General features: G+C 42.7%; 16 protein-coding genes, 1 long non-coding RNA gene and 3 pseudogenes across 28 annotated transcripts; 9 read left to right on the forward strand and 11 right to left on the reverse strand.

Moving 5' to 3' along the window:
- Positions 1 to 36,201: 36,201 nt before the first annotated feature.
- Positions 36,202 to 43,889, reverse strand: LOC121485732 (transmembrane and coiled-coil domain-containing protein 5B-like). The gene is made up of 11 exons (XM_041746453.1): positions 43,851 to 43,889; positions 42,952 to 43,101; positions 42,503 to 42,620; positions 42,134 to 42,184; positions 41,558 to 41,626; positions 40,190 to 40,246; positions 39,639 to 39,698; positions 39,014 to 39,078; positions 38,352 to 38,427; positions 38,067 to 38,110; positions 36,202 to 36,544 (listed from the first exon to the last, which is right to left on the reverse strand). The coding sequence occupies exons 1-11, from the start codon at positions 43,883 to 43,885 to the stop codon at positions 36,346 to 36,348; spliced, it is 924 nt and encodes a 307-aa protein (XP_041602387.1). The 5' UTR covers positions 43,886 to 43,889; the 3' UTR covers positions 36,202 to 36,345.
- Positions 43,890 to 92,497: 48,608 nt separating this feature from the next.
- Positions 92,498 to 102,990, reverse strand: LOC121484402. 2 transcript variants are annotated; one of them, XR_005986020.1, is made up of 4 exons: positions 102,171 to 102,990; positions 101,811 to 101,989; positions 97,754 to 97,837; positions 92,498 to 92,949 (listed from the first exon to the last, which is right to left on the reverse strand). It is a non-coding gene; the product is annotated as an uncharacterized LOC121484402 (long non-coding RNA). The 2 variants fall into 2 exon arrangements; XR_005986021.1 differs by lacking the exon at positions 92,498 to 92,949 and adding an exon at positions 96,122 to 96,166 and having other exon boundaries at positions 101,811 to 102,990.
- A 148-nt stretch (positions 102,991 to 103,138) lies between these two features.
- Positions 103,139 to 611,796, forward strand: RYR3 (ryanodine receptor 3). 4 transcript variants are annotated; one of them, XM_041743628.1, is made up of 103 exons: positions 103,139 to 103,230; positions 264,046 to 264,165; positions 298,102 to 298,209; positions 326,063 to 326,137; positions 328,410 to 328,488; positions 332,498 to 332,610; positions 333,524 to 333,623; positions 336,275 to 336,368; positions 341,190 to 341,264; positions 344,074 to 344,230; positions 355,062 to 355,235; positions 359,028 to 359,149; positions 369,562 to 369,730; positions 371,073 to 371,208; positions 373,235 to 373,330; positions 375,087 to 375,205; positions 382,542 to 382,675; positions 384,528 to 384,769; positions 392,757 to 392,949; positions 404,089 to 404,305; positions 409,374 to 409,478; positions 411,005 to 411,108; positions 411,371 to 411,454; positions 413,312 to 413,471; positions 414,814 to 414,961; positions 415,816 to 416,021; positions 416,588 to 416,762; positions 424,356 to 424,564; positions 426,094 to 426,266; positions 427,248 to 427,284; positions 428,756 to 428,919; positions 431,528 to 431,693; positions 438,168 to 438,254; positions 438,668 to 438,894; positions 440,514 to 441,309; positions 443,739 to 443,951; positions 449,125 to 449,227; positions 450,524 to 450,661; positions 467,318 to 467,591; positions 469,155 to 469,269; positions 470,903 to 471,032; positions 472,171 to 472,274; positions 476,150 to 476,285; positions 484,269 to 484,449; positions 485,635 to 485,740; positions 488,188 to 488,308; positions 493,568 to 493,737; positions 496,096 to 496,316; positions 499,050 to 499,140; positions 500,779 to 500,919; positions 502,443 to 502,606; positions 504,818 to 504,896; positions 508,519 to 508,608; positions 509,871 to 510,017; positions 510,225 to 510,287; positions 511,446 to 511,521; positions 511,651 to 511,774; positions 514,436 to 514,593; positions 515,326 to 515,393; positions 516,339 to 516,460; positions 520,217 to 520,266; positions 520,673 to 520,733; positions 522,652 to 522,890; positions 530,624 to 530,705; positions 539,092 to 539,222; positions 545,342 to 545,662; positions 548,011 to 548,251; positions 555,037 to 555,124; positions 555,225 to 555,317; positions 562,906 to 563,076; positions 563,329 to 563,388; positions 565,014 to 565,145; positions 565,664 to 565,776; positions 567,544 to 567,643; positions 569,989 to 570,095; positions 570,945 to 570,996; positions 571,950 to 572,006; positions 572,922 to 573,021; positions 573,181 to 573,260; positions 574,705 to 574,781; positions 577,401 to 577,474; positions 577,720 to 577,737; positions 578,173 to 578,253; positions 578,727 to 578,815; positions 579,770 to 579,898; positions 582,914 to 583,018; positions 584,887 to 584,968; positions 585,643 to 586,973; positions 589,215 to 589,273; positions 590,362 to 590,533; positions 591,581 to 591,667; positions 593,340 to 593,540; positions 596,941 to 597,071; positions 601,627 to 601,669; positions 602,143 to 602,270; positions 602,678 to 602,738; positions 603,044 to 603,190; positions 606,198 to 606,332; positions 607,136 to 607,292; positions 608,154 to 608,218; positions 608,536 to 608,636; positions 610,651 to 610,702; positions 611,608 to 611,796. In XM_041743628.1, exons 1-103 carry the CDS (start codon positions 103,180 to 103,182, stop codon positions 611,701 to 611,703), a joined length of 14,649 nt encoding a protein of 4,882 aa, XP_041599562.1. In that variant the 5' UTR covers positions 103,139 to 103,179; the 3' UTR covers positions 611,704 to 611,796. The 4 variants fall into 4 exon arrangements, with proteins under 4 accessions (XP_041599562.1, XP_041599565.1, XP_041599564.1 ...); XM_041743631.1 differs by lacking the exon at positions 567,544 to 567,643 and adding an exon at positions 568,255 to 568,351 and having other exon boundaries at positions 443,751 to 443,951; positions 514,478 to 514,593; XM_041743630.1 differs by lacking the exon at positions 591,581 to 591,667.
- Positions 611,797 to 612,671: 875 nt separating this feature from the next.
- AVEN (apoptosis and caspase activation inhibitor) lies at positions 612,672 to 781,568 on the reverse strand. The gene is made up of 6 exons (XM_041743633.1): positions 781,028 to 781,568; positions 745,817 to 745,994; positions 619,758 to 619,828; positions 617,046 to 617,141; positions 613,942 to 614,266; positions 612,672 to 613,137 (listed from the first exon to the last, which is right to left on the reverse strand). The coding sequence occupies exons 1-6, from the start codon at positions 781,535 to 781,537 to the stop codon at positions 613,022 to 613,024; spliced, it is 1,296 nt and encodes a 431-aa protein (XP_041599567.1). The 5' UTR covers positions 781,538 to 781,568; the 3' UTR covers positions 612,672 to 613,021.
- Positions 701,562 to 704,778, reverse strand: LOC121484401 (annotated as a pseudogene).
- Positions 761,117 to 764,500, forward strand: LOC121484399 (glomulin-like). Its single transcript, XM_041743632.1, is given in 4 exon segments — positions 761,117 to 761,797; positions 761,800 to 762,000; positions 762,003 to 762,128; positions 762,131 to 764,500. Coding segments are annotated over 4 exon segments (1,788 nt in total). The 5' UTR covers positions 761,117 to 761,283; the 3' UTR covers positions 763,078 to 764,500.
- An 11,970-nt stretch (positions 781,569 to 793,538) lies between the features above and the next one.
- Positions 793,539 to 795,526, forward strand: CHRM5 (cholinergic receptor muscarinic 5). Its single transcript, XM_041733204.1, has one exon. It carries the CDS (start codon positions 793,589 to 793,591, stop codon positions 795,185 to 795,187), a length of 1,599 nt encoding a protein of 532 aa, XP_041589138.1. The 5' UTR covers positions 793,539 to 793,588; the 3' UTR covers positions 795,188 to 795,526.
- A 23,237-nt stretch (positions 795,527 to 818,763) lies between these two features.
- Positions 818,764 to 833,141, reverse strand: EMC7 (ER membrane protein complex subunit 7). The gene is made up of 5 exons (XM_041745395.1): positions 832,827 to 833,141; positions 828,452 to 828,571; positions 822,784 to 822,922; positions 821,471 to 821,551; positions 818,764 to 819,229 (listed from the first exon to the last, which is right to left on the reverse strand). Exons 1-5 carry the CDS (start codon positions 833,057 to 833,059, stop codon positions 819,077 to 819,079), a joined length of 726 nt encoding a protein of 241 aa, XP_041601329.1. The 5' UTR covers positions 833,060 to 833,141; the 3' UTR covers positions 818,764 to 819,076.
- A 9,767-nt stretch (positions 833,142 to 842,908) lies between these two features.
- LOC121477549 (basic proline-rich protein-like) lies at positions 842,909 to 847,103 on the reverse strand. Its single transcript, XM_041731968.1, has 2 exons — positions 846,924 to 847,103; positions 842,909 to 845,359 (listed from the first exon to the last, which is right to left on the reverse strand). Exons 1-2 carry the CDS (start codon positions 847,101 to 847,103, stop codon positions 842,909 to 842,911), a joined length of 2,631 nt encoding a protein of 876 aa, XP_041587902.1.
- Positions 847,104 to 859,204: 12,101 nt separating this feature from the next.
- On the reverse strand, positions 859,205 to 914,869 carry KATNBL1 (katanin regulatory subunit B1 like 1). 4 transcript variants are annotated; one of them, XM_041744265.1, is made up of 11 exons: positions 898,587 to 898,714; positions 893,062 to 893,280; positions 872,320 to 872,450; positions 871,351 to 871,391; positions 869,271 to 869,550; positions 867,675 to 867,793; positions 866,504 to 866,554; positions 866,330 to 866,419; positions 865,893 to 865,982; positions 864,326 to 864,419; positions 859,205 to 862,765 (listed from the first exon to the last, which is right to left on the reverse strand). In XM_041744265.1, the coding sequence occupies exons 3-11, from the start codon at positions 872,434 to 872,436 to the stop codon at positions 862,733 to 862,735; spliced, it is 915 nt and encodes a 304-aa protein (XP_041600199.1). In that variant the 5' UTR covers positions 872,437 to 872,450; positions 893,062 to 893,280; positions 898,587 to 898,714; the 3' UTR covers positions 859,205 to 862,732. The 4 variants fall into 4 exon arrangements, with proteins under 4 accessions (XP_041600199.1, XP_041600198.1, XP_041600196.1 ...); XM_041744264.1 differs by lacking the exon at positions 893,062 to 893,280 and adding an exon at positions 882,854 to 882,909 and having other exon boundaries at positions 898,587 to 898,651; XM_041744262.1 differs by lacking the exons at positions 893,062 to 893,280; positions 898,587 to 898,714 and adding an exon at positions 914,739 to 914,869.
- A 213-nt stretch (positions 914,870 to 915,082) lies between these two features.
- On the forward strand, positions 915,083 to 920,129 carry EMC4 (ER membrane protein complex subunit 4). 2 transcript variants are annotated; one of them, XM_041744267.1, is made up of 5 exons: positions 915,083 to 915,224; positions 915,510 to 915,624; positions 918,933 to 919,086; positions 919,369 to 919,529; positions 919,750 to 920,129. In XM_041744267.1, the coding sequence occupies exons 1-5, from the start codon at positions 915,139 to 915,141 to the stop codon at positions 919,783 to 919,785; spliced, it is 552 nt and encodes a 183-aa protein (XP_041600201.1). In that variant the 5' UTR covers positions 915,083 to 915,138; the 3' UTR covers positions 919,786 to 920,129. The 2 variants fall into 2 exon arrangements, with proteins under 2 accessions (XP_041600201.1, XP_041600202.1); XM_041744268.1 differs by lacking the exon at positions 919,369 to 919,529.
- Positions 919,962 to 1,009,299, reverse strand: SLC12A6 (solute carrier family 12 member 6). Of its 4 annotated transcripts, XM_041744261.1 has the most exons (26): positions 992,287 to 992,410; positions 990,721 to 990,754; positions 967,678 to 967,722; positions 951,020 to 951,117; positions 948,965 to 949,096; positions 946,802 to 946,948; positions 945,444 to 945,498; positions 944,130 to 944,260; positions 942,738 to 942,979; positions 940,114 to 940,328; positions 939,170 to 939,328; positions 938,898 to 938,996; positions 938,633 to 938,690; positions 934,821 to 934,995; positions 934,413 to 934,531; positions 932,875 to 932,973; positions 930,886 to 931,005; positions 929,991 to 930,095; positions 929,425 to 929,593; positions 927,190 to 927,385; positions 926,423 to 926,592; positions 925,580 to 925,711; positions 924,904 to 925,011; positions 924,505 to 924,689; positions 923,983 to 924,116; positions 919,962 to 923,084 (listed from the first exon to the last, which is right to left on the reverse strand). In XM_041744261.1, exons 1-26 carry the CDS (start codon positions 992,293 to 992,295, stop codon positions 922,993 to 922,995), a joined length of 3,228 nt encoding a protein of 1,075 aa, XP_041600195.1. In that variant the 5' UTR covers positions 992,296 to 992,410; the 3' UTR covers positions 919,962 to 922,992. The 4 variants fall into 4 exon arrangements, with proteins under 4 accessions (XP_041600195.1, XP_041600192.1, XP_041600194.1 ...); XM_041744258.1 differs by lacking the exons at positions 990,721 to 990,754; positions 992,287 to 992,410 and adding an exon at positions 1,009,026 to 1,009,299; XM_041744260.1 differs by lacking the exon at positions 990,721 to 990,754 and having other exon boundaries at positions 992,287 to 992,761.
- Positions 946,974 to 947,822, reverse strand: LOC121484706 (annotated as a pseudogene).
- A 6,120-nt stretch (positions 1,009,300 to 1,015,419) lies between the features above and the next one.
- On the reverse strand, positions 1,015,420 to 1,016,192 carry NOP10 (NOP10 ribonucleoprotein). The gene is made up of 2 exons (XM_041735422.1): positions 1,016,057 to 1,016,192; positions 1,015,420 to 1,015,777 (listed from the first exon to the last, which is right to left on the reverse strand). Exons 1-2 carry the CDS (start codon positions 1,016,108 to 1,016,110, stop codon positions 1,015,637 to 1,015,639), a joined length of 195 nt encoding a protein of 64 aa, XP_041591356.1. The 5' UTR covers positions 1,016,111 to 1,016,192; the 3' UTR covers positions 1,015,420 to 1,015,636.
- A 2,413-nt stretch (positions 1,016,193 to 1,018,605) lies between these two features.
- On the forward strand, positions 1,018,606 to 1,028,165 carry NUTM1 (NUT midline carcinoma family member 1). The gene is given in 8 exon segments (XM_041731981.1): positions 1,018,606 to 1,018,636; positions 1,020,266 to 1,020,953; positions 1,023,246 to 1,023,374; positions 1,024,407 to 1,024,546; positions 1,025,018 to 1,025,289; positions 1,025,543 to 1,025,659; positions 1,026,012 to 1,026,179; positions 1,026,181 to 1,028,165. Coding segments are annotated over 8 exon segments (3,207 nt in total). The 5' UTR covers positions 1,018,606 to 1,018,620; the 3' UTR covers positions 1,027,858 to 1,028,165.
- A 381-nt stretch (positions 1,028,166 to 1,028,546) lies between these two features.
- On the reverse strand, positions 1,028,547 to 1,036,535 carry LPCAT4 (lysophosphatidylcholine acyltransferase 4). The gene is made up of 14 exons (XM_041744029.1): positions 1,035,625 to 1,036,535; positions 1,034,561 to 1,034,703; positions 1,034,017 to 1,034,237; positions 1,033,545 to 1,033,657; positions 1,033,377 to 1,033,437; positions 1,033,041 to 1,033,099; positions 1,032,817 to 1,032,851; positions 1,032,165 to 1,032,219; positions 1,031,967 to 1,032,049; positions 1,031,593 to 1,031,718; positions 1,031,143 to 1,031,275; positions 1,029,909 to 1,030,007; positions 1,029,371 to 1,029,527; positions 1,028,547 to 1,029,136 (listed from the first exon to the last, which is right to left on the reverse strand). Exons 1-14 carry the CDS (start codon positions 1,035,727 to 1,035,729, stop codon positions 1,028,982 to 1,028,984), a joined length of 1,545 nt encoding a protein of 514 aa, XP_041599963.1. The 5' UTR covers positions 1,035,730 to 1,036,535; the 3' UTR covers positions 1,028,547 to 1,028,981.
- A 47,934-nt stretch (positions 1,036,536 to 1,084,469) lies between these two features.
- LOC121477565 (olfactory receptor 4F15-like) lies at positions 1,084,470 to 1,085,411 on the forward strand. The gene has a single exon (XM_041731990.1). It carries the CDS (start codon positions 1,084,470 to 1,084,472, stop codon positions 1,085,409 to 1,085,411), a length of 942 nt encoding a protein of 313 aa, XP_041587924.1.
- A 19,313-nt stretch (positions 1,085,412 to 1,104,724) lies between these two features.
- Positions 1,104,725 to 1,105,723, forward strand: LOC121477572 (olfactory receptor 4F3/4F16/4F29-like). Its single transcript, XM_041732003.1, has one exon. It carries the CDS (start codon positions 1,104,752 to 1,104,754, stop codon positions 1,105,721 to 1,105,723), a length of 972 nt encoding a protein of 323 aa, XP_041587937.1. The 5' UTR covers positions 1,104,725 to 1,104,751.
- Positions 1,105,724 to 1,125,681: 19,958 nt separating this feature from the next.
- LOC121485434 (olfactory receptor 4F15-like) lies at positions 1,125,682 to 1,126,620 on the forward strand. The gene is given in 1 exon segment (XM_041745730.1): positions 1,125,682 to 1,126,620. A coding segment is annotated over 1 exon segment (939 nt).
- A 17,077-nt stretch (positions 1,126,621 to 1,143,697) lies between these two features.
- On the forward strand, positions 1,143,698 to 1,144,632 carry LOC121485354 (annotated as a pseudogene).
- Positions 1,144,633 to 1,153,433: the final 8,801 nt, after the last annotated feature.

Genomic DNA, 1,153,433 nt, shown 5'->3' on the forward strand with positions numbered 1-1,153,433 from the left:
CCAAGTAAGAGTCTACTGGGATGAACTGCCTCCAAACCTTCCATGAGAGGATTTGAGGTCTTGATGATACGGTGATTTGGTCTGTGATTTGAGTGGCATTTCCATCTGTTCCAAGTAGGCAGCCAAGAAAGGGCATTGCCTTTAATCTGCTCCCTGATAAGTGCAAATTTTATCCATTCATTACTTAGAAGAGAAATCTACCCTGAGTAGATACTAGCTTCAAATAATAAATAACCATGGGAAAAATAGGAAGATATTTTTACGTGATTTTTTCCCTCAGTTTTTTTTTTTTTTCTAGAAATAAGAACCCTGGGTACTTATGGGTACTTATGCTTATGGGCTTATGGGTACTCTGATTTATCCCTACTTATAATATTACCCAAAATACTGGTAGGCACTTTATATGTAGTTATTCAATATGCACATTTACCTTGTGTATATTCCACCTTATTGGTTAGAAAACAGAGGCGCAGAGAGGTCAAGTAGTTGTCCCAGAGTCACATAATTAAGAGCAGAGTCAATACTCGGTCAATACTTCTGTTTAAAGCCCATCATCATCAATTAAAAGAATAACAAGAAGCAATAACACAACTCTTTAAGTTTTGGTTTTCACCTGAGGAACTATCCTAGAGGGATCTGGTTTCCCAGGATACTGACTTCAAAAGCACTTCTAAGAGTGAAGCATTGCTTCTGCAACGTGTTAGGAGCAACTGCAAGTCAGTTTTGCTCATTCAGGGGAGTTGTGATTTGATATTGATGGAAGTAAATAAATTTTTCCAGGACATGAGTCTTGACTAGTTTTTAATTGGTATAGGAATCTTTTAAAGTAAACCAACAAAATAAAATCCTGGCCATAAGAGCTTAGTCCTAGAGAAAGAAAAAAGGATAATAACCCAAAATAGCTCTCTGAAGAGATTGATAAATCCTATTCTGACCTTTATTCAAACCTGGAAATATGTACTCATTCCAGGGGAGGGAGGGAGGAACATGTAGGAGATGGTTTAAAGGGGAAGGAGAAGAAGAAAAGTATTTTCTCAAAGAGGTTATTAATAAGGGCAAAATATAAATAAGCTAAAGGTTGCAGACCAACACAAAGGTGTACACTAACAGGTTAATGGTATAGGCATTTAGCATTGCATGTGCTCTGCATTTAATAAATACTTACTAAGGGCCTAATATATGCTGGTTGCTGTATTAGACTCTGAGGATGTTCATTTCAATAAAATCCATTTCCTGGCCTCGATGAAGCATAGCTAGTTGAGGATACAATTTTGGATCAGGCTTGAAGAGATCGTGTTATAAACATAATTGCTAGTTTTCACAGCTACCCAGCATGGTCTGTATTATCCCCATTTCACAGATGAGGAAACTGAGACTAGAAAGAATACTAACTCACTTAGTTTACACAGATAGGTAAAAATCTTAGTCCCAAATCCTTGTAACTCAGAAGCCCCTGTTTTTGCAGTACACCAGGCTGCTTCCCTACAGGAAGAAGCTATTATCTCTTGTAATCTAAACAGAAATGCATCCGTCTCTAAAATATATAATGCGATGCCTGTGAATTTCAAAATACTGCATTCAGTCCATTTGCTTATCAAAGTACCCTACTTTTTAAATGGAACCAAGAAAATATAAAAGACAGTTCCTGGCATCGACTGTGGTTTACCTTTTCACCCTCCCACTGCCTTGCATATATGTAAGTGATTTGCTTTGGTTAATTGAATCTCTGTCCTTCCCTGAGGTGGGTAATTTCAATGTGTGACCTAGAAAATCAGAGGATGTATTTTAAGTGAAGCAGACAAACCAGGCACAGAAGAAGAAGAAGAAGAAAAACAGAAACATTTGGTAGTTCCATTTGGAAGGACTCCAATCCAGGCAGGAAAAAGAAATAGAATGTGGCAGGTGGCATCGTCTGTGGCAGCAGAGTCCCACCTTCCCATTATATGACCAGTCAGAAGTGAGGAATTTCTTTTACCCAAGAGCTGACGCCAGGAAACAGCATTCTGTAGAACCCATGTGTGGATGTCAGGGAGACATCGGTTGGAGTTAAAATGGGGACTGGAGCCTCAAAGTAAATTCTGGGAGTGTGGAGGGAACACAGATAGGAGGAGCACCCCAGTGAGCATTCCCCGGAGAATGGACTTTGCTCTCCTACAGAGAAGGACAATACCCTGCCAGGATGTGACAGCATAACAAATAATTCTAGAAAGGGCCCAACATTTCATCACACTAGTTACATTGTCCCCAGCCCAACTGTGTTATCTGTCATGGGCACAGGATGACAATGCTGTCCCAGAACGCCTGCCACAGGGCCACTACTATTAATGTTCTTTCTTCCTACTGAGCTAAATGTATACACGCAGCATTTCTCCAGGGTAGATGTTATATTTATTTCAACCCCAAAACAGCCAATCTATGGGAGAGAAACACTGTCCATAGGAGGCAATTCAACATGAAACCAATGATCACATCCCTCTGAAATGTAGGACACTGGGAGCAAGCCTAATCTCCAAGATGTTTCCACCTCATTTGCCCTCAGCTGTGTAATCAGCTTTTCATCTCAATGCCAGATAAATGCAACTTGCCTGCTGCCACATTTGTCCTAATATAGATTCTAGTCTATCAATCAATAGCTCAAATTTCACCCACAAATTTCTTGAAAATACTTAATGGTGAAATTCTGATCTCTGCAGCATATCCAGGGATCTGAGACACAGAAAAACCGGGCTTTGTGCTGTGACTTTGTCACTTATGTGGGCTTACAGCCTGAGAAAAGATAAATCAGGCAGTGGAACATTCAGAAATTAAATAACAGTAGAAAATATTCAAGCCACCAGAGTGACACTTCTTCAGATTGAGGGGGCTCAGGCTCTTCTGATGCACGTCCTTATTTGTTTATTCTCCAACTCGCTCCAAGAAGGTTTTGAAATGACAGATTTTCCTTGTAACATTGCTATGTGTAGGTGAACGTTGTGGAGGCTGGTAAAATGTTTGCAGACTGACAAGATTTTTTTTTAACTTGCCTACAGAAGTATTAAAAATATCTTAAATGCCACCCGAAGCGCCATATGGAGGAATTACTCTCTCTCAGCTACAACCATACCTGCACTTATATTGTCAGTTTATAGGAAGAAAACAAGTACTGGAGTCTCTTGCTGAAACCTTTCAATCATTCATTAATTCTCTGAAGAGGCTTAGGTTTGACTCAACAGGCAAAGTCACAATGACTACAGTACTTGTGAATGTAGGGGAATGGAGCAGTGATGTGTGAGGGTTTCACGCCAAGAGATAGCAACTCAGACGCTACAGCAGAATTCGCACTCAGAAAAATCCCACTGTCTTGTGATTAGCAGGCAAAGCAGGCTCCGTCTGAAACTTTGTCAAAAGGATCCTTTTTCTGAGTCATGAAGGCCACCAGGCTATAACCCCTGAGGGCAGGAAGGAGATGATTAGCAGGAGTCCAACACCTGCTTTGTGGCCAATGACCTAAAGGTGATCTGTAGGGAAGAGTTACCCTGAGGCAGTTTGAGACAGTGCAGCCTAATGATGACCAAGGGCATAAACTGGCCTTGGAAGGCAGCAGTCAGAAGAAGCAGTGCCAAGGGCAGCGGCCTCTGCAGAGAACAGCTGTAGCCTCAAAGGAAAGGAAAAGCTTTTTTTTCTTTTTTATGATTTTATTATAAGGGCATCACATGATCATTGTAAAATGAAAAAGACAAGGAGGCACGGAGGAGAAAATGAAAATCGACTATAATCTCCCATTCATTTATTTAATCAGCAAGTATTTCTTGAGCCTCTTCTAAACACCAGGCTTCTTCTTAGGCAGTGGAGATGGAAAAGAGAACACAAACCTGCCCTCTTGGAGCTTATAGTGCACAAAGGGAGACAGATGAATAAAATAATCGCACAGAGGAGAATATCATGATTTATGAGGCTGACTGCTACGTGGAAAGGAAAACGGAGTATAAGGGAACCTGTCCAGACTGAGGGGCTGGACGCAGAGGAGTAGTGGTCCAAGACTTCCTGATGAAGTGACCCTTAAACTGAGAGCTGAGAGATGAGCAGGAATTGATTAATCAGAAGAGGGATGAAGAAAGACCAAATTAATGAGTCAGAAAAAATGACATTGCATGAGTTCCCTGACAGATGGTAACATGGGGTACAGTGAAGAAACAGGAGGAACCAGCATGACTGGACTCCAAGCTGGAAGGAGAGTGTGGAACAGGAGACTGGAGAGGCAGGCAGGAGGGCCAGATTGCACAGAGCATTGGTGACCGCCATACGAATATTTCATTTACGTATACGTGTGCATAGATGTGTATATATATGTGCAACATGTGTATACGTGAGTTGTGTGTGTACACACATGTGTAAGTGCATAGATTAATAGTCATTACCATCAAACCACCACGTTTCCCTCCAGAAAGTATGTACCGTTTTGTACGCTTGCACTAAATGTCAATGTCACTTCATATTCAACCACATTCATTATTTTTTTTTAAACTTCAGCGTTTGATTAGCAAAAAAGTATATTTTTTAAGTTTTCATTTAACAGCAAACACGTATTTTTCACTTGCTTCACAGAAAGCAGGACCATCTTCTCGATGAAATAAGTACAATACTGTTAATGTCACCCCAGGTACCGACTATTCCCTTGTTCCTCATCCTCAAGCTATGGCATTAGCTTGAGGCAAAATGGCAAAATGTGACAGCAATCCCTCAAATTTGTGTGAGCCATTGGTCTTGGTTTAAATTAATGCATGAGATTAATGCATGAGATGAATTTCCTCCTGGCCAATCACATAGAACAGCCCCAAGGGACAGATAGAAGTCAGCCAAGACTTGTTGAGAAGAGAGAAAAGAGTCAGGTCTGGGCTTGATGGGAAATGAGCCAGTTTGAAGGCGGGAAGGAATAGTGGGATCCAAAGCAAGCACCTCACAAGGAGGCTTCATGCCAAGACAAAAGGGATGACCAGTGGGAGAGTGGGGGGCAGCAGAGAGGAACATCAGAACCCAGGTTGGACAGCTTTACCATGCAGCCTCGGGAGGGCTGTGTTCATTTGCATGCATCGTCTACAAAAACTCACTGGTCTCCCTTTTGTCCTCAAGCCCTCCTGCACAAACAGATCTTGACCTCAGAATATCAGGACGATGACAGGGTGTGTGAGGGCTGCAAGATCATGTGCATAAGTCACATGTGGCATAGACCGCATCCCTCGAGATTGAAATTTGCATCTCCGGGGAGGCCTGAGAAGGGGTGGGAATGGGGCAGGGAAGTCTACCCATTTCCACCCACTGACACACCAGGATCTTGACAGCAACAGTCAAGGCAGAGTGCAGGGAGCTCAACGCAGCAACACCAGAATAGTTTCACGTGCGAACTTTGTGAAACCAATGAATCAAGAAAGATCGAAAGCGCACCACTCCTTGAATTTTACATACCTTTTAAGATATAATTGTGCTGTAAACTACAAATACAATAACGTGTGTTGCCCAGTAAATTTCCAGTTCCAGCTAACCAAAGAGGCTGGGGCAGCTAAAATACAGTCTCTCTTCTGGGCGATGCTGGATTCCTCTTGTTTTGTCTGGCCTTTGTCCCCTAAATGAGCTCCTTTGGGTCTCAGTTCTATATTTAATGGCATATCCAAGTCCAGCTTCGTGGGTATGGAACCTGGGCAGTTACTTCAGGCCCTAAGGGTAGAAGATCCCACATTTTGTTTAATGTTCTCCTGTCACTGTCTTGAAATTCTTAGTAACTTTTATTTTTTTATTATTTTTTAAAGGTTTTATTTATTTATTCATGAGATACACAAAGATAGAGGCAGAAACACAGGCAGAGGGACAAGCAGGCTCCCTGCAGGGAGCCTGATGTAGGACTCGATCCCAGGACCCCAGGATCATGTCCTGAGCCAAAGGCAGACACTCAACCACTGAGCCATCCAGGCGTCCCTCTTAGTAACTTTTAAACAAGAACTTGATTCTCATTTTGCACTGGGTCCCACAAATCTTGTAGCTTATCCTATTCATATCCTGTTCACAAGACTCTCATTTCCAATATTGAAATGTTTTAGGGACACCTGGGTGGCTCAGTGAGTTCAGCATCTGCCTTCAGCTCAGGTCATGGTCTCAGGGTCTTGTGATTGAGCCCCACATCAGGCTCTCTGCCCAGTGGGGGACCTACTTCTCCCTCTGCCTGCCACCCCCCTGCTTGTGCTCTCTCTCTCTCTCTCTCTCTCTCTCTCTCTCCCTCCCTCTTTTTCACTCTGTCAAATATATATATATATATGTATATATATATATATTTCTTTTATATATAAAGAAATGTTTTAGAGATTTCACAGTATAATATTGTTTTGGTCAGGAGAATATGTTCGAAACAAGACAGACCAGAGTTCACACCACTTAGTTCTGACACTTCCTGACAGTGTGGTTTTTGAGATACAGAATCTCTCTAAATTTCAGTTTCTTCATCTGTGCCCACTTCTGAGTTTGATTTTTTCTGGTTTTTAAAAATTTAAATGTGGCAAAGTACTTAGTACTCTGTTGGGCACAATGCATGAAGATACATACCATCAGTATGTGATTATACCGTACACATTGACTTTTATTGAATGTCTTTGGCTATTTAAGTGAAGACTTTGCTTCTTCTCTCCAATAGAATCAGCAAAATATTTGCCACTAATTACCATAGTAACAGCTAGACTGTATGGTCCTTCAGAATGCCATCTATCTGTCTCTGACTCCATACGCTACACATGTCATCTGGTCAGTGATTGCTGAGTTAGTTCGCATTGTCTTCTTCTCATACAACCTTCTGCATCCTCTTTTGTGGTCGAGGGAGGGTTGGTGGTAGTTCTTATTCTGCAACTTTAGGCAGAAAGAGTAACTCCCAGATCTGGATCTGGATCTGGATAAAAAAAGTGGACTCTAAACTCCCAAATCACCCCTCACCACCTTCACGCACACCCCATGACAGTTTCCATGTAGCATTATCAAGCATTGGCCCTACCCGTAGCAGTGAGGCAGCATTACTTGTCACCACTCCATACCCCTGAACATATAAGATCAGACATAGAAGCTTCATTTGAAAAACACACATGGGTGTGTGCATGCATGCATACACACAAGTAAATGGACAAATGTTGATCAAACTAGAGACAAAAATGAACAGCCAGTGCCTTAGAGGCAAGAAGTACACTGATGTCTGCAACTCACACTGAAATGCATAGAAATTAAGATGGACTGGTAGATGGCAGAGGGACAGATAGATGGATAAATATGTGATAAAGCAAATAAGCTAAATGTTTCCTGTGGAAACTGGCTGGTGAGTATATGAGTATTTGTTGTGTAATTCTTTTCTATACATTTAAAAAATTTTATAAAATGTTGTCGAGGGAAATCTAGTCTGCTGAAAATCAGGAAATGCAATAAAATCCAGATTTTTGTCTCTCTAGAAATCTGAATTCTGGCAAAGGTGAATGTACATGCCAACAAGTGGTTGGGGCTAGATAGCAGCAGCCTTTGGAGGAGTATGAGTCCACTAGGTCTCCACATCCTTATTGTCTCCTGTTGTATTTCCCTATGTGATCCTTGAGTCACTCATTTAGGTTTCCTGCCTGACTCTCACAGACATTTGAGTTGCAACCCCTGTTGTGAATATGTGTGTCAGTGGACTGATTATGGAATGATTCGCTCTCAAAAAGCATTCTTCCCAAATTCCTTATCTGGGGTAATTTTTACATGAGGTTTTTAAGGTTTTTCTTCAGCAGATCTATAAATCTCCTATAATTATATGTACATGAAAAATATTTTGCCTGTGTCACCTTGTTCATTATCCTGGAAAGATAGCCGACAGCTTTTTTTTTTTCCTTAAGTAGGCTCCACACCCAGTATGGAGCCCAATATGGGGCTTGAACTCACAACCCTGAGATCGAGATCTGAGCTGAGCTAAGAGTCAGATGCTTAACCTATTAGCCACCCAGGCACTCCACTCATGGCTTTTTATTATGTTCTCAAAGAGGTCAATGACTCAATTAAGAACAACATAAGTTAAGGAGCAATACTAACCTATTTTAAATTATTCAAATTTTTAAAATTCCATATAACCAATCAGGTACACTGTTAGCTTGGGACCCATGTTATCCTGAAAGATAAGATACCTGTGTACCTCTCCCTGAACCAGAACCACTCAGGGATCTGTGTGTGTAAGGGCAAGTAAGTAAGTAAGTGAATGTGTCACTGAAGATGAGGGACCAGCACAGAGTTCCCAAATGCTCTCAGCGTGAAAGTTTACTTCATGTGTGTACATAAGGGCTGGTGATCTCCTGGAAGCTCTGCATCTTATATGTACAGAACTCCAATAGAACAAAGTGATTTGGTGAATTATATCTCGGATGCTACAGGTTTCAACACTGTCTCCCTCTCCACTTAAGTCCTGTCTCTAAGAATGGCCAATAGTATCTTGCTTCTCTCCAACACTTGACCCCAGGATTTGTAGAGATAGTGACAGTTTATTATTCTAAGGCAGTGCTTGCTCACTTATCTTTCCTTCCCTTCAAGACTGTGAGAAGAGATATTGGTTGAATACAGTTAACCTTTCATCTTTATAGGCAATAATTTTCCACCAGTTTGTCTGACTATTCCACAATTCTGAGTGAACACAAACACGAGTTAGAAATGGATTTAACTCAGGGCACCTGGGTGACTCAGTTGGTTAAGTGGCTGCCTTTGGCTCAGGTCATGATCTCAGGGTTCTGGGATGGAGCCCCGCATTGGGCTCCCTGCTCAGCAGAGAGTCGGCTGCTCCCTCTCCCTCTGCTGCTCCCCCTGCTTGTGCTCACTTTCTCTCTCTCGTTCTCTTGCTCTGTGTCAAATAAATAAAATAAAATGTTAAAAAAAAAGAAATGGATTTAATTCAACAAATATGTGCTGTGAGCCTACCATGTTTCATGCAATGGTCTAGTCTCTGGGGCTAAGCAAATATGACTCAGTCCCTACATTCAAGGAACATTTTTTATGGACACTATTGACTCAGAACCCAGAAAAGCCTTTAAGATTGTTTTAGAAACCAAGATTTTTTCCTGGGAGTTCTCATACATATTAGGAAAACATAATTGGGATTATGCCTTTCAGAACTCTTCTTAATCTCTTTTCTCCAAGGTTGACCACACTGATTTTGATGTCCGGAATATCCCTCTCAGTCAACAAGGTGTTCAGGCAGCTGTGATAATTAGTTTCTCCGACCCTGGGCTTGGTGAGTGTGGGTATGTGGGGAAGGCAAGGCACTGAACAAGGGCCCTGTCCAGGGGCAAAGCAAACATCAGAGCCAAGCAGAGGTCTCCTAGGGGCAGCAGTCAAAGGTCCTGGGCACGAAGGTAGAAAGTGGTAAGGAATCAACAGCAGGATGTAAAGAAGAGGTACCTGGATGGAGGGCTAAGTAGAAATCTAGAGAGATTCTGTTAGGTCCTTCAGAAGCTTCTCATAGGGAAGAGGGAACTCTTAGGATTTTTGGCACATTTACATTAGATCTCTTATAGAGACAATTCTCTATTGACCCCTCAGTCAATCAGTAATATTTGCCATCTCTTTATTTCTGAGGTATGAGTGCTTTAACATTAATTATATCATTAATCTTCATCAACTCTTTAAAACTCAGAGAGAGAAATCTGAGATAAGGCCACAAAACTAAGAGAAGAGCAGAGGTCTTTCATTCTAAGATCAGGGCTCGATCCACCATATGCCACAGCTACCTTCAAACAAGTACTAACATGTTGGGCCAAGGTTCTTTGGATTTTTGTTTTCAGTGTTAACCCTGCTTCTTAGGGGCCAGAATACACATTAAAGTCCTTCCAGATTGCTCTCTTCTGGATTGTGCATACTGCTTTAGTGACTCAATTTCACCTCAGATAACCCACTTCACTCAACAGACACCACTCCTACTTACTAGATTTTTGGATGGATTTCACAACAGGCCTTCCTCAGGACAAGCTGTTCGGTTAAGTTTTTCTCATTTAACACAAAAGCACCTAATGCCTAGATACTGGAACCATGTAAGGTGTGAGGATGCTCCTAGCCAGAAAGAAGACAATGCTAACTACTAAGCTGGAACGTATGATTCTTTGTGGAAAAGGGAAAACAGAAGCAAGAGCAAGGCACACCTAATGGGAATCTGATTCTCCTGCCCATCAACACTTGTTACAGAGCAGGGCACTGCCACTTTGAAGCCAGCAGGTGGCTTCCCTTTCCATTGCACCTAGAGTGTGTTCCTGTGATCTCCACAAGCCAGCTGTTTTGTTAAATATGATCATTAACAAAAATGATGTGGCACCATCTCTATTATGCCTCAAAGGATTAAAACAAAACAAGTTGACCCCTGGAGTGGAATTAAGACTAAGGTGACCAGACGTCTCTGCTAGTCATGATTTATTATCTTCACTGGTCTCCTCGTCTGGCACCTGTGTTGGCAGGGAGACTTTTTGGCTCCTGGCCAGGGAGCACATGAATAACCCTATCTCTTTTTTTTAAGATTTTATTTATTTATTCATGAGAGACCCAGAGAGAGAGGCAGAGACACAGGCAGAGGGAGAAGCAGACTCCATAAGGGGAGCCCCATGTGGGACTTGATCCCGGGACTCCACGGTCACGGCCTGAGCTGAAGGCAGATGATCAACTGCTGAGCCACCCAGATGCCCCTTGAATAACCTTATCTTAAACAATTCTAGAATATGAGAGGAAGAGAAAAGATTAATTCGTAAGAAAATAGTCTTCACCCTTTCCTTAGGGACTTGAATAACATTGGTTTAAGAAAGCTTTCTGCAATTCGTTTATCCTGATGAGTTAAACTATATAGAACAAGGATAGAAACCTAAGACACTCCCTTGATATAAAAATATTTACATCCAAGAAAACAGGAGAGATGGATAGGAAGCTCCTTGTTTTGTTTCTTTTTTTTTTTTTTCAATAATTTCCCTCACTAAGCTAACTGGTTTCTCATATGCAAATTAAAGAGATTTAGCTAATGTAAAAAAGAGTTCTTAAAATCTTGAAACAAATGGCATTTACATAATGTTAGTAGCAGGCTGAAATTTCCTAAAATTAAACCTCTTTTATATGTATATAGATATGAAAGCCCACCATTGAACTTTTACCAGTAGGCAGAAGTTTTTATTTTAATTTTTAAAATTTGGGTGTTTTTTTTTAAGATTTTATTTTTAAATAATCTCCACATCCAACCTGGGGCTCTCACTCATATTCCCAAGACCTAGAGTTCATGTGCTCTATTGACTGAGCCAGCCAGGCACCCCCAAAAGATTTCATTTTGACAGTTAGGATCACTCCATCTTCCTCTCCCTTTATCCTCATAATAATGTCTAAGGAAAGATGCTGCATTTTTGAACTCTCAGGAACCTGGGATCTGCCTAGAGATAAACATGGTAAAGGCAAACCTCTAGCCCTAAGGCCTAGGGCCTTTGACCACACCAACAATCTGTGTCCCAGCGAGGTAGCAAACCCAGTTGAAATATAAGTCAGGTGTCCCATATCCTTCACAAACAAGATCCTGGAGATGGCCCCAAATGGCTAATCTGAAATAAAATCACTTAGGCCAGAGTGAGAAACTTAAGTCAACAGTTGTGCCACAATTTGACTCAACTGAGTGGAGCTAGGCTCAATTCTGTGTTGTTTTTGTGCTTAGTTTTCTTTTCTTGAAAAATGGCCTTTCAATTGTAGTTAAAAAGAAAGACCCTGAGTGACTTCAGATCAGTAATTATGGATTATACTAAGGCATAGACCCTGAACATTTGTTTAAGATGGAGGGAGCATTAGGGACAGGCAATCTTATGATGTCAACAAAAGCATTTCAACCACTACCCTCCAGAACCAATATTCTCATCCAGAGAGCCTGAGAAAATGGCCCCTCAATTAAGATTAATATCAGAGCACATAAAGGATAATGGCTTCATTGAATATTTAATTCTATGGAAACTCCTCTCTGGTTGAGAACACGTTCTCAACCTCATAAAGATGTTGACATTATAGAGTAAAAGATAAGAAAAAGTACAGATTAGACCAATTTATAAAAGCAGAGTGGAGAGGATCCCTATCATATTGTGAAGTTGGAGAGGAATCCAAGAAAAAGGAGCTGGTAGTTGGCTTTAAAAGTGTTGTGTTTTTATAAGGCCTTTAAATAAGATCATAAATCATAAAAGAGCTTATTTTTAGTTGTCTGGGGAAGTCATTTTGTCCATTCCCTTGACTTTGGAATCATTATGGAAAGTTTTTTTCCAGTTTTATATATCCAGTTGTCTCCCTTTGAAAATACGTGAGGATTTACCTTCTTAACCACATTTGTAGTTCTTTTTCTGCTCCTCACACTTACTCATTGTGTTTTCATAAATGTGGCTATATTTTGGTTTACTTGAGCCATTTCATCCTGTGTTCTACTGTCAGCAAGCCCTCTTGCTCAGTTATAGACCCCCAGAATTAAAACCAGGAGTAGAAAAGACTGCTTAACTCATGCTCTTAAACCCATTGTGCTCATGTCTTACTATCTTGAGGCCTTGACAAAGATGTTTTGCAAAGACGAGAACATTCCCACCCCCAGACCAGAAAAGCAAGAGAATGCCTAGAGGACCACATCCCATATATCCCCTTCCCTGCCCATGATCATGAGCTGAACACATACCAACCCCCGACCTGTGATCACACACTTCCTGTCTACTCACTAGCACATACCTCTTGAACCACTCCTGTAACACTCTGGATGTCTATCTTGCTAGTGGAGAAGTCAGTTATTAAAGCTTGAGCATGCCACCTCCCCCATCTGCTGGCACTGGAAATAAATTTCTCCCTTTCTCTTTTCCAAACCCTCATCTGTTGAGTTATTGGCTTCTCTTGCAATGAGTTTACCTGAGTTTGATTAGCAACAGTGTTGGCACACCCAGTCAGGAACTACGCTCTTGATTTTTCCAGCCCCCTCGGGGTTTCTGTGATGGAGTAGTTGGCCTTGGCAGTGCCAGGACACAACCGCTCATTTCCTGAGCTAGCAGCCATGATAGATCATTTGGTAACACTACTTTCATATTTCATACTTATGCAGCATTTAAAAGAATATAACAAATTTATTCAAAGACTTCTAGTTCCTATTTTCTTTGCATCTTATCTATAAATAAGTCAAACGTTCTAGAATTTTCATTTTGCTGGAGCTTAATATTCAGTCTCTTATTGCTAGTGAGATATCTATGTCCCTTACTCTAGATCTTTGACTCCTCCATTTACCTTCCTGGAATTTTAACTAGGATTCAACTAAATCATGCATGAATCATGATCATCCAGTTGTGGCTAACATTTGTTGAGAACCCACTATCTACCATACACTATACTTGTTGGAAGAGACAATCTTCAAGGCAGTCAGCTCTGTACATGCCTGTGTGTTTTTGCTAAGAATATAAGGCTCTGACCCCTTCTTTAACCAGGCCATTTCAGAGTTGTGTTAGTAGCAAGTAACCTTGAGATGTGAGGCCAGTGTCCCCCTGGACAAAAAGCAAGCTTGCTTCTGCTTGCAAGAAAGTGATAAATCCCCAAACTTAGTGTTTCTCTCTTGTAATTCAACCTAATCTGTGTGCAAGGTTTATCACAGGCCTTGTGTTGCCCCCATGAGACGGGGGACATAGAAAACCAGTGCAAATGAGCATGGGGCTCTGTCAACTGCTTTAACTGTGAGTCCTAACGTTCTTTATTTCTGGCTCAGGAGTCCTTGTCTTTTGCCAGCATCCTGTGGCTAACTAGTAGAGTAAAATTAGAGACCAGCCTGCAGAGTCCTTACAAAGTTTAGTATGTTGACTATCACATTTAATCCTCACAAAATCCCAATGAAATCTCTATCTCCCACTTTTCTGATTATCACATTGTCCTTTATCACTAAGTCTGGATCCCACTGTCAGTTCTCTTGTCAGTACCTCTACTCCTTATGCTTTCTCTGCAACCACCAGGTAAAAGCCACAAAGCCAAACCAATCCCAGTTAACCTTCTCTACACCTATGCTGTTGAGAGCATTCCCTTCATCTGTAGTTAGTGAGATTCGCAACCCACAGCCTCAGCTGAGCCCTCTATGACCTCTCTTTGCTTCTCCCTTGTAGCTTCACCTCCCATTTGCTTCAGAGGCCAAACTTCACTCTTTCCTCAAACTGTCTCCTCTATCTTCTTGACTTTAGTGTCCTATTTCACAGAAAGCATAGAATTTCCAGGAAGGTAGCTCCATCAGCTCCCCTACACACAGACCGTTAATAGTGTGTTTATGAACATGTTACCCAAGACCTCTTCCGTTAAAAACCCAAACTATTCAATTAAAATGTGTCCCCCAACCCATGCCTGTGATGGTCTCTGTTCATCCACTAGCAGTCCAATTATGCTTGAATTCCCTTCAGCCATAAACATTCTTGAGTGTCTAGCCAGTAAACAAAAACCTTTCCTTAGGACTCCTCCAGGATGCTGCACACCTGAAACCAATGTAACATTGTGTGTCAGCTATACTTCAATTAAAATAAAAAGACTCCTCTAGGATCTCTTCCTCTATTTATCTCCTTTCCACAGCCAACATTACTCTTCCCCACCTCCACTCCTCCTCTGGGCTTCCCATCCACTGTATCACAGCAATTAGGAAGATCTCCTAACTTCCCCGTCCAGTGGATCACTTTCTTCTCCACACAACTGAGTCAGAGACAAAAGCTTACCAGAACCAGGGAAGAGCAGGTCTGGTTAGTTCTGTCCTGGTTAAGGGACAGCCTAGTGCAGGTAACCTCTCAGGGAGTAGCCATGAGAATCAATACACTGTTCTCACTTTTCTCTCTCCTCACCTGGTACAGGTACTCCACGTTGGTTGGTCCTACTTAAAAACAGGGGAAATGCAAAAATGTTAAGTTTTTGTTTCATCGAGTTTCCTATAACATCAACAATTACCTAAATGTGACAGAGTAATCAGTCCCCATGTCACTGGCACTCTTTTGCATTCAGGGAGTGGGTGTGGGAGATTGCAGCAGAGTCAGGGAAGACCTGACTCTACTGGTGCAGTTCCTACAAGCCACCCTCCAGAGCAGGTAGGAATGGGTGATGGTTGCCTGAGAGGACAGTACAACCAGGCACAGCACACTATCTGAGATGATCTTCACGGTAGTTTTTCAAATCTTCAGTAAACAACCTAAATTCTTGTCTTGAGGACAAGAGAAGGTGGCATATATGCCAATCAAAACATGGCACAGAACCTAAAATTACAATGAAATAAATAGCTTTAGATTTCTTCCATGAACACAGGCAAAAGCACCACTTAAATTTTAAGATGCTTTCAAACCATGCAATAGCAGTGTTATTCTTAAATGATCATAAGATACCAAGGCTAACTCTGGTAGGAGTTTACATTTGAAGAGGCTAGTGAATTAATAGATTACTTATAATAAATGACTATCAAATGGGATTTGTTGGATAGTTTGCTATGAAGAATAGAGAAAGATCTTCTTTTTGGCTTGAGATTAACTTACTTGAGTCATTTGGGAATACTTTGAGATAGTTTCATTGTGTGCTTGTGTATCCTTGGGTAGTGTATTGATAGCATTGAAATCACCATTTTAATTTTCTTAAAAACTTAGATATTTATCTTAAAGTGTAAGAATAAAATATTCCTTGGCTCCATGACTTCCCTTGGCTGTACTCTGATTTCATCATTTGGCAACCCCTTTGCCCATTTGGTGTCTGCCAAGGACAGACACCAAATGTAGGAGTAGAAAGGACCTTGAGATTACTGAGTTTGACCCCAAGATTTTACAGATGAAGCTAAGATCCAGAGATGCCACAAGAATCACACAAGGCCAAGCAGCAGCTATTAAGAAAGGTTAAGCAAGAATTCAAGTTCCAGTAATAATAATAACGTTGCTGTCATTACTATGTCTCCAACTTTGCATGGGGCCACTCAAAATGTACAGCAAATCTTCCCTTAAATGCTGATGCATTGCCCAGAGGCTCATTCAGCTGGAAGCATTGTAGAGAGGCGGCCTCATTCATGTCTAGTTTTGTATAAGTGCATAACTTAAACTTAGGAAACTTAGGTGACTGCCATGGAAATTTATTTTATGTAATGCTGTGATTGTGTTATATCTGGAGGTCATTTTAAATCTCTCTGCAGATATTCAAGGAGATTTCTAAGAATTACAATTTATCAACTAAGTGAATTACATTCTTATTTCTAAAAGAGGGACACTTACTGGACTTTAAAAACATCAGATTAGGATCACTAAAAATACATCTACTTCCAAAATAAACACGTATTCACCCAGATTTTAGTGACACCCCCACCCTCCGACTAAGAGAGAAGGAACTAGCTCTGTATTAATAATGTCGGTTTTCCCATTTAGACTATTTGGAGAAAAATGATAGAAAAAAATCGTGTGTCCAAGTCCTCCAAGAAGCAGACACTAAGATGTGATTAAACATGCAAAAATGATATGTGATGTGTCTATGAGAGAAAATGGGTAGGGAGCCAGAAAAGTCTGGGAGAACAATCAGACTATGATGCCAGTTTGACCATAAAAATAAAGGAAAAGGGGAAGGAAAGTTGGGTGAAGGGATCTAAGACTGCCAGGCAGCCCAAGATAGGTTCTTCAAGGACATCCAGAGTCCTGCAACCAAGCTTGGCCATCAAAATAGTCCTGTCTCCAGGAATAGATTTGCCTTAGTATCCCTCTTATGTGCAGGGAAGGGGGATAGAGTATGGAAATCCCTTCAGAGCTTGACTCCTTGATTTATTAAGTTCCCTTAACTAAGTCCTTTGAGGCACGTTCTCAAGGCCTCCACAAATTTCTCCTCCTTTGACTTTATAGTATCTCAGGAAGTGTTAGCTCTTGGTTCCAGTCATTTTACTGGCTTTCTCCTATAGATACGTCATGAATAGAAGAATATGAATTCTAATTCCATAATTTCCACTGAACCTTCTGGAATTAAGTTTTTCCACATATAATGTTGAGTTTCCTCACTGGTCTATTTTTTTTTTAATTACTATAAAACACAATTGAAAGAACTTTGTAGAAAAATGTGTAAGAATGGATGGTGTTAGAGAAATTGTCACACTTATATTTTTGTGTATTTGGTGAGTTAAAAGGGAGTATTAAGATAATATTGTCCTTCATGTCTTGAGAGCTGGGCCCGGCCTGGTATTTGCTCACAGCCTCAAACTCTAGGAGCAGAGAATCCTGGGAATGGTTAGAAAGAACACTGTCTGTACTTGTGGAACACCTCACACGTCCATACATCTGCCCACTGTTCCCAAGTGTTAATTCCAGTTCTCTTTGTAATAGAAGCCTTGTCAAAAGGATGTTAGAGCCTCTTATCTAGACTCCTGCCATTCTTGTGCCATACTCCTCTGTTCTAGGATGGTCTTTCCCCCATATTGGAGCACTCACCACTAATTGCAGGATATGTGCATGCTCGTATGCAGTCAGTCATGTTTAAATTTGAAATCTAGAATCCTCATCTGTATTTAGACAGTTACTTTCTTTCAGTTGTTCTCTGTTAGATGCCTGTTGCCAATTTTTTTTGTCACTAGGGAAATGTGTTGCAAATGGATATAAGCCAATTTAGTCATGCAAACTCTCTTAGGTTCTTTTTAGCATCAGCAACAACAAAAATAGTAGTCACAAAATGTTGGAGGTGGCCATGGATTAGCGATCCTCAATGGCTAGAAACAAAACAAATTTGGAATCAGCTCTTGAGTTCCATGCATAAAAGTTTCAGCCTTCATACCTCATTGGATTCTTATACTCCTCGTTCACATGTGAATAGGGAGTAGATTAAAAATATTTTAGCCATTGTACAAAATGTCATGCCCTTAATTTCACCGGTAAGAGCCAGCTTCCTAACTTTCAAACATATTAACTAGCCATTAATTTTGTAGATAAAACTCATTTTGAAATTCATTTTATTACCCAAGCTTCTGATATTGATTAATAGGTAAGAGAAGTGCATTAAATTGTTGCCTTTAGAGCATAGGCTTTCTGATTCAAGGCTCCCTGACTCTCAAGGCCAGTTGCATTTCTGTTTGGAATTCGGGCTAAATAAAGCTGGGCTTACAGCTTAACCTAATCTATACAGGCACATAATATCACACTCCCTGTGCTGAAGTAGCTCAAGGACATTTACAAACACTATAATCAGATGGTTTCTCTTTCTCTTTATGGGCTTCTAGGGCTCTTCTTTCTGTCAGCACCTCTGCCTGCTGCAGGGATGTGAGTTGGCCCTTAATATAATCCAGCTGTTGACAATAAATGCCTCTCCTCCCTGGCCACCCCATCTCCCCCATCTTTCTCTTCCTCCCAGGACCACTCTAAGCAAAGCCAGGGATTTCCACCTCAAGGCCTTTGCCCCTTGCTCTTCTCTCTTCTCAGAGTGCTTTTCCTTTGGCTCCTTGACTGACTAGCCATGTCTCATCCTTCAGTTCTCAATTCGAATGTCACCCCCACAGAGCAACCTTCCCAGTGTAGCCCATCTAATTCAGTGGACCCTTCTTTCCTGTTACTTTTTATGACATCACCCAGAGTTTTTCCTATGTATCACCTTTAATACCTGTTTTGTTGTTGTTGTCTTGTTAATAGTTTGTTGTTCTGTTTCTTATTCATTGTCTTGTTTTATTTTAGATATCAGGCACTGCCTTGTTTACCACTATTTCCTTGGTAACTAGAGTAGTCCTTGCACAGAGTAGATGTTCATTAAACATTTACTGCAAGAACATATGTGGCCTCACCACTGGTCAAGGGAGATGGACTGTCTGATCCTTCTCAGGTAACACTATTAAACACTTCGGCTTACTGGGACCAGAGTTCTTCTATTTATTCATTGCATGTCACAAAGGCATCTTTGGGGTCTTCAAAAAAACAACTATTCCTTTGCATATTACCAGATCCTTCAATCTTCAGTCCTAATACCATCCCTTCCCTGCTTGCCTGTGAGTAGGATTGCCCAACCTAGTATGCTGTGGCTTGTGCAGGTCTTGCTCCAATCAGTAGGTTTTTGTGTCAGTTACAGACTCTGAGCTCATCCTTTTTGCCAGCTCTGTGAAAATGGATCATGGCTCCTCAAATATTTTTCCTTTGCCAGTTGGCCAAGTGTTAAGTTTTGTTGAGAGGACACTGGAGAGACATTTCAGGAGGAAAGGATTTAGCATCCTGGTTCCTGTTTGCCATGCACAGATTCACTAGACCTGACTAACCTTGTAGAATGTCTGTTTATCCAAGGCTGTAGACAGGAGGCACTGGGTAACTATTATAGTAGAATAGCACTGATTTCCTAGTCTTAAACCCCTCTCACAAGAATTCAGTACCCAATAGGACTGTCTTGTCAGGGTGACCTTGTACCAAATTATTTGCTGACAAAGTTTTTTTAACTCAACAAAATCTACTGATGGCAGTAGATTTGCTGACAAAGTTTTTTTAACTCAACAAAATCTACTGATGTGGCAGGGAATTGTGTGCTCCTGGTTCTTCTAAAAATCTCTCTATTTGTAAATAGCTCTAAGAAGCACAATTCATTAAAAGGAATCTATTAAAAGCCCCTATGCCATAAGTCTTCCAGTAGACACTACACAAGAAAATAAGATAAATCAGAGCTAAAGCTCTTCATCAAAAGTAGAACAATTATAAGTAGCATAAAAAATTATAAGTAGCAAAAAAAAAAAAAAAGAAAAAAAAATTATAAGTAGCATAGCAAGTACAAAGTGAAATATTGCATCTGTGAACAGACGAATGGATAAGCAAAATGTGGTATAAACTTATGAAATATTATTCATCCTTAAAAAGGAATAAATGAACCTGAAGATGTTATGCTAATAAAATAAGCCAGATGCAAAAGGACATGTATAATTCCACTTACATGAAGTATCTAGAGTAGTCAAATTCATAGAGACAAAAAGTAGAATGATGGTTGTCAGAGGCCAAGGGGAGGAGAGGGTGGGGAAATTATTTGTTTAATGAGTACAGAGTTTCAGTTGGGGAAGATGAAAGAGTCCTGGAGATGAATAGGGTTGACAGTTGCACAACAGTGAATGTACTTAATGCCACTGAATTATATACTTAAAAATGGTTAAAATAGTAAACTTTATGTTATATACATTTTACTGCAATAAAAAATTCAAAAATGACATCTTCCAAAGTGAATACCTAAATAAGCATCTTGCCCTGACCCCTTCTACTTACAACACACACATATCCCACCCTGCCTGAATCTTATAGATTTTGTACACATCATCCTTTCTGCTTTGAAAAAAAGCACAAAATAGCTCCATAACTCCAGAACTGTGTTATTTTACTTAATAGGTAGATTACCCACATGCTTTAAGGCAGTGTTGTCCAATAGCAATAGAATGTGAGTCACATATGTAATTTTAAATCTTTAGAAACCACATTAAAAAGAAAGCAAAACTAACTTAATACTGTATTATTTAATCCAATGAACCAAAATATTATCACTCAATGTGTAATCAATATCGAAAATTCCTAGAGAGATACTTAACTTTCTTTCATTGGCATTTTACACCTATTTCCCACCTCCTTTTGGCCTAAGCATGTGTGGCTAGTGGCTGTTGTACTGGACAGTGAAGCTTTAAGAGCTCCAAAGAGGATTTTTTAAAAAATAAAATGTGTTTTAAAAAATAATATCAGGAAGGGAGACAGAACATAAAGACTCCTAACTCGGGGAAACGAACTAGGGGTGGTGGAAGGGGAGGAGGGCGGGTGTTGGAGGGGAATGGGTGACGGGCACTGAGGTGGACACTTGACGGGATGAGCACTGGGTGTTTTTCTGTATGTTGGTAAATTAAACACCAATAAAAGTTAATAAAAAAAATAATAAAAAAATAAATAAATAAAAATAAAACAACAACAAAAAATAATAATAATAAAATAAAATGTGTTTTAAAAAATTTAACACTTGATTTTTCCACAAAGCAATGTAGGAGTCATCACATGGAAGACTGTATTTCATTTAATTAGATTGTGATTTTTTTTTTAATTAGAACTAGAAATGGTGTGTTGATGACACATAGTTTAACTTTTTCCCCCCTAGTGGCACTTAATATACTGGCATCTAATAATCAGTAAATTTTAGATTCTTTTTTTTTTTAAGATTTATTTATTTATTTTCAGGGGAGTAAGTGAGGGGCAGAGGGAGAGGGAGACTCTTAGGCAGACTCTGGGCTGAGTATGGAACCCCAGCTCAGGGCTAGATCTCACGATCCTGAAATCATGACTTGTGCCAAAACCAAGGGTCAGAGTTAACTAAATACTCAGGTACCTCATGACATTTTAGATGCTAAGAAATACCAGTCTTAACCCTCAGGTCCTTTGGTTCTTTCTCCATAAAAGGAGCAATAAAAGGCTTAAAGAACAGCATTGTTGCAAAGATTAAGTAAGATGATGTCTGTAAAATATTTAGCAGCTTTTAGAGGCTACATACATTTCTTGGCTCATGACCCTCTTCCATCTTCCATTGCTTTGACCTCTGCTTCTGTCTATGTATCTCCTCCAGCTGGCTCTCTTTCTTTCCTCCTTCACTTGTAAAAACCCGTGCAATTACACTGGGCCCACTCAGAAAATACAGGGTAATCTCTCCATCTCAAGATCCTTAATCACATCTGCAGCCTCCTATGAGGTACATAGTTACAGGTTCCAGAGATTAGGATATGGATATTTTGGTGGAGCTATTATTCTTCCTCCCACATCTGGAAAGGGGCAAGTTGCTCTTTTATCCTGATCTCTATACTCTTTCCATAGAATACAAAGGACCCAACATGTAAAGAGGCTTTTTTTTTTTTTTTTAAATCAAGGGAAGGGAGGTGAGAGCAAATGTAAACCCAAAGATTGGGAAATTTGCCAAAACAGCTATAAATATGAAGAAGGAACCATCAGAATAGATGTTTCTTCATATTGAAGTGAACTCCCTTTTTACATAAAAATGTCCCTGCCTCTTCTCACTTATTTTTCCAATTTGGAAATAAGCTCTTCTTACCACTCTCTTATCTTTGCATAAGGAGTCTGGAGGTTACTCTAAACACTTTTAAAACAGCAGTTCTCAACCTTGGCTGTATATTGGAATCACCTGCAATGGAGAGTTGGCGGGAACAGGGGCTTTTCAAAAATATCAATGCCCCTAAATGAAATCAAGCTGGGGTTGGGGCCCAGGCGCCAAGATCCTTAAATATCCCCAGGTGATTCTAATGTATTACTAAGGTTGAGATTCACTGGTGTAAGGAAATGACTGACTTCTTCCTCAGGCCCAACAAATGTTCTTTTTCTTGTTCTTTCCTTTACTAAATAATGTTTCACTTTGGTTTGTATATTTCTGGGAATCAGTGGCCTTGAAGTTAAAAGAATTTAGGAAGTTACTCCTAGGAGGGTGGTGGAGGAAGTCATTGAGAGGACATGACCACGGGATGACCTGTGAGCACTGGGCAATTGGTGGCTCCTCACCCCCTGCCCTGTCCTTGAAATGTGTTTTCCATCCACTTTCCCTACACTAGAAGCTGCATCAAGGCCATAGATTTGAGAGAGCCATGTGTTGTTGAGATCATCTGGATGGTATACTTCACAGAACCTAGTTAAGGTCTTTGCATAAACTTTTAAGATTCTGGCCAGCAGCTGCAGAGATCTATTCATTTTGCAGCCACTCAAGACAAGCATCATACCTAAGTTCCTTGCTTATTAAACCTGACACCTACCCATCTGGAGTGGCCTGCCTCTTTCTTTGCCTTTGCCTTGTATGGAGGCCAGTAGGCAAACCAGTAGAGGGCCCTCAGGATTATCTGGTATGTTTTTCTCCCTCCAATCCCATCAGTATCTAATCCATTGGAGACGCAAGTTTATTGAATCCATTTTGAGTTTTTCTTGCATACCAAATGTAAGTGAACAATTAATAATGTCTCTTGAACAGTTAGTAATCAAGTAAGCTGCTGTTAAAATTTCCTCTGCTGGGAGAATTTTCTTTCAAAATTCAAAGATTGATATAACTCTGTCCTATTCCTGGGCAGTTTAGTCTATTTAAAAGCCTGGGGGAGTTTTTGGGTTATCATTCTTCACCTCCTCTCAGTTAGGAAGCTCTTCCTCCTCCATCTTCGTGCATTGAAATCCTATCTCTATGTCAATGTTTATATCAAACGTCACCTCCCCCATTAGCTCTTTCCCGTTCTTGATGTAATCTTTCTTTCTTTTTCTTTTTGAGCTTCCTTGGCACTCTGTAACCCCTTCTTTGTACTTCATTCTTTTTTTTTTTTTTGTACTTCATTCTTTTTAGCATTACAGTTACTGAGTATTTTCTTTTTTTTCCTTGCTAATAGGTTATACACTCTTTCAAGGTTGGAATTACATGATAACATAAACAATTCCATTGTGTCTGTTTTCCCCAGCACAGTAGTGCAGATAGGAGGGACATTAAAATTTGGTGAACTGAAATTTTTTCTTGTAAGGTTGGTCAGTGGTGATCTTCTTAGTTGGCAAATCGTTGTGCCAAAGATGGGTTTCCCATTCCCAGGAAGTCACTGGCATTTCAGGCTCTAGGCTAACGTTGACTCATCAGTTTCCTACACCAGAGATACACCATGCCTAGAGAGGCAGGTGGAGCTTTCAGCTCCTGATCTCAGATGTACCTCTCATCTGAGACTGCAATGCTGATATGGTTTTGCTTAGAGTGCAAATATAGATCCAGGTCAAACAGGCCTGGAAGGTAGAAAATCTACTAAACACCTATATTTGCAGCGGGAAGATTCTAGCAAAAGGATGGATCCATAGCCAGGAAATCCATCCTCTTTCCCATCAGACCCTCTTGGACGTTCCCCTTCTGTCACACTGCCCTTTGCTTCACTGCCCTATTTGATCCACCCCATCTCACCAGCCCTAAATTGTCATTCTCCTCATAACTACCAAAAATCACTGTTTTTTCATTTTTCTGTGACTTAGCTCAGTGGGACTGAGAAATTCAGGACTCCCCCTCCCCCCCCCCACCCAGGATCTCTCTCTTTTATTTTTTTGAAGATTTTATTTATTTATTCATGAGAGACATACACATACAGAGGCAGAGACATAGGCAGAGGGAGAGGAAGGCTCCCTGTGGGAAGCCTGATGTGGGAATCTATTTCAGGATCACTACCTGAGCCAAGATAGATGCTTAACCACTGAGCAACCCAGATGCCCCAAAATTCAGCACCTAAAAAGCTTCCAGTTAGACCCAGGCTTCACCAACCTGCCAACAAACCTCCCAGAAGAAAAATAAATCCCCCCTAAAAACTACAGAACACTTCTGAAAGAAATTGAGGAAGACACAAAGACATGGAAAAAAATATTCCATGCTCATGGATTGGAAGAATTAATATTGTGAAAATGTCCATGCTACTCAGGGCAATTTACACATCTAATGCAATCCCTATCAAAATACCATAGACTTTCTTCAAAGAGTTGGAACGAATCATCTAAAGATTTGTGTGGAATCAGAAAAAAACCCATATAGCCAAGGGAATATTAAAAAAGAAAACCATAGCTGGGGGCATCACAATGCCAGATTTCAGGTTGTACTACAAAGCAAGACAGTGTGGTACCGGTCCAAAAACAAGACAGTGTGGTACAGGTGCAAAAACAGACACATAGATCAATGCACAGACTGCTGGCAAAGGGTGGACAGTTCCACACCAGGGCAGCTTTGCCAGCTGAGAGCCGCAAGGAGAGCAGCAGGGAAGCCTTCCAACTGCTCAAGCAAGTGGAGGAAGTAGCGCCGGCCCATTCATGGTCTCTGCCACAGAGACAGCAGATTTGAGCTTGGGGACTGTGAAGCCTTTCAGGATTCAAACTCACTGAACTCCCAGAGCAGCCAACTGATGTTGTTCTTTCCAGCTGGCACCCACAGATAGGTAGTGATGACCATGGCATCAAGGCAAGGGTTTCAAGATATGGAGTGTGGGAAAAAGATCCACCACGAACATTTCTTTATTTTTATTTTTTTTTTATTTTTATAAATTAATTTTTATTGGTTCAATTTACCAATATACAGAAAAACACCCAGTGCTCATCCCGTCAAGTGTCCGCCTCAGTGCCCGTCACCAATTCCCCCCCACCACCCGCCCTCCTCCCCTTCCACCACCCCTAGTTCATTTCCCAGAGTTAGGAGTCTTTATGTTCTGTCTCCCTTTCTGATATTTCCCACACATTTCTTCTCCCTTCCCTTATATTCCCTTTCACTATTATTTATATTCCCCAAATGAATGAGAACATACACTGTTTGTCCTTCTCTGATTTACTTACTTCACTCAGCATAATTCCCTCCAGGTCCATCCACATTGAAGCAAATGGTGGGTATTTGTCGTTTCTAATGGCTGAGGAATATTCCATTGTGTACATAAACCACATCTTCTTTATCCATCATCTTTCGATGGACACCGAGGCTCCTTCCACAGTTTGGCTATTGTGGACATTGCTGCTACAAACATCAGGGTGCAGGTGTCCCGGCGTTTCATTGCATCTGGATCTTTGGGGTAAATCCCCAGCAGTGCAATTGCTAGGTCATAGGGCAGGTGTATTTTTAACTCTTTGAGGAACCTCCACACAGTTTTCCAGAGTGGCTGCACCAGTTCACATTCCCACCAACAGTGCAGGAGGGTTCCCTTTTCTCCGCATCCTCTCCAACATTTGTGGTTTCCTGCCTTGTTAATTTTCCCCATTCTCACTAGTGTGAGGTGGGATCTCATTGTGGTTTTGATTTGTATTTCCCTGATGGCAAGTGATGCAGAGCATTTCCTCATGTGTGTTGGCCATGTCTATGTCTTCCTCTGTGAGATTCCTGTTCATGTCTTTTGCCCAATTCATGATTGGATTGTTTGTTTCTTTGGTGTTGAGTTTACTAAGTTCTTTATAGATCTGGGAAACTAGCCCTTTATCTGATAGGTCATTTGCAAATATCTTCTCCCATCTGTAGGTTGTCTTTTAGTTTTGTTGACTGTATCCTTTGCTGTGCAAAAGCTTCTTATCTTGATGAAGTCCCAATAGTTCATTTTTGCTTTTGTTTCTTTTGCCTTTGTGGATGTATCTTGCAAGAAGTTACTGTGGCCAAGTTCAAAAAGGGTGTTGCCTGTGTTCTCCTCTAGGATTTTGATGGAATCTTGTCTCACATTTAAATCTCTCATCCATTTTGAGTTTATCTTTGTGTCTGGTGCAAGAGAGTGGTCCAGTTTCATTCTTCTGCATGTGGATGTCCAATTTTCCCAGCACCATTTATTGAAGAGACTGTCTTTCTTCCAATGGATAGTCTTTCCTCCTTTATCGAATATTAGATGACCGTACATTTCAGGGTCTACTTCCGGGTCCTCTATTCTGTTCCATTGATCTATGTGTCTGTTTTTGTGCCAGTACCACACTGTCTTGATGACCACAGCTTTGTAGTACAACCTGAAATCTGGCATTGTGATGCCCCCAGCTATGGTTTTCTTTTTAAAATTCCCCTGGCTATTCGGGGTCTTTTCTGATTCCACACAAATCTTAAAATAATTTGTTCTAACTCTCTGAAGAAAGTCCATGGTATTTTGATAGGGATTGCATTAAACGTGTAAATTGCCCTGGGTAACATTGACATTTTCACAATATTAATTCTGCCAATCCATGAGCATGGAATATTTTTCCCTTTGTGACTTCCTCAATTTCTTTCAGAAGTGTTCTATAGTTTTTAGGGAATAGATCCTTTACCTCTTTGGTTAGGTTTATTCCTAGGTATCTTATGATTTTGGGTGCAATTGTAAATGGGATTGACTCCTTAATTTCTCTTTCTTCAGTCTCATTGTTAGTGTATAGAAATGCCATTGATTTCTGGGCATTAATTTTGTATCCTGCTACACTACCAAATTGCTGTATGAGTTCTAGCAATCTTGGGGTGGAGGCTTTTGGGTTTTCTATGTAGAGTATCATGTCATCGGTGAAGAGGGAGAGTTTGACTTCTTCTTTGCCAATTTGAATGCCTTTAATGTCTTTTTGTTGCCTGATTGCTGAGGCGAGGACTTCCAGTACTATGTTGAATAGCAGTGGTGAGAGTGGACATCCCTGTCTTGTTCCTGATCTTAGGGGAAAGGCTCCCAGTGCTTCCCCATTGAGAATGATATTTGCTGTGGGCTTTTCGTAGATGGCTTTTAAGATGTCGAGGAAAGTTCCCTCTATCCCAACACTCTGAAGGGTTTTGATCAGGAATGGATGCTGTATTTTGTCAAATGCTTTCTCTGCATCTAATGAGAGGATCATATGCTTCTTGGTTTTTCTCTTGCTGATATGATGAATCACATTGATGGTTTTACGAGTGTTGAACCAGCCTTGTGTCCCAGGGATAAATCCTACTTGGTCATGGTGAATAATTTTCTTAATGTGTTGTTGGATCCTATTGGCTAGTATCTTGTTGAGAATTTTTGCATCCGTGTTCATCAGGGATATTGGTCTGTAATTCTCCTTTTTGGTGGGGTCTTTGTCTGGTTTCGGAATTAAGGTGATGCTGGCCTCATAGAACGAATGTGGAAGTATTCCATCTCTTTCTATCTTTCCAAATAGCTTTAGTAGAATAGGTATGGTTTCTTCTTTAAACGTTTGATAGAATTCCCCTGGGAAGCCATCTGGCCCTGGACTCTTGTGTCTTGGGAGGTTTTTGGTGACTGCTTCAATTTCCTCCCTGGTTATTGGCCTGTTCAGGTTTTCTATTTCTTCCTGTTCCAGTTTTGGTAGTTTGTGGCTTTCCAGGCATGCGTCCATTTCTTCTAGATTGCCTAATTTATTGGCGTAGAGCTGTTCATAATATGTTTTTTAAATCGTTTGTATTTCCTTGGTGTTGGTAGTGATCTCTCCTTTCTCATTCATGATTTTATTAATTTGAGTCTTCTCTCTCTTCTTTTTAATAAGGTTGGCTAATGGTTTATCTATCTTATTAATTCTTTCAAAGAACCAACTCCTGGTTCTGTTGATCTGTTCCACAGTTCTTTTGGTCTCGATTTCATTTAGTTCTGCTCGAATTTTAATTAACTGTCTTCTTCTGCTGGGGGTGGGGTCTATTTGCTGCTTTTTCTCTAGTTCCTTTATGTGTAAGGTTAGCTTTTGTATTTGAGTTCTTTCCAGTTTTTGAATGGATGCTTGTATTGCGATGTATTTCCCCCTCAGGACTGCTTTTGCTGCATCCCAAAGATTTTGAATGGTTGTATCTTCATTCTCATTAGTTTCCATGAATCTTTTTAATTCTTCCTTAATTTCCTGGTTGACATTTTCATCTTTTAGCAGGATGGTCCTTAACCTCCATGTGTTTGTGGTCCTTCCAAACTTCTTGTTGTGATTATGTTCTAATTTCAAGGCATTATGGTCTGAGAATATACAGGGGACTATCCCGATCTTTTGGTATCGGTTCAGACCCGATTTGTGACCCAGTATGTGGTCTATTCTGGAGAAAGTTCCATGTGCACTTGAGAAGAATGTGTATTCAGTTGAGTTTGGATGTAAAGGTCTGTAGATATCTGTGAAATCCATCTGGTCCAGTGTATCATTTAAAGCTCTCGTTTCTTTGGAGATGTTGTGCTTAGAAGACTTATCGAGGGTAGAAAGAGCTAGATTGAAGTCACCAAGTATAAGTGTATTATTATCAAAGTATTTCTTCAGTTTGGTTATTAATTGGTTTAAATATTTGGCAGCTCCCACATTTGGGGCATATATATTGAGGATTGTTAAGTCCTTTTGTTGGATAGATCCTTTGAGTATGAGATAGTGTCCCTCTTCATCTCTCACTATAGTCTTCGGGGTAAATTTTAATTTATCTGATATGAGGATGGCTACCCCTGCTTTCTTTTGAGGACCATTTGAATGGTAAATGGTTCTCCAACCTTTTATTTTCAGGTTGTTGGTGTCCTTCTGTCTAAAATGAGTCTCTTGTAGACAGCAAATAGATGGGTCCTGCTTTTTTATCCAGTCTGAAACCCTGCGCCTTTTGATGGGGTCATTAAGCCCGTTCACATTCAGAGTTACTATTGACAGATATGAGTTTAGTGTCACCATGATATCTATTCAGTCCTTGTTTTTGTGGATTGTTCCACTGAACTTCTTCTTAAAGGGGGATTTTAAGAGTCCCCCTTAAAATTTCTTGCAGAGCTGGTTTGGAGGTCGCATATTCTTTCAGTTCCTGCCTGTCTTGGAAGCTCTTTATCTCTCCTTCCATTTTGAATGAGAGCCTTGCTGGATAAAGTATTTTGGGTTGCATGTTCTTCTCATTTAGGACCCTGAATATATCCTGCCAGCCCTTTCTGGCCTGCCAGGTCTCTGTGGAGAGGTCTGCTATTACCTTAATATTCCTCCCCATAAAAGTCAGGGACATTTTTTCTCTTGCCCCAGGTGATCTCTCTATTTCCTGGACCTGAATGCCCGTTTCCCTTCCCAGATTCGGAAAGTTTTCAGCTAGGATTTGTTCAAATACATATTCTGGCCCTCTGTCCCTTTCGGTGCCCTCAGGAACCCCAATTAAACGTAGGTTTTTCTTCCTCAGGCTGTCATTTATTTCCCTTAATCTAGCCTCATGGTCTTTTAATTGTCTCTTTTTTCCTCAGTTTCCCTCTTTGCCATCAACTTGTCTTCTATGTCACTCACTCATTCTTCCACCTCATTAACCCTCGTCGTTAGGACTTCTAGCTTGGATTGCATCTCATTTAATTGATTTTTAATTTCTGCCTCATTGGATCTAAATTCTGCAGTCATGAAGTCTCTTGAGTCCTTTATGGTTCTTTCTAGAGCCACCAGTAGCTGTATAATAGTGCTTCTGAATTGGCTTTCTGACATTGAATTGTAATCCAGATTTTGTAACTCTGTGGGAGAGAGGACTGTTTCTGATTCTTTTTTTTGATGTGAGGTTTTCCTTCTAGTCATTTTGCTCAGTGCAGAGTGGCCAAATCAAGTTGTATTGGGAAAAGGAGAAAAGGAGAGAGAAGGAAAGAAAAGAGAAAAAGAAAAAAGAGAAAGAAGAAGAAAAGGGAAAAAAGAGTAGAAAAAGAGAAAGAAAAAGAAAGAAAGGAGAAAAAAAGGGGGGTGTGGTGGGGAAGCAATCAGAAATCAAAAAGAAATAAAGGAAAAAAACACAAAACAGAACAAGAAAAAACAAAAAACTACGGGGGAGTATCTTCCGATTCTGTATACTTTAAGTCCCTTGACCTCCCCTGGAACTGGTCCGTCCAGCTGGTCTTCTGGGGGAGGGGCCTGCTGTGCTGATTCTCAGGTGTTAGCACTTGGGGGAGCTGCTCTGCCCCTGCCTGGTGCAGGGCTCAGTGGGGGTTGTTCACCCCGTGAGGCCCCGGGAGGAAGCCACAGTGGCGGGCCCAGCTCTGCAGCCCTGGAGTCAGCTCCCGCAGTAGCTCCGGGGCTCTCTGTCTGCAGGGCCTGGAGGCTCCGGGGCGGGGCCGCTGATCTGCTCAGCTCGGGGCAGGAGCGTCCTCGCTGTCCTGGGCCCTCCCGGCCTCTGCCTGTCCCGGGGGGAGGCCGGATCCTGGGCTGTGTCCCAGCACCCTGTGCTCCGGGGCCTGCGCCCTTGGATTCGTGCTCCCGCCCCGCAGCCCCCTCCGCGGAGCCGCCGCCCGAGCCCCCCGGAGCTGCTCCGGGTCCCGCCGTGCGCGCTGCAGCCCTTAGGGAGCTCGGCGCATCTCCCGGGGCGCAGGTGCCTGTTAGTGTCCCCAGGAGCCTGCGGGCATCCCCGCCCTCCTGGGTCCTGCTCCAACTCCCTGCGAGCCCCTTTCCGCGGGGAAGGTTGGTGCAGCTCCTGCTCCTCCGGGACGGGGCTCTCCTGTCCTGGGGACACTCTCCCCGGCCTCAGCCCGGCTCCTCGAGGGGCCCCTCCCCCTTGGAGGCCTTTTGTGTCTTTATTTCTTTTTCCCCGTCTTCCTACCTTGATAGAAGCGCGGACTCTTCTCACTGTAGCATTCCAGCTGTTCTCTCTTTAAATCTCAGGCCGAATTCGTAGATTTTCAGGATGATTTGAAGGTTATCTAGGTAATTTGGTGGGGACAGGTGATTTGGGGACCCCACTCTCCGCCGTCTTGCCCCTCCTCCCCCACCACGAACATTTCAACTGGGCTTTGTAAAAGAGCAACCTGCAGGGGACAATGGCACCCCTGGGATGGGTTGGATTCCCCCTGAGTCCAATTTTGTAATACTAACAGCTGTTACATGAGAGTGACATGGCTATGTGTGAGAACTAAAGCTTTTATATGGGCTCCTCAAGAGCCACTCCAGGCAAAGCTGCTGTTGTTGGAGTCATCATTCTAATAATTACTTCAGGTTCCCTATTATGTCCTCAATTCAACACTCTCACCCACCTGCAGGTGACAGTGGCTTTAATATTTCTTTCAGCACCCCCCCCCCATAAAATCCAATTCTCCCATCCTGTATTCATACTAAGGTATGAATGGCCCATAATACCTTAATAAAGCATTACTCAAGGCATTTTTAAATTTTAATCATTTAACTAGAGATATAATTGAGCTCCAAAGTAAAATTTAACACAGTGACTAGAATGATAGATATTGGGTCTCTATAGTAACTTTAAACAAATCATAGAGGAGAGAGGAAAATAAGTAACTGATTATAATGATGGATTCAATAGTTCTGCTAACTAGCAGGCTAGTATTGGATCTGGAGATGATTACAAGGGTCTTTATTACATCTGAGACATGAAAGACAAATGTCCTGGGCGAGTTAAGACATGGCCGGTGAGCCCTGTTTCTGCCCTTTGCTAACTGGATAATCCCAGGCAATTCACTAAACTATGAAATGGAGACCATATGGAAGTATCTAGCACAGTGTCTGCAATACAATAGATAATCAATAAATGTGCTATTGATAGTTCTAGGCCCCAATTAAGCCAGCATTTATACTTCAGAGAAGTTTTGGAGTTACCTGTAACTTTGATGTTGAGTTTGGAATCTACTACAAAATCAAGAGTCATTGAGAGCCTAGTTTATTGCTTATTTCTTGAACTATTCCCCCTTTCTTCTCCTCTGCCTTCCAGTACATTGATTGAGCAGTGCCTAGCACATAGTAGGAGCTCAATTAATGTTTGTTGAACTAAGCCTTTACACCAGACTTCCTTACTCATTCTTAAGAAATACTGTTTTTTTCTCAAGATATAAGAATTACAGGAGCATCACCCACCCAGACTCTTGACAAGGAGAAGTGATGGAAGTACTTCCAGTTTGCAGACGGTTCTTCTGGGAAGCAGGAGAGGCCAGGAAAGGGTTAAGATTGATCCCTGGGAGGGTTGAAGCCTGACAAGCTTGGAGGTTACTGAGGGCTGAGAGCTGTTTCTCACTCACACAGAGACTTGAGTGGAGGAATTCATAGAATCAAAGAAATATAAGTATGAATGATCTTAGAAAGCACCCAGAAATCGACCTCAGACCCAGGAAGGATGTGTGGCTTGTATAAAACCAGACAAGTAACAAAAAAGCCGGGTCCAGGGTCCAAGGCTTGACACCTTATTCAGTGATTTTTCTCAAGACAACACTGGAGTTGGTTAAAAAAAAAAAAATGCATTTTTAAAAAAATTTTTTAAAAATTTTTATTATTATTATTTTTTTAAGAGAGCGTTTCCAAAACTCTGTTTGGAACAGGAGAAATGAAATACATCACTCCTTAGGGCGTGGGGTATAATGTTAACTGATAAGGGTCCTATTTCACATCAGCCTTCTCTATCAAGGAAATTGATCTTTTGCATGACAAAAAGGATAGTCTGAGTTTTAAGATAGGTGAGAAGATATAAGGAGAGTACCTAATCCATTTAATTGAATTCAAGCCTCCAGACCGGAAGAAATTCCATTTCAAAATACTAAAAGAACTTGAGGCTGTTTTAACAGGCTCCTGAGGGAGAGAGTGATTAGCCACCTTAAAGGAAGGGTTAACCAGCTGCCTGGGGTTAACAATTATTACAAGGCCAGAGGCAATTTCACACCCAAGCCTCCCTGTCCAGCAGTTTGTACTCTACCAGGTGACTCTGGCATCTAAACAGACTAGTTTAATCCTTCATACAATCAAGGTTTTGAATGATTGCAATGAAGCAACCAAACCAACAAAATGAAATTTAATAGAGCACATGGTAGATCCTGCATTTAGTATTATCTTTTAATCTGCACAAATACAAAGCAGAGGAGATGTACAGTAAAAATAATTCATGTTCAAAAGGTCAAGGATCTTGACTGAAGGGCGCCTTGGTCAGGCGACTGAATCTTTGTTTTTTTTTTTTTCAAGCGACTGAATCTTGGTATTGGCTCAGGTCATGATCTCTGGGTCATGGGATGGAGCCCCAGGTCAGGTTCCCAAAGCTCATCAGAGTCTACTTAAGATGCTCTTTCTCTATCCTTCTGTCTCCCCCTAACCCCCATGCTCTCTCTCTCTCAAAATAAATCAGTCTTTTTGAAAAAAAGGATCGTGGTTGACTCCAAGTATATGTCTTTGATACAGCTGCCAAAGTGGCTAAAGAACTCTTGGGAAGCATTAATTGTTCAGAATAAAGGAGACTTAACTCTGGGAAATGAACTAAGGGTGGTGGAAGGGGAGGTGGGCGGGGGGTGGGAGTGACTGGGTGGCGGGCACTGTGGTGGGCACTTGACGGGATGAGCACTGGGTGTTATTCTGTATGTTGACAAATTGAACACCAATAAAAAATAAATTTATTTAAAAAAAAAGAATAAAGGAGACTTGAACTACTGTACTTTGTCAATCAGAACTCATCTGCAGTATCCTGTTCAATTCAGTAGGTGTCCAGGGAAAGGTAAAGAAGATAATATAATTCTAGAAGCCATGTCATATGACAACTTGAAGGACTGACAAATATTCATTTGGAGAACAGAAGACTGTTCAGTTTTAGTGACTTAAATATGACAGAAGCCGTTATTTTACTGTGTGGCTTTATAAGACAGAACTAAGATTAATTACTAGATAAAGGCAAACTTTTATGTCATATAAGGGAATAGAAACTCATATTGGTTGAATACCCACCATGTGCCTTTTGCTGTGTTGAGTGCTTTGTATTATTTTGTTCAAATCTTTCAGAAATGGATGGATTTTTGGGGGGTGGTAAGATTCCCGTTGCTGGCAGTCAGATGTCCAGCTCAGCACTGCTCATGTATGGCAGCAGTGACCTCTCTTCTGCTTCTCAGACTCGGAAATACCATCCAGGCCCCTCTGGAGTCAGTGTCCTGCTTAAAAGCAGACTCTCTGGGTGGCAGAAAAGACCATTTGTGCTTTTGCAACGTAGATTTCCAGGATAGCGTCAAGGTTCCAAGTCCCCACTGGATTGCTGACTGCAAGTATTGGGCTACTATGTCCTTATTTTCCTAAGCTCCTATTTCTTAGCCAGTCTTCAATGTTGGGTTGCTCCCACGTCTACCTAAGATGTGTCTGTGGGAAGGGTTGGGCACTAGAGGAGAACCTGGAAGTTCCATAAACTTCTGAGGTTTGCATGTCTGGAGATGGCACAAAAAGTAATACTCTGGATATAGGTTTCTTGGCCAATTGCAGCCATTTTCTTCACATATACCTATAGTCTTAGAATCACTCCAATGCTGAAACCCTTCAGCCTAAGGAATGCTTCTGGCCAGTGAACAGTATCAGCCAAGATCCTGGCAGAACCAGAATTCAACTTGGAGGATTCCACTGAAGAGTTTAGTGAGGGGACCATCATAAAGGTGTATGATCATGGGATCAGCAGAACTTCACATGCACCAGGCACATTCCAATGTCGAGGCCGTGTACCTGCTATCTCCCCATCAGCTACACCACCACCTCTCTGACCCCCCAAAGCTCTCCATCATCCATGTGGCTTCCTCATCTCATTCAGGTCTTGGCTATAACACTACCTTCTCAAATGAGCCTTGTAGCTGCCGCTCCTCATCCCCTTCCTTCTCCCCAACCTAACTTTTTATAGCATCTAATATCATCTGATATTTCTCTATTTTAATAATTCATTATTTACCTCTATTCACTAGAATGTGGGCAGAGAGTTTTGTGTGTTTTGTTCATTGCTATAATCCCAGTGCCTGAAACAGTAACTACCCGGTCCAAGAAAGAGTCTCAATAAGCATATGTTGAATTGATGAATACTAATTGTACTTATTAGAGCTCACAGAGGGAATCACCCAAGAGGGCACCTGATCCATCCTTTGCTTCAGCTGGCTGATCACACTCCTGCCCTTTTAGGGGAGGCCGGCTGTAGTGAAAGAGCTTTTATATTGCCACGAGAGGGTGCTGTGGATCAGTTTTTCATTTTTTTTTTTTTGGAGTCCTGAGACCCTTAACCCTCTCCTCCCTGAACCCCCAAAGAAAAGGTAGGACAGGGTTGTGTCTACAGCCAAAGCAAACATACAGTGTGTCTCTGCCATGAAATGCAGTTAAAACCTGTTAAAATCTGTGTCAAGAATGGTGTTGAAAGGACAGAAGGTCATCAGAAAGCAAGAGTCTGAGGAATGTACAGGTGGGAGGAGACGCCAAAAGTACAAGGAGCATTTGCAAGAAGACAAGTAGAGCAGTCTCAGGTCCTGCAGGATATCGGAGGAGACAATATGGGAGCGATGGCATTTGAATTAGGATTTGAATGATAGATCGGTGCAAAATTGTGTTCTGCTGATTTTACACACTACATTTTACTTGTCATTTCAATTTTAGGGTAATTTTCTTGTCAGTTGAGAATGAGTAACCATCAGTGTACATGAGAAAAAAACAACAGGTCAGCTTTTCAGGACATCTCACCCCCATAATACATAGTGAAATATAAAAATAAAGGAGCTTTAGGAAGGACATGTGTTGTTAAAATATTTAATGAAAGCAAGTCTTATACCCACCTCATGATTCCTCAGTTGAACAGCCTTTGTGCCCACCCCAGAGGAAGTGGAGAATGTTACAAATGAAGAGATAATTTTTTTTCCCTCTACTGTGTTTTCAGTATGGAGCAGAGAGTAGAAGTATTGGGAAGGTTTTCTTTTCTTTTCTTTTTTTTTTTTTTTTTAGGTTTTCTTTTCTTAAAACAGGTGGAAACTGGGAATGTCTAATGAGGGCCCAGGACTCACAGACCAAATTCACAGACCAACACAGTGAACTCTGGTCAAACATATTCTTTATTTAAAAGAGAGCCACTCCAAAGGGAAAAGCAAGGGAAGAGAATGAAATGAAGAGGTCAGATGTCCAAGTCAAGGCTCCCACTTCCTTCTTGGTCCATCCGGGACTCAGGGCTATAGCCATGTCCCCCCTTTCTCCGCTGGGTACAGCGTGGAGCCCCTCACGTCACTTTAGCCTAATGGGGTAGAACTTCTTCTACCTCTAGAGTGAGGAAGGGAAATAAGACCTCCCTCAGCCTCTTCAAGGTGTCCCTGCTCATTGCCATGGGTAGGGCATCCACAAGAAGGTCTGGATTTATGTACTGCAGGTGGAAAAGTATATAGCCCAGCAGCCTAACGAAGATCATGACCATGAAGACAAGACACCTGAAATGTCTGCAAAGAGACATTCTTGGTTAGCCTAGGGGAGAGAGAACAGCCCAGGACCCAGCTTTGGGGGTGACACTCACACTCATAAATAACTGAATTGCTTTCTTCAGGGCAAAACTGATGGAGAATAAAGACACAAAGGATGAGGGGAGGGGATAGGGAATAACAGAAAAAGATCCATGGAGTGGTTAGAAACTGCATATGGCTTTCCTGACATGTAAGCCCTCTGGCAGAATAGATGTCTCCATAGAAAAAGTTGGAGGTGCAAAAGGAGATTTTCCAGGTAATACTTATGTGGCAGGCCTTTTGGAGGTTGCCAGAAAATGTTCAGGACTATGAGTCTATGAGTCTCATGACCAGTAGCCTTCCTCGGGTTTATTGTAGGAAGCCATTCTAGAATTTGAAATAAGATTGGGACATTTCTGACATTAATGTCCAGGCAAAAATCATTAGGATATGTTTTTTCTAAACATCAAGTGTCAAAAGAGACCAAGTTAAACAATAAAAGATGTGCGTGCATGTGTGTGTGCGCGTGTTTTCTTGTGTGCCCCAAGAAAATTTCACACTGAAATCTCGTCTAAGGCCTTCAGTCTTCAACTATATTAAAATGTCATAAATTGAAGCTCTTCATTAAAGGGCCACATGGAGCATTTCAGAGTTAGTCTGCTTGTTTCACAGAGTTCAGGTGATTTTTGTTTTCTAAAATTTTACAGCTGGGCAGCCTTGGTGGCGCCTCGGTTTAGCGCCACCTGCAGCCTGGGGTGTGATCCTGGAGACCCTAAATCGAGTCCCACGTCAGGCTTCCTGTATGGAGTCTGCTTCTCCCTCTGCCTGTGTCTCTGCCCCCCTCTCTCTCTCTGTCTCTATGAATAAATAAAATCTTAAAAAAGAATAAAATAAAATAAATAAAATAAAATAAAATAAAATAATAAAATAAAATAAAATTTTACAGCCACCTGGGTGACTTAGTTGGTTAAGCATCTGTCTTCAGCTCAGGTCATGATCCCAGGGTCCTGGGATGGAGCCCCAAGTCCCCAAGTTAGGCTCCCTGCTCAGCAGGAAGCCTGCTTCTCCCTCTCCCTCTGCCCCCCTTCCCCTCTACCCCTCTGTGCTTTTCTCTTTCTTTTTCTCAAATAAATAAATAAAATATTTTTTAAAAATTTACAGCCTATAGTAAAAGAACTGAAAGAATGAGTGCACCCTGAACTGTCTTTCCAACAAAGAGTATAGCAGAGATTACCAGGTTCAGGATCTGAAAAATAGAAAGGAGCACACCAAGAACCATAAAAATGGAAATGCAAAGTAAAATGCAACCTGCAGCCTTCATCTTGAACAAATAGCTATTTTTTCCAGCCACCAAGTTCTGCTTAACTCTGATGCTGGGGAAAGAAGGAAAAATCTGGGGCTGCCTGATAGTTTCTTGTTGGTGGGTATATTTATCCTTATTCCTTATGTCCTTACCAAGTCACTCACTTTTATAGAGCAAATGTAGCCTAGACCAGATAAAAGCCAAGATTCTACCACTTACCTGTACCAAAAGATTCTCTTCTGTTTCTTAATGATGGTCTTCTCCTATGAGAAGCAAGAAAAGCCACAGATGTGCCTGTCCATGCGGTCACAGAGAGACAGTGTAGCAGGGTGGCTAAGAGCCACTGGGGTAGCTGCCATACGGTATGGAACAAGGCACTGATCTTCATTATGTCCTAACTCTAGGTTTATTAAGAAAAGGGAGGGGAATGCAAGGAGCAGAAAGAGAAAAGCCAGGGGAGGGATGGATGAAAGAAAACTCAAACGTGGGACAAGGAAAACTTACCATGTTGCTTTGGATGGTCTCTACCAGAATTGAACCAGGTTTCACTATTTGGGAAGAGTTGTTCTGGGCTTTGAATCTGGGTGAAAAAGATCAGATCCAAGAAATATATAACTCATCTGAGGAGCTGATGAAAGGTGCTTTTCTAAGCCATGCAACATCTATGATTTATATCCTGGATTTTTTATAACACTCAGTGTTTAACAATCAAAACTTATAATGGCTCAACATACAGAGAAACTAGCAAAGTGTGGTCCATTCTTAAGGGAAAAGACAATCAATGAAGAATAACCTGACATAACCCTGATGTTGGGCTGAAACTGCAGAAAGTCTTACAAATATATAGTCACTTGACTTATAAAACAAGGCACCACTGAAAATGCATGTTCTCTTAAATAAATGGTGCTTGGTCAATTGGCTCTACACAGAAAAATCATTATCTTGATCTCTACCTCACACAATAGAAGAAAAACAAATTCCAGATGAATGCAAATCTAAGTGTAAAAGGTAAAATAATAAAAAAAATTAGGGTAAAGCATAGGAAAATAATTTTATGACCTAAAGTCTAAGAAAATAAAGCTGGTCTGAGAAGCTTTGTCCCCTTCCAAGATGTCCCGGGAACTATCACTGCAGTCCCATTGGGGACATCATTTTTCCAAACTTACACTTCTTTTTCAAGAAGCAGCACCTCTTTTTCCTTTTCCATCTGCCTCAGAATTTCCTGGTATTTCTTCCCATGGAAAAAAAAATTGTTAGAATGAAGAATTTCCCCATATTTCATTTCAATGTCATTGATGATTCTCCTAAAGTTATCCCTAATAGTCTAAATGGTGCATGCATGAGTGTGCACACATGAGTAGGGAAATGTTCTAATAAAAATTGAGAGATACTGGGACTAGGTGAATATATATGAAAAGAAAAAAAAAAAAGAGTTCCTTCTTTGAATTCTGCTTGTATTCAAATCCCAGCTCTGATGCTTACAATTGTGTTCCCAGAGCACATTACCTAACTCCCCCAAACCCCAGTGTCCTTGATTATAACAATAACATCCCCATAGTTTTATTGGACAAATTAATGGAGAAAAATACTGTATGTTGAGAGCTTAAAAACAATGTATGTGCCAGTGCCTGGCACAAAGTAAATCCTTAACATATGTCTGTTTTGTTGTTTTTGCTGTTGTACAAAAGGCATTTTGCCCAGTGGCAGATTTTAGCCTAATGAGAAACCAAAGAACCCCTGGCTTTGGAGAAATTCCACCTCTGCTCTGACTTGCACCCGTAGGCAGCATACCTTTATGTAGTGGGCCTGGTCCTCACAGAGCTGATGCAAAGATTGGTAGTCACTCTCTATCTAGAAAGAAAAGAAAATTAACAAATCTCATCAGAACCAAGCCTAGGCTGCTCCTGGGGACCCTAACTGGTGCATTGGACATTTCACTGATAACCTAGCAACTTCTTACTTTAAAGGCAAACAAGCACATCACAGAGCAGTGATCTAATCACTCATGGACATGGTATAATTTTGAGCAAAACAAAAATTCTTGGCTCAGGTTGTCGTATGCCTGTCAGGGGAAACAGCAGGAGAGGTATCAGTGCACTTAGGCTTGGGATTCAATGATAGTATTTTGAATAGTAGAGATAAAAGGGTGTTTAAGAAATGGTGAAACCACTATTTCTAATATAAGTTTTCTTTCCCTTCACCTGCATGTGAATCAAAAATTCATCCACCAGATTCTTGCTCCTCCCCATCCTGTGCCCCAAGCTGTCCTGTTTCTAAGACCTTTGGGGTTCTCTGCCATTTATATACTGGACAGACCTTCCATGAGGAGAAACTGCCTCTACCTTGAACAGCTCCTTCTCTTGCTTTGTGCAGGATTCTGTTGACTTTTGTAGTCTCACCTGGAAGACAGCCGAAGGTGAATAGCATTGTCTTGTGGAAAGCAAATGGGTAGTGATCACCCTCTTTCCAGACCAGCAAAGAAACATGATACAAATAGCTACCCTATATTGAGGGATTGAAGACACATTGTAATAATCTGGGGTGGGTATTATCATTAGCTCTATTTGTTAGATGAGAAGACAAAGGCAAGAAGTTAAGTGCTTAACTTTGAAAGTCACACAGTGGCAGAGCTGACCTTTGTGCCCTGGTCATCTGACTGCCCAGTCTCTGGGCCTTACCATCCTCCTTCCTCTAGCCCAACTGACCAAAGCTCATGGGCCTCTTTCTCCCTCTTATATTCCATAAGGTGTACTCACACACCTTCTGAATCACAGAGCAAAAAAGAAATCTCATGCCTCCCTTTCAGAGAAAAAAAAAAAAAGGAATAATAGGGCTCTGGCATGGTAGGCTCAGCCAAATTGCCACATTCACCATGTAAATCTGCAGAAAAGTTCCCAACAGGGTATCTGTCTGTCCTCTGTTGGGCATCTAGTTCATTCATTCATTTATTCATGCATTCATTCAGCAAATATTGAGTATCTACTATATGCCAAGCACTGTTTTTAGGCACTGGAGAAATAGGAGTGAACATAGATTAAAAACTCTTGCCCTCATTGGGCTTACCTTCTAATAGAAGAAAAAAAAAATAAACTAAATTTCAAAAATAAACTTTTTGGGGGGAATCCCTGGGTGGCTCAGTGGTTTAGTGCCTGCCTTCGGCCCAGGGCATGATCCTGGAATCCCGGGATTGAGTCCCGCATCAGGCTCCCTGCATGGAGCCTGCTTCTCCCTCTGCCGGTGTCTCTGCCTCTCTCTCTGTGTCTTACATGAATAAATAAAATCTTTAAAAAAACAAAACTTTTTTGGCCCATAAGGCATGGGTTGGAAAATGAGATAAGATTACTGACATATCTCTGTATAATTATGGAAGTTAGTATTCTCATCTTACTTGAATATCTGTATTGGGTGTCATTCAGACCCTAAGCTTCTTGGCAGGCCCTCATGTGCTTCAGCACGTGTGTTCTAGTGACTGATGGGTGTTGAGGTCTCTGGAGCAATCCCCTCAACTTTGATGGCATTGAAGTTACCTCTGCAGTTATGTGACTGATCATGTCCTGACTGTCACATGGGCCATGAGGTAAAAGACACTGGCTCATTCTGATAAGCACACAGACATACCTAGCTTGGGAGAGTCCTTTGAAAGCAGTTCCTCCCCAGACCTAGACTTGACACATCCCCCAGAAAATCTCAAGGTTTGCTTTTCTGCTCACCTTCAGTTCTGCCAACATCTGCTTTAGGGTTTCTTTATCAAGGCCATCATTCTTACGTCTCCTTGAAATCTGAAATACCACCCCCAAAAACATGAACTGAGTGGGGCCACACAGACATAAAAAGCTGGGCTAGACTTTGGGGTCTCAGGGCTATGGAATGATGATTAATTAACCTAGATCCCAGATAGAGTGTCTCCTTCTTGCTTATGGGAGCCGCCTAAATCCAGGGTGGCTGGTTAGACCTTTTTTGTTCCCATAGGCCATGAAAACAACTATACAAGGAGCAAGGAGGAAGAGGGGGAAGAGACAAGAGGGCAGAACAATTGGGGGAGGGAGGGAAAAGTCTTTTCTCCTATAGTCCCTTAGTTCTCTTATCAAATCTGTAATGCCAGGGAACAAGTCGGGGTGTTAATCAGAGTTTGTCCTAAGAAATTGAGTAGGCAGCAGAGGATAGGGAGCACACACATTTAGCTGGTTGCTCCTTCTTGGGTCTTTCTGACTAGAGAGTTCAGGGGTTCATACTATTCTGTCAAGATTCCTAAGAAGTGAACCTCTTTCAAGGGTGGCCCTCTTTACCTTCTTCTGAAGCTCCACCACATTCCTGCTTAGAATCTTGTTACTTTTTTCCTGTGGAAAGGAAGAGGTAAAGGGGATAAACTGCTCTGCTTTTGTACTTTCCCCCTCCCTGGGTCTCTAAAATATGGTCTGGGGATAATGTATGGAGGGGGGGAGAGGAGTGGGGAGTACACTCTGGCCCCACACAGAGGACCTGGGAAGAGAGCCCAGGCCTAGGAAACCCCATGCCAAACGCTTCATTCTCAGAGCTTTCTCCTCTGATTTCTCCAGACATAGCAATGATCATGGATGATAATCCCCTGAGGAAGAGAGCAGCAGCTGACTGCAAGCCAAATGCATCACATGGTCCTTTTCTAGACACCTTCTTACCAGCTTTGCTGTCTCTGATTCCAGGTTCCTCAAGATTTCCTCCTTCTCAGATGTGATATGGTTCAACTCCTCCCTCTCATTGGCTCGTCCTAGTGACAGGGCAATCTCTCCTTCCAGACTGCAAAATACAGACACCTAGATGTGGATCGGTCATAAGGAAGCTGCCAGGAACCCAGTTTAGAAAGCCAAGGTCTCAGGGAGCCAGATCGACTCTCAAACACAGTGGCAAATACAACATCAGCCTAATGTGGGAATTTAATGCAAAATCGATACATAAAGCTTCTGGGGACATCACAGGTCATGCTTCAGTATTTAACACACCAAGATTAAAAAAAAAACACACACACCAAGATTTATCAACAAAAAAAGGAAACCTTCCTCCCACCTTCTCTTTATTTTAAAGACCATTCAGTTGAGAAGCCCTTTCCTCTCCAGCTGCAAAGCCTGACCTTTGAATAGCTTCTTCTTTCTCTTGAATTTTTCTGAGAAGAGTTTGATTTGCATCATCCAGTCTTTGCAGGTCCTTTTCAAGGTCTGAGTTCAGGTAGTCAAGATTTTGTTTGGTGACTTCTAATTTCGGTATTTCCATCATCCCCTGTCTATAGGAAAATCATCTTTCTTACTAAATTCAGGACAGGAAAACAGAGGAGCCCTAAGATTTCCCCTGGTAATCTCATTCATCCTCCCATCTTCTGCTATTACTCTAAGTAGCCCTATGTTGTAATTTTCCATGAGAAATTGATTTCTACAGTGTTTTGCATAGAATAAATTCCTGGAGTCAAGTCACATTTTAATTTTAAATTTTATAAGTGAAAAAAAAATAAATAAATAAATTTTATAAGTGGAACCCATTAAAACACAAACACTTTACAAAGCAGAAGAATATTTTTCATATGAATAATTATGCTCCAACTTACTTATTTTTTAAACTTTTATATGGAACGTGCAGAATCCAAGTTATACCTTTAAAGCATTTAAAGATCTGTGAGGGTGAAGGGATTTCTTCAATTCCCTTTTGTTACAGTCTCCTGAGGAATTTATGCTGCATATTTTCTATCCCAGTCAAGTAGGCACACAGGCCAGGTAGGGGGCAGGGGTGGAAGTGGATCTTTTCTCCAAATAAGATTGACTTGCTTTTTGAGGCATTAGCGGTTTCTGAAAAAACCCCACCATTATTAATATGAAGAGGTCCAAAGATCTGAAACTACAGTCTTTTCTCCCCTTGAAGGCTGCTGGGCCTGAGGAGATAATGTTCTACATAATGGAGTTTCTCTTCCTTGCTGGATTGGGGCACATCCTTCCCATAGCAGCTCCTCTACTGAACTTTTTTATCATCCTCATTACTTACGCATCATCCAGTGGGTCCGGTCCAACTATGTCCATTGTAGGTCTCCTAAAATGTCAACACACATTTATTATGGAAACGTAGCCCCTAATGTCTAACCTAGTAACATTGCCCTACATTGACCAGGCAAGACAGAGCCAAGAAGAAACACATGCCTCCTGAACCCTCCTGCTTTTTAGGACCAATTGCAATGTTTTACTAAATTCCAGTAACCCAGATTGTGTTTTAACTTAAAATTGTGTGTGTGAGTGAATCCCACTGGAGTTCAGAGATCTTTTTGTTTTCACATTTTGGCTACCTTTCCCTTTCCTGGCCTGCATATTTCTGGTCACAGGTAAAGCGCTAGGGGTGCTCAAACTGATGTCTATTAGCAAATGCACTCAGAGTTTACTTCTTACCCAGATCTCCAGGGAAACTTAGGGAAAAAAATTGTGAAGAGCCAGAGGGTGCCATAAAGCCACCAGCCTGGTTTCTAGGTCTATTGCCATCCAAGTTCTAAGAAGCCCTGGATGTTACAGGCTGAGTTGATTCTGAAATAGCAGCAAAAAACAACAGGGTGGGCAGCAGGATACATCTACCAGCAGGGACTCCCAGAGATGGTGTCTCCTAACCACTGCCCCAATACTAAATAAAGTTCAGGATGGAAACCAACCCAAGAAAAGTAGAGTTCCAAACGACCCTCTCCTTTCATGTTCCATTTTCTATTCTTTTTCCTCTGAAGCTTTTTGGCTTTAATTCTCTCTTTAATTCCTTCTCTCACCTTCTTCCCTTTTCATTACTCCCCTGCATTTTTCTCTTTTTCCTACTCTTTTTACACACAAGGCATGCCAGCCTTTGATGATGCCCTCGAACTCACCCTTCTCTTCCCAACTGAGATTTCTTCAGTTCCCACTGAGATTTCCAACTGATTGTCAGAACGTCCAGAAAAGGTATCTCCTTGCTGATTGAGTTCTCCACATATCACCAAACCTGTCCTCTCCAGTGGGGTGGGGCAGCATGTCATAGTGGGTAGAGGTGAGGAGGTGGCAACAATTCCACGTCACCCTTGTAGGCAGCATGGGAGCAGAGTTCAGAGCTTCAGGGTAGTTTAAACCTCTTCCTACACAGCAATGACATCTATACAACTCATTTTTTTTTAAGATTTTATTTTTTTACTCATTAGAGACACACAGAGAGAGAGAGAGGCAGAGACACAGGCAGAAGCTTCCTGAGGAGAGCTTGATGTGGGACTTGATCTCTGAACCCCAGGATCATGCCCTGAGATGAAAGCAGAGCTCAACCACTGAGCCATCCAGACATCCCTATACAACACATTTCTTGACACAGCATAAATCCCTTCTGAAATGGCAGTCAGCTCTGTGGAACCCATTTCTTTATTTCCCCAAAGACTGAGGCCTGGTGGCAGCTGAGATCACTCTGGTTTCTCTTCCTTCTTTGACTACTTGTGATATGTGTGCAGGCTGCTGCACCCAAATCCAAATTATGCATTTCTCTTGAAGGCATCCAAGAGCCATGAAGTAGGAATGTCTAAGAGCAGGCTAGGAGGAATCAGGGATGTCTTATCTATGAGCCAAACAAGCCCTCACTTTCACCAAGTTGGATTCTTGGGGCTACAAAACAAGCTCCTTTATTTTACTTGAACCAGCATTGTCAAGACACTGGGAAGGAAAGGTCTGATGTTTTAAAGATGGAGCATATAGAAGTGCAACAGGAAGAAGGAAAGAGGAGTGGTAGGTCCAGAAACCTGATTCTACCGCCTTCTTCAAAAGTCCTCCTATTCTGAGGCCTTAAGTTACTGGAGCACTAGATGGGACTTCATATGCCAGTGGCCCTCTGCTAAGCAGTTCTAGATTCTCTGAGAAGATGAGGCAGTATACAGACCTGGAGAGATACCAGTGAAGGTGTGTACTTGGAGCTCAGATCTGTCCATTGCTGTCCCTTATATTCAATGCACTCTCCCAAGGGATATATATAGCCTTTCCCAGCAGAATTGTCCTAATCTCAAGTCCCTGGCAAGGTCTTACGGAACATGCCACTGTCTCTCCAAGAAAATATCTCTCCCACACAATAATATCTGTCAAAATATCCATCCTTCTTAGCTCAGTGCAAATACTGCTGCTTCTACACCTTCCCAGATAACATGCCTGCAATCCCAGGAGAATGAATCCCTCCAACCTCTGTTGTCCTTTTTTGGTATTTTATGTTGTTTTTTGGAATGTGCACACATTGGTTTTTACTCCACAATTGGGCTATTAACCCCTTGAGAGAGTGTGTTTTAATGGAAGCCATTTGGATTTCCTTCCCCAGTTCTGCACCATTTACACAGAATTCAATGGGCATGGTGCCCCCTGGAGTTGTTCAAGAAGGGGGTGGCTTTTGGGGTGGCCTGGGTGGCTCAGCGGTTTAGCACTGCCTTTAGCCCGGGGCCTGATCCTGGAGACCCGGGATTGAGTCCCACATCAGGCTCCCTCTGCCTGTGTCTCTGCCTCTGTGTGTGTGTGTGTGTGTGTGTGTGTGTGTGTGTGTGTTTGTGATTAATAAATAAATAATTTATTTATTTATTATTTTTAAAGAAGGGGGTGGCTTTGAAGATGGAGAGTGGAAATAGGCTGGGTAGGGACAGATAGCATCTGAGTGTCCTTCCATCCTGGCACTTCATACTTGTTACCTTGGGAAAGTTACTTAATCTCTCTGAGCTCAGGTCTTCTGACCTATGAGATGAGCATTATTCTTACTTCACAAAGTCATGGTAGAGATTTAATGAAATTATATATGCAAAGCTCTTAACACAGCGTGTAGCACACAGAAGCACTTAATTCTCATCCATTCTCAAACATAGTACATGCTCCACTCTTCTGTCTTATATTACTCTTTTTTTCCCCTTAAGGATTTTATTTATTTATTCTTGAGAGACAGACAAAGAGAGAGAGAGAGAGAGAGAGAGAGAGAGAGAGAGAGAGAGAGGCAGAGACACAGGCAGAGGGAGAAAGAGGAAGAAGCAGGCTCCATGCAGGGAGCCCGACGTGGGACTTGATCCTGGATCTCCAGGATCAGGCCCTGGGCTGAAGGCAGTGCTAAACCACTGAGCCACCCAGGCTGCCCCTTATATTACCTTTTGCACTAGCATTATGCTGAATGTTTTTAGAATAAGTGAATGAACAAATGACTCTTTCCACTGCTTTTATCTAGAACTGGTATTATCCTCCCTTTCCTTCTTACACTTGAGAGGCTCTCACCCCAATTAGTACACTGTCATTAGCAGTACAGTGCACCATAGCAGAATTCTCAGCAGAGGACCACGACCCCCATGGGGTTATCAGGGATGCAATCTGAAAGCTCCCCCAAATGTCCCAGAGCAGGAGTTACCTCTGCTTGAGTATCACTGATGAAGAACGTATTCTCTATGCCAAGCTGCCTCTCTCTTTTCCTTAAAGACACTGCACAAATTCACCCTTTCCATGAACTCTTTCACGATGAACTCTTCTTAGCTTATTGCCCCAAGTAGACAATGTATACTTTGGAAATTATCATGTTTTCCTCTTTGCTTTGACACTAGGAAGCCAAGCCACCACCACAAAACCCCAATTTTTGTGACTGTGCTGGACACTGTGGCCTCTGTATCTTTCCCTTAGTCCTATTTTCCTATTCATTTTTCATGTGGTTCTGATTTTTAACTTGTTTTCCACTATTCTATATTAAATATATAGTTCCATATGATACAGACATAGGTAAATGTAAACATGGACATAGTTAGTTAGAGGTATAAATAATAGCAAATAGATAAAGACCTGGGAGGGGGGTAGTGTGTTTGGGTGTCATTGGGTAAAAACATTGGCTATAGAATCAGACCAAACTGACATTGAATAAGCTGCTCCACCACTTCTCAGATGTGAAGTCTTGGACAAGTTATTCTATCCCTTAGACTTAGACTCTAGGTTTCTAGTTAGTAAAGTGTATTTGGGTCATCGTATAGCATATAAGATACTTTGAAAGTGTGAGTTCCCATAGATAAAAACTTTTTTCTTCCTCACCCCTAAATACAAACTCTTAAGAGTATGAACCATGTGTTCTTTTTCCGTGGTTTATCTGCATACAATATATAACCTGTGGATGTGAAGCGCTCATGTGAATACATACTGAAATACTTTCTTTCTTAATACAGTTCCATTTATGTTATCCTAGCAGATAGGAAGAATAATAACATGTGTATTAAGGCAACAAAGGTTTTTTGACACCTCTGTTTTTAAAATAAGTCTAAACATAATAGCTAATTGGATTTCCTATGGCCCTCCTTACACCTAGCACTTAGACTTGTGATGACTCACTTGGGAGCTCTAAGCTTCAACAGCTTAGGAAAACAAAGATTTGATGGCTCCTATTTACTGTTTTGAGTTCTGATTTTTATTCTCAACAGCTTAGTTTTATTGAGAACAGCTCCTGTTTTGTTCCAGTACATGAGACTATAGAGGAAGCCTGTGCTAATTTGCATGGCTACATAATTCAGTTTTAACCTTTTTGTTAGAAATCCCACAAGTCAGAAGGGTTTGTGTCATTACGCTATTTTAGTTCTCTACAAATATCACATCATGGCAAGACAATTGTTGCACTGTCAGGAATTAACTCTGTTTTCTAATTAAGAAGAATTAGTTTTCAATCAGTGGATTTTATACCCAGAAGAAGATAAAAAATTTGATTTAGTATGTGTTTTAAGACCTTATATTCCTTGCTTTCCATACAAATATGTAAAAAAAAAAAATCTTTTGAGATTTAGAAGAGATCTACTTATTTTGCATTTTGTTTAACTTTTCATAACATTAAGTCTAAGTTGTCAATCAAAACTAATAGAATATGATGGGATGAGCACTGGGTGTTATTCTGTATGTTGGTAAATTGAACACCAATAAAAAATAAATTTATTATAAAAATACTAATAGAATAAAATAAAAATTCCCTATATCATCAGAGGGAGTTGTTTAGAAGGTTAACAGTGGAATTGTACAGTTGTTTTTTTTTTTTTGGAATTGTACAGTTGTTAATCAAAGTTTGTAATACCAAGATGGAAATAATAATGAATGGGATCCTCATCAAAAAAGAAAAATATCCGTCTAATCAATTCATCATGATAAAATAACTTTTCTCATGATACTCTTAATATCTAGGAGGGATCTACCTCCTAAGAATTCTGGATTATTTTTAGGACACTAGGTCATTCAAGATAAACATAATGACGACAACAGATTCCTGAAAACTCTAAAATCTGGTTTCTACTCTGTAATGCAACCTATAATAGAGTGTATTGAAAATTTTGCTGGTGTTATGCCTTTCAAAAATAATTTTGAATACAAAATTTTGCTATACAAAAATAATTTATGTATAAGCAATGATGTTATACACTGGTAGTGGGACGTAAATTGGCATAATAACCATGGAAAGCAATTTAGAGAAAACATTCACTCTGGCTAAACCACTTTTGGAAAACCGTAAATGGCAAAGTAAAACATGCACCTATTCTACTAGCCAGCAATTTCACTATACGACATACTCTAAAAAAAAATTCTTGCACATAAACCCTGGGAGAGAATGTACAATAATTTTTACACAGCACTGTCAGTAATAGCAAAGCACAGAAAACAACCCAAATCTACCTGTACATCAACAGTAGAGAAATAAGTTGTGATATCTAGCAGAAGAAATAATTTACTATTATTCTCAGTAACATGGTTAGATCCCCTAAACATAATACTGACCAAAAGAGGCAGAATGTATGCATTCTAAGTTGAGATATAAAAAGTTCAAGGTAGATTAAATGGAACAATATATTTTAGAGTTTGTATGTAGGGAATCGATCAGGAAGAAGAGGAGCAAGGGAATAGTTTTCACAAAATTCCCGATAGAATATTCTGGAGGAGAAAGGGACAAGATCAGGAGAGGATACAGGAGACTTTTGTGGTTTATTTTGCTTTCTGGCCTGAGTATGTGAGTGTTGGTTAATTGTGATTCCTTAAATGTTCCACATGTGTTTTTACACTATGCTTCTGCTCTACCTGACAATCAAACATGCAGAGGAAAGGCAGCTGGGTTTGGGTTCTTGATGTCCAAGATTCCAATACCTCCGGAGGCTGTTCAGGATGTAGAATTCACAGTTGACAGCTGAAAGAAAGAGGAATAGCCCTTCCACAAAAGGCAATCCTCAAACAGACATTTTTCCCTTCAGCCCAAATCTAATGCAGGCCTATTGACACAATCACTGGGTTTGACAAAGTGGGAGGGGAGTGGCAGGCATGGCTTTAAGTGGAAGGAGGAAGGGGCCCATTTCTAGTGTAGGGGACTTGGTTCTGAGGCTCAGAATCTGCAAACTGCCAGTGAGGGAGCTTATATGGGTCATGGACATGTTAGGTCAGACCCACAGGGGTTTATGATTTTTTAGTTGCCAGCAACTGTAAAACAGGAGATTTTCTGTGAAAATCTTGAATATCAGTTCCTCATAAAAGATCAAATGTGATAGCATTGGATCCATGTTTGGACCGAATTCACTCTCCAGCTCAGCACTGTGCCCATCAAGTCCTGTTGGCTTACAGTCAGGTTGCCCATTAAATCAACCCAGCTCTGGAGGTCATGCGACACCTGCCTGTGGGTTGTCACGTGCCCTGCAGCCACAGTGAAGGCCTCTGGGGGCAGTGGTGGGGGCGGGGACCTAGAAGGGAGGGGCTGGGCTCGCGAGGCCTGGCTGCCCCTCAGGGTCACAGCCATCTGGACCCTGAGGATGTCAGTAGGGTGAGGACCAACCGCTGACACTTCTCTCCCGCTTTCTCTGGATGACAGAAGCTCAGGATCCTGGTATAACATAGGGGAGCCTGGAATGCGAGGGGAGAAAGCCACAGAAATCAGTTGATACTGGGCATCTCCTTGCTCTTGAAAAGGTGAGCTCAGAAACAGATTTGACTTGATTAAGAAAAGGAAATGTCTTTTTTTGTGTTTTGATTCTAGTGAAAACATTCATTCCTGCCTTTTTTTCTTTTTTCTTTTTTTTCTTTTTTTTCTTTTTTTAAAATTTAAATTCAATGGCCAACATATAGTACATCATTAGTTTCAGATGTAGTTTTCAGTAATTCATCAGTGGCGTATAACACACAGTGTTCATCACATCTGTGCCCTCCTTAAGGCCTGTCACCCAGTTACCCCATCTCCTCACCTTTTATGTGGTGTTTCACAGCTATTGACTTCGATGGGAATGAAAAAAAAAATTATATAAATATGTCCAGCCTCTTTCTCTTCTCCCATTCAAAACAGTGACTCTTGCATTTGCTAATTCTTTTTCTCACTCTTCCTCACTTTCCCTTTCTTTCCCCATACTAGCCCCTGCGCTTGCAGTTTCCAGGGCAGAATCAGAAATGGGCCAAGAAACAGCTCAAAGGACAGGGCAGCGGGGCCGGCGGGGGTGGGAGTGGTGTGAGAGAAAGTAAACCAAACTGAGCTTCTTAAAAAACATCTGGGAGAGAGGAGAAGAGGAAAAATGGCTGAGGGGTTGGGAAGGAGGCCAGGAAGCATCAAACGGGTGAGTCAGTTCAGCCAGGGAGGGACCTGGGTAAGCCAGAACATTGTGGAGAAGAGAAAGGCCAAGGGTAACCAGTGGCAGGGGTTGCTTGTCATCGAATAAGTAGTATGCCTGTCATATTTAAAATGTTTAATATTTATGACATGATGAGATTGGAGTTACTATTGGGTAGTTATGGGGGCAGGGGGTACTGTTTGAAATCTTCTTTGAACCAGACGCTAGTCCTTAGAGGGAAAAGCACAACAAGGATCTAGGACTCCGGGTTACCCTGTAGTGGGAACTCTAGAGTGAAGGGGGAACTTCAGTTAGGAGGGAGAGGCTTGTCTAGGTTTAGACTTGGGCAAATGAAGGAGCAGATGGCAATGGAATTGACAAGACTTGGGCAAAAGTCTGAATCCAAAAGGGGTCCGCAAGGATGCTCATTTCTGTACGTGGGTAGGGGTGAGAGGCTCTCCTGGTTGGGAAAGCACTCAGATGAGTGCAGGGAAATGGCTCATGGTGTTGCTGCCAAGATCACTGAAAAGTCCTCACTATTTTAGAGAGGTTATTTGATGAAATATTTTCCATTTATTTGCCTAACCTGATCATGCCTCACTGCCGATTGGTGGGGATTTATTTATTTGTGATAAAAACAAGTGTTGATTTTTATGATTGCCATAATGTTGATCAAGCCACTCTAAGTATTGGAATTCAAATATATTCAAATTAAACTCATTTAAATTCAATGCATATTTGCATAATGTCTATTGTTTCTATAGCATTTGAATTTTGCCATTGTGCCAACAGTGTTCTTTGTAGCATTTTTCCTGGATCCAGGATCTCATCCAGGATTGCACACTGCATTTAACTGTGATAGTCCTACATGAAACAATTTTGCCATCTTTTGTCTTTTATGACATCAGCATTCTGAAAAGTATAAGCCAGTTGTTGCATAGAATGTTCCTCACAGTAGATGATATATACTCTACATATAATCTTAAAGCTAAGAAAGATACAGAGAGAGAATCTTAGTGCTCAAGGGACCTGTGAAATTATTCCCACAATGCTTAATTATAAAATAAACTAGTCTACAAGCTAACTTAAAATTAATGTTAAAAGAGATTTTTCAGACATTACATTTTCATTAGGCAGTTGGTACGTACAAAATGGTTTGGTGGAGGACATCTGGGTGGCTCAGCGGTTTAGTGCCTGCCTTTGGCCCAGGGCATGATCCTGGAGTCCCTAGACCGAGTCCCACATCGGGCTCTCTACATGGAGCCTGCTTCTCCCTCTGCCTATGTCTCTCTCTCTCTCTCTCTCTCCCTCATGAATAAATAAATAAAATATTTTATATATAAAAAAAGAGTGGTTGGGTGGGTGCTGAAGTATATTCAAAAGTTTCCATGAAAGAATCAGGAGCCTGAAGGCTGGTACAATGTGGATAGAGAGAACACAGGATGTCAAGTACCTTATGAACAGGATACCTCTCAGGGGAAAATTATATTTTCCAAAGATGACCATAATAGTAGCTCTTTCTGGGATCTGGCCACACCTTTATCAAGTGAGGAGTCCAAGTGTCCTCTTCCTTGAATTTGGCTGAACTTGTTACTCTTTCTATAAATGGAAGCAGTGAAGGTGACACTGAGTGGTTTCCTACACTAGGATAGGAAAAGCCACAAAGTTCTGCCTAGTTCCTTGGAATTCAGCCACCATGCTTTGAGGAAGCCCAAGCAGCCCATGGAAAGAAATCAGTGTTGACTCAGGCCCCTATGCCTGACTGAGCTCCTTAGCAATAGCCATTACCAACTTTCTGGCTATATGAGCAAGAAATCTTGAAGGTAAGTCCTATCCCCAAATGGAACAGCCCTAGTTAGCACTACAGAAAACAAAATAGCTTCTCCCACTGGGCCCAGCCCAAGTTGTAGGTTTGTGTGGAAAAAATACATGTACATATGTAACTGTTTGAAGCATCTAAGTTTGAGGCGTAGTTTGTGGTTACATAGCTGTTGATAATCAGAATACTGTCTATCAGTTGCCCCGTGAGGAAGAAGCAAGAAACTAGGAGTGAGGGGCTCAGAATCCTTTTAGATAAAAAAACCAAAACAGTGTTGAAGTTCATAGATACTACAACTGAAAGGACCCAATCAGAAGAAGCTAAATGGAAGTCTCTTTACATGTGCTGGATGAACTTCATAAGCCAGAAAGAGCAGTCACACTTTCTAGCTTTAAAAAGGTTCTAGCATTAAAAAGTTCATTGTAGGCTCCAAGTATGACTCCAAAAATTGCTGGATCATCCCTCAACTTCCTGTACTCCATCCTAGTCCTTCCCAGGGAGGACCATATCCCATCTTTGTCCTGCTTCTCTGCTTTATAGTAATAGTCTTCCCAACTACTCCCTGCCTCACCCTGAGGGCTTAACTTGAGGTAATTGAAACAGGGACCTTTGAAAAGTGAAATGCTGCAGGAGCTTCAACAGTATTGACCCAAAGTCAACAAAGGCATTCATAGCCATTGTACTTAAGACCAACCCCACTCCGCAAGAGCCACTGCACCAAGAAACTATATCCTGAGTCTATCTCAGGAAAATAAGAGTTACTGTATGATAAAGACTTCCCAAACTAGGGTTAGGATTTTCTCCCATAGGTTGATAGCAGTCCCTTGACAGCCATAGAAAGAACCTTCAATCTTGTCTAAAATTTGCTAGCAACTCTTTTCTCAAGTACATATAGGGTGTAGTTGGAAGACTTAATTGCAACTGATAAACTGTAATTAGGGTTTTATGCTTTCCCTAGAGTTTAGGTCCAACAGCTACAGAATCTTATTAGAAATTTAATTAATGTATTTATATTACATTTTTATTCACTAGGGGGGAAACCAGAACAGTGATGAAAGGATTTTTATAGGAATGGAAAAAAGTTAGGTAAATTACCATTTTTTAAGCTTCATTACAATGGAAAAATACTTTTAACGCAATCTTGTTCAGTTGAATGAGTAAAAATTCTTCTCTGGGGCAGCCCAGGTGGCTCAGTGGATTAGCGCCGCCTTCAGCCCACGGCCTGATCCTGGAGTCCCAGGTTCGAGTCCCATGTCCGGCTCCTTGCATGGAGCCTGCTTCTCCCTCTGCCTGTGTCTCTGTCTGTCTCTCTCTCTCTCTCTCTCTGTGTGTGTGTGTGTGTGTCTCTCGTGAATAAATAAATAAAATCTTAAAAAAAAATTATTCTCTTCATTTTTTTCTAAAATTGCCTTTCTTCTTCCTAGGTTTAAAACAAATTAAGACTCAAAAAGATATCCCAGCTTCCAGTGAAATCAGTCATCATGGATTGGGAAATATAATCTCAATTATAAAGGCAAATGGAACAAGGATTATCATGGCCAAGAGACAACATTAATGTCTGGTTACTTAAAGGAGGAAAAAATATCTCACAAATTTTGTCCATTCTATTATAATAGACATTATTATACTAAAATCTATCTCCATCAATCTACTAAAATGACTAAAATTCCACAAATAAGGATTCATTAGTTTTCAGTAAGCCTTTTTTGCATTTAAGATCAATCTGTTAAAATATTATTATTTCTGGAGAGAGTACTATATCACTTATGATCAGTTATTAAAGCTTTATCTTAGAGTTTTTGAAATAAAGAATTGTTGCCTTGGAAAGCTGTAACAAATGTCCTGGGTGAAGGATGATGGCAGCACAGATATATTTTGATGTGAAAAGGAGTTTAATAGTTTTTCAGGGAAGCTGGTATTTATGGGATGAAATAGATACATAGTTGAAGTTGAAGTGCAATCTTCCATTATTTTCCAGGGTAGACCTTCATCTTTGGTAATAGAAGCAGGGTAAACCAGATTATAATTTTGTAATAATTAGTGAGCTTAACATAACGAAAGTTCACCCCTTCCACATCTTCCCGCTCTATCTGAAAGTCTGCCTATACTTCTTTTTCTGGCAAACATCTAGTCTTATCTCAAGGTTTAGCTTCTCTGTAAAGCTTTCTACAGAGTAATCAATTACCCCATCTTCAGTCTTATAGCATTTTGTATATACCTCCTTATAAATGTATAACCCCTAATAGTACATGAGCTCCTAGAATTTTGACAGTGCCTAAACAGAAGAGTGTCTAAAGGTTAAGAGTAAAAGAATCATTGCAACTGTAATTTCTGTGCAATGGGAGAATTATTTTCCTATTCAAATGCAACCCATATGTTATTTTTCCTACAGGGGCTTCAGGAACATTCAGAATAGAGACAGATAGAAAGCATCAGCAATATGCAAATCGAGAAATTATTCCTAGTTAATGAGTATATGTTGGCAAGCATTTTTGCTAAACTTAACAAAGCAAATCTAAGAAATAAAATTGATGGGGACCCTGTTATATAACATCTGACCTATGCATTTGCAAATCAAAAGACAGAATCTCTGAAATTGGCAAACAAGTGCCTTGATACAAGGAAGTAGCTGGTTAAGGCTGACTAGCATGGAGCAAGAATAGCTCTCAATAGAATCAGAGTGAGGAAAAAAAAGAGTCCAGAGCTAAAGAGGAATAATTTACTAATTTTTAGTAAGGATAGATTGAAAATTAATCCCCAAACACCATGAAAAGCATTTTAACTTTATCTCTTTACTAATCAACTATTAAACCATACTTAAATGAATGGTAAACTATTGTTCTTGTTAATCAGTATAAGTTCAGGCAGTTTCAATCTTTATTTTTACAAAATTAATATTACAGAAAAGTAGAAATAGGGGTGCCCGGGTGACTCAGTAAGCATCCAACTCTTGATTTGGGTTCAGACCCTAATCTCAGGGTTGTGAGATGGATCAAGCTCCCTGCTGGGTGTGGAGCCTGCTTAAGATTTTCTCTCCTTCTCTTCACCCCTATCCCTTCTCTAAAAGAAATAATAATAACCTCTCAAGTATTATCATATGGCTTAATGGTTGAAAGAAAAAATCTGTAAGGAAAAATGTTTGCCTGGTGGACTTGTTCTGAACACCAGAATATTGATTATCTTTGCAATTTTAAATAGGTGGAATTGACTTAGATAGCAACCTGAGCCAAAGGCAGATGCTCAACCACTGGAGCCACCCAGGTGCCCCCTTTTTTTGCCTTTTCTTTTGCTTGTGTCCTTCCATCAGTATATGAACCAAACAATTGATGTGAGTGCTGTCTTTTTTTTTTTTTAATAGTGACTTTAAGAGAGATGGATCTAAATGGTGTGAGCTAAATTCTGAAATACTATTTCCTTACTTCCAATTTATGTTGAAATCCAGAAAATAGATGGTAATGAAGAGAAAGGACATGGATTTTCAGTTCATGCAAAAGAGCATTCTTCTGCGGAGGTACAGCAGGTCAGGTTGGCATACCTTATTTATAAAAATTAAAATTCTGTATATCTAGACCAAGGTGAGCCATAAAAAACCTTTTTCAAACCAAATTCAGATTGATTTGGGTCGACATCTCAAAACTAGAACCTAAATGGGGGCACTTAGTCTCAGATTTTAGTTAGACTGCTTTTAGCTGTGAAGTACTACTATCTTTCTTCATGTATCCTTCCCAAACCAGAAAAGCATATATTTCCTTTTCTGATAAAGACATATGCCAAAGTCATAAGTCCTACTTGAAAGGGGGAAGATGGTGGAAAAATTATTTTAATTAATGCTTGGCAGATATGCATGGTTACACGTATTTTTTATTAAAGTATTTGGAACTAGACTGAGTGTTCACAATCGGTAGTTGTCACCATTTGTATTGACACATTAAGATAAGACTGTAACTTTGGGATCAAGGAAAAGTAATGAATAGAGACAGAAAAGAAAATACTTTTATTAATTGGTAAATTGTGTTGTACACAGAAACCTCCTCAAATTCGAGTCTGAGAGGTGGTTCATGCAAACCTGATCGCCAAAATGCTAAATACTTCAGTTCTCTTCGCCTTGATTAAAATAGCTTCTTTCATTTTTTTTCAAAAGGTCCCAGTCTCTATGTCCATATTTGTCATTTTTATGCAATGCTTTTGGGCAGTGATGCCAATTAATTAAACATCTCTTGAGGTAGAACCAGAAGTATTGCTACCATGTGGGAAGGGCCCAGAATTGGCCCGTTAGGTGTAGATGGAAATCTTACCTCCTGCCACACCATCCGACCAGCAGAGAGAGGGTTGGGTCAGATTTTAATTATACCACTGTGTTACTTTAGACTCTTTTTATTACATGGAATGAAGGCTTCACTACTGAGTTAGGAAGACTAAGGCAAATCATAAGGATACACAGAAATCAACCCTTAAAGTTCTTTGGAATCCGAGAGGAGTCTCTCGGGACACGCCCCTTGCTTTTACTCAGCTGGTGAGGGCTACCTCTCTCCAGGTGTGGCATTACCCGGCATACCTATTTCATCAGACCATCATTGTATGAGGGAGACTAGTTCTACCAGTCTGCATAGGGCTCTTGTGAGGATTAATGAATTAATGAAAGCACTTAGAGCAGGATTGCACAGCTTTCATCTATCCATTCTTCCTCTCTCCTCAGTGTGCTTTCCTTTCTTTTTTTTTATTTTTTTTATTTTTTTTTTTGTGCTTTCCTTTCTATAAACCTCCCACACTTCCTGCCATCCTCACTCTCAGCTGGGGACTCGCTTCATCGTTTACTGTGAATCCAAAAGCAATCAGGAGAGAATATCCATGCACTCCTACCACCACCTCAACTCAGTTGCCAGCATCTGTGCCTCCCTTCCTGGTACCGAGGACCTCTGTGTGTGCCTTCCGCTCTCTCCTACACAAGAGTACCACACTGGGATCGTTCCTCATCCTTTTCCTGGATCATCATTGCTCTAATGCATCATGCCCATCGGCATACAAACTGTAATGCCTCCTACCATGAAAAAAGTGAAAAGGCCCTCTCTGGACTCCACATCCCCCTCCTCCAGCTACTACTCCATTTATCTTTTTCCCTTTAGAGCAAGACTTGAGAAAGGATAGTCTATTTTGTTTTCAGTTCCTCTTCTCCCTTGCTATCTTGAAACCATTCCCATTAAGCTTCTATCCCCCCCCACCCCGCCAGCTCTCCACCCAAGCTGCTGTCAACAGTTGTCTCAGTGCCAAACCCTCCCCCGTTGCCTAGGTGCAGGATTGGGCACAGCTGACCCCTCCCTCCTCCTTCACCCTGGCATCCCGCTCCTGGGCCTGCTTTGCCCCCATGGGTTCTCATGATCAGTTTCAAGAGCAGGCTTTCCTTCACTTCCCAGATCTCTAAGTAGTGGAGTGACTCAGGGGTGGCCTTTTTCCTGCTCTCCCTCCTTTCTCCTTAGGTGAGCACCTTCCATCTTAGACACTGGCACTTCTCAAATGTACGCGGGCAGGCCTGTTCTCTCCATGTTTGTATCCAGTAGACAGCTCAGACTTCATATATCCAAACTGAACTCCCAATCTTCCTCCATTACCTGCCTCTCCCACAGTCTTCCTTGCCACAGGAAATGGTGACTTTATTCAGAATATGTCTCTCTTTTATTTCCCACCACCAGAGGCTTCCCATTTACAGTCATTATAGTGGCCTATAAAAAAGGGCCCAGCACAACTGGCCCATCCCTCTACCCGCTATACTCTGATGTCATCTCCTCCACCCTCCTTCTTACTCCAGCACACTGATCCAGCCATTGTGGCTGCTCAGGGCCTTGGCACTTGCTACTTGCTCTGCCCAGAATGGTCCCCTCCACAAAGATATCCAGAGACCTCACTCCCTGACCTTCCTGTGGGACTTATTCAAATGACACCTTCAGCCAAGAGGACTTCCTGGCCATAGTATGTAAAATCCTACTCTCCTCTAGGCTGGCCCCCTTTCCTACCTTGATAATTTTCCATAGTATGTATCACCATTTAGAGACTAGTAATTTTACTTGTTTAAAAAAATTGTTTGTCTCCACATAAGAATGAAAGTGTCATAAGAGCAAGTATTTTGCTTGTTCACTTTTATGTCTCCAGTGTGTAGAAAAGTGCTCGGAGCAAAGTAGGCACTCAAATATTCCAACAGTGATTGATATAGGTAAATGATCCATAAGTACCAGCAGCCATTATCACCTTGCTCTCAACTGACCAGCTCTGCTACCCTGAGCAGGGGGGCAGCTCATGATGAAATTTCCCTTACAAGAGAACATGGGCTAATAAGCAAACTCACAGAGTGTTTGCCACTGTGATCTTGTAGAGCACACTTTGGGCTGCTCAAACTGCTGTTGTCCTATTTAGCATGTCTAAATTCCTTCCCAAGAAAGTGCTCAACCGAGTGCTCTGCTTTCCTTCTCCGTCCTGTCCCCAGTTCCTTCCCTGGAGCGGGACCTATGCCTGGTTGAGGAGGGGAGGAGGGCCGATGTGCTCAGAAAAGATAAGAACAATTGATGACATGGGACAATCTATAAGAATCCCCTGGATAGAAGTTTTAATTTTATGTCTTTTGCTTGCATGAGTTTTCTTTTTTTTTTTTAATATTTTATTTATTTATTCATGAGAGACACAGAAAGAGAGAGAGAGGGAGAGAGGCAGAGACATAGGCAGAGGGAGAAGCAGGCTCCATGCAGGGAGCCTGATGTGGGACTTGATCTCGGGTCTCCAGGATCACACCCTGGGCTGAAGGCGGCACTAAACCGCGGAGCCACCCGGGCTGCCCTGCATGAATTTTCTATATGAAGCAAATAGAAGGAAAAAGGTTGAAATTCTTTTATATAAATGAGAAAGAAAAGTTAGATTCTTACATTAGCAGTGTGTCTCCAAAATGTGCAGTGTAGGAAGTGCCCTCTTCCCGCAGGAGTGGGACCTGCTGACCTGGGGGCAGCTATGTCCCCAGAGAGGGGCTGAGATGAATCCATCAACATCAGTGGGCATTAGGTTTACTCGATCAGTTCCACTTGCTGTAATGCCATGATTACCAAGCAATATTCTGATGATAATTTCAGCGCCCCAGGAAAACTGCCCATAGGGAGAGGGTGCTCTCACCAAACATGAGCATCCATCTTCCTGATACTTACATTTTCTTCATTAAAAATTAATATATTAGCTTTCCGGATTTGGTTTTGAAGATGATGAAATTTTTTTCAGATCTTAGCAGAGAATGACCTACCCTTAAAGTCATCCCATTCAGAAATCCTATTTCAGACTGGCTACTGTGTTTGTCCTCATGTGTCCTTGGGGTTCCTGTGTCCCACCTGGTAGTGAGAACTGGATCTAAATTTCGTTTACCAACTGAAACCAATTACTGGGGTTCCTGTAGAAAATCAAATATTTTGTTGAAAGTATGGCAGGAAATAGAAGGAAGTCTCCATTGAAAGAAGCCAGCATGCCTTGTAATGACAGTGAAGTAACTAAATCTCACTTCGGTGGATGGCTGCATGTTAAACATTTATTCCATGCCTGAAGCTGCAAATTTTAATCTTCTGCTGGGAGAGTGAATGATATGATTTATGCCTGGCAATGCCTCTACAACTGCATTTGTATAAAACCCTTTTGAGGAGCTTATTTAAATTGGAATCCCAGTTCGTACTCTGAGACTCTGTATTTTGAGTATCCACAGAGAAGGGTCGTAAGGGGACCTTGCTTGGTTCTCTGCCCTGCCCCTTGCTCTGCTCTCCTCAGTACATTTCTGCTCTTTTTACCATGTGATCCCTGGCCTGTTTGTCCTGCAGCTTCCCCCAAACTCCAAGAGGCTGTACCTGTTACGTCTTCTTCAGCACTAAGATCAGGCTACCAACGTGGGCCCAGACTTACTCCTCAGAGCCCATGGTTTGTGCTCATCCCAGCTCTCCTCTGAGACCCCTGCCAGAATGAGAATAATGGTTGGGAGCCATTGAAAAAGGCACCTATATTTGCTTTCAGAGTCTAAGAAAGAAATAATGGCCTGAGAATCTGCATTTTAAGATAAGAACCCCAGGAGGTTATGATACAGTGTTTTAGGAGACAGAGGGGAGGTCTTTGGATCATATTCTTAGGAACATTTTTAAAGGTAGTGTGAGCAGGGCTGCCTGAGTGGCTCAATCAGTTAAGCATCTGACTCCTGATTTTGGCTCAGGTCATGATGTTGGGGTGGTGGAATTGACCCCTGTGTCTATAGTGCTCATGCTCAGCGACAAGTCTCCTCAAGATCCTCTTCCTCTCCCTTTGTCCCTCCACCCATTGCTCATGTGTGTGCACATGCTCCCTCTCTCTCAAATAAATAAATAAATCTTTAAAAAAATCAAATTTAAAAATTAAAGAAAGGATAGACTACAACAAAAAAGAATAGATCAGAGTACATCACAGGAAATTCAATGTTTTTCTTATTAAGGGTTGCAGTTACAAAATAAAAAGGAAAGACCCTGGTTTAAAACATAGACTCAGAGGGTCACCTGGGTGGCTCAGTGGTTGAGTGTCTGCCTTTGGCTCAGGGCATGATAAATAAATAAATAAAAGATAGACTCAGAAATCAGCATGGACATTCATCATCAAATTCTGATTTTTGCCTTCCAAACTTAAAAAGTAGATAGTCCTTCCCTTTCTTATCACCATGCGCTCTCTTGGGTATCTCAAATTCAGTGTGTGGCTATGCTGATTTTGATTTTGGGTCTCTCCCGTTGCAATGCCCCAACAAACATGCCCTTCTTTATTTTCTAGGTTTAATTTGATATTTAATTAGACAAGGTTACAGACACACATACCCCATGCTCATTTAAATAATATTTATTCATAGGTTATCTTGTAGCATTTTTAATTTAATTCATTAATGTGACAGTGGAGAGAAATAAAAATCCGTGGGACTACCTTTAACTAACTGTTCATTAAATTCTTCAGGAAGGATTTATAGGTGATCAAAAGGCCTGGATAACCTGCATTTCTTATCTTGGCAATGTTGTGCAGAGGAGGAGAGAGAATGGGCAGTGTACTCTGTCTCACTAAGTAGCTAGTATGATGACCTCTCACCCCTGCGTGTCCCCATTCATTCCCTACTATTGAGTGTGGCGATTAAATGTATATATAAATTATATGTTATATAATAATACTACATATACAATGACATAATTTTATCTAGACACATAGGTACAATTGACTTATTGTTTTTTGTTTTAAATCCAATACTTCTGGGCCTCCTGCCTTTAAGCAACCTTGAGGCTCATTGTACCACACAAGGAAAAGATTAATACTGCAAAAAATAATAAAATAAGCCATTTGAACTTCAAATCTGGGGTTTTTTTGCTTAAGTAATTTAGTAAGTTTGAAAATATTAAAAGCAAAGGTTTATGGAGATAGAGAAGGGATCTCTAAGTTCCACAGTGCCCTTCTTTGACCGATCAATGGCTGGTGGTCTCCATCTTAGATGGGGAAAACCTGTCAGATAAGACAGAGAAGTGACCAGCCTGAATGTTTCAACACCTTCTTCAGGTTTGGGAAAGGAAAAAAAGGAGTCAAGTCCAGAGGCATTTTCTTCTCCTCTGGAGCCCCAAGCCTTGAGCAAGTGGGAGTGTGAGAATATTGTTCAGTACTGAGGCATCCTCAATCCTGTGGCTTAGGATTGCTTCCCAGGGAGAAGCCTGGAAGAGGCTTCTGGCTTCTTGGGGAGCCGTGCCCCACTGCTTGGCTCTATACCCACCAGGCAGCAGAGCAGGGGGGCAGAGCAAGCTGAGTATAGTCAGGTAAGCATGAGACAGTGTCCAGGGCTCCCCACTGGCCCCACCATGCCTACAGAGGTGCCCACAGGCCCTGCTGAAGGGAGGGGAGGTGATGGAAGGACCAGGGCACCAGCAGGATGAAGAGATCCCAAGTGAGGGGTCTTCATGAAAGGCCTGGGACCACAGACTCCAGGAATGGATGCCAGGACATGACTTGAGAGGGCCGTATGGGATGGGCCGTCCCACGGTGATTATCAGGTAGTGGTGCAGACCGACAAACCATGCCATAGGAGAAACTAGCAAGCCCCCAGAGGACATCTACTGCAGGAACCCAGTAAGATGCCTCACACACCTCTTAGGAGGGAGGAGAGGTGTAGAAAATCACCCTGGAAGGCTGAGAATTCACTGAGAGAGACTGAGTCATCTGAAATGCATGATCTATGCCAGCCATGCCAAGAAACTGAACTTTGGATAATCTGCTTAAGGGATGCCTGGGTGGCTCAGTGGTTGAGTGTCTGCCTTCTGCTCAGGGTGTGATCCAGGAGTCCTGGGATCAAGCCGCACATCGGACTCCCCGAGGGGAGCCTGCTTCTCTCTCTGCGTCTCTGCCTCTCTCTCTCTGTGTCTTTCATGAATAAATAAATAAAATCTTAAAAATAAATCTGATTGCTTAACTGAAAGGAGATTGTTTAAACCCTGAGAGACAGAAACTTTAATTAGCAAGTTAATTAACAAGTGTCTCTGGTACCCTGTGAGGGTTAAGGCTTATCAAAAATTAAGCACATCTTCTTTATACACATGAGTATATAGTTTGTATGATTTGTAACCCTGCTACATTAGCTGAATAAACACACCTGAAATCCCAAGGAAAGTTCTTTCTTTCAGTTTTGTTCTGTTTGCAAACTATGCCTAGTCAGGGAACAAAAGACCGGGTGGACCCAATCTACCTAAGTCTCACCCCCTTCCCCATCCATGAGCTCAGGCATTACTGTCCTCCCCCATACAGTTATGCCCTATGAACATACCCCTCACCCCTCACCCCTCAGTGAATCACTCTTCTGCACCTTCTTTTTTTTCCTAACTTCTTAGGAAGATACAATAAGGAAATGTACCATCTTCAACAACTAGAATTCCAGAGGCTTCAGTCTTGTCTCAGTGGTTCAACAACTAGGGCCCTTGGTTCATCCTGTCTCTTTGGTCTGTTATCATTACTGTTGTCTTAATTCTCAGACTGGTAAAGAAGGCTGAGGCAGCCCCACGAGTGACATGCCAGACATAACAATGTCCTGAGGAAGTGAGACAATTTCTCCCTGTGTTTTCCCGAAAGCCTCCAGCAGACTCTCTCAAGTTGCATTCCCAGAATTTGGTCACCAGGCTACTCCTAGCCAAATGCCGGCAATGGTGACAGAATTACAAAGATAAACTACCTCCAATAAAATTGTTGCTTTGGAATAAACAGCAAATACTCACTACCCCTCTCTCATTCTTTCTGGCTCCAGCAATGGATGATTAGTTTCTTCCTATCCCTTGTTATCTTGGATGTATTCTTGGGGGAGGGTTCCCTTAACCTCTTCTGAAACTTTCCAGCTCTTAGCATCATACCACTGGACCCACTGAAGCTTCTAGTGCTGAGTAGAGAGAGGGAGGAACATTTGGTTCTAAGGGTAGGGCAGGGGAGGAACTCCACTGAGATCAGACCCCAGGCTGCTTGACATGTTTCTTATGGTTCTTTCAATATCATAGTCTTTTAAAAATAAAGAAAAAGGCATCTCGCTGTGTGGGAGCTATTCTTCCACTTAACTTTTGAAGCTTATTGAGCCAAAAGAGTGTCTGACTCCTTGTCTGGATTCATATCACAAAGCTGTCTCCTCTTAACTTCCCCTGGCCTGGCCCAATTTAGCTTCAGGTTTTGATTTCTCCTTACCAGTTTGACGGATGCTGTTGATTTCGCTGTTAAATATTTACCAGGGTAGAAAATGCCAAGGCTCAAACTATGGAAAGAACCTTGGCGTCCTTTGACAGATGAAAGGATAAAGAAGATGTGGTCTTAATTCTCAGACTGGTAAACAATGGAATACACAATGGAATATTCCTCAGCCATTAGAAACGACGAATACCCACCATTTGCTTCAACGTGGACAGAACTGGAGGGTATTATGCTGAGTGAAGTAAGTCAATTGGAGAAGGACAAACATCATATGGCTTCACTCATACAGGGAATATAAGAAACAGTTCAGAGGATCATAGGGGACAGGAGGGAAAACACAATGGAAGGTAATCAGAGATGGGGACAAACCATGACAGACTCTTAACTATGGGAAAGAACTGAGGGTCACGGGACAGGGGGTGGGTGGGAGGACGGGGTAACTGGGTGACAGGCATTAAGGAGGGCCTGTGATATGATGAGCACTGGGTGTGATACATAACTGATGAATTATTGAACTCTACATCTGAAATTAACAGTGCACTATATGTTGACTAATTGAATTTAAATAAAAAAAAAAAAGCCAAGGCTTAAACAATGGGCAAGAAAGAAGTGGGGCTCTGTGCAAGTGAGGACTACAGAGCTTAGCTCAGCTCAGGGAAGAGGAGACCCTGCAATCAGTGCAATTCCTAAATGACAGGCTGGGGTGGGGGGCTTGCCGGAGTCCTCATTGGTGGTTGAACCCCAGGAATCTGGAATAGAATAGAATCTGGAAATGACTTGCATTTTATTTGCAAAGAGTACAGTTCACTTTATAGCCACAAATCTCCAATATGGTCATCAATGGTCAACTATCATTTTAATTCCAGTGACACAGGTACAAAATATTCGCCCTATGAGAAGGTACATGTATTAATGTAATGACCAAAGAAAATTTTCACAAAGAACTGTCTTTTCCAGCCAATAATGTAAAACCTGTACTTTACTGAAAAAATTTTAAAATACAGAGACACACCAAGAATAAAATAGCAGTAATGTCAGTGCCACCAGTGCTAATAATTCAATGTGTAAAATTTCCCTAAATACATACCTACTCCCCCACAAAACATACTTGTGTGTTATGTGCATTGAGAACACACTACATACTGTTTTATAAATAAATTGTTTTTCACTTAAAAGTATATCATGAGCTTTTCCCATTTCATTAAGTATTTCTCTAAACATGTACTTTTTTTTACCTCAATAACTCTCAGATGAACACATTATGTTGGGGGAGAACTGCAGGGAGCACTGAAGGGACTATCGGAGACCCTCTTGGTCACCTCACTTGCTTACAGATGAGGATATGTGACCCTGGGCAGATTCTACGATGTGGGTTAAGTACACACAGCAATTAGTGAGAAAAAAAAAAAAAAAACAGACTAGAGCCTAGACTCGTAGGCTTCTAGTTTCCATTCTAACAGACTGTTAGGCCCAACACCTCTCAGCTTCTCAAATTTTCTGACCTTTTATACAAAATTGGAACCACTTACCTGCAGTCAGCAATGGTTGTAGGCCATTTTGTTTGCCCAAAAAATTTGTCCTGTGATTGGGGGTCTGAAAGAGGATCCCTCTTCACAAGCTTTTCTTTGTAGGAGGCTTTTTTTGGCCCAGGTTTGTTTCCTAGTCCCTCTGGGGGTCGCTGTGACTCCTGTGTGCATACAGGCCCCTTTTTGCCAGGCTGCATGCACTGTCTTCATCCCTCTTTCTCCCCCAGGCCTGTCCTGCCATCCACCAGCTAGATGGGAAGTACCACCACATATGCAAATCGCCCTCCTGTGACCGGGAACATGAGTGAGAAAGACACTGTCGGAGAGCCCAAGATGGAGTCTGCGGCCTGAAGCCTTGACCTCACCTTTAAGGGCTGCCAACCACCTGACTTAAGGTAGCTCATTGTTCTTGCTGTCAGAATAACACATGATATTTTTATTTGGTTATTGTGGTCATAATGCAGATTCCCTGCTACAGATAGCTACCTGTGGGAGCATTGGTCATTTAACAAATACGTACGCCAGGCACAAAGAAACCAGTGGTGCACAAGACAGACAGCACGTCCCTTCCTGGAGCTCGAGCCAGTGATTGAGGATGGCTGTGTCTAAATCGTCATAAAGGCCCTGCATGACAGAAATGGGTGGAGGCTGCTGTGACAGCATCGAGGCTTGGGGGGAGACGCTAAAACCAAACTGGGGAAGAGGAGGCAGTGAGGGAGAGCCGCCCAGAGGATAGTTTCTAGGCTGAGATTGGAAGGACTAGAAGGAGTTGGCCAAAGAGGAAAGCATAGGTTGAAGGTGTAGGGGAACTAGGACAGTGGAAAACACTACATGTACAAACTCATGAAAGTTGATAATAAGGGGCGCCCAGGGGGCTCAGGGGATGAGTGTCTGCCTTTGACTCAGGACGTGACCCCGGGGTCCTGGAATCAAGTCCTGCATCCAGCTCCCTGCAGGGAGCCTGCTTCTCTCTCTGCCTGTGTCTTGGCCTCTATCTCTGTGTCTCTCATGAATGAATACATAAATCTTAAAAAAAAAGAAAGAAAGAAAGTTGATAATAAGCCCAAGTTTCCTGTGCTTAATGAAACCACAGAGTACTGCTTTCATGTTTGCAAATGTTTACAGCAGCCCACTGCTGTCCCCACCCTTTTACACCCTGATGGGAAACATGGAGTTCTTGTCACGTAGCAGGCATTCAACTGAACAGAATTTCACTTTTGATATGTTTTGCTGATGACATTCCTAAGAAGTTTGGCTGTACGTCAACAATTAGACACCACTAATTTGAGAGCTTTTTTAAATCGAGGTCTATTTGACAAGTTAGTTTCAGGTGTACAACATACGGTTTCAATATTTGTACATATCATGAAATGGTCATCACAATGCATCTAGTTAACATCCATCACCGCATAATTTTTTAATTAATTACTTTTAAGATCTTTTTAGCAACTTTCAAATATAAAACATAGTATTATTAACTATAGTCACCGTGCTGAGCATTAAACCTCTATGACTTATTTTATAATTGGAAGTTTATATCTTTTACTGTCTTCACCCATCTCTTCCACCCCACCACCCACCACAGGCGAGCATCAGTCTCTTCTCTGTGTCTGTGAGCTATGGTGTTTGTCTGTCTTTCTCCCTCTCTTTTCTTCTTTTAAGATTTTACTTATTTATTTTAGAGAGGGAGTGTGAGCAGGGGGTGGGGGAATGGGGTAGAGGGAAAGAATCTCAAGCAGACTTCCTGTTGAGCCCAGAGCCCAGTGCAGGGCTCAATCTCATGACCCTGAGATCATGACCTGAGCTGAAATCAAGAGTCAGATGCTTAACCGAATGAGCCACCCAGGTGCTGCTCTTTCTTTCTTTCTTTCTTTCTTTCTTTCTTTCTTTCTTTCTTTCTTTCTTTCTTTCTTTCTCTCTTTCTCTCTCTCTCTCTCTCTCTCTCTCTCTTTCTTTCTTTCTTTCTTTTTCTTAAAGATTTTAAGTAATCTCTACACCCAGTGTAGGGTCTGAACTCACAACCCCAAGATTAAGAGTCACAGGCTTGGGGCACCTGGGTGGCTCAGTCAGTTAATTGTCTGCCTTTGGCTCAGGTTGTGATCCCAGGGTCCTAGGATGGAATCCTGCATCTGGCTCCCTGCTCAGCAGGGAATCTACTTTTCCCTCTTTCTCTGCCTGTCACACCCCCTGTGCTCTCTCCTTCTCTCTCTTTCTGTCAAATAAATAAATAAAATCTTAAAAAAAAAAAAAGCCCCAGTCTCCACCAACTGAGCCAGCCAGATGCCTCTGTTTTTGTTTCCTTTTAATTTCACATATAAGTGAGATCATATGATATTTGCCTTTCTCTGATTTTTTAGCATAATGCTCTTGAGGTCCAGCCATTTTGCTACAAGTGGCAATATTTCCTTTTTTATGACTGAATAATTCCATTGTGTGTGTATATATATATATATATATATACACACACACACCACATTTTTATCCATTCATGCTTTGATGGACATGTAGGCTGTTCTTTTTCTTGGCTATTGTAAACAATGCTGCAATAACTATGGGGGTGCATCTATCTTTTTAGGTAACTGCTATTGTTTTATTCATATAAATATCCAGAAGTGGCATTGTAGTTCTATTTTTAATTTTCCAAGGAAACTCCATACTATTTTCAATAGTGGCTGAACCAATTTACATCCTCACCAATAGTGCACAAGGGTTCTCTTTTCTCCTCATACTCATTAACACTTGTTATCTCTAATCTTTTTTATACTAGCCATTCTAATGGGGGTAAGGTGATATCTTGTGGTTTTGATCTGCATTTTCTGGATGATTAGTGATGTTGAGCACCTGTTTGTTTATCTGTGGGAGCCTTTTTTCATAAAACAATCCTATTCAGGGGATCCCTGGGTGGCACAGCGGTTTAGCGCCTGCCTTTGGCCCAGGGCGTGATCCTGGAGACCCGGGATCGAATCCCACATCGGGCTCCCGGTGCATGGAGCCTGCTTCTCCCTCTGCCTATGTCTCTGCCTCTCTCTCTCTCTCTCTCTGTGTGACTATCATAAATAAATAAATAATTTTAAAAAAGATTATAAAAAAAATCCTATTCAGGAGGCACTGGGTTGGCTCAGTTAAGCATCCGGTCTTAGTTAAGCATTGGTCTCGGCTCAGGTCATGATCTTGCAGTCATGGGATCGAGCCCCACACCAGGCTCTATGCTCAGCATGGAGTCAGCTTCAGATTCTCTTTCCCTCTCCCTCTTGCTCACTCTCTCTCATGAATAAATGAAATATTTTTAAGAAACCAGTTATATTCAGATAGATAACTGCAGATTTAAAAGAAAATTCCAGCAATTACTTTGACCTACTATAATACTAAAATGTCCCCTGCCTACAGGGATACCTGCCACCATGCTTTTTGTTTTTTCTTATATCTTCTTTAATAGGCTTTTGTCTCCTCTCTCCCATCAACATGTCAGCTGTTCCTTCTCACTGTTGGTGTGTCTGCTTTCAGCACTCCCTTTTGCCTCCCTCCAATCAGGCGTGTTCTTGCAAACTATATATCCATATTTGTTGAAAGCACATGCAATATAAAAGCATACAGTTTTTGAATGAGGAACTGTCTCCTGAATAATGGATTTCTACTCTTGGGCATGAACTATGGGAACATTTATGATTTTCACTATTCCACATCATATTTCATTCCTTTTCAGTTGTGTTATAAAGAAGACAGCTTTATAAATAACTGGGTTTTACATAGTAAGAAACTTTGTGTTCTGAATACAGCCCACCTTGTGTCTGTTTCTTATTCTGTGGGCCTATAAACACCAGTAGGGATGCAAATACCAGGGTATAGCTACTATGGGTCAGAGTTATAGGTAGGGTGCCCAGGATCCATATGATCCATGGAGGAAAGGTAGTTTATAGGGGTAGACCAGAGAGACCAGAAAAGCCAGAGTTCAATTCAGAAGGAGGTTTCATAAGACACAACAGGTGAGTGAAAAGCTGCAAACCAAACAGACAAGTGCTTGGTGATTTGTCTCTTTTTGTTGTGGTTACGCTATGTAACAAACAACCCCAAAACACAGTCGTTATAACAATAAAGCTGTATTTCTCTATCATGTCTCTTGGGCCAACTGTGGCTCTGCTTGGTTTGGCTGGGCTTGGTTGGGTTTGTCAAGACTCAGGTCCAGGGTTTGGGTCCACATGGAACAAGCTGAAAGAGCAGCCATTATCTAAGACATGTGGTTCTGGCAGAGGACAAGAGGACAAGAAGAGAAATAGACATGTGCGATGCCTGTGCTTAGATCTACACATGCCTTTTCCTCTGCGTGGCCCCGTCCAGAGTCAGTGAGTGGGGAAGTCCACTTGGCAAACAAGTGTGGAAAGGACGAATTATAAACAAATAATACTTTCTACCATAATAGTTGATAAGAGAAGAAACTTCTTGGGAAAAGCAAAGGGGATGAATGCTTAAAATTTCAGGATATGAAAATATAGACAAGAGGGCACCAGGAAGCTCTGGTCACATGTGTGGCTGGATAATGACACAGAGCTGAACAGGACTCCAGGCTTAATGAGAAGGCCGGGAGTCAGAGTGGGTAAGGCAACCCAGCCTGGAGCATGCACTCTTCCAAAAGCCAGTCTCACCACTATGGTGAGATTTTTAGCTTTGCTTGCTTTTTACCTTTAATCATTCAGCATTCTCTTGTCTTCGTTGGGGACCAATGCAATTCTTTTCTGGCTGGTTGCACAAATAAAAATTTACCAGCTTGGCCACAATTAAACTTAATTAGGTACTTCGATGACGACAAAAAATGTTCACCTGACCCATTATGTGTTCAACAATTCAAGTCTCAGTCCCTGCTTCTCCATGTATGCTTCCTTCCTGAAATTATAGTCTTTCTTTTGAAATCTCATAGGTAATTCTCTACCATGACCATTAAGCAAACATTTCCAGCTGTGAACATGATCCCATTCTCTTTGGCACTTTGACTTGAAAACTCCAAATAGTCTGAGCTCCTATATCATACCTACTGAGTTGTCAAATATAGGAGCCTTTATCTATAGAATGCCTCTCGCTTCCTTCTCCTGTCTATTCGTGTCCTCACCTGGCATTTATCACCTCTTACCTGTGTAATTGCACTAGCCCCTTGAGAGTCTCCTAAGCAATGATAACACTATATATACTCCATCACTACATTATGAGTTTTATTTTTTCTTTTAACGTTTATTTTGACATAATTTTAGATCTTTAGAAAAGTTGCAGGAGAAGAAACAGGCAAGATGGCGGAAGAGCAGGGTCCCCAGGTCACCTGTCCTCAACAAATTACCTAGAAAACCTTCCAATCATCCTGAAAATCTACGAATTCGGCCTGAGATTTAAAGAGAGACCAGCTGGAACACTACAGGGAGAAGAGTTCGCGCTTCTATCAAGGTAGGAAGACGGGAAAAAAGAAATAAAGACACAGAAGGCCTCCAAGGGGGAGGGGCCCCGCGAGGAGCCGGGCTGAGGCCGGGGCGAGTGTCCCCAGGACAGGAGAGCCCCGTCCCGGAGGGGCAGGAGCTGCACCAACCTTCCCCGCGGAAAGGGGCTCCCCGGGAATTGGAGCAGGATCCCCAGAAAGGCGGGGACGCCCTCGGGCTCCCGGGGACACTAACAGAGGAACTGCGCCCCGGAGAGTGCGCCGAGCTCCCTAAGGGCTGCAGCGCTCGGCGGGACCCGGAGCAGCTCGGAGGGGCTCGGGCGGCGGCTCCGCGGAGGGGGCTGCGGGGCTCCGGGAACAGCTCGGAGGGGCTCGGGCGGCGGCTCCGCGGAGGGGGCTGCGGGGCTCCGGGAGCAGCTCGGCGGCGGCGGCTCGGGCGGAGGAAGAAGCTCCGCAGAGGGGGCAGCGCGGCTCCGGGAACAGCTTGGAGGGGCTCGGGCGGCGGCTCCGCGGAGGGGGCTGCGGGGCTCCGGGAGCAGCTCGGCGGCGGCGGCTCGGGCGGAGGAAGAAGCTCCGCAGAGGGGGCAGCGCGGCTCCGGGAACAGCTCGGAGGGGCTCGGGCGGCGGCTCCGCGGAGGGGGCTGCGGGGCTCCGGGAACAGCTCAGCGGCGGCAGCTCGGGCGGAGGAAGAAGCTCCGCGCGGAGAGGGCGGCGCGGCTCCGGGAACAGCTCGGAGGGGCTCGGGCGGCGGCTCCGCGGAGGGGGCTGCGGGGCGGGAGCGCGAATCCAACAGCGCAGGCTCCGGAGCACAGGGCGCCGGGACACAGCCCAGGATCCGGCCTCCCCCGGGACAGGCAGAGGCCGGGAGGGCCCAGGACAGCAAGGACGCTCCTGCCTGGAACTGAGCAGATCAGCGGCCCCGCCCGGGAGCCCCCAGGCCCTGCAGACGGAGAGCCCCGGAGCTACTGCGGGAGCTGACTCCAGGGTCCCAGAGCTGCCCCCGCCACTGTGGCTTCCTCCCGGGGCCTCACGGGGTGAACAACCCCCACTGAGCCCTGCACCAGGCAGGGGCAGAGCAGCTCCCCCAAGTGCTAACACCTGAGAATCAGCACAGCAGGCCCCTCCCCCAGAAGACCAGCGACACGGACCAGTTCCAAGGGAAGTCAAGGGACTTAAAGTACACAGAATCGGAAGATACTCCCCCCGTGGTTTTTTTTGTTTGTTTGTTTTGTTTTGTTTTGTGCTTTTTTTTTCTTTCTTTCTTCTTGATTTCTGATTGCTTCCCCCACCCCACCCCACCCTTTTTTTTTTCTTTTTTCTCCTTTCTTTCTTTTTCTTTCTTTTTCTTCTCTCCCCCCCCTTTTTTTTCTTCTTTCTCTTTTTTCTTTTTCTCTTTTCTTTCCTTCTCTCTCTTTTTCTCCTTTTCCCAATACAACTTGTTTTTGGCCACTCTGCACTGAGCAAAATGACTAGAAGGAAAACCTCACCTCAAAAAAAAGAATCAGAAACAGCCCACTCTCCCACAGAGTTACAAAATATGGATTACAATTCAATGTCAGAAAGCCAATTCAGAAGCACTATTTTACAGCTACTGGTGGCTCTAGAAAAAACCATAAAGGACTCAAGAGACTTCATGACTGCAGAATTTAGATCCAATCAGGCAGAAATTAAAAATCAATTAAATGAGATGCAATCCAAGCTAGAAGTCCTAACGACGAGGGTTAACGAGGTGGAAGAACGAGTGAGTGACATAGAAGACAAGTTGATGGCAAAGAGGGAAACTGAGGAAAAAAGAGACAAGCAATTAAAAGATCATGAGGATAGATTAAGGGAAATAAATGACAGCCTGAGGAAGAAAAACCTACGTTTAATTGGGGTTCCTGAGGGCGCCGAAAGGGACAGAGGGCCAGAATATGTATTTGAACAAATCCTAGCTGAAAACTTTCCTAATCTGGGAAGGGAAACAGGCATTCAGATCCAGGAAATAGAGAGATCCCCCCCTAAAATCAACAAAAACCGTTCGACACCTCGACATTTAATAGTGAAGCTTGCAAATTGCAAAGATAAGGAGAAGATCCTTAAAGCAGCAAGAGAAAAAAGTCCCTGACTTTTATGGGGAGGAATATTAGGGTAACAGCAGACCTCTCCACAGAGACCTGGCAGGCCAGAAAGGGCTGGCAGGATACATTCAGGGTCCTAAATGAAAAGAACATGCAACCAAGAATACTTTATCCAGCAAGGCTTTCATTCAAAATGGAAGGAGAGATAAAGAGCTTCCAAGACAGGCAGGAACTGAAAGAATACGTGACCTCCAAACCAGCTCTGCAAGAAATTTTAAGGGGGACTCTTAAAATTCCCCTTTAAGAAGAAGTTCAGTGGAACAATCCACAAAAACAAGGACTGAATAGATATGATGACACTAAACTCCTATCTATCAATAGTAACTCTGAATGTGAACGGGCTTAATGACCCCATCAAAAGGCGCAGGGTTTCAGACTGGATAAAAAAGCAGGACCCATCTATTTGCTGTCTACAAGAGACTCATTTTAGACAGAAGGACACCTACAACCTGAAAATAAAAGGTTGGAGAACCATTTACCATTCAAATGGTCCTCAAAAGAAAGCAGGGGTTGCCATCCTTATATCAGATAAATTAAAATTTACCCCAAAGACTATAGTGAGAGATGAAGAGGGACACTATCTCATACTCAAAGGATCTATCCAACAAGAGGACTTAACAATCCTCAATATATATGCCCCGAATGTGGGAGCTGCCAAATATTTAAACCAATTAATAGCCAAACTCAAGAAATACCTTGATAATAATACACTTATACTTGGTGACTTCAATCTAGCTCTTTCTACCCTGGATAGGTCTTCTAAGCACAACATCTCCAAAGAAATGAGAGCTTTAAATGATACACTGGACCAGATGGATTTCACAGATATCTACAGAACTTTACATCCAAACTCAACTGAAAACACATTCTTCTCAAGTGCACATGGAACTTTCTCCAGAATAGACCACATACTGGGTCACAAATCGGGTCTGAACCGATACCAAAAGATCGGGATAGTCCCTTGTATATTCTCAGACCATAATGCCTTGAAATTAGAACTTAATCACAACAAGAAGTATGGAAGGACCACAAACACATGGAGGTTAAGGACCATCCTGCTAAAAGATGAAAAGGTCAACCAGGAAATTAAGGAAGAATTAAAAAGATTCATGGAAACTAATGAGAATGAAGATACAACCATTCAAAATCTTTGGGATGCAGCAAAAGCAGTCCTGAGGGGGAAATACATCGCAATACAAGCATCCATTCAAAAACTGGAAAGATCTCAAATTCAAAAGCTCACCTTACACATAAAGGAACTAGAGAAAAAGCAACAAAGAGACCCCACCCCCAGCAGAAGAAGACAGTTAATTAAAATTCGAGCAGAACTCAGTGATATCGAGACCAAAAGAACTGTGGAACAGATCAACAGAACCAGGAGTTGGTTCTTTGAAAGAATTAATAAGATAGATAAACCATTAGCCAACCTTATTAAAAAGAAGAGAGAGAAGACTCAAATTAATAAAATCATGAATGAGAAAGGAGAGATGACTACCAACACCAAGGAAATACAAACGATTTTAAAAACATATTATGAACAGCTGTACGCCAATAAATTAGGAAATCTAGAAGAAATGGACGCATTCCTGGAAAGCCACAAACTACCAAAACTGGAGCAGGAAGAAATAGAAAACCTGAACAGGCCAATAACCAGGGAGGAAATTGAAGCAGTCATCAAAAACCTCCCAAGACACAAGAGTCCAGGGCCAGATGGCTTCCCAGGGGAATTCTATCAAACGTTTAAAGAAGAAATCATACCTATTCTACTAAAGCTGTTTGGAAAGATAGAAAGAGATGGAGTACTTCCAAATTCGTTCTATGAGGCCAGCATCACCTTAATTCCGAAACCAGACAAAGACCCCACCAAAAAGGAGAATTACAGACCAATATCCCTGATGAACATGGATGCAAAAATTCTCAACAAGATACTAGCCAATAGGATCCAACAACACATTAAGAAAATTATTCACCATGACCAAGTAGGATTTATCCCTGGGACACAAGGCTGGTTCAACACTCGTAAAACCATCAATGTGATTCATCATATCAGCAAGAGAAAAACCAAGAACCATATGATCCTCTCATTAGATGCAGAGAAAGCATTTGACAAAATACAGCATCCATTCCTGATCAAAACCCTTCAGAGTGTTGGGATAGAGGGAACTTTCCTCGACATCTTAAAAGCCATTTACGAAAAGCCCACAGCAAATATCATTCTCAATGGGGAAGCACTGGGAGCCTTTCCCCTAAGATCAGGAACAAGACAGGGATGTCCACTCTCACCACTGCTGTTCAATATCGTTCTGGAAGTCCTCGCCTCAGCAATCAGACAACAAAAAGACATTAAAGGCATTCAAATTGGCAAAGAAGAAGTCAAACTCTCCCTCTTCGCCGATGACATGATACTCTACATAGAAAACCCAAAAGACTCCACCCCAATATTGCTAGAACTCATACAGCAATTTGGTAGCGTGGCAGGATACAAAATCAATGCCCAGAAATCAATGGCATTTCTATACACTAACAATGAGACTGAAGAAAGAGAAATTAAGGAGTCAATCCCATTTACAATTGCACCCAAAAGCATAAGATACCTAGGAATAAACCTAACCAAAGAGGTAAAAGATCTATACCCTAAAAACTATAGAACACTTCTGAAAGAAATTGAGGAAGACACAAAGAGATGGAAAAATATTCCATGCTCATGGATTGGCAGAATTAATATTGTAAAAATGTCAATGTTACCCAGGGCAATTTATACGTTTAATGCAATCCCTATCAAAATACCATGGACTTTCTTCAGAGAGTTAGAATAAATTATTTTAAGATTTGTGTGGAATCAGAAAAGACCCCGAATAGCCAGGGGAATTTTAAAAAAGAAAACCATAGCTGGGGGCATCACAATGCCAGATTTCAGGTTGTACTACAAAGCTGTGGTCATCAAGACAGTGTGGTACTGGCACAAAAACAGACACATAGATCAATGGAACAGAATAGAGAACCCAGAAGTGGACCCTGAAATGTACGGTCATCTAATATTCGATAAAGGAGGAAAGACTATCCATTGGAAGAAAGACAGTCTCTTCAATAAAGGGTGCTGGGAAAATTGGACATCCACATGCAGAAGAATGAAACTGGACCACTCTCTTTCACCATACACAAAGATAAACTCAAAATGGATGAAAGATCTAAATGTGAGACAAGATTCCATCAAAATCCTAGAGGAGAACACAGGCAACACCCTTTTTGAACTTGGCCACAGTAACTTCTTGCAAGATACATCCACAAAGGCAAAAGAAACAAAAGCAAAAATGAACTATTGGGACTTCATCAAGATAAGAAGCTTTTGCACAGCAAAGGATACAGTCAACAAAACTAAAAGACAACCTACAGAATGGGAGAAGAGATTTGCAAATGACATATCAGATAAAGGGCTAGTTTCCAAAATCTATAAAGAACTTATTAAACTCAACACCAAAGAAACAAACAATCCAATCATGAAATGGGCAAAAGACATGAAGAGAAATCTCACAGAGGAAGACATGGACATGGCCAACATGCACATGAGAAAATGCTCTGCATCACTGGCCATCAGGGAAATACAAATCAAAACCACAATGAGATACCACCTCACACCAGTGAGAATGGGGAAAATTAACAAGGCAGGAAACCACAAATGTTGGAGAGGATGCGGAGAAAAGGGATCCCTCTTACACTGTTGGTGGGAATGTGAACTGGTGCAGCCACTCTGGAAAACTGTGTGGAGGTTCCTCAAAGAGTTAAAAATAGACCTGCCCTACGACCCAGCAATTGCACTGTTGGGGATTTACCCCAAAGATTCAGATGCAATGAAACGTCGGGACACCTGCACCCCGATGTTTCTATCAGCAATGGCCACAATAGCCAAACTGTGGAAGGAGCCTCGGTGTCCATCGAAAGATGATGGATAAAGAAGATGTGGTTTATGTATACAATGGAATATTACTCAGCAATTAGAAACGACAAATACCCACCATTTGCTTCAACGTGGATGGAACTGGAGGGTATTATGCTGAGTGAAATAAGTCAATCAGAGAAGGACAAACAGTGTATGTTCTCATTCATTTGGGGAATATGAATAATGGTGAAAGGGAATATAAAGGAAGGGAGAAGAAATGTTGGGAAATATTAGGAAGGGAGACAGAACATAAAGACTCCTAACTCGGGGAAACGAACTAGGGGTGGTGGAAGGGGAGGAGGGCGGGTGTTGGAGGGGAATGGGTGACGGGCACTGAGGTGGACACTTGACGGGATGAGCACTGGGTGTTTTTCTGTATGTTGGTAAATTGAACACCAATAAAAATTAATTAAAAAAAAAGAAAAAAAAAAAGAAAAGTTGCAGGAAAAGTACAATAAATTTCAGAATAACTTTCACCTGGATTCCCCAAATACTAACATCTAATCACATTTTCTGTTTCATTCTCTCTATATTAATAGATTGGAACATACATACATACCTGCACACTATATGTATATGCAGTGGTATATACATTATGTACACGGACATGTACGCGTGTATATATCTATATGTCTGAAGCATTTTACAGTTCAGATATATTTCCTTTTACTTCTAGATGCTTCAGTGTTCATTTTCCCAGAAGAAGTACATTCTCAAACATAATCATGATACAATTATCAAAAACTGGAATTACAGGGCAGCCCGGGTGGCTCAGCGGTTTAGCGCCGCCTTCAGCCCAGGGCATGATCCTGCTGCATCGGGCTCCCTGCATGGAGCCTGCCTCTCCCTCTGCCTGTGTCTCTGCCTCTCTCTGTCTCTGTGTCTCTCATGAATAAATAAATAAAATCTTAAAAAAAAACTGGAATTACAGTGACACAATATTATCTTCTAATGTACGGACCTTATTCAGATTTTCGCTAATAATCCTAATATGCCCCTAGAGCCAAAAACAAAACAAAACAAAACCCCAAATCACCTGTTGCAGTCCGTTGTGATGTTTATTTAGTTTGCTTTGGAATAATTTATCTGTTGATCTTTCATGGCAGTAATACTTTAAAGCATGCAGGCCAAGTTATTTTATAGAGTACCCCTCACTAGAAGTTTGACGCTTTCTCACTATTAACGTCACTCTTAAAAAAAAAAAAATCACTCTTTTTAGAGCTCCACTGTAGTCGGAAAATATCTTTAGTTACTACCCATTACATCCCCAGCAATTTCATAGTATTTGGCTTCAAAAGATCTGACTCTTTCTCTCTCCAATCTATCTTTTTATACCCCAGCCAGACTGGGCTACATAGTCCAACATCATCTCCCACTGTTCTTAAAATGTTCCTTCATACTGGATCATTCTCTCCATCCCTATCCCGCCAGCTGATAACGTACCCTTCATTTTTTTCAAGGACGAATGCATATGTCACCTGAAACTGTCTATATTTTCTCCCCAGTCATGGAGCCACTCTCTCCCTTTATTGGACTCCACTTGGCTCTGTTTGGAGTTTTATGTTATCCTCAGCAAAATTAGGATGGATTACGAAACACAAGTCTATGAGCACTTAGATGAGAAAAAAATGGAAAGGAAGCAGCAGTCACTGGAAGTCAGCTTCCCACAATGAGGGCAAGCTATATCAGCATAATCTCATTCCTTTTTGTGATAAGGTTGTAAGACTGAAGACTCGAGGGAAAAATAGAGGCATTCCCAACTGAGCAAGGCATGTGACCAAATTTTATAGTGTGAACTAGGTGTAGAAATATGAGCTGCTTATTACTATCGACATGCAGATTCCTGGTCTCTGGAGCTCTCCTCTCCCTAAATATTGGGCCATTGATCCCCCAACAGCAGGTTCGGCTTTACTCAGAGGCTATCAGGGGATCTAGTCTGAATCATACTTGTGGCCTGTCCAGCTCTATATCTGCTACATTTCTAGTCTGCTTTCTTCCTTCTGAAACCAAGTCCCTATGAAGCATCCGTATTCTGGTTACTAGGTCCAGTTCTTACTGGCTTTCTATGCTCTTACTGGCTTTCTATACTCTTTTCTATGCTCTTGTATTACATTCTTGGTCCTTTATTTAACCCTGGGACCATGTATTGATCTTACTGTATCTTTCCCTGGGAATTCAAGTCCTGCTCATGAGCACTAGCAGCTGGCGTTTCACCAGATCATAGATTATTTTCCTGCTGATAAATGTCCCCCTAGATTTCCAAATATCTGTCCTATTGCTCTGCCCCACTCATCTTTTGGAATAAGACCATTACATTATGTAATTCTCATTTTCTGCCATTCCCACTTGATTACTTGCTTATTATCTGTTGCCATAATTTCCAGATACTGGCTGCTACCTGTTGGACTGGGTCCCCACCAGCATTGACATGTGGATTTGATTTCTGATGCCAAGTCTTCCCTGTGGTGGGTGTGCTTTTATATCTGGATCCTTTCCAAGTTATCCTAACCTGCCATTCCCGCCCATAAATAGTCATCCTAGCTCTCATTACTGTAGAGTGTTAGCTAATTAAACAACCATATGTGTGGGCTGTTGATTGCTGGATCAATGTCAATTTGGCAAGAGACCTCAAGAGAATACTGAAGGGCTTTGGACTTGGTGTTACACTACCCAACCTTTTATTTTTTCTCAATCAAGGACTAGGAAGAAGGGAGAGAAAGAATGTTCATCAAATTTTCCAATGATCTGTAGCCTGGGGAAACACTGAATACAAACCTTTGATACTTTAAAAATATTCTAAGATTAAGAGGGCAAAACAGGGCAGCCGGTGGCTCAGCAGATTAGCGCCGCCTTCAGCCCAGAGTATGATCCTGGAGACCCGGGATCGAGTCCCCCGTCGGGCTCCCTGCATGGAGCCTGCTTCTCCCTCTGCTTTGTGTCTCTGCCTCTCTTTCTCTCTGTGTCTCTCACGAATAAATAAATAAAATCTTTAAAAAAAAATTAAAAAGAGGGCAAAACAAATAATAAAAATATTAAAAATTGATAAATGTAAAGACCTTAATTTAGGTACTAACCATAATTTCTCAAGTACAGGAAAGGAAAAATCTGACTTACAGTGATCTATATTTGACAGCAGCACAGAACTACAAGTAGCTCCTTTTTATATGAGCTTCTTCTCATCCTCTGTGCCTTCACTTGACTTTTTTCTTGCATCTTAGAAAGTCCTTCCCCATTCCTTCCACCTGCTCAACTCCTCTGCATCCTATGAGGCAAGTGCCTCTCCCAGAGCTCTTGCTCCTCTTCAGTGGCCTTATGTGGTCTCCATCATCATACTAACCACATCATACTAACCTTTATCTATCTCCCAAAGAAGGCTGTGAGAACTCTGAGATATAGACATAGGTCTTCTTCATCTTTTGTAGCTAGCATGATGCATCATGAATGTTGAGTAAATGAAGATGCTAGAAAAGACTTTGTCCTATTAACAATTTCCTTTTCTTTTGGGGGCTCACCCCTGGAAGACCTAAAATTGCTTTGAGTTATCTTTCTGGATTCCACCTCTGAAATCTGCTTTTTTTATCCTCTGTTCCTTATTGAAGCCATTTCACTATGGATGTTGATTTTTTTCTTAACTTCCTTCTTAGATGTTAAATTTCTAAATTCCCCTTGTGTTCTGGCCTGCCCTCATCCAGGAATCTCTTTTTGATTTTCTCCTCAGACCCAGAACAGGAGCCAACCCTGTTTATTCCTCTGTTCACATGCCCAGATTCCCTCTAAAGACTCTGCAAGTGCAAGAAACATTTCCCTAACTAGCCCTCCCATCTCCCTCTCTTCCCACCACCACAGACCGTACTTCCCCTGGCTAGGGGAAGGCCAGATGCTTCCCCTAGGGAAGGCTCTGGCTAGGATGATGGCCAGAGCAGGAAGATCTAGAGCTTCAGTTGACTTCAAGTATAATGTAAGCCTTCAGTGTGCCATAGATGCCACAAAAGCTCATACTTTTGTATAATTCATTAGAAGTATAACAAATATCATGAGATAAAGTGGCCTTCTTCCACTCCTGAGATCCAGTTTGGGCATTACATATAAGAACAATATAAATACAATCCAAAGAGGGCAAACCAGAATGCAGAGAGATTTTCAGTCCCTCTCTAGAAAAACTGACAACCTAGGGGAAGATGTTTGTAATATATATATTACAATATATAATTGTTGTAATATAATACAATATATAATTGTTGTAATATAATACAATATATATTTGTTGTAATATAATATATTACAAACATCTTCCCCTAGGTGTATATATATATATATATATATATATATATACATATATATATAATGTAAATACACATTGTAAGGATCTTAATATTCTTTATATATTATAGTATATATATATATACACCAAAGTAAATACAGTACAATATATATACTAAGTATTAAGAGAAAACCTTGGATACTAAATATTCTATTGAATATTTATATACTATTGAGAGAAGTTGGGCTGCATAATTTTCAAGATCTCTTTACTTTCTGAAATTCTAATCCCATGAATTCCCAAGCACCTATTTCAGCCTATTTTCTATATTTATAAATGTAGTTGTCTGATTGGCCCTACTATATTGGAAACTACTTGCATACAAGGATATTATATATCTTTTTTTTAAAGATTTTATGTATTTATTCATGAGAGACACAGACAGAGGGAGAAGCAGGCTCCATGCAGGGAGCCCGACTTGGGACTCTATCCCGGGGCCTCCAGGATCACACCCTGGGCTGAAGGCGGAGCCAAACCGCTAAGCCACCCGGGCTGCCTCTATTATATATCTTATTCACCTTTGCTACCCTTATGCAATACATACATAATGTACAGATTTGCTCAATAAATATCTGATGAACAAATGAATAGATAGATGGATGGATGGATGAATTAATCAAAAACCATGATGACTCTTTAAGGACTTTTTCTGTAATCTTGAGAAATCCTTTGATTTTTTTTCCCACCTAATTAATAAAATGGACATTAACAATCCTACCAGTTTGCACTGCTAGAGGAAATAGCTAATGTATGAATTTTAAGACACTGGAAACAAAAATGTTAGGCAAAAACACAGTAAGAGTACTCCATCGATAATCTTTGTGCCTGTCTCAAATCTTATTAAAATTTGACTTTTCCTCCAAATTATAGAGGTTTATAGTAGACATTTAAGGTTCAGATGCATTTTTGTCATAGAGATTAATTTTTTTCACTATGCCATATACTTTTTAAGAAATCTTTATAGGGCCATTAAACCTTTTTTTGTGGCATGGGTCAGAATATATTAACTGAATAATATAGCTTTGGTTATATTACCTAAATTCAGTGAGATAAATGAAAAATACATACTTCATTAATTATCAATGACAATAGAAGCAGCATAAACATATACTTACTAAGGGTCAAAGCAAGAGGTCGTTCAATTTTTTAAGATTGATATAAATTTGTGGCTGCCATGGACATCTGTTGAGTTATTTGCCTCTCCCCCATCCTATTCACCCTATTCACAGCTCCAATTATATAGACCTGTCCTGTGTGAGTCCCGACCAAAGCTGGATTCATCACAGCCTCTTCCTCCAAAATTTGAGCTTGAAGATTAACTGTCAGGCTTTCTCATCACTATGCCCATAACATGTCAACCTCAATGCTTACTTCTGCCATATTTTCCAGTGTCTTCTACACAACCAGAGGAAAATTTCCTTGTGCATGCACTATTTTTATAATTGTCTTTATAATGTGTATGTACATATTATTGGGTCTGTGCTGAATACAGTTTCCTGGAGAGAATTAATATTGAGTTAATTTGGTTAATATTTGGGTTGCAGGTGATAGTGGAAGTAGTTTAAGAAAAATAATAGGAAATTTGTTTTTAAGACTACTGGAGGAGGGCAGCCCCGGTGGCGCAGCGGTTTAGCGCTGCTTGCAGCCCAAGGTGTGATCCTGGAGACCTGGGATCGAGTCCCACCTCAGGTTCTCTGCATGGAGCCTGCTTCTCCCTCTGCCTGTGTCTCTGCATCTTCCTCTCTTTGTGTCTCTCATGAATAAAAAAAAAAAAAAAAAAAAAAAGACTACTGACTACTGGAGGAAATCTAAAAACACACAGCTAGATAATGATAGTATCAAGATTAGAATCATGTTTGATGATTAATCTTGTTGCTTGGACAATTATTGAAATTCAGTTATTAATTTTTTCTTATCTCTCAGATATTTTCAATGGTTGTTGGCCCTTTTTTTCCCTTTTTCGGTTTGAGTAGGTTTATGAAGGTTGTCATGGCTGAGAATGTATCTTTATAAATCAGAATGTGTTATTTGCCATCAACAGGGAAAGCTTATTTAGCAGATATTTGATTAAACTCAGTAACCCAGCATCCCTACTAAAGACACCTCTTTTGATACAATAGGGCAAATAGTCCTTAAGTTCTTCAAGGTCCCAAACTGCTTTCTGAACTCTTCATGAGAAATTAAACAGGAACTATAATTAGGTGTTTGTGGGTTTTTTTGTTCTGTAAAAGTTGTGAGTTTGTGCTTGCTCTCTATGTGAAAGTGCTGAATACCAGAGCACTAAACCCCATTCAAGAGGTAATGGAGGAGACCCGGGCTTTATGAAAAGCTAGTTTAGCTCTGTGCCACCAGAGGACGCCCTAACCTAATTGTGTAGAGGTGTGAATTAGAATCTGGAGTGAGTTCCAAACTGTTGAGAGCATATACTTAGAAAAAGAACATATACTTAGAAAATTAAAACAAGCGTTCCCACAATCTACTACTTTTTCCTGTTCATAATTCCTTGTTTCTAAAAATCCTATTTCATTCATAATGGATGAAACTTTCATTTGTAACTTGAAGTTATTATTTCTCGCCTTGGTTATTCTTAATCTCTGCTCTTGCCTCACTGCTCTTTGAGGTAATAATGGAAGTGCTTCTTTAGGCCAAAAGATTATGGAGAAAATGACGCACCACAGTATTTGGCACTCTAGCTTGAAATGGAAAGGTGGCCCAGTGCCACTCCTAATAACAGGGCCACTCATCTTTTAAAGACTTACTGAGAAAAAGAAATAAATAAATAAAGACTTACTGAGATGGGCGCCTGGCTGGTTCGGTCAGTAGTAAAGCATGCGACTCTTGATCTCAGGGTTGTGAGTTAAGCCCCATGTTGGGCACAGATCTTACTTAAAAAACAAAACTAAACAAAGATTCGCTGAGGCATGAGTTCCACTAGCTTCCCTATTTTCCTCCCACGATTATTACAGCAAGAGTTCTCATGGTGTTACCCAAATTCCTAGCAGGCAAGCAGAAATCCATTTCCTCCTCCTCTGTCTGCTAGTAACGGACATACCCTGTTAAACAAAAAAGTTCTGTTTTACTCTTTCCTTGGCCTTTCACTCTCCCGGTGAAATCATCTGCATTTTTTTTTTTTAAATTCTTGCAGACCTTACATGGCATTGCCACTTTCAACTTTTCTACTTTTTTGGCACTATCTTCTAGAATGAGTGGATCGGTCCATGTCATTTTCAGCACCCCCTTGTCTCAACTGACTGCATTAGTTCAGCTCTTGTGGTGCTAAGCACATCACTGGTGAGGTGGCAGGTGTTTTCTTGTTTACCTTGGTTTTAATTCAAGCACATGCCAGAGCCAGCCATTCGGTCTAAATTCATACTGCTCTCTATCCCTCTGCGGCACATGAAAGCAGTCCCCGGGCCTTCTTCAGACAAACAGCCTATCACTGCCCGAAATAAGCCCCTTGATTCTCAGATGCAGCCACTGGACAAGTCACAGTCCTCTTCCTGCTGAAAGATCTTTTTGGGGCCTGCGACTGACACAGCCCCCCTTGCGGGGGCGAGATGGGGGAGCCTTTAAAGTGAGGTGGCTCCTGTCCTCACTCAGAGCACATCGCTCACAGTATTCATTCCTAATAATATCTTATGAAGACAATCTTTCCTGGGAAGCACATCAGGCGGCTGCTCCAATCCATGTGATGGGCTTCCGAGCCATGTGTCACACTGCAAATATGTACGCATTAAGGGCTATGTTTTCCTGGCTCCAGCCCCGAAAAACCAACTCTACCCCAAGACTTAGTCAGCAGCCTAAGGACCTGAGGCAAGCAGACATGCTGCCCGCTCAACCTCATGAACTTCTATACACTAACTTCTTGCTCCAGCAAGACAAGCCCTGCTCGAACACAGATAGGACTGGCTGGCGTGAAGGGGATTGTTGCAAACTCACACACAGCAGCTCCAAGTGGAAGCCCATTTTCTTTAGTAAATGAGTGGTTGTCCTCCCCTTCCTCCTTTTCCTCCACCTTTGGGCTTTTGCTGAGAATGGCAAAGAAGCAAGACAAGATCTGTTTTTTTCCTTTCGCATTCTCAGCAAGGACTGTGGGAAACAATAGGTCTCCCTAGCGCTTAGCATATTAAATATTAACTACCAAATAAAAACAGAAAGTCCATTTCCCAGCCCTGCTACTCTGCCTAACACAAAGAAATATTAGATGACAATAGTAGTACTTAACATTTTTTCCAGTCTTTCGCTGTGCCAGGCACTCATGCTAAGAACTTGCTGTGCCTTACTTACATCATTTAATTTTCACCGCCATCATTTCAGGTCATATTACTATTATTCTCATTATGCAGATAGGGAAATTGGGACTAATAGAGTATAAGAATTTTTTCTCCAGGTCTCACAGCCTGTAAGGTAAGCTTTGACTCAGCACTTGTAACCATACTCTAATCTGGACTTAAAAACTCTACTTGAATAGAGCATGTGTATCAGTCATATATCATGGGTTTTGGTTTTTCTTAGATTTTATTTATTTATTCATAAGAGACACATAGAGAGAGAGGAAGCAGGGGGAGAAACAGGCTCCTCTCACAGGGATCCCGACGTGGGACTCGATCCCCAGACTCCAGGATCACACCCTGAGCTGAAGTCAGACACTCAACCACTGAGCCACCCAGGTGTTGCTACATCATGGTTTCTGTATCACCAGTCACTAACTGATCGTTCATCTAAGATCCCACGCCATAAAATTGCTCTCATGTCCTGCCTGTTTCTCTAACCAAAGGAAAATCAGAACCTCCTGGATGTGGTGACTCCATAGGCAAATAAGAAAAGGCTCCAGTCTCCAGGCTGAGGAAGGGGATCTCCCAAACTGGCTTGGATTTTAGCCCTTGAGATTGACATTATGCTTCTTGAGCTGTATGGCAGATATCTCCTTATTCTAAATTAATACTTTTGTATTAATTGAATTGAAGATTAATAAAAATCAGTCCTTGTATTTTATTTTATTTTATTTATTTTTTTAGGACAAAATGTTTTCAGAGTTTATTGTAAATAAAGCATTTGCTTTTCTTTTTTTTTAAAATAAATTTATTTTTTATTGGTGTTCAATTTGTCAACATACAGAATAACACCCAGTGCTCATCCAGGCAAGTGCCCACCTCAGTGCCCGCCTCCCAGTCACCCCCACCCCCCGCCCACCTCCCCTTCCACCACCCCTAGTTTGTTTCCCAGAGTTAGGAGTCTTTCATGTTCTGTCTCCCTTCCTGATATTTCCCACTTATTTTTTTCTCCTTTCCCGTTTAGTCCTTGTATTTTAGAGTGTGAATTGTGTGCTCACGTTTCTGCTGGGCTTTTTAGAAGATAATAAATATGAAACATGGCCTCTGATGTGGATTTGGTGACTAGCAACTGGGACAGACTCAAAATTCCATGTTACTCTAAATTGCTCCCAACTCATGGGGCCAACCAGTCACCCCTAGAGACACATGCTTCCTGGTCCAGCAGAAACATGATCAATGATCTTTAGCTTTTTAGTTTTAGGATTCTGTACACTTATAAAAATTATTGAAGACACAAAGAGCTTTTTTAAAAAAATGTAGATTAGGGATGCCTGGGTGGCTCAGTGGTTGAGTGCCTGCCTTCGGCTTAAGGTGTGATCCTCAGTCCCACATCGGGCTCCCCTCTAGGAGCCTACTCCTGCCTCTGCCTGTGTCTCTGCCTTTCTCTGTGTGTCTCTTATGAATAAGTAAATAAAATCTTAAAAAAATAAAAAATAAGAATTAGATAATATCTAATGATATTTATCATATTAGAAATTAAAACAAAAATTTTAGAATAGTTATGTATTAAATTTATTGTTATTTTGAAATAACAAGAATACCCTCATTGCATGTAACGTATTTTATTTAAAAAAAACTGCATTTCTCACAAAATTAGTGAGAAAAATGGCACTATTCTACATTTTTTCCAATCTCTTTAATGGATGACTTAGTAAAAGAGAACATGATTCTTGTATCTGCTTCGTCATCTATAGTCTTTTGTAATACGTTGTTTTGATTGAATGATATAAAGAAAATACAACCTTGCACAGATTAGTAGCTGGAAAAGGAGGACCTAGCAGACCCTCTGAAAGTGTTTTATGAACCTCTGGGGGTCCTCAGATCACACTTTGAGATTGGTGATCTTTGCAGAGTTTGGGCATAGGCAGCTTGCATGGCTTAGTGTTAGTTTAAGACCATATATTGGTAAAGATACAGAAATGTAGTATTTATCCAGAAATATAACTTGGGTGGCCAATTAGGCTGCTACCCAAATAGTAGGATTTAATCAACAAGAGGTGCTCTTGTCCCAGAATATTTCCCTTTCACTGACCCTTTGCGAACCTGATCATTCATTAGTCTTATCTCTGGGTTAAGACATTCAATGTACACCTGAAACTAATATAACACTGTATATCAACTATACTGGAATTAAAATAAGATTTTTAAAAAATGAATAAAGCAAAAAAAAAAGATATTGGACGCTCTTATTTAAATCTAAATTCATCCATTATCTTTTAAATAAACCTATATTAAGTGGCATAATGTGCAAGACTCAGAGCTAGGAACATAAATGTAAATAAAACAGAATAATAGAATAATTTGCTAGGAAATAGTTCTCTAAGAGAATGGAAAACATGACAAGTGAGTTTTGATGGAACAGACAAGAGTGGCTGAAAAAATCTGAAGAATATATCATCAAGGACTAATTTAGGCCAAAGTGGTATGGCATAACATGAGGGGCATCCATAGTTCTCATCTAGAAAAAAAATAGTAGCTCTGAAAATTCATTTCTTTGAGTTATTCAATTCTTTTATGCCTCCCTCTTCCAACTGCTATAAAGACCACTATCAGAACTATTGGACATTCCTACTTGTATCGTTCAGAATCCCACCCAAGAAACAGAATCAGTAGGCTCTATATTTCTTTACATACCTAGATTTAGATCTAAATTTATACACACACATACACACACATATATTTATATGTATTTATTGAAAGAAATTGATTTATGCAGTTGTGAGGGCTAGGCAAGTCCTAAATCTGTAAGGCACACTGTAAGGACAAGAAAGCTGGGAACTCTCAGACAAAAGCTAATGCTGTAGTCCACAGGCAAAATTTCTTCTTCTGCTAGGAAATCTGTTTTAATGGATTGCATCAGTCCTGCACAGATTATCTAGGATAATTCCTTTATATAAAGTTAACTGATTGCAGATCTCAATCACATGTACAAAATGCCTTCACAATGACAATACCTGGATTAGTGTTTGATTAGATAACTGAGCACAGTCACCTAGCCAACCTGGCGTATAAACTGACCAGCATGTTCCCCACCATCAGCACCAGAGAACGAATTTGCTTGATGGACCTCTTTCATCCTAAAAACTTTTTATAACCCTAAATTTAAAAACAACCTGGAGACTAAGAAGAATCCCGGATAAAGAAAAGTACAGAGCAATAAGAAGATAGGAAGAGAAAGCTGGTCAGGTGAGAGGGGAGTGGAGGGTCTACACAGAGGGTGAAAGTAGAGAAATTGTCACAGAGACATTCAAAATTATAGAGGGTAAGATAAAGGACAAGAAAAGAGCGGAAGAGGGAAGAGTGACTTCCTGAGGTAAACTGCTCTCATCGACAAATTTAAAGTAGGAATTAAAAAAGATAATCATTATTCACAACTCTCATTTTTCTCACACTTATAGACTATGGTGTAGCTCTGAGAGTCTTCCAGGGAGGGAAATATAACTCTAGATGCTCAAGTCACTTGAAACCAACTAACTCTACATCCTAGCTAGAGCTGGCCTCTGGGCTAGAACTTACCCCAGCCCTACACTCTTATACTCTTTTTTTTTTTTTTAATTGTCTTTTTTTTTTAATAATAAATTTATTTTTTATTAGTGTTCATTTGCCAACATACAGAATAACACCCAGTGCTCATCCCGTCAAGTGTCCCCCTCAGTGCCCATCACCCACTCACCCCCACGCCCCACAGACCTCCCCTTCCACCACCCCTAGTTCGTTTCCCAGAGTCAGGAGTCTTTATGTTCTGTCTCCCTTTCTGATATTTCCTACCCATTTCTTCTCCCTTCCCTTCTATTCCCTTTCACTATTGTTTATATTCCCCAAATGAATGAGAACATACACTGTTTCTCCTTCTCCGATTGACTTATTTCACTCAGCATAATCCCCTCCAGTTCCATCCACGTTGAAGCAAATGGTGGGTATTTGTCGTTTCTAATGGCTGAGGAATATTCCATTGTATACATAAACCACATCTTCTTTATCCATCATCTTTCGATGGACACCGAGGCTCCTTCCACAGTTTGGCTACTGTGGACATTGCTGATAGAAACATCGGGGTGCAGGTGTCCCGACGTTTCATTGCATCTGTATCTTTGGGGTAAATCCCCAGCAGTGCAATTGCTGGGTCGTAGGGCAGGTCTATTTTTAACTCTTTGAGGAACCTCCACACAGTTTTCCAGAGTGGCTGCACCAGTTCACATTCCCACCCACAGTGCAGGAGGGTTCCCCTTTCTCCGCATCCTCTCCAACATTTGTTGTTTCCTGCCTTGTTAATTTTCCCCATTCTCACTGGTGTGAGGTGGGATCTCATTGTGGTTTTGATTTGTATTTCCCTGATGGCCAGTGATGCAGAGCATTTTCTCATGTGCATGCTGGCCATGTCCATGTCTTCCTCTGTGAGATTTCTCTTCATGTCTTTTGCCCATTTCATGATGGGATTCTTTATTTCTTTGGTGTTGAGTTTAATAAGTTCTTTACAGATCTGGGAAACTAGCCCTTTATCTGATATGTCATTTGCAAATCTCTTCTCCCATTCTGTAGGTTGTCTTTTAGTTTTGTTGGCTGTATCCTTTGCTGTGCAAAAGCTTCTTATCTTGATGAAGTCCCAATAGTTCATTTTTGCTTTTATTCTTTTGCCTTCGTGGATGTATCTTGCAAGAAGTTACTGTGGCTGAGTTCTTATACTCTTTGTTGAGATAGATCTGGTCCTTCTGAATTTAACCAGGGGAAAAATGTGTGACCCTTCTTTTCTCTTGGTCAAGGCCTTGGGCTCTGTATCAGGCTGTGTGGGAGGCATCCTTTAAGATGGACCCCAAGGATCCTGCCCTCTGCATTCACAGCTTCTGTATTATGCACTCTTCAGTGTGGATTGGCTCAGTGAATCACTTCTAAAGAATAGAATATGGTAGTGATGGGTTGTCCCTTCTGCAATTAGTGATTTCCATTTTGGCAGCATTTTTGATGTCTTTCTCTCTTCTTGTTTACTTGCTCTAATGAAGCAAGCTATCATGTTGTAAGCTTCCCTGTGAAGAAGCCCATGTGCAAGGAACTGGAGCAGCTTCTGTCCAATAGTCAGAGAGGAGCAGAAGCCTCAGTCTGACAACCCACAAAGAACTGAATCCTGTCAATAAACATGTGAGAGATGTTGGAAATAGATCCTTCCCTCGTATGAGCGGCCTTGCTTACATGTTGAATGCAGCCTGTGAGAGATCTGGAAGTCAGAAGACCCAGCTAAGCCAACTTCAGATTCCTGATCTGAATCTGAACTGTGCGATAATATTGTTTTAAGTCACTAAGTTTTGGGGGTAATTTGTTACCCTACCCTATCTACAGTAGTAGATAACTAATATAGACTGCCTGAATTTAAATCCTACCATTTATTTACTATGTGACCTTGGGCAAATAACTTGAATTTTATGCCTCAGCTAACTGATTTGTAAAATATAGACAATAATCTGCAGAGGACTACTCGAAGATTAAATGATTTAATCTTACGAGCACTTAACAGTGCCTAGCACACAGTGAATGCACAGGAAATGTTAGCCTGCTGCTGCTATTGCTACTCTTACTGTCATCATCATCATTAAAAGTTTAGGGAAGAAAAAAAAAAGTTTTGTTTTGTTTTGTTGAAAAAAAAAAGTTTAGAGAAGGATCACTGTGTATATTCTTCTAGAGGAACATGCAGTGTCACCAGCAGGCAATTAAGACTAATTGCTGTCCCTCCGGGAGTTGGCCTTAAATTTTCAACGTTAACTTCCCAAGCTCCTGCTGGCTTCAAGCAGTTCTAAATTTGGAGCGGCAGGGGATCCCTGGGTGGCTCAGTAGTTTAGTACCTGCCTTCAGCCCAGGGCGTTATCCTGGAGAGCCAGGATCAAGTCCCGCATGGGGCTCCCTGCATGGAGCCTGCTTCTCCCTCTGTCTGTATCTCTGCCCCCCCCCCTCTCTGTGTGTGTGTGTGTGTGTGTGTGTCTCGTGAATAAATAAATAAAATCTTTAAAAAAATAAATAAATAAAACAAAATAAATTTGGAGTGGCATGTCCAAAGACACAGGTGGTCCCAGAGAGCCTAGTGCCTCGCTGAGCCCAGAATATCCTAAAAGATTTCTTAAGTATTAGGGAAATATCTTCCACAACCTTCTTCTCATACTTTATTCCTTTCATCATGATGTGATTTTACCTAAGGATCTTCAGCACCTGGTCATGGAGTCACTGCTGAAAAATGGAAAACACCTCTGGCTTCAGGGATTGGTGAGCCATCACTTACAAAGAATCCTGAGCAAAGGCTGCATCTGCTGTGATCTACTCCAGAATCTTGAAGAACCTTTTGCTCTCGGCACACTGTGGGGATGGGAGAAGCGGGGAGTCTGCAAAAGGAAAGACCAAAATTAAAGGTCAGTATTGATCATCTCCCTTTTTTGATATGTAAATGAAAGATAACATTTTACCCTCTCTGCCTTTCTAAGCTGTCTTGTTGGGAATGAATGAATGAATGAACAAATGAGTGAGTGAGTGAATCTTTAACACATCTGATATAGTGAAGGGAAGCTTCAAGTAATGAGTAGGATTTTTTTTTTAAAGATTTATTTATTTATTTTATGATAGACATAGTGAGAGAGAGAGAGGCAGAGACACAGGAGGAGGGAGAAGCAGGCTCCATGCCTGGAGCCCGATGCGGGACTCGATCCCAGGACTCCAGGATAGCGCCCTGGGCCAAAGGCAGGCGCCAAACCACTGAGCCACCCAGGGATCCCCGAGTAGTCTTTTTGTTTGTTTGTTTGTTTTAATTTTTATTTATTTTATTTTTTTAAATTTTTTCCCCCCGAGTAGTTTTGATTAAAAAACAACAGCAGCAACTGCCAAAAGGTAACAGATGGAATGATAAGTGCTGAACAAGCCTTGCAATTTTGCAGAAACAGGGTTGAACTCAGATCTCAAGGAATTCTTCCACTCTAGAGATCCAAGAATGCCATAAATGTACCATCTGTTGACCAAGGTAAGAAAGCTGACACTCAAATGAATTTCAATCTCTTTCCTTTCGTCCCATCTCAATTTGTTTCCCATAAGCTTGCAGCAGCTGCTGGGATAGATGTAGCCTTAGAAGGAGTCCCCATAGCTGTGTTGACGCTAAGGGAGACTAAACATCCTCTAACTATATGGGCTTTGGATCAATCTGCAAGATCTAATTTAATTATCCCATATTTAAAGTAATTAAGAGATCTTTTTCTTTGCGTGCTTGAACTGCAGGCATCAAAGCATAGTGATTTGGTCTGGCTTTTGAAATCAGATACACTGAGGTGCCACCCCAAGTTTAGTGGTGGGACTTTAGGGAGATTCCTTAACCATTACCTCTCAATCTCCTCCTCTATAAGATGGCAACCTAAATGCCTACCTCACAGAGTTGTTAATCACTATTATTATGGTATTGGTGACAATGTTTAAAATGGAAGGTAAAAATAAATAAATAAATAAATAAATAAATAAATAAATAAATAAAACGGAAGGTCAGTGGCGTAGTTGAGATAGAGAGATTGAAAGCTGTACCTGCCTGGGAGTTGTGGTTTGGGGACAAGGGCCTCACCACTAGCAAAAAGCACTTTGCAATTGCAGGATAATTGAGGGATTGTGTTAAGCAGTGATCCCAGTTCCCAGGCCTTCAATATTGACAGCCAGGATCTAGATCAGGGGAACTCTTGGACTCAATCAGTGTATTGCTACTTCCTGGAAATTTTACCATCCCTGTGTTCTTCTCATTGAAAACTAATCATCCTATAGGATCCTATAGGCTTAGTTTAATCCTAATTAATCCAATCAATGGAGCTTATTCTGATTGCTCCAGCCAATTGCAATCTCACCTCTCCAGATAATTTCTGCCCCAATTCACTGGACACTTGGTAAGTCCTAACTGTACTGCTTACCTTACTGTATTATGCTTATAGTTTGTCTCTAAAACAAAGTTGCAGTTCCTCTAGGATAGAAGGGGAGTTTTACCTTCTTTTAATCATTCCCAGTAGTAAGTAGGCCATGAGCGGTGACCCACAAACTACTCTGTGGATCTCTGAGATTCCATAGAGTCGATTTAGGTACGTCACCTGGGATGAGGAAAATTGGGCTCCCAGTGCCAAATCCTGGGCCCCAAACCCCCTCTCCCTCCCATCAGCTTTAGCCAGAAGAGCCCTGGGCTTTCATAGGTTTTGCCTTTGGACTTCAGTGATGATGATGAAGATAGAATATTTACTGAGCATAGACAGTCCTCCAAACTCCTTGGGCCCTACCATTGTAGGGTACTTGCCAGCCCAGTTTCCAACTGCCTGACAGCTCTCTGGCAGCTGGAGCAAGTGGAAATAACCAGAGGAGTCACATGCCTGATAGCAGTTTTCAACCACTGACTGACTAGAGATAGTATGTAAATTCCTGTGAATGCCCCAGCTTCCTTAGCCTTCTGGGGGGTGACTCCAAGGTGGGTGTTCCTCAGGGACTCCCAGAGTTCCCTGATGAGATTAGGCTCCACATTCTCACAGTGACTGGCTTGATGACTTAACCCTTGCTGACTTGCTTCCCCTTCCCTGTGTCACTTCAGCATTACAATTATTTTCTGGGATCATCTTCCAAATCCTTGTTTTAGGGTCTGCTTCTGGGGAAACCAGACAGTAGTAACTGAGCTTCTGTTCATTACCAATCATTATTCTAAAAGCTTTACAGATATTGACTATTTCAATTCTCCTGCTCCCAATTAACTTTTTTTCATTTTGTTTTCATCTTTCATATAAGGAAATTGAGGCAAAGAAAGGTTAATTGTATTACCTGAGCTTACAAAGTTAATATGTGTTGGGGGCAGGACTGGAAGCATAGATTTCCCTGATGAAGAAACTGAAATTTATTGATCCAAGTAGATATGTTGCCATTGGATAAGAATCACAGTTGCCTTCCTTGGCAAAGCTCATTTTCTCTCATTGACTCCTGAATCCTGCCTTTGCTTTTAAATGTTCTAAGTGTGGATAGCTTAGAGGTGAATAGTGGAGATATTACTTGTTGCTTACCTGCCAGACTCAGTTTGGAGGCCAGAGCAGGGTGTGCAATAGGGAAAAGTGTGTGTCCTCATGTTTTGATAGAGTGGCACTCATTGTTTCTGCTAGTTCCCTTGCCAGTGTCTGGTTCCAGGGATTGTTCCTCCATGGATGTGTGGAAGCTGAGAAAATTAAGGCCATTCCACCTTAAGTTCAGCGTTAGCACAAGTACAGCCATCCCAGGCCCCTGTGAATAAGAGCTGAACTTTACCTTACTTCAGTTACAGGAAAAAAACAGCTTGCAGCTTAACGCCCTAGAAAGCCCCATATTAGAATGCGAACAGAGCTTAATGCTCTTGAAAGCCCCATATCAGAATGTAAACAGAACTTGAGAAATTCCTCCCCCCCTTCTGGAGATCCCCTAGACCAGCCCATAAAACTAAGCTGGAACCCACCTCGGGGTCCAAGTCCCTGCTCGGCTGTGTCGGGTGTACTTGGATCCAAGCTCGAGCTTGTAAATAAACCCTCGTGTGTTTGCATTGGTGTCGGCTCCTTGGTGGTTTCTCGGATACGTAATCTTGGGCACAACAGGATGGTGGTACCCATAACAGAAAGAGAGAGACAGACAGACAGACAGACATTGGGAAGAAGAAGAAGAAGAAGCCAGTCAGTGTGGAGAAGTGGGCTTAGTAGAGAAGGTCCTCAACACACTGTTTAAATGTATAATAAATGTGTCGTTAGGAATCTTTATGAGTGATCTCAATTTTAACTTTCTGGGTTGGTTTGTTGTTATTGGTTTTAAAGACTAGTGATAATCCCTCAGGGAACAAGTAAGTTCTTCAGCTTATCACTAGAGAATCTCCTTCCATGTATTGTTGTAAATAATTCGACCATAGCACTTAACATCACAACTTTATAAAAGACAGCATAGTTGTATTTGATGATTAAGAAGACACTCCAGGATCTTGCTGTACCTCTGGGCCATTACCCTGAATTCCATTACGAAGAAAATAAATACTAGACGAGGAGCCAGGAGTTCTGGGCTCTGGTCCCAGCTTTCATTAATTTAGTTCACCTCAGAGAGCCTCAGTTTCCTCATCTTAAAGTGAGGAGGTTCACTTTATTGGTAATTCCCAAACCAGTGCTGATCTCTGATGATGTTTTCATTTCCTTTGCAGTGAAGGAAGGAGGGAGGGAGGGGAGAGAGAAAGACAGAGAGAGAGAAATGATGGAGTGACTTATTTAAAGTTGAATTTGTTTATTTTTAATTCTAAGACTTGTCCTTCTCAGGGGCTCCTGGGTGGCTCAGCAGTTAAGCGTCCAACCCTGGATTTCAGCTCATGTCACGATCTCAGTGTTGTGAGCCTGAGCCCCTTGTCATTGAGCTCTGCACTTGGGTGGCCTGTCTGCAGGAGATTTTCTCCCCCTCTTCCTCTGTATCAGCCACCTCCAAAAGACTTCTCCTTTTTTACTGTTATGTTAAAATGGCCTTTCTTTAATAAAACAATGGTCATAGGCATTAGCAGTTGGATTTTTAACATGCTTAAACAGCAACGTAAAAAACTGGCAACCTCCTGGTACTGCTGAAAATTTTCTCTAGGTTTTACTGGCCCAAGGACTCACTGGACTTGAATGCTTATGTCCTCTTTAAATTCTAGATTGAACATGGTGTGTAGAGTTTAAAACATCTGACTTTTATTTGGATCTCAGATGAAAGTAACAGGTCACCCAGCAGCACTGCTCTTAATAGAGTCTGGGAGCGTCCAGTCGTACTTGTCAGCCACTGTGATATGTTGCCTAGGTACTTCAAAAGTAGAACTCATGTGCCAGGACCCTGGAGCTCTGAATGCCAACAGAAAATTGTGCATCCTTGCCATGTCATGAGAAAGATGCTGTGCTTTAATTCTTTGAATCACTTTAAAGGACATTTCACCAGGTCAGAGATGCTGGAAATTAGATCTGCTCCAAAGAGCCTGTAGAGATAAACTGAACCCAGGGTTGGTCATAGAAACATACTCTAGAACCAGAAGAAAGAGTATTCATCTATATTTTTACCTACTGCAATGTGGGTCTCACCCTGGCACCTGAAGTAAATGACACTCCATTCATTAATTAAGATTCAATAAATGAATCTCCATTCATTTCCTTCCCACTGTACACCCACCTATTTCGGCAGCAACTATTAAAACGGTAGTGGGTCAGAGCAAATTGTTGCTGGCAGCAGCTTCAATAAATCTGTGCCACTGAACTGCAGGAGAAATTAAAATGCAGAAATTAGAATCAAAGGCATTGAGTTTAGTGTAAGTGAGACTTATCTGATTAAGCATAGTTTCATAAAGCACTAGATCTCAATTTCATAATGCCCTAGGGAAAACCTGAGGCAGGTAGGCACCGACAACGATTTACCTTCCAGAAGAAGGCATGCATTTCAATATGCCATAGCAACAGAATACATTTCTTATTAAAGAAGCAGACATGATACAGCTCAGAATAAAGCTCCCTGGGAAACAAACACCAAAAAGTGGTATTGGTGTTAATGGTGTTCCATTAACTTGCAATGCATGAGACAGGCCTAGAATGTTTTGCTTATTGGGGCAGGAAATTGTTCCCTAAAATGAGAGGAACTGTGTCTTTTTTGACGGGTGGGGGAGGAAAGGCCTCAGGAAAAGTCAAATGAGCAAGGAACTTTTAGAGAAGCAGGAATTGTTGGCAGACCTGAGGAGCAGGCTTTGGAGACCAATACCCTGGAGGGGGAGGGAAGGGGACCCATCTTCAGGAGCTACCTCAGGACTTTATGCTGAGCCCTTTTACAAGACACTCTGCTAAGCATTTTCTAATCACTAAATCATTTAATTCTTAAAATAACTTGGTGAAGTAGGTATTTTCACCCCCCCATTTTTCAGAAGATGAAATTGGCTCTGAGAGTTGAAAACACTTGCTCAGGGGCATGTAATCCCTAAATTGTAGAGTCTTATCCAGGACCCAGATCCTCAGCTTATTTTATGTCAAAGTCTATGCGATACAATGGCCAGAGGACTAGCTGAAGTAACGTTAAACAGAGTTGACCTGGAGGTAAATGCAAATGAAGTATTTCAGGAGAGGATCTGCCTCCCAAGCTTCTGCAGGTGTGCCCACCTTGCCTCCACCTCCACGACAACTCAGAAGCTGCCCCCTCTTTGGGCAGTTTTGTTTCAGGATGCTTTCACCAGCATGGCTTATTCACTTTGACCTTATTATGTAATCTTCCAATCTTTAGGTGCCAGGGGAAAAAAGGGACATCTCTGTGTGTCTGGCTGCAGGAAGCGTCCATAACTGTGGATCCTTGCTGTGTTAAGCAGATGAAATGTCGTTGACTTTCATAAAAGCTCAAACAGATAACTTCAGGAAAAAAAAAAAATGTTTTCCTGCACCCGTGCCCTCCCTAATGAAGAAAGGATTTTGAGCCAAGGCTTTTTTGGTGTGGCTTCCATTTCTCTGGACCAGAGAAATACATCAATTTAGTAGTTTACTGCAAAGATCTTGGGAACTAATGACTAATCATTTCTTCACATTAAAAAAAAAAAAAAAAGACTTCTGTAAGTGGGTATGCCATCCTTCCTATTAGCACCAAATCAAAAGCAGGTGTCCTTTTAGGAATTATTTCTGTTCGTGAGCTTAACTGGTGACAATACCTTCTCGCCCTATCGCCAGTAACAGTTTTACAATGTAAACACTTGAAGGAAAGGTACAGAAAGGTGGGTTTTTACCTTTGCTCATGGAAAAATAAATGAATCTTCAGTCGCTATATGGATAGTACTTCTGGATATGGTAATGCGTAAAAAAAAAAAAAAAAAAGATGGCAGCTAGTGGGATCAGCTCCCTCACCTGGACAGTCCTTCCATCTTTGCTTTTTATACTTCCCTTAAGTGGAGCCCAGGTCAATGCAGACCAAAGCCATGAAAGCAATTAGCTGAAGAAATGTATTTTCAGCAAATAGATGCCTGCTGTCCTCAGGAGGTAAGGCCAAAATGGATACTGAAGACAGATTCAATGTTGTGTACAGTTTAACATATCACCAACAATATGGGCGAAGGTTATCTCCACATCTGTGGTCTCTAAGCGTGGTAGATCTCAGTGAGTCCCCCTGGCTTGGGCCTGCATTCTCTATGGCTAAACCCACCAAGAGTTGAGGCTCTTGGCCAGAGCGAAGGGGCCAGGGTCTTGGGTCACCAAACAGAGTGAAGCCAACTAGCCCTCCTGGAACTGAATCCACAACCCTGGCCTCATTAACACCACATGGATGATTGGCCACTAGGAGAAAGCAGAGCCAATGACATGCTGAATTAGGTGACCATGGCCACATTAGTATTTTAAAGCTGTATCAGTCTTGCTGGTAAAGGACATATAAGAAGCCCTGTTATGTGAGAAAATCCTCAGGACCAAATACTCCATTTGAGAATCTGCCTGGGTGGGGGTGGGGGTGTGTGGAGATAGAATTTTATTTCAATAATCAGCCTTCAGATTTTGTCAAGCCTTTGACAAATTATATATGTAAAAGGTAAGGACATGCTGAAAAGATAAAAATGAAGAACTTCTAGTTTGGCCCCATAGGCATACGGTTGTTATTATGTGCTTCTAGCTATTGTTGATATTTGCTGCATAGCACCCCGACATTTAAATGCTGCTGGTCGGCAGGGCTGGCTTTGAACAACTCCAGCATCCTCTAAGTATGTTATTGCTCTGTGGGCACCTCACTGAAGGTGATGGTGGATGGCTACTAATGGCTGATGGCTTTCTCTATCAGAGAAAGGATTTAAAACCTGGGAGGCTTGTTTTGTTTTTCCTATTAGACTATAGTAGCTGCTATACCCTCTAAAACCTAGGTCCAAGTCCTTGGCCGTCTACAAAGAATACTGGGTTTAGGGAGAGACTTAATTTAAAATGCAGGATAGAGGAGCAAACCCAGTATGTGGAGGACGTAGATAGGGTGGTGGAGAGGGGCATATGAATCGGACCTGCTGTCCTAGAAGCAAAGTAATGTAGTGTAAAAAGTACTGAAATGCATTAGTCTTGGAGTCAGGCAATCCAGTTTGGGTTGCTAGCTCTCCCACTAACCAGGTATATAAATTTAGGCAAGTAATTCGATCTTAGTTTATTCTGTCCTAGACTTGTTGGGAGAACTAATAACAAAACTAATAACAGATTTGTTTCAAATGGAAACAAATCTTTTCTTCTAAAATCCGAAGCACAAAAAAAAAAAAAAAGTCATTAATCTAACTCAGGTAGTGTCTAAAATCTACCTACCTACCTACCTACCTACCTTCCTACCTTACTTGTCCTACTTTCCTTTCTTCCCACTCTTTCAGCTATCCCTGAGGTCAAGGACTTTGGCTGACATAGTCCATCTTCTATCTGTTGACCTGGACGAATTGAACTCTAAAGTGGTGAAATAATTTGAGCACCTAAATACAGCATCATTATTGATGAATTTTGGGGACATTTTAGAGAATGAAGGAGGATTTCACATAGAAGTGAATGTCTACATTTCTCCCTACTTTAAGGTGAAAACATAACTATAGGCTGAGCTGCAGAATAAAGCCTAGACTGGGTAATTAAAAAGCCCACGTTTGAGCACACTAAAGAGATGCAAGGATCACCAGGAACCCAAGTAGATCCAAGTATAATGGTGTCATATGCTCCCTTTCCACCTCCTTTTCATGGTGGAGTTATTTGACTGATAAAACAAATAGTATCCTACTTCGTGGACTTTGATTTCAGGAAAGTACGCGAAAAAGTCTTTTGTAGTCTCCTCAAGAACAAGAAATTTGGGCTGCAAAAGACTATACTTAGGAAGGTTCTTTACCTATTAAATAATCATAAACAAAAGTATAAAATTAACCCAAGAAGGGGCCCAGGGGTAAGCCACATCATAGTTTAGTGATAACTAACACTTTGGATGGCATAATATAGATCCAAAAATATCTAATATTTTTAAAAGGTGGTCCTTAAGTACTTAGACATGACAAAAATGGCAAAGACTTGACTTTAGTGGTTCACGTTGGAGAGAAGAAAAAAAAAAAACAACCCTAGAAATTCTAGTTAAATGTAAAAGTAATAGGTACCACTGCTTCAAAGCCAGTCCATTCTTAGGCAGCATACACAGACTGTCCAAAACCAGGGAGGACTGCACTGCAATTTGGGAGGAATAAGACAAACTGGAATGCTAATAACAAAGCCGTTACCTTTAGTGATAAAGGCTCTGAAAACCATGCAACAGGTAATGGTGAGGGCAAGAGGATCTTTAACCAGAAGGAAGGAAGCATGTGTGGTGGTCACGTGAGTGTGGTGGGTGCCGTCCGATATGCAAAGTCCGCAGCATGCAGATGAGGTTCGGAGGAGGCAGCAGGGCCAAGGTGCAGCTCTAGAGAAAGCAGTTTGGGTACAATACAAGAAAAACATAATTTTTCTTAACGTCTCTGACGTCTGGTAGAAAACGTGGGACTAGAACTCAAGAAAGGTCTGGTCTTTCGGGCAGAACCAAGAGCGAGCCCACCCACAAAGCAGCTATACAGTTGGGTGGGGTCTCGGGTGTCCTCCGTTACCGTCAGCTCAGGACCGTCCCCCGTGCGTCCTCTGGGTTCCTCTTCGTCATGGGTCTACAGGTCTTCCTGGTGCCCCGTTCTTTGAATCCTCCTCTTGCCCTGGCCCTGAGCTTCCTGGCCAGCAGACAGAAGGTGGCACCCTGCACCCTCAGCTGTAGCAGGGACCAAGCCTACAGCTCTGAGCCCCGGAAAGCCACCCGAGGCTGGGTGGGGTGTGGGCAGCCCGAGGACCTGGGAGGGCCCCACTGTGTCTCCTCCGCTACCCCTTTTAGGGTCCGCGGGCCGCAGCCTCAGGTTTCGGTGATGGGTCGGCAGAGACGGGGCCGCCTTCTGATGGTCCCGACGCCTCCGGGCCTCTGCCTTCGGGCGGCCCCGGGAGCCCCAGAAGCCGCCTGAGCGGCGGGGAGCGCTTCCTCCGTCGGGCAGCGGTGGACCGCCGCGGGGTCAGGGGATGCGCGGGTGGGCTTGAGGCGGGGGCGCGCTCTCGAGGAGGAAGGGGCCGCGCGGGGAGTCGCAGCCGCGCTGCGCGCAGTCGGTCGCCCCCTCTCCGTCCGCGCCTCGGAGCCCCGCGCGCCCCTGCCCGCCCCTCGGTGCCGGCCCAACCGGGGACCCGGGCGCGCCGGGCGCTGCGTCCGCAGCCGGCACGTGGGCGCAGGGCAGGGCGCAGGGGCCGAGCGGGCGGGGGGCACCGTGTCGCCGCCGCAGAGCGCGGGGGCTGGGGCCGCGGGGGGGGCCCCACCGCACCCTCCCCGGGCTCGGCGCCTGGCGCTGCACTTGCCGGGGCGCGAGGCGAGGGGAGAGGCGGGGGGCGGGGGGCGGGCGGCGCCGGCGCTCTGCAGTGCGGGGGCGGGTAGCCCAGCTCCCGGGCGGCCCGGGCGGCTGGCGCTGCTGAGGCTGAGCCGGAGGAGGGGGGAGGGAGGAGGAGCCGCCGGGAGGACGCGGCGAGAGCGCGGAGCGGCGGCCGGGGAGCGGGGGCGCCGGGCGCTGGGGCAGCGCCGCCTCGGAAGCCATGGCCGAAGGGGCAGAAGGAGGCGAGGACGAGATCCAGTTCCTGCGGACTGTGAGTCTCCGCGGCGCGGGGAGGCGGGGGAGGCGGGGGCGGGCGGGGGCGCAGCGCCCAGCGGGGTCCCCGAGGCCGGGTCGGGCCGTCGGGGCTGCGAGCGGACGGACCCTCCTCCTGCCCGCGCCCAGGCCCCCCCGGCCACCCCGGCCACCCGGCCACCGGGCCACCCCGGCCACCCCGGCCACCCCGGCCACCCGGCCACCGGGCCACCCCGGCCACCCCGGCCACCCCGGCCACCCGGCCACCGGGCCACCCCGGCCACCCCGGCCACCCCGGCCACCCCGGCCACCCGGCCACCGGGCCACCCCGGCCACCCCGGCCACCCGGCCACCCCGGCCACCCCGGCCCCCCGGCCCCCCCGGCCCCCCTCGACCCCCCCGGCCCCCCCGACCCCCCCAGCCACCCCCGGCCACCCCGACCACCCCGGCCACCCGGCCACCGGGCCACCCCGGCCACCCCGGCCACCCCGGCCACCCGGCCACCGGGCCACCCCGGCCACCCCGGCCACCCGGCCACCGGGCCACCCCGGCCACCCCGGCCACCCCGACCCCCCCAGCCACCCCCGGCCACCCCGACCACCCCAGCCACCCCCGGCCACCCCGACCCCCCCAGCCACCCCCGGCCACCCCGACCACCCCAGCCACCCCGACCACCCCCGGCCACCCGGCCCCCCTGGCTCCCCAGGCAACTTGCTACTTGCCCAGAAGCCTTCGGCGCCCAAACTTGCAGCCGCGGTTTGCTCGCGGCGGCCCCGACCCGCGGGATCCCAGGGGGAGGCTCCCGCCCCGGAGTCGGGCGCTCTCACCCCGGCCCCCGCCGCGCCCGCCGCCCCCGGGGTGCACCTGCCCAGGGGCATCGGGAAAGAACCCGCCGGGCAGGGGCGGCGTGCGGAGCCCAGGGCGGGAAGCGGCCCCGGATGCCGCGGGACACAGTCCGCCCGCGCGCCCCCCGAGCCCGAGCCCCGCGCCCCGCGCCCCGCGCCCCGAGCCCCGAGCGCCTGCCCGGAGCCCGCAGGACGGGGAAACCCCGGTCGGCGGCCTCGCGTCCCGCAGGTCCCTTCCTGGCACGGGAGGGCGCTGCTCCGCCCCAGGTTCCAGGGGACGTGGGGGGGTGCGCTGTAGCCACATCAGCTTTGCCCCCCCGGAGCTCGCGCGAAGTCCTTCGAGGCGGGGCGGAGGGCGTCCTGGAGGTGGGGGCATCGGGGGCGTCCCCGCGCCAGCCCCCGCCAGGTGACCTTGAGCAGTCGCACCACCCGCCCTTCCTAGCCTCAGTTTCCTCTCGTGTGAAATGGAGACGTTTCAGGCTGATAAGGATTAAATGAGATAGCGGATGTCACCGCGTTTTGTGAGCTGTGAGCTGCTCCGTGAGTGTTGGGTCGTTGTATACGCGCGGTCTAGCGCCCCGGGATTATGAGATTCGGGCCCCTCTGCCCCGCTCTGAGCTCCCCCTGTGCCCCGTCCCCTCCCCGTCTCCCAGACCCTTCACTTTCTCTTCCAGACATGGTTCCGCTGCCAGGGCTGGGGCTTGGGTCTCATTTAGGACATACAGAGGATCCCGGTGCCCTTCCGATATAATCCTCTGATATTCCAGAGTTATCTGTGCCTTCACTCTGGACCCAGACTCCCTCCCCATTTCTCACTCTGCACTCGCGTCCGTCTGGCCTCACACCTGCCACTCCTCATGCCCTCAGGCTGGAGAGCTGCTCATCCTCCCAAAGCCCTGTGCAATCCCTAAGCTCTCCTTCCAACAGGTGTCCTTGCCGTTGGAAGGAAGGGTGGCCCCTCAGGTGCTCTCTGCCTTGCGCCCTTCTCAATCAGTTGTCCCTTCTGCTTATAAGTAATGATCTCCCGAGCATCACCGACTGAAGAAATCAGTCAATTCTGAGAGGTTGGGTCGGTGTGAACTAGATGATTCAGAGGGTTGAGGGGAAAGCCTGGCGGTTTTCTTGAGAGCCACCACCCCTTGTGTTTCTCTTGGCTTCTGTGGTCACCTTCCCCGGCTCTTCCTCTTCCATCAGGCAGTGTCCGTGTTTTTGGTATCCTTGTAACCGAGGCTTAATGCACAGCAGTGGTTCTTAAATGCTCTATGTCATGGGTGTCCCATCCCAGAGATTAGAGTAGTTGGGCTTTCCTTCAAAGCCCATCCATGGCCCCCTGCAGGCTTCAAGGACCCAGGCTAGGGACCTCTGTTGCAGAGGTACTGCATATCAGCTATGGCTTCCAGGGACTTGGGGGCAATTATTATTGCTCCTAGTAATCACCTGGAATGTGTCCTAGGCGGGTTCTTTAGTAACTTGGCGAACATCTTCATCTGTGGTTTTATTGGGGAGACAATAGGTGGTGAAACGGAGGCACAGGAAATCAAGTCACTTGGCTGTAGTTGCCCAGCAAGTTGCTGATGATTGTCATTACGTAACGTTGACTTAAACGCCCATGGTGGCCCGGTGTGAAGCACTTTGCCACAGGCTGTGGTCCTCGCGATACACTGTCATGGGCACTGCTGCTTTCTGACCCATGACGCTATCTGTCGATATCCAGGAATTAGGCACAATTATTTCTGCAAACCCAGTCACCATAAATTTTGATTTGCACAGAATTTTGACTTTATCTTGCTGCTTTTAGGGGAAGTTAGGAATCACAGGGCTGTGCTCAGAGTGGGTTTTCTCACCTTTGAAAATGCCTGGATTTGAGAAGCTTTTGCACTTTGAACTCCCCCCCCCCCCCCCCCGCCCCACCTTAGGGCCTCTTGCTTCTCCAGAACAATATCTTTTAAAGCATTTTGGCCACATGTCAGTCATATAATGCCTCCTCACCTTCACATTTGTCCTGGACTGGAAGGTGGTTGATATTTAATGATGGAAAAGAACTTTATCTTTGCAACTGAGAACTTTAACAGATTGCCATTCTAGACAATAGAGGCTTTTAAACCTACTTAAAAAACAACAACAACAACAACAACAAAAAAAAAACTGACCAAAGAATAACATTGCATTGAGGATCCTTGTCAAGCTGTTGGTGGTTACAGTATCCTGTTTATTATGATAGTAACAAAAATAAAAGGAGCTGGAACTATCTGTGACACAAAATGGGCCAGGCTTGCTGCAGTAATCACAATAGGTGTGTGTCCCTGGGCTTCAGACACTTGCCGGGAGGTGGGTCATGTTGGGTGCGTCCTCCCATATGTTTGAAGCCCATTCTCTCCTCAGTGGGGGTCGTCCCCACCCAAGGGGTTCGGAAGCGCAGGTGCATGGTGTCAACAAAATGCCCTTGTACCCCAGACCTTCAAATGGCTGCAAGACTACATATCCTCTCTGGCCTTCTCCAGTCACTGGCAGTCATTTAAGTCAATGAGAGAGAGAGAGAGAGAGAGAGAGAGAGAGAGAGAGTCAGCCAGAGAGCCTAAGAATTTTCTTTAAGCAGGAAAATCTTCCCTCCCACTGCTGCTGGCAGTGGCATCATCCTGCCTTCCGAGTGATCCTGCTGACGTCATCAGTGACACTGACGTGGCTCTGAAGCTGCTCAGAAGCAGATACACCTGCCAGCCACTCATCTGGAAGCAAGAAGTTACAGTGACAGGAGTGATAGTGACCCCCTTGCCAGCCGGTCGGAGCAGCTGGCACCCGTTAGGCTCTGCGAGGGCAGGGGAGTGGCTGTCTTCTCCGCTTCCCCACCCCTGACTTCTTTCTCCGGAGCTAGGGGATCCACTGAAAAAGCAAAGGAAGGAAGAAAGACCTCCAAACCTCAGCTCATCATTTGACAAAAAAAATACCACAGCCTTATCCTTGCTAGCCCCCTCTCCACCATAAAGTTAACTGTGACAACTCAGAGTGAGGTAGTGGCTCGTTTCTGTTGGTTTTAATTAAAGGTTGCTCACAGGTGCCTAATCCAGCCATCCATGTGGAAAGTTGTCCTCCGTGTAAACTTGGCACTCTGGGGGGACAAGCGGAGATGCTTGGGCTGAGGACCAACACTGCTCCCCTGGGCCCGGTTCCTCCCTGCAGGGTGACCGGGACAAATCCCCGAAGCTGTGCTGTGGCCCTCCTGTGAGCCCACACGCCTCCAGAGCACGTTGTCCCAGGGTGAGGGGACAGCGAACCTGCACTTGGCGGTTCATAGATCCCCGCCGGCTCTCCCCTCCGCAGACCCCACTCACATACTAACAGCCGCAGGAAGCCACCGGCTTGCTTTGCGTCGCTTTTCCCCACAGAGGAGGTAGACTGAGTGATTTAGGCCTTCAAGCAGAGCGTCTCAGGGGGACAGGGGCAGTCCTGGGAGGGGCGCGAGAGTGCAGACCCAGATACGCAGGCCCCTGTCGGCGCTGAGCTGTGCCCTCCCGCTGAGCTAGGGTCGATGTTTAAAATCATGGAATGTGCCAGCACGCTGGGCTCGTGTCACCTGCCAACTTCTCCGTGTCCTCTCCCGTGACTCTGGAGTACTGATCTCAGTAAGGAACTGTCACAGAAGAGCGGGACACTCAGCAGCCCTCCTTCCTGGGGAAATTCTGTGGGGGCCTGTGCAAAGGAAGCCAAGTGCTTCTCCCAGAGAAATGAGCTTGGGTCAGAGGGGCCGCATCCGCGTGAGGGGCTGGCCCCGGGCTCTTGAGGCCCTGACTGCCGCGGAGGGGGGTGTCCTGAGGGAGTTGAGGCTACTGAGCTCCAGGATCACAAGGCGATAGTGACTGGAACGTAGAATACTTGGAACACGCTGTGGCCCCGTGTAAGGGGAGTGAGACCAAGAACAGGTGTGCAGGTGGGGAAGGTGGACGTCTGAGGTCTGTGCATATCTTGTCTTCGGCTGACTTGACCATTAAGCAGGATGAGGACCCTTCCGTGAGATACAGTTTTAAACAATTCTTCATGCCTTTCCCCGTATTGATTTAAAGGAAAAACAGATTTATATCCCAGGCTCCTTAGGATTGATGTGAGGAGAAGAATATTGAAAAAGGGTGGGAGGAGTTTATCTGGAGAGCAAAAGACTCCGGTAGTTACTTTCAGAGGATTTGTACTACCATAGATCTTATTATGTCTCTCTGTGTTTATTTGCCTCTTCTGCTTGCTTGGTGATCCTTTGTTTCGCTCCTTCCCGGGAAGGATTTTTTTTTATTTCATAATGTTGGGTTTTCCTTTACTATGTAAAGAATTTTGAGTGTAGAAGCCACTGACTCCATCATTTTCTAATTGGCTTGAAATCCTTTTGAATGATTCTTACCAATGTCAGGTATAGGCTGGGAAGGTCCTGTGAAACCAGTATGTAAGCTCATTTTCCACGATCCCTCATCCATATAAACCCTTCTATATTAGCTTGGTCTTTAAGCTACCCTTGATACAAGAGTTATCCAGTAGGAGTGAAATGTAATAAAAAAATTTTAAAAAAAAAAAATTCAACTCAGACGCAGGAATTCTTCATTTCAGCCCTGGCTCACTGTGACCTTGAATGAGTCATTTAAGAAAATTGAGGTTTCATTTCCCCCACTGTATGAAGGTGGAATCTGCTTTCATGGCTCCACAGAAGTGTAATGAGAGACAGCAGTAACTCCAGCAGTACCCCGAATGGGAGACAAGGGTGTGTTTGGTAGGGTAGTATCACTGTTTCCCTTGTGTGGGATGTCAGCCCTACTAGTGATCCAGCTCTTGTTGCTCCCTGCCCAGGGTTCTTACACTGTCTCTGGTGTCGGTCCAGTCCCAGTGTTGGGAAATTACTTGACTAAAGCGAACACCAATGCATCTCAAGTTACTCAACTAAAAAACTTGACTGAGAAGGCAAGTTGCTGGGTGTAAGAGCCTTCAAAGGGCCAGGCGGACCCCAGGATTGCAGCCACCAAATAGAATAGAGACTTTTCATCTCCTCAGAAGATTAGCAGGGCTACTGTATCCCATAGGACCCCCTTTACTTCCTGAATCCCATGTCTCTTGCTTTTCCAGCTACCCCCCTGTTTCTTCCCTCCCACTGCCTCTAGGAGCCCATTCTTCCTTTCCCTCCAGGGCATTGGGACCAGCTTTGCAATAAAGCCAGCTCTGCTTTTCCTCCCAGGGATTTTGCTACCTCGGTCTGCATCTGTCTGGGGACTCAGGGCTTTTGCAGAGTTCCTTTGAGTCGCACCTGGATGAAGCAGATGCTTTTGTGGTGGGAAGGCAGCCAATGCTGAGGCTGCAGGCACCGCTTCTCCCCAGAGGCTGCGTCGGGTCTTCTGGGCTTCGGGCTGGTGTCCCCGCAGCCATCCTCTTGTTCAGAAGCCACTGGGGTATTTTCGGGACAAAGACATTTCCAGCCACCGCAGTTTCCTTTGCTTTGGTGTGTTTTGCCATCATAGCACCTCTTTCAGGTCAGAGAGAGGGAGGAAGAAGTGCCAGCGCCCTGGTCCTGATCCTGCTACTGGGAGGAGCCTTGGGAGGTGCCAGGATTATTTTTCCCCCTCCTTCTGTCCTTTCTGATTCCTGATTGTTAGAAAACAAAGTTCAGATGGGCTCTGAGCCCGATGGTGCAGTATTCAAGAATAAAAGCTGTGCCGTCTCTCTCCTCACCCAGGCTTCTTGCCCCATCTAGCCCAGAGCACGTTGCTGACCTACGGGAGCACAGCGGGCTGTTGTCCCTTTAGGTGGGACACAGCCCTGTGGGAAGGAGGTGGTGAGACACAAGCCCTCCCCGTTTCTTCCTTTCCCCTCTACCTCATTTGGGCAGTGAATGCCCTTGCTGAACTCAGGTCTCCCCCTGCCCCACACAGGCTTGCCTACTTGAGGAGGCTGAGACCTCCTTTACTGGATTTGACACCCAAGAAGAAGGAAAGCAAACATTTTATCTTAAAATCAGACTACAGAGAGCTTCAGAAATTTCACTCCACATGGAACCATCCCCTCTGGGGTGACAGCTGCTTGCTGCTGCTTTACTTCAGGAGTGCAAAAGAGGCAGGACAGGATACAGAACTGCTGCTGCCTGTGCAGAAGCTCGCGGGCCATCAAAGGCTTTTCCACTGAGTTCAGTTTGTGTGCGGTTTTATGCTACAGGAGCCAACCGGTGTGAGGAGCGAGGTGGCACAGCTTTGAACCAAGTGTAAGAGTGAAAATCTGGCTTGGTTGTGGGTGTACAGAAAGCCATTTTTCTTATTCTGCCTTTGAAATAAGGCATAGACTTAAGAACTTCCCTCTATCAAAATGCGGAAATGCCACATTGTTAGCTCAGTGGGTACCCACTAATGATGATCTTCGGCTGAGCAGAGCCGGTTCCTGAAGGAATAGGAATTGGACTGGTGAAGGATGAGAGCATTTGGGAACATTGCGGAGAGCGCCAAGCCTGAGTGATCATGCCCGGGATCTTGGGAAACCCTGAGCAGCAGGGGGAGCATCGGGGCACAGAAGTTGCGTTCTCTCATCTCGGTCTACTTAAGACCTTTGATTAGGGGAGAGGAAGCCTTGAACTATGTGGGAGAAAGTGGCCAACCTCATTTCAAGCATTGGAAGGAGTACTGTTTGCAGCCAGGACTCAGTGCTGATACATACTCTGTTTTACATGGTTCAGAATCAGGAACAACAGTTAGTATAAGAAAGTCTCAGATTTTGATAACCTAGGGTAACTCTGTGCCAGAGTAAGAGCTAAGGTGCTGCCTTCCTGAAGTAGAAAAGTGTTCAAGTGACAAAAGTCCATTATTGGTTATCATGTTTATTGATAGGTTGCTCATCATTATCACAAGCAAATGCCCCAGCATTCCTGATACCAGCATAGAGCAGTTTCTACTGAAACCAACAAAAAAAAGGGCAGGGGGGCGTGGGAGAATGCCAGGGAGAGCTGCCTGTCTCCCACCAGAGCAAATAGGAGAGGCTCTTACTGGAAGGTACATGCTTCTCAGCAGACCAGTGGTGGGGCCTCGCATTTACTCTCTGATAATTTCACAGTTGAGTTCTCTAATGGGCCTGAGCAGAGAGAGCAAGTCAGTGGGACTACAGGAAGAAATGGAAAGTTCTCCATCAGTGGCACATAAATGTCCACGCTGTAAGAGGTATTGATTGGGACTGGCTGCACTCTATGCCATGGACCAGATCCAGACTGTAAATCATCCTAGAGCAGTACAAGAGATCCAGGGGGCCACAACTCTACGTTAAACCAAAAGCTGAATCCAAAAGGTCAAGTCAAAAACAGGGCAGCCACTCCTGGATCAGTGTGGACCCCTCACAAGCCCTTCCATCTGTCCATGATCATCATCATCGGTCATCAGGACACATAGCTGTTGTTCTGAACTATAGCAGTGATCTACCCCCAAGTCAACCCCTCTTCTATCTAGACCTGCCAGAAAAGGGGAGTCCAAGAGTGAACCATAGTGATATCTTGAACAGATCTCATTTCTTTCCAAACAGGATTTTGAAATGAAAAAAGATAGCAGAGAACATACGAGCCAAGTAGGTAAACTCAGAGCTAAAGCACTTGCTCTATTTGGTGGGATTTCTATCATCAGGTATCTTTAGGATTGTCTGCCCTTCCCTGGGCTTTAATTATTTGTGCATTTATAGAAACGTAGTAATAATGACGATATCTCAGGGATGCTTTGAAAATAGGAGTGAAGGGACTCCAGGTGTGCTCCAGGAGAATTAGGTTTGTATACATGGAGGGAGTAGCTTGGAATAAAAGTTGTTTCGTTGCCCAATTACATAAAGAGGTTCCTGTCAACCTAAAGCATGAGCCATAGATTCTAAACTCCAGAAATACAGGGGCTTTAAATTCAGTCTTCTCTGAATCTCCAGGCACCAGAGGGCTCACAAACTTGAACACTTTGGTGGCCAGGCAGGTAACTAGATGTGTGAATTGGGCTTTATCCGCATAGAAAGGTGGGCCTGATATACACATTCAAATAAAAAATCCTTAAACACTTCCAGCCAAGCAAAACACCTTTGCAGCAGGACAGTGAGCTGCCTGCCAGTTTCCAGCCATGGATGAACCCTCACTTTTTAAGTGCATAAGCTGCTTAGAATGCATGAATATTTTTACGAGAAGGATTAGGCTCATAATATACATCAAGGTCCTTGGATGAAAATGTCAACATAAAAGACAGTGTATCATTTATCACAGTGTATGAGAGACAGATTGGCAGGCAGACAAATTAACAGGCTTAATAAATGAGGGACTTGATCATCAAAATGAATTCAGATTGTACTAGCCTTTAAAAACCCTTTCAAATTGTCATACAGCTACAGATATCATTAAACTGAAATAAGCAGGGTGTCCATTCAGCATCTGTTGACCAACTACTCTATCACTGGCCCTGATCAAGTGACTGGCGGTTACACAGATGAGTAAGACATTTTAACATTCAGTGCTTCCAAGGGCTGATGGTCAAGAGGGGGCTCAGTCTTGTTTTGAGGTGGCAAGGTTATCAGTCATGTCAGATGAATTTGTAACATTTAATTTGGCTTTTCCAAACCTCCATGGTACAAAAAGTAATTATTTGATTTATTTATGGATTGATTTGGGAGAGAAAGAGTGAATGAGTGGGCAGGTGGGTGGGGAGGGCCAGAGGGAGAGGGAGAAGCAGGCTCCCCAGTGAACAGGGAGCCCAAGGTGGGGCTCCATCCCAGGACTCCAGGATCATTATCCAAGCCAAGGGTAGACACCTAACTGACCGAGCCACCCAGGCGCCGCAAAAAAAGTAGTTCTTACTAGGATACGTGACCTTGGGGCAGTTTCTTCACTTCTGTGCCTATTTCCTCATGTGTTAAATCTGAGTGATAATAGTGTCTGCCTTAGATGGTTATAGTGAGGATTCAGCATCTGTGTCAGGTGCTTGGAAGAGTGCCCGACATATAGTAAGTCCTCAATAAATATTAGCTACTAATGCCATTTCAATAAATAGCATAAACATGGACGTTAGGCACACTAGGTACGCTAAATGTCATTGCATATTTATTTTCTCATTGAAAAGTACAAAAGGACAATGCCCTGTGATTATTCCATGTTCTTGATTCCTGGCATTCTTCTTAACTATGATGTGACCAGGCCTTGTGATTGGAAATGAACCTGGAATGGTCATGGCCTCGGGAGCACAGATAGATGGGTCAGTTCTTAAGCGTCTCCTTGGTAAAGCCTCTTGATTCAAATACTCACTGACTTTTCCCCTAGCAATTTTTAATTACCTGTGTCAATGGATGAGCAATGCAATTCGGAGAATCCTAAACACAGACAAGTGTCCTTGGTTTGGGGAGAGTTCTCTTTCAACCTATGTTTTAAATATAGAAGTGTGCCTTTCTGGGAATGCACTGTATTTTCAGCAACACAAGGTCATCCTACTGTAAGGATCTGGCTACGTACTCTCTTGATTCCTATTCGTGACTAAGGATGCAAGGCGTGCACCTAAAGTAAAGCTTGGTTCTTGTTACATGGTTTAGTGACCTTTCCTCTGGGGGTCCTGTTATGGGCAGTGGTTCAAGCCTCTGATTCTTACCCTACCTCTCAATCCAATGTTATTCCCATCTTTCTCCTCTCTTCTTTCCATGGAATTAAATTGGATACTGTTGGCTACGTAATCTGTATTGACAATTGTCCTGTCCCTGGATGAGAGTAGCTGTTTACTTAGTTAAAATACTGCGCTCCTTGCCCAGTGACAGGTGTATAGGAAGTCGAGGCACATGGGCTAACTAATGGCGCCTTGGTTTTGATAGGTTATTATCACCCTAGTTTGGCTCTTTATTTTCACTCAGAAAGCAGGTCCTAACAACAGAAAGCTTAATTGGGCTAAGAAGTTGGGAAATTTAACTAAAAGAATTAAAGCAAGATTCCCCCAAATAATAGAGAATGGTTGGGCTTTTGATTTCCTTAAAGTAAGGAGGTGATTTCTCTTGGTGTTTAACTTGGTGTTTCAGTAGCAATACATTTCACTTTTTAAGTTGTGAATGAAAACTAAACTATATGAATGATCTGTTTCATATACTCCAGCCTCAGTTTTTTAATCTGTAGCATGGTAAAAATCATAACAAATTCTCAGGGAGGGGTCAGGATGAAATGACCAGACTCCAAGATTCCCAAGAGCGAGGCCATATTCTATCACTATTAGCTGCCTCTTTTCCCTGACATCTGAAAATGTGTGGTTCTTGAGGGTGTCTTCAGAAAGCGTACTTTCTAAAGTATAAAATGCTGCAAGATGTACACATGCATATTAGAAGCTGGGCAGCAGTGAAGTCTGATTACATATGCAGAGAGCTCATCATTATAATCAAATAAATTTAAGATTGAAGTTATTCTTATTCTTTTTTTTTTTTTAATTTATTATTTATTATTTATTTATTTATGATAGTCACAGAGAGAGAGAGAGGCAGAGACACAGGCGGAGGGAGAAGCAGGCTCCATGCACCGGGAGCCCGATGTGGGACTCGATCCTGGGTCTCCAGGATCGCGCCCTGGGCCAAAGGCAGGCGCCAAACCGCTGCGCCACCCAGGGATCCCGTTATTCTTATTCTTGTACATAAATATTATTTCACTGGTTCCTAATTAGACGTAATTGTACAAATCACAGAAATGACTATAATCAGTATAAATTTTGCCTAGCCAAACCAATCTTTTTTTAAAAAAAAGTGAAAAATTAAAAAACAATTGAATAGCATTGTTCTCTCTTCTTATTGGCCTTGAACTTGATGGTTTCTCTGGTACCATGTGCCATTTCCAGATCACTGTTACTACCATTGCCATCAGCATCAACCCCGTTATCACCTGGAGTGTCTGCTAAGAGAGTGGTTAAGAGCTCAGAATAAGACCATGGTGTGAATTCTAGATTTGTCATTTCTAAGCTATGAGACCCTGACAGTTTCTTCACCTCTAAAATAGAGGTATTAATAGCTTCTTATGTGGCTGTTGAAATAATTAATTACGGTGATGTTTGTAGAACTGTAGTAAGCACAATACCTACTTCATACTGTGTGCATTTTCTCTTCTGTGCAAAATTCTGTGATATGACGTAATACATATTTTAAGGTCAGTCTTACTGCCCAGTGGCCGGGGCCTCCCTCTGCCGGGGTCCTAGCATCCATGTTCAGCCTGTGCTTCTGCAAGCTACCTGGGATCCTGCAGCAGCTGCTCTTTCATGATACGGGAACCGTTTTGGAGGTAGAAGATGTACTTAAAACTGCTTATTTACTACAATTTCTAACTCAATTAATTGGGGGGAAACATCTAAATAGCTCTTCCACTTGCTTTTTAGAAGCCTTAGCCAAATGAAAACCTGTGGGTGTGCATGTGTTTGTGCTTGATTTTCTGAACACATGAAGGTTGCAGTCCCAAGTTGTGTTCTTAGCGAAAGGCAGGAGCCTGTGCCTGATTCCCAGCTGTTTGGTAGATGATGACAAATATGTTGGCTGAGCCTCAGGGTTTGCTCTGGTCTCCGGCTGTGCTAAGTTCACATCACTTATGTTCATGACGAGGCCTTTAGAATACACGTAGGAAGGCACTCATCTCACAAAGCAAGAGAGGCTCCCAGATCTAGTCTAAGCTCCTGAAATCAAATGAAAATTCAAAAGCAGATTTATTTGGGTTTTGGAGTAAAAGAGATTTAGGATTAATGTCTCTCTAGCCCATAGGTTAAGTATAATATGTCATTGGGGAGAATATGATCCCTTTGTTCCAGACATCTCTCTCATGTGTGATAAGGTACATGGAACTCATGGCATCCAGGATACTGCTTTAGATTAAGACATTATCTCCAAGGCAGGGGGTGGGGAAGGGGATTTAGATGTTGCTACACCTGCTCCTGGATGATCAGATTATCAAGGAATAAGACCTTGATCTGGGAGTACAGCATTTGAGGTTGAAAGATAAGGAATGGTCACTAGGGCATTGTCAAGTTCAGTTCTACAACAGGTTACTTTGAATCCCCTAAAGAAATAGGGGAGAGGGAGGATACATTAAAAAAAAGAAGGCGGAAAAAAAAAAAAAAGAAGGCGGGGCAGCCTCCTTGGCGCAGGGGTTTAGTGCGGCCTGCAGCCCGGGGTGTGATCCTAGAGACCCTGGATCGAGTCCCACGTCAGGCTCTCTGCGTGGAGCCTGCTTCTGCCTCTGCCTGTGTCTCTGCCTCTCTCTCTCTCTCTCTCCCCCCGTGTCTCTATGAATAAATAAATAAAATATTTTTGAAAAAAAGAAGGCGGTACATATGGGGTGCCTGGGTGGCTCAGTCGTTTAAGTGCTTGACTCTTGATTTTGGCCCAGGTCATGATCTCAGGGTTGAGATTGAGCCCACATCAGGCTCCTGTGCTGTGTGTGGAGTCTCTTGGGATTCTGTTTCTCCCTCTACCCCTCTTCCCACCCTCCACCTACCACTTGTGTTTTCTCTAAAAATAAAAGATAGAAATAAGGAGCAAAGAGGCCAAGCATTACTAATTTTGTAAGTTTTACCCCAGTCTTATTTTGTAGATGCCAATATCTTAGATGGAACTCAATATTTTCCATTAGTAGAGGAGAGATTCTAATGATTGGTGACACTGACCCAACAACATCATGGAATCATCCAGGCTGGGGGTATGGGGACTGACGTCTCAGTTTCTGACTTCAGTCGCTTGTATGGAGTCAGCTTGTAAAAACCAAGAAGTGAGGATGGCTCTGCCTGACTCTCAGGACTAAACATACACATGGGACGTTTCCAGGTCCTTATGGAAAGAGAAAGCAGATATGGGACAATTTCATACCAGTGAAGCGCATGTGTGTTCTGTATGTCATTGATGCCAGTTTGAAGACTATTGATATTTTTGTGGTTTTTGTGTTTCTAGATGTTTGTAAAGGGATGTTTATTTGAGAAACAAAAGGTTATTTTGATGTTGGTCTTAGAAAAGATTTTTGTGTGCTTTTAAAATTTTTAATCTGTACCGGATACAAGCTAATAACTACAAGCATGTGCCCCTTTATTTCCATGAGATTCTTGAGTGCTATCAACAGCACATACAAGCCTCTTCTACTGGCATGTGAATATGAAGATTTAGAACAAAACTGGGCCATTATTAATATCTACAGATAAAAGGAAGACATTTTATTACTAGCTCAAATTTCTGGATTATTCAAGATTGATTTTTGTTTTGCATTATACTTTACCACTTTCATGTTGCTCGGCTTGTTTTTACTTTTAGATTTTTCCTATTTCTTCATAGCCCTAATTCCTCCTTTAGAACCTCCTTTTGAACCTTATTTGGAGATTTCCTTCTGTAGGTCCTGAATAGGACTGTAATGAAGTTCCTCTTTCTTTCTTGTATATGTCTGTTGAGGATGATTTTTTGTGGTGTTTTTCAGTGTCTGAAACCTGAGCTAAATTAGGGCTAATGCCCTTCTAAAAGAATAATGGGATATTTATAGCTAGCTAAAGACCCATGACAATCATCTTTTAATTTTTGTGTTGGGAAATTGAGATCCTATGTGTTATCCATTCATTCCTTTATCCACTGGGCATTGTTGAGCACTTAACTGTGAAAGACACATGCTAGGGACCGAAGGACATTTAAAGGTGAGCAAAATACACAATTCTATTCTCAAGGATCTTCAAGCGTAGCAGGGGAATTTGACATCTAGAGAATTGACAAGTGGAGTATGACAAAGAATGTGTTAAATAAAGGTAAAAGTTACACACTTTTGAAGGGATAGTTAATTTTGACTAGTCAAGGAAAATTTGAAAATGGGGAGCACTTGAACTGGATGGATTCTATAAGGTGTTGGTAGATGGAAAATGGAGTTAAAAGTGCGTTTCAGATACAAGGATCATCATGAAGTAAAACCTAGGGTGTGAGAATCTGAGATGTTCTCAAGGAACTATAATGACTGGAGCATACGGGTTACATGGGACAGACTATTGGGAGCTGAGAGTGGAAAACTATCTTGGGAGCAAATCAGATGATCTGGCCTTTTTTTCTTTCAATAATAGAGAACTAGCTAACATAAATACAATTCATTCTAAAAATTTCCAAAGGCGATGCTTATGTTAATTTAGTATAACAAGGTTTTGGTAGAGTAGAATATATAGATACAGATTATGTAAAGGTGCTTTTTATATTGTTTTTTTTTTCAATTCACAGTTATATATCTGATGCTGTAGAATCTTGTTGGCCCTTTGAGAGGACAAACATGATCACTTGAGCAACTACATTTGTCCAGACTGGACTCCAGACGGGGAACTGGCCTTGCTCCGGAATGGAAGTCCGAAGGGTGTCATATTGCACCTAAATGCTTCTTCATGGAGAAACACTCTGTAGCTACAAAAGGTGATTGACTTTGGCTCAGTACAAGTGGCTTTACGTGGCAGAAGAAGCAGTATAGGTACTTCCAGAACGTCTACAAAACAGAAACTAATAAGCACTGAAGGGTTGTAGCTGAATTAAAGGCTTTATGGAGCACTGGCTGTTAAGTCTCAGTGGTGTCCCTCCTACCTCAGACTGTTGAACCTTGGTCCCTGCAGCCCTGCCAGAGGCAGGGTGGGACACAGGAGCCCTGTCAAGGTCAGTGGTAGAGTATATTCTACAGACCTTACTACCCTGGCTTTTGCCCTTTTATGACTGACCAGTTTGTCACATCTAATACTAAGAAAAGTAGAAGATCAGAATTGAAATCAATACATTCAGATTATTTATTTAGAATTTTAGTGAGGAATAAAAGTTTAGTGAGGAATATGACTGCTGAATAATTGATAATTATTGTTGCCTGGACTAAATAATCAGGCACTTGATCATATTGTACAAACTTTATGGTTTCTTAGGATTCTAATCAGTGCTCATTCATGAACACAGTGGCTCAGTGATTTCTTGAGTGAGTGATTTTTTTTTTATTGTTTCTGCAAGTCCTCATTACTTAGACTAGTTATTCAGCATACCCAAATGACATGTTCTTACCTAGTTACTTAGAACGAGGGACTTCATATTCACAAATTTCAAGTTCCATTCTGAATTAGACAGTTGAACATCTAATGGGACTGATTCTTTTTCCATAAAGCTTAAAAGGTGTAATATGATTAAGTCAGAGATTTTGGGATTTTGTTGCTGTTTCTGGTGTATGCCCGATGGGCAGCATAGCACAGCCTATGGCATGTGCTGAATAAACATTTATAGAACAACCTAATAAAGCAAAATGAATAAAATGGGAGGAAATATAAGTTTGTTTGAAATCTGATACCTCGTGTTTTAACTAAACTCTACTTCTAGTGTCCACCTCTATAGTATCATTGGATTCCCCTATGTGGGGTATCATCAGAGCTCTGCCCATAAACACCCTTATCTTTCTAGAGTGCTTCATCTGTCTCTTTTTGAACTTACTATTGTTCACTTGTAAATATGTTTAGTGAAGAGGGCCATCCATCATTTACTCTTTCTGCCACCTGGTCCTCAGTTATCCCTTCTTGGAAACCTTCCTTCAGGTCTCAGGTCCTATGCTCCACTTTCAGAGGAGCCCTCTCGCTCACTAATCTACATGGGGTCATTAAAGTGAATGCCCCAGGTAACACTCTCTTTGTTTCCATCAAGGGCTTTCTTATAGTTTTGGGGACATTGCATATATGCTGTGATGGGTACACATAGCATGTTTTAGTTAAAACTGAGCTTTCCTAGATGTTATAGAGGTGTAATTGCTGTCTTGTACTTTGGCTCATGGATCTATTGTTGCCATTCCAGTGTATGAATCACTTCACAGCTTTTTATTTTATTTTATTTTATTATTTTATTTTATTTTTTAAAGATTTATTTATTCATAAGAGACAGAGAGAGAGAGAGAGAGAGAGAGAGAGAGAGAGAGAGGCAGAGACACAGGCAGAGAGAAAAGCAGGCTCCATTCCGGGAGCCCGATGTGGGACTCGATCCCTGGACTCCAGGATCACGCCCTGGGCCAAAGGCAGGTGCTAAACCACTGAGCCACCCAGGCGTCCCTTCACAGCTTTTTAATAACCCCAAATCTGGCATCCATTCAATTACATGTAGGGGCGCCTGGGTGGCTTAGTCAGTTAAGTGTCTGCCTTCGGCTCAGGTCTGGTCTCAGGGTCCGGGATCGAGCCCCGCATTGGATTCCCTGCTCAGTGGGGAGCCTGCTTCTCTCTCTTCTCCCTACTTGTGTTCTTCTCTCTCCCTCTCTCTCCTCTCTCTCAAATAAATAAAATAAAAATCTTTAAAGAAAAAAAACCTCTGAATACATCTAAGCCTGTTAGACTACTTTCTTTCCCTCTTCCTTCTCAGGCCTCCCTATTCTCTTTTCCTTCATCCCTTGCTCACTAATTTTACATTTTTTTCCTCTCTCTCTCCCTCGTTTTCAGCTTCTCCCTCTCCTTATTTCTAGCATTCTCTTTTTCTGGTCTTTTCTCTGGAATTATCTGGAATAATCATGTAGGCCAGCAGGGCTCCAGTGAAAGGTAACACAAGTTTAGGGCCATAGAAATTGTTCCTTGCATTGGCTTTTTGTAGTTGCCACCAAATCTGGTCAAGCAGTTCAGGGACCGTCTCCTGCCTCCTCTTCTTCACCATACCCATTCCCTCTTCCTGACTTAGAGACTTCTAGAGGATGTGTCAAGCTCATAGGATGGTGAATTTTTTTTCTCTCTGGGTAAGAGTGATTATGTAGATCTAGGCTAGATTTCCATGAGTGGGTCAGCATCAAATATTTAACTTCATCCTCTAAGAAACTAAAATTTTCATGTCCCCAGGGAAGTCACTTACTGAGGGACATGAGTGATGCTAATAAAAGTTCTAAGAGATTTATATAAAAACTAGAAAGTTAGTCTTCAAATTTACCAGGAGAATATACTTGGTTCAAACCATTATGTATGTAGGGTTTTAAAACTCATTAAGCTGCTTGATGAGTGAAGAATTGATGGTGACAAAAGGAAATTGATGTTTCTGAAAAGACATTTGCATCAGGCTCTTTTGTTTTAGTGTGTGGAGAAGTATTCCACTTTGGTGCATTTTGGTCAGAAGTGGAACTTGTATTGTGTATAAGAAGCTGGAGCCACACTAGTAAATGCTTACTCTCAATATTCTCAATATTCCTTAACATCAAAATTACATTACAATATGATCTGTTTTTACAACTTGACAAATGGTAGTTTATTTTTGGTAAATCTTCTGCCCATTAGATCGGTTCTTTCTTTTTTTTTTTTTTTTTTTTTTTTGAGTTGTATGGATTCTTTACATATTTTAGATATTAGCCCTTTATCAGATATGTGATTTACAAATATTTTCTCTCCTTCTGTAGGTTGCCTTTCCATTTTGTTGATGAGTTCCTTTGCTGTGTGGGAGCATTTTAATTTGATGTAATCCTGCTTGTTTACTTTTGCTTTTATTGTTTTTACTTTTGTGTCAGATTCAGAAAATCATTGCCAAGACTTATGTAAAGTAGCTTACTGTGTATGTTTTCTTCTATGAGATATATGGCTTAAGGTATTATGTTCAAGTTGTTAAACCATTTCGAGTTATTTTTTTTGTATATAGTATAAGAAAGGGGTCCAATTTCATTCTTTTGCATGTGGTTGTCCAGTTTTTCCAACACCATTTGTTGAAGACTGCCCTTTCCCCATTATATACTCTTGGCTTCTTTGTCCTAAATTAACTGAATATCTATATCTATCTATCTATCTATCTATCTATCTATCTATCTATCGTACTATAATTTATTTATTTTTATTTTTTTTAATTTATGATAGTCACAGAGAGAGAGAGAGAGGCAGAGACACAGGCAGAGGGAGAAGCAGGCTCCAAGCACCGGGAGCCCGACGTGGGACTCGATCCCGGGTCTCCAGGATCGCGCCCTGGGCCAAAGGCAGGCGCCAAACCGCTGCGCCACCCAGGGATCCCCCGTACTATAATTTATATATTTATAGTACTATAGTTTGAAATATTTGTACATTATACTTTGTACTATAGTTTGCAATCAGAAAGCATGATGCCTCCAGTTTTGTTCCTCTTTCTCAAGATTGCTTTGGCTGTTCAGGATCTTTTCTGGCACCATTGTGTTTTAATATGTCTCCTTGGGTTTTGGCTTTATTTTGGGTAGAGGAGGGTATGTTTGAGGATTTAATGCATTCAGATCTTCTCATTCAGAGAAGAGTTGAGATAACTTATTTTAAAGGTTGTCCAAGGTTTTCAGCCTCTTTATCCTACTGCATTTTTTTTTAATACATTGGAGTTAACTTTTTTCCTAGCTAGATATACTTTGGAAACTTTGGAGGAATAATCTTTTAAGATTGATTCATTCTCTTTCAAATAGTAACTTTAAAATGTTCTTGAAACTAATGGAACATTATGTATCAACTATACTCAATAAAATAAAATATTTACTGAAAACAAAGGTTTTATTTATTTATTCATGAGACACACACACACACACACACACAGAGAGAGAGAGAGAGAGGCAGAGACACAGGCAGAGGGAGAAGCAGGCTCCATGCAGGAAGCCTGACGTGGGACTTGATCCTGGGTCTCCAGGATCAGGCCCTGGGCTGAAGGTGGCGCTAAACCACCGAGCCACCGGGGCTGCCCCAAAATATTCTTGATACCTGGGATCTTTGGGTACATTCACAGTGTTAAGGCAAAATAACCTGTCCTTAAATTCATTCCACCTATTATCTTATAGCTGTTTCAGTTTGCTGATGTTCTTATAAAGTACATCACTAGCTAATTCCACAATTAGGAAGATGTACTGAAGCATAGTCTGGTTTAATTAAGTAATTTTTGGTAACAAATTAGAAATAGATTCTTAACTAGAAAATAAAGTAGACTCTTAATAATTTAACTATTTGGTGGCAAATTAGAAAACAGACCCTTAGTTCCCTTGATTCACCTAGTGATGATAATACTTCTAGCAATTTTTTGGTATGACAAAAAATATACGCAGACAATATATATTTATACATGAAATATAATAATTATGTAATTTTAAAATAAATGCTTACTAAAATAATTCTGTTGTGACAAAAAATATATGCAGTATATATTTATATGTTAAGTGCTAAAAACAAGATATCCAGCGAAATGATCTTCCAGGAGTGAAGACTAAATAAAAACCTTTACAGACAAAACAAATCTAAGAAAGTTTGCCACCAATAGGACTTAACTAATGTATAGCCATACATTAAAAAGAATAAAAATGATTCCAGAAGGAGGGTCTGAGGAAAAGGAGGAAATGGTAAGAAAAACAAACTAAAACTAAAACTAAAATGGTAAACAACTCTCTATTAAAGAGTAACATTAAGTTTTGTAGTTAAAAGTTGATATATGACCAAAATTTTGAACAATAGTAGCATATAAATCAGGAAGGAGGTAATTGAGGATAAAGAAATTATCCTTTTATTATTTTAGGATGGTAAAGGTATTCATTTTAGACTTTCAGTTAAATATGCAAGTTAAAATTTCTAATTTAGAAATTAGCCAGTAAATAAAGGAAAGAAAAACCTCTGTAAAACAAGAAGAAAATGTAGTGGGGGATATCAATCAATCTAAAAGAAGACAAAATCAGGAATATAAAATCAGATGCTCAAAGTAATCCAGATATAGTGATGATTACAATAGATTAAGTGGACTTACCATCCAGTAAAAGTCAAAGATTCTAAGTGGATACCTAAACAAAAACTCAAATATATACAGTTTACAAGATATGCACTTTGGACATAGAAAAAGTTTAAAAATATTATTGGAAATGAATAGGGACACAGCTTATCTTCATATGAGACATTAGCTCACTTGGTAGTCATGAAAGGTTTAATTGGCATATATCTGAAAAGATAAAGCAAAAATGGTCAGTCTACAGGAGAAACTGATAAATCTACCCTTTAGTGGAAAACGTTAACACTATTCTCAATAATTCATTGATTAAGCAATTAGTAAGGATCTAAAAAATTTGAAAGATACAAGTAATGAGATACTACATCCAACAACTACAGAACACATAATATTTTCAAGCACATTAAAAAATTTAAAAAGTGATCCTATAACTAGCTAGGAAGAAAAATTTCTAAAAATTCTAGAAAATCAGTATCATACAAATCTGCTCCCTTATCACAGAACAATTTAGATTGGAAATCAGTTGCCAAAAAACATGGTTTGAAGTTTAAGGAACACACATTCTAAATGATCCACGAATCAAGGAAATCATACCAGATATGAGAAAACACTAAGGTCAGAAGAGTTAGAAAAATATAATAGCAAGATTCATGTGATATAACTCAAGCAATACTTAGAGAAAAATTTCTAGCCTTAAAGTAGAGATTCACAAACTTACTTTCTTTTTTTTAAATTGGAGTTCAATTTGCCAACATATAGCATAACGCCCAGTGCTCATCCCGCCAAGTGTCCCCCTCAGTGCCCGTCACCCAGCCACCCCAACCCCCCGTCCCACCTCCCTTTCCACTACCCCTTGTTCGTTTCCCAGAGTTAGGTGTCTCTCATGACAAACTTTCTCCATAAAGGAACAGATAGTAAAATACCACGATTTACCATCACAACACTGGTGTAATGATTCAGCTTTGCTCTTGTAGCACAAAAGCAGCCATGGACAATATGAAAATGAATGGGTGCCACTGTGCCCTAATAAAACTTTATTTACTAAACCAGTCAGTGGGCCAGTTTTGGCTCACCACTCTTAGTTTGCTGACCTCTGCCTTAATGACCCATATTAGAAAAAGAGGATGGTTGGAATAAATGGCTAATCATCTGACTTAATAACTACAAAACAAAAAAAGCAGAATAAACCTAGCAAAAGGAAGAGGAAGGAAATGGTAAAGACAAGAGCAGAAATAAATTAAAAGAAAGATTCTGTAAAACAATGCCAAAATCTGTTTATTTTAAAGGACTGCTTTAGGGGCACCTGGGTGGCTCAGTCTGTTAAGCATCTGCCTTTTGCTCAGGTCATGATCGCGGGGTCCTGGGATGGAGCCCCACATCAGGCTCCCTGCTCAGCAGGGAACCTGCTTCTCCCTCTCCCTCTGCCCCTCTCTCATATTCTCTCTCTCTCAAATAAATAAATCTTTAAAAAAAAATAAGAGACTGCTTTAGTCCAGGTGCTCTGGAAAGCAGCACTTTAAGTAAAGACTAAGGTCTTTTTTACTTGGGAGGTACAAGCCCAGCACCATGAGAGTGAGATAAAAAGGGTAGCAAAGCCTCAGTGAACTGTCAGAGAGCACAGCGTGGTGCCTGTCAGCACATGCATTCAGCAGTCTTCCAAGTTTGACAGAGGAGGGATGATGCAGCATAAGTGGGCCATGTGCCAGAGCCAGAGGGAGAACCTGGTCAAGAGAATTTAAGAATGCACATAAAGTGTGTCACACAGACTAATAAGGCTTCTCAAAATCTGGAAAGCCTGTTGTAAAAAAGAAGAGAAGACGTGGGTAAACAATATGAAGAATATCACTGTTCAATCTGATGCAGTGGAGATTTAAAAGATAAGATATTATGAACCACTTTGTGCAGATAATTTTGAAAACTCAGGTGCTAGGTCAAATTCTTAACAGTATAAATTATCAAAATTGATTCAAGAAAATTGGATTGCTTCTGTAAACTATTAAATGAAAGGAATTGGTATATTAAAAAAAATATTTTGGGGCACCTGGGTGGCTCAGTTGGGTAAGTGTCAGCTCTTGGTTTTGGCTCAGATCATGACCTCATGGGTCTTGAGATGAGTCCCCTGTTGGGCTCCACATTTAGCAGGGAGTCTGCTGGAAGATTCTCTCCCTCTGCCCCTACCCCCTACTCGCATTTGCTCTCCCTCTCTTTCTAAAATAAATAAATCTTAAAAACATACGTTTCTTCCAAAAACCCAGGGTTTGGGTAATTTCTGTAGGCAAATTCTACAACTACAGAAAATCAAACAACTGAATATTCTAATCTTGCAAAGCCTTTAAAAAGAGCATAAAGAGAAGAAACACTCGCAAATTAATATATGAGGCCAGTGCAACCTTTCGCTCAGAATCCATCGAAGAGTATTTAAGAAAGGAAAGTGACCAGGTTTGCTTTTCGATATAGATGCACAACCTTAAAATATCAGGCTGAATTCATCAGTACACAAAAAAGTCAATACATCATGACTGTCCATCGGTACAGCTACTTTGGAGAACAAGCGGGCATTGCCCGTTAGCATGGGGCAGCAGAAGGTACACAGAGCCTGGGGGGCAGTACCTCCCCTAGGCACAGCCTCTAAACTCATGCATGAGACTTGGGGGTTCAAGCATGGTCCTGATACTGAGCAACTGGAAACAACCCACTGACAATAGAATGGAAGAAGTGTGCTTACCCTGTAGATTCATGTGCATCTATAGATAGCCGTGGAACGACTTAGCCAGTTACCTGCAACAGTGTGGGCAAATGCTGTGAACATAAGGTGAAAAACAACAAGTCCTTGAAAACTACAACATTTGGTTTCCCTCAATAACAAGCAAAACTAAACAATATATTATCTACGGTTACACACTATAAAGGACAGCAAAGGATTGGAAATCCTGCAGGGTAAGGATGGCTGCTGCCCTGGGCAGATGGAGGAGGGCAGGTCGGGGGAGAGGGCTCCCTTCCTAAGATTAACGATATTCTGTTTCAGGGGCGCCTGGGTGGCTCTGTCCATTGAGCGGCCAACCCTTGCTTTCACTCAGGTCCTGATCTCGGGGTCCTGGGCTAGAGTCCCGCATCACCCTGCTGCATGCTCCGCAGGGGGTCGGCCTCACCTTTCTCTCTCCCTCTCCCTGCCCCTCCTCCCACTCTCTCTCTCTCTCATAAATACATCTTTTAAAAAATATTCATTTCTATATTGGTAGGGGGAAGGTGAGGGTTATCATCATCTTCAATGACATTTCACACACACACACACACACACACACACACATACACACACAGATGAAAATAGGCATTTTCTAGAAGGCATTAGGATTTCTGCATGCTGGGATCCAGAGAGGGGAAGGAGCAGGCTAGTTCTCCAGAACTAGAGGGGCGTGCTGCTGGTCAGTCCGTAGAGCTGCTGGGGTGTGGCCAAGGGCCAGGCTGGAAGGGCAGGTAAACTGAGGAAGAGCCTCAGCTGACATTTATGTTTTGAAGGGGAGATTTATGACCATGCTTTGGAGTGGATATCGTGCGAGTCAGGCCAGTGACCAGAGGACCACTTGCCGGCCTGCAGGGTTAGTGCAGCTGAGAGACAATGACTTTGCCACGAAAGTACTGGCAGCAAGGTAGAGAAGAGACAGAGGACTTGGGGGTGACCTCGGGGGCACAAGGGACAAGACTGGCTTCTGCCTGATGGATGTGGGAGATCAGGGAACAAGAGAAAGTCAAAAGGCACCTCCGGGATTTCAGGACACATAATCCGAGGAATAAGAGTGTCATTACCTGAGCCACGAGCCCCAGAGGAGAGTTTTTGTGCCTCATGGAGAAGAGAGAAGAAGGTGACAAGTTGAGCCTGACATGTGTATAAGGCCCTTTTTTTTCTGGAGTTGGCCTGTCCAAAGGGTGTTTAGTCACTGCCCTTCCTAGACACCCACCCCAGTACCATCTCCTGCTTCTTCTGGAAGGACAAACAGCACTTAACCCTGTGTTACTCTGTCTTCCTTAGCATCTGCCAAGGTAGCAGCCCCTTTGAACCGTATCATGAAGGGCCACAGCTCCCATGTGACCACAGCAAAAATGTCACGCAGGTTGCAGCCCCGGAGAACTTACGTCCTGGGCAGTGTCCGTGCATGATGTCTAGGGCTCGAGCTGACGGGACGGCCTCCTAGAGATTCGCTTGTTTCCTTCGGTATTGGAGGCTTGTTTCAGAATTCCAAAATCACTTAATTAAGATAAAATATTCCTGTCCTGAGAATCACAAGATGTGTACTGGTGTGCCAGAGCTGTGAAATACCACGGGCTGGGTAGCTTAGAGAGCAGATATTTATTTCTCACGGTTCTGGAGACGAGAAGGCTAAGAGCAGGGTGTTACCTGCTTTGATTTCTGTGACGCCTCTCTCCTTGGTTTGCAGGTGGCCATCGTCTTGCTGTGTCCTCACATACCAACTTTTGTGAGCATACATTGCTGGTGTGTCTTCCTCTTCTTAGAAGGATGCTAGTCCTGTTGGGCTAGGGTCCCACCCTTATGATCTTATTTAAACTTAATGATCTTTTTAAGGCTCTGTCTCCAAACACAGTCACGTTGGGAGGAATTTATGAATTTGAAGGGAGGAAATAACTTAGCCCATGACCCTGAGTTCTAATCATGGATGAGAGATATGAGTGTAGGTGAGTGGCTTTTCCAGCACTCCTGCCTGTAGTTGTTTACTGAAAATGAAGCTGTAAGGACAAGAACAACGGTCTGCAAAAACTCACCTCTGTGGGTTTTTGAAGCAGATGCTGAGTCCCATCCTCAGACTTTCTGATTCAGAGGACTGGGGTGAGTGAGACTTGGCATTCAGACAGGTTTCTAGGTGCTGCCACTGGTGTGGGGACCACACTTTGCGAACCATTGGAAAAGCATGATGTGTTCAGTCTTTTTAGCATTTACATTCCATGGTGGTTCTGTGATACCACCTTACAGCCTCCCTCAACTGGAGGTCCTTGTCTGAACCACACAGCCTGGAAATTGATGTGGGTGGCTGTTTACTCAACCCTAAGCGTGATACATCAGTAGCACCAATCTAGATGCATAGGAGGGAATTCATTTAGCACATGGAGGGGATGTCTGTAGTCATTAAAGCTCACTTCTCTCATGAAACCCCTGTTGAAAAGACTGATATTCGAAGCCCAAGCATGCTGAAAGGACTCCAGTGATGAACTACACTTCCTCAATGTGGTATCCACAGTCCGTAGGGGGGCAAAAACCCTATCATACCTGCCACTGCTTTCTGTCCAAAAAGGATTTAAAAAAATCAAAAGACATTAGAACTCTTAAAAAAAAAAAAAGATGAATTCTTTGAGAGAGAGCATATGTGTGAGCATGGGGAGGTGGGAAGGGCGGGGGAGGGTGAGTGGAGCAAAGGGAGAGAGGGAGAGAGTCCCAAGCTGAATGTGTGCTAAGCCCAGAGCCCGGCGAGGGGCTCCATCTCAAGATCTTGAGATCCACAACCTGAGCTGAAACCAAGACTCAGATACTTAACCAACTGAGCCACCCAGGTGCCCCTAGAGCTCTTAACTACAGGGAACAAACTGAAGGTCATCAGGGAGGAGGTGGGAGGGAGGATGGGTGACATAGATGATGGGGATTAAGAAGGACACTGTGATGAGCACCGGGTCTTGTATGGAAGTGTTGGATTATCAGGGATCCCTGGGTGGCGCAGTGGTTTGGCGCCTGCCTTTGGCCCAGGGCGCGATCCTGGAGACCCGGGATCAAATCCCACATCGGGCTCCCGGTGCATGGAGCCTGCTTCTCCCTCTGCCTGTGTCTCTGCCTCTCTCTCTCTCTCTCTCTCTCTCTGTGACTATCATAAATAAATAAAAATTTTTAAAAAATAAAAAAAAGGAAGTGTTGGATTATCATATTCTACATCTGAAACTAATTACACTGTATGTTAACTACCTGAAATTTAAAATCTAAAAAAAAAAAAAAAGACTTTAGAGCTCAAAGAGATTGTAAGTCATTTCTAGAGCAGAGTCATACTTTTTCAGATGAGGAAACTGAGGTCCCAGGATGACCTATCCAAAGCCACACAACAAATTAGTGGCAGGGCTGGAAGCAGAATTTAGGTCTAAAGACTCCCCTGGCCAGTGCAGGTGCTCCATACCTGTTTAGCATGATAAACAATCGATTCAGCAGAAGAAGCCAGAGAATCAGCATGGGAGCGAAGGGCAGGATTGCTCGCTTGCCAGTGGAGCAGTGGGTCCTGCCCCGCAGCTGCTGGGGGTGGATTACTTCAGCAGTTAGGAAGGTCAGCATATGCTACATAAGTGGTCCTGCCAAGAGCCCCCCCCCCCCCCCCCCCCCGATTTCAGGCCCTTGCTGCCTGCAAGTTTCTCTAGTTTGAGGTTTAGAAAATTAACAGTTTGTTGCACAACCTGAAAACTCAGTTTTTCTGAGTTGGGGGAAAAATACAAAATTATGAATGTTGCGCTTATAAAGGAAATTCTTTTGCCTGTTTTAAGTTGAGACACGTTCATTCCTTCCAGCTGAATGAGGGCTTAGCATCCATTTCTTATACTAAGATCTCAGCCCTCAAGGCAACTCACCTTCACATATCTGATGAGTTGAGAGCCACTGACTAAAGATTGAAAACCTAACAGGTGGAATTTCCATAACCTGCAGTAGTTTAACAAGTCACTTCTAAGGAGAGCAGGTCTCTAGTTTCACGCACACCGTATCACCGGTGATCTTATTTACTGGAGTTAAAGCCAATTTATATCACTCGGTTTCCTCTTTCAGAGCATTCCTTTGCTGGAATTCAAAATCAGAAGCAAAGGTGTTTGTCTTCAGAATTGTATGATTTTTATTTTATTTTTTTTTTACATATTTTTTCCAGCCGCCTGAGTTTATGCCTCAGATTTCTGGTTCACCTTGCTATTGTAATCACGCTGGAAATTTCATGACCATGTTCTGGGACTTAACCTCCAAATCATTTCTAAAGGAAACAGGCATTTCTTGTTGATATTAACTCACAGCCCAGAGGTTCTGTTCAAACTCTGTTTTCTAGGCCCCTCCTCGCAGGTAATATTGGAGGACAAATTGCTGTCTGTGACAGGATACCTAGGTACAGTCTGTCATCTTATGGGATTCTGAAGGGGGAGAAGTAAATATAAGGCTTTGAACAAAACAGAGTGGATCGTTTTTAATGGCTGCAATTAATTAAGATAGACATGAACATCTACAACAATGCTCTTTTTGATCATTGAAATGGGAATTGGAATCAGGGAGCTTGGCTTTCTTATCTTCTCACCACCAAAAAGCAGCCACGAGCTAATCTATGGAGCTGTTTTTGCTAGGAGTACAGTAGGAGTACCTGCAGCATCCTCACGGTTTAAATAAAGAGGATCTGTTTCCACAGGCCCCCTGAGAGTTATGGGTTCCTTAAAAGCATGGGGGTGGCTCTTTGCACCTCCCCAAGCTCCCAGCTTCCCTCACCTGCCCTTTGCTGTCAGATGCAAAACTGTCAGATGCAAAATAAAAAACCTTTATCCTTATTCATTTTCTCTTTTACAGCCTAACAAACACCCCTGCTTTGTGTTTCTCTTTGTACCATCTCCTTTATGGTACCTCCAGCTGAATCACACAGGAGGATTTATTTTGGGTGTTTTGTCACTATTTTGTGCTTCCCTCAACCCCTCATTTGACTTTCCAGATGCTCTGGCTTCACCATCTTTTGAATTTTCCAGTCCTTTCCATCTTCAGAGTGATTTGTGATCGTGCTTGCCTATTTTTCACTGTCTCAGAGAAAGAGATTGTTCCCATCCAGGCGGAAAGCATTTCTTTTCCTACAGTATTATTTCCTATCTGCACATCTTGATATTTTTAAAATAGTTTGCCATGCATTCTTATACTCAGAATTGTTTGATTCCATTTTTCAGATGCAGTAAGTTAAGAAGAAAGTGGGAGGTGATCCTTTCCAGGAATGGAAGCAGGCTTTTGCTTCAGTCTCTGATTCTGTGGCCCAGTTACAGACAGCTTGACTACTTAGTGATTTAGAAAGATGTCTTGGGCATTGGCATTTTTCCTCTGTAGTAGTCATTTTTTTTTAAAAGATTTACTTATTTATTGAGCAGAGAGAGAGAGCATGAGAGGAGGGACATAGAGAGAAGGAGAGAAGCAGACCACTGAATGTGGAGCCTGATGTGGGGCTTGATCCCATGACCCCGAGATCATGATCTGATTTGAAATCAAGAGTCGGATCCTCAACTGACTGAGCCACCCAGGTATCCCTGTGCTAGGAATTCTTGATCTCTCCAGCTTTGGAGCAGTGATTAGTAGAATGGAGAAAGGTTAAGATCTCCAAAGACGGCAGCTTCTAGCAATCTTATTTGAAGATCCAGAAAATTCTCTCCCAGAGGAGAAGTCTTGAAATGCTGTTGCAAGCTTAAGTTCGAAAATGTACATTCACTTGCTGCAGTTTTTGTTTTTGCTGTTTGCCAAGCAGTATTATTACAGAGTAATGAGGAGCTACCTGTCTGTGTGAGTCAGGGAATGAAAACTCTTTGCTCTCACTGAAGATGAGGCTTCCATCCATCATGTAACCCTGCACTGAGAAAGGAAACTCCCTGTTGACTTCACTGAACAGCTCATACCTATGACCAAATTCTGCCTATTGGTTGGACAGACGTGTTTTGGTAACATTGACTTATGTAACTAAGAAATGACTTATGTCATTTCTTCCCAGAAAATATTTCTCAGTATTGACTACTTGACAGTTTAAGGCTAAAATTAGGAAAATAGACCCAACCATCATTGTATCCACACAGGCAAGTGTATCCCAATAAAGCTTTCAGTTCATTTGCTTGTTTTATGTATTCTTAGCAGACAAAATAGTTTTTTTTTTCCAAAAGAGGTTTTGGAATCAGCCAGTTCATACAGGAAAATAAATGTGTTTATTTTCTCAGGAAGAGTGTTTTTTCTTTTCTAGGTGGTTCTTAAGACTACTGCCTTCAAAGTGTTTCTTAAATATTTTCACTTGGCTCTAACTTTGAAGAGTGGTTCTGGGTGAAAAAACCCTCTTTTTTTTTTTAAAGATTTATTTATTTGAGAGAGAAAGAGCAAGCAGGGGAGGAGGGGCCAAGGGAGCAGGAGAGAGAGTCTCAAGCAGACACCTCACTGAGTGCAGAACCCGCAAACGGGCTCTGTCTCATGACCCTGAGATCATGACCTGAGCCTGAGCCGAAATCAAGACTTGGATGCTTAACTTGGACTGAGCCACCCAGGTGCCTCTGGGTGAAGAAAACTCTGGATGAATATAAAAATATAAACATTTTGAAGATGGTTTCTTTTGGGTTAAAAGATCTACTTTCAGTTCATTCTATTTTTAGTGGCATTATTAAATCTGTAGCCACTAGAAAGCTGAAGTGGGGAGGAAGGACATATGACTTGATATATAAAATAAGAGACCAAAATATCAGAGTCCTATTTACTAAGTATAATTGAAAAGCCCTGGGCTTAGGCACAAATACTCATACTGGATGGGAGAAGTCTTGCTGCTGTAGCTGATTTTCAGAATTTTATTGCTGCAATCTACCATCCTGTTCCTCCCCACATTTTGCTGGTAGGAAAGAGGAGTTCAAAGATGTAAAATGATTCTCCCAAATTTGCACAGCTAGTAAATATCCCAGCCAGAAACAGGACTCATGTTTCTTGGTTTTGAATCCATTGCTTTTTTAAAGGTCAGTATGAAGCAACTGTGTGATGTAATGGCCAAAATGTGTGATGCCAATTCAGGTAAAAGGAGAATAAAGCAGATTGTTGTAACCTACCTATTAGGGATGCCTGGGTGGCTCAGCAGTTGAGTGTCTGCCTCAGCTCAGGGCATGACCCCAGGGTCCTGGGATCAAGTCCCACATCGGGCTCCCTGCATGGAGCCTGCTTCTCCCTCTGCCTGTGTCTCTGCCTCTCTCTCAATGTCTTTCATGAGTAAATTAATAAAATCTTTAAAAAAACAAAATAAAAACCTATCTAATAACGACAATCAATTCAATTCACACATTCAATGAATATTAATTGAGTAGCCACCATATGACATGCATTGTTGTTAGGCACAGCATTAAAATGGCTAGTTTGGAAATTCATTGAGTGGCTATTTTTTAAGTGGCATTTAGAATTTCTTTTGGACATGTCAAAAAACTGAAGACTATGATGGTTGTCATGAGGTGGTGTGGTCTCTGTGTCCAATCAGGCCCTGCATCACCAGTGAGGGGTGGGGGGTTGGATTCAGTAGAGCATGAATGGAGGGTTGAGTGAGATGCCTCTAAGGTTCGTTACAGCTCAGAAGTCCTATGGTTCTTGGAAAAGTAAATGTTTTCATGACACTGTTAGATATGGATTGAGCACAGGGGAAGGTAGTGTGTAACCTAAGTCAATCATGGGGCTAAAGAGAGAGTCTCGGACTTCATTTTCTGTTGTGCATGGGCCCAGGCTGGGCCCTGGAAACACTCGAAGGGAGAGGGAACACAGCTCAGCCCTGTACTGTCAGCATCTCATTGCCTCAAGCTGCATGATATTCAAGAGGAAATATACAGACTTTTTAATATCAAATTTTTTTAAAATTACAAAATTAATATACTCTGTTTATAAAAGTCTAAACATTATTAAAAAAAATCTACACATGAGAGTAAAAATCCTTTATCATACCAGCCCTCTATAGAGCAATTTGGAGTGCATTTCTCCAGAGTTTCCTCTGAATATGTTTACATATGACATTTCTTAATAAAAATCAAATTATGCTATAGTTCGCAACTTTTTAAACTTAGATATTTTTCTATGTTAGTATATTTATTTTAAAAAGGCTATATATTGGGCAGCCTGGGTGGCTCAGCGGTTTAGCACCGCCTTCAGCCTGGGGTGTGGTCCTGGAGACCCGGGATCGAGTCCCACGTCAGGCTCCCTGCATGGAACCTGCTTCTCCCTCTCCCTGTGTCTCTGCCTCTCTCTCTCTCTCTCTCTGTCTCTCATGAATAAATAAATAAAATCTTTTTTAAAAAAGGCTATATAGCATTCTATTGAAAGAGTATATCATAATTTTAAACCATTACTTTTTTTTCTATTTCTAAAGCAATGCTATACCTATCCCTAAAAGATACTGACCTTTCTGTTAAGATGAAGGTGCCAGGTGATTCTTGGAATATGAGATAAAAAACTGATGGTGTGTGCGTGTGCGTGTGCGTGTGTGCGTGTGTGTATGTGTTAGGATGAGAGAGACGTCACTGATGGAGAATTGGTCATAAAACATATTGAAAAAAGAGAGATTAGGGGCATCTGCATGACTCAGTAGGTTGAACGTCCAACTGTTGATTTTGGCTGAGGTCACAATCTCAGGGTCCTGGGATCAAGCCCCATGTCGGGCTCCATCATGCTCAATGGGGAGTCAGCTCCAGATTCTCTCTCCCCCTCTCCCTCTGCTCCCCCCCACCAGCGCTTTTTTCTCCCACCAACGCTTACACACACACACACACACTTTCTCAAATAAATAAACTCTTTTAAAAAAGGGAGAGTATAATTTCTCTTAAGACAACATTATGACATTCTGTTGTTCATATGTATTGACTTCAGTGGTTTCAAAGCACTGCTAGTGAAATGAAGGACAAATATCCTCTTCTCATGATTTACCTGAATCTTCATATGAAACTTGCAGCAAAAGTGTGGCAGTAACCTATGGACCATAAGACCAAGAACCCCAGAACCATTTGCAGGGGAGTCTAGTGTTTTATACTTGGCTTCACCTCTCAATTTGAACAGCTTGTAATCAGGGAAATATTTCAAATATCTATAGCCACACATAAAAATCGACTTGCTTTTAACTGCTTTGAGGTCCAGAACTCTTCACAATGCCTTGTTTGGGGTCACATATTGCTGTAATTAGAAATCCTGTTGACATCAGAAAAACTGGTTAAGTGAGGTTCTCCTATGACCTTCTCTTTGTAGGACAGAAAGAGCAAGAGGCAGCCGACATAATTGTGTTGCTTTATTTGTAAAGGCGCTGAAAAATAACACATCAGAACATACATTAGTGTTGTTGCTTTTTTATTAGTAAGCTTTATTTTTTAGAAGAGTTTTAGAATTACAAAACAAATTGAGCATATAGTCCAGGGTTCCCATATTGACTCCCTCTCCTGGCCACAGTTTTCCCTCTTATTAACATCTTACATTAGTGGGGCCCATTTGTTACAGTTAATAAACTGATATTGGCACATTATTAACCAATGTCCATAGTTGATTCACATTTTCTTGGTTGTAAACTGATATCCTCTTTCTGTGCCAGGGTTCCTTCTAGGGTCCCACATTAAATGTGGTTGTTATGCCTCCTTAGGCTACATGAGGCTGTGACAGTTTCTCAGACTTACTTGTTTTTTTATGACTTTGACAACTTTGAAGAGTACTCATCAGCTTTGCTATAGAATGTCCTTCTGTTGGAATTTGGCTGATGTTTTTCTCATGATAAGGCTGGGGTTCTGGGTTCTGGGGAGGAAAATCCCAGAGGCAAAGTAACATTTTCATCACATTATATCCAAGGTAGATACTATCAATGTGATTTATGACTCTTGGTACTGACCTTGATTAGCTGGCTGATGGAATGTTTATCAGGTTTTTCCACAATAAACTTGCTTTCTACCTCCACCCTACCCCCACTTTCCACACTGTCCTCTTTGGAGGGAAGCCACTACGCACAGCCTACACTGTGTTGGGGGAGGGGGGATTATGTCCTACCTCCTTGAGGGTCGAATAGCTACATAAATTATTTGGAAGTCTTCTGCATGAGAGACTTGTCTCTTCTCCCTACTTATTAATTTATTCATTTATTTAAGACAGTATGGAATCATGGATATTTATACTTTGGATTATAATCTAATATTGCCTCATTTTGTTGCTCATATTGTTCCAGCTTTGGCCACTGGGGGCTCTTTCAGTTGGCTCCTGTATCCCTTTGACATGCTTTTCTAGCACCTCCTTATTTCATGGCACTAGCAGGTATCCCAAACTCATCTTGTATATTCCTTGCCCTAGTCCTGAAATCAGCCATTTCTCCTTTTATTAGAGCATGGTCTTAGAAACCAAGATCTAGGTGGTGGTTTTTTGCTACTGGCATTTTGCTTATTTCAGGTCCTTTTTACTGACAGAGCAAAAAAAACATACGTGTGTATACTAACCTTTGAATGTTCATAAATCTATATTCCATATCTAGCAACCTATGTTTATATTAAGTTAAACATGAGTCTTATTGATGTCTCCAAATCCATTACCACTTGGGTCTTTCTAGGGTCTCCCCCTTGCTTTTCTGTACATTTCACTCCCACAGTGAGAAACCACCACCCATTGACTTAATGGTTCAGTTCCAGGCTACGTCCAGTCTTCAGTCCAGTATATTGTAGAATTGGAACTGTTAACTCATACCTTAAGTAACTGAATCAACCTAATGTGGGCAACGATCAAGTGGAGCACAGTGTTATGTGCAGTTCATTTTGGCTTTAGTCTGACAGACTTCATTCATTTTCAAGTTATACAATTGAGCATCTTTTTCTCACTCCCTTCAGTGAGGTTGTTTCATACATTTTGTAGGACAGTTATATTCTCTTGTCATTGTTGTCAGTCTTTCTTGATGTTTTCTGATCTCCTAAATGATTTTTTTTAAGGTGTGTGCACTAAGGTTCACTTTTGGGGTTGTGAATTTCGGTGGGTTTTGACAGATGCATAGTGTCATATGGCCGCCATAATAGTACCATACAGCATAGGTTCATCACACTAAAAATGTCCTGTGCTTTTTCCTCTTCTCCTCCCTCTGAACTGCCGCCAGTCACTGATCTTCTTACTATGTCTATAGTTTTTCCTTTTCCAGAATGTTATATGGTTAGAATCACAAGGTAGATAGCATTTTCATACTGGCTTCTCTCACATAGTGGTATGCACCTAATATTCTTTGATTGCTTGTTTCTTTTTTCACTGAAGAATAGTCCATTGGATGGATAAATCAGTTTGTTTATCCACTCAGCTATTGAAGGACGTCTTGGTTGCTTCCAGTTTTGGCACTTATGACTAACATTGCTCTAAGTAATATTCATGTGCAGGGTTTTGTGTAGACATTAAGTTTCGACTCTATTGGGTAAATAACTAAGAGTGTGAATACTGGATTATATGGTAAGACAATGTTTACTTTGTAGGAAGCTGCCAGACTGTCTTCCAAAGTGGCCATACCATTTTGCATTCCCAGCAGCAATGAATGAGAATTCCTGTGTCTTAGCATCCATGCCAGCATTTGGTGTCTCAGTTTTCTGGACTTAGCCATCCTGATAGGTGTATGGTGACATCTCATTATTGTTTTGATTTGCAATTCTTAAAGACAAATGATGTTGGGCATCTTTTCATATGCTTTTTGCCATCTGTATATCTTCTTTGGATGACTGTTCAGATTTTTAATCCATATTTAATAGGGCTATTCTTTTATTATTGAGTTTTTAGAGTTCTTTTCATATTTTGGATATGGTCTTTTACCAGATGTGTATTTTGCAAATATTTTCTCCCATCCTGTGGCTTGTATTTTCATCTTAATGGTGTCTTTTATGTGTTGTTAATTTTATCACCATTTTCTTTACTCTCAATGAGTAGCTTCAGGGTTGAAGCCTTCTGGTGGTAGACAAGATCAGTTGTTCTGATACAGCCAATAATTTTTTTCCCCTTCCTACTTTGCTAACTGTTGGTCTAGATTCTCACTGCTGGGCACCACACTTTGGAGCCTCCCCTTGTTGACTTAACTAGATTGAAGCAGTGGGGAGGTAGGTGCATAAAATCCTTGGAGATTTGGGGCTTAGTTCTGGCTCTTCTTATTACAAGTGGTGTGGTTTTAAGAAGGTAGTGCTACTGTGTTCCTCTGTGCCTGTTACTTTGGCTCTGATACTCTTTAATAATGCATGGAATATTATTCATAAGCAAAAGCTTTAGCTTCAAACTATTTGATTACTCTCACTGAGTTCAAAGTTGGCTACTATAATTAGCTTTTAAAGCGGAAGCCTTTTCCCAATTCTGTTCACTCATGGTGGTGATTTAGAGAGTCAATGGGAAAGCAGTAACTGGACTTTTTCTAGAAAAAATATATAAGCAATTCCAGATGTCTTAACATCAGGAATTTGTGGGCCTGTTTGCTATTCTCTTAGTATATCATATTTTCTGTACTTGAAATTGAAATTTGAAATCTTCCCTAGACCTAACATGAGCTCTTCTTTTGAAAGCGCTTTCCCCAAAATGGAGAATCTATTATACAAGGTCTTCTTCTGATGTTTGTTATATCAAGTGGAAGGATTTAGAACAGCAAAATCCAGAGTTGTTTCACCTTCTTCACTCCCCTAAGCTATATGAATGTATTTTTTATTTAGTTTGAATTTCAGTGAGAACAGCCTAAGTTAGCTGTGGGGAAATAGTAACGTAGAACCAAGTCTGATTTTTGCCTTGGTAAGATATTTACGTTATTCTGTTTGCCAAGGGAAACGACGGAAAGATTTTAAGGATGATATTGATGTAATTTGATCCTTTTTTTGAAAAGATTATTCTTCATGGTGTGTACAGAAGAGATTTTAGGGGGAGAAGAGTGGAAACAGGGAAATGTTATTGGGGAGTTATTGATAGGCAATGCTAGAAAATAGCTTGAACAAGGTGATAGCAGTGGAGTTGGAGAGAAGGCATCAGATTTGAAGCATATTTGGGAGGTAGAGCTAAGTGGACATGCTGGTAGATTGAATCTGATTGGGACGATAAGACAAGGAACCACACTGGTGTGCCCAAGACTGTCTCTATTTTAGAATGGGTCAGGCTGGCAGGAGATTTCCCACTCTTTAAAGTCAGGGATTGGATCCACATATCATGAAGGTTCTTCTTAGCTCTAAAGTTCAATATTGCTGTGATTGTGTGCTGTGGAGCAATTTCCCCTCAATTAATGGAAGATCTAATGGCAATCTTGGTGTTTTTTACTACCAGGACCAGAGCAGGCACCTCAGAAGAAGGCATCCTCTAAAAGAATAAGACATCTCCTTCTTATAATGTCTATGTGGAGATTTCTTTCCCAGTCGGGGAGATTTTTAGCGCCTATAAAATAAATAATTTTCTGACTATAGCCTTGGGAAATGGAAAACTGTAACTCCTCCTTTTGAAATGCCTTTGAAGAGTAGGATACCCATTCATCGGCAGGCCTCCCAGAGTCCAAGGAATCGTTAATATGACCTCCTGAGGTCACTTTTATGACTCTGGCAAACGATTTGATTTCTATAACAAAAGGAGTTGGCAAATGTAAAACTTAATGAATGTTTATTATCATTACCCAAGATAAATATTTAAAATCCAGTTTTCTCAGATACAGGTGGCATCAAGAAGAATGTCTCTGAGATGCATTTGACCTTGCAGCTGTTAAATTCAGCCTCTCTGCAGCACCTGCCAAGCAAGCATGTGCAAAGGAACCATGTAGTAAGACGCCCATTTGTTAACATTACTATCCACTCAGTTCTAATTCTCTCTTTGGAATCAGGTGTGCCCCTCCCCACTTCTGGTATAGCATTGCCTCCTATTTGCTTTTCTTTCTGCAAACTGCACACATTAAGTGCAAACATTTTGACTAATGCCACATATAAAGCCTTGAACCTACCCATGGGGAAATATCAAGAGTCTTTTCAAATCCTGTAAATGAGAGCATTTTTACAGAAAAGAAAACCTGCTAAGTGTCAAGTATCACTTCATAATGCAGCTCTTGACTTATTATTCAAGAATGCCAGGCCTTTCATCTGCTTTGCAAACCGCTCTGGAATTGATGCAATCAGCTTTCTGTGCATGGCAGGAAATTGTGATACAGAGGGGTGAGGAGGGGTGTAGGGAGTAGTTTCCCTCTAACTCTCACACATGCTCTATAAAATAAGGAAATCTTTCTTCTAGGGAGTTGTTTTATGAAGGCTTCTCTGGCAGCATACCCTTTCCTGTGGTCCCTAAGTTCCTTGACAACTCACAAGTATAGTAAGTAGGACTTCGTTGTCCAGCCTATGCCAGAACCACTCCTCAACAGCATTCACCCTGCACCCCGACAGCCATGATCGTGCGATTTGCTGCTTTGGGCAGGCTTGTTATCCTTATATCTTCCACATGAAGCATGACGTTGGGGAAGATTGTGTTTTCAATATTTAATTGTGAAAGTTACTAACTAGCAACCATTTAATGGCAAGAAGAATAAAGCTCATGCTTATAATAATAGCTAATATTTGTTTAACATCACACAGGATCTCCCTGAGCAGCTTCCTACCGGTTCTGGGAGGTATATATTATTATACCTATTGAATAGATGAGGAAACTGAGATTCAGAAACTTCAAGGTGTTTGTTCAGAACTTGAAGGTGAGCAGGCTCACACTGCTGATAAGCATTGCTACTGCAGTGGGTGTCATAGGACAATTAAAGTAATGATGTTTATGTTCAGGCTTCTCTTCTGGCGTATTTCCTCATGGGATTGTAAGAACTAACCTTTAATGCAGTTAGGGAACATCCAGAGGCCTCTCAGGCTGGTCGTGCTCCCCCTGCAGCTGGCCCCAGGCAGACTCTTATCACCAGAGCTGTCAGGAGGAGGTGGCCGCCTCCCACCCCTGGTCTTCTGGTCTGAGCAGCGCTGACGCCAGTGATAGTCCTCTGAATGCGGAGGAGGAGAGCTTGCTATCTCCCAGCGCCTGCACTGTCCAGGTTCCTGCTACGTCACTTAGCTCAGCTATTGTACTTTCTCTCCATTTTTTTCTTTAAAATCCTTCATTTATTCAGAAATGGTTACTAAGTTTCTACTCCATGCAGGACCCTATTGTAGGTACCATGAAGAAAACAAGAGTAAGACCTTCAGGTAGGATATTCAGATGAAGGTGCCCAGCAGGTGGATAACAGAGTTGTATTGGAATTGGGGAGATAGATAAGGACAAGTTTAGATTTCTGAGTCATGCATTTAATGAGCTCCGATGAAGTTAAGTGAAGCAACACAGTTTATGGGAAAGAGCCTGGAGTTTGAAGGGAGAAGGTCTGCTGTTTTAGATTCTCATTTCTGCCTCCTACATAAGATGCTTGGCCTCTGGCAATCGATATAACCTCAGCTAAACCCAAGATCCTTTATCTCTTAAAGCAGAATAACTATCTTCCTACTTCACAGTATTGTCACGAGGATAGCAGTGAAGTATTCTGACATGCTTCTTAATGTGCTATCAAAATCTCAGTTGTTATTACTGTTACCCTTCTTTTAATTTTTTTTTATTATTTATTTATGATAGTCATACAGAGAGAGAGAGAGAGAGGCAGAGACATAGGCAGAGGGAGAAGCAGGCTCCATGCACCGGGAGCCAGACGTGGGATTCGATCCCGGGTCTCCAGGATCGCGCCCTGGGCCAAAGGCAGGCGCCAAACCACTGCGCCACCCAGGGATCCCCTACTGTTACCCTTCTAAACAAGGGAGAGAAACAAAAGTAGGTGGAGGTAGATCTGTGTGGAATTGACCCCCGGGCTACTGGCTGCCACTTTGGAGATAGGCTTAGAAGTTTGCATTGGAATTTGTGGATCTTTACTATGGACAAATGCAGTGACACCGATGCAAGAAACAAATGATAGTTCCAAACATCTCAAAATTGGGGCAACTGGGTGGCTCACTCAGTTAAATGTCTGATACTCGATTTCAGTTCAGGTAATGATCTTAGGGTGATGGGATCCAGCCCTCCATTGGACTCAGCACTCAGTGGGGCGTCTGCTTGAGATTCTCTTTCTCTCCCTCAGCCCCTCTTCCCATCTCTCCCTCTCTCAAATAAATAAACAAATCTTTTTTTTTAAAGAACATATCAAAATAAGTAAAGTTATATATAAATAAAGGTTAAGTTGCTTACTCTGAATCGTGTCTTTTTCCTCAGTAAAATGGAAATGATCGTATACACATCATATTTTTATTCTGAGGATTAGATGAGATTTAAAAAATATACACCAAGCTCCTCACCATAGTTTTTGCCACAGAATAACATGTAAGAAGGTGGTCCAATGACTACTGAGAAACAGCCTAGTATGGCTACTCAAGTTTTCTGTCCTCTTCCCTCTCTTCTGTAGGTAGATGGTTTATTCTAATAGTAGTGGGCACACAGCATCCAGTACATGGTAGGGGTTATTAACAGTAAGTTGTATAATGAGTTAGTAGTGGAGTTGAAGCCATAGAAGCTAAATATTTAGACAAATGAGACCAAGTGGGAATATTCTATCTGCTTTTTTCCCCCATTAGTCAGGACCAGTTGTCTAGACTGATGAGATGTGAGGGCCTGCTTCTCAGTGTTCAGATATTCAGCAGAGCTGGAGACAAAAGCTAGAAAAGACACATGGACCTGGAATTGCCATAGCTGAACTATTTATAGGTAATTCTGAGAAGTGGAAGCAAAAATCAGGTGAATTTACTACCCCATCTTATGTGGGGAAAAGAAGACATCAATTTATTTCATTCACTTGAAAAAAATATAGACCTACCTTAGGGATATTATAGGTTCTGTTCAAGACAACCATGTAAAGCAAATATTGCCATAAAGTGCATATTGCAATAAAATGAGTCAAATAAATGTTTTGGTTTTCTGGTGCATATAAAAGTTATATTTATACTATAGTCTATTAAGTGTCAAATAGCATTTTTTTTTAAATCTTTTTTTTTTTTAATTTTTATTTATTTATGATAGTCACACACAGAGAGAGAGAGAGAGAGAGAGAGAGAGAGGCAGAGACACAGGCAGAGGGAGAAGCAGGCTCCATGCGCCGGGAGCCTGATGTGGGATTCGATCCTGGGTCTCCAGGATCGCGCCCTGGGCCAAAGACAAGCGCCAAACCGCTGCGCCACCCAGGGATCCCAAGTGTCGAATAGCATTATGTCTAAAATAATAATGTAAGTTAATTAAAAATAATTTATTGCTAAAAAATGCTAACCATCACTTGTGCTTTCAGTAGGTCATGATCTTTTTTGCTGGTGACAGGTCTTGCGTTGATGTTGACGGCTGTTGAGGGATCAGGGTGATGGTTGCTGAAGTTTGGGGTGGCTGTGGCAATTTCTTACAGTAAGAATAAAATTTGCCCCAGTGACTCTTCCTTTCATGAAGGATTTCTCTCTAGCATGCAGTGCTGTTTGGTAACATTTTACCCATAGTACAACTTCTTCCAAAATTGGATTCCACCCTCCCAAACCCTGCTGCTGTTTTATCATCTAAATCCTTCATTGTCATTTCAGTGATTTTCACAGCATCTTCACCAGGAGTAGATTCCATCTCAAGAAATCACCTCCTTTGCTCATCTATAAGAAGCACCTCTTTATCCATTCAAGTTCTATTATGAGATTGCAGCAATTCACTCATGTCTTAAGGCTCTACTTCTAATTACAGGTCTCTCGCTATTTCCACCTCATCTCCAGTTGCTTTTTTCACTGAAATCTTGAACCCCTGAAAGTCCCCCATGAGGGTTGGAATCGACTTCTTCCAAACTGCTGTTAATCTTAGTATTTGATCTCTTCCCATGGATCACTGTGTTCTTAATAGGATCTAGGATGGTGAACTTTCCAGAAGGTTTTCAACCTTCTTTGCCCAGATGCATCAGAGGACTCTATGACAGCTATAGACTTATGAAATGTATTTGTTAAATAACAACACTTGAAGTTGAAATTACATCCCGATCCAGGGCTGTAGAATGGATGTTGGTGTCACAGGCATGAAAACAACATTCATCTCATTGCACATCACCATCAGAGCTCTTGGGTGAGTAGATGCATTGTCAACGAGCAGTAACATTTTGAAAGGGGTTTTTGTTTCTGGGCAGAAGATCTCAACTATGGGTTTAAAATATTCAGTAAACCATGCTGTAAACAGATGTGTTATCATCCAGGCTTTGTTGTTCCATTTACAGAGCACAGGGAGAGTAGATTTAGCATAATTTTTAAGAGTCCTAGGATTTTCAGAATAGTCAATGAACATTGGCTTGAACTTGAAGTCACCAGCTGCATTAGCCCCTAACAAGAAAATCTGTCCTTTGAAGCTTTGAAGCCAGGCATTGACTTCTCCTCTCTAGTTATGAGAGTCCTCAATAACATCTTCTTTTTGTTGTTTGGTGTAGACATCCTCACAATTTTAGCTGGCTCTTCTGGATAACTTGCAGCAGCTTCTCCATCAGCACTTGCTGCTCCATCTTGCACTTTTGCGTTATGGAGATGCTTTCTTTCCTGAAACCTCATAAGCCAATCTCTGCTGGCTTCAAGATTTCCTTCTATAGTTTCCTCACCCCCCTCCCAACCTTCACAGAATTGAGGAGAGTGAGGGCCTTTCCCTGGATTAGGCTTTGGCTGAAGGGAATGGCTTGATCTGCTATCCAGACCACTAAAACTCTCCTCATATCAGTGGTGTTTTGCCTTCTTATCATTTCTGAGTTCACTGGAGGAACACTTATAATTTCCTTTAAGAACTTTTCCTTCGCTTTCACAGCTTGGCTAACTGTTTGGCACAAGAGGCCTCACTTTTTGCCTGTCTTGGCTTTCGACATGCCTTCCTCACCAAGATTAATCATTTCTAGCTTTAGATTTAAAGTGAGAGAGATGTGACTTTGTTTTCACTTGACTATTTAGAGGCCATTGTAGGGTTATTAATTGTCTGAATTTCAGTATTGTTGTCTCAGGAAGTAGGGAGGCCCAAAGAGAGGACGAGAGGTAAAGGAAGGCCAGTCGATGGAGAGCTAAGTTTGTAGTCTTATGTGGGCATGGTTTGTGGTGTCCAGAACAATTATAGTAGTAACATCAAAGATCATTGATCACAGATCACCTTAATAAATGTAATAATGACAAAATTTAGAATACTATGAGAATCACCAAAATGTGACAGAGACACAAAGTGAGCAAATGCTGTTGGAAAAGTGGTATTGATAGACTTGCTTGACACAGAGTTGACACAAACCTTCAATTTGGCGGAAAAAAAAATCCCACAATATCTGCAAAATTCAGTAAAGTGAAGCACAAGAAAACAAGGTATGCCTGCATAACCAAAATTAATATTGAATTTACAGGCTCATAGATTCATTTACTTGAGTGAGCATCATAGTTAGGTTGTCAAACAACCAAAGCTGTTAACTCCAAAACAATAATTAGAATGATAGATTGTTAGAAGTCACAGTTCATCAAAAATAACTTATAAAATCTGTTGTTGTAAGTTTATATCACGAGTCTTGTGTTGTAGTCATTATTAAAGAAGCACTAGGATCTTTCAGGGGAGCTTACTATTAAACAAATCTGAGAATTTTTTTTTTGTTCAATCTGGTAATCGATGATTTCTGAAATTTAAACGTATGCAATAGGCTGCTGGACTTAAACGGAATAAATGATTAAAAACTCAGTAATCTGTAAACCTAATCTGCTTTTGTTTTTGTTTTGACAGGGAGAGGAGGGGTGGGAGGAATCTAGCTCTACCTAACCCATCCAGATTTCTAAACTTGCTGCATTTTTGCCTTTTATGTTATTTTATAATGTCTCCTTAAAAACGAGCACTAATCTTATAAGTATGCCAGAAAATTTAGAATTCATTTATGAGTATTTTAACAAGTAATCTCTCCTTTCACTAACTTTTCATTACTATTTTAAAACAAACATGTAGTGTTCTCCACATCCCTACTCCCACCTGTCACCAGTGGACCAGATCATGTTTTGGGTCACTGAGATGAGAAGTATCCACACAAATGGCAAACTTGTGTGGGACCAGAGGGGAAACTTCCCTAGAGAGAGGGCCGTGTCCATGCCCTTTCAATGCCAGTGCAGCCAGTGCCTGATATTTGAGACTGCCAGGGGCAAAAGACTGTGTGGCTGCCATCTCCCTTAGCAACAGCATCGGGAGACTCTTTGCCTCTGAATACTTCCTTTTTTGCTGGCAGATTAAAGTAATGGAAAGAGGATGGAGTCCAGTTGGGTTAGATCCTGGCTGAATGACTATCAGCGATTTAGGAATCTGCTCCGGGCTCTGCTTTCTTCCTTGGTACAATGCAGGTGATAATGCCAACCACATGGACGTGTCCAGCTTAACCACAGTGGGTGGAGCTAGCAGGCCCCCAGAAGGTGCACAGTGGGGTGCAGGGCCCTCCAGGGGCTGTGGTGCTGCTCCCCACCCGTGATCTCCGTCTCTAGCAGTGGCAGGAGGACAGGCCCCGAGTTTCTCCCAGGGCCAACTCTCTCTGCCTCTATTTGGTTTCTTTCAAATTTGACAGTGTGTGTAGCTGACCCGTGAAGCTGGGGCTTCAGACAGGGTTGGAGCGCATCGAAGTCAGTCCCTTCCCCACAAATAAGACTGTTCGTTGTGCTAATGTGAAGAAAGGCTGCAGAGGCGGGCGCCGGGCTCCCTCCAGCCTGGAAAGGAGCTGAAGCCCTTCATGCCTGCCCCCCCCCCCCCCCCCCCAGGAATCTGCACGAGACATTTTACTTAGTCTCTGTCCTGACTGCTGAGGCAAGGGCAGAGGACTGTGGGGAAGAAAGGACTTGTTTTACCTCGATAAGTCTTGCATCTGTCACAGCCCCCAGCCCCTTAGCAGTGATTAAACTTGTGAAGAGGAGACGCACTTACATCCCTTTGGCCAGGGAAAGGAAGCGCTTGCTCCTCCCAGGGGAGGGAGGACCCGGGCCCCTGCCCTGCCGGGCCCTGGCGCCTTCTGAGCACATCCCACTCCCCTTAGCGTGCTCCAAGTGCTGTTTATGCTCCAAGCACAACAACTTCGATGCTCAGGACCTGGCCGTGTTTTCAGGTACTTGCAGCGTACAAGGGGCTCCTCGTGTTTCCTCAGAGCCTCCTCTCCCCAGATCTGCCCTGGTCGCCTTCTTCCGCCCGCGCCACCACGACCTCGGCCGGGTCGCAGCTCCCTCCCGCTTCCATAGGGCAGTGCCCCAGTCCTGGTGAGCCCCTGCGTGGGACGCTCTGTCACGTCCGGGCTCTTCTGCACACAGCAACCAGCTTGACGCTTTTATTTATTTGACTTATTTTATTTATTTGGCTTTCTGTTTATTTATTTTTTTATTTTTAAGATGTTACTCATTTATCCACGAGAGACACACACAGAGAGGCAGAGACACAGGCAGAGGGAGAAGCAGGCTCCCTGCAGGGATCCCGATGCAGGACTCGATCCCAGGACCCCGGGATCGTGGGATCACGCCCTGAGCCGAAGGCAGATGCTCAACCACTGAGCCACCCAGGCGTCCCTACTTAACTTTTTAAAAGATTCATTTATTTATTTCAGTAAGGGAGCACACACAAGCCAGTGAGCGAGCACACACGGGGCTGGGGCAAAGGGAGAGGGGGAGAGAGAGAAACCCAGGCAGACTCCCCGCTGAGCATGCTGGACGCAGGGCTTCATCCCAAGACCCCGAGATCACACCTGAGCGGAAACCAAGAGTCGTACACTTGTCGGACTGCCACCCAGGTGCCCCCAGCTTGGTGCTTTTAAAACATGAGTCAGGTCATATCAAATTATTTTCCTTTCAAAGAAGATGAACTAACAACAGCAAACAAAAGCATCCACTCACTCTCCAGCACACCTTACTCTGAATTCCTGGCACAGTCTCCACAGCCCCTATGGGAGCAGGTCTTCAGTCTTCCCCTCTCAACCTTGCTCACCTGGCTTCAGCCAAAGAACCTCCCCAGACACAGCTCTCAACCATCTCAACACAGCTCTGCCTCAGGGCCTTTGCACTTCTCCTGTTCAGGTACTTGGGATGCTCTTCCCCAGATGTCCCTCCGCCCCCGCTCCCTTTTTTCCTCTTCCTCCTCCTTCTCTCCTTCTCTGTCTCTATCTCATGTCACTGAAGTCTCTGCTCAAATGTCTCTTCAGAGAGACTTTCTCTGACCCTATATCTAGAACAGCATCTCTGTCCCTCTCTATCCCTTTACCCGCCTTTATTTTGCTCATGATGTACATGACAGCGAAGGGAATCTATTTTTATTGAGTAAGTGTCTTCTCTCTTTGGAAAGTGAGCTCAGTGAGGGCAGAGACTTTGTTTTGTTCTTTATTGTATCTCAGCCGCTACAACGGGGTCTGGCACATGGCAGTGCTAGAGGTGAATGAGTTTCACCGAGAGGTTAGTCAAATACAATAAAGAGTACCCGCTTAGGGTCACCTGGGTGGCTCAGTGGGTTAAGCATCTGCCTGTGGCTCAGGTCATGATCTCAGGGTCCGGGGGTCGAGCCCCAAGTTGGGCTCCCTGCTCAGCAAGGAGCCTGCTTCTCCCTCTACCTCTGCCCCTGCTCATGCTCGTGCTCTCTCTCTCTCTCTCTCTCTCTCTCTCTCTCTCTGTGCCTCTCAGAGAAATAAATAAATAAATATCTTTTTTAAAAAGTGCCCATTTAAATGGACAATTTGATGAATTTTGACAGATGTATAAATGTGAATGATATAAATGTAAAACATAGGTTCACCTATGCTCTTGTGTGAACCAGTGGTTTGTTCCTTTTTATTATTGAGTAGTACTGCGTTATATGGAGGTGCCATAGTTCATCAGCTCACCTGATGAGGGATGTACGTGGGCTGTGGACAGTCATCGGCTCTGATGAATAAAGCTGTTTCGAACACTGACATACGAGTCTTCTTGAGGATATACATTTTCACTTCCCTCCTGTAAATATCTAGGAGTGGTTTCACACATATTTGAATGAATTTTACAAATGGGAATTGGAACCTTAGAGGAGACACATGACCTCCCTAAGAATGCACAGTCAGTAAGTGGTAAAGCTGGGGTTTGCACATGTTTGGTTCAACTCCTGAGTTTTGAGTCTATCCTTGAAGGTTTCTATTGACCAAGGTAGCTAAGGAGTCTCATCTATGCCTCAGTGTGGCCAGCTCTCTGCTCTTGGAGACAGAACAGCAGAATAGATGGGGTCGAGCAGGGCTGGAACCCACTTTCCCCCTTGATTCCCTTCTCTCTTTCCTTCCTGCTTCTTTCCCCAGTTTCTCCTCTGAGCACAGGGCAATAGTAACTGTATTGAGGGAAAAGCTGCTGCAGAGCACCTGTTCTGATTGGAGGACATGACATGCTCCCTGTTGGTTGGAGGCTTCTTAGCCCACATTGCTCATGAACTTGGTTGCAGGTTGTCAGTTTGGGCCGGTGCAGCTTTGTTACTGTACCTTCCATGTGTGTGGTGAGAAACAGACACTAGATCTCAGTTCTCCTATTTGGTAAAGAAGCCTTTTTTTTCCTCACTGGGACTCTCCACCGAGTGCTTGCTAATAAACATGGAACATAGAAATACTAGAGAGGCTAGAATCTCTCAGCAAGCTACAGCCTAATTGGAAGGGGGATGAGCAAATACACACTAATAAAGTTTTTGCAAAAACATTGCAGGAATGAAACTACCTGCCCACACATGGCTCCCCCCATTCTGGTGGTGTGGGACTTACTTGGTGGTATCAATAGGCTAGACTTCAGAGAAGAGAGTGAGGAAGAATAAATATTAGGAATGTTCAGCATTACACCTTCTGAAGAAGAGTGGAGCCAGAATGGGGAAAGGTAACCCCCTCCCCCCCCAAAAAAAAACCCCTGCAAAGATGCTGGTGCTCTGGCCTCAGGCAGCAGCATAAATGTAAAATGCCAGTAAATGTAAAATGTAACATGCAGCATGAAAGACTTGCTTCACTGTGAAGTCGGCATTTCTCTAGCCTTTGAGGAACTCCTTTGTTTTTGTTTTTCCCTTCTGGGGGAGGAGTGGGTTGGCCAATATATGAGCCTGTGGTCCCCAGTTCCTAATACATGTGCAATAATCATGTGGTATATTAAAAACACAGATTTCTAAAGCATACCCCCAGTGATTTGGAGCCCGTCAGTCTGAGATGGGGCCCAGGAATCTGTGTTTTAGCATTTCCCAGATGATTGAAGCTTAGAAAGCATGAGGATGCTTAAGCCAGCATCCTCTTGTGAGCAGTGTTCAGTGGGAGCCATGGAGGAAACTAAGTGACTGGGAGCCAGCTGAGGCCCTTTGGTTCTCTGTGTGGAGCCACCTGGCCATTGGCTGTCTCTTCACAGCCAGGCCTGACCTTCTCTGGACCATCTTCATGGCACTCCAAGGGAGGTGAACCCAAGAGGTTAATGTTGTGTTACTTATAGCCAATTACTCCTGCCTTTTGAAGTGTGTCGCCTTTCATTTTTTGTACTGAATGCTCCAGAACTCTTAGAAATTTATAAGAAGTCCTTTTGGCTTGTGTTATAGGATTTATTCTTTGGTACTTTTGTCTCACGGTGTTCCAAAACGAACAGCTTGGTGTTTCCCTTCTCTTCTACATCGTAGGGTTGTTGGAGGGATTAAATGAGATAATGCCTGTAAAGCATTGCAAACAGGGCCTGGCACACATAACTGCTTAAGAAATGTTAGTTGTCGTCATCATTATTACTATCATCATCATTTTCTCAGTATAAGCCTGCACATTTGTATAAATGCATACATATGTCTCAATCCTGTGTTCAAATCCATATGGTTCCCAGTGTTCATCTTAATGGAGTCTAACTCTTAGCCTGGCAGCCAAGGCTGACCTCAGCCTTCCCAGTCTATCTTAGTTCTCTCTTTCACCCATATAGTGTTTTAACTGAGTTGAATTTCTCAGCATTCCTCCCATGCTTCTTCATGTGTCTTCTTACATGAAACATCACACACCATGACCATCCTGTAGTGTCCAAGACCAGACACTAAAATCATCCCCTCCCCTTGAATTCCCCCAGCATTTCTGGTCAGTATTAATATTTTCTTCCTGTGAAATATCAGGTTGTTACCTATATAGTTTATCTCACTTCCCTTGTGCCACCTACACTTTCTACCTTGTGACAGAATCAGAGGATAAAGGCCATGGCTTTAGGACAAGGCATTAATTGGCTACTTCTTTATGTCCTCACCCTGTCTTAACGGCCCCTCCCCAACACAATGATCCACATATGGTGGCCTCTCTGGGCACATTGGCTGAATGAATGAGTAAAAATATATTGAGCATTGCAAGGGTGCAGCGTTTATCATTCAGCCTGAGGCAGCAGGGAGAAAGTGAGCAGCTAATAGAGCAACTGTTGTCCTTGTTCGCCTCTTCATCTGCTGCAGACAGGCTAGCTTAGCCAGGGTGGCCCCTGCTCCCAGATTTCTCTTATTCCCTCTCCCTTATTCCAATTAAAATGTCTGGGTTCTCTCTTAGATTGTTGGTTTGCTAACATTTGATAACTAATTACTGTGAGTGTGCTAAAGGTTGATAATAGCTCGAGACCGCTCTCTTGCATTTTAAGGGAATTACTGAATATATCACTTTTTGTCAATTTGCATTTTCTAAATCATGAGATGTTAGCTTAAAAATTACTATTACATGTTGAGTCTAAGAAACTCTTGCTAAAAGAGGGGTTATTACACTTAAAAGCTCTGCACTGTGCTGTCCAGTTTGGTAGTTCAATAGCTGCATGTGGCTGTCGCAATTTAGGAATGAAAGTTCCTAAATAACTAATTTAAATTTAAAATCTAATACTGGATCCAGTCATTGGGAAAAATTCTAAAGTGTGTTTGGAACAACTCAGATATAAGAATCTTACTTTTTCAACTGTAAATTTTATGAAATCTAAATACACATCATGTATTTCTGATGAAAATGTAGCATCTGAATTGAAGTGTGTGGGAACTGTACACCAGATTTCAAATAACTAGTATAAAAAATGTGTAATATCTCACAGTAACTTCTTATATTGATTGTATGCTGAAATGATACTATTTTGGACATATTTGGTTAGATAAAATGCTATTGAAATTAATTTCACCTGTCCCTTTCTACCATTTTTATTATGGCTACTAGAAAATTTACATGTGTGGTTCCTGTTATGTTTTGGTTGGACACTGCAGGACTAAACCCCGTCTCTCAGTGGTGAATTGAGGCTACTCAGTATAAACCTGTTCCCTCTCCTTATTCTCTGTATTTCATACAGCAAAGGGGATGTATGATTACCTGAAAACAGTGATTAAGCAAAATTAATGCCTTCTGAGCATAAGTCATAAGCACATCTTTGCAGGATCTCTGCTTTTCCCATCTGTATCTATCGTTCCTCTAAATCCTCATTTTAACCAGTCATAAGCATATCTTTGCAGGATCTCTGCTTTTCCCATCTGTATCGTTCTTCTAAATCCTCATTTTAACCGGATCCTGATTTTTGTTAGTGACTTCTGAAACCACAGGCATAAGACTAGGTAGGAGAAATAGCAAGATAGCATAGCCTTGGAAGGCTTCAAATATTGCGGCTTGTATAGACAGACTCATTCGTTTGAAAAACAGAGTGCCAAACAAAGTGTTGATGTGCTTTGCCATAAAATTCATCTCTGAGATATAGAAGAAGTCACGAGGTAGACAGAATTCTATCCAATAAGGAAGACCCGGATTGATGAGCTGGACAAGAATGCCTACTAGAAGAAGGTGGTTCTATTCTTAGAGTTCATTAGAACAAAATTAAAGAAGCCTAGGCACAGGGACCCTAGACTTGAGCAAGGCAGGCTACAGAAAGGTCAGAAAAAGTCGGGGCACCTGGGTGGCTCACAGCTGGTTAGGCTATACTGCCTTTGGCTCCGGTCATGATCCAGGGGTCCTGGGATGGAGCCTCACATCAGGCCCCTTGCTTAGTGGGGAGCCTCCTTCTCCTCCCTCTGCTCTTCCCTTTGCTCATACTTTCTCTCTCACTCATAAATAGATACAATTTTTTAAAAAAGTAAGGTTGATTTGTGAAAATTAGAAAAAGTTATCAGTGATAATTAGGAGCCAGTTGATGTTTTCCCAAAATAAGCCATCTCAGAGAAATTGATTTTTCTTATTTTTTAAATATTTGGGTAGTATTTTACATATATACCTACAGTTCTTGAGGCATTTACTGAGGTCACATATGAAAGTGTTGGCAAGAAGACTGGGAGATATAAAATGAATGATACCAGAATTGTGTTTATAGCTAATGCCCATAAATAAAGGACATGAATCCAGTAGTGCAAACAATGAATGAATGAATTAGGAAAAGTTTGATCATTGAATTAGGTAAAGTTTTAGAAAGCACACTTTTCAACTTGTAGATATCCTGAAACTTGCAGGAGTAGCTAATATATTGGATGGCAAAACCAAAACAAACCAAACCAAACAAACAAAAAAACCTTGACAGCTGGAAGTAATGGTCCTCATCTGGGAAGACATATTTAAATAGGAACTAATGTGGGGTCTTGCACTTAGTTTCAACAGCCTTAAGAGAACCAGCAGCAGTAGGACATGTGAGCAAGACTTAGGGGTTTTAAGTTGACCGTGAGCTCAGTATGAGTCAACATCATGGTGTGTCTGATGAAGAGCCAATGTGAACTTTGGCTCCACTGAGATAGACACAAAGGCAGGGGTTTCTAGGAAAATGACTGATGTTGAACAGCTTTGAATACTGTGAGCTATAAGAAACCATGGGACCCAGGGGAGCCTGGAGCCTCGTGACACATAGTAGATGGCGTGAAAGACTCAAATATGGGAGAAATTGGCTACATCAGAGAGTTGCTGTACATGGCCCAGATGGAGAACACTAGGACCAGCTGGTAGAAAAGGAGGGGATGGATTTGAGTCCCAAGAAAGGAAGCATTTTTCTCAAAGATTTTATTTGAGAGAGAGAGAGTACGTGTGCCCCCAAGAGTGGGGTGGGCGGAGGGGCAGAGGGAAAGGAAGAAGCAGGCTGTCCACTGAGCAGGGGGCTCAGTGTGGGCCTAGATTAGGGATCCCAGGACGAAGACCTGAGCTGAGAAGGCAGATGCTTAACTGACTGAGCCACCCTGGTGCCCCAGGAAGCATTTTTCTAACAGCTAAGACGGACTATCATAGGAGGAAACAAGCCACCTATCTCTGGAGGGATGCAAGGGGTTCTGGATGACAATGGCTGTTTCTGACATCAGAAAAGTCCGTCTAGCACTGGGATTGTAACATTTATTCTTTCATGCATTTAAATGCTACTGACAGCATTACAGATGACTTCAGAGCTGTGAAAAATAAGTAACAAACATGATTGTTATTTTTGTAAGCAAATTATTTTCAGCACCCAGAGGCTATAATACCTCCTCGTGGTGATGATCGTCATCATATTGCAAAAACATGCAGTTTGTTACCAGATGTTAAATTCTGTCACATTGCATTTCTGAATAAAGTTCAGAAAGTAGAAAGAAAATGAATAACCATGAAAGAACCTTGTCTTTATCCCCTTTGAATTCTCCCTTTTCTGATTGTCTTCCTTTTTTTTCCCCTTTGTACCTCCCAGTCCCTGCCCTTTTTTCCCCCTGGATAATTTTCTTTTGACTCTGTTGTCGCTTTCAGACCTTTTAGACACAGCTGATTTAATGTTTTAAAATTTATTTATTTTGACTTCAAAGGTTACATTTTTTTTTTTAAGTGTAAGGTGTGCAACATGATTTTGATACACACGTATACTGCAAAACAACTACCACAATAAGGTCAATGAACACCTCCATTTCCTCACATAATTGCCATTTCTTTGTGTGCGTGGTGATAACATTTAAGATCTACTCTGGAGGCACCTGGGTGGCTCCATGGTTGAGCGTCTGCCTTTGGCTCAGGGCATGATCCTGGGGTCCTGGGATCAAGTCCCACATTGGGCTCGCTGCAGGGAGCTTGCTTCTCCCTCTGCTTGTGTCTCTGCCTCTCCTGGGTGTCTCTCATGAGTAAATAAATAAAACCTTTAAAAAAAGATCTACTTTGTTAACAGCTTTTGAGTATATAATACAGTATTGTTAACCACAGTATGTGCTGCACATTAGATCCCCAGAACCTACTCATCTTACAGCTGGAGGTTTATACTCTTTGGCCCAAATCTCCCCATTTTCCCCACCTCCTAGCCCTTGGTAGCCACTATTCTATCTATTTGTATAAGTTTTGCTTTTTTGGATTCCACATATTAGTGAATTTCATATATTTGTACATATACACCACATTTTGTTTTATCCATTTGTCCATTGGTTGCCATTTAGGTTGTTACCATGTCTTGGCTCTAGTGAAAAATGCTGCCGTGAACATGGGGTTGCAGATATCTCTTTGAGATGGATACTTGGGCTGCTTCCATAGTTTGGCTATTGTAAATAATGCTGCTATAAACATAGGGATGCATATATCCCTTCAAATTAGTGTTTTTGTATTTTGGGGGTAAATACCCCATAGTGCAAATCCTGGATTATAGGGTGGTTCTATCTTTAACTTTTTAAATAAGATGTATTTATTTGAGAGAGAGAGAGAGCAAGTAAGCATGCACATTAATGGGGTTGGAGGGGCAGAGGGAAAGAGAATCTCAAGCAGACTCCTTGCTGAGCCTGGAGCCCAACACGGGGCTCCGTCTCACAATCCTGAGATTATGACCCAGGATTATGACCTGATTATGACCTGAGCCAAAACCAAGAGTTGGATGCTCAACTGACCGAGCCACCCAGGTGCCCCTATCTATAAGTTCTTGAGGAACCTCCATACTGTTTTCCACAGTGGCTGCACCAGTTTGCATTCTCATCATCAAGGCAAGAGGATTTCCCTTCTCCACATCCTCACCAACACTTGTTGTTTCTTGTCTTTTTGGTAATAGCCATTCTGACAGATGGGAGGTGATATCTCATCGTGGTTTTGATTTGTATTTCCTTGATGTTGAGTGATGTTAAGTACCTTTTCATGTTCCTGTTGGTTGTGTGTTTGTCTTTGGAAAAATGCCTATTCAAATTAAAAAAAATATCCATTTTTAACCATATTATTATTATTACTTTGCTATTGAATTGAATGAATTTCTTATATATTTTGGATATTAACTTATTAACAGGCCGACGACTTATGAATATTTTCTCCAGTCCATAGGTTTCCTTTTGTTGATTGTGTCATTTGCTGTACAGAAGCTTTTTAGTTTGATGTCATCCCATTTGTTGATTTTTACTTTTGTTGCTTGTGTTTTTGGTCTCATATCCAAAGATTATTGCCAAGACCAATATCAAGGAAACTTTTCCCTATGTTTTCCTCTAGTAGTTTTATAGTTTTGAGCCTTACATTTAAATCTTTAATCCATTTCAAGTTAATTCTTATTAGTGGTATAAAATAGGGGCCCAATTTCATTCTTTTGCCTGGTGCTGGGAAAACTGGATATTTAGTTTTGCATTCTTTTTCACACTTTTGTCCATGTATTGAAGAGACTATCCTTTCTCCTACTGAGTGTTGCAGGTCCTTTTCCAAATACTAGTTGATTGTATATGCATGGTTTTTTCTTTTTTTTTTTAATTTTTTAAAATTTTTATTTATTTATGATAGTCACACACACACACAGAGAGAGAGAGAGAGAGAGAGAGAGAGAGAGGGAGGCAGAGACACAGGCAGAGGGAGAAGCAGGCTCCATGCACCGGGAGCCTGATGTGGGATTCGATCCCGGGTCTCCAGGATTGCGCCCTGGGCCAAAGGCAGGCTCTAAACTGCTGCGCCACCCAGGGATCCCATGCATGGTTTCTTCACCTGTGATCTTGATTATATTCCATTGGTCTATACGTCAGTTCTTATACTGGTGCTATACTATTTTGATTACTATAACTTTGTAGTATAATTTGAAATCAAGAATTGTGTTGCCTCCAGATCTGTTCTTTCTCAGTATTGTTTTAGCTATTCAGGTCTTTTGTGGCTCTATATGAATTTTGGGATTGCTTTGATGTGAGAAATGCCATTAAAGTTTTGGTAGGGATTGCATTGAATCTATAGATGGCTTTCGGCTATGGATATTTTAACAATATTAATTCTTCTGATCCACAAACACAGATATCTTTTCATTTACCTGTGTCTTTGTGAATGCCTTTCATCATCGTCTTATAATTTTCAGTGTACAGCTCTTTCACCTCCTTGGTTAAATTTATTCCTAGGAACTTTATTATTTTTGATGGTGTTGTGATGGGGCCGTTTTCTTTATCTCTTTTTCAGATAGCTCGTTGTTAGTGTATAGTAATGCACATGACTTTTGCATATTGATTTTGTATCCTACAACTCTACTGAATTCAATGATTAGTTCTAACAGTTTTTTGGTAGAGTCTTTATGATTTGGTTTATATAAAATCGTATCATCTGCAGAGACAGTTTTACTTCTTCCTTTCCAACTCAAATGACTTGCATTTCTTTTTCTTGTCTAATTGCTCTGGATAGGACTTCTAATACTATGTTGAATACAAGTGATGAAAACGGGCATTCTTGTCTTGTTCCTGATCTCAGCAGGAAAGCTTTCAAACTGTTACCAATTGAGTTTGATGTTAGCTGTGGATTTATGATATATGGCCTTTATTATGTTGGGGTACATTCTTTTATATCCAATTTTTGGAGACTTTTAATCATGAAAGGATGTTGAATTTTATCAAGTGCTTTTTTGGCATCTATTGAGATAATAATGTTTTTATTTTTTATTCCATTAATGTGGTATGTCACATTATGGATTTATGTATGTTGAATTTTCCTTGCATCCTAGGGATAAATACCATTTGATTATGGCATATGATCCTTTTAATGTATTATTAAATTTGAGTTTGTATTTTGCTGAAAATTTTTATATCTATATTCATCCAGGATATTGGCCTATAGTTTTCTTGCTCTTATCTGGCTTTAATATCAGTATAATGCTAGCCTTGTAAAATGAGTTTGGGACTGCTCTACCTCTTTAATTTTTTTAAGAGTTTGCTGGAGTCCTTGTGTAGGCAGGTCTGGTGTCTGGGCCAGCAGGTAGGGCCTGGTGCTTAGGTCCATGGGGTCAAGCCTGGAGACTGTGATCACTGGGGTGTGGCTGGCATTTGAGTTTCTGAGGATAAGCCTGGGACCTGAATCTGCGTAGGCAGACCTGAATCCTGAGGGTCTAGAGTCTGGTTATATACTGGGCAGGCCAGGAGTCTGGTTTCCTAGGAGCTCCCCTGGAGGTTGGGTCTGTGGGACTAGTCTGGTACTAGAGCAGATGGGGAGACTGAGTCCATGGAATCTGCCTGGAGTCTATCTCTATGGGGGATGTCTGGCAGTGGCCTTGGGCTATAGTGGTCAGTCTGGCACTGGGCCCATTTGGAAGCCCAGGTGCCCACCTGGAGCCTGGGTTTGCAGGAGCTGATTGGGAACCTGGAGCCTTAGGAGCCACCCATGAGATCAGGCCAGTGCTGGATGTATGGGGGCCTAGGTTCAAGGAATATACTAGGAACCATTTTGGGTCTCAAGAGTCAGCTTGTCAGTGGGGTGGGCCAGGGCTGGGGTCTGCAGTGAAATCAGGAACCTATTTCACTCTTCCTCCATAGAGAAGGTGATCCTCTCAGAGGTGGGCTTCCCAGACGTGGAAGGAAGGGTGTTGGGTGTAATGTGGCTATCTTTTCCTGCCTTGCTCAGTGTATTCTTTCTTATTTCTATGCTTCATCCAAGTGCTGGAAGTCTTCACCTGGAATCCTTAGATCTTGTGAAGGTAATTTTGTGCTTGGATAATTGCTCAAATTAATGTTTCAGGGATGGGAAAGACATTAGAAATGCCTATGCCAACATTTTTCTGATATTACCTTGGTTGACTTCATTTAAATGGTGGGCAAGTCTGAATTACTAAAAATTCTGAACAGGACATTCTATAGCAAACACAGGTCTTACAGTCATAAGAACAGGTATGCAGAATAACCCTGTGGTGAGAAGAAAGAGAAAATGAGGCCTAGAATCCTACATAGGCTCTGGCTGCATGAGGACCATCTCTAATGAGCACAATTATTGGTTTGGTACTAAGGTTATCAGTAAAGGGATTTGCTCTTAACTTGGAGCTCTTTAGCTCCAAGTTAAACAATGCCTGCATACACTGTGATTTTATTTTATTATTTTATTTTATTTTATTTTATTTTATTTTATTTTATGATTTTATTTATTAATTTGAGAGAGAGGGGGAGCTAGCATAAGCAGGGGGAGGAGGAGAGGGAAGAGCAGAGGGAGAGGGAGACAAGCAGGTCTCTGTTGAGCAGAGAGCCTAACGTGAAGCTCCATCCCAGGACCCCTGAGATTGTGACCAGAGCCAAAGTCAGATGCTTACCTAACTGAGCCACTAGGAGCCCCACACTGTGATTTTAAAACAAAACAGCCCTTTTCTCGTATGTGAGTACAATATTATAAATCTCTGACTGCTTCTGTGTCCCTGACACTGTACCCAGTAATGCTGTTGGCGTATCCCAGGACAACATAGTCCCCTCAGGTCCTAGACTCTGTTATGTTGCAGAAGCCCAGGGATCACCAGTCCAGCCTCACCATTTTGCAGATGTGAAAGTCGAGGCTGCCAGATGCCTGGCTTACATAGCTGCGTACTTCTCTGCAGTGAGTGATCTTCAGCATCAGAAGCTCTCCCTCACTTTGCTTATTTTCCATAATGGACGTGGACATATTGTTACATCATGCAATTTGTGCTGGCGTAGGTGGCAAAGGGGACGGATGCTTTGCTCTGTGCCAGATAAGACTTTATATGCACAAATTGCATGATGTCATTTAATCCTTAAACTGAGCTCTAGTTATATTCACATTTTGTGATTCCGCCAGTAAATTGCAGAAGAAACCCCTTGACCTTTGCTCACGCTGCCTAATCGTCCCCTTTGGAGATTTGGCCTTGCTACCATTTCACAAAGGTAAATCACAAAAAGATGTGGGGACTCTGCATAAAGAACCAACTTCTACTGCATTTGAATCACCTCAGCTCATCCAAATATATAAGTCGGTCTAGATTCTGGGTCACAGGCTGGTTCTACAGCTTGAGAATGGGAACTCCTTGCTGCAAACTCTCCCTCCTGTCTTTTCTCCCAGGCTGCTCTGCACCTTCTAGCCCAGCGCCAGAACCTGTCCCCCATAGCCAGCACCTGTCCCCCCAGTGCCAGCACCTGTCCTCCCCATGCCAGTGCCTCTGCTCCCAGTGCCAGCACCTGTGCTTCCAGCATCAGTGCCCTGTCCCCCCAGCGCCAGCACCTGCCCCCCTAGCACCAGCACCTGTCCCCTTCAGTGCCAGCTCCTGTCCTCCCCATGCCAGCACCTGTCCCCCCAGCACCAGCACATGTCCTCCTGGGGCCAGCACCTGTCCCCTTCAGCGCCAGCACCCATGCTTCCAGCATCAGTGGCCCCTGTCCTCCCTGTGCCAGCACCTGTCCCCCTAGCGCCAGCAGCCCCTGTTCTCCCAGGGAGCATCCTTGTGCCCTCGGTGGCCCCTATGGCTGCTCCGTGCAGCCCACATCCGCTGCCTGCTTGGCTTCTGGGTTTTTTCCAGGGCCATCTAGCTGGGACTATAGGAAGTGGGGACATGACTCCATGTGCCTCCTGAGCCCAGGTCAGGGCTGTCCAACTCAGAGATCACATTCAATATTAAATGGCTGCACCATCCCAGAGGTACAGTGCTCCGGGGATACGTGCTCCATTGTGGCCATGGTGATATCTCGGCCCCCGCGTGGACAGCAGCCACGGGACGCCTCCATCCGGCGGTGGGTCTGGTGCCTGGAGACCTGACACACAGGCCTCATGGCCCAGACTCGCAGCAAGGTCCAGAAGGAGGACTCGCAGCATGCAGTCTGAAAGGGTGCGGGGTCCTGAAAGCCTCGCCTTCCTCGGCCCACCTGCTTCTAGTCATCTCCGGGACATTTCCCCACGGCTTTAGCTGGGGGCCTGACTGAGCTCTTGCTCTCCACCAGCGAGGTTGGAAGGGCCCTTCATGGGGCAGCCACTTTCTGTCGAGGCTTCCCAGGTGTTGCTCTGTGCCGATGGTACTTTACACATTGTGATGGTAAAATCATTTAATCTTTAAAATAATTCTGTAATCCCCAGCTTGCACAGAAGGAACTGGACCAGTGAAAACATTCAGCCACTTGTCAAAGGACGTGGCCAACCCAGGCAGGCTGGCCGCAGAACCAAGTCCTAACCCCTGTGCCTGCTGTCCCAGGATAAGACTTTGTCACCTCCTCCTCCCCAGCATACCCCTGACATTCTAGGTGAACCCAGCTACTCTCGTCCATTAGTCCTCCTGGCACTCCTTTACCTGGGGCTAGCATCCAGTTCTTGCCCTTGGATACCCTTCATTCTCTCCCCGTTTGTTAAAATCTACTCACCATCCGTGGCTGAGCTTACGTGCTGCCGCACCCTTCTTCCTCCAGCTGTCATACTCTTCCTACCGCTGTGCTCAGGAGCACTTTTCTCATAGAGTCCTACGTGTTACCTTCATGGCCAGCATCACTTCATGATCCCTTATCTGCCGGCTTGCCTGCCTGTCTATCATCTATCCATCTCTCCATTGATCATCTATTGATTATCTTTCCACCTGTCGTCGTCGTCATCATCATCATCATCATCCTCATCTCTCTGTGTTGCTTAGGTCTCTCTCTCTGCCCCAGTCTGTAAAGGTGTGGGGTGGAGGGAGGCATCCTGTTTCTTTTTCCTGTCACTGGATCCTCAACACCCATAAGACAGCTTGGACTCAAGTATTTGGTTTTTTTTAATAAATGAGTGAATCAATGGATAGATGTTTGCACCTTTCCCTTGGTAGCTGTCACATTCCGCCATTTGTGGTAGCTCTTTGTGAAGCGTTTCTCTGCCAGACTTGATCATAACCCCACTGGGGTCTAAGGCTTAGAGTATGGACAGTATCATCTTCATGCCGCACCCACCCCACACCTCATAACGTGCCTCACACGTAGACAGTGGGCGTGAATGCAGGTTGGTTCCTTTGAGCCGAAGGGGCCGCCGGGCACTTTCAGCCATCACGCTGCCATGTATTTGAATATTTCAAACAGTGCCTGAAAATGCATCTTTTTCCCCCTTGTCAGAACCTTGGTACCATGGCAACCAAATTGGTTTGACTTGGAGTGTGTCTTAGGAGCTGACAGCTTTTCCTTCTACCTGCTGCTATAAAAACCACACACGGAGACACTTTCCAAAAATGGCTATTGTTCCCATCTGAGCAGATTTCAGCGGGTAGACCCTTGCACTCTACACCCCGCGACATGGCTTCCAACTGGTCTCTCCACCTCCATCTCTCTCCTCTGAAGCCTGTAATTGTGATGTCAGAAAACTGACAGTGATCACTCCCTCAGTGCTCTCGTTGGCTCAGAATGCCGAAGTCCAGAACCGTCGTGGCAGATGTGCTGGGAAAAGCAGCTGGCAAACCAGGCTGCTTGCAGACAGGACACAGCCAGCCGTCAAGAGTGGGCTCTGTTCTTGGCCGTGGTGCTCATCTGTCACTCAGGTGATCACCATTATGGCCTAGAGGCAAAAATAAACTTATTGGAGTTGTTGTGGGTGCCCAGTTTTCCATTTTCCAGCGGGACATTTTATGGGAATTGCCGTACCAGGATGTTGGCAGCATTGGCACAAGACAAGCAAGGCTGTGAGCCAGGAGGGAGAAAGTCAAGTAAAGTGAGTCAAATAAAGTGTCCAGAGGAGCCAGAGGGAAATCTGGAACCGGGGCAACCTTAGAAAGGCGGGGGAGGCTGACCACAGACCATGGAAATGGAGATAACTCATAACGAGATTAGGAGCTGGGAGAGAGAGCACTTTGCCACGCTGTCTACCAGCTGCATCCTCAGGAAAGGCCCCAGAATACAAGTGCTGAAAGGCAGGGGTTTGGTTTGGTTTTGTCTCCTATTTGGTCCCTAGCTCCAAGAACAGTTCCTGACATGTGGAAGGGCACTCAGTAAATATTTGATCAATGAACAAATGAATCCAGAAGTTATCTTTTATTTGTTTGTTATGTTTTATTTAATATTATTTTGTGACTTTTTTTTGTTTTGTTTTGTTTTGTTTTTTTTGTTTGTTTGTTTTTTTTTTTGTGACTTATTTTGGCCCAAATGATCACACATACTCTCCCATGTGTGACAGGACCTCGGGACACATAGAGCTGGGGGCTAGCTAGTTGTCATCTAGCAGGAGGACTCTTTTTTTTTTTTTTTTCTGAGAACCAGTGACTGATTCAATCAGGGCAGCACAAAGCCAGAAACACAGCAAGTCCTGATGCCTCAGGGGCTGTGACCAGCACCACCTGGATTCTAGAGGGCCGCCAGTGAGTCTGCCACCTGCAGAGAGGTGGGGAGCTGGCAGGGGGCCAGTGAGTTGAGCCAGCACGATGGCTGGCTCTCTGCAGCCCTCCTGAGCAGCAGCAGCTTGATTATTGGGCATTTCTGCCACAAAGCTGACACCCGGAGGGCTGTAGCGGAAGCTAGCTCACCCTAGCCAACCAGATGTCGGCCTTCCCAAATTTGCTCTGCCAAGGACAGCTGACACCTGTTGATGTACTCTGTGCGCCAGGCTCTGTGTTCACTGCTCCACTCAAGTGGGTCCATGCGGTCTTCACGGTGATGCAGTGAAGAGGCCTTGTTGCCATCCCCGGTCTGAAGACATCACTGCTCGCCCATGAAGCTTGGTTGGCTCTCTACTGTCCACAGTTGGAACAGCTCGAAGGTCCTCCCTTACCTTCGATGGTTGTGTCTGCTGCCGCTCCCTAGACGCTGGCAGATCCAGGAGGTACCTCGAATGCATCCTTTCATTCTCTTCTCTTTATCACTAGGCCTACGCTAGCCGCCCCCCCCCCCGCCCCAGCAAGGCCCTCTCCTTTTGGTCTCTTCTCGTGATTTAAAGCTCTGCTGTTTCAACTCCTCACTGACCTTCTTGACCATTCCAGTCCATGTTAAATTGTGCCTTCTTCACGATCATAAGAAGTTTAACTTAGCACCTTGGGGACCCGTGCATTAGTCACTGTCTCTGTGTTTATATTGGCACGCAACCTGGATTATGCATCCTTTGCGGGAGGAACACTGTCTTGGTCTGCTCGGGCAGCCATAACAGAATGCCACAAATTGAGTGGCTTTAAAGATAGATGTTTCGGGGATCCCTGGGTGGCGCAGTGGTTTGGCGCCTGCCTTTAGCCCAGGGCGCGATCCTGGAGACCTGGGATCGAATCCCACATCGGGCTCCTGGTGCATGGAGCCTGCTTCTCCCTCTGCCTGTGTCTCTGCCTCTCTCTCTCTCTCTGTGACTATCATAAATAAATAAAAATTAAAAAAAAAATAAAGATAGATGTTTCTTTCTCACAGTTCTGGAGTCTAAAAGTCGGAGATCAGGGTGCCAGCACGGTTGGTTTCCAGTGAGAGCCCTCCTTCTGGCTCGCAGACAGCCATCTTATGGCTGTGTCCTCACATGATGGCAGAGGATGGGGAGACAAGGGAGAAAGAGACAGAGCTCTTGGTGTCTCTGCTCATAAGGGCTCACACCCCATCATGAGAGCCCCACCCTCACAACTACATCTAAACCTACTTGTCCCTCCAAAGTCCCCCCTCTTAATACCATCACACAGGGCGTTTAGGACTTCAGCATGAATTTGGGGGGGTGCATCGCTGTCAAGAGCAGGCCCTACCTCTCACTTCTCATGTGTCTCTCTGCCCTCACTCCCACCGGGAAGTGAACGATGCCCCATTCACAGCAGTCAGTTTCCCCACAGTGGTGGATTTGTGCTGATTAGGTAGGTCCTCTCCATCCTGGTCTCTCTTGACTTCACCAGTAAGCATCTGCAGGTGGCTGACCAAGAAGAATCCTGTTCCCCCACTTCTGTCTTGGGACACATCTCTGTGTGGTGTCCTTTATCTCTGCTGGTTTCGCTTCCTTTTTCTATAATCTCTGTGTAAAAGCCAGAGGAGATCCAGAGCACATGACGTGTTTATTCCTGGTCCACTTACCAGATGATAGACTTTCAGCAAGTGATTGACCCTCTTTGAACTTCATTTCTATGTCTGGAAAATGTACTTTGTGTCCATGTCGTAAGGTGCTGCAAAGGCCAACTGAAATGCAGCAAAGGGTCTGGTGTAGGAAATGACCCACCTTTTTTTTTTTTTTTAAGGAAAAATAACAGCATTGGTGGCACACCACTGAGCGGAGTCTCAATATTCATTTCTAGGCATTTGTCAGATGCAGGTGCAACAGCTGCTCCATGTTTTGTTTTGTTTTGGACCAGGATGAGTTTCCAGGAGCCAACTCGCTTTTTATAGTCTTACGTGTTTTAAGTTACATGGAATCTTATTAAAAGGCATCATGATGCTCCGTTCTGCTGCAGACCCACGACAGTTAAATTGCATGCCCTTGAATAGTTGCAAAATGATTAAACGGAGGGCTGCCAGAGGCGGTGGATGTGGGTTAGAGAAAGGCAGGGCACTGATTTGTCTCTTGGCTCCGTGAAGGGGTGGTTGGGCTCGGGATTGGCACAGAGATTGGGGCGGAAGGGAGGAGACTGTTCTCCCGGACAGCACAGCCCACCCCGGGAGCGTGGGGCGCTACTTCCACAGCAGAGGGCCCTCACTCAGAGCAGGGTGCATCCTGATGGGCCCCAACAGCTTAATTTATAAGCATCTTAAATGGTTTGTGGGGCTGAAAACAATATATCCTTTAAAAGTAGCTAAGTGTTCTGACATAACCACCTTTAGGGTACAATACGCATCTCAGGGGGACTGAGCAAACAGCAAGGGATTTGGTGTTCCCTGCTTCCGACTCACAGCACCAGTGGATTAAGACCTGACACGTGCCCCTTCCCCAACAGCTGCCAGTATTTATGGTATTTTGTAAAAGTCCAAGGCAGATCAAATAGAAGTTAAAAGCATTTTTAAAAATATGACGATACAGGAAAAGACAGAAACTACAAAACGTAATTAAAATTTACAGATAATTCAAGAAAAGAAATCTTCTTTTAAATTGATGGCTTAAACCACCTTCCTCACAATTCCTTGAATCAGAGATTTTGTCAGAAGACAAACTTGGCTGGTATAATCTGTTATCTTTATATTTTCTATGTTAAGTCTCCAGTGGAGCGGCTGATCAATAGTGAAGTGTTGAAAAGAGAGGCAGCTAGAGGGAAAAAGATAAATTAAAAGAAAATAAAAGGGGCAAAAAAAAAAAAAAAAGTTGATTTCGGATCCTGGATCCTCAGTATCTGAATAACTGGGTATCAGCCGTGGTTACCTGCACAGCTGACGTGTAACTAGCTCTGAGCTCACCTCCCCCTCTCCATATTTGCATATGTCATGTCTATATTATATCACACGCAGCCACATCCATCCTTTATCAGTCATGGTCAATGCCATCTGTCTTCTTTGCTTTGAGCAGCTCCTAATAAAGAGAAACGGGAAACGTGTACATGTAACGGCATCAAGGAAGATTTCTCAACACACCCAGATCAAACACGCCCCTTTGGGGTAGTTGGAAGATGTATCTGACAGCCTGAATTGAATTTCACTGGGATTAAAAAAAAAAAAATCAACAGCAACTCTGTGCTCTGGATGGTAATGAAATGGAAATGGTATAATTGAGAGCACGTGAAGTATATTGCACTAAGCAGTCAATGAAGAGAAATGTAATTGTGATAGCATGTGTTTGGGGCATTTTGGAAGTCTCCCAGAGCCCTCCAGAACGTTCAGCAGCTGCAGTGTGTGTTCCATGAACATGACCCGAGGTGGGCTTTACCCAGCCTCAATCCGAGCTTGCAGTTTGGTGCCACTTGTTTCTAAATAAAACAAAAACAAAAACAAAAAAACCAACCTTTTTATTTTTAAAAACTATCTTGAATATTTATTATAATTATCACATTAAAAGCACAGCATTTTTTCTTTTTTTGGTTCAAGGAAGAATATTTGATTAAATATGTGTCAAAAGCAAATAGTGCCTTGTGGAGAGGATCCAGCCTTTGGAATTGGAGTTGGATTTTGCTCCTAGGTTTTTCGCTTCTTGGCTCTATGAATACGGATAAGTTACAAAATTTCTGTTTTCTCATCTGTAACATGTGGACAATACGTACCTTTAAGGGATCGTTCTGCTGTTAAGTGAGATGATGTATATGCTATGGACTGAATATATGTGTTCACACAGGATTCCTATGCCCAAACTTCCAGTATGGGTGGTATTAGGAGGTGGAGCCTTTGGGAGGCGATTAGGTCAGGAGGGCCGGGCCACTGCAAATGGAATTGGTGCCCTTATAAAAGATTGCGGGGCGCGGTGCCGCAGCTTCCCTGTTCCTCCGGTCCTGTGAAGTTACAGCGGGAAGAGGGCTGTCTGACCCAGGACGTGACCCTTAGCCGGGCGCCAGACCTGTCAGCATCTTCATCTTGGACTTCCCAGCCCCCAGAGCTGTGACAGGCAGCTTCTAATTGCTTATTAGCCCCCGGCTGACGTTACTCTGTCGTAGCATCCGAGCAGACTAAGCATTGAGAACACTGCTAGACCCACAGGAGGCACTTAGGAAAGGGCAATTATCGGCATCGCTGTCCTTGGTGCTATGACGTCCTCCTGGTCTGCGGGTGGGAGGGAGGTGGATTCCACAGTTGGCAAAATAGTGAGATGGAGAGTATATGACGAAGTGAGCTCTCAAAGAACCTTGAACCTCCCTAAAGGAGGGAAATTCAGCCAGACAAAATGCAGGAGAGCATGGAGGGAGAGGAGCTGAGTTCCGGGGCAAGCCAGATAGGAAAGTTTCAAGGCTTGAGACTTGCGCACCAGAGTTGTGTTAAGACCCACTCTCTAGGGCAGCCCGGGTGGCCCAGCGGTTTAGCTCTGCCTTCAGCCCAGGGTGTGATCCTGGAGGCGTGGAGTCGAGTCCCATGTCAGGCTCCCTGCATGGAGCCTGCTTCTCCCTCTGCCTGTGTCTCTGCCTCTCTCTCTCTCTCTCCTCTCTCTATATTCTCATGAATAAATTTTTTAAAAAAATAATAAAATCTTAAAAAAAAAACACTCTCTAAATCCACTGTGGTGGGACTGGCCACGATGCAGAGCCCTGCACACGTGTTGGCATGAGAGAGCAAGCTCTCTCTCACATGCAAGACCAGTGTTCTTTTTCGTTGAAATAGTCTTCATAAAGTGAAACGCATGGAGCTTTGGTGTATAGTTTGATGCATTTTGATAATTGCACTTACCGGTGTAATGACCCAGTCCCAGTAGGCCATAAAACACTTCTATCAACCCAGAAAATACACTTGTGTCATTTTGGGGGAGATTCCCCCTCCCCACCCCAGAGAGGACAACTTTCTAATTTCTAATACCAGTATTTTACCAGATCTCGTGTTTCATACAAATAAAATCCTACCACATGTACTTCTCCTTTGGCTTAACCTGATGTTTTTAAGATCATTTATGGCATTGGGTATATCAGTAATTTGTTGCTTTTAATCGCCGGGTAGTATTCTTTGTATGATTCCCAATTTGTTCATTCTCTGGCCGTCTGGGTTTCTGTTTTGGGGCTGTCACGAATATGTCTACTGCATTTGTGACTCAGTCTTTTTGGGAGCGTGTATTTCATTTCCCGTGGGATAACCCTTCAGAGGTGCCCCAAATGGAGGGAAAGGGGCCGGTCATCACATCCCTAGTCCCTGGGTAACAGCTGCCTCTGGGGGCAGAATGTAACTGTGAGGCCGATCTTTTTCACTGAGGGGAAACATCTGGGGAGAGACTCAGCTGTGAGCCATAATAGTCAGCATCTGTGGTTGGAGGAATGGAGGTCGTGGTCTAACGTAGGGAACCTGGGTGGCGTACCACAGCACTCACTGTCCCTATCAATTCTCCCCTACTCCAGTGTCCTGTTTTCTGCTAGAAGTTTTGTGGTTCTTTTATATTTATGTCTGATTCATCTCAGATTTATTTTTGTATATAGAGTGAGTTAGGACTTGAAGTTCTTTTCGTGCTCTCTCTTTTTTAAACATATAAGCAGTTCTAGCAGCATTTGTTGAAAAGACTTTCCCTACTGAATATCTTAGTGCCTTTGTTGAAAATCAATTGACCACATATGTGCAGGTCTATTTTTGGACTCTATTCTGCTTCATTGATCTATTTATCTTTACATGAGGCAGTGTTTTGAAAGAAATCTGGCAGAAACAGCATTACCGTTTTTGATCAAGAAGGTAATTTGGTTGCCTGGGGAAGCAAGGAAAGCAGCATGGTGCATGCAGGCTCATTTAGGCAGATGTTGACAATCAAGGGCCCTAGTAATTAAACCCTAATGTGAATTGCATGGTATGTGCTCAGAATTGGTGGGGCAATGCCATAGGTAAAAACTAATCTTGAAACCTTGGTAGCTTAATCCCATAAAAGTTTTTCTCCCTCATGTTACCACCTGGTGTGAATTGAGTGGGGCTTCTGAGCAGCTCTTCTCTAAGCAAAGACTGGGACACCTGAGTTGCTTCCGTCCTAACCACTATGCTGTCTGGAACTTACACCTTCCAAGGCTCCATGGACAGGGAAGAGAAAGCTGGGAGGATTGCACAGGGCGCTTAAGTGAGCCTAGATGTGCTCACATCATTTCCATGCCTAATGGTCCACACCTCATCACATGACCCAACCTAATTGCGAGGAAGGCTGAGAAATGTAGTGTTAGGTCCACATAGACCTTTTCCCCGCCCCAGGTGAACCTGGCCAGTGAAGACATGGGGCTGGTAGAGTTTGATAATTGTCATTGTGGGAGGCGTTGTAGCGGAGCTGCTAAATGCATGCTCTAGAGCTAGATTCCTCTAGGTGCCAGCCCATCCCCACCTCTTCCTACATGAGTGACCTTGAGCATGTCACATGCACTACTGGACACCTCAGGTTCTTTATCTGTGAAATGTGATGGACAATAATACTTAAGGGGTTGCCATGAGAATTTGAAGACTTAGTATACGCATAGCCTAGCATATCGTATGCATATAGCTTAGCATAGTGCTTGGTATAGCATAAGCATTTAATAAATTGTGGTTATTATCATGTACATTCCTAGAGGCCTGTAGGCATTACCTGGAAGGGTTTGGATCCGGAACCAGTCTAGCTCAGCTTCTTCACACTTCGTTCAGTACTTTGCTCCACCAATCCTAGGAACTCTTGGAAGGACCAGAATATCAGGACTGCAACAGCTCTGTGCCCCCTCTGCTGATCTCTGAGCCTCACACTGCTTTATACTCATAAGTGTTATTTCCTGAGGGAAATGTCAAGTAGTCAGAGGCCATACACAGAATTTTTAAAGGATTTCTAGTTTCAAGTCTTGTAGCTATTTTGAGATTTTCCTCTTCATCTTTGACAGAGGCTAATGTGGTTGGTGATCGCTGGATTGCAGTGACAGCTGAGGAAACCCGTTGTGTAAATGAGAAGCAAATGAGGAGGGAAGACCTAATGTTTCTTTATGGAATAAACTAGAAAGGTGTTTTGTAACTATTTGTTTGGCTTGCCATCGGTTAGTATTAGAAAGTAGACTGAAAATATTTTAATTACATCTAATCCAAGTGAAAATCTCGTCCTGGTTGCTATAAAGGTTCTTTATTCTTCCAAGTCACTGTGGATAAACTGCCCCCCTAGATGTCCATCTCTCCACACCTATGTAAGTTGGAGATGGTAAGAGACAGCAAATTCTAAGTTTTCTGGTCAGGAGAATAATGAGAACAAGCATTCCTGCTACTGCTTGGTAATCGCATAAAACTAGAGAAATGCCTGCCCATGTCCTTGTAAAACATGATGGTTTTCAAGAATTTGAAAGATTGCTTCTATAATATTCTGAAATGAAAATGGAAGTGACACTTGACTGTTCATGACTAGTCATGTGCCTATTCCTTATTACAGCCTGGAAGGAATGGAATTGAAGGGCCGTGCTGGGGATATTGGACAGAATGACACTAAAATCTGGTGTGATGTTTATTTTTAAAAAGACTTGTTATTTGGATAGCAAAGTCCACTTGACTTTGACTTGAACTGTCCTACTGTCCTAGACTTCATCACTTCAGTTTGCTATTCACCCAATGGAATTTATAAATCAAGAAGACTGGGATCGAAGTGGTGGTCATTGAATTCTGCTCTGATTTACATATTGGTGACTTCTGCCCCTAAAAACCTTATGCAAGGGGCTCCCAGCACCCCAGGCAGTCTTGGTCAGAGTGTATGCTCTTGTAGGCAAGAGACAAAACTTGAGATGGGGGTACTTGAGTGCCTATCACTTGCTCCAGGGAAATCCTCATGGGATTCTATTTTTAAGGCATTTTCTGGCAGGGAACATTTATCTTTGACTTCTAAAGTTCTTTTAGTCATGGGAAGGCTGAGTTAGAGAAGGCTGAGGGATTAACTACTAGGGTAATAAGCACTCTAGAATTTTCTGGGGAGAGGGCTAAAAAATAGCAAATTCCACATGTTGTACATATTATCAGAATGCTGGGAGACAACTCCTGTTACTTGGCCTTCATTCATTTTACACGAAGGGCCAGCCACATTCGTATGCATTGTCAAGCCATACCCTGTGTAGTGTTTCACAGCTGGTACGGGCTGCATGGTATCCCTCTGGCAAACATTCCTTTGGAGCCTCTGAAGTAGCACATGTATACTCAAGCCCAGTCTTAGAGAGTTCCAAAATTGTCTTTAGCCTAAAGCTCTCTCCAGTTCTGTTGATCTTAGCTTCAGGTCGATGAACTTTATAGCCAGCTACTCACTAGGGCCAGTATTTAGGAAGAAGTGGTTTATTCGTAGTTTATCAAATCTGTGCTTTCACCATGATTTTGAATCTTAGGATTTATGTCTGAGCCTCCTCACTTTATAAGGATCAATTATCTCCTAAATTGTTTCCAGCCTTCAGTTTCTTTCTTCAGCCTTCAGTTTATCAGACCAACTTTCTAAAACCTTGTGAATCTTGGAAGTGTTTCCTGTACATGGATCAACCTAGGTTCTCTACTGCCCAGTTGGAGTCCAGCTTCCTCCGCTACCACGGGCAGTGAGTGGCTCTGCCAACATTTCCAATGCTTTCCTATTAATCTTAAATATTGGAGATACCAGTGATCTGAGAGATGCCCAAGGCCCATGTGTTATGGATCTAGGAGGCAGATGTATAATAGTGATGTGATTTGGTCAGTGTTACACTGGCAATTAGCACCCAGAACCCCTGGAATAGAACCTCCATGAAGTCAGATTTTTGTTTACTATTTTGTCACCAGTGCCTAGGACAGCCTGAGATTCAATAAATATTGATTGAACTAATTTATGAAGGAACCAGGCCTAGACCACCAGTCACCATAATCTCTGTCCAGCCCTCCATACTTCTCCCTCTGCTCCTCTGCCAACCTCAGCCACCCCAGCCGAATTGTCCTCCAGATGTTTGCTGATAGCATTCTTTCTGCTCTGACTGTTCTTTTGGTGTCATTCCTTCTTCAAGGCTCAGTGCAGTCCTACCATTCCTCAAAATCCTTCTTGACAGCCCCAGACCTCAGCTTCTCTTGGCCAGTTGGCCTCCTGGAGTATCTGCAGTGTTCACAGATCACTTAACCCAGACTGCTGTGTGTTGATGTTTGTCTCCCATGAGCACATTCTACTGCTTGCACACTTTAGCACCCTCTGTCCTGCAGAAGCTCTTTTAATTGGCAAGCATGACCATGCCTGGGAATGTCCTTCTCCATGATTTTCATTCAGGCTCTTATATGGGCCTCCCCTCATTTTCTTTTCACAGCTCTATCATTTTGCTTTGTTATAGGCCTATCTTCACCCATCTCCTGTCTTGAGTGCGGGGACAGTGGTAGGTATAATGATTATTTTCAGAATGCATGGAGAATGATATAGCACAGGAATCCAATGAGTTCAGAAGGAGAAGGAGGGGCATCAAAATTAAAGAATAAAATTTGAGTACCTTTAAAAGATTGGTGGGAGTTGGCCAGGCAAAGTAGGGCAGAGAGGACATTAAGGCAGATATAACTTAGCAGGATAGTGTTTTTGTAAACTACAAGTAGCTTGGTATGGCCAGAAGGAAGACTGCATATGGGGAAGTGGAGAAGATGAAGCAAAGTATGTAGGCAGCAGCCAATTTCCAAGGAACTTGTCTGCTGAAGTGTTTGAACTTGTTTTTGCATTCATTGCAATTTTGTTTGAGAGTAAAAGACTAAAACACAATATAGATCTTGCAGAAAGGTGCTAATTAAATTATGGTTTATACTTTCAACTGAATACCATGCAAAAGAAGTAGGTCTATATATGTTTACAGGATATAATCTTCAACATAAGTTGAAAACTGTAAAATTAGATCTGCGTGCGTGTGTGTGTGTGTGTGTGTGTATACACATGCGCACACAGACAAAAGTTTTGTGATACATAAGAAACTATTAGTAGGAAGTCTCAGGGTCTAGGATGAGTGAAAAACTAATACTTCATTGTATATTCTTTGGTAATATTTAAAAATTTAAGTTTGCATCTGTATCACCTTGACTTAAAAAAAAAAATCTTACTTAAAACATGAGCGGATCGTTAAACCTAGAACCACTTGCCACCCCTGAAAGGTTTTCAGTAAGGAGGTGATGTGATCACTTATCAAAAAAGATCATAGAACCATAGTGGGAAAAGGAGATGAAAAAAGTACCTGATGGGGGCAGAGGGATCAAATGGTGGTTGGAAAATACTGCAGCAATCTCGGGAGAAGTGATGCGGATGCAGCAATGGGGTCAAGATCAAGTGAGATGGAAAAGTAAAATATGAGCATGTCAGAGACTCTAGGACATGCATATGAAGAGCAGGGAGGAGGAGTGTAGCTGGGCTGCCAGATTTGTATTGTAGAAACTGGCTGTCTGGTGTTGCTGTCACTCACGAGGGAACCTAGGAAGAGGACCAAAAAAAGGATACAATTTTGAGATCTGTCACAGTTTTGAGATATGTCACATTTGAAGTACTTCTGTTAGGCAACTAGGAGGACCTTGTCTTTGACTAGGAGGACCGATGGTCCTTTTGGAGTCTTCTAAAGATTGCCCTCTGGATTTCACACCCAATAACATGGGTTAACATGCAGCATTTTCATGGATCCGACCGTGTCTAAGTATTGCCTTTCAAACTCTGTGGATCTACCTAAGCCTCTAGTTGTGTGACCACATAGCAGGAAAACCAAAGCAGCTTTTGCACGGTGCCCGTGTTTGGAGAAGTTTTAGCTCCTAGGTCTTAAAGCTGGGGTGCCCTTGACAATTTTGCCATTGTCCATGTGTGAGAGAGAGTTTTCAGACCCAGACTGAAGAATGATGGCTTGGCTGCTTATATTCTTTTTTAAACCTCAGAATGCTCATTAACCTTGATCATCTGCCCTTCTAGGGTAAAGCGAGGGAAGGGGCCATTAGTATACTAGATAATGCAGCCTGGGGAATCAGAGTGGGTTTTGTCTGAAATATGTGAATAAGTTCTTTGATCATTTGTATTTAAGGTTTGTGGACACAAATTAAGAACTTTGCTTTTGTCATTTTGACTAATGATTTTCTAAAGATTGACTGGAGGAGTGTGTAATTTCCAGTAAGCATTTAAAGGATAAGGGGAACTATGGAAGAAATAGTAAAACATGACTGGAATACATTAGCCTTGATGTTTTCCTTCCACACTTAGATGATCCCCACAGAAAGGAGAAAGCTATACTGTTTCTTGAGAAATCTGATGTAAAAACTAGCTGCTCAGCTGTTTTCTTATTTCCCTTCCTTTTCCTCTGTGTTAAGGGTTTTTTATTTTCTGGATCTGTACAACACTTGCCATTTTACTCGCAGAAGTGAGCTACTACATGATTAGTTAATAAGTGTTTATTGATTACTTCTGGGCCTCTTGGCAGAATTGACTTAGAGCCAGGTGCTATCCCTTTGTGCTCAATGGTAATTTTTGTTGTTGTTGTTTCCTTGAAGATGGAGGAATATGTTCTCCTTGCTAACAACAGCGACAGTGGAAATATATATATATATATATATTTTATTCCTATAAATGCCAGCACACTTAGGCTTGGCTGCTTGTTTTTAGCTGACGGATGAGCACTAGGATCTAAGTCATTTTGTTCTGTAGCTGCCTCTACTACTGCTTTTGCATATACAGGGAGGAGACCTTGATGTGAAAAAGTGCTGACCTGTTTTCCTACATCCAAAAACAAAACCACAGAATGAGTTTAAAATTTGAATGGCAAAGCGAAATACTTCTGTCATCACTTATTTGGGGGTAGAAATGACTTGCCTTTGCATGAAGAATTTTCAGGAAATGTGGTGACAGGGCACCTGAGTGGCACAGTCAGTTAAGCATCCAACTCTTGCTTTCAGCTCAGATCTCTGATGGTGAGATTGAGCCCTACAATGAATGGGGCTCTGTGCTGGGAGTGCAGCTAGCTTAAGCTTCTCTCCCTCTGCCCTTCCTCTTCTCTTAAAAAAAAAAAAAGTGACACCAATGTTCTGTTTTCTTTAAAAATGTCTACTTTTGTAAAACAAAGCAATGCATTTCTTTAGGAAAAGAAAATTTATGGATTTAAGACTGAAATCCTTAGAAGAATCTTTTTACCTTCTGTTAATTTTTCTAAGTTGGTAGCATTTCATTTTATTCATATAGCCTAAAATTCTTTCCCTTGCTACACCACCCCACTTTGCTCTATATCTTTCTAGAAGGTATGAATGAAGAATCTGAATACGTAGGTTCTGAGCAGTTGCTGCGACTCCTTGGCTTTTCATTCCTTGATGTCTCCATTCTCTCATAATTACAACCATTTCTGAATACAGAACGCCTTGTAAGGTGCCCATTCTCTTGGAGAGAATGTTTTTATGAATGCACAAGACTAATATTATATGCCAAATTGATAATATTGCCAGGCACTGGTATACTCCAGTCTAATTGGAGCCCTACTAGCATGGGCTGAAATACTAGTTACTAGAAAGATGATGGGCTGGGTGGATCCCCATGCTTCTGCTGCAGTTCCCTGTCAGGTTTTTGCTGTTGTTAATATCTCCTAATCATCTTAAACAGTACAGCCCAGTAGTATTAGGTATATTCCTGGAGCTGTACAACCATATCCAGAAAGTTTTCATCATGCACAACTGAAACTCTACACCCATTAAACAAAAATCCTCATTTCTTCCTCCCCTCAGCCTCTGGCAATTAGCATTCTACTTTGTTTCTATGAATTCAATTCTTCTACTTATATAAGTAGAAGCCTTATATAAGGCTAAGACAATAGTATATGTCTTTGTGATTAGCTTATTTCACTTGAGTAATGCATCAACATTCATTCATGTTGTAGCATGTGTCAGAATCTTCCTTTAAGATCAAATAATCAGGCAGCCCAGGTGGCTCAGCAGCCCACATTGGGCTCCCTGCATGGAGCCTGCTTCTCCCTCTGCCAGTGTCTCTGCCTCTCTCTCTCTCTCTCTGCGTCTCTCATTAATAAACAAAATCTTTCAAAAATAAATAAATAATCGAATAATCTATTTTGTGTGTATATATGTATATATTATATGTATTATACATATTGTTATTGTGAATACTGCTGCTATGAACATGAATGTACAGATAACTCTTCAAGACCCTCCTTTCGTTCTTTTGGGTATATATCCAGAAATAGAATAGTTGGACCACAAGATAACTAATTTTTGAGGAATCGCATACTGTTTTTCATGGCAGTTGCACCATTTTACATTCCTACCAGTAGTTCAGAAGCATTTCAGTTTCTCTGTATTTTTGCTCATACTTGCCATTTTCTATTTGTTTGTTGATAGTAGCCATGCTGAAAGATACGAAGTAACTAAGCTTCTTGGGTTAATTCTTAAATGAGTAAACAAGGATCGCCAGATATTTGAAGAAAGTCTAAGGAAAAAAAGATGAGTAGAGAGGAAAAATGGCTGCACAGAAAACAAAAATAAGTCCAAGAACAAGAGTAGGTGTGTTTTTTTTTTTTTTAAGATTTTATTTATTTATTCATGAGGATACACAGAGAGGAGAGAAAGAGAGGCAGAGACACAAGCAGGCTCCATGCAGGGAGCCTGACATGGGACTCGATCCTGGGTCCCCAGGATCATGCCCCGGGCTGTAGGCAGCACTAAACCGCTGAGCCACCGGGGCTGCCCGGTGTGTTTGTTTTTTAAATGATTCTCAGAACCATGTCAATAGATGGTGCATCCATAAAACAAGATGCTTTAAAAAAGAAACTACAAAACATTTAAAATGACTTGAAACTAAGGAAAAAATACTTAAAGTGTTGAAAATAATGGTGAGGTGATTTCTTACAAAGTAGAACAAAGGAATACAGTAATGAAAAATGAGAGAAAGAGAAGTCCTAGAGGATAAATCCAGAATAATCAAAAAGAACAGAGAGAAGAGAAAAAGACCAAATATTTTAAGAAAATTTCCTAAAATTGGAGGGCCGGATAAAAGGACTCACTAAAAGTCCAGCACAAATGAATAAAACATGATTATAGAGAAAATAACACTGTTCGAGAATTCTGAATACCTGGAATAGAGGGAAGTTTTTACGAGCCTCTTAAGGAAGAAAACAACAAAACATAAAAGCAGGCCACCCACAAAGGAACAAGAATCCTAGCAACAAGAGATGTTAATACTTTAATAGAGTAAAATTTCAAGGTTTTGAGTGAAAACTATTTTCAATTTAGATTTCTCTGTTCAACAAAACTATCAGGCAAGTGTAAATGTAGAATGCAGATCTTTTCAGATATATTTAAACAGGAAGAAAAATAGAATTTAGGAAATATTAACTTCAACCCAAGGGTGTAATAGACTCCTGGGATGGCACTTAGGTTGTACTGACTGGGAGCAATTAGTCCTTATTGGAGTAGGAGAAAATACTGCTTTAGGGAGGGAGGTATCTGCGTAGGGATAATTAGAGGAAAGATTCCACAGATAGGACTTCTTTAGATTCTTTAGACAAAAAAAGAGTGTGATACAGGAAAACATTGTAAGAAAACAGAGACAACTAGAAAAAAAGCCATACAGAAATATAATCACACTGTATCATTTCACTGAGAGTGAAGAGTATTTATGGAGTCATCATTACATGATTTTTTTAACTTTTAGAATTATAGACAAAGCATGGAGGACAGTAGTAGCTACAGAACCTCATGTGAAAGGTATCAATCTGACACAGAAGAGCATACATATGAACAACAGAAGTTCAGAATCTGAAGTTGGGGAGGATAAAGGTACTAGAACTCTTCATTCTTAGAGTAGGAATACTTAAAGTATCGTCTGTAGTAGATGCACAAGAAGTGGAGAGACAAGTAAGGTGTCTAATTACAAAGAGAAAAGAATAAAGAATCTAAAGTACTTGGGGCACCTGGGTGGCTCAGTGGGTGAAGAGTCTGCCTTTGGCTTAGGTCATGATTCCTGGGTCTTGGAATTGGCACAGGCGCCTGCTTCTCCCTCTCCTTCTGCCCCTTGCCCCTGTTTGTGCTCTCTCTCTGTCTCTCTCAAAAAGGTGAATAAAACCTTTTAAGGAAAATCCAAAAATACTTAATTATTTATTAAGTATTTTAAGTATATTTTATCTATTGATAATATCTAAAACTAATGAGAACCAATGTGTTATTTAGCAAAGTGGAGATAATCAGAAAAATTTAAAACAAACATTTAAATAAAAGTGGGTGCTATTGAGGAATAAAAACAGCTGGGATATGGTAAGGCAGAGGGCTGTATCATTTCATTATAACTCCTTGACTATTTGATTTTAAACAATCTGCATAGATGAGGTTTAAAATTAATAGTTTTTAATAGACCTATTAAAACTACCCTGATGTAGCAAATAATTGAATGAAATAATGACATCTATAGGGAAACATGAAAAATATGTCATATGTTGAAAAACCTATGGAACAATAGGATTATAACTTGATAAAATATACATAGAGTCTAAACAGTGATATACAGGTAAAATATTTTGTGTGACATTGTGAATGATTCTTTTTGTAAAATTTTATTTACATTGATTTTTTTCAAAGATATGGTTTGGTATTTATGGGTTATTCTATGCAGCTGTTTTACCTTTCAGGAATATTTATGAAAATGTAATGTGACAGTGAATTATAGGAGAAAACAGCATCCTATAAATATGAGGCTAAGAAAGGTCACTTTCTCTATGAAAGAGTTACAATGAAGAGAGCCATTTATTTAGGATTTGCTGATCAGTTTCCAGTTTCTCTCATATCGGATATGTAAATTATTGCTGAAAACACAGTTTGTGGTAAATGGATTTTTATGTCACTGGATGAATTAGCTTCATTGCTGGAAATCTGTACTCCAAGCAGAGGCTGTTAGGAGACCAAAGAGATCTTAGTTTCTAATGTGCTTTTCCAAGGAAACCATCATTAAGTATAGCTGATATGTATTGTCTGTTGGAGACTTAACAGAAGTTTTTTGGTGGGCCTGTCTTCCAGCTGGACTAGACTGGCTTCGGTCTGCAGTTACGGCTCAAGTTTATCTGAGCTACTTAACACTGACTTTTCCAAACCATTCAAGGGATCAAGGGTCTACAGAAGAGAATTCCCATAAAACTTCCTACTAGGCTGCTTATCTTTGTTGATCTCATGATAGTGAAAATAAAAGAGAATTTAGTCTGTTCATCTTCACAACTTCTCATATCCAGGGAGGTGGTAGGTGTTAAGAAAAGAATTAAATAGCAGACCCCAGGCCTTCTTTAGAAGAATCAACTTGCAAGCCTGGCCTGTGGCTGGCACTTGGAATTGGCACTTGTCCCATTCTCTAAGAGGTAAGGGTGGTCCTAGACTGTTTGCAATAACAATGCAATTATACTGAGCACTTGCTTGCTTTGGGGAATGTACAGGTGTGGTATGTGCTAGGCAGTGGTGCCCATGTGACCTACCCCAGTAAAAACCTTAGGTACTGAATCTCTCTTGGGATGCCTGGGAAGCAACACTGCATGTGTTGTGACTCTTAGTTACTGGAGAAAGGAGCACACTCACATGTGTCCCCTCTGCAGAGGAAGAAGCATGAGGAGGCCCGACATCGATTTCTCTGCATCTTTCTCCTTTATGATCCAACTGTGTATTCTTACTATGTGGCTGTAGTAAATCCTGGAGCAGAGTACAGCTCTATGCTGAGTCCCTTGAATCCTTCTAGTGCATCTCCCAGTATGGGGTGAGGGTGTGGGTGATCTTTCCAACCAGTGAATCAGTAGGAACTAGATTAATTACACCCCTCTTCTCTCATCTCTCCTTAACCACCTGTGTCTCTTCCCCACCACAAGATCGAAGATTTAAGAGTAGTTCTCAAACACAGAACTCTCCTAAGAAAGTACTAGGAGTCCAATCATTCTGAACTGGTATGTCTCCACTGAGGGTTCCCTTTTCATGCAGCAAACTAATTTGACTTTCAAATAATGTTAAGATTTCCTGTTGCTAGCTGCAGCTCAAAAGTAACCAAATTTTTGAGGGCTGGACCAAACAGATAGAATTGATGATTTGTTAGAGGAGTTAAATAAGAGTGTGGTGGGTTTTTTGTTTGTTTTTGTTTTTTTGTTTTGTTTTGTTTTTTTTAAACTCCCAAGTGAAATTAAATAGTTCTTTCAGTTTCCTGGAGCCCCTTGTCCAGTTGGTTTACAAGGGATTGCAAGAGGGAGCCAGGCTCCCTGACAGGGCTCCAGCCACGTTTATTCTCTCTCTGTAGTGCTTTTTAAACCTCAAGGCTTTTATAAATGCTGTTGCTGCTGCCTGGGACGTTGTTGCACCCACTCTTTACTTAGCTCACTCTTACCCTTTAGCCTTTGGCTAAAAGTTGCTCCCTAAGGAAACTCTTCTCCCGGACGTAGATCTCATTCTGCACTCTGATTGTGTTCTGTATGTTGTCTTCATAGCATCCATCAATTAAATTCTAACTTGTTTGATGTTCGTCTCCTCTGTTAGACTATAAATTCAATGAGGAAGGGGATGGTGTCTGCCTTGTTAACTGTTGCAGCTCTAGAACCTAGCACAGGGCCAGGCTCGGGGGGGATAAAAAAGAAAAAAAAAAAAAAAAAGCCCAAACCCCAACGCCTCTCTGTTGAATAAAGAAATGAAGACACTCCATCTTGGCGCAACGGTGAACCTTTTTGGTCTCATTGCACCTGTCACTGTCTTAGGTTGGACTGCCCCATGAGTATATCTTGAGATATGGTCAGGATGCAAGTCCTTTCTTTGGACAGTGATCTCAGGAAGTGTTGGCAGGGGGTGGGGAAACCAGCCAAAATGGGAAGGAAGTTAACCCAGGGAGGGTGCATAGCAGGTCGCCCCTGGGTAACTGGGACTCCATCCTGCATAGGGGCTTGGATACCACCTAGAACGGGACTTGGCATCCCTGTTCTGAGAGGTGAGGAATTGGATATTTATCCACTAAATTCCCTCGTCTTGTTTGAGGGCTACTCCCTGACACTTCAGATCTTTTCCATTTAAGGCCCATGGGGTGGGGTGGAGTGTGGGTCCTGTAGCTTGAGAAGCTTCTTAGGCAAAGAGCAGGAGGTATTTGTAGCAGCAAGACCTTGGCCTCTACTGGAATGGTGTCGTGGGGACGTGAGTGGGCCGCCAGCAGCATCTGCTAGCATCAGAAACCTGACCGGATGAAATGCTGTAAATTGCATAGGTATGTAGTTGTGGCGGTAGCAAAACTTGTGTCTAGAGCAGGGAAACCGAAAACAGGTTCTTGGGAGGCCCCTGGGCGAGTGGCTGGGACCCCTTCACCTCTGTCACCAGGAACCAGCTCTGACTGAGGGGGGATGCTGAGGGCATTTGTCTGTGTGTTGTCTTGTAATTGCTTAAATGGCATCAGGTAAGGATTCTGCTGGGCGGATACTAGCAGGTGGAATCCAGTACCTTCCCTGACCTAAGCGAGGAACTGCAACACTCCAGGAATGAAAGAAAACTGGAGTATTGCATCCTAATTGGTACTTATTTTCAGAAGTTTAGCATCGATGTCAAGTGAGGTTTTTCCATACCCGCCAACCTTCCCCTCAGTGTGGGTTTTATTTCCGTGGCAGTGTTGTTCTAGAGACCACAGGAACCATGATGGGAACCTGCATAACGCACGTCCAAATGCAGCATCCTTTAAGCTATTTCTTGGCAGAAGGGAACACAAATTGAAAACAGGGAGTAAAGAGGAAGAGTCTGTTGCATATAGGGAGGAGAGCAGTCATGTATTCCTAGAACCTAGTCCTGTGTCCATTCAAACCCATTACGGTTGGGGGACAGGATGGGAAATTAACAGGGGGGTTGAGCGGTAGGACTCAGGATTAGGAGTTCTCCATTATATTTTAGGGGTGGCACGTTCCCAGTTTGGCCATGCTCAGGGCCTCCGTTGGCTGCTGCTGCTGGATGATAAGCTTGAATTCCAAACCAGGCAAACTCAGTCTTGGATCCTCGGACCTCACAGAGTGGCTTTTCCCGTTGGCTTTCCTGACCTATCCCAGGGAAGGAAAACGAGCAGCTGTAGGGCAAGGGTTGTGTGGCAGACATGATGTTAGGAGTTGGGCAGAGTACCTCCTAGATGATAGATGTTGCAATCCCCTTTGCAGGTGAGGAAACTGAGACCCAAAGAAATGAAGCACTTTTCTTGAATCCAGCCAGATACTGAGTGACAGGGTCAGACCTCTGTCTGGTTCTGAAATCTGTCTTTGCGCTGCTTCCTATGGCACAGGTTACCTCTACTTTGCTGTGACCTTAGGAGATCAGCGGAGGTATTGTTACCCTCATTTTCTACCTTGGGGAATGTGGACAACCACACAGTGACCACTGCATGGCAGCATCCACTTCCTGGAGCAAGGTAGCCCTCTGTGGGAGCAGGGTGCTGGCCCTGCGATGGGCTGAGGAGGTGGACAAGGAAGAAGGGCATTACAGGGTGCAGGCTTTTCTGTTATTGGGAGGTTGCTGGCCTGGGGTTGGCTTTTTTGAGGTCCCCAGTCTTGCCAGCCCAACATTCTGATCTTTTTAATTTGTTATAATGGAGCCACAATTCAGATCTGGCTGCTTCCTGCTGATATAGGGGCGTCGTGGGGCATGTCAGAGGTGGGCAGGTGAACTTAGGGGTGTAAAGGAGGTTGGTTGACTGACGCCTGAGACATTTCGCGAATTCGTTCCTGGATGAATCAGAGAATGCAAGGGGCTCCCATTAATAGTATGCCAGTAATTAGGAGTGGGCTTAGAAAGGGGAGGAGCCATGTGGTTAGTGGGGTCTGCCACCATTGGGATGTAGTTGGGCCACCGGGGTGATACCGGTTTTGGAAGAGACTCACGAACTTTGGCGAGGGTGTGGAGATTGGTCTCGACTACACCTGTTTCACTGATGTAGTAGCAGCATTCTTCATTGAGGAACATGCAAGTTTATCCTTTTTTGGCTGTAAGAAAGTCCAAAGCACGTTGGTTCTGAAGAGCCACCTGGGCCACCAAGGCTATTTGGCATTGTAGGGAAGCCAGAGACTCTGCTAAGGCCTCAATGGCCATTTGAAACCTCTCAGATAGGTCCCTGGTGGAATCTACAGACTGAATTAAGGCCCCCGTACCCAACCCTGTGGCCACCAGGGTTGAGGCCAGGGAGACTAGTGGGAGAAAGATTACCCTTTTTTGTTTTTTCTGGGGGAGGGCCAGTAAGGAGGGCTATTTCTGCCTGACTATAGATAGTTAATCGTGGAACTTGGGAGACAGGCAGACAAAGGAGGGAGGCAGAGGTATTAAGAGATTTAGATCGGGTGCCACTGCACCAAAAGAAAGAGCCGATTAGGGGAGTGATGAGAGGTAACATTTGACAGGGTGGCGTTGCAGAGGCAAGAGGTAGGGGTGGAATAACAGAAAGGGAATTGGTGGTTGAGAGGGTGGGTGAATAAGGGAATGTCATGGAGAGAGGGAGAAGGTCCAGAGGTGTGGGTGTGAGGGTGGTGCAGTTAAATGGATTACAGAGGAGGACGGCCACCAGGAGGGCTTTGCCCAAGGCGGCACAGGTAAAGCAGTGGGGCAGATTGCCCACGCCAGAAAGGCTGGCGAGGGAAGTGCTTTGTTGGATACGTTTTATCCAGGAGAAGGAGTTTTGGTCGCGAGTTGGATTAGCCTGTAGTAGGTGGGTTTGGAGAAGTTATTCCTGTGCATGTATGGTGTGAGTTTGGTTACTTAGGGTGGTTTGGAGAAGTTTGTTAAAACCTTAGAAAGTTTTAAAGCCACCTAAATAGGATTAAAGACCTGATAAAGGCAAAACATAGAAACTGGTTTTTCTGGGCAGGCAAAGAGAAAACAACTCTATAGATTTTCTTATCAAGTGCAGAGACCAACAAATCTTAGAAGACTTTTGAACAGAAGGTAGACTTTCAGTCTTATACTCTTGTACTTTAAAATCCATTCACTTCGATCTTAGTCTATCCTGACCAAACCTAAAATTCCTTTCCAAGGATTTCCCTTCACAGACCTTCTGCACCTTCCTTTGCATTCAGAATTTGTCCCAAGCCATTTTTTCCCCAGTCTCATTCAGGGCAAAATTGCTTTCTTTTACCTTGAACAAAAATATATTCCCATTCCTTATATTTTTCTTACACATCTCCTGCTTTTCTGCATACAGTTGCTTCCTTTATTGCCATCAGTCTTAATTATATTTAGCAGACTTTTTCACTCTTAGAAACCTTAGTCTCCAGTGAAAACTAAGGAGTAACCGATAAGTACAAAGCATGTTCACCAACAGATTCGAAGATCCTTAGTTCCTTTGCAATCAGAAGTCAAAAGCACAAACTGATGTCCATTAATCAATGTTTCAGCACTTTATCCTGTTTGGAAAAGACCTGGATGTCCAATGAATTTAATCCCATTTATCATCCAAGCATAACTTTAAGCTTTCAGGTTACCAAAGACTTTGAAAGGTATCTTCACAATTACCTATGAAAACTTGGAAACAGACAACTATCATTTTAGCCATTTTTTTTAACTAACAAATTGCAAAGAGATAACAGAGCTTATATGACCTTCAGTAAACCTCAACAGAATAAAAGTTTCAGGCTTAGTAGTGATAATTTTCAAGACCTATCTTAGTTAAACTAACAAATTTAGTACCTACTATGTCCCACCTGGATAGTCAATCAGTTTGTTCCCCAGTGTCCATTTTTACCTGAGACACTGGTGGAGGAATCTGGAGTGGGCAGTGTTAAGTAATTGGTGGTCTTCTTGCTCCTGGATGGTGAGGGGAGAAGGAGCCGCTGTGCCTGAGGCACCAGACGATGGCCTAGAAGCCAGCTATGCAGGCCCTACTCAGGGCGCAGCAGAAACAGGAGGAGGGGGAGGGAGAGGGGGAGGCGGAAGAGGGGAGGTGCTGCCAGAGGCAGAGAAAGATCTCCTGGTTCTAGAGCTCATCAGCTCCGACAGAGGAGCAGAGGCCATGTTTTCCCGCCACCAAGGGGGAAAGAGAGTAGGTCGCCCCCGTGTCCAACAGGAAAGAGATGGACTTACCGGCAACCTGGAGCAGGACCCTGGGCTCGGCCTGGGTGAGGGGGTGTCCAAGTCTGGGCCCCATCAGTCATCGTCCAATCCGAGTAGTTGGAAGGCTGGACGTGCCAGCTCAGGGTTTCCTCTGTGTGGAGGTGCTGAGCATCCTCCGAGACCTGGGCAGTCAGATTTCCAGTGGCCCAGCATTCGACACTGAGGGCATGGCCACGTTGGCTCCTTGGGATTGGGACACTGATGGGCCCAGCGTCCCTCGGTTCAGCATTTGAAGCAAGCCCCAAGCAGGGTACGGTTGGTTCCTCCTTTCTGTGGGCTCCCAGAGCCTGCCGGCTGCAGGGCTGCCACCAAGGCTTGGGTCTGGAGTTGGACCTTCGCTGGAGTCTAGCCTGCCTCTTAAGTTCAGCCACTTCCTCTCGGTGTGAAAGACCTTAAATGCCGTTTCCACCAGAGAATGGGAGTTTGAGGGCCCTCCTTGGCCTTGTTTTTTACGGATATGGGCCGGGGGGGGGGGGGGGGGGGGTGGACGACTGAGAGATGAAATGGGTCACCAAGACAGTAGCCCTGGCCGGTGAGGCAGGCTCCAGGTGAGTGTACTGGATGACACCCTCAGTGAGCCTATTAAGGAAAACTGCAGGGTTTTCATCTGGGTTCTGAATGATTTCCCCGAGTTTGTCATAGTTCACGGCCCTGTGAGAGGCTGCCCACACGCCAACGATGAGACAGTGACCATGCGGTCACGGTGCTGGTGGCCCTCCTGGCCAGCCTGATAATCCCATCCGGGATCCACGGTGGGAACTGCCTGAGCACCAACCGCAGAGCGGCATCGGCCTTATGGACCCGGTCAGCATGTTCTCGGGCAGCAGCCTGAATACGCTCCCTCTCCTCCAGTGTAAGGGTTGTGGTCTGGACAACATGCAAATCATGCCAAGTCAAGTCATATGCCTGGGCCAAATATTGGAATTCCTTGATATATTTTCCCAGGTTAGCAGAGTAAGAGCCCAGCCGCTTAATTTGGGAAAGGTCCTGGAGCGAGAAAGGAGCGTGGACCCGAACGATCCCTTCAGCTTCCCACCTCTTACAGGGGGCAGACCAGGTCAGGGGAGGAGGAGACCTTGTGGGATCTGGTGCACATGGAGATTAGGGGGGAGGTGGGGGGTGAAGGTTGAAGAAATGGGTAAAGAGGTGTGTGGTTGGGAGGCAGGAGGAGAAGGAGAGGGGGCAGGGGGTTCCAGATAGGGAGCAGGGAGGGCTGGCATCCCCAAGTAGGTGGACAGGCCAAGGTCTCAGGAGACTCCAAGGGAGGGGAAGGGGGAAAGGATTTGGGGGCTTTTGGAGCTGAGGGAATAGGTGGGAGGAGGGAGGGAGGGTGGGAGGGAGCGCCGCCCACGCCAAAAGGACCTGAGTGGTAGAGCATTGGGAGCAGAGGTGTGGAGGCCAAGAAAAATTAAGGCCATCCCACCTAAAGTTTAGCATTAGCACAAGTACAGCCATCTTAGGCCCCTGTGAATAAGAGATGAACTTTACGGGAAAAACTGCAGAATGTCCTCAATGTCCTTGGCAGAGAATCCCATAACAGAAAGACAACAGAGCCCACCCAGTCGTAGAAAGTCCCATATTAGAATGAGAACAGAGCTCAATGCCCTTGAAAGCCCCATATCAGAATGTAAACAGAACTTGAGAAATTCCTCCCCCCTTCTGAAAATCCCCTAGACCAGACCATAAAAAACCCAGCTGTAACCCACTTCGGGGTCCAGGTTCCTGCTCTGCTGTGTTGGGTCTACTTGGACCCAAGCTTGAGCTTGCACTTGCATCGGTGTCAGCTCCTTGGTGGTTTCTCAGATTCGCAATCTTGGGCACAACATAGGGCGGTGCGAGAGCAGAGGTCCAAGAAAGCCTGCACGTCTGGGACTTTGGTCCACTTGCCCTTGTGTCTAGAGATTGTCCAGGTCTGTGAGAATTTGGTAGTCAAAAGTACCATCAGGGGGCCACTGAGACTGATTGTCTAGGCAATATTAGGGCCAGGCCACCATACAGTAATGAATGAGGTGGTGCCTTTTCAGGTCCTGGGCAAGGCCCAGAGTTTTGAAATTGGCCAGTAGACAACCCAGTGGAGTTTCAGGGTCCAGTTTGGATTGGGTAGTTCCCATGATTCCCGCCGGGTAACCCAGAGGCTGAAAACAGGTGTCCCGTTTGCAGCTCAGGGTCACAGACAGAAACGGAGGTCACTGTGAGGATGAGGGTGTCTCCTGATCCCCAAGGACCAGCGGAGAGCCACCCGGTGGCTCGGTGGAGGTGCCCTGGCGCGGCCGCAGCTTCAGGCAGGACCGCCCGGATGGAGGCAGGGAATCAGGGGAGCTTCCCCGGGGTTTCCAGGTACTGGGTTCAGTTGAGGTCCTGGTGATGAGAGGAGAGAAGCTCCGCACCAGCGTGGGGCCTCCATCTCTCCCGGGTTTCAGCACCAAATGTCAGGTTTATTCCAATTGGTAGTGAAATGGATCAGAGAGGCCAGGCAAAAGTTGGTCGAAACAGGCTTTTAATGGGACATGAGGTTCTGCAGCCTGCAGGGGAGGGAGAGGGGGAAGTCGCACCCAGGCAAACTGCAGGGGGCGGGGTCTATAAAGTTCTCAGCGGGGAAGATGGGGGCAGGGCGGCATTCTGATTAGGGCAAGGGTTACAGGTCTTGTAAACTAAGTTAGGGTAGGAGGGAAAGGTGTTAGTGGGAAGATGGGGGAGGGGCAGCAAGGTGGTGTTATTGGGAGGTTGCTGGCCTGGGATCGCCGCTTTGAGGTCCCTAGGCTCGCCAGCCCAAAACTTAGAAGAATCTGAGATTTCATCAAGCCTATCAGTATTGAAAGACTCAGATATTCATTTCTTGTGTGTGTATGTATATATATTCATATACTAGGGATGTTAATATTTAATATTTATCAGGCATATATGTTTACTGGATAAGATCTGTTGACAGAGTATTAATTCATCTCTGATTGCTCAAAACATCTGACATGCAACAATAGTAAAAATGTCAGCATTTCTCAGTATAGTCTTCAGAGTTAGCTTCATGGCTTTCAGCATCTGTCCTAGAGTTTAGATTTGCTTATTTTCACAAACTCAAATATTTTACTAATGTAAAGATACTGACTCCAAGTTTAAAAAATGAAAAAGCATCATCACAAAGTCATTCAATTGGCAGCCTACGCACAGTTCTATTTTTTATTTTATTTTTTAAAAGATTTTTTTTTTATTCATGAGAGATAGAGAGAGGCAGAGATACAGGCAGAGGAAAAAGTAGGCTTCATGCAGGGAGCCCGACATGGGACTCCATCCGGGGTCTCCGGGATCATGCCCTGGGCTGAAGGTGGTGCTAGACCGCTGAGCCACTGGGGCTACACCTACGCACAGTTTTAAAGTAAATACCAACATAAATAGTTAAGACATGCTAAAAAGCTCTTTCATTAGTTACTGGGTTTCAAACCTCTTTATAGAGTCCCGGTTCAGAGACAGTCTTTTAGATTCCTCATGTCCAAATCAGCCATCCTGGCCAGTCATTCATTTCTATACTGCTGCACAATTAAAGACATAATCAAAGATAAAGCACCAGAGTAAAAGGCCACTAAATAACTCTGTCTCTTGTCATTAATGGTGGACATGGTCACTCATGGCATGGATGCAGCTGAGGCCAGCACTGCCCACCCATATCCATCTGTGGTAGGCTCACTGACTGCCCGCATCTCTGCAGCTGACACCATGGTCAACCTAATTAGTCTCAGCCCTATCAGGCATATGATTTTATAACAACAAACAGCACCAAGTCCTATCAAATTTGTGTTTTGTCATGTCTTGATATCTCATCAGTGAGTCTTCTGAGTAGTAATATGTACTTCTGTTTAACATATAAAGTTCAGGCTAGCATTAACAAAGACAACAGCCTGTCTGTATTTCAACATAAATTAGGCACTAAGGTAGACATCTGGATTAAGCTGATGAATACAAGAGGTTTCCCCAAGGCAGACTGTAAAGCTACATGACAAGTATGATAAACACCATGCAGCTGGTTAACACTTTTCGCGTATTTGATACAACTGGCTTGTGAAAGCCTCCCATGTACCTTCAATATTTTGGGAATGAAAATCAAATTAGGAACTAAATTCCATTTTCATTTACTAATCATACCATTTCAGGGGTGCTATTCATTGCCCTTACTCATCTATAAAATACAAACTGAAATAGTCTCCTTGTTCTATTAGGATAACACTTGTGAATCAATCAACCACCAAGTATGAATTTATTAGTGTCTTATTATTTCTTTCCTGATATTCTGTACAGAAGTATCTATGATCAAGGAAATATTTTTGAAATTTGACATTTAAACTAATTTCTATTCCCCTTTTCTGAAACCAATTTCTCCTTAAATATCTTTAACTGTTTATGCAGGCTATTTTTATACATATTTTGCTCCTCCATCCATTTCTTTATAATAATCATGGGGAAGAACTTGTTCTTTCTCTATCAGGATATACTTGGGCCTTGCCTTATTTTAAAAGGGTATTGTTAAAGTTAATATTCTCTTAGAAAATTTGGAAAACACAAAGGACAGAAAAAATAAAATAGATCACTAGATGCCTCCACCCAGAGATAATCACTGTTAACATTCTGGTAGATAAACTTTAAATTATTTGGACAGATTTGAGAAAGGGGAAGAGAAATCACAATAATTAGCAACAAGGTATATCAAGTATAATATTTGTCATCCATGTAATAAATTGTCAGAGTGGGACACAAATTGTAAGATGTACCCTCACGTCAAAATGTTAAACAATAGAAAATAGATCTTAAAAGAAATAAGTTTTAGGAGTTTCCTCCATAGCTTAAAATAAAGTCTTGTTCCACTTTGAAAAAAAAAAAAACTATCTTATTTTCCATGTGGCAACACACTGAATATAACTTTTATAACCCATTTTCTCAAATATTGTGAACATTGCTCCATGTAAAAAATATTACAGGTTAGAAATTCTAGTATTTCCAGAATTTCTACAGCATCATTTTCATGGCTATATAATATTCAGCTGGGTGGTGGACAAAGCTGAATACAATCTTTGAAAGGCCTGTTGCAGATGATTTAAATTCATATAAAATATTTAGTGCGCTTGTGAAATCGGACACCTGAGACAAACCAGAAAATTATACTCAGTATAACCAGAGATATTATTGAAAGTTAAAAATTTTTGAATGAACCTGAGCAGTTGAAAGTGCTCTCTAAATGTAATATACTTTCCAAAGTGTCCATCAGTAGATCTATATCAATATAGAACCAACAGTTATTTCAGGGTGACCGGTTGACAGTGAGTTTTGAAGGTAGCTGCTGGACTTGCAAATCACTTATTCAGAATATATCTGCCCAGCCTGCCCACCTCTAGGTGATAATGAGTGTCCCCAACAGCTCAGAGATCAGAAGGAAGGAAGGGGGTACTAAAAATTCAGGAAGGTCCATAGAGCATTTTTCTCCTTTAGGTCATAGCTTTAATAGACTGAATTAGGAGTTATAGGGAAGAGGGGAAGAGAGTGATGGTTAACTTAGCAGTACCTATCCTCGCTGGCGGCCATTACTTACTATGGAAGCAATTTTCATTTAAGATGAAGAAAGTCAAGCACTTTCCCTTACCTTGTGTGTGCACAGCTCCCCAGGAAGGGAGTCTCCATGAAGGAAGTTCAGATCAGTGACAGAACTCAGCCCTCCTCAGCTGTCACAGGCCTCAGAACCTCCCCTGCTTCCCCCCAGCACATGAGCGTGAGAGTGTCCGGCCCAATTAGTTACCTTCATTGCTGGGGGGAGCTGGAGAGGAAAGGAAATTACAAAAGGGCAACCCCTAGGGTATGAGGGAGGAAGGATTTTATCTCTGCCTTGGGAGGGAGGGACAGTTGCTCATTGATCTATTACCCAAATCAGGACATTTTCAAGAGTGAAAAGGTGGACTATGAAGAATCACAAGACAGTAGCATAAACTAGATGGGTCTTGGTTTAGACAGTTACCATAGCATTAGGACCTGCATTTATGTGTGTTTGAGTCTCACAAATGCAACTCTGAGCAGAAGAATTCAGACACAAAAGAATACCCAATCCCATTTGAATAAAACTCAAAAACATGTAAAACTCATTCATAGGGTTACAAGGTAGGTTAGGGTTTTCCTCAGAAAACCTAAGGATGGTGTAAGAAGGGGAGGGCAGGGGAATAAGAGGGACCTCAGGGATTCTGTTAATATTCAATTTCTTGACCTGGGGGGCATATAGACTTTGGTAGTTCATTGAGCTGCACTGTTATCAAATGTGCACTTTGTCTGTCCTACCTGAATTTTAGAAGTTTAAAAGGAAACCCTAGGATCTGTGTGTGTGTTTACATGCACATATACCTACCTCTACAGCGACAGCCGTAATAGCCACAGATGCAGCTTTCTTTTGGGTTTACTTGGGGTCTGCAGCTAGGTGACCTCTCTCCTTGCCTGTGGGGCTAGGAAGGGACAGGTAAAGCAGCTCTGGCCCACAAAGCAATTCAGGCTATCCTTATGAACACAGGGAAAGAGAGCTTGGTTCTGGATCAACAAATTTATTGAGGTGTAACAATGCAGATCTTTTTTTTTTTTAATTTTTTATTTATTTATGATAGTCACAGAGAGAGAGAGAGAGAGAGAGAGAGAGAGAGAGAGAGGCAGAGACACAGGCGGAGGGAGAAGCAGGCTCCATGCACCGGGAGCCTGATGTGGGATTCGATCCCGGGTCTCCAGGATCGCGCCCTGGGCCAAAGGCAGGCGCCAAACCGTTGCGCCACCCAGGGATCCCTCAACAATGCAGATCTTAAGAGCACTGTAAATGTCCTCAAATTGACCAATGAGCAAATACGAATGGGGTCACGTATGTCTTGCCCAGCGTGGCTCTATTTCTCAGGTAAAGAAAGCAACTTGGAAAGACAAGGTCCCTTATCAAAGGTGACACCCGGGATCTGGCGCCAGGTGTAATGGGTTGCTCGTAAGCCTGTGCTCTTTACCATGAGGTCTCATGATTCTAGACTCACACCTAATGCTGCAGTTTGGGGAAGCTAAAAATTCCACCTGGAGAATGGAGAAATGTCAGCAAAACCTGAGAAGTCTGTTCTTGGCACACGGTGGGCAGGTGACAGTCCCCATTGACTCCAGGTACCCTGGTCACCAGAGACACCCATACCCTCCCGTGTGAGTGAGCACCCTTTGGGGCCGGGCCTCACTGTCCTTGAAGCCAGATATGAGAGTCAAGTCTGTACCACCGCCTCAGCCCAGGGTCCCTGCTCACAACGCTCTGTGGTTTCTTTTTTTCTTTTTAAAATATTTTATTTAAAAGAGAGAGAGAGAGAGAGAGAGAGAGAGAAGCAGGCTCCATGCAGGGAGCCTGACATAGGACTTGATCCCGGGTCTCCAGGATCACAGCCCGGGCTGAAGATGGTGCTAAACCAATGAGCCACCAGGGCTGCCCCACTCTGTGGTTTCTGCATTTTCCCAGGTCTGATGCCACCACTGCCGTTGCTGCTTCACTTCCTTTAGAGCAATCCAAGCCCCGCCTGCCTGGATGACAACAGCACAGGGCAGATCCCTCCCCCCAAAATCATTTGCACAGAGAGATCTTGTGTTTTACACAAAGTGAAACTACTACAGATGCATTTATCATTTGAAGCCCTCCTACTAGGACACCACATTTTAGTACTATCAAGTTTTCAGGGGCCTAATTGTTAACCCTTTTGACTCTGATCCCCAATTTTCTGACTGTGCAGTTCCCAAACACCATTCACAGAGTTCACAAGATACAACAGAATTACAAGTTCTTCTCACTGCTACTACACCGAGGTACAGTATGCTTGATACTCATAACCATTGTGCATGAATGACAGGTTCTATTAAAAAAAAAAAAGCTAACAACTTTGCTTCGACCTTTACTAGATGATTTCTACATCTCTGAAGAAGAATCTTTTCAAAAAGGGTACTTCCTCAGTAGTTTTTGTACACACTGTATTTGTCTCACATTTAAAGCTATGCTTTGAGGGATGTTCTTTTAAACCTACTTTGTTGACAGTTTTTATTATGGATGGATATTATACTTTGTCAAATGCTTTCTCTGCATTTATCAAGATGATCATATGGTGGTTCTTTTCCTTTTTCTTATTGATGTGATGCAAAGCATTGATTGATTTGCCAATGATGAACCACCTTTGCATCCCTGGAATAAATCCACTTATCATGGTGAAGGATTTTCATGTATTACTGGAATTTAGTTTGCAGATTTTTTTTTTTTTTTTGAGGATTTTTACAACTATGTTCATTAGAGAGATTGACCTGTGAAGGTGCCTCTCTAAGGGTCCATTCCTATGGGATGAGTTATCTATTAGCGAAAGGCAAAAACCTCCCTAGGACTAGACCCGGGTCATCTGTGAGCTCCCTGATAACAGTGAGCCCCAGTATTGGGGCTAGATCCCTCCTACATGCTCATGTAGAGAACTGAGTGGCAGAGAGGTAAAAGTGGGGGTTGGGGCTCTCCAAAGGTACAGGAAGAAGAGATGTGAGAGAGCTCAGAAGTGGTAGCCCCACACCCTATGTGACCCACAGAAGTTTATATCTGTCTCAGAGTTTTAAAAATGAGTTCGTAGTCAACAAATATGAAATCCTAAGATTTCACATAGTATCCTGTATTTACAGTTTCTCTTGAAACCCTTTGGAGTTCTCAACAACCACTGTTTGGAGCAGGGTAGCCTGTGTTACCTGCAGGTGGGTCACCTGTCCTCCAGTTTACAATGGTCCCCAGCAATCCCAGTCTCTTACATGGGCCTGTCTCACTCCTGCACCATCCTGACCTAGAGGAGAGGAGTTGAGGGCTTGGCTTGCAGAGATTGTAACAATGTGCCACCACTTCAGAGAGCAGGTGAAATGACGCCGAGGTGGGCAGAGGCCAGAGGAAGGCCCTAGAGATGAAACCCCAACTGTCCCCGCTGAGCAGGGCTGGGCTGGGCCGGGCCACTTAGAACATGCTGGAAGGGGCTCCACCCCTCACCCACCTGGCTGTTTTCTGACTTCCAATCTGGGGGAGTGCAGTCCCTGGAAGGCCCACGCAGGCCACTTTATGGGAGGTGTGCTGCTCTGGGCCAGAGTAAGTCTAGCTTCCAGAATTGTTCAAGGAGATCAGCAACAGAGTAGGAGAGGGCTTCAGACAACACCTGTGTCCCCTCGGGGGCCGTGCAAAGTCAAATCCTCAGCATCTGAGGCCCTGGCTGAAGACAGAAGCAGACAGAATCTCCGTTTCTGTCACTCAGGCCAGACATCCACAGGGGACAGGCCCAGCGGGGCAGCTACAAACTTCCCCCCACCCCCCAACCCGCCCCATACGCACCAGGCCGCAGCGGGCAGCACCTTCCGGGTGGACCACAGCCATGTGGGCTCCGCATGGGGCAGCCCAGGGGGACCCCGAAGATCTCTGGCAAACGCGGTGGCCCAGCGGCAGAGGTAGGGCTTAGCAGAGCGCGGCCTGGGTCATGGGCCACCTGCCAGTCGCAGCGCCACAGCCACCACCTCCGTGCCACGGCTGCTGCAAAAATAGCTTCCCTGCATTAGAAGCACCTCCCCACAGTCCGCCCACTGCTTGAGAAGGGGCTCCAGCCAGATCCTCGGGTTTGTGGCAAATATGGAAAGTCACACCTGAATATGGGCACAGCTATGAAAGTAAATGCTGATTTCTCACAATTGGAACTTGAAGCCATCTGCTTTGTGCATTTGAGCAAAATTTGTTTCCCCTCTAAGAAGTACCTTGATACCACAATCCTTGGAGAACACACATCTTCTAGTCCAGTGGTTCTCAAACTCTGGGGAGCGTGTAAAATCCCGATGCCAAAGCACACCCCATACTGTACCAGTGATACCAATATGGAGACCCAGACAATAGTAATTTTTTAGATACCTCCTGACTAGTGGCACACCACATACCAGTCTGGCTCAACTTCCCTTTCAAATTCCAAAATTATTTCCATTAATCTCCCAGTACTGGCTTTCAAAATCAATTTCTCTCCCTCTTGTTCTTGTCCTAACTGGTTGCTATGTTATTTGGAAATTAGCTTGACTTGGAAAAAACAATCTCAGAAGCACATCTCTGGTTGGTAGAAGCCCCAGAGATTCAAAGATGAGCTTCTCTATACAGCATCACTTCAGAATCAAATTAGTTTGTGGCATCAGCCAAGGATCTCATGCAATGAAGAAAAGAATTCTTCCAATAAAAATCACAGTTCTCTTCACAGGATAACACCCCAAAGAGACACTACAGAGAAAAATCAGCTCCGCAGCCAAAGTGACAACTTGTGACTCAACACAATGGGGGGTGGGGGGAACGACAAGGTATCTCCCATCCCCCATCCTGCCTGAGGCCTAACAACAAAGGCTCTATACCCTGGACCCGCCACATTGCACGGCAGGGTGAAAGGTAAAACGAGTTGTTTCTTACCATCAGACCCAGAGGACCATGTGTTCTGACGTTTGGATTCTCCTAGGTCTTTCCTGGGCTTCGTGGAAAACATCTCTGGCAACGCCCCTTCCCCATCTTCCCACCAACGCCTTGCTGCCTGCCCTACCCTAACTTGGTTCACAAGACCTGTAACCCTTGCCCTAATCGGAATGCCGCCCTGCCCCCATCTTCCGGGCTCGGAACTCTTTATAGACCCCCCTGTGGTTTGCCTGGGTCCCTGGCCCTTGACTTCCCAGGGCTCTCCCTCCCCTGCAGGCCGCAGAACCTCATGTCCCATTAAAAGCCCGTTTCGACCAACTTTTGCCTGGCCTCTCTGATCCATTTCACTACCGGATTAAACCTGACACTAAGTCAAATTGTAAATTTCACTGTAGAATAGTGATTCTGTGACAAAACTCTCAGTGAACACTGTATGATGCTTTGATCTAAATTAATGGTCTTTTAGAAAACATAAAAATCCTTTTTCTTAATGAAGTAAATAGTTATAATTATTAGCTTTGAAGCTAATGGGATACAAAATTTTATTCCAGTATTTGCGTATCCATGACATACACCGCTTAACTTAAATTGTTTAAGTGGAAACTATCTGTGCATAATCAAGTCCATTGTTTCTCTAATTTCTTCAAAATATCTTTACCTTTCATTGGATTTGGCTAAGTTTGTTCTTTAAATAAATTTTGGGTGGTTTCCAAATTTAAAGCCACGAGAGAGACTCTTAGGCAGCCATAATTTTAGAGGAGTTGTAAAAAATAAAAGCAATTGCCAAACAGCATATGGAATATCTTGTCAACTCCGAGATAAACAGTTGTTTTGATGGATATTTCTCCTTTATTATAGCAGACCACATGTTCCCTTTTTTTTTAACAAGTGTTTTTGCCTTTCCATTTCAGGGGTGATGTGGTAGTAAAATAATGGTTAGCTTGCAACTGGAGTGGTGCCTTTTATTAGTAAAATTATGACAGAATGTAAAACCAGAGTATTGCTTGCACTATTGCTCTTCGGATATTCCGTTGACTATAAATGATGAAACATTGGTGATCTTTAAAGGGAAAAATCTTACTGAACATTTCCGTGCTCTTTTAGTCTTCACAACAGTTCTAAATGGTAAATAGTTATCTTTTCTTAACCAACTTAAAAAAAAAAATGGGCCTCAAGCTGCAAAGTAAATTGGCCAAGGTCACACAGATGGGGGTGGCTGTTATCTGAAACTGTAAGTGTATCTGGTCTCAAAGCTCCGGTTCCTTGGCTACACCCTTCTCTTCAACCAGCTGGTTATTCATGGCACAGCTATTGTCATTGAAATAGTTAATTAACACAATCAACATACCAACAAAATGCAAACCTACTTATGATTTAAATGAAGAATGACTATTTCCTACTGTTAACTTTTAAATGCCAGAAATAGAAAACACTAGGCTTCAGTCACTGTTAAAAGTCACAAGTCAAATCATCGGAAAAACAAAAGCATTAACTACTGTAACAGAAGTCTTAATGCAAATGGAAAATAATTAAAAGTTCATAATAAATCCATAACCGATGTATAAACGAGACTGAGACTAGTTTGATTTTTGAAAGCTGTAGACTTTTTTTCTAGATAGAGTATGTATCTTTCATCTGTACATAAAATCTTTGTTTAAAACCTAGTTTTCTATGGGTTTGTTTTGGTGTTTTTTGGGTATATAAGAGACATCAAGTATCCTGGGAGCTCTCTCCTAGGAAAACTTGGAAACACAATGAAAGGAGCATGAATTTTTAAGTCAAGTGACCGGAGTTTAAGCCCTGGGTCTGCCACCAGCTAGCTTTGTGATCTTGGGCAAGCGGCAACCTTTCCACATGCCTGGTTGTCTCATTTGGAAGACAAGAACAGGAATACTTCTAGGCTGCTTTGGAAGCCCCAGTGAGATTGTTTTTATGGATATATTGTGAATATATAGTGTTCTCTGAATCAGTCGTTTTCCTTTTGCATGTTTGACCAAAAAACAAACAAACAAAAAAACCAAAAAAAATCAAACCTTTTGGTTATATGGGTGGGTATTTTTAGGCTGGAAGGTAGCTCAGCAATCTGAGCAAGCAGCTATAGCTGGTTTTCATTCTTTAAGGCCATGGTCCTGGCATCGGAGACAGAGACTCTAAAACATTCTCCTGATACACTAAGTATGTGCTTTGGTTTAACTGGGTAATATGTGACCTTATAAACTGTCTTGTCTCCACTCTCTAGGGATGTTCCCTAGGCCTTTTTGCTGAGTTATTTGGCTAAGATTGTAGACCAAAGAGAAGATTCTAGGACCATGGGAGGTTTATCTTGGTTTTCACCATAGAAATAGATAGGGTGGAGCAAATCTGGAGAAACATGCAATCTCTGCTGTGCAGGTATAATTTAGCATGTATAATATGTCAAATAGTTTCTGTGGTAGAAAGTATAGTGGTCAGTTCATTCTATAGACTGATGCTTCCCTTTCTAAGTGTGTAAGGCCTATAAGTAGTAATGATGTATATTCATGATGTTCATTCAGTTGCAAGCACCAGAAATCCAACTCCTATAGGCTTGCGAAGAGGGAAACTTATTTGCTTAAGTAACTGAATAGTCCAGTTGACAGAATTGCCTTTAGTCCCAGTTGACCTGAGGATTTAGCTGATGTTATCAGGACTGTGCTTTCCTTGGTTGGCTGTGCTTTCCTCTGCTGCATAGTTAGGTAGGCTCTTTCTTTGGGGGCAAAGAGGCCCACAAGTGACTCTCGGCCCGGCCCGCAGCATCTTTACCACTGCATATCCTAGAGAAAAGAATGTGTCTCCCACTTCTCTAGTATTCATATTCTGAATACCAACTCTTTTGGCCTTGCTTAGGTCATGTGCCCACCCTTGAGCTAAGCAGTGTACGTAGAAGGATGTGTCATTCTGGCAGTCCAGCCTAAGTTACTAGCTCACCTCTGTGACTGGAAAGGCGATCCAATGAGAATAGGACATTGGGATGGAAAAAACATCAGTGACTCACCAGAGCACATTCTGTGTTTTGTCATGGATACATGGAAATAGTAATCCCATTGGATGCCAAAGAAATGCTTTCTTATTACTACCTTCTTTGACTGGATAGGCGATAGGGGAGGAATGAGTTTCAAAGAGTGGATCAGTTGGTGACAGGCCATCTCCCCTTGTCTAGACTATGGGACCTTGGGATGTTCCAGCTCCTTCTCAGGAATCCTCTGTTTTCCTCACCTCTAGCGTCACCCGGCTTCCATAAAATCTCTGTGATCTGTTCATATCAGCCTGACCGTGAAAGTGTTGAGCAAATGCAATTTAATTGCCTCTCAAGAATATTGACACTGGAGATTTTTTTCAAAGATAGGCTTTTAAGAGTCAAGGAATAAAAAATTACCATGAAAATAACGGACAGAGGTTTTCTCTATGGGGGTCAGGCAGCCCTGCTCTGGAAATCCTCAAAATAACACAGTGTAGGAAGCCACCTCATATGCTGCACACTATAGTCTCCAGCTCTGAGTTCTAAAGAATCAATTTGAACACAGCTGAAAGAAAGCTCACTGTCAGAGGAAGGCACTCCAGTTCCAATGGGCCAGTCCATTGATGACTTCAACAAATGTTTACTGACTTCCAACAATGTATCCAGTTCAAGTCTAGGTTCCGAGGTTACATCAATGGACAAAGCAAAGTTCTTGCCCTACTGAATATTCTAGGACAAGAGAGAGAGTGATAATAAATAAGCCAGTGAATAGGTCAGAAGAGAAATGGAATAGAGAAGTGTGAATGGGCTGCCTATGAGGTAAAGACAAGCCTCAGTGGACAAAGAGCTGATAGAAGAGAGAGAGTGAGCCACAGAAATACCTACAGAGAGATTTCAAGGCAGAAGGAACAAGATGGACATGGTCCTGAGCTGGGTCGTGCTGGGTATGACAGGAACAGCAGATTTGGTAGTGGGCCTTAGAGGCCACCCTGGGGACCTTGGCTTGTCCTCTGTGGGAGATGGGAAGACCCTGGAGAGGTACATGCCGTTTCACCCGGTGTGAAAAACTTGAGTGCAGTAGCTTTGTGTCATTAGATGGAGTTGGGTAGGACTCACGTAGCTTCATGGTAGCTAGAGAAACCTTTATCCGTGGCAGTGGGAGAGAGTGAGTAAAATACAAATGCTGGAGTCCATCGAAAGCAGGAGCTTAACGTCTGGAGAAAGACCTGTACTCCTCATGTGGCCACTGGACTTCAGACTAATCCTGCAGTTTACATGATCCCCATCCGAGCAGTGCCTGCAGGCTGTGTATTCTTTCCCTTCTCCTTTCACTCACAAGAGTCAAATCTGGTAGCATTATTCTGTGTAGCGTTGCCTGGGAGTAGAATTGTCAGATTTAGAAAAGGGAAAAAAGAGGAGGGGAAATCAATCCTTTTGAATTTCAAATAGAAACCAAATAGTTTTTAAGTCTACCCCAGATGCTGTATACCGTCCTATATTCTATCTGGCAAACCTGCTAAGCAGAACATAAACTTTAATCTTTCACATATGAACCTCAGTTGAAGCTTCTGTAGAATGAAGAATGGATCTTTCAGATTTATATTCACCTGCTCAGAGTTATCTATGCCTGGAACAGTGCTCCTCGGAAGTTGAACAGAAATCCACTCCCTGCATGTATATCCAGATGGGGGGTTAAAAAACAAAACAAAACCAACCAACCTGAACATCACTTTTTCATCATGCAACTGTGGTTCACTTTTTGATGACTAACCAGTGGCCTTTCTGTCTGCCAGCACTGACAAGTGGAGAATTCCCAGTTATCCAGTTGACCTGGCCAGTGCCCCCAGGTACCTGCATTCTACTTAGAAATACAGGGCAGGCCTTCCTGGTCAGGACACACAGCTGCTTCCCCTCCGTGGGCAGCCCTCTCTTTTCTGGCACTCTGTTCTATGAACTATGCCTCCATGGTCTTTCCAGGCTCCCTCTGTGTCTTTCCTGCCACTCCCCCACACACCACTGCTGCAGGCAGAAACCTGGGGCAGCTGTGTGGCTCACCTTCCTTCGTTAACAGTCATCCTTCGTCTTGAAAACCTTTGTTTCATACACAGTATTCTGTCTGTTGTTACTATTTCATATGGAAGGGTAAATCTGTTTTTTTCTTTCATCCTGGCCAGAGGTGAGTGGACAAGAGACAGTATCCTAGGAGTTTCTTGCTCCTGGAATTTTAGCTATGGCTGAAAACTAGTTGAATTAAGAGCTGCTTCGGGGAGGGAGTCAAGAATTCATCTTATAGATTGAAAAAGCTTAGATTGGAGGATTATAACCTCAGAGACTGCTGAAAGAAGCAGGGCCCAATGATCCTGGGATTCAGATCATGTCCCTGCTGCTTAGTCCAAAGTAGGTATAAACCCCCAAAATGAAGAGGTCAGGTTAAAAGAGATTCTCTTTCCTCTTTTTTTTTTTTTTCCTTGTTTGACTTTTTCATTTGTTTGACTCTGAACATGGAAAAATTGTACATCCCACTGCATAAACATGATATGGGGCTCTGTGTACAGTGGTAAATGACATGAGAGGGACTGGCTCCTATAATGCAGTCACCTGGAAAATGTGCATTATGGACCCGATTACTCAGATATTTGGGCCTGACCTGCCAGGTCATCAGACTTGGTGGCATTATGGCTCCTCATGTAGTTTTAAATAACTGGATGTGATGCTTTGCTTCTTCAGAACACTTGAGAGGCTCAATGCTTCCTGGTTTGGAATTATCTGAGATGAACTGAAATTAATTATTCACCACATATCAAAATGTTGAAAATTATGTTACAAGTTTAGACAAACTTTTTGTCACTAAAGTTCATCCTCCTTATTCAAACACAAGACCAGCCATCCATAATGGGTTCAAGAGGGAAAGCTTGTCAGATGAAGAAAGCCAAGTACTCAGAAAGCAATGAGCAGTCTGTGTACTCGGCTGCCTTATTTTTCATCTAATTGTCAGAGAGAATTGAAATTGAGATGTAAACATCTCACAGAGAAGTTCTCCACTGTGAATTCAACTTCAGAGTGAGGAGTGGGCATGGGCACTACACAGCGTGGCAGTGGGTGGAGGCCCAGCGGGATACCATTGCCACTGTCTGTCCCTGGCTTACAAGCTGGTTCCCTGCCGGTGCCTCACTTCTCAACGCCCTGTGCCAGTTTTTTTCTTGCTTTGGCTGTTAGAAAGTCTGCTTCTCTGGGCTGAAATGGCCTAGCTGAGCCCCTGAGAAAAGTTTGGAGTTAAGCAAACTAAGCTTAATATACTGTCATTGTGCCTACATACTGCTCAGCCGTCACCTTAGCATCTTTGAGGTATTAAGTGATGCAGGCAAATGTGCTTCATGCCTTTAAGAATTTAAAGCAGATGTTTGTAATTACAAGTATCCAAGCATATCCAAGCAAACAAATCTGTACATTCTATTCAAATGTACATGGAGAAGTTGATGCGACCACATGGGGACATGAGCAGGAATAATAGAGAAAATATTGGTCTACGTAGGATGATACATGCAGGATCATTCCCTGGGCATGCTGTGTCTTCAAAATTATTATTTTCTAGTTATTTACCAATTGGGCAGACCTGCCAAAATCCAAATCACATCAACTTTACCTCAAGAGTTGGTTTGCCCCACACACAGATCATGAGGGCATCAGTGGTCTTGTGCTTTCTGAGAGGCTGTGTCTTCATTAGAAAAGTCCTGATTTTGTGTGGGTCTCTTCCCTTTGGTTATATGGCAAGGATTTTTCCATCGCCTTGGCAATAGGCATTGAGAAATAGGGAGAGAACTATCAGAGGCTTTGCAAATGTCTGATCTGTCCTATCTTTGGCCTGTTTTCTGTAGTAGTCAGTTCCACGAAGACATTTTAGGGCCAAATTAACCCCTGAGAAAGAATTTGTCACAGTTGTCTGTCAAGAAATCTCATATTACTGTGAATGTTATATCAAATTTATGTTTCCTATGTGTCAGCTACACCTGCTGTTGCCATTCACTGGGCTCCTTAGTGGATAGTCTCTGAGTTACTTAGAATAGCCACTTAGGCAGATAGATTATAAATATGATCATTGACATGAAATAGACTCCGTTCCTTTTCAGACATAGTTATGGGCTGGTAGTAGCTTCAGTGAAGGAATAAAGCTTTTCCATTTAGCAGCCCCTTTGGCTGAGGTTGGGAAAGCCATGGGTTATTCTGAGCACTGACTTGCTGATGACCTCTTCTAAGTGCCAGAGGTATATTCCCAAGTTGGATCTGGTCTTTGATGCTTCTCCTTCAAGGGGACTGAGCCGACAGCAGAACCCTTGGCTATTTTTAAGGCTTTGGGAGAGGGAGCAGGTGATAGTATGTGGATTTTCATCAAATTACTTTATTATTACCAGTAAGATCATTTGCAGCCACCCCAACCAGCTGTCCATGTTTGTTGGCAGAGGTTTCCCTGCCCTCCAGAGAAAGGAGAAGAAAGCCTTCAAGGCCTATCCCAAGAGGATAGGACTCATGGCTTTTCCTGCACTCCGGGGGTTGCATGGGTTTGGTAGTGTCTCTGAAAGCTGAGCAGTGTGGCTAAATCCAGCTCCTGCTCCACAGATGCATTTTCAGAACTGTCCTCCGGCTTGCCTGTTTCACACCCTCCCACTTTGGCAGCTTCCTGTTTGCAAACAGATTTGCTTGTTAAATGGAGAAAACCAAGTTTGTATGCATTTGTGTCAGGAAAAGGAGGAGGAAAGCCAGTCTTCCTGGAGGAAGGCAGCTGGGGTTGTCTTGATCAGGAGAACAGGATTCTGTTCAAGAAAAGAAGATTCCATAGGCTGGTTTCTCCATCTTTTAATTGCTGTGCTCTTTTGAGGATGGGAATGGTGTGCCCATCTCTGGGCCTGAAAGACAAATATACCAACGTGATAATTCTGATTTTTCAATAGCAGAAAAATTTCACATTCAATTTTTCAATATATGTATATATATGTATGTAAGTATGTCTATATGTGTGTGTGTGTGTGTGTGTGTATTTTGTAGGAAAAAGTGAGGCATTCTCACAACCTCTTGAATGCTGGCATTTGTACTTTAGGAGGGGTCTGGCTTTGTGCCCTTTAAGAAAAATAAGGTACCTTGCATTTCCCAGGAAACTTGGCTAAAACACATTTGGATTGTCTAATATCTCCTCTCACTGATTTAGATGATTCTCAAAAGATTTATGTCTTTGGCAAGAGTTCATCATGTTTTAGCAACCTTCCCCAAGGATGAACATTGGATACTATAGCAGGTGTGATTTCCAAAAGGACATGAAAGAACTTTGAAACCGGAGGAGAGAACTGTTAATTCTTGGTGGAGGAGCTACGCTATTTGATAGATGAGCTAGTCTTCTATTAAAAATAATTCTCACAATGCAGTATGTTAAGTGCTGTAATAGAGAAGCTTACAGATGCTTTAGGAGCACAAAAGATGCAAAGGCAGGGATGACTATTTAAGCCAGGGAGTGGAGAAGGCATTTGGACTGGACTTTGAAGGAAAAGTAGAGATAGAGCAGGTGGAGAAAATGGAAGACCATATTCAAGTATTGAGAAAAGCATAAAGGAAGACAGCAAGACACAAAAGAGCTGGACAATGTGGGCTCTAGCTAGAGTTGAATGTGGCCAGAGGTGGGAGCAAGAACAGAAAGATTATTCTGGAAAGATAGTTGGGGGAATCTGGACTTCATCCTATAGGATATGGCCTATAGAATAAGCTAGCCTATAGGGGATACTTCATGAAAGAGTTTTGAACAGATGATGATGTCAGATTTCTGTTTTAAAACAACTGGCTCTGGAGACAGTATAATTTGCCCAGAAATGGAAAGGCTAAAACTCCAGGAAAATCAGGATGAGGCTATTGTCAAACGATATGAGAGCCTTAACTTCCAACACTGGGAGTTAGTGGTAAGACAAGGTGCCACATTCACCAAGTATCTAGATGGTATAGAAAACAGAATTGAAGTTGAGTTGCTTTGGGGAATTGGGGCAATCTGCTTGCATGGTGAGGGCAGAAGCCCGAATGCTATGAATTAGGGAGTGAATGAAAGTAAAGAAGAGGCAGCTATAAGGATAGAGGGCTATTTATTTCCAGTGGCTTGAAAGTACAGGAAAAGACAGAAAGTTGAGTAGCCTTTCTGGTAGGAGGACATGGGGGTGGGGCACAGCCATCCTGCTGTGTGTGTTTCATAGTGAGGAAGCTTAAGCTGATGGTGAGGAGGAGGGGAGGACCAAGTAGAAAGAGAGCAAGGAGAGAGAATAAGAGCAAGGAGGTAATTAGTAGGGGAGGGTTCCTGAGGAGACACGGGGGTGGGCTTGGGACCGCCATAGCTGGGTGAAGAAAAGAAGTAAAATTTGAAAAAGCCACTGTGGAAAGATTGAGGTTGCCAAAATCTTCTTTTCTATCTCTTGGTAACAGAGGCACAGCAGACTTTAAATTCTTCAACTTGCAAGACGCATGTTAGAGGTGTCTGTCATGTTTCCACTGGCCATCAACTTTCCTAGAGTGGACGGTGAATCCATTTCAAGTAGGAAAGTTGGTTTGGGCCATTGGAGGTGGGCTCTGTGCCACAGAGCAATCAGCTGGATGTTGGAATCTGCCATCTGTAATTATGAATATTGAGCTCCTATACTTCACATTTTTTAAAAATCAATGTGCTTTCCTTTGGACTTTGGTTTGAAAATATTTAAGGAAATTAAAGTATTCTGATGGTGAAGCACTCTGTCAAACTTAATGGACATAGTACCTTTACCTAAGAGTGAATGGTACATAGTACCATTCAACAGGTAAAATGCACTGTCTGGCTTGATTTTCTTGATTTCTGAAAGTTAGGCGTTAGAACTGGTTATTGCTAAGACTCCTTTTAATTTTAGAATTGTGGTGGTGTGATTCTAAGTTGAATTGGTGTCCACTTGATCAACAAGATGTGAGACAAGGAAAAAGTGAAACAGTGTGACCTCCTTGGTGAAGAAGCTGGTGTCGACAGACTACATATGTAGAAAGTCCCCGTGTCACTACTAGGCATCTGCAGCACAAGGACGTTTTGCCTGCATAAACAGTGATATTTTAGCTCAGAATATATGCCAAGCACACTTGAGAACTTTCGTATTTTGCAGCTGAAGTACAACACAGCTGGCCTCCTAAATGATTGAAAGTCTTCCTCTCCACCAGCAAAATCAAAACTAAAGGACTGTTATGGTGCCTGTAAGAGAACGGAGAAGCAACCTATAATTATGAATTTATCAGACAATAGGTGACTTTCCACAGCAATCCTTAATGTATTACCCTAATCACACTTTCTCCTTTGGAGAATCCAGCCCTATTTTCAGGAATTTGAGTAGCATGGAGGATGGAAGAGGAGAAATGGATGTGTTGCTCATCTGTCGAGGCTGAAGTAAAAAAAAAATGTAATGGGTTTCCTCCTTACCTGCATCTGAGCAACCAAGAGATAGAAGAATTAGAGAGTCAGGGAGATGGGTGTTCAGCAGGTGACCAGGGCATCTCAAGCTCAGGGCCATGTGCATATGTCCCCACAGAGCTTCATTCATTCCTCTGTGTAACGGTACTTATATTGGTGTTTAGGTTGGGTTCATACTTTTCTATTGACCTAAAATAACAAGGCAGATCTGCTGGATTTATTGTGGGTCATTCTTTTCAGAGTCATGGTACCTTCACATCTCTTCTTATTGCAACATAATAAGGTGGGCCTATTGTTCTCCTTTGGCTCATAAGGAAGATAAAACACAAGTCCATTTCAGTAAAGGAAGTCAGGGTTGGGTGGAGTGCTAGGATCCAGGACTCTAAATGTACATACAGGATGTTCCTGTCCTTTAGGAAGAAAAAAGATTAAATTTAAAAAATCAAACTGATGTTTGAGCCATTTGCCTAGTTTTTTAACCTACCTTATAAGAAAGGAATCTGTTTGCTTCTGATAAGGCCCCATGATGAAGTATGCCCAGTGCTCACCATTGGCAAAATGGAATCCCACCATCTTAAGGCCTGTATGTTGCAAATGGTAAGCTGTCATTCTAGGGGCATTTTTAAGCACCTGTATTTTTCCAGCCGGAAGGCTGGAGATGGTTGATATCAGTTGAACAACATGGTGAATGACAGGTATGGCCCCTGTCACCACAGCTTGCTGTTGAGTGGGTGACAGGAGAAAGTAAAGGGAAGATTCAAATTATAAGAGAAATGTTATGATCACAGCTGTATGAGATGTCATGGAACAAAAGGGGAGCCACTAATTTCCTCTTGTGCGTCGGGCATAGGGCTTGGTTAGAATCGTCTTGAAAAGACACCTTGGGGTGCCTGGGTGGCTCCGTGGTTGACCATCTGCCTTCGGCACAGGCCGTGATCCTGGGGTTCTGGAATGGAGTCCCACGTCGGGCCCCCCCACAGGGAGCCTGTTTCTCCCTCTGCCTGTGTCTCTGCCTCTCTGTGTGTGTGTCTCATGAATAAATAAATTAAATCTTAAGAAAAGATGGCCCTCAATGGGTTAGCCAGGGCAAAAAAGGCCAACGGGTTGGGGAGGTGGAGAGGGGGCCCCACAGGTGCTGTTTGTTCTGTGCATAGGCCTGGCAGTAAGCAAGATCCTGGCGAACTGGAGGAGGAAACGTGTGAAAGCCGATGTTTGAGTGAGCATGGTTCCCGGGGAGGCCAGGGCAAGGCAGAGGCCCGGGAGGGCCAGGCCGTGTCAGGCACGTGGAAGGGCTCATGCCACTGGGGGTCTCTGAGCTGTTCTCCATCCATCACTGTGGGTCTAACAATAGGATGAAAGGAGTTGAAACAAGAGGCAGGGAGACCAACTTGGAGCTGGTTTGCATTCCAGACTAAAACTCAGGGCCTGGCCTCGGAGAATGGCAATAGGGGTGGAAGTAATCTGGAAACCTGGATGTTTTTGGAAAGTGTTAGCGGAGCTTGGTCACGAGTGGGATGTGGAGAAGGAGGCAAAGGAAGGGAGGCTTCTAGGATGATGTCTGAGTTTCTGTGCTGAGAGACAGGTAGGTAAGTATGAGAGGACACTAGAGAAGGCCGCCTTGAGAGGTGACAAGAGACGACACACTTCAAGTTCTCTGTACGAAATTAACAGAGAGGCTGAGGGGCCAGGTGATCTGGGGATCAAAAGCCCGAGGTGCAGAAGATCTAGGCCAGAGATGACGGTCAGAGCCTTCTGCTGAGGAAGCCAAGCCTTTGAATTGAGGGCTGAGGTTCCCCGGCCACACAGGGCAGTGGAGCCAGTGGAGGACCTAGGGGACGAGGAAGGCGAGAGGGGGCAGGGCACACAGGGGAAACTGACGAGGAGCTTCAGGACTGGTCACCTGGAACAATTGCATCAGATCCCACTCCTGTGAAATGGCCAGCGTAGGCCCAAGGACAGGAGACCAGGCAGTGGCCGCCGGGGGGCCGGGGAGAAGTGGCTGCTGATGGCGCGGCGTGTCCCTCATTTGAGTCTGATGAAGCTGTTGTGAAACTAGATGGTGGTAACCGTGGCAGTTTCTGTGAACATACTGAGGACTGCAGAGTTGTCTACTTCCCAAAGTGGCTGGTATGGCATGGAAATTACAGCTCAGTAAAGCTGCCCTGTTAAGAGGGGAAAAAAAGTCTGTAAATGCAGCCCCGTAACTGCAGGAAGGCCAGGCCAGGCGGTGCCGTAGATGGGCATGGGCCCGAGAAACACCTCGGTGTTGGACCCGTGCAGGGGCAGCCGGTGCCTGCAACTGGGTGCTGCCGATTCAGGACCTTAAAAACAGACTTACGCAAGAAGGACTTCTCATTTTGAAGCCAGGAGGCCGTGAGAAGTGTCTTCCTTGGTACAAGAAGCACAAAGCGGCCAAACAGTGGAAGATCTTAGAGGCCTGCGGAGGCTTTGAAGTCCCGTCACTTTTCATACTGAGCTTGAGAGAATCGTGTTACCTTTATTTTTTATTTAACTACAGAATAAACAAGAACCCATTCTGGCAAAAATGGCAATTTAAAACCTTTTAAGTCAAAAGACGTTTGTTTTTTCCCATTGCTTCTGTGGGCTTGGCCTCAGCCTGAAGGCCCTCTGGGACACTGCTAAGTCACACATTCATTTTTTTGTTTTGTTTTTGTTTTCCAAGTTGCCAGAGCTCTCTGGGGAGCTAACAAGGATAAGTTAAAAATGGAAAGGACCCAGGAAAAATACAGTCCAGCCGGTAGTGAGAGCAGGTACCCAGGCAGCAGATTTGGGAGAACCAGGCTCATGAATCAATCTTAGTAAAGTATAAGCTTCTGGCCCTTATGTTTGTAAGGATTGGTTCTTAGTAGTACTTTTTTTTTTTTGAGGGACCAACTTTGTAAATATAAAGGGCTTGTACACATGTATTAGAACAGGGGACAGAGGCTCGGAAGAATGACGAGCAATCCCGGTCTCACTCATGGGAGTAAGGTGGGGAGCCCGAGTTGAAACCGAGGGCTTGAGACCTCCCGTAGGCCTCACCATCTTGTGTTTCTGAAGAGTCCAGCCTTCGGGTGTGAGTGATGGGCAGCATCTGAGTGAGGACTTACAAGCTGGACTCACTGAGAGCGTACAGGAACCTTACGACCAGCCAAGCCACGTCCTTCTGAAATGAGCATGTTAAAAGCCTCTTTGAGGTTGGATGAAATGTGGTGTGACCTTTATGTAAACTTCTCAGTGAGGCCGCTGGGGACCTGGTCCTGGCAGAGCCCAGCTCATTTCTTCTTGGAATGCCTCTGAAGACCAGCAAGGTGCCTGCTGTGGTGTCAGGTCATACCTTCGTGGGAGAAGACCGAGAATGCCAGTCCTTTCCACATGCTTGGCAGAGGCCTAGGCTGTCTTAATGAAGCCATAGCCTAGGCTCCACCTTGGCTTATTGATAATAAGATGCTCCAAGGTAGCAGAAGGGTGAGATTTTGATATTCATGCCAAATTCTCTGTTCTTCAGTGGGTCCAGCATTTCTGGGAAGCATAGTCTTGTTAACAGGACTAGAGTAGCACAGGGAGGTAGAAATTCACCAAATACATCTTGAGTAGTGATTCCTATCTAATCAGGTCCAGGGCTAGTAAGTAGACTCCAATGTACAAGTGGTCAAAAGTTTACTTTAAAGCTAGCTGCTAAGGATATGGAATGAGTTTTCCAAAAGAAATAATGATATAAATGGAAATCGTAGATAATAAAAATTGAATAGGTCTGGAATTGGCTAACTGATGAACAGGGGAAATCTAGGGAATATGCCAACCAGACAGCCTCTTGGAGGGGAGGCAGGAAGGAGGTGACTGGGAAGAGGTCTTACTTCATATAACCCCCATTCCAGCCATAAGGAGGTAAGTCTGGACAGTATCATTCCTAATGTTGGAATTCAGTCCTAAAGGGCCAAATGCTCCCTTTTAATTATGCTCATGTGGGGCTGTTGAGGCCCTAATTATGCTGAACAAACTCCTGGGAGTTTATTAATCAGTATCAGTTTGCAAGCTTTTTTTTTTTTTTCTTAAGAAACCTATCTTTCTGGTGACAGGAAATACCCCATATTTATATCATATCCGTTGATTAGGTAGAGCTTTAGAGTAACCCAATTATCACATCTATTTGGAAGCAGAACACAAAATGTAGTAGATTGAGCACCCGGTAGCTCAGTAGGTTGTGTCTGCCTTTGGCTCAGGTCATGATCCTGGGGTCCTGGGATGGAGCCCTGCAATAGGTTCCCTGCTCAGTGGGGAGTTTGCTTCTCTCTCTGCCCCTACCCCTGATTGTGATCTTTCTCTCTCTCTCTCTCTCTCTCAAATAAAATCTTTAAAAATTTTTGTATTTTAAAGGAGTTATTTAGTCACATAAAATGTGGGAGGTCTTCTGCTTGGAAACAGGCATATTTAGTGACAAAAGTAATCAGATTACCCCCTTGAGGTTAGTAGTGTTAGATGGTTACTAACATTATTTTTCACTTTTAGATTTTGTTTCTCTTCATTGTAATGCAACTTTAGTGCATATTTATAATAAGACAATTCTATTTCACTGGAGCACATTTTCAATAAATTGATTTTCAGTTACTTTCTCAGAAAATTTCCTCAGGTTCCAAGTGGTGTGGATTTTTGATAGTCCCTCAGGTGTGGGTAGTCCTTTCCTGCTCTCCTGGCTTTGATTGTTTTATGTTTTACATAATACATGATATTCATGCTGAAATTTGGCATCCACTGAAGGACTCTGGAGAAGATCCAATGGGTGACTGCACCTTAGAGTTTGGGAGATCAGAGTCTTTACTCCCAAAGTGCTGAGCTGTCTTGCCCATTTATTAAGACACCACTTATGGAATACCAGTCTCTGTTGAGAACAACAAAATGGCATATTTCTGTCTTCAACAGAACAATCATCTGGAGTATAGGAAAGCAAATAAGTAATTAGAATATTATAATTGCCATTGCAGAGAATTTGCTAAGTAATGAACCATGGGTAAAGGACCTTAGAAGTCTGGGGGCGGCTTCATGGAACTGAAATTTGTTGAGAGATTGATTAGACATTTGCTAGATGATGAAAGGTAGATTGGAGGAGTGAGCCCTTTCTAAGCACATGGAGCATGGGAAAACAGGAATGAGAATGTCTTGGGGCTGAAGAAGAAAGTTCTAGAAAGCATCAAGAATGTGGGAGATGAGCTTGACTTGGACAGATAAGTAGGAGCCAGATCAGGAAAGACCTTGTATCCTCTGTAAAATAATTTGAATACTAGCCTGTAGGTGGTAGGAAGCCACTGAATTATTTTGAATAGCACACTTTGGAGGCTTCTAGTTCTAGGTTCATTTGTATATATTATCATTCTTACCTAGGATGGGAGTTTTGACATAGATCTATAGATAAGAAAGGTTGCATTTATTCCCTCTGGCAATAGTTAAGGCAGCGCTGTACATTGGTGCCACCTTCACCCAACCCCCACCTTTGGGGGTAAATTGTTTATTGTGGTTTTATATATGTGTGTATGTATATAAATCATAGAATTTACCATTTTAACCATTTTTAAGTATACAATTCTGTGGATTAAGTGACTTTCCAATGTTGTATAACCATTCCCACTTTCTATTTTCAAAATTCTTTTGCTATCTCAAATAGAAATTCTATAACCATTAAGCAAAAACTTTCCCCCTTCCACATCCTCTAGTAAACCACTTCCTGTGTCTATGAATTTGCCTTTTATAGATATCTCACACCAGTGAAATTGAACAGTCTTTGTCCTATTGTGTATGGCTGATTTCTTTTTCCTTTTTTTTTGTTTTTTAAGATTTTATTTGTGAGAGCACAAGCTGGGTGGAGGGGCAGGGGTAGAGGGAGGAGCAGACTCCTTTCTGAGCAGATGGATGAATGGATGGATGGATGGATGGATGGATAGATGGATGTGGGACTCAATCCCAGGATTTTGGGGTCATGACCTGAGCTGAAGACAGATGCTTAACCTACTGAGCCCCCCAGGCAGCCCTGTGTGTGGCTAATTTCTCCTAGCAGAATTCGTCCAAGCTTGCTGAAGCACGTATCAGTGTTGTGTGGTAGCACGTATCAGAACTTTATTCCTTTTTATAACTGAGTGGTACTCTGTTGTGTGCACTTACTGTGTCACATCCACCCATTTATCTACTGATAGACCCTTGGCCTGTGTCTACCTTTTGGCTATCGTGAATAGTGAAGTGAACACTGGCCTTATTTGTTTGAATCTCTGCTTTCAGTTCTTCTGATTATATACCTAGGAGTGGAATTATTGGGTCATGTGATAATCCTCTGTTTAACATTTTGAGGAACACAAACTCGTTTTATGAGACCAACATCGCACCTTAATTCCAAAACCAGACAAAGACCCCACCAAAAAGGAGAATTATAGACAAATATACCAGATGAACACAGATGCAAAAATTCTCACAAAATATTAGCCAACAGGATCCAACAGTACATTAAAAAGATTATTTATCATGACCAAGTGGGATTTATCCCCGGGATGCAAGGTTGGTTCAACACTCGTAAAGCAATCAACGTGATAGATCATATCAACAAGAGAAAAATCAAGAACCATATGAACCATATGATCCTCTCAATAGATGCAGAGAAAGCATTTGACAAAATACAGCATCCATTCCTGATCAAAACTCTTCAGAGTGTAGGGATAGAGGGAACATTCCTCAGCATCTAAAAGCCATCTACGAAAAGCCCACAGCAAATATCATTCTCCATGGGGAAACACTGGGAGCCTTTCCCCTAAGATCAGGAACATGACAGGGATGTCCACTTTATTCAACATAGTACTAGAAGTGCTATTCTCAGCAATCAGGCAACAAAAGGAAATAAAATCCATTCAAATTGGCAAAGAAGTCAAACTCTCCCTCTTTGCAGATGACATGATACTGTACATAGAAAACCTAAAAGACTCCACCCCAAGATTGCTAGAACTCATACAGGAACTCAGCAGTGTGGCAGGATACAAAATCAATGCCCGGAAATCAGTGGCATTTCTATACATGAACAAGGAGACTGAAGAAAGAAATTAAGGAGTCAATCCCATTTACAATTGCACCCAAAAGCATAAGATACCTAGGAATAAACTTAAGCAAAGAGGTAAAGGATCTATACCCTAAAAACTACAGAACACTTCTGAAAGAAACTGAGGAAGACACAAAGAGATGGAAAGATATCCTATGCTCATGGATTGGAATAATTAATATGTGAAAATGTCTATGGTACTCAGGGCAATTTACACATTTAATGCAATCCCTATCAAAATACCATGGACTTTCTTCAGAGAGTTGGAACAAATCATCTTAAGATTTTTGTGGAACTAGAAAAGATCCCGAATAGCCAGGGGAATATTGAAAAAGAAAACCAGAGCCGGGGGCATCACAATGTTGGATTTCAGGTTGTACTACAAAGCTGTGGTCATCAAGACAGTGTGGTACAGGCACAAAAACAGACACATAGATCAATGGAACAGAATAGAGAACCCAAAAGTGGACCCTGAAATGTATGGTCAACTAATATTCGATAAAGGAGGAAAGGCTATCCATTGGAGGAAAGACAGTCTCTTCAATAAATGGTGCTGGGAAAATTGGACATCCACATGCAGAAGAATGAAACCGGACCACTCTCTTTCACCATACACAAAGATAAACTCAAAATGGTTGAGAGATCTAAATATGAGACAAGAGTCCATCAAAATCATAGAAGAGAACACAGGCAACACCCTTTTTGAATTTGGCCACAGCAACTTCTTGTAAGATAAATCTATGATGGCAAGGGAAACAAAAGCAAAAGTGAATTATTGGGACTTAATCCAGATAAGAAGCTTTTGCACAGCAAAGGATACAGTCAACAAAGCTAAAAGACAACCTACAGAATGGGAGAAGATATTTGCAAATGACCTATCAGATAAAGGGCTAGTATCCAAGATCTATAAAGAACTTATTAAGTTCAACAGCCAAGAAACAAACAATCCAATCCTGAAATGGACAAAAGACATGAACAGAAATTTCACAGAGGAAGACATAGACATGCCAACAGGCACATGAGAAAATGCTCTGCATCACTTTCCATCAGGGAAATACAGATCAAAGCCACAATGAGATCCCACCTCACACCAGTGGGAATGGTGAAAATTAAAAAGACAGGAAACAACAAATGTTGGAGAGGATGTGGAGAAAGGGGAACCCTCCTACACTGTTGGTGGGAATGTGAACTGGTGCAGCCACTCTGGAAAACTGTGTGGAGGTTCCTCAGAGAGTTAAAAATAGACCTGCCCTATGACCCGACAATTGCACTGCTGGGAATTTACCCCAAAGATACAGATGTAGTGAAAGACTGAGACACCTGCACCCCGATGTTTATCAGCAGTGTCCACAATAGTGAAACTGTGGAAGGGGCCTCGGTGTCCATTGACAGATGAATGAATAAAGAAGATGTGGTTTATGTATACAATGGAATATTCCTCAGCCATTAGAAATGACAAATACCCACCATTTGCTTCAACGTGGATAGAACTGGAGGGTGTTATGCTGAGTGAAGTAAGCCAATCCGAGAAGGATAGACATTATATGGTCTCATTCATTTGGGGACTATAAAAAATAGTGAAAGGGAATAAAGGGGAAAGGAGAGAAAATGAGTAGGAAATATCAGTGAGGGAGACAACATGAGAGACTCCTGACTCTGGGAAACAAACAAGGGGTAGTAGAAGGGGAGGTGGGTGGGGGGATGGGATGACTGGGTGACGGGCCCTGAGGGGGGCATTTGGTGGGATGAGCATGGGTGTTATGCTATATGTTGGCAAATCGAACTCCAATAAAAAAAAATACAAAAAAAAAAAAAGACATTTTGAGGAATGACCAAAATATTTTTTGATGTAGTGGCTGTGTGTTCTCAGTGGCCATACTTGTGCCCTAGTTTCTTCATGTTCTTGCTAACACTTATTTTCCTTTTGTTGTTGTTGGTTTATTATTCTGGCCATCCTCGTGGGTGTGAAGTAGAATCATATGGTGGTTTTATGCACACTGCTTTTGGGATATTCAGAGGTGTTTTCTAGAGCATAATACGAAACATTGAAGACCCTTTTGCTCATGAAGCTGCTTGAAGAAAGAATTTGGTTTTGCCGTAGAAAATGATGTTTGATTGTAGATTTGTATTTCCACATTGTCTTTTTGTTTTTCTTTGTTCCACGTTGTCTTGTAGTTGGAGCATTCCTTCTAATTTTTTAAAGTAAGCAAATCCTTGGCTCTGCAGTACTGTTTAATGCATTCAGAATCCATTTACCGGAAGTACAGTTCCTATCTCATTGCAGCACGCTAGGCAAGTCCCGCTTTCCTTGCCCTGGTTCAGACCCTCCCTGTCTCTGGGGTAGGTGAGGACAGTAGCTGTGATCTCTTCTCCTTCCACTTCTCAGAGCACACACATCGAGATCAGACCCTGTTCTGAGTCCCAGCGTGCCACTGGGTGTAGCTGTGACATCTCAGACAAGTCATGTCATCTCACTAAATGCTGTGTCCATATCCATGAAATAGTGCATCCCTGACTGGCTTGTTGTAAGATGATGTGTGTCGGGCCCTTAGTACATTGTGTGGTGCATAGAGCATACTCAGTGCTTGTTAGCTTGGGCTCCTGTTACTCAGCTTACAGGCTTACCTTTCTTAAAACTGGATTATGGAAGTCTGCTGCTTGAACTACTTTGGACTTTTTAACTTTATCGAAACAAAGTTCAATGGTTTGGCAGTCCCTACAAAGCCCTGTACAGTGTAGGTTACTAGCTTTATCTGCTGCCTCACCCCTTTTCCTTGGCTTACCTGAGCCACCAGCCAGTATGGACCAGACACATTCATGTGACCGGCTTCATGCCTGTTCCTTCCCTCTGCCTGATTGAGCCTCCTATAAGGACCTTGTCCATGACTTCTAAGCCTATAGGAAGATCCCTTTCCTATGAAGCCCTGCCTCGCATTCCCGGCTGGGTCATGGTCCCTCAACTCTGTTACAGTGATTGTCACAAGAGTGACAATCTGTTGGTCTCCTTCTTCTTATTTATCTCATTAGCACATCCTGTTTATATCATGCATGCTGTGGGGGCTCAATTAAGATGTGAACAGGGAATTTCTTTACCTACATAAGTCATCTACAGAAACCAGCCCTGCTTGACATGGTTGGTCAGGATCGTGGGTAGAATTTCTGCATCTTAAAACTTCCCTTTCTTTTCATGTTGTCATATAGTCTTCAAAAAAGACTCCTTAAAGGTGAATCACCGGTGATTCTTATTTGCTGCTATTGGTCTTGACATGTTTTATTTATTCAACAACTCTATTGAATTTCCAGTTTCTGTAAGTCACTTAATAGTCCCTGCAAGGGAGATTGAGAATTGCCTAAGATGTTTCTGTTAATGAGGCTTCTCAAGATAAATGTTCTTGCTTATCCTGTGGCTTTGAGGAATGTAAACTCCAGGAGAAGGAATTGTGGTCTCTATCCTGGAAAGGCCTTGGGAATTGTGATTCTTCATAGCATCACTTTATTTCCAAAATAACTCCTCCCTGGTTGACAGATGGGGCCACTTGTAGTCCTGAGTCAGCTCCTGAATTTCTGGTGAAATCTGAAACTAGAGAGACAAGAGAAGTTCTGCTGCTTGCAAAGAAATCAAGAGGAAGACACAATAGGAAGCAGTTCAGAAGTAAACCCTCCACAAAATAACCCTTTGCTGTCTACAGTCTACAAAGAATTTTCGGACTCTGGTCTGAAGTTCTACTAAGTTGAGACATACAGTGTTTTCATTTTTTATCTTTAAAGAAAGCGTGTTGATATGTTCCTTCATTGTTTATAACCTGCCTCCCCATCTCTCTGATTATATGATGACAGCCACAAATTCAGTAGCATTCTTATGAAAGGGGGAAGAAGTGTGAGTCAGGAGAAAAGTTCAAGTTGAAAGCTTAGGCTAAGCATTATTTTTAAAATTAGACATAAAACTTTGTTCTGAGCTTTGTGAGAGTTAAGGCCAAAGAAGATAATAAAGTAATGGGAACTGAATGAACAGTTGGGAATACTATGATTTCAAACCTTTGAAACTTCTTGGTTGAAAATTTCTTTGTTTTTATGAAAATGTGGCAATTGCAGGTATCCACTGTAAAGCTTAAATGTTTCAGGTTTGCTTTGAGGTTAGAGATGATGTTGGATCCAGCCTTGGAAGTGAGGATGAGCTTTTGTTCCTGAGTTTGAAAGCTAGCAGGCTCCAAGCACTATTTCATGTTTTTTAGTCATTAAAAATGTTGCCCCTGGAGGTGGCACCTTGCCATCCTCTCAGTGCTAAGGGTGCAATTTTTGTACTACATGCAGCTTTGTAGGTACAAAAACTACACAAGAGTTGCGGGGTTTATTAAATATTTTTACATGCACCTAATTACATTCAACCCTCCCAATAAGCCTCTGCTGTCTCTTTATCATCCATGATAAACAAGGATAAAACTGAGACTCCTAGAAATTGAGTAAATTAGCTGAGTGGTGGCAGAACCAGGATTGGAAACCAAGTCCTGGGATTCTCAAGTATCATTTTTTTTTTTTAACTCAGTCATGTTCAACAATTATTTGCTGGGTTCCATGGCTAGATAGTGCCTCTGATGGATGCAGGAGTCCAGAGGAGAATATGCAGCAAATTTCTGAACTGAGTGTGTTAAGTATATGATTATGAGTCAATAGGTATTCATTATAAGAGTACAGTAGTATCAAAACTTGATATTCTACTTTTTCTCAGATTTAGCCCAAATTTTATCTCATTTGATAGAGCTGATGTTGTAAAATATTTCTGATTAGGGATTTTAAAAGATTCAACTGTGATGATTAGTAGTTAGCAATAGAGAACTCTACTCATAACTACAATCTTGTGTTTGACTGTTTTCTTCTGTGTGTATTTATGACTCGTATTCTTTCTTCCTTGAAAAATACATTTTGGGGCAATGACTTAAAAATGTTTATTTTCTGAAACTGGGTATTGCATGGCAGTGGGTCGCTGAAAGTTTATTCATGGCTCTCTGAAATGGATACTTAGCCATCTAATGCAGAGCTCCCTTCACAGCCCCAAATGGGACCAGCCAGCAATCTAGGGCATCACAATAAAAGCCAGAGGTGGGAAGGGAGCAGGTCCAGATTCACTAATCTAAAACATGAAGCTGGAGTCTGACATTAAAGAAATCTCATGGCTGCATATCCCTTCCCCTCGTTCTGCTTAGACAGTCATTCTGAGTAGGAACTCTGATCCAAAGGAAGCAGCAAAGGGCAGGTCTCAAGTAGACGAGAACTCTGTCTTGGTGAAAACTTTCCGAAGTCCCCTGTCCTTCCAGCCAGAGATATCTCTTCCACACCTCCTCCACCTTGTCTGCCTCAACCATCAGGCATAATTACTTGCCACCTATTGTCCATTAACTTTGTACAGCTAGCTCCTTGAGGGAAAGGCTCATGTCTTTGATTTGCGGTAGTAGAAGGCCATCCTGATACTTGTGAATAACCTGGGATTTCTAGGTAAGCCTATTATTGTTCATCATACAGGTAGAATCACGGTATATTTCCTTCTTTCCCCATATCTATCTCCATCTCTTGGTGGCCTTAGAGTGAATAAGTTGATTGCATAACAGATGATATTTAGCCTGTGAGCACTTGGGGGCTATCTCTGGTTTAACAAGCTCTGCTCCAAGAAAGATCTTACTTTCTTTCCCTTAGTTTCCTTTAGGAAAATTGTGTTTGTGTGTGTAGATATTTAGATATGTACTTTGAAGATTTTAATCATCCTTTCCTCAATATCTTGGATAAACAAAATCTTCTGTTGAATAAGCAACAAAAATGGAATATCTCAAATCTACGTGTCTAGTCTTCCTACATCCATTTTACGGCAAAATAGAATGCCCACATGGAAGCAAAATCTTTATCTAAATTTATGCAGGGGTTTTTCATTCCCCTCTTTGAGAGAAAAATGAGCAGGAAAACTTCAGATCTGTTCCATTTCTAAGCTCATTGGGTTTCTTATTTTCTAGCATTCACCCAATCAGACCAAATTAAGTCAATTTTTTTCTGTGACTTGCTTTTTTAAAGCATGAGTGATAATGAGTTGTAGTTTAAAGGCAAAAGCCTAATAAAAATGTCAAGAGTCTAATTTGATTTTGTAGTATACCATGTTAGGTCTTTCACTGAAGTTTTTTTTTAATTGAAATATAATCAACATATATTACTTTCAGGTATAACATGAGTATGTGTATACTGTGTAAATCTAGTTAATATCCATTGCCACACATAGTTACAAATTTTTTCTCTTATAACTTTTAAGAATTACTTCCAGCAACTTTCAATTAATACAGTACAGTATCATCTAGAGTGCTGTACATCACATCCCATGACTTTTTTTTTAACTGTACGTTTGTACCTTTTGACCACCTTTACTCATTTTGCCCACACTCCTACAACATCAATCTGTTCTTCTTTATCTGAGTAGTTTCTTTTTAAAGATGCCACATATAAGTGAGATCATACAGTATTTTTCTCTCTGACTTATTTCAATTAGCATAATGCCCTAAAAGTCTATGCATATTGTTGCAACTGGCAAGATTTCCTTTTTTTAAGGCTAAGTAGTATTCCATGGCATATACAGCACCTTTTCTTTATTCATCCATTGATGCTTAGGTTGCTTCCATGTCTTGGCTGTTAAAAATAATACTGTAGTGAACTTGGGGGTGCAGATATATTCTCAAATTAGTGTATTTGTTGCCTTTGGATAAATATCCAGAATAAGGAATAGCTGGATCATATGGCGGTTCTAGTTTTAAGTTTTTGAGGAACATCCGTACTGCTTTCTATAGTGACTGCACCAATTTACATTCCCACCAACAGGGCACAAGGTTTCTCTTTCCTCAACATCCTCACCAACACTTTTTATCTTTTGTCTTTTTGATAATAGCCATTTTAACAGGTGTGAGGCACTATCTCATTGTGGTTTTGATTTGCATTTCCTGGATGATGAATGATGTTGAGCACCTTTTCATGAGCCAGTTGACTATATGTCATGTTTGGAAAAACGTCTATGTAGGTCCTCTGCCCATTTTATCACTTGGCTTATTTGGGGGTTTTGCTATTGAGTTGTCTGAGTTTTTTAATATATTTTGTATGTTGAACCCCTTCTTCAATATATGATTTGCAAATATTTTCTCCCATTCAGTAGTTGATCTTTTCATTTTGTTAATGGTGTCTTTGCTGTGCAGAAGTGTTTTAGTTTAATATAGTTCCTCTTATGTGTGTGTTTTTTTTTTTTTAATTCTGTTTTTGCTTTCGTTAGATCCAAAAAATCACCAAGATAGATGACAAGAAGCTTAGCTCTTGGGGTACCTGGATGGCTCAGTTGGTTAAGCATCTGACTATTCATTTTGGCTCAGGCTGTGATCTCAGGGTTGTGGCATTGAGCCCCATATCAGGCTCCACGCTCAGTGGGGAGTCTACTTGTCCCTTTCCCTCTGTTCCTCCCTGGCTTATGCGCTTGCTTGCTCTCTCTGTCAAATAAATTAAAAATTTTTTATTTTTAAATTATTTATAAAAAAGATTTTATTTATTTATTCATGAGAAACACACAGAGAGAGAGAGAGAGAGAGAAAGAGGCAGAGACACGGGCAGAGGGAGAAGTAGGCTCCATGGAGGGAGCCCGATGTGGGCCTTGATCTTTCTCCAGGATCACACCCTGGGCTGAAGACAGGCACTAAACTGCTGAGCCACCCAGGCTGTCCCACAAAAAAAATTTTTTTGAAGAAACTTAACACCTATGTTTTCTTCTAGGAGTTTGATTTCACGTCTTACATGCAAGTCTTTAATTAATTTTAGGTTGGTTTTTGTGTATGGTATGAGATGTCTAATTTCATACATTTGCATATGGATGACCACTTTTCCTAGCACCATTTATTGAAGAGACTGTCCCTTCCCCCATTGTATATTCTTGGCTTTTTAGCCATAAATTAATTGAGCGTGTATGCATGAGTTTATTTCTGGACTCTCTATTCTTCTCCACTGATCTTTTTTAATGCCCATACCCTGCTGATTACTATAGCTTTGTAATGTAGTTTGAAGTCAGGGAACATGGTACCTCTGGTTTTGTTCTTCTTTCTCAGGATTGCTCTAGCTATTCAAGGTCTTTTGCACTTCTGTATAAATTTTAAGATTATTTCTCTCAGGAAAATGGCTGTTCCGAGCCTTTTTGTTCCCTCTGGAAAGCTCCCTGTCACTTAAGATTCTCAGTCCTGAGCTTTGCAGCAGTCCTTCAGTTAAGTCGGATTTTCAGGTGACTATGGAAGTAGTTTTGCGATAGTCAACTATCTCACCTGGCAATTTTTCACCATGCAAACCACTTATGTATTACTAGATGTGAAGCTCTTTGTGGTCCTGATAATTCTGCTTCACTAGTTTTTCAGTGTCTAGCTTATATCAAGTGAGAATAGAAAAATCAATAGAATCCCAACTCTTTGGCTTAAATTAATCTGGTTTTATAACCTGGGAAATAATGCCCATTGTGTTTGCTGCATCAAATTAGTTTATTAATCAGCCCTTTCATTTGGTTTGTCCATTGCCCCAAACCCATATTGACGTTTTTCTTCATTAATCTTGGACATATGCAAACATCGTGGAAGAAGAGGAACTGGGACCTTCTAAGTCCTTGCTATCTGCTGTATAGATAGGAGTTTCATGTTTTATATACTCAGGTATGTGTGTTCTGTTAGTGTGTACTGAGCCTGGAACTACCCTCTGGGATTGGACCCAGGAGGCACCCCCCCCAACACATAGGGTGCTCATCTTGCTGTTTTCCAGAGGACATCCATTGTTATAGAAGAGCATCCTTGTGCGTGTGTGTGTTTTTTTAAAGATATAAGTATCAAAGATCAAGCATGTCCTCTCAAACCCTTTATTCCATTATTAGTTAATGAACATGCATTTGAAGTTATCTAAAGCTATTTTTATCATTTATCATTTCACTTAATATATACAAGTGCCCAAAACTTGTCAGGTACAGTGTGCTGGACATAAAAGATGTAAAAGAAGTGATGGTACTCTTAAAGAGTTTGAGGACATCAGGAAAGACTGGTATGCAGTGTTTTAAGTATATATAAGTATATTAAGTATAAGAAATATATGTAGTGGTTTAAGTACGAGCAGAGGTAAAAAAGATAAAAAGTTATTTTTATATATTCTGTAACATCTTTTGGAATAATTTTCAGATGATTATATAAAAATCCTCATATTTTAAAATGAATATGTGTGAAAAGCAGCAAACTTCGTTGCTGAGTACGTTTAAGGCTTTTGATGTATGTTGGTTTCCCCTTTCTTCTCTCAGGCTTTCAGATGTCTCATTCACACCACTGGAGAAATTGATATATTTCATCACATTTCTTTTGAAATCTCATCCTCCAGAAGGGCAAACTCTTGTATTTTATTGTGGACAGAACCTCATCCCCTTAATCACTATACTTAATCTTTGTGAATCTTCTCCAGATGGATTATATTTAACTGCACATAATGTACTAAATGCAGAAGCACCCTTGTTGTCCAAAATCATTGAATAATACTTTGTGCCTTTTCTGATGACAGTTGACATCTTATTGGCCTTTTTTCTAGGCAATGGCATACTGGGTCAGTGTCTTTAAAAACACTGTGTTGTCATCAAGTCCTCTTTTCTAAGCTGTGCTCGAGAAGCAGCTCATCAGACAGCTGGTAGAATATGAATCATTTCTTCAGTAGAAATATTGTCTTGTGCTTGCCAGTGGTGATATTCACGCTTGTTTGTTGTCTGCCAGCCACAGCTTCAGAAGATTGTTCTGCAAATCACCTCCAGTGTATTGGTAGTTGTGGTGCTTATAGCTCATTGTAGCTGTAGGAGCTTTGTGTCATCTGCACATTTAAAGATGTCAAAGTATACCTCAAAAGGTGTTAGGACTCAGTTGAATCAATGTATTCCTCCCCATATTTCCATGTTTCTGATAACAGAAGAGCATTGACCAATTTCATGGCAAGGTTTATGAGGATAGAATTTGATGTGGAACCTTGGCAATTTTACAAAACATTTTATTCATAAAAAAATACATAGTACCTATCCTGTAAGGTACAAAAATGAAACACAATAAACATATGTATTTACTCTTCACCCAAAGCAACAAGACATTATCAGTAACTGTGTGTCCCTCCCTAATTGTATTTCTCTCCCTTCTCCCTAGTGTTAACTTCTGACCAAAATACTATCCTTCTCTTGCTTCTCTTTAGAGTTTGCTACATATATCTCTAAATACTAAAAAGTATTTCTTTTTTAAAAGTTATATGTAAATGGTATCATATTGTATAAATTCCTCTGGAATTTTTTTTTGTTAACATTCATTTATGTTGATATATATAATATGTGTGTGTATATATATATATATTCATGTGAGTTTCATTTATGTTTATATATGTGTGTATGTACATATATGTGCCAGTTAATTTTTCAGCTGTTCTTTGGTATTCCAATGCATACTTTTATCACAATGCATTCTGTCAGTGGAGAGTTTTGGGTTGTTCACTCATGTTAAGCTGTACTACCATAAACATTCTTATACATGGGTGAGAATTTCTACAAGTTTTATACTTAGAAGTGAGATTGATGGGTCAGATGAGCTGTGTGCATCTTCATCCATATCCTATAATGCCATTTGTATTTTAGAGGGGTGCTTATACCAGTTTACATATGCACCATCAGTGTCTAAATCTCCTTGTTCTATGTCCTTGCTATACTGATTTTTTTAGATATTTTCTGCAAATATGATATGGTAAAATTGTGTGGCATTGTGCCCTTAATGTTTATTACCATTGAAGTTGGGCATCTTTTTCATATATGTATATGTATGTGTGTGTATGTATGTATATGTGTGTGTATATATATGTATACATATATGAAAAGGATGCCCAACTTCATATATATATATGTGTGTGTGTGTATATATATATAATCAGACATCTGTGTTCCATTTTCTTTGAGATGCCTGCTCATGGATTTTTCCTATTTTTATACTGGGTTACTTTGTTTTTAAATAATTTGTAAGATTTCTTAGAGTGTATTATCGTTGTTAAGCTGTTAGTTATGTTACAAGGATCTCCCATTTTTTTTGGCTTACATTTTTATTTTATCTTTTAATGAAACTGTATTTTTAAAATTTTAATGTAATCTTATGTATTAACCTTTTAAGATGTATGATTTTTTGTTTTTTATGTAAGTGATCCTTATCTACATGGTGGTATCTACATTAAGGGATTCCAGTTACAGAATGAATAAGTCACAGGAATAGAAGCACAGCATAAAGGATATACAGTCAATGGTATTGTAATAGCATTATACGATGACAGATGGAAGCTACAATTGGGATGTGCATAGCATAACGTATAAACTTGTTGGATCACTGTGTTGTATATCTGAAACTAATAGAACATTGTATGTCAACTATACTCAAAATTTTTTTTGAACTTTAATAAAATATTTAATTCACTGGAATTTCTGTTGAGTTGTGAAGTGAGGAATCTAGTTTTATTGTTTGTTCATGTGGCTTACCATGTGGCTTGGCATCACTGATGGATTGACTTTAATTATTTTTTTGAAGTTTGATCTGCCAACATATAGTATAACATCCAGTGCTCATCCCATCAAGTGCCCTTCTCAGTTCCCAGTTGATTAACTCACACATAAATACAATCTTGATATTGACAGAGGTCAAAGTTTTATCTGACTATAAGGCATAAAGTATGTTACTACAGTGACCTGTTAAATGGGGTTTACTTATCTCATCTAGTAAGCGGTCTGGGGAAAGAGTAGCTCTGGCTGGCACCGCAGTTCAAAAGCATCATCAAGGGCATGGACTGCTTTTACATTACAACTCTGCCTTCCTTAACATTTTCCTTGTGGTTACAAGAGGGCTGCTGCACCTCCAGGCATTTATATCTATGTTCAAGTCAGGAAGAATAGGGGAAACTGTAAAGGGCACAGACATGATCTTTGCAATTCATTCCCTTTTAATTTTTAGGAAGAGAAATTTTCTCTGGTGACTTATGCCTAAATCTTACTGTATAAAACTGTTAACATATGCCACCCTTAGCTAAAAGGAGGTGAAGGCTTAGAGTGTTTGAGTAGCCTCCACTGCAGATGAAAGCTAGAGGAAACGGGGCTGAAATAAGCATTGAGTAAGCCAGTTAACAGTATCTGCTGCAGTGGTCTGTTCCTGAACGATCCTTTCCCATGGGTCTAGATGCTATTCTTGGACCCAGCACTTTTTAGAACTTATTAGAACTTCAATAAGAAGTTAGAAAAATATCATTTTTCTGTGATAGGGCAAGTCTTCCTCCCTTAATTCCTATTATTCTTCTTGCAAATGTCTTAGCCATTTTTCTTTTATCTTCCCAAAGTAATTTTTTGAATTATCAAGTTAAACACATACATGCTTATTTTTATTGTATTGTGCTGGATTTATAGATTAATTTGAGGATATTGACTTTTTTAGTCTTTTTTTAAAATCTTTTATTATGGTCCATTTATTAAGGTCATCTTTAATGTCTGTAAAGGTTAGGATTTTCTCCTGCAATTGATAGATTTAAAAACATAAAGAATGGAATCAATAGCACATTGCCTTTTATGTCAGATAAATATACACCCATGCACATGAAACTGTAGCCTACATTTTACAAGGACTCCTACAGACAAAAGGATAGAAATCAGCCACATGAGAGGTTCTTTCTGTGGGTGCTGTAGAATTGAAGTTGGAATGCAAGTGAATAGGCCAAGTGTTGATTTATTATGGGTTGAGAGGTGAAACTCAAAGTTCAAAACTTAAAAAAAAAAGATCCCTTAATCTTTGGTTATTATCTTTCCTTTTATGCCTCTACCACTTGCTATTCTATTTTCTTTTATTTATTTAAATATTATTTTTCAGACTTTCTTTTGTTATCCTGTACAGCTGGGTTATAGAAATGTTTTACTTTTTTGGATGTTCATCTTAGAACTAGCTACCTTGTGAAGCTCTTAGTATTTTTCTTGTTTTTGGATTCATGTATTTCTGTGCAAGGAGTTATATAGACTGCAAGTAATGACAATTTTTTAGAAGTTTTAATTTAAATTCCAGTTAACATACAGCACAATACTAGTTTCAGGTGTATGATACAGTGATTCATCACTTATATATGACACCCGGTGCTCATCACAACAAGTGCCCTCCTTAATCCCCATCAGCTATTTTACCCATCCCCACCTCCCACCTCCTCCCTGGTGACTATCAACTTGTTCTTTGTAGTTAAGAGTCTGTTTCTTGGCTTGCCTCTCTCTCTGTCTCTCTCTCTCTTTTTCCAGGAGCAACCAGACTTTTCACCGGCTTGTTCTTGTGGTGGTAACAATGATTTTTCAAGTCTCTTGCCCTTGTGTGGCAGTGGCAGCACAGCTGACTGGTTTCTGTCATTATTGAGCACTTTTTGCTCAGCCAGCCACATCTTCAGGGTCACTTCAGTGATGAGGATCTGCCACCATTTTAAGCAGGCTGTGAACAAAGCTGAGTGCTATGGATTAAATTTATAGCACTCTTCACCAAATTTATGTATTGCAATCCTGTTACAGTTAGGGTTTAAAATACGTAGAGGAAATTGCACACCATTTTATTCTGCTTGCCATATTGTTCATTCCAGCTTCCTGACCATCCATTCCAGCAACATTAATGAATGTCATTTTGACCAAAAACCCATTTGTAGGGATCGTCTTTGTATAAAAGATAATATTTTAGCTGATATTTCTGTAGCACTTAAAAATTTCTAGGAATTATCCTGAGTACTTTAAATATATCAGATGATTTAATCTGCACAACAACCTGATGAGTAGGTGATATTACTTATCCACATTTCTTAGGTGACTTAACTGAAGCGAAGGGAGATAAGCAATTATCCCATGTTCACATAAGTGAATACAAAATGGAAACTCAAACTCACATGTTTTAGTTCCTGTGCCCATGTTCTCAACCAACTCTTGAGCAAATCAACTCTCTGATATATTATCAAAACTCTGTAATTATAGAATTAAACTTATAAAATGCTCTTGCTATAGAAGTTCATTGTTTAAAGACTTCTGCTTTTACACAGCATATCCAAAGAAACAAGAGCTTTAAATAACACACTGGACTAGATGAATTTCACAAATGTTTACAGAACTTTACATCCAAACGCAACTGAATACACATTCTCCTCAAGTGCACATGGAACTTTCTCCTGAATAGACCACATACTGGGTCACAAATCAGGTCTCAACTGATACCAAAAGATTGGTTGGGATTGTCCCCTGTATATTTTCAGACCATAATGCTTTGAAACTAGAACTAAATCACAAGAAGAAATTTGGAAGAAATTCAAACAGGCGGAGGTTAAAGATCATCCTGCTAAAAGATGAAAGGGTCAACCAGGAAATTAGAGAAGAATTAAAAAGATTCACGGAAACTAATGAAAATGAAGATACAAATGAAGACAGAAAGTATTCCATATGGAATACTTCCATCTCTTTTGGAAGAGTTTGGAACAATTTGGAATGATGGAATACTTCCAAACTCATTCTATGAGGCCAGCATCACCTTAATTCTAAAACCAAAGACCCCACCAAAAAGGAGAATTATAGACCAATATACCTGATGAACACAGATGCAAATATTCTCAACAAGATACTAGCCAACAGGATCCAACAATACATTAAGAAAATTATTCATCATGACCAAGTGGGATTTATCCCCGGGATGCAAGGTTGGTTCAACACTCGTAAAGCAATCAACGTGATAGATCATATCAACAAGAGAAAAATCAAGAACCATATGATCCTCTCAAGAGATGCAGAGAAAGCATTTGACAAAATACAGCATCCATTCCTGATCAAAACTCTTCAGAGTGTAGGGATAGAGGGAACATTCCTCAGCATCTTAAAAGCCATCTACGAAAAGCCCACAGCAAATATCATTCTCCATGGGGAAACACTGGGAGCCTTTCTCCTAAGATCAAGAACATGACAGGGATGTCCACTTCTATTCAACATAGTACTAGAAGTGCTATTCTCAGCATTCAGGCAACAAAAAGAAATGAAAGCCATTCAAATCGGCAAAGAAGAAGTCAAACTCTCCCTCTTTGCAGATGACATGATACTGTACATAGAAAACCCAAAAGACTCCACCCCAAGATTGCTAGAACTCATACAGCAATTCGGCAGTGTGGCAGGATACAAAATCAATGCCCGGAAATCAGTGGCATTTCTATACACGAACAAGGAGACTGAAGAAAGAAATTAAGGAGTCAATCCCATTTACAATTGCACCCAAAAGCATAAGATACCTAGGAATAAACTTAAGCAAAGAGGTAAAGGATCTATACCCTAAAAACTACAGAACACTTCTGAAAGAAATTGAGGAAGACACAAAGAGATGGAAAGATATCCTATGCTCATGGATTGGAATAATTAATATGTGAAAATGTCTATGGTACTCAGGGCAATTTACACATTTAATGCAATCCCTATCAAAATACCATGGACTTTCTTCAGAGAGTTGGAACAAATCATCTTAAGATTTTTGTGGAACTAGAAAAGATCCCGAATAGCCAGGGGAATATTGAAAAAGAAAACCAGAGCTGGGGGCATCACAATGCCGGATTTCAGGTTGTACTACAAAGCTGTGGTCATCAAGACAGTGTGGTACTGGCACAAAAACAGACACACAGATCCATGGAACAGAATAGAGAACCCAGAAATGGGCCCTCAGCTCTATGATCAACTAATATTCGACGAAGCAGGAAAGACTATTTACTGGAAAAAGGACAGTCTCTTCAATAAATGGTGCTGGGAAAATTGGACAGCCATGTGCAGAAGAATGAAACTAGACCATTCTCTTACACCATACACAAAGATACACTCAAAATGAATGAAAGATCTAAATGTGAGACAAAAATACATCAAAATCCGAGAGGAGAACACAGGCAACACCCTTTTTGAACCTGGCCACAGCAACTTCTTGCAAGATACATCTCTGAAGGCAAGGGAAAGAAACAAAAGGAAAAATGAACTATTGGGACTTGGTCCAGATAAAAAGCTTCTGCACTGCTAAAGAAACAGTCAACAAAACTAAAAGACAACCTACAGAATGGGAGAAGATATTTGCAAATGACATATCAGATAAAGGGCCGAGTATCCAAAATCTATAAAGAACTTATTAAGCTCAACACCCAAGAGACAAACAATCCAATCATGAAATGAGCAAAAGACATGAAGAGAAATCTCACAGAGGAAGACATGGACGTGGCCAACAAGCACATGAGAAAATGCTCTGCATCACTTACTGTCAGGGAAATACAAATAAAAGCCACAATGAGATCCTACCTCACACCAGTGGGAATGGTGAAAATTAAAAAGACTGGAAACAACAGATGTTGGAGAGGATGTGGAGAAATCCTCTTGCACTGTTGGTGGGAATGTGAACTGGTGCAGCCACTCTGGAAAACTGTGTGGAGATTCCCCAGAGAGTTAAAAATAGACCTGCCCTACGACCCAGCAATTGCACTGCTGGGGATTTACCCCAAAGATACAGATGCAGTGAAAGACTGAGACACCTGCACCCCAATGTTTATAGCAACAATGTCCACAATAGCGAAACTGTGGAAGGAGCCTTGGTGTCCACTGACAGATGGATGGATAAAGATGTGGTCCATATATAGAATGGAATACTACTCAGCCATTAGAAACAACAAATACCCATCATTTGCTTCGATGTGGATGGAACTGCAGGGTATTATGCTGAGTGAAATAAGTCAGTCAGAGAAAGACAAATATTATATGGTCTCATTCATTTGGAGAATATAAAAAATAGTGAAAGGGAATAAAGGGGACAGGAGAGAAAATGAGTAGGAAATATCAGTGAAGGAGAGACTCATGAGAGTCTCATGAGAGACTCCTAACTCTGGGAAACAAACAAGGGGTAGTGGAAAGGGAGTTGGTCATGGGGATGGGGTGACTGGGTGACGGGCCCTGAGGGGGGCACTTGAGGGATGAGCAAGGGTGATATCCTATTTGTTGGCAAATTGAACTCCAATTTAAAAAAAAAAAAGACTTCTGCTTTTAATTGAATGCTCTGCTTTTTACCTTTGGGTTTTTAATTCTGCTTTATTTCTGCAGGATATTTCCTAAGGATATTTCCTATCCTTAGGACCTGAATGCTCTGAACATGCAATACCTATTCTAGATCCTTACATGGACACCACACTTGATTACACATGGCCTCTTGCTAGAGACTAAATTACCATTTCCTTGAGAGTTGGAGAGAACAGAAGAAAAGAGACATTAATTATACAGGAATGAAGTAGTTTTCAGACCTATCACTGGAATATTCAAATTAATTTTTAGTTCACTTCTTGGATTATATATAGGAATTTCAAAATTTCATTGTTTTCTCCCACTCTGTTGGGTCATAGGTTCCTGATAGTAGGATGGAACCAGAAAGAGGTTAAAGCCAGAAGCCAGGTTAGTGTTAGTGAAGCTCACTCAGTGTGTCGTAACCAAATGGAAAGTTTAAGAATTTTCAACTTGGTATTTCATGTCCTTTATGTTTATACTTGGAAGTGGACCATAGAGTAAGCAATATAATAGGTTACCTTAGTTTTTTTTTTTTAATCAAAGAGAAGAAAATGTAGCTGAAAGATGTTTGTTGAAAGCAATATTCAGCCAAGCAGTTGGTATTTTCCGCCATGAATTACATTGTTTCATGTCCTTTCAATTTTATTTTCTCTGGGACCAATTTAGCAGTTTTCATGCAACTCACCTTTGAACATTTGTGTTCAATTTTGGGAGTTTATTTTGCTTAAAATATTTAAATGTATTTAATACGTTCTTCTAAAACATTTTTTTACATTTCAAAGAAGAATTAGATTTGAGGATTTCAGTGTGAAACGGTTTTCTGTGATGCTTCTGGGCGAACTAAATAGGGAAGTGAGTTTGCAAAGAAAATACATTTAGTAATAGCAATGCTGGTAAGAAAGACAATTAGCACCGTAGGTTACAACCACCTGGCTCTATCAGCAGATTGCACATGGCTTGGAAATGTCATAATTTCCTTCTTTTCCTCAAGCAAGTAAATTTTAGACAGAAGTTTTAACATAGCAATACTCCATTTATCTGGAGGTCACATATCCAGTATCTGTGGATATTTAAAATACAACAGTTGGTCATCTAATAATAAGCAAAGGCCTTTGAACAGCCAAAATAGAGGTCACAAAGCCAAAACACTAAGTTCGTATATTAATTCATTGAAAAAGCCATAATCAAAGTGTATTTGTTGTTTAGTCAAAATTGGCCTGATTCTTTTGGTAAGTAGACTTTCCGGACCACAGCACATTAGAAGGTGGGAGAGAGAAGAGAATTACAAACTGTGTAAATAAAAGCAAAATGTTGGACAGCCCGGGTGGCCCAGTGGTTTAGCCCCGCCTTCAGCCCAGGGCCTGATCCTGGAGACCCAGGATTGAGTCCCACGTCAGCCTCCCTGCCTGGAGCCTGCTTCTCCCTCTGCCTCTGTGTCTTTCATGAATAAATAAATAAAATCTTTTTTTTTTTTTTTAATTAATTTTTATTTATTTATTATAGTCACACAGAGAGAGAGAGAGAGAGGCAGAGACATAGGCAGAGGGAGAAGCAGGCTCCATGCACCGGGAGCCCGACGTGGGATTCGATCCCGGGTCTCCAGGATCGCGCCCCGGGCCAAAGGCAGGCGCCAAACCGCTGCGCCACCCAGGGATCCCAATAAATAAAATCTTTAAAAAAAAGTTTTGTTTTTAAAAGCAAAATATTCCCAGTGGATAGCCACAAAATGAACCAGACCCTGGAAGTTAGAAAAATTCAAAGGGTGATGTCCCTGAGCTGTTAAAATAGGCCACCAGACACATTAAGGGCACAAGAAAATGATTTAACTTGATTACGATGAGCCTACGTTATTAACAGCCAAATTATGTTCAGTATAGGCTGCCTAATAAAGCAAAAGTTTATAATTCATTTAAAAAGATACCAACCCATTTCTTTCCTGAGAAATTAAAGACCAGCTCGTGATGATGTGGCAATATCACATCAGCAGTGTGGCTTACCTACCATGGAAAGAAGGTGTTGGTGTTGGTGTTGTTCAGGGGAGTCATTGTCTGCTGTCGGGTCCGTTATTGTTTGTTTGTTTTTTTAATATTTTATTTATTCATGAGAGAGAGAGAGAGAGAGAGTCAGAGACACAGGCAGAGAGAAGCAGGCCCCACTCAGGGAGCCCAACTTGGGACTCCATCGGGGTCTCCAGGATCAGGCCCTTGGCCGAAGGCGGTGCTCAATCGCTGAGCCACCCCGGCTGCCCAGGTCCCTTATTGTTTAAGACCCAGGCTCTGGCATTGATGGAGCAGACATGACACAAACATGCCCAAGTTGCTCATTCGTTCAGGAACCCCCTGGATGTGCCTCATCCATCTGCACCCAGCAGCGGGATGCTCTTTGTTATATTTTCTTTTTTCTTTTTTTTTTTGTTTTTTTGTTATATTTTCTTAAGATTACTTTTCTTCTGCCTTCGTGCGGCTCCTGCGATCGTCTTTGGTGATTCCAGCCGCCGTGTCACGGTTCAGCCCCCGACGCCTGCGGGTCTGTCCCCTTCTAACCCGGGGCTGGTTCCTGGCAGGGAGGCCGCAGGTTGCAGGGGAGGGGGCATTGCCAGAGCCACCCCCCTGCCTGAAAGGAACCTCGAGGGGTTTGTGGTCACCAGTTTTTGAAACTGAGTTTTTAGCCTGGAGAACCAAGTTGAGACAATAATCAAATTGGGGGGGGGGGGGGTTGCTCTGTTTTGTGGGCTGCTACCAGGTCTGCGCTCCACGCTGAGAGCAGGAGGCTGTTGCAGACTCGGTGTCCACGCGAGTTACTGGGCCTGGGAGCGGAAGCTCCTGCAGTCGGAAGCTTTAGCAGCGGCTCGGGTGAAGCTGACCTGCACCTTCACTTCTTTGTGAAAGTCGGATTTTTAAGAGTTTCTTTCATGCACTGCCATTTCAGAGCCCTCAGGAAGAGGCCTCCTTGGGCGAAGTGCAGTGTTAGCCCGGTCCTGGCTGCGAGGTCGCTCGAGGGGCTCCTGATGGTGGAGGGTGAGGAGGCGGGAGCCCTGCGCGGAGCCCCCTGGCGACAGGGCAGCCCCAGCAGAGGGCACGGCCAGGGGCACCGGCCCGGGGGCTCCGGAACACCTAGACGGGCTGAGGGAGGGCTGGGGGGGGGCGTTGGCAGCGCGGGGGTGGGCCACGCGGGGGCTGCAGGAGGGCCCGGGGAGCTGGGGGAGGCGGGGGGGGGCTGCTGCGGGGGGGCGGGGAGCTGGGGGGGCAGGGGGGCTGCTGCGGGGGGGGCGGGGGTGGGGAGCACTGCAGGAGGGCCCGGGGAGCTGGGGGGGCGGGGGGGCTGCTGAGGGCGGGGGGGGGGGGGGAGCGCCGCAGGAGGGCCGGGGGAGCTGGGGGGGGCAGGGGGGCTGCTGCGGGGGGGTGGGGGGGCTGCTGCCGGGGGGCGGGGGGGAGCGCCGCAGGAGGCCGGGGAGCTGGGGGGGCGGGGGGGGCTGCTGAGGGCGGGGGGGGCCTGCTGCGGGGGGGGGGAGCGCCGCAGGAGGCCGCGGAGCTGGGGGGGCGGGGGGCCTGCTGCGGGGGGGCGGGGGGAGCGCCGCAGGAGGGCCGGGGGAGCTGGGGGGGGCAGGGGGGCTGCTGCGGGGGGGTGGGGGGGCTGCTGCCGGGGGGCGGGGGGGAGCGCCGCAGGAGGCCGGGGAGCTGGGGGGGCGGGGGGGCTGCTGAGGGCGGGGGGGGCTGCTGCGGGGGGGGGGGGAGCGCCGCAGGAGGCCGCGGAGCTGGGGGGGGCCTGACCCTTTCATCATGAAAGTGACCGAAGGCCGGTCCGAGTGGGTCACAAGGAGAGGCCCGCGGTCGAGGTAGAGGTGAGGTGATGCGGCGCTCGGCATTTGGTTTATCCTGTGGACGCTGAGAGCATCCGGCAGCGGAGGGGGCTGGTGTGCAGGTGTCGAAGAGAGTCCGCTTGGGGACGGAGCGGTCCGCGGGGCTGCGGAGCAGGGGGGGGGGGCGCAGCGGACAGTGCGGCTGCGGGGCCGGTGCCGTGCGGAAGTGGCCGTGATAGGAGCGGCTGGGGGGAGGGTGGAACCACCAATGAGTCTTGGGTAAGGGGGACTAAGAGTCCACTAACGGTGAGCACCAAGTAACGGGGAGGTGTGGGATGCTTAATTTTTCATTTTGTACTGGGATATTGGATTTGTACATTTTATAGCCAAAGAAAGTTGGTGTAATTTTTGTGCTTCACAAATAACAGGAGAAAGTGTTTTGAGTTACATGATGAGGATGAGCCTCGAGCTTCTGAAGGTTCTGGACCCCTGAGACACCTCACTTGGGAAGTGCTGTAGACTTCTCTTAAGCTGGTACATGGACTCTGAGGAGTGGCTTCAGTGTCGTCCAGAGTAGAGTTCTGAAGATGAGCCAATTTTTTAATTAGTCCCATCCCTGATTATTTCCTGAGTGAGAACTTTCCAGAATGGGAACTAAGAATCTCTTTTTCCATGATCTGGAGGGGGAAAAAAATGCCTTTAATTTCTTTTGGCCTCACTTCTACTTTCCTGACTTTCTTGTTCAAATTAGTGTTCTAATGAGGACCAGGCAAAAGAGATTAGGGTTGAAGATTTTTTTACGTTGAAGAAAACTCTGGCATTTCTCTCCCAGCTATTGAAGCTTTATGATAAGCAACATCACTTGATATGGATGAAAATTGGTGTTTGTTACAGCAGCCCTAGCAAAACTAACACTAAGGACTCGGACCAAGTGGCTTAAAGTTATCTTCCCGTGGTTTGGAGGCTGAGAGTCTGAGATCAAAATGTCAGGAGGGGTGGTTTCTTCTGCAGTCTCTCTCCTTGACTTGTAGATGATGGCCTTCATCTAGCGCTTATCTGCGCCCTAATCTCCTCTTCTTCTAAGGACACCATCATATTAGACTGGGGCCAACCTAAGGATTGTATTCCACTGATCACTTTGAGGGTTCTGTCTCAAAATACAGTCACATTCTACGGTACTGGGAGCCAGGACTTCAACATGTGAATTTGGGGGGACACAATCAAGCTCACAGAATATTTCAATCTTACTAAAATCCCTTCCCCCCTATAAGACTCATTCTAACGTAGAAGCTTCCAGCCTTTCTTTTATTACCTTAGTAGTGTTAACTATTGTTGACTCCCCTCTACCACCATGCCCTCCCCTCCCCTGCACGGGTGCACACATCTCCTGGTGCATCCCCATGTCTTGCCCTCCCTCTAATCACCTCCCACACAACATCAGAGGGATCTGACACCCAGAGATCCGTTATTTTTCTATTTGACATCCTTCCGTGGTTTTCTATTTTCTAGAAGATCAAATCTAAACTCCTTGGAATGGTCTTTTAGGTTCTAACCCCCACTTACTTTTCCGTATTCCTCCCAGATTTGCCTCCTAAGTGTCAATCCTGAAGCATCAATCCTCCTCAAAGGCGTCAGACTCTGCACATGCCTCTGCGCCAGGAGCACTCTCCCTTCCCTCACACGCTTTGAGAAAACAAGTTGTGCGGTGCCTTCACGGCTGGGCTTAGCTGTCTTTTCTTCTCTGTCTGTGACCAACTTAGTCCTTTACAAATGCTTTAATGCACCTTATTGTACCTCCTACCTTGCACCACAGTTCTTTACTTCCATCCCTCATCTGACTAGATTGAGGGAAATGAGGTCAAGAACTGGGTTCAACTTGATACCACTGTGTTCAGCCCAGCATGTGGTAAGTGCTTAACAAGATGAAATATGTGTAGGTATCGATATTAGCTTGGAGACCGCTTACATTTCACATAGCGTCAATAAAGGTAATCTGTTCATTGCTTGGCACTTGGTATTCATTACTTTAAATTCCCATATTCTCATTAGCTTCCCACAGAGAACCCCCGGGCTTCATCCAAGCAGTAGCCATTAGTGTGACTAGGTGATGATGATGGAAACAGGTACAAATGCAGAACAACTGGAACTGAACATCCTGCCATAGGTCAGATGTACTCTGCCTATTTACAGAGGGCTTTCCTCTGAGCAATTTTGGGCTCTCAGACTCTTCAAGAGGTCAGAGTTATATTTTGCAGAGCTCCCTGGTCAGTGCAGACAATCTATATGTGTCCCTTCATGGATAAGATATTCTCGTAGGACACTAGGGTGGTTGAGCATCTGCTTTCAGCTCAGGCCATGATTCCGGGGTCCCAGGATCAAGTTCCACATCAGTCTCCCCCCAAGGAGCCTGCTGCTCCCTCTATGTCTCTGCTACTCTCTGTGTCTCTCTCATGAATAAATAAATTAAAATCTTAAAATATATTCTTATAAAGCTGCATTGTATAGTAAGTATGGCATCTATTTAAATTTAAATTAACTAAAATAAAATTTAAAAATTGAATTCCTCAGGCTAACCACATTTCAAGTACTCAATAGCCACACGCAGCTTCAGTATTGCTCTAAAGCTTAGATCACAACTTCCTGTTGGTTATTACTTCAGTAGATAACAATTATTACAAGTCCCACTTAGTATGCTCTCACCATGAGGTATACCCTCTGTAAAATCCTCACTTTATGTGGAAGCAGAGGCTCAGTGAATTCAGTTATCGGCCCTACATCCCCAAATTAGAAAGAATCAAAGGTGAGATAATAAATATATGTATATTTAGAAATGGCTAATTTAATTGATAGAAAATGCTCTGCACATAGTTTCAACTTGGGTATCTTCAATGGAAAAGCTGGTGCTGTGAGGAGGTGATATCGCCTACTCTGGTGGTTTCAGGCTCCCGCTGCCCATTTTCTCTTGGTTCCCAGTGCCTGGAGGTGGTGGAGTCTTCCACTGAGGGATTCCTTGACTCTGGGCAGCTCAGCTCCTCTCCCAGAAGCAGCTGCTAACCATGGGAGAATGTGGAGACTGTTTTCTATCCTGACATCTGTCTCAGAGGGAAAGATTTGAATTTCATGATTGCGTTTTGTTCTTCCTCCTTGTCCAGACTGAGTCGTGTTTAATGGGGACTAAGAACAGGTAAGACTCTGTTGCAGACCCTTCCCTCTGAGGTAACCTGATAGACTGTTGAAAAGATGTGCTGGTTGGGCAAGAAAAGAACCTTGAAAGACTTAAGGCCAATTTTTAATTCATATTTTTATGTGACTTATAAAACATCCTGACCAGGGGAGGCTATTGTAGACTTTCTGGAGAAATAGATGAATATTTTTGAAGAAGGAAACAAAGAAAAAAGCGTAGCAAGTGAGACTCGAAGGTGGCTGAACGCTAATGAAATAGGTATTTACATAAAATACCAGCCCTGGAAAGTGTTTCCATAGACCATTGTCTGTCCCCAAAGTAATGAGGGATCTCTTCCTGCTAGAGCAAAGGTGACGTTTACCCAGAGATCAGTTTTTTTTTTTTTTTAAATTCTTACTGTATTCAGTGTAGTTGGGCTCCTAAAGAAGAACAAAGAAGGGAAAGGAACCAAGGTCTTGGGAAGCTGATTCTAGGCTTCATTAGTTGATACAGGTGATAGAACTTTTTTCCTAGAACCAGAGCCTGACACCACATGGCTTTCTCCTGGTTGCCCATCCAGTTGATTGCCCGTGGCCGCCTGGAGTTTAGGGAGAGATTACAGTGAAGGATGCGCCAGACCTTCCAGAGGCCAAGTGAGGGAAGTGGTGGCGCAGATGTCAGGTAATTGTGACCCTAGGGCCTGATGAGAATGTGCTGAAGAGCGTTCTGGTGCTCAGAACTCCTGATTCGGAGTAATGAGTTATCTGTGGATGTATAATAAAGTACCCCGAACTTCATGGTTTCAAACCTTTATGATCTTTCAGTTTCTGTGGGTCAAGAATCTGGATGTAGCTTAGCTGAGTCCTCCGGTTTGGGGATCTCTCACAGGCTGAATCAAGGGGTCACTAGGGGCTGTAGTCATTTCAGGGTTGGACGGGGGGAGGATCTACTTCCAAGCTGACTCACCTGGCTATCAGCTGCCTCTGGTCCTTGCTGGCTCTTGGCCACAGAGAGCTGTGCCTGACTGCATGGATCCCCCTGTGGAGCAGCTGGCAGCCCCCCAAAAGAGCAAGAGAGGGTGCATAACATGGAAGGCCCAGGCTTTTTGTAACCTAGTCTTGGAAGTGACATCACACTGTTTTTTGCTGTATTCTTTTTTAAAAAAATTTATTTTAGAGAGAGTGAGAGAGAGTGCAAGCACAAGTGGGGGTAGGGACCAAAGGAAAGGGAGAGCCCAACTGTGGGCTTGACCTGATCTGAAAGCAAGTCAGACACTTAACTGACTGAGCCACCCAGGTGCCCCTGTTTTTTTATTGTATTCTTCTCATGAAAAGGAAGCCACCAGGCCTAGCCACTATCGGGAACAGGTGGGGGTCATACAAGGGTGTGGATCACTAGAAGCCATTGAGGATGTGGTCTGTAGCATATTGTAGCATGAAGGAGGAAGGAAAGAAGGTTATTGAATGTGTTGCAGAAGCGCATTTGTTTTCTTGGTAATATATTTTAAAATGTAGCAGTGCTATGTATAGTCCACATGTGTAAAAATAACTCCAGTGCCGTAATGAAACCTGGAAGAACTCTGACAGTTCCTGATGTTTCATCAGATTGCGTTTTGTGGGAACGCTGAGAGCATCGAAGTTTTGACCATGTGTGTAGGAGTAGGTCCGTGACTCTGGAGCACAGATCTCTTTGCTCCAAAGACCAGGTGGCCGTGCTGGTATGAAAGGTCAGCAGTCAGCCAGAGGGAAGCGTAAAGACGACAAAGTCCTGGGAGGAGAGAGACGAAAGGCAATTTCGGAGATGGAGCAGATTCTGGATGAGGCGGGAGACCATACAAAGGGAAGTTTAATCCTATTTTGAATTTTTGCTTTTGGGCAGCTCTGCCCACCCGTACTCAAGAGTAAACTATCCCCATTAGTGTTTTTCCTCCCCTCTGTCCACTTTGGTGCCCAAAACGTTGAGCCCCAGCAAGAGGATGAGGCTGCAGTGATGAGCCAGTTCTGTGGACACCTTAGCAGGAACAGTCTTCAAATAGAAGAATGCCGGGGGTGTCACTGGCCCTGCCTCCCTCCCAAGTAGAGGTTAGTGAATTCAGGTGTCCGATGAAGAATCTGAGAGTCTGAGGTGACCTCTGTATAAGGAACACATCCTGCTGAATTCGTTCTTAAGCCTTTTGGCCGTACTTGATTTGGAAAAACGAGAGCCTGATCGTGAGTTTATAATGCACGATTGATTCCTCGGGGTGGGTCAGGGGCACAGACTGGACGCCACCAAGCCCGAGCTGTGTTCGCTGTGGCTGTGCAGGCAACCAAGGCACTCTGCCTCCTGCTCTCATCTCAGGCTGCCCCATGTCACATGTTTGTGCCGAGCAGTGGACAGAGCCCAGAGTGCTGGGGACGAACCTTTTGGAGCAGACGGACATTGTCTAGTACTAGATGTGCGCTCGGGCTCCCTGGTCTTTGTTTGAACACAGTGTCCACTTACGAACTGTGTATGTAGCCTTTATTCAGGCTGCTGAGCCTGCAGGATCCTTTCTTGCAGAAGCACGCAGTCGTGGCTCCCTGATTTTCCCATCAAGCAGGCTGTGGGCATGCCCAGTTTGCATGCATGTGTAGATGCCAGGAAGGAAAAGGACCCCAGAACACGTGGTCTGAACCCCAGGAAACAGCGATGTTCTGTGTCTCCTCCAGTTGCTTCTTACCACTCCAAGGTAGGAAGCCTACTTAGTGACTTTCCAGCTTGCAAGTTCCGGTGCCTGGTCCCATTCCCTCTGGGGTTTACAAGTGATCTTCAAAAGAAGCCGAAATAGGATGCCCTGTGGCCCTCACTGGAGACATATTGAGGTAACTGAAACAACCCAGCACTGGCAGAGGCAAAGCGAAGATGAGGTGACCCTTCCCTCAATCCATTCCAGCAGACCTGACTCCTCATTTTGTCTCTACCACTGCTGCATGGCTATGGGTAAACAACCTATGCTGTGAGCCTTATTACTTTCCCATCTGTGATATGCATAGGAGTTTATTGTCAGTATGGAATGAAGCGCCGAGCATACAGCTGGTACATAATAGGTAATCAGTAAGTGGGAGTGTATTTTGCTTTCCCCAGCGGATAGTAATGGCTGGCAGTCAGTCCTGCACCCTATTCTCCTCTCTCTCCCTCCCCACTCCCATATACCTTTCAGAGTACTTTCCATTTGCCTAGTAGAGGCTCAAGTATATAAACTGAATGGAAGAGAGTGCCTATTGGCTGCATAGCTCTGTCACAAATTGTCACGATGGAGGTGCCTATGTGGCTCAGTTAGGCATCTGACTCTTGATTTTGGCTCAGATCATGATCTTGGGGTCTTGGGATTGAGCCCCACATCAGGCACTGTGCTCAGTGTAGAGTCTGCTTGAGATTCTCTCCCCGCCCCCACTCCGCCCCTCCTGTACTCACTTGCTTGCTCTCTCTAAATTAAAACCTTTAAAATAAAAAAAGTTGTTAGGAAAGAGGAACCCAAATTAAAAAATGAAAATACTAGAGAAAAATGCACTGTGCATTGGATTAGTTGAGGTGGACAAGTAGGTTACATTAACTCCAGGATTATTAATGCGTCTGCAGCATCTGCAGTGGCCTGCCAGAATTTGGCCGGTTGGAAGAGAGTCCAGAAGGTCTAGAAGCCAGAGGCCAAGTCTAGAGAGGATCTTGGCAGTGACACAGCAAGGCTGGTAGGGCTCCATGCAAATGGGGAGGCTAAGAAACAAAGGTTGAGTTTGGGGGTCATCAGTATTTGTTATGATCGTACTGTTGCATGGTTTATAGAATGCATCGGCTTGCATGATTGTCACTTCTCACAGTAATTTCGAACTTGGACTTTGTTAACTTCATTGCGTAAATAAGGCTCATAAAAGTAAGGATTTTATGCAAAGCCATGCCACCAGCAAGGAATCTAATCGGTACTCAGACTGGGACTTTGGAATTTCCTTTTGGTGCTGCTCCTGTGAAATTGTCATCACAGACTTCATCAAGTTGTCCAGGTCACTGGAGGTCAGAGTGATGGACAAGAAAGGGCCTCTTTATCCCAGCAACCAGCTAGAACTTGAGAGAGGGCAGGACTTCGTGGGCCAGTACCTGTTGATTCACCTATTTCCTGGTGGGTGTTAGAACTGGTTTCAAAGAATGGAAAAAATCCAGCCTTTATGTGGAGTAAGTAGGCAAGCTTGCTTGTGCGGTATGGGTTGGGGTAGAAGGTCAGTGGTGCATGTTGTTTCCTGTGGTTTGGGCCAGTCTTCATGCGCACCCAGAGTGCTGACTGTTTCTTTGAAGGACAGAAACAAAAGACATTCTTCTTTCGACCAACACCTTCCAAAGTAGGACTGGTAGTGTGGGTTTGGGTTAGTAATCTTTGGGGATTTTATATTGTTTGGGTTTAAAGTAGTGTCTTGTTTTGTCAAAAAAGCAACTGACACCTCCCTACTCCTCACCGAGTCAGCTCATCTTCTCTTTCTAAATCATGTTCTAACTTTGGAGACACCAGTGATAAAACTAATTCTATTGTGATAAGCAGACATAGGCACCTGAATGTTGATTATTCTTTGTTTTTAAAATTATATTTTAATTCAGTTTGCCAACATATAACACCCAGTGCTCATCTGATCATGTGCCCTCCTTTAATGCCTGTCACCCAGCTACCTCATCCCCCCACCCATCTCCCCTTCTGAAACCCTTTTGTTTCCCAGAGTTAGGAATGTTTCATGGTTTGTCCTCCTCTCTAATTCTTCCCCTCTTCATAAATGTTGTTGGGAAAATTGAACAGCCACATGCAGATTGAAACTGGACCATTCTCTTATACCATACATGAGGTTGATTATTCTCAAAGGGTTTCTTAAATAAAATAATGGTATTTTGTTAAGAATTATGGTTATCTAGTGAATGTAATTGCAAGTACTATTTCAGAGGTTTTATATTTACTAACTCATTTAACCTCAAGCAATGCATAAAGAAATTATTACTATTCCCATTTCACAAGCAAAAAAAAAAAAAATCGAGGCAAAAAGTGAATAAAATTTGTCAAAGACCACATATCTAGATTCATACACAAGATTCCAACCCAGCCCATCTAATTTTAGGGCTTTGGTACTCATTACCACTCTGCTGTAATGGATTTATATGAAAATTGAAATAGCAGAATCAATCAATGCCCAAGACAGACTTTAAAAAAGTCTTAATGCTTTAACCATAATTACATAAGAACCCACAGCAATAGGTTAGTGCCAATAGAGGTTTTATCTCTCCAGATGTGTAACTTAGATAAAATGTCCATTGTAGCAAAGCCAATAGTACTCTCACTCTTTCCTCTTCCCCTTCTTCGAAGACTCCAGTGAGATTTGCTGCTATTGGGATTTTCTTCTTAGGGGCAGTGACTTGAATTGTGGGTTATAGTTTCAAACAGAATATAGTAAAGCAACAAGTTCTTTTTCTAAGCTCTAAATAAACTAAGACTTTTAATAAAACATCCATTCGTTGACTTGAACAGATTTGAGAAGGTTAAGTGTCCTCTTAAAGCAAGATTTGCAGAAGAACAAGCCTTTAATTACTATCTAGAAGGCTTTTAGGCATTCTTTCTTTTAAAATTTTTTTAAAGATTTATTTATTTATGATAGACATAGAGAGAGAGGCAGAGACAAAAGAGGGAGAAGCAGGTTCCATGCCGGGAGCTTGACGTGGGACTCGATCTCGGGACTCCAGGATCGCGCCCTGGGCCAAAGGCAGGCACCAAACCGCTGAGCCACCCAGGGATCCCCCGCTTTTAGGCATTCTTTATCCATTTATCTCTGATCCTTGTCCAGATGTGGCTGATTCCATGAACTCTTTCCAGCTTTACTAGTGGTTACCTTAGCCATTTGGGGGCTTTTATACATTGCTCCTCTAGGCCAATCTCACCATGAGAAGTCTGACATTGCATGTGGTAGAAAGAAAGAACATCTGCTTCCATGATTACCTGAGTGAGAAAGATCTCTATAGCTATTGTCCATAAAGTGGGACATAGGACAACTTTGTAGGTTTTATGCAAAAAGGACCAACTAGTATAGTATAAAGTGTGGCAATTTAGCTTCCCTAAAAAATGTGTGTCTGTATGCAGATGTTTACTATGCCATTATGCCACAGACCCTGTTGTACTTGGAAAATGAGCAGGTGCCATTGCCTTGTCTTTGTATTTCTACAATAGTCAACACACAGGGTTTAGTTCATGACCTTTTTAATGGGAAGAAAAAGAAATGAAGATGTTGTTTCTGAAGGATGTATTAGCCTCAGAGGGGCAAACATGGTGAACTTATAAACAAAAGAACCCACATTGCCCAGTGAATGAGAAGAATCAGTTGGAGAAGAACAATGAGTTCCTTTCCACTAGATCCCTTTTGAGGGAAGGGACCTAATTCATTTTGCATTAGGAGTTTCTGGGTTCTTGTCAGGCTGAGACCTGGGGTTGAATTTGTCAAATGCCCAAAATCTAAGCAGGCATAATGGGAATTTGACTTAAGGCCAGCCAGAGGACATCTCCCTGGTCTGTTCCTTCTTTCTGAGGTGTGGGGGGAGGTCATTTGACAAAGTTCTATGAAGATTTTGGAGTACTGAAAAACATAGATTTGTATCAAGGAGCTTCCAGTAAAGAGAAGACTTGAACAATAAGAAACAAGAAGTTAGACTGTTGCTGAGAACCCTCAAATTATCCAGAGAAGGCAGTAGAAGCACTTCCTTATAAGAAATTAAGGGGTGCCTGGTGGCTCAGTTGGTTAAGCATCTGCCTTGGGCTCAGATCATGATCTCAGGGTCCTGGGATGGAGCCCCACTAAGGAGGGACCTTGCTTCTCCCTCTCCTCTGTCCCCAATCATGTTTGTTTTCTCTCTCTCTCTCTCTCTCTCTCTCTCTTAAATCTTTAAAAAAAAAAAAAAAACTTAAAAGACTTTAAGCCAGCCCGTTACTTCATGTAAAGTTGGCCCTCCCTCTTTCCTCCTGCTTTCTCACCCATTGGCCTGGCCTAACAAATAAAAGCTAGAAAACTGAGTACACTGCTGTTAACATGCTGAGTTTAACTTAAGACCCTGTGCCAGCTGAGCTCAGCCATCCACTCGTGAGGCACTGACTGGGCCCCTCCTTTGTTTCAGGGCTTTGTTCTAGGCAAATGAATCAGACAGAATCTAGGCAGATGAATCAGACATAGTCATCATCCTTGGGAATCTTATAACCAGCTGGGGGAAGCAGACAAAACTACATTTAGGGTACAAGCTAATAAATGCAGTACTGGAAGTAGGCACGGAGTACCCTGGGAGCACAGTGGGGCTGGGGGGAGTTTTGCAGATGACATGTATGATAAGTCTTAGAAAATGAGGAGCGTTATACAGACAGGCTCTGTAGGCCAAGTGAAGGTTCAGGGGTGAGCAGAAAGCACGGCCTCTCAGCAGGTAGCTCCAACGCTCCGGTGATGGTTTATGGGGAAAGAGGGACAGAGGCTGTGGAGAATAGGGCAGGAGCCAGATAAGGAGGGTGGGAAGACAGGACTTCAGTTGGGAGCCTGGTGCCTTAGAAGCTAAAAGAGATCATTTCCAGAAGAATGAAGAGATTTATAGTATCCATTGCCACACAGATTTAAAAAATCAAGGTCAGAAAATGTTCTTCAGATATGACAAGTAGGAGGTTTCTGGTGACCTAAAGTGAAAGCAGTTGGCTGCAGGAGCAGAGAAAATGTCACATGTCATCGATAAAACGTAGGAGCCCTTGTCACACTGTCATAGGGACAGACCCCAAGAATCCTGGATATTGGTTGTAGAGAAAAGTAATAGACAAAGCTATTTACCTTGGTAAGGAGCAGCAGAAATGCTTTACTGCTTATTTATTTGCACATAATGCCATGCTAAACAGAGTAGAGATGGGATCCCTGGGTGGCGCAGCGGTTTGGCGCCTGCCTTTGGCCCAGGGCGCGATCCTGGAGACCCGGGATCGAATCCCACATCGGGCTCCCGGTGCATGGAGCCTGCTTCTCCCTCTGCCTGTGTCTCTGCCTCTCTCTCTCTCTCTCTCTCTCTCTCTCTCTGTGTGACTATCATAAATAAAAAAAATAATTAAAATAAAAATAAACAGAGTAGAGGGAAAATTAAACACAGTTTATGCATTCATGGAGCTCAGGCTCTTTAGTGCACAAGTGTTGGGTAAATTGACCAAAAATAATCTTTTTTTAAATGGCTATTTCCATAGAGTGTGTTCTTACAGATTTCTAATCACAAGACACTTTCAACAGCCCAGAGAAGACGGTCCTGTATCGTGTTTGTAAAGAAGCTGTGCACCAATCTTGATAATTGATGGTTGTGGTTAACCCTCGTGAGTTCTTTCTACGAGTTCATGTCAGTCTCTTCTGCTGTATTTTTGGGCTAGTTAGTCTCATTCTGACCGCAGTGGCTAACAGATGGTTGACATCTTGCATTATCAGTCCTCATATTCACAGGTGAATAATACATTTCCTTTCTGCTCGGAACTCCCCAGGCTCCACAAGTCCGATAAGGCCTAAAGAATTGACCATACACAATATAATCCTCGTTAATGGGCAGACTGTTGGTAGACAGAGCAGGCAAGCATGCGGCAGAGGAAGTTTTTAATCAGAAATAGAAGTATGCAAAATAGTATTACATCTTTTAATTGGTTTTCATGGTATGTTTTTGGTGCTTTACATGTGAATTTCTACTCTGATAAGGATGGAGGCTTGAATGTCTGTCTTGATGTTTGTGTGGAAGAATTCCCAAGAGGTTTGGATTCAGTGACTCCTGAAATGCTTTCTCTTTAAATTTCCTGGGATCCCATGTCGATCATTTCTCCTTCACTTATCTTGGTTTAGAGGTATATTTGCAAAGGAGAAGCTGAAATGGCAGTGCAGAAAGATTGAGATCATGAACACTTGATTAGAATTTTATTGGTAGAGATGGATGCTGCTTTTGGCTTTGGCTGGTATGATCTGCTCTGTATGGGGTTTTTTTTTGGGGGGGGAGGGGTTTGTTTTTGTTATTTGTTTGTTTTAGAGAACATGTGCTTGAGTGGGGTGGGAGGGTGCAGAGGGAGAGAATTCTAAGTAGACGGCACACCTAGCATGGAGCCCAGTGTGGGGCATCATGTCATGACTCTGAAATCATGACCTGTGTAGAATCAAGAGTCAGATGCTTAACCAGTTGAGCCGCCCACGCACCTCTGCTCTGTACTGTTTTAGCCAAGGCTGACTCAACTCATCAGAGCCACACCTGTTGCACCTGTAGAATAAAATGGAGGCCTTTCTGTCCCCTTGATCTGCTTTATATGAAAGGAATGGATATCGATGCTTCATTCTGACCTGACTCAGGGCTTACACTCTAAAGTGATAAAAGGAACACTCTCAATCCCTGAAATGATAAATGTTGCGTGGTAACTCCGACTTTGCTTGTGTTCAACACATGGAGAGCTACATACAGGTGAGCTATGATTTCAGAATTTTATTTGGAATATATTTACTTGAAAGTCACGTGAATTATTTAACACTGTGGGACACCAGCCATATATATTCCCCCACATTTTGGAAAGAAGATTAAAATTGCTTTCCCTATTTGCAAGTAGAAAAAAAAATGTGCCATAAGTAAAGTCAGGTGGATATGTATTAACTTTGGGATGTGGTTTAGATATTCTGACTCCTGCCGCTGAGATGGAAATGTGCTATTGTAGCGAGGGAGAGACTTGGATTTTCCACCAAGAGCTTCCACTCCACAACTACCAACAGTTCCCTTATACATTTTGAGACCTCTTATTCTTGGATGTAAAGCACTTCAGTTTCCTTAGGGAATATGAAAAGTGTTACGCATTTAAAATAGTTTTACATGCTTTCCTCTGAAGTTACCAGAAAGTCATTCACTCTTGTCATGAGAAGGGTTTGGGAGTGGGCTGGGGAAAGGAAAGGAAGGACCCACAAGTATTATAACACAGTACCAGGGTGCCTGGGTGGCTCAGTCCATTGAGTGTCTGCCTTTAGCTCAGGTCTTGATCCTGGGGTCCTTGGATGGAGCCCCCATTGTCGGGCTCCCTGCTCAGTGGGGAGTCTGCTTCTCCCTCTGCCCCTCTACCCTGCTTGTGCTCTTGCTCTCTCTCTTGCTCACTCTTAAATTCTTTAAAAAAAAACAAAAACAAAAAAACACAAAACCAACATAGTGCCATGTACATTGAGAACATTCAATAACCACTTGCTAGTTGGTTGGCTAGTTTTCCAGTTTAAACTTTTCAAATTCCTTAGTTTGGAGAAGTGAGATATTAGTTTTTCTTGGTGATTCTTTTGTGGCTGACAGATTGTCATCTTAGTCCTGTACTCCAAGGAGGAAATCCCATGAGGCAGTACTACAATTGCCTAGTGAAAAAAGAAATCCTGACATGTTCTAGAGGAACACACCCACGGGGCAGGGGGAGGGGTGCAGATGGTAGCCTTTGGTGAGTGGAGGGTTTTGAACCGACAGTGACCTAGCCTTTGGATCCTTGATTAAAAGAGAGAACCCCAACACCTGATCTTTCCCTCACTTACTCCCCTTCTGTCATTTCCCAAACTCATTTGTTTCTTTCTGTGAGTCCATGCCTGTGTCAGAGTATCTGGCAGCCTCCTGTGACACTCCCACGCTCTAGCCCCACTACCTGGAGTCTGTGGAGGAGTCTTCCACCCTCAGCATGCATCAGTCACAAGGAGAGACCTTCAGTACTTGGACCCAGTGCCTTCCTTAGGCATTCCCAGCATTTGGAATGGGACTCAGGCATCAGTAGCCCTTAAAAAGGGCTCCAGGTGATTCTCAACATCGCTTGTGGTTGAGCCCCACTGCTTTACAGCAGAGTCCAATTTGTTTTCCTGCAGACTCCTCAAAATGAGAGAAATCCAGGAAAAAACATGACATTAAAATGAGTTATTTCCTTCTTTTCTTTCTCACCAAGTGAAGCAGAACTTTGTGGCTTGGAGATGTGGGGCTTCCTTTTGCCCTGGGGTGATCTAAGACCAATTTCCCACAGTCTTGTAGATGTGGACATCTGGGTGGTCCTCGTGGTGGGGGATGGACTTGAGGCTTGGACAGGGCAAGGCCAAGAGACCAAACCTAGGAATGTCTCACTTTGGAGGCTGCAGAACAGGGCTTCATAGGTAGCAGAGACCTGCACCCCTGCCCATTTACTCCTACCCAGGAGACCGTAGGGTGATGAGGGCCAAGATACAAGACCTGAAACACCAAGACTTTGGGGACCACTATCTCTGTGGCTAAGGAGGGTAAAAAGTAGTGGCTACTTGCCATCAAATAGACCACACAGGCTTGGATAGTGAGTGTATTGGCAGCAGTCTTCACGGGCTGAAAACCAGCTGCTTTATTCCAGATTTTATGGTCAATATAAATCTCCTCTGATAATTATGCAGACCTGAGAAGGATAAAAGTTCTTTAAACAGGACCGAGATTGAAAATTATTGAGAGTAGGGATTCAGAGCCAGACGTTACTGTATTTAGTGGAGGGAAAAAGCCAATATGGAATTTTTTTTTTTCATCTGAGGGATATGGAGTAAATTCTAGTCTCTGTAACAGAAGGAGTCAAGCAATTAGTCTCAAATAATTTGAGTAACTCCATCTTGTATGCTTCTGATTTTATTGGGTTTTCATTAGATTTTGGTTTGGCCAAGAACTCTGAGGACTTTTGCTGCAGGACGACACTGCCTTTTTAAAACTGTTCACAGGATGACTTGTGAATTTTTATGGCTGGGCTTAGGAGCATCAAGCAGTGTGGTGGTGGTGGTTGGGGGTGGGTGGGGATGGGAGTTAAAGCATGGTGGACAGAGAGAGTGGCCTTGGGACTTGACATTGTGTTTTGACTTGACGTGAGATCCAGAAAGAATTGGTTGTTTGTATTTTATTTAAGAAAGATGAACCTACCCCTCCAACTAAAGCCCTCCAGCCGCAATATCCAGCCCTGTTAAGGTGAGAAATTGAGAAAAGCAGCATCAGTCAGTGGGAGTGGTATCAATTATTATTATTTTTTTAGATTTTTTAACTTATTTATTCATGAGAGACACAGAGAGAGAGAGAGGCAGAGACACAGGCAGAGGGAGAAGCAGGCCCCATGCCGGGAGCCCGACGTGGGACTCGATCCCGGGTCTCCAGGATCAGGCCCTGGGCTGAAGGCGGCGCTAAACTGCTGAGCCACCCGGGCCGCCTGATATCAATTATGAAGCTACTGAAACGATTTCTTCACCAGAAGAGCCTTGGTACAGTGGGAAGGGCTTGGGTTTTGGAGACCTGCAGAACTGGTTTTAAATGTCCACTTACTAGTTTGATGCCTTTTTGTATTCTAGGGCCTAGCAGTGCATGGTGTGTGTAATAGGCCATAACAGTGAATACTTTATAAATGAATGAATAACGGATGAACAAGAGGAATAGCCACCCAACTCTGAGCAGTCACTTAACGTACCTGAGCCTTAGCCTCCGTGCCTTTACCCATAAAGTGGGCATACTGATGACTAGAGATTTTTGAGGCTTGTATGAAATGTGAAGTGCTGAAACCAGTGCCTCGTGGAGCCCCCTGATACTTGAGCTATGCCCTCTGGCACACGCATTCCCTGGGTGCTGTATTCTCACAAATTCAGAGTAGGATGAGCCTTGCCGAATTGAAATCCTCAAGTATGGGAAATTACTGCACATGATAACCGACTTTGAACCTCAACTGAATACTGAGTCCCAGGGAGAATTCCTGTTCAGAGACCCGGTTTTGCTTGGTTTTCATGGGTCCTCTGGCTCTTCGTGAGCTGTGTCTCAGGATCCCTAACAGTCTGGTTGTTGTTGTTTTTTCTTTTAATTGAAGCATAATTAGCATACAGTGTTATATGAGTTTCAGGGGTACCACATGATTCAACACGTCTATAATGCCCAGTGCTCCCCAGTATTACAGTATTATTGCCCATATTCTCTGTGCTCTACCTTTCATCCTCATGACTTGTAAGTGGGAGTTCATGCCTCTTGGATCTCCTTTATTTCACCCAGAGCCTCCCGTCCCACCTGCCCTCGGACAAGCACCAATTTGTTCTCTGTATTTAAAAGTCTGGCTTTTTGTTCGTTTCACTGTTCACTTGCAGTTTTTTAGATTTTACATATAAGTAAAATGATACAGTATTTGTCTTTCTCTGACTTATTTCACTTAATGTAATACCCTCTAGGTCCATCCATATTGTTTCACATGGCTGAATAATATTCTTTGCGTGTGTGTGTGTGTGTGTGTGTGTGTGTATCACATCTTTATTTCTCTGTCAGTGGGCACTTGGTGGCTTGAATATCTTGGCTACTATAAATAATGCTATTTTTATAAAAATATTATAAACCTAGGGGTACATATATTTTTCAAGTTCATGTTTTTTATTTCCTTGGGTAAATACCCAGTAGTGGAGTTACTGGATCACATGATATTCTATTTTTAATTTTTTGAGGAGCCTCCATTCTGTTTTCCACAGTAGCTGCACCCATTTACATTCCCATCAACAATGCATGAGGATTCTTTTTTTTCTCCACATTTTCACCAACACTTGTTATTTGTCTTTTTCATTCTAGCCATTCTGACAGGTCTAAGGTAATCTCTCATTGTGGTTTTGATTTGCATTTGCCTCATGATGAGTGATGTAGAGCACCTTTTCATGTTGGCCATCTGGATGTCTTTGTAAAACATCTGTTCAGGTTATCTGCCTATTTTTATTTTTATTTTTTTAATAATAAATTTATTTTTTTTGGTGTTCAATATGCCAACATACAGAATAACACCCAGTGCTCATCCCGTCAAGTACCCCCCTCAGTGCCCGTCACCCACTCACCCCCACCCCCCGCCCTCCTCCCCTTCCACCACCCCTAGTTCTTTTCCCGGAGTTAGGAGTCTTCATGTTCTGTCTCCCTTTCTGATTGCCTGTTTTTAATTGGACTATTTGTGTTTTTGGTGTTGATTGTATAAGTTCTTAAGTATCTTGAATGTTAACCTTTTAACAGATATATTATTTGCAAATATCTTCTCTCACTCAGTAGGTTGCCTTTTTATTTTGTTGATGGATTTCTTTGCTGTACAAAAGCTTTTTGTTTTGTGGTAGTCCCAATAGTTAATTTTTGCTATTGTTTCCCTTGCCTGAAGAGACATATCTAGAAAAACGTTGCTAAGGCTGATATTAAAGAAATTACTGCCTATGTTTTCTACCAGTTTTATGGTTTCAGATCTCACATTTAAGCCTTTAATCCACTTTGCATTTATTTTTGTATATGACATAAGAAATGGTCTAGTTTCATTCTTTTTTTAAAATTTTATTTATTCATGAGAGACAGAGAGAAAGAGAGGCAGAGACACAGGCAGAGGGCGAAGCAGGCTCCATGCGGGGAGCCCAACGTGGGACTCAACCCTGGGTCTCTGGGATCATGCACTGAACTGAAAGCGGCGCCAAACTGCTAGAGCCATCCAGGGATCCCTCTAGTTTTCATTCTTTTGCACACAGCTATCCAGTTTTCCTAGAATCATTTATGGAAAAGACTGCTTTTCCCCGTTCTGTATTCTCTCCTTTTTTGATGTAGATTAATTGACCATATAAGTGTACGTATATTTCTGATGGTATCTGGTTTTGATTCCTGACCGCCAGGTACTCCTTGGTCTACAGCTTTTTTTTTTTTTTAAGATTTTATTTACTTATTTGAGAGAGAGAGTGAGAGCACACACGCGCATGTCTGTGGGTGCACGAACTGGGGGAAGGGCAAAGGGAGAGGAGATCCCAGACAGACTCTGTGCTAAGTGCAGAACCAGATGCCTGGCTCAATCTAACCACCCTGAGGTCATGACCCCAGCCAAAACCAAGACTCAGACACCCAACCAGCTGAGCCACCCAGGCACCCTGGTCTACAGCTTTTTACTCAGATTTGACACAACATTTTGATCCACTATTTGTCCTGACCATTATTTTCATTCAACAAATTTGTGACATGTATGCTCCATATGGTAGGTATTAGGGATATAACACAAACAAGATGAGCAGGATGAAATTCTTGCCTTTTAGCAGAAAAGTTCTGCTAAGAGGGGATTTAGATAAGAAATCCAGGAGTTACAATGCAAAAAAGTAAAGTTTCTTTTTTTTTTTTTAATTTTCATTTTAGTTTTAATTTTTTTAAATTTTTTTTTTAAAGTAAAGTTTCTGATTGAAACATACATAGGCGCTAATCCTAGGACTGATGAAGTGTCAGGGAGGAAAGAGAAGTAACCCAAACATCCCTGGGTTCCTGACTCTGTCTCCCTCAGATTCTTCTGGTCCTAGATTACATCCTATCTAAACTACTGTCACCCCAAACCCATTTGAGTCAATGTATACATACTACAGGATAGTCATCCACTTGGAATTCCAGTAGGGCAGATGTGTGGCCTGTCTTGTTTATCAGTGTACCACAGGCCATGAAAGAGTCTGGCACATCAGTGGGCACACAAATAATTCTTGAATGAATGTATGACTTAATTCTGCATAGAGCTAGAAGAAATTGATGGGTGTGTCCTTCCTTTCTCTCTCTCTGTTTCTTTCCTTCTTTCTTTTTCTTCCTTTTTTAAAGCTAATCCTGGATAGTTCATTGGGCATAATGCACCATTAGATTTTGAAAGCCCTTATTTTGCTTTTAAGTGACCTATTTTCAAAGACCTATCTATCTAAATGTCAGCCCAAAAATTTCATTACAAGCTATTAACTTCATCAAGCATACTTTCTGAAAAAGACACAGTGTTCCCTAGCTATTAGATTTTGTATGGAAATTGCTAGATGCTTTGTTGTTGCTTTTGGATTTTACAACATCTGTCAGTAAATTGGATTATTTATGCACACACTCGAGTATTTGGTTGTGTCCTTCATGTTGGATCTTATAGGTTTGTTTACTTTCTCTACAAATCTTAAAGGGGAAGATTCCAGAAAGTACTCTGTCTGAGGTACCGTGTTATGCCAGTAGAAAGGATCTCAATACTTAGTTTAATCCCATGATACAAAAGCAGATGGTACTGTGGCCCACTCTCCTCATTGGCGGTCCTATACAAGATCTGCCTACAAGTGGATGGGCTGTCATGGGTAAATTGCAAGGCCCAGGGAAGGTGTTACATACACCTCAGTTTAGAAACCAAAGGTCCAAGAATCAATGATAAAAGCAAAGGAAATTGACTTGAAAACAAAGAATGGATCTAATAGCATAAAACTATGGTCATCATTGCACAATTCATCATGGTCTCAGTTGTGGTGAGGTAGAATCTGAATTGGATGCTCTTTGTCCAGTTCTCAGGTCATGGTGCTTAGACTGCATCAAGATGGAGACACAGAGCAAACCCATCAGCATTTATAAGGTGAACATGGGACGTTGAAGTGTCCTGGTCAGATCCCCTTTTTAAAATCAGGTTCAGATCCGTGTTTGGATCCTGAGACCTAAATTTTCCTGCCATAGCTGTATTATTGACCCCTGCTATCCCTCTAGGTTAGACATTGAACACCACAATTTTCTTTAGTTTTCCAGCTTTTTCCCATTCGTCCTTCACCCTGGCTGATGTGCCTAAAGAAGAAAGAAACCAAGGGAGTACATGTATGCACCAGGGTATGGTCCCTCACCTGGTACATTCTCATTGGGTGAGAGAGTATTTGAAATACCAACACTACAAAATAAGATTTTATAGAAGACCTTCCTGTGGAGCTAGAAATTCCCTTGGTAGCAACTAGGTCATTATTTTTCTATCCTATGAGAATAGGAAGAATTAATTGACATTATTTCTGGAAGAACATGTCACAGGTCACTGCATTCTTCCATGTCTAAGAGCAGCAGGATCTGAGAGGGAGTTAAATGCATTTCTAAAGCCTAGTGTCTGCTTGTCCCTCTAACCAGTGTAGGGAAAGGCTTTCCACCATGCCCTCTTCTCTGCAAGTTCCAAATGGACCAAGCCATGGCTGACGCTGAATAGTTTTTATATTCTGAAGAGGATAGCAGAATATACACCTTCCAGTTGCTGGAGCAGCAGGAGCCCTGGAGGCTACAGGGACTTCTCTTTGCTGGTCAGTCGCCAATAAACAGCTGAGTCGGAGGACCGTTTTGTCACTTCCCATAAAGCAATAGAAGAGTGTAATGAATTCATAAGTTTTTGTGGGCACTGTACCTAATAGGAAATAACATAACTAGTCATTCAGTGACCTACCGTGTGCCAGGTACTGTTTCAGGCATTGGAGGTGCAGCATTGAGAAAACCCGTGTCCAGGAGAGTTATGTTGTAACAAAGGAAGAGACACCTAAGAAATATATATTCTTAGGTGACAAGTGCTAATTGGAAAAGAAAGCCGGTTAAGCAAGGTGGGAATGAAGTGGTGGTCATATATTGGGTAACAGGGAAAGGTCCCTCCACTGTGGGACACAGAGCTGCTGGTAGGGAGCTGTCAGGCATTTGGAAGAAGAACATTCTAGGCAAAGGGAACAGCAAGCACAAGGGGTGGAAGGGAGGGTCACACTTGAAAATTGGTACTCACAGAGAGGAGGCCAGCACGGCTGAAATGGGGCAAGCAAAAGGGTGATAGAAGAGAGGTTGTTGGGAGGTGGGGGCAAGTTTAGGACCTTACAGGCCACAGAATTCTGCCTCTTTCCTGGGGCAAGAGAGCCACTGGGGCATTTTGAAGAGTGGGATGACCTATCTCAGGTCTTAAAACCCTTTGGGGAGAGAGAAGAGGTAGAAAGAAGAGGTATGAGTGGGAAACAGATAGTGGTGACTGCAGTCATCATGCTAGGAGATGATGCCTGAGCCTGGCAGCAACAGTGATGAGGGTGCATGGTAGGCCAGCTGGTTGCATTCTGAAAGGGCAGGATGGGTAGGATGTGTTGCTGGTGTGGATGTGAGGTGAGAGAAAGAAAGGAATCAATAAGACTGCAGTATTTATTTTATTTTATTATTTATATTTTTTATATTTTTGTCTAAGATCCTAAAGAGTTTGCCATGTCTTGAGACAGAGAAGACTCTGTGCAGATTCTCAGGGGAGGCAATTAAGAGTTGGATTTTGGAGACACTAAGGAACTGGAGATAACAGCTGGGGTTCAGAAGAGAAGCCTAAGCCGGTGATACAAACATGGGAGCCACTCATGTACATGTGGTTTTTATTTTTCTTTTATTTTTACTCTTTTTTTAAAAAATATTTTATTTATTTGAGAGACCCCCACGAGGACGTGCACATGTGAATGCATGAGTAGGGGAAGGGGCAAGGAGAGAGGGAGCGCAGACCACCACCATCCGCCACATGTGGTTTTTAGAGCCACGAAAGCAAATAATATGAGGAAAGGAGTACTGGTAAAGAAAACTCAAAGGGACAGTCTGGGAGCGTTACAAGGGAGCAGCAGAGAGGAGAAGAGGAAGGTATGCCTGCCAAGGATGCTGAGAAGGATCTGCCAGTAAATAGAGGGGAAAACTAAAAGAAAGTCTACCCTATGAGCCAAACAATGAAAGTTTTTAAAGAAGGGAGGAATGATAAACTATATCAACCTTCTGTCTCAGGATCCTGAAATTTCCATTTTACTGCATTTTGCAACCATCCATATAGTAAGGAATGAGAGACAAGAACCATCCCCAATTTTTGAGAGATTGGAAAAACAGTGAGGAGTTCCTAAGGTGTAATGTTACTACATCAAAAACACAACAGCAAGAGGAAAAACCCTAGAAAAGTGGTCTCTAGGGACACAGTATAACATCAGCTTCTGCAAATTGGACATTGAACTAGCTAGCCTCCTCCCTCAGTCCATAATCTTTAACTTCCAGAATTTTTAAATGGGATTAAAAACTTTGGTACGTCTCATGGAGCTATTGTGGAAGCAGGGTATCATAGTTCCTTCTATATAATACCCACCATTTCTATGTTGGCATTCCAGACCCTACAAGTAAGAAAATGCAGAAGGTTTTTACATGCAATTTTTATGCATAAGCGTTTTTGTTGATGTTATCAGTTGTTTTCAAAGTATATGATTTGTTCACTAAACTCCCAAATATTTGTGCTTTTCTGTGCCAGGCACAATGCAGAACACTGAGGATTCATAGGGAGATGAGAGGCTCTTGCCTCCAAGGAGCTTAGAATCTAAGGAAGAGCAGGTAGTCAGAATGATTGCTATTTGCAGACACCGCCAGCACCATTAATTCTTGTGAAATAATTGAGAGATGGTCTTGTCTTCTGAAGAGCTCACTTATTTTTCATTTAGAAGATGCTTTGGGGTAAAGTCGGACAATGAGCTATCACCCAGGTCTGCATGTCGTAAGCAAAGAGCTCTAACTGTATCTGTTTCCTAACATAGTTATGTCTGATGTTCACGATGAGTGGCTGGACACATCTTCCTCCTGAAAGCGATAAATGGTTGTGGATTTCCCTCTGCAATAATTCATGCACTTAAATGTGGGCCATGAGATCCGCTGGACTGCATTCTGTCCCACACGCTCCCTGCTCACGAGCTTCTTGGTATCTGTGATGTGCAGACCTAACTATAGAGCTGTCATCAGATTCCCAGTGATCTACCTTAAATAGGACTGTCGGACATCTTGTTTTTGTCCCAAAGAGTCTTTTGCAAATGACCCAGGGAGAAGAGGGAGAGCCAGGGTGCCCCCAGCCATCACCACAGAATTCCAAACTTGGTTGTTATCACACGGGTCTGAAGCCAGGGTAGGAGACAGAAGCAGTACGGTTAGAATGGGCAAGCTCCATTCATTTTCAAGTTCAAGGTTCTTCAGCTGGAGGGGTCCAGAAAAAACTTTGTCAGAGATGACCTGTGATGACTTAAATCTAAGCAGAGAGAGCCAAAGGCTGTCCTTGCTCAGGGACAATCACTCAACACCACCACAAGCTGAATCTTTGACAGGAATAGCGGGTCCTTTTGAACCGCATAGCTTAGATGGATGCTGACATACGATATACCTTGGATTTTAATCCTTTCTCCCCCTCTGTTACAAGTTTGTGGGTGATGTACACACCTTCCAGTGTTACAGTCATTGGGCACAGAAAATTTTTGTTTTATTTGATTTTCACTCCTCTGGTTGTTCTCTCTGGCATTTTGTTGTGTGATTTGGTCACTTTCCGGTATCGTATGGCCATGTGAGGGGGCTGGGAGTTATCTATTTTTATTAGCACTATCACCACAGGTCTTAAAGTCAGGGAGATGTGAGTTCAGACCTCTTACTAAAGTCAGTCTCTTGGGAGACTGTCGGGTGTCATGGTGAATAGGACACGCTCCTGATTCAGATAGTTCTAAGGTTCAAGGTCAGAATCTATTATTTACATGCTGTGTGGTGCTAGGCAAATTAATTAACCTCTGCACTTCAACCTCTGTATCTACAGATAGAAAGGATGTTAGCATCTATCTACCTTATAGGACGGTCGTGAGACAAGAACTGAGATGCTGTGACATGGTGGCACATAATAACTGTTCATTAAATACTTCTTTATTAAAACTGTCTGATTCCTCTGCTAGCCTCATTCTTAAAATGATTGTGTTGTTAACGTTAAACAACCTAAGGGGAAATCTCATAGTGTGTCTGGTATGGAATGAATAGTTGATATCAGTAATAATGAAGTGACAACAAAAACTTCTGAAATGGACGTCAGAGCCTCATTATTATTGCTCATTCTCCACTTTTTTATGTCAACATCTGTTCTGAGATTATTCAGTTCTGACTCATCAGTGAAAAGTGACCTTTTCTGCAGTAATTAATGTCACATGGGTGAGAGTAGACAAATCTCTTCTTAAAATCTGATTCCAGGGATCCCTGGGTGGCGCAGCAGTTAGGCGCCTGCCTTTGGCCCAGGGCACGATCCTGGAGACCCGGGATCGAATCCCACGTCGGGCTCCCGGTGCATGGAGCCTGCTTCTCCCGTCCGGCTCCCGGTGCATGGAGCCTGCTTCTCCCTCTGCCTATGTCTCTGCCTCTCTCTCTCTCTCTCTCTCTCTGTGTGTGACTATCATAAATAAAAAAAAAAAAATTAAAAAAAAAATTTAAAAAAAAAAATCTGATTCCATCGCAATCAGTCAGCGTGCTCTTACCAAACACATTCTGTTCCCAGCTTGGATGGGGAAGCAGTTTTCTGCACTGAGTTTATAATTAACTAGGAATTGTAAGGTAAAAAAACACATGCATTCAATAAATTTTAACTGTATATTTTGTATATTGTATATGGTATATATTGTGCACAAGGCACGATGCTAATGAATATCCTGATAGGTATAAACATGAACCAGATGTGGATCCTGCCTTCAAGGGGTGCAAAACAAGCTGAGAGGGCTGGGAGAGAATGTGGACACAGACAGCCTCACCACCATGAGACTGTAGGCAAGTTAATGAACTGCGCTGTGTGGGAGCTCCTCACTTGTCAAGTGCAGGTGACAATAGTACCTACACTGTCATGTTGGGGTGAAGCTTAGGGTTATTATAAGGCACAGTGCTCGTCATGAGATTAGTAAATGTTAGCCATTTCAAAATATATAGTTGGGATAAGGCATGCATGTAAATAAACATAATGCCAAAGTGTGGTGATATTGCTATGGAAATTTGGATAGAAGAGAGATTACGTAGAATCCATAAAGGAATGTGGTATTTGAGCTAAGCTTGGAAGGATAATACATGCACATAGAAAAAGGTAAAATCAGGGTGGCTTTAGAATCAGTATGAGTAAGAGTGTGAAGGTAGACAAGACGAAGGAGTTATTACAGGGAAGTTAGAGTTACAGGGAAGAAGTTAAGGTAAAAGGTCAGAGAGTGAAGGTCTTCGTATGCTGGTTCAAGGACTTTGTCCATGTGGACAGTGGAGAGAGGCCATTATGGGTTTTCAACAGAAAAATGGTAAGGTCAGAGGTGTGCTCTGGTAATAGACCTCAGGAAGAATGTTCTGAGTGTCATAATAGTTTGTCTTGGTCTCTAGACCTCCAGTCTATCCTTTTTCTGGTCTGCCATAGGACGGGTGGGAGAGAAGACTCAGAGACAGGATATGTTGATGTCTGGGCCTGGGCTGCCAAGAGATTGGATGTGTCATTAACACACATGAACATAAAAGGATAAGTAGACTGAAAAGTGCCTTTGGGTACACTGGGACACGCTGGTCTGTGGTGCCTATGGATAAAGTCAAGAATAAGTTGGGGTTGGGAACCTTACAGTGCTACCAGGTTGGAAGTACAGATGGTCCAACAACTCCTCTGCATAAAACTAGAAACCTGAAGAATGGATGAGATTGCTAAAGGGAGATGACAAAGGACCACTTTTGGGTGACCTCTTAGATGTAGGGAGAGCGGGAGAAATTGAACATGGAAAGGATCCATCGGAAAGGCAGGAACAAGGAGAACAGAGAGTTGAATAAAGGGACAGAAGAGTTTCAAGAAGGAGTGTTTTAGGGAGGCTGGACGAAAGACTTATCTGGGAGATGGGAAGGCAATAGGAATGGAGGAGAAGTGAGGCTGGAGGCAGAGGGAAGAACTCACTTCCAGAGGAATGGGCAGAGACCTTTTGACATATTTCTGTAGAAATCAGGAAATGTTTATGTGATCTTTGGTATTATTTCCTGGGAACCTAAGACCTGTGTACCCTTCATCCTTAAGGGCAGAGACTAGGTCTAAAAAGTCTTTCCATTACTGATTATGATGCTCTCTGACCTAGCACTTTGTCTTTTGTCTTATAGCTGGGGGGAGGTGGTGATTTGATGTTGACTGAGTCAGATCTGCTGAGTCCTACAAAAAGGGGAAAGTTCCTATGGTCTTATTCCAGTGAAAGCAGAGTTAAAAGAAGCTGAAAATGTACTATTGAAAAAAAAATCCCATAAATTGATGGAACAAAACTCCAGAGTTGTGTTACTTTCTCTATCAAAAAATCCTTTTCCCTTCCAGGAAGAGGCGGCCGGCGCCCTCTGGGAACTGGAAGTCCTGGTGAAGGAGAGTGGGAACATGGAATGTAAGAGAATGAGAAAGCAAGAGAGAGAAGACTGGGTTCACAGAGCAAGATAGTCTGGTTCCAGATTTAGAACAGGGATTGTTCTAGGTTTTGACAAGGAATGTTCACCAGCATGTGTTACTAAAACTGTGTAGTAATTAGGTCAAGGTGTTTGTTTTGAAGAGACTGTCCACATGAACCTTGAAGTTAGTTGAGATGAAGCTCAAGTGGCAAGAAGGAAGCCAGATCTTGGCTTACATGACCTGGTGTGCTCTGTGGTATCTGTCCTGGCAGGATGCTTTGTCATTGGATGGTGGTCAACAAATGTGTACTGGATTCGCACAAAAATGGTCAGGTTTTCTGATTGTCATTAAGAGTCAGATAAATGGTGGGAGAACTGAGTAGGATGTGGGTACATTGCCCAGGAAGATGTGGAGATTGACAATCACGTACCTCAAGGTAGAGGAATTTGGTACATGAGCAGAAAAGTGATTATCCAAATTTGGCATTGAGGATTGGGGGAGAGTGCTGGAGCTCCTGGGGAGGAGGATTGCAAGATGTGGAAGAATTTGCAGCCTCCAATCCCAGGGAGCTCCTTAGAAATGGCACTTCCTGAAAATAGTCAGATTCGATTTAAAGCAAAGGGACAAAGAAGAGAGGTAACGGGAAGAGAACATGCATCAGTCAAGAAATGAGTGACCTAGGGAGGGCCAGTGACTGGAGGTGCTTGTGTTCTGGGTCAAACCAAGTGAGAGGCCTAAGGAGATGGTTGACTTGTGGTTCTGAATGGAGCTTTGGTGCAAAGGTTACAGTGTCACGTGCTCCAGGGCTCGAGATGTTGGTCTGTTGAAGGTGTGCGGGGGGCGGTTGGTGCTGTCTAGAGTGAAGACAGGTCCAGGCTGCCACTCCAGATGTTGTCTGCAGCCAGGTCAGCACTGGGCATACGGTGCCAGACAGCACCGGAAAAAAGAGGAAAGCATTTGAAGAACAGGAAACTTGCCTCAGAGTCCTACACCCATTTGCGTGTCACCCAGAGCGTGGGCCTCAGAGAGTTTGTGCTGGGCTGTCCTTCAGCCACGGCAGGTTCCTTGATCGCATTAGCTGTTGGGCAGCCTAGGTTATGAAGGTGCGAGTTACAGGACAAGGAGGCAGCCAGTGCAAGGTCAAGCCAAGGTGGTTTGGGTACCTTGGAGTGGAACGGGCATGGGAAATGGGATCATGGAGAGAGGGGTCTTCAACTCAAACTGAGGAGAAAATTTTGTGAACCTTCACCCACTCATGAAAAGTCTGGCCCATAACACACTCCTGTGATTTCCAAATACCTGTTTTTTTGCTGGTGAATCGTGCATAGGTGGGGGATACCTAAGTATTTCTCAGTAGGGGGTCCTCTTGACAATTTGGACAGAAAAATTATGTTTCGAAGACTGTCTCTTTTGGCACAGAGCATTTAACTCCCATGACCCATTGCAATTCATGTAGTACCCCTGAGTCATTTGGCCAACCTAAGAGTACTCCCTTGTTGCCTGTGCCCTCCAGGAGGATGTGGTCACCTCTGGGCACCAGAGAATCTGGGGCAGATGCCACCTGGGGGGAAGTTTCATTCTCTCCAGAGATTTCATGGAACCCACATTTCGAGACTAGGGCTATTCTGGAGTTTTATTCTGTCTCAACTCAAATGAAGACCATGAATTCGGACTTCACTATACGCAGAGGCTTTTGAATTTATTACCGACTTGATTTTAATAATGAATGGTGACATTTCCGTGCCAGTGAAAGCGTGGGTTTTTTTTTTCCCCCTCAGTCATCTTTTCATGGGCCTGTGATTTGGAGTCTTCTCATGTTTTCTTATACCCTGACCAATCTCGGGGTACCAGCAGACATCCTTTTTAAGGCTCTCTTACTATTGAATCTTGTTTACCTTCCCATCACGGGGAGGATGTTATTTTTTCCATATGCCTAGACACATGGCAGCCCCCTTTCAGGAAAAAACATTTGTTTCATCTTCCGGTCCAATACCCTGGGATGCACATAGCCCCAGGAGACGTGGAGCTGAGACACGGGAACAAGGGAACAGTTGCTCAGGAAGAAGCCCCACCTGGCTCTCCTCTCCTCACTCCTTTGACTCAGCCACACCTGTAGGTAGACCTGCTGGATGCCCCAAGCCCAAGGTGAAAGTTAACCTGGTGAGGAGTGGGGGACATAGACGGGGGAGAGCGGGTCTGGGGTAGAGGGCCTGGTGAGGGGAGTGCTGTCCTCTGAGCCTCAGGCAGCGGTGAGCAGGAGGTGAGCATTGGTCAGTACTGGTTGGCCTCGTCTCTGGACCATTAATGAGAGGAATGCTGCTCAGCCAGGGTCTCTGAAATTTCCGGGGGCTTTGCTTCTCATGACCACAGGGGAGAGGATCCCCTCCTGGCGCATTCAGGGCGGCTTCTCCGTCCAGCCTGAGTCTTCCAGGCTCCTTCTCAGCCTGTCTTCCACACCTTTCCAGGACCCATTTCCCACACTCTCCCCAGCTTCCTTCTGTAGCCCCTGGCAAACGTGTCACCCACTATATCCGCCCCCACCCCCCACAAGTGGCTCTTGCCTCCCCCGGGCCTCACCTGAGGTGGCCTCTCCCTCCAGGCCCCGGTCGCCTGGTCTCTGCTGGCGGGTCTGTTCCTGCAGCTGCAGCTCGCTGTGCCCCTCGCGTCCCTGCACATCGCTTGGATTTCCCTTCTTGTCTGCTCACCTCTTGACACGGTGTGCCCACCTGGCTTGTGTGTGCGGCCCGCACCTCCGACACCAGGCCCGGGCCAGCTGCCTGGGTCTGTGGCCCACAGGCGCCTCGCACCTCAGCCTGCCCCCCCGACCCCGGGGTTCCCAGCTCCACCCTGGGGCACCCGGGTGCTCCGCGGGAAGCAGCAGGCTGCCGTCCCCTGTGTGCCCCTCGGGGTAGCAGCACGGTGCCTAGGCCCTGGTTCCAAAGAGCCGCTGGCGCTCACGCATGTGTGTTCTGCCGCAGGAAGATGAGGTGGTTCTCCAGTGCATCGCAAACGTCCACAAGGAGCAACGCAAGTTCTGCCTGGCGGCCGAGGGGCTTGGCAACCGCCTGTGCTTCTTGGAACCCACGTCAGAAGCCAAGGTGAGCCCTGCCCGCCCTCTGCACTCGCCTCCCACAGCTGTCAGGGGAAGGGGGGGCGGGGAAGGTGAGGGCCAAGACGTTAAGGAGGACAGGTTTGCTGTTCAGAGTGGAAACTGTGACTCCGCAGCCTGGGAGCCCGGGGGGCCCCTGCAGCTGGGACCCAGCTCCGTGGAGACCTGGCGGTGCCCGGTTGGCCTGTGTCACCAGGGCTGCCTCCAAGTCACTGTCAGCCCTTCCAGGAGAGGTCTTTCTCCTGTTCCCAGAACACCTTTTTATGTTAATTCCTAGAGGTCCGAATGCATGTTCTTTACTCTCAGCCTCAGTGCAGGGACCAGCAGGTGCTCGCCCCAGGTACCCAGGCACGCTGCCCTTCCCCTTCCTGCTCACTGTGACCTGGGGGCAGGAAGCAGCGGCTGCTCTGGCCCCCACCTGCCTGGCGACATCTAATGTCCTGTCTCTTCAGCTAAGCTTTCCAATCATCTGTGCTTTTCATGATGCGTATGTCAAGGGGCTCCGTGTGCTTCACACGACCGCAGCACTTTGCAGTCCTGGCCAGACCTTTACATCACTCAGGGTCCTGCAGAGAAACAGAGCCAGTGGCACCTCTCCCTCTGTCTCAATACATGGATAGATGGGTAGGGGGATAGATGCATATGGATTGAAGATACTTCTGCTGGCAAGGCTGGAGTCTGCACTCAGATCAACAGGTTAAAAACTCAGGCAGAGGTTAATGTTGTCTTGAGGCAGAATATTTTTTCTTCAGGAAACCTCAGTTTGTTTGTTTGTTTAAAGGCCTTCGACAGATGAGGTGAGGCCCACCCACATTACCGAGGGTCACCTCTACTTGAAGTCAACTGATTATAGATGTTAATCACCTCTATCAAATACCTTCACGTCGAAACCTGGATGGGTTTCTGATTAAATAACAGAGGACTGTAGTCTAGCAGTGTTGATGTAACACTGACCATCCCACCCTCCAAACTCAGTTGTCTCACAGAACCCTTTTTCTTTAAGGCAGAACACGGTCACTGTGTTTTCTAGTAGGCCCCCCTGATGGACATGTAGTTTCTCCACAGGAACCTGCACAACACAGACACGTGCGTATTATGACCAGATCCTAGAACACCACGTGTGCCCCGTAATGGCCATATCCACCAGAAGCCCCTGTCCTCTCCATTTCTTTTTTGGCCTCCCATGAAAGTCACTGATCCCTGAGTACAAGTGTCCATCTGTGACATGTATGGCCAGTGCCAGTAGGACAAATCCCATTAAAATAAGTGACAAGGACAGTGGCACCTGGGTGGCTCAGTCGGTTAAGCATCCAACTCTTGGTTTCAGCTCAGGTTATGATCGCAGGGTCCTGAAATCAAGCCGCACATTGGGCTCTGAGCTCAGCAGGGACTCCTCTTGAGATATTCTCTCTCTCTCTCTCTCTCTCTCTTACTCTCACTCTGCCTCCCTCTCTCTTTCTCATAATAAATAAATAGCCCTTAAAGAAATAAATGGCAAAGAGAAAAGGAAGATTTTTTTTTTTCTCTTTTTAAAGGTCTTAGACTTGATTTCCCTGGGTTCTTTTTCATTTGCTGTTGCCCTAGCTAGCCATTTTGCTTTTCATTCCCAGCAGTCTGGGATGATAGGAAGATCACTAGGTTAAACGTCAAGAAGTTAATTCTCAACCACAAGCTACTCATGTGACTATGAGCAAATCATTCAAACTTGTTTTTGGTTTTCTTATCTGCCAGATGAGGTATGGCCTCGTGCAGTGGAAAGAGCATTGACTTAAACTGGGAACAGTGGTACCATTTTCTGGTCCTCCACTGAGTGGGTCATGGGGCAGTGGCTTAGGGCACCAACTCTGGAGCAGACTGTCAGAGTTGGAATCCTGTCTCTTACCACTCTCCAGCAAAGCCAGGATCTTGGCCAAGGTACTCCACCCTTCTCAGCTTAGTTTCCTCATCTGCTTAATGGGAATTTAATAGTAACTACCCGAAAAGGTTGTTATTAGGATTAAATGAGTTAATACTTATGTGAAGTGCCTCGCACATTGTAAACTCCGTATAACCACTGAGTACTATGATTTCATCTTATCTAAACCAGATGAAAAACTACTATATATCCTAACCTGAGAATACTTTTTGTATCAATACCCCATGAATAAAAATAACCCATACCACACTTAAATGCATCTGAGGATGAGAAAATATCCTTCCTAACACTCACTTGACTAAGTGTTCTTATTTTTTTAAGAGAGAGAAAGAAACAGATTGACAGAGTGAGCAGGGTGGGGGAAGGGGCAGAGGGAAAGAGAGAGAGAATCCTAAGCAGACTCCCCGCTGAGCACAGAGCCTGATGCAGGGCTCGATCTCACGACCCTGAGATCACAACCTGAGCCAAAATCAAGTTGAATGCTTAACCACCTGAGTCCCCCAGGCATCCCTAAGTGTTCTTACTTTAATTTTTCATTTTAAATTTACAACGAAGTAATAAGACTGAAAAAGGATGTAATAGATCATAATTTTATCATCTTGTCACAACTGTTTTCATTTCTTTTCAATTCAGTCTTTGCCCACATGCACCTGTATGTTTTCAAAGTTGTACTCAGAGTGGATATATAGGCATTCTGCTGGGCTTTTTTCTTTGACATTTTAGCCAGTTCCATCATGCTATGTTGTCTTCATGGTTATTAAGAACAAACAAACAAAAAACCATGTGGTTTTGCTAGTTTACTTTTGCTTCTTAGAGTAAATGTCCAGGAGAAAAATGACTGGTATGAAGAGGATGATCAGTATTCAGCTGCTTTCCCCAAAGGATATACCAGTTGTCACAGTTGACACGCCCACTCTCTGTTACATGAGCATGTGTCTCGTTTATATATAGTATGAGGAAATGGCACCATGAGTGCTTCTCAAAAATAAGTAAATAAATAAAAATTAAAAGAAAGAAAGAAACAGCCAAATTCATGGGAATGATAGAAAGTTCTCAAAACCTCCCATCACCATTCCAGGGACCCACCTGTTAGCCTCCATTTGCTGAGGCTTCAGTCTCTCGTGCTGCCAGCTACAACTATGCACACACTGATTCTGGCCTGTCCCCTCCCTTGCCACTGAATATTTCCCCTCATTCCCTGCCATCAAATTTCATAAGCACCTGTGCCGTTCTTAGGTTCTTGGCGGCCAGCATAAGTCGTGCAATGAAATAAGACAGCGTGTTATTTCATTAACTGGAGGCACACGCCTCCAACAGCACTCTTGGCACTGGCCGCAAAGCCACCCGTGATCTTGGTGTTCCTAGTCAAGGGTATTTCAAGCTAATTGAGACTCAGAGATATAGAACTGAGATAAAGTCTGGGGAAAAGACTGAGAAAGAAGAGATGAGATGAGGTTCTCAAAAGATATTCCTACTGTACAGGCCCTCAGAAAGGGAGGTCACATGGAAGCAGGGAGTGAGAAGGTGGGAGAACGAGAAGCAAAGGTATGCCAACGCTTGCTGTCGACACGGAGACTGTGTGATGCTCTGCAGGGCTCTCGTGACTTCCTGTGGGCCGTGGCCCGCTCTCCTTTGAAGGTCTTCTGTAACTGCAGATGTCAGCAGATAGAAGCATTGTTGTTTCTTAGCTTCCCTTTCAACAATGCACAGACCCAGAATTTTTTTTTATGTACATTTTTTTTTTTTTAAGATTTTATCCATTTATTTATGAGAGTGGGAGAGAGACAGAGACACAGGCAGAGGGAGAAGCAGGATCCATGCAGGGAGCCTGAAGTGGGACTCGATCCAGGGTCTCCAGGATCATGCCCTGGGCTGAAGGTGGCGCTAAACCACTGAGCCACCTGGGCTGCCCCAGACCCAGAAATTAAAAAGTGTCTTGTTTTATAAGAAAGACTTCAGAACTACAACCAGAGACCAGGAAGCATGGAAAGGAAATGCTGCCTTATTTTATCAATAATAGCAAATACTCTCCAGTTCCATCCACGTTGAAGCAAATGGTGGGTATTTGTCGTTTCTAATGGCTGAGGGTATTATGCTGAGTGAAATAAGTCAATCGGAGAAGGACAAACAGTGTATGTTCTCATTCATTTGGGGAATATAAATAATAGTGAAAGGGAATATAAAGGAAGGGAAAAGAAATGTTGGGAAATATCAGGAAGGGAGACAGAACATAAAGACTCCTAACTCGGGGAAACGAACTAGGGGTGGTGGAAGGGGAGGAGGGCGGGGGGTGGAGGGGAATGGGTGACGGGCACGGAGGGGGGCACTTGACGGGATGAGCACTGGGTGTTTTTCTGTATGTTGGTAAATTGAACACCAATAAAAATTAATTTAAAAAAATAATAGCAAATACTTTTTTTTTTTTTTTTATCGTTTTTCAGTGGAAGTCTTGTTCCCAGGAATTTACTGCTTTTCCCCTGGCCCATATTATCTCATCTACTTTGTATCTTTGTATTTACGGTACTAGCTGGGGAAGGGGATGCAGACGGTTCTTAACTTGGTTTAACATACTATCGAAACTCCTGAGACTCTCTTAGACTGCTTGGGACTAGGCTGCACAGCAGGACAGGAACCACTGCTTGCCCACTGGGAAGGGTCAGGTACACCTGTGGGAATCCTTGCTTCTGAGTCCCCCAACCCAGATGACAGACAGCTCAGATGCAAAGGGGAGAGGTCCACACTGGGTGGGTATGAAAGTTAACATGACTTATAAGCCTCATGTACCTCGGGAGCCAGAGTTTCTTGTAACAACCCCACAGGCATAGCTTTTTGGGGGCCCTCTAAGGGAAACCTCCCCCCAGCTCTAAGAGTCTCATACTTGGGCAATTACAGAGATATGGCTTCCAACATGAGGTATCCGTGTCTTACCAGTGTAGACTCAGGGGGCCAGTCAGGGATTGTCTTCACTGTAAGCAGTGTTCCCTAGTAACGTGATTCGCGTGTCAGTTTTGCCAGCCTGTCCTAAGAACAAGACTAGACAGTTAACAGAAGGTCCCGTTCTTGTGCAGAAGGAGAAAAGGATTTCGTAAGCATCGTCCCACAGAAATCATTGTTGATGGTAGTCATGTAACTACTGTGGCCTCATCTGATGTGTCTGGAACCAACCCCAGCACCTTTCCAAATCCTCACTTTCTCCATCCTTAATGATAGATCATCAGAAAGTAAGAAGAGGGGTCTGGATGGGAACTTCTTGAAGATCAGTTTTAACAGACCAAGGCTGGTTTGTTGCACTGAGCTTAATGAGGGAAAAACAGAAGTTAGTGAAGTGAAACGACTTACCTTTGAGCCCTCTGAAAGCCAGCGGCATGTCTGAGATCTCCGTTCCCCTGTTGGGGAATGCTTACTGATTGTGATGTGTTCAAAAGGAAAAATTCAAATTCAAGTCCCATTTCCAAACTGAAAATCTCTAGGGGAAATTGTAGTCCTGTTGTCTTCCACCTCCTCTTTGGAAAATGACAGGTAGTCTACTGTGGTTTCTGAGAAGTTGGGTGGGCTCTAAAGTCCCAGGACTAAACATCTGTGATTATGTAGATGGCATAAATCAAGAGAGAATTTTAGGCTAAAAATAACTTACTTTCTATTATTTTTATTATCGTTAGTTCAGAATAGATTTACTGTTTACTTCTAAAAACGTAAGCCTGTGCAAATCTGCAGAGAAAAGAGGCTCAGCCTGAGGTCGGATGCTTTTCTTTGAACTTCTGATTGATATTTTAGAGTGTAGCATTCCCTATGAACTCACGATCTTAGGAAATGCCAACCTACTATAAAACTTATTTTAAAAAAAACTCCCTTGAAAGAGAGAATGATATGTGGAAAATGTGAGCCCTTTTGTATGCTTGTTTTAATTTATGAGGCATCCTGTGCTACATGCCATGTTCCAGTGGTGGGTGCTTATATGCTCTCATCTAATTTTTATAGCCCTATGGAGCAAATGTTGATCTCATTTGTGGGGAAGAGGATGCAAGAGTTTAGACGAAATTAAGTAAATTCCTGAAGATGATTCACTCCAAACGTGAATAATTCCATAGTACTCAATAATAAAGAGTATCATGGATCCAACTTAAGGATAAAGAAGCCATATTTCTCCATGTGTTTAGATTTTAAGATTACCTGGGCAGATCTCCATACCCCCTCCCACAACCTTCCTGCATCTGCCCTCTGAATGCCTGACATTCCAAAGTTAGAAATATGTATTTTGCTTACATCAAATAGAAACTATTAAAATGCAAATGTTCTGAGAGAGCACATGAAGAAGCAATGTTCAATTTTTATAGCTAATTTTTTTTTAGTATAAATGACATAATCAAGCACTTTCTTGAAACTAAGTCTATACAGAGGAATAAGGCAGATTACTAAGTGCCTCTCTGTATTAGGATATAAGGCATAGAGATTCTGTGAACGTGAGATCAAACATCTACTGCATTGTGTAGTAGGAGAGTTAACCTGTCTTGACACCTCCCCTCCACCAGTCTGTGAGCCCTGAAGTAAAAACGCGGTTGGGAAACATGGCAGTGGACCATGGGGCAAGACTGTGAGCTGGCGATTCAAGATCCATTGCCTAATAGCCGTCTGACCATGGTTCTAATGACTCTCCCTCCTTCTGCCTCAGTTTCCTTGACTTGAAAACTGTGTCCATCTTATGGATTATTATGAAGATTCAGTTACATGGGTCCCTAATTATAAAGTACTTATAACAGTACCTGACACACCCCAAAGTGCTTTTTAAGCAGTAGCTTTTGTGCTCCCAAGTATGGAGTTAGACGCACATTAGGTCCTCAGGAACCACTGCTTGATAAGTTACCCACATGCTAAATTAGTGATATTAGTTAAATATTTTAATCAGTTAAATATTTTATTTTTAAAATTTTAATTCTAGTATAGTTAACACATAGTGTTGTATTAGTTTGAGGCGCACAATATAGTGAGTCAACAACTCCTTGCCCATCATAAGTGTACTCTTATTCCCCTCCACCTATTTCGTGCATCCCCCACCTACCTCCCCTCTGGTGACCATCAATTTGTTCTCTAGAGTTAAGAGTCTGGCTTTTTGGTTTGTTTCTTTTCTTTTGTTTCTCACATCCCACATATGAGTGAACTTATTTTGCTTAGCATCATACTCGCTAGCTCTGTCCATGCCACTGTAAATGGTAAGATTTCATTCTTTCTTATGGCTGAGTAATATTCCTTTGTGGATATACACCACATTTTCTTTATCTGTTTATCTATTGATGGATACTTGGATTGCTTCCATGATACAGTTATAGTAAATAATGCTGCAATAAATATAGGTTTGCATATATCTTTTCAAATTAGTGTTTTCAATTTTTTGAGGAGCCTCCATACTCCTCCCCAGTGGCTGCACCAATTTACATGCCTACCATCAGCAGTGCGTGTAAGTGTTCCTATTTCTCCACATCCTCACCAACACTTGTTTCTTTGTTTTTTATTTTAGTCACTCTGAGAGGTGTGATGTGATATCTCATTATGGTTTTGATTTACAGTTCCCTGATGGTGGGTGATGTTGAGCATCCTTTCCTGTGTCTCTTGGCCATCTGGATGTTTTTGGAGGAATGTCTGTGTCTTCTACCCATTTTATTTTTTAGTAGGCTCCATGCTTGGTGTGGAGACCAACACAGGACTTGAACCCATGACCCTGAGATCAAGAGTCAGGATGCTTAACTGACTGAGCCATCCAGGTGCCCCTCTTCTGCCCATTTTTAAATTGGATTATTGGGGGTTTTTTTGTTTGTTTGTTTGTTTCTTGGTTTTTTTTGGTGTTCAGTTGTGGAAGTTCTTTATTTTTAGATGCCAGCCTTTTATCAGATATGTCATTTGCAACTATCTTCTCCCATTCGGTAGTTGTCTTTTAAGTTTTGTTGATTATTTCCTTTGTGTGCAGAAGCTTGTTATTTTGATTTAGTTCCAATTGTTTGTTTTTGCTTTTGTTTCTCTTGCCACAGGAGGCATCTCTAGAAAAATGTTTCAATGGCCAATGTCAGAGAAGTTATTGCCTATGTTCTCTTTTAGGATTTTTATGGTTTCAGGTCTCCCATTTAGGTCTTTAATCCATTTTAAGTTTCTTTTTGTGTATAGTGTGAAAATATATTTTTTAAAGGCCTGGATTTGAGCATCAGCGGGACAGTTATGACCTTTAAAGTAAGATACTAACAAGAATCAGAGTAAGTTAGATGAAAAGGATTAAGAAATGAGTGAATAGTTTTAAAAAAATGAGCCAATCAGTGGGTTGTACATCTTTATTATTATTGATTTCTAATTTAATTCTGATATAACCAAAACCGTGCTCTGCAGATTTCAATTCTTGGCAATTTATTGAAACTGTTTTCTTGCCTAACATGTGGTCTATCTTGCTTAATATTCCATGTGTTCTACTTTTAAAAAGTGGGTCTTTTTAAGTTGTTGGATAGTGTTTTATGAATGTTAAGATGGTTGGTTGTGGTGTTCAAATCTTCTCTTCTTACTGAGTTGTATTTATATCAGTTGTTGAGATAGTGGTATTTTTTTTTAAAGATTTTATTTATTTATTCATGAGAGACACGGAGAGAGAGGGAGAAGCAGGCTCCCTGTGGGGAACCCAATGTTGGACTTAATCCCGGGACCTCTGGGATCATGACCTGAGCCAAAGGCAGATGCTCAACCACTGAGCCCCCCCAGGTGCCTGCCCCTTGTGGAAATAGAGGTATTAAAAACTTTAAGGATAAAAAACAAACAAACAAACAAACAAACAAAAAAAACTTTAAGGATTTGTCTATATCTCCTTTTAGTACTCAGTTTTGTTTCATGTATTTTAAAGCTCTCTCTCTCTCTTTTTTTTTTTAAAGATTTTATTTATTTATTTATTTGAGAGATACAGAGATAGAGCATGAGTGGGAAGGAGAGGGAGAAGCAGGTTCCCCATGGAGCAGGGAACCTGATGCAGGGCTTAATCCTAGGACCCTGGGATCATGACCTGAGCTGAATGCAGATGCCCAACCGACTGAGCCACCCAGGCGCCCCTAAAGCTCTCTCCTTAGGTGTGTGTATGTTTATAGATATAGATGCTTTTTATATATAGATCTCTATGTAGCTATATATACATATGATTTTTATTTTCTTGATGAATTAATCTTTTCTCATTACCGAATGCTCCTTGATCTTACTGTATACTTTGATGTTAACACAGCCGTAAATTTTCTGTGCTTACTATCTTGTGGTATATCTTTTCCTTTTTGTTGTCAACTTGTTTATCCTTATGTCTTTATATTTAAGGCATGTCCTTCATGCCTCCTCCCGCTTTTTACAATGTCTGCTGTTTTATTGGAGTATTAAGTCTATTTAACTTTACTGTAATAATTGGTACTGTTAAGTTTTAGTCTACCATCTTACTATTTGTTTTTTTGTTTATTTCCTCTGGTTTCTATTCTCCCATTTATCCTTTTATGCCTTTTTGGGGGTAAATCAAGTATGTTTTAGTATTTTGTTTTGTCTCCTCTGTTGGCTTTTTAGCTCTACTTCTGTGTATTGTTTCTTAGTCATTACTTTTAGTGATTACAGTATAAATACCTAATTTCTCAGAGTCTCTCTTGAGTAGTATGATACCACTTTCTTTTTATCCTTTGTGCTATTATTGTCACATGTTTTATTTTTACAAGTTACATAATATGCAATACTTTTTTTTTCTTTCAAAGAGTCCGTTGTCTCTTAAGGAAATTAAGAAAAGGAAAAAATCCTCTTTTATAATATTCATGTATATACCATTTCCAGTGCTCTGTATTCTGTCCTCTAGATCCAAACTCCCGTCTGGTAGCATTTTCCTTAAGCCTGAAGAATGTCCTTCAGCATTTCTTGTAGTGCAGGTGCACTGATGACAAACACTCCAGCTTTTGTTTCACTGACCATGTCTTTATTTTTCCCTATTTTTGAAGGATATAAAATCCTTGTTTTTTTCCCCTATATAATTTTAAATATGGCACTTTACCATCTTTTGGTCTCCTCTTTTTAAAATGAAAAGTGAGCTATCATTCTTATGATTCCTCTGTATGTAATAAGTCTTTTTTTGCTGGCAGGTATTAAGAATTTTCTTTATCTTTGATTTTAAGCATGTTGAATTCATAAGTACTGTAAGACATCCAAGAAGAAATCTTGATAGACATCTGAATACATAAAACAGAAGTTCAGAAGAGAAGTTGGGATTAATCTCTTCAAAGATTCAGGACATTTTGTTTTTCAGTTTGAACGATGACATTTGAGGGTGGTTTTCTTTACATCTGTCTTGCCTCGGTTTTGCTGGGCTTCACGAATCTTTTGATGGTTGTTGTTTTATTTGTTTTTAACCAAGTTTGGAAACTTGAGAGCCGTTACTTCTTAATATATTTTTTTCGCCACATTTGCTCTTTCTGGAATTCCATTTACTTATATATTAAACTGTTGGATGTTGTTCCATAGGTCACTAAAATGGCTTACTTTTTTCTTCTACTATTTTTCTCTCTGTGCTTCAATTTGAATAATTCCTGCTGGCTTGCTTTTATGTTAGCTGATACTTTTTACTATTTTTTTTATGGTGAAAAAATTTTTATTTAGATTTATAGCCGGCTGGACTCAGTTTAGATGATCCCAATTTTGTTGGCAACATCCAAAGCATCATAGTCAGGAGCCAAACATATGCTTTCTTCTCTCCATCAGGCCTGATCAAGGTGTTGACCTTGGCCACATCAATGTCATAGAGCTTCTTCACAGCCTGTTTGATCTGGAGCTTGTTGGCCTTGACATCCACAATGAACACAAGTGTGTTGTTGTCTTCTATTTTCTTCATGGCTTACTCAGTAGTTAGGGGGAACTTGATGATGGTATAGTGACCAAGCTTGTTTCACCTGGGGGTGTTCTTTCAAGGATATTTGGGCTGCCTTCGGAGACACAGGGTCTTGGGTCGTCGGAATGTAGGTGACGTGCAGATCTTTTTTTTTGTGACTGTGCACGCCTTTCAGCACCGCTTTCTTAGCTTTCAAAGCCTTTGCTTCGGCATCGGCTTTGGGAGGGGCAGGGGCTTCTTTCTTTGCCTTTGGCGCCATCTTTGAGAAAGGGCAATACTTTTTACTTAATATAAATGTGCCATTAACTCCCTCCAGTGAATTTTTTCCAGCTATGTATTTTTAAATTCAGACATTTCCATTAGTTCATTTTTCTGAGGTTTTACATAGTAACCTTGAAGTCTCTTTTGACATTATTCCTCTCTTTTTCTATAAATTTATTAACAGAATTATAATAGTTCTTTTAAATACTTTACTGTTAATGCCAGTATCTGGATTGTCTGTGGGTTTACCACTAACTGAGCTTTCTCTTGATTTTGAGTCACATTTTCCTATTTCTTTTGATATCTAGTAATTGTATACTAAAGATCGTAAGTGGTATTTTGTAGTTCTCATTTATTATCTTCCCCTGAAGAGTTTTGCATTTGATTCTAGCAGGCAGTTAAATTATTGGTAGACCTTCTTGATTTTATGGAAGCTTAGTCTATTTTGGTTTTGATTTTATTCCTAGACTATAGTCCTTGGTCTTCTGAGTTTTAATGAAAATCCTAAGTGTTTCCTTCTAATAGCAAGAGTTGAACACCAAATTCTGACACTCTAAAATTGGGTACCTGCTGAAATCTTCACCCATTTTTAGTGGTCTAGCTGTCGCCCTCCCTTAGATACTTGAAATAACTGCCCTGCACGGTTCAGTTGTCCAAAACATTTGAGGGACATTTGTGTACTAATTTTTGGGTTTTCATCTGTGGTGGTTCTGTTCTTCCCAGAGTGCTCCTTTCCAATATCCTGATATTCTGACAGCTCAGAGTCAGATCTCTGGTTTCTCCATCAGGCCTGATCAAGGTGTTGACCTTGGCCACATCAATGTCAATATGTCAATAGTAGCTTTTTTTCTGAGGCTTATCCTCTATGAACCCCATGAACAGGGGAAGTACCCTCAAGGGAAAATTTAATTGAATATAGATATCACTTATTGGACTTCTCATCTTTCAGGAGTCCTGTTCCTTCCAGCTTTAGGTTGTTCTCCAGTGCCTTCAAACAGTTGTTTTTTTAAAATTTTTGTTAAGAATTTATAATAGTTATTGTCAAGAGAGTTATTCTGGTCTAAGCTTCTCCGTTTTTACCTGAATCAGAACTTCATCAGTGAGTGTTTACTACTCTCTGAAGCAGTTGAATGTTAAAAGGAAGAAGAGGGGCACCTGGGTGGTTCAGTCAGTTAAGCCTCCAACTATTGATTTTGGCTCAGGTCATGGTCTCAGGGTTGTGAGATTGAGCCCTGTGTCAGGCTCTGCACTGGGTGTGGAGTCTGCTTACGATTCTCTCTCTCCCTCTCCTCCCCCCCCCCCCCGCCAAAAAATAAGGAAAAAGAGAAAATAGTGTTTTTTTTAAAAGGTTTTATTTTTATTTATTCATGAGAGACACAGAGCGAGAGAGAGAGAGGCAGAGACACAGGCAGAGGGAGAAGCAGGCTCCATGCAGGGAGCCCAACATGAGACTCGATCCCGGGTCTCCAGGATCACGCCCTGGGCTGTAGGCGGCAGCGCTAAACCACTGCGCCACCGGGGTTGCCCAAAAAATAGTGTTAAAGCAGAATCTAGGTTATAGTGGTGTGTCCACAGTGAGAAACACAAGCATGTTTCCAGGCAAAGAAGGAGGAGGCTCTAGAGAAGGAGAGATTGAGGTTGCAAAGAGTGGAGAACTAAGAGATGGCACTATTATTGAGGGGACTAAACTGAGTGCAGCTTTGGCATATGCAAAAGAAAAGAGAGAAGATGAGGGGATTTTGAAGTAGCAAGGATAGGAGTTGAATGTGAACAGGGGTTTGTTGTCAGAGGAGAACATGAACTTGTGCAAGCTATATGGATTCCTCATATTAAAGGAGGAAGTGTAGATTGCAATTGAATTGAAATCAGGTATGGCTAACAGTGCATAGGATGGCTAAAGAATGAAGGTAGGAGGGGATCCCTGGGTGGCTCAGTGGTTTAGTGCCTGCCTTCGGCCCAGGGCGTGATCCTGGAGTCTCGGGATGGAGTCCCATGTGGGGCTCCCTGCATGGAGCCTGCTTCTCTCTCTCTGCCTGTGTCTCTGCCTCTCTCTCTCTCCCTCTCTCTCTCTCTCTCTCTCTCTGTCTCTCATGAATAAATAAATAAAAATTTTTTAAAAATACTTTCTTAAAAAAAAAAAAAAGAATAAAGGTAGGAATCATCAAGTGTGACTCCAGATGTATAGGCTTCTGCTGCCCATAAAGGGCATTTTATCAGTGAAAGGAATTTATTTGGAAAGGAGTAAGTTAGGACAGAGGGTGGTGGTGGAGCTTATGCACTGAGGTTTTGACATGTGGAATTCAAAAGGCCAGTAAGAGACCCAAGAAAAAAATTGATAGGCATCTGGACATATGGATTAGGAGTTCAGAAGAGAGGTTAAGAAATATTGGCTTATCAGCGGTTTAGCGCTTGCCTTCAGCCCAGGGCATGACCCTGGAGACCTGGGATCGAGTCCCACGTCGGGCTCTCTGCATGGAGCCTGCTTCTCCCTCTGCCTGTGTCTCTGCCTCTCTCCCTCTGTGACTCTCATGAATAAATAAAATCTTTTAAAAAAAGAAAAGAAATATTGGCTTAAGGCTAGTAAACCCAGCTATGAGATTGAGTGGCAAATAATGGGTTAAGATACGAGAAGGCCTGGAAACTTTCAATATTTTAAAATGAGTGGAGGAAGAGTGGCATTACAGAGAATGAGAAGGAGCATCCTGAGAGCGCAAGGAAACACAGGCATGTGTGGTGTCATAGAAAGCAAAGGCAGAGGTCAAGAAAGGGGCATAATCACTAAGGTAGAATGCCACTTGGAGGTAATAAAAGGTGGAATGTGTCCATGAGATGTACTGACTTGGAGGCAGCAGCAATCTTGGTGAGAGTTCTTCTCAATGAGGGGATGGGGTAGAAGCCAATTTATTTATTTTTTCAGAAGCCAATTTAGAGGAAGTGAAGAGTAAGTTGCAAAGGCAACCCATGCAGATCCTCTCTAAAAGAGAGAGAGCGATGGCTGGAGAAGGTTTGGAGGATGGAGGGACTTCTGTACTGGGAAAGACATAAGCGTGTTTAAGAGCTTATGGGAAGGTGCTGGAGGAGGAGGACAAGGAGAAAAGAGGAGATGCAGCAGAGGGAATGGATGGGTTAGTGTGAAAATCGCTGGTATAATGGAAAGGGCTGGTGTTAAGAACAGACGAGGAACTGACTTTCAAGGAAAGGAGGAACTTCTATGCCCTTGAATAGGAAGGAGGATGGCAAGGATGAGAGTAGATGGGTAGGTTCTGTCCATTTGGAGAGAGAAGAGTATAAGATTGCTAAGCAGAGTGTGCGCCCAGCATTGAGGGCTACTTGAGGTTGGTGATCATGAATTTTTAGTGCTGTCAATTTTCTGACTGTGTCCCCTTCAGTCCCAGCACAGGCATGAAGACAGTAGATGGTTAATTCAGCCAGGGTCAAAACATTGTTGGTGAGTGTGATCAGTGACAGAGGGGCAAGAGAGTCTGGGACCCTGGCCAATGAAATCTTAGAATTTAAGTTGAATGATAGCAAGGAGAAATAAGTGATAAAAACAGCAATGAGAGCAGGTGAGTGTGTAAGCAAGCAAGCTGGAAGATGAGTGGATGGTGAGACGGTGGGCTGTGTCAGAGGTTTCAGGGTGCAGTGGTTTGGTTGAAGACATGATTTTAGCCTATGACCATGAGAGAGGGTGGCTGAGCTGGAGTACAGACGATCATTGGTAAGGAGGAAGCAAAGTGCGTGAGACGTTGTAATAGGTGATGGACATTCACAGAATGCATTGACTTCCTATGGCTGCTGTAGCAAACAACCACACAATAAGTGGCTTAAGATAATGGAGCTTATTCCCTTATAGTTCTGGAGGCTAGAATCTGAACTCAAGGTTTTGGCAGTGTTATGCTACCTTAGAAAGCCCTGTAGGGGGATCCCTCCTTGCCCATTCCAGTATCTGGTGGCCCCATGTGTCCTGTGGTTTATAACGGTGTAACCCTAATTTCTGCCTTCATCTTCACATGGTGTTTTCCTCTCATTATAAGGACATTAGTCACATTGGATTTGATGACATCTTCTAAGGTCCTATTTCCAAATATGGCCATATTCACAAGCGCTGGGTGTTAGGTCTTCATATATTCTGGGAGGGCACAGTTCAACATAAATAACATTGTGAATGTTGGAGTCCCCAGCAGTAGGAATAAAAAGGAGCTGGAGATTTCAGTGAAGGGCAGGTCCAGGAAATACACAAATAGTAATGAGGGAGGGAGTGGAGGATGATGTTACCAGGAGTAGGCAACTTAAAGAAGAGGAGCTAACTTGTAGAAGAGTGATGATCTGGAGATGATCCTGGTGGGACAAGGATATAGAACCCACCTCCTGAACTTCAGCAACATGAGGTGTGAGAGAATGAGCAGCCTATAGTTGGGAGGTCCCCTCGGGAAGCAAGGTCCTTGGGGAGGAGCTAGGTCTGCCCAGCTGGTCTTCAGTGAGAAGGCAGAGGGTGAATGATAGAATATGTTGATCATGGCATAGGTGTTCTAGAAGGGGCAAGAGGCCAAGTGAGGAGATGGGAAGGTGAGAGCATTAAGGAAATGACCCTACAGAAGAGGAAAAATCATACGGCAGAGAATTTACATAGCAGCAGTTGTCCAAGAAAACAAAGGTAACAGCCTTTGTAGGCTTAGCCTGCATCTTCTAGAGGATGGTGGCCATGCGGTGGCACGAGGACACGAAGGCCAGTCATTCTGTTAGACAAGACATTCCTTTTCTATTCGCTGCCACAGCACCCGTTTGCATGTTGAGTGTTTGCTGCCCATGTGTGCAGACGAACAGAAGTGGCTGGGAGTATTCTGGATAGGTGTGCCTGCATGGTGAGCTGGCCCTCTGGGGCCCTGGGGCTGGGCAGGCTGTCTGCATCGAGCAGGTGCTCTGTAGCAGGTCATCGTTCAGGTTGGGCTGGGCGCTGTTATCACTTTGTGCAGGGAGGAGAGGAAAGATCCTAGCGGCCTACATGTGAATTCACCAGCTCCGAGGGGTAGAGTACGATTCCAGCCATGCTTAGGTTCTGAAAAACACAGCTCCAGTTCTTTTCCATTAACAGCGAAACTATTTTCCTTCAGGAAGTTTTATTCTTATTTCTCCATCCACACTGAGCCTCACACTCTGCTGTTTCTGATTGTCGGGAGAGGAGAATGTAAACAGCCAAATAGCATAAAGATCAAGTTTAACATATGTCAGGTTTGCTTTTTTTTTTTTTTTTTTTTTTAAGATTTTATTTGGGAGAGAAAGAGAGTATGAGTGGGGAGAGGGAAAGGCAGAGGGAGAGGGAGGAGCAGGCTCCCCACTGAGCAGGGAGCCCGATGTGGGGTTCGATCCCAGGACCTGGAGATCACAATCTGAGCTGAAGGCAGATACTCAACCGCTGAGCCACCCAGGTGTCCCTCCATATGTCAGGATTTTTGATGCATTTGTCATTTGCTGGATCTAAGAACCTTGTTTGTTTGTTTGTTTTTATTCTTTAAAATATTTTATTTATTTATTCATGAGAGACACAGAGAGAGAGAGAGAGAGAGAGAGAGAGGCGGAGACACAGGCAGAGGGAGAAGCAGGCTCCATGCAGGGAACCCGACGTGGGACTTGATCCCGGGTCTCCAGGATCGCGCCCTGGGCCAAAGGTGGCGCTAAACCGCTGAGCCACCCGGGCTGCCCAAGAACCTAGTTTAAAGAAAAAAAAAAGGTTCAATCTTTTAACCCTGAGATCTTTCCTCATCTATATTGTCCGCCTTCCTGCTTGAGTTATTAATACTTTAGTGATGACTTATCTGCTTGAGGCAATACCAGTCCCCTCCTTTTATTTAAAGACAGTCTGTACCTTAATGGTGGGAATCTTCACAAAGAATTTATTCAGTGTGTAAAGTGGCACCATGGCTCTGCTGTTCATTTGTCATTTACTTGTTCACAGCAGACAAATGGCCCCAGGTGAATTATGAGTAGGTCGTATTCATACCCGGGCTCCTCTGCAGTATTTAGTACTTTGGTCTTCAGACCTAATAGCTGCTATTTTGGTTCTGATTAGCAGTATTTTTTTTCTTCCTCCATCAACTCCTGAACTTACTAATTGTATCACAAAGACTTGCCATTTTATTCCCCTGTGTTTACCTTCTTTTTCATTTGTGGCTTTTAATGGGAGAAACGTGAGGGTTGCATTTGCGTTAAAATTTGAATCTTGGGCAGCCCGGGTGGCTCAGTGGTTTAGCTCCACCTTCAGCCCAGAGTGTGATCCTGGAGTCCCGGGGTCGAGTCCCATGTCAGGCTCCCTGCAAGGCACCTGCTTCTCCCTCTGCCTGTGTCTGTGCCCCTCTCTGTGTCTCATGAATAAATAAATAAAATCTTTTTAAAAAATTGAATCCTAAGGACACAAGCCATGTCCTATGCATCTTTTTTATTACTCATGGGTATCTTAAAACCGGGGGATGAACTTAAGTCATTATTATGGCCTTCTGTATAATCTTTTGAGGTTGTGTGCATATTCATAATTCACAGATCAAACCATTTCTAAAGAACACAGGACAGTGACTTGAGAGAACTGGGTTTGTTCTCCCTCTGGCTTGTTGTAAAATGTTACACAAGATAACCCCTTGGGTCTGATGGTGACTGTCCTATGAGGAGAGTTTGGTAAAGGAACTGTTTCTAATGGTTTTAGAGGTTAAGATTTCCAGATGTTTAAGTAGACAACTTCTCCTTTTCAAGCAGTTCATTCAATAGTTTTATTCCTTAAAGTTTTTTTGTGTTTTTTTTGTTTTGTTTTGTTTTTTAAGATTTAGTTATTTGGGGCAGCCCAGGTGGCTCAGCGGTTTAGCACCGCCTTCAGCCCAAGGCCTGATCCTGGAGACCCGGGATCAAGTCCCACGTCGGGCTCCCTGCATGGGGCCTGCTTCTCCCTCTGCCTGTGTCTCTGCCACACTCTCTCTCTTTCTCTTTGTCTCTCATAAATAAATACATAAATAAAATCTTTTAAAAAAAAGATTTATTTATTTGATGGGGGTGGGGGCATGCATGAGTGGCAGGAGGAGTACAGGGAGAGATTCTCCAAGCCTGGAGCCCAGTGTGGAGGGTCCATCTCACAACTCATGAGGTCATGACCTGAGCCGAAACCAAGAGTCAGAGGCTTAACCTATGGAGCCATCCAGGCGCCCCTAAAGTTTCATTCTTTTTTATAGTGACCTAAACAAACTACATGCACTCAAAAATTTAATGAATCCTTTGTAAACAGTATTTTCTTTTCCATTTCCTGACATGCAGCAAATAGGTGCTTTTAAATAATTCCAACACATTAGAGGATTAATTTGTTATTGTTCACAGACATTGTATTTCAGGGAACAAAGAGTTCCTAATGCTATCATCCCAGAATTTAGCTGCTTTCTCTCTTAGGCCATTTGCAAATAGTTTTCCTCCCATTTCGCTTAAACTCAACTGAGCCTTATCCAAAGCCTTTGGAAGATGCAAACAGCTGGTACAAGACTGCTGTTTGTGTAAGCCTCTCTCAAACAGTTGTTTCTTAGCTGTGGAGGGGTTGACAGAATTAAAAACCCCTTCACCTAATGATCCATGGCTTATTGGAGCACTTTCATCAAGGACTTTTGCCTCAAGTCCTTGAGCACTTCACTATATGTCCCAAGATATTTCTACTACAGAACAGAACAGATTGTCATCTTTTTGGGCATGGTTCAGGCACACTGCTGCCTCAGGGCACAGAGGGTGAAATAGTTGATCTCCCATCCACCTCTTCCATCCCAGAAGCAGTCCCTTGAGACTTGAAATTTTAATTGTTACCATGATAAGCTTCGGTATCTGAGTTGAGACCATTTCACTTCTTTTACTTAAAGAGGAGGAGAGTTTTTAGAAACTAAGGCATGCTCTGAGACCGAGTCAACAAAGAAGCCATAGTGTTCTCATTCAGCAGAAGCTCTAGTAAACAGCTAGAGAGAATACTCTTGGTGGGAAATGAAGCCAAGAAAGAGGACTTTTGGGCATTCATGAGAAAGTTTCCAGAGCCTCCTCTGATCACCATTCAAGTTGAAACCTAAATGCTGTGCTTTTGCTCATTACCCGGTTTCCCAAGTGAAGTTATGTTAAGAATGTTTTATCTTTAAAGATGGTAAGCCTGGGGGGCTGAGTCAGTTAAGCATCGGCCTTCGGCTCCAGTCATGATCCCGGGGTCCTGGGATGGAGCCCTGCAGCTATGCCTTGTTCTGCGGGGAGTCTGCTTCTCCCTCCCTGCCTCTCCCTCTACTGGTGTGCTTGCACCAGTGCGCTCTATCTCCCCCACCCCCCTCCTTCTCTCTCAAATAAATAAATAAAATCTTAAAAAAAAAAAAGTCTGACTAACATGTAGGGGTTTTGGCACAGAGCTTGTCTGGAAGGGCAGTCAGTGCTTCTCAAACTCGAGCAAGCATATTCTTCCTTCCCCAGCCTTGTATTGGGTGGGGTCAGGAATCTTTTTTTTTTTTTTTTTTTAACTTCTGTATGATTCTTGTGCAAGTGGTCCTCGGACCACACTTTCAGAAATTGTTGCGGGGCTGAATTCGCAGTCATCAGCCCTTGACACCTGTTCCCTCGTTTGCCTACATGATGGTACAGTATCTAGCCTGCTGAGGTACACAGACGTCCTCGTGCAATGGAGCAAAGCTATGCCCTTGGCTTCATTCGCATCCCCTTCACACTTACCTGCAGCCTGCCACGGAGCATCCCAATTGCTAGAGTAACAAACCATCTTGCTTCTTTCACAAGATGGACAAGTTTAGTAGGACGCCAAACACGGCTTCCGTCTCCATCTTATTCACGGTGAGCATTGGGACGAATGCCCCTGGGGAGCAAGCGGGTAATTTGGAGCATTTGTCTCCGTAGGATCTTGGCAGGCTTTGCTTAGGTCACCATGAGCAAGGACTCGGCTTTTTGGGGTGTGCCATCACGCCGTCGGTTTCTATCACTGTGCTCATCTGCTCGCTGGCGGCTCAGGCGGGTAAGCATCTGGCTCTGCATTTCTGCTCAGGTCGTGAGATCCAGTCCTGAGCCTGGCTCCACCCTGGGCTGGAGCCTCCTTAAGGCTCTCTCTCTCTCCCTTAACCTCTGCCCCTCCCTGCTCTAAAAAAACCCATTCCATCCTGGAGGTGACTCCTGGTTGTCCAGGAGGGGAGGGACAGGAAATGCCACGGTCTGTCCTGCAGCATCTGTCTGCCAGCCTCAGTAGCTGGGGTCAGCTTCCCCGCAGGGCTGAGACACAGGGAACGCTAGTGGTGGCCCAGGCATGTGAACTTGGGTGGTTGGGCAGAGGTGCTATTCGACGTAGGTTTCCTGGCCAGCTTCACAGGATGCTGAGCGATGGCTTGGGTTCAGGTAGGAAGAGACTAAGTCTCCTCATGGTTTCCTTATGTTGATCGGGAGCTGGTTTATGCCCTGAATGAAAGGGATCTGTGATCTCCATGAAGGAAGCTTTGGAGAGAATGGAATATAACTGCTCTTCGCAGATGACTGTCCAACTCCTTACTTAGAATGTTTCCTGGTGAGGATGACATTATTGAAGCTCTAACCTGAGGAGGTCATATGCCTCTCCGCTCCCACTCCAGGGAAGCAGTGATGATTATTATCCCTGTGACTTATTCCATAACTAGACGGCTGCATCGCCCACTCTCCTTTCTGTCTGTCCCTCGACACCCACCCCCGTCCCCTGCTCTGGAAACCAGTAGTTCATTCTCTGTATTTATGGGTCTAGTTTTTTGTTCATTTGGTTTTAGATTCAACATATAAGTGAAATCATATGGTTTTTGTCTTTCTCTGCCTTATTTCTCTTAGTGTAATACCTTTAGGTCCATCCATGCTGCAAATGGCAAGATCTCACTCTTTTTTTTATGGCTGAGTAATGGGGGGTGTGTGTGTGTGTGTGTGTGTGTGTGTGTTACATCTTTATCCACTCATCTATAGATGACACTTGGGTTGCTTGCATATCTTAACTATTGTAAATAAGCTACAACAAACATAGGCACCTGTATCTTTTCAAATTAGTGTATTTGTTTTCTTTGGGTAAATACCCGGTAGTGGAATTGCTAGATCATATGGTAGTTCTGCTTTTAATTTTTTCAGGAACCTCCATATTATTTTCCATGGTAGCTGTACCAGTTTATATTCCCACCCACAGTGTGTTAGAATCCCTTGTTCTCCACATCCTCACCAACACTTGTCAGAAAAGCCAGATTCAAAAAGATAACACGTTTAAGGTGACACCTCATTGTGGTTTTCGATTTGGATTTCCCGTAATGTTGACCATTGTTTCGTGAGTCTTCTGGCCATCTGTCTGTCGTCTTTGGAAAAAATTTCTATTCACATTTTCTGCCAGTTTTTTAATCATACTTTTTTTCTTTGATGTTGAGTTGTAAACTCTTTGTGTGTATTTTGGATATTAACCCTTTACTGGATATATCATTTGCAGATATATTCTCCCATTCAAGAGGTTCCCTTTGTGTTTTGTTGTTTCTTTGCTGTGCAAGAGCTTTTTATTTTGGTATAGTTCCCAGAGTTTTTAATTCTGTTTTTTCAAACAGTGCTTATTGTAAGCGATTTTAACTCCTGCAGCTGCTGACTGATGATGCTGACTCCCTGATGTATGTACATGTTTTAAAAGATCCGTGGTGAGCACTACCTGCCCCCTTGCAAATAGGGGCACATCAGACTGATCCTTGCATATAGTACTAATCTTTGTAAATCTAAGCATCTAGCGGTAGTAGTTTAGCTCAGACACTATGAGACAGTTTGAATGGATGGGGTCTAGTTCTTTATAAAGGTATGAAAATGCTTTTTCCATATTGGCGAGGGATATTTATGACTGTTATTTACCATCACAAGGGCTTTTTTATAACTGCAAATCTTATGAACATTTGTCCATATAGTCCTGCCAAAATATTTTTTCAATCTAGAACTTAGTTTACAGCGATAGGCTTATTTCTATCAAAGCGAAAACTTCATGTGTGGGCAAAAATAAAAACTGCATTTCCACACTGGAATTTGGATTCAATCTGGGAGTGGGAAGGAGGCATTGGGGAATGAAAAATTCAAACCATTTGGAAGCCAAGCTGTTGTCTTCTTCGTCACCATGAGCTCTGCGCCCACCTGAGATCCTGAGCCCTCCAGCGTGGCGGAGCTGGTGCTGCAGTGAAGGCAGGACCCTGAAGACATGAGTGATGCTGATGAGCGGTGTATCATGGAGAACAGCACTGCCTCTGAGCACCCAACATCTCTCTCCTGTCTGTCAGCCTGCAGTGCCAGCCCGGCATTTGTTCTGCTCTCGGTGGTGCCTCATAAGGCTCTCCTCAACCATCCCCTTCCTGTGCTGTGATGAAATAGCCACAAGACACACATTCTGTCCTGCTGCTGCTGACTGCCTCTGCCTTGGTGACAGAGAGCAGCCTCCCCAGGGTTTCTAGATTCTTTAATGCCCAGATCACCACTCAAAAGGGAGGAGCGAACGAGTGAACTAGAAGGGATACATGGGCAGTCCGATGCTGGTCCATGTTCTTCCACCAACACTAAGGCAAATCAAGCTTGAGACTAACATGCACATTAGGTTGAGACTAGACTGCTATCAACCCCCTTGCTTCGGCTTTTACCTCATCCCTTGGTATTTCTTTTTTATTTTTTTTATTTTTTTTTTATTTATTTATGATAATCACACACAGAGAGAGAGAGAGAGAGAGAGGCAGAGACACAGGCAGAGGGAGAAGCAGGCTCCACGCACCAGGAGCCCGACGTGGGATTCGATCCCGGGTCTCCAGGATCTCGCCCTGGGCCAAAGGCAGGCGCCAAACTGCTGTGCCACCCAGGGATCCCATCCCTTGGGATTTCTGCCTCTTGCACCTTGTTCTACCTCCATCACCCTGTGCCCTGTGCCCCTCCTCTGGCTGACATCTGCGCCCCTGCCACCTCCATGGAATGTGGGACATGCATCCTGCTTCCACCACCTTGCTCCCCTGCTGCCTGCCCTCTTTCCTGAGCGCTGCTCTTTCTAATCCACAAGCTCTTCAGAGTAATAGCTGCAGCTTTTCCTTGGTCACTCCCATTGGAAACTAGGGATTTTAGGATCTCGTTACTTACCCGCAGGATTTACTGTGTTATCTCTGCCACTCGTGAAGCTAGGGTTTAATTCATGGCCATCATTTTTAAGGACCATATAAAAGAGTCATTGTTTTGGTTATCTCAGCTCTGAAATACCAGGTATATTTTGCTGCTCCACTACTCGGTGCGTGTTTTTTTTGTTGTTGTTGTTGTTCGCTTGTTTGTTTGTTTTTTACAGATGCATGGGTTGCAAGTTTTCACCTTTTGGCACCTTTCTTACATAACATGCTGACCATGCTGGGCAGAGGGGAAACTTGGCTTTATCAAGAATCAAACCAGCCATCCAGCCTGGCACTCATGCTTCCTCCCAGCAGGCAGTTTTACAAGCCAGCTGCCCAGCGTTTTGTCTCTGATTCTCTGGCTGTCCCTTTTTCCTTATTTTAAAGAACACCAGTTTCACAGTACTCATTTTTGCCAAGCTCTTGGTAATACTCTTCCTCACTGTGCCAGAAACACTGATGCTAGGCAGAAAATAGGTGTCCAGGACGCCTGGATGTTACTTTTTGGTTCGGGCCATTTCAGGCAAGATTCTAAAAACAATAGTCCTATGGATTTCAAACCATTGGGTTATTCACCTGAAAGAGAATTTTATATTTTGATGAATTGAACTCTTTACGGAAGGATCTAGAGTGAGAATTGGCTACTCACCAGGATCCTGAATTTACTTGTTTGGTCTGATTGTTCTGCAATGTCTCTCAAATTAGGGTCAGACACCTCCTGCTTCAGAGTCACCTGGGATATTCTTTTAAAGGACCCACCTGGAGCCAGGGTCCCAGGAATCTGAAATGACAGCAGGCTTACCCAGGGGATTCTTGGGCCCATCATATTTCTCCATTAATTCTTCCAGATGGAGCTTTTTTTGTGTTAGCTCTTGCGAGAAATCTGAGGATCATCAAAAAGATAATTGACATTATAGGTATTGCTCTCACTTGAATTAATAAACTTTCTCCCTAGGAGAGGCTAGACTGTGATGGGTCTGCTGGTCAGTTAAACAGCCAATATCTGGGTATTTCACAGATGGGGAACAGTGATTTTGGGTGTTTTTAGTCCTTCCTCACTTTTAATTGACATTTCTCAACGAGACTTTTGTCAAAGGCAAGGACTTTTGTCTTGCAATTTAGATTTCCTGCTTCTAGGTGCCAGGGGCACCTTCCTTGCATAGAAAATTTCATTGACACTGTTGATGATGGCTTGGTCAGTTGAGCATCCAGCTCTTGGTTTCAGCTCAGATCATGGTCTCAGGATCTGGGATCAAGCCTCACGTTGGGCTTTGTGCTCAGCAGGGGTCCCTGGCTCACTCATTCTTTCTTTGCCCCTCCCCCCACTTGTGCAGTCTCTCTCTCTCTCTCTCTAAAATAAAATTAATTAATCAAAAACCCAAAAATGTTTTAGCAAGTGTTCTTAAGTAAATATTTAGATTCCTAGTAGAAGGTTCCTTTTTTTAAAAAAATATCAATACCTTTTTATAACTTGATAAACTTCCTCCTTTTCCTTGAATGTGGTCAACTTATTCCATGCCTTTCCTTGCTCTTGTCTTATAGTAAACTGCGGAACAGCATAGCATCAGGTGCTGCCATTGCTTGCCCATGGCTGTGAATGCTTCTGCTTAGTAAGTCTCCTTGGGCTGCAGCAGTGACTTTCCACAGCTTTCAGTTCTTCCTGGGCAAATCCCTCATCCCTGCAGCAAAGATGCACCTAGGGACACCTGGGTGGCTCAGTCAGTTAAGCGTCCAAATCTTGATTTTGACTCAGGTCATGATCTCAGCGTCCTAAGATTGAGCTTCCCACTGGACATGGAGCTGCTTGAAATTCTCCCTCTGCCCTCCACCCCTACTCACACATACCTACAGACCGGTGGATGCTGAGAGTTGTCACATTCCTATAATTGACTCCTCAGGCATCTATCAGAAGGGACCTTCTTCACTTCTTTTCAGAGGTAACTACCTCTTCCGCCTCTTCATCCTAAAAAGAATGTTTTCCAGCCATATGTTTAGATTTTGTGAGGGGCACCAGGTTGGCTCAGTCAGAAGAGCATATGACTCTTGATCTCGGGGTTGTAAGTCTGAGCCCCATGCTGGGTATAGAGATAACTTAAACAAAACTTTAAAATATGTGTGTACCTCACCACTTTCATATAATGGCTTTTGTTGGCAAAAATGTAAGCAAAAATTGGAACTCAACTATAATGAATAGTATCTGTATATATTTTCAGAAAGATTCTCCATCCTTTATCATAGCATAATATCAAAACATAAAAAAAAATTAAGCAAGTTTTGGGGTGCCTGGGTGGCTCAGTCAGCTAAGCATCTGCCTTGAGCTCAGGTCATGATCCCAGAGTCCTGGGATCAAGTTATGCATCCTGCTCCCTCTTAGTGGGGGAATCTGCTTCTGCCTTTGCCACTCCCCTCCATTTGTGCTCTCTCTGACTCTCTGTCTCTCAGATAAAATCTTTAAAAACATCGTTTTTATACATTTTAAAATTTTGTTTCACGATAACTTCTCTTAAATACAGATAGGAAAAGTCTCTTTTCTCAAAATTTTTACAATCTGGGTGTGTACATTCTTAAAATCTACACATGTATACCCTTGGTGGAAACCTGTCCCATCATGCCCAGAGTTGAATACTTTTTGGAAGAGAGCACTTATATGGTAAGTCAGTCTCAGATTTTAGGACTGCATATGATTTTGCCTGCCAGGAACCTCTGGATTCTGATTATCTCACTTAACTGAAGTTGTAGTCTTTGCATTCTCAGTGGCCATTCCAAAATAGAGAACTTTCTCTGAGTCAAGAATCTAATATGAAGCCCTTAACTTTTTATTAAAGTGTAAGAGTTTAGAGGAGACAGCCTAGTGGTTAGAATTCTGCAAGCTTGGTATAGGGACAGGACCTTCTCTTCAGGAGAACTGACACATGAACAGTCAGAATATTAAGTTTGAAATTCAGGATCTAAGTGCCATTTCCAGTATGCGATTGTGGGAAAGCTTTTTCAGCCTTTGGGTCTGTTTTCTTATCTGTAAAATGGCTATCATATCATTCCTAAGGGTTGGGGTTAAATGGGAGTATTTATAAATAATTCAGCACAATACCTGGTAAAATTATAGAGATAAGCAAATATATTTAAGATGTATTTGGGGGTTCTATTCTTGTTTCTCCATTTTGTAAGTTTCTCCATTATGTAAGTTTTACCAAATTCTTTTGTATCTCAGTTGATTTGCCTTGGAAAGGGTTGTAGAATCATCTTCTGTTTTTACAGAAATCCGGAAACTAGGCAACATCTTCAGATTTAAACATTCACTATATAATTTTATTCATTATAATCCATCAAAAACTTAGAGGTGACAAAGATAGGCTTAAAAAGTACTTAACTGTGTAAATACTTAAAACCTGGCTAGGACAAGAGGTGGGTATTAGTTTAGTTAATGACTTGTTCTGCCTTTGAAGTATAAACACAATGCAAATAATTATGTATTCTTAATAAGAGAAGAAATCCACACATGAACTAAAGTCTACTGTAGATGGATGAGATCATATCTGTGGAGTGCTTAAATCACCTGAATTTCAAGCTACACATGCCATCTCTGGCCATCCTGATGCTCTCTCATGGAGGATTGGTCTTATCCAATGCTACTCAGATATGCCAACTGGAATTTCTTATGGAGGAGAAATTAGGTTTCTGTGCCAGAAGACTTGGGAAGCCTTCTCATCTATGGTCTTTGAGTTAGGATTATATCAAGCCATCATAGGGTAATGGTTATCAATCTTTTTTTTAGGTGGTGTGGTGAAATGGAACAAATGGTGCATATAGAAGCCAGGCCCCTGGGGACTGAGTCCATCTTTGCCTGTTAGCACATGGAGTGCTCCTGGAGAAATAGACTCTCATTGTGTACACAGTTTGAAATCTAGAGCCATGAGATTAAACACCAGCCATATTTTATTCATGGACTGGACTATCTCAGGCAGCATAAATAGAGCATGAAGGGAGCAATTGAGATACTGTCCTCATTAATAAAATTCGGAAGGTTTGAGGCTTCTGAATAGAGATGTCCTATTGTCAAGGGGCTTGTCAAGGACCTCGACTTTGCCCCAAGTTTTGCTTCTGTCTTGTGGTTCTCCTGTTTGATTACCCTTATTACCATCCCACTGGCCATACTGAGGCACCTTGCTTTAATGTTTTGGCTCACTTGTAGACCAAAATTCTTTCCTGAAATTACGTAATCCAACCCAAAAAAATGCCAGAGCTTCAAAAATATTTTTTGTTAGACACTAAGGGATAACACAAGAAAAATTAAAATGGAAGTTCAAATATATTCCAACATTCTAGCTTAAAGTTTTTTATTCTTGTGCAGTTGATGTGCTTACTCTTCCTGTCTCTATTTACACGGAAGCCCAGAAGAAAGAAACACCTGACCAAGTTCCTTATTTCTTACCTTCAGTTCTGTCATTGGTTGGATGCTTCTGGAACATCTGCCCAAGAACATCCCACTGGCTACGCTGGCTCTTAATAATGTAGATCAAAGAATGTGAGATTCACTTCTCCCAGCAACCTCAGCTCTGCCTACTTAGTTTTGGCCTCTGTTCTCACAGTCACTGCTGCTCCCCAGATGACTGACACTAGAAATGACCTCACCTTGCAGGTTAGGCTCTGCAGCCTACCCATTTCAGTAGGGCTGAGTCCATGTAAATCCATCAGCACATAAGTATGATACAGTGTCAATCACATGCATCCAGCTGCTCAGTCCTGGGACTGGAATGGGAAGTGTAGATAGAAAAATTAGTAAACGGGATTTGCTCTCTACTTTCTCCTTCCTTTGCTTACTCCCATACTGATTGATGACACTTGCAAGCGCTTGACCTTCTTCTTTGAGGAGTTGGGTGAAAAAGCAAAGGAATGTCAGGACAGAGGTTCTATGAAGCTCATAACTTAAAAATGCTACTTCAACTAATGGAATTTTAAACAGAAGGGAAGAAGACATGATAAAATGGAAAGAAGAACTCCCCCCATCTTGTTCATTCATTAAACAAAAATTTGAGTTGTTTTTATGTGCCAGGAACTTCTTATTTACATAAATCTTTTTAAAGCCCACCTCCAACCTGGGCTGGGCTTTTTCCTAATCACAACATTGCTGAGAGGGCTCTGTGTCCTACAGGGCATGTAACTCAGACCCCTCAACTTAGCATTGAAAATTCTATTTTGCACTGTTTTATAAAGTCTCCTGTACAGGAAATGTCTCTTCAGGTAGGTTAAAAATTCCTTAAAGGACAGAAACCATAACCTTATTTTTCTTTTGTCCCCACACAGCAGCTAGTGCAGTACTGACTGTGTATTGCTGTGCTCTCTAAATCCTGGCTGACTTCTTAATGGACTTGGGAAAGGAAAGTGAGGTTAATTGGGCTAATTATGGAGACTGGGTCTCCAGGAATACTCCTATTATGAAGAAGAATATGTGTCACCTTCTCAGATTCCCACTCTTTTCTCAGTTAAGCCTGCCTCTGCTGACATCTGTGGGGATACCCATACAGTCACAGAGACCTCCACTCTCCCATCATTATTCTGTTGGCCCAAATGGGAGGCTCTAGTAAACAATTTGCCAAGCATAACTACAATCTCTATGGTCCTTCTGATATTTGGTATGACTATTCTTCTTGAAACCCAGCCTTTTGTACTCTTTCCCATCCTGTAGAAACGCCAGCCATCTTCTCCTCCATCTACATCCAACTAATTGCCAGGTCTTACCTCTCCTACCTTCTCAAGATTTTTCAAATTCATTCTCTTATCTCCACCTTTAGCACCATTTCTTTAATTCATGCTATTGTCACCTCATAACCAGTACATGGCAACAACCTGCTAGTTTGTTTCTCTGCTTTGATCTAACTTCCTTCAGAGTGGGCCTGCCATGATCTTTCGAAGATGCAAATTTTATTAGATTAATTCCTGCATAACTTCCTTTAGTGACATTCTATTGCTCTGAAGATAAAGTCAAAACTCCTTGACAAGGGGACTCAAGACTCTCTCTGTCTGATGCCTACTTTTTCCTCAGCCTTGCTTCTCAACTCCCTTTGCTTGCTTCCCTTCTGCTCTCTTCACCATCTCCCTCCTCTGTCTCCCCTCCCCATCCTTCTACCCAGCGAGGTTCAGTTCTGTGTGCTTTCTCACTTTCTTATTCACCCTGGGCCTTTTGAAATATATTTTGGAGGGGATCCCTGGGTGGCTCAGCAGTTTAGTGCCTGCCTTTGGCTCAGGGCACGATCCTGGAGTCCTGGGATCGAGTCCCGCTTCGGGCTCCCGGCATAGAGCCTGTTTCTCCCTCCTCCTGTGTCTCTGCCTCTTTTTTTCTCTCTATCATAAATAAATAAATAAATATTTTTTTAAAAAAGAAATATATTTTGGAAATTGCCTGTTTGCTTTCCTGACACTCTACTTGACCATCCAACCTTAAAGGGTGGGGAATTTGCCTTATCCTTATGCACAGTAAGAATTTCAAAAATACTAGATCTATATAAATGAACATATAAGTTATTTATTGATGTTTTTATTCCACTGCTCTTTGATGGATAATATCTGATATTTGTTTCTATGTATCAGACCCTATCTTAAGGTCTTTAAACATAAAAACCGTCTACTCTGAGAAATAGATGATATCGTATCTCTATTTTACAGATAAGGAAACTGAGACAGAGGACACTAAGTTACCTGCTTATCCTCATTCAACTAATAACCCATTCAACTCATTCAACCTCATTGAACAGATATAGGACCTCAGGCAGTCCTATGCTAGAGTATTCACACTTAATATACCCTCTATTGCTTTTAATTCAAAGTTACTGATACACAGAGTCCTGGCTGTGTGAGAACCAGATAGATTAATGAAGTGGAAGGAGACCCATTTCAATGAGAGAAAAGGGGCCTTTTGAATCATAAGAGGGTTGAAGAAGGGCCCAGCCAGGCAGGTGAGTGCTCAGTACAATTTATTTGCATTCACAGTCACCATCACCACATACTCTCAGATATTCTAGAACACAGAGTCCACTCAGAAAGACTTGAGTTGAGTACTTGTTGTTCTTTGTACTGGGGATACCAAAAGTAGAATGACACAGATTTTTCAAGATACCCACAATCTAGTGAGACAGACTGCACTGCATGAAGAATTAGATAACCAGAACAGAGTGTGGGAAACAGTGTAGTAGAAAGATGACAGCCCCCCCCCACCCCCTGCTTGTAACTGACTCCCGTTTTCTTCCCCCAAAAGCTTCGCTAATACAAGCTAGCACAGTGCTGAGTGCATATTGCAAGGTGCTAGGTGGAAAAATGCTATGTGAATGTGATAACAAGAGTAGCAGATTCCCACCATCTTGCTTTTGGTAAACCTCAGAAAAAGGCAGTGAGGAAAATGTTACATAGATTTACGAAACATGTAGAGTCCACAGGCCTTCCCTTCTATTACTTTCACCTAGTTCTGGGCTTTCTCAGGGCCCTGGAATCTCAAGGTTTTCTGTAGGACATTTGGGAATGTAGTGCTTCTCTAGGCAGAGGACGGGGCCGGGGAGAGAGATGAAGAGCTATTTCAGAACAGATGTCAACAGAGCCCTTCTCTCTGTGCTGAGAATCTGTAAACATGTGGCATGCCTGCCAGGCAGAGTGACTGAGGCACAGGCTCCAGAGCCCAGAGACAATGAGCTGACCTCCTGGGGGACTCTCACGCTGCAAGCAAATTAGCTTTGATGGACAAGTGGCCTTTGCTCATTCTTGAAGAACATGGAGGTGGGTGGGAGCTCAGGCTGGTGTGAAGTTTAATTAAGGATGGCAGCTGGTGTAGTGGGTCAGCTGGCTCTGTGTGTGCTCTGTACTCCATTTATGTCACAAGTTACTACTTGTGTTTTGTTTCTTTCCAGATACTCCTGTTGCCCTGTCTTCTCCCTTGCCACTGCTACATGTCCTTCTGTGTGCTGTTCCACTGGTGGACCTCACCCCTAAGCACAGGCTCTAGGCAGGGACTGCACTCTAGAGGTGGAAAAATTCAGCTGCAAGGAGACTGTGTAGAATAGTACAGGTCTAGTGCTCTCCTTCGTGATGCTTTCTCCCTGTGCCCACTATCTCCCACTCAGATGTGCCCATTTGCACCAGTAATTAAGTCATGACCACCATGGGACTTTTAGTATCTGGAGGGAAAAGAATAATATAACTGGAGCATATCTAGTGTCTGTATTATGGGTAGGTCCTACATCAGGATGGATGATGGCAGTGCTGGCGGAGGAGCGTTCCTGTCTCCTGTCCAAGTAAACCAAACATGGGGAAAAAAGAAAAGTGATGTAGAATCACACAGTCTCATGCCAGGACAGGATCTCTAGCACTTAGGCCTGTGAATACTTATGTCTAAAGGAGAATGGACTAAGCAGGGATCTTGTAAAAGTGGGTGTGGATGTTGAAATCACTCAGTTGATTAGCAAAAAGTACCCTTTAGAGTACCAACTCTAATTGTAGACATTCCTGAATGGAAAATCTCCAAATCACTTGCTTTAATAAAGTGGAAGAGGAAGAAACACTCAAACCCTGACTCTTGCTTCCTATTCTGTTGACATGAGATCCAGGTAGACTAAAAAGTGGTGGGAAAGAACCTCTGTAAAAGTTTCTGCAATGGCATCGTTTTTGGGGAAACAGAGTTAGAAGACATATGTTTATGGCATAAGGCCTTTAGGGAAATGTATTATCATATTGTGTGCTACTTATAATGATGCCATGTGTACTCTAGAAACATTTTCTGGATGTGACACTCTGCCCTGCATTAACATCTGTTTGCTCACTCACATCCCATATAAATGAGGTAATTACCTACAGCAAGAACAGACTTTGAAAACAAAGCAAGAAATATATATATAAAAAAAACTGTTGTCTCTTGATTATAGTTTCTCCTGTAGTCATTTTCATAAAAAGAACTGGGCAATTGTGTGTCATACTAGAATTCTAGGAAGACTTTTTTTGGGGATTTCGGACTATGGTCACCCTGAGTAGAAACATACGTAGTAGAAGAGTCCTCAAAATTGAAGTGGCCTATAGGCTTACCCTTTCTTGGCTTGAGGATCTGAAAACTTTAATAAAGGGAAATAGTAGGTCCAGCAAGTAGAACATCATTTTATTTGAGGGCATTGAGGTTAGGGGAGAATGAAGAATGTAAAAAACACTTGAAAATTAAAGGAACTGAAAGATTACCAATTTATTATCTTAGCAATGAAAATGTTGAAGTCAGTGATTATCTGTGCCTTAGCAGGCTTGCTTTAGCTTTTATTTTTTAAAAATATTTTATTTATTGAGAGGCAGAGAGGTAGAGAGCACAAGTGGGGAGAGAAGCAGAGGGAAATAGAGAAGTAGATTCCCTGCTAGGCAGGGAGGCCGATGCGGGGCTCAATCCCAGGACCCTGGGATCATGACGTGAGGTGAAGGGAGATGCTTAACTGAATAAGCCACCCCATATCCCTTTCTTTAGCTTTTTAAATTGGAGCTCTATGGAAACAGCTTTACCTGTCTCAGAGTATCAGACATAGCTGTTGGTGACTTCTGGATCTCATTCCTCATTCCTGTTATTCTCCTGGTATCTGTGTGCTCCAGTATCCTGTAGGAAACAGAGGCTTAGTATGCAAGGGAAACTATTCCCAAGGGAAATAGTGTGTCATGAAACTAGACTATAATGTCCTATGGAGCAATGATGTTGTGTGTCACTATCAAACACTGTGTTTTATATAAACGTAATACTTAAATATTTGCAGGTTGAAAATATTCTAGTTGTGAAAAATATCTTTATTATTTCCATCAGTGGCAGGAACGGTATAAGTTGAGTGGGACTTTGGAGACTGTCTGCCTGGATTTGAATCCAACTCTGACAAATAGAAGCCATGACCTTAGGCAGATGGCCTAACTTCTCTATGCCTTAGTTTTGCTGGCTGTAAACTGGAATGTTAATAATTCCTATCTTACAGGGTGGCCGTGAGGTTTAAGGGAGTTAATATGGTCGAAGCACTTAGAACAGTGCTTGGCACAGAGAATGTACTCAGTGAGCAGTAGCTATTACTGGCCAGTATGGAGCAAAGGCTGTCTTTAACTGTTGTTGAGAAATGTGCCAGAACGACCATGAATATGATGTCACCTGAGCACATAGTAGAGTGATTGTCCTAGGGGTCATCAATTCCTATAGTTCTGGACATTCCTTTGTTAAGATCTATCTTTGTGTAGCTCTAAATTCTCTCTGTCACCCCTTTTTATGCTGCAGTATCCAGGTTTTTCTTAACAAGTAAATAGACGCCCTGTCATGGTCACTATTGTCCAGAGCTGCATTGTGGTCTGTCCGTTGCCCTCTTACAAATTATTGTGGATGAGGTCCCAGTGTCTTTCTTCCTTTGGTGCTGCTTAGGCATTAGTGTGGATCAGTGTACCTTTCCCTTCTTCAACACGGCTGTTTGTGTGCACTTCCCCTCTATATACCACAAGCCACACTTAGGTTGCTCCTGACACCTTGGTCACTGTGTCCTTGCAAATTAGGGATTTTCTTCTTTGCATCCTTTAGAATCCAGCTTGAAACCCATCCTACCTTGAATAAGGAGAAATCTACCTTCTACATTCCTGCTCATTCATCCATCCACCTATCACTGACTCATAGGCTCTTTTCCCTTGAGGTTGTTCTTGTTTGGTCCCCAACTGGTGTGAGCAGGTATCCTCATTCTGGTTTTATTTCCACAGTACGTTCCTCCAGATCTCTGTGTCTGCAATTTTGTGCTGGAACAGTCCCTCTCTGTGAGAGCCCTGCAGGAGATGCTTGCCAACACAGGTGAAAATGGTGGCGAAGGGGTAAGTACCTGATTCACATCCCTGGTGGGTATTGGGACGCAGCACAGCCTGGAAGTGCATGCTTCATTTCATCCCTCCAGTTCCAAACCAGGAAACCTTCAGATCCTTGAGCTGATCCACCTAGAGATACTAAATCTTTCTGTGTTTAATTCTTATTGTTGAGCAGCCTTAATTCTGAGTCCGTTGATTAGTCAGCTTCCACCAGAAAATGGAAGAGATCACCATTGATGCTGCATGAGCAGGGCATAGGACATTGAATCTACTCCCCCTTCCCTAACCTGTAACTCACCAGGAAATGTGAGGAGGGTGTTGAGAGGGAGGATGCCAGTTAGGCAGTTATTTTTCTTGGAAAAAATTCATCGGAGATTTATGACTGCCCGCAATGAAGTACAACTAGGTTATTAGCAGTTTGGTGAGGATTTCTGGTAGAATTCAGTCTTTGACTCCCAGGGCTCCATGATTTCACTCATGATGAGAAAATATAGAGTGGTCTTGAGTTTCTATTGTTAGTAGAACGGTCCTAAGTATTAAACTGAGGGGTTATGCTCCATACCTCTCATGTCAGAATGGCTTTAATCATAGACTTTGGACTTATTTTGACTCTTTCTTTCCCAAATGACCTACATCTATTTATATCCATGTATTATCAGCTATTTTAATTCTGTGACCTGAATATCTCAAATCCAAATCTCTGTCTCTATCCCCCCTTAGATATTGCTCTAGATGGCTAGACTCCGTCTTCTATATTATAGCAGGAGCTTAACTGCTTTGTTTTCTCCTATACTTATCCACCCTCACCACCATTTTTTTAATTCTATTCTATTATTATGTTTTTTCCAAAATACAGATCTAATCATTATACTTACCTGTTTTAAAACCCTTTGTCTTCCCATTACCTTGAGAAAAATTCCAAATTCCTAAGCTAGACATAAAACCCTTCAGGATTTGTGAGCCCAGTCACTCACCACGTTCCCCCAGGCACTCCGTGTCCCAGCCATTCCGAATTCTTTTCACCTCCTCAAATATGACAGTGCTCTCTTGCCTCTGATCACGTGTGTCAGCTCTTCCCTCCATTTAGAACAGCTTCCCTCTTCCCTCTCTTCCCCTGTGTAATGGGAACTTCCCTCTACTGCTCATTCAAGGAGCCAGTTTCAGTAGTGGATCCACTGAGAAGTCTTTGTTGAGCCCACAAGTCTGGGATAGGTGCCCCTGCAGAGCAACAGTCAGTAAATAGTTCTCCTCTTTCTGTGCTGTAATTGCAAGTCTGATTTCCTGCATCTAATACTGGGGAGTAAACTGCATGTAGGTAGAACAATTTGTAGTACGTAGCACAATTTATTCTCACTTGACTCGAATGAACTCATAAATAATAAAGAAATGTTTCAGGGATCCCTGGATGGCTCAGCGGTTTAGCACCTGCCTTGGACCTGGGACATGATCCTGGAGTCCTGGGATCGAGTCCTGCATCGGGCTCCCTGTGTGTAGCCTACTTCTCCCTCTGCTTCTCTTTCTCTGTGTCTCTCATGAATAAATAAAATAAAATAAAATAAAATAAAATAAAATAAAATAAAATAAAATAAATGTTTCATTTATGGTAGAAGAGATGATGACCAAGGACTCAAGGGAACCAGTACATGTAGTTCATCTTCCAGCTCGTAGTGTGAATTATCTCTTGGGCCCATTGTATTCTCACCTATATAATTAGAATGTTTCATTAGTTTTCTAGGGTCCTTAACACCAGTGTTTGTAATTCTTTGCTCTTTTGGTTTAAAATAATATGCTTTTGTCAGCCACCTCAGAATAGCTTTGTTTTGTACTGGAGAGCGTTAACACAGGTGAGTCTTTGTTTTTTGCATGTTCACTGAAGTCTGTGTCACTTCCCCCTTGCAATGACCTCAGTACCAACGCTTTCCTCTATAGGCATATATCTTTCAGCTCAGTGGAACAAATCTATTTTTAATTCCTGATTCTTTTTCCAAAATCAGCAACTCCTCATATATAGACCTATTTGGTGAGGGGGAGCTGATTGATTTGGAATATTAGCACTTTCAGTTTCAAACAAGATCAGCTAGACTCTGCCAACTTATGGACCAATGACAGAAATTGGGAAGATTAGAGAGAAGCAATGTTAACTGGAGAATTATCCCTTAGGCAGTCTCTTATCCTGTTTTGTTCGAAAAGTGTATTTAAAAGGGCTTCTTTTTCATTAAGCTTGTATGTTTCAATAAGTTCTGTACATGACAAAGTAAATTCAGAAATTCTGGTTATAATTCTCGCTTTTCTTAATTGCCATGCACTTAAATGATAGTCTTAACTTGGTTTGTCTTAAAGAATAAATAGCAATTAATTTTCCAAAAATAATGTAGATATCAACTTGATAAGAATGAATACTTAATTTTGGAACATACAAATAAGACCTACCTTAAATACCAGCCCTGTTGTAGAATTTTACTCAATATAATTATATATTTCAGGGGCCATCTTTAATTTGCCCTATTTAAAAACCAGTATGTTAAATCTTTCTGGGTGATTCATTCTTTTTAAAAACTTGAGTCCACAATAAAGGATCCATGACATTTTTATTAAATATTCATTGGATAACAATAATCACCAGGTTGGGTCAGACTCTGAAATTTCCCATATATGTTGTGTTGACTTTTTGTGCTATTTTACCAGACAAAGAGAACATAATAGTTCTCATCTTGACACATTTGCTATCATCATCATCATCATCATCATCATCATCATCATCTTCATCACCACCACCATCATCATCATTATCATCATTGACCAGCCATCTTAGAGTTAGAAGGAAGGGACTTGGAAGGAGAGCTGGAATACTGATAGGAAAGGGAACTCTTTTGAAATTGTTAAGACGTTATTTGTTGCTAGTTGTATGAACTAGTCACCTGGCTAACAGCCTCAGCTACGTAACCCTCTTGGAATGCTCCCACAATTCCATCCGGGCTCTGGATCTTTATTATGAGAAATAATATTTTAATATAACCTCTTAAGTCTGATTGTTTTACTTTCTTGAAGTGATTTCTGTGCACATTTACCATTAGTACTTAATTTGATTTTAGACGATATTCAGCAGGGAAGAAAAAAGGGGGGTGGGGAGGAAGTGAGTTAACATGACAGACTATAATGATTCTCTGGGAAGCCTGGGGATGTTTGAGTGGGATGATGTTTCCTTTCTTTGCCAGTCCATTCTGTTTGGAAATAGGCATTTACTGCTTTTAAATAGATATTACTTTCACTAATGATTATGACTGCCACCAAATGGGATGCTTTGAAGAGTGTAATTTTTCCTTCTAGCCATAAATTGGTCCTCGTGTGGTGTGTCTGTACACTGCTGTGCAGCAACTGAACATGTTTAAAAATGACTTTGGTTGTTTGTTTATTCATTTGATCATGTGCAGAAGTATTTTTGCAAGGGTTTACAATTCTACAGCACTTCCCCTTGCCAAAAAAGAAAACAAAGGTGTCCAGCTTTGTTTAACAACAAGAGTTTCTTATTGAATCATCCTCAGCTATAGCGAGTAGCCTTTCAGCTCTATGTTGAAAAGGAGAAAAAATGAGGCAGAGAACATGCGGTGCCCCCCACAGTCCACCCTAGCTGAATTCATCTTTGGGTCAACTTGACTCTGATTAAATCCTGTCTGATTTTATTCTGGAGAAAATCACCAAGAGATAGATATTTGACATTGTGGCCAACTAAATGGCCGGAGTTGGAAGTAAAACCCCTGCATACAAATATTAAAATATTTTCACATTTTTGTTTGATCAGGCCTACAATATGTGAAATACCCAGCCACTTTCAGCAGGACATGGCACTAAACGAGATGTCGCCATTGCCCTCTGAGCCCTCAGTCCCACCGTCCCTTAGAAAAGACTTTGATAGAGAGCAAGCAGCCTTGGTAGTGAAAAGAGCTGTCTTTAGAGCCAGATGTGTTTTCCCTCCAGGCTATGTGTATCAAGTGACCTTTGGGGCAAATTATTTTTCCTTTCTGTACCCTACTTTCCAGATCTTAAAAATGCAACCTACCTCATAGTATTGGGTGAAAATTCAATGATTGCAATCTTTACAAGTGCACAAAATATATACTGGTTCCTCTTCATCTCTACCCTACTCCCTCCTTTCACATTCAGATACCTCACAGGAAGAAGGCCACACTACATGACCGGGTGCACAGAACTCCACAGAACAAGTGGGTTTTGACGTGAATGGACATAATGTTTCTAAAAGTGAAAGGCCTTGATTAACACAATTACCAGCTGCACTCCTCCTGATAAGGGCTCTGGTTTTCTCTAAAACTTGACTTAATCATTGTTAGACTTCTACCACTTTAAAAAAAAAAAAAAGACCCCCCCACACAAACATAAAATGCATTAATGTTATTGCCATATTAATGTTATACTTTAGATAAGACAAAACACATAACATCATGAATGCATAAAATCATGCTTCGCTTTAGGTGCTGTGTTTAGTCTAGAATGCTCATACACAATTAGCCTTTTAACCTTGACTGGGAAGTGTGACCTGGAAAGATAATACTTCTATAAGGACTTTTCTCACAGGTATCCTCACTGAGATGTAGTTCTTTAATTTCCCATAATGCTTATGTGATAGTCCTAGTAACCCTAAAAGGAGCATCAGGTTGCTTTCATTTGCCCTGTCTATCGAGTGGGACTACTACACAACACAGCTGCTAGAGAAGTGTACAAATGTGGTATACACGGTTGACATGTCTGAGTGATGAGCCTGTGCCTTCTGAGAATCTAGGGGTTGTCTCCTGGCACTGTGTGACCTTATAACGGGCAGTGACACTTAATCTTACATTACACTGTCTTTGTGTAAAAGTCGTTAAAGTACATGTTATGAGATACTTACCTTGTGGTCAAGTTTAGGACGTTCATCCATTTTACAAAGTCACAGAAAGATAACATCATTTAAAAAGAATCCGTGAAAGATAAACATCTACCCTGAGACTGTTAGGTAATGAACGAATCAAAACAGGTGCTGATGAGGAGAGTTAGAAGCCCCTCAACTAAAGTTTGAACTTTAACTGTGCCCAGACTTAGAGATCTTGTATGAATTCATCTAGAATGAAGAACACCAAGAGGATTCTTGCCTCTTGGTAAGGAATCCTTGACCCTGGGTTCCCACCATTTCTATATTGTAGAAGGGATATCCCATCATCCAGATTTAGCCTCTCAATCTGGGGTTTTTGCCTTTCTTTAATAGTTGCCAGAAAAGAACCAGAATGAGAATTGATTTTGGTATCTGTATGGAAAGGGAACAAGACTGATGGAGGAACTATGTACACAGTTCTAAATAAGCGTCATCCCGATTGACATTTTTTTAAAGACTACATTTTTTTTAAGATTTTATTTATTCATGAGAGGTAGAGACACAGGCAGAGGGAGAAGCAGGCTCCCTTCAGGGACCCCAATGCAGGACTCGATCTCAGATCCCGGGATCACACTCGGAGCCGAAGGCAGACGCCCAACTGCTGAGCCACTCAGGCGTTCCAAGATTACATTTAAGAGAAATTATTTAATAAATAAAATCTAGCACTAAGCATTAATTACACCTTTAGAAGGGTGCATAAGATTTCTTTTGGAGAAAACTACAAAGTCCCTTCTGCAGGTATTATGATCTGAGTCCCAGGACCTGCCTGTATGTGCCCTTTATAAAGCCAGAGCAGGCAGGATACATCAAAATGGCCCCATTAGGCATTCAAATCTGAACTTTCTTTGCACTAATCTGTAAAAGCCACTGTCTCAGGCTCCCTGAGCCCCTCTTCAGTGCCCACACCTGGGAGCCCACTGCCGCCACAGTTCGAGTGCCTGTGAGGTGGCTCATCCTGGGGACGTTCCTCCCCCTGCCTACTGCCTAACTAGAGTAGGATGCCATGGCACTAATTTCTACTTAACTTGCCCCTGCTTTTTCTTTTGAAGTGGAGAAAAATAACTTTCTGATTTGGGATTCTTCCCTTTCTATTTTAACTTACAGCTGGTTGTCCATCCCTGCTACAAAAATAATATTTTTGTATTTAAAAAATAATTAAACCTATTTGATGAAATAGTTCTTACATGTGAAAAAAAAAAGCTTGGGGAAAGTTATATGTCAAAAACTACTCTTTAAAAATTTGTCCTGTGTATGGAACTGGAGGGTATTATGCTGAGTGCAGTAAGTCAATCGGAGAAGGACAAACAGTGTATGTTCTCATTCATTTGGGGAATATAAATAATAGTGAAAGGGAATAGAAGGGAAGGGAGAAGAAATGTTGGGAAATATCAGAAAGGGAGACAGAACATAAAGACTCCTAACTCTGGGAAACGAACTAGGGGTGGTGGAAGGGGAGGAGGGCGGGGGGTGGGGGTGAATGGGTGATGGGCACTGAGGGGGGCACTTGACGGGATGAGCACTGGGTGTTATTCTGTATGTTGGTAAATTGAGCACCAATAAAAAATAAATTTATTATTAAAAAAATAAAAAATAAAAATAAACAAAAATCTGTGTTAGAGTTCACTCAGGGTGGAGGTAGCCTGTTGGAGGGATGAACCTGAGAGACAGGTGGTTTAGGTACAGTACTGGCGTCGCCTACTGGGAATTCGATTGTGCCAAATCTCCGAATTCCTCTGGGCTTTCGTCTCACCCTCTCTGAATACTGACAGCACTTAGATGCAAAAGAGCTTTCTCTCCTCTGTGAAGGTCCCCGTGCACCAAGTGAAAAAGGAAAAGCATTGCTTCCTTACTTCCTCTGGTGTGTCCGGTTGACTGTAGCCTATCACTGATTAGCCGTGGAAACAGTAGCCTGTTTGTGTTGCCGCTGTTCCTGAGACCCTGGCTCCCATGATTTTAGGTAGAGTCGAATCGATGTGTTATTCTCTTTCTACCTTGGTGCGGACCCAGAATTTTCCAAACTCTTAGATGGCAACCCTAAAGTATGAAGTGATGGAGGGAATTATGCTGAGTGAAATAAGTCACTCAGCATAATAATGTTTTAATAATTATAATAATTATAATTTTTTTGAGACCTGAATCCTCTACAAATTTTCCTGTGGAAGAATATGGGAGGTATTCTGTACCTTTGACAGAACTTCTTTCTTCGAAGAGCCAGACATCATTTTCAGAAATTATTATTTACTTTTTTAATTAATTAATTTTATTTAAAATTTAATAAATTTAAATTTAATAAAATTAAATTTTTTAAAAAATTTAATTTTCAGAAATTAAATAATAATTTCTGAAAGGCCTCCAAACTAAGGTTTTTAATATATTTTTTTCACAGACCAAATTATCATTAAACATATATCCTCTTTCTTCCTCCTTTCTTTTCCCCTTTTTACAGTTCTCTCACATTATGCCATAATTTTAGGATTTTATGCTAATATAATAGATTTTTATGTTTCTCTGATAAGCTGATACTTATGAAAATGTATCCAAAATAACTCATAAAAACCTATCCAATTAAAATATGCCATCTGGAAGACCTTAGCTCATGGTAAGAAAGTACCTCTTTGGCTTAAAAAAATCAAAATGATTGTTTGTAATATTTCTAAGAAAAAGGAAATTCCAAATTTGCCTGACATGGGTACTGACCATTTTCTTTGGGTGGATTTTCTTATATAAATGTAATTATGAAAAAGTCCTGTGCACTTAGACTATAGCATGCTGCTTGCTGTTTCTTGATGACATCAGCACTATACTGGGGGAAAACAAGTAAAAGCAAACTTCTACATCTAATACCACTGCTAACATCCAGCTGGAATCACCACATACTCACCAGGTGGGAAATCAACCCCCCACCCCTTTATTCTCCTGGGTTGTGTTTTGGTTTGGTTTTGGTTTTTTTCCCCCTATAGCAAGCATCCAAAGATTCCTCAAGTTACTTGAAAGCTTTTGGCAAGACCTGCATCCACTAAAATATCCATTTACTGTCTTGTTTTTGATTTTGCTAGCTCAGTGACCTATCGGAATGGGTATGTTATTCACTTTTTTAATATATATGTACTTTGCATGGACAACTGACTTTAGCTTATTTGTAATGAACTGGGCTTCTCATGTGTGAGTGTTGAGGGCAACTTCCATCCTTTGTGCCTCCCCAATTAAAAACACAGCCCTGCACCACACACTTCAAATCTCATGGAATTAGACGTGGCTGCACACTTCAAATTTCATTGCCAGGCGGCTTGTTAAACTGCTGCTCCGCAATTAGAGAATGGCTTGCCTGTGGAGTAATTTTTCCCCCTTTAAGATATTGAAAGTGGTCTTTTGAGTCTTTTTTTTATTCTGCATGTGGTCCAGATGGCCTGTGGCCGTAGGTTTGAACTTGGTCAAATGACACAAGTGTGCAGCCTTGCCTTCATGCCAGCTCGCTGCTCAGTGCCTCCACCCTCTCCTAGTGCCATCATGCGATTCCAGCTCTCCCGTAGGGCTGGAATTCATCATACAAATGAAGAAAGCTAGTTAGTCTTCCTTCCTCATCCAACATCCCCAAAACAAACCAGCAGAAAAATGAAATGTTCCTTTCAACGATTGAGAATAACCCCTATTAAGGTTAACTAGCTTTTTACATTTCTGCATACCCCACTAGAAGCATTTTCCAGTGAAAGAACCCATAAGATGAATTTTTAAAGCTCCTGATGATCCAGTCCTCCTCCCCCTTCCTGAATATAGAGCTTCAGCTTCAGTGGAATTGCCTTTTCTTTGGAGGAACTTTTCTCATTCTGAGTTGAGGGGGGAGGGGTTCGTTTAAAGTGGATATGGCTTTGCGATTCTGGTGTTTTACAAATGTGATAACATTTAGCCTTGCTAATGTTACACAAACCCTGGAGTTCTTTCCTTTCTTTTGCTCTCTCTTGACCTTTAGCACTCTGTTAGTCTAGTCTTGTCCTAATGACCTCCATCATTTTAGAAAGCTTGAGCTTCTTCCCTATGGCTGGGCTAAAAGCGGTTCCTTGTGCTGTGTTTTGTTTTTTACATTTTAATTGCAAAAAAAAAAAAAAAAAAACAATCATTTTTGCTAAAGTTTCTTAGAGAAATGAGAGGGATTGGGGCATCTAAGCTTTCTCTTGCCCATGCTGTGTTCAGTAAATAGTTGCATTTTTAGGGGTGGGGGTGTATTGGTGAGAGTTTTGCTGAATTTCTAAAAAGTAACTGTTTAGTTGGGGGGCACAGGGGCAGAGATGGGTTGTAAAAATGAATTTTGGCAGAATTTTTGGGAATGTGTTGTAATTCTAAATTATAAGATATTTGAATTTAGTGGACTTTTGTGTTAAAAACTCTTGCTTACCTTTGAAAATGAAGCACATTTGGAATTCAAGAAATCCTGGGAGAATAGAAACCTTTCAGTTTATTTATTAGGATTTTCCTTTGATCACATAATTTACTTCTTAACAGCTACCAGTGTTTAAATTATATATTTGTAGGGAGAACTGAATGACCTAGAAAAAAACTCCAACTTCTTTCCATCTCATGAAAGTACCTGTGTGGATATTCTGGTGAACAACAATTAACTTAGTACCAAGAAATCCTGATCTCAACTGGCATTTCAGTCCTCCGTGGAGTAAAAACCCTGTGGCTAGCACCCCAACCCCATGATCACTACTGTTTGGTTTTAGAACGGAAGAACCTGGACTTTTGACCAAGTGGGAAAGAAAGTAAGAAAGAATAAGAACAAGAAGATTAAGGGGAGGGGCCCTTGGGGTAAGAGACCTCATGCTCTGCAAAGGGGACTGGAATAGCATAACGATTCTGTTTTTAACTGTACTCCCTGTGCCTGTCCTTAGGCTGGTGCTGAGTGGGAGAGAGGGAGGGGCGGGCGTGTTGCTCTGGTGGGAGAGGGTATAGCACCTGCTGGAGGCCATGCTGGGATTTCCCACCTGTGTGTGCCACTCTGGCCCACGGTGTGTCCATCTGTCAGCAAAATGTGGCCTCTGACCTACATTAGCGGCTCTTAGACATCTTCAGACACTATCCCGGGACCCGTGTCTGCAGTAGGAATCAGGATTTGAGAGTAACCAGGAAATTAATTACAATGTAGGAATTGTTTCATTCAACTAACTTCATGAATGGAAAGATTTACCTTTTAAATTTTTTCCTTAAAAGATTTGAGAGAACAAGTGCACCTGTGTGTACGTGAGCAGGGGCAGAGGCAGGGGGTGAGAGAGAATCCCAAGCAGACTCCCTGCTGAGCACAGTCCTTGGGGGGCTCAGTCTCTCCACCGGTTGAGACTTGAGACCTGAACTGAAACCAAGAGTCAGACCCTCAGCCAACTGAACCCCCAGGTGCCTCTACCTTTTTAAAAATTTTCTATGTTTATATCTTTTTGATAGTTTTTATAGCTAATGGTTATCCAGTTGGTTTATTTATTGGCTTGTTTATTTATTCATGGAAATTATAGTGATAGTTTATAGTGATATAGGTGACATAGGTGATAGTGATATAGGTGACAGCTTTCTTCTTTTTATTTAAAAAAAAAAATGCCCTTACTGGGCAAAACATAAAATTAGCAACCATGTTGATTATCACTTGGCTCCTGGTGTCGCAACTGCAGCAGCTTTGGACTTTGCAGCCCATAAAGCCAATTCTTACAGAACTCCCTGTTCTAAGAGTTCACCCAGCACTGAACATATGTTTTCACTTAAAGCTGTTGCTTTATAGACGTTTGATTGTGATGAACCCCAGAGAGTTGGCACCCTTGTTGGTTGCCATTCCTCACCTCATCCTTGGTGGGTTACTCCAGGTCTTACCTGTGTCACCAGGGGGAGGCATTCAGTGTTTCTGGGCACCAACCATGCATCCTTTGTCATCATCGAGAGAAAAGGGGAGGAGGCAGGTTAGTAGAAAGGTCCTGGTCCCACGTCCTTAATGGCAGGCACTCAAGGCTGGGCTCTCTGCCCCCATTCCTCTGTTGCTCGTCTGCCTTTGTGAGGTGGAAGGTGGGAGGCAGGGGAGGAAGGTGGTGTCCTACACAGTGAACTAAGAGCTGTTCCCATGTCACTGTGGCCTGTGCCAGACATGTTTTTGCTGAAGAACAGCCTTCGGGGATGGGCTTGGGGAGGTGCCAACTCTTCCGTGTTCCCCCCAAGTCCTGCTCTCCGGGTAGGACCAGTGGGACCCCTGAGGGAAATTCATGGCAAAGATTATTCCTGAAAATACCCGTGCTCATGTCTTTGGTGAGATATGAGAAAGGTAAGTTGAATGTAATACTTAAAAAAAAAAAAAAAAACCTGGAAAATAACTATTTTATCTACACATTAAGTTGATGGTTCTTACGGATTTCCAGAACTATTGCTGGAGTATGGAAGTCTTCAAATGTCTCCTCAGTGGGTGCAGGTAACGGAACCACAATTGCTGAGGCACCTTGAGTCAGCCAAGCAGAGATTTGTGGCACTGACCCTCCCCAAGCTGATGTGGCACTCCCTGTGTGCAGCTCAAGTACAGCTACAGAGGAGACAGGAACAGGCGTTCTGCCCCTGTTAGTCTACAGACCTGGCTCCCCATGAGAGGACCCTGGCTACTTGGGGTAGCCTGCCCTCATGGGGTTTTCCCATGCCAGTTGTTTGCAAACCCATATCCAATTTTAGGATTTATGCATATTTTGGAAATAACGACCTGACGTGGTATAATATCTCAAACTCCTATTCTTTTCCCTCAGCCTTGAAGTGGATCCAATAGCAAGTTTCTAGAGATTTCCAATAATAGGGACAAGGGAGGGTGAATATTTGACAAGGTGCATTTCAGTATCTCTTGCTCTGCTCAGGGTTGTCAATTTTGTGGTGGTGTTGATGGCCTGTTCTACTCCCACACCCCACCCAGGCCTCCCCACCGCCCACCGCCCAGGGTGGTACAGAGGGCCTGGGGGCAAGTCTAAATAGCAGACACCACAATTCTCTGACCTCAAGCAGTTGAACTGGGTTACCAGGAGGATGAACAACTGCAGTTTCCCTGCCTCATATTCCTTCCTGGCAGCCACTTGGACGTGTAAGCAATAGTGATATAAAAATCCATGATTTATTAGCTGTGCTGTCATTCAGTGAGAGAGACGGTAGGACGGCAGTATTCCCGAGGCCTCTCAGAATGTAGTCTCAGATTGACCTATTTATATGGAGCTCTACTTCCTAGTCTTTTTTTTTTTCTTATTTATTCATGAGAGACACACAGAGAGGCAGAGAACACAGGCAGAGGGACAAGCAGGCTCCCTGCGGGGAGCCCAATGCAGGACTCAATTCCAGGACCCCAGGATCACACACTGAGCCAAAGGCAGACGCTCAACCCCTCAACCCCCAGGCGTCCCTCTGCTTCCTAGTCTTATAAACTCAGTCTTTACCTAGAGCACAGATCTCCCCCAAACTCCTTGCTGCATCTTTCCCCAGGTGGAGCTACCTAGGACATGGTTGCTTCACCTCTAACATTCTTTGCTTCATTTGCTGCTTTTTATTAGATTGAGCTGTTCCCACGGCAACCAGGAGCAGTTAAGTTCCTCTGTTGAATTCTGATCCTGACAGGTCCAGTTCCAACTAATCTTGTTTCACCTCATTTTTGTGCTCACAGAAATGCAAAAAAACTCCTCAGATCTGCCAGTCCTTTTCCCCCATTTGTCTGTCTGTCCCTAAGCACTCGTTAACTTGTATACTTTTAATGGTATTTATTTATTAACTTCATTTTAATTTTGTTAATGGACCTTGGTATCTTTCTTTCTTGTGGATAACAGACATCATGTGACATTTACCCACCTTTGCATTTGTCTTTCCCACCGTATCCCTCGTATAAGAGGAATCTCTTTGTATCTTTCCTTTTTTGTTTATTTTCCCCTATAGTAACCTACTAAAATATTCCAACAGAAGAAAAACAGTTTAATTTCTTGCATGAAACCATGTTAAGAAGCTACAGCCTCTTCTGAAGAGTGATGTCACAACTGCTTATCGCGAGAAGTGTGCCAAAACAGTCAGGACACTTCCATGTTTGACATTTACCCATGTTTTATCCAGTAATAGCTACTTTGATTTATCTTCAGGTTCTAGCACAGAACACGGGTATGTCTAGCCCCAGATGATGCTGTTTTTAAGAAACATGCCTGTGTTTAGCCCTCTAAACCAAAAGACTTCCGTATCTGTAAGATCTACTCGAAATGCACTCAGTTGATCTGGGAAGGGAGTCTTGGGCTGAATGCACCTTTTCCTCTCACATCCCAGTGGGTTCCAGTGCAGGGGCAGGCTGAGACAACACCCTACTTGCAATGCCCCCCAAGCTCCTCGAAGCTAGGGCCACCTGGCTTCAGAAAATCTAGCCCATGAGACCTTGCCCACCTTTCTGTCCCAGATGGAACCCCTACAGTGTTTTCAGACTGGATTTTTTTTTTAAAGGTAATCCCCATGGTAGTTCATCAGTAAGGGATCAGTAAGGGATTTCTGTTAACAAATCAGTGGCAAGAGCCAAACACATAGCCAGAGTCCTCCCGCCTCCTAAACAGCCTCTATTCTGTGTCCTTGTTTTACAATCTAGTGATTGAGGAATGACCTCAATATAGGATGATCATCATTTGAACTGAGATGACGTGAAAATGATTGGAAACCTAACCGTACATTACAGTGACCTTTCCCACCCTGTGTCACCCCATTCCTTGCTTTAGCATTATCTTAGTAAGCTCATGTCTCTGTCCACCGACCCTGCATATTCCAAAACATAGTCACCATTTTCTCTCTGATGCCCAGATGCCTTCTCTCGGGCAAAGGGAGTGGTGATAGCCTTCTGAAAATCACTGCTGATGTCTTTGAGAGCATCCTTGCCTCAGTGTGGCAACAAGGCTGCTCAGACCCATCTTAATTCTTCTGTCACAAATGTGAACTCTGGTTCCATTTCATGGAGAATAAGTCAGAGACCAAACTCTCACATTAGGGATGCATATTCCATGCATATTGTGGAGGAGATATCAGCAAGATACCAAAGGCGGGATTACTTCAAGCACTTTAGTGATACTTTATTTTTATGAAGAACCTAAAGATAACAATGACTTACCTAATTCCAGTTTCAGTTTTTCAGTTTTTCCTGCCTTATGTGAGCCCTTATTAAACTTTTTCTTTTCTCTTTGAGGTAATGGATTTCCCATGGTCTGTAGCTATATTGTACCATGCCATGCTTTTTCCATTTATTCAAAAATCACTTTTGAAGTACCTACGGTATGTCATTTCCATTTTCTGGTTACAGGCACCATTTTCTAGCATGTTAAGGAAGCTCTTCCTTGATTCTTCAAGTTGCATAAGCGGTTACAGATGAATATTGATTAGCAAGTAGTAGTAGGTTACCAGGAAAGTTTATAGCTGCCTTGGCTAAAGGCAGTCCATTTGTCCCTCTGACCTTCCCTCTTGCTTGGGACTGACTTTCTTAGATAACCTGTTGGCTTTTTCTGGCTTCTGAGGGGGTGGGGAATCATTAATCAGCAGCAGTCTCTCCCAAAGTAATAAGGAAAGCAGCTACGATGTGTTTGTTTGTTTGTTTTTTAAGTTCTGTTGAGATAAATTGACATTGACATACAGCACTGTGTGAGTTTAAGGTACGCAGCATGATGACTTGATGTATATATACGGTATCATTATTACTACAGTGAGTTTAGTTAATATCTGCCATCTCATAGAGTTACAAAAAAATTTTTTGGCTTTGTGTTGAGAACTTTTAGGATTTACTCTCTTAGATACTTTCAAGTGTACCATACAGCAGCGTTACCTAGAGTCATGATGCTGTATGTGACATCCTCAGATTTATCACGTAACTGAAAGTCTGTCCCATTGCCCACCTTTACCTAATTACCACTTCTGATAACCACAGATCTGATCTCTTTTTCTATGAGTTTGCCTCTTTTTAGATTCTATATAAAGTGATACTATACAGTTTTGTCTTTGTCTAATTGCCCTCCCTTGAGGTCCATCTATGTTGTCACAAATGGCAGGATTTCCTTCTTTTCGTGACTGAATAGTAAACACCACAACTCCTTTTTTTTTAAGGTTTTATTTATTTATTCATAGAGATGCAGAAAGAGAGAGAGGCAGAGACACAGGCAGAGGGAGAAGCAGGCTCCATGCAGGGAGCCTGACGTGGGCCTCGATCCCAGGTCTCCAGGATCAGGCCCTGGGCTGCAGGCGGCGCTAAACCGCTGCGCCACCGGGGCTGCCCAACACCACAACTCCTTGATCCATTCATCTGTCAATGACACTTCGGTTGCTTTCATGTCTAGACTATTGTAAATAATGTTGTGGTGAATATGCGGGTGCAGATATTTCTTCAACATAGTAATTTCATTTATTTTGGTTAGATACCTAGACGTGGCATTGCTGAATCATGCAATGGTTTTATTTTGAATTTTTTGAGGAACTTCCACAGTGGGTGTACCAACTTACATTCCTACCCATAGTACACAAGTGTTTCCTTTTCTCCATACCCTCGCCAGCATTTGTTATTCCTTGGAGTTTGTCTGTGGGGTGTGTTTGGTGGGGGGAGTGGGCGGGGGGGATGATAGACATTCTGACAGGTGTGAGGTGACATCTTATTGTGGTTTTAATTTGCATTTTCCTGATTAGCGATGTCAAACACCTTTTCATCTATCTGTTGGCCATTTTCATGTTGTCTTTGGAAAGATGCCTAATTGGGTCCTTTGCTTATTTTTTTTTTCTTTGCTTATTTTTTAATTAGATTATTTAAGGTGTTTTTGCTATTGAGTTGTCTGAGTTCTTTATACGTTTTGGATATTAATTCCTTGTCAGTTACATGATTTATTAATATTTTCTCCATTCTATAGGTTACCTTTTTACTTTGTTGTTGATTGTGTCTTCTGCTGTGCAAATTTTTAGTTTGATGTAGTCCCGCTTGCTTATTTTTTATTTTGCTGCTTGGGCTTTAGGTGTCATATCAAAAAAAATCCACCGACAGGACCTATGGCAAAGAGTTTCCCTTATGTTTTCTTCTATGAGTTTTATGGTTTCAGGTTTTACATTTAAGTCTTTAATCCATTTTGAGTTTATTTTAGTGAGTGTTGTAAGACAGAGGTCCAGTTTTGTTCTTTTACATTTAAATATCTACTTTTTCCAACATCCTTTATTGAACAGACTGTGTTTTCTCCATCAAGTATGCTTGGCTCCTTGACAAGTATTAGCTGAGTGTGTATGTGTGGGTTTATTTCTGAGCTTTCGATTCTGTTCCTTTGGCCTATGTATATCTGTTTTTATGCCAGTACTGTACTGTTTTGATTACTTTGTCTTTATAATAAACCTTAAAATCATGAAGTGTTGTGCCCACTGCTTTGTTCTCTACCAGCATTGCTTTAGCTATATAGGGTCTTTGTGGTTCCATATAAATTTTAGGTGTTTTTTTTCCTACTTCTGTGAATAATGCATTGGAATCTTGATAGGGATTGCATTGACTCTATAGATGACTTCAGGCTGTAGAGACATTTTCACCATATTCTTCCAGTCCATGAACACAGGATACCTTTACATCTGTCTGTATCATCTTTGATTTCTTGTGTCAATGTCTTATACTTCTCAGTGTAAAGAACTTTCTACCTCCTTGGTTAAATTTATTCCTATTTTTATTATTTTTGGTACTATTGTACCAAAATGAGACCTTTTTCTTTATTTTTCAGACAATTCATTGTTTGTAATATTATTTTCAGCACCAAGTCACCACATTACATTGATGCTAACTACCAACCCCACTGGGAAATGATTGATTGGTTTTCCTCCAGCTATCGAAGGAGGCAAATGTCAGCCCAACTGAAGTTTAGTTTTATTTTTTTTGGTTCAGATTGTGAACCATATTCCATGTTTCTGAGCTGCTCCCCTTGTCCTCTCACAGATCACTGTTGCTAATTTTAATATCTCTCCTTTCCCTTGCCCAACAAAGCTGCTCTTGCAGCTCAAGGAAAGTTGGGTTTTTACTGCCATTCTTAGTAGGTTATCCTTCCAGTGTCAGTGTGATGAATTTACTCCCTGGACAATGGGGAGAAAAACAGATCTGATGGTTCTTGCTCTGTTTCCTGGCTTCCATTCACAGATCAACAGAGAAGAACTCTTTTTAAAAAACAAACAAAAAAACACTTTTATTTTTCTCTTCGACAGAGAGCTAATTGATGGCTAGGATACTTAGACCTAAGCTAGATCTCTGCAAGGTGGGATTTTGGAAGCCATGTAGATAGCGCTGCTCCAGTGTTGAATGATTCAGAGCATCTCTCATACATACCAACCTTGCAGACATGGAAAAGTAAAAAATCACAAATCATAAAAATTTTAAATTGTAAAATCATAAATTGTGAACATTGTCAATAAGAATGCAAAATGTTGAAGTGTACCCTTTGGGTCAGGGGACCCATAAAGCACAGAAGCCAGAGTGAAAACAGAGCAGAGGGGTGACTGACTAGGGGGAAGAATGACCCAGCAGTAAGAGAAGAAAAGTAAAAGACCTTCCTACTCACCTGTTCTGTTCTTTGCCTTAAACTCTGTTTTTTCCCAGGTCTGGTGGAGTCCAGGCTAGTGGGGATGAAAGGCTAGAATATGGATGAGGAAGTTCAGGGAGAGTGGCACTGATCTTTGCAACATGGTGAAGAGAGGTGGTCTAGGGGTGGCCAGTGGTGGGACTCACCACACATATGTTGCAGTGGGGGTTTTTGTCTTTCCACCTATCACAGAGTTGGCAACAATACTCAGAGACAGAGAAGCACAGAAAGTCAGTTTTTAGTTTGACCAAAGCTATCAAGGACAAGGGGGAGCAACCATATTTGTTCTTTGCTTTAATGGGGTTCTGGAGAAATGCTAAAAAGAAAATCAGTCACAGACCCAGAAGGACAGTTCTGAGAACAGAGAAGTACTCACTGACTGTAAATATCCCATAAATTACTTAGATGAAGGCTCCACTGTGGCTGAGGAGTCCCAGAGGGGTGATTATCAAGACTGGCTGTACATCAAAGCCACCTGAGAGCACAGCCCCCTGCACTCATTCTCATTCTCAAATGAGAATCTTAAGGAATGGCCCAGCCTTTTTGTGCTATTGGGGTTTTGTTTGTTTCACTTGCTATGTTTTCATTTTTAATGTTTTACTGGTGATTCTAATAGGTGGGTTGAAGATTATTTGTCTGGAATCAGTCCATAAGATTTTAAAAGGTTTGTGCTCTTGTTCTCAGAGCAGAACAGATTGAAGGTATTAGGGGCACCTGTCTTCCTATCCTTACACAGGCCATATACACACGGAACTCTTAGGAATCAGCTTCTCCACCCAAGACCACTTCATTTGCTTCAAGGAAAGTGTGTGTGTGTGTGTGTGTGTGTGTGTGTGTGTGTGTGTGTGTTTTGCTCAGATATATGGCCCTGGGCATATTGTATGGATATAGAGAGAACAGGATGAATTGATCTCTGTCCAGCAAGACCATAATTGGGGCTGGTACAAGAAATGAAAAGACATCCAGGAGAGAGAAAAAAAAATAGGTTAAGGAGTACAGGAGAAAGAAAGGAAGGAGGATCAAAGATCAAAATAGAATTGATTTCATTTTCAGCCTCTTAGCCCACATGGGTAAAAGTGTTTGCACACAGTAGGACTCAATGGCGGTTTTATGATACAAAAACTTACTCCTATTTTATTATCCATAAAATGAACAGTTTTTTTTTTTCTTAGAGAAATAGATTAGATATCAAGGTAATCTAACCTTTCAGATGTTAAACGCTTGGTAGAAAATATTCAGGGTACGTTAGCTGGGATGAAAGGCCATGATTGGGCAGAGAGCTTAGTCTTGACCCTGTGTGGCCATGGGTCCTCCGTTTCATCAGAGGTCAGAGGAGTGATGAGCGTGGGTGGTTCCAATAAACACCAGAGCAGGGAGTGGAAAACAAATCTGACAGTTGGGGTTCTTTTATGTAAAGAATGAAGTTGACAATGTCAGATTCTTGGAAGTCTGTTAGTCTTCTATGGGACAAAGGGGGAAATATGAGTTCAAAGGAAAAAAGATAGTTGCTTCACCTCTTTCCAAAGTATACTTGCTATCAGTCTAAATGTCATTACTACCCTGACAAATATCTCCTGTCAATTTGTTCTCTTAAAAGATACCATAAAAAGAAACATGTGTTAGAGCTGCCATTCTGGCTGTCAGGTTTCCCTGGGAAATCTATGTTCAAAGAAAAGCACAGATGTATCTAGAATGACCCTCTGCTGAATTTGGAGGCATCCCAACAGCCAGTTCTTTCCCCTCCATGGAGAATGCTTATCCTCCTGTTTCAGACACATGTGTTTGTGAAATCCTGGCCCTGGTGGGAACCTCACAAAGCAATTGGATTTTTTCCCCAAACTGCATGGATTGGAGAGAGGGGAGAGGAAATGATTGTACACGTCTACATAGATTCTCATGGATCAAAAACTTATTTTTAGAGACTTGAAAGGAGAGATTGCTCAGTTGTCTTCAGCTGGCTGTTCAGAGTTTAAGTCTGCACCAGACAAGTACTCTTTTTTTCATGGGTTTCAGTGTTCACAGGAAAGAAGAAATTTTGGGTCACCACAGAAGCTTCTCTGCAATCCCCAGCTCATCTGAGCCATCTTTCGGATTTTATTTACTAAAATCCATGTGAGATTTGGGCCACATCAGTGTAGGAGGGGCTTTTTCCTGGAACAGCATACCTCCCTGCTGTGCAGCTTCTAGCTATAGATGATGCTCATGACCCAGAACTTAGTTTCTCAAATCAGGCTGTGGCCTTTCATCTTTTTGTACCAAAATACTTCCACGTGGCTGGGAAAGTTATGACCTGAACAAAAATGAGATTGCCAGAGGCTTCCCACCCAGGACAAATAATTCGAGGTGCTTTTAAGAGGGCAGGTTGGCTGAATGGAATGAATTCTAGACTGTGGGAATGGTAAATTCAGCATTGGTGGTAGGTGTTGGGGATGGAGTGCTGGTTTTGATTATCCTCCCTACTTAAAAAATGAAATAATGGAGAATAGCCTGTTTTTAGGCATAGCTCTTGGAGGGTTCTGTTCTTCAGGCCTGTGATGTGAGATGAAGAGAGGGGAAAACACTGAGAGTATGGGAGATGGGGTTCCCTAGAGTCCCACCTCCCTGCTTACCTTGCTGCAAGAGCACTTAGCAGAAGAGCAGTGACTGCCACAGCTTTCAGCCAGCCGTTTCTCTTGGGGGTCCTGTTGCACCTCACAGCTTCTGACACGCGGGCCTGTTTTTCAAAGGCAACTGAGGAGACTGCCACGGTCACTGAACTTGGGAAAGTGGGGCTGTCAGAGGGTACCCTCTTCCTCCTCTTTCCTAAACTTCATTAAAACTCTATTTCATTATTTCCATTTTTAACAATATCCCAAGAGGCCCCCAAACAATCCCAAGAATTTGGCTTCCTTTCAAGTACATTTAAGTTGAAGGATTGCACTGCCCTGGTTGAGTTGCCCTAGACTCACTTGATCAGGGGATTCTGCCCTGAACATGTGGCTTTCTGTAGCCACTGGTCTGGGCTCCCTATGTATTTTAGATCCATATTAACCATCCCAATCCAAATGGAAAATCAATGTGTCAAATTAAAAGAAATGGTCCCTTGTGCTTCTGTAGAGTTTTTGTATGCCAAGAGGGAGAAGCCCAGGAAAAGCTAGATTTGGCAGTTACCCAGCAGAGAGTACAAAGTATCTGATCCACAATAGGCGGTCAAGAAAAGTGTTTGGTGGCCTTCATGGGCTCTTCAGGATGTCACACATAGTAAGGGAATTTAGATGACTAGAAAAACCAAGTGTCTAGGAACAAGGATGGGATCTAAGGTGAAGGATCCTCAAAGTGCAGTCGGAAGAACCAGCATGTTGAGGATTCAAGGAGGAGTGAGTTTCTATGGCAAGAGATTTTCTTCCTCTGGAGTCTGGAGCTGGGCCCGAGGGAACTAGGAGGGGATTAGAGGGTCTTGGAAAAAGGTTGACTCCCTGGGTTTCCATTTAATACTTGCCATCAGGAAAGAGCTAGACCCTGGATCAATGCCAAAAGGAAGGCATGCTGCTGTGCTTTGCCATCAGCCCTTCAGGCAGGGAAAGGCATTTACTGAGGAATCTGGCAAGCCAATGATACCCTTAAGCAGTGCAGTTTTAACGAATATACAAAACACTTTTAGGGCACCCCACTTCTCCAAACACATGCAACAGCGATTGCCCCCAACACACATGAATTTTTTTTATTTAAACTATGTGATAGTAGTGTTAAAATTTTGGAAAAGTCTCCAATGCTTCTGCAACCAACTAAATGGCTATTTCATTTTTATACATTTCCTTACCGTTCTTGCATATACCTAACAGCTGAAGGCATCTTGCGTTCTGGTCTCCTCAGTTGTCGTCTTTAATGGCTGCAGGATACAACATCCTCAGAAAGCCCATGATGTACTAGATAACAGTTTTCTGTTGGATATTTAGGCCCTTGCCAGATGTTTCATTTGCCTTCGTTCTAATGCTCTTATCACAACAGTGTGTGTACTTTTTTGCTTTTCTTGAACTAGTTCTGGAAGTGGAACGACTTATAGCACAGGTCATGGACCTCTCTATGGCTTCTTTATACGTTACCACATTGCCATGTCAGGAGGCTGTACTCGGTGTCACCTTGGACAGGATCACACCAGCTAAATTGCAGCTCTGGCACCATTGTTTTTTTCCCTTTTTTTTTTTTCCCACAAATTTGGTCGATGTAAATGTTGTATAAGAATTGCTTTAGTTGTCATTCCTTTCATTACTAGAAGAGATAAAATCCCATCCATGTGTTTTAATCTTATTCCTGATAGGAATCATTTATTCATATCCTTTGCCTCTTTCTTTATTTGAGGCTTTAGTATTTTTCTTACATCTGGACAAGATGTTTACCCATGTGTCACAGTGACACAAAGTATTCTGCAAGTCATTAAATGTTGTTTCCAGGGTTCTGAAGTTGGGTGATCTTGGTACAATCTTATCTGTTTTTTGTGTTCTTTGAGTGCATCTGTTACTTCAAAGCACAGATAAGTAGTAGGTCTGTAAAAGAATGTGGACCATTCTATTACATATCAGTTGTTCTAGAATTTAATTTTAAAATGAAATATTTAATTCTGTTATCCATCCAGAATCTTTTATATTTCCTGTGGATCTTCCTCAATGCTTTTATAGCAATTTTGTTAGCTTCCAAAATACCCTATTGGAATATTCATTTAAACTGTGTTAAATCTGTAAGCTAAATTTAGAATAATAGGCATTTACAAATATTGGTATTCTTATTCTGTAACGAAGTATACCTTTCTATTCCACCAAATCAAATTATATTTTATAGAATAAAGGCTTGTGGTTTCATTCTGAGGGTTTGACTCATCTAAGTCAATTCCTAAAACTTGAATTTTTTTTAACAGTCATGAATAGAATCTTTGGGTATGCTTTCTAACTAAAAATATTGAGTTACCTGCTTTTGTTCATACTGTTGGGTGTTACTGGGTTTTGTTTGTTTGTTTGTTGCACTTACATGGCATCATTATTGGTTGTCACTTGTATTGAAGGAAATGCAGTTGTCCTAGGCAATATAAAGGGCCTCTCCCATGCTCAGGGAATATTGCTCTGTGACCTTCTAGAAAGGCTTTCTTTTTTTTTCTTTGATAGGACAGAAGTGTGGTAGGGAAGGAAAGGGAAATGAAAGTAAGCACAGCCACATCCAATAAGTGATTTCATGCTCTTCACGCTGTCCCCAGAAGGGGGCCCCTGAAGCCTTTCGTGGGTTATGTTACCTCCACCAAAGAGCCCTCCCCGAGTCTGGGACCCCCCAAAGAGGAACTGGGGTTCCAGGTTATAAAGGAAGGTAGCTTAGAGATCTCATGGTCTTGAAATTCCTACGTGTGACTGGGGAAAAGCCCCGTTACCCAGTGTTGGTTGCCATCTCAGGTTTACCTCCCTGGGCGGCACTGTCTTCTGGTAACTAACCATCAAATGGAAAGTCCGTGGTGGAATTAACTTTAACGTTACAGGCAAGATGATCAAATTAAGCTAGAGGAACATTTTTTCCTCTGGACATGGCATCAGGGTGCTTTTGCCAGCCTAGCTGTGCCTACCCTGTCCTGGGAGGTGGCACCAAACAAGGTCCTCCTGCTCCTGATGACAGTGGAGGTCACTTGTGGCGACACAGGACTGCCATCCCGAAGAGGCCGCGCCGTCCTGGGGCCTGGGGTCCCCTATCACCGGGACCGCGCAGTGCTCTGTATAGCAGATCACATCTTTCCCGGCGTATTATTCCACTATTGAAGTCAAATTGCGCAAAGAGTTAGTAGAACGTGTAGTTTGACCCGGGCTCAAATCCGAGCTCACTGCCTACAAGCCGGTGATGGGGAAGTTTCTCTTTTTTCCATCCGTAGAAGGGAAACAAAAGAACCACTTTGTGTGATTATTATTTATCCATTCGGGAAAGATGCGCACGGGTGCCTCCTCCTTGCCAGGCACCGATAAAGGTGGTGCTGACATGGCAGGGGACACCACGGACTCCTGGAGCTTACATCCTTGGGAGTGGCAGAGGATGGGTACGTATCAAAAATAACATGGATTCACATCAGCTAATAACAAATATCTCAAGAAATGATACAGCAGCAAATTGTGATGGAGCAAGGGTGGTTTTTCTTTTAGAAGGGGTGATCAGAGAATGCTCCTCTAATGAGATTTGGGAGCTCGGAACTGAATGCTGGGCAGAGGTCTTGAGGGTGCAGGAGGAAGAGCATTCTGGGTGGGGGAGCCTGTGTGTCAAAGCCCTGTGGCAGGAGGGAGCCTTGCAGCCTGAATTAGAGGGAGGCCTGGGAGGCCGAACAGAGGTGGGGTGGGGGAGCGCACCGGTGGTAGGTGACACCTGCCGAGGGAAGGGCACCCAACCCAGGACAGTGGGGCCCAGCAGCCGGGTCCGGTGGCCATCCCCAGGTGGGGGCTTGCTCTAGGAAAGAACAGTTTTAAAGTCTTGAAAAAGCTGTCTGGAATAAAAAAAAGACCATATGAAGGAGACCACGTGTATCCCAGAAACCCTAAAATACTGTCTGGCCTCTCGCAGAGAGAGATTGCCGGGTCCTGAAGCCGGGTCTCAGAGGCCACGGTGAGGGCCTTGCCAAGCCTGGTGACAGCGGGGCAAGCCCAACTAGAAAGCCCTTCCGTGTGGCTGGTCGCTGTGACAGGGTGGCTACAGCTGCCATGCGGGTCCCACCACAATAGGGCGTGGGGAGCGGGGACGCCACCGGCGGCAGGGGGCCACTGAACCCCTGGGGGAAGGATGTATTCCAGAGATGGCACAGAGGTGCTCCGGCTCGACTGTGGGGCATGATGGAGGGACAGGGAGGGAAGGACGACACCAAGGTTTGTGATCCATGTTCCCATGTTGTCATGGAAACTGAAAGAACCATTAGTTCTGTGCCGAGGGTTTGACGCCTCTAGCTCTTCCACATTGTGCAGTCAGGGTCACCTGCCAAACGTATGTTAAAAGGCACTTCTTTAAAAAAGAACCTGCTTTAGGGACCCCGGGGGGTTCTGTGGTTGAGTGTCTGCCTTCAGCTCAGGCGATGACCCCGGCCGGGATCCTGGGATCGAGTCCCGCATCAGGCTCCCTGCATGGAGCCTGCTTCTCCCCCTGCCTGTGTCTCTGCCTCTCTCTGTCTCTCTCATAAATAAATAAAATCTGAAAGAAAAGAACCTGCTTCAGTAAGGAAAATCAAACCAACCAAACCTACAGCAGGGTCCCGTTCACTGGGAGCAGCCCGTTGTGCCCCTTTGTAACCAGACTGCCCTGCGCTTGTGCCCTGACTTTTCCCCAGACATTCCCTCCCATTTCATCCGCCCTCAGCGCTAGTTGTGAAAACTCAGTGGAAAAAAAAAAAAAGAAAGAAAAGAAAAGAAAACTCTGCGAGTCCCCATGTGCACTTCGTGCTCTCCAGCTCCAGGCCTTTGCTCCTGTGGGCTCCTCTCTCCTACCATCATTGGTCCTCAGCCCTCCCACCTGTCAGGATAACAACCTTATCCATAAAGCCGTTCCTCAACACTTTCCTGGCCTATCCCAATGCTCTTTGTCTTTACCTCTTTTAACAGGAAGATGGTCTCCTATTTGTAGCAAGGTTGTTGTTGTTTTATACATAAGTCTTTGTAGACCAGACTACCAGGGGGGAGACACAGCATATGGTTAGATCCCGACTGTGCACTTGGAGCCTGTGTGACTTTGTGCACATTATGTGACGTCTTTGAGCCTCCACGTGCATTGCTGTTAAACGGAGAGAACTACTGTAGATGCGTCACAGCACTAACCGCAAGTATAAAACGAGATCGTTCGCATATAGCACTTTGCCTAGTTTTGTGCCTACTGTATGCTCGGTGCTCACTGAATCTCGGCTGTAGCAATTCACCTTCCTCTAGGAGCAGAGGAGGTAGCTCTCTGTCCTGCTGCCCTGCTTACTTTGTACACTGGTTTTGTACACAGTAGGTGAATGAATACAATACAGAAACGACAGAGAGATGAGCTCGAGATCTGGAGTTAACTGGAAGTCTGCTTCCCCTCCTCCCGCCCAACCTCCACATCCCTCTTTGGACTTCAAATTCCTCACATTATAAATGGAGGGAATCATTCCCACTTAGTAGAGCCATGAGGATGAGTTGTAAAGTCACATAAAGCACCTCTGTGTGGTATGTGCCCAGAAGAGCTCCCCAGGATGGTGATCACCAAAGCTTCTGCAGAGAAAGCTCCTTACTCTTCCAGGCACTGGTGTCGCATCATCCCTGAGGCAGTGGCTCTCGAGGTGTCATCGCTGGGCCAGCAACACTGGAGTCCTGTGCCCTGGAGTTTGACAGAAATGCCAGTTCCCAGGCTCCTCCTGAGCCCAGTGAAGCAAGTGCTACAGAGCCAGGTCCAGGGCTTTTGCTCTAGCCCGCGGGTGTGCCACCAGCACAGAGGCACTGCCCTAGAGGAGGGAAGAGGCAGGATGTGAAGCCTCTCGGGTTCTACAGGGTTCTGCACCCCGCTGTCCCATTCAGTCCCAGTGGGGCATCTGCACGTAGCCTCTCTACTTTTCTGTCGGCACCATGACAAAGGACATGAGAGCCAGGAGACGGTTGCAGCGGTGCCAGAGGAGAGGAGGGGCACGAGCTCTCCTGTGCCACCTTGTGTGGCCGGCAACGCTTGACTCCTTTTAAGATTACTCGCTGCGGTGATGGGCACAAAGGCGAGGGTGTGACCCATGGTTCACGCTGGGACAGATGAGACGCAGGCCTGGTCTGGGAGTACACACCCGCACCTAGGCTGTCGTGCACTGCCAGTTAACTTAGGATATCACAGATGTGCAGGGAAAATAATCAGACTGACGCTGTAAAAGTCACTCGGTCTGGCTAATTTTAACGTAGCTGTTGACATGTTTGTAAATACAGCAACTGAAGTTAGATCGAATGATTTCAAGAAATGCAGAAAGGGGACAAAGAACATTTAACTCCTGCACCCTATGGGAGTCTCAGGAGCTCTTGAATATCTCCGTCACTGGGAGGAAAGTACAGCCACATTGATGAGCGGTTATCAGCTTTTTAAAAAACACGACACCAAGTCTATCACTTTTCCTTTCTTTAGGCTCCTGGTATGACGTGAAAAAATGATCTCTTTGACAAGGCAATTTTTTTAATCTAAATAGAGTTGAAATAAAATTACCCTAGGCCTTGTTATTCAGGCCTGTGCCTTCTCTCCACACCGGCTTTCCCCTTCGTCGCTCATTGTTCCGAGGGACAGAGGGCGGGTGGGCAGGTGCAGGAGGGAAGCAGCACCTCAAGCCAGCCCCTGGGGCCGCTGGTCTGCAGATTGAAATAAAATGAGGTACCTAACAGGTGCCCTTGGCGTATAGAGGGAATTGTGAGAATTTCTATGATTGATTTTCTTCTCAGACTTTGGATGCTTTTTGTGCGTATTTAGGGATGGAGGCTCCTGTGCTTAAATATTTTTTTTTCCTAAGAGGGGTGTGCGATCAATACCGTGTGACCGTCTCTGAGGGAAGGGTGGCAGGATAGAAAGAGATTCAGGTAGAAATTGAAAAAGTTGATGCCAAAAAATGCTGGGATTTCTGGTAGATCTCAGTTTTTCCGTGTTACTAACTGAGGGGCACCCACAGTAGGTAACCGCTTCATACTGTGCGCTGTTCGGTTCAGATGGTGACAGTGTGCAGCTAAGGGAGAGGAGCAGATACGGTGGCTTTCTGTCGGGCTGCCCCTTGTCCTGCGCCGCTCCTCCTGCGTGGGCCTGCCACCCGGTGAACAGCCAGGTGGGGCTGCTGAGGAGGCAGCGGAGGTGCCGGGAGGGGCCTCAACACCGGGTCGGGTCTGCAGGGGCCTCACCGGTTGCCCTTTGAGAGTCCTGGGTTTCTGAGCTGGAAGGTGAAACCCGGGTAGGTGGGAGCCGTGTAAGGGATGGGGCAGGAGGCCGAGCATCTTGAGGGAACAGACTGTGACTGCGTGCCCCCACCCCCAAGCTGCTTCCTGTCACTAGGCTAGAGTCATGTCACATTTGTTTCTCTCTCTCACTCTGAACGCTTCTGAGAAGTTTCAAAGGAAGGTAAGCGGTACCTCCTCTGGCAGAAGAGCTCAGGGTCCCGCTGACCAGCCAGGGCTGTCCCAGACCAAGTGTGGCCCCACACACCCACCCCGAGGACGCTGCATGGCTGGAGTCACGAGTCTCCCCACGCCCCTAGGCTGGCCACTCGCTTCTCGAAGGAATTTTCTGGGAGCTTTGCAGTGGGTCATTCCCTCGTAGCCTGTCCTCCCTAGTGCCTGCCCCCCTTGCTGTCAGAGGGGCCACGCGTGCCCGGCTGACAGCGTGCCCGTCCCTCCCGCAGGCGGCCCAAGGCGGGGGCCACCGGACGCTGCTGTACGGCCACGCGGTTCTGCTGCGACACTCCTTCAGTGGCATGGTAAGCCCCTGGGGTCTGCTTCCGCCCTGAGGAGGGGCGCGGAGGGGGCAGGAAGCTCGGGAAGCCAGCAGGTGGCCAGGTTACCGTAAGGACGGGAATCACTTGGAATGGGAACCATCAGAGTACATGGGCTTCCCATTGCTTTCTCATGGTTGCATCTTGTACTTGCTTAACGTCTGACCGTCTTCCTCTCCACCCGTGTCCCTTTTTTTTAATTTAACTAAGCCTGAGCCTACTGAGGACAGTGCCTTGACATCCTAGATGCTCAACAGATACTTGTTGAATCAATGAAGAAATAAACCATGAAATAACTGATTTCCTGAGCATACAAGGATAACCAGGATAGGGGAGAAAAAAAATCAAACAAGATTTTTGTGGAATTTCAACTCTTTTACTAGCTATAGGAAATGGGATGGCATCCACTGCTGTGAGGCCTGGGATATAACTAGAAGGTATCCTGTTAATCCAGAGGCAGTAGGAAGACCAGGGCAGTCACAGAAAGCTCATCAGGCTTAAGTAATTAGGGCTCTAGAACCAAAATGGGGATAACCCAATGCAAGTTGAGGGAAATTGTTCAAGTTTTAGGCCAGTACAATTTGTGAAAATACAGATGCTGTAGATCTTTGGCAGGATGTAGTAAGGAGAATATCGTGATCCCAATCAAGCCTAAGACGTGCCAGCTCTCATCATGTTTGCTCCTGTCCCTGCATCTGTCATCGTCACTTGCTCTCAGTGTGAGGAAGGCTTGTGGTCTTTGTCTGGCCCTAGTGGAAAATGTTACATTAATTCAAGACTTCATTTTCACACGTTTACACCTGCAGTATGCTGCAAAGTTCATCTCGAAGCTTGAACTGTCACGTTTGCAACTGGAGCAGCAGCTTCCTCTTAAATAATTTATTTATTGCAGCTTTTTTTTTCCCCCTTAGAACTGGTAAGAAGTTGACCTTTTCAGCCTGAACATTCATCTGTTGTAGTCTTTCATGGCAAAGGACACAGAACAAAAGTGACCAAATGGAAGGTTACTGGAGCAGGAGATAGGGGCATTTAGAAAGTGGGAAACTTTGTATCCTGATGTCTAGAATTGAGAAGTGATTGTGTATTTTTCAGAACCCCGTGCTTATCCATGGAGTAAATCAACCCTTAATACTTCTCTTCTCCTATCTAAATAGACCTAAACGAAACTTCAAACGGCACACTTACACATTTGAAAACTCAGGCTAACAGCATGGTAGAGAGCTGAAGGATTATGTTATTTAATATTAGATTTACTGTCCCCCATCTCCCAAAAATCCAACTCATGCTTAACATAAACTCTATACTAGGTAGTTCTTTCTAGGAGCAGCTCTGAGACTGAAGCTGGTGAAATATGACTTTGGACAATGCAATGGTTTTCCATTTTCCTGTTGCAGAGAAGTAAAAGTAGAATTCAGAAAGTACATTCTAAGTGCTGATCTACCAGCCAGTCGAATTCCAAAACCAGCCATTGTGCCTGTCAGTAAAGGAGGCAAGGAACAGGCCATGGGTTTTTTCCTCCCCCCATTATAAATTATTTTAAATATCATTGTTAAGTTTTACACGCACATGTATGTTTTTTTTTTACGCACATGTATTTTTATAATTAGGGGGCAAAAAAAAAAAAAGCCTAGACACTGAGAAGTTCCGAAGCTCATAGGAAGTTTGGAAAACAAAATAAATAGAAGTGAGGGAAGTCATCATGGTCCTTCCCACTGTCCAAAGACAACTTCAGTTATCAGTTTGGTGTAATTCCTTTTAGCCCAGTGGCCAGGCATTTAAATTTTCATACCTATTACCTGTGCAAATGTGCTATGTTGTGTATGTTCCATGCTGTGACACACTCTTGATAAACTCTTAATGGCAACATATTTCATAAAATGAAATGCCAACATTTATCAGCCTTTCCATTATTATTGGTTGTATATATTCCATTTATCTTGTCTCCAATTTAAAAGTCCCTTGGTATCTTTGAACTAAAGCATATTATTAAATATGCTAAGATACTAATTTCAAACTTATTTTTGTAGCATATAGTCCTAGAAGCTAAATCCCTGGGTCATCAGATAAGAACATCTTTGAGATTTTAAATATACTATAAAGGTATATTTCAAAGGTGTCATATACCACTAAATACAATGAATAAGTCCTTTATTCAATAGCTCAGTGTTGGAATTGACAACTGGAAACCAACTAGTGATGAGGTGCCAGGACCTCATGGAAGCGTGTGACTTCACTAGCATCTGTTTTTGTTTCACAGTATCTAACTTGTTTGACCACATCAAGATCCCAGACAGATAAACTTGCCTTTGATGTAGGTCTACGGGAACATGCTACAGGTAAGTCCACATACCCAGTTCTCCTGCTCACGGGGGTCTCGGCGAAGGGCTTAAGGATACTGAGTATGTTCTTCATTTGGGATTCCAAGCCAACCAACCAGTGAGGTCAAGAGAGAGGTCTAGTAAAATTTAGGAGAATAAGAAACAATGTGTGATAGAGACGTAGGAACTATGAGTGAAGGAGAACATAATGCTTTCACTGCAGTCATATACTTCGGGAAATGTTGGCTTTATTGCATTTTATTTTGAGTTCAGTCAAAAATATTGACAGTTAGGAGGTGGATCCTAAGAAAGATGGTGACCGGGATGATACAGGTTCTCCCTGGAAACCAGAAACGAAGAACAGAGACCAATATAACTACATATACTTAAGTTACGATACCAAAGGAAGGTCTGACTTGCTGTGGTCACTGCATAGACCCATGGAGCAATGAATAGAAGTTGAAAGGAGGCATAGTTCCCCTCAATGAAGAAAACCACTTTGTAATATCTGCAGTTATCCAACAGAGTAACAGCTGGTCTTGGGGTGTTGGGTGCTCTCTGTGGCTGGGACTATTCATAGGTAATCTGACCATCCAGCAAGAGCAATGTATATGGAATTTGTGCTCCATTTACAGGTTAAGCTACATGTCAATCAAGATTCTTGGTTGCAAATGGCAGAAACTAATTCAGGTTCACTCAAGCAGAATGAGAATTTACTGGGAGACCGTTGGGTAGAACCTGCTTTAAAGTAGAAACCCCGGGGCAGCCCAGATGACTCAGTGGTATAGCGCCGCCTTCAGCCCAGGGTGTGATCCTGGAGACCCGGGATTGAGTCTCACGGGAGGCTCCTTGCATGGAGCCAGCTTCTCCCTCTGCCTTTGTTTCTGTCTCTCTCTCTGTGTCTCTCATGAATAAATAAATAAAATCTTTAAAAAAAAATAGTAAAGTAGAAACCCAAGGCTTGGAAAATGGACAGTAACAAATAGAGTCCAGAGAAGAGAAAACATCCTAGGTCACACTACAGGAAGAGTCTAAATTGAGTACGGTCTTTAATATCATGACATTTCCCCCAAATAGGAGGGGAGATGCCATTGTTGGCTAGTCAAAGGACAAAAGTCCATGCCATTGTCACAAAACTGTGTCAGTTCATAAGGGAATGATCCAAATTGATTTTCCAGATATCTAGAGGAAAAAAATGAAGAGTTTAAACCATGTGCACCTGCCATCTCGGTATTACACACAGGGGTGTCTGAGAATTCCCAAGGAAAACCTCTATCTCTCCACTTCTCATTTTTGTACAGAGTAGGAAAGTGGGCCTGCCTCGGCCCATTGTATTTTTTCCCTTAAAATAAGATTATATTTGCATTTGAAATGAGGTTGCTTTGCTTTTAGCTAAAGTGTTATTCTTAAAATATAATTTCCTTTAAGGTGTTGTCAACTTTTGCTAACAATTACAAAATGTGTAAAGAGGCACAGTCACTGATTATAAGTTGGCCTCTAAATATAAACCAGCTGTCAGTCTTAGAGCATGTAACCAGAAAAGTCCTGTCTGTCCATTCTTTTTACATTGATAAAATGACTTTAGACTTTTTGAGAAAAGGGAAAAAAAATTGTTTGCTTTATTTTCTAGGACTCCATCATTGATTCATTCCAAAATGTCCTGTTGAACTGAAACTCTACCCTGATCAGATTCATTCATATTAGCTGTTCTATCAGTGTCTTCTTCTAGAAACATCCATCATTATCCAGGAAATTTCCTTTGCCTCTCTCCTAGATTCCACGTTTCCTGGATCTCATGTTTTTCTCTCTTGTTGGTTTACCACATCACTTTGGTGGAGCCCATTATCCAGTAGCTTGTACAGAAAAGATCCATGGAAGGTAGATTGTCATCTAAAAGTCCTTAATTCCAGCTTCCCAAGTAATTCATATATTCTACATTGGAAATATGTTTCTTCCTCCACATCATGAAGGCTTTCCTTTCTTCTAGCTTATGGCCTGGCTCTTGAGACCTCTACATTCAGATTCCTTATCTTTTGTGTATGGCCTGTTTATATTTCTCAGAGCTACTTAGATCTTCTCTTTTGCCCTTTTGTCTGAAACTCCACAGTGATACATCTGGGCATGGATCCTCTTTGTTCCAAGTCTCCCGAAAATGGACCCTGGTGTGGGTCTTTCTTCACTGCGCTGGGGAATCTGTGGGCCTTTTCCATCTGAATGCTTGTCTTCCAGCTTTGGGAAAAGTTCAATACTATTTCTTTGCTAATTCCTGACTTTGTTTTCTTGGTTCATGCTTTCTGGAAATCCTCTAGATTGGTTTTCTAATTTTCTCTTCACTCCTATTTTTAATCCATTTCTATTCATTCTTTCGGGGAGACTTTTTTTCAACTTGATCCTATAACCCTTTTGTTTCTTTCTCTCTCTTTCAGAATCAAAGAATTTTTCTCCCAAGGGATCATTCATGGAACTTTCATTGCTACTTTATGAATGTAATTTTTTCTTACCTCTCTGAGATTATTAAATATATGACTTTTAAAAAGTTTTCTTTGGCTCTCCATAATCTTTGCTTTCTCCAACTCTCTTTCCCCACTGTTATGTTCTTGCCATTCAAGTTAGTGACTTGGCTCAGATGTTGGGCGATCCTTGGTTGCCATTCATGTTTAGATCAAGGCAGTAGAAGCTGACCAGACACCCTGACTGTGTGTGACTGTGGCTTGCCATCTGTTCAGCCTTACTTTTGGCTAAACTGGCATGGACTAGGCATCTCACTGGAGATGCCAACACAGCAGTAGGTTTTATCTTGGGTAGCTTGGCTTCCCTAAAGAGGAAACCTTAAATTTGAGGGGAGGGGAGATTTGGCAACCCAGCTAGTGTGTGAGGAATGGAGGCAGAGGGGAATGGAGCTGGGGTTTTCCTAATCAGGGCATAGAACTCTAATGATTCTCTATTTTTAGCAATACTTTTCACTTTCTTGTTTGACAGCACTTGGTATTACAAAACCAGAACTCGGGATCCCTGGGTGGCGCAGCGGTTTGGCGCCTTCCTTTGGCCCAGGGCGCGATCCTGGAGACCCAGGATCGAATCCCACGTCGGGCTCCTGGTGCATGGAGCCTGCTTCTCCCTCTGCCTGTGTCTCTGCCTCTCTCTCTCTCTCTCTCTGTGACTATCATAAATAAAATAAAATAAAATTCTTAAAAAAAAAAAAAAAAAAAAGAAGAAGAAAACCAGAACTTTGATGGTTGGTCATTCCGTCGATTTAACTCCTAATCTTCTGGAGGGTAGTAGAGGAGGAGGACTCAGCTGGCTGTGCAGGGTACAGAAAAAGGATACCAGGAGATAAAAGTTCCTAAATAGCTTCTAGTCAATTCTATTTTCAACCCCATCTTCCGCTGCTACCTTTATAAGTAACTTACATCTAGTTCCAGAGACTTTCTGGGAAAGATGTAGAGGGATGGCTTTATTTCTTGAGATCAACTTTTCCTCCATTTTCTTACTTTTGTAAAGAATTGGGTTTTAGCTTTCTCTTCACTAAAAGCATCTATCTGCTTTCCTTTTTCCAAATTGTCCATTCTCTTCTTTGGTATCAACTTTTTACCTGCCGTCCTAGTCTTTGTAGATTTAGGCCTTTTGAAAATCTCTGATTTTTTAGTAGAATCACTCTTGATTTAGTAGTTTCATGGAAAGCATGGCAGAGATAAAAGTGTGTAAGTAGTCAGTAGACCAGTGAAGTCAATTCTTAAAGATTTCTAGTACCTATGAAGAATGCATGTTTCTATATGTATTAAAAATACTCAAAGGCTTCGATAGTTTCTGGCCTCCAATACTCTCTCCCAAACATTCTTTCTGTCACTCGAGAAAACAAAAGTGATAGACATAGTCAAGTGGCTATGGGGCTAGAGATTGAAGCCTGGAGCAGTATATGTGTGTGCAAATGCTCTTAAGGGATTGTTACCAGAAGAAAGGAGAACAGGGACAGAATTAGGGGCTGGATTCCATGAAACAATGACTAATTCAAGGAGCATTTATGTAGGAGAAGCCTGTTGGTGGACCATACATCCCGCTTCCAAACAGAGATCCGAGGGAGAGAAAGTTCGAATTGGTGATGACCTCATCCTTGTCAGCGTGTCCTCTGAAAGATACCTTGTAAGTACCTCCTAACAGTCATCTTTTCATTTTCAGAATATTTTCTTTTAGGAGCTAATGGCCAAAGTGAACTGAGCTACAATAGGTTGGGTGGGATAAGAATCCTTTGCACAGTATACTGGAGAGGTAGGTGGTTAGTTCTCTCCCCTGCCCATGTTATCATGGGGCTGGAATTTAACTGTTAGTTGTCCTTTCAGATTAAGGCATTGTGCTCAGCAACCCCGATAAAGTGCCACAGGCACTTCCTGGCACTTCCTAAGAAAACCAGTTATACATTAGCTACCTTTAACCACAAATCTCTCACATGGCTTTCAGCTCTTATCCAGTAAAGAACAAGCCAAAAAGAACGGGGTAGAGGAAAATAAGCTTATGTTGGAAAAATGGAGAATTTAAAATGTTTTGGTGAGTGGGATATCACAAGGGTTGAAAGGTGCAGGTGAGATTTTGCACCTGGGGATTGGGTGCTGGGTGTCACTGACATCAAACCCTCAGGTGTCCAAATATCAGAGGAGCATCAGAGATAAGATAAGCTTTCAATCTTCTCAGCACCAATCCTGTGGGCAGATTTCACTTTGCCTAGGCCAAAAGTTGGGAGTCATTTTTGCCATTTGTGAATTCCCTTCTCCTAACAAGATGAGACATTTTGTGACTTCCTGTTGAATTCGGAATCCAGCTAAGGGGATGAAGTCAACACTTGTCTGCCACTTCTGTAGCTGAAACGTCCTCTCCCTGAATAAAGTGTCCCACTTTGAAGCTGCTTCTAGATGGGGTAGAGCAGCCTCCCACAGGCTATGTGGAAAGAGTCTGAGGACAGTGAGACTCTTTAATTCAATCCTTGAGATTCTAGGTGAGCTGCTTCTGTCAGGACTGGCCTGGTGATTTAAAGCATGTCTCATTTCTGTTTCTGCTGCAGCATCTCTCAGTATCAAATGGGAACATACAAGTGGACGCCTCTTTTATGCAAACACTCTGGAATGTACACCCTACGTGCTCAGGAAGTAGCATTGAAGAAGGTGTGCTCTTTTACATGCATTCAGCCCTCAGCCTTCCAGTCTGTCTTGAGCTGTATATATTGACATTTTCTGCTGCTTCCCAGCTCCTGCCTAATGTCTTGCTACACAGCTAGCATTATTTTAGTTCACCAGAATGTCATTCTCTGATGTGGGGGTGGCTTATTTTCTGCCCTGATTTCTGATTATGTGGGGGTGTTCCTGACAATACCTTTTAATCCTTTAGAGCCCACCATTGCTTTAGTGCTATATGCATGCAGGATTTGGATAGACACTCCCTCTCCCACTGACTTCTCATTTTCATTTATGATTACTCATTATAAGTGTATAGGCCTCAGCAACTTCAGCCTTACAGGAGCTTATTTTTCAAGAGGTTGATGCTGTTGCTATTTCTCCCCAGTGCATCTCTCTGTACAGGTGGAAGAAGGACTCTCTCCATGTGTTTACCTGTATTTATGGAGGGCCATTTAATAATAAAATTTTCTCAGTATTTTATTTTTCCCATAGAAATAAGATCATCAAAGTTTGTTCAACATATCCTATTTCTTGAAGCCAGGCAGAGTCAATGCACCTTTCAAGTTATAGAACAAATACACTGGCCTTACCTTACTCATGGGTAAAGTCACAGCCGAGCAGAATAATCAAATGCCATTGACCAATAGGTTAATCATATTATATTCTAGCACTTTACAGCAAGATCAGAATTTTTAAAAATACGTATACCAGGGCTTTAACCAGATTTTTAATCCTGAGCCCACTCATTTCAAACTAGGAAAGACATTCTACAAGATGTTTGAAAATAGAGGGAAAACGAAAGGTGTCAAGGCACTGCCCCAGTTTCAGAAGGCATCAGAACAAAGCTGAATAGTCAAGACATGACAGATTTTTAACTCTTTCAGCAACTTGTGGAAGTCTTTTAAAAGGCAGGCTATGTTTAGCCCTCTTCTTTTACATGAAAATTAATCCATCACCTTGAGTCTGTTGTCATTCCCTTTCTATCAGGAATCAAGAAGCTCTGGGTTTCAATCTTCCCCAAGGAAGGTTTGAATGAATCTTCTCCATGTTAAATTTTTTATTTTCACGGTAGGAATAAAATTATTTCTCAGTTTCAACAGATGACTTGTGGAGATTAATTTAGAAGTGTTTGCAAATCATGTCAAAAAGGTTCTTATCGAAGTGGTGAGTGCCTGGGTAGCTCATCACTGGAGTCATCTGGCCGGGCAGAAACTGCCCTCTCAGCATCCTCTGGTGAGACGCCCACTTCAGCCATGAGAGCATAAGTGATCCTCATCATGACCCTTCTTCCCTGAATATTGCCCTGATAGAGTTCAATTAGGAAGAGCTGTGATATACCAGCACTTGGCGGTTTTCTCTGTGTGAATAGAAGAATATTGATTGGAAAAGGCTGAGGACTGCAAACGGTGGATCCAAGTGGGGGCATGGCCTCATCAACCTGAGATGACAGTTTAATCAAGAGCATGATCATGGAAGGTTTTAATTTTTCTAAATAAATTGCCTGTTAAGAAATCCCCTACAGTATATCCTGAATTATTTTAAAGCAAAAAAAAGGATATACAACTGGAACTATTAGTAAGGTAGAGGAAAATTGGGAAAAGATTTCTGAATATTTGAGGGGAGTTTAAGAAGAACTTATCTCACTGGGTTTCAAAAAAAAAAATGAACTCGGAATATCACACTGTCCTTGTACAAGATGCACTGATAAACAACCCTTTCTCCTCGGGCATGATTTCTCATTCTTACTGTTAATTCAACATCCAGAATAGTCCTGATGCAGGCATGAGCATCTTAAGTCCATATGTCTCCTGAGAACAGACTAGTCTAGAGAATTTTTTACTCAAAGTGATAACAAATTCCATTTGTTTGTATAAGGTAAACCTCAGACTGGTGTCCCTCTCCTAGTATGTTCTTTGAATTAAGGCTCAGAACTTATTTGAAGACTAAACGGGTTTTCATGTCCTTGAAGCTCCTTGTTTCCCATACACCTCAGAACTCCATGGCTGTTGAGATTCCTTATGCTGAAAGCTAAGTGCTTCTTGATAGTGGCTCATTCACTGTGGGATTGTGCAATGACCTTTCGCCTCCCTTCAGTGGTGTGGGATGAGCATCCAGGTTTGATCTGTGTCTGTTACCTGCATTCAAAAGCTAACTTCTCCTAAGACAGCTCTTAATAACAGTTTGCTGTCCTTCCCAGTATCCTCTTTCTTCATTGTGACTGCAATTTGGTTGGGATTTTGTCACAAAATGTATCCATCAAGACTGTGAGAACCTATCTAAGAATTTCATGCTGGATGTATTTTCATCCCAAGCAACTGGAAAATCCTTATCTTCCTCACAGTAGCCATGTCATTTTCCTTTTAATAATAGAAGTTGATACTATTTTCACCCTACGTTTTGATTTTGGATTTGCCATCTCTGAAATCCTATTTAGCTTTCTATGTTAGAATTGTTTTGACTTTCTTATGTTTTCTTCCTGAGGCTAGAATTGGTGGAATCTGTCATTTTCCAAATGCTTCATTCTTGGTGTTTTCCATAACTGACTCAGACCTGCACGAATTTATTTACCCTTTTTAAACATGGTGTTCTCATCACTAAGTTTCCCATAAATTCATAGTAGAATATAATTCTCTCACTAGGATACCTACTTGGTGGGCACGTGGTACGTCTCTTCCATGGTCATGATGAGTGTTTGACGATACCATCTACAGACCAGAATGATTCCCAGCACAGGTAAGCCAATAGCTTCCTCCTTTCCTCCTCTTCCTAGACGTCTTGGGTGACTCAGACTAAGAGTTTGCATTTGGCTGTGGCCACAGATAAATTCTGTAAACATAGGTCAATGGATGGACCTCCCTCCAGCCACAGGATCAGTTTGTCAAACATGAGTGGCAGCGCCCAGGAGCTTGCTGGCAGGAATACTTGAATAGCACGTTGCTTCTTGGGCAAGCAGTTCTGTAATGCTCGCTGGTACCTTTGTTTTCCTTGACTGCTCCTCTGCCTAAGGCATTTCTGGTAGCATTTACTGTAGATTGAAGCACCCATTCTGTGATAAAGATCAGGTTAGGCTCCTCATCCTAGTGAGTTTGTACACTTACACAGATTATTCACCAGACTCTTCAAAGGCAGATCCCTCTTCTTCCCCTCTTACATGATAAGTCATTTAGGTGGAGTTTGGTGATTTCGTTTTGTTTATTACTAGATAGGATTGGAGAAACCAAGTATCAGTAATCCAAGGAGCTGGGCTTAGCAGGGACAGTGCCAAGGGCAACATTTAGAGGATACTTCTGAGGGTCATGCTTTCTGTGGCCCTCTGCTTGACTCCTCAATGAGTGCTTTTCAAAAATTCAAAACCAGAAGATGGAAGATTCTAATCCAGATCTTAAACTCATATTGAAGGGTCCCTTGGTAGTCTGTTTATCATCAAAGGAGCAGAGCATAAAAAGCTTGGCCCCTGTGGCAAATAGAAATGTGACAAATAGTTTTTAAAAAATTGGATTCCAATTAGGCTGAATTTGTGACAGCGACGGGTGTGATCTCCCAGATGTAATACATTCTTTGTTTTTGTGTATTGCCTAGGGGAACCTTGTTAACTGCATGTCCTTCACTTCATTAGAAACATGGGATCACATCCTCACAACTAAGCATCAAGGTCAGGCTCCTGGCACAGGTCACATGCTGGCTGCTTTCAGATGGCAGCCTAGGAGCCATGTGGCTGACTCTCCACTCAGGCAGGGCCTGGTCCTTATCTGATAAACTAAAAGGACCCTAAGGAGCAGAGCACTGTGCTTGAACGTGTTAATGTGCATCTTAGACACCAGGCATTGGTACTATGTATCCCTCTTGTTCTGAGTCTCTTCCTACTTGTTTTGTCCTCTGAATATCTCTCCATGGGAGCCAGATGTGACCTAGGGCAGCACAGATCTGTGGCAAGTGCCTGATTAATTAACTCAGTGCCTCTCTGGCACTGGTCCAGTTCACTGACAGCTAACTCTGAAGTAGGGCATTAGGCTGACTTGGTTTCCCTTGAATTAAGGATTCCCCACCCTAAATAATGTCATGTGATCCTATTCAATTGTGATTTTTCTTTTCCTTTTCTTTTAAACAGCAAAATTATGCAATAGGCCACATAATGTCTCTTTAATATCTTATTGTGCATTAAGGGGAAGATTTGCAGGGAAAGACCTGAAGTTCTGTGAGCTTTGCACTGTGAGTAGCACTCTAAGATGGAATACGTTTGAACACACCAGTTCTTTCTTCCCATTCCAGTTCTTCTTTAAAGGGCAGGAATTTGGGGAAAAAATGCAATGATAATCTTGTGTATGATCGCTGAACTGCCTGCTCCGCACATCCACCTCCTTCCCCCACTCCCCCATGCACACCTGTCATTAAACTTAGAACCAAATTAGACACATCCTGGGCAGAAACTCTGCTTGAAGAAGCTTGTCATTTGGTGGTCATTCCTGTTGAATACTCGAACAAGAGCCTGAGTAAGAGGAAAGACTTCACAAATATTTGAAAGGAGGTGCTAGAGAGAAACAGATGGAGAGGAATTCCCCCAAATGAGCACCCTAAAGCAGGCATGCATGCCATCATTGAAATAAGACAAAGGTGACCTTCCCTTGGTGGAGGATTCCGCAGGATCTCATTTCTATTTTAGGGGAAAAAATTCACAGATAAAAGGGCCTCATTCCTTTCCTTTATAAGGAAGCATAAAGGAGTTGAGACTTTGTAAGAAGCATGAAGGGGTGAGTAAGCAGCTATTCATTATACTGGAAGCTGAATTTTTTTTTTACATCAGCTGGTCTCTCAATCAAAAGAGGATGCTTTGGCATTGGCCATCTAGGTGAGGTGAGTGATAAGCCTCCTCATTGTCTTGGGTCATCAGGTAAATCCTCAGAACTGGCCATTGTGGCCAGGAATACTGCAATCTGGGGGAACACAGAAGAATAGGAAATCAAGAACACCCTAAAAGATGTTAGCAGCCCTTAAGACATGCAGGTGATACCATAGGGAGGGGGCTGACTTTCCAGAGGAAATCATTCCTTATTCCTTCTAAAGCCTAAAATCCAGGCTGAGTAGAGAGGTCGACAGTCCCAGCGTGCAAACCTGAAAGCAGCAATCTAGCATCCTGAGCTCTGGTCTTTGGCTCTCCCTCTGGCTTTGTCAAGCACCCTAGGGTACATCACTTAACCTCTCGCAGCCACAGCTAAGCTGTCAGCCCAGCTTTCAAAGCACCTCAGTTCACCACCCACTCTACTCCTCTCCTCGGATAATTGTTTTTAGAGAACGGGAACAGGTTGTTTCAACCTCTGTAACCCTATAGGATTTAATGGAGCAAGCTGCCCACATTTCCCAGGTGGGAGGGACCAACCTGTGAGAATTCCCCAGATGTCAGAGGGAGAGAGTTCTGCAGTCCTGTGACCTAGGGTGAGCTGTTCACCCTCTTCACCTGAGAGGCCCTTCCGGTTCTCACTGAGTAAGAAGTGTGAGTGAAAACTTCAGCCAGGTTGAGTGACTAGGAGGTCAGCGCCATGTCATTACGGTTTGAGATCTGGCACAGAGACGCCTGGGCACTTAGAGCTCTCAAGTCACACAGGGTTTCTTTCTCCACATGTATTGCTTATTTCCTGGTCACACATACATTTGAGAAAGGTTTAGAAAGTGTTCTATGATCCCCATCACCCAGGGGTGGCCACTATTAACGTAACGTTTCATTGTGTTTCTGTGCCAGGTGATATGTTTTTCTATGCATGATATAAACAACTGAATTTAAACACAATGTGGACAAATTCACACTACACAGTATTTTTTTTTAACATCTGCGAACATGTCTGTGCACATCAAAAAACACAGGAACTTCTCACAACCATTCTGTGACCTAAGTGCTGAAATTAGGCTAATTTTACAGATGACAAAGCCAAGTATAGAAATATGAAGGTTCTTGACAAGGTCACACAGCTAACAGACTCAGGTTCAGGTCTGCTTGACTCCCAAGCTGGTTTTTAACCAACTCATGATTATGGTACTTCTTCAGATAAAAAATAAGAATTACCTATTTTCTCCTCACCTCTATTGGTTACCTGAGGTAGAGAAGATCAAGCTTCCTCCTGAGGCTAGAGTGACTCAGTTGTGGTAAACACTAGTCTTCTGTAGTAGGAGTCTAAGTGAGTGAAATCAGTGAAATTAACTGCAGTTGAGTAATCAGTCTTGCTCTAAGGTCACAAGATTCTTACAAAGAGTCTGGATTCCATATACCGGGTAACGTGGGACCTCTCTTCATGAGATATACTCTTCAAGAAGGATCATTCACATATATAGGTAGGTCACGGGGCGCCTGGGTGGCTCAGTGGTTGAGTGTCTGCCTTCGGCTCAGGGTGTGATCCTGGGCTCCTGGGATTGAGTCCCACAACAGGCTCCTCACAGGGAGCCTGCTTTTCCCTCTGTCTGTGTTTCTGCCTCTCTCTGTGTGTCTCATGAATAAATAAATAAAATCTTTTTTAAAATTATATATATATATGTATATATAAGTATATGCATGTATATAGCTAGACCAGTCCCTATCATATGGATTGAAAAAAGAGTTTACTAAACATCAGATAAACATCAGGCAAACCTGAATCAAAGGACATATTACAGAATACCTGACCACTAGTCCTCAAAATTGTCAGTCATGGAAAACAAGGGACGTCTAAGAACAGACCAGACCAAACCAGGGAAGCAGGACAGCCAAATGCATTGTGGTATTCCTGGATTGGATCCTGGAAGAAAAAGAAAAATACTAATGGAAAAATTGCTGAAATCCAAGTAAAGCCTTGAATTTAGCTGGCAGTGACATACCAGTGCTGGCTTCTTAGTTTTGATAAGTGTGTCATGTACGTCTTCTGTGTGGCATAAGAACATTAGGGGATACCAAGGGAAAGTATGTGGCTCTTTGTACTGCCTTTGACTCTTCTTTGTAAACCTAAAATTATTCAAAAATAAACATTTTATTTAAAAATGCATGAAAAAATTATCCTTCATGCGGGAACGGAGACAACAGTGATAGTTATGACTGTTACAGCAGCGGAGCATGAAGCTTTATTCCAAACTTCCTGGAATATGGAAATGAACTCATACTGTACTGCATGCATGTTTTAAAAGTACAGATACTTTTAAAAAAATACATATACATTTTTAAGAGATGTAAAACTCCTTGAAGGAGCTTAACCTAACAGAATTGGAGCATCTGCTCTGATGGTAGGGGATTAGGCTGTTTTGATTCGCGGTGTGGAAATGGAAATCATCCTTTTTGTTCTACCTCTGATGGTCCATGAGTGCCCGTGATCTGTATGTGGTGAGCATTTCCCTCCCCATTAGTGCCTTTTCTTCCTCCTCAAGACTGAGCCTGGGAGTGGGAGACTGCACATCTCTTCGATTCCTGCTCTCTGTTTTGCTGACTCCGTGAGGGTTTAGAAAAGCAGCAAGGCCCCAACAGCCTCTGCGGGGAGCTGTGCCTCCCTAGTGCTGATCAGTGTGGTGCTCAGAGGAGTTAATCTCCAACTCTGCTTACAGGAGGATATTCTATGAAGCTGGGGGAGCTGGGACACGAGCCAGATCCCTGTGGAGAGTGGAACCCCTTCGGATAAGGTAATGGAGGGCCAGGGTGCTGCTCCTTCTAAGATCATCTTATTATCCTATACTGTCCACTTCCTTAAATATTTCACTTATTCTACATCACCTGGCAAACTCTCAAAAGTTCCATGGCCCAGAGGTAAGTGCCGGAATTTTCTTGACTTTCTTTTTAAACAACAGCAACGCACACAAGTGTGCACACGTGCGCACGTACACACACACACACACACGGGTGGGGTGGGGTATCTTTGAGACTTCTCTTTTGATTCTGAAACTGGAAGGCTTTCCTGCCCCGAACCCAGCCCCCAGCTCCTGGCTCCTTTGTGGTGGCCGGTCTGTAAGAGGCGAGCTTGGCCACATCTGCTGGAAGCCATCAAGCTGCTTCTCCCATTTGTGTTCTTAAACAGATTCTCTGAAACCAGCTAATGTCCCTTTTCTCGGTAGTTTTGTTGACTCCAGTGGAATGTTAGCTTTAAATGACAGACTAGTGGGTGTAATGACTCCCCGGTAGAGAATATTAAAGCCTCACTGGAAAGGTAGCTATGAGGGAAACCTTATTTACTGGACTAGTCAGGAGTCATAGTGCATCCGGGTGGAGGGAACAGGAGGCTGAGCTGTGTGCGTGAGTGAAAACACGTGATCTCCAAACATCAGACTACAAGGGGGCATCCAGTAAGCTCTGGGTCATCATTTTTCTGAGAGGGATTGCACATCAGGCTAGAGCTAAGCTAACCCCTTGGGATAGCGGAGGAGGACCGGCTGTTCGCTTTTCCTTCTCTGCCCTTCCTGTCAGCTCTCGCCTCAGTCTCTCTCTCTGAACATATGTTCACAGTAAATGTCTCTCTGGTGAGGGTGTATGTATGCCCCCAAGGTGGTCCTCAAGATAGCCTATCATAGATCAGAAGAAAACGCTAGAACTTGCACACACACATAGATGCATTTACATTTTCTGCTGACAAACTCTTTGGAAATGACTGGTTTAAAGAGTAGGGGTATTAAGGAGCACCTACTTGGTACCTGGGCTGGAGCATCTCTGTTCTCTTTCCAGCCCTGTTAAAATGCTTGCCCTGTCATCCTCTTGTTCTCAGGATGTTAAGCCTTGCTTAATGGACTTTTTTAAAAAGTCAAATTGGTATGTATATATAATTCCAGTTATGGTTGCTTATTTCCCCAGAGACCTAGCCATGAGATTTTTTTCTAACTTAAAATACAATGAGTTACAAATTATTCAGTAGATAATTTCTCCCTTAACTCTTACTGTAACTTGTGTTGAATACCAACATTAAGATGTAGGACCATCAAAAGGTCGCCGCTCAACATGAGGTCTCCATTATCTAAATCATCTTGTGTTGCTTTACATTCTTTCCACAGAATGTATCACACTCTAATACAAAAATACACAGACACACACACACATGCACACAAGCTTCTTTATTATCTGCCTCTCCCTGCCATGTGTAAGTTGCATAAATATTTCTACCATTTCCTTTGAAGATAGGCTTCTTTGTGGTAGTAAAATGTTTGAGTTGAGATAGCACATTAGGGATGGCTTTGCTTTTCCAGAAACGAGTTTCCCTTGGAAGGTATTCTTTTTGGGTTTTTGTTTTGTTTTGTTGTCTTTTAATATCAAGAAACTTCAGTGGAGTGAAGGAAAAATTGGAAGCTTGGGACTTCTGGTTACATTAAATCGCTGACTTATCCCAGGATAATCTTCCTTACTGGTGTTTGGTTTTTTTTTCCTTTTATTTTTATTGGAGTATAAATCACATACAGTGTTATATTAGCTTCAGGTGTATAATATGATTCAACAAGTCTATACATTATTCAGTATTCATTAAGATAAATGTACACTTAATTTCCTTTATTTTACCCATCCCCCATCCACCTCCTCTCTACCAACCACCTGTTGTTCTCTGCATTTAAGAGTCTATTTTTTTTTTTTTTGTCTTTTTTGTTCATTTGTTTTGCTTCTTAAATTTCACGTATGAGGGCAGCCTGGGTGGCTCAGCAATTTAACGCCACCTTCAGCCCAGGGCCTGATCCTGGAGACCCAGATCGAGTCTCACATCAGGTTCCCTGCATGGAGCCTGCTTCTCCCTCTGCCTGTCTCTGCCTCTCTCTCTCTCTTTCTCTGTGTCTCTCATTGATAAATAAATAAAATCTTAAAAAGATTTAAATTTCACATATGAAATCATAAGGTATTTGTTTTTCTCTGACTTATTTCATTTAACAGTATACCCCCTAGATCCATCCATGGCAAGATCTCATTCTTTCTTTTTGATAGCTAAATAGTAGCCTGGTGTGTGTGTGTGTGTGTGTGTGTGTGTGTGTGTGTGTGTGTGTGTAGGTCAGAATACCTACACCCATATCTTTTTAATCCATTCATCTGTGGTTGGATGCTTAGGTGCTTTCATATCTTGGCTGTTGTAGATAATGCAGTAAACTTAGAGGTGCATTTATCTCTTTGACTTGGTATTTTTATATTCTTTGGGTAAATGCCCAGTAGTAGTATTTACTGGATCATAGGATAGTTCTGTTTTTAGTTTTTTGTGGAACCTCCATACTGTTTTCTATAGTGGCCGCACCAGTTTGCATTCCCACCCACAGGGCATGAGGGTGCCTCCTTGTTGATGTTAAGAGAAGCCACAAGAGAAGTACCATGCTGAGTTGTCAGGAGACCTGAAATCCTAGAGCAAGCCAGGAGGCTAGTATCTTGTCCCTTAGGGAAAAACCACAGAGGGATTATCAGTCTGCTGGCATACAGAAGAAAGCCCAGGATAAACATTGAAGTAGACTGAGTTTCTTGTCTGTTTTCTCTGGACAGTTGGAGTGGCAGTAACATCAGATGGGGCCAGGCTTTCCGACTCCGGCATCTCACAACAGGCCACTACCTGGCCTTGACAGAGGACCAAGGCCTTATACTGCAGGACCGGGCAAAGTCGGACACCAAGTCCACAGCCTTCTCTTTCCGGGCTTCCAAGGTAAGGTGTGAGGAAGTGAACTTTGACCTCATTTAAAAAATGAAAGAAATGTGTGGGAAATATCAGGAAGGGAGACAGAACATAAAGACTCCTAACTCTGGGAAACGAACTAGGGGTGGTGGAAGGGGAGGAGGGCGGGGGGCGGGGGGGAATGGGTGACGGGCACTGAGGGGGGCACTTGACAGGATGAGCACTGGGTGTTGTTCTGTATGTTGGTAAATTGAACACCAATAAAAATTAATTTATTAAAAAATAAAAAATGAAAGCTCTGAAACCACCAGGCAAAACTGTGCCTCAGGGAAAGTGGGACTACAAGAGATGGAATTGGAAATTAGACCTTATGATAAACACTTTCTTCTTCTTCTATCTTTTGAATCAAGTGTATAGGGGAATGTGTACCTTGGATGAAGGTTTAAATCATAAGAGAGGGCCTTTAAAGAAGAGTGGGAAGCCCCAAAAAACAAAAGGATCCCAGACATGGGCACTGTTGTTCAGAGGTTAATAAAAGATGATGTTCTTGTTTAATATATTCTAAGGTGTTTTTAACACTTGTAAGCATATGCTTCAGTCCTATAAGACAACAAAAACGTGGAGGCATGAGTTCAGTGCTACAATGTGTTTGAATCAAGGAAGCGGTTTCTTCCAGAAAAATGCAGAGAAGGCAAAATTCTGAACATAACCTCATCTTGCAGTTATTTATATTATACAAAGTCGCCGGTACCGTCCTCATCTATTCCCTAGGTTGTCTTTTCTCTCCACTTCTCTTAGCTCTCACCCATCCATTCCCAGCCTTGGCTAAAAGCGGGCCATGCAGTAGTTTGGTTAAACCACAAACATGTAGCTTTGCTTTTTGATGTATATATAGACAACTGGTAGGGGTTTTGTTTTTGTTTTTGTTTTTTTAAGATTTTATTTATTTGACAGAAAACAAGAGCACAAGCAGGAGGAGTGGCAGGGAGAGGAGGAGAAGCCAACTCCTCGCTGAGCAGGGAACCCAGTACAAGACACAATCCCAGGACCCTGGGATCATGATCTGAGCCAAAGGCAAATGCTTATCAGGCTGAGCCACCCAGGCACCCTAGACAACTTTTTTTTTTTTTTAAGACTCCTATGTTTAATGTCCAGTCAGGCTTTAAAAACTCTGCATAGGGGATCCCTGGGTGGCACAGCGGTTTAGCGCCTGCCTTTGGCCCAGGGCGCGATCCTGGAGACCCGGGATCGAATCCCACGTCAGGCTCCCGGTGCATGGAGCCTGCTTCTCCCTCTGCCTGTGTCTCTGCCTCTCTCTCTCTCCCTCTCTCTGTGACTATCATAAGTAAATAAAAAAATTAAAATAAAAAATAAAATAAAATAAAATAAAAACTCTGCAATCTGCAACTCAGAGCACATATACCCTCAAAGGCCTATTGCTTATCTCCCCAAGTCCCCTCATTTCTATGCACATGGAGGCAAGCAGCTGAGGGCTGAGAGTCATCGAGGTACCATGGGGACAGCCAGCATAGCAGAGCTGGTTGTAAAAGTCACCCATGAGTCACATTGTCCTATGCACTTGGCAATGTTGTTACATTTCATCGGAGTCACTATGTTAGAGGATTTAAATAACTCCCAGTGCAGCAGTATTCAGCCCAGCTCTGTTCATTTCAACATGGAAGGAACTGAAATTAAAATGACCTAGGCTCCATGGCAGGCCAAGATATGGCTGTGTTCACCCAGGAAATCAGGGCTTCCTTATGATATGGTGTGGGTGGAGCATCTGGCACCTTAGATTGCGAAGCTGCACAAACGTATGGAGAAAGTATGGAGCAAGAATGTATGGAGAATACATCACTCTGCCATATGTAATCCAAAGAGCTCTTGGGAGAAGAATGCTAGGAATGCCTTGATCACTCTGGGGCTCCAGGTATATATGTTTACCTTGCTGGTGCAGGCTCTCCTCCTAAAGGGCACACCCCAGGATGCTAGCCCTTACTGGGGAGCAGTGAGGTTTCCCAGCAGAAAGAGACTTTGGGCTCTATTTTTCGACAGTGTGTGGGCATTGAGTCATCCTGCTAGCTCTTGCCTATTACAGGTGTTACATGATGGAGCAGATGGCAGACAGTCGCCTGAGATACCGTTTCAGGATCTGGGTGGTGGGTGGTGGCAGGGGTTGGGGGGACTCAGCAGGAAGGCTGAGGGAGGAGATCCTGTGTCCTTTGTGCCTTTGTTCCTAGGGTTAATGGGGGTGTTCACCTGATTCTCTCTGAATGTTGGAGCATCTAGAAAACAGAGAGACTTTCTGGTGAAGCACTTCTGGGGCTCGTGTGATCAGGGAAGCACTGGGTTAGCTAGGCTGTGGGTCATTTGGCACCAGTGGGCTTCCTGCTCTGTGTTCCTGTCTGGCTGCGTTAGTCTGGGACTGCCATGGTCCTAAGTGTGGGGCCAAGCAGCCGCAGGTGCGTATTAATATCATTAGCAGGCTGCCCTTATGAGGAGGTGGCAGGTACCATGTAAATCTTATACACACAAACAGGGACAGGGGTGTGACGGAGCCTTCAGGGGAGGTGGGTGGCACTAATGCACTACAGTCATTGGTCTAGCCTGGCTCGGATGGAATCAAACCAAGTTCTTTGAGCAAGTATGTGAGGCATGTAGCTAGTAAGCAGAATTGTCTTGGTCGATCTTTATCCCTCTCCTTCAGCAGGGCAATCCAAGTCCAACTGGAGGTCTGGGATGTATAGTTGCCTCTGAACTATAGCATCACACCTTATTTCTTTAGTCTTGGGATGGTTTCTGGGTCACCTAAATCTGGCCTTGACTCCCATCTACTCTCTGTGAAACCTTGAATACAGTCCTTAATCTGGTTGCCCCTCATTTGAAATCTGTCATAAGAGGCGAAGATCTGACCTCTGCCTTTCTTTCCATCCTATCTATGTCACTTGGTCACAGTTGCCTTGAGCTCTGGCTTACTAAATATTTATCAGCCCTTGAACATGTTCTTTTTTTTTTTTTTTCCTCATTGCTAAACCTATACGTAGGACGCCTTTTACCCTTCCTATACATCTCCACTCATGAACTCCTTTTCGTCCCTCCAGACAACTGTCAGATGCCCTTTATGGGAGGAGGGCTCCTCCATGGTCCTCCAAGAGGCCCCTGTTCATGCTTCCGTAATAGCCATCACTCACTGGACTGGGAGCCCCTAGATAGCAAGGACCACACAGGCCCCCCCTTGTTGTACCCCAGCACCTGGCACAGTATGTAACATGTGATAAGTATGGAAATTGCTCAAGAGACACATGAATGTGGTCACACATTAAAATAACCTCAAATCCATTTCATTTTAACCCCCATCATTTTCAGAGAAGTATCCTGTCACCATTGTGTAATCATTTTGGATCCTAATACCCTCCCTATCAACATTCAAGGAGATGGATTCATTATTTTGAACATCTAAGTCAAATATATATGAACCTGATTTCACATCATTTTCTCATTGTCTTGACACTGCAAGGCCATTCACCAAGAGTTGTCAGATAACGTGATTTAGTATTGCCATGCCAGAGTTAATATTATCTGTTTAGATGTCATGTCTCCACATCACTTCAGAGTGCTGGATTCCCTTCAGGGAAGAGTGAATTAGTAATGTTATATCAAGCCTTAGCACATGTAGCCATTTATTTTATAGCTATTTTTAATGACTATACCATAAGTCTTCAATGGTTGAGATAGGATCTCAAAGTTTGCTTATTTTGCATAAGGATGTAGGGCTACCATTGTTCCCAATTAGAGGAAATTTTTCCTCAGTGTATAAAAACATGACATTCAATTGAGTCAGCAATTGTCAAATATCTAGTATGTGCTAAACACTGTGTTCTTGGCCAAACATGACTTCCCTGTCTTTTAAAAACTGTGCACTGCTCTCACTGCTGTGCACGGAAGGCATCTTTGTAGACTGGCCTCATGTGCCCTTTAATCTTAGCAGCTGGAATCAAGATGGCAGCAGGGCTCGTGGGACATCCCTTAGGAAAACGTTGACTCTGTGCTTGCTTGCTCTGCTTCTTCACTGAGTTCTCAGCTGGGGATGGAGAAGGGTACAGAGGAAATACGGAAAAGGGAAAGGAGAAAACATTTACCTTGAGATTCAAACATCTAGAGACAACAGTTGTATTTCATTTCAGATAAACCATATTTTTCATTGTTTTATCTTCCAAATTTTTATTTAAATTCTAGTTGGTTAATGTATAGTGTAATACTGGTTTCACAAGCAGAATTTAGTGATTCATCACTTACATATAACATCCGGTGCTCATCATAACAAATGCTTCCTTAATACCCATCAGCCATCTAATGCATCCCCCACCCACCCCCCTCCATCAACCCTGTTTGTTCTCTGTTGTTAAGGCAAATCATAGATTTGCCTCCCCCCCTCCTTTTCTTTTTTTGCCCTTCCCACACATTCATCTGTTTTGTCCTAAATGCCACATGTGAGTGAAATTATATGGTATTTGTCTTTCTCTAATTTATTCCACTTGGCACAACACTCTCTAGCTCCACCCACATCACTGCAAATGGCAAGATTTCATTCTTTTTGCTGGCTGAGCAATAATCCACTGTATATTTATACCACCTCTTTTTTACCCATTCATCAGTCAATGGACACCTGGACTCTTGCTATGTTTGGCTATTGTTGATAATGCTGCTATAAACATTGGGGTGCAGGTGCCCCTTTGAGTCTGTATGTTTGTGTCCTTTGTGTAAATACCTAGTAGTACAATTACTGGACCCTAGGGTAGTACTATTTTTTAACTTTCTGAGGAACCTCTGTACTGTTTTCCGAAGTGGTTATACCAATTTACATTCCCTCCAACAGTGTAAGAGGTTTCCCCTTATTCCACAGCCTCATCAACCCCTGTTATTTCCTGTGTTATTAATTTTAGCTATTCTGACAGTCTACACAGTATTTTAAAATTTTAAATCAATTATTCTAAAGTCTTTATTGTTCAAAGTGGACCAAACAGAGAAGTAGTCAAGGATAACCCTGGGCTTTGAAGTAGAAGAAACCTGAGTGAGAACCCTGGCCCTGCTATTTACTTTAATGTCTCTTTTTTCTAAAAAATGGGAGTGAAGAAGTATGTGTTAAAGAGCTGTTGTGAGGATTCAGTGAGACCAGAGATGATGCCCTGGGAGCGTGTCTCCTTATCCATGAAACGGCAGTCGCGCTTCCTCCCTTAGACGGATGCTGTAGGGATTGAAGGAGAAAGATGGAGGAAAGAGCCCACTGGAGAAGCGTGCCTTCCCTAATGCAGATGAGTCTGGTCCCCCAGCACAGCATGAGCAGCCGAAAGCTTTCCTGTCTCCCCACCCCTCCAGGATCCTAGAAATGTCCTGCAGTGTGTGATTTCTTTAAGACCATTCTAAGACCTCATATTCTAGATTAGAAATTTAGAAAAGGACTATATTTGTGGAGAAGTGAACCCAGTGGTTATTTCTTAAGGGTTCTCCAGAGACACCTAGGAAGGGGCAGACTAACCAGGGCTTTCTTGATGGCTTATCAGCATCCATGAATGGGTCTTACCTTCCCATGTCTAACTTTCCCCTGAAACATTTTTGGGTTCTTAAGTCTGTTGGAAAGGTACTTTGTTGTTCTCTGTGAACACGGGCAGTTTCAGTGTGTCAAATAACAAATTTCAGTCTAATTAATAAATGTTAATTAGGAGACCCTCCATTCCAGATATGCTAGATGCTGAAGTCATAGCTTAAAAATCACCTGCCTCTAGCCTTGCTTCTTCTCAATCTGTAATTCACAGTGCTGCTGGAACAATTCTGAGATGCAACCCTATGTCATCCCCCTGCTTTTAATATTCTCAGTGGCTTGCCAACACTAGCTTTTCCCAAGAGGTGTTCCAAAAAATAATTTTATGAAATTTTTTTAAAGAAATTTGGCTGTACTCACTGCATTATGCAGAGTTCTACAGGTTTTTTTTTTCTGTTGTTTGCTTTTTATTGTAGGACTCCCAACAACCTATATTATATAAGCCCTAAGGTTCCCTTTGACTCCAGAAGAAGACAAAGAACTTGTTCAGTCTTCTTGTCCCAGAGAAAGTATGTTAATATTGCAAATTTGAAAAACATATGTATAGTACAAAGTACAGAGTCCTTGTTGTTCAAGTCCCTTCCCAGACCTGAACCACTCTCCTTGCGACACTACACCCATCTTATTAGAATGCAGTCCTCTTTCTTCTTTCCCACTTCTGACTCCTAGCCAAGCTCACGTCAAGTGTCAGTCTTATATAAAATCATCCCTAACTCTTAGGCACAATGAATTCTCTCTCCCCCAAACTCCTGTTGCACCTTGAATATAGACCCTGCTATCACTATTGCTTTGTATGTAGAACTTCTAAATTTTTTATGAGCCCAGAGCCATTTTTTTCATAGACTAATGACATGTTTTCAACCTTTCAACCTCTTCTTCAGATAGCCTTTAAACAACTGAAACATTAGTACAATTAATGTTTAACTGTGCTAATGATGACCAGTCAAAACATTATGTTCAAATGACAGTCTTTGGAACTATCCCTGAATTTGGATTCTGTTCCACTATTTAGTTACAGAACTTTGAGCAAATTACTCAAATCTGCAAGCCTCAGGTTTGTCATCTATAGAGTAAGAGAAATGAAAATAAACCATTAAAAGGTTTAGAGAAAATGTTCTTAAAGTGTCATGCATAATACATATCACTTTGTGGGTCCTTGGTAAATTCATTGATGGTGTTGCTATTATAGAGTACTTAGCAAAATACTTTGCTCTAAGTAGGCACTAGACAAACACTAGTTGTAGTTCCCTTCCTTGTCCTAGAAATCGTAAATCATTCTGGAGAGCAGCAACTTAATCATCTAAAACAAATATTTATTTGACACTTATGATGTGGTCATGACCATCTCCTAAGTTTTCCGCGGAGACAGGAGATGATGATGATGATTACCCTTCAATACCAAGTATACTATTCCTTTTTAGAATTGGCTCATCATCTAACATAGGAAGGGTTGATGGAAATAAACAAATTGATGCCCACAGACCAACAAAACAAAAGCAAATTATTTGCAACCTATTTTAAGCAAAGACAAGCAAATCCCAGTCTTACCCTTGGAGAATATTCAATCTGGTAGGGGACAAGAAGCATGCCAGCAAAGGAATCATATCACAAAGGATGGTAAAGAGCCTTGAGAGAGGAGAAGGAAAGTGCCACAAGATCAGAGAAAATGCAGAGCTGGGTCTGGGAAGGGTTTGATGGATGAAATGTAAAGATGCAGAGAAGAAATAGGGGATTTCCAAGTAGAATGTGTAATATCGGTAAAGGCCCGGAGGAAGGGAACCTTGATATATCAAAGGAACATAGTCCAATTTTGTTAAAGCACATGGTATATATGAATTTTAGAAATGAAAAATGTGTCTTTTGTGAATTGGGGAGTTAATAGAAGGGAGTCATTGGATTAGCCCTATCATTTAGGAAGAGTCCATTTCTAGTGGAGTACGTGCATATGGTGCCATATACACTTGAACACAGGGAGGGAAGCATTTATGCATGCTCAAGTCAGAAGCTTACCAACCTGCTATCAGCTGAATCAGGCTTCTCCATATGGTCCACTCTCATTTCCTTAGTAGATCCTTGGTGGTGTTTAAGTTTGGGTTGAGTTGGCTTTAGTGTCGGTTTGTCTCCATGTCTTAATTTCTCCTAGTGTTGCTCCTGTTTTTCTCTTTAATTAGAAGTGCCACTGCAGGGCAGCCCAGGTGGCTCAGCGGTTTAGCACTGCCTTCAGCCCAGGGCCTGATCCTGGAGACCCGGGATCAAGTCAGGCTCCCTGCATGGAGCCTGCTTCTCTCTCTGCCGCTCTCTTGCTCGCTCTCTCAATCTCTCTCTCTGTCTCTCATTAATAAATAAATAAAATCGGGATCCCTGGGTGGCGCAGCGGTTTGGCGCCTGCCTTTGGCCCGGGGCGCGATCCTGGAGACCCGGGATCGAATCCCATATCGGGCTCCCGGTGCATGGAGCCTGCTTCTTCCTCCGCCTGTGTCTCTGCCTCTCTCTCTCTCTCTGTGACTAACATAAATAAATAAAAAAAAATAATAATAAAAATAAAAAATAAAATAAAATAAAATAAAATAAATAAATAAATAAATAAAATCTTTAAAAAAAAAAAAGTGCCACTGCAGTGACCAACATAGAATTTTGGGGGTGCATGCTGTTTTGTAAAAGCAAAGACATCAAGAAACGCCCCATTCTATAAACAGTAATGATCCATTGATTTCAGGCACTAGAAAAATAGATCCTAGTATTTCTCTTGTTTTAGCAAAGTCATATTTAAATAAACAAAATTGAGAAAATGAAGTGAATATAGTCATTGACAATTTGGGAACATGCACTATTTTACTGTGAGCTCTTGGCAATCAGTGTAATTATTCATATTTAACAGTTGTAATGTGTATTCTTATGCTGCATTGTTAGTGGTTTAGAGAACAGGCTGGAGAGGAGAACTTTGGCATATATTAAGTCCTGTTACCAGCTTAAGTGTCTTCAGAACTAAGGATATTTTTGAAATGAACACTTGTGAATTGTTTTTGAGAAATGAATGCATTCTTGACCACCTGCCTATAAAGAAGTCCCAATATATAAAATTCTATTTCCCATTGGCTTTTGTCTTAAAATCAAAGATAAGTTCCTTTAGAAATGTTCATTTTGAGAAATATCATATTTAAAAATCCAGTCAGTGTTTCAACACACATTTAAAATAAGAATTTTCGGATCCCTTGGTGGCTCAGCGGTTTAGCACCTGCCTTTGGCCCAGGGCATGATCCTGGAGTCCCAGGATCGAGTCCCACATCGGGCTCCCGGCATGGGGCCTGCTTCTCTCTCTGCCTGTCTCTGCTTCTCTCAATCTCTCCATGTCTATCATGAATATATAAATAAATAAATCTTTAAAAATAAATAAATAAATAAGAATTTTCTTGTAAAGTATTAACATTGCTCAAGATGATCCTGTTAATGTGCACAAAATAATTAACTTTGCTATTTTGAAGGTTTGGGGAAAAGAAATCAGAACTGAAATGAAAAATATATTTGAGGGACGCCTGGGTAGCTCAGTGGTTGAGCATCTGCCTTTGGCTCAGGGCATGTTCCTGGAGTCCCAAGATTGAGTCCCACATCAGGCTTCCCGCATGGAGCCTGCTTCTCCCTCTGCTTGTGTCTCTGCCTCTTTCTGTGTCTTTCATAAATAAATAAATAAAATCTTTTTTAAAAAAAGAAAAATATATTTGAAAGAGAAAATTACATATATATACATATGTACATATGTACATATGTACAAAGAAACTTATCTTTGATTTTAAGACATATGCACATATATGTGTGTGTGTATATATATATATATATATATATATATATATATACATACATATGTTTATTACTTGATTGAAAGGCCCTGGATTCTCTGAATCAGGAAACCAAAAGTAATTGAAATCTGGCCATGCCCTTGATTCTTTTGTAGTGTGGCAAAAGGAGAATGTCCTTAAATGAACACATTTATGGTCTGATGTGTTAAGTACTCAGTGAAGGAATGAGTGTGCTGGGGAAGTACAGCAGGAGAGATTACTCTGCCCTCACAGAGGAGGTGGCCTCTGAACTGGGTGTTGAAGGTTGAGTAGGAGTTTAGAGCAGTGTGGAAGAACATGGTCTCTAGAGCTGGACTTCCTGGTTAAAATCTTAGCTCTTTCACTAGTTCTTAAGCGACCTCAGGCAAATTTCTCATCTCTCTATATCTTCATTTTTCCTCTGAAAAACTGGGATAGTATTTCAGCTAGACACAAAGCTGTTATGAAAAGTTGACACATGTAAAGAACTTAGAACGCTGCCTTGCCCATGGTAAGAGTTCAGTACGTGTGCTGCTGTTGCTCTATCATCAGGAGAGTAAAATGGTCAAAAGCAGAGGAAACAGCATGCTACATTTTTTATTCTGTAAAAAATTCAAAATGCTGCATAGCTAATAGCACTTACAATGAGCAACTTAATGCAAGATGTAGAGAAGAAATGGAAGTGGAGTAAAAGGATTCAGAGGCCCTGATTAATGAGGAGGGGACAGGGTTACTGTGCACCCCAGGTTGGCTTCCTGACTCACTCTGTGCCAGGCACCTCAGCCTCTCCCCAGGTGGACACCCCACACGCACAGTAACTCCTTTTTCCATCCTGGAAGAAAGGTGTAGCGAAACAGTAGCCATTGAAGAATGAAAACCACTGATTTCAGCACACACCTGAGGAGGCCGTGAAAGAAAGGTACACTGATTACCCCATCACATCTGTGGGACAGTGACCCTTACCTGATCCATGGGTTGGCTTTTTCTGCCGATTCCTGTAAAAGGCATTTATATGATGTTAACAGACACATTTTTAGCCTTGAGTCAGAGAATTTATATCAGATAAGCTTTAAAATTACAGAAGATACAACTTGAGAAATAAGGTAATTGCCCAGTAAAGTGTTGATTATTTTTAAGGGGCCTAAGTGAGGATGAGGAAAATAGAAAATATAATGGATACATATCAGAATTAAAAAGAAATCCTACCAGCTGCCTCCCTTCCCCATGGATTTAAGCAATTATTAAAGTGGCTGAACCTTGGAATCCATTGACTTTACAGTTGACAGCAGATAAGGGAAACAAGTCTTTCTGAAATCCTGGTTTGGACGGGCACATCATGAAGATTTTGGTAATGGGCTCTGTGGCTTACAAATTCTGCATAGGTGATTTGTTGTGTATATTGCATTTCTATTTAATCAGACATGCCTGTGTTTCATTTTCTGTGAAATAGGAAATCAAGGAGAAATTGGATTCCAGTCACAAACGAGATATAGAAGGCATGGGTGTTCCAGAAATCAAGTATGGAGATTCCATCTGCTTTGTCCAGCATATGGCCAGTGGTCTGTGGGTGACCTACAAAGCACAAGATGCCAAGAACCCCCGCCTTGGACCTCTGAAGAGAAAGGTGGGAGTCAGAAAGTGTGCCCAGAATTGTTTTATACTGAACTAGAAGCAACTAGGCAAGGAAAGAGATTATGAGAACCAGGCGAACATGATGTAGATTTACTTCTTACTATTTTTGCTATTCTGAAGAATTACTCTGTGACAGATTGTACTGCCTAATTAGTTGTTTTGACCCAGTATTCAGTACAAAAAAAAAAGTTAAATACATGGCAAATCTGTGAGGAGGGGGTAGCGTTCAACACACTTTAAAATGTGAAGTGGCATACCGTTGGATTATTCACACCATTGCCTCTTTATTTAAGTGGATAATCGAGTTACTGTGTGATTTTCATAATACAGAGACTAAATAGAATTGCTACAGAGAAAATGCAGATTGCATGACAAGCCCACAGGAACCAACATGCAGAAAGAGGAGATACCGTGCATTGATGCTATATCTACAGAGAGTATACTCCGAGTTGAGGTCCATCACAGGTGGCTGCAGTGAGAAACTGGCTTGGATACACACAATGTCTTTTCACCAGAAAGTTGCTGTAATAGAGTTTCTTTTGGCAGGAATCAGAAAATAGATGCCAGGGGAATGGTTTTTCTTGGAAAAACTCTACCAGTATGGTAGTCAAGGCAGCCTAGAATGGGGTTCTAGAAGCCATTGTACACTGTAGCTTGGTTTATCAGCCTACTATGAAAGTGATGGAAAGTACTAGTAAGAAAGGTACTAGTACTAGATGGAAAGTATTAGTAAGAATGGATGTTGGGAGCAAACAATAAGGCAATGTCTTACTTTTGTATAAAGTAAAACATACCAGGAAAGTATCCAGAAATGGGAAACTAAAATTGTGAAGAGTAGAGAGAAAATAAATAACAAGCTACACTGACTAGATTAGATGAACCCAATCCTTTCCTCTATAAGCAATAATCAAAACTGGATAAAATGCCAAACAAACAAACAAACAAAAACATTGAAGACTTCGACAACCAGGGCATCATTGACAAGGTCATTTTAGTGTGTCTCCTCCCATCCAGAGTTAGAGCCAAGATCCACAAATTTCACCTCTTTAAATGTCATTATTACCTTCATAACTATGAAAAACTATGACACTCTGGATGATATTATTGTACTCTACAGAGGATTTAATTTTCTTTTGATATGCCAGTAGGATAGATGGGTTTGGGGCCTCTATCTTCAGGTTGCCCTTATTTCCAGGAGTAATTCATACTCCTGGAGTAGAGCCCCTTTGGGATTTAATCCCATCTTTGGGATTTAACTGAAAGCCTATTAAATTTTCAAGTGCTGTTTCAACCTGAGGGACCTTAAACCCTAACCTTGGCCTCCCTAGGACTTTCATGCTCTTGACATTGCTGCATTGCTCTTCTCCACCAGAGAAGCATTGTAGGCTTTCTGTTTGCTATCCTGGCTTCACAGCCCACTCGCGGTCAGCTTAAGGGGAAACTGCATAGAATTTCTGGTTCATGTTTCTACAGTTTCCTCTGCTCAAGAACCTAAGCCCCATTAGTCCCGGAAACGCTGGCTGACCTTATCTCTCATCTGTCTCTCCAGCCGAATGAAGCAAACACAAAACTTTATTCCTTGGTGCTGTAACTCAGTAAATATGCTCAGGGGCAAGTGGAGACCAAGGTGTGGCTCATGTAGTACACTCACATTCTAGCTGGGATCTTTACCATTCCTGTCCTGGGTGCCCTGGTTGTTTAAGCCTTCACATGCTTTTGGTTTTGGTGTGTTTGTTTTTTGGTATTTTATCCAGTTTTGATCATTGTTTATAGATGAAGGGATTGGGTTTATCTAATGTAGTCAGTGTAGCTTGTTATTTATTTTCTCTCTACTCTTCATAATTGTAGTTTCCCATTTCCCTGCCTTTCTCTTCCAGGACCATAGTCTGTATATTCATTTAACAACTGCAATGTACGTGTGAATTTGGAAGGTCCTTTTGGAAACCCTAAATGATGTCATGATGTCCGGCCCCTGACAGGGCTGCCCTGCTCTATTTTGTGAGGAGCAGGTTAAGTTTCTTTCTAAAAATAAACAGGATTTTCAAATCTATATTAAGGATTTTATAAAACAAAACAGGAACCTAGAAAAACCAATGGAAAATAAACACTGTGAAAAACCTAATGGTAGCTCACTTTAAAGGAAGCGTCTTCTTTCCCATTCCCATCTTGGGGTTCTGCTGTTTTCTCTTGAATTATGGAAATCCTCCAAAAGAAAAAGAAGTGGGCTGCAGTGATCAATAGGGCACATAATAACAGTGTTCTTACAGCTGCATTCCCCCCATTTGTCATTACTTTCGTGTTTGGCTGACCAGTTTGAATATGTTATCTGAACAAGCAAAATGTAAGGATTTTGGTCTTTAGGGACCCAAACACTGGGACTGAGGCCAAAGTAAACCTAGTGGCAATGTTCAGTGCACCGTTGTTAAACAGTTGCTGAGAAGTTCTGACACAATGGTTCTGAAACAGCTGGTGAATCCAATACGAGGAGTGTCCTTGGCTAACACTTAAGCTACAACATGCAGATGGGGTACAAGGCCTTTTGTCAAAACTGAATATAAACTTTTGCAAGCCAGTATTCTACTTCCTTTATGAATTCATTATATTAGGACACAATTTCAGAAGAATAAGTAGTAAGAGATTTTTATGTGGAAAGGAAAAGAAGTTTCTTCGAGCTAAAATCCAGAAAGACCAGAAACCCCTTTTCTAAACTTATTTGCTGGAGCTACATGTTTTATGTCATTGATGCCCACCTAACACCCCAGGACCTACAGATGGTCTCTCTTCACTTAACTCACCTCAAGAGAGAATCATATCAGGAACTTGAATAGGGATTTAACTCTGACTTAAACTAGATTCAAGCCATCCCAGTTAATATCCACATGCACTTGACCCTTTCAAGGGAAAAAAAAAAAAAAAAACTGACCTCCGTATCCAAAGCAGCTAGCCCTACTGAAAAATTGTATCTTGATGTCAGTTTGTGATCAGTATGCATTCTTAGCTTTTAAATGACTGATTTGAGATCAGTAATATACTACCCTTTAATAACACACTCACTGAGGAGCTCCTAGATTCTGGGAAACATGGTACGTAATTTATATGTAAATCATTTAATCCTCGAAACGAACCTACAATTCCATTTGATGGTGAAGGTGAAGCAAAGAGAAGTTAAGAAACTTGCTTGAGATCACACAGCTGGGAAGTCACAGAGTAGGACTAGAACTCACATCAACTACTACCGGTGCCTTCCAAGGCCCTCCTTAGCTTCCATAAGAAGTAAATTACTACATTGAGCTGCTTCCTCAGTTCTACGGTCGACAGTAGCTGTCCTTTAGGAGAGGAATCCACGCCTGATCCCAGTGGAGGGTTTTTCTTTAACTTGCTTTTTCCCCCTCAATTTATCTCTAGAGGTAAAAGGCTCTAAACAAAGTGACTTTTCCCATTTCCAAGGGTAAAGTTTTGCATTCATTTCAAGAGAAAAATCTGTTATGTGTTTTTACCTTTTCAAATTGGCCATCCAAGCCTAAGGAATTTACTGTAACTCATACCACGGAGGCACATAAAATTTTACCTTCATCAAAGCACTGTGTCTCAGGAATGATTCATATGTCAGTAGTAAGGAGTATGGGCGAAATAACTTTGTTAATGTCCCATTTTCAAGCAGACGCAGGGAAACCCAGTTGGGGAGAAGGAATACAAGGGATGAGGGAAATACTGCAAGAAATGTTGATTGTCCAGCTGTGGAGTAACGTGTAACTGGGCCTGGTGTCCTTTGCTCTGTGGGTAGGTCATTCTCCATCAGGAAGGCCACATGGATGATGGGTTAACACTGCAGAGATGCCAACGTGAGGAGTCCCAGGCTGCTCGGATCATCCGGAACACGACAGCCTTATTCAGCCAGTTTGTAAGGTACAGAGCCTCCTTCCCTTTATCTGTTAGTTTCTACTCTGCAGCCATCCAATACCACCTACCCGCCCCCTTTTAATACCGTAAGTTTTCAGGAAATTATGAAAAACCGGCAAAGAGTCTTACCACAGAGGAGCTTGAGACTGAATCTTATTTCTCAGTAAATGACCTCCTACCAGCTTCACCGTTTGCCCAACAAGTGCTGAAGCCCCATTGGGGTTCAGTTTGATGTCATCAAATACCCAAGATCTCCTCCCAAAAATTAAGTGAACAGTGCCTGAAGCACTTTAAGTCCCCTTTGTACTAGTATGTGAAGAGGGGAGAACTGGATCTATACCCTTTGTGCTATTTTGTGCTCTTTAGAAAAGCTTTCTACATCATTCAGAATGGTTGCTATGGTTTTGATCCAAGTGGATTTGTGTTAAAAGCCTTGGATGACCCACCTATGGCTGGGACTTAAATGGGAAAAGTAACTGAACTGCCTGCTTGGATCATAATCCCCTCAATGCCTAAATAATGCTGCCAAAGCAGAACCTGGTGGATTGTGATCACCAATTACCATGAGAGATGGATTCTGTTGTAAACAGTGCAGTGTTCCAAGCCATCCTTCTTTTGTAGGAAAATATCTCTAAAGCCAGGGGGCTTAAACTGTGTGTGTGAATTTGCATGAAATGAGAAACGTTTTTTAGACCTTTACTTTTCCTGTTGGAATACTGTGATCTAAGCAATGTGTTAGTTAGGGTATAGGCTAAGTTGCTGTTGCAGTTCCAGATACATTTATTTCTCTTCTTAGTAAAAGTATAGGGTAGGCAAGGTCAGGCTGCTGAGGCTCAGGTTCCTTCTATCTTGCTGCTCTGAGATCTACAGTTTCTTAAAGGGTATCTGTGGGCCAGCACAGCAGCATCACCTGGGAACCTGTTAAAAATGCACATCCTCAGGCTTCACCTCAGACCTAATCAGACATCTGGGAAGTAAGACTGCAGGAAATTGTGTTTTGATAGGTGCTCCAGTTGATACTGAAGCATGTGAAAATTGACAAACCATTGTCCTGGAATAGAGGTCTTACCTTGGGCCATATGTTAGACTCATCTGGAGAGCTTTCAACACCCTGATGCCTAAATGGCATCTCATACCAATCGCATTAGAATTTCTGTGGTCGGGGAGGTGCCTGGGTGGCTCAGTTGGTTAAGCATCCACTCTTGATTTCAGCTCAGGTCATGATCCTCAGGGTTGTGAGACTGGAGCTCAATGTGGAGTCTGCTTGAGATTCTTTCCCTCTGCACTCCCACCCCTGCTCTCACTCAGGCATGCTCTCTCTCTCTCTCTCTTTCAAATAAATAAACCTTTAAAGAAAAAAAGCTTTAAAAAAGAGATCTCTAGAATCCCTGTGGTAGGATTCAAACATCAGGTTTTAATTAAACTTCCCCAGGGGATTCTAATATTCAACTCACTGACACCACTGTATGTTTTCTTCATCTATATAATCAAAAGTAGCTTGTACTAGCACCATTTCTCAGGTCTTTACTGGAAAAACAAACAAAAAAATGGTGGGTAGGGGGGTGGGTTGATACAGGGAAGAAATAGGAAGTGATAGAAGGCAAGCAATTTTTTTTAAAGATATGACCTAGAAGTAGGTCACTTGTTCTTGTACTCTACTAGCTACAACCAATCACATGACCACACCTAGCTGCAGAGAGATTGAGAGCTATAACCTCTGATTGGGATGCTGTGTTCCCAGTACCACTGAGGGCGTCCCATTACCAAAACAGAGAAAGGAAAGTAGACAATGAGGTATTACTACCACAGAATGGAACCAAGGCCTGTGAGTCAGCCATTCCACTGGCTTCTTGTGATCCCTAAACAAAGTACTTCCTCCTTTCTATGTCACATGATGTCCAGACCTGCTCCCCTTCTTCAGAGAAAGGATATTAGAATAAATAACTTCGTATATGAAGAAAAGATAGCTATGTGCAAACATGAATTTTTCATGAAGTCTGGACTATTGCCAGAACCATTACCCTAGAGGTTGGATAGCTTTATTTATTTGCCTCTCAGTTCTCTAGAACCTTGCCCATGTGTCTTACTTAAAAGTCAGTGGTCCCTGCTTCATACATATACAAAAATTAATTCAAAGTGGATCAAAGACCTCATTGTAAGACCTAAAACTACAAAAACCAGGAGAAGCAAACATAGGCTTATATTTTTATGATGTTGGCTTAGACAATGGTCTCTTCAATATGACACCAAAAACAGAAGCAACAAAAAGCATATAAACTGGACTTGATCGGGCAGCCTGGGTGGCTCAGCATTTTAGCGCCACCTTCAGCCCAGAGCGTGATCTTGGAGACCTGGGATCAAGTGCCATGTCAGGCTCCCTGCATGGAGCCTGCTTCTACCTCTGCCTGCGTCTCTGCCCCTCTCTGTGTCTCTCATGAATAAATAAATAAAATCTTTTAATAAACAAACTGGACTACATAAAAATTAAAAACTTTTTTTTTGCCACAAAGGCACCATCAAGAAAGTAAAAAAAAAAAAAACTACATAATGGGAAAGAATATTTCAGGTCATATATCTGATAAGGGACTTGTATCTAGAATAAAGAGTTCTTACAACTCAACCTTAAAAAGACATATGGACCAATTTACAAAATGGGCAAAGATCTGAATAGACATTTCTCCAAAGATACTCAAATAGCCAATAAGCATATGAAAAGATGGTCAATGCCATCAGCCATGAGGAAAATGCAAATCTAAACTACAGTGAGGGAACACTGTACTCCCACTAGGATGGCTATAATTAAAAAGACTTAATAAGTGTGAGACAGGATGTGAAGAAATTGGAACCCTCATACACTGTTGGTGGGAATGTAAAATGTTGCAGCCATTTTGGAATACCACCTGGAAATTCCTCAAAAAGTCAAACATAGTGTTACCATATGACCCAACAGTTTCACTCCTAGGTTATATACCTAAAAGATATGAATCAGGTCTACTCAAAAACTTGTGTACAAATGTTCAAAATGGCATTCTTCATAATAGCCAAAAATTGGTAACAACCTGAATGACCAGCTGATGATTACTAAAATGTGCCATATTCAAACAATGGAGTATTACTTGTCCATAAAAAGGAATGAAGTACTGATATGTGCCGTTTATGGTAGGATTCTACTTATATTAAATATCCGGAATAAGTTGTTCTATAGAGACAATATGTAGATCAGTGGTTGCCTAGAGCTACAGTGGTTGTAGTGGGCAGGGGGAGTGACTGCTAATGGGTATGCGGTTTTGATGGAAGCTGACGAAAAAGTTCTAAAATTAATTGAGGCGATGGTTACAAAACTATGAATATACTCAAAACCATTAAGCCACTGAATCGTACCCTTTAAATAGATGATTGTGTAATATGTGAATTATATTTTAATAAAGCTATTACTTTAGAAAGTCAGTGGGAGTTACATACCTGACAGTAGGAAAATCATTTTTAAACAGCTTTATTGGGTTATAATTTACATATCGTAGAATTCTTCCTTTTTAAGTGTGGAACTCAGTGAATTTTAATAAGTTTACCGAGCTGTGCAACCATCACCATAATTCACTTTTAAAACATTTCTGTCACCCAAAAAGATTCCTTATGCCTATGGCAGTATATATTAGTTTCCACCCCCAGCCTTAGGCAACCAATCATCTGGCGTTGGTCCTGATTTAATACATTTATAAGTTAATTTATACAATATATTGCCTTTTGATCCTGTCCTTTTCCCTTTGCATAACATTTTTGAGGTTCATCCCCCATGTAATGGGGTTCTGTTCCTTTTTATTGCAGAAGAGTGTGTGTATGAGTATCTCATGTACACATGCACATATGTATATATATATAATTGTATATGTGTGTGTGTGTGTGTGCACATGTGCTTATAGAGAGAGATCTGTCTAGAGAGAGAGATAAGTATAGATACACCTCACATTCTGTTTGTCACTAGAGGAACCACGGGCTTTTTCTATTTTTGCTTTTTATCGGTATTGGTTCCGTAATATTTGTGTAAAAATCTTTGGATATGTATTTTTCCATTTGTCTTGGATAAATACCAGGAAGTGGGATTGCAAAGTCATATGTAATTTGTTTAACATTTTTATATTTTTATGATAAAATATACAAAGCATAGCATTTACCATTTTAACCCTTTTTAAGTGTACTATTTAGTGATGTTAACTAAATTCAGATTTGCCACTACCCATCTCCAGAAATTTTGCATCATTTCAAACAGAAATTCCATACCAATATGGAATTTAACCATAACTCCTCATTCTTCTCCACCTCCACCCCAGCCCCTGATAAATATTATTCAACCTTTCTATGAATTTGACTAATTTAACTGGAATCATATAAAATTTGTCTTTTTGGGCCCTGCTTAGTTCACTTAACAAGGTCTTCAAGGTGCATTGCTAATTTAAAAAAAAAAAAACAAGGTCTTCAAGGCTCACTTATATTGTAGCATGTGTCATAATTTCATTTCTTTCTAAGGTTGAGTAACCTTACAGTGTATATAAATACCACATTTTGTTTATCCACTCATCCACCACTGGACATTTAGGTATGCTTAATTTTATAAGAAACTGAAAACCTGCTTTCCAAAGAAGATATGCCATTTTGCATTCCACTCAGAAATACATAAAGCTCTAATTTCTCCACATCCCTATTGTCTGACTTTTGATTGTAGACACACTAGTGGTTATGAAGTGGTATGCTGTTATGGTTTGAATTTGCATTTCCAAAATGACTAATGATTTTGAACATCTTTTCATGTGCTTATTAGCTATTCATATATCTTCTTTAGTCAAATGTAATCAAGGCTTTTGCCTGGTTGGGTTTTTTTGTTGTTGTTGTTGTTTTTAGTTGGATGGTTTGTCTTCACACTGAAGTTTAACAGTTCTTTGTATCTTCTGGTTGCAAGTTTTTTATTGATTCATGATTTACAGATATTTTCTCTAAGTTCATGGCTCTTCTCATTTCCTTAATGATGTATTTTGAAGCACAGAAGTTTTCATTTTGGTGAAGTCTAATTTAATATAACTTTTGTTTCTGGATTGTGCCTTCGAGTGTCCTAAGAACTCTTGCCCAACACAGAGTCACCCAGACTTTCTCCTGTGTTTCTTCTGAAAGTTGTAGAATTCAAACTCTTGCATTGGGTCTGTGATCCATGTTGAATCAATTTTTGGATATGGTCTAATAATTGAATTGTTTTTTAATGGATCATATAGATACCTCACTGTTCCAGCACGATTTGTGGGAAGGCTGTCCTTTTCCCCATCACATTGCCCTGACACCTCTGTCAAAAGTCAAGTGACCATAAATTTAAGGGTTTATTTCTGGACCCTCAATTCTATTCCACCGGCTTATCTACCTGTCATTATACCAAACAACACTGTCCTGATGAACATAACTTTGTAACTATTGTTATCAGGTAGAGTGAATCCTCTAGTTTTGTACTTTTTCTCAATTATTTTGGCTTTTCTGGGTCCTTTGAATTCCCATATAAATTTTAGGGTGAATTTGTCAATTTTTACAAAACAGCCTGCTAGGATATTGATAGAGAATGCATGAACCTTTAGATCAATTTAGGGGGAGAACTTTTATCTTATTATACTGAATCTTCTAATTCATGAATATGTAATATCTCTGCATTTATTTACTCTTTTTGAATTCCTTTCAGCAAGATATTACAGTTTCAGGGTTTAAGTCTTAGGCTTCTTCTGTAAAATCGATTCCTAAGTATTTTTGATGCCACTACAAATGGAATTGTTTTCTTAATTTCTTTTCAGATTGTTCACTGCATACATAATGCTGAAGGAATAGAAATTGAGCTTTTTAAATATCAATCATGCATCCTGTGATTTAACCAAAAATTTTTATTCTAGTGGATTGTTGTTGTTGGTTTTTTTTTTTTTTTTTGGTGTAGATTCTTTATGTACGTACAGGATCATATCATCTGTGAATAAACAAAGTTTTATTTTTTTACCTTTCCAATATGGATGCCCTTTCTTCTCTGCCCCCCTCAGTGATTTCAGTGGCTAGAACATTCACTATAATGAGAAATCAAAGTGGAAAGAACAGACACTCTTACCTTGTTCCTGATCTTAGTGGGAAAATATTCCTTCTTGGGTTATAAAAATGATGTTCACTCTAGGTTTTTTATAGTTGCCCTTTATTGGGTTGAGTAAGAGGTTTCTTTTATCTTGAATGTGCTAGATTTTGGCAAATTCTTTTTCTTTGTCTATTGAGATCATCATATGATTTTGCCCTTTATTGACACAGTTACATTAGAAGACATTACATTAACTGAGAAATAGGGTGTTTAATCTCTCACCATTAGGTTGAATTACCTGTTTCTTCTTCAGTTCTCTCAACTTTTGTTTAATTTATTTTTGGTGTCTGTTGTTGGGTGGCTTTATGTTCCTAATAAATATATCTTCCTGATAAACCGACTATTTTATAATTAGAAAATGTTTCCCTTTTTTCCCTATGAACATTTTTTTATCTTCAAGTCTATTGTGTAGAGCCACTCCAGAGGTCTCACATGGCAGATTATGGTTACTGTTGGCATGGTATAAGTTCTTCACTCCTTTTATTTACAACCTGTTTGTGTCCTTGGATCTATACAGTATTTCCTATAGAGAGCATACATTGAATCTTTTATTCTAAAGAAGATTCTGATAGTCTCCTCCTTTTATTGGTGCATGTAATCCATTTATGGATAATGTAATTATTTGAATTGTTGGATTTATGTCTGCCATGTTGCTATCTGATTTTTATATATCTCATGTTTTTTGTTTCTTCCTCTTTTATTGCCTTATTTCTTGTTAGATATTTTCTAGTCTACCATTTTAATTCCTTTGCTGAGATATTTGGTTGGGTTTTTTTTTTTCACTACTTTTTTGAGTTATATTCTTAGTGGTTGCTCTGGGAAACTCGGTATGTATTTAACTTGTGACTCTACCTCAAATTAATACTAACTTAACAAGTAAAGCAATTTTGCTCTGATATTCTATTCTCACCTTCCTCCTTCTGATAATATTGCTGTGTATATTATATCCTCCTTTGTTAAAATCCCGGCAATACAGTTTTACAATTATTTTCTTTTCCATTTGGGTTTTTAAAATATAATCACAAAAGAGAAATGAATATATTTATACCATATTTTATATTTACCTACATAATTACCAGTATTCTTCATTCCTACATGTGGATTCTAGTTATATCTGGCATCATTTTCTGTCAGCCCAAAGGACTTCCCTTAGTATTTCTTGTCAGGCATACCTGCTTGCCTTATAAGTATTTCTTACAAGTGTTTATCCTGGATTTTGCTTTCTGCTTGCACAAAACCTCACATTCAGCCAGAGATGAGTGGATAATTAGATTCCTCTCCAGTCCTTCCTGAACATGTGTGTGGCCTAACTTATGGTCTGCCCCACCTTATTAAAATTTCTTTGTTCTAAAGCTGGAGGAAGGCATGAGAACAGCCTTTAGGCTGAAACACCATGGACTCCTACTGTTTTTACCAAGGCTCATTACAAAAAAAATTTTTTGAAAAAAATTATTTCTCAGTTTATTGTATGCCTTTGGTCAGTTTCCAGAGTCCTAAAACAATTGTTCTTGATGGTTTTGCCCAATTCTATCATTATTTTGTGGGAGAGAGGGTTTCCTGAGCTCCTTACTCAGCTGTTCAGGATGTTCCCCCATCAGTGAGGGAGTTCTTGATTCTCCAAGCCACAAGTTGTTTTAGAAGAAAGGAGGACTATTGAAAAATAAACCCGTGCAGCATGGATATGGGCTGCAAAATCCATAGTAGAAGTTTACAAGAGCTGGGAAGTGAAGGCTAAAAGAAAAATAATTTATAAGTAGATTCTCATCTCCTATCTTTCTTGAGGAGCCAACAGAACATGCTGTGTACAATGGAAACCAGAAGGAGGGGGTTGGCCTTCTGGGAAAGCAAATTAAAGTTAAATGAATAGGGAAGGAAAAAGAAAGAACAATGAAGAAGAAAGGTTAAAGTCTGCTTGTGCTGACTCATTGTCCTCTGGTCAGTTGCTGGGAGCTGTCCAATAGGACACGTGAACGATGTGGGAGGTGAGGGAGTCTGAGAAATCCTGCTGACGAGTAGATACTCTCCAGCTGTCTTGAGTTTAACCTTAGGACGGAAACAATGCATAAATAATTGTGTTATGGAATTAGTATGGTAAATATTCAGAATCCCCTGAGATCTTACTGGAACTAAATAAAAGAAGTCCTTGCAAAGATCTGAGAACATAGTGGGGCAGTGGCTGAAGGTAGGGAATGAGAAAAGGCTGAGATGAGCTGGGTACCATTGTAGTTAGTTTTGAATCGAGACACCATCTTGTTCCTATCTTGGGTACATCTGGGTCTCTTCCTCAAGAGGAGACTGAGAGCATCATCGAGCCATTCAGAGGTCATGTCTGTTTCTCCACTGTCCCCATTGCCAGGCTGGTGGGCGGAATGTGTTCTGTTTGAGGAAAGGAAGGATCTGCCTTAGTCCAGTGGACCCACAGAACAAAATGAGACCTAGAAGGGCCCTGGCAATAATATATTGTACCTTTCCTATTTCCTAGGTGGAAAATTAAGCACATGTGGCTTAGAGGTACTCCAAATAACACGGGTTCATGGCAATGATTATAACTTGAATTTGCAACCTCCTGCATGGTTGCCCTTTCAAACTACAAAAATGCTAACAAACCTCTTTTATCTTTTCATCTTTTTTTTTAATCACACAAACACTCTTAACTGGTGTCATTGTTTCTAAAAAAACTCAAAATGTTAAAAGTTGAGGCAGAGGGGACTCTGTAATTAGATCAGACTTAGGGAAACTGTATTCTTTTTTTTTTTTTTTTTTTTTTTTCACTTGAATCTAGAATCAGGAAGTCATTCTTGCCTGGGTTTTGTATTTCCAAACCTTCCCCTCATGTTCTCACAGCATTCTCTTTCCCAGTCTTTGTATCCTATAATATCTTGGATAGTCATTGGTGAGCATTTCTAGAGCATGGACCAGAACATTTCCTCCGTAGGCCAGAGCACATACTGGTGAGAAGGAGCTCCTTGCCTGGAGTCCACTGGTGTTCTGTCCTCATTGCATGGACTTGGCATTCTTGCAGACAAAATTGGAATTGTCACTTCATAACATGAGTGTTCTTAAGACTTGTTAAGCCTTTGCTTTAGGCCTAGATAAGTCTTTTCTTAGCATGTATCCAGATTAATATATAACCAAATACACTATAAACACAGAGGAGAATTCCTTAGAAATTGACCCAAGGAAAAACCCTCACATTATTTATACATTCAACCAATTCTTAGCCCCCTGGGCCAGCGATGCAGATTCACAGGGGCTGGGTCCATTTACCCCTTTCCTCCTCTTAGTTTTTGCTCCCCAGAAGGCTCACCAGCATATTCATCAAGGGGATGGGAAAATGAAGGCTTGTTTTGCCATCTGTGGAGGTTTGTGATGTCTCTATTGATAGGATTTAATTACAAGACTTTTTGAAAAATTATGCCCAAGTCAGAGGAACAGAAACACACATTGAGGATAGAAGGACCACAACATAGAGAGCAAGAGAGATAGAGGGGGATGTGAAAGCAGAGAGGAAGAGAAATGGGGAAGATTGCTGAGACAGAGGAGGAAGGGCACACAGGACGTCAGGAGGAGACATTTACAAATGCGGAAGAGGGAGCTGGGGTGTACACGCACACACAGAAAACCTTTAAGAGAAAAACACATGCAAAGGCATGAAAAACATGGGAGATAGAGAAAGAAAGGAAGAGAGAAGATGGAAATACAGGGGGAGGGAGAGACCCTGGGCTAGAAACCCATCCAACCTGATGTTTAACCTATTCCAAGAGGCACCTGTGAAAGTTTGAGAGAATATGAGTTAGTTAATTTTTTTTAAGATTTTATTTATTTATTCATGAGAGACACAGAGAAAGAGAGGCAGAGACATAGGCAGAGGGGGAAGCAGGCTCCCTGTGGGGAGCCCAATGTGGGACTTGATCCCAGGACCCCAGGGTCACGCCTTGAGCCAAAGGTAGATGCTCCCCCACTGAGCCACCCAAGTGTCTCATGTTAATAAGTTTATTATTTTAAAAAGTGCTCTTATTTAAAAAATGAAAAAGTACAGCAGACAGCCAGGGGTCATTTCTCTTTGTGAAATGTCTTTAAAATCGAATCCAACATTTCTTTCTGTGGCTCTGTTGGCTGGCAGACATCAGTGTGTGGTCAGTCACTCAACGAGTGCTGCGGGAAGCAGTGACTGTGCCCAGTGTGGGGCAGGTAGGAACCTGGATCTGGTGGGTGCTTGTCGGGGTCCCTGCCAAAGGCCCAGGTCTGATCCGTGTCTGTCTTGTGTTTTCAGTGGAAACAATCGCACAGCTGCCCCCATCGCTCTGCCCATAGAAGAGGTCCTGCAGACCTTACAGGACTTGATTGCCTACTTTCAGCCCCCAGAGGAGGAGATGCAGCATGAAGACAAGCAGAACAAGCTCCGCTCACTCAAGAACAGACAGAACCTTTTTAAGGAAGAAGTAAGTCTAAAATATCAAAAATTGAGATTCTCTCTGTGAGAGGATCAATAGATAAATTCCCAGAGCTAAAATATCCCTATGATTACAAGTCAGCTTTGTCTCCTGCATGTGCATATTTACAAAAGAACAAGGAAGAAAGGAAGCTGGGAAGGAAAGGATTATTTGGAAGCTGAGCATCCTTGTCCAGCACATGTGGTCCCACTACCAGGATACACCGGCACTCTAACCAAACTGCATTTGAAAGCATCACTGCCGCGGTGCGCCTGGAGGTCCCAAATCTATTTGCAGTGAATCTCAACAATTAAAGCATGGCTTTGGCTGCAATTCCCAAATTTTACAAGATGTTAGAACTACCTGGGAAACCTGTTTGAAAAATATAAATGCTCAGGTTCTGCCATATCAGAAATCACTAAAGACCTTAGTTTTGAAAGATAACAAATAAAGCCAGGTCTTGCTTAAAACCTGAGCATCTGCATCACTAGAGGTGAAATCTGAATGCAAGGAAGAACTAACCTGGGACTCTGGAGGCCTGGGCTTAAGTTCTGGCTCTATCTCTGGCTCGGTGTGATCTTAGAAACGTCACATGCCTTCTTTGAACTCAGACATGAATTGGCAGCAACAGGCCATGGTCACAGTCCTGCAGTGTCCCCATTCCTGGGACAGGGCTTGTCCCATGGGCGTTTCCCAAGTTAGTGGCATGTGGACCTGTCCCTGCTCCATCTCCCGACCATGCAGACTGACTCTGGGGACATTATGCCTGGAAGGCTACTGAAACTACATCCCCTTAAGAACAGCTAGACACAGATGTTTTCTCTGGGAGGCATAGTATTGTAATTCAGAAGAAAAGCAGTTAAGACCCACTTTGGTTTTACTGCCTTTAAATCCTACCCTTTTGACAGGGGAGAGGGAGGGCACAGGCATGGTTGTCTTGTGCATCCGAATGAAATGTCTTGAACTAACTTGAGATTTAACAGTAAAATAGGGACTGTATCAAGGGCAGTTTCTGGGTGAGTCAGAATCCTGTCACCCCAGACCCAGAGGAAGCTTTTGTGAGACTCATTCATGCTCCCTCTTCCGATAACGTCCTTCGAGTGAGTCAGACACATGGGGGCACACCCACTATCCCACCCCGCATTCAATGGATGCTCCTTAATGTCTCTGGGGCATAAGAATGTATATTTGTTTTGAAGAAGAAAAGCAAAACCCAAACTGGCACTGGGAAGGTCTGTTTGCACATTAGCGTGATCAGCTTTAAAAAGTGACTGACGGAGAGGGGAAAGGATAAAAGGATCCTGCTTTCTTCTTCGGGAGCTCTCACTTTTTCCCCAACTCTCCTTCACAGGGAATGTTGGCCCTTGTGTTAAACTGCATCGATCGCTTGAATATCTATAACAGCGTGGCACACTTTGCGGGGATTGCAAGGGAGGAGAGTGGCACGGCTTGGAAAGAGATCCTGAACCTTCTGTACAAACTGCTGGGTAAGTGCACACGCAGCCTCTCCCTAGGAAGACTTCCAAGGGGGTGGGGGTCTCAACAGGATGGCTGATGGTCATCCAGCCTCCCTCCTTGGAAGGCTTTTGTTGACCTTTTCGGTCTCACGCAGCCACTTATTCTGTTAGCCGGCAGCTCATTATGCTTTCCACACTTCAGGCAAGAAGGCAGTGGCAAGTGGACGCAGGTGGTGATCCATTTTGCTAAAACTACCCATAAAACCCTCAACAGTCACTTACTCTCTCTGAGCCTCGTTCCCTCTTCTTTAAAACAAGGGCACAAGACTAGAATGTGTTCGCAGTGCCATCCATGTTTAGGCTGGGACACCTGCCCGTGAAGGTGGTCACTGTTTTCAGCTCTGCGACTTTCACTGACCACTTATTGGGTGGTCGTGATTCCTACTGGAGTGGCCTGCTCGTTATTTCATTTTGGTGGGGGGTGGGGAGATAAAGGCAGGGAGTCAGGAAGGTCCGGCACCCAGCCTTTCTTCTCACAATGCAGAGTGGGGGGTGATGTCTCAGGGCCTGCGGTAACCAGCACCACCACACTGGCCCCCACCACCAAGCTGTGGGTGGAAGGCCTCAGAAGGTGGTGTTGGCCTGTGTGAAAATGTGGCCACTGGTGGTTGCCCAGATGTGTTGTTGAAACAGCATTTTGGGGTTTTGCTCTGAAATATATGTCCCATTAGAGCAACTCCATAGAAAGTTGAGTGGGCCAGATAGGAGCCAGGGATGGCAGATTGGATCCATTCTCGATGTCAGGGGTCATGTGGATTGCACCCTTCTGTATGACCTTGTAAAATCCCTTTCAATTCTAATACTTTTTAATGGTAGGACTCAAAGTCAGCAGGAATTTTTACAATAGTTGTCAATAGTTACTGAGCTTTTTGTGCCAAACAGTGGAAAATCTCCTTTTGATCCGCAGAAGAACACTTTGAGGTATAGATGCTGCTACCCATGTAGTCATAAATCAGAAGGAACTGATGCTCAGAAATGTCATAACCTACCTAAGGCCACACATGTAGTAAATGCTGGAACTGTAGTGTGAGGCCCATGGATCCCCTGCACCCTGTGCTTAACCTTTTTGCTGCAGCTGACCTGGAAATCGGATGGAATTCCACCTTCCTCTAAAGTCCTTTTCCTATCCAGATATCTTTCAAGCATCCATAAAAACCATCTTTGAAAACCAGCAGCATGACAAGAAGCTTGGGGCCACTTTACAAGGATTTGTTGCAGAGGCCGGGCCTGTGGAGGAAAGGTTGCTTATTCGAGCTCGGTGAAAACCTGAGAGCATATTCCATCCCTCCCTTAGCAATGTCGTCTCCCAGTGGGTCTCAAACAGGAGCAGGCATCAGAATCATCAGGAGGGCTGGTTAAAACAGCAATGCTGGGTCCCATCCCCACAGTTTCTGATTCTGGGACAAGGCCAGAGAATTTGCATTTCTAACAAGCTCTCGGGTGACACATTCCAGTCCTGGAACCACACTTTGGGAACCATTGTCATCTGCTGATATGTGTTAGGTATTTTAGAGGTTCACATTTCCTTATTATCTGCCTGTGAGTTGAACCAAACTTTCCAGCCGTTTCCACTGGGATGCATCCCTTAAGCCCTGAAAAATAGCAAATCTCTATGAGGTTTGAGAAAACAGTGTAAAGAATGGAATTCTTAAACCAGTAACCAGAGATTTTCTTGCCTATCGCTATGTGAAATAGTTTTGAGTTTGTGTCCCTATTGTCTCTTTCGCCTACTTCATAGAGGCAGGGCATCTGCTGCCCTGTTACCATCACGTAGGCAGCTGTTTGGTACATGGTTTCTTTGGACTATTTGAGTGAATGGTAGATTTTTACTCTTCCAGATTTAGAAATGATGGTATCAAAGGGCTTGGAAGGGGAAGGTTGTTACACTCAGTTCCTTTTAGTTGCGAAACAGGCACAGTATGTGACAGCTTCCCAAGGTCTTACGCCCATCCTCATGTCCTGTAACCTACATGTTCAATCGTGTCCTTCTTTGCAGCTGCTCTCATTCGTGGAAACAGAAACAACTGCGCCCAGTTCTCTAATAACCTTGATTGGCTCATCAGCAAATTGGACAGACTAGAATCTTCCTCAGGTAAGCATTGACCGGAAACAACTGCAGAAGGTAAAGGGTTTTTTTCTTTCTATTAAAGAAGGGAAGGAGGGAAGAAGGGAGGAAAGAAGTAGTTGAATCTTCGAATAATTCTTTTTTCCATGGAGTTGTAAACAACCCTCAAATAATGACCCCAACAAGAAGAGGTCCTGAATCTTCCTGGCACCACTATGGCTTTTTTTTTTTTAACAACGCTAACCCAGACTTCGATGATTTCCTTTTCTGTTTCCCTTTTTACTTTTGTGTGTTCATCCCCATGCCCTGGGTCCTCTAATTACTTCCCCCCACCCAGGATCCTGGCCTCCTACCTGCTCTCTGTACTCTTTTTCTCTGGGTTTCTAAATTCTCTCTGGACATGCTTCTCCTGACTGTTTTCGTTAGAAGCAGAATGAAGGGTGACCATTGGATAGGAGGATGTGCTGGTCCTCCTGCCCCACCTCAGTCACCCTTGACATCATATCTATAACCCTTCTTGATGACTCACAGGGAATTTGAGCCAGACAGTGATTATCACAGGTAAGTGGCTGCAGGGAGGCTCAGCAGTTGTCTTCCTCAGAGATGAGTGAGCGTGACAGATACAGGCTCCTCTCTGGGATGCTTGAAAGGTTTGATGCTTTTTTCATTGTGTAGAGATGGCTGGAGCTTGGACAGGCGGACCAAAGGAAGGCTCTCTGGAGGACCATCCACCTATACATGTGTCTTCCCAAGCCTCTGCTTTCTTCAGGCCTGTGGGCCAGATTACAACTCCTAGTAATATATAAAAGCCTCAAGAAACACAGAATCAAGGAGAATTTTCTCGATAAAACCAATAAAGATATTGGCCAACTGCCTCCCTTCTATTTGCATCATAGTGTGTTATCCTTTAGGTGCCGGCTACAGGGGCACCAGCTAGTTTTTCTTAAGCCTTCACTTAATACAGAAAACCATGCAGCATGCTGAGAGAAGGGGCAAAGACCGTCTTTATTTAGTGAGTGTATAGTTTGCCTGATACACAAATGCATCTAAAATGGGAATAATCTCTGGGATCGTTCCTAGAAAAATTCTTATTCGAGGAACATTCCAAATATTTTCTAAATTTCTCAAAGACCGTTAGAATTTATAGTAAACTGGGCATCTACTTTTTCCTGTATTTTTAAATTAAGTATTGCTTGCCCTGACAAAATTAAGAATTCCATTTTATAGCTGCTTCTCTATACTTTTTTCTTTTTTTAATTGAAGTATAACTGACGTACAGTATTGTATTAGTTTCAGGTGTACAACATAGCAAGTCAACAATTCCAGACATTCTTCTGTGCTCATCAAGAGAGGTGTACCTCCCCATCCCCTCATCCCCCACCAACCTCCCCATTCGCATCCCCCCTCTTTTTTTCTTTGTTTTGTTTCTTCCATTCCACAGAGGAGTGAAATCATATGGTGTTTGTCTTTCTCTGAATTATTTCATTTGCTGTGTATCTATATTTTGACATCAAAAAATCCATGTCTGTCCAGGAAGGCAGGAGGTGTGGTCAGTGCTAATAAAACTCCCCTCTATGTTACAGACGAGTTAGGCCCAGAGGCTCCTAAAGTCTACCAGAGATGGCTGCAGTCTCTCTTCTGGCCAGAAATATTTAATAGATTCAAAGAATTGATAATATTCTGTCCCGTCAGGATGGTCTTTTCACTCATAACTTAGGTTTCTAAATTATGGTCAGTTCTGCAGGTTATTTCATAGCAGGTGATTTTTGTGACACTCATGCAGGTATTTTGGAAGTTTTGCACTGCATCTTGATTGAAAGCCCAGAAGCCTTAAATCTGATAGCAGAGGGCCACATCAAGTCCATCATCTCCCTGTTGGATAAGCATGGGCGGAATCACAAGGTGGGTGTCAGAAGAACCCAAACAGTCATGGGCTTGACCTGGCTTTTCCCTCCCTACTGCTTCATAACCGGTGTGTGTTGCTGAGACCATGTGGGCTGGTTGCTTTCTTGGCTTTGATCTGAGAGGGTAGAAAAAATCTTTGGGAAACTGAGGCTCTGAAAGACCCTAAGCCAGACTGTCACGCTGGGTCTTGTGTGTTTTCTATTTCCTCCAGCTTCCCAACCCAGCTCATTGTCTTCAGCCTTCAGCATGTAGCTGCCAGGAGGGGTCAAGGCCCAGGGAAATGACGGGGGAGCGTGGAGGGTAGTGGGCACTGGGCTGGGGTCTGGCCGAGGCCAATGGCAGGACTGGCTTCCACCCTCGTGTCCAGGAACTCAGTAGTGAACCACTAATATCAAGCAGTATAAAGAAGATACACAAATACCAGATAAAAATAGCATAGAAACCTTGGCAACTGGCCTGTTATTAAATGAAATCAGATTTACCCTGAGAGAAACCAAGTGAAATAAGTGACTCTGCATGAGCAAGCACGAGGCCTGACACTGCCAGTCCTTTTCTTTGACCCCAAACAGCTATGTGATGTGGGGCCTCAGTTATGTTGTCTGCACAATGGAGATAACGCCACTTCACTTACTAAGGCAGAAAGCGCTATCGATTTTTTGAGGCACCTTAGAGTTCTGCATCTCTAATTTTGTGGAATTCTGTGTCTAAGACAGAACAATCGGTGGGGAAAGTCTATTAAAGTACGGTTTTTCCTGACCCTTCAGCATGTGCCTGGCAGATGGGGGGCTACTGCACTGAATGATCAGTGAAAAGGGGGGTACTCTAAGGCTGAGGGGAGTGTGTTTCAAGAGCAGATGAAGTGAGGGGCAGCAGCTGTGCTTGCACAGAGTGGAGAAGGGTCCAGCTGGTCAATGGCCCTGTCACTGGGGGGCACTGCTCACTTGAGACACATCTCGGTGGGTCCAGGAGAACAAGCCTCTGCAGCGTTGCTTAGGTGTGTCTTCCTTAGGAAGCAGAAGAGCCATAGTCCTTAGCATCTGCGAAGTTGCTTGGCAAGGAATGGAAAGAAATATATGCAGGGCCTGTGACTGCTTTCCCAAAGGTGGTGAATCGAAAGGCGTGGGGCTCGGCGGCAGGCCAGCATGAGCACCAACGTGTTCTCTCCTGCCTGCGAAGATCAGTAAGAGTAACTGATAAGCACCCAAGTGCCCCGGGGTCTGAGCCATGAGCTACGTGCAGATGTCGGGGGAGCTCTCTGACCGCAGAAAAGCTGCTCTTGTCTCATCTCCTGGGTCTGCTTTATGATCATACCACAGATCACGCTGGGTGGGTGACCAGCTTTGTCGTGGCTTCTTTCAGCCAGAAGCTCACTCGGTGGCAAGCTGGTTGCTGCTCTGCCCCTTCCAGAGCTGGGAAATCTGAGGCTGACTGAGCCAGGGACTTTGTGACAAGTCAGTACCTGGTCTGACACGTTACCTGGGTGGACGAGCAGAGCAGTCTTTAGTCTGCCAGAGCCAGGCCCTGTCTGAGAGATTCTGGCAACGTTGTGAAAGTTCAGGCGAGATGCTCTCCATGCACAAACGCCTTCTCACGGGACGCCTGGATGGCTCAGCCGTGGAGCGTCCGCCTCCAGCTCAGGTTGTGACCCCGGGATCCCGGAATCAAGTCCCGCATCAGGCTCCCTGCAGAAAGCCTGCTCCTCCCTCTGCCTGCGTTTCTGCCTTTCTCTCTGTGTCTTATGAATAAATAAATAAAACCTTTAGAAAAATAAATTTAAAAATAAAAATAAGAGTCTCCTCAAGGATGTATCCCTTTTCTGCCTTTTGATAGATTTTTGGATGAAGGTTGTCTTGCCATGAATTCAGGCCTTCCCTTAGAAGTTACCCGAGTGGGTAACTTTTCTTTTCGAAGAGAGATCCGTGTCACCTCATCACCAAGGGCTATTTGTGGTCGTTTTGTAAACAAGGTGAAGGCCACGCTTCTGTTGTAATGTTTTCTCTCCCAGCGTAGTGTTCTGCTATCCTGGCCGCTCCTTTTTGTCAGTCCTGGGTTTTTGAGTGTCTCTGATCTGTTCACTTAGCTTTCCATGGAGACGATGCCTGAGAATAGATAGAATTTTAGACCCACCAGGCACCTCACGGCTCTTCATACAGTGGCAGCAATAATGATGACAATGACAAGAGCTAACATTTATTTTGCATTTGACAGATGCCAGGTACCATCCTTCATGTTGACCTGCATGTTCCTTCGTTCTCTGTATGACCCCCTGAGGTAGCATTGTTATTTCCACCCGACGGGGCCAGAGGCAGATCTGGCACATGGGCCCTGTGACGTGAAGCCATTTGCCAGAGGCCACACCGCTAATTCATGACAGATTAGGACCAGACTTTGGTGGGTCTCCTACTCACCAAAGTTAAATGTTCTTTCCAGTGTTTCTCAGAACTGCGGTTGGTGAATATGTTCTTTGGGATCCACATGTTCTGTGAGAATATTTTTAATTGTGTGTTCTTATTCTCATAGTTCTCTAAATACAGAAGTGTGCCATGAAGAATTCATAATTAGAAGGCATTTTTATACCAGTCAGTGTTTCTGAGACTGGAGTGTGAAGGCCCCTATGGGTCCAATCCAGGGTCTTTGGGGTCGTGACATTTTTCTTTTCAAAAAGTTTGTACATCTCGTGGGTTTGAGGAACCCCTTTTTGCATAATTTCAACTCCAATCACAGATTGGGAACAAGGAGTGTATATAGTAGTGGCCATTACTGTGCATTCTCTTCACTAAGATTTTTCCCTTCTTATATGTCTGTCCCTGCCACGGAAAGCACTGCCACTCATCTAAAGCATGATCAAATTAAGGTCAGAAAGGTTGACGGAGGGACACCTGGGTGGCTTCGTGGTTAAGGGTCTGCCTTTGGCTCAGGGCGTGACCCCGGGGTCCTGGAATGGAGCCCCACATCGGACTGCTTCTCCCTCTGTCTAGGTCTCTGCCTCTCTCTGCGTGTCTCTCATGAATAAATAAGTAAAATCTTTTTAAAAGAGAAAGAACAGGGGATCCCTGGGTGGCGCAGCGGTTTGGCGCCTGCCTTTGGCCCAGGGCGTGATCCTGGAGACCCGGGATCGAATCCCACATCGGGCTCCTGGTGCATGGAGCCTGCTTCTCCCTCTGCCTGTGTCTCTGCCTCTCTCTCTCCCTCTGTGACTATCATAAATAAATAAAAATTTTAAAAAAAAAAAGGGAAAGAACACAACCTCTGGAGTGAAACGGACAGGAATGGGTACGCCGGCAACATGCCATCCCCTCAGTGTACCCTGCCCCTCAACCTCTTAATGACTTTGTCTTGCCCATTCCTCCCCATCTCCTCACTTCTTAGTTTTTGAGGACCCATCAAAATTCTGTCTGCCCTTCAATACTTTGTTCAAATGCCACTCCTTCCATTAAGCTTTTTCTTTCTGATTCTAGTTGAACATGGTCTCCTCATTGCAAATCTTACACACGTAGCACACCTTTCCTCAGTGGTTCTGCTCCGCCTTTCACTACTGCTGTGCTTACGCACAGATCTCCCTCGCAGATTCTGGGCGAGATTCAGGGCGAGGACCAACTCATATTCCCCACAATGCCAAGCTCATATGTTACACATGGCAGGCATTTCATACAGGGCTGTGGAAGGTGAATAAAAGGAATGGATAAAAGGAAGGAACATGAATAAAGGAAGGAACCCGGAATCCGTTCCCATCTCACCTTGGCTGGAAGCTCACCCATGTGTACAGGCCTTGTCCTATCCAACAGATGGCTTATTGATGGTAAGAAACACACTATATTAGTAGCAATAATTTTTATTGTTTGGTAAAAAGAACGATTGTTGGACATTGTAAGTTACCTTCTAATTCTCCCACAGAGGAGGCATCTCATAATAAAAATAAAATGTGCCCTTTTTACTTGCTCCCAAAACTCTCTCACTTCAGATCTCATCAGTGTTGTCACAGATAAACTTTTTTTATTCTTGTAAGGATTTGGAGCCACCTGTGAGAAAACTATATGGTAAAATAGTAACATCATTGGTCCTGAGAAAGTATAAATCAGAATTGAAGGTTTAGCCTGAGTTGGGGTGAGGATAGAACATAGGTAGGCAAACCATCAACCTCTTCACAATTGCTAAATCATCTCTGAGCTCCCAGGCAGCCAAGGCAATACAGAGGTGTTTCCAGCCACCTAGTGCACATTGACAGCAAGAAAAAAACCTGTTCCTCAGGGGCTCCAGAATCCTCACTTTTCAAATATGGGACTTGATTTTTTAAAAATCACGAAGTACAGTTAGTGTTTTTACAGCATTTACATACAGTAAGTGAATTTTAGCAGGGAGCTGTTTTTATAGATAAAAAAGCTGAAGGGCAAAATGCAATAGCCAGGTGATGTTTCCATGGATATACAATAGGTATTTCTTTTTAAGGGAAAATTCCCACATAAGCCTGTGTTTAGGGTAGAGCCTAGCAGAGACGAAAAAAACTGAGAGGCTCTTGAATGAACTGTGGTGTCAGTAATGAAAATGATCACAACCAGAAGCAAGTGGCCTCCACAAGGTGAACCTAGGAAATCCTGAAGTTGAGCCAGCGTATAAATTAGAGAAGTCTGACTCCTAGACCAACAACCCCAAATTCTCATAGGGAAGATTTATTTTTGCTCACACCACAGCCCCAGACCCATCCGTGGGAGGGCTCCAGTCTACACGGTTGTTCAGGAGATATGGGTTCCTTCCGTGGAGTGGCTCTAGCATCCTCTAGAGCAGAGCTTAGGGGATGGCAATGTGCTTGCCCACTGTGTTCAAGTGAAAGCCCTCGTTGGTGAGTCTGCCAGGGGTGGGGTGCAGGGGGCACTCCTAGGTGATGCTGGGGCTTCGGATCACACCTGTAGTAAGGAGACCCAGAGCTTTGTAATCTCTCCATGGGGCTCTACGTCCAGCTAGAAAGGGTGTGAGTACAAGAAAGACCAGGCTTAAAAGCGGGATAGGTCATGTCCCCTCACTCTCCAGTGCCCACAACTCAGTCACATGAGCCCACATAGCTGCAGAGGAGGCTAGGAAATGTAGTCCCTGTGGGCTCAGGACTAGAAGGAAATGGCGCTTGGTAGCTGCAAGCAGGACCTGCTGCAGCTGGCCCCCTGTCCCAGAGGTCGCTAAGGTTTCCCCCCACTCCCAGCAGAGGTACAGATGATCTCTAGACTCGATGCTTGTGCATCCCCTGTGGTCGACTCGCCTTGTCTACGCTTCCTCCATCTTTAGGGGAACCCATTTAAAGTTTACTAGAAAAAGAAGTTTGACCCACCCCCCCCTTTTACCCTAAGAAATGCCTTCCACAACGAAGCCCAAACAATGTCAGCCCTGTTGCTTTATGGCATCGTTTATTTATAGGTGAGACAGTGTTTGGCTGGTGCTTCTCACAGAGCCATTTTTCCCCTTGCTGTTCAGTGGTGTGGGGATGAAGCTTTGCTCTCCGCCCGGTGTGCCAGCCAGGCTCCCACAGCCTTCACTCCAAGGCAGGATGGATGAAAATATGTGATAGGCTGGATGATAAGTATTTAATTTCCTGGCCATCTGTGGCTCTTTTCTTAGAATGAGAAATTATCCTCCGGATTTCCAGTTCCATGGTCAATATGTTTTGCTGAGTGGCAGCGTGAGAGTTCTCCGTTAAATCGCCTTTGGGATTCTTTCCTGATTGTCCCACAAATGCGCTTCGTATATATCTGGAACAGAACTGACATCCAGGGAGTCAGGTCGAAAATTGGTTTGTAGTAATTACAGATACTAATGCCAACAACCTGAGGCCATCCAACCTCACTAAGCGCTGAGTCTTCGTGGCCAGTTTGAAAGACTGGCATGCAACAGCCAAGACCGAGCCTGTCCCGTTCCTCCCCGTAGTAGGAAGAGCGGTGCCCAGCCCAGCACAGTTTGCTCTGTCGGTACAGGAACACTGACTCGATGCAAGAGGATGCAGCACAAGGAGACGGGGTGGGCACAAGGCCAGGGGCTCTTCCCATTGCTGACATAGCTGGAAAACAGGCACAGAAGTGGCTTGGTAGCTGGTCTCTCACACACAGGGGCCACTTGGGCTCTCACAGGTCTGTCCTCACTCTAGGAGGGAGAAGTGGAACAGGTGGAAGGCGACTGAATACCGGTTTGCTGGAATAGAAGGGTATCTTGGTGAATTTTAATGACAACACAGCAGGAGACCCTAGAACTGAAATTTGCCCTGCTAAGCTCTCTCCTGATCCACGTGAGGTTCCCAAGCTGCTACATGACCTCGGCCAAAGGGGAACCTGAGTACTATTACAGAACAGACGTGCAACTGAGGAAATTTTACAAGTCTAATTGACTTTATTAATTGATTCACAAATTGGGCAGCATCCCTTCTAGTAGTAGAGGGGAGGTCCCAGGGGCCACAGAAAAGGAAAGGTTTATAAAGGCAGAGAGGGAGTGGGTGGGAAAGGGTGATGGGCACTGAGGGGGCCACTTGACGGGATGAGCACTGGGTATTATACTACATGTTGGCAAATCAAACTCCAATGGAAAAAAATGTATATATATAAAAGGAAAAGGGAATTATTAGCAAAGAATCCATTGTCTTAGGGAAGGTCCCCCCACTAAGAGAAACAGGAGGGCTCTGGCAGTGAATGTCCTGGTGCTGAGCAGACCTCCATGTTGACTAGTTAGAGCTACATTCATTAGGTTAGGTATTAAGTCTTGGCTTCTGACGGGACCTTAACCTAAGGGACGCCTTTGGGTTCTGTGGTTTTCTTTCCAACAGTGCCTTTTGTCCTTTCATGAAAAGCCGTATGAGCACGCCAACTGGTCTTAGCGCAGAGGACTCCCAAGGCTGGATGGGAGCGCAGACTTAGGCTTGAAGCCAGTGAAGGACCTTCTAGCACTTGCCCCCACTGATGCACATCTCCAAGAGGCTGTCATGCCAGGATTTCATACAGATGCCTTGCCTCAGCCTGGTCCCTGGGATATACAGCCTGTCTTTGGAGCTCGTACTCCCACCTGTTTTAGCAGAACAAGGATCATAGATGACATGCGTGGTTTGGAGGAAAGGGGCTAAGATGAAGGCAGAGAGGCTGGAAGGAATCCAGCTTCATTTTTCTAAGGCCCGGCAGGCTTCAGCATGGCTCACGGGTGCCTGGTTGGGGAGGCACGGCAGCCTTCACTCAGAATGGGTTCTGCCACTTGTCCCCAGGTGCCCTACTTCCCAAGGCCTGCTTGCTCTATGTGCCTTGGCAGTCAGGTCCTGCCCACTGTGCCCTCCTGGTGGTCCTAAGGTTTGGTGGGCTGTATCCTGCTGCAGGTTCTGGATGTGCTGTGCTCCCTCTGTCTCTGCAATGGGGTCGCAGTCAGAGCCAACCAGAATCTGATTTGTGACAACTTGCTGCCCCGGAGAAACCTGCTCCTGCAGACACGGCTGATTAATGATGTGACAAGGTAAGGCCCCAACCATCATTCTGAAACGCCAATCTTCTTTCCAGACAGGAAAGGAAGAAGGCCGATCTGACCTCCAGTGCTGCCCACCCATCATGTCTGTGGTGAAGTCAGCACATGAGAGGAGACTGGACAAACATGTACTTTTTAAGGGCCTTGTACTCCAACCCCTTCCACAGTTTGAAGGATTTGACCTGAAGGGTCTGCCATGTTTCATGTTACACCTTAATATGGATCTTATACCTTCTTTATAACATAGTCATTTTTATTTTAACATATCACCTATTTTTTTCTTAAAATCTTTTAATAGAATGGATGTCCCATGTTGATGGCGTGATTTCTCAAATCCTCTGGCTTGTGGCCATTTTCCTGAGAGTTTCCTGTGAAGGCCAGGCTGGAGAGCACGGGCTCACGGAGTCCTAGCCTGCTGGGAGTCATGTGAGCTCACTGAACTCGCATCAGGCAGGCCTGAGGTTCTTTAGCAATTTCCTACCTGGGCCTGTTCCCTAATCTACAAGGTGAGGAAAGAACTTCTCTGAAGTGTAGGGTAGACCTGAGCCATCCACACGGACTTCCTTTTGGTACCAGTCTGGTTTTCCCTTGCCCACCCAAAAGGGGTCACAGCCTTCACAGTGGACATCTGAGAATAGCATTCCAACCAGAAAAACTCTAAATGGTTTGTCCCGAGCTTTGAACCCTTGTGCTCGATACATTAAATCCTCCAGCCCTTAACAAAGTTGGCGAAGGGGGACTTCTGTTCCCCTCTCCCTTTTTTTTTTGCCATCTTAAGTCGAATTTTATTTTTTTCAGCTCTATTTATTGAGGTATAATTGACAAAATTGTAGGATATTTAAAGTGTAAAATATGATGATTTAACATATATGTATATATTATAATACATATTCACAATATATATATATATATATACACATTGTGAAAGGATCTGCCCCATAAGTTCATTAACACATCCTTCACCTCACATATTTACCTTTTTTGTGTACATAAGAGCATTTAAGTTCTACTCTCTTGGCAAATTTCAATTATGCAATAGTGTTATCAACTATAGTTACCATGTTATACAGTTGGTCCTCAGACCTTATGCATCTTATAGCTGAAAGTCTGTACTTTCTTACTAACCTCTCTTTATCCCACCCCCTCCTCAACCCTCAACAACCACTTTACTACTCTCTGTTTCTGGGAGTTTAATTTTTTTTTTTTTTTAATTTCACATGAAAGTAGTTCCATGCAGCATTTGTCGTTCTCTGGTTCCTTCCTTCCTTCCTTCCTTCCTTCCCTCCTTCCTTCCTTCCTTCCTTCCTTCCTTCCTTCCTTCCTTCTCTCTCTCTCTCTCTTTTTCCCTCTCTTCCTCCCTTTCTATTTTGTCTCCCTTATTTCTAACAGTGATTTCTTAATGCTTTCAAGAGGTCATTCCTAGTAATGCTTAGGTGACAGAGTTGCCGGTGTGAGAATAGGGATGCTTGGACCAACTCCCCAGAGATGGAACTTGAGTTATTTGTTCTACTTATAGAATGAAACAAGGGTCTGTAGTTACACAGCTCTGTGACATTTTCAGTGTCTTTTACCTATGCTTGACACTCAGCAAATGTTGGTTGCCTTGAATGGGATAAGGAGACATTCTTTATATTTTTAAATAGAATTAATGTCCTGACACCTCCCAGTGAGAACTTGATCAAGTGTTAGAGGCTCTAAGCTTTTTCTACTTTAGAATACAAAAACCATAAACTTTCTCTTGCCTTCAACTGACAGTGCATCCTGTGATCCTGTTCAACTTGCTCTTGGGTTTTCTCAGTGCTTGGGAGTCTGTAGATGCCACCTGTGTCATGTTTAATTTCAGCATTCGGCCCAACATCTTCCTGGGAGTTGCTGAGGGCTCTGCGCAGTACAAGAAGTGGTACTTCGAGCTAATCATCGACCAGGTGGACCCTTTCCTAACAGCTGAGCCCACACACCTGCGGGTGGGCTGGGCCTCTTCCTCAGGCTATGCTCCGTACCCTGGCGGAGGAGAAGGGTGGGGAGGCAATGGTGTTGGCGATGACCTGTACTCCTATGGCTTTGATGGACTTCACCTTTGGTCAGGTGAGTACCTTGCCAAGGCTTCGGCCCCTTTCCTCTTACTGAGGATGATCAAGGTTTGATTGTTCAAGCTGCCATGATCATTTTCTGTTGAAATGATACAGACGCAAGAGTCTCAACTAGTGATATAGGTGGGAAGAGCATCAGACCTGAAAGGAGACTGTCCTGCTTTTAAACCATGACTCTGGTACTTCCAGCTGGGGGATCTAGTGTGGAGCATCTAACGGTTCTCAAGCTCAGTGTCTACAATCATTATTGCATGGATTCAGGACTATATAGTCAAACAGGGAAAGAGACTCAACATTTATTTACTGGGCAGTGAGCTGCATACCTTTTGCACATTATTTTTCCTCATTTGTACGATGATCCCTTAATGTAGATAATACTGATCTCATATTACGTATGTGGAAACAGCACAAGATATTTAAGTGATGTATTCAACGTCACATTGAGAGGGACCTAGATCTGACTATACAAGTCCATCATCATGTCATTGCAGCATGTTGCTTCTTGATACGCTTTATAAAATGTCTGGACCTGTGCCCCACGTGTTGTAAATGCCACTTAAAAACAATTCAAAGCTTCATTTTTAAAAATACACTAATGCTTTTTCCCTATGCATGTCCATGGCCTATGCCTGGAGGAATGGCTTAGCTTCTGCCTGGATGAAAATGGAGGGACTAAGTTGTAGGCTTTCACTCAGAACCAGAGCCCTACCTGTTCTGTTGTCCACAGAGTGTCATATCTGTATCTTTTGCAAAACTGCAGTTGGAGTCATCGTGTCCCTTATAGAAATCCCTTATGTAAGCATGCCTCTTACATAAGAAACCATGCATATATTCTTCCCCAAACCCAGTATGAGGAAAAAATTTGTCTCTACTACACAAACCTATATATTTCCTTTTGTAACTAAGAAGTAGATAACCCATCACATTTTCCTTCATCCCTCAGCTTTCAGGTGAAAACCATCAGCTTGGGTTCTGATTCTGTTTCTTGCAGTTGGTCTATATTTTCAGTTGCTCCATATTGGTTATTTAGAAGGTTTTTTTTTTTGTGTGCTGTTGTACATTCAGTAAAAACATTTTAAAACTTTTGGGAATGGTGTCAACTTATTTATTTATATATTTATTTATCCTGGATCATTTGCGGGAAGAAGAAAAAAATCTCTGTCCATGTTTTGTATGTCCCGGGGGACAGCATGGTGCAGACAAAAGCAGATACAAAATGGTAGGATGATGGGTTAGAGTGAAGTAAAAGCTTTGTCTTGTTGATCTCTTATCCTCCCAACTTACCCTTTCTTGGTTCCATCTTTGTGGGGAATGGAGCCCTTCTTGGTGCATGGAGTCACTGTGTCTGGCTGTATGGTAGTGGTAGTAGACTGTAGTGTAGGTTATCAGCAGATGTGCGAAGGTTCTCAGAGTCTTTGGGGAAGTGATTTGAAAAGAAAGAGTTCTGGGATGCCTGGGTGGCTCAGCGGTTGAGCATCTGTCTTCAGCTCAGGTCATGATCCTGGGGTCCTGGGATCAAGTCCCACATTGGGCTCCTTGTGAGGAGCCTGCTTCTCCCTCTTTGTCTCTGCTTCTCTCTGTGTCTTTCATGAATAAATAAATAAAATCTTAAAAAAAAAAAAACAAAAAGAAAAGAGTTCTTAGGCTTACACACATCTACATCTTCTGAGTTTGGTAGGGTCGAATCTGTGAGGGAGTGAGTGGGATTGAGAAAAATCATTCCCCTGCTGCCTGCTGAGTGTTGCTCATCTCCTGCCATCTTGTCACCATAACCCAAGCTACAATCCCAAGCTACACTTGAAGAGAACTCTGCCTGGGGATTGGTTAAGGAAATATGAAGGACACCTAGACTATGGGATGGAGCAGATTGGACCTTGTTTTAAAGAGAAACCATTCTCAAAGGAAAAATTTTACTCAGTCCTTCCTAGATTTTGTAGCACTGCATGGGACACCTAGTGGATCCCTTCATGAAATTTTGCATAATGAATACATCAGTGAGTCAGAAGACAGAGAACCCAGTGCATCCAGAGAAGATTACTGTTTGCATTTAAAATCTGAATATCCATCTAGTTGTGTATCATTCCAGGAGTGGGCAGCACTCCTATCATCCCTCTTGTCTCTCCAGAAGACCAGGAAGCCAGAGGTGCTGAGCCCATACCAGTCATCACAAGCAGTAGCCCTTCTAATTGGTGATAGGGGAAACGGGTTGGTGTTCAGTGCTTCAGATGCTGCTAGTGGCTCTCTGAACACTACCTGCACTTAGTAATATAACGCCGTATGAGTGCGTTCAAAGAACTTCAGCTCCTCTGTCCTCAGTGTCTGATGAGATGTGGAGAAACCATGTCTGCAAGACTTACACCTCTAGTGATCATTAAAGCACAAAGCTTCCTGGGGTCCGGCATCATTCTGAATTCCCCAGCCCACCCATGGGGAGCATCTATTTGGTAGGAGGCACTGCAGGTAAATATGCCAACATGTGCTTCAGCTGAAGAAATAAGGTCTCTGCTAATGACTCCCACCAGGACAGCATTGAATTTCAGACTATCTCATGAAAGGATAATTGTGGGATGAAGAAATGAAATGGTGCTTTGGTGTCCTGCAGGAGGGAGTGGAGAGTGACGAGGGAGATTTACTGGGAACTCATCATGACAGTTTCTCTCCTTTTCCTTAAGATGTAAATGCCTAGGGCCGTTGACTTTAAACTTATCTGTATGTGGAAATTAAACTACTGCCTTGAACCGATCTTTAACGTACTTCTAAAAGTGCAATAGATATTGTCATCCTTGGAGGGAATTATGGTGCTACTATCACTTTGTCACTGGAAAGAGTCAAGAAGAAACAGCCAGCATGGCTTTGGAGCTGTGCCTGGGTTTGAACTCCCCGTTCTTCTGTTTCCTGACTTTTGACATTGAGCAAATTACTTAACCTCCAGAGACTTGGCTTCTTCAAATAAAATGAAGAGGAGGGCAGCCCTGGTAATGCAGCAGTTTAGCGCCACCTACAGCCTGGGGTGTGATCCTGGAGACCCGGGATCGAGTCCCGCGTCGAGCTCCCTGCATGGAGCCTGCTTCTCCCTCTGCCTGTGTCTCTGCCTCTCTCTCTCTCTCTCTCTCTCTCTCTCTCTCTGTCTCTATGAATAAATAGATAAAAAATCTTAAAATAAAATGAAGAGGATACAGGCTCTTATGAAATTTAAATGAGGTGGGACACGTGGGTGGCTCAGTCGGTTAAGAGTCCAACTCTCGATTTTGGCTCAGGTCACGATCTAAGGGTTGTGAGATGGAGCCCTGTATCAGGTTCGTGCAGAGCCTGCTTGAGACCCTCTCTCCCCTCTTCCTGTCCTCCTCCCCCCACTGGCACTCTCGTTCTCTGTCTCTAAAATAAAATAAATTTTTAAAATAAAGTATTTTCTTAAAAAATGTCTAAATGAATAAATGAAGGAAGGAACATGAAGTTCTAGGCATGTGTTAGATACCCAGTAAATATAAAGTCCCATCCCTTATTGTCTATGGACCCCCCTGTAATCATAAAAACAATAGCCAGAGTTGTGTGTCCCTCCCTGGAGACCATGAGAGCAGCCCCATCCTAAGGGAACACCAGAGGCCAATGCCAAATGGGAAATGAAGTTTCAAGCAACATCCTAGGATTATAAATGAGCTTTTCTCTGTGTAAGGTAAAGGCCATCTTAATAGGTCTTTAGCCACTGAAGCCCATGAAGTCACTTTCAAGCATCAGCTGTAGAAATAACCCCCTTCTCAATCCTGCTAGCCCACCCTCCAGGCTCCTTAATCTGCTCGGCTGCTAGGAGGTTCCTTTCAGAGGACTGGCCCTTTCTTGTCCTGACATTGCTTTCCCTCTCCTGACAGAGCCTTCAAGTAGCCTCTCAGGACTGCCAGTGGGATGAACTCAGCCCCTCAGCAGCATCTAGTATGTTCCTGGGTAGGGAGGGCAGTTTCACAGGAGGAAACTGAGAGCCACCTTTCCCTTTAATAATTCTCTTCCTTGCAGGATTGGAATAAGCAGAGGAATTTCCCATCCCAAGTGATAAGTGCTGCAGGAAATGAATGGAGTAAAATTGCATTTCTTGATTTATTATGACTTCTGACTTTTTAAAATTTTACATCATTTAGCTCCCCAGTCGAATTTGTTTGAGAGGGTCTTTGACTGTCTTCCTGCTGAAACAAGTCCCGGGGTTCATCTGTCAAGACACAGGCCACCATGACTCAGACCTTTCCAGCCCTGGTGCTATATGGCGAGGAGCCCGAGTGGCTGTGGAACACCAGCATTTTTACGTGTTTGGTGTTTAGATCCTCCCTCCTTCCAAATGCCTAAGTGTTTGTGTTTTACATTAGAGTGCCAAACTCTGCAGTGCCTGGGGCAGTGGAAATGCTGACCATTAGTGTTTCCATTTGCCTACATTACTCATCAGAAGAGGCTAAATCCTGAAGTAATATATCCTTGGGTTAATTTGAAGATGTGCAGCATACGATAAAGTGGGTTTTTCCTTTATCTTCAAATGCTGGAATGGAATGGCCTTTCCGAGCTTCCTGGGACCTCTAGGTAGGCCCCGGCTTCTGAGTGAGGGGCAGGTTCTTCAGACAGGGAGAGGCCGCAGGACTCCCCAGCTGCTTCAGTGGGTGGTCACTAGGATTACGGAATTCTTCTGTCTTGAAAAGTAGTTGAGAAGGCTTACGCTCTACCACTACTTTGCGTCCCTTCCTCAGAAGGTCAGCCGCATTAAACATATTGGAAAGTGATTATTTTGGGGCACTGTCTTCAATAAAGGGACTTACTGATTTTAATAACTCAGTACTGCGACTTTTCTTCTTATTATTTTTTTAAAAAGATTTATTTATTTATTCATGAGGCCGGGGAGAGAGACAGAGACACAGGCAGAGGGAGAAGCAGGCTCCCTATGGGGAGCCCAATGTGGGACTTGATCCCAGAACCCTGGGATCACAACCTGAGCCGAAGGCAAACACTCAACCGCTGAGCCACCCAGGGGCCCCCATGCATATGTTTTAAAAATAGGTTCAAACCCTGATTTTGCTTTTTGTGTTGATGATTTTACTGTTGTAGCAGCATCTTCTACTTGGTCCCCATTCTCTTAGAATAAAGCAGTTTCGGAAAAGGCAGTGACGTTTACCACAAGGATATGAGTGTTTAGTTGTGGTGGTGGTTTTCCACCAAAAAAGGATACCAGACAGGAGAAATCCTCCTAGCTGCCATTCCTCGGGAAGGCACTTGGCAACGATGGCATATTAAAGGCTAAATAAAGCTTGGAAGCCAGCTCCTGATGACATCAAAGCCCTGCTATAGATGAAGAGGATCCCTCCTGAAAGCTGCTCTGAACCTTTACTGGCCCAGGCTCAGGCCAGCACAGACGCCAACAGCGCAGTCTGAGTGGGTGGGAAGGGAGGGCGCTAGCATGGAAATTCAACGCTGTCAGTTTGTCCCAGTTTATATGAGACCCAGGACAGTAAAGGCCTCCTGATTTGTATTTTTATCCAGCAAAGATCTGAATACCTTTAACATTAGTTGACCAACTGAGCATTTCACTTACTTCGTGGTTTTCTCAAATTTGCAGAAATTCTTGGATGTTTTTCAAACGACTACAGTGATAACATGCAAAAGTTAAACTAAAGGAAAAAGAAGCATTCAAAGCAGGAAAGATTGTTTTTTTTTTAATTTTTTTTATTTATTTATGATAGTCACAGAGAGAGAGAGAGAGGCAGAGACACAGGCAGAGGGAGAAGCAGGCTCCATGCACCGGGAGCCCGACGTGGGATTCGATCCCGGGTCTCCAGGATCGCGCCCTGGGCCAAAGGCAGGCGCCAAACCGCTGCGCCACCCAGGGATCCCGAAAGATTGGTTTTTAATGGGAAAATAGGAAATACTGAGAATGAGGCCAATGTAGCAAGATTTGTTGAGTTTTATTTAGTGTCCTCCATTAAGGAAGAAAAGATGTGTGGGGGATACCTACACTCTGAAAAAGGAACCACAAGTACTCAGACTCCTCAAATAGAGAAGCTGGAAAGGAGTCCAACCTATGTGCTCTTCAAGTTTGGCTTAGATTCCTTTGTTTTAAACTGACTTGTTCCTCATTCTCAGGAATGAAGCAAGATATGAAGTTACAAAAGCCAAGTCCAAGGCCGTCCCAGGCCAGCGTGCATTGCATACATCATTATGTGTCACTGCACCAGTGTGGTGCAAAGAGTCCAAGTTGTGTGTTAGGTGCAGCTTTGTTTCCCCTACTGCATCTCCTCCTCAGGCCCCCACCAGTCCCGACCTTCCTACGGTATCAAACCCTGGCCGTTCGGTGGGTTATGTCATACATTCCCTTTGTGTAAACCATTCCTTCCATCTGGAATACTGTTATTTATCTAGTGGACCTTTGATCCTTTCAATCTTGTCCCATGCTCCTAGGCCAACTTGGCAAACCTTCTTCTATCTTAGAAAACATTATCTTGTGAACATCTTTGTTCCAAAAATTACATGGAATTGTAATTCTTTTTTTTTTTTTAATGTTTATTTCCCCCACTAGATTATGGATCTCTTGGGGACAGGAACTGGATCTTCTGTCCTTGATACCCTACTCCACACACAGTATCTGGCACCATGTAGAGTCTCATTAATGTTTGCTGAAAAGTGGGAAGAAATATGAGATGGTTTTGTCACTTGGCTACAACAACCAGAAAGGGATACCTAATATTTTTATTTAGGAGAGTATAGTAGTTTCACTAGTTTAATATCACCTCTTGGTTTAGAATGTACCACTAGAATAGCAGTAACCCCTGGAAACATTAAATGATTCTAAGCTGAGATTAGAGATATCATATAGCATAGTTATGTACACGAAATTTGTAAACAACTCACGTACCCATCATAAGAGGGTTTTTAATGACCTTATGGCATATTATGAAGCCATTAACATGCAGTTTCTAATTAATATTCCATTATATAATCAGATATATGTGATGGGATAAGTAGAAAAAAATGGTCACAAAACCCTGCAATATCCTAGTTTGGATGAAAAGTGTATATGTGTATATGAAAGTAGAAGCATTTTTTTATTGAGTTACATTGTTTCCTTATTTATATTTTTAATTTTTCTGTATGTATGATGAACATTTGTAATGGAGATGTATTAATTCTGTAGTTAAAAAAATAAGATTTTTATAAATTTTTTTTGCCTAAAACTCCATTTTAATTCCTCCCTTCTGCTTCTCCACTGCCCTCTTGCCAATAGAATCATAAACTTGGTAGGGGGATGTGTGAGGGACTTAACAATTGTTTACTTTCAGAACTTCCAGAATGAGATGCTATGACACAGAAATACTGAGGGGTGATCTTCTCATGACTCTAAGGTCAGGAAGTGACAGATCATCTTATGAAAGAGATATGCAGTAACCAGCAACAAAACCCACCCACACAGTATATAGTGGACCAAGATTTTCCCTGCTCGTATGAACTATTAGAATTCTTTAAAACAAGCAAGCAAACTATGCTGCACAGTTTAACGGCTGGATGACCTTGCTTTTACTCGCTTTGATGGCTCCTGCATCCAGTGTCAAAGTGGCCCTATCTCTAAGAGGAGATAGAAGACAGCATGGTCATAGACATGGTCATAGACAGTGCACGCACACGCATACCCCAGGACCCACACCCAAGAAAGTGATTTGTCCATTATTTCAGACACCAGGCCAGATTCTGAGCACATGTTGAGGAGGTTGAATTCATGTTTGTTCTCATTGCTGGCAGCTTTAGGGTGTCCTCTGAGACTCCTCTTGTCTCGGGCTGCCTACTCACAAGCTCCAGAAGTCATTTCTCCTTGCTCACGTCACGGGGAAAGCCAAGTTGTGTTTCCAACGCAATAGCATATGTAGACCTCCTGTGTGCCATGATACCTCCCCACCTCCCCTAGGGGGCCTACGAGCACCTTCTTCAGAGTCCCAAATGCCTTCTTGTTCTTTGCTCACCAGGCCGCATACCCAGAGCCGTAGCGTCCATCAACCAGCACCTCCTGAGATCAGATGACGTGGTGAGCTGTTGCCTTGACCTCGGAGTGCCCAGCATCTCTTTCCGCATCAACGGGCAACCTGTGCAGGGGATGTTTGAGAACTTCAACACAGATGGGCTCTTCTTCCCTGTGGTGAGCTTCTCTGCAGGTGTCAAGTAAGTGATGGCTGTGATTTCATGAAGAGTAGCTGTTAGCCCACCTCCCCACCTCTCCTGTGAGCTGGGAAGCATGGTACTGTCTCTCAGGACTTCCATGCCATGAGCAACTTCCCTGCATACTCCCCTCCCCAAATAATAGTGAAAGCAGGAGAGCAATCCAGAGTCACTAACTCAATAGATACTTGTTGAATACATACCTACTGCCAAGGGTTTATCATGTACTCATATAGTAAGATAAGATCTATGTGGAACCTTGCTTTAATAATTATTTAAAAATTAAATGCTCAGTATTAAAAATTTGAAAGATACAGTTATAAATAAGACAATATTATCCATGATTCCAACATTTAACTCTAATGTCTGCTGATACTTTGGTGTATTTTCAAGCCTTTTATTCTACACAAATATGGGGCTTTTTTAATGGACATCACACTGAATATGAAGTTTTATGTCTTGATTATTTTTCATTTAATGATACATTAATGAGCCTTTTCCTGAGTCATTAAGTATCCTCTTAAAACAATTTTTATAGCCATATAATATCCTTTTATCTGGATGTCCCATAATATAGACATTACTTTGTTGTTAGACTTTCATGCTGATTCCATTTTTATCTTTATGGACATCCTTGAGCATAACTCTGTCTGCATTTCTGTTAAGATCCTCCTAAAAGTAGGTCAAAAGTTATTAAAATCTACACTTATAATCACATAGCCAAGTAGATTTTCAGGAAGATTGTATGGAACAGTTCAGAAATCATGATCAACAATTCTGAAATCTCAAAAGCTCTGAAACAGTAAGTTTCTTTATAACTCATTTCACTACAGACTCTGACCTGAATTCATTTTGTGGTAAAACTGTCATCAACAGAAATGAGGCTGCTGCTAGTCTTTCATTTATTCCATTTCTTATGAATAATTACATATTTAATTGTAGAAATACTACTGTGTTCAATTATGGGATATAGCCCCTCACTTGGCTGGAGGTTCTATTTAATACATACTATGTATACTTTCTTTTTTAAAATCTAAAGAACTATGAAGTCTGAAACACAACTCCTAGATTTTCAGGTAAAGGATTTGTGCCTGTAATATAACTTAAAGCAATGAATGGGAATACCCAACCAATTGGATGTTCATTAACTTTTGTTATTGGTTATTTTTAATCTTTGCCAATTTGAGAAAATTATAACTTAAGTTTTCATTTTCTATTTATTTGATTACCAGTGTCATTAAGCATTTTTCATGCTTATTATTCTCACATATTATCTCAGCCCAATATTTTTATTTTGTGTTCTCTGCCTTTTTGGTATTAATTTTGGGGGCTTTTTTTATGTTAAGACTATTTAAGGTACTGCTTATTGGTTTCAAATATTTTTCCCAGTTTGTGATTTACACTTTCACACTTAGTTTTATTTTTCTCTTGTTTTTATGTCTTTCCCTTTTACAAAAATAATGCAAGTCAAGGATATACCAAGAACCCAAAATTGTACCACCCAGAGATAATTGTATTACCTTTTTATTTATCCATATCAATATTTTTACATTAGATTGGATTTATACTATACAAGCTATTTTTCTCCATACTATTGCTAACTATTGTGTTCATTGCTCTGCCCCTTCCCTTGTACCAGTTAGATGCTATATTAATTATTTTCATCTGACTATATGTTTTAATGTCTATAAGACAAGACCCCATTATAAGTCTTCTTCTCCAAGATTTCCATAGTCATTTTCATTTCCTGTTAAGTGATCCTAGTTAACGGAGTGGGAAATTAGAGTCAACACAGTTAGAATCACATTGTTTGGGTGACAAACCGCCTGGGTGGCTCAGTGGTTGAGCATCTGTCTACCTTTGGCTCAGGTCATGATCTCGGGGTCCTGGGTTCGAGTCCTGCATGGGACTCCCGACAGGGAGCCTGCTTCTTTGCCCCTCTCTCTGTGTTTCTCATGAATAAATAACATTTAAAAAGAAAATAAGAATCACACTAGTTTCTAGGGAAGCCATTGGAAAAGGCCATGAGAGAAAGGGTGTAGAGAACAGATACCTGGTGCTCGGGCCATAAAGAAACCATCTCAGAGCTCTGAGCATCTCAGGGATGGATTTCCCAAGTGACAGCACCATGATAGGCCTCAACACATCAGGAAGACTGATAAACCAAGACATGTTCATCTATCTTCCAACAGAGGAATTATCCTTTGGAAATGATATTCAGCCTTTGGCATTTGACACAAATAGGCAAATATACATAGTATAAGCTAATGTATATTTGCAAACATACAGAGTAACACAGTGTACAGATGCATGTACATATTTATAAACCTATTCATGTAGATGGATTCAATATATTTAAATTAAATATTACCATTGTTTGAGATTCTTGTAACAAAGGGAAGACCACCATAGCAAAACCTTACTAGGGCTGCAAATCTACTCATCACTGTTTCAAGCCAGAGAGTCTTGTATCAGCCCCAGGGACTGTATTCTAGATTGCAAGTTCTTTGCCCGTGTTCCTCTCTGTTGAGGATATTCCCATTAGAATTTCATTCCAATTCTCCCATTTTAAGTGTTACATCCTTAAAAGGCATGTTGAAAACAAAGAGCATCATTGAAAGAGACTCTGTAAGTACAAAGAGGAGTGATTGAAACAGAGACCCTCTTATAGTTGGGGGGAACCAGCATATGCCCCATTGTGCCTCTTCCCCACTTGATTCCCAAGGAGGAAAGAGAATGAGTAGAAACTGAAATATGAGTCAATACGATGTAATAGCATTTGGGTCATCCACCTGTTGGCTCAGTACCTTCTTTGGAGAAACAAGGTCACTCTGAGCAATCCATTCCCAGGACCCTGCTTCCCTGCTTAGCTAATGGCCTTAGTCACCCAGCATCACTGCCCTTCCCTTCTTTGTTGTTTTTGACCATATCCCACTCACTGGGTCCCACGTCTTTTCAAAGCAGGTACACCTGCTTCTTAAGCATCTCATCTGAGAGAAGTGCTTGGCTAGAAGTCTTATCTCTGGAGAAAAGGATTTTTTTTATCCTGCTGCCTAATGGACTTTTCTGAGTCCATACAACAATCTTGTATGTGGTATAATGATTTTTTAAGTTTGTGAATTTATTTATTTTTTTGTGAGGACTTATTGAAATCTCTTGGCAAAGAACTGCAGTTAGCAGGTGAAGAAATAGGCAACTCAGATGCATCCATGTGCAGAAGATGCTTCTAGCATCTCTTGTCCAGGTCAGCAGAGCGTGCAGCCTTCTCATTGCACAGGAAAAAGAGAAGCAAAGTTCCAAGATAAGAAAAAGTAGTTGTCTAACCCATTTATAAGGCACAAATGGTGGGAGAATTTAGAAACTGAAGAGTCCAGATGTGTTGACTTGGAAAGTTTATACCTTAGCTATGAGAGATTCTGGCTTAGAGCACCTGAACAAGTGGTAAGCTAAAAAAAAATGATGCCAGGGGGCTTGGTGTCTCTCAAGCCTCCTATCAGGAAAATGTCACCTCTGGCATGTTCCTGTCTTTGCTTCTCAGAACATGGCATGATCTGAGGAGAGATGGAATTGAGTGCACATTTGGGAAACACATTTATCCAAGTCCTTCACCTCGGTCATTCTCAGTGCTGGTCTCGTGTTGGAGAGTGGCCAATTAATTTATTTTTATTTGTGAGCAAATGGGATCAATATTGCCAATAATTACTCTTACATCAACTGGTACACTCTAATCTGGTGCTGAAACCCAGAAGTTTCCCTCTATACTACTTGAGTTCAGCTGTACAGAAAGCTAGAGAGAGAAACTAGGATATTAACTCCAAGTTAATTAAAGTATCTTATTGAAAATAAATGTTTAATAACACAGTTGATCAGGTGACCAAGTCCTCTGATCGTTGGTCCTGTGCCAAGATCCACTGTGAGTGGTTAAGGTAAGGAAGGCAGAGCAGAAATGCTGAGGCCCTGAGCTCCCAGGTAGTTCAGTTGGTTAAGCATCCCTGCTCTTGATTTCCCCTCAGATCACTATTTCAGGGTCCTGAGATTGAGCTCCACATGGGGCTCCATGCTCAGCAGGGAGTCTGAGAGTCTCTCTCTCTCTACCCATCCCCCACCACTCATGCTGCTTGTAAGTGAGCGCTCTCTCTCTCTCTCTCTCTCAAAAAAAAAAGTGCTGAGGCCCTCTTAAAGCAGTGCTATACATTAAGGATTATACTGTTCCCAAAAATGTAAATTTGAAAGCTTAAAAGAACAAAACTTTATTTTTTCATATACAAAATAATAATAATACAATCAAAAATAAATGTTTGTTTTCACCCCATATAGTAGAATACCTGCCTAATTCTATAGCGTCTCTCCTAGCAAGGTGCAAGGTTATGCCTGTGTAGGAAGAGAGTCTTCTCCCATCATACAAGCATTCAGCATTGTTTCCCATATTTATTTTCAACTTCCATGTGGCTTTTAAACTACATTTCTCTTTTACAGCCCCATTTCCTCCTATTGAATGGTCTTTGCTGAGGTCAAAGTCTTGAATTTGTGACCCCAAGATTATTTTTATCACCACAAACTATGTTGTTAATAATCCCCGATTAAGGTGTCCCTGCCAGGACTCATGGAAGAGCAAAAATCTTTTTCAATTAGATTTACCCACAGTGAAGTCAAAGGAAATGTGAGTAATTACTAACCAAATCCACAAATCAATATGTACTCTCTCTTCCATTATGAATGTGCCTCCTTAGTGTTCTTTTTAGTGTGGTTTGTTTGTGGATACTCTTCATGCAGTAGGCCCTCAATGTAACAGCACTGGTTATAGAACGGAATCTGGGATGAGGCATGTCTGCTTTGGAGACACCCAAAAGGTTGAGTTACTTAAATGCCAGCAAGCCCTTATTAAAAGGTATTCTCACCCTGTGAGATGGCATCATGGCACGAACCACATGGAGACCATTACACAGAAGACACAGTATATGGTGAATTTGGGGTGATCCTTTTCATTTTGCAGAAAATTGATGAGCTAATTGCTGTAGTAGAATATATTTTATAGCTATAGTTAAACTCCCCATGGATCTATTTAATTGTCCCACATAACTCTTTTACCAGCCCTTTCTAATTTATAAGAACAACAATATCCAATTTGTGGTTGCTGTTTGTTTTCTGTTGGTTTCCCCCAGACTTGGCTAAAATTCAGGTAACCAAGGGCTTCGCTATTTCCAGCTTACTGTGGTCAATGCTGTGGAAATTATTGCTGAGATAAATATACCTCTGTGGAGAATATGGTGAGCACTGGCTGGATTGCCCTGGGCTTTCATCAGTCACTGGCCAGGAAGAAATAGAGTTGTGGGACTGCATCGCTCAGCTTGTCCTCCCATCTTAGTAATAGGGACTGAAGATGCAATTATGAATCATGACTTATGAGTTGAATTCAGGTCAGCCAAAACGTTTTCATTCTTTCTCCTCTTAACCACAGCCTGTACCCTCTTCTTCTCTGGAACACCTTCCCCACTCTCTGAGAGAGAGATTCACTAGCAGATGAGAGGAAAGGAGATGTCCAGTAAGACAGACTCAAGTCATGTCACACGTTTGCTAGGAAGCTATGGATAAGGAAACTGAGTCATCCTCCTTGAGCATGAAAAAGCCTTGTCTTGATTTTTACTATATTTTTATTTCAGGGGTCAGTCTTTCAAATCCAGGGACTTGCACTAGGAAGTCTCATCTCTTCTGCCATTGGCAAGCCACAATGCCTGAATCTCAAGGGACTAAAATGAAAATGCTAGCAGGGATGTTTCAGTACCCTTTGCTCTGTTTTCAAAATCAGCCAAGAGGGATCCCTGGGTGGCGCAGCGGTTTGGCGCCTGCCTTTGGCCCAGGGCGTGATCCTGGAGACCCGGGATCGAGTCCCACATCGGGCTCCCGGTGCATGGAGCCTGCTTCTCCCTCTGCCTGTGTCTCTGCCTCTCTCTCTCTCTCTCTGTGACTATAAGTAAATAAAAATTAAAAAAAAAATTTTAAAAAAAAATCAGCCAAGAATATAAAAAATTCCTGCACATATCCCCAAACTTCACTACTCCCAGGAGACGATTACTGGAACTATTGCTCATCTCTGAGGTGGAGGGATCTGAGGCCTAAGGACAGTCACTTATTGTAATCACTTTAAGAAGAAAAAAAAAAAAAAAAAACCCTTGGAGAGCTGATGGAATGTCTTGAGTTATAGGAAGAACTCCCAAAGATAGGGAACAGGTACTTCAGTGGAAGAGATTAAATTGATTAATGAAATTGATTTTATTTTATTTTTATTTTTTTGTATATTTTTATTGGAGTTCGATTTGCCAACATATAGCATAATACCCAGTGCTCATCCTGTCAAGTGCCACCTGAAATTGATTTTAAAATCCATTAATGTAGAGAAAAATGCAAGGCTCAAGAAGAACTAATTTTTAAAAAAAATATATTTTATTTATTTATTCATGAGAGACACAGAGAGAGAGAGAGAAGCAGAGACACAGGCAGAGGGAGAAGCAGGCTCCATGCAGGGAGCCCGACGTGGGATTCGATCCTGGGTCTCCAGGATCACGCCCTGGGCTGAAGACGGTGCTAAACTGCTGGGCCATCGGGGCTGCCCAAGAAGAACTAATTTTAATGAACTCAATTCTTCAATTATCTTTTTATTTTAAGTTTAATATTTTCTGTAAGGCCGGGAGATTCTGTGGAACCTGAGGAACAGGAAAGAATGCACCTGGAGAAGAGAGATTTACATTCTAATTGAAATTTCTCAAGAGTAGGGCAAAAGATTTAAATGATAAACATGAAGTGCCAAGTACCAGCTTTATTGCAAGGAGACTAGGTATCTGTAACTCTGTTGTTTCTCTCGCTGCCCCTTCAAATTCACACTCCGGACAAGTCCTCAGGCCAGCTCTGTAGCCTTTATGACTCCTTGTAAGAATGACAACCATCTTGTTGGTAACGTAAAAGTGCCACTTATTTGGCTATAAAAAACTCAGATTTGTATGCAGTTGATGTGAGACCTTCACATCAAGGTGTGAGGCCTCCCCCACTTTGGCCTGCAGTCCCAGGTCCTGCTCTCCCTGGTCAGCCAGCTCCGCTCAGGCCCCCTGGGAGTCCTGATACTGGCAGCATGCCATTGTATCAGGACATGTGGCAGTTATACGGTTGCTGCCACCTTTCCCTTGTCATTTCCTCAGAGCCTTAGGCCGGGAGCATCTCACCACTGTTCTTTCCGCGCAGGCTTGGCCACTTGTGCTGGCTACCCCCATCTGGCTCACCTCAGGGCCTCCTCTGTATTGCCCTGCCTTGCGCACGGGCCTCCCACTCCCCGCAGTCCCTAGGTTTCTGATCTCTGCTCAGTCAGTTGCCTTTCTGGCCATAATTCCTTTCGAGATGGCTGACAGCTGCTTCATTTGTGGCATCTGTCTGGCCTTCCAGGAACAGAGTCCTTGACCCTGTCCTGAGCAGAAGGGTAGCTCTTTGTCTTGAGGTCCTTGTCCCTCCATCTCCTTCTCTGTTGCTGTCACCAGGCAGACATGTCCCCCACTAAGTTCCAGGGGATGTTTGCAAGCTTCTGAGTAGTGCTTAAGCACTCATCGTTTGACTTCAGATAGGAGACTACTCCCTTCCCTTTCTCCCTGATAGTTCTCTCCAAATGCCTTCTTTTCCTTTCTTACTGAGGTGGAGGTATGTGATGGGCTACGGCCACGCTGGCATCATAATTTTTGATGGACCCTCATAGTAGATCCAGCATCTTCAGGATGTGCAAATATTGGCATCCTCTGGCTTATCTGCTTGTGAGACCTCTGCTAAAACTCTAAGACAGAGGTGGGCTCCCAGTTTATCATCTTCAAATAATTAAAATGAATTTCAGATGTTCCTTTTGATTATTCCCTTAAAGCCTATATTTTATCACTAGTTACTTCCTTTGACTTGGTCAGTCTGGATCTCCTGGAGAGAGTTGTTAGGAGGACCACCAATATTAGTGGTGGTTTGTTGGAGCCCTTCCCAGAAACTCTGGGCAGTGAAAAGAAGGAGTAATAGATGGTAGCTGTGCCTGGCACCAGCTCTTGTCCAGTTCTACCTGCTGGGGGACAGCTTCTGTCTGGCAGGTCTTCTGCTCACTGAGGCCTAGTGCAATGATATTTGGAGACCAATGCTTCAGTGAGCAGTAAACACTGATTTCTAGCTATGTAAATTTTTCATTTTACAGTTTTTGTGGCCATTGGAGGAGTTGAGATGAAGATTTATAACCAAATTATCGTTCTCTTTTTAATAACTGAATATGAAAACAGAAATCATGGTTTTCCTTATGTGCTGTGTGGAATTCCAGCTTTCTTGATTTGCTCTCTATCCAGAAGATGACAGCAGATTTTAAAATGTAAGGGAAATTTTAAGACTGAACAGAACTGGCAAGACACCTCATGAATAATTAAGCCCAGCTAGAAGACCTCATCGGAAATCATTTACCTGTTCTTGGAACCTCTACACTCGTGAGTAACAAAGAATACGCTCGCCGTACAAGCTCCTGGGCATTCAGCTCCTCACAGAATGGATGCTTAAGGAGAAGAGAGGAAAAACAAAAACAACCATCCCACACTCTTCTTTTGCTCAAAAAGCTCTAGTTCTGTCCCACGGTTACAACGTTCAGTAACACAATCTGCTGCGCTGCAGCTGAATCGGGAAGTTCTCAACCAATAATTTCAAGGCTTAGTCATTATTTCCTGAAGGTTCACTAAATTAGTAACATCGAAGGCTAATGACTCAACTTTGTTTTAATGTCATTGTTCATATTCTTAAAACACATAGGCCATGCCCCCTTACATAACATTTGATGTAGGAACATTCACAAGGGACTCTTGAGGTTCTAATTCTATGTCATTGTTTAGTACTTTAGAATGGGAAGTGGGAGGTTCTGTATGATTTCTATAATTTTAAAACAGCATTTGGTAGGATGCTGTTTGGATAAAAGATTTGTTTGTATTGAGAAGGAAAAAAAAAAGAACTTAATGTCTCCCACTTAGAGTTTTATTTTTCCAGTTTCATAATTAGGCTACTTCCACAATCAGTTATTCCGCCAACACGGTGATGCTCTTGTGAGGCTGTCCTAGCAGAACGTTCCAGTAGAGGGAAGTGAGGCTGGTGGAGGAGAGTGTTACTGTGAGAGCTTTGCCAGGTCCTACCCCTCCTCCCTGTGCCTCAGCCCCCTGTGTGTGCACATCCACCACCCTAGCCCACCCCACCCCATCAGCAGTTCCTAACTATCCTTGTGAAACTAAACTGAGATCCAGTGACTACTTCCCACCATGTCCATCCTCACATGGGTTTAACCTATCCCTACCTCCCACTGGGACTAGTTTGGTGTCCGGGACCTCCAGATACCTGCTCATTGGGCTGCCCCTCTGTCAACATGGACCAGCTAGAAGAGTCCTGTATCTCTTCTCCTTTAGATCTTTCAGAGGCTTCCGACCTGGAATACGATCTCATCATCTTGCCATGGCTCACAGACTCTGCCTGACCTAGCACTGCGCCCTCCTACTTCCTGTTCTGTCCCTCAGGCTCTCCACCCAAACTCTGTCCTGCCTCCGGGCCTTGGCACATGTTCCTCTCCCAGATTTTAAACTCCTTAGCTCTTCTCTATCCCACAGGGTTGATGCGGGTCTCCTCAGAGAGGCCTTCCTGGACTCCAGTCAAGGAGCCACCCTCTTTCCTGAGTTAGTTCACATCACCACCTTTAGTCCTTCCTCGGTATCTCCTAATCAGTAATCATGACTGTTTCTCTGGTTGGATGCCTGCTGTGTGACACCAGGGACGCTGGAGGCCTTGTTGCTGAGTCTCCAGGGCAGAGAAGAGCACTAGCACGTCCTATGCATTCAGTAACTCATTGCTAAGCAGAGGGAGGGGGAGGGCATGAGTGCTGAGCACGTTTGCTCCGTTTAGGTATTGATTTTTTCCTGCGTGAAATTAGTGTTGACCCTACAGGGCTACATATCTTTTCCTGTAAACTGTGGTCCTATTTCCTCACCAAATTAATGTGGTTGCAGTTGATTTGCAAAAGCTCTATTCCTTGTTACAAACCTAGGAGAATACGAAGTATCATTTGGAAGTGGTTCACTTTGGTTCTGTCCTCCTTGCAAGGGGAGGTTTGAGGTGTAACCATGACCCTAACCTAACCCACAGAGATGAGGCTAAAATTGAGCCAGGATGCTTAATTAACATATTGGAAGGCTTCAGTGTACTGGAAGGCAGTGGCTGACATCACTATGCTCCCCTGAGTGCCTTGCCCCCATCCTGGGAGGTCTCTCCAGACACTGCAGGAGGGGACCAGAGGGTCAGGCCTGGATGCCAGCAGAGGGTGGTGCCCCTGAGAAAGGCACTGGTACCACATCGAGCAAACGTGTGGTGCCCATTTTGCTTCCTAAGCTATTGCCATCTGCTGATGCTTCTCCAGAGTCGCCCCCCATAGGGCTGCCTCCGGGAACTGCAGCCTCTGCACTGTATAGCTTCAAATAATATCACCCGGCATGTATATCATTGGTGTTTAAGATTCTGGTATTACTTCATCTTTTGCCTGCTTCTGAAAGTTAGGGATAGGAAGAAATTTTTCCTATTTCCCCCAGATAGTTATGCTATGTTTTCTTTAATTGATGTGTGAGTAATGTCCCTCAGGTAAAAAGACTTGAAATCCTCATGCTAAAAAAAAAAAAAAAAAAAAAAAAAAAAAAATCCTCATGCTGTAATTTCAACATGATCTTTTCAGAGAATAATATCATTATCATCATCATCATCATCATTAGTTACTCTTTTCAGTGCTCTAGTTATAATATCTGCAATGATGATTTGTCTACTAGAATAAGGAAAAATATGATTTTTAAAGTCTAGTGATATTCATGTATAAATTAATTTTTAAGAATTTAGCTGACATGGTTCAACTGAAGATCACACACGGATAGTTCTTTCCACTGCTTTATTTCACACTTTCGAATGTTTGCTGTACTGTATCCAAATTCAGATGGTGGGAATCTGCACTTCCCACCAAAATAACGTGGGGGTGGGATGGGGGGCTTATCTTGAATGTTCACTTTCTTGAACTGGGATTTCTTTTTTTTTTTTTAACCTTTCTCCTCCTGGTCTCTCCAAATGCCACAGAGTGCGTTTCCTGATGGGTGGACGTCATGGCGAATTTAAGTTCCTGCCTCCATCTGGCTACGCCCCTTGCTATGAAGCCTTACTTCCGAAAGAAAAGATGAGACTGGAGCCTGTCAAAGAATATAAACGTGACGCTGAAGGAGTTAGAGATCTGCTGGGTACCACCCAGTCCCTCTCTCAAGCCTCTTTCATCCCATGTCCCATAGACACCAGTCAGGTAGGTTCAAGCTGCCAACAGGTAAACCACATAGAAGAAGCATTAGGGCTAAATCCTTCTCTCTGTGTGGTCTTGGAGCCATTCCTATTGTATACTGTGTATCATGTAGTTGTCATGTAGTGTGAACAACTGTGTTCCTTGTGTTTCCACCATGTACTTAGATTGAGGTCTTTAAGGATTTCTCAATCAGAGAACATGTTGATCACTTGCTATATGCAAGGTTCTATGAAGTGCAGGCACAAATATGCAATATTCTCTGTGAATTCACAACCAAGTTGAAGAGGTAAAAGCAAATGTATTATTTTTTAAGTCTGAATGTAATATATGCAAAGTGAACTGTAGCACAAATAAGTGCTAGAGGCACCTGCTAGGCTAGAATAGTTCTAGAAGTCTAGTTAGAGAGGATAGAATCCAACCAGGGCTTTTAATAAGCTTAAATGGGGAGAGGCATCCAGGGTTAAGTAATAGGAATGGAGTCAGTAAGGGTCTAGGAGTAGGGACAGGTGGATAACCACCCTGTGATCCAGCAATCTCACTACTAGGCATTTGCCCAAAGAATACAAAAATACTAATTCAAAGAGAGAGATGTAGCATGTCTCTTTCTAACAGCATTATCTACAGTAGCTGAATTATGGAAACAGCCCAAGTGTCCATTGGTTGATGGATAAGAAAGAGGGTGTGTGTGTGTGTGTGTGTGTGTGTGTGTGTGTGTGTGTGTGTAATGGAATATTACTCAGCAATAAAAAGAATGAAACCTTGCCATTTGCAACAACATAGATGGAGTATTATGCTAGAGTATTATGCTAAGCAAAGTAAGAGAATGACAAATATCATATGATCTCATTCATATGTAGAATTTAAGAAACAAATTAGCAAAGGGGAAAAAAGAGAGGCAAACCAAGAAGCAGACTCTTAACTCTAGAGAACAAATGGGTGGTCACCAAAGGGGAGGTGGATAGGGGGTGGGGGAGATAGGTAATGGGGATGAAGAGTACACCTGCCATGACCAGCACCACACATAAAATTGCTGAGTCCCTATATGTACACCTGTAATTAATATTACACTGTATGTTAACTATACTGGAATTTAAATAAAAACTTTTTAAAAAGTAGATATGATGATAATAAATACTCTGATGTGGCTAGATGCTTGGAGGAGGGAGAGCATGTAGGTGAAGAGATGGAAATAAAACTAAAAGAAACGGGATTGTATATAGGAGGAAAGTGCTGATAAATGGACATTTCTTTCCCTTCCCAGGGTCTCTGTTTTGAGAGCGATACCCTCACATGCTTATGACAGGGGTGTAAATAGCAGCTTTCAGTATTTCCTCCACACCAGTGCTCCTCAAGTCACTATTCTAAATGTTAGAGAAAATCAGTGACAAAGGGCCTTGTCTCTGAGGCACGTCGAGTTAATAGTTTGTAGGAATATAGCTCTTTTGACCTGTAGAAGGTCTCCAGCATGTTACTGCCCCGTGATAGTCATGTGACCCTATTGCATTCAGTTCTGCGAGCATATTGCTGAATTTGCTTCCTACCTCCTGCAGCGAATTATCGTGAATTCGCTTAGAATGGAAAAGCAGCATTGCCCTGCCTGCTTCACAGACCCTGGTGCAGCACCTTGAAAGAAGTTGGCATTAAGAAGGTTGATAGGAAACTAGGGAGGCATTGTTGAGCCAGAGACAATCCTGGGAATCAGATCCTCTGGTTCATGTGTATCCTAGACAGGAAGCTCGAGGGCCAAAAAACTAAACCAGTTTCCACATGGACGCAAGGCCACAAAGTGCCGAAGTCGGGGGAAAGCATGAGCCTGATACCTACTCCTCTGTACCATCCCTCACTAATCAGAAGTGAGGGTTAGGATAGGCCTTCTAGAAGTGGGCCTCAAGAAAATGAGGGGAACTTTTGATGAGGGAGGGAAGGAAGGCTTGACCAAAGAGTGGGAAGAGCACCTAAACCTGCAGAACTGAAGACTGGAAAATCCAAGATCGCAGAGAAATCAACAAGCCAGAAAAACCTTTGAGGTCTGGACCCAAAGTCGAATCTGTGGTGGACCCTGGAACTAGGGAGCTGTCCCCAGGGAATTGAATGATAGGGAAGTTCTTGTTGGAAAGGTGCAGCTTATTTTGGATGATGCCTTCTAATTTTTTAGTGTCTACCATTCTCTGAAATTATTGTCAGAGGAGAAGTTAAATATGTACAGAGTCAATTCCATCCTCCCCCAAGCACAGTAACCAGTTTGCAGATGAAGTATTGCTGGCTGGATCCAGCAATACGTAGGCACTTCCCGTTCTCAGGGCTTGAAGGACCCCAGCCCCTAGCTACGCACTGGGAAGGAGGAGCCCAGCCCCAGATACCCCACAGCAGTTAGCAAGCCAGTGTACTCTGCCCTAGGCAGTCACTGATTGAGGTCACTGAAATTATGGTTAGGGGCTCTTCATGGAGGACTCCTTAGCATATTTTCTCCTTTTAGTGAAGCATGTGGTTCCTCCTACATGCAAATCCTCTAATTTGTGATCACTTAAGAAGCACTTAGTTTAAAAATTACCTTGGTTGGGGCACCTGGGTGGTTCGGTGAGTTAAGTGCTGCCTTCAGCTCAGGTCATGGTCACAGGGTCCTGCGATCGAGGACCCATCAGGCTCCCTGCTCAGCAGGGAGTGTGCTTCTTCCTCTGGCTCTCCCTGTCATGCTCACTTGCAGGCACACTCTCTCCCGTGCTCTCGCTCTCTCTCAAATCTTTAAAAAAAATTATCTTTACCAATAAAACCCAGATACAGTTATAATTTGTTTGCTAATAATTTTCCCATTTTGCTCTTTACTGAAACGTCATGCCACTTACTAACTTTGACTCTTGAGTGATTAGATTAAGTTGATTTTTTTAATGTCCTTAATTGAAGGGCAGATAGTGATTATAACACATAGTTTAAATACGTTGCTGTTTTTCTCCGTGATCTCCTTATATACCTCACTGAACCTCACTGACTTGATATGCCTTTTTTTCTTTTCTCTTTTTTGAAAAAAAAAAAAAAGTCTCCGGGAGCTACCCCCTTCAAAAAAAAAAAAAATTCAGGATTTCTGTATTAGTGGAAGCACTAATAACCTTTGTAATAGAGTGAGAAATACAGGGACCAGGCAGATGATGCAGAAATGAAGTAGGTCAAGTGCACAGGCCCTCCAGCTGAGAGTTGCTAGGCAAAAGTGTGGATCCGGTGTTAGTGATCTTCCAAGGAATCAAAACAAACTAGAAATCTAGATTTTCTATATAGAATCTCCCATTTCCTAAAAGTTGTCAATGAATAAACATGAGAATAGTTATTATTGTTATTATTGCAGTAGCAGTAGTAGTAAATTTTTTTAAAATAGGATTAAGGAAAGGAGGAGCAACTTGGGCCCCCACGGTGTGACCTCTATGGGAGAGATACCAGCAGAGTGTCCGGGAAACACAGAGAAACTGTCCCTGAAGGTAATTGGGGAAGATTTCTCTTAGGAAAGTTGAACTAAATTTGAGCTGAATTTAGAAAGATGGATATTGAAGGTGTTTGGATTAAAACCAGAGCTGGACAGCAGTGAAAGCAGTAAGAGCAGATTTCACTTAGGAGCTAAGTAAACAGGGGAAGAAGAACTCCTGCATAGAGCCGGGCTCAGTTCTGAAGACAACAAGAACAAGTAGGGATTTAGAGCCCAGGAGAGCAAGTTGGGGAGGTGAGGGGAGTCACTGAAAGGGAAATTATGAAGAGAAGTGTTTGGGGTTGGGATGGATTCTTGCTAAATTGACCTCACAGGATTCTATCTGAAGGCAGGACAGAGTGATCTGATATCACCTGGGGGATCATGGGGGTGGAGGAAATTTGATCAGACACAGAGGTAGGCAGAGGAGTGATCAGATATCAAGGGTGGTGGATTCTCACCAAACTGATTTAGCAGGATCTTTTCTACAACTGGGGTCTTGGGAACAAGGCCCAAGGATAGAACCTAGCTGAAAAAGGGCTAAGAAGTTCTCATCTAGAGCCTGGTCTAGGAGACCATCCTTGTCATCTGCTCTATGGTATAGAGGGGTGTGTGTGTGTGTGTGTGTGTGTGTGTGTGTATTATGTGTATTGGGGGATTAGTAAGGGTGAAGTTGCAAGCGCAAAGACACAGAACTGTGACAAGTGTGATCTTTTGTGAGAATTTCAAGAAGGTTGGAAAGGATGTGTTTGGGAGGACCATGGTGGAAGAACTGAAGGAGGACACTATATACTTGGTTAACATCTAGTTTTGTGTCTTAGGAGTTCAAGAGACACTTGGAAACACCCAGGAGAGTCCTTTGATGTGATTTTATTGTAGACTCATCACTCTGGGCACAGTGTGGAGAGTAGATTGGTAGGGAGTTGAGACCAACTGTGAGGCTCTTGCCGTGAACCAAGGAGAAGATAATGAGGTTGAGTGATTAGTAGAGGAGGCCCTTCAGAAAGATGCTTCAAAAATCAACATGATCAATTCTGTGATTGATTTGATGGTAGTGGATGGTGGAAGGGCAAGTAATGCCAAGAAGGAAGATACCAGGTTGACTTCAGGCTTGAAGCAACGGTGGGCCGTTCAATAAAAAGTAAAAGTAAAAACAGGAAGAGAAAAGTTTCTGAAGGAAAGAAATGAATTCAGTTTTGAATAGCATGTTGGGTATATTTTGGTGAGAAAATCCTGCAGGCAGTTGGAATTGTAGGTCTGAATATAAGGAGAGACCGTGGCTGGTGAGATCTCCCAAGGAGAGAGCATGGACGGAGGGTAGGTCCAGGGAAGCATTCACATGTGAAGAACACACAGCACAAGTATCTACACAGGAGCCTGAGGAGAGATGGGCAAAGAGGAAGCCCAGAGAGGAAGGAGTTTCTGGAAGCATCTGGGTCAAACTGGATGGATTGGCACCGGATAGCCCTTCCTGGAGAGAAGGAACCCCTGGAAGCAGCCCCTCCTGGGGGACGTGTAGTGAATTCAACCGTGGCACCTTATCCATAGAGGTTTTTAGGATAGATTTCAATACAATAATTCTTGTGCTGCTGATTTCATACTTGTTCCTTTTCCTTTTAGGTGGTTTTGCCACCTCACCTAGAAAAGATCCGAGACAGACTGGCTGAAAACATCCACGAGCTTTGGGGAATGAATAAAATAGAGCTTGGCTGGACTTTTGGCAAGGTTTGTGTTCCAGTGGCCAGGCTGGGACAGAGGGTTGAATGGGTTACCTGGCAGGGTTCTTGAAAGACTCCAGTGAGTGAGGGAACCACATGAGCCCACACTCTCTCCTCCTTACTGCCTCCTGGATAGCTATTCCTCCAAGCCTTGCTCAGTGGTCTAAGTGTGGTCAAGGGTGCTGCGGAGGCACCTCCCCTCTCATTTGGTTTGTGAGATGGTTTCCTTTATTCGGGGAAGATAGAGCACAGTGGCTCCTCAGCACCTCCTTCAGACGCTCACTTCTCCTTTCCCCTTCAGGAAGAGCTGTCCTCTCCACATGAGAGGCAAAAAGAGGCTGATTCATTGTTTTGAATCAGAATTTGTTTGAAACAGTTTTCAGATGATCACTAAGATTAATAGACACTCCGAGGAGGTTACAGAATCTCTTGCACTAGAAAGGATGTAAATTGACTTTGTTCTGTGATTTGTATAAAGTCACATCTGAAAGCACAAGGATAGGCGAGTTGCAGAGCTTCCTGTGACCCTGACACCCTCAAATTATGCACATTCCAGCTTAGTTACTGAAAGAGCCCCTGCACTCTAACACTTTCTATATTGATAGAGCTACCCTAAAAGATTCGCCTTCTATGTGACCGCCTCTATGCCTTCATGATGCCATAGACCTCTCCTTTGGGGAACTACTCACAACTGCAATATAGCATTTATTATTATGATTATTTTATTACTGGTCTCTACCCCATTCTTTATGGGCCTGGGACTGCCCCAGCTCACTGTTGAACTCCTCATGCCTGAATCAATAATGACCACAGAGCAGACACTTGACAAATGTTTGTTGAGTGAATGCATTAATTAATTAACGTCTGGATGTGTACGGTCCAACACATGACAATAGTCATGAGCCACAAGAGACTACTGAGCACTAGAAATGTAACTAGTCTGAACTGAAATGTGCTGCAATTATACAATACACTGGATCTTGAAGACCTGCTATGCAAAACTAATATAGAATGTCTCAAATTATTTCTTATACTAATGGCTTGTTAAAATGAAAATGTTTCATATATGGGTTAAATGAAATGCATTAAAATGAATTGCACCTGTTTTTTGTTTGTTTGTTTGTTTGTTTGCTTGCTTCTCGTGTGGCTACTAGAAAATTTGAAATTACAAATTGTGGTCTTTGGACACATTCCATAGTACCTTTATGTCCTGAAGAATGCTACCCTACAGTAGCATTGTGGTTTCATGAATTTGGGACAGGCAGGCACATGGCTACCATGTGGAAAGTTCTCTGCGAGAGTATGTTCTGAATGCAGACACTTGAGTAGAAACGAATCCACAGAGCACAAATCACTGGCAACTTGGGGTCTGTGTGTATCTTTTACTAGAGGGGTGATCCTCTGTTTGCCTATCAGCAAATAACTGTCTTTGTTGTGCCTGATACAGATTGCCTGGGCCATGTTTCAACGTGTGTGCTTTCAGTTGCCAGTTGCCAAAACTTAAATTATATTTGTCCTTATGTTGTCACCTAGATACGGGATGACAATAAAAGACAACACCCCTGTCTTGTGGAGTTTTCAAAGCTGCCTGAAACTGAGAAGAATTATAACCTACAAATGTCAACTGAAACCTTAAAGTGAGTGTTTAATTGAAGTGAATGTGGAATAAACACTGAGTGGGTGATTTAATTCCTTAGAACTATACTGCAAAGGTATGTCTCTTGCCTTGAAAACATGATGCATTCTGATAAATGAGCGGGGGTGGTGATTATTCATGCCACAGAAGGATTTAGCAGAGTAACACGTCCACCATTGTTACTTATCAACTCAGATACAGGTTAGGGTCTTTGCTGTCCTGTATCAAGTTGACCTTTGTCCTCTCCCTCTGTCACATTGCAGAACCCTCCTGGCCCTTGGGTGCCACATCGCTCATGTTAATCCAGCTGCTGAGGAGGACCTCAAGAAGGTCAAATTGCCCAAAAAGTAAGTGATTTTTTTTTTCAAGATTTATTTATTTAATCATGAGAACAGAGAGAGAGAGAGAGAGAGATACAGGCAGAGGGAGAAGCAGGCTCCATGCAGGGAGCCCAACGTGGGACTCGATCCTAGGTCTCCAGGATCACACCCTGGGCTGAAGGCAGTAGTAAACCGCTGAGCCACCCGGGCTACCCCAAGTGATTTTTTTAATGATCGAAGATTTTCATGCTTCAGTCTGAGTTTTTTTTGAACTGGGACGATAGGAGGCCCCTGCACAAAGGCAGGTGATGGTCCCAGATACTTGCTAGCCGCAGTCGAGGATGGTCCTTCCAGTTAAATCCCACACAGAGGGCTGCTGAAGTACAAGTGTCTCCAGGCTTTCCCTCTTTTTGCTCCTTCAGCTAGGACCTGTGCTACTATTGTTAGCTCTAAGCCAGGAGACGTAGCACTCAGATGGGTACACAGCCTTTGGTCTATAAGAATAGCAGTTGCCATAGGAGCATGAAAAATGGTCAGTAGCCATAGCAAAGATTTACTCCTCCGGCGTTGGGCCAGCCTGGTAAGTCCTCTGTGGAGATGGTTGTCTCATCCTAATCCTGCCTGCATCCTATTCTCCCTGTCACCGTACGTTCGTGGAGAGGCACATGTTCTCACACACTCAGGTGCACACTCACGGCGCATCAACTGGCTCGCTCACTTGCTGACCCCCCCACGCACCAACCTTGGGTACACACGCATTCACATACAGGCATGGCAATTACTTACGAGCCAAGGCAGTGCCAGCTTTAATCAAATGCTTATCTTCCTCTTCTTCCCTGTTAAACTCCCAAGCTGCCAAGTGCCACTCTCAGAGGCAACTCCAGATGCTGAGAGCGGCACGTCCAAGAAGTAGCAGGTAGGGGGGCAAACTGCTGACCAGGCTGCTGGGGTCAGTGCTCAGCAGTCAACATATGTTGTTGCCCACGTGGGGGCTGTTGGGGATGCCCAAGATCCGACATCCCAAGAAGATGGATGATACGCAGTGTTTAATGCCTGCAGCAGACCCTGCATCTTATGCTGCTTGGCAGTTCCTGTGTAGTGAGAGCCCTGGTCTACAAGCCATCATGTTCAGGTTCTGGCTCTCATCTGGGCACTCCTTGGCCCTGGGTCCATGGGTGCCTCCAGGTACACATTCCCACATAGCTATGATCGGCTACTTGCCTGAGAGCCACTCCACAGTGTGGTCCTCTCCATTCATGCAGTGTATCTATCCGGGCTCATACTCAGCTTTGTCCCATCTTCACATTATCTGTCAAATTATCTACCCAATTACAGACACTTGAGGCTGTGGCTCCCGAGCTGAACAGGTGAAGGTCACCTCAAGCTCACAGATTCTCTGACGTGGTGGTGATTTTCTTTCTTAGCACCCAAAGTAAAGGTTTAACTTTCTGAGACTGAATGCTCATTCTCTACTGACTTACAAGAAACCATTTGGCTCAAGGTCCTGTCCTTGCCATGCTGCTGGTTGGAATCTTTTCTGTTTTTTGTTTTTGTTTTTGTTATTTTCTTTTCTGTTTTTGAAGTGAGTTGGAGGAGCTGTACGTAATTCCACAGCACCCAAATGTGCCCCTCGTTTGTCAGGCACACAAATAGTTTTCTTAGAAATAAAGCTGGACGGCACTGACCATCCACTTTGTCCAACAGTCAAGAGGTGGACTAGGGGTTTCATCTAAGGACTTGAAAGAGAGCTGAGCTATCCATTCTGCCAGGAAGTAGAACCTGAGATGGTAGCCTTATTTTTTATGGTATTCTTACCATGTGCTAAGATCTGGAATGTGAGAGTCGTAGAGATCTGTTCAAAAATATATATATTTTTACTTATAGCTATATGATGTCCAACGGCTATAAACCAGCCCCTTTGGACTTGTCTGATGTGAAGCTGTTACCGCCTCAAGAAATTTTAGTAGATAAGCTTGCAGAAAACGCACATAACGTTTGGGCCAAGGACAGAATAAAGCAAGGATGGACCTATGGCATCCAACAGGTAAGAAGTACTGGATCAAGCCTGCTGGAAAAGCTAGGAGATGTGGTAATCCATCAAAATGCCATTTTGCATTTTGCTTTGGTGGGTATTTGATTGGAAGGTGGAAGCTGCCCTTGCACTCTATCCCTCATGCTTCAGCGCACTCGTTATTTATAGAATCTGGGGATTGCATGGAATTTGTAATGGTCACATTGACATTAACTCTAGGCATAATTCCAATTTTGCAGAAGTGGATTGGCTTACCTTTCCTTTGTTAGTTGGTTCACTGGCAATCATGTTTCCTTGTGTGTGCCCACTGGCTGCATCTTTCCTTGTTCCCTGTCTTGCTGTTTGCATTCCAGAGAGCTAAGCTTTCATGCCACTCTCCAAGGCCAGGGGAAGTCTTCTACAAATCAACATTATAGTTCAGCAGTGTTTCTGGGATGGTCCCAGGTACCTACCACTAAAGATGAAAAGGAGAGGGACAAACCAGCCTTCCAGGAAGCCTGTACCCCTTACTTTAGCCCATTGGGCCAGGATTCCTGGGCAGTTCTTGGCTTGCACAGGAGACAGCCAAGACCAGGGTTCAGCAAGGAATTAGGTGGAGTCTAGAACCAACCCATCTCTCCTCAAAATATTTCCTCATCTCCTTAAGTGCCTGGGGAAGTTCAGGGATAGTTGTGTGTACCCGTGTTTGTTCATGCCTGAGCCTCTAACTCTGCCCATGTCTGGAAACCAAGAAGACCACAACTATGGAAACCATGGTGGGAAGGGGGATTCAGAACAGCATGTCAGGCATATTCCTTGATGATGACTCACCACTGAGGTCATCACCATTATTTTCTTACTCCTCCCCAGGGAACTGAGGAGGACTCTAATACAAGTGAGTACCTACTACAATGAAATGGACTCACTGTGGCTCTGCCACCTTTCCTGATGTGAACACAGATGTTTCTCTACATTGTTTCTCTGTTAAGAGGCTGTTGTGAGGTGACTGTAACAATTGAAATCATGGCATGAGCTTCCACAGGGGAATAGTTACGTAAATCCTCATCTGCCTTGCCTTGGGAATAGAGGTTTCTAACCAATTTCATGACACTTCACTTTATTCACAGGCTGGCATTATTAAAATGTGTTTTTTAATGCTAGCTTTGAACATTAGCAAAAACTCTCCATTTGTATTCATTTAATCCTGAAGAGGAGTTGTAAATGAGTATATTGCTAAATATCAAGACGCTGGGGGAAGAGCTGGTAGGCTGCTATGAGGAAGCCAGGATTGTAGCTGGGAATATGTAAGTGGGACAAGCCTTTTGTAAAGATGAAATGTATTTTCTCAGAACCTCTTTTCTCTGGTTTCACATAGGATTTGAAGAACAAAAGAAATCCCCGGCTGGTGCCATATGCATTACTGGATGAGCGTACCAAGAAGTCCAACAGGGACAGCCTTCGTGAAGCTGTTCGCACGTTTATTGGTTATGGCTATAACATTGAGCCATCTGACCAAGAACTAGGTAATGAGTTGAGATTGTTTATTCTGGTCCCAGTTGACTAAATCAGTCCTCTTCTGCAGAAATGCTGACTGAATAAATCTGACATGTACTATTAGAAATGATATTGGTACCAAAGACCACTAAAGTAAATGGTGTATTTTAACAAGTGAGGGGAGGAGGGAGGAGAACCATGTTTAAACTCTATGATAAGTTTCTGTGGTGAGCACTTCTGTGCCCCCGTCACATGAGGAATAAGTGATCCTCTGGCATAACTGAGCTTTTTGGGATATTTGGTCATAAATCCAAGTTACCTCTTCTTTATCAAACATGTGAATATCAGCTTACTTTGGGGCCAGGGTGTCTTATCTCTAAATTTAGTTCTAGCACTGATGAAAAAATCACCAGCCCATAATTGATGAACATGTCATTGTTATCCCATACCCAAGGAGAAATATAGGCAAATTAGGTCAGTATTACAAGTGATTTAAGAGGATAGATTTGGCATAAGACAGACCCGGGTTCAAATCCCTACTCCAGTTTACTGGCTCTGTGACCTTGAACAAGTAAACCTTTCTGAGTCTTAATTTTTTCATCTGTAAAGACAGTATCACTGACCTCATAGGGTTGTTACTAGATATAGTAGTTTCTAAAGGATCTACTGCAAAGTAATCGCTCAGTGAATGTTAGCTTATATTCTGATTATGATATGGGGATAATGGTGATTCTTATATTATGAATAAAATACCATGTTGGGTAGTGAGAGGACTTTGTCAGTCTTTGTTGTGAAATCCTTTTGAGGAATGCTGCCTAATTATTAAAGGCCTGTGTTCTCTATTTACTTCCTGCACCCTCTGTTCTTTTCCTTTTCACAACAGCTGACCCAGCTGTGGAGAAAGTCAGCATAGACAAGATTCGATTTTTCCGGGTAGAGCGGTCTTATGCAGTAAGATCTGGAAAGTGGTATTTTGAGTTTGAGGTGGTGACAGGAGGAGACATGCGCGTTGGCTGGGCCAGGCCAGGCTGTCGGCCTGACATTGAGCTGGGGGCCGATGACCAAGCCTTTGTGTTTGAAGGCAGCAGGGTAAGTCTGGATAGTGTCCACATGTCCTCAGTCCATGTTTCCCTTCTCCAGACATTTCCCTGAAATTGGAAGTACTAAATGTCTGGATCGCTAGCTTCAAAGTGAGTCGCCACCACCATTGCTAATTTAAATCATTGAGTGGTCATTGCTAGTGATTATTGCTTTGTTCTTTGCTCTGATAAAGGGAGGGCTATGTGTCCCCATCCTTTATATAAGCTCCATATCTACCCATTGCCTCCACTCCAGAGGAGGTTCACAGAACAGACTGTAGCCAGTTTGTAAGGAAATCTTACCACTTTGTTCCAGAGGGAGTTTGCTTACTGTTATAGCTGACTAGGTGTTAGGAGACTCTGGCTACTTTTTCTGATGAGCCTCTGTAAATCGGTTTCATTTATTTGTAAGATAGATCATTCCTTCCTGTGAATTGTCCCTGCTAGAGAGATGAGTACCTTGTAGAAATCAGGTACCAGTACCAGTTAGGAGAAATTCCTCATGCAGTCATTTATTCAACTGCATGGGGATTTTAGGACCTCTAGTTATCTAAGCTCTGGGGCCTTGTTTCCTAGGGCCAGCGTTGGCATCAAGGCAGTGGGTATTTTGGACGTACATGGCAGCCAGGAGATGTGGTTGGATGTATGATTAACCTGGATGATGCTTCAATGATCTTCACACTGAATGGGGAGCTGCTGATCACCAACAAAGGCTCTGAACTTGCCTTCGCTGATTATGAGATTGAGAATGGTAAATCTGCCACCTTCCCCACCCTCATTCCAGCTCTATGAGTTGAGGGAAAACCCAAGGAGAGCTGGGTGTATTCATCTACCTCCTTATTTAGGATGAACCATCTTTTGCATATTTGAAGCCCTGATGGTGAAGACTAGCCCATGTACTATCATTTTTGAAAAGTCAAGACAAATAATGGTGATGGTTGGTATGTGCAGCATAAATATAAGTTCTGAACTTCCAGATAGATTAAGAAGCTCTCCTCTGATTCCCTTAGGCTGTGCCTTGGTGTATTACAGTTTCCCAGTATTACAGAAGAAATGCTAATTGTATCCGGACTTACACCCCTGGGAGAATAGAAAAGTCAGTGAATTAAAGAATTATCCTTTTATTCTCATTTGAAATGTCAGTTTGCATGTTTGTGTAATTGAACTTGATGCTTTGATGAAAACCATTGAAACACAAAATTTCGACTTAGCTGTTCCCTTGAATGAAATATAATTTATTTTGAAATTCAAACATGCTATGAAACCCAAGTACAGTTGTACTCATTAAAGGTCCTGAATAGACAGACGGCAGTCAAGGCAGTGCCTTCAGCTACACAAAGGAGCAGTCAGCGCTTCTCATTTCCTGTATGCGTAACTACGTTATGTCCAAACATGGTTGGCCGCATATAGGAGAAGGAGCACTGGCCTGTGAGTCAGCTGACTCGCTCCTGATAAGCTTTGTGGCTCCTAGACAGCCTTGGCTTGACCTCTCTGGGCTTCACTTCCTTCATCTATACCAGATAATTGGAAGACAGACCATATAAGTTCAATGGCAATGACTTAATACCCACTGTATGTACACCCCTATTTTGATGCTGTGTCATTCTCTTTTTAATTATAGATGATGATGAGGTGAAGTAGTTAAGAAGGCAAGAGGCTGCTCTGGGTCAGGTGACCTGGGCTTTCCCCTAGCTACTGCCCTCTCCATCTGTGACATCTTGGGTTGACCTTATTTAACATCTTCTCCCCCTCTGTAAATGAGGAGGGCTCCTGTTAGCTCTAGATTTCTGAAACCCTGTAAGATGAAACTACTTTCACCTATAAAGATAAACCTACATAGCAAGAGCAGCAGAAATATGTGTAACTGTGTGTATAATAACATGAATATTCTTTATTTAGAGAGTTTTTTACTTTATAATAATGACTTTCATGCTTTTTATGGACACCTACTATCTGTACCTGAACATATTTGAAGAGAACTTTAAAGGTTTTTCAAAGACCCACACGTATGAGAAATAGAAAGGTTGCAAGTCAACATCTTTTCCTAGAAAGACAAGATGACTAAAGCCAGATGGGGTAATATTTGAATGCCTTCTGTAAAGGTTTAAAATCAAGGATTTAAAGAATTAATCCTTGTTGCGGACACCTGTGGGAAACATGTTGCCAGCAGAATGACTTCTATGCCGTCAGAGGCAAAGCAGAGGAAATGTGTATGTAGGTAGGAGGATACTGTAGCAAAGCCACCTAACACTGCTCTTAGGAAACTGTCATCTGCTGAGTACCCACCACATGCATTGTTCCTCTCTTGAGGCCAGGAGGAAAAGGAAGAACTAGAAGATTTAGGCTCATCCCCAAGGAAAGTAGCTCCCTAAGGTAAAAAGAGTCCGAAGATCGGGGACCTTCTCCTGGCTCTACCGTCTATGAACCAGGGGGGGTTACAGGAGGTTACTTATCTCTGAGGTAAGGAAGCGATAAGAATCCTGTCTGTTGTGCAGAATTATGAGAACTTGGTAAAGTCCAAAGCCTTGCTACTCAAAGTGTGGTCCACTTGTGAGAAATGCAGGATCTCAGGCCCCCATGCTAGACCTAGTGAGCCCCAAACTGCTGACACCACTCCAGTAGTCTGCATGCACATTAAAACATGAGAAGCAGTGGTTCGAAGTATATATTAATGCAAACAACAGCAGTGGTCAGGGGGTCATCGTCTTGCTTTAAAATACAAGAAATACTTTTTCTTGTTTTAAAATACATAACCCATAAATATGCAAAGATAACTCCAAACACAAAGGAGCAGGTTAGAAGTGACAAATGACGAATACAGAATGGAAAGTTTGGCTTGGAACTGAATGTGAAAGAGAGAATCTGAGAGGTCCATCTCTAAGGAGCAAGGTATTCCCATCTAGAGATCTAACTGCAGTAATAATTATAGTATATGAGTAGTATGAGTAATAGTGTGGAATTGGGGAAATGCAGGAAAGGGCAGAAGAGTTTGGAAGACTTTTGTATGGAATTTATGGAAGACAAAGCTGTTAAGATTAGAGAAGGTGCAGGTGACAGCCTCGAATACCAGGACTCAGTCTTTTCCTTCAAGAAATTTGTGTTGTCTAACTTGGGCCAGGCACCCTTGGACTTCACTCCCCAAGGCATGGGTTTGAGCAGAGGAACACTATCAAGAAGAGGGATGTTTTACAATAACCCTGCTTTTCGAGGATCATCTGTGTTGTAATGAAAGAAATGCCCCCTAGACCTTTTGTGTGCAGGGATGCTGTCTGACCTTCACAATAACAAAGTGTATTATTAGTGAGCTGTTTTATAATAGAATTGTTCCATATTTCATTAAATATTATGCTGTAATATTGTGTTGCACTTTAATAATACAGAGACGAGGTAGTTGGAAGTCCCTTTCAGGTCTCTGGTGGATCAGGAGTCTGTAGAAGGACACTTGAGAGGAAGTAGGCATATGCCACTCTTTGATGACAACAGTCTTGTAGCATCTCTCTGCTCTCTGCTCTCTCATAGTGTCTCTCTGGTAGAAAGAGGAAACAGTCTTTGCCTTGAGCTGTTATGAGAAAGCATCTGTTGAAAATAGAGCATTTTGTATGTGGTAGCCCCCCAGAAAACAGAATCTCCTATGTGCGTTTCTTCTGGTTGCCAGCATGCCTTGATTAGGATCATTGCCCTAGTAGGAGTTGTGCTGATTGGAAGTTTCTAGTCCTTTGAGGGAAGGAGTGGGGACAGGCATTCCAACTCATGGCTGTTTTCTTCTGAGTTATTTATATTGTTATCTCTATCCTCTTCTTTTTTAAAAAAAAGATTTTTTTTTAATTTTTATTTATTTATGATAGTCACACAGAGAGCGAGAGAGAGGCAGAGACACAGGCAGAGGGAGAAGCAGGCTCCATGCACCGGGAGCCTGACGTGGGTTTCAATCCTGGGTCTCCAGGATCGCGCCCTGGGCCAAAGGCAGGCGCCAAACCGCTGCGCCACCCAGGGATCCCTAAAAAAAGATTTTATTTATTTATTCATGAGAGACACAGAGAGAGAGAGAGAGAGAGAGAGAGGCGGAGGGAGAAGCAGGCTCCATGCAGGGAGTCCGATGTGGGACTTGTTCCCGGGATTCCAGGATCATGCGCTGGGCCGAAGGCAGGCGTTAAAACCGCTGAGCCACCCAGGGATCCCATCTCTATCCTCTTCTGCATCGTAGTTGATAGACTCTTACCTGCCTCATCAGGAGTGTTCTAATCCTTGTTCCTTCCTCTGATCCCTGGCTGGGACCCTTACAGCTCTCAGTGTTGTCACCTAATAGCATCTGGAAGCTCAGAGGCTTCCCTGGTGAAACGTTTGCTACTATTCTTCCCTTTCCTTCTACTTTATCAGAAGATAAAATTCTGAACATCCTGTTAGACTTCCTACGTGATGTCTGAGCAAGCCTTTCCTGCCTGTGTCCCGTGCCAGGTCTCTGCCAGGCACTCCTCTGAGACACACACTGCTCCACTGCAGCTTTGGGGTCTGCAGGGACGACCTCGCAGCTCGTCCCCCCAGTGGCTTGTCAGGATTGAACAGATCCCCAGCTCTGCTGGCAGCTCTTCTGTAGGTGGCAGGAGATCGTACCTGGGGAAGGTGTCACTGCCATCTGCGTGCAAACCACACTGCAGCCGCCCCGGGGTCCCCTGGCTCTCCCTCCAGGTGAGTGTGATGGTTCAGAAAGTGGCTAGAGCAGGGGAACGTAGCCCCTCATTTCCCATGTTTGCTGTAAGGCTTGAGACAACCTCCATGCTGTCCCTAAATTCTATCTCCCTGAGGCTTAGCGAGAAAGGAGAGCAAATGGGGAGCACACGTGCTACTGGGGTGAGACTCTCAGAAATGCCTGGGAAATGTCCTGGCTGCTCATCTAAACACTGCTCTCCAAGACCTCAGTTTTTCCTTTACTGGTAGTGAGCTGCTCTCGTGTCTTTCCGCAGCTTGAAAGGGATTAACAAAAGGTCCATGGTTTAGATTTTCTTGGGAACCAAGTTGTTTTTTTTTTTCCCCCCAAGCTCCCAAATTATTAAAGATGCCCCCCGGACTATCCCTCTTCCTAACCACAGAACTAGTAAGGGGGCCTTGTGATAGAAAAGTTAACAGAACCTGGAGTCTTCTGTAGGATTTAAATGCCTGTGTTCTTGTCAGTGCTCTCCTGGAACAAGAACTCTGTGCGCATCTTGGTTCAAGATAAGGTCATCTGTAAACTTTCTTTTCACACCTCTTTGAAAATGTCAGCATATTGAGGCTCCTGGGTGGCGCTGTCAGTTGAGTATCCAACTCTTGGTTTTAGTTCAGGTTGTGATCTCAGGGTTGTGGGGTTGAGCCCCATGTCAAGCTCCATGCTCAGCACGGAGTCCACTGGGGATTCTCTCTCATTCTTCCTCTGCCCCTCCTACTTGTGTGTGCGCTCGCTCTCTCTCTCTCTCTCTCTCTTTCAAATCAAGAAATGGATTAAAAAAAAAAAAAGCACATTGCATCTATTAGGCTGCATAGAGGGAGGGGCATTTCTTTCCCCTTTATTTTTTGGCCTCTTCTCCAGTGTCCTTTGAAGCTAGGGGCTAAGTTGTGTTATGAGAGCCACTGCTCATGCTAATACCACATGGCCTTACCAAATGGGTCTTCTTATCCAGATTTACTTCAGGAGGGCATGTGGCCACTTGAGAGGTAGCCCTTTTCATCTGAGGGGCCTTCAGCACTTCAAGGTTGTGGGTCTCCAGCTGCTTTATCTGGAGGCAACTGGTCAATGACATAACACTTAGGAAAAGTGAAGAAAAAGTCACAGGAAAAGTCGTATAGATAAGACTGAGTTCCCATTGCTTGCTCTGGACCACCTCCCTGGCAGCCTTCTGCATGCACTGGCTCTGCATGCTTACCAGGCGACAGGCCTGGAGCCAGCTCTCCAGGCTGCTAAGGCTCCATTTCCTGTACTCTAAAATGGGCCCAGTGGGTAACTCTGCACAGCTTGAAGCCCAGTGCCCAACACCTAGAAAGTACCCGATACCTATTAGCTGTTGTGGTTTCATCATCGGTGTCCCCCTTTCCCCATCAGGCAGAGTCAGAACATTACATGAGATGTTAATGCTGCAAGAAAGAAAGATCATCACGAGAGCCTCTCAGCCAGGTGGTGGGAGCTGATTCGGTGTACCCAGGTACCAAGTGTTCTTCCCTGGGGGAAAGCACTGGCACCTCATGAGGATTTATCTTTGCTCCTGGTGCTCTCCTGGTTCTCTCTTTTCTGATCCAGGCCTTTACAGAGGCTGTCCCAGATGTGCCCACTCGGTCCCAGGAGATGTCCCAAGTCTCTCCCCTGCTGCTGTCACGTCCACGACGACTGTGGCCACGCCTTCTCTCAGACTCTGTTCGGCTGCCCCAGTAGAGACAGCCACTGTCGTGCAGGGATGGCACAGGACCCGGTAACACGTCCAGTCCCCTGCCCTGGGACATGACTGCTGTTTAAATTATCCCCTGGAACATTCAGCCCTTCTCTTGCACAATGACTGGCAGCTGGTCTACGAGTCACAGTGTGTAGGGTCTTGTCCCCTCTTGTTACGTGCCCTTCTCATGACTTTGGTCAGGTCCATTAGCTCCTCAAGTCTTTAGTTCTGTCCTCAGTAAAGTGCCGTCTCCTTTGCTGGTAGCTTAGGAATGAGGAGGATCTGAGGTCCCTCAGAAAAAAGGCTTCCCGCCAACATGACCAGCCTTCCTCTGCGTGTGCCTCAGAGCACTGCTGGGTCTGTGACCAGGAAGTCACTCATGTGACTCAAGTCATTCAGAGGTCCTCCCCTCGGCCTCTTCCCCCCCGGGCTTCCCTAGTGTGTGTGCACCCCACCTCCCCAGCCGATAGAGAAGAAGAGAGGGGACACCAGCTTTCCTAAGACGGCCTTTCTCTGCTCACATCAGGGCGAGGCTGCTTTGTGATCATGGCCTCAAGGTAAGACTAGATGGTGGCAGTTCTCTGGGCTGTGTTAGCCCCGTTAGCAGAGACCAAATGTGCCCTCGGGAGCGGTGGTATTTCACAGCAGGGCTTTCACACCTCACTGACTCCCTGTTTGTAGAAGCTCCTCAGGATCAGGATGCTTTTCTTCCTTCACATCTTCCCCAGTGCAGGATGGAGCCCTTTGTCCCAAGGGGGACCCAAGAAATGTCGCTAAGAAGCAATGCTCATTCCACACACAACCCGACTTCCAGGGGTCCCCCTTAGGGATCTAACCTGTCCCGCCTGCCTTCCTGACGGCCAGGCTACCAGTGTGCAATCCGTCCTCTGCATCCCTGGGCGCAGACTCTGTATAAACATCACCCTCATTCTGCTAACATTGCATTAAAGCTCTCGCATTTGAAATGATCACAGATGGCATCAAGTAGGGTCCTGAGTGAGTGGGACTCGATCCCGGGACTCCAGGATCATACTCTGGACTGAAGGTGGCACTAAACCACAGAGCCACCGGCACTGCCCCAACACCAGTTTTCTTTGTGGGGGCTCCTCAGCCCCTGGCCTCAGTGCTCCTGCACCCTCCTGTGATAATTAGTGCTCTCCTAGCCCTGCGGATCTGTGGGTTTATGATTATGATTTACAAATATCCCACAAACAAGAACAGCAAACGATTGGAACCTTGGCTCTGGAATATTCTGCGTGGCAGTTCTCTAATATGATAAGATGCAGGCAGAAGCTTGGAAAGAGATTGTAATTGTAGGAGGGGAGGGAGAAACATCCCTGAAGCTCCTACAGGGAGACCTAGCCTCCTGCTTGGATGGGGAGCAAACAGCAGGCTCAGGGCACAGCCACTTGTAAACAGTATTTTGTAAACCAGCAGCATCAGTGTTAGCCTCTAAACCCTCCCAGGTTCCCACTCAAAAGGGAGAGAACCTCTCATTTCACTGGGGCAGATGCTGAGACATGAGGCTGTTTTGTTTGTGCCAAGTCCTTCTTTAGGCTTCTTGGGTTGTTTTGTTCTTGGCAGTGTTTAAAATTTCCCAGGGCCGAATGTCAATTTTCACAAAAGCGTAGACAAGGACTTTTATTTATCCACTTACTGGTCTTTTCCAGCTGACATTTCTTTACACCTCTAATGAATAAGCTTGGTTGGATGATCGTTTCTCTCCCAAATCATCTCCAACCAAAGTCAGTTATGCTCCCTGTGCACCATGGCAGCCAGAGTCCCTTTGACCTCCTGTTGGGTCTGTGCTCCAGGAGGAAAGATAAGGGCTGGTGTCCGGCCTTTCCTCCTAGACTCAGAGCCGTTGGGAAGCAAAGGCCTGACTTCCTCACAGCTCCCAGGGATGGTCCTGTGGGCTGAGGCAGGCTCTCTTGCACACTCCTCAGGCTTTGTGCCCATCTGCTCCCTGGGACTGTCTCAGATCGGCCGCATGAATCTCGGGATGGATGCCAGCACCTTCAAGTTTTATACCATGTGTGGCCTTCAAGAGGGCTTTGAGCCTTTTGCTGTCAACATGAACCGCGATGTCGCAATGTGGTTCAGCAAGCGCCTGCCGACGTTTGTCAACGTGCCAAAGGATCATCCACATATAGAGGTAACATTACACGTCGTGAGTGGCCCTGGCAGAGCAGGTGACCAAGCCATTAAGCTCCTGCTAATGCTCCTGTCTACAGGCAGCTGCTTACCTAGCCAGGCCCTGGCTGCCTCCCCGCCGCCTCTTCTCTTCGCTGGCCCTCAGGGCTGTAATCCTGGGGCAGCTCGGTGGCACCTTGCAGACAGCACTCACTTTGCAGACGGGTCCCCAAGCCCTTGGGCCACTCTTTCCTCCAGGTGTCCCTGTATTGCTGTGGCCATATGAGTACAGTATCCAAAGGCCTTAAGCATTTTTCTGAGAAAGTTCAGTACCTATAGTCCAGATGATATGCCCCAGATGTAGGTCCATGCTCCCAACATGAAGTCTTTTAGGTCCTATTTATTTGTGCTGAGCTACTTCCAGCATTTTAAGGTGGCACGTAGTAGTTATGGTACCCTCACTCTGTAGGAAGGGGCCAGGAGGGGCCAGAGATAGCAGGAGCCTGATGTGGGTGCTGGCTCCATGTCTCCTGGCCCCCATGGAAAGCCACCATGGCTCTATCATGCGGGGTACGAGGGGTGAGGGGATAATGGGAAGTCAAACCAGCTCCACTGAGGCATGAGATGCTGTGGTTGCTCCCACCTGACTATAACTTCCCTTCGCTCCCCATCCACTGCAGATCCAGCAAGCATCACCTCCTAATCCTCCCCTTTTCCCTACAGTCTTAAGTACTAGAGACCTTTATTTCTGTGACTGTTACCTGATCGTCACTTGGGAAGGCTGGCTCATAAACTTTTAGAGGTGACAAACCCCTCTGACAGACCAGTGGACTCTGGAGACCCTGTTGGAAAGATACACAAACCACACGAAAATATGCAAGCGTGCTTAGACATGCCAGGATAGGAGCTGCGGCGCTTAGACCCCAAGAAAGCTATCATTGTTTTGAGCCTTAGTTTACTCCCTCTGCACCCTCCCCTCCCCTAAGCACACACACATTTTGAAGACCCAGTTTTGCTCTTTCCTCCTCCAAGCCCGTCCCTTGCAGCGCTGTGCCCTGGCCCTGGGAACTTCCCACTGTCTCAAGGTGCCTCAGCACCTAGGCCGCGCTTGGGGTGCGGCTGGGAGATGCACAGGTGGGAGGTGACCCCTCCCGGGGAGCTGCGATGTTTCTCCTGGAGCTTTGGGCTTTCTACTGTCTTTCTCCTTACGTCGTCCCCTGCCCACCGGCAAGGGAAATCTCTGGAAACGTTTTCTTCTTTAGCCCCTTGACCTGAAAGTCGCCCTCGGCGGATGGCACCCTAGCCCGCTCCCCAGCCGCTCCGGCGGTTCTCGCACTTGGTCTGCCAGGAAAGCCACTGGGCGCGTTCTGAAACCTGTAGTTTGCATAGCCAGAGGCAACTGTGCTACTTGGAACAGAACAGGCGTGCAGAACAGTAGTGGTGAGCGCAGGTGACAAGGTTTGGGGCTCGCAGAAGCGCTGACGAAGACCGGCCCGAGGCAGGTGGGCCGGGCGGCCGCAGGCGCGTGGCTGAGGACCTGTGCTGTTCCAGGTGGTGAGGGTGGACGGCACCGTGGACAGCCCCCCGTGCCTCAAGGTGACCCACAGGACGTTCGGCGCGCAGAGCGGCGGCGCCCGCATGGTCTACTGCCGCCTGAGCATGCCCGTCGAGTGCCGCCCGTCCCCCGGCCACGGCCCCTGTCTGGACGGCGACGCCCTCAGGAGGTGAGCGCCCGGCCTCCCCGCCCAGCGGTCATTGCATGTGTGACAACCGCCCCCGCCCCGCCGCCTCCACTCTGGCTGCGCCACACCACGGCCCGAGCTCGGGAGGGCAGTGCGTGTCTGCACGAGCCCATGCACGCTCGGCAGTGCTCGTGCAATGCGACCTCAGGCCCGTCACACCACAGGTCACACGTCTGGTGGCAACGCCTCTGCTCTTGTCGAGCCCACCGGGTCCTCGCCTCCTTACAGTCTCCGGGGCCTCCGCTCTGGAGCCCAAGGAAGACGAGTGCCTGAGAGGGCACAACTGTCGTTGCCTTTGTGGGAAAGTAAAAGCCTCCGGGACACACGCTGCCTCCTGTGCGGCTGTGGCCAGGTCCAGGTCGGCAGAGGCGCGCCTGCTGACTGCTGGGACCTCTTCCTGGCAAGGAACGTGTTCTTTGGGGTCGTCTTCCCTTTGACGTGTCTTTCTGGTCGCGGGCGCGCGTCTGCCCACTGGGGCTGTGTCGGCTGGGCCTCCCCTGACCCCGCACTCGGGGCAGCGTTAAACCGCCGCAGCTGCAGGAAAGACTAGGACGGCGCTTTCTTTTTCTTTTTGGATGTTGGATTTGCCAACACACGGTATGACACTCAGTGCTCATCCGTCCAGAGCCCCCTCAGGGCCCGTCCCCCACCACCCACCTCCCCTTCCCCAGGGAAAGGGCGGTGCACTCGGGGCTCTGCCGCTCAGCCTCCCCTACCACCCCCACCCCAAGCTCTGGCCCACTGTCCGGGCTGACAGGGTGGGAAGTCACAGCCTTGGCTTCGGTAGCAGGTTACACATGCCCAGGCCCCAAGGCCAGCTGGGACCACTCAGGTACGGGAAAGTCTTGCAAGCTTGCTTTCCCCATTGAAGGGAGAGCAATAGCCTGTCAGAGCTGTGAGATTCTCTATACAGCTGAGTGACTAAAGGTGGATGCTCTTCCTCCCCCCCCGCCCCCACTCCAGGAAACAGATGCAAGAGATACTCTCTCCTACAACAACGGTAAGTAAACGTGTTTTAATTATTTGATTCTCTGTTGTGCCTGATAATACGCCCCTTACAGCAGAGATCTGTCTAGAGATCCCGTGCAATTGCCAGTTACCCTACCCCCTAATATCCACCTTGATGCTTCCAGAATGCATCTCTGACATTTCTCAAATGGGAGAAGAAAGACAGTTACTTAGCACACAGCAGAGGCTCCACTTGAAGCTCCCGATTGGGCATCACTGTGCACTTGTGCCCCTTGGCCCCAGGGACCAGCACTACCTTCCTGTTTGAAATGAGCGTGTTGGGGGGCAGGGGGCTCTTTCATTTCATCCTTTTGTTTGTTCTTTTATATAAACTTCTGTGAATCAACTCTCCCATCTCTCCAAGCTGCGCTAGGAATAATGTCGAAAGCAATCAAGTGAAAAGCAGGAGCAGGGAACAGTCCAGATGATGGAAGCTGATTTTGGTCCCTTTTCTAAAGTGATACAATAGTCAGAAAGCAACACTCGCTAATGCCTGTCTTTGCCGCGTCCTGACCCAAAAAAAAAAAAAAAATTGTCTTTGGAAGAAATGCATGTCACCCCTTCTGTAAAGTTATCCTGCCATGACAGGTTACCCGTCATCAGGGATGAGACTGTGGCTGCAGCACGTCACGCGTGTACTACGTGCAGGGCAGGGCGCTAGGAGCCTGGTGTCCCCTCGCCCACACCATCCCCACGGCCACCCCATGAGGCAGACAATGCCACGCACCGTGAAGCACAGGACAAGTGAGGTGCCCCAGGTCACACAATTAATAGATGCCGGTGGCAAGATTCCAGCCCCAGTCTAGCCAGCGGACCCTTTTATCTGCTCATCAACAAGATACAACAGGCTAGCAGGAAGGGACTTCGTCACCAACAGATGTGCTCAGTTTCATAAGGAGGATGAGGAAGCTGCCCCTTAGCCCAGCGTCTCAGCTCTTGGCACAGGTAGTGGTGGCGCAACCACCACGGTTCTCAGCAGTGTCTGGCCTCCAGCCTGATGGCCACACGAAGCACCTCTGGCCGTAATAGGGGCTTTTTCTTTCTCAGCATCTTTTTCAAGACTTTCAGAACAGCAGCAACAAGTACTTTGCACCGCCCTATAGAAGTGGGAGGTGTCGCAGGGTCGTCAGCGATTCTGTCTCCCAGGGCTTGGGCTCGGGCTCTGTGCCAGCCGTTCTGGACGGCAGCCCCCTGATTTCATGGGCAGCACCTCTGGGCCAAGGGTGGTAGATAAAGTGCTCAATTGTCTCAGTTCCAAAACACCAAGAAAAGGGAAACACAGGGAAGCCTGATGCTCTGGTCAGCCCATCCTAAGTCTGGAGTGCGGTGCAGTTCAGCTCTAGAGCAACATGTGCTTTTTTTTTTTTTTTAAGAAAAGAGGGCCCTGCGGGCCTTGCATTGGGGTCTGTCAGACCTGCCCCCCAACTGGGGGCCACTCACCCCACCCCATGCTCTCTCCCCAGCAGTGCTACTATGCAATCCGCATCTTTGCTGGACAGGACCCCTCCTGCGTCTGGGTCGGTTGGGTCACTCCAGACTATCACTTACACAGTGAGAAGTTTGACCTGAATAAGAACTGTACAGTGACTGTGACTCTAGGGGATGAGCGAGGCCGAGTGCATGAAAGGTAAGGGGGCTCCCAAGGGATGGGGCTGGCCGTCAGACTCCTCTCTCCCACCACCCAACTGTCATCGTTCCCCTTCTGCCCAACACCCTGAAAGAAGGAAACACCTCAATGTCTATGAGGAAGGAGATGGGAAGCACGGGCCTCAAATCCTCTGCCAGACAGGGAGTACTGTGGCAGATGTGGCATTAGTGAGGATAGAGGGCGGTTTCATCACAAGTATACGACCTGACGTGGGAATGGGAGCCACAGATGGACACTTAGGAGTGTGTGCTCCCTCACAGACTCCTCTCTGTGAGTGCCGTGTAAGCCCCGATCTCCACAACATCTAAACAAGACAGAGAAAAATCCCTAGGTGCTTGAAAGAAGCCAATTCAGAAGACATAAAAAGATGCACCACATCGTGTAGTAACCGATCAACTCAGAGCTCCTCATGCTAAGGATGTGAAGTGTCTGAAAGCATTAAGGAACATAAGATACAGCAAATGCCTGAATAAAGACCACAGATAGAAATTAGGGATCTTTGAGAAAGCACGTTTTAGGTACACGCATGCCTTCCCACTGTCCACTGAGTCTGGGAGTATCGGGGTTGGGGATTGCCACCAGACAAAGAGTCTCTGGCCAGCAGTGCCCCAGAGGTGACCAGGGACACCATGCCTTGAGTCCACCCAAGTGGGATTTTATTAATAGAGTCTTTCCTCAAATGGACATGTCTGGAGGTGTAGTAAATTGTTTCTCAAGCCGATCTTTAGCCCTACGAAGCCAGGAATGTTTTGTAGCCAGTGTTCTTTAGGTGCTACTAGCTCACCAAAGACTGGTGGCCAGAGAGGTCACATATAATCGCCGTGTCTTGCAGGACCACTGTGGGGCAGGTGATTAACAGCCAACTCTGGAAGCAAACTGCCTGGGTTTTAGACTGGGTTCCAGAACTTAACAGAGGTGTGACTTTGGACCACTTAGCCTTCCTGGGCTTCAGTTTACTCATCTATAAAATGAGGATGATAGTTCCAGGTTCATAGAATGATATTAAGATTAAATGAGATAATACCTAGAAAAATGCCTACAACAATGCCTTGACCCCTTACTCTCATGACCACTACTGGATGTGGATCATGTTACAGAACCCAGAAGATATGCTGTAAACAATATCCAGTGTCTTTTTGGCTTGGGAAGGAAAGCATGTGAAAGTGGTCAAAAGACTTTGCTCTTCAGCCAGAAGAGCAGAAGGCAGACATGTCCATCCCAGCTTGGTTTATTGCTCGAGTTTGCTGGCTGTGCCACACCAGACAGATTACTTGATTTACCTGCGCCTCAGTGACCACATTTATTTTGAAAGCTGACATGTTAGCACTAGAACAAGGCCCAGTAGACAGTAGGCACTTCAGTAATTCTTAGTTCCCATCTTGCATAATAAGGAATAAGTATGGAATCAATTTTCAGATGTTTTGAGGCATTTCAAACTTGGGCCCTTTAAAATATGACCAAAGTGTGACATGTCACATTCCCACAGCTTCAGTACATTAGTAGTTGAATCCTACAGTGGGCATCAATGTACTTAGCAGTCTCATCACTGAAAGGCGCTAATAGCATGGCTACTGTTGAGCCTTTATGGAAATCCTGCCCTGGCTATCACTCTTTGGGGGCCAGTTTGCACGGGCCTGGCCCGAGGGGCATTCACACTGAGAAACCAGCCAACTGGTGCCCCAAAGGGAGAGGAAGAGGAAGGGAACAAATGCTTATAAAGGAAATTTTTGGTCTCAAGGGGGAAATTATATACTTCTAGAGCTTGAAGGAACCTTGGAGAATTCTAATCAAACCTTTAACTTTCCAAGGTCATCCTGACCTCAGGATGTTGAAAGGAGCTGCATTAAAGCATCAGCTATAGAGTCACTGTCTTGTGTAGCCTGAGAAAAAGCACATTGATGGTACTCCAGAAAACTGGTTCCTCAAGCAGCGTGCACCAGGACTGAGCTGAAGAGGAGACCAGATTGTCCGTCTCTCGCCCACAGTCATGGTGACGGGCTCTGAGAATCACGTCTGCCACTGTACCACCTCTCCAAAGCCCACCCAGGATTTTAAATCTTTCATTTGAGGAGACAGGCTTTCGAGCCTTCATGGCTTTTTGGCTATTAGTCTTGGCTTTCAAATATAGATGCCTGTGAACGTGCCATCCCAAGGAATGTGGGCCTGGGTTCTCAAGTGTGTTACACCTCTTCCTTCACACCGCAGATCTTTGTTTCTGCCGTCTACACCAAATCCCCATATAAATCTGCCTCTGGTGGCCACCCTCTCTATTCCCGTCTCTGAGATGGGAGTCCCACCATCCCCATGATCTCTTTCAAAAAGGTGCATTGACATTGATCCAGGAAACCATTACCAAAACAGTATGTTCTTTGGACCAAAGTATCCTGATACATTGCCACATCTCTGAATTGAGTGATCATGCCTGAGAAAATTGGGTTGAAGCTGCATGAATTTATTTAAGGAAAAAGGTTATTGGGGGCCGACTGGAAGGCTTCCTTGGAAGATTTCTGGGGCATTTCATTCCTGGCCCTTAATGGCACACTGTCCCAGTCCAGATTCTGTGCCTCTTCCTCTCTTTGGCTTCTAGTGTAAAGCGCAGCAACTGCTACATGGTCTGGGGTGGGGATATTGTGGCCACTTCCCAAAGATCAAGTCGGAGCAACGTGGACCTGGAGATCGGCTGCCTTGTGGATCTGGCGATGGGCATGTTGTCTTTCTCCGCCAATGGGAGAGAACTTGGCACCTGCTACCAGGTAAGGGGTGGCTCTGGGTCTCAGACAGCAACATCCCCAGCTTGCGTGTCTATGGCTCTGCTCCTCCTCCTCTGCATTCAGCATCCTTACCATAGCGTGTGGGGTTGATGAGCCACAGCGTTTGCAAGCAATCCGGGAAGAGAAATAAGAACAAAATAAGAACAAAATGACTTCATTTTTTACAGAGGGAAAAATAGGAGAAACTATCATTATTTATTGGTTGACTAGATACCCTGGCCATCTTTCCAGAAGATAAGAAGGCTTTTCTTTGGTGATGGTCTCTGAAAGGTTCTCCATTTATTCAATGAACATTTCTCATGTGGCTTTTATGTTACCTGCGCTATACAAGATGCAAAGTCTAAAACGTAAGCAGAGATACTCCTTGCTTTAAGAAACTTAGAAGCTCAAAGCATAGACTCGTAAAAAATGACTAATTTACCAGGCTGTATTCCTTTTGCAAAAAGGTGATTCTCTTATGTATTCCTTGCAGGATCCTTTAAAAACACATTCATATAAATGATGTGTTTCTCTATTTTATTGACTATGAACTCTGATAAAACTACTCAGGAAATCTATCAACTGCACACCTGTATGTTTCCCCATCATTAACCACAAGCAGCTTTATCTCTTTTAAGTAGGATTTTCATCCTTGATGGCTAGGTAAACTTGGGAAATGCTGTTTATTATATCCTCTTTCACATTGGCAATAAACATTAGTACAGGGCAACTTTAAAAAATACTTTAGAAAGAAACCCAAACATTTCTAACCAAGCATTTCTCATATTGCTTAGCCAAGGTAAGTTTTTGTTTGTTTGTTTATTTGTTTGTTTTTAACAATAGTAGTTTTCAGTAAGTCTGGAGTTGGACAAAGCATATCTGGAAAAGGCTGAAATAAGGAATTGAATTTCTTTTTTAAAAATTGTATGTATTTATTCATGAGAGATACAGAGAGAGGCAGAGATGCAGGTGGAGGGAGAAGCGGGCTCCCTGCGAGGAAGCCCGATGTGGAACTTGATCCCAGAACCCTGGGGTCATGCCCTGAGCCAAAGGCATCAGACACTCAATCACTGAGCCACCCAGGTGTCCCAGGAATTAAATTTGTAGATTAAGCTTTCTTGATACTCCATGGGTAGAATAGAGGGTATGGAGAGTGTCATCTGGGTTCAGAGAAGGAGCTTACCTCCATCAAGCTCGGTCAGGGAAATGGTCCTTACAGAGAGACCTTGATTTAGAAGCAAAACAGGAATTCCTCCATCTGAGCAAGGAAGGGAGTATACTAAAGTTGAAGGGGTGGTATGGGAGACATCCTCATGGCGACAGGGAAGCATCGGGTATATTTGCCCATGGTGGGGCAGCCTAATAGGGGCCTCTTCAGTTAGTGGTGAGAAATTCATGCGGAAAGATGGGGAGATAGTGATGGGAATTGAAGAGTTCTTGAAGGTTTCTGACCAGGACAGTGACATGCAGTGTTTAAGGAAGCCCAGCTAACTACAGCAGATAAAGAAACATCCCACTACTGTGGAAATGGATTAAAAGAAAGAAAAAAAAAACAGATCCTACACTCAGCCCCTCATTGCAGCCTCTTGGTAGCTGTTTGGCCTGTGGTTGGAGAGGCGGCATCTAGAAGGGGGAGGTAAAGCAGCCACTCCAAATCTGAATTGTTCGGTGCCTGAGAACAGATGGAGCAGACCCCTCCTGGGGCCCGGGGTCATTGTGGTAGCATGCAGGCAGCCGCCGCCTCTCCAGCACCTCCCATAGCACATACCAGTCTGTGTGCCTCCCCATTGTCTCAAGGGGACAGTGGGAGCATCGCTGACACCCCCCAGCAGGCTGGCCCAGCAGCTAGGGCCCAACTGGCTGTTCTCAGAAAGAGGCCTTTGCAAAACCAGGCTTGGGGGCAGAAAGTCAAGTATTATTCTTCTGGTGCTTTCTCATAATTCCACCACCACCCCCCGTACCCCAAGCCCCTAAGGAAAAAAAAAAAATATATATATATATATATATTCCTGCCGTCCTTCAGAATCCATTAGCTTTTTTCCATTAACTCCTGGAATGAGTTTGACTGAAGGGCTCTCCCAGAGCTACACAGAGCTACAAAGCACCTAATAACTCTGAAGGCTGGCTGGCGTCGGAGGTCCCCACGAAAACAAATAAATAAGCCAGGCTTGGCCTTGGCAGCTGCAGAGACTTGCCTGCACCAGGGAAGAGCTTGTGCCATGGAGGAGACAGGCCCCCTGCTCCGGCCTGTGCGTCCTGAGAGGCACCCCCTGCTCCGGCCTCTGTGCTCTGAGAGACCTCCCCCCTCTGGCCTGCATGTCCTGCCATCTCTGTCGGTGGCCCCAGGCCCTGCACCCCCCAACCGGGATGCCTGGTGGAGAATGGGATGGTGCCAGGTCCCTACAGGGATCCTTGGGAGGCCCACTCCCGCCCCCACAGCCGGCAGCGCGTCCAGTGCCCTGGCAGCAGGATGATTGTCATTCTGCAGCTGTGGCCATTTTCATTTTTTAATTATCTCCAGAGGAGTCAGGGCAGCAATACTTCCACACTGGCTTGCTGCTCAGGAAGGACCAGGAACCAAAATAATGAGAGGAGGACTGGCTCAGACAGCGTTCCTAGACAACATTCCCACCCCCCCGCCCCCATTGCGAAACGCCACCCTGCATTTGGAAAGCCCTTTCCTGTCGCAATGTCATCATGCGAGAAACGAGAAAGAAAATGTGTGTTCAAGAGCCGCCCCCCGGTGACTGCCACCCTGACCACACTGCTCCAAGAACAGAGCCAGCTACAATACTCAGATTTCCCAGGGGTTGAGCCTGCGATTCAGGCCAGTCCCTATGCCCTGACCTTCACACATGACCAGAAATAGAACGCCCATTGCTGCAGGAACCAAAGAGCTCAGCCAGTGAGAAGAGGTACGTCACATAGGAAAGGAAAAGAGCCCAGGTGCTGCCTGGCGCCTCAGACCCAGGCTTGCTGCTCACAGACGCCTGGAGGCTCCCTACTCTGAACGGCTGCTCCTTGAGCGCAGAGGAGGCTGGGTCTCCTGTCTGTCGCTGTCGCTGGGCCTGGACCGGGACCCGGCACCCAGGAGGTGCTCACTACCTTTTTGTTGTCCAACTGACCAACACGGCTGGGAACCTGCTCTTTTAGTTTTTTGCTTCTTAACATGGTGCCCGTAAAATTAGCAGCTAAAAACCAAGACTTTTGGGGCACCCGAGTGGCTCAGTGGTTGACTGTCTGCCTGCGGCTCAGGGTGTGATCCCCAGGTCCTGGGATCAAGTCCTGCATCAGGCTCCCCGTAGGGACTCAGGCACACTCTGCCTGTGTCTCTCATGAATAAATACATAAAATCTTTTTTAAAAAACGAAAACATAAAACCCAAAACGTTATTTCCCAGTCCTGTAGGTTTGGGTTCTCTCTCTGCTCACGTGCTCACAAGACCAGAATCAAGGCGTCAGCTGGGCCCAGCTGCCTGTCTCTGGAGGCTCTGGGGGGAATGTGCCCCAGGCTCCTTCAGGTTGCTGTCAGGACCCAGTGGGGTGGTAGGCTGAGGTTTGAGGTCTGTTCTTCCTTGCCAGTCTTTTTCCTTACCTCTCTGCTCCCCAAGGTGCCCACATTCCTTCTTAGGGCCCCTTCCATCTTCAAAGCCAACAAGAGCATGTCCTATTCTTCTCATGCTTCAGTCTCTCCCACTTTGCCTTCTGGCCCTAAGAAGAGAAAACCTCGCTTTTTAAGGGTTCGTGTGATTAGATTAGGGCCTCAAGGATAATCTCTCTGTTTTAAGATCAGAAAGGTCCTGTCTCTGTTTTGAGGTCACCTTACTTACATCTGCAGAATCCCTTTGCCATGTAATGTACACAGTCACAAGAGTAACCCCACGGGTGAGGAAGGCCACCTAGGATTCTGCTCTCCCAGTTGCCATTTTTATCCCCATATACACCCATGTTCTTCACAAGAAGAAAACTTGTGTTTTCTTCTTTCTTGAGTGGTTGAAGATAAATCTCCATTATTCATCATGATGGGAGCATACTCTGCACGGTAGACATGAACCTATTCCAGGCATCTGGAATGCTTTGAAAGCTCCTCCTCTTGGGAGTGGAGTTTGAGGAAGGCTCTGGCATTTGGCTGAGTGGTTTATGAAGTTTGCAGGGACCATTCCTGAAAGATCTGAAAACATAACCACGTTCTTCAGCCTATTATAGGTCCCAGTACTAGTGTGACTCCGTTCAGCATAGAAAACCTTTGGGCCTCATGCATTTATCTGTCCCTGCGGGCTCAGATTCATGGGCTTCTTGCTGGTACACATGAAGTCTCTCAGCCACCAGACCTCTCTTCACTGAAGGTCAAAGTGATTTGAGTGTGGCAAGTTGTTCTAGATTGTTCTAGATGTCAGACGTCAGATATCTGAGAAATCTGGGGGCCAGCCCAGGGATGTATCTGATCAAAATTTCCCATTTGTGTCTTTCTCCGCTGCAAACTCAGGACCTGGCACAAAGCAGATATATAATAGGTAGCAAATATTTGTTAAATGTCCTTTACAAAGCTTATTTCAGACATCGCCAGGCAGTTCTAGCAGTTCCATCCCCACATTTTGGCTTTACGGGCATTTATCCCTTCACATGGTCCATGGATACCTGAAGCATTAGGCATAAACCACATGTTTACACTTAGTTTGTGAGCCCCTGCAGTGTACCAGGAGGGATCCCTGGGTACTGGGTGCAAGTCCAGTCTAACCAGTCTGACCTGTTTCATCATGAGCAAGTGATAGCACAGACCATGTAGTCTTGTAAGTCACTTACAGCCATAAAGATGGGTGTTTTTATAAATCTTATGTCTAAATACATTGAAGAAATTCATTATTAAAAGGAGGCCTGTAACCAAATGTTATGACAAAAAGAAAACCTCTGTATTCATTTTCTGTTACTGTATAATGAATTGCTGTGGATGTAGTGACTCAAAACAGCATACGTTCTTTTCCAGAGCTCAAGGTCCTTTTTCTGAGCTCATGTCGTCACTGGCAGAATTCAGTTGCTTACATTTGTAGGTTGGAGGCTCCATTTCTTGATGGCTGTAACCAGGGGCATTCTTAGTCCCATGAGATCCCCTGAAGTTTCCCTCTCATGGCCTTTCACAGGCTGTTAGAACAGGTCACTTCCTTCTCCAAAGCAAAGCGGAGAACTTTCTCTGTTGCGTCTCGACTGAGACGCAATCTTAAGTAATGTAGCCAAACCAAGGGAGTAACAATCCTACCCTTTTGCCATATTCTATTTGCTAGAAACAAGACACAGGTTCTAGGGGAGGGAACTGTACAAGAGAATGACTCACTGAGAGCCGACTTAGGGTATATCCATGATGCTCACCATCCCCCAACTCCAAGAGAATTGCAAGAACTTCCTAATGTCCAAATTTACTTAAAGGCAAAGGACTTTGGTAAAATTAAAATCCCTTTTCTTCTTACATGGTCTTTCTAATCTGATTAAAAACCCTGTATCAAAGTGGGCAAGTGGTAAGTGGAGTCCCTGCTGTCATTAATAAATCCACACTTCATCTAAGTGGCAGCTAGAAGACAGACAGTGAATCCCACGCTGTTTAATGTAAGAACTGGAATCAGAAAGAGTGAGAAGGGGGTGGTGAGAAGTCCAGAGGAACCAAGTGAAAATAGGTTTTAAGAAAAGGAAACAGACACCAGAAGTAGCCTCTTTATGTTATTCCAGGGAAGCACCTGCTGATCAGTTCTCAACTGGGGGTGTTTTTCTATGGACATTTGGCAATCTTCAGAGACTTTTCTAGTTGTCATGACTATGGTGGGGGTAGAGAGTACTACTGACATCTTCTGGGGAGAGGCCAGGGATGCTGCTAGATATCCTACAATACACAGGACAGCCCCTACAAAAAAAGAGTTACACAACCATAAATGTCAGTGATGGTAAGGTTGAGAAGGCCTGCTGTAATATGCCCATTGGGCTTGCCGGGTCAACATCCCTGTGCCTTCAGAAATAATATTGAAGCCCTTGCACCACCCTCAGTGATCACCTTCTGTGGGCAGGAGTGATGAATGATGGCATTCCCTCTGAGCCAGTTGTCTCCACACTCTATGAAGAGCCAGGCCATCACGTTGTTCCCTGACCAATAGCGGCCACCACCTTTGGTGGCACATTAGTAGGTCCCCATGTGTGACAAACACCCTGAGTGCTGGAGGGAATTGTTAGCTGCAGTTACCAGAGAAAATGAAAGAACATGAGATTATTCAAGCCCAAGTAGGGGGAAAGAGAGAGTGAATGAGGCAGAGGGCAGTGACAGTCACTACCAAGAGGCACCAAATCTCAGAATTTCTGAGCAGTGGAAAGGATGCGCCAGCTAGGTGTTCTCTTTCAGCTAAGGTTAGAATGAGGGTGTTGATTCAAACAACCAACGACTTAACCATCTGTGGTTTTATAATTCTGAGCAAACCTCTCCATTTGTCTTGGTTTCCAGGTGGAGCCCAATACCAAAGTGTTTCCAGCAGTCTTCCTGCAGCCCACGAGCACCTCCTTGTTTCAGTTTGAACTTGGGAAGCTGAAGGTATTGATCTGCCCCTTTGTCCAATGGCTATGATAAAAGAAGGCAACATTGACCACTAGGGGAAAAACCTGAGGCCTCAGAAAACAAGGGACACCCTCCCCATACACCGCCCACTGATCTCCCCCCACCACCACCCCAGCTCCCAAACTTACCTATGAAATTCATATGACAGAAGGTAGGTTCTCGTTTTCCTTTCTCCCACTTCTACTGGGTGCTGAAGGAAGTAATCACTGCTAATAGAACCCACTCTGCAAGGTCTTAGGCCAGTAAAGCTTCAAAGGCTCAGGATTCATTTGTCTCCTTAGTTTATGCTAACCTTACTGCTCATCATGGGCCGAGTTGCATTCCCTAGCAACCGAGCACCTCCTGAGTGCACATGTGTTTCCTCCTCGATGCCTTTCCACCTGCTCCAGAACGCGATGCCCCTGTCGGCGGCCATATTTAAGAGTGAAGAGAAGAACCCAGTTCCACAGTGTCCCCCTCGGCTGGACGTCCAAACCATCCAGCCCGTGCTCTGGAGCCGCATGCCCAGCAGCTTCCTGAAGGTGGAGACAGAGCGGGTGAGCGAGCGCCATGGCTGGGTGGTGCAGTGCCTGGAGCCCCTGCAGATGATGGCGCTCCACATCCCAGAGGAGAACAGGTAGTGGAGGGGGGCCCACAGTGGAGGGGGCAGGCCTGGCAGGAGCAAGGAAAGGGAAAGAGCAGCATCCTCATTGGCCGAAGGCCCTGCTCAGTCCACTGACTTTTCAAAACCTCAGTGTCTTTCCTTTCTTCAACTTCCATTATTCACTGAGAAATCACAGGATAGGGATGCCTGATGGCTCATTGGTTGAGGGTCTGCCTTCGGCTCAGGTCGTGATCCCAGGGTCCTGGCAGGTCCTCACGGGGAGTCTGCTTCTCCCTCTGCCTGTATCTCTGCCCCTCTGTGTGTGTCTCTCATGAATAAATAAATAAAATCTCTTTAAAAAGAAAGAATTCGCAGGATATTCTCCCCAATATGCCTGCCCCAGGGCCTTCCCTGTAGCTCCAAGTGCCTGCTGTCAAGATCATTTCCATCCCTTTAATTAAAAACTCCAGTGTGATCCTGAAACATATGTTCTTATTGACAAGAATGGGGAAAATGAAGCAGGCCTAGCTTGCTTAGAGGACAAGAATGGGCTCCTGAGCAGCTCCTGTTAAGACGTACTCTTGGATTGTAGCCTAGGTTCGATCTCAGCACTCTCTCTCTCTGACCTTGTGGTCTTGGGTAAATTGCTCATGTAACTTACTTCGACTTCCTTCTGATATAAATAAAATAACCACCCAAAGGGTTGCATGGAGAAACAAGTGACATTGTGTTGGTAGAATCTAGTAGACTTTCTGTATGTCTTAAGAATTAAATAATTTTATTGTTAACATATTATCACCCCTCGATCTGTTGGAGTAAAAACAAAGTAATGGGGAGTGGAAGGCTATGACACCTCTCCAGCTCCCCTTTAGGTATTCAACTGGGTCACGGACAGTGGTGGGACAAAGTAGTGGGGGGGTGGGGAGCGGGGCAGGAGCCAGAAAAAATAGGAGTCCAGCCAAGTAAGCCAATTGCAGAGGATCCTCAGATCCATGATGAGGAGCAAGGCAAGCAGGAAGCAGAGTGCGCCCTGGGCCCCCACAGATGAGGGAGGAGCACGCAGACTTCTCATAGGCTAGTGAAGTGAGGAAGGAGCAAGTGAATTGATTATGCTGCTTGAATTCAGGGTGGAAAGTGTTGTTTGCTCTGGACAAGAGTGCAGGTGTGTTTGTTTTCAGGGGAGGGAAAGCCTGGATGAAGGTAGATTGGAAATGATGCAGATTGACAAGGGGCTTTGGCTTCCTCTTCTGACCTACATCTCTTGCCTCAGAAAGCAGAAGACCTCCTAACACCGACAGTTGAGAGGACCAAGTCACTTCTCTGACGTACCTCAGTGTTTTCCAGTCCCCTTCCAGTTGGGAGGTTTTCCTTAATAGGGAGGACTTTCATATTTGGGAAACCATGTCTTCAAGTCTTTGACACTTTTGAGATTTTAGCAGGTAGAGCAGGAAGATTATCAGGAACTGGGATATGGACCAGGAATGAGAGAGGAATCACCTGTGAGGGCAAGCTGGGGTAGAGACCCTTCCATCTCTCTACCCCATGTGCCCTCACAGACGGGTACCATCCCCGGGGATTCAGAGAAAAGCGCTGCGCTGAACCGTGCCGTGTTCCCCTTCCCGTGCAGTGGTTGACTGCTTGTGTGCCCACAGGTGTGTGGATGTCCTAGAGCTCTGCGAGCAGGAGGACCTGATGCACTTCCATTACCACACGCTGCGCCTCTACAGTGCCGTGTGCGCCCTGGGAAACAGCCGAGTGGCCTACGCCCTGTGTGGCCACGTGGACCTGTCCCAGCTCTTCTATGCCATAGACAACAAGTACCTCCCCGGCCTCCTCCGCTCTGGTTTCTATGACCTGCTCATCAGCATCCACCTGGCCCATGCTAAGGAGAGGAAGCTAATGATGAAGAATGAGTACATCATTCCCATCACCAGCACCACCAGGAAAATCCGCCTGTACCCAGATGAGTCCAAGAGGCACGGGCTACCCGGAGTGGGCCTCAGAACATGCCTCAAGCCAGGATTCAGGTTCTCCACCCCTTGCTTTGTTGTGACTGGCGAGGAGCACCAGAAGCAGAGCCCTGAGATCCCCTTGGAGATTCTCAAGACAAAGGCACTGAGCATGCTGACGGAGGCAGTGCAGCACAGCGGGGCTCATATCCGGGACCCCGTCGGCGGGTCTGTAGAGTTCCAATTTGTGCCTGTGCTGAAACTCGTCGGGACCCTGCTGGTCATGGGGGTGTTTGATGATGATGACGTCCGGCAGATCCTCCTCCTGATTGATTCCTCTGTGTTTGGGGAGCATGGTGGAGAGACAGAGGATGGCACAGAGAAGGAAGAGGTGACCCAGGTGGAGGAGAAGGCAGTGGAGGCTGGGGAAAAGGCCAGCAAGGAGGCTCCGGTCAAGGGCTTGTTGCAGACCCAACTGCCAGAGTCCGTCAAGCTTCAGGTAACTCAGGGCAGCAAAGTTCCTGCCCTTGAGAAGACCTGGGGAGGGTTACAGTGCAGCCTGCAGGTAAGACTAGGATTCAGCGCACAATCTAAATCGGGACTAGAGCAGAGACTCAGAGAGACAGTGTTTGCTGGTCGTGCGAATTTCTGACATGCAATGTACTCCCCAGGTCAAACAAAAAATACCCTTACTAATAAGGCATGTGCTTTATTTTATTTTTTTTTAAGATTTATGTATTTGAGGGAGAGTAAGCTAGCATTGGGGAGGAAGGGCAAAGGGAAAGGGAGTAAGAAACCCAAGTAGACTCCATGTTGAGTGTGGAGCCTGACTCAGGGTCAGTCCAAGGACTCTGAGATCACAACCTGAACCAAAACCAAGAGTCAGACGCTCAACTGACTGTGCCACCCAGGTGTCCCAAGGCATGTACTTTAGAAATGTTTGTATGGAACTAGCTATGGATTGGCCCTGATCTTATGTCTTTCCCTTTGGGACTGAATGGCTCCTTTCTGAGACTCCATCTGGAGAGGAGGGAGGAGCCGTGGGCTCTGGAACAGACCAGAGGAACTGGCTCATAGGGTGGCCACACTCCTCACCTGCTCTCATTCATTGCCAGGTTCTGATTACCAAGCCTTTGTAGACCTGTTGCACTGGCATTCAAATCAATGGCTCTCTGAGCTGAGGAGAAGACTCATGCTAACTTAGAGCTGCCCCCTTGCCATCACCTAGGAAACCTCAGCATTTCCTAAGCGTAGTCTTATCAGATGTAAGCTAGCATCAGTGATGAATAGAAGATGATAACTTTTGTCTTCTGGGCACTGAGAAAAGAGAGATGAAAGTGAACAGAGCAGAACTGTCTGTTCCACAGAGTCAGCCTGGCTCAGGCATCCCTCAGCCACTTACTAGCTGTATAAGCTTGCCAAGTCAATAACTTACCAAGGCCTTAGCTTTATAGTTTATAAAATCTGGATGATAGTATAATACAACATAGTACTCAAACTTATCATCATAAAATGACGATATTTATCATAAAATAAAATGTATTATAATAAAGTAATCTTCAAATGAAGCTCTCATAGCCAATGTGATGGGATTGGTAGGCAGCCAGTTAATCAAAATGTTGCATGTAGAGGAGAAACAACACATTTTACATATATACCTTCAACAGTTTTATTAACATGTATAAATGTGCTCTTCTGATGTGGACCCAAGACCTTTTATTTAATGTGAGTCCCTGACCAGCATGTAGATGCCTCTCTTTTGTGTAAATGATACTTGTCATGCACAGTTTGACGTGCATGATGGCCAGTTTGGGGGCCCAAGTTTGGTCTGTGGATTTAGAGGTTATTGGAAAGCAACCTGAGCATAGAATACTTCTATATTTTAATGATTTCCTCCCAAAATTTTGTAGTTGTCTTACACCCAACTTTTAGTATTTTTTATAAAAATGATGCCTTGGGGTGCCTGGGTGACACTAGGTAATCAGTTAAGCATCACACTTTTGGTTTCAGCTCAGGTCATGACCTCAGGGTCATGAGATTGAGCCCCACATTGGGTACCATATTCAGCATGGAGTCTGCTTGAGATTCTCTCTCCCTCTGCCTCTGCTCCTCCCCCCATACACTCTCTGTCTCTTTATCTAAAATAAATAAGTAAATATTTTTTAAAAATTTGCCTTTTACAGATGTTTCCTAGTCATCCAGCTTGGTTTTCCTATTTCATGGCACACATTACTTGTAATTAAATGTTATAACTAGAACCACAAGCGTGATGGGCATATGCTCTGGGTCCTGGTTCACCTGGCAGAGTGGAGATGGGTTAATAGAACTTCTGCTTTAATAAAAATATCAGGAACACAGAGGATTAAAGAAGAAAGTATGGAAAGTGCCTGGTACAGAGTCTGGCAAATAGTCCACACTAAGTTATGGCTGTTGTCTTTCCTTATCAGTAGAAGTTCAAATAGTGTTAAGATTAGTAATAGTAGATAGTCTAAAAGAACGAATGACAGAAAGTGCCAACAAAGAAAAAGAAAGAAAGATGGGGAGGGGAACAGAAGTCTTTAGTTCCCTTCATCCAGAGCCAGAAGATGTCTGGAAGGACCCAGAGCTCACCTGTGCAATTCAGTTGTGGTTTCTACCTGGAGGGTAGAGCCATTGAAGAACTCTCTTAGAAATTCTGCTCTCCCTCTCTACAGGCAGGTTTAGTCTGTCTTTGGGGAGCTCATTTTCCTGTTGTCCTCCTGACCTGCAGATAAAGAGTTGGTGTCTGGATTCAGGCAGACTTGGATTCAAGTGATGGCTCTATGGTTACTGTGGACACTGGGCAAGTCACTTAGAATGCCTGAATCTCAGTGCTACCCTCTGTAAAATGGGGATGCTAGCTGCTTCACCAGTGTGTACAAAGTATTGTCAAATTAACATAAACACAAGCTTCTGTTGCAGATGTGTGAGCTCCTCAGCTACCTCTGCGACTGTGAGCTACAGCATCGAGTGGAAGCCATTGTGGCGTTCGGCGACATTTACGTCTCCAAACTCCAGGCAAATCAGAAGTTCCGCTACAATGAGCTCATGCAGGCCTTGAACATGTCTGCAGCCCTGACTGCCCGGAAGACCAGGGAGTTCCGCTCACCCCCACAGGAGCAGGTAAGAAGCTTTTCTTGAGCCTCCTTGCCATTCCTCTGGAAGAACCTCAACCTCACAGAGCAGGGCACATGCAACCTCCATATGCCTGCAGGGGCTGTGAGAGCTGTGGGTGATTTTTTTTTTTTTTAATTTTTTTTTTTTTTTTTTTTTTTTTTTTTTATGATAGTCACAGAGAGAGAGAGAGAGAGGCAGAGACACAGGCGGAGGGAGAAGCAGGCTCCATGCACCGGGAGCCTGATGTGGGATTCGATCCCGGGTCTCCAGGATCGCGCCCTGGGCCAAAGGCAGGCGCCAAACCGCTGTGCCACCCAGGGATCCCCAGAGCTGTGGGTGATTAAATGACCCAGCACAAGGCCAGGAGACAGGCCTGGTCTTATACTAGTGGCAACAGGAGCATCTGCCAGTTATCTTAGATGGGGATAAAAATCCATCCAAAAGTTCACATGGGCATTGCTTCCTCCCCTCCCTTCCTCACTTTTACCTGTTCCCTATCACTGAGCCAGAGACCAGCTCACTGTCAGGATCCAGCGTTCACACCAACGAGGAGCTACCATTAGAAGAATGTCTGTCCAGTCTTTGCAGAGCTCACTACTTTCTAACAGAGATCCACAGAGCACAGTCAACATTTCCCAATTTCTGAGAATACATGAACAGTCTCTCTCATCTGAGTGTTCTACATTCCTTGCCTCAGGATCAAGACCCTCATAAAGCTGCCCAGCCCCCAGAAGCTAGGAGAACAGGCCTGGGCAAGTGAAGTCCCTTCTGTGAGGTCTTGTCATTCCTTGCAGAACCCGACCCTGCAGTCAGCCTTGCCTAGATGGGAAGGCCACTTGGAGAAGACTGAGAATCCTGGTGAGTGACTTGCAGATGAGAGCAGGAGTAGTTTGTGTTTGCCCTACAGCTCAGCTGTTCACGTATATCCTGTGGGCTGTGTGGCACCAGCTCCCTAAATAGTCAAAACACAAGAGCTTTCAGTGAAGAAATACGTTTTCAGCATCTGAAACCAGATCTTTGGATCTTACCTATATTTAATAAGCAGCCTATCCAAAAATTGTTATCAGTATAATTACCACCATTTGATATTAATGATACAGCTTGGTCCAATTACTTTCCTAAGCTGTTTTTTAGAACATAGATATTTATATTGGCTTAAAAATGAACTGCATATTTTGGCTTTTAAAAAATTCACTTGAATGATCCTGGCCTTGAAAAGAGTAGGCAAAGCTTATCATCTCTTTGCTGGAGGCAAAATGCGAAAACCCTTTCAAGTCAAGGGAGGAGGTAATTCGCACCAAGATGAGGGAAGTGCACTGAGCCTGAATTACTCCGCAAGGTTTACAAATGTCAGGCTGCTTTTAGACTGGCAACAGGTGTGAACATTTCCCATTTCATTGGGCAAATGCTGACTCATTTTTGTGAATAACAGGATAGGAGACCGATGTGGTGCCTGGCTCCTGCTCTGGCTCCCCCATCGCTTGCTATGTGGTCTTGGGCAACTGCCTTTCTGCGTTTCAGTGTTTCCAGCTGCAGCATGAGGATGTCTTCATCTCCTTGTCTCCCTTCTTGTGAGGATCCCGTGAGATAATGCATTTAGGTTGCTCAGCAGGATACCTGACGTATAGTAAACATTCTGTATGTGCTATGATCAGCTTCAGCGTTAGAGGTATTTGCATTTGCCTCTTGCCATGTTCTTTGACCTTTTGCCAGCAACTCACTTCTTCCAGTGGGTAGTTTATGTATGTCTCCCAAAGTATCTGCTTAACCCCCCAGCTAGGACTGCATTGTCCATCTAACACTGTCCTCACAGACAGTTTATAATCCTGGCTCCTGGAAGGGCCACACTGGCTCCCACCTCTCTTTTTCCCCACTACCTCTTTGCCTTCTCTTCTGCTGTCCCCAGGGCCTTCCATCACTTCCTCCTTTAGTCTTCCCAGTAACCCAGTGGGTAATCATTTCAGACTTGTGTCAGACGTCTGTAATTTGAAAGATTCTTCACTCACTGTGTAAAACCAGGGGTTCTTGAGCAGACCTCAGAATTACCAGAAAGACTTAATAAAACAGATTTCTGACTCCCCTGCTCTGGGGCTTCTAATTCAGTAGCTCTAGTGAGAGGCCCAAGAATTTACATTTTTAGCAAGTTTCTAGGTGATATTGATGCTGCTGGTCTAGGAATGAAATGAAAGAAGGGACACTCATTGCTATCAAATTCAGCTGTCCCACCAACCACCCCTCTCAGTATTCATTTCTAGAAGAAACCTACCAGTCAAGCTTTCTAAATAATTCAGAATTGAATGTCAACAAAGGAGAATTTAGATCAACTTCAGGAGATCCAGTGCAAAATCACTTGGAAGATTGGATTGGTAAGAATTAGAATTTCAAAATACTGATATGATTCTCTCATCCTTCTGTAATCTTTGAGGAAAAAATAAAGGTTTTCAGCCTATATCTATGTAGCATAGAGAGATGAAAAAGACATATACTTGGGGGATGTTACCAAGTACAAAAGTAGGCAAAATTAAGATCAGTCCAGTGGTTGTTGGCAAATCAGCCAGGCATAGTCAGTAAACCTTTGACTTTAAAAAGGTCCTCATTAAAGGGTATGCCCTGTGCAGCAGAAAATTGAGCTCACTCCCCGTTTGGTTTTCTGCCCTACAGGCTGGCGGGCCACTGCTTCCTAAGTGTTCCAAGGAAAGATCTTTCAGCAGAGAAATTAATTTTCTGACCCTGAAGCTAGATCTTCAGATCTCGTTTTAATTCAATAGACAACCTATCAATATATGTTGATATAGTTACCATATTTTAACAATCACAAAAAGTACTTCTCTAAACTGTTTTATGAATATTATTTTATTAACAACCATACTTCTCCCTACTGCCAAAAAGCTGTTTGTGGTAGAAGCTTTAAAGAAGGAATAAGGATCTTCCTAATAACATTAAATATTGTTTTTTGTGGCAAAGAAAAGAGATTGTAAAGTTTTTAACCTAGAAATCCTAAACAAAAGGGGAAACGCCTTTGCCTAGTGTTTGGGTTACCCTACGTGAGGCAGCAAAATGGACAACATCACATCTAGCTATCGTGTCAGTCTCTCTAGATAGTCACTGACTTGGGGTTGTAGGTCTTTGGGAAGAATTGAGACATCCCTGAATCTGAGCAGGAAGTGAATGACTTCATTTGCACCAACTTGTCATTGATCTCTGATAGCATTTCTTTAATTATTGATTTAGGCAGCAAAGCAAATACCTGACTTTTCCAGCAACAGAAATTGCCTGTTGTTTTTTTTTTTTTTTTCATATCGGTTGAAAAACCAATATAGTGGTTGTCCTACATTGAAATATCAATTTACATTCATCACTACTTCCAGATGACAGTAGATATGAGACCTGCTACTAGATCTTTTTGTCTAATGAGTTAAGTACATTTGTTACTGTGTCACAGGTTTCTTTTTTATGGTCTTGATAACTAGATTTCAGTATAATTGTTTCTCTAAGTAATATGCTGCATTTTATGATACATATTCAAAATACAAATCTGAGAAGTAATCAAGGTGTTTCAATAGACTGTCAGAGTCATCCAAGGCATAAAACAGTTAGGAATCCCTAAGATGGTTTAACTACATGTTAAAACCTATATGTGAATTTAAAAAATCCTGTAAATAAAGTTAAAAGTTCACTAAAATCCAGGAAATATATTTGGAGTATATGCTCCCAAGAGTGAATAGTGTAAGGATGTGCAAAATACCTGTGAATTTTTAAGAAGAAAATTACTCAACAGAAAAATGGAGGAAGAATATGAATACGAAATTTATAAAATAAGATTGCCTGGGTGGCTCTGTTGCTTAAGTGTCTCACTCTTGATCTCAGCACAGGTCATGATTTCACAATTGTGACTTCAAGCTCCATGTTGGGCTCCATACTGGGCATGGAGCCTTCCTAAAATAAAAAATAAATAAAAAATAAAGAAAGAAAGAAAAGAAAGAAAAATGGCCCTTAAGTGTGGAAAAACAAAATTCAACCTCACCAATTAAATGCAAATTAAAGCAACAGGGATATGACATTTTTCATCCATTAAATTGGAAAATATTTGAAAATGTGTTAACTTTCATTACTGTAATGGAGATGGCAAAGTAATACACACTCTTGTATAAAGTTGGTAATGCAGATTGTTGTAAGCTTTCTGGAGGGTGATTTGGCAAGTCATTTCAAAAGCCATTAAAATGTGCAAACCTTTTGATCTAGTCATTTCTGTTCTAGGAGTTTATCCTTAAAAAATGATAAGAGATGTGAAAAAAAATTATGCAAAAGGAAATTCAAACAAACTTTATAAGGACAAAAAATGGAAACAATTGGAATATATCTTAACAGATCATTAATTTTACATCCACTTTTTCATTAGTTGCTATTCATCCGTATGATGAAATGCAATGTACCTATTAAAAACCAGTAAAATAAGAAAATGCTCAAGATAAATTGTTAAGTGGAAAAACAGAAATGTTTAGAGTATGCTCTCCATCTGCATACATAAAGACAGGGAGATATTAGATAAATATGGTTATCTTTGTGTGGTGGGATCAAAGTAAATTTTCTTTGGGTATTTCCAAATTTTGTACAATTAATAAATTACCATTATAATCAGAAAAAGGAGGAAAGCTGCTTTTAAATGTTGGCCATCTTTTTTTTTTTTTTTTTTTAAAGATTTTATTTACTCTTGAGAGACAAGAGAGAAGCCGAGACACCGGCAGAGGGAGAAGCCTGATGCAGGGCTCAATCCCAAGACCCCGGGATCACGGCCCGAGCCAAAGGCAGACACTCAAGCACTGAGCCACCCAGGCATCCCAAATGTTGGCCTTTATAAAAGAATTTGAGTTGAATAAAATTTGCAAAGAATGTTAAGTGTCTAAGCAGGATCTGAGTTGGTTTTTTTTTTTTAAAGACTTTATTTATTTATCTGAGAGAGAGACATAGACTGCATGAGCCAGAGGAAGGGGTAGAGGGGAGGGGCAGAGGGAGAGGGACAAGCAGGCTCCCCACTGAGCAGGGAGCCCAACTAGGGTTTCGATCCCAGAACCCTGATCTGAAGGCAGACACAACCAACTGAGCCACCCAGGCATGCCAGATCGGAGTTCTTTTCACCAACACTGAGAACCAACTACCTATTCTTCTTTGTCCCTCAAAGATCAACATGCTTCTTAACTTTCAACTGGGAGAGAATTGCCCCTGCCCAGAGGAGATCCGGGAGGAGCTATATGACTTCCATGAGGACCTTCTCATTCACTGTGGTGAGCTTCTGTGATGAGAGCTTTATCAAAGACAAGTCTGTTCCTGATTCCCTCATTAGCAGCTAGTGGGGGTTGGGAAGAAAGTTTTCTATTTAAAAGTGCAGTTGACCCTTGAACAACATGGGTTTGAGCTACAGGGGTCCACTTAAGATGTGGAATTCTGTTTCCATAGATAGAGTATAGCACCATACATTGTTTTTCTCCTCCTTATGATTTCCTTAATAACATTTTCTTTTCTCCAGCTTGCTTGATTATAAGAATACTGTACATATAAAATACATATAATTTTTTTAAAGATTTTACTTATTTGAGAGCTAGAGAGAGGGAGAGAGAGAAACCATGAGCAGGGGTGGGGAGGGGCAGAAGGAAAGGGAGCAGCAGACGCCCCACTGAGCAGAGAGCCCAATGAATACATATGACATTTAAAAATACGTATTAGTTGACTATATATTGTCACCAGTAAGGCTTCCCATCAAGAGCATGATATTTACAGTTAAGTTTTGGAGGGTCAGGGTTATATGTGAATTTTCCACTGTGCGAGTGGGTAGCACCCCAACCTTTGCATTGTTCAAGGGTTAACTGTACAATACTAATTGCTCAAGAAATGATTCTGCCCAAACTACTTGGATCAGAGAAGCTGTAGGAAATAATTCTAGTGTAATCATATGATGGAAACTTTCTCCAAAAAATAAATAAAAATAAAAATAAAAAAAGAAACTTCCTCCAAGAAGAAATTTTGTGAGATAGAAGAAAGTGAACGAGTTTTCTATAGAAGGAAAATAACAAATGCTTCTGTAAACCTCACCCACTTTGCTTAGACAGGTGGACTCTGCTCCCAGCTGAACCAAGATTCTGATTCCCTTTGCTTCATAGATTGTACAGTGATATAAATCTAGTAACTTATGCCCTGAAGAATTCTAAGCCAGCAGTCCCTACTCTGATGCATAGCTGCTGATTTTAAATGGTTCTCAGCATTTGTGTTGCTTGTGTAAGGATGGATTGGTCTTTTCACTTGAAATGACTCAATATTAAGTCTTTCTTCCTAGGTACTCTAGAACCCTTTTGGGACATGGGTTAGAAAAAGTTAAGTGTGGAGTTTGAAATTACTCCATGTCCTTGCATACCAGAAATCATCTTTAAAAAAAAAAAAACTAGTAGATACATAATTATGGGGAGCTGCCTATAGTATTTTTAGAAGGTTCCAGAAGGGTGGGAAGCATAGACTTTATGTTCTTTCAATCATATGGTGGTGTCATGTACTGTTTGAGGTTTTTGCTCTGTTCTGTGACTTGCTAGGAGTTCCACTGGAGGAGGAGGAAGAAGAGGAGGAGGACACCTCCTGGACTGGGAAACTCCGTGCCTTGGTGTATAAAATCAAAGGCCCTCCCAAGCCTGAGAAGAAACAGCCGATAGAAGAGGAGGAGAGATACCCTAGTAAGTGGCCATGCCTTTCAATCACAGTGCTCTTCTATGACCTGATGAAGGCAACTGGCTCTCTGACAGATACTTGGAAATGGACTCTCTAAGCTTCCAAGGAGGCATCTGGGTGTTCTTTCAGAATTGATGGTGGTGGTTGTGTATTTGGGGCTATGCTTCTCTGATTTAAGGAACCTACTTTCAGAGTCTTCTGAAACCTGAGGGATCTATTACTTTGGGTCTGCTCTTGTCCGTCTCGCTAAAAATGCCTATAAGCATATTTCTGTTCTTTAAGATTTCCACTGTCTTCTTCCTTTAGCCATTGTCATTTTTGTCACCTCTGCTTGTGGTTCCTTAGCGTTGCAAATTGCCTCAGTGAGAAAATAAAATGATGACACAGGGGAGTAAAGGAAATAAGACATGGGTTTTGAAGGGTCATTTTTGGGATTGGCTATGATTTTCCTAACAGCATCCTAGAGGACTTAGACCTTCAATTTTTCAACAACACCAAACCTTGTCCAAATTCATTTCTCTAAGCCTTATAGTAGACATGACTCCTCTCATTGTTAAAAAAGATCATAATTTGTTCTGTAGGGCAGTTTACTGCCTACAAACTATTAACATTTCAAGACAAGTGTGTGTGTATTATATATAGTCAGTAGGCTCTTTAGTACCAAATTTTGCAAATATTTCATTTGTCTAAAGAAGGAACTTCCGAGGTTTAACACAGATGCCTTTTATCTTGTTTCCTATTCCTATCCATTTTAGAACATGCTTTCAAATCATAGAATAGGGCAATAGACTGTCAAGCTATGATTGGTTTGTCTGAAAACACTACTTTGGGGTTCACACATCTTACTGCCCTTTATATTGACCTTCCTTCCATCTTTGTCAGAATATCTCTGAAGGGAAAGAATCCTCACCATTTCTAGCACAAGTTATGAAGCCTCTGGAAAAGTGTGGTGTGGGTACGTGGCAGCAGTTGCACTGGCAACTCTTGATCAGGCTATCCATCACCACGGAAAGGGTAGGTCTTTGATGAGAATGTGCCAGCAGGATTCTTAGGGCAAAAAAAGTGAGTTTAGATTCCCTTTGTGGTCATTGCCAAAGCAGAACTAAAAATAGCCTGAGCTGACCCATATTACCTGCTGAGAGTCTATTTTGAAAGTGGATGCTTCTTCCTAACATAATATGTTATGATACAGTCCCACAAGGTGACCCTTTCATGGTAGGTAAATGGAGTCAGGTGAAATCACTTGGCTGTGCAAAGTCTCTGTAACTCTAAGAATGGCATCCAGGCTCCAAAGGTTGCAGTCTTCAGCACTACTACTTCAGGCCTCAGGAAGAAGGACCATGTTCTGTTCTGATAGAATATGTACAAACAAGGCTGCTTAAGTATGAGACTCTGTGTCTCCACCTCGTGCTGCTTCTCTCCCAGAAGGAGAATTATGAGACGTTCAAGCTTTGTGTTATTGGTGTCCTATCTGGATTTCCAGAAACAGAAATGAAGGTGGTGAAGTATGTCTGGTTGTCAGCAAATGGATTCCCTGGCTAAATGTTCCAGACACATAAAGCCCCTCCCTCAGGGCTGACAAATGAAGAGAAACTCTTCGGAATGGTTTCACTCCATACTCCCCAAATTGCTTTTAGCCAATGGGATGGAAGCCATGTTTCTGAATACTTAGCCAGTTGCAATATAAGGCTAAAATATTTTAAAACATTAGTAGCTTTGTCCATGTGATTATTTACCTAATTTTTCTTCCCTTATGTGAGGTAAAATATTAAAAGTGCAGATAATAACATGGGATAGTGAATTGACATCTTCCCAAATACTTCACATGCATCAGTTTGCTACTGGTGGGTTTTTTTCACTCCTCTACTGTATAGTTGATGAAAATAGGACTCTGAAGAATTAAAGGATACTTGCTCATTTATTCTTTCTACCACTACCTGGTTCCAGAAGAATTTCCAGGTGACTGAATGTCACTAGCCCAAGGTAACCAGGATGATTAAGGCTGTGGCTTGTTGCACATTTTCTGACTCTGGTTCCATGTTCTTTCCATTGTCCAGGAAAGCCCCTGACCTAGCTATTACACACAGAATGGCTTTTTAAAAGCATCATCTTTTTAATCAGTCTTAGTCCACCTGTGAGGTAGCTCACAACTGTGACTCGCTGTTACATGTAGGAAATCTAAATGCAACAGAAGTCAAAGTTCTAACCTGCCAGAGTCGACCAAGCCAGAGATCTGCACTCAGAGTTTTCAGGGTAGGTGGGACAGTTGGTGTTGACCAGATGATCTGCAGGAAAATGTCAGCTTTTCTAGGTAAAAGGAATCCACCAGTGTCCCAAACCTCACGAGAATCCTGTTAGCTGGCCCAGAGTTACAGGGATCTGCCTAAACTAATGCTAAGCCATACTGTCAAAAACTGTTACAATCCCATCAAAACATCGTATGGTAATGGAGAGGTAAAGAAGATCCAACAGTAGCAGCCCGCGGTACTACGTCACGTTTTTTTGGCATATCCCAATCCAGCAAATTCCTAAGAAAGCTTATTGCCTGTTAGTTCTAAGCCAAGGCTTCTCATACACTGCAGTTTAAGCACGGTTTCTAAAAAAAATAATAATAATTTTTTTTAAAAAAGCACAGTTTCTGTGAATGTAAATCTGTGGCCACTAAGTTATTCCCCCAGAAGAGATGAACCAGCTATTTCTGCTAAATTCTGAAATTAACCAAATGAAGATCACCTGTCACTTCGCAGATCAAAGTTGGTGCCTTCCTGACCCCTGTCACTCAGCGAACACTCTCCCCACGGAGGTTTTTCCATCATCCTCTCCCTGCAAAGAAAGCTGCCACTTGTGTCTGCTCTTGTCCCATCACCAAAAATCTCTCCCACCTAAATGCTGCAGCTTTTTGAGTGCTAAGGAGGGGAAAGGTCTACTGGTCACCAGAGAAATAAGTCTAGAGCCCAACACAAATACTTACACACAAAATGAGGCAACTTGGTGGTAGGTCCACCTCTGGCACTCAGGCAATATTTGTAAGCCTCTTCAGATTCTCTCCAAACAGCCTCTCCCCATGATGCACGTGCACAGACACCTCCTCCACGAAGCCTTCCCTTCAACCTCTTCCTCTGTCTTTCTACCCCTGCCATTTCATGGCATTTCTAAAGGGCACGTATGACTTTACATGGAGTATCTGTGTCTCTGTTTTCTTTGCTAGGTCTTTGTGCTTGGACCATATCTTCCCTGTTTCCATATCTAACTCATTGCCACAAATCTTTCCGACCTCCAGTGTAGGTTAGTCTCGAGAGGCTCATAAAGCTGAAGAAAATGAGGATCTTATAAAGAATGGAGGAGATAGGTATGAACAGGTAACTAATATAATCATGAGTTTGGATATGCTGCAATAAAGGTACAGGTAAAATACAGTAGGCAACCAGAGGAGGAGTTGGGCAGGTGTCCATAAAGAAAGTAGATAAGCAGGTAAAATAAGAAGAGAAAGACATTTTTGATGAGAAGAGCTGCTTTGGCAAAGCCCCCCCCCCCCAATCAGAAAAGTTTAGGTCATATGCCAGGAGTGGCAACCAGATGACATGGGTTGGGGAAGAATCGAGGGGTAGGGTCGTGGTAGGATAGAGTGGCTTGGAAATCCAGTCATTAAATATATTCAGTCTTAGAGGGACATGCCAGTCGCCACCATGTATTTTATACTACTTGGCCTTACAGTTGCAGGGTGGGAGGGGTTAACATTTACCTGGTACCCTGTGGGTCCTGAGCACTTCTGTATTACCTCAGGTAATCCTCGCAATATGCAGTACATAAAGTACTTGATTTTATTCCTCTTTTATAGTTGAAGAAACTGAAGTAAAGACAGATTAACTTTATAGGGTCACATGGTAGTGGCATAAGCAGTCAGACCTTTGTCCTCCTGAGTCTAGTCACCATCCCTACTAGTTATATAATATCTTGGCTCACCCGCCTGCCAGCCAGTGGCTGTGAAAGGTTCTTGAGGACTGAATCATTCATTCACTCAATACTAGTGAGATAGTTATGAGCATAGGGCTCTAGACTTAGGCCACTTGGTCTTAAATTCTTTCTCTACCACCTATTATCTGTGAGATTGAGCATGTGACAACTTCTCTGTACCGCAGTTTTCTCATCTGTAAAACAGGCATAGCGCTCATACCTCACTTGGCTGACATGAGGATTAAAATTAGTTAAAAATTTGAAGTGCTTCTAAAGTGTGCCTGGCACAGAGTATGCAGTTTTTTTTGGCTTTTAGAATGTTTGCTAATCACCTGATGTATCTCAGGCACTGTATTAGGCACCAGTCAGATCTGCCTTAGCCAGACAGCAATCCAGAGGATTGCCATGCAAGAGTGGGGATGTGGAGGCCCACTGGGATGTCACTGCAACACTCCAGATGAGCACTTCCAAGGACTCAAATAAGTCTGGGGTAGAGGCAGGATCATGGCCCCAAGGGTGTGCACGTCCTAATCCCTGGAAACTATGAATAGGTTAAGTGGCAAAGGAAAATTTAAGGTGCAGGTGCGATTAAGGTTGTTCATGAGCTGGCCTTCGAATAGGGAGGTGTGGATTACTGGCCTAGAGGTGAACTACGCACCACGCACTGTGCCAGGTGCTTAATGTCACTTCATCTGATTCTGTCCTCCCTGCTGGCTACTAGGCCCAGCGCCAGCCAGGTTCCCACTTTGCCGCCCAGCAACCGAGAAAGAAGCAAAATGGTTTGGATGAGGTTCCCCATAGGAAGCTGGGAGGAGGCCCAGCCCGGGGTTGTGCTCTGCAGGTGGGGCCAGGTTCCTTCAGGGCGCCCAGCAGGCCAGGGCCTGGGGTGGGGGCCGATGGGAGGAGGGCACACATAGGGGCGGAAAAGAAATCCCTTCCCAGCTGGATGAAGACCGGCCCGGCCTGCTCCCGGCCATGGGCCCGCGCCTAACCCCCAACCACCACCGCCCTCGGCCCTCCCCGCCCTGTACCGCTCATGCATCGAGTTGCGGGGACGCTGGTGGTTGGTGGTGCCTGCGGCCAGGCCCGCGGAGACAGGGTGGAGAGATGCGCGTTGGCCACCGGCTCGCGCCGCCTTCCCGGAGACCTGGTGGGGCTGGCACGGATGGTGGCCGCGCATTCCGGGCTCCTGGCCTCCTGCCTAGACTGTGGAGCACCTGCCCCGAGCGAGGCACCGGCCGGGGCGGCAGAGGACTTGGGCTGGGCCCTCCTTACCCCCGTGGCGGTCGTGCACATTGATGCCACACGCGGGCCGTGGAGCGCGAGGCGGGACGCGGGCAGCTCCTGGTGCACAGCGGCTGCTGCAGTCGTGGCGGGCGGTAGGAGGGCCTGGAGGGTGACCCGACCCCCCACCGAGCCCCGCCAGCAACGCCGGTGAAAGGCACCAGGGTACGCGTCCAAAACTAACTGTGGAGCTGGGACAAGTAGACACGGGGCTGCAGCGGGGTAGCCCTGGGAGCCCAGGACAGGCCTGTACCACGGCCACCCCCGACCGGGGCAGCAGTGCCACCTGATGGGGCCCTATGACAGCGGGCAAACAGAGCAGCCTCAAGAACAGGGCTCCAGACTGTGGCGACAGACTGTTCCTTTCGGGTTTCCCGAGAGCCTAGTGATCTGGGCCTTCAGGACCCCAGTAACATCCTCGTTCCCCTAAAAGGAAGAACAAGTGGTGCCTCCTGCACCCTGCAGCCAGGCACCAGGAAAGCAAAAAGAAATTAGCCTGAGGAACTTTCCAAATCTCCTGAGTCAGTGGGTTTACCTTCCTCCCTGACCTCCACTGATCAAGAGCAGGCATCATGGCCACTTGGTGGAGCCAACCATACTGTTGGCCCAGAGGATGCTCTAAGACCCAGTGCAGAGAGTGGAAGACCTTCCTGTTAACTCTCACCACTAAATCAAGAGGCAGCTATTGTGCCATCTGACCCCAACAGGGGAAGGGTCCCTTATCTGTCAGCAATCAGGACAGTCATCAAAAAAGCCATCAAGTCACCCCTGCCCATCTCTCCCACGTGAATGTTGAGTGGTGTGGGGTGATATCTCGACAGTGGCCCCTCACTGTGGTCAGCGACCACTAGATTTTAAGATTTTGTTTCAAAAATCTGATTTTTCAAGATTTTCTTTGATCTCCAGTTTTACTATTAGTAAAAGCAACCTGGGTAGTAGCAATCTGGGTGGATAGGGCTAATGGGCATTACAAGGTGGGGGGGGGGGTTCATGGCGCTCACTACTTTAACCTGGTGGAGCCTAGATGTTCATTTGCCAACTGAATAAATTGGTACAACCCTTTCCAGAGCTCCACAGGTCGGGTAGATACGGAATTCTCGAGTGTTAGGCCATCGCATCTTGGTAGAAGTGGATAGAGACCCAGAGAGGGAAAGCAACTTGGCCAAGGTCACACAACGGAAACAAAGCAGTCAGCACTCTTGTCACCCCATTGTCCTTACGTTCATCTCCTTCAACATGAATTTTATTTTGCTAACTTGATTTTATTAGTGGGAAAAAAAATCAAGACTCTGGAAATGTAGAATAATTTTCCTAGCTCAGGGCCAGCTAGAAAAAAGAGCCAAAGCTTCGTGATTTTCAGGGTTTATTTCTGAATCTGCTTTATTGTTTAAGACAGCATCCACACAGTATAATATAAATTTAAAGCATTAATAAGGATAACTTTTTCAGGATTTTGTGAAGTGAAAGAAAGTAAGCAACTCTCAGCTGGAAAAGTAGATGAGTTTAGATTCCAGCAGATAAGGTTTGGGTCCCAACTCTACCATTTACTGATTATGATGTTAGGCCAGTTTCTTAACCTCCACATGTTTCAGTTTCCTGATCTATAAAAGGGTATAATGATATTCCTACCCATGGGGGCAGGGAGTCTAAGGATTCAATAAAATAGTGCTCAGTTTAATATTCCAGTACCTAGAAGTTTGTATACCTTCCAGCTTCTAAAATGAATATACAAAGTATAGGTCAGAAGAACTTTATCTCCACCTTTATCATTTCAGATGCTTTCAGGAAAAAAGAACAGAAAATCCAACTCAGATAGAGTGAGCCAATAAAAGACTTCACTGACGAGCATACCTGGCAGTTAGAGATGGAGCCAGCCACTGGGTTGAGCTGATCCCACAGCTGTGCTCAGTGTCCCCAGTCATCCACATTCTAGCTTTGCCTTCAGGCTGATGGCAGGATGGTGGCTGCAGTTCTAGGCCTCACATCTACATGCTACAGTGTCCAAGGGAAAAGTTCTCCTGCCCTGGTATTCAAGACAAGGATCCTGAGATCACCTTTGATTGAAGAACTCGGTCATAGGCCAACTCATGAATTGTTGAGGATGACCTAGAAAATAAACTGTGCTGGTTGACTTATATCAGCAGAGCCGACCTGCGAAGTGGGGTTGGGTCGGTTTTCATGGGCCATAAGACACAGGCAGATATCGATACAAAATCAGTTCTGTTAGGAAGGAGGAAACAGCCAATGGATTTTTTTTAAGCCAATGGATTCTTGATATGCAGTTAGGAATGTTCCTCATGCCCTGATGGCTATCATCTTTAGCTCCCATTACTCGATGGTTACTGTTGAAATGCCAGCAGTTCTAGCTCTCTATGTCCAGAAGGAAGTACAGGCCAAAAAGCTGTGTTATGGGAACTAGCAAACAGGCTCTCTGCACTCTGGGTACACTATCCAAGGGTCCACAGCAGTTGTGCAAGTGGCGCTTCCCGCATTTAACATTGTTCTGGTTTTGACACAAGCTCTGGGCCAGATCCGACCAGACATCAGAGTGTCAGCAGCCCTGTCACTCCAGTTGCCTCAACAAAAACTTAGAACTGGACGTCTTGGAGGATCTGTGAACTCTCCCATAGCAGCTTGCTAGCAGGGCCTCTCCAGTTTCACCCGCAGCGTCGAGTATCCTAAACTGGGGCTCTTCTACCTGTGACAGCATATTAGTTTTCTGTCGATGCTGCAACAAATTACCATAAACTTAGTGCCTTCAAACAATACAAATCGATTATCCCCCAGCTCTGGAGGTCACAAGTCTAAAATGGGTTTAGTAGTCTCGCCTTCCTTCTGGAGGCTCTAGGGGAGAACCCGTTTCTTGCATTTGCCAGGTTCCAAAGGCCTCCTGCATTCTGTGACTAGTAGCTCCTTCCAGGAATGGTACCGGTCCCACCTCTGCTTCTGTCAACACATCTCCTTCTCAGACTCTGACCTTCCTACTTCCCTCTTAGAAGAAGCCTTAGGATTATCTTGAGCTCATCTGGATAATTCAGGATAATCCTCCCATCTCAAGATCCTTAATTTAATCATAAAGGCAGAGTGCCTTTTGCTATATAAGGTAACATGTTCACAGGTTCTAAAAATTGGGAGGAGGAGAAGGGGGGTCATTATTCAGCCCACCACAGGGAGGAAGAAAGCAGAGGTCAAAACAACCGATTCTTTATACTTGGAAATGATCAACCATTTGTTAATGCCTCCAGAGCATTGACAGCCTACGACAAGCTGACTTTTTAATCACCTAGAATTTAAAAATAAGCGTACATAATTCAGATGCACATAATTATTTTTCTTTTCCCATTGTAAGTCTGAGCATTATAAATTGCTTTCTAAGTTTAACCTAAGTACAGTGCAGTTTTGTTTGCTCCGCTTGTCAGTGTAATTGAAAGACTTTTTTCTTCCAAAACTGACCCAAATATAGGAGCACGCTCACAGAACTTTAACACCAGCATTGGTTGGGAATCTGTAAGCTTCAGGGACTTGGTTTGCCAGTGGCCAACATTCGCTCTTTGGTATTAACTTGTATTTTGGTGCACGATGGCCACTTGGACTGTAATCTAAATGTAGGGATGAAAAGGAAAAATTCTTTCCAGACCTCAGCAGCCTAAAACTGTAAACCCGCACCATGAGAAGAGATGGCTTTTTTCTTATTTCGGTCACCACTGCAAAGCTGGTAATTTGACCATTTGGAAAAGAGTTTTACCAAGTATAGGGGGTCACTTTGGAGAACTTTCTTGTAAGAGTCACAGAACGTAGGCTTGGGGTCTGAGGATCAGTAGCAGGTTACAAAATGACAAGTGAAAGGAAGTAAATAACTCAACAATGAACAATACCTGAGCCCACAAACCCATGTACTAAGGCTAACTGTAAGGACACTTCCAGCCCTCTCTTCTCATCTGTGATGTCTGGCTACTCCAGAAATCAAGCAGTGAAGTAGCTATTTTTCTTTTACAGTAGCTTTCAGGGATCATGTTTCCTTACACAAGACAGTACCTTAAAAATACTTCCTTTCTGAGTTAGCCTAAACAATGACTTAAAATGCAGTTTCTAGATCATGCGTTTGATATATTGCCTAAATGTGACTATCCCTAATTACACTAATTGCAAAAGTGCAGCAAGTTCGAACGTTAATAATAATTTCTTAAATGAAGCCATTTGTAATTATCAAGGGAACCACGTGTACATGACTGGCTTCACTAAGACATTGTGTTCTTTGATTCCTTTTTCATCAGAAAACAAATGCTTGATCACACATCTTTTTTGCTTTTTGAAACAAAACACTATAGTGTGGGTGCCTTGGGTGGCTCAGCTATTGAGCCTCAAGGCGTGACCCCGGGGTCTTGGGATGGATCCCACATCGGGCTCCCTGCATGGAGCCTGCCTCTCCCTCTGCCTGTGTCTCTGCCTCTCTCTGTGTGTCTCTCATGAATAAATAAATAAAATCTTAAAAAAACACAAACCAACACTACAGCTTTTTAAAAACCTCACAAGCTACACCATCTAGTGCACCTGACAGGATCTTCTTGAAACAGGCAAATCAGTGGATGGAAATCCTAGAACTGTGGCAAGGACTGAAAACAAGCTTATCATGTGTGGTGGGGGATATGAGTGGGGTTATTAGACACGTGTGCGTGTATGTGTGTGGGGGTCACAGGGAGTAAAACAAGGCCATATATTACAGCCAACTATAGAGTTAACCTCCCCACCCCACCCTGACCTTTCTCCTGGAGTCTTTCTCCCTCCAGAGTCATGTTTCTTATGCACAGTGAAGTGTCTTTTTTGGTCATTAAAGGGCAACATTTCCAAAGAGGAACTTAGAAAAGCAGCAGAACTGAAATCAGTATTTAGCTGTAACTGCTCTTAATAGATGTGTGGTTATGAAAGAGGTTCAAATGTATCTCAAGAATTGACTCCCTTTGCTGTTTGAAAATCCTACCAAATTTGTCAGCATTCCACCAGTGATACCAGAGAAATGTAAAAGTATTTACTACTACAGGGACTGCCTGTGTGAATCAGCTCTTGAAAGAATATGGCCTTCCAAGCAGCCAGTAACAAAGAAAGGTGTCTCTCCCATCAGGTCATCTCATCCATCCCCAGGAGGGCCCCTCTTAACTTCATGAGACAGCTGCTTTTTCCCTGCTTCTTTCGTCTCTGTACAATATGGACCTCTTCAAGAAATATCAAGAGCTTTAGATGGAGGACCCATTGGGAAAATATGTAAGGCTAGAAGATCTGATCATTTGTCTAATTTCTTTTGAATTTCTGTATTACTAGAGAAGTTGTACCTTCTTATGAATTATTTCCTAAATATCTTGGATAGCACGGTTTTACCAGCTATCTTACATTTGCCTTCTCATTAAATGCCTCACGGGTGTGTATTTCGCTTCCCCAGCTAAGCTACGACAGATAATCTTTGTGTCTTGAAATAGCTTCACAACGACTACTGACCTCAGCGTTAACCATTCGATTAGTTAGCTCAGTTCAGGGTGGACAGGACTGGAGCTAACTCAGCTACTCAGATGAGGATAGTAGGAACTTATGAATGACATTTGTCCAGGGGCCTGGATACATGGTGACTGCAAAACAAAGCCTCCTGTAGGCAACAGCCCTGGTTTCCAGCATTAATCAGAGTAGCATCACTGCTGAAGGATCAGCTACCGTGGGACAAAGAATTTAGTGCCTCCCTCTCTGTGCCCACTTCTCTGTGTGCCCAATTTCACTGGCTGCAAGCAGGCCCAACAAAGCCATTCAGCCTAGGGGTGAAAGCCACCTGCCCCCCTCTTTGCTCTGAAGGTGACTGAGCTTATACCCAAATTGATATAAAGAGGAAAGCACCTAGAGCCCTCTAGTGTGGCAGGGAGTCCCCCTGGGTGATGAGGGAACAGTGGCTGGGGTCCTTCCTGGCAGCCAGGATCCATTTTCAAAATAATGCTTCTTTAATCCTCATTTTATTTCTCAGTGTAAGATGTCTTACTCATCTTACACTCTCGCTTTTAGTCTACCTTCCATTCAAAACACACACAGACAGGTTCCTAAGCTGTAGCCTTCCAAGCTCAGATGTCCACGACCTGATTGGAATCACACAGCCCCATGGAACAGGGTTCCATCTTAGGGGGAGGGAAAGCTTTGCTTCCTGGTCATGGCCATCACCTCAGCCTTTATACCCTTTTGTATAAATCAGCGCTTCTCAGACCTTTTGGTCTCAAGACCCCTTTTGCCCTCTTAAAAATAATCAAAGACCTCCAAAAACTTTAGCTTATGTGGAATATATCAATATTACTGAATTGGAATTTAAAACTGAGAAATTTTCAAAATATTGAATTCATTTAAAAATAACAAACCCCATTACATGTTATATGAATGATATACTTCTCCTTCTGTGAGAAGTGACTAAATTTTTCAAAACAAAGCAAAAATAATGAGATGAGTGACATTGTTTTTGCATTTTTATGAATTTCAAAAGCCTGACTTAATAGAAAGTAGCTGGGTTCTTCTAAAAAATAGGAAGGAAACTGGTCTCAAAGAGATACATAGTTGGAAAGGGGAAGAGTGTTTTTATAACCTCTTCAGGTAATTATGCTTTTTCTTCTTTGATACTATATCAAAACTCAACCAGTAGTAGGTTTTCAAAAGTTCATTGCCAGGTAGTATCTGAAACCACATTAAGAAATTTTTGTACCTGGTTATATAAAAACTCATTGGTCTGTCTTCCATTTGTTTTTTTTTGTTTTTTTTTTGTTTTTTTTTAATTTTTTTTAAAGAGCTTCCCAGTGGTTCTAGCATGCAACAAGGCTAAGAACTGATTTAAAAGCTGCTACCTTTATTTTTTTTTTTAATTTGTATTTATCTACGATAGTCACAGAGAGATAGAGAGAGAGGCAGAGACACAGGCAGAGGGAGAAGCAGGCTCCATGCACCGGGAGCCCGACGTGGGATTCGATCCCGGATCTCCAGGATCGCGCCCTGGGCCAAAGGCAGGCGCCAAACCGCTGCGCCACCCAGGGATCCCTCTGTCTTCCATTTGAATGGGTCTTTTAAAAAAATTTTTATTGGAGTTTGATTTGCCAGCATACAGTATAACACCCAGTGCTCATCCCGTCAAGTCCCCCCTCAGTGCCCATCACCCAGTTACCCCAATCCCTCACCCACCTCCCCTGCCACTACCCTTGTTTGTTTCCCAGAGTCAGGAGTCTCTCATGGTTTGTCTGCCTCTCTGATTTTTCCCACTCAGTTCCCCTCCTTTCCCTTATAATCCCTTTCACTATTTTATTCCCCATATGAGCGAAACCATGTGATGATTGTCCTTCAACTGACTTACTTCATTCACTCAGCATAATACCCTCCAGTTCCATCCACGTCAAACCAAATGGTGGGTATTCGTCATTTCTAGTGGGTGAGTAATATTCCATTGTATACATAAACCACATCTTTATCCATTCATCTTTGATGGACACCGAGGCTCCTTCCACAGTTTGGCTATTGTGGACGTTGCTGCTATGAACATCGGGGTGCAGGTGTCCCGGCGTTTCACTGCATCTGTATCTTTAGGGTAAATCCCCAGCCATGCCTCCCTCTCTGTGCCCAGCAATTGCTGGGTCGTAGGGTGGCTCTATTTTTAACTCTTTGAGGAACCTCCACACAGTTTTCCAGTGTGGCTGTACCAGTTCCCATTCCCACTAACAGTACAACAGTGTTCCCCTTTCTTGAATGTTCTTGTAACATAAGGCTTTGGTCATTGGGAAAGTGTTGTCTCACCAATTAATGCAGCACTTCCAAATGTTGACATATTTCATTGTAAAATATTTTAGAAATCGCACTTGTTAACATCAACAATTTAATCAGAAAGTCTTTAAGTACTGGGAAGCTGTCAAACTCACTGTGGCCGATAAACATTTTCTAAAATTCTAATTTTTCACTTGAAAGCTCAAGTTATATTACTGGCAACAGATACTATCCGTTGTTTTCCTTGAAGTGAAGAGCTTGCTTCTTTCATTTATAAGAACACGTCTGTCATTCACCCAAGTCTGATGAAGCAGCCTGGCTTGTCTGTGTTCTTTTAACTAAAAATAGCATCCATGAAATGAGCAGCCAGTGTAGCACACGACTCCAGCCAGCATTTCTCACAAAATCCTCTGTCCTCCCCCTTGCAGCAGAAGTGTTGTAGGCATGCTTCCCTCTTTATCCCATGTAAGATTAGAAAGAGGCATACTCAAGAGTTTATTATTAATAAAATTAATAATTTTTATATTTCATGTGGGACATTCTTATGTGAAACTGGGCACCTTGGGGATACGGTGGTAACGTTTGGTGTTTTGTTCTACTACCTAATTCACTCTGAGGCACCGCCAGTTTCACCCACATTGCGTCTGCACCATCAGGCCAGCTGTTGACACAGTGAAAAAGGCAAAGAACAACTTAGGATTATTATGGAGACATGTCTGGCCTCGCAAACCACCTAAAGGACCTGGGATCCCTAAGGGTCTGGGAACCACACTTTTACAACTCCTGGTATAGATAGTAGAGTAGTTAACCTTTTTAAGCTCATAATATGTGCCAGACGTGGTTCTATGCATTAATTATTTTAATCCTCAGCTGTACAGGTATATGGAGAGCCTACCACATTCCAGAAAACATATTATTTTTTAAACCTCTGGACCCTGGTAAATTTATGCCACCCTGCTGCTGTTTCGTGGGGGCTAATTAAAATTTGAGGAATTTTCAAAAGCATTGCTGCCACGGGTGTGAAGCACCGTTTTCTCAGTCTCAGGGTGTCCAGAGCATGAGAAATTCATTGATTCAGCCTAGGTTTGCTGGGTGGGTGCTAGGTCTAAGTGTATGTCAGGCCACAAAATACACTGTGCTTTCAGAGCTCTTGGGAATATTTCCTCCCCTGCCATCTCTCCCCAGTCTTCTTTCTTTCCACAGTTATTCTCTCTCTCAGTTTCTGGACCTCCATCTCGAATTTTGAGACCCTGTCCTATGAGAAAGGCCTTACATGCCATCCCTTCCACAGAATGACCTCTTTCCATCTATAACACCACCCTGACTCTTGCTTTCTTTGTCAGGGTCTTAGGGCCATGTTTTCTTTTTACCTGAGCTTCCACTTGATGACCCACACGTAATTGTTTATCCCGTTCCCTCACACTTACTGGAAGGCTGGCCTGGACAGAGAACTCTGGTGCTTCCTGCTCCCCTTTCTCAGGGAAGGAAAGGGCTGTCTCCTTTCACATGTGCCTTCTCAAGACGTGTTTTGCTGTGAGTGTTCCCTTCTCTATAAATGCTGATTTGGATTATGATGTCAGTGTGTGGCTGAGAGCTCGCCCAAATCCTGAACTAATCTGAAAGCCAGGTCAAGGGAAAACTAATATTTAGGTGGTTTCCTTATGTCTCTGTAAACTCCCTGTTGGTGAGAGGATGGTCCTTGAGCTGGCTGACAGTTCTGGTTGTTTCTTGTCATCTGTTGCAGGAACTGTGATGTGTTATTATCTTGGCAGAGAACTTGGTTGTTAGTGGAGAAAACCATCGTTCTTTCAGGTCATGACATAGGCCTCAGGGGATTGTACGTATAGGACTAGAAAACTTAACAGTGGGTCTGGGAGTGTCTGTTGTATGGTTTTGTCATGCCTCATTCCTCACTGTGCCTGTGAACTGGGAGAAATAGGAGCTCTTACACTTTGTCAGTGAGGAAACAGGTTCCTGACAGGAGCCCAGCCCGGCCCAACAATAACAGATTTTGCCCCAAAGGATGGAGACACTACGTAACCTAACAGTCAGCAATCCCTGCTTGGCGAGGTCTCTTAGGAACATCTTCTGACATTGCCTCTCCCTTCTCTGGGGACCCTTTTGTAAGTTTTGCAGCCTCCCCCCCCCACCACCAATCTGAACCTATGGCACCCACAGGGTTGATAGACCCAGCAGTAAGTCACATTCATCTTTTCCTTCCAGATCTCCTTGAAGCTTTGGTAACCAAGTTCTATTTTCATATCCTTGTGATGAGCCAAGAGTGTATGTAGAGCAGAAATCTGCCACATATGACATGGAGCTAGAGAACTAGACTACTGGGGTTGGCACCGGCTACCAGACGCATCCATCTGTGCCTAGTCCCCATCTCTTCACTGATGCCCTGAGTGACCGTCATTGTCCTCTAAGCTTGGCCTTTATCACCAGGTCTGGATTAAGGATCTTGGGTCTACCATACCTTGTGGGAGTGTGATAGGCAGAGGCCAGACTTGGAGGCAGTTGTGATTTACAAGCAGCATTCTCACGCCTACAGTGGCATTTTCTGGAAGTGTGTATTTGAGAGACATGGGGAGGGGTGAGCAGCACCCTCCCAGCCATTCTAGTGAGCCCGCTTTCACCTGTCCTCCACCTGAGACCTGCCTCCCCCTCCTGACCGTCCTCCCACACCAATGCCGGTCGGCACTTTACAGAAGCCACTTGCTCCAAACTCCAAAGGTCCCGTAGCTGATTGCACCCCACTTCGGTGACCTCTCCTCTACAGTGTGGCCAGTAGTATTTCTGTGCACCCAACATAAGCCCCGATCGCATCTGAATTCAAAACCATCCTGGCTTTTCTGCTGATGCTTGTGAAAGTGGTCATGATGCAGTGTTAGCTGACCCCTGCCAAAGATCAGGGCAACACAGTTCAGTGGGGATGATGTCCAGCAGTCCCAGTGCAGAGTCTGCAGAGTCTGCAGACCTAATAGAACGTTCTCCGTCCACGTCACTCCGTCTCCTAACATAGTTTTATGTGTATGTCAACCAAAATATCTCCTAGAATTCCTGAGTCAGTGGCATGGCTTATCCAGTTCGTGGTACGTGGTATATATAAAGCACTTGGGGAACAGTATCCGTGGTAGAGAAAATCCAGTGCTTACTATCAACTTGACTCTAGAGGGCCAGTGACCAGTGCCACCTTCTCATGCCTTTGCCCCCACCCTGACCCCAAATAATTACTACCTACTCTGTCCCGTGGCGCTTGCGCATTTTAGTATTGATTATACTGTGTTATCAAATATAGACAAAATTGTTTTATAAAATCAAGTGAAAATGTAAAGAACTGGTTTGTGAGCAGCCTGAAGACAAGGACAGGTGTCTTACTCGGTCTTCTATCTCCAGTATCGGTTCAAATGTCGTTTAGTCAAAATAAACTATTTTGTACCCTCAGTTCAAGACTGTGATATTCTTCCCTTGCAGTGTGGCCCACATCTATGTGCTGTGATGATGTTTCACTTTTCTGCATGCCATATTCCACCCTCAGGAAAAGAATGCTTTACCCCTGACCACTGATGTTGTGTCATTTTCAAGTGGGGTGGCTGAGGCACACAGCTCTTCCTGAGCCTTGCCAGCCACAGTACTGGTCCTCCCTGTTGTCCTTCCAGCAACCTTGAAGGAGCTCATCTCACAGACCATGATCCGCTGGGCCCAAGAGGACCAGATCCAGGATGCGGAGTTGGTCCGGATGATGTTCACCCTCCTGCAGAGGCAGTACGACAGCATTGGGGAGCTGCTGCAAGCCCTGCGGAAGACCTATACCATCAGTCAGGCCTCCGTGAGCGATACCATCAATCTGCTGGCTGCCCTGGGCCAGATCCGCTGCCTCCTCAGTGTCAGGATGGGCAAGGAAGAGGAGCTGCTCATGATCAATGGGCTGGGGTAGGTCATTCTCAGTTCCTTGCAAGTCCCTCAGAAGAGCTTCAGGCAGGAAAACTGGTTTACCTTGTTATGTAGATGTTCCAGAATCCAATCATATGAAATCCCTGTGTGCTGCCAGCCTGATTTCACTCCTCAGGGGGTAAGTTCTTGGTGGATCAGTCACCTTTGATAACCTGTGAGACTGGACTGCAGGCTACGGGGCTGAAGGGACATTGCCAGAAGTGGTAGAAAGGAGTCTTAGAGAAAAGCAGTTATTTGGTCCATATCTGAAGAAAATAGCCCCAGGAAGGCAATGAAAAAAAATTCGGAGGAAGGGACCATGTGTTCAACTCAACAAGAAGAGAAATGTTTTGAGCTTTTGACCGGAATTCTTCTGAGACTTCCCTCTGAGAAACTGTCAGCTGATCCCTCCCTTTGCTCGAGACTCACCCGGAGAGTCATTTTTGTCAGTTCTGAAAGGCACCTTTCCCCGTGACAACAGTGCACAGCTCTCCCTGAGAAGCTGTGCTATCAAAAAGCTAGCATCCTAGACATCAGAAAGATTCCCTTTAATTAGATGGTGTATTCCATTTTGTGGGTGAGAAAACCAAAGCCCAAAGACGTGAGCTGACCACCCCACAGTGTTACCTGATTACAGGCGAGAACTGGGACTGTGACCTTGCTGCTCCATGTTCCATCCCACCACCCTGGAGCACCACCTGAGCAAGGCCCAGAAGAGGGACTTGGAGGAGCCTTGGGCTGGGGCGGGGGGGATGCACCCATTCCTCAAATTCATTTCCAAGGAAGAATCATGCACTGGAAATGAAGAGACTTTTATGGGAAAAGAAAACTGCAGAATTAGCTTCTCCCCCAGCCTTTGCAGTAGACACAGCAGCAATAAAATCTTGTGGTATCTCCTCTTAATAGTTGCCACCACCCAGGGAAGAGGGTACAGGCAGAGTAACCACCTGTGAGGGCTTACACAGCCACGTCACATGCTGCTTTTGCATTTTAATTTGCCTGCAGCTTTATTATGTGTGAATTTATGTTGAATGATTTCAGAATATAATTTTTTATATTTCATTGTTAATTGCACTGGTTTCTTGAGGACTGCTGTCCCAAAATATCACAGGTACCTAATATACAATTGCCTTTAAGAAAAGGATACAGCCCTATCATTAGGAAAACTGAAGTAGAGAATTAGCTATAAGAACTAGAAATGGGAAAAAAAAAAATAGAAGACCCTGAGTACATGGAGGAAGAGAAGTCCAGTAATTTGGGCTGTCTCAAAACTACTATAAACAAAAAGACAAAGGGACAACTGTGCAATGTGTCATTAGAAGGAAATGTCTCAAAGAAAGAAAGAACTTCATAGAAATAAAAGAGCGTAAAATACTCCTATCGTCTGTAAAAAGGCGCTCCGCATATATCCCGAATGACCTAGTGCCTTCTTAGAACCTTTCAGGCTGTCACGTTTGCATTCCTTAACCCTGATGTGTCTGTGCATTTGTGTGTCCTCGCCCCTGAAGCTCCACAGCACTCATCTAAGCAAGCACTAAAGTCTGTGTCTGATCCTTACCGTAGAGACATTATGAACAATAAGGTGTTTTACCAGCACCCCAACCTCATGAGAGTCCTTGGCATGCACGAGACGGTGATGGAGGTGATGGTGAACGTGTTGGGTGCAGAGAAGTCCCAGGTAATGCTCCAAGGAGAACCTAGCCCTCAGGAACCAGGAACTTGGCCCCTGGGCAGGGGCATGTGAGGGCTTGCGACAGCCACATGGCTGGCATCCGTTGCCTCAGTTCTCCTTCCCAGGGAGAGGGAGGGATGCCCATAAAGCCAGGAAACAGCCAAGGGACGGGACAGTGCTGCTGAATGGAATCCAGCCAGCATAAGAGCTCTGGTTCCTGAAGCTTAGAGCTTTTCCCACTCGTTCCACCAGGGCTGTTCACCTGCTAGGTTTACTTCCCATACCCTTCGGCCCCGCGCCTTCCAAGATGGAATTCCTCCGGGTTGCACTGAGCAGCCTGGTATATTTTGTGCTGGGTCAGGAAAACACTGCTCAAGGGGGGAGCAGGATCTTAATAATGATGCTGGCAGTGTTCCCTCAGGAGTCCGTGTGTTTCCTCTGCACGCACCAAGCTCCCAAGGATATTGGCTTTCCTTGCCAGACCCCCGTAACAAGCCCACTATCAGGGGATCTCCCTGGGCACTTATCCTAACTTGTGTGAGGTCCTCCTCAGAGTTAGGGCCTGAGGCAGGAGATAAGAAGATGTTTTCCAGTTTTGGAAAGCCCAGAGTACCAGTGTCCTAGGAATGAAGGATTTGCAAAGTGGTTCCACCAGTACTGACAGGTGGATGGAACAGAAGCCAAGCTCACATTCCTTCTCACTTGCTTCCTTTATGTCCCTGGAGACAGTGGTCTCTCTGCAGAAGAGCCCTGAGCAAATGTCTGCGTGCCTCAGCAAGCAGGTAGTGTGTGGCTTTCAGAGCCTTACTTTCGAGAGCACCCCAGCCCCATAATTCTAAAGGGGAAATCCAGGGCTTTCTAGGATCCAGAGCAAGGTTAACACAGACACCATTTATTGAGTGTCGTTGGATCAAAATTAAGACGTGGCCAGGCTCTAGAGATGCTGATTACTTTGTTAAGGAGAGAAGCCAAGTGCAATCAGCAGTAAGGTGGCATCTCAGTGCTAAATACTATGAATCGGGTTACAAGTGCTACAGGAGCCCCCTGGAGGGCAGCCATCAAGAACGGAGGTAATCAGGGGAGAAAACACAAGTAACTGGGGGAAGGCTCGACCATGTGAGAGGGCAGTGCGCAGCAGGCTTCCACAGCTCTAGGGGCCTGCCTTTACCCAGAGGGCTCCAGTTTGATATGAGACTGGGCATCATTTGTCTCGACCACTCATCTCCCTTTCTGAACTTTCTCATCAGAGTTTACCACTCTGATGAGTGTCCACTCCCTTCCCAGATGAAAGCAGTGTTCTGATGGAGGGTCATGCAATTTCATGTGACATCCGAGGCTGTCTGGGACTCTTGCTTGACCTCTTTTTTGTTTGGAAGAGAGATCTTCCAGGAACTATGATTAGCTCTCAATATTTTTGGAAGCCTCTTCTCAGGTGTCCACTCTCTGTCTTGGAATAAGTGAATAAGTCTTAGAAAACACTGGAAGTAAGGAGAAAGTTCATTTTCCAAACTCTTCAGAGCTTACACCAGTATGGACAGGTAGAAGTCAATTGACTGTACACCCTAAGACTTTAAAGTCAGACTTTTCAGAAAGGATTTGATAGATTCTTTTCGTTGACAATTCCTCCTTCTTCCTACAGATTGCTTTTCCAAAAATGGTTGCTAGCTGCTGCCGCTTCCTTTGCTATTTCTGCCGAATCAGCCGGCAAAATCAGAAGGCCATGTTTGAGCATCTAAGTTACCTGCTGGAGAATAGCAGTGTTGGCTTAGGTATGTCATGTTATCCCTTCCACAGTTGGGCTTGGAGATGACGCTCCCTCTGCTGACCACTTAGGAGGTAAAGGTAAAGAAACTACATACCTGCTAAGGTATTTTTAAATATAAGAAGAAATTTGCCTGATCTAAAAATAAATGAAATAACCATGTGATGTCTCTGCCGTCCAGCCTAAATGGTGATGTTGCTACCAACCAGAATTGATGACAGATTTGTGTTGGCATAGTCACCAGTTTTACCCTGTCTTCCTTGGATCCAGTGGCTCATGGCTTAGGAAATCCTGCCTGAGATTGTCGATGTAGTCAGGGGACACAACTTCCCCACCCCAGCCCACTCTGCTGACTGGAGAGCTAATGAGGCCGAGGTTGGAGATCCAACCCCCTTCTTGGCAGGCTGGCTTGTGGGCTGCACACCTGTCCCATCAGCTGACCAGCCAGTGCTCTCCTAGGCTGCAAGATGGGTTGGCCAAGAGCAACTGTGGACAAACAGTGTAAATCCATCAGCACCACCAGAAAAGCAACACAGCGCATATGCCTTACTCACTGTCCTGGATGAAAACCAAATAAGTTTGTGAAATTCACTCAAACACACGTACACACACATGAAATCTGAAATCTCAGGGTGTTCTGATGCATCCTCAGACTCCCAACCTCTTGGAAAGAAGTTTTTCTGAATTCAAGCCTAAGAACTAAACAAAGGGAAATCAAAGACAACATTGGTGACCTGGTGTAGCTATATGAGCTACTGATGTCCGAGGCTATCTTTAAATTCTAGGCGGTGACCCTAGAAATGGCCAAGTCATTTGAGCTTAGTTGGCCAAGTGACATCACTACCTTTTCAGCGATCACTGAAGTGGGGCCCCCAAGAAGCACCATGTTACAAAAGTACTTGAAAATACATGGTCCCGGCTAATTCTGTCAACTGACATTGTAACTTAGTCCATATTCACAATCAGTAATGAGTGTGGGGAAAAGCATAACAGTTAGAGCCTGTCTTAAGCTGGGCTGGTGGTCCCCTCAGAACAGTGACGGGACCCAGGCTTACTGTGTTTGCTGCCCTCTGTGGGCTGTGAGTGGGCACTGCAACCCCAGCGCGGCACTAAACGTGTGCCCCCATCCTTCCTTCCTTCCTCAGCATCCCCTTCAATGAGAGGATCTACCCCACTGGATGTGGCAGCTTCCTCTGTGATGGACAACAACGAGTTAGCGCTGGGCTTGGAGGAACCAGATCTTGAGAAGGTAACTGGCCCTGGGGAGGCAATGCACTTACTCTGTCTTACCTGTAGCACAGCCAAGCCAAGGGAAGGCAGACCAGAGACTGGGTCCCCACCAGAACTTCTTCAATGCTCCATGAAAATGTGGTAACAAGTGAGCAAATGGCAACGGTAGTACTTAGGATCAGAGCATCTCCTATGGGCAGGGGGAGCCAAATTCATAGTCATGGATATCTGGATATCTGTGTTCCTTATACATGGAGGCCCAGCCTCCTTGGTCTACAGAGTACACTACCAGAGACCTGTGGATCCTAACAAAGTTCTATGTCATCAAATTTTTAAGTTCAGATACTAAAGAAAGAAACACAACAGAAAACCGTGTAATCAGTACATGAATGAAGAAGGCCCACACATCCAATGCGTGTACAAATAAGGCAGAACTGAGCCACTCCACCTGGAGATTTTGAAACATGCTCCCATTGGTGGTGATGATTAGAGGCTGATCCACCTGCATCTTTCCCCATTCATTTTGGGGCTGCGTTCTTGGCTGGGTGGCTGCCAGAATTGACCATGCACTCCCTCAGTATGAAGAAGACTGAGGTGGTAAAGGCTAGGGGGAGAGTTAAGGGGTCACCCACGGAACAGTGGGCCTGGAGGTGCATGTGAGAGGAGCCACTCACCCTGACCAGGGGGCCAGGAAGGTCACCCAGTAGAGTGATGAACTGAGGGAAGAGTAGAAGCCAAGCAGCCACAGCACTGAGAAGAGTGTGCCAGGAACATTTGAGGTTCAATGAGGAGAGCATGGTGTGCTTGAGAAGTGGGAAAGTGGCTGTGATGGATCATGGGGTACTTGAGTGGGGAGCACCTGGCGAGTGAGGAGGGATGGTAAGGAATTGGGCTTGATACTTGATGCTACCATACTTAATATACCGTCCAATGATAGAAGTTCGTACTCCTACATGATCGGTGTGGGCCCAGTTGCACTGTGAATTCACTCATGTGACCATGACCCTCAGAACATGCCTTTTTTGTTACTGCTCCGTTACGGGAGGGGAAACTGAGGCACAGAAAGGTTAGCTGATGTGCTCAGTGCCATGGGGTTGGTAAGCATCAGAGCCAGGATCCAACAGAGTCTGGCTCCAGAGGCCATGCTCTTACCTGTTCTATTTTAGGACCTCTCTGTAGAGCCAAGAGCAATGGAAACCATCAGAGGGTTTTCTTTTTTTTTTTTTTTTTTTTTTTTTTTTTTTTTTTTTTTTTAAATTTTTATTTATTTATGATAGGCACACAGTGAGAGAGAGAGAAGCAGAGACACAGGCAGAGGGAGAAGCAGGCTCCATGCACCGGGAGCCCGACGTGGGATTCGATCCCGGGTCTCCAGGATCGCGCCCTGGGCCAAAGGCAGGCGCTAAACCGCTGCGCCACCCAGGGATCCCCCATCAGAGGGTTTTAAGCAGAAAAGCAAAACAACATGACTTGTATTTTAGAAAATACATCCTGCTTTCAACAAGAAGAACTGGTTGGATCAGAAGCAAGACCCACCCCTTCCCAATAACACCCAGACTCAAATGTCCTGCCACCCAGCAGTACACTGTGTGATACTTTCCCACAAATGCTGTGGACGCTCTCAGTCTGCTTCTAGTGAGATGGACTTCAGCCAAACTCTGCTCCGCATACATTGAACTGCAATTAGGGAGTCAGTATTCGGGGGCGCCTGGGTGGCTCAGTCACATAAATGTCTGACTCTTGATTTCAGCTCAGGTCATGGTCCTCAGGGTCATGAGATCCAGCCCTGTTATCAGGCCCTGCGTTGAGTGTGGAGCCTGCTTAAGATTCTCTCTCCCTCCCTCTACCCCCACCCCCTGCCACTCACACACACATGCCCTCTCTCAAACAAACAACTCAGTGTTTAGTTGGTGAGATACCTGATGCCTGTATTTTTAAAAAGTGGCTAATGGTTCTCTTATAACAAGATAGTGCCACCTGGTTCAGTACCCAGTGCCCATCCTCAGCTGCAGTTCAGCTTTTGAAATGACCATGTTTGACAAAGACTCTAAGCCTCCTTTGGAAGATGCAAGATAGGATCATGAGAGGCAGGGAGGCTGGATAAAGGGGAGAAATGGGGACTTAGGGAGATCTGTAAAGGGGCAGGATGAGGTCTGCAGCCCCATTCTCAGGTGGTTCCAGTGGCTCAGCACAGTGTTATAGACTTGTCAGCCCTGTGTCAGGAAATCACCCACGTGTGGTTCCTATGAGAAGAAGGGAAAGGACAGGTAAATGTTGCAGTTCTTCCTTTCCATTGATCACAACAGAAATTAGGTCCCTTATGATTGAACAACCACCACCCTCCACACACACATACAGGCGGGTGCTTATTTCAGGGGCCAGTGAAATGTCCTGCACCTGTAAGCTTGAAAATACTGCCTGATTCCTGCCTTTATTGCTGTTTTCTTAACATTTTAAGGGCTAAATCAAGTCTGAGCTCCAAGCAGAATAGTATCCTTCCTGGTTTAGGAAGGAAAAGGTGCAATCATTGTTTTTCATGAGTTATGACTTAGATTCATTATTCTCACAAAATGGCTTCAGGTATTTGACATCAGCAAATACATGATGCACTTGAAAACCATTTTTTCACCATCTGCTATGTGCCAGGCTCTGGGATTCAAAAATGAAAGATACTGTTCCAGACTCTGGGAATTCTGCAGCACAGTGGACTCTTCCCTTCTTGTACACATAAAATATCAAAGGCTAACTCAGAATAACAACTGCATTTCAAGCCAGGATCTCATTTCCAGGCTTTTTTTAGCTGACACCTTCTAAAAAGTAGGCAAGTTCTAAACTATTCTACAAGATCACAGGGCTGAGATTTGGTGACCTGGAAACAAACAGAACACTACCAATCCCATCCCCTTGACTGGCTATGGCCTCTCACTCACTATCCCAAATTAACATCTTGGCTTTTGACTTGAAACAATGATTGTTAATATGGAACTTAGGTAGCAATCCCTGATTTGTCAAATGCCCACTTGAGTCAACTAGTGACTGAATATTTTGGTCTTGAAATACCATGGCCAAATAAACATGGCCCACCTGGACCATTATCTCCCCAGATGCTCCCTAGTTAGGCCTGTGTTTTTTGTTTTTTTTTTTAAGATTTATTCATTAACTTTTAGAGAGCATGCAGATGAGTATGCACATGAGTTGGGGGAAGGGCAGAGGGAAGGAGAAAATCCCAAGCAGACTCCCCACTGAGCAAGGAGCCCAATACGGGGCTCGATCTCATGATCCTGAGATCATGACCTGAACTGAAATCAAGAGTCGGACGCTTAACTTACTGAGCCACTGAGGTACCCCATTGAGGCAGTGTTTATTTTTATTTTTTTTAAGAGTTTTATTTATCCATTCATGAGAGGCACAGAGAGAGAGAGGCAGAGACACAGGCAGAGGGAGAAGCAGGCTCCATGCAGGGAGCCCAACCTGGAACTCGATCCTGGGTCTCCAGGATCACGCCCTGAGCTGAAGGCAGCGCTAAACCGCTGGGCCACTGGGGCTGCCCTGAGGCTGTGTTTTTTTTTGTTTTGTTTTGTTTTTGTTTTTTTTTTTTTGAGGCTGTGTTTAAAAGGCAGTTCCCTCTTGCCAGAACTGGAAAAACCAAGGAACTTATTTCTCATGGAGTATTCCTACATATCAGTAATAATCAGTCCTGTTGGTTACTTCAAAACAATAAACTGAAAGTTCTGGTTTCAGACCTGCTGAATTATTAACTTCAAAGTTTGGTGCTCTTTCTGGCTTCTAGGAGAATGAAAGCCCTTCTGTTCTCAAATTTTTATAAGCTTTGCAGCTATCTTGTTAAAAAAAGAAAAAAAACGTAGACACTTACTTTTGTACTGTTGTTGGCAGGTGGTAACCTACTTGGCAGGCTGTGGCCTGCAGAGCTGTCCCATGCTTCTAGCCAAAGGATACCCTGATGTCGGCTGGAACCCCATTGAAGGGGAACGTTACCTGTCCTTCCTGAGGTTTGCCGTCTTTGTGAACAGTGAGTCCCAAATTTTTCATGCCTTTCAGATCTAAGATAGCATACTCCTGGGTACATGTGAGGAAAGAGAGGGCCTTTGCATTTCTTCCTGTCTATAGGTGGCAGCTGGCAAAACAGTCTCAGGAAGAATCAGGCCAGAGAAGGATCAAGAATAGCATCCAGTGGACAGAGTACTGAGCTCTAGTTCCAGATCCAGCAAGAAAATCAAGGCAGAGCCTGGGGCTTTTCACTGCTTTGTACCTCTTATCTCAGTAAAAGAAGGGATTATTGATATCTTCATCTCACATATTTCACAAAGCTAAATTCAGATGTGCCTTCAGATCTTTAGAGTGTTGGATGGATGGATACATGCATGCATAAAATTAAGAATAACTAGATAACTAGACAAGGTAACTAAACTCCCAGGAGAGAAGTATTTCTGTGACAACTCTAAATACTATTTTTCTTACTATGAATTACTTCCCATTTGTAATGGATTCCAAGTCTACAAAAATTCTTTAGTTGCCCAAGTATAATACATAGAATATTGTGTAAAATTAAGTGGTCTGCTTTCTTGGAAATGTATCCTGGGTCCCAAGATTTTGTTCCCATGCTCATTCACTTATATTCACATGAGCATTATGATCCTTCTCCCTTCTCCCAGATTGGAGTTCCAGGCAGAGTAATCCAGCTTGGCTACTTAAATGATTGCAAAAAGATATGCAACTCATGAGCAGTCATGCCAAATGTTCCAAGTGTAAGAGTTTATCTCAAAGTATGTTGCCACAATGTGGTCATTGTATTCCTGTGTACTCTTCTTGTCTCACTTCATCCCTGTCCCACCTGCTTAGTTTCCTCTACTGAAATATACTCTACTCTTAATATTGGAATGATTTCCATCATCCTGGTTTTCCCTCCTTTTCTCCCTGGGTCTTATCCCGCCTGGTCTTATCCTTGATTACCTATCTCCTGCAGCACTCACTGTGTACCCTTCAGTGTCCCTATTTGTCTGTCACCAAGCATTGCTGAATTCCATTTTCTTTGAGGCCAGTGTCAGCATACCCTCTAAAAATCTGCTCCACATTCTATCCAAATGACTGCATGTCCAGAATTAATTGAGAGTCATTGTGGTAATAGGGAAATTTCTAAATGGTTTTTGAGGATTCATAAATCTCCCCTAAATTATCTAAGTAGACTATATGATACAAACCAAATCAAGCCAGGACTAACTTCTTCATTCATCTTGGCCACCTCCATAATATCAAGAGCTTTATGAGTCATTTCAGTGGGGCTGTCTATATAGGTTATGAAGGCTAAGGAATCCACTAACTATGCCCCCATCGAAATTGCCCAAATTCCAATACTTGCTTATGCTGGTTACATATGACCATACTGAACTAAACTCTAGACCAAAATGTGTAGTCCGATCCCTTTGCTTTTAGGTTGTTTTGTGCCTTTTTCACATACTCTCTATTGTGCAATTTCATAAAGCAACAAACTAGCAAATTAGCCCATCAGTAGGAAAATATGTACATTTTAATGTATTTAAAGATTTGTAAGAGAGAGAGCATGACTGAGGCGGGGGTGGGGGGGTGGCACAGAGGGAAAGAGAATCTCAAGTGGACTGTGTGCTAAACAAAGAGCCTGATGCAGGGCTCAGAGATTCCAGGACCCTGAGATCATGACCTGAACCAAAGCCAAGAGTTGGATGCTCAACCAGCTGCATCACCCAAGCACCCCAGTATACATTAAAATGTATATTGTGTCTCTGTAATACAAAGGCCACATTTGGTTTTGGCAAAAGACAAATAGCTTCTGCTTCCCCAAAACTTATCATCTAGTAAGGGCAGTAGACATGAACAGACGTCACTATAATAAGTAGAGTAAGGAGGGGACAGAATGTTGTAGGATTCCTGAGGGGAAACTCATATCCCATTGAGAATTTCAGAATAGCCCTCATGGGGGAGGTGATATTAGAAATGAGCTACAAATGGTCACATTTTCAGGTGCATAGATGCTGGAAAGGTGATCCAGCTGGAGAGCCCCTGGAGCAGTTGCCTCAATACTAAATCATGCTGTGCTCAGGAAATAGAGTGATCTGTTGGTCTGGAGGATAGACAGACGGATAACAGTGGCAAAAGGTGAGGTTTAAAGGGTAGGTAGGCAGCTATACCAGAGAGAACCTAAATGCTAGGCTGAAAAGTTTTCATGTCTAAAAGATGATTAAAAGGGACTTCCCAGCCAATCTTGGGGCCTCTACTCAGCAGTGAAAGATAAAGGTGTTCTAGGTTATCATGGTAGGTGGTCAGAGTGGTCATGATGGGTAATGGTAGGTGGTGGCAGGTGGCAATAATGGATGATGGTGGGGTGGTGATAGTGGGTAGTGGTTAGTGATGATATCGATGAGGGGATAGGATGATTGAGTAGTGGTCATAGCAGGTTTAGGGGTGACTGAGGGTGGGTAGTGGTTAGTGATGAGAGGTGCAGTGATAGTTGTGGGTAGTGATGAGTGATGATGGGGTGGTCATAGTGGGTGATGATGAGATGTGATGGGTGATGGATTGTCATAGTGGGATGTAGAGTGACTGTGGTGGGTGGTAGTGAGTAAGGATGGTGGCGGTGATGATAGCAACTAACACATATTGAGCACTTACTATGTGCCAGGCACTATTCAAAGCACCTTTGGACATATTAACTCACATAATATAAAAATCCAATGAGATAGGTCAGTTACCCTCCTCAATTTACAGAGAAAGACCCAGTTGCATAGAGGGACTAAGTACCTTTCCCAGAATCACACAGCTAGTAGGATGTAAAGCCAGGATTTGAACTGGAGTAGTTTGGCCCCACAGGCCAAACATTACTCACACCATCGTGCAGTATTGTCTTGGTAGTAGTCTTTCTAATGAATGAACAAAAAGAAACAGCATTTTCCTTTTAGCTGTTCAAAAATTGCAGGATTACTATCTGGTGTGAATGTTTTAAAAAAAAAAAATTTAAAGCCAAATCAAAAGCTCTTGCTAAAAAATAATAGAATAGGAAAATTCTTTCTAACATTATTTTACTAATCTCTCTTAATGTTTGTATTAAATCTTTTTAAACAAGATTTGTCTTTAAAAGAACTTCTTAGGGATCCCTGGGTGGCGCAGCGGTTTGGCGCCTGCCTTTGGCCCAGGGCGCGATCCTGAAGACCCGGGATCGAATCCCATGTCGGGCTCCCGGTGCATGGAGCCTGCTTCTCCCTCTGCCTGTGTCTCTGCCTCTCTCTCTCTCTCTCTCTGTGTGTGACTATCATAAATAAATAAAAATTAAAAAAAAATAAAAATAAAAAATAAAAGAACTTCTTAAAGTATATAATTTTCTCCACTTTTTTTTAGCTTGCTCAGAAGCCTTGGGTTGTTTTACTCTGGGAGTAATGAAGCTGAGAAGCTTCTATTTACCCAGCAGTTGTAAACTTTATAACCAGTCTAACACAGATGTGTCTGGATGTCTGATTAATCGCTTCCTAATATAGATTCCAAGAAGGAAGATTTCTTACCAATTCACAAGAAAAAGGGAAAAGTTATTCCCTGCTTCCTTTGAGTCCTCGGAGTATTTTAGTGATATCTTCCCCAGGCTATAAACTTAGTTGTGAGGAACACAATATTCCTAGCTTTGCTGAATCTGTTTTCCTAGGCAGATGTGCCATCAGTGGCCATAACTTGGGTATCCATTATGAGACATGCAAAGTGTATATGACAGACTGTGGGATGCCATAAGAGACATGCTCTAAAAGCCCTGAAGTCATAAATCAAAGCAGGAAACAGAGGAAACCTAAGTGGAATTATGAAACACATACATGTAATTGCTAAAAACTCTATAACCTACCACACCTATCTACATGGTGACACACATGACTACTGGCATGCCAAACATGACAGTGCTTATCAGAACCCAGTAGAGGGGATCCCTGGGTGGCGCAGCGGTTTAGCGCCTGCCTTTGGCCCAGGGCGCGATCCTGGAGATCCGGGATCGAATCCCACGTCGGGCTCCCGGGGCATGGAGCCTGCTTCTCCCTCTGCCTGTGTCTCTGCGTCTCTCTCTCTCTCTGTGTGACTATCATAAATAAATAAAAATTAAAAAAAAAAAAAAAGAACCCAGTAGAGTGAACCTAAGTATACCTCCGGAAAAAGGTAAATGTTGAATAATGTCTTGAAGAAACTAATGGACACCGTTGAACAGAGTAGTGTGGTAAAAACATACTGATTGGCCCTTGATCTAGGGGACATGAATCTTTTTAGGATATATTAATTTGATCTCAGTAAAGCAAGAAAAAAATTCTAGGGTCAAAAGCACAAAGTAGCACAGTACCTTTTAAGGGTACAGTAGGTATAGATACTTAAAAGAATCAGAAAAGAGTCAAAGGATGTAATAGCCACTCTTAAGAGTGATATTAGTACTGAAGACTAAGGATGGTTAGGATTAAAATGTCTGAGACATTGTTCTTATTCTCAAATTTATAATATAGCTACAAAGATCCAGCAAACTTTTGAAAAATTGACCAACAGTAAAAGATTTAAATAAGTTTAAGACAGTTATAAACAACATCACAATGTTGTACTCAGGAGACACTTCAGGCAGTCTTGGTGAGAGAAGATGGAATATGAAGTATAATTGAATTATGGCTAGTGGGGCTTAAGTACCTAATGTCTGAGCTACACCTTCTCACCAATTATAAGGCTTGGGAAATATCTTCTACCCCACCTTTCTCATTCTTCCAGTGGACCTTCTTAAATCTCTAAGCCTAAGAAGGAGAAGGGAATTGGTCATTGGGGTCAGGATGGGCTTATAATGACAAAGACAAGGAAATGTGACACCATCTGTAAAAACTCAAACTAAAACTATAAAATCCCAGAGATAGTCAAAACAACACAAGTAATAGAAAACAGATGATTCAAATAAAGAAGCCAGTGGTGAATGAATGCTCAAAGCACCAAAGTGAAGAAGTCTGACTGGGCTGAAAAGCTATGTGACCCTGTTATTTTCATGCCAGGTAAACTCTTCAGCATTTCTCCTCCACCAATGCCTGTGGGATCTCAGCAGTGGTCATGGTTGAGCATTTTGGCATGGAGCCCAAATGTGCTGAATCCATACATACGTGGATTCTTTATCAATCATTTTAATGATAACAATGGTAAATGAAGCTTGGTACTACATACTATTGTGGATTTTAACTGAAATAAGAAAGCAGGGCAAAAGCTGTTTCATCATTATTCCCACAAGGTGACAGTATTATGGTCCTGATACTCATCACAAATTGATTTTCATCAACTCAGTAAGAAGTCTCCTATTTACCAGGTGGGTTCTATTCTATCAGAGCATACCTCAAATCTGACTTCAGCTGGTGAAGATCATGGCTGACCCACAAGTGTTTCCATCCTGAGAACTGAAAGAATCACAGTACGATATTTAAATAAGCTTGAATATTAAGATTGGAGGGTTTTGTCCATTTTTTACACTTAAAATTTCCAAGTTTTAGCTTCAAGCCTTAAGTCTTAGAGGCCAACAACATTTGAAAGTAGTGAACTGTGAATTATATCTGTGGCTAAGATTATTTGCTCTCAAACATGGTGATTCTCTTGGTGCTTTTTAAATCAAGTATAAATGCTAGGTTTGACTAGTGGTTGACTAATAGGACAGCATGGCCCTAGGGCTTAGCATCATCATTTTATCTTCTACAAATTGCATAACATTACTCAACCTCTCTTCGGTTTCTCTCCTTCATTGATTCTTTCCACCATATCACCGCTGTGATCATTTTACCCTTTTAGCATCTCCTGAGAATTTTCTTCATGTGGATTCTGGTTTAATAAAAACAAATTCTGTTCTATATATTAGATGAAACTTGGAGAAGAGCTTCTTTATAAAAATTTTAGCCTTTTAAAGGATTGAGCAAACAGTGAATGCAAGCCAACGGGCTGTTTGAATTCAGTGGAATGAAAACTTTTCTGAATCTAGTTACACAGTTCTAAAACTTACATGATGTATATTTATAATCTTGAATTTTCTCTGCAATGCAGGCATTTGGGTGATAAAAAAGATATCAGCAGGCCAAGCTCTAGGCCAGCTACAGCTATGATGTAGGGCAGGCTCTCCAGAGCTGTGAGTCACATCAAGTGTGTTCAGGGGTGAGTTCACGTAAGAGCTGAGTACAAGCTAATTTCAAGCACTGGAACAGCAGGCCCAGCCCCTCTGATTCTCTGGACATGATGGGAGAAACTTCTGCATGTGGGAGTAGACTAATAGCCTCACTCTAAAAAACTACAAGATGCCTGAGTATCTCAATAGGGCAAGCAAGACCCAGGGAGATTGAGCAGCGTGCATGATTACGTAGTGATTTCCTAAAAAGCTAGAGAAGCCAGGGTTTCTGGGTTTCCATTCCATGCTCTAATCACAGCACGTTGAAGTTTATTCATAAAAGTTTTCATTAAACAGAGCTTAACTCCTGTGATAGTATTAAAATATCTTTTTAAAAATATCTATTAAAAGAATATAAATTCTTTTGTGCATCTCCCTCCAAACGATGGAGCCTGACTTGTCTTCCTTTGAGTGTGAGCTGGACTCAGTGAGTCACTTCTAATGACTAGGATATAGCAGAAGTGAAAGTGTGCAACGAGGTTGTAAAAGGCATTGTAGCTTCCACCTGATTCTCTCGGATCATTTGCTCTGTGGGAAGCCAGCTGGCATGTTGTGAGGATACTCCAGCAGCCCCATGGAGAGGTCACATGGTGAGGAACAGAAGCCTCCTGCCAACAGCTTGTGTGTGTGCACGCGCGTGCACGCACGCACAGACGCACATGGCCATGCCCAGTCAAGCCTCCATAGGACTGCAGTGCTGGCCAACATTTTGACTGCATCTTCATGGGAGGTCCCCGGCCACGGAACACCTCGCCTAGTCACTCCCAAATTCCTGGTCTACAGAAACCACAAGATAACAAATAGCTATTGTTTTAGCCTACTAATATATTAAATCATTTGATGTAAGAATAACAAATTAATGCAGCAATGTATCAAGATGCAGCCTCTTTTATAGAGCTCAACCCTCCAAGAATATCTGATCTTGTAGAAAAAAAAAATTTTATCGACTTTTACCCAGTACACAAGATCAAAAAAGTCTTTTCTCAGAGTCTTAGCCCAGGGATAAATTCTCAACACAAAGTAAGATTTCATCTGAGACAGAAAATGTTTCATGAAGTTGTTTGAACAAGCTGTAAAACCGCTTTCAGCGACAAGTGTTCTCCGAGAGGTACTGGCTACCCCTCCCTAACGGTTCCAGTTCCACTGCTTAATCACAGCTTCAGGAAATGAGCCATGTCTTCATGGTCCGTGTTCTTCCAAAGAGAAGTACCAGCAGAATACTATTCCCCAACCTTCAGCTTTCCAGAGAGATACTTCAGAATAACCAAGTAGATTATCTGGATAATTTCAGAAATGCCCTGATGTACGTCCACACAAACTTGGTTGTTCTGAGGTACCCTTAAGACTCTGAGAAGGCCATTCAGGGGCTAACATGTCATTTCCTCGGGTGCTTATTGAGGCACATCAGCTTGGATTACCATTTTACCCATTGTCAGGGAAGGAAGAAGATATGCTTTAGCAGCCCCTCATGGAGTTAATAAAGATGTCAAGTTCTTTGTCCCCTAAGTCACTTGTGACTGAATCAGTAATCTGTGGAAGACTCAGTAGTGAATTTCTTGCTTTCTGAGGATCTAAATGTAGTGAGATAATCACAGCACAAAATCCTAAACTTCAAAGTAGGATTCTGTCCTAATAATGGTTCATCTTATACTTCAAAAAAGCAGATCTGGACCTAATTTATCTAAGGTTACCTTTCTCTCTACCAGTATCACCTCCTAATTTTATGAATGACTGATAAGCTCAACCCAATACTCTTTCCCCAACCTCATCAGCTAGAAATAAACTGTTGTCTTTTCCAATGAAAGGAAATAATGCCCTTTTCCTTAGGTGAAAGTGTGGAAGAAAATGCTAGCGTCGTGGTCAAGCTGCTCATCAGACGCCCAGAGTGCTTCGGGCCAGCCCTGCGAGGTGAAGGAGGAAACGGCCTATTGGCAGCTATGCAGGGCGCCATTAAGATCTCTGAGAACCCGGCTCTCGACCTCCCCTCTCAGGGATACAAGAGAGAAGTGTAAGTGCTTGGAATTGTCTTGTGGCATTAACATAGTTGGTGAGCTTACAAAGAGCGTCAGTACCTGGATTATGAAGGAGGTGTCAACAACATCCCCCACCCATCCCCCTGTGGGGAAAATACAGGTTCTTTATAGTTAACACATTTTAAATCACTTGGTCAAGCACATTGCCATCTTGACTCTCTCAATAAACCCAGTGATCAGGATCACCTTCACCCCCTTGTATTTCTCCTATTTCCCTCCTATTCCAAAAGGCAGATCAAGACATCTGCAAGGTTTTCAGCTGCCACCCCACCTCCCTTACAGCATCACTATGGGAGGCTGGACCAACCAAGGTTACGGCCATGGTCTCACTCCAGCCCATTCCTATTAGGATTTAAACCTCAGTGCCTCGTCTCTTACCTCACTTTTAAAAAGAGATAGTGCCTTCCACTTTCCCTTCTGAAAGAGTTTTGATTTGATTCCTTAGGTTAAAAAGAAAGAGCTGCAGAGTAATGTGAAAAATCACAGCATCAACTACCCCAGTATTGAAAGGCTCAGGATGTACTTGGTAAATTGGTAGATTGTCTTGTCCTTGTACAATGTGACCAGCTCCCTTTCCTTTATTGTGGCCTCTAGATTAGACCCCAGAATCTAGAGAATGGGAACAACCCAACAGGGGTAATTCCCTAGCCAGTTGGGGTTATTTTGTCTATTTGTTCTGGAAGGTGATCTGGTAAAACTAGAAAGAACCCAAAACACAAGCTGCCCTACCTTCCTCATGTAGCATGAGGAAAAACCAAGGCTGGGGTCCTATAGCTTGTTCACAATGGAACCAAGCATGGACTGACCCTCTCTGAGTCCTCATCCAATATGCTTTCCATGGACATTCAAGAAGGAGAATAGAATGAGTGGTTGGTAGGAGCTTCGGGGATTACTGTGCCACTCCATAGGTACGTATGGTCCACAAGATCAGCTCATGTCAGTACTTGGTCCTTATAATTCAGGGCACCCTATGAATTCCACGGACAAATACTTGGGTCCTTGAACTTACCACCTTGTTGGTAGAGAAGGCGTCCAGGGTGAAGGTTGCGTGATGCTCAGGATGAGCAGAGGGTTTCTGAGTCAAGCAGCTCGTGTCTGCTAACGTGGCCACACCTGCCATGCTTCCTCACACCTCCCCCATGTTGGTTCTCTCTCCACAGCATGGAGGACAGTGAGGATGAAGAGATCGTGCACATGGGCAACGCAATTATGTCCTTTTATTCAGCTCTTATAGATCTGCTGGGTCGTTGTGCTCCTGAAATGCATGTGAGTTCCCAGAGGGCAGGTTCGAGGGGCTTGAGTGAGGAGCCCTGGAGACCTCCTGAATGGAATTTCTTCTTCAGTCTCTGGCATTGGCTCACACACATCTCTCTCACGTCCTTTCCACTAACCTCAAAAGTCATTTCCATTTCTCGTAGTTGATTCTGCCACCTTCTAAAGGAAAGACTCCCGGGCAAGTACCTGTGTTGTGGGGTTCCTCAGTGGCGCTATTTGGGCACATCACCCACATAGTATGTTTCAGAAACCTCTAAAAACTAGGTTTCTGTATCCCTCGATAGGGTTAGAATGAACAGCTTGATTCTTGACTCTGGTCAGTGGGATACTCCACATGGAAAATCCTCTTTTCTCAGTGCCCTCGGTGTGAGGCACCAGGAAGGTGGTCTCTTCTGTGGTTCACGTTTGATTATTTCCCGGAGAGAAACTTTGTGGGCATCTGGAAAAAGAGGTCTCTGTTTTTATGAGACACCTTCTCAAGCTTCCAGGTTTGACCTCAAAAGTTGTGTTTTTCACCTCTGCTCAGGACAGGGAGAGAGTGACCTTATTGCACGGAAGGACTCACATCATAAGTGAGGGAGGACGTGATTTTTTTTTATGCCAAAATAGAAAAGATTAAAACATTTTTCATGTAAAAATGTACTTGATCATTCTGTAAAAGAGTTGTTTGGTTTGCTCACTTGAGGCTCTGCTGCCCGCCTGCCTTCTCCCCTCTGCTCTTCTCACTGCATCTGGACTAGTCCAGGGTCTCCCCCAAAAGTGCTTGCAGCATAGATCGGGTTGATATAAGCAGTGGTATCTGGTGTTGATGAGACTGTGCATTTGGTCATGGACAAGTTCATGGTGGATATGTCATATTTTTTAAAATACTAACAAAAGATAGAACCTGCTAAAATAGCAGCTTTCAAACTTTTTGATGAAAAATTATTTTATCTATAATAAAAGCTATTTTATCATAGAATAACTTCCATTGAAACCTAACATACAAAATTTATCCTAACTGCAGACACTGCACTCTAATACCTGCTATTCCATACTAATCTACTTCATGCTTTTTAATGCAAATCACAACCCACTAATTTGATTTTACACCCACTAATCAGTCACAACCTATAGGATAGGATACTGCGCTAAAGCATCCACTCTTACCTTTCTTCCAGTATGTCATGGGCTTGCCTAAAGCACCATCTAGCCCATTTGCAAATCCATGTCCAAGTGTTTAAGGAGACTATTCCAACATGGAAGAATCTAGGTTAAAAGTACTGTGGACTAAATCTTGATAAGGGAGCCTGACGAGAATTTTTAACTGAAGACTCTGGTTCCTAGTATGTGATAAACCAGCCTTATCCACATAGGCCCACCCCTCCATTTCTATGCCTTTAAATAAATAAAGGAAGCCTGAAAGGGAGTGAGAGAAATACTAGGGTGTTCTGCAGTCTTGGGGCAGAATGGGGCAGGTGGCAGCTCCCCGTCCACCTGTCATTACTTCAGAAGCAAGCTACACAGTTGGCTTGTTCTCAGGAAGACACCAACCATCATGGGAGAGCTAAGCCCTCAGAGCCCCATCTAAGAATGAGTTCCTGTCTGCCTGCTCCTCTGCTTTAACACTTTCTCAAGCACCCGTCCTTTGGGCCCCTACTCTGTAAGTGGTGGTGGGAGGGTAGATGCCACCATCACTGACGGCCTCCCCTTTAACCACAGGAATGAGAGGTGACACACGGGGTGAGCGCACAGGCATTTCCCCCTGCAGCCTCTGAGAGCCATATCCCAGCATACCATCCAGCTGACCAGGGCACATTCTATCCTGAATCCATGACGGTTCAGTTCTCGGCTGAGAGCCCATGTCCAGAAGCATGCACGCCACCCCCACTTCAGGAGGATGTAACCTGTACACACCAGTTGGCCTATTCATGTGTACCTCAGGTTATCCACCTTAGGATAACTCCACTGAGATGCTCACATCCTCTATGACATTCTCTAAATTCCTCTTGTCCGCCCACAGCCCCAACATTAATCAGACTTTTAGGAAACAAAATTCATCAGCCACTTCTATATTTCACTGAATTTCAAAGTCTAGATGTCACAGCATCAACACTTCTGCTATGGCTACTGAGGGCTCCTATAGCCCAGTGATGCTCGCAGTCCCCAGCAGCCCCCACATGTACCACAGAGACTTGCACCATCACCACATGGCTGTTGTGATTACACAAAGGAATCAAGTGACCTCCTTGGTCAGTTATTCCTTCAGTAGTACCTCTTCTAGAAAATCAAGAGAACACTCCCTTCTCTCCCCCATGCCCACAAGTGTTGGTGGCAGTTAGGGAAGTATAGAAGCATACCCACACCTTAAGGACGCTTTCCCTGCCAGACATTTGGAGGTGGGGTGGGGAGGGGGTGTGGGAACCTCCTTAATCTCATTCTCCAACCCTGCATTGCAGCTTATCCAGACGGGAAAGGGGGAAGCCATCCGGATCAGGTCAATCCTGCGCTCCCTGGTCCCCACCGAGGACCTGGTTGGGATCATCAGCATCCCCTTAAAGCTGCCCTGTCTGAACAAAGGTAAGAGAAGCAGCTGAAGTCTGAGTCCTGCTGGTCTCCTAGGGGGCCACTTGCTCAGGGTCAGGATTGTCTGCCACTGTGGTAGGTGGTCTGTCCTTCCAGGCTCCTACTTTCAGGGCGTTGGGAGGGTCTGGCTCTTTTTCTGGCCGTGAAGAGTTCTTCTCCTGGCTCCAGCTGGCTGCTCTCTCCTCTGTTCCCCTGTATCCAAGACTCCTGGACCCTCCACCAGGCAGATACAGCCATTCTAAAGCTCACAGTCCTCTGAGCACCCTAACTCTCTGGAATGAGGCTGCTGGAATGGGGCAAATGAAAGTTCTCATCTCAATCCTCCTCCTCCTTTGCCTCAGTGTCCCCAGATTATGCAGCCAGGTGTGGCAGCGGATGGACAAGGTCTGCTTAGGATGGACAAGGCCTGCTTAAGTTCCCTTCTGCCAGAGTCCCATGGACCTCATGGCCATGGATATGAAGAGTTTTCTCCCTGTGCCAGTTGGATGATTGATTTGGCATCATTCAGTGTTAGCTTTGCAAAATGTATACTTTCCCAAAAGCATTCAGTTTCTCCAGTTCCCTCCACCTGCTATCCAGGTAGTTTCTTCCTGGAAGATGGAGGAATTAAAAAGATAACATGACTCGGACTATTTTAGTGTTTCCCAAACTGGCATTCGAAGGAACACTTTTGTAGAAAATACTAATTGATGTGTATGTGCTAAGAAATTTGGAGTCAAATAAGTTTGAGAAATGCTTTGGAGTGTATCACATTTTTTCCAGCTTTATTGAGATACAACTGGCATATAACATTATGTGAGTTTAAGGTGCACAATGTGATGATTTCATGCATATATACAGACTACAAATGTTTACTGCAATAAATTTAATCAACACATCCTTGGCCTTATGTAATTACCTTTTTTGTATACATATAAGTGAGACCATACAGTATTTGTCTTCCTCTGACTTATGTCACTTAGCATAATGTTCTCGAGGTCCATCCATATAATTGCAAATGGCAAGATTACCTTCCCTCTTATGGCTAAATAATATTCCTCTGTGTGTGAGAATGTGCGTATGTGTTCATTCACATTGTCTTTATCCATTCGTCCATCAGCAGACATTCAGATTGTGTCCATGTCTTAGCTATTGTGAACAATGCCACAGTGAACATATGAATGTGGGTGTCTCTTTGAGATGGTGATCTCATTTCCTTGGGGGTATATACCCAGAAGAATTGCTGGATCATATGGCAGTTCTAGTTCTTATTTTTGGGGGGGCGTCTTCATACTGTTTTCCCTAGCACCTGCACCAATTTATGTTCCCACCAGCAGTGGATTCCCTTTTCTCCACATCTTTGCCAGTATCTGCTATTCCTTGTCTTTTTGATAGTAGCCATTCTGACAGGTGTGAGGTGGTGTGTCATTGTAGTTTTGATTTGCATCTCCCTGATGAGGAGTGGTGTTGAGCATCTTTTCATGTGTCTGTTGGCTGTCTGGTTGTCTTCTTTGGGGAAACATCTGGCTGTCTTCTGCTAATTTTTAATTGGATTATTTGGGGTCTTTTGCTTTTGAGTTGTATTAGTTCCTTATATATTTTGGATTTAGCTCCTTGGCATATACATGGTTTGCAGATATTTTTTCCCATTCTATAGGTTTGGGGATGACCTGTTAGCTTCATGAACTTAAATGTCAGAGATCTCTTTGGTTTTGAAAAGTTCTTAACAATAGTTTAAAAAGCTTTCTACTTCTTCTCCCTCTCTTCTCCTTGTGGGACTCCAGTGATATGTAGATTGTTTCTCTTAATGGTGTACCATTAATTCCGTAGGCTTTCTTCATCCATTTTCATTCTTTTTTTTCTTTTTGTTCCTCTTGCCTGGATAATGTCAAATGATCTTTCTTTAAGCTCAATGATCCTTCTGCTCAGTCCAGTGGTGTGCTCTAAACAATGAATTCTTTCATTCAGTCATTGTATTCTTCAGCTGCAAAACTTGTGTTTGTTTTTTATGTTTCCTACCTCATTTTCTTGTATTTTCCTGATTTCGTTTCATTGTTTTCCTGTGTTTTCTTGTAGCTCCCTGAGCATCTGGAGAATAATTATTTTGAATTCTTTGTCAGGTAATTCGTGTATCTCCATTTCTTTGGCATCAATTACTAGGTTACTGTGTACCTTTTGTGGTATCTTGTTTCCCTTCTCTTTTGTATACCTATAGCCTCACAGAGATACGCACTGGAAGAAGCAGTCACATCTTCCATACTTAATGGACTGATTTTGGTAAGGAAAGACCTTCACCTGCAGGTGAGGGCATGTTGGAGTGTGCTGTGACCCCAGGTCTAGTGGGACAGGACACTAAGTACAGGGGTGTGTGTGTTGGCTTTGGGTCTGGGGGTGAGGGGACATGATGTCTTGGCAGCTCAGGCCACTGGGGTCCACCACTTTGATAATTATGTGGTCCTTGGCAAGTACTACTGGGAATCACCAGTAGCAAGGACTGTTGGGGTCCTCAGTTATAAGTCCACATTCTAGCCACTAGGAATGAGGTCAGCCAGTGCTGATAGCTTGAGCTTGTGGTGTATACACACTCCACTGGAGGGACCAGCTGCAGGTGCCTGTAGTGGCATAGGCCCATTACAGACACAAATAGAGTAGCCAGAGCCAGGATCAGCAGCAAGTATCAGGGTGAACTGTATGGGCACACTAGCACTTACACAGACCCTGGCTATTGATGTGTATACCCGTGGCTGCAGGGTCTCACCATGAGTGTCCAGCAGTGGAAGCCAGTGACAAGATTCAGGCCAATGGGATGCAAGTTCATAGTTGTAGGTACTAGCTGCAAATGAGCCCAGCAGTGCAGGCCACTGACCGGAGCAAGGCCAGAGTTGGGCCTACAAGCAGCGGGGTCCCACATGTCGGCGTGCACCCCCATAGCTTGCAGGATGTCACTACGGGAGTGCGCATGGCAATAAAGGCCAGTGATGGAAGTCTTCCCAAGGGCACACACATTGATGGGCATCAGCTGTAAGGGTCTAGGCTGGCACCCTACACTCACACAGCTGCAGAGCCCAGGACTGCCTGCCAGTGCAGATCCTGGGTTCTGGCAAGGAGGGAATGGGGAGTGGAAAGTGACCCAGGTGGCTGGGCATTTGCAAACACAAAACCTGGGCAGTCTGCCAGGGCTTCACAGTGGCTGTGCTGGATGTTAGTGTCTTACATGGCGAGAGCTGCTGGGGTCCCCTGCAGGGTAGGTCACTAAGAACCAGGGGGGTTCCCACTGCATGGTTGATACTGGCAGCTCTTGCCCTTCTTTCTTGTTCTGAGACATCTCCACTTCACTCGTTCCTAGGTGGGGTGAGACTGAAGGATGTCCTGTATGTAGTGCCCCAAAAGGCTAGAGGAGGTGACTATTCAGCCATTCCCCTTTCCTTGTGAAGAGAACTCTTTCTAGCTGAGTTGCTCCTTCTTGGCACTGAACAGTGCCAGTCTGGGATGATGCCAGCAAAATGTGTCCTTATATTCTAATGCAGCTCTTCTGAGTTTTTTCTCTACTGTGTTGTTCAAGTTTTTCATGTAGACTCCTGACCGCTCCCAGTGGTGTTTTTGTTCCTGGATAGCTGTCTAATTGTTGATCTTTATGGCAGGCAAAGACTGGGGTCTCTTGCTCCTTGATCTTGGTGACATCCGTCTCGAAGCACTTTTATTATGAAGAACATTAAGATTATGGAGTCTTTGAAAAAACATGATTGTTTAAAGATTTTATTTATTTATTTGAGAAAGAGAGCACAAGCAGGGGGAGTAGCAGAGGGAGAAGCAGACTCCCCACTGAACAGGGAGCCCCTACATGGGGCTCCATCCCAGGATCCTGGGATCATGATCTGAGCCAAAGGCAGATGCTCAACTGACTGAGCCACCCAGGCACCTCCAAAAACATGATAAAATAAATGTTGTACTTAGTATTTCCCAAACTTTTTGAACACAAAACACTAGTATCCTATAAAAGTAATGTTCCTCAGGGGGTGGGGGTGCCTAGGTGGCTTAGTTGGTTGCATGTCAGACTCTTGATTTCAGCCCAGGTCTTGATTTCAGGCTTGTGAGTTCAAGCTCTGAAGTAGGACCTACTTAAGTGAATGAATGAGTGAATAAAATTAAAAAGTTTTTTTTTTTTTTTTTTTTAAGTAACGTTCCTCAGAACACAAGAGTGTGGATGAGAGATTAATTCAGTCTCCACCATTCAGATCTACCTTCCCCTGGTGCCCAGTAAAGGAGAGGCAGGCAGCGTCTTGGGAGGGTCCCTTCCCTCCTGGTGCTGCCAGCGCCCTGCACTGAACCCCGGGCTGAACAAGGCTCTCAGCTGGATGGCACTAAACTTTTGCGGCTCTCAGGGTAACTTATGAAGTTCAGTATGTAAATGTGCCCTGACTTAGCTTGATCACGTAGGGGCTCTTTTTCCTAGTTTTTGATGTGAACAAAACATTAGGAAGAAGACTGTTTTTCTTTTGTATCCTCTTTTAAACTCCTGTCCTTATTCTCCAAGTCAAGGAGTTTTTATTTTCTTCATGGTGTTCCTCACTTAATCTTTGAACTTTTTTATCAAAATAAGGTTAGAATTGCTGGATGATCTGTTCTCAATTTCACCTAATCAGATAATAGTTTCCAAATACTAAGGAGGATATTTCATCAGTTTTGTGCTATTTACGATGTCATGGCTACAGAAAAGACACATTCTCGTATTTAATCTATCTTACATTTTCTCCCTTCCTTTCTTGTGTCTTCAAGCAACAAAGCAAAAACTCAAGCCTCAAGTTCCTGGTATTCGCCCATTTCTGTGGTGCAAGTCCTCTCAAGGACTTCTGGTCCTGTGGTCCATTTCAGGATATCAATATGTGTCACTAAGACGTGGGTTTGGAAAAAGAACACACATAGCACACCATCATATTGTATTTCCAACATGCAAGTAAAATAGATGTGAATAACTCTGAGTATAGTTTATATTAAGATCATTAGGAGGTGATTAGTTTTGAATACTTGTCACCTTTCTATGTATAATTTGATTGTAAATTTTAGTTCTTACAAAACTATTGTATATCTAATAACTGACTCAAAAAAATTCCTGAAATGTAAACAACCAGCTTTTCCAAGCCAGTATCAGCTGGCCCCAGCACAATGTTGTATTCCTATTGCTTATCGGGAGAACAAGGCATAGACATGCTCCATGTTGCCTTTGAGTCTGCGGAGATAGAAGAGGGGATGTGACGTTCTCTGTGTGTCTTTCAGATGGGTCCATCAGCGAGCCGGATATGGCAGCCAACTTCTGCCCTGACCACAAGGCTCCCATGGTGCTGTTCTTGGATCGTGTTTATGGCATTAAGGATCAGACTTTTCTGCTCCACTTGCTAGAGGTTGGATTTTTACCCGACTTAAGAGCTTCTGCCTCTCTAGATACAGTAAGTGGCTAAAATAGAAAAAAATAGTTTTCCCATCATGGTACAATAGTAACATTGGATTTCAAAGTGAATATTTCCTATCTACTTACTGATTACATGTTAGCAGGCTGTTTTAAAGGGTGAAAGAACAGAAGCATCAGGAAATGGAAGATCTTAGTTTGTGCTGGAGACTTAAATGTAGGTAAACTTCACTTCAAATATTCAATCCAGGTTCCACTGTTGCAAGTTTCTCAAACTTGGTACCATCTCTTGTGGGGGTGCATCCTGTGCATTTAAGATATTTAGCACCATCCTTGGCCTCTACCCATCAGATACCAGTAGAATCACCTATGAAACCAATTCTAGATATCATCAAATGTCCCCTAGGGGACAAAATCTTCCTCAGTTGAGAACCAGGGCTTATTGCTTATGAAAAGGCTAGCTGGAAGCCTTATAGGCTGGAAATACTCTCCCCACTCTCCTTCCTTAAAGGTTCTTGCACTGGCTATCAGGAAAGATAGTGTCAAGTCAAGCAATTTGGTGTATTGGGCATGACAAGGTCAAGACCAGAGACCAATGGCAAACCCAAGTTCAAAAGTCAAGGGTGAAGTAGAGTAATACGGCATCAATAGACATCAAGACAGGAGGCCTCAGGAGTTATAAAGTTTAGGTACATGATGTCCCAAGTTAGGAACAGTGCACCAGGAGTCCTGGGTTCAAGGAGAAAAGAACAATTCGATTAGACTAAGTCTAAAGACGTCTTGCCAGTGTAGGGCTGCTTTCAGCCAGGTGAAGCAGGTCTTCTTGATCAATCTCAAAGTCTCTCAAAGGCTCCACCTAGTGTCCAACAGAGATAGAAGTCTGAGCTCAGGGACAGGTGGTCAGCTAGCCAGCACCCTTAACCAGGATGAGTTCTATTTGAATGAGTTACTCACAAAATGTATGGGATCACCCAGCAATGGGAAACAGTGCAACCCCCAATCTGAATGGGAGCCCTGTTCCTATCTGTGGCATGGTGATAAGAAATGGCTTATCCATGAAAGTGTTAGGAACATATGGTCCTTTTGGATAATGAAAATAATGTTTCCACAGCTACTTTTGCTTTGAATTTTTCTGTAAATTCCTTGATTTAAAAAATCGTAATTATTTTTAACTTGTGGGACACTCACAAGGTTCCTGATCAGAGCTTTTTTATATATAGATAGATCAAATAAACAGCAAATGCTATTCTACCATTTGGTGTTCAAATTACATGCTTCCCTAAGCACCATCTGCAGCAAAAGAAGTTAAACATTCATTCCTCAGTCTATGCATTTTCATGCATGCTCTTTTGAAAACTTTTAAACCACTGGAATGAAAGCTCTGTCCTTCCCGCATTGTAACAACTTTGTCAAAATGATAAATGTGAAAGATTTGCTCTTTGTTTGATTGCTGAATCTTCTCGAAGACAAACTGTTGATAATTCAGAAATGTGTACGGTTCAAGACAGTTTATCACATCGTATGTTACAGAAAATGTGTTACAGATCTAACAGCTGTGATAATCATACGGTGTAATGAGATTTTATCTTTGTGGATCTCAAGGTTTCTTTTGAAGTTCTTCGCTTTTCCAAGATGGTAGCTAAGAATACTTTATGTGTCACTGAAGGGGCCTTGCTTATATCTCGCCTGGCTAAATGAATGAGAAAGAACACTGTGAGTGGCAATTACGGCAGAGTTTTAGAGCAGGTCCTAAGTTTCTATCACGTACCGTTTTCCCATGCAAAGTTAGTTTCCCTTTAGTGACTTCCACCCTCATGCTATCTATCAGACCATGAATGGTTCACATTGCTCATAAATTAAGTGATGGGGTCAGAACTCCACTTTCCATCTGTAAACCTATCACAAAACCTGTGGTTGGATGGCTTGCTTAGCCAATAAGCACTTCCTAATCTCAAAACCACAGGAGGACAACTTGTGAGTCTCCCCAAGGTGAGAAAAGAGAGCTCAAACAGAATAATAATACAGTGGCTTTGGCAGCTGGGCTTTGCAAACATGAAGAATGTGGGGTTGGATGGGTCATCAGCTGGTTTCAGTAGGTTTTAGGATCCCTCTTTGAGGCAAACAGATGGCTCTGCATCATTTGGAAGGAGTTGGGGCCAGCCCGCCTTTGCTTTCTTTCTGTTTTTTTTTTTTTCTTTTAACCAGACTTTTTATTTTCTCATTTAAAATGCACAAGAGAAGTAGGTCCACTGACAAGGTAGAAAGTGTTCACTCAGTTGCCTTGAAACCCTGTCGTGTGTGAGCTTTCCCACCTGCTAGATGGGAGCTCCGTACCCAGGGTAAGCTCTGCTCTGTCTTTCCCAGGGGGGTTAACTGGTGTTTCGACCCCCTTTCATAGGTTTCCCTAAGCACCACGGAGGCTGCGCTTGCACTCAATAGGTATTTGTGTTCTGCTGTGCTCCCGCTCCTCACAAGATGCGCCCCGCTCTTTGCCGGAACAGAACACTACACTTCTTTGATCGATTCTACACTACAGACAATATATAGGCTTTCCAAGGGACGGTCCCTCACCAAAGCTCAGAGGGACACCATAGAAGAATGTTTGCTTGCTATTTGCAAGTGAGTACTCCCCACCTGTGTTTTTCACCTCCATGTATGCTTCCCTGTCAGCTGCATTTAATTGTGTGATTGAAAAACTGGTAAATCCGGTCTGAGGAAGCTTCCAGGCCTTAGCCATACAGCAGCCCTTTCTCAGTCATCTCCTCTTAGGATATGCTGGGTCCCCCTCCTCCCATTGCCACAAGCTTTCTGATCACCTCCTCCTTGAGTTCATCTCTCACTTATGGAGAAATGGGGGACACACAGCTCAGGCTCTTGCCCTGAGGGTTCCTGGAACAAAAGATGAGACTGTCTTTCAGGCAAGTAGTCAGTGTTCAGATTAAGAACTAATGTTTTGATTCCCAAGATAGAGCCAGAAGCAAGTTCTTCCTCTACTAAATAAGTGGATCTTTACACAGAGGCCAGCTCTGAGAGTATGAATCAAAGCAGCCCACCCCTAAGCCTCAAAGACCTGGGACAAAGGTAAGAAGGAATCTCCAGTCCCAGTGGGGAGTTAAGGGCAGTAGTTCTCACCACTGTGGAGAGGTATCAGAGCAACCCAGGACAAAGTCATCCCAAGAAACTTGGATGTCATCCTAAGAAACATCCCTTAGGAAACTACGTTAAGTCTGACAGGGTCAAAGGAAGAAGGGCTCTTCCCATAGCATATCTCAGCAGCATGGTCCAGACCCTGATCTGCTGTCCAAAGAGTGTTTTCCATCAGAATCCCATAAGGAGCTACAAAATAAATACCCCAGTGTCCAGGCCATCCCTCAAGCGCCCAAAATCAAACCTTTAGTGAGGAGACCCAGGCCTCTCACTTGAAGCTCTGCAGGTGCCTCTTTAATGCAGCCAAAGTTGAGCACCACTGCCCTAGAATGTCCTGGAGATAGGACCAGCAGGCATCCCCTGTAGCAGCCAGCTGGATGTGGTCCTGATTCTTGTTGAATGAGTTGTCTCCCAATCACATGAGAGAGGGCTATGTATTGGAGGGCTAGGGCTACCTGGAAAAAAAAAGCAAGCAATAATTATAATTAATAATTGATTTTATGTTATAATTACAAGATTGAGAGACAAGGCCATTTACTTGCTATACGCTTCACTTTTTACCCCAAGGCTTTTTATCACAAGACTGGCTCTTGGAAAAGTTGTCAGATGAGTTCTGTTGTCCATCTCCATTCACATCTGTCCTCCTCGTAGGCACCTCCAAGGCTTTCTTTCCTAGCATTCCAGCATTTAATATCAGAGCCATTAACCTGGCCTCCACGGCCCCTTACCCATGTGTGGATGGATTTGGGGGGTTTTGCTAAACTACGTGTATATGTACAGGTAGTCTTCTGGGCAGAGAATTTGGAGGTGCCACTGGGTGTTTTAAAAGGCCTGGCAATGCACAACTAAAAACAATCAATGTTGCTTATCTCTCCTTTCTCTCTCTCAGAATTTACTTGCATCAACTACCAAGGCTATGGCCTCTTTGATAATTTGATAAATTGTTCTCCAATTAGTTACTGCATTTGCCAGTTAAAGGAGTTTTTTTGAGGAGAGAACCTTAACCTAAAGAAATTATTTCAGTAGTGAGGATTTTAGAATTTTCAGAAGGCCTTAAATTCCCTTCCAATTACACCAGTAGGTGGCCTCAGATTCCACCTATGTACTGGTCAACTCCAGCCTCATCATTTGCAAAGTTCAAGGGACAGTTAACCCTTAGAGACAGTTGTAAAATCAACTGTCCCTTCTTTCTATTATATTCTTTGCACCTAATCATTGACTGTATTTTGAGTGTGCATAGGCCCTATAACACCTTGTCATTTGGTAATGAGGCTTTACCTTAGGTGTCTCAATTCGTTAGCCACACATTCCTCTCTTTCTATATTTTAACTTATACAGTCGACCCTTGAATAACACAGGTTTGAAATGTGCGGGTCCACTTGTACATGAATTTTTTTCAATAATTACAGTACTATAAATGTATTTTCTTTATGATTTTTGTTAACATTTTCTTGAGCTTTTATTGTAAGAACACAGTATATAGTAACACAAAATATATGTTAATCAGTTGTTTATGTTATTGGTAAGGCTTCCAGTCAATAGTGGGCTATTAGTAAAGTCTTGAAAGGAGTCAAGAGTCATGTGCATTTTTTTTTTAAGTTTTGTTTATTTGAGAGCAAGAGTGTGGAGGGAAGGGCATAGGAAGAGAGGGAATCTCAAGCAAATTCCCACTGAGTTCGGAGTCCGAAAGGGGGCTTGATCTCACAACCCTGAGATTATGACCTGAGCCAGAATCAAGAGTCGGACGCTTAGCCAACTGAGCCACCTAGGTGACCCTAAAAGTTATACATGGATTTTGACTGGGTAGGAGAGGGATCAGCACCCCTAACTCCCCTGTTGTTCAAGAGTCAACTGTACTCACTTTTTTTTTTTTAAAGATTTTACTCATTTATTTGACCAAGCACAAGCAGGGGTATGTCAGGCAGAGGGAGAAGCAGGCTCCCCACTGAGCAGAGAGCCTGACACAGGGCTTGATCCCAGGACCCTGGGATCATGACCGAGCCGAAGGCAGACACTCAACTAACTGAGGCACCCAGGGGCCCCCATACTCACTGTGATTACCCAAGATCTTATTTTAGGAGCTAAGTGTTTGGTGGCTTAGCTCCAGTATATGGTTATGGATGAGTGTTTCTTTCTTCATTCTTTCTTCCTTCAGTATTTTCTTTCTTACTGTTTAACTCTCTGTGTTTTTATTTCACACTGCAGTCACTTGAGGCCTTCCATGTTACAGCAACTCTTGCGACGTCTGGTTTTTGATGTGCCGCAGCTCAACGAATACTGCAAAATGCCTCTTAAGGTGAACCTCCTTGCTGTTACAGAAATACTGTCCCCAGCACAGAAACTTGCCTGGCAAAATGTGAGGTCTTCACAACTGGGGGAATAAAATACACATTAAATGGGCTTTACTTTTGTAAGCTGAGGGCTAACAGGATACAACCCACCATATCAAACCCCTTCTTGAGTCTAGGTTGCAGAGAGTAGATCATTAACTCCTCCAATTTTCTTTAATTGCTTCCCACTGACTACATGTTATTTAGCAGAAGTTAATGAGGGGGACTTGAATTTTGCACTTTCATGCCTTAATTGGGTTTTCAGAATGTTTTCAATCTCCAAAAACTGTGAAGGCCTTTGATTATTCATTCAAATACAGAACCTAAATTGTCCTTTTACTATTCTGTACTGTTTTGTGCCTTCTTTTTCTCTCATCACAGACTCTCTGTTTTGTTTTTTTGCTCTTGTCTCTATTGTCCTTTATCAATGGAAAGTACAGCCACAGAGCTATTTGCAGTCTCCTTCATGATTTTCTCATAAATTACAAAAATTTTATCACTAGCAAAGGGAGCATCTGGGCCTGGGTGGGAGGGCACACAGTCAACTGCTCCCCCACCCCACCCAGGAACAATGATTTTTATCTTTTACCTATAAGGTACCTGTCGTATTTGCATATTCGTTGTGTCGGAAATGGCCAGCCACACCTGAAAATTCTGTGTGGCGATGTAACAGAACTTTTCCTTCTTTTCAGAAATAGTCTAAGAAGGATCCCAAGATGCACTTTACTGGAATAAATAGAATTCCCAGAATCCTTTAGTTCAGTCCTCCATCTCCATGCCCTGGAGAAAACAGCTTGCATGTTGTCAGAGACTCCACTTCCCTCCAAGGGTTTGTTCTCTCTAATCTTAATCCCAATAAGTATTCTAGCTGAAAACCATGACTTTCACAGTTCAGCTTGGCATGCTTCTTCAGCAGGCCTGTACGGTCAGCTGGATTCTGGGTCCTGAGGAAAAAGCATCAATAGTACTCAGTAAACTCACTTTTAGGTCTTAGGCTCTTAGGATTTTTCTCAGAGCGGATCCCAGCGGCTGGGATGGGAACGTGGGCGTGGTACGTCTGCCCTCTACTGGCCGCATGCCAAACGGTTGTAATGTGGCTGGGCTACCAGGAAGAAGGCTGGAGAGAAAAGCAGGGAAGGCCATGAGCAGTAATCACTGTAGAGAAAACCTTCAGACCCACAACATGCCCCCCATCACTCCCACATCAGCATCACTCAGCATCTTCTAGATTCATAAACAAATAGCTCAGAAGGAGTTCTTCCCACCTCCGAGTGCCCAGAATGTCGCACAGCAAGGACTGTCAGAGGGTAGTATTTTCTCAGTTGAGATAGAAGCAGTCCTTCTCCATTTCCCGACTGCTGGGAGCACACTACAAGGCCCTGGAATTAACCAGGCGGATTCAGCTCGGGCTAAAACTTTCTAGGCAGGCAAGCAGGCCATTCCCAGTGGTGCCCAGGGGCCTCTCCGTAGGTCACCCAGCTGTTCTAGCTGCTGGTTTCACTCTCATGTGGGCTGTCTGCTGTTTTGCTCTCCCCTACGTGTTGCGGATGCCTGTGGATCTTCTCTACCCCACTCACTGGTGCAATCTGGCTCCAACCTCCCAGCTTCTGATGAATCACTATGAACAGTGCTGGAAGTACTACTGCCTGCCTTCAGGATGGGGGAGCTATGGTCTAGCTGTGGAAGAAGAACTGCACCTGACCGAGAAGCTCTTCTGGGGGATTTTTGACTCTCTCTCCCATAAGGTAATGACAGTACCTCCTGAACAAAGAGGGAAGACCTTAATAACCAGTGAATGAATAATCAATGCCTATGAATAATAACAGCTATTAGCCTTTGCCACATGCTAGGGGAGTGCCAGTTACTTCACAAGCATATTACACCAACCATAGCCCCAAGGCTCTAAAATAAGAACGATGCTGTCATTTCACAGGTGAGGAAAAGCCTCAACAGCTGGATAACCTGCCAGATTCACAAAGCTAACACATGGGGAAAAAACTTAGTAAATCATAAAAATATTTCTGAATTTCGGTCTCGATGACTTACCTGTACCCCCAGTCCTTTCCTCCTGACCCTGTGTGGCCCCTGTTAGCCAGCCTTTACCAAGTTGAGATGTAGAGGAGAAACTCCCAACTGCTGCTCTGACGTTGAGATGGGGGGTCTTCGGAAGACCACTTGCCATCCTGAGGAAGGTTCTTTGCAGCCACTCACTCGAGGAGGAGGTTGGTAAAAGCTGAAGGCCTCTGAACCACAAGCCTCTATCCAGGCTGACTCAAGTACAGTTCAAATCTCTACACTTGCCTCCACTCCCCTTAACACAGTTTATTTAGATTTCTGAGGTCGTCAACTTTAAAGGTAGGAAATTAATAGATCTGGTCTTACTGAAGTCTGAAGCCTGTGTAGAGCTCCAGTTGGTGTTCGCCTGCACTTAAATCATCTTGATTCAAGTGCTCCTTTGTTCTGGTGTGAGTAGATCAAAAGCTGTTCCTAACCCCATGTTATTTAACTGAAATCTCTTCTGGGCCCCATTCAAGAAAGAACGGTTATGATATTGAGCCGTCTGCTGATGGTAAGACCAGACCAGCTAGTGAGGGGGCTGGCAGGGCCGCTCCTGCCCGACCCACTGACATGGTGAGTCAGTTTCTATCACCATCTATGGCGGGCAAGTTTAGAGACCACTGTAACCCTCAGATAGTCTTGCAATGTGATGGGATGAGCACTGGGTGTTACACTATATGTTGGCAAATTGAACTTCAATAAAAACAAAAACAAGAAAGTCTTGCAATGAACTGTTTGGAAGAGGATGATCTAAACTTTGATTTAAAGTTTTTCAGTTGAGGGGTAGCCTGGGTGGCTCCATCGTTTAGCACTACCTTCAGCCTGGGGTGTGATCCTGGGGACCCGGCATCGAGTCCCATGTCAGGCTCCCTGCATGGAGCCTGCTTCTCCCTCTGCCTGTGTCTCTGCCTCTCTCTCTCTCTCTGTTTCTCATGAATAAATAAATAAAATCTTAAAAAAAAGAGAGAGAGAGAGAGAGATTTTTCAACTCAGAGCAAATGGTGACTTGAGGGCTTTACAGGTTGTCATTTCATCCTCTAAGGATCACTCAATTTCCACCAGAAAGTATAAGGATTTTCATGTTCCACATTTGGGTTAACTTGGACAAATGCAAGCATGTGATTTTTTCTGCCTAATCAGGTGAATGTTTCTGCATGGGTAGCCCTGGTTCTGACCTCTGTACTAACATGGCCTTTGTCTTTCCTCACAGAAGTATGACCCAGACCTTTTCCGAATGGCCCTTCCTTGTCTCAGTGCTATCGCCGGGGCCCTGCCACCGGATTACTTAGATACCAGAATCTCGGCCATGTTGGAGAAACAGATCTCAGTGGATGCAGATGGCAACTTTGACCCCAAACCCATCAACACCACAAAGTGAGTCCAGAATCATCTCTAAGCTGGTCCTGTGTTTTGCCCAGTGGCCAGTGTTTCTCTTTCAGAAGGTGGCAAGAAATGTACACTTGCCTTCCTTTCCTCCTTCCAACACTGCTGATTGTTTCCCTTGACACTACAAGTCACGCCAGGCTGCATTTTGTCCTCAACTTCTGAAAGTTTAGTTCATCTATATCTGATTATATACTGTATTATTAAATTCTGTGCTTTTTTTGGGGGGGGGGGAGTTGGTTTATTTATTACAAGAGATAAATGCTCTCCACAAGTAAATGTTGCCTGAGGCATTGCAAGAACTGCCCTGATAAATGATGCAATTAATTTATTAATGAGTTTTTTGACAAAATCTTCATTCTTTGTGAATTAGACCTCTATAGTTCTAATAGCATCATACATCAGAACAACTCTATAAATAACACTCAGCTGAACTCCAGTAAGACCACAGGGTGTGATGACACAACGGTATGGGGTCCTTCTCTGAAAGACTGGACCCACTCTTTGCCATGCTGGAATTTTGCTGGAATTTTGGAATATCTTTATAATAGTGTCTGTTACTTCCTCTTCCTGGTTCTCCAACATTCCACCCTGGTGATGATTAGGCTCCAGATAAAATATTGAGCAACATAGGCTCAATTTTGTCTTGTGGTGGTTCTTACCTAGTTATGATGATGTGTTGTGGGTCATATAGCCTTCATCTCTAGGTACATTTTACATGAAGAACTCTAAAATGCTGTAGACTGGGCAGCCCCAGTGGTGCAGCGGCTTAGCACCGCCTACAGCCCAGGGCATGGCCCTGGAGACCCTGGATCGATCCCACTTCAGGCTGTCTGCATGGAGCCTGCTTCTCCCTCTGCCTGTGTCTCTGCCTCTGTGTGTGTGTGTGTGTGTCTCTATGAATAAATAAATAAAATCTTTAAAAAATAAATAAATAAAATAAAATGCTGTAGACTGAGCAGTGCAAGCAAGGCCTCATGTAGGAGCCCTCGGACTTGAGTTTTGTGGCAGTAGTTCTCATAGGAGACGCATAGCTTGAGCCATTCCTAGGGGCTGTCAGCTTTGATAATGTATAAAATTTATCTTTGGGGAAATTAAGTACACGCTCCATTAGATGGAGCCTTGAGCTTAGTGGATAACAGGAAACAGAATGGAACCAACTGTAAAGAAGAGGTAAGGGGCATGGTAAACCACCAAGCCAGGGCCCGAGAGAAGGCAGGTATGGACTTTGGAGAACCTCACCCTGTGAAAATGTAAATGTGCTGAAGGTCGACAGAAGTTGCCTTCATCAGCGCTCTGAGACACTATATACTAGCCATTGCTTGCTGCTGATGGGTACGGCTCCATGCTGTTTTGAGAATCCTGATTTCTTTACTTATACCTCTGGCATCAGTCTGGTTCCTCGCGTAATATGAGTTACGAGAGCTATGAGCAGCAAAGTACCTTCTTGCAAGGATACAGGCTTATTATCAAAACCTAGTGTGAAGCTGACAACCCAGTCCTCAGGAAGGTCACAAGGCCGAGTGACCAAATGAGTAGCCCTCGGGTAGTATCCGCATGGGATGAGTCTGTTCACTACCTTAGTCCCAAACACCCCAAGACTCCAATCCCACGGAGAGTGAGTGTGATTGGCCCGGTCAGATGCCCATTCTTGGTGCTTGTTCCCATAAGACTATGGCATGTGAAACTTGTTCCTCAAAGTAAAATGGAAGCGCTTTGGCCACCTGAGGGGACAGAGGCTGCCAGGCTAACAGAAACAGTGTCTGCCCTCCTAACCACATCTGTTATTTAAGCAGGAGTCCCTGCATCCAGAAAGGTAAATGACCACCACTCTTTGGTAACGTGTGGTCCTCTCTCTGCCCATTTCCAGCATTTGCAGATTGGAGCGGTAAGGGGACAGGCAGTGTCCTTGCATAAAGGAATTCTCACTGTGTCACCCAAACAGGTCTGGCCCAGGAGCCAGGGGCACCTGGAGCAGCTGGAGAGGAGTCACCTGTGCAGCAGAGGCTCTTGCAGTGACATTCTCTGATTGGACAGGGCATGTGTCTGTGAGCCAGCATGGACACGCCGCACCTCTGTGCAGGAAGGTCACTGTCAGGCATCTGACTCCTGACTGCTGATTGCTAGTTCTGGCCATCTCTCAGGACATCCAGCTCAAGCACTCGGGGAGGTTGTAATGTTTCTTTTTTTCTCATTTCACAGTTTCTCGTTGCCTGAAAAATGGGAATACATCGTCACCAAGTATGCTGAGCATTCACATGATAAATGGGCCTGTGACAAGGTAGGGATTATCATCCAACTGACAATTGTCAGGGGGGGAAAAAAACCAACCCAACAGCATTAAAGGGTCCAATCCTAGAAATCTGCCTGATTCGTCTAAGTGACAGACCAGCTGTGCCAAGAGCATTCATTATTTCTGAGCAGCAATTTCCCAGGGTTGGTGGAGGTCAGAGAGATAGGCGGCAGCAATGGTTGGTGCTGCTTTTTGTATTTCTCAAGAAGATGATTGATTCTGGGAGTGTTAACTCCTTTCTAAACATTGCATTTTCGGGAGTTTGCACGAAGCACATGCTTGCGTGGTTTTGACGTAAAGAGATAATGCGGGGCAGGAGGCTTTCATTTAATTCTTTCTTTGAATGTAGCCTTGGAAAGGGGGAAATAAAACTAAAAGCCTTGCCCTTGCATTTTGCCAGCAAACCGAATTTTATCCCAGCGAGGGTACACGTCTTCCTATGGCAGGCAGCAGAACTTCCAGACACTCCCTTATTAATAAGCCTGTCCATCTGGTGTTTAAAATTCCTCACCACATGAGGTCAGACTGCTTAATGAGTTTAATTGCTCTGTCAGCCCTTTAATGCTGGCAGGCAAAGTAGGAGGAATGTGCCAGAGACATCCAGGATTCCTGTGGGCAGCTGGTTAAGGATGGGGCCCATTGCTCAGCTGCAGCCTATGCCATGTAGCAGTGAACCCCACCCCCCACCCCCACCCTGCAAAGCCTCAGAAAACCACCTCCAAGCAACAGGCCCTGGAGAGGGGACACCTTGACCACTGGCTCAGCCTCTGTATTGATCTGGGATCTGCTTTTATTTTTTGATCAATGTCTCTTTGGGACTGCTGATAACCACAATCCTCACAACTGTAGAGTGGGCTCATACCTAGAGCAAGGGTTGGCAGACTTTTTCTATAAAGGGCCAGATAGTAAACACTTTTGGCCTTGTGGGCTAGGCAGTCTCTATTGCAACCACTTGTCTCTGCTGTTGCAACACAAAAGTAGCCAGAGGTGACACATAAATGTAAGAGTGTGCCAGTGTTCTGATAAAACCGTATTTATAAAGCACGGTTGGATGGACTCATTAAAGGGCTCTAGTTTGCTGACCCTTGCTCTAGAAGAAACAATATGCACGAAGGCCATTTGGCCAGCCTCTGACTTAGGGGAAGGGGACACATCCATGAATGGAGCAAGATCCAGTCTCTCACTAAGCCCTATGGATTTTACCTCCTTAGTCCATCTTGAATTGGTGTAGGTCTCTCTGTCTATGTCATGGTTTCAGTCCCAGCTGCAGTCATCCCTCACCCGGATGATGGTGATAACATCCTGACTGGTCTGCCCAAGTGCATTTTGTCTGTTCTGTTCTTTACGCTGCTGGCAAGTGCTGGTTTCAGTAAGCAGAATGAGTCACATTCTACCGCTGTTTGCCAGACCAGCCCTTCTCCTTGTTACAACGCTTTCATAGCTTCTAACCATTTTTAATACAAAGGCCAAAATCCTAAACATGGCCCGACAGCAGATACTACCTCCTCTGGCCTCTGCTGCTGTCTCCAACCTCATCTCTCCCTCTGCCTCTGCCCTCCAGCCATAACCCCTTCTTTTAGTGTCTCTGTCTCTCTGTCTCTCTCTTTCTCTTTGTCTCTGTCACTCACACACATACACACACACACTCTACATGAGCCTGAAACCTTTCTTACTCTGAGTCAGGTCCCCATCTGCATCTACACACATGCAAACACCAGTCTCCAATAATTCATCCTTTAAATATCCATCCCAGTGTGAATTCCTAGGACACCTCTTTCCCAGATGTCTCAGACACAGGCCTTCTTAGCATCTTGCTCTTTTCCTTCTTAGTATTTTATAGCAGTTTTATATATTTATAATAATTACATGATGATACTAGTTAACTATACCTTTCCTCCTGTGGTATTTGGTTAATCTCTCTCTCCTCCACTAAACTTTAAGCTTCACATTTGTAAGAAAACATGCTTGCTCACCATTGCCTAGTGGGCATTGATTATCTAACAAAGGAAAACATATTTTCCCCTGCCCACAAAAAGTTCACAGTCTTGTGGGGTGAACAAAATAAGCCTGCCATTATACAGGCTGTTCAATGCTGCAGTGGGTTAGAGTACGTAACCCATGAGATAAGTCCTTGAATCAATAGTACGGGTCCAGGAATGCTTGCTTGAGTTGGTACCATCTATACTATGTGATAAGGGATGGATAGTTGTTCAGGTCCAGGTCTGTGGGAGCAGCAGATGTGAGCAGAGAAGTAAAGAGAGAGTCTGGTGGCTCTGGAGAACCATAGTTCAATATGGTGGGATCACAGAGTGGAGCAGAGGGAGAAGGGTGAGAAATGAGTCTAGAAAGGCCAGCAAGATCCCACTCTAGCTTTAGAGGCCACAAAGAGTTTGGGTTTTACCATGATGACAGCTGGGAGTCAGAAAATCTCAAAGCTGTAGAGTACCCTGATCTGGTCGATTTTATAAATATCACCTGACAGTGGCCTAGAAAATGGAGTCCATGGAGAGATGGTATGACTCGATGCAGGGAGACCCCATGGGAGCATTTGCAGTAATCTAGGTGAGAGCCAATGGTGGCCTGAACTAAAACCCTGGCAGGAAAGCTAGGGAGAGGTAGACAAATGAGCAGGTCTGGGGAGCTGAACACAGGTGAGAGGGTGCAGAGAAGGGGCTGTCGAGGAAGACTCCCACACATCTGGCATGGAAAGTGAGCATGAGCCAATACTGCTGGCTGAAATGCAGGGAACCCAGGAAGAGGGACCCCTTAGAGGAGTAAAATGCCAGGCTCTGCTTCAGGCATGTGAGGACATACCTGTGGACACCCAAATAGAGCCTAAATAAATTTGGAAATTAGGAAAGAGATCTGGGCTGGAATATGGACTTGAGTTCAGTCTACCTATGGACTGTGGGCCTGGGTTACATATACCAGGGAGGATGTGCCCTAAAAAGGTACAGAAGCTTGAGAAACAGACACATTAACAAGTGGGCAGAGGCAGAGATTGAGAAAGATCAGCCCGGAGTCTTTGGGCTGTGAGGTTATGGCAATCAGGCTCATACCTACTTCTGTATCTACAGTGCCTGGGACAGAGAGATGCCTACTGTAGTAGGCATTCAATCGATGTTTGGTGAATGAATTTTGAAATTCTTTAGCTTCCATGACTGTAGGAGTTGTGCACTGCTACAATTCTGCTCTAGGGTTGGTGGGCACACAGTGCAAATCAAGTCAGCCCACTCCAGGCAGTGGGAAGCAAGACCAGTCCTCATGTGCCTTCGGCCTTAACTTCTGTCCCTGCCTGTGGACATGACACACTGGCCTGAGAAGCATTGTTCTCAGGTCTTTTGAAACCTCCTTCCGTCTGAAACACAAGCGAGTAAGCAGCGAGGACAGCAGCTGGAACAAGAAGAAATAAGGGAGCAGAGTTCAAAATTCAGAGGGCAAAGAGCTTGATGGCCTGAAAGGATCAATTAGACATTTTGTAGGGGGTAGTTTTCAAGCTCTGCCACATCTCATTATTCCACTTGTTCAGTGACAACAGAAGCTGGGATTTGGGTCATAGAGTGGGGCTCTTTGGATGCCAAGGATATTTGAACTGAGAACATTTCCACAGAGTCAGAATGGATGGAAGTATGGAATTTCCCTGGATGAAAACGTGAAGACCCATCCACTCATAAGGCCTTTTAAGACATTAACAGAAAAGGTAAGAAACTTACCTCTGGTAACACTGAGTGGCCATGCTGATTTTCCTTCCTTAGGAATTATATCAGATGGTCATGGGAGCTCAGGGCTCAGCTCATCCTCAGGTTTAAGTAAACTCTTCAGGAGTTTAAGTAAAGAGAGTTAAGAGTTACTTAAGAGTTACTTAAGAGTTAAGTAAACTCTGCAGGAGCCCAGGGTCCTGCAAGAGCCCCAGGACCAGTTTCCAAGAGCCTAGCTTCATGTTCTGCTCTTGGCTCTGAGAACCCACTGGATGGAAAAGCAATGTTCAGCATTTGGATGCTGAGCCAAAATACATTCATAGTTCACTTGCAACAGGACCAGGAAGGGGTTTTGCTGGACTGTTGACAGGGGGAACCTGGGGTTGGGGGAACATTGAATTCCTAGAGAAAATTCAGATAGAGGGATCCCTGGGTGGCGCAGTGGTTTGGCGCCTGCCTTTGGCCCAGGGCGCGATCCTGGAGACCCGGGATCGAATCCCACATCAGGCTCCCGGTGCATGGAGCCTGCTTCTCCCTCCGCCTGTGTCTCTGCCTCTCTCTCTCTCTGTGACTATCATAAATAAAAAAAAAATTAAAAAAAAAAAAAAAAAAAAAAAGAAAATTCAGATAGAAATGGCCTCCAGTCTCAACAAAGGGAATAGATAGAGAGGAGGGTGCCTAGGGAAATACGGACAGGTCTTTTGGAGTTGTTGTTATTATTATCATTATTATTATTATTATTATTATGAAATTTGGTTCAGCTTAACTCCAAATTCCTATTTTGGAATCAATAAGAGTTCTTTTAAGCTGTGGCTTTGTGTCGTATGTAAAGGACAGCATGCATATCACTGGATGTATGTTGCCCATCTGTAAAGTTGTGCGTAGCTCAAGAGAATTCTAAATCTAAGAAGTTGTACTTTCAAAGCTGAGGGGAGAATTTTGTGCCAATCATTTATACAAGTCCCATCTTAGCTAATAGAACGTGAGGGGTCATTCTCCTATTCTTTCTCCTCTTTATCCACAAACTGGATAATGTCTGGTACATTCCCTCCAAAGGCAGGAGACCGTGGGGTCTTGTACTTGAAAACATCAAAAAGACTGACCTGTTTCAGGTGAGATGATGCAGAGGGCATCTTGACCTTGTGAGAGGAAGCTGGAGTCAGCTGCACCCCTGTGCTCTGTGAGGGCCAACTCCACAGGGAGTCAGGACAGTTGGAGTAGGGGGCATGCTCTGCACATGTCTTCTGCTCGGATTTTCTTCTAGGAGAAGGAGATTTACCGCTGGCCTGCCAGAGAGTCTCTGAAAACCATGCTGGCTGTGGGCTGGTCTGTGGAGAGGACCAAAGAGGGAGAGGCCCTGGCTCAACAGCGGGAAAATGAGAAACTTCGGAGTGTGTCCCAGGCTAGCCAGGTATGACCACATGCCTGAGGACAATACTGGGCCGGTCAGAGTCCCCAGAGAACCTAGGAAAGCTCTCTCTGGGGCGTCAGGGGTGAGGACCACCAACGGTGAACCCTGAGGATCTGTCAAGGGTACACCTCTGGCCCCCAAGGTCAGGACACCCATAAAAGCAAGGAAGGTAGTGGCAAACCCACTGACTCTGTCTTGCTTTCCTAGGGCAACAGCTACAGCCCTGCCCCCCTGGATCTCTCCAACGTGGTGCTTTCCAGAGAGCTCCAGGTAAGTGTTGCTATTTCCACAACAGCATATCTTGCTTCCTTAACTCCCCTAAGTGCAGGGGCCTATTACCCTCCAAAGAGGTTTTGTTTTGTTTTGTTTTTTAAAGGGGTTGAGGAATGGGGAGAAGAATGCCTAAAACATATCACCACTGAAAGATCAGAATTGAAGGAAGTCACACTAGGCAGGAGCCCCAGGGCAAGTCTCAGAAGAATAAACCAGTTTTTTAGGAAGGCCGGGCTTTCCACATGTTCCGGGGACGTCATAACAGGTGACGCCTCAATAAAAGGAGGAGAAAACAGCAAATGACTCTGTCAACACACAGAATTAACAACTAGGAGAAAACTAATAAGGGCTAGGAGGAAACCTGAGGCAAGGTCTCTGGGTAGGGAGGGGTACTTCCCTTATCCCAGGCATGTGGTGCCCGCCAGCACATAAGGATGCTTGTGGGGCCCACCGTGGGTTCACTCGGGTGCCCCATGATGGTGCAGAATTTAGGGGCACAGAACCCAGAGGATGAAGTGTGAAGCTAGAGGCTACTTCCTACCACCACCAACCCCCACCCCCAAGCCCCTCCCATGCTCATCCATGGCCAGTTACTCCTCTGTCCATCAGACCAACCCTTTGGACCTTAGAGAAGGTTTCTTTCCAACACCCACCTTTCATTCCAGGTCGCTGCTTTATGCCCTTATAAAAGATTAACTCTAAGTGAGGAATCTTATTTGCAGTCATTTTCTCCAAAGTGTGATTATTCTTTAGTTTACTAAGCTAGAGGCCTTTGGGGCTCCTAGATCTTTGCTGGACTCCCACTTCCATCCCCCTGTCTCAGGCCAGGGATAAAATACTGAACTCCTTTGACAAACTAAGTGCCACCAGAACGTGGTCTCAAATGGAAATGCGTGTTTATCATAAATGCCTCAAACTACCAGGATCATATGTTACAAGGGAAGGACAGAATTGGAAATTGTTTTCTGTGTGCATGGGACACTATAAAACTAACAAGGTGCATAAGCACAGACTAATTAATGACGGGAGATGCTCAACGATGTGCCCTTCGCATCGGATGGTGCCTGGTTCCCGAGGCTGCCTGAAACAGCCCAGCAGAGGGGAACCACTCTTCTTTGCTTGTTGTCTGACTGTTGTCTCCTTGGTGGGACCCAGGGGATGGTGGAAGTCGTGGCTGAAAACTATCACAACATCTGGGCCAAGAAGAAGAAGCTGGAACTGGAGAGCAAAGGTGAGCCAGGTTCATGTACTCCCCCTGCAGAAGGAGAGCTGGGGGCGTGGAGGGAGGGGGCAGGTATGTTTTCCAGGGGTGCCAAGGAAAGGCCAGATGTGCTGTCCTCTGTCCCTCTGCTGACTCCAGGTGGCGGCAGTCACCCTCTGTTGGTGCCATATGACACCTTGACAGCCAAGGAGAAGTTCAGGGACCGGGAGAAGGCACAGGACCTGTTTAAATTCCTCCAAGTGAACGGCATCTTGGTTTCTAGGTAAGTCCTCTTCCCTGCGATGTTAGAGGACAGGGGAGGGTTTATGGGCGGGACCTCTCCCTCTCCAGGTGTGTATCGACCTGCCTGCAAAATGGAGGAGTGGGAGGATAGTGGCTAGGATTTTGAAATAAGAAGACTTTTACTTGGGAGCATGACACTGTCTTTTTCGACCCAAACAGGACCAGTCAATATCAGTTTTTAAAAACCAGTGATAGTAAAGAGTCATGGCAGATTATACACACACACACCTTAAATATTTCGTTTTAAATTGAAACATATAACCACGCATTCATTCACAAATCTTGGGCTGTAAGCCCCAAGACATTGTCTTCATATGTTGTTTTAGTGAGTGCAGTTGTAGACCATATCCATAGAGCGGCCTCAAAGCTTGGGGGCTCGGGCTTCTTTACAGCACATGCAGAACCATGGGGTGCAGGATTCTTCTAGATGTTTCCCCAGCTTCCTCTCCTGTCTTTTACATACCTCGTACCTGATTGAGAAGCTTCGTATTTGGAAACGCGAGCTCAGGCCTCTGTAACACATGCAACTGAGCTCCTCTTCTCACTTTAATTGTTGTTTTATAGGATGTGTAATCCAAGCACACAGTAGCAATAGTACACGTAACTGACATGAATAGTTTTTGAAGAAAGAACTGATTTTTTTGAAGGCACAATTCCACCGAGGAGATGCAATACGTCAAGATTTCCTGAGACTTTTTTTTTTTTATCTCAAACTTGTTGGTCAGAATTATCTAAATGAGTGTTGTTGTATTGTCTTAGCTGCTTACGTCTTACACGTAGAGCCTGTTTTCTCACTGGCACCGTATGGTGGGTGGTGGGGTGTGCTCTGTGGTTCATGCTCGAAGAGTGAAAAACAAGCAGTGTTCTTATTCTGATATAGCCGTTCCTCCTAAAAGAAATGTTTGCTGAGCCAGCTGCTGTTTCTTCTTTTAGTTTCCTACAGAATTTTGCCATTGAATTGGCAAAAATAAATAAATAAATAAATAAATAATAAAAACCTATACAAATATTTCTATTGTAAATAAATAAATAAATAAATAATAAAAACCTATACAAATATTTCTATTGTAGCTCATATGAAAAAATCACAAGCTTATTTGCCATATTGTCGAGCAGGAAAGGTCAGACAGCAGGAGACCGCCTCTGGGGAAGCATTTGAGAAATATTCCCTCCGTCGCTTTAATCCTGTCCTTGGCACCCAGAGGAACGTGTACTGTGATTTGCTGATAAGTAACTTGCTCCCAGAAATGAAAATTCTTCTTTACCATGACTAAAAAGGAAATCAAAGAAATAAGGGGAGACAGGGAAAAGATCGTTGAGTTCAGCAAACATATCCTGTGACACGTTTGCCGTGTGCCAGGCCCAGTGGAGGGCACTTGGGCATGCAGATGGGGGCGGGGGGTGAGAGCCCCATCAGCAAGGACACCTTGTGCCCACTGCCCAGGCCTCCCACCTCTCTACCCTCCACCCCCATCTCCCTGGTGCTGGAGCCAGAATCCTTGATCCTCTTTTTCCCCCAACCCACATCTGACAGTCCTTCAGGAAGTCCTGGTGGCTCTACCTTTTAAAGATACTCAGAATCTGGCCGCTCTTACCCATTCCATGCCATCACCATCACTCCTGAGCCAGCCTCTGAGCTGGCTTCCCTGCTTCAACCTACCCCCCACCCCCTCACCATGGTCAGTTTGAGACCTAAAGTAATTATTTTATAATGTAAGTCATCTCCCTGTTCAGAACTTCCAAGAGCTTCCCATCTCAGAGCAAAAGCAAAATTCCAAGGATGGCCCATGGGGCCCTCGTGCTTTTCTGACTGCCCATTCACTTCCATCCCTACCACGCCAGCATCTGCCATATCCCTTCAACTCAGCATGCATGCTCCTGCCTCAGGACCTTTGCACCGCCACTCCATGTGCCTGAAAAATCCTTTCCCCAGAGGTCCATGTGGCTCACCTCCTCACCTCCTTCAGGCCTTTACTCCAATGTTCCCTCCCAGCGAAACCAGCACGGATTGCTTGCCCCCCCTCCTTTAGGCACTCTTAGGCCTTTTATACTGCTTTGATTTTTTCTTTTTTTTCACAAAGCTAAGTAGCTGCTAGCATTCCACATAATTTATGCTTTGTTTTATGTATTATCTGTGTCTATTTACAGCTAGTGTATGTGTTCCATAGACGCAGAGATTTTGTTTGCCTCTCTGATTTATCTCCAGCTCGAAATTGTTTGAATGAATTGTTTGAGATAAAAAGATTTTGAGGGATCCCTGGGTGGCGCAGCGGTTTGGTGCCTGCCTTTGGCCCAGGGCGCGGTCTTGGAGACCCGGGATCGAATCCCACATCGGGCTCCCGGTGCATGGAGCCTGCTTCTCCCTCTGCTTCTCCCTCTGCTTCTCCCTCTGCCTCTCTCTCTCTCACTCTCTCTCTCTCTCTCTGTGTGACTATCATAAATAAATAAAAATCTTTAAAAAAGGTATTTTGAGAAATCCTTTCAGACATTATTCTAGCACAGGTGTTATGTGCTCACAAAGGCAGGTTCCACGTGTGAGGGGTATCAGTCAGATGGCAAACCAGGTCACTAAACCCGAATAACCATTAACATTTGGAAAGTAAAATCAACACAGAATTGCTGATGCTCCAACGTCACATAGTCACCTCTGTTTCTTCCTGGGATTTACCCATTTCCAACCTAGAGGTATGAAGGATATGGAGCTGGATGCCTCCTCCATGGAAAAGAGGTTTGCCTATAAATTTTTGAAGAAGATCCTGAAATATGTTGATTCCGCCCAAGAGTTTATTGCCCATTTGGGTAAGTATCACTGTGACATATCCCCCCAGATGTGTGCTTCCCTTAACATTCCGTATTCTCAGAAAGAATGTGGTATTCCTCTATCAGGGGATGATGCTTTCCTACTCTCGCTGTTAGTGATTCATTTAGATGTCGTATGGTTTCTGGGGGGGAAGTGGTGGCTGTGATTTTGTCCCCCTCTTTAAAAAAAAATCTGTTTCATCCTTGGTTTCAGGGTTCATTTTTCATCCAACTCATCCTATGTTAACTTTTCCATTGTTTTGCTTTGTGTCTGTGGGCATATGACTCAACCTCTCTGAAGCTGCTTTCTCATCAGTAAAATGGAGGAAAGGACAGTGAAATAGCTGAGAGAATTGACAGGAAAGACAACTAACTAGCACAGTCATGAAGTCCTTTGTAAAAATAGAAGATACTCTATAAAATCAAATGGCCTTTCCATGGCCCTTGGGAGAGTCACTCTGTTTCTAAAATGCTGGGATGGGGATCCCTGGGTGGCGCAGCGGTTTGGCACCTGCCTTTGGCCCAGGGCGCGATCCTGGAGACCCGGGATCGAATCCCACGTCGGGCTCCCGGTGCATGGAGCCTGCTTCTCCCTCTGCCTGTGTCTCTGTCTCTCTCTCTCTCTCTCTCTGACTATCATAAATAAATAAAAAATAAAATAAAATGCTGGGACTGTTTTTGTTTTTGTTTCCTTTAACTGTGGCCAACTCTGTGTTACTTTTATCTCGGTAGAAGCCATTGTCAGCAGTGGGAAAACTGAAAAGTCTCCCCATGACCAGGAGATCAAATTCTTTGCCAAAGTAAGTGATTCCCTGCATTTAACCAAGTTATTTTCTTCTTAGAATCTGTACAGTGTAGGGTCCAGGTTAAGCTCATCTCACGAAGATATCCAAAGCTCCAGTGGCTTCGATGAGGTGGGCATGTGTCTCTCTGTTTTGAGGCAGTCCAGAGGCGGGTAGGTGGACTGAGGAGGCAGGCAGGCCGTTTGCTCCACACCATCCCCCAGGGACTCAGGTACTTGTTCTCCTGGCACTTCACCATCTCCTGAAGCGTGATGCGTGTCGGTGCAGTCCAGATGGGCTCACCTGTACCACACCAATGGGAAAGGGGAGAAGAGGAAAGGAGGACAAGCCTCTTCTCTCTTAAAATTCTATCCCAGTGGCTAAAACTCCATCATTTGGCTGTACCTCACTGCCAGGCAGTCTGGGTAATGTGTTCTCTTGCTGGGCAACTCCCTGCCCAGCTAAAAGTACAGGTTTCTACTGCTAAGAGAAAGAAGGAAGGAAGGAACCTGAGTACCTGAGCGGGCTCTGCCATAGAACCCTGCTCACAGGACTGAATGCACGTGAGGCCTTGGGGTAATTGTGCCTGAGAAGCAGGACAGAATGCTCAAATCTGGTAGTGCTAGGCCAGGCCCAGGTGTTCCTGCTAGGGGCAGTGCCCAAAAGGCCGTGCCTGAATACAGGTGTACCACCGACTCTCCTGAGGATGCTGACTCAGCCATACACATACTTCTCGGGCCTCTCCATCAGGAGCCTCTCCAGTTCCATATCCCCAAGGCCTCTGGTTTGAGATGTACAAGAGGAAAATGTGTTGGAAACTTGCAATTCACCAGGTAGAACTTCCTAAAAATCTCAGGACCTATATTCAGGGACGTTTTGCTCCCTGAAAATGAACTTTTTCAAAAGAATCAAAGGAGGGGCTTTGGTTAGCTTCCTAGAAGTTAATTTATGGTGGATTTCCAGGTTCTCCTCCCACTCGTTGACCAGTACTTCACCAATCACCGCCTCTACTTCCTGTCATCCCCTCTGAAGCCCCTTAGCAGCAGCGGCTATGCCTCTCATAAGGAGAAAGAAATGGTGGCCAGGTGAGTCAACACAAGAGAAGGTCAGGGTGGCAATGTGCTTTATATAAAACCCCAGGATCCTGGAAACGGGATGGTGAGTCTTCCGGAGAAATGAACTGTGGCCTGATGGCTGGTCACACAGAGGTCTTGGCTGTCATCTTGCCTTTGAAAGTAATTATATTCATACTCATCTGTGTATTATTTTGGCAACCAAGAGAAGCGCACTGTTTGGAGGGATCACTAGGGCTCGGAAAAAAACTTGTATACTTGGATCAACTTTTATCCTGAAATAACATTTAGAAAAAGGCAAAGTCAATCCCAAAGGTTGGACAGGCAAACACACAACGTTGAGAGAAGCAGATTAATGCTGTTTTTAATCCCATTCTTATCGGGCTTTTTTAAGTTTAAATTTGTTTAAAAGAATCTGATCTTACGAGTCCTATTGTGGATGATCGGATACTCAATATCCAGAGCAACACAATTCAATTTAAACTCCTAATAGGAAGAAAAGTGTTGGTCAGAAGCACCAACCTGTGTTCTCATCACAGTGGGTATAGCATGTGGACGCCTCACGAGAGAGGAAAGTAAGGAGTATGCTTTATGATCAGGCTAGAAGATGGAGCTCACTATGCCTCCAGTCTTGTCTGTATTTGATTTACAATGACAGGGAAAGTCAGACTCTTTTTTGGTTTTGTTTGTTTGTTTGTTTTGAGTTAGGCTTGTAGATAACAAAGAGTTAAGAACTATAGTGGAAGCAATCAGCTCTTCCTCTAACAGCCAGTGGTGGCAGACGGCGCACGGCCTAGGGCATGCAGCATGCGGTGTGCTTTGCAAAGGCCCACCCACTGCGTACCACCAGCCTCGTGAGGACAGTCAGCCTTAACACCTAACTAATGTTTCTTAAGCACAAAGCCAAGCAGTGAGCTGCTTTTCCTCCTGACACAAGTGCACAAGAACCTTACACATCGTTGCTAAACACCACAGTGCTCTAGGGACTGCCTGTGTATTCTCTCCATTTTGCAGATGAGAACACTGAGGTTTGGCCGGGTTCATGCCAGTGCCTAACGTGACCCAGGTAGTACATTCGGGCGAGAGCGAAAGTCCCCTCTATCACATGGAGTGCCATTTTTTCCTGCGGTCATAACTTAATCTCGTTAAGAGAAGGAAGGAGGAACATATGCTATCAAAATGAGATACAATTAGCATCAGTCACCAAAGATTTCCTAGACATTTTTTCAGGATGCACTGATCTGTAAGAAGTTTGGGAAATGAGGGGCAAAGTGAGATATTCAGATAATCCGAAGGAGGGCAAGTGTGTCTGTCTTCTTCATCTATTTTTGTTAGCTTGTTAATTCATGGAAATGTAACATTTGTTCAGCCAGGCGCCGTTTGTCAGGGCAGGGATACAACCTGGATCTCATCAGCCTTGCAGATTAGCTTTCAGATCCGCTGGGGTGCTCACTGCCCTCCCAAAGAGGCAGTAGTGTCGGCACCAAATGTGTTCACACTTCCAGACCCTCTCACCTGCACCCTTCCCCCTCTGCCCTGCCTCTTCTGCATCTGGGGCCATTCACCAGCGCCACCACACTCTCCCCTGTGGTCCCTTTAATTTCTCACTTGCAGATTCCGAGACAGGGAAACACCTGGAAACTCTGGCCTCTCAATGCTGGGCTAAGGACAGTGCTTCTACTTAAATTATGGACCCCATGGAGGACAAGAAAGGGCCTTTTAAAACTTCAGGTGCTGGGATCCCTGGGTGGCGCAGTGGTTTGGCGCCTGCCTTTGGCCCAGGGCGCGATCCTGGAGACCCGGGATCGAATCCCACGTCGGGCTCCCGGTGCACGGAGCCTGCTTCTCCCTCTGCCTGTGTCTTTGCCTCTCTCTCTCTCTCTGTGACTATCATAAATAAATTTTAAAAAAAATAAAAAAAAATAAAACTTCAGGTGCTGGCCTTGGCCCACCTGTGCAATTGCTTCTGACAGTGAGCAGAGCCAGTTAGTATTAGTATCCAATAGCTCAAGCCATCTGCTTTAGTCAGGAAAACGTTGCTTTGTATTTATCCAGAGCAGGTGTCCACTTGGAAGCATTTCACCAGAAATATCTGCATTGATCAGCCCCTGATTCTAAAAACTAAGGATCTTGTGATTACTGTCTACTTAGAGATGAGAAAACCAACACCAAGAGCAGCTAAGTGGCTTCACCACAATAGCCCAGCTCGTCACAGCAGAGCCAGGGGCTCACGTCCCTCTAGGCTGTCTCTCTCCCCCAAGTCCATGATTTTTTTTTTTTAATCAAATACATAAGGTCTTTAAAAAGTGGACACAATGGGAAGAACAAAAAAAGCAATCCCTATTTCATTTCACACTAGCTGGCTGTCAAATCTCTGTTAAACTTATTCCAAGTTCTCTGAAGCTCTAGGCCAAGGTTTCCAGCTTATTCCCACTGCAGAAATAAACTACTACCCACAGGGGACTTTAGCTACAGGATTGTCCGGTAGACAGCTCAGACTTGGGGCGTTAATTGAAAACCACATTAAGGTGAGCAAGTTTAGTGGTTTGGTTTTGGTTTTTTTTAAGTTTTTACTTAAATTCCAGTCAGTTAATGTACTGCAGTATTATATGAATTTTAGGTGACAGTATCATGATTCAAAACTTCAGTATATAACGGTTGAGCAGGTTTTCATCTCTGCCAACACTCAGGGTATATTTCTTCTCCATTTGTGATGTTGCCGAAAAGACTTCTGCTCCGTGGGAGTCAGGAAGCCCATGACAGGCTACAAGTGAGAGCTTGGGAGGGACTTCAGCTCAGTCTCACCTTGGGAAGCCCTTGCCCCATAGCAAGTGTTTCTAGTCTAGCCCCCTTGGTGTTCTCCCAGGAAGGACTGTTTCTGGAAGGGGTTGCAAAGTTCTTGCCTACCTAGGCCCGTGTCAAATAGTGTCAAGGTTCTGAGCAGCCTCCTCCAAAGAACCAATGGCAGGACAGGTCAAGTTGCAGCCGTAGTGAGTAAGGGTCCAACAGTGGCATGTTCCAGAACATTGTTTATAAACTGCATAAGGCTCTCTACTGGACACCATGAAAGCAGAATGTTAAGATACAGCTGGACTTCCAAGGGGCTCCAGGGTGGACAAGATGGGTGAAAGCTTGGGGTAGGGTCAAAAAGCACAAAAGCATGGTAGATGGGCTTCCCTAGCTTCCAGGGAGGGGCATAGCCAAGACAGCAACTCAGGCCCACAGACTGGTAGGAAATGACAGAGAAAAGCAGTTTCCCTAAATGTTTTGTTCCACACAGTGTCCCCTATCCCTGTTAATTTTCTTCTGTTCCCACCTGCCTGCCCGTCCCCCACCTAAAGCCTCACACCGCCACGGAAGGCTGCAAAGGGGTTTGCAGTCCATTCCAACAGTGGAAAAGAGCATTCCTGTCCAAATCCTCATTGATTCCCAAATGTCATCTGGCAGGATGTTTCTGCACATCGTACTCTATAGCAGGCGATGGGTGGTGATAACCTGGTCACTGCAAAGTGCCATAGTTGCAGAAGGATTCTTTTCTGTGAGGACGGGGCTGCCTCCAAGGTGCCCTCATGATTCTCCAACAAGACAGTGGGAAGCACACGTTATCATAGTGTGGTCCAGAGGAGTCTTTGAGAGGAACACAGTGCATTTTCCTAAAGGTCCATTCTGTGCTCTCTGTTTTAAAGCAGGGGTGGGCAGGGGGCAGGAGGGGACAAATCAGCCCTCAGATTTCTGAGCCCTTCCTACTCCCTTTCTTTTCTGGTGCAGCCTCTTCTGCAAACTCGCTGCTCTTGTTCGACACAGGATCTCCCTCTTTGGTAAGTGAAGAGAGGTATTGCTGAAAGCCTCACTCCTCCCTGTTACTCTCCTTTACTTGCATTTTGCCTTTATGTCTGGTGCCTGCAGCCAACCTGAGCCTTAGGATGGAGGTGTCACCTAAATTTGCCATAGAAAATTGGTCTGAAAGTATGATAAATGACCTCTCTACCCCCTTAACAACTCAAATTTTCCACACCAATGAATGCTTGAAGCTCTGCCTCTAACATCCATCAAATGGCAGATGTGTCAGGCCAGAGATAAATGCATTGTCCTGGCACATAGGTCTGGCACTTTGTGTGTTGGTGGTTAATTATACCAGGCTGCAGTTTGTGCATATTGAGAAGATTGAATTTAAAGGATAGACTGAATGGTCTGAAGAGTCACCAGTGGTATTTTTGGTTCTAGGGAGCGATTCTACAACAATGGTGAGCTGTCTTCACATCTTAGCTCAGACACTTGACACAAGGTAAGTCTGCCCCGTTTTTTTCCAGTAGCTTCTCGAGACTCCCTTTCTGACCCTCTGTTCTCACTTACCGTACAGAAAAGATGTGTCACTGCTCTGTAGTAGCTGGGGAAGGAGGGGAGGCAAGGAGGAGATGAATCTTAGCCTGACATTAGCACTCTCCGTCTCTCAGTTCACATGATGGAGGGCCACTGTCATGGCATGTACTGCACACTAAAAGCTGAGCATTTGATCAATTCTTGTCTTCTCTTCCTAAGAAATTCGTCTTTTGCAAGATAAAATAGGTAATATAGCATAGTACCCCTTTGTACCTTATTGCCCAAAAAAAAAAAAAGAGCTGCCCGATGGGTGGCGAGGCCGTGAGCATCCTGGGAGAGGGGAACCGTAACCCTCTGAATCCAAAGCAGCCAAGGATGGGAGATGCAGGGACATGTGATAAAAAGATCAGAGACAAAGACACATTTGAACCCACAACCTGAGGGTCTTGCAGGAAAGACAGCTGAAAGGGAAAGAAGTCTTAACACATGCATGTGTAAGTTCTGGAAATACAAACATAAATGATCTCATGAGAAAGAGCGGTAGTGGCAAGGACAGACAGGGAGCTTTCTTTAACACACTCATCAAGTAGAGCCCCTCGTAAAAGCTGGGAGGAGGACACACTTCCCAAAACGGTATGCAGGAGACAGAGACCAACTAGAGTGGCCACAAGATGGAAATCTACTACAAACTAAGAATGGTCACCAAAAAAATGTGGATAATTAAAGGGAACTGTAGGGGTCTAAACCCCTAGAACAAGAACCAAATACGGTGAATATTAGGACAGCACAAATCCGTAGGATCAGGCCACAGGACCCCAGGAGCCTCAAATCCCTTGCAGCTGGGATGAGGAATCTTTATTCCCAGAAGCACATGAGCTGCCTTGGGAGAGAGTTCCTTGTTTTTTTTTGTTTGTTTGTTTGTTTGTTTTTTTAATGCAGTTCAGCATGTTTGATCATCGTTCCTGATGAAACCCAAGACTAGAAAGTTACAAAGATAGCTCATGACTCCTCACAGGCTAGGAGCAAGCCTCACTGACTTCATGTCTTTGTTTTTATTTTTCTGGTTGGTTGGATAATTATCCTGAAAATGCTGTAGATAAAAAGCATCTGTCCTCGAAGCAAGCCTGTCATGATCTTGTGATTAAGATGTCGAAATATGGAGAATGATAGTTGACTTTGTAAGCTTTGTTCCAAATCTAAGTTTTAGAAACTAGTTTTGAGGGAAGGCCTCAGACACCCAGAGCCAATCTCCATTCCCACAAGCCCGTTTCTAGAGGTCTTAGTTCCTCTCCCCGCCCCCACCCTCCCACCCCCAGCAGTGGTTCTAATGACGCTGTTTTTAAGGGGACTTTCTGTCTCTCCTCCCGTCCCTTCTCCAAGCTAGGGCATGACTGCAAGCCAATAGAAATCTAAGCCTCAGTTAACTTCTTTGCTCTAAGAGGTCCTGTGTCATGGGAGAGCTAGTATTTCTAGCTACTCCTTATGAAAGTAGCTCATCCCATAGTGAACTCTAAGGAAAGCACCTCTCCTTCATTTTAATTAGGTGTTTAAGAGGAAGGTGGCCCCTGTGTTGAGGGACACTGTATTGAGAACAGATGATTCAAGCCAGGCTTCATTCTAAACCGTCCTTTACATTTCCTGAATAACTGAGCGCCATTTCCCTCCAGCAGAGAACACCATCCTGTTGTTAGCCCCTTTGGGACCATGAGATCTGGGTGGCTCCTTGGCTGCTAACTGTTCTCTCCCCCTCTCCTGACCCCATGTCATCAGTTGAATGGAGTGTCAAATGTCTGCTGAGGTTAAACAGCAAGTCACCAGTTTCAAGCAGGGGTTGGCCAGAGGTTTGGATTATGCTTCTGGTTTTAAACATGGTGTGCTTACAGGACTGTCATGAAGTCAGGCTCAGAGCTGGTGAAGGCTGGGTTACGAGCATTCTTTGAAAATGCTGCAGAAGACTTAGAGAAGACTTCAGAAAATCTGAAGCTCGGGAAGTTTACCCATTCCAGAACACAGATTAAAGGCGTGTCTCAAAATATTAACTATACCACGGTGGCTCTGCTCCCCATCCTGACATCCATCTTCGAGCATGTTGCTCAGCATCAGTTCGGGGTGGATTTACTCTGTGAGTCCTATTACTGTCTATCTTGGATTTATGTGTGCCTGGCCCCAGATAAGAGGTGTGTGACTCATTCATTTGAGTTGACCTTGAAAGTAGAACAGAGAGATAATTATTCCATACTACTTTCTCCTTAGGTTTGAAGTAATGAATGAAGTAATAAATATGTAGAGGAGCAGAAATCCTCCAATTTGAGTATATAATATTTCATCTTTTCCCGCTACTATTCAGGACTAGAATTTTCCACCCACTGGCTTAGCTGTCAGCCATTGTGTTTCCACTTAATTTGAAAAGGTTATCTGACTAATCCAGCAGGGGATATAGGTTCGCTCCCAGGGTTTTTCAATACCAATTTTCCTGTTAAGAAGCCCTAATTTATTCATTGGATACCAGGAGCAAAGGGAAGCTGCTAACATTTCATTATCTGACCCTTCAGAAAAAGACCACAGTCAGTTGGTTTCATTTCGGTTTGGTTTAGTACCACATATAGCACCTAATGCAAATATTCCACCACCCAGCTCGGTTTCACACTTTAAATGTTGGCATGATTTGATTCAATTTCACCAATTGTCGATAGCTGAGGCATGACTTCTATGTCCCTGAACAATTGAAAATCAGTTATTTCCACAGAGGAGGGCAGAGGGATGGGGGAACATCCAAACTCATTATTTCATGTCATGGAAAGAATACTCTTCCCTTGTTGAAAAATTAAAGATTAAATTATTCTCATTGTGCGAAATTAGTCCCTGCCTTACTATGAGTCCCAGACATTGAAGGACCATGTAGCCTATGGATTAAATTCTGTGATTTCCTAAGTGGAACGTGCCCTTCCTTCAGGAAACATGGCAAAATCATGATACAATTGAATTGTGTTTTGTTTTTTGTTGTTTTGTTTTGTTTTTTCCTTGCCACATTTTGCATTTCTTTTTTTTTTAATTAATTTTTATTGGTGTTCAATTTACCAACATACAGAAAAACACCCAGTGCTCATCCCGTCAAGTGTCCACCTCAGTGCCCGTCACCCATTCCCCTCCAACACCCGCCCTCCTCCCCTTCCACCACCCCTAGTTCGTTTCCCAGAGTTCGGAGTCTTTATGTTCTGTCTCCCTTCCTGATATTTCCCAACATTTCTTTTCCCTTCCTTTATATTCCCTTTCACTATTATTCATATTCCCCAAATGAATGAGAACATACACTGTTTGTCCTTCTCCGGTTGACTTACTTCACTCAGCATAATACCCTCCAGTTCCATCCACGTTGAAGCAAATGGTGGGTATTTGTCGTTCCTAATGGCTGAGGAATATTCCATTGTATACATAAACCACATCTTCTTTATCCATTCATCTTTCGATGGACACCGAGGCTCCTTCCACAGTTTGGCTATTGTGGACATTGCTGCTAGAAACATCGGGGTGCAGGTGTCCCGGCGTTTCATTGCATCTGAATCTTTGGGGTAAATCCCCAGCAGTGCAATTGCTGGGTCGTAGGGCAGGTCTATTGTTAACTCTTTGAGGAACCTCCACACAGTTTTCCAGAGTGGCTGCACCAGTTCACATTCCCACCAACAGTGCAAGAGGGTTCCCTTTTCTCCGCATCCTCTCCAACATTTGTTGTTTCCTGCCTTGTTAATTTTCCCCATTCTCACTGGTGTGAGGTGGTATCTCATTGTGGTTTTGATTTGTATTTCCCTGATGGCAAGTGATGCAGAGCATTTTCTCATGTGCATGTTGGCCATGTCCATGTCTTCCTCTGTGAGATTTCTCTTCATGTCTTTTGCCCATTTCATGATTGGATTGTTTGTTTCTTTGGTGTTGAGTTTAATAAGTTCTTTATAGATTTTGGAAACTAGCCCTTTATCTGATATGTCATTTGCAAATCTCTTCTCCCATTCTGTAGGTTGTCTTTTAGTTTTGTTGACTGTATCCTTTGCTGTGCAAAAGCTTCTTATCTTGATGAAGTCCCAATAGTTCATTTTTGCTTTTGTTTCTTTTGCCTTTGTGGATGTATCTTGCAAGAAGTTACTGTGGCCGAGTTCAAAGAGGGTGTTGCCTGTGTTCTCTTCTATGATTTTGATGGACTCTTGTCTCACATTTAGATCTCTCATCCATTTTGAGTTTATCTTTGTGTATGGTGAAAGAGAGTGGTCCAGTTTCATTCTTCTGCATGTGGATGTCCAATTTTCCCAGCACCATTTATTGAAGAGACTGTCTTTCTTCCAGTGGATAGTCTTTCCTCCTTTATCAAATATTAGATGACCGTACATTTCAGGGTCCACTTCTGGGTTCTCTATTCTGTTCCATTGATCTATGTGTCTGTTTTTGTGCCAGTACCACACTGTCTTGATGACCACAGCTCTGTAGTACAACCTGAAATCTGGCATTGTGATGCCCCCAGCTATGGTTTTCTTTTTTAAAATTCCCCTGGCTATTCGGGGTCTTTTCTGATTCCACACAAATCTTAAAATAATTTGTTCTAACTCTCTGAAGAAAGTCCATGGTATTTTGATAGGGATTGCATTAAACGTATAAATTGCCCTGGGTAACATTGACATTTTTACAATATTAATTCTGCCAATCCATGAGCATGGAATATTTTTCCATCTCTTTGTGTCTTCCTCAATTTCTTTCAGAAGTGGTCTATAGTTTTTAGGATATAGATCTTTTACCTCTTTCGTTAGGTTTATTCCTAGGTATCTTATGCTTTTGGGTGCAATTGTAAATGGGATTGACTCCTTAATTTCTCTTTCTTCAGTCTCACTGTTAGTGTATAGAAATGCCATTGATTTCTGGGCATTGATTTTATATCCTGCCACGCTACCAAATTGCTGTATGAGTTCTAGCAATCTTGGGGTGGAGGCTTTTGGGTTTTCTATGTAGAGTATCATGTCATCGGCGAAGAGGGAGAGTTTGACTTCTTCTTTGCCAATTTGAATGCCTTTAATGTCTTTTTGTTGTCTGATTGCCGAGGGGAGGACTTCCAGAACTATGTTGAACAGCAGTGGTGAGAGTGGACATCCCTGTCTTGTTCCTGATCTTAGGGGAAAGGCTCCCAGTGCTTCCCCATTGAGAATGATATTTGCTGTGGGCTTTTCGTAAATGGCCTTTAAGATGTCAAGGAAAGTTCCCTCTATCCCAACACTCTGAGGGGTTTTGATCAGGAATGGATGCTGTATTTTGTCAAATGCTTTCTCCGCATCTAATGAGAGGATCATATGGTTCTTGGTTTTTCTCTTGCTGATATGATGAATCACATTGATTGTTTTACGAGTGTTGAACCAGCCTTGTGTCCCGGGGATAAATCCTACTTGGTCATGGTGAATAATTTTCTTAATGTGTTGTTGGATCCTATTGGCTAGTATCTTGTTGAGAATTTTTGCATCCGTGTTCATCAGGGATATTGGTCTGTAATTCTCCTTTTTGGTGGGGTCTTTGTCTGGTTTCGGAATTAAGGTGATGCTGGCCTCATAGAACGAATTTGGAAGTACTCCATCTCTTTCTATCTTTCCAAACAGCTTTAGTAGAATAGGTATGATTTCTTCTTTAAACGTTTGATAGAATTCCCCTGGGAAGCCATCTGGCCCTGGACTCTTGTGTCTTGGGAGGTTTTTGATGACTGCTTCAATTTCCTCCCTGGTTATTGGCCTGTTCAGGTTTTCTGTTTCTTCCTGCTCCAGTTTTGGTAGTTTGTGGCTTTCCAGGAATGCATCCATTTCTTCTAGATTTCCTAATTTATTGGCGTACAGCTGTTCATAATATGTTTTTAAAATCGTTTGTATTTCCTTGGTGTTGGTAGTGATCTCTCCTTTCTCATTCATGATTTTATTAATTTGAGTCTTCTCTCTCTTCTTTTTAATAAGGTTCGCTAATGGTTTATCTATCTTATTAATTCTTTCAAAGAACCAACTCCTGGTTCTGTTGATCTGTTCCACAGTTCTTTTGGTCTCGATATCATTTAGTTCTGCTCGAATTTTAATTAACTGTCTTCTTCTGCTGGGGGTGGGGTCCATTTGTTGCTTTTTCTCTAGTTCCTTTATGTGTAAGGTGAGCTTTTGAATTTGAGTTCTTTCCAGTTTTTGAATGGATGCTTGTATTGCGATGTATTTCCCCCTCAGGACTGCTTTTGCTGCGTCCCAAAGATTTTGAACGGTTGTATCTTCATTCTCATTAGTTTCCATGAATCTTCTCAATTCTTCCTTAATTTCCTGGTTGACCTTTTCATCTTTTAGCAGGATGGTCCTTAACCTCCATGTGTTTGTGGTCCTTCCAAACTTCTTGTTGTGATTAAGTTCTAATTTCAAGGCATTATGGTCTGAGAATATACAGGGGACTATCCCGATCTTTTGGTATCGGTTCAGACCCGATTTGTGACCCAGTATGTGGTCTATTCTGGAGAAAGTTCCATGTGCACTTGAGAAGAATGTGTATTCAGTTGAGTTTGGATGTAAAGTTCTGTAGATATCTGTGAAATCCATCTGGTCCAGTGTATCATTTAAAGCTCTCGTTTCTTTGGATATGTTGTGCTTAGAAGACCTATCTAGTATAGAAAGAGCTAGATTGAAGTCACCAAGTATAATTTGTATTATTATCAAAGTATTTCTTCAGTTTGGTTATTAATTGGTTTAAATATTTGGCAGCTCCCACATTCGGGGCATATATATTGAGGATTGTTAAGTCCTCTTGTTGGATAGATCCTTTGAGTATGAGATAGTGTCCCTCTTCATCTCTCACTATAGTCTTCAGGGTAAATTTTAATTTATCTGATATAAGGATGGCAACCCCTGCTTTCTTTTGAGGACCATTTGAATGGTAAATGGTTCTCCAACCTTTTATTTTCAGGTTGTAGGTGTCCTTCTGTCTAAAATGAGTCTCTTGTAGACAGCAAATAGATGGGTCCTGCTTTTTTATCCAGTCTGAAACCCTGCGCCTTTTGATGGGGTCATTAAGCCCGTTCACGTTCAGAGTTACTATTGATAGATAGGAGTTTAGTGTCATCATATCTATTCAGTCCTTGTTTGTGGATTGTTCCACTGAACTTCTTCTTAAAGGGGAATTTTAAGAGTCCCCCTTAAAATTTCTTGCAGAGCTGGTTTGGAGGTTACATATTCTTTCAGTTCCTGCCTGTCTTGGAAGCTCTTTATCTCTCCTTCCATTTTGAATGAGAGCCTTGCTGGATATAGTATTCTTGGTTGCATGTTCTTTTCATTTAGGACCCTGAGTATATCCTGCCAGCCCTTTCTGGCCTGCCAGGTCTCTGTGGAGAGGTCTGCTGTTACCCTAATATTCCTCCCCATAAAAGTCAGGGACTTTTTTTCTCTTGCTGCTTTAAGGATCTTCTCCTTATCTTTGGAATTTGCAAGCTTCACTATTAAATGTTGAGGTGTTGAACGGTTTTTGTTGATTTTAGGGGGGGATCTCTCTATTTCCTGGATCTGAATGCCTGTTTCCCTTCCCAGATTAGGAAAGTTTTCAGCTAGGATTTGTTCAAATACATATTCTGGCCCTCTGGCCCTTTCGGCGCCCTCGGGAACCCCAATTAAACGTAGGTTTTTCTTCCTCAGGCTGTCATTTATTTCCCTTAACCTATCCTCATGATCTTTTAATTGCTTGTCTCTTTTTTCCTCAGTTTCCCTCTTTGCCATCAACTTGTCTTCTATGTCACTCACTCGTTCTTCCACCTCGTCAAGCCTCGTCGTTAGGACTTCTAGCTTGGATTGCATCTCATTTAATTGATTTTTAATTTCTGCCTGATTGGATCTAAATTCTGCAGTCATGAAGTCTCTTGAGTCCTTTATGGTTTTTTTCTAGAGCCACCAGTAGCTGTAAAATAGTGCTTCTGAATTGGCTTTCTGACATTGAATTGTAATCCAGATTTTGTAACTCTGTGGGAGAGAGGGCTGTTTCTGATTCTTTTGTTTGAGGTGAGGTTTTCCTTCTAGTCATTTTGCTCAGTGCGGAGTGGCCAAAAACAAGTTGTATTGGGAAAAGGAGAAAAAGAGAGAGAAGGAAAGAAAAGAGAAAAAGAAAAAAGAGAAAGAAGAAAAAAAAGGGGAAAAAGAGAAGAAAAAGAAAAAGAAAGAAAGGAGAAAAAAAGGGGGGGTGGGGTGGGGGAAGCAATCAGAAATCAAGAAGGAAGAAAAAAAAAGCACAAAACGAAACAAAAAAACAAAAACAAAAAAACAAAACAAAAATAAAACACGGGGGAGTATCTTCCGATTCTGTATACTTTAAGTCCCTTGACTTCCCCTGGAACTGGTCCGTCTCCTTGGTCTTCTGGGGGAGGGGCCTGCTGTGCTGATTCTCAGGTGTTAGCACTTGGGGGAGCTGCTCTGCCCCTGCCTGGTGCAGGGCTCCGTGGGGGTTGTTCACCCCGTGAGGCCCCGGGAGGAAGCCACAGTGGCGGGGGCAGCTCTGGGACCCTGGAGTCAGCTCCCGCAGTAGCTCCGGGGCTCTCCGTCTGCAGGGCCTGGGGGCTCCGGGGCGGGGCCGCTGATCTGCTCAGTTCCAGGCAGGAGCGTCCTCGCTGTCCTGGGCCCTCCCGGCCTCTGCCTGTCCCGGGGGAGGCCGGATCCTGGGCTGTGTCCCGGCGCCCTGTGCTCCGGGGCCTGCGCTGTTGGATTCGCGCTCCCGCCCCGCAGCCCCCTCCGCGGAGCCGCCGCCCGAGCCTCTCCGAGCTGTTCCCGGAGCCGCGCCGCCCCCTCCGCGGAGCCGCCCCGAGCCCCTCCGAGCTGCTCCGGGTCCCGCCGAGCGCTGCAGCCCTTAGGGAGCTCGGCGCACTCTCCGGGGCGCAGTTCCTCTGTTACTGTCCCAGGGAGCCCGAGGGCATCCCCGCCTTTCTGGGGATCCTGCTCCAATTCCCCGGGAGGCCTTTCCGCGGGGAAGGTCGGTGCAGCTCCTGCTCCTCCGGGACGGGGCTCTCCTGTCCTGGGGACACTCGCCCCGGCCTCAGCCCGGCTCCTCGGGGGCCCCTCCCCCTTGGAGGCCTTTTGTTCCTTTATTTCTTTTTTCCCGTCTTCCTACCTTGATAGAAGCGCGAACTCTTCTCACTGTAGTGTTCCAGCTGATCTCTCTTTAAATCTCAGGCCGAATTCGTAGATTTTCAGGATGATTGGAAGGTTTTCTAGGTAATTTGTTGAGGACAGGTGACTTGGGGACCCTGCTCTTCCGCCGTCTTGCCCCTCCCCCTGAATTGTGTTTTGAAAAACGTCCATCAGAGCACTTGGGACAGGTGGACCTGAGAAATTTTGGTCTATCTCTAAAGAGGTAGGAACATTCTACATACCTTCCTAGGAAATTCACAAAAGACTCATTCAAATTTCAGATTACTTACATTCTTCCTTTTAAAGGAAGGAAATATTACTATTACTATGCAAAAAATTGAACTGCAATGTCTCCCTCTTTAGGAAAAAAAAAATCCCATATGCATCTCATAGGTCAAATGATTTCTTTCTCTGAGAAGCAATGCGATTCACATCAACAACCTGCAGAGGCACGAGATGGCTCCATGGAGGGTGTTCTCCTGGCAGTGGGTTCTCCCCCAGTTGGGTGACTAGCATCTGCGTAGAAAGGAACTGTATGGTGTGTTGGGGGGCAGGGGCCAGGACGGGGTGCACATGCATGCACTGCCTTTAGCTCTTGGATGATGCCAGCATAATCTTTCTGTCGGTAGACCCTTGCCTTGTGCCAGAGGTGAAAAGTTGGGATTGAAGCATGGTAATAACTGCTCTGTTTTGTTCTTTTCAGTAGGTGATGTGCAAATTTCATGCTACCACATACTGTGCAGCCTCTACTCCCTTGGGACTGGAAAGAATATCTATGTTGAAAGGTAACTAGTGGACAAAAGAGGCTTACACATTCAAGGCTTGGAAAAATATTACTTACAATCTTTTTTTCTTTTAAGTTTTTATTTATTTATTCGTGAGAGATACAGAGAGAGAGAGGCAGAGACACAGGCAGAGGGAGAAGCAGGCTCCAGGCAGGGAGCCCAACATGGGACTCCATCCGGGTCTCCAGGATCACGCCCTGGGCTGAAGGCAGCGCTAAACTGCTGAGCCACCTGGGCTGCCCACAGTCTTTAAATACTTAACAATATCTTTTCAATACAGCAAAATCAAAGTGCTCACTGAAATGTGATGGTGATTTTTGAGCCTAAGTCATTAAATGTTTATGGCAAATCAGGAAATGTAGTGAAGCTGTTGAGATTTATGGGTTTCTATGGAGATACGTAAAAAAAAAAAAAATAGCACAGGCCCAAATTGGTGATACTTGAGTCAGGCCAAGTCACCAAAATGGGCTTAATACCTAACCTAATTGCAGTTTTGTTTTAGATTTTATCTATTTATTTGAGAGAGAGAGAGAGAGAGACAGAGAAAGAGCCCATAAGCAGGGGGGGAGGGGCAGAAGGAGAGGGAAAAGCAGACTCCCTGCAGGGGAGGGAGCCCTACATGGGGCTAGATCCCAGGACCATGATCCCAGGATCATGACCTGAGCCAAAGGCAGATGCTTAACCCAGGTGACCCCTAACTGTAGTTTCAACCTCCTGCAGAAATTAGATCTTAACCCACAATTCAGGAGTTTCCTAATAGGTACCAGTGAGGTAGGTGGTCTGTCACAAGGGCTCTCCCCATCCCCTAAAAGAAGAGGAGTCATCTGCATGATAAGAACCACTCATCTTCCCACTGTAGGAAAGCTACCCAGCCTGGAACAATCTTTGTTTTTTTTTTTTTTCCCCTTGGCTTATAACTTTGTTGCCCCACTCTTCTTCCTCTAAAAACTTTCCATTTTGTACCACTTCCTCCAGGCACCATGCTACTTCCTAGATAAGATGTTGCCAGATTCATAAATCTTCCATGAGATCTTAGAAGGAGACAATGAGATCTTCAGGCTTACTCAATTGAATTTTGTTTTTTAACAGATAGCTGGTAAATGTATGTGACTGGAGAAACAATACCACATAGCCAAGCTAAATCACGTGCTAGTGACCAAAAACCACTGAAGAAATGTCTGTTTCTTCATAGTCACAGCTTTCAGAGCTCCTGTGGTTAAAGCTTGCAGAAAAGCTCGGGGGACATAAGGCTGTTACTTGAGTGTTTAATGAGTTTCTATGTGATACAAACCTGGACATTTACCCTTCTCAATTGTCAGATTAGCTGTAGTTTTAAACAAGTGCATGGGATCCCTGGGTGGCGCAGCGGTTTAGCACCTGCCTTTGGCCCAGGGCGGGATCCTGGAGACCCGGGATCGAATCCCACATCGGGCTCTCGGTGCATGGAGCCTGCTTCTCCCTCTGCCTATGTCTCTGTCTCTCTCTGTCTCTGTGTGTGTGTGTGTCTCTGTGTGTGTGTGACTATCATAAATAATAAATAAAAATTAAAAAAAAAACTTTATATATAAACAAGTGCACATTTTGGTAGCAGAAATCCTGTTCAGAAATCTTAAATCTGAACAAGCTGATCCAGTTCCCAAGGGAAACGACTGTTAACTATTTGGAGTATGTCATTCCAGATGTTTTTTCTGCACCTCTACGTCCATACACATGTGAGAGCATAATATCCATATTGCTTTGCAACTTTGTCCTGTTGGGTGAAGCTAAAAATGGAATTTCTTTATCATTCAACTCCCATTTTTAAATGTATTATTTAGTTAAAATAATCATTTTCTTTCTACCTTAAAAAGGAAAGCAAATTTGGTGCACTTCTATTCTTAGCTATTTCCTATCCTTTCTACCTTTCCTTTTCTGCTATGTAATTTCTTTTTTTTTTTTAAGATTTTATTTATTCATGAGAGACAGAGAGAGAGAGGCAGAGACACAGGCAGAGGGAGAAGCAGGCTCCATGCAGGGAGCATGACATGGGACTCGATCCTGGGTCCCCAGGATCAGGCCGTGGGCCAAAGGCTAAACCTCTGAGCCACCTGGGCTGCCCTGCTATGTAATTTCTTATAACAGGGGTACCTGGGTGGCTCAGTCAGTTAAGCATCCAACTCTTGATTTCGACTCAGGTTGTGATCTCAGGGTGGTAAGATTGAGTCCTGCATTGGGCTCTGCACTGGGTGTGGAGCCTGCTAAAGATTCTCTCTCCCTCTCCCTCTGCCCTTCCTCCCAGCTCCCCCTACTCCCACTCACACATACTCATGCATGTGTGCACATGTGCACACACTCTTTCTCTAAAAAAATAATAGTAATAATAATTTCTTATAACATTTATATTCTATTCTAGGACAAATATTCCCAAGTTGTTTACCTTAGTTTATATTTTAATGACTCATCAAATAGCCAATCCTTTTGTTTGTTTGTTTGTTTGTTTTTTAAAGATTTTATGTATTTATTCATGAGAGACAGAGAGGGAGAGGCAGAGACACAGACAGAGGGAGAAGCAGGCTCCCTGCAGGGAGCCCAACATGGGACTCCATCCGGGTCTCCAGGGCCACACCCTGGGCCGAAGGCGGCACTAAACTGCTGAGCCACCTGGGCTGCCCCTAGCCAATCCTTTTGAACCATGACTTTCTCATTCCTAATTTTTTGTTTCAATTTGTCTCTTGGCTGGCCAGACTTATCATCAAATACCTGTTTCTTTACCTCTTGACTCTATGAACAATTTCTGTAGTATAAACTCCTTGGGTCATATTTTTCCCCCCTCAGAAGCATATACTCTTTGGTTCTTTGTGTCCTGACAGTGTGCCCTGGGCCAGGTGATTTACTGACTTACACATGACTTTGCAGTGAGAGGGGAGAAGCTGGCTGTTCATTGGATTCTTTCTTCGGTCTTGAAGCTCATTAAGTTCCTATAATATGTTCCAAGATGTGCTTATTCTATGTCAGTCCCCTCGGCTTCTCAGAACTTAGTATGTCCCCTCACAGTTCAGAATTGAGTCTCCCATTATTTACAAATCTTTCTCCGTATTATGTGACTGTTGGGGTTTTTTCCGTAGCTGTTATTCAGGGAGAGATTGTATTTGCTGGCTTTTCCTTGATCTTCCACACTTCTCATTTTCTCCCAAGTAACTTTTAGCTAGGTGCTCTCTCCTGTTTGGTGTTTGTAAGGGATTTCTCAAACTCTCTCCATGTTCTTGACTCTTTTTATTTTCTGTGAATGTATAGAAAAGAATTTTTCTGTATTTTTTCTGGATAATTCTTCCTCTGTACCATGTTTCCCAGCTGTTTCTAGGTCATTAGCTACATTGCTAGTTCTCAAGAATGGAAAGGAGCATCTGTGCACATGTGTGTGCATGTGTGTGTGTTTGTGTGTGTGTGTGTGTGTGTGTGTGTGTGTGTGTGTGTGTGTTGAAGGAGTGTATGGGGAAGGAACATCATCCAGCTTCAAATCTGACAAACTGGCTCAGGACCTTTTCTACCCACAGTGCCTTTAGCTCTAGGGTACATCTACCTCTAGCCTTTTGTACCTCCCCCCAAAAAAGAAAGCAAGTGGCCCAGGTGAGAGGTAACAGGCAAAATTTTTAGTGCATCCCAAAGACCTATACAAAGGCTTTTGTATAGTCATTTAAAGTAGGTTTATTCCATCTGGTAGAAGACGGGTCAGCAGCTACCGGACAGGTTTCCTCTCACTTTCTCTTCCAGTGGCTTCTCCAGGCTTGGAGTCCAGGTCACAGGAATGGCAGGTGGCATGTATCCTTCTTCCCTACTCTGTCCTGCCTGTCTCTCTGCAAGGTGAACCTGATCCTTCATCCCCAGCAGGTCCCTCAGGGCCTGCTTCCTACCCTTCATCCTCATTGTTTCAAACCGAAGTTCATATTCTGGGCTCCTCATAGTCCCCATGTTTACTTCCAGAGATTTCTACACTCTGCTGTTAGTCCAGAAAGTATGTTTTGGTTTCAGCGTTCCCACTTGGGATCCATACTTTGTGGCTTGACATTACCACACATTTTCCAATTTCAGCACGGATCCAAATGTCTTCCCAATTTTTTTTTCCCACTTCTTGTGCACTTTACAGAAGAAACTTCAGTCAAACACACCATTTGTCTACCACCTTTTGCTAAAGTTTCCTTGGCTAATGAATGCCTGCAGTGTTGCAAGGGAACCACTAAATATTTGGTTTCCAGCTACAGCTTGAGTGTGCATTGTGGATGAGTGAGGTTCCAGACACCTCAGTGAGAGTGTTGACTGTAAGGAGAAAGGGGCATTGAAACAGAATAGAGACATTTCTTTTAGAATATGTTGAATTGAGACAACACTGAGGTTACTGACAAGGAGAGTTTTCAACAAATTCTCAGCAAAGGGTCAAGGCTCTTATACATTTAATCATAGAGACTACTTGCCTTCTTTAATGTAGAAATACTTTAATCACAGAGCGTGTGAGAGGGGTTAACGGTCAAGAAACGAAACCTGGAAATTGATTTAAGCATCAAACCTTCATTTTATTTCAAATGAAAACTGTGTTTTTCCCTTTTACACTTTTGAGATATTTATTCCTTCCTGTCCTGCCTCCTTTGACCAGTTGTTTCTGACCAAACACTGCACACCTTCCCTAAACCTCTGAAGTGAGTCTTGCTGCTCTAGAGCCATGGCATACCTTTCTGCCCCTCTGGGGCATATTATTTCCTCTCCTCAGCATCCTTTGGAATATACACGAAGGAACTCTCAAAATTGCAAAGCACCAGGTATGTGCAAGGCATGATTCTTATTACTGTAATGACTTTCACTCTGCCTGGATCCCTAACAGTAGACATTTGAGAAGACATTTGAGAAGCTGGGTCTCGATCCATGGAAATAAAATCAAGAGATGGACAATCTCTGCAACTTACCAAGTTAGAAAATAACAGAAATTGAAACACAAATTGCTCTCTCTTCAATCTGTCACCATTGACCAAGTTTTACTATGTGAGAACTACTCTACTAGGCAGTGAGAACTGAAGGGGAGAGAGAAAGCGAGTGCCACATCCAGTGAACAAACTCTTCCAGTAGAGCTTCGGTTGCTCAGGAGCTGTTTCAGTAGTCCTCGTTCTGCTTGGTCCATACGTGCACTGCCACCTTGGGGAGCGCTAAGGACCAGAGAGGCATTCTAACAGCAGGCCTTTGCTCAGTCCCTCTTGGGGCAGGGGGTGGGGGGCCAAGGTCATGAGCAGACTTCTGGCCTTTACTTTTACAGAACTTTTCACAGCTAAACCAGGAGAACTGTTGTTTCTCCCTATTGGCTACATGACTAATTAGCATTGCTGTGAGCCCTAGGCTAGAAAATGCCCTGTTGGGAGCTTGTTGAGACTCAGAGTTGCCAGTAATTAACGTCAGAGAGCACAGGGAATGCATATCCCCAAGGCAACACAACACTGGAAAACTGTCTTTTGCCCCACGGGTTGTTGCTTTTGTATCAGAGTAATTTTCTAGAAATTCACTTTTGTGAGATCAGGACTTTAATTTGATGAGAGAAAGAAAAGAGAAGTCTGGGTCCAGTTATCAGCCAGACAACTCAGAACCAGCTGTTTCCAAGATTCATCTTGCTGGGCCAAGTAGAGTTTGCACTCAGATTCAACATTCCCCCCTTGTCATCCTGGTTTTCGCCCAGACTTTCTTTCATCCATGCTCTTCCTGTGGTATTTCTTTCACCTTCATGGCTTATCTCCTTCCCTTTTCCTCCTGGAAAGGCAAGACTGAGGAAATAGAGTATTTCTCCCCCGGGCCACTGTGCTTGGTAGAAAAAGTGAGGCTTGCTCAGAGGTGAAGCCATGTTGCAGAAGGTCCCCAAAGAGAAGCCCAGGTCTCACTCCCTTGCCTTCCCACAGAGATACAGCCTGAGGCTGGGGCGGGGCAACATGACGACACAGGACACAGAGGACCTGTTCTGTCTGAGGGCCACAGCCCTGCCTCCAAAGCAGACCTGGATGGGGGGCTCTCACAGTCACACCTCCAGCGAAAGGATAAAGCTGTGTCATCACCCGAGAAGTGATTGCCTGGCTGAGGACATTCTTGCTTACTGGAGGCAGATTTTAAAGTTATCTGCTCACACACTTCACAGCAAGGCGAGCTGTCAGCTAGTCTCGTAAAAGCTGAGCCTAAGAAGATAGAAGATAAGGATTAAAACCACATGTATTCATTTTCCTTTAAATTAATCAAAAAGTGACTTTTTTCATAAGTCTGGTAACATGATGGAAGATGGGGTGGAGGGAGCAGATTCCAAGACAGCTTTCTACTCACCCATCCTGTGCCTCCACCCTCCTCCCTCTGTCCAGCAGATTCCTCTTGCCTCTCAGCCATTCTTAGACCCTCAGGCCTGCCCCTTGCAGGTTCTGCTGCTACCCAGCCAGCCAGCCATGACAAGTTATCTTTTTCAGGGCCAACTAAGATCACATTTTTAAGCCAATTCAAGTGTGCCTCTTTCTCTGCTATAATGAAGTTGCAAGTTGATCCTAATCCTTATAGTTAGACCATAAATATATATTATTTTATCACATTGCTAAAGGGTTCTAAGGAGGAAGGATTTTTGCTATCTAGAAGAAGAAGGCTAATGTTCAGACAATGTGGCTTACTCCTAGGTGGGCAGTGGCTCTCCTAGCCACCCTCCACCCCATAGTAAACGCTTGTCATACACATCCAGAGGCCCTACACTTTTGGCATTCTGGCTTCTTAGAGCTGTTGGAGTTGTTGGCTGTTATCACAGTGAAGGGCAACTAACACAGCCTTCAGTTCAGGTATTGGTGGGAGTTGAAGGGAACCCTGAGGGCTAATTGCCTCTCTATTCCCACAGAACTACCGTAGGGCTATAAGCATTTGCTCCTGACTCCAAGTGCATCCTCTCTCTAGCTGGCAGTTTGCCCCATGATGGATCTATAACATCCCCCACAATGTAGCCTGACACCCTCAGTTCCCAGGGATTCTGCAATGGGCTTCACAGACACAGCATCAGCACTTATTCTGATTGGCCAGACACAAGGGAAGACTAACGAGATATGTTTGAACGCTGTAAGCCCCATCCACTTCTTACTTATAGACCTATCATCTGCACTAATTACATTTGTACCACAGTCTAACAGAGGACGCATAGTACTCAGTTAAAGAAATTTTGGAAACTGACCTCACCTGTGTGACTCACAAACTAGGTATGTGGTCTGACGGTGACTGAATGCCGGGAGTTTACCAAAAAAAAAAAAAAAAAAAAAAAAAAAATCTATGATGGAAAAACAGATGGCTCTGGTATCTTGTTTATCAGAAAGCAACAGATGTCAGCACCCATATAGGACCCTTCAAGCCAGTGCTGTCACGAGCAGAAAGGGTCTGCTGAGCTAACCAGTACAAGTCCAAGACTAAGCCCAGGTCCAGGAGGGGGAGGACTATCTCTGTATCAGCTCTGCTTTGACCAACCAGTGGCTGGTTCCCATTACTTACGTTTGCTGACTTGGTCGGTAGGCAAGAAAGCACAAGGTCTTTCAGTTGGAAAACTAGAAAACCGAACAAGGAATCCTAAACATTTTGTTCTTGCTTGGTTGCTCATTTCACAAAAAGACTTGAGACTCAGCTTTATACATGATGGACACTCAAATATTTGTGTAGAATATTTGGGAGAAGTAACAGGTCTTTCTTCTAAATTGAGCAATGTGAAGCCTGTTGTTTCTTTTGCAAGGCAGGTCTTTTATTTTATGTCTTATTGGTACTTTTGGCCCATTATCTACCATTCCCACTGGCAGACAACAGCTCCATCCAAAGCAGGGAATACACACAGATTTCAAAACATTTTGAGAACAGAGAGAGGATCAAATTCAATTTGGATGACAGCAAAATATGCTTTCAGAAATGCTGGGAGAGAAGAACAAAGCTACATAGTGTATTACTGTATTGCCATAACCAGGATCCAAGGACACCTGGGTGGCTCAGCAGTTAAGCCACTGCCTTTGGCTCAGGGCATGATCCTGGAGGCCCGGGATTGAGTCCCACATCAGGCTCCCTGCATGGAGCCTGCTTCTCCCTCTGCCTGTGTCTCTGCCTCTCTGGGTCTCTCATGAATTTAAATAAATAAAATCTTAAAAAAAAAAAAAAAACAGGATCCAGGTGGTAAGACCATTGAATGAACACCTTTCATCAGTGTCCAGAGAAAGATGGGGGAGAGAGAAGTGCTTGTAATCTTGCTGAGCCCAGGATCCAGGGATGTCCAGTGGAGTAATCTGAGGGGAGATGGCCTGAGACATCTTGGGGAAGGGGCCTGGCCCACCATCCATGGGGCCAGGTTGTGGTAGCACCACTTCTAAATGGACTTCTTTGTTTCCAGGCAACGTCCTGCCCTTGGAGAATGTCTGGCCTCCCTGGCAGCTGCCATACCAGTAGCATTCCTGGAACCCACCCTTAACCGCTACAATCCACTCTCAGTCTTCAACACCAGAACCCCCAGGGAGAGGTCTAGTAAGTATCTTCCCTCAGAGGTCATCAACCCGTGTGTTGAGAAGAGAGCAGCCAGGAAGGAAAGACACCCAGGCAGGGAACAGCAGCCTCGAAGGACTTTTGGTTTATGTAGTCTCAGAGGGGCCAGGAGATCAAAGCTAGGATCCATGTTGCATGTCTCCATTTTACTGGAAAAGGGGACATGGGCAGGTACCTTGTTATCACTGGACTTTGGCTTCCTCTTCTGTACAGTGATACAGTATGGTTGACTTCTAAATCCCTTCCCTCCTAAAGCCTTAGGCTCTCTAGTCTGCCCTGGATCTCAAGCCCCCTTCTGTGCCTGGGCACATGACTGCTTTATTAGTTCCTCTCTAGAGTGTCGTCAGAAGGGGCACAAGGGCACTGGTAACCTAATTATACTTTCCAAGTCCAGGGAGAGGCTGTTTTTCCAAGGATGATGACCACATGCTATCATTGTAGAAAATAAAGTATATAAAAACACCAGAAGGGACTGAAATTATAGAAGAAAGAGAAGTTAACAAGAGGGTTGACACACTAAGTTCTAGAACTATGGCTATGGCTATGGCCCTAATCTGGTCTGCTGTCTGTTTTGGGAGTGTTTTATTAGAACATGGTCTCACCTACTCCTTTACATGTTGTCTGTGGCTACATTAGCACTGCATAGGGGAGGGAAAATAATTTGCTCTCTGCTCTTAATTGTTCTTGGCTGAGACCCCTCCCCCATAAAACAGATTAACAGGAGAAAAAAATTGTAATTATATACACATGAGTACTTATAAGAGCCCCACAAAGATAGGAGACTCAAAATGCAGCCCACGGATTGAGGCTCATAGACAGACCATTTAAAGCTAAGGAAAGGGATAGGGGTCTGGGGATTCAAAAGGAGAAGGCAATTCACGGACAGGTGAGAAGCAGAAACACTTGGTAAACGCTCGCCCTGTCCTGCGGATGAATCTCTCAGATGAAAAAGTGATCTCCCATAAATAGCTCACTTCCTGGTACAGGCCCCCTTTCTAATGTAAATTTCCTTTATAAAATTTAGACTTCTCTTCCACAAGGGTAACTTATTTGTTTTCAGAGCTTCTCCCATGTTTGTAGGTTCTTAAAAACAATCAGCCCAAAATAATCCTTATGCTAAAGAGGCATATCTTTTTAACTGGCACATTCTGCTTCAACTCAACTGCAGGGGCAGAGTTGATTCATGGTAGCAAAGACCATCTGGCCTGCAGTGTCTATTTACTATCTGGCCCTTTATAGAAAAAAGTTTTCTAGAGTACTCTAGAACTGGAATCCAAGGCAGGTTATACATCTGCTCCAAGGGAAATGGAAGGGAGAGTCCTCCTTTAGGGAGGAATTGTGATCCTACCGGAGGTCAATGCAATATAGAGCAGAGGAATTTGAATAAAGCTTGGACTCCAGTTAGAAAAAATTACTGTGACTTGATGGAACATCAAAAAACTACCACACTATCAGCCTAATCAATATTAAAGAAGAAAAAACCATAATAAACTATTTCAAATCAGGACCTATCTTATTCAGAACCAATACTTTCTGAAAATAACAATGGACAGTCACAGTAGATGACTAGACTGTGTGGCAGTTCCATTCAGTTCAAGCCCCCTTTTCAAACTGCTGTGAGATCCTGAGAGAGTTCTAAGAGCTAGAACTCTGTTCTATCACGTTCTTTTGTCATCCTCTTCTTTTCAGGTAAGAATGCAGAGTGCTAAGCCACAGCTTTATACCCACTTGCTTCTCGTTGCTTCAGATAAAGAAGTGCATCACCCCCAGAAATGATGACCAGAACAATTTAGACAAGGACACTTAGCAAAGTTCTGGTCCTGAGCTAGGATAAATACAGTGGAGACTAGTGTCAGAGTTAGTCAAGAGAGAGACATTGCCCAGATGCTGCAGCCTGCCAAAGTCTCATGTGACTTCTCGAGATTAATGTCCCACCCCGTCAGCCTCACATCACCCTTTCTTCCCTTTCTTGGACTAGCAGAAATATGTCTCTAACCTTGTTTGTCTCCACCCTTTCCTGATACTGAATGAGTCATATCTTGCAGCTAACATGGGAGCTGAGCAACTGAGCAGGCTCTGGTTTAGAAAGGGCTGTGACATCTGTAGCCATATGCCAGCCCAGATGTTGCTCCGCAGCTCCAAAGGGACATGGACTCAGTCATGACAGTGCTAGATATTTATCCATTTGTTCTGCTCCAACTGTGATTCAGGAAACCCTGTATCTCTGTTTGACCATTATGTAGAGCTTGGGTAAGTGGGCCTCCTCTGCCCTTGAGTTCATAGACGTATAGTAGCAGGCAAAATGAGAACTTGACAAAGATGAGGGAAACCATGGATAAGTTTTGAGAAGGAAGGGAATTACTCTGTCCTATTGTTCTTCTCAAGGGCTATTGGAAATATATTCCTTCTTATTTTATATACATTACCTTTATTTAACAAGACATACCGATAAATGAAAAATAAATATCAACCATTGCATATTCCACAGGAAAGAAAAGAGAGAAAGATGTGATTTAGAGATGACAGTTTTTCATCCATCAGTGGCACACTGTGGGGTGTGCCCAGTCCCCTGAGCCCACATTTGTCATTATTCAGTTAATCAGCAGAGGGAATGCTGACCATGTGTGTGACTCTTGAAAAGTAGAGTGTACATGAATATATGTTCTGAGATAATCGGGTTTGCCTGGAGCTAGAGAATGATGGATGGCTTAATGGACTCCAAGAAGGGTAGACTTCATTCATTATACAAAGTGAGTGGCCTCAGGGACCAAGGTGGGGGAGGGATATATAGGGTGACAAATGATGTGAGCCTTCAATTTAGAAGAATAATATGAGCTGATATATCAAGGTTTCAGGCAATTAGACATCTCTATTAATTGACAGTTCATGTTTTGCCAGCAGTTACCCATATTAATGACTCTTCTGTCCTGTAAGACCCTGGAGCATTTTCTGATTCATCCAGAAACTAAGATATGCCTAGAAAAGGCTTAATATAGGTATCTTCCAGGTATTCAAAATTAGATAAACCTTTGGTTATGTGTGTCAGTGGTCTGTTAATCAGATTATTAAACAAGATACCCTGGTCACCAGCCAGGCTGGTCCAGAGAAAGCAGAAGGTCCGCTTCCCATGTCAGTGGCCTGCCTACACAAAGAGGTAGTACTCCCTGATGCTGCCTTCTTGGGGAAGGGCAGCTTGGTGAAGAAAATCTGACTTTAGAATCTTACTCGGTGGTTCTCAAACTCTAGCGTACATCAGCATCATGTGGAAGGCTTATCAAGACAGATTGCTGAGTCTACCCCTAGAATTTCTAACTCAGTAGACCTGGGTTCAGAAGGTCCGAACGAGTTTCCAGGTGATGTTGCCACTGCTGGTGGGAGAACCCCACTTTGGGAACCACTAATGTAGAAGATGAAAAGACTGTGTATTCTAATGATAACTCCAACAGCCTTGGGTCTGATTCTAACAGGACCTAGCCGAGGCTATGTTTCATGTACATAACTCAGCAACATTCATTCTGTGGATTTATTATGTGGCATTTGAAGTATGAAACACCATCTGAATCACAAATGTTTCCTTCACTCAAAGACCAATTACATATAAATAACTTTTAAAGGTCATCATAATGATTCCAGTGCAGCACCCTCAAGCAGCTCTTTTCTTAGGGGGAATAAATGTCCATGGTGATGTATTGTAAACACACACACACACACACCTGAGTGCTTTATCGATAATTTTACAGCAAACAGTTGTAAACTTAAGTTGTATCCATGGCAGTTGCCACTGTTCTATGTGCAGAGTTTCAAGATAGAAGGCTTGACTTATCTGTCTTTAACTTCTTGTATGTATAAAATGGTTTTGTTTGGGAGGGTCCTGCAGACCCCCATGTTGATGTCACCCCTGATGGTTGCTCTGCTGCAGGATCCAGGCCAGACATTCTCTGCACATAACCAACATTGGCAGTAAACCATGTCGATGTGTAATTCCCTTCCCGTGTAAATCACAAGAGTTTCACATTCTTTGGCTTTCATGCTACTAACCCTTTTGAATTGTCTGGATTTTTTTTTAAAGATTTATTTCTTTATTTAGGAGAGAGAACATGAGCACAGGTGCGGGGAGAGGCAGAGGGAGGGAAAGAGGGAGATTCTCAAGCACACTGCCACTGAACACAGAGCCTGATGTGGAGCCTGGTCCCAGGACCCTGAGATCATGACCTGAGCCAAAATCAAGAGTCAAAGGCTTAATGGACTGAGCCATCCAGGCACCCCTTAAATTGTCTGGATTCTAAAGGATATTGGCCCCCTTGTGACTTTCAAGGAAGAGAGCTCTTTAGCCACAGTGATAGCAGCAGAAAGTCATCGTTAGGCAAAGAGCGTTCCGGCCACATGGGGCCTGCTCCGTAGCAGGGAGGCCCCTACATACCCATTGCATGCTGCTTGTTTCAGCTGCACGTTCATTGTCTCCGAGACAGCCAGCATTGCCCTGCATCTCTGCTCCAGGAAGTACAATAAAAGAAGAAATCAGAACGGTTCCTTCCAACTGACCGATATTCCTACAGGCTGCAGAACTGGCTGTGACCTCTCTGAGTCATTCCTATGTACCTAAAATCTAGAGAAGGGAGACTTCCAGCCAGCAGTAATCCCAATGGCAAAGGGCCTGCAGGTATAACTCCATTCACAGAAGATATAATTTTATTTGAAGGCCTCTTTGTCCTTTGAAATTTGTGAGAACTTGGCATTTTTCTCCAAATATCAAAAACAAATCTCAAGTCATCTAGTGGAACTGACATTCCAGAAAAGTGTTCCACCTTATCCTGTGGCTTCTCAGATTCCCTAGGCCCCTGTGGTGCTTGCTGCCTTGGCCCTGGTGTGGGAGGTTTAGCCTGCAGGTGGAATCCACATGTGATCCATGTCCCGGAACCAGGTGGACCCGACCCAGGCAGGTGGGTTGGTGGTTAAAGGAGACAGAGCTTTGGGCTGGTGCCTCTTTCAGAGCCTTGTTATCTTCTTACCTACCAGGCCCCTCAGGCTGCTTCTAGTGTCTCCTGTCTTGTCTTGTCCTTCCACTTCACTAGAACAGGACGTATAACCACTGATGTTGCCGTTTGTGATGCTGATATCCGACAGCCTTCCCTGGTTTCATGTTGACCTCTGTCTGTCTGTTGCTGCATCGTCCTGTCTGTCTGTATTCAGTGAAGCGACCACAGTCTTCAGTGCGAGGAAGAGAAGGGGCTTACTCTTCCTTGCACAGAAGCCTTCATAAACAAAGAGGTTTATGTGAGTGACAGGAGGCCTTGGCACAGGTCACCTTATTAGGAACTTCGGTTGTAAATGCAGAAATTAACACAAATACAGGTGTGTGTCCCCCCCACCACCACCAAATTTCAACCAGATGGAAAGGCATGTTGTCTCTGGTCCAGCTGAAGGAATATTTGCTGAGAGGGGTTCCTTTTCCTTTCTAAACAGTACTGAGATCCAGGTAGCTGAACTAACCACAGATTAGTTGCTTTTCTCCATGTAGTGTTGCCTTTTCTGCCAAGCGTCCAGTAAGGCAGAGAGGGGGAAGCCAGAGACTGGCTTCACCTGGCTTCACCTAAGAGAAGTCTTAGGAGGGGATCCCTGGGTGGCGCAGCGGTTTGGCGCCTGCCTTTGGCCCAGGGCGCGATCCTGGAGACCCGGGATTGAATCCCACATCAGGCTCCAGGTGCATGGAGCCTGCTTCTCCCTCTGCCTGTATCTCTGCCTCTCTCTCTCTCTCTCTCTCTCTCTCTCTGTGACTATCATAAATAAAAAAAAAAAAAAAAAAAGAGAAGTCTTAGGAGATGTCCCTCAGCTGTCTCTGTTATGCTCCTTTTACCTTATGTTGAAGTATTTTTAACCTGAGTATGGCTTCAGGAAGCCAACCCAACCTTTGGAAGCTGTCATCTTTACACAAACACCTGGATGACAGAAGCTGCCCCACATTGAGTGCTCTCTCATCTAAGGCTCGAGGATGGTTACTTAAGGTCGGAAGAGCACAGGAAGGTGGGGACAGACAGAGGAAGTTCCATTATTTGTGCCTGTGAATTACTGTCCCTCTATTCTTCCTGCACCTTCTTGGTCAGTTCTGGGGATGCCGGACACCGTGGAAGAGATGTGCCCCGACCTCCCTCAGCTGGAAGGCCTGATGAAGGAAATCAGCGACCTGGCCGAGTCAGGGGCCCGATACACGGAGATGCCCCACGTCATCGAGGTGATCTTGCCCATGCTCTGCAACTACCTGTCCTACTGGTGGGAGCGGGGGCCTGAGCACCTGCCTCCCAGCACAGGGCCCTGGTGCACCAAGGTCACCTCTGAACACCTCAGTGTCATCCTGGGAAACATTCTAAAAATCATCAACAACAATCTGGGCATCGATGAGGCATCCTGGATGAAGCGCATTGCAGGTACCACAAATGCCTCTTCTCCCCGGCCCCCCAACCCCAGGACCAGGATACCTGCATTCTATTAACTAGTCTCCCTTCCCCTTTCTGGTAGTTCCCAGTAAAAAGCTATTCCCCTGGAGAGCTTCCTGGAGTAAATGCTCCTGTGGCTCCCCAAATAATCCAGGTCCCTCAAATCTCCAGGAAGCCCTTCTCCATACACTCTGCCTGACTTGGATCTTCATGGCTTTATTTGCTTTTGGCACTTAAGAGTCCCATTTGATTTTTAAAAATCTCATTTGCTCTTACAGTGATAGCTGTATTTTCCCAGTAAGTGCTCCTGTGTGTTTGGTACATATATAAATCTCACTCCCATGTGGGCTGTACTGGAAGTTGCTAGCGTTTGTATTTCATGTTATGCTTTCTAAGACACTCCCAAATTTAGGTTCACAACAGCATCACTTTGGGTTTTGGGGATTTTGTTTCTATATTCCTCTAGAACTCCTTGCATGCAGTTGGCTCTTAATGAATTTTGTTACCCTATTTTTCTATTCCTGAAGCAACCTCAAAAAAAGGGAAAGGCTTGGAAAATTAATAACCAGATTTCCCACAGTCGGGAAACTGTGAATATTTAGTGTCTCCTGTGTCAAAGCAGAGTTTGAGGAGACAGAAGCCAAGGCAAAGTCCTTGCTTTTGACCAACCAGCAGCGTGGCGGCTCCACAGTAGCAGTTTCACCCACGTCACTTCCTGGACCAGAAAACACAGTGGCTGGGCCAAAGGGAGCTAGTAGCCCAACCCTAGATATTTATCTTCCTAGATAAATGAGGAGGTATCCCTTGGCAAGACCAGGGAGAAGAGTTTCTGCCCTCTTCCCGTCTCTGAAATGAACTGAGATCAGAATTATAAATATTCTAGGTGCTCATAGCTACTCAATAGTGAAGACCTCATGAGCATACGAGTAAATAAAGTTGATGTTCCCTTTTTACCTATTTAGCCCAAGAATATTGCCAACCCCAAGGCCATTTGTTGAGAAGCTCAACTTGTAATTCATAAGGGATTCTAGGAAGGAAGGAGGTGGAAGGATGGGCTCCCTCAGCTCTGGAGAGATGCAGAGAGGACAACTGCCAGGAAAACTGGCAAGCCAACTCACTCTGTTACTCCCCAGGGGTCTCCAGATCTCGGGGACCACTTCATTGCCAGTGCCAAAACAAGTGATTTTAAGTTGTAAGCCTTGGCACAGGCTTACTCACCCACATCTGGAATAGCCATTCTTATTCTGAGTCCAGAGCAGAGGTACAACTTGGGGCAGGGTGGGTGGGAGTGGTGAACTCTCCTAGCCTGAGTTGTGGCTTCTGGGTTCATGCATCTCAGCAGGAAGCTGCCTTCACTTCCTCCCTTTACAACAGTCTTTGCTGTGAAAGTGAAAAAAATAAGGCAGTGGGATTTAAAAGAAAAAGTGCCAGAATATAGGCTATTTCCAACTGGAATGCCCCAAGCTAAAAAGACTTTGAAATGCACAAAACATACATGGCTTGTATTGGCAGTGGTAATGGCTCTTGCTAATTTTATTTAACTTAATTGTTTTATAATTACTCTGATTCTGATATTTATTATCAAGCAGACCAAGAGGATATTCCATTAAAGAACAGAGTGAGATGTGTAGGTTTTACCTTTCTCTTTAGGAGGGCCAGAATCACAGCCCCAGATTCCACTGATGGCTTGTGTCTGCTCTTTGACTTCTGGTGACCACCTCAGCCTCTGTCTCAGCTCATGATAACCAGTGACAGTTTATCTGTCTTCCACAGGGCCCCAGGCAGTGAGTTGGCAGTTCTCAAGTACTGGGGGCTGAGAACTGTGGTTGGGTTCATGTATTATTTTTATTTTTATTTTTTGGAGGGGGGGGTGTCATGTATTTTTAACAACAGATTTTTCTATAAAATAACCAGAAAGCATAGTACTGAGTACCTATTCTTGGCTCAGCATAGTGCTGGTTATTAGGGGGGGAAAGGCTCTATCCCAGGAATTTATAATCTAGCTGGTGAGCCCACACTAGGATGAACATACTAAAACTGTGTGGTGAGGAGCTAAGAGTGTGGCCAATGCCAGGCATGCATGAGGAGTTCTAGGGTGACAGGGGCTCCCTATGGCCTGGACCAGCAGAATGGGAGTAGAGACCTTCTCCGTGGCTCCCTGCCCTCACTGTGTCTTTGTGAGAGGGAAGCGCCTAGCGGACAGCGAAAGAAGGGAATAGGGTGATGGCTGTCCTGAGTCAGTGGGTTGTTGCAGCCTCACCTTTCAGGATCACTTCTTTCCTTTGATCAATTGTCCTAGTGTGTGAAATGAGGTGGAGGCTTTTTGTTTGCAAACGCAGTGTACGCCCAGCCAATCATCAGCAAAGCACGGCCAGACCTGCTGAAGAGCCACTTCATCCCAACTCTGGAGAAGCTGAAGAAAAAGGCTGTCAAGACTGTGCAGGAGGAGGAGCAGCTGAAAGCCGACACCAAAGGAGACACTCAAGAGGCGGAGCTCCTCATCTTGGACGAGTTTGCAGTCCTCTGCAGAGACCTCTATGCCTTCTACCCCATGCTGATTCGCTACGTGGACAACAACAGGTATGGGGGTGGGGGTGGGCAGCCTTCCATAGGATGAAAAGTTGGTGTTGGGTTGTGTTACAGGCGAGAGAGTGAGGTCATAGCTGCCACCACAAGCCACCCCTGCCCGTCCAAAAAAGAATCCCCCACGTAGCACCTCCGGAAAGTGCTTTCCTTGGACAGTGATTCTATTTGGCCCATGACGTGGCGGCTCCATCCATCAACACATGCTACCGGAGGTCAGAGGGAGTGGGTCAGGCAGGGGCAGCAGTGACCTACTTCTTCCCCTCTCCACAAAGTTCTGTCACATATTCATTCAGCAGCTATTACTGTGTGTCAGGCACTGTTCCAGGCATTGGCGGGGAGGGAGGGAGGGAGGCATGAAAAAACAAAGATGTCTGGTCTAAAAATCTTGTTGTGGCAGGGAAGTGGGGCACACGGACAGTAAACCAAATAAGAACTTAAATACCTACTGCTCTACTTTCAATTATGCTTTTTGCATAATTGATGTAAGTCAATTATGCAAAGCAGGGTGAAGAGAATGAGGAATGCCAGGGTGGGGTGGGGTCGCAGCTTTAAACAGAATGTTAGCTAAGAAGGCAGTAGTTGAGCAGAGACCTGGAAGAGGTGAAGTGGGGAATCATGCAGGTCTGGGAAGAGGTTTATTCCCAGGAAGAAGGACCGTGTGGAGTCAGCCCTGAGGAAGGAGTGGGTTGGGGTGCTCAGGGGATTATAAGAAGGCCGGTGTGGCTAGAGGAGAATGGGGAGGCAGCAGAATGGTGGGAGATGTCAAGAAAGCAACATGGGGCCGAGTGAGCCATGTGAAGACTCTGGCTTTTATTCTGAGTGAGATGAGAAGTTAGTGGAGGCTTTGAGCTACTCTGTGATGTGATCCAAGTTGCTTTTTGAATGCTGTGGTGAGGCATGGAGGCAAATAAGGGGTGAGGAGACCAGCTGGAGGGTTCACAATGATCCCATCAAGAGGTGATGGGGATCCCTAGAGACAGAGCCAACGGGAGATTTCCAGGGTCTCGGGGGAGGAAGGATGAGGAAGCACCTGCTAAATGGGCCTGGGGTTTCCTTTTGGAGTCATGAACATATTTGGAAACTAGACAGCGATAGCGACTGCCTGGCCTGGTGAATGGACTAAGTGTCACTAACAGCAAATTTTATATGTGTTTTATCACAATAAAAAAGAAAAAGAGTTGGATGGCTGAGGCCAGGGTAGTAGCAAAGAAGAGAAGATGCCAGGTGCTGGGTCTGTTTTTAAGGTAGAGCCTTTAGGACTTCCTGATTGGGAATGAGAGAAGAGAAAAGGGTCCAGGGTGATTCTGAGTAAATGGAAGGATGAAGTCTCCAGCAACTGAGTTGGGGGAAGATTGTGGGTGCACACGTTTTTTAGGGGAAGATCTGGAAATCTCTTTTGGACATGTTAAGCTTGGGTTGCCTATTCAATATAAAAATGAGAATGTTGAGTGGGTAGTTGGAATATGTGAGTCCAGAGTTCGGGAGAAGGAGTTTGGAGTCAGTAGCATGCTGGAGAACCATGAGACTGGATGAGAGAAAGGATTGAGAAGAGAGAGGAGTCCAAGAACAAAACACCAAGCCCTTGTGCTCACCAGCATCAAGAGGTCAGACAGAAGACGAGGAACCAGGGGATGAGGCTGAGAGGGAGCGAGCAGTGAGACAGGAGGGAAAGTGACAGAATGTTGTGTCCTGGGTGCCCACTTCACAAGGCATAGCCAGGAAGAAAGAATGATGAAAAGGTTATCAGTGATCTCGAGGAGAACAGTTTCAATGGAACAATGAGAAAAGGCAGCCTCTTTGCAATGAGTTGGAAGAGAAAGGGAGAAAAAGGCCTGGATACAGCATGCAGACCACATGTTCAAGGAGTTTTACCACAAAGGGAAACAGAGAAATAGGATGCTAACCAGAGGCAGAAGTAGGGTCAAGAGAAGAGTCTTTAGGATGGGAGACATGTCGGCTTGTTTCTTTGTTAATGGGAATGACCTAGTTAGAGAAGGGGAGATTTACCATATAAGAGTGAGGGAGATAATTTCTAAAGCAATGTTCTCCGAGCAGGCAAAGGGTCAGCACTAGATAGTTTATCAACAACAAGGAGGAGGGAAGGGAGTCTGGGTCCTGAAGCTGGTAGACACTCACATACACACACACACATACACACACGCACACACACACACACACACACACAATGTCTAGGGATCTGGGGGAGTCCTTTTCTGGTTGCTTCCATTTTCTCACTGATGTAGGAAGCAAGATAATCAGCTGAGAAAGAGGATGGGGAGAAGGTGCTTGGAGGTTTGAGGAGTAAAGAGAAGCTATGGGGCAGTAGCCAGGGGGAGGGGGAAAGGAGGTGGGCTGAGTGGTGATGGGCAGCATTAGGGGCTGCCCTTGAGATCCATGGTCATGGATCCAAAGTGAAACTCATCACCAAGTTGTCTTCTTCTCTAGCCAGTTCACCCCCAGGTCCATGCTCAAAGTAGAGAAAGAGTTGGATTATACCAAAGTTGGGGTTTTGTAAAGTGAGTATGACAAAGAAAAATAGGTGAGGAAGTTGAGGGCGTGTGTAAGAGGATAATTATAAAGACTGACCACAGAATTTAAGCTGGTTGTTGAGGAAGGTGAGGACATGGGGGGCTAACATCTATGAATAGGCAGGGGAAGAGGATTGTTGGTCCTAGTGGGGAGCAAGGACCAAATAGGTATTTTTATTATACCATACCCTCTTCAACTTTAAAGGCCTAATGTATAAAGTGGAAAAAGTTTAAAATAGTAGACCTAAGGATCCAGGAATATTTGGGGCAGTATTGCTAACTTTTGAGTAGTAGGCCATTCTGTCATGGACAGGAAATAGGTCTGGATACTCCCATTTTTGCGTTTATTTTGTAAGGCAAATTGTGCTTACTATTTAAAATAATCAACTACTTTCATTATTTAGTATTTGAAAATAAATACCTTATAGTAGGTAATATCTCTTTCCTGTCTAGGAGACTTTACCCTCTCAAAAGAAACCCTGCTTTAAGGATCATTGTTTGCGTCATTTCCAATAACGTAATTATATTAGCAGTTAGAGAGGGGATTTGTCAGGGTTTGAGGTGAAAACAAAAATGAAAGCAGAGTAAGGTTGCTCCTAGAATAGCTCTTTAATTGCATTTGTCACTATTGACGGTCAAGACTCAAGATAGAATGTGTTCTACTTATACAGTGCTTGACAATTGCTAAAAATGGCAATGTCGGAGAGTCTTTGAGATCATCATTAATTCATTCATCCCCTTTTCAACCTGCTCTTCCTTGAACACCAGAGAATGTCATGGCCACCCAAGCCCAACCTAGTAATACTTCCATCTTATGTGTATGCCTTTACCTTCTTTGGGTACTTTCTTCACCAAAAGAATTGCTGGCTTGGAACTATGGGACTGTAAAGTTGGCAAGAAAAATAGTGGTCACTTTACTTACCTGAAACTGGGTGAGTAAACACCGCTTCCTTGCTCCTGGCAGTGCATTTCTGCCTCTTGTTACCCACCACGCTTGCCAACAGCAGCTGCAGACTCGCCATGAGCGCCTCCCATTCTAGCCTCAGACAGTCCTAACAGTCCTGAGCTCGGATGGGTGGCTTCTGTCCATCAGCTCTGACTTTGCTTTTAGATCCTCACAAAACTATCCCGATCTCTCCTTGGCAGCTCTTTAATTATTGAAGAGAGTCATCTTGTCCTGTCCTCCTCCCTGTTCTTCCACGTCCTGTTAACCCTTTGTACCCCCTTCAGCCCAGTCATGGCACTGTTTCAGGTTCCTTTGCCCTCTGGAACACTGTTCTGAACAGAAGCTTCAATTGGTCCATTTTCAGCCCAGCATTGACCCAGAATGAGTAAGAAATCCAGGGATAGTGTGGTCAGAGCTGGGCAGGTCAGCTGTCCATCTTCTCATGCAGGAGGTAGGTCAGCACAGGTTAAATGGATCTCTCCGCATGAGACAACAGCTTTTCAGCCTCCTTCCTGACAGCCAGGAACACTCAGGTTACAGAAATGAACAGCTTTAAATGGGATGATCTGGGGTGCAAACCCATCTCTCGGGCTGCCGAAGGGAATCGGAGCACATGCTCTGCAGTGACTGCCGCGGGCTGTGTCCTCTGCGAGAAGCTTGGAACAGGTTGAGATAAGCTCTTAACTCTAACTCAGACAACCTGACCATTAAGGTAGGAATCTGGCTTTCCTTTCTTTCAAAGCCTGATAACTGGCTTTCCTTTCTTTGAAAACCTGATAACTTGTCATTTTAAAAATGAAAGCTAACTCTCTACTCTTGCAGTCATCCAGGATTTTGTTTGTGCATTTCTTGTTTTCTGCTAATATGCTCAGTGATTTCATCCACTAGCGTTGCTTCAGCCATCCACCTCCCTGCAGATCATTATCTCTACACCCAATCTTCTTGCCCACCTTATGTTCTACCAAAGCCTTGCCTTTTCCGACTGCCTTTTGGCATCATACAGTCTTGGTGATAAAAGAGACCCAAATATCCTCCCAAAGGATCAAGTGGCTGGATACTGAGAGAGATCTGGGTTCTGGGAGTCGGAGAGCAGGCAGGAGACGAGCCCAGCTGCATCATGGGGGCAGAAAAGATATGGGCAAATAGGAGAGGTGAGGTCAGGATCTTCTGTTCACCTGCAAATATCAGAGAGGTGCGAGTTTGTGTGCCTGGGGAAATATGGGATGAGGTATCCTTCATCCATACCTACCACTCTGAACCTGAAGAAAGAACCTCACTAGAAATAAGAGGCGAAAATATGCCTCCTAGAAGAAAAAGGGTATTGAAAACAAAATTCATTCACTGAACTCTGCGTTCCTGTGGAAGGCAAAGGGATCAGAATCTCCTTCCATCTTCTGTGAGGAAATGTTCACCTCGCTTGTTGTTTTCAGAGCTCCTGCTGCTCACACACCCTGTGACTGTACTTTTCCTTGGCTGGAGAGGTGACCCCTCACCTCTTCCCACTCAGGGCACAGTGCAAACTTACAAAGCTCACTTAAACCAAAATACTGAGGAATGAATAGCTGGCAGTTCTGACAAAACTTGATACTTGATCCTGAAAAATCAACATGAATGGAATAAGAAAGCATTGCCAATCTCAAGCCTCAAGTTTGGATTGCATTTGGCTGCTAATAATGGATACCTGATCATAGTGGCTTAAAGAAACTAGAAGATAAATCTCACAAAGTCCAAAGATACCCAATCCAGAGCCAGTGCGATTGCTCCTCATTAAAGAGCCTCATTCCTCTGTCTTTCCCTTCTAAACACTGGCTTCTGTCCTTGAAGTTACCTAATGGTACTGTGTGCCAATTATAGTCTGAGCCATCATATTTTAATTCTGGGCAGGAGGTATGAAAGCAACAGGGGGAAGGCAAAGGGCATCTTCTGCTATCTGATCCCCTTTTAGAGAGCCTTTCCAGAGGGTCCATCCAACAACTTCACTTCCATCTCATTGATCAGAACTTAGTTACATGGTTATCCCTCAAGGGAGGCTGGGTCATGTGGTCTGCAGCAGACATAATGCACCCTGGATAAAATGGACTTTTGTTCCTAAGGAAGAAGAGGAGGATGAGTATGGGGTAGACAACCTGCAGCATCTGCCATGTAAAGGAGAGGCTAGTTGAGGTAGAACACAAGAAAGATAAGCATGTCTGTGAGGCTAGAACTCAAGGCATAAGGAATGGAGGAGACAAGAGAGGGGTCCAAAGGTGGCCTTGGCCTTATGAGTCTTCCCCTTTCCTCCTTAGCCTGGTGCTCTCCACGAATGAGCAGAAGGTGCAGGTTGCCCAGGACAATTCAGTGTGGTGTCCCAAGGCTTATGGAACTGGCTTTTGATAGCTGTTACCCTGCATGCACCAAGGGACGATGGATTTTTCAGACCATTCATGAGAACTAAAGTTTTCTTTAACCTGAGAATGAAAGATGATTTAACTTCTACTGTGTTACTTTACACAGATATTTGAAAATGGCACCTTGCCTAGCCCTTTCAAAATATAGTTTGATCCAATATGTAAGATACTTAGAGGCAAGACTACTTTTAGGAAATGACTGAATTCTACTGCAATTTAGCCTCCTTGCTGCCACTGTGAAGTTCTTAACCTGGTATAGTTTTTAATTTAAAAAAAAGAAAGAAAAGTGAGTCATGCTATTTATAGGGAATTTCTAAACCATTTCAGAGGGCATAAGAAATGTTTGGTCTCTGCCCATACACTTAGAACAATGGTGAAAAATGTATTGTCTTCCAAATTTCATTCATAAAACTGGCTTTGAGAGGAAAAGATGTGAGGTCTGAACTGTTTTTAGAGTGCTCCATATTTCAGAAGCTACAATGACAACTGTCTTGACAAGTGTCAGTGACAAGATTAGATGTCATACTAACAGAGGCTTTTCTAGTCTTGCTAACCTCATGGCTTAGAGAAGGCCTGTCCCAAAACAGAATGTATAACCACAATCACCTCATCTGTTTAAAAAATTAAAAAACAGAAACAACCTTTGACAAATTTGAAATGTTGTTTGCTAAAATCTGTTGCGAAGATAATCCTTGAACCCTCTGGTAAAATGGAAAATGAGTATTGTAGGTCCTTCAAAAATATCTACAATTACACACCTACAAGCACATAAGGAGTATTCTATCTGAATATTACCTTCGTGTGAGAATGTAGTTTTATCTGGATAAGTGTGCATACCCAATGTTGGCTTAATTTTTAGTGTGACTATTTTAATCATTACTGAATTTTATATGCATATTCATTTACTTTTCACCTTAGATCTAACTGGCTCAAAAGTCCCAATGCTGATTCTGACCAGCTCTTCCGCATGGTAGCTGAGGTCTTCATCCTGTGGTGCAAATCTCACGTAAGGAATATGTGGGCCCTGGATTTAGAGATGGCTGTGAAAGGTACAGACCTCCAAAAACATTCTTGTAATGTTGGCTTTTTTATATCCCCCCACTTAGAACTTCAAGAGGGAAGAGCAAAATTTTGTGATTCAGAATGAAATTAATAATTTGGCATTTTTAACTGGAGACAGCAAAAGCAAGATGTCAAAAGTAAGTCCATTGAAATCATTTCCACAGACTCTTCGATCTAGACCTAAATTATGTATCTTGGATGGATGAAGGGATTAGCTCCATACTGCATTTAGGTCAAACCACGAAAACCAACAGTCTCTACTATTGTTTCTTTGAGAATGAGCCAGAAGAAACTGCTCTCAAATAAGCATGGTCATCACATTTTCTGAATAAATAGCTGTTTGTCTGTCAAAAAGTTTAAGTTTCAAGACTTGCCTAAGGCATTCGAGAGGTCCCCCAAACCAAAACTGCTGTTAGTTTGAAAATAAAACTACTTCTGGTACAGTGAAGCTGCAAAACTACACACACCTAGAGCCACCTTTTGATTAGCTATGAGGAAATTACCTTGCTTTGAAGACTTCGCTAGCACATGTTCTTACAGTAAGCTTGTTTTCCTCCTATCTGGACCATCCAGTAGCTATTTGATTTCAGTTGTGCTGACCTCTTAATGCCTCTATTTTCCATGTGGGTTGCATTCAGAAACCCAAACGTCTGTCATTCCCGCAGGAAATGTTTAAAAGAGGACATAGGGGATCCCTGGGTGACTCAGCGGTTTAGCGCCTGCCTTTGGCCCAGGGCGCGATCCTGGAGTCCTGGGATCAAGTCCCGCGTCGGGCTCCCGGCATGGAGCCTGCTTCTCTCTCTCTCTCTCTCTCTCTCTCTCTCTCTCTCTCTCTCTGTCTATCATGAATAGATAAATAAATAAATACATCTTTTAAGTAAATAAATAAATAAGGACATAACAGATATCTGTCTGTTATGTCTGTCCCTGTAAGAAGAGTAACTTACAGGGAGGGGCGTAGCAGGAATACAGGAGGGGGCCCTGGCCTCCCAGCTCCTCTTGAGTCAGCTCTGCACAGGGCAGCTTTGCTGTTTGGAGTGTAAAGAATTCTCAGATACACTTCAGCAGGTGCCCATAAATACATACAAGACTGACTTAAATGTGATGTTTTATTACCAGCTGTTATGGCTTACTCTTGACTCTGTTTCCATGAGAAGTGTGCCTCAGTGAGAGTTGACTCCATATGTCGTCAAGTATAAGTGATATAATGCCTGAGATGTACGTCTCTCTCATTGCTGGCACAGTGCTGCCTTTGAGGAACATGAAGGTGGAGTGTGCATGGGGACCCCTCAGGAGTGAAAGTCAGTTCTGGAAAGATGATAGTCAATGGTTGGTAGCAAAACCTTTAGAGCATCTTTCCAAATAACCATTTGAGATGAAGACCTATGTACGTGAAACTGCAGACAAGGAGCTGGTATAACAACCAAAAATGAAAACTTCACCACATGTGCGTATGTGCGTAGCTCTAGTTAGCTGCCACCACCCTGAACTTTCCACCCCTTCTGTCTTTTAGCTATGTTCACACTAACCCTTCTTCCAGCATCCAAAAGTTGACTCTTAGTTGAGAATCTTATATACACTGCTTAATAAAGTTTGACATATAAAATTGTGCACATACAAAGGAAAGCGATCAGAAGTATATATTCGTATTCAAGAGTAGTCTTTGCTGCAGAGGAACCTAACTTAAAGTGGATCCCTTTGTGCTTTAGGTAATTTTATTTGATTTTCCAAAATTTATTTTGCATTTAACTTCTGGCAAACAATCTGCTGCTCACGTGAGATATACAAAGACAAGATCTTTCAGACTCCTGATCCTTGGATATTTATCTTAAGTATCCCTCCGAAGGGTCTTCTTACAGCTATTGTTGGCTCTTTTTTGGCTCCATCCACCTACAGAAATTCAATAAATCCCAGAGAGATTTCCTGCTGCCTTCACCTTGGGGTGGAGCCCCTGGCTCTGGGCTGAACCAGCTAGCATCCATTGTTACTGTCAGCGGATGGCAGCAAAGCAATGGAAATGACTCTGACATAAGGAGTTGGATCCCTGGTGAGCAGAAATGGCAAAGACATCTCAGTGCCCTGGTGATGAGTGGCTACTTAGGGTCCTTAGGTTTACACTTGGAAAGAGATGAGGTGACGGAGGATGACATTTCAAAACTAACCTACTAACAAACTAACTGGAAATTCTGTTCGTTCGCATTGCTGAGTGAGGAAAAGGGTATGTTTGTCCGAGGATGGTCATATTCAGAATCTATGCATCTTCCCTGTTGGTAAGGTTTGTCTGCAGGAGAAAACACTTTTGTTTCATTCCCAGTGACCTTCTGTCCTAGTTTTTCCTAAGTTACATGGAAAAGGGTCAATCCTACAGTCTTGAGAATGTGAGGACGGGCCCCAGATGTTAAATGATATTTGCCTTGCTCCTCAGAGTAACAGGTATTCATTCCCATTGATCCTGTGGCCTCAGTTGAGATACAAAGTATAGTAGTAAGTAGGACTAGAGACTGAAAGGAAGCTATATCCTACCCTTGCCCCAGCCATTGAGTGAAGATATAGCCATCCATCATTCATTTAACTCCTCCAAGCCCCAATTTACCAATCTGTACAATGGGCTTGAGCTTACTACCTGACTCCTCCCAGCTCTACTCGGATGCTATGTTTAAAAGTCAGTTTTGAGGGACACCTGGGCAGCTCAGCAGTTGAGCATCTGCCTTTGGCCCAGGGCGTGATCCTTGGGATCCGGGATCAAGTCCCACATCAGGCTCCTTGCAGGGAGTCTGCTTCTCCCTCAGCCTGTGTCACTGCCTCTCTTTCTCTCTCTGTCTCTCATGAATAAATAAATAAAATCTTTTTCAAAATAATAATAAATAAATTAATAAATTAAATAAATAAATAAGTCAGTTTCGAACTACATCTCTAGGATAGAGATAAATGCAGCACATTCTTTCAGATGGAGGCCCCTTTACCTTGCCTCCAGTACGTAGCAACTCATAGCTCTCTCTGGTATGTTATAGAGGTAGAGCTACATATGAGACAATGGAGAGGAGGTATCCTTACCCTCAGTTGAGTCCTCATCACCTTTTCCTCCCTAAAATTAGATGCTCTCTCTACTGCCTAATCAGGATGGTCACTTGTGCTTGCTTTTATCTCCACTCTTACCTGGACTCTGTTGTTGTATAAATGAAGTTGGCCTCAGTGCATATGGCAGTAGCTGCAGAGACCTGTGTACTGGAATGCTGCATGCCTATACACACTGCACACGCCATTGCAGATGGAGAGGGAGGCAGAAACAAAATAATACAGTGGGCCACGCTATTTATACTTGATGAACTGAAGACCAGTTCACAGATGCGTTATTTTTCTGGCAATGAAAGCAGGTATTTTTGGAGAGTTCATTGTATATTTTCTTTATATAACACCAGTTTGCAAATATATGTCAAGCTAAATTGTAACTAAGCTGAGCAAGTTTTTTTTTGTTTTCTTTTGTTTTTAAACTTGTTTTGTTTTCTGGAAAAAATGTCAGCAGCTTCCTCAGAAGGGAATGGTAAGTTAGAACGTGTTTAGCCCAAGAAATGCCAGTCTCTTAACCAAGATTATGAGTAAAAATAGAGTTGTAAGGCAGGAGGTATCAGAGCTCCTTGTTGTTGAAAGCCTCTCCACCCTGTGAGTGTGATTTCAGTGTATTGGAAAAGGAGAAGGAAGATTTTCGAGGCTGAGATTTTCAAGGGTACTCAGACCTACATGTGGGAGTTCGCTTCTTACACCCATCTCCCCTGTTGCTCACTCTCCTCTCTCATCCCCTCTACCACTCATCTTTGTCACTCTGTTTATATTCCTCTTGCTCTGGCACTTGTGCAGTTCCCATACTGTCCCCTCCTCCCTACCTTTCCCCTTCTCCATCTCTCTTCATGTCTCTATCTCCCTCTCTCCCCCTTCCCCTCCCACTCTTCCCTTCTCTATCCTTCCCTCCTGCACCCTTCCCTCCTTTGCTTTCTTTCTGTTGCTTTCTCATTCTCAGACTGGCTTCTGGAAATTCACCTTTCTCCCTAATCTAATGTTGGGTTTACTTGTCTTCACCTCACTTACCCTTTTAGTGGGGATAAGAACTTCAGTGGTGCAGGTTTGTCTGCTTTTAGAAGCCTCTCCCTGTGCTGTCTCAATGCAACACACCATCCACCATGTGTCCTTAAATTTCCTTTCCCACAAGAGTCTATGCTTTGTCCTTACATTCACACATAAAATCATCTGTTTGATCATAAACTACTGTTGATAATGTGTAGGGAAATGGAAAGATTTTGATGGTCTAGGAATTAATAAACTTCTCTTTGGAAAGTATAAAATTTAAAAGTAAAAAGAAAATACTTCCAGCATTGTGAGTATTAGAGAAATCCAAGGAGTTAACCCATCTTAGCAATACGTGAAGAAAAGAAAAGAATGGAACCTCTAGCATGAAAGAGGCTGTGACCTAAGATTTATTTAAAGATCACAGCACCAGAGGGAAAGATGCTCCATGCTTTGGGCAGTGGGCCAATCCTGAATTACCCTGGATATTCCTAGGGTACTTCTTTTTAGCAAATCTCTTTTTAGTGGAAGCGCACATTGCCCCTTAGCTCCGTTCTTCCTTCTCTTTTCACAACCACAGATCTGCTGGAGGTGATAATGTGGTGGGTGGAAGGAGGAAAGAAAGTTGGGGTCTTTGGTTACATGACAGATTGTCTACAGCCCACCCAGGTGAAAAGAGGGAGGTGGGAAGGGGAAAGGCTCTAGATGTAAAGGGTTGGTGTGTGCAGCCAAACCTGAAGCCCACCTGGGTCTGAGCAGCGCATTCTCAGGGAGGCCAGTCTTGCCTTGGGGGCGGAGGTGTATTGTTTGGTTTGGGCGTAAGTCCTTTTGGCCAAATTAACTTCCATCCTAACCTCTTACTCACTCTTCATGCCATGCTCAACTGGCTTCCAGAACTGTTGAATTTCTGTTGTGGTGGCTGAGAAATGGGATCTAAGAAGCTATGACTAACATGTGCTACCTTGTGCCTTGGACCTCTGCTTTTACTGACTCTTCTTGTTTCTTTTCTTTTGTCTTCCCACACAGGCCATGCAAGTAAAGGTACAGGTCAAATGCATGACGTGTCTTTTCTGTCCTAGTATTAGAGGTGCCAGGCTCTGGCCACCCTCTGCACTGTGCTCACCATGGGGGTGGTACAGAACGGATTTTCCCACCTGGAGGTCCCCCTCAGGCCTGCTCCAGGGAAGACACCTGCCCGTCAAAGAGTGAATGTAGGCCTACCCACCCTTGGAATGGGGAAGCCGGGGAAGCCAGCCAAGCCTCACCCTAACTGAGGTCTCCTTGCTATCTCTGCTCCCTTCCCCAGCTGCCCACTCTGCAGCCAGCACACTGACAGAGATAGGGATGCCGACAGGGCCTGAGAGCCCAGGAGGCTCACTTCTTCCTCTGCTGTACCACGTAGGGTCAGGATCCTATGTGGGTCCATGGTCCCAGTCCTTTTACACTGTGTATCTCTGCCTCTTGTGCAAGATTCCCATGATTCAAAGAGTTTTCCAAGGATTAACCTTCAGAATTTGAAATCAGGTGACCATGTGTTTTTGCAAAAAAATAAAAACCATGCATATGGTGGAATAAACCCTAGGACAGCTTTCCAGTGACCCATACAGACTATAAGTTGGAAGTATTTCTCTGAATTCATTAATGTGGTGTGCTACCCTAAGTTATGTGGCAGAGAAAGGGAGATGTGCAGGAACCAGATCACATGCAGCTCTCAGTTAGAAGAGGGAAATGAAGCCATGGCCATGTCAGCTTGGTTCTGGATGTTGACTGACCCAGATGCTTACCTGCTGTGTGACCTTGGGAAAACCACCTATCTTCCCTGGGCATCATGTTCTCACTTATATAACAGCCTTAGTTTTGTATCAAGAGTTAACTGGGAGGATTAGAAGTGCTTTATTTAAGTGGTAGGTACATCAGAGTCACATTACATAGGCAGCATTTATAATAAGAACATGAGATTGGCCAAATAAAATAGAATGAGCAAGAAATTATTTGAATTCTGTATCAGATCTACAGAGTTACATTTTACTATTTACTTGATACCATTCACCTTTTACATTTTTATGTACAGGGCACGTCAGAGTTTATGTACACAAAATGGGGTTCTAGCCTTTATGGATGATTCTCAAGGGTAATGTGGACCAAAAAGGAGTTTTACTTTAGGCACAACCTTTTTAATTTTATGCCTGATGGTGGAATACGTAAGGAACGTCGCAAGCAACTCAGTAAATGAGAGAACTCTCCAGGGTGTCCAAGGGAAGCAGCTTCCACTTTCCACTGTGTTCTAGGACACAGGAATCTGCCTTCTGTAAGCCTCATTTCCTAACCCCTGCACATGTTCCTCACGGCCCCTCCCACTGCTGGACTGGCCTGGCCTGCTATTTTGGAGCACTGGGCACAAGGTTCCCCACAACCAGCCTGGGGTTTACCAGCCTGGAGCTCCACTGTGGTGGCTGTGATGTCACCCCCTGAAGGCACAGTTGCCACAAGCTGGATAAAAGAAATCACATCCATTTTAAGAGTGTCCATTAATGATTCCGAACCTCTTTCACACTTTAGAAGTCAAGTCATTTAAAGAGATAGGTCCAAGGCGGTGTTAATCCCCGCCCTCCTCTCCTCCCAGAAAACCAGGGCCTCAGAAGAGGGGTTCTGTCCCTGGTCTTACACGACCACTCCAGGAGTGGCATCTGGCCTCCTTCACTCCCAGGGCCCAGTGTCCTCGTCCCCATAAACCAACCACAGCACCACCCCCTTGTTCCTGCAAACACTCCGCAAGCACCTCACAAAGCAGAGCTCCGCGGAGCCCCATTTCTCTCCCTCACAGTCCCCACCTTGGTTCCGTGCTCCTGGCATCTAGCTGGGGCCCCGGAGGGCAGCGTGCTCCTCAGAGCTGACTCCACACCAACCTGGCCAACCCAGGGCCTGTCCCTGAGGGCCCACCCTCGGGGCTGTGGCCGGGACCCTGAGAGTTCTCGGGTGGGTGGCTCAGTCCAGTGCCTCGAAGCCCCTCAGAAGCCTGCTGCTCCACCGGGGGGCCTCACTGGGTGGAGGTCCCTGGGGGGGGGGGGGCTCCGCGGAGGGCAGGCATGCCCTCACAGACTTGGAGAGTTCTGCTTTCCGCAGCGTTCCCACCACTTTCTCCAACCAGGTACCAAAGTGGACCCCTTCTGGGTCTTCCCTTTCCCTGTAGGGTGTTCGCTGCCTGGAGGTGGAGGTTGGGGGGCTGCGGTGCTCCAAAACCCCGGCTTCCGCCCTGACCCCAGAGCCGCGGTCCTGCCCTACATGCTCCTGCACCTGTTCGCTGACACCTCGGCATCAGGATTCCCCAGTCTTTCCTGGGGCCCTTTTACCAGTTATCACATCATTCTTTTTGTAAAACAACAGCACCACCAGTTTATCTGTTCATTCGGCCCACAACAAGGCAGCCAAGACTGTAGGTGTTGGTACGGTGGGCGCTGGCACGGTCCTGCGGGTGTGCGCACAAGGGCAGGGTGTGGTCCAGCAGGTCCGTGGGGCGGCCCCGGGGTCCCTCACACAGTGGGTGCACTGTGCTGGCAGATGTGGCAGGCCTGGCCCTGAGGGCCTGGGAGGCAGGCCGCCTGCAAGGGGACGCAGGTCCCGTCGGAATCCCTGAGCCCCTCTGTTTGCCCCTGCCTGCTCCCCCAGTCTGGAGGCCAGGACCAGGAACGGAGGAAGACCAAGCGGAGGGGAGACTTGTATTCCATCCAGACCTCTCTCATCGTGGCCGCGCTCAAGAAGATGCTGCCCATTGGTTTGAATATGTGCACGCCGGGCGATCAGGAGCTGATCTCCCTTGCCAAGGCCCGCTACGGCGCTGTGAGTCCCGGGTCCTATGGCAGTGGTGGGGTGCTCCAGCCGCAGGGTCAACTGGGGGAAACACAGCCTCCTCTCCTCGTCTCTAGAGCTGCCTGGAGAGCATGTACCCCTTGTACATGTGTGTAATTTTTCTTTTGTTCTTATAATGAAGATCCCAGAGAAACTGCCAAGCACTGTCCACCCTTCCCCCGGCCCTGCAGTACATTTCCCCCAGGGATCTCTAGGAATAATATTTAGCATCTCTTTCCATAGAGGGACACAGATGAAGAGGTAAAGGAACATCTGCGGAACAACTTGCACCTGCAGGAAAAGGTGAGGTGGTGGGAGGAGAGCTCGAGAAGGCGTCCGTTGGGCTGTAGGGTGCCACCCCTCTGATTAGTTTACTGATGCTCTCTTTAATATGTTCTAAAAACTGGCTCCAAATACAGGTGTTTAGTTGGTAGGATTAGTTCTCTGCCTTTAATCTTTGCTTTTGTTTGGGGGGCATGGGTGGAGGGGGGGAGAGTTTTTGCCCTTAATTTTTTTTCTTTCCTTTACTGTGACAAAGAGGGTGCAAAGGCATTTAATGAGGTGTTGCCTTCCTACCTACCACTGTGTGAACATCCAGCCCCTGCAGGGGGTTACATTAGGTCTCAAATTGACTTACTGTGAACCTTGTTAAATAAGGAAATGGACACCTGGGGGAATTTTAGCACATCCTGACAAAGTAGCTCTGTGGAGTTGGTATAAACCAAAAACAAACAAACTTTGATTTTAAAGGCTATTTGAGATTCTTTTTTCCAGGCCTGTGAATCTGAACAACCCTTTTCCTCAAATATATTATGCCCTAGATGGAAGATTAAGCTGACACAAACCACCACTTCTTTCCATCCCAAACATATGGAGATAGCAGAGAAAATATACTACAAAAAAGGCAGTAAAAAGAAATCCCAAGTGCCAGAATAAAGAAGACACTCTAAATCACAGGAATGAGAAGAAGTTGACACAATTGGGAAAACTCGTTGAGCTTTCTAAACCAGATATGTTTCTTAGAGGCTGAGGTTTTTAATAACCTTAAAGGAAAAGGAGTGTGGGACCTAACTATCCATGCTCTGCACAGATGTAAAGCAAAAAACTAACATAAAATTAGCCTTAAACCAATAAAACCTATAAATCCCCTGCAGAGACAACCATAAAACCACTTGGAGACTCTCTACCTCTTAGAATATGGGCTGACATACCAATAAATAAAACTCCTCTTGAAGCCAAAGTCATGCTTACAGGGGAAAAAAAAAAAAGCATGAAAGAAAATCTACCACCATTAGAGAGTCAGAAAATGCAACAAAGGGAAGAATCTAAGCCTAAGAAAGTGCAGAAGGAAATTAAAAAAATAAGTGTGATTTAAATACTTAAAGAGCTAAGCATAGCAATAGTATCCATAAAGCAAGACTTGGACTTTTTTTTTAAGTGTTCTCTGTTCCCAATGTGGGGCTCAAACTTACAACCCCAAGATCAAGAGTTGCATACTCCACCAACTGAGCCCAGCAGGTGCCTCTGGATAGTGTTTTTAAAAAAGAGAGTGAATATGGAATTGATCAAGAGCCATATAGTGATTACAAAAATTAAAAGAATTAATCAAAATTAAAAGTCAATTTGTAGACTAAAAAAATAAGCTAGGTACAGCTGAAAAGAGAATCTATGAATTGGAAGATCACTTTCAGGAAGTTAGAATGAGGTACAGTGAGAAAGGGATGGACGTATGACAAGAGTTAAGAGATGCGGACTAGAATGAGAATTTTCTATATAGATCTATAATGTTTCACTGAAGGTAATAGAGAAAACAAGAAAGAAGCAGTGAAACAAGAGTCTCAATTCCTCTGAAACCACATGAGGACCAAAGGCTTTTTAAGTTAAAGGAGAACAGGGATTGCTCACCTTGTGTGTACTTTATTTTTCAGTCTGATGACCCAGCAGTAAAGTGGCAGCTGAACCTCTACAAAGATGTTTTAAAGAGTGAAGAACCGTTCAATCCAGAAAAGACTGTAGAACGTGTACAGAGAATTTCAGCAGCTGTCTTCCACCTGGAGCAGGTAAGGAGCATCTACCCTGAGGACCGAGGAAACAAGACCATGCTGGCAAATATAAAGTCTCTCTCCACACTCAGCTCTTAGTTAGGAGTGTTCTCATAAGACTCCAAAAAAGGGGAAAAAAACCCCAAAAAGGAAAAACAACCATCCAAGCTCACTCCCAGATGTCATCTTCATGCCTCATATAGCAGACTCCTCAATTCTTTCCCCTCCGAGGTTTTTTGTTCTGTTTTGTTTTGATTTTTTTTTTTGTTACAAATTTTTGCTTTTAGATCAGATGACCCCATTCAAATCCCCTACCAGTTGTAAAACTGCTCTTAAGTAATAAACGTCCAAAAGCAGTTGGGAGAAGGAAGAAAACCTCAGACCTCCACAGGCCAAATCATTTGCTGCTGGGACATTTTGCTGACTATAGTTGAGAAATCGAAATTCTTCCAGGGTTGAGATGTCTGGCCTGCAGGCGACTACCTCCTGCCACCCAGTTAGCCTAGTGTGCACCTACCTGTGTGATTTCTGTTCAGGTGGAACAGCCTTTGAGATCCAAGAAGGCGGTCTGGCACAAACTGTTGTCAAAGCAGCGGAAACGGGCAGTGGTGGCCTGTTTCAGGATGGCCCCTCTCTATAACCTGCCCAGGCAAGTATTCTGTCCTTTTCTTCTGGCATGGGAGCCAGTGATGGGAATTGAGGTATCCTCCCAGAGCTGTGCTAGCATGGACACTCATGATCTGAGGGGTAGAAACCAGAGTCCTCCATACATGGTGCCATCACAGTCTGCATATAGTATAATGGCCTGCCAAGGCAGTCCAGGTAAGCAAAAAACTAAAAATGGCTATGATTCCCTAGTGAGCCCTGCCTGCTTTAGCTCATTATCTTACACCCTCAAGTAGGCTCAGTAAGCATATGGAAGCTCTTAGTTTTACAGAGGTGGGGTCCTTTGTGAGGATATAGAGGAACCCTGGAGAAAGAGCTTTCTAAAATGCTTTACCCCAAATGGTATTTCTATGATGAGATACTTGAATGGCCCCCAAATAACTAGGTGTCCTCAGCAGGTCAGGAAGTGTAACTCGAGAATCCTTGAGCACAGTGTATTTACATTCAAGATGAAGAAAGGGCCCTGGCTAGAGATGTCCTAAGAGGCCAGTGATGGGCACATTGCCTTATCTGCATGGTTAGTCTACACTCTGCAGTCAGAAATATGCGAAGGCTTTTCTGGAATGTGCTGTATTAAAATAGGGCAGAGTATCCCTGCAGATTGGGCAAATGTTGACCACTGAGACTTGCCTCAGTGTCACTGGTGATGTGGCAGCTCTCCTGTCCTCAGGTTGATTGCAGGGTCTGCAAGATTGGGCCTGAGATCAGTAAAGAGAACTGCAAATTGAGTATCAGTCTCTGCTTTCTCAACTTGCAAATCAGCATGAACCATCCTCACCTGGTCAGGAAAATTAAACTGAGTCGGAAAAGTATCTTGAGAATCCTACGTACAGAAATGTTTCCTTGGAATACCAGATAAAAGACTTGCCTCTGCGTGACACTGGCTTCATCAGATTGTGCTTCGTGGCCACCGTTTGTCCAGAGTGCCTTTCACCCTGTGCTGGGCCAGCTGGCCAATGGAGCTTTCCCCATAGGGTCTTTGAGGAGAGTAGAGAATCACGGCCTGGGAGACACATACCTGCTTCTACAGGCTTCTTGAGAAAACAGGAGAGTGTCTTTGGAAGAGGATGAGGTACCATAAAATCAAGTGAATTCAAGAATAAAAAGCCAAAAAATGAAGACAAACAGTCATCATGGCTCTGGAGACCACTGACGTCCTGGCAACCAAGTAGAGTTCACAACCCCGTAGAGAAAGCAGAAGTACACAGGATTTTTATCTGTTTCCTGGAGTGGTGACACTCCAAAAAGAATTTCCTTTCTTTTTGGGTAGAGATTCAGGCCTGATGTGCTAATCAAAACTCCAGAAGGGCTCAGCCCTGAGCACATCTCCATAGCCAACAGGGCAAAAATTGCATCTCGCCAAAGAAGCTTTTTTTTTTTTTTTTTCCCTAAATTTGTTCAAAACACTAGGACCACCCTCTCCTATTTTGGTTATTCCTTCAGCAGTTCTGCCCCTGGATAGGCAACAGTAAGCTCAGGGATTCATCATGTGTTTGATGAAGTGCGGCCTGCCCCATCCCTAGGTTTTCCCCTAGTATAGAGGAGCACAGGTAGAGTTTCTAACAACAATAATAAAAGCTAAGAAGCTGATGGTAAAAATCACTCCTTTCTCCATCTTGTCATAATTGAAACTGCATGGAGTTGTCCATTTAATATGCCCTTTAATAGGGCTAGAGGGGTTTATTTGATTATGTGGGAACTATTTCTCTGATGTTAGTTTTTAAAAGACAACCTGTGTGCTTTTCTCCAGACACAAAATTAATAATTTCTTCCTGAGCACCTTTCAACGGGTTTGGCTGGAAAAGGTTAATGAAAAAACTCAGTATGACAGGCTAATACCCATTTTAATGGTAATGTAACCTGTGGAGAGATCTGCTCATTTTCTGCACACTCCTCCCTTCTTGACCATGATTTAACATTACCATAAAAACACAAATTTGTACAATTTTTAAAAAGTACTCTGATTGGTCAGAATTGGAAGAAGGATGGCAATGGTTGGGCTCTACCAGAAACCGTAGCCAGGTCTGGATAATTCTGGTGTTGACCTGCATCATCCTTTTCTCTCTTTCCTGCCTCACCACGATCCTCACATTTGGTAATAAATTAATTGCTACTCAGTGTCATCTTCCCAGGAGTTAGTCCTGGCTTATCGAGACTGAGTGGCTCTTGGCAGCTAGTCAGTGTTCCCAGGTAGGAAACCAGAATCCATGAGGCTCACGGGAGTTATGGGCCAGCACACCTGAGTGTCACCTCCCTAAGGGAGAGCCGGGCACCAACTGGCAAGTTAGAGGGTTCTGGTTTCCTTGAAACAAAAGTCTCTGGTGTACTGCTGGCTCCTCTGACCAATCAGAGGACAAGAATTGTACAAAAGTCTGTCCTGCTTACTAACTGTTAACCACCCAGACTAAAGCAAGGTGTCCCCACGGGACCTGTTGACCTCACTCTCAACCCTTCCGCTCAGGCACCGCTCCATTAACCTCTTCCTCCATGGCTATCAGAGATTTTGGATAGAAACAGAGGAGTATTCCTTTGAAGAGAAACTAGTACAGGATTTGGCTGTAAGTACTGACTCAGCTGGAAGCAGGCGTGGGTGTGAGTGAAACTGACTTTTGTGTTCGTGTGTGTGTGTGTGTGTGTGTGTGTGTGTGTGTTACAACAGGTAAACATTCACAAAGAACTGGGCACATCAATTTGGAAAGAACTAACTGTAGAAGTTACCCGTAGGAGGCAGAGGATGAATTTCCCCTGGAGGTGCTAGTACTGTTATCATCCTCCTCATCATCATTAACAACTAATATTTCCTGGGATGCGCAGCCATGCAATGGAAGGTCACGCTAAGTTAAGTTCTGAGCACCGTCGGTTGCAGGAGGCGCCCGCTCCCCCACCCCAGCCGTAGCCAAGACTCTGCATTTCCAGTCAGTAGCTCTGCTTTAGGGAAGGCGTGTCTGAGTCCCCTTCCCGTACCCCACGTTTCTGGATCTGGCCCTTCAGAAATTCATCATGCCCGGTCTCTAACAGGCTTCATGCTCTGAAACCACGTAAGACGACACGCAGGGGAGAAAAGCTTGTTGCAGAAGCACCGCAGAGCCTCACTGTGGTGCAGACAGAAAATAAGCCCTCTTCTCCTTTGGCCAAGCCACGGTTTTGTTTGTTGTTTTGTTTCTTTAATCCTACGTACCTCTCCCGTTTATTTTTTCTCTTATCCCTTACTCTCTCTGATACTCTTGCTCTGTGTTTCTCAGGCTTTCTCCTGTTTCTCTTTCCATCTCCCTCTGTTTCTTTTCCTTCTCCCCTCTTTTTTGCTTTTGACCTTTTATTCCTTACATTTGTCTTTGTTCTTTCCCTACACTCCCATCAGTGAGAGTGACAGTTCCTTGGTTTGCCCAGTTTCTTGATTAGTGTGAAGTTGACAGCATCCTTTCGGCCTCCACTTCTGAACCATTCACGCAGCCTATGTAGTTCTCACCAATTTCCTAAGCATGGTACAGCCTGCAGGCTCCGGCGCTGCTGGAGACTCACGTCTACCTCTTGCATCAGGTGCTATTTCCTTTTCTATAAAAGGAGATTGGGAAGAGACTTAATAATAAGAGGAGACACTGCAAGGCTTGCCGCTCCAGGATGGCATCTCTCAGGAACAATAAGGTTTCTAGAATCAACAGTGAGGTTAAGAAAGAAATGTCTAGCTGGGTTGAGTCTAGAATAGCGTCAGGTCTCAAATGGCCCCAGTGCTCTATCACCCTTCCCCCGTTCCCCGCCCCCCCCCCCCCCCCCCCGTCCGCCCCATATTTCCAGCCCAGCTCTCCAAGAGAAATTTCAGGTGCGGCTGAGAGATCCAGCCTCCCGGGGGGTCTCCAGGGCTTCCCTCCTGAACTCAGGTGCCCAGGACTTGCATGAGAGTTCTGCTGACGGGGGTCTGCAGCTCCTCCCCTGTGGCCAGGCTGTTGCTTTTCCTTCATCTCGTTTGAACCTAAAATGGCAATGATTCTCTGATTGGCTGAAAACAATATATATTTATGTCCCAAACCTTGCATCCTTGGGGCTTCTTGTCCTGAAATAAACACATGACATAGTGGTTTCTCTTTGTGCTTTTATCTGATGCACCCTGTACCTTGCGCTTTACCTTCTTTGTTCGCATGCGTTTTTGTGGCATGTGCTGCTATCCATGCCTAAAACCTGTCTGCCTTAATTTGTGTAGAAATCCCCCAAGGAGGAAGAGGAGGAGGAGGAGGAGACAGAAAAGCAACCAGACCCACTTCATCAGATTATTCTCCATTTTAGCCGCAATGCTCTCACGGAGAGGAGGTCAGCACCACCGGAGCTCCCTGCTTCTGCTCTGCACCAGGCACAGCTCTGCCAGCCCCACACCACTGACTCACAGATGGCAGTGCCCAGAAAGGGGAGGCCAGATTTGAGCAGCCTCCTTGCTGTCCTATCACTGGCCATCAAGAAACATCTAGGGAAAATATATAAGCCACAGTCCCCTCATCATCATGCCAGACACGGAGGCTGAAGATGATTAGCCTGAAACTGTAGCCTTCGTCTCTGAATTCTGTCAGCCAGCACTGAGTCACATTTTGGGGCCGTTTCTAAGAATCAGCGCAGGAGAAGGGTTTTAGTTTTGTTTTGTTTTGTTTTAGGATTTTATTTATTTATTTATGAGAAACACAGAGACAGATAGGGAGAAACAGGCTCCCTGCAGGAGCCTGACATGGAACTCGATTCTGGGACCCAGGATCACGCCCTGAGCTGAAGGCAGGCGCTCAACCACTGAGCCACCCTGGCATCCCTGGGAGAAGGGGTTTTCTTTCTTTCTTTTTTTCTTTTTTTTTTCTATATATTTTTTATTGGAGGTCGATATGCCAACATATAGCATAACACCCAGTGCTCAGCCTGTCAAGTGCCCCCGTCAGTGCCCGTCACCCAGTCACCCCATCCCCCCCACCTCCCTTTCCACCACCCCTTGTTCCTTTCCCAGAGTCAGGAGTCTCTCATGTTCTGTCACCCTCACTGATATTTCCCACTCATTTTTCTCTTGAGAAAGCGTTTTCTAATGAACTCATTAGTGCATATAACTTAAGATCTCTATGGCTCTTAGTCTTTTCTGCTGGGTCCAAAAAGTAGCCTGCTAAATATGTACTCCATTCTTTCCAGCAAATTGGAAGACGACCCCTTGTACACATCCTATTCCAGCATGATGGCCAAGGTACACCTGAGTTTCTGCCTGTTGTCTCAGTATTCCTGCCTTCACCTTTACCTCCGCAGACACATGGAAATGGTTGTTTTGAGCAGCAGCCCACAGGACTCGGTCAGAACATGGGCTCCAGGCACTGCACAGTTCGCGTGCCACGGGGGTGACATTAGCAAAAGCCATTCTACCATCCTCGTAAGGAAACCTTAAAGCTTTGCAGGAACAGTGGGTCCAGTGGCTTGTTCACATGGGAGTTCCAGGCCAACCACATGGAGTCCAGGCATACACACTATCCTTGCATTTTCAGCCCACACTGAGAGTGCCTCCAAAAGTTCAAACGTGTCTGTAGGTGAAGGAAGTTCAGTACGTTTGGAAACAGGCTTTAGCAACTGGAATGAGATTCAGTGCTCTAGTAGAGAGAGGCAGAGGCCATTCCTCCTACATGACAGGGAAGGACGGCCGCCTCTGGAATGCTGAGTGGTAGGGACACTGCTCCTTCTCAAATGGGAACCCTTCATGGAAGGCAGAGAAGGGAAGATGTTGGGGTACAGGGGCACCTGTTCCTTTACATGCGGTACCTAGGGTTACATCCTAGGTATCTCCAGTCTTCTTGCCGAATGCCTGGTTTTTGCTTAGAAAGGGACAGCTCCCTGTACTCCTAGCTCCATTTATACCAGAACTCTACTAGGTTAGAAGAGTTCAGCTCTGTGGTTAAACCAGATAGGTTCCTGTTGACTGTATGAGCTCGGTGCTCCCATCTCTCATCTCTGAACACCTTAGTAACTGCAAAGAACACGTTTTGAGTAGAATGTTGCCCTGCAGTGGTCACAGTATTCTTGGTTTCACCAAGGACTGAGGTCCCAACATGCCTGTCAGTTACATGCTGTCCCCTGCCTTTGCACAGCAGGACAGCCTTGTCTATTAGACTCACATTCATTTGTCTCTTTTCCCTGCTCCATGGAATCTAGAGTTGTCAGAGCGGGGAGGATGAAGAAGAGGAGGAAGACAAGGAGAAAACATTTGAAGTAAGTTTTTACTAAGATTGAAGATAGGGCCATGCTCCAAAGCCAAAGACGACCAGCATGCCTTCAGAAGTGGGTGCTGACATTGACCATGTGGCTCACCTGCCACATGTATGTGGTGGCAAATACACAAGGCCGCATGCACGAAGCACACCCATTAGATGTGGCTCTACTGCCTGTTTTCCAGCCTAATGAAAGGTATCAGGAAGCCATTCAGTCAGCAAACCCCCCTCATGGGTTTGGGCTTCTGGGAAATTTTGCTCTATTACCCAATGTAGTAACAGAGACCAGAGAAGGACAAATTCAAACATCCAGAGATGAAAACTCAAAGCAATGGAGACACCAGGATGGTTTTTGCACTACTGTTCTGTAAACGTCAGGGACACTGAATCTCCCAAGATAAAGCCATATGAGTTTACTTGTACGCTCTTCATGGACGAAGTATACAACAATAAAAGTAAATTAACATAATTACAGTTCTGGAAGGCCTTAACTTTCTAGTATTCCATATCTTGTAGAGTCTCTGTTAATGGTGATCTGAGCATTCTAAATAAGTGGTTGTTTCCTACGTTCAGGCAGATAGGCTTTAGTTGACTCCCAGCAAGCGGAATGACGGAACATTGAAAACAAACACTTAAACCTAGGATCACTTCCTATAATTATGATATTACCGGGAAATGAGCTATGTTTCCTACCAGTGCACAAAAGTGGAAACTTCAACATCAAAACATGAGTGAATTGTGGATGGACACTTTTGGAAAGCAGAGGTAGTGTCTGGAAATAAACTTCAGAAATCTTCTTTATCCAAAATTACATGTGTTGCCTTCCTTAGACAAGTAAAGATTCTCTCAGCTTACCTTAGCAGGGCAAATTACCTGAAAAGAAACAAATCTTTCCCTACTTGATTTTTTTTTCCAGGAGAAAGAAATGGAAAAGCAGAAAACTCTCTATCAACAAGCACGGCTGCATGAGCGTGGAGCTGCAGAGATGGTCCTTCAGATGATAAGTGCCAGCAAAGGTGATTCCAAGATTTTGTGGATAGGCCCCTAGGCCCCTGTCGCTGCCACAGATAACATGCTGTGACATGAAGTCATTATTAAAGAGTCCTGATAAAGCCCCGTAGACGCGATTTACCCTCTGTTTCCTTGGTGACTCAATCGACTCTTCACCGTGGCAGGTGAGATGAGCCCCATGGTGGTTGAGACTCTGAAGCTGGGGATCGCCATTCTGAATGGGGGCAACGCTGGTGTACAACAGGTACTGGGGACTCGTAGTGGGTGGTGCAGACTTCTCAGGGTATTGCCATTTCGACAGCCTTCATGTTTCAGGGAAGAGGTATCAGATCTGCTACAGAGAGGGCCACTCAGCATCACCTTTGCTGGTGTTTGTCCTCTGTGGCCAGTTATATCAGAATAGCTGGGAACATAGATAAATCCAGAGCTAAGAGCTGACAGATAAATGTGTGCTTGGTAAAGAGGGTTTACCCAGGGTTCAAAGCAAAAAAACACTTAAGTTTTTCATCATCAGAGATTTTTTGGACAGTTTCTAAGCCTTAGATTTGTATTTTAATCATTTCACATGTTAGCTGCCTCGCCATGAGCAAGGACCCCGTTGGTTAATGAAGTGCCTAACCCCACACATCTGTTGTGTGTTCATTCATTTGCTTATTCGTTCGGTCATAGTTTTATGATTGCTGACTATCCACTAAGGTCAGGCTCTGTTCTGGGATGGAGGGTGTAGCAGTGAATTCTGTAGCTCAAAACCCCCGCCACCATGCATTCAGTGAGACGACACACAGCAGCATAGTGTGGGGCTCCGGGAACATGGAATCCATTCAGCAGTCTGAATCTAAACTGGCTGCAAGATGCAGGAATATTCTAGTGTTTCCAGGGCACTCCAGGCTCTGGCTGAAAACATCTGTGTGTACAGGAAAGTGACATTTCAAAGATTCTTGGCATTTGTGAGGATTATATCACAGAGCCTGTGAGAATCTCCAAATTTATAACTATCATTATCACATATCATTTGTCCCAGCCTTTAATTCATCCCAAACAAATTTCTTACAAAAGAACTACCATTTTCTGAGACACCTTTCACTTTCTGTTCCCTACCATCACCACCAGGTCCTTGTAGGACCTTTTTTTTTTTTTTTATTTAACTTTTTTATGATGTCAGACAAAGTCCCTGCCTTCTCAGTAACAAAGAACAGAGAAAACAAAGTCTGATTATGAAAGATACTCTCTGCTAAGCTTGTGACTGGCTGAGCTCCTTGTTCCAGTGCACCAAACTCAGCACCAGTTCTTCAGACTGGACTTCAGCACCATTTTACTAGATCTGTGTCCTGGTGCTTGGTTCCAAATGGAAGAAACTTCAAACAGTAAATCTATGAATGTCAATGATCTACTGTACTACCCTAGAAGAAATACCAGTGGCCCTCTATAAAATAAAATATCCCAAAAAATACATAAATAAAATAGAATATCCACCTGAGGAGATTCTGGTTCCAGAAGAGGGTGGGGCTCAGGCACACGGAAGGTTTAAATCCACAGGTGATTCTAATGCATATCCAAGTTTACAGACCACCACCCTGGATATGAATCCATGTGACTAGGACTTGACATGTCTCCATTAAAATTGGGAGGGTCAGTGCTTATGGCATAATTTACATTGATTTTCCTTTTAAAATGTGTCTCCCTTATAGAAAATGCTAGATTACCTAAAGGAGAAAAAGGATGCTGGATTCTTTCAAAGCCTGTCTGGTCTTATGCAGTCTTGCAGGTAAATATGGGAAAACCACCTATAGGATTTTTTTTTCCTCTTTAGAAGAAAGTGGAATGGGGCGGAAGGGGGGTACTACAAAATAAGCTTATCATTCGTGGAATTGTTGAGGAAGGACTTACCTGCTTTAGAAAGCTAAGAGGATGGGTATGATGGTATTACCTCCTTTTTTTGGCATGTTGTTTTCCTTAGAGCTGAGCTCCTAAAATATATGCTCATAAAAGTCAAACCAGAAAAGAATGGAAAGAAGAAGACTACCTCACTATGACTCGAGGCCATGTTTTCATTAGACCCATTAGACACTTTGTTAATTGTTATCCTTAACAGTTCTTTGGGCCAAAATAAGTATTTGGTTGGTACAGATTTTGACACATCCATTTCAACAGAAGTGCATCCTAACATGGGAACATTTTCTCATAGCCTGAAAAACAAAACATTAAACTTTCCACTTTTATTATCATGTGTGCAAGCCTCCGCTCATGGCTAACCCCCTGACAGATGAACAGTCCATAACCAGAAGTTGTAAGGTTACCATACTCACTCATTTTGGAAACAAGCCAGCAATCTAAGTGTCAGCTTATTCTCTAAGATTCATATGTATTTTGAATAGTCGGTAACTTGTTCTGAAAGAAATCGAAGTTATAATTATCTAGCTAATTTGCCTCTAATATTCTTAAAAATAGGGCATTAGGTTTTCCACTTAAAAATTTGCAGGATAGACATACTTTGTTTTGATGGACTTCATAATTTTGCTAACCTTATTTGATGGAGTAATATTGTATGTACCCCAGGGTTACCAGGAGCGTATTTGAGCTGCAATAGAATCCCTTACTCTGGGCTCCGTTCTCCCCCCAACAACAACAATTTGTTTATTACCTCTCTCAGGAAAAGAAAATGTAATATTGCTAGGCCTGACTCACAGAGGGTAAAATAGTCCATTTGGACTCAGAATGGCAAAACTCAAGTCAGTTCACTTCCATATTGCCCATGAAATTCTCAATTAAATTTCTGAGTGTTCCCTTAATCTGTAATACTTCATATTACTAAACTCATTTATAATGATGGCTTAGAGGGACGGGTGACATACCTTTAGAGGCCAAGTGAGAACTAACAAGTTTTAAGATATTTTAAGGATTTTTGTTGATTATGAAAATAACACAGATTTGTAAACTATTGAAACATTAGAGAAATAAAAACATCTGAAATGAGTGCTTTGGGATGGAGTAAGGGTCAGAAATGTCTGTTCCACAGATAGTCTCCTGAATCAGAACTGCTGCTTTGAAGCAGCTCTGTCCAAATGTCCTGTACCTCTGCTGTCTTCCCTTGGCAGCAAAGTTAGAATAGAAGAATGGTTTTGAGTTATTGAGAGAACCTTTTTACAGCAGGATCTGGGGAAAACCAACAGTATGGCAATAGGAATTTTCGCTGTTTTCTCTTTAAACTTTTTTTTTTAAGACTTTCTTTATTCATGAAAGACACAGAGAGGGAGAGGCAGAGACATAGGCAGAGGGAGAAGCAGACTCCTCACAGGGAGCCCAATGGTGGGACTCGATCCCAGGACCCTGGGATCACGACATGACCCGAAGGCAGACGCTCAACCACTGAGCCCCCCCAGGTGTCCCTCTCTTTAGAATTTAAATTGCAGAAAATATGTGGCTCCCTAATAGGAAAAAGAAATGCTGTTTTTTTCCATAACGTCTTTCCAATCCAATGGTCATTCCCTTTGCCCAGTGGTAAAGGGAATACAGAGTTTCACGGAATCTTAATGGATTCAGCCATAAGCTGCCCTAACAGCTGCATTTTTGTGAGACTTTATGTCATGTTCTATGAAGCCTTTGAGATTGGAGAAAGTGCGTCTGTTAGAGAAATAGAATGGGCCCCAACTGGAAATAATAGGCTTATCCATTTTCCTCATTATCAAGCTCTCTGGTTGTACCAGGGGCTCCTGGCTAAGTAGGATTTGGTGGTGGCCGTGACTGGAAAATTTGGAGGAAGTGGGGAGCAAATAAAAGAAGGCTAACTTGTTACAGATTCAGAAATACCTAGGGACGCCATTGCCTCCAGAAGGCTTAATCATAGCTCCTGTGGGCTTCTGAGTGACACAGGAATTCTAAAAGGATGTGGCCCTTTGAAATCTGAAATTTGTAGCCCTTTCCATCAGTATTCATGTAAACAGTAAAAACTATAATTCCTTCTAAGTCGCAGAGAAAATAGGTTAAAAAAAAAGGTGGGAGGTGGAAATTAGTGCAGTTTAAACTTTCTTTTGGGAAATCTTCAAAACAGATTATTCCTTCTTTATTTGGGAGATCTTTCTAAATCACCGTGCAGAAGAAAGGACTCAAGTTCGACAAACAAGGACAGTCTTAAGTTTTTCTGAGCCCTCCGCGTGCATGCCTGCGAGCTCTAGCAGCCTTGGACAGCACTCCTGACACAAATGCAGGGAACTACTAGACTTTCAACCGCCCTATACAGGAGTTTCATTATACGTGAAACTCTGTATGTGTATGTGTATTATAACGCAAGGACAAGATATTCTCAGTCAGTAGGTACAGTGACATTAGAAATCCATTGTCTTGGCATGCGTAGGCCTGAACCTTGTTTTCTCTGGTCTCTTGCAAGTGTCCTTGATTTGAATGCCTTTGAGAGGCAGAATAAAGCTGAAGGCCTGGGGATGGTTACTGAGGAAGGAACACGTAAGTCACTAACACATGTGAAGGCTGTTCTCTTCCTGATTACCATAATTAACTATTCCTGGTTAGAGCCCCTGCTCGGTGCCTCTTAATTTGCAGGGACTTGCTCGATTTCAGCAAAACAGTCCCATTAGTAGCTTTGATACAGGCTGGATGTGTTCACCATGTCAGCCTTGACTAAAAACAGTTTATTGTGGTTTTTATGGGTTTTCTTACTTTGCATTCTTCTGTTTTTCTCTTATCACCAGTCATTGTTCGAGAGCGTGGTAAGTTTGAGTTTCTGACCCGAGTTGTCTACTATGTGTGTGTGAGTGAGTCCTAAAGGACTTATTTAATTGCCGCCGCACAGGCACATTTTTTAGGCTTGGAAGTTGCATGTGAAGCTTAACTCAGCAGTTTGATGCCTAATTAAAGAAATGCCTTCTCTCTGTAAAGCATGGATTATGGACCATGAGCCACTACTGCCATTAGCCAAGCTGTTTTCCTTACAAATGCATCCGGGGGCTCGATATTTTAGCTTTGTTGGTCATTATGTTCTGTAGCCTCAGTTTCAGGCCAATCAGCTTTTTCCTCACTCACTGAAAGTTCCCTTTCCGAACAGTTCTGACAATAAGCCCTTTGTCATTTTTATAGTCGTTTGCCTTGGAAAGTGTTCTGGGTTGAGAAGCCAAACAAATGCTCACCAATATTCTGTTTTCAAGGTGAAAAAGTACTCCAGAATGATGAGTTTACACGAGACCTCTTTAGATTCCTGCAGTTACTTTGTGAAGGACATAACAGTGGTAAGTGGAACAGATTGATTTTTCAAAGGAAAACAACATTCAGGTGCCAAATTATGATTCAGCTCAGGATGCCACATTTAATTCAACCAGCTGCTAACTCAAAGACAACAGTTAATCTATTCCTCAATAAAAAAAAAATTTTTTTTAACTCTATGGAAAAAGAACTTGAACTTCAGGGCTGATGTTATTTAGTGCCACCCAGGCTAAGTTGCTGCAAGAATCTTCAGATGGTGAATGTAAATACCCACCCCTTTCTGTCAAGTCCCTCGGGGCTCATTAAGTCCACTTTCTGGCATCACCAGGATGAGCGGGCTCAGGGCAGAGCTCTGTCCTACAGGACCTGCCAGGACCCAAACAGGGTGCTCTTGTAAGGCTTTTCATGTAGTAGATCTCTCCTGAGTTTAGCCAAGAGGGCTTGCCCAGCTCCCTAGGCATGATAAGAACAGGCTTTGACTCAGCCCTGGTGTTCTTAGACTTTCAGAACTTCCTACGGACTCAGATGGGCAATACCACCACTGTAAACGTCATCATCAGTACCGTGGACTACCTCCTACGTCTACAGGTCAGTGGGTCTCAGACGATGGCATGGCTTACGTACATTTCCAGAAGCTATAGACAGTTGCAAGGGATCAAGGGAGGCCCAGAATGCAGTCGAGCCCCAATAAGAAAGGTGTTATAATCTATGTCCACACACTTATGGGAAGTCAAATGCCTAAAGATGTGTATTTGAAGACTGAAATGGGGGAGTGGTTAAATATCAAATCATCTAGTATAAAATGCTGGTTTACCTCAGTTTTGCCAATGAAAACCTCCCGTCAGTGCCCAAGAGCTATGATACATGAATGAAAACAGATTTTTCACCAGGAAAAAGTCCAGAAGGTGGTAGGAGCAAAATGAGTCTACAAGTTCTTAGTACTTGAGAAGCCTCTCAGTTTAACTGTTGGAAGGAAAATCCAAATGATACCAGGAAAATCTACACAAAACATAAAAAAAAGATACTCTCTTCTCTCTGCTAACTGTTCATCCGGGTTCTGCCACTTACCAGTTATAACCTGGACCAAATCTATTTAACCTCCCTGTGTTCTGATTCCCTCATCTGTAGAATGGATAGTGCCTCATAGGGTGGTAGTAAAGATGCAGAGATTTAACATATGAGTAAGAACGCCACCGGGCCTCTGACAGTGTGAGGTAGCTGTTGTGTTGCTACTCTGATGCCAATTATTTGGATGAGTAGCAGTATTACCTTTAGTATATATTTTTCATTGTGAATAAGTTGTCCTGCATCATAGTCACCCATGTCCAGCTGAACACCATCCTCTCTCCTATCGTTCCTTCTTAAAGAAGCATATCCACTTAAAGATGGTAAGGATTAGAGATCTCTGTGCTTTATCCTATGTTTCTGTCATAACAAAGAGGTCATAGACATGTAGGATTCTCTTGTACTCTTCCTGAACATTGGGTTTAGCTTCACTGACTGAAGTTTAAGAAATACTAAACTCTCCTTGTTTGTTCTTAGGAATCCATCAGTGATTTCTACTGGTATTATTCAGGGAAGGACGTCATTGATGAATCTGGACAGCACAATTTTTCCAAAGCTCTGGCAGTCACGAAGCAGATTTTCAATTCTCTTACAGAATACATCCAGGTATGTGCTACAGAGTAGAAGCTTGAAAACAGAACATTTTTAACATTCCCATATTATATATCACCCTAGAATATTTGGACACGTAAATATGAATTGTACATCCAGCCCTAGCACTAACAATATTTATCTACAAATAGGAATCAAGCGTATTAAGAGTACTACACACTATGAGAAGCTGTAGTTTATGGTCCTGTAACCAATTCATAGCATTGTCACACTCTATTTGCATTTATCTAGCTACATTTTCCTTTCCCTTCTAGATTGAAAGTTTTTTGTGGGCAGAATTTCAGTCTTAAAATTCTTCCATTTCTAGCACTTGCAATATATCATAGGTATTCAGTATGCATGGGGAGTAGAGTGGAGAAATAATTGATAGAATGAAGGAATAAAAGGATAAATGATGTTATCTTGAGTCTCAAGATCAGGAATTTATAAGATCCTATAATTTGTCAGAAATTAACTCTATGGAAAAGGTAACTTGAGCAGCACATAAACTATTTCCAGTTGAATATTTAGATCTTATGGCATTCTTTCTCAGTTTACAATAGTCTCTGGTCATTGCCTAAGGTGCTCTAATGATTGTGAAAAGGAATAGAGCATGTACTCAGGCATAATTTGCTATGAAATCAGTAGCCCTATCACAGTCCTCTGGGGTATAGCATGAGATTTTTAAAAACCGTCTAATGAGCCAACTGGCACACTGCAATCATATTTACTTATTAAACACAAAACTAAGACTATCAACTTGAAAGGAAGACTTTAAGGGAGAGAACAATCCTTGTTTTACTGGATCCTAAGAACATAGAGAACCATAGAAACAGGTGACTAATCTGAAGTGTCACAGAATGTGAAATACCTGTGAAGGTCATTGAACAGATTTGACAAGCATTTGATTTGTGCCCTGTGGAAGCCATCCTAATCTTCAGAATTTCCCTTGGAACACTTAACCCAAAAGTAAAAAAAAGCAGCTTATTTTTGGTAAATGTGAGTTTCTTGCAAAAACTGGCTTTGTTCTAAAAAGGATCTAGAGGATTCCAGGGATCAGACACCAAATGTACATGAACAGTGATTTTTTTAAAATATTTATTTATTTGAGAAAGAGCACAAGCAGGGGTGGGGGCAGAGGCAGAGGGAGAAGCAGACTCCCTGCTGAGCAGGGAGCCGCAACATGTGGCTCAATCCTGGGACCCTGAGATCATGACCTGAGCCGAAGGCAGATGCTAACTGACTGAGCCACCCAGGCACCCCTCAAACAGTGATTTTTTAAACAAGCATACATGGTTTAGGGAGGCAGGTAATACTTCTCATGATGCCTGCTTCCCTGGGAATTTTGCCAAGCCTTTCCTAGAACTTGAGATGGTATCCAGGTTCTTTTGGAAATTTCGTATTGAAGGGTGATTTGGAGATGAGTTAAAGGGTAGAAACAAATAAAAGGAAAAGCTAAAAACAGAATGTGACAGGAATCTAACGGTATAAAAAATATACAAAACAGTCTCACCTAAGGGGTGGGGAATAAAGTGCTGACCTCAGAAATCTTGGGAATGAATATAGACGGTGAGACCAAAGGCAAAAGGAACTGTGCATAAGCACTTCAATTGCTAAAGTTTTTCCCATGGGGATACATGTTACTGAGTCTGCAACTGTTCTACACATATAATGGACATGAGCAGTTACTAATGGCAGGAGCCAGGTTTCTCACTGTTGAATGGTTACAGACAAGCAAGAGGTAGCTAGATAGTCCAGGTAGAAACACATGCATTAGAAACACATTAGAATTAGGATAAGAACTAGGATACATCAGGACGCTAAACTCATGTTTGACTTGATATTGATGCAGATACTCACATATGGAAACATTTCTAGATATGTTGTATACACATGGGTCAGTATAACACACACATATCCACTGCTGTGTCAGCTGAGAGTGCCTAAAAGTAGTGATATCACAGTAGCAACAAGCACAGCTAGTACCAGATCTTGGTTTCTAATACCATTTTCCAATGAGAGAACAGGGCTTCTTAGAGAAAGGACTGGTCCTAGTGCTGGGGCAGGAAATACAAAAGGATGATCCTGGAGAACCCTATAGTGCAAGGAAATGCAGGCAGAGGGGAGGAGCGTGCAGGGAGGGAAAGATAATGGGCATATGTCCAAGGGACACAGGGGCCAACTGAAAGAGCCCCCTGGGGGCCAAAACTGGAAAAAATTGAGTGACAAAATAGAGTAGTGATGGATTATAACCCAAAGCATAAAATGAATATATGGATTCCATATTAATGTAAATAAATGATTAAACATATAAGAAAGAATAGACAAATCTCCCATGTAGAAGAATTCCAAATGATTTCTTTTTTTAAAATGTTGATTCAATGTGTAAAAATAGGAAAAGTTATTAACATGGAAAATGAAAATTGGTAATGAAGTCATTACCCTCTATGTTTGGCTTTCTGAAAAGATATAGATGATATTAAACGTACAGTTGAGGTTAATGATAAGAAAATCCCAAGGTAGTTGAACATTAGGAATATTCACTTTTTTTGCTTGATGAGATACCCATGTGATCATAGCATTTCATGTGTAGTTTCACCCGAAAACACTAGGGCCTGTTTTTCATACTGTGGAAGCCTAGAGTTCCTTGGAACCCTTCTTAGACCAAGGTGGAGGTGAGAGTGGGCAGGAGTGCCCTTCTGTCCTGCTGAACCAGAGCATTTGACTCTCAAAGAATGTTCTTCACTGTGGTATTTTATTTAAAGAATGTATTCTGAAGCTAAAAGAATATCTCTGAAAAATCACTGCACTGCCAAATTCTGGTGGTCCTTCCTAGTTAAAGTTTCCTACGATGGCGGGGGGTGGGGGACAAGAAGTAATACCCTGGGAAAATAGTGAGCCACAAAATAATAGGTGACTTTCGGAAGGAGCTATCTGCTAATATAAGCAAGTGTCCTGTATGCTTACAAGGGCAAGATTCAGAGCAGCTTATGAGGTTTCAGTAAAATAAGGATGCCCTCCTCTCCACAGGGCCCTTGCATTGGGAACCAACAAAGCCTGGCTCACAGCAGGCTGTGGGACGCGGTGGTCGGCTTCCTCCATGTATTTGCTAACATGCAGATGAAACTCTCTCAGGTACTGTGGCCCTTCCCTGCTGTGTCATTGGTGTGAACTGCTAAATCACTGCCCCTCCCTTGGTACTCCCCCCGTATGGATGTGGCTGCTTGATCAAATGGCCGGAAAAGTAATGCAGATTAGGTCTCACTTTTAAACCTGGAGGCCTCAAGGGGCGATAGAAATGAATACCTGCAGGGGTGTCCCAGGCAGGCTTTTGCATGGATGCAGCTTCCTTCCTTGTGTCCCACCAACCTCCCCTTTACATAATTGCCTCAACATTTGCTTTTTATGATGCTAGATCCTTTTTGCTTCCTTGTCACTGTTTTGTCAATTTATGACAATCTATCAGCCCCTTCTGGGTCTGTCACATGTCTGCATGTCTCTGTAACTCCTATATCCCTCCTCTCTCACCTTGGCTTCCCCTCCCTCCCTATCTCTGCCTTTCCTTCTCACTCCCCATCTCTCTGGCAAGATGAATCAGAATCACTCAGAACATTTATTATGAACACATAAATGGAGTGGATGTAGTTGTCGATTGCCTCTCTCCATGGCAACACATGAGGGAGAACTCTCAGGATGTGTTTCAGGCTGATTAGAGTAACATTTACAGCATTAATTTAAGTGATGTGTATCTAAAATGTTCAAGGCTGTCACATCTGCCTCCTCTCTTCTGGAATGTGCTATTTAACCCTTTCATTTTTCCCCTTTTGACTCTGGCCTTATGGGAGGAGAGAGTTCCTGGGAGCACTGCTAATCTGCAGTCCTGTGTCAGCCCAGCCTAGGGCAGTGTGGTGTAGAGAGGCTCTGGAGACAGGAGCCTGGCTCTGCTGCCTCTTCGCTGGTAACTTTCAGGGAGTCCCTTCCCCTTCCTGGTTTTTGGTTCCACTGTCTGTGAACTATGGGGAATTAGAGTAAATGATCTGAGGTCTCTTCTAGCTCTTCTATCCTACACTTCTGTGATGTTCTTTATATAGCTAGGACCCACACCAAAGGGGGGCGATCCCTCTGAAAGTTGAGAGACTCGACAAAGAACCGTATTTGTGAGAGGGGAAACTGTACACGAAGTGTGACCCAGAATGCATTTTGTAATCTCACTCTCACATTGCCCGCCTCAGATCTTCCAAGGATTGTTTTCCTTCTGTAGAGTTGAAAACAGAGAGCTAATTTGGCAATGCTGAAATGAAAATCATCCAGAGGAGTAGCCTCAATTATATGTCATTTTAAGGGACCAGTGGCACCCAGATCACCACCAACTAGAATCAGGAGACTAAATTAACCCAAAAAGAAAGGAGAACCCGCTTCGAGATTGTAGCCTTGACATCTTAATTGGGTTGCAGCACTATTCCCCCAAAAGCTCACCTAGTAATTCTCCAGTATAAAAAACAACATGAACTAAGAGAAATACCTAACGGCTCTTTGGTGGATTGGGTCGTTCAGTAGTTTTGGACAACAAGTGATACATCTGCCACATTGTACTAATAAAAGAGAAACTAAAGGAGCTCTGTTAGGGGATCCCTGGGTGGCGCAGCGGTTTGGCGCCTGCCTTTGACCCAGGGCGCGATCCTGGAGACCCGGGATCGAATCCCATGTCGGGCTCCCGGTGCATGGAGCCTGCTTCTCCCTCTGCCTGTGTCTCTGCCTCTCTCTCTCTTTCTCTGACTATCATAAATAAATAAAAAATTAAAAAATAAGTAAATAAAGGAGCTCTGTTAGATGAGCCCTGCTGCAGTGAGCCCCCCTGATGCTACCAACAGCGGATAAGACATCCACATTCACAATGCACATAGCCTTCACCTCATCTTTCCAGAGCAGGCTCTTCTTGCTCACTGCCCTATACTTTGCTGAGGGATCAGATAGCTCAGGGGTATCTCCTGTTTCTGTTCTAGGATTCCAGTCAGATCGAGCTGCTGAAGGAACTCTTGGATCTCCTTCAGGACATGGTGGTGATGCTTCTGTCCCTCCTGGAAGGTTGGGCTGTTTGGTATAACTAGGCATTCACACAACTGTAATTGGTCTGAGCACTAACCATACTAATCATGCAGATTATCCTTCTGGCAGGTTGTTGATGCCATATGACATTGGTTAGAAAGCCAAATTTTCAGAAGCAAAAAATGAGTGAGGGGCACATGGTCTGATGGACAAAGCCTGAAACCAACTCATTTTATATTAATAGGAAAGCCAGAATGAACTGGGGAAAACCTCCAAGCTTTGCTCTTCCCTATCCTCTCCCTCTCCCCACTGCTTTTCAGTACATCTGGCTGCCAGTGTGTATGCCAGCCATCCAGTTGGGCACCCTCCTAGGTCTAAGGGGATAAGAGGGGCACCACTTATCCCTATGTGCCCCCAATAATCTGATAATAAAACCAATTCCCAGGCCCCAGTCCAGATAAGAGGCACTGGTGTGGCCATCTCCTTCTTCTCTTTGTTCCTTTCCCCCTTGGCTCCTAGTGGTGTAGTCTTTGGCTCCTAGTGGTGTAGTCTTTATGGCTTGCTGTTCCCTCCTACCCATTTCCAAACCATCACGGTCAGGAAAGAGCCGACTGATTGGGCACACAAGTTTTCTAAAAATAGCTACCTGACCAGTTACATGATGAATTGGGTTTATTTATATATTTGTATGTCTTTTTTAACCTGCCTCACAGGGAATGTGGTAAATGGAACTATTGGCAAGCAGATGGTTGACACACTGGTAGAATCATCTACCAATGTAGAAATGATCTTGAAATTCTTTGACATGTTCTTGAAACTTAAAGACCTAACCAGCTCAGACACCTTCAAAGAATATGACCCAGATGGTAAAGGGATTATCTCCAAAAAAGAGTTCCAGAAGGCCATGGAAGGGCAAAAACAGTACACACAGTCAGAGATTGACTTTCTCCTTTCATGTGCAGAAGCTGATGAGAATGATATGTTTAATTACATTGATTTTGTAGACCGGTTCCATGAGCCGGCCAAGGACATAGGGTTTAATGTGGCAGTGTTACTGACGAATCTCTCCGAACATATGCCAAATGATTCTCGCCTGAAGTGTCTGTTGGACCCAGCAGAAAGTGTACTAAATTACTTTGAACCCTACCTGGGGCGTATTGAGATCATGGGAGGGGCCAAGAAGATTGAGCGCGTTTATTTTGAAATCAGTGAATCCAGTCGAACCCAATGGGAGAAGCCCCAAGTGAAGGAATCTAAGCGGCAGTTCATCTTTGATGTGGTCAATGAAGGTGGAGAGCAAGAAAAGATGGAACTGTTTGTGAACTTCTGTGAGGATACCATTTTTGAAATGCAGTTAGCATCTCAGATCTCTGAATCTGACTCAGCTGACAGACCCGAAGAAGAGGAGGAAGAAGATGAAGATTCATCTTATATGTTAGAAATCGAGGGTGAGGAGGAGGACAGCAAGTCTCTCGAGTCTGCCTCTGCATTTGCCATGGCCTGTGCCTCAGTGAAGAGAAATGTTGCCAACTTTCTGAAGAAGGCAACCCTGAAGAACCTCCGGAAGCAGTACAGGAAGGTGAAAAAGATGACTGTGAAGGAGCTGGTGAAGGTGTTTTTCTCTTTCTTCTGGATGTTGTTTCTGGAGCTGTTCCGGTTGTTCTTCGCCATATTGGGAGGAATCTTTCAGATCCTCTGGAACACAGTGTTTGGAGGGGGCCTAGTGGAAGGGGCAAAGAACATCAGAGTGACCAAGATCCTGGGTGACATGCCTGACCCAACCCAATTTGGTATCCATGATGATGCCATGGATTCTGAGAGGGCAGAGGTGACCGAGCCAGGTATTACACCTGAATTGATTCACTTCGTGAAGGCTGAAAAGGGAGACGCAGACGTCATGTCAGATCTCTTTGGATTCCACCCAAAGAAAGAAGGTGGCTTAAAGCATGGGCCCGAAGTGGGTTTGGGTGACCTCTCTGAGATTATTGGCAAGGATGAGCCACCTACACTAGAGAGTACTGTACAGAAGAAAAGAAAAGCACAGGTAAGCATGAGTGGTTTCTGTCCTCTTTCCTTTATGCCCAGAAATAGATCTGTAGTCGTTTCTGACCCCAGTTCCCTAGGAGCCAACATCATGTTAGGTACCAGCTCTTCTATATTCTGATCTTAGGATTCCAGCTTTGCTGTGTCTGGGAAGAGTGACACTCAGATGGTTGTCTCAGGGTCTAATTGTTGAGTGGTCTTCAGTTTACATTGTAGAGGTCAAACCTGATGGTCTTCCACAGCCTCAGTAGAAGGTTGGTTCTCATGGGATGCAGGTTCATCCAGTGAATGGGAAGCATCAGAAACCAAGCAGAGGTTTCCTACACCATCCAAATTAGAGTGTTCCTATAAAACCTTTTGTAAGCTGAAATGTCATAAAGCAAAGAAGTAAAAATCCTTTTCGGATGCCTTTCAGGTAGCACAAACAGGTACTGATGAATGTCTCTCATAAAAGTCAAGTGGCATAAAACAAACTTTCAGATAGTGGGAGACCTTTCTTTTGAGATGATACTTCTGCAGTGTCCCAAATGGTCCAGATGATATCATAGGATTTAGCACAGCCTCATGCTTGGAACATTTTCATTCTTAAGATACACCCACTCTCCAACTGGCCTTTGAGTCAGTTGACTAGATTAAGGGAATAATAGTAATTCAGAACCCCTTGGTCATGGAAAGTTCTGGGTGTTCCATTGCAGCATCCAACTCACAGCATCATCCTAGGATTAAAAAGAATGTGGAGAGGGATCCCTGGGTGGCGCAGCGGTTTGGCACCTGCCTTTGGCCCAGGGTGTGATCCTGGAGACCTGGGATCGAATCCCACATCGGGCTCCCGGTGCATGGAGCCTGCTTCTCCCTCTGCCTATGTCTCTGCCTCTCTCTCTCTCTCTCTCTCTCTCTCTGTGAATATCATAAATAAAAAAAATAAAAAGAAATAAAAAATTTTAAAAAAATAAAAAAATAAAAAGAATGTGGAGAGAAGTGTGAAGGCTTCAGAGCCCAAAGACTAATTTTATTCATTTCATTAATATTTAGTGAAGATTATTAATACATGCTTCCCACTGTTTGGGACTCTGAGAAGACAGTGGTGAGAAGTGCATTGTCCCTGTAATTTAGTGGGGGAAAAAATACATATTGCAGAAGTCAGTGCAAGCATGAAGAATGTTAGGAAGGAAGAATGCCAGGTAAAGAAAATATATAGGAGAGAACTCTCACCTGATTTTGGAGAGTCAGGGATGGAAGCATCAGAACTCTAGGACTCCTTGCAATATGAATTTATGTACTCTGTTTTGCTCCCTGATGTAGCCCCAGGTCCCAGACAGAGTTTGATACATGATAGGGACTCATTCAAGGCCTTTTACATATCAGGCTGTGCTCTATCTATGGGAATACACTGGTTAACAAGAGAGAAAACATTTTTGCTTTAATAGATCTTAACTTCTAGTGGAAGAAGACAACAAATCAATAAGATGATTACCATCTGTGACCCATGCTGAAAGAAATGAACAAGGTCATGTGTTACAAAGAGAATACAGACCCTACTATGGGATAGGATGGTTAGGAGACCTCTGAAAAGGTGTCATCTGACCCAAGTCCTAAAGGATGGCAGGGACAAGAAAGACCAGGGCAGTCATATTCCAGAGAGAGGAGTGGCTTGTGCAAAGATCTTGGTGCAGGGAAGGATTTGGAATGTGCTAGAAAAGAAAATGAGGTCTGGGTATTTGGGTATAGGAGGTAATGAGACGAGAATGGAGAGAAAGGCCATGATCACCTAGACCTTATAGACCTCACTGAGGAACTTGAATTTTATTCTAAGTGCAATGATCATCCATCAGAGCGATGCGGGGTAGTGCTTAAGAGTATTGAAGACAAGGCAGGAATTCTGTGTGATGGAAGCAGGTTCTAGATTGGACCTAGTGTGTCTGTGTCCCATCTCTCTCTGACCCAGTGGGGCAGTAGGACCAGTGCCGTGGGGTCCTAGCACAAGTCTTCTCTTGGAGTTGAATAATAGCAGGGAAACTGAGTTTTTAAGTTTGAAACCTTTGTGCTGGCATTTCTCCAGAGTAGCTTGATCTGTTGTGGGACACTTACATCCCATGATCCTGAGGAAAGCAGAGGCATCCTGAAGGGAGAAAGCCATGGGGACATGTGACCAAGGACATGAAAATGGCCAATGCTATATGTGGCTCATGACCATGATCTCTTTAACTTGAGGAAAACTTAACTGATTGTTATTTTTGTCCAGGCAGCAGAGATGAAAGCAGCACATGATGCAGAAGGAAAAGTGGAACCCGAGAAAATGGAGTAAGTTCTTGGTAGCTTCAACTCCCTGCAGTGCTACGGGAGATAGTTCTTGATAGCATCTACTATTCTATTGCTGTGGTAAATAGAAATTTGGGGTTCTGTTAACACAAACAGATATTATGCGAGTCCCAGAAACACTTCTTTCTGCCCCAGCTATACAGTAAACACATTCTATTAATCACAGTAACTTTGTCATTGCACTAGTAGATCAGAATATCACTGTCTGGCCAAACAAATTTTTTTTAAGGTTTTATTTATTTATTCATGAGAGACACAGAGTGAGAGAGGCAGAGACACAGGCAGAGGGAGAAGCAGGCTCCTCACAGGGAGCCCAATGTGGGAGTTGATCCCAGAACCCCGGGATCACGCCCTGAGCCAAAGGCAGGTGCTCAACCGCTGAGCCACCCAGGAGCCCCTGGCCAAACGAATTCTTGAACACGGTTGGCAACTTCATACAATGGTAGTGGTAGTGATATCTAATGTATCGGATACATATGACATGCCAGGGTCTGTGCTAAGGTCTTTTTTTTTTCCCTCGAGAAAGTGTGTGCAAGTGGAGGGGGAGGGGAAGTAGGAGAGGGAGAGGAAAAGAATCTCAAGCAGACTCCCCACTGAGCTTGGAGCATGACATGGGGCTCCATCATATGACCCTGAGATCATGACCTGAGCTGAAATCAAGAGTTGGATGCTTAACCGACTGAGCCACTCAGGAGGCCCAGTGTGCCAGGATCTTTTATATAGTATCCCACTCGATTCCTAGCACAAGCTTAGAAGAATAGGTAGTACTACTAATTCCAACAGTCTTAAAAAGTAAAGGGCAACTTTTCCAAAGGGAAAAAAGTTGCTCAGCTACATATCAGAAGAGGATTACAAACTTATTTACAACTGACACCTCCCTGTGACTGTGGCTCATCAAAGTGGCATCGCTCATTAAATCCCAAGGTGACATCAAGGCACTGTGGGGAAATGCAGACTTGAAGTTCCCACCCTCGAGGAATAATTACAAGATTTCTTTTTAATCTAGTCTCCTTATCGGGGCCAGGCCTCCAGCTGCCCTTCTACACTGAATGGGTTTCTCATTTCTACAGCCTAGAAGATGGGGAGAAGGAGGATATGGCCAAAGAGGAAGAACAGGCCGAGGCCCCGTGGGCAGAAGTGACAAAGAAGAAGAAGCCACGGCGGGGCCAGAAAGTCGAGAAGCCTGAAGCCTTCATGGCTAATTTCTTCAAAGGGCTGGAAGTCTATCAGACCAAGTTACTGGTGAGCACTCCAGCCTTGGCCCCACTCCTGACGGAGACCTCAGACCATGGCCACATTCTGTTTCATTGCTGATCTTCTTTCTCTCCTCTTCTTCTTCACCTGTCTGTTCCTTATGTGTTGGAGGAAAAGGAAAAGAGAGTAACCTGGGGAAGGCCAAGCACTCCTACCCTGCTACCCAGCCCTGCATGTGCTCTCTGCAGGGCAGGAGGGTGCAGATAACCCATTCTAGCTGGTCCTTTATGGGTGTCATGTGCATACTTGGCCAATCATAGTCCAAAGGTGGAAGTAATTGGATCATTTGGGATACAAAAAGAATATGCTTGTGTTAGGTTCTCTTATTACTCCTCAGAAGTTTTGTTATCCCACATGCATCCTACCAGAGCTTGTGATGTCCTTCCTCTGACATACTGCCCACTGAGAACAGTTGCTTATGGCCAGGAGGACACCTTCCCCAACACCATTGGTGAGAGCCCCCTCCACAGACAGCTTGAGAGTTTTCCCCAAGCAGCTACCATTTCAGTCCTCAAGGGCTGGTTTATCTGGAGAAGGTGGCAGTGAGGATGCTCCCCCCGAGAGGGCGGAGGCAGAGGCTCCGTGACTCACAAGGGACAAGACTCTAAGCCAAAGACTGGCCACCTCCAGTGTGGGAGCTACAGGGCTTTTCTGGGGGCCTCAAGTACTCATAATTTCCAAATAGACTACATTCTCTGTGGAACACACACACACACACACACACACACACACACACACACACACACGAGCCCCTTCACAACAGCATTTGAATCCTCTGCTGGTGACATGTTTAGGCATTTTGTTCCCTGAGGGGTAACTCAGAGCAAGGTTCCTTTGAGCATCATTCTCAGCAATTCTTTTTTAAATCAACATCTCACATCTCAGTTCCACCCGAAATAAGTCCAGATTCTCTTAGAAGAGTGGCTACCAAGAGTAGGGATACATTTCTAACTAGAAAAGGTCTTTGGTTTGAGGAAAGGAAGGTCTCTTTCCCTTCCAAAACTATTCTACTTGTGCCTGTCCTTTCCTTTTCAGCATTACCTGGCCAGGAATTTCTACAACCTGAGGTTCCTCGCTCTGTTTGTCGCCTTCGCTATCAACTTCATTCTGCTCTTTTACAAGGTGATACCACATTCAGGAGCTATTTGCTAAATATCTATATACTTTTTTAAAAAAAATCATAATAGAAATTACGCTGTTAACTGGAGCGAAAACTCTAATATCTAAGGAGGTTTCTAAGACATTGGCTTCTATAAGGATACGGTCGTTAGCAGCGTGAAGAACGGAGACACTGCTGGCCAGGGAAGCCAGTGAGGGCACTACTTCCATAGTTCCGGCTTTCTCATGATTACTGCATAAACTCGCCAAATATGTGTTGGGTCATTGGGCACTCTGGTATATTTCAAAATGAATAAGAAGTATAGTTCTTTCCTTAAAGGATAAGTCAACAGAAAGTCATGGTCATTGGCCTAGATGTTAGAGCCGTTATGGAGGAAGAATTAATAGTAGCTAGGTTTTGGAAGTGAGACAAGAAGGACTAATCAGGATAATTAAAGACTTTGAACATTGGTAAGTGAGTCTCATAGATTGTGGGCACCAAATAAAGGTTAGTGGAATGAATTAATGAATGATAGGTCCCGGATTCTCGACATAGTCTTTAACTGGCTATTCTAACTTTTGCCTCTTTCCCTTTCTATCTAAAAGCACCAATCTGAAAAATAAAAATAAAAAAAACGAAAACAGGAAGGTTCAGTTTCACATTGCCATATCCGGTGAAAATCAAAGTTAGATTTTCCTTTTTTCTTCAGATTTATCTTATAATATTATTTTTAGGGTTGTACATAAATTTCCGTCACCTTTACAAACAGCGCAGGCGGCGCTTTGGACAAAAAAAGAAAAAGATCCACTGAAAAGAGAGATTTAGATGATTTCTTGCCAGTTTGAGCCTAATCTATAATTCTTACAGTTTTACCTTCTTGTACTGATGTAAAAGTTTTTTTAAAGTTAAATGATTAAATTCTCAGTGAGGCTATATATATATTATCCTTTTCTCCAGTAACATTCCTGAATATCTGTATTATCTTAGTGTAATACTTGCATGACATGGATTCCTGATACCTGAAAAAAAAAAAAAAAGATTGGGTTTTAACCCCCAATCTAGTTTTTATAGAACATGCTTTTACCTACACCCACCTGCCACTGGGTTGAACTAGTAATGGCTTTCTGTTGTCTGTAGACGAAAAATGGAAGTCTGGCATGGAAAAATGGGTATGGCAAAGCTTGATTTTTAGCTTATGGTTGACGTGGCTGCAGACAGTCATAGAGGTGAAGAGAGCCAGCAGGAATGGGGCTGCAGGAGGAAAGCCTCACAGGTGTAGATTTGGAGGCCATCTGTGTAGGAATGGCAGTTCAGGTGTCTAAGAGGGAATGGAAAATGACAAGTGTGTGTGTGTGCATGTGCACATGTGCATGTTTGTGTCCCAGCCTCCTCCCAGGGCACAGGTGATTTCAGAAATCACCTCCTGTGGCATAGGGATTACAGTGTATGTAGTACAGCTTTCCTAACGTTGACATTTTTTGCTTTGTTTCAAGAGGCCATCTCTGTGTCTTAAAATTTTGTTTGTAGTTATTAGAGATACTGCAGATTCCTAGTAATAAGTTATGTAAACCTCGCTCACTCAGCACGTACTGCTGCATCACTACTATGGGTGCAACATATGCTAGAAATCTAAAAAATAGGAGAGAGCCCAGTGGCAGAGACTCCTTTTATAAGACAGCGTGTGTCTTGGGCCAGGTCACTGAAGAACCTCTAGAAGAAGAGACAGAGGACATTGCAAATCTGTGGAATTCCTTTAATGATGATGAAGAAGAAGAAGCGATGGTGTTCTTTGTTCTGCAGGAGAGCACTGGGTATATGGCACCGACGTTGCGGGCCTTGGCCGTTATCCACACCATCATCTCTTTGGTCTGTGTGGTGGGCTATTACTGCCTGAAGGTGAGTTGCTGGCCACTCGGAATCTGGTATCACTCCTCAGGGAATTCTGAGCCCAGCCAGGCCATTGTTCTCCGGAACGTTTTGCCCACAGACTGAAGTTCATGGAATGGTGGCATTGCCATCACCGGGGAGCAGGTTAGAACTGCAGAATCTTGCCACATCCTGAGCCTTTTAAACCAAAATCTACAACTCTGCATGCCTCCCAGGTGATCTGTATTCACACTAGTTTGAGCAGCCTCACTCTGGGAGTCCCTTTTCAGGCACTTCCTGTTGCGGTTCATAGGATTAACAATCGCCAGGCTAAGTCACACATAGAGCTAGTGATGAGAACTGCTTCTGATCTTTGAACTTCGGTTGGAATTTTTATTAAAATGCTTTTCTGGCAGCCTGGGTGGCTCAGCAGCTTAGCGCCGCCTTCAGCCCAGGGCATGATCCTGGAGACCTGGGATGGAGGCTCACATCAGACTCCCTGCATGGGGCCTGCTTCTCCCTCTGCCTGGGTCTCTACCTCTCTCTGTGTGTCTCTCATGAATAAATAAAATCTTTTTTAAAAAATGCTTTTCACCTTCCAAAATTTATTAGGTTTCACCTATTCAGGATATTAGAAGAAAACTTACTGGTGAATTGCTCCTTCAGTTATCTCGTGCTGTATAACAAACTGCCCCTAAAACTTAGTGGCTTACAATAAGAGTCATTTTGTCTCTCTGGTCCCATGGGTTGACTGGGCACATTTGAGCAGTTCCTCTGCTCCATGTGAAGGCAGCTGTGTCAGCAGCTGTCTGCTCGCTGGGCTGCCTTATCCACGATGGCACACCCTTATGCCTGGCACATTGACAAGGGAAGAGCTGGAAGGCTGGGCTCAGCTGGGGCGTCTGGGCCTCTTTCTCCAAGGGGCAGGGCATCCCTCTTTCCACGGGCCTCTCCATGTGTTCTCACCAGCAAGGGAGCTGGACTTCTTGTTTATGATGGTGGCCTGGGGGCTCCAAGAGGAGGACAGAAGTGGAAGCTGCTAGCCCTTCTTAAGGCTTAGGCCTAGAACTGGCACAGTGTCATTTTTACTGCCTTTTATGGGTGGCAGAAAGTTACAGGGTCAGCTCAGATTCATTGCACAGGAGGTGAGGGGGAGCCACACAGGGAATGAATACCAGCAGACATGGTTCACTGGGGCCATCTTCAGACACCACTATGGTTATATGAACCTTTGTTTATTCCTGTGAGTCGTTCTATTCTATTTTTGGTGTTCTAAGTCCAGTTCTGTTGCTGCTATACCACATCTTTTTCCTCATTACATTTTTTTTCTTAAGTGGGAAGTCTCCTTGGCCATAGATCAAACCATCTTCTCCCTGGGAAGAGTCCAAAACATATATTCCTATCCTTCTAGTCCTCACTACCCCCAGTGAACTATAATATCATGGAGGAAATCCAGCTATCCCCCTGGGGAGACCGCGTGCCCTAACCCACACCAAAGACTCCTTTGTCATAATGAAAGCACAGATTCTGGAGCCAGGCTGCCTGGGCGGGACTCAGTTTTACCACTAACCTCACCATTCCTCTGATTCCTCGTCTGTAAAAATGAGCATTATAGTAATACTACCAACTCCTGAAAGTGTTTGAGGCTGTTAAATTAACAGATAAAAGGACTCAGAACACCAAACATAGTAACCATGAGAGCGTGTTACTGGTTTACTGTATGGTTTAGCATCCCAGGGCTCAGCTTATTAGATATGATGCAGGTATACTAGGGACCTAGAGAAAACAAAAGGTAAACACTACCTAGGGAATAAAGATGTGCTGATCCTACTTACAAGGGTTTGCAAACCCTTAGAAGACTGAAGGGGCGTGCTTCAAGTTCCAGAGATGAGTACTGCCCTAAACCTTGGTATTCTTGTTATTATTCAGAGTTATTCAGAGTTATTCAGAGTTATTATTCAGAGTTATTATTCAGAGAAGACAGCACACGTTAGTCCGTGTAGCTTTACCTTTGCCTTCCCTCCCACATCATCCATCATCTAGCAGCCATCATTGATTCTTCACAGTGTGCAAATGCCTATTAATAGCCTTTGCCACCTTCCTGTCCTTAGTCTTTTATCTCCTTGGTGGTGTTTTGTCACTTTAAAGAAGAAAAAGGGCACTGGGTGTTACATGCAACTGATTAATTATTGAACACTACACCTGAAACTAATGACGTACTGTATGTTGGCTAATTGAATTCGAATTTAAAAAAAAAAAAAAAAAGGACAAGAAGTAACTCTTTACAAATCGTGATCTAAATTTTGTCTCTTTTTTTCTTGGAAATAAGGAAATAGTGTGGGGCTTATGGATATCAAAAGCTTTGAGAAAGAGTTATTGGAAGGAATCATCTGGAGACCAAGGCCTGAGGGATGTTGCCAAGTAACCAGTAGCTTTTCAGCCGAATGACAGGCTCCAGCTCTGTCCGTATTAGGCTTTCCTGGCCAGAGGAGCCTTGGCTACTATTCATTCCCAGGGATTTCGGTAGTTGCCTTTGACCTCACTAACTCTGTCCCTTACTTGAAGTATATGTGATGATGGTTGGAGCAAGTAGATACTTACCCCTCCTTTTCTGTGTACTTTTTTGGTGGTAGGTCCTCATAGCCATGACACCATCTCTAGCCTAGAATGACAGTTAAAACTGTAAGAGAATGGGGAGTGATAGTCAGGAACCAGTAAGTGGTCATTCTCCAGAAGAAAAGTTCAATACCAGAAGACTATACAGAGCCTAGTGAACCCTCTCCTCCTAGCAAGCAAACCACGTTTCACCAACCAAGCATCAATACCATGAGATGGAGATGACTGTAGCCACTGAAGGGGGCTGGAACATGCCATGGTATTCGTGTGGCTGACCAATCCATTCTAGAATAATTCATTTTCTTTCTAAGTCTTGGATCAACTCTGGCCTAAGAGTCCTAGGGGACCTAACTCATTTGGCCTAGGTACTGGTCTAAATATGGCCTTCTTTCCAGGATGGGTCAAGGAGTCCAGTTTGTATTATATCAGCTATTTAATCCAAAGCTTGAAGGTGGCCCAAATGAAACCAGATTTTTGGAGGGAGGCGAATTAGCCAAAGGAGTAAGAAGAGATTTGACTTTAGATCCACAACTAGGAACCCTAAGAATCCTACTACAAAGAGATTACTGCCCCAGGGGCACTTGGCTGGCTCAGTCGGAGATGTGACTCTTGATCTCCGCGTCTTCAGTTCAAGCTCTGGGTTAGGTATAGAGATTATTTTTTAAAATAATTATAAGTATATGATATAATAAAAACATAAAAAGAGAGAGATTACTACCCTGAAGTTGGAAATGCTCATTGGTGGGGAATGCTTGGGAGAGGGTGCCGTAATCAGAAAACCTTCTCTGAGTAACTAGTGTCTTCCCACTCCTAGGTCCCTCTGGTGGTGTTCAAAAGGGAAAAAGAAATTGCCAGGAAGCTGGAGTTCGATGGCCTGTACATCACTGAACAGCCATCTGAAGATGACATCAAGGGGCAGTGGGACCGCCTGGTAATCAACACACCGTAAGTGTCCCCTCACCTCCATCCCAAAAAGGAAAAAGAAGAGTCTATGCCATAAATAGAATGACATGTTCTTAACCAGCCTTGCAGGCTGATTAGTATAAACCTTTTTTTGGTTTCTAGGACTTATTTTCTCTGCTGCCTTCCTAGTGAAATAGCCTGTTGCCCCTCAAACACTTGTGTGTATCTCTGTGCATATAATGGGGGATCAAGGATATTGTCAGGGAGTGCTGAGCATATGGAATTAAGACCAGATGGCCCAGTACAGTATGACTTCGTTTTCCATGTTCGAGCCATACACAATGTTTCCCTTGCCCGGGGGTTCTGAGATCATCTGATCATCTTCTCTAGAGCTCCCATACGGCACAGCAGTTTGATGACCTCTGAAGTCTTCTCCAACAAGTACCCTGGTTGGTAATAGACTCCTTCCACTATCACTTGGTAGGCAGTTCAAATAGGGCCATCTGGGTGTGGGTGCTACCACCTGTGGTGCTAAGCCTACTTTGTTGGTAGCATGTGTATGATCAGGACCATGGTGGGAAAGAGCACTGATGCAATGGCCAGAGGTGGGACACCAGGTCAGCTCCATTGCTTAGTTGCCTGTGAAAGGGGCAAAGTAATGCAGCCCTTTGAGCCTCGATTTCCTCTTCATTAATAGATGCATGAGAATACTGTCAGGTAGTGAAATGGAATAGAGAGGCCAAGCAAAAGTTGGTCAAAACAGGCTTTTAATGGGACGCACTCTTGGGCAAGGTTCCACAGCCCGCAGGGGAGGGAGGGAGTGGAGAAGTCACCAGCTGTCACGCCCTGGGAAACCGTGGGGGGGTTTATAAAGAATTTTTGGCGAGAAGATGGGGGTAGGGCGGCATCCCAATTAGGGTAAGGGTCTGTAACTAAGGGCAAGGTCTTGTAAGCTAAGTTAGGGTAGGGTGGCAAGGTGGCATGGCGGGAAGATGGGGGTGGGGTGGCAAGGCGGCGTTATTGGGAGGTTGCTGGCCTGCGGTCGGCCGTTTTGAGGTCCCCAGTCTCTCCAGCCCAACAAATACCACCTCCCAAAGTCTGGGAGATCAATGAGTGTGTGCAGTGCCTGGCACAGGGTAGACATCAAGCAGTTCGTCATTCCCTTCTCTACTTGTTCACAAAATGGCCATCACCATTAGCGAAGGCAACGTCAGTGTGTTCACAACTGGGAAAATGAGAGTTTTGAGATAAATTAATATGCTGAAAGAGGAGAGATACAGGGCTGCATATGTAAACAGAGATGACTGTGTTGAAACTCTTAGTTGTGCCAATTAAAATGTGCACATCTGCAAATAACAATCCTGACCCCTGGGGGAAGAAAATTGCTTTTATTTTTTTTAAGATGTTTATTTATTTATTCATAACAGACACACAGAGAGAGGCAGAGACCCAGGCAGAGGGAGAAGCAGGCTCCATGCAGGGAGCCCGATGTGGGACTCGGTCCCGGGACTCCAGGATCACACACCGCTGAGTGACCGGGGCTGCCCAAGAAAATTGCTCTTTATTCAAAGACAGGCAGACTGAGGGAGGCAGCTCTATAAAGGCACAACTGGGGTCTTTAAAATAGTTTCTAGAAAGGGAATTCTCTGCTCTTAGTGGAAAAAAGAAAAAGGGGAGTATGCAAATCAAAAGCCTGTCCCTCTGCAGGTCCTTGCCAATCCACACAAATAAGGAAAACTAAAGTTGTTTCTGACCCTTTGTCATCACATCGCAGAAATTTTGGATACCATTAAATAATGCAATTCTTTGGCTAGCTTTCTACAATTATCAGTAATACTCATGTCTGTGAAAGAGGATATATGCCCTAAAAGTCCCAGTAAAAAGGCGGTTTAGTTGCTAAAAATCTAAGTATCTAAGGAGTTAATGAGAAGTACACTAAAACATTCCAATGAGGATAGTTGCTATTTTTTTTTTGAAGTGGCTTAAATGTCCATGAACACAGACGTGCATAAATAGCTGTTTTAAAATTATTACATGGGTGAATCTTTTTTTCCCCACAATCATGGCATCATAGTACATGTAGTGCTTTGCAGTAACCTACTTTTTACAGTTAACTATCAAAGAGAGCTATCTTTTTTATTTTATTTTTATATTGTTAAACACACATGTTAAGGAAATATAAAATGTGTATTTTAAAGTAGTTCATAATAATGAACTACACAGTTTTACAAATGGAATAGTTACTCATAGCTTTCAAGTCCTGGACATCCTCCCTGATCGTGATGTTCCCAAGCCCCACTTAACTATTCTCCTGGCTTTGGCAATATTCAGCCTTTCCTTAGTATAGTTTAACACTCAGGCATGTTCCCCAGAAGCATTCTTTCATGTTGACTGTTTTTGAACTTTATGTAAATGGAATTATGCTATGTGCGTTAATTATACGGTCATACTTTTGTTCAACACTGCATCTGGAACCTGCCCATGTTGGATGTGTATGGCCATAGTTGGATCATCTTCAAAACTGCAGCATATTTTCCATTATATAAGTATTTATCATGTACATATCATGTTGTTACCCATTTTCCTGACGATGGATATTTCAACTGTTTCTAGTTTCTGGCTCTTTCAAACAGTGGGACAATGAACACTTTTATACCTGATGTTCCAATAAGAGAGTTTCTCTAGAGTAGAGACCAGGAAAGGAATTTGCTGAATAGTAGGATACGCAAATGTTTGTCTTGATTTACATTCCAACCATCACTGTATGAGAGTTCCTGCTTCCCTGCCTCTTGTCAAACTTGTTAAGATACTGAGATGATTTTGCTAATTCCGTAGATGTGTAGTAGCATCACACTGTGCACCTCCTTCATTTCTAAAGAGGTTGAGCATCTTGTATTATTTTTTGACCACATACACAGGTAATGTTTATGCATTTCCCTTCTGGAGGTTCTGTTGTCTACCTCATGGTCTAAGGAATATTACCAAGTAAAATTATGTTTTCTACCTTCAAGGAGCTCCCATCCGTAGTCAGGGGACAAGGTTAAGATCGTCTGTGAAATGGTCTTGCTTGCAGCCTTCAGTCAGTGGCCCTGAGGCATCACTTACAGAATTTTCTACTTAGGACAAAGTGTGACCAAGGCTGAGCTGTATGTTATGGACCATCTGTATAAAGGATTTAAGAGAAAGGAGATTTTAATGTGGATAGAAGAAGCCAGGATTGTTGGTTTTTTTTTTTTTTAATTTGCTTTGTTTGGGTTCTAAAACTAATACCTGTAGAAAAATGTACAAAGAAGAAATTCAAACTAATCCTTTCTATGCCTCCAGATAAAATCTATTACCAGTTTACTCTGTAAACTCAGCATTTGTTTTTGCTTTTAAGTGGCATTTGGATGATTGAAACAAAGAAATTGCTTTACCTTCCCCCCCTACACTGTCCCCACAGGAAAAAAAGAAAAGCTTGTCTGTTGGGGGAGAGGTGGCATTTGCTGAGGGTTATTCTTCGGAGAGGTCCATGAGCAGAGGGAGGTCCTCCCTTCCTTATCCCCAGAGTGGGTGATCTTTGTAGAATAGGAGACTGTTGTGTACCAGAGCCAAGAATGGACACAAGGGAAACAGAACTGAGAATGCGCACACCAAGGGCCAGTCTAGACAATCTAGACTCACAAGGAACTCTCCCAGGAAAGGTCAATCACTGTGAAATGGAGAGAGAGAGAGAGAGAGCAAGCACGCAAGGTGGGGAGGGACAGAGGGGGAGAAAGAACCTCAAGCAGGCCCCACACCTAGCACAGAGCCCACTTGGTGCTCCATCTCATGACCCTGAGGACATGACCTGAGCCAAAATCAAAAGTCATATGCCGAACTGACTGAGCCACCAGGTGCCCCAGGAGAAAAACATCGTAAATGATTTTTGCCAAGCTACCTGGAAGTGACAGTTCCTCCCTGGGCCTTAACAATCACAAACTATTTGCAGTGGAGCTGATGGAAGTTACCAGGCGTAGGAAAGAAATTCCCCTGAAGGACTGGGGACAGGATAGTAAAGGGAGCCGCCTCCAGAAGATGGAAGGATCTAATTCCCTGAGAAGAGCAGACCCCACAGGAGCTACTTGGGGATGGAGAATAGAGGGGAAGAGCACTCTGGTTTTTCTGGAGAAAAACTCCACAGACACGAACCAAAAACATCATCAAGTGAGGGACCTTGTCTACACTTCCCACCACTATATCACTGTCACCTACCCCAGGCACTCAGTGAACGAAGCTTGAATGCATGTGTTTTCCCACAGGGTTTTGTTCTAGTTATGCTGGGATCAAGGAACATGTATGCACCTGTTTCTGTCTAGCCTGCCCTCACAGTTCCTGGCTCTTTACCATAATCTTGAGGTCAAAGATGCAGGGTGGCTCTCCAGGTGTTTCAGACGTCACCACAGAGAGGCAGAATCACAGATGAGTTAGACGTGCGGTGCCTCTGAGCTTCAATCAGTCTGAATTCTGAATGAGCAGGACAAAGCCCAAAGAGATCCTGGATTCCGACACAGATCGCACAGCTTCTTGATGTGTCAGCCTTGATGTTAAGAACTCCCCTTTTTATTTTCCTTTTCAGATCTTTCCCTAATAACTACTGGGACAAGTTTGTCAAGAGAAAGGTATGCCTTGTCAGTGGAAGGCAGGGGGTGTTTGCCATGGCCACCAAAGAAATGTCGTGTGTTTTTTCTTTTTTTTTTTAAGTTCTACATATACAAACACAAATATGTTTGCTGTTGCTTTTATGATGGTATCTTGAAAAGAGTAAGTCACAGAAGGGCTCCTGTATGAACGTATGTAGGTTTTGGCTCCTTCCTGTACTCATCTGCCCTAAACAGCTTAACACAATCACGGCTTTGTACGTCCTGGTTTTCTTCTCCCCTCCAAAAGATACCAGCTTGAGAAGTGGTTTTCACTTTGTCTCTTCCACTTCTGTTTTCTCCCAGGGCTTATTTTTTTTTTTTCCTCTTTATTTTCCTGTTGCATTTTGAATCATGTGTTCATCAACCCCTTGAAAAAGCCCAGAGCATTAACAAAGCTCTGGAGACCGTGCTGTGGTGCGCGGCCCGAGCTCACCCTGTCATCCTCTCTCCAGGTGATCAACAAGTATGGAGATCTCTACGGAGCAGAACGCATTGCGGAACTCCTAGGTTTGGACAAAAATGCCCTTGATTTCAGCCCAGTCGAAGAGAGCAAAGCAGAGGCGGCCTCTCTGGTGTCATGGTACAGAGCTTAGGAGTTCAAACCCAAAGTCTGCCCAAGTGGATCCTTTGCTTTCCAGCCCTCTTCGGTGTGCCAGAGCGGAGAACTACAGCACGCCTGTGCACTCTCAGGCCCTGGTGTGGCTCCGGTGTTTTTCTAGGTTCTAACATATTGGGAGACCACCTCAAAGCAATGTAAAGACCTACCAGCTTTCAGGCCTGTTAGAGCAGAAAGACCAAGACTAATTAAAATTTCAGGGTGTGTGATTCTGCCATTCTCGGTCCCACGGGGAACACATACAACTTGATAAAGCTCAGAGCTGTGTTCAGCTTATTAAACCTGAGAGAAAACACTTAACTTTTCCCCTTATTAAACACTTACCTAAAGTCTGACATTTATAAGCTTTAAAATTATTTGCTCCCCTTTAGGCTGAGCTCCATTGACATGAAGTACCATATCTGGAAACTGGGAGTTGTTTTCACCGACAACGTGAGTATGGCTGCGGGAGATACAAGGTTCTGTGCCACGGGGTCGGGGAGGTCATCGGCTGCCATAGGGCAACAATGTAGGGAGGGTGCCAAGAGGACTCCATGCTCACTTATCAGAGACGGGAGGCCTTCGCGGCACGGGGGGACCAGTTAGTGTACTGTGGATGGGCTTTCACGTGGCAACCCTTAGACCAGTCATGGCACCTTAGCACGTCCGTATCCAGGCCACAACCGGTTTCATGGGCCCATCACAAGGCACAAAGGCCTGAAAGGTTGTTCAACTGCCTCTGCTTCCTTTCTCCACAGTCGTTTCTCTACCTTGCCTGGTACACAACCATGTCAGTCCTGGGCCACTACAACAACTTCTTTTTTGCTGCGCATCTGCTGGACATCGCAATGGGCTTCAAGACGCTGAGGACTATTCTGTCATCTGTAACTCACAACGGCAAACAGGTACTGGGGTTTCCACTGGGCAGAAGAGGACAGGCCTAGATGTGGATAGGAGGAAAAAGCCAACGGGGAGGACCCTAGTATGTGGTGGGAAGGTGTACGTCATGGCGTATAGTACACCTTTCTTGGCCAAATGTGAAAATATTGACTGTCACTGCAAAATTGCAGCCCTCACTTAAGAGATGTAGGACCTTGTTTTGGAAACACTGAACATTTAGATCAATCAGGAGAAAGGGGAAGGGAAGGAGGTGATGGACATAACAGGGTCACTCTGGAGACCTTTTCAGGTTTACCCTTCCCTCCATGAATCTGATCTGTTCCCTGGAGGCTGGTAACTAGGCTCCCCAAGGCCTTCTGATACATGCTTCTACGTGACGTAGACATATATATACACACATACTCACCTACACACGTACGTGTCTGTCAATATAGATGTGGCTATTTCCAGCCTCATCAATATCCAGTCTGTTTTCTACGTTGTTATCAGGGTCAATCCCTTGATTAAAAATCCTCAAATGGCTCCTTTTGTCAACAAACTCAAACTCCTTAGCATTTCATTCCTCATTAAGTGCAACTTCATAAATGAGACAGTGGGAACCACTCCTAGAACCAGAGAGTAGCATGATGGCTCCCAGGTCATGGGGCCCAGGGGTCGTGTTAGAGCACAAACTTTCAGTTATAAGACAAATAAATTCTGAGCATCTAATGTAAAGCATGGTGCTTGTAAAAGTACTGTATCATATACTTGAAGTTTGCTAAGACAGTAGATCTGAAGCGTTTCCACACACGCACTTACACACGGTAGTTGTAACTGTGTGAGGTGACAGATATGTTAATTAACCTGATTGTGGTACCCTTTATATATAGTGGGTGGTATTGTCATAGCATTGTATGGTGACAGACGGTAGCCACACGTCCGTGGAGCACGGCACGATGTACAGAGAGGCCACATCACTGTGCTGTACACCTGAAACTGGCATAAGATTGTCAAGTATACTCACAAAAATTCCTAAAAGATCAAAGGTGCTAGATCATCAGGTATGAGGATCATCTCTTTCTTCTAGGTTTTTGGTAATGGCAATAGTCAATGTTTCTTGTTTTGGTTGGTGATAAAAGGAATGGAGAAAAGCTAGAGATGAAGCTTGGCTGCCACACACAAGTTGCTAAAGTTTGGGGAGGCAGTAACAGAATCTGTGATCTAGATGTTTGCCTCGAGTGTTGAATGCTTCCCTTTAGGTCCTTATAGGTTCCTGGGAGAAAGGCCATTGTGTGTTTTTACATGTGCACTGTGGGAAGTTTGACCCTATAAAAGCAACATTTCCCCCAGGGTGATCTGTGCAACACCAGGGCTACCATACGTTCTCGTAGAATTATTTCCTTCCCCTTTACTCAGATGTTGAAACGGGTTTTTATTGATGTGGCTTGATGGCGTCACACAAAACTGTACCTGAAATGGAAACTTTAGACCATGAATTTCCTATATGAGCTTGCTGAAATCTAGAAAAAATACATGCCCGGCTCATGCCAGGTACTGTGATGGGCTCACAACTACCTCATGAGGTAGCTGTCATGCTCCCTTGACAGATAAGAGAACTGAAGCTCAGAGAGGCCAAGTGTCTCACCCAAGACACAGCCACTAAGTGGAAGGACTAGCCCATTTCTTCTTTGGTGCAAAGCCCAGGTTCTTTCTGTTTCTAAAACCAACTGCATTCTGTGCGGTCCGCTGTCCGAGGTTTGGTAAGTTGCTATTCATCATTCAGAGAAGCCTTTTTGTTTTTTTTAAGATTTTATTTATTTACTCATGAGAGGCAGAGAGAGAGAGACAGAGACAGACAGAGAGAGAGAGGCAGAGACACAGGCAGAGGGCAAAGCAGGCTCCATGCAGGGAGCCCGACGTGGGACTCGATCCCGAGTCTCCAGGATCACGCTCTGGGCTGAAGGCAGCACTAAACTGCTGAGCCACCCGGGCTGCCCCAGAGAAGCCTTTGAATACGTTTCTGGTGGTATTTATCTTCATCCTCATGCCTCTGCCCCTTTTGTGTGGCACCTTGACAGTGGAGAGCAAAAGGTCTCTTCATTCTGACTGTGATCTCGGAAGCCCCGGCTCACCCCCAGTCCCTCCTACGGACCAGATAAGTAGGTCCCACGGGGCCCTCATTCATAGTACTTCCTAGAACCGGGAAGCGAGCATGCCCTGTGACCCTGCAAAGGTTCTTAGGCAGGCTTCTTAATCATGAAAAATGTCGCTTTGCTAAACCATCTTAGATGATTCCTACGGCAACTTCAAAGCTGTGACAATCATCCACTCGTGGTTCTTTATGAAAACGTGTAAGGGGCCCCCTCCGTCCAAAGCAGCTTTGAACTCTTTAGAAGCAGCATTAGAGTAGAAGCCATATCGTGAAGCTTCCACTCTCTGCTGTCCCGGCCAAAAAAGCAAGAGACCCTTCCTCTTGCCAGCACTGTCACTGTGCAGTCCTAAATCTCTCCTTAGGTTGCTGAGGCCCAATCTCCTATCCCAGCACATGTCTGCTAGGGCCACCACCCAGAATGGCAGGCTGCTAGCTTTGTCTCCTCTCGGTTCTGCAGGCCAGGGGTCTAGGACCAAGGTGGGGGTAGACTTCGTTTCCTAGGAAGCCCCCTCTTGCTTTGTCACTTGCTCTCCCATCAGTGCCTGCGGCTCTTGGTGTCTGTGTGCGTCCCAATCCCTCTCAGAAGGACTCCACCTAGGCTGGAGAGGGGGCAGTTCTGTCATTGCAGTTTACCTCTTTAAAGGCCTGATTTCCAGATTCGCTCACATTCTGGGATGCTGGAGGCTATGAATTTGGGGGGATAGAGAATTTAGCCCACCCCCATCCCCCTTCTCCCCCTAGCCCCGTGATGTCGGAGGACAGCCTTTGCTGCCACCCCTTCCTCTGTCCCCTTCCCACCACACCTTTCTTGTTCACTTGGGGTCTCCCGAGAAGCTCTCGGGGTGGACCCACCTCCTCCCCCTTCTCCCTCCTGCTGCCAGCTGGTCCTGACCGTGGGTCTCCTGGCTGTGGTGGTCTACCTCTACACCGTGGTGGCCTTCAACTTCTTTCGCAAGTTCTACAACAAGAGTGAAGATGACGATGAGCCCGACATGAAGTGTGACGACATGATGACGGTGAGAGCCCGCCGCCAGCACAGACCAGACATTAGAGTGGAAGTGCCCAGGCAGACGGACGAATAGATGGACGAGAGGAGGAGCAGGGGGCTGTAGGTGTCCTGGGCCTAGCAGGTCTTGGCCACCTCCACAGGTGTCCAGGATGCTGCTACCTTGGCCTGGATGTCAGTGGACCTGCACCGAAGTTGCTTGGGAGTCCAGCTTCAGTTCTGTGTCTCGGAGAGTTGGGCTGGGTCCCAGGGATCAGGGGCTCCATGTGTTCCAACCAGCCCCGGGGGGGTTCTCGCAAAAAGACCACTATGGTCGGGGAGGGGGGGACCACCGCTAGAAGGGGGGCACCCACACCTCAAGATGTTCATGGTGACGGGCTGCAGGGACCTGGTCCATGGTCAGCTCTCCAGGCAGTAAGAACAGGTGGAGGCGCCCCCGCAGGCCCCACATGTGTCGCCTTGCTGCCCCAGCCTCCCACGTCACGCCTGTGCCCGCTGTAGGGCCAGCACCCCCCTAGGTCCCCCCCCGCCCCAGCCAGGCCCTCAACCTCCTGGGAGGCACCAGCGGCCTCGGGGCAGTTGGACTTCTGCACCCCCCAGGCATCCCCCTGCGGGCCTCAAATGGTTCACCCCTTTCCTCTCCCTTTAATGAGGGAAGAATATCTGCCATAGGCCAAGTCTGACAAGGCCCTGGCCTGCCATGGGGGGCGTGGGGGACGTCAGGAGCCACAGGGCTGAAAGGTCTGCTGACTGGCAGGCTAAAGACAACACCCTGCGACTTTCCCCAAAACTGCCACTCTTGCCGTTCCCCAGTGTTACCTGTTCCACATGTACGTGGGAGTGCGCGCCGGGGGCGGCATCGGAGACGAAATTGAAGACCCCGCCGGAGACCCCTACGAGATGTACCGCATTGTCTTCGACATCACGTTCTTCTTCTTCGTCATCGTCATCCTGCTGGCCATCATCCAAGGTGGGCTGCCGCTCGTGAGAAGGACGAGCAGAGCGGACGCCTGGTTCTCTGGCCTGGGCCTGGGCCTGGGCCTCTGAGTGGAGGTCCCCGCGCGTCGGACTCGCTTATTCAACAGAAACTTACGGAGCATCCGCCGCACGAGCGTGGGCCACACGAGCCACACCTGGGAACCCGCCCCGGGACCTTGTGAATCCGAGTGGGGGTGCAGCCCAGCTGCCGTCCCCCCACTTGGGGTGCTCCTGCCCTTACTTTCTCCCAGGCCCCATGGCCACGAAGGAGCGGAGAGCAGTGGCGGGACAGGGCCAGCGTCCTCCGGGGGAGGGTGCGGGCATCGTAGCCCCGAGGTGGTCAGGAATGAAGAACGGCCATGAACTGAGTTTGAGTCGTGCCACTACCCGTGCTCAGTCCTGCAGAGCGCGTCAGGGGTGCAGTGGGATAGAGGCAGCAGAGCAAGGACACGGAGACACGAGGACAGCAGCAGACGGGGGATCTGCACACCAGGACCTGCCTGCGCTAGGGTGGTCCTCGGAGACGGGGCGGACGAGAGACTGACCGCACAGGCATCCTCGGCCCCATCGGGGCCCGTGGGCTGCCAGCAGCACTGAGCCACGGGCTGCGTGGGGGCGACCAGGTGGTCAGGGTGGGTGGGCGGGCCAGTGTAGACCGCCGCATGGAGGCCGAGTGAGGGGAGCACAGACGCGGCCCAGCACGTGCCCCTCGAGACTTGCTCTGACTGTGCTTTACAGGTGGAGCCTGACGGTCACTTTCTTGCCAGCACCGCAGCCCTGCTGCTGAGCCTCTGCCCGAGCCAGCCCGCAGCTCCCTGAGGTGCTTTACCTGTCTCTGTATTTAAAATACCAGGTCTCATCATTGACGCCTTTGGAGAGCTGAGAGACCAGCAGGAACAAGTGCGGGAGGACATGGAGGTAACGCTGGGCTGGCCCCAACGTGCGTGTCTTGCGGCCATGGGTCTAGAACCCTGGGGCCTGCTACCACCTGCTGCTGCCTGGGCCCGGGCCCCCACCTGTCCACGGCTCGGGGTGGGTGGCTGCTCCCCCGCACCCACCCCCACTCGGCTCGGCCGGCAGGGGCTCCGTGGCACTGGGGGGATGACTAACGCCAGAGCACTGGAGACCGAGTCCGCATGGTGGGCCGCCCCGCCCCCTCGGGAGACTGCGCCCCCCCCCCCCCCCCGCCAGGTCGCACCTGCTGACGCTCCTGCTGCCTCTCCCCTTCGCCGTAGACTAAGTGCTTCATCTGCGGGATTGGCAACGACTACTTTGACACGACTCCTCATGGCTTCGAGACACACACCGTACAGGAGCACAACTTGGCCAACTATCTGTGAGTGCTCGCTCCACAGGGGCCGGGCCGGGACAGAATGAACGAAAGGGCGATGCCCCCTGCGCACCTCCAGGCCCCATTTCCGCCTCTTTCCCCAAGTAGAGTTGAGTGGGGACACCTCGAGGGCGTCCCGGGAGCTTTCCAGGCCCCTAGCAAAGGACAGCCTCCGCCGGGGACGGCCCCAAGCCTCCCTCTCCTTCTCTACTGAACTTTCCCCATCACCGCTCCAGTGTTGGTTTTTAACCCTCACCCGAGAACAAAGCCTACAGCCCCACTTTCACTCCCAGCTACTGCCCCGCTACTTTGTGCCCTTCCAGTGAAGCTCAGTGTCTGGGCTCACAGTCCTCCGTCTTTCTCTTCCTGGTCCCCTGAACCCATTCCAGACAGGCCCTGCCCCGCTCCCACCGCCCCCACATTTGCTCCTGTCACAGTGGTCAGTGACCTGCATGGTGCTGGATCCCGTGGTTCACCTGCAGGCCTCACCCTGCCTGTCCTCTCCTGGGAACATGCAAGTGCCAGGAGGGCTGGGTAGTGGGGATGTGGGTGTTTCATGCTGCTCTCTCCTAGCACTTAGCATAGTGCTTGGCCCCCAGAAGGTGCTAATAAGTATTTTGCTTGTTCTGAATAAAGCTTTCCCTCAGGAATAAGATTTTCAGAGCCTATTATGTGCCATGGACTGCGTATGAAGCTCGTAACTGAAATAGAGACTACCTGGCAATTCAGATTCTCTACGTGATCATTTTCAAGAAAAGAAAAGCTCCCCTCTGGGTCTGCACTTTATTGTTTAGGAAAAACTGATCTTTAGGATGGAACAGGCTTAGCCTTTGGGAAAGGTGTTGTTGCAAAGACCTAGCTCTTTGCTAGAATAGGAGTTTAAGAAAAACAAAAACAAAAAACCTTTACCCTTCCTCAAGTCACGAGGATTCATCATTGTTAATTCTCATGAAGAGAATTTTCATGTTCACGGAGGTGATCAGGATGGATGTCCTTCTATGAAGGGTGAGCACTTGGCCACTCATCAGGACCTTGGAGCAGAGAAACGTGACAGGGTGCTGTAATGCTGTCCCCCTTCTACATCCGCCCATCGCACTAGATATTATGGTCGTCTTCTGGCTCTGTGTACCCTCGCAGCCTGCTTGAGGAGAGAGGACCCATCTCATTCATGTCTGAAACCCCCTAAAAATGGTGCTTTGTCAAATAAATATGCTAGGAGATAATGTCCTCCGTGCCTGAGTCTCAAGGGAAAAAGGAGGACGGAACCAAATCTGTTTACAGCCTCTGAAGCTATACATCTAAGGGGACTCAGCGAATCTGAAGTCTGGGGCTCGGGTTCTCTCCACCCTCAGTCTCACAGTCCAATCTTTGAGGGCACAAGACTGGCTCTTTGGGAGGATCTCTGAGGTCATGCAGTGTGAGCTGATAGACCAGCCCAGGCCCCAAGGAACCTGGGTACACCAGATGGACAGACTCAAACCTTAGCTCCCCCATGGTCAGAACGTGTGAACTGCACTGGCATTTGTCAGATGGCCATGATACAAACCAAACTCTATTTCTGAAGAGAACTTAATGAGGTTAAATACTTTCTACCTTTTTTCATGATATATCTTTGAGACACACAATTTCAGTTCTACATTTACCTATTATTAATCATACAGTAAGAGTTTTGGTGACCATTTTAGTGTTTTAAAAAAAAAATCCTAGAGAAAGAACATGCAAGCTGGGGTGGGGGTGGGGGTGGGGAGAGGGAATGTTAAGCAGTGCAGAGCCCCACACGGGGCTCGATCCCGTAACCCTGAGTTCATGACTGGAGCCCAAATTGAGTCAGACACTCAACTGACTGAGCCACCCAGGTGCCCCTGTTAAGGATTTTTTAGAAAGGAAGCCAAAATGCTTCCTCCAAAGGGCTCTTAGCTCAAGGTTTAGGAATGGTAAAAAGAACCTCTCCTCACAAAAAGACTAACCAAAGTATTATTGTCTTTGTCTCACTTACTATACCTTTCTCCCCTTGTTTCAGGTTCTTCCTGATGTATCTGATTAATAAAGATGAAACGGAACACACGGGGCAGGTGAGGAACCAAGTGGCTTAAGAATCATACACCTGCATTAAGAGTCTCCCTTTCAGAAGTCTTGAGACTCAGCAGAGCATAGGGTGTCTGTGATAGACACGTGACTTCATTAGTCTCCAACGTACATTTTCCCCTACATTATTCCACCATCTCTTTGTGACTTACTTAAGAAGCCAATGTCCTAAGGCAACTCCAATCTGTTCCTAAAGACTTTCTGGTTATCCTTCCCAACTAACACTGACATTTTCTAAACCCCTGTGGTTACTGCTTCAGAGTAGAAGAGCTGGAGGTGGGGAGAACATTACAGAGAAAAAGACAAGGAGAAGCTGAGTGGGTGCCTCTAACAGAGAGTAAGATGGTGTGAGGACAGCCTGAGAAAGAGAACCACCACACACGTGGGTGACCCAGACTGTGGCAGTGTGGGTAATGAGTGAAAGTATATGTCAAGAGGGATTCTGTGACTAAGTATGAGAAACAAATGCCAACATAAGAGAACAAAGGGAAGAAAAGGTAGGTTATCAAATATTCAAACATCCTCAGATTTGTAGGAAAACTTCACAGCTTGGACACTGTAGAGGCAACTGGTTCTAGATTTCCCTTCAGTTCTCCTCCAGGCATCTGGCCAAGCTAGCACTCACGGCACTCATTGTCCCCTTCTTGTGCCACCGTCTGCCTTCTAACAATTACAGATGACACAGACTCAGCCCATTGCTGGATCATTGCACTGTGTTCAGTGTTTTGAGTTTTGGCGGGACGGGGGAGGGGGAGGGGAGAGGAACAGAGCCAGCAAGAGGTACAAGTTGGGCCCCATCACCATTCTCCTGGGAGATCTTGCAGAGGAAAACCACCTGGGTTTGAGCTGACTGTGGTCTAAAAAGAAATGCCCTTTGTTCCCATTATTTCAGGAATCTTATGTCTGGAAGATGTACCAAGAAAGGTGTTGGGATTTCTTCCCAGCTGGTGACTGCTTTCGGAAACAGTATGAAGATCAGCTTGGATAAATTGGAATGAAAGAACTCTACGATTCTGGACAGTCAGCTTCCAGTGAAATAAATCTTTTATAGTTGTGCAAAATATTTGAAATGTGAAATATCCTAAATGCCTCCCTTACGAGAAAGTGTTTGTTACAAATATGTGATATTTTGGAATTGATTTGGCTTTTTGTGCCTAATGGACCTAGCCCTGGGGGAGGTGACCTCTCAAACTGTTAAAAGATGGCAAAGAATCAAGGAAACTGTGGTTGAGAATACCTTCAAGTTTTTCAGTTGTAATGGCACTAGTTTGTTGCCACGGTGTCCTTGAGGAAAGGGCCACAAGGATGAAATCTTCAACGCACAATACCTGAAATTTTACCCACTTGAACGTCACCTGACAGAATCACTAGTGACTCCTGGTCTGAACTACAACTAATCATTTTAACTGCAGTCAATTATTTCCCAAGGTACGTGCTAGTGAATGTATTCAGAATCAGCTTGAAAAACTTTAAGCAGTTAAAGAACTAGAAAAACCAACCAACCCTTTGTTGACACTGAAATATCAAGTGCCTTAAAATCTCTTTAGATCTAGCTATGCAAATTTTTTGTTTATGTTCCGGACGGACAGTTCCATTCATTAGTTGTGTTGAACTTCCGTCTTTATGAAACTGCACTTGAAGGTTATTCATATATTGTTTTTCAGTAACAGCTTGTCAACTGCTGTTATTAGAAGTACTGTACTGAAAAATCAGAAAAATTTCAATCTTATGCCAACCTGAGTACTGCTTTATGGTCCCCTTGTAAGTAGTGGAGCTGCTGTGTTTAGGTGAACTCCTTACATCAAAGGAAGTGCCCACTGCAATAAAGTAATACACACCAATCCATAGCGTCGGCCTCTTGTAATGTACCTCCCCTGGATGATTCTACAGCCATCCTGGAATTGCCGGGAAAAGGGTCACAAGACCAAGAGCCTAAATCTCCAAGAAAGAAAGCAATTCCGTAGACCAGCGTTGGTTTATTTGGGCCAAATGCATGCCTTGTTTCTTGTTTCTAGTCTAGCAGCGGCACTGCTCAGCTGTAAACACTGCAAGGAAGGAGGCTGCCCTCAAGCAATCTAGCGGATCACTAAGCCAGAGAACAAATGCCACAAGTCTCTTAAATGTATAGTTTTGGATGTTGTGGAATGTAGAGGTAGGCCCTCGCTGCGCCAAATGTGGTGGGACACATGGGCCTGGAGCATGCTCAGAACCAGCTGTTCTGGAAGGACAGCCTTGGGCCCACCCTGACTGGACAAGGCAACCAAAATCTGCTTCAGGCACTTTTTTCCCCATTTTTCTTTTCTACGTTATGAAATCATACTGTCCAACCAGTCTTCAAGCTCTTCCTCAGTAACGGGTTTTGATGTACTTGGTTGCTCAGATTGCACATTCTTTTTGTCTGTCACAGATGGTTCTGCGGGACCTGGGGAAATGGAAGCCAAGTTAACAATTTCATGTCAGTCGCTTACTGGGGGCCCAGGCTGCCCTGGGGGGAGGGGGCGTTCCCGGACAGAACGCACGCAGCCCTAGTTAGTGCTTTGCTTACAATAAGGGGGAACGTTCTAGCATTGCTCCTACTCCTTTAGCAGGTAGGATAATATCTGAACAGATTAATAAATGGGGTAGAGACCTGCTCTTCTGTTCATGCTCAAGGTGACTTTCATAGTTCACTGGTCTTCTAAAAAGACCCAACAGCTCAGTTTTCTGTTTACTCCTGTAGCAATCCGGGGAAGTCTTTAAAGGCTCTCACAAATGCAGTATGCGGGTGGAGCAGGCACCCTCGGCCTCCCCCTGGAGGGGCCGCTTGCTCATAGAACACACACAAAGGAGGAAGTGCTCTTTTGTCCAAAAATAAGATGGAAATAGCAAGTCTGGAGAGTTGGGTAACAGTCCTGTTGAGACAGTTGATTGAAAAGTCTGCTGCTGCACAGCCGAAGGCTACCAGGGTCTTAATGCCTTTTTAGGCACACACTCCAGCTGCAGCCTGGGCTTACTATTGCAGTCAGGCAGGTGGAGGCTCTGGAAGCCTGGCAGACGGAGCGAGAGTAATGTTGTCAGAAAGGTCGGCTAGGGGAAGTGGGGATGTGAGCGTAGAAACAGATGTCAGTGGACACCACCAGATCCGTGTCAGACACTGATGCAGACATGTGTGGGCACAATGCAGGTGGGGCTGTTTGCACAAAAACAAGAAGATGGATGGGAGGGGCGGGTAAACCAGAAGCCATACCTTTTCCTTCCTGGGCCACGTCTCCGTCTCTCTCAGATTCTAACCCAGGCGTCAGGTCTGGTAGGATGCTCTCCCCCTCTCTTACAGGTGCGTCTAGACTAAGCAGCAGATCTAATTCTTCCTCCAAGTGGTCTGCTGCCGACGGCAGTGGGGCAGTGGGTTTCTGGGGACCCCCCGAGGGGGCAGGACAGCAGGTGGCAGGTTTCAGCTCTGAGATGGACCCCTTTCCGCCAGGACCCAAGGGCCCTTTTAACTGCATCCCCAGTCCCTTGGCTTCGTCATTCCTCTTTGGTTTCATCTGAGGAAGTTCTAAAGGAAGGGCGGTCTGAAAGAGAACCATGATGATGGAGTTAAGAACCTGAGTCTCACCATGGGGATTCCTGGGGGGGGCTCAGTGGTTTAGCACCTGCCTTGGGCTCAGGTTGTGACCCCAGGGTCCTGGAACTGAGTCCCACATCAGGCTCCCCGCAGGAAGCCTGCTTCTCCCTCTGCCTGTGTCTCTGCCCCTCTCTGTGTCTCTCATGAATAAATAAAACCTTAAAAAAACAAAACAAAACAAAACAAAAAAACAGTCTCGCCATAGCTGCTTAGGCAGAAACAAAAGCGAAGGAAGCCAAACATTGTGGGATAAGACATTCAACTCAAACAGGAAGTTCACAAAGGGCCCCCCCAGCTCAGCCCTGCCCACGCGGGGGAGGTGGGGACCCCAGGGGCCGCAGCAGGGCTGTGCCCACAAGGGGCAGCGCCGGGGCTCAGAGTTCCCGCTCTAACCCTGTGGAGTGGCAGCAGCAGGGTCTCCTTGGATGTCTGCGGATGCCCAGCGTGCGAGGAGTCACACCCGTTAAGAGGCCCCAAGGCGCAGCAGCAAACCCCATCTGTTCCCCGTCCAGAAACGTACGAGTGGTGATGGTGAAGGACGGGCTGGTCAACAATGACTAGGTAACATTTGAATAAAAAATGCCAGACACAAACACCACACACACAACTTGATTAGTTTTGCCTGGTTTGGGACTTTGTATAGCTGTAACCTTCACTAGGGGGTCTGGATGCTGGTCTCCGGGGGAGGGACGGGGCGGCTTCTGGAGTGCGGCCGGTATTCTGAGCCTCCAGCTGGAGGCTGAGTCCATGGTCACAATTCTTCTGCATGCACTTCCTGTCATGGTTTAACAAAAGCTGCCCCCCAGGTGACTGCAGGGTCTGGCAGAGGCTGAGCAGGTCGGCTGTGGAGGGAGGCCTGGGGTGACCAGCACGGGGGGGGGGGGGAGCCCAGCCACCCCGTTGGAGGGCACTGTCCCCGTATCTACACACTGACACATCCTGAGCACATCCAGTGTGCTGATGACTTTTAGAACAGGATGGCTTCGCACATCAGTTTGCATCCGTCGCTGCCCGTGTGCAACACGAAGCTGGCATGTGCCAAGGACCACATCCTACTCCTGGAGTCATTCTGTTGTCCTGGACCTAGGGTCTGGCATTGTTTTTAACTCCCAGGTGATGCTAACGTGCAAACACCATTTGGAATAACTGCTCTATATCATGGGAGGAAGCAGGAGGTTCAAAACTATTTAAGCCAAGTTTCCAAAGTTACTGAAATTAATTGACACCACTATCTTGAGGCCTGCCCCGACAGGAGCCCCTCGCGGTCACAGGCTCACAGTACTTCCTTTGCTCCCCGAGAGGCCCCTCCTCTCGGTGTTTCCTGGTGTCTTATGCTAACACTTCCCCACTCTGCGGGCCCCCCTGCACCTGGCAGGACCTGGAATCTCTGGACACCTGGCGGGGAAAGCAGCACTCTCCCAACCACTAAGAAACACCCTCTCCCCCAAGCCCCCCGGACATCTCTAAAGCTCCGTGGCGATTCCATCAGAGGCAAATGCCACCCCGTCTACTTCTGTGCCTTCCCTTAACTGTCCCCCAGTGCTGAATTCCACTTGCTGCCCTAAACTGGGGGCCAGTTAGTGCCATGGACATGACAGGTTGGGGGGCAACCAATTCATGCATCTGCTCAACTTTCACACCACATTCAGCTGCAGAACAAAGGGCAACCATTGGAGTCACTGGGACTCAGTTTACATGCAAGACTGCTCAGGGTTTCACTTTTTAAAAAACAATGTAGTTGAGCCACAGTTGCATTTTGGAGTTCCTGTAGTACAACCCACTGTGCCTCTTCCTCTCTCAGCTCACCAATCAGTTGCTATCTTACACCAGCATCTTCCAAATTTATGCTTCCAGCCATTAATTCTGAACCTACAGCCAACTACTGTTTCCCACTGATACCCAGAGGCACACACCCAATAATGTGCAGGCCTCGCCCTTCCTGACACGACCCCGTCGCTGAGCTGCACAGGCTGGAAAGCCGAGGACAAGTCTCACTTGCTCGCTCCCCATTCCTAGCACTTACCAAGCCTCACAGACTTCCCTTCTGAAGCACCTCCCAGCAAAGGCCAGTCCTCTGCCCTCTCCAGCCTCCTTGCCCGCGGCCCCCTATGCCCCGGGCCTCCGCAGCCTCCTGCTTTCCCTCCCTGCCCTCACCCCGTGATGCAGATCATCACTCACCACAGTGTCAGGACACTGGGCCGGGGCACTCCAAATCCCACCCCCATGTGTTTACCCTCGGGATCTCAGACAACCTCACCCTTGGTCCGGAATGCCCTTCCTAGCCCCCGGCTTTCTAGCCCCGCCTCGTCGTCGTATGTGCTGACGGCACACGACACTGGTCCTTCATGGACTGAGCGTGGCTGGATGACCTCATCAGTATAGTTCCCAACAGATGAAGCCCCATGGGATCGGGACCCACACCTGTGGGATCCATGCTGGATGTAAGCCTGGCACATAAATTTTTGAGTAAAATACCAGCCAGACTTTATAGTTTTCATTCAATTCCATTACATTTGATCCTTCAAAATGTTTCAAATGTAAAATGTAAAAACAAAAGAACGGAAAACTCTAAAAATTATTTCATTCTCCCTTAAAACTTTGAAAATGCGACCTTGACACAAGAGCCTCAGCCTTATGAAAGGAGAAGCTGACTATGAGACATCCTGCAGGGTGACGTCCTTCACTCCTGTGTCCCTGCAGCTGGCAGACACTGTCGGGGTTTTTACCTGGACCAACTCGGCAGCAACATTGAGCCGGAGAGAGAGAGGCAGTTCTTGAAGGGCTCGGACCAGTGACTCGCAGTCCACATAAAACGCTGAATTCTATTAATGAAAAATCATATAAATATATCAGGTGATGATTACAAAGGGCCTGTTGGGGATAAAAGAGCAGATGACGACAGCAGTGAACACAGCATCCCCTGAAAGTGAGTCACAGATCACACGTGACAGGGCTGCCTTTTCTACCATCCCTGCATCAGGATCAGCAAATCCCAAGCCACGTTCTGGAGCCAGAGGTCACACTGAGAGCAGGAACAGGGCAGTCCTCACCCCACACCAACATAGCACAGCAGCCTAGAAACTAAGGATGCTTCTGGAATGACTGGCAGATTGAGAGAAAAAGAAGCATTTCATGGAATCTACGTGATTCCAGAGTGATCACTCCAGAGGGCGGCCTTGGAGTGGAGGGGAGAGCCGGGGACGCAGTGTGGCGGGGCTCTGGGCAGAGCCGCCGGGCCTGTGGGACTCTGGGCACAGCCGCCAGACTGGGACTACACCTCTACCCCCCAGACAGCACAGCACAGCACACCCCGCCCATGGGCTGCTGGCTTCCCTGGATCCCTCTCCTCGTTCGTGGAAGTCGAGGCCTGCCCCCACGATGACCTCCCAAGTTGACAGTATCTGAGGGAACGTTCCAGGTTATTTCGAGGCTTAAGGACAGACCAGTGGCTGCCTTCCAGCGCGCCGGCCACCCAAGAGAAAGAACAAGCCAAGAGTTGCTTATAATGGCTTCACATTAGAGGGAAGCACCACTGAGCACCCGTCTACACAGGCCCCACAGGCCCCACTAGAAACACAGCTTATTGTAAAATCACTGGCTTTGAGTACGAAGGAAAGCTGGGGGTCACCTGGTCGGGTCTGGGTTCTGCCACAGGAACATTGGGAACATCTCGGGGAGACCGGCCCGCAATGAGTGCAGGCAGTGACCCAGAGGAGGGAACCCACGGTCCGCCCCAGCAGGGCAGGAGGGCAGAGGGAAGCAGTGTGGCTTCCAGCAGCCTTTCTGAAATGTTCCCCAGTGTGGCCAGACGCAGTGTGGACAGCACCTGAGGGGGCCCCCAACCCTGGAACAAAGGAACTCACTTCTCAAAAAGCGCAGTGTACTCAAGGAGCAGGGCAGAGGGCGGCAGAGCCCTGCAGGGAGCGAGACGTTCAGCACACATGGCCTCTCTTACCCGGCACGCCATGCCTTGGGGCTGTGACCAGACTGGCATGGCTGTGTCTGCATTTTCAAGTTTGTAGAAACTCTCAACCTGGTAGAAGGGGTGATCCTGAATGCTTAACCTATGGGTGCGTCACCGCATGACATCCTAGAATCATGCCTCCCCACCGCCTGGGTAACCACGCACACACGGTGAGGACCTGGTCTCTGCCTTGCCTGCGCACCATTCACCTGCGCCGCCCCCCAACTCCCCAGACAGAAGGACCCTGGGGTGTGCTGGGGTCTGGCTGCAAGTGTCCAACTTCCTCTGCCCTCTTTTGCGTCATGTGCAAGGTACATGCTCCACAACTAAAGGCAGGTGTATGCACAAGGATACAGGGAACAGCCAGCCTGTGCCTCTGAGCCATGTCCTGAATGATGGACATCTGGCTGTATCTGCTTCTGGAATGAGTGTTGTCGTGTCGTGTGCCCCCCCACCCCCCCACCCACCCCCCCTGTCTCTAACTCCTGCCCCATCATCCAAGGCCCAGCAGACACTGTGTGGCCTCCAAGCTGCCATCAAGTCTCGTCAAACCACCAGGTGGAGTTGCCGGGGTCCTGGAGCCTAGAACCTGACATCAAATGCCACTTTGGAAGAAGACTCCTTCGCTCAGGACCAGTCTTTCCCCTAAACAGCTAAAGCAGAAAGTCTAACATATAAAATGCGCTGAGGTGAAAAGCTTCTAATAGTCAAGTGTGAATTTTAAAGTAGGCTTAATTGGAATAATAACCACAATTCACTTTTTGGCTAGGTCATAAAATAACTGGGAGGTTCCTTTTTGCCTGGAGAGTCTCGTCCCCATATGCACCTGGCCAACCCTGGTGGTCTCTCACAGCTGGAGCATGCACCCTCACTGTACTGATGCCTTCTCTCCTACATGCTCTGAGGCCAGCAGCAGGAAGCCAGCCGTGGTGGTTAGAACAAAGCCCCACCACCCTTGTCTTGAGGTCAACGTGCACAGAACCTTGGCCAATGTGCACAGAACCTAGTCTGGGTACTGAAAATCTGTCCCCTCTGTCCAGGAACCTTATTACTTGCTAGATTCTAAGTCTCAGTGTCCATGTAAAGACACACTAATTGGTTAGAAAAGAACCTGCTAGCAAGTCCACTTTGCAGCTAAAGAAAAAGATGGCCTTCGATCAGATCATTATACTTTCCAAAATTCTTGTCATCTTTTTCTTTCTCAAGTAAGCAAAAACAGAACCTCGTGAGGAGGTAGGTGGGTCATGAACCAGTTTTGATGGGGAATTGATGAATTTAGTTTGGGATGTGTCCTGCCCACACATCAACTCAAAATATTCAAAGTCAACTTACCTTCTCTCTGCCCCATTAATGGCCTTGCCAACTCACCGGGCCACCAAGCTAGGAAGCTTAGCACCACTGCACACCTTTCTTCTACCATAAAGGTCTTCAGCCTTGAGAAGAGCCAATCCACATTCAAGACAAACCATCTTACCTGTTTTGGACCTGACACTTCACCATCCCACTCTTTCTCTTCAACAAACCGGAACTGTGAGAATGAGTCCCCTAGGGATAGAAAAAATAATAATATTTTATGCTGAAGCCAAAGGAAAACACTCTGTTCTCTAAATTTCCCCTTTGGAATAAAAGTGCCATTTCTGAAGAGCTAACTGTCCTGAATTCAGGGATGGCATTCAACAGAGGTTCCTGGCTTCCCCTGCCGTACACAGCAATCTGGGCATGATGGGCACCTGAAAATACTGTTGGAACCTGAATTCACAGTTTCACACCATTCTCAGTAAGCCACCATCTACGTGCTTCTGGGGAGAGAACTAAACCAGCCTGCAGACATGGCCATCGACTCATATTTAGCACATTTTCATCTCATCTGCTTAATGTATGCAAGGAAACGGATATTTATGATTTGGGGAGTGGGCACAGCTTAAAAGGCAGAAGAGAACTGAAGGAAAGCAGTTCTAGGCTGACCCACAATATGACAGACTGAAACTATCTCTCTCTTTTAAAAGATTTATTTCTTCATGAGAGACACACACAGAGAGGCAGAGACACAGGCAGAGGGAGAAGCAGGCTCCCTGTGGGTAACTCGATGTGGGACCAATCCTGGGACTCTAGGATCATGCCCTGAGCTGAAGGCAGATGCTCAACCCCTGAGCCACCCAGGGGCCCCTTAAACTATCTCTTTGAGGTGAGATTATCAACCTTATCTATCACCCCAAAAGTCACCTGGTTAGAATGTCAAGTGAAAAATAAAACTCCAAGAATGGGCATGAGATTAGTTCATGTGAATTGTGGTGCACTCAGCTCTTGGAATAAAGGAAAACCAAAAAACAAGATCAGCATAAACAAAGCATGAAGGATGATTCTGGATAGTAAGCTTTGACACAGACTTATTTTGTAAATGCATACTTATTTGGTTATTTGTCTGAAGAACACCTAAATTTATAAATGAAGGATTATTTCTCATTTCTCTGCCTAGCTTCAGGATCACCAAAATGTGGTCCCAATAACCCATTTACTTCCTACTTCTTCAGACTTTCTGCTTGAGTCAGCCTATCACATTCCAGAAATACTTCCTATTCCATCCTAGCCTCTTTCTGTTTTAATCCTTCCCTTTTGACCGGAAGACCCACACACAGCTACCCATTCATATTGTATTTAGACTCCAAGATTCAGGTTCAGGGCCACTTCCTCCTTTGTGATACCTCTCAGGTGGTTTAACCATAGAATCCATTCTTCTAAATTAAAAGAGGGAAAAAGAAGTGAAGAATTCACAATTAAAGAGACAAAGATAAAATAAGAATCTGTACCACCCCCTTGTTTCCAAAACACAGGGATCACAATATGAACATTTAACAAGATCAAATTCAAGGCAAAAAGAACCAGAACACTATCAGCAGAAGAGGTAAAGTTAATACTTAGTCATTGGCGAATAAATTTGATCCCTCAAAAATTATGACATAAAGGATCTGAATAATATAATTAACAAGGTCTTATGTGTGACTACAGATATATAAGTATAAACATGTGTGTATTTATTGTGATTATATCTGTGTATTTTCTTTATAAATATCTGTGCAACATTAGTTTTTAAAAAGAGCTAAAAAAAAAAAAACTATAAAAGGCCACAAAAAAACTCAGTAAATCCTAAAATGTAGCAGTCATACAAACCATATTTGCTGGTGATAAACATTCATAGCACATAAAAGCAAAGGATTAATTGCTCTTACATACAAAGAGCTTCTACAAATCAACAATGAAAATAAAACCACCAATAAAAGGAGGAAAAGGAGTGAAAATAAGAAATACCATCCTCATATGTATATACATATGAAATAAATAATATATGAGTAAATTAAAAATCAATCTGGTAGATTTTTAAAACTTGGCCAAATACCTGAATGCCTTATTCAGTGTTATTTTTGGCATTCCTGAATTTTTTTTAAGTAGGCTCCATGCCCAGTGTTGAGCCCAATATGGGGCTTGAACTCACAACACTGAAAACAAGACCTGAGTTGAGATCAGGAGTTGGACGTTTAACCTACTGAGCCACCTAAGCACCCCTATGGCATTCCTGAACTTATACATTATAAAGGATGCTATGACTGCAGAGATTACTATAATATATAATCAGCACATGATAACAGTAACACAAACAAGGCATGCTACATGTACTTATGTTTAATATTTGAATATTCACTTTCAAATACAGATTAGATTCCAACAATGGCTAAATAGCTTGTTGCAAACCAATCCTCTTGCTGAGAACAACTTATGAACACTAGGCAAGAAGAGCTACCAAAGGAGAACATGAGTGAGAACAGTCCCAGAAAGAAGCTAAGGAGGTAATAAATCTAACATTTAGATTTGCTTTTCTCTTTGAAACACTTGTTCCTTCCCAAAGGTAGCATCAAGAAACTGAAGATCTGAGCATACAGTAACCACCTACAAGGCTGTGAAGATACCGAGAGCTTTCGCTAGCTTTATGGCTAGGGTGGACAAAAGTCACTGTTCAGGGCCCATGGATGAGGACGAGTTTTGGAAAGTCCAGGCTCTCAGACGGGATCCCTCATGACTACATCTTAGAGGTGGGGACAAGGAACAAGCCAGTCCTCACACTGAGGCAGAGCTATAAGTCCCAACCTCTGATTCTGTCTACGAGAAGCCAAAGTAAATCCTTTTTGGAGGAAAATAACATTATTTATAGCCTAAAGTTATCTCTACTATTTTTTATAACCGGTGTCCAAAATTCATTAAAAATCATCAGGCTTGGTGGGGATCCCTGGGTGGCGCAGAGGTTTGGCGCCTGCCTTTGGCCCAGGGCGCGATCCTGGGGACCCGGGATCGAGTCCCACATCGGGCTCCCGGTGCATGGAGCCTGCTTCTCCCTCTGCCTGTGTCTCTGCCTCTCTCTCTCTCTCTCTCTCTCTCTCTCTCTCTCTCGCTGTGACTATCATAAATAAATAAATAAATAAATAAATAAATAAATAAATAAATAAATAAATAAAAATTTAAAAAAAATTATTTAAAAAAAAATCATCAGGCTTGGGCAGTCCGGGTGGGTTAGTGGTTTAGCGCCGCCTTCAGCCCAGGGTGTGATTCTGGAGACCCGGGATTGAGTCTCACGTCAGGCTCCCTGCATGGAGCCTGCTTCTCCCTCTGCCTGTGTCTCTGCTTCTCTTTCTGTGTCTCTCATGAATAAATTAAATCTTTAAAAAAAAATCATCAGGCTTATCAGGAGAAGAGACCAAAGTAACAGAAAACTATGAGAGAGGGGAGCTGGGGGAAAGCCTAGAAAAAGACCCACAGAGGTTAAGATTTTAGAGTTACCAGATATGGCTTTTGTAATTGAGCAATGTAAAAATTTCAATAATAGGAAAATCTCTAAAATCACAATGACATCCACAAAGTCATCTTTGATTCAGACAAAATACACACATAAAACATACAAAGCAGAAAACGGTTGCAAAAAAATGGTATACCAAAAACATGCTTTGCTTAAAATTGAACATCAAAGCACATTTTTAAAATTCTAATAAATAAATCATATAGAAGCCAACTTTGAAAAATAAGCTTGTTAACATTTTAGACTATTAAAGAATGCCAACATCTCTAATCCTGTCACTGAAGATGAAGAGCATTCACACTTGTCCAAATGATGAAGCCTAGCATCAAGAGTGCTTCTGGAAAACATGTTACCAAAGTTCTTCTTTCCAAAATAACACGCACAATAACAACGGTGCTCCTCCTCTGTCCTGTGCATCACACGCTTGAACACCCAGACCTCCTTTCAATACAACAGCACAGTCCATTAGCAATGCATTCAACCCTGCTCCTGCTTTATTCTCTTGCTGAAAGAGTTCCTCGTTTCTCACAGTAGCATGGTGCATCCACAAGAAGTACAGAATGGAAACCAGAGACCTGTGACAGCTAACTGGCTGACAATGGACCAAACATGGTGAAGGATTTCTTAGGGGTCACAAGCTTTTAAAGATTGGGTCACATTCACCTGCTGTGTTCAGAAAGTAATTATGGCACAGTGGATAGAACAGAACTAGAAAGTATACAAGGAGTACTGTACTCTCTTCCTTCTTCTTCTTCTTCTGCCAAAGACTAATTTCATGAGTTACAAGAGGTTGTGGAACTGCCTTGTATATTTACACAATATCTGCCAACAAGACGGAGGAAGAGCCAGTTCCTGTTACACGGGCTGTGTGGAAAACAGCAGCCACCAAAATCCCGTAATATTCTACTTTGCAGGGCAGTCCCGGTGGCGCAGCGGTTTAGCGCCGCCTGCAGCCCGGGGTGTGATCCTGGAGACCTGGGATTGAGTCCCACATCGGGCTTCCTGCATGGAACCTGCTTCTCCCTCTGCCTCTCTCTTGCGCTCTCTCTGAATGAATAAGTAAATAAATCTAAAAAAAAAATTTAAAAAAAATTCTACTTTGCAGATAAGAATACCAAAGTAGCAGGCCTGCTAAATCCAATGACTGCTATTAAGAATGTAATTATTCACTGGAATTTGCTAAATAAGGGGAGAGGGGCAAATTTAAACAAAACTGCTATATTTTGAGAGTTCACGTTTTTCTTACATATAAAGTCTCATATCATTCTATTCCAGAAACAATGCTGAAGTTGGTGTGCGTGAATGATGAAAGTCATGATACAAGTGATACTGAAACATTGTTACATCTTAAAAGTCGACATTATTGCCACAATTTTAGAGTCAAAATTAAAGATAGAATTTTTTTCAATCCTCTAATTGTGTGAAGCAGCAAAAACATTAAAAGTTAGATATATGTGTTGGCAGCAATCTTAAGAATGCTTCTGAAAATATTTAGAAAGGATGTTTCAAGCAGTGCACAATGCTTCAATTTCTTGGATTCCGTTAGTGAAATTCATGATCATCACACAAATCTCCAAGGCCAGTGGTTAATGAGGAGAGAAGTCTTCACCTAGTCTATAACCTAGTTATTATTGGAAAGGACAAGGTAAATTGCCAAGGGACAACATTACTATCAGCAGTACTGTACTCTGTGTAGTATAATATAGCAACTGCAGGATCAATCTAACAGCAGTCAGTGGGGTAAAAGGAGAATCTATATATTGTCAAAATTAAATCTACTACAGATTTTTATTAAAAAATTTCAAGTTTTGTTGAAATTTCACAGTTTTTTGGTATTCCAGACATCCATTCTATGAACTGATACTTAGCTTTAGTTTCAAGCTACATATGACTTAAGAGATGACCATTTGGCCAAAATGTGTATTTGGCATGCCTCCAATATTCAATTAGTGACATTCTAGAAGGAATTTTAAAAGTAAGGCAGCTTATGTAAATACAGCATGGTGACTGTAGTAAATAATACTGTATTGCATAATTGAAAGTTGCTAAGCGTAGCTCTTCTATCATAACAGATGTTAAGTATACGTGTGGTGATCATTTTACAATATATACAAATATTGGATCATTATGTCATAAACCTGAAACTAATATAGTGTTATATGTCAATTATACCTCAATTAAAAAAAATAAGGTAGCTTTATTATCTATACTGACATGGAAAAGATTATCTCAACCGTTACGTGTTGAAAAAATCAAGTTTTAGTGCAGTGTAAATAAGATATATATATGTGTATATGTGCATACACATATATACACTTACTATATACACATATATGTGTGTATATATCACACATATACTGTATATATAGTATAGTATACTTTATAGTATATATATAGCATATATATATAGCATTGTATATATAGTATAGTATATAGTATGTATACTATATACACACACATATATGTGTGTATATATCACAAGGATACTAATATATGCAAAGATATAAACTGAGACAATTATATATCTATTTTAAGAATGATCCTTTCTCAGAGGGTGGGATTGAAGGAGACTTCCTTTCTGCATAATATATTTTCTAGTTGAGTTTTCCTTTATAAACAAGTGCATATTACTTTTGGAGCCTAGCCAGAAAGAAGTAAGGAAAGCTAGGAAAAAAGCTGAAATTTCCTGAAGGCAAGGACCTTCTCATAGTGCATTTAAGGCAAAACATGCACAGATCTCATAGGCTGGAACCATAGATATCATTCATTCTAACCCTCACTTGATAGAACAGTAGAGAACCTCAGGTCTAGAGAGGCTCAGTGACCTGACCAAGGCCACGTGGCCAGTTAATGGCTAGACACCAAGACCTCTTGACACCTACCATTTATTATTATACCTATAACTAATAAAGTTATTTCCACTAGGCTTCTTGGCTATCTAGTTCCCTTGAACAAAATATTTATGACATCTGATATACTAATATTTGGCACACTGACATATTTGAAAATAGGGAAACCCAAACTCAAAAATAAAGAATTCTTCATTTTAGGAATTAATTCAGGGGTTCCTTTAAATAACTACAATATGGCTTCTAAAAATAAAACTATGTTTTGTAGAACTCTAAGTACTCTGTTAATGATGGTGTTGGAGAAATAAAGGTGATATATCAAGTCCATCACTGTATTTAAATACCCAGGATTCTCACTCTGCCTAACTTCTCAAATTAGTGTAATGCAGGTCTTAGAATCAATGATGAAGTGGACACTACACTTGTTAGAATTCTACAGCACCAATATGCTTTCAAAAAACTTACCATCTAGTCCTTGATAACAAAGCTTTGAATTATCAGCTTACCCTTTCAGCCCACCAGCAGAAAAAAAAGAAAGTACTTAATAAAATCATAAAGCTCTCCAATGGAAGTTTCAGGTGGAATTACAAGGAACAACCGTTATGTGGGCAAAGAGAATCTGCTAAGACTTCCAGTTTCGACAACACACATCAGGTGTACATAAAGAGCGAGTGTGAAAGATAGAAGATGTGCCCAAGCCTAATAACACCCCTTGTAGTAATTCTGTAGTGGCAATTCCCTTAACTGACATCTGTCCTAGGTATCCGGAGTTTTTTCTCATAAAATTGGCCCAGACATCTGTGGTGCATCCTTTCAGAAACCAACTCTAGAAAGCAAGAGGAATGAATCGCTGGTTCTGGATGAATACTTCATGTTGAGCTCCATTTTCCTGGCTCTCCTTTATTTGCCCCACAGCCTTTACAATATGCCCTCAAACCAGGATACATGTCTCTGCAAACCACAGATGAACTTCACAGGCTGACAAGTTCACAAATCTTCACAGAAAGAGAATATGTCTCAATAGTCACCATGATGGCTACTATAAAAAATGAAATGTACCTTTTTTCTCTCTGAGTTTCTCTATCCTCATCTATGAGAGAGGACATATTTGGAAGTTAAGGTGGATCCTAGGTCCACAGAGTGACTCAGCTCAAACCAAAGATGACCTATATAGTTCAGCTCTATATAGGACATAAAAAAATCTTTGCTACCCAATTTCTAGCTCCCATGGATGAACATTTCTACATGTAGACATCAAGCACTTCGACATTTACCCTAAGACAAAGCAACAGCTAACACTTTGTCTTTGTCAGGAAGATTATCCAAGCCACTAAAGTGATTAATAAAAAATTAGGTTGAGCCAAAAGAATGAGAAGAAAAATCTCTCCTGCTCAACAGTGACCTATAATTAGCTTTCTCACCAGATGTGGGGCCCCAAAAGCCCCTGAGCATCAAATATCCACATTGAGCACTACATAATAAGATGTGCCTATCTCTCCAATGCCCCTAATAAGTGGCTTCCCCATCTGCATGGGTTATGTTGAAGGAAAAGCCAAATACACTCGAGTATCATAAGAGGGTTCTAAGCTTTATGAGAGAAGGATGATGCTGACATTCTGGAATTTAGAATATAGCTGTCCCACCCCACCCCACCCCCAAAAAATAGGTGAGTATTCTGTGTTAACCCTGTACTATTGTGGACAATCTAGTAAAACTTCTCAGGTCAATTATTTTCTGAATCAAGGCCAACAGCAAATCCTGGCACAGAATTCCAAGATGAGAGTAAATGATTACATGTGGCAGAATAAAGAAGAGAAGGACCAATCCTCAAATGGTCAATGGAATCATGAGATGTTAGAACTGACCTGTAGTAAAATAGCGTATCCATTACGATTCGGTCTGGCTGTAACAAAGACCTGAGAATTTATGTCTTAAGCAATATCAGAAGTTATATTTTGTCAACTAAATGAAGTCGAGACTTAGACAATCAAAGGCTGGTATGGTGGCCCAGGCTCCTTCCAGGTCATTGCTCTGCAATTCCTATCAAGGCCCTTCTTGTCATGCTCCAAGATGATGACCAGAGCTCCTGCGATCCCATCAAAATTCCAGACAGCAAAATGGAAGAAGACTTGAAGGGGCAAAAAGCATGCATCATCTGTCTGGTATGTTTTCCCAGAAACTACCACAGGACTTTCCATTTATTTCTCTTTGGGTCATAAGAGTATCTTATTATCAAGCTACAAGGAATGCAGGATAATTAATTTCTTCCCAGGTGGCCATGTGTCCAGTTAAGAATCGGGGGTTTGGGGATCCCTGGGTGGCGCAGCGGTTTGGCGCCTGCCTTTGGCCCAGGGCACGATCCTGGAGACCCGGGATCGAATCCCACATCAGGCTCCCGATGTATGGAGCCTGCTTCTCCCTCTCCGCCTGTGTCTCTGCCCCTCTCTCTCTCTCTCTCTGTGACGATCATAAATAAATTAAAAAAAAAAAAAAAGAATCGGGGGTTTGAAAGGAAATAGAATAAATGAATGGGGTGGGGAAGCAAGTATTGATGCTTGAATAACATGGTTTTGAACTGCGCAGATTCACTCATATGCAAATTTTTTTGATAAATACAACACCATAAACGTATTTTCTCTTATGATTTTCTTAACATTTTTTTCTCTAGTTTACTGTATAGTAAGTAATGTATATCATACATTTAACATACTAAATATGTATTAATCAATAGTTAATGTCATCAGTAAGGTTTCCAGTCAACAGTAGCCTATTAGTAGTTAAATTTGGGAGGAAATCAAAAGTTACACAGGAATCTTCAACTGCATGGGGGGCTGGCACCCCTAACCCTGTGTTGTCCCAAAAGTCAACTATACTCTCTCTGAGAAATTACCAGAAGGTCCTACTCAAGGGTAGTTAGTAAGGGCAAGTTTCTAATGTAGTGTTTGTGCTCACTTTAATGTGAGTTGTCTTCAATCGTTTTTAATGAAATACATGTACCTCCAAACTTCTCAAATTATAGTTAAAATTAACTTTAGAAAAAAAAAAAAGAAAATACATGCCTTTCAACTTTTTTCTCCTGTTCTGAGAGGAGGTAATGTTAGATAAATTTCTAGTTTCCAGCATAATGCAAGAACTTTTCACCAAAATAAATACAAGACATACATATTGTTTACTACCTTTCTCAGGGAAAATGGGAATATGTGAAGTTAAACAACAATAACTTTAGGAGTAACCATTAATTTAGTAATTTTTTCATTGTTTCATATATTTTTCAGCCCAATTATGTGCCAAACACTATTGGGTGCTAATAATATAAATAGATAAGACACACTCGCTGCTGTCCTTGCTCTTGAATTCTGAGCTAAACAAATCAAGAAGGGGCTACAAGATAGAGAAAAACATAAAATTTAAAGTAAATGTTTTTTTTTTAAGATTTTATTTATTTATTCATGAAAGACACAGAGAGAGGCAGAGACATAGGCAGAGAGAAGCAGGCTCCATGCAGGGAGCCCCATGTGGGACTCGATCCTGGGTCTCCAAGATCATGCCCTGGGCCAAAGGCAGGCGCCAAACAGCTGAGCCACCCACGTGTCCCATAAAGGAAATTTAAATTCCTTCCCCAAATCTTTAGAAGAGTTTGCACTCTCCCTTTCTTGTTTTACACATATAAACACATAATGTTATGCTCATGGTGTTGATTTACTTTAAAAAGATTCAGTACTTATCTGTACTTTATTTACAGCCTGACACCCAAAAGTTGGTGCAAACCATCACACAAAGTTTCCAGGTCAATTACCTGAAGTAGACTGTCCTCTAAGACATCAACAATCTTACAATGACACACAATTCACTTCCAGAGGGAACAGATGAGGAAGGAAAGCTAGACCAATGCCAAACTATCATTATCTACAAAAATAGCCTCACATCTGTAGAATGATGCTCAGATTCAACACACACACACACACGCACACATACACCCCAGTATAGCAATACAGAAAAATGCACAATCCCACTAGGACAGTGATACTTTCCCTTCCAAAGATCACTTTGAAACTTGGTGATGTAGTCTCACAACAGAGTCAAACTTTGCCTAATTTCATGGTCTGTCTTCCACTGTTCTTTATTATTTCATTTTCTTGTCTACACTAAGTACTTTTTTGAACGTCAATCTACTCTAATTATTACTTATGTCTCTCAAACAGTATGTTCTACCTTAATCTGCCCAATTTTTCTTTTTGCAATTAAAAGTTCTCCACAAGGTTAATGTTAAATAACTAAGTCTCCAAACACTGTAATCCCCTGATGAAACAGATGGTTCAAAGCATACCTTCCAGAGGATACTGTGGGGGTTGCTGGGGAAAATGTCTGAACAACTTTCTATCAAGAATACAAAATTGCTTTCACATTTTTTTTTTACCTGCTGAATGTATGCCAGAGTCTCATAAATTAAGAAGTCTTACCTGTTGCTTTATCTTTGACTTGTCTCATTACCTTACTATACTCTGTTCATTGAAACCATTTCTCTGATACTAATTGGGGTCTTTTATAAAATCCAGACTCACACCTTTAACCGCTGACAGCAATTTTTCCAGCTTCTACTCTCGTTTGTAAGATTCTATATGGCCTCTTTTTAAAATCACATAAGGATTTTCCTAATAGAATTCATTTCTCATAAACACAATAGTCTCTATAAAAATCTCCAACTGAGCAGCTCTTAATAACCACTAATAATACCTAGGCTAAAGAGAAGAAATCTTGAGCCAACTACTTTGAGGTCAACTCAGAACCTGTGAAAGTTAGTTTTAGCTTCTCCTTCCTCTTGGTTTTCTTTTTTAAATTTTCTTAATTCTGGTTTTGAGGAATCCCTGGACTGAGTTTGGTAGGGCAGCATGAGAAGCAACACGAGCAGAAGCCTCCAGATAGAAGGAAGTTTGGCCATTCAAGGAGCAGAAGGAATGCCAGTATGGTTGACGTGTAGTGAACAGTAAAGAGGGAAGATGTGACCAAAGAAAAGTTGGGTCACATTCTTCACGTGACAACATTTTCAACCAGTTTCACTTCTCAACACTGTATTCCACAATAATAACCAGGCTTAGCAAAACTCAGTCCTACTCATCTGTTAAACACATTTTGCATGAGTATACAAACACGTACTAACTCTCAGGTGACGGATATCCTTAACTTTTTACAGATTAAATGAGACAACACAAAACAGTAAAACAAAAATTTTTTAATAGCAGGGCCAAATTGTCACCTTCAAAACACAGAATGGAAGATACAAAAGTTCTCTTTGTTTGCATAGGGTAACAGCTCATTTTAATTAACACTGCCATGACTATATGCCATCTCTCTAAGCCACGCTTGAGGACCTAGAACCCAAACATGAAATTAAGGAATTTGGGAAGCCATCTTGACTGGTAATAAGCTCAGGAGAAAATTTTGTAGGAACTCTATGAAATGGATGGGCATGGACAAATCTCCATTCCTACAAACGTGCCACTTCTAATTAAGACCAGGAGTTGCTAATCTGAAGAGTGACAGAACTCCAAATAGTCAGTGATAGGAGAAGAAATATGGTGAAACAGAATAAAACTGAGGAGAAGTACACACGTCACCTAATAACATGGTAGATCCCTGTCACCTGTTCCAGGTTAGCAGGGAGGAGGTGCTCAGCCCTTGGCTCCCTGTTCTGACTCAGTTGCCCATAGATTCTGACCCTGGCATCTGGCATTGGCTACTGAACCCTGTCTCCTAGACTTTGGCTATTTAAGACCACAGTTATTTTGAACAGAAGCTTTCTGGAAGCAGTCCCTAAATATGAACCTTGGCCTAGGTTTTGATCACATTTATTCCCAACATTCCCAGGCCAGCCATTTTATTTTGGTATCCATTTCACAGTTATTTTTTCACATAGATGTTAGCATTTATTTTATTTTTTTAAAGATTTACTTGAGAGAGAGAGAAAGAGAGAGAATGTACATGAGCAGGGGAGAGGGGCAGAAAGAAACGGAGAGAATCTCAAGCAGACTCCACACCGAACACAGAGTCCAATTGCAGGGCTTGATCCCAGGACCCTGAGAGACGCCTAACTGACTTAGGGACCCAGGTGCCCCCGTTAGTATTTATTTTGAAGATAGTTTAGGAGTATTCAACACTTAAATGCAGCATAGTGAAGCAGAAATATGCAAACAGCATGTTCAGAAGGCTTAGTATTTGCTATTACTGAACACATTTTGATGGGCACTTTTTGGATCCTAGAATTATTTATATAAATGATACATAGGCTTTTATTGGAAAGTCACAAGTTGCCTTGTATTTGGTAGATCTGTTTAAGGCTGTCAGTAGTGAGGATGTTGATTCTCATTATTTACAGCTGTCTTACAGTATACTTGGCTTTCTTAAAGTTTCCATTCTACAACTAGAAGACAGAGTGCTGAGTTAAAAAAAAAATATCTGGGGGCGCCTGGGTGTCTCAGTTGGTTAAACGTCTGCCTTTGGCTCAGGTCACTATCCAGGGGTCCTGGGATCGAGTCCCAAGTCAGGCTCCCTGCTCAGTGGGGAGTCTACTCCCTCTCCCTCTATCTCTGCTCCCCACTGGTCCCCTGCTGTTGCCCTTTCTCTCACACTCTCTCAAATAAATAAAATCTTTTTTAAAAATCTGATATACAAAAACTTCAAAATTTTAAGACAAAATAACTTAATAAATTGAATAACTTATGGATAATACCAAAGGATTCATGAGTTCAAATACAGGTATTCCTCACTTTCCAAAGTTCATACTATGCCACTTCACATTTTCAAAAGACCTAGGCTAGTATGGTAACAGTTTTTTTTTCCCCCTGCAAAGGCAAAAATCCCCTTCTGATTTCTTTCAGTTAGTAAAAACAGGTACTAATATAGGTCATTCGGAAAAGTGAAATGGCAAAAAAAAAAAAAAAGAAGAAGAAGAAGAAGAAAAGAAAGAAAGGAAGGAAGGAAGGAAGGAAGGAAGGAAGGAAGGAAGGAAGGAAGAAAGAAAGAAAGAAAGAAAGAAAGAAAGAAAGAAAGAAAGAAAGAAAGAAAGAAAGAAAGAAAAAAGAAAGAAAGAAAGAAAGAAAGAAAGAAAGAAAGAAAGAAAGAAAGAAAGAAAGAAAGAAAGAAGAAGAAAGAAAAGTGAAATGGCATAAAGCAAAACTTTAAGCACTTCAAGCCATTTTGGCTTATGAGAGCTTTCATTGGAACACTACATTTTCGGATAGCAGGGGAAACCTGTACTGGAATCCTTTGACATACTTAAAATGTGATTGAATTTCCAAAAGCTTTACTTAAGACTTTTCAGAATCCATTGTTAAATGGTAGGAACATCAATCAATTATCTATAAAGAAACACCTGTTGTTTGGATGCTAACTCTCAAATATTTTCAGTTTGATGATAATTTGTGTTGTATAGTCCAAACAGTTTGCTTTTCATGTGTATTATCAAAGGTAGCAACAGTTTTTCAATGTTTCAAAGCTCAAAGTAGAATTTGTATAAGTGAACTATCAGAGGATTATCTCTAAATCACTGGTATCTCTCTCATGTTTTAGAAGGAGAATAAGTGTAATAAACATTGAGTTTGTTTTTGCTTTCTTAAAGGAAGAATTAATCATCTTCTACATCTTCTTACTACAACTGTATGAGAAACTTTGGCTAAGCAGAGTAACAGTGGAATCTGCTTACCAAATTCCATTTGACAAGTTTTAGCAATCATTTTGACATAATTAATCAGCTTTGCTCCATTTCATGTTTACTGTGTTTCCAGGAGATGCCATCGGGCAGAATTCAAGAAGTTAAGGGCATAAGTTATTTTAAGCACTCATCTGGAGCTTTCCTGGTATTAGCCAGACAACATGCCTTGTTTTTTTTGTATTTACCTCTGAAGTATAAGGTCTCTTGTTAACAATAACAACGACATTACCAAATGTCAAATGGCAGTACTTAAATAATAAATTAATACTATCGGGGATCCCTGGGTGGCTCAGCGGTTTGGCGCCTGCCTTTGGCCCAGGGCACGATCCTGGAGTCCAGGGATCGAGTCCCACATCGGGCTCCCGGCATGGAGCCTGCTTCTTCCTCCTCCTGTGTCTCTACCTTTCTCTCTCTCTCTCTGTGTCTATCATACATAAATAAATAAATAAATCTTTAAAAAAATAAATTAATACTACCAAATATGCAGATATTTAAATACCTCCATAAAATGGTTGGGTTTCTCTAGTGGCATGGGGTGAGAAAGCAGCAAGGAGATTGGTTTTATAGTTGGTGTATTCAAATCATGATCCAAATAAATTCCCCACAATGTCTCTTAAATATCTTTGGCATTTATAATTTATTTGTTGAGGAAACCAGATCATTTGACCTGTCAGGGTTTTGGGGTTTTTGTTTGTTTTGTTTTGTTTTTGTTTTACTTCTTGGAGTTTACTGATTTGTACACTCATGTTATCTAATCTATTCTTTTATTCCTTATATTTCCTATAACTGGTAGTTAGAACTAGAGGCTTAATCAGATTGAAATTCAGGTTTTTGGAAGGATGCTTTTAACATCAGAAAAATAATTACAATTTATCTTTTTAATTTAAGATTTTATTTATTTATTTGAGAGAGAGCAGAATGATGGGGGAGAGGGGGCAGAGGGAGAAGCAGAATCCCCACCAAGCAGGGGGCCTGATGTGGGGGTTGATTCCAGGACTCAGGATCATGCCAAAGGCAGATGCTTAACTGACTGAGCCACCCAGATGCCCCAGGAAATTAATTGAAATTTAAAAGGACAGAATCCAATTTTGGATAAAGGTATAATGTCAGCTTTTCAGGTTAGCTGAACAGAAGGAAGTATCCCAGACCTCTTTTTGCCTGAAATTTTTAGGAAATTAGATTCTAAAATTGCTCATCAATAACATCACTTAGTAGTAAAATTAAACAAGTCATAGCAGAGGAAAGTTTTTAAAAAGTTATTGATAATGGACAACTGTATTGTCGTCAATGACATCATATAAAATCCAAGATGTTAATCAGCAAATTTTATTCAGATGAGAACAGGTTAGACCATAATCAACCAAGGAAATGCTCGTATACTTGTATACAGTTTTTTTTATTTGGTTTTTTTTTTTTTTTTACAGATTTTATTAATTTGAGAGAGAGAGAACGTGAGCACAAGCAGAGGGAGGGGCAGGAGAGGGAGAACCAGACTCCCTGCTGAACAGGGAGCCTGATGCAGGACTCTGATCCCAGGACCTCAGGATCATCATCTGAGCCAAAGGCAGACACTGAACCAACTGAGCCACCCAGCTGCCCCTACTTGTATCCAGTTTTGAACCCATTTTGTTTTCTGAGGAAAAAAGGTAGTAGCAAGTAAAAGAATAGAGTCACTCTCCCTACCACTTTGCCATCTCTGTGATTCTGAGATGGAATACAAAGAGAAGCAGATCATGCCCAAGATTAACCCAGAACTCTGTTCTAGGAAAATTCAAAAAGTAGTGCAAAATTAGAGATTTCTGAAGGGAGAATTATAACACTCTGGGCTGGTTGCTTTGCAGGGCTTTATGGAATGACTCTCGTCCCTGCAGAGTTCACACACTGAAGGAAAAGAAAGGGTTCATTCATGCATCTACCACAGTGGATCTCCCACCCCAATACATACACCACCCCAAAGTCTATAGGTTTGGTCCTTTCATTAATTTTCTTTGCTGATTATGGCAAATGGACAGGCTTCTTTTGTCTCATTAGTGCAGGGCTTCCAACACTAAGGGAAGGGAATCTAACCCCTTTCTGCTGCCCCACAGGCCTATCAATGTCCAATGAACTATACTTATGTTCTCAAGTTAAATTTTAGTAAATGATACATATTAGACTATGTATATATCTGTAACTATCATTGTGAGAATATAATATTGCTAAAATGGTCTTTATGTCAGAATTGTAATTGAATTGTAAAGCCCTATTTTGTTATAAAATAAAATTTCAATTTGTATCACCCCTTTTCAGAGATGTTAAGATTTTCTCTTTTCTAGTGGTGAATGAGAAAAAAAAAAATAGCTATTTGAAATGTCAGTGTTTCCAAGCTATACTTAAAGCTGCTCAGATGTAATAAATGCTGGCACTGTTTTCCTTTGGTTTCTTTTGGGAGAGGTCCATCCTGCCGCCAAATGAGAAGTAGATTTTTTTTTAAACAGTTATATGTGACATTTAAAAGCTGATAATCCTATTTATAGATGGTAGTTTTTCAAGGTCTCTAGAGAAATCTTGGATTATATAGTTTACATATTTTTTGAAACTTTAAAATTTTTTTCATAATTTGTTTAATACATGATTAACATTTCCCATTCCGTGGTTTGGTTGCTGGGCCTGTGACCTCCTAATGGCATTACAGACCATAAAAGACTGGCTTCACAGTGCAACACACTTCAGCAATGAATGAATAATCATAAACTACATCAAATTATATACTAGCCACCTACATAAAGAAAAAAAAATCACACTGGAATGGACACCAGAATAAAATGGCAGAGATCAGCATCGTGCAGAGAGTCATTAATGTAAAGGGAGAGATCTTACATTTAGACTTCCTAAAGTTCTCAGAGCAGCTCCACTAATCAAGGACTATGAACCACAATGTGTGTGTGTGGCATGAAAGGCCAGAGGACTTTAAACAAGTAAGATCCAAGATGACTTCTTGGCTCTGACCCAAAGCCCAGAGCTCACTCTCTACTGGTCCTGCCACCCAGTGCCCAGGTGGGACTCCACAGAGGTCAGAGTAGACGGACAGCCTGGGAAAGGGCTGTCATCAATACTGCTAGACCAAGTGACTGGTTATATTTAAAAAAAAAAAAAATTGGGATCCCTGGGTGGCGCAGTGGTTTGGCGCCCGCCTTTGGCCCAGGGCGCGATCCTGGAGACCCGGGATCGAATCCCACATTGGGCTCCCGGTGCATGGAGCCTGCTTCTCCCTCTGCCTGTGTCTCTGCCTCTCTCTCTCTCTCTCTGTGACTACCATAAATAAATAAAAGTTAAAAAAAATTATAAAAAATAAAAAAATAAAAAAATAAATTTATCTGGGTCAAGAATGTTAGATTCAATGATCATATAACCCTGGTGACAAAGGCTGCCAACCCTGGTGACAAAGTGTATACAGGTAACTAGACATCATGGCTATAAAAGGAAACTCATCAACCATACTTTTGAGACTTCAAGATACATTTCTTATTTTATAAAGTTCTAATGAAACAGCAAAGGATTACCTGACAGATTTCAAGGACACTATTCTGTGTCAGTGAATACTCAATGGCACTTTCAAAGGTGAACAATGGTTTTTCTCAAATATGATTGAGGGTGCCAGGGAAAAATTCAGATGAGCCTGAAGGATGCCATGTCAGATCCTCAGACCTAACTTTCAGAGACAGAGAGAGACAGAGAGAGAGAGAGAGAGAGGGAGGAAAGAAGTGGCCACTGCAACAAAACTGGGGGTTTTAATTCAGGAGATTTATTTTGGTAAATCAAAGTATTTCACACTGTGCTTGTATAGCCTGATTAAATGATCAGGCTTTGATGTCAGACTGAGTTTGAATCCTGGTCCCACTATTTAGTGGCTGTTGGTCTTTAAGAAAGTGGCTTGAACTCTCTAGGCCTCCACTTCCTTTCTGTCAAAAGGGGAGAATAAGAGTTACTGGCTTCTCAGGGTTATGAGGGGTAAACAAGCTGTGCACATGAATTGCTTTAACATAGCCACTGGCAAGTAGCAAATGCTTAGTGATATTTATTGTAAATCTAATCACCGAACGGTAAGTAGAAACTATGATGCTACTCCATCCTAAGATGTTCTGTGCCCCCAAAAGACAAGTCATGCCAAGGCTCTCCCAAAAATGTCACTTAATTCATCTAGAACTCAAACTAAGCTCCTGTACCAATTTTGGAAAAATATCATAGCAAAGAAAAAAAAAAAAAAACTTGTGCCATAGGACCACAAGAGTTAAATGAAACTGAAAGGGTGACTGCTAAATAATTGTGATTGTTTGAAAGCTCACATTTGCTTTCTACTGTAATACATTTTTACTGTGATCTTGAATGACTGAACAAAAAGCTTAAGGTTAGAAATCCTACCTGATTAATTAATTGCTTTTAAAAACCAATCATCTATTGCCAATCATCAAGTGTTGAGCCTAAATTAGAGGGACTATGAAAAGAACTGACATTATTCTAAATGCCTTCAAAGTACAGAGTTTGATATTAAACAAAAACAACCTCATTATAAATTGTTCTTTTACCGTGATAAAAACAAATACTAAATATTAAATTTATTTATTAAAAATAATTCTATACCACATATCCCTACATAATTTATCATCATCACAAAAAATTATTTGGATTAAGAAGGAAAATACTAATTTCAAAATTCACCCATCAATGTATCAGATTGGTTCCAATGACCAAATCAACCTCATGGTCACCTTGTTCATCTGCATAAGTCACTAATATTAATATAACCAAATATGCTTCACAATTGTGTTTTTTTTTTTTTAATGGTGCCTAATCATTTGGCTCAGATTTGCAGGAGGGAAAATCCACATAGTATAAGGTAACTAAATCTGAATCTAGTTTCCTTCTTACTTAGATAATAATTGAATTGATACATAAGAAAACTAAAATATGGGCACCTAGGTGGTTCAGTGGTTGAGCGACTGCCTTCGGCTCAGGGTGTGATCCCAGGGTCTGGGATGGAGTCCCACATGGGGCTCCCTGCAGGGAGCCTACTTCTCCCTGTGCCTGTGTCTCTACCTCTCCCTCTGTGTGTCCCTCCTGAATAAATAAATAAAATCTTTTTTTTTAATAAGAAAACTAAAATATCTTCTGAAATAACATCTAATCCTCCTTTAATAGGAAAGCATTTTTTAATTATCTCTGTTCATTTCCAAGCTACCACTTTCTAAGTAATAATATCAAGAAATTTAAATCAGCTAAGGGAATCTACCTGAAAAACTATAGAAATTCAGTAGAAGATTGATTACAAGATAAATGGGAGAAAAGATTAATAACGTTTCCCACATACTATCAATAAACAACTAGCTAATGGTGGGGCAAAAGTAAAAGAACACCTACAAATGTCAAGACCTATATGAAGAAAATTCTAAAGCTGTAAAGAAGGATTCTTGTTTATCCATTTAACAAAAACATACTAAGAACCAGACTGTATTAAGTGTCTAAAGTATAATAGAGGATAGTGGTGCCCTCGAGTTCACAGTTACATAAATAAGCAATTATAGAACATACAATGATGGACATAATGTCTTAAGGGAACATAGTGTATATGTGTTTGAGGGGTCGGGGATTATTAATTTAGGCTGGACACTGTCAGGTGAAGGTTCCTAGACAAGGTGATGCCTCACCGGAAAGATGACAAAGAGCTGGCCAGGCAAAAAGCCAGGAGATTGTAATTCAAGGCAGAGCCAAAATCAAAAAGTGAGAAAATGCTGGTATTATGGGTACCTGCATGCAGTTTCATGTTACTAGAGCACAGAATTTGAGGGTGGAGTCATGAAAGAAAGAAAAGGTATAAATGGAAAAATAACAGTCCTGGATGAAATCTTACAACTATAGAGATGTCAATTCTCTTTTAAATATTTATATTCAAAGCAATTCTAATCAAAATCCCAATTGTGGGTAAAGGGAGAATTTGTTAACTATTCTCTTATTTCATCTGCAAGAATAAATGCTTAAGAACAAGACTTTGCTGAAATTTTTTAAATAGCAAGAAAGAATGAATCTCACGAACCAAATCAAAATACTAGACTCTGAGGTTACAGTCATTAAATAGTACGGTCCTGACAGAGGAATAGGAAGATAGAGTACAACGATTTGTTGTTCTCATCATAAATGTCAGCTCCATTGCATACAAAGTTATATTAATGGAAATGTACACTGGAAAAGTCTTTTTAAAAAAAATAGGGCAGTACCTATCAAAACTGACTAAAATAAATCAATGAATGTATGCGAGCATTATTTATAAAAATGAAAAACCAGAATCATCCTAAATATCCATTAGAATAGCTGAATAACTCACAGCATATTCCTAACATAGCACCGCACAGCCATTAAAAAGAATGAGACAGGCCTGCATAACTAACACAGAAGAACGTTTGTGATGCATTGATGAGCCAAAAGAGCAAGCTAGGCAACACCGTTGCGCCAGGGGTCCCCAAGACAACTTTCAGATTCAGTAATTTGCAAGAAGGACCTCATAGGACCTAACATATTGTGGCCATGATTTATTACAGCAAAAGAGCATGAATCAAAATGACTAGGGAAAAGGTAGCAGCAAGTCCAGAAGTACAAGTTCCCCAAGGGTCCTCTCCCAATGGAGTGCCACAAGATATGCTTAATTCCTCCAGCAATGAGATTTGACAATGCATGTAAAATATTGCCTACCACGGAAGGTTCATTACAGACTGGGAACCAGGGGATCCCTGGGTGGCTCAGTGGTTTGGTGCCTGCCTTGGCCCAGGGCGCGATCCTGGAGTCCCGGGATAGAGTCCCAGGTTGGGCTCCCGGCATGGAGCCTGCTTCTCCCTCTGCCTGTGTCTCTGCCTCTCTCTCTCTCTCTGTCTATCATAAATAAATAAATAAATCTTTAAAAAAAAAAAAGAAAAAAGACTGGGAACCAGAGTTCTTACCAGGGACTGATCACATAAGCACTCTACCTAGCCTGTTCCAAAATACCAGATACACAAAAGCAGGGCAGGTGTCCAACATAAACTATATTGTCCATAAAACAATCTAGATATGGTGAGTCACTCCAACCAGCTCTGGGAATGATGAGAATCCTCCCAAGAATCCTCTGAGTTCCCAGACACCAGCCAAGAACCAACCTTGCAAGCAGGCCTTTCTTTGGATAAACAGTCTCAAGCCTGCTGTGACCATGAAGGGTAAAAACAAGCCATATAATGGGAAGATCTATTTAAAGTTGGGACAACTAGGTTCTAGCTTCATCTTAGATAACTCCAATTTCTCAGCTGTCAAACTCATTCTTTCTCTCATACACTGGCTCAACATTCATTGATCACCTCATAGAATCCCAGATGTGAGTTATACAGTGGTGAATAAAGCAAAATCCCTGCTCTCTTGGAGCTTGCATTTTATACACACAAGATAAATACGTAATGTGTCACGTGGCGGTAAGTGCTGTGAAGAACAAAGCATGATGAGAAGAGCTGGGTCTGGGAAGGAAGGGGAGGCATGATTGGCATTTATTATAGAGTGGTCAGGGAGGCCTCTCTGATGGGTGACATTCTGCAGGGGTCAGAAAGGAGCAAAGGAGGGACCTTGCAGATTCCCAGAGGAAAAGCATCCCAAAAGGAGGAGAAAACATACGAAGGCCATGAGAGGACACTTCTTCACACACCTGAACAACAGCAGAGTAGCTAAAACCATGGAGATTTACCTTTTTTCACAGGATTGTTTGAGGACCTAAAAACAATGTGTAAATGTACTTTAAAAGCCACTCTGGCATTTTTATTAAATACCATCTCAGAGAATTTATTATCTATAGAAAATACTTTTGGAGTTCTTTTTTCCTATTCTGGTAACTCAAGTAAGATGTAATTTTTTTTTTTTTTTTTTTTGATTTATTGAGAGAAAGAGAGCATGGTGGGGGAGGGGCAGAGGGAGAGAAAAACGCAAGCAGGCTCCACACTGAGCCTGGAGCCAGACACAGGGCTCGATCCCTTGACCATGGCCCTGAGATCATCACCTGAGCCAAAACCAACAGTAAGACACTCAACTGCCTGTGCCACCCAGGCACCCCAAGACACACTCTTACAGATATTCAAGAGATCCTTTTATATGTACTTGAAAATACACCTTTCGGTGAATAATTAGTGACTGTTTTATATTTCAAACATTTTCCAGATTTCTAAATAAAAATATCAAGAGTATATTTTATGAACAAAACTATAAAAATGGGCATCTTTTGACTGTTGCCCTACAAAGACTTCAGATAATATGTAAGCTCCCACTATCCAAATAATGATAGCCTTTTAATCTAAGTATAATGAAACCATTTGTAACTAATACCAAGATCATTTCTGTTAGTATCCAGATTCCTGACTTGTATAGCCCTCTCCATTTTTAGCTTATGAAGTCTGTTTTGTTGTTTTTATACACATTGTGATATGAGCTGAAAGCTCTAAAATAGTATTAGGCTCACTAAGAAGGTCATGTTGTCCCTCAGATTTGCTCTGTCACATACCAATCAATGTAAATGTTAAATCATCTGTCTCTACCTGTTCCTCATACCCAAAGGGTATGAATGAATTTCTGCATGGAAAAAAAAAATCAGCATCCAGCATGTTTTCTGATCCCATTACATTTTCTTGACTTTTATTTTCAAAAAACACTAAAGTATTATTCTACAGAGCTATGATTTAAATGGACAAATGATATGCAGAGTAATTTGAATTTTACAAGTTTTCTATTTTGCTTTCCTGTCAAAGTTAAAGCAAATATGTGCACACTGTGGTTTTAATCTTTGGGTCATGTCCTTTGAGGCTGACAAAGCAGCTATGGTTCCTTTTCTCCCCACACTCGTGTATAGAGAATCTGGCATACGATTTGGCCAGGGGTGGCGGGGTGGGGGGGAGGGCTGGTCACAAAGCCTGGTTTTGAAAGTGGTGCACAAATGTGTTCTCCTCATAGTGTGGTGGCATGGCAATGTGGCTACTGACTCAGTGTTTGACGCAGAAAACCACTCTGCCACAGGTATCAGCCCAAGTTCCCTTCGCGGTGCGCCACACTGATCCCACTCTGGTGCTGGTAAGGCATCACTGACAGCACCTAGGTTCTTGTTCCTTGATACTGCAAGTTTTTCCTACTTCTTGAGAGGGGAAGAAAGGGGGGAATAGAAATTATTTGTTCAGCAGTTTTCCTGAGGCACACAGTAATCTGACCTTTGTGGGGGATCCATGCCACCTTGCTCCACAGAAAGCCAAAATCATTTCTGAATTTCACAGACAACTTCACTAAAGTGATTATCTCAAGTGTACATGTCGGAGCCAGTTCTTTTCACCATCACATATCTTCTGGGACGAGCGCAGTGTCTGGCACACAGTAGGCAGGAAATTTGTGTTTGCTGTATGGATAATGCGTAAGTCTATGCATTCAAGAATGAATAAGCAAATGAGCAAATACATAAATCAGAGAATAAACCAGAAAACAAATGTAAGTGGTCCAGAGGGGGTAGAAGATAGATAAAAGCATTAAACGTGTTATTTTCATGAAGCTTGCCAAGAACATAGGGCAGAAACAAAATTCAGAATGGCATGTGCCCTCAGAACTTCATAGTCAATCACAGACCTTAACTAAGAACAGGTTAGGAGAAGACACAGAGACCACAAATTGGAATTTCTCTTACACTGCCCTCAAAACTGGAGAAAAATGAAAAGAAACTTTCTCAAACAGATCTCAAAATGGAGAGATCTCAAAATGACAATATTCTAACAATTAGCACCATCCAAGGCAAGTACATGGTGCAAGTTTATGAGCTGATGAGCTACAAACATGATTACTGAAAGGGAAAAAACTCCAACAGCAACTACTTTTTGACAAGAGCACCAAGAACACACAATGGAGAAAGGATAGTCCCTTCGGAAAAGGATGTTGAGAAAATTGGGCAACCAGGTGCAAAAAAAAAAAAAAGGAAGGAAGGAAAAGAGAAACTGGAAGCTTAACTTACACCACTCACAAAAATTAACTTGAAAATGAGTCAAAGACTTAAATGTAAGACCAGAAACCATACAACTGCTAGAAGAAAACAAAGGAGAGGGGACACCTCGGTGGCTCAGAGGTTGAGCATCTATCTGCCTTGGGCTCAGGTTGTGATCCCAGGGTCCTGGGATCAAATCCCACATCAAGCTCCCCACAGGGAGTCTGCTTCCCCCTCTGCCTAGGTCTCTGTCTCTCACATGAATAAATAAATAAAATCTTTAAAAAAAATAAAAAAGAAAAGAAGGGGTTAATATCTAAAACTTATTTTTTAAAAACCCATACAACTCAATAGCTAAAAAGTAAATAATTCCATTTAAAATGCACAAAGAACACGCGCATACGCATCTTTCCAAAGAACATAGGCAAATAGCCGTCAGGCATACAAAAATGTTCAACATAGCTCATCATCAGGGAATGCAAATCAAAATCACTGTGAGATAGCACCTCACACCCATCAGCATGACTACTAGCACAAGAGATAACAGTGATGGTGAGAAAGTAAAGAGAAGGCTTATCCACTGTTGGTAAGAGTATAAAGTGGTTGGGCCCACTATGGAAAACAGTATGGTGGTTCCTCAGAAAATTAAAAATAGAACTACCATTTGATCTAGCAATCCCATCCCTAGATATGTAGCCAAATGAAATGAAATCAGGATTTTTTTTTTTAAAATCAGGATTTTTAAAGACACATCTGCATACCCACGTGCACTACATACAGCTTTATTCACAAGTCAAGATCCAGAAACAACCAGAAGGTCCTTAAATGGATGAATGTATAAGGATGTGGTATGCGATGGAATAGTGAGCCATACAAAAGAAGGAAATCCTGCTATTTGCAACCATATGGATGAACCGGGAAGGGCATTATGCTAAGTGAAATAAGCCAGACAGAGAAATACAAATACTTTGCAATCTCATTTACATGTAGAGTTTAAAACAGCAACCTCACAGAAGCAGAAAGTAGAATGGGTTCAGGGTCTGGGGAAAGGGAGAAATGAGGAGATGAAGGTTAAAAGATACAAACTCTCAATATACAAATGTACAGCACACAGCTATAGTGAACAACACGGCACTGTACCTAGAAGGCAGGCATTATGTGAGGTGAGGGGAATTGGCACTGTCATGTGGTTGTTCCCTGGAGATACTAGAGTTCATCTCAGTTTCCAGACATGGGCACTTAGCTCCTCATTGTGCTCATTGAACAATGCTCAGAACACGGGAAATGAGTGCATATTTAGATAAAACAAAATATTCCCACAGACTACCAATAAGATAAAACTTTGAGGCCATTAGAAAAAACTGTAAGACAATTGTGAGAAGTTGAGCTTTGGCTAAATATTTCATATCAAGAAATTACTGTTACTACTTTTTTTTAGGTGTGATAATGGTGTTGTGTTTATTTTCCTTTAATGGGGGAGGCTTGCGTTCTGAATATGGTTCCCCACCTCCAACACCCATATGTTGAAACCCTACCTTCCTTCCACAAGACTATATTTGGAAAGAGGACCCTTTAGGGAGATAATTATGATTAAATGAGGTCATAAGGGTGGGGTCCTAATAAGACTGGTGAGCCTATGAGAAGAGGAGGGGACGGCCGCCCTGGCTGGCCCAGTCTGCGGAGCAGGTGACTCCTGATCGCACCCCATGGTGGGGGCAGAGGAAGAGGAAGAGACACCAGGGGAGCAAGAAAGGAAAGGCTGGGTGAGGACACAGTGAGAAGGCCAGCAGCTACCTGCAAGTCCCAAAGATCTCACCAGAAACCAACCTTACCAGCATCTTGACCTTGGACTTTGAGCCTCCAGAACTATGAGAAAATAAATTTTTTTGTATACTTGAAAGTTTCCAGGAACAGATCTAAAGTGTTCTCACAACAAACCAATCATCCCACAATGCATAGGCGTATCAAATCCTTGCATTGTATACTTTAAATTTTTTTTTTTTTTTATGATAGTCACAGAGAGAGAGAGAGGCAGAGTCATAGGCAGAGGGAGAAGCAGGCTCCATGCACCGGGAGCCCAACGTGGGATTCGATCCTGGGTCTCCAGGATCGCGCCCTGGGCCAAAGGCAGGCGCCAAACCGCTGCGCCACCCAGGGATCCCGCATTGTATACTTTAAATCTATACATTGGTCAATTATTTCTCCATCACCTTGGAAAAAATAATACAAAATGAAAAGGGAAGGAGTCCTAAAAGGTTTACTAGAAAACAGAGCTTTAAAATACTTGTCTTGTTATGAGTAAGCAAGTTTTAGAAATCAAGCCCTGGGGGAAATTTAATATACTGGGAGAGATTCATACAAGGTAGCCTTGCCTGTATTAGAAAGCAGTATTTCCCTGAAAATTTTCTGCGTTTTAACTATTTTTTTTCAACACATAAGGACTTAATAGAAACTCTTTAGAAACTTACTTCTGTTCTTTTGTTGCTTTATCTTTCCTGAATAAAAACTGTGGTCATTACTACCAGGAAAACCAAAGTGGCCTGAGAGGTGTCAGAATAGCAAGAAGCAGGGAGCACCCCCCTTTCCTTCCTTTGCTCAAGCAGCACCTCTGAGCAGTCCCTTCTGGCTCACCCAACTGTGCGATTCATCAATGAAGCAGCTGGAAGAGGGCATGATCACAGTGTTCCATCAGTGATAGTGAGTTCCCTTCTCAAGGTTTGTCAAACAGAAAAGAGTGGGAAGAAGGAACAACCCTGATGCCAAGAATTTTAAATAGCTCCTTGCCAGCTCCTAAAAATGGGGAGCTGGGAAGGAGCAGCTGATCCCATCAGAGCTCCAGAAGGAGCCCCCTCTGGAGAGTGTGCTCAGAGAACATTCAGGCTCTGACAGCCTTCCTCAAGATCTCACTTCTCTTTTGTGGTAAGAGTTTCTACTCAGGAAAGACTGCAGGCAAGCAACCGAACTGCTTTGCTTCCACGGAAAACCTAACTCGAAGTGAAAGGACACAAACAGTAGGAGGGATGAGGTTTATCTCCCATAAGAAAGAAAGAGGGATCTGTCAAACACATATTCCATCCCACCGCTAATTCTTCAAGGTTCACGCTTCAGCACAATGCTAAGGTTTTTGGCATTTTTAATTCTTGACATATATGGTTGGAAGCTGGAATTACTGGGCCTGAGGACAAAATATACTTCGATACAATTTCTCTATGTTGCTCTACTGATCTGCGAAATGCAATCTGAAGTCCACTTACAGGGTGTTCAGCGCCTACTATTATGCTAGACTAGAAGCTGGAGATACAGAGGGTTAAGCACAGTCCTTGCTCTCTTGGTATTTATAGTCTACTGCTTATGTCTACTCAAGGGGAAAACACTTTTTTTTTAAGATTTTATTTATTTATTCATGAGAGACACAGAAAGAGAGAGAGAGAGAGGCAGAGACAGAGGCAGAGGCAGAGGGAGAAGCAGGCTCCATGCAGGGAGCCCGATGTGGGACTCGATCGTAGGTCTCCAGGATCACACCCCTGGACGGAAGGTGGCACCAAACCTCTGAGCCACCTGGGCTGCCCTCAAGGGGAAAACATTTAAATTAATGCATTTATTTCCCAAAAGCTCTATCAGCAACTGTTGTACTTACGTTCACAATTACAAGGAGTATATATATGTTTCTTATTAAGCATATCTATTAAGTATACGAGGTATAAGTTTTCTTGCTTATTAAAACAGCATAATGGTGTTTAATCTATGTTCACTTGATTTTAAAACTATCCATTTTTCCACATAATTTTTCCTGATATTTCCTTAGATGCTAGTTGCTATGTCCAAGCTATGTGATTACAACGTGGTATCTGGGAACTAAACTCCAGGCCATATTTTGGATGCCCCAGCTCTATAGCATAGAAAGACCTAAGAATGTTCTTGTCTTGAAAGCATTTTTACTTCTAACTTTCCTCAAGGGCTAAGTGTCACTGCTCTTCACATCCACACTCAGGCTTTTGGATTCAATCTCTGGTGGGCATCTTCTCTGAATTCATACTTTCTCTGCGTTGGTTGTGTGGCAATACCTTTTATCTTATTAATCAGACATGGGTTTTACTAGATTTGTTGTCTTTGAACCTTAACCTACTGGCTTTCCGTTGTTCTTGTTCCTCTCTGGATCATATTTTCTACCTCACAGTCATCTCTTACACATATACATTGTTGTCAATCCATATCGATGATTCCCTGGAATAGGACACCACTATCTCTTAACTGAATTACTGGAGTGCCGCTGTGGCGGTAGTACCGCTGGTTTACTTAACTCCAAAAATTGACTTCTCAGGTCCCCAGCAACTCCACCAGGCAAGGAGAACAGTCTGTTTCTATGTTATACTTTAATTAATTAAAAATACAAATTTGATCCTGTCAGCTCTCATCTAAACTTCTCCTCATTCGCCCTACATTTATATTAGATGAAGTTTAACATTGATTTCCAGCCAAGATGGAGTAGCAGGAACCCAACTGCTCCTCCCCCTGGAGCAACCAAAATATCTGGTAGCAGGTGGGGGGAGGAACTAGGCAGTCTGGCAGACTCCCCGAAATGGAACAAGGAACTCAGAATCCAGGGAAATAAGGGAAATAAAGTCTTCAGGAGAGAATTCCAGGGAGGAGGGTGCTTCGGAGAGAGAGAACTCTGAAGTTCTTGAGAGGGTCCCTCTCAAGAGTTCAGCACAATGTGATCACCGCAAAATTGCGAAGAACTGCTCAAGGCCAAGAAAAGAATGAGCCAAAGGAATTACAGAAAACCAGTCAGCACCTAGCTGACTCAAACAAGGCCAAGGAATAGCACTTGTTTAATAATTCATGGGGCACCTGGTGGAGAATTTAAAGGGTCTTGGCTCTATCAGGAGGAATAATTCCACAAGAAACAGTGCTTCTGGTCCCATGTAAAGAATCTTAAATGCATGAGCAAAATGATCAAACCGTTTCCAAGTAAAACTTATCTTCTGCATCCCAGAACAAAACTACCTAAGATTGATAGGAAAACAAAATTACAAAATACCCAACAAGGTAAAACTTGCAGTTTCTGACACGCAATCAAAAACTACCTAGCATGCAAGAAGTAGGACAATAATTCTCTCTGGTGAGGAGAATAATCAATTGAAACCAAGTCAGAACTGACACAGATATTAAATAAAGAAAATGACATCATGGCTTGTTGACATGGCTTACATCCCCCAATACAGTCTGGAACTGGAACCGACTAATTTTCCAGCCCTCAGATCTCCCATCAACAGTCTACACTTAAATTCTACTGAATTTATTTCAGTTCTTGAGAAACACCACCCTCTTTTTTTTTTTTAATTTTTATTTATTTATGATAGTCACACACACACACAGAGAGAGAGAGAGAGAGAGAGAGAGAGAGAGGCAGAGACACAGGCAGAGGGAGAAGCAGGCTCCATGCACCGGGAGCCCGATGTGGGACTCGATCCCGGGTCTCCAGGATCCCACCCTGGGCCAAAGGCAGGCGCCAAACCGCTGCGCCACCCAGGGATCCCACCACCCTCTTTCTTACTTTCACTGTCATCTGTCCTGGCTGCAATGCTTGTCCCTCCAGCATAGTGTGCAAGGAAACGGTCTAAAGAAAAAATGACTCCCAATTTGATGTGTTTAGCAATATCAATGGTGTAAATACTCCCACCATGACCAATTTCAAGCTATCAATGGTTCAACAATCAGCTTGCAAAGTTCCTGAATTTTTAACAACTCTCAAGAGCTGGTAGAAGCCTGCATTCATCCCTCCCATCACATGCTTGCAGCCTGGTCATTCATCCTCAGCTCTCAGGTTCAGCATCAGTTCCCTTGGGAAGCTTCCATGATCCTTCAAACATAAGTTAAATATTCCTCCTCTGTGCTCCCATGATACACTGCACTTTCACCATTAAAGCATAGAAGATATTCTTTTTTTTTTGTACTTGTCTGATCCATAAACCCCAAAAGGGTAGCTACCGTGCCTACCTTATTCATTACCATATCTACAGAGCATAAGCACAATAGCTAGTGCAGAACACTCAATAAAAATTAGCTGAATGTTCAGTAAAAAGGAGCACACTGATACACATGCAAGAGCATAGATGAATCTCAAATGCATTACGCACCATGAAAGACACAGAAGGCTACATGTGTAAGCTTCCATTTGTGTGACTTTCTGAAAATGACAAAACCCACAAATCAGTGGTGTCCGTGGGTTGGGTGGAAAAAGAAGGGACTGCAGTGGGATATGAGGAAACTCTCTGGGTTGATGGAAATGTTCTGTGTCTTGATGTTGTGGGTGGCCCCTGACTGAATACATTTGAAAAAAACTATGACTAAAAATACTGAATCTCACTGTACATAAATTGCATCTCAAAAACAGGAATTTATTTTTTAAAAACATAGCTGAATTAACCTGTCAGTGCTGAGGAGCTCGTGATGAGCAAATTACATCCCCAACTTTTAACCAATTTACAGCATGATGGGCCAGGTAGGGAGCTGGGCAGAGCAGTAGAGGCCAAACATACTGTACCCGTTCCCAAGAGCTGCCTTAAACAAAGTACCACACTCTGGGTGTTTTAAAACAATAGCAGCTTATTCTCTCACAGTTCTGGAGACTGAATGTTCAACATGAAGATGCTGCTGGACCCTACTGTCTCTGGAGGCTCCAGGAGAGGATCTTCCTAGACTCTTACTAGCCTCACTGGCAATCCTCAGTGTTCCTTACCTGGTAGCTACATCACTCCAAACTCTGCCCTGTCACATGGACTCCTTCCTCTTCTGTCTCCTCTGTGTCTCTATCCAAATTTCCCTCTTCTTTAAAGGACACCACTCATTGGATTAGGACCCCCCCAATCCAGTAGAATCTCATCTTATTTTGATTATATTTGCAAAGTGCTAATTTAAGAATAAAGTCATATTCACAAGTACTGGGGGTCAAGACTTGAACATATCTTTCAAGAGGATGTAATTCAATCAGTAACACACACAAAGAGCTATGAAACAAGGCAAAAATATGCCAGCACAAAGAGAAGTAGAAAATGCTATGGTTCTGGAGCTCTGGGGGACTTGAGAGAGGGCCTTCACGCAATTTAAAAAAATACTATTTGAAATGGTCCTGGATGGAAAGGTATGATTTAGACCAGGAAGCATGGAAGAGAAGGGGAGGGCATCCTACGCAAAGGGAAGAAATGCTACAGTGTCATAAGACAGAGGCAGGAAAGGATGACAATCAAGAAGGAGTCCAATTTGATGAAAGCATCAGTTCTCTGTGGATACATTGGAAACATAGATGGGAACCAGGGAGCAGGCAGTCGAATGCCTGCATAAGGAGCTTGTACTTCAGTCATGTATTAGTTTTAGGGCCACTGAGGAGGGAACAGTGGTAAAGACAGCCCCCTTTTCTCAGCTCTGCTGCTTAGACAACACAGTGAAGAGGTTCACATGATACAGTGCGGGACTTTTTCTTTTTTTTAAAGATTTATTTTAGGGCAGGGGATGGAGTAGAGAATCTCAAGCAGACTCCCCACTGAGCATGGAGCCTCACTTAAGGGCTCAATCTCACAACCCTGAGATCATGACCTGAACCACTTAACAGACTGAGCCACCCTGGAGCCCCAACAGAAAACTTTTCAAATATAATTCTTTGGATAGTTCACACCACCCAGGTAGCAATTACTGATGCCCAAGCTGACTTTTCCCTACTGATCTGGAAGACATACAATATCAAAACTAGAAACAGCTGGAGGGGCCCAAACATCTTGCTACTGTGTTTGATCTATTTCATTACTGTGTTGAAGTACAGTTCCCTTTGGAAAAATGCAAAACGAATTCAATGTGTTTATACTTATTTGCTTCAGTAAAAGCCTTTTCTACTATTAATTTGCAAGCTAGCTTATAAAATTTAGTAAGATTCCTAATTTATAGAGAAGCCATTCTCTCAGGTAATTCGTCTTTGAAAAAAAAAAAAAAGTATACCCAGAGTACAAACCAACTCATTTCTTTTGGGTTACGATGTTCAAGATCCTCCAACTACACTTAAATTATTTTTCACACCAAGAAGAAAGTCATGTGCAAACAAGTACACAGAATAGCAAATGTAATTGGCAGCAACTGCTGAAATTCATAGCGAGAATGCCAAGGTCACAATTATTGCATGTATTCTCGCCTACCATCTCCATCTGTATTTAAGAATCTTTTCCCTCCACCTCCCATCCCCCTTTCTTCTAAGCCCTTTTCTAGGACTATGTAATTTTAATTGCTCTATGGAAATGAGTCCTTGAAACCCTTTGCGATCCAGAAGGTCACCTCTCCCACAAAGCAACATTGTGTCTAAATGTTCTCAACGGTCTGAAATTATAGCAACTCTACTGTGGAAAGGGGATAGAGTTTCTGAAAAACAACCTTTTTTTCTTGAATTTTAAATACAAAAAAAAACCTGACTGCATAGCCAGATGAGTCAATTAAAATATCACGTTGGTGTCACATTTCTTTCAATCATAGTTTAATTTCCATAAGGTCTAAAACTTGACATTCAGCTATAGTTCACAAGTGTAAATCAAATTCTAACTCCTAATTGTTCCATTTCATAAATGGCAATACTAGCTAACAATTACCAGTGACAAGCCTACCGTTTCCTCATCAGCAGGAACCATGAGGCATCTCTCCCTCCCTTCCCCACAGACAGCCTAGGGTTAGGGCTAGGAGGAGTCTAAGTTCTGTCCCTCACTGTATTTCAAAAGTAAATAGAGATCATATAAGCCATGATTTATATTTTTGGTGCCTTTCTTGCCATCAACTGAGAGGCTGGTTCCCTAAATTTTCCTGTTTCACTATATTTCTTTAATGACAGATTTATTGGGATATAATTCATAGGCTATACAATTCACTCACTTAAACTGGGCATTTCGATGGTTTTTAGTATACTCACATAGTTGTGCCACCCATCACCATGACCAATTCAGAACACTTCACCATCCCAGAAGGAAACCTGTACTCATCAGCAGTCTATTCCCAAGCCCTAGGCAACCACTAATCTTTTTTTTGTTCCTGTGGATTTACCTAGTTTGGAGATTTCCTATAAATAAAAATCATACAATATATAGTCTTTGATGACTGGCTTCTTTCACATAGCATGTTTTCAAGGTTCATCCACGTTGTAATATGTATCAGTACTTCTTTTTAATGCCAGATATTCCATTATATGGATATAATTTATAACATTTTATTTGTCCATTCATCAATTAATTGCATTTTATTCTTAAGATTTGAGAGAGAGAGAGAGAGAGAGAGAGAGAGAATGCATGCACACACAAGTGGGGCAAGGAGCAAAGGGAGAGAATCCCAAGCAGACTCCCCACTGAGCACAGAGCCCAACTCCAGGGCCCTATAACCCTGACCTGAGCTCAGATCAAGAGTTGGTAGCTTAACCAACTGAGCCACCTGGGCATCCCCAATTTACTTTCTTTAAAGCCAAATTGTGCTTGTTTTTATTACTTAAGGTAAAATAACTTCTGCCTTAGTCTTACATGTTTATTCTTTAGTATTCTCTCAGAGTTTGATGATCACTTCCCCACACACACACAAGCTCCCAGAATTGCTGATGTAACTGTCACCTACTGGAGTCATTTATCATTCTCTTGGCCACCAGATCTGAATCCCCCATCTCATGAAATAGAGTCCTCTTCCTACTATCAAAGAGAAAAAGCCAGATATTCCCTTTTCAATTCTCTTGCTCTGGGACATGCATACAAAAAAGAAAAAAAAAAGGCTATATTGATCATGAATACTAATCACTGCATTTGAGTCAAAAATTAATGACAAAAACATTTAATGACAAGGTACATGGGGGAATGGGGATACTGGGTGATGGGCATTAAGGAGGGTGCATGAGATGAGATGAGTACGGGGTGTTATACTATATGTTGGCAGATTTAAACAACAACAGAAACAACTAATGATAAGATAAGGGAGCATACAGATCCCATTATTAGTATTGGGTGCAGCTTCTAAGAGGACAGGAGGAGTGTCCAGGGCCGGTAACACTACCACTGGTGTGGATGGTAGTGCTCTGAGCACAAGCAGCAAGCCCTCCCTCAGTCAGCTCTGCAATGTAACTGAAGGCCTCTCCTGGCCCTCCAGCCTGAATCTGGTTCTCAAGCACTCCCAGAGAGGCTGAGAGCCACCCAGTACATTTCTCATACATTCCTTTTCTAAGAAAATTAGCCTAAATCAGTTTCTGGTGCTTATAACTAAGACCTTGATTGATAAAGTATCTGGATCCACTTAACTTCACATAATTTTGGTATTATGTAATCTCATTAAATATAAATTTCCTCTGGGGCACCTGGATGGCTTAGTCAGTAAAACATCTGTCTTCAGCCCAGGTCATGGTCCAGGGTCCTGGGATCAAGCCCCACATTGGGCTCCCTGCTCAGCAAGAAATCTGCTTCTTCCTCTCTCTCTGCCTCTCCCCTCACTGGTGCTCTTCTCTCTCTCTCTCTCTCTCTCTCTCTCTCTCTCTCTCTCTCTCTCTCTCTCTCCCTCTCTCCCTCTCTCCCTCTCTGTTAAATAAATCTTTAAAAATATATACTATGTAAAATAATTCTATATTATATATATATTATATATAAAAATTTCCTCAAAGCAAATGGGATCCTATATAAGAAGAGACATTTGAGAAATATAATATTAAGATGGTATATTTTCAGGGCATCTGGGTGGCTCAGTCAGGGAAGCATCTACCTTCAGTTCAGGTCATGATCCTGGGGTCCAGCCCTCTGTTGGGCTCCCTGCTCATTAGAGTCTACTTCTCCCTCTTCCTCTCCCTCATGTTCTCTTCTTGTTCATTCTCTCTCATAAATGAATGAATGAATGAATGAATGAATGATCAATCAATCTTTTTAAAAAGACTATATTTTCAGGGGCACCTGAGTGGCTCAGTGGTTGAGCGTCTGCCTTTCGCTCAGATCGTGATCCTGGGGTCCTGGGATGGAGCTCCACATCAGGTTTCCCACGAGAAGCCTGCTTCTCCCTCTGCCTATATCTCTGTCTCTCATGAATAAATAAAAACTTAAAAAAAAAAAAAGACTATTTTCAGTGATTCTAAAAAAATGAGAAAGAAAGCCAACATATATAAAAAAACAAGGGCTTTGAAGTCAGAAAGCACTGCTTTTCATTGCTTATTTGCTGTGAAAACTTGGGAAAGTTACTTAAACTCTCTGAGCTTCAATTTTTTCATTGGGAAAATACTAATACTCATTCCGTAGGACCATTTCCAGAATGAGATAGTATGTAAGACACCTAGCCCAGTATCTGACATGTATTCAATGCTACATTTCTGTAGTCCCACCCTCCCAACCTGCCCATCACTCAGTGTTAAATGTCAAACTAATCTCCAAGAATTCTTTTTTCCAAAGTAGGGGAAAAAAACAAAATTCACTCCTGGATTCAATCCAACCAAATGCACTAACCCTAGTGAAACAACATTCTGCTTTATGTTTAGTGTACCAGTTAGCATATTATCTTCCCTTTATTTCCAGTACACAGTCTTATATGTATGTCAAGATTCCCAGCACTTCTTATATATAAATTATTTTCCATAGATCCATGAGGGCACATATTAAGTTGTTAAACTTAGTTTTATTAACACAACTGCCCTAAAAAAAGAAAATGAGTAAGGGCAAATGTGGAGCCACTGAGTTCCCTAAGGATAGGTCCAAGTTTCCCTGGACCGCTCAGTCAGTGCTGGAGTCATTGGCACGTGCGTGACTGCTCTCCCGCGTGTGGGTGCACCGGGGCAGGGCAGAGGACATGGAAGGTGTACCCAAGGAGGTGGAAGCCCTCCGTGCCAGCGCATCACACAGGATACTAGATATATCTGAGAGGCTTTCGAGTATCTGATTCAATTGCCCCATTTTATAGACACAAGAAATCAGGCCCAAATTTGCGGAGTGACTTTCCAACATCCAACAACTACTGAGTGGTACAGCAGAGATTAGGGCCCAATTCTAGGCTATGGTCCACAGCCTTTTCCACCAAACTACAAATGAAAAGAGAAATGATTATGGACTTGGGATGTCTTCCCATTTCAGCATCTGGACCACTTAGGGTCTAGAATCACAGTATGGCAGGCACCACCAGGACATAGCCCCGCCTCCCCAATTCAGCCCTAGTTCTTTGCTTACAACCTGCGAGGCACTAAGTGCCTCTCCTCAGATGTGGCCTCTCCTCAGACCTTAGACTTCAAATGATGGAAAATGAACTCATGGGCTTTCCTCCCCACTCAGACATACTATGTCACAAGGGCAGCCACCTCAGGCTGGCAACCGTGACATGCTCTAGGAATATCTCAGAAGCAAGCCTGAGGTACCAAGGTCAGTTATTTTGCTTCCAAATTTGATCAGGCCTTATTTTTTAAAGTATGTACATATGGATTTGAGAGAGAGGGAGAACGCGCGAGAGAGAGCATGTGCATGAGCAGAGGGAGAGGGAAAGGGAGAGGGAAAGAATCTCAAGCAGACTGTGCAATGAGTGTGGAGCCCAAATGAGGGCTCAATCTCAAGACCCTGAGATCATGACCTGAGCTGAAACCAAGAGTCAGATGCTTAACTGACTGAGCCACACAGAAGCCCCATGGATTAGTTTTTTGTTTTTTTTTTTTAAAGATGTTGTTTAAGAGACTTTGTCAACCCTTTCTCTCTTTCATGTTTTTCACATTAAGGGGGAAAAATGCTAAGTCTGCTTAAGGAAGGAAAGGTGCCCTTGAGTTAGACCAGCATGTTGTAAAAGTCCTCATAACTCAGGATGCCTGGGTGGTTCAGCAGTTGAGCATCTGCCTTTGGCTCAGGCAAAGGGTCCTGGGATCGAGTCCCACAGTGGGCTCCCTGGAGGGAGCCTGCTTCTCCCTCTACCTGTGTCTCTGCCTCTTTCTGTCTCTCTCATGAATAAATAAAATATTTTTTTAAAAAAAGGTCCTCATAATTCCTCAAATAGCACAGATTTCCTGTCTTTCAAGCCCCTCACTTCTCCAATCCAACAGCTGTCCACAAGTTAAAATTCAGCAGTTCATAAGACTCAGAGCAAAGGTTGCTTTCCTGAAGTCCTAATAATCCTTGAAAATAATAACACCCTGGTAATATCCCTGCTGCATTGTTTTAAACCACAAAATTCCTAACACCAAAATAAACTCTCTATGGAGCAAAGATTTAAACATAAAAAATAAAAAGGTGAAGGTGCTAGAAGAAAACATGGGTAAATCTTGTATTTTATAACCTTGGAGGTAATAAATAACTTTATAAAGTTCTACAAACACATGACTCCATAAAATGTAAAGTGTCTGTCAAGTCAAAAACTGTGGAGTCAAAAGACAAATGACAGCGGGAGAAATATTGGCAACACAACAGAGAAAAGATTTCACCTACTACACGTATACTTTACAAATGAATTTTAAAATTTTCTGTGGTAAAATATACATGAAATATACCTTTTTAATCATTTTTAAGCGTACAGTTCAATGGTATCAAGTATATTCAGATTGTTATGCATCCATCTCCAGAATGCATCCATCTCCAGAATGTTTCGCCTCCCCACACCAACACCCTGAGCCCATTAAACAGTAACCCCCGTCCTACTTTCTGCTTTCTGGGATATGACTACTCTGTGGACCTCATATTCATGGAATTATAGGATATTTGTCTTTTTTTGTGACTGGCTTACTTCTCTTACCATGTCTTTCAAGGTTCATTCATATTGTAGCAGCACACAGACAGTCAAGACTGTCTTCCTTTTTCAGGCTGAATAATATTCCATGCTATGTCCATACTGCATGTTGTTTATGCATTTATCCACAGGGGAATAGTTTTTAGGTGGTTTCCATCTTTTGGCTATTGCATACAAATATTTATTTTTCCTTTTTTTTTTCTTTTTAAATTTTTATTTATTTATGATAGGAACACAGTGAGAGAGAGAGGCAGAGACATAGGCAGAGGGAGAAGCAGGCTCCATGCACCGGGAGCCCGACGTGGGATTCGATCCCAGATCTCCAGGATCGTGCCCTGGGCCAAAGGCAGGCGCCAAACCGCTGCGCCACCCAGGGATCCCTTATTTTTCCTTTTTATAGACAAATGGTCTAGTTATGGACACATGCAGGAGGGCCACGTCATGGTTCCCACAGAGGGCTGCTGGCAGGGAGGAGAGCAGCTGACGTAGACTACCGTGGTCTGTGGGTCTGGGGTGACAGCACAGAGATCTGAGGCAGGAGCAGCTTCCCTCAAATCACGCGTGCTGAATTCTGCATCTGCTTCAGAGCCCAAGGAATGCTGTACCTCATACCCCGGCAGTCCCCTCCTGCCCCTCTAGTGCCTGCCTGGGCCACCCCTCAGATGATTCCTCTAAGTCCCAGTTATTGTCCTGGGTGCCTGAGTTTGGGTGTGATCTGGGTGCAACGTCACAGAGGCTCACACCCCCATGCCTCCTCTGTACTTTTATTTTTTTAAAAGATTTTATTTATTTATTTATTCATAGAGACACAGAGAGAGAGAGGGGGGGGGGCAGAGACACAGGCAGAGGGAGAAGCAGGTTCCACACAGGGAGCCCGATGCGGGACTCGATCCTAGGTCTCCAGGATCACACCCCAGGCTGCAGGCGGCACCAAACTGCTGGGCTGTACTTTTGGAGTGGGATTCTGCAGAACCCCAGGTTCCTGATGAAGCCATACAGCAGGAACATCTGTACCTCCACAGCCAAGAAGAAAGGACATGTTTTGTGCCTACTGCCATCGAGAGGGGAAGAGAGCTGGGTCATGGGCTGGCGATCCAGGGAGGAGGACAGAAGTAAAGCCCAATGTGATGCCCTCACGTGCCCTTGCCTGCTTGCAGCCACAGAGTGTCCCCACACTCCTTCCGCTGTTCCCGCACTAGCAGCGACGGGGGTAAATCTGGCTGCATTACGAGTTCGAGGTGTGCACAAAAAAGCAGGAATCCTTTCTTCTCATTGACAATAACGCTCACAAAATCATCACATACAAGGTGGGAGCTTTTTAATCGTGGGCGCCGACGGCGTACTGTGCCTTAGGATTCGCAGTTAATTTAGCTTTACAAGTAAAATAAGTTTGAGGAGATGATCAAAGTGTCAGCTGTATTCCTGCCCCCATCGAGCCACCAGTTAAAAAATCATCTAGGTATTTCGTCTTTCAACTGAAAACAATTTCAGCACCACTAAAATCACTGTAATCTTACCAGGCACGCAAAATCACAAGCACCACGTTTATCTAGGACTAAAGGAAAACACCATTAGGAACATCTGCTATTAACATGAGCCTCCTGGGGCCGTGGCATCGAGGGCAGGTGTGCTTCCCTTCTGTGGCATCGAGGGCAGGTGTGCTTCCCTTCTGTGGCATCGAGGGCAGGTGTGCTTCCCTTCTGTGGCATCGAGGGCACGTGTGCTTCCCTTCTGTGGCATCGAGGGCAGGTGTGCTTCCCTTCTGTGGCATCGAGGGCACGTGTGCTTCCCTTCTGTGGCATCGAGGGCAGGTGTGCTTCCCTTCTACGAAAGCCGTCAGCAAGGAGGGGAGTCGTTAAAACAGACAAGGCGGAAGCTGTGAGGTGGCCCCAAAGGTCGCCGTTGCTGCAAAACTACTGAAGTCTCTATTTAGACAGGACGGGGGACAAAACAAGAGGGAGATGGAAGCAGCACACAGTAAGTGCTACACACACCCCCCAGCTGCCAGGAGGCACCCGGGCCGGCTGGCCGCAGGAACACTAGCCATGGAGGCAAAAGGTGGCGCTGGAGAGTGAGGGCTGCCCGCCCCGGTGATGCTCGGTGGCCCACGGCTGGTGGAACTGGTGATGCTCGGTGGCCCACGGCTGCCCGGCCCCGGTGATGCTCGGTGGCCCACGGCTGGTAGAACCGGTGATGCTCGGTGGCCCAGGGCGGGCGGGCTGCCCAGCACGGGCTTTGGGCCTCTGGCCGGGTCCCCGCTCCAGCTGCAGCTCAGCGAGGTGCTGGCTCGCTCCCGGGAGCCTGCCCCATACGAGATCATTCTGTGGGGCCACGGCCTTTACCCCTCCAGAGACGGGCCGGAAAAGGTCCAGTGTGAGCGACCTCCGCGGCTGGCAGGTGGGAGAGGCCCACGGGGGCGCCAGGCTGGAGCGGGCCTTGCCGAGCCGTGGAGCCCTTGGGGCCACAAGCAGTTCCAAGCCAGTGAGTCCTGGAGCAACTGACCTCCTGGCGCCGCTCGCAGCACTGACTGCTCGGCCGCTGCCCCGCAATCTTCCCGCCAAGGCCACGGCGGGCGAGGCAGAGGCCTGGGCGGCCGCACACTCAGCAACCTCGCAGCACAGAGGCAGGGCGAGGCCCCCACCCTACTACCGCCCAACCTCACCGCCAGCTGTTCCCATCAGTGCCTGTGGGTGCCCTCGGTGACACGCACTCCAGTGGGAAACCTCCTACACAGCCTCTCCCGGTGCAGGGCACCCGCTGTGCCTCCCAATCACACATTCCACTCAGGACAGCGAGACCACTGCGACCGTGACTCTGTTAAAAGCACAAGTTACATTTGAAATCTAAGGTGCTCTTGGGGCGGGAGTTTTAAAAGAAGGATTTCTGAGCCATCAGTTGAGACAGTTCAAGAGCTAAACACAACAGTTAATAACACAGAGCTCAGAAAACAAAGGCATATAGTATTTAAACGCTGAAAAGTCATTGTCTATTCATCTCATTAGCATTATGAACAGATGGAAATCTAATGTCATGAATTAACACAGAACATTGGAAGAGCAATTAAGAATCCTCGTAGCAAGCTTGTCCCTACCTAAAGGCTGATGACCAGCTAGTGACTTAAATAATTCCTTTGCTGCTTCTCAGTTATATATCGAGGCAGACACAAAAGAAAGACGAAAGATGAAATGTGAGTCAGGTCTCTATTTTTATGTTGGATCTTCCAATAACTGGATTTGATGAGGGGAAAGGGAAGGAACTCTAGGCCTCAAGAAAGGTTTCTGCTGCCCAAACGTTCCCTGTAGTGTGTGAACTGCCTGTGGAGCTTTGGAAGAAGTGTGGGTAACCGAAATCAATGTAGGTTTCAAACTCAGCCCCACACTTAGGTTCTGTGACTTCAGTAAAATTAATTAACCTCTCTTAACTTCCTCGTTTGTAAAACAAGATTTCACACTACCTGCTTCACAGGCCTGTTGTTAGGTTTGAGTGAAGAACACCTGTAAGTCTTAGAAGAGACAATAAATGCCCGTGCTCCTCTACACACACACCCTGCTCACCCCTTACAAAGGGAAGTGGCCACAGTTGCTTTATATTAAAAAATGATCAGCTATGGAACACTAATCATTAAAACTAGATTTGTAAAACATTTAAAGATTGGAGAAATGGGGATCCCTGGGTGGCGCAGTGGTTTAGCGCCTGCCTTTGGCCCAGGGCGCGATCCTGGAGACCCGGGATCGAATCCCACGTCGGGCTCCCGGTGCATGGAGCCTGCTTCTCCCTCTGCCTGTGTCTCTGCCTCTCTCTCTGTGTGTGTGTGTGTGTGTGTGTGACTATCATAAATAAAAAATAAAAAAAAATTTTAAAAATTGGAGAAATGTAAAATAGTCATAGAACAAGTTAAGTATGGGCACCTCAATGAGATTCTTCACAAAATTATTAAGGTTACCCTTCTGCAACATCAAGGGCAATTCTTGCTAAAAGGGCAAAAGTACAATACAAAACTTTATCAAGCACGCATTTCCATCAACACATAACCTAATCTCTCTCCAAGAAGGCACTTTTTGAAGTTCTGCCCATTTGAAATGCTAAGCTGTTCTAATCTTAGCTCCCTCACGTTCTCCTTCAAGGGATAAGCTTGTCTTTCACTAATTGAACAAATCAATCCTCACGAGCAGACTGGCAACACATGACACTCCTGTGTACCACACTCCCACAGACGGCAAGAGGAAAAACAGAGTCCCTCTGGGCAGTGACTAAAGTCCACAGTTGGTGAGAACTTTCTACAATTCAGTAGTAAAAATTAACCTGGCACCTCTTTATAACCTGACTGGATATACTGATCAGAGATTATCATATAGACTTAAGAGAAAAAAATAAAGAGGCTTTAGCTTAAACACAGCAGCCATGCCTACATTTAAAGGCTGAAGCCAAACTGGTTTTAGAGAGAGTAGAAATATACATACAGGTCCCAAATAATACAAACTCTCAAGGAGTCAACACTACAATCTTCTATTAATGAATAAGATAATAGAGACAACCAAAACATTAATCTGGGACTGAACAGCACATTACAGAACATAAGGGGCTTTGGGCAGATTTACATTCCTAATTATGTTTTTCTTAATCTAATATTAAAATTATCTTGCAGTAGCTCCTAAGCCACATGGCAGGGTGACTAGCAATATGCTAAGTGGCAAGCATGGTGATCTTGGGATGAGACCTAGTTCTGTAACTCCCTCATATACAAATTACCTTAAGTCATTAACGTTTACACACTTCTCGTAAAGCTGAAAATCAGCCCAGTGAGTCAACAGAAAATGATCACAAATATAAGCAGTCTCATTGTCTTGAGTGCTTTCCCAATATCAGAAACAAGGCAAGAACGTCCTCTCCCACCACTTCTAGAACACAAAAGCAGACTTGAAGAAATGAAGATAGCCCCGCTTTTGGTAAGGACATGTCAAAACCATCAAAGGGTACCAGATGGAAAGTCAGATTTACAAAAATCAGTGAAGAGCACTGGAAATGGTGAATACATGAGTAGATACAAAAGACCATTTGTCTTCTTCTCTTCTTTCCTGACAACTGATATTTAAGGCAAAAATAATAACATCATAAGGTAGGGTGCATAATGTACGTAGAAATAAACACCAGCACAGAGAGTGGGAAAGAGGAGAACTTACATTTGAGGAGAAGAGGAAAATGCTTATTCTCCTGAAGCTATACTTGATAAAATCCCCCCAAGATAGGATTGAGCTCCTTTTTAACAGTTGTAGAGTCGTTCCTTCTAAGGTTTGATTGTGAAAATAAACACAAAAGAAGAGCTAAGATCACACTAAAAAGAGCCATGAGAAGTAATAAAGCAAATTTAACTCTCTGATTAAAACAGCACATATTGGATCCCTGGGTGGCTCAGCGGTTTAGCCCCTGCCTTGGGCCGAGGGTGTGATCCTGGAGTCCCGGGATCGAGTCCCACGTCAGGCTCCCTGCATGGAGCCTGCTTCTCCCTCTGCCTGTGTCTCTGCCTCTCTCTCTCTCCCTGTGTCTCTCATGAATGAATAAACAAAATCTTTTAAAAAAATAAAATAAAACAGCATATAGGCACATGCATACAGAGATGCCTGTGGACTACAGAGTCCAGAATCTAGCAGATGATAAGACTATACCTCAAACCACTGAAGCAAAGACAGCCTTTTTATTAAACAGGATTGGTACAACTGGATAGATATTTGGAAAAAGATTAGATCCATTCCTCAAATTATATAGGAGAATGAATTCCAAAGCATCAAACATCTAAATTATAAAATATGAAACAAGTAATAGAAGAAAATGTACGTGAATTCCTCTTTAGCAGGAATACAGAGAAAGGCTTTCTAGTTATGATTTAAAATCCAGATACCAAAAAGAAAAAAAAAAAAGATTGATAACCTGGCTACATAAAAATAAAAAACTTCTTTTGTAAATATTTTTCTATATATGTCTCCTAAGGCAAGGGAAACAACAGCAAAATTAACTATTAGGACTACACCAAAATAAGCTTTTGCACAGTGAAGGAAATCATCATTAACACAACCTAAAATAAAGGCAATCTACTGAATGGGGGAAGGTATTGACAAATGATACATCTGGTAAGAGGTTAATATCCAAAATATATAAAGAACTTATATTACTCAACCCCCCAAATCCCCAAATAATCTGATTTTAAAAAATGGACAACTTGAATAGACATTTTTCCTCAAAGAAGACATACACACAGCCAAGAGACATGAAAAGATGCTCAGCATCACTCTTCATCAGGAAAATACAAATCACACAATGAGTGAGTGTGGCCACAATGAGTGGCACAATGAGTTATCACCTCAAACCTGTCAGAATGGCTAAAATCAAAAACGCAAGAAATAAGAAGTGTTGGTGAGGTCATGGAGAACAAGGAACCACCTGCACTGTTGGTGGGAATGCAAACTGGTGCAGCCACTGTGGTTCAGGAGGTTCCTCAAAAAATTAAAAATAGAAACACCATATGATATAGTAATTACCATACTGGGTATTTACCCAAAGAAAATGAAAATACTAATTCAAAAAGATACATGCACCCCTATGTTTACCACAGCATTACTTACAAGAACCAACATAGGGAAGAAGCCCACATGTCCATCAATAGATGAATAGACAAAGAAGATGTGGTGTATCTAGACAATGTATTATTCAGCCACTAAAGGAGATCTTCCCATTTGCAACAACATGGATGGACAGAGAGGGTATAATAAGTGAAGGAAGTCAGAGAAAAGCAAATACCGTATGATTTTACTCATATGTGGAAATTAAACAGAAGAACAAAGAAAAAAGAGACAAAAACACAGATTCTTAAATACAGAGAATGAACTGATGGTTGTCAGAGAGGAGAAGGGTAGGAGGACAGGTGAAGTAAATAAAGGGGATTTAGATAGATAGATAGATAGATAAAATTAAAACTTCTATATATGCAAAGTCAAAAAATTGGGAGAAAATATTTGCAACATGCAACAGAAATAAAGGGTTATACCTCTTAAATGCAAAGAGCTTTTTCAAAATGAAGGAAGAATAAAACTACAGAAAAATAGGCAAAAAAAATATGAAAAGACAATTCACAGAAAGATATAAAAATGGCCCTTAAAAAATGAAAATATATTCACAATTTGACCTATAAGAGAAATGCAAATTTGAACCATAATGAAATACTAGCCATCATCTGGCCAATTCATACCCACCATATTGGCAAAAATTGAAAAGCTTGATAATCAACTCTGTTGGCAAGGTTATGGGGAGACACATTCATTCACCGCTGGTGAGAATGCGAAAGCAAACAGGCTCAGTGAGAACTGGCATTATCTAGCACCTACATGTGCATTTTCCCCTTGATCCCACTTCTAGGGGTGTGCTCTGAGTATGTGTATATGGTTATTCATTGCAGTACCATTTAAGTGAAAAAGATCAAAAGCCACCTAAATGGCCAACAAGAGGAGAATAGCTAAATAAACTACCTTATGGACAGAGTACTAAGTAGCTGTTAAAAAGAGAAACATCTCTATGAACTGATATGAGGGGATTCCCAGGAGATACAGTTGAGGGTACAATAAACAAAGCACAAAAACAGTACATATAACAGGCTACCTTTAAAAAAAAAAAAACACCTTTTTGAGATATAATTCACATGCCATACATACCTATTTAAAGTTCACAACTCAACGGCTTTTAGTACCTTAGAGTTGTGCAACCGTGACCACAATTTTAGATCACTTTCATCATCCCAGAAAGAAACCCTGTATTCATCAGCAGCCAATCTCCATTTGCCCCCAATCAACTATATATGTACTTTCTGTCTGTGGATTTCCCTATTCTGGATATATCTGTGAGAAGGAAGGGAAAATAAGAAAGCACATATATGCCATTCGTGACAACATATAATGTACGAAGGATAAGCTAGGAAACAGTTACCTACACGGGATGGGCGAAGCAGGGCGGAAGAAATCTGGGAGGCAGGGATACTTCTCCAGGTGCCTCTTGCATAGTCTTAACATCTGGGAGACAATGTTATATACAGAATTAAATCAGTAAAGGTGGGTAGGGGCTAAAACTGAAAACAGATAGATTCCTTTGTATTTCAAGAGAATCCAATAGCAACATTAAAAGTGGGTGGGAGGAAGAACTAATTCAAGAAATGTATAAACACCATATGTGACTGTATACTCTGAATTGAGGGGGAAACAGTAAACAATCCTCAGCTCTTTCTAGGAGGTTTGTTTTTTGCAGTGGTAAATAGGAGAAGCAGTCTGGAACTCACACTAGATGAATTATACTACTGAGCTCCAGAGTTCTCACTGCAAAAGAAGGAACAAACAAGTATGTATGGAAGAGGGGAAAGGAGATAGACTGGAATTAGAAGCACTGGTGTGAAGGCATGACAACTATATTTTTTTAAAAAGGTATGTAGAAGTGGATACCTGCACAGTATGTGTGCTTACATTGTACATATACACATATGCTCCCTAGCTTTACCCCCTTGCAACGCACCCCAGGGGCAAGGTACAGACCTAGCACCCAGATCTTAGTTTGTACAACCACTCACTTTAAAGATTTTATTTATTTATTGGAGAGACAGCAAGAGAAGGAAAGAGAGTGCAGAGGGAGAGGGAGAAACAGACTCCCCACTGATCAGGGAGTCCAATGTGAGACTCGATCCCAGGACCCCGGGATCATGACCTGAACCGGAGGCAGATGCTTAACCAACTGGGCTACCCAGGTGCCCCAAATCACCCACTTTAAAGGGACCAGGACTAGGTGCCTGGGTGGCTCAGTGGTTGAGCATCCACCTTCAGCTCCGGTCATGATCCCGGGGTCCCGGGACTGAGCCCCATATGGGGCTTCCTGCTCAGCAGGGGATGTGTTTCTCCCTCTGCCCTTCCCCCCAACTCATGCTTATTTTCTCTCTTGCTCTCTTTCTCCCTCAAATACAAATAAATAAAATCTTTTTAATAAATAATATATAAATAAAAGACACCAGGGTTCCAGAGAGAAATGGCTCATTCCAAGGTCGGGACAGGGCAGGTACAAGATGAGTTTGGAAGATCCTGAATGTTAGAAAGTAAGAAGTATAGAAAAAAATGATGGCCTGTGCCACAGGTATACAGCAGCCAACTAAACAGAGCTTCTGACTAGCTGAATCCAGCAGACTTTTGGATGTGCTGTAAGTAAAAGATACATACCAGTGGGCAGCCCGGGTGGCTCAGCGGTTTAGTGCTGCCTTCAGCCTGGGTTGTGATCCTGGAGACCCAGGATCGAGTCCCACATCAGGCTCCCTATGGGGAGCCTGCTTCTCCCTCTGCCTGTGTCTCTGCCTCTCTCTCTCATGCTCTGTCTCTCATGAATAAATAAATAATATTTTTTTAAAAAAGATACATGCCAGGTTTCAAACATTTAGTACTCCTCCCCAAAAAACAAAATGTGAAATATCTCAACAATCTGTATATTGATTACATATTGAAAGAATAACATTTTGGATATATTTAGTTAAATAAAACATATTAGCATGAATAGTACTTGTTTCAACATTTTATAAATAATTACTAGAAAGTCTGGAATTACATATGTGGCTCCCATTACTAAATACTACGGCCATAGATTAAAAGATTTTAAAAACAGATCAACTTTTCTTTTTTTTTAATGAGCTAACCTATAGTGTCTAGAGCTACATTTATATGATAAAATTATTTTTTTAAAACACCGGAAGTAACACTATACTTATAGTAAACACTATAAACTCAGGACAGTGGTTAACAGGGATGGTAAGAAGGACCTGAGGATCTATGGTCCAGGCGCTAAACCACTGCGCCACCCAGGGATCCCTAACTCTGTACTTTTTAAATCAAAATGATGATATAGGGATCCCTGGGTGGCGCAGCGGTTTGGCGCCTGCCTTTGGCCCGGGGCGCGATCCTGGAGACCCGGGATCGAATCCCACGTCAGGCTCCCGGTGCATGGAGCCTGCTTCTCCCTCTGCCTGTGTCTCTGCCTCTCTCTCTCTCTGTGTGACTATCATAAATTTAAAAAATAAAGTTTAAAAAAAAAAACAAAATGATGATATAAATCTAGCAACCTTTTACTACATCTTGTTTATTAAATAATTAAGAGAGCACAAGCTGAACACTGCAATAATCTATGTCAAAGAAAAACAGAGCATTTTACAAAATTTAATGAAGCATTAAATTTTTGCAGTCTTTTAAATTACAGCATCCTTTTTGTAATTAAACTTTTTCTTATAAATTATATGGTTTCTAATAACTAAGAATTTCCTCAATGTGGAGAAAATTAATCTACCTTTTTAATGGGAAGTTAATGCTGTTGAATAGCACATACCTCTGGCTTTTGTTTGTGTTTTTAAGAAAAAGATTTATATTAGTATTCTGCTGACATAAATTTTATTAGCAAAAGAGGAAAATAAATTCCAGACTCTAGCCTCTACTCCAAACTTTAATAACGTCTAGCAACATTGAGTAATGGTAATATTACATAGCAGAGGAAGATACAGCCAGGCAATTCTAACCTTAGAAAGACAAAACTGGTATTTCTCAAGTAGTAGTTGTGCAACTTTGGTGTGCATTAGAATCACCCTGGGAGCTTGCTTAAGATAGAAATGCCTAAGTCCGACCCAAAAGCAATTAATTCAGTCAGAATCTACAGGTGCAGTCAACATCTATTAATATTTTTCCTAAATCTCAGTGGAATACTAGTTCCCCTTAGACAGAAAACAAGGGATAGGAATGGACCACATGAATTCTGAGCCTACTTGGCAGCCACCTCGGCAATCTGTGGCTCAGAGTAAGACCACAGAAGGAAAAGACGGGCAAGCAAAAAGCACTTTCAATGTGTGGGAGGCAACTTCCAAATATGTGAGACACAATATACACACATTCTTCAACTGATAAGAATGTTACTGAGCAGTTAGGTATTTACTCTCATTCCCTGCACTGTCACAAAGTACAAATAAGAATAATTCTGAGCAGCCTCTAAAGAGCTTCCTTCCTAACAGGAGAACTGGATTTACAGTGAATGTAGCTAAGTATCACTTCCACAGAACACATTTAAACTTCCGTTTCCCATTCTCTGATTGTGATCTCCTTCTCTTCAGCATCTTCCCAACATACCTGCTCTTTGAGAGCCCTGATAACCTCTTCGCCTCCCCTGTCCACCCTCTACCCCAGAACTAGCTGACCCTGTGAGTTCCTCTTACAAGCACACACCACCACCTTCTGCACTGCCCACCAAAACCCTAACCCTGGACTCATGATCTACTTCTGCCTCTACATGCAACAGGGTTCCAGAGATAACAGTACAATGCAGATCTGTCCTACATTTTTTAAATTTATAGTAAAATACACATAAGTTTACCACCTTTAAGAGGGAAAGAGAGAGAGTGTGGGAGGAGCAAAGGGAGGGCGAGAGAGAGAATCTTAAGCAAGCTCCATGCCTGAGTGGAGCCCGTTGCAGGGCTCTATCTCATTGCCCTGCAACCATGCCCTGTGCTGCAATAAGGAGCCAGATGCTTGACCGACGAAGCCATCCAGGTGCCCCCCACCTTAACCATGTTTAACTGTACCGTGCAGAAGTGGTAGGTATATTCCTATTATTGCATAACCAGAACTTTTCCATCTTGGAAAGCTGAAAGTTCATTTGCCTTAAACAACTCCCCACTTTCCCAGCCCCGGGCCCTGGGCAGTGCTCCTCCAGCGGTCTGAGACTGATTACACACCCTACGTGCATGCCATCAGGCAGCACCACTCGGTGCTTTGGGAGTGCCTTACGTCATGGTCCTATTGCAGGACCATGACCTTTGTCATGGCCTTACATCCCCTGGTCCTATTATTTTTTATCAATACTTTATGGTACTCCTTTGTATAGCAGTCTCATCCCTAAACCTGACTTATCTTAACCCTGGCATGCTTTTTTATCCTATTGTTCTTAAAAGCATATGCTCCTTTTCTGATGATAAAAGTAATCCATATTCAAAGCAAAATACTTAAAGAACAAGGAGGAAAAAAGGCATTGGTTCCTGAATTCCTACTGCCTATAAAGATCCACTGTTAACATTAGTGATGTTAGTCTTCACAAGGTCCTGACAATCATTATGTTCTATGTGTCTATCTGTACAGTAAAAAAAAAAAATTGCTTTTAACATGTTATTAAAACATACTGACTTTCCTTTCCTACTCTTACAAGTCCTCCTGTTAGTCACTGTCATTTTCTCTGTCCTGTTCCCCTCATGTATTAGGGCAATTCCTGCAACAACCATGAACTGGTTGCTCCTCCTACCTATAAGCCATATGCGATGTATTCCAGCAGTGTCTTCCTGACTTGCAAACGCCATTGTGGCTCTCTGCTCACAGCCCCTGAATGGCCATTGGGTAGAAAACAAAGTCTAAGATCCTTAAGACAGCGCAGAAGGCGTGCTATGTGTTCCCTGCCTACCTCATTGGCCTGACCCCGCCACTCCTCCTCTGCCTTGATGCTCCAGTAGCTGGCATTCCCTCATTCCCCTCTACTGGGATGGTTATTTCCTTTGTGCCTTGGCTCTTGCTCTTTCTTCTCTCTGGAATAATCATCCTCTATTCTCCTTTATCTAGCTCATGCCTACAGATTTAAAGTTAGCAACCTCAGGGGCACCTGCTTGGCTCAGTTCTTGATTCTAGGGTTGTGAGTTCAAGCCCCACATTGAGGGTAGAGTTTACTTTAAAAAAACAGTTTTTAGGGGATCCCTGGGTGGCTCAGTAGTTTAGTGCCTGTCTTTGGCCCAGGGCATGATCCTGGAGTCCCGGAATCGAGTCTCACTTCAGGCTTCCTGCATGGAGCTTGCTTCTCCCTCTGCCTGTGTCTCTGCCTCTCTCTCTCTCTCTCTCTCTCTCTCTCGCTCTCTCTCTCTTTCTCTGTTTGTCTTTCATGAATAAATAAATAAAATATTTTTTAAAAATAAAATTAAAAAAACAGTTTTTAGAAGCCCCTGGGTGGCTCAGTTGGTTAAGCGTCTGCCTTCAGCTCAGGTCATGAGATGGAGCCCTGCATCAGGCTCCTTGCTCCTTGCTCAGCAGGGAGCCTGCTTCTCCCTCCCCCTCTCCCTGCTGCTCCCCTTGCTTGTGTTCTGTATCAAATAAATAAAATCTTTTTAAAAAATTAATAATAAAGCAAAATTAACAATCATCTCTTCATTACCCCCTTCCAGGTAAGAGTTCCTTTTGCCTACTCTAGCCTCAATTCGTGTCCTCCTTCTGATCACCATAATGGCCTGGACATTCCTCTGCTACTGGGCTTACCACATAGTCTCCTAATGATGCACTTGTATGTCTCTCTAACCACCAGGCTGAGGACAAGGGCCACGTCTATCTCATCTCTGGATCTCTAGCACAGTGGTAGGCACATTAAAGATATTTAATACATGTTTGATGGTTCATTTTCCTTTTTTTTTTAGAGATTTTATTTATTCATGAGAGACACACACACAGAGAGAGAGACAGAGACAGAGACACAGGCAGAGGGAGAAGCAGGCTCCATTCAGGAAGCCTGACATGGGACTCGATCCCAGGTCTCCAGGACCACGCCCTGGGCTAAAGGCAGAGCTAAACCGCTGAGCCACCTGGGCTGCCCAATGATTCATTTTCTAAATACACTTCCTCATTTTAAAATTTTCAACAGCTAAATTCGTGTTTGCCCTTGATAATTTTTAATACCTTTCTACAGAATCTAGCTTCAACCATTTATTGTGACCATAATTTCTCCTACTGAATTTTAGTTTAAAAACAAAAGTGACACTCTCTACATTACAATTCTTATTCTGTTTTGGCTGCTGACAGAGAGAAGCAAAGTAATTAGGTCCAACCTCCCTAGAGATTAGTTCCAAGTCAAGGAACACTTAGAGAACACCTACCTCACGGCCAGGCTAGACTTAGTGCTGGCATTGCCTTGGTTAAATTACATTGGCATTGGGCCATTAGACAGCCCTGTGATGGGAGGTGGCTCAGGTGACAGGAGAAAAGAGCTGTTCATTTTCTAATAACCTTTTTTTCTACTTATAAAAGTAAAACAATTTTGGGGCACCCGGGTGGCTCAGTTGGTTAAGCATCTGCCTTCAGCTCAGGTCATGATCTTAGGGTCCTGGGATCCAGTCCTGCATTGAGGTCCCTGCTCAGAGGGGAGTCTGCTTCTCCCTCTCCTTCTACCTCTGCCCCTGCTCACTCTCTCACTCTCTCTCTCAAAATAAATACAACCTTTCCCCCAAAAAACAAGTTTTTAAAAAATCCTGTAATATATATATATATACATATATATATGTATATATATATATATACAGGCACCTAAAATTACCCCATTATTCAACCATATTAAGGTAACCCCCCCTCACTGTGTTTTCACCCAGTCATGGTCTGTGCTATGACTTTATATGAGTTATATATACATCCTAAGTATACCATTTAAAAATCAACATTAAATCACCAATGTGTCCAAACTTACCATATATACTTTGACAATCCAAACTTAATAGCTGTAATAACATTCCCTTTTATGGTCATGATACAATTTAATTATTCTAATACTGGTGGAAATTTAGATGATTTCCCATTTTTCATTATAAATCATGACTCAATTAACTTTCTTATGCATAAATCTTTATCTGATCCTCTATTTTTAAAAAATTTTATTAAGTTTTTTAAATTATTACTCCAGTATAGTTAACATACTGTGTTATACTAATTTCAGGTGTACAATATAGTGATTCAACACTGTACATTGCTCAGTGCTCATCCTGGTAAGTGCCTTCCTTAATCCTCATCACCTATCTCACCCATCCCCCTACCTACCTCCCCTCTGGTGACCATCAGTTTGTCCTCTAGAGTTAAAAGTCTCTTTATTGGTTTGTCTTTTTTTTTTTTTTTTTTGCTTGTTTTGTTTCTTAAGTTCCACATATGAGTGAGATCATATGGTATTTTTCTTCTCTTATTTTGCTTAGGATTATACTCTCTAGCTCCATTCATGCTGTTGCAAATGACAAGATTTCATTCTTTTTTTTATGTCTGGATAATATTTCCATTATTTACAATTATAATAATTATAAATAGTATTATAATAATAATTGTAAATAATGCTGCAATAAACAGAGGGGTTCATATAGTCTTTCGAATTAGTGTTTTTATTCTTTGGGTAAATATCCAGTAATCTGATTACTGGATCATAAGGTGGTCCTACTTTTAATTTTTTGAGGAAACTCTGTAGTTTCCCATGGTGGCTGGACCAGTCTGGATTCCCACCAACAGTGCACAAGTGTTCCTTTTCTCTACATCCTCACCAACACTTATAGTTTCTTGTGCTTTTTTTTAAAAGCCATTCTGACTGGTGTGATGATTCTCTATTTCTTGGTAGATTCAGAAATTGAATAGATTTGTTGGTAGATTTCTAAATTTATTAGAAAGGAGAACAACTTTTTTTATGCCTAGAAACATATTGCTATAATGCTTTCAACTAAAGGTTCTATCAATTTACATTGCCATTAACCATATCATCAGATTGCCTCTCACACTATACATCCTTCAATACTGAACATTATCTTCTCATCTCTATTTGTTGATTTGATAGGAAAACAGTATTTTACTTGTAATAATTTTAATCTGTGCTCCTTGGATAAGTACACGAAAATAATGTCCAATCTCACCACTAAATAGGCATTTCTATTCCTAACAATCACAGTTTCAAAATCTGGCTCATAGAAGACTAATCAGAAAAATCTCCCTGAATTAATTGACCTGGTAGCACCTATCCTTATCTCTCATCCTCCTTACTATGTTCTGCACTTATGAAGTGGTTGACATTGAATTCTTAGAAGTTCACAGAAAGATAAGTACATTTTATAAGCTCTGAGACAGTCCTCCTCACTGCTTCTCCTTACCTAAGTAAAGATGGATCCATTAGCCACATGCCTCTTTCCTTCCTCTGTTTATCACTCTCTACACCAGGCCTTTTTTCAGATTAAAAAAGAAGAAAAAGGGGATCCCTGGGTGGCGCAGCGGTTTGGCACCTGCCTTTGGCCTAGGGCGCGATCCTGGAGACCCGGGATCGAATCCCACATCGGGCTCCTGGTGCATGGAGCCTGCTTCTCCCTCTGCCTGTGTCTCTGCCGTTCTCTCTCTCTCTCTCTGTGACTATCATAAATAAATAAAATTAAAAAAAAAAAAAAGAAGAAGAAGAAAAAAAGCCCAAAGCATCTTACTTTGTACTTCTCTTTTGAAGTTGTTTGTTATTATTTCAAGAGCTATGCTAGCATCAGCAATTTCCCTCATTACCACCTCTGGGCTGATAGCTTAATAGGAAGGAAAACTTGTGCTGGTCAGACAGGATCTCCATTATAGAAAATGTGACTGATTTGGAAATCAGTGTACCCAGAGAAGATTTCCTATATTTAGGAGCACGAAGTCCTCTGACATCAGAATCCATCCTCAAAGAGTCAACATCTCTTGAGGACATATCTGGTTTCCCCTAGCAGTTAACAACCTCTCTCAGAGGGACTTTTACTTTATGACATTTAAAGAAAAACTGTTGGCTTTTACTTTTCATACCTCAACAATGACAATAATAGCACAGAGCAGCAGCAGCTCTACTGTGTGCCAGACACTGTTCTATATACTTCACACATTGGTTAAGTTTCACAACAACCACATGCAGTAAACAGGATTATCATCCCACTTTATTGGTGAGGACACTGAGGAACAGATTATATGACTTGCTGAAGGTCAGATACTTGTGATCCTGGTGCCCCCAGAGGGTCTATACTGGCCACAGAGACCTCACCCTTACCCACTATGCTGCTAAGTGCTAGCATCACACAAGATTGATAGGTCTGATTTTAAAAACAAAACTAAATACAGAAAACAAGTACTTCATCAACTTGAAAAATATGGCCCTGCCATTATTATTATTGTTATTGTTGTTGTTGTTGTTGTTATTATTATTATTATTATTATTGAGTACTCTTTAACCACAGGGATCAACTCCTAGCAGATTCAGACTCAACTGGCAGTACTCTACTAGGACAGTGCCTGTCCTTTAGGAGCTCACCATCTAACTGGAGAGAAAGACAAGTTCTCGGTGACAAACACAAAGAGTAACTACAAGTATTTCAGAAAAGAGCCTACTAGGCTTCCAGTTATGGCATAAGTCACAGGGATGAAAGGCACAGCATAGAGAATGTAGTCAGTGATTTTGTAGTAGCACTGGATGGTGACAGGTGGTAGCTATACTTATGGCAAGCACAGCGTTAACAAAATTGTTCAATCACTATGCTGTACACCTGAAACTAACAGAACATTGTATGTTGATTATATACAAAAAAGACTTTTAAAGGAGCCTGCTACATATGGATAATCAGAACTAGTTTGGCTGAACAAGTAAGATTTCATTTGGAGTTGAGAGAGCAGTTCACTGGGTGAGACGAGCAAGAAGGAAGTCACCAAAAGATAAAGGAATGAGAGACATGTTGAAGGCAGAGGTGGTTCTACCCAGTGAGCAAGGAGCATTCTTTAGGAAAATGGAAATCAAGGGAGTTGGAAAGGTAAGTTGGGACGAGACTGTGCATTGGCCTTGAAATGGAAGTACAAGGTATTTAAACTACATCCCATAGAATGGTAACAGGAATACTGACAAAGCAAGGCCATAATGAAGACTGAAAGTCTGAAAGATTCACCTGGACACTTCTCTTCCTATTCTGAAAATATAGGCACAAGACTCACACTCAATGTAAGCACATCCACAAATCTCAATGAACGCCAGGAAAAAAACAACAAAAGAAAAACTCAGGGCACACGCTGACTAGACATGTTGGTATTGTCTGCCCCTCTCTCTCCCTACCTCTCTCTCTCTCCCTCTCCCTTTCTTTCTCAGGTCTTTTATCCCTTCCACTGAACAACAGTTTGTATGTGGGGGTGGGAGGTGAGCTGTGGGGACCGGGATAAGGCTAGGGAGAGAGACTGGAAGAAGTGGTTAGCGGCAAGCCTACAATTCGTTTTCTTCCTTTGAAAGCGGAAGGGACTGGGGTATGGAAATGCTCCTAGGAAAGAAAAGGGTCAGTTCAGCTGGTCTATACTCCAAGTAAACAACGAGTGTCAGGTCTCTCGACAAAAAAATATGTGGAGGTATTTACTAGCAGGAGAGTCCTTATCTATGGAATCGTTTTAGCATGATGTACCTAATTTGTCTAGAGTTACTTATGGTTAACAAATATGGAATCTTTGACTTTATGGAGTATAGTCCCTTCGAAAATAGGTCAGCCATCAGAATAAAAAACGGAAGTTCTTCCTAATGGAAAGAAACAGTATCCTAATGTACCACAGGCATTGCCTAGAGACCTTGTACCCTACCCTGGCATCCTAACACAGCCAGAGAAGACCTGGGGAGTGGGCTCACAGTCCTGTTCTCACCATGTTTTGTGGTGTCTCAGGACCACTGTGTCCTTGAACATTACTGTAAAGGCTGATGTGGCCTAAGACAGGATTCTTGTGAATCTGATTTAACAGTCTTACCCTCTGTGTTATCTCAGAGACCACTTCTGAACAGCTTATTTTATGAAAAACATGTTCTGTTTTACTTCTGAAACTTTATTGTTCTTGTTATTCTGTGACCACATCCTTAAGATACAATTCTTTGTAAAAAGCTCAATCAAGGTTTTGTTAGGAATGAATGAATATTGAATTCATGTCTGCATTCCAGGTATGCTAGTCAGTATCATCTATGTTTAATAAATATTAGTGTAAATAAATCTGATGCTTTCAGAGTTAACCTAAGAACATATATTTTAAGGATGTGAATTTTATAATTAGAATGTTTTTGCAAGATTGAGGCAAATACATTAAAAAGAGAGAAGCTAGAAAGAAGGGAATATAAGCTTGATAATTTCCATTCTTTGTTCCATTTCAATGAAACAACCTTATTAGGCAGAAAAAGGAATTAGTAATGTAAGATTTAGTCAAACATCGTTTTACCCATTGAAGGAATGAATACTTGGAAATTTATTCTATCCCTGAAACATGTATTTAACTTCCATAATGTTAATGATAATTATAGGTAACCTTAACAATAATAGTCAAGCAGATGCATTAATGAAGAGTAATCACAGTTACTTCACCTAGGCATATTAATTGATTTTTTTCTCCAACTTCCAAATTCTAAGACATGCAACTGTGCGAGCCTGCAATGTCACAAATGTAGAGCAGAGACAGGCAAGGCTTTTCTGGTAAAGGGCTGATCGGTAAATACTGTAGGCTTTGCGGGTCACCTGGTCTCTGCTGCAACTTCTTAACTCACTATTATAGTGCAAAAAGCACTCAAAGGCAATAAGTAAATAAATGGGTGTGGCTGTGTTCCAATAAAATTTTATTTACAAAAGCAGGCAATGGGCCAGATTTAGACCTCAAGTGTAATTGGTCCACCTCTGATGCAGACCATCTCTGTGTCCACTAACAACTTACTGAACACCTGAAGTGTATTCAGAGAACCAGAGATCAGTCAGGTCCACATTCTCCAAAAAGTAACAAAAAGCTGCTCAATAACATAAAGCAACATGTACTGAGCATAAAGAAGTTGAAATGAGGTACAATTTAGACAGGCGGAAATAGGATTCACAGGGCAGTGCTTCCAAGGAGAGGAAAGTAGCTGAGAAAAGATACAGAGAAGTTTTAAAATGATCATGGAACTAGGACGCCAGGTTTGAGAGAAACACAAGACCAGTGTAGAAATTCGGGGTGGACGGCCAGCTCTACGTGAAGTAGGGGACAGGGTAGTTTTCAAACCCTACAGGCCTGTATGTGATTATGAGGTAGTCAACAGAAGGCTGTTAGATCTAACATAACTTTAAAAAAAAAAAAGATTTATTTATTTATTTATTCATGATAGAGAGAGAGAGAGAGACAGAGACACAGGAGGAGGGAGAAGCAGGTTCCATGCTTGGAGCCCGATGTGAAACTCCATCCTGGGACTCCAGGATTGTGCCCTGGGCCAAAGACAGGTGCTAAACCGCTGAGCCACCCAGGGATCCCCCAGATCTAACATAACTTTTAAGAGCAGGGCAGTCCTGTGGAACTTTCTGCATGTGGGAAACACCTCATATTTCACTGTCTAGTGTTAAGTCTGTAGACTTTAGTGGATTCCTTGAGAATCTTTCAATAACCAAAAAAAGGTATTTGTACATGCCACTTACATAACATATAAACATATCTCAAATTATGCTTTTCATGGCACATTTTAAAGGCTTTCCTATGACTGTCTTGTCTGCTCATAGAATTTTCCAAACCATTCTGAAACATCAAAGTTAAATAGGTGTAAAGCATTCAGAACATACTCCTGCTTCTCTTGGAGAATATTCCATTGTTACAGATCCATGATTATTGGCAGTATTTGAAGAAGGTAGTAGGTAACAAACAATTGAAAAACTTTGGTTCCTATTCTGAATTAAACAGAAAAAGCCTGCAATTCTATTTTTCAAACTAGAAGTTGTATTTGCAACATACATTATGTAGCTGATTGTAGTTAAATGTATCTTTGCCTTATCTACAAATATCCTTAGTTGTAAAAACTTTGTTTTAAAAGAATTATTCATGTCAAAATTAGAATTGAAACCCATTCTTCATTAAACTCTGTATCAACTATGTTGATTTTTACATATCTTCTCATTTATAGAATAACTTAATGATGACACAAGCCTCTTGGGCCTTCCTCCTGGTGATCCCCTAAACCAACTACCAGAAAAAGCACCACTCTATCTCATTCTAGCAATATCATTTCTGCAAAGCCTCAGGACAAATGATTAATCAGTGCTGGCAGTGGAAGGAGAGAAATCTGCCACAAATAGCCCATCTGATATCTTCCTTTCTTTAAAGACAAGCCCACAGCTGCTCACCTGATTCCAACACAATTAAGTCTTTGAAGCCCATTTAGGACACTGGCTGAAGAAATGGGTAAAAGAAGAATGGGACTGTTCCATGGTCACTGACTTCCCCAGTGCTCCAGTCACTGCAGCGACAATGCTGCGCCAGTCCTGGGGCCATCAGATCAGAAGGCATAGCTTCTAACACAGATGTGGAGCTAACGGGTATTTACTGCGCAAGACACTTAAAAGTAGTATCTGTGTACATGCGCTGGGTGAGGGCTGCATAGCATAAACTAGTGAAACTACAGTAAATGAGATACGTGATTCAGGAGATTTTTATCTAACAAGGTACTATAGCAAAGTCCATTTATAATGCTGAGTCTTTCTGAAGTGAAAGGAAGAATTCCAAACCATGGCTAGAATTCAACTCCTAACTCATTTGAAATGAAAAGCTCTTAATCATATTTTATACAGCTTCAGAGACTGGAATTCTATACCTCCTTTGGTGCACTGTTCTAATATTATCATTAAGAGCATTCTTTAGGGCAGCCCCGGTGGCGCAGCAGTTTAGCGCCACCTGCAGCCCGGGGTGTGATCCTGGAGACCTGGGATCGAGTCCGTCAGGCTTCCTGAATGGAGCCTGCTCCTTCCTCTGCCTGTCTCTGCCTCTCTCTCTCTCTCTCTCTGAATAAGTAAATAAATAAATAAATAAATAAATAAATAAATAAATAAATAAATAAATATTTAAAAAAAAAAAAGAAAAAGAAAGCATTCTTTAGGTCTCAAACTCCTCTGTATTATTTAACTCGTTTTCCTCTTAGTTATTCCTTTTTTTTTTAAGCAAATGAAGATAGTGCACAATAGTCTTTCTGTAGCAACACTTTATGTGTAAGATACCATTTTCATCTCAATCATCAATTTTTGTAAGATTCATTCATTTACTTAGAGTGCTCGCCTGCACATGACCAGGAGAGGGACAGGGAAGAGGGCAGAGAGGGAATTTTTAGCAGAATCCTTGCTAAGTACAATGCCTGATGCAGGCGCTCAAGCCCATGACCCTGAGGTCACGACCTGAGCTGAAATCAAGAGCTGGATACTCAACTGACTGAGCCACCCAGGAGCCTGCTATCATCAGTTTTAAAATAACTTCTCGGACAGCCCAGGTGGCTCAGCAGTTTAGTGCCACCTTCAGCGCAGGGCCTGATCCTGGAAACCCAGGATCGAGTCCCGTGTCAGGCTCCCTGCATGGAACCTGCTTCGCCCTCTGCCTGTGTCTCTGCCTCCCTCTCTCTCTCTCTCTCATGAATTAATAAATAAAATCTTTAAAATAAAAATAAAATAAAATAAAATAACTTCTCAGATGGGAGGAAAACACTGCAACACTGCCTATATACATTTGCAAGGCACATATTGACCAAAAATATTTAAAATGTGAAAAGAAGTACTTCCTGGAATCTAGAAAACCCAGTAAAATTAAGTAGTTTTCTATTCCTATCCTCTCCCTGGCTAGCCAGTCTGAACTCTTGTGTTTTCTTAGGAACCCTACTTATCACCCCTTTCATTTTAGCTTCTCTTCTATGAATTCTTTTCACACCTTTCCTACAATAGGAAAAACAACATCCGCACTGAGTATACCGGGAAGGCCCTTCCAGGCACTGCTCCTAACCTATTCAGATAGAACACAGAGATCTTTTTCTACCATGGGAGGTAAGAAATAACGAGAGAGTTGACGAAGTGAGTGACACTCACACTCAGGTCTCCTCTCGCACAAGCTTCTTCGAAGGCCCTGGGGAGCCTAGTGATCAAGTCACATAGTCACATGATTTTGTAGAACTTGCAAAAGATATTTTAACTGCAATCTGTTAAGACATTCTTTCCACTTGGCCCTTACCCTTTTCCTTGTAGGAGGCAGCTCTGGTGGGCCCCAAGCCTTGGAGATCTACGTAAAGGGAATTTGTATGGTCAGTTTGGGTTTATTAAGACATATGTTCATGGTTTGCAATCACTTCTGTCATGCCAGTCGTCATGGTACAGGAAGAACTTGCAGGAATTGTCCTGTTGGGCCACCGCACTCAGCTTAGGACACAGAGAGGGCTGGCGCACTCACTATGTGTCCTGTCAGCCCTAGTGATGACATTTGTGGGTAGTGGGGAAGAAACAAGGTCTGGAATGTATAGACTCAAAAGTGGATCCATGCAAAACTCTTCCAACCATCAAACAAGTAAAACTGCAGGCTCGAGACTCAGTTCTCTCCAACACATGGTCTAAATGAACATTCTCTGTGTTCATTAATAGCAGTCCCACTATTAAAGAATGTTCCATAAAACTCAGGATAAGCCTCTACCACTAAAACAAGAACAAACTGGTTACTGAGTGTTGTCAACTCAAAGATAACGCCTGGGAGGCTCAGCAGTGGAGCCTCTGCCTTTGGCTCAGGGTGTGACCCCGAGGTCCTGGGATCGAGTCCCGCATCGGGCTCCCCGCACGGAGCCTGCTTCTCCCTAGGCCTGGGTCTCTGCCTCTCTCTGTCTCTCATGAATAAATAAATAAATAAATAAATCTTTTAAAAACAGAAAACAAAGATGAGCCCTCCACACAAGGAATTTGGAAAGCTCTGAAATCTCACAACTCGTGTTATGAAAGACAGTGGAGAGATGCTAAGTTTGACGAAAGACACGAGGACAGCAGGGGGAAGCGGGAGATGCCGCTGAGGAAGGCGAGGCCGCCCCCGGGAGCCGGAGCGCAGCACGCAGAGCTGCAGGGTGGCTGGTGCGCAAGGGCCAAGCCCAACTACAGGGACGGTGGGGCAGGCTGCGTACTCTCCAGGACCGCGGCCGGTGGGCTCGGAAGCGGCGCGGTGGGATGCGCGGCCTGAGCGCTCGTGATCAGCCGTGAGGGGCGGCTCTCATCCGCTCGGCACCCAGGGTCCTGCTCTCCTCGACGCACTCTGCTTCCCACGCACCTTCTGTTCCCTCCCAGTCTCTGTGTGGACTGAGTCACCGAGCACAGGAAGGTCAATCCTGGTCGCCCGGAGAGATGACTGTCACACCGCCAATGACTTTTTATCAGGAGCGATGGCTTTCACTGAGTGGACCAAGCCCCAGAGCTACCGACCACCTTTCTACTGACAGGGCTGAAGCCAACCCCTGGGTCAAGGGAAAAGTAGAAGAGCACCTAGGGGGCAGGGGCGGGGGCTGGCCTCGGGGCCACCGATGACCAAAGGAGGCTAGTTTGCAAGGCTGCTAAATTGACAAATGCTTTGAGGATTCAGCAGATTTTTAATTGTTAAATAAACTACGAAACTAAAGAAGTAATTCTCTACCACCATTACAAAATTAGAATCTGTTTTGGCAACCTAAATTTGCACACAAAATGAAAAAAAAAAGCCATTACTGTGACTAATTACTCTTTACTACCCTTTTCAAAGATAGATCAAAACACCCTTTAACAAATGTCAATTCAATTTTACTGCTAAAGATTAGCAGCAGGTGATAAATGGGAAACACAGTGTCCCTAAATACACAGTGAAGCAGAGCAGTTTAATCTTCACATATCTAAGAAGGGAAATTTATTCAGAACAAATAGGAACATAAGGCATGAAACTACTAGGGAAGTGAATAAAAAGTATCTGATAACAGGCTGATGAATACAAATATGCTCCGTTATAACCGGCGGAACTGCTGCTAAAAACAACCATCCAGCCAGTCCTTTCTCCCCAAGCGCTGCAGATCAATTGTCTGCTTGAGACCTACCAAAGGAGTCCTACAAATGCACCAGCATCTTGAACAGATTAGAAAAAAGAGTCCTAATAGGACAGGAAGTCCTCAAGACAATAGAAGAAAATTAACAAATGCCTTCCACCATTTTACAAATAAGCTGCTATCTCTCTCGGTCCCTCTATCTGTGCTTTCCTCATCTTTTCGGAACAAGCAGAATCGTGTTCCAAGGTCAAGAAGACCTTATTAGGGGAATAAAGATTCGATTCGGGATAGCGCCTTGATACACAGCCACTCAAGACACGGAAGTACAGTATGACACTAGTACCATTTGGGTCCATCCAACAAAGAACCACTTTGGTAATTCTTAAAGACAGCTGATTAACTAAAAACTAATTTTAAGTCCAGTTTAATTAAGCCAAGTAATTCGGGTCCTAGACATAAAGACTTTCTACAAAAGAATGTTAGCATGAATAAAATATACATAAATTACAATCCATGAATCTTTACTCAAAGACTTTTTGAATAAAATATTCCCTCTTCCTTTCACATGAAACAGCCTACAGATATTTTCTCGCTAACTGTAGCATGCTATAGGAATAGTCACTATGGACCCAAAATCAAGATTATCACATTAAATATGAAATTCTGAATGAAAAGTAGTGTGTTATAATTTAAGAAATTCTGAGGACTGCATGATAATCATGATGACCAAGGCTTCATGATTTTTAAATATTCTTTTTTCTTCTCTAGGCAAATCCTGTAGTTTAGGTGCATACACCACCTACTCCTTAGGAATAAAAAGAAGTTACAATTTTCCATTGGTGCTTTTCTCTCAGAATGACTACCACTGACAGGTACGGCACAAACAATAAGCACATTATTTATAGTCTGAATCATAAACCTTTATCCCTCTTCACTTAAAGAGAGGCAGCTTTCTAAAACTTTCAAAAATTTAAATATTTAATTCCATATATAGGATCATCTGTGTGGGTTTATTTTGCAGTTATTTCACTCAGCACATAATCATCAAATTAAAAGACCTTTTAAAAGGTCCCTTTCATTTATTTATTTGCAAAAATCAACTATGCTAAATATTTTCACTAAATTCATTAAATAGTATTATTGCAGCAAAACTAAATATTTCATTTCAAGTATTTTCAATTTCATCTTCCTTTTCTTAATAAAGAGCTTGACTGGGGCACCGAGGTGGCTCAGTCTGTTAAGCATCCAACTCGGTTTCAGCTCAAGTCATGATTTCAGGGTCGTGATACAGAGCCCTGCTTTGGGCTCTGCATTCAATGAGGAGTCTGCTTCTCTCCCTCTCCCCCTTCACCACCTCCCAGGTTGTCCACTCACTCGCTCTCACGCTCTCTCTCTAAAATAAATAAATCTTAAAAACAAAAGAGTTTGATTACTGGAATTCATGTAGTAAGCAGAATACAAAATCCAATTGGTTAGAAGTTCCCCTTCTCACAATCAGAAGTATAGCTAACTTGCAACAGAGAAAATAGCTCATCATAAACAAAATAATCCCTCTAACCCAAGAGAATCTTCACACTCACTTGGATGAGATTGATCCTGAGATGGCACTGATCTCCAGAAAAATAAATCACAATGAGAAGCATTATCCAGCATCCTATAAAGTTAGTTTAAACATAGTCCCAGCATGTAAAAAAAACTAGAAAATGGCCCAGTTGATGAAGAACATCTTATCAGGTGAAGATGCAGACCATTAAGAGTAGCATTAGATGTTACAGACAAGCTATACCTACTGATGCAAATGAGCAGAAATATGAGAAATAAAAACAAGTTTTGAGAACTTTTGGTCCACTTGGTAATATATATTACTTATTAAGATACAACCAATTTGGCAGTTTTTAACTGCATTTCCAAATCAACAAACTAGTTTGGAGTCTCCATGTCTACCAGTGGATACACATATTGAAAAGTCATAGAGCAATCCTGTCAGTTACATGGGCAGGCACTGAAGACAAACATAGTTCCCAAGACAACTTGACACACATTGTCATTGCAAAGCATACGTTTCTAGAAGATTACTTCTATGAGGAGGTTAAACTGCAAAAGGAATGATATAAAACATGAGGAAAAATGATAGTCTTCTTAATTCAGAACTATTTTTAAATTGCAGCTCTCAACACATGCGTGGTTTGTTGAATCAATTTAATGGGTATCCGTGTTTTCAGATGAAATAAATAATAAAATATATCAAAGACACTGCATAGAGTGAATGAAAGATATATTTCATGAATATTTTATTTCTGGTGTGTGTGGGGAAGGGTAGCTAAATAAACTATTTTTTACTTCGCTCCTGTTCAAAAAGTTTGAAAGCCACTGCCTCAAACATTGCCTTTACAAGACAGAACATGAGTAATCAGGGCTTGAGATGAAGGAAAATGTGGAAGGATCGTGGTCCTTCTCATACCCTGGCAGCTCCAGAATCACAAAGGTTACTCTACGCAAATCCCAACCTATTATTCTGACATCCAGTTTTAATATGTGGGGTTTTTTTTCTCACAGCCCAAGCAATTTTCTGACACCAGTTGTGTGTCCTACAGTTCAACCCACCTCTGACACTATCTACCCAGAGATATCATCACATTCCATAGGTTAAGGACTCAGTCCCAAAGACATTCAAATGTCAATCACAAGCATAAAGTTATTACTTATGCTTCTGATCAACTGGTTAATAAATTCGAGGTCCCAGGACACCCTCCCATACCCACCACACAGGTTAGATTAATTAACTAAAACAGCTCACAGAACTCAGTAAACCATTTTTCTCTCTAAATCACTGGCTTATTACAAAGCATATAACACCAGAACGGCAAGATAAGAGAGATGCATAGGGCAAGGTATGGAAAGAGCACAGAACTTCTGTGCTCTCTGAACATGCCTCGCTCCCCAAATCTCCACAAGTTCACCAACCAGAAAGCTCTCCAAACCCTGTCCTTTCGGGTTTTTATGGAGGTTTCACTATACAGGCATGACTGATTAAATCCTTGTCCATTACCAATGAATTCAACCCCCCAGGCCTTCTCCCCTCCCAACCCTCTCATCACAAAGTTGGTTCTCCTGGTGACCAGCTCCTATCCTTAAGTGTGCTCCAAAAGTCATTTATCTCATTAACATAATAAAAGATACTTTTAGAGTTCTTAGCACTTGGGAAATATTAAGGCACTCTATACCAGAAATGGAGACAAAGATCAAATACATACATTTCTTATTATGAATCACAATATCACACAAACACACTGTGTCCCTAGAGAGGAGTGGAATATATTCCCAAGACAGCCCTCTTCTCTCTCTGTTCTGCACATTGCTGGAGTATGATCGTCTTTTGGAAGTAGCAACAAGGCTGTAAAGCTCTAAGATAACATGGTTGGAACTGAGCAATCTGTCCAGCTTTGTGTGGAGCTGCAGAGAAAACTTAGGCGATCACAGGACAACCCTACAGTGGCCAAGAACAGCATTCCATGCTTCAATAATCATGACAAGATGGAGAGCTGCAGAGAGGAAGCCAGTTATCACTACGACACAATGAACATCCTGCCCATATCTCTATCAAATGGCTGTAAACCTGGCAAGCCTAGAATGCAGAAGAAAAAGAAAATCTTTCTTCTCAACTATGACATTCAATCTGTTAAAATGACTGCTTCCCCCACACACACAGATTCAACCCATTGTCATTATCTTTACAGAACTGATTAGATGTTGCCTGCAATACAGTCACTTTGTAGCATGACTACAACATACATCGACACACTGGCTGCGATGAAGGTCTCCACAAGACACCGTCCTTTTTGGGGATCCCTGGGTGGCTCAGCAGTTTAGCGCCGCCTTCAGCCCAGGGTGTGATCCTGGAGACCTGGGATGGAGTCCCGCATGGGGCTCCCTGCACGGAGCCTGCTCTTCCCTCTGCCTGTGTCTCTGCCTCTCTCTCTCTGTCTCTCATGAACAAATAAATAAATAAAATAAAATCTTAAAAAAAAAAACTGTCCTTTTTTAAAAGCTACAAGAAATCAAAAGGCAGTTCTACTACAACTAAATTATATAGTCAGAACACTATCTCCTCTTTTAGAGTTAAGGCAACTAAGAAAAGGAAAATCTTTACTCTCAAGGAACCAAATGGCTCCATCTCCAAAATAACCTCAAGGATCCAAACTTGCCAAGATACTTACGAGGTGATTTCTCTTTTCTTTTTTTTTTTTTTTTTTTTTTTTTAATTTTTATTTATTTATTTTTATTTATTTATGATAGTCACAGAGAGAGAGAGAGAGAGGCAGAGACACAGGCGGAGGGAGAAGCAGGCTCCATGCACCGGGAGCCTGATGTGGGATTCGATCCCTGGTCTCCAGGATCGCGCCCTGGGCCAAAGGCAGGCGCCAAACCGCTGCGCCACCCAGGGATCCCAGATTTCTCTTTTCTAAAAAGATAAAATAAAAATAAAACATAGAACAAATACATTAAATGTGCAATCCTGTTAAATGTATATAACCAACACACTTTTAGGGCCACACATAACTTTAAACCTTTTAACTTTAAATTCCCTCATAATGACAGAAAGGATTCTAAAAGTATTCAGAAGAGAAAGCAGTGAAGCCTCATTCAAAATCCTATTTCATAAAAAAAAAAAAAAAAGAAAAAGAAAAGAAAAACACTGAATCACTAATAAGTGAATTCCACTTTGAAGACTTGGATGACAAGTTATTAAGACAGATCAACCAGCTTAGATCCCAGTTATCAAACATGTTTAAAATTAAAAATCAGTTTCAGCAAAAGGAGAGGGCAAATCCATAATGATAAAAGATAGGTTTAAGAAAAGGAATTTTCATTACTAAAGAAATCCCTTTTTTTCTCATGGCTAAGGCTCAATCTACTACTTAGCAAAAACACCTAGTGAAATTAAAATAACACATTTAAAAAGATCTTCAGGAGTTGTATTTCATGCAATTCTTTTAGAAACCCAAAGGAATGGAAAAGAGCTTGCAGGGGGCAGAGGGTGTCACTATCTACATGTTCGTCTGGTTCTGTTGTTTGGATTGATTGATCTCAAAATAACCTTGAACAGCCGTTCAGAGCAATACCAAGCATCAAGCTGGTCCCCTTTACTGCAACCTCTTTGTTAAGTAGACTCTCAGCAGCATATTAACGTCCACACTAACAAGGAAGACTAACTGGTAAATTATGGATATATTTAACTTTTTGCATTGTAAAATCAATACACTACAGAAGCAAATACTACGCATTTACCTAGGATCTTGGTTACACAGTAGCTCAAAAAGGAAGTAACTCAGTGAAAAGAACATGGGCTCTAGTATCAGAAAGCTTAGGTCCGAACTCCAGCTCTACCACCTTCTGATTATGTAACTCTGGAAGCTACCCATCTAAACCCTAAATCTCAGTCTCCTTAGCTGTAAAGGGTAAATGAGAAGATCTACTTAATAGGGTTGAGTAAGAATTAAATAAAATCACGTATGGAAGGCAGATAGTACACTGCCTGACACATTATAGGTCTCAAATATTATTTACCTTGAAAATAATCATGCCCATCTCAAACCCCAGAAAGTATTTCTGATTTTCAATTCATTTACCTAGGAAGAGAAGGAACTGAAGCATAGGTCACTAAGGTCCCTTTCAGAAGTGATGTGACCCACTGAAGTGCTAGGATTCCATGGTAATAATGTACAACAGACATGATTATTGTACTGTGATGGCTACATTTTCTCCTATTTTGAACCACAAATTTACAAACGGAAAGTTCTGAAACAAAGTGAAGAAAGCACTTTGTCGTAAGTTGCCATAAAATAATTTTCGAGAGGAGCACCTGGCTGGCTCAGTCAGTTGAGCATCTGACTCATCAATGCAGCTCAGGTCAAGATCTCAGGGTTGTGGGCAGCCCAGGTGGCTCAGAGGCTTAGCGCCTGCCTTTGGCCCAGGGCGCGATCCTGGAGACCCGGGATCGAATCCCACATCGGGCTCCCGGTGCATGGAGCCTGCTTCTCCCTCTGCCTGTGTCTCTGCCTCTCTCTCTCTCTCTCTCTCTCTCTCTCTCTATCATAAATAAAAAAAATAAAATAAATAATTAAAAAAAAAAAAAAGAATCATTCCCACTAAAGTAAAAAACAAAGATGTCCTCCATCCCTGCCTCTATTCAACATCATGCAAAACCCAGTGTGGTAAGAAAAAGAAGTCAATGGTTCAAGAAGTAGATAGCAAAAAACAAGACTGGTCCTGTCCACAGACAGCACGGTTGACTACATGGAAAATGCAAAAGTATCTACAAATTATAAGAATTCTTGAGAGTTCACTGAGGTTCCTGAATCCAATGTGTTCCACTGATAACTAGAAAATATAATTGACCAAAAAAAAAAAATCCTATGCACCATATCAACACAACTATAAATCACCTAAGAATAAATACACTAAGATATGTCAAAGCTTCTTGTGGAAAAAAAGTTGTAACATTTTATTAAAGGATATAAAAAAAAAACCTAAATAAATGGAATAATGTGCCAATCAATGTGGCTAGGAAAACTTAATGTCATAAACAAGTCGGGTCTTCTCTCATTACTTGTAAATGCAAATCCAAATGAAATCCTTAAGTTTGGGGTTTTTAGTGTGTGTGTATTATTTAACAACCTATTCCTAAAATTCACATGGATGAAGAACAGTTAAGAAGAGCCAAGACAGTTTTAAAGAATAACAAATTGGGAGTCTTGCTTTCTCATATATTAAGACTTATTATATAACTATAATAATTAAAGAGTGTGGTATTAGTGCAATTAAAGATAATGCAGTGATTTAAAAAAAAGAGAGAGAGAGAGAGACTCCAGAAACAGACCCTTATGTTTTGATTAAATCCATGGGGAAAGGATAGCTAATTCAATTAATGATGCTGGGGCAACCGATTAGCCATTTGGAAGAAAGGAAAATAAAATCCTGCTTTGGGCTGAATCATATCCTTCTAAAATTTGTATGTTGAAGCCCTAGCCCTCAGTGTGGTAGTGTGTGGAGATGGGGCCTTTGGGAGGTGATTAGATTTAGAGAAGTCATAGGGTGCCCATGATGGGGTTATTAGTACCCTCACAAGGCGAGACACCAGGGAGCTACCCGTGTTCTCTCCCCCATTCCCCACCATGTTAGGACACAGAGAGAAGCTGACCACCTGCAGTCCAAGGACAGCTCTCACCAGAAACCTACGATGCTGGCTGGCACCTTGATCTTGGACCTCTAGTCACAAGGACTGTGAGAAATTAAGTTTGTGGTTAAACCACCCAGTCTGTGCTATTCTGTTATGGCAACCTGAACTAATACACAGGTCTACTTTATAAAAATGTAAAAAAAGAAAAAGAAAAAAGAAAAAAAATCAAGCTAATTAAATAACTACATACGAAAAAAATCAAGAAATTTAAAGAAAAGGAAGTAAGCATATTCATACGATCTTGGGAGAAAAGAAGGATTTCTTAAAGCAATATATCAGAAACAACAAAGGAAAAGCTGGTAAATTTGGTTGCTATAAAATTTACAAGTTGTGTTCAACAAAAGACACCATGGCCCAAGAAAAATATAAGCCATTCTCTTTTTGCCATGTGAGGGGACAATGAGAAGTCAGGGGAGCCTTGGAGAGGACCCTCAGAAGAACTGACCCTGCCAGTGTGCCAACTGTGCACGGGCCAGCCTCCAGCACTGTGAGGAATGAGATTCTGTTGTTCTGAGCTGCCCAGTCTGTGGTGCTTTGTCATAGCAGCCTGACTGGACTAGGGCAAATGAGAACAGATTTTTTCTTTTTTTCTTTTATCGTTTGTCCATTTTGAGTCCTATCTGTAAAATACTTATCCAATTCAGGATCTCAAAGATTTTCTCTGGTTTCTACCCAGAAGTTGTAGCCTCGGTTAGAAATCCATGATCCATTTTGCTTTATTTTATTAAGTGTGCAAGGTCAAAGAAAAATTAATATGTCATTTTAAAGGAGAAAATATTTTCTCAAAAAAAATTAACAGGTCATTTTAAGGGAGAAAATATTTTCTCATGTTACCAATAAAAAAATTAACACCTTAGTTGTGGGGGTGCCTGGCTGGCTCAGTCAGTTCAGCATAAAACTCTTGATCTCAAGGCTATGAGTTCAAGCCCCACATCAGGCACAGAGCTTACATTAAGAAAAAAATGAAAAAAGTAAAAACAAAAAAAAATTAACATCCAGTTCTAGAATATACAAAGAACTCCTACAAATCAAAAGTGCTTGCATTTATCCAGAACCTCTTTGCAGCACTTTATTAATCAACACGCCATACTGCGTTCAGTCTCCTACAATTGAGAATGTGTAAATCGCATGATTGGAATAAACAATACAGTTGCAACTTCAAACAAGCTCTGATGTCTAACCACAGAATCACATTTCCCGCCAAACCCACAGCACCAGATACGGCTGCTGCTTGTAACCCCACTGTCACTAAATCCTCGAGCCTTCCAGCAGCCTTCCACTCTTCCCTCTTCTTCACTACAGTATCACTGGATTGTGGTCACCAGAATTTTGATCTGATTTTAATAATCAACTATAATTCATGTATTGCCAGAGGTTAAAATGACATCGCGTTAGGACTAGAAATCAATATTAGTTGTCATCTGTGGAGTAACACGTACAACTGAATAAATTATGCTAAGGACAAAGTCCCTTAGAGAGGTAAACTCTAAAGCCACAATAGAGAGAGAGAAAGAGACCCATAGAGATCACTGCCACACTGGAAAGGTACAAAATGTATTGGAAAGATTTTAAACTAGGAATCAGGGAAACTAAATTCCAATCTAAACCCTGTAATGTAGCTATTCATTACATAATGTAATATCCCTAATCTTCAGCTTTCTCATCCTTAAAAATAGGATGAAATGATCGTTAAAAGTTCTGGAAATTCTAGGGGCACCTGGGGGGCTCAGTCGGTTAACCATCTGCCTTCCGCTCAGGTCATGATCCTGGCATCCTGGGATGGGGCCCCACATAGCAGGGAGCCCTTTTCTCCCTTCCCCTCTGCCTGCTGCTCCCCCTGCTTGTGCTCTGTCAAGTGAATAAATAAAATCTTTTAAAATAAAGTTCTGGAAGCTCTAAGATTCAATGTATAACCCCTTTTCTACAGTTAGAGAAACTGTGGTAATAACTGGAAATAACTTGGACTACACAAATCAGCATCTCTGTTTCCTTTTAACAAGCTCAAAAAACCATTAAGGCACTTGCAACCTCTTCAAAATCAAGTCATACTGAGTATTTCGACAGAACAACTTCATCTTATTTTTCCTCTTCTCAACCAACCTTTCGGTCCCTCCCTATGTTCTGACTTGCAAATACAGTGCTATGAGTTACTGACTGGTGGGACAGCTCATCCCCAGGGTGTCCCCCACGGTCAACTCAGACCCCAGGGACGCACCGGGAGCAGTGAGGGAAGAAAGGGACACCCACCTACCCAGCCAGGTCAGCCAACCAACCCTGGCCATCAACAGGGTGACAGGTGTCACAGATGGCCCTTACATCCTTTCTACAATTTGTTCTACAGAACATTAGCCCTGCAAGATGCTCTAAGAAAAAAGAATACCACAAATGTTTCAGAAATGCTTCCTGTTGTACCTCATTCCTGAGTAATTCACAATGAACATGCAAATATTAAAGGCTCTGAGAAGCCCTAAAGAAATCTGATTTATATTGTTGAATCTAGGGTTTCTCAACTCAAGTAATCACAAAACTCTTTTTCCACAGAATTTCTATTAACGCTCTATAAAACTCATGCTCCAGTTTGGAACATGCTTGCTTAAGCATAATATTTAATTCAAACACTTCTAAACTGAAACTGATTTTTGTTGCTTTGTTTTTTGCTTCTGACATTCTGTATCACTCAGAGAATCATTTACTAAGTAATAAGTTCTAAACTGTCCAACATCCAACTGTTCAAAATTAAACAAACATGTTGTAAGGCTTTCCCTCTGCACACGCACCTGAGACCTACCAATCAAAGAATATGGTCATGTGGGACAGAAACCACCAGCTCTCTGGTCCAAGTACATAAATCACAATTACCCTGTCAGAGAATATCTTACATCTATTCTTGCCTGGTTGTTTTAGTTTTAGTTTTGGTCACTGCACAGTTTACATTTAAAAAACAAAACTTTCAAGCAAAAAGGTAATTGAAACACAAAGTGAGAATAATTTAAATCACCAGAAAGGAGATTTAAAAACTGAAAATGGACAAGTCTTAAGATACTCTGTATAAAAGAAGAAAACCCCAACCCATTCAAGAAACAACAACAGTGTAAAACTTAACTTGGCATTCTTTTTTCTTTAATATTTTATTTATTTATTCATGAGAAACAGAGAGAGAGAGAGGAGAGGCAGAGACACATGCAGAGGGAGAAGCAGGCTCCATGGAGGCAGCCCCATGTGGGGCTCGATCCCAGGTCTCCAAGATCACACCCTGGACTGAAGGTGGTGCTAAACCGCTGAGCCACCCAGGCTGCCCTTAACTTGGTATTCTTACTGAAAATGTAAATCACCACGTGACTATGGACTTAGATTCCAGCAAGATGGGGACAACGCTAGCAAAAAGTAGAAGGCTTTGTTAGCCATCTATACACTTCAGTTTTTCATCATTTGCTTTCTTGACAGTAAGTGCTCTTTCTTCCTCCTAACCGTGTCAAAAAAGAACAAAGAAACAGCCTATCCTAAAATACCATTATCAAAAACACTTGGTCCTAAGAGACTAGCTAACAAAATGGTGTTTTTATCAAGTAGTCTTACAAATCCATTCTAGGAATCATGGAACACAAACCATCAGGACATTTGAAGAGTTACCGTCAAATCTTGAGAAAAAAAAAATTCACAATAAAGATACCAAATCTGTCCGCAAACTCAGTTTTACTACATCCACTTACAGCCATCATTAGATATGAAGGAGTTGGGGGGGAAGACACTCTTTATTAGCTCCCCAAATCAAGTCCTATGATTATTTAATTATGAAATCACATTTTTCTTTACATTAATCCATATTCTTCTTGCTATCAAATTCACATTCACCATCCTCCTTTAAGTTCCCATTAAAATGTAGCTCATTCAGGAAGACTTCAACACCCCTACTAAATGCCTATGGTACTGTTTAAAAGTTTTTTTATTTTATTTTTATTAATGAGAGACACAGAGAAAGAGAGAGACAGGCAGAGACACAGGCAGAGGGAGAAGCAGGCTCCCTGCAGAGAGCCTCACGTGGGACTCGATTTCGGGTCTCCAGGATCAGGCCGCTGAGCCACCCAGGCTGCCCCATGGTACTGTTTAAAGATCAAGTTGTGCTTTGTAACACGCTGCTTTGGGAAGATGTTCATCTTCGTGTGTGCATGAATTCTTCTAAAAGGCATCATCCTGAGGATTCCTTTTGTAATTCAGAGCTTCTTGGGTGCTTCCACAAAGTACTCCTTTCATCAGAGGAGCTACCACACAACCAAAATTTACTTGAAGTCTTCTGTTTTCCCTTTAAAATTTATTCAAAATGTAAGATTCAACACCATAGTGCATTTATTTTAACATAAAAATGTTTAGTGTTAGTGAGGATGGGGAGACATTGGAACCCTTGTGCTCTGTTGGTGGGACTGTAAAATGTTGTGACAGCTATGGAAAATGGTATAGAAGTTCCTCCAAAAATTAAAAATATAACTACCATATAATCCAGCAATCCCACTTCTGGGTGCATATCCAAAAGAATTGAAAGAAGAATTTTGAAGAAAAATTTGCATGCCCATGTTCATGAGAGATAAATGGATATATATAAAATGGGATATATACACATCATGGAATATTATTCCTTAAGAAGCAAGGAAATTTGTCACAGGCTGTGTGGATGAACCATGAGGGCATTAAGTGAAATAAGTCACTAAAAGACAACTACTGCGTGACCCTTCTTAGAGGAGGTATCGTAGTAGTCAAGATTACAGAACAGAAGGAAGAATTGTGGTTACCAGGGGTTGGAGAATGGGAGAAAAGGAAAATGTTTTCTAGAAAGTATAAAGCTTCAGATTTGCAAGAGAAAAAGTCCTAGAGATCTGTTTCATCACAGTATGAATATACTTAACGCTACTCAACTAGAAACTTAAAAATGATAGTAAGATGGTAACTTCTGTGTTATGTGTTTTTACCACAATTTTGTAAAATGTTTTTAATCACTTGATTTGTCCCAAATCTGCTCTGCAAGTAAAAACTGGTGTTACCGTATTTACTCAACACACACACGCACACACGCACACGTGCTTAACAGAGTTGCCTCAAAGTCCCCCACAGCTCTGAATGTGGCTCCCAGAACCAAACCTACTCCTCTCCCATCCTCTGCGCAATTCAACAGTTATCAAGCGACTACACTGGGGTGACCTCAAGGGAATATCAAAGTTAACTGAGCCATGGTCCGTCCCCTGAGCAGATGGGAGAAACCGCGGGCACCTAGTTCAGCTCCATCTCCTCGGTGAACTGGCCGCATGTGCAGTTCCCCCCAGCGACCTGCTGAATGGTAGGGGAAACGTGGTGGATTCTTCAGACTGCTGTTCCTCTGGATCAAGTCTCAGGAGAGTAAACCCAAAGAACAAGACCCACGCAAGGGATGAAAGTCAGTGTAAATTCAAAAACATTCAATTAACCCAAAGTTCCTTATTCAAAGAGAAAAAGCTTCCAGTCAAGATGGGGGACGCGCCCTTCCAATGAAACAAACACACAGGAAATCCTTAATTCACGGCAGGAATGGATGCTCCCAGCAACCAGAGCCAGCAAAGCTGTCCAGTGAGACAAAAATATGCGACTCACTCAAATGGGAGACTCATGGCTGAGGGAACCGTAGGAAACTATTAGTGCAGACCCCACTTTACCCACCAGGCCAGTCGGGCCTGCTCTGGGCGAGGTCCCAGGAGGAGCGCACACGGCTGCCCCCAGCAGTGGTGACTCGTGTTCCTTCCTGGCCGGCTTCTGTGCCCACTGCAGTGTCGGCTGCGACGCGGACCCTAGCACAGCGCCTCTGGGTACAACCGCACAGACAGTCCGTAAGAACGAGCTTCACGCGGGAGGTTTATGTCACCTCAGAAACGGCTTTACTCCCAGGGAAACTGATAACGGGGAATTACGGGAAAAGCTGCTTTTCCCCGACCCTCAGTGCCTCCACTTAGGCCTTCGTCTTTCTGGCTCACCGCAAACACTCCAGCCCCCTCGCACCAGCCATCCCAGTCGGCATCGGGTAAGGCCTCCGAACTCCGGACCGTCCACGGCTCTCCCCTGCTCCAAGTCTCCAGCGGCCCACAGAGCCTTCAGGGTCTCCGACATGGCATAGGAGGCTATTTACCATCTGGTCCCTGTAGGACGCATTTTTCTCAAAGATCTTTATTTTTAAATAATTTCATACTTAGAAATGTTACAACTCCTTACCCTTTTCATCCAAATTCAGCACTTTCTAAACCTAGGACATAACCTCAGTGACAGCAGGAACTATGTATTTGACTCACATGTGCCTGGCCCTGAGGTGATATTCAATAAATTTGTGGGAGAAATCGATCAGTAAGTGAATAGAGCAGGAATTAATGAAGGGCCCACTTTCTGGTTAAACAGAGTGGGCTGAATGCAAATGTTACCTCTGCTCCCCTCCTGAACTTTCACTAAGATAACAGATAAAGACACTTTTTTAAGCATAAATCTGTACGGACAAAGATAAGGGATGACAGTAGCCAAGGGGGCGGGCATGGTGGGGGTAAATGACCCAGGAGTCCTAAGAACATGAATCCTAGAAGGCAACCCAGAAGGCACAGGAATGAGGCACAGGTATCTCTGAAGAAGGGGTGCAGGGAGGGCGGCAAGAAGAAAGGACGCTGAGCAAATCTATTAGACTCCAAAGATCTGCTGCCCAAAAGGACACCCTCATGTAACGGACCCTCCCTCCAACAGCAGCAAAAAAAACTTCTCCAGGAAAATTAATTCAACTGTTAGCAGGCAGCTTCTCTGTGCCAAGCTCAGCCCTAGAGTCCCAAAAATCTAAGGAAACAAAGTTAAGGCCTGCCCCAAGGAACTTCCATTCTAGTGGGGGGAAATGAGCAAGTGCATCAGCGACAGACCAGATGTGAGGAACCAGTGTGGAGCAAGGGCAGAGCACAGGAATGCAGTGTGGTTCTTGCTACAGAGCAGAAATTGGAAGGAAGGGAGGGACGGAGGGAGAAAGGAAGGAAGTTAGGAGAGAAAGGAAGAAAATAAGACATGCAGACATCCAGGGAAAGAACATTCCAGACTGATGGAGTTGGGTGCACAGGCCGCAAGGTAGAAGCAAACTCCAAGCATGAACAGCACGGCAGCTGACCTAGTGGGGCAGGTGAAGGGAGTGGGGTGTCAGAGATGTAATGAGGAGCCAGATTGACAGAAGGAACCATCAAAGCAACAATTCCCCTATCTACTGGCCACACACTAATTCCTTGGAGAGCTTTAAAAAATTTCCATGAGGGCAGCCTGGGTGACTCAGTGGTTTAGTGCTGCCTTCAGCCCAGGGCCTGATTCTGGAGACCCAGGATCGAGTACCACGTCAGGCTCCCTGCGTGAGCCTACTTCTCCCTTTGCCTGTGTCTCTGCCTCTGTACGTGTGTGTGTCTCATAAATAACTAAATAAAATCTTTTAAAAAAATAAAAATAAAAAAGTTCCATGAGTCTCACTCGAGTTTCTGATCTGAATTTTCATTGGTATGGGGTGTGGCTGGTTGTGAGTAGTTTTGAAATCTCCAAAGGTCTGTAAATGAGTTTCAAACCATGGAATTGGAAGAACTCTGGGCTCAAGGATGCTAAGCACAGCTGGGGAAGGCAGTGGAGGGACTCCACTGAAAACAGAAAGATTAAGTAAAAGGTGACAAACTCAAAATCTAAACTCCCAACCCCTCCAGCCTCTTTTCCCATCTATCACCAAGAAATCCTAGACAGAAAATACTGGCAGCCAGATGTACGGAGCCTGACATGGGCAAAAAGCAAACAACAAATGATCCCAGTGTGAGGCCGGGGAAACCCTGGCAGCTGGGGTGCTCCAAGTGCTTTAAGTTCTGGAAAACTGAGAGGTATATGCCAACTAACAGATGGGAAAGCCATCATGAAAAGTTAAGAGAAAAAGACAAGGAAAACAAATATCTGGAATGTGTAGATACACCTGGGGACTGTGAAATTAAGTAATTTAACCATTAAGTATAATCACTTAGAGTCCCTTGAAAATAATCAGAATAAAAATGATAGCTATGTTAGGTCTATGATGGGTGGCAAATGTGGCAATAATGAGTTTCTATGGGGCAGAAATTCCATGAGCAATTCCACTCATTTTAAAAGGTTTTTCATTTTCAAGAATGACAAAACAATTAGATATTAGCATAAGAGACCACATGCTATTTCTAAACATATCTAAAATGCTTATGAGGATATCAAATAATGTCTCTTAATTGCATATATGAGCTGTCTTGGTTGTTCTGCAAACTGATATAAAGAATCAAGCACTAAACTAATAATTTATTTTGTGAATTATTATAAAGAAAATAACAATACTTTTAAGTAATACTTTCCCAACTCTTAACAAATATCTAAAGATATTAAAAATATAAGGGGGGAAAAACCATCCCAAGACTCACAGATACAATGGTAGGAGTTTGAGACCCCCAAAAATGCATCTACAATGAAGTACAGCTTTTGAAGACTGTTTAAATATGACCATTCAACTCAATTCATTTCAACAGATATTTTTAATGCCCTACTGTATGTCAAGTCTCCTGCTAGGTGCTGGGCCTCAAAGATGAAAGGCTCTGCCTCTGCCCTCAAGGAGCTCAAAAGTTGTAAGGGAGACAAACACCCAAACAAGCCATCACAACCATTGTGAGAACTTGGGCCCTGCGTAGAGAGACAGCTCAAAGGAAGGACTGCCCTACTAGGGCATCTGAGGAAGTTTCAGAAAGAAAATGACGATCAGTGAGTTTTTAAGGTAAGAGGAGAAGTTGGTTAGGGGAATAATCAGATAAACAACTGGTAAAAATCAGTATGGTGAGTTCTGAAAACTATCATTAAAAGCAGGGTGAACTTGGGGCAGAGGAAGCAAGAGACTTTGGCCAAGGCCAGATCTAGAGAAGTCCGTGAGGCATTCCTGTCTTCAGCCCCAAACCTTTGGGAAGGCCTCCAGGCGGAAGGGAGACAAATACCATTTAGCCTCCCGGATTCCGCTTGCTTCACAGCCTTCCAAAAACAACTTAACAATTAATACTTGGACCATGTCCATATAATACTCTACAGCCATTATTCTCTGAACCAAAAATTAAATAAAGACTAAGCAAGCCTTCAAGCCCCTTCCCCTTTTCCTCCTCAAAGGGTCTCTCAGCCTATTCACAAACCTGCCCTCTTCCATTCCAGCACACCTGGCTCCTGAAGGCAGCGGCCATGTTGCCCAGATGGATCCACAAAACAGGAAACCAATTTCCTTCTCCATCTACCCAAATAACACAAATTTTCAAATGGAAACTCTGCATCCATTTCTTCGGCATGTTTTCGTCTCTCCGTAACCTCCGTAATTCATAACCTCCATGCACAGTGTCTAACCCACTCTGAATGGAACAGTTATTGAGAACTACACAACTGATTTTATGTCTCCAGTTTGTGGTGAGCATAACACTGCTTTCTAGGGTTCCAGAAGAACAAAGAGTGGAGATGCAAACAAAACAAAATGACCTACAGTGCTATTACTATTCTATATCCTCTCCTACCTCCTCTCAGACTCAGACCTACAGACTATTAACCCTTTTTTCTTTTATTTCAGTCTCATCTTTTATAATTCTTTCTCAACCCACCAAACTCAAATCTCCTCCACTTTAAGTTTTAAATATCCTACAATCCATGCACACCCTTTCCATGGACTTGCCCCTCCCTCAAACTCTGCTTCTTCTCAAACTGTCTTTTAAAGATTTTATTTATTTGAGAGAGACAAAGAAAGGGAAAGAGTTGGGGGAGGGGCAGAGGGAGAGGGTGTGTTGAGCATGGAGCTCAACATAGGGCTGGATCCCACAACCCAAGATCATGAGCTGAGCTGAAACCAAGAGTCAGATGCTCAACTAATTCAGCCATCCAGGTGCCATTCTCCAACAAACTTCTTAAAATCAGTTGCCCTATGCTTCCTCCATTTTCTTCTTGCTCATTCTTCAAAACTCCTTCCTCCACTCTGGATTCTGCACTCTTCACTCCAGTGCAACTGCCCTTACCATGGTGGCTCCTATGTCAAAATTATCAGCACTTCACAATCTTCTTCCTACCATTGATCACTTCCTCCTTTAAACCTTTGCCTTTTTCCTTTCCACCACTAACTCTGTTCTAGTCTCCATCCTTCCCTCCCCAACAACCCCTCTGCACATACTGGCACTCCTAGGAGTGCCTCTCTGTACAGGTTTCCCTGAGTAGAATACTTACTACTCCTTTGGTTCTCCTCCACTGTCTAGATACCTCTATCAGGTGTTGTCACATAAGTGCATATCCATCCACTCTGCTAGCCTGAAAGCTCCTCAAAGGCAAGAACCAAGTCTTCTTCCTCTCTCTCTGTCCCCCGACCAACCTCCCCTCACTCTTTGCACGGTGCCCCAACACATAGTGTTGTCCAACAGATGTTTCTAGAATGAACAATTGGTAACCAAATGTTATTACAAATTATCTGTATTACAAATACATACACATGTGGGCAGCCCAGGTGGCTCAGCAGTTTAGTGCCGCCTTCGGCCCAGGGTGTGATCCTGGAGACCTGGGATCGAGTCCCAAGTTGGGCTCCCTGCATGGAGCCTGCTTCTCCCTCTGCCTGTGTCTCTGCCTCTCTCTTTCTCTGTGTGTCTCTCATGAATAAATAAATAAAATCTTTAATAAAAAAATACATATACATGTAATATTAAGATAATTCTGTGTATATTTCCTGCAAATTAAATTTAGCTTACATATTAACCAAATAATAATTATTGTTTTTATAGTTTATTATAGTTACCCTTATACATCCAGTTCATCCAGTCTGAAAAGCCATAAAAAAAATTACAAGGTGCTCCTTTAGCTAAAGGAGCCAGGGCCTCAAAACCTAAGTCTACTTAATGTCATAGAACAAACATCTCTAGCCTCCATAATAAGAATAAAGAAAATTTTATTATTTGGCTACTCCCAGATAAGAGAGAGAAGGGACCTACCTACCCAGTTACAGTCACCCCAAAAAATAAATAAAAAATAAGGTAGAAAAAAATTAAGATGATGATTACTTCCTGACTCTGAGGACCATGTCTATTAGTAAAGCATTATATACACAATGAATAGAAGATCATTATGAGAAGAAAATGTTAAGAAATGATCATGGTAGTGCTCTTGCACTTGATAACAGTTTGATAGTTAGACATCAAAGGAAGAAAAATGCATCTTAAAAAAATTTAACTTCATGGAGAAGGATGCCTCTATCTTTCAGAGAAGTCACTCTCAACTCCATCTATAACTTGGATAAAAAGACCCATTCCTAACCACATGCCACACACAATTCACTACTCTTCATTCAGGTAAGCACAACTCTAGAGCTCAGAAACCCATTCAATTTCAACTGCAAGATCTCCAGGTCACCCAGCGTTTACGTGTCTGGAGTAACAGAAGATGTCTGTGAGGACCAAATTCTCTCCATCTCACCCAGCTTTTGAAGTAAGAGTCTGTATCAAGGTGGCCATGGAGGGGGATCCCAAGGTGGCACCTGCCTTTGGCCCAGGGCATGATCCTGGAGACCCGGAATCGAATCCCACATCGGGCTCCCTGCATGGAGCCTGCTTCTCCCTCTGCCTGTGTCTCTGCCTCTCTCTCTCTCTCTCTCTCTCTCTCTCTCTCTCTCTCTCATAAATAAATAAAAATTAAAAAAAAAAAAAAAAGGTGGCCACAGAGGTAACAAGCAGCTCACAAGCAAGGGGGCAGAAAGATCAATATTACTTTTGTTGAGAAAAATAAGCCAGCTGTTTTCCACGTAAAAAGAACAAAAAGTTCTCATGCCTGGGTGGCTTGTTGAGTTAAGCTTCCAACGCTGATTCCAGCTCAGGTCGTGATCTCAGGGTCTTGGGATGGAGCCCAGTATTGGGCTCTGGGATCAGATCAGCAGTGCTGGGCTTGGGGTGCTCTCCCTCCCCTTCCGCTTGCAGCGCCACTGTGCATACCTGGGCCTTCTCACGCTCTCTCTCGGATGTATGGATGGATGGACGGATGGATAATAAATAAATTTTTTTTTTTTGGCTGGGTACAGTATACTTTATTGATGGTACATGACAAGGTAGGGCTCCCCAAGCCCCTCCCCTTCCTCGGGGTCTAGGATATAAATTGGAGGTCAGGAGATTCTCAGTGTGTTGGGGGATTAAGTTGGGGCAGGGACTCCCCAGCAGCTGAGGGCCTCTCTTCCTCTTGTTCTTGCTGGGGCTGGTGGTCCAGGAGGCTCTTACTCCTTGGAGGCCATGTGGACCATGAGGTCCACCACCCGGTTGCTGTAGCCAAATTCATGGTCATACCAGGAAATGAGCTTGATGAAGTGGTCATTGAGGGCAATGCCAGCCCCGGTGTCGAAGGTGGAAGAGTGGGTGTCACAGCTGAAGTCACAGGAGACAACCTGGTCCTCAGTGTAGCCCAGGATGCCCTTGAGGGGGCCCTCTGATGCCTGCTTCACTACATTCTTGATGTCATCATATTTGGCAGCTTTCTCCAGGCAGCAGGTCAGATCCACAACTGACACATTGGGGGTGGGGACACGGAAGGCCATGCCAGTGAGCTTCCTGTTCAGCTCAGGGATGACCTTGCCCACAGCCTTGGTGGTGCCAGTGGAAGCAGAGATGATGTTCTGGGCAGCCCCTTGGCCATCACACCACAGCTTCCCAGAGGGGCCGTCCAGTCTTCTGGGTGGCAGTGATGGCATGGACGGTGGTCATGAGGCCCTCCACGATGCCAAAGTGGTCATGGATGACTTTGGCCAGAGGAGCCAAGCAGTTGGTGGTGCAGGAGGCATTGCTGACAATCTTGAGGGAGTTGTCATACTTCTCGTGGTTCACGCCCATCACAAACATGGGGACATCAGCAGAAGGAGCAGAGGTGATGACCCTCTTGGCCCCACCCTTCAAGTGAGCCCCAGCCTTCTCCATGGTGGTGAAGACCCCAGTGGACTCCACAACATACTCAGCACCAGCATCACCCCGTTTGATGTTAGCAGGATCTTGCTCCTGGAAGATGGAAATGGACTTCCCATTGATGACAAATTTCCCATTCTCAGCCTTGACTGTGCCGTGGAATTGGGCCATGGGTAGAATCATACTGGAACATGTATACCATGTAGTTGAGGTCAATGAAGGGGTCATTGATGGCAACAATATCCACTTTGCCAGAGTTAAAAGCAGCCCTGGTGACCAGGCACCCTATACGGCCAAATCCGTTCACTCTGACCTTCACCATCGCCTCAGGGACGCGGCAGGACTGCACCAGAAGATGCGGCTGTCTGTCGAACGGGGAGGAGCAGAAAGCCTAAATAAAATCTTTAAAAAAAAAAGTTCACTGTAGGTTTCTAGGAGTACAGGGAACTGGAAAGTGACAAAGCACCAAGAAAACACAATATACCTTGCAACCGAGTCCCTGAGCTACCAGAGGAGGACTCCTAGGTGTGTCCTATGCCCCCTCTCCAGAGTCGCTTATCTGTCATTGGTAGCACCTGTAGCATTTGCTGGTTAGAGAGAAATTAAGGCTCATTCACTGCAACTTCAGCGTTCTCCAAACCAGACATCAATGCATTCAGTGGCAAAAAATTAAAATGAATCTCCGAAGAAATAGGAGGTTGTATAAACGATGAAACAGTATTAGCTCTTCTTTTCAAAAAAAAAAAAAAAAAATGGCTCCAAAGCAGCATAAATGAAAAGAGAGATTAAACAGATGTCAGGGTTTTGTGAACAGTTCAAGCAGACCTCATTCTCTGAGATGGTGAACTAGAGGTGGGAACGACACGGCCCCACCAAGGGAAACACCACAGACCAAAGTCTGCCAACCACCCAATAACTACATGTGAGTGCCTAACACGGCTCTTCAGGAAGAAAGCCACACACAAAGGGACACCGGATTTGACATGATCCTCGACCACGGGGCTAAAGAGGAGATGAAGCAAAACAAAGACACAACACAGACTCCCAGTTTGTTCCCATTAATTCGCCATTTACTCCTAATCTCACACACTCAACTCTTGACGTGAATGACGCCCGGTTTATCGGCATCAGCACTTCCTAATCATTACCTATCCAAGAACCCAATACAAAGTGATGCCCTCAATTTTCAGATACCATAAAAGATACTTATCACAGTATTTTTTTTTTTAAGATTTCACTTATTTATCTGTGAGCAAGTGAGCACAAGTGGGGGTGAGGGGGGCAGAGGGAGAAGCAGACTCCACGCTGAGCAGGGAGCCTGAGTCGGACTTGATGCTGGGACCCAAGATGAGGACTGAAGCCAAAGGCAGATGCACTCGACCGCACTCCACTGACCACGCCACCCAGGCACCCCAACATTTTTTTTAAACAGCACCTGCAGTCTTGCCCGTCGGAAAATACTACAGGATCCAAGCTGACCGGCATTAGAAGTACTCCGTGTATCTTTTTGCTTTGTAATTTGTTAGTTAGTGACTGAAAGGGACTATTGAAATACACTTGGGCACAGGACTCGTTGGTTGTTTTTTTAAATCCTAGATAGCAATCAAATTGTGAGGAGGAAAATACAAACGAAGGTAACTTTTTGGTTTGAGCATATAATTACATTCTTTGTTAGGAATGTAAGCAGACAAGAATCTCACTAAGTATTTGGTGCTCTATTTGCCCCTAAAACTTATCAAATCTAAAGATATAATCCACAATGTACAATGCTAACGCTGCAAAGCGCTGCAGAGGATGATAACACTCCAGACCAGTGACCTGAGCTAACCCCTGCTCCAGGGCTGACGCACTCACGGAAATGGACAGCAGCAGCATTTGAAGGAGGATCGTGAATTCTAGTTTTCCAAGAGCCAAATGAGCAGTGAGGCAGGAGTGACAGGAAGAGGATAAGAAATATGAGGACACGGAAGGGAATGGGAATTAAAAATAAAAGCACCATTTTGTTCAATTATACATATTACTTACTTGTTCAAAATCAAGCACTAGTAGTTCATCTACCTCCCAATCAGTAACTATGTTAGCTATTCCTGGGAACCAAAGAGAGGGGTCACCAGACACCACCATCCTAAACATTCAGGGACGTAACGAGACTCACCGTTACCGAAGATTCTAAGAATGGCAAGAAGTAACTGAAATAGTAAGAGACGTACTTCGTTCATTCAGCATCTTCAAATACAAAGTATTCTCTAAAAACTTAATATGAGGGGCACCTGGGTGGTTTAGTCGGTTAAGTGTCTCACTTGAGCTCAGGTCATGATTTTGGGCTCCCTGCTTAGCAGGGAGTCTGCTTCTCCCTCTCCCCCTGCCTCTGCCCCCTCTATCCCACTCATGTCCCCTCTCTCTCTAATCTTTAAAACAAAAATAAATAAAAATTAAAAATTTAATTTGAGATAACTGAAGAATAACCTATCTTTAAATTATCATTCGTTGACTATGCTGGATTTATTTATTTTTTTATTGGAGTTCAATTTGCCGACATTTAGCATAATGCCCAGTGCTCATCCCAAGTGCCCCCCTCAGTGCCCATCACCCAGTCACCTCAACCCCCCGCCCTCCTCCTTTCCACTACCCCTTGTTCATTTCCCAGAATTAGGAGTCTCTCATGTTTTGTCACCCTTGCTGGTATTTTCACTCATTTTCTCTCCTTTCCCTTTCTTCCCTCTCACGAATTTTTATATTCCCCAAATGAATGAGACTATATAATGTTTGTCCTTCTCCAATTGACTTGAATACTTCACTCAGCATAATACCCACCAGTTCCATACATGTTGAAGCAAATGGTGGGTATTTGTCGTTTCTAATGGCTGAGGAATATTCCATTGTATACATAGACCACATCTTCTTTATCCATCATCTTTCGATGGACGCCAAGGCTCCTTCCACAGTTTGGCTATTGTGGACGTTGCTGCTAGAAACATCGGGGTGCAGGTATCCTGGCATTTCACTGCATCTTATCTTGAGTATGCTAGATTTAATGTAAAATTCTATTTTAATGCTGGCCACCAAGTAACCTTTTGTGGCAATCCTGATCATTCATCATAAAGCAGCAGCAGCCTGGGGGACTGATACTGCAGGACTGTTTGCCTCCACAGTAATGAACACTTCCAGTTATTGCTTTGATGTGTCTACTTTCCCGCAGTCACTCCCCACCACCCTCACCAGGCTTGCTTGCCCCTACTTTTCCCTGCCCTCCTCAAATTTGCTAACCCCACTTCTTAGGCTCCATCTCCGGCTACTGCTATTCCCTTGACGACTCACAGCATCACCTTTGTCAACATGGTTATCTCACCAAACTCTCTGATCTGTCAGTCTGGTAGCTGAAAACACATCTTTCGGTTTATTTTAATTTGCATTTTCTTACCATGAGTGGGTTGAGCGTCTTCTCACAAGTTTAGGAGCCATTTGCATTTCTTTTTCTGTGAACAGTCTGCTCCTAGCCTTGGCCCATTTTCAATAAGGTTGTTAAAACTCATTACATATATTGGCAATTAGTTCCCTGTAATAGGAGTTAAAATCCTCTCCACCAACCCCCACCCCATGTGCCCAGTTATTTGTCTTTGGTTATGCTGTTTGCCAGGCAAAAATTCTTAATTTTTATGTAATCACATTTAATAGTCTTTTCTTTTATGGTTCTGGGTTTTACAAAATATTTAGAAAGATCTTCCCCCTTTTGATGTTAGAAAACAATGTAGCGGTGATTTGTTCTAATACTTTGATAGGGTTTTTAATTTTACACTAAAATTTTGACTCACATGGACTTTAACCTGTTACACAGTATGAGGTTTGAATCCCACTTTTTCCCCCAGATAGTGACTCTACTTGTGCTAACACTACTGATGAACAAATCCATCTTTCTCCCAATGACTTGAAATGCTTTGGAGTTTTTTGCTTATGTCATGATCCCCTGGTGCTTAGGATTTCTGGTATAATAACATTGATATAAAGTAGAGTTAAGAGTAGTTGAGACTTAAGGCATTGCTTTACAGCTTCTGAAAGGATCAAAATTTACTTTCTCTATAAGGTCCTTGGGACCAGTATTGGGGACCCGTGTTCCTTTATGTAGCTAGCAAGCAATAAGTGCTTAATGAATGTTCTTTTTTTTTAAAGATTTTATTTATTTATTCATGAGAGACACAGAGAGAGAGGCAGAGACACAGGCAGAGGGAGAAGCAGGCTCCACGCAGGGAGCCTGATGTGGGACTCGATCCCAGATCCTGGGGTCACGCCCTAAGCCAAAGGCACAGGCTCAACCTCTGATCCACCCAGGTGTCCCAATGAATGTTCTTTGAATGAATACTGATCTATATTTTTAAGGACCATGCATAGATCAAAGTTCTCTTAGGGTTTAGAAAAGAGGTGCATCACTGTTGATTAACAATGTATGTCTTCAACCAAAGTCCTTCAGTCTAGTCAGTATCTAGCAACCTCACTAGAGTCGATGAACATTTAATCACAATTCAACTAGTTACATTACAACCAGTATGGAATATGATTCAGCAGTTTCTTAGAAAACAGAACATAAATCTACCCTAGGACCCCCCATTTCAAATCACTCCAAGGTATTTACCCAAGAGAAACGAAAACGTATGGCCACAAGGAGACTTGTACATAAGCGTTCATAGGAGTTTTATTCATAATAGCCCAAAATTGGAACTATACAAGTATCTGTGGACTGGAGAAGTCATGAACAAATTGTGCTATATTTGTTTGATTAAAAATCAGTCAGCAATAAAGGAATATGCTATATGCAACAATGTGGGTAAATCTCAGAATCATCACATTGTGTGGGAAAAGACATGAGGATACATACCACATAATCCTATTTGCAGGCCTTTCAAGAACAGGCAAACTAATCATGGTGACAGAAATCAAACCATGGGTCCTTGGGGAGGGGGAAAAGAGAAGAAAAGCCCTTTCTGGAGCGATGGTAATGTTTTAGAGCAGCTATCTTCAAGGTCCTGTCCCTGAACCTGCAGCATCTGAATTGCTACAAATGGAAGTTCTCAAGTTCCTGCCCCAGACCTACAGAATCTGAAATTCTGGGGGTGGGCGCAGCAGCCTCTGCTTAGCAAGCCATCCTGGTACTTCTGAGGCATGCTTGAGGCTGAGCACCTCCACTCGGTTTGTGGCACATTTACACAGGTGTGTAAATGTTAAAGCTCACCAAAGAGTTCACTCAGGATCTGAGCTTTTAAGATTTGAGAGAGAGAGCGAGTGTGTGCACACACATGCATGAGAGTGTGATGTGGCACAGAGGGAGAGAGAGAATCCTTAAACAAGCTCCCTGGTGAGCACAGAGCCAAGTTGGGCCCAATCCCAGGACCCTGAGATCATGACCAGAGCTGAAATCAAGAGTTGGCTGGATGGCCACTTAGCTGACTGAGTCACCCAGGCACCCTAGGATCTGAGCATTTTATAAGTAAACTATACCTCAATTTTTAAATTTTAGATATAATTCTTTAAATATCATCTTTAACCCCCCCAAAAAAAATAAAAATATAATCAAATAAATAAATAAATATACTTCACCCAAATGTGTCTCCTCCTCCTGTTTTCCTGACCTTGATAAGTGGCAAAATAATCCACCGAGGAGCCTGAATAACCCACCTACGAACTTGAATCCTTTTTTACTCCGTACCCTCCTGTCCTCCACACAGTCAACCCCCTCCTCGTCCAGGGCAGTCTCCACAATGCCAGAGCTGTTGCCCTTCCTGCTGCTTTTTAAAAGACTGTGGCTCCCTTCTATCTATCTCAAGCATGAAGTCTACACTCCCTGGCAGGGCACCAAAACCCTCCAGCAACCTGGTCCCGGCCCAACACATCTAATCTGACCTCAGGCCACTGCCCCCTCGGGCTTCACCTCAGCATGGTCAGGGTACTGCTAACCTGCTGAGCATGTTCTGGCCTCCCAGCCTTTGTTCAGGCTGCCCACATCTCCCCCATGCCACCTCTCCCACTCCCCTGCTCCGTCAGTGCTAGCTACCCACTAAAACCCAGTGGCAATATCACCTCTTCTGTAAAAGTTCCCTATCCTCCCACCCCAGGCAGAAATCACTGCTCCCTGCTCCATGCTTACACTTTTCCTACTTTGGAGAATATAGATCAACCTGCGTCTCTCTTTTTTTCACGCACATTTCGTTCTTAAAGGCTCTTCACTTTTAGGCAATCTCTTCCTATCGTTCCCTACTTATGGCCTTTCAGTAGGTCCTGATTGCCTACCAGGTGAAGTTCAAATTTCTCAGCAGGAGGTTCAGGACAAGCCTATCGTCATGCCCCTGGCAGCTCTAACATCTCTCCCACCTCTCCCTGCCATTTTGTCAAAGCCGACAGCCCTGAAAGCACCAGGCGCTTCTGCGTTCCCAGACGTTTCCATGTGCTTCTCCTCCTGCCTAGAACTTCCTCCCCCTGACCACTTCCTCTTTCTTCATCTCCTCCTCCTGTGCTTTCCTGTGAAATCGAGTCCCAGCGTCAGACTACAACAGCGAGTAACTGGTCATTAGGTTGGAGAAGTAGGAACAGACAACACAGAAGATCAGAAGCCAGGTAAGCTGGCATCAGAGCAAGAAGGAAGAGGAGGAGGAGCTGGGCCTTCTCTGCAGGTGCCGGAGAAATCACAGTGAGTACAGTGCAGCATCCCCCGACCCTCAGCAGCTCAGTTTAGTGGAGATTGGACAGACACACAAACAAGTCTCTACAACTCAGTGTGTGACCAAAGGATGCTACTAGACAAAGACACACAAGACAGGACACACATCAAACACATAGAGCCACAGATTTACGGGAGTTGTGAGATGTAAGCAAAGCTCAGAGAGGTCACAAAGAATAAGATGCTGTTGACTCCAGCACCATCAGAGCTATAGAGTATCAACTACTAAATTCCTGTTGAATTATGCGTCCTTAGAAAAGTAATTTAACTCTTCAGAGCCTGAATTTCCCAATTCCAAAAGAAAAGAACTTGGTCAGATACGGAGGTTTCCTTTAGCACTAAAATATTCACAAACGAAAGCAGAATCCTAGACACTGAACAAATACATGGACTTTTTCACAGGAGTAGAAAGGAGAGTGACTTTTGAATATTCAATTATAAGGGTAACCAAAAGCAATCAATAGATGGAATTTTATGTCATGTCAGTGAATAGGACATTGAATTTTCAAATCCTGAAAATGGCAGCTCAAAATGGAACTGCTGACACAACCTCCACCATAGTAGCAAATGCACGACCATCATCAGGTTGTTATGGCAACTAGAATACTTGGGTTAAAGAGAGGAAGAGAGTCTGTGTGTGCGTGGCAGATTCTCTTACCATTCCCATCAGAAATATTTTTAATGTTTTACATGTAATCTCAAACTATATTCTTCACTTAGCACATAACAAGCCCCCTGTTAATGTTTTGGAATAAACAAGAAAAATGGGTTTCATAAAATTGGCCAGGGGGGGCTAGAGAGAGGTCAAGGAGTACCTAGCCAACGTCTACTCCCAATTCAGCTTAACATACATCCCCTAAGAAAGCTCCCCTTACCTCTCCTAGTGAAATTAGCTATTTCCTCCCACATGGAAGACCCACTTTACGTCTCCTTCTCTAACAGCCTCAATACCTGACCCACTAAAGGGCAACATTGTTCGTTCATTTATATGCTTGTCTCCCTCAGTCCATGTCAGCTGCTTGGGAACAGAGTTTATCCTTAGTTACCTTTATACATCCAGTGCCTAGAACAAGGCAGTTATTGTAGGTGTTAAAATGTTCAACTCAGAACTAAAGAATCAACCCTATCAAATTATAAATATGAAATCTCTCTACAGGAACAATATAATTTTTTTACCTTATCGAATGTATTTCTTGTAAAACATATTTCATTTTTCTTATTATTCGTAAGAATTTCTCCTAGGAGAGAAATCGAGAATTTTTTTTAAAGATTTTATTTATTTATTCATGAGAGACACAGAGAGAGAAGCAAAGACAAAGGCAGAGGGAGAAGCAGGCTTCTCACAGGGAGCCCGATGCGGAACTTGGTCCCAGGACCCCCAGGGTCACGACCTGAGCCGAAAGCAGACGCTCAACCGCTGAGCCACCCAGGGGTCCCAGAAATGGAGAATTCAGTGGTATGGAGAATTCATGGAAAGAACCATAGGCTGGGATTCTGATTCCAGGGATTCTACTGTTCAACATACTTCCTGTTAACCAGTCACAAGATCTGCATCCTTGGGTAAAGGCCAACCTCCCTGATGCTCAGCATTCTCATCTAGAAAATGAGGTGCCTGGGCCATCTAAGAGCTCCTCCTGTATAAGAACCTGTGTAACCAATACATGTTTTTAAAGCATTAAAGAAATATGAACATGTTGGAATGCCTGGGTGGCTCACAATTGGTTAAGCATGTGCCATCGACTCAGGTAATGATCCTGGGGTCCTGGGATTCTGCTTCTCCCTCTCGCTCTGCCCCTCCCTCTGCTGTTCCTCCTCTTGTGTGTTCTCTCTCTCTCTCTCTCTCTCTCTCTCTGATAAATATAATCTTAAAAAAGAAAAATTTGAACATGTCAAAAACCATTCATGGAAGGTTTTTAAAAAAATGGTTCTCAAGCACATTTCATATTTAGAGAAGAAGTGGAAGCATACATGATATTCATTCCTAGAGTGGCTTTTTCCAACCACACCACATTCAGGGAGATACTATTTATCAGTTTCTTTCCTACCTCCCTGGAATACCTGCAAGGAGAGAAGTTACAATGAGTACATGTTGCGTGTAAATAGCAGAGACAAAAATAATAATAATAATAAACAAAGTGAGGTGAAAAACCATCATGTGAAACACAGAAAAGTATTTCTTTACAAAGGTAACACTTCAGAGTATATGGATTCCCACATACAGAGCCTGTATTCTTTCACATGCCTCAAGTTTCTGAGAAGGTAAGAATTCTCAGATCCAGTCATCCTAGTCAATATTCTCTCTCTTGATCTTCCCCTTCCCAAAGCTGCTCCTTCTCCGGCTTCCCCCCATTTCAGCAAATGGCATCTCCAACCATTTACTCCGACCTCTTACTCAAACCAGACTTGAGAGAGTCATTTTCAACCCTTTACTCTCCATCATACCCCGACACCCAATTCATCAGCAATTTCTCTTACACCTCCAAAACACTCTTCTAATCTATCCACTTCTCTCCTTTTCCATTGTTACCACCTTAGTATAAGGTCAGGGACTAAAATGTTTGCTGCCAAAATTCTTACAGTGAATCCCTAACCCCCAATATGACGATATTAGGAGGGAAGGCCTGGGGTGGGAGGCAGCATTGGGTTCAGATGAGGTCACAGCAGTGGAGCCCCCAGAGGAAACTCCAGCATCCTCTCTGTGAGGACAGAGCAAGAAAGCAGCTGTCTGCAAGCCAGAAAGAGAACCCTCACCAGAACCTGGTCATGCTGGCACCTGATCTCAGACTTCTCAGGCACCAGGACTATGAGGAACAAATGTGTGTTAAGTCACACAGTCTCTGGTATTTTAGTATAGCAGCCCAAGTTAAGATAGGAACTGTCATATTTTGCCCAGATCATTACAATAATCTCCCTACTGCTCTACCAATTTCTTAATTTCTTAGCATACTCACACAGGACTCAAGAGAGATCTTTTAAAAACATAGCAAATCATGACATACCCCTGCCTAAAACCTTTAACTTTGGGCAGCCCTGGTGGTACAGCAGTTTAGTGCCACCTGCAGGCCGGGGTGTGATCCTGGAGACCCGGGATCCAGTCCTACATCCGGCTCCCTGCATGGCGCCTGCTTCTCCCTCTGCCTGTGTCTCTGCCTCTCTCTCTCTCTCTCTCTCTCTCTCTCGCTCTGAGTCTCTCATGAATAAATAAAAAATAAAATCTTTAAAAAAAAAAAAAACTTTAACTCCCCCCCCTTATCTGTCTACGTGTCATTACACAGTTATGATTATTTGCACTTATTCATGCTCACACTAAAAATGCACCTACTATTTCTCACTCATAGAACTCTACCCTAGAATTTATCCCAAGCAGCTTATACTACCCAATCCTGGGGTCCTTCTTTTACTCTGTCTTTCAAATAATTTACAAAAACATTAAATGCAAACTGTCTCAACTCCTGGAATATGCCCAAAGTTCTTCCATTCTAAGAACTGATGTCTCTTCCTATACTTTTCTTGCTGGCTCAAATGACCTATTCACATAAAGGCCCCAAGATTATTTATATAGTTAGCTATTTATCAAGGTTTTTAAAACAGAATTTAAGGTATAAACTTTGTCATAATATATTTTTTAAAATCTAAAATACAACCTCCACTTGTTTCTAGTCACCAGTATATTTATTTCTAAAACCAAGCTACCTTTTCATCAGTAATTGTTCACCTAAGTATCCAAGTATTCTACACTTCTAAAAAATAGGTCACTAATCTTTAATGATCAGAATTCCCTCTAGAACTTTCCTTACAGATAAAAGACTAACAAATTGCCATGCTTCTCCAATTTCAGCCTTAACTTCTTTTAAAACTCACAAATACTATTAGTTCAAAATATCCACATAAAAATGCTTGTGAAATGTGTAACCATTAAACTGATAACTTACTGAATCAAAATTTGGGTCTTCCTAATAATGGAACAGACACCACTAAAGAGACAACCACTCCAAACAGTTACACTGTTTTGTATGAAAAGGAAAAATTGCACTAAAACATATTGTGTAACATGGATGGTTGGACATTACCCTGAAGTCCCTTCCAGCACTAAAATTAAATTAAATTCCATAATAATAATGACAACTGCCAACATTTATTGGGCACTTGCCCTCAATGTCCCAGGCACTATGCGAGGGGCTTTTCATGGATCATTCACAGTATGTCTAGAAGCACATTACCATGAGACACTTCCCCATTTAAACTCCCCTAACATACAAGGGATTCAAACAGGACACAGATCCTTTCCAAAAAATTTCCCTGGTATAAAGGAAAAATTGATACAGAAGGCCCTAAGTTATGGGGCTTGCTTTGTTCCCTGGGATTGGGAGAAGCTGATTGCCGTAAGAAGTTGTTACCTAAAGATCGGATGCCTAGAGCTGCTGAGAAGGGCACCAGGAAACAAAAACCAGAGTCCAGCCAAATAGCCCTGCTGCCCCAGGGAATGGCTCCTTGCCAGACTGATGAAGACACAGCATCAGGGCGCATCACGAAAGCAGAAGTGATCTGAGTATAGATGAAGAATGACAAGAAAGTTCAAGAGAATTAGTGGCACTGATAAATCTGGAAATCTGAAGGGCCCTGGTAATAGGGATCTAGAAGTACAGGGCGTGGCCATGCCCAACATACAGTTTTGTGGCCGTGTGGTTATACTTCAGTGTCTCGACTATACTGAAGAGTTCTCAGGGGCAGGGACCTTACCATTTTTTTAATCTACCCCCAGGACATAGCACAGCCTAGGGCCCAGAACATAAAAAGCACTTAATAAATATATAAGGGGAAATATCAGTAACTAATCTCCCGGGGCACATATTTATTCCACTTACTGGGGTGTACCTATAAAATCAGAGCTTTCTAAGGTGAGGTCTGGAGACCTCTAGTGGTTACCTACAGTTCACTGGAAGTCAAAACCTGAAGGGCAAAATGTAAAGGGCCAAACGCCAGGACACAGGTTAAGGCCCAAGGTGAGTAAGACAAGGGAGTGCTATCATAGAGTAACGAACTAAAGAAGTTTTAAAATGAGACATTTTTAAAAGTCAAAATAAGATAAAAATGGAGTCAGCTTACCTGGATGAGATACATCTGAAAAAAGCAATGGTTTCCTAATAATCAATTTTATCATAAAACGCCAATAAATCTGGTTTGTATTCCCTCATTATCACACAAAGTTTTTAATTCTTTTAGCTAAATATAAAGGACTCGTATGCTAAAGCATATTGCTATTTGAGAGACTATAAGAGAAAAAGTGAGCAATTTTGTAGAGAAAAAGATCACCCCTTTATAAATTCTGAGCACGAAGGAAGCATTCATTCTATATTACACTCAGTATCTTTTTCTCAAAGATAGTCAACTCTTGGCATCATCCACCAGTGTTCTGGTGTCTCTGAAACTGCAGACCTCATTTTGGTAGAAAGCTGGTGAGCCCAGAGAGCCACCACTCTTTCAAACTTCTCCGAGTCTCACACTTAAAGAGAAAATCTCCATTGTGCTTTTTTCTCAGTAAAGAATCTCTCTGGATTCTGGGCTCTGGAACCACCTTCCCTGGATTCATATCACAGATCAATGTTTTATTAATTAAGTCAAGTTACTTAAGCTCTTCACATCTGTTTCCTCCTGTATAAAACAGAAATAACAGTCTGCATCAAGGCTGTGAAAGTAGATGTACTGTATGTTCCAAGAACCTAGTAGTGTTGTGCACCTATAAGGAATCAGGAAGTATTTAGCAGTTATTTCAATTAAATGGCTAAAATGATCTAGAATGACCCAAGTAAGCCAACAAAGATTTGATGTCTTTAACAAAGGCAACAAGAAAAATATATTTTAGAGATTGCAAGATTCTACAATACTCTCTTATAGTGCAACTTTTTCTTGGTTTATCAACTAAAATAATCACATTCAGTTGAGACTGCAAATATTTAAACTGTCCTAAAGATAAGTAGTAGCTACAGAAGAAACCTTTAACCACAAATCCTACTAACTTAAGAACTAGAGAACATAAAGAGGAGACTTTTCTTTTCTTTATAAAAGCTGTTAGAATTTTGCAAATACTCAAAAACACTTGTAAGCATACTTCTTAGGTGTGGACCAAATGTTCATACAAGGATGAATTCTGAGGGTGAAAATAATCAATCTTATTATACAAAAAAGGATTTTAAAATCCTATGAAGCCTATGAAACTTCTAAGTTGTTTGGTCAAATTTATGATGGAAACAGGAGTTTAGATCAAATATGATGGTTGCAAAAATGGGAGATGGGAATTGAGACATGTGAACAAAAGAAAACTGCTTTATTATATGCATCAGAGAGAATATAAAGTCCATTTCCCTGAGACACTCACTCCTTTCCCTCATATGGGAGGGGAAGACAGGAAGGGATAAGCCATCTGCCCAACCAGCAACTTGACCAATCAGATATCTGGATAATATTTACAGGGATGACTCAATGCTTTTGGAGAAAAATGATTCACACAATGGCTGAAGTACACCTGCTTTTTTGGTTTGGAACTCTCCAAGGTCACTGCTTGAGCCACTGCTTGAGTTTTTCTATTCAGTTTATAGTTAGTGCTGGGAGATAAATGATTTGAAATCAAGTCAGGGCTTATACCCAAAATACACTCATAATCTATTAGTCTAGTTTCCTCTACAGCCACTCTGTCACCAACTATACAATGTCCTATAGTAGAAACTGCAGATTTACAAAATGCCCACCTAATGTTGATATTGCATTACACATGATCAAGGGCGAAAATTAGAGATAACTTAGAAAGGAAAAAAGAAGCCTTTTTCCATTCAATTTATCTATATGTAATGGTCACAGTCAGTAATTCTTTATCAAACTTTCAATAGAGCATTTATATAGGTAATAAAGCACATATATTCCTTGTTCGGCAAGATTTAAGAGAGGACAGGCTTTTAATTTTGGGGTGGGGAGGTGGACTGGCAGTGCCATCAGAGGCTTTATTTGGGAAAAGACACTTGAATTGGCTTTTGGTTGGGGGCATGGACAAGAAGAGGGGGTACCCAGGGCAGTAGACTCCCCCTAAGGGTAGGCTGAGGACTGGGGCTGGACCTTAGGTGGGTCTCTAAGGCAAGGCTCCCCTGCACAGCTCCTTCCCCCAAAGGCTTTATGGGGGCCACAAGAGCAAGGAGGCTGGGAGGGCCACAGTGGCTTATTCACTTGGGCAGGATGGCAGACTCAGACACCAGCTTCCCATCTCGATCTTCTTCACAACCATGGCTTTGGAGATGCTGCCGTGGCTGAAGGAATTGCCAGGGCCAAAGCTGGACTGGACGGAGCTCTGGCCATAGTTGAGGCCAGGGCTTGTGAGGCCCCCATAAGCCAAGTTCAGGCCACCTGAGAAGCCGCCAGTGGTCTTCGTATGAACACATGTTCATATGTTACGAACTCATGTTCTGCATCCCAGACTCCAGCTGGCTCTCCTCACCCTCCAGCAGCTTGCATTAGGTGGCAATCTTGATGTCCAGGGCCAGCTTGACCATTCGTGAGCTCCTGGTACTCGCGCAGCTGCCAGGTCATGTCCTGCTTGGCTCGCTGCAGGGCGGCCTCCAGCTCGGCCACCTTGATATTGGCATCCTTAACGGTCAGCTCCCCGCACTGCTCGGCATCGGTGACGGCAGCCTCCAGGGCAGCCTTCTGGTTTTTGAGGGCTTTGATCTCAGCCTGGAGGCAGCTGATGCTCCAGTTCATCTCAGAAATCTCCGTCTTCGCGCAACATAAGTCATCCCCATACTTTCCAGCTAATGTCTGCAGCTCCTTGTACTTGATCTGGTACATGGTCTCAGCCTTGGCCTGGCTGCAGTTGGCGATGTCCTCATAATGGGCTTTGACCTCAGGTGTGATGCCATCCATGTCCAGGGAGCGGCTGTTGTCCATGGACAGCACCACGGATGTGTCCGAGATCTGGAACTGCGGCTCACAGATCTCCTCTTCATACAGGCTTTTAAAGGGATCATTTGAGAACACAGTAAGTGCTACACAAAACTACCAAACAATTGTGTGCTAACAGGACACAGAGCAGGGGCCGGAGTCAGGGATGTACCTCCTTCCAAAAACCTTTGGAGAGCAGTATTCTGAAGCCCTCCATAAAACTGGGAGCATGCTCCCTAGCAATACCTTTGAACCTGGCTATAATCCCCATCCACACTTTTTCAATGGCTCCCCATATTCTGCCTTCCCCATTCTCCTTCATCTAGCCAACCTAAAAGATGGCAAGAGAGAAAGGAGTGGGGGCCCTTGAGGGGCTCACGGGATGAGTGTCTGCCTTTGGCTCAGGGCATGACCCCAGGGTCCCAGGATCCAGGCCCACATTGGGCTCCCCACAGGGAGTCTGCTTCTCCCTCTGCCTGTGTCTCTAGCCCTCTCTCTGTATCTCTCATGAATAAATAAATAAAATCTATTTTTAAAAAAATTAAAATAGCTTCTTCATAAAAAAAAAGAAAAGAAAAAAAGAAGTGGGATCAGAGAGAAACAAAATCTGAATGAGAATCAATTTCAGTGGGAGACAGCGCAGCACACAGTAATTTCAGGATCCTATATTACTACATTCCTGAAAAAGTTGAGTAGATGGCCAAATGGCTCTACTTTTTCAGAAAGGAGCTGAGAGTGCCAGAAAAATAAAAATTCATAGGAAAGGAAAAATCTGACATTAATGTTAAATTATAAAATAATTTCTATAATTATGTGTAATTATATAATATCATAGTCATTGGCCCCATTTGGTTTTTACTTCTCTATCTTTCAATCTTCACAGAACTTGAAGTCACATTCATGCTGAAACATGGCTCAGTAATCAATAGTTTGAAACTTGGGCTATTTATATAACAATGCTCTATTGTATTTGATAAGGTGAATAAGCAAGATGGTTTTTGTTAGCAATAAAGTAGAATTGACCCTGGGATGTATTTCATCAAATTTGCCCAGCCCAAAAGGTAGTAGCCTCAATAGCTTGGGGACAGAATTTTGAACTACATACCCCAGGACAAATCATGAAAAGCTTGCAAAAAGCAATGGACCTCACCAATAGTCAATCATAGCCACATAAACTCACATTCCTTTTCACTTATTATCTTGCATAATGTTAATGGGGAAAAGGTTCAAGAAAATATCTTAGAGATATGTCCTCTTATGTAGAGATTCATATTGTAAGCATATATGGAAGACTACTCTAAAACTAAATTTTATTTCTTTATCACATGTGATCATCTAAGTTAGTGTCTGAAATTCTAATGCCTAACAACTATAAGTAATACACGGACTTTGTATAGAATCTAATTTTTTAAAAACCTAGGTCAAGAGACAGTTCCTGAGGCATGAAAAACCTGAAGCAGGCTGGACACCATCTGACCCAAAGAATTATTAACAATTAACTCCCAACTTAACTACTGCTCATTATAAGTGTTGTTAGGTGCAATAATGGCACAGTGGTCAAAGGGAGAAGGTGTCCATGTGTGCTAACATGCAGGGGGGAATGAGATTTGCTCTAAAACCTCTCAGCTAAGAAAAAAAAAAGTTAAATGAAGCAAATATGGCAAGAATCTTGGTAATTACTAAATCTGGGTAATGGGTTTATGAAAGTTCATACATTATTTTTTCTTAGTTTTTTTTTTTTTTTAAGATTTTATTTATTTATTCATGAGAGACACAGAAGCAGAGAGAGAAGAAGCAGGCTCCATGCAGGGAGCCTGATGTAGGACTCAGTCCGGGAACTCCAGGATCACACCCTGAGTTGAAGGCAGATGCTCAACTACTGGGCCACCTAGGCGTCCCTTTTTCTTAGTCTTGTGTAAGTTTGAAGTTGTTTGTGATTTTAAAAAACATTTAAAAAGCATTTATTGTCTAGAAATACCCCTAAAAGGACTCTATGAAAGGATAGGAAAAGGAAAAAAATCTTGCATTACGTAAAAAATGAATTACAAACATCATAAAATTGACAGTTTTAGATCTAGTCTTTTACACAGCTACTCAGAATTCCATCTAATATTTTTAAATAAAGATGCTGCTAAAATTTTATACTAAATGATGATTCATAATGTTCTATTCCAAAGCAACAAAAGGCATGTGCCCAAAAGACACATAAAAACAGGTGTGCCTTTCACAAAAAGCAGCCTTTTCCCTGCTACAAATTTGTAAAAGCTCACAATATATTTTTCTTTTTAAAATTGTCCTTCTTTGGAGAAAACGATGAAAAACCAGCTCAGCAGAATGTCTGCAAATAATGCAAAGGTAAAATAGAGTCCTTTCTTCCAGCCAAAAGGACGAACGGGGGGAGAATAAATGAACATTTTCAAGAGCTTTTTGGAACCTTATTCCAACTTCCCCTCTGCTCAGCTCTCGTCTTCTTGTGCAAGATCGTCACTTAACTGTCTGTCAAAACAAATCTTGCCTATTCTACCTGGACCACATTACAACCTGCAGCTCTTCTGGATTCCCTTCACAACAAGCTGCTCAGAGAACACCTATCAGACTGAATGCGCTCATCTGCTCCCTTCCTTGTTTCCTTTCAGGGCACATTGCTGTCCATCAGGAGAAGTAATTAATGGGTTTATTATGTATGGAAGCGTCATCCCTTCAGTTTGCTGTCTGGTCTGAATAGCTCCTATCAGCTCTTCATTCATGCCAAGTATGCTCACTGTCCGGAGAGACGATACCTCCTTCGGGTTTTTCCCTCCCTCCTCACAAGCCAGCGTACCAGAACTATGTGTTGCAGAGGTACAAGGAAGGCAGAAGAAACCCCCTCGTCCTCTACAAAAATGAAGCCAAAGGACTGAAAAGTTGGTAGAGGAAAGCCAGAGAGTGCCAGAGAAGAGCTGGGCTTCAGGTCAGCGTAATTTTTTAAAGCAACCTGATCTGGGGGCATGTGTAATTCTGAACGATGGACAGCAGAACTTTTCCAGAAGGTAAAGACATCTACACAAAGGGCCCAGATTTCTCATTGCTGAAACATTCAATGAATTTTTAATAAGTTCTGAACACTCAAGTTGTCTGTGGTCAGATCAACTGCTGGTATTGGATAAGGAAAGGCAAAAGTCACCCTCTATCTCTATGATCCTGTCCACATGGAACCTTCATCTATCTATCGTGTGCTGTCTTAGCTGATGCTCCAGGATTACCAAGAATACAGCTCGAGAGACACTGCAAGAAACCACAGTGGTGAACGAAAACATGCAGGGAAAGTAGAAAAGGATTTCAGGCACCGAAGCTTACTATTTCCAGCCAGAATTAGATTACTGAGCTTCAAACACACCACTGCCAGGTAAGATTTAATTTTATAACGTTACTTTATATCCTGACAACTGAAACTAATGTGCTGATGCTGTGAATGAGCCAGCAGATCTGAATTTCATGTGATCCTCCCTTTTAGCTTTATGCAGATCTGAGCCTTCTGAGGTAAACACTTGTTTTTACTTATGCTGCATAAACTACTCATTCGTCACTAGATTAAAACAGCACCAAAAATCTCATTCATTTTTCACTAGATAGGTCCCATCTTTATCTTCATTTTTTAAATCCCAATTTTGTTTTATTTAAGAGCTTGAAAAAAAAAATGCACGAAGAGAGCCCTGAATGGGGCACAAGAGCCATTCACAGATGCTATATACCAAACATATTCAAATGAAATTGGTTTCCCAGAGCATTTGGTAAAACAAAGAAATATTAATGCATTTTTAATATTTCTATTAATGTAAGAGAATAAAGCTCAGTAACTGATTTTTATCATTACAAAACAAGAAAAGCTGTGATATCACTCTCATTCACACCAGAGAAAAACAATCTCTAGCAAACTATGGTATAGCACTGCAGTGAATGGGATTAATTTACCCTAATAGTACCGGGCATATCGTTGTAACAGACTAAATAAGGACATTTTTCTGATTTAACAACAGAACAAAAAGATGTCTGGTATTTTAATACCTCAAAAGCTTTTAACTCAGATCAATGGTCCAAGGAGCAAAATATAAAAATCTACTGGAGCCATCAAAGAATTTTAAAGGGTATAAGTGCCTTTTAGAAATTCCCTAGAAATTACTCTGTATTGAGACTTCCAGAGACTGTCTTTTATATATATATAATATGTATTTAAAAAAAAAAAAAACAGAAAAGATAGTCAGATTTTTAATTCCCTACATAGATATTGGGCAAAATCCAACTATATTAGTTTGCATATAGATTCAAAAGGAAAAGTTCAAAGCTTAATCTTTTTACAAAGAAGCCCTAAAATAAATAATACATTTCTATTACCTTAGAAAACAAGAGGTAAAAGAAACAATAGAAGCATATCACACCTAACAATAGATATGATCTGATACTACAAGGAAAGTTATCAGAAGTAATTCAGTGCCTGTCTAAAAAAAAAAAAAAAAAAGTCAAGTTTGAAATTTTTCTCTTCCATTTCACTAAAGTCTTACTTTTTTTAAAGCCTAATTAATAGAGTGAATTACATGAACCCTTCACTCTTTTCAGAACCATCCATAAAGAACCTTAAGTAGCCTCTTTTGCATCTGAATTCATTACAGAATTTACTTATCATTTTCCAGTACCAAGGAAAGCAGCAATTTACATACAGTGATGGGATAATGTGCCAGTTTGTTTCAGAGAAAAATCTTCATTTCAAAATACTTCCTTTGTATACCAGCCCTAATTAAAAAGTATTGGTTTTTACCTACAAACAGACTTACCTGAACCCTTAAGGATTCTTTTCATCTTTTTTATCCTTATTATGATATCATACTTGGTAACTGACATGCTTAGAAAATAGGCCTATGTTTTATAAGTGAAAAATATCACTGTTTCACCTCAATAATTAAGGAGTCCTTTTTTTTTTTTTAATTAAGTTGGGCAAAAAAAAAGGAGATTCACAACATTATGCTCAAACCATTTGCTTCCAGTAAACAGAACTGAAAAGGGCATAAAATTACACTCATGAAGTCTAATGGATTTTATTTACTCACTGGAATGTACACCAGTTTGGGGACTCTGCTTCTATAACTTCTGATGACAATGATGGACAAACAGATACTATCCTCAGCTTCAGTCCCAATTTATTTTTGTTTTCCTTCCTATCTAAATCAAGGGCTTTTTTCTCTGTAATAATGCATTCTGAATAATAATTACTGAGGTTTAAATAACAGCTTTCAAAAAAAAAAAACATTCTACAGTAATTTGGGATAATCTACATTTTCCTCTTCATTTTAGTGAAAAAAGTGAAGGCAGCACATTTACTACTTTTAAACACATCATTTGTTAATGATGTGTTGAAATATTGAAAATTGCTTCAAAGCCAGCATCTCACGAGTACAAATAGATAAGGAATTTTATGCTTTTAGATACTGGATTAAGATTAAGATTTGGATTATTTATGGGAGTTTTTCCCTTGTGTTAATAGATTTAATAATTAAAGAGATTTTGAATATTCTTAGGAAGTATTTGGTGATTGCCTAATTGTTTCTATAATTTAGAATGTATTTAATGCTCACATATTATGTAAAAGTATTATATTATAAAAGTAACATGATTGTGTTATGTTGGATTCTTTCATAGAAATGAAGCAAATATTAGCAACCATATCTTTACAATTATATCTATTAGTATATTCATAGATTCTGCTCACTTCAAATCATTCAAAAGCTATAAACTTTTGGCTTACACCATGAGAACATAAAAGTCATACAGGTCAAAATAAAGTATATCCATTTAGTGTCTCTGTTGACTTTTTTTTTTAGACTGGTATGTCATCTTTGTCTGAAATAACAAGCAACATAATTTTGCATGTGAAATTAGGAATATACCTAAAATTTATTCTTAAGTGAAAACATTTAACTTAACGGGACTGGCACTACACAATATTTTTAACTCAATAAAAAAAAAAAGCATTTACTGATACCTGCATTATTTTAATTCTCAAATTTTGACTTAGAATTTTTGAATGAATTTTTCTCATTCCAGTACAATGGTAAAGTTTTTCAAGCTTAAGTCAAAAGGGTATCTCAACTAGCCAACGTATTTGTTCCTCCTCATGGTTAACTTTCTTTATGAATAGATCAAATTTGAATAAGGATGATGGTTCATCATGGAGATTTATCTCCTCTTGGGTTTCTTCCTGCTGAGAGAGAATAATATTTGGTTTTATGACATCACAAGTCTATAGCTGGGGAAGTGGCTGTGATATCAAACAGATGATTATATCCTTTCAGTGTGAACAAGCTGCAAAGAGACAAGAGCACTGTCATTTCAAGTCATGTCACAGAGACACTAAAGAGACACATGACAGAAACCGAATTAGAGAAGGATGCTTTCATTGCATTTGTCACTTTTACAGCATCAACTACTCAAGATGAAAGTGCCATTTCATAGCTTACTTCATTAATAATTGAAAAGAGGAAGTAAACATTGTGTTAATAAAACTCACAGATGATAAAATGGAAGGAAAGTAGCAGTAAGCAACTGGACAACGATGGAAAAGGAATGTAGAGAATCAGGGAGAACTGGTGCAAAATTTCACCCTGGTCCCCAGAGAAATACTGACACTACTCTCAAAATGGTAATGAATTTCTCCAAATGAGCAAGGGACTCCTAAGTTGTACAGTGATCTCATGACATAAATTAATTAGTGCATGGCACAAAAAATAGTATGATAACATGCAGGCAGGGAGGCGTTGGTGATCCTTTTAAGAAAACTTAGTTCATAAAATAAAAGGAATAGCTCTTTAATAAGCAGAATTGCTGTGTTCTATCAGTCAGCAAAAATTTGCAAAAATAAAAGTACACTGGGAATTAGGCCTCAACAAAGCAGATATCATGAGAGCTCCTCTTACAAACGCACATACATAGATGGACCATCTCTCCTCTACCTCTTAGGCAGCTCTAGCTGCAAAGGACAAATCAAAACCACCAATTCTTCTACGTTGAACACATGTGTAATTTAACCCTGATGAGGTGCTATAGCCTCAATGCAAAATACCCATCATTTGTGTCTTAGCCTCCTAGGTTCACAGCCTATATACAGATTTTTAAAATGGTAACTCCATGAATAACTACAAGCCAAACTGACATTTGTCACCTAGAGTTACAGTTTGCTTGAAACAATGGTGTATTAGAGAATTATTAAAGCATTTATACAGTCTTATGTACTGGATAATAACTACCAGTTTATTGTCAACAGTTGTTTGAAGATCCTGCTATCCTCCATGTTGCACATGGTATTGGAGGCATTAGTAAAATAATTCAAGAATCCAGATCAATCAGAAAACATTACCACTTTCACAAACCATAGCTTGAGGTTACACTGTTGGCATCAGAATACATACGCCTTCCTATTTACTGCTTATTACTATATACATGCTGCATTGAATAATGTGCCCTTTGGGTGGCAAAAGTCAGTTTCCAGTTCAATTATCCCAATAAGAATGAAGTTGTCCAAAAGGATCTAAATTGGCCTGTTAAAAAGTGATTACAGAAGATTTTGAATAAGCATTTTGCAAGAGAAATTGAAAAGATACTAACTACAGTCAGTTTTCTGATTCATTCAAAGAGTAGGGGAAGTGACATACTTAAATACTTTACATTTATTCTGTGTTCTCTCTGTGTGAAAAATAAAAAGAATAAATCTATGCAAGTACATAGCCAAATTTCCTTTGAGCTTAAAAGCCACGGTATCATCAGATTAATCTGTTATATCTATGTCAACAATGATGATCTCTTTCAAACCAGGAATAAAGGCTAAAGCCTATGCTGCACAGCATCCTCATGATAGAACCCAAAGTAAGAAAGTGTCCAACTAGGCCAGCATTGCTCTAGAACTCATCCACGTGTGTTGGGATGCAGCCAGGATACAGCCAGCTACTGTCTCTAGAAGTACTGAGGGCATGTGGACAAATGGCTTTATTGAGTCTGGTTTAATCTTATATCAAGATTTTTTTGAGCTGTGGCATCCTCTTTTTTTTTTTTTTTAAGCAGTGATACATTGTTTCAAACAAGATCTTAGATAAAACCTCAAGACATAAAACACGTAAAAGACACAGAGCACATAAACTTGGTTGGGTCCAGATAGAAAGCACAGAGCCCTGCTGGCTAGAAAACTCCTTTTCACCCCATCTCTCCTAATGCTCTTCCCTCTCTATGCTTCTTGGAACAATCCTAAAGTAGATTTGTTGTAATTGTTCTGCCATCTAGAGGAGCTACAAAGGTATTCTTTGCTATTTTAACACATGCATTTGATTCCATACAGACATTGCCAAATAGTCTGACTCCTGGCTTGAGTTATGTCAAGCAGTAGCTTTTTCTAACCCAAGTGGGCACAGGCAGGCTGCAAAACACTGCTGCTTAGACATGCACAATGCCACTCCATTATTCTGTTGTCTCAACAATGATCAAGAAACCAAGATCTAAGATTGAAATTAATTACAAGTAGATAAACAAGGATTAAACATCTATAATTTGGAATGCCTGGCTGGCTCAGTCAGAGTCAGGAGTTTCAATGTCCCCACTGGGTATAGAGTTTATTTTTAAAAAATAATAATAAAATGATTAAAATAAATTCATTCTCCTATTCTTTAAAAAAAAGAAAGATTAAACATCTATAATTTTGGTTAGAATATCCCAGAAACAACTAAAATTAACAGCTCAGAAAATTATACGCAGTCAAGAAGGCATGGAAAGGAAACAAGAATTTGTCATAATAGGAGGAGTGTCTACTGCTATGACTCAAACACTGCGCTGTCTATGAACGTCTGGAAAAGAGACTTATCTGAGCGATTTGCTTCCAAGTATCTAGAGCTTTAGGTTAAAACCCAACCTATAGAAGCCTCAGTTTTCCCAAGTAAGAAGTGAAAGATTTGGACCAAATGCTTCCTAAAGTGGTCTTCAGAGTGAGCATTCTATGCTGCCTTTTGAAGAATGAGGAAAAAAGACACCAAAGATGCAGAACGCACCAGCTTTACTCAACTGAAGCAGCTAATCTGGCACGCTAGGGAATCATAAAGGGCAGTGCAGAGAGGCAAGGGGCAACTTAAGTAATCAAGAAAAAAACAGCTCACGTGGAGCTGTATATTTTTCCTTATGAACGCTGGTCAGTAGGATAGCAGGAGCAACACGGGAGATTTTAAACTGGAATTAGAAGAAACTATTGAGGGGAACACTAACTTGTTCTAGCTAGGACTTTGTTATGTAATGACAAACTATTCTCTGGGTTTCAAAACAAGAAACTCATTTTTTTGCTATAATTTTTTTAAAATTTTTATTTTATTTATGATAGTCACAGAGAGAGAGAGAGAGAGAGAGAGAGAGAGAGAGAGAAAGAGAGAGAGAGGAGAGAGAGAGAGGCAGAGACACAGGCAGAGGAGAAGCAGGCTCCATGCCCCGGGAGCCCGAAGTGGGATTCAATCCCGGGTCTCCAGGATCGCGCCCCGGGCCAAAGGCAGGCGCCAAACCCTGCACCACCCAGGGATCCCTTTTTGCTATAATTTTGAGTGTTAAAAAAAAAGCTTAAAGATAACAGGGAAGAAAATTTAAGATATTCTGGCTGAATTAGTGTTTGTTTGTTTTTCCAATGACACTAGAGTAAACAAGTATGGCTCATCGCAACCAGGCAGAGAGGAGAGGAAGTACTAGGATATCAAACATGCAGAGCTGAAGACACAGGATTTTAAAGTTACATCGGGAGCGGCAAATTCTTATTTAGAAATTATACTGCATAGCTGACAGACATGCACACTCCTACACAGCAGGTATTTAATAATGTCTTTTTGTTAGCAGCATACCCTTCAAGTACCAGTGCACTGGGAATGGTACAACTTGACAAGACCTTACTGAGCAGCCTGTTCTTAAATGATTTCACTTTACCTATTGCTTTACTTCTAGAAAGGTGCCCTGGAATAGTCCTACTCATGGACACTCCAGTAGACTGCCTCCCAAGCAACGTTCCCTCCAATTTCTCCATCTGTGGCCTGATGGCCAGATACAATGTGAGCACAAGATAGGAATCTTAAATGTTCACGTATGGGTTTCCTGGGAGCGGTACCAGGAGGGCAGACAATACATACATGAGTAGAACATAAAAGCCTCGGGCATTACAATAGCTCATCCAGAACTTAAAATGGGAAAGAAAAGGGAAAAAAGAGGCAGCGGTCTAAAGATAAGACTTGCCCCACAACCCAGCCCATTTCTCATCATCTCTGTGCACTAAGAGAGCCCAAAACTACCTCCTGCTCTAAGTCAAGGTATGGGCAATTTCCTTAGTTCCAAAATCCCATTCATACCATATGCAAAGCAGATCATCAAGGAAAGTGTGAACATTACTAACTTGCAATACCATTGACATTATATATCACATATAGTTAAATCTACCCAACCCTAAAAAAATGTTATCACTAGAGCCTCCAGTCAAAACTCAAAAAAGACTAACCTGGGGTTCAGAAACACTTTGCAAATAAGTACTCTCTACCCTAAAATAGGAATCCTCAAATTGAAAAAACGCTCCATGGGCTACGGAGGTTACCCTGGGTTTATGCATGTCTACACAATCACAGATTCTAAGGCTCCTCCAAGTTCTGGCAGCAATCCCTCTTGGTTTTTTCCCCAGGATTATGGGGAGAAGATATCTAAATAAGAATCCAATAGGTAATGTGAAAAATACTAAGGACAGTGCTGCCTTGTCACGTTTCCTAATATAAAGCAGATGAATTTCATGTATACATACACAGCATACACAGCTTAACACAAAGTAATTTCTTTGCTTGAGATAATAATTACCAGCCGTCAAGGAAAACTAATTTCTATCTTAGAGGTCCTGAGTACTTCTGTCATAATACAAGTCAGATCAAATGAGTCCATATTCTCTCTTCCAGGGTTTTCAGTTTTAAACGACACAAGTAGCTAGTAATAAGGTTAATGTTTCCACTCTCGTGACAAGATCAGAAGGTGCCAAACTATCCAAAAAGGTCATTGTGTTTTAAAGTAGCCAAAAGGTGTATGTCTGTGTGTGTGTTGTTATTTTACTCCAAAGTGAGGCAGCGGGAAATAACTATTCTCAAACAGTGAAAGAACTCATTTTTTACACAATCTACCAATAGAGCCTAGTGCTGCACAGCCAGTGGTGTGTAGAGAGCAACAGTTCAGTATAAAGAATAATAATGAAAAAAAAAAAAAAGAATAATAATGGACAAGTGACAGATGGACAAATATTCATACTATGGTTCCATCCTATACTCTTTATGTGACATTAGGCAAAATATCTAACTTCCTTAAATTTAATCTGCCTCATCTGGAAATTTGTCTAATGTTGTTCTTACAAGGTTACTTGGAAATTAAAATGTTCTACGTGAAGTACCAAATACCCAGCCAGATGCTCCATAAATAAAAACAACCGTAACCCACCTGTTTATGCCTGTATCTCATCTACCCCCAGCCCGGCAAAGTACGATGGTTACGGTTATTCGGTTATTCGGCCTAACCCAGAAGTTGGCCCTCATAGATTTCACGACAATGTTGCCTTCTCCATTGCCAACTGCTACAAGATCACTCCCTCCGCACTCAGGCCCTATCCCCTCCCCACATAAACCCTACTCTGAGGACCCCAACAACTAGAAACACTGTACTCTGGGGAGGGGAGTAGGAAATAAAGTGAAAATATTTCTGAGAATAGCTCATCGTTAAAATCTGTTCTGGAGCAAAGAAATAACATATAGTCCAAAAGCCAAATCTCAGTCACAATGATCAAATGCAGTTGGACTACAAACCACTAACAAATCTCAATCATATTTTTTAAGGATTTTACAAAATGTTTTAAATGCTACAAATCCTTAAGCATATCTAGCACTGCACCAAATACTACTACTCCAGACTTTCTATTACCAAACTCCAATATCTAAACAAAGATATGCTTAGATAACAGGGCTTCTGAAGCACCTGGGTGGCTCAGTGGTTGAGTGCCTGCTTTTGGCTCAGGGCGTGACCCGGGGTTCCTGGGATCAAGTCCCATATCAGGCTCCCTGCGCCTGCTTCTCCCTCTGCCTGTGTCTCTGCCTCTCTCTATCATGAATAAATAAATTCTTACAAAAAAAAAAAAAAAAAAAAGATTATGGGGTTTCTAAGAACAACAATAAGGAATAAATGTCATGATGTTTCTCCCCTTATGAATCATAAAAACACATCTCTCTGGACCAGCCTGTTTGGACAACACTTCCTCCCTAACGGCTACCCTAGAATTATCCCAACTTCCAAGGGAGATAAGCCAAATAGTTGGTATGTGCAGAGATGGGTACAGGCTCACTGAAACATGCCTCCTTCTCCTCTAGCAACTCCTGCAGGGGTAACTTTTGGAAAGCTGCACCTTCTGATTGCAGGGGACACTGTGATATTGCATAAAAGACACAACTTTAAATGAATCTTTTCTGACCAGTGGATATTAGACAAGTGCATACAAGTCACTTGGAATGCAGCTTATCATTCACATAGATGCACCCACACACGTACCTTCTTACTTGGTAGCCAACAAATACTAGGAAATAAAATTAGCATTTTGTAACTGATTAATGACAAATAAATCAAAAGTCAGTTACTGCTGTTTTACCTCGTTTCACAAATGTACCTTCATTAACCCTATCTGTTTAATACAAATACAACTACTCCTCAAAAAAATGGACACAAGGGTCAGTGACACAGAAATAGTGCCATTTAAAATTTACATTTATATAAACATGTATAGCTCTGCAAGAAACCATAAATGAAAAAGGTCAAGTATACGGTCATTACAGCTTCACCTCTTATCTCAAGCAATTCTTGGCCTCATTCTTAGAGAACCAGTTCCCCCAAACCCTTAAGCAGAAAAAAGATATCTGCAGGGCCTCAAAATATTTCCCTTAAGATATTTTTAATTTATTGCCATTGCTTTAACTTGCACCCAAAATTCCTGGATATTCCCCTCTCTAGCAGGTAAAGCTTAATTCCCACCCCCTTGAGTATGAGTAGGAGCTAGTCCCTTGCTTCTAGTGAAGAGAATGGTAAGTAACCTTATACTGGAAAAACTTAGCAGATATCATCTTAATCAAGTGATCAAAGTTAATGTTGGTAATAAGCCAAAAGTTGGGATATCACGTGTCCACTAATATGACACAACAAGAAAGGTACACATTCTCATCCCCCAAATTTATAACTACCATCTAACCATAAGAAAACATGGTTGGAACCCAAATTGATGGGCATTCTACAGAATACCTAACCACTATTCTTCAAAGTGTCAAGTCCAGAAAAGATGGAAAATTTAACAGAAAGTAAGCAGTTAAATAAATGCAGTTTGGTATCCTAAGTTGGAATAGAAAAAGAACACCAGTGGAGGCAGGGAGGGCGGGGTACTGGGGAAAGTCTGTAATATAACAATGTCAATTTCTTATTTTTGATAATGGTACTATGGTCATATAAGGTGGTAACGCTAAGAGAAGCTAGATGAAGGGTACATGGAAATACTGTGTACTATCTTTGCAACTCTCCTGAAAAATCTAAGCAGTATTAGGAAATAATAAAAAGCCCCCCAAAGTAAGTGGTCCTTCATGTCACTTAGTAGTAAATGAGTTCACATACAAGACATTCTACAACTCAACCGCTTTCCTCATTTGCTGAAATAGATTCCTGTCAGGCCTCAAAGTGAGGTGCATGTCACTGAAGCTTATCTTCTTAGGACTTCAGGTCTTACAAAGGAGACAACTCTAATAGCAGACACATGGCCCTTCTGATGCACTACATCACACTCAGTAACCATAAGCAACGGCTTAGTCATCCATCCTGCAGGCTTCAGACTTGTGAACCCTGTGCTGGGTGGTATGCCATATGCTAAAGATGAAAAGAGCTACCCTCAACAGACATACAGTCTAGTATGATCAGTTTAAGAGCCATGCGCTCAGGAAAGCCTCCCTCACCTTTCCAAGCTGAACTGGGTGCTCTCCCTGGACTGTCCTGCAGTACTCCGTGCCTCTTATGTCAAACTGATTGTTCATTCCTCATCTCTGTCACCTCACAAGTGGCATTTGCCAAGAACTACTCAGGAGCTGAGAGCTTATCTTGTCTGAAAGATAGAAAGTTAGCCTATCGCTGCCTCACGGATGCTGGCAGAAGACAGGAGACTCCTGGATCACACACCAAGGCCTTGATTGTTCTTGGCAAAAGTAGTACCCAAGCTCCATGCTCATCTGCACTGGTTCCCTTCACCTCTCCATCCCAGAGGGCGATTTCAAAGTCACATCGTGCAAGCACCATAACACAAGCTACAGACTGTGTTACAAGAAAGGAACTAAGCTTAGGATCACTGCTCTTACAGTGATTGGAAGCAAGCCTGAGCATTGTCTGGGGGACACATTACCCCAATTTGCATGGCCGCTGCTGCCCAAGGCAGAGAGTGCTCAGGGCCCCACTTTCTTGACACAACCATCAAGAACACACAGGATTGCTCAGGACCTATGGTGGCCTCCCAACAATATCCTTTATGGCAAAGAGTATGTTTTAGACACTTCTGTGCTCTCAGCACCTGGCATGATATCCAACACGCTGCAGGGGGTGCTGAACGAGGGCCCAGACGCTGAATCTGAGGCCAGAGACAACTGTTCCATACTGTGACCATATACACAGTAACTTAACCTTTAAGTTCCATCCTCAGTTTGTAGGAAATGTTCAATAATAGAAGCTCAAGGAATGTTAAGTGAAAGAATGACCACCAAGAATTATTCTATCTCTAAAGCTGGAAGTTTCTACAATTCTCTAAACAGTAGAATGCCAGAAAGCCCAGTTGCCTGATTGTCTCTGACAGATGTGCCTCGTGTAGTACTCCCATTGCAGAGGTAGAAATCCATGATAACAAACTTAGCATTCTGTTAATTCTACTTAAAGTTACTCATGATAACCTCAAATTGCACTATAAATTTTTATGACGATTTAACTCTATATAAACAGAAGACACCGGAGCACCTGGGTGGCTCAGTCAGTTAAGCGTCTGCCTTTGTTCAGGTAATCCAAGGGTCCTGGGATCAAACCCCACATTGGCTTCCCCACTCAGCAGGGAGTCTGCTTGCCCCTCTGTCCCTCTCTCTACTCAAGCTCTCTCTCAAATAAATCTTTTTTTTTTTAAATAAACAGAAGGCACAAAACTCTATGACCACAGATTTCGAAAAGTATATACTAAAACCACATAAATTATCTACTTAGCTAGCAAGCAGTGGATGAAGAGATGAAGAAAACAAATTTTCTAAAACTTCAGGATTTTAAAAGACCAGGGTGGGCAGCCCCAGTGGCTCAGCGGTTTAGCGCCGCCTTCAGCCCAGGGCATGATCCCAGAAACCCGGGATCGAGTCCCACGTCAGGCTCCCTGCATGGAGCCTGCTTCTCCCTCCACCTGTGCTTTCTGCCTCTCCCTCTCAATCTCTCTCTCTCTCTTTCTGTGTCTCTAATAAATAAATGAAATCTTTTTAAAAAATTAAAAAATAAATAAAAGACAGGGGTACCATTATAAAAATGGAATGTCCCCTTCCGTGTACAATATGCAGGAGGCAACATTTAAGGGGTAGTGAGGACCGAGAGGCTCTCTACCAAGTTCCTTTTTCAAGTGCCAAGTAGACACCTAAGGGGCAGATTTAATTTACACAAGGAATGCACACCACAAATTATGGGAAGCAGTATGCTGACATCCTTAGTATTCTTTCTGAAATGTGTAGCACAGTCAGTAAATTAGCAGTACATATTGATATTTCATTTACAGCAGTTCCATTCTCAGCTGAAAATTCTGAAATCAATATAGTATCCTCATAACAAATCATGTGAAGGTACTCTTTCCATCCTATTTGAGGTATGACAACATACTAGGAACACATGACACGGTTTCCTATAGGTGTTTTAATCTTTTTTTAAAAGATTTTATTTATTTGAGAGAGAAACAGAGTGAAAAGAGCAGCAGAGAAAGAGAGAGAGAGAGAGAGATAAGCAGACGCCCCACTGAGCACAGAGCCCAATACAGGGCCCATCCCAGGACCCTGAGACATGACACAAGCTGAAATCAAGAGTTGGTCCCTTAACACACTGAGCCACCCACGCATCCATTGATCTTTTGAGTATACCACCTTTCAATTAGAAAAGGGACATTTAAAGCGGGGTTTTTTTCCATTTAAAATATCAAATTCGTTTATGATATTGGCTTTTCTCTTGCTTCAACAATGTTGAGGACCATCAGCTTTTCTCCCTTGGCATGCTTACATAGCATATTCTACTGACAGCCTGCTTCTTTGCCTATAAAATAATGACTTGTGTATGGCACTTTATAATTTTTCAGATAATTCTCCATGATCCTCACAACCACCCTGTACTAAAGCAAGGCAGGTATTATTTCTCATACACAGCTTTTAAAAAAATTTTTTTTAAAGATTCCAAGAGTTTCAGTCCTTCAAGAACATGTACTAAGTGACAAACAGAACCAAGACCCAGATCAGCTGACATCCATCAGTTAAGAGCTCCTTCCATTCTACTACCTGAATACACTTACTATGTTTATTACACTTCAGTTACTAGAATAGATGACTTTACTATCACAGTCTTAAGGATTATTAACCTTAATTCATAGCCTCTGAATTCATGTGTCTCATACTTTTTATAATAAAAGAGATTCTACACTGACCTTCATTAAAGACTCTGACAAAATAACTTTTATTCTTTTATTACTATTATTAAAGATTTATTTATTTTAGAGAGCGCACGCATGCAAGTGTGGATGGTGGCAGAAGGACAGAAGCTCAAGCAGACTCCCCACGCACACAGAGCCTGATGCAGGGCTCGATCCCAGTACCCATAAGATCATGACCTGGGCCAAAACCAAGAGTCATAAACTTAACCGACTGAGACACCCAGGTGCCCCTCTTTTTTTATTATTACTACAGTAGCCTTTATTATAAAACTTGGACTTTCCCCATTCTACTTTTGAATACTTTACACAAATCATTCTATTAATAATCAGCCTTAATCATATTGACATGATGAAACCTTACATACCAGTTTTATATCAAAATTTCACCATCAAGTAATCTAAATATATTACTGTAGTATCAATTACAGTTAGGAGGAGGAGGGTAATTCTCTCTAGAGCAAGTAAAGAGAATTTACCAACTTCCACTCAATAGAACATTGATCATGAGCCTTTATTTGCTCTGCTTCCCCAAACCTCCTTTAAACGATTTTTTTAATGAAGTATGGGTCCATAAGAATAAACAGAGACAGCAGCAGTTGAGAGGAATATGCGAGACACTATTAGAATGTAGCACGCAGATTTAAGGATGCAGCTAGTTAGACATTTAGCAACAGAACAGTATCAGGAATACCAAGTCAAATTCAAAAAGATTCACTAATATTCTCTCATTAAGATATTTCTAGTAAGAATAATCTAGGTTGTCTAATAATCTAAACATTCAATTCTTAAAAACAAGCTAGAGACCCTGTAGTCACTGCCAGCGATCCAATGACCCCACTCAGTGGGATGAGGACCAGAAAGGCAGCCACAGTAGCCGAAAGTGGTGTCTGTGACAAAATGGCTACTCTGGAATCAAAATCTGTCATCAAATCAAGTATTATTTTAGTGACTTTAATTTGCCACAAAACAAGGTTTTAAAAGGGATAGATCACACTGGATGGAGGCAGGTTCCCCTGGAGATGCTAAAATCCAACAGGTGGAGGTGCCTAACAACAGATTTTAATATAATGGAAGCACTAAGCAAATCAAAGACAAAACTTACAGAAATCAAAGTAAAGCTAACATTAGAAGCTCTCCACACAAACCTCTGATGAGTATAAAATGTCTCTCCAATGACTGAGGAGTATTAAAAATGATGTAAAAACAGATCCATGTATATGAAAGGCTTTCCAGCTGATGCAATCCTTGGTGACATAAAGGATTAGAAGATAAAGGTCAAGCACAAAATATTCAAACAAAAACAACATTACACAAAGCATGAAGGGATCAATATTTGCAGGGTCTGACAGTACTGAATTGGTTAAGAAGTTTATAGAGACACCGGCCAAAAGCATAAAGACCTACAACTTTTCAAGGAAGATACTGTGGGAAAAAAAAAAAAAAAAGAACAAAGAAAGATGATAAGGTGTAAGCTAAATTAAGAAACGAACAAGAAAAAAAACCAAAGTGCTATAGACACTAAAATGAAATGTCTAGAAAACTGAATGGTGAAATTTTGGGATGACTTCAATGATCAGACCTGGTTGAAAAGATCCACACATCCTCTTCTCAAATCGTGGAGAAAGAAAAAGGATAGACATTAATCAGAGGAGTGAAAAGGGGAGTAATTCTATTTAAAGAAAAAGCTAAGCAGCACTGGATAAAGCTGAAGAAGTCAATAGTGGTAACTTACACTTAAGTAGCAAAGAAGTGAGCTGCAAGGCAGTGGGAGCAGCAGGGGGAAAAACGGCACCAGGAGAAATCACAGAGGATCAACAGGAATCCCTGAACAAATGGAACTCAAAAGGTCACAGATCTAAGGGCAGAGAGAGAGGAATTAATGCCGCCAGGGGAAGTACAGTTTCGTGGCAAGAAAGGGAACATGGATGGGGGCACGAGGCTCAGGAGAAAAAGGCTGCAGCCGGACCAGCAAAAGCAGACAGAGGAGAACCTGCAGGGAACAAGCCAAAACACCCAGCAGCGCAGACACCAGGAGGTGAGCAGACATGTTTCAAGGCATTCAGCTGCTTTTGTCTTTGGAGGTTGGAAGGAAGATAAGCAAAATTAGGCTACTACACCGTCTGGCTAGAAGAAAGGAAAGTTTTTTGGGTTTTGTGTGTGTGTGTGTGTGTGTGTGTGTGTGTGTGTGTGTGTGTGTGGTTTTTACCTCTTTTTATTATGGTTGTGACCCAAAAGAAGATTATTTTTTTAATGCATACGTAGTTCTGTTTCTGTTATTTCAAATGATTTGAATATCAAAGGGAAGGTTCTTCCACTCAAGTGTCTTTGCAATAAAAATATATTAGTAAAAACAGATGAAACACATGTGATAGAAAAAGGAAAAAAAAAAAAACAAAAACAAAACAGAGTCCCTGGGGATAAATATAGCTGTCCTGCGGCTTCTCGTGAGCGGCTAGAGCAATAGGCTTTCTTATCCCTTTCAATCTAATTGGATGGGGGTGGGGAAATCAAATACCATTATAATCAAAATCGCCCCCCCAAATTAACTTTTCATATAATTACATTGTCAAAAATATATAATATAATCGCTTTAAATGAACATATGCATGGACAACTATGCTGACCAAATAAATTGGAGGCTAATCATTTCATTTGTATTTGTTTCACTGAAAATAAACAGAGCTTACAGACTTGCACAGAAAAAAAATTTTTTTTCACGTTTATCTTCAACATTGTTCCAGTGCATTCTGCTCCCACTGTAAACATCTTTCTAATTCAGGTTATCTGTGACTTCTTGAAAGGAATAGAGCATATGGTATGAATTCAATGACTCACTACTTGAAAAAAGAAATTGGGGGAGTAGGAAATTGCTCAAAGATCTAATGTCTTATGCCTGAATAGAAGGGAGAGTACCATATCATTCTCACAGCCTGAGGAAACAACTTAGAACCTCCAAGAATGTTGTTCAAAAAGAAAAGCTGTAGGCACGACTGTCTGTTTCAGAGGTTTACAGAAAGAGTCCTAAAAAGAGGTCTGAAGACTCCCAATCCCACTAGCAAAAGTGTGACTTTATAGACTGAGATGACGCAGGCAGCGTCAGGGTGCCAAGAAGGAATGCTTTTCCCGAGGTGTTCTCCATGGCATATGGGGGTACCTGAAATCCTATCCTTAGAAATCCATTTTCAGACTTCCCCTGCATGGAGAGACACATACAAGAATAGGTAAGATACAATTTAAAGAATAATTATTCAATAAACATGAGTAACCATCATCCAGGGCAAGAAATATATCACTGTCAACATCACAGAAGCCCCCCCAGTCGGACACCTGCTACCCGCCCCTCCCCAATCATCGTTCCTCACCTCTCCACTGGAGGAGACCACAATCCTGATTTTTACCATCATTATATCCTTGGTTTCCATGTTAATATGCTCCCTAAACAACACAGCTTGCATTTTTCTTGTGAGTGAACTTCAAGTAGAATCATACTGAGGTATTTCAGGCCTACAACTTGACCTTACAGTATTTTTGAGAAACTCATCCACTTATTTATGTGTTCATTCCACTATGACCTAACAGCTGAGCTGCTTTCCCCCGTGGCTCTTCTGACCGGCATCACTATAAATGTGCACACGTGTCTTGGTGCATGTGTGCTAGGGCTTCTTGAGAGCACCTTCCAAGACAAGTGCCAGATTTTCAACTTCACTGGAAATAGACACACTACCTTTCTAAGTGAATACATACACATACGTACATACGCACCAACCTACATACACATCAACTGTGCATCCAGTAGAAAAATCATTCTTTGAATTAGTTACTGGTCCTTGAAGATTCAGTTATGATGTAAATCCTACTTAGAGAGTAATAGCACATTAAGCTAGATGTACTCTTGGCAAAAGGTCCGTCTTCAAACTGGCATTTGAGAATCAGACCAGAGGTGTAACGCACCGCATGGCTAACTGTAGAATAAAAAATAATGTGTAAAGAACATTCAAAGCCCAGAGAAACCAACTCTGAGAGACCAAGTCTGTCCTCTGTGGTAATGACAACAGGGCCATCCTTCAAGGCACACAGCAGACACAGAGATGGGGGAGGAAAACAAATGAACTACAGGGGGGAAACTGGGGGAAGCTGGAAAAAATTTATTTTCGGACTTACCCTAAAATCACCAACTTTCAAATGTTTAGAGGCTCAGACCACCCCACCACTGGTTGTTTAATTAACAGACTCTATAATCTATCATAAATCATATCATATAATTTATTATAAGTTTTTACAATCAAAAACTTAATTTCTCAGAAGAATGAAGATCTATAAAATTCTCTTGGCAACTACTGCCATTAGGTCTGACATTCAAGGGGAAAAAAAATTAGACCTTGACTTTACTGAATATAGTTAATAAAGCTTCTATCAACAAAAAATTCCAGATAAACACTAAATCTAGGGCACATGGTTACTCACTGAGCCAAACTAAAAATCAGTGGCAAATTTGGGCTTAGATGCTGACATGATCAAATTAGGCACTGCTACATCTAACTCTTCTTGCATTTCTTACTGGGAGAAATGGTATTGCCTAACATTGGATGGAACCTTAACAGAATAGGCTTCAAATCCAGATCTGGTCAATTTAGGGGCCTTGTGTTCCTTATATTAAACCACAATGACAAAGGAAAGACTAATGTTAGAAGCGGAACCTAAATGTCCACTATTAAGATAAATGTTCAATGCTGATAAGTTATTTCTAATTTTGGCAGTTAGTAAATAAATTATATGCTTAAAAAAATACAAACTGGAATCAAAAAGGTTATATACTCTTTAGAAGACTGAAATGCAAGGTACGGTAATTATGCCCTGTCACTCTACTAATGTACAATGGCTATGAAAGTTTCAGTTATGGAAGTTATGGGAGCCTACTATATAATATAGCATCCATAGCTGAATAGCATTGTATACTTGAAATTTGCCAAAAGGTAAATGTTATGGTAAATGATCTTTCCACACACCCAAAAAAGATAATAATAAACAGGATGATAAACTGAACTTATAGACAGAGAACAGACAGGTAAGGGTGGGTAAAATGGGAAAGGGAATCAAAAGATAAAAACTTCCAGTTATAAGATAAGTGAGCCATAGGATATAATGGACAACACAGTGACTATAGGTAAGTAATACAATATTGCATATTTGAAAGCTGCTAAGAGTAGATCTTAAAAGTGTCCACCATAAGATAGAAAAAAAAATTAAGTATGGGGGGTGACAGATGTTAACTAGGCTTATTACTGTGACCATGTCATAGTACATCCTAACATCGCACCATTACACTGTGTTCCTGAAACTAAAACAATCTCAATGACACTCCAACTTAAAAATAATAAAGGGCATGAGAGGAAACTGGATGGTAAAGGGTAGGTCTGCAGCCTTTACGGTGGCAACAATTCCCCAGGTATGTACTTATTCCAAAATTCATCAAGTTGTATACACTAAGTATAGCTGTTTACACGCCAGTCATTCCTCAAAAAAAAAAAGGAGAGGGGTAAAAAAAAAAGGTTGTCAAAGAAGGTACCAACTGATTAAATTTAACACACTATAGAAAACAAAACAAAATGTGAGTCTTTAGGAGAAAATGTAGAAGAGATCTTTGTGATCTTGAGGGAAAGACATATTTCTCAAATGAGGCACAGAATGGCATAGGCTGGAAGACCAAAAATGAACAAATTCGAGTACAGTAAAATTTTAAACTCTGCACCAAAAGACATGAATACAAAAGTAGGTCTCCATCTTAAAAGATACTCGCAAATATAAACACCAAAAAATAAGTATTAAGAATCTATTTTAAATATCTGTAAGCCGATAAGAAACAAACAAGCCAAACGTTCAAAGAATGTGTGCAGGCAGGTCACAGGGAAGCAAAAAGCACAACAAACAGAGGTGCTCAAGCTCAACAGTTAACAGAGGAAAAGCAACTTAAGATCTCCAGGGACCAAGTCCTCCCCACTAGCTCAGAGCCAGTCACTCTCTTGTTTTTTTTAAGATTTTATTTATTTATTCATGAGAGATACAGAGAGAGAGAGAGAGAGGGAGAGAGAGGGAGAGGGAGGGAGAGGGAGAGAGAGAGGGAGAGAGAGGCAGAGAGAGAGGCAGAGACACAGGCAGAGGGAGAAGCAGGCTCCATGCAGGAAGCCTGACATTTAACTCGATTCCCGGGTCTCCAGGATCACACCCTGGGCTGAAGGTGGTGCTAAACCGCTAAGCCACTTGGGCTGCCCCACTCTCGTGTTTTTACACAACTTACAGCCATGGACTTACACAACTCCTGCCACCATCCTGCAACATGGAGCATCCTACTCTGTGGTCACACTTCCTGCCTTTCCAACTCACAGCCCTTGGAGAAGGGCAACAACCTTCATGTGCAGAGGAAGCTACGGGTATTGACCCCAGCACTAGCCAGTGCTCCTGCACCTCCTCAGCTCTCATGCTTGCAACAGCTTAAATTCAAGGCCTGCCAGCCCAATCACCCTCCCCTCTGCCTCTCCTTCCCGTGATTAAATCCTCCTGTTCACCCCACACAAACAGCACGATGAATAAGGGAACAACACCCCTCTTCCTACCTCACATTCACAAACACCAGCGCCAGTGGGCCTCTGTTACCGCCCAGCAACCAGACCACATTTTCCTATTTCATTCACTCTCCCATTCTGCAGACAGCTATTTCCTACCTCCTACTCTCGCAACTTCTAGTACCTCCTCCGTGACCCTCACTCACAGCATTCCTACTTCACTAAGAAAACAGAAGAAAAAAAAAAAAGAAAAGAAAAGAAAACAGAAGCAGTCAGAAGGGAACTCCTCATGCCCCCATCGCATCAACCCCCCTGCCCATGTCCACATCCCTATGTCCTGGCCTTTCCTCTGATTACAGCTCAACAACTGTCTGAGCCCCTAGTAATGGGCACGCCCACCACCTGGACCATAGATTCCACCACTGCATGCAGTTCTCACCTCTTCCACATTATTTTTTCCGTCTTTTCTGGATTCCGTCTTTTCTTTTAGTTTTTTTTTTTCCCCTTTTTCTTTTTCTTTAGTTTTTTTATCAAAAACTAAACATGCAGATGGGAGTTTAAAGTCTCCCATCTTTAAAAAACATGTCTTGACCCACTTCCCCCACCAGTCCATCCTTCTCCTTCTGACTGTAATAAAACTCCTTAAAATTTAGAGGTGTTTATACTTGCTGTCTCAAATCTCTCTCCTCCCATACTCTTTCTAAATCCAGGAATGAATGTATCCTACCACTGCAACAAAACTACTCCTAAAAAAAAAAAAAAAAAACTACTCCTGCCAAGATCACTAGAAACCTCCTGTTGTTAAAGTCAAGTGTCAATTGTTGTAAGTCATCAGCTGCATTTGACACAGATCCCTCCTTCCTGAAAGCCCTTACTGGTTTTTCCTTCTACCACTCCCACTCAGTCTCCTGTCCTGGTTCCTTCCCATCTCTGTAACCTCTAGACACTGTGCTGTCCAGTGTTCAGTTCTTTTTCATAATAACTCCCTTGGTCATCTCATGCAGTTTCATGACTTTAAATATTATCACCTACAGGCTGTCATCTCCTAAATGTTTATCTCCAGTCCAGACCTGGATCCTGTATCCCAGATGCCTTCATCCAACAACCTGCTTAATACTTCCTACTGGATGCTGTGCTCTTCTATTTACCACTCCAGATTTACCCCTTTCTTCCTCCCTGTTCTGCCCTAGAAGGCTAACCTATATGGATGATAGCAACAGGCTTCCTTTGTCTTCTGGCTTCTAGTAGGTTAGGATTATGATGGGAAGCCCTGGCAGGAGAATAAAGGAGAAACAGAGTATAAGACCAGAGTTTTTTTTTTTTTTTTTAAAGATTTTATTTATTTATTCATGATAGTCACAGAGAGAGAGAGAGAGAGGCAGAGACAGGCAGAGGGAGAAACAGGCTCCATGCACCGGGAGCCCGACGTGGGATTCGATCCAGGGTCTCCAGGATCGCGCCCCGGGCCAAAGGCAGGCGCCAAACCGCTGCGCCACCCAGGGATCCCTAGACCAGAGTATTTATTCACCTGCCTCCCTCGCTGTGGAGTCAACTTCATTGACTAGGTCTCTTGAGCAAAGGTGATTCATCCTCTCAAAGTCAACTGCCCTACACAAATCTCTCTCCTAGAGTTTCAGGAACTAGAGATAGTAACATCTCTGCTATTTCCTGCCCTTCCAATACTATCCTATCAACATGCTCTCCCTACATTCTACCCATACTTTTGTAAATGATTCCTTTGTTAAAACTTCCTTCTAATTAGGTGGAATGTGCCATCTATTTCCTACAGGAACTCTGACTAATACAGATGTCTAACTGGCACCTCAATTTTAACACATGCAAACCTGAGCACCTCCCATAGTTTCACCTATCTGAATTAATAACAACTCCCTTCTTTTAGCTGTTTACACCAAGAAGCTGGCATCGTCCTTATACATCTTTTTATCTTATACGGCATATCCACAGGTCCTATATGCTCTCCCCTCAAAACAGATCCAAAACCCAACTATGTTTTACTACCTCCATTGCTACCACCCTGGCCACAGCCACCATCACGGCTTGTTTCGATTGTTGCAATAGTCTCCCAACTGGTCTACCAGCACAGCAGCTGGAATGATCCTATTAAATATAAGCTAGCTATATCACTCTTCTCTTCAGAACCCTCTGGTGGCTGCTCATCTCACTCAGAGTAAAAGCTAACATCTTTACAATGGTCTACAAGCCACCCCATGATCTGGCCACATATGCCTCTCTGACCTCATTGCCTACTTGCTCACTTTGCTCCAGCCATGCTGGCCTCCCTTGCTAGTCTCTATACTCCTATTTCAAAGCCTTTGAACTTGTTATTCCCTTTGCCTGCAAAACTCCTCTCACAGATATCTTCAATGCTTACTGGCTCACTTTCCTCAGGTCTTTATGCAAATATCATCATCTCAATAAGGCCTCCTCTGGCCATTCTTTCTAAAATGTTAATAGCCTCTCTCCACTTTATTTCTATCCCAAGCAATTATCACCTTTTAGTATCTTAGCACTTTCTTTTCTTTACTATGTCTCCACCCTGTAGGATGTCTACTCCAGGAGGCAGGTGTTTTTGTCTGCCCTGTTCTTTGCCATATGCTCAGCATCTAAAATAGTACCTAGAAGTAGAGGATACTCAAATAATTGTTCAGTGAATCACAACTAGGTATCATTCAGTCAACTGGCCACAGTTAAAAAGTCTAACAGTGGGGATCCCTGGGTGGCTCAGCGGTTTGGCGCCTGCCTTTGGCCCAGGGCAAGATCCTGGAGTCCCGGGATCGAGTCCCACATCAGACTCCCGGCATGGAGCCTGCTTCTCCCTCTGCCTGTGTCTCTGCCTCTCTCTCTCTCTTTATCTCTCTCTCTGTATGTCTATCATAAATAGATAAATAAATCTTTTTTTAAAAAAAAAGTCTAACAGTACTATGTATAGGCAAAGACAGTGAATACTAGAAATCCTAGCTCATCTCCACTTTGGAGAGCAATTTGTCTTTATCTAGAAAAGTTTATGATGTGCACATCTAACAAACTGGCAATAGTTTTTCTGGGCTGTGTATTTATCTATACAAGTGAGTATGGTATACTAAAAGTCTGTGACTCCAAGGAGTATAGTCAACGTATCTGGAGGATATTAATATTTTATGATCACAGAATGAAGTCCATCTTTCAAAAGCAAACTACTATAGACCTAAAGCATGGCAGTTCTTCTCAGGCATATGACATGGTGAAAAAAGGATAAATCAGCAGCAGAGTGGGTAAAAAAAAAATATAAGCACATACCCAAAGATGTGACAGTTGTGACTGCCTCAAGAAACTGATCACAGATAAACAAGTCACTTGGGAAGAAATCAGTAATTAAAGATAGACTACAAGAAAAATACATGAGACCCAAATCATGTCAGGTTTTAAGTTACAAGCAAAATGCTAACATAAATAACCAAAATCATAAGCCACTGGGCATGACTGCTGGGTCAGACTAGAATCTTGAATCGCCTTCAAACATTCATGTGTTATTTTATTTTTTTTTTTTTTGCCAGACGCTGTCCTAGTAATGGACTTCAGATTTGATTCAATTAAAACCAGATAGTCCACATGTTAACCTTATCACACTACTTCAATTTTTCCCTACATCCTTTAGCAGAACAGCTAATAGACATTGAAATTAGGCAGTCTGCCTTTTACCATTTTCCCACCTTGGAGAAAAGTGCCTATAAACCTATAATTGGCCAAAGTGCAGGTCACAAGAGAGAAGTACTCATGTGACTGGCAAGAAGACAAGTCAACAGCTTCTAAAAGGGTGCTGGACACCATCAGCGAACATCTAAAAGGGTTACAGTGTGTGTGGTGCAAAACACAATGACTACAGCCTGAATCTTGCTCTTCTGACTCACACACACCCTCTCTGCTTACAATTCTCTTGCTACTCAAAGGAATTAGTTAAGTCGGAAGAGAACTCTTCACTTTATGATTCTTAGTCTGGTACAGGTAGAAGAGAAAAAAGAAAGGTTGAACTCAACAGCAACATAAATGTTGGGAAGGGGAGACAGAATTCAACGAAAATTGTCTGAAAATATTCTTTTCATTTTATTTCTCTGATTCTCACCTCATCATCCTTTATTTAAATTGTCTTTAACCCAGCAATATTTTGTTGTTGAGGTCATCATAGACTCATATAACAATATTAAGAAACAATACAAAGAGATTTCCCATATACCTGACCCAGGTTCCCCAACAATAACATTTCACAAAACTATGATATAATATCACAACCAGAATACTGATTACTGATGTTGATATAACCTACAATGTTGTTCAGACTTCCCCAGTTTTATTTGTATTCACTTGTGTCTTAGGTTCTAAACAATTTTATCATTTGTGTAGGTTTTATATCTACCACCGTAATCAAGATAATGATCAGTAGCAGTACTACAAGGATATTTCCTGTTACACTTTTTTTTTTTTAATTTTTTTTATTTATTTATGATAGTCACACAGAGAGAGAGAGAGAGAGAGAGAGGCAGAGACACAGGCAGAGGGAGAAGCAGGCTCCATGCACCGGGAGCCCGACGTGGGATTCGATCCCGGGTCTCCAGGATCGCGCCCTGGGCCAAAGGCAGGCGCCAAACCGCTGCGCCACCCAGGGATCCCTCCTGTTACACTTTTATAGCAGCATCCACCTCCCCCATCCCTAACCCTATCCTCCATTCATCCTTCCAATCCTCATTCCACCCCCTAACAGAGAGTAACCATCTATACAACCAGCTCTGCCTCATTATTTCCTATAACTACTTGCCAGCCTCACACTGCTGCTGCATTATCACTTAAAAAACAGCTGGACAGGGGATCCTGGAGTGGTCAGTGGTTTAGCACCTGCCTTTGGCCCAGGGCGTGATCCTGGAGTCCCGAGATCGAGTCCCACATCAGACTCCCGGCATGGAGCCTGCTTCTCCCTCTGCCTGTGTCTCTGCCTGCCTTTCTCTCTCTGTCTTTCATGAATGAATAATAATAAAAAAAAAAATCTTAAAAAAAAAAAAACAAACAGCCAGACATAGAAGGAATAAGTGTTACATCTTATTGGCAGAGAAAGCTGTCCAAAAGCAAAACAGTAAAGTTTTCACATTCAGGTGCACAGATCTCTAATACGTGCATCTCCAACTAATATGCATATTCTTGGCTATAAAATGGGAAAGAACACCTAGTCTAGAAGCTTGGTAAAGCTTTGTATAAACAGAAGTATTAATTCCTCTGAAATAAAAAACAAAACAAAAAAAAAAACTTCAGTTTTCAGACTACCCACTTTAGAGGGTCAGAGTTCAGCATTTTTCATTTCTGTAAAGCCTTCTATCCATTTCAACCAGGACTTAAGTCCTTCTCCATTGGTACACGGAATCCCTAGCTTCCACTTAAAGAAACATTTTTTCCTTGCAAACCATTAGATACACTGTCCTTTACCTGCATTTACAATCCAAAGGACAAAAGAACAAATTGCTAGGTATTAAAATGCAGTTTTAAATGGAACATAAATAAAAGGTCTATGCTACTTGCAGAGTACTCAACCCATATGTATGCAACTGGAATTCATACCTGCAGAGCTGAGGAGAACACTGAAGTCCGTTCCCCTCTGTGATTCTCCACTTTCGTTATTGACCTCTTTTTCAATATCTTGGTATCGATCCCAGTTAGAGACTATCTTTCTTTTAGAATAATTTCCCTGCTCCTCGTTCTCTTCTCCATTGGTCTCTGCATCACTGTCATCTTCAACCTGCAATCATTACAGACAAATCAATATGCAGGCAGTGGAAATTTCTACCTTAGCAGCCTTAGCAGAAAGTAAAACAAAACAAAAAGGTACTACACCAATATCACAACAAAGGGCACATTTATGGACCAAGCTCTCTGAGGATACTAAATAATACTTCAAAAGGACCCTATTATATCAGAATGTACTTTCACGATAAGCTTTTCATTTAGCTTTGCAAAGGAAATCTGGCAAGTTCCTTCCTAAAAGTTTGGATAACCCATAGGGCTAACGTCTACCCTAGTGTATCCTTTTTCGATAGCTGTTTCAGCTTATTCAAACAATCAAGGCTATCCAAGTCTTAAACTTTGAGGACTTCAGGACAGAAATCAACCATTTCAACTTACAGATTTTCACAAACACGATAAGTTTTATAAGTTTTAAATGGAACTCCATTCAGATGCAGAGAACAGTTTCCAGTCTTGGGTATTAAAAAGAGGATGCAAAAATAAATAAATAGATAAAAAATAAAAAGAGGATGCAGAAAAAAGCAGAAAGTGAGAAACTGTTAAAGATAAAGGGCCTAGTTTCTTCAACAAATCATCTGCAAGGGAAAAAGTGCTGGAGGAGGAGAGAGAAATCTATAGATTGTAAGAGCTTCATGGACACATAACCATTTGTAATGTCAGGAACTTATCTGAAGTTGGATTCAAACAATATTAACTATAGATAAAAATCACTTATGAGATGACCAGAGAAATGTGAACTGGATATTTGATTATTTTGAAGAAATACTATTATTTCATGTATTTATTGTTTGGTGTGATACCATATTATGATTTCTTAATTTTTTTTAGGAATAAATATTGAAATATTGATAAATGAAAAGATAGGACATGTGGGATTTCCTTCAAAATAATGGGTGGAGAGCAATAATGCGCACAGAGGGAATAAACTAGGCATGATTGATAAATTATATTATCCTATCTATTTTTGTATGTATTTGAAATTTTCCATAATAAAAAACTAAACCTTAAAAAAGATGCATTTAAAATCTAAAGACATCATTTAAAGAAGGATCCCAAAGGCTATAAAATCTTTATCAAGAGAAAAACTCATGAGATATATTAAAACAACCCATCTGTACAAGACGGGTTAGTCCAGACTTTTAAAAAAGTAGTAAGTTTCTATTAACACAAAAATGGGATGTGTGCACTGCAGAAAATTAAGAGGAAAGGACACGCAAAGACATAAATGAAAACCCCACGTCCCATCCCTTAAGAGTAGGAGTACCACCATGAACACCTTAGATAGAGATATGGAAGTATATGCACTATTTACATATACTTTTTTTGTAACAAGAATTTCTGTTACAAAATTCTGCATCTCTCCATCTCAGTTAATGTCATTTCATATAATATCGAGACTATTTCCAAATTTGCTGACCCCAAAAATTTCCTTTATGGCTGATTTTGTCCACACCAGTATCCTCTTTAAGACCATGTCCTATATCTCACTCTTAAGTCCCTTTGAACCTAGCACAGTCTTTATCTTTATGCCATTGATTTGTTGAGGAGACCAGTACAGGTAGAGTGCAGAAGGACCCATCTTCTGTATGGCTGCTTCATGGTGGTCTTTGTTTATAGGAAATAATGAATTTTTAAAAATCTAAAAATCTGAATGCCTAACGGAGTCAAGTTAAATATCTTTTGGTTAAGATACATCATAGATGTTGCTCTGAACCTTATGTTACATCACATCAAATGACAGGTGATAAACGGCTGACCAAACATAAATAGTGCTAAGATTAACCAAGAAGGTTGGGTGAAGTCTGACCTACCCACTGAACAGATAGGTCTTCCCCTTTACCTCTATTATTTTGGTCCACTACAGATTTCTAATTCCCCAAATTGCTTTAACACTAGTCAGTAATTCTCATCTGAATCAAGTTTAGTAAGTTTGTGTGAAAGCATAGATAACTGACCTTCAAGATCACTCTCAGCCCTCAAATATCATAAGGCTCTTTGGTGGCACAAAAAGATTGCAATCCCTAGATTATGATGTAGATTGCCAAAACTGCCTGAAACTTAGAGGTTTCCTGCCATTCCTGAGTTTCTCAGAACTAAAAAATGGTAGTAGATTAAAAGGTATGTGACTACACACATGATCTGTTTAAATAACAAATACCAGGAACATTCTAAAGAAAATAGTTCATAAATGACGTGGAACTACAGGGACAGATCTAGAGCTGAAAATACTAGCAGGGTTTTATCTGGGAAAATCCAAAATCCCTTTGTTGGCCCATTGGGTAAACACAGCTCACAAAGACTTCTCCAACAAAACTTCTGAACATTGCTATAACACATTGCAAAACATGTAAGCCTGGGCAGAGTAATTAGCTTGATGTGAAAAAGACAATAGTCTGAAACACCTGAGGAGCTAGAAACAGTAAAACAAGCACTGGAATGGAAGGCAGAGGACCCAGAAGAATGAGTGGCCTTGCCTTCACCATCATTTAATATTTACAAAGTATTTATGAAAGGCTGGGCCTCACACTGCTGAATGACTCACTCACTAATCCCCAGTTTAAGAAGAATCACTAAACAATGATCTCATTACTCCCACCCAACTGCAAAGATGAGAAGAGCTGCCATTAGCCTCCATCACAAAGTGGTAGTAAAAAGTAATAAAGCTTAGAAGGCACTTGATGTAACTTAGAGAAAGGTAGCTCTTAAAAACTCCTAGAGATGTTATGTTTGGGATAACATATCTGGGACAAAATATGCAAAATCCTGAGATAAAAAGAAAGAACAGAGCAAATGAGGAAAATACTGATGAAAGCAATGTGAAAACTATAAAGGCATCATTACTATGTTAACATCGTTACATTATTAGTATGCTAATTCTGTATATTGAAAAATATAAGATACTGATGGAAAAGAATTAAAAACATAAATGGAAATATGGTTTGTGTTCACAGATTAAAAGAATATTCTTAAACTATTTATAAATAGGGGTGCCTTGGTGGCTCAGTCGATTAAACATCGGCCAGGGTCCTGGGATCAAGCCCCTCATCAGGCTCCCTGCTCAGAGGGTCCTCTGCTTTTCCCTCTTCCCCTGTCCCTCCCCCTGTTCATCTTCTCTGTCTCAAATAAATAAAATACTTAAAAAAATATATCAATAACAACTCAAAGCAATCTACAGATTCAATGCAATCCCTATCAAAATTTTAATGGCATTTTTCACAGGAAAAAAAGAATCTAAAAATTTGTATGAAATCACAAAAGACCCTGAATAGCCAAAGCAATCCTTAAAAAGAACAAAGCTAGAGGCATCATGCTTCCTGATATCAAACTATATTACAAGCTATAGTAATCAAAACATTATGGATGGCAATGGCATAAAAACAGACACATAGAACAATGGAACAGAATAGAGTCCTGAAATAAACCCACACATATACGGCCCATTTACGACAAAGGGTACATCATGAGGAAAGGAACCATCTCTTCAATAAATGGTTCTGGGAAAACTGGACACCCATATGCAAAAGAATGAAACTGGACCACTATCTTATACCATACACAAAAGTTAACTCAAAATGTGTTAAATTCTTGGCTACAAGACCAGAAACCATAAAACTTATAGAAGAAAAACATAGCTGGTAAGCTTTTTGACATCGGAATTGGCAATTTTTTGGATTTGACATCAAAGCAAAGGCAATAAAACAAAAATAAACCAGTGAGAACACATCAGACTAAAAAGCCTCTGTAAAGGAAACCATCAACAAAATGAAAAGGCATCAACTGTCACTCATCATCAGGGAAATGCAAATCAAAACCACAATGAAACATCACCTCAGAATGGCCACCAGAATGACTAAAATCAAAAACAACAAGAAGCAACAACTTTGGTGAAACTATGGAGAAAATGAGGCCCTCATGTACCACTGGTAGGAATGCAAACTGGTACAGCTACTTCAGAAAACAGTACAGAGATTCCTCAAAAAGTTAAAAATAGGGCAGCCCGGGTGGCTCAGCAGTTTATCGCCACCTTCAGCCCAGGGCGTGATCCTGGAGACCCAGGATCGAATCCCATGTCAGGCTCCCTGCTTCTCCCTCTGCCTGCTTCTCTCTCTCTCTCTCTCTCTCTCTCTCTCTCTCTCTCTCTCTCATATGAATAAATAAATAAAATCTTTTTTAAAAAAAAGTTAAAAATAGAGCTACTCTATAATCCACAATTACACTACTGGGTATTTCCCCAAAGAAGACAAAAACTAATTCAAAGGGATACAGACATCCCTATGTTTATTGCAGTGTAATTTACAATAGCCAAGGTAGGGAAGCAGCCCAAGTGTCCATCAATAGATGAGAAGATGTGAGAAAGATGTATTATATAATGGAATATTATTCAGCCATTAAAAAGAATGAAGTCTTGCCATTTGTGACAACAGAGATAGAGCTAGAGAGTATTATGCTAAGTAAAATAAGTCAGTAAAAGACAAATCCCATATGATTTCACTCATGTGGAATTTAAGAAATAAAACAAGCAAAGGGGAAAACAGAAAAGAGGTAAACCAAGAAACAGACTCTTAACTATAAAGGACACACTGTTGGTTACCAGGAGGAAAGTGGGGGGCAGTGAGATAGGTAATGGGGAATAACTATATACTACTCTTGATGAGCACTAACACATGGAACTGTTGAATCACCATTTGCGCATCACAAACTAATGTAACGCTATATGTTAACTATACTGGAATTAAAAACACTTCCTTAAATGAAAGGCAAGGCAACCTATATGATACAATATCTGGAAATCATATCTCATACAGCCTCTCCTCCCATAATGGATTTTAAAAGCAATTTAAAACAACATGTGCATAATTATATTTCCATATGTTACGGGCCCAACAATACATCTGCCAGTAACAGCACAAAGGAAGTAGGTGGGAACAAAACAGTATTGCACTAAGGAAAGGACTTCATGCGGGAACTCAAACATACAGAAGCAAATGAACAAAATTAGGAATAGGAAATAAGAAGGCTAATAGAACAAAAGCAATAAATATAGCTTATTCTTCTTTCTTCTCTCATTCTTTAAAAAATAAAATTATATAAGGTAATAATGGTAACGATGTATTGTTGGTTTTATAACCTGCAGATGTAATATGTGTAACAGTAATACCACAAAGGGGGAGAAGGGAAACAGCTTTCTAGGAGTAATACCAAGCTAGTATAAATCTGAAGCAGATTCTGATAAGTTAAAATGTATATAGTAGACCCTAGAGAAAACACTAAGGAAAGAATTTTTTAAAAAATTAAAGGAATTTAAATGTTGCATTAAAAATATTTACTTTATGCAAAAGAACCTGCAAAAGAGGAAGAGAGGAGTGAAACACATATGAAATGTATGAGAAACACAAAGTAAAGTGGCAGACATAAATATCCAACTATATCACTGGCAACATTAAATGTGAATAGATTGAACAATTCCATCAAAAGGCAGGGACTAGCAAAATGGATGTTTCTAGACCCAACTATATGCTGTCTACAGGAGACACACTCAAAGACAAACATCATAATAAAGTATGGAATAGTAAAAGATACTGTATGCAAATAGTACGTAAAAAAGAGCAGAGTGCCTACACAATTATCAGACAAAATAAACTTTAAGGGAAAAATTATTATAAGAAGAAGGAAACTAAACAATGATAAAAGGGACAATTTAGCAAAAAGATGTGACAACTATGACATATGTTCCTCATAATTGAGCCCCACAATATATGCAGCAAACACGGACTGAATTGAAAGGGGAAATCGTTCAACAATAGTAGATGGAGGCCCCATTTTCAATGATGGATAGACCCACATGCACCACAGAACCAATGAAAGGATTTACTCACCACAGCTGAACTGCTATTTAATTTACAACAACTTACATTAAGCAAACTATAACTTAATGTAACTGGCCAGTCCATGAAAAGTACGTCTGGGCAACACTGTTTTTTTTTTTAACACTGTTTTTTAAATCTCCTCTTACCTTTTCTTGCAAAAGAGGAACCATCTGCCAAGAGAATATTTAAAGATTATCTTTATCATGAAGAGCCCTCAGATAAGCCAGTAAAACTTGGGAAGTTATTAGTAGCACATAACAACCAAACCAAGCCTATGTAAAGACTTTCATATTCAGGAATCTGACTTTGGAAGGTCCTGTTCACTTTCTGCCAGAGTAAAAAGCACATAAAAATAGTTTTCCTGGGGAAGCCCTGGTGGCTCAGCGATTTAGCGCCGCCTTCAGCCCAGGGTGTCATCCTGGAGACCCAGGATCCAGTCCCACGTCGGGCTCCCTGTAGGGAGCCTGCTTCTCCCTCTGCCTGTGTCTCTGCCTCTCTCTCTCTCTCTCTCTCTCTCTCTCTCTCTGCATTTCTTATGAGTAAATAAATAAAATAAAAAAGAAATTGTTTTCCTGTTTTGAGCATCACAAGGAGGTCAGAAAACAGTCAATCACACTTTCAACGGCCTCCTGTGTTCCTGACAAAGTGTAATTACACCATAAATGGGAACAGGTGGGATAGACAGGTGAAAGAACACATTTAAGGAAAACCAAGAAAAAGTCACCAGGAACTAATTTCAATAATTAGGTAATAATGTCAGATATATCCAACCAAAAATGTTACAAGGTTTAAAATTGGAAAATTATATTAACTCGCCTTACCATTAAAATTTTTAAATGTTACCAAGCTTTAAAATAGATCATTACTTAGGAGTCTAATTGCCAACTTCTATATCTGTAATCCTAGTCAGGTCATTTTTTAATCAGTAGCAGCTGATAAAAAAAATTAAAGTAGTGAATTAAGATTTTACTTATTCATGAGAGACAGAGAAAGGCAGAGACACAGGCAGAAGGAGAAGCTGGCTCTCCGTAGGGAGCCTGATATGGGACTCGATCCTGGGACCCTGGGATCATGCCCTGAGCTGAAGGCAGATGCTCAATCACTGAGCCACCCAGGCATCCCATGAGCCAGCCACCCAGGCGTCCCGATAATTCACTACTTTAAAAAATTATTCTTTTTAAACGATAGAAAAATTTACAAACCAGCATAATTATGAGTTCAATAACAGCATTTAGTATTACAAAAGTGCTAGCAAAAAGAATTTTTATATCGTATTTCAAGAAGCTAAATTTCAGTTAAAAATTGAATAAAAATATGCATATATATACTATGTACCTAATATGCAGATAAACTAATAAAGTTTCTAATTTGTCATTGTGTATTAAATATACACGAGAACATGATCATGTTTGAAATGCAATGTATGGCATACATATCTACATTATCCACTAAGCCCAGAACAATGTATGCAGAATTTGAGCTCCAAAATACTCTAGCCAGGAAGAATGGAGAAAAAGTGATCCAAACCACCCTCAAATTCAGATATTTCTCTAGCAAGAGAATTATCTACAGCTTCTTTGCTTGTCCTTCCTTGTAATCAGTATATGGGAAAAAGGGGGGGGGCAGAGGAATCTGAGAACAGAGAAAATGATACCCCAATCCTGAAACTTCTGCTGGGCCTCTTCACTCATCCCCAGTCCTTATCTTTCTTTCAATACTGCACATCCCATTTGACAGATCCTGCCAAAAAGCACTTACACAGTTACTTTTAGCTCTACTATTCACTTTTTATTGTTAAAAATCCTTTAATCACAATTTTTGCAAAGAATCAGGCATCAACATTTCAGTCACTTCTAAGCAATCTGCACTTCCAGAAGGTGTACTTACAGGACACTGTGATGCTAACACTTTTTTTAATCTACAGGCCCTAAATGGAGCTAGGAGAATCATCTGCTTCTTGGTCTGGTTCTGATTCAGAAAAAAAGTCAGCACTTGCTTTGTCAACCTACTGGCACACACAATAGAGACATACACAATAACCAGAGATACTACTGCGAGGACTTTGAGCAAAAACTTTTGTTAAATCATTTAATTAAAAGATCTTACAAGGATCCCTGGGTGGCGCAGCGGTTTAGCACCTGCCTTTGGCCCAGGGCGCGATCCTGGAGATCCGGGATCGAATCCTACGTAGGGCTCCCGGTGCATGGAGCCTGCCTCTCCCTCTGCCTGTGTCTCTGCCTCTCTCTCTCTCTCTGTGACTATCATAAATAAATAAAAATTTAAAAAAAAATTTTAAAAAATAAAAATAAAAAGATCTTACATACACAGAAAGGTCAACCTCGGTAGGAAGGCTGCACGTGGACTCTGAGCATTCCCCGGCAAGGTTAGTGTACAAATGCACTCACCCCACCATGGCCACTGACAGTTCACTCTCCTAAGGGAACAAGTGGTGGGTCAGGGGCACATGCCGGGATGTCAGTGCCTGGCCCTAAAATGACCAGCTTTTCTTTTGAGGTCTCAAGTTAAATTTTTACTCCTCTTACCCAGCAGCACAGGACTGGATTCCTTGGTTACCAGGAAGGTTTTAGCATCATCACCATCCACTTTGCAGAAAACTCAGAGACCATTAAATAGCTTTACCTAGCCATCTCTGAGACACTCTCCCAAACTCTAAACTTACCAGAGAACTTAATTAACAAGGAAGCAATTACTGGCCTAGAAGGAATGTGAAGAGCCCAAGTGCACCCTCTGCCCTCAAGAGAGACCATGCAGAAATCACACTGGGTGGGTGGGCCTGAGGCCTGAGCCTGCGATACAGCTGTCTTCCACCCAAGTTAACCATATTGCTTCCTTCATGAGCACAAACTTCCAAAACTTCCAATCCCTTACACGTTTTTGTTCTACAGTTCTTAAATGTGCACGGTGCTGCTGCCAACGTTTCTCCAATGACGGTTTCTTGACCAGTTTCGCAGTCAGTCAGCAGCGCAGGTGCTGGGGGCTCACAGCCTCGCCTACGAACCCAGGGTCCTCTGGAGAGAGATAAGCTTCATGCACTGCAGGAAGCTGCCGTGCGGGCTGTGCCCTCCCCAGATGTTCTGGGAGCACTGGGAAAGCTGCAGCGTCAGGGCCAGTCTGGGGAGCTGGGGAGGAAGGCGTCCAGGCTCAGGGGCCACGTACTCAGGCTCTGGCAGAGGGAAAGAGCAAGGGACACGTGTGGAACCCAGGGGCGACAGCTTCAGCTTCAGAACAAGCCCAGGAGGTCGGTGGGAGGGTGGTGGCAGGACGGCACAGTCTACTGGTCTCCCCAGAGCCCTCAGATTAAATTTTTTTGTAAAGATTTTATTTATTTATTCATGAGGGATACACAGGGTGGGGGGCAGAGGGAGAAGCAGGCTCCATGCAGGGAGCCCGTGGGATCGATCCCGGGTCTCCAGGATCACGCCCTGGGCCTACCTGGGCTGTGGGCTGCGCTAAACCGCTGGGCCACCCCAGCTGCCCAAGCCCTCAGATTAAATTAAAAAGAAAAGTCACACACAGAACTCAGATGCAGGGCAAGAAGGCCGCGGAACGTGCCCCCAAAGCCTTGGTGGCAAGCTCCCGCCGCGGGCAGGTGGGGGCCAGTCAGCACCCCAGTCCCAAAGGGGACCCGCCTGGGGAGGGGAAGCTCAGGGCTCGGGGGATCCAGCGGCCCCAAACTGGCCAGGGGACAAGAGCACAGTGGCCGGGAACGCCGGGCCCCGGGCGCAGGGATCTGGGGGTACAGGGCTCATGGAAAGTCTGAGGGGACCAAGTCAGAACTTGGCAGTCACTATGCAAAGCTCCTTGCAGGACCTAACTCCACTCTGAAGAGAAATTGCCGGGGGTAGGATCCCAACCTAGCAGAAGAGACACGGTAAAGAAAAGGGGAGGAAAAGGGTCTGACTGGGGAAGGGACTTGCAGCATGGGAGAAGGTCTCTATTTTCTCCATCCAAAATGACAGAAAAGGAGGCTGAGGAGCTGTGAACCCTGAAAACTATCCTTGAGAGGGTCTCCCTTTTAAAAGTCTGGGAAAACAGATTTCTCAAGAAGATCACAAACAACAAAGCACTGTGGTCGTGTCCTGTATGAAGTTGTCATTACAAAGACAAAGATACTAAAGATAAAAGCATTTATAATAGGTAGATATATAAAAACCAAGCATCCAAAATTCTTTATTGTAATACAATTTCACTGTTTTAAGTATGTAACTAGAAATCCCAACCTAGGTCTTCAGGGGCAAAGGGTTAAAAAAAGAACAGTTGTCCATCTCAATCTTGCTCAGAAACATCAACACATGAAGGGGAAAAAAAAAACAAGTGCGGTGGAGAGAACCCGAGTACAGAGGAAAAACATACACCAACCCACAAAGCACTTGTTCAATAACAACCCACTGGGCTCCTTGCTTCATCCAGGTTTTTTGTAAGATTTTATTTATTCATGAGAGACACATACAGGCAGAGATACAGGCAGAGGGAGAAGCAGGCTCCCCATAAGGAGCCCAATGCAGAACTCGAACCCAGGACCCCAGGATCACAACCTGAGCCCAAGGCAGATGCTCAACTGCTGAGCCACCCGGGCGTCCCTCCTTCTCCAGGTTCTTATCTCATCCTTATCAGTATTGTTTCAGAAAGTTTGATAAAAACAAGAGGCATGAAAAAGCCATTCCCATTTGTTTGCAGTCTCAAGAATCTGGGCCAGAACAACTCTTCTCTCCAACCCCAGCTCCTCAGATGCCCTTCACTCTCCTTCAAACAATACCCCTCACATCCAAACAGTAACCTTGATGTGGACCAGAACTGGGAAAAATTTCCCATTTCCTAGCTTTTTATTAGAATGAAGTTCACAGCACTTCGACACAACAGACTTTAACTGATGTAATAAACTCAACAGAATAAAGACAGGCACCAAGATGGGGGCCCTGATGGGCGTCTGTCCACCTCGTATGGTCCCTTCTCTCCTCATTAACTTGGCACTTTGCTTGTGGCAGTCCCTTTACTTGCATAGGTTCCCCTCTTTTCTTTTATGATACTTGGGTCAAAAGTATTTCAGCCAGAGGTACCTGGTGGCTCAGTTGGTTAAGCACCTGAATCTTGGTTTGAGCTCAGGTAGGTCATGATCTCAGGGTCATGGGATCGAGCCCCACTTTGGGCTCCATGTTCAGCATGGAGTTTGCTTGGAAGATTCTCTGCCTCTGCCCCTCCTCCCACTCATGCTCAAATCTTTAAAAAAAAAAAAAAAAAGTATTTATCTCCTGAGCTGCAAAATGCAACCAAATCTTCCATAAAATATTTCTAACAAAAACATTTATACATTTCTAACAGGAGTTTTTGATTCAATCAAGACACTTTGTCATGCCTGTGAACCCACTATTAGCTAAACATGAGTGTCTCCATGTGCTGGTAATGCTACAGAGCCTGTAAGAATAAACAATGGAAATTCTTAAAGAATTGCATCCTCTTGTGAGTTGCTCCATTTTTAAAACACCATTGGTTATTTATTTCCTTTACACCAAGTTCTAAACCACTGACTTCTAAATCTCTGGGCTTATCAAGATCATATGATGTGCCAAGTGTCTTTTCACCTATAGTGTGCCCATCCATCCCAAATTCACTCCCTCGGTCCACTTGTTAACAATTCATCAAAAAAGCAGCTCTCCCTATAAATGAGATAAAGTGTCCACCACTACGTGCCATCTTCAACAGCATGGACACCTCACTCTCCTGTCAACAAAATTAAACCGTTTCCTTAAAGAAGTCCCTTCTCAGGAGCCATTTTGGGACATTTATCCCCTAAGATTTTTCATGCAATGTTCCTGTTATCATGTAGCTACCAATTTTAATAAGATGTCAATTATCAAAAAAAAAATTTTTTTAAATAAGATGTCAATTATCAAAATAAGTGATTTCAGTAAGCCTTATTCAGAAGCTCTAAAGGGACTGAAAACTCTACAACTTGACCACTATTCATTCTAGCAACACTTATAAGGATTGCATTGTCATACACAATTCTTCTGTTTGCTATTGTGCTTTAATCCAATGCATACAACAGGGTCAATAGATTTTTTAAGAAATTCATGTTTTTAAAGTTTCATTTTGTTTTCATTAGTAATCTCTAGACCCATGTGGGGCTCCAGCTAATGACTCGAGGTCAAAAATCGCATGTTCTTTGCACTGAGTCAGCCAGCGCCCCTAGGGTCAATAGACGGATTTTTTTAATGAAATCATCCAGTCTTCTCCATGCCTCAAAATAGAGGTTTTACTATTAGACAATGTCCTTTTCTACCTTTAGAATAGAATTTCTTACTGATACTTTTGCAAGCTTGCTCTACGATACCAATCCATGGAGGCAAATTGAAAATTTGGTTGAAACAGTACCATCTCTCTTAAAGCATCCACATAGATCATCTGGTTTAAGCCCTGAGGCTTTAGAGAGGAAATAAAGTTCAGAAAAGGACTGCACAGGGTCTCACTTAACAGCAGAAGCAGAATGACAATCTGCCTAGAATGCAACCTAGTGCTTTTGCAAATATGACTCTTGACTAAACAAAATCTTAGTAAAATCAATCACTCCCTCTATTGTGTTAGGCCTCTTCATTTCTAAAGCCTTATGAAGGTTCTATTCAAACTCCCTACCAGTTGGGGCACCTGGATGGCTCAGTGGTTAAGCATCTGCCTTCAGCTCAGGTTGTGATCCTAGAGTCTCAGGACCGAGTCAAGCTCCCCACGAGTAACCTGCTTCTCCCTCTGCTGCTGTCTCTGCCTCTCTCTGTGTGGTGTCCCTCATGAATAAATAAAATATAAAATAAAAAAAAAAACCTCTTATCAGTAGAAAAAAATGACACCATTTAAATGGCAAAACAAGTATAGCAAGCCAGAGACTGAGGATTCAAAAATCATCCTCTGATGTGTGAAGTCACCTTCCTTCCATCAATGACACTATCTTGACCTCCCAAAACTCATTCTAGTTCAATTATCTTATTTAATTTCAAATCAGTCCTGGAAGATAGGTTAAGATCTTACACATAATTATCTATATATACAGATGAAATACAATTGGAACAGGTCACATACCCACTCCAAACACTTAACATCCATATAAGAGAGCAAATCTCTGACATAAAAGCTCATTCAACTTCAAACCATTCCTAATAGTCATTTAAAACAGCAAGGTTCACAGTGTGGGGAAATGGCCTAGTAGTAAGAAGTCACTTACACTTACAACCAATAAATATGACCAGAGATTGGGAGGGGAGGGCCACACATAATAACAATAAAGAAAAGATACATAATTTGAAAAGAGATGACGAGCATTTCCAAAAATTATGGAAAGTTCTTCAGAGCAAAACGAAACAGAAGATGATGTCAACTGGTGACAAACTGGTAAAATGTAAAAAAAGAAAAAAAAAAGAAACTGTACAAAACAGGTATGATCTAAATCTATGCTTAGTTAAAAGATTAATGCCACCATCTGGGAGAAAGCCCTTCTCCCACCACCTCACAGGCCAGTCACCATCCTCACTCAGCCTTCATTAGTGATGGATCTAAATTACAGACGTGCAGCTCAAAATTTGCCTGCCTTCATGAAAAGTCCACACACTATGTCATTCACATCCCTTGACTGAATTACGATCTCTCTCCTTATGATGAAAATCTCAAAGGTTAACTAACCAGATCAAACTTCAGAAGATAGAAGACCTGATCTCCACATAACTTTCTCATTGTCCTGTCTTCAGACAGGGGCCAAACTCAAGCCCTAATGGGTAAAGCTGTTTGATCTGCCAATCCACATAGAGAACCATGGGCCTACCAGAATTCTCTCCTGAGCACCCACCTCATGTGGGAGAGCACATGCACACGGACCAAACACAAGGAGGAATGACACCACTACACCAACCACCTGTCAGGTCTTTGCGTGTGAGGTTTACCTGACGCCCATCTGAAGCCCCTCTTTTGAATTTATCCTCCCTTTCATTCCTCCTTGATGAGTAGAGTTATATAAAACACCTAACATTTCCCTTCTGTGGGCTGGATTCTTCTGTGTGTTGAAATCTTTTATCTTCAAGGGCAGCTGCACACGACAATGTTAACATGAAAGGAAGACAAGCCTCACAGCCCTCCTGTGAGCAGCTCCCCTACGGTAGGAGCCAACAGAAATCCAAGGACAGCTACCGCAAAAATCACATTTGGAGACTTCAAGGGCAGATACTGTGTAGACAGAATAAGACGGCGTTGTTTGCAATGAAGGCAAGTGCACATATTAAACTTAATACTGACTTCTGCCATACGATGTATGGCATTTGAAAGGCACTCGGCTGGCACACACTTCATTTCTGGCTAAACTGCAATCCTCTCCTTCCTCGGTCATCGACTGAATGACACAGTGGCTACATACTAGCAAAAACTCCTTCCTTCCGATCCACGTCATTTTAGCCAAAATTGAAGAAAAGAAAATGCACTTTTCAGAGGCAAAACAGATTCGACAGTTTCCCCCATGAAAGGACACAATACTGCAATCCTCATTTCCCTTCTGCAGCTGTTTTCAAGTGTGACCTTTAGGAAGCTCGCCCAACATCGGGGAGGCAAAAGCTTTAATTAAAAGGAAGGGCAGCAAAGACACCTGAGGAAGGGGGAAAGCTTCGTACGTTGCATTAGAGAAAGGTGGATTTTCTCAAAGCTGCCATCGTGAGGACAAAATGCAAATCCCAGGATGAGGATTACGGAGCGCACAGGCCAACGCCCGCCCCGGGAAGCTGGGCCACAGCCTGGTGTGCCTAAGCAGCTGCACGGAGGTAGGATCCCTCGGAGCTGCAGTGCTAAAATCACCTGCGCCCTAGCTCTTCTCTAAGGATGAGGCCATTTACCACCCTTCATAGAAATATAAAGCGACACTCCATCCCACCTTCTCAACAACAACGTGCAGATAGTCCTTTGTGGGAGCACAAATTAAACTCTTGTATGGCTTTCCTGTAACAAGGAGGCTTGGTGGATTTAAAAGTATAATCAAAACCCTCGAGGGATCCCTGGGTGGCGCAGCGGTTTGGCGCCTGCCTTTGGCCCAGGGCGCGATCCTGGAGACCCGGGATCGAATCCCACATCAGGCTCCGGGTGCATGGAGCCTGCTTCTTCCTCCGCCTGTATCTCTGCCTCTCTCTCTCTCTCTGTGACTGACTATCATAAATAAAATAAAATAAAATTAAAAAAAAAAAACCCTCGAGAGGAATAAACTTGTAAAAGCTAAAGTCTATTATTAGGGCCTGAGCTCCAGCTGTGGCAGGTTGGAAATGCTGGATGTTCCCGTAACATGCTCTGCACAAAAAGAATCATCTGCCCCCAAATAGGACTCCCGGGCTGAGAGCGGCGAGAGGCCCGGCGCATAAAAACTAGGAAAAATAACGAAGAATGGCTGTGGAAGAACTTCAATCCATAATAATGAGATGTCAAATCCTAGAAGAACAAGACTTCAAAGAAGAAGATTTTGGCCTATTTCAATTAGCAGGCCAAAGATGCATAGATGAAGGGCACATAGAGCAGCTACTAGAAATTATTCAAAATGAAAAGAATAAGGTCATCATTAAGAATATGGGCTGGAATCTTGTTGGTCCTGTTGTTCGATGTCTTTTGTGGAATAAGGAAGATGAGAAAAGAAAATATTATTTTCTGATGCTTGATTTATTGGTAAAGTTATGTAATCCAAAGGAATTATTGTTGGGTTTGCTTGAACTGATTGAAGAGCCCTCTGGAAAACAGATATCCCAAATTATTCTTCTTTTACTTCAGCCATTACAAACAGTGATTCAGAAACTTCATAACAACAAGGCATATTCAGTGGGATTAGCATTGTCCACCCTTTGGAGTCAGCTATCTCTCCTTCCTGTTCCATACTCAGAGGAACAAATACAAACAGATGACTATGGCCTTGTCAGTGTTGCAAGGCCTTAATAGAATTCACTAAGCCTTTTGTGGAAGAAGTCATTAATGACAAAGAAAACTCACTGGAAAATGAAAATGAAAAGTTAAAGGATGAATTACTGAAGTTTTGTTTCAAAAGCTTGAAATGCCCTTTGCTGACAGCACAATTCTTTGAGCAGTCTAAAGAAGCAGGAAATGATCCTTTAAGATGTTTTCATCTGAAATAATAGGCTTTCTATCAGCAATTGGGCATCCTTTCCCCAAAATAATTTTTAATCATGGAAGGAAAAAGAGGACTTGGGACTATCTTGAATTTGAGGAAGAAGAAGACAAACAGCAGACTCTATGGCTTCTCTGGCCTATCTAGTATTTGTACAGGGCATCAGTATTGATCAGCTTCCAATGGTCTTAAGCCCATCGTATCTTTTGCAATTTAACATGGCACATATTGAAGTCTTTTTGCAAAGAACAGAAGAGTCTGTTTTCTCCAAAGGAGTGGATCTATTGGAGAATGGTTTATTGAGAATAGAAGACAACAGTCTACTTCACCAGTACTTAGAAATCAAGAGCTTTCTTACTGTACCTCAGGGCTTAGTCAAAGTAATGACACTTTGCCCCATTGAGACATTGAGGAAAAAAAGTTTAGCTATGCTTCAGCTGTATATTAACAAGTTGGATTCACAAGGCAAATACACATTATTTAGGTGCTTATTGAATACAAGTAATCATTCAGGTGTGGAGGCTTTCATTATTCAGAATATCAAAAATCAAATTGATGTGTCATTAAAGAGAACACATAACAAATGGTTTACAGGCCCACAGCTGATTTCACTTCTAGATTTGGTGCTCTTTCTCCCAGAGGGTGCTGAAACTGATTTACTCCAAAACTCAGATAGGATAATGGCTTCATTAAATTTATTGAGATATTTGGTTATCAAAGATAATGAAAAAGACAATCAAACCGGATTATGGACAGAACTTGCAAAGATTGAGAATAATTTCTTAAAGCCACTCCATACAGGACTTAATATGTCAAAAGCACCTTATGAAGGAGAAATTAAGAATAGCCAAGAAAATAGCCAAGAAGTCCAGAAGTCTAAAGATCTTTGTTCTGTAACTGTAGGTGGAGAAGAGATCCCTAATATGCCTCCTGAAATGCAGCTTAAGGTCCTACATTCAGCTCTTTTCACATTTGATTTGATTGAAAGTGTTCTGGCTCGAGTAGAAGAACTCATTGAAATAAAAACAAAGTCTACCACTGAAGAAAATATTGGGATAAAGTGAAACTTCCATTTCCTAAATAAAAGCTAGTAAAATACAAAAAAAAGAAAAAAACAAAAAAAACAAATAGGACTCCCGGTGGGGTTTCTGTAGAGGCAACACTGACTAGACTGAAGTCATCTGAAATTCAGGGCACTTCCCTGAGAGTAAGACACTGTCATTATCGCAATTTTGACAAGGAGCGAAGAAAAGAAGCTGTCTGGGGGGTGAGGCATCCTTAAGAGAGTTTGACTGGGCTGGGCCTCCGAGATAGCCCCAGAGGAGGAAAGGGACAGGAAGAAGGCCCCAGGAAGCGGAGGGTCTGCCCCACAGAAACATCAGTCACCGGCAAGTCAGACCTCACCTCCTGCTACACAACCCAAGACCAGACTTCGGGCTTTACGCACAAACAATTCAGGGCATTCAGGGGGAAAAAAGAGAAGGGGAAACTCCTTTGATTCTTCCATCTAATGGTCCCGAAACCACTCACAGAGCAGCAGGAGCAGATTCTGGAAGAGCAGCGTCCCGTCCGGAGGGGTAGATTCCATTAGCTCAAGCGCACAACCCACTTGAAAAAACCAATCACAGATTCACAACTCAGCCGAACGGACAAGCTCTTCTCCACCACCTAGGAGGGCTGAGGACCTACGAACTCACCAACAGAGTATTTCGGGTACTAAATGGCAGTTCCCTCAGTCTGGACGACGTAACCTTTTTAGGATTTGATGAAAATTATAGTTAGATGGCTTTCCAATAATTATCCCCGTTTTACCACTTGCACAAGGTAAAATACAAAGTTCTGGGGGTTTAGACAAATGTAGTCATGTAACCACTACCACGATCAAGACACAGGACAGTCCCATCACCCCGAAGGATGCCATCATGTCACGTCTCCAGGGCTCCTTTCACATGAAGGACACTTACAGTAGGTCCATCCTTGCTGCGGGTGAGTAGCAGCGGGTTGTGCCTTTCTGCTGCTAAGCTGCGTGCCCCATGTGCACGTACCATCCACCTGCCACTCACAGAATTTCATCTGTTGCTTTTGGCAATGATAAGAAAAGCTACTGTAAGCATTCACAAACGTGACTTTTCATTTCATGAGAGATAATACTCTCAGGTATTATCTACTTTCCACCTCACATGGCAGCATATATTTAACTTGGTAAGAAGCTGCTGGGATTTGGTGCTGTCATTTTCCTAAGCCGTTCTGCTAGTCAGACAGCAATTTCCTCTCATGGTTTCAGTTGCATTTCCCTAAAAACAAAGGCTGTTGAGCATCTTGGTGCTATTTGCCAGCATACGACACAGGTTGGGTGAATTGTCTGTTTAAATCTTTTCCCCATTTTTTTAATGGATTGTTTCCTATTGGATTTTCAAAGTGCTACCTGTTTTCTGGATACAAGTCCTTTGTTGGATATGTGACTTGACAATATTTCTCCCAGTCTGTGATTTCTATTTAGTAGAATGTATTCCTTAGTTTGAGGTTCATAGCAAACTGAGTGGAAGGTCCCAGAGATCACCCACATGTCCTCGGTGTGGCTTAGCTCTTCATGAAAAGTCCAGCATGTCGAGGTTTTTTTCTTTTGCAGATCATGCTTTTGGTGCTACATCTAAGAAATTTTTGTCTAACCCAAGATCACAAAACACTTTCTTCCATGTTGTCTCCTAAAAGAACAGCTATCCTTCCATTCATTTCAAAACAATTTAACTCATGGTGCAGTTACTGTAACTGATTTTTTTTAATATTTTATTCATTTATTCATGAGAGACATACAGAGAGAGGCAGAAACACAGGCAGAGGGAGAAGGAGGTTCCCTCCAGGAGCCCGATGTGGGACTCAATCCCAGGACTCCAGGATCATGCCCTGAGCCTAAGGCAGACACTCAGCCACTGAGCCCCCCAGGTGCCCCATAATTGCTATAAAGTCTCTAAGGATCTCAGAATCTGGATCATCCTGGAGTTGGCATTTGTTGACTGTGTTTTGTCTCAAGAATTGGTCACATTTTTCTGTAATATTGTGAAATTTTAAATGTAGAATAACATCCTGAAAATGAATTTGTGTGGACTCTGGGTCCTATTACAAATCCTCTGGAGAGCATTAGGATTTTGCTTGTTCCTTTTTATCAGGCAACCGATCTGGCTGGGGTCAGGCCCAAGCTGTCCCTCCTGTTCTGTGGGCCATGGTTCAGTCATCCCAGTTCTCCAGGCTTCTGCTCCACAGCTTTTGGGTCCCTGCTGCCCCTGTGCAGCTCAGGGTGGGTCCTCGCCTCCAGCCAGTCCACACACACAGAGGACCGTGTGCAGATTGAGGATGCTCCCAATCTGCAAGGAATCCCAAGAAGGTGGGATTCCCTGTGGAGTTCTAACTCTCGGCCTTGCCCCTCATGGGCAGGATTTGGAAAGGCACCTGGGCTGCCAGCACCGCAGCCACCCCAGTTCTCCAGGGATCCACCTCGGTGATTCAAGGGGAGGCACAGGCACCTACACACTTTCCAGCCTGCATTTTTCCTACCCTTGCAGCCAGAGAGATGGGATAGCTTGTGGCTCTTGAGCTCCCCGAGCATGGCTGCTGCAGCTCTGAGAGCCTGCCCTTGGCGCACGGCCAGAGAGAAAAGAAAAACAAGGAGGACCTCACCCCCGGGGCCCACAGGCAATTTCTCCAGACTTTCACCCCCTTCCCAACTGCCACCTTCGTTTTCCTTCTCGGAGTCCTCAGTACCCCCAATCACCCATCTGTCCGCAGTCTGTCGCAGCGATCCATGAAACAGCAAGCCTCCCGGGACTTGCTGAGACTGGTAGCCCTCTTCCCACTCCGAGTTCCAGCACCTTCCACCACTGAGCGGAGGCCCTAGCCCAGCTCTCATCTTGCACTTGGGGTCCTGGCAGCAGAGGGAACCCCCTGGGATCCTGGAGGGTTACGGTGATGAGCGCAGACTCTGGAGCCATCTCGCTGCCACTGTGTTTTGTAGCCCTCCAGAAAGGCCCAGGGAGAGACAGGACCTGACCTCCCGCCCACCTTCTGCCGCTGGTACCTGCGCCTTCCCCCCGATCATCCTGGGGTGACCGGGCCAGGTGGGTGGGCAAGTGTCCCTGCCGGCGGCCGCCCACAAGGCACGTGAATGGTGACAGAGACCAACTAAGCAGGTGTCTTGAGCTGCCAAGGGCATCAGACAAAGGAAGCATGTGTTAGAGGCCACTTTCCTGAGCAGACACTTGGACCCATTCTGGCTCTTTTCACTGAGGACAAAATAGAGGCCGGCATGCAGGGAGGAGCCCGGAGAGTGCACTTAGTTTCAGGTGTACAGCCAAACCCACCTTCCCTGTCTACTCTGAGTGGCAACAGGAAAAGCATAAAATGAATGTGGATGCTTCTAGAATACTGGAAATAATGCCATGCTGAAACACAAAATGCATTGTCGGGTCCCCTAACAGATCTATAAGGAGCCTGTATACGCTGCCAGACACCATTGCATGTGTGTGGAATCCATGAGTAAGCAAGAGAGATCCCCTGCCCTCGTGGACTTGTCAAACAACAACCAAATAAATACATGTATACTGATGTATAAACACATGAAAACACAGTGTTGTAGGTTGTGACAAATATCATAAAATAAAGTAAGCTAAGGAGCTGGAGAACGATGAGGGCACAATATGATATAGAATCGTCAGAAAAATCTCATCAGAGAGAACACTTAAGCAGATAACCTGAAAGGATAAGGGAGTAAACCGTGCAAGGACTGGGGGACAGAAAGGCAGCAGGTGTCTTGGGAGAGAAGACTCCTGCTACATTCAAGGGTCAGAAACAGAGCCAGCATCAGTACACTGGCTACACTGGATTGAACTTGAAGGAAAGAGGGCACTAATGAGGCCTAGAAGTACGCAGGCATCAGGTCATGAAGGGCTCTACGCGGCATGGTACGGAATTTGGATCTTATCCTAAATGTGATGGGAAAGCAGACATGAAGGATACAAGGTTTTATCTAACTATCTTTCTCTCAATCTCAACCGCAAAAATTACTTTCAGATTCAGAGCTCAACCTAATGTTCCAATCCACTTCATACTCAGCCTAAACAGTTCATGAAGTCAATACAGAGTCAAATCCATGACTTTAAAGGTGAATGAAGTATTCATTCATTAATCATTCATTTATTCATTAATCCACCCCCAAAACAATACTTATATGTCATAAATACCCTCAAATGCTAAATTATGCCTTTTCTACTAGAGGAGAAAAAAATAAAAAAACAAAGACTACATTTAGCTTTTGAAATTTTTTTAAGATTTTATTTATTATTCATGAGAGAGACACAGAGAGGCAGAGGCACAGGCAGAGGGAGAAGCAGGCTCCCCGCGGGGAGCTGAAGTGGGACTCAATCCCAGGACCCCGGGACCATGACCTGAGCCGAAGGAAGACGCCCAGCCACCGAACCACCCAGGCCTCCCGTCAGCTTGCATTTTTGTTATAAAAATCTTCCAACACAGTACGCTAAATCCCAAGTACCCAGAACCCAGTTTCAACAATTATGAATAATTTCCTAGTCTTGTTTTTATCTATATCATCCCCTGCTTCTTCAAACACACATACACCCCACGAAAGTGCACACACACTTTTTTTGGTATATTGTTTTCTGGAATATTTTTAAACAGATCTCACACATCATGTCACTGATATTCCATGATGTATCTCATATTAACTTTAGATATAAACACAATGCCTTTGCCATAACTAACAGAACAACAGTCCCTCAACATGACCTGGCCCATGCTCAAATTTCCTCCAAATAGCTCGTCTTTCCTTTTGTATTTGGTTTGTGAGAATGAGGATCCAAACAAGGCCAACGTACTGCACATGGCTAGTATGCCTCTGTAAGTCTCCTTTAGTCTATATCTGTCCTGCAGAATTTCCCACATTTTGGATTTCAGGTTTGACTGCAGCTTCTGTATGTTGTCCTTTAACTTGTTCTTCCATCCCACTTATTTCCACAAACTGGCAACGGTATCTAGTGACCTGATTATAGTCCAGTTTAACACCCACTAGTTTAGATTTATTAGTTCACTAGGACTGAAAAGTGGCAATTTTCTAATTCTGTCATTTCTTCAACATTAGATGCAATGTATATTTGGGAGGGGGGACTTTCATCATCAACTATTTGATTATCCTAAAATATATAGTTTATTCAGGAAAGGATAATTGCTAAATCTTTTCCCTCACTTTATCAATGTTCAGAATTGTGCATTGTTACCTAGCAGCCTCCAAAAATAAACAATGGGATGGAGGGTTTTTTAGCATCATTAAAAACTCACATTTGTGGCCTTTCAACCTACTGCATTTCTTATTTTTCTTGATGCTCAAATAGCCCCATCCAATGGAAGCTCCAGGAAACTTTGAGAGGATTCTTGCTTTCTGCCCACACCTGGAATCAGCCTTTTCTCAAATATGCTTGTTGTTGTTGTTGTTGTTGTTTTTAAGTGGGAAATGCCATTCAGAAACTATAATCTGAATGCTCACTATAACTGGGTTGTCTTTGTTTCTATGCTTTTTCAGTAGAAAACACATACCTATAAAGATAAAAGTCTAAGCTCATACAGATACTTCAAGTTTAAGATTACAGGGTTTTTACTTAATTGCTGCAATTTTTAGATTAGTTTCTCTTTATCTCTGAAAATCTTAATTACTAACAACATAAATATAACTACTTATTCCTTTTACCCTGCAGTGTATTTAATATTTTCAACATAATGATACCAATATCACTACCAAGAATATTTGAATGTGGTTTAAAAGTTCTCAGTGCATTTGTTCTTAGGATTTATCCAAGTAGGGATACACAGCCAAAATATCATTTTATAGTCACTTGAAATAGTTCTTCTCTCTTTGAGTAAGCCATACCTGATAGATTCATGTGAGGGCTTGCTGTTATGTTGTCTTCAACTATCTTATCATTCAGCTTTAAAATGAGGATTTGCACACATGCTCACACATGACTATGTGTAAGCAACAGTTCAATGCTTTTTTTTTCCATATTTGCAATTGTAGACATAATGAACCAGTCAAACTGATCACAGTTCACAAGACTGATCATCAAGACACAGGATCCAGTATAAAATATAGCCCTGTATCCTTAGAAAAATGGCAGATTCCAGGACTGGGGCAGAAAATACATACACTAAACATAGAGCGTCTAGTAAGTAGTAGTACCAGAAAGTAGAGGTACCAAACACACACACGCGCACACACACATACCCCTGATTAGGGTAGGTCACAGGACCACAGGAGCCAACTGAAAGACCTCCTAATGGCCAAAGCTGAATAATAATTTGAGTGACAAAATAAGTAATACTGGATTATAGCCCATAGTATAAAATAAATATCCATGAGTCCACACTAGCATAAGTAAATGAGTACATAAATGGGGTAGACACATCTCCCATACAGAAGAATTTACACATTTTCCATCTTCAAAGGCTGTACAGAAGGACTTCCTTCCGGAAAATACAGTATAGAAGATGGATGGGAATAATTTTACAGGAAAGAAACCTGACAACTACTGCCTCGGGTAGGTGGTCAAGGCCAGCATCAACAATAGTGACAGTATGTACACCTGATGTTAACATAATGGTACTTTACCTCCCAAAACTCAAGACCTCAGTCTAATCATGAACTAAACATCAGACAAATTCCAAAGAGGGAGCAGCCCTCTATTGGAATAGATACTTAATAATGTATCAATATTAGTCCATTGACTAACATATGCATGTAATAATGGGAAAGGTTACTCATAGGAGAAACTAAGTATAGACTACAGGGAAACTCTCCACACTATTCTTTCAATTTCTCTGTAAATCTAAACTGTTCTAAAATGTATACAAAGTCTATACACATATATATCTCCCCAGGTATATCCCTGCAGGATACATGCTCTGAGACCATATATCAGCAAAAACAAGCACCTTGTCCTATTGCTTTGACTTATTTCAGTCAGTATGAGATTGAAAACTAACTTCTATTCAACTAAGCAGTTGAGACTATAAGTTTTTTACTGTTTCTAAACAAGTACTATCCACACTCCATCTACTGCTTAAGTATATAGACATGTTTAGGAAATATTTGTTAGACCTCTTTCAATGAGTTCACAATAGCAGTATGAAATAATTATTACTACGTGGGAAGTGAAGCTGGTGATAAGAATAAGGCAAACACTATACAGATTTTAAGTCTGAACAAAAACATGAACACTATCTCCCAGAGCCTAAAATAATCCAGAAGTCTGAAACAGTGGCCCAGATGTAGGCTAAGTATAGCTGTGATAAACCACATTTAGCTCTCAGGATGGACTGGAGGTAGGGGAGACAACAGTTTGGTTATGTGACTATCTTAGCAGGGAAAAAAACTAATGCTTATTATTGGCCATAGAATACACAAAACTGTTTATCTACAGCTACAGAGCTCGGTATCTGCATTAGGCACCTCAGGCCACCACCACCAAATACCAAGACAGGAGGCCTAAACAACAGAAACGTACTGCTCACAATTCCGGAGGCACAAAGTCCAGGATCAAAGTACCGGCAGAGTGGGTGTGCGGCGAGGATGGCCTCTGGCTTGCACACGGCCACATCCCCTCCTGCAGGAGGGAAAGCACCCCTCACACGCCTGAGGAGGGTGCTCACACCCTGAGAGGGTGCTGGGCTCGCTTCCTCTTCTTCTAAGGGCACCAACTCTTCTAGCTGAGGGCCCAGCCTCATGACCTCATTAACCTTCACCAGCTCCCCACAAGCCCAACTCCAAATACTGGCACCTGGGGGTAAGGGCTTCAACAGGTGGATTCGTGGACAGGGGGTACAAACATTCAGTCCCTAACACTGTGAGTAATCATTATTTAGGGGAAAAAAAAAAAGGAAGGTTATTTTTCCCAGAGAATATCCATTAAATAAAACTATCAAGTTATATAAATTATCATAAACAAAAAGGAAAATCTGGGAATATAAAGAGCTTCCAAACAGCATATTAATATACAACTTATATGATCGTTAACATATTAGTATACATACATGCAGATAGAGGGGCACGGGCCAACTGTCTGTGTTTGTACAGTGTATTCAGTCAGCTCCGGCACTAAAAAAAGAAAGACACCCTTCAATTTGTTCTTTTAAAATGAATGTATTTAAAGATGTAGTGGCTTTGGAAGCGGAGATGTATAGACGGCTATGGCACCAACACGTCTCTACAGACATAAACTGCAACTATAAATTCACTTGCTACAATCCAAAAAAAGTAATAGTATAAACAAAAGTCAATAAATCAACAGAGGCCAATAACCCAAAAGAAAAGAACTCCCAAAGTTTGCTATTTATTCCACAAAAGTTATTCTGTAGATACAGTTCTCCCTCGGCTCTATGCCATTAACACTCAGTAATAAATGAAACTACTTTGAAATCTCACCAATATGACAACACATAATCACATCTGGAGTTTACACAAGTCAGCTTCAGTCGACAGCTTCATCTAGAAATACCCGTATCAGGGACAAAATACTGAACAGCATATTCAACTCACAGGTTTGCTAATGAACCTCGCGTGAATGGCACCTGACCATAACATACACCCTGAGCATCAGTCAGAGGTCTCACCACCCCCCAGGGGAGAAGCAGCCCGTCAGCCAAAGGTTTCCTCCTGTAACTTGTTTCTCTGATTCCTGCGGCTTTTCCATCTACGGGAAGCCTGGCTATTCTAACAGAACAAGGGCAGGAGAGGCACAGAAGAGAGGAGTGTTTCTCAGATTTCCCAGGCTGGCTTGAAATAGTATCAACAATCTCAGCCGTCAAAATAGGCGTAAAGAATTATAACCACCTCCACCATTTGGCCGCTGCCGCCATGGTTTTGATCTGCTCGGCAAAGGTCTTAACAGGGTCGTCGGGAAGGACCAAAGGAAGGGAATGACTGTTACTCCCACTGGAAGGTCATTGGACTGCTTTCCCCACCTGCTGTTTGCTGATAAAACTGTGATCTGGTGACAGGCTTGGCTGCAGCTGCGAGCAGACCATTCCTGGAAGTGGCCTGAAATTTTCCCATTGTTTGGGAATCGGACAGGGCCTTACAATTAATACATCCAGTTCAACCTCATTTGACAGATTCCGCCAAAAAGCACTTACACAGTTACTTTTAGCTCTACTATTCACTTTTTCTTGTTAAAAATCCTTTAATCACAACTTTTGCAAAGAATGAGGCATCAACATTTCAGTCACTTCTAAGCAATCTGCACTTCCAGAAGGTGTACTTACAGGACACTGTGATGCTAACACTTTTTTTAATCTACAGGATGATTTAATCAATTATAACTGTAATGATGGCACTCTACAATCGAGTGTTCTCTTAAAGACTTGTCATATTTGTTTCATAAGTGAGAGAGGGAATGAGAATGAATTAATATTTGTTTGCCATAGATGTCCCAAACTTAGGAAAAAAGAAACTGAAAGGCAAATGGATGCAAAGCTTTCCCAGTCTTTTTAACACCACATATCACAGCAGCCCACTAGGAACCTCTCATGTTTAAGGAACTAGAATTTGGGAATAAGAGAACGGTATTAACAGTTTGGGGAGTACAGTGTGGTGAGGCCATACACTTAGACTTTAGGATACTGCAGAAACCTCAATCTCTTTTTTTTTTTTTTAATTGAAGTATAGTTGACATGCAGTGTTCCATTCATTTCAGGCGTACAGCATAGCGCTTCAATGAGTCTGTATGTTAGGCTGCTCACAACTGTACCTACTGTCTGTCACCATCCAATGCTATTACAATATCATTGAATACATTCCCTATTCATCTCCTTGACTTATTCATTTCATAACTGGAAATCCATACCTCCCACCCCTTTTCCCCATTTCGCCCATTCTCCCCCCTTCTCCTCTCAGGCATCCACCAATTTATTCTCAGTGAGAAATCTCCATTTCTAAGTCATTTGGTGGAAAACTTAAATTTCCATCTTCATATTTTACTATACCATCTTTTGCTATCTCAAAGAGTAATGAGATATATATTGACTAAACTAGAAAGGCTTAAGTCAGTAGATCAAAAGGATGAACTACAATTCGATATAGCCTAACCATTTGCTATATCAAAAAGGAAGATACTTATGTTTGATGGGAAAACATGAAAAGTACCTAATTTTTCTAAGGGGGGGGAAATCACAATCCATTGTTTTGATCACTCACAATGAAATATTAAATCTCCTCCTAGAAGTCAGAAACCTCTAGTTCAAGTATCAATCCCACCACCAACTATTTGGCTGTCTCCTTAAAAAGGCCTAACTCTACCCAATTTACTTCTTCACCTGTAAAACTACATTTAATACTGCCTACCTCTTCTGTGGGCAGATTCTGATAATCATTTAAATGTAAGGATTTCTTTTAGGGCCTACTCAGAAGCAGCAGTTTTGGTTCACTTAAAACTTCTTTTTAAGACTTTTTTTTTTTTTAATGTATTTATTTGACACAGAGAAAGAGAGCACAAGCCAGGAGGCCGGGCGGGGGCAGTGGGTAGCAGACAGTGAGGGAGAAGCAGACTCCCCGCTGAGCAGGGAGCCGGATGCAGGACTCAATCCCAGGACCCTGGGACCATGACCTGAACTAAAGGCAGACATTTAATCCAACTGAACCACCCAGATGTCCCTGGTTCATTTAAATTTTATTGGTTTTTTGTTTTTTGTTTTTTTTACTTCCTTACTCCTATGAGTAATCCAAATAAAAATTAAAAAAGAACAGGACGATATGAAAAGAAAAGGAAAAGTTCCTCATCCTCCTCATCTCCTAGTCTCATTCCCCAAAGGTAACCACTACATATGCTACATATGTTTCCCATATAGCATTCCAGAAATATTCTCTGCATATGGATAAAGATCTTTTTTACACAAATGGAAAGACTTTCCTTAAGTAACTGACTTTCCTTAAGTAACTTCTCCCCTCATTACAAGACATTTTACATATCTACCCCTGTCTTTAACAACCACCTGGCATTCCTTCACAGACATACCGTAATTTATTTAACCAGTGCTTCTTAATAGAGATTTGGAAATTGTTGCCAGCTTTTCCTTAATTTAAACAATGTTGCAATGAATAATCATCTACTTATATTTGCTAACTTATTCAGACATACCTGCAAAATCAACTGCTAAATACAGAACTTTGGGGCCACAGGCTATAAATTTTGATGTCAAATTGCCTCATTACAGGTTATATCAACTTCCACCAAAAGAAGAGTATCAGCATATTCCATCAAAAGAATATGATCAACACTTTTTTTTTAAATGCAGTTTTTGGGGTTCTTGGGTGGTGCCTTCAATTAAGCATCCAGCTCTTGATTTTGGCTCAGGTCATGATCTCAGGGTTGTGAGATCCAGCCCCAAGTCAGGCTCCTCACTCAGCAGGGAATCTGCTTGAGATTCTCTCCTCTCCCTCTCCCTCTGCCCTTCCCCCTGCTCTCTCTCTCTCTCTCTCTCCCTCCCTCCCTCTTTCTCAAATAAATAAATCTTAAAAAAAAAAAAAAAAAACAACAACAAAAGCCCACATAATTTTAAAGGCTCTTTCTGTAATGTGGAAATTGATCCCCAAGGAAATTAACATGGATTTTTAAATATCTGTAAGATAGATAGATAAATAAATAAATAAATAAATAAATATCTGTAAGCAATCTAATTTATGTTTCTACCATTTCTTTAAAACAAATAAAAATCCCCCAATGTATGGGGCGCCTGGGTGGCTCAGTGGCTGAGCATCTGCCTTTGGCTCAGGTCGTGATCCCAGACTCCCAGGATCAAGTCCCCACAGGGAGCCTGCTTCTCCTCTTACTGCCTGTGTCTCTGCCTCTCTCTGTGTCTCTCATGAATAAATAAATAAAATCTTTTTTAAAAATCACAATTTCCATTTATCAAAAGAAACAAAATTAATACTAAAAATTTTTAAATTCAGGCACAAAATATTCTAGAAAATAGAGTACTGGTTGCCACAAACTGAATACAGTTAGCCATCATCAAAATGAAGGGCCTTTGTATCAATACTGTTATTACCCTAAAATTTTACCATTATGCTAAAACATAAATGTCTCTATATATTAGATATTTGTCTATGTTCCCAACGGTTTTAAGAGTGTTGCTATGATGCTAGTATCTTTTACCTAGAATGATGTGTGTGACAATTTAAAAATTATGCATAATAAAACAAAAAAATTTAAAAAAATAAAAATAAAAATAAAAAAATAAAACAAAAAAATTGAGCCACAAGAATGCTCAGGGCTGGATTAGGTCCTGACCTAACTTTGTAGCATAAAGGAATGTTAACAAAACGCTGGTGTGCCTTCATTTTTCCCTGCAAGGTTAAAAAAAAAAGATTTCTCTAATCCCATTATTTTCTACATAAAATAAACACAGCACATTTTTTTTAATAAATTCAAGTGGTAAAAAAAAAAAAAAAATAAATAAAAAATAAAAAAAAAAAAAAAATAAAAAATAAAAAAAAAATAAAAAATAAAAAAAAAAAATTCAAGTGGTTTTTTTTGTTTTTTTTTTTTTATTTATGATAGTCACAGAGAGAGAGAGAGAGAGGCAGAGACACAGGCAGAGGGAGAAGCAGGCTCCATGCACCGGGAGCCCGACGTGGGATTCGATCCCGGGTCTCCAGGATCGCGCCCTGGGCCAAAGGCAGGCGCCAAACTGCTGCGCCACCCTGGGATCCCAATAAATTCAAGTTTAAATTTAACAAATATGTGCTCTTGCCAACTCATCACTAACAGTTTAAGAAACAGTTAAGGAAAAAAAATTTCTTATGGAATCGGACATTTCAAATATCACAATAAAAAATACAGAATTATACAATCAACTTTTTAAAAATCCTTTTATTTAAGAATTGACAAAAAAAAAAAAAACACGACTAAGGTAAAAGAGGCAAGGAATCCAAAGTATAGACAAGGTAAGAATAAATCTCGATTAACATGCGCAACAAATTGAGTTTAAACTAAAAAGAGAACAAAATAGTGAAAAGGGGTTATCTGGATAAAAGCTCTTTAGAGGTGCCTGGCTGGCTCAGTCATAGAGCATGTAACTCTTGAACCCAACGTCATGAGTTCAAACCCCGCATTGGGTATAGAGATAAAAGAAAAATATCTGGCTACTATAATTCCTGTTTTAGTTTCACAGTTTAAAATATCTGTTGTTTGAATTATAAATTGAATTATAAACTGAATTATAAAGTTTAGTAGACTTAGAACTAGGAGAATATAAAATCCAATGTGAATTAACATTCATGTATAAATCTGGCCCTTGGGAGACCAATCTCTTTTTAACTACTGAGCTTTCAACCACCAAAAAAAGAGTATTTCAAAGAGTGTAACAAACACAAATGCAACATAAAGGGTTCTCCTGACCTGAACTCCCAAAATGACACAGCCTAAAAACACTCTCTCTAGCTTGTGCCATTTATCTTCTAAATTACCTTATCAATGCTATTAGTCATTCAACAAACATGTGGGGAACTCTGAAAATCACAGTACAGGCCTTCAGATAGCTTATAATTAATAAAACAGACATACGAGAAGTAAATAATTCACTGTAATAAAATGGAGAATGAGGGATCCCTGGGTGGCGCAGCGGTTTGGCACCTGCCTTTGGCCCAGGGCGCGATCCTGGAGACCCCGGATCAAATCCCACGTCGGGCTCCCGGTGCATGGAGCCTGCTACTCACTCTGCCTGTGTCTCTGCCTCTCTCTCTCTCTCTCTCTCTCTCTCTCTCTCTCTCTCTATGTCTATCATAAGTAAATAAATAAATATTTTTTAAAAACTTTTATATTTACGAGATATTTGTATCGCTGATATAAAGGGAAGGAAAGGAAACATTAATTTTTTTTAGGGGTGGGGGCAGAGAGAGAATCCCAAGCAGGCTCCAGACCCAGTGCATGAGCCCAACTTGGGGCTCAATCCCACAACCCTGAGATCATGACCTGAGCCAAAATCAAGAGTCTGATGCTTAACCCACTGACCAACTGAGCCACCCAGGTGCCCCAACAGATTAATTTTTTTTTTAAGATTTTATTTCTTTATTTATTCATTCAGAGAGAGAGAGAGGCAGAGACACAGGCAGAGGGAGAAGCAGGCTCCATGCAGGAAGCCCGACGTGGGACTCGATCCCGGGCCTCCAGGATCACACTATGGGCCGAAGGCAGGCGCTAAATCACTGAGCCACCCAGGCATCCCAATTTACTTTAAAAAAAAAGAAAGTAAAAAGAAAAACATCTAGAAAGTTTCAGTGTAAGTAGGACCAAATGACCTATAGGGCCTCTCTAAAGCTCACTTGCCCAGTACTGTGAAAAATAATCACTACTTTTTCTGGAGAAAAAAGAAGCCCAATGGCTTAGTACCTAATTTCCAATTCCCCAGGAAACAGACCTGGTGGTCTTAAATTATGGACTTGTTATTTCCCATCCCAGCATCAGTTAAAACAAAGACAGTAACACTGTTAAGAATGACAACAACTAGGAACCACATTCTACAAGTGGTGCATAGCCCCCACACCAATAAAATAAATATATAAAACAAAACAACACTGGGTAAATACATGTAATAAACTATCTTCCTTTTTTTTAATTTTTATTTATTTATTTTATTTATGATAGTCACACAGAGAGAGAGAGAGAGGCAGAGACATAGGCAGAGGGAGAAGCAGGCTCCATGCACTGGGAGCCCGACGTGGGATTCGATCCCGGGTCTCCAGGATCGCGCCCTGGGCCAAAGGCAGGCGCTAAGCCGCTGCGCCACCCAGAGATCCCCTAAACTATCTTCCTTTTTTAAAAAAATTAAGTTATGTGATCTTAGAACACTCCCAAAATGAAATATACATACACCTGGGGATTCATGAAGATCTCTCAAAAAATATGAGCAAGGATTTTTAAGTTTCAGATACCCACTGTCCATATTTTTTCCTAAAAGCTGTCCGAGAAAGCACTTGAGAACAAGAATGCCTCCCTAGCCACTCTTACTCTGACTGTGGGGCATTCCTTGAGCCCCTAAGCAAAGGGATAATTTTAAAAATAGGTATAGATGTTGAGAAAGTATAACTCTAAAGACCGAGTAAGAAGTCCTTTTGCAAATCAGGAAGTTTCCAATTCTTTGCTTTTGACAAAATTGAAGGAGAGCCTAATCCAACTGTGAGATGATATCATTTAAAAAAATTTTACAATAATGATTTTGTTATAGAATTAGAAAGACATTCAAAGATATGAGTGATACCTATGACAAAACTCCAACCATTACCATCTACTAATGTTCTCTGTCCTTATATCTATAAAAATAAAAATTAGGAAGAGAATTGTTTCTGAATCCTATCTCATTCAGGAATAAGCAATACTCATCCACGGATACCTACATAAACTCATTAGGGAAAATGAGATCCAATTACAATAAAATTTTACCTTTACCTGAAACAATTGCTAATCAAAATAAATTGTATATTAACCAATGTAATCTTAATTTACCTAAAAGAAAAAAATTTTACACCCAAGCCCTAAGGTTATGAGACTTTTTTAAAAACCATCAAAATTTGTTACAGGAAAGCAGAAGTCATGGCTAAAAAGTTTTCAGGTTTGAAAATATATTACATCGGACAAAATTCTACCAAGATGTGGAATTAAAACGTGAAATAAAAAGAAGAAATAATGTAAATCTCCTCACTGTTGAATAGCTTATTAATGTGATTCTTAAATGGATGATGGTGAATATCAAATCACTACAGTATTTAGACTCCTCCAAGTATAAGAATGATGTGATAGTTCTATTTAAAATGTCAAATAGGGGATCCCCGGGTGGCTCAGCAGTTTAGCGCCTGCCTTCTGCCCAGAGCGTGATCTTGGAGTCCTGGGGTCGAGTCCCACGTCGGGCTCCCTGCATGGAGCCTGTTTCTCCCTCTGCCTGTGTCTCTGCCTCTCTCTGTGTGTCTCTCTCATGAATAAATAAATAGAATCTTTAAAAAAAAAAAAAAGTCAAATACAGGGCATTTGGGTGGCTCAGTCAGTTAAGCACCTGCCTTTGGCTCAGGTCATGATCCCAGGGTTCTGGGCTAGAGTCCAGCATCAGGCTCTCTGCCCTGCAGGGGGTCTGCTTCTCCCTCCGCCCCACCCCCACTCATTTTCTCTCTTGCTTGCTCTCTCCCAAATAAATAAAATCTTTAAAAACAATGTCAAATATACACTTAATAATTAAAATGTCAAATATAAAATATGTATTCACAGTAATTCACAGTAAACTTGACCATGAAAGTCAGAGGTTTCCCTTTTACTGAAATGGTACCAATGGAAATGTCAAGGGCATGTAGAACTCATTATTCAGGCAAAAGATTTATATTACCGTTTGCAAAGCATAAGTTTGGAAAGAAAAAAAAATACCTCCAAGTTCTTACTCTCCTTAATGCAGCTGTGACAGCTGCCTATCTTTTACTGAACAAATAATTTAAAAATGAGGGATCCCTGGGTGGCGCAGCGGTTTGGCGCCTGCCTTTGGCCCAGGGCACGATCCTGGAGACCCGGGATCGAATCCCACGTCAGGCTCCCGGTGCATGGAGCTTGCTTCTCCCTCTGCCTGTGTCTCTGCCTCTCTCTCTCTCTCTCTCTCTCTGTGACTATCATAAAAAAAATAAATAAATAAAATCTTTTTAAAAAGGAAAAAAAAAAGTCTAAACAACTTTAGGCTGTTTAAGAAACAAGTTGTAACCAGGTTATATACACATGTACAAGCATGTATGTGTATGTGTGTGTGTGTATGTGACTTCTGATTCCCTAATAACTACTGTGGGCTGGAAGCGTTACCAGTGTCATCAACGGTCCATTAAGGCGTATTTCGTGTGCTACATGTACTGGATTCTGTATTCTTGGGATAAAGCTAGAGGAGAGGAAATGTTAAGAAAACCGTGAAGAGAAAATATATTAACAGTCTCAAAAAAAAAAAAAAAAAATCCGCACGTACGTGGGCCTGCAGACCCTGTTGCTCAAGGGTCGACTGCACGAGGTCGTCGCAAGGACAAATTGTGTCCGGGGTGTGCGCTACACCCGTCTGGTTTCCATCGTTCCTGCCCAACTGAACCTCAGAATCTCCTCATGCCACCATCAAATTTTGCTTATTACCTGCCGTGACCTTAATCAGGTCAAAGACGTCACACTTAATCCGAAGTTTTCTACTTTTCTGCTCAAGCTCTGTGCTCCTGTATGCGATCGCTACCTTCGGGGACATCCCGCCCGTTGTGCGCTTAACACTCCCGACTTTGGGTGACGGGACGTTTTGCCTCAGCCGAGAGTCGTGTGTGGGGCGGGCGCAGGCCCCACAGGCCCGTAGTGCACAGGCCGGGGTCACCGGGGTCACGGGGTCACGGGGGCAGGAGGTCGGCCCCAGGGTCACGGGGGCAGGAGGTCGGCCCCGGCTCTCCCCACCGCGGCGGCACCGAGGCCTTCCAGGACGGTGGCCCCGGCCGGGCGCGCCGCTGCTGAGATTCGGAGCCCGCCGCTGCGGCATCTCCAGAGAGAACATGTCTGAGGACCGAGGCGGGGGCCCCGATCCTGCACGTGCGCATGCGCAAGGAAAGAGCGGCCACGAGGCCGGACGGGAGCGCCCGCCGCCCCGCCCCGGCCCGGCCCGGCCCGCCCCGGAACACCAGGGCCCAGGCGCTCGGCCGCCGTCCCGCACCCCGCGGACCCTCGTTCACCCTCCCGCTCGCGGGGCCCCACCCGGCGGACGTGCACCGCGGAGGCCCCTCCCCGCACCCCGGAAGGTCGGCCGCGCGGTCACCACCCGGACGCCCCGCCCCCGCCCAGCCCCGCGCAGGCGCAGTCGCCGCCCCCCCACCTCGTGCGCGCCGCGAGCCGCCGGCGGCCCCTGCCCCGCGCCGGGCCCCGTCCGCCCCGGCCCCCGCGGCCACGCCCCGACCCCGCGGCCCGCGCCTCTTACCGGCGCCCTGACCCCGGCGCCCCGGCCTCCCGGCTCCCGACGGCCGCCTCCTCCTCGCCCGCCGCGGCCTCCTCGGAAGCCCCGGCCGCGCCCCCGGCGACCGCCACTGTCTCCGCCGCCTCTGGCCGCCGCGGCGCCCGCCCGCTCCCGGTCGCGGTCACGGTCGCGGTCACGGTCGCCGCCGGGCCGGGCACGTCCTGGCCGGCGGCCGCGGCCTCCGCTCGCCCCTCGGTCCGCCTGCATCCGGCCGCCGGCGGCGCTGAGCGTGCGGGACCGGCCGCCGCGGAGACGCCCCGACGCCCCCGGGAACGGGCCGCTCGGAGCAGCTGCGGGCGCGGGGCGGGGGCGCGGGCCGGACCGAGGCGGGCGGGGCGGGGCGGGGCGGGGCGGGGGCCGGGTTCGGGGCGGCCTAGCCGGCGAGCGCGGGGCCACACGTGTGCAGGCGGCCGCCGGGGCGTTAAAGGAGGAGAAGCTCGGCGTGAGCGCTTGCACGGGGGCGCTGGCGTGCATGCCCGGTGATGCGAGGTCGGCGACGGAGCCCGGGATCTGCGAGGATGAGGAGGACCTGCTGAGACGGCCCTGGAGGAGCCAGGGCAGGGCCGGTGCGCCTCGGAGACCGGCACGGACCGCAGCGAGAGCCGGGGGACGGCCGCGGGGGTCCGCGGGGCGCAGCGGCTCGGCGCCCGCCTTCGCCCCAGGCGCGGATCGAGTCCCGCGTCGGGCTCCCTGCAGGGAGCCTGCTTCTCCCTCTGCCTGTGTCTCTCTCTCTCTCTCTCTCTCTGTGTCTCTGTGACTATCATAAATTTAAAAAAAAAAAATTAAAAAAAAAAGCAATGCGGAGCAGGTGGTGGCTGGAAGGGCTCCCAAGCCCTGGGGGAACTGGAGCAGAAAGATCCGCTTCAGCTTGCACTTAGCATGTGAGTGTTTAATAATTATCAGCCCTGTTAGGCAGGCACCAGCATCATCCTTGCTTTGGAGACGAGAAGCAGCCCTGGAAGTTAATAAACGTCTTTATGTGGCAGAAATTGGCATTTTAACTCAGGGAGGCTCACTCCAGTGTGTTCTTGTGTGTGTCACTTATGTAATAGAAAGTTCTGAGACTCATTAATGATTTTATTTTTTAAGATTTTATTTATTCATGAGAGACACAGAGAGAGGCAGAGAGACAGGCAGAGGGAGAAGCAGGCTCCATGCAGGGACCCCGATGTGGGACTCGATCCCTCGGACTCCAGGATCACGACCAGGGCCAAAGGCAAATGCTCAACCACTGAGCCACCCAGGTGTCCCAGTAATTCCTTTTGATTTTTTTTTTAATTTATATATTCATGATAGAGCCGGGGGCGGGGTGCAGGGAGGGGCAGGTGGCAGCACAGACATAGGCAGAGGGAGAAGCAGACTCCATGCAAGCAGCCCAATGTGGGACTTGATCTCAGGACTCCAGGATCATGCCCTGGGCCAAAGGCAGGAGCTAAACCACTGAGCCACCCAGGGATCCCCCTTATCCAGTCTATTCTTTTAATCAGGGGAAAAAAGAGCAATTGGCTCTTTTTGGATACATGGATGCCATGGATACATGAAAGCCATTTTTAACTTTGTATTACAGAAACCACATAAAATTTAAAAAAGCAAGAGCTGAAACTTGCATCATTCCATCAGCATAGCAAAACAAGTGACTTTCCTTCCCCACCCTTCCCAGGTCTTTCCGATATCCATATATACTTAACACTATTCATTGCTTCTAATTGCCTGCTCTGTGCCAGGCACATGGCTTGGGCCTAGAGATTAAAAAAAAAAAAAAAAAAAAAGGGATCCCTGGGTTGCGCAGCGGTTTAGCGCCTGCCTTTGGCCCAGGGCGCGATCCTGGAGACCCGGGATCGAATCCCACGTCGGGCTCCCGGTGCACGGAGCCTGCTTCTCCCTCTGCCTGTGTCTCTGCCTCTCTCTCTCTCTCTCTCTCTCTGTGTGACTATCATAAATAAATAAAAATTTAAAAAAAAAAAAAAAGTCACAGTCCCTGCCTTCAAGCAGGTCAGTTTCCACGTTTCCTAGGATAACCCTGTAAATAGAGGATTCTCCTAGTGTGCTGAGTGCAGAGAAGGGTTCAAAGTGAAGGCCGAAAGGAAGACAAATACTCCCAAATAAGTAGCCCAAGGCCTTGTGAAAAACAGACCCTTTAGCCAAGAGCTAATGGTTAAGCAGAAGTTTGCCTGGTTGATAATTGGGACACGGGAGCGTTGTAGACAGAGGCAACCTCTGAAGGATTAAAACTGCTGAGAAACACCCTTAAGCACAGTGACAGAGCAGGCTCTGAGTACCGCCTACATAACACTTCATTTCAACCTCCCAGCAGCCTGACCACTAGCTCAGCCCTGTTTTACAGATAAAAAAGGATCTGATACAAGTAACTTCCACCATCATGGTTTGTAAGTAATTGGATTGGAACCTTGGGCAGCCCAGCTTCAGAGCCTTTGCTGTTAACCGCTATGCTCAGAAGATCGTTCTGTAGAGGAGAATTCAAATTCTCAGCAGAGCCATTAGGAAAGTACTGGAATAGTCCCAGCCACAAATGATTAGGGCCTAAATAAAGTTGAGTGCCAAGGAGGCAGGAGGCGGGTAATGGGAGAGCTGATAGGACCTCACGACCGGTTAGTTGTAAGTGGGGCAGGCGGTAAGGTCATGCCCGGGCTCCTGCTTGGTGGCAGTTAATGATGCCACTGGTCGAGAGGCGATACGGTGTTGGAGAGATGTCCCAGGGAAGGCTGTCAGCATAACAGTATTTTTTAACGTTGTATTCTGTATTTTTCTGTGTTACTTCATTGTCTTAACAGTGAACATTCTTGTCGGACACTTCTCGCATAGTACATCAGCTTCTCTTTTCCCTCTCCACTAATATCCCACCTTTCCCTTTTCTTCTTGAATTTCTCCACACCCCATTTTCCTCATTTTTTTTCCATGTCTCTACTTGCAAAATTAAGACTGTCAGTCATACCCAAGGTTCAGTTACTCATCCCCATGTTCAACGCTCAGATTCAATAATCCCACGTCTAGATGAAACACTAAACAGGAAGATAAGAGTAACAACAACTATATCCTCTTCCCTGTACACCATGAAGGAGCTAAGAGGAGATACACACAGATAGAAAAGGCATTTTTAAGAATGCATTAGACGGGGACGCCCGGGTGGCTCACAGTTGAGCATTTGCCTTGGGTTCAGGGCGTGACCCCAGGGTCCTGGGATCGAGTCCCACATCGGGCTCCCCACAGGGAGCCTGCTTCTCCTGCTTGTCTCTCTCTCTCTCTCTCTGATAAATAATTTTTTTTAAGATTTTATTTATTCATGAGAGACACAGAGAGAAAGAGGCACAGACACAGGCAGAGGGAGAAGCAGGCTCCATGCAGGGAGCCCGACGCGGGACCCGATCTCGGGTCTCCAGGATCAGGCCCTGGGTGAAGGCGGCACTAAACCTCTGAGCCACCTGGGCTGCCCTGATAAATAAATTTTTAAAAATCTTAAAAAAAAAAATTGGACAACCTGGACCCCCACACTGGGTGGCCAGGAACTAGGATGCTGTGGTAAATTATCTCTTCCTGATTCTACATTCAGTGACATAAAGTTGGTACTTGAAATGGGTCACGGTAGGAATTTTTACACCACAGAAATTGGCAAGTTTTTGCAAGTCAGGGCTTTGTTGCAGTGGGGCTTGTCTCATGCATTGTAGAACGTTTAATATCATCGCATCCCTGTCCTCTCCCCACTCATTGGTACCCTCAAGCAACACCTCCTCCCCTCAGTCATGAAAACCAAAAATGTCTCCAGTTTTTGCCAAATTCTCCTGATGGGCAGAATCATCCTGGATGAGAATCACTAGCAAAAGTTGATTTCACTCTATAACTATCCCACCAAAAGGCTCCAAAATCATGATTGAAAAGATGGACTTCTTTGTGGAGTGAGAGCTCACATTTATTTAACATTTACTTTGTGCCTGGCACTATTCCGGGTCCTTTATATGCACTAACTTTCAATCTTCATAATAGTCCCTCTAAGATAAATACTATTATTATTCCTGTTCTACAGATAAGAGAACTGAGTCACAAAGGAGTTAAATAATTTGATAGAACTGGGGTTCATACCCGTTCAGTCTGGTTTCAGAATCTGTGTTCTTGGGATCCCTGGGTGGTGCAGCAGTTTGGCGCCTGCCTTTGGCCCAGGGCGCGATCCTGGAGACCCGGGATCGAATCCCACATCCGGCTCCCAGTGCATGGAGCCTGCTTCTCCCTCTGCCTGTGTCTCTGCCTCTCTCTCTATCTCTCTCTCTCTCTCTCTCTCTCTCTGTGTGTGTGACTATCATAAATAGAAATTAAAAAAAGAAGAAGAAGAATCTGTGTTCTTAAGTCTATGCTGCAGATACCACCAGATTTCCAGAGACTATTACTCTCCCCTTTGCTGTCTGTCTGTTCAAGGATTTTTACAACTCAGCCAGGAGTATTTAGATACGGAGAATTCTGAGGCCCCCTTGCTAACACTTCCTAATTGGAAGGACACCTCTAGCTGAAGTTCTTTCAACCAAGATGTTGAGTGAGTAGGCTTTCCTCCTGGATCCTGATCCACATGGAAAAGAGATCTCTCATCAAGGAAAAATGGCACACAAGTACTGCTTGCATTGCAAACTAGAGGCCTTTTGATTTTATAAATAACAAAGGGAAAGAAGATTTTCTACTATTGTGTTAACTTTTGATAGTCTTGATTTTAAAAATATGCCATTGCGGGATCCCTGGGTGGCGCAGCGGTTTGGCGCCTGCCTTTGGCCCAGGGCGCGATCCTGGAGACCCGGGATCGAATCCCACGTCGGGCTCCCGGTGCATGGAGCCTGCTTCTCCCTCTGCCTATGTCTCTGCTTCTTTCTCTCTCACTGTGTGCCTATCATAAATAAATAAAATTTTTAAAAAAATATATATATGCCATTGCATGAATAAAAAATTCAGTTTTCCCTTAGGTAGTATTCATGAGACATCAAAAAGAAAGTGCTGAATTACATAGGTAGCTCCTCAAGAAAATAAAGGGTACTTTTTGCATATTTTTAAATATATGTGGCTTGATTCATTAAAAAAAAAAAAAAAAGAGGCAGCTAATTCCTTAAGGCAATAGTTCTCAAAGTGTGCACCAGCAACATAGCATCACCTGGGAACTTATTAGAGATGCAAATTCTCAGGCCTCACCCTGAACCAGAAACTGGGGGTGAGGCTCAGCCATCAGTGGTTTAATACCCATGGCACAGCAGGTGGTTCAGATGCATGCTCAGATTTGAGAACCACTGAATCAAGGTGGTATTTGAGCCTTCAAACATCATAATTCCAGGAAAGCTCGTAATTTCTAGCCTGACGCCATAGAGCTTATAAGCTCTCACTGCTTGATGAAAGTGGATGTTGTGATAGGATGTAAAAATAAAAAAATAATTTAAAAATAGTTAAAAAGCATTGGTCCTTTGCTAATGAATTTTCATGGAACAAATGCATCTTCCTGATTCTTCTCTTCTTAGCCAGATTTTCTACAGTCTTGGTGATTTCTGATGCATAGCATATAAACTGCAAACTGGAAAGTATCACTAAGGTCTCTCAGAAGAGGTCTTGGTATTCAGTAGTTTTTGAACAGCCGCCGTCTGGGGGGGCTGCAGGGAGGCTGTCCTGTCAGGCCTGAACCCGCTGGGAACCTGACAAGGGTGGGAGCTAGTGAACTGCCTGCCGATGGCAAAGGTGCCCCAGGCCACAGAGCTGGACCCAGGGAACTGCCTGAGATGATAGGCGACTCCCAAATTGGAGAATCCATGACTTGACCCTCCTCCTCGCCCTTCAGCCCACTCTTGCTTCCATGTCACAGAGAAGGGGAAGCAATAAGAAAAGAGTGTCCACCTCCCTGTGCCAGAGCCCAGATGCCCTGCCAAGTCCTCTCCTGTTGCTACAAGGAGGTCTCTGCGTCCGCGTAGCCTGTGCCCCTGTGGTTGCCCGATGTCCTACTCCACTCCCCTCCCCTCCTCCAGGACATCTCTCCAGCACCTGCTCCCACTCTCTCTTACACACCAGTTTGTACTTCCTCATGGATCGCTCACATTAGCACACGAACATGGTGTCCTAACAACAACACCAATTCTTGGCCCCACATCCTAATCCTGCTCCTGCCCCCATTTCCCTACTCTGTCTCTTGCAGTGCCCCAGGACTCTCCACTCACTCCATAAGCCTCCCCTCAAGGTCTTTCCCGCCACCACCTCTCCAAAGGACCTCCCAAGGTCTCTGTGATCTCCATGCAACCCAGCCCCATAGGCAGGCCCCAGGCCGTCTTTCTTGTTGCACCCACCTCATTTGGTACAGTTCATCCTCCTCCTCCTTGGCTCAGTGTCTTTCTGCTGCTCCCAGAACAACGCACGATCCTCAGAATTCAAAAATAAATACATACATCATGGGCCCCTGGGGGGCTCAGTCAGCCAAGTGAAGGCCTGAGCTGCCTTCAGGTCAGGCCATGATCCTGGGGTCCAGGGATCAAGCCCCCCTCGAGCCCCACTCCCACAGCAGGGAGTCTGCTTCTCCCTCTCTCTCTCTCCTCCCCGCCCCCCACCTCCTGTTCTCTCTCTCACCCGTTCTCTCTCTCTCACAAATAAATGAATAAATACATAAAATCTTTAAAAAATAAATACACGCACTTTAAGGCCTTTAAGTCTGCTGGAAGACTTGGACAGCACAGTTCGAGCTCCTGGAGCTACAGATTCTCACATAAACCTACTCTGCCGTACCTGGCAGCCTTGCTCGTGTCGCAGCACATAGGAGACAGGATGTCTGTCCAGCACTCTGGGGCAGCAAGACAAGGCCAACCCTAGCTGGGGGAAACCCGGCCGGCAGCTCCAAGGCTCGATGGGGCACAGGGCAGCATCCATGGCTGTGGCTTAGGCCTCCATGTAACACAGCCCCACTCTCTTTCCTGTCCACAGAGAAAACACAGTCTTTTCGTGTCCTGCGTGATAGGCCTCTGTCCTAAATGCGATACAGAGGCTCAACTTAATTCTTCTATCCTCTCTTTCTTACAACTATGAAAGTCTGACTGCTTCCCTTCAAGGACTATTGTATATCTCTTTTATCCGCCCCAGGAAATCCAGCACAGTGGTGAACACAGAATGCTTTTAAACACTTGTGTTATCAGTTATATTGTAATGACTCCATATGGTGACAAATGGGAACTATGCTTATCAGGGTGTGCATTTCAGAGAGTACAGAACAAGACAGATCACTCTCTTGTACACCTGGAACCAATATTGCATGTCACTTCAATTAAAAATAATAAATACATGTCAGAAGTTTTAAAAGCGCATATATCACCTTAAAACTCTGACCCAGGGATCCCTGGGTGGCGCAGTGGTTTGGCGCCTGCCTTTGGCCCAGAGCATGGTCCTGGAGTCCCCGGATCGAGTCCCACGTCGGGCTCCCTGCATGGAGCCTGCTTCTCCCTCTGCCTGTGTCTCTGCCTCTCTCTCTTTCTCTCTCTCTCTCTCTGTCATATCATTAATAAATAAAATCTTTATTTAAAAAAAAAAAAACTCTGACCCAGATATTACTGTTTCAGTGACATCAGGAAGTCATTTCTCACTGAGGAGGGCACTGAATGGGATGAGCACTGGGTGTTATACTCTGTGTCAGCAAACTGAATTCAAATTTAAAAAAGAAAGAAAAAATTTTAAAAAGAAGCCATTTCTTAATCACCACATCTTTGGACAGTGTTCTATCAATTAAAAGAGGTTACACAAACCAACTTTAAATACAAACGCAGGCGGCCCCAGTGGTGCAGCGGTTTAGCGCCACCTGCAGCCTGGGGTATGATCCTGGAGACCCAGGATCAAGTCCCAAGTCGGGATCCCTGCGTGGAGCCTGCTTCTCCCTCTGCCTGTGTCTCTGCCTCTCAATAAATAAATAAAATCTTTTGAAAAAATTTTTTTAAAATAAACAAAATAAAATACAAACGAAAAGGCAAATTCAGAGCCTCTTTTATGCACATATTTTGTCACTGCAAGTTCTTTGTGATGTCCAACCCAATGCCACCATGTATTTAAGTTTACTTTCTCTTGATGTATCCTTGAAAAAGGAGAGGGCAGGAGGAGAGCAGGTTATGATGATGTCCTGATATCCTGGATTGTAGATTCTATTAACGTTTTCCATCATGGTTGCTATAGAAACAGTGAAGCAAGGCTCAGGCATAGAGCTCAGAGAAGAGGTATTTCAGAAAAGCAAGGCCTAAGCTCATCTCATGCAAAACCTCAGAAGTCATCAAGGCCACTCCACAAGGAAGAGAATTCAGGTGATACAGTGTTACCTTTCTTGGCTTTTGTGTTGGTTTGCTTCCTTTGTAAGTTATTGGCAACAAAGCAGCAAGATGCAATAGACCCAGAGTTGGGAACGAGGACAATTTTATCATTCTGGGATTTTTGGTCTCCTGTTTGGTGGTAGAAAAATAACCAGGGGTGACTGTTTGCTCTCTGCCGATACTGGCACCCTAGACATAAACTAGGGTAACTTTCCATAAAAGTAGTGGAAATTGGGAACTTTTATTTACTTTTAAAGGTTTTATTTACTTATTTACTTTATTTACTTATTAGAGAGAGAGAGAGAGAGCACAAGTGGTGAGGAAGAGCAGAGGCAGAGGGAGAAGCAGACTCCCTGCTGAATAGGGGGCCCGATGCAGGACTTGATCCCAGGACCCCGGGATCATGACCTGAGCCAGAGGCAGATGCTCAACCACTGAGCCACCCAGGCAGGTGTCCTGGAAAATGGGAACTTCTACAGTTTGGGTAACCAAATAAGACCTCAGATGAGTTCTCACCCCCCAGATAACCAATTATATATATTTTATTTGCCTCCACAACCCAAAAAGCAGTAAGAGTTACTCCAAGGGGCACCTGGGTGGCTCAGTCAGTTGAGTGTCTGACTCTTGATTTCAACTCAGGCCGTGATCTTGGGGTCATGGGATTAAGCCCACATTGGGCTCCACACTCAGAAGAGCTTGCTTGAGCTTCTCCCTCCCCCTCTGCCTCTCCCCCACTTCTCTCTCTCTCTCTCTCTCTCTCTCTAATAAATAAAGGGCTCCCTGGGTGGCTCAGTCAGTTAAGCATCTGCCTTCAGCTCAGATGATCTCAGGGTCCTGGGATTGAGTCCCACGTTGGACTTGCTGCCTGTTTCTCCCTCTACCCCTGCCCCTGCTGTGTTCTCTCTTACCCTCTCTCAAATAATAGAATAAAAATTTAAAAATTGTGGGACCCAGGAAATTTAACAAAAATCCCCTACCCCTGGCCAAGGAGAGCAGGACTGACTCCATTTTGTGCTGTACCCGTCTTGTGCCGACCTGCTTAGGGCACTGCCCCACCCTAGTCAAGTCCAGGGCACACCCTAACCGGAAATCCGGCTCAGTGATAGGGCAGTTCAAATGGATACTTTAGGGTAAAATACAACTCAATCGGCCACCTGCGAGTGGACCAGCATGACTGTGCAACTTTCTGCGTATCCCATTGGCCACTGGCCCCTATAAAGTTGCTAAGCCTCTTAGTATCGGGGTCCAAGTCCCTGCTCCACTGCGTGGGGTATACTTGGACCCAGGCTCGAGCTTGTAAATCAACCCTTGTGTGTTTGCATCAGTGTCAGCTCCTCGGTGGTTTCTCGGATTTGCAATCTTGGGCACAACAAAATCATTTTAAAAAATACCTTCACAGCAACATCTAGACTCAGGTGTTTGACCAAACAATTGGCAACTGTAGCATAGCCAACATGACACAAAAAAATCAACCATCGCACTATTTAGTATACAAAATCATTAAAATGTAGGGATCTTGCATCATCCCATAGTCTGATTTCCTTATTTTTATAAATGAGGAAACAGGTCGGAGAGGAAAACCCCCAAGTATACACATGTGGTCACAGGAGAATGTGCACATCCAAATTCCCAGGACCCTTTATAAATTGCTAACTACCTTCTAATAAAATTAAATAGGAAAGATTAAATCCTTCCAAGACACAATTTATTTCTGTTTTGAAGACTTGAGAAAAAAATCATCATGTCTCCTCCACGTCTCAGGCTTTCCAACTTGATGCCTTGGGTTTTGGGGTTTTTTTTTTTTAAGTTTTTATTCCAATTCCAGTTAGTTAACATAGAGTGGTATATTAGTTTCAAGTGCACAGGGACTCAACAACTCTGTACATCACCTGGCACCCATCACAGAAAGTGCCCCCCCATAATCCCCATCCCCCTCTTACCTCCCCTCCGGTGACCATCAGTTTGTTCTCCATAGTTAAGAGCCTATTTCTTGGTTTGCCCCTTTCTCTTTTTTTTCCCTTTGCTTATTTGTTTTGTTTCTTAAATTCCACATGAGTGAAGTCATATATTTGTCTTTCTCCAACTGACTTATTTCACTTAGCATTTTATTCTAGCTCTATCCAGGTCATTGCAAGTGGCAAGATTTCATTCTTTTTTTTTTAAGATTTTATTTATTCATGATAGACATAGAGAGAGAGGGAGAAGCAGGCTCCACGCCGGGAGCCCAACACGGGACTGGATCCCGGGAGTCCAGGATCACGCCCTGGGCCAAAGGCAGGCACTAAACCCCTGAGCCACCTAGGGATCCCCCCCCCCTTTTTTTTTTAAAGATTTTCAAGATTTCTTTTGAAATCTTTTCTTTTTTATGGCTAATATTCCATTTTATAGGGGCACCTGGGTGGCTCAGCGGTTGAACATCTGTCTTCAGCTCAGCATGTGATCCTAATGTCCTGGGATCTAGTCTCACACTGGGCTCCCTGCAGGGAGCCTGCTTCTCCCTCTGCCTATGTCTCTGCCTCTCTCTGTGTGTCTTTCATGAGTAAATAAATAAAATATTTTTTAAAAAAAAGAAAAGGAAAATTGACTTTTATTTTTAAAAGTTTGAATTTGTCAGTGGATGTTGATTAAATTTCATCCATTAAATGGGATAATTTTTTTTTTAATTTATGTATGATAGTCACAGAGAGAGAGAGAGAGAGAGAGAGAGAGAGGCAGAGACACAGGCAGAGGGAGAAGCAGGCTCCACGCACCGGGAGCCCAATGTGGGATTCGATCCCGGGTCTCCAGGATCGCGCCCTGGGCCAAAGGCAGGCGCTAAACCGCTGCGCCACCCAGGGATCCCCCATTAAATGGGATAACGTGCAGTCATTAAAATGAAAAAAAGAGCTCTAGTCAAAAGACATGCTGATACAAAAGATGTGCATTGGGGCGCCTGACTGGCTCAGTTGGAGGAGTATGCAACTCGATCTTGGGATCACAAGTTTGAGTCCCACGTTGAACATAGAGATTACTTCAACAAAATAAATAAATCTTTTTTTTTTTAATAAATAAATCTTATAAGAAAAAACGGTACCCATGATGATTTGTTAAGTAAAAAACAAAATTTTGAGTGTAGACATTAAAAAGTCACCTATTTAAAAATAATTGTATTTAAATATTTGTTAGCATATGCATAGGTAGGGGAGAGCTTTGATTACCTCTGCAAGATTCGGTTAAAGGAGGCTTGTTTTCTTTCTTTGTTTCTTTCTTTCTTTCTTTCTTTCTTTCTTCTTTTTCTTTTTTAAGATTTTATTTATTTATTTGAGAGAGAGAAAAAAAAAGCAGCAGGGAGGGCAGAGGGAGAGGGAGAAGCCGACTCCTGCTGACGGAGAGCCCAACGTGGGGCCCCATCCCAGGACCCGGAGATCATGACCTGAGCCAAAGGCTTGACCGACTGAGCCACCGAGGGCCCCTGTTTCCTAAGCTATACATTTTGACATTTCTTGAGCTTTTACAAGAAAATTCTTACTTTATAATCAGAAAATAAAATAATTTAAAACATTTCTATTACATCGCAAATAGCTCAAGAACGGGGGCAGGTGAGCAGCAGCAGCTGGTGCTCACGGGAAGCACAAACGTCAGGGGGAGTGTTGTGCTGCGGTCCTGCCTCACAACGTGGCCTCAGTAACGTTAATAGCCGAACCTAGCATCAAACTCAGTCATAGTTGGTGAAGGGACGATAGAGTCCCTACGACGTCTCTTCCCCCAGAGCATGACACACTGGGTACCTGGCACTGAGAGTTTAGGAAACAGAGCGTTTGCCCCTAAGGTCGTCTGGTCGCAATCCAGAGTGACTTCACCTTCCCTGCTTGCTTCCCTTCTTTGCTCCCCAGGTACCCGGTTCCCTTTCCTTCCCCCTCTTCTTTAAATTGCTATTGGAACCACAAGAGGGCAGCAGCCTCAGGTACAAGAAAGGCTCCCAGGCTCTGGTAACTTCCAGAAAGCAAAGGGATGGTGCTACTGCAAGACTGTCACCAAGGCTTTCAGAGACTTCCACATCCTGCTCTGGATGTGTGTGGCCGTGTTTGATATTCTATTGCACCTGATAAGCAATGAGTGGGGCAGACATCCATTGCTGGTGAGTGGGGTTAACACAGTTACCTCTCTTCCAGGTGCTGACCAAGAGGAGGTAAGAGAGGAAAGAGATGGTCTAGAAATCAAGACTTAACCCTATTTAAGGATGGAAGAGGAACCTTATCACAACACCAGCACTGTCAATGGCACCCCAGTAAGTCACCGGCCTCTGGAACACCACGGGTTGTGGGAGATCATCACCATTGCAGCCGTGACTGCTGTGGTCAGCCTGGTCACCATTGTGGGCAACATCTTAGTCATGATCTCCTTCAAAGTCAACAGTCAGCTGAAGACAGTTAACAACTATTACCTGCTCAGCTTGGCCTGTGCCGATCTCATCATTGGGATTTTCTCCATGAACCTCTACACCACCTACATCCTCATGGGACGCTGGGTGCTCGGGAGTCTGGCTTGTGACCTCTGGCTTGCACTGGACTATGTGGCCAGCAATGCTTCTGTCATGAACCTTCTGGTGATCAGTTTTGACCGTTACTTTTCTATCACAAGACCTCTGACCTATCGGGCCAAGCGTACCCCAAGAAGAGCTGGCATCATGATTGGCCTGGCCTGGCTAATCTCCTTCATCCTTTGGGCACCGGCGATCCTCTGCTGGCAGTACCTGGTTGGGGAGCGGACAGTGCCACCAGATGAGTGCCAGATCCAATTCCTCTCCGAGCCCACCATCACTTTTGGCACTGCCATCGCTGCCTTCTACATCCCTGTTTCTGTCATGACCATCCTCTACTGCCGAATCTACCGGGAAACAGAGAAGCGAACCAAGGACCTGGCCGACCTCCAGGGCTCTGACTCCATGGCCGAAGCTGAGCCAAGAAAGCCAGCTCAGAAGGCTCTGCTGACATCCTGCTTTAGCTGCCCTCGGCCCACACTGGCCCAGAGGGAGAGGAACGAAGCCTCCTGGTCATCCTCCCACAGGAGCACCTCCACCACTGGGAAGCCATCCCAAGCCATGGGCCCAAGCACCGAGTGGGCCAAAGCTGAGCAGCTCACCACCTGTAGCAGCTGCCCTTCCTCAGAGGACGAGGACAAGTCCACCGCTGACCCTGTCTTCCAAGGAGTCTACAAGAGTCAGACCAAGGAAAGCCCAAGGGAAGAATTCAGTGCCGAGGAGACCAAGGAAACTTTTGTGAAAGCTCAAGCTGAAAAAAATGACTATGACACCCAAAAATACTTCTTGTCCCCAGGTGCTGCTCATAGATCCAAGAGTCAGAAATGTGTGGCCTATAAGTTCCAATTGGTGGTAAAAGCGGATGGGACCCAGGAGACCAACAACAGCTGTCACAAGGTTAAAATCATGCCCTGCTCCTTCCCAGTGTCCAAGGATCCTTCCACAAAAGGCCTGGATCCCAACCTCAGCCATCAAATGACCAAACGAAAAAGAATGGTCCTTGTCAAGGAGAGGAAAGCAGCCCGGACTTTGAGTGCCATTCTCCTGGCGTTCATCATCACCTGGACCCCTTATAACATAATGGTCCTGGTTTCCACCTTCTGTGACAAATGTGTCCCAGTCACCCTGTGGCACTTGGGCTACTGGTTGTGCTATGTCAACAGTACCGTCAACCCCATTTGCTATGCCCTCTGCAACAGAACCTTCAGGAAGACCTTTAAGATGCTGCTACTCTGCCGATGGAAAAAGAAAAAAGTAGAAGAGAAGTTGTACTGGCAGGCGAACAGCAAGCTCCCCTGAAAAGTCAACAACGCCTCTCAGAAGAGTCACCATGGTCAATCCCCTTTGAGGATGGGTGAGCTGATCCTGGCTTAATTCTTTTCAAAAGAGACATCTGTCATTTTGGACACCTGAGGACTTTGTGGAGCTTGAGATCCATAACCAAAGGAAGGAGTCACAGCTGCCACAAGTGCTGCCATATTCAGTGATTCTTGTCTATAACCAAGGTCACCTGATGCCACTGGGGTTTGCTGTTAAAGTGAAGAGACAGACTTGTGTCCTTTCACAGGATGAGGAATGCTGAGTCACAGTGAACAGTGACTTAGGGAATTTCTGTTCCCTGACCTTTTGGGGAGCAGCAGGGACTGGGTGGAAACCTTCCCTGCAGAAACCTGTGTTGAGGTTTTGTGCAATATATTTGTGTCTATTAAGTTGTCTCCTATCAGTGAGAACTGGGAGACTGTGTCACCTGTTCAGCTGACTTCTAAGACTCTACTTCTTTATAAACTAGTCAGTATTATGCAGCTACTACATGTTCTGTACTGTGGCACATTTTTTTTGTCCCTACATCTGAGTGAAGCTCTCCTCTTTCCTTTCACAACCAATCCCAACTCCTGGTACCCGTGGAAACCATGCTGGTCTCCACATTACCATCCTTTCTTCTCAGAATCCTGGGTCTGGAAGGACACCGAAACGCGATCCCATCCAATCCTATAGAGGGGCCTCTACTCTGCTGGTAAAGGCCATCAAATCTCCGCAGTTATTTTAGTTTTTACCAGTGAGAATTTTTTTCCTTTTATCTAAACAGATATTGTGTATTGTATTACGTACCTACGTGGGCCTAACCATCCATGCTCTGTTCCAAGGAAGACTACATGATTGCATAAAGATCTTCTCTGGGCTATTTAATTATGATTCCTTTCATTGTTTCCTGAGGCCTTATTTTCCAATCTCCACCAGGCAAACCTGAGGCAAATGTGGAAAACAAATTTGGTTTCACCCCACTTTTTTGAAATTCTTCCATAACTCTTTTGCCAGCGTCCAATTTCTCTCATCCAGATGCAATTCACAGCCAGGCACAAGCAGGTCATGGTGCTGCTTCAGTCAGAAGTGCTATTTGGAGGGACAGAAGGGGAAAGGCTTTCTTTCTTTCTTTTTTTAATTTTTTTTTATTTTTTATTATTTATTTATGATAGTCACACACAGAGAGAGAGAGAGGCAGAGACACAGGCAGAGGGAGAAGCAGGCTCCATGCACCAGGAGCCCGACGTGGGATTCGATCCTGGGTCTCCAGGATCGCGCCCTGGGCCAAAGGCAGGTGCTAAACCGCTGAGCCACCCAGGGATCCCAGGTTGTTTTTTTTAAATTCTGAGACTAAAGCAATGTGCAAGAAACAAACTATAAAACAGCATGTGATGAATAAAAGACCCACAAAGAAAGCAGCAGGGCAGTACACAGTGAGGATTTTAAAGACGAAGCACTCCGGTTGGACAGAACCTTGGCTGATTATACCTGCGAGTGTGTTTTAACATCTCCAGGCTTCATTTCCCTTAATGTAGACCATTTGTTTACAGCCCTATTTGCTGAGGGAATGGAAAATAGCTGCTTTAGTGGCCCCAGGAATTGTGAATGTGCTTGAGTGTAGGAAAGTTTCCGCCTCCCCCCTGAAAAGGGAGTCAGCCTGTTACACCAAGTCCCAAGAAGGTTTCAGGGCAGGACAAAGCAGGTACACGTGGGCCTCTCCCCAGGCCTTGTGGGGACTTGGTGAAGTTGAGATGAAGCATCTCAGAAGCAATACAGCTGCTGAGCCTTCATCAAGGGCAGGTTGAAGCCTGCCAAGAATTTCACGGAGAATATTAATTAACTGGCTCGTTCTCAGGAGATGCTCTCAGGCCGACATGAGGCCAATGGGCTGTGACTTCATAAGCAAACCTGCTCCAACAGCTCTAGGTAAACAGCTGGTTCTTTTAGTTTAAGGCTTTGATTTCTGACAAAAATGAAAATCCCACTTGGAGCCTACTTTGGCCATTCACTGTCCACAGTAGAGACATGGGCTAATTCAAACAAAAGAATGCAGAACCGGGGATGGGGAGGGGGGCGCCTTGGGTGGCTCAGTGGTTGAGCATCTGCCTTGGGCTCAAGGTGTGATCCTGCATCTGGCTCCCCACAGGGGGCCTCCTTCTCCCTCTGCCTGTGTCTCTGCCTGTCTCTCATGAATGAATAAATACAATCTTTAAAAAAGAAAAGAATGCAGAACCGGTGGGGAGGGATGGAGGGAGGGACACTAGGGCACATTTTTTCATACTCAGTTGCCTAGGACTTGGCCTTTTGTGTGTATCTTTTGTGAAGTTAATTGAAAGGCCTACACTTCCTTGGTCGGAGGCAGCCAGTTTTACATACTACTATGCCCCTTGACATTTACAGTGGACAACTTGATATTCCAGTCCAGAGATTAGGTACAGATTTCACAATTACAAAGAGGCAGACCTCAGCTTTGCCCTTAAAGGACATTCCCCTAAAAGAGCACAGCAGTGGCCAGGAATATTTAACAAAAAAAACTGTACTGAAAACAGATCCCTTGACAAGCCATCAAATTCACAGTCAAGGGGAAACAAACCACAATGTCAGCAACACAGCAGCATCCAGCAGGTAATGAGTCAAAGCTTACATGGTCTACCACACACAGAGCTGGGGAGACTGAGGGTGTAAAAGGCTAAGATCTGCAGTCAGCTCATGCCCACCCACCCGCCAGGTCCCTGTAGTTTACAGTTGCATCCATTCATTCTGAGGACCTCACCACAGGCCCTGTTTTAAAGAAGTTTCGTTTCCCCTAGGTGTTTCTTTTTTTCTTTTTTTTTTTCTTTTTCTTTTTTTTTTTTATGTCAAGGTGTATGTCTGGTACAACAAAGATGCTCCAGGCTCATTTTCCTATTCATACGTCAGCCCAGGAGTCAGCCATTTTTCAGGGAGTGCTGGTTCTAGGGGCACCTGGCTGGCTCAATTGATGGAATATGTGACTCTTGACCTCAATGTCGTAAGTTCAAGACCCATGTTGGGTGTGGAACCTATTTAAAGTTTAAAAAAAAAAAAAAAAAAGGAATGCTGGTTTTATCAAGTAGAGAATGATACCTGGCTCCAATATAGACTTAGGATATATTCGTTGCTATTGAGCCCTTTCAGGAGTTAGAAATATGTACAATGTATACTTACCAAAAGTGAGTTCATATTGGCATCTGCAATTCCAATCATCATAGGGTTCTTCCCGCTCCATATTTATATCTGTATCTCTTGTCTCCAACAGTGAGAATCATCATTTATTCATGTGCTCAATTTGCTCCATCCTTTGATAGCTTCAAAATTGCAAAACCCCTATCATTGTGAAAAACCAACCTTTTAGTAAAGTTCCAATATTTGTTTGCGGTTCTTCCATCTGAAGGTTGAAGGTGCATAGTCAAGTTACTAATTATTTGTGTTCGTCTTATTTCTTTCACTTGAAATCTGTTAGATTTGTTTCTGTTGGTATTCAACTTAAGAACTTTGCATTCTTATTTTTTTTTTAACAAGTAAAATGTTAACATGGTTGTAAAAGTCAATTCTATACAAAATGATGTACTTAGCTCCATTCCCCACCCCTTTTCATCCCATTCCCACCTCCTCATACAAGAGAATGCAACAGATTTTCTTCATTCTCTTAGGAGGCCGAGAAAAATTAAGGCCATTCCACCTCAAGTTCAGCATTAGCACAAGTACAGCCATCTTAGGCCCCTGGGAATAAGAGCTGAACTTTACAGGAAAAACTGCAGAATGTCCTAGGCAGGGAATCCCATATCGGAAAGACAATAAAGCTCAGAATGCCCTTGGCAGAGAATGCCGTATCGGATCTTAAGAAACTCCCCAACTCTTTCCCCCATATTAGAATGGAAAAAATTCCTCCACCCCTTCTGAAGATCCCCTAGAGCAGCCCATAAAAAACCCAGCTGTAACCCACTTCGGGATCCAAGTCCCTGCTCCGCTGTGTCGGGTGCACTTGGACCCAAGTTCGAGCTTGTGAATAAACCCTCATGTGTCTGCATCGGTGTCGGCTCCTTGGTGGTTTCTCGGATTCGCAATCTTGGGTACAACATTTGGGGGATCGTCCGGGATCCGAGAGACCCCAGGACCCTATCTGGAGGGTCCCACGTGTGGAGAGTGCACTCAACTTTTACCACCTTTTGCGCGCATATTTTCTGAGAGCTCTAAACTGTACTTTTACCTGTAGGAATCCCGATCTGTATTGGGTCGACATTGGTTTAGGCGGACGCGCTGGCGGGCCACGACCAGGGGATCTTGAGGAGACGTCCTTTGCCCCTCCCTGGAGGACGGGGTCCTCATCTGTAAGGAGGACGGGATCCTCAACTGTAAGGAGGGCCGGCTGCCAGCCCGTCGAGTTACTGTTTTATCTCCACGGCTGCACTGGAACGTTTGTCTGTTACTGTGTCCTTGTTAACTGTGCGTTTGACTGTGTTATTTGTTAACTGTCACAACTGTCTGTGCCTTGGTGTGCACGAGGGACATAATGGGGCAGACACAAGCCACCCCCCCCCATCCCTTATGGTCTCCCACTTCTCGGATGTTAAGAAAAGAGCTCACAATCTGAGCACAAATATATGGAAAGGGAAATTTCGAACTTACTGCATGTCAGAACGGCCAACCTTTGACATGGGATGGCCCCGAGAAGGAACTTTCCACCTACCTATTATCTTACAGGTTAAGGCCGCGATCTTCAGGGATAAACCAGACGGCCACCCTGACCAGGTGCCCTACATCCTGGTCTGGTAGGACATGACTGAGAATCCTCCTCCTTGGCTAAAACAATTTTTACCCCCCAAAGGAGGACCTACCAAGATTCTAGCCCTGTGGAAAGGTGGAGAAGGAGACCAACTCTAAGACAAAAGTGCCTCTTTATCCAGTTTTACAGGATTCCTCACTGGAGGACCTGATCCTCCCACCGCCCTACTGGGCACCCCCTCGCCCTTCCGCCCCCCCATCAGAGGTACGGGGGGCTGCAGAAGGGGTGCCCCCCTCCCAGATGAGGGAATTCTTGTGCCAGCAGCAGAGATGTGCGGTGGGACCCACTGGGTGGTCCCACCCCCTAACGGGGGCTGCGGACTCCACCGCCCTTCCCCTCCACGCCATGGGGCCCCCCGATGAGACTGGCGGACAGCTAATGTTGTACTGGCCATTCTCCACCAGTGATTTATATAATTGGAAAACCCAAAATGCAAAGTTCTCTGATAATCCGAGAGATCTAATCGGGCTTTTAGATCCTGTTCTCTTTACCCACCAGCCTACTTGGGAGGACTGCCAACAGCTCTTGCAGGTTCTCTTCGCCACCAAGGAGAGAGAACAAATTCAGGTGGAAGCCCGGAAGTCTGTCCCAGGAGAGGACAGACAGCCGACTCAAAACCCAGACCTCAGAAACGCTGCCTTCCCCTTATCCCGCCCCACCTGGGGCCACAACTCGGCTGAAGGTAAGGAGAGACTCTGGGTCCACCGCCAGACTCTAGGGGCAGGTCTCCAGGCTGCCACGCACAAGCCTCCCAATCTGGCCAAGGTATATGGTGTGAGGCAGGGCAAGGATGAGAGTCCAGCAGCCTTCTTAGAGAGAGTCACAGAGGCTTTTAGGCAGTGCCCCCCTATGAACCCAGAAGCCCCGGAAACAAAGGCTGCAATTATCACGGCTTTTGTTAACCAGGCCGCTCCGGACAGTAAAAGGAAATTGCAAAGTGTAGAGAGACTGGGAGAGAAGAGCTTGCAGGACTTAGTGATAGTGGCAGAACGAGTCTATAATAATAGAGAAAGTCCAGAAGAGCAACAAACCAAACTAAGTGACTGGCAGACCTGAAACCTGGCCAAGATCCTGCTGGCCACAACCATGGATGACCCACGGGAAAGACAGAGGCACCTCAAGAAGCTGGCTTCAGGGACAGGTAAGGAGGATGGCCCTGGTCCCCGTCGGGAGCGCCCTAAACTGAAAAAATGTGCCCATTGCAAGGAAGAGGGCCACTGGGGGAAAGACTGTCTTAACAAAGGACCTAAGGCCCCTGCCAAGATCTTGGAGATGGAGGACCTGGACGACTAGGGGAGTCGGGGTTCGGCACCCCTCCCCGAGCCCAGGGTAACTCTCGGAGTGGAGGGGCAGCCTGTTGAATTCCTAGTGGACACTGGGGCACAACACTCAGTTTTATTACAACCCCAAGGGAAACTGGCCGGCAAGACTGCACGGGCGCAGGGCCCACGGGCACCAACAGAAATCCTTGGAAAGGAATTTGAGGTGAGGGCAGGACAGACTGAGATCGAAGTAAATGGATTTTAAAGTACAAGAGTATAAGGTTAAAAGTCTACTTTCTGTTCCAAAGTTTCCTTGATTTGTTGGTCTGCGCTTGAGAAGAGCAGCAGTTTTGTCCGAGAAGGACTCAGCCCTGCGGGGCAGCCGTGACCACGGAGTCGGCCCAACGGGCAGGACCGGCCGCACTGGCCGAGGCGCTGACCACGGGGAAGGTGAGCGAATCACCCTGTAGGCGACAGCGGGGCCGCCCTCGCCACCGCTCCGTCCCGGAGCCTTCACCGGGAGAGGGGGCTGCGGACGCAGAGGGAAAACCATAAAACCAGAACAGAGACCCCTGAACCCCCGAGGGCCTCTGGCTGCCCGAGGCCGCAGCCGTCCGTCGCCCACTGTCGGGCGCCAGAGAGCAGACACGCCGCAGCGGGGACCTGTAGCCGACTGGAAGCTGGGGAGGCGGCCCCTCTGCTGACCCGGGTCCTAGCCACCCCGCGGCCTGACCCGGGGGCACCGACCCCGCCCGGCACCCCCAACTACACTGACGCTGGCTACACTGGACCAAGGCCCGCGTGGCTGGCGGAGGGCCGCGGACTCCAGCATCCTCCTGCCGGAGGAACTGGGACAGCGCGGCCCATCCAGAGGCATCGGGGACTCACCTGGGGACAAGGAAGACGGGAGACCTCGTACGACACGCAAAGGTCACTATTAAGGACCCTCGAGCAAAGATGGAGCAGATTGTGGCGAGCTGCCGCGTGGGCCGGTTAACTGATGCCACCGCCCGTGGGTCTAACCCGGGCACCTGGCTCTGGGGGGACCGCCCAGAGCCTACTGGGAAGTGGACTTCACTGAGGTGAAACCTGGAAAATACGGGTACAGGTATTTACTAGTTTGTAGATACTTCTTCAGGCTGGACAGAGGCATTTCCCACCAAACATGAAACGGCACAGACCGTGACCAGGAAACTGCTGGAAGACATCGAACCGAGGTAGGGTTTTCCCGTTAAGATTGGGTCAGACAACGGCCCAGCATCCGTCTCTAAGGTAACACGGGGACAGGCCCTAGTACTTGGGGCAGATTGGAAATGACATTGTGCATAGAGGCCCCAGAGCCCAGGACAGGTAGAGGAGGAACAGAACGTTCAAGGAGACCTTAACTAAGGCAGCCTGGAGACTGGCGGGGACCGGGAGGCTCTCCTCCCCTTCGCCCTATATAGAGTGAGGAACTCCCCATAAGATGGGACTGACTCCCTACGAGATCATGGTCCGTCTTCCTCCACCTGTCACCCCCAATTTAAAACCTGAGGTGTTTGCTGAATTTGATGATCACCAACTCCTTTTCTCCCTCCAAATGTTACAAGGAGCCCATGAGCAGGTGTGGCCTAAGCTGAGGGCCCTCTACGAGACTGGGCCACCCCCGGGCCCCCTTCAGTATCGGCCAGGTGACTGGGTGTACGTGTGAAGACACCAACACCAGGCACTTCGACCTCGCTGGAAGGGACCCTACCTCGTGATCCTGACCCCTCCCACCGCTCTCAAGGTCCACGGGATTACTCCCTGGGTCTGCTACACCCACATCTGGCCCGCTGACCCACAGGCCTTCTCACGGACTTTGTTCCAGAATGGAAAGGCCAACCAGACAAGGACAATCCCCTAAAGCTAAGACTGCGCCGTTCTCACTTACCCACTAATGTTGCTTACGCTCTGTCCCTTCGTTCCAGAACCAATCCCCATCAGCCGTTTAAAAATGTGCACCCAATTCAGCCTCGCTTTTAAAGTCTTTTAAGGTTTAAAAAGATAGGAGCATCTTAACTGTAGAGAGGCTTTTGCAAGCAAGGGGGGTTATGTGCTGCCCCAAATGAGGAGTGTTGCTTCTTTACTGACCACTCAGGAATAGTCCAGGAATCTGTGGCAAAAGTCAGAAAAGTTTTGGCTAGACGTAAACGGGAGCTAGAGCAAGCAACAAGGTTGGTTTGAATCATGGTTTAATCATTCCCACTGGCTCACTCTGAGACCAGCCTGGACCCATGATTGGGTCCTTCCTTAGGTCCTCTGAGACGGGAAAATGTGGAGGTGGAGAAAAATTAAGGCCATTCCACCTCAAGTTCAGCATTAGCACAAGTACAGCCATCTTAGGCCCCTGGGAATAAGAGCTGAACTTTACGGGAAAAACTGCAGAATGTCCTAGGCAGGGAATCCCACATCGGAAAGACAATAAAGCTCAGAATGCCCTCAGCAGAGAATCCTGTATCAGATCTTAAGAAACTCCCTCACCCTTTCCCCCATATTAGAATGGAAAAAATTCCTCCATCCCTTCTGAAGGTCCCCTAGACCAGCTCATAAAAAACCCAGCTGTAACCCACCTCGGGGTCCAAGTCCCTGCTCCGCTGTGTTGGGTATACTTGGACCCAAGTTCGAGCTTGCAAATAAACCCTCCTGTGTTTGCATCCGTGTTGGCTCCTTGGTGGTTTCTCGGATTTGCAATCTTGGGCACAACACTCTGAATTATTAGTGTTATTTTTTTTTTCATTGGAAGATTTTTTTAAAGATTTTATTTATTTATTCATGAGAGAGAGAGAGAGAGAGAGGCAGAGACTCAGGCTGAGGGAGAAGCAGGCTCCATGCAGGGAGCCCGACGTGGGACTTGATCCCGGGTCTCCAGGATCAGGCCCTGGACTGAAGGTGGCATTAAACCGCTGAGCCACCCGGGCTGCCCTGGTGTTATTTTTTAAAGTAAACTCTTTTTGCCATTTCTTCAAGTATTTGCATCCATATTTTAAAATATTATGAATATACTTTTATTTTGATATTTTTAGTTTAAGAAAATATTTACTGACTTATTTGCAAATGTCTTACCAGATAAAGGGCTAATATCTAAAATTTATAAAGAATTTATCAAACTTAACACCAGAAAACAAAAAATCCAATCAAGAAATGAGCAGAAGACATGAACCGACATTTCTCCAAAGAAAACATATAAATGGCTAACACTTTTTTTTTTTAAGGAATCCAACTTGGTTTCCTTTTTTTTTTTTTTTTTAATTTTATTTATTTATGATAGTCACAGGGAGAGAGAGAGAGAGAGAGGGAGGCAGAGACATAGGCAGAGAGAAGCAGGCTCCATTCACCGGGAGCCCGATGTGGGATTCGATCCCAGGTCTCCAGAATCACTCCCTGGGCCAAAGGCAGGCGCCAAACCGCTGGGGAGCCACCCAGGGATCCCCCCAACAGACACATTAAAAAATGCTCTATATCACTCGGCATCAGGGAAATACAAATCAAAACTACGAGATATCACTTCACATGGGTCAGAATGGCTAAAATTAACAAGACAGGAAACCACAGGTGTTGGCAAGAAGGGGGAACCCTCTTGCACTGTTGGTGGGAATGCAAATTGATGCAGCCACTCTGGAAAACAGGATGGAGGTTCCTCAAAAAACTAAAAATAGAACTATTCTATGACCCAGCAATTATACTAGTAGGTACTTACCCAGAGGGTACAAGCATAGTGATTCAAAGGAGCACTGCATCCCAATGTTTATAGCAGCAGTGTCCACAATATGGAAGGAAAAATAAAATAAGATGAAGACTGAGAGGGAGGCAAACCATAAGAGATGCTGAACTCTTGGAAACAAACTGAGAGTTGCTGGGGAGGAAATGGGTGGAGGGGACAGGATAATTGGATGACAAGCATTAAGGAAGGCACTTGAACCCAATGAACACTGGGTGTTATATGCAACTAATGAATCACTAAATTCTATCTCTGAAACTAATTAAAAAGAAGAAGAAAATAGTGTACCAAACTATACATATAAATAAATTTTCCCAGGTGTTTATAATAAACCTGAATGTCTTTTTTTTTTTTTTTTTTTTTCTGAATGTCTTTTATAATGAAAAAAAGGAAGTATCTACAGACTTCCTACCATGACAAATTAAGATCAGACTCTTACACAGTGCTGGCTAATTGCCAAACACCAATCCCTCCAGTGTTCAATTTATACAGCTGTGCATATATGGGTTCCTTGAGGAAGTGATTGCTGTTTGGGTACTGACTGGGTCATAGCACTCTATCAAGCTAAGGACATGGATTCTAGAGAAGAATACACATCCTATGCCTTGTTTGAGTATCTGCCAATACTGAGAGCTGGGGAGACCAAGTAGAGCAAGTTCAACAACCCTGAAGACATGAAGTAATGATAGGCAAAAGACTGACACTTAAATATTCATATTAAAATCAAAGAGAATGGGACACCTGGGTGGCTCAGTGGTTGAGCGTCTGCCTTTGGCTCAGGGCGTGATCCTGGGGTCCTGGGATCAAGTCCCACATTGGGTTCCCATGGGAAGCCTGCTTCTCCCTCTGCCTGTGTCTCTCATGAATAAGTAAAATCTTAAAAATAAATATCAAAAAGAGCACATCCACAGGGTAAATTATCCTCCCAATGAACTGTATTGTCCCCGATTTCCTTTGATGAATTACTGAGGGGGAGGATGAGTTACATACAACCTGAAGTTTATTGTGATTAGGCAAAGAAAGCCAAGTCCTGACTCTGCTCTCTGAGCTTGACCATCATCCAGACTTGTCTACACAAGTATGCCTTATGGCAATCTATTTCTCCAAAAAGTTCTCATCTTCTTATTTTATATGGCCCTTGAACAAGCCCCATACCACCAGATGCCTCCAGTATGCCCTTGTGCTCCTGTTAAGAGCAGTTCTCCAAAGTTTCATTCCCAGCAATGATTTTCAAGAGAGTTATCTTGCATAAATGCATCTGCAGTGGCATTCTAGTAAAGCAATGGGCACGGTTACTTACCTTCAACAAAGAGCAACTCATACTCAACCCACTTATCCCCAATATCAGTAACTGGGAGCTGGTGCTTAATTTTAGTCGTCCAGCTGCTTTCAACCAAAATCCATGAAGCTCCTGCCCATGACATGCTAACTACAGCCAAGTCCTCCCAGTGTGTAATGGAAAACACCAGCAGCAAAGAAATGGAAATACAGATTAAACCTGGGAAGTGGAGGACCACTCTTGTCCCTAAAAAACTAGATTGCCATGGTTGAACATCTTTTGACAGGCCCTTTATATCCAGAAGTAGGGCCTATGCAGGAGAATCTGAAACAAAAAAAAGTATGCTAGGTTTGGTTTTATAGTCACTATATTAATATAATGATTAATAAAATAATACATACTTGCTTGGGAAATAAATCAGCAAATCATAAAAAACTACAGTAATTCTATAACCTCTGATAAATACCTCAGCATGCATCCTTACAGCCTTTTTTACTATGAACAGACATACACTTTTTAAAACTCACAGAACTGCTATGTATAGTTCAGCAACTTATACGGTCATATCTTGCAGGAAATATCACATTTTTTTTTAATTTTTATTTATTTATGATAGTGAGAGAGAGAGAGAGAGAGAGAGAGAGGCAGAGACACAGGCAGAGGGAGAAGCAGGCTCCATGCACCGGGAGCCCGATGTGGGATTCGATCCCGGGTCTCCAGGATCGCACCCTGGGCCAAAGGCAGGTGCCAAACCACTGCGCCACCCAGGGATCCCCTCTTGCAGGAAATATCTAGCTACTCAAGCTCTTCCAAAGCAGAAACTCTTAAGGCTTCAATTAACACGGGGAGCTCCCATCCATAACTAGGTTAGAAAGAGGTTATTTCTGTCCTCTTTCATCTGTGTTAGAGACTCACAATCCTTGGCTTAGCCCTCTAGTTCTGAACTTTGAGAAGAACCAATTATTATCTGGAGAGAGGTTTTTTGTTTTATTTATAAAGTCTAATTTTTAAAATGACTGTATTTGTTTCTTAGGACTGCAGTACTGGGTGCATGGCAAACTGGGTGGCTTAAAACAATAGAAACGTATTCTCACAGTCTGGAGGCCAGAAGTCCAACGGATACCCAGGTATCAGCAGGGCCATGCTGCTAGGGAAGGAGCAGGGGAAGTCTTCGTTCTGGGCCTGGTAGCCTCAGGCCTTCCCTAGCTTGTAGGTAGCTGTCTCCTCCCTGGGCTCTGCAGTGTCATCTTCCCTGGTGTCTGTCTCTGTGTCCAAATTTCCCCTTTTATAGGGACACCGGTTATACTAGATTAGGTCACATTAAAGATCTCATTTTAAATTGATTACTTCTATGAAGACCTCATTTCCAAATAAGGTTACATTCTGAGGTACTAGGGTTTACAGCTCCAATATTTTGGTGGGACACAATTCAACCCATAACAATAACCAAGCAAGAAAAATACATTCCTATTTAATAGGTGAGCAAACTGTAAACCAATGCTGAGTAGTATCAAATGGGAAGGATTTCAGGTCCCTACTGAGCAAATAAGGTGTGTCCTCAACTGCCTTATAGAGGCCTGGCAGGTCAAGGTAGTCTTAACTGGAATTAGACAGTTACCTATAATACCTATTTTTAAAATTTATTTATGATTTTTTTTAAAAAAAGGTTTATTCATGAGACACACAGCGGGGCACAGGCAGAGGGAGAAGCAGGCTCCCTGCAGGGAGCCCGATGTGGGACTCTATCCCAGGACCCCGGGTCATGCCCTGAGCTGAAGGCAGAGGCTCAGCTGCTGAGCCACCCAGGCATCCCTTATTTATGATTCTATATTTATTTTTTCCCCAGAGGTATTTTTTTCTTATTTTTAAAACTTTCTATTTCTTTTTTAAGTTTTTAATTCCAGTTAACATACAGTGTAATTATTAGTTTCAGGTGTACAATATAGTGACTCAACACTTCCATACATCATCACCTGGTGTCCATCAGGACGAGTGCCCTCCTTAATTTCCATTACCTATTCCCCCAGTCCTCCACCCACCTCTCCTCACCATCAGTTTGTTCTACAGTTAAGAGTGTTCTTGGTTTGTCTCTCACTCCCTTTTTTTCCCTTTGCTCATTTGTTTCTTAAATTCCACATGAGTAAAATTATATGGTATTTGTCTTTCTCCAACTGACTTATTTCACACTTTGTATTTTATATCTATATTTTTTAAGATTTATTTTTATTTGAGAGAGAGCACATGAGTAGGGGGAGGGCAGAGGGAGAGACAGACTCCCCGCTGAGCGCAGAGCCCAACCAGGGGCTCCACCTCGCAACCCTGAGATCATGAGCTAAACCAAAACCCAAACTCAAGACGCTTAACCGACTGAGCCACTCAGGCATCCCAACACTGAGTATTTTTAAAATACGTTTGCCTCTGCTCTCCCGGCCTGAAAAAAAATGCATGAAACTAAAGAAATGAAACTAGATTTTTGAAGCTCCTTTTCTGCGTGCAAGGAACATCTCTGGAGGCTTTAGGGCCTCACATCTTAAGCCTAGCTACAGGTATGCTCTCTGAAACTCCTGATTCAGAAATTCTTTAAAGGAAAGTTTCCTTCCTAAGTTCCCAGCATCACCTCTTTGGGAGACCAGAGAGCTTAAATCTCAGAATATGACAAAATAAAAACCTTGGGCTACTTATTACCTATAATCAGGACAAATGGCATTAAGTCAATCCTGACCAATTTCTTAGAAGTGTTCATGAAAGCACTCAGGGTTTTATCTCTACAGTGAATAGGTTCTATTCAAAATTAGGAACCCTTGTTTCATTTTTACTTGTAGTCATTTTTTTCTCTACTTTTCACTGTAGCCACCTTCTCCAGATGCCCAAAACCTATGTACCCTCTTTCCTTCACCATCTTCTTAGATCCAAGAACCACAAGTAGGTAACTTGACTTCTCCTTCGATTATTCATTTGTTCAGCAAATAACTACTGACCTATGTGGGAATCTTGGGATACAGAGGAGAGTAAGATACTGTCCTGCTCCCCAAGAACACAGACTAACAGACTAGGAGCCACAGAACAACTATAGTACAGAGAATCAGTCCAGTGATAGCTGAAGGCTCTTCTTCCCAAGCACAAAAGTTTCCCTTCTCCAGGCTTCTTTGTTTCTACTCTATGGCTCAAACGGGGAAACTAGCAGCTGAACTGTGCAGGGTAGACCTTTATATGACTGAAAGGAGAAGGCAAGTGAAGAATGACAAGATGGATGTACATTACACCCAACATCCCACTTAGAAGCTCTCAGGAGCACAGTCCTCCTGGTCTTTTTTTCCATTTTGGTTCCCAGTTCTTGGGCTATATGCCAAGATTATATGCCTTTTAGAAAGGAGTCTTTCCCTGCCTGGAAATAGCCTAATCCTCCTTTTCCATACTCCAACCCCTTCTCAACCGTAGAGGTCAGGTAGGAACGAAGAAATTCAGTAGGATCCTCTAAGGACACTTTCAAAATCAAATGCATATCATCAGGTACATATTTACATAGTGAAGCCAGAGAAGAGCCTCAAGGCCTAGGTGGGGGCAGCCAGTTCAAAGGAGGGATAAGAACTTATCAGAGGCTAAGAGCCCTCTAAGAGACCTTGAAAAGAGCAAGAACCTCCTTCCTAGCCAACCCCTACCAGCTCCAAAAGCGATGGAGGGAAGAAGCCATCTTTATGCCAGAGACCTCAGCTGGATCACATCATTTAAAGATTTGAAGTAGGGCCAAAGGTGGGTGGGGAGCAAGGCAGGAAGGCAGGCAAGTTTGGTTTGCTTCCAATTAACATTATCTCAGTAGTTTGGGGACCCAGGCATTTTTACTAAGGATTCTGGCTTTGGGGCGAGGATTTTCATATGCCCCAGTTTGCTCAGACTGATTATCAGTACTAAGTCACAGCAGAGTGAAGGGCTCTCCCTTACGGTTTGTCCTAAGGAGCAAATGTGTCCTTGGGAAAATAAGGCAAATTCAGGCCCTCAATGCCTCGTGGGGATTTCCTCTCTTCTGGAGTGCTTCCCTACGCTGTTCCTTCAGCCCCTTCAGGGCCTGACCTCTCCCACCTCAGCTCAGGCTGGGAAGCTCCTCTTTCTCATCCCACTTCTCAGCCTCGGCCTTGGTAATTCCCATACAGTCTTTCATCTTGCCTCCCAAGGAAGTGGCCTGACCTTTGCTCTACTCTCCCATCCAGGTGCCCATGATGTAAGCTATTATAGCACCTTGGATTTTCCTAGGAGCACTTATCAAGGTTCCCATTACACATGTGTATGTGTTTTGATTGACGTCTTATTTCTCCCGCGGAACTCTAAGTTCTGAAACAGCGTTTCAGTGCGATTTTGCTCATGATTGAGCTAACCCCCTCCCCTCATAACTCTCACACATGAAATAATAGAGATGCTTCACATGAGTTCTTTACTAGATAAGTATGTGCCTACCCTAACATCGGAAGCAGTGGCAAGGTAGGGTTCCTGGGTTTTGTGGGGAGTTTTTTCTGGCGTGACTAGTATCTTTGTGGTTCCTGAGAAATAGCTTAATTCGCCATGGGTCTCTGGTCTTTGTCTAATGATTTGAGTTGGGATCCCAACAGCACATGCTGAAGCTCTATATGGCGGCCACGCTAGAATTACTGTAGAAGATCCCTTCTACCCTTCCTCGAGGACAGGACTATTGTATTACTAACACTTTACATCCAAGAGCTTAGGGGCTTGAGATGGAATTCAGAGAAGTAAAAATCCAATAAAATAAAGTGCTTACCTAGCTCTGAGGGCATCTGGAAGGTTTCTTTTTTTTCTTTTTCCTTTTTTTGTAGTGTTTTACATGTCTTTTTTTTTTCTTTTAGAAAATATTTGTTATTGAAGTATAAGGTTGACATACAAGTTTATGCAAGTTTCAAGTATACAACAATTCTATACATTACTCAGGGCCCACCATGATAAGTGTAGTCACCACTTGTCACCATTATCACAATAATATCGACTATATTCCCTGTGCTGAACTTCTCCTCTCTGTGATTTATTTTATCACTGGAAGTTTGTGCCTCTTAATCCCCTATCTGCAAGGTTTCTGTCAAAGGTGATTTCCACACCAAGTCCTGAAGAAGGTGTAAGAGGTAGATAAGGGAAAGGGATAGAGGTGGGGCAAAGTTGAGAGAAAGAAATAATTGAAAGACCTAGGGGTGCTTGGTTGGCCAATTGGTAGAGCATGTGACTCTTGACCTCAGTTTGAGCCCTACTCTGGGCATGGAGCCTACTAAAAAAGAAAGAAAGAAAAAGAAAAAAGAGAAGGTCCGGACAGAGGTAAGAATGTGTATAAAGCATCCAGAGAACGGCAGAAAAACTTAAGATCTATGTGGGGAGGAAAGTGCAAGAGGTGAGTCCGGTGGGAATGTGGTTAGGGGGTTTACCTGAAGTCTATCATGTTTTAACAGAGAAGTGACCCCCAAGATTTGCCTTCTAGAAAGATTTTTATGTTTACAGTGCCTGAAGCTCTGGACACCAGAAACTAGGACTAGGACTGCTTTCTCTTGGAAGTCCATTTCTCTTGACTATACCACCATTCCAAGCAGTGTTTCAAGAAGAAAGGTAAGTCCCTAGATCATGCCATAGAAACACACAGAAGATGGCAAGTTGGAACAGACGTATGCCTCTGCATTAAGCATATAATGTTTAGTATAAAAATGTTTAGTTTTTTTTTCAGTTTCATCTGTGAGAGAAGCACTAGAGGAAATAGTTAGGATTCACTCCAAGTTACCAGCTGGTCATCCTAGGAAAATTTTAACTTGTTTCCTCATCTGAAATGTAAAAATATTAATAATTACAAACTTTTTTCTAAAGAGGGGAAAGGCAGAGAGCAGGAGAGAAGCTCAAGCAGGCTCCATGCCCAGTGCAGAGCCCGATGCAGGGCTCAGTCTCACAACCCTGAGAGCATGACCTGGGCCTAAATCAAGAGTCAGATGCTCAACCAACTGAGCCACTCAGGCATTCCCAACAATTACAAGCTTTTATTGAGGACTTATGCATAGGGTTAATGTGAGTATTAAATGAGATAATATGTGTCAAGTGTTCTGAAAAGTTCTACTCATGAATTAGTTATTTCCCCCATTTTACAGTTGAAGCTTTTGATCCATTTTATACATGATAAACTGAAGTTCAGAAAAATTAACTTTCAAGGTCATATAATTAGTAATTAAACCCGTTCATTCAAGATGGATGTGGAGGCAACACAGCCAATTTTGTATTGAATAAGGAAAAAGGAGGAGCTTTCAGCAAGTTGGAGCTCATCTTGGTCAGTTCTGGAAAAGTGTGTAAATTAGGTGCAACTTTTTTTTTTTTTTAAGAGTGAGACCATGTGCAAGCGGTTGGTGGGGGTAGGGGGAAGTGACTAGGGAGAGGGAGGGCAGAGAGAGGGAGAATCTCAAGCAGGTTCCACACCCAGCACCGAGCCCAATGCAGGGTTCCATCCCACCACCCCAAGATCATGACCTGAGCCAAAATCAAGAGTTGGACACTTAACTGAGCCACCCAGGTGCCCCAAAATTATGTAAATGAGGACACATGGAGTCAGGTGACAGAGACCCTTTGGAACTAGCTTCAGTAAAACACACAAACACTACGTTATAAGACACAGCACTGTTCCATGGAACCCAAGGGCAGGAACGCAGGCACCTCAGTAAAGAGTTTGAACAAAGGAAAAAAAAAAAAAGTTGAACAAAGGCACAGTTCTCAGAATTCATCTTCCATTGCAGCTCCTGTGTATCTGCTCCTTTCTATATGTTCTCTTTGGAATTTTTTTCTTTTTTTGTGGTTTGCATGATAGAATATATAGCCATGAACATCCTGCAAGTTTTTGTGTTGCCATTTCTCCTCTACTCCCTCAGTTTTAATTTCTAATTCCCAAGGAACAGCCATCAGCCTAACCTGGGTAAGATGCCCTTCCCAAAAATCAGCCATGCCCAAAAAGCAGGGCCACCTGCCATGAACTCAACCACTGGGACACACTCTTGTGGGGTACACCCACTCCACAGGGGAGAGCCAGTTACAAGGTGCAAACTGGATGACAACTCAATAGATAGATGTACATTTAAGGAAAAAAATCACTATCAGAGTTTACTTTTCCCTCTCCCCTCTCCACAGCCCAATTTTATTGCTATGTCTCATTTCCTCCTCCATAAGATATTGATCTTATTCTTCACATTCTAGGAACAAAATAATTCATTTTTTTTGGGAAAGGAGACTATCAGGTAGGTGTAGATATTATAAGCCATCCTCAGAGGTGAATTTTGTCCAGTTTTTTAAGAACTCCAAGAAAAGTCAATCTTATAGTTACTGGCATTTTTCACAATTTGGTTTACTATGCCAAGAAATTCTGCACAACAAATTCCTTCTGCTACAATTTAAGTCCATCTCCTTTCTCAGACTTCATGGAGCATTAGGAAGCTGATAAAATTGGCTTTAAAGGGACTATCAAGCATTTGAAAACTCCTCAGCATTCTATTTACCAAACTGCAAAAATTACAGACCCTTCAATCCTTCCTTAATTAGTTCTAATTAATATAGTCATGAGGTGAGTAGAACCATTTGTATAGACAAACATGAATATTACTCACTGGCAACTTGTCTCTTGACCTTCTCTGAGTGTCCTAATCTAGAGGATAAAACTGGATGCAGGACTCACCTAGTCAGGATAGATGATAAGGGGTTAGGGTGGGCAAAGTGAAGGAAGGGATTCAAGAAGGCTTCATGGAATCCACTGCAAGAAGGGCAAGTGAACCTCCGGGAACCTGAAAGATTATCCAGCAATTACTCTCTCCATCACTCTCTGGGGTCACCATGGTCTCCAAACTGGATATCTGCTATATTCTTTGCAAGCCAGATTCCTTAGCTTTGTAAATTCCGTGGTTGATTCTGCTTCCCTGTAGCTTGGGGTCAACATGATGCCTTCTCTAATCCAATACCACCTCACTGACTGACTCAAGTCCCTCCCTTGGTCCAACTAGCTGTTGGTGGGGAGGTCCACACAGTCCTGTGGAAAGACGAGTGTAAAATAGTATTTCTCTTTTTAATTTAATTTAAAGTAGGCTCCACAACCATTGCAGAACTCAAACTCACAAACCCAAGATCGAGTTGAATGCTCCACTGACTGAGCCAGCCTAGGTGCCCTGGTATTTCTTTCTTGTGTATAATGCACAAGATTCCATGATAACAGTTATTACAAGGGAGCTTTCCTTATACATCTTCTCATGGTCCTTTATGATTCATCTCATAACACTTCTAGATGATTCTATTTTATTTATTTACTTGAGAGAGGGCAGGAGGGGAGGGGCAGAGGGAGAAGGGGAGAGAGAATCTCAAGCAGACTCCTCCCTGAGAGCAGAGCCCAACACAGGGCTCAATCTCACAATCCCAAGATTATGATCTGAACTGAAACCAAGAGTCAGACGCTTAACAGACCAAGCCACCCAGGCGCCCCTGAATGATTCTATTTCTTACTTTGCATGGTAAATTTTCATAAATTCTAAATATTTTCTAATTTTTAAAAATATAGTTATTTAGAAATATGTTTTTAAATACTCAATTATAGGGGTGTCTGGGTGACTCAGTTAAGTGGTACTCTTGATTTCAGCTCAGGTCATGATCTCAGGGTGTTGGGATTGAGCCCTACATCGGGCTCTGCACTCAGCCGGCAGTCTGCTTAAGGAGAATATTCTCCCTCCTTCTTCCTCTGCCCCAGTTTGCTCGCTTACTATCTCTCATAAATAAATCTTTTAAAAAAATACTCAAATATATATAGGAGTTCATTATAAGTGAGTGGAATAAATTACCTACATTCATATGGAAAACCTGAGATCTAAGGAGGTACACATGTGAATCTTGAATTACTAGTTTATTAAATTTTAGTGGAATTAAATGCCCTGTCAAATGTTTTCTATTGGAAATGCTGTGCACAGTTAGTTTTTTTTGGCTCTACCTATTCGTCTTGTTTACTACTTGACCCTCTTAATTCACTGGCTTGCCTGGCTGGCTCAATCCCACCAGAATGTAGCTGTTATGAATGCCTTCAGTTCCCCTATGTTACAAAGGGAAAAGAGATAAGTTAGTATTTGGTGATACTGGAGGGGGGACTTTTTTTTTTCTCTAAAATAACTCTTTTAATGGTTCATCTTTGTTTCAAGAACATTAAGATAATAATTTATAGTCAACATCTGAATTTTGTAAAATCCATCAAGTTCTCCTGAATAATACACTTTTACCAACTGAATATTTTCACATACCTTACAAATTAAAAAATAAAGCAAAAAAAAAAAACAAATTAAAAAATAATTAACTCCAAATGACAATAATCACACCTAAAATGCTGCAAGAAGAGTACAACTAGGTCCTGTCTCAACATAGTCCTTGAACAGAACTGAAGGACTCAGCCACTAGTTTCTATTATATTCCCTGAGATTAGTACTTAACAGAATTTTTGTTGAGTTTAAACAAAATGGCACATGAATAATTGTAAACATGGAAAAATAGGTCTATTTGTAACCTAGAAGGCAATAAACAAAAATGAAAATAATTGGTTTAATTTTTTAAGATATTTAATAAAAATATTTTCAATAGGTTTTTTTTTTTTAATTTGAGCATTTCCTGAAAGCTTGAGTGACTACTTAAATAAAAAAGCTCTCCTGTATCATTATTGACATTCCTCATTTGGACCTTGAAACCCTTCTAATTACTGAAAAGTATGTTAATTGGTTGTTTCTTCCCTCCTGTCAGAGGAAACATAAGAGAAAAATAAGATACTTTACTATTCTGGGCAGGCTAGGTAAAATCTTAAATCTTTTCAAAATGATAGCCAGACTCAGGATGAGTCCTGAGGTTTTCACTTCCAAAAAACTGCTTAAAAACTTGGGAACTATGGATACTCCCTGGAAGTCATTCTGGGCACTCAGGACTTCTGGCAAGAATGGGCAACAAAGGGAGGCCCAGGTGGCTCAGCAGATGCGCGTCTGCTTCAGCTCCGGTCATGATCCTGGGGTCCTGGGATCGAGTCCCACATCGGGCTCCCAGCAAGGAGCCTCCTTCTCCCTCTGCCCGTGTCTCTGCCTCTCTCATGAATAAATAAATTAAAAAAGAAAAAAAAAAAAATGGGCAACGAAAATTTGTTTTGCAAATTCACTACTCAGGTTTAAATTAGTAGATGTGAAAAATTTTAAAACACAAATTTATATTAAGGAGATATATGTACACTGAATCTAAGGCCCTAAAGAGCAAAATAATACTTTGCTCTGTTCCAAATGGGGAACAACAGAAAGAATCTGAGGAAGTGGAAAAGAAAAACTTGGCACTGATATATAGTTCTTGCAGGTAGGAAGTAGTAGGACCAGCTTAGAATTGTAGTGGAGTAATTTTAGATCTGAAAAGGAATTTACAGGTCTAATCTAAATCTCTCAATTTACAGAGGAGGAAACTTGAGGCCCATTTATTTATTCATTTAACAAACATTTATTGTGTGCCCACACACTCAATGCTGGAAATACAACAATGAACAAGACAAGAGAGGGCTCAAAGAGGGAAAGTGACTTGCCCAAAGTCACAAAGCAAGTTAGCAGCTAAATGGGTTCTTTGTACTGAACCCAATATTGCCTAATAAAATACAATCATTTCTGTACTTGTAAGCACACTAAGATTTGATGAGGGTTCTATGCAAAGATAAGAGTTTCATATATAATTGATGTAATAACATTCTGTACCGTAAAGGATGTATTTTATATTCAGATGGCTTTATAATTTATGTAAAATAACCACAAAGTTTCTTAATTAGCTCATGAAATGATAATTTCCTTGGAAGTGCTTTCCTAATTTTTTGGTCATTAGGTAGTCTGTGTGCAAATTTTGACATTTCAAATTTTGAAGATTTTCAGGATAATTTCTAGCCATAGAACTGTGACTCTCACTATATTCTGTCTCCTTTAAATTGCAACTTCCGGGCAGCCCGGTGGCTCAGCAGTTTAGCACCACCTTCAGTCCAGGGTGTGATCCTGGAGACCCGGGATCAAGTCCCACATTGGGCTCCCTGCATGGAGTCTACTTCTCCCTCTGCCTCTCTCTCTCTCTGTGTCTCTCATGAATAAACAATTATCTTAATAAATAAATAAATAAATAAATAAATGGATTGCAGCTTCCATTCAAATAGTATTCTAGTATTTTAATTATTTTCAATAAATGACTATTTTCAAAGACCTACCTGGTTCTACCATTAACCAGTCTATCCACCTTAATCATTCATAGCTTAACCAGCTTGGTAACTGTAGTATATAATTTAAAAATAGATACAGTTAATAAAATGTTCTGTATCAGAACTTACATCTTTATAAGAAAACTTAGGAACCTCATTTCAAAATGAACAATGGTACCTACACAAAAGGGAAAATAAGACTTTGGAATCAATCTTTTGTTGTTATTGTTATTTTTGGCTGATTTAACAACCTTAAGAAAATAGGGGGGTTCTTTAACATAGAAAAGGATAGGAGACCTTTACTAGAGTATAGTTTTGGAATTCACATTTAATTAAAATAAGGCAAAAGAAAAGGTCTGAAATTTTTATGACTTTTTGAAATAAAAAAAAGCTTTTGAGATAATCCTGAATGGAAAGTAAGGTAATCTATATTCCAACAAGTCTGAGAGTGATAGAAGAGATGATGGGATGTGTTTATTTAAAAAAAAAAAATTTTTTTTTTTTATTTATTCATGATAGAGAGAGAGAGAGAGAGAGAGAGAGAGAGAGGCAGAGACACAGGCAGAGGGAGAAGCAGGCTCCATGCACCGGGAGGCCGACGTGGGATTCGATCCCGGGTCTCCAGGATCGCGCCCTGGGCTAAAGGCAGGCGCCAATCCACTGTGCCACCCAGGGATCCCCAGATGACGGGATTTAAAAGCTACCTGTGCTATACTACCAACATTACACCAGGAGCTCTAAGGTTGATTTTCCACCCTTAGTCTCCAGGAGGCTCTGCCACCACTGCACTTCCTTCCCCTGACCATTCATAACCTGTTATTATTTGTGTTTCCTCCCTACATACAAGCTCTATTGTGGACAGGCACTAGACATCATCCATCTCTGACTCCCACCTTGAAGCACAGTCTATACTGAGAGTCAATAATGAATCCCATAGACGGTAACCAAAATTTAAGAACTAGTAACATGTACTCCCATCTATACTCTGAAACTAACTGTAATAACAAGTTAAAACTACATCAGGAACATATGGTTCCACCCCAAACATTCCCTGTTGTTTAAATGCAGGGCAGGGCTAATAATTTCGTAAGGTCTGGCTACACAAAAAAACCATGGCACGTGCAGCTCCAAAAATATAAGCCACTTCTTTTTAAATAGGAAATGTCAATTTTAAGCCTCATATAATGAAAGAAGAAAACTGTTTGGAATAAAAGAAACACTAAGTGAAAGAGAAGTAACAAGATCATTTCATCTCTGGATTAAGACATTTTAATATACATAATGTAAAGTACTTCATATAATTTATTAACGTCATTTTCTATAGGACACTGTAATTAATTCAGTGACATCAATATTGACCTCATACAGATAAAAGATGAAAGCTGGGTTTTCTTGTCTACCAAGTACAAAACACGTGCTGAAGAGTTACCACACACAACAGTTATAAGAGATCAACTTTAAGGATGACTCAAATTTACAGTAGTTGCTTCACACGGTTTCCCCTCAAGACTTGGATGTCACCCAGTGTTGCTGTGTTTGTGCAAATGCTATCTCCACATGGTCCAACTACCTTCTTTTGCCAGCCCCACTTTTGCCTGTTTTACTGCTGCCGCTGCTAGACTTGCCAGATGATTTTGAAGAGAAGAGTCTTGTCATGAACTCAGAAACATCAGGCAATTCATGGTTGGAATTCAACATGTTCATTGACTGCTCCATCTCCTGCAAGAGGACAAAGCACAATAACTGGAAAGGCACTGAGATCTTTCAAGTCAGTTAACAACTAACACTTCCATTAAAGGAGAGGAATACAAGTAGAAGCTACTGGTTCTCAGCAATGTTATACCCACCGGCCCTTCAGAAACCATGTTTCATATCTCCTTTTTACTACTAAGTATTGTGATCCTTAATTAATCCCCAATAAATCTTGCACAGGGTTTGATTCAGCTTATGTTTTCATAACGGGTATTTTCTAAGATTATATGTGATCATATTCTTGCCATTTTATTTCATGTTTTCTGATAAAAATGCTTTTTTACTGTTTTACCAAGTGTTTTTTTTAACTCATGCTTTCTTTAAATGCATATAAAAAGAGTATCAATCTTTAATTATATACCAAGGTTATCAGAAATGTTTGAAAAGTAACTACAGTATTTCCAATATTCCATTCCTAAGGCCCTTAGTGGTAAATCTATACAGCCCAAGTAACCTTATCACAGCATCTAAAGCAAGCAACATAAATGTTATAAACAAATCACTGGTAGGACCTCATGTGGATTTGGTATCTTCATTTTACAGTTTTGTCCTCTACTGAGCCAACAATCTATAAAGTACTGTTCTACCTTTAAAAATACTAATGTAATACATGCTACATTTAAATTTTACATTAAATTCCAAAAGTGAACTTAAAATTGTATTAGTTCACACATGAAAAAAGAATAGCAAATACTGTATTATCTATCATTTAAAGTTGAACAACACTACTTGGATATTAGCTTAGGCTTTCTTCCCAAAGGTAGAATTTATACACAGGTTCTCAGGGAGAAAGTGCTTTTACATATATGGCTAGGAAAAGAAATGTTACAAGCATAAGTAAAAAATGTTAACATGCTCTAATAATCAAGAATTAAATGTATATGGCAAGAGATCTTGAGACCCTGCATTAAACATATCAATTCTATTTTTTAATCTCTCCAATTCTGAAGCTCTTGATTAAAGAACTTTTTATACTGCTTACTATGTGCAAAGCACTTTGCAAGGAATGAATTTTTGATCCAATGTGACCACTAGTGTTTCCTTCTACTAATGCCACAGAGTTAACTGGCTTAATAGATACAAGGATTACAAGGATGTACACTCTCTGACCAATGCTGAAACTAAGATGTCAAATTTGGGAATAAGATATTCTGAAATATCATAAAGCTTTCTTTAAACATGAAGTTTTTTCTGCTATTCCAGTTTGGAATAAATGCCTTGCCTTCTACAGAACTTGATCACCTACTACCTCAGCAAACATTTGTATTTATTTTATGTGTATCTTATTTTCCCATTTAAAACACACACACACTCACACATACACCTACAATCTTTTTTTTTTTTTTTTTTTTTTTTAAATAGTAAAGCCTTTATTTTTGTGTTAAGGTACACCTACAATCCTGATAGCAAGATGAGTGTTCATAAATCCATTATATTTCCTTCATTTAACTGACTCTGAGCTTGTTGACCACAGAGATGATATACAATTTATTTTTGTAGCTATCAATCAATAAATGTTCATTCAGCAATGAATACGGTGTCAATACATCAATATATTATATAAAATGGAAAAACCTGGAACTCATGAGATATTTGTTGATGGTTTCCAGGTAGAAGAAAAGTAATGGTTAAAAAAATTCTGAAGATTTTATGGAAGCCAAAATTTTAAAAAGACAAAGCAGTGGCACCCAAATTTGAAGGATCTTACTTGGCAACTCCCCACCCATTGACAAATCGGTATGATTTTGTGGTGAAGTCTGGAAGCCACTATTCTAGTTCTCTCCCTTGGTGATCAGAATTTGTGTGTATGTATCTGAACTTATAAACTAAATGTGTACTCTGAAAGGTTTTGTGAAGTAAAAATAAATTGTAAGAAGCTATCATTTTGCAAACTATTTGGACTGGGATACCAGGATTATTATGCATTTCAACTATTTAACAAATGAGGCACAAACACAGTACTAGGCCGAGTTTTTTAGCTATACGAAGAGATCCAGGCTTTTATGAGGCAGAACCAACAATTTATCTGGTCCAATGGAAACAACTAATTAAATGGCTGGAACACGATACTGTGTTAACACAACCTCTGAATGAATTTGGCTTGGGAATTAGGATAAAGCCAAAAAAAACCCCAAGCCAGTCAGCCACAACAGCTGGTTCAGGCATCAGACTACTGTTCAAAAATCCACAGGGGGGGAATAATCTTACCCGTCTCATGTCAGGATCACTTGTGTTGACCACTTTGGGCAGAAGCACAAATATTAATAATGGTAGAACCATCATCATAACCTGTGGAAAGAAAAAAAAAAAACAAAAAATGTTTGAAATGATGATAAAATTAAAGACTCAAATGTTATATACACAACAAAACTAGCGGCAGCACCTCAATTCTACTGACCCAGTCCTGTTGATATAAGGTGCTCCTCAATGTTTAACTCCTATAAAGTATAAGAGCCTTACCTATGTAGGTTTGGACTTTATAGTCACCTCACTTCCTATCTACACCACTTACCATTTTGCAGAGTTTACAATTTAACACAGTTTGCTAACATAACTATTCACTTTCTTTAATCTGCAGTCTGGCATTAAGAATGATGATCCTGATGGCCAGCTAGGCTCTTTCCAGATAACTTTGTGGTTCTTGCAGAAAATATTATATGCCCCTCTAATTAATGCACATCCTCTCAAGCCTGCAATATAGGCTACTAGGTGACTACTATAACAGATGAAGCTTCTAGTAGTAGGTATGTTTCCAAGGAATTTCAGAAATGAAAACATGCAAGATATTTCTTAATAAGCTTTGGAGTCTCATTGCTGATTTCCCCTATCCACTCTACTCTCCTGCTTCTTTATGCCTGATAGCAGATTTTAGGTACTATTTATTCCTTTCAAAAAATGTACAGTCCCCAAATATTCTGTGACTTAAATAAGCTATCAGAAAGGAATATGATCACCACTTACACAATTGCAAGATAATAATTCAATTTCCAGAAGCAGAAAAACAAAGTCCATTTGTTTCTAAAGAATGCATTCTATTAGTGTTTTATTATCAGTGGATACCATAACATTAGTTTCATACCTTGTATTTAAATTACCACAGAATAATTTTTCTGTTTACTACACATATGCAAAAAGGAGAAAAATCCTTACTCAAGCCACCAATAGTGGCTGATCAATAAATGATGGCACATTCATCAGTGGACTGATATGCAGGTAGTATGAAGGATGAGACAGCTAACTCCACGTGACTTGCCACATATTCCATTTGCATTTTAAAACATTTCATCATATTTATCACATTGCTGTTGCACATTTCAATGTCAAATCTACCATGCAATTCTCACTATATTCTTTTCATTAATATTCCCAAAGATACTATTTTCCTGAAATCAATAAAACTATTCACAATTATCCTTTCATCTTAATAATTTGACTTTTCCTCCTCACCAGGGTTAGAACTTTTCAACTACCTGGAATCAAATTAGAGATTAGTAAAGATACTTAATTGTACAGATACATACCATCGGATTCATTAGAAAGTCTGTCCAGCCCCATGATTCCCTTTTAATAAAGTAAGAAGGTGGACCTGAAGACTTCATTTGAAGAGGATAAGGCAGTCTGACCACTTCTGATGTTTTGATATAATTCACATATCTTGCTCTGATAAAGCAACATGAAAAAAGCATCAGTAATTTCATCAAAAACATTACTAATTAAAAAAACTACTCATAATACATTAGCAATGCCTTATAATTACCTTTAGCTTTTTCTAAAATGCTCTGGCATCTAAATTTTTGATCTTAAAAATCTGATCAAAGTAGCTTTATCTGTATTTCTAAAATATTTAGCAAACTGTAGAGGAAGAACACTAGACTTGGAATCAAGAGACCTAATTTCTAGCTATAGTTCTGTTATTACCTAGGCCTGTGGGATTAAACAAATTCTTTGCTGGTTATATCAAAAGTTCTTTGAGAGTTCTTCTAGCTGTAAAGCTCTTTGATTATATTTAATAATAAATTGTTACAAATATATAAAAATGCTAGATTTTACTTCTTTGATTGCTTGAGATATGCATTAATGAACACACTCAATTTTCACGTTTACTTTGCAGGAAAAATTTATCATTTAAGAAAATCCTGCAACAATGCCATAGGTAATACTACTTTTTCACCAGAGATGCCACTAATTTTAATTAACACTCTCACCCATGTTCACACATGTTCCAGTTTACTTCTTGAAAACTGCCTCCCCACCATTCGCTCATTTCCTTATGGAATTTCTACTTGACACCTGTTCCACCTTTTTATTCTCTACTTGGCATCTTATTAAATTCTTTCACCGTGTCCATTCCTTTAGGTGTACAGCATTCTGGGTAAATTTCTTCTGATCCATCTTCCAGTTCATCAAATCTCTGTTCAATTGTTTAATACACACATTGAATTTTGTATTCCAAAACCTATATTTATTGTAGAAGTTCTATTTTGTCCTTTTTTTCAAATATCTATGGTCTATTTTTTTTTTTTTTTTTTTTTTTTTATGATAGTCACAGAGAGATAGAGAGAGAGGCAGAGACACAGGCAGAGGGAGAAGCAGGCTCCATGCACCGGGAGCCCGACGTGGGATTCGATCCCGGGTCTCCAGGATCGCGCCCTGGGCCAAAGGCAGGCGCCAAACCGCTGCGCCACCCAGGGATCCCTCTATGGTCTATTTTTATAGTATTTTACTCTTACGGCAATAAATCTTTATTTGTATAAGCGTTTTAAACATACTTTAAACTATTACATAGTCCATATCCAAGAATTCTATTATCTGAGGTTCTAAGACGTCTAATTCATCTACTGACTCCATGTACATTGTTTTTTGGGGGATATTTGATAAGTTATATACTTTCTTTATGTGTGGACCTGGACAAAGTATTTCCCTGCAAAGAGGTTATGCATTTGTCTCTGCCAGGAGTCCAAGATTATGAAAACGGATGATCTTGTTAATTGCACAGCTTCAAAGTTTCTGGATTATGCAAGAAGTAATAAATTCACACCCCAAATTTCAGTGAAGGTAGGACTGTGACTATTAAATTTCAGGACAGATTTTTCTGATTGGGAGCCTGGTCTTTTGGATTTTAGTGCCAAGGGTCAAAGGGGGAATCAAGTATTAGATCTAATTCTGGCTCAAAACAATCTTAAGGCTCTTACCTACATACTGCTAATAAAATCTAAGCTTTTTTTCCCCCCCAGTCTCCACAAGCTGAGACCTGAGCTAAGATCAAGAGTCAGATGCTTAACTGAATGAGCCACCCAGGTACCCCAAAACTAAGCATTGTGGTTAGAGTATCAAAACCCCCAGGTGGGAAAATGGTTTATAGTTTGTCCTCCCAGGATTTCCCTTACTCATTTGGGTGCTATATATTTAAAAGGAAATGTCTGTCATATTACCATGCATGTTTACAAAATGTTGGTCACGAATATTAGGATCTTATATGAATCCCACTCTGTTCTCTATTCTGTCCCACTTCCGATTATTAAAATAATAAGGCCCATGATTTTTACCTAGTTTCAGGCATCCAATCATCAGGAAGGAAACCGAGAACATGAATCCCACTGCTGCAACTAGTCCTTAAATGCTAAAGTAGGAAGTACTCTTTACCCACAGCAAAAAGCAAAAAAAAAAAAAAAAAAAAAAACTTCATATACAGAAAAATATTTCCATTTTCTTAGACTACTTTATTCAAAATTCAGAGCAAAAGTAAATAAAAATATAGTTTCTGGGATCCCTGGGTGGCGTAGCGGTTTGGCGCCTGCCTTTGGCCCAGGGCGCGATCCTGGAGACCCGGGATCGAATCCCACGTTGGGCTCCCGGTGCATGGAGCCTGCTTCTCCCTCTGCCTGTGTCTCTGCCTCTCTCTCTATCTCTCTGTGACTATCATAAATAAATAAAAATTAAAAAAAATATATATATAGTTTCTAACAGACAAGTATCCCTTTTAACAATCCTCATTTCCTCCAGGATTTGGTATTTTTGATATTAAAAAAAAAAACACTTAAATGTGTATATAATAGTGTAATCTACATACCTACCCAACTCTAAGCTTACAATTCTAAAATTTATAAAAAGTCATAAGTCCTTTAAAGTTTAAATTTAACATACTAGGATTTTACCTATTTATTTTATTAAAAATCTTTGTCTCTAAAAAGACAAGAAATTTGATACCTAATGAGGTTCATCTACTTTGAAATTCAAAGTCCATTTATTCTATCAAAGAATATTTATAAACATATTTATAAGACATTACCTTCAATTCAAGCTTCACCCTTGCTCTAAATAGACAACAGCAAGAAATATGATTAGAATTTGGACAAACTATTCTAAGACAACAATTTAACTTCAAAAATAGAGGAGAAAATTTTTAAAGAATTTATTTTTAGTGGCATCATTATATTAGTTTCATGATAGTATCAAGAATTTAGGGATCCCTGGGTGGCTCAGTGGTTTGGCGCCTGCCTTTGGCCCAGGGTGTGATCTTGGAGTCCCCAGATCAAGTCCCACATCAGGCTCCCTGCATGGAGCCTGCTTTTCTTCCTCCGCCTGTGTCTCTGCCTCTCTGTCTCTCTGTCTCTCATGAATAAATAAAATCTTTTCCAAGATCTATAAAGAACTTATTAAACTCAACACCAAATAAACAAACAATCCAATCATGAAATGGGCAAAAGACATGAACAGAAATCTCACAGAGGAAGACATAGACATGGCCAACATGCACATGAGGAAATGCTCTGCATCACTTGCCATCAGGGAAATACAAACCAAAACCATAATGAGATCCCACCTCACACCAGTGAGAATGGGGAAAATTAACAAGGCAGGAAACCACAAATATTGGAGAGGATGTGGAGAAAAGGGAACCCTCCTGCACTGTTGGTGGGAATGTGAACTGGTGCAGCCACTCTGGAAAACTGTGTGGAGGTTTCTCAAAGAGTTAAAAATAGACCTGCCCTATGACCCAGCAATTGCACTGCTGGGGACTTACCCCAAAGATCCAGATGCAATGAAACGCCGGGACACCTGCACTAGCAGCAATGTTTCTAGCAGCAACGTCCACAATAGCCAAACTGTGGAAGGAGCCTCGGTGTCCATCGAAAGATGATGGATAAAGAAGATGTGGTTTATGTATACAATGGAATATTACTCAGCCATTAGAAACGACAAATACCCACCATTTGCTTCGACGTGGATGGAACTGGAGGGTATTATGCTGAGTGAAATAAGTCAATCGGAGAAGAACAAACATTATATGGTCTCATTCATTTGGGGAATATAAAAAATAATGAAAGGGAATAAAGGGGAAAGGAGAAAAAATAAGTGGGAAATATCAGAAAGGGAGACAGAACATGAAAGACTCCTAACTCTGGGAAACGAACTAGGGGTGGTGGAAGGGGAGGGGGGTGGGGGTGACTGGGTGGCAGGCACTGAGGTGGGCACTTGTCAGATGAGCACTGGGTGTTATTCTGTATGTTGAAAAATTGAACACCAATAAAAATAAATTTATTTAAAAAAAAATCTTAAAAAAAAAAAAATTTAAATTGCCACCAAACAATCATCTCTGTTCACTCACATTTAAAAAAGGGGAGGAGGGATCCCTGGGTGGCGCAGCGGTTTGGCGCCTGCCTTTGGCCCAGGGCGCGATCCTGGAGACCCGGGATCGAATCCCACATCGGGCTCCCGGTGCATGGAGCCTGCTTCTCCCTCTGCCTGTGTCTCTGCCTCTCTGTCTCTCTCTGTGTGACTATCATGAATAAATAAATAAAATCTTAAAAAAATAAAAAAAAAATAAAATAAAAATAAAAAATAAAAAAGGGGAGGGGGGGGACCCCTGTCTGTCCATAACAGGCAGTGGCATAAATGGACTAATAAGGAGCTGATATAAAGGATGAGACAGCTCTATGTGTGACTCATTCATTATATGTGAATTATAGCATATTTACACATTATACTTTCATAGCTTTCAAAGTCCAAAAACAAAAGGCAAAGAAAGAAGAAAAACATTTTAGGCATAAACTCAAATGTAAATATTATGGTACCAACTGAACATTATTTCTATCGTGTCAGCTGAATTTGGGTTCTCTACAAATCAATCTAAATATTCTTTGCACATACCAAAAAGATCAGTAATAAAACAGAGCTCCTCGAACCCCAAATCTATTTTTACCTTTGCAAGACCTATGCTTTATTACTGTAACATGGAATTATTTTGTGATAGCTCATAGAAAAGGCATTACCACTCAAAATACTTTCATATTTGTCACCATACCTCAATAAAGATAGAAAAAATAAACAAGTACATAAAATAAATAAAATTGTTTCATATACTTCCTGGTCAGATTAGACCAAGGAGAATATTACTGGTATGGGACAATAAAAAAATAAATAAATAACTGGGGTTATAACAGAAAGAATAACTGTGGACATCTACACAAGGGATTCCAACTTCAAACGGATTTGTGATATTCCATACTCACAACCTGAATTAGTCCAGCATTCTTTTCACCTAAACTTCAAAGCATATGTTCATCTACTTAGAAATTCTGAAATTTTTCCTAGTCTGCCAACCTCTAATACTGTGCTTTTTTTCTTATCACGATCCTTACTTTGAGATAAACTAAACAATGTAATCTACCATTTGCTTAAAAAATACTAAATTTCCAATGTACACTAAATATTTCAGAAAGGAAGAACTGTAGAAATTTCTAGATCAATACAACTATTAAATAGGTATTAAGAGGTATTATCAATAACCTCCAATGAAAAACAGGTAGTAATATTTCTAATTTAGAAAAGTTAAATTATTTCCCACTTCAATAATCATATTGCAATTATAACCTTCAGACTTTCTGCTCTCATGATAGGTAATCTTGCCTCTTCTCTATTATAATCCTATTAGGAGCTTTAAAATAAATTTTAAATCTGAGCAGGAGGAAGTTCAACTTTGCAATATTACCAACACTCAGATTAAAATAATATAAGGATATTTTAGGTGGCAGAGGAGAAAAAATATTAAAGATAATGTAAGGATGTTTCATGGAATATCTGTAGTTTACATGAGAAACTTTTCAACCCTAACTCTAAATTCTAAAAGCAATATAGGAGGTATTTGGTATCCTCGCCTTTTGTAAAAACTAAATCAGATGCTCTTACCTCATTTTTCCTTTTGAAGTGATATCGACTCGGACAGGATCAAATCTGTAAGCTGGAGATATAACTTCCACTACATAAGATCCAGAAGGTATATCATGAACCACAAAACTCCCATCTGTCCTGGAAAAATGAAAATCATTATTTGGACACTGCTGATCAACAGCTTGCTGCTTTCTTCTTATGTTTTAAATCATCTGTTAAGTCCTAAATCAAGCTCCTCCAAATGACATAGAAGTTAGAAAAAAACAAAACAAAAAACAAAAAAACACCCAAACTGGCAAGAATTGTCCCCATGCTTCAGCTTCCACAATCACACTGAAAGGATTCTGACAACTCTGAGCACGCCACAGGAGCAGAGAATCCTGACATAGAAAGCACTTCTAATTCCTTCTGTGGGACAGCTGATAAAGAGGGTACTGTTTCAATTCTGAAGCCATGTCTTCATTCAAGGGAAATTATCAATAGGCATTATTACTACAATATTAAGGTTTCAATTTTGCCAACCTCCTGTAACAATTCCTTAATTAAAATTTAATGGCTTTTTCCTAGTTTTTGTTTGCATTTTGTTGTCTAAGAAAAAGGTCATCAAGCACCATTTGTTCCACATGTTACATATAGTTCCTGTCTACTTTGGTTACTTTTGTTTGGATATATAGAAGTTTAATAGATTTATGTGGTTAAAACCATTTGCCTTTTCTTCCCGATTTCCTCTATTACTTTCTGGACTTAGAAAACCATCCCACGAAGAGCTGATAATCTCAGGTTCACAATCAAAATTAATTTGTTTTGATAATGAGAAACTGACCTTCTGAAGAAAAAGAAGTATCCGTTTCAGGAAAACAAATGATCCTAAAAAGATCTGCTTTAGGGACACCTGGGTGGCTCAGTGGTTGAGCATCTGCCTTCAGCTCAGGGCGTGATCCCCGGGTCCTGGAATCGAGTCCCACATGGAGCCTGCTTCTCCCTCTGCCTATGTCTCTGCCTCTCTCTGTGCATCTCTCATGAATACTAAAATCTTTTTAAAAAATCTGGTTTATCAAAGAAGTCCTAGTATAATACATTAAATAATGCTTCTTAAATCATTAGGCTCTTTCATAGCTAAAGAAAAAACTGATTCTGCCACATTCACAATACTTACAAAGCAGGAGGAAAAGATACTCCTTGCTACTTCAAAGTACACACTAAACTAAAACAGAATTGAAATGTAAACATCAAACTAACTTATTCCTGGGCTGGAGGTCTTCACTGGCCCTTCACACCCACTCTCCACCCTTTTCCTCCCTCTTTGCAGACCGAAGGAAAGAAAATGAGCTTAGCATATCTTTCCTCAGCTCTCCCCTGACAGGCCATCTCTGACTTGCTCCATCACAGGGCAGAGCTCCTCTTGCGGCAGTCCTTTCCTGCCCCAGTAACCTTTACTTCCCCTACTTCCTTCAGGCTTAGAGGTGACAGTGGCTTTGAGGTTGTAAACTCCAGAGTACCGCACAACCTGGCTGTTTCCCTAACACCATGACTACACTGTTTAATCCTTTCATTAGACTTCCCTTGAATTATTATTATTTTTTTAATTTTATGATAGTCACAGAGAGAGAGAGAGGCAGAGAGAGACAGGCAGAGGGAGAAGCAGGCTCCATGCACCGGGAGCCCCATGTGGGATTCGATCCGGGGTCTCCAGGATCGCGCCCTGGGCCAAAGGCAGACGCCAAACCGCTGTGCCACCCAGGGATCCCCCCTTGAATTATTTATTCTGGAGTGTAAATTATGCTTTATATACACAGTGATGAGAGCAAGAAGTGGCATGAAGCATCCTCAGTCAAAACTCCCCTCACCTCCATTAGCCAAGACCCAAGCCACCCTCAACAAGCAGAACTATAAGTCAAAATGGCATTGTAGTTATACATAACAGGTATAAGACAAATTACTATCCCTCTTCCAACAAGAGTCCCACCATAAGCTCTTCATATTAATTCTTTTTTTTTAATTCTTAACATTTCTATATACAAATGCCAGAACATGAAAGGATGTCAGAAACTGCTCACAAGATATTAAGTGGGGAAAAAAAAAAAAAAAGGCTACAGAGTACTATATATTGTATTTTACTATTAAAAACAGGTCATATGATTACAAAAAGGCTGGAAAAGATACGATAAAATGTTGTCTTATCCCTTACCTCTTGTTTATGTTTTCTTCAACAAACATATAACTTATACCTTATTTTAAAACAAAAATTATAAATGCTTCTTAAAAGAATTATATACCACAGAAAAGAGAAGCCAAGTGGTTAGTTTAGGCTAATTTCCCAAGGTTTTTGTTTTGTTTTGTTTTTAAGATTTATTTATTCATGAGAGACACAGAGAGGCAGAGACACAGGCAGAGGGAGAAGCAGGCTCCATGCAGGGAGCCGGATGTGGGACTTGATCCCGAGTCTCCAGGGTCACACCCTGGGCTGAAGGCAGGCGCTAAACCGCTGAGCCACCCAGGGATCCCCAATTCCCAAGGTTTAATGGAGTTTCTTCATTAAAACATCATCACTTGAGGCAAACCCTAAAGAACGCCCTAACGCCAGATTTGTAAAAACAAATAGCATTAAGACTAGCTTCTCGGGCAGCACAGATGGATCAGCGGCTTAGCACCGACTTCCCCCAGGGAGTGATCCTGGGGACTCAGGATCAAGTCCCACCTCTGGCTCCCTGCGTGGAGCCTGCTTCTCCCTCTGCCTGTGTCTCTGCCTCTCTCTGTGTGTATGGCTCTCATGAATAAGTAAATAAAATCTTAAAAAAAAAAAAAAAAGACTAGCTTCTCATCATTATTAATCTGAGATTCAAATTCTAATTCATCAGCACCCGGGTGATCTGAATATTTGCAAATCAGATTGAGAAATAAACGTCCAAAAAAAAAAAAAAAAAAAAGAAAGAAAGAAAAAAAGTCCATATTTACAATGTCTGGTTTTCAAATACCACTTGCTGGTATACAAACCAATCAGGAAAACACTTTCTTTCCTAAATATTTTTATTTTTTTTAAGATTTTATTTATTTATTCATGCGAGACACACAGAGAGGCAGAGACACAGGCAGAGGGAGAAGCAGGCTCCCTGCTGGGAGCCCGATGTGCGACTCGATCCTGGGTCTCCAGGGTCACACCCTGGGCTGAAGGCAGACGCTCAACCGCTGAGCCACCCTGGGATCCCCCTAAATATTTTTAAATTATTTATTTATTCACGACAGTCACACAGAGAGACAGGGGGGCAGAGACACAGGCAGAGGGAGAAGCAGGCTCCATGCGGGGAGCCCGACGTGGGACTGGATCCCGGGTCTCCAGGATCACACCCCGGGCCGAAGGCGGCGCTAAACCGCTGCGCCACCGGAGCTGCCCTAAATATTTTCTTTCAGTTCAGTTTCACATCCCAAGCAGCGAACGAAAGACTTGAAACATCACAGTTGTGCCTAAACATCTGAAAAGCAGGTTGCTGCAAAACTGGAGTGCTAATAAATTCACCACGTTCTTTAACAGAAGTTGAAATCCCATTTTTACAATAAGCTAGAAAGGACTGAACCATGTTAGCAAATGTGGAGAAACCCCAGTCTCACACAAATGCCCCAAATGTAACGCTGCAAATCCCTCGATGAATTCAACTATAAAAAAAGAATAATCCCACCTCCAGGCAAAAATAAAAAAAAATGCTTTTTGATTAGGGACTTCAGGGCCCATTAATTTGAGAAGCAGCAACATTAGCCTCCCAGTCTATGCCATCATAGAAATCCTTTGGGCTTTGAGAATTCCCACTCGCTCAGCATATTTCTACACAACATCAAGCTGCCAAAAGACAGAAACGAATGCAAAAGTGGACAGATTCGGGGATCCCCGGGTGGCCCAGCGGTTTGGCGCCTGCCTTGGGCCCAGGGCACGACCCTGGAGTCCCGGGATCGGGTCCCGCGTCGGGCTCCCTGCATGGAGCCTGCTTCTCCCTCTGCCTGTGTCTCTGCCTCTCTCTCTCTGTGTCTATCATGAATAAATAAATAAATCTTAAAAAAAAAAAAAAAGTGGCCAGATTGGGAGGAAATCACATGAGACGCAGAGACTTTAGCGTCCACCCGTCCGCGGGGCCGAGGAGTGGTCGACCTCGTAGCAAGGCGAAAACGGAGTCGAAGGAAACTGACCCCCCCGCCCCGCTCCGCCCTGGGACAAGCACCTGCCACCCCCAGGTACAGGGAAACGGGCGACGGGGAGGAGAGGGGAAGCGTAGGGCCCCCAAGGTCTCCCGGCGCACACCGCCACCGGCGCCCACCCCTTCGCCCTCGATACTTGGCTCGCGTAGGGGCAGCTCCCCTCTGGCGTCCACGCCAAGCGCTTTCCCGCAGCCCACAGGAGGCTCACTTAAGAAATCCGACATGCTCTTCTCCGTCTACCAGCACTCGCGCCGCCGAGATCCAGTCCTGCGGCTTCACCCCGGGAACAACCGCACGCCCCTCGATCTTGAAGCGGTCTCCTGTGCCGACCCCACTCCCGCCTGACCCATCGGCAGCAGCCCCAGGCAGCTCCGAGCCCTGGGCATCCCCTGAGAGCAGCAACAGGAGGAGGGCAACGAAGCCCCACTGCACGGCCGCCATGACAGCAGCTCGCCACGGCCAGGCCTGCAGCCCGGGAAGCCCTATCCGTCCCCCCCGTCTTCGCCGCCGCCGCCGGCCGATGTCGTCATCACTGCGCGCAAGAGGCGGGCCGGCTCGAGCCGCGGGCTCACAGCCAAGGGAAGGAGTCTTGCGTTGAGCCAATCGCTGGCGAGGCGGAAATGAGGCAAGCACTTCCGGCGCGCGGGGCCGGAAGGCGGTCTGGGCGCGCGTCAGGTGCGTCGGGGGCGTCCACGCACGGAGCGGCAGTGCGCACCTGCGCGCGGCTGTGGCGGCGGTGCCGCGCCGGAGCGGGAGACCGGGAGACCGGGAGCGGCGACCGCCTGAACCGGGGTCTGCAAATGCGGCCCCGGCTTCCGGAGACGCGGGCAAGAAGTTGTAGGGATGCTCCGAGACGCGTGAGGTGCAAAGGCCCCCGTTTGTGTGTGCGGGGGACGATGTCTGCGCCTACAAGAGGGTGGACACGGACACAGTATGTGGAAAGGGAGAGGGTTGAAGCCGTTTGCGGGCGTCTCCAGTATCTTCACTTTCTTGATGACAAAGAGGAAAGATTGAGGTTTCTGTCGGCCATGAACGTCGTGCTCTCGATGACACATTTCTGTTGAAGATCATCGAGCGAAATGCGTGTTTCTGTCCTGTGAACTCTTAGACTTAGCTTCCCAAAGAAAAGTAACAAAAACTGGGAAAAGGGGGATGGAGGAGCCAAATACTCTTGAGCCCCTGGCAAGGCTTAGAGACGCAGTACCCGCGGCCCCCCGTGCTCTGTCCTCGCGAGCGGCGGCCGTGGTCGGGCGGGGGTACCGCCCCCGGCCTTCACTGTTGATGTTTGGAAGAAGAAGAGCTACTGCAGAAAGATGATCACGTGTTACGGCCCTACCCACGACCACCTCCTGTCAAAACTATACTAAATCGTGAAATAGAATTTCACTTTTCAAGAACGATACGAAATTTACAAACACGCCAAAATAAAAATAGCTTCATCCCTGAATGTTCACATATTTTTGGCGATCTGCTTTGCTGGTGTCTCAGACATGTTCATTTGATTAATAGGTGATCAGTGTTGGTCTTTTTTTTTTTTTTTTAATGATTTTATTTATTCATGAGAGACACAGGCAGAGGGAGAAGCAGGCTCCATGCGGGGAGCCCGACTAGGACTGGATTCTGGGACTCTGGGGTCATGCCCTGGGCGGAAGGCAGACGCTCAACCACTGAGCCCATGGTGCCCCCAGTGCGGGTCCTAATACCATATAGGAGCGGTGGAGTTTACTTTTTTGTAGGGGCAATGTGGAAGAGGACCAGCAGCAAACAGCAACTGAGCTCTCAATTTCTTTCTCCTTGTTCCCCTATCTTACTGTCACTCTAATGCCAAAGGATCTAATGATCTGAGCCCCCCGAATGCCAGGCTTCTACCTCCATGGGCACAGCTGGAATAGAGAAGACTAAGGAATGTGTTCTGGTAGTGTGAAATTCTGTTACCGCTGGTGTTTGCCAAGCAAACCGTAGGAACTGCATAGGTTTCTAACTAAATTATACAAGAGTAATTCCATAGTGTATCCCTTGAACTCATGCCTTATAAAAGAAAGTAGAATTATAATGAAATATTTTAGAAAAACTATGGACCTGGACCTACTCTGTTTGCCCAGCCAGATGCACTCTACCCCTCACTCTACTTTGTGCCTTAGAAGGCAGGATCTTGAAGGATTGCAAAAACTTGGTTCCTTGACTTCCGGAGGAGGTATATGGAGGACGCTTCAGTTTCCTTTACTTCTGCCCATACTTGCAAGAAGTTTAAGGAAGGGATAATTTACAATAAGTCCTTCAAGTCTTCCATCTATTATTTCCTGTCAAGATCTTGACCCATATAGATTTCGAGCAGACTTACTTACCTTGATTATGGAAAGTACTGTTAAAGTGAGAGGTGATCCGTTTATTATCCAGGCCCTTTGGTTTTCTCTCGCTCCTCTCTTTTTTCTGCCTAGCTCTTGGCTTCTTCATATCATGGCCACAAGGGGGTGAACAAGGATAGGAACAGAGAGACAACCCTCAAAAAAACCACACTAGGGCAGCCCGGGTGGTTCAGCGGTTTAGTCCCGCCTTCTGCCCAGGATGTGATTCTGGAGACCTGGAATGGGTCCAGCGTCGGGCTCCCTGCGTGGAGCCTACTCCTCCCTCTGCCTGTGTCTCTGCCTCTCTCTCTGTGTCTCATGAATAAATAAATCTTAAAAAAAAAAAAAAATCAAGGCACTTAAAATGTTGGATTGTACCAGCAGAGGTTGAGTCTGGGTTTTACAGGTAGTATTTATTTCCTTTTTTAAAAGGGTGTTATGTTTCTGATTTTCTGCAATATTTTTATAACAAATGTTTTATCAATGTAAATTACAAAAATAGAAAACCTTTTTAAAATAGAGACACTAACATATATATAATAGAATTTACTTTGAATTCTTATAGTTTGAGTACGCCAAAAAATGGTTGCCATCCTTATCTGGACTTTTCATGATCACTTAAAGTGCCATCTTTTATGATGGTCTTTTCCTCCCTGTCAGTAATTTGCTTGTCAGCATCCTCCAGAATGAAGGTGCTTTTTAAACAATTCTTGGTGCATTGGCTATTATGGAAGAAGGAACCTACTGGTTAATGAGGCGTGACTACAAAGTAACGAGGATCATGTCCTTCACTACTTCTATTTAAATCAGGGGGCTTTAGGTTTTGTTTTTTTTTTTTTAAGATTTTATTTATTTATTCACAAGACACACACACACACACACACACACAGATGCAGATGCAGAGGGAGAAGCAGGCTCCATGCAAGGAGCCCCACGTGGGACTTGATCCTGGGTCTCCAGGATCACACCCTGGGCTGAAGGTGGCGGCGCTAAACCACTGAGCCACCCGGGCTGCCCGGGTTTTAGTTTTTAAGAATAGAATAATATTAGCAGAATGCTTGGGAAACCTCACATGTGCTGATCCCCAAACAGCCTGCTATTTACTTTAAGTGATTTTTGCCCTCTGAGTTCTCAAACCTCATTTACTTCAAGTAGATTAGCTAATCTTTTTCCCTCAAGCTGGAGCCAATTTCCTTAATATTTTAAAATGCCCATCATCCACTAGGACTCAAGTTTGGCTTTCTGAAGTTCCCTGTGGAGTCCTCTGAAATGGGATGTCATCCACTGTTCTCAGAGGGGGTTGAAGAGACATCTAACTTGCCTTAATGTCCTGCAAAGATAAATTCAGTGGAAAGATTTCACTTTTCATTTTACTCATAAGTTCTCATCCCTTCCACCAGATTCTGTGAAAATCCTAAGTAAAATAAATTGGGGTAGTGTGAAGACATGCTAAACAGCTTATAAACATGAGGAGGAAACCTTTAATATTAAGAAGAAAGGCAAAATTCTCAACATCCAGAGAAATTCTAGAGAAAGTGCTTTGTAAAGACGAAAATATAAATATTGTTACTGTGGGTGGACACTAGTGTATAGAGAACGAACATGTTAAAAGGAAGGAGTGATGTAACTACCATCTGTGCATTTGGGCCCTTTTGGCCTGATGGACCCAGCTTCTTGCTGGCCTGTGGCTGCAGGATACCAATGTTCAATGCACCACAGGGACAAAGGCCGAAGGATCTGCTCCAAAGCCAGTCGCGAAAGTGGAGAAGTACAGTAGCTGAACTCATTTCACACAAAGCATCTCTAAGCCCTCTTTGAAACATCTCTGTTTTGTCCACCCTGTCTGCCAGCCTTCACAAAGCGTCCGCCCTCTGTTTACATCTGTGAGTAAGTGTAAAAACTAAATCTTCTTGATTTGTGCCTTATCATCTTTTTTGAAAATTGTGGTAAAATATACCTAACATGAAATGTACTATCTTAACCATTTAAAAAAAAGATTTTATTTTTTATTCATGAGACACACACAGAGAGAGAGAGAGAGAGGCAGAAACATAGGCAGAGGGAGAAGCAGGCGTGACGTGGGACTCGATCCCGGGTCTCTAGGATCACACCCTGGGCTGAAGGTGGCACTTAACTGCTGAGCCACCTGGGCTGCCCCATCTTAACCATTTTTAAGTGCACAGTTAAGTAGTGTTAAGTATATTTACACTATTGTACAGCTAATCTCCAGGACTTTTTCATCCTGTAAAACAATACTATATTACTTAAAGGAATCCCCATTTCCCTCTGCCCCAGCCCCTGGGGACCACCATTCTACCTCATTGATAGCTCATGTAAGTGGAATTGTATGGTATATACCTTCTTGTAACTGGCTTATTTTACTTAGTATAATGTCCTCAAGGTTCACAATGTCACAGTTTTCTCCTTAAGACTGAATAATATCCCATCGTATGTTTATACTACTTCTTTAAACCATTCATCCACTGGTGGACATTTGGGTTGTTTCTAAGTTTTAGTTATTCTGAATGGTACTGCTAATAGTACATGGGTGTACAGATAGCTGTTCGAATCCTTGTTTTTTACTTCTTTTGAGTATGTTCCCATAAGTGGGATTGCCAGATTATATGGTATTTCTTTTTTTTTTTTTTAAGATTTTATTTATTTATTCATGGCAGAGAGAAAGAGAGAGAGAGAGAGAGAGAGAGAGAGAAGTAGGCTCCATGCAGGGAACCCAACGTGGGACTCAATCCCGGGTCTCTAGGATCACACCCCAGGCTGAAGGTGGCCCCAAACCGCTGAGCCACCGGGGCTGCCCCATATGGTATTTCTATGTTTAATTCTTTGAGCAGTCTCCATACTGTTTTCCACTGCAGCTGCACAATTTTACATTACAAACCCACCAGCAATGCATAAGGGTTTCAGTTTCTCTGCATAAATTCAGTTTCTCTACGTCCTCACGACACTTGTTAATTTTTTTTTTTGTAATAGCCATCCTAATAGATGAGAGGCAGTATCTCATTGTGGTTTTGTTTTCACTTCTCTAATAACTAGTGCTATGGTCAAATATTTGCATCCCTTCAAAATCCATAGGTTGAAATCCTAACTCTTAAAGGTGGTTGTATTAAGACGTGGGGCAGGGACGCCTGGGTGGCTCAGCAGTTAAGCATCTGCCTTCGGCTCAGTGCGTGATCCTGGAGTCCCGGGATCGAGTCCCATGTCGGGCTCCTTGCGTGGAGCCTGCTTCTCCCTCTGCCTGTGTCTCTGCCTCTCTCTCTGTGTCTCTCATGAATAAATAAATAAAATCTTAAAAAAAAAAAAAAAAGATGTGGGGCATTTGGGAGGTGATTAGGTCATGAAGGAAGGGCCATCATGAATGGGATTAGTATACTTGTAAAAGGGACCCCACAGAGATCTCTAGTGCCTTCCACTATTCAAGGACACGACCAGGAGGGGATCCCTGGGTGGTGCAGCGGTTTGGCGCCTGCCTTTGGCCCAGGGCGCGATCCTGGAGACCCGGGATCGAATCCCACATCGGGCTCCGGGTGCATGGAGCCTGCTTCTCCCTCTGCCTGTGTCTCTGCCTCTCTCTCTCTCGCTCTGTGACTATCATAAATAAATAAAAATTAAAAAAAAAGAAAAAAAAAAAAGGACACGACCAGGAGATGGCCATCTATGAACCAGAAAGCAAGCCTGCACCAGAATGAGATCATGCTAGTGCCTTGATCTTGGACTTCCTAGTCCCCAGAATTGTAAGAAATTTCTGTTGAATATAGGCTATCCAGTCTGTGGTGTTGATGTTGCTGCTGAGCATTTTATCATGTGCTTATTAGCCATTTGGATTTCTTCTTTGGAGAAACGTCTATTTAAGTCCTTTGCCCATTTTTAAAGACAGTTACTGTGTTGTTGTTGAGTTATAGGACTTTTCATATGTTCTGAATATTAACTCCCGTTTAGATATATGATTTACAAATATTTTCTCCCACTGTGTAGGTTGTCTTTTTCACTCAGTTGATAGTGTCCTTTGATGTACAGAAGGTTTTTTAAAATTTTCATGTATTACAGACATATATAAATGGAATAGCTGTAATCATTAAAAATGGTCCTCCATTTATGGGTAGGCTATGAGTATCCTCCAGTCCAGATGCCAGAATTGAAGTTCTTTCTTATGATCACATGAAAGGCAGTTCTGTAGGGTTTCATGTAACACTAAATGCTATATTTTTAAGTTATTAAGACCCACTAAGATTTGGAATCCGTGGATTACATTAGCAGAGTATTAACAGTTTATCATAGGGCCTTCTGATTTGGGAGGTCCTAGGCACTTTTGCTTTTGTTGACCTCTTCTTCCAAAAAAGGATTAAAATTTTATTTTATAACTGCACTGGTATAAAGACAAATATAATTCAGGCAGATCCTTATTGTTTTGCTTATTTTCTTATTTTAAAAGAAATTAAGATATTTATGTGGGCTCCCTAAAAGTATCCTGGGCCCTAGGCATTATGCTTACTGTGCTCAATACATCAGTTGGCGTTGGTTTGCCAAAGCTAAAACAGAATTCCATGAGGAGTGCTGGCGGTCATACAATACTTGGCAGGCTGCCGAGCACCCACAATTAATGAGCAGTCAGATAGTTAGAATTCCTACAATTTTCAGACAGGATGCTGTCTGAAACACTGCATCAGCACTGTTGTGAGTTGGTCATAATTTTCAGTTGCTGCTCTTCGTGCTTTTCAATTATAAATCACTGCTAGTGTACTTTATCTGTTAGTTTGTGTGAGTCAATCCAAGGAAGTCTAGTGACATAAACCAATGTATTTTTCCAAAAACCAGACTGTAAGACATACATGTATTATTGTAGTTCTAAATGCCATTCAGTCCCTTTTGCTAAAGCAGATATATAGTTTGCCATGGTGTAATTTTCAGTTGTCAGAGCATGTTTACACATTCATATTGTTCTCCCATAAGTACAAATGATTCATAAATGGGTTTTTGTTACTGTTGTTCTTTGTTTTACATCTGAAGAATCAATTTGAGGGTTGCTTGGGTAGTTTCGTCAGTTAAACATCCAACTCTTGATTTCAGCTCAGGTCATGATCTCAGAGTCATGAGATTGAGCCCTGTGTTGGGCTCCTGCTTGAGATTCTCTCTCTTTCTCTCTTTCTCTCTTTATTCTCCTCTGTCTTACCTCCCCTCTCCCTCTAAAAACATATTTTTTTAATTTATTATTTTTTAAAATAATTTTTTTTAAATAATCAACTCAAAAAAAAAAAAAAAAAGAATCAACTCAGCTGTTGAAGAGGTCATCAGTGATGGTAGGAGTCCAGATGCTGAAGAGGTGGTGGCAAAATATCTTGGATAGGTTGGCTAAGAGCAACAAAGAGAGATCAGAGTCATTTCAGGAAAAGATCCACAATACAAAGACAACAGGCTGGAAGTATCAGGGGAGCTAGGGGGGAACGGTGCCCTCTCATTCTGACCCCAGGAAAAAGATATTGGAAAAGGGACCATCTCGCATTCTGGTCTGTAGAAAGGAAGGTGAAAAGGAAATGTACACCTGAAAGAAGACACGTTAGAATCGAAGTTCTTCGGCTGTGAAGACATACATGTTCTTTTGTCTTTCCAGCTCCACAGGAGCAAATCAATCACAGGAAGCTGATGTGCATTATATTTCTCATTTAGAAGAGACCTATTAACAACCACCAGGTTTTTAGAAGGTTCTGAACATCTCACAGTGAAAGTAAACATCTTAAATCTTAAATATGTTTGCTACATCTAACCTAGCAGGCTAATGATATTAATCTAAGATGGAACACTTAAAATGCTTTGAGAAAATGTAAGTTCATGTTTCTTTTTCTGTCATTTGGACCTCTATATTTAAGTACCCCAGATATCATCTGTTTATAAAGAATTGCTAAAATTTACTTCCTAAAAAAACAATATGAATCACAAATATAGTCGAAGTCCTATAATTCTAAGTTCTTGTGTCAGAAAATAGCCCGACAGATGCCCTGGTGGTGGGACAAACAGCTTACATCAAATAGTAAAGCATCCCGTGAACTTCCCAGAAAACAGCAAGGGAGTTACTTTCTTAAGCCAAGGTTCTGGCTGATTTGGGTAAGACATTCTGATGGAGGAGAGAATTAGGACCAATATATGAAAGCTCTAGAGAAATGGATTTCACCTTGTTAAAGGGAAGCATCTGTAAGTCAGATGGAATAGACTATTCCCAGGAAGTGCCAGCCCTGTAGCAGGAATAGGCCACTCCGCCCTTTGGCAGAGATGCTGTAAAGGAGAATCAAGTAACATATGGCTGCACATGACGACTGTAATCTTGGGATTTTGTGATTCTTTATTTGGAGTCTGAACAGTTGTTTTAAACTGCCTAAGAGTTTATTAATACTAGTTACTGGAAATACAAATACCATTGCTCACATGCCAGGTAAGAAAGCCTTGAACACACACAAAGCAGAGTGCTAGTTGTTGTCATTAACAAACAACCTTTCAACAGGAAAAAGGAAACATGAGGTGACAATCAGTCCCATGATGAGGGATCATACCATCAGTGTTGCCAACTGATAGTCACTCTATTAACTTGGGATGATGGTTTGAAATTTTTGCATTACAATTTAGCCATTCCCAGGCTTCCTGTGAGGCCCTCATTAAATCTGCAAACCTGAGCATTATCATTTCTGAAAAGAGCCCTCCTACCATTCACAGACCTCAGTGATCCTCAGCCTTCTGTTGTGTCAGAATCACCCGGGAAACTTATTAAACATCAGATGCCCTGTCTCCACCCACAGAGATTCTGACTCAGTGGGTCTGGGATGGGGCCCTGGGCATTTCCAGGTTTATAAGCTCTATGGGTGATTCTGATGCACCTCAAATTTGAAAGCTGCTGACCTAGCTCAGCGGAAAGCATTTGCATTAAACAAGTAGCCTTGTAAAACTCTTTGAAAACAAAGTAGAACATAAATGTCGACCTTTATTTTTAAGCAGAATGCTTGCTGTGTGGCTACTAATTGTCAGCAAATTCTCGGAAGCAGAAATCATCACATCCGAATATCAGTTTACTAATGAATTTCTCTTTAGCTCCAACCCAACGCTTGAAAGTATAGGGGTTGATGGGATCCCTGGGTGGCTCAGCAGTTTGGTGCCTGCCTTTTGCCCAGGGTGGGATCCTGGAGTCCCGGGATCGAGTCCCACATCAGGATCCCTGCATGGAACCTGCTTCTCCCTCTGCCTGTGTCTCTGCGTCTCTCTGTGTTTGTCTCATGAATAAATAAATAAAATCTTAAAAAAAAAATAAGTATAGGAGTCGAGAACACACAAGCAGGCTTTGGGGTTATACCAGCGTTTGGGTCTCGGCCGTGTCAGTGGCTTCACGTTGCCACACCTCAATTTCAGGTGGAGAAAACCGGAAGCAGAGAACTTCTTTCACAGGGTTGTGATGGGGAGTCAGTGAGCGACTAGGAGTGGGGCGTCTGGCACAGCTGCGGGAGCGTGGGAGCGCCCAGGGAGTGGGAGCGGAGGGAGTCACCATGGCTCGTCACCCCGTGACTTCAGTGCGACGCGGCTGTGATCGAGGCAGGATCGGAAACAGAATCAGCTCAATGAGGTTTCTGTGGCCGTGTATTTGTTCCAGGGGGAGGATGAGGTACACATGCATGTGTCTCCGCTGGAAACTACGATCAGGAGCAGCCCTGGCGGCCCAGCGGTTTAGCGCCGCCTGCAGCCCAGGGTGTGAGCCCGGAGACCCGGGATCGAGCCCCACCCCCCGCCGGGGCTCCCCGCGTGGGGCCTGCTTCTCCCTCTGCCTAGGAAGTAAATAGTATCTTAAAAAAAAGAAACCAAAGTCCATGTCTTGTTCCAAAGCGGTCACCTGTACCTGGTGCTTTCCTTTCTTCATTTGTTTCTGTCGCTTAGAGGTAAACGGGCTGTCCCCGGGCTACGATCTCACAGAAAAGTCAACGCCCTGAATGGGGGCCGGTCCCGCTGCAGGGCCTGGGCAGCCGGAAGCTGAGATGTGGGTCCGGGGGCTGGTGCCGTCCCTCAGGGCAGGGCCCTCGTCCCAGCCGGAGCTTTTCTGAGACGAGTGTCGTGGGGACGGGCACGTGTCCTGGCGGCAGCCGAGAGCGTCGTCGTGCGCCTGTCGGGGCGCCCTGGGCCCTCTGTGGCCGTGGCCGTGAGCCCTGCGGGGGAGGCCTCCGGCGGCCGCACGTCCCAGGGAGAAGCTTCGCCCGCGGGCCCCGGACTTCCCGGCCCGGTCCCCGGGGGTCTCCGTCCTCTCCCGAGGCGCGACCTTCAGGTCCAGGTCTGTAGGGCGGGGGCGGGCAGAAAGGCCTCGGGAGCCAAGAGGCGAGTCCCAGCGGCCGAGCACAGGAGCGGGCGGCCCCACGGCGTCTGCCCAGGGAGCGGCGGGGCGGGGAGCGCGGAGCCTCCGCCCGGTGGGGGAGCGGTCGGGAGCGGTCGGGGGCGGTCGGGAGCTGTCGGGGGCGGTCGGGAGCGGTCGGGGGCGGTCGGGAGCGGTCGGGAGCTGTCGGGGGCGGTCGGGAGCTGTCGGGGGCGGTGGGGAGCGGTCGGGGGCGGTGGGGAGCGGTCGGGGGCGGTCGGGAGCGGTCGGGGGCGGTCGGGAGCGGTCGGGGGGCGGTCGGGAGCGGTCGGGGAGCTGTCGGGGGCGGTCGGGAGCTGTCGGGGGGCGTGGGGAGCGGTCGGGAGCGGTCGGGAGCGGTCGGGGAGCTGTCGGGGGCGGTCGGGAGCGGTCGGGAGCTGTTGGGGCGGTCGGGGAGCTGTCGGGGGCGGTCGGGAGCTGTTGGGGGCGGTCGGGAGCTGTCGGGGGCGGTCGGGTAGCTGTGTGGGCGGTCGGGAGCGGTCGGGGGAGCTGTCGGGGGCGGTCGGGAGCTGTCGGGGGCGGTGGGGAGCGGTCCGGGAGCTGTTCGGGTCGGTGGGGGGCGGTGGGGGGGCGGTCGGGAGCGGTCGGGGAGCGGTCGGGGAGCTGTCGGGGGCTGTCGGGAGCTGTCGGGGGCGGTGGGGAGGCGGGTCGGGGGCGGTCGGGAGCGTCGGTCCCGGGACGGTCGGGGGCGGTTCGGGAGCTGTCGGGAGCTGTTTGGGGGCGGTCGGGAGCGGTCAGGGGGCGGTCGGGAGCGGTTCGGGAGCTGTTGGGGGCGGTCGGTGAGCGGTCGGAGACTGTCGGGGGCGGTCGGTGAGCGAGGTCGGGAGCTGTCGGGGGCGGTCGGGAGCTGTCGGGGGCGGTCGGGAGCTGTCGGGGGCGGTGGGGGAGAGCGGTCGGGGGGCCGGTGGGAGCGGTCGGGGGCGGTCGGGAGCGGTCGGGGAGCGGTCGGGAGCTGTCGGGGGCGGTCGCGGAGCGGTCAGGGAGCGGTCGGGGAGCTGTTCGGGGGCGGTCGGGGAGCGGTCGGGAGCTGTTGGTGGCGGTTCGGGGAGCTGTCGGGGGCGGTCGGGGAGCTGTTGGGGGCGGTCGGTGTGCGGGTCGGGGAGTGTCTGTCGGGGGCGGTGGGGAGCGGTCGGGAGCTGTTGGGGGCGGTCGGGAGCGGTCGGGGGCGGTCGGGGGCGGTCGGGAGCTGTCGGGGGCGGTGGGGGGCGGTCGGGGGCGGTGGGGAGCTGTCGGGGGCGGTCGGGAGCGGTCGGGAGCTGTTGGGGGCGGTCGGGAGCGGTCGGGAGCTGTCGGGGGCGGTCGGGAGCGGTCGGGAGCTGTCGGGGCGGTCCGGGAGCGGTCGGGAGCTGTCGGGGGCGGTCGGGAGCCGGTCGGGAGCTGTTGGGGGCGGTCGGGAGCGGTCGGGGGGCGGTCGGGAGCGGTCGGGAGCTGTCGGGGGGGGTCGGGAGCGGTCGGGAGCTGTTGGGGGCGGTCGGGAGCTGTCGGGAGCGGTCGGGAGCTGTCGGGGGCGGTCGGGAGCGGTCGGGAGCTGTTGGGGGCGGTCGGGAGCGGTCGGGGAGCTGTCGGGGGCGGTCGGGAGCGGTCGGGAGCGGTCGGGGAGCTGTCGGGAGGCGGTCGGAGCTGTCTGGGGGCGGTCGGGAGCTGTCGGGGGCGGTCGGGAGCGGTCGGGAGCTGTCGGGAGCTGTCGGGGGCGGTCGGGAGCTGTCGGGGGCGGTGGGGAGCTGTTGGGGGCGGTCGGGAGCGGTCGGGGAGCTGTCGGGAGCTGTCGGGGGCGGGTCGGGAGCTGTCGGGGGCGGTGGGGAGCTGTTGGGGGCGGTCGGGAGCGGTGGGGGCGGTGGGGGGCGGTCGGGGGCGGTCGGGAGCGGTCGGGGGCGGTGGGGAGCGGTCGGGGGCGGTGGGGAGCGGTCGGGGGCGGTCGGGAGCGGTCGGGGGCGGTCGGGAGCTGTCGGGGGCGGTCGGGAGCGGTCGGGGGCGGAGCCGACACGCTGGATCCCGCGGGGCCCGCCGCTGGGGAGTCGCAGGGCAGGAAGGAATGGCCCCCCGGGGAGGTGCCCGCGCCCTCGCAAAGAGAGAGAAGACCCGGCCGCCCCCGACGCCCGCCTGAAGACAACCTGCCCCGGACGTTCACCGGGTTCCCCGCCCCAAACGGGAGCCCGTGGTGTTTCCCGAGTTCACAAAAACCGTTGTGGGGGGGCCCGGTGGGGTCCGGGCCGCAGGGAGGCCAAGCCGTCGACCGCAGGCTCCCGGCCACACTACACAGGGCCCGGCTTTGTTTCCATGGTAGGTGCTGACGCCTTCACCCCTTAGCCCCGAAGCCCACCTGATCCCAATTAACCATAAAGTTACTTTGCTTTGTAGCAGTGATGAAACTATCCTGACTGGAAGACAAAGGTGAAGACCTTCTATCTACCATGAGCCTGTAGAGGTATCTGAACAAACTGGGCACGCGATGTCTACCGCCTGAAACCGCTCATCTAGGTGCAGAGAGCAAGTTTTCTCGATTCCCCCAGGCCAACCTGATTGGTCTCTGTCCGACCACATCCACCAGAAAGAAAACTAAAAACAAGAGCACACACAACCCCGCTGCTCCCTCTACACCTATTTCCATTCTTGTGCTGAGTATCACCTTATAAAGCCTATAAAACCTTGGACAAGCAGGTGCCTCTAGCAGGGTGTTTCTGCCATGAAGATACTCTTCCAGTGTGTGCGTTCACAGGTGCGACAGTCCGCTGGTCACAGCACAGCACAACACCCCCAGACCAGGTGCTGAATCCGACAGGAGGAGTAAAGTCACAGGGACTTCAGAACGGATCAACCCAGGAGGGAGGGTTGCCAAAGGGGCCCTAACTGTGCTGAGTTCATACATACCCCCTGTTGCAAAAACTTCACGTTTAAAATATTTGAAATTATAACTGCTGCCCTCAAAGGGTAAAGGCCAGGCTCCTGGGCGTTTCCTGGTGCTCCGTGGGATTCTTGGCCTCTACCTTCCTGACCTGGAGCATTGACACGGACTGGCTGGCTGGGCCCACGGGCGGGTCCTGGAGGAGCAGCCAAGAGGGGTCCTGGCTTCACACAGGGCAGAGACCAAGCATGAGTGTGAGGTGAGGGAGGGAGAGCAGAGTTGATGGAAGCAGGGAGGGAGCGCAGATCCAGACAGGGCATCCGGGAGGCTGGGGGTGCGGGGGCCTGAGCCTCATCATTCTCAGGATCCAGGGCTTTTCTCAAGGATCGTGGCCTGGCGCACGTGTCTCCACAGACATCAGGAGCTGGTGACTGCGAAGGCAGGGAAGGCAGGGTTTACGGGTCCCCCGTCGGTTGCAGTATGTCCTGCACCTGGCCTTGGAGACGCCGGGCTCTGGGCCCCGGGAGGCCTCCCCACCGCGGACTGCAGGGAGGAGCGCAGGCAGCCCTCACCCCCCTCACCCCCCTCACAGAGGATGCGCCTTGTCTGAGGGCTGCCTCACTGGGGGTGGGGGGGGTGCTGGTCTTGACTTTCTCTCTGCCGGTTTAGGGGGAGACACAGGTTCACAGCTCATCCCTCATGTTACGAGTCCAGTTAAAACAGACAAACCACAAAGCACAAAATGGTCTCTGACTTCTCCAGAAAGGCCTCTGGTGGCCGGGCCACTTCGCTGTGTACCTGTGACACTGCACCAGGGAATCTGGACTCTGGCCCGCGGTATATGCACATTCCTGCCGGGCCAGCTGCGGCCGTCACTGCACCGCCTGAAGGCAGGCCTGAGCCAGGCATGGGCGGTTGGGGCCGCTGGGGCAGGTGGGTGGCACATCGGGGCCTGTGACTGCGTGGGGCCACCCTGGCCTGCGAGGCAGCCCACTCCAGCCCAGGATCCCGCCGAGCATAGGAAGGGCTGTTCCTGCCTTGCCTGAGCTCCTGAGCCCCCGCATTTGAGCATAGTAAAATAGTCGTTTAATGCCACCAAGGTTTTCTTTTTTAAAACGTTACTGAAATACAACCCACATGCCGTGTGATTCACCACCTTTCAAGTGTACAAGTTAGTGACTGTCGGTCTGCTCACACGGTTGTATGCCCATTGCCATCACTGGTGTCAGGACACTTTCATCACTGCCACCCCTCCAGTCTCACCTCCCCAGGCTGTCACCTCCCTGTCCTCCCGGCCCACCTTCCGGCCGTGGGCAGGCAGTGACCTGTTTTCTGTCTCTGTACCATTGCCTGCTCTGGGCGTTCCACACAAATGGGATCGCGCAGCACAGTCTTCCGTGCGTAGCGGCACTCACCTGGCCTGCTGGTTCCCAGGTCGGTGCTGTAGCGCAGCGCTCCAGTCCTCTGGGGGCACCTGGGGCTCCGCGGCTGAGTGTCTGCCCCCCGCTCAGGTCCCGACCCCGGGGTCCCGGGATCCAGTCCCACACTGGGCTCCCTGCAGGGACCCTGCTTTGTCTCTCATGGATAAATCTTTAAAAACAAATACCCCTGGGCAGCCCCGGTGGCTCAGCGGTTTAGCGCCGCCTTCAGCCCAGGGTGTGATCCTGGAGTCCCAGGATCGACTCCCGCATCGGGGTCCCTGCATGGAGCCTGCTTCTCCCTCTGCCTGTGTCTCTGCCTCTCTCTGTGTGTCTCTCATGAATAAATAAATAAAATCTTTTTTTAAAAAAATCCCTCACTCCTATTATGAAGTAATATTCCATTTTATGTCTGTATCACATTTTACTTATCCATTTATCACTTGATGGGATTTGTTTAGTCTTTGTCTTAGCTCAGGCTGCCGTAATAAAAATGGCATAGCCTGGGTGGTTTCAACAATAAACACTGACTTTGCGCAGCTCTGGAGGCTGGGAAGGCCAAGGCCAGGGCCCTGGCAGACTTGGTGGCTGGCTCGTGGGTGGCTGTATCTTCTCTGCCGCTCCTCGCATGGCAGGAAGGGCCACAGAGCTCCCTGCAGCCCGTTTCTAAGGGCACGGACCCCATTCACAAGGGCGCCCCCCCCATGCTCCAGTCACCTCCAGAGGCCCCACTTCTGACACCACCACACAAACATTCTGTCCATGACACACTTTGGTTGTTGTGAGCCATACTGCGGTGAACCCTCACGTACAGGACTTTCACAGATGGACATTTTCATTTCTCTTGCACGTACGACTAGGAGCAGAGCTGCTGTGTCTTACAGTACCTCAGTTTCCCTACTTGAACAACGACCACAGTGTGTTCCAAAGTGGCTGTGTCACTTTACATCCCCGCCAGCAAAGCACAGAGGCTTCACTTTCCCTGTAACGTCGCCAATGCTTTGTGTTATGCACATTTCTCGCTGTGGTACGTTCCCTTTGTGGCTACTGATTTGGGCGGTTTTCCTTATGCCTGTGGGTCTTCTTCGGAGAACTACCTGTGCAGAACCTTTGCCCATGTTTTAATCGGGGAGTCTTTTTATTGTTGAGCTGTAATAGCTGTTTATATATTTTAGATAGGAGTTCCTTATCAGACATCTGACTCACAAGAATTTTCTCTGATTTGGTGGGTTCATCAAAACCCAAGTTTTGGTTTTGATGAAGTCCAATTTATCTGATTTTTTTCTTTTGTCGCTTGTGCTCTTGGTGTCTCACCTAAGAAACTACATATTAATCCAAGGCCGATGACTTATATCTATGTTTTCTTCCAAAGTTTTATAGCTTTTGCTCTGATATTTAGATCTTTGATCCACATTACGTTAATTTTTGTGAGTGATGTGGAGGGTCCACATCCATTCCTAGGCATATAGTATTTGGTTGTCCCAGTGATGATCATTGAAAAGATTATTCTTTCTGCATTTGCTTTAGCACCCTTGTGAAAAATCAGTTGACCGTGCATGTGAGGGTTTCTTTCCCTATTCTCCATTCCACTTCATTGATTTATATACTTCTTCTTATGCCAGCACCACCTGTCTTGATTACTGCAGCTTTGTAGTAGGTCTTGAAATCCTAAAGTGTGAGTCTTCCAACTTTATCCTGCTTTTTGCAAGACTGTTTTAGCTCTTCTAGTTCCCTTGCAATTCTATATGCATCTTAGGATCAGCTTATCAATTTCTGCGAAGTCAGCTGGGATTCTGATTGTGACTGCATTAAATCTGCAGACCAACGTCAGGAGTGTGGCTATCTTAATAATGATGCCTATTCTGAGCCATTGCCATGGGACATCCTTCTGTTTCTCTAGGTCGTGTTTCATCTCTTTCCACAATGTTTCATGGTTTTCAGAGTAGAACATTTCCTTTTTTTTTTTTTTAGAGTAGAACATTTCTCAGTTTACATTTATTTCTAAGTATTTTATTCTTCTTGTGCTACTGTAAATGGAAGAGTTTTCTTAATTTCATTTTCTTTTCTGAATGTTCCAGTTATTTGGTGGGGAGGGGCAGAGGGAGGGGGAGGGACTCTCGATGCACTCCCCACTGAGCAAGGAGCCCTAGGTGGGTTTCCATGGTCTCTGTCCCAGGACCCTGAGATCATGACCTGAGCCAAGTCGGAAGTCGGACGCTCAGGCGACTGAGCCACCCAGGTGCCCCCTTAATTTCATTTTCAGTTGTTTCATTGGTGCTCCACGGAGATAGAATGATTCTCTCTACATGGACCTGGTACCCTGCAGCCTTGTATTCCAGGGCAGTGGATACATGGCACGGCAGCCCCGTACTGACTACTACAACCTCTATTTTGGCCCCTCTCCTGTCCTGCTCTGTTCTGATACCGCAGGTGCATCAGCTGGGACGCGGCGGCCTCGCGGGGCTCCCTGCCTCGGTTGAGCCCTGCGGCCGCCCCTCTGGCTCCTGCTGCGGGGGGTGCTCTGAAGCTTGACCTCGCCCTGCTCACCGCCTGGAGCCCCAGGGACCGAGGCCAAGGACCTTCCTGAGCTCCCTGGCTGCCCCCACCGGGCTCTCCCGCCGCCTTGCCCTTGCCCGGTGCGCCCGCATCTTCTCTTCTTGAAGACTCTGCGCACTGACCTTCAACGACGAGGGCGTGAGCGGGGCCGGGGGAGCCCGCAGCCCCGGGGAGGAGGGAGGAGCGACCCTGGAGACCCGGGATCGAGTCCCGCGTCGGGCTCCCTGCATGAGCCTGCTCCTCCCTCCGCCTGTGTCTCTGCCTCTCTCTCTCTCTCTGTGACTATCATACATAAATAAAAAATTTAAAAAAAAAATAAAAAAAAAAAAGAAAATTAAGGCTGGGGACGCCAGGGGAGCTGGGGGGAGGGCTCCGCGGTGCGCACCTGCCTCGGGCCCAGGCCAGGACCCGGCTTCCCGGGATCAAGTCCCGCATCTGGCTCCCCGAGGGGAGGCCGCTTCTCCTCTGCCTGCACCTCTGCCTCTCATGAATAAACACAATTTTCAAAACAACATTTTTTTTCCGATTCGTTTCATGGAGGCTTCGCCTCAGGTTCCAAGGCTTTACCTGCTAAAGCGGACCGTTAACTATAGGTGCCAGGTTGCACAGCAGGTGCACTTCCTCTGCGTCAGTGCAGCTTTACATCTTCTGAACAAGGCCCCAGGTTCTGCCTCCCGGAATCCCTGGCAGCCACCATTCCATTACCTGCTCCTACAAATCATTCCAGGTACCTCATGGAAGTGGAATCCCGCAGTACCTGTCCTGTGATTTATTTCACTTAGCATGTCTCCCAAGTTTGTCCAGCTTGTCACACATGGTGAGATTTCTTCCTCCTGCCCAAGGCCTGATAATAGTTTCTGTATATAACATTAAAAAAACCCACTCACCTGTCAGCAAACATTTGGGTTGCTTTCTCATCCTGGTTACCGTGAATAATGCCGCACTAAGCTAAAATTCTGATGAGCACAGATCTCATGTTAAGTGTTCTCAGCACATACACAACAAAGGACACGAGGAGACTGGAGGTGATGGATCTGTTTATTGTTTGGATTGTGGTCATGGTGTCTCAGGTAAGCAGCTGCGTGCACAGATTTAAACGCATCAAATTGTGTCTATTAAAGATGTGCAGTTTCTGTATATCGTTTATACCTCCATAAGGCTGTAAGAAAAATGAAAGCAAGCTTAAGATGACGTGGAATTGGTGTAATCAGAATTCCTCTGGGTCAATTCTTGTAAGAAAAACCTCCCAGCAGCTCCCCATTAGACAAGTAATAGTATGCAGGGAAAGGGTGGAAAGATAAAATGTCCTTGAAAGTTGTAACAACCCACTGATGCCACTATTCTCAAATGACATACTTGTGGATAAATAATAACCTAAAAGTATGAATCTCGTGTCTAACTTAAAAATAAACAGGTATACAAAACTCCCTATTAAACTTATTACTTGAGTTTTAATTATAAAGTTCAGAGAAGGGATCCCTGGGTGGCGCAGCGGTTTGGCGCCTGCCTTTGGCCCAGGGCGCGATCCTGGAGACCCGGGATCCAATCCCACATCAGGCTCCCGGTGCATGGAGCCTGCTTCTCCCTCCGCCTGTGTCTCTGCCTCTCTCTCTCTCTCTGTGACTATCATAAATAAATTTAAAAAAAAAATTTAAAAAAAATTATAAAGTTCAGAGGAACTTATCAACACCAGGGCAAATAGCTTCCTTCTTCTGTAGCCAGGCATCTAGTAAATACACTGCATAAAGAAAAGACTTCAGTACATTTAGGGTTTTTGAACAAATCTCTGAGGACAGGGGTTATACCTAACCTTTGTGCTTAAGATCAATAAACAAACAGCAAGTATAACCTATTGATTGTGGACAGTTTCACTATCTCACCCAGCTGACATCTTACTATCCACTGGGTGTCTGGTAGCTTAATGCCTATGTTTGTTTGTTTATTTATTTATTTATTTGTTAAGATTTTTATTTATTCATAGAGACAGAGAGAGGCGGAGACACAGGCAGAGGGAGAAGCAGGCCCCATGCAGGGAGCCCGATGTGGGACTCGATCCCAGGTCTCTGGGATCAGGCCCTGGGCTGAAGGCGGCGCAAAACCGCTGAGCCCCCCGGGCTGCCCTTAATGCCTATGTTTAGCAGTAAACGAGACATGCAGTAAATAGAGAACTTTAGATAGAGCCTCAATCATACCTGAGTATTCATCAGACTTAAACCATGTCCTTACTTTTCCAATAAAAGTTTTGGGAAACTTAACTTGAAATATGACTTTTAGAGAGCTGTATAATCAAACCAACGGGAGAAATTTCTATTAGTCTAACTTGAAAAAGGAAAAAAAAAATCCATAGATTTAACTTGAATTCTGAGGCTTTTTTTTTTTTTAATTTTTTAAAATTTATTTATGATAGTCACAGAGAGAGAGAGAGAGAGAGAGAGAGAGAGAGAGGCAGAGACACAGGCAGAGGGAGAAGCAGGCTCCATGCACCGGGAGCCCGACATGGGATTCGATCCCGGGTCTCCAGGATCGCGCCCTGGGCTAAAGGTAGGCGCTAAACCGCTGCGCCACCCAGGGATCCCTTTTTTTTTTTTTGAGGCTGTTTTTAAAATAAAGCTTGTTAATGACTTTTTGCATGATGAACCTAATTTTTTTGGTATTTATAAACATTTGGCTGTACACATATATTTCTAAACTATCAGTGTTAGAATTTACTCAGATCACTGGTAATACATATTACTAGGATGTTCTTGAAGTTCTTCCTTCTGTGTAGTCAGCTGTCACTTTTTTTCTAAAAAGACTGATCAAAAGATAAAGGTAACAGACATGAAACTCACACCATATGACAAATGGGAGTGTGCCAGCTGCTGCTAGCTGCTCGTGGAGGCAGTGTATATTTTATAAATATCTTGAAGTATTTCATTTCAAGGATATAATGCAGTTCCTCAAATACCACACTAGTCAATAGCTGAATTAGCATTTAAAAGCACTAAGTTCTATGTCACTTAAACACAAAACAGGTAACTGAGTCCTCCCGTAACAACTTATGTTTCCAAAGAATTATTAGGTCCCACTACCTAATAAATATCACAGAAAAAGAAAGTCACATTATTTTCACCTCGTTCAAATTACAAAAGTATATCAAGAAAACTTTGTCCAAGAAAACTAAGAAACAATGTAATACAATTCTAAAACATTAGCTACCCTTTTGAAGACTACACTAAATACACATCAATTATCACGGCCACTAGAGCTTTCATTATTTAATTCCAAACTTATGTCAATATTTAAATAACTTAATAATTTAAATAATTACTTCAGTCCCACTACTCCTCTCTTGTGCCTTGCAGTCTGTTCTCAACAGCAGCAGCAGCCACAGGGATTCAATGTTTTTAAGGTATAGTTTCTCATCATCACCAAAGCCTTTTATTTTTTTATTTTTATTTTTTTTAAGATTTTATTTATTCATGAGAGAAGGCAGAGACACAGGCAGAGACACAGGCAGAGGGAGAGGCAGGCTCCATGCAGGGAGCCCAACGTGGGACTCAATCCCGGGTCTCCAGGATCATGCCCTGGCCGCTGAGCCACCCATGTTCCCCACCAAAGCCTTTTAAAGCAAACTTTTGCCATTTCATGGTTTGAAGATTTGTAGAATGAAGTCATTATATACATTAGCTATGTAAATTCTGACAAAGCAAGAAGTGATTAAATTATTAAACTAAGGCAATGATAACATGGCCCTGGATCAATACTATCAGACATTCTTTTTTTTAATTAAGATTTTTAATTTACTTATTCATGAGAGACACATACACAGAGAGGCAGAGACACAGGCAGAGGGAGAAGCAGGCTCCCTGCAGGGAGCCTGACACACTAGATCCCGGGTCTCCAGGTTCCTGGCCTGAGCCGAAGGCAGATGCTCAACCACTGAGCCACCCAGGCGTCCTTATCAAACATTCTTAAAAACCTAAAATGTTAGGTTTACTTTGTTTCAATTGCTACACAATTACCTTTGATTAATTTATCTTTAAAGTTTTTGGTTTTTTTTTCTTTAAAGTTTTTGAATAAAAATATCAAAATATTTGAATATTTTAAAATTATTAGAAGGGTACTAACAATTTTCTGACCTATTTTGCTGTTGTCTTAATAAGTTCAAAGAAAACAAAATTATACCTGGCTAAATCACCAATAACTTTACAAATAATATGGAGAGTAAAGTTTTATTGCTATTCTTTAAAACAAACATTTAAATGGATATGAAAGTAAGCCAATGTAGTGTGACCCTAGAGTTGACAAAGACTAAGTTGTTTTACCGAGTTAGTATAAAAACATTCATATGCTATAGAAGAATTCAGTAAAAGTCATTAGTGCCTCCATTTGTAAGAAAACCTCCCTCCCTGCGGTGCCTGGGTGGCTCAGTGGGTTGAGCTGTCCCACTCTTGGGCTCAGCCCAGGTCATTATCTCATGGAGATGGAGCCAGCAGGGAGTCTGCTTGAGATTTTCTATATCCCTCTGTCCCTTCCCTCGTTCAAGTGGTCACAAGCTCTTTCTCAAATAAATCTTGAAAAAAAAGAGAAAATCCTCCTCCCCTCTTTATTCTATATAAAAATATAAAAATCTTTATTTATTAGCATAGACTAGTAGGTTGATGCTAGGCATAGGAGAATATTCATACTTTTCATACATATATGAGTGTTTATTTATAATTGTTAGCTTTACCTATCTCTGTTCCTATTATTCACCATTAGTTTTTCTCCATTTCTAGCATTACATGACTTCAGGATAGAATGCAATGATTTTTTTTTTTTAGTTATTGAGAGAGAGAATGCATGTGGGGAGGGGCAGAGGGAGAGGCAGACACCCCCCACCCCCAGCAGGGGAGCAGGGAGCCTGTCATGGGGCTGGATTCCAGGACCCTGAGATCATGACCTGGGCCCAAGACAGACTGATCCAGTGACCTCAGTGCCCCAGATTCTGTATTCTTAATTAAAAAGTAATCATGGCAGGGCATCTGGGTGGCTCAGTGGGTAAGCATCTGCCTGGGGCTCAGGTCAGGATCCTGGAGTCCTGGGATCAGGTCGTGGGGTCTTGGGATGGAGCTGGGTCAGGCTCTACGCTCAGCGGGGAGTTTGCTTGTCCCTCTTCCTCTGCCCCTTCCTCCCCCCACTGTTCTCTCTCTCTTTCAAATAAAATCTTAAAAAAAAAATAAAATGAATACAGAATCTAAGGAAAATTATTTAGGCAGAAAAGAAAATTATCCATCTAGAAGCACTTCATTAGATAGACCTTCTGTAAAAAATACATTGAGAGTCAAGTTATTAGAAATTGATTTATTCAGATAGAGCTGAATCTTAAAAATAAAATCTTAGTTCTATACTGACTTGATATTCATAGTATTGCTTAACATTATGAGTTTCAGAAATAAAGGGCAATCTAATTTAGAAAATTATGCTTGATGGCTAGAATACATCAGAATATAAATTGAAATTTTGTTCCTAATTACTTAAGATCATTTAAACACACTTATATGTTTCTTTTTCAAAATAGAGAAACTGTTTTTCCTTATAAGCACTCTTACTAGCATTTTTTAAAAATTAGGTAATAATTAGCAATGGTCAAAGAAAACAGAATCCTATATTAAGAATGCTCCAAAAGTAATTCTCAATTTTTTTTTTTTTTGGCTACTTCCAATTTCTCCACAGAAGTTAATAACTGCTCACAACATATAGCTTTACTAGGCAAAAAAGTTTTTCAGTTACCTTCAAGCTTTTCCAGTGTATGAAAGTAGGAAACAATATACCAAGTATCACTATGTAGAGTTTGAATTCAATTGCAATAAAAATACACATACACAAAAAAGAAAATCTGGAAGGAGACACATTAGTTCCTCTGGGTGGATGAGATTATGGATGATTTTCTTTTTATTAGTCTATTTTACAGGGGAAAAAAAGCCACTGTACCTCACATGATTCTCAATTATTTTAAGACAAAAACAAGAGAAACACAAAACACTGTGAAGAGATACCCTAAGTTTCAAGCAAATGTATGTTTTACATATTACATGAAAATACCTTCACTTTGCACTTTATAGATAGTCCCCCTCATACATGGATCCCATGTGAAGAGTAGACACTACACAATAGAAAAACAATTGCAACAACCTTTAAGAATCAAACACATTTTATTTTATTTTTTAAAAAGATTTTATTTATTCATTCATAGAGACACAGAGACAGAGGGAGAAGAAGGCTCCATGCAGAGAGCCTGATGCGGGACTCGATCCCGGGCCTCCAGGATCACGCCCGGGCCACAGGCGGCGCCAAACCGCTGAGCCACCGGGGCTGCCCTCAAACACATTCTAGCTAAGGTTTTTACCTGTTGTAGCATGAACATTTACAAACCAATTTCCTAAATCAAAAAAGTGAGAGAAGAAAACTGGATATTCTTATTCTAAAATTATTCATTTTTAGCTGCTGTCACAAACAGCTTTGGATTATTCAGTAACTTCCTCAATAACAACGTATGCCCAAAGATGCCAATCCTTGCATTATTCTGTAAGAATCGATGCCTACTGTTTGCCCGGCTTTGTGCTCAGTACAGGACACGTGACAGAACAGTCTGGGCCTCAGGGCGTTACCAACCTAGCCGGGACAACAGATGAACAGTTAGGAAACCCTGATAACAGTAGTGTTAGGACGACAGGGTCAAGAGGAGGGTGTGTGGCAGATGCCCCAAATGGTTTTAGGAGGTGTTTAACCTGCGTTTCAGTCGAGACCTGAAGGAAATGGTAAAAGGGTGAACTTGGGGAAGATTGTCCAGGCACACAAACCATTTGCGAAGGATGTTTTCAGCATTGCAGTTTTTGCAGTTTCCCAGAAATGGAAGGAAGTTCCTGCTAGTTGAAGCACTGGAAGAGAGGAGGAGGAGGACTCAACAGACTGTAGATCATACCGTTTATTCTAAGAGGCCCTAGGAAGTAAAATTTGTGCTTTATTGGCTATGCGAGGGCAGCTTGTGAGGAGGACTGCATAGAGAGGCAAGAACAATGCCAGAGCCCAGCAGGCGGCTGCTGGAATAACGTAGACTAAGGTCATAGGGAGAAGCGGAGAGACGGAAGATGAGAGAGACTAAGGGACGCGCACCAACAGGATCTGATGGCTAATTTGGAGATGATTCAGAGCTCCGTGGCTTGATCATTGCTGACATTAGGGCTATTCTGTGAGAATGGAAACCCAGGACCAGGATACTTTCCGTCCCTGGGGGTCGGGGGGGGGGGGGAGTGAGGGGTGAGTAGGGTTGGTGGAGGTGGAGAATGAGGTCAATTCTGGATATACTGAATTTAACGGGTCTACAAGATGTCCCAGTGGACGTTCTCAGTAGGCAACTGCAGATATAATTTATGAGCTAAGAGATTTAAGGCAAGATATTTCAGAATGATACATGTTCAATGTTTTCACAACCTTTAAAAAAAAATCCATGTCCATTTGATCCATCAAAAAACAGCCTCTCGTCCACCCCCAAAATGAGAACAATGAATGTAGACAGTACAGGAACCTATGGGAATAAACAATGTTTTCAGGGAACTGGTAGAGTGAGAAGAGGCCTTGAAACAGAACTTTGAATGCTGCCATCTAAGGGATAGGCAGAGAAGTCTTCAAAAGAAGGGACTGAGAAGTGAATTGGTTGTCCCCTCTACCAATTTCTGATCTAAGGAGAGGAAAAGGAATCTGGAAAGCTAAGGGCGAAAGATAGGTCCCTCCTAAACTTTCTGAGCTTTAGAATCTGCCTAAAAGTATCAGCCTTCATTTCTCCTGCCATTGTTGAGGCTAAAGTACAGTTATACAGAAGAGAACTGGTGAGTGTACTAAAAGCAAGTCAGGGGTGAATTAGGTCCTCACTCATCTCGTCAACTAATCGTACACAAAGGGCTAATGAAGTTTTTTTTCCTCTCTCTCTCTTTTTAAAATCAAAGTAAAAAAGTAAATGGACACCAAACCTCTCCTCCTGACTTCTGGAAGATGAGGTCCAATCCTAACTCAAGCTCCATGTTGCAGGTTTGGTTGATAAATAGTTAATTCTAGAAGCAAGTAATTCTGGCAATTCATGCTGTCATAACAGTCTTGGCTAGGTTCAGGACAATATATATATATATATATATATATATATATATATATATATATTTAGACAATATATATATATATATATTTAGACAATATATATATATATATTTAGACAATATATATATATATATATATATATATATATATATATATATATATATTTAGACCAGGATTATATATTATATATATAATCCTGGTCTAAATCTGAATGAAAGTACAGGACACTGTAAAGGATAAAAATCAATACTAGTTCAAGTGTATTTGGGGGCTGAATCCTCATCTAGACTCCTGGCATCTCTTATTTGAAAACTTTCTAATTCAGATAATGGTAATGCTGTTTATCAAAGCAATAATATATAACAAGCTTTGCTATGAAAAGCACTGGCAGCTCTGGGGCTGCCTTTTTTTTATAGAAGTCACTGTCTTTTGTGTTTTATGATTAATCACAGTCTATAAGAGAAAATACGGTGGTATATACTATGTTTCATTTGCACTTGATTTTTACTGACATTTGATTTTAGTAGATGCTGTTAAGTCAATGATCTTACCCAGAGAACGTTACAATGACTACAACATTTTATTTATTTATTTACTTATTTATTAAAGATTTTATTTATTTACTCATGAGAGACAGAGAGAGAGGAGCAGAGACACAGGCCGAGGGAGAAGCAGGCTCCATGCAGGGAGCCTGACGCGGGACTCGATCCGGGGTCTCCAGGATCACACCCTGGGCTGCAGGCGGCGCTAAACCGCTGCGCCACCGGGGCTACCCAATGGCTACAATATTTTAAATATTAAGTACAGCATTGGAAAATATATTCATTATACTGGGTATATAATACATAGTATTTTTTATTGTTATACCTATTGTCATAGCTACTGAATCAATCAAGCTATCTTGCAACTTAGAGGCATACAGTGTTTAGGGTTGAATTTTTTAATTCTATATTCTTGTTACAGAATAAAAAAGTAGTTGGTCACAAAGTTTTATGTCAATTTTCATAGTTAGAGTTAGAAATTAAGGGAGAATGAATACCAGCCAATGCCCAGCAATACTATTTTCATTTGAAGTAATCCAGAAAATAAAAATTCATATTGAAATATAAGTAGTGCATCCACATGGATCACTCCAGTTAAGTCAGTTCCTTGTGATTCTTTTTTTTTTCTTCTTCTTTAAATCAACAAAGGCAATTGACATTACCATCTTGCTCTTAAATAGGAAGATAACTGGGAGTGACTGCTAAAATATTAACTTAAATTTTGCTTTTCAAGCTCCTTGACTGATTTAAGTAGCTAAATATTTAAATATAATTTCTACTATCAGCATTTAATAGCTAATAATCCATTTCTCAAGTTATCCATTCATGTTAATTATACCAACAACTTGCCAAATACAGAAATGTTCTAAGTTTGTGAAAATTATTACTATTTCAAAAGCCAGAAATGTAGCCCTGAGTCCATATGACCATTTTTAAGACTAGGATATAACATGTATCAAGAATATTTAAGGGCATAAAGATTTCATTCCTCAGTAGCCCTTAGAGTTTAGTGCTGATATTGATTTCCCCAAGTAGATACAGTATTTATATCCAAATCCTCATATCTCAGGATTCAAGTAAATAATCTGCCAAATTACTTTTGAAATTACTGCCAAATGATTAATTTTAAAAGCCATCTGATAATGCTTGCTTCCTAATTTTTAACCCTTATCTGATCATGACCACTTATTACAATATTCATTCACTCTATCTCTAGTAGAAGCAAATTACTTGACTACAACCCTCTATCATCTCAATAAACTTCCTGTTCCTAGACCTGCAAAGTTAGCAAAGTCAAGTACAGAATACCTACGAGGGTAGAAGAGGTAGAAAGGCATAGAGATGTCGGGTAGTCCCTCAGTTCTGGATACTGCTCAGCAGCACAATAACAAATGAGTGATGACAGACAGTACTTGTTCTAATGTAGGTCAATATAACAGCCAAAATACTTTGGAAACACTTTCTTTGGCTCTTTCTGAAGATCAGATCAACACTGTTCTGATTAAATAGCATAAGAGGAGCTTAATAGCAACCAAAGTGTTCAACAGTATTTACTTACCTAACATCTCTTATCCAAAAATCTAAAAATAGCACTAAAAATAATACTAATCATAACTCAGTAACTGAGAAACGTAGGTACTAACATAAATTGTCATGGGGCCAAGAACAGAAATTAGGAGTTGTGTGGTACTGAATAGTATTTGTGAGCTAAAGACTCTACTGCCTCATATACCTCCGAGTATACTTTCCTTTAACAAACTCAAACTTAGACACAAGAACTCAGTGTTAATAGGATTTCACCTTTTCTTACTATGTTTTATTTGTATCTGATTTTTACTGAAATTTAATTTATTGAAATTTGATTTTTAAAAGATACTATTTAGAAAATGATCTTACTCAGAGAAAATTACAGTGACATAATATTGTAGATATTACATTAATACTATGTTTAAATATTAGATTAAAAGTCTATACTATCACAAATACCAATTATTTGAGTTGTTTATCCATTTGAGATGAAAGTTTTATGCTAAGCTATACACATCACCTTCCTTGTGACTAAGCTGAATTTGTGAGATATGTACCTAAGAGAAGTTGTAATCTGTAGCCATGAATAGTTCTGTGTATGTGTGTAAAGCTAATCAACCTATAAAAGGATTGAACTCCTGTCCTTAGCCTTATTAGCACCTGCTCCAACTGAGTTAACTGGTTCAAACTGTTAGATAAGACAGTGATAATTAAAGGAATAGGAACAAAGAAAGGTTATATTTCATCATCTTAAGGTTTCACAGAGATGACGCAGGTTGACAATTCAAATTCCCACCTTCTGAAAAACAACTTCTAAATAACTCAACTCTCAAATCACCAAAATGCCGTACTCTTAAATTATTCTAAAGACTTAAGAAAATAACCAATTATTAAAATTGATGCTCACTGTGAGGAATACATAGCTATATGAAATATAGGTACACAAAAAGTAAAGCTCAGTGACAAATGACATTTTTAAGGGAAAAAAGCTGGGATTCACATCAGTACTGGCTAACTGGATATATGCTAAAGATTTACATTCAAGTGCTTTTAGAATTATTGCAGAGAAATTACTAAAAATCTTTGCTCAGATACCTCTCAGGCTTATAAAGATGAGATGATGCACAAACTACCAAAAGTGGTATTTAAATCCCAATCACTTTCAAGATAAGATATACAGCTGTTAAGACATTCCAGAAGTGGGTGCACTGACACTAAAAATGGTATAAAAAAAAGGACCTCATATGGTCTGCTGGTATTTCATACCAACCACTGGAGGAGGTAGTAACGTAAAGGGCTGGAATTTAAAACAAGGTCAGCACTAACTGTAAACGTTTCTAAAGAACTGTATGTAATTCTTTAAAACATGAGTAGTGAAAAAGAATTGGAACTGATATAAAAGTAGAGTTAAATGAAGCAAAAATTAGAAATATTTAGTGAATTTACTCAAATGAAGAAAGCTTAAATGATACAGAACTGAAAATATTAGAAATCTACATACAATAAAAAGTGAATATAAATTAGCCAATTCCATGGACATTTCCAGTTAGCATTCACACAAATACATATTCACTTTTTTCTTTTTATATAGGAATAACACATACATACATGACAATGATTCTGACAAAAAAAAATCAAAGATACTAGAAATATTCTCAAGTGTTAAAAATGGTATGGAATAAGTTTTAACAACAATGTTCTACATGAATGGAAACCCTTGATTTGATTCCATGATTTTATCATGCCAGAAGCATGGCTGGTTTTAATTTTTTTAAACAGATATTGGTACACATTGGCTTATTAATAATTAAGGCTTTTTGTATACACAGTGTCTCAGTGTGGACAAATTTTTAGTATTGATTATTTGCTATGACATTTAAACTTGCAAAGTCTTTTCAAAATAAGAAAATAGCTGCACACATTTAAGTGTTTTCTTATAAAACACAATCTTCAAAAAGTCACTATGATTGGTCTTTGTGATTCCTAGTAATAAGTCCTGTCTTCTGTTTGACACAGTATAAATTATATTCTTAAACAGGATTGCATTAAGACCCAGTAGTTCTTTTTTTTTTTTTTAAGACCCAGTAGTTCTTAAAACAATGTTACCAAATAATTATATAAATCCCAAATGCAGCAAAGGTGAACCATCCTCATAGTGCACTTTCACCTCACTGAAGTTGAAGCTGCTCCTTTTGGATATTTTCCCACTTCAATGTGAAGCAGATTGTTAGGGTTTCATTAGTGGTTTCATATGCGGCTTTTTAAAGAAAAAAAAAGTTTTTATTTCTTCCACAGTTCACAGTTCTCAGATGAAAATTCTTTTTGGAAAGCTCAGTCTAGGGATGTTTTGAATTATCAAATGCTCTTTAATAGACGGATTCTCTCAATGCAACTGTAATAAATAAGCGTCTACATCCTTAGAAAACAAAACAAAAACATTTCATTAGCTGGTACGGCAAATACACAGATGCACACCCCATTTTCCTCTCCCTTTTTGTCACTTGACTTGCTTTTGCTTTCTTTTGTGACCTTCTGAGGGTAAAAAATGTGTCTTACTGAATTAAGCTGCATTTTGTTTAGCCAGGGTCTGGCTAAAAGCATACAGCACATTCTCAATAAATGTTTAAGTGTTGAGTGAATGCTCTGGTTCCTGTGATCAAACAACTCTGCTTTTATAGTGAAGCAAGATCATGAAATCACTTCCAGCAATTCCTGCAGTGTTATATAAACTCTAGGCCAGCTTGATGACACAGCCTTTCTGATTTCTACCCTGGAAAAAATTAACAATTGAGGGTTTAACACTGTAAAAGAGGTTTTTATCCCAGTTAAAGGAACTTCACAGAACTTGTAATCATTCACTATTCTATTCAATAATAAATATAGTATCTTAAGGTCAAGTCACAAATAAAGCTTCTCTGGATAAAAAATTGCAATTGAAAACAAATTTCTAAGGAAACAATATTTTTTCAGTACTAACAAGAATGCAAGGTGCCTCCAGAATGAGGTGATATATGATGCATGCTCTATATCCATTTTCTATCAAATTTTATTTTCTTTTCCCTCCCATTATTGAAAGAACAAATTAAAACAACAACAAAGCACTGGGAAATTGATTTTATGACATTTTCATAAGAATTCTACAAAGTAAAAAAAAAAAAAAAAAAAAAAGAATTCTACAAAGTAAAATTACACACACTTATAACACACTTGATACATCATTTTGCTTCTTTTCTTGAAGGTATACAAGTAGAATATCGCAACTAAGCCCATAACATAATTATCTCTTACTTAGAATACTGTGTTTTTAAACTAAAGAATGCTTGTATATTTGTAATTAATGCCCATTTATGCCCAGTAAACAGTTGCAAATATTTGTTAACAGTGATTTTTTCCCCCTGAAATTATATTTTAACTACCAATGTTTTCTGGAGTTTAAATATTTTTTTTTTTTTGGAGTTTAAATATTAAAATCCAAATTAGCAATGTGCATTTTCCTTTAAGATATAAGAAAATAAAGAATAATGTCAAATTTGTACTGTGATTTGAACATTTACTTTCCCAAAAGCATGACATTAGCAAAAACCAAGTAAGAATTAATACCCTGAAACCACTTGATCAGGTTCCTCATCCCCTCGCTTCCTGAGTGTCCCTATCTTTTCAAATGTCTTCCTAACCTAACTAGTTCTCTAATGGAACTAGTTCATTAAATTCCCTCTAGCACATCATTTCCATAGCTATATCTGAAACATATTCAATGGCTAATTCCTGTTTTCCTTGCAAAAGTCATATTCATACCCAGAGGACCTTAAGCATTTGTAAATATGAAACTGACTTTAGGCCTTATTAGAATAATACTATATTGGATATTTGAAAGACTTCCTTTATGGATGTATAATACCAACATATTATTTCTTATATTTAATTAAGCTTAAATAGAGATTTTAAGCTTAACTTTTTAAGCTTAAATATAGATTACCTTGGCTATATTACCAGTGTATCCTGGAACCAAAGTAAGATGGTTTTCCTGTTCCCATAATCCACTTAATTGTTGTTTTAAAATCTGAATATTTCTATGAGAAAAAAAGAAAAAAAATGCAAATATAAGAATACGAACATAGTAAATACACTTAATGAACAGTTTTTAAAATTTCAAGTATTTATCAGGAGAATTGTACCACTTGAAATCAAGGAGCTCGCTATTTATTTATTTATTTATTTTCAAGGAGCTCTTTAAAATAATATTTGCAAATCATGGAAATGATTTAAATGATTTACTTATTTGTTAAAGCAGGAAAGAAAACCAGGCATTTGGAGCATTTGGGCAACCTGGTCTTGGGTTGAAGTGGGAAATTTTTGAGAGCCTAGAGAGAAAATCTTTAAGAAGATTGTTGGGAGCGACACCTGGGCGGTTCAGTGGTTGAGCATCTGCCTTCAACCCAGGGCATGAACCATGGGGTCCTGGGATTGAGTCCTACATCAGGCTCCCAGCAGGAAGCCTGCTTTTCCCTCTGCCTGTGTCTCTGCATCTCTCATGAATAAATAAATAAAATCTTAAAAAAAAAAAAAGAAGATTGTTGGGAGATAATTTTTGGCAGCTTCATGATAATCTTGCTCATTTGGTAGAATGCCCATACATTTTTAGATCAAGGCGATACTCAAATTATGATGATTATAATACAGTTTTTAGAATTACAATCATCCACATTGGATTCTCAGGTTAATGTCTAGGTAGTCAAAAGACTTATAGGTTGCAGGATGCTTCCATCCCTGTGCCTCAATACTTAGTCCACCAGAAGCCATCTCTTTTTTTCTCCTTTACTCACTGTAACAGATATGAGGGTTAAACAACTACTGTGCTTTTTCCCTCCTAAAATGAAGTGTAAGGTTCTGTCAGAAAAAGAGAGGGGATTACTGGACTTTGGAATTCAACTTACATGTATAATTTTCACATGTGAACACTATTCCAATTTAATATTTCTCCTAAGATAAAGAAAATCAGTTATTATTTAATGATAATAATGGAATAGAGTTATTACCTAGTTTATTTTCATTTTTATTTTTTAAAGATTTTATTTATTTATTCATGATAGACAGAGAGAGAGAGAGAGGCAGAGACAAAGGCAGAGGGAGAAGCAAGCTCCATGCCGGGAGCCTGACGTGGGACTCGATCCCGGGACTCCAGGATAGAGCCCTGGGCCAAAGGCAGGTGCTAAACTGCTGAGCCACCCAGGGATCCCCTTATTACCTAGTTTAACCAAATGGCTTTTCCTTTTTTCTTTTTTTCAAATATTTTATTTATTTATTCATGAGAGACACACACAGAGAGAGAGAGAGAGAGAGAGAGAGAGAGAGAGGCAGAGACACAGGCAGAGGGAGAAGCAGGCTCCACACAGGGAGCCTGACATGGGACTTGATCCCAGGTCTCCAGGATCACACCCCGGGCTGAAGGCGGCGCTAAACCACTGACCTACCCGGGCTGCCCTCAAATGGCTTTTCTGAAAAAAATTTTATTAGATTGAGTTTCTCTTTAAAGATATACTCACCCATCATTTATAATTTCTGTTTTGGATGATAGTTCTGACCACCACCTTTTTATGACTGCTTGAAGCCAGTTTAAGCCAACTATTATATATCTGAAATGACATTAGGTTACAAAATTCAAGTGTTTTCATACAAGACTTTACAAAAAAGGATACAAACTCTGCCCCCACTTCAAAAAGCAGACACACTGATCTTTCCCCTTAAAAAAGAATTTTTTTTTACTACTTTCAAAGCTCTAATTTATGTAAGTTGTTTACAGATGCTTTTGTAATTATTCTTTACTCATTTCATATTCTTTTCTTAATTGGACTATACATAAGCTCCTTGAAAACAGAAACCATTCATATCTCATGGAGTTCAATCTATCGCTATACACTCACAAGAAACAAAATCAAGGATGTTGAAAGAGAAAAATCAACTGAGTCACATTAGCACTTACTCTTCAAATCTGCTCTTAAGTAGGGACTTTACTAGAGGCAACAAATCTACACAGCAGCCAAGTGAGATGTATTGTTTTTCTTCCTGTAAACTAAAACAAATACTAAGTTGTAAAAATATGAACAAGGCATTTGTCCTCCTTTAAACTTACTTTTTTCTGAAAAATATTTTTTACCTATTGGTGAGCACAGGAAGGCAATCCACAACAACTCCAAGGTCTTCTATCCTGTGGGTACAAAACTGCTTAGAGAGCTGATTTCCTTATTTATAACCTGCACATTACTTTTGAGAAATCTACTCATTGAACAAATAACCTGAGTCTCTATGATGAGCCAGGTGTTGGGGATACAGCAGTAAACAAAGAGAGCGTTTGTATTTCAGAGCGTGTGTGGGGATGGTGTGTGGAAGAAGGCAGAGACAGATAACAAATAAGTAAAATATATAGAGCATGTGGATGGTAGTAAGTGCTACGGAAAAAAAAAAAGGACAGAGAGTGAATAAATATGTATTTTGAAATAAGGTGGTCAGGGAAGGCCTAAGATAATGCTTGAGAAACGGGGCATCTGGGTGGCTCAGGAGGGTAAGCATGACTCTTGCTTTTGGTTCAGGTCATCATCATCTCAGGAACATGAGATCTGGTCCCTGTGGGCTCTGTGCTCTGAGCCCGGAGACTGCTTAAGAATCTTTCTCTCCCTCTCTCTCTCCCTCTCTCTCTCCCTCTGCCTGCCACCGCTTCCGCCACTCCCCCCATGTGCCCACATACTCCTCGCCCTCTATCTCTCTAGGAAAAAAAATGTTTGAGAAGAGACTTGAATATACTGAGGAAGGCCATGCTTAAAATTTTCACTCAAAGGGGATTTTTAAAAGGTTACTTTCCCCAACCTGATATTTCTTAGTTTTATTTTTTTTAATTTTTATTTATTTATGATAGTCACAGAGAGAGAGAGAGAGAGAGAGAGAGGAGAGGCAGAGACACAGGCAGAGGGAGAAGCAGGCTCCATGCACCGGGAGCGCGACGTGGGATTTGATCCCGGGTCTCCAGGATCGTGCCCTGGGCCAAAGGCAGGCGCTAAACCGCTGCGCCACCCAGGGATCCCTATTTCTTAGTTTTATATATAAGAATCTTAGAAAAGGTAATAGCTTTGTTCAATATGATGAAACAGATGCTTTCCTGTATTTTGGTTACTCAGAGACTAGTGATAAATATAATTTAGGCTATACTGTTGTAAATGAAGCCAAATATAGGAAATTTAAAATACCAGTATAACATAAAAAAGAAGAGGCACTTCAACATAAAACACTGGAAATTACTTTATTAATTTATCAAGCTTGGAGGTCACACTTACCTCACCAAATAAGCTACAAGTTCACTTATACTTCTCTTTCTCCAGAATGTTAAAGCTACATTCAATCTCAAATTCCTGCTGAACAAAACCTGTGCCATCGTTTCATGATCCTGAGAAACCTGAAAGGCAGTAATCTAATTTGTTAAAAAGCACTCTGAAAGCATGAAATCATTTTTTCCAATTAAATTATTCTGGTAGACATATTTTATAATTATGCAGAGGTGACTCCTTTTACTGACCCCAAAAATGGAACGTTGCAGTTGAACATGGTAAACAAATGATCTGAATAAATTTAGGATGTTTATTTTTTATCAATACTTTTAATTTGCTACCATTTTTAAAAATCTCAATAATTTGCAAAGCAAATTATTTTTAGTTCACCTATAAACCTAGGATTTAATTTATTATATGGATTAAAGGAAAAGATAAATATATACAGGATAGTCATTATCAACTGAGTAACATGGGAAGGAAACAATAAAAATTCAGTTCTGCAACCAGCATTTAAATTTATTCACTCGGGACACCTAGGTGGCTCAGCGGTTGAGCAGATGAGCATCTGCCTTTGGCTCAGGTCATCATCCTGGAGTCCTAGGATTGAGTCCCATATCGGGCGCCTTGCGGGGAGCCTGCTTCTCCCTCTGCCTGTGTCTCTGCCTCTCTCTTGGAAAATGTTTTCCAAGGTATCATGCCAGAGAGAAATAATACTAAGTTTACTGAATCATAGCAAAAGAAATTAATGTTATGTATCCATTAAAAAATTGTGGAAGCATTTAATTATATGGAAAAAAAATCCAAATTTGTTAAACATAAAAATCAAGTAAGCAAACATGTACAATATGATAAAAATAGATACATTAAAAATTTGATACTGTTATTTCTAAATGTTGAGATTATGACTAATTTTTTCCTTGGGGTTTAGTTTCTACAACATATACAATAAACATGTAATAATTATTATAAACTCATATTTATAAACTTAACTATTCCTTCAAATGACCATTTTTTTAAAAAACCTGTTTTTGAGGTGTTGTATCATAAATCCCTCCCATTGAAAGTATGTAATACAATTTTTAATAAATTTACAGAATTAAACAACCATCATTACAATCCAGTTTTAGAGTATTTCTTATTACCCATACCCACCCCGCCCCTCAATTCCCCTGAGCCTGTTCAAACAATTACTTTCACCCGAGTTAAAAGAGCAGCAAACCTCAGCAGGTTTGTTTGCCTGAATGAAGCTTCCAGTGGCAAGTCTGAGAGCCAAGCAAAACGTTCCTGGTAACTAGCTTTGGTGGTCTAGGTTTTAGGCAAGATTTCTTCTTTTCCTTTCCTTTAAATTCTCTGCTGCCTAACTTGCCATTCTGAATATTTAATGCAGCTTATCAACCATTTCATTCCATTTCAGATATCGCTAACTTAGGGAAATGGAGTAACTACTGATTCAAATTTGGTTAATCTAGAAAACTGTCTCAGGGAGTTATAATCACTCAGTCTGAATTCAACAGGCAATGGATGACTCTGCTAGCAGAATATGACAAATAAAAATACGAATAGTGCAATAGGAACAAAGTTAAGCTCATTTAAATAACTTACCTCAGAAAAAAACCCACTATATTTTGATGATGGGCTTTCTGTCTGTGAAGAACCAGCATCACTGGAGTTAACCAAATATGTTCGACTATCGTGGTGTAATTTTTCAGGCAGGTGGCCTGCACAAGCTAGTTCATTTTCTTTATTTGCCATGTCACAGCCCCCACTTCTAGGGGACTGTTTTTTTCTGTAACAAGGATTTGGAAAAGGATGATGCACTTTCTTTCTGCGATAGATCACCTTGCGTAGTTTATCTGGGCTTTTCACAGCTTGTCCAACTGTTCTGTAAGAATTGATTTGTTTAAATGAAAAAGAACATGAAAACTGTTACAACTTTTTAAGCAGAAAGATTTAATAGGCCACATTTTGTGATCACAATTCACTAAAATTAGAAGAGAATTTTTTTTTAAGATTTTATTTATTTATTCATGAGACACACACACACAGAGGCAGAGACACAGGCAAAAGGAGAAGCAGGCTCCCTGTGGGGACCCTGATGGTGGAACTCGATCCCAGGACCCCGGGGTCACAACCTGAGCCGAAGGCAGACGCTCAACCGCTGAGCCCCCCAGGCGTCCCAGAAGTAAAGAGAATTTAAAAACTCTTAATTCTTAGATCAAAGTGGAAAGTAAAAGGGAAAAAATTACAAACCATTTGGAAAGCAATGAAAAGGATACTTTATACCAAATGAAACTAAAGAGGCATAATAAGTAGATGCTTTAAAAAAGAAATAGGGCGGGGATCCCTGGGTGGCTCAGTGGTTTAGCACCTGCCTTTGGTCCAGGGCATGATCCTGGATTCCCGGGATCGAGTCCTGCGTCATGCTCTGGCTCCTCTGCCTGTGTCTCTGCATCTCTCTCTCTCTCTGTCTCTTGTGAATAAATAAATAAATCTTAAAAAAAAAAAAAAAAAAAAAAAAGGAAATAGGAAATAGAAGTTTGAATTGTGAAAATCTGAATATATATGTAAAGATTTTTTATTTATTCATTTGAGAGAGACAGAGAGAGGGAGGGAGAACATGAGCAGAGGGGAGGGTTAGAGGGAGAGGGAGAAGCAGACTACCCACTGAGTAGTTTGCTTGACTTGGGGCTGGATCCCAGACTCTGGGATCATGACTTGAGCCAAAAGTAGATGCTTAAGTAACTGAGCCACCCCGGGGCCCCCAAAATACTTATTTTGATTAAAATTAAGTATATTTAATTTGTTTAAGTATGATAAAACACAACAGAGCAAACCTTTCATATGGTGATTCTCAAATATTCTGGTCTCAAAATGCCTTGCAAATCTTAAAAATTATTGAGGTTTCAAAAGAATTCTTTTATGTGGGAAATATCTACTGATATTTACTATATCAGACACTGAAACTGAGGAAACTTATTGATTCACTTAAGAAATAATAAGCTCATTACATATTAACATAGAATATTTTACCAAAAAATCTGTCTTCCAAAACAAAATATAGCGAGAAGAATGGCACTGTTTTTTACATTTGTGCAAAATCTCTAATATCTAGTTTAACAGAAGACATCTGGATTCTCAGAATTGCTTTTGAATTTAATGTACTATGGTATCAAATATCATGTAGCCCCTGGAAAACTCTACTGTATTTGTAAGACAGTAAACAGTTTTGTAACTGTTTTGTAACAGTTGTAACACTCTTTCTAAGAGTGAAAATAAAGGTGAGTTAATGTTATTGTTATGAATATAGTCTTGACCTCATAAAATCCCAGGACCCCTACTGTCCTCAGGTCCATTTTGAGCACCAGCAGTTTAGTAGAAAGTGCCTTTAGAGTTCAGAAGATCTGAGAACAAATGCCATTTTTTAATATTTTCTGGCTGTATGTCCCTGAACAAATCACACATCTTTAGTTTTTCTCATCAACTATTAGGGTCCATGATATCTTTCTAGTTGGGTTATTGTAAGGATTTGGAGATAATACTGATGTGTTTTCCACAGTGACGGGCACGAAGGAGCTATTTGACAATAAATTGCTTACTAATAAAAGAGAAAACTTCTCTTTTCCTCTCTTTTCATTCTTACCTTTTATTATTTGTTTCCTACAAACTTTAAAGAAGCTCTTACCTATTTTTGTAAGCAGCCAACTGTTTTGGAGATTTCTTAACCTGAAAAATAAAAGTAGATAATTAACAGCATATTTAAGTTCTTTTGTGAAGCTATGTAAACTTTGTGACTGATATCAACAAATATGAAATTCCATAGGTAAGTGTTTCCGATTAAAGCTGCAGTCTCAGTCTATAGTTATAACATTGTGTGTAGGTATACTTGACAAAGCAACATACCCAACTCCCTATTTTCCATGCCACTAGTCGTATATTTTACTTACATGGTACTTAGTAAGTATGTTGACTTTTAATATCACTTAAAAGAAATATCAGCATGAATGAGCATTGCAACGGTGAAAAAAAAAGCACCTCCGCGATTCCTCTTTAGAATTAAACTATAATACTCAAATGATATACCAAAACACCATACTGTCCATAAACTTTTTAGATCTTTTGGAATATAAACAGTTTTCAATATTTCATTAATTCCACTTAATTTTGGGAGATTAAGCAAATCATCACCTTTTTGTTGTTTAAATAATTTAACTAAAACTATCCATAGACTTAATGGTTTAAACTTTCTGTGATGTACCGAATGACTGTGTCTCCCCAAAATTCATGTTGAAATCCTAATGCCCCAAATGAAGGATATGAGGAGGTGGGGCCTCTGGGAGGTGATTAGGTCATGAGGGGGGCACCCTCAAGAATGGGATCAGTACCCTTATAAAAGAGACCGCGGGGAGCTCTCTTGCCTCTCCCGCCATGTGAGGAGGAGACAGCAGAGAAGACAGCCACCTATGAACCAGGAAACAGGCTCTAATCAGATACCATATTGGCCAGGGCCTTTATCTTGGACTTCTTCCCAGCCTCCAGAACTGTGAGAAATACATTTCCATTGTTTATAAGTCCCCCGGTCTATGGTATTCTATAGCACCATGAACAGATGAAGATATACTGTCTTACCATTACCTAGAAACTATGCACTTACCTCCTTCATGTTCTTATTAGTAAAATTAGAGATCCTTTTTCTAGGAAGATCAGTGGAGTGATCCTCAATATTATTACAAAAGATTCGTTTTTTAACATTGTGGGCTTCAGATGCCATAATCTCTTAAATACCTAAACAACAAAACAAAAATAATATATGGAAAATACAAAAAGCAAAAGAGCCTGATTACACCCTTAACAGATATATGTAAAAATACAACACTATGTAAAAGAGGTTTATGAGTAAAGCAGAGGACATAGTTCTAATTTATATACTTTAAAAAATCATAAACAGAGGAAATACAAGACAGGAAATTGGGCTCTTTCTGTTCTCATTCCTTAGTTGTAGCCAGTTAATGATATTATGGCATAGATTTTTGCCAATGCAATATGTCAATCTTTCCATTTTCTCTCTCTCTCTATATATATATATGTGTGTGTATATTAAATTAAAATTAAATTTAAATTTACAGGTTATGAAATCATGTCTATATAGTAATATCAATGATATCCATATGTCTTGAAGCCTAGTTTTAGAATCAAATCACTAGGGGCACCTGGATGGCTCAGTCAGCTAAGCATCTGACTACTTCAGCTCAGGTCTTGATCTCAGGGTCCTGGGATGGAGCCCCATGTCAAGCTCCGTGCCCAGCAGAGAGTCTGCTTCTGCCTCTCTCTCTTTCCTTTTGCCCCTGCCCCTGCTTGTGCTCTCTCTCCCTCTTTCTCAAATAAATAAATAAATAAATAAATAAATAAAATCTTAAAAAAAAAAAAAAGAATCAAATCACTGGGTCAAATACAACTACAAGCAGGCAGAGGAACAAAACTATATATATCTGACTTGTTTTATGCCCAATCCTTAAATTTTTTTCATTCTTTCAGTTAGCTCTTCAGAGCTTTCCTCTACCTTTGCTTTTTTTTTTTTAAGATTTTATTTATTTATGATAGGCATAGAGAAAGAGAGGGAGAGAGGCAGAGACACAGGCAGAGGGAGAAGCAGGCTCCATGCCGGAAGCCCTATGCGGCACTTGATCCCAGGACTCCAGGATCGCGCCCTGGGCCAAAGGCAGGCGCTAAACCGCTGAGCCACCCAGGGATCCCCTTTCCTCTACCTTTGAAAAAACAATCACAATTTTCTATTCCTTCAATTATATCCAAAGAGGGGGAAAATATACTATTACTTCTTTTACATAAAAGAATAAATTAGTGATTCCCCCACTTGCGCTCAAGTTTCCCACAGGAAATTTATTTCAAGCCATGACCTGAACACAAGTTCCTCCATCATTCATTTTTTAAATGTTTACTGAGCATCCACTATATGCCAGGCACTGGAATTAATGTAGACGATGGATCAGAGATGCTCTTCTAAACAATCACTTGGGAAGCTTTTAGAAAATACGATCTTTCTGGGCCCTAACTTCAGACTAGAACTCAGCAGGTCTCTGGAGTGAAGCCCAAAGCAATTATATTTTTAAAAAGCTCTGCAGCATTTCTGATGCATACTCTTAGAAGAAAATCTGCCTTAGAGAATTTTCCAAAAATATGCACAAACACATGAAAATTTGGAAATAATCTCAGGGTACTCTAAGATTTCTTGCCATTGATCCATGGGCATCCCTTCCAGCTGCAACTCCAGGTTTAAAGACCTTTCAGATTAGACTTTTTAAAAAATAAATAATTGCAGTAATACAATAAACACTCTGACAGAGGGGCAGTCATGTGAGTCAGGAAAGCTTTACTGAGGAGAGACTTAAAGGACAAATAACACATTGAAAAAACAGCATGTGCAGAACTGAAGGGCATGAAGCAACATGGTTTGTCTGGCAATCTCTTAAGATGCATGTGACTGGAGCTTAGGCTGGAAGTGGGTTGTAGCAGAGTGAAAAATGAGGCTGGAGAGATAGAAGCTGGATCCCATAAAGGATCGTTTGTACAGGTAAGCGTTTCTTTTTTAAAGAAAGGGGAGCTTGGGGCAGCCCAGGTGGCTCAGCGGTTTAGGGCCGCCTTCAGCCCAGGGCCTGATCCTGAAGACGGGTGATTGAGTCCCACGGGTGATTGAGTCCCACGTCCCTCATCAGGCTCCCTGCATGGAGCCTGCTTCTCCCTCTGCCTGTGTCTCTGCCCCTCTCTGTGTATGTGTGTGTGTCTCTCATGAATAAATAAATAAAATCTTAAAAAAAAAAGGGGAACTTTTATTAAAGATAATGGACTAAACATATGTAATTACTTCTTCCCTTCCCTGAAACCCCATTACAATGATAGTAAAGGGTTTTTAAAGGCATAAAATGCATAAGGACAAAGAGAAATAATGAGTTGATGACAATAACATTTGAAAACTGAAAAGCAGAAATGATAAATGACAGCAGATTTGAGAAAGCCAAATCCTAAATCAGCAGTGAGGAATGGTAAAAAAGCAGAATCCCCAAAAGGTTCAGGAATTGGCAATATTGAGGACATCAAGAAGTAGGGATAAATGTGGGTTTAAGAATAAGGAGAATGACTGAATATCCATTTAAGACACAATTAGCCCCTAGATTCCTTTCCCTATTCCTTTTTTTTTTTTTTAAGATTTTATTTATTTATTCATGAGAGGCACAGAGGCAGAGAGGCAGAGACACAGGCAGAGAGAGAAGCAGCCTCCATGCAGGGAGCCTGATGTGGGACAGATCCTGGGCCTCCAGGATCACGCCCCGGGCTGAAGGCAGGCACTAAACCACTTAGCCATCCAGGGATCCCCCTTTCCCTATTCCAATAAAAGTTTTATTGTATGGAATATTTAAAACAAGAGTCCTCGGTTTAGGAAACACCAGGCATGAATGAAGGAGCGGAGTATAGTCTAACAGGGGATCAAGTGAAAGTTTACATACTAAATGTTGAGATCTAACCTTCTTTCTACCATTTGCCTCATGGATGCTTGCAGCCAGCTTTATATACTCCAGGAAGAGTACAGAAGATCCTTCTTTGGGAACTCTGATAAGTCCCAGGGGAAAACACACACACACACACACACACACACACACACACACACACACACACTCTCTCTCTCTCTCTCTCTCTCTCTCTCTCTCTCCTAAAAATAGTGACATCAGTGATGGTCAAAGTCCTCAAAGAACTGTTTTCCATCTTGATTATGGTGATAGTTACCTGTCAAAACTAATAGAACTATGCACTAAAACAGGTGAATTTTTATCAGACATAAACTATATCACAATAAACCTGACTTGCAGAAATCCTCGAGCGACAAGAACAAATTGTATACATGAACCACAAATGAGACAAGAAACAAAGCAACAAAGATTTGGAAAATAAAAATAGGATATAATAAGACAGAAAAAAAATCAATAGAAAGCTTGAAGAGAAACTTGAGGCTATCTCCTGAAATACAGAAAAAAAAGGTAACATTGGCTTGAACCAATATCCAAATAAATGGAATTTCAGAAAGAATACAGGGAAGACAAAGAAGAAATCAAGGAAATAACTGAAAAATGTACAGGATTGAAGGACATGAATTTCCACATTGAAAGAGCACAATGAGGTCAGCATTGGGGATGAAAATACACCTACAAGGCACATAACTGTAAAATTTCAGAGCACTAATGAATCTGAAAACATATGGAGCAAATAAACAATATCCCCTTCCAATGACTGATGGAACAAATAGACAAATTCAACAAGGCTGTAAGACAATACTATCAACCAACAGAATAAAATCAACATCGATCAAAAACTCCAACCAACAACAGCAGAACAAGGACATGCCATGATGATGATGCAAGTTAAAACCACAATGACGCACTATTTCACAACCACCATAATGGCTATAATAAAAATGACACAAAATAACAAATGCTGAGAAGGATGTGGAGAAACTGGAACCATCACACATTACTGTAGGAAGGTAAAATGGCACAGTGACTCGGGGAAAGAGGTTGGCAGTTTCTTGAAAGGTTAAATACGGATTTACCATATGACCCAGTAATTCCACTCCTACATATTTACTAACAAGAAATGAAAGTTTATGTCAACACAAAGACTTGTATGCAAATGTTGATAAAAACATTATTCAGAATAGCCAAAAAAGTGGAAACAACTCAAATGTCTATCAGTTGGTGAATGGAAAAACAAAACATGATATATTTGTTGGGAATACTACTCAACAACAAAAATGAACAAAATATTAATACATGTAACACTAGGTATGAAACATCACACTAAGTGAAAGAAGCCAAACACAGAAGACAAGATATTATGTGATTTCATTTATATGAAATGTCCATAGAAGTAGAGAGGATACAGGGGCACTTGGGTGGCTGAGTTGGTTAAGCATCTGACTTCAGCTTGGGTCATGATTTCAGGATCCTGGGATGGAGCCCCAAGAAAGGTTCTCCACTCCGGGAGTCGGTTTGTCTCTCTCCTTCTGCCTCTCTCTCTGCTCGTGCTCTCTCTCAAATAAATGAAATCTTAAAAAGAAAAAAAGTAAAGAGCACAGAGACAGAAAGTAGATTAATGGTTGCCTACAGCTGAGGTGGGAGTGAGAGTAACTGGAAATGGACACAACGCTTCTCTGGGGGTGATGGCAGTGATGGAATGTTCTAAAATTAGATTGTGGTTGAGGATTATACAATTCTGTATATACTTGTACTAAGTGAGCTGTAATTTAAAACGGGTGTATTTTACAGTATGTAAATTATACTTCAATAAAGCTTTAAAAAAGTAAATTATCAAAATTGTAATTGGCAATGTCTCATTACAGAGGATTTTTTACACTACAAATTCCATTTTGTTTTATATCTTATGCATTTGGTGCCACCCTTCTTGGGCAGTAAGATTATCCTTTCCCCTCCAGAACATTTGACAGTGCTATTAAAATAGTTTAAAGCAACTGCTGAGGCTCCTAGGTGTTTCCACAGTGCTGTTTGATAATATTCAAAAAGAGAATAATCTGAAACAGGATTAAAAGTGGATGAAGACAATGATTATAGAAACTAGAAAAGATAATCTTTTAATGAAAAAAGAACAAAAGGAAGCACCTAAAGAGAATAAAAGGACTAGGAGATACTGAGAAGAATCCAAAATATTAACTTTACCTAACTTTATGTTCTGAACATTGAATATAACACATTATTTTTTATTTTTATTTATTTTTTATTTATTTTTTTCACATTTTTAAAAATAAAGATAAGAAAGTGATTACTATGGATATTTTCTTTAGAAAGTAGGAAAAACCCAGCATGTAGAAGGAGCTGAAGGGTTGAATCCTCCTTACACAGTAGCTATCTCTTATCAGAAAGATGAAAAGGGATTCACGGCTGTCAAATCAAGACATTAAACAGCTCTAAGTGTTTGCATACTCCCTACCTACTCACAGCAATGGAAAAAACTCATCATAAAGGAATGAAACATGTCTGGACTTTTGTCCCTAATAACTTATTATATAGTTCAAGATCAAGTTAATTTAAGCTTTCATTTTATATTAATATACTAGCAATATATCAACTATTTACATTGTATTTAACTCTGCAATCTCACTAGGCAACTTCATTTCTCTTCTTATTTTTTTTTTAATTTTTGTATTTATTCATGGTAGTCACAGAGAGAGAGAGAGAGAGAGAGAGAGAGAGAGAGGCAGAGACACAGGCAGAGGGAGAAGCAGGCTCCATGCACTGGAAGCCCGACGTGGGATTCGATCCCGGGTCTCCAGGATCGCGCCCTGGGCCAAAGGCAGGCGCCAAACCGCTGCGCCACCCAGGGATCCCCATTTCTCTTCTTAAAAAGCAAAGCATGTTTGTGCACAGAGAATTATAATCATTAATATTCTTGGTATCAAGTATTCTCCTCCAATTACCACCACAGACTCTCACAAAAGGCTTGAATGGTATTCCCTAAGAGTCCAGAGGCTGAAAACTGTATATAACCATTACTGTGTAATTATAAAATACATAAATAAAGTGGTTTTAGAATTTAAAGCTTGAGCCTAACACTGCAGTCCAGGAGATAACTAGGCTGGTCAGGGGCAGAGTGGAGGGCACAGAATCCACGCTACGCTACCGCATCTTTGTCTCCGTGAAGTGACTGCACCTCATCCCCATCCCTAACCACAGGACCGTTAGCACTTGCCAGCCAGGACAGCTAAGATGAGGGTACTAATTCTTCTAGGAGATGTCAAGAGACAAATGCATATCAACTACATGGGAGTTCTACCTCTTATCCTTCCCTTACCCTATAAGGGGAAACTCTTCTCTAAGTCCAACAGTTGATATGTAAAGCTAAGAAACAGACAAATCACAGGTTTCCCCAGAAGGCAGCTGCCACACAAGAAAATAAATGGGAAGGATGAACACAGACTTTTTTCTTCAAGAATTTCAATGAAGGTGAGAGGAACAGAAGGTTAAAGATGAGATTTTTCTGGTACAATCCTTAGAGCCTGAGGCTATGGATTCCCTCCACCTAAATTCAGCTACCAGACACTTAATAACTGCTTTGGTATCTGCAGCACTTATTGAAATATCTAACAATGAAGTTTGCATCAGGTTAAAAAACAAGGTGATAAAAAAAGGAAATTGAGAATGCTAAGGTTCATACAGATGGGATCAGTGCTTACAATGAAATATTAAAAACACCATTTTCAAAGAATGTTTTGTGAGCGGAAAGTTCAAAAAATAATCGCCTTATAAAGAGGTTAAAAAATGGTCATTCAAAAGCTATCTAAGCTATATACATATAAGTATGTGTGTGTGTATATAAATGATCAATGCATTCAAAAGAGGTCTATCAAAACTAATAAAAATTATTTATTGCTAGTGGAATTACAGGTGACTTGTTCCCTTCATTTATAGGTTTCTCGGGCAGCCCAGGTGGCTCAGTGGTTTAGCACTGCCTTTGGCCGAGGGTGTGATCCTGGAGATCTGGGATGGAGTCCCACGTCGGGCTCCCTGCGTGGAGCCTGCTTCTCCCTCTGCCTGTGTCTCTGCTTTTCTCTCTCTGTGTGTGTCTCATGAATTTTATTTCTCATGAAATAAAATCTTTAAAAAATATATATATATTTACAGGTTTCTCTGTTTTCTACAATGAACATGAATTATTTTCATAATCTGAATAAATAACATAACGAGGTCACTGTCTTATAAAAAACGGTTTAATTACACAACTCCCTTATAGTAAAAAAAAGTGAAAAAGGTGTAAATGCCAACATGCAGAGGTAACATTTCATAGGAAGGCTCTATTTTACCTTTTCCAAAATTAGGACAGCTCTATCTAGAGCTGAGAAAATTATCTCAGTTCGTGCCTTCTCACCTCATTTGGGACTTAGCTCCCCCACCCCCCTTCTATATCTTCAGTTTCTCTGTTTGAACTGATTCCTCCCCTTCTGCTTTCAAACATTCTCAGGTTTCCTCTACCAACTCCTATACTCTTTCTCTAATTCTCTTTCCTGCCAAACTTCTACAATGAGTGCTTTTCAGTTTCCATTTTCTCTTTAACCCTTTACAACCTTGATTTTATTTTGTCCTCCCATCTGAAAAACAACTGCATCTTCAAGGTGACTTGAAGCTGTAAGGGAGTCTTTTATAACACTGATGCTGCTCATAGCAGGGTCAGCTAAGCCAACCCTAAAGATTGCTCATTCTTCATCACCATTTAGCTTTTTCATCACTTCATTACACCCTCAACACACACACACACACACACACATGCGTGCAAACTTATTCACAGACCATAGCACTACAGTATCTTGACTTTCTTTGTTCCCTTACTCCCTTTTTGGTTCCTTTTCCTTCAACAACTCTCATTTCTACACTAAAATTGAAAAAGCATGCTCTCAAGGCTTCAGCTATTTCTCTAGACCCAATCTCTCCTCCTGATCTGGCACTGGTAGGTCCAAGTCAACACACCTAAAATAAACCTCTTCAATCTCTTCCAACGTCAGACCAACTAACAGCCCTTCCTACCTACCACATTTTAAATTGCTGGCATCAAACTTCTCTCAACTAAAAACCCAGGAGTTATTCTGACTTCTCCCTCCTTCCCTCCAACTGATCACTAAGTCTTCTTGAATCTTTCTTTAAAATGTTGCATGGATCCGTTCTGACCTTTTAATCCCCCCACTGTCAAAACGCTAGCCCTACTAGCAGTCAAGATGGCCAAGTGGTTCAAGGTGCTGCATTTGGAACTCTAGCCCCATCACTTCAAGCCCAAATTATTGTAAGAATTATTTGATTTTCCTGTCACCAGTCTTTCCTGGTCTCTAGGAATCATTCTTTAACCTACAGTGTTCATGACAAAATCCCCAAATCTCTAATAGTTACCTACCTCTTACTACAGGATTTCCTGAATTATGTTCGGAGTATTCACATAGATTAATATATGTTTTACTCTATTCACAAAAAATTGGATATGCTGCATATTAAATTACTTCTTGGAAATTAATTAAATACATTAGTAAGGCTCTGAGAGGCCTAATTTTATTTTGCTCTGCTTCCCAAAATTGGCCACTATCCTACTTTTTAAAATTTTGACAGATACATATAAAATTTGAAAGATGCAGATGTTTCTAGGAACACAGTTTGTGGAACTGATTTACTACACCAAAGACTACACTATCTAAATGTTGAAGGACTTCATAATTGGATACTATATTATTAAAGATTAATATAATTTTTTTAATTAGAAGGAGACAAGAGCAAAATGTACCCCAACTATTTTTTTGGGTGGGGGGTAAGTTTTTGTTGATGGAGAGAAGTTCCACTGCAATGCTGTTAATGAAATAACGATATCATGAAAAATTAATAGGTAGCCTTTAGCAAAAACTTAGCCATGGGCATTTAGACATCCCATCATGCCCTTTTAATAGATGGTGAAGCAGAGGCACACAAAGATGACATAATTTGCCCAAAGTCAAACAGCAAAAAAGTGGTAAGAGTCAGGCGTGGGACGCAGGCCTTCTGCTGCCACTGCCTCTGCTCTTACCCAACACATTGCACCCCAAGTAATATGAGATTAAGGGTGAATGTGCATAGAGATGATGCAGGTTTTATCACTTTCTAGTTCATGATTTTTGGTAGGTAATTTATTCTTTTTTTTAATCTGTTTTTTCAAGTACAAAATGGGGATGCTATGAAGATCAAAATAAGCTTATCTGTAAGTTATTACTGCTATTATCACTCACAGTATTTATATAAAATATATATACATACAATTTTGGTATTTTGGAAAACAAATCTGACAACACTGCAGAGCAAGCAAGTAAACATATATATATATATATGCAAGTGCGCATATATAAATAAAATTAATCATCTAAATCAGGATTGAGAATGAAAGGAAGCAGTATTAAAAATTGTGCTGCGGGCAGCCTGGGTGGCTCAGCAGTTTAGCGCCGCCTTCAGCCCAGGGTGTGATCTGGTGTCCTGGGATCGAGTCCCATGTCAGGCTCCCTGCATGGAGCTTCCTTCTCCCTCTCCCTGTGTCTCTGCGCCTCTCTCTCTCTCTCTCTTTCTCATGAATAAATAAAATATTTTTTAAAAAATTGTGCTGGGTGAACAGGCATAAACCAGGTTTATACCAAGCAAATTGGAATATGTGGTCACCCCACCTCAGTTAAAAAGTTCACTTTCCTATAAAAATTACCAACTACTCAGCAATAAAAAGGAATTATTAATACATATGACAACAACAAATATGTCTCAATCTCATTATGCTAATGAGAAGTAAGACTCCAAATGCTATATACTATATAACTTCATTTTTATGATATTCATTTTTATGATATTCTAGAAAAGGTAAATTTATAGGGAAAGAAAAACAGCAATGGTTGCCAGAATCCCTAGGAAGGAAAAGTAGATGTAAAGGGCTATGAGGGAACTTTTTGTAGTGAAGCATATTTTATTTCTTTTTTTTTTTTTAATTTTTATTTATTTATGATAGTCACAGAGAGAGAGAGAGACAGAGACATAGGCAGAGGGAGAAGCAGGCTCCATGCACCGGGAGCCCGAGTGGGATTCGATCCCGGGTCTCCAGGATCGCGCCCTGGGCCAAAGGCAGGCGCTAAACCGCTGCGCCACCCAGGGATCCCGCATGTTTTATTTCTTGAAGGTGGTAGTGACTATACATACAACTCTGTGTATGTCAAAACTCTTGTCAGTAAGACCTCAACAACCTGACTTTAAAAAACTGGGGTGCAGGGGATCCCTGGGTGCCTCAGCAGTTTAGCGCCTGCCTTCGGCCCAGGGCGTGATCTTGGAGTCCTGGGATCGAGTCCCACGTTGGGCTCCCTGCATGGAGCCTGCTTCTCCCTCTGTGTCTCTGCCTCTCTGTCTCTGTCTCTCATGAATAAATAAATAAATAATAAATAAATAAATAAATAATCCTTAAAAACTAAAATAAATCATGCCCTCGGCCGAAGGCAGGCACTAACCTGCAGAGCCACCCAGGGATCCCAAAGGATCCCAAAGGACTAGTATTTTAAAGTTCATTTTTTAAATGATTAAAGGAAAGAAAGCACATGTAGTCAATTCAACATGCATTTACTGAGCACCTACCATGTATCAAGGGATGAGTAAGTAGTACATATCTTATTTCTCAAGAAGCTCATGGCCTAGGGGAGGGAGGGGGATGACAAGTAAGAAAGTGAATAAATATAAAACAGTACGGGCTATAAAAGAGGAACAGATTTGTACTAAGAGGAATAGATAGTACAGGTTGCTAAAAAAGCAGCAGCAGTGAATCTAATTTGAGGGGCAGTGAAATATCTGGAAATACATCTTGTGTCATACCAGAGCTGAGTCCTGAAGACAAAGAGTTACTATAAAAAAGAAAAGCACGCTCTCTATTTAAGCAACCACAGTAACAACTCTTAGGCACCTGAAAATCAGAATCTGGAGCATTCCTTATTTATGTATTTTCAGTTCTCCAGAAATGGTTGTTCAGTTTGAGCATGAATACAAAACCAAAACAGATACAAAGCTGAGGGGGGAACTCTTCCTAACGTTAGCATCACAAATGAGATTCAGATGCTATATGCCTTCCGATGTGATACAACAGGAAGACTCCACAACACTATTACATATCCTTGCCAAAAAATCTAGCCTGAACATCAGCAAACTTCAACTGCCTGTTACCAACTACCAGTCTACACAACTGATGAATTACTGAACATCTGAAACTGAGGATGTACTATACATTGGCTAATGGAAATTTAAATTTTAAAAAATTTAATACAAAATAGAAGTCAGAAAGGAACCTATTAAGCACTACCATGGAGATGTAATCAGAAAAATCAAGAAAACAAGTTCTTTGGGACACAAAACTCCGTTTCCTCAACAAATACTTTGCAAGAAAGAAAAATAAAGAGGAAGCTACATACTAAAAGACACTGCATTAACTGAATACAATGTGTGGACATTGCTTAATATCCTATATTTTAAAAACTGTTAAAATGTATAATAATTAGGGTCTCCTGGGGGGCTCAGTCACTTAAGCAACTGCCTTCAACTTGGGTCAAGATCCCAGGGTCCTGGGATGGAGCCCCACATAGCAGGGCGCCCACTTCTGCCTCTGCCTCGGCCTTTCCCCACTGCTTGTATTCTCTTACTCACTGTCAAATAAATAAAACTTTTTTTTTTTAAGTATAATAATTAGGGAAATTTGAATATTGACTGGATAAATGATATTAAGGAACTCTTTACAACTTAAAGTATAACTAACAAAAAATAAACTGTACATAAAGTGTATTTAGGCATACACACCCATTAAACCATTATCACAGTCAATATATCCCTCATCTTCAAAAATTTCCAGTGTCACTTTATAATTTCTCCCCAACCAGTTGATGTGCTGTCACTATAGATTAGGTTGCATTTTCTACTATTTCATATAAATAGAATCATATACTATATACTCTTTTTTTGGAGGGAGGGTATGGTTTCTTTTACTCAACATTACTAATTTGGGAATCAACCATGTTGTTACATGTATCAAGCCCTTTTTTTTTTTTAATTGCAGAGCAGTATTCTATTGTGTGAGTATTTGCTTATCCATTCATCTGCTGATGGACATTTGGGTTGTTTCCAGTTGTAGCTATTACTAATAAAGCTGCTATGAATAGTCCTGTATGAGTCTTAGCATGAACAGGTACTTTCATTCCTCTTCGGTAAATACCTAAGAGTGGGATGATGATAGGTATATGTTTACCTTTTTAAGAAAACTGCCAAATTTTGATAAGTTGTACTATTTTACATTTCCATCAGCAGTGTATGAGAGTAAGGAATTATTATTAATCACTGTTAATTATTTCTAGTTGAATGGTATTATTACGATATTTTTGTTTTCTTTTAAAGAGTCTTTTACAGATACATATACATATATAATACAGATGAAAACAGATTATTTTTGGGATTTCCACCAAGGAGGGGAAAAATCAATGAAACAAGAAATGCTGATTATGACTGAAGCTGAGTAATTGAGATGTTTAATATACCATCCTCTGTTTTTCCATGATTTTTTTTTTAAAGATTTTGTTTATTTATTCATGAGACACACACAGGGAGAGGCAGAGACACAGGCAGAGGGAGAAGCAGGCTTCCTACAGGGAGCCTGATTAGGGACTCGATCCCGGGACGTGGGATCATCATTTGAGCTTAAGGTAGACGCTCAACTGCTGAGCCACCCAGGCGACCCTGTTTTTCCACATGATTAAAAATTTCCATAAGTCTGGGCACCTGGATGGCTCAGTTAGTTGGGTGTCTGCCTTCAGCTTGGGTCACGGTCCAGGGGTCCTGAGATGGAGCCAGACATCCATTAGGCAGCTTGCGTCCCCTCTCTCTCTGCCTCACTTATGCTCTCTCTCTCAAAATGAATCAATAAAATCTTTAAAAATAATAAAAATAAATTAAAATTTCCGTAAGTTAAAAAGACAGATCAGATACTAGATTACTTCAGTGAGCAAAGTTTATTTGTGGGCTATATAAAAATATATATACCAATGTCCTGCAATGATATAGTTTAAATGGCATGTCCTTGCTCCTTGGGCTGGAGGTAGTATTCCTCTCAAGGACTGTAGATGCAGTCAGCAAGAGTTATGTGAAAGTTAGGGAGGGAGAAAGAGAGAGAATCGGATGTGGGCACAGGAAATCTATGTCCTGTTGCTTCCTCTCTAACTCCACATCCCTGGATTTGGGGGCAGAAGGAAGCATGTTGCAAAAAAAAAAAAGGGAAAAAAATCGGAAATAAACGTGGTTAAAAACGCTCTCATGTTAGAGTATCCTAACACACACTGAATGCTTCCACAGCGGTGAACCACACAGCTGGGGAATAGAAAAACATTTTTAACTTTATGCTCCTTTTATACAAAAAATTGCCTTTTTTTTTAAAAAAAAAAATTCATTTATTCATGAGAGAGAGAGGCAGAGATGCAGTCAGAGGGAGAAGCAGGCTCCCTGCAGGGAGCCCGATGTGGGACTCGATCCCAGGACCCCAGATCATGACCTGAGCCAAAGGCAGACGCTTACCCGCTGAGCCCCCCAGATGCCCTCAAATTTTGCCATTCATACTAATATTACTTAAAAGTAATTCATATTACTTTCATACTTAAAAGTAAGTCATATTAAAACAAAAAGTCACTAGAAATTCAACCACCCATACAATTCAGTGCTTCTCCTCTCATGCAGTTTAGTTTTATAGGCTGTGTTTTATCATTAACATTATGTTTTCCTACATATTAAAACATCTTGGGTGCCTGAGTGGCTCAGGGCTTGATCCCAGGGTCCTGGGACCAAGCCCGCATCAGGTTCCCTGCTCAGCATGGAGTCTCCCTCTCCCTCTGCCCCTCCCCACTGCTCATGCTCTGTCTCTGGCTTTCTCTCCTGTAAAATCTTTTAAAAAGTATATTAAAAAGTCTTTTTGAAAATTATTTAAATGAATATATACTATTGTATATGAATGTTATTTTTATTTTTGCTATGTCAGAAAATACTTTGATGGATATACATATTTGTACAAAATTGATTATTTCCCCTAGATAAGCACATGACTGGGTCAAAGAATATGATCATAGAGCTCTTCAAATATATGATAGAAGCCCTTTCTTAATGTGACTGGGAATGGTGGCTTTTTTGTCAAAAAATCATTTAAAATGAGGATTCACTTAAAACAGAGAGAGATGTACACATGTACCTTAAAATAATGCATATCCATCATTTATGATTTCTACTTTGGGTTTCCTTCAAGTGGCCCAAGAACTAATGACAGTCACCAAGCAGTATCAGTACAAAACTCTAAACCGTTATGGTTTGACTTCACTTATCTTTAGCTTTGTAACCTCCATCCAAGTTGGTATGAAGCATTTGAGTCATTTGCCTTCATCTGGTCTATCTAAAGTATTCCGATTAGTTTTCATAAAAACAATGCTTTCAACTCCTGTTTGAAACTGCTGCCTCCACTGCACTGGGAAACAACAAAAGGCTGGCAAGGGGCAGAGGGACAGCCGCCGTCCAATCCAAGCTCTGCCGACAGAAATGGACTATGAGCACTACTGGCACCCCTGATGACAGAAGGCTCTGTGGTATGAGTTTGCGCCTTTGGAAACTTGACGACGAACAAGACCATGTTTTAGTCTGCACCTGAAAGTAGTAATATAAGTTGTACTTTTCTTAGGTGATTCAACTGAAAGGATGAGGCTCTATGTTGTAACAGGGCAACAACACAAGTCCTAGAGTCAGACTCCCTGGTTTGAGTCCTGCTTTAACCGCTTAATAGTTAGGTGACCACAGGCAAATTACTTAACCTCCTGTTTTCAGAATAGTCTTGTGAGAATTAAATAAAATAATCCATTTGCTACAGTGTCTGGCAAATGGTTAATCACTGTAAATGTTAGCTATTGTTAAGCTATATGTAAACTTCACTGATGAAGCAAGGTGCCTTTGGTGCAAGAAATAGGTACAGTTTTGCGGTGTCAGCAAATTTTAATATCAGTTTCCTATATGTGTTATGTATTTCCGTGTATGTGTACACGTAGCACAGGAAAAAATTTTAAAAAGAGACTGAAAGGACAAAAGTTCTTTCTAGAGTGGTATCACAGTTGAATCCCTTTTTCCTGTTTATTTTTCTACAGTTAAATCATCATATTCAGTTTATTTTTCTGTGTCACTTTGCTACAGTAAAAAAAAATTACACTTTATTTATTTTTAATTAATTAATTAATTAATTAATTAATTCTTTTTAAGATAGTCACAGAGAGAGAGAGAGAGGCAGAGACACAGGTGGAGGAAGAAGCAGGCTCCATGCACTGGGAGCCCGATGTGGGATTCGATCCCGGGTCTCCAGGATCGCGCCCTGGGCCAAAGGCAGGAGCCAAACTGCTGCGCCACCCAGGGATCCCTAATTTATTTTTTTTAAAAAAGATTTTATTTACTTATTCATGAGAGACACACACAGAGAGAGAGAGAGAGAGAGAGAGAGAGAGAGAGAGGCAGAGACACAGGCAGAGGGAGAAGCAGGCCCCATGCAGGGAGACTGATGCAGGACTCAATCCCAGGCCTCCAGGATCAGGCCCTGGGCTGAAGGTGGCATTAAACTGCTGAGCCACCTGGGCTGCCCCAAATTTACATTTTAAATAAAAGAATTAAGTTTCTTTTTAGCATAATACATAACAGGAAATGATAAAGTTTCTTATGCCTCGAAACACATACATTCTTAAGTTATGTAGAGAAACACAAAAGAATTATAAAATTATAAAATATAGTGACCTAAATCACTTCAGTATAGAATTCTGGTGTTATATACAGCTACATCATGGCAACTAGTAGTTTCCTGCCTCATTTCTGCTCATACCCTTAAATCTCCCAACTTTTCCATTGTAAAATAACTCATTTATAGTGGGAGAAACACAAGAGAAGCCATTGGAATACAATACGTTAAGTGTGGCAATATCTCCAATAATTTATCAGATAGTTTAGGGGGGAAAATTGCTCCTTGAGTTAAGTTATGACATAGAAGAAAGTGGCTTAACAAAGATATTTAAAGAGTCATTTTACAGAGTAACAACAGCTTCTAGTCCAGTAGGACTCACCCAGTGTTCTCAATGAAGGTTTCACTAAATTTTAATCAACGTGTTAAATTTATTTTTATAATTATTACAATGATGATCAAAACAAATGTTGGGCTGAGCAGATCATGTGACCTAGTGTAGAGCAGTTACAACTTATCACAAGGACTAAAAAAAACATATTTTAGAGACACCTGGGTGGCTCAGTGGTTGAACATCTATCTGCCTTTGGCTCAGGTCATGATCCCAGGGCCCTGGGATCGAGTCTCAGGTCGGACTCCCTGTAGGGAGCCTGTTTCTCCCTCAGTCTGTGTCTCTGTTTCTCATGAATAAATAAATTCTTTTAAAAAATACTTTACTATCAAGCCAGATTTAAAAAATGATTCCATGATTTCCTAAAGGTGACACTTAGGTGTATTTGGACAAAGGGGAGGCAGTTTACAAAGACTGCAAACACTTGTACTCAAAAAGTGACAACGTGAATGGCATGTTAATGTGCTGTTTAGAAACAATATGAAATGCTAGTATACTGGCAGAAAAATGATACATTCTTTTGAGTTGTTTGGAGCCTTTTAATCCTTTTTAGATTCAAATCTGATTGAGGATTAACATTTTGAAAGAATGTCTCAGTTACATGGGGCATGGATTGATTGGCAGGAGATGAATAACAATGGAGAAGAAAATGAAGGAACAAATATAAGCAGTGCTTATTCACGCACCCTCCAGGGAACTGGTGTCCCATCAAGTTACCTGGATGTCTACTGCACTTGCTAGGTTTATTCCTGAGGAAATGGATTTACCAAGAACCTGATATTACTACTCAAATCATAAAACTAAGTACCCTTACTCTGATTCCGTGTTCAGAACAACTCAAAGCCCCTAGTACCTGGAATAAACCACAAGAGCTTTTTATTTGCTGATGATTCATCACATCATCTTCTATTAATTCAGTCCACCATGTATGGAAAGCTGGTTTGAGAAATAATGTCAAATTCAGGAAAGCAGATCAAGCATGAAAATACAGATTTTTGGAGATTTAATGGGTACAAGATAAGACATTTCAATTAGACCAAACTGATTTTTTTTTTAAGATTTTATTTATTTATTCATAGAGACACAGAGAGAGAGGCAGAGACACAGGCAGAGGGAGAAGCAGGCTCCATGCAGGGAGCCCAGCGCGGGACTTGATCCTGGTCCCAGGATCACACCCCGGGCTGTAGGCGGCGCTAAACCGCTGCGCCACTGGGGCTGCCCGACCAAACTGAATTCTAACTCTCTTATGGCTAAGTTACCCTGAAATGGTAATTTAAAAATTGGTGTTATATGGGAATTACCATTCCCACCATCTCTTCCTTATTTTTAAGAGTTAAGTCCCCAGAGTATACTACATTACGGAACTGGTATTAATGAGAAAAAGAAGTTAGCTAAATTCTGAGAACTAGGTGGCTGCTTATCATCACTTTACCAGTAATTGTGGACCTACAGACTTAATTTTTTTTTTAACACCTTACACTAGAAAGTGTGCAGGGCTTGCCTGTATATTCACTGAATATCTCTGAAAGGTTAAACAAGAAACTGGAGACAAAAGTCACTTCTAGAGAGAGGATATGTGCTATGGCTGGGAGATGAGGTGAGAGGGAGACTTTTCCCTTTTGGACTTTCTGAATTTTGTATCAAATGCATGTATTATTTTTTAACTAAATTAAAATGTATTGGTAGTGGGTGCCTGGCTGGCTCAGTTGGTAGAGTGTGTGACTCTTGAGCTTAGGGTTGTGAGTTTGAGCCCCAAGTTGAAGACAGACATTACTTAAAAATAAAATCCTTATTTTCCTCCCATGACAGACTCTTAACTATAGAGAACAAGCTGAGGGTTGTTGGAGGGGAGATGAACAGGGGAGGGGGAGGGCTGGATGGGGGGGGTTAAATGGGTGATGGGTATCAAAGAGAGCATTTGTGACTGAGCACTGGGTGCTGTATGTCAGTGATGAATCACTAAATTTTACACTTGTAACTAATATTAAATTGTATGTTAACTGAAATTTAAATAAAAACATGACAAAATATTTTTTAAAAAAATAATAAAACATATTGACAGTATTAATATGTTTCTTCTTAAATAGCTACATAAACACTTGAATTTTTTTTAATTTTTACTTATTTATGATAGTCACACAGAGAGAGAGAGAGAGAGAGAGAGAGAGAGAGAGAGAGAGGCAGAGACACAGGCAGAGAGAGAAGCAGGGTCCATGCACCGGGAACCCGACGTGGGACTCGATCCCGGGTCTCCAGGATCGTGCCCTGGGCCAAAGGCAGGCGCCAAACCGCTGTGCCACCCAGGGATCCCAAACACTTGAAAGTTTAGGAAGACTTAGGGTTTCTAAATCCAAGTGATGATTATCTTATCATGTTTTGGTGTCTATCTCTTAATCTCCCTGTTAGAATATTCCAGCATTTTTCTGGAAATATTCATAAGGAGGAAAAATAATCCTTTCTTATTGTCTTCTTAAACTCAGAAATGTATATAAACATATACATATATTAAACGTCACCTTAAAGATCCTTTCTGACCCCTTGTTTAGCTACTAAAGGTATTTGTTTTGTTTTTTAAGATTTTATTTATTAATGCATGAGAAACACAGAGAGAGGCAGAGACACAGGTAGAGGGAGAAGTCGGCTCCCCATGGGGAGCCTGATGTGGGGCTCGATCCTGGGACCACAGGATCATGTCCTGAGCCGAAGGCAGATGCTCAATCGCTGAGCCATTCAGGCATCCCTACTAAAGGTATTTCTGATGCATTCCATATAGACAGACTTTATGTATAAAAGGATATTCCAATAAGATATACAGCTCAAAAAGAAAAAAAAAGGTAAGCTAATATAAACGAATCTTAATGTTCTATCTTCATGATCTGGACTAAGGTTACCAATCTATAACACTTGTGCCTAACTTTGAAGTCAACAGGATGAAGTATATACCCTAACAACTTCAAAAAATGATTTTTATCTTTTTAATCTAGCATCCTTTTATAACAATGGTTCTTTTTTTTTTTCTTAAGATTTTATTTATTTATTCATGAGAGACACAGAGAGAGAGGCAGACACATAGGCAGAGGGAGAAACAGGTTCCCTGCGGGGAGCCCAACATGGGACTTGATCCCGGGACTCCAGGATCATGCCCTGAGCCCAAAGGCAGATGCTCCACTGCTGAGCCACCTAAGCATCCCAATAACAATGGTTCCTAATCCTTCCTATACTCTCCTACACACCAACATCTGCAAGGATCATCGCATATCCCCATCCATTTCAGTGGTTTGTTATCACTATGTCCCCTGAGCTGAAATCAGAATGTATGCTGACATTTGAAAACGTCCCCTTCTCTTAGGGAACATCCTTCTCCAGCACAGGAATCACATCATATCTCCAACTGCCTGTGAGTAGCTCCATGTGGATGTCAGTTCCAGTCAACAATTCTTGAACTTCACATATTGAAAACAGAACCCTTAATATCCACCCTCTCAAATCTGATCCTCACAATTGTTCCTAGTTCAGTAAATAGAAACATTATCCTCCCAGTGGCTGAAAGCCCCAAAGGATGCATTCTTAGTTTCTCTTTTCATAAATTCCGTCTCCAACCCATTGACTATGCGGTTTCAACATATTTCCAAACTATTCATTTCTCTCAATTTTTGTTACCACCATCCTAGACCCAACTACCATCATTTCTCTCTTGGATTATATCAGTTTCCTCCTAATTCCTCTAGCCACACTGGTCTTCTGTCCTTAAACATGGCAGGTTCATTTCATCTTGTAGCCAAACCATTCCTTTTGCTTAAAATATTCCTCCCATATACTCTCAGGGCTACTACCTCTCAGCTCAAATGTTACTCACCCAAGAGGATTTCCCTGACCACCCCATCAAGAATGATCCCAACCTCACCTTCATTCTCTATACCAGTACCTTGTATTTTTCCCCCACCACGGCAATGATCACTATCTGAAATTAGCTTGTTTGCTCATTGTTCATGTCCTCCCACTAGACTGTGAGCTCCATGACAGCAGGAATCATGCTCATTGTATCTAGAATACTGCTTGGCACATAGTGAGTACTTAATAAACAGCTGATGATCAAAGGAACCTATCTAAAGAAAGACTATGTCAATCATGAAAGATAATGGTCAGCTGGGAGTGAGGAGTCACAAAATATTCAAAATTGTCAGTGGGAGGGATCCCTGGGTGGCGCAGCGGTTTGGCGCCTGCCTTTGGCCTAGGGCGCGATCCTGGAGACGCAGGATCGAATCCCACGTCAGGCTCCCGGTGCATGGAGCCTGCTTCTCCCTCTGCCTGTGTCTCTGCCTCTCTCTCGCTCTCTGTGTGACTATCATAAATGAATAAAAATTAAAAAAAAAAAAATTGTCAGTGGGAGAGTGCCTTAACTGTGGTAAACATTAAAACTGTGCCATGATATTCCAACTCTCCTTTCAGACACATGATAGAGTTATGCTTGCCCATCATCTTGAAGTTGGGTATGGTCAGTGACTTACTCTTGCCAATGAAATATAAACAGAGGCCTTTGAGAGCCACTTTGTGTGATTCACTCCTATTACCATCCCTCTATTGTGGCAACTAGCAACAAGACAGAGATTAAGGTTCCATCTGCCCACATTCCTCAGCAAGAATAACATTGAGCAGAGCCCCCAGATAACTCACATGTAGGACGAATCAAGGAGAAATAGACCTTTGTTATTTGAAGCCACTGAGACTTGGGGGTTGTTACTATAAAATAACATAGGCCATCCAGACTGATAAAGCATCCAAACAATGTTGCAGGCACATAATAATGTAGTAGGGCTCACTAAGTAGTCAAACGATGCCATTAAGTACACATAAGTAATTTCCTTCTGATCATTACTTCGTTTCCAAACAGGTCTGCCAACAAGAAGAGAAAAAACTGTTTATGTGGAGTTCATGAACTCTTGTCCCTGATGCTATTTTTCAGTAAATATTCCCCAAATAATGAATGCCGCCCTATGCAAGCATACCTACTGGCCTTTCCTTACCCGGAAACAGGTGAGAAAAACTGTGCCTTTTATTATCTACACCAACTACTCAATAATTAAATAGTTACTGAGTTCAGGTCATTATGGAGGAAATAGACTAGGAAAAGTAGACTGGATAAAATGCAGAAGTCCTGGAGACCAGGTCAGGAACCTCGACTTTAATTTTATAGACAAAATACAGTTACTGAGAAGGTTTGTATAGGAATCATATGATTCAAAACTATTCTTGGGGCGCCTGGCTGGCTCAGTCAGTAAAGGACTGACTCGGGACCTTGATCTCAGGGTCCTGAGTTCGAGCCTTACACTGGGTGTAGAGATAACTTAAGTAAACTTAAAAAAATTTTTTTTTAAAACTATTCTTGGGCAGCCCGGGTGGCTCAGCGGTTTAGAGCCGCCTTCAGCCCAGGGTGTGATCCTGGAGACCTGGGATCAATTCCCACGTCAGGCTCCCTGCATGGAGCCTGCTTCTCCCTCTGCCTGGGTCTGTGCCTCTCTCTCTCTGCGTGTGTGTGTGTGTGTGTGTGTGTGTGTGTATCTCTCATGAATAAATAAAATCTTAAAAAAAAAAAAAAACTACTCTTGAAGATTATTTTACATGGTAGTTGTAGAAATAGGATAACCAGAAAAGGAATGCCAGGAGTACTAGTTTCCCACAGCTGTGCCACGAATCCTCCAGAGATAAAAGGCCAAATTTTAATCAATCTATATGATTTACTTTGGCCACAACAGCAAATACACTGTTAATGATGGTATTAAGTGGCATAGGAAATAAACAGGGCCTAAGGCTTTGCAAATATGAGTAAAAGGCACACTCAAAAGTCAAGGTGGCACTAAAGTAAGATCTGATAATGGATAAATCTGTACTCTCAGTATGAGGGGCAATCAGGGCAGTAATTACTAAAGAGTTTTGAAAGGCAACCAACTGAACAACAGATGCTTTACTATCACTTGGAGGTATTTTTATATTCTAGGAATGACTGGGTTGTAATCGAGTTGGTTTGTATTCTGAGTTCTTTCCAGATACTCAGAGCATCTGTGCAGTACTCCAACAAGCTTGTCTTTCCTTAACAACAAACCATTCCTTTCATTCAACAAATATTAATTACATGTTACAGGCTAATTACCATTCTTGGCAGTGAGAAAACATGAGCGAACAACACAACCATCCCTGCCCTCCTGGAGTTTATATGCTAGTGGCACTTAAATTCCATTCTAAAATTTCTCCCCCAATTATATGGGAGTAGCTTTTACAAATGCCTTTGGAAGACAGCACATGATTAATGCACTCTAAGAGGTGAAAAACTAATAGTCTCACCAGAGGTAATTACCCTTGAAAAGCAAATAAGTCACAGATTCACAGACTTTTAGAGCTGGAAAGGACCTTGGGGATAATTTCGATTTACAAATGAGATTAAACACTCAGTCACCAGGAGGAGAGGAAAGCCTAAAACTGTGACACCCAGTGTTAGTGCCTTTCCATGTAACACCAGGTTGCCTGTTCTAAGATTATACTAGGGAGAAGAAGAGATGGTAGACAGGGCATTCATGATTCATACATAGGTGAGCAGTTCCTGGATGACTGTTCAAGGTAAAAAGAGTTTCACACACCAAACAGTGTGCAAAACTGAAAGAGACGTGGTTATAGGAGAAGCAAACTGGGGTATCTTTCAGAAGACTCCTTCTCCCACCTCCACCCTCATCATGTCCCAAGAACAAAGACAGGAAATAAAAAACTTCTCCACAATGAATGCATATTAGAGAAGGTACTTGGACATGAGCATGAAGTAGTTAACACAGCATTTGAATCCAGCAAAGTCAAACTGTATCTTATCTAAGTTGAAAGTGTATGTTCCACTAAAGGTACCATTTGTAAAAGGTTTATGGTTATTTTTTTTTAAATTACTTTCCTAAATACATTTTCCAGAAAGCACCAAATTAACTGATATAGGTCATGAGTATGATGACTGATAATGCAATATTGTGATGTTATATTGTGATGTTATATAATATTGTGATGTTACAAGGCACCAGGCAAGCATTATTAAAGATAATTCCTCTTCCTACAGAAAAGTTATAATCATCTCTTGCTTATAAACTATACCAATCTATACATTCGAAAAACCCAAACTAGTCCTTTAATCTTTCAGATACATGAACAACCGCCAGAGCCTTATTTAGTATCCTAATAGAAACTGTATTTTCAAAAACTTTTCAAGAAGAGGAAAAAGGGGGACACCTGGGTGGCTCAGTGGTTGAGTGTCTGCCCTCCGCTCATGGCGTGACCTCTGGGCCAGGGATTGAGTCCCACATCAGGCTCCCTGCGAGGAGCCTGCTTCTCTCTCTGCCTGTGTCTCTGCCTCTCTCTCTCATGAATAAATAAATAAATCTTTAAAAAAAAAAAAAAAAAAAGAAGAAGAGGAGGAAAAAGGAAGAATTGCTAAGAACTGAAAAATAAGCTTTGTACAAAAGAAAAAATAAAAGGAAACCAAAAAAAGATTAATTTTAGAGTTTTAGGAAGAATGTAAGCTGACAGGTAGCAAGGGTCCTCATTAAAATCTCACTATAGGTCTCTGTGAGGGCACAGAGATGAAAATTATTATGAGAAACCTCCCCCTCAAAAAAATTACGGAGACTTCCAATTTATTTCAGTAGCTCTACCATTCTTTTAGCTTCCAAGGTTTAAAACCTTGAAGATACCACAGACTTTTACCCCTGTTGTTTTCTATAGTTATTCAGTCATCAAATTCTATTCTTCCTTCAAAATGTCTCATTTGAATATAAGTGAAATTCCCAATTACAAAAGAACACACAAAACAAAGACTGCGATGGTAAAAAGAGCATTTTTCAAGAAATGGGAAATACTCATAACACGCTGAGTCTAAAAAAAAGAAAAAGGCAAAATAATAAAAACCCACAGGGAGAAAAACGTGTAATCCTAGTTTTATAGAAAGGAAAAATAATTATCAGCATAAAAAAAAAGATCTGAAAAAAACCACCACATGAAAATGTTAACACTGTTCTTTCTGCTTGGGGGTGAGGGTGGGGGCTATAAGTTCTTTTAATTTTTTTTCCCCACAATCTCTGTATTTCCAAAATTTCCTACAGTGAACATGAATTATTTTCAGTGAAGATAACATTTTCCAACTCAGAAAAAAATGTTATTTAAATAATCATCTCATTTTACTACTACCTGTCATTCTCATTACCCTCATCCTATTTCCCTACAGCCTCCCCGCTCCCAGGACTCTAACACCAGCCTCCTCCTTGAGGTCTCGGAGTCAGCTTCTCCCAGCTGAACTGCTGCTTAACATTCATCACCCCTAACGTTCGTCGTTCACCCTTACATACAGCAGGGGTAGTAGAGGCTGGCCACACAAGCAACCACCTCCCAGCATGGTTTCTCAAACTCAGCACCACCGACATATGGGGTCTAACTATTTCCTACAGAGGGGTGGTCCTACTGCAAGACGTTCAGCAGCAGCATTCCCGGCTTCTACTCACGAGATACTAGTAGCTCCTCTCCCGATCCCTGTTATGACACTGCCAAAGGTCCCCTGAGGGACAAAAATTGTCCCCAGATGACAGTCACTGACTTAAAAGTTTTAAAACTTCCAAAATCATCTGTGTATATACACGTATGTCAAACCTAAACTTCTTTGCTATATGTGTCTCACACAATTCTCCTTATTCTCGGTCCTGCCCACATAATCTCATTTTCCTCAAAAGGAACTTCCCAAATAGATCAGTTTCACTGTTCCCTAGAAAAGTCATTTCATTCTCACTTCCAGGTTCTCGAACACAGTTTCCTCACTAAAATTCCTCATTCACGCTTCTCTTCAATGCCCCGCATCTATCCTTTACTTGCTGACTCTTTGCAGAAGCATCACCCCTCAGCCCAGTTCGGTTCATCGCACACCCTCTGCACTAAACAGATTCTACATCGCTGTTGTTGGTCTCACATCCCAAATCGAGGTTCGTCGCCCTGGCACGTTTCTTTTGTATAAATCTGCACCTAACCCTGCTGGGCAAAGAGACAAGCAGAAGCTTGATAACTGATGAATGAAATTTAAATGCTCTGCTATAGGGACGCCTGGGTGGCTCAGCGGTTTGGTGCCTGCCTTTTGGCCCAGGGCATGATCCTGGAGTCCTGGGATTTCCGGATTTCTGCATCGGGCTCCCTGCAGGGGGCCTGCTTTTCCCTCTGTCTCTGCCTCTGCCTGTCTCTCTGTATGTCTCTCATGAATAAATAAATAAAATCTTTAAAAAATAAAGAATAGGGCAGCCCCGGTGGCGCAGTGGTTTAGTGATGCCTGCAGCCCGGGGTGTGATCCTGGAGTCCTGGGGTCGAGTCCCACGTCGGGCTCCCCGCATGGAGCCTGCTTCTCCCTCCGCCTGTGTCTCTGCCTCTCTCTCTCTATCATAAGTAAATAAATAAAAAATTCAAAAAAAAGGGGGTGGAGGGGGACCAGAGTAGCACCCATCCTAAAGCACAGCTCTCAGGCGGCGCTTCGCACATCCCAGGGCCAAGACGTCGTCACGGGGCCAGCTGCTGGCCACGGACAAGCTTCGGTGTGTGAAGTCGCGAGCCAAGTGTGAAGCAGGTTCAGAGGAGCGGACACAGCACCAGAATGGGCCGCACAAGTCTACGCTACCGGGGCTCTAGTTCCTCGGGATTTTTGCGAGTCCTAAGCTGTCATCACACAACTGATTTCTGCTACTTTTCTCTTGTCGTCTGTAAAGAAACCGACACGGGCACGTCTGTCTTCACGGGGCGCGCGGGGACTGTGCCCCCCACGTGTAAGCCGGCCTGCGGGCTGGCGGGGGCCCGGGAGCTGCCACAGGACTCCTCGGGCGCAGCGCGGCCTCCGGGGCCGCCCGGACAGCAGCAAGCGGCGAGGCCCGGCCCGGCCCGGCCCGGCCCGGGAGAACCGCCGCGGAAGCGCCCGCCCGCCCGCCCGCCCCGCAGGTGACCGAGTGACAGCGGGTCGCGCCCTCGCCTCTCCCGGCCCGGACCCCGGCGCCCCCGCCCTCCGCCCCCCCCGCCGCCCCCGCCCGGCTGCCCCGTCCCGCCGAGCGGAGGCCGCCGCGGGGCCTGCAGGCGGGCCCAGGGCGCGTCCCGGCCTGGGCGGGGCAGCTGCGGGCACCGGGCTCGCGGGGGGCCCGGCCCTGCCTTACCGCGCCTCATGGTACCGCGGCGCCCCCGGCCCGGCAGCCCCGACCGCGCGGCCGCCCGGAGCGTCCCTCGGGGCCCGGCCGAGCTCCAGCCCGAGCCATTCAAACGCCGCCGCGCGCACAGCCCGCCGGGATAGCTCTCCGGGCGGGGCGGGGCGGGGCTCCGGCCGGCCCCGCCCACCGCCGGCTCCTCCCCCTCCTGCTCCCAGGCCCCGGGGGGAGGGGCGAGGCCCGTGGCCACAGTGCCCCCTGGCGGCCGCGGGCGCGCACGGTAGCCCTGCGCCGGGGCGGGGACCGAAGGTGGAGACCGTGACTCAGTGATGTCCTGGGCGGGAAGGGTCTGCTACAAACGGATGCGGAAGGGAGACATTTTTTTGCTTTGTTTTTTAAAGATTTATTTATTTATTCAGAGAGAACGAAAGAGAGGCAGAGGGAGAAGCAGGCTCCATGCAGGGAGCCCGACGTGGGACTCCACCCCGAGTCTCCAGGATCACGCCCCAGGCTGCAGGCGGCGCTAAACCTCTGCGCCACCCGGGCTGCCCCAGACTTTTGTTCATTCGCTGCCGTTTACGTGCACTCAGGCAAAGGGTTTAAAAGCGTGGCCCCTGGGTCTGTGTGACCTTGGGCAAGTCCCGTAGATGCCCGGTGCTTCGGGTCGCCCATCTGTGAAGGGGGCACTATAATAGCATCTGCCTCGTAGGTATGAGGCCTAAATGAACTCACACATATAAAATGCCCAGAGGACTGCGTGGGCCCATGGCAAGCACAGTATCACTGTGAACTGCTCTGTTCCAGTTCCTACTATGTGTCAGGATCTGTGTTAGACTGAAGAACACAAGAAATATGTATGATGCAACCCCTAGCCCCAGGAAGCAAGCTGAGGCTCTTTGGTATGGGACACACTAGAAGGTGAGGTCGGGGCTGGGTCTGTCCCTTACCTGCTTTTCATCACTGAGGAAAATTCTCTTCATCGTAGTAGGAACAGAGTGTACCCATCTTCAAAGGTAAGCCACTGGTCAAGGTGAACAAAATTGTGGCAGGAGCAAGGCTGTCTTTTGCTGGGCCTCTCACCCCTTGCAAAAGCCAATCAAGTAAAAAAAAAAAAAAAGCCAATCAAGTGGTACATTTGATGAGATATGTCCTCACTGCAAGTACCGCCTTCCTTGACTCACGTTTTTAGGCTCTTGTTTCCTGAAACTCCTCGGGGCTTGCCTAAGGAATGCTTATGTTTGGTTCAAGAATATTTTTGAGGGCCTACCATGTGCCAGACTGACGTCATACCAGCTGCTCCAGAGAGCCCGGAGGACAAACAGGAAAAGAGATGGTTCCAATACACATAGTGGGAGCAATGACAAAAGGTATATCCCAAATGCTGTGGGATTTCAGAGCAATGGGGGGCCTGCTAGACAAACCAATCAGAACTAAGATGTCATTAGATGATTTAAACAACAACAATGTATTTTTCTTCCCTAGTAACTAGGTCCTTACCCACTTAGTGCAAAAAATTAAGAAATGATAAAAATGTGGGCCATGGCTTTAGGTAGATAGGAGAAATCCTTGAAGGTGCATTTTGCATAAACGATGTCTTTGTGAGTCAAGCACAAGCAGGCACATGCCTACGTTTGGGGCCACACCTGCAGCAGGTGAGGCTGTCAACAGACTCCAGCAGGGCGAGTGAGGGAAGGGAACAGGAACCCTGGGTTCTAGGGGTGTGCAACACAGAACATGCCTTGAGCATAACTTCTACTAATAGGTGTGCTATTTTAAAGAAAATAAAAATTCAATGAACATGGGTGAAGTCACTTTCTCTCAAGCTATTTCTTCATCACTCTCATCATAAACAGGAATTTCCTGATGACCCACAAAAGGCATCGTGTGGGGCCTGTTTCAGAAGAGGACAGAAAGAGTGTAAGACATAGTACTTTATCTCAAGGGAGGCTGGTTGATGAGAGAAGACAAGTAACAGAGTCCTAGGACTCATAGGAATCTGCTGTTAGCATAGGAAGATCTCAGCTGAAACGGCCTCAGATTGTCGGAGGCCAGAGGAGAATCCCGATATTCTCATTTCTAGAGCTTCCTAGGGCCCAGCCTCTCAGGCAGTTTGTCCCCAGACTCAGGTTCTGAGGTTGTGCCAGTGATGAGCACTTCTGGCTCACAGACCTCATGGGGCTGCCGAGTATCAACATAATTTAAGGTGAAAATAAAGAAATTTGCCTTCCTATTGCTATGTTTGAAATATATACCATTTTAGTGATGAGACTGCAGGCCAGTTTTCTTCATCAATACTTTTTAGTTAACCAAAGTTGATTTTTAAATCTTTCCCTTGGGACTCAATCAACTTTTTTCTTTTATAGATAAAAAATAAAAATAAAAAAAAGAGGGGTGGCTGGCTGGCTCAATTGGTGGAGCACGCAACTCTTGATTTCGGGTTTGTGGGTTCAAGTCCCACGCTGGGTGTAGAGATTACTTTAAAAAATAAATTTAAAAAAAAGGCAGCCCATACATATTTTTGTTATCCCGGCACCAGTCCCTCGGCATGGAAAGGTGTTCACTGCGAGCCCTCACCGTGAGCGGTCTCCAAGGGAATTTATTCCTCTGGTCATTCCCTCATTCCTTCTTTCTGAATACCTATTAGTCCCTGCATCTGAATGAACAGGCAGCTAAGTTAGCCCTCCTGCCCCGACCCCATCTGCCTTACTTAGGGTGTGGATGTCCTTCAGGGATGGCGCATAGAGCAATCCTGACCATAATGGCCCCTACGAGAAGAACAGCCATGCAAAGTCTTCTGTGTTCTTCTAGCTGGAGCGCTGGGGGGTTGGGGTGGGGTGGGTCATGGTGAAGATCTGAACCAGGCACGAGCAGGGGCAGGGGCAGGGGCAGAGGGAGAAGCAGGCTCCCCGCTGAGCAGGGAGCCTGACGTGCGACTCGATCCCAGGACCCTGAGACCATGACCTGGGCTGAAGGCAGACGCTTCACCAGCTGAGCCACCCAGGTGCCCCTGTAACTGCTTTTTTTTTTTTTTATAACTTATTACATAAGTCAGTCATGCCAATTAATATAAATGCACATAATAAAAATGGCAGTTAAAAAAAAGGCACAGGCATTGAAGAGGAAGTGATGAAGTCAGTACTTTTTTTTAAATTTTTTTATTTTTAATTTTTATTTATTTATGATAGTCACAGAGAGAGAGAGAGGGGGGCAGAGACACAGGCAGAGAGAAGCAGGCTCCACGCACTGGGAGCCCGACGTGGGACTCGATCCCGGGTCTCCAGGATCGCGCCCTGGGCCAAAGGCAGGCGCCAAACCGCTGCGCCACCCAGGGAACCCCTAAGTCAGTACTTTAAAAGAATCACTCTGGGAGGATTGGTGGCAAGAACACTAAGTATGCAGGTGTTGTGGTTTGGACCAGAGGTTCGAGGAACCGTAGCTTTTACTGTGGTGTGTGTCCTTCTCATCAATGTGGACTGATGCCAGGCCTGATGAAGGACAGTGCTTGAAAAGACCTAAATAAAAGGCCTATTCCGTATCCACTGCTCAGCCTCAGGGCCTTTGGGAAATTCCAGGCACTTGACTCTGGCAGTCCAAGTGGGAAGTCCATCCTTTCTTTTCTGCTCCTCCCTTCCCCACCTTCCTGATGTGGACTATAGAAGGAAGGAACGGCATTGGGGAGTATTTCAGATAAGGCGGTAGTGCTGGAAATGAACAAATCTCATTCGTAGTTTACCAGATTCATGGTTATTTCAACCACCACCATGGTACTGAGGCAGAAGCAGCAGGGGTGGGTTTCTTTATTTGGGGGGGTGGAGGCTGAGTGGTGGGGAGTGTTGATTGGCAGGGGATCCTCCTATTAAGGCAGTTTCTGATGCACTGTTGCACCTCAACAGAGAGTAGGTGACCATATTCATTATGTATAGATTTGCGAATCTGAATTCCGAGACACTATTTCCCTGCTTCTCCAAGTGGTTTCCTGCAATTAGGTACGCAGCCGTCAAGTAGAAGGTGGGAGGAGCAGGATGTTGGAGTGGAAAGAGCACTAGCTCATCTGTCAGGAGCCTGGGTCGCTGCTTCCAGGCCTTTCTACTCCATTTTTACCTTAACTGCACAGTGGAAATAAGAGGGGATCTTCTTCTCTCAGGGGATGCTGGGAAATAGGGTAACTACGTAAAACTACCCAGTGCAATGATTGTGTCTCTCTCTGAAAAATATCCCTCCCTCCCAACTTCACTGATTCAGTGATTTTTCCGAGAGAGCACAGTATGTATGCTTGAGTGCTGCCTTTCGAAAGCAGAGTGCTGGAATCACACCACTGGCGGAGGGCCAGTGGTGGAAGACAGACTCACTGATGGACTGGTACGCACTCCATGGCATCTGAGACCCATGGCCATGTGCGACGCTAATCTAACTGTGCATTTGCTTAGAGGGTACACTAAGGGGACTCATTACAAACAGGCCTCGTGGAGAGGAGGCCAAGGGCAGGGTGGCAGGCAGGAAGGCAATGAAATGGGCAGGACAGCAATTATGAGAAGCAGGATAATGTCCATGGAAAGGAGACTTGAAAGAGCAAAGCAGATCTCCAGCCTCAAGAAATCACAGGACTGAAATGCACTTGTCAGAGCTGGACACAAAGGTGAAACCACTCTTGCAGTGACAAAGTGACTGAACCTGAACCGGTTCAAGGTCCTACCCCTGATTTGGGGTATGTTCTTCCCAATATCAGTTCTATGTTAGTAGATTGAAAAAAGAAAGAAAAAGGAAAAAAAAAAAAAAGGCTTCCTTACATTTGGTAATCCTTCACATTCGGTAACTTTGGATCAAACAAATATTAAGCAAATATTTATTTACTGTAGTACAGTCTTTAAATACTAACATTAATTGTAAATCTCTAAAAGAAAGATGTACAGAGGGGCCCCTGGGTGGCTCAGGTGGTTAAGCGTCTGGTTTGGGCTCAGGTCATGCTCTTGAGGTCTCAGGATTGAGCCCCAGGGCTCTGTGTTTGTGGGGAGTCTGCTTGAGATTTTCTCCCTCTGCCCCTCCCTCCACTCATGCTTACTGTCTCTCTCAAATAAATAAATAAATAAATAAATAAATTTTAAACAAAAACCATAGTCTTTTCATGAAACAGCATGCCATAAAACAGTATGCTAAGTCTAAATATAAATTTAAAAAGTCTGGAAAAGTCTAAATCAAAATACCCATGGGGAAAAATATTTTTTTGTATGGTATGATTTGTTATCTTTTTTTTACTTAACTGAATTTTCCATTTTATATGATGAATGTCCTTCTTTTGTAATTAATTTGTAAAAATCACTTCATTAAGAGAACCAATCATAAGCAATTAGGAAATGAAATAAAACTTTTGGTGCAAGTTTGGAATTTAATTTGCAGCTTTGGTGATACTATTTTTTTAAAAAGATTTTATTTATTTATTCATAGAGACAGAGAGAGAGAGAGGGGCAGAGACACAGGCAGAGGGAGAAGCAGGCATCGTACAGAGAGCCCGACATGGGACTCGATCCAGGGTCTCCAGGATCACGCCCTGGGCTGCAGGCAGCGCTAAACCGCTGTGCCACGGGGGCTGCCCTGGTGATACTATTTTATTACTTGTTATTTTTTTTCCACTTAAGCTAACCCTGGTTAGCTCAATTCAGTTGAATGGACCTCTCTTAAAAAGAAATTTGTATCCTTTTCCTAAGGTTGCTATGATGCAGTATCAGAATCTGCATGGCTTACATAAAAAAGAAAGAAAGAAAGAAAGAAAGAAAGAAAGAAAGAAAGAAAGAAAGAAAGAAAGAAAGAAAGAAAGAAAGAAAGAAAGAAAAGAAAAAAGAAAAGAAAAGAAAAGAAAAAAAAGAAAGAAATCTTGCCAAGCAAAATAAATCAGAGAGACAATTATCATATGAGTTGAGAAAAAGAGAAGCGTAGAGAAAGGGAGGGAAAAACAAAACAAAATCAGAGAGGAAGACAAACCATAGGACTCTTAACCATAGGAAACAAACTGGTCACTGGAGGGGGCTGGGGTAACTGGGTGATGGGCACTAAGGAGAGCACATGATGGGATGAGCACTGGGTGTGATTTAAGACTGATGAATCACTGACCTCTGTCTCTGAAACTAGTAATGCACTATATGTTAAGTATTTAAATTTACATTTAAAAAATTAAATTTATAACAAGAATCTGGGTGGCTTAAAACAACAGGAATATAGTCTCTCAGTTCTCGGGGCTAGAAGGACCAAAATCAAGGCATTGCAGGCTCATGCTCTCTCTGCAGGCTCCAGGAAGGAACCTTCCTGGCCTCTTCCTAGCTGCTATTGGCTCTGGCAGTTGTTGGCTTATAACGGCATCATTCCCAACTCTGTCTCCATCAGCATATGGACTTCTTCCCTGTGTTTTCCTCTTTCCTTATGACACCAGTCATTGGATTTAGGGCCCACCAATCATCCAACATGACCTCGTCTTAACTAACTACATCTGCAAAGACCCTATTTCCAAATAAAGTCACATTCTGCGTTTCTATCTGGATGGATGTGACTTTTGAGGGGACATTCTTCAATTTGCTATAGAAATAACTTAGTCCACAAACCCTTCAAAATATAAATTAGCACATTTTGGAGAGCCTCTTCGAACTTATCAATATTTTAACTGTACCATCTCTGTGGTAAGCAATCCTAATTATTTATGACTCTCCTATAGAACCGTGTCAACAAGCTCCCTAGGGATTTTCACAGCAACATTTTTTGTAATAGTGACAAATGGCAACAACCTACATGTCCATTATCATACACCCACGTCACGTATATGCTATAGCCTTTAAGACTAAGGTAAAACTGAGTGACAGACATGGAAAGCATCCAAAATAAAGTGAAAAAAAGTCAGTGCACAGTGTTTAGTATGTTTCCATTTATACAATAAGCTCTTATAAATTTAACAACCGTACACTTATGTTTATGTTTTAAGGGATGACTTTGTCTTTCAAGTACCAAAAGGTACTATTGTTCTCCTTCAATCTTTCTGAATCCTACTTCATCCTACTTGTTATGTTTTGCCATAACAAAATAGATTGAGTGGTTTAGACAACAGAAATTTATTTTCTCACTGTGGAATCTGAGATCAAGGTACTGGCTGATGCAGTTACTGATGACAGCTCTATTCCAAGCTTGTGGACAGCCGCCTTCTCACTGTGCTCACATGGTGGAACAAGACAGTGATAACCTTATCATGCGAGCCCCACCTTCATGACCTCATCTAACCCTAATTACCTCCCAAAGGCCCCAACTCCAAACACTATCACATTGGGGGTTAGGGCTTCAGCATATGAATCTTGGGGAAACACAAACAGTCCACAATAATCTTTTTTCCAAAGAATTCAGGCTATAAAGAAATGTTTATAACTGAACCAATTGCTTTTAAAAATTAGCACATAGGGAGGAACCTAGGTAGCTCAGTTGGTTGGGTGTCTGACTACTGGTTTCGGCTCAGGTCATGATCTCAGGGTCTTGGGACTGAGCCCCACATCAGGCTCAGCATTGAGTGTGGAGTCTGCTTACCCCTCTCCCTCTACTCCTCACCCCACCCCCCTACTCTCTCTCTCTCTTTTTCTGGAATAAACAAATAAAACCTTTGGGGGTGCATGGGTGGTTCAGTCGGGCGTCTGCCTTCAGCTCAAGTCATGATCCCAGAGTCCTGGGACTGATCCCACATCAGGCTCCCTGCTCAGCAGGGAGTCTGCTTCTCCCTCTGCATCTCCCCTGACTCATGCTTATGCTTTCTCTCCCTTTTCTTTCTCTCTCATATAATAAATACAATCTTTAAAAAAAATCTTTTGCAAAGAATTAGCATATAGGAAAAACTGCCATTAAAGACCTGAATTGCTCATTCAGACACTTGATGTAGAGACCATTTAACTCACTTTCAAGATTGCTGAAATTAATCACCAGATTGAATCCAAAGTAACCGAGCTTGAAGAAACATGCTAGGCCATCAGTGATGTATCATTATGACTCATGCTATGGTTGTCATTCTTATCCTTTAATAAGATCTGTGAGAATGGCAATCCTCCCAGTTTCCTAATCAAGTGCTGGAGGGAAGTGCTATAATGGGAACTTGTTAAAATGGGAGTTGCACAACAGCTCTCCTGAAATAAAAAAAGAGGTGGTTGCTAGGAAGTGGTATTACTTACTAACCAACATTTTCTCCCAGGACCGTCTAGTTCATGTCACTGCTGACAAGGGTATTTCATGACACTGCAGAGCCGTAAACCAGAAATTAAAAAAAACAAAAACAAAAAAAAGTGATCCACATAGGAATGATGCAGAAACCCAGTAACAACTAGGAAGGTAGTATCTTACCAAAACAAAACAAAACAAAACAAAACAAAACAAAACAAAACACCAAACTTGTTTTTTCACTGAAGGGGTTTGAAATTTGAGACAAAATGGAGGGGAAAAATTTCCTCTCATTAAGACTCTTACTGCCACAAAATTAGTTGCATCTTAAGTAAAATAGCATAAGATGGTCCTTTTCAGAAGGCAGTGATAATAGTAGAGTCAAATAACACAAATAACCAGGATTTGAGGGACTCCTGGGTGGCTCAGTGGTTGAGCATTTGCCTTTGGCTCAGCACGTGATTCTGGAGTCCTGGGATTGAGTTCCACATTGGGTTCCCTGCAGGGAGCCTTCTTCTCCCTCTGCCTATGTCCCTGCCTGTCTCTCATAGAGAATAAATAAATAAAATCTTAAAAAAAAACAAACTGGAATTTGCAATGAAAACCCATTTTATGGAAGCTACCAAAAGTCTTAGGACCTTATAGAGCATACTAGAGGAACTGGTTGGATCATGGAGGAGAGCAGAACAGAAGTATTATAGAGACATTGTTAAATGGGCTTAGACCAATATAAGACATTATCTACAAAAGCTTTTTTTGCTTTAGAGAGATCCATTCTTGCAAATCTGGTTGTTTGAATAGAAAATTTACTTTATCAGGGCACCTGGCTGGCTCAGTCAGTAGAGCACAGTGTTTAGTATGTTTCCATTTATACAATAAGTGACTCTTATTGTGACTCTTGATCTCCAGGTGGTGAGTTCAAGCCCCACTTTGGGTGTGGAGCCTATTTAAAATTTTTTTGAAAAGTAAATTAATGGAAAGAAAATTTCCTTTTTCAAGTTTTTTTTTTTTTTTTTTAAGATTTTATTTGTTTATTCATGAGAGACAGAGAGAGGAAGAGACACAGGCAGAGGGAGAAGCAGGCTCCCCGCAGGGAGCCCGATGGATGTGGGACTCGATCCTGGAACTTCGGGGTCACGCCCTGAGCCAAAGGCAGACGCTCAACCCCTGAGCCACCCAAGCGTCCCTAGTTTAGACTTTTGAACAATCATATTCTCCCTAATAATAAGATGGACCAGAAGTAAGTTAGTTATTTTTTTCCATCTGAAAAACATTACTAGGGCAGCCCAGGTGGCTCAGCGGTTTAGTGCTGCCTTCAGCCTGGGTTGTGATCCTGGAGACCCTGGATCAAGTCCCGCGTCTGGCTCCCTGCATGGAGCCTGCTTCTCCCTCTGTCTGTGTCTCTGCCTCTCTCTCTCCTGCTCTGTGTCTCTCATGAATAAATAAATAAAATCTTAAAAAAAAAAAAGCATTACTAAACTTTCAAGATTGTCAAGATTTTCAAGATTGTCAAGGCTACTGTTTCCAGACTCTAAACATCGACTGAGGCCTCAGAAAAGTCATGCAAATAAGTCTGTCTCTTGAAGTATGGAGATGGTTCTGCTCAATCTGGTGACAACGAGGAGCTTTCCTTTCTCCTTGGCTACACTGGTATCATGAGCAAGATTCTTTCGCTTTACTTCTGATTAACTTGCCAAGTATAAGTTCTCCCTAAAAAAGAAAGTTTTCTTTTTTCTTTCCTTTCCTTTCCTTTCCTTTCCCTTTCTTTTCTTTTTTCTCTTCTCTTTTCTTTCTTTTTGATGTGGGACTCGATCCTGGGACTCCAGGATCACACCCTGAACCAAAGGCAGACACTCAACGGCTGAGCCACCCAGGCATCTCTGTTTTCATTCTCATTCTTACTATAAATGATAAAACTAAACCTGTTGCTTAGAGAAATGTATAATTACATTTCAAAAATTTCACTGGGTTTCATTTTAGAATACTTTGAAGCCCTAAAAACTAAAAATGCTAAAGAAACAGTCTAAGATGATGGTAAAAACAAATAAAAAGCACAGGATTGGAAATCAAGAGACCTTGCTTATTGTACTGATTTAATCTGTGCCTTTAGGATAGAAAATCCCATCCTCTTTCTACACCATCATTCCCTTCATCTTTCCACCAAGAGAGTGGAGTAAGAGTAACATGAACTGTTACCTCCAAAATGGCTTGAGTAAATAATAGCAAAGCAAAGACAAGGTTCATCGGTAGTCACCATTAAAATATTTAAAAAGACGGAAATAAAAGAAACGAAGAGGACGCCTGGGTGGCTCAGCGGTTGAGCATCTGCCTTCAGCTCATGGCGTGATCCTGGGGTCCCGGGATCGAGTCCCACATTGGGTTCCCTGCATGGAGCCTACTTCTCCCTCTGCCTGTGTGTCTGCCTCTCTCTCTCTCTCTCTCTCTGTGTCTCTAATGAATAAATAAATAAAATCTTAAAAAAAAAAAAAAACCCTGAGAAAATTCTTAAGAGAAACCAAATCCTCAGATTGAATTTCTAGTATTATATGAGTCAGGGCATCGCGGCAATTGAGGAAGGAAGACCGTGCTCACGCTCGCCTGGTCAGTTAAGAAGGAAGATTGAATATTCATTTTGTGGAGAGCCCTGTTCTTGATTTGTTTGGTATGCTACAAAGAAGGAAAGGCAGAGGGAACCCCATGTGGTCAACCAGCAGGTCTCTTGAGAGTAAAAATGTCAAAGGATGATTAGATTGCACTGGGTTAATTTTAACTTTTTGGACTCTTTAAGGGATACAGTCTTATGCAGAGTTTGGAAAAAGGCGGGGAACATAATAAGGAGGGGTAATAGGCTGAAAGTTTCAGGGTGAAGCAGTTCCACATTAAGGTTCTCTTTTGCAGACTGTAAAGCATCTCATGGAGGCAGAGAAGGTGAAGGGCTTCTGCCAGCTGGTGGTGGCGGCCAAGCTGAGGGAGGGCATTTCCCACCTCATCCAGTCCTGTGGCCTGGGAGGCATGAAGCACAACACGGTGGTGATGGGGTGGCCCAATGGCTGGCGCCAGAGTGAAGATGCTCGAGCGTGGAAGACTTTCATTGGTACCAGATGCTCTGCATTTTATCCTGAGGGCCCAAATCAGGGCTACCGTTAAATCGTTAAATCTCCGTTACCTTAACTTCACCCAGTAGCCTCCTAGGGTAGAAGCCCGTGATGTTGCTGCACCATAGTGTCATGAGGGCACTTAAGTAACTGCTAACATTATTATCCTTATTCTCCTCACCCCCTCCAGCCTTGTATGATGTTCATAAGGTATCTCTGTCAAGTATCATGCTAGGCATTATCTCTGAAAATTGCCATCTTTTCATCTGTGATCTGCCACACTGACGTTCTCATGAGAATTGGAAGGATTGTCTTCCATCACAATCTACAGAATTCACATATCCCCTCAGAGTACAGTGGTCAGAATATACCTAGTAGATCATGGTTCTGAAGCTAATGCTGTTAGTCGGACCATGTAGAAAACAGCATGCAATATTAGAAACAGCTTCTTAGACTCCTAAAGTGGTGGGGGGTGAGATTCAAAAACAAATACAAAAACTGTGGAGATGGCCCAAATATAAAGTCAAACAAGACAACTCACATGACCTATGCAATTATGATATGCTTTCTCAGTTTAATTAAAGTCATATTTGCTCAAAGTCACAAAGTGAAGCTTAACATATATTTTTACAAGTTAAGTATTTCCATTAGTCTAAGTGAAGTTTAGTCCAGTAGGAGGCAAGCAAGGAGGCTGCCCAAAGCTGATTGTTTGCTTAGATTACTTGGTGTAAGTTCAAACCTTTTAGGTAGCAAAATGCTCTGGGTCAGTGGTTCTTAGTTCTTGCTGTACAGTAGATGCCCATGATCAACCCTGAGCGAATAAATTAGAATCTCTGGAGTGTGACCCAGGTGTCAATAGTATTCTTTAAGTGCTTCCAAGGTGATTCTTTGGTGAATCTAGGACAGAGAACCATCATGCTTTGAGGTGTGGAAACACACGTTATATTACTGACATTTTTTCTAAATCCAAAAGTAGTAACTGCACAATGCAGAACTAGGGAAAGCATAGGAAAGCAGAATTTTAAAAAGATTATGTGAAATCCCATTAGTCCTTTGTGCTTATCATTTTTCTATGAATATATATATATGAAAGAGTAATATACAAAATTTTTGAAAAAAATGTATTTTAGAATTAGAAGGTACCCTTAGAAGTCATCTAGTAGAAGTGTCTTTTTTACAGATGAAGAAATTAAGGCCGAGTTCCTAACTCAAAGCAACACAGGTCGGGATTAGAATCTAGATTTCCCTTGATTGGGATCCCTGGGTGGCGCAGCGGTTTGGCGCCTGCCTTTGGCCCAGGGCGCGATCCTGGAGACCCGGGATCGAATCCCACGTCGGGCTCCCGGTGCATGGAGCCTGCTTCTCCCTCTGCCTGTGTCTCTGCCTCTCTCTCTCTCTCTCTGTGTGACTATCATAAATAAATAAAAATTTTTAAAAAATTAAAAAAAATAGATTTCCCTTGATTATTCTTGAAAAATATAATTTGTAAACAAAACAAAACAAAACCAAACCCCAACTTGAATCCTCAATTGAATTTCAACTTGAAAACTCCATTTTTATAAAGGATCTATTATTTCTTATGATATTCTAATAATCTTGAAAAACAAGCAGAGCTTTTCAGGGAGTACCTTCATCTTTTTCCTGAAAAACTCTAGCATGCTTAAGGAAAGTTGCCTCACTGTATTCTATGGATCACTGACTGCATAGGAAGTTAATAGGTGTGATAAGGGGAAAAAAGGGGGGAGCTTCTCATTTAGGTGGAAGGGAAACAATTAAAGGAGATTCTACTGAATCATTTCTCATGATCTTTTTTTAAAGATTTTATTTATTTATTAATGAGAGAGAGAGAGAGGCGCAGAGACACAGGGAGAAGCAGGCTCCACGCAGGGAGCCCGACGTGAGACTCGATCCCGGGACTCCAGGATCATGCCCTGGGCTGAAGGCAGGTGATAAACCACTGAGCCACCCAGAGATCCCCAGTTTTAATGTTCTACCAATTCCACTGGAAATCTCTAGGGTGTGTGTGCAGAATAGCATCTGCAGTTTTTCTCAAATGTGTTTGACTCTGGAATCCTTCCTCAATTCCATTCCAGTGATCACCTGTCTTCATGTTCTCTGCAACACGTTTTAGCAAATAACACTATAAGGATTCCTAGGATAAAGGAATAAATGACCTGGACTAACATGAGGCCAAACCACCTTGATTGGGGTTACAGTTGAAAACATTTTTATAGCAAGTGGGGGAGTACTTTCAAAGGGAAGGAATATATGATTCGAATGACTGACAATGTTTTCAAAAGTGTTGCTTTACAATTTATTTAAGAAGCAGGACAATAGCTTGATCAAAAAAAATTTCATGGAAACCATTAATTGAATATATAACACCCTAACATGTATTTTCTTCGAGTTTTTACATTTTTCACATAAATGTAATTATAGTATATTCAGTACTATATTTACTTTCAATTAACTTGCTCATATTCACTAAACATTTATTCAATACATTATGTTCTAGGCAGTGGAATCCAAAATAATTGACATGTAGTTCCTAACTTAAAGGAATTTAGGGCACAGTGCAGCAAGAGGGGTAGATACGTGCTCAAGGGACGTCAACAAACACAAGTGCAATTTGGTAAGTGCTATTACATAGACTGTTCTGGGACAAAGAAGATTGCCCAATAGGGCCAAGACCCTTGTACAGTCTGACATCAGTCTCAAAGGTTCATCAGAGATAACAGATAAAGCCAGAAAAGTAGAAAGAAGCAGGAAAGCAATCCACAGGTCTGGTCTTCCTATGATCATATAAATACACATTTTAGAATGAACTGGAAGGGGAAAAGCCTTTTCCATTACTGCCTTATTCAAACAGTCTGCCATGAACACAAAATATCTTTAAAAGGAGAAGACAAAGTGGGGATGGAAATCTTCAGTGTCTCTAGCACAGACTCTCATAGCACTCTTCTTCCATCACCCCAACCCTGACCATATCAGATAACTTGGAGTCAAAGGAATAAAAGTCTGAAAATACAGAACCATTTTCAAACCAATTTAAAAATAATATAAGGCTGGTGGAATGCAAATGGGTGCAAATGGATACTGCTAGAAGACATTTAAAATGAAAATTCCTTAAAAATTTGCAATCTTTGGGGATCCCTGGGTGGCTCGGCGGTTTAGAGCTTGCCTTCGGCCCAGGGTGTGATCCTGGAGTCCCGGGATGGAGTCCCGTGTTGGGATCCCTGCATGGAGCCTGCTTCTCCCTCTGCCTGAGTCTCTGCCCCCCTCTCTCTCTCAGTGGCTCTCGTGAATAAATGAATAAAATCTTAAAAAAAAAAAAAAAAGTGCAATCTTTGATCCAGCAACTGCATTCTTAGGAATTTTTTTTTTAATTTTTATTTATGACAGTCACAGAGAGAGAGAGAGAGAGAGAGAGAGAGAGACGCAGGCAGAGGGAGAAGCAGGCTCCATGCACCGGCAGCCCGATGTGGGATTCGATCCCGGGTCTCCAGGATCGCGCCCTGGGCCAAAGGCAGGCGCCAAACCGCTGCGCCACCCAGGGTTCCCCATTCTTAGGAATTTTAGTAAGAAAAGACATAGGGTTTATAAACACTGTTTATAAAAGGGGAAAAAAAAACGGGAAACAGGTATCCAATAACAGGTTACATTATATAGGTATAGAACTCAATACAAAAATCCAATAGCTAGTGTGCTCTTTTTTTTTTTTTTTTTTTAAGATTTTATTTGAAAGAGAGTAAGAGCTAGAGAGCATGGGTGGGGGAGTGGGCAGAGGTAGAGGGAGAAGGGATAAGCTGTGTCCCCACTGAGCAGGGAGCCCGATGCAGGGCTCCAATCCAGGACCCTGGGATCATGACCGGAGCTGAAGGCAGATCCTAACCAAATGTGCCACCCAGGCGCTCCTTTACTTTCTTAATTAAAAAAAAAAAAAAGAAAAATGCATTCGTGGCAGGCACTCCTTTTACCCTCATAAGCCTTGCAAGTAGCTAATTTTTTTTTTTAAAAAAGATTTATTTATTCATGGGAGACACAGAGAGAGAGGCAGAGGCACAGGCAGAGGGAGAAGCAGGCCCCACGCAGCGAGCCCGGTGCGGGACTCACCCCAGGCCCCGGGTCGCGCCCTGAGCGGAGGGAGGCGCTCAACAGCCGGCCACCCGGGCGTCCTGAAGTAGGCGGATCACCCAAGTCTTACGTACGAAGAGGCTGAAGCACTGAGTATTCAACGTGTCCCAAGTCACACAGGTACGTAAAGAGCTGGGATCCAAGGGAGGCCACCGGAAAGCCAAGCCCCCAGCTGCCCACGTCCGCGCTGCTCCGGGCGTTGGGGCAGGAAGGTCACAGGATTCACCTGGCGGCGGGAGGGCAGGCGCAAGCTGACACCCCGTGACCTTCCGCGGCGCCGCTGCCCCCTGACGCAGCCCAGGCGCGGGGGTCCCGGTCCTACAGACACGAGGGTCCCGCAAGGTCTCCGTGACTCACAGGGGAACAGCAGCTTCTCCACGAGCTGAGTCCCGGGAGGGAACTGCCGCGAATCCGAGCGTCGAGGCAGAACTGGAGGCAGAAGCGCCTTAACCCGGCCACGGCGAGGCCGCCCGCGTCCCGCAGGTCCTCGTCCGCGCACGCACATTCGCCTGGAAATCTCCCTTTCCCTCGAGCGCCCCGGCCCCAGGGGTCGTCGGCCCCCCGGGGAACCCCAGGTCCGTCCTCGGGCGTTAACGAAACCACCATTCCGCACCGGACACGCCTCCGGACGTCTTCCCGGCCGTGGCCGCGGACCCCGCCCCGCCCCGCCGCGCCCCGCCCCAGAACTTCACGGCAGCATCGGCGCCACGTGAATGATAAACACCCGCGCCCACGTCCCGGGACCTGGCGGGCGTTCGCTCACCTCGGGAGGCCGGTACGGAACTCGCGCCCGCTCAGGGACCCCACGCGGCCCCAGGTGGACGCCGACGCCGCGCCTCGTGTTTCCGGGGCGCGCAGGAACTCGAGAAGGCGACCTCGGACCGCACCGCCGCCCTCCCGCTCGCTCGCTCGCTCGCGTGCACGTCGGGGTCCCGGGAACACACCCCCAGGTCGGCGCAACCCGGGGAGCCGCGGCCGCGCTTCCTCCGCGCCGGGGCCTCCCGCCCCCAGGCAGGCTCCGCCCACGTCCACACCGGAAGTGACGTCTATGCTAAGCGCCGGAAGCGGGCCGCGGGCAGACCCAGACGTAGCGGCGTCCGGGGCCGGGCCTAGACCCCGCCGGAGAGTGAGGAGGTTAGCTGCTCCGGGGGGAGGCGGGCGCCATGACGGCCCAGGGGAGCCTGGTGGCCAGCCGGGGCCGGCGCTTCAAGTGGGCCATTGAGCTGAGCGGGCCCGGAGGAGGCAGCAGGTGAGCAACCGGGGCGGAGCCCGGTAAACAGCCACAGGAACGGGACCGCATCCCCCAGGCGGACCCTCTGAAGTGATGGGAGCTCCCGTGACGTGGAGCTTTCTGGTCTTTAGAGGACCCTGATTTCACTCACTCAGTAGGCGGGCGTCTGGCGGACCCACGAGACGGCGTGTTCCAGTCTGGGCGGCTGTGCTGTAGGGTCTTTATTCCATGACGAGTGGAGCGGGAATGCGGAGTACGAAGGGCGGGGGGCTGCAGCCTTAGTGTCCTGCTTTGGTTCCTTAGGAGCCGAAGTGACCGGGGCGGTGGCCAGGGCGACTCGCTGTACCCCGTCGGCTACTTGGACAAGCAGGTGCCGGATACCAGCGTGCAAGAGACGGACCGCATTCTGGTGGAGAAGGTACAGAGGCTCAGCGGTCGCCGCCCTGCTCGGCCCCCTCCTCTCCCAGGCTGCATGTGAATACCCAGCTCTAGGGGTCTCATCCCTAATGTGGGTAGATGAACTGCTCGACATTAACTTACAGTAGTAAAAGCTGTAAGTTAATAATTGGAAGAATAGGGGATCCCCGGGTGGGGCAGCGGTTCGGCGCCTGCCTTTGGCCCAGGGCGCGCTCCTGGAGACCCGGGATCGAATCCCACGTCGGGCTCCCTGCATGGAGCCTGCTTCTCCCTCTGCCTGTGTCTCCGCCTCTCTCTCTCTCTCTCTCTGTGACTATCATAAATCTAAAAATTTTTTTTAAAAAATTGGAAAAATAAGATGTTTGAACATATAAGTAGGTTGAAAATTATTAGTGCCAGTGCGGAAGAGTTGATGTTACCCTTTCACTCTAGTTCCCTTACAGCCACTCAGCCAGTGTGTCAGGATATTCTTTTTGCTTTATGTTCAGACAGATGAAGAATTTGCTGTTTTTCCCTGCTTCCTGTTTTAACTGTCATTCTGGCCTGAGTGATTTCGTCTCTTACCACTCTCCCGTGTGTTCTTCATTCCACTCGACTCAGAATGGCCTCCTTGCTGCTCCTTGAAAACAGCGGGCAGGCTTCCATCTCGGACTGCCTGCACATGTCCTTTCCCTCTTCCTGGAACACTCTTCCCCAGATACCTTTATGACTTGCTCTCGCGTCTCCTTTAGATCGCTCGCGTATCACCTTCACAGTGAAACCCCACGGCACTACCCATCCTGCTTATCCTTTTCTCGTATTAATTTATATGTTATACTTGCTACCATGTAAGTGGTAAGGTCCATGAGTAGGTTTTGTCTCCCAAGCACATAAAACAGGTGGCACTTTCTTTCCTCTTATCCTTAATATTGTTTAGAACTAAATGATCTTCATTTCATTAAATGCAGTGATTTTTTTTAGATGAAAATGACAGCTTTTCAGTGCTTTTCTCAATAAGTATATCATTTTTCATCTTGGTACATCAAATTGTAATATGAATTTTGATCTTTAAATTCCCAGATAAATGATCTTTTATGTAAGTGACACACCAGGGAACTGCTTAACTATGGCCATCTATTAACATGAATAAGCTCAAAGGGATAGTAATATATTCTTCTGTTGCTAGATATAATATTTTGCTTAGTAAGATTTTTTGCATTTAGGTTTAGGAGTGATAATGATCTATGAACTATTCTAATAATGTCCGTATCAGGTTTTAGTATTTGTAGGGCCCAATGTAATGAGTTATGTAGAATGTTTTTTATTTTCTTTAAGAGTTTATATAAGATTGGCTTTATTTTTTCCTTAAATGTTTAGAATTTGCCAAGATAAACCATCTGGGCTTAATTACAGAATCAGTTTCTTAAACAATTTTCTTTTTTTTTTTTTTTTAATCTCTTTTATTTATTTATGATAGTCACAGAGAGAGAGAGAGAGACAGAGACACAGGCAGAGGGAGAAGCAGGCTCCATGCACTGGGAGCCCGACGTGGGACTCGATCCCAGGTCTCCAGGATGGCGCCCTGGGCCAAAGGCAGGCGCCAAACTGCTGCGCCACCCGGGGATCCCTTTTTTTTTTTTTTTTTTAATTTCTTTTATTTATTTATGATAGTCACAGAGAGAGAGACAGAGACACAGGCAGAGGGAGAAGCAAACAATTTTCAATAAACTATGCCATGTATTTCTTCTAGGAATTTATCCATTTCCCCAGATTTGTAATATGGTCACTTTAGTACACTGCAAGAACTATATAGATGTCCCTCTTTTATTCTCACTGTTGAATCTCTCTTCTTTTTCCTTCATTAGGCTCACTAGTATTTTTATTAATCTTTAAAAAAACCCACCACCTTTAGCCTTGTTGATTTACAGAACAATTCATTAATTCCTTTTTTCATTTTTATTTCCTTTTCATTTCCTTGGGTTTAATCTATTCCTTTTTATAATTTCTTCAAATAAATGCTGGCAGTGTCATGGATGGACCTAGAGAGTAGCATATGATTTTCGTTCATATATGAAATTTAAATAACAAATGAGCAAAGGGGGGAAAAAAAGGAAGAGAAGGGCAAACCAAGGAACACGACTCTTAATGATAGGGAATTGATGGTCACCAGAGGGGAGGTGGGAAGGGGTATGGGTGAAACAGATGGTGGGGATTAAGGAAGGCACTTGTGACGAGCACCAGGTGATGTAAGGAAATGTTGAATCACTATATTGTACACCTGAAACTAATATTACACCGTATGTTAGCTGGAATTTAAAGACTTTAAAAACTGCAAAATAGATGCTTATTTGTAGTCATATAATTTTTCAGTGCTTTGTGTCCCCCAGGTTTTAATATGTGGCATTTTTGTTATTCGTTAACAATATTTGTTTTCCTTTTAATTTGTTCTGTTTTTTTTTTAATTTTTAAATTTTATTTTATTATTTATGATAGTCACAGAGAGAGAGAGAGAGAGAGGCAGAGACATAGGCAGAGGGAGAAGCAGGCTCCATGCACCGGGAGCCCGACGTGGGATTCGATCCCGGGTCTCCAGGATCGCGCCCTGGGCCAAAGGCAGGCGCTAAACCGCTGCGCCACCCAGGGATCCCTTAATTTGTTCTTTGATTTGTGGTTTAGACGTTTGTTAATTCCAAGGTGTAAGGAATTTTCAGTTTCCTTTTTGTTGCTGATTTCTAGCTTAATTGCATCATAAACAAAGAACTTGCTTTGTACTGTTTGGGTTGAGAGTCGACATGTTCAAGGCTCAGCAAGCAGTCAGCTTTTGTAAATGTCCCATGTGTGTTTGAAAAGAATGCGAATTCTCCAAATGTTGGGTGCAGTGTCCGGTATATATCAGGTTAAGTTTGTTCATAATATTGTTCAGGTCTTCTGAATCTTGTCAGTTTGTTCTTTTACTGATCGAGGTATGCTAATCTCCCACTCTATGGATTTACCTCATTCTTCAGTTGTAGGTGGGGCAATGAGAGATGCAGAAGTATAAGAACAAAAGTAGGGAAGTCTGTTTTTTCTTTTTAGCCAGATCATGGGGAAGAATGCCACCTGGAAAGAAAACCAGTGGGGAAAAACATAACGAATGGTGAGGATGCCTTAGCTTTAGTAGAAAAGCAAGTTTCCTATGGCAACATGGAGAAGGGCAGACAGAGGTGCTAGAATGGAGGAGTCTGCTTAGTCAGAAGTACAGAATTGGGCACTGCGTTCATTTGAATGCTGGTGATCCGACAAATGGGGGACTGAGGATAGAATCATAGGTTAACACTGTGTTTGTTTCAGCGCTGCTGGGATATCGCCTTGGGGCCCCTCAAACAGATTCCCATGAACCTCTTCATCATGTACATGGCAGGCAATACTATCTCCATCTTCCCTACTATGATGGTGTGTATGATGGCTTGGCGGCCCATTCAGGCACTTATGGCCATTTCAGCCAGTAAGTATTCTTGATACAGCAACCGTTCTGTTAGTTTTAAGAATTAAAGACAAATTCAGTGAAACCCATGAAAGTCTCTTAGCTGGTTGCCAGGGGGAGGGTGTGCAGGGTGGTGATGGTAGAGGTGGGGGCCTGGAGGAGGGAAATGGAGCTTATGTTTTTTTCACTTTTAGTGGTCCTATTCGCTAATCTTAGTTTGGGTTGCTCCATGTTATTTTAAAATACGTTATGTGAAAAAAAAAAAGTCGTTTTGGTTTTGACACTTTTTTATTACCCTAATAGCTTTCAAGATGCTAGAAAGTTCAAGCCAGAAGTTTCTTCAGGGCTTGGTGTATCTCATTGGAAACCTCATGGGTTTGGCATTGGCTGTTTATAAGTGCCAGTCAATGGGACTGCTGCCTACACATGCATCAGACTGGTTAGCCTTCATTGAGCCCCCTGAGGTAAGGCAAAAGAAGAGTTAAATTTTGGGGAGTTGTAAATAGCTGACCCATTGGATGGTGAGGGATTTGAGGTATCGGAGCTTATTTCTTAATAAAGATCCCTTGGGAATTTGGAAGTTGTTATTTTAAGCATAAAGTGAAATAGAGCCTGTGATTAGATAAAGTATGTGATGAGTTAGTTCAACACCCATTCACCAATCACCTACTTACCTTGTTTCAGAGGATGGAGTTCAGTGGTGGAGGACTGCTTCTGTGAACCTGAGAAAGAAGCACCTGCTGCCTATGTCGGCTCTTTCCCAGCACACTAACTCTCAGTGTTAGCACTTATGCTGAAGAGAACCCAAAGCTCTCTTTACTCCTTGGTGAGGAGACCAATCCCAGAAAGACAACATATGTTATCACTGCAAACACAAAGAAACTATACCACAGCCCTTGACTGAAAATAATGTAGAAAACTTTATTTATGTTTCCAGTACAGAGCAAAACAACAAATAAAACTGTAACTCTATGTAAACAAAAGAATGGTTGCTGCTAACTCAAGAACCACAGCAGCATCTCCTTTCAATAAATTAAATGGTTGAGAACAATGCTTAAAAAAAAGTTGCACAAGTTTCCCTTAAATCTATTTTCCTTATTTCACCTCTATTTAACACAACCTGGGAACATAAAAATTCTGTTGGAGACACTTGTGGAAGATGTGAGAAACTAATGCTGGATTCAGATTATACATGATGAAAAAAACCAGACAAAAAGAGCACATAAATATGCTTACAGTATAATTGCTACTTTAATATCCACAATAATGGATTTTTAACACATTTAGGGGGAGTGAGGATTGGTGCGCTAGTTGGGGCCACAGGAATCTGAGGCAAAGGAAGATACACAGGCGTGATCTTTCCCCTGCCAAGAGGAACTGGGCACCTGTCAAGCAGATGCTGCAATTCACACTTCAGCTTTTAAGATAGCTTTAGAAGGCAGAGGGCCAGCAACTGGAGAATGTACATTGTTATAACCTGCCCTGGTAAATCATAGCTAAGACTTAAAAGCTGGCTTTTGGTCAAGAGGCAGGAAGAGGTCTTTCCTTTCTCCTCCTCCTTGAAACACAAAAGCCCCTTCCCCTAAGGTGCATTCTCTCTTATCAAGTTTTCAGTATTGCTTTATTTGCAGTGATTAGAAGAGACAAGACACTTCACAAACAACATAAGCAACACATGGACATGAAATGCTCTAGACAGAGATGAGTTTAAATCTGGCCTAATAACCATTTTCCCAAGTAATGGTGATTTTATGTTTTAGAGGCTAAAGCAGTGGCTATATTAATAGCCCTATCCCTTTAAAAGGGATATTATTAATTCCCTTATCCCTTTAAAAAGATTCCTTATAGAGCTCCAACCACAAAAAGCTCTTTTAAAACTAACATTGTTCTGCCCATATTTTTTCTATATGGAAAAAAATACATATGCATCAACCACTTTGGTGAGAGGAAGTATATAGATGTAGAGGAATTCCTGGGCAGGCTGACCTTTAAAGCACGAGGGCTTCAATATCTTGGGTCCTAGGGTACCTGTCCCACTACCGTGGACTCCACTAAACAATAGAGTATTACAGTGGAAGCTGTAAACAATGCCTCTACCCTCTACAGGAAGGAGCAGGAAAAACTTAAAATTGTGTCTGCTTTGCTACCCTGACTAGGTCTTGAGGTTGGAAAAAAAGAACAAAGGAAACAAAATACTCAATTTCTAAGCCGTACTGAAGGGTCTTCTCCTCTGTCCATAAGGTTCAAATGAATAATCTGCTGATAATCTAGGTTTGCTTATTCCGTATCCAATAGGATACGGAAAAAAGAGTGGCACTATTTGTCATTAATAAAATGATAAAAGTGATCATGAATACAGGCAAAACAGTTTCTCTAAATACTTGTCCTATAAAATAAATGAACATTTCACATATTCTCAGTTACCAATCAAAGCAGTTTCCCTATGCTTGAAAGCCTGGTGCGTTATGACCAGTAAATGAAGACAACCAGTGAATGTTTTATGACCAGCAAATAAAAAGCTAAGCTTGCACAAGTATTTCCTTGACACGCTGAGAGCTTTCTGAAAGCAAATGGAATAGCAGAGGACTGCTGGCTTGGATAATCTTAGTTCAGAGCCAAGTTCCTGCAGTCCCAATGAAGAAGAAGATTGAAAAAAGAAAAATGCTCAGACTCTGGGTATTTAGGTGAGCTGAGGGCCTTATGTCTTTGCTATGGCTTTGGAAATGAGTCCACAGTTTCTTAGTGAAAAAGAAGTTTCTTGACAGGCCAGTGCCAATCCTGTGCCACTTCAGTGAAGCAGGCAGGGAGAGTAGCAGCAGCTCAATCTTTGGCACTATGGAAGGAGTATGGCTCTAGAACTTCAAATTCCATTGCTAGATTCCCCTTTTAAAACACAGTCCCAAGCTTTCAGGGATTTCAGTGAGTCTTCTAGCTGGTCTTCATTCCTAGGATTCTGGACCTGTGTCAACTAACCCAGAGGGCAAAAAAGAAAGGAGAGGAGAAACTACTGGTCAAGGTGCATCGTCACCTAGATGTCCTAGGTAATAGCTTGTATGTACTGCCCACGACGCACAGGCAACCAAAGACTTTCTGTAGATCTTAATAGCTACCTTTTGGAGTTAACTTTAATTTGGCCATTTGAAAACCTGAAAGATATTCTTTTTACTCCACCTTTAAGAGACAATTTCCAGGATAACAATGCTTGTATTACAATGTTAACCATGGAATGGATTTTGAGAACCAGCTGACATGTAGACCAACACAATCTGTGTCCTTGAAACTGGTATTTTGGGGGAATCTTGTTTTGAAGGAAGAATTAGAGGCTGCAGCCATGTTTCAGTGTTTGTATATTAGTACTCTAATATAAAACAGAGTCCTTGAGAGGAGTGGATACATCAAAGAAAATGAGCTAAAAAAGGTTTTCATCTTGGTTTGCCACAGGATACCCCACAACGATGTTAGGTCCCCACATACTTAGCCATGTAGTCTGTATTACGATGAGTTGTGTCTCTTTTACCCCCATGGTGTCATCACTGAATTGTGACTTTGGAGATGCCCCTTTAATATCGGACGTGTACTTGCTTTTTGTCTTCAGCTGAATTTCTAGCATCCCCTTTGCCAATTCATTTTAATAGTTTAGCTTGTTAATTCTAATTTGTCTTCAGCTAGGCCAGACATGGCTTTCAGGACTTGACCAGTGTTCTGAAGTTGTTCCTGTCAGGACTGGAGATTGTATGGTAGCAAAGAGCAGAACGACGTGTACTTTTCTGCACAAGTACTTGAGGCTCAGCCTGTCAAGAAGTTCAGTGTGCTGTGTACAGAACCCCAGCCTCTACTGGATGAAGTGGTAGTAAGGAGCTGGCCTTCTATGCAGAAACCTTTTAGAAAGGGGAGGCCTTTTAGAAACGCAGAGTCTTCAGGAGTAGATTAGGAATAAATGGTGATCACTTCACTGCCACCACCTCGGACGAGGAGGACTCGCTCTAGTCCCTCGGTGAGCACTTCTAGGAACTCCATGTCTTCAGAACTTGTCAAGGAGAAGAGCACACTTTACAGCCTGACGTCATGAGAATCGGGGTTTGTCTGACTACAACGCTGCAAAGTTAACACGCTTGTCTTAATTATGACCTGCTCAGAATGGGAGAAGTCTGAGCTCTGGATTCGGTTATCCCCTATGAACTAATCCAGGGATCTAGTTCTTTTGCGTGTATAATACAAGACCTTCATTTGTTAGATTTTTGTTCTAAATGTTATTTTGCAAACGAGGGAACTCACAAGTAATGTGTGTGTACAACACAGTAAAATAAGCCAAAAGAGAAGAGCCACACAGGGCAGCTCCTAAGACTGCTAGAGAACCCAAGTAATTTCTAAGGGAGCTGCTCAAATCAGTTTTCTCTGCCAGTTCCTTTTCTTCCTTAATCTCTTTTCCTTAATGGTACTGATGGGAGAGGGCTAGTCTACACCACTGCATTTCTGAAGGGGGCCCATAAAAAAAATGAGGTGTGATGAGGGTATGAGGAAAAACCCTTATCTTTTTCCCCTCTGAGAAGATTTCACTTAAACTGCTTCTCCCCTAACTACATCCACAAGAAAGGCTTTGCGAAGTGGGTGAAGCCTGAAAAGGAAAAAGGATGTGGGTCTTGTGTCTCTAGGACTGTTTCAGAAAGGGTTCGGTACTGTGAATGTCAGCAATCATGTTGCAGAGTTACCACCTCAAGAGTCTCTCTGTGGACCCCCGGCTCCCCCAGAGGGGCTCAATCTCATTGCTGTGTAAGAATCCTTGCCTAAGGCTTTCAGCAGCCTTCCCCTCTCAAGAACGAATGTGGGCACAGACAGTGATGTGAAGGCTACTCAGTGGTCGCATCTCAGAACCACTAACGACTTCCCTACTGGTAGCTCCGCTCTTGGAAAGGATACAGTTTTCATCACCCTCAGGGTTTCGGGGTGGCCCTGGCATATTCAACAAAACCAGCTTTGCTTCATGGGACTTGTTAACTATGACCTCATTGAGTTTCACTGCTGTATGCATCCGCCTCACGTTGGATTGGTCCCTGGATGGGTAGAAGGGAGAAACAGAGGTGGTTAAGGCAAAGAGGAAGCTAGACACACAGTCAACTTTAAACACCATGAAATACAGAGCTTTTCTACTTTGGTTATGAATAATGTAATGAACAAATGTTTTCCTTACGTTAATATCCTGGATTTTCTCATTCTACATTTGTTTCTTTTATGCCAGGAACACAGTATGGTGAGAAAGAAGGCTGGTTAGCTTATGTACAAGACTAACTGGTAGCTGACAGGCACAGGCAAATAACAAAGAGGCTGGATCTGGGGTGATGTGAAGAACGGACTTCATCCTGTGTGTCCAGGCAGAGTTACGTATGTGCCACTGACTAGGATACCACGTTATGTGATAAGCTTGTGAGCTGCAAAACTTACGGACGCATGTTAAGCAGGTCCTGGAATCCTTCCATTGACTTAGCCTTTTGTCCCCGGGATGCCATGTACTTGTCTTTTGTCCAAGTCATGTGCACCTTCTCCTGATAGGTTTCTGTCTCTTCATCCTCATCAGAGCCAATGCTGGTCAATCGAAGCATTGAGTTCCGGTCTTTCACCAACTGTGCCTGAGGAGAGCCCAACACAGCTATGAGAGGTATAGATACCCAATTTCCTCTCATGCTTCAGCTTCAGTTATTTTCAAACAATAATGTGGTTATAGTAGAAGAACTGATAAAGTGAGAAGGGAAGAATGTGCCATTCTAGGAAAACAATATAGTATCATCCCTTTCAATGAAGACTTCACAGGGCCAAGATTCCATGAAAACAGGAGGCTCTCACCTCTCTGTCCCGCTCTGTTTTGGATAGTCGCATGTGCCGGAGCATCTGGGACCTTTGCTCCATCATCAGGGTGCGCTCGTAAGTATAAGCTGATATGTCACTGTCATGCTGCCATAGATAACACCAGGAATGGGCAATAAGCACAAAGAAGAAAGAAGGACGAACCATACACTTCCATTTCCACTCATTAAATTAAGCCAGAGAAAGTATCACAATATCAAGCTAAGTTCACCCCCCACTTTGCTCAGTCACTGAGCTATAAGATATTATGGACCGTAGATTAAATCTAGAAGCCCCGAGAGTCTTTTCCAAAATCTACCAATTGGATATATGCTTCCTTGAAATGAAACACATATATATTTTTTAATACTGCCAGGTTATTAAAAAAGCTATGTTACTTTAACATGCACATATGAATTAAAACTTAATAAAACTATATTTAAGCAGACATGATTCTGAGAGAATTATAAAGGCTGTGTAACAAGAAAGCAAAAATAAAAATACACAACACATACATATTCTACTTATCTACTCCATATATTAGGGTTTTGTTGGAAATAAGGGATTAATTCACATTTGCAGGTGAATATTTCCCCAATCCAGAACAAGTTCTAGGAAGACAGGGCAGGAAATGAAGTAAGGATGGTTTGTTTGATCTCAAACTCAGCTTTCTCACCATCTCCACCACCTCCACCTCGGCCTCAATGCGAAGGTGGTAGAGGAAGGTAGCCAGGTCCTTCTTCATCTGAATACTGTTATCTTCTAGCTGTGCTACTGTGAAGATCCGTATGCTGCATTTTCGCCACACCTGAGACAGCACCATACATACGTGGGAAGTTAGAGGCAAGAAGGCAAAACAAGACTTGTTCCTAAAACATAAGTCACCTTTTGCCTTGGAAACCTTGCTATAGTATCAGGATATTTGTTCTAAGCTTCTTATCTGCTGCTGTATTGTTGTACAAGGGCAAACGCTTGACTAAGAAACACATTAAAAAGAGCTTTAAGAAGCTCTTAATTTCCTAACAAGAAGAAAATTGGCAAAAGATATATGATACATTAAGAGGGTGCTGTACTCAGAAAGCATGTTGATGGCCCTACGCAGACTCTAATAGTCACTACTTTAAATTTCAGTTTAGTCTTACCAAAGGATGAGTGTATGTGTGTGTGTGTATATATATGATCACACCAGAACCTAGGTTTCCAGTATTTGAGAGGCTTTGGTCATTTTTGTTTTTTTTTTTTTTTTTTTTTTTTTTTTAAAAATGGACGTGTTCACTTTATTAATGTTTTTCCAAGAGTTCCTATGAAACTTTATTAATTTGTTGAATCTCACTTGGAGATAGGTAGGTAAGCACTAGAAAGAAAACTCCTAAGATTGGAGCTAGGATCATGGGCAACTTAGAAAAATCCCCAATTCTTCTATGCCCCAACACTGTAGAATCAAAGAGGAAGGATCTGTCTAGTGAACTAGGACAAATTTTAAAGGAGAAAGACTTTTTTCAAAAGGTGTCTGAAATACCTTATGCTGTTTCAGTAGGAACGGTAATAACATGAGCATGCCCCCATCATGCACGATCCACCACACATCAATGTTGCCCTCAGAAAACTGCTCCACGTTGCTGGGAAAGAAGGAGATGTTTTTAGCCACCAGCAGGGCCAGGTGGGCAGCAGTCGTCACTCGAACTGTGCCTGGGGAGAACAGAGATCGGGAGAGACAGGGAAGACTCCTTAGGCTTGCCTTGCTCCCCACCACATCAGGAAAGCAAGATGACACCCCCCACCCCCTTTTTAACATCTCTGTAAGAAGGTATTCTGTTTACACAGTGGCTTTATATGCCTTATCAGGTGGCGGCCATCATTAAGAAGAATCCGACTAACAGCAACAGCATTAGCTTCAGAACCATGATCTACTAGGTATATTCTGACCACTGTACTCTGAGGGGATATGTGAATTCTGTAGATTGTGATGGAAGACAATCCTTCCAATTCTCATGAGAACGTCAGTGTGGCAGATCACAGATGAAAAGATGGCAATTTTCAGAGATAATGCCTAGCATGATACTTGACAGAGATACCTTATGAACATCATACAAGGCTGGAGGGGGTGAGGAGAATAAGGATAATAATGTTAGCAGTTACTTAAGTGCCCTCATGACACTATGGTGCAGCAACATCACGGGCTTCTACCCTAGGAGGCTACTGGGTGAAGTTAAGGTAACGGAGATTTAACGATTTAACGGTAGCCCTGATTTGGGCCCTCAGGATAAAATGCAGAGCATCTGGTACCAATGAAAGTCTTCCACGCTCGAGCATCTTCACTCTGGCGCCAGCCATTGGGCCACCCCATCACCACCGTGTTGTGCTTCATGCCTCCCAGGCCACAGGACTGGATGAGGTGGGAAATGCCCTCCCTCAGCTTGGCCGCCACCACCAGCTGGCAGAAGCCCTTCACCTTCTCTGCCTCCATGAGATGCTTTACAGTCTGCAAAAGAGAACCTTAATGTGGAACTGCTTCACCCTGAAACTTTCAGCCTATTACCCCTCCTTATTATGTTCCCCGCCTTTTTCCAAACTCTGCATAAGACTGTATCCCTTAAAGAGTCCAAAAAGTTAAAATTAACCCAGTGCAATCTAATCATCCTTTGACATTTTTACTCTCAAGAGACCTGCTGGTTGACCACATGGGGTTCCCTCTGCCTTTCCTTCTTTGTAGCATACCAAACAAATCAAGAACAGGGCTCTCCACAAAATGAATATTCAATCTTCCTTCTTAACTGACCAGGCGAGCGTGAGCACGGTCTTCCTTCCTCAATTGCCGCGATGCCCTGACTCATATAATACTAGAAATTCAATCTGAGGATTTGGTTTCTCTTAAGAATTTTCTCAGGGTTTTTTTTTTTTTTTAAGATTTTATTTATTTATTCATTAGAGACACAGAGAGAGAGAGAGAGAGAGAGGCAGACACACAGGCAGAGGGAGAAGTAGGCTCCATGCAGGGAACCCAATGTGGGACTCGATCCCGGGACCCCAGGATCACGCCATGAGCTGAAGGCAGATGCTCAACCGCTGAGCCACCCAGGCGTCCTCTTCGTTTCTTTTATTTCCGTCTTTTTAAATATTTTAATGGTGACTACCGATGAACCTTGTCTTTGCTTTGCTATTATTTACTCAAGCCATTTTGGAGGTAACAGTTCATGTTACTCTTACTCCACTCTCTTGGTGGAAAGATGAAGGGAATGATGGTGTAGAAAGAGGATGGGATTTTCTATCCTAAAGGCACAGATTAAATCAGTACAATAAGCAAGGTCTCTTGATTTCCAATCCTGTGCTTTTTATTTGTTTTTACCATCATCTTAGACTGTTTCTTTAGCATTTTTAGTTTTTAGGGCTTCAAAGTATTCTAAAATGAAACCCAGTGAAATTTTTGAAATGTAATTATACATTTCTCTAAGCAACAGGTTTAGTTTTATCATTTATAGTAAGAATGAGAATGAAAACAGAGATGCCTGGGTGGCTCAGCCGTTGAGTGTCTGCCTTTGGTTCAGGGTGTGATCCTGGAGTCCCAGGATCGAGTCCCACATCAAAAAGAAAGAAAAGAGAAGAGAAAAAAGAAAAGAAAAGGAAAGGGAAAGGAAAGGAAAGGAAAGGAAAGAAAAAAGAAAACTTTCTTTTTTAGGGAGAACTTATACTTGGCAAGTTAATCAGAAGTAAAGCGAAAGAATCTTGCTCATGATACCAGTGTAGCCAAGGAGAAAGGAAAGCTCCTCGTTGTCACCAGATTGAGCAGAACCATCTCCATACTTCAAGAGACAGACTTATTTGCATGACTTTTCTGAGGCCTCAGTCGATGTTTAGAGTCTGGAAACAGTAGCCTTGACAATCTTGAAAATCTTGACAATCTTGAAAGTTTAGTAATGCTTTTTTTTTTTTTAAGATTTTATTTATTTATTCATGAGAGACACAGAGCAGGAGAGAGAGAGGCAGAGACACAGACAGAGGGAGAAGCAGGCTCCATGCAGGGAGCCAGACGTGGGACTTGATCCAGGGTCTCCAGGATCACAACCCAGGCTGAAGGCAGCACTAAACCGCTGAGCCACCTGGGCTGCCCTAGTAATGTTTTTCAGATGGAAAAAAATAACTAACTTACTTCTGGTCCATCTTATTATTAGGGAGAATATGATTGTTCAAAAGTCTAAACTAGGGACACCTGGGTGGCTCAGGGGTTGAGCGTCTGCCTTTGGCTCAGGGTGTGACCCCAAAGTTCCAGGATCGAGTCCCACATCAGGCTCCCCACCTGTAGGAGCCTGCTTCTCCCTCCGCCTGTGTCTCTGCCTCTCTGTGTGTGTCTCTCATGAATAAATAAAATCTTAAAGAGAAAAAAAAAGCGTGAACTAGTAAGCTCTACAAATAACTTCCTAGATCACTAAGGAAAGGGATTAACTTAGAGACACCGCATCTTACAATTTAACATCACAAAGCCATATGCTAAATTCCACTAAGTCAATAAGCCTTGGCTCTTACCTGCTCAGCAGCTAATGCTTCCCCGTAGTTCTCCAGAAAGTTCCCCACAATGACAGAACCCACAATAGTGAGACCCTTTCCAGCTTTAAGCTGTGAGGCAAAGGTGAGGAGGCGAGGATGCTTGACGTGTAAATCTTCATCTAGTTTCAGCAACACAAGTAACTGAGGCCTGTAAAGATGTTGGCAGGAGGGTGGAAGAGAAAACACTTTGGGTTTGGGGAAGAGAATGTCAATTCTACCCTTTAATTCAGGAGCTTTGTATAAAACATGTAATTGGGCAGGAGGAAGAGATTAAAGGGAATGACAGGATGAGGGTGTATGTTTACTTGAATCCTCACAGTATTACCACAAATTGATCATTCTGCAAGGAACAATAAAAATGGTAGAAGTCTAGATCAAATATCCCATGAAGAAAGTATGAAGGATTTGGAATCATTCAAAACAGGTGCATTATACCAATTCCTCAAGCCGCTTGAATTCCTTATCCTGTAATCATTGAAACACACCATTCTGTGTGTTAACCATGTGCCAAGCACCACACCACTAAGCTCTCTTGATTTCTATACCTCCAGTTTTTAGTGTGTGGAGGGCCTTCTTCAAGCCGAAGCAAAGCAAACCGGGCTGCACTGAGGGACAGTCCACGGATTCCATCCCCCCATTCTTTCTCTGCTCTGGGAGAAAAAAAGAGAAAACAGCAGGGACAGATTTAAACCACAGCAGGTACAATTTCAAAACACAAAGTTTTTTTTTTTATTTCTCTAAAACTAACATATACACCAGGTAGAAAATTAAAGCCCAGGTTAATTCTTCATATAATGCTCTTTATTAACATCATAAACCCAGAGGAAGTAGACCCACACTGCCCTTCATCGATGGACTACACTGCACACTAAACAATTCAGATAAGGACTGGAAGCATCACTCATCTGGCCTATGTAACTAAAGGCAGTAATGTAAAATAGCAATCTGGAGAAGGAAATTATACAGACTCAAAATTTAATTTAAATTTTGAGAATAATGAGGAGAAAGCAAAACTCAATGTAATCTTCTGAATCAGTGCTATTTATTCCTAATTTTTGCAAGTTGTTACTGAAGTCTTAGTTGTTACAAAGTTATTCAGGATTAATTTCTTTTTCATTTCAGAGATAATACCTAGACTCAAGACAAAAGCAAGAATACTTATATTTGTGCTATACTTTAATACTCATCATCATTTTTTGACATGTTCTTTTAGTTATTTGTTTCACTGATCTGTTCACACTTTCTCAGTAGGTTCCCCCTGTTGATTCTGTATGCTTGTGTCTGTCAGATGGCTAAAGAATTGGAGATATAAAATTTAGTTATATTATCTATATATGAGGTTACCTGGATCCTTCATGCAATTTTCTCTGGGCCGACTCTACCCAAACTAGTTAGTTTTGATACCTTTAGCAGTAATCAAGGTCGAAGCCACAGACTCACCCTTGGTATTCAATGTACTTGTAGATCATACCAGCTATTACCATGGCTACAATGGCATAATACCAGGAAGAAATGAACATCAGGGCCAGACAGATACTCATTCCCATGAAAGAGAGGGCCCTAAAAAATTAAAAACAAAAACACAAACAAGTGTTTTTCTAAGCAGCTAAAAAAGAAACCTGTGCTGGAGGTGCTTCTTAAACTGATGAGGGGTTGTTATTATTTTTTTAATTCTAATATATTACAGACTATAAATTATAATTTATATTGTAAAATGCAATAAAGATGAATTATTAGAAAAATTACTATTTCCCTGGATATTGTGACAATGGTCAGGTTGCTATAAGTTTTTAAATGCTTTTTCTCAATTATTATAGTTGTCTTATCATGGACTGCAACAGTCGGTAGATCTGCACTGAGGCCCAAACCATCCTTTGTCCTGATGTTTCCCATTGCTGGGAAAACATAAATGAGTAGGATATAACGAAAAGTTATCTACAGTTGTGAATGAATTAATAACTACTTGGCAAAGCAGGGACGGGGCATGTAGTTAGAATTATTAACACGATATTTTAAAAAAAGTATTTCATGTAAATATTGCTAAAAACCTTATGAATGTTCATTAGCATACACATGCAGAACCCACTGAAGAAAATCTGCCATTAGTTTCTCTACTTTACATAAAAGAAACCTGGCAGAGAGGCACCTGGTGGCTCAGTGGGGTAAGCATCTGACTCTTGATTTTGGCTCAGGTCATGATCTCAGGGTCCTGGAATCGAGCCCTGCTTTGGGCTCAGTGCTGAGTGTGGAGTCTGCTTAAGAGTCTCTCCCTCTCCCTTTGCCCCCTCCCCCTGGCTCATCTTCTCCCCCCTGTCTCCCTCTTAAAAAAAAAAAAAAAAAGAGAGAAACTTGGCAGAGAATGATGAAATGCTTGTTTTGATCAAATAGGTTAGGTAGACAATCATGCTTACTGAAGATCTTCTGTGTACAGAATGAACTTCTTAGCTCTATGATGAATTTCAAAGAGTGAACAGGAGAGTTGTTAATATGGAGAAAATTAGGATCTAATAAAAACATAGGAGAAGCAAAATAGTAACACAACAAAGTTCACAGTGGATGTTTAATTAAGGTTAAAATTAGAAAGAGGATTAGAGGTGATAAAATCAGTGAGGATCCAAATTTTTGCCACTTTATAAAGGTCACACTACTGCTCATCACTGGAAAGTGAAGCCAGGAAAGGGTCAAGGAGAAAGTTAGCAAAGAGGAATGTAGCAACAGGACATACTAAGGAACCTTTAGCTATGATAGAAAAGAAATGAGGAGACAGGATGGCAGCTAAAAGCTTGATGACCCCCTTAGGACTGGGGAGACTTGAAAGCAGCAGCAGCAACTGCAGCAAAGTTTCACTGAGAGCTTTACTACGTCCCTGGCACTGTGCTGAGCACTTCAGATCATCTCAAAGAAATCCCATGAGACAGGTAATACTATCAGTCCATTTTACAAATGAATAAAATTAGATTTTATGTGGTTATGTGCTTTGTTAAAAGTTACAAAGCTAGGAAATCGTAGAGCAGACACTGAGCTAAGGTCATCTGACTCCAGAGCTCACACTCTTACCTGCTAAATGAAACTTAAGACAGTTTGAGAATGAAAACTGATGAGGAAAAAGACAGAAAATTTATGACATTCAGTGCTTAGCTAAGAGAGAAATGGGAAAATAGATATGCAAAGGGTAGGTTGGTTTAACCTGGAAAAATGCAGCAGGCTGGAAATATTTATTTCATAGTTTTGATCTTTATTCTAAGTGGGTGTTATAAATTATAAAGTGACCTATGAAAAAACACATAAGATGGTGGAAATTCAGGGAATCACTGGATGTTGAAATAGGCAGTATGGAATGGCTGGCCAAGAAAAACTGTGTTGACCACCCAGACTCTCCTCGTTTTCTAGTTAAAATGTGGGGAAGAAGAAGAAAAAGGGCAGACTTACCAGTGGTAGTAGCGGAACCGAGGTCTCCAGTTGGGTGTTCGAAGTAATGTTTGCAGAGCACATGCCAAGTTCACAAAGAGGTAACACATGAGGAAAAACCTGGTGGAATCAAAGAAGTTAAGAGGCATAATTATCACTGTAAAATGACTCTCCCAAGGGCTATTTTATTTTATTTTTTTATTTTTTATTTTTTTTAATTTTTATTTATTTATGATAGTCACAGAGAGAAAGAAAGAGAGAGAGGCAGAGACACAGGCAGAGGGAGAAGCAGGCTCCATGCACCGGGAGCCCCATGTGGGATTCGATCCCAGGGTCTCCAGGATCACGCCCTGGGCCAAAGGCAGGCGCCAAACCGCTGCGCCACCCAGGGATCCCCCAAGGGCTATTTTAAATAGACCTTGTTGTATTTAAGTCTCTGGTGCAGCCCACTAGCCTTTGATTTAGACTAGGATGCAGAGAAACTTAACTTCTCCCCACAACTTGCTCCTTCTCCTATGTTCTCTCTCAGTGAAAAACACAACTACTCTTTATCTAGTTGTTCTTGGGATAATCCCAGTTTCCTCTTTGTTACTCATCCTTGTTCCAAATTGACTTATCAAGTCCTATGGATTCTACCCATTCACAAATTTTTAAACGTTTCCCCTCCTTTCCATCTCTATTACTATATTACCTTACTTCAGGATCTCATTTTTTCCTTGCTGGATTAAATAAGCTTCCAGTTGGCATTCCCAGCTCAATTTTAGCCTCCTTCTTACTTACCTTTTATACCAGATTACTCTAAAACATAAATATGATCATTCCATTCTCAAAGGATCACTCACTACCACCAGGTAAAAGTTCTAGGTCTTTTGTGACCTGGTTCTACCTACGTCTCTGCCTGGCTACCCCCGAACAGGCACCCTCCCATCAAAGCCAAACTACTTTCAATTCTCAGATGTGCTGCATCGTTTCATTCCTCAATTCCTTTACCTACATTCCATGTCTGGGACATCTCACTCTTTTGTTGATTGGTAAATAATGTCCTCCTTCAAGATGCAAGTGTCCCTTTATCCAGAGAACCTTTCCTGAGTCTCAGTCCACTCAGGTGCCTCCCCTTAGAGCTTCCACGGTAGCATTCACCTTTACCACAGTCCTCATCACACTGCACAAGGACCACTAGTCTCTTTATCATCGGTTCCTTAGGGTTGTGTCATTCATCTTTGTATTCCTAACATGCTGCCCAGTGCCAGGTAGATATTAAGTCATCACTATGTCACAGTTGAAGGATCAAAGCTAACAGCAGCGGTGAAAGCTATAACCAATTGATAATAAATCAGAAATGAAGGCAAAGAACTTCTGAAGCTATACAGGTAGGAAGAAACCATGAAATTATAAAAGTCAGCCTTACTTGAAACTTCTTTGGAATATGTATTATTTAGGTGAAGTTACACCTGCACTTGGCTTACTCTGTTATCACTACTATTATATGCCTGAGGAAAATTAACATGTAGTACATATCACAAAAGCAAGAAACAGTGAAGAGAAGAACTGACTCTTACATAGAAAGAATTGGGGCCACAAGGTCCAGGGAGGCGATAAGAATCCCCAGCTCTGCAATGGCAGCAGTTAGAAGTAAAGCCCAGGTAGGTTCCCCATTGGCTTTGCTGTGACCAAAAACCTGTACAGAGAAGGGATATATCAGTCACAGGTATGTGGGGAGTGTCTGAGTCAATGCTCCCTGCCCCCCTCGCTGCTAGTTTCAGACACAGCACAGGATACAACTGTGCTATCTGTTAAATACCTCTACCCTGCTTACATATAAGCTCTTCCCTCATAGGGAAGGTCTTGTACTAAAAACCCATCTGTCTTCACATTATATGATCTGTAATTCCTAAGCCTATGAAGACCACACTGTTTCTCCTAAAATCTGAGAAAAAGGCAATAAGGTATGGGAGAGGGTCACTCACCCTCAGGAAGGGTATGATGTTATCCTTTGCTATAGCCTGTAGCAGCCTTGGTGCACCCGTGAGGCTCTGAAGTCCAGCCCCACATGTGGAGAAGAAGGAGCCAATAACGATCACCCATGGTGATGGCCAAGATAAGGTACCCACCACCAGATTACCTTTCACAGCATCTCCAAACCTGGGAAAGAAATGAGAGTGGGGAAATTTAACTACAGATTAAGAAAACTAGAGAAACATTCACCTGATTTTTTCTAATTTTTAGAGAATTAAAATTAAGACAGACATGAATAGTAACATAAAGGTAAGCAGATTTGATCAAAAGACACTGTTAATCTATATTAAGAAAATATAACTTGTAGGACCAAGAGAATAAAGCCAAGCTTCAATTAAGATTTTTGCCCTCAAAATATCATCGTGTTCTTTACAGAAAAATTGGAAAAAATATATATAAAAAGCAGGGAGGAAATCCATATAGTAACTGGCAGCATTTAGCATGCTTTGCACATTTTAGTCTATTTACTATGTTTTTTTTAAAACCTAGATGAGATCACACTACCCCTATAATTCCATATTCTTTTTTTTTTTTTTTAACTTTTATTTATTTATGATAGTCACAGAGAGACAGAGAGAGAGGCAGAGACATAGGCAGAGGGAGAAACAGGCTCCATGCACCGGGAGCCTGATGTGGGACTCGATCCCGGGTCTCCAGGATCGCGCCCTGGGCCAAAGGCAAGCGCCAAACCACTGCGCCACCCAGGGATCCCCTATTCTTTTTAACTTAGAAGCATTTTTCTGTCATGAAAAATTCTTCATGAATAAAAAATTTAATGGCTTTAGTAACATTGCATCATCATTTATATAATCCATTCTTCTAGCGTCGATTTTGTACTGTGAAAAATACTGTGATTAACATCTTTTTTTTTTTTTTTAATTCTATTTAAGAGAAAGTGTGCGTGAGTGAGGTGGGGGGTTGAAAGGAAAAGCAGACTCCCTGCTGAGCGGGGAGCCTGACTTGGGGCTCCATCACAGGAGCCTGACATCATGACCTGAGCTGAAGGCAGACGTCTGAATGACCCACGCAGGAGCAGTGCTCCTGTGATCAGCAGCATCCTTAACGCACATATCTATATTCATGCTTCAGATTTTTTTCTTATGGCATACTCCTAAGAGGCAATAGCTGCAATAAAAAGCATCGATATACATATATATATATATCTTTTAAAGATTTACTTACTTGACAGAGAGAGAGAGAGAGAGAGAGAGAGCACATGCGCAAGCGAGCGCACAAGCATGGGGAGCAGCAGGCAGGGGAGAGGCAGGGGGAGAAACAGGCTCCCAGCTGAGCCGGGAGCCCAAAGTGGGGCTCACTCCCAGGACCCTGGGATCACAACCTGAGCTGAAGGCAGACGTTTAACCAACTAAGCCACCTAGGTGCCCAAAAGGATCCATGTCCTAAAATATTTCAAAATCACTACCAAACTGCTTTCCATAAAGGTCATAATAAATTTTATTTTCACTGGAATTATATGAAGGTTTAAGTCTTATAGCACATAAGACTATATATAGTCTTATATATTTCACACCAGCCTCGAGTATTAAAAACTTAAAAGTCAATGCTAATTTGATGGGTAAAACATGGCATCTCATTAATTATTTATGGTTTTAACCATTTTTATTATCACGCACAAAAACCCCATGTATATTCCAATAAATTTTCACAAAACATCCACACAGCTACTCTCTAGTCAAGAAATAGAACACTTCCATCACCTAAAAGTCTTATATACCCACTTGCTATCACTAGTCCTTTTGTACCCCCATCTTTTTAATGCTATGTAGTTTTACCTGTTTCTAAACTTTTTTTTTTTTAAGATGGTATTTAAGACAGAGAAAGAGAGCGAGCAAGCCTGTGTGAGGTGGGAGAGGGGCAGAAGTAGGCTCCTTGCTCAGAAGGGAGCCTGATGTGGGGCTCCATCCCAGGACCTGAGCCCAAGGCAGCTGCTTAACTGACTGAGCCACCCAGGCACCCTCTGTTTTTAAACTTTAAATAAATGAAACACAATATATGTGTTTTGTGTTTGGTTTCTTTCACTCAACAATGTGAAATTCATCCTTTTTCTTTATATAGCTGTGGTTTGTTTATTTTCATTGCTCTATGGCTTGTCAATGCATGAATACATAATTTATCCATTCCACTACTGATGAACATTTGGACTATATCCATATTTGACTATTAATAATAACACTGCTATGAGAATTCTTGTGTATTATTCTTAATGCACACGTGCATGCATTTCTGTTGGATCTACCTAGCACTGGAACTGCTAGGTCATGAGGTACGTGAACGCTCAACTTTAGAAGATAATTACCAACAGTCTCCCAAAGGGCTACTGTAGCTTACACTGTGAATACTTTTTATATAAGGGTGTAATTTACCAAAGCTCTATACACCCATGTATTTTCAGCGACAATAGTATAGTCATAGTAAGCCATGCTACTTATTCTTTTTCTCAACAGTATGTATATATAGCATCTACTGGGGATTCCGTCCTAAAAAAACTCAATCTAGTCAGGGAGAGTGATACGAAAAGCTACAATGTAGTAAGTGCAATACTGTACTGGCTGAACGAGGGGGGATGTGTGTGGTTATCTCTGCTGGGTGAGTGTAGGAAAGCTCACAGGACAGAAGACCCTTAGAGGGTCTTAGAGGCTCAGCGTGTCTGCTGGGTGGGAGTTACCCACTCTGAGCAAAGCAAACTGCACAAACAGATGCATGTCTGCCTATTTAACTTCTAGTCATGGCTGGAGCAGAGGGAGTTTATGAGGGAATGAATGATGGGAGAGGACATGAGAAAAAGGTACACAGGGCCAGACCAAAGTGATGGCTTTCAAGGGGCTTTGGCAGGCTGTGAAGCAGGAAGGTTTGTATGATCTAATTCTGTGTTGTAGAGAAATCACTCTGGTGGCAGCATGAAAGAAGGACTGGAAGGTGGTAAAACTGAAAGGGAGATAATTACAATAATCTTGGCCAAAGATCCCCAAGGCCTGTGCAAATGGATAGGTATAAAGAATAGTGGAAAGAGGAAAAAGGATGAATTTCACAGTGTTGAATGAAAGAAACCAAACACAAAACACATACACTTTTGTCATTAAAATGAACGGTGGAAATTCCAGGACTTAGGGACCAACTAGATGAGGGAACTGGTGGAGAAAGTCTAGGATGGCACCCATGTTTCTGTTTTGAGAAAGGGTAAATGGTGAGGCTAGTAACTCCCCCAGATGGGGAAAATGGGAACAAATCTGGCAAGTTTAGGGGAAAGATTTTTCTAGGAATCTCTTAGAAAAACATATTTTTTGCTCATAGGTGAAAGGAAAGGATAAATACCCAGCAGCCTTCATGAATGAAATGAAGAAAGTTCAAGATTTTATTTAGGATGCTAGATAGATACATACTTCCCTGTCTCATAGAGGAGATGCTAGAGACACTTGAAAGTTTTCGTTTTTTTAACCTGCTCTCTTTCACTTTACGTCTTAGTTTCCAAACAGCTCTAAATGTACGGAAGGAAGCCTTTGTTATGCAGACAGATTCACTACTTTACTGAATGCTATACTCATTCCACCTCACCTATTTAGAATAATACAACTGGCACTTATTATTCACTAAACATTTTGGGAACCATATACATATATTTCCTAATTGTTAGTCATGACATATACCTCAGTTGGGTTTTGAATTTGTATCTTGGGGCAATGTGGAATGATCAGATACAACGGAAGGCACACACATAAATGTTACAAAGAAATCAACTACTTACTTGTCTCTAAGAACAACACCCTCAATACAGGCACCAAAAAGGACAACATTGCTTAAATCTACCATACTGAGAGTCAAGGAACTGGCCTCCAACCCTCTGAGATACAAAGCTATCAGTAAAATGAGTTGCTAAACTCTTTTCTGAATTTTAGAGATGAGGTGGGTAGATTTTCTGGTGAAAAGTGAGCTGGTAAAGCAGGTATTTTTACCACCAGGATAAAAATACTGATCACCCTCATTCCACAGATGTGCCATGAAAAGGATACAGACAAAGGAGGTGGTCAGGATAGCAAGTATAGTGCCAATGGGAATAGACTTCTGAGCATCCTTCAGATCTCCAGATCTATTTGATCCAGCCATGATACCTTTAGAGAAAGAGAAAAGAAGGTAACTTCTTATTCTGGACACTTTGATATTCATACTGATACCAAAGACTCGAAGCAAGTCTGAAAAGCCTGAGAATATAATTTTGTCTCCTAAGAAAAATCACTCCCTGGGTTTCATAATTTCTAAAATAGACAACAGCCCTTCTGTTTACCTGTGACAGAGGGAAAGAAGATCCCCACGAGAAGGGTAAAAGAGGTGGTGATGTCAACAAGGACATACTCGTGGTTTAAGTTGCCCAAGACATCAGAAGATCTGGCTGAGGACTTTTCAATTATTTCTCCCTTTGGTAGGTAATTACTCCAAAGATTCTCTGCAGTGGGAAGAAAAAAGCATATAAGCAACAGAAGTTTGTAAAGAAGATAATTAGGTAATTTTCTATCTAAACAATATTCTAAATCATATTCCTCATTTATATACTTTTTAAAGGTATATTTGTTCCTGCACGAGCACATACGTATCACACAATGAAGAACACATAAATAAAAACCAAATGCTCTTTCTCATCTGATTCAAATGTAATATGACAAAATGATTTGGTACATACAAATGCAGTTAAATTTATTAATGCAAATTAGTATAATTTAAGCAGATTAAAGATGAATGCCCTGCAAAGCCTATTTTTTAAAATTAGTAATTAATGCTATTTCTAACATGTTAGTGTAAACTTGCTTACATGCAAAGACATCTGTGGACCAAACATTTAAGACAGAAATCGCTTAAGCGAAGAGTTTCAGAAATTGGGCTGAGTGAGGAAAACACACATGTGGGTGTGGTGACATTCTGGCTGTCACGGTGGGGAGAACACTGGCAGTTTTACAGGATAGTTTATCATTTTATCCTACTTCAAAAAGTTATTTGCTTAACTCTGCTTCAAAAGGAGGGAAATTTTAGCAGAAAGCACTGCAAGGGAGTCCTGAAAAAGTGTAAGTTCACTAACAGAAAAGCAGAAGATGCTGAATCAAGAGCTGTGTGGTGAGCTTAGGGAGGGAAGTGATACTGTGGCAGTGAGATGTCATGGATAATAGGAGAGTCTAAGGTTGAAAAGCCTGTTTTCCTGAGAAAATTAAAAACTTGTTCAAAAGCTTCCTAACTCACCTGTAACGACACCACTAGCCAATCCAGGAATGCCCTGGATTGAAGTGACATTATTGTGAACAAAATATTCGTCACAGGTAGCATTGAAAAACTGACTGGAGTTACAGAAGAAGCCCCATAATTTTGAAGGTACTGTCATGTTGTTAATTTCCTTGGTTTTGGAGCAAGTATCAATGTGTCTTGATGAAAGGGTGCGGTTACCCAGCATGCAGACCCTAAGTGAAAGCAAACAAAGAAAAATGAAGCAAGGAGAAGAAAACATTTTAAAAAGAAGATAGGTTAGAATTAGGTTAATAATGGAAAAACAAAACAAAACCACCTCATCTCTAAGAGGCTGCAAAAGGAACTCATATTATTGACTCACTCTGTAAATGGAGGCTTATTTACATTTTCTGCAGTTTAATCCTGATAGTCACCTCAGAAAATATGCATTAGTATTTCTATGTTGTGGGTGGAGGAACTGAGGTTTAGGGAAACTAAGTAGTCTGCCCGAGTCATACCAGAAGTAGGTGGTGATGACAGAATTCAAACTGAAGAACTGTCTGAAGACACTGTGCTTACTCATCTTCCAAGTTTTCAAGGTTTATCAACCAATTGTTAGATCTAAAAGAATCCTAGAGTCCTCTTGTTCTTCTTTAAACCCCTATCCCCCCACTTTTTTTGGCCTAAAAAAGCCTTATGTTCATAACAACTCCCTGGAAAATGTTACACTAAAGGTCAAATCTTCTGGCTACTGTTTTGAGAAAGCTTGGCTAGAATTAAAAAGCACATCCCACTACAGTCTAAGAGAAAACTATTTTCGAACATAAGTCTAGACCCAGTGGGAGTGAGGTTATTTAAGGACATTACAAATAATAACTGCTGATTTTATTTTTTTTCTTTAACCCAGAGCTATCAATATGAACAAAAGAATAATACACCCACAGTTAAAGTAACTCTCAAGAGGAACAAAGCAACTTTTTAAATCTGCAAAGATGACAGCATACATAATGAACCATGTACCCACTACTCAGCTTCAACAACTCAACATTGCCCAGTCTTGTTCATGGATTCCTCTAGGGAATTTGGTCTTGTTTTGCTGGAATATTTTATTTTATTTTATTTTATTTTATTTTATTTTATTTTTTTTGCTGGAATATTTTAAAGAAAATACTGCACATCATGACTTTTTAGCCACCAAAAAAAGAAAAGCATCAAAGGAGATCTTGAGGCAAAATGGTATTTTTCAAGTTAAGATATCCAGAACACAGCCTTCAGTACTTTCTGCTAGTTTGCAGTCCCTAAATAAGCAGACTAAAGATTGATGATGGGGTCAGCCCTGGTGGCTCAGTGGTTTAGTGCCGCCTTTGGCCCAGGGGCGGATCGAGTCCCAGACCCGGGATCGAGTCCCACGTCGGGGTCCCTGCATGGAGCCTGCTTCTCCCCCTGCCTGTGTCTCTACCCCTCTCTTTGTGTCTCTCATGAATAAATAAATAAAATATTTTAAAAATAATAATAAAATAAAAATAAAAATTGATGATGGAATCTATCACTGACATCATTTAGCACAGTAGAATACTGAACCAGGAGTTAGGAAATCAAAAGGTTGATGTTCTTGTTCTGCCATTAACTAACTTTGGAGCGAGTCATTTAATCTTTATGGATCTGTTTTTTCATCTTGAAAAAACTATTTTTCTGAATTCAGGTTAAATCAACATAGAAATAATGAGTTTGATACCTAGAAAATCCAGATGACTTTTTAAAGACAATCTCTGTAACGAGGTTACAAACAACACTCAGTGCTGGCTAATCCCGATGCCCGTAGTCAAATAGAGAACAGGCGACCTGAGAGTAACCTAGTTGTACAAATCCATTACTATTTCAAAAAAAAAAAATCACTTTGGGGCGCCTGGGTGGCTTGGCAGTTGAGCATCTGCCTTTGGCTCAGGGCGGGATCCTGGAGTTCCAGGATCAAGTCCCACATTGGGCTCCCTGCATAGAGCCTGCTTCTCCCTCGGCTTGTGTCTCTGCCCCTCTCTCTCTGTGTCTCTCATGAATAAATAGGTAAAATCTTTAAAAAAAAAAACAAAAACCACTTCAATGTACCACACTACGTATGATATCTAATGTCTACATAGAGGTATACATGCCAACAGTGTGACATTTATTTCTCTTTATGACTAGAAAGTATACTATGGTATTAACAACAGATTAAAAAGTTTATAATTAATTACAAATATTTAGGTAGGAGTTCAGGTGTCTTTGACTCTCCTCATATTCTATTAGTAACAGGAATCCAACATTTAAGTACTTTATACAAGGCTTGCTGGTAATAACTATACTACCTGTAAAGCTCTTCATGAATAATAGTTCAAATAAGCACAATCATTCATTATAAGGAAGTTTTGAGAAAAACCTAGTATCTATACCCAAATGATGGTTACAGCTGCCAGTTCTATGCTTGGGACATAAGAATGAGGATCAACACCCTCCCAGGAAGCTGGGAGGCTTCCTTCCTCAATGCTAACTGAGCTTATCCATGAGTGAAATCTCAGGGAGAGTGTGAAATTGTACCTGAAGTGATTGTATCACCAGATACTATTGATGACTACCCAATAATAATGGCCAGGCAGTGAGATACGTACGGGAAGTGTGGAGGTGCAAAAGAAGACTTGATGGCTCCAGCATAGATGGCCAAGATGGATACAATGACACAGGCCAGGAAAAGTGAGGCAAACTTGTTCACATAGCGTACACCGATGAACACCACCAATACCATGAGGACCAAGAAGGCTGTGCCATAGATGCGCATGTTATTTAGCATGGCTGCTGACTCCTTGAGTGCATCTTCACTACGAAAGATGGCAGCTCGGGGGACAATATATACCTGTTAAGCAAAAGAAGTAGAAAATGAGGTCACTTCAAAGTCATCAAGTAAAAGGGCTGTTGTGGTTTGCATCTGCTTTCCAAAGGAAAGCAAAGACAGAAAGTGAGTGGAGACTTAACCTAATTTCTACAGAAATTGGATATCATTTCTTTTTTTTAAAGTCTATATGCTATTCTGAATACCTACATTTCCAAATGGAAACAGCAAAAAAAGCATTAATAATTTATTCAAAGTGTCATATAAAATAATTATAATGATTATCTTGAGTCCTACACCTCATTATTCCTACTTACATAGGACTATTTTAAATTCAGTAAAAAAAAAAAAAAAAAAAAAAAGACATTCTAGTGAATAAAGAAATGAAAAGCATTTTATTTCATTGGGTTGAAGATATCAAAAAAGATTTTTTTTTAATTTTTATTTATTTATGATAGTCACACACACACAGAGAGAGAGAGAGAGAGAGAGAGAGAGGCAGAGACACAGGCAGAGAGAGAAGCAGGCTCCATGCACCGGGAGCCCGACGTGGGATTTGATCCTGGGTCTCCAGGATCGCGCCCTGGACCAAAGGCAGGCGCCAAACTGCTGCGCCACCCAGGGATCCCTCAAAAAAGATTTTTAAGAAAAACCTTTATTTTACTTTTTCCCTATTAGTACAAATTTTGCCTCAATACTAACTTCTTGGGGTTGCCTGCTTGGCTCAGTTAAGTGTCTACCTTCAGCTCAGATCATGATCTCAGGGTGCTGGGAGTGAGCCCTGCATTGGGTTCCATACTCAGTGGGAGCCTACTTCTCCCTCTCCCTCTCCCCCTCCCCCTGCTTGAGTTCACTCTCTGTCATAAAATAAAAAAAATAAAATAATAAAATAAAATAAAATAATAAAATAAAATAAATAAAATAAAATAAGGCTAGCTTCTTGGATGAAGTGGTAGGGTGTTGGTGAATGGGTGTAAGGGAAGCAGCAGGCAGGTAAAGGATACTCACTATCTTTCTGACTTATATTCACAATAGGATGTCAGTTAACAGGTTAACAGTCAATCACATGACTGATTCTGTAGTGGATCTCTCAGAAGTTTTGCTATCAAACAACAAAAGATATCCAAATCTCTATCTTCTCTACACCACTGACCACACTTAAGCTATTACTCACCAGAAAAATTTCAATGGCACCCAGGATATACATGGCTGCTGCAAATGTGGTACCGAGATAAAAGCAGAGGCCAACAGCCCCACCAAACTCTGGGCCCAGTGCCCGGGAAATCATAAAGTATGAGCCTCCAGCTAAAAGACAAAATAGAATGTAAGCAGGAAAAAGAGAGTACATCAGTAAGAAGAATGTAAACAAGTCATAAATAAGAAGGATAAATGTTTCAAGCTTTTCAAAACTCTGAATGTGATAAAAAGTAGATTTGTTAACGGGAAGTGAAAGATAAAACCTTTACGGTGGAATATCTTACTAACTCAATAAAATATATTCTAACTAAAAAAAGCTAGGAATGTGATACAAATTAAGGATTCCAGTTTAGAACATGATAAGAGTTTTTCCTATTTGAGTTGATGTATAGTTGACATAATAAAGGTTGTATTAGCTCAAGTGTACAACATAGTGATTTGACGATTCTGTATACTACGCACAGCACAGCAAGCGCAATTACCGTCTTCACCACACACAATTACAATATTACCGAATGTCTTCCCTACGCTGTACTTTTCATCCCCATGACTTACTTATTTTATGAATAGAGGTTTGTACCTCTTATTCCTTCTCACCTATTTTAACCATTCCCCAATTCCTCTCCTCTCTGGCAACCATCAGTTTGTTTTCGACATTTATGAGTCTGTTTTCCTGTTTGTTTATTTATTTATTTTTTTGGATTTCACGTAGAAGTAAAATCATATGGTATCTTTCTCTGACGTCTCACTTGCATAAAGTGGATCTCTAGGTCCACCTGTATCATCACAAACGGCAAGATTTTGTTCTCTTTTATGATTAAGTAATATTCTGATGAGTGTGTGTGTGCGTGTCCTTCCACATCTTCTGTATTTATTTATCTACTGATGGCACTTAGGGTTTCTTCTATAACTTGGTTATTGTAAATAATGCAGCAAAAAACAGAGGGGCTCATATAAGTTTCCGAACTACTGTTTTCATTTTCTTTAGGAAAATACTCAGCAGTGAAATTACTAGATTGTATAGATTTCTATCTTTAATTTTTTGAAGTACTTCCATACTGTTTTCCAAAGTGGCTGCACCGGTTCATATTACCATCAACGGTGAAGAGGGTTCTCCTAGTTTAGAACATAGATTTTTAAAGAAAGTATTTATTCTCAAGTTACATAGTGTGAACAGCAGACCAACAGATTAAATAGTATTCTAGTCCTGGGAAGTTTGCACCTCTGACTTTATAGCATAAATACACAATAGTCACTGACAATCCCTGAAATCCAATCTTAGCCTACTGACCTGGCACCACTCCATTAGTGGCAATGGCACTCATGGAGATAGCAGTCAACAGTGTCTGTAAAGGAAGTGAAAGGAGAAGACTGTTACTGTATTCTGTACTATTTAAAGTGCCTCACAGCACTTTTTGAAAAATTAACTCTTCTTATTTTTATGGAGTTGGCCACCACACCTAAGAGTATGGAAATGAAATGATGGTGGTTCAACTCACTGTACTAGTCACATTACTGCGATCTTGAGTGTTCTGTTAAAATGCTTCTATAACATAATCAGTATATTAGGTGCTAGTAGGAACCACTGATCTCACCCTGGTCTCCTAGTTAGCTTGGAAAACAGACTGGAAACTAAGGACTAGCTACAATTAGAAGAACAATATTAAGGAAGGAGGGGAGTCACTGAAGACTTCTGAACAAATAAAAACTGTATTTTGACAACACTGCCTGGTAGTAGCAGAGTACAGAATGGACTGCAGACAGGGAGCAGGTGAAGGCAGAGTGACTTGTTACTAGGTTATTATAGTTCAGTGAAAAGTAAGGGCTATAGGGCAAGTATAGGAATATTAAGAAGGGTTGTATATAAAAGAGGTCAGAGGGAGACTTGATTGACCTTGGTAGCTGAATAGATGTGAGGTTATCAAGGAGCCAAACATGGCCCTGAAGTTTTAAGACTAAGAAACAGGTAGTACTGTTAATTTTAAGTTATTAATGATACAACTATGTTTGTTTACTCTGCTTTATAAAGCACTCAGCTGGGCATAATGCACAAGGAGGGTATAATAATGATAGTAATAAAAGAGGTCAGCAGTTGAAAAAATAATTTTTATTAACTTATAAAAAAATTGATAGATGTGGCTGGGATATGTGGATAAGAGGAGTTTAAACTCCAGTAAGATCAGAATGTTCTCAGTACAGTGGGGAGAAGACCTGGAAACTACATCTGAATTTCTAGGGAAGGGGTAACAGATCTGGCTTCAAAACAAAACAAATACCCCTCACCCCAAAAAATAATCAGTTTTGTTCCTCAATACCATACTGGTGTAGTACACCATTTTCTAACTTTGGTGCTATCAAACTCAAATGATTTGTATTCTGAATTCTGTGAATCAAGGACTATATCTTCCACTTCCTTTAAAAGTCTTCCTTTTTAATATCTAGTACATATTATGCATATACATAAGAAGCGAAGAACAGACACTAAATAACTGAAAATCTTTCAGATGTTAATATCAAAATAATCTCTCCTGTTGAGATCATGAGTCTTTCCCTACTGCTCTTTGTTTTATTCTCAAACAGGTTCATTGCATATAATCTTGAGCTCTTGCAATGTTCCAGGTGACCTCTAGGAGCCAAATAGGGACTTACACAGCAACAGCAGATAAGGACAATTGCAAAGGCCTGAAGAACTCCAGCCGTGCCCACAACCCACGTAAGGCGCAGAAACAAGATCACTCCAAAAATATTTTGTAGGCATGGGAGGTAGACACCCATGAAAGTACCCATTTGAGGTGTCTGAAAAGAAATATGTTGACAAAAGAAAAATTATATAGTCATCTAGAAGAGATGATTTTATCCCTTCACTTGTATATAAAAACTTGTTCCCTAATTACCATATTATTTACAAAAGAGATAATTAGTATAACCAATATCTTAGAAGAGGCACATATAAAATCTCCATCTTATAAACATTGATCACCATACTTTTTAATGTTCATAGAGCTCTACACTTTCACTTTACATAGGTCCCCATATTTTTTTTTCCCCATAACATTATTTTTAATGTCCAACGTTTATGAGGGCCAGGGCTTTCTCCCCAACTCAAGTTTGTACATTTTCAATTGGCCTGTGAGGCCAATAGGGATACTTCTTGTCTAATTTGGTTTCTGGGAAGATTTCATTCAGGTCAATGGTCATCTGATCAAATGGAATTATGTTCTTCATTTTCTCCAGCTTTTTCATATTCTTCAATCCTGGCCTTTGAGAGAGACAAAAACTCAGCACAGCTTTTCACATCTTCTTTTTCCTCAGCATCCACCTGGACAGTGTATTTATCCTCTAGCACAGGAACCTTCAGGGCATTAAATTTCTCAAAGTCATCTACCAAGCCAGCCTTTGCCACATTGGTCTTGTAATAAGCCCAGTCGACAGCTGGTGGTTTCTCACGAAGAGTAGCCAACCTGGAGGTAAGCATCTCATTCCAGGATTTCAGGGAGTTGGCAATGGCCTTCTGGTTTCGGGGTATGATCTCCCAAAAGCTACCCAGTCAGTGGTTTTTAGAGCAAGTTTTCGCCCAGCCATCTTGAGATCCTTCACCGACCCCAGTGGCCCACAGTCCACAGTGGTCCCCATATGTTTTTACATGGGCATTTCACCACAAACTTTTAAGTGTCCCCGCAACAATTTAAAATGTTCTTGTAAAAAAAAAAAAATAAAATGTTCTTGTTTGGGACGCCTGGGTGGCTCAGTGGTTGGGCATCTGCCTTGGCTCAGTGCATGATCCCGGGGTCCTGGGATCGAGTCCCACGTCGAGCTCCCTGCACAGGGCCTGCTTCTCCCTTTGCCTGTGTCTCTGCCTATGTGTTTTTCATGAATGAAAAAATAAATCTTTAAAAAATAATAATAATAAAGATTTAAATAATATTTAATAATATTTAAATAATCTCTCTAATGAGGGGCTCAAACTCACAATAGTACACGAGTACAAGAGTCGCATGCTCCACCAACAGAGTCAGCCATGGGCCCCTAGCTTTCCCTTTTCATTTAAAAATTGAATAACGATTTGATAGAATTCCCTCAGAATTTGGCATAAATCCTTCATGGTAGCTGGTAAATGCATTTGGCAAAATGAAGATCTGAGGGTCACTTTATTCCTGAAGAACCAGAAAGCTAACTTGTAATATTGCTCCATATTTTGAGAAAAACTGAAATTTAATATTTGAAAAACCCAATCACTTCACAACAGAGACGGCAGCAGTGGACAGGTGTGGACACTCTTCTTCCGAAATGCCACTCCATCTGCCTGGAATGCTCTTCTCCTAACTGGGTGGCCCATGTCTCTCACTGGTTAGGTCTCTGCTTAAATATGGCCCTGTCAGCGAGGGCTTCCCTGACCAATCTCTCGACCCCTCCTCTGCGCGGGCTCTCTTGCTGGCCAGTTTCAGTGTCTTTGCCCTGCCTTTTGAAGTTAACACACAATGTTAATTAGTTCCTGGTGTACAACAAAATGATTCCATGTCAAGTCTTTGCATATGTTATGCCATGTTCGTCACCTATCCCTGCTTATATTTTTTGTTAGAGTGCTGTCAACACGTAATATTCAGTTTAACAACGATCCTCTCATACTGGACTTCAGACTGCATGAGAGCAGCACACTACATGTGTTTCTGCTATGACCCCCACTGCCCAGAACAGCGCTTGGCATGTATCAAGCATTCAACAGTTACTGAGCATAGAGTGATACCCTGGATACTTCCTCCTTTCTTATATATGGGACTCTTTTTATTTATCCTTGTTATTTGAAAGCCTCACCTTGGTGGGCTTCTTTTTCCCTTCAGTGATGTTTTCTGCCTCCTCATGCTCTTTTGCTCCTTGTGTCAGATTAGTATAATTGGCCATACGGTTTAGGAGAGAAGATACCTTTGGTCTGGTGTCCATTTCTTCCTAAAAAGGCAGAAACATGGAAGAAATGAGTAATAAAGAACACTGGAAATAAGCATCAAAGTGACCTCTGTAACAGAAAATTACAAATCAAATGAGAAAATACTTCACAGGTAAATATTTTAAGAAAATTTATAAATGAGGCTTTATTCTTCTCCCACATTAAAATGTCCACTTAATCAGGACTACATAAATCCTTATAAAATTCTCAAGTGAAAAGCTTTATCATTCTAATGGCTTAACTTTACATTAAAAGCAAAATCACACTGGCCCCTTTAGACAGCTGTATCCTTGTAAAAAACATTGATAATATTACCTTTAACTACAGTGCCTCTTTCTTTAGGCCACTAACATTCTTAAGACCTGAGCTAAGATCAAGAGTCAAATGCTTAACCAAATGAACCACCCAAGTGCCCTTAAGCTACTAACATTCTAATAACATCTATGGCTATTATTTATTTCACCAAGCACAGAAAGTTCAATAAAAAACTTCTGTGACTGAACTAAATATTCACCCCTGATATTTTCTTGAAGAAAGCTGAAAGAAGATATCATTTAAAAAGTAGGTGCACTGAGGTGTGCCTGGGTGGTTCGAGTCATGATCCCAGGGTCCTGGGCTCAAGTCCCCGAGTCCAGCTCCCTGCTTGGTGGGGAGCCTGCTTCTCCCTCTCCATCTGCCACTGTCCCTGCTTGTGCATGCTCTCTCTCAAATAAGTAAATCTTTTTTTTTTTTTTTTTAAAGATTTTATTTATTTCACAGAGAGAGAGAGAGAAAGAACACAAACAGGAAGAACACCAGAGGGAGATGGGAAAGCAGGCTCCCTAATGAGCAGGGAGCCCAATGCAGGGCTCTGTCCCCAGGATCCTGGGATCATGACCTGAGTTGAAGGCAGAGGCTCAACCAACTGAGCCACCAAATAAAATCTTTAAAAAAATAAAAATAAAATAAAAAATAGATACACTGAGAGAACTGGCACTCACATGCATCAATGTCCAAAGCCAGACACAAAGTAGTCTTGGACTAAAGCAGGCTCCTTTCAACAACCTGACTATAGACCCCATCAGAGTCCCCATGGTCTCAGTTAAGACATACAGGCTCTCAGGGTGCCTGGTGGCTCAGTTGGTTAAGCATGTGCCTTTGGCTCAGGTCATGATCCTGGGGTCATGGGATCAAGCCCTGCATTGGACTCTGTTCAGTGGGAAGCCTGTTTGTCCCTCTCCCTCTATCTCCCTGCCCTTTTGTGCTCTCTCTCAAATAAATAAATTATTAAAAACAAAACAAAACATATAGGCCCTCTTAATCTGGCAGCCGACTTCCTACATTGATTTTCGATTAGTAGTTATAAGATAAATGATAGTCTTCCCAAACACAGAGTTGAAAAATACTCTATTTTATACTTCATAGATAATTCCAATTCAAATATTTAAATCCTAGCTAAATTCAACAGCAAGGTTCTCCATATGCCTGTGATGTCAACATTTGTCCTTAATCCTAGAAATCTGATTTAGGGCAGCCCAGGTGGCTCAGAGGTTTAGTGCCGCCTTCTGCCCAGGGCATGGTCCTGGGGACCTGGGATCCAGTCCCGTGTCGGGCTCCCTGCATGGAGCCTGCTTCTCCCTCTGCCTGTGTCTCTGCCTCTCTCTCTGTGTCTCGCATGAATAAATAAATAAAATCTTAAAAAAAAAAATTCTTAAAAAAAAAAAGAAATCTGATTTAACGGCTACTTATTCGTGATAATTAAGTTATACAGAATAAATCAACTACAATGACAAATTATAGTAAGTATTATATTTTAACAAATAGTTCTTAAAATTATCCAGCCTGTACTGCTTTAAAACTAAATGGGATAGAAAACAGATATCTTGAAATCTCTGTTCCTGAAATCTGTTCCTAAAATCTCCATCCTAGTTTTCTCCAAGTTTTACCTCAAAGAGTGCCAAGTTTCTATCAAAATATTCATCTCCTTCTTCGTAATTGGAATTATTGAGATAAGCATTTCGAGCTTTCTTATTATGCCCATCATCTGGAAAAAAAAATAAATCAAATTAGTTTCTCATTGGTATTAAAATATCAGCACCAAATAACTTCATGTTGCCTCTGTATTAACAGAATCCATTTTCATATTCATATTTTAATCTTTAAGTGGGAGAACTCAATGAGCCATGCTTAGAGAATGTGGCTCACTCTAGAACAGGAACAAAAATAAATCTCTAACAGGTAAATAATATGAAGGCTTAACAGCATGAAGACCTCTGGAAACACTTTTTTTTTAGGATTCTAGCCTATAAAGACCCTACTCTTAAAGTCACCCAAATCCAGAATAAAATTTTTAAGAAGTACTTATTGAGCTCTTAGTGTACTGCTTTAGACTTTATATACTACTGCTATTGATAATGGCAGTAAGACCCTCTACCTCCATCCAGGTATGTCCAACCGTTTATGTGACATTGGGTAAAAAAAAGAAAATGACCTCAGGTCATGTAACCAAACACTATTTTTGTACAAACCCTTGCCACTTTTTTTTTTTTTTTTAATGTTAAAAGAGATACCCTACAAGAATTTGGTGAACCAGCTATGAAGAAAAAAAAAGAAAAAGAAAAAGAAAAAGAGACTTGGTTCCCTCAGGCAGTAGAGTCTGTGTGAATACTTCCTTATTAGCTCTGGTTCTTTGCTGTGCCTAAGAATTATATATAATTATAATTATAATTGCCTTGCAGGAGAGAAAGAGAGAAAATAAAAAATTATTCAAATGTCATTAAGAACACCTCAAGTATTCAGTAAATAGATACTAATATAAAAGCTACAGAAACTAGGGATCCCTGGGTGGTGCAGCGGTTTAGCGCCTGCCTTTGGCCCAGGGCGCGATCCTAGAGACCCCACGTCGGGCTCCCGGTGCATGGAGCCTGCTTCTCCCTCTGCCTGTGTCTCTGCCTCTCTCTCTCTCTGTGTGACTATCATTAAAAAAAAAAAAAAAAAGCTACAGAAACTAATTCAAAGTCTTATAACCTTAAATACAATTTTGGGAAATAGCCAACAAGCTATCATAATAACTAGATCTTGTCAAAGGACAGAAGAGCCAACCTGATGGTCTTCATTAGCTAAAAAATGGGTAGATGTGAACACTAAAAATAGATATTGCATTGAACTGAAATGTAACTATGTGAAATATCCAGTATATTTTGAAAAAACAGTCATCTTTACAGACTTACTAAGGAAATAGCATATCTGAAAAACAATAAAGAGAAAGAATAAGCAATTATCTTGCCTTTCCTGTACCAACCATATTTCAGGATAACTAAAATGTCAAATAAAATTTCTTTATAGAAAAATTCTAGCTAATAAATGTGGAATTTAAGAAATAAAACAAACGAGCATAGGGAAAAAAGGGAGATAAACCAAGAAACAGACTCTTATTTCAAGTTTTTATTTAAATTCTAGTTAGTTAACATACAGCATAATACTAGTTTCAGGAGAAGTTAGGGATTCATCACTTACATATAACACCCGTGCTCACTGCAACAAGTGCCCTCCTTAGTGCCCACCACCGGTGTACCCCATCCTCCACACCTCCCTCCATCAACCCTCAGTTTTGTTCTCTATAGTTCAAAATCTATTTTTTTTTTCAAAATCTATTTTATGGTTTGCTTCTTCTTTCTTTCCCCTATATTCATCTGTTTTTGCTTCTTAAATCCCACACGTGAATGAAATCATATGGCATTTGTCTTTGACTGGCTTATTTTGCTTAGCGTAATACATTTGAGCTCTAGCCACATCATAGCAAATAGTGAAGTGTCATTCTTTTTTATGCTAATATTTAATTGTGTGTATCATCAGTCAGTGGACATTTGGGCTCTTCCTATATAATTTGGCTATGTTGACTATGCTGCTATAAACATTCAGGTGCAAGTGCTCCTTCACATCAGTATTTTTGCATCCTTTGGGTAAATACCTAGTATTGCAACTGCTGGGTCATAGGGTAGCTCTATTTTTAACTTTTTGAGGAACCTCCACACAGTTTTCCAGAGTGGATGTACCACTTTGCATGCCCACCAACAATGTAAGAGGATTCCCCTGTCTCTGCATCCTCACCAACATTTATTGTTTCCTGTGTTGTTAAATTTAAACATTCTGACAGGTGTGATATCACACTGTAGTTTTGATTTGTATTTCCCTGATGATGAATGATGTTGAGAATCTTTTCATGTGTCTGTTAGCCATTTTTATCTCTCTCTTTTTTTTAAGCTTTTATTTACTGACAAGAGACACACAGGCAGAGGGAGAAGCAGGCTCCCTGTGGGGAGCCTGATATGGGACTCGATCCCAGGACCCCGAGATCACTCCATGAGCCAAAGGCAGATGCTCACCCATTGAGCCACCCCGGTTGCCCCCATTTATATGTCTCTTAACTATAGAGAACAAATTGATGATTACCAGAGGGGAGGTGGTTGGCGTGGAATGGGTGAAACAGGTGAAGAGGATGAAGAGTACACTGTCATGATGAACACTGAGTAATGTATAGAATTGTTGAATCACTACACTGTACACCTGAAACTAACGTAACACTGTAATGTTAACTGGAATTTAAACAGAAAATTTTTAATGCATATGGAATAATATAATTAGGAAAAACTCACCAATTTTCAACTCCTAATGAAATAATGGATCTAGGCAATCAGCGTCAATATTTGCTAAAACCATTAGATGAAAGGCCGAGACATAACTTTATAATGGATGGATCAGGGTGATCGGAAACTCAATGATCAATTTCAACATCACTAAAAGTGGACAACACAATCTTCTAATATAATACAATGAAAAAAATACACTGTGCAACCTGGGATGTATTCCTACTAAAAGAATGGAAGCTGAATCTAATCAAGCCTCTAAATCTACCTACCATTTCCCAAAACACAGAGGAGGAAGATGTTAAACATCACCACAATGATGCTGCAATGATCAAATTCAAAATGTGAGAAATTCTACATGAGAAATAATCTGACTCACTCAACAAGTAAATGGCATAAACTAAAAAAAGGTGATTTCATAAATTAAGACTTGAAATGATGCCTCAACCAAATGTAAGGTGTGAACCTTGTTAGAATCCTGACTCAAATCAAATATAAAAAGACAATTCTGAACCAGAGAAATTTAAACTTTTTCTTAAAAAATGGTACATAAAATGTGATATCAAGAATTTTCTTTAAGATATTCCAGGAAAAAATCAGGTGGAGCTTGAAAACAGATTCTCAACATTGTTTAAACTGAGTGATAGGGACGCCTGGGTGGCTCAGCAGTTGAGCGTCTGCCTTCAGCCCAGGGTGTGATTCCGGGGTCCTGGGATCAAGTCCCACGTCAGGCTCCCTGCATGGAGCCTGCTTCTCCCTCTGTCTATGTCTGCCTCTCATGAATAAATAAATAAAATCTTTTAAAAAAATAAACTGAGCGATAGTTTCATGGGGGTTCACTATGCTATTCTATCTGCTTTTCTGTACCTTTGGAAATTTCCACAATAAAAAGTTATTTTTTAAAAAAGGAAAATGTAATTCTTTTCCTTTAATGGTTCCAGAAAATTCTAAAGAGAATGACATAGATTAAAATTATCACCACTTTTGAGTAATTCATTTATTCAATTAATTCACCAAGCACTTATTAAGTTCTTATGATGTGCTGGGCACTCTAGGTCCCAGGGATATAGCAGTAGACAAAGCAGTTAAAGTCTTTGTAGACTGTGTGTAGACTGAAGTCACAGAAGACAGAGTTAAATACACACACACACACACACACGTGACTTATAATGTTAGCTAATTTCCACGGTGTAAATACACACACCAATTTTAAACTATTAATGTGAAGTCATTAACATGGTTTTGGAGAGATGCATACACTTGGCTCTCATGAGTTAGTGTAAGCTGGCTGTAGCATACCCTTGGCATAGAATGGTCAGGAAAAGCCAGCATTTCAAGCTGAGAGAGTAGTAATTTTAGGAGATCCTAAAGCAGAAACAATCTTAATGGATTCATAAAACAGAGTAACACAGCTGAAACAGAGGAAAGGAGAGAGTATTTGGAAAGATAGAAGAAGCCAGATCAGGTAGTTATTAGCAAATAGTTCTCCAAATCCATTTACTGGGCGGTCTTTGTCCCCCTGACCTACACTAGATAATAACAACATAATGGGGTTTGGCGCTGTAGAGAGAGGGATGTGAATGTGCTAATGTTATTTTCTTTATTTGGAAGATATAGACAGCATTTTTAGATTGTATCAATAATGTATCAATAATACCAATAATTATAATAATGTAAATAAACTTCATTTGTTAAAACATAGGATTAAACAAAACAATGCAGGTACATACTGTTTTAAGAGACATATATGACATGTAAAGGCTGAAAGTAAAAGAAAGAGATCAAAAAAAAAAAAAAGAAAGAAAGAAAGAGATCAGGCAAATACTAACCAAAAGAAAGCTGATATGGTTTTATTATCACTAGATAAATTTTTCTTTAAAAGGAAAGCCTTATTATGGATGAAAGGGTAACCACATAACAAAAAGTTGAATTTACCAAGAAAGTATTTTATTTTGTAATTATTATTACTATTTTTTTTTTTTTTTTTGAGAGAGAGAGAAAGACAGAGAAGAGTGAGTGCATGAGGTAGGGAGAGGGGCAGAGGGAAAGGAAGAGGGAGAATCTTAAGCATGGCTCGATCTCACGAGCCTGAGATCATGACCTGAGCTGAAATCAAGAGTTAGATGCTTAACCAGCTGAGCACCCTGGCCCCTCAAGAAAGTATTTTAAACATATATCTATGGTTTATAGTTATCTTTCTGCATAGTAAATTACTCTCACATTTAGTAGCTTAAACACACTTTTCATCTTACAGTTTGTATGGCCAGCAATATAGGCATGACTTTGAGCCCTCTGCTTCAGTCCTTATGAAGTTCCAATCAAACCCCTGCCGAGACTGTGTGGTCTCATTTGAAGGCCTGGGGAAGATCTACTTCCAAGTTCACTTACATAGTTGTTGGCAAGATTCACTGTCTTTTAGGTTGTTGGTCAGGGGCCCATCTTGGTTCCCTGCTACACGGGCCTTTCCATAGTACAGTTTACAGCATGGCAGCTGGATTCCCTCAAAGCAAGTCATCAAAGAGAACCAGAGAGAGAGACTACGAGACAGATGTCATGGTCTTTTTGTAATCTCATTTTGAAAGTAACATTGCTTTGCCATTTTCTGTTAATTAGAAGGAGTCCTTAAGTCCAGCCCTCAAAGGGCAGAGGATTACACAAGAGCATGAATACCAGGAAGAAAGGATCACTTGGAACCAATCTAAGAGGCTGCCTACCACATGCATTTATCCATTTATTCACCTACCCATCCATCCATGACTCAAAACCTGAGGCAAAAATGGACAAAACTATAGTAAGAAATGATAAATCTACGGTCATACAGGGAGATGTTTAACATATATCTCTCAATAATTATAGATGAAGCAAACAAAATAAGGGTGAAGTGACCTGAATAACACAATGAATAACCTTCACCTAATGGACATAAAGTTCTGCAAACAAAATTAGACAATATACAAAATAGACATACATGGAGAATTCATAAAATTTATCATGTGCTAGATCTTAGTCAACAAATTTCAAACAGAGGGAATATAGGCTGTGACTTTGATCTATAACAAAAGTTGTTAGAATTATGAAAAGATAGATTTTTTATTTTTTATTTTTTATTTTTATCTATGATAGTCATACAGAGAGAGAGAGAGAGAGGCAGAGACACAGGCAGAGGGAGAAGCAGGCTCCATGCACTGGGAGCCCGATGTGGGACTCGATCCCGGGTCTCCAGGATCGCGCCCTGGGCCAAAGGCAGGCGCCAAACCACTGCGCCACCCAGGGATCCCGAAAAGATAGATTTTTAAATCCTTCCAAGTTTAGAAATTAGATATGCTGTAGAACAACACAAGAATTGAAGTTTAAAATACTTTAAAAAATTAAATGACAATAAACACATTACCTACTGCAACTTGTAGGATCCACCAAAGCACTTCAAAGAAAAGTTATCGTCTTAAAATTTTACATTAGTAGACCAAAAAGAATAAAAATTATTTGAGCTAAGTACCTATCTTAGCAAGACAGAGCAGAATAAACTCTAAGTAGAAAAGATGACAACTATACAACTGTCCTTTGGTTCAACTGTTTCACTGTCCATTTTCCTGGGTCCTTATGTTTTGGGTCGATCTCCTGTAAACAGCAGATAATGGTATTTTTAAAAAATCTGACAATCTGTCTTTTCAACTGTCAAGTTTAGTCCAACTTTAGCAATTTATATGTTTATATCGGATTCTATAATTTTATTTATTTATTTATTTATTTATTTGGATTCTATCATTTTAAAATTTCTATTTGGTATTTTTTATGATTCATTCTCCTTTTCGCTACTGGGTTTTTTGGCTTATTTTTCCCTTATTCCATTTGTTCTCTCCTTTTGGAGTTTCTACATTCTATATCTATTCTTTCAGTAAATACCTTTGAAATTTTACCACATATTTTACTTAAACCGTTAAGCGAGTTTAAACAACAGTCTGTCATCCTCCCAAACAAAAAACTTGAACACTTCAGTTCTCTTTCTTCTGATTCATGTACTACTGTTCTGTCCAATATCTCCAGCGGTTTTTTTTTTTTTAAGATTTTTAAAAGATTTTATTTATTTATTCATGAGAGACACAGAGAGAGGCAGAGACCTAGTCAGAGGGAGAAGCAGGGAGCCTGATTCGGGACTCGATCCTGGGACTCTAGGATCACACCCTGAGCCAAAGGCAGATGCTCAACTGCTGAGCCACCCAGGTGTCCCTATGATAGCTTAAAAAAAAAAAAAAATTTTGAGACAGAGAGCAGGCACACGAGAGAGCGAGAGTGAGAGAGCGAGAGAGCGCGAGCACGAGCAGTGGGGAGGAGCAGAGGCAGAGGGAGGAGCAGGCTCCCCACTGAACATAGAGCCCAATATGGGGCTTGATCTCAGGACCTGGAATCAGGACCCGCACTGAAGGCAGATTCTTTTTTTTTTTTTTTTAATTTTTATTTATTTATGATAGTCACAGAGAGAGAGAGAGAGAGAGAGAGAGAGAGAGAGAGGCAGAGACACAGGCAGAGGGAGAAGCAGGCTCCATGCACCGGGAGCCCGACGTGGGACTCGATCTCGGGTCTCCAGGATTGCGCCCTGGGCCAAAGGCAGGCGCCAAACCGCTGCGCCACCCAGGGATCCCTGAAGGCAGATTCTTAACCTACTGAGCCATCCAGGCTCCCCTCTAGTAGCTTATTTTACTACACAAATAAGATACTAAAACTATTTCATAAAGACAACACTAACTTGGGTGAAGTGAAGGTCCATGTTTACCATTTGAGTTGTTCAATATTTTTGTTACATTTCAGAGTACTAGTCTTCGGCGATCATTTTGCTTTTACTTGAGGTACCTTCTTTAGAATTCCTTTTTAAAGGAGTGTTTCTCAAACTCAGCACATAATAATTTGCTGTGGCAGAAGTCCAGTGCATTGTAGGCTGTTTAAGAGCATCCCTAGCCGTGAGTCACTAGATGCCAGTAGCATCTCCAGCAGCGACAATCAAAATAAACTTCTCAGACATTTCCAAATATCCTCTGGGGGACATAATTTATAAACCAGTTATAAACCACTAGCTTAAAGCGGGTCTCAAGGTGAAAAATTTTCTTGGCTTTTATTTAGCAACAATTGTATTTTGTCCTTATTACTGAGTTTCTTGCTAATAAGCATAACTCTACTCTAGAAAGTGCTTTGTAAACACTTTAAGGCATCATTTATCTGTTTTGTTACTGAGAATTCTGTTGTTCTGTTATTCCCTTGATGATCTGTACTTTCTCTTTGGCTGATTTCAAGATCTTTTCTTAGGAGTTCTGCAGCTTCAGTAAGACGTGTCTAGATGTGGGTTTTCCTTTTGTTCTGTTCACAAACCCCTTTTACCTGTTTCTAATCTGTTACCTTTAGTTTCTATATCAACAACTATTTTTTTCTCTTCTACAAGTTCCATTTGTTCTCTCTAAACAGTCTTTCATTCCTTAGTATGTTTACCTAACTGCACCCTTTATTGATTTAAACTTTTAATAGTCTTGTATCTCAGACTCAGGACCACTTCATCCCTCTTGAGGGTTATATAAGCAGGAGTCCCAGATCCAACATACTACTTCTCTGCTGCTTCACAACAATCCTGCCCCATGCTGCTGCCTGCTGGTCCAAGCCTTGTCCCAACAGCTCTGGTTCCCCTTCTGCGACCAGGGCACCTCTACATGTGGGGCCTCTGCAGTCTCAAGTTTCAAGCGCAACCATCTTAACTTCCTGACACTTTGGTCCTGGATGTTTCTGGCCCAACTTTTCTTGCTTGGTTTTCTGGGGGTAGAAGAATATCCCTGGAGACTTTGCCTACATTCATGAGACCAATGATGCCTCCAAGATAGTCTTATCAGGGTCTATGTGTGGTAGTGGAATGTGAGGGTCCCACAGAGCTCCTGGTCAATCATCAAAGATTAAGGCTTTCTAGGCAAGAAAAAGCTCTCAGCAGGAGTGGTTAATTGAAAGGCATGGGTCAATTCTTGATCTCAGTTTCTTGGCAAGAAATCATGCTGCTTCATAAGGACAGCCTTTAAGGGGGGAGGGGGGGGCACCTGGATGGCTCAGTGGTTTAGCGCCTGCCTCCGGCTCAGGTTGTGACCCCGGGGTCCCAGGACTGAATCCCACACATCAGGCTCCCTGCAGGGAGCCTGCTTCTCCCTCTGCCTGTGTCTCTGCCTCTGTGTGTCTCTCATGAATAAATAAAATATTAAAAAAAAAAAAAGTACAGCCTTCATTCTTTCTTAAAAATGAAAAAAAAAAGGAGGGGCACCTGGGTGACTTAAATTGGTTAAGAATCAGACACTTAATTTCAGCTTAGGTCATGACCTCAGGTCATGAGATGGAGCCCCACATTGGGCTCTGTGCTGGGCATGAAGCCTACTTAAGATCCTCCCTCTCTCCCTCTACTCCTCTACTCCTATTCTTGCTCAATCAATAGTGCAGCCTTTCATAAATCTAGGTCACTACTGTGACCTCAGGACATCTCAAATGGAAGTTCTAGAGTTTCTGAATAGTAAGTAAGTTTTACTCAGCAGGAACTAAGAACCAAATCCATATCCTAGGGCTGTGTTAGGATTATCCAGAATCCTAAGAGAATTCCTTTGGAGGCATCCACTGAGACTGGCTTCAGTAATGCTAAGAATTAAATAGCCCATCAGATCATTAAGTTGTTTTATTCCCCTCATTTTACTATCCAGATAAAGCTAACATGACTGGGAACTTACTCAACTCAAAACAGATATAAGTGCCATTGATTCTACTACAGATTTCAGATTTCCATTTTTTTATGGCATATATATTTTTTTGTAAACAGGAATATGGTTTATCAAATGTTTTGCTCTTTATAAAAACTTTATTGTTGTGGTGCTCTTATCTCTATATTGCTGCTTCTGTAATTTGCCACTTATATTGCAATTTGGAGCTAAGATAAATAAATCTGATTCTTCCCTTAGTCTCCTGATCCTGTCAAATGGTCTTTGCTGGTCTGAGACAGGCAGAACAAGAGCAGTAAATTTACTTAATTTCCCTTAGCACAGGTTTGAGTCTTAACTATGTGACTGTGAACACGAAAGGCTGTCTCAAATGTTATAAATTGTTTTTGATTTTTACAGTTTGAGTATTCAATAAGAGGCATACATTATGTTGATTTCTATATCTCTTAAGTCAACAGCTCTTCTTTTCTTTACAATTTATTTGAAGAAACTATGTCATATGTTCAGTAGAGTTTCTGATGTTTTTAAGATTTACTTATTTGAGAGAAACAGAGAGAGAGAGAGAGAGAGAGTGAGCGCACACAAGCAGAGGTAGGCGCAGAGGGAGAGGGAGAAGCAGACTCTCCACTGAGCAAGAGGCATGATGCAGGGCTCCATCCTAGGAACCTGGGATCATGACCTGAGCTGACAGCAGACGCCTAACTGACTGAGCCCCCCAGGAGCCACTAGTTTCTGATATTGATGACAACATCCAATGTGATGCTGCTTAAATGTTGTTCTGCTTTATTTATTTCCTATATATTGCTAATGAGGTCCAGAGGCTGATCCACCTTGAGGATTTTTAGGGGAGAGGTAGGAAAACTTCACAGTAGTATTTTGATCTTCTGTTAGGGGGTATATGTCATCTGATTTGCTTTCTTTTTGAGATACTAACCAACTGTTGGTGATTAATGACTGGATCCTACTCTTCTATTATTCTTCCTTAATTTACTAGGTGAAATACTTTGATAAAGAAACATTCTCTCTATAAATAATAGTGAAAGGGAATATAAGGGAAGGGAGAAGAAATGTGTGGGAAATATCAGAAAGGGAGACAGAACATAAAGACTCCTAACTCTGGGAACGAACTAGTGGTGGTGGAAGGGGAGGAGGGCGGGGGGTGGGGGTGAGTGGGTGACAGGCACTGAGGGGAATACTTGACGGGATGAGCACTGTGTGCTATTCTGTATGTTGGCAAATTGAACACCAATAAAAAGTTAATTTATTAAAAAAAAAGAAACATTCCCTCTAATACACTATTTGGTTACCCATTAGTATAGTAAAGGCAAGATAAATACTTCATTCTTTCTATTAAGCAATTCTCAGAGTAATGAGTTCACTAAAATACACTAATGGTGATCAATTAGTTTATTTTTATTTATTTTTAATTTTTTAAAAAAGATTTTTATTCATTCATGAGAGAGAGGAGAGAGAGAGAGAGAGAGAGAGAGGCAGAGACACAGGCAGAGGGAGAGGCAAGCTCCCTGCAGGGAGCCCATTGTGGGACTCGATCCCAGTACCCTGGGATCACATGCTGAGCTGAAGGCAGATGCTCAACCACTGAGCCACGCAGGGGTCCCATCAATTACTTTTTTAAAGTGTCAATATGACCTCATAAATTTAAATATTGGATATATTTCAAATGAAATTATTTTCCTGCATCAGTTAAGAGGATTCATTCTTTAATCTCCTTTTTTTTCGGGGGAGGAGGGGCGGGGAGGAGAGAGAATCTAAAGCAGGATCTGTGCCCAGTGCAAGCCTGATGTGGGGCATGATCTTACAACCCTGAAACCATGACCTGAACAAAAATCAAGAGTCAGATGCCTGACTGAGCCACCCAGGTACTCCTCATCTCCTTTTGTTAACACAATGAATCACATACATTGATTTTTAATGGTAAATCAACCATGTATTTCTGGCAGAAACCCAAACTGGTCACAGGGGTAATTAAAAAACAATACATTGCTTGATTCAGATCGCAAATATTTCATTTAGGACATCTGTATTCATAAATAAAACTGGCCTATACTTGTCTCATATTATCATTGCTAAGTTTTGGTATCAGAATTATGCAATCCTCAAACTGAGTCGGGAGTGTTTGTTTTCCTATTCCTTGAGAGCAACTGTAGAAGAGGAATTATTTTTCCTTGAATGTTTGGTAAAACTTATTGTAAAAATGCTAGGGCCCAAATGCAGCTCATTTGCTTACTTGCTTACTAAACTGTTTCAAATTAAAAATTATACACACACAAAGTTCATAAATCATAAATATATTCATTCCTCCATACAGCTTCTCAACCTGACCCTGAGATTTATGAGAGATCTGATGAGTCAGTGGGAACAATAGATACATTAAAGTAACTGCGCCCTACTGACAGGAAGAACATTTAGAAGTCTGAAAGATGCTATTATAAATTCTATTCATCAGGCAAGACAATTGAAGCAGTTTTTAACCTACCAGGCCAAATTATGCTAGGCAAGATTTTCTTTTTTTAAGATTTATTTATTTTATTTACTTTATTTTATTTATTTATTTTTGTTTTTTTTATTTATTTACTTTATTTTAAAGGTTTTATTCATTTATTCATGAGAGACACAGAGAGAGGCAGAGACACAGGCAGAGGGAGAACAGGTTCCTTGCGGGGAGCCCGATGCGGTACTCGATCCCAGGACCTGGGGTCACAACCTGAGCCAAAGGCAGACACTAAACCACTAAGCCACGCAGGTGCCCTTAAGATTTTATTTTTAAGTAACCTCTATATCTAAGGTGGGGGTCAAACTGCAACCCTAGATCAAGAGTCACATGCTCCACTCACTGAGCCAGCAAGGTGCTCCTAAGCAAGATTTTTATAGACAGCTGGCAAGATTTTAAGTCCAGTTGCGAATGCAACTGGAATTGAGGAATTGTAAGATGGCTGGAAAATATAATCCAAAAAATCACCTTTCTGCCTTTTGCAAACCTCTCCTCCTTTCTTCCTTCTTTCCTCCTCCTCCTCCCCCTCCTCTTCTTCTTCTTCTTCTAAAATAAGCCAGCCTTTTATGGATTTTGAGACTGTAGCTTAAACAAAGATACTCAGAAGGGTGCCTGGCCGGCTCAATCAGTAGAGCATGCAACTCTCAGGTTGGGAGTTCAAGCCCATGCTGGGTGTAGAGTTTACTTGAAAAAGAAAAAGAAGGGGATCCCTGGGTGGCGCAGCGGTTTGGCGCCTGCCTTTGGCCCAGGGCGCGATCCTGGGGACCCAGGATCGAGTCCCACATCGGGCTCCCGGTACATGGAGCCTGCTTCTCCCTCTGCCTGTGTCTCTGCCTCTCTCTCTCTCTCTCTCTGTGACTATCATACATAAATTAAAAAAAAAAAAAAAGAAAAAGAAAAAAAGGAAAGAAAAGAAAAGAAAAAGAAACTCAGGATGCGGCACAGAAGATGGTAGTTATTAAGAGCATTAGAAAAAAAAGGAGAATATCATCTTATCTAACGAACCTCAGAGGGAGCACCCAGGGTAGCAAGATGAACTTACCCGAGAATCTAGCCAGACAACTCTGGATAAATTCCCAGGTTTGTTCAAAATTGAATGCAAATGTAGGTTGCCAAATGAGATTCATGTCTAGAGTAGTCTCTGCAAATATTAGGGTTGTTAGCTAATACTAAGAGAAGTCTTCTTCACAATCACGTACCATTTCTTTTTGCCCACAATTCATTTACTATCTTTTACTACAAGTACTTCATTGGAAACAAAACCCAGCTTACACTGGAATGGTACCAACTCCCCTGATCACCCATTTCATTAGCTAAGTCCTTTCCTACCTCCATGACACACATGTTCCTGGCCAGATGATAAACCACTCTCAAATTCCTCTACTTGTTGGCGTACCAGAGACGGATGCAATTTAATAGTTTACGGGTGAAATGTACTTTCTGTGGTCTGCCTAAATCTTTCAATGAAACCTTAGTCATTGCTGGTCCAAATGTGAAATTTTTATATAGAGAATAATAATTTTGAACAGTCTAAATAAGCTATCCAATATAAAAGTCTAAATATTCGCAATTTTTATCTGTGGTATTATATGCACAATGGAATATTCACAAAGAGAATAGTGCCAACCCCAATATCACAAGGCCATGACCCTTGAGAGCAGACTTCCAGTTCTATGTTTATGTCAAACCATTTAACTAACAAATATTTATTGAGACTTAGGGTGTCAGCTACTATTCCAGCACATAAACTTCCTCAAAGAAATGAGAATTAAGATCAGAAACTTATGTCCTTATCATAGAAAGAGCAGAAAAGGAGTATCCCAGTTTCTTTAACTAAGACCCTGAACCTGTAATAAGCAAACAAGTCAAGTATTTTCCTTACTTTGGACTTAATAGCTTATAATTTAAACAGCTGCTCTGCACATATTCAAACAGTTAAAAGTTCAGCAATGTACATATCAAAATAGTCTCAAATCAACCATCATGCACCCCTGGTGTAAATGTAAATTGGACCAACCACTGTGAAAAACACTGTGGAGGTTCCTCAAAAAATTAAAAATAGAATTGCCATATGATCAAACAATTCTATTACTAGGTATTTACCCAAAGAAAATTAAGTTTGAAAAGACATATGTACCTCTATGTTTATTGCAACAGTATTTACAATAGCCAAATACAGAAGCAACCCAAGTGTCCATCATTGAATGAATGGATAAAGCTTTACTTTGGGACGTATACTATTTTTATCCCCCTGCCCCTCTTTTTTAAAGATTTTATTTATTTATTCATGAGAGACACACAGAGAGAGGCAGAGACACAGGCAGAGGGAGAAGCAGGCTCCTTGCAGGGAGCTCTATGTGGGACTTGATCCCAGATGCTCAACCACTAAGCCACCCAGATGCCCCTAAAGATGTGGTATTATATACCACATATAATACCATGAAATACCATATACCATATAATACCAGTGAAATATTCAGTCATAAAAAAAATGAGATCTTGCCATGTGAAACCACATGAGTGGGCCTAGAGGACGCTAGGCTAAGTGAAGTCTGGCAAAGAAAAGCAAATACCACATGATTTCACTTACATGTTGTATATAAGAAGAAAACATAGGCAGCTGGATGGCTCAGTTGGTTAAGTGTCCAACTCTTGAATTCGGCTCAAGTCATGACCTCAAGGTTGTGAGATTGAACCCTATGTCCCAGTGTGGAGCCTGCTTAGGATTATCTCTCTCACTCTGCCCACCTCCCACAAAAAAAAAAAAAAAAGTAAAGAAAAACAACCCTTAAGTACAAAGAACAAACTGGAGGTTTGCAGAGAGGAGGTGGGTGCATAGGGTGGGTAAAATACAGGGGATTAACAGCATAATTTATAAAGAAGTTGAACACTATGTTGTACACTTGAAACTAATGTAACATTGCATATGAACTATATTCAAATAAATTTTTTAATAGAAAAAAAAGTAACTTCCAGTTATAAAATAAGTCATGGAAATGAAAAGTACAGCATAGGGAATATAGTCAGTAATACTGTAATAATGCTATATGGTGACAGATGGTGACTACATTTATCGTGGTGAGTACTGAGCAATGTATAAAATTGTCCAATCAATATAGCATACACCTGAAACTAATATAACACTGTACCTTAATCATACTTCAATAAAAACAAAACAAAAACAAAAAACTCAACAAAAAATAAGCCTCAAATCAAAAGACACACACACACATACACACACAAAATGGCTGTTCATATATTTAAAAGCATTTAACCTCACTTATGATTAAAGAAATACAAATAAAAACTAGAGATGCCATCTTCATCTGTTAAGAAAAAGTTTTTTTTTTAAGATGTATTTATTTATTTATTCATGACAGACAGAGAGAGAGAGAGAGAGAGAGAGAGAGAGAGGCAGAGACACAGGAGGAGGGAGAAGCAGGCTCCATGCCAGGAGCCCGATGCGGTACTCGATCCCGGGACTCCAGGATCACACCCTGGGCCAAAGGCAGGCGCCAAACCGCTGCGCCACCCAGGGATCCCCAGTAAAGAAAAAGTTTTAAGATTGATATTTGCTGTTTATGATAGAGATGTATCTTCTTTAAGGTATGTATACCCTTTGACCAAGGAGTTCTACTGTTAAGAATTTTTCCTTCAAATATACTGGCAATGAGAATGCAAGAATATATGTACAAGATGTTCACTGTAACAATTTTTAATGGTAAAACAACTGGAAATAAATGGTCAAGAATAGGAAACTGGCTGTATAAAATTAGAACACAGGAATACAAAATTAGAACATGGAATACTATTCTATAACAAACAAGGAATAAGACAAATCTTTATATACTGAAATGATACATCCAAGACAAAATGTTAAGTGAAACAAAAGAACTTACAGTCTGTAGAGTATAACTCCATGGATAGAAACAGGAAAGAAGATGGTCATATATTGTAAGAAAATGTGTAATTAAAAAATCCTAAAAGAATTCCCAAGAAAGTGTCAATAGTAAATATCTTGGGGGATAGAGGTGGGGTGGTGGGGAGAAGAGATACTTTAAAGGGTTTTATCTTACTTTTTTTCACATATACATTTTGTATTATCTGTATTTTAAATTTTTATCAGTTCTGAGATGTGAAATTCCTATTAAATAACAAGCTTACTGAAATTTAAATATGCGATCCCTAGAAGAAATACATTTATTTCTAAAAAAAAAAAAAAAAAAAAAAAAAAAAAAAAGAAATACATTTATTTCTATAACTTATTTAACAGATAAAGAACTGAAACATCAACCTCTACATCTTGCTTATTAAGTTCAAGCTGTTTATGAAGTACTTTCAGTAATCAAAAAGGAGGGTGATAAAAGACCACAAAAAATAATAAAAAGGGCAAAGTAACAGCAAAGTCCAAGATATGATAGAGTATTATAGTGTCTTTTTGATAAAATTATCTTGGAAAAAAGAAGCTCTAATTCTTACAGACTTTTCTTTTTAAAACATAGACAATGTAATTGACTTTCAAATGTAACTACATTAGGTTTTAGTCAATTGTAGAAGTAGTTTCCTGAAACTTACCAAGTTGGGAATAGATACAGCAGGAAAAAGGTTGAGGAGTGAAAAGTAGAAGAGGAGGGGATATAAAATAAGAGTAACGTCTGTTAGTACAGGCAAGAAAAGGGTGATTTTAGAGAAAGTCAATCCCCACAGTAATACTATACCTAACAGTTGGCTGTGTTCCCCTGTGATGGAGTTCTGACTCGGGTCTGAAAAACAAACAATTGAAAAGAAAAGAAAAAATGAATGACCAAAACAAATAATTTCTTAAAAATCAGCAACAAAAGTCAACCAAGGAAATAAGCAGAAAAGCCAAAGCAAAAGCTTTTTTAATGCTCAAAAAAACATTAATAAAAGAATAAAAAGAAACTATTATAAAAAATAATCACAGCTTTTTTGAAAAGTTAAGCAACAAAGTTATCATGTGACCCACTAATCCACTCTTAGGCATATACTCAAAAGAACTGAAAACAGGGACTTGGCAATATATATAGCAGCATTACTCACAATAACCAAAAGGTGGAAATAACCCAAGTGTCCTTCAACAGATATATGGATAAACAATAATGTGGCATACATATAAAATGGGATATTATTCAGCCATAAAAAAGAAAACGAAGTTCAGATAAACACTACAACATGGATGAACCTTGAAAATCCTTGAAAATATGCTAAGGGCAAGAAGCCAGAAGCAGAAGGACAAATATTGTATAATTCCATTTAAAATAAATATTGAGAAAAAAGTATATTCAAAAGATAACCACACAAATTTGACCAAGCAGTAGTAGTTCCATAAAGTAGTACAATTTGGGGCTTACCACGTGGGTTACATTTTCTCTTTTTTATTTTTTTACTTACTTATTTATTTATTTATTTTTACATTTTCTCTTTAATGACAAAGGAACATATGGTCATATAGCTCAAAGTCAAGACATAAGTATAACACTCATTACTACTAGTAGTTATATTCTGAGTTGACTTCATGATGAAACGACTAAACTGACTTCTATAAATATCTAGTTCTTCTAATCTATAATAAAATTAGTGGCAATAAGCCAAGTTCCCAATGCAAGAGATTTTTTTTATAATAAACTTATTTTTTATTGGTGTTCAATTTGCCAACATACAGAATAACACCCAGTGCTCATCCCATCAAGTGCCCCCCTCAGTGCCCATCACCCCTTCACCCCTACCCTCTGCCCTCCTCCCCTTCCACCACCCCTAGTTCGTTTCCCAGACTTAGGAGTCTTTATGTTCTGTCTCCCTTTCTGACATTTCCCACACATTTCTTCTCCCTTCCCTTCTATTCCCTTTCACTATTATTTATATTCCCCAAATGAATGAGAAAATATAATGTTTGTCCTTTTCCAATTGACTTATTTCACTCAGCATAATCCCCTCCAGGTCCATCCACGTTGAAGCAAATGGTGGGTATTTGTCATTTCTAACGGCTGAGGAATATTCCATTGCATACATAAACCACATCTTCTTTATCCATCATCTTTCGATGGACGCCGAGGCTCCTTCCACAGTTTGGCTACTGTGGACATTGCTGCTAGAAACATCGGGGTGCAGGTGTCCCGGCGTTTCACTGCATCTGTATCTTTGGGGAAAATCCCCAGCAGTGCAATTGCTGGGTCGTAGGGCAGGTCTATTTTTAACTCTTTGAGGAACCTCCACACAGTTTTCCAGAGTGGCTGCACCAGTTCACATTCCCACCCACAGTGCAAGAGGGTTCCCCTTTCTCTGCATCCTCTCCAACATTTGTGGTTTCCTGCCTTGTTAATTTTCCCCATTCTCACTGGTGTGAGGTCGTATCTCACTGTGGTTTTGATTTGTATTTCCCTGATGGCAAGTGACATGGAGCATTTCCTCATGTGCATGTTGGCCACGTCTATGTCTTCCTCTGTGAGATTTCTGTTCATGTCTTTTGCCTATTTCATGACTGGATTGTTTGTTTCTTTGCTGTTGTGTTTAATAAGTTCTTTATAGATCTTGGAAACTAGCCCTTTATCTGATAGGTCATTTGCAAATATCTTCTCCCATTCTGTAGGTTGTCTTTGAGTTTTGTTAACTGTATCATTTGCTGCTAATGCAAGACATATTGACAATCATCATTTAACAACTAAGCACTTGCTTATTTTAAAGGCTTGAAAAGCATTAAGGGCTAAATATGGAAAAGACTTTGAGCTCCAGTTTTCTCAAAGATTAAGTCTCTTGAGATACTGAGGATTACTTCTGGCTTCCCTAAATGTCTCTGAGGAACAAAAATAACTTTAGACCAGGGGAGTCTATGAACAATGGGTAAAAGGTTACATCTTTATTTTCACTAACCTATAATTGGAGTTTAGTATTTTCTCCAAGTATGATGTCACCAACAAACTACCTAAAAGTACCTATGCTTTGTCAACATTAAACATCTGATTTTTCATATCACATTACAATTGTACATATCTCATAATGCCTTTTAGGTACAATGCTACTTTGAAATTATGGTAGTTATTAAAAGGCTGCTAGGTCTTCAATGCATTGATAAAAAAAAACACTTGTATTATTAGATCACAAACTTAATATTTTGATAACTGTATTTTAATATAAGAGGGTTATTTTTAATCCTATATATATATGTATTTATATGCATGTGCAATACTTTACACATTTAAAAACATTTCTGAAAAGGAATTTGTAGACTTGAGACTGCTAAAGAAGTCCCAGATACAAAAAAGATTTAGAATTACAGTTTTAAACAAAATTCAAGTAATATTTTTGATAGTGTTTATAATAAATGCTTTTATATATAATCCAATTAAATCTAACACTTTAAGCACCCCACACAGAAAGAAACAATCAGAATACTAAACAAATTCTGGTTTCTGATGTACACAGTACATACTATAGTATACTTTACATAGTCAAATTAAGGAGGAAATAAGGTAGAAACCTGGTTGATACAACTAAAGCTTTAAATGCTATGTGAACATTTTAAGATTTTTTTTTTTTAGATTTTAGATTAGGAATCCCTAATTTGGTTTTTAAAAATATATTCTAGGGCAGCCCCGGTGGCTCAGGGGTTTAGCGCCGCCTGCAGCCCAGGGCATGATCCTGGAAACCCTGGATCGAGTCCCACGTCGGGCTCCCTGCATGGTGCCTACTTCTCCCTCTGCCTGTGTCTCTGCCTCTCTCTCAATCTCTCTCTCTCTGTGTCTCTATGAATAAATTAAATAAATAAATAAATAAATAAATAAAATATATTCTAAATTTTTATAGTTTCAGATATTTTTCTCAACATACCACCAAATAGATTCTGGTTTTTAAATTTAAACTCATCTTATTTCCTATAGAAATAAACAGCATGGGTTTGTGCATAACACCAAGTAGGAATAACAGTTCTATAGTATATTAGTCTATTAGATTCATATCTCTCTCTTATACACACACACACACACACACAGAGGATAAACTGGGCCCTATCATTATAGAAAAGCAGGTGTCTAGGCAGCATGGAAGAAGTAGAGAAAGAATCAGATTTTTAGAACCAGAAGAACTATGGTTATCATCTAGCTCTACTCTAGTGACTCCAAAGGAAAAGTTGGAAGAATTATCAGCACCATCTGTTTTTTTTTTCCCCCTAAAACTATAACAATAACCCTTCTCAAGATTCTGATTCCCAGATACTGTCATTAATGGGAATGCCTTTTATGTATGTATGTTGGTATGCGACACAGTTGAGAATCTCTTAATATTTATAATAGGGGCACCTGCGTGGCTCAGTTAGTTAGGTGTCTGCCGTCAGCTCAGGTCATGGTCCCAGAGTCCTGGGATGGAGCAAACCACATCGGGCTCCCTGCTTGGCGGGGAGTCTGCTTCCCCTTCTCCTTCTGCCCCTCCCCACCTGCTTGTGCTCTCACTGGCTCTCTCTCTAATGAATACATAAAAAGTCTTTAAAAAATTTTTATGGTTGAGAAGATGAATGCTGTTAATAAGTGACCAAAGACATGGCAAACCATTGTCAAAGAGAAAGCCTAGAGAGATATCGTCTGAATCTTTTGAGGACCTATCTTCATGTTTCTGGATACTCTTAACTTTTTTGTCCTAAAATAAATAGTCTAAAACAAGTTATTTAGAATTGCTGGAGAATCTATGAATAAAAACAGAAAAACATCTCAGATAATTCAGGCAGAATAGGTATGATTTTAGATGGGAAAATGCCAATGATTTTTTTCTTACAAATTACCTCCTTCTATACTATATACTTCCTCGCCTTCTAAGCTGTGCACATGCCATAAGTGCACTTTCTAGTCAAGCCAGGACTCTTTGAACACCCTCAGAGATGAGCAGAAAGAAGTCTTTCGTGTAGTTCCCTACAAGTTCAACTTAGATTTTTGTTTTTCATGTTTTATAAATGAAAGAAGGCAGGGCAACTTTTACTTGATACTTATTTCGTAATTTGAAGATTAACCTCCAAGAACCTGCAAATACTTCACTGATACACATAAAACTCAAAACAAGGGCAAATCTAGGAGTAAACAGGTTCACGAACCCACTAGAATGAAATTAGCCTTGCCTATAAAAATCACAATTGGTAAGCTACTTTAAATTGAGGGGTGTTTCTGGGTATGCAATCCAAATTACCTAATCCAAATGCTAACACTGCTCTGAGATATGTCTGGCATCTTTCTATTGTCTTGTCTCAACTCTCCCATTTAACATTTTTCCTGCTTAAGTCACCGGTGAGGACACACCCAAGTTTGCTGAAGACTGGGAGTTGCTCTAAACATTACTCAAAATGACATTTATTTTAACCAAATTACTTCCTGTAATAAAACAACTTGCCAATAATGTAACTATTTTTTACCTTTGATGGCCTTCATAAACTAAGCTATGCATGGTATGTTATAATTCAGAAGGTTATACGAGGTGATACTTAAAAGCCTGTGATTCTTTACCAGTCAAAATGGTAGTTCCAACAGAAACATGTACCTTTGCACATGTAAATACAATCAGAAAAATGACCTGAAAGTATTTCCTTGTAACAATAATGATACAGCTTTACACTTTATCTTGGGTAAATGGTAGAATGGAGATTTTATTTAGTTTCTTGCCATGTGCCTTGGAGGATAGAGAGAAAAATGATTGTGGGATGTACTCACTTGCAAACCTGACCCTGTAAATAGTTTTTCTGAAGAGCTTTATTATCTCCCTTAGTTTGCTCATAGCAATAGCCTTTTACTGAATTTGCTTTGCTAATCACTTCATCTACCTTTCTGGGTAGAGAACTGGAAACAAATAAAGGCTAGCTTGTACCTTGTGTCCAAAACTCAGCATAGGTTTTAGTCTAAAGTCAGTATCAGCCATTTCATTAAACAGCACAATCAAAAGTGGAAATTGTTAGGCCTGATTATCTAGAAAAAGAAGTAGGTATGACCAAATGCATATACATGAGGACAATCAGCTCATTATGCTACTGTCTATATTATCTAGACACACCTCGAAAACCTATTTCATGATACAAAATACCTAAAATCACCAGTCTTAACACATTCCTAATTTTCTGCACTCCAACTTTTAAAAAACCAAAATAGTAGTATTATAAGAAACCATTTTGACTCAGAATTAGGCAAAATGTATTAAAAATTACTCAAAGACAATTACTCTAACATTTACATTAATTAGATTCTGCCTCTCTGAATGGGTACTTATTGTGCTGAGAAACCCAACAAGGAAGACAAGGTAAGTTACCTTGTTCATTACCTTGTAATAAAGTAAAATCTGAAAAAGCCTATCTTCTTTATATACATTTTGAACTTATTACAATAAGACCAGAAAGACCTAGAAAATTTACATGTGATTAATTGGATTTAAATAAATAACTGGGTGAAAAACATAAGGCAATTGTAGGCAAAATAATTTAGCTATGAGATGTAAATGTAAAGCAACGCATACAGAAGTTAATAAATCACTATTAGCTTCATGTTTCTAGCCTACCCAACAAAGGAGAGTCAAAAGATCCTTACCTGAATTTTTATTATAATAAGAACATAATTTTTAAAATATTTAGAATATACATCTGTCAAAAAACATGATTTCTGCTAGGACATAGTCTAATCCAAACCATCAGTCATGCAAGTGATTTGTGCAGACAGCTAACAATGGAGAATGAGCTATCGCAGCAGTGAACCAAGGACTGTACTTCCTATACCATGCATATTTCTTAGTTTATTAAGAGAGATTTGGTGAGAAAATGATTTGGGCTAGGGGTGGTAAATAAACTTGGCAAATATATGTAGCAGTCAAATTCCTATAATGTTTAATTTCTCAGACCCTTCAATATGCTAATAATTACCTAACTAATCTCCAAAAGAAGAATATTTGTCATTCTTAAATATATCTCAGAAGAGATAACTCACTTATCCCCAAACATCCTATATAATTAGTAATCTATTATATACACTCTGAGAAGTGTTCAACTCATTCATTTCAATATACTAAGGTTAAAAGATAACTTCCTGAATCATCATTCCCATTTACTCACTCATTTCACTTAGTATCACCATTAAACCAGTATTCTCCAAATTTGCCCAGTCAAAAGAATCAACTCGAGTTATTTGTTACACAACAAATGCCTGGATCACATAACCATAATGACTTGATCTCAGGGGCAAAGCCTGAGATTATGCTGTTTTATGTTTTAGAACTCTGTTTTATGAAGGATCCAGATGATTACTACATATCTTCATTCACCAATTCAATTAGTTGAATGATTAAGAAGTCCCAGGCATTAGGGATAGAGCAAAAAATAATAAGACAAATTCCTGCTCTCATAAGACATGGAGAAATAAAGAATAAAAGAAAATAAGATTATTTTCTAGCATTTATCATAAACCAAAATTAAGCACAATGAGTAAGAAAGTGGCTTTAAAAAGTCCTCAAACTAGGTAGCAGATGCATGCTGTAGTATTGTAAACCATGGTAAAGAGTATAAATTTTATTCTAAAAGTGAGGTGAAACAATTGGAAGGTTTTAAATAGCAAGAGAGGAGGTCTCATTAGCTTTTTAAAAGATGCAGGCTGCAGGGTGAAGAATGGACTGTGGAGGGAGCAAGAGCAGAAATGAGGAAAGCAATCAGGAGTCTACTCCAGGAATCTTAGGAAGACATGGTAATGGCCATGGTAAAGACTGGTGAAATCCATGGTGGAGAGTGTGATGATACCTTCCAGAAGGAGTACTCTTGAGCTAGTCTTCATAGGTAATGTCTATGTTATTCTAAATTTTTAGTTCTTTCATTCATATACCCAACAAAATTTTTTGAGCACCGTCTACAAGCAAAACACTATTCTAATTACTAGAAATGTAGCAAAATCCTTGCCATCCAAGAGCTCACATGATCAAAGAGTAACATGTATGTCAAGAGTGATGAGTTCTGGGCATCTGGGTGGCTCAGTGGTTGAGCGTCTGCCTTTGGCTCAGGTCGTGATCCTGGGTCCTGGGATAGAGCCCTGCATCAGGTGCCCTGCAGGGGGCCTGCTTCTCCCTCTGCCTGTGTCTCTGCCTCTCTGTGTCTCTCTAATGAATAAATTATATCTTAAAAAAAAAAAAAGTGATAAATTCTAAAACCAACCAAAAAGCAGAGTAAGAGAATGCAGAAGATTTGTGGGGGAATGGTTTGTGTGCTAGTTTAGATACCGAGTCTAAAAAAAAGTCTCTCAGATAATGTGATATTTAACCAGAAACTTGAAGTGAGGTATCTAGTCATACAAATATCTGTAGGAAGAACATTCTAAACAGAGGGAATGGTTAGTGTAAAGACCCTGAAACAGGTGCATGTTGGCATGTTCAATGAACAGCAAGGAGGCCTGATACTAAAGGGAACTGGGTAAAAGTGACAGAACATGGGATAAGAGATGGATATGTGTGAGGGAAAGATAACACAGATCATGTGGGGCCTTGTAGGGCACAGTAAGGACTTTGGGTTTTACTTTGAGTGAGCTAGAAAGTCATCGGAAGGTTTTGATTTATGCTTTAATATGATCACTCTGGCTGTTGTCTATTAGGTAGGAAGCAAGCAAGCAAGCAAGCAAGCGGGGCATATAGAAGGCTTTTACAATGGTCCAAGAAAAGGTAAGGGTAGTATGGATCAGATCAGAAGTACCAGAGCTTGGTTAAGTGGTCAGAGGCTCAGTATGCTTTAAAGGAAGGATTCACCAGGTTAGCATACTAACCTTGACTGGAGATGGTGGGGTAGGGTAGGAAGAAAACGAATCAAAGGTTTTTCCAAGAGCAACTGGACATACAGAGATGCCGTTTCCCGAGTTGTGGGAGACTGAGAGAAGAGTAATAGTGATGATTATGAATGAATGGGGAGAGGAGGCATTGTGACAGCTGTGCAGCTGTCCTGGAGTAAATTTGAGGCACCAAGAAAAGAGAACACAAGATCTCAAAGCAGATTAAGTTCAGGTGAGATCCTAGCTCTGTATATGCTATTCATGTAACTCTGTAAAAATGCTTCAATATTTCTTAGTCTTAATTTACTATCTATGCAACAGGAATCATACTACATCACAGAAAGTTATTGTGAGGATTGGAGATGGTACATACTCATTTATTTTTTTAAAGATTTTATTTATTTATTCAGAGAGAGAGAGACACACAGAGACACACAGAGAGAGAGAGAAGCAGGCTCCATGCTGGGAGCCTGACGTGGGACTCATCCTGGGTCTCCAGGATCACACCCCGGGGCTGCAGGCGGCGCTAAACCGCTGAGCCACTGGGGCTGCCCTAGATACTCATTTAATGGTAACTATTCCGAAAATTGAGATGAGCCACGAAATGACCCTTAAGAAAAATAATAAAATCTGTAGGGCTGCAAATAATTGTGACTAAATTAGAATTTAGATAGCTGGAGTTCTTTTTTAGAACTTTAAACATTTTGTAGTACAACGGTACTTAGAGTAATATGGGTGAATCCTTGGATTGATATACCCATTGACTTAAAATTGTACAGTTATATGATGCTTATATTAAGTCACACTTGTCTTATTTTGAAATTTGATACATTGATAGTTTAGACTAAATATGCATTAGCATATGATTTGGGATTTTTTGATAATTATAATAGTAATTGTCCGAGAGTATCTGGATTACATTCCCAACAAGTTTATTAAGGACTCCTATTCAAAAAAACAATAACAATTCAATAAGTTTTAAATATACTTAAAACTGTGTTGGGTACTATAGGAAATAAAAGAATGAATGTAAGGTACTTCCTGACATTAAGAAGCTCACATTCTAGTTAAAGAGTCAAATTCAACTTAAGAAACTAAAAAAGAATGGTAGTAATAATAGTATTTTATATTTAATAACATTTTACAGTTTTTAAAATATTTTCACATATTTCATTTGATTCCCATGATAACTCTGTCACATAGATAGGAAACATATAAAGAAGCTAAAGCTAAGTTAGGGTCAATGGTTTGGCCAGAGTATACACAGAGTAAATTTCCTGGATTCTGATTCTCTACATTACACTGGTCATAAAACATAGGTACAAGAATGAATATTAGTAATATAGGTAACTCTTCATTATCCAGTAAAATATATTAGGAAATTACAACAAGGCATTTATGAAATAATTAAATTACAAATCAGCAAAATATAGACATATTTTGCATAGCACAAACAGTGGTCATTAAAAACACTACTTATCCCAATAAGATGCACCGCTTCCCCTTGATTGCTTTTTTTTTTTTAACAGGCTAAGAGTCTCTGCTTGGCAATAGTATCTAGCAAGATTAATACCATTTATATTAAATCTATCTTTAATTTATTCTCTATTTATAGAGTGGCAAGCAGCTGGTATTTCATTTAGTGATAAAGGTCCTCTCAGTGATTTAAGATAAAATATTAAATGCAAAGACATGAAAATGGAAAGATTATAAAGGCAGTCTTTAAATGACTCAATTTAGGGAACTTTCCTAGTATCATCATACCAAATCTACACAGCAGGCCTGTGAGGAAGAATTACTCCCATGTTTCAGAAAAAACTAGCTCAGAGAAAGCTGGAATGATTTGCCCAAGGCAATAGAGCCCATAATCTGTGCTGAGGAGAGGAGCAACATAGGCAGTAGGAGTTCTAAGTAGAACTTTTAAAAACCTTAAAAATCATGGAGACCTCAAGATCATAGGAGCAGAATTAACATGGCACATGTCTGGGATGGTCTGGTTAGAAGGGTTGGGTTGTATTAGCAAAAGTCTTAAGTCTAAAGCAGATGGAAAACAATTGAAATCCTCTTATATAGAAGTCTCAAAACAAATCCAGTGTTTTAGGCAAGGAAACAAGTGCAATATGCAAAACGAAATGAATGCCAGAGTTATTAGAGACGACAGGCATAACATCAGACCACTGTAATGTATCCATGTGCTAACGCCCATTTCTAACATGGTCTCTAGGATCACTAATATTAATTCAACTGATACTCTGAATGCCTACCATAGGTCAGGTACTGTGCTAGGTACTACAGATACAAAGAAAGTTACCCAGGGATGCCTGGATGGCTCTGTAGTTGAGCATCTGCCTTCGGCTCAGGGAGTGATCCCAGAGTCCTGGGATCGAGTCCCACAGTGGGCTCCCCATAGGGAGCCTGCTTCTCCCTCTGCCTGCGTCTCTTCCTCTCTCTGTGTGTCTCCTCGTGAATAAGTAAATAAAATTTTTTAAAAATTTAAAAATTAAAAAATAAACGAAGAGAGTTACCCTTTCTTCTACAGAAGTTTAGAAAGGAATCATACAGTTATGAAACAATAAAAATAACTGTTACAGTAGGTACAAATATTGTGGGAATCAAAAAAGAAAGAAAACAAAATAAAGCAGTCAGGGATGGTATCAAGGAAATAACAGAGGTAAATCTTGAAGGATGGATAGTTTATCAAAAAGCAGAAAGGTGAGAGAAATGGAGAAGGGGAGACTTTTTTTTTAAGGATTTTATTTATTCATGAGACACACACACACACACACACACACACACACACAGAGCCAGAGGGAGAAACAGGTTCCTTGCGGGGAGCCCAGTGTGGGACTGGATCCCAGGATCCAAGAATCACACCCTGAGCCGAAGGCAGACACTCAACCACTGGAGCCACCCAGGCGTCCTGAACAGGGGAGACATTCTAAACAGGATTAACAGTCAGGACATAGATAATGGAGAAATTCTAGAAACATATAGGAACTATTATGCCTAATAATATACCTTTAGATAGTATCAGGTATATACTACAACCAATAAACAATGATATATAATGTAATATTATGTATTAGCCTATAGTATCATGCATATAAATATATTGTACCTCATATACAACAAACACTTAAGTTGACAGAAATGAAGAATGACCCAAAAAGTGGGTAATAAGAACCAGTCAGCATACAGGTTTCCAACTTCCCTGCCCTCATTTACCAAATCTAGTCAACTGTGGCTTCTATATCCATCTCTTCTTTTCTACTGCACTGCCATAATTTAGATTCTCGTCCTTTCCAGCCTGGACCATGAAATAGCTCAATTACTTTCCCTGCCAATTCTCCCATCTTCAAACAATCTTGCATTTTCCTTCAGGCTAATAATCCTAAAATCCTGCCTTTATTAGGTTCCTTCATTGCTTAAAAAACCAAACACTTTCAAAGGTCTCCTAATAACAGTGCCAGGAGTCGCCAACAATTTTGTGAAGAAATGATCATTCTCATTTATTTATATCCAGGCATTGTGTGTGCGTACCAGTTCAAGTCCCTCTAAGGAAAGGAAAGGACTGCCTTTGTAGGTTCTGCCTCCATTCGTACTATGATTTCTCAGGCTGGGTGGGCATGGGGGTGCTGGTGGTAGCCGAGGCTAATGGATTCAACACCTATAAATACACACTGGTTTATTTTTTTGGATCCCTTGGCTTACAAGATGAACTCCAAAAACCTCATCCTAGCTTTCAGGTCCTTTTATAATCTTGCACTAGCTTTCTTTTCTCTAACCTTATCATTTGCTGGGGTTTGAACTCATGATGACCTCGAGACCTGAGCTGAGATGAAGAGTTGGATGCTTAACCAACTGAGCCACCCAAGCATGACATAGATCCTTTTATCTTTCATTACATCAGTTTTTCCATTGAAAGTGTCCTTTTCTTTCTTTTCCACTCACCTGAATCCTATGTCCTTTAAAGGGCCTAATCAAGTGCTTCTTTGTTTAGAACTATCCTGAGGTTTAATTTTCTGTTCGCTTTAACCTTCCTCTCAATTGTTGGGCATACACTACCTTATTATATTTTCATTAATCAACCTACTAATTCAAAGAATATTTACTAAGCACCTGCAAGTGTCAATACTATATGCCAGGCACTTGGGGATACACAACAGAACACAGTCGCTACCCTTTGGGATTTACAGCACATTTGGGTAAAACAATTAACATTATGGTGATTAAAGCACTAGAGAGTAGAGGTATATAGATAAAGAGATATGGGAGTGTGTAAAATACATTACATTCCCTGAAGAATATAATGGAGAAGGCCATCAAGGAAGAAGTCTGAAGTCTGAACTCAGTCTTAAGGGGATTGTTAAGTTGGAACGCTCTAGATCATGAAGGCACATGTATGACTTGGTAAGCAGAAGAGACTTTATTCTGCAGGCAATGGGGAGACAATACAGTGTTTTAAATGGGAGAGTAAAAGGATGAGATTTATATTTGAGAAAAATTCCTCTGGTACATACTATAAGGATGGCTTTAGGAGGCTAGACAAGAAATGACAATGAACTATCCTGAGTATAGCAGCAGTGAGGATGAAGAGAAGGGGAGAGATCTGAGAAATATTTGGGAGACTAAAGGGTCAACAATTGGCAAAAAAAGAGGGAAATAGGGAGAGGGAAGAGACAGACTATTTTAATACACTGAGGGGAAAGGGTCAATATATATATTTTTAAATATTTTATTTATTTATTTATTTATTTATTTATTTATTTATTTATTTATTTATTCATAGACACAGAGAGAGAGAGAGGCAGAGACACAGACAGAGGGAGAAGCAGGCTCCATGCAGGGGGCCCGATGTGGGACTCGATCCCGGGTCTCCAGGATCACACCCCAGGCTGCAGGCTGCGCCAAACCGCTGCGCCATCAGGGCTGCCCAGAAAGGGTCAATATAGAAAACACAGGAGAGGGGGCAAGCAAAGTTCTAGACCGCAGGTGTATGGATGAGTATTAAATAAGAATGAAGAATGTAAAGGATAGATGTCAATATGGATGTTGGTAAGAGGTGTTTTGGAATTACAGCGTACTCTAACAAGTACAAGTTCAGTCATTTTCTGAATATAAGAGAATAGAGGATTGGGGGCTTAACAAGCATTTAAGTTTTGTGAAGAATTTAAGAAAAAAAAAGAATTTAAGAGAAAGGAGACTAGGATTATTTATAAGAATTTCTAAATAGTGTTAACAGTACAGTTGGAGTTGGAAGTTGTGAATTTTTGGTGGCACCAATTTTCATAGCTGTGAGATAACGCACCCTCGTGTCCCCACCCCAGCAACACAGCTGCCAAGATTAACAATAAGAAGAAAAAGTAAATGAAAAAAATTTTGTTAAAGAAAAGATAAAAAGAGCAGAGGCCCAATAAATCAATCTAGGGTTGGGGGCTGGGAGGTGGGCAGGGTCAGGGTCCTTCTGCCCATTTATAGTACTTGAGGGCAAGAAATTTAGTGTTGCTGTGACAATTATAGTTCTTTGTAACATAGTGCTATCTTGCATTCTATAAAACACTCAATGTTTGTTAATTGACTGATGATGAACTGATTTCAAAGAAAAATGTCCAGAGATAGAAATTCAAGACTAATTTCAATAAAAAGTTAGTGATAGAAATAAAAGCTGCAGTAGACCTAGAACCAGGACCAGTCGGGAGTCTTATCTAAGCCACCCAGCCTGACTCTTGCAGCAGGGGCCCTTGTTCGTTCAGGGAGGGGGACATATACTGATGTTGGCAGAGGTGAAACTGATGGCACTGGGGACAACGGGCTCTGGGTAGAAGTGGAAGGAAACACTAGGTTATACAGGCAGAGCTGCCACTATTGCTGGGCGCTCATCAAAAATACCCTTCAAGTTCTCGTGCATATGCCAAGTATAAGCACTAGATTAATAGAGACCCCTGAGGAAACCAGTGCTATCTAGAAGTGTGTTCCAAGAAAGAGAAATGTTCTTAGAAAGCCCCTTTTACTGTTTGGGCTTCCGATTTGTAAAATGATGATGACATCTAGAACATATAAATTATGTTCAAAACTCATCTGAATAACTCAGTTGTGCTGAAACTCTTCATTTAGGAGTAAATCCACCAGGAGTTGAACTCATCTATGAAGAAGAGAGTTGTGATTTTAACACATAATCAGTAAAACGTGGGAGACATAGCAACTGTTAATAGCAGAAAGCAGCTTTAATAAAAGCCCACAGTATAATATAATGGTTTCTTGGGCCAAATCCACATAGAAGAGGGCAGAACTTACATAGTTAATATAACAGAAAAATCTCCAAGAAGTAATCCTTATTTAGGATTTGAGGATTGTTGCAAACATTCAAGAAGGCTGTTGATACCTTACATCCTTCTTTGACAATGTGGATGACTTAAATGATTTTTCATGCACTATAGAAAAATATATTTCATGTTTCCTTCAATTTATATATTTCCTTCCTTCCTAGAGTTGGATGCTCACGCAACTGAGCCACTCAGGTGCCCTTCATATTTCCTTCATTTTAAAAGATGGTTTTGGAAGAACAGGCCCAACTACTCCTTAACAAGGAGGGTAGGAAATGGACTTGAATTTTAAGGAGCTAAAGCTTTGTATTATGTGGACTAAGAGCATACAATAAACATTCCTGATATTTTAAGAGAATATATTTATTTCATGTCACAGTCAAATGTTAATTGCTTAAATTTAACATTTTCTAAAGTTTTAAACATAAAGAGAAGCTAAAATGGCAACAACTGCTATACATGTTGTATAGTGAAATTTTTCAAAACATTTTTAGTGTGTGTGAATATACACATGCACACAAACAGGTTTTGATTATTAATAAACGTGTCATGATCTTTTATAATTTAAAAATGCATAAACGTAATCTCATAGTCTCTTTTGAGACTGGCTTCTTTCATTCAGCATAAGGCTTTGGAGATTCATACAAGTTTTGCATGTATTGGTACTTAGTCTGTCCATTCATTCATTCATTCCATTCATTCATTTTCAGTCCCTTCATTTAAATCTTTTATTGAGATATGATTTATATACCATGTAATTACCCATTAAGTGTTCAATTCGATGTTTAATATATTCTCATTACTGTGCAACTGTCATCACAACATTTAACATTTGGTTCCCATACCCATAAGCAGTCAATCTCTATCTCACTTCCCCACCTTACCCAATCCAAAGCAACCACTAACCTACCTTCCGTTTCCTAAACTGGTCTACTCTGGACATCTCATATAAATGGAATTATACAATATGTGGTCTTTTGTGGCTGGTTTTTCATTTCACATAATGTTTTCAAAGCCCATTCATATTGTAGGATGTATCAGTCCTTCATCTGATTTTTATTGCAAGAAATATTCCTATTATGTGGATAGATCACATTTTATTTATATATTGATCAATTAGTGGACATTTGGGTTACTTCTCTCTCTTTTTGGCTATTGTGAATGCTGCTGCTATGAACATTCCCATGCAAGTTTTTGCATGGACATATACTCTCATTTCTTTTGGGTATTAGGAATAAAATCACTGGGCCATATGGAAACTATTTTTAACTTTTTAAGGAATTGCTGATCTGTTTTCCAAGTGGTTACACCATTTTATGTTCCCACCATAAGCATATGAGTGCTTCAATTTTTCCATATCCTTGTTAACTAACACTTGTTATCGTCCATCTTTTTATTAGAGCCATCCTTGTGGATGTGAAGTGGTATCTTACTGTGGTTTTGATGTGTATTTCCCTCATGGCTAATGATGTTGAACAGTTTTACGTGTGCTTATTAGCACTTTTTCCTCTCCTTACTTTCCTTTGGAAAGCTTCTGCCTCTTTTTCCTCCCATAATGAGGTTTTCTTCTGACTCATTTAATACTTTGTCATAATTATTGAATTGCTCCCTGAAGTATGTCCCTTTGTTTAGCATTTATACAACACATTCCCAGAAGAGTCTGTCATTTCCTATTTTTTTTTAAGATTTTATTTATCTATTTATGAGAGAGACAGAGAGCAGAGACACAGGCAGGGGAGAAGCAGGCTCTCTGCAGGGAGTCCAATGTGGGACTTGATCCCAGGATCATGCCCTGAGCCTAACTAAGGCAGACGTTCAACCACTGAGCGACCCAGGCGTCTCTACTATTTCTATTCCTTTCCCCAGTGATCTCTGTTCCACTTCATTTATTTGGTGGAAAACCTTTCTTACATATTCTCAGAATATTTAAGGGGTTAAGCGGTAACACATTCTCTAAATTTTTGCATATTAGGTAACACGTGTCCCCTTTTTTAGTGGAGATATCGTCACTGGAAATAAGGATTTAACAGTCTTTTTTCTCTTGGTAATCTGGATATTCTTCCACTGTCTCCCAATTTCCAGTGCTATGGGTTAGAATTATGATGCCAGTCTGACACTTTATAGATATATCACGTTTTATCTGGAAGCCTCCAAGGTTTGTGTTTTTTTATCACCGATCTTCCCTGGAACTTCTTTCTGCATGTTGAAGCCTTTAGCTCAGGAAATTTTTTTCTATTTGTTTAATTATTGCTTTTCCTCCATTTGTTTCTTTTTCTGGAACTTCTATTAGCTAGGTTAGGTGCCCTAAATCTATGTTCCAAATCTTATCTTTTTTTCCAAGCTCTTTGTAATTTTGGCTCTATGCTTTTGAAATATTTCTTCCACTTGATCTGCCAAGGCCAATAAATGATCACATTCATTCATCCCTTTATTCAATAACTATGCACTCACTGCATGCTTCTATGTGCCAAGTGTTCTAGGCATTGGGGGTTGACAACAGACTAGCAGTGTACGTAAGAGAAAAAAGTTCCTGCCCTCACAGTGCTGACATTTTAGTGGACATAGTACATTAAAAAAAGTGTTTATACAGGGATTGAGAGTCAGATGGTAGTAAGTATTTAGCTGGTAAATCATATTTTTTGCTCTATAAAGTCTTTCTTTGTACTTCACTTGAACTTCCTTAAAAGCTATTATTATTTTCATATGCAAGTTACTGTGTCCCCCAATATTTCTATTTAGCTAATCTTTCACCTTGTTAATATTTTTTTTCATTGTTAATATTCTAAGTGATTTTTCTCTTTCTGGTTGCTTAGCTTCCCTACATGGGTTTTTTTCTTTCTTGTCTCAGAAACACTTAGGTTTCATTGTTGGAGGACCACAAGTGAGAGGAATGGACAAAGCAGGCAAGATGCCTGTAGGTGGGCAGTCCAGTAGGCAAGCTGACAGCCTTATGGAAGCCCATGGGGAAGCCTCCCAGTGTTCAGGTCTCCTTATACCTCCCAGCCTTAGAAACAAAGAGATACCAGTTCCCTAACTTTTTCTCTTTCTTCTTTCCTCCAGGAGTCCATGGATCCTTATCAAGCCAAGCTCTTTCCTAAATCTGCTATTGTTACCCTCATCCCAAGGCTCTTGTCCAGCCCTTGAGGAACAAACAAGTCCTGTGCCATCCCTCCCTGACAGAGCTCCCACAGAACCCAGGCAACACTTGCACCTAACTGTTCACTGGATCCAGGGGCCACTTGGTTCAAATAAGGCAGATGATGGCTGGAATCAGGAACAGAGAGATAGTGAGATCTAACCTTCCCAGAACCTGCTCTGAAAAGTTCTGTTTACAGACTAATACTAAAAACATTTAAAACCTGGCAAATAGGTCAAAAATTTTAAAAGCCTGTTAAGTGCAAATATCTGTGAATTATATCATTTTCAACTACTGCCCTAATGATAAGCTCTGAGAAATAAAAAAGATCTTAATGTTACTTGGACTTCAAGGATATGACTAGATAGATGAATGAATAGTAAAATAACTACGTTAAATAAAAGAAGTCAGACAAAAGAGAGCACATTCTCTAGGATTCCATTCATACAGAATTCTAGGAAATGGCAAACAAATGTACAGTGACAAAAAAGCAGATCAATGGTTGCCTGGAGACCAGGTAATTAGGTGAGTGGGTTACAAAAGGGTACAAGGAAACATTTTGAGGCGATGGAAATGTTCATTATGATAGTCATTTCCGGGGCATGTACAGATGTCAAAACTCATCAAAATGTACACTTCAAACATGTGCAATCTATTTCACATCAATTATACCTCAATAAAACTTTAAAAGAAATACTGGTTGGGAAAAATATTTGCAATTTATATCATAAAGAGCTGATATCCCTAAATATAAAGAACATCTAAAGATAAAAACACCAACAGGTAAGAGGTATGAACAGAAAGTTTGAAATTTTCCATAATAAAAATATATAATTTCCAAAAAAATATTAGGACACTATTCTTAGCCCTCATATAATTCACAATATGGTTGAAGAGATATGGATATAATTACGAAGTCATTGCAAGTTCAGGCCATACTGCAAAGTATATGTGCTGATAGATATGGATAGATACAATGATCAAAGTTGGGGTAGAGGATCAGGCAAGTTCATCCTTGGAAGGTCTTGAGATGCTGGAGTCTGTACAATTTTTTTGTGGTAGACAGGAAGTAGGAAGAAGAGAAGAGGGTTCAGATGAAAAACATATGAACAAAGGCAATGTGATTGGGGAGAGGGTGGAGATAAAGACAGCTTTTGAAAAGGATTCTTAACTCACCATTCTTAACACAACCATCAAAATCTCTTCTCACCAAAAGGCCAGGTGTTGCAGTGGAAGGAACCCAAAGGAAAGGAAACCTAACTCACTATGTGAGGGGTTTGGAATGGATCAGAATCATTTACACTACTTATGCAACCATATTCAATCTTTCCCATGTCTATGTTCTACCTGTAGTAGTATTTTTCTCTAAACAGACTTGTGTTTTTATCTAGCTTCATTCTAAGAATAAGATCCATGAAAAGAAACATAATTTTTTCTAATACACTAAAATAAAATAATGCACTCATATGTGCATTCTTAAAAGTTATATTAAAATTCTTTCACTTAGGGATGCCTGGGTAGCTCAGCAATTGAGCATCTGCCTTCCGCCCAGGGCACAATCCTGGAGTCCTGGGATCTAGTCCCACATCAGGCTCCTGCATGGAACCTGCTTCGCTCTCTGCCTGTGTCTCTGCCCCCCCTTTCATGAATAAATAAAATCTTAAAAAAATATATTTTACTTACTCCATATGCCCATCATTAACCCTTAAGCCTTTAATGAAACCTCTTTTCCATCTCACTGATAAGTGTACATCTCTCTAGAAATCTCAGGAGCAGAGGGCTAGTGAACAATTATCAGAGTATATCAGGATCCTTGCTTGTTCAGATTTCTCAAATTTCAGCATCATCTGAAAGAGTATTCTATTCGTGGAAATACTCTACATCAAATTAAAAAAAAAATCCAACATGTGAAAAGGTAGAAGCAACAATTTTCAATTAATTTTGAGAAATACACAAAGACAAAAGAAACAATGTAAGAATTGGTAACTACTGAGACAACAGAGCAATAAATAATTATGTGTCTATTTAAAGTAGAGGGAAAACCTTGTGTGGTGAAAAGAAGAGGCTTTAGTCCCAGAGACCCTTATCTAAATTCCCCATCTATCACTTAAACAGGGTAATTTCTTAGCACCTAACTTTCCTCATCTCTATAATAGGGATAATGGTTACCTGTCTTGGTTGTTGTGAGGATTAAACAAGCCAATATCGGTAGCACACCTGCACACTCCAGGTACTCAACAATTACTACTATAATGTCGATGACATTTTGTAATGTGAAGTCATTTCCTTTTTTAACCTGGCAAAACCGAGACATGCTAAAGTTTTTAAAGTCTATCAGCTTACAATCTATTTTGTAACCTATGCCAAATGTCTAAATTCAGTCTGAAATGTGAAAACGGAGTATTTTACAATATGCTACAACTACACTTAATATTTTATAACCCTAAACTAAATGTTGTTTTGAGTGTAGAATATAATATTAAGCAATATACATGCATATATATTTTTGAGAAATTTTATCTTTATAGCATTAAACGAGTTCCAATCTGGTGTGACCCTCTGGGGCAAAGTAGTAGACGGTACGCAGAGGGTTGAACACCAAGCAAGGAAAATTGGGGAAAGATTTAAAAAAAAATTGTAAATAAGAGTACTGAAATTTGGGGAGGTGTTCTTTCTGACAATAATGGAATATTAGGGGCTGGGAAGGTAGGCAGAAAAACATGAGCCATGTTTAAGGAAAACTTTTGACCTTCATATCTTAAAACAGCATATCTAAATTTTTGTTAATTGGGGGATGCGTGGGTGGCTCAACAGTGGAGTGGCTGCCTTCAGCTCAAGGCGTAATCCCAGTGCGTCCGGCAATTGAGTCCTGCACTGGGCTCCCTGCTAAAAGCCTGCTTCTCCCTCTGCCTGTGTTTCTGCCTCTCTCTGTGTGTCTCTCATGAATATAGAAGTATGATCTTTTTAAAAAATAAGCAAATAAATTTTTGTTAGTTGGGTTGGTAAAAATCCCACTGAATAATTAAAAGGGTACACAAGGGGATCCCTGGGTGGCTCAGTGGTTTAGCAACTGCCTTCAGCCCAGGGCATGATACTGGGGTACTGGGATCAAGTTCCACATCAGGCTCCCTGCATGGAGCCTGCTTCTCCCTCTGCCGGTGTCTCTGCCTCTCTCTCTCTCTCTGTCTCTCATGAATAAACAAATAAAATATTTTTTAAAAATTAAAAAAATAAAAGGGCACACAACAGAACTTTTACATCTTAACTATTTCAATGTTAGTCAGTAAAAAGAAAGCAGTCATATCACCTTCTTTAAAACACTGGCTTTCATGGGTAACAGCAGTCTAATGGCTTACGGATTTCTAATAAAATTTAAACTAACACAGAATCTCTCTCACGTAGGATGTTCTCACTCCGTTTGGATCACTTGACAGTTAATGTCTAGAGATACTGTTCAATACCAATACAGGTATCTTTCTTTCCTGCTACAGGTCTGTTTCTGAAAATATCCTTAGAATCCTATTTCAAAGGAAGGGGAAATCCTCCAGTCTGCTACCTGTATCAAGTGAAGGTAAATCCAGCAGCTGAAATCTGCCTAACCCACAGACAGTGTAAGATCTGATGAATAAGGGAGAAGATGTGGAATAATCATTTCAGAGAAATACTTTAACAAACTCAATAAATATTTAAATGAATGAAATATTTATACCTGATTAAGTAAATGCAATAAACAGTTGCACTGTCCTATAAAAGTCATCACAGATGTGAGACCTACTCCTATAAATCCTCTGGACACATGGCACATTAAGATATAATGTAACTTACTCTTAAAAAACTAGGACTTGGCATCCTGGTGTGATGTTTTAACACTGGCTCTGCTACTACTCACCATGTAATTCTAGGCAAGTACTTACGGTCTTAATACCCACTATTCCCACAGAGTGAGATGAAATTGATAATCCTTCATTAAGTAGCCTCATCTCTTAGCTCTCTTTACCACGTGTTCAATATGCTAACAATGTTTTTTTTTTTTAAGATTTTATTTATTTACTCATGAGAGACACACGGGGGGGAGGGGTGGGCAGAGACACACAGGCAGAGGGAGAAACAGGCTCCATGCAGGGAGTCCAACGTGGGACTTGATCCTGGGTCCCCAGGATCACGCCCTGGACCGAAGGTGGCACTAAACCGCTAAGCCACCTGGGCTGCCCCTGTGCTAACAATCTTAAACTTTTGTTTCCCACATGCCCTGTACCTTCCTCTCCTACCTTCTATTGTGCTTTTACTTGTCATCTTCTCTAGACATCCCTTCAAGAACCAGTTACGCCCTATCCTCCGAAATACCTGTCTAGGGTCTCTTCTAGGCAATATTATTATTCTTTCCATCACCTGTTACCCAAAGCTGTTTTTGTTCTTATTAAACCACTAATCAAAGTAAAAGGTAGGTCTTATTTTTGAACACTGTGTCACACGTGTTAAGTGCTTTATATTCATTTTCCCATGTAGTTCACAACCACCATGTAAAGTAGGTACTGCTATTCCTTTTATCAAAGAGTAAAGTAGGCTAGAGAAGTAACTTGCCCAAAGTCACTCAAGTAATTAATACAAATTATCACTACTTTTGTTTAGTAATAAATAATTAATTACTGGGATTCAAAGCCAGGTCCCTGGCTCCAAAGCCATTCTGCTGTCTTTGGGGGGGAACTTATACTTTCTATGCCTTTATAGCCTTAAGATAAAAGTACAACACCTGGCATGATACTTGCACTGAACATGTGTCTAGTTAAAGAATTTAAAAGGCAGAGAAAATGTCTATTCACTGAATAGCCTCTTAGGTGTAATTCGACTGAATTTGTAGATACACAAATGATCTGACAATGTCTCTATCCGCCAGGATATCTAGTTTGTCTGCTGGGGGAAGAGAGACAACTGTAACAGGTGATTGCAATACAGATGTGTTTCATACAATTTCTATGGACAGGCTGCTGGGAAAACAGGATGGGGCACCTAAACTAGACAGGGAAGGAGGAAAATAGTCAAAAAGATGTTAGAAGTCTGAGTTTCTGCTTTTCCCTTCAAAACTAATTAAGCAGGGTTCCAGTAACTAACATAGCAGGGATTAATGTACTTCTTAAAAATTAGCTATTATGTCTATATTCATATTTCTATTTTATCTCAAATTACCTGTCTAGTTCAAATACATCTGTTTTAAAAAACATACTTTAAAGAATGATTTACTTTCTAAATATGTTCTATTTATATTACAGTACACATTTTTCTCTCTTTACAAATACAGACAGAAAAACATGAAAAAAAGCAACTGGTTAGAAAAATAGCTAACGTTAGAAGTGCCTCTAACATCCTCAAAAATGTTATAATCCTAAAATCAAAACCAAAAAAAACCCCCAAAACCCAGAAAACTTAATTAAAAGTTTTCTCCATATGTTTCCCTCCTTCTCCTCTAATTTAATCCTATAGTAACAAAATACAATTTAGGTAATATATTCCCATCAGTTGTTCACTTACCAAACAACAGTTCATTCAAGTGGATGCTTTCCGGCTGTCATGGAAAACGCCAAAATAAAACGCCTTATTAAGTTCAAGTTAGATTGTATCTGTCACTTCTTCTTTGCCCAAAGCAATAACTATGGAAGAACATAAATTAAGCCTAGCATGTCACTTATTACAAAGTTGGCTATCAAAAATTTTTTACAGCTTTTCTAGGTAGTTGCTAATAGGTTAGATGACTTCAACAGTGTTGTAATCTGAGTAAAGCAGATTTCACCAGACATGATGGGACGAGTAAAGATGAAATAATAAAAGGAGTGAAGGAAATAAAAACCAATGAAAAGTGGAATGAGGTACAGATAATTTCACTTGTTTGCATTTTGTGAAATTAAGACAATAGCAAAGCTAAAAACCTAAAAGGAGTAAAATATAAATATGGGCAGCAAACAAGCAGCTAAGAAAGTTTGAACTTCAAACACACAATCAGGAAAAGAAAACCTTAACTTCTTTGAGTGAAAGTTGTGGAGAACCAGGTTCAAGTTCAAAGTAGACTAAACATTTCAATTTATCACTCGACTATTCAGCAAAACAAAAATAATCTGGCAGACAGATTTTTCCATAAAATCCCATTTCCCCCCTGGTAAATTCTCTCACTAGAAGGAAAAAAATAAGCAAAAGGAAATTTTTTTAGTCCTTGTCTGTAAGGTAAGAGATTCTTAAAAATTCACAAAGATGACTTGTAAGATAAGAGACAGTAGACAGTTTTACAGAAAGGAATTATGATGTGTTACTTGCCATAAAAAGAAGTTAGACTCATGGAGTTAAAGGGAATTTTGAGACATTCTCTTAGCCTTTATTCACATACTAGAGAAATTCTTGGATAATTCATGAAATTTAGAGACTTAAAAAATAAAGGGCTTCAAACCACACCTACATTTAATGCAATATTAACTAACACTTTAATTACATTTCAAAATTCAAAACCACAATTCCCCCAGCAAGTGTAACTGTTATCATTTAGAGAAAATAGAGATAATCTCATTCAAACTTAACCCAATGCTGTGCTAGTCACCATAACGATCTACTGTACTTCTTTCATTAAAGAATTCTTAAACCATTCGCTACTGAATTAATGATTAACTGGTAAACTGAGGCAAAATACTGAATAACCTGAGAAGTCACAAGTGCAGAGTCCACTGTACAAAACTACTGAACCATACTCTTCCCTTTTATGTACTTTCCCAGATATAATTTAAACTGTCTGAGCAAAGGGTGCAATTTAAATTCCACGTAAATTGACTTTTACTGTGCCTTTCTTTTTTGCTTGAAAACTCTTTTCACACATTGCCACTGACTGAATTTCACCTGTAGGTAATGAACACAGAACTCATTGTGGGGAAAACAAACCAGAATGTGAAAAGAGAGAAGTTATCAGATATACAAGGGAGTGATACAGTTGACTGAATAGGACTTCAACCACAATACTTTCTCTCCATCCTTCAGGGGTTACGTTTTATATTTTAGTTACCATTTCTTTCTGGAAAGACCCTGTAAGTTCCGAAAGCTCCCAAGCTGAGGACTCACCTGGTTCATCCAAATGCTGAATCAGGGCTCTTCTTTCTGCTAAGACGGGCTCCCCCTCTTTGGAGAGCGACGCTGCTGCCCCCTCTTCTGGGTCCTCTACCTTAGTCACGGTGAAGTGTGGCATAGCTACAGTTAGGACTCCTGTGCTCCGCCGGATTTACACTCTCCTCCAGCCTATCTTCCCTTGCCTGCCTCCTCCTCAGTGCCCCTTTCAGACTCAAATCACTGCCTACGGGAGACTGAGGCTGGAACAGGGAAGTACTTTCGGCTCACGTGACCTGCAGCCCCAAGGGAGGGAAGCCAGGGAAGACACGCCTTGCTCGGTGTTTATCACTCACTCGAGGATTAAGTACTCCACCCCTGCTCACGGTAGTTGAGCTCAAGGATCCCAAGAACTGTGTGGGCAGCTTTCCCAGAGCTGCCAAAACTGAGAGTGGGCACAATTCATGAACTGCCGCCCACTGTGTGCTCACCCACATTTCCTTCAGTTATTTCCACCCCTATGTGCACATCATCATATCAACCTCTGCCCTCATATTTCACACCAGAAAGATTAGGGAACAAGTTCATTGTATAAACATTCCTTTTAAAGAAAAACTGGCACACTACATCAGTTTAGAAAATGAAACTATTTGTAAGCTTCTGTTGTTGCTTTATTTTAAAGCATATGAAAAATAGTAATTTCTTATTGTTCATTTTTTAAAATTTTTATTCATGACAGACACAGAGAGAGAGAGAGGCAGAGGGAGAAGCAGGCTCCATGCAAGGAGCCTGACGTGGGACTTGATCCTGGGTCTCCACGATCAGGCGCTGGGCTGAAGGCAGTGCTAAACCGCTGGGCCACCCGGGCTGCCCCTTAATAGTTGTTTTAGACCTACTTTGTACTCTGCACTAGAAACTTTCCCTTTTTTTTAAAAAAAAGATTTTATTTATTTACTTAGAAAAAGCACAAGCAGTGGGGAGGGATAGAGGGAGAAGCAGACTCCCCACTAAGCAGGGAGCCTAACGTGGGGCTTGATGCCAGGACAGTGGGATCATGACTTGAGCTGAAGGCAGATGCCCAACCAACCGAGCCACCCAGGCATCTTTAGGAACTTTTCATTATGATCTCATTTAATCAGCACAGAAATATTAGGCTAAGGAACTTGCCCAAAGCCACAGTTTATAAACAGTGAAGCTGAACCAAAATCCTGTAATACTCTTGTTAGTAGGTAGCATAGAAGTTTCAAAAAAAGACAACTCATATACACTCTTCTAAAGTTTATTTCATGGGTTCCTGTTTAGCACTGATTTGTGATCTTGGCTACATGCTGGAATCATGTGGAGAGTTTTTTTTTTTTTTAAGATTTTATTTATTTATTCATGAGAGACACAGAGAGGGGGGGGCAGAGACAAGCACAGGGAGAAGCAGGCTTCCCGCAAGGAGCCTGATGCAGGACTCATCCCTGATCCCAGGATCACACCCTGAGCTGAAGACAGATGCTCAACTGCTGAGCCACCCAGGTGTCCCATGTGGGGAGATTTTTTTTTTAATCTTTTTTTTTTTTTAACTTTGTGAGCCTTTTTTTTTTTTTAATTTTTATTTATTTATGATAGTCACAGAGAGAGGCAGAGACACGGGCAGAGGGAGAAGCAGGCTCCATGCACCAGGAGCCCGATGTGGGATTCGATCCCGGGTCTCCAGGATCGCGCCCTGGGCCAAAGGCAGGCGCCAAACCGCTGCGCCACCCAGGGATCCCTGTGGGGAGATTTTAAAACTTCTGATGTCTATCTAGGTCCTGTCCCAGATATTCTGATTTAATAGATCTGGAGTAGAGCTTGGGCAGTAAGACTTTTAAAAGCTCCTCTACGTCCCAGATGATTCTAACAAGCAGCCAAGCTTGCAAATTACTAAGCTATAGGAAAGAGAAAAGTTGATCACATAAGACGTCTTTGCCACTATATTTATCTTTGTAATTATTTTATCTTTGAAAGGTGTAGTAGTGCCCTTAGTGATTTTTCCACACTTAGAACTCAGGTAGCTCCTCTACTAATTTATTCAAAGGAACTTAACTACCAAATTATCAAAGATTTCAGTATCATATTCTGGGTTCCAAATTCTTTAATATTTTAGTGCCAATGGATATTTCCAATAGGATCTTGGCCTTTCATAATTAATGAAAAGAGTTGAACTCTGGCTAATCATCTACAGTTGATGGATATGAACAATGACTTATGCTATAAATCTGGGTACAGCTTGTGCATATAAGCCTATGTACAAATATTATCCTGTCACTTCTCCCTTCTAAAAAATATCCTCAAACTAAACAAGCAGGAAGGTAACATATTCCTGTTAACCTATGATAGAAGTATTTCTTTACCAACTTGATGCTTTGATACCACAGTCTCAGCAATTTTAAAATAGTTCTACAATGGATTGTAGATAAAAGTGCAAGGGCATAAAAAATAGAAGGCAAAGTTAAAGTAATACAGGAAAAGTCTGGGGGAGGACTGGTAAAGCTGAGGTGAATGATGTGTGGGGAGTGATTAGATAGAGAAGGTAGGATGTAAGAAACAGTATTTTGGGCACCTAGGTGGTATAGTCCGTTAAGCGTCCAACTCTTGGCTTCAGCTCAGGACTGATCTCAGGGTGGTGAGATCAAGTCCCTCTTTGGACGCCAGTCAGTGTGGACTCTGCTTGGGTTACTCTCTCTCCCCTCCTCCCTCAACTTCCCCTCTTCCCTCTCTCTATATGTGCATGCTCTTCCTCTCTAGAAAATAAATATTTTTAAAAAACTTTTTGCATGCATGCTCTTTCTAAAATAAATAAATCTTTTTTAAAAAAATTACAAATAGCTATTTAAGTACAATAAACTACCATAATGGGGGCACCTGCCTGGCTCAGTTGGTAGAGCATGCAATTCTTGATGTTCGGGCTATAAGTTGGAGCCCCACATTTGGTGTAGAGATTACTTAAAAAAAAAACAACTACCACCATAAGGTACCACTGCATATCACCATGATGGCTAAAATTAGTAAGACTGAGAACACCAAATCTGGTGAGAAGGTGAAGCAAAGTGTACTTTTATACATTGTTACTAGGTGTAAAGTGATTGACCCACTTTGGAAAACGGTCTATCTAGTATTCTCCCCTATAACCCAGCAATTGTACTCCCAGGTATTTATCCCCCCAAAATGAAAACATATTCCCACCAAAAGACTTGTTTAAGATTATTCATAGCAGTTTATGAACAATAACCCAAAACTGGAAACTCAGACGTATATCCATAGGAGAATGGATAAACAAACTATGATATATTCACACAAAAGATTACTATTCAGCTATAAAAAGGAATGACTCAGTGATACATGCAACTATATGGGTGAATTTCAAAAAGATTATGCTAAGTGAAAGAAGCCTTAAGAGAGTACACAGTATGTGAATCCACTATATTGAGGTTTTAGAACAGGCAAAATTAATCTATGGTACAAAAAAACAGGACAACGGCTGCCTCTCGGAGGATGGGAGCATGAGAAAACTTCCCAGAATGACAGTAATGTTCTGCATCTTGTTGGAGAGTTTAAAATTCCATGGGTGTATGCATTCATCAAAATGTAGTTGATGTTCACTTAAAATTAGTGTAATTCATTATATGAAAACTTTATTTTAAAAAAAGCTGTAAACCCTCAATTATAATTAATAATATGTATTTTGAAGTATCTGGGGGGAGGTGAAATGATATCTTCAATTTACCTTGAAATGCAAATAATAAGATGGATAGATAGATACATGTTAGGAAATGTTAATGATAAACTCTGACTGGAGGTGTTCACTATAGAAGTCTTTCAACTTTCCCGATGTTTGAAATTTTTCATAATAAAATGTTGGAGAAGGGATTCCTCGGTGGCTCAGTGGTTTAGCGCCTGCCTTTGGCCCAGGGCGCAATCCTGGAGTCCCGGGATTGAGTCCCGCATCGGGCTCCCAGCATGGAGCCTGCTTCTCCCTCTGCCTGTGTCTCTGCCTCTCTCTCTCTCTCATGAATGAATAAATAAAATCTTAAAAAAAAAAAATAAAGAAAATGAATACACAAGTCAGAGACTGGGAGAAAATACTCCTAAAAAAGACACTCAACAAAGGACTTGTATCTTGCATATATAAAAATCCTCTACAACTCAATAATAAAAAGACAAAAACTATACAAAATAGAAAAAAGATTTAAATAGGCAATTCACAAAGGAATTTATATAAATGGCTAAAAGCACTTGAAAAAGTGCTCAACATCATTGGCTTTCAGGGAAATACAAATTTAAATCACTATTAAAACTGTTAGGAAGGGCCCCTGGGTGGCTTAGTCGGTTAAGTGTCTGCCCTTTGGCTCCGGTCATGATCCCAAAGTCCTGGGACTGAGTCCCTCATCAGACTCCCTGCTCCTTCCTCTGCCCCACTCCTCTGTTTGTGGTCTCTCTCAAATAAATAAATAAAGTCTTAAAAAAAAAAAGCCGTTAGCAAGGATGAATAGTAAATGTAGGTGGGAATATAAAATAATACAACCACTTTGGAAAAAGGTCTGGCAGCTTTTGTTTGTTTTTAAAGATTTATTTAATTTAAAGGGAGTGAGCAAGTGTGCACATGTGCAGGGGGGAGAGGCAGAGGGAGAAGGAGAGAGAATTCCAAACTGACTCCATACCGAGTGTACAACCCAAGATGGGGCTGGATCCCAGGACCCCAAGATCATCACTCAAGCCAAAACAAGAGTTAGATGCTTAACAAACAGCCATCCAGGTGCCCTGGTCTGGCAGGTTTTTAACATAAATTTTGAACAAGTATGTTTATAGTAGTTCAATTCATAACAGCCCAAATAGGAAACAGACCTGTTATCCATCAATAAGATAAAGAACCTGCAGTATATTCATATAATAGACTATTACTCAACATTAACCAGGAACAAACTACTGATATATTCAACAACATGGATGAGTCTCAAAAACATTTTAAGTTACATATTGCATACTAATCATATGCATATAGAAGAAAGCATTTAAATTGAAGTATAAATGATGCCTGCAACTTGCTTTGAAATGCTTCAAAAATAGATGGGTCCAATGGAAGGAATAAATATGTGGCAAAAACAAATACAGCAAAACGCTAATTGTAGCACTGGGAAGATAAAGATATGGGTGTTCTTTCAATTTTTCTGTATACGTGAGAATTTTCATAATAAAATGTTGGAAAAAATACAATGAACCGAAGTTCACTGAAATCTTTTTAAAGATCTTCAGATCTGAGTATAAAACAAATCACTTATGGGTCAAATTCCATTTCACATAAAATTTAGGCAGTTACATAAATGCTAGTTCTGTACTTCTACTTTATAGTGTAGAATGCTGTTTGAAATGAGAGTCATCATACAAATTTGAAATATTTAGTTTCACATTAAAAAAACTAGAGTATTTTTAAGTAGTAAGACATAGAGTAGGCTAGGGCAAAAAAGGCATTGATAATTACTCCCATAGTGCTTTGTACATTAGGCCAAATATTCAGTTTCAGTAAAACTTTATTTGTGACTACATTCTGTTTTTTATAAAGGCATGCCTGCCCGTTCCATAAAAGAATGGATCAGCTATGGGTAATATTTTGAAGGTATGTTTTGCCATGCCACACTAACCAATTGCTTCTATTTAATCATAGCTAACAACTCATGACAACTAGCATTGTGTCTTATTCAACCCATTCATTAAAAAAACAAAGACAAATTTGATGTAGTAAAAAGACTTAAACAGGGAAAGTCAGTGGGAAATTATTTTCAACACAGGATTCTCTTTCAGGTTGTACTATACTATATGGTTATAGTACATTTGTTCTAAAACTCAGTTTTAGAGCAAGCCATATATGTATTTCCTCTTCGTTCTCAGAACCTGAGAACTGTATTGTACAAAAGCCATACACAATCTAGAACCACACTCTGTCCTGCTGAAGTGATTGTTAAGAATCTACTAACTCACGTTAAAAATGGATCCAGGATGCAAGAAGACTGCCATAGTAAGTGAGCAGTAAGCAAATCCCTGTCTCACATACATTTTGAACACATGAGTTTTACCAAATGCTATTCTGTTCATTCCTGAGAGCATCCTGTAGATATGATGCTAAGGTTTTAGTAACATTAAATACTATTCTTTAAAAAAAATTAAAAATGCAACTAGAGCTTGATCAAAAGTACCAGCATGCTATTAAAGTTGGAAAAGTATAAAACAGAACAGACTAGGGAAAAGTATAAAATAGAACAGACTAGCTTCCAACACACACAATGTAGACTTAACTCATCTATCTACACCTTTTCATAGAATTCTGTCTCTCATACTCTCTCTCGCACACACACACACACACACACATACACACACACATTTAGTGGGAGTGGTGTGCAAAGAACAATGGATTCTGATTTGGAAACAGATTCAAACCTTTGGACTCTCTCCTAAACTCTTGAGTTTGAAGATACTATTCAGAGTACTTTATCTACTATTATGATCCAGCCACACTTAAGAGAACTTTTAAAATTCTGACCAATTAATAGTTTTGTGATTATAGTATTTGGTTCACTACAAATGGTATTTTTATAAATAACAGAAAAGAGTGTAATCTACATCCAAGCAGTTGCTTTTTCTGTTTTTTCCTCAAGTGTTGCTTCTAATGTAGTAACTTATTACTTCAAATATTTAGGATAGACATTCTCACTGAATCATTGTAACCACCAGCCAGCAACTAAATAGAAGTAGAAAATATTATGCTTTCATTTTCTTGATCAAGGTATATTTATGATAAAGTTTGAGCAACAAAGGTTTAATTATGTTTTATCATCAGTTATAAACCCCATACTCTTAATTCTATAAGTCTAACAATAAATCTGTAATAATTCATCTTGAGATGTTATTTGACAAGAAAAAGATGTGAATCACAGAATTTCTTCAAAATATCTGAATTACAGAACTTCTAAAAAAGTACAGAACTAAAAATGTTTAACTTAAAATTAAAAAAATTTTTTTATTTATTTGACAGAGAGAGAAAAAGAGAGAGACAGAGGGCATGCAAAAGCAAGGGAAGCGGCAGGCAGTAGGAGAGGGTGAAGCAGGGGCAGAGAGCCTGATTGGGGCTGGATCCCAGGACCTTGGGAGCATGACCTTAACTAAAGGCAGACATTTAACTGAACAAACCACTCAGGCACACCCCTTTATCTTCAAATATTAAGAGAATAAAGAGATCATGTGTTAGAGCAGGGATTCTTAAGGAAAATATCAGACCTGCCTGAAGGGCTAACCCACTCTACAACCCCAATTCAGTTACTCAGGCTTCAAGGGGCCACTGTTAGGGAAATACTAACTCATGTGGTATCATTCAGAAGGTTAGGCAAACATTCAAAAGAACAGTGCTTTGCAAATTATCTCTGGTAAAAGACTATTTTTTTCTTTATATTCACAATTCATTGTGGGCCACAAATTTTATCAAATAATAGTAAAAATGAAATACTAGAAAATGGAAAATATACAAAACACAAATTCTAATTTTTATTACTAGATTTGACATAAAATTGCTCTATCAAACTGCTATACAAGTTTTTTAAAAATTTCAATTTCTGAACTTATCTTCTCACTGACATGTTAAGTAAACAGCTCATGGAGCCCCAAGTGGGGAGTCTGCTGCTTCCTCTCCCTCTGCCACTTCCCCTACTTGTGCTCTTTCACTCTCTCTCAAATAAATACAATCTTATAAAAAACTAAAATCTCAAACTTATCACAAATCCTAAATTATGCCTTATTATGTGCATGATTATAGAGAGAATTTAATGAGTTAATCAATTACTTTGATGAAGACCAACTATCATGGGTAAAAAGAACTGAAAACTCCTAAAGCTCAGAATTACATAAAATTGCCTCTGAAAATGGATTCTTATAAAATGGCATCAATGATGATAACATATTTGGGAGCTAACAACTGAAGGACAGTAATACATAAAAGACCTATTGTCTGATGGGTTAATATTGTACTGCAAGGAAAACAAAGACTTCTCTAAATCAAAACATCAGGAAAATCTCACGCTTTATAGAAGCTGAAGAAATCATGCATTATTCAATACAGAGAGGAGTGCCCACTATGTGCGAAGAAATAGGAATACAATGGAGAACAAGCCATGTCCCTGCCCTTGAGGAGCTCACAATCAGGTTATCTAATTCACTATGTAATAAAAGGCATTAAACCAGGACTGTGAATACAATAGAGTGTAAACAGAGAACCTTGAGAGTACAACATACTACTACCTTCCTAGTTATTTTTTCAGAGACCTGAAGCTGTGAGTCTTCCGTAAAGGAAAGGATGCCTGGAGCAGGATGGTTGATGGCTAGCTAATTTGGTAGCTGTTACCCATTTTGGCTGCTGACTGTCAAAAGCCTCTGTGTACTCAAAGTCCCCAGCTTTCAGTCTTTACTTTTCCACAGTATTACACCTCCCTATATAGGGCTCTCTCTTTCATTACTCTAATGTCATTACAGCGTAGACACTGTAGGACCCGAGAATCACCAACCAAAAACAAGCCGGCACCATGAACACGGACTATTCACAATAACTCGAGTACTCAGAATTTCCTTTCTGACGTATGACGTTTCATTCTTTATTATGAAATACTTTTTTTTTTTTTTTAATGATAGTCACAGAGAGAGAGAGAGAGAGAGAGAGGCAGAGACACAGGCGGAGGAAGAAGCAGGCTCCATGCATCGGGAGCCCGACGTGGGATTCGATCCCGGGTCTCCAGGATCCCGCCCTGGGCCAAAGGCAGGCGCCAAACTGCTGAGCCACCCAGGGATCCCCATGAAATACTTTCTAGATAGGCTTCTAGTCAACACTACAAACTGTGTAGAAAATGAAACCGCAATATATTGTCAAAACTTCATATTTCTAAAAATGTAAAGAAAGGAAAATGAAAACACAATTCAAAACAAAATTTTGTTAATTACAACTCAGAAAACAAGTGTTTTGTTGTTGTTTTAAATAAGTTATTGTGGGATCCCTGGGTGGCGCAGCGGTTTGGCGCCTGCCTTTGGCCCAGGGTGTGAACCTGGAGACCCGGGATCGAATCCCACGTTGGGCTCCCGGTGCATGGAGCCTGCTTCTCCCTCTGCCTGTCTCTGCCTCTCTCTCTCTCTCTCTCTCTCTGTGTGTGTGTGACTATCATAAATAAATTTTTAAAAAATTAAAAAAAAATAAATAATTTATTGCTTCCTTCCTCCTTTGTAACAAAACTTCATTTTAAAAGCCAGGCACTGGGCAGCCCTGGTGGTGCAGCGGTTTAGCGCCACCTGCAGCCCAGGGTGTGATCCTGGAGACCCTGGATCGAGTCCCACATCAGGCTCTCTCTGTATGATGCCTGCTTCTCCTCTGCCTCTCTCTCTGTTTCTATGAATAAGTAAATAAAATCTTAAAAAAAAAGCACTGTGGGGTGCCTGGCTGGCTCAGTTGGTATGACATACAATTCTTGATTTGGGAGTTGTGAGTTCCAGCCCCACATTGGAGGTAGAGATTACTAAAAAAAAAAAACAAACAAAACAGATCTACTGAAACTTGGGTCAAAATAGGAATATTCATTAACTTTAGGAAAGATGAATGGACGTGCCTAAATCAATAACTATATAATTCAGCATTACTAAACTACCCTGGGTATTTGCAGACCATTTATTTAAAAGACACTGAAATAGGGGCACCTGACTGGCTCAACTGGCAGAGCACAAAACTCTTAATCTCAGGGTTGTGGGGGGATGCCTGAGTGGCTCCATAGGTTAAGCATCTGCCTTAAGCATCTGCCTTCAGCCCAGATCATGATCCTAGGATCCTGGGATCAAGCCCCATGTTGGGCTTCCTGCTCCTCCCTCTCCCTCAGCCCCTCCTCTCCTACTCATCATGCCTGGTGCCCTTCCTCTCTGAAATAAATAAAATCTTTAAAAAAATAAAAACTTAAGGTTGAATGTTAAATTCAAATACTCTCAAATAATGACAAATTTCAATTGGATTCAACTTCTCATAGCTCCTCAAAGTGAAAATGTACATGTTTATACAAGAGTTTTTTATTTTTTAAAGATTTTATTTATTTATTCATGAGCAACAGAGAGAGAGGCAGAGACACAGGCAGAGGGAGAAGCAGGCTCCATTCAGGGAGTCCGATGTGGGACTTGATCCCAGGACCCCGGGATCACACCCTGAGCCAAAGGCAGACGCTCAACCACGGAGCCACACAGGCATCCATATACAAGAGTTTTTAAACTCATCAGTGTTTTCTTTTTTAAACTAGCTGTGAGGGCAGCCCCAGTAGCTCAGTGGTTTAGCACCGCCTTCAGCCCAAAGTGATCCTGGAGACCTGGGATCAAGTCCCAAATGGAGAAGCATGGAGCCTGCTTCTCCCTCTGCCTGTGTCTCTGCCTCTCTCTCTCTCTCTCTCTCTCTCTCTCTGTCTCATGAATAAATAAAATCTTAAAAAAACAACAACAGATTTGTCTGATAAAATGGAGAAAATTAGGAAATTCAGGTGTCACTTTGCCAAAAATTATTGACCAAATAGTTCTGACTGTAAAAGAATGCTATCAACTGAGTATCTTGCATGGATTTCTCAAGACCATTAGAAAAGTAATAAGGCTTAGCAATTCAGGAATAAAAATGCAAAGCAGAAGATGACACTGACTAATTTAGCAGAGCAACTGGAGACAAAGTCAGCTCTAAGAGAACAAGAAATTTTTAAAAAGATAAAACAAACTAAAGTTAGGATTAAGACCTAAACATACCTGTGATCTCCTAATACTGCTACCTTTGTTTTCTATCTCTGGGCTTTTGAACTACAAAAACGCCAATTTTAAGAAGAAAAAAAGTTTCAGCCCTCACATTTTTTCAGTAGACAGCCAAAGGTAACTTTTTTTCAGATTGCACATAATATCTCAGACATATTTACAATATTGACTTGATTCTGAAATTTTGTTAAGTGCCACCAATGATTTCTCAGACATATTTATTTTATTTGCATAACGTCTCAGACATATCTACAATGTTGACTTGATTCTGAAATTTTAACTCCCACCAATTTAACAGGTTAAAATTCTCCAAAAAATGCACCTGATCAGAAATGTTAAAAATATGACAAACGAATAAAATATGACAAATGTACACCTCAGAACTAAGCAAACATTGTAATATTTATTTTTTTAAAAGATTTATTTATTTTAAAGATTTTTATTTATTAATGAGAGACACAGAGAAAGAGAGAGAGAGGCAGAGACACAGGCAGAGGGAGAAGCAGGCTCCATGCAGGGTGCCCGATGCGGGACTCGATCCAGATCTCCAGGATCAGGCCCTGGGCTAAAGGCGGTGCTAAACCGCTGAGCCACCTGGGCTGCCCAAAAGATTTATTTTAAAAATGTTTTATTTATTTATGTGAGAGAGGGAGGAGAAAGAGAGCATGTGCAAGAAAGTAAGCATAAGCAGAGGGAGAGGAAGAAGCCGACTTCCCACTGAGCAGGGAGGCCACAGCAGGGCTCAATCCCAGGACCCTGAGATCCTAACCTGAACTGAAGGCAGATGCTTAACTGACTGAGCCACCCAGGTCAGGTGCCCCTTTCATGATTTTCTTAATAACATTTTTTTTTTCTCTAGCTTATTTTATTGTAAGAATACAATATTGACTTTATATTATTGATAAGGCTTCCAGTCAATAGTAGGCTATTAGCAGTTAAGGTTTGGGGGAATCAAAAATTATATTCAAATATTCTATTGCATGAGGGCTGGCCCCCCTAACCCCTGCACTGCTAAAGGGCCAATTATAATATGAAAGATGTGTTTAAAAGAGTTATAGTCACCTTTGATTGGCAAAACAGTGTAATTCACTTATTTTGATTTTGGGGAAAAATTAGAAGTTTCTTGGAAAAGTATAGAAAAGTACTTGGTACTCTGAAACATATTCTTAAAAAAAACAAACAGAAAACAAAATTAGATTGCTTTCCAATCATTTTTCTGATTTAATCTTAGCATAGAGACATTTATAAGACCTCCAATAACACACAGAATTGGTAGATGAGCCAAAAAAGGCTAAACACACATGTGTAATGTAATGGCTCCAAGGCCAGATAAATATTTAAGACCTACTGACATTTAAGGAAAAGCCTACTGTGCCTATCCACTCAATGAAACCCCAATCAGGTGGGAAAGGTCCTTCCACTTGTACGGCATTTATCACTCTTTCCTTTTGATCTGTGGTTGTCAATGCTGGCTTTATGTTAGAATCAGCTGAAAAGCTTTTTAAAACTACTGATGCAATTAAATCAGAATCCCCAGATAAGGGGCAGAAGTTTTGTTTTGTTTTGCAGAAGTATTTTCTAAAAAGATCTTTAGATCATTCTGATATGCAACCAGATGAAGCATCGCTACTTTAAGTATGTACATTTGCCTTTATATTTTAAATTTTTGCTTATATATATTTTTTAATTATTTATTTATTTATGATAGTCACACACAGAGAGAGAGAGAGGCAGAGACATAGGCAGAGGGAGAAGCAGGCTCCATGCACCGGGAGCCAGATGTGGGATTCGATCCCGGGTCTCCAGGAGCGTGCCCCGGGCCAAAGGCAGGCGCTAAACCGCTGCGCCACCCAGGGATCCCTTTGCTTATATTTCTATGTCTTTTTTTAGTCTAAAGATCTTCAACTCATTATGTATTTTATTGAGTGCAAATTATATCTGTCATAACAGTATAGTAGATGCTGATGATACAAATCAACTTTGCATCCCTGTCCACGAGAACCTTATTGTCTGAGAAATATAACATATAAAAAAAATCAACAAAATTAAGTGAAATAGGTGCTATAGTAATAGTCTGTATAAGGGATATAGGAATGTAAACAACTGATCGATCTTATCTGGGTGTGGGATTGAATCAGAGAAAGCTTTAGAGAGATGGTGATTCTCTGAAAGAGGGGCTTAGCTCTAAGTTATTTTTGCACCTCTACCAACTAACACCTCCAAATAAAAACCTGATAAACAGCCACCCTCGAGGATGGTATATTTAGAGCTCTTTGAATTAAATGGCTTTTACTTTTACTCCACTTCAAAAACCTACTCCCAAGGCTGCACACTAGATCATGTTAACACTGGACTGCCCCACTCCGAAGCCATTAACTCCAACATTTAAGTGTCCGACCACAATCTTTAATCCTTCTACATCTTTCACTACCACTTTACCCCACCAAGTCCTCCAGTCTTTAAGTGTCTCCATTTTTACCTCAGTTCATTTTCCTTTGCCGTATTTTTCTATTACATTATTCTACAATGTGCTGTATTTTTATTCTTGTGTTTATCATGCAGCATTATAATATATATGAGCGTTCCTTTCTTTTCTCTAGTAGATAATAACTTCCCTTAGAACAGTCATTGAATGATTTTTCTTGGTCTGCATCCTTAATACCTAGAACAGGGCGTGGACCTCTAATAAGTTCAGTAAATGTTGAAGGAATGGATAAAATGTTCTTTTCATCTTCACCACTAGACCACAAGCTCTCCAAAGGCAGAAGCCATTTAATCTACATATTTCCTATAATTCCTACTGGAGGGCCTCACATATATCAGAGCTTCAGGAAGCATGCATTAAATTGTAAAAGGATAAAATGTATTAGAGCCTGCGTGAGACACATAAAAATATGTTCCCTGCTCTTTTTTGGGGAATTATGATTTTAACAATCATTTAAGATAACCAGATGGTTATGAGGCAAATGTAAAAAATGTTCATCATGGCAGAAGCAAAATGAGATAATGGAAAGCACTGGATATAAGTCAGGAGGCCTGTGCTTCAGTCTTGGCTTTCCCACTCCATGATCTACAAATAACCATCTCTGTGAGCCTTAGTTTCTTCATTTATAAGATGAAGTTTAACCAGAATTCTTTTCTTTTTTCTTTCAGAATTCAACCCTTGATCATCTGAGGTTCATAAGAGTCATACACCCTCAATATAAAAGACTGTACGTGCCCTTCTGAATTTTTTTTTAAGATTTTACTTATTTATTCCTGAGAGAGACAGAGAGAGAGGCAGAGACATAGGCAGAGGGAGAAGCAGGCTCCATGCAGGGAGCTGAATGTGGGACTCAATCCCAGGACCCTGGGATCACGACCAGAGCCAAAGGCAGATGCTCAACCACTGAGCCACCCAGGCGTCCCATTTCTGAATTGTTTAGGTAAAGAAAAGTTCCCATTCTCCACTCAATTTTCATAACTCTCCAGAGGTATCCATTCTCAACAATTCGTAGTATCTTTAAGGCATTATTCATGTACAAGCAAGTTCAGTCTAAGATTCTTGTTTTTAGTTACCAACTGCACAGTCCCATAAAATCTAAGGGAAACTTGACAAAATGAAAGGACATTTAGAAATACTTTGGTAGCAGAAAGACAATGATCTACTCAAAAGGCCAACAGTAGAAAAAATTAAAACAGATAGAAATAAGTATTTAGCACTTCCTGTTTCACCACCCTCAGTTGTGCAGCGTGATGGGAGTAAAAAGTGTATGACAAGAAAAGAAATTTAAAGTGGGAAGCTTAAATGTGATAGAAATGTGGGAGGCATGGGCATTGTGGAGAAAGGAGAGAGAATCATACCATTGTCACAAGCACAGAATGATGTATAAAAGGCCAAAAAATTGTGAATTCTAAATATTAAAATAGGAAACACAATTCTGAAATGCACTATGAGCTTTAGAATCAACCGCAGAATGCGGTGTTGTTTTCCTATACTAATTTCAGCCCAGAGACAAATATTAGATTAATATATCCTTGATTTTCTTGACAACCACATCCTGTGAAGATCTATATCAAATTCTAACAAAGGCATCCACATATTATGAAGCCAAAGATGAAATAATTGTATTTTGACCAGCCCTTCTGGAAGTGGGCAAAATGTGTAAGATTATAGTTGTCTTAAGAATTTTTTTTTTAGTAGAAAGAAAAATGATAGGTCATTAGTAAAATAGGAAACTAGTTTCCTGAGAATATAGTGAAAATTGCAATCTAATGGCTGGACCGTTGATTTTTCTTTTGGTACTAGAGTATTTAAACATTGAGGAATGTGTTAGAGAGCCAAGCTTTAACTTAACTTCTATACCAACCCAGGCAACATAGGTTTCACCTAGACATGTCTCCAGCATTATCCCTATCATGTAAAACGATACTACTCTCTATACTGTAAAGAATGCTTGTAAATAAGATAAGGACGGCAGGCTGGATAAGGATCCTGTTTTACAAGGCTAATGCATTACTCGGTAAGTTCACTTTTTAAACAGAATAAAATTACAGTTCCATAACATGTAAGTCACAAGTCTGACAACGTTTAGCTATAAATTGCCTAATGACAATTACGGCAATAAAAAAGTTAATACTGTTATAGTCTTTATCTGGTATTTTTACAACCTAAATATAGTATGATGGATATAAACTAAAACTACAATTTAGAATTAATCTGGAGAAAGAGAAAATGCTAAGTTATTTTTATTCCATACTGTAATTTTAATACCATACTATATGGTATAAAGTTTGTCAAGAAGTTGAAAATAGTTAAGTCCATAACTCCATAAAATTAATTAGTCAAGGATAAGTGAATTCTAGGACTACAAACTTTACCAAATCTACCTTGTTTCCAGACATTCAGAAACACAAACAGAAATACGGAACTAAAATCATTCTGGTTTCCTGCACTCTTTAGATTAAGAGGAACAATATTTCCTGACCCCGGAAAATGTCAAGTCAGAAGCTACGATTTTCAAATTTGGGTAGAATACCATTTTAAGAGCCTTTAAGATTCCTAAGAGAAATTTTCATCACTTGACATGTGCCAGAATTTAGCACAAAACTAAACATAAAGCAGTACAGTAATTCTCAAACTTCGCTACCTCACAGTCTGAAAAATGTTTTGACCTTTCCATTTTATCTCATTTCGTTCTTCTATCACCTTTTCCTACTAAATCCAGCAAAAGCTTCCAAACCCTAACATAAATTAGTTTAGGCAGCTGAAGGTCTGTAGTGGTCAACTGAGTCAGACGTGGCTTGTATACTACTACTTACTGACCACAGAGACTCAATACCCTCCAGCTAAAATTCAAAGTCAAAAACTTAAACAAAAGTCAGGTCCTAAAAGCCTCTTTAGAATTTCTCCATTCCACAGGGTAGCACAACAGACCCATCAGCCTCACCCTGAGTGAGCTTAGCTTCTTGAACCACTGTCTCTAAAATTTAAATTTTTAAAAAGAATTTTGTGATACCATATCTGAAGTCTTTGTGGGAAAGCCAGTAACTAAGATACGGTCCATAACTACTGCCGGTTACTAGCCTTAAAAGCAGACTGTGATAATTAGGGCCCCAAAGCTAACTCTCCAGTAAATTTCACAATTTAGGATCCTCTGTGCTGAAAACGTATTAAATTCTTTGATATTCATTCCTAGCCGAAACACGCTTTTCAACTTGAAGGAGGCAAAAATGCAGAAGTCAAAATACAAATCTACTTTCCTTCCTGCATGGCAAAGTATCGCTGCAGGCAGTCACTGTGCTGACCATCACTCCAAAGGAAGGTTCCTAGGCGTCTCGAATGGAAGGACCTGGGTTCCTGATAATTACTGCATAATGGAAAAGTGATTTCCCAGGAGACAATCAACCAGGTAAACAGGGCGGTAATGAAAGTATCGCATCCTCCTCCTGCTACTCACCCTCCGTAACGTCCTGGGGGTTAGAATTCCGATCACTGGCTGGGTCCAGGGCAACAGTGGCTAGAGAAGTGGTGGCTCCAGACATCTCACTCACGGGCTCGCTGCGGCTGGTTTCAGGCACACTTTCCCGTGAGCTGAATCTTACTCGGGAACTGGACCGGGAGCTGAGGTCCGGGCTGGTGTCTGACAAACCTGGAATGTCATCGATCTTCGTTGGTGTCACCATGAACCGAACTGAAGCCATCTTGGTGGTGGTTTCTGGAGGATGCATTATTCCGTTTTCCTTTAGAAGAACAAAGAAAAAAAGGAAAAACCCCTGCAAAAATCCTTCCTCCTACGCGAGCTACTTTTGGTTGCAAAAATAGAAAAACTTAAAAAAAAAAAAAAAACAACACCTCAATAATCTTGATTTACACCACACAAAAAGTCCCAAATAAGAATCCTTCGACTCAGAATTCAGATTATCTTAGAAAGGGCACTACTAGTAAATATTTAAGAGAAAAAAAAAGGACAAAACGTTGCCAATGTCGTGTAACTTCGTTCCTTCCGAGAGAAGAGTCATGTAGCTGTCTCCCCGGTCCAGGGCTGCAGGCTCAGTGCCATGGTGTCACAGGAGCAGGCCGAGCCCTTCTTCCCTCGACCCCCGGTTTCCGCCGCGGTGGTCAAGCTTTTACCTGGAAGAGGCCCCACGGCTCTAGCTGAGCACAGTGCGCGCAGGCCCACCCTCACGGGGCGGACACAGCACAGACCAGATGGCACAGCGGTGTACACCCGGCCACCTGTTGTGCATCAGGTGCACGCCCCGCAGGTCTGGCTGGGGGCTGTGCGCAGGGCCACCCGGTGTTGTCGAGGCCAGTGATCCTCCTGGGTCTGCTGGGAGAGATGCGCAAGCATAACGGGAAAGATGCCCGCACCCTGGATCCAAGACGACAAACAGGGCGAGCAAAGGACGGGGGCGCAGCGGGGTCTCGTCCTAAGCGGCCGGCCCGCTCCTGCGGCAGACGGGCCCTGGGGGCCGGGAGGCGGCGGCTACGGAGCGGATCGAGCCCCCCGGGGCTGCAGCTCCGCGTCCAGGCGGGTCGTCGCTAACCCGTGGAGCGCACGGCCGGCTCGCAGGGGCTCCCGGGCGTGGGGCAGGGCCGGCCGCCGCTCCGCTCTCTCCCCCACAGGCCCGCGGCGAGGTCTGCCGTCGCCGTCCTTCCTTCGGGTCCCAGCGAGGCGCTGGCCTGGCAGGCCGGCCCGGGCCGAGCAGGCGCGGGGCGCGGGGCGCGGGGCGCGGGGCGGGGGTGCGGGGCGCGGGTGCGGGGCGCGGGGCGCGGGACTCCGGCGCCAGCCGGGGCGGGTGCGCGCGCAGCTGCTGTTTACCAGCCGGTAACTGTTTCGCGGCCGCGGCGTGCGCAGGAGGGCTCGGGCTGCCGGGGAGGCCGCCCCCTCCGCGGGCCGACGCCGGAGCAGCCGTTACGTGACCTCGCCGCCCCCAGCCCCGGGCCCGGCGGGCTGCAGTAGCGCCGCCGCAGCCCCTCCCTGCCCTCCCCACTCGTTCCTCATTCGAGGTTAACGGTCCGAAGAGAAGCCGGGGGAGCGGCCGGAGGGCGGTACCGTCCCGCGAGCGCCCGGGAGCCCCGCCCAGCCTCCGCAGTCGGCGAGCGGACGGAAAAGCCTACGCGCATGCGCGGCCGGGGTCGCGGCGGGCCTGAGGAGCCGGCGTCGAGGCCCGGGGGACGATGGGAGTTGTAGTCTGAGTGTTGGGGCCCGAGCTGCGTGCCCCTGGGAAGACCTTTTTCCTCTGGAGCACTGCTGCTGCGTTGCACCACCTCGCTCTGCAGGCGTTGGGAGAGCCGACGGTGCCCGTCGCCCTCAGAACCTCAAACACCATCTTTTCAAGAAAAGCGCTTAAGATACCGTTCATGGTTTCTTGAAAAATCACAATGTCTAGGTATGACCCCTATTGAAATTTTTAAGACGTCTGTTTCTAAAGCACCGTATTCTCAAATTTATATATTTTGTGCTAAATTCCTTTTTCTTGTCCTTAAAACGTCTTTTTACCGTAGGTGCATATATCAGCTCATCATGTTGTGCACCTAAAATACACACAATTTGGTCAATTATACCTCAATGAAGCTGGGGAAAAAAAATGCTATTTTCACTTTTTAGTTAGATTGAAAGTTCAACTAAAGAAAATGTCTGTAATTTTAGGCCCGGAGAAAACAATGAGAATCGTTTTTTACTCTGTTGCCAGTGTTTTCCCTACTACTGCCACCAGAATATTTTTCTTAGCATGTTCAATACATGAATAAAAGTGTTCCACAAATTTTGATTCATCAGTGCTTTGTTTGAAAGTTATTTCCTACAGCTTATCTGTGCCCTGAGTTTGCCTGGGTCCTTACACCTTACAAATGTAAATGTTTACGCATCATCCTTAGCAATGAATCAGAACTGTATTGAAAACCTGAGCCAGGAAATTTTTTTTTCTTTTTTCTTTTTTAAAGATTTTATTTATTCATTCATTCATTCATTCATTCATTCATTCATTCATTCATTTATTTATTTATTCATTCATTCATTCATTCACTCACTCATTCATGAGAGACACAGAGAAAGATGCAAAGACACAGGCAGACGGAGAAGCAGGCTCCCTGCAGTGAACCTGATGTGGGACTCAATTCCAGGACCCTGGGATCTTTACCTGAGCCAAGGCAGGCACCCCCAGGAAATTTTCTTTTATCAAATGACACATAAAATTAAAAGTCTGGTTAAGGGTAGCCCCGGTGGCCCAGTGGTTTGGCGCCGCCTGCTGCCCGGGGTGTGATCCTGGAGACCTGGGATCGAGTCCCACGTCGGGCTCCCTACACAGAGCCTGCTTCTCCCTCTGCCTGCCTGTCTCTCTCTCTCTGTCATAAATAAATAAATAAAATCTTTTAAAAAATAAAAAAAAGAAAGTCTGGTTAAAAAGATCCAGTAATCAAAATGTAAGAACAACTTTTTTGAGATATACAGTACGTAAAGACTGAAATGTTTAGAAAACAAAAACAAAGCAAAAATCCAAAAAAGATCCAGGTAACAACATAAGAAATAAATTTTCATTTAAAATGTAAACCTCAAAAAAAAAAAAAAATAAAAATAAAATGTAAACCTCCTTGTGTGTCTAGGTGGCTCAGTCAGTTAAGCATCTGCCTTCAGCTGAGGTCAGGATCCTGGGGTCCTTGGATTGAGTCCTCCATCTGGCTCCCTGCTTCTTGGGGAGACTGCTTCTCCCTCTACCTCTGCCAGCTACTCCTTCTGCTTGTGCTCTGTCAAATAAACAAAATCTTAAAAAATAATAAAAATAAAATGTAAGGGCATCCCGGTGGCTCAGCAGTTTAGCGCCGCCTTCAGCCTAGGGCCAGATCCTGGAGATCCAGGATCCAGTCCCGTGTCGGGCTCCCTGCATGGAGCCTGCTTCTCTCTCTGCCTGTGCCTGTTCCTCTCTCCCTCTCTCTGTAGATCTATCATGATTAAATAAATAAAATCTTTAAAAAAAATAAATAAAATGTAAACCTCCTTAAAGTTTAATTCTCTTTGAAGCCTGTGATTAATAATTCAGGCTCACAGCTTTCCTGTGAATTCTTCCTTCCTGAGGTATTAATGTTTTCCTCAGCCAGGCCCGCTACTCATTCAAATCTCGGACTTTCTCTCTTTTTTAAATGAGGTATGCCTGTAATTTATTATTCAGATTCCTCTGCAAGATTAAAGTCTTTTTCACATATTATTACCATGCTCCCTGTTCTTGGTCCTCTTTTCCAAGTACTCATTCAAGCATTTTCTTACCTCCCAATTGAGGTCATTACAATGACCAAAAAAATCTCAGAATGCTGCGGTGTTTGTGAGATTCCTTAAGCAAGTTTATCAAGACATTGCATTCTTCAGTGTGCAAGTGTGGAGATAAGCCAGGATGCATCTTTAGGAGATGATGAAGTAGAGCAGAACCACCTTACTAGAGGCCACACAGGGGCCAGGCCAGCTCCGGGTGGCAGCGAAGGCTCCTGCACTCTCCACAGCTAACCCTGCTGGCCTGGGCCAGCCCCTGTTGCTCTCCTAGACCTTCTCATATTTAAAAAGAAATGATAAGTTTCTGCAACATCCAATTTTGCTTCATACTACAGTGTATTTTCATTCACTTACTAATACTAACATACTATACATACTATACCACTTAAAACTTCCGTTTCTGAGCAGATCTCAGAAGATGTTAATATCCAGAGAACCTCAAGGAAAAACTCCTCGATATATTTAAACCAGTCTGCCTTTTCTCCTCTATTACAATTAGGAATATTTCCAGATCAAAGTCTTTTCATTTCAATTTACGCAGCAGGTAGCACAGAACAATAATAATCCTTTTTGGGGGAGCAGGGGCAGGTAGTGGGTTACTAATAAAGACAAAATTACAGTGAACATTACAAAACACTGGTAGCAGAGTTCATTTACTGGCTTTAGTGCTTAAGAAGCTTCCACGCAGATCCTTTTTCTAGTTATTTGCAGAATTAACATTTCTTACATCATTATCCCCTTAATAGGACAGGGTAACACTTTAAAATTCTTCAGATCCAGTGCTAAGAACCCTGGAAATGAACAGGCTAAGATTTAAAATTGCTTGACAGGAAATAATTTTTTTTTTTTCTCAGTAGGTCAACAACTATCCTCAACTTTTCTGTTGAGATAGTCAGATTATCACAGTCTAACAGAAACATATCTATCATTTTCCAGGAGAAGTCTTGATAAATCAAATTTATGCTGACTTAAGTTACAGCTGCTTCTAGAGTCAAGAATCTTGATGCAGTAGAAAAAGACTGTTATCATCAGAACACAATCTCCATAAATCAACTGTTAAATCGGCAGCACTAAGCAAATATTCAAATCCACAATGTCGAAAGCCACAAATGGGAAGACTGGAAAATAATGAGTTAATTTGGCAGAGAGGAAGATGCAAGCTAGCATTTCTTCAAAGCTTCTACATTTTGCCTCATTGTCCCTCTACTATGAATTGTCCTAAGTCTTAAGAAATCTCCCAGGGGTTTGTTTTCTAAATTAACCCCAACAGTAACTTAAAAAACACCAAAATCCTGCTTGAATCTTTCATACCTCACCTCTGAAATTAAGATCCATGTAGAGTTCCACAAAGCAGCTGGCTGCCAAGGAGGATATCGAGTTATCTCTAAGGGGGCACCTGGGGGGGCTCAGTCAGTTCAGCATCTGCCTTCAGCTCAGGTCATGCTCTCAGGGTCCTGGGATGGAGCCTGCTATCTGGCTCCCTGCTCAGTGAGGAGTCTGCTTCTCCCTCTGCCCCCATGCCCACTGCCCTCCCCTCCGCCCCCAGCCACTTGTGCCCACACACTGTCTTGTGCTCTGTAAAGAAAATAAAATCTTCTTATATATATATATATATATTTTTTTTTATTTATTTATTCATGAGAGACACAGAGGGAGAGAGGCAGAGGGAGAAGCAGGCTCCCTCCCAGGAGCCCAATATGAGACTGGATCCCGGGAATCCGGGATCAGGCTCTGAGCCAAAGGCAGATGCTCAACCGCTGAGCCACCCAGGTGCCCCAGTAAATAAAATCTTAAAAAAAAAAAAGAAAAAAGCTAGGTGTATTTGAGGAGACAATTCCTTGATGGAGGGAACTAAAAGCCTGGGAATATTTTCAGAGTCAGTAAACAAGTATAAACGCCTTTGTAGGGATCTCTGGGTGGCGCAGCGGTTTAGCGCCTGCCTTTGGCCCAGGGCGCGATCCTGGAGACCCGGGATCGAGTCCCGCGTCGGGCTCCCGGTGCATGGGGCCTGCTTCTCCCTCTGCCTGTGTCTCTGCCTCTCTCTCTCTCTGTGTGACTATCATAAATAAATTTAAAAAAAAAAAAAAAAGGCCTTTGTATTCACAACAGTTCTACTCGTAACACAGTATACATACATGGATATCCACCACTAATCCCTATCAGATTTCAAGCTGGAAGAGGGCTTAGAAACGAGAAAAATGAGACCAAACTGGGTAAACGACTTTCTTAAAATTACGCAGAGGGGAAACTGCTGGTCTCCTGACTTCACTGCATTCCCTCTACAGTATAGCTGCTATTATTTTTCAAGCAACTCCTCCAGTTGAGTCAAATGTCATTTCAAGGGGCAAGAAATCATCTAAGTGACACAGGGGTATTCTCCAGGGCACGCTTACACTTGCAGGAGTCTCAACCATCCATCCCGTTCCCCAACACCCTGTTGCACACAGCACTACTGCTACAGCAAAAGCGACCCAAGCGGTCTTGTACCCCTTGGGTCCTCTCCCCTCTCATCTTCTCTTTTTGTCTGTTTCTTTTTGTTTTTAAGCCCCTACCTTCCCCCCCCCCCCACAACATACAAAACAAAAACTCGTTCAAATCATTTTAATAACCTCGATCTGACCCAAAATGCGAAACGATTCTAATTAGGTCCCTTAAGAGGGACGCTACCATCACTGCTTCACAGGAGCAGGCTCGAAGGCAACGAGGACAGCGGGTTCCCAAGCGCAGGGGTGCGGAGAGTCTGAAGGGCCTCTGGTTTCGGAGGGTCCCTGAGGGACAGCAGGAGACGCGAGAGCTGAGGGACCTCAGAGCACAGGGCGCGGCTGCTGGGTCATCAGCACCTTGAAGCGTTTCTTGACGGTGACTCGGTGGCGCGAGTACTTGTCATCTGGGGAGAAGCGAGCGGGGTGCGCGGAGCAGGTCTGCTGTCCCATGGGGTCAAGCTTCTGCCCGAAGGAGAAAGAAAATGTCAGGACGGGAATGGCGGGAAACCTCCCTCCCGAGCGCCGACAGGGAGGCGGAGGCCGGGCACAGGCAGGCGGCGCACGACAAGGTGAACAAGCAGGCGGGAGGCGGGCGCCCGCAGCGGCCGCCCCACGCTCCTCCGCCGCTCGGGCTTTCGGGCTTTCCGGGCCCCTCCCCCACCCCGGCAACCGGGGGCGTCCCCGCCGCCCCTCCCCGCTGCCGGTCGGCATGGCTGTTTGCCACCTGCCTTCTTGTCTCACCTTAAGCGTATAGACCCGCTGCCCCTGCTCGTCGAGGTAGTACTGGAGGAACATGGGCACGCGGCACGCACAACGCCCCACGCGGTCCGCAGCCCTCGCGGAGACGGTGTCACGTGCCTGCCGAGCTCCTTCCGGCGCGGCCGGTAGTGTCTCTCGGGGCATGCCGGGAAGTGTAGTCCACTGCGGCCTTTCTCCCGCTGACCGGGAGGGGGCGAGTTAGTGCGGGATTTGGCCCAGTTGCAACCCAGTTGCAATCTCGCAGGCGTCGGCTTCCAAGTTGTTGCAATTTTGCGGGCGTTGCGGGGCACGTGGAGTGTGCCCACTGTGTGCAGGACGCTGCTAGGCGCTGGAGGGGGGTGGGAACGAATATGGCTTGAACTTCGATGCAGGGACTCTGCCCCTACGCGAGATGCGCACCCATTTCACAGGCAGTGGGTTTCTGGGGCCTGTGGAAACAAAGGCTCCGGGATGCGGAGCCCCTTTATCTTAGGGTACAAAGAAGAAAGTTTTCCTCCCTCCCCTCTTTTCCACCCGGTTCCCCCGTCCGATTCTAAAGTATTGGCGGCAAAGAGTGCATGACGGGTATTCGGTGTCAGGTGCAGCGCAGGAGCGTGCAGTTACTTTATGAACCTGGCGAAGCGCATTGTAGTGGTCGGACCCAGGTTCAAACTCGGGCCTCTCCACCACCAGCCCGGCGCCCTTTCTTGTAGTGGTGAGTAACAGCAGCAGCACGGTACGATGCACCTCCGAGGGTGACTTCGGATTTTTAAAAGAACGTAGAAATTCTCCTTATGGGACTCTGAGCTCTTTATGACAATTGGAGCCCAGTTATCATTACATTAGAGATTGTTGTTGCAGTGTTATTTACAGCGGCAAAAGCATTGGGACATTTGTTGATTTTGATTTTGTTAATTTTGATTTTCTCGATTAATTTTATAACCGAGAAAAGCCTGAAAGGGTTTTTCTTTTCTTCTTTCTTTCTTTCTTTCTTTCTTTCTTTCTTTCTTTCTTTCTTTCTTTTTCTTTTTCTTTCTTTCTTTTTCTTTCTCTTTCTTTCTTTTCTTTCTCTTTCTTTCTTTCTTTCTTTCTTTTTCTTTCTTTCTTCTTTCTTTCTTCTTTCTTTCTTTTTCTTTTTCTTTCTTTCTTTCTTTCTTTCTTTCTTTTTCTTTCTCATTCTTTCTTTTTCTTTTTCTTTCTTTCTTTCTTTCTTTCTTTCTTTCTTTCTTTCTTTTCCTTTCTCTTTCTTTCTTTCTTTCCTTTCTTTCCTTTCTTTCTTTCTCTTTCTCTCTTTCTTTCTTTCTAAGAATATAGTCTGCACTTATTTGTAGTTGCATAAAATATCTCTGCAAGGATTCACAGGAAACATATTATTGGTTTTCTCTGGGATAAAGAACTTGGTTCCAAAAAGAAAGAGGGAGGGAGAGAGAAAAGGAGAGAGAGACATAGAGAGAAATCAGTTCCAGAGGAAAGAAGTGGGAAGGACACTTGCTGTATATTCCATTTTGCATAGTTTGACTTTAGAACGGTGCTGATTTATTTCCCGTTTCAAAAACTAAAATAAAAAAAAAAAACTAAAATCATTTAACAAAACCTTTAAACAACAACATAATTTAACAAAAAAAAGACTTTTTGGTTTTGGAATTTCAGGCTGAATGGCAGTTTTGGATAGAGTGGTGCTTTTCAGCCAAGGGTAAGCTGAACCTTCTGTGGACTGCAGGGCTGATGGTCATGGACTGTCAGGGACTGCAGAACAGCTTTGTAAGGACATGTGCCACAGCCAGATGCCCAGGGTTTCTTTCTTTCTTTTTTTTTTTAATTTTTATTTATTTATGATAGTCACACAGAGAGAGAGAGAGAGAGAGGCAGAGAGGCAGAGACACAGGCAGAGGGAGATGCAGGCTCCATGCACTGGGAGCCCGACGTGAGATTCGATCCCGGGTCTCCAGGATCACGCCCTGGGCCAAAGGCAAGCACCAAACCGCTGCGCCACCCAGGGATCCCTGCCCAGGGTTTCTGAGACAATCCTAGTTTCAAACATTCCATTCATTTGATCCTTAGATACACAGACAATATGCTCTGAATTTGGTTTAGAAAATATAGGCAATGTTGAATTTAGTTAAGGGTCTGCCACAACCTATTCATAGGAAGTCGGGTACAGAACTGGGTAGGATTGGAAGGCACAAAACTGTATATATTGGTGAAGAAACGTATAGGTAATCGAGATGTAAAGCTGTATTGTTGGGAATCAAAAAGAATTTATAAATTGCCCAAAAAAGACACAATCAACAATCAAGTTGCTCTGGTCTGGCTTGGGGGGCACTCCTGGTTACGGCCTGCGTCCCGGAGCCCCTTGGAACCTCTCTACCTGTGCCCCAGCCCCCCTCCCCTCCCCCACTGCAGAATGCCTTGAGTCCTAGATTCTCATTCCGTTCTGATCTGGTCTTTATCTTCCCTTCCTTGGATCCCTATATCTACTGGGGCCAGGTTGCCCTCTGGGTCCTGGACCCGACTGTCTCATTCTGGAGGCTTCCGGACAGCCACAGTTAGTGTCCACACCTGAGAGGATGGCTTCGGATGGAGGTAAGTCTGCCAGCAGTGGGAAAGGTCCTGGGGATCTGCTCATGTCCTTGGGGATTCAGATTTGACACTTTACCCGGGGACCAGCTTTTGGGGCTGACCTCGAGGGATGTAAGAGCACTAGAGCCCTGCAAAGCCCTCTGTCTTGGGGAGGCTGGGGAAGGAGACTGTGCCATTACCATGGAGATTAGGGGATGAAGAGGGCCTCCCCGGAGGCAGATCAAAGCCCCTCAGAGGAAGGTGCTAGAGTGTAGGAAAGGAATGGCAGTTAGCAACTTGTTTCTTGGAAGAGGGATCTCTCCAACGTGTGTTTGTGTGGCAGGGGCAGGGCCGTGTGCGGCACAAGTACTGCAGGGAGGGTTCAAGGGGAAGGTCCAAATCCCCATTTCTTTGGGCAACTGGAGCCTGCTCTAGAATGATGCCCTGAGAGCACTGGGCTGGAGCCAGTCTCGATCTTGTCGAGTGGGGTGGGTGGAAATGTTAGCTGCAAAACTCTTCCCCGGGTCATCTGTTGCCTCATCTGTAGAGCAATGTCCTCCCAAAAGTGAGACTGGAAGGTACCAGATGGGCCTCTGCTCAGAGTCTCGTGGCTCCTTTTCACCCTGGTGATGGCTCTCTTGCAGTTGTGGGGCAGCTTCCCTTGTCCTCCCAGGCCTGGAGACCTAGGTATCTCCAACCACAGTGAGAGCTGGGGCTTCCCTGAGATGCTCTTGGCTTTTCAGGCCTTTAGTCCTGTTTCGCATTGTGGAGAACTCCCAGGCCTCTGCTCTGTGATCAGGGTGATGAGTTGTCCCCTTCATGGTCAGGGAGTGGACGCTCAGTGTGGTTAGTTTGCCCGGGGAATGTTCTTTAGTAGAGGGGCAGAACACTTGTATGAAATTGGGCAAACCACTTGTAACATGGTGAAAAATCTCAAGACGCATGTCCTGAGGAATCACGTACACATCTTATGTATGTGCCCTTGGGTTCTTAGGCCAGAGTCCACGTGGGTCCCCAGCACACACTGTGGTTAGGACTTCACTGTCCCTCCTTCACAGTGGAACCTAAATTTCTGCTCTTAGGCGTCCGAGCAGAAGGACTGCAGACAGCCTGTGTCACCAGACTGTAACGTGTCCTGCAGCTGCTTAGAGCTCTGGAAACCTCCCTTCCTAGACCGCCCTCACAGCGCTTGTTTCCTGGTCCTTATCTGTAGTCATTCCTGGCTGTTGTGTGACAAAATTTCTGGAAACCAAACATCTAATCCACCCACTCTGTCCAGGAAACAGTGCCTGTGTGAGCCGTGGCGGGGACCTCAGAGCCGTGGGGCGCGGCGCTAAGGTGGTTTGAACGTGTTTGGAGTGGGTGGGACGGGTCCCAGCACTTGTGCGCTGGGTGCCGTGTGTAGGGAGTGTGAGCCCAAGCGCCCAAGGGTCACGCAACTCCTCTAGGGCAAGCACTCTCACCCAGGAGTAAGGGACGTCAAAATCCCTTTTGGAGGACAGTTGCCAACGCTGCAGGGTCCCCCAGCACACCCTTCCCTCACCTGTTGGGGGCGGGCGCTCTGAGTGCAGGGACTAAATGGGATTCCAACGACCCACCCTCTGGCATCCTCTGCTCCTCCTCCATTCCCTCTTTTTCTTCTCATCTCAACAGCACCTCCACTGCCCGGACAGGATGTGACCCTGAAACCCGGTGCTGCCCTGTGTTCTTTCAGTGCACTCCCCTTCCCCCAGTCTGCTCCTGGCCCACCAGACCAGTCCCCCTGGGAGCCGCCTCCACAGTCCCCCCTGCCTCCAGCATTCTCTGCAGGGAACCCTCTGGTGCTCTCTGCTCTCCCTAGCCCATTGTTGGTGACAGGGGATGGGGGCCCTGGGCCCACTGGGGCTGGAGTCGTCAAAGTCAAGATGGAAGGGGGGCCGGTGGAGCCCTCTCAAACTCAGAGTTTCATCCTCACTCAGCCAGCCCTCAGTTGGATCGCTGCAGGGGCCCCTGAGGGTCCTCCTCCCCGTCAATTCGTGACAGCCCCTAACGTGAAGACCCTTCTGCCCACCAAAGCCATTGGGGTGAGCCCGGAGGGCCTCGCGGGCCTTCCTGCTCAGGCTCCAACACCAGCTGCCCAACTGGCCTCCGTCGTGTGCCCAGAACAGGCTTGGCCAGGACCACACGGGGCAACTGGAGAAGGAGGTCCTTCGGCCGCCCAAGCCAAGCCGTCACTGGGTGACCTCTCCTGTACCTCCAAAGGTGTTTATGAGAACTTCCGTCGCTGGCAGCGCTACAAAGCCTTGGTGCGGAGGCACCTATCTCACAGACCTGATGCAGAAGCCCTTTCCTGCTTTCTTATGTAAGTGGGGAGATCTGAGGTTACTTGTGCTAGCACTCCCCACAAGGAGTGCTTTGGGGTGGAGCAGGGATTGTGTGATTTAGGGGTCCTTGAGGGCAGGTCAGGAGGGTGCTAGAGATACTCTGTGAACAGGAAAGCATAAAGGTGCTGCTGCTGCTGCTGCTGCTGCTGAGCCTGTTTACCCACTTCCCAGGCTATATAAGCCTGCAGGTGTCTTCTCTCCAGTGAGCCTCACAGCCCTGAGTTCAGGCGGGCAAGCATTTTAACATAATCCTCATTTGTAGAGGAGAAAACTGGAGCTCAGAGGTTTCCTGTCGTTAAGCCGAGGAACCGTAAGTGGAGCTCAGGTCTCTGGCACCTCATCTGGGGGCCTTCCCATCTATTTTATTACTGTCTGACCTCACACTGAGCCATCCAAACCAGCAGGATGGGTGTTGGGCCCTGACCCTTCCTGGAGAGTGGAGGCTGCCGTGGGGCTGGGCACAGGGTGTGCTGCCCCCGCCCCCCACTGCCCCCTTAGCTTATTCAGAATTCCAGTCGGTATAGTAGGCAGGTGGTAGAGGAGCCTAGGGACCCTGGCCTAGCCTCCGCTGCTTGTGGGACTGCTGATCCTTCGCGCCCCACACTAAGGCCTGAGCCCAGTTTTCTCATTTGGAAAGGGGCTGGTTGTACCTACCTCAGAGGGTCACTGAGATGATGGAATGAGTCAGCATCTGTGACGCTTGTAGCAGGGCGCCTGGCGCGGACCGGGCCTCGTGGAGTGGCAGCTACTACCATCAGTACTGTTGTTACAGACGGGCAATGTGGACAAGGGGAAGAACTCCCAAATGGCAGGACTGCCTGTGAGTGGATGCCTAGCAAGGGACCTCGGGGTCAGGGGCTGCCTGTGGTGTTCAGAAGGCCGAGTGACTAGCCAGCTGTCTGGGGAAGCTTCTCCTCTTCCCACCCAGACCTGCTGCCTCCCCCACCTGCACGGTGCTCCCGGCATCCTATGTCGACCACTGTGTAATACATACCAGGTTTTACTGGGCTGGAGAGACAGGTGTACTGTTCCTCAGCCTCTGGGCTCCTAGAGGAGTCTCCCCCTCCCCCAACTCTGCAGTGAATACCTCTAAAGGCTCCCCCAGAGTCTTGGGTGTATACCACCTTCCACTCCCTGCTTTCTTCAGATGGCCCTGGGTTCTCGTGGAGCCCAGCAGGCTGCATTTCTCCCTCCTGGCCTCTCCATGCCCTCTGTACTCAGGGGCCCCAGGTAGGGTCTCCTCCAGAGTACGATCCAGATTCTTGGCAACAGTCGCCCGGGAAGCTGGTTGAATTCGCGGTGCGGAGATCCTGGGGCCCTGGAATTCCTTTTTTTTTTTTTTTTTTTTTAAAGTTTGAGGGTTTTTGTTTTTTTTTAAGATTTTATTTATTTATTCATAGAGATGCAGAGAGAGAGAGAGAGAGAGAGAGAGAGAGAGGCAGAGACACAGGCAGAGGGAAAAGCAGGCTCCAAGCAGAGAGCCTGACGTGGGACTTGATCCAGGGTCTCCAGATCACGCCCTGGGCTGCAGGCAGTGCTAAACCGCTGCGCCACCGGGGCTGCCGGCCCTGGAATTCCTAATTAAAACATGCTCCAGCAGGTGATTCCAGGCATGTGCTTGAGGATGCAGGCAGGTCAGAAGGGCAAAGATGAATCAGGAAGAGCTTGAGGAGTATTGACAGTGGACTGTGTGAAGGGCATCCCAGAGGCAAGAAGACACTTGAACACCAATAAATAAAAACGCCACACAGCCTTTCATCCTTTCATTAGACATTCATTTGGGTCAGGGAGTGCCTTTTTTTTTTTTTGAAATTAAGAGCCTTTGGGCAGGGTTAAGCCTACTTTACCGTGAATCCACTGCTTTAATAAGTGCTTTAACACTTTTATATTATATATTATATTATATTATATTATATTATATTATATTATATTATAATAAGTGCTTTAACAAGTGCGTTCTTCCTAATGTTTAGTCAAGGGTGGCACTGTGAGGATTGGGGTGCTTGATTTCAAACTTTGGGGGTGGCATGGGCAGACTCAGTCATCTGATCTTGAGTGAGATTTGAAGATTTCAGCAGGAAGAAAGTCCAGTGTGGTCGATGGATGGATGGGAGGTTGGGGGTCTGGAGGTCCAACAAACGGTGGAGCGTGACAAGGATCGGGAGGCAACTTAGATCTACTGAGGGACAGTGGGGTATGTTGAGGTGTTTGTGAGGACGGGTGGATTGGGGGTCCACTGTGGAGCATGACTGACCTGATGGGGGTTTTAGCCCCGTGTTTCGCTCCCTGGCCCGGCTGAAGCCTTCTATGACTCTGGAGGAGGGACTGCCAAGGGCTGTGCAGGAGTGGGAGCACACAAGCAACTTTGACCGGATGATCTTTTATGAGATGGCAGAAAAGTGAGTCTGAGCAACCCCCATTCTCCTGAGGGGTTCTGGGCGGCTGAGGGACAGGGGCATGGGTGATTATTAAAAGGGGTGCCAGGAGGACTGGTGTAGACTAAGGCGGGGCCTCCTGGATTTTCACGGCTTCCACCACCTTGACCCTCGGGTTTTCCTGTCCTCCCTTGGAAGCTCCCCCTCCCTCAGATCCTGAATCGTACAGGTCCTTGATACTGAAGCTCCTAGAATGCGGTTGGGGTCCAATTGGTGTAAAAATGCCTTGCCAAAGGGACCTACCCATGGGGAGGTGAGCCCTCCGAGGCAGGTTCTCTCCTGTCTCACTGACCAGGTAGCTAGTGGCTGCTGATGCAGACCTTGAGACCACTCCTCCTCTGGAAAAACCGCCACAGAAATCCCCATTATCCTAGGGAGAGCCTGGTGCGTGTAGAGCTTTGGTCAGGCCAAGGTCCTGGATGCCCACAGTGGTCTTCTGGTTCTCCATGACGGTCTCCTTGGTTAAAGAAGCAATTCCGAGGAAAATTAACCCTTTCTTCTGAAGCTTGGTTTCCATTTCTTCCCTTGTAGACCTCTTAGAATTAGTGTTCCTGGCCCCCCAGGCCCGGCCTCAGGACTTGGGTCTCAGCACTGCCTCCTGGTGGGAAATGCCTTGAATTGCTTTAGGATTTCAGGCATCTTTTGTGGCTGTTGGTGGAGGCAGACGGAGGAGCCAAGCCGCCTAGCCAGGCTGGCAGTTGGGACCCTGTTGGGCCTTGGCCGGAGGCTATATTAAGGCTGTATTAATTGCCACTGGATTCACTCCATGATGCTGGGTGAGATCAGGGATGACATAGAAGTGAAAGCCGTGGCTGTGTCCTGGAGAAGCCTGACAAGCTCTAGAGCGTTCATTTATCTCAACAAGTTTCCAAGTGGTGGCTGCTGGTCAGGGATGTTGTGGGGCTTGCCCAGAATGGTTATTGGGCTCTCTGTGAGCAGCACCCTCCCGGTGTCTGGCCTCCTCGGCACTGTCCAGGCCTTCCTCACTCTCTGCAGGTTCCTGGAGTTTGAGGCTGAGGAGGAGATGCAGATTCAGAACACGCAGCCGACTAGTGGGCCCCAGGGCCTGCCGCCCGCAGCCCCTCTGAAACTCGAGCCTCCGGGGCTTGTGGCCCCTGAGCTCAGCCAGCAGCCAGGTGAGGCTCCCCACCTCCAACAAGGGCCATGGACCAAAGGCTCAGAGGGGGTGTGCACAGAGCAGGCGTGCATTGGGGGAGGCGGCGCCCTTGCTTCTGCCCTGAGGCTCCACACAGGACACGCGTGCACAGCAGGCTGGGTCTCTGGGTCCCTTAGTCCCAAACTTTGACCTTGGCCCAGTGAACCCATGGCTCTCTGAGTGAGCCATACGTGACTGCATAATAGCTCCTCTGCCTGGGAAGTGGGGGCTGGGTCAGGACGGCTCGGAATCTCAGGGCTTCCCAGATGCCTCAGTGCTTCTCTGAGAGCCTCCGGGCCTCTCCCGGGCCGGTCCTGCTTCAGGCCGGGCCCAGCCCGGGCCCAACCCGGGCCCATCAGGGCGAACCCGGATGGCTGCCCCAACTGACCCGGGGTGGGAGGCGGAGGCCACGGCCCCTCCGCCTCTCCCCATCCCTCCCCCACCCCTCTAGTGGACATTCCCAAGAAGGTGGCCCCCAGGGCACGCGCCCCCCGCCGGCGGCAGCGCAAACCCCAGAGGCCTGTGGTCCCTGAGGCGCCCAAGGAGGTCCCGCCGGAGGCCGTGAGGGAGTACGCGGACATCGTGGAACAGCTGCTGGGGGCGTCGGGCTGCAGACAGGACGACGAACAAGAGCAGCAGCAGGACGAGGAAAGGATGTGCCCCGACCCAGGCCTCCTCAGCTACATCGACGAGCTCTGTTCGCAGGAGGTCTTCGTCTCCAAGGTGAGCCGAGTCCGCAGGCTGCTTTCTGGTGGAGCCGGGGTGGAAGGCCCTGGGTTGGCCCGAGGCAGTGAGGAACTAGGCAGTCTTCCTGCTGAGAGGTGGCTGTGACCGTGTGCCACTGGCAGTGGTCAGGGTTAATGACAGCCCTGGGTGGGCTGGTGGTGGGGTCAGGGACACGTGGCTCCTCTTGAGCCTGTCGCTTCGCAGGTTGCTTCCCATCAGGACTCGCATTGTTTTTCCCATGTTCCCCCAGGTGGAGGCTGTCATTCATCCTCAATTCCTGGCCGACCTGTTGTCCCCAGAGCAGCAGAGGGACCCGTTGGCCTTAATGGAGAAGCTGGAGCAGGAAGAAGGACTCAGCCTTGCCCAGGTACACCTGGGAGGTAGAAGTGTCCCAGTAGGAAGCTTGTGTGACTATGTCTAGCCCTACTCTGTCCTGGATGGTGGAACTCCTGGAGATGGACGGCCCCGGGGTTGGGGTTCAGGTTCAGGCCAAGCAGGCAAGACATTGTGGACACTCAGGGATGGGGAGCAAGTGTGCGGGATCAGAGCATGGGGATGCAGCCCATGGGGGCAACAGGAGCGGTGGCATCTGCTTTTGGTGCTGGGACCCGTGCCACTTGCTGGCATCCCTGCCCTGCACAGTGCTGTCTCCTCACTGCCCCTGAGAGAGCCCTTCTCCCGGCCGCCTGGGAGACCATGTCTCCCTGTTCTCCTTCTAGCTGGTCCAGAAGAGGCTCCTGGCCTTGGAGGAGGAGGATGCGGAGGCCCCTCCTAGTTGCAGCGGAGCTCCGTCGGACTCTAGTCCCTCTGGGTCGGACGAGGATGAAGATGGGGGTGGGCGGCTTCGGCCCTCCCCTGGGCCTCGGGTTGCTGGGGGTGCCCGTTCACTTGGGAAAGGCTGCTTCTCCAGGAGAACAGGGGGGAGAAGTCCAGGGTGGGGAGCGGGCTGTCGATGGCCTACAGGAGGTGCACAGAGATGGGAATGCTGTGCCGCCCCCCAGCAGCTGGGACCTGCAGCTGGACCTTCCAGCTCCACAGGGGCCTCGAGGGTCCAGAAACATGGAGAAGAGAGGGACCAGGAAGGTGACAAATCAGATGTCCCCACATGGGGTTGACCCTCTAGGAGGTGTCATGTCACTGGGGCAGCCCCTGGTGGTCGACAGAATTGCCGAGACTCTGCCCCTTTGTTGGCAGGGAGGCCCCCCACCTGACCCGGGTTCTGGTTTGGGTGTGCGACTTGTAGAGCTGGCTCCTCTGCAAGGACGAGGGTCAGAAGAGCAGGTCCTGGGGCTGCAGACAGGACAGGGGCTCGGGGGGCCTGCAGTGCTTCCTCAAGACATGGAGCCGTGTGCAGTGCCCCAGAAAGGCTCTTCAGGAGCCGTGTGGGGGGAAGGCAGAGATCCTCCGGGGCTTTCCAGTTGCCATGAGAACCCGTCCCCCAGAGCGGCTGGTGACAGGGATGGGGATGTAGTCTCCCTCAGTCCGGGACTCTGGCTGAGCAGTGAGCTGGCCGCCGCGGGCTTGGAGCTGCCCTTACAGATGGACGAGGTCACAGAGAACTTCCACAGCGGGGAGAGTGTCCCTGAGCATCGGGGGGGCTGCCGGGCAGGGGGCTCCGGCGGCAGCAGGTCTCAGGGTCCTGGAGAAACCGTGGCACCTGGAGACGAGGGGGGCAGTGCAGCTCCCTGCGGAGGCACAACTGGCACATGTGCCCCGCGGAGGGGGGACGACTGCAGCCCGCCGGGCCCCCTGGGGACCAGCAGCGCATCCCTGAGGCCCGGCGTAAACCCAGAACCGGGCCCTGAGGCTGCGGGGGAGCCCAGTGGTCTGTGGCCGCAAGGATGCCCCCCTTTGCCCGAAGGTAGGCCCAGTGCCCCCGCCCCGGGACCTCCCAGGGGAAGCCTTCAGCCCGCGGGGCCCGGCCACGTCCAGGTGCTGGGGGCCGCCCCGGGGGCGCGGAGCGGAGGCCGGTCCCGTCCTCCCGGGCTGGGAGCCACGGGGCAGCGCGTGCACCTGCCGCATGTGGGCGAGGCCCGCGGCGTCCGGGGCGGGGGCGGGGCGGATGCAGACCCCCGGCAGCCTCCGGCCTCGGAGTCCTTCCCGGGGAGCCGGGAGGCTCAGGCCCAGGGGCCGCCCGAGGCCGCGAGTCCCTGCCAGGGCCTGGGTGGACCCCGCGGCTCTGCGGACGGGGCCAGAGGGGGGGCGGGGGGCGGGGGCCCGGGCGAGGACCCGGGCGAGGGCGAGGGCGAGGACGAGGACGAGGACGAGGACGAGGACGAGGACGAGGCGCTCTCCGGCTTCGCCTGCCTCCTGGCGTCCAAGCTCAGCCTGTCGCCGCGGGACCCGGCCTCGACGGGGCGGGGGCCCCTCGGAGCGCGGCGCGGCCTGGCCTCGGGGGCGGGCATCCTCGCCCCGGCCCCCGCCCCGCCCCCAGAGGGGCCCGGCCCTGGCGCCCAGCGCGGCCTCTGCAGGGACGAGCCCCCCGCGCGGACCCCGCAGCCCCGCAAGCGGCGCCGGGACAGCCTCGGGGGCGGCCGGAGGAAGAGGCGGCGCCGGAGCCGGTAGGGCGGGACCGGGCCGCCCCGTGCCCCCGGGACGCGGTTGTACGGGGACGAGGAAAATAAAGATGTTGTGGTTGTTGGGAAAGGCCTGCAGGTGCCCTCCAGGTGCTCTTCCGCGCTCGGGGCGGGGGCACTGCGGAGGGGCGAGGAGCTGCGGGGGTCCCGGCCCGGTCCGCACCTCCAGCCTCCGGGTCAGCTCACTCCCTGACCCGCTCCGCCCTGGGCCCTGGGCCGTCCCCAGGGACCACCTTGTCTCCCCCCCACCACACCCAAGAGCCCAGGCTGGACCGGGGCACTGCCTCCACGACAGGCCACTGCTATTGGGCTCCCTTGAGAAGTCTGTAGGATGGAAAGATGCCTTTTTTTTTTTAAACCTATCAGATCTCTGGGTTAGAGATCTAATTTCCTAAATAGAATTAATTTTCCATGACTCTATCTAGACAGCACCTTTCTTAGGGGGAAGTCTTGTTTCTTTCCCCCTCCCTTGAATAGGCTGGACGGAAGGGGCTTAAATGTCCTCAATGCATCCAGCCCCTGGGCAAACAGGGTCCCGAAGCTGCTCTGAGCTGCAGGGCGGATGCGGTAGCTCCGGACATTGCTCTCTGCTCCTGGGGGGGGGGGGGGGGGGGGGGGGGGGGGGGGGGGGGGTGGGGGTGGAGGGCTGCATTCTCAGTAGGATTATTAAATATAAAATGGTAGCTATTTTTTTAATCTCTAACAAGGACAGAACAAGAGGGAATAGGCCAAAAAGAGGTTCCTGAGGAAGTCTGTTAAAACGTACATGTATATAGAACACAGCAGGCACACGTAGGGCGACAACAGAAGGGGGGCTCCAAGAGCAGAATGACCTCTGCAGGGAGGACAGCCCTGGGGAACCTCAGGCTCTTCCCACCAGAGCAGGCAATTATTAGTCCCTTTTGTTCCCAGCTGGTACTATCAATGTAACAGCTCATTTTTTTCTTAAATAGATATAGATATATATTTATATTTATATATAAAATAGTTTCTTACAAAAAAAAAAAAAAAACAAAAAAATCAACTTAAACAACAATAACGAAAAAATCAAGCAGGAGCAGAAGTGGGCTTGAGGCCCAGAGCAGGCCAAGGTGAGCTGGGAGGCAGAGGTGCTCAGTCACCCTTTGGCTTGGGCACTGGCACAGTCCCATTGGCCAGAGCAGCGGGGCTGCTGGGGAAAGAGGCATGTGGCTTCCGGGACGGGCGCAGGTAGGTGTGGAGGAGTGTCCCGTGGAGCGGGTCATGGAGGGAGAAGTCCTGGAACTGACCTGGACACATCAGTGAGACAAGGAGAAAAGTAAAACGATCCAGGAAGGTGGGGGAGAAGGCAGCCTTAGTCTTTGGGAGTCGGGGTGCCCTGTCCTTCTCAACCTCTACTTCACTTCTCAAGTCCAAGCTTCCGTCCTCCGCCTCCCAACAGGGAACGCCCCCTCAGGCCACCGGCTCTAGTGTTTCCCCACCCCTCCCAGGGGCTGGTGGTGGCAGAGAAGGCTGTGACTCACAGAGGGAAAGGCCTTGGCGGGGTCCCGCCTGGCACAGCTCGGCATGCAAAGTCGCAGCGGCGGGGCGGGGTGACCCCAGCAGCAGGTGCAGGATGGTGCTGAAGCCGTCTTTGTACAGCAGCCGGCCCGCCTCCTCCACTTGCTCCTCGGCAAAGAGCTGGCACACAAGGGACCAAGTCAAGCCCGGTCCTCATGCCCCAGCCTCAGCCCCACAGCACCCTGCAGGTTGGCCTCACAGGCTCCTCCCCTCTCCCATCTTGAGAGGACAGAAGAAGGGCCCCCTGTCTCCCCTGCCCCTTCTGCCCTGGGCCCTTTGTGCAGAACTAGAAGCTGCAGAGCTGATGCTCTTGCCCTGTTCTCAGCCAGGCCTCAACGACGACTGGAGTTCTGTAGCCTAGACGGGGTGGCACTCGGGTGGATGCTGAGCGCTTGGTATCCAGAAGCTACTGGGAACAGTACCCCACATAGGCCTCTTGGGTGGATCGGCAGGGCCACCGCATGTCTCCCACCCCAATCCCGCCCCTGACCCCCCTGAGACCTCAAAGGCCAGGCGCATCAGCTCCTCCAGGCTCCTGCCCCCATCCAGAGCTGCCAGTGCCAAAGCCACGTCTCGAAAGTCCACCAAACCCTCGGCATCCTGGAGGGAGAAACCCGGGCAGCATGAGGACCAACCCTGTGTTCTCCCTCTTGCCCTGGATTTTGGTTCCTCCCTCTCCTCAGCAAGCACAGAGATGACCTGGTGCCTGCTTCCCCCGAGATCTGTGAGCTCTAAACTCTCCAGGATTCCTCATGGGTTCACTCATCCCCACGCCACCTGGTGACAAAGCTTTCCACAGGGATCTCCCGTAAATGTGAGGGAATCCCTCAGGAGTGAAGTTGTTACCATCAGTGTCTGACGTACCCGGCACTGGAAAAACTGGTTCTCCGCTGACTCAGCCTACCCGCTGGAGAACTGGTCTAGCAGACTAAAAGGGGGCCACTGGTGTAATTCCCTACCGAAAAACCCAAGGACACCTGCCATGGTGAAACCATGCCACTCCAGTTTTGGCTCCGCTCTCTACAGGTGAGGTGGAGAAGCTCCCCCTGACAGTCTGCCCTGAGCCAAGGAATCAGCGCCCCTGGCTCACTCTGAGGATGCTGAGAACCACAGGGAGCTCTTGGAGGCCAGTGGTAGTCATTGGCAAATGTTAAGAATCTCCTAGGATTATTATAATGCAACAGGAACATATGGTTAAGTCCCAGGAAATCTATGGAGTGCCCACATTCTTGGGATAGCTCAGGAATCCCTCTGAGAAGCCGTGGGTTACTCTAAACAAGCACTGCAAAGACTGGAGTCTCACACCCATCGCCGTCTAACCGCTCCATGTTTTCCCCTCCAGAGGTTACCTTCCCAGCCAACTCCTCCCTGCGACCCGGAGGTGCCCACAACGTTGTACGGTCCCCCGTCTCTGCCAATCTCCTAACGTGGTTTCAGAAACTTAGGGTCCTCACTGACCAATTATTTCTCCATTATTCCTGCCACAGCGATTAAGACGTTGCTCGTCAATGCACCAGGTACTCCATAAAAAACAAGTCTCCCGGTGGAGCTCAGGGGAGGAGCCAGGGGAGGACAGCTCAGGGGAGGAGCTCAGGGGAGGACAGCTGCTGTGAGAACACCCCGTGCAGCTTCCAAGCCGGCCACCTCTGTGGCCAGTTGGACAGCGTCCTTCTAGCCTGCAAGTGTCAGCCGCAGGGCAGGGCCTGGGCTCTGGCCCGTGTCCCAGCTCCTTTACCTGCTGGAAGTAGCTGAAGGCCCCAGCCGCTGTCTGCGGGTCAGAGAGCTGGAGCTGCTTGGCAAACTCCTCCTGGTTGATTCTCCGGCTGCGGCCTGGCTCTGCCCCGGCATCCACACGGCCAGGGGACAGCCTGCAATGGAGCAGTGTACTCAGCAGCTTCCTGAACACACTGCCCAGGTCCGCAGCCACCCAGCACGGGTGTACCTGTGCTCTCCTGATAAGGACTCTGACTCCCGGCCTCTGAGAGCCAGGCCTCTTTCCTCACTGCGCTTATTCCACAGCTTTCGCTCTCTTTTCACCTCCTTCCTGTATTCCGTTATCTTAGAGACAAATTTCTCTATCTCCCCACATGCTTTTTTACAACTTGCCTTCCTTCTTCCCATTTCTCTCTTCTTTCTTTTCTCCCTCCAGAGGACTGTGCCCAACCCTCCGTTCAAGGTCACTTACCCGGCCTTCCGAAGCACCTTTCCCAGTTCCCAGAGCTGTGGCTCCAATGCCACCTTCAGCCGGCCCACCACAATCACGGGCAAGCTGCCTACAAACTCACACTCGGTGGCTGGAATGCCCAGGGCCCTATGCGGTGGAGGGCAATGGAACGGGGGTGGGGTGGGGGTGGGAAGGGGAACAAGGCACGAGAGACATTACTGGGTCTGGGCTGCCGCACCCGGAGGAGACCAGGCCTCTGAACCACCCTGAGCTCAGCTGTTCAGAGCCCATCCCCCAGCCCACGCCCCCACCCTGCTTGGAACCTCAGTCCTTCACCTGCCCTGGCCTTCCGATGCCACATCCGTGCTATAGGAAATAGTCCATGGGATACTCACTGTGCCATCACCCTCTGGACGTTGTTGGCGTACAGGGTGGGGTTCCCGCTCTCCTCTGGGCTGGGGTGGTATACAGGCAGGAACTGAAACACGCATGGCTCGCTCTCATCATGACCTCAAAGCTGTGGGGGACCACCCCCCCCTTCTCCCTCCAGGGGTTCAGCCTGGCAGTATGGGAAATGTGGGGAGGTATCCTACCTCCACGTCCACAATGCTGCAGGGCTGAGAGGCTGTGAGCCACAGGACCTTCAGTCTAAGAGAAGAGAGACCTCAGATGCTCAGCAGTCTCTAACCAGGGGGCCTCCCACCCTAAGGAGGGGGGTGGGAAAGTTCCACCCACTCATGTAAAGTGGCCCCCTAACCATCTGGTGGGCTGGATATGTGCACAGCTGGAACACACAGGGCAGGGCCCCCTAACCACCCGGTGGGCTGGGCAGGTGTGTAGCCAGGACACAGAGGGCAGGGCCAGAAGGCAGGAGGGCAAGAGAGAGGCTGGCAGGGACGGGCTGGGGATGACCTGCCAGGGACAAGGTGTGAGCAACGGCAGAAGAGGTGAGGCAGGCCTGCTGGTTCCCAAGCAGGGCTGCAGCGGGGAGACCACTTAGAACATGGCCGGGGAGTCAGAGGAGCTCGAAAACGGCAGAAGAGTTGCAGGGGGGTGGCTGCAGGCACTTCGGGATCGTTTGGAGGGGAGAACAAACCGGGAAGCAGGCACCTCCTTCTCTAGAGTAGAGGTCTCTCAACGTGACAGTGACGGAGGTCTGTCTGCCTCGTCTGGAGACTGGAAGATGGGCCAGGACTTCTCTGGGGGCCCTGCTCCCACCCTCACCCCAGGGACCCCGAGACTCACACTCCAGGGCCCCTCCATGCCCAGCTGGTGGTATCCTGAGGAGAAGCAGATGCCAGGGGACACATATGTCACTTTTCATCCCGGCTGAGCCTCCTCGGGGAAAGCTCCCCACTCCCCAGGTTCCCGTTCCCACCCCGCAAACCCATCCCACCGCCACAGGCAACGCTGCCACTGATTAAGGGCGGATGCGTGCTCCCCGCATCCTCCCTTGGACTCAGACTCACCAGACTGTTGGGGTATTGGATGAGGACGGGCTGTACAGGAACCCCGGCGATGAAGGCTCCTGAATTCCAGTCCCACCCCCCAGCCCCAGACAGAGGTTAGTTCATGGAGGCAGCTAGAAAGCAAGAGTGTCGGGTTCTGGGACGGTTCTGAAATGACGTCTGGTCTGGCTCCGCTTCATTATAGTTTTCTTTCTGACTCCCAGAGACGTCTCAGGGTTGGCCAGGAAGTTCCCTCTCTTCCTTACTGTCGCTGTGCCACTTCCCGGGCCATTCTAGAGTGCCCTCCAAATCTGGGGCTTTTTCCTACAGCCCACCCACCCCCATCATTTTATTCACCTGGCTTGAACTTGAGCAAAGCCTTCTTGTTGGAACAGGTGCCCTCAGGAAAGAATAGTACCTGGGGGGAGAAAACCCCTGGAGTGAGCTGGGATGGCCTGAACGGGAGAGCGGGAGAAAAGCCTGTCTGGGAGCACATACAGGGGAGACCATGACAGGCTTACCCACCTGGGGCCACTTGCCTCCGGAGGTAGCCCGTCTTCGGACCTCCTCCACCACTCTGCGCCGAGACGCCGGGTCATGCCGGGACACGAGGATGGCTTGGTTGAAGCGAAGAAGGGCTGGGGTCCAGAGAGAAGAGGAGTCACTGGATTCCTACCCGGGGGCACTCAAATCCGCAATCTCTCTGCTCCGCAGTAGGAGGCACTCGCTTCTCAGTGACCTCTTTGCCCTGGAGACCCTCCTTTCACCGTGCATTTCCTTGAGGCAAGTGACCAGAGGACCTCCCAACACCTGTGCGCACCAGCCCTTGGGTACTGAGGGGTATCCATTTGCATCTCACTCGCCAGCCACAGGCGATTTCCCTCCGGACCTCTCCCTTCCCTGGAGGCCCATGATTCTCTCCAGAGCATCTCGGATTCCTGCCCTTTCTGGCTCAGAGTTGTCATCTCTTCCGTCCACCCCTCTAGTGCTCTCTCACCTCCAATTACAGGCACGGAAAGGTTCTCGGCTCGGGACACAACCTTGGGCAGGTCACAGGGCAGCAGAACGATGGGGTCAAAGAAAGTGGAGTGGGGAGCAGCAACAAGGACAGGGGCCTGAAGGCGAGAGGCCCGCTGGCCCCGGACACGAATTCGAAGGAAGCCCAGCAGGAAAAAGAGCAGGCGGCTGAGGCCCAGCACCCCATTGTGGCACACAGTCCTGCAGGGCAAGGCCAGGCATCAGCAGAGATGTGGTCCTGTCCCTCATCACCTCCAGGCTTAGGCACCCCAAAACACAGCTGCCCTTGCCTAGTCCTCCATTCCCCTGCCAAGGGGCTGGAGCCGGCCTACTTGGGACAGTCGGGGTGCACCACTGAGTGCCGAGGCCCTGGGTACTGGGTCTGAGCTGGGCTGACCCATGCTACCTGCCCAGGCTGCGGAGCAGCACCTCAGAACCCTTCCTCCCTTTCTTCTCAAGGAGGGAGAAGCAAGGGTAACACGGAAGCAGAGAAGTAGGGTCTCTGGGGGCTGAGCCCCACTTACTTCCTCCATCCAGTAATCGGCTCCTGCAGCTGCTCCTCCGTAAGACCAGCTACTTGCAGCCAGGCGAAGGGCCAGAGGAGAAAGAGGACAATGAAGGCCAGGAGCACTCGGATGGGGGCCAATAGTGCCCCCAGGAGGCAGAACTGCGGAGGGTGGGAGAAAACGCCCCTTCAGGACTGGAGGCCCAGGCTCCGCCGCTTCCTTCTCGGCCGGCACCGGGGCAGGGGCCAGCCCCTGTGCATCGGGAGCCAGGGGCGGTGGTGTGGGCACCGGCGGGGACCCACGGTGAGGAGGAGACACCCGGAACGGCGACAGGATGAAGGATTCACGGGATCCGACAGTATTTTTCGTCATCGGACGCCTCCAGCCCTGGGGGAGGCTGTTCGGAGCCTTCGACGATCCGTGCGGAGGCGCCCGGCGCGGGGCTCGGCAGGGAGGGGCTGGAGACAGGTGCCCCCCCCCGCGGCGCATCCGCAAATAGCTCGCGTCCAGCAGCAGCCAGGTGCGCGGTTCTGCCGCCTCGGCCCCGGGGCCCTGGGAGCCGGCAGAGGCTTGGGACACGCGGGGGCCGCGTCCTGGCCCCGGCCGACCCGGTTCCCCTGCGCGGCGCCCCCCGGGGACCGAGGCGGGGGGGGGGGGACGAGCACCTGGGACCGCAGCGCAGTCAGGGTTGCCAGGAGCCGGGTGGCTCCGGGGTGCCCCGGGGAGGGCGCCGTCAGCACGCCGAGCCCCAGGAGCCCCAGGAGCCCCTCGGGGCGGGGGGAGCGGACCCCGGACACTCCCTTCCCCGCCCGCCCCCACTTCCTGCGGCGGGGCCCGCTCGGCCGCCCGCCCCCCCCGGAGGTGCTGCAGTGCGGGGGCGGCGGGGGGCGGCTCGGCCCGGCCCGGGCTCCGGGGCTGCAGACCTCCTCCCTCTAACGGAGCCCCCCGCCCCCATCCAGCCCGTCGGCCCCGCAGCACGGGAAGCGCATCCCCGGCGTCCTCCGGCCGCACGACTCGGCTCTCCCGCCCCCGCCCGCCCCCGCAGGCCGGTCCCCGAGCCCCCCGCCCCCGCCACGCGCTACCTTCGCCCTCTGCAGGCGGGAGAGGCGGAGCTCGTGCACGAAGGGGTTGGGGGCGGCCGCGGGCTCGGGGGCGGGGTCGCGGGCCCCCGGGCTGCCCCGGCTCATGGCGGCGGGACGAGGCGGCGGCGAGGGCGCCGCAGCCCCGACCCCGGGCCCGGGCCCCGCTCTGCAGAGCAGCGGCTGCGGCTGCCGCTCCCACTCCCGCTCCGGCCGGGGCCCCGCCTGCTGCCGGGCGCCGAGGGGCGGGGAGCGGGCGGCGCGGCCGAGGGGCGGGGCCTGCAGCGCCCGGACGCCCCGGCTCCCCCGCGCCCGCCCGCGCCCCTGCGGCCATTGTTCGGCGGCGGCCGGGCCCGGGGCGCGTCCCCTGCGGCCCCGCGGAGCGTCCTGCGGCCCTGCCGGGCGTCGAGGTCGCCGCGGGAGCGCGGGCGCGGCCCTTGGGGCTGGCGCCGCCGGAGGGGAGCGGGGCGGGCCGGGGCTCGACTGGGAAGGGCGGGTCTGCCCCCCGGCCCGCGCGCTGCCCTCGCCGCCCCCGCCCCCGCCCCCGCCCCCGCCGGCTCCGGCCTCCTTGCACCGCTCGCGGCGCCGCCGTGGCGGGAGGACTCGGGGCGCTCGTGCCCTCTGGCGGCCGCGGGGGCTCGGCCTCGGCCTCGGCGTCCGCGCCCCGCCCCGGGCCCCCGCCCCGCCCCGCCAGGTGCCTCCCCAACCCCGACGCCCGGCAGCCGGGAGGGGCCGTGGGGACCGGGGGTGCGGGCCCGGGGGCCTCCCGCCCAGCCCAGCCCTCGTGTCTCCTCCGCGGGCGCCCCCCGGGTCTGCGGCCTCCACGCTCCAGCTCCGAGCCGGCTCGGGACACGCGACAAGCGGCAGCGCCGGGGCCACGGGGCGGGCGGGCCCCAAGGATGACGCGGCGACCGGCTGGACGGAGCCCTCGGCTCGCCCTCAAGCTCCCGGCGGGCCGCGCGGGGGCTCGGGCCGCCGCACACATCAGCCTCGCGCCGGAGGCCGCAGTCCCCCGCGGCCGCCCCAGGTCCCCTCCCCCTCCCCTCCCCCTCCCCCTCCCCCTCCCCTCCCCTCCCCCTCCCCTCCCCCTCCCCTCCCCTCCCCTCCCCTCCCCCCCTCCCCCTCCCCCTCCCCCTCCCCTCCCCCCTCCCCCCTCCCTCCCGGCCCCATCGCGGACGCGCCGGATCCCGACCCGCGCCCTGGCAGCATCCGCGTTCTCGGGGAAAGAGCGGGGCATCCTAGTCAGAACTTAGGCATTTCTTAGGCTCTTGGAAAAGATTCAGGGGCTCACTCACCTGTTAAAAAACTTAAAAATCATTTCCAGCTTTTTTGAGAAATTACTGACATGACGTGTAAGTTGAAGGTGTCCAACAGGATGATTAGGTTCATGGACATCTTCTGTCTCCTTCCTAAGGCAGAGCAGGTTTCTATCCATCTTGGGTTTCCCCAGGTAGTTGAAATATTTTCATGATTTTTTCTTCAATTAAGGCAAGTCGTTAAATGCAGGGTTACACATGATTTGCTTTTTATGCATTTAATATTTTAACATGAATTATCTATAACCGTACCAGGAAGAGTTATCAAGCATAGGACTGAAAACCATAGAGTAATAATGATTATATGTAAATTGCTATGTAATTAAATTAAGCATGACCACATATGATCAATGATGTACAGAGAAAGTTTTGATACTAATTTCTGATTCCATGGCATTGATGAAAATCCTTAGGCAATGCATCTGGTGCAGGTATCTCTTCTTTTATCATTGTCTTGTTCACCTTCTATGTCTTTTGCAATGTTCTTGCTCCTTGACACTTTCTGATGGGATGTCACTTCCTTGTTTGAGGTTTCTTGTCACTGGTTGCAGACCCAACTCAGTGTCTGTGACAGTTTTCAACATTTTAAATAAACCTTCATTAACTTTTTGCAAACATGCCCTGCAAATGTGCATGCTATTAGCTGCTCATTGCCCGGGGTAGTTTCTTTGTCTTTGCACCTCTGCTCTCCATCTTTTTTTTTTTTTTTAATTTTTTAAAATTTATTTATGATAGTCACACAGAGAGAGAGAGAGAAGCAGAGATACAGGCAGAGGGAGAAGCAGGCTCCATGCACCAGGAGCCCGACGTGGGATTCGATCCCGGGTCTCCAGGATCGTGCCCTGGGCCAAAGGCAGGCGCCAAACCGCTGCGCCACCCAGGGATCCCTCTCCATCTTTTTCTAACTTGGATGTGCTGGTACTGCCAGTGCTGGACTGACGGGATAGAGGTTCATTCATACTTTGTCTTTTTTGTAAACTCTTTGGGATTTTTTTTTTCTTTTTAGATTTTATTTATTTATTCATAGACACAGAGAGAGAGAGAGAGAGGCAGAGACACAGGCAGAGGGAGAAGCAGGCTCCATGCAGGGAGCCCGATGTGGGACTCGATTCCGGGTCTCCAGGATCACACCCCAGGCTGCAGGCAGCGCCAAACCGCTGTACCACCGGGGCTGCCCACTCTGGGATCTGTAGTGGACAAATTGGTCCTTTCTCGCTGTTTCTCCTTAACAGAACCCTGACTCAGTTCAAGCACCTAGCTGCCTCACACACCTGTTGAACTCAGGGGCAGTCAGTTTCCTTTTCTCTTGGTCAGCGGTTGGTTTGGAAAGGGTGTGCGACTCTGGACAGTGAGACATGAATGAATATCCGAGGAGCTTCTGGGAAGTTTCCATACTTTTCCTGGAAAATGCCTTACAAATTAACACTCTCTTTTTATCCTCTGGATATTTCTAGATGTGACACCTTTGACTATTGGAGCTATCTTGGAACTATCTGAAGATCAAGCGTCACATAGGATCGCAGAGTGGTGAGAAGCAAAGAATCCAAATCCTTGATGACAGAATTGAGCCTCTGAGCAAACCTAATTGAAGCCTGAAGTACTTCTGGACAAAATAAATTTCTTTGTTCATTAGCCCAATTTAAGTCAGAGGTTCTGCTACATGCAAAAAAACCACTTTGGTTTTCTGTTGCCGTGTAACACTTGCCTTAAAATGAGCAGCTTACGGGGCCTGGGTGGCTCAGCTGGTTAAGGGTCTGCCTTCAGCTTAGGTCGTGATACCCGGGTCCTGGGGTTGAGCCCCACATCAGGCTCCCTGCTTAGCGGAGAGTCTGCTTCTCCCTCTGCCTGTCTCTGCTCAGGTTCTTTCTCTCTCACTCATTCTCTTTCTCAAGTAAGTAAATAAAATTTGAAAAAATATTAGCAGCTTATAACAGCCTCTATTTATTATCACTGTTTCTCCGGGTCAGAGGTCCAGCTTAGCTAGGTCCTCTGCTTGGGGTCTCACAAGGCTGAAGTTAAGGAGTTGCCAGGGCCATATTTTCTCTTCTGGAGGCTTGACTAGGGAAGGATCTGTTTCCAGGCCTCTTCCGTTGTTGTTGGCAGAGTTCATTTCCTTGAGGCTGGAGAATTTATGATAGCTTGATTTTACTGCCAGCTCCAGAGTCTAAACTCCAGCCTCTCTTGAAGGACTCGCCTGATTAGGCCAGACCCACCCAGGATATCACGTTTGATTAACTCAAAGTCAACTAATTAGGGACTACTACTACTAATACGGCTACATATATAATGTGAATTCTATCATTTATCCAGCTTGCAGATAATATTTGGCATTTATATTGATTTCTAGGCCCCTTGGAATTGCTCCATGCAGTAGTATACTTAGCATATTTGACCCTGAGGTGGGGACCTCTTGCCAAAGAGCTTGTGTTCTCTCTCCGAAATGTGGGGGCACGTGCGAAGGCTGACATCTGCAAGCCAGGAAGAAAGCCCTTACTATAAACAGACAGTGATCTCAGACTTCCAACCTCCAAAGCTGTGAGAAAATAAATTTCTGTTTCTCCATGGTATTTTGTCAGCTGAGACACTATCACTACACCATCATTGTTTATGTCAAAGCTGTTTAAATGTAGGAATACGGAGTTCTATGGAGGCTGGAGACACAAAGGATTCCCGAAGTAGTCTGGAATGATTCTGGACCTTTGCAAACTTTCTAAATGAATGGGAATTGCTCCTGAATCTCCTTGTGTCTGGGGGCAGTTGCACAACTGAGAGGCCTTGGAGTTAAATTCCATGCAGATTGCAATGTTTATTAAAGTACAAGCAATAAAAGTGTTGAACTTGAAGCTTAGACAAATATTAAAACTCAAAACTAACCACAGCGATTGTTTAAAACTTGGATTCATAGGATATTTTTTTTTGGAGGAGTATTTGATCATTGACATTGTTCAGAATTGCTGATGCATAGTGATAATAAAATGCTGACTGATTTCTAGCCCATTTAATTACTGTTTTTATGTTTTCTATGGACAACACACACTTTTATTGCCTTGCACCTGGGGCTGACCTCTTCATCAACCTGGCCGCGGGACCCTGCTGACTCCATGATCTCTTAGGTTCTTGTTTCATAGGTTGGAAACCACTGGTCTAGCTTGGGAGGCTGGGAAGATTTTGGGCTGACATCTTTTACACACATTCATTGGGAGGCACCGGTCAGATCCAGGTCATTCATTGTCTAGTAGGCCTTTCAGAATGTGCATCTGGGGACACCTGGGTGGCTCAGGGGTTGAGCACCTGCCTTTGGCCCAGGGCGTGATCCCAGAGTTCTGGGATCGAGTCTTGCATCAGGCTTCCCCGCAAGGAGCCTGCTTCTCCCTCTGCCTGTGTCTCTGCCTCTCTCTCTGCATCTCTCATGAATAAATAAATAAAATCTTAAAAAAAAAAAGAAGAATGTGGATCTGGAGCTTGACGATGGAGATAAATATTTTGGAGAAGTCTGTGCATGTGGTAGGGAAATCAAAACTAGGAGTGTATTTCCCACATGCTTTTGAGATCAAATGTATTTGTTTCAGAGGTATCTTAAAGCAGGAGGGAATTCTGACAAATCATCTTGTCTGTTTCCAGTTTAATGAAATGATGTTTATTGAGTAACCCCTATGTACCAGACACCACACTAAGTGCTGGGAATATGTGCACATGCAAGGTGAGTTGGACACAGTCTCTGTTGTGGTCCTGGAACTTGAATTTCAGCTTCTTCATTCCATCTTATTCTTGAGCCAGGTTTTAGGTTGGACCATTTTACAAAATCTCCATCAGCAAGAAGCTCATTCTGTACTAAGCCAGATTCTTGTTTTGGGAGCTAAGAAACTGGACTTCTCCTTGGTAGGGATAGCATAGTTTTTATGCCTTTATTCTAGATTCACCAAGGATGTCCTTGGGGGAATTAGAGATAAGGGGGTAAAAAAAATCACAGTTAAACTTCAATATATTAAAAAATATTCAAGATAGATTTGAGATTGAAAAAAAAGGTTTTAAAAGGGGAGTTTACTGCTTAAGGGGACACATGAGCAAGGAAAGAGAAACAATTCCATCTCTGTGTCCCTGAGTGCACTATAGTGCTGAGTGCAACGTTTTCCGACATTTGAGTCTCGGATTTACAAAAAACACAAAAAAACGAAAACTGAAGCAACAGCACCACCACAATAGAGGATGTGGATCTCAGATGTCCCCTGTTCCTCTGCGAGGTCCTCAAGTCCAGGGGCCTGGGATAAGGGCTGTTCATCACTGTACCCAAGTCACTGCTCCGAGGTCTGCGTTCCCTGTGGTCTTTACAGAATACTAGGCTCCTAAGCAAAAGAATGTTCTCGGTATTTATGAAGATACCACTATTGTCTGAGTTATTTCTTCCAGCGTTGGCATTAGATTTGCACTACTCTTTCCTGGAATAATGGTATGAATTTGAGTTGTCAGATTGAGGGCAGTACAGAATAAAGTAAACAGCCTTGAACTCGCACAGCAGCAGAGTTCATGGGACTTTGTTTGGGGCCCACAGCCACCCACCATGCCCACTTCCCCCTCTAATGTTGGCTATTCCACAGCCGTTCCTTCCAAAGGGTTCTGCTTCCTTCCTTTTCCCTTTCCCCTTAGAAATATCACTTAAGGTTTGATGAAAGATCCAAGAACAAGGCATGAAGTGTGGGAGAGAGCTAGGTCAGGGATTGCGTGAAGGTGGGGAGGAGTGGGTGGGGTGTGCAGAGAGGCCATGCAGAGCAGAGCTGCGGATCAGTGTGTTCCTGGGGCCCAGCACACGGCCTGCCCCAAAGTAAGCGCCTTATCCTTGTTGGCTAAGTGCAAGCGACCTATGGTGCTTTTTCATGCCGTGTTTCACAAATTCTCTTGTTGGGTTCAGAATCAGAACACACAAGATGGTATAAACAAGACCAAAGAATTAAGACCAGGGAAAAGATACGTGAGAATAAACAAGATACTATATTCATTTCCTCTCGTTAGTTTTAAAATGGACTTTATTGAGGTCTATTTTACACTAATTTTTTCTCACCTTTTTTTTTTTTTTTTTAAGATTTTATGTATTTATTAATGAGAAACAGAGACAGAGAGAGACAGGCAGAGGGAGAAGCAGGTTCCATGCAGGGAGCCCAATGTGGGACTCCATCCAGGGTCTCCAGGATCATGCCCTGGGCCAAAAGCGGCGCTAAACCGCTGAGCTACCCAGGCTGCCTTCTCCTCACCTTTTTTTTATTTTTATTTTTTTTAGAGATCTTATTTATTTATCACAGAGAGACAGCGAGAGCCAGCGAGCACACCAGCAGAAAGAGAGCGAGAGCGAGCGAGAGTGAACGAGCACACCAGCAGGGGGAACAGCAGACAGGGAGAGGGAGCAGCAGGCCCCCACTGAGCAGGGAGCCCCATGTGGGGCTCGACCCCAGGACCCCGGGATCACAGCCCCAGCCAAAGGCAGATGCTCAACCGCTGAATGCACAGGTTTTAGTGCAAAAGTCAATTTTCATTTCTCTGGGATCAATGCTTAGGAATTTGATGGTAATTGCACGTTCAGCCCTATAAGAAAGTGCCAGGCTGCAGCATCCCCTTCCTATGGCCTCAGCGGCCTGCCAGAGATCCAGATGCCCACATTCTCAATAGCATTTGGTGTTGTTACTACTTTAAAAAATTTTAGCCGTTTTAATAGGTGTGTGATTGTATCTCATGCTGGTCTTAATTTGCATTCCTATTATGGCTGGTGATGCCGAACACCTTTTTTTGGTCATAGGTTTTTAATCCTTCTTCACATACTTCTCCCTCTTAACCGTGATACCTGAGACCACACATTAGTGTCCAGCCTTGAGTCCTAATTAATATCCTTTATCCCCTTACTCTCTGTGGGAGGGTGCTTACTTTTTGTAAAAATCTCTGTGTGCGCCTGTGCGCTAGCATTGCCTGGGGTGGACACTAATAAGCCTGTTTATGACAAAGTATTTTTTGAATAGAAACCCGGTGTTTAGAGACATTGCCTACAGGTGACAAAAATGTTACAGTAAAGTTGTTAATTCACATTATGAATACCTCATCTCTAGAAATTTTTTACTCTAGTTGGATTTATTTATTTAAAGATTTTATTATGGGGCACCTGAGTAGCTCAGTTGGTTGAGCGTCTGCCTTTGGCTCAGGTCGTGAACCCGGGGTCCTGGGATTGAGCCCCATGTCTGGCTCCCTGCTCAGTAGAGAGTCTGCTTCTCCCTCTCCCTCTGCCTCTCCCCATGCTTGTGCTCTCTCTCAATAAATAAATAAAATCTTTAAAAAAATAAAAAATATTTTATTATGATTATTATTTTTAAAGATTTTATTTATTTGAGAGAGACAGAGAGAGAATGCTCGCACACCTGCATGTGCAAAAAAGTGAGGGGAGGGGAGAGGGAGAAGCAGATCCCCCCTTGAGCAGGGAGCTTGACTCAGGGCTGGATCCCAGGACCCTGGGATCATGATCTGAGCCAAAGCAGAGGCTTAACTGCGCCTCTTAAGACTTTATTTTTAAGTAATCTCCACATGCAGTGCCAGGATTGAACTCAACCCCAAGACCAGGAGTCGCATGCTTGAGCGACTGAGCCAGCCAGGTGCTCCTATAACTGGATTTTAGAGTTTATTTTATATCTTGGGGCACCAGTTAGCCTTGCTCAGAAGCTTTGTGATGTATACTCAGGAGTTAGGCCCTAGATTCAAAGCAATAGAGATTTTAACTCCTGGTTTTGTCATTTCTGAACTTTGTAATCTTTTTTTTTATAATAAATTTATTTTTTATTGGTGTTCAATTTACCATCATACAGAATAACACCCAGTGCTCATCCTGTCAAGTGCCCCCCTCAGTGCCTGTCACCCATTCACCCCCACCCCCGCCCTCCTCCCCTTCCACCACCCCTAGTTCGTTTCCCAGAGTTAGGAGTCTTTATGTTCTGTCTCCCTTTCTGATATTTCCCACACATTTCTTCTCCGTTCTTTTATATTCCCTTTCACTATTATTTATATTCCCCAAATGAATGAGATCATATAATGTTTATCCTTCTCCGATTGACTTACTTCACTCAGCATAATACCCTCCAGTTCCATCCACGTTGAAGCAGATGGTGGGTATTTGTCGTTTCTAATGGCTGAGGAATATTCCATTGTATACATAGACCACAGCTTCTTTATCCATTCATCTTTCGATGGACACCGAGGCTCCTTCCACAGTGTGGCTATTGTGGACATTGCTGCTAGAAACACCGTGAACTTTGTAATCTTGGATGAGTTAAACTAAGCGTGAGTTTTCTCTTATACAAGCTGAGGATAATAATGGCAATTCCCTTATAGGATTTTTAATGAAGACTGTCTGTGTGTTTCAGTTATCTATTGTTGTGTTACAAGTCATCACAAAGTTTAGTGGCTTCAAATGAGAATTATTTAATATTTCTCATGATTCTGTGGGTTGCCTGGTGCTATAGACTAAAAGTGTTCCTCTGAAAATTCGTATGTTGAAGCCCTAAACCCCAATGTGATGCTGTTAGGAGGTGGGGCCTTTGAGAGGTGATTGGGTCATGAGGGTGAAGCCCTCATGAATGGGATCACTGCCCTTATAAAAGAGACCCTGGAGAGCTCTCTTGCTCATTCCAGCCCGTGAGGACACAGTGAAAAGGTGGCTGTCTGTGATCCAGGAAGCAGGCTCGTTCTTTTAAAGATTTTCAAAAAATTTATTCATGAGAGACACACAGAAGCAGAGACACAGGTAGAGGGAGAAGCAGGTTCCTTGCAAGGAGCCCCATATGGGACTCCATCCCAGGACTCCAGGATCGCATCCTGAGCCAAAGGCAGACACTCAACCACTGAGCCACTCAGGTGCCCCAGTAGCAGGTTCTTTCTTATCAGACACTGTATCTGCCAGTGGCTTGATCTGGAACTTCCCAGTCTCCAGAACTGTTACATCTCTTTAGCTTTTCTTTCTAATGACACATTTTTTTTCCTTCCTAAAAAGTCCAGACCAACCATCTTGTAAAATTCCCATTTATTTCTTCATGCGGCCATATTGCTTATTTTTCTCTCCTGTATCTGTCACTGGAGGTTTATTTTATTATTATTATTTTTAAATTAAATTAAATTAAATTTTTAATTTTTTTATTGGAGTTCAATTTGCCAACATACAGCATAACACCCAGTGCTCATCCCATCAAGTGCCCCCATCAGTGCCTGTCACCCAGTCACCCCCACCCCCAACCCATCACTGGAGGTTTAGAAACTTGATTAGATTTAGTTGAAACAACTTTGGTGAGGATGTATCATACTTAATGCTGTGTATTTGCTCCCGCATCGTCTAAGGGGACAACAATGCCGGATTGTTCCACCACTAGTGAGGGTTAAGGTGGTGAACACCAGATCACTGCACCAAATGGTACGTGTTTTCACCTTTAGTGATTACTAACTAATCTGTGGCTTTAGGTTATTTAGCTATTGCTGTATAACAAACCATCTCAAAACCAAGTGGCCTCGAATAATGATTTGTTTAGGGTTGCCTGAGGGTTGGCAATTTGAGTTTATTTATTTTAAAGATTTTATTCATTCATGAGAGAGAGAGAGAGAGAGAGAGAGAGAGTGCACACAAGCTAGTGCACAAGCAAGGGAGGCGAGCAGAGGGAGAGGGAGAAGCAGGCTTCCTGCCCAGCTGGGAGCCCAACATAGGGCTCGATCCCAGGACCCTGGGATCAGGACCTGAGCCAAAGGCAGATGCTAAACCAAACTGAGCTACCCAGGTGCCCCTTAAGTTGAGTACAGAGGTCATGGTCTAAACATCTAGGGTAAGCCATGGATTGGCTAGGTGGCTTTGTTCCTGGATGTTGGCTCACTGCTGCTCGTGACACCTCGAATCTCCTTGCAGGCTAACATGGGCTTATTCTCATGACAATGGTAGGGTTCCAAGAGAGTAAGTGGAAGTGAGTAAGGTCTAGATTAGGAACTGACACTGTCATTTCTTCCATGTTCCATAGGTCAAAACAAATCACTAGGCCAGTCGAGATTCATGGGGTAGCTCCATCCCTTGATAGGGGAGCTACAAAGTCACACTGTGAGGAGCATGGCTAGAGAGGGGAGAAGAATTGAGACCATTCTTCACAATTTGGCATAATAGGCACCATGTTTCCTACCAGTCTCTCCTGATGATTTTGGCATCCATTGATGGTTCCCACTTGAGTCAGTTTGACATTGTGGTGACAAAAGGGTAACTTCTTTTTCTTCTCTCTCTCTCTCTCTCTTTTTATTGAAGTATAGTTGAGATACAGTGCTACATAAAGGGTGATTTCTTTTATTTTTTATTTATTTAATTTTATTTAATTTTTAAAATTTTTTAAAATTTATTTATGATAGTCACACACACACACACACACACACACACACACACAGAGAGGCAGAGACATAGGCAGAGGGAGAAGCAGGCTCCATGCACCGGGAGCCCGACGTGGGATTTGATCCCGGGTCTCCAGGATCGCGCCCTGGGCCAAAGGCAGGTGCTAAACCGCTGCGCCACCCAGGGATCACCAAAGGGTGATTTCTTAATTCAACCATTTTCTTATATTTTCTAGGTAGCATTCATCTGTAAAAGGAGCCTTCCTCAACATTCAAAAAAACAATTTCCAAGAAGACACATGAAGACATGTTCAGCATCATTAACATCAGGGAAATGCAAATTGCAATCACAACGAGCTATCACCTCACACCTGTCAAAATGCCTGGCATCAAAGAGACAAGAAATAACAAGTGTTGGTAGGGATGTGGAGAAAAAGGAACCCTTGTGGCCTGTTGGTGGGAATGTATATTGGTGTAGCCACTGTGGAAAGCAGTATGGAGTTTCCTCAAAAAACTAAAAATAGGAATCCCATACAATCTAGTAATTCCACTACTGGGTATTTACCCAAAGAAAATGAAAACAATAATTGGAAAAGGTATATGTTTACTGCAGCATTATTTACAATAGCCAAATATGGAAATAACCTAAGTGTCTATTGACAAATGAATGAATAAAAAAAATATTGTATATATATGTGTACACACACACACACACACACCACACTGGAATATTATACAGCCATAGTAATGCGATTAGATTGTGCCTTTTGTGACGACATGAATGGACCTAGAGAGCATTATGCTAAGTAAAATAAATCAGACTGAGAAAGACAAATACCATGTGATTTCACCTACATGTGAAATCTAAAAACAAAACAAAACAAAAGAAATGAACAAGAAACAAAAAAAATTAACAAAACCCTCCAAATCCCACACTCTTAAATACAGAGAACACGCTGGTGGTTGCTAGAGGGGAAGGTTTGGGGGGATGGTAAAAATAGGTGGAGGAGAGTGGGAGATACAGGTGATGCAATGGATAGGTTATGGGAATACAGAGCACAGCATGAGGAGTACAGTCAATGACATTAATAGCATTGTTTTGTAAGAGGTGGTGGCCACAGCATAGTGTGTAAACTTTGCCAAATCACTATGTTTTACACCCAAAACTAATGTGACATCGTGTCCACTATACTCAAGTAAAAAGATTTTAAAGAGAGTAACTGCAACACACACACAGAACCATGAAAAATCGGAATAAAAGATGTGCAGTCTACTTTCGAGAGGGACCCATTATTACAATTTTGTACGGATGTCTCAAATACATAAACATACATGCAGTACATGTATGCAACAAAAACGAGGTCTTCCCTGATAGCACATTCAGATTTCAGGTATCTTTGAAATATCAGAGAAAATATCTCACACTAGAAAAAGACTACTATTTAGAGGCGCCTCGGTGGCTCAGTGGTTGAGCGTCTGCCTTCAGCTCAGGGTGTGATCCTGGGGATCCTGGGATCGAGTCCCACATCGGGCTTCTCACAGAGAGCCTGTTTCTCCCTCTGCCTGTGTCTCTGCCTCTCTCTGTGTGTCTCTCGTGAATAAATACTTAAAATCTTTATTAAAATTTTATTTATTTATTTATTTATTTATTTATTTATTTATTTATTTATTTTTGTATTTTTTTTTATTGGAGTTCGATTTGCCAACATATAGTATAACACCCAATGCTCATCCTGTCAAGTGCCCCCCTCAGCACCCATCACCCAGTCACCCATCCCCCTGCTCACCTCCCTTTCCACCACCCCTTGGTCGTTTCCCAGAGTTAGGAGTTTCTCATGTTCTGTCACCCTCTCTGATATTTCCCACTCATTTTCTCTCCCTCCCCCTATAATCCCTTTCACTATTTTTTATATTCCTTGAATGAATGAAACCATGTAATGTTTGTCCTTCTCTGACTGACTTACTTCACTCAGCATGATACCCTCCAGTTCCATCCACATCGAAGAAAATGGTGGGTATTTGTTGTTTTTAATGGCTGTAATATTCCATTGTATGTGTAGACCACATCTTCTTTATCCATCATCTTTCGATGGACACCGAGGCTCCTTCCACAGTTTGGCTATTGTGGATATTGCTGCTGTGAACATTGGGGTGCAGGTGTCTTGGTCTTTCACTGCATCTGTATCTTTGGGGTAAAGCGGCAGCAGTGCAATTGCTGGGTCGTAGGGCAGGTCTATTTTTAACTCTTTAAGGAACCTCCACACAGTTTTCCAGAGTGGCTGCACCAGTTCACATTCCCACCAACAGTGCAGGAGGGTTCCCCTTTCTCCACATCCTCTCCAACATTTGTGGTTTCCTGTCTTGTTAGTTTTCCCCATTCTCACTGGTGTGAGGTGGGATCTCATTGTGGTTTTGATCCGTATTTCCCTGATGGCCAGTGATGCGGAGCATTTTCTCATGTGCTTGTTGGCCATGTCTATGTTTTCTTGGTGAAATTTCTGTTCATGTCTTTTGCCCATTTCATGATTGGATTGTTTGTTTCTTTGCTGTTGAGTTTACTAAGTTCTTTATAGATCTTGGATACTAGCCCTTTATCTGATAGGTCATTTGCAAATATCTTCTCCCATCTGTAGGTTGTCTTTTAGTTTTGTTGACTGTTTCTTTTGCTGTGCAGAAGCTTATTATCTTGATTAAGTCCCAATAGTTCATTTTTGCTCGTTTCCCTTGCCTTCATAGATAAACACATAAAATCTTAAAAAAAAAAAAAGACATAGGTAATGTAGATCCAGCATGACCACCACTTTCACATCCAACCAGCCAAGTGTCACTTAAATCTTGTGACTGTCCTTCGACCACAGTATGTCACCCTGAATTGGCTCCTGACCACTGTTGGACCTGCTCACTCTCATCATCCCCATGTTCACCTCCTGCCACTCACTCTTTCTGCCTCAGTTATGCCAGATGTCTTTCAGTTCCTTGAACTCACTGCATTCGTCGTGCCTCCTGGATGCTGGAGGGATGCTAGTTCCATCTCCTGAATGCTGGGCCTCACCTGTCCTTGCCCTAGCCTGGCCTAGGTCTAACTATGTCTTGTTCATCATCAGCTCAGCCCCTGTACTCACCCACTGCCTCCTCGGGGAGGCCTTCTCTGACTCGCAGGCTGCCTTATGGTCCTGCTTCGTGTCCTGTAGTGCTCGAAATGAATTGAATGTCTCTATGCATTTTAGGCTGTAAGTACCAAGAGGACAGAGCGACTGTGTCTCCGTTGTCCATTACCACATCTTCAGGGCTGGCATGGCATTTGGTGCAATGTAGGTACTCAAGGAATTTTTGTTTAATGGGAAAAAAATGGAACAGCGTCCTGGAATACTGGAAACCTATCACAATCCTGTTCCTGACCATCCCCTCAGTCTCTTCCCAACCGTTTGGACCTGAACACATTGCGGTGGACCCTGTTGATGTTCTGCCTACATCCCTTTGGAACCCTTAGTAAAACATTTCTTAATACTTTTTAGTGGCCAGCACCTTCAAGTGTCTTAGGAGGACTGTCCGTGGGTTATTACAACCCCTTCTTCTAGCCATTTTCAAGTACAACCGACAAATAGAAACCCCCTCTATTGAGGGTGTACAGTGTGATGATTTGATATATGGATACACTGTGACATGACTACCTGATTACCACGATTAAATTAATCAACATATCCACTCTCTCACAAAGTTAGCTTAAAAAACATTTCATTTTTGAGTGATCTCTACACCCCACGTGGGGCTTCAAATCAAAAGCCGCATGCTCTACCTGCTGAGCCAGCCAGATACCCCTTGCTTTTTTTTTTTTTTTGGTTGTAAGAACACTTAAGATCTACTTTGTTAGCGAATTTCAAGTATACAATTAACTATTACATCTTATTTCCAGAACTTACTCATCTTATAAATTAAAATCATACCCTTTGACCAACATCTTCCCATGCTCCACCCCGCGCCAGCCCCCAAACCCTAGCAGCCGCTGCTCTATTTTCTGGTTCTCTGAATTCACCTTTTTTTAGATTTCATATGTAAGTGAAGTTGTACAGCATCTGCCTTTCTGTATCTGGCTTGTCTCAGTCTGACTTTGGATACACAAAGGAAATGCCGTCAGCACTGGAGCTGCTTCACTCAGGCAAAGGCCAAGGGAATGCTCAGGCGTTGACATTCCTTCGGGCCTGCGCTCCAGTCCTTAGCCACTGCAGAAGTATGAGCGCTCAACTCCCTTGGCTCTACTTGGGATAAACTTTAAACTCTGAGCTGCACTTCGCATGCAATTGCCCCCATTCTTGGCTCTCTCTCCTCCCTGTTCAGTTTCCCCAACTCCCTTACTAGTTTCTCTTGGGAACATTTTCTTTCTTTTTTTGCAGAAACTCAGGAAATACTGCTCCAGTGACTCACTTAAAAAATTAACTTTTTAATTGAGAAATTGATGTATAACATTGGATTGGTTCTAGATGTACAACATAGTTATTATTTAATTGCATTTTTAAACAACTGAGGCATAATTGACATATAACATTATATTAGCTTCAGGGGTACAGCATAATGACTTGACATTTGTATATGTTGTGAAATGATCACCGCAATAAGCTTAGTTGACATTCATCAATGCACATAGTTACATGTTTTTCTTCTTGGGATGAGATGTACTTTTTTTTCTTTTTTAAAAGATTTATTTATTTATTCAAGAGACAGCCTGCATGCCAACGAAGGGGGAAGGGCAGGCTCCCCGCTGAGCACAGAGCCCAATGCAGGGCTCACTCTCACGACCCTGGGATCATGACCTGAGCTGAAAACAAAGGTGGGATGCTCAACCGTCTGAGCCACCCAGGCACCCAGAAGCCTACTTAAAAAAAATTTATTAAAAATAAGTAAATAAATAAGATTATTTATTTATTTAGAGAGAGAGAGAGTGTGGGAGCAGGGGGAGGAGCAGAGGAAGAGAGGGAATTTTTTTAAAGAAAGGTTTTATTTATTTGTTTGAGATAGAGAGCTAGAGAGAAAGAGACCATGAGCAGAGGGAGGGACAGAGAGTGAGGGAGAAGCAAGCTCTCTACTGAGCAGGGACCCCAATGCGGAGCTCCATCCCAGGACCCCAGGATCATGACCTGAGCTGAAGGCAGATGCTCAACCAACTGGGGCACCCAGGTGCTGAGAGACAATGAGAGAGAGAGAGGAGGGAGGGAGGGAGAGGAAAATTTTTTTTTTAATAAATTAATTTTTATTGGTGTTCAATTTACCAACATACAGAAAAACACCCAGTGCTCATCCCGTCAAGTGTCCCCCTCAGTGCCCGTCACCCATTCCCCCCCACCCCCTGCCCTCCTCCCCTTCCACCACCCCTAGTTCGTTTCCCAGAGTTAGGAGTCTTTATGTTCTGTCTCCCTTCCTGATATTTCCCACACATTTCTGGGAGAGGAAAATTTTAAGCAGAATCCAAGCTAAGGATGGAGTCCCACAGAGGGCTTCATGCCCTGACCCTGAGAACAGGACCTGAGCCAAGATCAAGAGTCTGCAGCTTACCCAGCTGAGCTATGCAGGCACTCCTGGAGATCAACTTTTAAAAAAACATCTCTTTTAAGATCTACTCTCTTAGCAGGATTTGAATATACAATATTATATAGCAAATTGTACCTTGAAGTCTAATTTATTTATTTATTTATTCATTCATTCATTAATTTTTAAGTAGGCTCTAACCCCAACATGGAGTCCAATGTGGGGCTTGAACTAAAGAGACAGAGATGAAGACCTGAGCTGAAGTTAATAATTGGATGCTTAACCAACTGAGCCACCCAGGTGCCCTTCAAGTCTACTTTTAAGATCTATTCTTTAAGCAACATGCAAACATATGCTAAGGTACTGTAAACTACAGTCACTGTGTTGGTCACTACATACCCAGGACATATTTAGCTTGTAACTAGAATTTTGTACCTTTGGACCACCCTCACCCATTTTCCCACCCCCCTCACCTCTAGCAACCAGTTATATGTTCTCTGTATCAATGAGTCCTATTTTTTTTTTTTTAGATTCCACATATAGATAAGATCATAGAGTATTTGTTTTTCTCTTTCTGACTTATTTCACTTAGAATGATGCCCTTGAGGTCCATCCATGTCATCACAAGTGGCAAGATTTCCTTCTTTTTAATAGCTGAATAATATCCTATTGTGTGTGTGTGTGTGTATCTACATATGTTACATTTTCTTTATCCATTCATCATCAGTGGACACAGGTTATTTCCATGGTTTGGATATTAGTAATACTGGATATAAGTAATGCTGGTTTGGATATAAGTAATGCTGCAATGAACATGAGGTGCGGATATCTTTATCAGATAGTGATTTTTTTTTCCTTCAGTTAAATACCTAGAAGTGGAATTGCTGGATCATATGATAATTCTATTTTTAGAAAGATTTATTTATTTGAGAGAGAGAGCGAAAGAGTGGCGGGGGGCGGGGGGGACAGCAGGAGAGGGAGAGAGTATTTAAGCAGACTCCTCACTGAGCACAATGCCTGACATGGGGCTCCATCCCATGACCCTGAGATCAAGATCTGAGCCGAAACCAAGAGTCTGACACTCAACCAACTGCACCACCCAGGTTCCCCGTGATAATTGTATTTTTAATCTCTTGAGGAACCCCACTGTTTTCTATTGTGATTGCACGAATTTACGTTCCCACCAGCAGTGCACAATGGTTCCTTTTATATCCTCATCAACACTTGGGGAGCACTTTCTTTTTTCTTTCTGGATAAAGAATTTTTTTAAAAATTCAAATTCGATTAGCCAGCATATAGTACAACCTTAGTTTCAAATGTTGAGTTTAGTAATTCATCAGCTGTGGATAACACCCAGTGCTCATGATGTCACATGCCCTCCTCAGTGCCCATCACCCAGTCACCCCGTCTCCCCCACACCTCCCTTTCCACTACTCCCTGTTTGTTTCCCAGAGTCAGGAGTCTCTCATGGTTTGTCACCCTCTCTAATTTTTCCCATTCAGTTCCCCTCCTTTCCCCTATAATCCCTTTTACTATTTCTTATATTCTCTATATGAATGAAACCATGTGCTGATCCTCCTTCTCTGACTGATTCACTGCACTCAGCATAATCCCCTCCAGTTCGATCCACATAAAAGCAAATGGTGGGTATTTGTCGTTTCTGATGGCTGAGGAATATTCCATTGTATACATAGACCACAGCTTCTTTATCCATTCATCTGTCGATTGATACCCAGGCTCCTTCCACAGTTTGGCTATTGTGGACATTGCTTGCTGCTTGTGAACATTGGGGTGCAGGTGTCTCGGCTTTTCACTGCATCTTTGGGGGTAAATCGCCAGGAGTGCAATTGCTGGGTCATACATAGGGCAGGTCTATTTTTAACTCTTTGAGGAACCTCCACACAGTTTTCCAGAGTGGCTGCACCAGTTCGCATTCCCACCAACAGTGCAAGAGGGTTCCCCTTTCTCGAGGGGCATTTTCTTAATAAATCAGCTGAATTTGAATCTTTGTCTCAGCCGACTGCTATACCTCCTAAGGCCCACAAGCCTGTTTCTGACTCAAGGCACTTACTTTGCTTTGGCTTCCTTCCTTCCTTCACTAAGTCTCTATTTAACTGCTGTCCCCTCAGAGAGGCTGTTCTGAACCCCAGATACACAATAGCACCCTTCCTTTCTTCTCATTCTGCTCCTGTTGGCTTCCATCTCAGCAACTTGTTTTATTTTTAGTTTACAGCGGTAATTACTCTTTAAAGTACATGCTTACCTTTTTGTCTACCACTTCCCTATTTCCCTGGCATCTGCTCCATGAAGGCAGGAACTTTGTCTCTTTTATTATTGCTGCTCTAGAATGGAACACCTAGTGGCACTTAATAAAAATCACTGGGATGAATTATTGTTCCTTCTTTCTTTCTTTCTTTCTTTAAGTTCAATTTGCCAACGTACAGTATAACACGCAGTGCTTATCCCATCAAGTGCCCTCCTCAGTGGCCATCACCCAGTTGCCCCATCCCCATTTCCTCCCTTATTATTCTTTAATACAGCAGGGAAATGTAGTAGTAGAAACTTTGGGTCAAAGGAAGAAAATTAAAATTCCACTATTAAAACTTACATTTTCTTGAAAATTGTACATAATCTTTAGAGCTACTCATAATTTTTTGTTATTTCCTTATTTTGCAACTATTTGTCAGAAATGAGTATTTTTTAAAATTTATTTTTTAAAAGATTTTATTTCTTTATTCATGAGAGAGACACAGAGAGAGGCAGAGGGAGAAACAGGCTCCTTGCAGGGAGGTCAGTGAGGGACTAGACCCCAGGACCCCAGGATCACGCCCTGGGCCAAAGGCAGACACTTAACCACTGAGCCCCCCAAGTACCCCTTCCTGGCTATTTTGAAGCAGGGAGTGTGGTAAGATGGGAGGTGGAAGGGTCATTTTTTCTTCCCTCCTGACATTGCCTTCTTCGTAGATGGACATCCACCCGCCCAACACTTGGGGGTGGAGGATGTGGTACCATATCTGGTGGGTGACCTTGGAAGGTGGAAGTAGACATGCCTCTCTGTCTTCTCTGCCCTTGGGCAGTGCTTGGTTCTCTCTGTTCCTCTAGGCACTAAGTTACTTAAGCCCCTTCACTTGGGTAGGGCTGTGGGGGCTCAGCACTGCTTGACTTGGGTGAGTTTAATTTGGGGTTCAGAGCACCTGGGTGGCTTAGTGGTTGAGTGTCTGCCTTTGGCTCACATTGTGACCCCGGAGACCTGGGATCAAGTCCCACATCGGGCTCCCTGCGTGGAGCCTGCTTCTCCCTCTGCCTGTGTCTCTGCCTCTCTCTGTGTCTTTCATGAATAAATAAATAAAATCTTGAAAAAATAATTTGGGGTCCAGCATTGGAAACTTGTGTAGCTATCATACTTGTATATGATATACTTGGCCATCAGCTTTATCACTACCAAAAGTGTCATTTGACTTCCAACTATCTTATTTATTGCCTCTATCCTTACTGGTGATAAGGAGGGAGGGGTTATAATTCTGGGGTCATCTCAAACCTTAGCAATATTTTTGGTAGCACTTCTCTTAGTTCTTAGAAACAATGTTAATGGGGTTTTATTCTAAGTTTTTCTTAGGTAGGAGCATCTGGTTGGTTGGTCATTCACAAAAATTACAGTAGGTGGCAGACACACTCTACCAGAACTAACCTCCATCCACAGCCCTCCTATGGAGGAACTACCCAGTTTTTGCAATGCCCCATTAGAAATCACTCCGTCTTCATTTAAGCTTCCGTAACAGAGTGCCACAGACTGGCTGGCTTTTATTTTTATTTATTTATTTATTTATTTATTTATTTATTTATTTATTGTTTTCAAGAATGTTTTTTTAAATAATAAATTTATTTTTTATTGGTGTTCAATTTGCCAACATACAGAATAACACCCAGTGCTCATCCCGTCAAGTGCCCCCCTTAGTGCCCGTCACCCAGTCACCCCCACCCCCCACCCTCCTCCCCTTCCACCACCTCTAGTTCATTTCCCAGAGTTAGGAATGGCTTTTAAATGACAGAAATTTATTTCCCACAGTTCAAGAGGTTGGAAGTCCAAGATTGGGGTACCGACATGATTAAAGTCTGGTGAGGACCCTTTTCTGGGTGCTGACTGTTCACTGCACCCTCACATGGTGGAATGAGAATGAGAGTACTCTGGCTTTCTTTAAGGACCTGAATCCAACTTATGAGGACTCTACCCTCATGACCTCCCACCCCCCAGAGAGCCCACCTCCAAATAGCATCACATTGAGATTAGGGTTTCAACATACAGATTTTGAGGGGGACACAAATAATCAGTCATTTGACAAAGCATCTAGTTTAGGCTATTTAAGCATGGATCTCGTTGGTTCTTTCCCCCTCCCCACCTTTTTTAAAATTTAAATTCAATTTTCCAACAGTTCCCATTGGTTCTTATCTCAAAGTTAGCAGCCTTTTGAATGTTTGTAAAGCATGTTGAAGGAGTTAATTGTTAGTAGATTTTATTTTTTGAAAGAGTCAGAAGTGGTTGAGAGCCAAGTCTTTCAAATAAGAAAAGCCATTGAACTGAGTTTTTGATGTGCGGCAGGATAATTTTTGGAAGTATTAATTTGCATTTTGCCATATATTTATTTCTACTTCTCCAGTTGGAGTGCATAGCCAGGCCCTTAAGAACTTCCTTGGTTCAGATATTTTTTGCAGGATAGAAATACAAATTTTGATGTCAATAAGTCTTTTTTGATTTTGATAGAGTATCACTTCCACTGAATATAGTTTATGGCCTGGATGGGTAGAAAAAGAAGAGAATAGACAAACAGAGAGTTAAAAGACACTAGAGACTGGGAAGGAGATAAAAGTCACTGGAACTTGTGCTTGTTAGAAGTGGAAGGCCTGGGTGATCTGTGGCAGTAGGAGGAAACAGCTCATTCATTTATTCATTTGGTTTGTATGGTTAATTTATTATTTTCTCAGGCTCAACTGCTATTCCAGATAGTTCAAGAAATAAGTTAAACTTTCTTACTGTCTTACTAACTGTCCCAACTTAGTACTTAGATGCTGGGTCTGTCCATCAACTCTGCAGTCAAATTATGGCTTCATTGGTATTACGGGATGATTATCCTTTATCACATAAACAGCAAGAGCCATATTTCTGTCTATGGATTTCCATGCAACGAGCAAAATAAAGACCTTTTTTATACCTATGTTTATCTTTACTAGAAGAGATTCTCCTGAAAGGTCACATACTAAACATCTACATTGTTCTGTTTCCCAATCCAGGCTAGAAAAATCACACCAACCATATGCTATTTTGCCACAAAGTGAAATTGCTTTCATTGACACAAATATTCCACTTGCTATAGACTCTAAAACTTTCTGATTTTCCTCTCGTTTGATACTTATTTCTAGTTGTTGGTTTGTTTGCAGGTAAATGTAGAGTCCAATGGAAGTTCCTAAATGCATAGTTCTGTGTAAGACTCAAGTTCCTAATCAAGATACTTGTTCTTTTTGAAGACCTCTTGAGACAAAGGGGAGGCTTGATGTTAATGGAGACCCACAGTCTCTTGGGAGCCCCAAACCAGAAAAGCAGGAGAGGACAGCTGTAACCACAGGCTGGAAGGGGGTAAATTTACTGTTGTCACACAGAGGGTGTTGGGGGTTTTCTCTCCTAGAGAATTTATTTTCTGTGAGTATATATGAGATTGACATGACTGTTGGTGATTGCAAGGGATTCTCAATCCAATCTCTATCATTCCAAGCAGACATGCTGTAACTTGTCCCTTTCCTGATGGCCAGGGTCCTATCCCAGCTCAGACACAGAAGGTATTTATTTATTACCAAGTAAATAAAAACCTAGGGCAATGACATGACATAATGTGGTCTCCATGCAATATATTATTATTTATATCCAGGACTGTTAATTAGCAATCTTACCTACCAGAATAGAAGCCTATGCAGTAATTAGTGTCCAGGATAATTTTGGTTAAATTTGGGAATTTCTAATACCAAAGTAGATATTATGAAAATCTTGGCCACCCCCGATATCGTTTTAGTTTTTCTCTCCTTTTCAACTTTCTTAGGGTTCTTTCTTTTTTTTTTTTTTTAAAGATTTTATTTATTTCTTCATGAGAATACACAGAGAGGAGAGAAAGAGAGAGAAAGAGAGAGAGAGGCAGAGGGAGAAGCAGAGGGAGAAGCAGAGGGAGAAGCAGGCTCCATGCAGGGAGCCCAATGTGGGACTTGATCCCGGGTCTCCAGGATCAGGCCCTGGGCTGAACGTGGTAGTAAACTGCTGAGCCACCCGGGCTGCCCTCTTAGGGTTCTTTTCACTGTAATTTCTCTCTCTCTTCCTCTCTCCTCTTTCCCCCAGTTTTCTTATTTAAAAATGCCTCATGTTTGGAAAATCTCCTTGGGCCAAGTCTCAGCTAAAGAGTTTCTCAGGGAAACCTTTTCTTTCTTTTTTTTTTATTATAAATTTATTTTTTATTGGTGTTCAATTTGCCAATATACAGAATAACACCCAGTGCTCATCCCGTCAAGTGTCCCCCTCAGTGCCTGCCAACCATTCCCCCCCACCCCCCGCCCTCCTCCCCTTCCACCACCCCTAGTTTGTTTCCCAGAGTTAGGAGTCTTTACGTTCTGTCTCCCTTTCTGATATTTCCCACACATTTTTTTTTTCTCCTTTCCTCAGGGAAACCTTTTCTAATGCCCAGATTAGATTAGGAAGCTCTAGTCAAAGTATTCATAGCTCATACAATCAATCAGTTTACTCATTAATTATGGTGTGAATGGAATCACGTTTATATTTTTAATGTTTGTCCTCCTCTCTCTCATTAGAGTGGATGAGGGCAGAGGCATATCTGTTTCTGTCATTGCTAAATTCCCAGGGCTGGCACATGTAGTAGGTCTCAACAGTTAATTGTTCCCTTTATTAAGGTTAAAACAAAACAAAACACTTGGCTTTTTGTTGTTGTTGTTGTTTTTATTGTTGTTGTTTTATTTTCTCTATTTCATCAGTTACCCCAAGTATATTTATGTACAATACAGAATGTTAAAGCTTATCTGGAAGAGACTGTTAAAGCTTATCCAGTCCAATTCTCTGCCCTTTCCCCTTAATTTTTTTAAGCTGTTTTTTTAAAAAATTTTTATTTATTTATGATAGTCACAGAGAGAGAGAGAGGGAGAGAGGCAGAGACACAGGAGGAGGGAGAAGCAGGCTCCATGCACCGGGAGCCCGACGTGGGACCCGATCCCGGGTCTCCAGGATCGCGCCCTGGGCCAAAGGCAGGTGCCAAACCGCTGCGCCACCCAGGGATCCCTCCCCTTAATTTCAAATAGGAGATCTGAAGCTCAGGTAGGTGAAGTGACTTCCACATGGTGACATCAAACACAGGTGCCAGAGCTAGACCCTCAGTCTAAGTCTTCTTCCCTGTTACATTGGTTCCTCTTCCTTACTCCTCTTTTTGTCAACCGAAGCATCTAATAAGTAAGGAGAAACTGTCCGAGATGAAGGGAATGCTTCTCTTGTATTTAGTTTAGTCCAAATATCTTTAAGCTTTCAAAGCATCATACAGGGACTTTATTTATTTATTTATTTGTCTTATTATTATTATTATTTTTAATATTTTACATTTGGGGATGGTTTAGAAATATTTTTGAAGTATAGGAAATAGCTACGGGATAAAGTTTTTTTCATCATTTATCATTAAAGGGCCAGGAACACATAAAGACAGCACAGCCTTGATGGTGTGACTTTTCTTTGAGTCACACTGTTATGATGGGAAGGAGGGAAAGGCAGGATAAGGGTAGTACCTGGGATGCTAGAATGATCTGATATGGAATTCATAATCCCATAGATCTCTGAGGCTGTTCTGGCTAGTAGTTAACTAGTCTTCTCTTCCCTTAACAATATGTGAGCCTTCCTAAGACAATACAATTTTCTTAGAGAAAAATGCTTCACCCAGACAAGGAAATAGGGATTTGCAGAAGCGGTCCTAAGCAGGAAGAATCACGAGAGGTAGTAGGATCATAGGTATTCCAGAGAGGATATTAGCTCAGTAGCCAAGGGTGCTATTACAGGAGCTCTCCTTATTCTCCTATGGGAATGAGGGGTTAGGAGAGAGGGCTTGTATGAGGTTGTGATGTCTTAATAGTACATCACTTGCAAGAACCAGGGGAAATGACTTTTTATTCAACCTTAGTTTTTGCATTAATAGACTGCTGCTTTGTATTTTTTTTTTTAACAGAATGTGGTTATCCACTCATCATCTGTTAATGGACACCTCAGTTCTTTTCATAGTTTGGCTATTGTGGACACTGCTGCTATTAACATCGGGGTGCAGGTGTCCCAGCATTTCACTGCATCTGTATCTTTGGGGTAAACACCCAGCAGTGCAATTGCTGGGTCATAGGGCAGGTCTATTTGTAACTTCTTGAGGACCCTCTACACTGTTTTCCAGAGTGGCTGTACTAGCTTGCATTCCCACCCACAGTGTAAGAGGGTTCCCCTTCTCCACATCCTCTCCAACACTTGTTGTTTCCTGACTTGTTAATTTTAGCCATTCTGAAGATGCGGGGTATATATATATATATATATATATATATATATATATATATAACTCAGCCATCAAAAAGGATGAATTCTTATCATTTACATGGATGTGTATGGAGCTGGAGGGTATTATGCTGAATGAAATAAGTCAATCAGAGAAAGAATGATATACTTTCACTCATATGTAGAATATAAGAAATTATGCAGAGGATCATAGGGGAAGGGAGGGAAACTGAATGGGAAGTCATCAGATGGAGACAAACCATGAGAGACTCTTAACCATAGGAAACAAACTGAGGGTTGCTAAAGGGGAGGGGGGGCGATGGGGTCACTGGGTGACGGGCATTAAGGAGGGCACGTGATGTGATGAGCACTGGCTGTTATACACAACTAATGAATTATTGAACTCTACACCTGAAACTAAGGATGTACTATATGTTGGCTAATTGAATTTAAATAAAAAAAAAAAAACACAGTGGTTAAGGGGCTCTAGGATGGCTCAGTCGGTTAAGCATCTGGCTTTTTTTCTTTAAGATTTTATTTATTTATTCATGAGAGACACAGAAAGAGAGGCAGAGACACAGGCAGAGGGAGAAGCAGGCAGGGAGCCCAGTGTGGGACTGGTTCCGAGGACCCTGGGGTCATGAACTGAGCTGAAGGAAGATGTTCAACCACTGAGCCACCCAGGTGCCCTGGTTAAGCATCTGACTTATGCTCAGATTGTGATCTTGGACCGTGATCTCGGATGGTGGGATAAGGCCATAGTGGGGGCTCTGTGCTCAGCAGGGAGTCTACTTCTCATTGTCTCTCTCTCTGTCCTTCTCTCACTGTGCTCTCTGTTTCTCAAATAAAAAAAATTTTTTAAAAAGATTTTATTTATTTATTCATGAGAGATACAGAGAAAGAGGCAGAGACATAGGCATAAGGAGAAGCAGGCTCCATGTAGGGAGGCTGATGTAGGACTCGATCCCAGGTGTTCAGGATCATGCCCTGGGCTGAAGATGGCATCTTCACTGAGCCACCCAGGCTGCCCAAATAAAATCTTTATAAAAAGAATGTGGTTTACAAAAAGAATGTGGTTTAGAAAGATATGGAGAGTAAGTAGAGAAGAGCAGTGCAATAATGAAAAAGATGAAAACAGGTTTTAAAATGTTTTTGATTGCAGTGCCTGGGTGGCTCAGCCGGTTGAGTGTCTGCTGTCAGCTCAGGTTATGATCCCAGGGTCCTGGGATGGAGCCCCACATCGTGCTCCCTGCTCAGTGGAGAGTCTGCTTGTCCCTCTCCCCCCTCCTCATGCTCATGCTCTCGCTCTCTCTCATGTAAATAAATAGAATCTTAAAAAAAATGTTTTGATTATTCAGATGGAAGAGTTAAAGCTAAAGAGTAAATCAAGAAATATTTAAACAAACAAGCAAAAAGAAATATTTAAACAGAGCTTTGATCAGCTGCTCTCAACACACAGCTAACAAGTGAGACAATAAGCTTGTCACATCAATGGAAAGCTATTGATATAGTTGGAGGAAGGCGAGGAGCAGGGGTCCTCAGCTCACCTGGCCCCACCAGTTCACCTGGATAACTGTCAAAACATCCTGAAAACCTACGGATTCGACCTGAGACTTAAAGAGAATACCTGGAACGCTACAGATAGAAGGGTTTTCACTTCCAGCAAGGTAGGAAGGTGGAAAAAAAGAAAATAGAAAAGAACCAAGTGGGGGAGGGGCCCCAAGAGGAGCTGGGCTATGGGGGGCGGCCAGCAGCCTCCGGGACAGGAGAGCCCAGCCCCAGAGACGCGGGAACTTTAACCCTGCACCGGATTCTTCCCGAACGGAAAGGCGCCCAGAAGGGAAATCGGGCAGAACCGCGAGAGGGGCAGTGGAGCCTCTGGTCTCCCGGGTCTCCGGTAGAGCCAGTGCCGCAGAGGGCAGCGCCCACACCACCCGGCGACCTCAGTGCGGGGCTGGAGCCAGCGGGGCCTGGGCCGAAGCTGGTCGGTCAGGCGGGCTCCACATGGAGATGTCCCAGGAGCCACGGCCCTGGGAGCGCGATTCCAGCAGTGCAGGCTCCGGATCTCAGGGTGCTGGGAGGCACAGCGGGGACCCTGCCGTCCCCTCTGGGACAGGTGGGGAGGGCACAGGACGGGGAGGTCTCTCCTGCCTGGGGCATCCCAGGGGGAGGGGGGGAGGGCCCAGGACAGCCAGGATCACCTGCCACAGGGCCCCTGGAGGAGGCAGGCGTGGGGGGTGCCCGAGACAGCGAGGACTCTCCTGCCACCAGGCACCCCCGAGCTGTGCAGGTCAGTGCCCCCTGATGCCCCCGGGAGCACCTAGGCCAGTGCGGACTGGGCGCTGCAGGTGATTAGTGTGGGGAGCTGACCCCAGAGCTGGAGACCTGGCCACCGCCAGTGGTGTTGTTCTTAGTGTCACCATGTCCCTGGGAGGGGCGGGCCCCAGGGAACAGAGGCCTCAGGGGTCAACAGCTCCCACTGAGCCCGGCAACCAGCGGGGGGCGGGGCATCTCCCCAGGTGCCCACCTGGAAATCAGCACAGCAGGCCCCTCCCCCAGAACCAGCTGGAAGAGCAGGGGAAGAGCAAGTTCTGGACCAAGCAGCGCTGGAAAGCTCCAGGGGAAGTCAAGGGATTTACAGTATATAGAAACAGAGGGTACCCCTCCGATTTTTTTTCTTCCTTTTGCCAGTACAACTCGTTTTTTTTTTTTTTTTTTATAATTTATTTATTTATTTATTTATGATAGTCACAGAGAGAGAGAGAGGCAGAGACACAGGCAGAGGGAGAAGCAGGCTCCAGGCACCAGGAGCCCGACGTGGGATTCGATCCCGGGTCTCCAGGATCGCGCCCTGGGCCAAAGGCAGGCGCCAAACCGCTGCGCCACCCAGGGATCCCTCGTTTTTATTACAGACTGTAAATTTTCAATTTTTTCTCTCTTCCCACTTTTTACCACTTCTTCATTTTTAAGTTTCTTCCTTTTTGACTTTCATATTTCTACAATTACAGGTTCTAGATATATTTTCTACTTCTAGATTCCCTGCAACATACGCAACTTAATTTTGGGAGATGTACAAGATATGTTTTTTTGTTTTGTGTTTTTTGTTTCTCTGCCTCATTTTGTTCTACAATGGCAGAAGCTAATACCTTCTAAAACATGACCCGCATGCACCCAGAACCAAGTGGAATACTGTGCTGGTTCATTCTGTGAGATTATATTCTCTCTTCATTCCCATTCTGCCTCCCCCCCCCTTTTTTTTAAATCTCTTTTATGTTTTGGTGGTCAATGTTGGGGCCTTCTACACGTATTGCTGGTTTATATCAATTTGGGACTGAGTATATTCTAACATACAGAACTTAATATACTCAGAACCAAGAAGATCGCCCTCTAGGACCCCACAGGTAGATTACAATCTCCTTCCACTACAACTTCATCACCACCCCCATCTCACAGCCCTCCTTTTTTCTTTTTTCTTTTTTTTCCCTCTTTACTTTTGCTTTTTTCTCTTCTGTTTTTCTCTTTTCTTTTTTTTCCCCTCTTCTTCTTTGGGATTCTTTACTACTTTGTTTTAAAATTCATTTTTCATTTTAGTGGTCCCTTTGTTTTATTTTGACCTCACCAGAATCATCTAGGGTGAAATATACTTAGGTCGTGCTTAATATTCTTGATGCAGCCCACTCATACAGCCATTGTGCACTAAGCAAAATGACTAGAAGAAACAACTCACCACAAAAGAAAGAATCAGAAACAGTACTCTCTGCCATAGATTTACAGAATTTGGACTAAATTCAATGTCAGAGAGCCAATTCAGGAGCACAGTTATAAAGCTACTGGTGGCTCTGGAAAAAAGCATAAAGGATTCAAGAGACTTCACAACTGCAGAATTTAGATCTAATCAGGCTGAAATTAAAAATCAATTAAATGAGATGCAATACATACTGGAGGTCCTAACAACAAGGGTTATGAGGTAGAAGAAAGAGTGAGTGACATAGAAGACAAGTTGATGGCAAGGAAGGGAGCCGAGGAAAAAACAGAAAAAAACAATTAAAAGACTATGAGGAAAGGTTAAGGGAAATAAATGGCAGCCTCAAAAGGAAAAATCTACATATAATTGGGGTTCCAGAGAGCGCAGAGAGGAACAGAGGACCAGAAAGCATATTTGAACAAATCATAGCTGAGAACTTCCCTAATTAAAGGACAGAAACAGGCATTCAGATACAGGTGTTAGAGAGGTTTACCCCCCACCCCAAATCAATAAAAACCATTCAACACCTCGACATTTAATAGTGAAACTTGGAAATTCCAAAGAGAAAATCCTTTAAGCAACGAGAGACAAGAGATTCCTAACTTGTATGTGGAGAAATATTAGATTAACATCAAACCTCTCAACAAAGACCTGGCAGGCCAGAAAGGGCTGGCAGGATATATTCAGGGTCCTAAATCAGAAGAACATGCAGCCAAGGATACTATATCTAGCAAGGTTCTCATTCAGGATAGAAGGAGAGATAAAGAGCTTCCAAGATAGGCAGAAACTGAAAGAATATGTGACCACTAAGCCAGCTGTATGAGAAATATTAAGGGCAACCCTGTGATAGAATGAGGAAGCCCAAAGAAATAACCCACTAAAACAGGGAATGAATAGGTATTACAATGACACTAAATTAATATCTTTCAATAGTAACTCTGAACATGAATAGGCTAAATGATCCCATCAAAAGATGCAGGGTTATGGACTGGATAAAAAAGCAAAACCCATCTATTTGCTGTCTACAAGAGACTAATTTTAGACCCAAGGACACCTCCAGCCTGAAAATGAAAGGTTGGAGAACCATTTACCATTCAAATGGCCCTCAAAAGAAAGCTGAGGTAGCCATCCTCATATCAGATAAATTAAAGTTTATCTCAAAGACTGTAGTAAGAGATGAAGAGGGACACTATATCATACTTAAAGGGTCTATCCAACAAGAAAACCCAACAATCATGAATATTTATGCCTCTAAGGTGGGAGCTTCCAAATATACTAAACAATTAATAATGAAAGTGAAGACATATTTAGATAATAATACAATAATAGTAGGAGGCTTCAACATGGCGCTTTCTGCAAATGACATATCTTCTAAGCACAACATCACCAAAGAAACAAGAGCTTTAAATGATACACTGGACCAGATGGATTTCACAGATATATACAGAACTTTGCATCTGAATGCAAATGAATACACATTCTTCTCAAGTGCACATGGAACTTTCTCCAGAATAGACCACATACTGGGTCACAAATCAGGTCTCAACCAATACCAAATGATTGGGATTGTCCCTGGCATATTTTCAGACCACAATGCTTTGAAAGTAGAACTCAATCACAAGAAGAAACTTGGAAGAAGCTCAAACAAGTGGAGGTGAAAGAGCATCCTGCTGAAAGATGAATGAGTCAAATAGGAAATTGGAGAAGAATTTAAAAGATTCATGGAAACTAATGGGAATGAAGATACAACTGTTCAAAATCTTTGGGATACAGCAAAAGCAGTCCTAAGAGGGAAACACATCCCAATCAAGCATCCCTCAAGAAACTGGAAAAACTCAAATACACAGCTAACCTTGCACCTAAAGGAACTGGAGAAAGAACAGCAAATAAAACCTACACCAATCAGAAGAAGTGAGTTAATAAGGAATCCAGCAGAACTCAATGGAATAGAGATCAGAAGAACTGTAGAAGAGAGCAACAAAACCATGAGTTGGTTCTTTGAAAGAATTAATAAGATAGATAAACCATTAGCTTCTTCTTCGCCAATTTGAATGCCTTTTATTTCTTTTTGTTGTCAGATTGCTGAGGCGAGGACTTCCAGTACTATGTTGAATAGCAGTGGTGAGAGTGGACATCCCTGTCGTGTTCCTGATCTTAGGGGAAAGGCTCCCAGTGCTTCCCCATTGAGAATGATATTTGCTGTGGGCTTTTCATAGATGGCTTTTAAGATGTTGAGGAATGTTCCCTCTATCCCTACATTCTGAAGAGTTTTGATCGAGAATGGATGCTGTATTTTGTCAAATGCTTTCTCTGCATCTATTGAAAGGATCATATGGTTCTTGGTTTTTCTCTTGCTGATGTGATGAATCACATTGATTGTTTTACACTGTTGAGCCAGCCTTGCATCCTGGGGATAAATCCTACTTGGTCATGGTGAATAATCTTCTTAATGTACTGTTGTATCCTATTGGCTAGTATCTTGAGAATTTTTGCATCCATGTTCATCAGGGATATTGGTTTATAATTCTCCTTTTTGGTGGGGTGTTTGTCTGGTTTTGGAATTAAGGTGATGCTGGCCTCATAGAACGAGTTTGGAAGTACTCCATCTCTTTCTATCTTTCCAAACATCTTTAGTAGAATAGGTATGGTTTCTTCTTTAAACGTTTGATAGAATTCCCCTGGGAAGTCATCTGGCCCTGGACTTTCATGTCTTGGGAGGTTTTGATGACTACTTCAGTTTCCTCCCTTGTTATTTTCCTGTTCAGGTTTTCTGTTTCTTCCTGTTCCAGTTTTGGTAGTTTGTGGTTTTCCAGAAATTGGACATCCACATTCAGAAGAATGAAACTAGACCACTCTCTTGCACCAGACACAAAGATAAACTCAAAATGGATGAGAGATCTAAATGTGAGACAAGATTCCATCAAAATCCTATAGGAGAACACAGGCAACACCCTTTTTGAACTCGGCCACAGTAACTTCTTGCAAGATACATGCACGAAGGCAAAAGAAACAAAAGCAAAAATGAACTTTTGGGACTTCATCAAGATAAGAAACTTTTGCACAGCAAAGGATACAGTCAACAAAACTAAAAGACAACCTACAGAATGGGAGAAGATATTTGCAAATGACATATCAGATAAAGGGCTAGTTTCCAAGATCTATAAGAACTTATTAAACTCAACAGCAAAGAAACAAACAGTCCAATCATTAAATGGACAAAAGAGTGAAATAAGTCAATCGGAGAAGGACAAACATTATATGGTCTCATTCATTTGGGGAATATAAATAATAGTGAAAGGGAATAGAAGGGAAGGGAGAAGAAATGGGTAGGAAATATCAGAAAGGGAGACAACATGAAGACTCTTAACTCTGGGAAATGAACTAGGGGTGGTGGAAGGGGAGGAGAGTGAGGGGTGGGGGTGAATGGGTGATGGGCACTGAGGGGGGCACTTGACGGGATGAGCACTGGGTGTTATTCTGTATGTTGGCAAATGACACACCAATAAAAAATAAATTTATTATTAAAAAAAAAGAAATGGGCAAAAGACATGAACAGAAATCTCACAGAGGAAGACATAGACATGGCCAACACGCACATGAGAAAATGCTCTGCATCACTGGCCATCAGGGAAATACAAATCAAAACCACAATGAGATCCCACCTCACACCAGTGAGAATGGGGAAAATTAACAAGGCAGGACACCACAAATGTTGGAGAGGATGTGGAGAAAGGGGAACCCTCCTGCACTGTTGGTGGGAATGTGAACTGGTGCAGCCACTCTGGAAAACTGTGTGGGGATTCCTGAAAGAGTTAAAAATAGATCTGTCTTATGACCCAGCAATTGCACTGCTGAGGATTTACCCCAAAGATACGGATGCAGTGAAAGACCAAGACACCTGCACCCCAATGTTCACAGGCCCAATGACCACAATAACCAAATTGTGGAAGGAGCCTCAGTGTCCATCGAAAGATGACTGGATAAAGATGTGATTATATATATATACAAACACATTGGAGTGACACTCTGGCATTAGAAGTTACAAATACCCACCATTTTCTTCAACATGGATGGAAATGGAGGGTTTATACTGAGTGAAGTAAGTCAATCAGGGAAGGACAAACATTATATGGTTTCATTCATTTGGTGAATATAAGAAATAGTGAAAGGGATTAAAGGGGAAGGAGAGAAAATGAGTGGGAAAATCAGAGAGGGTAATAGAACACGAGAGACTCCTATCTCTGGGAAATGAACAAGGGGTGGTGGTCAGGGAGGTGTGTGGGGGTATGGGGTGACTGGGTGATGGGCACTATGGGGGGCACCTGCTGGGAAGAGCCCTGGGTGTTATAGTATATGTTGGCAAATTGAGCTCCAATAAAAAAATAAACCAAAACAAAGGAGAGCCATTTATATGGTATAAATAGACACATTCTTTTTTTTTTTTTTTACATAGACACATTCTTGATATGATTTGTTTTTAAAATCATAGCTACTTGAATTTAATATTTTCAGAACTGACTTTTCTGGAATGAAAAGGCTGGTTATATGATCCTTGAAGGGTCATAAGGCAACCCTTGAAATGTAGATTTCATCTCTTGTTTTGTTAGTAACCACGGCTGAAAGAGATTTTGAGGGGGCCTCTGCAGAGCACAATTCTAAAAAAGAAAAAGACATTATGTTTATTATTTTAACCATTAATAGCTCCTGTGTGTTTCAAGAAATAGAATCAATCATTCGGGATCCCTGGGTGGCGCAGCGGTTTGGCGCCTGCCTTTGGCCCAGGGCGCGATCCTGGAGACCCGGGATCGAATCCCACGTCGGGCTCCCGGTGCATGGAGCCTGCTTCTCCCTCTGCCTATGTCTCTGCCTCTCTCTCTCTCTGTGACTGTCAAAAATAAATAAAAATTAAAAAAAAAAAAAAAAAAGAATCAATCATTCACTTAAAGAAAGTAGTGAACAAAGATGAAGTTCTTCTTCAAGTAATCTAAGAACATCCAAAAGTCATTTTAGTTTTCTGTATTCTTACAAAATATTAGTTCTAAGTTGGGCTGAATCAACCAAGGAAGATTTGATTTTTCCTTCTACTTTGGTTATGCTATGTAATCAACCTTTAGAGAACCCCTCACCAAATTTTATAACAGATGTTTAGAAAGCAGGGCAGAAGATTCTAATGACCTAAACTCTAGGACAAAATCTAACACTATTTAAAGGAATACAATAAAACGCAATAATCAACAATGTAAAAATCACAACGACTAGCATCCAATCAAAAATTCTCAGGCACAATTTGCAATGATGTGGATGGAGCTAAAGTGTGTTATGCTAAGTGAAATAAATCAGTCAGAGAAAGACAAATATTGTATGATTTCACTCATCTGTGGAATTGAAGAAACAAAACAAATGAACATTTGTTCAAACCAAGGGAAAGACTCTTAACTATAGAGAACAAACATGGTCACCAGAGCAGAGATGGGATAAATAGGTGATGGCGATTAAGGAGGGTATTTGTGATGAACACTGGGTGTCGTATGGAAGTGTTGAATCACTATGTTATATACCTGAAACTAATATTACATGTATGTTAACTGGATTTGAATAAAAATTAAAATTAACTTAAGAAATAAATAAGAAAAAATAATTAAATGATTAGTTATAGGAGTTGGTGGTTAAGGGTTAAGGTTAAAGTTAGGGATTAGGGTTAGAGTTAGGGTTAGTGTTTGGGCTAGGGTTGATGTTATGGTATATGCCTGGAATTTTACAGTTCAGAGATGACTCCAGAAGGTTAGGGTTAAGTTAGGTGTTAGGGTTATGCTCAGGGTCAATTTTAGGTGTTAAGATTTGGGGTTAGTGGTTAGGCAGAGGGGTTAGGGTTAATGGTTATGTTAGGGTATGTACCTGGTATTTTGCAGATCAGGGGCATCACCAGAGAATAAAACCAAAATCTCTCCTGGGATTACCATAAGAGCTAGGGTTAGAGTTAGGTTTAGGGTTTTTTTTTTCAAGTTTAGGGTATGTGCCTGGTATTTTGCCATTCAGAGACGTCTCTAGAGCATTAGGGTTTGAAGTTTGGGGTTAAAGTTAGGGTTTGTTTTTGGGTTTGGGTTACTGTTGGGTTTAGGGTTAGCAGTGGGTCTGGGTTACTGTTTGGATTAGGGTTAACGTTAGGGTTCAGGTTTAGGTTAGAGTGGTTAGAGGTTGGGGTATGTACCTGGAAGTTATGTCTTTTTTTAAAAAATTAATTAATTTATTTTACAGAGAGATAGGGTGGGCATGGGAGCATGGGGAGATGCAGAGGAAAGAGAGAATCCTCTATCAGACTCCCCACTGAGCATAGGCTTGATTCCTATCTTGGGGCTTGATTCCAGGACCCTGAGATCATGACCCAAGCCAAAACCAAGAGTTGGCTGCTTAACCTATGAGCCACCTAGGCTCATTAAAGGAAGATATAAGGATTTCTAAACATATGTATGAAAGCATGTTGGAATAGTCTGGTGCTTAACTCATTAAAGCTACACTGTGCATAAAAAAATATTCTCAGGTGTAGAATGAACCATAATAATATGACATGCAGGAGAAAAATAAATCAATAGGAAAGGAATTTAGGAATGACATAAATAATGGCAATAATCAGAAAAGGATGTGAGGGGCACTGGGGTGGCTCAGTGGTTGAGCGTCTGCTTTTGGTTCAGGTCATGATCCCAGGGTCCTTGGATCAAGTCCCACATCAGGCTCTCTGCAGGGAGCCTGCTTCTCCCTCTGCCTATGTCACTGCCTCTCTCTTTGTGTCTCTCATAAATAAATAAATAAATAAATAAATAAATAAATAAATACCTAAAAAAAAAGGTTGTGAAAAGCTCATCAAGGCATATAACAAATTGTTGAAAACCAATAATGAGAAAAATTTGAAGGCAGCTAGATAAAAAAGATTCATTGCATATAGAATGAGAGCAAATGACTTCTTTTTTTAAAAAAGATTTATTTTTTAAACTGTTTGAGAGAGACAGAGAAAGAGAGAGAGAAAGAGAGAGAGAGAGAGAGAGAGAGAGAGAGAGAGAGAACATATAGAAGGCAGGGGCTGGGGAAGAGGGAGATAGAGTCTTTTTTTTTTTTATGGGAGATAGAGTCTTAAGTAGATTTTGCACGGAGTTGGGAGCCCTTCATGGGGCTGATCTCATGACCCTGAGATCACTACCTGAGCCAAAACCAAGAGTCACACTCTTAGTGGACTGCACCATCCAGGTGCCCCACAAATGGCTTAGGAAACTAAATAATCTATCAGTGCAATCCCTATTGAAATACCAATAGCATCTCTCACAGAATTAGAACAAATGTTCCTAAAATTTGTATGATACCACAAAAGACCCTGAATAGCTAAAGAAATCTTTTTGTTGTTATTGTTGTTTCTTTTTTTATTTAAATTCAAGTTATTAACAATAATGTATTAGTGGTTTCAGATGTAGATTCAGTGATTCATCAGTATAAGACTCAGTGCTCATCCCATCACGTGCCCTCCTTAATGTCCATCACACACTTACCACATCCCCACATCTTCCTCCTCTCCAGGGTCCTTCAGTTTGTTTCCTATGGTTAAGAGTCTTGTATGATTTGTCTCCCTCTCTGATTTCATCTTGTTTTATTTTTTCCTCTCTTCTCCTATGATCCTGTTTTATTTCTGAAATTCCACATATGAGTGAGATCATATGATAATTGTCTTTCTTTGAATGACTAATTTCACTTAGCATAATACTCTAGTTTCATCCATGGTGTTGCAAATGGCAAGATTTAATTTTTTTGATGGCTGAGTAGTATTCCATTATGTATTTATGCCACATCTTCTTTATTCATTCATCTGTTGATGGGCACCTGTGGGCTCTTTCCATATCTTGGCTATTGTGGATATTGCTGCTATAAGCATTGCGGTGGAGGTGCCCCTTCAGATCACTATGTTTATATCCTTTGGGGTAAATACGCTGTAGTGAGATTACTGGATCATAGGGTAGCTCTATTTTCAACTTCTTGAGGAACCTCCATACTGTTTTCCAGAGTAGCTGCACCAGTTTTCATTCCCACCAACGATGTAAGAGGGTTCCACTTTCTGCACACCCTAGCCAACATCTGTCATTTCCTGACTTGTTAATTTTAGCCATTCTGACTGGTGTGAGGTGGTATCTCATTGTGGTTTTGATTCATATTTCCCTGATGCTGAGTGGTGCTGAACTTTTTTTCATGTGTCTGTTGGCCATGTGTATGTCTTATTTAGAGAAATATCTGTTCATGTCTTCTGCCCATTTCTTGATTGGATTATTTGTTCTTTCAGTATTGAGTTTGATAAGTTCTTTATAGATCTGGGATACTAGCCCTTTATCTAATATATATTTGTAAATATCTTTTCCCTTTTTGTTGGTTGTCTTGATTTTTTTGAAAGATTTTATTTATTTATTCATAGAGACACAGAGAGAGGGGGGCAGAGGCACAGGCAGAGGAAGAAGCAGGCTCCATGCAGGGAGCCTGATGAGGGACTTGATCCAGGGTCCCCAGGATCACACCCTGGGCTGCAGGTGGTGCTAAACCGCTACACCACCAGGGCTGCCTCTTGTCTTGATTTTTTCACTTGTTTCCTTTGCTGTGCAGAAGATTTTTGTCTTGGTAAAGTCCCAATAGTTCATTTTTGCCTTTGTTTTTCTTGCCCTTGGAGATGTATCTAGTAAGAAGCTGCTGTGGCTGAGGTCCAAGAGCTTGCTGTTGTGTTCTCTAGGATTTGGATGGATGCCTGCCTCACATTTAGATCTTTCATCAATTATGAGTATTTTTGTGTATGGTGTGAGGAAATGTTTCATTCTTCTGTATGTTGCTGTCCAATTTTTCCAGCACCATTTATTGAAGAGACTGTCATATTTTCAGTGGATATTCTTTCCTCCTTTGTCAAAGATTAGTTGGCCAAAGAATTGAGGGCCCATTTCTGGGTTCTCTATTCTGTTCCATTGATCTATGTGTCTGTTTTTGTGCCAGTACCAAACTGGCTTGATGATCACAGCTTTGTAGTACAGCTTGAAATCCGGCATTGTGATGCCCCCAGCTCTGGTTTTCTTTTTCAAAATTCCTTTGGCTATTCCAGGTCTTTTCGGGTTCCATATAAATTTTTGGATTATTTATTCCAACTCTCTGAAAATAAGTTGATGGTATTTTGATAGGGATTGCACTGAATGCATAGATTGCTCTAAGTAGCATAGACATATTAACAATATATGTTCCTCCAATCCATAAGCATGGAATATTTTTCCATTTCTGTGTTCCTCAGTTTCTTTCATGAGAGTTCTATAGTTTTCTGAGTATAGATCCTTTGCCTCTTTGGTTATGTTTATTCCTAGGTATCTTATGATTTTGTGTGCAATTGTAAGTCGGATTGACTCCTTAATTTTTCTTTCCTCTCTCATTGTTATTGTATAGAAATGCAACTGATTTCTTTACATTGATTTAATATCCTACCACTTGCTGAATTCCTATATGAATTTTAGTAACTTTGGAGTGGAATATTTTGCTTCTTCCAAATAGAGCATCATGTCATCTGCAAAGAGTGAGAATTTGACTTCTTTGCTGATTTGATGCCTTTTATTTCTTCTTCTTGTCTGATTGCTGAGGCTAGGACTTTCTAGTACTATGTTGAATAGCAATGGTGAGAGTGGACATCCCTGTCATGTTCCTGACTTAGGGGAAAAGCTCAGATTTTCTCCATTGAGAATGATATTAGATGTGGGCTTTTCTTTTATGGTTCTTATAATATTGAGGTATGTTTCCTCTATCCCTACATTGAAGGATTTTAATCAAGAAGAGATGCTGTACTTTGTCAAATGCTTTTTCTGCATTTATTGAGAGGATCATATGGTTCTTGTCCTTTCTTTTGCTAATGTAGTGTATCACACTGGTTGATTTGCAGATGTTAAACCATGCTTGCATAGCCAAAGCAATCTTGAGAAAGAACAAAACAGAAGATATCACACCATCCCAGATTTCAACATATACTACAAAGCTGTAGGAATCAGAATAGTATGCTACCAGCACCAAAATAGGCACATAGATTAATAGAACAGATTAGAAAGCCTATAAAGAAACCCATACTTATATAGTTAATTAATCTATGACAAAGGAGGCAAAAATATACAATGGGGAAAAGGCATGTCATCAGCAAATTGTGCTGGGAAAACTGGACAGCTACATGCAAAAGAATGAAACTGGATCACTTTCTTTCATCATTCACAAAAATAAGCTCAAAAAAGATTAAAGACCTAAATGTAAGACCTAAAACTCTTAGTGGAAAACATAGGTAGTAATCTCTTTCACATTGGCTTTAGCAACATTTTTCTAGATGTCTCCCCAGGCAAAAGAAACAAAAGGAAAATTAAACTATTAGGACTACACCGAAATAAAAGCTTTTGTACAACGAAGGAAGTCATCAACAAAACAAAAAGGCAACCTAATGAATGAGAGAAGATATTTGCAAATGATGTATCTGATAAGGGGTTAATATCCAAAATACATAAAGAAGCAATTGTAAATGGGATTGACTCCTTAATTTCTCTTTCTTCAGTCTCATTTTTTTGTGTATAGAAATGCCACTGATTTCTGGGCATTGATTTTGTATCCTGCCACACTGCCGAATTGCTGTAGGTTCTAGCAATCTTGGGGTGGAGTCTTTTGGGTTTTCTATGTACAGTATCATGTCATCTGTGAAAAGGGAGAGTTTGACTTCTTCTTTGCCAATTTGAATGTCTTTTATTTCTTTTTATTGTCTGATTGCTGAGGCGAGGACTTCCAGTACTATGTTGAATAGCAGTGGTGAGAGTGGACATCCCTATCGTGTTCCTGATCTTAGGGGAAAGGCTCCCAGTGTTTCCCCATTGAGAAGGATATTTGTTGTGGGCTTTTCGTAGATGGCTTTTAAGATGTCGAGGAAAGTTCCCTCTATCCCTACACTCTGAAGAGTTTTGATCGAGAATGGATGCTGTATTTTGTCAAATGCTTTCTCTGCATCTCTTGAGAGGATCCTATGGTTCTTGTTTTTCTCTTGCTGATATGATCAATCACATTGATTGTTTTACGAGTGTTGAACCAGCCTTGTGTCCCGGGGATAAATCCCACTTGGTCAAGCTGAATAATCTTCTTAATATATTGTTGGATCTTATTGGCTAGTATCTTGTTGAAAATTTTTGCATCTGTGTTCATCAGAGATATTGGTCTATAATTCTCCTTTTTGGTGGGGTCTTTGGTTTTGGAATTAAGGTGATGCTGGTCTCATAGAATGAGTTTGGAAGTATTCCATCTCCTTCTATCTTTCCGAACAGCTTTAGTAGAATAGGTATGATTTCTTCTTTAAACGTTTGATAGAATTCCCCTGGGAAGTCATCTGGCCCTGGACTTTTGTGTCTTGGGAGGTTTTTGATGACTGTTTCAATTTCCTCCCTTGTTATTTTCCTGTTCAGGTTTTCTATTTCTTCCTGTTTCAGTTTTGGTAGTTTGTGGTTTTTCAGAAATGCGTCCATTTCTTCTAGATTGCCTAATTTATTGGCGTAGAGCTGCTCATAATAAGTTTTTAAAATCGTTTGTATTTCCTTGGTATTGGTGGTGATCTCTCCTTTCTCATTCATGATTTTTTGCCCAGCTGTGGAAGGAGCCTCGGTGTCCATCGATAGATGATGGATAAAGAAGATGTGGTTTATGTATACAATGGAATATTACTCTACCATTTGAAATGACAAATACCCACAATTTGCTTCGATGTGAAGGGACCTGGAGAGTATTATGCTGAGTGAAATAAGTCAATCGGAAAAGGACAAACATTATATGGTCTCATTCATTTGGGGAATATAAAAATTAGTGAAAAGGAAGAAAGGGAAAGGAGAGAAAATGAGTGAAAATATCAGTGCGAGTGACGAAACATGAGAGACACCTAACTCTGGGAAATGAACAAGGGGTAGTGGAAGGGGAGGTGGGTGGGGGGTTGGGGTGACTGGGTGATGGGCACTGAGGGGGGGCACTTGGTGGGATGAGCACTGGGTGTTATGCTATATGTTGGCAAATTGACTCCAATAAAAAAATTAAAAAATTAAAAAATATATAAAGAACTTAGAGAACTCAACACCAAAATCACAAGTAATCTGATTAAAAATGGGTACCTGACTGGCTCAGTTGGAAGAGCATGTAACTCTTGATCTCAGGGTCATAAGTTGGATCCCCACATTGGGTGCAGAGATTACTTAAATAAATAACTTTTAAAAATGGGCAGAAGATCTGACGTTTTTCCAGAGAAGACATACAGATGACCAAAAGATGCATAAAAAGATGCTCAACATCATTAGTCATCAGGGAAATGAAAATCAAAGCCACAATGAGACATATCGCATTATACCTGTCAGAATGCCTCGTATCAAAAAGGCAAGAAATGACAAGTGTTGGTGAGGAGGTGGAGGAAAAGGAATCCTTGTGCTCTGTTGGTGGGAATGTATATTGGTGCAGCCACTGTGGAAAACAGTTTGGGGGTTCCTCAGAAAATTAAAAATAGGAATCCCATGCAATCTAGTAATTGGGTAAAATACTGGGTATTTACCCAAAGAAAATGAAAACACTAATTCAAAAAGATACATGCACCCCTATGTTTATTTCAGCATTATTTATAATAACCAAGACATGGAAATAACCTAAGTGTCTATTAATAGATTAATAGATAAAGAAGATGTGATATAAATACACAGTGGAATATTATTCAGCCACAAGAAAGGAAGATATCCTCCCATTTGTGACAACATGGATAGATCTAAAGATATCATACTAAGTAAAATAAGTCAGACAGAGAAAGACAAACCCCATATAATTTCACTTACGTGTAAAATCTAAAAAAAGAACAGACAAGAAACAAACAAAAAACCAGACTCTTAAATACATAGAACAACTGGTTGTTGCCAGAGGGGGATGGATGAAATACATGAAATACATAAAGGGGATTAAGAAGTACAAACTTCCATTTATAAAATAAATAAGTCACAGAGATGAAAAGTACAGCTTAGGGAATAACATCAGCAAGACTGTCACTGTTGTTTGGTGACAGATGGTGACTAGACTGATCTTGGTGAGCACTGAGTAATTTACAGAACGGTTGAATCAATATGTTGTGTACCTGAAATTAATGCCATATTGTATGTTTATTATACTTCAATTAAAAATGTTTATTTTTGTTTTTCTTAAAAAAAAAAACCCACAATAGGAATCACAATCTCATTTTGCTATGTATTGTCAAATGGCCAATCTCCCTCCTGTATCCACCCTCTGTGCTCCTTGACAGGAAGTTGATCTGTGATCTTTGGTCATATATTCCCTCATTAACCCAAGGCAGCCACAGTTATTTCTAAGAGTCCTCAGTTCTCTTCACAAACAACAGCCTTCCATGAGCAAACTGCTGGGAAGGCTCTATAAGTGCTGTGCTGTTTCAGATTTTCATATATTTATATGGGCTGCTCCTTCTATCACTGCTCAAAGTCACACTATCACCCAACTGTTACCTTTTTGATGAAGCCTTTTCATACTTTCCACTTATATCTTATTACTTATCTTCTATGTGGAGCTTTTATTTTTGTATTTTTAAAAGATTTTTATTTATTTATTTGACAGAGAGAGAGAGAGAGAGTGAGAGAGAGAGTGCACAGGTAGGCAGAGCAGAAGGCAGAGAGAGAGGGAGAAGCAGGCTCCCCACTGAGCAGACAGCCCCACTTGGGGACTCAATCCCAGGGCCCTCAGACCATGACCTGAGTTGAAGGCAGATGCTTAACCAACTGAGCCACCCAGGCGCTCCGCTGTGGAGCTTTTAATACTACATTTATACTCTATTTAAATATTCACATTTCTCTCATTCAAGGGCTGTGAATTCTTTGAGGGAGATTCCATGTCTCTTATCCTGTTCCTCCTCCTGTATAATTATCATTTGTAACAGGACTTGGTATATTAGAATCTCAAATAGAGTTTTTAGAAATAATGTGAACTCCTTGAAATTTTCACCCTTTTCTCTACCATCCTGATCAATGGTCTTTGAACGTGTAAAGAAAAATGTTTTGTCAGCGCACTATTTAGACATCAGAAAAGCCTTGAGTGAAGCAGAAGATATATCCATATCACAAAAATCTTATAAATATTTATTTGGCAGAGTAATTGACATTTAGAGGTTAAAATATTGATGTGACCCTTAGATAGATGAATAGGTAATTCAGGATAGTGTCAAAAAACAAGGAGTCTTTACGTTCTTGGTGGCTCTTTTTCTTGGATTGTTGTATTTTCTAAACCCAGAATATATTGGTTTTTCTTTTTTTAACCTGTTCAAATGCATACATCTAGAAAACAAATACTCAGTTGTGTGTGTTTGCATCTGTCTTGTATGTATACATATGGGAGAACAATAAAGATGATTTTCAGTAAAAGGCAATTAAAAGAGGGTTGCCTAGGTGGCTTAGTTTGGTTAAGCATCTGACTCTTGATCTCAGCTCAGGTCTTTTTTTTTTTTTAAGATTTTATTCATTTATTCATGAGAGTCACAGAGAGGGAGAGGTAGAGACACAGGCAGAGGGAGAAGCAGGTTCCATGCAGGGAGCCCGGTGTGGAACTTGACCCGGGACGCCAGGATCACGCCCTGAGCCGAGGGCAGATGCCCAACCACTGAGCCATCCAGGCATCCCTCAACTCAGGTCTTGGTCTTGGGGTTGTGGGTTCAAGCTCTGCAGTGGGCTCCACCATGGGCATAGAGCCTACATTAACAAATAGTAATCAAAATATATTTACATGAGTCTTTCAGGAGGATTTCATCTTTACCTCAAGCCCTGAGGTAAAAAAATACCAAACAAACCAAAACCATGAAACCTACTTATTCTTGAGGGAGCTCTTCCCCTAGGTGACTCATTAACTTTCTCCTCTTACTTTTGCTCTGGGAAAATCAGTCTTCTTCTGAGATGATTCCCAGCACAGACTGAAATCATATTAGTCTTCCCTGTGCTATTTGGTGCCATTTTGAACTACCTTCTGTATTGCTAATTAGCTCTCTCTTTTCCATTCTGGAGGAATTTCAAATAGATCCATATGCCGATGTGAGTTTTCTGAGGATGCTATCTTAGGTCTGCTATAAATAACAGGTTGGTGAGAAAGATGGGCAGAACAAATGCAGTCAGATTGTTGTGTTTTGTTGACTAAGATGTTTTCTGGTAACTAAATCAGAGCTTGAAATCACCACTGGAGATTTCAAACTGTGATTTAGTTGTGATCCAGGGGAGGAGGGCACTCAAGAAGACAAGGAGTTGAGAAGAGTAGTTGAGTCAATGCGTAGGGTTTGAAAAATATTCTGCAGGGAGCTTATGTTGGTCTCTAGGCAGGGATAAAGAGGTACTCAGTGTCGTGTATTTAAGGGTAAGAACCATGACGTAGAACGGTCAGGTACAATCCAGGAGGCACACAGGAGTGTAAATGACATCATAATGCACATGGAATATATAGAGTTAGCTCAGATTAGTTTGGCAGTGAACATCCGCACCAGAGCTGGTAATAGTATCTGACTTTGGTTGTGGATCACAACTTCTATGTGGACCAAGCAAAAAGAATTATCCAATTTAGTCAGTGTTTGCCAAAGAAGCGGGAATTGCATGTTCTCTCCTCCTACACTGATCATTTAAATAGTTCCTATAATAAATGACTGAGGAGAAAAAAAATCTGAAGTAATTGCTGAGGTCAAATATTCTAATTTATTTAATTGGACCCTGGTCTTATCAGAAGGATTCGGTAAACCTTGATATCTGGGTTATTTGTATATCCATTGATTCATTCAACAAAAAATACTTCTTCAGCATCTTCCTATAGTTTGAACATTAGCCAGAGTTCCAGGAATACAGAGAAAAATACACAATTTCTTCCCCCTATGAGCTAGACTCACTGGGAGTAGGAGATAGAAACTGGAAGTTACATTGCATCATTGCACCTGGAGAAGGGACAGCTGAGAGGTGGAAAGGTAAGTAAGGGAAGAATATTATTTTGGGAAATGTCTCATTAAAAAAGAAGTGGAAAGAATGGGGAAAACTTTGGTTTCAAGTTAAGGATCTGTCATTCTCCATGGTAGATGAGGCTTTCTGTCAAATATTTTCTGAGAAGGAAAATTCAGGTCCTTGTCTTTATGAGATTAGCTTTTCTTTCTTTCTTTCTTTCTTTCTTTCTTTCTTTCTTTCTTTCTTTCTTTCTTTCTTTCTTTCTTTCTTCTTTCTTTCTTTTTTTAGCTTATCTTTCTAAAGGACTTTTATGGGGTGTGTGGCTAGAAGTGTTTGTTTGGACTTTTTAATATATAAGTTAGTTTTTAATTCCTTTCCTGTATTTTTGGGCATATTTGTCTCTGGTTTCAGAATTTGAGGGAAATTTCATTCTGCTTCCTTTTCTCTTTCTCTTCTACATGATTCTTTTTATTGCTCTTGCCCTATTACTTACCCCTTTGCTTAATTTCTGTTTTATCATTAAATTATTTTTTCTCTCCACTTCTCACCATAATTCTTCTCTCTTTATATGTTTTCTTTATCTTCATCTTCTAAAATATCTTATTTTATTTATTTATTTATTTTATTTTATTTTATTTTTTTAAAATATCTTATTTTAAACACTTAAGTTGAAATTGCAAAGGAATTAATTCAAATTAATTTAGCAAACACTGACTTCCTAAAACTGACAATTCTGCCCTCTGAAACTCTCCTAGGATGAAGACAGAAATGAATAATGCAGGTGTGCTCTCCTGTAGTGCTTGGAAACACAGAAACCAAATCAGGCACATGTAACTATACTGCAGGGCCAAAGATGCTGTGCTAAGTATGAAGTGATACAGGGAAGAGAGGGAACAAGATTTTTTTCCCTGCTAGGATAAATGGGGAGGCTTCATGACATGGGTGGTACTTCAATGGAGCTGTGAAAAAAAATTTCACGATAGATGGAACAGCATTTTTTATTTGGAAGAGAGAGTTTGAAGAAAAGGAAGGAAAGAGATTCAGAGATGGGGAAGGGTTTGATTTGACGACCATAGGGTAAGTCAGTGCTGGGGTCCAAACACAGAGGCCCTAGAATCTTGGGGTTGTGTTTTAACCTCATTATAATATTTAAATATTATAATATTTCTTTGTGTCTTCACAAATTCTTTTCCTTTTCCCTTCCTGACTGAACAGTACATGACCCTTGTATTTTGCAAGGCTAGGCCTTCTTGATCTTTATTTTTGATTTCATTCATTTCTGCTTTTCCACAGACCAATTACCTCCAGCTATTGTGCACCTTCATATTCTCCTCTACTGTTCCTGTTCACTTCTCCTGTTTATTCATTAAAAAGTCCTTTTATTTTGGGCTCTCTCCAAGTATCCTTCTCCTCTTTTATTTTTAAATTGTATACTCTCAATAGACTAACTTTCTTAACAACCTATGTTTAACCTTAACCCCGGGCAATTTGAGTTTGTTCCTCTACTGTTCATTCCATAAATATTTATGGGGCACATCTCATGTTACATTCTAGGCACTGAGAATACATTAGTGAAGAATTCCTAGAATGCCTTGCCTTCAAATACCAATTTTTCTTATTATTGATCCCAGAAACACTGAATTGATCCTTATTCTTCTTGATTTCACTGCAACACTATTTATCTTCTGAAATAATTTCATTTCCTGACTTCTAGAGCCCTGAACTCTCTGGTTCTCGGGAAAGTTTTCTTTCCTTGTTTTTTGTTTCTTTTTCCAGGCTTAATTCATTTATTCATGAGAGACGCAGAGAGAGAAGCAGAGACACAGGCTGAAGGAGGAGCAGGCTCCCTGCAGGGAACTTGATGTGGGACTCCATCCCAGGATCCGGGATCACACCCTGAGTTGAAGGCAGATGCTCAATCCCTGAGCTACCCAGGGGTCCCTTTCCCAGACTTTAAATCTTGGGCTATTCTTACAGCATATTTGACCTTTCCTCTAGATACATATATTTCTTGGAGCTTCAATGATCATATCTATGTAGATGATTTCTAAGTGACCTCTCTAGACTTAGCTCCTTAAAAAAAAACCAAAACACTGCATGTATCACGTTCCTCAACTTAAATCCCCAGAATGCCTAATATGAGCAGTTAGACTGTATATCTCCCTCTAAACATTGCTGTAGCTGCATCCTACAGGATTTGGTATAAAGATATTTTGTGGGGATCTTTGGGTGGCTCAGCGGTTTAGCGCCTGCCTTTGGTCCCGGAGGATTGAGTCCCGCATCGGGCTCCCTGCGTGGAGCCTGCTTCTCCCTCTGCCTGTGTCTCTGCCTCTCTCTCTGTGTCTCTCATTAATAAATAAACAAAATCTTAAAAAAAATATTTTGTGATTCAGTTTAAAATGTTTTCCAATTTCCATTGTGATTTCATCTTTGACCCAAGGGTTACGAGTGTGTTTCCTAATTTCCAAACACAGGAAGACTTTCCAGTTATATTTTGGTCAGTGGTACTACCTTAAATGTTTTGGGGCTGGAATATGGTCTGTGTGGTAGCAATCTTTTGAAATTTGTTAAGATTTACTCTATAATACAGCCTATGGTAAAGTTTTGTAGTGTTCTCTGAATGCTCGAGTATTCTGCGTATAATGGGGACAGGGATCTCTACAATTCAATTTGATTAATCATGTTTTTAAACCTTCATTATACTGACTGAGATATTTTGTTGGTTTGTCCTAATTGCTCAGCGAAAGAAGTGTCTCACGCTCTCACTATTTTCACAAATATACAGTATTTCTGTTTCTTTTTGTAATTCTGCCAGTTTTATCTTTTTGTGTTTTTAAGCATTTGGAAGTCCCTGTGGGCCAGTAGAAGCAACAACTTGTTACCATATAATACTTAATACCTTTTTTTCCTTTCCCTTCACAGCTCTGTTTAAATCCTTTTCCACTTCTCTCTTGATATGGCTTCCTGACATCAGAGGAGAACCCAGGGTGAAATTTTAAACAGAGACAGTAATAACAAGGGAAGTTGGTGAGAGATGGAGTGAGATTAGGACCAGGAGATATAGGGCCTTTTTCAAATCTACTTACGTGCCCCTGTCATCATGGTTTGACCAAATGAATAGATAGATGTGATAGTTAATTTTCAGAATATAAAAATTAGTGAAAGGGAATAAAGGGGAAAGGAGAGAAAATGAGTGGGAAATACCAGTGAGGGTGACAAAGCACGAGAGACACCTAACTCTGGGAAATGAACAAGGGGGAGTGAAAAGGGAGCCACAGGGGGGTTGGGGGTGACTGGGTGATGGGCACTTGAGGGGGGCACTTGGTGGGATGAGGACTGGGTGTTATGCTAAATGTTGGCAAATTGAACTCCAATAAAAAATTTAAAAAAATGTACATTGCTTTAGAATATATTGTTTAAAAGATTTATATATTTATTTGAGAGAGAGGGTCCGAGGGTGAGCAGAGGGAGAGAGAGGGAGAGAGAGAGGGAGAGAGAGAGGAAGCAGACTCCCTGATGAGTGCCAGGCTGGATACAGGGCTCAGTCTCGTGCCCCTGAGGTCATGACCTGAGCTGACACCAAGAGCCTGACCTTTAAGTGACTGAGCCTCTCAGGCGACCCTATATTCTCTTAAATAGATAGTATGGTGGCCTTGTGTTGTGTCAGCTTAGCTAGATTGAATTACATACTCTCAAATTCCTTTTTCTGTATGTTTCCAACTAGAATACATTGTAAGGGAGACGCTTTTGCAATATTTCTAGGTTAAAGTGAAACAGCTGTCCTACTTGTAGTTCACACACTTTGTCATTTCTCTGCTGGCTTGTCTCATCCGTGTAAGGCAGTGGCCAGAACTGCAGCTGCCACACCTCCGTCGGGAGGCTTCTTGAGCTCGTCTGACTTGTGGGCCAGCTGTGTGTTCAGCTCTGTGGTGGAGGGCCCTGGCTTCTGCAGTACATCTGCACCATCGGGGTTAGAGGCGATGAGCACTGACACTAACTTTTGTCTGACCTCGGAGACTTTAGCTTTTGCTTGTGGGTTCTAGTTAATTCCCGCCTTCCTCCACTGTGCATCCATCTTCTCTTGCTGGCTGCCTGTCCTGTGGGCTTCAAGCTATGGTAGCCGGTGCAAAGACGACAGACTTACAGAGACTGCTGAACCAGCTTCCATGGTCATATAAGGTCAAAGCACTAACACATCCCTTAGTATATCATCTCCTAGTGGTTCTGCTTCTCTAATGGAACCTTGACTGATATGGTCACTAACCCCAATTTCTTGTGTTTTCCTGTTCTTTCAGGCCAATTTGGAGCCCAAAGTGACTGCAACCATGGGGGGAGGAAATAATTCGGTAGTGTCTGAGATTGTGTTGGTGGGACTCACCAGTTCTTTGGAGGTGCAGCTTGTCCTATTTCTAGTTTTCTCTGTGTTCTATGTAACAGGTATTTTAGGAAACCTCCTCATTGTGCTCACAGTGATTTCTGACTCACATTTACATTCCCCCATGTACCTCCTGCTGGCCAACCTCTCCTTTATTGACATATGGGTTTCCTCCATTGCAGCTCCCAAGATGATCTCTGATTTTTTCAAGGAGAGAAAAGTAATCTCTTTCCAAGGCTGCATTGCTCAGATGTTCTTCATTCATGCTATTGGAGGAACTGAGATGGTTCTGCTCATTTTCATGGCCCTTGACCGTTATGTTGCTATATGCAGGCCTCTCCACTATCTAGCCATCATGAACTTCAGAACTTGCATTTCACTCCTGGTGGTGGCCTGGGCCATTGGGATCATCCACTCATTGATCCAACTGGTGTTTGTTGTAAACCTGCCATTTTGTGGCCCCAATGAGGTGGACAGCTTTTACTGTGATCTCCCTCGATTTATTAGGCTTGCCTGCACAGACACCTACAGATTAGAGCTCATGGTCACTGCCAATAGTGGCTTCATCTCTCTGGGAACTTTTTCCATTTTGGTTATTTCCTATATCTTCATCTTGGTCATCGTTTGGCAACGTTCCTCAGGTGGCTTGTCCAAGGCCCTCTCTACACTGTCAGCTCACATAACAGTGGTGGTCTTATTTTTTGGTCCATGTATTTTTGTGTACTCATGGCCATTTCCCACAGTGCCAGTGGATAAATTCCTTGCCATTTTTGATGTAATTATTACTCCATTTCTGAACCCTGCCATCTACACTTTTAGGAATAAAGAGATGAAAGTGGCCATGAGGAGAATATTCAGTCAGGTGTTGAGCTTCCAGAAGCTGTTTAAGTGACTTTGATATCAAGGAAGACAGGCATCTCTGACATTCCCTGCCGTTGCTGCAGACATGAATCCAAGGAAACACAGCACCATGGGTGGTCTACTGACTAGTTTAATTACTGATTCCAGGATTTTCTTACTGTGTTTTCTGTCCATAACCAAGGAGGATATAGTTTGATCCCTTATGAAATATGACAGAATAAAAAGTATTAATATACAATTGTTTGTACATTTTCTTGCCTCTCCTTGATAAGGAGGATTTTGGACTGGCTTCTTCTTTATCTTTTCCTACTCTGTGTTCCCAGGAGTATCTTTCCTTGTCAGAATGATTTTGTGGTTTGTAATGCAGCATCTGAAGAAAAGTGCTTTAGAAATATTAGAAAATTGCAGTTTTAGGGATACTGTTTTTTTCTTTTGAGTTTGTATAGTGAGACGTGTGAGAGTAGCTATAGTGTGTGAAGAAATTAAAGACAAAAACAGGATTTTAAAGAGATATTGTTGTCTGTCTCTTACCTTTCAATATATATTGTCCTTTAGTAAATGAAAGCAAAGAACTAAAGTTATTTTGAAGTGTGTGTGTGTTTGTGTGTGTATTTATCACAACATCAGCCTGGCATGGGACCACTGGTTTATGGCTTCTTAAACTTTTCAACCAATGCAGTAACAATTATGCATTAACCTTTATAATTACTCCAGGACTTTCAAAAGCTGTATTCCTGTACTGTCAGGGAGTTAAATAATGGGGACCTGGTAATGAGCAAAGACAAGGACCTGTTTATTAATTTTGTCCCAGGTAGTGCTAATCCTTACCCTAATTATAATGAAATCAGCAATGATTCCTCAGAAGTAGGTAACCTGTCTTCTTTTATAGTGACATGGTTAAGAGCACACTCTCCTGGGCCAGACTGCCTGACTTTAAATCTTTGCTTTGTGTTTTGACTAACACATAGATTGCTTAACTTCCTTATGCCTAAATTTTGTCATCTGTAAAATAGAGGTAAGTTGAACCATCTGAATTTTTCTTTTTTTAAGATTTTATTTATTTATTCATGAGAGACACACAGAGAGACAGAGAGAGGGAGAGACACAGGCAGAGGGAGAAGCAGGCTCCATGCAGGAAGCCCAATGCGGGACTCAATCTCGGAACCCCAAGACCATGCCCTGGGCCAAAGGCAGGCACTAAACTGCTGAGCCATCCAGGGATTCCTGAAATTTCTGATCTTTGTTTCTGACTTACTGAAATGGCAGTTCCTTTATGGTAGATACCTTCCTCATAAGTTTATAAGGCTTCACCAAGCTAGTATTTGTCAAGTGCTTACAAAATCCTTGATCTAGAGTGTTATATAAGTGCCTGTGCAATGAAATGAAATAAAACATTAAAACCACTTCTCAGTTTTGATGACATTCTTCCATGCCTTCTACGAATTATTTCTTTTCCTTTCTAGATCCATTTATCAGGGCAGCCCGGGTGTCTCAGTGGCTTAACACTGCCTTCTACCTGGGGCGTGATCCTGGAGACCTGGGGTTGAGTCCCACATTGGGCTCCCTGCATGGAGCCTGCTCCTCCCTCTGCCTGTGTCTCTGCCTCTGTTTGCGTGTGTGTGTCTCTCATAGATAAATAAAATATATATATATAAAATCCATTTATCAGACCTTGATGGAGAAACACACTTTTCCTACAGGACTAAAGTATTCTATTTTATTTATTTGTTTATTTAGTTTTAAACATACTTTATTATTTGAGAGAGGGAAGGAGCATCAGAGAGAGAGAAAGAGAGAGAAAGAGAGAGCAACCATCAGGGGAAGAAGCAAGAGAGGGAGAAGCAGGCTCCTTTCTGATCAGGGAACCTGATGCTGGGCTCCATCTCTGGACTCTGAGGTCATGACCTGAGCCAAAGGCAGATGCTTAGCTGACTGAGCCACCAGGTGGCCCAGGGCTGAAGGATTTTAAATGATAAAAGTCGTTGAATACAGAGACTTCAAAATGCCACAATTTGATTTACTTTATACACTTCCTTTCATATTCAAATTGCATCCTAATGCTCTGTGCAATAGTTCTAAGAAGCCTGTCTTGGTTATCTCTGGTGTTTTTTTTTTTCTAATATGCTGGAAGAAGTTAACAAGCTGACTAGGGTATAAAAAAATTAAATAAAGAGAAATTCAATTAACCAAAAAAGGTATTGAATATTTACTATGTTCTAAATCCTATGCTAGGAACTGTAGAAAATTGTGTGAGAAGGATATAACTTGGAGTGCCTGGGTGGCTGAGTTGGTTAAGTGCTCCATGCCTGATTTTAACTCAGATCATGTTCTCATAGGTCCTGGGATTTACCGAGTGTCCACATAAAGCAGGGAGTCGCTTGGGTTTGTCTCCCTCTGCCGCTCTCCCTATGCTTGCATGTGTGCTGTCTCTCTCAAAGAAACGCGTCTTAATAAATAAGGACGTATACAACTGAATTGTACGAAAGGATGATCCATCTCTGAGGCTACAAAAAGCACTCATAAAAAAAACAAAAGCCCTTAATGAAAGTAAGGGGTGTGATAGGGTGGGCAGACTCAACAACAGGGTTTAGTAGAGGGAATTCATGAATTTGTGAATGTCATGGAAGTGGTTGGTTAGACCCCATGCTGACCAGTCTGTGCTGGGTGTGTGCATGCCCTAGGAAGAAGGGAAGCTCATGGGGAGCTCTGGAGGCTTTGGGCAGGTTGACAGCACAGCAAGATGGGGGATGCATACCTACTCTATCTACCTCACTGTCTGACCCGGATTGGTTAAAGCTGACAAGATCTGGCTCTGCCAACCTCATTGACCCTTTATTGCTCTTCTTAGCCATTTTGGACTTCCTGTTGTTGGAAAACACCAATACTCTCATGGCCTGAAACCTGTACACTATATTTCCATTCACTTGCAAAGACCTTTGCCTGGGTAAAGGCAGGGCTGGCTCTTTCTCATCATTCAAGTTCAGCCCGAGTGTCAACTACAAGAAAAGACTTCCTATCTAACTAAAGAAGTGCCCTCTTGCCTTTGTTCTCCAGTCAGTTTCTATCATATGCTTTGTTTGAACGTCTCCATTTGAATGATTGCGCTGTTTTATTAACTATTTTTTGTTTCCGTCCACAGGGAAAGAAGGTCCATAAAGCAGAAAACAAGATTTTTTGATCTTTGTACCCAGACGGATGCCCGACCTACAGTGGGAAGTCAATGATTACTTGTTTTTGTCTGGGGAACAAATGGTAAATAAAAGCGGAGAGGGAGAGAAACAACTCTTTCATTCTGAATCACAAGGAATGGAATGAAATAGGAAAAATCTCATAGATTTAGCACAAATGTTGAACTTATTCATAATAACAAACTTGTGGAATCTAAAGTACATTTGTAGGTTACATAAAGATAAGCACAAGGAAGAGAAAAGAAGAATAACTGAAAATCATTTCACTCACATGTAATTGTCAAAATTTTATTATATTTCTTTTAGGATTTTCCTTTATGCATTTGAAAAATAATACAAAATAGGACCACGTTGTTCTAAAATTCAATTAACAATATGATATGTGAGTCATTTAACGATATGATGTGTAAATCTCTTGTGCTGATAATTCTACCTCTAGCATGTAGTTCTTGGTCACTGTGTGGTAATCCAGTGGATGGATGTAGCCATATTGCTTTAGTCAATTCTTCTAATTTTTAGTTATTTCTAATTTTTAGTTTTCAACAACTCTGCTATGAAAGATATTGATGTACCATTTTATATGCACATAGCTTTGATTACTTCCTCATAATCACTTGATAGAAATGAAATTGCTGTGCCAAAAAGTATTCGTAAGGCTTGATTAAGTATGGCAAAACTGCCCTCTAAGGTGATTGAGTTGATCTGAAATTCCATCACCAGCAGTGAATTACTCATGAGTTTCCCCCATGTTTGCAAACAGTGGATATGTGATTAACTTGAATCTCTGCAAATGCAAAAGATAAAAAATACTAGCTACTGATCTCATTGATTTTTTCTACTTTCTAAATGAAATATTACATATTTACAAAATCTGTAACATATATTTGAGCTAAAATGCATAATAAAATAAATATGTGTGAGCCTATCTCTTGTTGGATCTGCTCTTCCAACCCCTATCCCTTTGCCTTTTCACCCAAAACAATCACTAGCCTGGATTTTTTTGGTTTATGCTTCTTTTGTTTGTTTGAAACACAATTGTTCTAAAGAAGTATGTAATCTACAATGTTGTTTAATTTTTGCTCATTTTTAAAGCTTACATACATTCTTCTTTAAAGATATATATACTTATTAGAACTCACTGAAGAGAGAATTAGGAATATATTTTTAAGGAATTTGTCTATTTCATCCTTACCATTTTAAAATTCATTGGTATCAAGTTTTTTACAGTAGTTTCATTACTTTTTAAAAAAATGATATATCTATACCATGTTGAGATATATTCCTAGTCGATTTTCCTTCTCTGTTTCTGTCTCATGTCTTCATTTGTTCTTTTCTCTGTGTATTATGTGTATCACTGAGGTGTGCTTTAATATGCAAATAATTGCACATATTTAATGTGTACAATTTTATGAGTTGGATAACATCATATGGAAACATCCATGCTGCCATCACTACAATTAAAGTAATAGATGATATGAAACACCTCCCCAAGTTTCCTTGTGTGTCCTTTAGTTTTACTCTACTTTTTTGCGTGTGTGAGGTACAACACTTACCATGTCTACCCTTTTAGCAAATTTTGAAGTGTACAACACCATATTGTTAATCACAGACACTGTGCTTGTGCTGTAAGTGGGTATCCAGGACTCATTCATCTAAAATAGCTGAAATTTTGTACCCAGTGGAAAACAACTGTCTGTTTCCCAGCCTCTAGCGATCACTATTGTATTCTATGCTTCTGTAAGTTTGACTATGTTAGATCCCTCATATAAGGCAAATCTTGTATTGGTCCCGTGAATGGCTATTTCACTGAGCATAATGTCCTTCAGTTTTATTCATGTTGTCACAAATGGCAGGATTTCCTTCCTTTCCAAAGCTAAATACCATCCCACTGAATATGAATATCAGATTTTCCTCACCCACTCATTCGTTGGTGGATACTTGGCAGTTTCTATATCGTGGCTACTGTGAATTATGTTGCCATAAATGTGGGGGTGCAGTTATCTTTTTGAGATACTGATGTGGTAATTCTATTATTAATTATTTGAAGAACCGCTGTTTTTGAAGAACCACTTTTTTGCATACGGAATGCACTAATTTACATTCCCAGCAGGAGTGCTGGTGTTCCAATTTGTCTACATCCTCATCAACACTTATCTTTTTTTTTTTTTATGATAGCCTTTCTATTAGGTGTGAGATCATTTCTCAATATAGTTTTGATTCACATTTCCTCAATAATTAATGATGTTGAGCATATTTTCAGATGCCTACTAACCATTTATATGATCTTGAAAGAAGAAGAAATTGGAGGCATCACACTTTTTGATTTCAAATTAATCATTTCAAATACTACAAGGCTACAACAATTATAACAGTATGGTATTGATATAAACACAGGCATATAGACCAATGAACAGAGCATAGAGCCAAGATATAAACCCATGTGTCTGAATGTCAAACAATCTTTAAGAGTGCCAAGAATACACAATGAGATAAGGATGATATTTTTAACAAATGATGTTGGGAAACCTGAATATTCATATGCAAAACACGAAAATTAATGTAGGGATACCTCACTAAAGTGGAGTGGGAAGGCCAATAGGTGGTGCTCTCATGACCTACCACTTCTTTCCAATTGCAAATACAAGAGGAAGAGAAGGACCTTGCACTGGATGATACTTTACTATCCCAGCAGAGGGTAGGTAGGTTTCCCCCTCCTCCAGCCACAGCCCAGCTTATAAAGGACTGTCACAACTCAGCCATTTAGAAGCCACTATACTTTGAAGTCCCAGTTTAGTCCAGTGGACTTTTTGTTTATAGCAGTCCTTCCCAACTTCCCCTCCCCATCCTTTCTTCTGAGAAAAAAATTATTCCTCTCCTTTGTTCTCTAGACTTGCCTATGGCTTTGCTATAGAGTGCTTCTCCCAAATTTTCTTTGCTATTCCTAAATAAGCCTATCTTTTTGCTGGTAAAATAACTGGCAGCTTTATTTTTAAGGTTAACAACAACAAAAATGGATCCCTAACTTATACCACACACAAAAATCAATTGACGATAGTTAAAAGTTTATTTTATTTTTTTTAAATTATTTTTTTATTTTTATTTTTTAATTTATGATAGTCACACAGAGAGAGAGAGAGAGAGAGAGAGAGAGAGAGGCAGAGACACAGGCAGAGGGAGAAGCAGGTTCCATGCACCGGCAGCCCGACATGGGATTCGATCCCGCGTTTCCAGGATCGCCCTGGGCCAAAGGCAAGCGCCAAACCGCTGCGCCACCCAGGGATCCCTAGTTAAAAGTTTAAATGTCCATCTATCTGCAACTATAAAACTTCTAGGAAAAGACATTAGGGGAAGTTTCTTGACATTGGTTTTGGCAATAATTTATTGGCTAGAACATCAATAGTACACAAGTAACAAAAAAACAAAAATAAACAAGTGGGACTACTTCCAACTGGAAAGTTTCTGTACCGCAAAGGCAGTAATCAACAGAGTCAAAAGACAACCTGTGGAATGGGAGAAAATATTTGTAAACCACATATCTCATAAGGGGTAAATTTATAAAATAAAAAAGGGCCTCAACTCAACAGCAAAAACCCCAATACTAGATTAAAAAATGGGTAAAGACCTAAGAGAATATATTTCTTGGGAGACTTTGTAGAAGAAACCATTGTTGTAAATAGTGGGATGCAGAAAAATTTCAACTACAAGAAGATCTCTCATAGATGATTTTGAGTTTTCCCTTCTTCATGAGCATAAAAAGATTAAATTATTCAGACAATTTTTTAAAAAGCTCCAAATGTCTGGGGCACCTGGTTGGCTCAGCTGGTAAAACATCTGCCTTTGGCTTGGGTAATGATCCCAGGGTTCTGGGATCAAGTCCACACTGGGCTCCCTGCTCGCCAGGGAGTCTGCTTCTCCCTCTATTCCTCACCCTGCTTGTACTCTGTCTCTCACTTGCTCTCTCTTTCAAATAAATAAATAAAATAGTTTTAAAAAGTCCCAAATTTCTAAGAGGAAAGGCTAGACTTTGTGCCCATAGTTTTCTGTTTTACCTATTTAAATTTATTTTTTATTTATTTATTAATTTTAAAGATTTTATTTATTTATTCATAGAGACACAGCTAGAGAGAGAGAGAGGCAAAGACACAGGCAGAGGGAGAAGCAGGCTCCATGCAAGGAGCCCAACGTGGGACTCGATCCCGGGTCTCCAGGATCACTCCCTGTGCTGCAGGTGGTGCTAAACCGCTGTGCCACCGGGGCTGCCCATCTATTTAAATTTAACTTAGACATATTATTATCATATCATTGGCACTGTTAAATTATACCTTTTAAAACAACTTATTAAGTTTCATATATCACTTACATGACAAATAATACTTGAAATTTAGAACAATTATACAAATATTTTTAAGTATATACTCTGTAACATTATGCATATAGCATCCAATGTATGGAAATTAATAATGAATGACATTTAATGTAAAAGTTCTTTTATGATGTTCAATAAAGAAGTTACATTTATAGACAATAAAAGTCATATGGGCTTCTGAAAAAAATGGGCAAAGAACTTGAACAGATATTTCTCCAAAGAAGATATACAAATATATATTTTTCTCTTGCTCAATCAAGTTAACAAGAGTATTGTCTAGTTACAAATCTTTTGAAAGAACCAACTTCTGGCCTTTTCTTCTTTGTTTTATATTTATTTTCAGGATCTTTGATTTCTGCTCTTATATATTCTACTTTTTTTGAGTTTATTCTATTCATTTTCTAACTTGGGAGGCTGCTTCACCCTTTGCCTATGTCTCTGCCTCTCTCTCTGTATCTTTCATGAATAAATAAATAAAGTCTTAAAAAAAACCTTATGTCCTCTTGCTTGGTCAGTTTTTGTAATTATTCCATGTATATTTGAAAAAAAGTGTATTTTTAAATTGTTGGGTACAGAGTTCCATATATTTTAACTAGATCATGATTATTTATTCAATTGTTAGTAGCGTTCATAATTGTTCAAAACCATAGCATTGCTGTTTTTTTGTCTACTTGACTTACAGATGTGTAAGAGATGTATTGAAGTTTTCTATTATGTACAAAAGAATTTTCTTTTTTTTTTATATTTTTAAAAAATTTTATTTATTTATTTATGATAGTCACAGAGAGAGAGAGAGAGGCAGAGACACAGGCAGAGGGAGAAGCAGGCTCCATGCACCGGGAGCCCGATGTGGGATTCGATCCTGGGTCTCCAGGATCGCACCCTGGGCCAAAGGCAGGCGCCAAACCGCTGCGCCACCCAGGGATCCCACAAAAGAATTTTCTTAATGAATTTTTTATTTATATATTTTGAGCCTATTATTGATCAATTGTAAAAATTATTCTAAACTACATTAGAAAAAATTAGTCAAATATTTTTAAAATTAATATTTATTAAATATTGACTATGTGTTTTGCACTGTGTGTACCTCTGCTTGTTTACTTTACTAGTCAGATTATGGCAGAGTGTGGTGGTGGTGTTGGAGCCAATCAGTTGTAGTTCTTTGCAAAAGTTAATATGAGGCAATAATATCTAAGCAATAATACCCAAAGATGTTGCTAATAGAAACAGAAGACAGTGAAAGAAAAGTATAAGAATCTCTTTTGTTAAATGTAGTCAAGGAAGGCTTTTCTGGAAACGGTGTATTTATTTCAAGATTTTCTGACATAATTCCTTTTATACTCCGGTAGTTACCACTTTGTCACTTGATAACACCCTGATGAATTTATGTAGTCTAAGGTCTTGGATTTTGAATTTTGTGGGACTGAAAATCATCTAGAAAGCCTAGACTGCTAACGTAAGATATAGCTTTTTGTCCTGTGATTTTTCATTTGCTTTTACCTCCTTGTTCTCATTGATGAGTGTTTTTGCCATGAAATCTCTAGTTAGTACTAAAGTACAGTAGTACTCTTTCCCTTTCTAGCTGCTTCTCAAGCATTCTAATGTGTTGGATTTCTTAGGTACTTCTATGGATTAATTTTGTTTCTTATTTTTAAAAATGTTTATGTATGTATCTATGTTTGTATGTATTTATGTAAATAATCTCTACACTCAATGTGACAGTGTAATTTATGACCCTGAGATTAAGAGTTACTTAATCTTAAGAGAACTCTTAATCTCTAAAGAGTTACACTCTTTTGACTGAGCCAGTCAGGCACCCCTTTACTGATTCATTTTAAAGCAAAAATATTTCTGTACAACTGTCTGAGACACTATTACATCTGGTACCCATAAGCTACTTTTCTTTCTTCAGTATTTTTTTTGCCCTTTTTAATTCTCCAAGGGGAAAATCAATGTGGAATCCCAGGAATAATTCCCAAGCAAATCTAATCAAGAAAAGGTTGGCTATTCCCAAGACTCACCATCATTTGGTCATCAGTATTCAAGGTTGCTGATTAGAATCTGTTTTACTTGAGGAAAACAAAATTAAGCTCTTTGTTTTGGAAAAGGTTACAATCCCAGTCAGAATTGTGAAATTGTCTTCCCTCAACCTAGAAAAATGCTCCAACTTCAAATACTATCATGTAAAATGCATGCAAAACAAATGTTTTAGCAGACTGAACATTCAGTTTAGCAGACTGAACATTAATCCAACCTATTCTTGGGTCTTTCTCCAATGATTGCTCAGTAATTATTTCCTCTCCTAACTGAATACACAGTTTGTTGTTAATTGTTATTCCACATATTTGTGATTATATTTATTCTGGGCAGGAGTATCAAGATGAACCAACTCCAGCTCTTGCTAAGGTCACTGGTGAAGTTCTTGCTAAGGGTTTTTGGAGGATTAAATAAACTGGATTGTGAATCAAAGGTGAGATTTTGACTAGAAGAGGATGTTCCAGGAGGAAGAAACAGCATATTTCATCTTTTCTATTTCTTATTCTTTTCTGTTCCCCTATTCTGTATTTTCTTTTAGTTTTTGTGGCAAATGCCTAATGATATTTTCAGTTCTAAGTTTTATGCACTCCCAATTTCTGTCATATGGTCCTCAGTATCCATTAAATGAATTCTTATTTTTCTCTTTTAGAAATTATAGTTTTTACATAATGGAAGCTCTCTATCTTGTCACAAAATTTGGAAGGAATTGATCTACTACCAATTGGAAGATTAGATTCTTTGATCTAACTCAGGTAAGGAAGAGTCTGGTTCCCACTGCCTTTCTTTGCAAATAGGATTAATGACATTTTCAGCATTTAGTGTAAGCCATTTATAGGGCTCAGAGAAGATTCATCTGTGTTGTTTTTTGGTGCAATATAGATGAAACAGTAAGTGGAATGCAGTAAACTACAATTTTCATGTGAAAATTTCACCATAGAGAGCTAAGATTAGGTATAGGCAACATTTCAGAAGTTGAGTGCCAAGTTGTTAATGTCTCCTTCTGGTGTGCAAAGAGGGCAGGTTGAGAGTGGAAGAGTTGGAGTCGCCTAGAATAGTCAGGAAGCATGGCACAGTTATGGACATATATAACTAAAATGAAAATTTTATGAGTTAAATTTATACAAATCCAAGTAACCATTGATTTATTTTTAGCACCTTATGTGGATATGGCTTAGCGTGTACATAGTTTAATTGAAAGGTCCTTGAAAGGATAACACTGGAGGCTAGGAACTTAGAAACTAAATCTGCGGGTGCCTGGGTGGCTCAGTGGTTGAGCATCTGGCTTTGGCTCAGGTCATGATCCCTGGGTCCTGGGATCCAGCCCTGCATCAGGCTCCCCGCAGGAAGCTTGCTTCTCCCTCTGCCTGTGTGTGTGTGTGTCTCTCTCTGCATCTCTCATGAATAAATAAAATCTTACAAAAAAAAATACATTAGATCTGGGTGAGAATGACATAGTGAAGGTCTTAGACAGCCAGAAACAGCATGTGGGTAGTAGATAACTGAGAAGTCATAGAAGGCAGTATGATAGTAGATGGTAGAAGAGCTGGAGATGACACTAAGACCTTCTTCTGTGAACTTCTTTCAAGTACTTTGGTAGTAGAAGCTACTTTTTCACGCCCTTGAAGGTTTTTTTTTTTTTTTTAAAGATTTTATTTATTTATTCATGAGAGACAGAGAGAGAGAGAGAGAGAGAGAGAGAGAGAGAGGCAGAGACACAGGCAGAGGGAGAAGCAGGCTCCATGCCAGGAGCCTGACATGGGACTCGATCCTGGGTCTACAGGATCATGCCCCGGTTGGAAGGCAGGCACTAAACCACTGAGCCACCCAGGGAGATCCCCCTTGAAGTTATTTTTGACAGTAGGTTGTCAGCGACTCACAGAGCAGTTTAGTGAAGAGGCTGAACTCTGGAGTCAACTTGCTTTTTTTTTTTTTTAATTAAAGATTTTATTTATTTTTGAGAGAGAGAGAGAGAGAGAGAGAGAGTGTGAGCGCATTTGCTGGGTGAGGAGTGGTGAGGCAGAGGGGAAGGGAGAAGCATACTCCCTGCTAAGCAGGTGAGCAGGGAGCCATTGAGGGGCTGGATACCAGGACCCTAAGAACGTGTGTGACCTGAGCCAAAGCTTAGCTGACTGAGCCACCCAGAAGCCCTCAACTTGTTTTTTTTTTTTCAATTAATATTTTTTAAAAAGAGAAACAGATGTGCAAAGTAGAAAATTTATGAAAGTAGAAGGAAGGGAAAAAAATCACCCACAGTGCCTTCATAGGAAGATAGCAAGTGTTAAAATTTTGCCATTTTCTTCACATACTTCTTTTATTCACTTGCATCTTTACAACAATTCCAAGAATTGGACTTAAATTTGACACTTAGCTATGCAAAATTATGAGATTCGTTTAATCTCTTTGAGTTCTTATTTTCTAATTTGTAAAATATGGATCATATTTTCTTTCCTGTACTTTCCCCTGTGTATTGTACAACAAAAGAAGTGAAAGGTTTTTAGAGGCCATAAACTTTTAGAAAAAAGCAATTGATGGTATAAATTTTGGTACTCATATCCTGTAGAAAATGATTAATGAAACAAGAGAAAAAATAGCAGTGTTCATGGTAGGACAGAAGAAAATTGTCTTAGTTATGATTATGTGAGAGAATTGAAACATTCTTAATTCAGATGACTTTATAACTCATATGGCTAATCATAAGGACTAATGATATTCTAACATATAGCATCTTTATTTCCAGAGGATGTAGTACAGGTATTATATATAATACTAATATAATATATAACCTAAAACCAATATGAGGGGCCAGAATTAACAGAAGTCTGACTTGTAACATTTAGGAAATAATTGTATTATATTTATAATTAGAGAGACTCATACCCATGTTTTACAACCAAGATTCATTAGAACATTAAGGAAATAGAAATGATGTGTAGACAGCGAAGAGAATCAGAGAACTACTAATATGTTAAAGAGAGTTGAGAAAAAAAAGACACCATTAGTAAAAAGTATTTGTGAAACTAATGTAACAATGTATGTCAACTATACTCAAATTAAAAAATTTAAAGTATTTATTCTGGGTATCATAAGATTAAGAAGAAGATGTGTAAGAGTTTAAAAAAATTATATGGCTGATCAGTAGATTTAGTTGATTGATCAGTAGTTTTATGGTCCCTTCAGCATTTTTCACATGTGTCAAAGGATCACTATCTGGTAGATGATAATAGTTTCCATCTATATGGAAGTTACAGCAAAAGTAATTACTCCCAAATAATTATCCTAAGTAAATTATATCTGAGGTTTGGAGAGGAGTGAAGAATATCATTTAGGAAACACTCAAAAGGATGCCCAAAACAAAAACGAAAACAAAAACAAAAAACAAAACAAAACAACAAAACCAACAAAAAAACCCCAAAAGGATGCCCAAAGTAGGCTTTAGAATTTACACATTTGCATATACTTAAAGTTAAGTTATGCACCGTGTATTTAGGTACATTCTGCCTTAAGCTATGACATTTAAATCCTTTCATTTGTTAATGACTCTAGTTAGAATTTTTTTCCCTCCAATTGTATCCACTTAAGAATTCTCAGGGAAGAGGGAAATTAAGTAAGATGATCTTCCTAACTATTGGAAGTGGATCTTTTAAAATAATATTATATTAATATCAGAGATTCTACTATCTACTTTTTCCTTATGAATCTTTCTGTATGTTCAATGAACAGAATGTCTCTGGCCCCTGTACCGGGAATAACTTTTGATCTTTCTCTTCAACTGTAAACCAGATAGAAAAAAAAAATTAACCTTTTTTTTTTTTTCCCCCTGTGGAGTGACAACTCAAGCTTCCAGTAATGTTTGCACTGACCGTCATCTTCTACTTCTAGTTCTTCTCTGCCCTTTAAATATTCCTCTTTTGGCTAAGCTTTTTTTTTGCCTTTTCATAAACTGAAGTATAATTGATATATAATAGTATATTGGTTTCAGGTGTACGACATAATGAGAATGTAAATCCATAAAGATTTAAGTCCTTCCTTATGTTAATAACTCTAGTTAAAATTCTAATTTGTGAGATTATTTTATTAGGTCCAGCCTATAGACTAGACATTACCAATAGGGAGAAAAATGACAAAGTCTCTGAACACCCCACTAGGTATCATATTTTCCAGAACGTAGGAAATGGTGAACAGTATGAAATGATGCAGAGAGATCATAAGGATGAAGATTTAGATACCCCAAGGTATTTAATGATCTTCATGATGATGAGGGGAACAAAGGCAAGCAGAGAATTGTAGCTAAAATGAAGTCTCCTTACAATGTGTATCCCACTGATAAATGCCTGACACATACAGGGCATAACACTCCTACAACCTTAATGTTCGACCAATGTAGCTTTGCTTTGCTTAATGTAATTTCATTTTGATAACTGCAAACCTCCAGATATAACAATCATCTTGCAACATGTGACCCACTAACACATATCTAAAGGGTCTCATGACTAATGCTTTACTAAAGCAATAAAGAATAACCTTATCTTGACAATAACTAGCCCTCCAAAGTCTTGGAGACCCTGCTTTCAGTATATATAGATTCCTTTAACTAAAAAGTATATAATCAGTTACTCTTCAGGATTCCATTGCAGCCCATAGGCCCTATCCTTGTGCTATAATAAAAGCACATTTTTGAACTGAAGATGTCTCAAGAATTCTTTCTTGACCATTTGCTCAGTGGCCCCACATCAATGAGACCAGTATAAAGGTTGAGGTGATGGCTGTCAGAATGCAGGGAGCTAAAGAGAAAGTCACCTATAGGTGAGGTGATAGAGCAGATAGTATTTTTTAAAAAATATTTTACTTATTTATTTGAGAGAGAGAGAGAGAGAGAGCATGATAGCAGAGCAGGAAGGAGGGGCGGAGAGAGAAGCAGGCTCTCCACTGAGCAGGGAGGCCACTGCAGGGCTCCACCCCAGGACCCAATTCCAGGACCCTAAGGCAGATGCTTAAAATGGACTGAGCCACCCAGGCACCCCTAGAGTAGATAGTATTAAGGAGGAATAAGTATTTCTTGAACATAGAAGCATTCTGGAAAGATGGTATAGAGCCAAATTGTAGCCGCACACTCTAAATTAGGATTTTTGTACTTTCAGAAGCAATGAAAACTACTGAACATATTTTGGTGGTGGTAGTTACAATACCAAAGTGCTATTTAGGAAGAGTCATCTTATGGCCATATTCAGGTTAGATTATCAATTGTCCTGTATAGTAGAGTTTTGGTAATTACTAGTAAAAAAGTAAGTGGAGGATCTGAGAAGAGCCGAGTGGATAAGATGCTTATAATACCATACTAGATTTGAAAGAAAAGCTGCCTGCCTGGGGAAGGGAGAGATGATTTTTGCCTTTGTGGTAGTCATGTGAAATTCCACATATGCAAGATTGACATATAAGCATTTAGCGGACAGTGTTTAGTAGACTATGGGAAATATGACTACTGTTTAGGATAGAGTTGAATGACCTTCCTACTTGGATTCAACTAGCATTTGTATGCTAATGAAGGTATTAAACCTTTTCATATCCACTGCCTTTCACATAGTGGTCAAGCTTTTGGGGAGGACATAATTAGAATATAAAAGAAATCCATTAGGAGTAGAACAAGGCAAGATCAATGTATACGGTGAACAAAGGTGAAAACGAGGGAATGACAAAAAGACAAGTCTGAGAGTTCAGTGAACTAAGGATGTTTATAATAACATTATTACAGTTAACAGTTATTTAATTTTTGCTATGTGTCCAATACTGTTCTAAGTTCTTTACTCATAGCATTTTTTGGGATCAGACTATTATTACTCCAATTGAACAGGTAAGTAAACTTAGACACAATAAGATTAAGTAAGTTATCTGAGGTCAGGGTGTAACTGGGGCTTAGGGGAGCAAGAGCACTTGGATATGGGGGGTACCATTTAGACCGGGTTTGGCCATTCACTACTGGCAAAACCCAAAGGCAGAAGGATGAGTGCAGACTGACATCTCAAAGATTGTCTCCAAAGTGCTGAAAAAACTTCTAGGTTTATGTAAGGAAAATGTGGGACAAAGGTCAGAGGGTATCTGCAAGTGGGCAGTAGAGGTCAGGTGGCTCATTGTCTTTAGGTCAATCACATGGGGTCATGCTGGTATCTGGGCAGGCCCTATTGCTTAAAGGGGGTGGTTTTGGTTCCCATCAGAGGAAGCTTTGCCTGCGGGAGTAAGTTATGTAAACTAAGACATAAGCTGGAAAGAAGGCTTAATCAGAAAGTACAGACTGAGAGAGAGTTGAAATCCTCTTCCTAGGGTTAGTGGGAGGGCAAGTGGTTAAGGCAAGTTTAAACTCAGTGGTCTGGTTTGTGATTCTTCACTTTTAACCAATATTTTACATCTGTCCCTCCAGAACAAGAAACATAGGAAGAAAAATAAATGAACCAACTTAAATAAACTATGCAATACCCAAATTTGTATATATAGAAGATTAACTTGGGTTTTTATTTTAAATTCTAGTTCTTTGTTATCTTGAGGGAAAATTTCACTTGTCTTCAAGATCAACCTCCACTGTGACAGAAAATATTTGGATGAGATTAATTCTTAGTTTGGAGCCTTAAAAAAAAGCAAACTCTCAAAACAAAATCAAATCCTCAAGTCAGCTTTAATCACTTTATCGTAAAGCAATACATAAAAATATTGTAATTGAGAGTCATAGTTTACTTCAAACCCTATTGACATGATGTTTACTTACTTCACAGTTTTTTAGGCACTTTCATATTATTATTCCAACAACACCTAACAAGGAGTCTAACACTTTGGATTAGGTGGTATTTATATCCCTGAGAGTTTAGAGAAGCAAAAACAGTACCAGACTGGACTGGATATATTGAATAAATCTTGAAATCAGACAGGTTATATAGATGACTTCTGAAATTTCATCTCAGATATTGGAATTTATATGTATAAAGCATGTTCTAAATATATGTGATATTAATCTGATATTGGACACAAGGCTGTTGGAAGAAGTAGAAGCTAATTTCAATAAAAAGAAATATTAGCATGTAAAGGGATTCATGAGCAATATAAACAAGACCCTTTGGAACTGAACAATTGTGATGAATTTAAACAAAGGATGATTATTCTTGAAATTTATATTTGAGGCTAGAATGTTAGGTGCAATGATATCTTAAAGCATGTAGGATAAAGACAATGGGATAGAAATCATGAAGGAAACCAAATAGGGAGGGGGGATAGACTAAGGCATAATATATAAAATAATTAGAAGTTCCAGAAAGATTAAAAAGAACTGATTTAATTTAAATGTAGGGAGGAGATAAGAAGATGGGGAGAAAGGTATTTTAAAGGTCTTATCTTAATTGGTGTTGGGGGAAGGCAGGAAGAAAATAGAACATATTGGTAGGAAAAATAGTTGGCATCTTATTTAATTTATTTGTTATTATTTATTTTTATTTTTTTGGATGGGGAGGAGAAGGGGCGGCGGGAAAGGAAGAGAGAGAATCCCAAGTAAGCTCCATGCCCAGTGTGGAGCCTGATGAGGGGCTTTATTTCATGACCCCAAGACAAAGTTAGAGACAAGGAGACCTTAAAAGCTGTAGGTACAAAAAAGTGATGGCTATAATTAATCATTTAACAGTTAAAAACTTGGGTGTTGACTAAAGAAACCAGAAACAAAATTAATAGATAATTGATTTAGAAAAGATAAAACAAATGACAAATGCTTAATATCTGTAATATAAAAAGAGCTCTTACAAATTGGTTAAAAAACAACAAAAAGGGATCCCTGGGTGGGCAGTGGTTTAGCGCCTGCCTTTGGCCCAGGGCACAATCCTGGAGACCCGGGATCGAATCCCACGTCAGGCTCCCGGTGCGTGGAGCCTGCTTCTCCCTCTGCCTGTGTCTCTGCCTCTCTCTCTCTCTCTCTGTGACTATCATAAATAAATGAAAATTAAAAAAAAAAAAACAACAAAAAGACAAAAGCACAGTAGGAAACAGGAACAGTCATGAAGAGGCAGTTCATGGAAGAGAAGATCCAAACTGCAAGAACGTTCAAATTTTTAAAATTATTTTTATTTTTGTATATTTTTTTATTGGAGTTCGATTTGCCAACATATAGTGTAACACGCAGTGCTCATCCCGGCAAGTCACCCCATCCCCACCGCCCACCTTCCTTTCCACTACCCCTTGTTCATTTCCCAGAGTCAGGAGTCTCTCATATTCTGTCACCCTCACTGATATTTCCCACTCCTTTTCTCTCCTTTCCCCTTTATCCCCTTTCACTATTTTTTATATTCCCCAAGTGAATGAGACCATATAATGTTTGTCTTTCATCACAATGCTGGATTTCAAGCTGTACTACAAAGCTGTGGTCATCAAGACAGTGTGGTACTGGCACAAAAACAGACACTTAGATCAATGGAACAGAATAGAGAACCCAGAAATGGGCCCTCAGCTCTATGGTCAAATAATATTCGACACAGTAGGAAAGACTATCCACTGGAAAAAGGACAGTCTCTTCAATAAATGATGCTGGGAAAATTGGACAGCCACGTGCAGAATGAAACTAGACCATCCTCTTACACCAGACACAGAGATAAACTCAAAATGGATGAAAGATCTAAATGTGAGACAAGAATCCATCAAAATCCTAGAGGAGAACACAGGCAACACCCTTTTTGAACTTGGCCACAGCAATTTCTTGCAAGATACATCTATGAAGGCAAGGGAAACGAGCAAAAAATGCACTATCGGGACTCAATCAAGATTAAAAGCTTCTGCACAGCAAAGGATACAGTCAACAGAAGTAAAAGACAACCTGCAGATGGGAGAAGATGTTTGCAAATGACGTATCAGATAAAGGGCTAGTTTCCAAGATCTATAAAGAACTTATTAAACTCAACAGCCAAGAAACAAACAATCCAATCATGACATGGGCAAAAGACATGAACAGAAATTTCACCAAGGAAGAACGTTCGAATTTACTGGCTGTCAGGGAAATGAAAACCAGAACAGCAGTGAGCTATCACTTTATACCCACTATTCTGGGAACAATTAAAGAAAGTGTTAACATTTATCCTTATAGAAGTATGTGTTGTTACAGCTTTTTTGCCCAAAGCTGTTGGGCAACACTACTAACATATTTTTAAAAATATGTGCATGTTGACCCAGTGATCTCACCTCTGGGAATCTGTGACACAGCGAGGAAAGCATCGATGCACAAGGATGTATTTATGTATCAGGATAGTTATCTGTAGCATTGTCCGCATGGGTCAAAAAACTGGAAACAAAGTAAATGCTTATTAATAGGGAAATTAGTAAATAAGTTATGATCCATCCACACTGTGACTATTGGGCAGCCATTCTAAAGAGTTCTATGTGTCTTTTTGCAGTTTCCAGTCTGTGGCATAGTTCAGTATAGAAATTAGAAAGTATGTCTATTTCCTGGTGTATTTCTCCTTAAATTCTTAGGTAACTTTGTCTACATTTCTCCCTCTTCCCTATGCACTAAAGACCAAACTAAATTGGAGGCACATAATTAAATGATAACAAAGATCTAGGCATGGAAAAAATTTTGGTGCTGGCTCTCTGTGATATTTGTACTATGTCATCTCTATTAACTGTGTACACTAGCTAAGTGGTCTTCAGTTTTTGACATTTGTGTAATCCTATAGCCAGGTTTCCCTTTTAACTTGGATATAATGTTTTTCTCCCTCTCATGCTCTTTAGGTAACTTCAGAGTTGGCCTGGCACACGAAGTTGATGGATGGAGGAAATCACTCTGTGGTGTCTGAATTTTTGTTACTGGGACTCACCAGTTCTTGGGAGATTCAGATTCTTCTTTTTTTGTTTTTTACTATATTTTACATAGCAAGTATGCTAGGAAACCTTCTCATTGTGGTCACAATCATCTCAGACCATCACTTACATTCCCCTATGTACTTTTTGCTGGCAAATCTTTCCATCATCGACACAGGTGTTTCTAGCATTGCAAGCCCAAAGATGATTTATGACCTTTTCAGAAAACATAAAGTCATCTCCTTGACAGGGTGCATTACTCAGATGTTTTTCATTCACACTGTTGGGGGTACAGAGATGGTGCTGCTCATTGTCATGGCCTATGACCGATACATTGCTATCTGTAAGCCCCTTCACTACCTGAGCATTATGAGCCTAAGAATGTGCATTTCTCTTTTGGCTGTTGCTTGGACCATTGGACTCATCCATTCTGTGGCCCAACTGGCTTTTGTTGTAAACTTGCCCTTTTGTGGTCCAAACACAATGGATAGTTTTTATTGTGATTTTCCTCGGTTCATCAAACTTGCATGTACAGACACATACAGACTGGAGTTTCTGGTCACTGCCAACAGTGGGTTCATCTCTATGGGCACCTTCTTCATCTTGATTGTGTCTTACATCTTCATCCTGGTCACAGTTCGCAAACATTCTTCAGATGGTTCATCCAAGGCCCTCTCCACTCTCTCTGCTCACATCACCGTGGTGGTCTTTTTCTTCGGTCCTTGCATTATTGTCTATGTGTGGCCATTCCCTACCTTACCCATAGATAAATTTTTAGCCATCTTTGATGCCCTTATCACTCCTTTCATGAATCCTGTTATCTATACTTTCAGAAATAAGGATATGAAAGTGGCAATGAGGAGACTGTTTGGTAAGGTTTTAAGTTTCAGGAAGAGTTCTTTCATGACCAATCAAAGACATTCAGATTCATTTTGATTATTCTTAGAAATTAATCTCTTTGGGCAGCCCTGGTGGCCTAGCGGTTTAGCGTTGGGCTTCAGCTTGGACTGTGGTCCTGGAGACCCAGGATCAGGTCCATGTGGGCTCCCTGCATGGAGCCTGCTTCTTCCTCTGCCTGTGTCTCTGCCTTTCTCTCTCTGTGTCTGTCATGAATAAATAAATAAATAAAAATAAAAAAAGAGAAATTAATTTCTTCAATTAAACTTTTCATAAATCTTTTCATTTTAGTTAGTAATTTTAATATCTACTGTGAAAACTCTCCTTAAGGACTCTGTTCTGATTGGGTCAATTTTTCATAGGGGCCCTTACCCTGTGGATCCTGGAAGTATTGAGGAAAAGTGAATTTAGCCTTGGAATGTAGTGTCTTTGTTATTTATTATAAAAGAATATGAAATCTCACATACTGGGCACATTTTCCATTAAAACAAAATGTTGGATACTCTTCTCTTTGGTAGTGATTCTTAAAGACCTATCTCTTCTAATCTATATGTGTATTAATGTTCATGCCCACTGAGTTTCTCATGTCTATATACTTAGAGGAATACACAAAATGGAGACGATTGCCTAGCTTTCAGAATTTGAGACTTTTGACATCTGGATTTTACTATACATGCTCAGATTTAGTTAATACTAAGGTTCTCATTTTTAATTTTTTTTCTAAGTAGGCTCCATGCCCAATGTGGAGCCCAATGTGCGGCTTGAACTCACAACCCTGAGATTAAAACCTGAGCTGAGATCAAAAGTTGGACTCTTAACTGGCTGAGCCGCCCAGGTGCTCCAATACTAAATCTTTAGATTTAGTTGGGATTGGAAGGTGAAATTTGGGATAAATCATAGAACAACAACTCAGGAAAGTTTAATATTATTATTTAATCAAGTGGTTTGAACCAGAAGATATAAATTGCTACACCATTCAGTGTATATCATAATTATATTTTACCTCAATTATTCCTAAACAATTTTTATATGGAAAAGAAAACTATTTGAATATTAAAAGCTTATCAGTGGATTGAACATTTCGGATCTAAGGCTAGGTGGCACTGGTTTATAAATAAATAAAATGCAAAAGATTTCTATATAATATGAATCAGATTTATAACTAAAAGCAAATATAAAGTGTAGACATTACAAAAGAAAATTTGTTGCAAAAATGTCTACAAATGAAGAGATATATTAATAAACCATCTATAATGAAGAAATGTATTAGGGACGTCTGGGTGGCTCAGTGGTTGAGCATGCCTTTGGCTCAGGGTGTGATCCTAGATTCCAGGATTGAGTCTCACATCAGGCATCCTACATGGAGCCTGCTTCTCCCTCTGCCTATCTCTCTGTGTCTCTCATGAATAAAATAAATAAAATCTTAAAAAAAAGAAATGTATTAAACTTTTCATGTGATAAAGTATGTTATATATAATTATTTTAAAACCAAATATACTTTTCAGAAGTGGTATAAATAACTATTCAAAAACTATATCACTATTTTTTCTGAGTTCCCAAATAAATAGGAGTGGGTGTTGAGTGAAGGCATTATTATTCATGTGTGGGCTAGGCAACTTATTATGAAACTGGCCCACTATTCACGAACACACAAAAGATCATCAGCAGCAATGGATTATTAATGAAGTATGGGAAGAGTAATATTCAAGGCTAAAAATGTTTCTGACAAATCTTTACTCTCTCCTCTGCAAAAATTTGTCAGTGAACCTCAGCTGACAGATCAGGTCCCCACAAACTTAGGAAGGATATATTGGCACTCTTCTTTTGTAGTTCCTACTTTCATGTATTCAAAATTTTCATTCTTTAAAAAAAAAAAAAAAAAACAAAAAAAAAAACAAAATTTTCATTCTTTAAAAATTGAGTTATAATTGGAATATAATAATTTTATTAGTTTCAGTATACAACATGAAGATTTAATATTTGTATATATTGTGAAATGATCACCACAAGTCTAATGAAGGTCCATCACTAGGGGCGGGGGGGCAAGATGGCAGAAGAGTAGGGTCCCCAGGTCACCTGTCCCCACCAACTTACCTAGATAACTTTCAAATCATTCTGAAAACCTGTGAATTCGACCTGAGATTTAAAGAGAGAACAGCTGGAACGCTACAGAGAGAAGTTTGCACTGCTAACTAGGTAGAAAGACGGGGGGGGGGGGGGATAAAAAGAATCCAGTGGGGGGGTGCCCTGCAAGGAACTTGGCTAAGGCTGGATGGTGAAAGCCTCCCAGGACAGGCGAGCCCAGCCTCGGAGAAGCAGGCACGTTAGAATCCACACTGGATTCCTCCCGGACTGAAAGGCGCCCAGCAGGGAAAGCTTCAGTCTCCCAGGGTCACTAACACAGGAAGTGCACACGGGAGAGAGCGTGCCACACACCCCCTGGGCTGATCTCAGTAAAGGGCTGGAGGATTACAATTCCATGTCAGAAAGCCAATTCAGAAGAACAATTATAAAGCTACTGGTGGCTCTGGAAAAAAGCACAAAGAATTCAAGAGACTTCATGACTGCAGAATTTAGATCTTATCAGGCAGAAATTAAAAACCAATTAAATGAGATGCGATCCAAACTGGAGGTCCTAATGACGAGGGCTACTGAGGTAGAAGAAAGAGTGAGTGACATAGAAGACAAGTTGATGGCAAGGAAGGAAGTTGAGGAAAAAAGAGAAAAACCAAAGACCATGAGGAATGGTTAAGGGAAATAAATGACAGACTCAGAAGGAAAAATCTACATTTAATTGGGGTTGTAGAGGGTGCCGAAAGGGACAGAAGACCAGAAAGCATATTTGAAGAAATTATAGCTGAGAACTTCCCTAATTTGGGGAGGGAAACAGGCATTCAGATACAGGAGATAGAGAGATACCCCCTAAAATGAATAAAAACTATACAACACCTTGACATTTAATAGTGAAACTTGCAAATTCCAAAGATAAAGAGAAAACCTTTAAGTAGCAAGAGACAAGACATCCCTAACTTATAATGGGGAGAAATATTAGATTAACAGCAGACCTCTCCATAGAGACCTGGCAGGCCAGAAAGGGCTGGCAGGATATATTCAGGATAATAAATGAGAAGAATATGCAGCCAAGAAAACTTAATCCAGTAAGGCTTTCATTCAGAATAGAGGGAAAGATAAAGAGCTCCCAAGATAGGCATTAACTGAAAGAATATGTGACTACCAAACCAGCTCTGCAAGAAATATTAAGGGGGACCCTGTAAAAGAAAGAGAAAGCTCAAAGAAATAATCCACTAAAACAGGATTGAATAGGTATTACAATGATACTAAATTCATATCTGTCAATAGTAACTCTGAACATGAATGGGCTTAATGATCCCATCAAAAGATGCAGGGTTTCAGACTGGATAATCAAGCAAGACCCATCTATTTGCTGTCTACAAGGGACTCATTTTATTTTATTTTATTTTATTTTTTTAAATTTTTTATTTATTTATGATAGTCACAGAGAGAGAGAGAGAGAGAGAGAGAGAGAGAGAGAGAGACAGGCGGAGGGAGAAGCAGGCTCCATGCACCGGGAGCCTGATGTGGGATTCGACCCCGGGTCTCCAGGATCGCGCCCTGGGCCAAAGGCAGGCGCCAAACCGCTGCGCCACCCAGGGATCCCAACAAGGGACTCATTTTAGACCTAAGGACACCTCCAGCCTGAAAATAAAAGGTTGGAGAACCATTTACCATTCAAATGGTCCTCAAAAGAAAGCAGGGGTAGCCATCCTCATACCAGATAAAGTTTATCCCAAAGACTGTAGTAAGAGATGAAGAAGGACACTATATCATACTTAAAGGATCTCTCCAACAAGAGGACCTAACAATCGTGAATATTTATGTCCCTAATGTGGGACCTACCAAGTATATCAATCAATTAATAACCAAAGTAAAGACATACTTCGATAATAATACATTAACACTGGGAGACTTCAACACGGTGCTTTCTGCAAATGACAGATCTTCTATGCATAACATCTCCAAAGAAACAAGAGCTTTAAATGATGCGCTGGACCAGATGGATTTCACAGATATATACAGAACTTTACATCCAAACATAACTGAATACACATTCTTCTCAAGTGCGCATGGAACTTTCTCCAGAATAGACCACATACTGGGTCACAAATCAGGTCTCAAGTGATACCAAAAGATTGGGATTGTCCCCTGTATATTTTCATGTTTTGAAATTTGAACTCAATTACAAGAATAAATTTGGAAGAAACTCAAACACGTGGAGGTTAAAGAGCATCCTGCTAAAAGATGAAAGAGTCAACCAGGAAATTAGAGAAGAATTAAAAGTTTTCATGGAAACTAATGAGAATGAAGATACAACTGTTCAAAGTCTTTGGGATACAGCAAAAGCAGTCCTAAAGGGAAATACATCTCAATACAAGCATCCCTCAAAATATTGGGAAAAATCAGATACACAAGTTAACCTTGCACCTAAAGAAACTGAAAAAGAACAGCAAATAAAACCTACACCAAACAGAAGAGTGTTAAGAAAGATTCAAGCAGAACTCAATGAAATAGAGATCAGAAGAATTGTAGAACAGATCAACAAAACCAGGAGTTGGTTCTTTGAAAGAATTAATAACATAGATAAGTCATTAGCCAGCCTTATTAAAAACAAAAGATAAAAGACTCAAATCTTTAAAATCACGAATGAAAAAGGACAGATCACAACCAATACCAAAGAAATACAAACGATTTTATTTTATTTTATTTTATTTTTTAATAATTTTTTTTTTTTATGATAGTCACAGAGAGAGAGAGAGAGAGGCACAGAGACACAGGCAGAGGGAGAAGCAGGCTCCATGCACCGGGAGCCTGATGTGGGATTCGATCCCGGGTCTCCAGGATCGCGCCCTGGGCCAAAGGCAGGCGCCAAACCGCTGCGCCACCCAGGGATCCCTACAAACGATTTTAAAAACATATTATGAGCAGCTATACATCAATAAATTAGGCAATCTAGAAAAAATGGACACATTTCTGAGAAACCACAAATACCCGAAACTGGAACAGGAAGAAATAGAAAACCAGAGCAAGGCAAAAGCCAGGGAGGAGACTGAAGCAGTCATCAAACACCTCCCAAGATGCAAAAGTCCAGGGCCAGATGGCTTCCCAGGAGAATTCTGTTAAAGAAGAAACAATACCTATTCTACTAAAGCTGTTCCAAAAGATAGAAAGAGACAAAATACTTCCAAACTCATTTTTGAGGCCAGCATCACCTTAATTCCAAAACCAGACAAAAACCCCACCAAAAAGAAGAATTATAGACAATTATAGACCAATATCCCTGATGAACTCAGATGCAGAAATTCTCACCAAGATAGTAGCCAATAGCATCCAGCAATACATTAAGAAGATTATTCACCATGACCAAGTGGGATTTATCCATGGGATACAAGGCTGATTCAACACTCGTAAAACAATCAACGTGATAAATCATATCAACGAGAGTAAAAACAAGAATCATATGATACTCTCAAGATGTAGAGAAAGCATTTGACAAAATACAGAATCCATTCCTGATGAAAGCTCTTCAGTAGGGACAGAGGGAACATTCCTCAGCATCTTAAAAGCCATCTACGAAAAGCCCACAGGATAATATCCTTCTCAATGGGGAAACACTGGGAGCCTTTCCCCTAAGATCAGGAACACGACAGGGATGTCCACTCTCACCACTGCTATTCAGCATAGTACTGGAAGTCCTAGACTCAGCAATTAGACAACAAAAAGACATTAAAGGCATTCAAATAAGTAAAGAAGTCCAATTCTCCCTCTTTGCAGATGACAAGATACTGTTCATAGAAAACCCAAAAGACTCCACCCCAAGATTGCTAGAACTCATACAGCAATTCAAAAGTGTGGCAGGATACAAAATCAATGCCCAGAAGTCAGTGGCATTTCTATACACTAACAATGAGACTGAAGAAAGAGAAATTAAGGAGTCAATCCCATTTACAATTGCACCCAAAAACATAAGATACCTAGGAATAAACCTAACCAAAGAGGTAAAGGATCTATCACCTAAAAACAACAGAGCACTTCTGAAAGACATGGAGGAAGACACAGAGATGGAAAGATATTCCATGCTACTGGATTGGAAAATTAATATTTTGAAAATGTCCATGCTACCCAGGGCAATGTACACATTTAATGCAATCCCTATCAAAATGCCATGGACTTTCTTCAGAGAGTTGGAAAAATCATTTTAAGTTTCGTGTGGAATCAGAAAAGACCCCAAATAGCCAGGGTAGTATTGAAAAAGAAAACCAGAGGCGAGGGCATCACAATGCCAGATTTCAAGCTGTACTACAAAGCTGTGATCATCAAGACAGTGTGGTACTGGCACAAAAACAGACACATAGATCAATGGAACAGAATAGAGAACCCAGAAGTGGACCCTCAACTTTATGGTCAACTAATATTCCATAAAGGAGGAAAGACTAACCACTGGAAGAAAGACAGTCTCTTCAATAAATGGTGCTTAGAGAGTTGGACAGCCACATGCAGAAGAATGAAACGACCATCCTCTTACACCAGACACAAAGATAAACTCAAAATTATGAAAGATCTAAATGTGAGACAGGAATCCATCAAAATCCTGGGGGAGAACACAATCAACACCCTTTTTGAACTCAGCCACAGCAATTTCTTGCAAGATACATCTATGAAGGCAAGGGAAACAAAAGCAAAAATGAAGTATTGGGACTTAATCAAGATAAAAAGCTTCTGCACAGCAAAAGAAACAGTCAACAGAAGTAAAGACAACCTACAGAATGGGAGAAGATATTTGCAAATGACCTATTGGACAAAGGGCTAGTATCCAAGATCTATAAAGAACTTATGAAACTCAACACCCAAGAAACAAACAATCCAGTCATGAAATGGGCAAAAACATGGACAGAAATTTCACAGAGGAAGACATAGACATGGCCAACAAGCACATGAAAAAATGCTCTGCATCACTGGCTATCAGGGAAATACAAATCAAAACCACAATGAGATACCACCTCACACCAGTGAGAATGGGGAAAATTAACAAGGCAGGAAACAACAAATGTTGGAGAGGATGCAGAGAAAAGGCAACCCTCTTACACTGTTGGTGGGAATGTGAACTGGTGCAGCCACTCTGGAAAACTGTGTGGAGGTTTTCTTTTTTAAAATTCCCCTGGCTATTCGGGGTCTTTTCTGATTCCACACAAATCTTAAAATAATTTGTTCTAACTCTCTGAAGAAAGTCCATGGTATTTTGATAGGGATTGCATTAAATGTGTACATTGTCCTGGGTAACACTGACATTTTCACAATATTAATTCTGCCAATCCACGAGCATGGAATATTTTTCCATCTCTTTGTGTCTTCCTCAATTTCTTTCAGAAGTGGTCTGTAATGTTTAGGTTATAGATCCTTTACCTCTTTGGTTAGGTTTATTCCTAGGTATCTTATGTTTTTGGGTGCAATTGTAAATGGGATTGACTCCTTAATTTCTCTTTCTTCAGTCTCATTGTTACTGCATAGAAATGCCCCTGGATTCTGGGCATTGATTTTGTATCCTGCCACACTTTTGAATTGCTGTATGAGTTCTAGCAATCTTGGGGTGGAGCTTTTTGAGGTTTCTATGTAGAGTATCATGTCATCTGCGAAGAGGTTAAGTTTGGCTTCTTCTTTGCCAATTCGAATGCCTTTAATGTCTTTTTGTGGTCTGATTGCTGAGGCGAGGACTTCCAGTACCATGTTGAATAGCAGTGGTGAGAGTGGACATCCCTGTCTTGTTCCTGATCTTAGGGGAAAGGCTCCCAGTGCTTCCCCATTGAGAATTATATTGGCTGTGGGCTTTTCGTAGATGGCTTTTAAGATGTCGAGGAATGTTCCCTCTATCCCTACACTCTGAAGAGTTTTGATCAGGAATGGATGCTGTATTTTTTCAAATGCTTTCTCTGTATCTAATGAGAGGATCATATGGTTCTTTGTTTTTCTCTTGCTGTTATGATGAATCACATTGATTTACGAGTGTTGAACCAGCCTTGTGTCCCAGGGATAAATCCTACTTGGTCATGGTGAATAGTTTTCTTAATATATTGTTGGATCCTATTGGCTAGTATCTTGTTGAGAATTTTTGCATCCATGTTCATCAGGGATATTGGTCTGTAATTCTTCTTTTTGGTGGGGTCTTTGTCTGGTTTCGGAATTAAGGTGACGCTGGCCTCATAGAACGAATGTGGAAGTACTCCATCTCTTTCTATCTTTCCAAACAGCTTTAGCAGAATAGGTATGGTTTCTTCTTTAAACGTTTGTTAGAATTCCCCTGGGAAGCCATCTGGCCCTGGACTCTTGTGTCTTGGGAGGTTTTTGATGACTGCTTCAATTTCCTCCCTGGTTATTGGCCTGTTCAGGTTTTCTATTTCTTCCTGCTCCAGTTTTGGTAGTTTGTGGCTTTCCAGGAATGTGTCCATTTCTTCTAGGTTGCCTAATTTATTGGCGTAGAGCTGTTCATAATATGTTTTTAAAATTGTTTGTATTTCCTTGGTGTTGGTAGTGATCTCTTCTTTCTCATTCATGATTTTATTAATTTGAGTCTTCTCTCTCTTCTTTTTAATAAGGTTGGCTAATGGTTTATCTATCTTATTAATTCTTTCAAAGAACCAACTCCTGGTTCTCTTGATCTGTTCCACAGTTCTTTTGGTGTCGATTTCATTTAGTTCTGCTCGAATTTTAATTAACTCTCTTCTTCTGCTGGGGGTGAGGTCCATTTGCTGCTTTTTCTCTAGCTGCTTTATGTGTAAGGTGAGCTTTTGTATTTGAGTTCTTTCCAGTTTTTGAATGGATGCTTGTATTGTGATGTCCCATCAGGACTGCTTTTGCTGCATCCCAAAGATTTTGAACGGTGTATCTTCATTCTAATTAGTTTCCATGAATCTTCTCAATTCTTCCTTAATTTCTTGGTTGACCCTTTCATCTTTTAGCAAGATGGTCCTTAACCTCCATGTTTTTGTGGTCCTTCCAAACTTCTTGTTGTGATTTACTTCTAATTTCAAGGCATTATGGTCTGAGAATATACAGAGGACTATCCCGATCTTTTGGTATCAGTTCAGACCCAAGTTGTGACCCAGTATGTGGTCTATTCTGGAGAAAGTTTCATGTGCACTTGAGAAGAATGTGTATTCAGTTGAGTTTGGATGTAAAGTTCTGTAGATATCTGTGAAATCCATCTGGTCCAGTGTATCATTTAAAGCTCTCGTTTCTTTGGAGATGTTGTGCTTAGAAGACCTATCGAGGGTCGAAAGAGCTAAATTGAAGTCACCAAGTATAAGTGTATTATTATTGAAGTATTTCTTCAGTTCGGTTATTAATTGGTTTAAATATTTGGCAGCTCCCACATTCGGGGCATATATATTGAAGATTGTTAAGTCCTCTTGTTGGAGAGATCCTTTAAGTCTGAGATAGTGTCCCTCTTCATCTCTCACTACAGTCTTCGGGGTAAATTTTAGTTTATCTGATATAAGGATGGCTACCCCTGCTTTCTTTTGAGGACCATTTGAATGGTAAATGGTTCTCCAACCTTTTATTTTCAGGTTGTAGGTGTCCTTCTGTCTAAAATGAGTCTCTTGTAGACAGCAAATAGATGGTTCCTGCTTTTTTATCTAGCCTGAACCCCTGGGCCTTTTAATGGGGTCATTAAGCCTGTTCACATTCAGAGTTACTATTGATAGATATGAGTTTAGTGTCATCATATCTATTCAGTCCTTGTTTTTGTGGATTGTTCCACTGAACTTCTTCTGAAAGGGGAATTTTAAGAGTCCCCCCTTTAAAATTTCTTGCAGAGCTGGTTTGGAGGTCACACATTCTTTCAGTTCCTGCCTGTCTTGGAAGCTCTTTATCTCTCCTTCCATTCTGAATGAGAGCCTTGCTGGATAAAGTATTCTTGGCTGCAGGTTCTTCTCATTTAGGACCCTGAATATATCCTGCCAGCCCTTTCTGGCCTGCCAGGTCTCTGTGGAGTGGTCTGCTGTTACCTTAATACTCCTCTCCATAAAAGTCAGGGATTTCTTGTCTCTTGCTGCTTTAAGGATCTTCTCTTTATCTTTGGAATTTGCAAGCTTCACTATTAAATGTCGAGGTGTTGAACGGTTTTTATTGATTTTAAGGGGGGATCTCTCGATTACCTGGATCTGAATGTCTGTTTCCCTTCCCAGATTAGGAAAGTTTTCAGCTAGGATTTGTTCAAATACATATTCTGGCCCTCTGTCCCTTTGGCGCCCTCGGGAACCCCAATTAAATGTAGGTTTTTCTTCCTCAGGCTGTTATTTCCCTTAATCTATATTCTTGGTCTTTTAATTGTCTCTTTTTTCCTCAGTTCCTTCTTTGCCATCAACTTGTCTTCTATGACACTCACTCGTTCTTCCACCTCAGTAAGCCTGGTCGTTAGGACTTCTAGTCTGGATTGCATCTCATTCAATTGATTTTTAATTTCTGCCTGATTGGATCTAAATTCTGCAGTCATGAAGTCTCTTGAGTCCTTTTTTTCTAGAGCCACCAGTAGCTTTATAATAGTGCTTCTGAATTGGCTTTCTGACATTGAATTGTAATCCAGGTTTTGTAACTCTGTGGGAGAGAGGACTGTTTCTGATTCTTTCTTTTGAGGTGAGGTTTTCCTTCTCGTCATTTTGCTCAGTGCAGAGTGGCCAAAAACAAGTTGTATTGGGAAAAGTAGTAAAAGAGAGGAGAGAAAGAAGGAAATAAAAAAGAAAAAAGAAAAAAGGAAGAAAAGAAAAGGAGAAGAAAAAGAAAAAGAAAGAAAGGAGAAAAAGGGTGGGGATAGCAAACAGAAATCAAAAAGCAAAACAAAACAAAACACGGGGAGTATCCTCTGATTCTGTATACTTTAAGTCCCTTGACCTCCCCTGGAACTTGTCCTTCTAGCTGGTCTTCTGGGGGAGGGGCCTGCTGTGCTGATTCTCAGGTGTCAGCACTTGGGGGAGCTGCTCTGCCCCTGCCTGTTGCAGGGCTCAGTGGGGGTGTTCACCCCGTGAGGCCCCAGGAGGAACAACCGCAGTGGCGGGGCCAGCTCTGCAGCCCTGGAGTCAGCTCCCGCAGTAACTCCCGGGCTCTCTGTCTGCAGGGCCTGGAGGCTTCGGGCGGGGCCGCTGATCTGCTCAGTTCCAGGCAGGAGCGTCCTCGCTGTCCTGGGCCCTCCCGGCCTCTGCCTGTCCTGGGGGGAGGCCGGATTCTGGGCTGTGTCCCGGCGCCCTGTGCTCCGGGGCCTGCGCTGTTGGATTTTCGCTCCAGCCCCGCAGCCCCCTCCGCGGAGCCACCGCCCTAGCCCCTCCGAGCTTCTCCGGGTCCTGCCGTGCGCGCTGCAGCCCTTAGGGACCTCGGGGCGCTCTCCCAGTGCGCAGGTTCCTGTTAGTGTCCCTGGGAGCCCGAGGGCATCCCCGCCCTCCTGGGTCCTGCTCTAACTCCCTGCGGGCCCCTTTCCGCGGGGAAGGTTGGTGCAGCTCCTGCTCCTCCGGGACGGGGTTCTCCTGTCCTGGGGACACTCGCCCCGGCCTCTGCCCGGCTCCTCGCGGGGCCCCTCCCCCTTGGAGGCCTTTGTGTCTTTATTTCTTTTTCTCCGTCTTCCTACCTTGATAGAAGCGCGAACTCTTCTCACTGTAGCCTTCCAGCAGGTCTCTCTTTCAATCTCAGGCCGAATTCCTAGATTTTCAGGATGATTTGAAGGTTATCTAGGTAATTTGGTGGGGACAGGTGACTTGGGGACCCCACTCTCCGCCGTCTTGCCCCTCCCTCCAAGATTTTTTTTTAAGTAAAAAATTTTTAGCATTTTCCTAGTTCATATATATACAGAGGAAATTTTTATTTATCAGGCTGGTCCATAAAATGTCTATTAATTTTTCAGAAAGTGAATATTATCAAATTACTTAAGAATGCTTTTATTATTCATGATAGTATTTAAAGTGGCAAAGAACATAACCCAGATGATCTTTTTAAAGAGTAGTGTCGGGATCCCTGGGTGGCGCAGCAGTTTGGCGCCTGCCTTTGGCCCAGGGCGCGATCCTGGAGACCCGGGATCGAATCCCACATCAGGCTCCTGGTGCATGTAGCCTGCTTCTCCCTCTGCCTGTGTCTCTGCTTCTCTCTCTCTCTGTGAGTATCATAAAAAAAAAATTAAAAAAAATAAAATAAAGAGTAGTGTCATTCCTCCCTCCTACAACTCATTTAGAACAATTCCCTTTGTTTTTGTGATCACAATGAATATATTTCTTTTTTTTTTTTTTAAATTAACTTTTATTGGTGTTTAATTTACCAACATACAGAAAAACACCCAGTGCTCATCCCGTCAAGTGTCCACCTCAGTGCCCGTCACCCATTCCCCTCCAACACCCGCCCTCCTCCCCTTCCACCACCCCTAGTTCGACAATGAATATATTTCTAGGAAACAATTTCCTTGACTAATTGACCTTAGTTGTGTAATCCTTGGTCAGGATAACATTAGTGGGTTCCTATCCTCCAGTTCAGGTAATTTTTTTCTATTTTTAGAAACCTTTTATGTACTTCTGTGCCTTTGAGGTAATGGTCTGTGAATAGCTCCAAGGCAAGGATGGAGCGAACCTGACAAGAGGAGGAAGATATTAAACTAGATAAACTTCAGTGACAAAGATAACTCAGACAATGGTTTGCTATTTGTCTATTTCCATTATGTTTTGGCCCAGAGGCAGGAAAAAACAGGTGGTGGTGGAGAGATGATGAGCAGAGCAGAAGAATAAACACAAGCAGTTGTCAACATAAAGAAGTGAACTAACTTGAAGTAGGTACAAGTGATATGAGAAATTAGGAAAAAAAGAAAAGAAAACCTAATTTTGTAGAAGCGGGATGGAGAAAAGATCATTGAAACCCTTCTTAGAAGAAAAATATTTAGGGATTTAACTCACCCTAATCTAATGCAGTGTAGGTTAAAATCAAGTGTTGGAAGGATGGAGAAAAAAGTAGGAAACTAAATATGTAATGTTTAACAACCAGTAGTCAATCTTCCTGATTTTGTTTATGTTCTTTAAACGTTTGTTAGAATTGTTTGTCACAATTCTAGAGATGTTTGGTGGTGAGATGGGGGTATTTAGGCAGAGTGCCACAGATGAAGGGATAGAAGATGGTCCTATGAGGGAAGGCTAAAGGAATCCAAGTGGTAAAACTGGAGGGTACTGTGGGACCCAGGAAATTTAACAAAAATCCCCTACCCCTGGACAAGCAGAGCAGGACTAACTCCATTTTCTGCTGCCCCCCACCTCCTGTATCACCCCCACATGACCTGCTAATTGCTTAAGGCGCTGCCCCACCCTAGTCAAACCGCTGGGCACAGCCTTACCGGAAATCGGCTGGTAACAATGTAACCCGGCCTCGTGCCGCCAAAACTGCGCACCAATTCCGACCCAGTGATAGGCCAGGCCAGTTCAGATGGATACTATAGGGTGAAATGTAATTCAATCGGCCACCTGCGTGTGGACCGACATGACTGTGCAACTTTCTGGGTATGTTACAATCCCATTGGCCACTGGCCCCTATAAAGCTGCTTTGCCTCTTAGCCTGGAGGTCCAAGTCCCTGCTCCGCTGAGTCGGGTATACTTGGACCCAAGCTCGAACTTGTAATAAACCCTCGAGTGCTTGCATCGGTGTCGGCTCCTTGGTGGTTTCTCGGATTCCCGATCTTGGGCACAACAGGTACCAATGAGTGATCTTTATTTGCCTTCACCAGGTCCCAGGATATCAAACATTTATCTGAGAGAGTTGCTGACAATGTCATTATGTTCACAGAGAAAGAATCAAGTGGACATCAGCTTACTTTAAAGGATGAGAGTTTTTTAATTTTTATTTATTTATTTATTTTTTATGTAAGGAAGAACCTTTGGACTATTATGTTAAGAAAAAGCAAGATGCCAAGGAAGAAAATGAATTTTCAAACCATGTAAACTAGAGAGAAATGGACATGTCTTGAATGGAGAAATAGAGAAAGAAACTGTGTCAGAACACATTTTTAGACCTCTTCCAACTGGATGATGTTATTATTTTTTAATTTTAAAATTAAAAAAAGCATTTTATTTATTTATTCATGAGAGACACCAGAGAGAGGCAGAGACATAGGCAGAGGGAAAAGCAGGTTCCCTGTGAGAAGCTTGATGCAGGACTGATTCTAGGACCCCAGGATCACAACCTGAGCCAAAGGCAGATGCTTAAACACTGAGCCACCCAGGGGTCCCCTGAGTGATTTTATTAATTGGGAATAATGAGCATATTTCTCTTTGTCCCCCCTGAATATTTTGAAGTGTAAAATACCCATGAATATATTCTAAGGGTTTCCCCGATTCTAATTCTATATACATCAAGACACTTAAATGATGATTCCATAAGGAGGGCACTGGATGTAATGAGCACTGGGGTGTTATATGCAACTGATGAATCACTAACTTCTACCCTTGAGACTAATAATACACTATAGTTTAACTAACTTGAATTTAAAATAGAAAAAGTAAAATAAATGATGATTCCATTAAATGCTGAAGAATGTGGATTTTCATTTACCCAGCCTAAATAAACAATGGCTGTGATTCATGTGGTAATTCTTGAGTGTAATAGCTAGACCAGAACTAGAGAGCTCAAAGTGGAATATCTTCTAATGGCAATGGCCTTACAGGGGCAACGCTGTTTCCATGGAAAGTCTGCAATGTCTCAAGGTGATTGAGCCTCCAGAACCCAGTGTCTCCTTCCAGAAGCTGTTGAGATTATATCTCAGAAGCACTGGAGAGACACTCAAGAAATTTGAATAGTTGAAGACAGGAGCTGGGTAAGTTTCCAGATCTTCTATTTGTTAGTTGTTTTATTATTATTTTTTTTGTTCTTTTAGGGATATAAAGTAGATACATTTTGTCTTTGGCTCATGAATCCTTCTATTCTCAGGCTTAGCTCTTATTCTCAGAGTCTGGCTCTCTCTTCCTTCTTGGGTAATGAGTCAGGTTTACAATGAATCAGTTATTTCTTCATTGTGAAAATCATCATTTCTTGCACACATAAGATGTGTGAGGAGAGCCATCTGGTGACTTGTCTACAATAGCTTAATGTGGCCCCTTTCCCTTAGCAATGTAAGTAAAACTAGAGGAGGCAGTGTGTTAGTCAAAAACAAAGCAACTCTAACGCTAGGTGCCAGTCCAGTAGGAAGCAATTCTGAGCATGAAGACTTTTGAGACTGCATATCTAAATAAGTTCCCAGTCTGCATTTCTTACTGTTTATCACAATTTTCCATCTAACCAACTATCTTGGATTCCTGCTGCATTCAAAAACCCAGTTTCCTATTGTCTTCCCTTTTGTCATCTTTCCACCAATTTCCTTTCTGATTTTTAAAATGTATTTAACTTTCTTTCCCCCCCAAATTGTCCTTTTTGTCCTCTGGCTAGACTCTGTCTTTATGTAAGCTTTACACAGAATCATAAGTCTGTGTATATTTTCCCTGAATGACTCAATAAATCCCTTTCTGATTTTGCTAACTCTATTCCTTACAAACTTATTAATGGTCAGGTTTGTCAGTATTTCTTCTACTTCTCACTTGTTCTTTTCTTTCTTTCTTTCTTTCTTTCTTTCTTTCTTTCTTTCTTTCTTTCTTTCTTTCTTTTTAAGATTTTATTTATTTATTCATGAGAGACAGAGAGAGAGGCAGAGACACAGGCAGAGGGAGAAGCAGGCTCCATGCAGGGAGCCCGACATGGGACTCGATCCTGGGTCTCCAGGATCAGGCCCTGGGCTGAAGGCAGCGCTAAACCACTGAGCCACCCGGGCTGCCCTCACTTGTTCTTTTCTTTCTTTCTTTCTTTCTTTCTTTCTTTCTTTCTTTCTTTCTTTCTTTCTTTCTTTCTTTCTTTCTTTCTTTCTTTCTTTCTTTCTTTCTTTCTTTCTTTCTTTCTTTCTTTCTTTCTTCTTTCTTTCTTTCTTTCTTTCTTTCTTTCTTTCTTTCTTTCTTTCTTTCTTTCTTTCTTTCTTTCTCTTTTAGAGAGAGAGAGAGAGTGTGTGTGTCTGTGTGTGAGCCAGTGAGGGGTTTCCAGAACAGAGGGAAAGGGAGAGAAAGAATTTTAAGCTCTCCACTGGGTGTGGAGCTGATGCAGAGCTCCATCTCAAGACCCTAGGATCATGACCTGAGCTGAAATCATGAATGGGACAGTTAACTGACTGAGCCACCCAGGTGCCCCACCATCACTTGTTTGTTTGTTTGTTTTTTTGCTCTTCATATTTCAATTTGGACAAAGCACTAGTTAGATTTTTATGTTATAGTATATTCTCATTGTTATTCCTACTTCATGGAAGACTTGGAAGAGTTTTGTCTAACACACTTTTTTTCCTTCGTGATCAGAAGGAATGCTTTTTGCCTTATTTTTCTGCCCATTCTGGGAAAAATTTTGATTAGTTAGTTCATAGTTCATTACATGGAGGCTTGGTTTTAAGTCATAAAATGGTTTAAACAATTTTACTTAAAATTGTCATGATAGCTGCTACAGAAATATTTGTTGAATGAATGAGTGAATTAGCCATGAAATCCAGTCAGCATCATGTCTGAGCTACTTTTCAGCCAGAACAAACAACTATGGTACACAAAACCTGCCCCAAGTGTCTTGTAACATATTTGGGGAGATAAAACCCACGCATATTTATCATAAAACCATTGAAAAATTACTGTAATAGAAATCATCGATGCAAAAATTCAGATTAAAAAATAAATCAGAATACTGAGAGGAGATCTGTGAATATGGGAATTGAACTAGAAAGAAGCAGAGTGTTTGTGACTCCTCAGTATTTGATGGACTATAGCATTTCTTCAAGTGTTCTTATCCTTTCTAGAAAAGAGAATCTGTATGTAGCAGACTCAAATTGCATTTTCTGTTACAAATGTGGACTTCAAAAGGCAGGAATTCTTGTCTGTGTTGTATCCTCGGTGCCTGGAATGGTGCTTGGAATTCGGGGCCTTCAAAAATATTAACTGAACTAACAAACAAAAGTCATTTCAAAATCATTCAGAGAAGCACTGAGGACTAAATCAAGTTGTCCAAGTACATATTGGTTGGCTGATTATCTTGAGGTCATCCCATGGTAGATTCTCCATTGTTAGTGGATATTAATTGGTCAGACTTGGTCTTAGATATAGTAGGAGTCAGAAGGGTCTTACATGTAGTTTCAGGAAGAAGATCCAGATGCACTACCTGTTCTTCCTCCTTCAATATCTCTCCCATCTTCCTGACAGGCTCTCTGAAAGTTCCTCCATCCGAATCCTTGGTTAGTGATAAGATTTTCTTTTTTTCCCCCTAAAACATCTGTTGGACTATGATAATAATGGCCCCAAAGTATCCATGTCTTAATCCCTGAGCCTGAGAATAGGTTACTTTACATGGCACAACGGACTTTGCCAATGTGATTAAGAATTTTGAGATGGGAATATTATCCTGGATTATGAGGACCAGCCAATGTAACCACATGATTCCTACTTTACAAAAGGGTGGGAGGACGGTTAGAGTCAGAAAGGAGATGTGACGAAAGTTGGCAGAGTTTGGAGTGATGTACTTTGAAGAGGGATGAAAGGGTCATGAAGCCAAGAATGCAGGCAACCTTGAAAGAGGAAGGTGATGAGTTCTCTCCTAGATCCTGTACAAAGGGATGCAGCTCTGATGACATCATGATTCTATCTTGGAAGACCCATTTTGGCCTTCTCCTCTTCAGAGCTGCGAATCACACATTTGTGTTTTGGTAAACACTAAATTTCCAGTAATTTGTTACTGCAGAAATAGATAATGGAATACATATAGAACTAATATGAAGTTCTATTTAGGACAAAGAACTTTCAGTGGGAGCCAGGGGTTCTTGACTGTCTGTAAACCCTCTCACCAATTACTTCTCTGGTAACAAGCAGGTCACCTTGTATATCTCTTTCTATATAAATTATTTCATTGGTATAAATGAAGACATAGAGTTGTACTAAGTCAGAAACCAGCAATGCTCAGTGAACCTCTGATGATTTGTTTCTGGCAGGTTTTATTTATTTATTTTTTATCCTTAAAGAACAATAGTTGCATCCTAGCTGCCCCTGCTGTGGTTTGGCTACTGTCCCTTAGTTCTTTTTCTGCCCATTATTCCTGTAACTCAATTGTAACCCTGTCTCAATTGCAGACACAGACATTGTCTGGCTGTTTTCACCCAGTTTTCCTTTTCCTGTTTCTCTTTTATCTATTACAAATGTATTTTTTAGAAAGACTTTACTTACTCATGAGAGACAGAGAGAGAGAGAAAGAGAAAGAGAGAGAGAGGCAGAGACACAGGCAGAGGGAGAAGCAGCCTCCATGCAGGGAACCCGACACAGGACTCAATCCCGGGACTCCAGGATCACACCCTGAGCCAAAGGCAGATGCTCAACCCCTGAGTCACCCAGGCATCCCAATAACAAATGTATTTTGGAAAAAAAAAAGAAGACTACTATGTGGCAGCATTCATATTGTTGGGGATCCAAAAGTATCCTTATCTGTATCTGTCTGTCTATTGGAGGAGGAGATTATTTGCCTCAGGTCAACACATGTGTTATGTTAGAAATCGTGCATTTTTGGGAAAGTAAGTATAATGAAAAGATAAAATAATTTTTTCCCTTTGAAACATATAAAAGGCTTCCTATTGACTATTTTAATTTAATAGTTGAGACCCTATATATATTTTTTTGATGACAGAGTTCTCTCATGAAATAATTATGTTGTGTAGTTAAACAATTGCAGGAATGAGGCTTGGGATCCTGTGGTAACTCCTGACTGGTACCACAAAATATATGATTAATGTGAACTTTGGTGGATTATGATAAACTGTTTTCATTGCAGGAGACATTCTTCAGTCCCTTTAATTTCTTCCTTCATCTAACCAGTGTGAAGCACTCATTAAATAACCGGTAGTGTTAGTCACCACTGGTGATTGTGATGGAGGTAGGGAACACTCATGAACTAAGATGATACCTGTGCCCAAGAAACTACACATTTACTTTGAGAGATGGAAATTTATACAATCAAGAGAGGCAGACTGAAATCAATGCTAAAAGTGCAGAGAGAGTAGAGGGACTGAGGCAGATACAGAGGATTTCACAAAGGACGGAGCATTTGGACTGGGACGTTGAAAATTGGGACATTAGAGAATAGGATGAGAAATTTTGAAAGCTGAAATAAGGAAAACCTTTAAAGTCTAATCAAGCACTAGGAATAACAGAACATACTTTGAAAGCTGTCTGCTGTGAATGAGGAATTACTAGGTGGCTCAGATGAGTGGCTGAAATCCTATCCATTTATAAGAAATCATAGTCCGAAGTACTTGAGGTTGACCTTGCATGTTACTGAAGTGGAATGCGGGGCAGGAGGAAATAAGAAACAGCCATGTGATAGTAAAAGAAAGCAGAAGGGAAACAGGTCCAGAGATGGGATTCATTTAGTTGTAGCAGTTTAGAATCCATACTGGCATCGGGAACCAGCTGCCTCCTCTAAGTAGAAGTCCAAGGCACTTGTGATGAAGGTTATTTGGCTGTGGGAGTTGTTTTTTTTTTTTTTTTAAATTTTTATTTATTTATGATAGTCACACAGAGAGAGAGAGAGAGAGAGAGAGAGAGGCAGAGACACAGGCAGAGGGAGAAGCAGGCTCCATGCACCGGGAGCCCGACGTGGGATTCGATCCCGGGTCTCCAGGATCGCGCCCTGGGCTAAAGGCAGGCGCCAAACCGCTGCGCCACCCAGGGATCCCTGTGGGAGTTGTTTTAATATGGTAAGTGTTTTCATGGGCTAGAGGCTTCCTTTTGTGAACATCAATACCTGCCAGACAATTGGTTTTCATTTTTTTTTTCTTCCTTCAGGTGACATGAAAACTGATCCCAGTGTCTGAGGCAATGGATGGAATGAACCAGTTGATAGTATCAGAGTTTGTGTTCCTGGGACTCACTAATTCATGGGAGATCCAGCTTCTCCTTTTTGTTTTCTCCTTTTTGTTCTACTTGGCAAGCATGATGGGAAACCTTGTCATTGTGCTCACTGTAACCTTGGATGCTCATCTGCATTCACCTATGTATTTCCTCCTGGCTAATCTCTCAGTCATTGATACGTTGTTTTGCTCAATCACAGCCCCTAAAATGATCTGTGATATTTTTAAAAAACACAAAGCCATCTATTTTTGTGGATGTATTATGCAGATCTTCTTTAGCCATGCTGTTGTGGGCACTGAGATGGTGCTGCTCACTGCCATGGCCTTTGACAGATATGTAGCCATTTGTAAGCCTCTGCACTACTTGACCATCATGAGTCCAAAGATGTGTCTATACTTTTTAGTTACTTCTTGGGTCATTGGCCTCATCCACTCATTGGTTTAATTAGTTTTTGTGGTGGATTTGCCTTTTTGTGGCCCTAATGTATTGGATAGTTTTTACTGTGACCTTCTCCGGCTCCTCAGACTCGCCTGTACAAACACCCAAGAATTAGAGTTCATGGTTACTGTCAAGAGTGGGCTCATTTCTGTGGGCTCCTTTATCCTCTTGGTCATTTCATATGTCTTAATTCTGTTTACTGTTTGGAAACATTCCTCTGGTGGCTCATCTAAGGCTGTCTCCACTCTGTCTACTCACATCACTGTGGTGGTTTTGTTCTTTGGGCCGCTGATGTTTTTCTACACATGGCCTTCTCTCACATCACACCTGGATAAATATCTTGCTATTTTTGATGCAGTTATCACTCCTTTTCTGAATCCAGTCATCTACACGTTTAGGAACAAAGAGAGGAGAGTGGCAATGAAGAGACTGTGTGGTCGTCTCGTGTGTTATAGGAAGATTTCGTGAACGGATGGCTATGAAGACATGAAATCACAGATTCTGCCTTATGTTGGTTGTAGGAAAGACTTTATGCAGTTTCAGAAAAATCCTCATCACTTAGGATATGTTATATGCTTACAAACCTACTATCTATGAAAGTACAGTATCTTTTTCAGTGTTAGTTTAGAAGTGATATTATTCTCTGGTACTCTGTACACCAAAGTGTTAAAAAGCAAATAATAGGGATCCCTGGGTGGCGCAGCGGTTTGGCGCCTGCCTTTGGCCCAGGGCGCGATCCTGGAGACCGGGATCGAATCCCATGTCGGGCTCCCGGTGCATGGAGCCTGCTTCTCCCTCTGCCTTTATCTCTGCCTTGTCTCTGCCTCTCTCTATATATATGACTATCATAAATAAATAATAAAAAAAAATTAAAAAAAAAAACTATTTAAAAAAGCAAATAATATATGCTTTGTAACCTACATAGTTAGGAGAATGCCATCATATAGTTGAGTAAATAATAAGTTTTGTGTTTTTCTTGTATTGGACAGATTATTTGACAAATTGTGCATTTATATTATTTTCCATCTGGTTGGATTTATGTTTTGATTTCAATTCTCTTTGTTGCTAGTCTGTTTGCTTTTTATTTCTCCATTTTCTGCATTCTTTGCATCCTTATCAGTCTCCCCTATCTGGCAGTGTAGGAAATTGTTAATCCTATGTTACAATTATATATTTTAAAGCTAGATTGGATCACCTACATCATTGCCTCTAATTCCTTCTGTTGCACTAGCTATCACCCAGGAAATGAGGGGTGATGCAATTAGTCCAGGGGTAGAACAGATTTATCAGAGAGCCAGGCAGCAGAAACCTTGTCCCTGGTTAATGTTCATTCACCTTCAAATCAGTTTTGCATTTGAATTGCTGAACATATGCTACTCTTTCAGCTTTTTCTTATAGGTCTATCTTACATAAGAGGTTTACATCACTTATGTGTATTCCTTTTTTTTTTTTTTCTGGTAAATTGTCATTAGCATTGACTACTTCATTATCATTTCTAAATCTTGTATTAGTTTTTACCATGACCATACACTTCCTTGTTCAAGTCCTACCAAAGCTGAATTTTAATCCGTCCCTCCAGATATTCCACAGCTTGTTATTTAACAAAATTACAAAAGAACAGAAAGGAATGCATTAACTGAAGTTTCCTTCATGAGGCAATGAAGTTATGATTGTTTGTCATCATTTGTATTCTAGCAGAGGTAATAAGTGAGGTGATTTATATGGTACTTTTTACAATTTAGGTATTGTTTTCAGGGCTTTACCTTGAATCTTATGGAGTGCATACTCTCACCATCCCCATTTTACAGAGAAGGGCTCTGATGTGTGAAGATGTTAAATATTCTCAAGTTGTATTAAGTAATATGACTGGGCACAGAGTCTTGCGGTTTTGATGCAGGATCTGTAATCTTAACTCCTGCACTCTAATGCATCTCTGGTAAAAAAAAAAAAAAGATAACAGAATAAGTTCTTTACTTGAAATCAATCTCTATTGTGGGCTTCCTTTGGTGATCTCATTACCACCAAAACCCAGTATTTATGAGGTTAGTAAATTTACAAGTGTTTGTTGCGTATGTAAAACCAACTAGGCATTGTCCAGGGCACTAATACTTATCAAAGGAGTTGAAATGCCAGATTTCCCATGATATACTGTAGAGGAAGGAATTTAAAGGCTCAGGAAGATCTTTGAATGGATCTATAATGTGTAACTTACTTAGATAACCCCTGTGTCCTTGTGGGAGGGTCTGGGGGCACGGCATCACCAAGACTGCTTTAACAAAAATGCCAGGAGGAAGGGCTGTGCAATAGCTCAGTGAGTATACATGACAATGATTCTCTCCGTACTTTGCCCAAAGGTACACTTGACCATTTACTTGCATAATCATACACTAGGAATAAAAGCTAGTCACAACATTTTGAGAACTGTTGGACACAGAGTCTGAGTTGAAATGTATACTCAAATCCCTAAAGCGTCATTGTGGCCCTTTATTTGAATGGAGGCAGGTGGGAATTAACTATATACAGAAGCCCAGTCTAGATCTGTTGCATAGTGGGGCCACCAAATGACACCCCTCGCACCCCATGATCATTACACTATTTCCTGGATGTATAATTTGAATGGATATACTTGGTAGCTGGTACAACTCCTCCACTGTTTCCTTGCCCTGTGGGTTATTCAGTTATGGTAGAGGGGAAGGCATAGAGACTGTCACATCCACACACTCAGTATTTTAGAAAGTACATTATACTCTGTAGGGATAGTGATGGCAATACGATATCCAAACAATATAGGAATGGCAATCTCCATCTTCTGCCCATTTAATTCACCACTGTGGCTTCTACAAAAGTCAGACATATCTTTGAAAATGACAATGGACTATTGTAAATTCAATCAAGTAGTAGCCTTAATTGCAGTTGCTGGAAAAAGGTGGTATTGTTGCCAGAGGAGATTAACACAGCCTTGGGCATATGATATGTGGTCACTGATCTGGTAAATCTGCTTTTCAATCTGTAAGAAAGTAGAGTTGGAAACAGAATTTATATGGAATGAATATCCGTATCTATAGTTCTACCCTTTTATTTTATTTTATTTTATTTTATTTTTTTTTTAGTTCTACCCTTTTATAAGATAGTCTGAAGAGATCTGGATCATGTTTGTATGCATTTGTATGCTGGTTTGTATGTATTTAGGATTGTCTATAATATTCATGACACCATGCCATCAACTCAGATAAGGAAGAAATGCTAAGTACCTTCATGCTTAGGTCATACATATGTGTTGTCAAGGGAGTGAATAAATTGAATAAAGAATGAGGAGATTGGGCAGCCCGGGTGACTTGGTGGTTTAGCACCACCTTCAGCCCAGGGCGTGATCCTGGAGTCCCAGGATCAAATCCCACATCAGGCTCCCTGTGTGGAGCCTGCTTCTCCCTCTGCCTAAAAAAAAAAAAAAAAAAAAAAAAAGAAAAAGAAAAAAAAAAAAAAAGAATGAGGAGATTGCCATATCATGAAAATTTTAGGATTTCAAGATATGGATCAAAGACAACTGTAGGAGAAAACATGGGGCAATATATTGGTCCTTGACATTGGTCTTGGGAATGGTTTCTTGGGTGAGACACCAAATGCACAGGCAACAAAAGCTAAAATTAACAATTGAGAAAGTATCAATCTAAAGAGCTTCTATACAAGAGGAAAAGAATCACTAAATTGAAAAGGCAATTTACAGAATGGGAGAAAATGCTTGAAAATCCTATATTTGATAAAGGGTTATTATACAAAACAATAAAAAAGTCATATAAGTCCTAGCAAAAACAAATTAATCTAATTAAAAATGGATAAAAGGGATCCCTGGGTGGCGCAGCAGTTTAGCGCCTGCCTTTGGCCCAGGGCGATCCTGGAGATCCGGGATCAAATCCCACGTCGGGCTCCCTGTGCATGGAGCCTGCTTCTCCCTCTGCCTGTGTCTCTGCCTCTCTCTCTCTCTCTCTGTGTGTGACTATCATAAATAAATAAAAATTAAAAAAAATAAAAATGGATAAAAGACCAAATAGACATTTCCCCCCAAAGACATACAGATGGATAACAGACACATGAAAAGTTGCTCGCCATCACTAGTCATGAGGGAATTGCAAATGAGAACCACAATGAGATATCACCTCACACCTGTCAGGATGGCTATTCTAAGAAACACAAGAAAAAATGGCTAGCATGGATGTGGAGAAAAGGGAACCCTTGTGTACTGTTGGTTGAAATGCAAATTGTTTCATCTGCTAATTAACCATAGACATTATGAAAGTTTACAACAAACAATATGATTCCTCAAAAAATTGAATACAGAACTACCATATCTAGCAATTCTACTTCTGGGTATATATTGAAAGGAAATGAAATCAGGATCTTGAAAAGGTATCTGCACACTCATCTTCACTGCAGCATTATTCATAGTAGCCAAGATACAAAACAATGTAAATGTGTTTCAATGGCCGAGTGAATAAGAAACTGTGGTATATACATGAAGTGGCATATTCAGCTATAAAAGGCAAATCCTACCATTTGTGATAACATGATGAACTTGGAAGCCATTATGCTGACGTAAGTCAGGTAGAGAAAGACAAATAAGGTACAGTATCACTTAGATGTGGAGTAATATTAAAAAAAGTTGATTTTATAGATATAGATAATAGAATGGTGGTTGCTAGGGCTTCAGGAGAGGCAGAAATGGGGAGATATAGAGATAAAGGTCAAAGAATATAAACTTTCATTTATAGAAAGTTCAGCAGATCAGTGTGGAAACCTTAGTTAATAATATGGTATTGTGTACCTAAAAATTGCTAAACATAAATATAAAGTGTTTTTTTTAAATCACAAACAGACAGACAGACACAGACATAGGGACCCCCCCCCCCCAAGAATTTACCATATGAGGTTATTTTCTTGATCTTGGCAATCATTACACAGTATATGTATATATCAGGTCATAGCATTGTAAACTTTAAATATAGACGATTTTGTTTGTCAATTAACCTGAATCAGGTTTGAAAAAAACCCCTATAGGAGTTCAATGGTCTGGGGCATGTCAGGATATTCTCTCAAAGTAAAGGAAAATTACTGCACCTTGTATCTTCTATCACTAATAAGGAAGCACAATGTCTAGTAGATTTCCCATTTCTGGAGGAAACCTATTCTATAACAGGAATAGCACTCAAACTCATGTACTAAAAGATGTGAAAGGCTCTCAGCTTCAAGCAGGGTCACAGATCTGGAAAAGATTTTTTGTAGCATTTCCAGATTTGACACAAATAACCTTTGTACTCAGACCATCTTACCTGGCATACCCTGTAGAATTAGAAAAATTGGTAGTGAAAAAAGAAAAGATATAAAGTTTATAGCAAGCATCAACTGAGTAATCAGAACACTATTTTTTTTTATAGTTCTGGACTATTGTGAACATTTCCCCCAAGGATTAGAGTGTAATTGAAATACAGTAACATGATAATACAAACTATCACATCATACCCTGGATTCACGTTAAAGAAAAGAAGATGTTGGCACATGAACATTAGATCTATTGGTCCTGTCACACTATACCAACTGGAATCTGCTGGTCTAACAGAGAGTGGAAAGGCTAGCTACAAGGGCAGCTGAAGCACCAGCGTGGACTTGTTAGTTTGAGATATATACGTGTATGTACATACACAACAGACAATTAATATTTAGGGCCGTGTCCCTGTTAGGCAGCATACATGGGTCCAGGATCTAAAATACAACTAGGAAATTTGAGCTTACCATTCTTGGAACTCTTGGGTCTATAGGTTTACAGGTCCTGGTTTCTATAACAAGAGGAAACATTTCCACCAGAGAGACAATAAAAATGTTCCATTAAATTTTGGTCTGAGGCTATTGCTCAGGAAGTTCAGAGTTTTTGCATGTGAATTTTGCACCTGAAGAAGAGGAATAACCACCCTGGCAGGGGTAATTGATTTTTAGGAAGAAGTAAATCTGCCGTTACACATGATAGTAGGAAGGATACAATTTGGCACCAGTTGATCTACATGGTGACTTTAAAAACTCTCTTAACCAGTTTTGCCAGTAAATGGGCAAACATAACAGCCACTGTGGCTGTTGGAGTGCCTATGCATCAGGCTAATAAGGTGATCCTCCTGGGCCAGCAGAGTTGCCAACCAAGAGATCTAGACTATGCAGTGGAAGGATATGAGTATAAGCTGTGGTCTCACTGCTCACTTCAGGAAAAGGTGTTCTATTTCATCCCATTAACTTTCCCTTTATAGGATGCCCACAGGATAAGAGGTTCAGTAAAGTCCTGAAGGAGCTACTCCAAGAACTCAAATAAATCAAGGAGATGCAAGTGACCTAGGGGTGGATGTCACATGTATTATGCTCTGCCACCCAGATTCCCTCCTTCAGGACTGAAGATTTATTCCCCTAACTCTTAGGACAGAAAGATTTATTCAGGACAGAAATATTTGTTCCCCATTGTTGGAGAGTTATTATCTGACGTCTCCCATCAATTTGCTCTTTTGGGAATGCCTTTGACTAACGAGAGCTGACATATCCAAGTCCACACTCACTTTCTGTGTTAGTTTCATCCAATGATTGGTTAACAGTCCACTGGAGACAGTTCTGGAATCTCATTCCAGGTGCAGAACTCCTGCAAGTTTGGCTGAGGCCTTGTTAGAACTGTCATCCAACTTCTGCCTCTGCCACCTCCTGCTTAATTCCCTACTTTCAAATGAATTAATTGATATTAATTGATCCTAATAGCACTCTCTAACAAGCTTCTTCTGTGTTGATTTTCATCTCAGAAATCTGTTCTCCTGGGGTTCTAAATTTTGACACAATTTTCCTGATCCTTCTCAGATGAATGTCATAGAAGGTACCTGATGGTTTTGGCATCACATGGAATATTATGTTTGTCTGTTACTCTTAACAACATCATGCTAATCAGACCTTGTGAACTAGGAGTAGTAAGTATTCCAGATGCTTTAATATGACACGTTTGTCATATGATGAGAAAAATGCACCAAAATTTTAGAGATATTCAACATCAACGACATCTCCAATTGGTTTGGAGTATACTAGAATTTCTTTACTAGAGTTTCTTTTCTTTTCTTTCTTCTTCTTTTTTTTTAGGATTTTATTTATTCATGAGAGACAGAGAGAGAGAGAGAAAGGCAGAGACACAGGCAGAGGGAGAAGCAGGCTCCATGCGGGGAGCCCGATGTGGGATTCGATCCCAGGACTCCAGGATCATGCCCTGAGCTGAAGGCAGATGCTAAGTTGCGGAGCCACCCAGGTGTCCCTTTCCTAGAGTTTCTTCACTTTCTCATACCCACCAGAGAAAGAGGTCCAATCCTTGGTGAATTGCCTTGATTTTGGAGGCAATAATAATTTACTGGGTAAGTTATAAGCCTGTCAGATTCTAAGAAAAATATTTATCTACTTATTTAAGAGAGAAAGAGAGAGAGTGTGTAAGTAGGGTGAGAGACAAAGGGAGAGGGAGAGTGACAGGGAGAGGGAGAGGGAGAGAATCCCAAGCAGACTCCCTGCCCAGTGTGGAGGCCATTCAGGGGCTCTATTTCAAGACGCTGAGATCACAGCATGAGATGAAACCAAGAGTTGGACACTCAACTGACTGGGCCACCCAGATGCCCCTAAGGCTGCCAGTTTTGAAGTGGGTCTGGAGCAAGAAAAGGCTCTGTTGGCAATCTGCAAGGCAAAAGTAGTCTATGTGAGCAGAAGGCCTAGATCCCAGGATCTCCTACTCTTACACCACATTTTTCTTTGCATATTCTCTATAACCAATTAATGATGGAGGAGAAAACACAACCTGACTTATGAATAGTTATGCATATTATGTTGGCATCAGCTGTAAGTAAATGGCCATTGCATTAAACTACTCAGAGATTGCCCTGAAGGATGGTGGTGGAGGAAAATCATTCTACCGCAAAGAACTTTGGGGGATACCTTTAATCGTATGCTTCTCTTGGAAGGAAAGGATAGTTGTGGTACCAATCTTACTAATTTGTGGGAGGCCTAATTGGTTTCTTCAGGGACTAAGAAAGAATGAGCTTATACAGTTGTTGGCATGGAGTTCTAGGGAGAGGTAGGTAGCTGGACTTCTCAGAAAAACACCGAATGACAGTATACATGCCCATATAAGAGCCCAACCGAGGTTATTCATTGTACATGAATAAGATCACCTGCCCCTGTGGTTGTCAGTCAGCCTTTTCCCCAGCTGTCCTAGAACTGCTTAATTGGCATTGAAAATTGCCACAGCAGCAGAGTTGATGTCTCTGCATAAAATCAGCTACATGAATTTCCCATCACTAAGGCTGGTTTGCTGACCCTTGTTGCTGGTGCCCAAGCTGCCAATATAAACATAAATGGTCAGCTCCCTGTCTGGTCAGTCCTGGAGGGGTCCAGCCTCACTCGTTTCTGCCCTGAAAATGCACCTACTGAAGCTTGTATTCCTGAACCACTGACTGCTTTGTGGGCCTGGTGTGATCAGTCTCTCCCCCAAAATATCAGATCTAAGTTACCGTGTTGTAGCTGTGCATTATGCTTTCCGATTTCTGTCTGAGGAAGGGCTATATGTTGGGTATCTTGACCTAATACAAAAAAATTATACCTAGGAAGATCTGATAGCAGAGTGTGCCATGGAAAGAAACAAACTTGAACATCTTTGGAATCCAAATATTTAAAACAAACAAACAGAAGGAAGATGTGCTTGTGTTGTGCCTTAGAACCTGGGAGCCAGGCAGCAGAATGCTAGGACGGCTGATGAATTACAGGAGAGATTCAGGAAGGCAGGCCGAGGCTCGTGGCAGCAAGGGCCATCACAACAAATTGCTGCCTGCCTTCCTACAGCAAGCACCGTGGAACTCGCCCTGACAGTGTGATTTAGCAGCCAGGGCTAGAGACAGGTGCCCTGGGCCACTGCCACCTCTATTTGAATGCTCAGGACTTTGTTTCTGCATCCTTCTGATTTCCTGGTGTTTGCCAGCTTCTTCCCTGTTTTCCGCTTCTCCTTTAAATGTGTTTCTAATAAAAGTCGTCATTGGTTTATTAAAAAAAAAAAAAAAAAATGTCTGGTACCATATCTTACTTTACTCTGAGAGGACTGAGATTATTCATGCTTGTGGCACATTGATTTAAGTTAAATCCTTCTTCTATGGAATGAGGAGATGCTTATCTTCATAGGGATATTTACCTCTATTTCTATCTATGTCTTTCTCTAATCTCACTTCATAGGGAAAATATTATTTGTATAAATATATCGTGCATACTTTATATATAGATATAAATATTAAAATACTTATAAATTATATAAATGTATATAAAATATATAAAAAATATATTTATATAAAATACTTATAAATTATATTTATGTAAACATATAATGTACATTGTAAAGAAATGCAACTATGAATATATTTGTAATATATGTCATAATATATGTTTACATATTATAAATGATCTATCATCTATTTGTTAATTTTGAGTACTTCTTTGCCTTTCTTACCCATGATGGTGCTGCCAGAAATACCATTTATTGATTCATAGAATATCTTCCTGCCTTATCTGTGGTTATAGTTTGATATATAATATTGTATTTGAGCATATTTTTATAGGAAGTGAAGTATGACCATGAGTTTTTTTTAATACATTTGTTCCTTTTTATTTATTTATTTATTTTTAAAAAATTTTTATTTATTTATGATAGTCACAGAGAGAGAGAGAGAGGCAGAGACACAGGCGGAGGGAGAAGCAGGCTCCATGCACCAGGAGCCTGATGTGGGATTCGATCCCGGGTCTCCATGATTGCGCCCTGGGCCAAAGGCAGGCGCCAAACCGCTGTGCCACCCAGGGATCCCCTGACAATGAGTTTATACCCATTGCATTCACTGGACTTACTTGTGCTCCAAACCCCAGAAACAACTGACTTGATAGAGTAGTGTAGTGACATACAGAAGGCTCAACTTTTTTATCACCTGGGAGGTGAACATCTTGCAATTTTAGGACACTATCTGATGCAGTTCATATCTTAAACCAGTGGCCAATATATATATATATATTGCTATCTATTTTAAAGCTGGAATATATGCATCCAAGGTTGAAAAAATCAGTCTATCAATAAAACCAAATAACATACTGGGAGAATTTTTGCTTTTTACTCATGTGAACTTTGATTTGATAGGTTCAGAAGTCATAGTGCCCCAGGGAAGAATGTTTCCAAAGAGAATTGGAAGCTAAATTCCTTAGCTTCTCATCTAACAATCTATTGTTCTGAAGTATTTATCAAAAAAAGTTTATTGTCTATTTGTTCAGATTTATAGGTCTATTTACATGCACAGCAACATACTATACATGCTCTTTTGCTACCTACAGCTTCATTCAACAGTGTTGTCTTTATATAAAGCTTGAACTTGCTTTTCAATACCTTCAGAGAATTTGATTGTATGGATATATCATAATTTCTTTAATTAATCATCAGTTGATATATGTTTCAATTGTTTTACTTGCTTTTAAACTCTATTCACTGGAATGAATAACTGTATAGTTATATCTTTGTATACATCTGTAATTACTCAATATAATGATTGCATAAAAATGAAGTTGTGTGTGGGCACCTGGGTGGCTCAGTTAACCTGAGCCTTTGGCTCAGGTTTTGATCTCAGGTCCCGGGGTTGAGCCCCACATTGGCTTCCTACTCAGTGGAGAGTCTGCTTTTCCCTCTCCCTCTGCCTCTCCCCCTTGCTGATGCTCTCTCTCTCAAATAAGTAAGTAAGTAAGTAAGTAAATAAATAAATAAATAAAATCTTTTAAAAAATTCTTAAAAAAATATTGCATGTGCATTTTTCTACTACTTAAATTACACTAAAAAATTAAGCACTGTGGCTTTTTTGGAGATGGTCAAGATAATCATAGTTAATTTTTTGAGTTAGTATTTATCTATTTTCAGAGATTAATTTTAAGAGTAATTGCCTATATTTATAAAATTTTCAACAAAATAGCATAAAGATATTAAAGAAAAATATTCCACTTTTATTTCCTCCTTCCTCTCTAGTATCTTATTACAAGTTTTAAATCATTGGTTGATCTGGTCAAACCAAATAGTTCTCTAGGGGTAAAGTCCCTTGATCTAGGAGCTCCTTCTAAACTATCATGTTTTTGCAGTATCACTTGGTTACTGTCTTCTGAGGCTGTAATTAGCTTCATTTCTTCTAATGGCAGGATTTTATATGGCATTTTGTGTTAGAAAACACAGGAAAATGTCAAACTTCCAGAAGATGCTATTCCTTTTATACAGGTAAAATAGAAGGATGGAAATAAATATAGCAATGCAAAAAGTGGCTTTAATCTTAGATGTGATTTTGTTGTTGGAATTGCTATGAATATGAGCCATATCGCCAAGTGCATAAGTGTTATCCTAAAACAAAGTAAATAGTGTCCAGGATAAGGAATTGAATAGTATAGAATAATTGTGGGAAAGTTGATTGACATTTTGGAAAAGGTTAACTGACCTTGACTTTTAGCTAGAATCACACTGTAATGTGAAAGACATTAGAAACAGTCAAATGGTTTTGTAATATTTTGTATTCAGCATTGGTTGCAATTAATCAGTCTGTTCCTATGCTGATTATATGAAAATTGATCAACACATGAGAAAGATTGATGACACAGAAAGATACAAAAAACTAGGGTAATTATATTTGTCTCCCCATTTGCTTTTCAAAAGAGATGGGAATAAAATGATCATCTCTGAAAAGGGAAGCAAATTTATTAGGAACGTGTCAAGTTTATAAGATGGAATAGGATTTCCTAGAATTTCAATAAAAATAGAAGACATGGAGACCCAAAACTTCAAAGCTGAATAAATAATTTCCAATGTAACATCGTCTTAAAATACAATTTGAAGATTTAAAAAATCCTATAAAGCTATTAGGAGATTACACTAATTTTTCTGGTCCCTTAATTAGGTCTCATCCCTTTGGAATGAGAGTGTTTTGTATGTTTCTATGTTGTAAGTAGAAAGAAGAGAGGTTTAAATAAGGCTGATGAATGAGAATTTTGTTTTGAATGGAAAGGAGTGAGAAAAAGATTTTAAGAGGAGATGTGGAATCCAAGAGAATTAGGGCATTTCAAGTTTAACATTGGCACAAGTACAGCCACTGTAGCTTCGGCAGCCATCTCAGACCACTGCGACCAGGCCACTGTGACCAGGTGCTGAACTCTACCTTACCCTGGCTACAGGAGAAAAACCGAAACAACAACGACAACAAAAAGCAACACAAAGCACGCCCTTATCGCAATAAGGAAGCAAGAGCTTGTGAGACCTCTTTACTGGAGATTCTCACACCCCCACCCTTACTGAAAACCCCCACCTTACCCCTAGACCAGCCCATAAAAACCCAGCTGTAACCCACTTCGGGGTCCAGGTTCCTGCTCCGCTGTGTCGGGTCTACTTGGACCCAAGCTCGAGCTTGCTAATAAACCCTCGTGCGCTTGCATCGGTGTCAGCTCCTTGGTGGTTTCTCAGATTCGCAATCTTGGGCACAACAGAAAAATAACAAAATACTGAGTTTGTTGAATCTTACAAACAGAAACCTCAGAGGTGACTTAATTTGTTCCATATGTGTACAGAAGTGGTTATTTGAACAGTTCTTTTCAACATTTATCTTTCCCAGAGTGATAAAAAGTAAAAGGAGAGGAGGCAGATTTTACTTGAGTATATAGGAGGTTTTGTGACAAATTGAAAGATAAAAATGTAGAAAGTGTGTGCTGAGGGATATGTTAAACTCACAATATTTTTATATTCAGAAAATTTAGATTTAGATTAGTACCCTTTTCAAACCTAACAGCTGTCTGTAGATCCCTTTCACCTTGATAACTATTATTTAAAACTTCAGTTTCCAATATTTCCTTTACATCTATACAGAATTAAATGTCTAGGGATCTGTTTGGAGGATTAATCTTTTCCATTTGGATCAAGAAAAAGGATTAATCACAACAGAAGACAAAGAGTTAGACCTTGTCTTTTTTATTATAGATATTTAATTAGTTACAAAATTATGGGTATAATTAATGTGTTTAAGAAGCGTTATTTCAAAGCACAGCCAATATATAAGAGAAGATGAGTTAGAATATCATCATTCAGGAGCTTTTCTCTATGGGTATTGGATGACTTTCAGGTGAATAAACACCTCTTTGTATCTCCATCTCTGACTTTCATTCTGGACTGGGATTTGGACATGACCCTGTCCAAGTCACTTTAAAATTGTGAGGACCCAAACTTTTCAAGTTTCTGTATTCCCTGGTATTTGAATGGATGTATTTTTATCCTTTTAGTACATCTCGTTCCATTTTCATATCTTGTTCTGTTTTAAACTCACTTTCCCTAAAATTCTCAGTTCTTTTTTATGTATTTATTTATTTATTTATTTTTAATTAATTTTTATTGGTGTTCAATTTACCAACATACAGAAAAACACCCAGTGCTCATCCCGTCAAGTGTCCACCTCAGTGCCCGTCACCCATTCCCCTCCAACACCCGCCCTCCTCCCCCCTTCCACCACCCCTAGTTCGTTTCCCAGAGTTAGGAGTCTTTATGTTCTGTCTCCCTTCCTGATATTTCCCAACATTTCTTTTCCCTTCCTTTATATTCCCTTTCACTATTATTTATATTCCCCAAATGAATGAGAACATACACTGTTTGTCCTTCTCCGACTGACTTACTTCACTCAGCATAATACCCTCCAGTTCCATCCACGTTGAAGCAAATGGTGGGTATTTGTCGTTTCTAATTGCTGAGGAATATTCCATTGTATACATAAACCACATCTTCTTTATCCATTCATCTTTCGATGGACACCGAGGCTCCTTCCACAGTTTGGCTATTGTGGCCATTGCTGATAGAAACATCGGGGTGCAGGTGTCCCGGCGTTTCATTGCATCTGAATCTTTGGGGTAAATCCCCAACAGTGCAATTACTGGGTCATAGGGCAGGTCTATTTTTAACTCTTTGAGGAACCTCCACACAGTTTTCCAGAGTGGCTGCACCAGTTCACATTCCCACCAACAGTGTAAGAGGGTTCCCTTTTCTCCGCATCCTCTCCAACATTTGTGGTTTCCTGCCTTGTTAATTTTCCCCATTCTCACTGGTGTGAGGTGGTATCTCATTGTGGTTTTGATTTGTATTTCCCTGATGGCAAGTGATGCAGAGCATTTTCTCATGTGCATGTTGGCCATGTCCATGTCTTCCTCTGTGAAATTCTCAGTTCTTACCTAGTTGATGGAGATTGGAGAGCCAAATGGCAAATAAATCCATGGCTCTATGTGCATGTTGATGAAGACTTTCTGAGACACTTTCCCAATAGCCTTGGCACCTTAAAGACATCTGCAGATATAATACTATATTTGTGATCACAGAATTTGTCAACAGTGGGTCCAGAAAGTAATGCAAATCATAACCTCATAAACTACCTTTTACTTAATTTAAACAAGCTTTATCCTTCTTTTACTCATTATTAAACATATATTTTCCTAATTTCTTCATCATTTTTAGATTTCCATTTTATTTTTTTTTAGATTTCCATTTTAATCTTGTTTATTTTTTTTCCTAACTCTTCTACACTTTTACAATCCTTTATTGTCTATCTTCTCTGTTGCTTAAGAATATGCTGCCTTAAAAAAAAAGGATATGCTGCCTCTTTACCCATCTTCTTTAATTATATAAACGGACATATTTTTTAATCATCCAAATATATCCTCTTTTTAAAAAATTTATTTTTAAATATATCCTCTTTCAGCAAATATTTATTTGCTGAAATACTTATATATCCCTACTCTGTAACTGTTGTGGTTCTAAGTTTTAGGATATACTGGACAACAAGACAGATGTAGTTCTTCCCTCTGTGGTGGTTGCAGTACCACCAGGAAGGAGAACAAACAAACAAAAAAAAGTCAATTTGTCGTAAGTACTATTAAAAGAAATATGGTGATTTTTAAAAATACTTTATTTATTCATAGAGAGAGGCAGAGACAGGCAGAGGGAGATGCAGGCTCCCTGTGGGGAGCCCAATCTGGGACTCAACCCTCAAACTCTGGGATCACGCCCTGAGCCAAAGGCAGCCGTTCAACCATTGAGCCACCCAAAATATGGTGATTTTTTTTATATGAAATTTTTTAAAGATTTTACCCATTTATTCATGAGAGACAGAGATTGAGAGAGGGGGAGAGAGAGAGAGAGAGAGAGAGAGAGAGAGAGGGAGGCAGAGACACAGGCAGAGGGAGAAGCAGGCTCCATGCAAGGAGCTCGATATGGGACTCCATCCTGGGTCTCCAGGATCATGCCCTGGGCTGAAGTCAGGCACTAAACTGCTGAGCCACCCAGGGATCCCCTGAAATTTGGTGATTTTTGAGTGAAATCCCATACATAGGATGGTATTTATTTTGATCACTAAAAGATTATGAATATTATATCTATTATGTGGAAGGAGTTAATCATAGTGTATTGTTGAAATATCTTTCAGATATAAAATTCTGATACTGTGTGCTGGCCAGTGTCATTTTATTTTCTTATTCATTCATTTATCTCATGTGTTGAGCACTATTAAGGACAAATGAAATAAAGGGAAGTAAAATCAACATTTGCTAAATATTTACACTTTGAATACATGATGACAAACTTTATCTCTACAACTTACTCAGAATAGTCTTATTAATTGCAATTTCATAGATAAACTGAGGTTCAAGAATTTAAGTATCTTGCCCAATATTAACTTAGTTGCTGAACCAGAGTATAACTCTTGGTTTTGTGGATCTCAAATCTATATTCCCTCCACTATGCTATGTTGCTTCAATAAATGAAACTAAAATTACAAGGTAACATGATAAGTTCTTATATAGAGACTTGGACAAAATACTTTCCACTGCACCCTTCATGGTTAAGGCTTCTCAGATCATGTGTTCAGTATTCTAGGACAGTGCTTCTCAAACGGTGAGAGCATCTCCTCACCCTCCATCTTTCATGGATGGATACTCTAGTAAATACAAAAATCATACATCTGGGTTTTCTGTGTTGTAAAATTACTAGATAAGTTTCTAGGCACTCTCAATTTCTGTGCCTAGAATGATGCAAACTCGTTACAGATAGTTAATGGGCCTGCGCCTCTGTATGGGCCACTTCATTACTTCAGGGAATCCAAATATGAATATGTCATAATCGTTGCCTTCAAGGAGTTTACAGTCTTTTGTGAGTTAGAACTGTAAATAAATGCTAGTGATATAAAGCAAGACCTCACAGATAGAGTTAAAATTCAATAAGCCTTGAAGTTAAATATGTTCCAGAGGTGGGGAGTTAGGAGGAAGGGTCTGTTTGTCAGAATAAGGCTTGTAGTCTTGGAAGTGAATGAAATAGTTTAGAAATGGTGGAGGTGTTTTTTTTGTTGTTTGTTTTTTTGTTTGTTTTTGTTTTGTTTTTTGTGATTACAGCCAGGCTACATTAGTCTTAAACCAAAAATCAAAGAATTTGGCATTGAATTCTTGTTACTCGAGTCGACCAATCTTATATTTCATGAAAAACATCATAGTGTCTACTCTGGGAGGAAGCAGAGCAGTATTAAATGCAAAGAAAAACTGGTGGATATGCTAGTAGTAATAAAGCAAGATTTTGCAGACGTTGTAGACATTTAAGTAATATTAAAGATGAATACTGGGGGGATCCCTGGGTGGCTCAGTGGTTTGGTGCCTGCCTTTGGCCCAGGGCGCGGTCCTGGAGACCCAGGATCGAGTCCCACATCGGGTTCCTGGTGCATGGAGCCTGCTTCTCCCTCTGCCTGTGTCTCTGCCTCTCTCTCTCTCTCTCTCTCTGCGTGACTATCATAAAAAAAAAAAAAAAAAAAAGATGAATACTGGGCAGCCCGGGTGGCTCAGCGATTTAGCGCCGCCTTCGGCCCACGGCCTGATCCTGAAGACCCGGAACCGAGTCCCATGTCAGGCTCCCTGCATGGAGCCTGTTTCTCCCTCTGCCCCTCTCTCTCTCTCTCTCTCTCTCTCCACTCTGTGTTTTTCTTGAATAAATAAATAAAATCTTAAAAAAAAAAAAGAATACATTCCCAGAGGTGGGGACTGGGTTGGAAGAGAAGGGTCTGTCTTCTAGATAAAGGCTTATGGGCTTGGAAGGGATTACAGCAGTGATTATTCTGTGTGACTGGGTCAAATCATATTAGTTTCGAACCCAAATCAAATGGTTTGGCTCATGTTGACCATGTCATAGTTCATGAATAATCATGGCTTCTCCTGGGTTGAAGCAGAGAGTATCAAATGCAGAGACAACCTGGGGGTAGAGAGCCCCTCCACATGCCAGCCACCAATTTTTCTGGGTAATCACATTTGAGGGGCCATGAACATATCAGGTCAGTTCTAATAGAGACAGGCTTTCATAATTTTGACCTCTTTCCTAATTTATTAACATAATTAGCCTAATTTATATTTTCTTCTTGAGGTAGCAGTGCCAACCAAACCAATGGATGGAGCAAATCACTCTGTGGTGTCAGAGTTTGTGTTCCTGGGACTCACCAACTCCTGGGAGATCTAGCTTCTCCTCTTTGTGTTCTCCTCCACGTTTTATATGGCAAGCATGATGGGAAACTCCCTCATCATGCTCACTGTGACTTCTGACCCTCACCTGCACTCCCCCATGTACTTTCTGTTGGCCAACCTCTCCTTCATTGACCTGGGAGTTTCTTCAGTCACTTCTCCCAAGATGATTTATGACCTTTCAGAAAATGTAAAGTCATCTCCTTTGGTGGTTGCATTGCTCAAATCTTCTTATGTCATTGGTGGTGTGGAGACAGTGCTGCTCATCGCCATGGCCTTTGACAGATATGTGGCCATATGTAAGCCTCTGCACTATCTGACCATTATGAGTCCAAGAATGTGCATCTTCTTTTTAGTGGCTGCCTGGATGACTGGCCTTATCCATTCCGTGGTTCAACTAGCTTTTGTGGTAAACTTACCCTTCTGTGGCCCTAATGTGCTGGACAGCTTTTACTGTGACCTTTCTTGGTTCATCAGACTTGCCTGCACAGAGACTTACTGACTAGAGTTTATGGTCATAGCCAATAGTGGATTGGCTGGATTGTTGGCTCCTTCTTCATACTGATCATTTCCTATATCATCATCATTCTCTCTGTTCAGAAACACTCTTCAGCTGGTTCGTCCAAGGCTCTGTCCACACTGTCAGCTCACATCACTGTGGTATTCTTGTTCTTTAGTCCTTTGATATTTGTCTATATGTGGCCATCTCCCTCCTTACACCTGGATAAATTTCTGGCCATCTTTGATGCTGTTCTCACTCCTTTTCTGAATCCAGTCATCTATACATTCAGGAATCAAGAAATGAAGGTGGCAATGAGGAGAGTATGCAGACAGCTAGTGAATCACAGGAAGGTCTCTTAAGTTTTGCCTGTATTCTGAAGAGCCTGTGTTGATTACTGATGTTCCTTACTGATGGTCAAACTGAGAGAGAAGCTCTTGTCTTACTTTGATTTAATGACACACATTGATACTATTTGCCTTTCACTCAGGAGGGGGAGATATTCACTTTTGAAAAGAGAGAGTTATACAGGAGATATTTTTAACCAATGATTAGAGTAATCTCAAAACTAAATTCCTAAGGAATAATATTTATATGAAGTAACTTCTAGAAATATGAGAGGGCATACTTCTTTGAGACCTTCAGAACATGAAGTATCTCCCAATCCACCCTAATACAGTATGGCTTAATTCAGATGACTGTAATCTTCTTAACTACATCTGCAAAGACTGTTTCCAAACATGGTCACATTCATAGGTATTTGGGATTAGGATTTCAACTTATATATTTGGTAGACACAAAACAACCCACAACAGTGGTGTAGGTAGTATAGGTTCTGAGAACAAGAATTGTTGTAGTATAGCTACCTGTTAATCAGAGTGATATGTATTTAAAATAAACAATAGAAGGAACTTCAGCTCTTTCATAGGCAATTAACTATATTTTAAAAATAATAGAGCATACTAAGTCAGCATAAGACACAAAAAGTTATTCTTGAGAGCTAAAGAATCTCTGCTAACTTGGATGATTGTGCAGAAGGTAAAGAATAACGATTACTGCCTTTAGTTGAGTAGAATAAATATATCGAGATAAATTTATCAGGTCATTGTAAATGAGAGAAAAACAAATTCGAGTCTTGCTTCAGTATAGTATTTGGTCATAAAGCATTTCTGTTTTTAAAAATAAACCAATTAAAACTGAGCTTTGCAAACTGCCAAAATAGTAACATATATCATTGTTTTTCTCAGTCTCATTATATATATATATATATATATATATATATATATATATATATATATATATGAAACCAAGGCAAATAGATTTTACTTCCTGAATCTTCTACAGTTTTCTATCTACATCGGAGTTTGTCTTCCTCTTTCAGAGTGTGGAATAACCAGACATTTATCCTAGAATAAATCTATCCATTATCCCACTGGATAAACAAAACTAGATCCTATTACCTTGCAACTATTTCGCATAAAGTCTTAATCATCCATTTTACAATTTCAGCCAAAGTAACTAACTTTTGTTTCACAGATAGTACTCTATAAAAAAAAACACACACACACACACACACAAATAAAACAAAACAAAACAAAAACAACCCAGTCTATGGCAGTAGTTTAAGTGGGAAAAAATTTTTTTAAAAAAATACTTTATTTATTTATTCATGAGAGACAGAGGGAGAGAGGCAGAGAGGGGCAGGGGGAGAAGCAGGCTCCATGGGGCTCAATCCCGGGTCTCCGGGATCACGCCCTGGGCCGAAGGCGGCGCTAAACCGCTGAGCCACCCGGGCTGCCTGGAAAAACTGGTTTTCATCAGGAACTAATACAATAGGGGAAAGGACACCTCAGTATAGAACTGAGCTTAATTTCCAATACATTAGAACTAGTAGGGATTTATAGCCAAAGAGCAGGTGAGGGGTAGTTGGTAGAAAGAAATTACTAAGAGGAGATGGTAAAGGTGGGAAGAATTCGTGCTAAACAGACCTAACAGAATCTTGCTGAAGGTAGGCCAGAGTGATCAGGTATTGAGAGTGGGTGGTTAGGAGTCAGATATCAAAGGCTAGGGTTTTTTTTAAAATAATAAACTTATTTTTTATTGGTGTTCAATTTGCCAACCCCCAGAATAACACCCAGTGCTCATCTGGTCAAGTGCCCCCCTCAGTGCCCGTCACCCCTTCACCCCTACCCCCCCGCCCTCCTCCCCTTCCACCACCCCTAGTTCGTTTCCCAGAGTTAGGAGTCTTTATGTTCTGTCTCCCTTTCTGATATTTCCCGCACATTTCTACTCCCTTCCCTTCTATTCCCTTTCACTATTATTTATATTCCCCAAATGAATGAGACCATACACTGTTTGTCCTTCTCCGATTGACTTACTGCACTCAGCATAATACCCTCCAGTTCCATCCATGCTGAAGCAAATGGTGGGTATTTGTCGTTTCTAATGGCTGAGGAATATTCCATTGTGTACATAAACCACATCTTCTTTATCCTAGGGTTTTTCACTAAACTGACTTAATAGGATTCTAGTTACATTGGCCCATGCAAACCTAGCAAGCATGGGCCTCGGTTTGAAGGTTAGGGAAGAAAAATGCTCAGAGTAGCCTAATTACTTGACCTAAAATTTTGGTCAAGAAGATAGATCTGTTAACTTAAAGGTGGATGATTAAGAATTGTCTCTCATACATTATCTTAATAGACTAATAAGGCTCAAGAATGTTCAAAATATAATTCCCTATTGTCACAAACATCCTAATTACACCTTCTTAATGCTATTAAACATTATTGTTATTATTTCTAAAAATTGTATTTAAATTCAATTTAGTTAACATATAGTATATTATTAGTTTCAGGGGTAGAATTTAGTGATCTATCAGTTGCATATAATACCCATGGCTTATTAAGTGCTCTCCTTAATGCCCATCATCCAATTATCCCTTCCCCCACCGACCTCCCCTCCAGCAACCCTCAGTTTGTTTACTACAGCTAAGAGTCTCTTATTCTTGGAGTAGTTAAAATGAACAAATTTACTAACATGATCCAAAGATATATACCCTGTAAGGTATAAAGGTATAAATAAAGATATACCCTGTAAGGTATAAAGGTATAAATAAAGTGATACACCCCATACCCCCCAACACACACATGACCGGTGTTTTAATACACAATCTTATTTAAAAATTATCCAGTGAATATTCATTCCAGGACCTTGAGATCATGATCTGAGTTGAAGATATACACCTCATTGACTGAGCCACCCAGGAGCCCCTGTAATGTGAATTTTAAAATTCATCCTTATTTTAGAAAATAGTAGAAGAATGGGTGGCTATTTCTTTGACTTTCTCAGATCAGAAACTATAGGAGCAGTAGTTTCAAATCAAGATTCAAAGGAGGCCAGACACTTTCTCAAATGTGTGTCTGCATGTTAGTCTTTGTCTCTTTATTTGATCTCTAACCCTAAAGAATCAATTGAGTCTGTCTTTGAGATAAAAGAGTTCTTTCATTGAAATTAGTTGCCCTTCAGTACATGTTTTAGATTTTTTACAAGCCTGAACTCCTCAACTTAATGATTTTAATGAATAACTCAGTTTGTGATAACACAATTCAATTATTTGTAAGACCTTTAAAATCTAGTGTACTCAGAATCCATCAAGTAGCCTAGAATGACAAAAGGTATCCAGCCTTTTTGAAAAACCAACAAAACTTCTCACAAATCTATGTAAATCTTCTGTTTGGCTATGTTGTTTTCATACAGTTATCTTTTAAACAAATTAAGGTGTAAAAAGGGAAAGATATAATCAAAACAGAGCATTTTTAAGCAATATCCTTACCACTTTCCATCAATAGCCTTGGCATTTAACCAACTTCCTTTGCCAGAAAGGATTTTTGTTGATTTTCAAAACTAAAATGAGAAAGATTTTATCCGTTAGTTTATGTTGTAAGTCAGTCTTTTCTGGTTAGAGGCCAAATGATGACTTATTTGTAAGTTTTATCTCTTTGTTCTCCCTCATGTTAATTACTACTTTCTATATTTTCTTTCTTTCTTTTTTTTTTTTTTAAAGATTTTATTTATCTGAGAGAGTGAATGAGAGTGAGTGAGAACGAGTAGCGGAGGAGCAGAGGGAAAGGGAGAAGTTTACCGTGGGATAGCATTTTAAACACTTTTGCAGACTAGTTTCTCTCCAGTGAGGCAGTTAGATTTGGCCAATGAGTAACCACAGGAGAATTTTCACTTTCCTTTGAACTCACTTGATTGTACTGGAGGGAAGACTTTTTTTCCCCCCTCAAATTAATCAGGTCTTGTTCTGGGAAACAAGGAAATATTTTCTGTTAGTAAAAAAATTGAGAGTGACTTGGAAATGGCAAATTACTGGGTGCTGCTTCTGTGGAATACTGGGCATTGGCTAGGGAATCCTCTGGGATTGTGTGGTTCTATAGGAACATGGGCCTTTGTCTTTGATTAGGCTATTTTACAGTCCTATAGAAATAGAAGTTAATTTGTAGAAAATTGATAGTAATGCATATTTCCCGTTCAGAGCAATGGAAATGGATTCTGTCAATGGCAGTGTCAGTACATGCTGTTTATGGCAAAAATTTAAAGATTGCTTTCCCAATATGGGACTGAGTCAGATCATGGGCTTTCAGCTTCCCATTTCCTTCAAACTACAAGTCTTTAAGTTTTTTTTTTAGTCTGTTTCTGTATTGGATTCTATAAAATATTTCAATTCAACACTTCCTTCTGTTTCTTAATTTTCCTTTTTATTTTGTCACACAGAGAAGACAGAAATTGCGACTAATTAGGCTCTAATTAGAGGCAATGGCAAGTACTTTATTCAAGAAGACTATGGTAGTGACCACTTGAACAAATTTCACTTGGGGTTTTTATTGAGACATGGCTTAGCAAATGTTTGTTAACTGGAAGTGGGATGTGGTACACCTTGTTCATTTTCAATACTTCTGTGTGTGTGTGTGGTTTTTTTTTTTTTCATGACTGGTCAGTTTATAGTTATGGTGGGGTCATTGCTTGTTATTTGTTTTTTTGCTCCTGAGAATTTATTGCTCCTATTTTCTTAATTTCTAAAACTGCTTTTAGATAGAGTCTTATGAAAGTTCATGAGTGGAAACGTACAACTTTCACAAGCATCGTATGACCTAGGATCCTTACCCAGTAATTTCATGAATTTCCTTTTCCTTATCTCATTACTGCTTCCAGCAAATTTATAGGAAAAAAAAAGAACAAACAAAACAAACTGATTCTATCCTTAATTAGAGATTAGCTGCAGAGATCGGGAGCTCTCACTGAAAGCCCTAAAGAAAGGATTCTAGCTCTAAGTTTTTGGCGTACCTGTGATTTAGTGCTAAGCTAGTTTGTTTTATTACCCTGTGTTGGAAGTTGCTATCTGAAAAAAAAAAAAAAAGAGCTTCTGGAGTTTGACTTGACTTATAGTTTTTAGGGCTGCAAAGAGAATTGTGGACTTAGGTGCTGAAGTTTTCTGACTTAGCAAGAAAGATCTCTAAACCTTAATAGAGATAGATTTACTTATCACAGAAGTATTGAGTAGTTTTATAGCTTTAGTGAACAAATTTTACTTCTAATAATAAACATATTGTTGAGGAATGACTGCATGGAAGGTTCCAGAAGGAACTGTCCATACAGTAAACTCTGCAAACAGAGATGCCATGTGATGGGGGAACAGAGGACTAGTTGATGACAAACCAGGGTGCACATTGACAAGTCCTTGAAATAGGCAGAGGGACATTCCTCTACAGACTCAACTGCTCGATGTTCATACTTTGCTAAGGGCAGAAGACAATCTTAGCCTTCCGCCAGGAGCCTGCAAGTCTATTTTAACATATAAAATTTCCTTTAGAAATTCCTTTATCTCTAACCTCCCCAAGATACATGTTGATGATCATCCCCCAAGCACATGGGCCACCGATATCCATCTGAAGGGTCTCATGACTCAGGTTTTATTAGCTGGTGATAAGTCCCCCCCTCAAGGTTCTGGAAACCTTGCTTCCAAGATTCCTTAGAGAGCACGTTATCCTCAAACCCCTCCCAACTCCCAGGAGTATAATCAGCCTCCCCTCACAGGCCCTGGGCAGCAGCTCTTCCTGCCCATGGGTACTGTCCTTGGGCTTTAATGAAACCACCATTTTGCACCAAAGACGTCTCAAGAATTTTTTCTTGGTCGTTGGCTCTGGACCTCACCTATAATTCCAAAACTTCATCACGTGTATGTGACGGTCTAGATGGAAACTTTATCTTATGCAAGGTTGAGCTGTAAGCAGTATGGATTCATCCTTTTGTCCTGTGCGAAAGAGCTGCGGACCTCAGCTCATAGGTAAACGACCCCTAAAATAGACTGAAAGGAGAAGCAGAGGGCGTGCTTGGGCTGCTTTTGTGTAAGAACTGAATAAACGCAGCCTGTAAGGGAAGAGCTTGCTTTCAGTTCTTGAGGCTTTGAGATCCCCCATGTGTATTTATTCATTGTCACACTGCACATTTGGGACCGGTCAACAACAACAACAACATATTGTGTTACAACTTAAGTAGACAACTGGGACTCTCTGGGGGCAAATGTGGTTTCCTGGTTAAATGATTACATTGATAAGTCTAGTTTCTTTCCTTTTCTTTTTTTTTTTTTTCTTTAAAGATTTTACTTATTGAGAGAGAGAGAGTGAGTGAGAGGCAGAGGAAGAGGGAAATGCAAGCTTCCAGCTGAAACAGAGCCTAAAGTGTGGCTAGACCTCAGGACCCTGGGATCGAGACCTCAGCAGAAGACCGATGCTTAACTGACTGAGACACCCAGGTGCCTCTATAAGTCTAGTTTGTTTTCAACAACGATTAGTAAAGACAGCATCTTTTTTTATTTTTTTTTAAGATTTTATTTATTCATGAGAGACACACAGAGAGAAAGAGAGAGAGAGAGGCAGAGACAAAGGCAGAGGGAGAAGCAGGCTCCATGCAGGGAGCCCGAAGTGGGCCTCGATTCTGGGTCTCCAGGATCAGGCCCTGGGCTGAAGTTGGCGCTAAATCGCCAAGCCACCTAGGCTGCCCAGTAAAGACAGAATCTTAAAATAAAAGAAATAGATTATATATGTTAATTTTTCTTTTGATGATCAGCGGAGAAAATTAAAGACAGCAGAGTCAGGCGGTAGGTTCGAGAGTGCTTTAATGGGGAGCGCTCCCGGGCAAGGTTCCTTTCTGAGACTTCGAGAGGAGGCCTGAATCAGGGAAGTCACACCCAGGCAAACCACAGGGGGGTTTATAAAGAGTTTTCGGGGGAAGATGGGGGTAGAGCGGCATTCCAGTTAGGGCAAGGGTTACAGGTCTTGTAAACTAAGTTAGGGTAGGGCAGGGAGGCATTGGGGGGTGGGGGGGGAGATGGGCAAGGCGGCCTCATTGGGAGGTTGCTGGCCTCCAGTAGGCCATTTTGAGGTCCCCAGTCTCACCAGCCCAACAATATATTTTCCAGCTATATTAAGGTATTATTGATACATATGTAACTTTGAGGTATACAGAGTGATAATTTGATGGCCATATACAAATCAATAAATATGACATACCACAGTAATAGAGTCAAAGATAAAAATCATATGACTATAGCAATAGATACAGAAAAAGAATTCAACAAACTTCAACATACTTTCATGATTAAAAATTCTCACCATTTTGGGTGTAGAGGGAATGTACCTAAACAAAATAAAGGCCACATATGACAAATCCAGAGCCAACACCATACTCAATGGGGAAAGGTTGAAACTTTTTTTGTAAGATCAGAAACAAAACAGAAATGCCCAGTCTTGCTGCTTCTATTCGACATAGCACTGAACACCCTAGCCACAGCAGAGATGTAAGAAAAAGAAATAAAAGGCATCCAAATCAGAAAGGAAAAAGCAAATTGTCTATGTTTACTGTTGATATGACTTTCTTTAATACAGAAAATCCCAAAGACTCCTCCAAAAAACCTTAAAAACTAATAAATGAATGTAGTGAAGTTGCAGGATACAAAACTGACATACAGAAATCCCTTGCCTTTCTGGCATTAACAATGAGCTATCTGAAAAAGAAATAAAGAAAATCTAATTTACAGTAGCATCAAAAGAATAAGATACTTAAAAATAAATTTAATCAAGAAGGTAGAAGATCCAAAGAGATTGATTAAAGACATTGAAGAAGACACAAATAAATGGAAAGATATCTTGTGTTTCTGGATTGGAAGAATGAATAAAATATTTACTCAAAGCTCTTTCAAACTATGAAACACTTTCAAATATTCCATAATTATTAATTTTATATTTTTATAGATTCAATGCAATACCTATCACAATTACAATGGCATTTTTCCCCACCAAAATAGAAAAAGCAATCCTAAAATTGATGTGACAAAAGACCCTAAATAGCCAAGCAATCCTGAGAAAGAACAGCAAAGCCGGGCATATCACACTTCCTAATTTCAAAGTTTATTAAGGAAAGCTATAGTAATTAAAATAATGTGGTACTGGCATAAAACCAGACATATATATCAATGAAAGGAATCAAGAGCCTGTGATAAACCCCTGCATATACAGTCACACCCAGAGGTGTAGGTAGGGCATCTGGGTGGCTCAGTTGGTTAAGGTCCTACTTTTGATTTCAGCTCAGGTCATCATCTCTCCCATGTCAGGCTCTGCACTCTGCCTGGAGTCTTCTTGTCCTTCTCCCTCCCCTTCTGATCCTTCTGCTTGTGTGTGCAGACACAAATAAATAAATAAAATCTTAAAAAAGAAAAGAGATTTCATCATACTCAAAAGCTTCTGCATAGCAGAAGAAATGACTTACAGAATGGGAGAAAATACTTGCAAACCATCTATATTATAAAGGGTTAGTATCCTAAATATATAAAGAACTCCTACAACTTAATAGTAAAACAAATAATCCAATCAAAAAATGGGTAAAAGAATGGATAGACATCTCCCCAGACATACAAATGGCCAACAGGTACATGAAAAATTGCTCCACATCATTAATTGTCAGTGAAATGCAAATCAAATAGTACCTCATATCGGTTAGAATGGCTGTTATCAAAAACAAGGGATAAGTGTTGGCAAGGATGTGTGGATAAAATGGAAACTTTATGCACTGTTGGTGGAAATGTTGATTTGTGCAGCCGCTATGG

The sequence above is a fragment of the Vulpes lagopus genome, chromosome 2 (assembly GCF_018345385.1).
Source record: "Vulpes lagopus strain Blue_001 chromosome 2, ASM1834538v1, whole genome shotgun sequence".
NCBI classification, from domain to species: Eukaryota; Metazoa; Chordata; class Mammalia; order Carnivora; family Canidae; genus Vulpes; species Vulpes lagopus.

What these genes read in the sequence shown, in the direction of transcription:
- LOC121477565 (XM_041731990.1), top strand. Translation starts at nt 1,084,470, where the DNA reads ATGGGGGGAGGAAATAATTCGGTAGTGTCTGAGATTGTGTTGGTGGGA.
- SLC12A6 (XM_041744258.1), bottom strand. Translation starts at nt 1,009,296, where the DNA reads ATGCATCCTCCAGAAACCACCACCAAGATGGCTTCAGTTCGGTTCATG. An exon ending in CCCCCAGGACGTTACGGAGG is followed by an intron (nt 967,723 to 1,009,025) that starts GTGAGTAGCAGG and finishes TTTGTTTTTCAG; the next exon opens with ACCCGAGTCAGAACTCCATC. An exon ending in CGGTTCCGCTACTACCACTG is followed by an intron (nt 931,006 to 932,874) that starts GTAAGTCTGCCC and finishes TTAATTTTTTAG; the next exon opens with GGCCCTCTCTTTCATGGGAA.
- LPCAT4 (XM_041744029.1), bottom strand. Translation starts at nt 1,035,729, where the DNA reads ATGAGCCGGGGCAGCCCGGGGGCCCGCGACCCCGCCCCCGAGCCCGCG. An exon ending in TTCCGTGCCTGTAATTGGAG is followed by an intron (nt 1,033,658 to 1,034,016) that starts GTGAGAGAGCAC and finishes TCTGGACCCCAG; the next exon opens with CCCTTCTTCGCTTCAACCAA. An exon ending in TTTGCTCAAGTTCAAGCCAG is followed by an intron (nt 1,033,100 to 1,033,376) that starts GTGAATAAAATG and finishes ACTGGAATTCAG; the next exon opens with GAGCCTTCATCGCCGGGGTT.
- LOC121477549 (XM_041731968.1), bottom strand. Translation starts at nt 847,103, where the DNA reads ATGCCTGGCTCAGGCCTGCCTTCAGGCGGTGCAGTGACGGCCGCAGCT. An exon ending in AGACCATTTTGTGCTTTGTG is followed by an intron (nt 845,360 to 846,923) that starts GTTTGTCTGTTT and finishes GCGACTCCCCAG; the next exon opens with CGGCGGGCCCCGCGGGATCC.
- EMC4 (XM_041744267.1), top strand. Translation starts at nt 915,139, where the DNA reads ATGACGGCCCAGGGGAGCCTGGTGGCCAGCCGGGGCCGGCGCTTCAAG. An exon ending in GGGCCCGGAGGAGGCAGCAG is followed by an intron (nt 915,225 to 915,509) that starts GTGAGCAACCGG and finishes TTGGTTCCTTAG; the next exon opens with GAGCCGAAGTGACCGGGGCG. An exon ending in CCTTCATTGAGCCCCCTGAG is followed by an intron (nt 919,530 to 919,749) that starts GTAAGGCAAAAG and finishes ACCTTGTTTCAG; the next exon opens with AGGATGGAGTTCAGTGGTGG.
- AVEN (XM_041743633.1), bottom strand. Translation starts at nt 781,537, where the DNA reads ATGCACGCCAGCGCCCCCGTGCAAGCGCTCACGCCGAGCTTCTCCTCC. An exon ending in TGTTCTCCTCAGCTCTGCAG is followed by an intron (nt 619,829 to 745,816) that starts GTATGAATTCCA and finishes TTCTATCCCTAG; the next exon opens with GGGACTCATTCTCACAGTTC. An exon ending in AAGTGTCAGGTCCAAAACAG is followed by an intron (nt 617,142 to 619,757) that starts GTAAGATGGTTT and finishes TTTCATTAATAG; the next exon opens with AATTCAGCGTTTTATGTGGA.
- LOC121485732 (XM_041746453.1), bottom strand. Translation starts at nt 43,885, where the DNA reads ATGGACATAGTTGGACCGGACCCACTGGATGATGC. An exon ending in TGGTGGAGCTTCAGAAGAAG is followed by an intron (nt 41,627 to 42,133) that starts GTAAAGAGGGCC and finishes GTGGTATTTCAG; the next exon opens with ATTTCAAGGAGACGTAAGAA. An exon ending in CTGCTTCTTGAAAAAGAAGT is followed by an intron (nt 38,428 to 39,013) that starts GTAAGTTTGGAA and finishes TTTTTCACCCAG; the next exon opens with ATTCAAAGCCCAGAACAACT.
- KATNBL1 (XM_041744262.1), bottom strand. Translation starts at nt 872,436, where the DNA reads ATGGCATCTGAAGCCCACAATGTTAAAAAACGAATCTTTTGTAATAAT. An exon ending in CTTCCTGTGCTCACCAATAG is followed by an intron (nt 866,420 to 866,503) that starts GTAAAAAATATT and finishes TATTTGTTTTAG; the next exon opens with TTTACAGGAAGAAAAACAAT. An exon ending in ACACTGGTAATATAGCCAAG is followed by an intron (nt 862,766 to 864,325) that starts GTAATCTATATT and finishes TTGTTTTCTAAG; the next exon opens with GATGTAGACGCTTATTTATT.
- CHRM5 (XM_041733204.1), top strand. Translation starts at nt 793,589, where the DNA reads ATGGAAGAGGAACCTTATCACAACACCAGCACTGTCAATGGCACCCCA.
- LOC121477572 (XM_041732003.1), top strand. Translation starts at nt 1,104,752, where the DNA reads ATGGATGGAGGAAATCACTCTGTGGTGTCTGAATTTTTGTTACTGGGA.
- NOP10 (XM_041735422.1), bottom strand. Translation starts at nt 1,016,110, where the DNA reads ATGTTCCTCCAGTACTACCTCGACGAGCAGGGGCAGCGGGTCTATACG. An exon ending in AGCGGGTCTATACGCTTAAG is followed by an intron (nt 1,015,778 to 1,016,056) that starts GTGAGACAAGAA and finishes TCCTTCGGGCAG; the next exon opens with AAGCTTGACCCCATGGGACA.
- RYR3 (XM_041743628.1), top strand. Translation starts at nt 103,180, where the DNA reads ATGGCCGAAGGGGCAGAAGGAGGCGAGGACGAGATCCAGTTCCTGCGG. An exon ending in GAATAGCAGTGTTGGCTTAG is followed by an intron (nt 471,033 to 472,170) that starts GTATGTCATGTT and finishes TTCCTTCCTCAG; the next exon opens with CATCCCCTTCAATGAGAGGA. An exon ending in AAGAATATCTATGTTGAAAG is followed by an intron (nt 530,706 to 539,091) that starts GTAACTAGTGGA and finishes CTTTGTTTCCAG; the next exon opens with GCAACGTCCTGCCCTTGGAG.
- EMC7 (XM_041745395.1), bottom strand. Translation starts at nt 833,059, where the DNA reads ATGGCGGCCGTGCAGTGGGGCTTCGTTGCCCTCCTCCTGTTGCTGCTC. An exon ending in ACTTCAAAAGGAAAAATGAG is followed by an intron (nt 822,923 to 828,451) that starts GTAAGAGCATCT and finishes TTGCTTTATCAG; the next exon opens with AGCAAGATATGTGAATTATA. An exon ending in GTGATCCTGACATGAGACGG is followed by an intron (nt 819,230 to 821,470) that starts GTAAGATTATTC and finishes GTCCTCTTGCAG; the next exon opens with GAGATGGAGCAGTCAATGAA.